Genomic DNA, 1153433 nt, shown 5'->3' on the forward strand with positions numbered 1-1153433 from the left:
GCAACAGTTTAGCCATTAGCAGAGATGGCATCTCGTTGGATGACTGCTACTCAAGCTACACTGCATCTGAGGGATAGGACAGTGGCGCAGACTCTGGAAGTGATTTTTCAGTTGGAGGAGTCCAATTCTATAACTCCTCTTCCAGTGATTATGAGGGAAGTGATAAGGACAGTCTTTCTGTCCCTTTGCAAGCATAGTCTGAGCAAAGGGACAATAGCGGGTTAGCCCAACCCAGAGAGCAGGTGCATGCGGAGGCATGCAAAGAGAGAGAGTACTCTCTTGGGAGCTTCTCAATTTAGTTCAGCCCCAAATTCCACCTCCCAAATCGTATTGTGGAGACATCGAAATTATCTACCACAAAACAAACTGATTTTGTAAGGCAGGCACCTGTGTTTTTTGTCCTGGGCTCGGCGGCCATATAGGGAACCATACTCAACCCAGACATTTCTGGAAACTAGACATCCAGGGGAGTCCATAGAGGTGTGACTTGTATGGATTCCCCAAAGGTTTCTTACCCAGAATACCCTGCAAAGCTCAAATGTTTAATAAAAACTCTATTTTTTCTTGCATTTCTGTCACACAAATATAGGAATATGATGGGATCCACAAAATTCCTACCACTCAGTGTTTCCCCACCTGCCCTGGTAAAAACACTACCCACTTGACTAGTGCCTGTGTCAGGACTGGATCACCCCAGGGTCAACAGTTGCCCTCATGTAAGGACCAACATTAACTGTTGTGTGATCTATTCCTGTAGTGGGCAGTAGGCCTACCCACACAAGTGAGGTAACATTTTTATTGGGAGGCTTGGGGGAATGCTGAGTGGAAGGAAATTTCTTGCTCCTCTCAGGTTCCAGAATTTTCTTTCACTGAAATGTGAGGAAAAAGTGTTTTTTGTATGCCAAATATTGTGGTTTGCAGAGTTCTGGGTAACAGAACCTGGTGAGAGCCCCACAAGTCACCCCATCTTGCATTCCCCTCGGTGTCTAGTTTAAAGAAAATGCATAGGTTTGGTAGGTTTCCTTAGATTTCGGCTGAGCTAGAGGCCAAAATCTACAGCTAGACACTGGAAAAAACACGCAGTTTTCAATGTAAAATGTAATGTGTCCATGTTGCATTTCCTGTTGTGGCCATTAGGCCTACCCACGCAAGTCAGGTACCATTTTCTTTGGGAAACACGGAGAACACAGAATAGCAGAACAAGTGTTATTGCCCCTCTCTTTATCTACATTTTTTCCTTCCAAATGTAAGACAGTGAGTAAAAAAGACTTCTATTTGAGAAATGCCCTGTAATTCACATGCTAGTATTTGCACCCCGGAATTCAGAGATGTGCAAATAACCACTGCTTTGCCACACCTTATCTTGTGTCCATTTTGTAAATACAATGATTTTCTTGATACCTATTTTTCACCCTTTATATTTCAGCAAATGAAATGCTGTATACCCAATATAGAATGAAAACCCATTGCAAGGTGCAGCTCATTTATTGGCTCTGGTTACCTAGGGATCTTGATGAACCTACAAGCCCTATATCCCCGCAACCAGAAGAGTCCAGCAGACATAACGGTATATTGCTTTAAAAAAATCTGACATCACAGGACAAAGTTACAGAGTAAAACATGGAGAAAAATTGCTGTTTTTTTCAGCTCAATTTCAATATTTTTTTATTTGAGCTGTTATTTTCTGTAGGAAAACCTTGTAGGATCTACACAAATTATCCCTTTATGAATTCAGAAATGTGTCTACTTTTTAAGAAATGTTTAATTCTCCGGGATCCAGCATCGGTTTCACATCCATTCCTGTCACTAACTGGAAGGAAGCTGAAAGCACAAAAAGTAGTAAAAATGGGGTACGTCCCAGTAAAATGTCACAATTGTGTTGAAAAATATGGTTTTACGATTCAAGTCTGCCTGTTCCTGAAAGCAGGGAAGATGGTGATTTTAGCACTGCAAACCCTTTGTTGATGCCATTTTCAGGGAAAAAAACACAGTGCATTCTTTGGCAGCCCTTTTTTCCCATTTTTTGCAAAAAATACAACTTTCACTGTATATTGGCTAATTTCTTGGTCTCCTCCAGGGAATCCCACAAACTCTTGGTACCTTTACAATCTCTAGGATGTTGGAAAAATAGGACACAAATTAGGCGTGCATAGTTTATGTAGACAAAAAGTTATTAAGGCCTAAGTGTGAACTACCCCAAATAGCCAAAATATGGCTCAGCACTGGGGGAGGTGGGGTGGAGGGGAGACCCAGCAGCTAATGGGTTAAGATACTCCAAAAAAATAAGTGCACAATTCACAAAGGTAAACGCAGACATTTGGTCTTAACTTAGACCAAACATAAGTTTATGACTTGGTAAATCACAAAGGGCATTTAGGAATACTAGCTTTAGGTCTGCGGTCAGGGTGGATCTCTGCCCAGGTGGCAGACCTAAAGATAGTACTTGTAAATGCCTTTGTGAATTCCTAAAGTTTAGACAAAACATCATAGTTTACCTTGGTGAATCGGGCCTAATATCTTCATTGAAAAACTCTAGTTATCTATGAATGTAAAGTTGAAGCTACACAAGCATGGTATGGTAACTCAGGTTTTAGGACTGCTTTGGAACTGGCCCATTACATATGATCTTCTTATGAATCATGACTTTAAGAAAATGCCTGTTTTAGCATGTTCACACCAGTTTATGTGGACTGATGCTGCTATTTGTTTTACTCTATGAGTTAGGACTCTGCTAACCATGCCTGAAGGCATGTGCTGTGGCCACTAAAACCAGCAAAAAAATGACTAGACTCATAAATGGCTTATTTAACTTATCTACATCTCCCTCGATAATGGCAAAAAGTGTGCCCAGGGCATGTAAGCTAAAAGTAGCTCTTGAACTGCATCACATATTGCACCCCCACTAAAATGACAATGGACAGCACAACTGCAGGCCTAACACCAGTAATCTGGCTGTGCGGGATCAGACTACAACATTTGACCTGTCAAAATAATTCCATTTTATAGGCCTAAAACCTCATTTTAAATATTAATGTCACCCCTAAAAATGCCTTAAATGCCCATCAGGCCAGAGAGCATAATATTTTAAAGTAAGATATGTTAAATTTAAAGATAGACATCTACTTACAGTGACAATGCCCCAAAAGCTATTTTCGCTTTAGCAGTGTTTGCTATTACACAGAAAAGCACTGAAATATATTATTACATTTAATAAAGTTATCTCTTCCCTGGGGCCAAGTAAAAAGTACATTCATTACCTGTATAAAATATTTATTACAAATCTGATTCATTGTAAAGTCAGAGTTGTAACAAATATTTTATAAAATATACTTTTAGAAAGTGACCATTTACCTGCCAAAAATCTTTAGAAACCCATTTGCATGAGCTTCCACCTGTCACCTAGTAGCTGAATAACTTCTGTGAGATGTGTGAAATTGCTCTCAGAGCTGAGACAAAGGTCTTGAGTTTGGGGAGAGATTGATTTTCCCTTGACAGGATGGTCTAGAGGTTTTGTCTACTCACTTGCATATCTTCAAACAATTACTATGCTGTTTGTGACAGATGTAGCTCACACCTGGACCTGAAAATGGATAGGGTAGCCCCTGGGAATTTTTTTCCAACTGGTGGGATCAGGAGTCACCCCCACTCACAGATTTGTGCCAGAATTAAACGGGCACCAATGGGTACCTTCTTCAGAACATTACTGGGATTGTGGTAGACAAAAGAAGGATTGTACTGCTGTTGAGACCAGTGAAGAGAACCCCAAGGCTTGACCTTGATCACCAATGTACTCAAGACAAAGAAATGGAATCCAAGGGCCAGGTAGCTGATCTCCTGTTAATCTACAGGAACACAAATGTTGTAAGAAGCCCACTTTTCTTCAAGAGCCCTGCTGACTAGTTTGGACCTACCGTAGATCCTGCTTGTGGCTTCTGTTGGAGTGAGCTCCAAATTGCTGTTCCTGGGGCCCTTGGCTGGTGTCAGAGTGCACTCCTACTACCTATCCTTAAAAGTGGGACTTAGAAACGTTCTATAAAATTTTTGCTTGGAGAACAGTCGAAGGACAGGGAGCACCTGTCAGTCAAATGGTGCTGGTAGGTCTAAGTTTGCTGTAGTCTGTCAATATCATGGTAGCCTCCATTTCATTCTGCAGCTTCCTTGATGCCACCTGTCAATCACAACCTGTTCGTCCAATGGAGACACAATGCTGACTCAAGTTGCCTGTTCCCAACTTCACCTAGACTTTGCGTTCCTCCCACTTACAAGTACATGATCGGCACTGGAACATTCCGGGGGAAAGGGGATGGATGAGAGAAAGAGACAGAAACATGGATGCTGCCTCGCAGGATCAGGATAGGTAGAGGTGTTTATGAAGAGCAGATATCTCATATGATGAATTAAACTTTTCTGCTAGGCAGGGGAGGTGAGAATCAGTTTGTTACGGTTCAAGACGTTGGTTCCTTAAACCCAACAGGGTCAATGAATCTAGTGGGTCAAGGTGCAAGGCATTGACTTTCTGGTAGGGCGATTGCATCATGGGGCCAAAGGTGATGCCGTGGAGTTGGGTCTCATGGGCATAGGTGACACAGCACTCAAGACTCATGCTTTGGCAAGAATTATGAGGCACTGCAGCGGCATCGGGCCAGCAGCGTCAATCACAGTCGATGCACTCAGTGGTACAACTCCGATGCAGGCAGCGGCACAGAGTTCGATAGCGGCACCATTTCCAAAGTTGCTCTGAAGTCGATGTACACATTCTTTTCTCGGTTGCATCAGAACTCAGAGAGAGCAGGTGCTGGTAGATGAAGTTTTTGATGTCCCTATGACTTTTTATCAAGAGGCAAGCTCAGTCCAAGCAGTTGGAGAACCTTTGGAAGCAGGATGTAGAAAGAAAAGTCCAGTCCTTTCAATCCCAGGACAGAAGCAGCAACCAGCACAATAAAGCAACAGGCAGAGTGGCCGTCCCTCATACAGCATCCACCTCTTATTCTTGGAAGAATGCCCTCAGTCCAGAAGTGTTCTAACTTTGTGGGGTCAGAAGTCCAGTCTTTATACCCATTTCTGTCTTTGAAGTAGGCAAACTTCAAACAGAAGGCTTTGTAGACCCTGCCTTTCCCTGCCCTGGCCACAAACACGCTCAAAGGGGTTGAAGAAACCTTTGTGTGAGGACAGACACAGCCCTATTCAGGTGCAAGTGTCAGCTCCTCCCATCACTCTAACTCAGGAAGACACATCAGGATATGCAGGGCACACCTTAGCTCCCTTCATGTTACTGTCTAGAGTGAATTCACAAATAGCCCAACTGTCATCCTGACCCAGACATGTAATTCACAGACAAGTAGAGGCACAGGATGGTTAAGCATGAAAATGCCCACTTTCTAAAATTGGCATTTTCAAACTTAACATTTAATAAACAACTTCACCAAAGGTTGTATTTTTTAATTTTGAGTTCAGAGACCTCAAACACCTTATCTCTATCTACTACCAATGGGAAATTACACTTAAAAGATACTTCAAGGCAGTCCAAATGTTACTGTATAGGAGAGATAGGACTTGCAATAGAGAAAAACAAATTTTGCAGTATTTCACTATCAGGATGTGTAAAACACGCCAGTACATGTCCAACCTTTTAATTACACTGCACCCTGTGCACTGCGCTGCCTTGGGCCTACATTAGGGGTGACCTACATGTAGTAAAAGGGAAGGTATGGGCCTGGCAAGTGGGTGCACTTGCAAGGTTGAAATGGCAGTTTAAAACTGCAATGGCAGGGCTGATACACGTCTGCAGTGTTACTCATATGAGTGGCCCAATCAGTGCTCAGGCCCACAAGTAGCATTTGATTTACAGGCCCTGGCACACCTGGTGTACTATACTAGAGACAAAACAAACATTGGCAGTGGGTTCGAAATTGAGAGAAGGAAATGCACCTATTCCTATCACCAGCTTGTGTATAGTCCTTGTAATCAGAAACTATTAATGATAGAATGTGTGCACTGATCACAGTACCTGCCGCCAAGGTACTATCTTGAAGGAGTTTCAATACTAGAAATTTTGAACGTGCACCACAAAAAACAAAGTAATTAAGTCCACTTAGTCCATATTGTGACAAGAGTAACTTCTCTTTATTAAAGTGTCCTTGAGTGTAAAAACAAAACAGCCAACACGTTTCGTCCTTGTTACAGGACTTCTTCAGGGCTGAAAACATGATAAAAACACAGATATAATCTAAATATTTATACAGGCATTCATTAATAGTACAGGCAAAACATATGAAGAAAAATACATGAAGATGTTTCAAATATAAAATATCAGAAATATCACCAACAACATGAATACATATGAGGGCAAGAGACAACAACAACAAAAGACATAAGACAAGAAAGCAATTGTCATCATAAATTAGAAAACTAATAAAGAACAATACTTTTCAAAACAGGAGGAACCAACCATGACTAACATAAACAGTACATTGAAGCAAAAAAAAAAAAAAACACCAATACTCATAAAAATCGCATGTACAAATAGTAGTACCAATGTTGAAAAAATGACTACTTCCAGAGGAAAGAGAGAGACAAATGACAATACGAAAGATAGTTAAACACCAAAATAATTCACTAAGGCTATTTTTAAGTAAAGAATTTACACATAAATAGTAATCCTGTATCTTGATTGTCCAACAATGAAAAAGGAAAGATACATATAATCAGAAAAATCACACCTTATGATATCAATGTCACTCATTTTCTCCACACATTATTGGTAATTCTTTACGAACATAAGTGTTGACAAACAGCCAGTATGCAAGGGGTAAACTAAACAGAAAATAGTAAAAAAATAATATCAGAAAAAAATGATCAACAAGCAAAAGCTATCCATAAGTAAAACATAAAAGGAATTAAAGGAAAACATGAGACTAGGACTTAGAGTAAAAAGAAAAATGAAAAGAAAACTGGGAACTGTAAGAAACATTAACGCACACTGAAATAATGATAAGTATGAGTATAATCATCCTTCTAACATACTGTCTCAAAAAAGGCAATTAACGATGGGCATTCCAAAGTATCATACAATGTGAGAGTGGAGGGTGAGACAATTGGGATTTCATTTAACATGAACTAATAAACGTCATGGTCAAGCGTCTGGCTAAGAAATGAATTGGTGAAATGCTACATCCATTGCTGAAATAATAAACTAACTATAGGCATAGCCCACTGATTTGTAACAATTAATCAAACCGCCATCTGTTTTAATTGATACCAATTGCCCCCTTAATGTCTCATCAATGTCCAGAATAGTTTCTAAGAAAAGAAGGTACGTCTTTAACCGGGATCAGCCCCTTCCCTCCTTCCCTCTACCCAACTGGCGATCGATCAGTCGGCCTTCATTTTTGACTTTGCCATGGTTCAGCATGACCTGTTGCCCACTGTTGGAGTTTTGCACTTTTTGATACTATTTTCACCTAAAAAAATTAAATACTCACATCTCTGGTTCCCCATATGGTATTTTTGTCATTTGGGTGTTATATTGGGTGGGAGTTTCTTGAATAATTCCATGCAGAGATTGCGCAGAATGCAAGAGAAGAGTAAATCTGCAATTAGCATACTTTTCTTAGCATAGACAAGCCCCCTCACATCCAAAAGGGACATGAGGATGTATTTTGCACTAAGGAAAGGTCTAAATGCAACAGACTATCAAAAACATATGCACCTTGGGTAGTAATATCCCCCAACTTATTTCCAAGATATAGCACTAGTTCTTATTGGAAAATGCAGCCTTACGTTCAAAGTGGATGCAAGGATGCATTTTGGGCTACGAAACTAGCAATAACTGCAACAGAACGTACACAGGAGCCCAATCAGCTACTTGTGCTCACTAAATGTGCTTTAGCAGGAGGATTTTTATCCCTCAAATTTCTTTTAGTTATACGAGCTGAAGTAATCTTGGTATCATTGGTAATTCTGTGTAAAAAAGAAACACAGTTTATCAAAGTTACTTTGATTACTCCAGGGGAATTGAAATCCCACCAGGACTAGAGTCATTTTTTTATTAAAATATTTTCTATTTTTATAAATTGGTGTGGGATTTTTATTGTGTTGAGTGTATGACGTTTTAACTGTTTTGGTACTTCTAAATGCATTACATATTTTTTCAGGTAGGCCTGTCTGCTCTGTGTTATAGCTACTGCTGAAGCAGATATGCTAATTAGAAAATTATTAATGATGTTTATGTGCTTGAATAATTAAAAGTTTGTAGAGAAATTAATCGTAGAGAAAATAATGTGCACATCTGAAAATGTGCCATTGGGGCACGACAGCCATATGTACGAGATTGGACTAATATAACTGAAACTGTATGAAATGATGAAAAATATACAAGAATAATGTAGTAGTATGTCATATTGAAATATTTAACCTATGTTTTACCTTAACTTATAGTGCTAACTTAGCTGAAATCATGGGCTAGTCTTCCTAGGCCTTGCACACAGAGAGCAGAAATAATAACAGCCTTTGCAAGAAGTTAGATGTGTGACACGACCCTGAACTGCCCGATGTTAAAGTTGCCTAGCTAGAATTTTCTGCAATGTACCGGCGGACAGGAGATGATGAAGACAATTTGATACAATTAAGTGTAGAGCAGGCTAAATGTACTTTCCCAGGACTTGAACAATGAAGGCACTGACTGAAGAGGAACATGCAACAATTTCGATACCTGAAGAGCCAGATGATGAGGACATCATATAGTGGACCAGTCCGCATCTTGTGAAAGGACTAATATTAAAATTGGTAGATTTGGTAAACAAATACTATAGGTTAAAGTCATATCTGCTGACTGACTGACCAATTGGGAAATAAGGGGATGGACTGGGAGACCCTAATAAAAAGTCATGACAAGAGGTTAAAATCTTCAGATGTGAGGCAAGAATTGATGACGTCAAGAGACGCTGTCCGAGGTTCTGTCGTTGGGCTCATACTCTGTGAGCCTGATGCGTGGCTAACTAATTGATGACCTGAAGACGAAGACTGACTTTGTTGCTGATCCATTCTGAGGATAGGTAGCTATGGAAATGTGACTGACTAATTGTGCCTTTTCTTCTAGCTATCAACTGCGCTGATTATAGAATTCCCACTTAGATATTTTCCAAATTAATGTTTTCCTCTAAATTGTTTTGCATGAAGCCCCACATGCTGATGCTAATCTTGGCTAGGTAGGCTGTTAGGGGTGACGTTGACAGTGAGCGATGACTAACGAGCTATCTGCTGAACTCTGCTATTAATGCTGGTATTTTCTTGGCTTATGTAGGAGCATTCGAGTATATGTTTTCTTCAAGTTCTGAATTGCGTTATGCCTTTGACGTTTTATTCATACGTTTATAATTGAGCTGATTGAATAAAGTTTGATCTAACAGATGGTTTAGTATTGTAATCAATAGGGAAATAAAATTGTACAACTCTTTATCAAGTTGTGATTATTCATAAATAACTGTTTTTAGATGTTTGTATCTGAAAGATAATGGTTGTTTATGCTGATTATTGATTCCGGTAGTCACTACATGACTAGGATACTCCATGCGATCCAAAAGGTTCATCGATCTATACCCGTCCCTTTGTAAGTTTACTTACTAAGGACCAGGCGCGCTTACACTACTAAGGATTAAGCTCAGGTTTAAATTACTGACAGAATTGGTAGACCTAACAAGAAAAGCGACAGTAGAAATTCTGGAGGACTACCATCCACTCCAACTAGAAATCCACTTTGTCTCAACGATCATGTCATATGTACATTTCTATCAAATATATCTAGAAAAATAACATATTGGTCATTAAAAAAGCCATCTAGAAGAAATGAGAATACGGTTTATTTTCTTTGTGGAATCCTATTCAATAATTCCAAATAGTCACTATTCTGAGGAACATATCATCCTATTTTTAATGAATATATATGAGACAAAGAAGGATTCGCACGGTGGGCATTCAATGACAGAAGAGCAAATAAGAAAATACAAAAGATTTCATTGTTCAGTTTCAGAAAGGCAAATCTTATTTGCATACTGTATATGTTACAACACAATTTCTAGTATAAGTCAGTATAAGGAATGAATAAGAGCCAAAGTCAAAGTATTTAAAGAAAGATAAGGGTTTTGTCTTAGGAATTGTATTTCATGTGACCACATTCTATATTTTCATACATGCAAGTCCTTAAACAAATCTTCTGACTAAAGGTTTGGCAGGGAATAGACTTCATATTTGTGCTGAGCCATAGTTTAGTCAAAAACGTACCGAAAATAAAAGGCTTACACAGGAGAAACACGTTTATTATTAGTTGTTATGTAGCTACTTCAGTGAAATGAATTGATTTGTCAGTCTTTTTAAGCTGCGTCTCTGAGCAATGCGGCTTTACATTCTTCCCAAACAGAAATGTCCCTTTAAAAGTTTCTAAGCAAGAGGAAAGAACTTGTTAAACTCTTCATTATAATACAAATTTCACTTTGCTGAAGCTTTAATGAGTTTCGACTTTCTTCCACATTGGGGACGTTTTGTGAAGAACTGGGAACAATTCAGACTCTGGATAGCTGCCCTCGTGGAGTAAGTGCTGTAAACTCCCGTTGTCTTATTAAATGAATGTCCCTTTGTAAATATCAAGGGGAACAATTGAAAGTTAATAGGGAGGCAAGTTGATAAATGTCACTCTCCTCGACACTTAGGGGCTTATTTACAAACCCTTTGCGCCACTGGAGCGTCACTTTTAGCGACGTTCCGGTGGCACTATGCCTGGGACATACTTACAAGGTGGCATTAAACCACATTTTGTGGCTTCTACCCCACCCTTAGCATGAAAGGGGCTTCAATGGGTGTTGCTGTAGGAGCTCCACCGCAACACCCATTGCATTTTGTTGCTGCCTCACATTTACGATTAATCGTACACCTGACACATTGCCAAAATCTAATGCCATCCCTGGGGTGGTGTTAACATGGCGCAGCAAGGAGAAATACTTATATTTCTCCTCATTCTTTCTTTTTCCGTGTGTGCTGCATTCTGCAGCACAAATAGAAAAAGCAAAACATCATGAATGATTGTTTATGTGCAGGAAGGTGACCCTTCCTGCACATAAAAATCATTAAATAATGATGATTTGCTACTACAATGTGTGCTGGTTCCTGAAGCTCTCCTCAAGAACTCCATGGTCGGTGCAATTAAACGCCTTCACTCCTAATACCAAGGCTGGTAAAGCTAAATCCTCATTCCTGTATAATCCACTACCAAACACTAGTGGGGTTTGTAATTTTATGAGGGAAAGGTGGGGGTGCACACACGGACATATAAACCCCACACACCAATTTACTCACACATACACCATTTCACAACACTCACTAAGAAATACACATAGATTGATTCATACATGCACCAAACATGAAGAAAACCATAAAACATGTGTCAACATCAGCAGCTCTGACAGGAAAGCCTGGAGGTCCCAATAAGATTGGGACTGCTGCCTTACCTCATTGGCTGACCTCAGGTCAGCCAGTGGGTGAAGGCAGCAGTCCCAAGCCTCAGACGTCCCAGGAGTGTTGTGACTGCTGCCTTCCTAGGTCAGCCAGTGAGGGATGGGGTTAGTGAGACTGCTGACCCCACCCCACTCTGTGACAAGGGTCACTGATTGACACTTGGCTCTGGGCACTTCAGGACTAAAACTGTAGTGCTGAGGTCTGAGGCAATCGGTGACTCTACCCCTTGTAACAAGGGGAAGGGCCTTAAGAAAACTTTGACAGGCAAAATTGGTCACACCCACAGGAGCTGTGACTTCTTCAGCCCAGCAAAGTTCAAATCAGAGAGCCAGGAGCCTGTGCATTTAGCTCTTGTGTAGCCCTTGGCTGCCTGTCCTGAACCAGAAGAGCATCTCCCAGGCTGAATTTTGTCCCAGCTGACAGACACTCTTCTTGCTTGGAAAAAGGTGGGAACATGGACTCTCAGCTCGTATGGATGGGCCACTGCTGCCAAACAATCCTGGGCTTCTTTATCTAGATTCTTGCAGGTTTATGCTTTCTCCCTCTGTGATGGTTTGACCATCTTTCTCTTCCTCTGTCTTTCTGATCTGTGTATTTTACCTTCTGTTCCATAGCTCAATGTCTGATGAAATAAAATAAGTGCAGGACCACAAATATAAGTGCTGGTGACCCCCACCAGGAAACACCGGGTCAAGTTAAGCACTGCATTGAAAAGCACATTACTAGGAACAGACTTGTGAAAATGAAAGTTATTGTTCAGTTTCTGCTCGACATTTTTAGCTGGGGCAGCTCTGCTATTTCAAACTCTATTCTCCAATCTCATGTTTGTCAGTTCATTTCACCATCTAATGCCTGACATTAGCTCCCTCTTCTTGTATCTCTAGACGTTACTTTCTCATTTCAATGATATGAGGAGGTTTCTTGCAGAATTGAAGTAGGTGTCTTTTGCGGTAGTGCAACCCCGAAGGAAAATCATTGTGCTTTGCCATCTATTTCACAGAAACCAGCTGGTCATGAAAAAAGAGTAAGAGTTTTTTAATTTGTTTTGTTATTGATCTGTTTTTTTAATGTACATGTATTACATGTTTGTGACAGAAAGCCACTTCCTAGTGCTAATAACGTGAAAGGAACCAAATTTCTCGGCTCCAACACCTTTTACATTGTATTAGGTTCAGAATACTTACGCAGAAGCAGAACACAATCACATGCTGCCCGCACATTGATACAGCTGTTGGCAGAGAATTAGAGACCTCAATACGTTTCAGCAAAAGGGGGTGGGTGCTAGGGACAGGGCACCTTGGATTAGATGTTGTTGATGAGTTGTCATCAATTCAGTTATGGTGATCTTACTATCTTTCAACTCAGGCTCTTATTAAACAAGCATATATGTGCCTATATCTGTTTGTAAGCTGATTAGAACAGTGTACACTCGTACTATGATCCCAGGGTGGGCTGTTGGAGAATACTCATATTGACACAGTGGCCACATCAGCCATCTGAATGAACAAGATGCCTGTTAAACTTTTCTGTATTGAGATAACATTCATTAAGCTACCTCTTGCCGACAATTATACACTTTTTCAGATTAACATTTGTCATCAGTATTCACTCTTGATTCTCCTAAATGATTTTCTACGTCTTCACCCCAGAAAGCCTTACATCAGACATTCTTTTGTTGAAAGTGATCTTTAATTGTTGGTCTTGAATCCTAAGACCCCTATTCTGGAAACACTTTTGATAAGTTATTCTTTGCACACACAGAACTGTAAATTTCAAGTCTTAAGCTAAAATAGACTCCAAGTGAGTTTGCTTCCTCTTTTGCCTTCTGTTGTCTCATAATCTCTGAAACAATTGTGGATCCAACAGCCCCCATAATACTGTAGCTCACATCACTCTCATGAGGCTCAGCAAAGCTTCATTCTCCAAACAAGGTAGCGCTGTCCAGTATGGGTGAAAGTCCTTGTTAACAAATAGCCGCAATGCGGCAGAGCCTCCTTCAATAACTGGCCTCCACCCACAATAGCTGCAAGATCTTGCACCTTACTGCAAGATCACCAAAGCCCTAATATCCACAATAGAAATTCGCAGCCCAGTGGGGCACAGTGAGGATCCTTCTATCCAACAAAAAAGGGAAAGGAACCACAACAGGCCACACAGGGGACTTAATGTCTCCTAGTGAGTCTACATGAAGACAATGAGGCAGGTTGATGTCTCCCAATGCGTTGATGTGGCAGTAGCTAAAAGGCCATGGTGTGATGCAGAGGAAGGAATGATGATCATGCAGACCGGCGGGGTAGTGGATCCTGACAGTCAACCGACAATTAATGCCCCCACACCCCAGGGTTCTGATGGAACTGATGATGGAATAAATGTTCCAGTTGAAATCATAGGGATGGGCTGAATATCACCCACATCGGTGCCCTGGAATACAAACTTTCCAACCCACCAAGTCCCAAACCAACCTTTCCAAAGGCAAGAGTAAATTATATTGTTAACTGTATATGCCCTTTGTCTCCATGAGCTAAAATTAAAGAAGTTGACATTCAGAACTCTTTGATATGTCAGACATTGATGGATGCACTTTTATAGCCATGTATCAATTCAAATAAACTGCAGTTGTTACTTGACAGCAGAAGTTACAACCATGATTAACACAGGAAATGGACCAGTAAATCTATATTTGAATTTAGCTTGGGCTCTCATGGTCGGATAGCGGGTTCACAACCAAACATATTCTGATTTGAATTCTAAGGTGGTTCACTACTGTTTGTGCGCATATTTCTTCCTATGTGTTTGAGCATGATGTAACCTTTCGTAAAGTGTACCAAATGTGTTGCTATCTTTCATGTGTCTCCAGATAGTCTGAACTTGCAGGAAGTGTGTCTACCCATTGTGGATGCTTAGCACTGTTCTAAGCAAAGTAAACAATTTAATTTCCACCTAATCAAGATCCCCTAACTTTTATTAATTAAATACTTCTCCATGGATTGATTGATTTGTTTCGATTGTCCTTCTGTTTGAGGATGATAACAAGGAGAAAGGGTCACTGTGATTCCCAGAAATTCATAGAAGGCCTTACAAAATTGTGATGTTAATTGTGAGCCCTTGTCTCACGATATAACAGGGGGGACTTCATGATGTCAAACTGCATTAAACAAGTATAGCTTTGTTATCTTTGATGCACATATATTGCCTTGGTACTGATTGAGAGAGCTCTTTTCATTAGATATTAGATAACAATCAACCAGGTGTTATATTCCGGAACACATGGTAAATTGACCACTGAGTCCATAGAGGCATTATTCCAAGGTTTAGTAGATACTGACATATGTACTAATAAATCCTAGGTTAATCAATGATCTGCTTTACTTTGGGAACAGATGACATATTGAGCAACATAGTTGTCCATATCACTCACTAGTGTGGTCCACCAGACTTTGGGGGTCATTACAACTCTGGCGGACTGCGGAGAAGCGGCGGTAAGACCGCCAACAGGCTGGCAGTCAAATTTTTGCAATTATGACCATGGCCCGCCAGGGTGGAGATGACCGCTGGGCTGGAGACCTGGGTCTCCAGCCCGGCGGTCGTCACTATACCACCGGCGGTATTTGGACCCGGCTGACCGCCATGGATTTCATGCGGTTTGGAATCACCATGAAATCCATGGCGGTAAGCACTATCAGTGCCAGGGAATTCCTTCCCTGGCACTGATAAAGGTCTCTCCCACCACCCACCCCCACCACGACTCCCTCGCCTACACCCCCCACCACCCCTGCTACCCCCCAAAGGTGGCAGGACCCCCCTCCCCACCCCTACCCCCAACATCACATCACTCATTAACACCCGACACGCACGCAGGCACCACCAACACACATACACGCACACACACCGACATTCATGCCAACAGCCACACACACAGTCAGACATGCACATCCACATTCAAACATAAACGCACACATCCATACAGACATACCTACAGACATACACGCACTCATTCCCAAACACACAACACCCCTGCAAGCATACACGCACTCACACACCCACTCTACATACACACACGCACACCCCCATGCACGCACACAACACACAACCACCCCCCACCCCATCCCCTAACGGACGATCAACTTACCTGGTCCGTTATCCTCCAGGAGGGGACGGGATCCATGGGGGCTGCTCCGCCGACACCACACCGTCAACAGAACACCGCCACGTCGAATCACAGGATGTGATTCAGTGGGCGGTGTTCTGTTGACGTGGCAGTGGAGGTGTAGCAACCTCCACTTCCCTGCCGACCGCTAGTATGGCTGTTGGCGGCTCTCCGTCCGAAAAAGGACAGAGGGCTGCCAACAGTCATAATACGGCGAGCGGAAAACCGCCACCACTGGCGGTCTTCAGCACGGCGGTCCCTCGACGGTCTTGACAAAAGACCGCTGAGGTCAAAATGACCCCCTTTGTGTTGAATGGCATCAGAATAAGGCTAATGTATTGCAGTGTTTTCATTCGTAAACAGATAGAATATTTTTTCATTTATGATTCCATGCTGCAGGCAGGCTATGTCCTTTTTAGAAACCCTTGAAATAACTTAAGTGGTTACACTGAGGCCCAGATTTACAAATACTTTACATTGGGTCTATCTTACGTTTCTGATGCAAACCAGACACAAAGAGTTCAGATGGGATTTACTATCCAAAGTAATTCATGATTTGCATTGATCAATAAGCTAAAGAATGCAAAGTTGCACAATGCACTTCCCTGCTTGGTCAGGTTGGCACCCCATGCATAGTTCATAGGCATTCCCAAGCAACTACCCATAGGTTTTGATGCAAATACCTATCTACAAGTAATTGGGGACAGGAATTTGCACTGAAATCCAATGCCTCCTCAGGACAAAAAAGTCAAATGATTTCATTTCTCATAATTTTTCACAGACTGCATTTGTGCTTCATTGTACACCACACATACAAGGTGTAGCAGGCCCTACAGCATAGATTTTAAACTGGAAAGAATACCTTCCAGAATGAAACCTATGCTTCAAACAACTCAAACACCATTGCACTACAGCACAAGTCTGTCTGCTTTGGCACATAGGTGCCTAAAGTCACCAGTGCTGGAAGAGAGCAGAATAGAGCCACATCTCAGCATGTACTGTCTGATATGCTCTCTCCCTTTCACACAACACAGCTCAACAACTTTTCCTGGAGCCCTGTCTTGAGTGACTTCTTGCTATATCTGGACCTGAGTTTCTATAATTTTTAAAGAGCAGTCAGTCACTTAATGTACTGGTGCCGCAAAATCCTGCAGAACTATATTGAATATGGGGGTTCTTTAGTCAGTTCTTAATTTCCTAATCTTCAGAGAAACACATTTTCACAATTACATGCATCAGTAATATAGGTAATAGTAAAAGGATATTCTGCAAAAATACCAACCATCATAATTGACTAGACGTGAGGATCTTTATAGATTTTAAAGACTGGTTTGAACAGTCCCTAAAAGATACTGTCTACATTTGGGAAAGGACGCTCTACTAGCCAATAACTCCCTATCGACCATGATATAACTTCTCTCATATGGGATCAACTTTCTAGAATGGAAGGCCACTGGATAGACTCCTGATGTTCTGAGAAATTTTAACAATAGAACTCCTTCAAACGATTCAGCAGAACCCTCCACTTTCACAGCAAAAGGTAACTCCAATTATGGGTGCCTTTATATACGTACTTAAAATATGAAACTTAGAATGCCTATTCTGCATCTGAGGCTCAGAGAAAAGTGGAGCCCTTGCAACAAGCTTGTGATTGGGACTTCTATGGTAGGAAAGTCCTTAATGAAACCTGTGAGAAACTAGGGCTGATTGCAGAGGCCCCATAACTTTTTGCCCCCATTTTCCACTTTATGCTGGTGTTTTCCTGACTCTGATGGTGCCCTGGGTACTGCTAACCAGTCCCAGGGCCTGTGCTCTGTGTAAAATGGATATGCAAATTAGGCTAATTATAATTGGCTAAGTTAACCTACCTATAAGTCCCTAGTATATGGTAGGGCATGTAGGTTTAGGGACCACAGCATAGGTGGTGCACACCTAGGTGCATTGCTGAGGTGCCCAGTGTCATTTTAAAAGCAAGCCTGCCTTGCTGGCTGCTTTTAAATTAAAGTTATATGCAAATTCGACTTTGGAATTAAAGGTACTTCCAAAGTCTTAAACTACCTTATTTTTACATATAAGTCACCCCTAAGGTGTGCCCTATGTGCCACTAGGGTTGGGTGCCATGTAACTATAAGCAGGGACTTTATAAAAATAGATTTATAAGCCCTGGTGAGGTAAAAACAGCCAAATTCGTTTTTCCCTCATTGAAGTAAATGGCCTTCATAGGCTAGAATGGGCAGACTTTATTTTAAATTTTAAAGTCTCCTTAAATGTTGCATACCAAGAATTTGGTATCAAATTAATTGTTGTAATAAATCCTACAACTTCGAGTTGTTGGATTTAATATAACTAGTTCAGGTAAAAAGTTTAGACTTTACCTAAAAAGTTGCCAATTTCAGCTCTGCATTGTTTTTGCTGCTGTGCTCTGATTGGCCAGCCTGCAGCAGCTTCTGCCAGGCTGCCTTGATTAGGTGTGAAGTGGCCAGGCTTCACACAAAGGAATGTGCTTGGGGGAGAGAATCTCCCCTCAGCAGATGGTGAGGCAGGAAGGGGGAGGGCTGCCAAACTGGTCTTCAAAGGCAGAGAAGGACATTTGCAGCACCCAGCAACACCCCCACATCCTGCGACCCCAGACAGCTAGGTGCCCCCTTGATTAGATTAGGAGAGGGCAGGAGAGGGGTGTGTTTATGATTTTTAGCCACACCAGTGGGTGGGCTCAGCCAGATGTAACCTCCAAAAATCAGATTCATCCATGTTGGATTTTTAGAGACTGTTGCCTTCTGGGATGGATTTTTGCCACACTTCCCAGGAAGTGGTCATCACAGGGGGACGACCCTGTCCCTGATTGGAGAACCAGGGCCCCCCTGCTTTTCACCCAGGAGCAAGGATAAAACTGGCAGACCTGCCCCCACACCTCAGATCCCCTCCAGAATTCAACAAGAAAGGAACTAAAGAAGAAGAAGGACTGCCCTGCTGGACCCCTGGCCTGCACCTGGAACCTGCACTCAGAAGGACTGCACCAGCTGCACACTTGGGCTTCACCACAAGAAGGACTTTGCCTGGCTTCAACTGGTTCAAGGAGGGACTCCCTGTTTGCTACAGGTGAAAAATTGCTAAACCAGAGTCCCCTGCACCAACTCCTGAAGAAAGCGACCAGCTGACCACTGTCCAGTGGCCAAAAAGGAGTTTGCGCCAGGTGCATTCTGGGAGTTGAAGTCCGCACCCCCAAGGACCATCACAGAACTTCTGGACCCTTGGGGTGAGCTGTGGACCCCAAAAGAACCTTGAAAGAACATCTGGGTGAAGCCCCAGAAGTTTGGAAAAGATTGGAGAATTTTTGAAAAAAAGCTCCATAAAGTGACCGACCCGACGCGGAAATTCTAGCCGGCTTGCCTCAACCGCGACCCGGCCTGACTTCGTGGTTCGTCCCGGTAAAGAAAAACATCCAAAAAAGAGACTAAGTCCGAACGTAAAAAGTTGACCGGGACCTCTCAGCCATCGTATCCGAGAAGGGCTCCATGGACGTCGGATCAAGATCCAGGTTTACCCCGGTCAAAGGATTTTCATCTCGAAAAAACGACTAAGTCCGAAGGTAAAAATCACCACCGAGGAAACCGACTTCGCGTATCCGGACAAGGGCTCCAGGAGGTCGGATTCAACTGGCAGGTTCGTCCCGGTGAAGAAAAACTTCAAAATAAAGACTAAGTCAGAAGGTAATTTTTTAACCGAGGCCTCCCGCGACTTGTAGCCGAGCAGGGCTCCATCGCGGTCGGCCTGAAAGTTTGACTTTGCCCCGGTCCTGGTGCAACCAGATGACCCGATTGGCGCTTTTTGTTTATAAGCGCTAGAAAATAATAATACTTTAAAAATTCATATCTCCGGTTCCCCTGAACCGATTTTAATCGTTTTTGTGTCATTTTAAAGATAAAAATATAAGCTATTTTTATAAATTGGTTGTGGATTTTTAAACTGTTTCCTGTGTTTTATTTAATTACTGTTTTGTGATATTTGAATGCTTTACACTTTGTCTCCTAAGTTAAGCCTTGACGCTCGATGCCAAGCTACCAAGGGCAGAGCTGGGATTAATTTACTGAGACCTAACTGTACCTATGTGGAGGTTTGTGGCTTGTTGCTAGGTGTAGGTACCTACCTGCCTTACCAATAACCCATTTTCCAACAAAACCACAATGTCAATTTGAGAAGTTTAAAATGGCTTTCACATTCTTTACTCATCTTGGAGTAGGCAACTAGTGTACAAATCATTTTTGGGTTCATCTAGATTCCTGAAGTTGTTAGCACAAAGCAGAAAAAAATCCACTAATGTGGTGTGAAGTTCTCATTTGCTTACTTTTGGATAAAGAAAATATTCTCACAATTTTGTCAACACAAATCTCAAATAATTTTCTAAGTTTGAATCAACAAATACATCATTTAAGTGCAGATAATTCCAAAGAGATCAAGACGTTCTCAGAAAAACAAACAGGATCTTGAAAGCGTTCTTCATCTTATCTCCTTCCCTTATCCCAATCAACTTATACACCCCTCACTGATCTAATTTGGAGTAGATGGTGCATTTCTTATCTGATCAATCAGGGCTGAGATAGGCAGAAGTTTGTAATGGTATGTTATGATTATTTTGTTGAAAGCCTATAATCTATTCATGGCCGGAACTCATAATAGACCTTCAAAAAAATTAATAAGGAAAATACCACCAGAATATACTAGGGTCAGATTAAACAGATGACAGTCAAATTTTATTTAATATATGTTTTACATTGATTGTTCTCCGTGACTGTCAAGGCATAGACACACCTGTTAGGGATTTAGGCATCTAGTATCAAAAAATATTGCAATTAAATGGCTAATATATTGCGAGTGGCAAACACTTCTGAGAACATTTAAATCTGATCGGGTAACTTAATTGTGGATTCTACTGCTGCAAATATGTGACTCAAACCTTCAGATAACTGTAGTGAAAGGAGAATTGTAAGAAATTGTATCTTACATGGAATAGGTGACTACCCACCTCAAGGAACAAAAACAACACCTGTCAGGATGCACCCTGAAAGTCACTAAAGAATCTGAGCTCATTCACCTGGTAGCTATGACAGAGCAAGCAAGCATAGCTTAGGGCATTGTGTAAAGTATTTAGGTAGCAACAAAAGAGCAATAACGTCAAAATGCAAATCAATTAAAATCCCAAATTGAATTAGAAAACTAAAGTACAATTTAGTAAACAAAATGAAATCAACATGGCAAAAATCTAACAGGTTGTACCTGAGATGTGACTTTTAAAAATTTAAGTAGAAATAGCACCAAAAAGACCAAAGCACCAATGTTATTCACTGGTCTCAGTGGAGAGGGAACTAGGTGCAATTAGGGGACTGACTGCCATGGACCATAGGCCTGTATACACCAACCAAGTTCACCCTGGTCAAATATTTCACTTTCAGGCTTAGGGCCTGATTTAGCTCTTAATGGAACCAGTCCCACTGTTGTTTTTCCTTCAGATAACCCACTCACAGTCTAGGCAGTCCACATACTTTATTTAGATGCTAGCGGGCCCATAGACAAAAGTCCATCAGCGAACCTCCATCAAAGCCATACTTTTACACCCAAGTCAACAGCACCATGGGCAAAAGCTGCTGGCAGCTGGACCACAGCCAGTTTTGCCACTGATGTAACTGTGGTGGCTATACTTCCTATACTTCCACAACTGAGTTGGCTGAATCTAAGGCGCTTAAGGTCAAAATGTACCTTTTTTCTACTTTTTCTTTCCCTTGCCACCATGAACCTGATCATACAAGTGCTACTTTTGCTGCTGCCAAAATGAAAATCAACCTCTTCCTCATCGCCAAAATTGAAGGTAAGTAACTGTTTTTCCTGTTACCATCAGAATTGTCTGTTTACATTATCCCTGAACACATGCATTTTTAAAAAGACATACTTGCAAGCAATAGTACAATAAGGTCCAATGTATATGTGTGTAATGTGGTAGTTTAAGAAATTTAAAGTAACACACATGTATATATTATTTACATTCACCAAATTGGGCCAAGCTGCCTTCATGCTAATGGACACCTACACAAAAATTCACTTTATGACAAAAATCAAAATGTATCCATAGAGTTGTGCTTAATAATTTTCCCTAAACTACCATATCAGGTGCATTGCACATTATTTGAAATACATAATCTAATAAAATAAGTAAGTGCCTAAGCAATGCAACAAGTGGGTTTACAAGAAATGTACATTCAATGTCACCTCTACACTTAAAAAATTGCATATATGTATCAATGTCACATTTGCCATTGTCTAGTGCATTTTCTGTAGGTCATAAAATTAATCTAACTCAAGTGTTTTCGTATGTGTAATCCAAATGTGTTTATTATTAACACTTTTTTCTCATATTTTCATAAATAACTTTGTCATCAATCAATTACTTTTAATAAAAAAGTAATGTCAGGACAAACTTTGTGAAAGGAAATTATATTTTATAAACAAATTAAGTCATTCTCATAATCAATGGATTGAACATAAAATTATAAATGTTCATAAAATAGTGATATATACACAAGTTGGGTTTCTATCCTCTTAATGACACTGCTAAGGGACAAACTCCTCAGTAAGGGGCAGCTAATGTGCAGAGCAGGCACCTTGATGATCCTTCTTGGGAGTGGTGAATATGGGTTTTTTAGGGGGGTCAGGTAAAGGTAAGCAGTAAAAGCAGGTGGAGCAGAATTGGTATGTTAGACCTGACAGCCTCAGGGTGGTCATCCCTCAACTTTTTTGCCTGCAGGAGATTGACTTTACGGTGGAGCATCGTCCGGGGCTCACCACGCCAATGCTGATAGTCTCTCTAGACTCTTCCACCTTAGCGATGAGAGCTCCCAAGGGGTTGGGTAGCTCTCTCCACTTTCAGCTGGGAGGGAAACATTTTAGACCTGGAAGCCTTAGGGTGGTCATTCCAAACTTTTTGCCTGCCTCCCTCCACTTTTCTGACACTGTTTTGCTGATTTTAGGACCCTGCAGACTTTACCACTGCTAACTAGTGCTAAAGTGCATATGTTCTCTCCCTTAAACATGGTAACTTTGGTTAATTCTCAATTTGCCTATTTAATTTACTTGTAAGTCCTATATAAAGTGCACTACAGGTGCCCAGGACATGTAAATTGAATGCTACTAGTGGGCCTGCAGCACTGGTTGTGCCGCCCACATAAGTAACCCCATAGCCATGTCTCAGGCCTGCCTTTGCAAGGCATGTTTGTGCAGTTTCACTGCCACTTTGACTTGGCTTTTAAAAGTACTTGCCAAGCCTTAAACACACCTTTTTATACATATAAGTCACCCCTAAGTTAGGCCCTAAGTAACCCACATGGCAGTGTGCTATGTAGGTAAAAGGCAGGACATGAACATGTGTGTTTTATATGTCCTGGTAGTGTAAAACTCCTACATTTGTTTTCCACTACTGTGAGCCTGGTCCTTTACCAGGATAGCATTAGGACTACCTTCATATTCTATTTGAGTGGTATATTCTGAACAGAAAGGGGTAACCAGGTCATATTTAGTATGCCCAGAATGGTAACAGAAAATCCTGCTTATTGGTGAGGTTGGATTTTATATTACTATTTTGGAAATGCCACTTTTAGAAAATGAGCATTTCTCTGCACTTAAAATCCATCTGTGCCTTACAGCCTGTCTCCAATCAATGTCTTGTCTGGGTTGGTCGACAGCTTCCTTGTGCATTTCACCCAGACAACCACAAACACATGACACTCAGCCACACCTGCACAAATCTGCATATTGAATGGGTCTCCTTGGGCTGAAAGGGTGGAGGGCCTGACACTTACATTTAAAAGGCTAGTGGCCTGCCCTCACACAATGGACTGCCATACTCCCCACTGGGGTCCTGGCAGGCAGACCTGTACTGAAAGGGGAACTGGTTCACTTCAAAACCACTCTTTGAAATCTCCCCCATTTCAAAGATATTTTTGGGTATATAAACTCTATCTCTGACTCCTCCAACTCAGACACGTCTGGTTCACAACCTACAACCTGTCAAGAGGAACTGCTTGCGTGCCCAAAGGACTCATCAGGACTGCTTTGCTGAGAGGGACTGCTGCCCTGCTGTTGCCCTGCTGACCTCTGACTTTCTTGAGAAGTGCTCTCCAAGGGCTTGGATTGAGCTTGCCTCCTCTTTTCTGAAGTTTCAGGGACAAAAAGACTTGATCTCTTCAAAAAAATCCTTGTGTGCTGAAAATCGATGCACAGCTTGCCAGAAATGACACACACCCTGCCTCGCAACAGAGAAATTGCCCCACAGCTGTGCCAGAATGACACAGCCTGACTTACAGAGTGGAAATTCGACGCAGTGCCTGCAATTGTTGCAATTTTCCTGAAGCACAGCCGAACCGCACTGACGCAGCCGATTCCCTGCTTGGAAAATCAACACAGCGCCTGTATTGCGACAGTAAATTCAATCCAGCGCCCTCCCAGATTTAGACAATACCTGTGACTTCATCCAGCGTGCCCAGGATTTCAACACATCGTGACTGGGCATCAAAAAGATCCCCGCATCGCAGTGAGGAACCAAGACAGCATGCCAAAAATCGACACAAGCCCCTTGCAGCATGGAAAGAAATGACGCAATGCCCGTGCCACATCAGAGAATCCAATGAACGCCTTATTTCTTCAGGCATCTCCTCCTCTTTGGACTCCGTGCATGTCATTTTTTAAGCAAACCAAGTACTTTGTGTAATCAAGAGACAATGATTGATTTCTAAGATTCTAGACTCTTTAAACTTGCAAAAGTGATATTTCAATTTGTGCTTAGAGAATCTTTATCACTTTGTCCTTATTTTATTTAGATAAATATCATCTATTTTCCTAAACCTGCGTAGTATCTTTTTACTGTGGTTTTACTATGTCACTCTATGATTTGTTGCACAAATACTTTACACATTGCTTTCTAAGTTAAGCCTGACTGTTCAGTGCCAAGCTACCAGAGGGTGGGCACAGGATAATTTGGATTGTGTGTGACTTAATCCAAAAAGGGAGCACCCTGTCTTACATTTCAGCTCGAATAGCCCCAAAGCATCATGATAAATGCAGTCATTAGAATGAATTAGAATAATATTTCAAAAAGTCTTTCTCCATAAATGGGTGCAGCAAGTGCTGTAACGTTGTAGAAAGATTTTCACCATAGGTTGGTGCGGCGAGTGCCGTATCTCCGGACACGTGTTTCTGGCTTTCGGCTGTCATCAGTGGAGAGCAAAGTGTAGCAGACGGGGTTGCTTGAAATGCTGCCTAAACGTATTCTCAGGTTTTGGTACCACTCAGTAGGTGCACAGGTGCTTCACCAGAGGTTGTCAGCTCAAAGGCTCACGGGAGCTGTTAAATACACATACAAAAAGGGAGCACCCTGCCTTACATTTCAGCTCGAAAAGCCACAAAGCATCATGATAAATGCAGTCATTAGAATGAATTCAAATAATATTTCAAAAAGTATTTCACCATAAATGGGTGCAGCAAGTGCTGTAATGTTGTAGAAAGTTTTTCACCATAAGTTGGTGAGGCGAATGCCATATCTCCGGATACGTGTTTCTGGCTTTCGGCCGTCATCAGCGGAGAGCAAAGTGTGGGAGACGGGGTTGCTTGAAATGCTGCCTAAACGTATTCTCAGGTTTTTGTACCACTCAGTAGGCGCACTGGTGCTTTACCAGAGCTCGTCAGCTCAAAGGCTCACGGAGCCGTTAAATACACAGTCCAAAAAGGGTGCACCCTGTCTTACATTTCGGCTCGAATAGCCCCAAAGCATCATGATAAATGCAGTCATTAGAATGAATTTGAATAATATTTCAAAAAGTCTTTCACCATAAATGGGTGCAGCACGTGCTGTAATGTTGTAGAAAGTTTTTCACCATAGGTTGGTGCGGCGAGTGCCGTATCTCCGGACACGTGTTTCTGGCTTTCGACCGTCATCAGCAGAGAGCAAAGTGTGGCAGACGGAGTTGCTTGAAATGCAGCCTAAACGTATTCTCAGGTTTTTGTACCACTCAGTAGGCGCACAGGTGTTTCACCAGAGCCCTTCAGCTCAAAGGCGCACGAGAGCAGTTAAATACACAATCCAAAAAGGGAGCACCCTGTTTAACATTTCAGCTCGAAGAGCCCCAAAACATCATTATAAATGCAGTCATTAAAATTAATTTGAATAATATTTCAAAAAGTCTTTCACCATAAATGGGTGCAGCAAGTGATGTAACGTTGTAGAAAGTTTTTCACCATAAGTTGGTGCGGCGAATGCCGTATCTCCGGACACGTGTTTCTGGCTTTCCCTGACTAGGATTGTGGTCCCTACTTGGACAAGGGTGTATACCTCTGCCAGCTAGAGACCCCATTTCTAACAGTGTAGAAGGGGTGGAAGATGGGGTTGGGAGGTAGAGGGAGCTTGTGTGGGTGTTCTGTGTGTGTCTATCTGTTTTTCAGGTGCATGTCGGTCTGGTACATATGGAGCATGGGTGTGTGTTTTCTTGAAGGTGTGTGGTGTTTGGGTGAGAGTGTGCATTTGTGGTTTGGGTATTGGTGTGTGTGTGCTTTTCTGTGAGTGTGTTTGTTTGGATAAGTGTGCTGTTGAGGTGGTTGATGTGGTTGTGGTGTGTGTGTCTTATGTGTTCTAGATGCATGTGTTTCTGCTGTATGTTTGGATGTGTGTGGTTTTGTAGGTATTTTGTGTTTGGATGATTGTGAGTATGTGTGTTAGAAATTGGGTCTCTAGTTAGCAGAGGTTTGTACACTGACCAGGAAGGGACCCCAATTCTACGTCAGATACACACCCTAAGTTAAAGTGGGCACACACCCTTGTAGCTTGGTACAGAGCAGTCAGGCTTAACTTAAGAGGTAGTATGTAAAATATTTTAGCAATTCTTATTTACAATAACACAGTATAAGACACCACAAAAAGACTCCACACCAGTTTTGAAAAATAGAGAATATTAATCTCAGTAAAACTGATTTTCCAGGCATCGTGGCACCAAGAGGTCAGTAACAGCAGCAAAAGTAAAGGTGGTGTTGGTGGCTGCAGTGTTAGGAGGCAAGTGAGCTTTTTTTCATAAAGCTGCATAAAAGTACATGATGTACGCGATTGTCAATGGAGGTGGACACAGCCTTTGGCTTTCGAAAATTGCTGTCACATATGTTAGCCTATAGATGTGTCTGTCGTAGAGAGCTATACCACCATCGTTGGATTGCAAACGTCCTGGCAGCAGGCCCAAGAGACTGACATTTACGAATGTGAACCTGTGTACTTTTAAATGTTCAGTGCGTCACCACCACTCAAAATAGTGGCTACTTTGTTTACATATGGAAAATGCATACTTTTTTTTTTTTTTAAGTGAAATAGTATAATGTAATGCATTACTGTGTTTCAATGCAATAGTGACACAGTTTATTTTATACTTCAGCTGACAGATTGTTTGGAAAAAAATAATGATAAAGAAATAATACATTTTAAATGTATTATTTGAACACTATTTTTAAAAAATATGGGATATGTAAAACATTGCTTTTCTAAGTTACAACATCATTTAAAAAAATTATGCGTACTTATGTGCCACAAAAACATAAGGGATTTTACAAAGATATGAGATGTGTGTTGATTAATAAAGTGTTATTGGCCATTTAAAGTGATATTTCTCTTTTTTTTTAATGCAGACATATGAGCCCGGGTAATGTAGAAGATAGTAGCCTCACATGTTAGATCATTTCAGGACCCTTGCCACCATGGGCAAAGGGGATACTGTCAAAAAATTCAGACTGAATAGGCAAACCATTCTTAATTTATGGCAACAGCTGGAGCCAGATCTTCTGCCTCATGATAGGACTCCCACATCAATAACACTAATAGTGAAAATCATGGCAATACTCCATTTTGTGGCCACAGGTTCCTTCCAATACACAGCAGAATGAGCTTATCCTAAGCGACCATGGTTGTAAGCACTGCTGAGGAATCCAACAATGCCAATTGGTAGTCCATTTCAGTGAGGCCCATGGAAGTAGACACAGGCCAGTGGAGTGGGCTTTTAGGCTCCTAAAGGCCAGATTTCGCTGGCTGGATATAACTGGTAGAGCCCTCCTCTACTCAGCTGATAAGGTGTGCAAAATGACCGTGGCCTGCTGCATGTTGAACAACATAGCCCTGCGATGGAACATCTCATACATTGCAGAGGATGGAGATCTTGATAAGCCAGTGGATGAGGATGTTGAAATGCCAAATGAAGATGATAGTGGTGAAGAGGAAGGAACTGACAAACGTCAAGATGTCATTGGCAGCTTCTTCACATGAGTGTAACTATATTTTTTACCAAAAGTTACATTTAATGTCCAAGAACTTGCAATATAAAGGGCATATCAGTCAGTGCTGGACATTTTTTAGGAATGAGTAGTTTAGGAAATTCTAGGGCGAAACGTTCGTTGATGAAATTGACATATTGACAACTATATTCATTTACATTGTTATCTTTGGTTGTTCTAAGTAAATTTGTCCTAAATTTTTGTAACTTGTAATGTCTCTATTGTGTCTTATAAATTCATTAATTTGTTTATTGTTATTCTGTTTTAAATCTATTTTTGGATATTCACCATGTCATCTTCATTTGGACACTTCAAAGTTGTGAAATTTGCTTGTTGCAAAGTACAAAAGGAACATGGGTTGATCCTATGAAAAACACACACACATTGGATATGCATATCTTGCACAAAGACAACTTGCACAGTGATTGAATAGAAGTGTATGTGATTGTATTAGAATTTTTTCTGTTGAATGCTGCCACAAAGGCAATATGTCTTGCTTAACTTGCTCTGACCACATGTGTAATTGGACCCATAGCAAACTAATCTCCCTTCACATTTGCAAAGTCCTTATTTTGTGTTAAGTGTATGAGGCTGTTCATGTTTCATATCATTCTAGAAAGAAATGTTTAAAGAACATCACTTAAAGCCGGTTGTGACATGCCACCAGATACTAGTACATTGGAAGGATCCTGTAGTCACAAACTTGTGCACTGCCCTGATTCTGACTATTGGTGTCATTGGTGTGGTATTCCTATTGTGAAGCAAGAGGTCTGGCCCTATGGGATGACATGAATCAATGATAGTTTGTATATTGAATGTATATTATATCACGTTCTCCCACAGTGCCAAAGTCTGGAACTATAAAAACAAAAATGACACAGACTATTTTGCTTATGCATATGTTATAATTTCTTTTTACTTGGAAAACAATTCTTACTTACTAATGTATGAAATTAATATACTAAGATAAGTGGTGTTTGTTATATTTTACTTTTTTGAACATTGGAGAAAAATAACCTAAATATTTTTTTTTTATAAATTGTTTGGATTGTGTACATTTAAAAGACGTTACTTTACAAACCCAAATAAACTGGTACAGGATGAACACCAAATAATAAAGTTGAAAACAGGTAATCATGGTAAATGAAACTGTTATTGTAGAGGCAAAATTGTTTGAAGTCCAATGAACAAAATACAACTGGGTTCTAACAGGTAATTGTGTCCAGAATCTGGACCACAGAGTGAACGGTAGTCACACAATAGAGGAAATCAGGTTATTCGTCTCTTGCTGGTGGTGGTGGAGGTCTTCCCATCCTCTCCCGGTTTTCTGGATGAATATTCCCTCCTGGGAGTGGGGGAGGGAGTGTTCCACAGTTTCATTGTCTACGGTGGATGCAGGTGTTTCTGCTTGTGGCAGAGATTCCCTTTTTCTGGCTGAGGCAATTATAGTGGGCCCAGATGGTGAAGGGCCACAAAAAGGGATAGATGTTTCTGAGAATTCCCAGCACATATGGTGGCAAATGTCAAACAGCACCCCAGTCAGGGAGTTCAAATTTGAGTTTAGAGTCTGCATCTCTACATTGTGCTCCATCTGCAACTGCGGAATGTCCCAGAGCTCTGTAAGGACCTGGCCCATCATATAATGGTACTGGGATCCCAAGACTTGATAAAGAGTGATCTGGGTGACAGTGAACTCAGTGGCCTTACTTTTTTGGCCCACAGATTTCCTCAGAGACCCTACCCCTACTACTCTGTGCCCTTGAGCCAGTGTGCCCTATCCCACTGGGTCCTGGCTGAACTGGTCGTGGTGTTGGCTCCACAGCAGCCAGGACTGGGGGGCACAAGATTGGGGTGATGTTTCTTTGAATGCAGGAAGTGGAGGTGTCCATTAGCTTAGGTGCTGTAACAGCTGAGGTGGGAGGAATAGGTGTGGGCTGAGTGAGACTCACTATAGCTGTCTGCCCTCACAACCCAGATGGACCAGTCTGCTCAACATCCATCCAGATTTGCAAGAGTGGAGTCCTCACTGAAGGTTTGATCCTGGTCTGGAGTGGAGGTTTCCTCAGTGACAGATGGTTGTTCATGTACTTGGAGTGTAGAATCTCACATGCATTTAAAGAAAACACATTGCAAAAGTCTGGGTTGTGCATCAAATGTGTTTTGACCTAAAATTAAGCAAACTGCAACTAATAAATCAGTATTTATAGAGTGTTTAAACCTGAATTTTTTTTTTGCTAATCCCCCAAACATCATAAACATCATAAATTACACACATGTGAAGTTTAAAAAAAGCATTTGAAGAGATGTCTTGAAAACTTACTTAGGAAGTGTACATAAATGATGCCACATATTAAACCCATCTTGGTATGGAGGAGAAATGATAAGGTAACTTATTTGTTTAATCTTTATTTGGATTAATTAAAAACCCACAAAAGCATACAATCAAAAAGCAATATACATCAATGCACAAAAAATAGTGCCAGCTTCCAAGCAGTGCCGAAAGAAAAAATAAAGTGCAAGGTTAGCAGTGTACAGCAATGATAAAACATTCCCTTTTTTCCTTTTAAAAAGAATATACAAAATCATTCCAGTATTAAAATTAATTTTAGTCCACACACATTTTTTGACACACTAAGAGAAAATAGATACATTTTTAAAAAAAACAGTCATCAAAATCCATCAGGAGAAATATAAACATGAATAAATATAATAAAAAAATAAAAAGTGGCTCATGCACAGCACTTTAACAGCACAGGTGTCCTTTCCTCATTCTAAGTGCACCTGACAAAAAGCTAGTGAACTCTCGAAAGAGGGACTGAAAAATATTTATATAAAGCAGGGCAGGTTTTACCTGGCAAAAACCTTTCCCTTTAAGCAATGGTAAGATGTAACACTGTCTCAGAGAACTATAGTGGTTGCAAAAAATGATAAAATGTGTTGTGTCCTGAATAGAAAAATGATCACAGGACCATGGCCCCTGATTTTCCACATAATGGTGACCTAGTGGTTCTGCTAAAAGCCAATTTAATAGGTGTCACCTAAAACATATTAGTGGGAAACAGTGATGGGATGAAGTCACTGTTCGCAGGTAGGGCTCCATGCCTAAGTTGATTTTTAAGGCTGTGTGAGCCCTAACCATGGGTTTTTGTAATTCCTTGCTTTCTCTCTCAATTTTGGCTTTTGCCACTAATCACTTTGAAATCCAGGGAATATATTTTTCCTTATTTTGCTCAGGTGTCCCAAATAGTGCTACACAACCCAGTTTTGTCTAGTGAGTCTGTAAGCCACTGAGGCCCTGTGCTAATGATAGAGAGGCTAATCCACTTACAAGACAATTGAGGAGAGGACTGCATGCCGCAGAGTGAGGGGCTGAGGAGGTGGGAGCTTCAAATCTGCGCCAGTTAGGTGCTACATTACTGCTGCTTGGTACCCGCTGCACAGGATGTGTGTGAGTTATACCGGAGAGCGGGGCAGGGCAAACACCAGGCCAGAGCGGGCCTGTCTGCACCCATCCATGGCTGTACGAGGCTGGGCCCACCCTGTGACACAAGTAACTGGCCCTAACCTTGCCTGGTGAGGAACTGGTGAGGATTTTGTCTATTCTCTCTGCTTTTAACTTGAATCAGGGGCAAGCGCAAAATGATTGGAGTTTATGTGGTGCCATGTAAACCCGCCAGTACTGATATCATGTTAGAGCGAATCATTATGGTGGTGACCAATGAAATTGACCTGGCTGAACAGAGGTTATCACTGGGCCAAGCAGCTAGCTTGGGAAAGGGGGCAGACTGCTCTGGTTTATCTTGGGCTGGTGTGGGTAGTCAGATAGAAGAGGATCCCACCGGAGGAAATTGAATTCTATTAGCCCCCCAAAGCTTAATGCCTATAAACAGTACTGTCTCTGCCAAAGTGAGCAGGAGTCCCTCTTTGACATCCTTGAGGATGGAGAGTGCTGTGTCTACTGTCAAACAAGCCCCAAAGTGGTAGAAATGAGGGACTCGGGGATCAAGAACACAGCCAGACACAACTGTACACAGAAACAAGATAGTTCCCCTCATCTTTGGGATAATCTTTAAGCAGCTTGAGTTGATAATAGAGGCCCAACTAGGTCCCATTAGATCTTGCTTGCATTGGAATGAGTCAAACTTAGAGGCCCTCATTACAACCCTGGTGGTCGGTGTTAAAGCGGCCGTAATACCGCAAACAGGCCCGCAAAAAAAAAATGTAATCACTACCATGGCGGAAACCGCCAACATAGACAACCACTTTAACACTCCGACCACCATGGCGGTAGAAACAAACACCTCAGCGGTAACCGCCAACAGACAGACGGAAGACAATGTACCGCCCACTGTATTTCAAAATGCCTATCTGCCACCTTTTCCGTGGCGGAACCAACGCGATCAAAAGCACAGTGGAAACAGTACACAGAAGGGAAAACACTCACCTCTCTAAACCCAACGAGGAACCAGGACGCCATGGAGCCCGAACTACAGGTGTTACCAATGTTGGTGTATCTTCTCATCTACCAGGAGTACGAACGGCGGCGGTGACGACCACTGTGAGTACTGCACCTACAACACAGGGGAGAGGGGGAAAGAGAGTGACACACACAGGCAACACGCAATACCCCAACCCTCACCCACAACAACATACACACAAATACATGCAGCAACATTACATATACACCCCTCCCACCCCCTGGAAGAACGCAAGGACAAAAGTAAATGATTGTAACCAGTGTAATCATGAAAAATCTGATAGTCAAAAATCAAAATTCGGTATATACAAATATGTACACCAACCACACATAGTGTACCAATCATTGTCCGTGGACCACTGGTCCCAAAATGCATGGGTGAAGCACACACTAGATACCTGACTGGAAATGGAGAGAACCCTGCTGGGGCTTCAGATCGAAAATATACAGGCACCTCAGGGGGAGGGAGGGCACCTCAGCCAGATGAACGCACGACGCCACTGCTGCATGAGGGGGCTCCATGCCCATTGCTGTATCCTGGGGAGTGCAATGCCACAGTCTCTCAAGTCTCTCAAGTGGGTGGGTTTCCCACTGCTTTATCCTGGGGGGTGAAAAGCCACAGTCTCTCAATTCTCTCCAGGGGTGGTTTGCCCACTGCTTTATCCTGGGGAGTGCAAAGCCACAGTCTCTCAAGTCTCTCCAGTGGGTGGGTTGCCCACTGCTTTATCCTGGGGAGTGCAAAGCCACAGTCTCTCAAGTGGATGTCTGTGAGAAACTGGGGCTGATTGCAGAGGCCCCATAACTTTTTGCCCCCATTTTCCACTTTATGCTGGTGTTTTCCTGACTCTGATGGTGCCCTGGGTACTGCTAACCAGTCCCAGGGCCTGTGCTCTGTGTAAAATGGATATGCAAATTAGGCTAATTATAATTGGCTAAGTAAACCTACCTATAAGTCCCTAGTATATGGTAGGGCATGTAGGTTTAGGGACCACAGCATAGGTGGTGCACACCTAGGTGCATTGCTGAGGTGCCCAGTGTCATTTTAAAAGCAAGCCTGCCTTGCTGGCTGCTTTTAAATTAAAGTTATATGCAAATTCGACTTTGGAATTAAAGGTACTTCCAAAGTCTTAAACTACCTTATTTTTACATATAAGTCACCCCTAAGGTGTGCCCTATGTGCCCCTAGGGCTGGGTGCCATGTAACTATAAGCAGGGACTTTATAAAAATAGATTTATAAGCCCTGGTGAGGTAAAAACAGCCAAATTCGTTTTTCCCTCATTGAAGTAAATGGCCTTCATAGGCTAGAATGGGCAGACTTTATTTAACATTTTAAAGTCTCCTTAAGTGTTACATACCAAGAATTTGGTATCAAATTGATTGTTATAATAAATCCCACAACTTCCAGTTGTTGGATTTAATATAACTAGTGCAGGTAAAAAGTTTAGACTTTACCTAAAAAGTTGCCAATTTCAGCTCTGCATTGTTTTTGCTGCTGTGCTCTGATTGGCCAGCCTGCAGCAGCTTCTGCCAGGCTACTTTAATGAGGTGTGAAGTGGCCTGACTTCACACAAAGGAATGTGCTTGGGGGAGAGAATCTCCCCTCAGCAGATGGGGAGGCAGGAAGGGGGAGGGCTGCCAAACTGGTCTTCAAAGGCAGAGAAGGACATTTGCAGCACCCAGCAACACCCCCACAACCTGCAACCCCAGACAGCTAGGTGCCCCCTTGATTAGATTAGGAGAGGGCAGGAGAGGGGTGTGTTTATGATTTTTAGCCACACCAGTGGGTGGGCTCAGCCAGATCTCTCCTCCAAAAATCAGATTCATCCATTTTGGATTTTTAGAGACTGTTGCCTTCTGGGATGGATTTTTGCCACACTTCCCAGGAAGTGGTCATCACAGGGGGACGACCCTGTCCCTGATTGGAGAACCAGGGCCCCCCTGCTTTTCACCCAGGAGCAAGGATAAAACTGGCAGACCTGCACCCACGCCTCAGATCCCCTCCAGAATTCAACAAGAAAGGAACTAAAGAAGAAGAAGGACTGCCCTGCTGGACCACTGGCCTGCACCTGGATCCTGCACTCAGAAAGACTGCACCAGCTGCACACTTGGGCTTCACCACAAGAAGGACTTTGCCTGGCTTCAACTGGTTCAAGGAGGGACTCCCTGTTTGCTACAGGTGAAAAATTGCTAACCAGAGTCCCCTGCACCAACTCCTGAAAGAAGCGACCAGCTGACCACTGCCCAGTGGCCAAAAAGGAGTTTGCGCCAGGTGCACTCTGGGAGTTGAAGTCCGCACTTCCCAAGGACCATCACAGAACTTCTGGACCCTTGGGGTGAGCTGTGGACCCCAAAAGAACCTTAAAAGAACATCTGGGTGAAGCCCCAGAAGTTTGGAAAAGATTGGAGAAATTTTGGAAAAAAGCTCCATAAAGTGACCGACCCGACGCGGAAATTCTAGCCGGCTTGCCTCAACCGCGACCCGGCCTGACTTCGTGGTTCGTCCCGGTAAAGAAAAACATCCGAAAAAAAGACTAAGTCCGAACGTAAAAAGTTGACCGGGACCTTCCAGCCATCGTATCCGAGAAGGGCTCCACGGACGTCGGATCAAGATCCAGGTTTACCCCGGTCGAAGGATTTTCATCTCGAAAAAACGACTAAGTCCGAAGGTAAAAATCACCACCGAGGAAACCGACTTCGCGTATCCGGACAAGGGCTCCAGGAGGTCGGATTCAACTGGCAGGTTCGTCCCGGGGAAGAAAAACATCAAAAAAGAGACTAAGTGAGAAGGTAACTTTTTAACCGAGGCCTCCCGCGACTTGTAGCCGAGCAGGGCTCCATCGCGGTCGGCCTGAAAGTTTGACTTTGCCCCGGTCCTGGTGCAACCAGATGACCCGATTGGCGCTTTTTGTTTCTATGCGCTAGAAAATAATAATACTTTAAAAATTCATGTCTCCGGTTCCCCTGAACCGATTTTAATCGTTTTTGTGTCATTTTAAAGATAAAAATATAAGCTATTTTTATAAATTGGTTTTGGATTTTTAAACTGTTTCCTGTGTTTTATTTAATTACTGTTGTGTGATATTTGAATGCTTTACACTTTGTCTCCTAAGTTAAGCCTTGACGCTCGATGCCAAGCTACCAAGGGTAGAGCTGGGATTAATTTACTGAGACCTAACTGTACTTTTGTGGAGGTTTGTGGCTTGTTGCTAGGTGTAGGTACCTACCTGCCCTACCAATAACCCATTTTCCAACATAATTGGAAGCAGCGACGGGATCCTGTACTTGTGTTCAATATCACGTTACAGTTTTAGATAAAACAAATTAAAAATCCTTTAAATTGTCCTAGTGCAAAAATTGTTTTTAATTTTTAATTTTAAATTTTTTTTTTTAAATTAATTTGGATTAATTTCAATTATTGAATTTTTGTAATTTTTCTAAATTCTTGTTTCCAATTTTTGCAAAAAGTTTTTGTTGACACAAAACTAGGGAACCATGGAGCTTGATCTGGCTAGCCTACCCACACTGACAGTAGTCCAGCTTAGGGGGTTGTGTATTGAGAGGGGGTTGCCTGCAACCCCTGATCTCAGGAAGCAAATCCTGATTAAATCCCTGACAGCATGGGCTGAGGCCCAAGAGGTAGAGACAGAGGAAGCTCCAGAGGAGGAAGAAAAAGAGGAAGATGCTAACTCTAACCACTCAGGGGAGGGAAGGCATCAGACCCCAAGTGAGGGAGAGGAGGAACGGTCCTCAATGGATACAGTCACTAGGGGCAGACCCAAAGCTAGTGGTAGGAAGAGGGTCCTTTCAGGAGGAGAGAACCCATCCATCAGGGAAAGAGAGCTGGAAGCCCAGCTAGCCTACATAGCTTTAGAAGCAGAGAAGCTGGCCCTAGAAAAGAAAAAGTGGGCATACAAAGAAAAAAGAGATGGAAGCAGCGATAAAGAAGCTGAGGTGTCCATGGGTGGGGGAGTTTGCCCCAGATTACCCAAGGGGGTGGTCCCTGCTTATGTAGAGGGGGATGACATAGATAAGTGGCTGGAGGCCTTTGAGAGGGCACTCCAAATGAGAAGGGTTAGGCCTCAATACTGGGGTTCCCTTTTGTGGGAGTTGGTCCCCAACTCAGGGAGGGATAGGCTTCTGACCTTAAGGGGGGAGGAGGCAGATTCATACCCTAGTATGAAAAGGTGCTTAGCCAAGAAGTTTGGTCTGACCCCAGAGCAATATAGAATGAAGTTCAGGGACACCCAGAAGGTCAGTACCCAGTCTTGGGTTGACTTTGTAGACACCTCACTAAAGGCACTGGAGGGCTGGATTATTGGCAACAAAGTTAATACTTATGAGGGGTTATACAATCTGATCATGAGAGAGCACATCTTGACCAATTGTATCCAAGAAAGGTTACGCCAGCATCTAGTGGACTCTAAGCTGACCAACCTTAGAGAGCTAGGGGAGGCAGCTGATGAGTGGTTGAGAACCAGGGTGGTTGTCAAGTCCCAGGGGGGAGACTCCAAGAAGGGGGGGACAGGTCCCCAAAAACCTAAGGAGGGAGGTGGTAAGCCCACCACAGAGACTCCCTCTGTACCCCAGAACCCTAAGAAGGAGGAGAGTAAATCCCACTCCCAATCTGACATGCAGAGACAGGGAGACCCAGGGTTAAAAAAGCTCTTGGACAGTAGGGCTTGCTTTGACTGTCAGCAGACAGGTCACTTCAGAGGAGATGCAGCCTGTCCAAAGAAAGTGGTTAGCACTGGGCTGTCCAGTGTAGCCATAGAGGAGGATTCCTCAGATGATGAAGTCCTCCTAGCATTGTGCTGGGAGACAGGACCAGATGGTAAGCTGGTGATCCCTGAGGGTGGGAGTAGGCACTTCCACCACATTCAAGTGAATGGGATCCCTACCACTGGCCTGAGAGACACCTGTGCCAGTCACACTGTAGTGAGTGACCGGTTAGTGACCCCAGACATGTATGTCCCAGGAAAGACAAAGAAAGTCAGGATAGTCACAGGGGAGGTCACCTCCAAACCTGTAGCCATAGTGCCCCTTGAGAGGGAGGGTATCCTTGACTGGATTAGGGTGGTAGTCAGTGCTGACCTCCCCCTAGATTGTATCCTGGGCAATGACCTCCCAGAGGTGAGTCTGGTCACAGATGGGGTGGTCGCCCAGGGCGCCCCCCCAACCCAAAGTCCTGGGGAGTCAGTCCCTACAGTTAGGAGACAGGGGTCCCCAAGAAAAGGAAAGAAGAAAAGGAAGGGTAGGCCACTCTTAAAGAGAGTTCCAGGGAGCCAAGGGCCCTCTGCCCCAGTAAGGGGGGAGCCCAATGTTGGCACTGGTGAGGCCTCACCTGACCCCAAGGAAGTCCTGAGTAGTCAGGCAGCTGTCCAGATGCAGGGTGTTGCCCCTGCACTGACAGAAGGGAGAGTGGAAGGAGGGTGTCTGCCACAGGAGGTGGTAGTCCCCCACTCAAGACAGCAAGAGGGGTGCCAGGACCCCAAAGATGCCCCTAAAGCAGCTCAGCCACCTGTCAGTGGAGAGCTTAGGGTGTGGTTCTGGGTACTGACAGCTGTCAGTAGCCTCTGCTGGGTGCTAGCCTTCCTGGCAGCACTGTACTTGGCCTGGGAGGCAGACCCCAGGGCCAATAGCAAAGTAGGCCCCCTGACCCTATTGGTCATGGTGGGGTTGCTCAAGTGTTGGGTGACCTCTTTGGGTAAGCTAGGTGTTGCCCTAGCAAAGTTTGGAGTAGGGGAGGTGGGCACCTCACTACCCAAGTTGGCAGAGAGAGAGGAGGAAGACCCCCCTAGAGGGAAGTTTCAGTTTGAGTTGGGTCCTTTTACTGTTGGGATGGCTTCACTACCCAGAGGGAGTGACCCTGACAAGAGGATGTAAGGCAGAGTAGGCCCTGCAAAGGGACAGCCAGTTTTCTTCACTGTCTTCCTCGCCTAACAAGCCAGGAAGACTCTCCCAGGGTTGGGCTGAGTCTCCTGGGCGTGTGGGCTGGGGGGGGGGTTGTGTGAGAAACTGGGGCTGATTGCAGAGGCCCCATAACTTTTTGCCCCCATTTTCCACTTTATGCTGGTGTTTTCCTGACTCTGATGGTGCCCTGGGTACTGCTAACCAGTCCCAGGGCCTGTGCTCTGTGTAAAATGGATATGCAAATTAGGCTAATTATAATTGGCTAAGTAAACCTACCTATAAGTCCCTAGTATATGGTAGGGCATGTAGGTTTAGGGACCACAGCATAGGTGGTGCACACCTAGGTGCATTGCTGAGGTGCCCAGTGTCATTTTAAAAGCAAGCCTGCCTTGCTGGCTGCTTTTAAATTAAAGTTATATGCAAATTCGACTTTGGAATTAAAGGTACTTCCAAAGTCTTAAACTACCTTATTTTTACATATAAGTCACCCCTAAGGTGTGCCCTATGTGCCCCTAGGGCTGGGTGCCATGTAACTATAAGCAGGGACTTTATAAAAATAGATTTATAAGCCCTGGTGAGGTAAAAACAGCCAAATTCGTTTTTCCCTCATTGAAGTAAATGGCCTTCATAGGCTAGAATGGGCAGACTTTATTTAAAATTTTAAAGTCTCCTTAAGTGTTACATACCAAGAATTTGGTATCAAATTGATTGTTATAATAAATCCCACAACTTCCAGTTGTTGGATTTAATATAACTAGTGCAGGTAAAAAGTTTAGACTTTACCTAAAAAGTTGCCAATTTCAGCTCTGCATTGTTTTTGCTGCTGTGCTCTGATTGGCCAGCCTGCAGCAGCTTCTGCCAGGCTACTTTAATGAGGTGTGAAGTGGCCTGACTTCACACAAAGGAATGTGCTTGGGGGAGAGAATCTCCCCTCAGCAGATGGGGAGGCAGGAAGGGGGAGGGCTGCCAAACTGGTCTTCAAAGGCAGAGAAGGACATTTGCAGCACCCAGCAACACCCCCACATCCTGCAACCCCAGACAGCTAGGTGCCCCCTTGATTAGATTAGGAGAGGGCAGGAGAGGGGTGTGTTTATGATTTTTAGCCACACCAGTGGGTGGGCTCAGCCAGATCTCTCCTCCAAAAATCAGATTCATCCATTTTGGATTTTTAGAGACTGTTGCCTTCTGGGATGGATTTTTGCCACACTTCCCAGGAAGTGGTCATCACAGGGGGACGACCCTGTCCCTGATTGGAGAACCAGGGCCCCCCTGCTTTTCACCCAGGAGCAAGGATAAAACTGGCAGACCTGCACCCACGCCTCAGATCCCCTCCAGAATTCAACAAGAAAGGAACTAAAGAAGAAGAAGGACTGCCCTGCTGGACCCCTGGCCTGCACCTGGACCCTGCACTCAGAAAGACTGCACCAGCTGCACACTTGGGCTTCACCACAAGAAGGACTTTGCCTGGCTTCAACTGGTTCAAGGAGGGACTCCCTGTTTGCTACAGGTGAAAAATTGCTAACCAGAGTCCCCTGCACCAACTCCTGAAAGAAGCGACCAGCTGACCACTGCCCAGTGGCCAAAAAGGAGTTTGCGCCAGGTGCACTCTGGGAGTTGAAGTCCGCACTTCCCAAGGACCATCTCAGAACTTCTGGACCCTTGGGGTGAGCTGTGGACCCCAAAAGAACCTTAAAAGAACATCTGGGTGAAGCCCCAGAAGTTTGGAAAAGATTGGAGAAATTTTGGAAAAAAGCTCCATAAAGTGACCGACCCGACGCAGAAATTCTAGCCGGCTTGCCTCAACCGCGACCCGGCCTGACTTCGTGGTTCGTCCCGGTAAAGAAAAACATCCGAAAAAAAGACTAAGTCCGAACGTAAAAAGTTGACCGGGACCTTCCAGCCATCGTATCCGAGAAGGGCTCCACGGACGTCGGATCAAGATCCAGGTTTACCCCGGTCGAAGGATTTTCATCTCGAAAAAACGACTAAGTCCGAAGGTAAAAATCACCACCGAGGAAACCGACTTCGCGTATCCGGACAAGGGCTCCAGGAGGTCGGATTCAACTGGCAGGTTCGTCCCGGGGAAGAAAAACATCAAAAAAGAGACTAAGTGAGAAGGTAACTTTTTAACCGAGGCCTCCCGCGACTTGTAGCCGAGCAGGGCTCCATCGCGGTCGGCCTGAAAGTTTGACTTTGCCCCGGTCCTGGTGCAACCAGATGACCCGATTGGCGCTTTTTGTTTCTATGCGCTAGAAAATAATAATACTTTAAAAATTCATGTCTCCGGTTCCCCTGAACCGATTTTAATCATTTTTGTGTCATTTTAAAGATAACAATATAAGCTATTTTTATAAATTGGTTTTGGATTTTTAAACTGTTTCCTGTGTTTTATTTAATTACTGTTGTGTGATATTTGAATGCTTTACACTTTGTCTCCTAAGTTAAGCCTTGACGCTCGATGCCAAGCTACCAAGGGTAGAGCTGGGATTAATTTACTGAGACCTAACTGTACTTTTGTGGAGGTTTGTGGCTTGTTGCTAGGTGTAGGTACCTACCTGCCCTACCAATAACCCATTTTCCAACAATGTCATTCTCCACTGGTTCTGGAGGGGGCTTGTTTCCCAGAGTGTTTCATACTACCAAGGATTAAGGTAGTGGATGTATCTCTCTACTGGTTCTGGAGGGAGCCTGGTGCCCAGAGAGCTTCTTCCTGCCAAGTACTGAGGTAGTGGATGTCATTCTCCACTGGTTCTGGAGGGGGCCTGGTGCCCAGAGTGCTTCATCCTGCCAAGCACTGAGATAGTGAATGTATCTCTCCACTGGTTCGAGAGGGGGCCTGGTGCCCAGATTGTTTCATGCTGCCAAGGACTGAGGTAGTGGATGTCAATCTCCACTGGTTCTGGAGGGGGCCTGGTGCCCAGAGTGCTTCATCCTGCCAAGGATTAAGGTAGTGGATGTATCTCTCCACTGGTTCTGGAGGGGTGCCTGGTGCCCAGAGTGCTTCATCTTGCCAAGGACTGATGTAGTGGATGTCATTCTGGACTGGTTCTGGAGGGGGCCTGGTGCCCAGAGTGCTTTATCCTGCCAAGGACTGAGGTAGTGGATGTATCTCTCCACTGGTTCTGGAGGGGGCCTGGTGCCCAGAGTGGTTCATCCTGCCAAGGACTGAGGTAGTGGATGTATCTCTCCCCTGGTTCTGGAGGGGGCCTGGTGCCCAGAGTGCTTCATCCTGCCAAGGACTGAGGTAGTGGGTGTCAATCTCCATTGGTTCTGAAGGGCACCTGGTGCCCAGAGTGCTTAATCCTGCCAAGGACTGAGGTAGTGGATGTCATTCTCCACTGGTTCTGGAGGGGGCCTGAGCCCAGAGTGCTTCATCCTGCCAAGGACTGAGGTAGAGGATGTATCTCTCCACTGGTTCTGGAGGGGGCATTGTGCCCAGAGTGTTCCACGTGCAGTGTGGCCGGTACAATTCCCTCACCTGGGTGTGTGTGCCACGAGATTGGCGAGGTACAGGTAGCATGATATGCCATGGAGGCAGCAATATACCCCACACTGCTATGGCTTCCACCTACAGGTACAAATAGTGATGGAGTGATGCCTCAGGGAAGCTGCCCAGGGTCCAGGAACTCTCCTTCAGCCTCGGACGACTGACCAATGGGGATGGTAGCAATGTCAGCGGTGGTGCCACTGTCCGAGTACGTCGCGTGCCGGTGGCGGTGCTTGCAGTGGTGTCTGTGTCGGCGGTGCTTTTCGGCGCTGTCTGTGGCAGCGGTGCTTGCGGCGGTGTCTGTGGAGGCAGTGCTTGCGGCGGTGTCTGTGGCGGAGGTGCTGGCGGTGGTGCATGGGTCAGCACCTGCTGAGGGACACAGCAGGGCATCTCCTGCAACCTCGAATGGCTGACCAGTGGGGAAGAGGCTGGGGACTGTCGCTGAGGCTGTAGACATGCCGGTGGTGGTGCAGGTGGCGGTTGTGGTAGCGGGGCAGCTAGCGGTGTTCGCCCCGCCATGCAGATTGGTGTGGTCATGGACAGAAGGTGTGACACTGGACCCTCAGTCGGTACCACCATCCCCTCTCCTGACCTGCTCTTCTGCTGTTGGCCCTTCCCCACCTTTGATGGTGCCGCAGTTGTCTTGCCCCTATACCCTTTTTGTTTTTGCTGAGCCCTTGGTGGCTGGTAGTTTCGGCTTCTCCCTCCGGGATGTGGGCACCTTTTTCACCTTGGCAGGTGGCGGAATGACCTTGCCCTCGCTACGTGGCACACTGGCAGCCCTGATGGGTGGCGCACTCGATGACGCTGCAGTTGTTGGCACCACTGTGCCTGGGGATTTGGTGGCTGAGGTGCTGGGCTGGGACCTGGAAAGCCTGGCCCTAGCTAGGGGAAGGACGGGGGGGGAGGTGTAGGGAAGAGGTCAATGTTAGCCAGGAAGAGTTTTTTAGACACACTGGGACGGGAAGATGGAGGGGGTTTGGGAGTGGAGGAAGAGGTAGTAGTTGTAGGAGGTGTACGTCTGCTGAATTTGGGTGAAGGTGCATGGGCCGGAGGCGGATGTGAGGTGGATGGCTGTTGGGTGGGTGTGTGCCTGCGTTTGGGTACTTTGGGAGGAGGGCTCACAGACACACCGGGAGAGGACACAGGGGATGTGTGAATGGTAGTGGGGGTGGTGATTGCACATGAGCGGTGTGTGGTGATGGGCGTGCTGGTGATGGAGGTAGTGAGTGAGTACGTAGTGCGTGCAGGTGTGAGTGGAGATGTGACAGGGTGGGGAGGAGGAGGACGGGGAGTAGGGGGACACAGTGGAGGCTGTGTCTGCATGGAGATGGTGCTTGTGTGAGTGCCTGTGGAATGTGTGGTGCTTATGTTTGCCTGAGCCACTCTTGTGTGTTGATGTGTGTGCATGCTGGTCTGATGGTGTGCTTGGGATAGGCTGAGGTACAGGGGATTGGGTCTGGGTGGAGGAAGTTGGAGGGGGAGGCTGGACAAAGGGACAATGGCTGCCATCAGTGCTTAGGCCAGAGCCAGAAATGTTCTCTGTTGGGCCGCCTGCCCAGAATGAATGCCTTGTTTGTTGCAAATGCCTCTCAACACCCTGGATGGCATTCAAAATGGTAGATTGCCAAACAGTGAGGGATCTCAGGAGGTCAATAGTCTACTCACTGAGGGCAGCAGGGTTGACTGAGGCAGGACCTGAGGTGCCTGGGGCAAAGGAGATGCCCACCCTCCTGGTGAGCGGGCACGGGACACACGCTGAGGGGCTGCTGGGAGGGCGGTGCTGGTAGGGGGGGTGGCAGCTGTACCTGTTGATGCGGTGGGCACAGAGGTGCCCGCCACCGCAAGGGAGCTCTCATCAGAGGAGGAGTTGCTGTCACTGGTATATGCTCCTGTCCCCTCAGTGGAGCTCCCCTCGCCCTCTGTCCCACTGATGGTTCAGACTCTGTTGCTTCACCCTCCAGGGCCAAGTGTGTTGCAGCTCCCTCCTGCTCCGGTGCCACTGCTCCTCCGCCTGATGATGCTATTGCACACAAGGACAGGGTGACAAAACAAAAAGTTGGGGGAAGACAGAGGAAAAACATGGTAGGTGCATGCAACACCACTACCGTTGGCGGACAAAACACACATGGAGCAGCCCTCTGCACTACGCCATGTACTAACAGTTCCTAGAAATTTCACCTGACCATGGGGTACGAGGCCTAAGCCCAATTGCTGCACACCTGGAAGTCACAGGAGCTTGACCAGCTGTAGATGGCTCTTACCACTAGTGGGGTTGGGGTGCCACAAATCCTGCCTCACAAGGGACCTTGCCTACCAAGTTCGCCCTGGCTTAGGGGAACCCACTGCCCACCTCCCCCACCCAGACACCTCATTATGCATGCAGAGTCAGCTGAATCAGAGTGTACTCACCCCCTTGTGGCTGCTGTGATGCCCTCAAACGCCCATCGTTGGTAGGCCATCCCCAGCTGGGCCTCCGACGTCTTCTTGCTCCAGCGGCGCAGGTACTCCCATCTTTTACGGCAGTGGGTGCTCTGTCTGTGGTAGACCCTGAGGGCCCGGACGTCCTTGGCGATGGCACGCCAAATACCCTTCTTCTGGTGGGCACTGACCTAGAGGAATGGTACGGGGGAAACAAAATTACTCACCGTCCGGACCATCATACTCATTGCCCACCAGTTCCCACCGATGCCCTGACACACATACACTCAGCATCGGCACATGCAGGCCTCAGCCCCCCATGTATCTTCCATCCACACCACTCAAAGCAGGCATTGCCCATGCAGCATGCTCACAGTGTACTCACCTGTTTGTCCGGAGGACCGTACAGTTGCGTGTACTGGGGGAGGACGCCATCCACTAGTTTCTCCAACTCCTCCGAATTGAAGGCAGGGGCCCTTTCCCCAGACACTGTAGCCATCGTCTCTTCCAGACAAAGGTCACAGCAGCACTTGTAGTGTAGGTCCTCTCCTGTTGAAGGTCAGGTATCAAGTGAGTGAACAGACAGAAAATGGCAGTCATGTCCGTGGCGGTGTGTACCGTCACCCCCGGAGCACATCCTCATTGGCTCCTGGGACCCATAGGGACCAATGTTAACCAATGCAGAATTGCGCCACGGTCTTCGACCGCCTACCGGGACGGTGTACAACGCCAGCGCAGTTACTTCATATCCCCTTGTCCCACCTTACAGGTCAGGCAGCCGCCATTTCAAGGGGCCACATGGGATGTTTATTAAGTGCGTCACAACTATCTAGGCCGGGAATACAGACAGATACTGGCACATTGTGAATTAATAACGTTTCTGCAAATAACACATTGTGATACCTCAGTGTTGGATGACTCTCTGCTCGCTGTTCTCCTCCATAGGGCATGTCTACTGGGGCAGTTGATGAGATGGCAGCATCCTCCGGTGTACAGATGGGGGTGGACCTGTCGACAATGGAAGAGAGACACATCATAATCACATACAGACTTTATCATGCAACAATCCTGGAACTGTGTGCCCAGTTGGAGCCAGACTTGATGTCAGCTATCTGCCATCCCACAGGGATACCCCCTCTAGTGCAGGTCCTGTCTGTACTCCATTTCCTGGCCAGTGGGTCTTTTCAAACAACAGTGGCCATGGCATCAGGGATGTCCCAGCCAATGTTCTCTAACGTGTTGTCCAGAGTGTTGACTGCCCTGCTAAAACACATGCGCAGCTACATCGTTTTCCCTCAGGTGGAGGATTTGCCCACAGTGAAAGGTGACTTCTATGCCCTGTGACTTATCCCCAACATCATTGGTGCCATTGATGGTGCACATGTGGCATTTGTCCCCCCCACAGGAATGAACAGGTGTACAGAAACCGGAAGAGCTACCATTTGATGAATGTGCAGATGGTGTGTTTGGCAGACCAGTACATCTCCCATGTTAATGCCAAGTATCCTGGCTCTGTGCATGATAGCAGCATCCATTATGTGATGGGGCAACTCCTGAGGCACGTGTGTGGCTAGTAGGTGAGGCCAAGGTCCCAATACAGTTGACATATGTGTCTGGGTATGGGGTTGACCCTAAGGGTTAGTGTGTGTCTAACAATTGTCCCTCGACATTTGCAGGTGACTCTGGTTACCCCAACCTGTCATGGTTACTGACCCCAGTGAGGAATCCCAGGACGAGGGCAGAGAAACGTTACAATGAGGCTCATGGGCGAACTAGGAGGATAATAGAACGCACCGTCGGCCTCCTGAAGGCCAGATTCCGGTGCCTCCATCTGACAGGTGGTTCCCTGTACTACTCACTGAAGAATGTGTGCCAGATAATCGTGGCCTTCTGTATGCTGCACAACCTGGCTTTGCGACATCAGGTACCTTTTCTGCAGGAGGATGGGACAGATGGTGGTATTTGGCAGCTGTGGAGCCTGTGGACAGTGAAGAAGAGGAGGCAGAAGAAGAGGATATCGACAACCGAAACAACATCATCATGCAATACTTCCAGTGAGACACAGGTAAGAAGATTTCACTGCTTCCCACATCTCATACTATTGTTGGAGCTGGCATAAGTCTGTCATTTTCACTCAGTTTATGTACACTAACTTGTCACTTTGCATTTCCATTTCACAGATCTGGGTCCCACTTTGTTCCCTCTGCTATGTTTACTCCAGGCCTACAGCTGTGTTACATTGGTATGCGAACAAGTACATTTGCATTACTATATTCCATAGATATTGCAATTACACATTTGTGAAAGCACAGACCTACTCCAGATTGTTTTGTGATTGAAGTGTGTCTATTCTTGTGCAAATAAGTGGAGGGGGTTGTAAAATGGGCTGGGGTGATGGTGAAGGTATGTCCATGGCAGAGTCCAATCTATTTGTTTCACAAGTGCATTGTCCGAAGGGGTATAGGAAGTGGAGCATGGGCAGTTTGAAGATGTACAGGGTGACATAGTGGGACAGAAGGGTGACATTCAGGGGGGTCTTATTTCCTGGCGAGGGCCTTGGCAATGTTCTCTGTCTCGTTCCTGGATCTCAGGGACCGTTTGCGGGGTGGTTCTCCATCTGCAGGGTGTGTGGTGCTGGTGTCCTGTTGTTCCTGTGGCAGTGCCTCCTAGCGCCGGTGCAAGTAGAGGACTGTTCATTGTCCAGGCTAGTGTCAGGGGCCCATTGGTGTGCCACTGTGTCCCTCCTGGTGTTGAGAAGGTCTGCCAGCGCCCCTGCAATGGTAACCAGGGTGGTGTTAATGGACTTCAAGTCCTCCCTGTTCCTCCTGCAGCCGCTGGGTCTCCTGAAACTTGGCCAGTACCATGCCCATGGTCTCCTGGGAATGGTGGTAAGCTCCCATGATGTTGTAGAGTGCCTCATGGAGAGTGGTTTCCCTGGGCCTGTCCTCCCCCTGTCGCACAGCAGTCCTCCCAGCTTCCCTGTTATCCTGTGCCTCTGTCCCCTGAACCGTGCGCCCACTGCCCCAGGTCCCTGATTGTCCTGTGTTAGTGGGGTTGCCTGGGTTCCCTGTAGTGGTGAACACACTGCTGATTGACGTGTCCTGGGGACAGAGGGATGGGCCTGCTGGGTGGGTGCTGTGGTGGTGTTTCCTGAGGGGGAGGCTCTGTGGTGGTTTGTGACTGTGTCAGGGGAACCTACTGTTCCGAGGTCCCTGATGGGCCAGGCTGGTCATCTTAATCCAGTCGTGCAGAGCTGCTGTCATCACTGTGGGTCTCTTCTGTCGGGGGACTGGATATGTCTAGCACCTCCTGTCCTGTGATGTTGGGTATGAGTCCTGTTGGGGTATAAATGCATAGTTATTGTATCTGTGTGTGCCATCTTGTGCAATGGGTGAGTGACTCTGTACTCCTGTGCTTGCAATATTGGCTAGGTCCTTGTGTGATTGGCAATTTTGGGGCATGAGTGAATCTCTGTACTGGACATGCTTTGGTGATGGGTGTCCATGCATTGGTGTTACATGCAGGACTTGGTTTTGGTATGTGTGGGTTGTGTTAGTGGTGGTATCTGTGGGTTGTTGGGGTGATGGGTGTGAGGGTAAGGGTGGCGGTGTGTGATGGCATGGAGTTGAGGTGTGGGGGATAAAGTAGTAAAGATATGTCTTACCAGAGTCCAGTCCTCCTGCTTCTCCTGCAAGGCCCTCAGGATGCATAATTGCCAAGACTTACTCCTCCCATGTTGTTACTTGCGGTGGAGGATGTGGGGGTCCACCGCCAGTCTTCTGTACAGAAATCTGGTGTCTGGATACCACGGAACTCACCTTCCCCCGTAGGTCGTTCCACCTCTTCCTGATGTCATCCCGTGTTCTTGGATGCTGTCCCACTGCGTTAACCCTGTCGACAATTCTGCGCCATAGCTCCATCTTCCTTGCAATGGATGTCTGCTGCACCTGTGATCCGAATAGCTGTGGCTCTACCCGGATGATTTTCTCCACCATGACTCTGAGCTCCTCCTCAGAGAACCTGGGGTGTCTTTGAGGTGCCATGATGTGGTGTGGGTGATGTGTGAGGTGGTGTCTGTTGTGATGTGTGAGGGGATGTGTTGGTGTGTATTGTTTGAGGTGTGTGGATGTTGTGAAAGTGATGGTGTTGTGTGTCTGTGGATGCTGGTGTTGTTTTAGGTAGTCTCTCTCTCTGGCCTTCTTTCAAAATTTTGGTAGTAAGGGTTTGTGGTTGATGTGGGTGTGTGCTTTCTATTGGATTGGGTGTATGGTTGTGGTGGGTGTATGTGTATCAGGTGTGTGTATTTCGAATTGTCCAATGTGGTTGTGTTTTGTAAATGTGTGTGTATTTTGAGCGCGGCGATGTGTACTGCCAATGGAATACTGCGGTTGAAAGACCGCCGCTCTGATTTGTGCGTCGTGATACTGTGGGCGTATTCCTGTTGGCGTGACGGTGTCAGTTTTGGTATCGCCAGTTTATCACTGACCTTTGGTGTGGCGGACTTGTGTGGGTGTCTGTATTGTGTCGGATTCCGTGCTGTGGGTCGTAATACCTGTGGCGGAATTCCGTGGCCGCAGCGGTATGTTGGAGGTTTTCTGCACAGCAGAAAGTGGGATTTACCGCCAGGGTTGTAATGAGGGCCAGAGTCTCTACACCAGTCACACTGTCTGCCACCTAGATGGGAGGTATCAAACCCTGACATTTTAAATAAACCCTTTCCTGCTGCTGGGCAGAGGCACCTGAAAGGGTGACTGAGAGCCCCCCAATATTTGGTAAATTCCACATCACATATGACACAACCTACTCACGAAGAAGGGAGCAACACTAGAACCAAACGTGGGAAAGCAGGAGCTGGCCGGGGTTAGGGCCACAGTTTGAGCACCCCTCTTCAGCAGCAGCCATCTGTGGTGTCTACCAGCCACTGAGAGTAGCAGTCATGGGATTAGGGCACACAAATAATATCAGTGGAGAACACCTGTGGCCTAGCTCTCCGGCTTCATCTTCCCCCGGACTCTACCCCTTTTGCAGCTATTTTGGTGAATGGTCCTACCTCGACCTCAGGGGTGGGGGAATGTATTTGTGAACTCATTCAGAAAGCTAAGCATTGGTGCTTTTCTAAGGGGGTGTACCTGGTCATGATTGTGAAAATATTATCATGGCCAGACAAGTGGGTTCACTAGGCTTGGGTAACAATTATTTGAAGGTGATTGCATAGTGCTGAATTTTAGACAGCTAAATATAGTCGGGCAACTGATCCTTCACAATACTGTGGAGAGGGGTGTGGAGAGGGCATTGAAGTTCCTCCCATGCATGTGTTTTACTGTAATAGGGAGAGATTAGACTTTTTTTAAAAGGGGTTATTAGCAACACTGGAACTGAGGAGCAGATTTTAGCTTTTGGGGGATTCAGAATGTAATGACTGACTCAGAGCGGTTTCAAGATGCCCCCCACCACCCCCGAGCCAGATTAATCCCTTTGTTGAGGTTCAAAATAACCAAGTAGTAAAAGAGAAAATGATGTTTGGCTAGAAAAATTTGAGACGTTTACCATTCCAAGGCCTACCAGACTAAAGTTCAGACTATTATGTAGCTTAGTAGGATTAATGGCACTGGTCATCATATGAACTTTGCTAAGTAAAGTTGGTCCCATTACTATTTATATTCTGCATGCAACATACCATGATATAAAGGGGCAGATTTATCGAATGTGGCGCTGCACTGAGTGCAGCACCACTTTCCCTGCACCCATTAGCACCCCCTACCACCACCATGTGTGCGCCCTATTTAAAATAAGGGGGATCATGGCACAGGGTAGGGGGCAATTGCTTCATTTCTCATGACGCTAATGATGTCCTCTGCAGGAGGAGCGTAAAAATATTGGTGCTACTCCTGCAGAGTACATAGGGTCCCATTCTAAAGAATGGAAGTCCCCTTTTAATGCCTGCTCTTGAGACCTTACTTGTCTGCTCTTGTCACCTTAACTATTGTCATAGCTATCAACTGATTCCAGGTCATCAGTATTACTTCCAGCCACTCTTAATTTTTCCGTGAATAGCACCAAGCAAGATGGGGTTAATAGGCTCACATATGAAACCTGAAAAGGAAAATTACGAGACCCAGTGTGCTTAGTGATACTTGTTGACCCACTAGAACTGACTGAAGATTTCTAACATTATTTGGGGCCAGTTAGCAACTGCTCAATGTAGATCAGTGGAGGACAGAAGAGGAAGCAATCATCTGAATAACTCCAGAAAGTGTAAATGTTTCAGGTTAACTTAATAAATAGATATTTAACAAATATATTTACAAATTGGTTTTTCAAATATAATAGACATGTTGGATAAATTACAAAAGCCGAAATATACATGGCAAGTTCTAAACACAATTTCAGAACCTAAGCCAACACAGGCCCTGATTACAAGTTGGCAGGTAAAACGGGTGTGGTAAAATCACAACAAATTGTACAATTACTGACCTGAAAAATATTCAGCAGACCTGGAGAAGTCACTCAACAACTGGTATTTTTCCAGTCAGGCAAGGGAAGTAACAAGTCCAGTCAACAATAAAACTCCCCAGCATTGAATGCAGTGACGGTGGAGCAGAAGCTGAAGGAGAAAATTAGCTAGATATTTGTTATGCTCATGTGTTCACATGTATTTTTCAGAATAAAGACGGTTAGGATTACTCCTTTTCTCTCATGGCATTAAAAGTATGTCACAATTTTAGTGTATTTTAGGCAACTTCTTCACATAATGCTACAACTAATACATGAGAATTGATACATTTAAGAAAGGAAATTCAAAATATGATCAACTAATATAATAGCAATAGTAACCATCTTCATTGCAGGAGATACAGCACTGGAGAAGGGGGATCTGCTTTCTACCAGATACCCCCCCCAACATCCATCAACACTGCCAGCAGAACACCCTAATGGTGCTTTTTCAAAACAAGGTTCTGGTACTAGTGGATTAAAGACAATAACCATGCCAACTCTTCCAGCTTCTGTGAGCACTGCAACTGCTGTGTAAACTCCTCTCACAGTACTGCCAACATGAGAATCTACATCACAAACTATTAAATGACTTACCTAGTCAACCTATCTTTCAGTCTATACATCCACCACATTCAGGATCATTATTGCAATGAGTGACAGCAGTGTCCAACCACAAACCAAAATGCCTGTATCTGAGATGTCATCCAGGTTCACAATAACTATTACTGTGACCATGGCAACTCCAGAATTATCTCCACCAATTCCTTGAAGTGTTACAGAAATGGCAGAATTGGAAAGTGAGGAGGAAAACGAGAATGTGGCAATAGTAGAACATGGGTTTAACACAGAGTTGAGTCTCTTATGAGAAACTGCTGAACATTCAGTGGTAGACTTGGCATCATTGGCATGGTCTCCCCTAACTTTTTGCCTCTACTTCCCAGGTTGTTTCTGTGTGCTTGACTCTGTTTTTGTTGGTTTGTTTGCTCTGGACACTTTTACCACTGCTGACCAGTGCTAAGGTGTAAGTGTTCCCTTTATAAATTGTATGTGTACATTGGCTCTCCATGATTGGCATATTTTATTTATCAGTAAGTCCTTAGTAAAGTGCACTAAGAGGTGCCCAGGGCCTGTAAGTCAAAAGCTACTAGTGGGCCTGCAGCACTGGTTGTGCCACCCACATTAGTAGCCCTCTAAACATGGCTTAGACCTGCCACTGCAGTGTCTGTGAGTGCAGTTTTAAACTGCCACTTTGACTTGGCACCCACTTACCATGACAAAACCTTCCCTTTTTATACTAGTAAGTGTGATAAAGTAGCCTCTTTCTAGCATGGTTACCCCCACATTTGGCCTGTTTGTGAGTGTGTGTCAGTGTGCTTTAACTGCGTCAATGGGATCCTGCTAGCCAGGACCCCAGTGCTTATAGATAAAAACCTATATGTCAGTGTGTTTTGCCCGTCTCACTGGGATCCTGCTAGCCAGGACCCCAGTGCTCATAGTTTGTGGCCTAATGTGTATGCCTTTTGTATTACCTAACTGTGTCAGTGAGGCTCTGCTAATCAGAACCTCAGTGCTTATGCTCTCTCTGCTTTTAAATGTGTCACTGTAGGCCACTGACTTCACTTACCAATTTTCCTTATACGTTCCTAGTATATGGTACCTAGGTACCCAGAACATTGGGGTTCCAGGACATCCATATGGGCTGCAGCATTTCTTTTGCCACCCATAAGGAGCTCAAACAAACCCTCACACAGGGCTGCCATTGCAGCCTGCATGAAATAGTACACCGACTATTTCACAGCCATTTTCACTGCACTTAAGTAACTTATAAGTCACCTATATGTCTAACCTTCACTTGCTAAAGGTTAGGTGCAAATTTACTAAGTGTGAGGGCACCCTTGTACTAGCAAAGGTGCCCCCACATAGTTCAGGGCAATTTCCCCGGACTTTGTGAGTGTGGGGATGCCATTACATGTGTGCACTACATATAGGTCAATACCTATATGTAGCTTCACAATGGTAACTCCAAATATGGCCATGTAACATGTCTAAGATCATGGAATTGTCCCTCCATTCCAAATGTGGTATTGGGGATCCAATTTCATGCATCCTGGGGGCACCACCATGGACTCCCAGTACTGCCAAACCAGCTCTCTGAGGCTTGCACTGCAGCTACAGCTGCTGCCACCTCACAGACAGGTTTATGCCCTCCTGGGGTCTGGGCAGCCCAGTCCCAGGAAGACAGAACAAAGCATTTCCTCTGAGAGCAGTGTGTTAAACCCTCTGCCTTTGGAAATAGGTGTTACAGGCTGGGGAGGGTTAGACTCCCCCAAACTCTGGAAATGCTTTAAAGGGCACAGATGGTGTCCTCCTTGCATAAACCAGTCCAAACCGGTTCAGGGACCCCCTCTCCCCTGTTCTGGTGGGAAACAGGACAAAGGAAAGGGGAGTGACCATCACCACCCCAGGGGTGGTGCCCAGAGCTCCTCCAGTGTGCCCCAGACTTCAGCCATCTTGTGGTGCAAAGTGTGGGGGAACTCTGGAGGGCTCTGAGTGGGCAGTACCTGCAGGTGATGTCAGAGACCCTTCCTGATAGGTCCATACCTGACAAGGTAGCCAATCCCCCTCTCAGGGCTATATAATGTCTCTCCTATGGGTTATCTTCAGATTCTGCTTGCAAGTTTCCTTCAGGAATCCTCTGCAAAAACTTCAGACTCTTCTGACCTCAGATCAACCGCAGCCTGCTCCAAGAAACGCTGTAACTGCAACAAATTGTCTACAAGATACACTTTTCTTCAGCAACCTCCGCTGCAAGTCAGCAACTGCAACAGTTTCCATGGTGTGCACGCTCTGGGGACTCCCTGTCTTCATCCTGCACCAGAAGGACCAAAGAAATCTCCAGTGGAGTGACGGAGTTACTCCCCTGCTCCAAGCAGGCACCTTCCAAGACGACGACCTGCACCCTGGGACTCCTCTCACAGCAACGAGCATGCTCCTAAGGACACAGAGGGTAGACATCATTGACATAGGCTGTCCTGAGGTCCAGCTGAAGCAATTTGGAGGAGGTGAGACCTTACCTTCCCTGATAACGACAGTACCCCTGTGTATGGTGTCTTCTTCACCTCCTGAGGCCTCTGTGCACTCTTTGCAAAATTCCTTCATGCACAGCCTGGCCCAGGTCCCCAGCACTCCACCCTGTGATGCACAACTCACTGAGTCGTTCTCCGGGCGGTGCGAGACCTTCTTTGTTGTGCTGCATCAATCTCATTTGGCACCTCCTTTGAACCTGGATCCTGCGGCTTCTGGGGGTGCTGGCTGGCATCCTAAGGGCTCTCTAAAGTGCAGAGAGGCTCTTCTTCCTCCTCACAAAGAATTGAGGCCCCTAGATCCCTTCTGGATCCATCCAGTGTCATTTTGGTGAAAAATGAACTTTTGACATAGCCAAGGCTTGTTGGCGCTTTCTAGCACGAAATCTCATCTGCAACAATTTTGACGCCATGGGACATCTTTTGCATCAAGCAGGAACCTGCTGGCATCTTCCTAGGGTGCATTCCTATAGTCTTTGACTAACCAGGGACTCTTCTTCTGGGTTGGCAGGGGCTTCTGTCCTTCCTGGAACTGCTTTCGACTTCTGGACTTGGTCCCCTTCCTTTTCAGGTCTTCAGGTCCAATAATCCAGCAGTTGTTCTTTGCAGACTTGGTTGGCTGCTGCAAAATCCCAAAAACGAGGTGTAGTGTGTCCTTGGTAAACTTGCAGTACTTTACTCCTGCTTTTCTGGGCTCTGGGGTGGGGTAATTTGCTTACCTTTACTGTATTCTTACTCTCCCAGCGATTCTGCACACACTACACTTGTCTAGGGAGGAATTCGTGATTCACATTCTACTTTCTTAGTATATGGTTTGTGTTGCCCCTAGACCTATTTTCTCCCATTGCATTCTATAGGATTTCCTACTGTTTGCATTGTTCTATGACTTTTTACTTGTCTAATTTGGGCATCTAGTGTATATGTTGTGCATAATACTTACCTCCAGAAGGAGTATTGTCTCTAAGATATTTTTGGTACTGTGTCACCCAAATAAATACCTTTATTTTTGGTAACACTGAGTATTGTCCATACCTGTGTATAAGTACTGTGTAACTATAAGTGGTATTGCATGAGCTTTGCATGTCTCCTAGTTCATCCTAAGCTGCTCTGCTATAGCTACCTCTATCAGCCTAAGCTGCTAGGACACTACTACATTTACTAACAAGGGATAACTGGACCTGGTGTAAGGTGTAAGTACCCAAGGTACCTACTACAAACCAGGCCAGCCTCCTACAGTAAGGCACCCCTGAGGTAGGCCCTAGGTAGCTCCATGGGCAAGGGTCGGTGTATGTTAAAGGTGAGACATGTACGTGTGTGTTTTACATGTCCTGACAGTGAAATACTGCCAAATTCGATTTTCATTGTTGCAAGGCCTATCCCTCTCATAGGTTAACTTGGGGGCTGCTTTTAAATATGATTAAAGTGCAGATTCCCTTTGGGAGCAGATAGATCTGTAGAGGTCGGGGTCTCTGAACTCCCAATTTAAATATACATCTTTTAGTGAAGTTGGTTTTAGATTGTGTGTTTGAAAATGCCACTTTTAGAAAGTAGGCATTTTCTTGCTTAAACCATTTTGTGGCTCTGTTTGTTTGTGGATTCCCTGTCTGGGCCAGTTTGACAGCTGGGCTGTTAGCACCTCTCCTCTAGACAGAGACACAAAGGGAGCTGGGGTTTAGCCCGCATATCCTGATGGGCCATCTGTGCTGAGGGGAGGAGTGGTCACTTACATCTGAAAGGGCTGAGCCTGCCCTCACAAAATGCAGTCTCCAACCCCCTGCAGTGTGTCTAGGGCCTGGCCTGGGCAGGATCTTGAAAACAACAGAGACTTTCCTTTGAAATAGGCCTACTTCAAAGGCAGAAAGGGGTGTAAGAAGAGTACCCAAAACCCCTGAAAATCAGATTACTTCTGGAACCAAGAGGAACCTCTGGCAAGGAGAAGAGCCGGAGAAGCTGGAGGAGAAGTACTGCCCCTTTGCCAGTGACTATGCTTTGCTGGATTGGCCTGCAGTAGCTCTTTCTGCCTGAGACAGGACAAAGACTTACTTTTGTGTGACTTCCCACTGGTGAAGAATCTCCAAGGGCTTGTATTGACCTTGCCTCCTGTTGTTGAAGTCTAAGGGACAACAAAGACTTCTCTCTGCCTGCCAAGTGGTGCCCCAACCTGTCTCTGAGCCCTTGAAAACTTCAGCTGGTGGAAAAGGTCAGAAATCCACTCAAAGACCGCCGTGTGGGGAAACCTTTGATGCATCACCCGCTTTGTCGCTGAAAAACACCACGCCGCCAGCCTTGCGGATAAAATCACAGCTAGGAGATCGACGCAACATGGCTGGAGAAATGCCGTGCAACACCGGCAGTGGCTGAGGTTAACGATGGAAGCCCCTACGCAGTGCGGTTTCTTGACACCATGTAACCGGATTCCGATGCAATATTGCTGGGCGCTGAAAATCAGGACAAACCCTGCCTGGACCTGAGGTGCCCGTCCAGATCGACACATCACTCCCTTGCGGGAGAGAAGAAACGGCGCATGACGACCCCACCGGAGGAGGAATGACTCACGGTCTCACTTGCGACAGAGAAATCGACACATCGCAGACCTTTTCAATGCACATTCACCTGTGCGGCTTTATTTTTATGCTACCCAGGTACTTTTGTATGGTAACAACATTCTCACTGTTTTCTAAAGGATTTAAGATTCTTTAGCTATTTAAATTCATAACTTGACTTGTGTGTGTTGGATGTTTGTTGTTTAGGTCTTGTTTTGTTTAGATGAATTATATCTGTTCTCCTAAACCTGGGTTGTGTCATTTTGTAGTGCTTGCACTGAGTTACTTTGTGTGTTGGTACAAATACTTTACACCTTGCTTCTAAAGTTATGCTTGCCTGCTTGTGCCAAGCTACCAAGAGGGTGAGCGGGGGTTAACTGAGGGTGATTCTCCTTTACCCTGCCTAGAGTGAGGGCCCTTGCTTGGACAGGGGGTAACCTGACTGCCAACCAAAGACCCCATTTCTAACATCGGTGATCAGCGGTGGGGTTGAGACTTGCATTTGTACTTTAACTACAGTGATTATTCGTACACTACTGTTTTTTAGTGCAGACCATTGCTTGGCCACATACTACTTGTCTTTGTGATTTTTTTCTTTTATCTCTTTATTTTTTATTTTTCCCTACTTCCATTTTGTGGTAATCTTTGATTGACTTTTGAACTCCACTTGGGAACTTGCTTTTCTGCCTTTGGAACTTTGCACTTTGAATTCTTCATCATGTCTCAACCTGGAGATGCATCAGCTGGAGCTGCCTTTGCTTTAGGGAAACTGGAGAGCTATACAGTTGCCCAGTTGAGGCAGTTCTGCAAAAACTGTGCTTGTCCCATTAAGGACTCCACCAGAAAGTAGAAGCTGCAAAAGGCACTAATGGCCTGGGTAACAGCCAAGGAGGCTGAGGGGCACACAGAGAAGGAGGAGGAGGAGGAAGAGCAATCCATCAACATTGGAGTAGGGGTGGGCCTGTTATATCCAGGGATAGGGTTTCAGGGCAGGTAGCAGTGTGTCATCCAAGGATCTGACTCCTGAAGAGTTGGGGGACAGACAGGCAGATAGGGCTCACAAGTTGGAGTTGGAGAAAAATGAGGATGGCCATAGAAGAGAAAAACGTATTTTTGGCTTATAATCTCAGTTTGAGGGAGCTGGATCAGAGAAGCCAGTCTAGTAGGGATGGTGGCACTAATAGCACAGTGCAGCCTGAGAGGAGGGTGCACATTCCTATGGACCTTGTGAAGGATTCGAAGAGGGAGGATGACATACTGTCGTGGTTTAAGGAGTATGAGTCTGCTCTCCATATGAATCTGGTCCCTGTTGCTCATTGGAGGCGGGTCTGTGGAAGCACTTCGAGGTAGAGGGAAGGGATACTCTGACATCCTTAGTGGATCCACAGGGGCTCACTCACCCTATCATGAACGAACCCAATCACTAGATATAGTCTAACCACTGATCAGTATAGCTTAGGTCTTATAAGAAGAAGGAATCCCAAACTTGTTGGAATATGTTGATTCTTTTTGTATGTCACTGGATGGTTGGGTTAAGGGCCATAAGGTAACAATGTTTGAGGGGCTTTACCACTTCATTGCTTGGGAGCACTTGTACAGTTTATGTTTTCCAGAGCTGCACCAGCACCTAATTGACTGCAAGCTGACTGACCCCAGGAAGCTTGCGCAGAAAGCAGACCATTGGGAGAGCACCAGGGTCCAAAAGAGGTATGAGGAAGACCATGGCAATGGTAGGCAGAGCCCCCATCAGAAGTTGGGGGGTAAGCGTAAACAGTGGGAGTTCTCAAAAGGGCTCCAACCTAGTTTCCAGGGTAAAGAATCCCAGCCCCCAGTAGAAAAGAAACCATGGGTCTCTACAGGGAAACCTGCAGAGAAGGGGTCCCGCAAGTGCTTTGCATGTGATCAGGAGGGTCCCATCAGGGGGGACCCCAAATGTCCCAGGTGGACACCGGCACCCACTGGTGCTCAGTCACAGGGTTTGGCTAGTGTAGCAGTTGGGGAGGAGTTGGTTCCAGGTGGGTGTGAGCCAGCTGAGATGACCCTTATCTCACTAGGGAACATTTAGATGGTCCATAAGACAATCATGCCTGATAACACTAAGAAGTACAGGCGGTAGGTGACCGTCAATGGACAGAGGGTGGAGGCTCTAAGAGACACAGGAGCCAATAGGACTGGTTCAGCATTATCCAATGTGTGTCTAGAGTACACTCTAGAAGCAGGTCAGCTCATATAGCACAAATTTCAGACCCTTTGCTCCCTCTCCCAAAAAGCATCATAAAGATATCAATATGTGCGTATTTACTATTTACAGTTTTTGGTTTGTGTGTTTGTTGTAATCTTTTTTTCATTACTGGTTATACATATTATTTTGGACATTATTATTCATAATTATTTTTAAAACAACAACAATTCTTCTAAAAACATTTAACATTTAACCTTTGTTTAACCTTTAACCTTTGTTTGAATGACAAAGTAAATATTTTGTTAAGAAAATGTTCATTTGACCCCTTGAAAAATTATTTTGTCATGTAACCTGCTAATTGGAATTCTCCATTACATGTCCTTGATTGGTCATTATTATTTCATTTATAACCACCAACACCACTTCAGTTGAAACTTGATATCTCCTCAGAGCAGGAGCCAAAGGTCTGTGTTATTGCCCTCAAAATGTTAAAATTCTAAGAGTAAATAAACAAGTAAATACGGATCAAATCAGTTATTCCCCATGTCAGTGCTATACTTGAGTGCAGAGATAGTAATTTAAACTTGCACCCCATAATCTCTGCTCCAAAGTTCCATCAATTTACAATGAGGCCTGTGTAATTTGTAATGATATTTGCTTATACTTTACTTTAACCAATATATACTAAATGTAATAAGTAGTCCTTTGTTTAAAAAGTTACAATATAATATTTTATTGGTTTCAAATAGTTTTAATGAGTATCTCAAACTTTGAGACTTTTATCTCTTGTTCTTGGCAAATAGTGAATTAGGTGTGAATAATGCATCAATGTCAATAGCTGTTTCATTTTCTGCATTAGATTTTACAGCATGATAAATCTGTCTGTGATTTTTACTTATGTGATTGCTTTGAATGCAGTCTTACTTTACCGTAAAATCAAATGCGGAAAAATTTCATGCAGAATAACTTGTAATCAGAAGGGATGCAATTAACTCAGAAAACAATGCAAAAATCCTGCTCTGTGTGACTCATGGCCAAGGCCTATTTTTTTCCTTGGCTTAGTCACTACTTAGGCCCAGACTTAAAGTTGAAAGGTTATTGGAGGAAGTTACATTTAAAATGCAAATATACCACTACCACATGGTAAATCCACCCCAGTACTGTCCAATAATGAGTTAAAAACTGTGGTATGGGGCTTTAGCTTGTGGGACAAATTTCTTAGGTCATAAAAGCATATGGAACTCCCAATTTCCATTGGGTTTAATGCATATCTTTACCAACTGCTCTGATCAGGTATCTCTGAATGTGGTGATGTGGGGGTGAGCATAGGGGCTTGGAGAGTAGGGCACGGAAGAAGAGACAGTGCTCCTCTCTTCATAAAAATATTGAAGGTTGTTTGGCTGCCGGCGCAGCCAAAGCCTAGTGCAATTTATCCGACCAGAATTAACTGCTGGGAAAATAATTTGTGGTTCTCTTATACCCAGAAGATCCATGTATAGAAAAACCTAAAAACTCAGATCAGACATAGAAATTCCATGCGGTAATTCTGCTCCACGGATTCAAAATCAGGGTTTTAGAATCAAGCACATCTGCTAGTTCCACCTTTGTAATGTATCAAGACCATTAGCTAAGGATTACCTGCAGATGACACTGTACCACAATATGGTCAGTTTTTGGATAACACTGAGGTCCAGATTTAGAAACATGTCACAGAACGCAGCACAACACCCAAAGTTTCCGTGCTGTGTTGAATGACATGGACAGAGCAGTAAACCTACTTATCTGCAGAGACATGGCACAATCCTTCAGTCTCCCTAGTGCTAGTGCACAATTTTGCTGCTGAGTGTCATGCACGCATCCTTGTACCTTAGTGCATGATGTCTAGCAAAGGTTTTGTACTGGAAGGGTACTCTCCAGTACAAAATAATATGCTGAGACAAACTTGAAAACATTTAACACTTTGGATGTGTGCTCCACAGTGCAACACGCATGCAAAGTCATCAAAGTTAGGAAAAATTAAAAGCTTTTCTCCTTTTAAGGTCTGCTTCAAAGTGACATTAATTTTTGGTGCAAAAGCCTGTCTGCTATTGTTTTTCGCTAAAAAAAACCATGGGTGGTTTGTTCCATTCATGTAGATTCCAGCCCTTTCCCATCCACTGATGACATAACGCCTAATAATAAAGCAGAGTTGACTTGGCTTTGGTTTCAAATGGCTTAAACAAGTACTGAAAGGAATACAATGAGATTGTTTCACTTCTGCTACAGACAGCTTACCCACAATAATGGCAAAGCCCAGAGTGCCATCACCCCACATCTGGATGAGTCATTGACTGCAGGATTCTACCTGGGATGCACATTTCAGTTGCAACCATGAACTCTGTTCTTTCCAACTATATGCAATACTTTATATGTTATAGTTTAGAGTTCTCATTGGCTCTCATAAGTTGCATAGGCATTTCATTTCATGAAAGTCACCTCAATCGAGGCCCAACTGCACACCTCCTTTACCCTTGGGGACTTGAGTAACCACCTCTTTGATTCACCCCCTCAACCCACTCCTACATTGCCTTGGTCGTTTTTGTTATACAATGAAAGATCATTATGTAGTTGTTGCAGGGAAACATCCATATACTACCCCTGGAACACCCCCTTGGCACAGAGTAACGCAAACAGCACAAGCCCAGCTATGCCTTACTTTGAGCTAATTTTCCAAACAAAACAAGCTTTGCACTGGAAAGTAAATTAAAAAAAAGAATTGTGCCAGTTGCATTACTTTTGTAACGCAATCACAATGAAAAATGTTTTTCAATTTGTCCCTGTATATCATAATTAGGTTTGCTAGAGTTCTTACATTTTGGTTAAAATGTAATGGTGATTAAACTAAGCACTCTGGATCTCTGAGGACTCACGTTTTTGGGGGATATGTGGGTTTGCTGTCCCATCTCTTAATATTTGTCTTGCAAGACATAGGCAATCCATCAGGAGAAGGTTGTTACTAGTGGAATCCAGTGCATTGAAGTGGCTGCATTCCATAAATCACAGAAATGAATAAATATATATAGAACATTGCTTAATTGTTTAAATGCCTCCAATTGTAAATAGATGTAAGTGTTCATTTCAAAGAAATTCGTAAGTATGTATTGTGCATATTTAAACAATTAGGGGCATATTTAAGAAAATGTTTCTTGTGCCCTATAGCACCCCCTAACACAACCATGTGTGCACTATATTTAAAATACGGCGCACCATGACGGTAGTTAGGGGGCTAGCGTTAAAGTTTTTTATGCTGTTCCGGCACTTTTGAGGATTAGCATTAAAAATATTGACGCTAATCCTGCGAAGCAACCAGAGGCACATTGTAGCCAATGGAAGCCTCCTTGTAATGCCTGCTCTGAGCAGGCATTAAAAATGCCGAAAAAATGGCACAAGGAAATCTCTTAGATTTCCTTGCACCATCATTTTGGCCCCGTTATGAGGGAATGCCCCCTTTGCATACATTATGCCTGGCTCAGGCTTAATGTAGTGCAAAGGGTTACAAGGTGGCGCAATCCATGCATTGTAAATATGGAGCACATTTTTGGCCCTCTAACAGCACATTAGCATAAATAAATGACGCTTATGTGGCATTGGAATGGCGCTCCTGGCTCTTAAATATGCCCCTAAGTGTGGATATTGTACTGCCTCAATTAGTTCCTAGAACCCTTTCCTCTTAAATCCTGTTATCTGTAAGACGATTCCCAGTGGACTCAAAATACCATGCTGAGTTACGATTGACTGCATATATTTTCAGAGTTTCCTAATACCATAAAAATGTTCTCTATAATTTGTGCCTGCCTCTTGAAGCTAGGTTTGAGTTATATAAAATGACCTAAATATAGAAATCTGAAAAATATATATATTTGTTACTCCTTGCATCAGATTGTTTTGATTGGGTTTATTTTCATTAGACCCAGACAGTCCTTTGGTAGGGATCTTAACTGACGAACCACAAAGGATTCAGAGCACAATATCCCTTCAATTTAGGGAAATAAGAAAATTAGTAAACACCGATTCTGCTGGAAAACTAAGTGATCAAACAAGAAACACTCAAATTCATGTAATTCTGGGCATTAGCTAGACATGTCCTTTTCCATTTTCTATTCCTATATTATGGGGTTAATTAAAAGTCCTACATTTCAGATCAGAAACGCACCGAAATCTTTGATTTCCAGCCTGTGCAACTATTAAACACAACTAATTTATGCAGTCCATTTAGGACGTCAAATGATCCGTGTAAAGGGCGCAAGGAAAGGACAAGCAATCTCTTTTCCTCAAAGCACTGAGTTCCAAGCCGTGGTTTCCCCTTCATAAGGTTAGAAGTATGCCCCATAGGGCCATGTGTTGACCCCTGTGAATGGCTTAACCTTTAATTGTGCGGATTATCTTCGATCTATCCAGCCAATTATCGAAGATCAATGACCAGCACTTTTACTCTGAAAACGGACCCTCCCTTTGGGAATGATTGATTAGTTCATTATATGTCCTATAATAATTAACTATCCTCAACTTAAACATAGCTAAATCTGCATACTGTTTTTTCTCATGGAGATGAGGAAAGCCTGTTAGTCGCAGGACTGGGCATACAGCTGGGTAATGTAGGACCACGAGAGAGGGCATCACCAGCAAAAAAGTGCCTTACTGCTCTTAACAGTATCAAATATATCCCTTTATAAAAGGGACGAGGTGAGATGTGTTACTATTTGACGTGATAACATTTCTGTGTCAGGAGGGAGTATTCAGATTCTCGGCTATGTTCATATGTTTAAATAAAAGTTACACATTAGTGCATCCCAAGATATTTTTGGGAAATTTTAGAGCATAACTGCAGATCAAGAAACAGTCTGCCAATCACGTTCAGTCTTCTTTCGTATACATTATTAGGGAAGACCCTGAAGGTCCCAAAACGTCTGGCCAGTCTCAGAGTAAACGTTTTTTGCATTGATCTTCAATAATTGGCAAGATAGAATCGAAGGTCAGCAAGACCTTAAAGGTGGTGTATGGTACTAGCTATGCGACTGTCATACACTCACACACACACATCTCACCACTACATCACAATGCATCCTCAACCCAGATTTCTTTCCTCTTGCTCATTAACTTTATGCTTTTCTTTGACATTGTAAAGTACTTGACTGCCTTTTCACTAGGTGCGCACTATAGAAATACTATATGCATGGGGCATGGCCATGCAGGTAACCAAGATGGCGGCCTAATGCGGCATATCCCATCCTAAGATTCAGCAGATGTACTTGAATGCCCTTCAAATACACCTGAAACCAGAGGCATTAGAAGTGAGCGCAGCGGCGAGCACGCTCAAGCTGCGCTATAAGACAGGAGCTGCAGGACTGCACAAGTGGACTAGTCAGAAGGCTTCCTCTCAGAGGCCTGGCAGTTACAGAGGCTACAGCTGAGCCTGAGACTGCCCTTATCTCTTGTCCACAGAGGCAGTCACGGTGTGCGCCCTCACTCCAGCCAAAGGTTCCTTCTGAGCAGTGGCATCCTCGCCAGCAGAGTCAAAAGTTGCCTGCTTCTCTCCCACCTTGTTCCTGGACCATGTGGTAATGGGGAGTGCAGGGCAGACCTGACGACTACTCCAGCTATTTGTTGCCTTGCCTCCCCCCCTACGCATCGGCGGAGGAAGCTGTCATCAATAGCGCATCACAGCAATGGGGCAGTCCTGGCACCTGGGCTCCATTGGGATGTTGCTGAGCTAACTCCACTGAATTTTGACAGGGGCCTGATACTCCTTTGACATGATCTTTCAAAATACCACAGTTTTAAGTGCATGTAATTGAACCATCTCCTATAAAATAAACCCATAATTTTCACAACGATAACATATACATGTAAAGGCAGGAATTCAAACAATATGTCAGTAGTCATAAGCAAAGATGATCAGGTGCACCGACCTCCTGCAAAGGTATCAAACAACTTGACACAGCCGCAAATCCCACATCCCCCACTGTCCCTCATCACACAATTATGTACATAGGGTTCACCAAAAGCAATAAGAAAACAGTTCCAGTGAAATTATCCAAACTTCTTGTATCTTCTGGAACGTATGCTGTAGCTTAAGTCAAAGAGCAAAATGAAATTGTGCAGCGGTTTTGAAGTGAAAGTAGTGAATCTGTCATGCACTGATATTAAACAGCTCTTTAAATCATTCAAAATAAATATTATGGCGATATCTGAATACATTTTCTGAGAAGTTCACGAATTTTGAAAGAACATGCCTCTTCTGTTGACAATATACGTCTTCGTGCTGTGGGCACAACATCGCTTTCATTCACTGTCTGTGAGAACATCGTCCTTAGCACAATTCAGCGCCATTGACTCATTTATCTAGCCATTATCTTAAAGAACATATTCCATAGTTCATATTAGTATGGTATGTGAACAAAGGCAAAGCAACATAAAGTGTAACAATAAGCATTGGTGCATCTAAGTAATTTGCCAAAAATGATCAGATCAGGATCGCATGGCAATAATGAAGTATTTTGTGATTGGAAGCTGACCCTAATTGCTTTAACAACATTTGTAAAACTATAAACAATTTTCAAACATAAAGGGGCATACTTACAACCCACCTAGTGCCACCTTGAGCCACCCTAGCGTCATTTGTCCTACGCTAAGGTAGCATTAAGGAGGCCTTTCTCCCACACATTTAAAAAGTGGGACAATTCTTGCATTGAACCACTTTGTAAACCCTTGCCCCACATTATGCCTGAGCCAGGCATAATGTATGCAAAGGGGGTATTCCAATGCTGGGAGGCCCGACAAAATGGCGCAGTGAAATTTACAACATTTCACTGCACCATCTTTTCTGTCATTTTAATGCCTGGCCAGAGCAGATGTTAGAATGATTCACCTATTTTAATCAATGGGCCTTCTGTGCTTTGCTGCACTAGTGTCCAAATTTTTGATGCTAGAGCAGCAAAGCACCACAATAGCGTTAAAAATGTTGACGCTATTGTCCCAACAACTGCCATGGTGTGCCGTATTGTAAATATGGCGCAACCATGGTGTGGGAGGCTGGCCTGGTTTGTAGTGGGTACCTTGGGTACTTATACCAGGTCTAGTTATCCCTAATTAGTGAAATGTAGTAGTGTTCTAGCAGCTTAGGCTGATAGAGGTAGCTGTAGCAGAGCAGCTTAGGCTTAACTAGGAGACATGCAAAGCTCCTGCAATACCACTATAGTTACACAGTACGTATACACAATAAAAGACAATACTCAGTGTTACCAAAAATAAAGGTGCTTTATTTTAGTGACACAAGGCCAAAAATATCTTAGAGGTAATAATCCTTCTGAAGGTAAGTATTATACACAATATATATACACTAGACACCAAATTAAGGTAAGTAAATAGTCATAGGATAGTGCAAACAATAGAAAATACTATAGAATGCGATAGGAAGTAATAGGTCTAGGGCAACACAAACTATATACTAAGAAAGTGGATTGTGAATCACAAATTCCCCCCCCCTAGACAAGTGTAGTGTGTAGAGAATCGCTAGGAGAGTAAGAAAACCACAAAGGTGAGTAAAATACCTCACCCCAGAGCCCAGGAAAGTAGGATTAAAGTACTGCAAGTTTCCTTATGACACACCACAAGTCGTGATTAGAGGTATTGCATGAACCAAGCAAGACTGCAAGCAAAGGATAGTGGATTCCTGGATCTGAAGACCTGTGAAGAGAGGAGACCAAGGGGGTCATTCTAACTTCAGCGGGCGGCGGAGGCCGCCCGCCAAAGTTCCCCCGGCAGAATACTGCTGCGCGGTCAAATGACCGCCGCAGTAATTCTGGCTTTCCTGCTGGGTGGGCGGGCGACCGCCAAAAGGCCGCCCGCCCGCCCAGCGGGAAAGCACCAGCAACGAGGATGCCGGCTTCGAATGGAGCCGGCGGAGTTGCTGGTGTGCGACGGGTGCAGTTGCACCTGTCACGATTTTCAGTGTCTGCCACGCAGACACTGAAAATCAATGTGGGGCCCTGTTAGGGGGCCCCTGCAGTGCCCATGCCAGTGGCATGGGCACTGCAGGGGCCCCCAGGGACCCCACCACACCCGTTCCCGCCAGCCAATTTCTGGCGGTGAAAACCGCCAGAACCAGGCTGGCGGGAAGGGGGTCGGAATCCCCATGGCGGCGCTGCTTGCAACCGCCGGCTTCCCTTTTCTGACAGCGGCTTTACCGCCGCGGTCAGAATGCCCCCGGAAGCACCGCCAGCCTGTTGGCGGTGCTTCCGCGGTCGTTGGCCCTGGCGGTCCATGACCGCCAGGGTCAGAATGACCCCCCAAGTCTACAAGTTGCAGAAGACTCCAGGAAGGACAGGGGCCCCTGCCAACCTAGAAGATGGTGCAAAACAGGATTCTCCAATGGGAAGAAGTCTGCAGAAGAGCACCAAAGAAGATGGCTGCGGGTCCCTGCATGATGCAAAGGATGTCCCACGTGGAGATTTTGGATGCAGGTGAGTTGCAGTGCTGGATTCGTCAAACAAGCCTTGGTTCAAGCAATGTCACGGATTGCATTAAAATGTCGCTGCCTGGACCCTGGAGGGACCTGGGAGACTCAACTCAGACTGAGGAGGTAGAGGGGGCTCCCAACACTGGAGGAAACCCACAGATGACCAGGCAGCACCCATGGAGGTCTCAGAACACCAGGACAAAGAAGGTTTAAATTGCAGTTGCTGCAGCACTACAAAGGAAGTTTCCACACCGTCGGAGAACAACTCAGCGAGTTGAGCATTGCAGGATAGAGTGCTGAGGACCTGGGCCAAGCTGCGCAAGAAGGATTCTTGCAAATAGTGCACAGAGGCTTCAGGAGGTGAAGATGACGTGGTGCAAAGGGGTACTGTCGCAAATGGGGAAGGCAAGCTCTTACCTCGTCCAAATTTGGACAGCAGAACCTTAGGACAGTATGTGTCTAAGGGGTTAACCACATGTGTTCCAAGGAGCATGCTCGTCGCCAGCAGAGAAGTCCAAGAGAACCAGTTGTCGTCTTAGAAGGTGCCTGCTGGAGCAGGGAAGTGACTCTGTCATGCCACAGGAGATTTCTTCGGTCCTTCTGGTGCAGGGTGAAGGCAGGGAGTCCCAGAGCGTGCACACCATGGAAACATTTGCAGTTGCTGGCTGGAGCAGAAGTTGCAGAGTCGAAGTAGCCCTTCTGGATACTTTGTTGCAGTAACAGCGGTTCCTGGAGCAGTCTGTGGTCGATCTGAGGTCAGAGGATGAAGCAGTGGTATCAGAGGATTCCTGATGGAAACTTGCAAGCAGAATCTGAAGAGAAACCCACAGGAGAGACCCTAAACAGCCCTGAGAGTGGGTTTGGCTACCTAACCAGGTATGCATCTATCAGGAGGGATCTCTGACGTCACCTTCTGGCACTGGCCACTCAGAGGCCTCCAGAGTGTGCTCACACCTTGGAAAACAAGGTGGCTGAAGTCTGGGATACACTGGAGGAGCTCGGCGCACCACCACAGGGGTGGTGATGGGCAGGGGAGTGGTCACTCCCCTTTCCTTTGTCCAGTTTTGCACCAGAGCATGGACTGGCGGTCCCTGAACCAGTGTAGACTGGCTTATGCAAGGAGGGCACCACCTATGCGCTTCAAAGCATTTCCAGAGGTTCTGGGAGGCTACCCTTCCCAAGCCTGTAACACCTATTTCCAAAGGGAGAGGATGTAACACCCTCCTCCCAAAGGAAATGCTTTGTTCTGCCTAACTGGGCCTGAGCTGCTCAGACCCCAAGAAGGCAGAAACCTGTATGTGAGGTGGCAGCAGCTGTAGCTGCAGTGCAAACCTCAGAGAGCTCGTTTGGCAGTACTCGGGGTCCAGGGTGAAGCCCCCAGGATGCATGGAATTGGCCCCCAAATACCAGATTTGGAATGGGGGGAGTCAATTCCATGATCTTAAACACCTTACACGGCCATATTCGGAGTTACCACTGTGAAACTACATATAGGTATTGACCTATATGTAGTGCACACATGTAATGGCATGGAATTTGCTAGTTCAAGGGTGCCCTCACACTTAGTAACTTTGCACCTAGCCTTCAGTAAATGAAGGTTAAACATATAGGTGACTTACAGGTTACTTAAGTGCAGTGAAAATGGCTGTGGAATAGTGTGTGCACTATTTCACGCAGGCTGCAATGGCAGTCCTGTGAAAGGGTTTGTCTGAGCTCCTTATGGGTGGCAAAAGAAATGCTGCAGCCCATAAGGATCTCCTGAAGCCCCAGTGCCCTGGGTACCTAGGTACCCTGTACTAGGGACTTATAAGGGGGGTCCAGTGTGCCAACTGGAATTGGTAAATGGAGTCACTAGCCTATAGTGAAAAATTTGGAAGTAGAGAGAGCATAAGCACTGAGGTTCTGGTTAGCAGAGCCTCAGTGACACAGTTAAGCACTACTGACAACACACACATTAGGCCACAAACTTTGAGCACTGGGGTCGTGGCTAGCAGGATCCAATTGAGACAGGCAAAACACACTGACATATAGGGTTTTCACTATAAGCACTGGGATCCTGTCTAGCAGGATCCCAGTGACACAGTAAAAGCACACTAACACACACTCACAAACAGGCCGAAAGTGAGGGTAACATGATAGAAAGAGGCTACTTTCTCACACATGGTGTCATTAGGTGGGGCAGGCGCGACTTAAGATAAGTGGCACATCAGGACCGACGCACCACTTTCTTGTAACTATGCCCAAAAATGTCCTCATTTAGTAATTTCATGTAAAAAAACTTAGTTTGATAAATAGGAGAAGATTAATTTGCATGAAAAATACTTGGATAAATACAGGATTATGCTGCTTTCCATTTTAAATATCTATCCTTTCTTCTGCGAGCATGTGTTTCTAGTGAGCAATGTGTGTTTAAAGCAAAGTGTGTTTAAGACTGCAGTACCACCTCCTGTCTACAGGGGCAGAGCTGAGTAAAAATATACACACACTTTATGAAACACAGGTCCCCACAGGGCAATTTTTTAAAAAGTTGCAAAAATTGACACAGATGTTCGTGAAGTCATTTTTTTATCTTTTGTAAGACATTGCCTTGTGGGGACCTGGTTTTAGGTCCCCACAGTGCCATCAGATCCCCACAGCGTGTGTATGTTATAATACCTAAGTCCCCACAAGGATAGTAACACAAACCCACACACACACACAAAACTTCATCCACTTGCTAACTTCGCTGTGAGTATGTGAGTGACATGCATTCAGGTCTTACGGACATCGGCACACAAAGTAGTTCCTTTCACTGATTGGTACCAAGAACAAAAAAAAACAATGTTTTATAATACATATGTATTGAAGAGGGTCGATCAGCTTACCCAGTAATAAAGTTTGATAAAAACATGACAAAACAAATCAAGCATTTACAAAGCTAAAAAGCCGCCATCCAACATAGGCCTACTGGCTTTGACAAGATTTTCTCTTTTAGATTTGGGATTTGTGCATGCATTCTTTGTGTTGCTGGGGTAACTTGAGGTTTCAAGCAACAGTCATGGTGAAATAGACTTAGGAACTCACAAGGAAATTTCTCTCAAATGGTAGACATGCATTAACAAACAAAGGCCCATATTTACAAGAAATGACTCACAACTGTGTTAGCTCAGTTTTCCACCAAGAAATGTAATGCCCTTGTTAGACTTTTCATCGTTGGCGTGGTCTCCCTTAATTTTTCGCCTCTGTTTCCCAGGTTGTTGATGTGTGCTGCACTCTGATTTTGCTGTTTTTGTCACTCTGGGCACTTTACTACCGCTAAACAGTGCTAAAGTGCAAGTTCTCCTATACAAAATGTGTATGTAATTGGTTTACATAAGTAGCTCTCTAATCATGTCTCACACCTGCCACTGCAGTGTCTGTGTTTGCAGTTTTAACTGTAATTTTGACTTGGCAAGTGTACCCACTTACCAGGCCTAAACCTTCCCTTTTCTTACATGTCAGACACCCCTAAGGAAGGCCGTAGGTAGCCCCAAGGCCAGATGCAGTGTATGGTTAATGTAGGACATATAGAAATGTGTTTTATATGTCCTGACAGTGAAATATTGCTAAATTAGTTTTTCACTGTTGCAAGGCCTGTCCCTCTCATAGGTTAACATGGGGGCTACCTTTAAATATGATTAAAGTGTGGATTCCCTTTGGGAGTGGATAGACATGGAGTTTGGGGTATCTGAGCTCACAATCTAAAAATACATCTTTTAGTAAAGTTGATTTTAAGATTGTGTGTTTGAAAATGCCACTTTTAGAAAGTGAGCATTTTCTTGCTTATAGCATTTCTGTGACTCTGCCTGTTTGGATTCCCTGTCTGGGTCAGTTTGACAGTTGGGCTGGTTGCACCTCTCACTAGACAGTGACACAAAGGGAGCTGGGGTGTAGTCTGCATTTCCTGATGAGCCATTTGTGCTAGGAGGGAGGGGAGCAGTGGTCACTAACACCTGAAAGGGCAGGATTTCGCAATCAAGAGAGACTTTGCTTTGAAGTAGGCCTACTTCAAAGGAGAAAATGGGTATAAGAAGGGCACCCAAAACCACAGACTTTAGAAAACTTCTGGAAACCAAGAGGAACCTCTGCCTCGAGAAGAGCTGAAGAGCTGAGGAAGAAGAGCTGCCCTGCTTGTGACTGTGCTTTGTGGAGCTACCCTGCAGTTGCTGCTTCTGCCTGTGCTAGAGGACAAAGACTGGACTTTGTGTTACCTTCCTTCTTGTGAAGATTTCCAAGGGCTTGATTGAGAGCTTGCCTCCTGTTATTTGAAGTCTCAGAAACAGCAAAAACTTATCTCTGCCAGCACTTGGGGCCTCTGGAGAGACTCCTACCCTGTCAAGTGGTACCCATCCAGTTCCTGGGACCCTGAAAGGAGAAGCTGGCAGCCCAAGAGTAAGAAAAACACGCACAGAACGCCATGTGGGAAAAAGATCAATGTGACTCCGATCTGCGGCTGAAAAATCAACGCGCCACCGGTGTCGTGGCTGAAAATCAACGCTCACCTGCCACGCGACCAGAAGTTCGATGCCCGGCACTGGAGAAACGACGCACATTATCGCTGACGAAGGCTGGTGAGATCACAACCCGCGCTGCGTGGTTTTCAGATCACCGTGCGGCTGGATTTATGATGCAAACAATGCTGGGTGTGTAAAAATGATGCAAGGCCCGCCCGGACCCAAAAGTGCTGACCGGATCGATGCATCGCTCTCCTGCGGAGAGAAGAAATGATGCCTGCCGACCCGTAGAAAGGAGACGCGACGCAAGGTCTCGCTCATGAGTGAAATCGACGCATCGCAAGCCCTTTTTGATGCACACTCGCACGTACGGGGTTATTTTTGATGCACCCAAGGTAAATTTTTACACTAACAGCGTTAGTGTGTGTTTAAAATTACATGAAGACTCTTTTTGCATTTTTAGTGGTAACTTGACTTGTGCATTGTGGATTTTTGTCATTTTGGTCTTGTTTTGTTTAGATAAATATTTTCTATTTTTCTAAACCTGTTTTGTGTCATTTTATAGTGATTTCATTAAGTTACTGTGTGTGCTGGTACAAATACTTTACACCTAGCTCTCCGAAGTTAAGCTTACTGCTCGTGCCACGCTACCAAGGGGGTAAGCAGGGGTTAGCTTAGGAGGATTCTCTTTTACCCTGACTAGAGTGAGGGTCCTTGCTTGGACAGGGGGTAACCTGACTGCCAACCAAGGACCCTATTTTTATCACTGACTAATGTCATTTCTTATTGCCAGGCTTGCGCCGTATTTACAAAACAGTGCAGCATGACAGTAAGAAATTGTTAGTGTCACAAAAAAGTGACGGAAAAGTGGTGCTAGCATGATTTGTGGCACGTTATTTTACGCTAATCATGCTAGTCACTTTTTCCCTGAAAGGGCTAAAGAAGCCTGCCATCCAAGGGCAGGAATGTGCCTTCTGTCACCACTGGGATAGGGCGCTAATGTGATGTAAACACAACATACAGGCCATTTCTGTCATTATAGTCTTTTCTGGTGCACATTATGCTGCCATGTGCACACCTGCACCATGCTACAAAGGTGCCTGTGATTTGGGCATGATTGCTGTTGTGTATCAAGGGAGTTCTTCCTGCACAACATTAGGCACAAGTAGTCTATCTGTCTAACTATGTGTGATGCACAATACAGCATATAGAGTAACATGACATCACTAAGACAAACAAAAATTACACTCACCCTCATGTCTCAATTAAGCACACCGTAAGGTGGTGCATAAAACTGCAGCATTCCCAGACATGAATATCTGGGAAGACATCAGAAGTTGGGAGGGTTACATGTGTGTTCTGTGGGAACAAGCCCAGCAACACACATGGAATAACACCCACATATAGTGTGAGGTATGAAAAGATCTTAGAACACCAGGCCACCAAGAGCAACACAAGGTGTCCTTCTTCGCCCAGAAATATGGACTGGCACTCTGCCCCAATGGAGTGCAACATAAAAAGTATGCCTTGGTAGGGAAGTGTGCAGTCAGTCTTCGGTAAATGTGGTCCATTGTTAACCATGCATGATGAAGTCATGCAGTGCAGTACAGCAGCCCAGCCTGCTGTGCTGTACCATCTTGAATGTAATGGCATGTGTAGTTGTCACTAGCATGCAATGCATCCCTGTGCTAACCTTGGTCATGGGGCACAAACACTGAGCATGGTGTAGAGGTGCCTGTGTTGCAGGTATGAATGCACATGTGTAGGAAAGGACACATCCAACAACATCAATAATCAGGAATGCTATCTGCCGCTGCCAATGTCTGTTGCCAATTTTAACACACATTGAAAGATGGAATCAAAGGGCCAACAACAATGTCAATTTTATGTTACACAATCACAATGCCACCCCTGAGGCAGTGATGCTACCTGATGCTTTCATACATTGAGATGTTTGGGAATGTGTCAACTCCATATGTCAATCCATGTGTATTGTAACAGTAATGCAAAGGGGACAGTTGTCAACATACATTCACCTTCTCATCTCTCATCATGTGTGCTGTATCCTGAACCACCCATAATAAAATGCAACCACCTCTCATGTATGGGATTGTACAGGAAGGTCCCTTCATGCACTCAGCCCTGCAACACAGGAACACTTGCACCCTTGCTGCAAGGAGACCTGTGTTGCAGGGATGAGTTTTGTTGTGCAGGAAGAAATACCTTCCTGTACAATCAAGTACATGAGAGGTGGTTGCTGAGGCTCTCATGTACGCATAGAGGCTGAGGACTCCCAGGACCCAGACATCATCTTCCAAAATACAGCAGTAGGAGTCTGGCGGGAGCTGACACAACATGTGTGGTTGGAGATGGAGACCATGGTGGGCAGCCTAGCAGGAATCCTTAGGTTCCTCAGTCCTAAGTAGGACAACTCTGCTGCCATCAGAGGAACCAACTCTCTGCTACATGGACTCCAGCAGTCCCTAGCTGACATAGCTGGTGTCCTGAGGCTGAGGTTCTAACAATTGCCCTCTCACAGAGCCACCAACAAGATTGACAACAGGCTGGAGGCTATCGGAACTATCCTGGAGTCCATGTAGTGGATGCTGGGCTCCCTCAATGACAACATAGCTGCCTATCACCATGACATTGCTGCTGTGTTACGAAACCAGCAGTACCTCCTTGCTGCAGTGATGCCTTTCATCTTTCCACAGATGACAGCTGCTGGAACCTTTGAATCCACATCTCCAGCCCCTGATGTGTCTGTGCCTCCCTCAACTCCACCACCACCTATGGCACAGAAGGCACCACATACATCAGAGGATTAAGATGTGGAAGGAGCATAATTCACATGAAAACCCATTCAGTAGCTACAGACTGTGGCATGTGGACAGTTTCTCTTTTGCTCTGTGCTGAAGATCATGCCAGTGATACAACATCTATCAACATTCCCTCTTCACTCTCCCACTATTTACCAATCACACATGTGACCTGTTATCCTGGCCAGTTCCTACCTTTTGGTACTGTGACTACCCCATCACTGATGCACTCCTCTCCTACTCTGCCTGGACTTCCAATGTTTTGGGATTTCTAACGAGGTTAGTCTCCTGTGTAATATGCAGCACAACCAATAACATCATTTCAAATACTAATATATTTCCTCTAAACATCAATTTTCCTTAATCTGTGTTGGAGGCAGCAACTGTGTGAACTTTATGCATTGTGCGAAGCATAAACACTGATGGGCCTATGTACCATAACAAATTGGACATCATGGTGCTGCACGGAATGTAGCTGTGCTGAGCTGTGTCATAACAAAAACGCATGAAAGTACTGTATGTAATAGGATAATGACCAACCATGTTTTTTGTTATGCAGCTGTCTAGTGCCAGTGCAGGCACACTTGCATAGAGCAAGGGTGTCTGCATTGCAGGGACTGGATGTTTATGAGCATGAAGTCTACCTCCCTACACATATACAACAGTGAAAGCTCATTGCTCCTACTATGTAAGTGGTGGCATAATACAGCACACAAATAAGTAAAACCAACCTAAAGATTTGTCTGTCTCCCTGTTGTCCTATGCAAAGCACTCCCCTGGGCTGACGTCATAGTTTCAGCAGTGACTCAGGTATATATTCCATCCTGACTCTGAGACAGAACTTATTGCAATAGATATTTCACGGGTAAGCCCACAGGAACACCCATTGCATGTCCCTCTGCCACAGAAATCTGTGTTGGGTGGGAGCCATATATACAATGTGGTCTCAAGGCACCCAAAGTGCTTTCATGTCATCCTTAAAAGGTGTGAAAGAGCCCAGTGACACTGGAGTAACACACATGTAAATTAACTAAAACTTGCAAAACCATATGCCTGACATGACCTGCGCATACATGCTACCATCTACATGCAAAATCAGAATGGAGACCATATTTTAGGAATAGTAAAATGGTTTATTGAACTATGAAACTAAGCCTACAAATCCTACGCTAACTAAACTAACTAAACTAACCTAAACTACAATATCTTAGCCTAATACTAAAACTTAACTTAACTTATCACTACGTATTGTAAATATATAGGGGGTCATTCTGACCTCGGCGGTAAAAGTCGCTTACCGCCGACCAGAAGGCCGCCATAACACCGCCGCGGCCGCGGTAAACCGCCACGGTCATTCTGACCCTCAACTGGCAAACCGCCAAAAACCCGACATCCACAAAAGTCCGCCACACCAAAGGTCAGCGGGAAACTGGCGATGACCAAAGCTCCACCGTCACGCCAACAGAAATACGCCCATACCATTCTGACCCACAAATCCCTGCAGCGGTCTTTCAACCGCGGTATTCCATTGGCGGTACACACCGCCGCGGTCAAAATACACACACCTTTACAAAACACAACCACATTGGATAATTCAAAATACACACACCTGAGACACATACACACACCACTCCCACACACCCAATTAAATATAAAACACACACCCACATCACCCACAAACCCTTACGACCACAATTGCGAGTGAAGGACAGAGAGAGAGAGAGAGCACAGCATAGAGTAGACCATCACACAGAGGCAAATCACAACATCACCCACACAATTTCCACGCACAAAACACCATACACCACCACACTCACCACACTCTACAACACATACACCCCCCCTCACCTCATCCACACCACCCCATGGCACCCCAAAGACACCCCAGGTTCTCTGACGCAGAACTCAGGGTCATGGTGGAGGAAATAGTTTGTGTAGAGCCCCAGCTCTTCGGGCACAGGTGCAGCACACCACCATTGCCAGGAAGATGGAGCTATGGCAAAGAATAGTGGACAGGGTCAACGCAGTGGGACAGCATCCACGCAATCGGGACGACATCAGGAAGCGGTGGAACGACCTACGGGGGAAGGTGCGTTCCATGGTATCAAGGCACAACATTGCAGTGCAGAAGACTGGCGGCGGACCCCCACCTACTCCCCCAGAATTCACAGCACGGGAGGAGGAAGTCTTGCACATCCTGCATCCTGAGGGCCTCCCAGGAGTAGGCGGAGGAATGGACTCTGGTAAGTCAAATCTTCACTACTCCATTCCCCCCACCCCACCTGCATGCCAAATCATACCCCCACCCTCACCCCCACCCCCATCACACCAACTCCTTGCAAATGGCTCACCATCACATCCCACCCATCCCAAAACCTAGCCCTGCGTGCGTCCCCAAAGCATGGACACCCATCCCCAAAGCATGCCCACTGCACACACCCATCACCCCCACAAGCCACCGTCACAAAAGCCCCCACAAGGGAATGCCAGCACTGGGGGACACGGCCACCCACCCATTACACGAAATGCCACACACAGAAGCAATAACCATACTCTTATACCCCTGCAGGACCCGAACACCACCACACCGCCACGGAGGGTCCAGAGATGTCCAGCCCACCCCCAGAAGAGGCCCCCAGTGATGACAGCAGCTCTGTCTCCCTGGACCCTGATGACCAGCCCGGCCCATCGGGGACCTCGGGACAGTCGGTTCCCCACAGACAGCCACAGGCTACACCAGACCTAACCCCCTCTGGGAACACCAGCACAGCTCCCACCCAGCGGGCCCATGCCTCTGTCCCCAGGACACGTCAATCAGCGGTGTGTCCACCACTACAGGGCACCCAAGTTGACCCACCACCCCAACAACAACAGGGACCTGGGGGCAGTGGTAGTGGGCACACCATCCAGGGGACAGAGGCCCAGGAACACAGGGGAGCTGGGAGGGCTGCTGTGCGACAGGGGGGGGGACAGGCCCAGGGAACCGACTCTCCAAGAGGCCCTCTCCTCCATCATGGGAGCATACCACCGCTCCCAGGAGACGATGGCTACGGTGCTGGCCAGGTTCCAGGAGATCCAGGTACTGCAGGAGGAACAGTACATGGGGTTCAGAGAGGAACTGAGGAGCATTAGTTCCGCAATGGGGACCATCGTAGTGGCCCTCAACCAGATAGTCACCACATTGCGGGACCATGTGGCACCACAAAGGGCCCCTGTCACTAGCCTGGACCAGGAACAGCCTACCACCTCCGCCGGCGCTAGTGGACAGGAGGCCCCCACACAACGACAGGCCACCAGAACCCCACCTCCTGCAGAAGAAGAACCACCCCGCAGGCGGAACCTGAGATCTCACAAGAAGACAGAGTAGGATGCCAAGACCCCCGCCAGCAAACAATACCCCCTGATGTCATCCCACTGTCCCACATTGTCACCCTGTCCAACCTTGAACTGCCCCTGCTCCATCCTTCCACAGGCATATGAACAATGCACCTGTGCGACTGAGAACTGGACTCTGCCATGGACATTACTCCACCATCACCCATCCCCGTTTTACAATCATGTTCCTTAAATTTAGCACTTTAATTAAATCACTTCTTGCACTAAAAAAATCTGGACTCTGCTTTTTGCATTTTGAACAAATGTATTAGACATAACGGTGCCAAAATGTTCAGTTACATTGTGATGACAACATACCACTGTCACACAGCTGTAGTCCATGGGCAAACAAAGCAGAGGTCACGCAGTGTGGCCCACAGCTCTGAAAACGGAAGGGAAAGTCACAACTCAGTTAACAGGAACTGGGGGGAACTCAGACAGTAGAGAGGCAGGAGACTTTAAGTAAATGTAAAATGGCGTGGTTGATTCATACCTGTGTGCTACTGAAAATACTGTTGTATCACTGTGTCCCTGTTGTCTGTGTCGTCCCCGTCGTCCTCCTCCTCTTCACTCTCCACAGGCTCCACAGCTGCTACAACACCACCATCTGGACCATCCTCCTGCAGGAAAGGCACCTGGTGTCGCAAAGCCAGGTTGTGAAGCATACAGCAGGCCACGATGATATGGCACACCTTCTTTGGTGGGTACATTAGGGATCCCCGTGTCATATGCAGGCACCTAAACCTGGCCTTCAGGAGGCCGAAGGTTCTTTCTATAATCCTCCTAGTTCGCCCATGGGCCTCATTGTAGTGTTCCTCTGCCCTTGTCCTGGGATTCCTCACTGGGGTAAGTAGCCACGACAGGTTGGGGTAACCAGAGTCACCCATTAGCCACACACGGTGTCTCTGTAGCTGTTCCATCACATAAGGGATGCTGCTATTTCGCATGATGTACGCGTCATGCACTGACCCAGGGAACTTGGCATTTACATGGGAGATGTACTGGTCAGCCAAACAGACCACCTGGACATTCATAGAATGATAACTTTTTCTGTTCCTGTACACCTGCTCACTTCCACTGGGGGGAACCAAGGCCACATGGGACCCATCAATGGCACCAATGATGTTGGGGATATGTCCAAGGGCATAGAAATCACCCTTCACTGTAACCAAATCGGCCACCTCAGGGAAAACAATGTAGCTCCGCATGTATTTCATCAGGGCAGACAACACTCAGGACAAAACCTTAGAAAACATAGGCTGAGACATCCCTGATGATATGGCCACTGTTGTTTGGAATGATCCACTTGCCAAAAAATGGAGTACTGACAGAACCTGCACCAGAGGGGGAATCCCTGTGGGTTGGCGAATGGGGGACATCAGGTCTGGCTCCAGCTGGGCACACAGTTCCTGTATAGTGGCTCGGTCAAGTCTGTATGTAAGTATGACATGTCTTTCTTCCATTGTCGACAGGTCCACCAGCGGTCTGTACACGGGAGGATTCCTCCATCTCCTCGCAAGTCCCAGCGGACGGTGCCTAGGAAGGACAACATGGAGCACAGAGTCAAGCAACCCACAGGTACGTAACCACAGCTTGCACAGTACACGATTCGCTATGCATTGAATGGCTTGTATGAGTGGCAATGCAAGGCCTAGGCCTGTGTGACGCAGTAGAAATTCAGCCATGTGGGCCCTTGAAATGGCGGCTGCCTGACCTGTGAAGTGTGACAATGGGATGTGAGGTCAATGCACTGGTGTGGCACACCGTGGCAGTAGGCGGTCGAAGACCGCGGCTCAAAGCAGCATTGGTTAACATTGAACCCTATGGGTCTCAGGAGCCAATGACGATGTGCGCCGGCGGTCGTGGTACGCACCGCTGCGGCACACACCGCCGCGGGTGTGACCGCCATTTTCTACTTGCTTAATCACTCGAGACCTGATCATCCACAGGAGAGGACCTATACTGCAAGTGCTGCTGTGAACTCGGTCTGGAAGAGACAATGGCTGCTGCGACTGGGGAAAGGGCCCCTGCCTTCACATCTGAGGAATTGGATACATTTGTTGATGGGGTCCTCCCCCAGTATGCGCTACTCTACGGTCCTCCAGACCAACAGGTAAGTACACTGGGAGCACGTAGTATGGGCTATGCCTGTGTTGAGTGGGGTGGATGTAAGATGGTGGGGAGGGGAGCGAATGAGGAGTGCAACGCACAACAGATGAGAGCATGTGCCACATGGCAAGGTTGGGGAGGGGGGGCCGCGCACATCGACCATGCAGAAAAGTGATGATATTTATTTTTCAACCCTGTACATGTCACATAGGTCAGCGCCCATCAGAAGATCGACATTTGGCGTGCCATCGCCAACGACGTCCGGGCCCTGGGGGTCCAACACAGACGGGGCACCCACTGCCGCAAGAGGTGGGAGGACATCCGCCGCGGGAGCAGAAAGACCGCTGAGGCTCTGCTGGGGATGGCCTCCCAACGTAGGAGGGGTGCCAGTCATCAATTGACCCCCCAGATGTCCCGGATCCTGGCGGTGGCCTACCCCGATTTGGATGGGCGCGTGAGGACATCACAGCAGACGCAAGGGGGTGAGTATCAGCACATTCCGCTATATTAGCGCACAGTGGAGGCGTCTGGGTGGGGGAGGAGGGCTGTGGCTATCTCTAGGCCAGGGCGGTTTCTGTAGGCTAGGCCCCTCCGTTAGACATGGCCCTGTGCCCCCGCCCCCCACCTCTGTAGGGTGCTAAGTACAGCTATCCATGGCCCGGCCTCACCTATGTGTGCATTTGTCGTCCATAGACTTGTAGGCCAAGTCACTATAATTGAGTAGTGTACCCCGAGTGCGCGGCGTAGTGCAGGGGGCTTCTGTGTCTGTCCTCTCCGCCAACGGTGCCGCCAATGCATGCACTCAACATGTCTTTCTTTCTCCTCCCCCCCCCTTTTTTTTGGTTTTCCTGTTCATGTGTGCATTAGCATCATCAGGTGGAGGAGAAGTGGCATCGGCGCATGAGGGAGCTGCATCTCACATGGCCCTGGAGGGCCCTGCAACTGACTCGGAGTTAACCAGTGAGACAGAGGGAGAGGGGGGCCCCACAACGGGGACCCGTGGAGACGTCAGCGACACCGAAACGTCCTCGGAAGGGAGCTCCCTTGTGGTGGCGGCAACATCCGTGCCCACCGCAACAACAGGTACAGCCGCCACCCAGCGCACCAGCTCCGCCCTCCCAGCAGCCCCTCAGCTTCTGCCCTGTGCCCGCTCGGGCAGGAAGCCGGCCATCTCCTTCGCCCCTGGCACCTCAGGTCCTGCCCCAGTTACCCCTGCTGCCCTCAGTGCGGAGATCATTGACCTCCTCCAGACGCTCATTGTTGGGCAGTCTACCCTTTTGAATGCCATCCAGGGGGTAGAAAGGGAGGTGCATCGGAGCAATGCATACCAGGAGGGCATTCATTCGGGTCAGGCTGCCCATCAGCGATCGTTCAACGCTCTGGCCTCAGCACTGACGGCAGCAATTGTCCCTGTCTCTAGCCTCCCCCCTCCAACTTCCTCAACCCAGTCCCACTCCCCTGTTCCTCTGCCTATCCCAGACACACCTACAGACCAGCCTGCACACACCTCAACACCCAAGGGCAGCTCATCCAGACATAACTACCACAGATCACACAAGCATTCACCCAAGCAACATCCACATGCAGACATGCCAACAGCCACTGCCTCCTCTGTGTCCCCCTCCTCCTCGTCTCCCTCCTCCCTCCCTGTGACGTCTCCACTCACACCTGCATGTACACCACCATCAGCCACTACGTCCATCACCACCACACCCACCAGAACAGTCCGCACACGTGCAGTCACCACCCCCACTGCCATTTACACGTCCCCTGTGTCCTCTCCCAGTGTGTCTGTCACTCCCTCTTCCAAGCCACACAAATGCCGGCAGCCACCCACCCAACAGCCATCCACCTCACCACAGCATCCAGCACAAGCACCTGGACCCAAAGACAGCACACTTGACTCTCCTACAACCACATCCTCTTCCTCCACTCCCATACCCACTGCACCTACCCTTCCCATTGCTCCTAAAAAGTTGTTCCTCTCCAAAATTAACCTCTTTGCATCACCTGACCCACCCCCTCCATCTCGTAAGAGTCCAACCAGCACCTCAGCCACCACAAGCCCTGCACCTACTAGGACCATCGTTCAGGGCTATTGGAGTCCACCAGCTCCTAGGGCAGGAACATCGGCCTGCAGCAAGGGGACAGCCAGCCCACCCCCTGGGAAAAGAACCAAAAAAGGGAAGGGCCGGCGCGACAGGCCTGAGACGGCTGCCCCCAAGGACACCACCCTTGCACCGTCACCTGGCCCATCCACAAAGGGAGGCAAGGGCCCCAGAGATTCGGCCAAGGGGGGCAAGGGCAGCAGGGCGGACAAGTCCAGCAGCAGGCGAGCTGCCCAGGAGGGCCCCACCAGCCCCATTTGGGGTGTGACGGAGGACACCCATGGGCCCAGGAGTCCAGCACAGGAGGGCCCCGCCAAGAGAAGCACCGCTGAACAGGGCCCCGCCGTGAGAAGCACCGCTGAACAGGGCCCCGCCATGAGATGCACCGCTGAACAGGGCCCCGCCAAGAGAAGCACCGCTGAACAGGGCCCCGCCAAGAGAAGCACCGCTGAACAGGGCCCCGCCGTCTCTGCACCGCTCTGCTGGGCCCTTCCTGTCAAGCACTGCTCCGCTGGGCCCCGCCGTCTCTGCACCGCTCCGCTGGGCCCTTCCTGTCAAGCACCGCTCCGCTGGGCCCCGCCGTCTCTGCACCGCTCCGCTGGGCCCTTCTTGTCAAGCAGCGCTCCGCTGGGCCCTTCCTGTCAAGCACCGCTCCGCTGGGCCCCGCCATCTCTGCACCGCTCCGCTGGGCCCTTCCTGTCAAGCAGCGCTCCGCCGTGCCCTTCCTGTCAAGCCCCGCTCTGCTGGGCCCCACCGTCTCTGCACCGCTCCGCTGGGCCCTTCCTGTCAAGCACCGCTCCGCTGGGCCCCGCCTTCTCTGCACCGCTCCGCTGGGCCCTTCCTGTCAAGCAGCGCTCCGCTGGGCCCTTCCTGTCAAGCAGCGCTCCGCTGGGCCCTTCCTGTCAAGCACCGCTCCGCTGGGCCCTTCCTGTCAATCACCGCTCCGCTGGGCCCTTCATCTCAAGCACCGCTCCGCTGGGCCCCGCCGTCTCTGCACCACTCTGCTGGGCCCTTCCTGTCAAGCACCGCTCCGCTGGGCCCTTCCTGTCAAGCACCCCTCCGCTGGGCCCCTCCTGTCAAGCACCGCTCCGCTGGGCCCTTCATCTCAAGCACCGCTGGCCCATTGGCAGGGCCAGATCTGTGTCGGGCAGGGCTTCACGAAGCACTCTGGGCACCATGCCTCCTCCATAACCAGTGGAGTCTGTAATCCACCTGATGGACTGTGGCTTTGCACTCCCCAGGATGGTACAGTGGGCAATCCACCCACTGTAGAGACTTGAGAGACTGTGGCTTTGCACTCCCCAGGATGGTACAGTGGGCATGGAGGCCCCTCGTGGATCTGGCTTCGTGGATTCATGTGGCTGAGGTGCCCCCCCTTCCCTTCCCTCTGAGATACCTGTGGTTTTATTATCTGATGCCCCAGCAGTGTTCTCTCCAATGGAATCGGGTCTCGTGTGTGGGCTTTGCCCATGTGTTTATGCACATTGGCCCACGAACAATGGCATGTAGCCAATATGTGCCGGACTTTTGGACTATGTATACATTGTTCATGTTGTGATTTATTTATTTGATAAATTTCATATTTCACTTAAGTTCAAATATGCTTTAATATACTTCTATTTTAATGATCATTTTATTTTGTCTTTGAATTATTCCGGGGGGTTTGGGGGGTGTAACTCTGACTTGTTGCTCTGCATTGGTGTGTGGGGATTTTGGGGGGGGGGGGGGAGTCGCGTATGTGTGTGCCCGTAATCTTTTCTCCTCCCCCCTCCCCTGTGTCGTAGGTGCAGTACTCACCGTTGTCTCCTGCGGCGGCGTTCGTGCTCCTGGTAGAGGAGCAGGTAGACAATCGCTGGTAGGATGTTTAATTTGGGTTCCATGCTGTCCAGATTCCTTGTGGAGTGTATAGAGGTGAGCGTTTTCCCGTTCGTGGTCTGTTTCCGCCGTGTTTTTTTCGGCGGGGCTCCCGCACCGGAAAAGGTGGCGGATTGGTGGGTCGTGATAGGGTGGGCGGTACATTGTCTGCCGCCTGTCTGTTGGCGGTGACCGCCGCGCTGTTTGTTTGCCCCGCCGTGGCGGTCTGATTGTTAAAGTGGCAGGCTGAGTTGGCGGTTCCCGCCAGGGTCAGAATTCCATTTTTTTTACCGCCTGCCTGTTGGCGGGATGGCTGCCGCTTTAACACCGACCGCCAAGGTTGGAATGAGCCCCATAATGCCACATGATTAACCCCAAACCCCCTTAATATACATCTAATGACAAGGACAACAGTTACTAAAGCTAATCATTGACTACCTAAACCTATGGCCTAAACCGTAATATATTTTTTGTGGATCTTTTGTATTTGTTGTATTTTTTGTATTTTTACATATACACAAACATCATCCCATCCTCAACCATAAAAAAAATGAAAGATATCCTACATCCCCCCAGCCCAAAGATAAACTATCACTAAGTACTACAAACTAACCTACACTATGCTAGCTTAACAAACCCTAACTAACTAAATACCTCAACTATATACATGTACATTATAAAATGGGAGGGACGTGCTGAGTTAGTCTCCATGTATTACCTCAGCGCTTCATCAAATGTGCTTTAGTTCTCAAAGCATTGTCAAAATCTGTCCAGTCTGGTGTTCCAACCATGTGAAATGGTACTTCTGGTCGGCCAACTCAGTATAAAACTCCTACTCGTAGGGGGGCTCCAGGTAGGTATGTGCCACAGCAGGACCAGTTGATGAAGCCGAGGTTAAGGGTCCTGCCCCAGGAGAAGTAGCACTGCCTGTGGCCACAGGCTTTGCTGCAGCACGGGTGGTGGTGGTGGATATCTCCTTTGTTGCGCCCCCTTGAGGGAAGGTCTTATAAGCCCCCGAAGCATGCTCCCAGTTGCATCTCCTTTGCATCCTTCGCTACCCTTTCGCAACTTGCTTGATGCGGCGGTACCTCTTTGCCCTCTTTGCAAATTCACGCCTCTGGGATGCATTCATGTTTGCAGCTGCAACATGAAGTGGACTTGTCTGCCAACTGTATATTTTGGCAAATGGACTACACACATGCAATGGTTACATCATCTGCAGTTGTAACACATTGGCCAGCACTAATCAATAACATCCTGAAGGGCAGAGGGAACATACATCTGCACACCAACCGCAAAATACACATTGCCCCTGTCCATGGGATCATGAGTAGCTATTATTGCACAATTACTTTGAACATCCTGGACAATCATTCAAGATCCATGTCACAGTTCACTAGGATTTTCATACACATCAGCCATGTGAACCTGCTACAATATACTCATCATGGTGGTTTGTTCATCAATGAACCTCATGTTTGCCCAAGTGACCTCAGATCCGTTTACATTTAAGTAACTCATCTGAGGAAGTACTGCAGGTACAATGTGGACTCACAACAGGACATCATATGTTAAAAAGAGATGTCAGGACATATTTCTAAATAGTAAACTGATTGTAACAGACATCATATTTGAAATTGTAGGGTGGTGCAGTCATTCATGTCACACAGATGATAATGCCACTACTGTCATACTGGCACAGGTCAGTACCAGGTGAGGTGTCCCATGACTCTGAGTGACTTGTTCACTCACACTATGCTGGCCATTGGTTGTAAATGTATCCCAAACTTCGCTCAGCATGTTTCATAACAGCACTAGGCACCACCACCTCATATGGGGATGTATGCATGTCCCACAACATATCTACACCGGGATCTTGGTACAGCGCAGCCTAATGCTGTACATTGTGTGTTCATCAGATCCTGAACAATATAAGGATCACCACAATTAGGTAATGCTGTGGTTCATGGCATGTCAAATGTTAATGTAGTAGGGATGTCCCTCTGGCCAAACAAACATGACAATACATCTGAGGAGGACATTGGTTAGAAATGTTGCAACAACTCAGTTAAAACTATAATGGTGTTTGGAATTTGACCATGTTAAGAAGCATATGTACAAGCCCCTTGAGCTGCAGGTGCATCACTTAATACCCATAGAAAAAGTGGCGCTAGTGACTTGTAAACAAGCTCTCCAGTGTGGAATGTTGGCCACTGACCTGCTTCTGTTAGTTGACTATTCATATTATAATGCATCACACTATATATGTGTGGCATACAGATAAGGGACATGTATAGTCAACAACATCTAACAACCCTGCACACATCTGTGAGACCCATAACTTCTGCCACATCACCGTACTGTCATCACTGATATGGGACTCATGTACCATGTCAAACATTTCCATGGCCTTTGCCACGCATGTTGCCACCAGTGCAATCATTTCATGGGATGTGTAGGAGGCTGGACTGGCTTGTAGTGAGTACCAAGGGGTACTTGCACCTTGCACCAGGCCCAGTTATCCCTTATTAGTGTATAGGGTGTCTAGCAGCTTAGGCTGATAGATAATGGTAGCTTAGCAGAGCAGCTTAGGCTGAACTAGAAGACGTGTGAAGCTACTACAGTACCACTTAGTGTCATATGCACAATATCATAAGAAAACACAATACACAGTTATACTAAAAATAAAGGTACTTTATTTTTATGACAATATGCCAAAGTATCTTAGAGTGTACCCTCAGTGAGAGGATAGGAAATATGCACAAGATATATATACACAATAGCAAAAATATGCAGTATAGTCTTAGAAAACAGTGCAAACAATGTATAGTTACAATAGGATGCAATGGGGAAACATAGGGATAGGGGCAACACAAACCATATACTCCAAAAGTAGAATGCGAACCACGAATGGACCCCAAACCTATGTGACCTTGTAGAGGGTCGCTGGGACTATTAGAAAATAGTGAGAGTTAGAAAAATAACCCTCCCCAAGACCCTGAAAAGTGAGTGCAAAGTGCACTAAAGTTCCCCTAAGGACAAAGTAGTCGTGTTAGAGGAATAATGCAGGAAAGACACAAACCAGCAATGCAACAACTGTGGATTTCCAATCTAGGGTACCTGTGGAACAAGGGGACCAAGTCCAAAAGTCACAAGCAAGTCGGAGATGGGCAGATGCCCAGGAAATGCCAGCGGTTGGTGCAAAGAAGCTCTTACTAGGCTGAAGAACTGTGAATACTGCAGGAACGACAAGGGCTAGAGACTTCCCCTTTGGAGGATGGATCCCCCACGCCTTGGAGAGTCGTGCAGAAGTGTTTTCCCGCCGGATGGACGCCAACAAGCCGTGCTACACGCAAATCGTGCGTTTGGCGTTTTTGGACGCTGCTGGGGCCCAGGAGGGACCAGGAGGTCGCAAATTGGACCTACAGAGAGAGGAGACGTCGAGCAAGACAAAGAGCTCTCACTGAAGAAGGTAGCACCCGGAGAAGTGCCAGAAACAGGCACTACGAGGATGCGTGAAACGGTGCTCGCCGAAGTTGCACAAAGGAGTCCCACGTCGCCGGAGACCAACTTAGAAAGTCGTGCAATGCAGGTTAGAGTGCCGTGGACCCAGGCTTGGCTGTGCACGAAGGATTTCCGCCGGAAGTGCACAGGGGCCGGAGTAGCTTGCAAAGTCACGGTTCTCAGCAATGCAGCCCAGCGAGGTGAGGCAAGGACTTACCTCCACCAAACTTGGGCTGAAGAGTCACTGGACTGTGGGGGTCACTTGGACGGTGTCGCTGGATTCGAGGGACCTCGCTCGTCGTGCTGAGAGGAGACCCAAGGGACCGGAAATGCAGCTTTTTGGTGCCTGTGGTTGCAGGGGGAAGATTCCGTCGACCCACGGGAGATTTCTTCGGAGCTTCTGGTGCAGAGAGGAGGCAGACTACCCCCACAGCATGCACAAGCAGGAAAACAGTCGAGAAGGCGGCAGGATCAGCGTTACAGAGTTGCAGTAGTCGTCTTTGCTACTATGTTGCAGGTTTGCAGGCTTCCAGCGCGGTCAGCGGTCGATTCCTTATCAGAAGGTGAAGAGGGAGATGTAGAGGAACTCGGCTGAGCTCATGCATTCGTTATCTAAAGTTTCCCCAGAGACAGAGACCCTAAATAGCCAGAAAAGAGGGTTTGGCTACCTAGGAGAGAGGATAGGCTACTAACACCTGAAGGAGCCTATCAGCAGGAGTCTCTGACGTCACCTGGTGGCACTGGCCACTCAGAGCAGTCCAGTGTGCCAGCAGCACCTCTGTTTCCAAGATGGCAGAGGTCTGGAGCACACTGGAGGAGCTCTGGACACCTCCCAGGGGAGGTGCAGGTCAGGGGAGTGGTCACTCCCCTTTCCTTTGTCCAGTTTCGCGCCAGAGCAGGGGCTAAGGGGTCCCTGAACCGGTGTAGACTGGCTTATGCAGAATTGGGCACATCTGTGCCCAAGAAAGCATTTCCAGAGGCTGGGGGAGGCTACTCCTCCCCTGCCTTCACACCATTTTCCAAAGGGAGAGGGTGTCACACCCTCTCTCAGAGGAAGTTCTTTGTTCTGCCATCCTGGGCCAGGCCTGGCTGGACCCCAGGAGGGCAGATGCCTGTCTGAGGGGTTGGCAGCAGCAGCAGCTGCAGTGAAACCCCAGGAAGGGCAGTTTGGCAGTACCAGGGTCTGTGCTACAGACCACTGGGATCATGGGATTGTGCCAACTATGGTAGGATGGCATAGAGGGGGCAATTCCATGATCATAGACATGTTACATGGCCATATTCGGAGTTACCATTGTGAAGCTACATATAGGTAGTGACCTATATGTAGTGCACGCGTGTAATGGTGTCCCCGCACTCACAAAGTTCAGGGAATTGGCTCTGAACAATGTGGGGGCACCTTGGCTAGTGCCAGGGTGCCCTCACACTAAGTAACTTTGCACCTAACCTTTACCAGGTAAAGGTTAGACATATAGGTGACTTATAAGTTACTTAAGTGCAGTGTAAAATGGCTGTGAAATAACGTGGACGTTATTTCACTCAGGCTGCAGTGGCAGGCCTGTGTAAGAATTGTCAGAGCTCCCTATGGGTGGCAAAAGAAATGCTGCAGCCCATAGGGATCTCCTGGAACCCCAATACCCTGGGTACCTCAGTACCATATACTATGGAATTATAAGGGTGTTCCAGTAAGCCAATGTAAATTGGTAAAAATGGTCACTAGCCTGTTAGTGACAATTTGAAAGTAATGAGAGAGCATAACCACTGAGGTTCTGGTTAGCAGAGCCTCAGTGAGACAGTTAGGCACCACACAGGGAACATATACATGCACACCTATGAGCACTGGGGCCCTGTGTGACAGGGTCCCAGTGACACATACATATAGGCCACAAACCTATGAGCACTGGGGTCCTGACCAGCAGGATCCCAGTGACACATAACAAACATACTGAAACCATAGTGTTTTCACTATGAGCACTGAGGTCTGGCTATCAGGATCCCAGTGAGACAGCGAAAACAGTGACAAACACCCTGACATACACTCACAAACAGGCCAAAAGTGGGGGTAACAAGGCTAGAAAGAGGCTACCTTCTCACAGGATGCACCGCCTAAGCACATCTGCAAACATAGAGTTCATATCCTGGCTAAGCCTACTATGTTTGTGGTAGCATACATGCTCCTGGTACATGGCATTGCATACACAATACAACTGCCCACACAACACTTGCACAACACATTACACATACAGATTGTTACTCACTGGTTGCCGTGGGGACATTGAAGCTTTCCACCTCACTGATTGTATATGGTTGGGGTCCACCTGCAAGACGGAACATGAGACATGGCAATGTGAATGTTGCACTATGAAGACTACGAACAAGTATTGCACATCAGACATCATTTGCCAATGACACTAGTATACCTATGTTGATAAATGCTCAATAATGGAATCTTACACGGCTCAGTGACATACAATGATAGGCCAGGCTAGCACGTACATAACCTAACATAAAAGTCACAGCTCCATTGTTAAGTAAGTGAAGATGACTTCATACTGCAAACTTTTTAAAACATTGGTCACCTGCACATACATGACTCACAGGACACACTCAGCCGTGACTGTGTTGAGTCCTGTGTGGTTTGTGACATCAATTGTACCTGACTATGCAACATACAACAGTAGCTAGGCACTTAGGGGACATGGACATATGTTCTTGGTAACCATGTACTTTTCCACCTAGACACAGTTGTGTCGGCATTGGTGTACATCAGGATTAAGTAGCAAATCCCAGTGGATGAGGACAAGACCAAGGACCAAGCATTTTGTATCCTCAATGGTGCAGTGTTGCCATTGTCATGGTTGCTCTCTTCTGCACCAACACTGTACTTACAACTCTTCTTTATGCCTTAACATGCTAAAGGAGGCCCTATGGCCAACAGACATGCACCAGCAATTGTACAGCAACAGTCAATCACAAAGTTTGTGTACTCAGTACACAGTTCCTCTGACCTCAACTCCAATGTGGCCCAGAAGGTCTGATCCTTCTGACAATGTCTGCTGAGCTATGCTTCAGTTGACGTCAGTATGCTCCACTTCAAAACATCTTGTTTATCTGAGAGAGGACCTTCCCCCACCGCAGGTTCCTTGCCTTGTTCCTGTGGCCCTTTTCCTGTAGGCTTTAATCACTCACCCACCCATGTGCACAATATTGGGCAGGTAATGGCGCACCAGTCAGATGAAAGCCCCTAACTCCTCAGAACTGAGCTGTTGTGCCCTTTCCCTTCCAGATATTCTGTCAGACACACCCTATGTACCCTGAACACCCAAAAAATAACCAAATAACCCCCAAGAAACCTAACAAACTATGCTACCCCAGAGACAGACACCCAACAGTACTATGACAACACAATAGAAAAGACTAATCAACAGGACAATGCAGAGGTCAGGGACAAAAAAATAAGACAGAACATCAAACACCACTCTCTCATACTGATCTCCAAAATACCTCCACGCACCAAGACTGACAAAAAGGCTGTGACTGTAAAAGAAAGTGAAAGTAATTTTTCGGATGCATCATTTGTTTTAAGCTATGCACATGTGCGTGATTTTTTATGTCCCATGGCAAGGCAACAAAATACAGTGCCAATGCATCACATGCTTTGCTTCATTTTTGGTAGATGCAATTCCATCCAAAAAAACACATGGTGGCAATGTATCAATTTTTTGGACGCCAGGCATGTAAAATATGCTAAAATGTATAGTGTCCTAGGCAAAATGTATATTTACATTTGAACTGTCATGTGTAGTGTTGTGTTACTTGTGGATATGTCAGGTCAACATCCTGCTCAATTTCCATTTGTTTAAGGTATGAGGAACATACTCCTGAACACCATACAACAGCATACAAAATAATGAAAATTGAATGTGTTGGTGTAAAGTTTGCTATGCCAGTGTAACATGCATGTCACATTGAAATATATACTGTATGTCACACAGGTCTGTTGAGATGGAAAGGGCCTTTCTTTGATCACCTGCTGGAGTTGTTGGGTGTTGGGGAAGAGGATGTGGTGGAGAGTAAGGAAGATGATGGCATCCAGTACAGTAGTCAGGAATTGCGAGAATTAGGAGTAGGATATTCCACTCACTTGTTCTGCAATTATTTGGAAGGACCCAGAGGCCAGCATGTGCAGCACAGCAAGGAGCTTTGTGTGGAGTAGAATGTTGTTTTGCCTTCCTGCTCTTGCCATAATAACGTGTGCAATTCCTTGGAGCAGCCAGATGTTTGACTCCAGTTTCAAGTGGTGATATCTTGTGATATCTTCTTCTCAGACCCCCCCAAATTGTTGTTCTTTGGCTTAAATGTGCTCCCTCCTCCTGCTCTGCCTTTCTGGTTGCTGTGGTGGTGCTGGTGATAGATGCGGTGGTGCTGGTGGTGGCTGGCGTTGTTGCTCGCATCGTTTGTGGGTTCCAAGTTGAAGCAGCAGCAGATCCATGGTGTCCTGTGGGTTGGTAGGATGTTTTGAAAGTGTTCTCCTTATATACCTGTGCCTGTGCATCATTTTAATGGCTGGTCTGACAAGGCGATAACATTTTGACGTGAATGATGGCTAGCGTCATTTTTTCATAGCATGCTTCTATTTTTAGAAGACTTGTAAATCTGACGTTAGCGGGCTAGCGTCATATTTTATGAGGGCACACATACCTTGCATATCATTTTCAGTAAATGACCCAAGTTGAGACTCACTCTCAAAAAATTATGCAAGCCTTGTAAAAGTGGCGCTAGACATGTCTAGCGCCACTTTGTAAAGATGGCGCTGGCTTTGCACCACCGTTGCGCCAAAAATAATCATGCAATGGCAGCGCCAACTCTTTATAAGTCTGGCCCAGAATGTTCTGTTTTCACATCTTCTGAAGAAATGTTGAACTTTGTCTGTGCTCTGGGCCCTTTTCTGTATTTGCCATCACCATATCCTTGGAGGGAACTCAGCAATTCAACATAAAGAAACATAGGGAGTTCAACACAGACATGTGATCAATAGTCTACACTTCAGGTGTTGGCTGATACCATTATTGCCAATCAGAGAATGTTTACTGAAGAAGAGACTTTTTTTCTTTGATTACTATAGTCTGTCTTCCATCCACACTACCTATTCCCCTAATATGCTTTGCCCTGTGTTAGAAATGGGGTCTCTATTTGGCAAAGGTATACACCCTTGTCCAAGTAAGGACCACAGTCCTAGTAAGGGTAAGTCACACACAATCCAAATGTTCCTGTGCCCACCCTCTGGTAACTTGGCACTGAGTAGTCAGGCTTAACTTAGAAGGCAAGGTATAACGTATTTGTGTAATAAATCATATAGTAACACAGTGAAAACACCACAAAAATACACCACACAGGTTTAGAAAAATAGATAATATTTATCTGAATAAAATAAGGTCACACCAACAAAGATCCAATGTTTGAAAGAATCTTAATCCTCGAAAATAAACAGTTTTTCTTTGTTACACACAGTACCTGGTTTGCGTAAAAAATAACGACACAGAGGACGAGCTGCGTGGAAAAATAAGGTGTGTGTCGGATTTTTCGCCGCGGCTCACACGTTGTTTCTTTCCACACTGCAAGGGATTTGGGTCATTTTTATGTGCACAGTCTCAGTTCCTCACTGAGATGAGGGGAATTCTGACACCCAGGGACGATGCGGGTAAAAATCCGTAATGCTCTGAAAGAAGATACAGGTGTTGCGTCGATCTGGTAGGCTTAACTCTAAAAAAACTGAGATCATCATCTTCGGCCCCAACAAAACCACATGGGACGACACCTGGAGGCCAACCGCCCTAGGCCCCGCACCCACCCCCGCAAAACACGCACGCAACCTCGGCATCATCTTGGACCCCTCCCTCTCCATGACACATCAATGCCCTAACCTCCTCCTGCTTCCACACACTCCGCACTCTAAAAAAATCCTTCAAATGGATTCCCCCAGAGACCAGGAAGACAGTCACCCTTGCACTCATCAGCAGCAGACTAGACTACGGTAACGTCCTCTACGCCGGCACCACACTCAAACTCAAACGCAAACTCCAGAGAATCCAGAACACATCTGCGCGCCTTGTCCTTGGCCTCCCTGCCACGAATGAATCCCCATAGACAAGAGAATCACATTCAAGATCCTCATCCACACACACAAATCCCTCCACAACACTGGCCCAACCTACCTCAACGAAAGAGTGAACTTCCACACTCCCACACTCAACCTCCGATCAGCCGACCTCACCCTAGCCACAGTCCCCTGCATCCAACGCACCACCACAGGAGGCAGGTCCTTCTCCTACCTCGCCCCCAAAACCTGGAACTCCCTCCCCACCAACCTTCACAAAACCAAAGACCTCCTGCTCTTCAGAAAGAACCTCAAGACATGGTTGTTCGAAGAGTGACCCTCCTTGCCCCCCCTCACCCACCCCAAGCCTTGAGACCCTCACGGGTGAGTAGCGCGCTCTATAATTTTTTTGATTGATTGAATACATCAAATTTTACATCACAAGGCAGGTACTGCATCGAATTTCCACTCGGGAAGTCGGGCTGTGTCATTTCGGTTGTCTGTGTGGCGATTTCTTAGACGCAATGCAGGCTTTGTGTCGATTCCAGCAGGCGGTGCATCGATTTTCACGGCACAAAGAGTTTCCTGAAGAGATGAAGTCTTTTTGCCTCTGAGACTTTAGAAAACAGGAGGCAAGCTCAATCTAAGACCTTGGGGATCACTTTTGGGGAAGGCAGAGTCCTTCTCAGCAAAGTCAGAGGCCCACAGGGCAGCAGGGCAACAGCAGGGCAGCAGTCCTTCTCAGCAAAGCAGTCCAGATGAGTCCTTTGGGCAGCCAGGCATTTCCTCTTGACAGGATGCAGGTGTAGGTCCAGAAGTGTCTGAGTTTGTGGGGTCAGAGACCCAGTTTATGTACCCAAAAATGCCTTTGAAGTATGGGAGACTTCAGAGAGTGGTGTTGAAGTGCACACGTTCCCCTTTCAGTACAATCCTGTCTGTCAGGGTCCCAGTAGGGGGTTCGGCAGTCCATTTTGTGAGGGTAGGCCACTAGCCTTTGAAATGTAAGTGCCAGGCCCACCACCCTTCCAGCCCAAGGAAGACCTCTTCAATATGCAGATGAGTGCAAGTGTCACTGAGTGTTTTGTCTTTGTGATTGTAGGGATAAAATGCACAAGGGAGCTGTCAACCAGCCAAGCCCAGATGTTGATTGGAGACAGGCTGTAAGGCACAGATGGTTTTTAAGTGCAGAGAAATGCTCACTTTCTAAAAGTGGCATTTCTGAAATAGTAAAATCCAACCTCACCAACAAGCAGGATTTTCAATTACCATTCTGGCCATACTAAATATGACCTGGTTATCCCTTTCAGATCAGTATCTACCACTGAAAAAGTATAGTCCTAATGTTAGCCTATGAAAGGAACAGGCCTCACAGTAATGGAAAACACATTTAGGAGTTTTTCTCTACCAGGCCTTTTACCTACATAGCACCCTGCCCTATGGGTTACCCAGGGCCTTCCTTAGGGGTGATATATATGTAGAAAAAGGGGTGTTTAAGGCTTAGCAAGTACTTTTAAATGCCAAGTCGAAATGGCAATGAAACTGCACACACAGGCCTTTGCAATGGCAGCCGGAAACACGGTTAAGGGCTACTTTTTGCAGGTGGTACAATCAGTGCTTCAGTCCCACTAGTAGCTTTTAATTTACAGGCCATGAGCACATGTAGTGAACTTTAGTAGGGACTTATAAGTAAATCAAATATGCCAATTGGGAGTGAACCAATGTTACCATGCTTAAGGGAGAGAGAGATGCACTTTAGCACTGGTTAGGAGTGGTAAAGTGTGCAGAGTCCTAGAACCAGCAAAAACAGTATCCCAAAAGTAGAGGGAGGCAGACAAAAAGTTGGGAGATGACCACCCTAAGGCTGTCAGATCTAACACCCCGTAACCCAAATTTCGGAGTGTAAGGCATGCCTGCAACATTAGTAACATAAAAGCAAACCAATATCTGCGTTCTGACTTTAGGACACAAAGATTGCCTAACATATTAGTAACAAACGCATGGCCAGTTGTACACACACATGCAGTTGAGGTACATTGCATTCTTTAATGGGCTCATGTTTGTGTCAGGACCATGCCTCACCCACAGACTGGTTTACAAACAGTCTGCCAGTCACCTGCAACTTTCTTTCCTTATTGAATCTTGACCTAGTACAGATCTCCTGCAGTGGAAGAAAGAGTGCAGGCAGGAGACAACTCACCTTCATTTCAGGGCCATGGCATGTATGTTTCTAGTGTGCCCTGATTTGGAGGTAGAAAGAAAATCAAATACATTTTCATGGGCCTTTGTGTGGATATGATATGGCTCCATGGTTGAACAAGCAGACCCCTTTCCAGGCAGTTAATCCAATATGATTTTGAATTCAAATTAGAATTTAAATTTCTGTTGCGCAAGAGTATCCGGGGTGTCTTGGCACTACGAATCTAAGAGGCATGCCATGATTAAAAGCACAATGCTTAAAGGGAAAAGGAAAACAGCCAGGATTTCAGTGCTTTACCAAAGCTGAGGAGATCTGATCTTGAGCAGAAAAGGCATTTTTTTTTACAACTGACAGGTGGTCTGAACTAAGCCTTGACCACCCCAGGAGGCTTTTTGTTATCCTGGGGACAGAAACAAGAAAGGCTGTGGGAGAACTCAGATTTCTGGTGGAATTCTATGACTTGATTTACAGGAGGGGTATGTTTTATGTTAAACAAAGCCTAAGTGCTTTTAGGGCCACTCTCTTTTTCACTGGAAGCCAGTGAAGTTCAATCTGAACTTTCAACACCAACACAAATTAGGGGAGATTTTTTGAGAGGCAAGAGGCTGCGTTCTGCAACATCTGGAGTGTAGTGAGTGTCGATTGTTGAATGCCCATATAAAGAGCATTACAATAGTACGTTCCTGATAAGACAAGAGCAATGACTACCAATTTTTGCAGCTGAAACGGGATGAACAGCAACACCTTCCTGAGAGATTTGACCAATAAGAAGCAAGATGATGTCAGTTTACTAACTTGCTCATTGAAAAATAGATAGGTATCCAAAATTACCCATAGGTTTTTTAATTTGGGAACAGGGTTTGGAGGTGGACCCATGGTCTGTGGCCACCATGAGTGACCCCAGAAGAAGGTGTCTTTCCCAAAATCAAGGACCTCTGTTGTTTTCAGAATTTAATTTCAAACAATTGCATTTATTGAATCTGTTTGCAACATCCTCAACATTACTTGGGATAGAAACCACAATTTGTCTGTCATCAGCAGAGGCCACAGAGGCAAAGCCACGGGAGTAGATCAGCTCAGCCAATAGTGATACATATATGTTAAAGAGCATGGGGCTAAGTGATGACTCTTGGGGAACCCCACAGAGGAAAGACAAATATTTTGAATTGAACTCCCTGAAGGCATCCGTCTGCTCTCTGTCTCTTAAAAAGGAGAAGATGAGATCATATGCTGATGCAGTGATGCCGATATCAGAGAATCTTTTTAACGAGAAGGCTTGACTAACCTTATCAAAAGAGGCAGAGAGGTCCAAAAGAACCAATTCAAATGTATTGCTATTAACTCTGGTCTCTCTAATCTCTTGTGATACAGCAGTCAGAACTGTCTCAGTGCTACAGCCTGATCTAAAACAATGTTGTGCCTTGTCCAACAGGTTATTCTCATCTAAATAGCTGGATAAACTCGCATCGAGATGATTTTCAAGTAGTTTTTCCAGGGAAAGGAAGTCGTGAAATTGGACAAATATTTTTCTTCCCATTGGGGTCCAATGACGTTTTTTTAACAAGTGGAGAATTGAAACCTTTTTCCAAGCAGCCAAAAAACACCTGTAGTTATGATTACATTCTGTAGGGTTGTCAGAAGTGGTGCAAGGTTATCAACATCTAATTGCATTATCTTAGCTGGGCATGGATCAGAAGGAGCTCCAGATTTTACTTGACCAATCAGCTTGACCATTTGGTCAGTGCTCAGTAATGTGAAATTCCGAAACTCAAATTTTCCGGGATCCTGGGGCAGGGGCACTGGGATTGGAAAGGTTGCTTAGCCGGTGGAGTCAAATTCCCTAAATATCATTTGCACTTTATTTTTTTTAAACTAGGCTAGTTTATAACAAAACCCATGACTTAAAGGAAGATTAGAAAGGGGGATGGGTTTGAAAGAGATTGAACTACCTTAAAAAATTCCTTTGAGTTCAGGGAAGATTCAATTTTATTTGTGTAGAATTTGGTCTTTTCTGCTAAGATTAGTTTTTTTTATATTCGCCAATGGCTTGTCTGTAATTATCTCTACCCTCTACACATTAATGACGTCTCTAGACCCTGTCAAAATGATGGCATTTTGGTTTTTATGAGTACAAGAGTAGAAGAAAACCATGGTGCAGATGACTGCTTCCTATAGGATTTGACTACTTTTTCAGGCACATTTTAGGGCTTCCCTGCTCGCCCAGACTCGTAAATGGTGGCAGCTCCATTAGATTCACTACCAAGATCGGGTTTTGTGAGAGTGAGGCTTTCTGCTAGAACGTTTTTATCTATCTTGTTCAGTAGGTGATTTGTTCTACTCTGTGCTGATTTTTTAGTAGCGTTTAACAATGTCTGGATATTTAAATGAAACTGAACTGCCATATGGTCTGACCAGCCCAGAGGCAGAGTGCCCTCACAACTAAGATTAGTATAATTTGAAAAGAGGCCAATGAGGATGTGACCGATTTTATTTGTGGCCGATTTTACTCTTTGAATCAGTTCAAGACAGCTTAATGTCTGCATCAACAAAGCAGCGTCTTTATCATTCTGATTATCAAAGTGAAAGTTACATTCTCCTAGTATTGTGTAATTGGGAGGTTGAACACTGATATCAATAAGATTACATAAGTCCTCTAAAAAAGTGTCCTTAGTTTCAGGAAGTCTGTAAATCAAAAGACCATAGAAGGTAGAGGCGACTGTACTTTTACATCAGAAAGGTGAGGGATTCAAAATTTAAGATGGTTAGTGGGTCACAGGTTAGATTTATTGAGACGTGGTTTACTATTTCCAGACCACCGCCTTGCCTACCTTGCCTATCATGTACTAATAGTGTGGCCTTCCAACAGTGCTGCAAACAAAGAAAAATAATTTAACTAGTTTTCGTTGAGAATAGAAGTTGTGGTTTGTAGAATCTTAAAAGCTCAAAGAATTCTAGCTGATGTTTGGCAAGTGACCAAACATTTATTACAAAAAAAAACTCAGGGTAATCACCTTCTGAAAGCTGGTGTGCCCCAATTAGCCCCTCGAAGTGTTGGGATCTTCAAATAGAGGGGTAAACTTGCAAGATTTTCAATGACAGTAGTCTAGGTTTGCTTCAACATGTAAAAAGTGACACTTCAGTTACCTACATGAAGGTTCTGGCGCATGGCTCTGATGGGCTTGCCTTTGGTCCACCTTTGGTGCGCCAATGGTGCACACACTGTGCACGTCCACTGCACAGTCACACTAGCATGTACTGTTATATATTCTCTAGTCCAAAAGACTAGACCGTCACCCTGAGAAGACAGGAAAATGGCATCCACTCGTTCTTACAGATGAGAAACAACTTTCTTGAGGAAAATGCTTAGTGAGAAAATTATATAAATTGCCCCAAAGTTAATTAAACAACAACAGCAAGGTTCCCCGATTAATACGCCCCCACAATCTCTTGTGCAATATGCCAGGACTCAAACGCAGTCATGCTAGCTTGTACACTTATATATCCTCTAGTCCAAAAGACTACACCGTCATCCCAGGAAGACAGAAAAATGGCGTCCACTTGCTCTTACAGATGAGTAAGGACGCTCTTGAGGAAATTGTTTAGTGCGAAAATTGTATCAATTGCCCCAAATTTAAAGTCAGTTAAACAACGTCAACAAGGTTCCCAGATTAAAATGCTCCCTCAAGAGCATGCCATGATATGGCAGGACAATTTGTATTGTATGTGAGCTAGTGCTCGGATTACTTACCGGTAATCTTCATTGCTCTGATTTTTCCTTCCTCGTCCTATTACTAACATTATGGAGTGGATGAGCCCATTCACTCCTCACGTCACCTTTAGAAAGCTACTTCTTCCGTTTCTGTGAAAGGAAAGAAGGACAAGGAGCATATAGCCCCTCCCATCCTTAAAAACTTCCTGAGTATCATCAAGCACCACATCACTGGCTGATCAAAGAGCAGTGAGGGAGGGAGGGATGTACAGAATGGGAGGAGGAAGGAAGAATCAAAGTTATGAAGATTACCAGTAAGTAATCCAAGCAGTACCTCCTCATCATCCTTCCTTATCCCATTCCTAACATTATGGAGGAATGCCCAAGCAAGACCACTTTCAGCAGCCAAAGTAGAGCAACATCAAGGGTAGTGAACCAACAGAGGCAAAAAACCATGTGCCAAACACATATTACAACCCTCCCAGGGACAGGAACAGACGCAACCCAAAGGGCTCCAGCCAGGAGGAGGAACGAGCAGCCACCAGGAATATCAAAATAAAGGGCAACTCAGGACCACAAGCCACACTCAAACTTAAATGGGAAGCGAAATGGGAGGGACAGGACTACATCTCATCATCGCAAGAGTCCCAAAGGGCAATACCAGGCAAGGCTGACCATGATGCAGCCACACTCGTGCGGAACCGGCCGCAACACTACCTGGAACTACATTGCCCAGGGCATGGGAGGCTTAAAAAAATCACAGTCCAATCCGATGAAACAAAATAGAGGGAGAGAGCGACTTACCCTTCCGGACAGGACCAAAGCCTAATGATGTTACGTACTGTGCTGGACTTCTCACCTCTGGATACCGGGTTGGCGAATACACCAAGGCGGTCATTCTGACCCTGGCGGTCATACGCGGATGACGGAAGCACCGCCAATAGGCTGCCGGTGCTTCATTGCCCATTCTGACCGCGGCGGTAAAGCCGTGGTCAGAAAACCGGGGCCGGCGGTTTACCGCCATTTCTGCCCCGGCTGGGCGAATCCGCCATGGCAGCTCTGCAAGCAGCGCTGCCATGGGGATTCTGACCCCCTTACCGCCAGCCTGTTTCTGGCGGTTGTCACCGCCAGGAAGAGGCTGGCGGTAACAGGTGTCTAGGGGGCCCCTGGGGGACCCTGCACCGCCCATGCCACTGGCATGGGTAGTGCAGGGGCCCCCGAACAGGGCCCCGGCCGGCTTTTCACTGTCTGCCTAGCAGACAGTGAAAAGCGCGATGGGTGCAACTGCACCCGTCGCACGGCCGCAACACCGCCGGCTCCATTCGGAGCCGGCTTCTGTGTTGCAGGCCTCCTTCCCGCTGGGCCGGCTGGCGCTAACATGGTTGGCGCCCTCCGGCCCAGCGGGAAGGTTGTAATGCCGGCAGCTGTCTTTTGGCCACGTATCGGCCAAATGGCAGTTCCCGCCTTGCGGGCGGCTACCGTCGCCCGCCAGAGTCAGAATGACCGCCCAAGTCTTTTACAGGTTCTGGATACTCCCAGATAAGGGCGACCCCTTCTAGTAGCCACGGTGCCGCTTGACAGGCTACACCAAAGCAGACCGTACCCTCCAGAAGGAGTCCCAGAGGAAAAAAAATAATAATTCCTGGGGAAAAAACCTCAAACAGGAACTCCTGAAGAAAAAACAGGACTAAACAACAGGAAACAAAAATAGGCAAAAATCTCCCAAGGCAAAAAGCAGGAACAAAGAACAGGCAAAAATCTCCCAAGGCAAAAAGCAGGAACAAAGAACAGAAGCGAACAGCACAACCAGAAGGAAGTGTTTGCAACGCAAGGTGGAACAAGACTTACAGACTTATATACTGAGAAAAGGGAAGTGACATCACAGGAAAAGGAAAGAACACCATCTTGAATTGGGAAGAGCCCATAGACCAGTATAGGAAAAAGGAAGTAGTATCAAAGAAAAACAGAGCATGCTGGGACAAAAACACGAAGAAGACAAGATGGACACAACATGGACAGAGACAGGTAAAAAGACCCGACAAACCCACCAACAACAAAAAAGAAGAAAAAAGGGCTACAGGTAAGTGTAGCGCGACCAGGAGCGAAATATATGCTTCCCAGAATGTGTAGTCAAAAAACACGGGGAACGGCGCTCCGAGTATCAGTAGCGCGTTCCATCCGCGAGGACAGAAAGAGAGTTACACATGAGGCCAACCAGGGAGAAAAATCTCCTGCCCATGGAGAAAGGAAGAAGTCACTTCCAGGAGGAACTGAGGAACCAAGGAAAGGACAACCTGATCACCAAAAACACGAAGAGGATGGCAAACCAGAGCATAAAACTGTCCCCAACGACTGGCAGTGGAGATGGTCATCAAAAAAACAGACACCAAGGCCAGGAATCTAAACGACACAGACACTAGGGGCCCATACAGAAGGCAGAACCCTAAAACAATTGAGCTGTCAGAGACTCAGCAGAGGATATTTCATCCCAGGGAGCCCGAAAAAGTCCCAACACAGAACCACGGAAGCTTCAGAGCAGTAATGGAAAAGCCTGTAGTGAAAACCTCTGGGAGAAAACAAAAACAGCAGACAAAGGCAGAACCAGGAGACAAGGACCTTACCCGGCAGCAAGCAGCAAGGGAGCTCCAAAGTTGCATAAATGCCTTGTCATTGGAGACCCATCTAGAAGACAGGCGGGACAGGACACCCGCAGAAAAAGGAACAAAAGACAAGACCCGTCCTCACAACCACCAAAGTGAGAGATGCAACCGGGCCAGGGATCGCAGAGGAAGCACAGGGACAGACAGAGAGGACAGTTCCAGAGGAAGACACCACCCCGGCCCCACAACCAAGAGACAGAGAAGCGGGAACACGAGTCCTCCAAGGCCAGAAAGGAAGGGACACCACTGCCTCCACCATCATCTGCAGCGGATGAGTCAGGAACTGCTGGATCAGAAATGAGTAAGAAGACCAGGAGGTCAAGGACCAGACAGGGCATCAAATTCCAGAGAGCCCAGCGAGAGGAACAAAGGGAAGAAGAGTGGAAGCTAAGCAACCAGGGAAGTAGAGAGAGATTCACCATTGGAAAACCCCAGAGATGGAAAAGCGGTGTGAACACCGAAAGAGCCAGAACAAACCCCAGGGAGGAGTGAAACACCCGACTGAGAAGAACCATCAGAATACCGAGCAGTTCCCAAAGTGAACAGCCCGAAACCTGAGGCGAACGGAAACCACCCAAGACACAAAAGGCAAACAAGGAGGTTGAGGGAAGACATCAAGTCTACCTCCACACAGACCTGGAGCAGTATGGGCCCCCTAAGCCCATCCCCAGCCCAGGCAGCTGGCATTGGCAGGGGGGAACCAGTGGAACCAGACACTGAAGAGGGAAGTCATGGTCCAGGGAAGGCAGATGCAAACACCAGCGGAGAGAACCCAGGCCAAAGGAAGCAGCACAGGAACAAAGGCTGTGTATCAGCCACAGACAGGGGTCCAGCGAAGGACATGATGCCCAAATGGACCAAGGGAAGGCATGCCCAAGGCAAGATGCCCAAGGCTGTCGCCTGAAACAAAAACAAATAGGCGACAAAGTTGCACCACAAAAACCAGCAACAAGGACAAACAACAAACAGGTCAGGGAAAAAACAGGGTTGACCCACAGAAAAAAGCCCACCTTAGCAGTAGACCCTGAAGACTATCAGCAGATGCTGAAGAGACAGAAACAGCTGGGCACATCCGGAGGCAGGATGGGACACCGCCCCAGGAGCTGTATAGAATTAGGCACCAACATACTTCAGAATCAGAGAAGGAGCCCGGTGAGACTTAGAGGGAGGACACAGGAACCAGAGGCCTGCAACAGAGACACTGTGGAGGTAATGTTCTCCAGAGAATGCACCTTAGAGGGACATGAAGCAGAATAATAAAGAGAAACGGAAGGAAAGTGGAGACAGGCCTACCAGAGAGCCAAGGAGGGCAGGAATTCCCTGGAGAGACCAGCGAAGGCACCAGAAGCAAAGAGGCAAGAATCGCATGTTGATGACCAAGCCAAAATCCCCCATGAATGGCCTGACCAAGAAGACACTTGAAGAAGAACCCCACACCGGAGGAGGAACAGGGAGAAGGGCCTGATGCAGGTCAAGGGAGGCGACAACATCCACCTGCATCAACCACCGCACACAGGAACTCCAGGACAGGCAGGCCGAAGGAAGGGAAAATCCGGAACCCCAGAGAAGACCATAAAAAACACTTGGGACACCACCAGAAGAACCCATAGACAGGGATTGAAACCTCCTAAACATGAAAAAACAGGCCCAAGCGCCCACCTACTGGACCAAGGGGGTGGGAGGTTGGACCAGGCAAGAAGGAAGTTAAGGTCCCCCAGAACACCAGATCGATGGGGGGCACACCCTGACTGACTCCTGTATGCGGAAACTGGAGCAAGAGGCCAGGGAAGGAGGCTCACATGCCCTAAACAAGACTAAGGGGGTGATTCTGACCCCGGCGGTTCCTTACCGCCGGGGCCAGGGTCGGCGGGAGGACCACCAACAGGCTGGCGGTGCCCCGCAGGGCATTCTGACCGCAGCGGTTTTGCTGCGGTCAGAAGGTGAAAACCGGCGGTCTCCCGCCGGTTTTCCGCTGCCCTGGGAATCCCCCATGGCGGCGCAGCTTGCTGCGCCGCCTTGGGGGATTCTGACTGCCCATACCGCCATCCTGTTCCTGGCGGTTCTCCCAATGGCATGGGCACTGCAGGGGCCCCCTTATGAGGGCCCCACTTTGTATTTCAGTGTCTGCATTGCAGACACTGAAATACGCTACGGGTGCCACTGCACCCGTCGCACCTTCCCACTCCGCCGGCTCAATTCTGAGCCGGCGTCCTAGTGGGAAGGGTTTTTGCACTGGGCTTGCGGGCGGCCTTTTGGTCGCCCGCCAGCCCAGTGCAAAAGCCAAAATACCCTCAGCGGTCTTGCGACCGCGGAGCGGTATTTTGGAGGGGGGAAGTCTGGCGGGCAGCCTCCTCCCCCCGCCAGACTTAGAATGACCCCCTAAATACCACCTACTACCATCCTAGGACTAAGGCCTCCGAAAGAAGGTGCAAACAGGTGCCAAAAACATGAAAGAACACCAGAGGATCACCCCCAGTGCATCTCTAAGAGTCCCCCAAAGGGTAAGCTAGAGGAAAAACTTCCAATCACGAAGGCGAAGGTGACACCTTGGCAAAACAGAACTGGCAGTGACAAGAGCCAAAGCCCAAATGAAAGACTGAGGCCAGCAGGAGAAACAATGAAAGCAGCCTCTACCTCCCAATAAGAGGAACATAGAGTCTCACGAGAGCCTGCGACATCCAAGGCCACCTAAGAATATACGTCCCCGCAGGCCAAGACTGGCAGCCCAGAGGTGAAAAAATGCAAGGAGCCCGAGTACAGCGACAGCAAGGACCTAAGAGCAGAAGCGGCATGGAGAACCCCAGAAACCAGGGCCTGTGCCTGACACATAGGGGGTCATTCCTACATTGGCGGGCGGCGGCCGAATGACCGCACCGCGGTCAAAAGACCGCGGCGGCCATTCTGGCTTTCCCGCTGGGCCGGCGGGCGACCGCCAGAAGGCCGCCTGCCGGCCCAGCGGGAAACCCCCTTCTACGAGGATGCCGGCTCCTGAATGAAGCCGGCGGAGTCGAAGGGGTGCGACGGGTGCAGTGGCACCCGTCGCGATTTTCAGTGTCTGCTTTGCAGACACTGAAAATCTTAGTGGGGCCCTGTTAGGGGGCCCCTGCAGTGCCCATGCCAGTGGCATGGGCACTGCAGGGGCCCCCAGGGGCCCCATGACTCCCGTTACCGCCATCCTGTTCCTGGCGGTGAAAACCGCCAGGAACAGGATGGCGGTAAGGGGGTCAGAAACCCCATGGCGGTTGCTCTTTTCTGACCGCGGCTTTACCGCCACGGTCAGAATGGCCAAGGAAGCACCGCCAGCCTGTTGGCGGTGCTTCCGTCATTTTAGCCCTGGCGGTCGCCGACCGCCAGGGTTAGAATGACCCCCATAGTAGCGAAACACACGCACAAGGCATAGGGGCAAAAAGGGTAAAAAAGGCCCCAGAAGAGTAACAATGGCACCATAGCAGCCAAAAACAACCACGTATGCCAAAATGAAGACAACATCAGCACATCGACCAACGGGCCCCAGCAGAGGCAGGGTGTCCTGCCGGATGGAGATTCAGATGTAATTCTAGTCATTATCCCATGGTTCTGGCCAAACGAAGACATCCAGTTAGTTCGTCGACCACCAACTGACTGGCCACGGGACATCTTCAGTGGAACTGCCGCAAGCAGTTGCAGGAGGGCTTAAACAGCAGCAACCATGAAAGCACCAGAAACAGCATATACTGCAGCACACCCAAATGTCACCAAAGCAAGCACCCAGCCGCAACCTAGACCACCCCCATCACTGCATACAGCAGCCCGGGAGCAGGGGGGACAGAGGAAGGCCGCAAGTCAAGCCATCTCAAAGGAGGTAGACAGAGGCAGCACCAATGAAGCCACATAGACAAGCGTGGGCACTCCACCGAGCCCAGCACAGGGAGAGGCAGCCACCGAGCCAAGCAGAATCCTCCAGCTGATGGCAACCCATCAGGCCCAGTGAGGAGGACACCCCCCCACACAGACCAGAAAAAGAAATGCAGCAGCCGCACCACAGTTAAAACATCTAAAAACCCATGCTTAAAGCGAGATGCGCAGAAGGGCGCCCAAGCAGCCACACCACATCAAGACAGGAAACATGTTTTTTTCTGAAAGCAATATGCTCAGAAGGGTGTACATGCAGCCCCACAGCCCATCGGTGATGAGTGGGCACAAAAAAAGAACAGGATGTTATTAGGGATGGGAGGAGTTATATGCTCCTTGTCCTTCTTCCCTTTCAGGGAAAGGGAAGAAGTAGCTTTAAAAATGTAACATGAGGAGTGAATGGGCACATCCATTCCATAACGTTAGGAATGGGACGAGGAAGGATGATGAGGAGGTAATGAATACAGAACCATAGGACACAGGCATGCTATAATCACTGAGCCACATTTTGTTGTGCTTTTATACATAGAAGACAGGTGACACCCTGAAAATATATTAGATATGTAATAAGGAGTAAAACCATTAGTATCAATGCTGGTTCACAGCACCACCATGCCTTTGCCATTACTTTCTTATTGATTTTTAAGATGATAATTCTGATTGCATATTTCCACAATGAATGAAAAGAACAAACATTTTAGAAAATAAAATGTCACTAAACAAATTTATAGATGTGCCTAGATTTCCTACCCCATGATCGATCGATCTATCTAACAGCTGAGAATGGAAAACCATGATATATATTATAAATGAAGAAATTGTATCAGGAGAATGTTGAGGTATCTTAAAGATTTGGAGGGAAGCCTGGGATAGGGTCAAACCGTTTTAACCTGTGAACTGTCATGACGTGAGCTAATAACCAACTAACGGTTTTTATAAGAACTCAAAGGAGGTGTTTTTTGCTCCGAAAACACAGAGAGCATTTACTGTTTATTGATATGTGCTTGGAGGCTTTGATTACTCTCTCTGATAACTGGCCGTTAAATGCGGAACTTGATAGAATGTGAAATACATTCCAAGGCACGCGCCTTGTCTACATCTCTGCAAATGCAAGAGAGCACATGTGTGAGCTTTCAGATATTGGCATTTCACTGTCATGTTAGCGGCGGCGAGGAAAGCTGCTGTGAAGAACATAGAAGTTATCGATCCCGAAGCCCTTCCGAATACCCGTTAATTAGATTTAGAAGGAAAACACTGCCAGTTTATGGTAACTGCTTCTAAAATGCACATTGAGCAAGACTGTTCCACATCCTGTTAAAAAAATGTGGCCGGACAAACACATTGAAATTAAAGGTACATTTTTTTATTTATAATTGTGGGTGAGATGATCAGAATAACATGAATGCATGACCTGCTGCAGTCGCACCTTTTGCAATACGAGACAGTTAGCTGTACTCTTAGAATAAAACAAGGACTGGAAAAACCAACTCCTCTGACTTTCCTCAAGTTTGCTAAAGGTTTGCAAAGAGAATGTTGCAATTGCGTGTACAGAGACAGGATAATGATGTCTGATTTGGCCCCAACAGTCATTCATTGTTTATACAGTATTTAGACAGTCAACCACCTGATACATCTGGAAATAGAGCCAAAAAACTTTTGCCCTCACTATGACTTTCCTAGTTTCCTTTGCAACAATTATCACAAACAATAATATATGGCACTAAGTTTGTAATATTTTATCTAGCACAACACTGAGGGCCTTATTTACAAGAGGCTTGCGCCACCGGAGCTTCATATTTTATGACGCTTAGGTGGCCCAGGCCTTTCAATCATATCTATGAGGCGATGCAAATTCACTGTGTATGGGTTTCCATGGCCTCATAGACATAGAGTACGACAATGCAGCGCAAAGCACTGCATTGCCTTACTGTACATCAAGGAGGCATTCCATGGGCATTGCTGTGGATTTTGCCATGGGTTTTGACACATTTCCAGATTTACAAGAATCTGTAAACCTGGGGGTGCATCAAAACTGTGCGGTTCCCCGGGAGAGGCAAAACAAGAAGAAGTAACTTTGGACCTCATTTACAAGAGGCCTGAGCTGCTGGAGCGTCACTTTTTATGAAGGTGTGGTGGTGCAGGCCTCTCAATCATATCTATGAGGCGAGGCAAAGCGATACTGCATGGCTTTGCATGGCCTCACAGATATGGAGTAAAACAAAGCAGCACAAAGCACTGCGTTGCCTTGCTCTACATAAAGGAGGCATTCTATGGGTCTTGGGGTGGGTTTTTCCACCCAACACCCATGAGTTTTGAAACATTTTACACAACAGATTTACAAGGACCTGTAAACCTGGGAATGCTTCAAAACAGTGTGCCTCGCCAGGGGAGGCGTAACAAAGAGCTCTAACTGTATTTCTCCTTGTTTTTGCCTCTTTCTATGTGTGCTGCATTCTGCAGCACACATAAAAAAGGGAAAACACCTCCATTGATTGTTTTTCTGCAGGAAGATACAATTGTGCCAACAACTCAGAAACCCTGGCACCATGGTGCAGGGGTAGCTGCATTAGCGCTAGGCACCAAATTGTGCGCAGGCAAAGGGACAGGAATGAGCTGTATTTCATTAATACGTTGCATTCTTGCTCTTTATTTTTGATGCAGGGCAGCACAGCAAAGGGCTTGCTGCGCTGTCCTGCAGCAAAAACTAGTAAATGAGGCCCTTAATATCTATTACAAGTTTTGCCTGCAAAACGGAACATAACTTGTGGATTTTTGGTGCTGACCATGCCAAAATCTGCATGTCCTCTATTTCTCATGCATTTTTTCACCAGTATATTTCGTTTGGTTTGACCTGGCAAAATTTATCTGGAATGTGGCTTTTATTGCACTGGTTAAATACCAGGTGCAAACAAATACACAACTAATGCACTCTGTAAATACTAGGTATTGTTAATGCCACACCTACTGGATAAGTATACATAACTCATAAATCTGATTGACGCACTAACAGGAGTTACAGTATGTATCAGACATTTAAGATCCACTGGTAATTAGGACTAAGCATTTTAGGGCAAAGGTAAAAACATGTGGGTGTGGGATTGCTCTGCAGGAAATTAGAGACCTGCTGGACACACATTTACTTGTTCTGGCTTCATTTTATAGGCATTGACGAACACAAATGAATGGATTAATTGAAGGACCTGATCCAACATATTTCAGGGAAGACCTGGTGATATACAGAATTGAGGACTGTGAGAAGGAAAATATTTCTGAAACAAGCTTTGGTAAAACAAGTAAGTCTGGCTTTAATGTTGCAAACACAGACAAACACAAATGCGGCTTGCACATATTGTGTGCAAAAATGTGGTTTACCTTATTAAACGCAACCCAATTGACTTTGTTAATGCTGGGAAAAAGAGTCAAACAAGCATTGCTTTCTGAATTGAACACACATGGGGTGAACAACTGAATGTGGCGAACATTGCGATGACTGAGCGTGCTTTTCAGATGTAAAATTGTACTTTTAAGGCATTCCAATAGAAGTCATTCGTAGAGGGTGTATTGAGACTCCAAACATTAAAAGCATGACACCAGAAAGAAAATAGCATCTAGGTGGAGCCAATGTCACTCTGAATTTAATTTACAGAATTAGCTTTAATGGCACTGGAAGAAATTGGCTTACTGGTTGAGGAGGGTGAAACCCTACTCAAGCAGCAACCACAATCTCTGTCGTGGTGAAACATAGGCAAACCCACAATTAACCTGTGCTTTGAAGTATTGTAAGGGATATGGGCTTTAGGCACTGTTAGAAATAGGATCTCTGGTTGGCAGTCAGTTTGCACTCTGGCCAAGCATGGACCCTCAGTCTAGTCAGAGCAATGGAGATACACTCTTAAGATAACCCCTGCTCACCCCCTTGGTAGCTTGGCAAAAGCAGTCAGGATTATCTCAAAGGCAATGTGTAAAGTTTTTATACCAAAACACACACAGTAATACAGTGAAAACACTACAAAACAGACACCACACCAATTTAGAAAAATAGCCAACATTTATTTAAATCAAACAAGACAAAAACAACAAAAATATAACATACACAAGTAAAGATATAAATAAGTAAAACAAGTCTTACTCCATAGAAAATGATGGAAACATGGTTGCTAAACAAAGTACCTGATTTGCATTAAAAACAAAGCCGGACGAGAGAGTGTCCATGAAAAAAGTCAGCGATGCGTTGATTCCTTACTCACAAGTGAGGCCATGCCTCGTTTCTTCTCTGGTCGGGTAGGCGATGCATTGTTTTTCTCTCTCACAAGAGAGCGGTGAGTCAATTTCTAGAAGGGGCACCTCAGATCACATAGGTCCACGATGATTTTGATGCCCAGCGATGATGCGTGTGAAATCCGGCCACACGGTGATGGGAAAACCACACTACAAAAGGTTGTGTCATTTTTACCACCGCATTGCAGGTGCTGCATTGACATTTTCCCCACATGGCTTCCTGTACATGGATTTCAGTCCTTTTTCTACCAGCTTCACCTTTCAAAGGCCCAGAGGCTGGATGGGGCACCACTTGGCAGGACAGGAGTCTCAGCCCAGAGTCCAGATGCTGGCAAAGGAAGTCTTTGATGGCCCTGAGACTTCAAAACAGGAGGCTCAGCCCAAGCCCTTGGAGATACTTCACCAGCAGGAATTATACCTAAAAGTCCAGTCCTTGTCCTTTTTCAGGCAGAAGCAACAACTGCAGGCCAATCTATTAAAACACAGTCACAGGCAAAGGGGCAGTACTCTTCATCCAGCTCTTCTCCTTGGCAGAGGTTCCTCTACGTTCCAGAAGTAATTTGGAAATCTGGGGTTTTGGTTCTACTACTTATGCTCCTTTCTGCTTTGAAGTAGGCAAACTTCAAAGGAACGTCTCTGTTGTTCATAAGATCCTGCCTTACCCAGGCCTGGCTCCAGACTCACACCAGGGGCTGGTGACTGCATTGTGTGAGGACAGGCACAGCCCATGCAGGTGTAAGTGACCACTCCTCCCTCCACTCTAGCCTAGGTAGCACATCAGGATATGCATGCTACACCCCAGCTCCCTTTGAGCCACTGTCTAGTGGAGGTTCACAAACAGCCCAACTGTCAGTCTGACCCAGACAGGGAATACACAAGCAGAAATGGTTTAAGCAAGAAAATACCCACTTTTTAAAAGTATCATTTTTAAACTGACAATTTAAAAAACAACTTTACCAAAATATGTATTTTTAAATAGTGAGTTCAGAGACCCCAAACTCCACACCTCTATTTGCTCCCAAGGGACAACTACACTTAAAATATATTTAAAGGCAGCCCCTATGTTAACCTACGAGAGAGATAGGCCTTGCAACAGTGAAAACTGAATTTGGCAGTATTTTACTGTTAGGACATGTAACACACATCACATCAGTAAATGTCCCACCTTTAACATACACTGCACCCTGACATTGGGGCTGCCTAGAGCCTACCTTAGGGGTGCCTTACATGTATAAAAAGGGAAGTTTGGGCATGACAAGTGGGTACACTTGCCATGTCGAATTGACAGTTTAAAACTGCACACACAGACACTGCAGTGGCAGGTCTGAGATATGTTTACAGTGGGTGGCACAATCAGTACTGCAGGCCCACTAGTGCATTTGATTTACATGCCCTGAGCACCTCTCGTGCACTTTTCTAGGGACTTCCTAGTACACCAAATATGCAACTCAATGATAAACCAATCAACAATACAATTTAGACAGAGAGCATATGCACTTTAGCACTGGTAGGGTGCCCAGAGTCCTAAAGCCAAAAAAAACAGGTCAGAAAAAATAGGAGGAAGGAGGCAAAAGGTTTGGGGATGACCCTGCAAAAAGGGCCAGGTCCAACAGGCACTATAGCCCTATTCAATAGTGACACTAAGGTATCCAATGCCCTCGCCCCCAGGCTAATTTGGATCACCTCATCACAAAGCACTACACTCACCAGCCCAAATGTCTGAGGTGAGAGGAGAGAGTGTTATTTTGGGACACTTGGTGTCTCTCTTGGAGTGCCCTTATTTGTAACATTCAGTACACTGGAGCAATAACCTCCCTGTCTGTTTGTCATAAACCCCTTTGTTTTAGGTTTAGGACTGGTTATTATTATTCCCTTGGAAATTATTTCAGGGCCTTTCGAAAACTCCTTATTTCTTTTTTCCTCCTCTTTCTTCTGGTGGGATCCCTGACCACACTTTTGTGAGCCTTGCCCCCAGGTAGTGCCAACCCAGTCCTGGACCCTGGGAAGTGGGGCTAAAGGTGCCCTGCAAGGGCAGCTGTGATCCTGTGAGCAGAACCAACGCCGCGCAATGCATTTCCTCTCAACACTTGGACCGCCATTATGTGATGCATCCCAGATGCAGGACTTCTCATTGCAGGCCCCTCATTGACAGTGTCCCTGATGACACCGCAGGACCTCACATGACACACCTGTAGTTTCCTTAGAATCGCCACTGCACAACTCATCCTCAATGCAGGACTTTTCATTGCAAGCCCCTCATCAATGGCATTCTTGATGATGGTGCAGGACTTCACAACTTAGTCCAGTAGATTCTTCAGAACCTCCGCTGTGTGACTGACAGGCACCGTACACAACTGTCCTATCAAGCAGACTAAAAAAAAGGTGCATTATTACCGTAGTGCTTTCAACCATTGCTAAATTTCAGGTTTATAGGCATATGCCAGATTCATCATACAAAATATTTTAAGCATGGTGGTTTGAGTCAGAGGCCAACAAATCACATTGATGTGTATCTGACAAACTCTTAAGAAATTAAAATAAAAATTAGTTATCAAAAAGTTACATCTACATCCATTCCCCCACTATATGCCACTCCACTCTACGCAACCCCACTATAAGTTATTCAAATGTACACCACTCTGCTCCTTGTCACTCTACTCTACCCGACTCCACTGTACGCCTCTCCACTCTGCACTATTCCACTTCACACCACTCCACTCTATGTCTCTCCACTTGACGCTATTCCACTCTATGCTACTCCACTCTGCACCACTCCACTGTATTCCAATCCACTATATGCTATTCCACTCTATGCCACTCCACTCCACTCTACGCTATTCCACTGTATGTCACTACATTCTATCTCACTCCACTGTTTGCTGCTCCACTGTACGTCACTATGTGCTTCACCACTTCACTGGACGCTATTTCACTCTACATCACTTGACTGTAGGCCACTCCACTATATGACATTATATTGTACCCCATTTTACTTTATCCCAACACAATATACACTAGTTGTATGCAAGTACATTTTATGCCACTCAACTCAACACCAGTCAACTCTACATCATTCTACTCTACCCTTCTCTACTGTATGCCACTCTATTGTATGCTATTCCACTGTACATTACTCAACTGTATGCCACTCCACTCTACGCCACTCTACTGTATGCCACGCCACTCTATGCTACTCCACTGTATGCTATTTCAGTGTAGACTACTCGACTACATGACTCTTCATTCTCTATTCCACTCCCTTGTATGTCACTCCACTGTATGCCTCTCCACTGTATGCTATTTCAGTGTACACTACTCGACTACATGACACTTAATTCTCTACTCCATTCCCCTGTGTGTCACTCCACTGTATGACACTCCACTGTATGCTATTTCACTGTACAATACTCCAGTCTGTGCCACTCCAGTCAATGCAACTCCCCTGTATGCCACTCCACTCTATGCCACTATACTCTATGCTATTCCACTGTACATAACTTCACTCTGCCCTACTCTTCTCTGTGCTATCCTACTCTATGCAACTCTACTGTATGCAATTCCATGCCACTCTCCTCTACACCGCTCCACTGTACATAACTCCACTCTATCCCACACCACTCTATGCTATTCCAGTCTACGCAATTGCACTCTATACCACTCCACATACGCCACTCCACTGTACGCTATTCCCATGTAGACCTCTCCACAATACACTATGCCACGTATGCAACTCCACTCTATATCACTCCACTCCATGCTACGCTAGTGTACTTCACTCAACTCTATCCAACTCCACTCCATGCCACACCACTGTACTCATCTCAACAACATTGTTCCCTACTCTACATCAGTCTATGCCCCTCCACTGTACCACACTATGGGGGTCATTCTGAGCTTGGCGGGCGGCAGGAGCCGCCCGCCAAGCGGGAACCGCCAGAATACCGCTGCGCGGTCAAAAGACCGCCACGGTTATTCTGAGTTTCCCGCTGGGCTGGCGGGCGACCGCCAGAAGGCCGCCCGCCAGCCCAGCGGGAAACCCCCTTCCATGAGGATGCCGGCTCTGAATGGAGCCGGCGGAGTGGAAGGGGTGCGACGGGTGCAGTTGCACCCGTCGCGATTTTCAGTGTCTGCTTGGCAGACACTGAAAATCTTGGTGGGGCCCTGTTAGGGGGCCCCTGCAGTGCCCATGCCAGTGGCAGGGGCCCAGCGACACCCGTTACCGCCAGCCAGGTTCTGGCGGTCAAAACCGCCAGAGCCAGGCTGGCGGTAAGGGGGTCGGAATCCACATGGCGGCACTGCCTGCAGCGCCGCCATGGAGGATTCCCCAGGGCAGCGGGAGACCGGCGGGACACCGCCGGTTTTCCGTTTCTGACCGCGGCTGTACCGCCGCGGTCAGAATGCCCATGGATGCACCGCCAGCCTGTTGGCGGTGCATCCGCGGTCGTTGGCCCTGGCGATAGTCTACCGCCAGGGTCAGAATGACCCCCTATATGCCACTCTACAGGACTCCACTGTAAAATAATGTACTCTTATAAATGCCAGTCTACAGGACTCTACTGTGCTTTATTCCACTGTGTGAGACTCTACTCTACAAAAAACACTCTTTGCATCTTCCTCTATGCCACTCCACCCATTGTACTATACTGTATGCGACTGTACTCTCTACTGTACTTCTCTACACTCTAAAACGCTGGACTCTGCTATTTGAAACACATTTTTATTAAAAAAACATTTAAATTCACTGAAAAACAAAGGTGAAATCTTTGTTATAACTAGGAAAACTTTATTTATTCTTTCTATACAAATCAAACTAAAACTACACAAATGAAAGAAATGCTGATGTTATATTTATACTTTAAATGTATAATTTACACACCACCTTCAAATTACTATACCTTTATTTATTCTTTCTATACAAACAGAACTTAAAATGCACAAAATTTAGAAAAACTAAAGGGTACTTATACCTTTAATTTATAATGCTTGCACAACCTTTAATTATTACAACTTGAGCACCTCCAGACACACTGTATTCAATTCGGTAGCCACAATACATTAACTAGAACTCATGCCTTCTCCATGAACTGCTTATACCCTTTCATTATATTCCATTTATACCATACAAAATTATAGCATTTACAAAAGCACTTATGATATTGCAAATCATATTATTCGTAAGAACAGAGTGCATGTTAGAGAGCGAGTTATAGCTTATGTATTGTCGCTATATACAGACACATCATGTACGATACCATTTATGACATCAGTGATGTCATCTGTGATGCCAATTATATCATTTGAGATGTTATCAGTGATGTTAGAACATATAATGAGTAATTTAATGTGTGGGGTCATAAGCAATGCATGGTGGGGTGCACGTTATAGTTAGCTCTGCTAAGTATAACTGGTGAATTTCTCAGTTTTTTTGTCCAAAACATTATATTGCCAACTGACATTCAACAAACTATAATGCCACTTTAACCTCTTCTTTCTTGTGTGAATTTCTAAAGTTTATTTTTAAACAAAATCAGATCTTTTTATCACACCTAACTATAATGTCACTTTAAACTTTGATTTTTTCCAGTGAACTTCTAGTATTTTTTTACCATAAAGTAATATCATATTACCATATATAATGCCAACTCCCTGCTGCCTTGGCTATGCAAAGGGGGGAGTTGGCCACAGGGTATGGCCTGCGGCTAGGCCTTGCAGCCAACCCCTCACAGGAAAGCAACCCAATGCTATGCATGGCCTTTGGCCGTGTACTGCATGTTATTGACCACAGGGCCTGACCAGCAGTCTGACCCTGCAAATGACCCTCTGGGTGTAGCCAACCCCTGTCATGAATGGCCTTCAGCTATGCAGCATGGGGTTTGTCTCAGGGCCTGGCCCATGGCTAGGCACTACAGCACCCCCCCAAAGTAGCCAGCTCCCTGCCAGGGGAAGGGATTGCATGGTCCTCTGTTCTCAAGCCACTATTGGACGAGACCCCATCCTCTGGGGCCAAAAACATTAATATGAGGGGAGGGGGACACACTGCCCCCACTCCAATCCCAAATGGACCCACACACTCTATCCCCTAGGCCCATACAATAATTTTAGAGGAGGAAGATCATGGCCCACTCCCTGAGCCTTATAGGCCCTAGAAACCCCATGCTGCGTGCAGAACATATTTATATTAAGGGAGAGGGACACAGGGCCTTCCTCCCTGATCCCAAATAGGCCTTAGGACCCTATCCCCCGAGCCATAACTTAACTAGAGGGATGGGAGCATGAGGCCCTTTCCCCAAGCTCCAAGAGGCCCTGCAAACCTCACCCCAGAGACGAAAACAATTGTTTTAGGGGAGGGGGTGTCCACACCATGCACACTGGCTTTATCAATGATGTCACTTCAGATGATTAATCATGCCGTGGAACATGTTATGAGTGTTGTAACATATGAAGTCATAAACAGTGAATGATGAGGGCACAAGTTATAGTTACTTGAAATAACTATCACTGGTGAATTTCAGTGTTTATTTAGTTTAAAACGGTATGCTATCAATTAACTTTTCACCTAACTATAACCTCACTCTAACCTTTGTTTTTATTCACTCGATCTCTAACGGGTTTATTTAATGGAAAGTAAGATACAAGTACAAATATTAACTATAACATCACCTTAACCTTTGTTATTTTGGCAAATTTAAGTTTTTTAACATAAATTAAGATCTTTCTACCAACCCAACACTGCACACTTCGGCCTTGCACGGCATGGAGTTGGCAGCAAGGCCTGGCCTACAGCCAGGCCCTGTGCTGAACCCTCTGTGAAAACCCTAAACCCCACAGCATACACCCTCAGGCATGCCCAGGATGCAGTTGGTCTCACAGGTCTTGGTCACACTGAGGCAGACTTACTGATTTTGCAAAGAGTCACAACACCAAAGTAAGAAAAATGGGCCAATTGGCTTCATAGAGGGCTGAGCATATCACTATAAATAAAGTAGATCTGTCACCTTTGTTTGAAAATCACCAATATTTTAATTTTGTAATCAAATGTATATTACAGTTATTTACACAATGCTTAATAACAGTGATTATTGTAAAAGTGTTTAATTAACTTAATTAAATATATCTGTAAGTTTTTTTTCACATAGTTTAATTATTACATTTTGTGGGATGGAAAAAGAAAGTCTTTCTTTTAACATTTTTCATCTCACAAAAATACATAAAAAAAATCAGAAAAATACATAAAACAATTAAAAAAACAAAAAAACAAATAAAACCAACCACAAAAGGGCCTTGTATTCCAATCAAAGACCACAGAGGTACGGCTAAGAGTGACTTTGAAAAATATGATAAGTTCTCCTGAGGTCATGGATTTAATAAACCAGGAAACTGATTTAAGAATCCAATCATTCAATGCAGAGCCACTTTTCTTGCATCCCTTAGCACACCCCCCACCTCCACCATGTGTGAGCCGTATTTAATATGTGGTGCACCATGGTGCAGGGTAGGGGCAATAACATTGACATTTTTCCACTATTGATGTACTGTGTAGGATTAGCACCAAAATGTTAGCGGTAATCCTGCACAGTACATAGTGGCTCATTGTAAACAATGGCATGCCCCATTTGAATGCCTGTCCTGTGCAGGTGTAAAAAGTAGCCACTAAAAATGGCACAGTGGAATCTCTTAGATTCCACTGCACCACTGCTGCGGTCCCCCTGATGGGGGAATGTCCCCCTTTCCAACATCATGCCTGGCGCAGGTACACTGTGGGGCAAGGGGTTGCAAAGCAGCGCAATGCATGCATTGCGCCACTTTACAAATATGGTGCAGGGAATTTCGGCTCATTTGACCACATTAGCGTAAAAAAAAATATGCTAATGTGTCAAAAGGAAGAACTAGGCCCTCTTAAGTCTGTGCCTTACTGTTTTTTTTAAATGTTGGTGGGCGGAGGCTGCAGTCCATACAGCCCACACACCATTAAAATAAATGCTTGGTAGTGCCTCTGCCCCTTGGAGGGACATCACCAAGCTGAACAAAAGTGTAAACAACCATCAAAAGGCATTATAGGGCACTCTTTCAAGAAGAATTTATTATTTACTTCTTTTATACTTTATAATATTTTTGTGTAGGTATTGTGCCCATATGGGACACTCACATGTTTATTTTAGTTGGGGGCTGCAGGAGAGCTCCAGGGCCTTTGTGGCCCCAGCCAGAACACATTGTGGGTGCACTGGTGCACTGGTGCACACCCAGGATACCCACAGCTACATAACTGTTGGGAAGCTACAGTGGGGTAGCCTAGTAAGCCCCAGCAGCTAGGAAGAGTGACTTTTGCTTTGCAGGCAGCTTTTGGCAAATATGGCACCTTTTCACAAATTTTCACAAAAACTTTTAAGAAGAAAGTTCATCCACCTCACTCTCTTCCTGGAAAGTTTAAGGATGATCTGCCAAGCAGGGGGCTAAGAAAATTGGAGGGCAAAACATGTTTTTCCGATGCAATGTTTCATAGGAATTTGGGAAAGTGACACAGAAAAAACAACTGAAGAAAGTTACAACAAATCTGGTAGAAAACAATATCTTTACTCAGAAAGAGCACTTTCTTTGATTTGATGTATGTCTTTTCAGCAGTTTTCAGAAAATTCAAGGTCAGAATATTGTGTTATCTGGACGGTTGGTGCTGCAGTGCTTCAACAGTACCGCAAATTAAAAAAATAATCTACTCTGAATTGCGAGAGAGCTTTTTTCAGTCAACACCTTCGATACTGCAGGACGATACTGGTCTACTCTAACAAACAATCTGATTGGCTGGCCACAACATCAATGGAAATGTTGTGGCTGCCTTTACAGGACTTAGCAACATGGTCTCCATATATATGTATCCCATTTTCACGCTATTATAAAAACGCTCACTCAGATGGAAAGGAAAAAAGGTTTTCACTTAAAAAAATAACGCCTGCTCGTTATTTTATTAGGTAAAACCCTTTTTTCCTTTCCAACCAAGTGAGCATTTTTCTAATAGCATGAAAGTGGGATATTATGTACCAGTTAGCTTTGCCGGTTAACGCTCCACCCACTCAAGGGTAAAAGGCCCGTTGCGAACAACATGGTGGTGCGGATATATATATATTTATATATATATAGATATATATATAGATAGATATAGATATATATATATATATATATATATATATACATATATGTTAATATATATATATATATAGACATAGGAAAATGTGTTTACATATTTGCTGGTACACATGTGTTATTTTCTTCAACATGCTACTAACAGCTTCCTACAGTATATATGTAAGTTCAACAATGGAAATTTTATTAATCAAATTCTACATTTAGTTTAACATAATATTTGAAATACATTTAAAAACAAATAGCATATATTAAAAAATAATAATTTTTTTCAAAATGAAAGGGTACACTCAGACAAAACATTTCCCTTCATTTCAATCAAGCAGTTCAGTTTTTCGGAAAAAAAGCATAGCTACTCACCTAGCTTTCAGGCATTTCAGAGCTTAGAACGGATATCATTATCATAGTGCCATAACCTTCACCATGAACTGGAACCTTTTTTACTTATGAATCATCTCTTTATTGTGGGTATGTGAAATATTTACTATGCATGTGTAGTAAAGAAATAGTCTGCACATTCTGGCTTGTGCGAAAGAGAAGGAGTCTCCAGGTCTTTCATGAACTGTGCAATGAATACTTAAAGTGCCCCATTAGCTTTACCTGGTATCCCTTTCACTGGCCAATAGATGTAGTCAGCGTATGTTCTTCATCTCCTGTTTTCTATTCAATTATGTCCTACTCAGACTAACTATGGTGCAAGAAATGGTAGCTATGGATGTGGTAAAAACATGCCAAACACCCCCCTTCACCATTTCTTGGTGACGTTCTTGGGGTGCTTTCATCGAAAAAAAACCTAGAGATTATTGCCATGGAAGCAAGCTACATCACTCCAATCAGTCACAGGAAACCATTGGTAGGTGCCAGTGAGCAGGGGAGTGGAATAGTAGAAGAGTCCCATCCTTAATGCTGAGTGCCACTCTGCCCAATATCATATTCAAGGGGAAAGGAACAGTATTGGGAGGACTGGATGTTTTAGGAGGATGTGCTATAGTTGAAGAATGGGACTGGGTGAGTGGCGTTTAAATTGTAGCAAAATCTGTTGTTAGCATTACCATAATTCTATTATCCCTTCTTCTCCATCTAGTGCAGCAGTCCACAAAGTTGGAGTATCCCATTTTACATTCAATACTTTAAAGTATTGTGAAGCATAGTTTCTATTAATTAAATGTTGATCATTTGCAACACACCAAAGATATGGGGACACCATTACTCAAGAAATCTGCATGTCTTCCTTCCTTCTTCATTTCAGGAAAGACATGGGGACTCCACTCTTGAAACACTACCTCACATGCAGGTAGCCATAGAGATGCAATGAGATAATTAAGGAATCCCCGCCTCCTGTACACTCCCCCTCAGTGTACCCATTTACAGTTTTACTATGTCAATTCCTATTTAATAGAACTAATTTGGTTGGCAAAGTGGTGTCTGTAAACACCTGCAACGATTCAGTTCTTATTCAAAAATCCATAGTCTAGCAAGTCTTTATTGGATGCGGGGCAAAGTAGGAGAAAAGCCGCACCCATCCTCTCTTTGTTTGGGAAACAATTCCCAGAACATAATATGTGGTTGCAGGCACACTCAAATGAACTAAGTTGATGTCTCCTCATTGCATCAAAACAGAACATCTTTCATTGCTTCGATCTCAAGTGAAACATGTATGAACCAGCCAGCAAGTGTTTTGTCAAATGGGTGTGACACAATAACTTAATTAGGGTTGGAAGAAATACAATAAGTCCATCTAAATTATGCATTATGAAAACGTAGGTACAAGAGGTTCTCAACACAAAAGCATAGGAAGTGAATATGTCAAATCAGGTATCAGCTGCAGTGCCCTAAAGACCATAAAATCATTTTAGTGAAATACCTACAATGTAGTCAATATGAACTCATTCATTATTGTTCTATGTAGGCCAGAATCCCATCTACTACAAAATAAAATTTACAGCCAAACATGCAAAACCACATCCAGTGGAAAACCTATTTAACTGTGTGCCATAAAGCCAGAGGCAAGATAGTTCAATCATATTTGTAAAAGGCACCAGGCCAAAAGTCAATTGCCCCAGCTGGTATGTGCCTTAGTGAAGTCTCACATTCTCTTCATATACCTCCTCTGTATATATCCTGTATACAAAATATTATCGGTATGGGAACTTCATATATAAACCTGGAGAGGAAATATAAGGGAAATGTAATGTAAGTTTACAAAAACAAATAGGAGAGTCTACGTGTGATTCTCTCGCACTCTCTCATTCTCTCAATCCGCTCATATCTAATGGTCCTCACCACCGTTGGGCAATGGTAAGTGTATATCAGTCATGCCCAGTGCGACTCATATCAACATAAGTTTACTCGAGGTGTTGTAGTGTAAACATTATTAATACAATTGTGCCGCTAAAGCGTAATGTGAAATAATATGTATTAAAAAGGGCTAGGTGAAAAACTTGTGTTTTGGGAAATATGATCACTCTGGTGTCAACCACAACGAAGGTGACATGAAATTAAATAATGACTAATGAAAATATATCTTATTTAAATATAATTAAATATACAGAGAAGATGTTTATTAACATGTACTAAAAGGTTTATGGTTTAAATTTATTATGAAACTTTTTTTTATTCTTCATGCTTAGCACTTGTTTAAAGACCTCACCCTTTAATAATTTTCCAGAGACATGAAGTTTAAAATGGTTGTTAACTCTGAAAAATAATGTTTCTGTAAACATCCTGTGTGACTTGCACAGTGGACATTTCTGTATTGCTCCTGTTGCATATTTCGTTGATATACAAACTGTAATTTTATCAAAGGGCCTCAGTACTCAATGTGTTTTTCATGTAACATATTTGTTCTGCTGGAGTTTCATTTTTTGGCAGGAAGGTCACGTAGGGGCATATTTATACTCCGTTTGCGCCAAATTTGCGTCGTTTTTTTCGACGCAAATTCGGCGCAAAACTAACGCCATATTTATACTTTGGCGTTAGACGCGTCTAGCGCCAAAGTATGAGGAATGAGCGTCATTTTTTTGCGTGAACGCCTTCCTTGCGTTAATGAGATGCAAGGTAGGCGTTCCCGTCTAAAAAAATGACTGCGACGCAAATGCATCGTATTTATACTCCCGGGCAAAAATCACGCCCGGGAGTGGGCGGGGAAAAAAACCCCGCATTTGCGCCTCTTTTTAACGCCTGGGTCAGGGCAGGCGTTAAGGGACCTGTGGGCTCAAAATGAGCCCACAGCTGCCCTCCCATGCCCCCAGGGACCCCCCCTGCCACCCTTGCCCACCCCAGGAGGACACCCAAGGATGGAGGGACCCATCCCAGCGACATTCAGGTAAGTTCAGGTAAGTATAATTTTTTTTTTTTTTTATATTTTTTTTTGGCATAGGGGGGCCTGATTTGTGCCCCCCTACATGCCACAATGCCCAATGACCATGCCCAGGGGACATAAGTCCCCTGGGCATGGCCATTGGGCAAGGGGGCATGACTCCTGTCTTTACTAAGACAGGAGTCATGTAAATGGCGTCTGGGCGTCGTTAAAAATGGCGCAAATCGGGTGGAGGCGATTTTTTTGCCTCAACCTGACTTGCCCCATTTTAAGACGCCCTAACACCATTTTCCCCAACGCCGGCGCTGCCTGGTGTACGTGGTTTTTTTCCACGCACACCAGGCAGCGCCGGTCTGCTAGCGCCGGCTAACGCCATTCAATAAATACGGCGCCCGCATGGCGCTTCAGAATGGCGTTAGCCGGCGCTAAACTTTTTGACGCTAAACTGCGTTAGCGCAGTTTAGCGTCAAAAAGTATAAATACGGGCCGTAATGTTTTCACATGGTTTTAAGTGTAATTTTTGTATGGAAGCTGATATCAGAAGAGGAAGAAAAAGTAGTGACAGCGTAATCCAATTGTGGCTTCAGAAAATGTGAAGAGATTCATGTGATGCGCAGAAGATGATTATTGGCTGCAAACTAAACCACTTCATAGTCTGTCCAATAGAAGCTTAGTAAGTGACTTCTGGGATTTTAATATAGCAATGTTTTAGGTGATGTAAGTCAGTTTCCATTTAGCTTCAGTTCTGTTCAGATTCTGTTTAGCTTTGTGCCTATAATTCTAACAGTTCAGTTATACTAGGCCCAGCTTTACTGAACTGTTTCCCTCTAATGTCCTGATGCTGATAAATGAAGACCTGATGTTTCTGCATTCTGCTGATGAAGTTTCTACTGTTTACTGATCCATTTAGGAGAGGTACAACCAATTTGCATTTGTGTTTTCTTTGCAGGATTACTCTTTAGAAAATCGAACCTCTTATTTTGGTTAGCGCAATAGATGTTTTCCTAATTAATTTTTCCATTATTTTTATTTTTGCATGAAGTATGCTTTTCTAATGAAAGTGCTAGTTTGGGATGCCTGACCTAATGTCAAATTTAACTGTTTATTGATGTAGTTTGTTTGAACTGTACAAACCAAATGTATGCTTTTTCTTTATTTCATTTGATTCTGTTGCTGTTCTGCATTCTTTTTTGGAGTGTCTAATGTTAAATTTCTTACTTAGATTGAGATTCTTCAGGTGTTTTAGACAGCCTGTGATGTTTCTATATTTCTGTCATTTGGTCTTGCATATGGATTATGTGATCTTAGCATTATTAAGCTAAAGGGCAATAAATGTTTAAACATTACTAAACTGGTGTGGTGATTCATGGCCACATAGGTCATGGTGCTTTTCAATCACTGACCCGAATAGATTATGTTGATTATTTTATATCATAGTGTTTGGTTAGATGATTATAGAGTCGTGTCTGAGTTAAAACGTTTGAGTCAATCTCTTTGAGGGTAAGATGTGACTTACCCAATACATGTCACCTTATCATAAAAATATAAACGCAAATAAGGTCTGACACGCCCACAAAGGTTTAACATATGAGTGCTATGGCTTCTAGCAGAGCACATATCTGATATAACCCCCAGGGCTGCATGATTATGTTTAATGACAGGTGAGCTATAAAGTGCCACAAACCTGTATACCTAATGGTTTTGGTAATATAGTGTGAGCAATAACCTGGTGTCTGTAGAACAAATCATTGTACTAAGTGGCCCCATTGGCAGGGAAACATAATTTCTAAGGCCAATGCGTGTTGTTACCAGTGATGCATTGGTGTCTGAAAAGCAGAGCTCCCAAGAGATGAGAAATAAACTGTTGACTTGGAAGGATATTCAAACTGAAGCTGTAGATCCTAGTACTCACCAAGTGCGAGGGGTTCCTTTGTTTAGAGGTTACAGTGGCACACATAAGTATCCAGGGGCATATTTACAAGCACCTTATGCCACCTAAGCATCACTTTTTGTGACGCTCCAGTGACACAATGTCATGCACCATATTTACACGGTGGCATTAAGCCACTGTTAAAATATAGGCCAACCAATGCAGTTTCCTGCAGCAAAGGGGCGTGCAATGGATTTTGCTGTAGGTGTACCCACACAACACCCATTGCTTTTTGACAAAATCCCAGGCTTACAAGGAAACATAAATCTACCACAGAGCGAAAAACTAACGCCACCCCAAGGTGGTATCAGAGAGGAGCAAAATACTTTTATTTCTCATCGTTTTTTGCTCTTTCTATGTGTCCTGCGTTCTACAGCACACACATAAGGACAAATTGCCATTAATGTTTGTTTTTGTGCAGGAAGGTGACCCTTCCAGCACGAAAACAATCACCTCCGCAATGCAGACACACTTACACCTTGACACAAGGGTGCCTGCTTTGGCGCTAGGCAGCTAATTTAGAGCCGAAGCAGCAGAGAACACAGGGATGCAGCGTACTCTTATAGATACAGTACATATGTGTTCTGGAAATTACTCAGCTCGGCGCAGCAAGATTGCTTGCAGCACCGCGCCATTTCCTTATAAGTAGGACCCAGCTGTGTAGGTGTGTAGATTGCTGTGTGTCTCATGTTGATAAGCGACAAACCTGGATGCTTTGATGGGTGTTTCTTAAGCCAAAAAATGTTGCAGTAAAAAGCAGACAATGTGTGCTGTACTGCGAGGAATAAATGGTTAAGAAGAAAACATATTATGAGGTGACCAACAGGCAAAACAATGATATAATACATAGAGTTAGCTAGCGATATGTATGCCCAGGTAAAAGTAGTAAAAAAGATAGTAAGAGTACTGTGTGTCAGATTTTTGGAAATATAAAGTTTGTGTCAGAGTATTTTATGTCTCAATAGCTGGTAATATAAAAATTATATCAAAGTGCATTTCTAAAGATGAAACAAAGTTTTCATTACTGCTATGTATGTACTTCTGAAACTAATAGTCCGAAAAGAACTAGCTAGAGTGGCAGCCAACTTGCAGTGTCGTAATATTAATGTATAGGGATCATTCAAGGACAGAAAAATATCGGCAAGTGATTACTCTTGAAGGCTTGACCAGAGTGCAGTATATGAGCATGCACATCAGGAGCCAAACACCCATAAGGTAAATGTGGATTTAAACCCATTAAACATGTCATGTTGGTTTGAGCCTGTCGCTAGCAAGTGACTGATCTGATTCTCTATCTTTTCCTGAAGAGTATTTTTTTTTTCAGAGCCCAAAACTTATAATGGCAAATAGTAAATACCAAACATTCATCATACCATTAATGGCTAAGTCAGCAATCATTACTGTTAAAATCTGGGGGCGGGGGGGGCTTCCTCAAAGCCTCAAGGGTCAGATTTCAACAACCTGGTGCAAGGACGTAGTTTCAATGCACCAATATTAATTAGAAATCCAGGTGAACTGTGACCTATACACAAACTACTGAGCAGTTCTGTGTAGGAAGTGTTATCTGGTCGTGATTAATCCCACTAGAGTTGAAGAACACAGTGGAACTTCATACCGTTTATGTAAATGAATAACTCATTTAAATTAGCACTAAGTAACAAAGGACACATTTTGAAATGTTTTATTTCTAAAGCAAAAATCGAAGTCTAGAGCATAGATCATGTACAGTAATCTCACAGAAGGTGAAGATAAATGTAGTAATGCATGACATAGCAAGCAAAAACAATACGAACAATCTTAAGAAAGTTATCAAGTTTTACGCTCCAGTGGTACAGTGTGCTGGCCCATATTTACAAGGCCATGTAAAGTCACCTTGCGTGGCTTTTCATGGCCTTGTATATATGGACACCTTTCACGCATAACACTGTGTGAAAGGGTATTCCATGGGTGTTGCTTGGGGTGTACCCTTGCAACACCCATGGAACTGGAAGGAATCTGAATCATTCCCAGATTTACTAGTCTGTGAATGCATCACATTTCAATGCCACCTCAAGGGTGACACAAGCATGACACAACGGGCTAAATAACTTTAGTTCTCCCCGTTTTTTCCTCTTTCTATGTGTGCTGCATTCTGCAACACACATACAAAGAGGAAAAAACCTCTTGTGGTTGTTTTTGTGCAGGAAGGTGTTCCTTCCTGCACAAAAGCAATCATCCCTGCAACGCAGGCATCCTTGCACCATGGTGCAAGGGTGTCTGCGTTGGTGCTAGGAAGCAATTTGTGTGCCGGCGCTGGGGAAGAGGAGAGAAATTAGCCATATCTTGTAACTACAGTGCATTTCTGCCCCTTTCCAGTGGTGCAGGGCAGTGCAGTGCAGTAAGGCACTTGCTGCACTGCCCTGCACCACAGCCTCGTAAATGAGGCCCTTACAGCTATGCTAAATTTTCAAAAAAGTAATAAGTAGCAAGCCTATAAATCAGATTTCTTAAGCTGGATCACACAGTACAGCTTCTCTCTATATAAACTAGCTATTCTCTATCACTGCTGTTGCTCAAAATTGATAAGCACTGCAACGCTGAGGGCCACTTCTCTGCTCTGCTTCCTGAACTACAGCAGACCAAGGCTTGTTATGATTGAAAACCAGCATGACCTCTGGTGTGATATTCCATGCCCAAAGCCCCTCCAGTTAATGGGCAGATACCGGGGTTTTCATAGTATCTGATAACAATTTTTATCAAATTTTTCTAAAATAAAACAATACTTGCAGAGACTAAAGCATCATCAAGACTAAACAAATATCATGATAAATGTATTGTCTAGATTTACATATAGATAACATGCTAACTAAAACAACAAAAACATGTCAGCTTCCATAGTGTCTATGATATTATGGCAGAATATATAACAAAAATTATTTAAAAATTGTTGGCCAAACGATAGAAGGCAAACATGATGCTAACGTGTCTGTGCATGTCTAAAACCTAATACTTTCTGCTAAAAGAGATAAAAGAACATGCAAACACGCACATGTTGAATATAGAAGTGGTGTGACAGTACTTATTAATGTTTTCACAACAGCATAAGCACGTTGTATGAATGTGTTCACAGTGGTCACAACATCCCTTGATTGTTAATTGAGATAAATTATTTTTTGCAACTTTTGGAGATCTCATAAAGCACATAATAAATGTATGGAACTCACATATGACTTATCTATAACATTTTGCATAAAAGAAAAATACAAATTAGTGTGTATGTGTTAAAAGGTCAAAAGGAAAACCAGGGAAAGCATCTTGCCCATAACTAATGTGGCTAGGAGCAAAAAAGAAGATAAAAGTAGAAAAACAAAAAGGGATACAAATTTTCCTTAGGCAGACTCTTCAGCATTTTGTTTCAAGCAAGCAGGAATAGTTTTTGTTTTTCTTTTTACACTGGAGAAATGTTTTGAACTTGATTAATTTATTTTCCAATCAGTGATGGTGTCATGTAGCCACCATGATATCCAGGGGTCTTTTCCATAGAAGATGAAGCATGTGCAACAACACATGTCTGTTCACTATGATGACCTATGACCTTCAGTTTGGCAGTAGCTGATGAAGTAGATGGGCTTATAAACTAGAACAATCCCTATCAAGATAAAGAATCCAGAGAAGATGACATCCCTTGGTCATTGATTTTTGTTAGCATCAGTGGCTCAAACATTGAAGTCATTGTTGGCTCGAACATTGGAAAAGCAGACAGTATCCATAAGTTTGAGCATATTTCACAATTGGCAATGGAAGTGCTCGGAAATAGGCTTGGTGTATTTTCATTGGTCAGAGAAGTTGTTTCACATTAATAGACTCCATTGATACCAGTTCTAATGGGACTTTCTAAACAGCATCTTGCGCAGATGTTTCTGCATCAAGGGACTGGTCTCACCTGCAAAGATCCCAATTTGCAGAAAGACAGATTTGAATGCTTGCTTAAGACAGTAATCTATTCATACACAAAATAGAACACAGGGGTTTCTCAGGGATGCTTTTCTGTAAGATATTCCTATTTGAACTACCTATTGGAGGTTGCATTGTTTTTATTTCATAACCAGAAAGAAGATGACAATGTCACAACTGATAATTAGCAGAATTGTTTGGAAATCTGCCAAACAGACTGGAGAACAGTGAATGAAACAATTAGGGAATTAGTCCAAAAGCAGTCTTAAATCAGTCAACAAGCCAGATGCAATGTTTTGGGAAGAATTGCACTATGCCACTTGTGTTAGATCAATTGAAGAGTGTGTGCACAAAATCTGCAAAGTGAGTAGGATACTGGGTTTCTATGAGTTTTTGTACATCTGACGATGAACAAGCCATCAAAGAATTCTGCCACTGATGTAAAAATTGCCACACGTTTGTTAAACTTATCAAGGCACAGATTAGTCATATCTATTAAGGGCCAAGGAACATTTCTGAACATTCTTTGGGGAGGAGGATAGAAGGTTATCCCACAACATTTTATGATTGCTGACTTGGTTAGCAAAAAAGAATGGCCTTTGAAGTTTCTCCACATGTTTCATTTGTGATTATTACATAAGATCCAATATTCAGGTGTGTAGTAGGCTGAAATCGATGACACAGGTGCAACTATCATTCAAATGTTAACTGCCACAAACGATGGAGGAAAGGCTTCTTTTGATACTAGCCCAAGGACTTCTTATTCACTCGCTCATGAATCATGAATTTTCTGGAATGTTCCTTTTCTTTTTAGAGAGCTGTTGAGGAATGTTCTAGAATTTTCCTTTTCTTTACGGTTCTGGAATTTCAGGAATGTTCTATTTTTTTCTAAATATGCATGCATAAATATTGCCTTGTTGTTATAAAACACAGAATTTCAATTTGATAATTCTTCACCACATATTCAATTTATGTTTTATTCAGTGTGCATAAAGGTATATGAACCTTAATGTATTGGCTACCAAAATTGCAATGTCTGGGTGTAAGTCTAACTAAATGGAGGTGCCACAAAACCAAAGGGCACCATTGGGAACCTTGCTGCCATACTCGCACTATTAGGACACCATTTAAGACTGGCTTTGGCATGAAAGTTGAGCCCTATTTCAACCACTTTGAGTTGTATTATTCAAAGAGTCTGTGTTCTCTGCAGTATGAGCTCCCTGTTACCATTCCTTGGGTAAATGGGAATGTTTTGGGTACCATAAAAATTGAACCCTAGATTAGCACATTGTGTAGGGCATATAACACTATCAACACTGTTGTTCTGTCTGATATCTATTAAGTGGTTAGAAATTCTCAACTTTTAGTGTTCGTGTAGTACAGCCATAGTTTATTTTGTTTATTTTGTCACATTTACAAACCAAAGCATAGACACCTACTATGCTGTACACATCATATTCATGTTCATGTTGTCCGATATTTAGTGCTCATGATATACTGGAAAGATTTAAAAACAATTCAGGGCAAAGTGGTACATACCAGAGCTCCCACATCGGAAGAAACTCTTTATCAGGTGCTTGAACCAACTTTCAAAGGTTTGTATACAGGATAACTCTGACTGGTTATATTTCCCATAGTTCTCCCTCTACAGAAAGCAAAATTGGGCTGCCTAGTCATCCATTTAGCTGTGATGTCATTGTTAATAAATGACAGTGTGCCTGATTTAGATATTGGTTTAGATATTCCTATGGGATTTACTTTTGGTGTGGACAGGATTTAGATTTTGGTGGACAGGATACCCATCACGTTGTGATGGAGTACTCCAACCACTAATATCTAAATCACTTCTAGTGTCTATTAGGTCTTCTAATTTTGCCAATATTCATGCTGTAGTTTGGTATGACTCTGCTCACCTCTGATGTCCCTCTATTGTTTGGTATTTTTTGTTGGGGATCAGTGTAGTTTGCTTAATCAATGATGGTGCCTTATTGATGGCAGACCTAATTAGTTGTCTGTTATTACCTCTCACTGTAAATCTGGTCTGCATATCCATTAAATGTTTCTGAACATCCGTACATCTACTGCCTTTCCTCCTGGATCTAACACTTTCCATAAGAGATAGCTCCAATCTGAGATTTGAGATATGAGGTACAGGATAACAAGAGATTTCTTTATGGAACATCCTACATTCTATCTTGTCCTTTTTCTCATAGAACTCATGATTGGCAAAAGTAATCTTGTGTGTACTGTGGTTCAGAGTAAAATTCATGCCATAATTGTTACTGTTAATGGAATTAATTAATACCTCTAATTCTATCCTTGTCCCTTCCAGATCATTAGGATGTCATTTATGTACCTCACCTTGTAGTGTATCCTGTCAATCCATATTAGTCTCTCTGTGCCCCAGACATGCTCATCCCTAAACTAGTCCAGAAAAAGGTTTGGCATACAATGGGCAAATCTGAATCCCCTCACATCACCACATAACTGGTAGAACTAGTCATCACTGAATAAGTAAAGGTCCCATCTCTCTAAGGAAACGGATCTCCCTGCATACTCCTTCTAGGAACTTACGTTCCTCCTCTCTTAGGTATGCACACATTTCTCGATCTAAGAGAGCCTGGGGCAACAATTATTTTTCCAGTAAGGCCTCCCACCTTTGGAATACCCTTCCTTTGGAGCTCCGTAATGAATCCTCCGAGCACCTCTTTAGGAAAAAGCTCAAAACTTTTTTATTCTGTAATTAGCATTGATCCCCCCTCCTATTTGTGCGTTGCTGCTTTTAGCGCTGGGATGCCTTCGGGTCGATATGCGCTTTACAAATCTTATAAACTAAACTAAACTAAACTAAATATGTGTTGTTGTTCAAAATGATCCTGATCATCTGCATGCAAGAGTATGATAGTATGTTTGACAAAATTAGCTGATTTTTTTCTTGAGAAAAAGTTCAAGTGCATGCACCCATGTGTAATTTTTGTGCATAGTGATACAACATTAAGGCCTTCATTACAACCCGGGTGATAAGTCCCACTTTCCGCCGTGCAGAAGACCGCCAACATACCGCTGCGGCCGCGGAATTCCGCTACAGGTATTATGACCCACAGAACGGGATCCCCCACAATACAAACACCCACACAAGTCCGCCACTCCAAAGGTCAGTGATAAAATGGCGATACCAAAATCGACACCGTCAAGCCAACAAAAATATGCCCACACTATCAAGACCCACGAATCAACGCAGCAGTCTTTCAACCGCGGTATTCCATTGGTTGTACACACTGCCGTGCTCAAAATACACATACATTTACAAAGCACAACCACATTGGACAATTTGAAATACACACACCTGGTACACATACACACACCACTCCCACATGCCAAATCCAATATAAAGCACACACCCACATCACCCACAAACCCTTACAACCAAAATTTTGAAAGAAGGCCAGAGAGAGAGACTATTTAAGACAACACCAGCATCCACAGACACACAACACCATCACTTGCGCAACATCCACGCACCTCAAACAACACACACCAACACATCCCCTCACACATCACTACGGACACCACCTCACACATCACCCACACCACATCATGGCACCTCAAAGACACCCCAGGTTCTCTGAGGAGAAGCTCAGGGTCATGGTGGAGGAAATCGTCCGAGTAGAGCCAAAGCTATTTGGATCACAGGTGCAGCAGACATCCATTGCAAAGAAGATGGAGCTATGGCGCAGAATTGTTGACAGGGTTAACACAGTGGGACAGCATCCAAGAACACGGGATGACATGGGTGGAACTACCTACGGGGGAAGGTGCGTTCCGTGGTATCCAGACACCAGATTGCTGTACAGAGGACTGGTGGTGGACCCTCACCTCCTCCCCACAACTAACATCATGGTAGGAGCAAGTCTTGGCAATTATGCATCCTGAGGGCCTCGCAGGAGTAGCAGGAGGATTGGACTCTGGTAAGTCAAATCTTTACTACCTAATCCCCGACATCCTACCTGCATGCCATCACATACCGCCACCCTTACCCTCACACCCATCATCTCAACAACCCACAGATACCCCACTAACACAACCCACACATCCCAAAATCAATCTCTGCATGTAACACCAAAGCATGTCCAGTACAGAGACTCATGCAAAAAGAACAAGTGAGGGACGGAATGACGAACAATGTCAAACATTCACCCCCAGTACAGAGATCTGGGCCTAAATCCATTGTTTTTTTTTTGCTGCCCATGCCATTCCAGTTTGGATCCAGCCATATGCAATTCAGTCTTGACCCTGTTCCCCATGGGAACATTCCAGCCCGAACTGCCAAGCCAGGTCTTCCCTGGACTGGAAACAAGCATCCTGAGACCGGTTTCGGTCTTTCACCCCTCATCAGCCAAGCTAGCTTGAATTCAGTGGCATGGGAAGCACGGGACCCGCGTCCAGGCATATCCTTCCCACTTAAGGCAACAAATTAAAAAAGAACAAGTGATGGGTGGAATGCTGAACAATGTCAAACATTCACCCCCAGTACAGAGATCTGGGCCTAAATACATCGTTTTTTTTGCTGCCCATGCCATTCCAGTTTGGACCCAGCCACATGCAAATCAGTCTTGACCCTGGCTTGGCAGTTCGGGCTGGACTGTTCCAATGAGGAACCGGGTCAAGACTGATTTGCATATGCCTGGGTCCAAGCTGGGGTGGCATGGTGAGCAAAAGAACGATGGATTAAACTCAGATCAGTGACTGGGGGTGAGTGTTTGCATTGTTCAGCACTCCATCCATTATTCTTTTTTGTTGCTAAAGTTGCCCTAAGTGGGAAGGGTATGCACAGACGTGGGTCCCTTGCTCACTGTGCCACTGGATTAAAGCTAGCCTGGCTGATGAAGGGTGAAACCCTGAAACTGGTCCCAGGATGCTTGTTTCCAGTCCAGTGAGGACCTGGCTTGGCAGTTGGGGCTGGACTGATTTGTATATGGCTGGGTCCAAGCTGGGGTGGCATGGTGAGCAAAAGAACGATGGATTAAACCCAGATCAGTGACTGGGGGTAAGTGTTTGCATTGTTCAGAACTCTGTCCATCATCCTTTTGTGTTGCTAATGTTGCTCTAAGTGGGAAGGGTATGCCCAGACGTGGGTCCCTTGCTCACTGTGCCACTGAATTCAAGCTAGCCTGGCTGATGAAGGGTGAAACCCTGAAACCGGTCCCAGGATGCTTGTTTCCGGTCCAGTGAGGACCTGGCTTGGCAGTTTGGGCTGGACTGTTCCCATGAGAAACAGAGTCAAGACTGATTTGCATGTGGCTGGGTCCAAGCTGGGGTGGCATGGTGAGCAAAAGAACAATGGATTAAACCCAGATCAGTGACTGAGGATGAGTGTTTGCATTGTTCAGCACTCCGTCCATCATCCTTTTGTGTTGCTAAAGTACATAGACTCACTCATGCCCAAAAATCACCAATCACACAAGGACCAAGCCAATAATGCAAGCACAGGAGTAGAGCGCCAGTCACCCATTGCACAAGATGGCATACACAGATACAATAACTCTGCATTTATACCCCAACAGGACCCATACCCAACATCACCGGACAGGAGGTGCCAGACATATCCAGTCCCCCCACAGAAGAGACCCACAGTGATGACAGCAGCTCTGAACGCCTGGATCAAGATGACCAGCCTGGCCCGACAGGGACCTCGGGACAGTCGGTTCCCCTGACACAGTCACAAACCACCACTGAACCTCCCCCCTCAGGAAACACCACCACAGCACCCACCCAGCGGGCCCATCCCTCTGTCTCCAGGACACCTCAATCAGCAATGTGCTCACCACTACAGGGAACCCAGGCAACCCCACTAACACAGGACGATCAGGGACCTGGGGCAGTGGCAGTGGGCACACGGTTCAGGGGACAGAGGCACAGGATAACAGGGAAGCTGTGAGGACTGCTGTGCGACAGGGGGCGGACAGGCCCAGGGAACCCACTCTCCACGAGGCACTCTCCAACATCATGGGAGCTTACCACCATTCCCAGGAGACCATGGGCATGGTACTGGCCAAGTTTCAGAAGACCCAGTGGCTGCAGGAGAAACACTACCTGGGGATCAGGGAGGACTTGAAGTCCATCAACACCACCCTGGTCACCATTGCAGGGGTGCTGGCAGACCTTCTCAACACCATGAGAGACACAGTGGCACACCAATGGGCCCCTGACACTAGCCTGGACGATGAACAGCCCCACATTTCTGCCGGCGCTAGTGGACAGTAGGCACCGCCACAGGAACAACAGGACACCAGCACCCCACCCCCTGCAGATGGAGAACCACCCCGCAAACGGTCCATGAGATCCAGGAACAAGACAGAGAACATTGCCAAGATCCCCACCAGGAAATAAGAACCCCCACTATGTCACCCTGTCCATCCTTAAACTGCCATTGCTCCACTTCCTATGCCCCTTTGGACAATGCACCTGTGAAACAAATAAACTGGAGTCTCTGCCATGAACATACCTCCACCATCACCCCAGCCCATTTTACAACCCCCCCACTTATTTGCACAGGAATAAACACACTCCAGTCACAAAATAATCTGGAGTCTGTCTGTGCTTTCACAAATGTGTGATTGCAATATCTATGGAATACAGCAATGTCAATGTACTTGTTTACATACCAATGTAACACAGCTGTCGGCCAGCAGTAAACATAGCAGAGGGCACAAAGTGGGACCCTGATCTGTGAAATGGAAAGCCAAAGTGTCAAGTCAGTGTCCATACACTGAGTGAAAAACTTACCGAGTTATGCTAGCTCCAACAATAGTATGAGATGTAGGAAGCAGTTACATCTTCTTACCTGTGTCTCACTGGAAATATTGCATGATGATGTTGTTTTTCGGTTGTCGATATCCTCTTCTTCTGCCTCCTCTTCTTCACTGTCCACAGGCTCCACAGCTGCTACAAGAACACCATCTGGCCCATCCTCCTGCAGAAAAGGCACCCGGCGTTGCAAAGCCAGGTTGTGCAGCATACAGCAGGCCACGATGATCTGGCACACCTTCTTCGGTGAGTAGAATAGGGAACCACCTGTCATATTGAGGCACCGAAATCTGGCATTCAGGAGGCCGAAGGTGCATTCGATGATCCTCCTAGTTCGCCCATGTGCCTCATTGTAGCGTTCCTCTGCCCTTGTCCTGGGATTCCTCACTGGGGTCAGTAGCCATGACAGGTTGGGGTAACCGGAGTCACCTGCAAATGTCGAGGGACAACTGTTAGACACACACTAACCCTTAGGGACAGCCCCATACCCTGACACCTATGTCAACTGTATTGGGACCTTGGCCTCACCTATTAGCCACACACAGTGCCTCAGGAGTTGCCCCATCACGTAAGGGATGCTGCTATTTCTTAAAATGTAAGCGTCATGCACAGAGCCAGGATACTTGGCATGGGAGATGTACTGGTCTGCCAAACACACCATCTGCACATTCATCGAATGGTAGCTCTTCCGGTTTCTGTACACCTGTTCATTCCCACGGGGGGTAGAAATGCCACATGTGTACCATCAATGGCACCAATGATGTTGGGGATTTGTCCCAGGGCATAGAAGTCACCTTTCACTGTGGGAAAATCCTCCACTTGAGGGAAAACGATGTAGCTGCGCATGTGTTTCAGCAGGGCAGACAACACTCTGGACAACACGTAAGAGAACATTGGCTGGGACATCCCTGATGCAATGGCCACTGTTGTTTGAAAGGACCCACTGGCCAGGAAATGGAGTACAGAAAGGACCTGCACTAGAGGGGGTATCCCTGTGGGATGGCAGATAGCTGACATCGAGTCTTGCTCCAACTGGGCACACAGTTCCAGGATTGTTGCACGATCAAGTCTGTATGTTATTATGATGTGTCTCTCTTCCATTGTTGACAGGTCCACCAGGGGTCTGTACACCGGAGGATGCCGCCATCTCATCACCTGCCCCAGAGGACATGCCCTATGGAGGAGAACAGCGATCAGAGTCATCCAACACTGAGGTATCACAATGTGTTATTTGCAGAAACTTTATTAATCCGCAATGTGCCGATATCTGTCTGTATTCCCGGCCTAGATAGGTGTAATGCAGTTTTTATCCATCCCATGTGGCCCCCTGAAATGGCGGCTGCCTGACCTGTACGGTGGGACAAGGGGATATGAGGTAACTGCGCTGGCGTTGTACACCGTGGTGGTGGGCAGTCGAAGACCGTGGCGCAATTATGCATTGGTTAACATTGGGCCCTATGGGTCCCAGGAGCCAATGACGATGTACGCCGGCGGTGACGGTACGCACCGCCGCTAACGTGACCGCCATTTTCTGTCTGTTCACTCACTTGATACCGGACCTTCAACAGGAGAGGACCTACACTGCAAGTGCTTCTGTGACCTGTGTCCGGAAGCGACAATGGCTACAGTGTCTGGGGAAAGGGCCCCTGCCTTCACTTCGGAGGAGTTGGAGAAACTGCTGGATGGGGTCCTCCCCCAGTACACGCAACTGTACGGTCCTCCAGACAAACAGGTGAATACACTGTGAGTATGCTACATGGGCAATGCCTTCTTTGAGTGGTGTGGATGGAAGATACATGTGGGGGCTGAGACCTGCATGTGCGGATGGTGAGTGTATGTGCGTTAGGGCATGGGTGGGAACTGGTGGGTAATGACTATGCCGGTCCGGAGGGGTGAGTAATTTCCTTTCCCCCTGTACCAATTCCTCTAGGTTAGCGCCCACCAGAAGAAGGGTATTTGGCGTGCCATCGCCAAAGACGTCCGGACCCTTGGGGTCTACCACAGACGGAGCACCCACTGCCGTAAAAGATGGGATGACCTGCGTCACTGGAGCAAGAAGACAGCGGAGGCCCAGCAGGGTATGGCCTCCCAATGTGGAAGGTGTGCCCGATCCTGGCGGTGGCATATCTGAAATTGGATGGGGGCTTGAGGTCATCACAGCAGCCACAAGGGGGTGAGTACACTCTCATTCAGCTGACTCTGTGCGCATAACGAGGTGTCTGGGTGGGGGAGGTGTGCAGTGGGTTCCCCTAGGCCAGGACGAAGTTGGTAGGAAAGGTCCCTTGTGCGGCAGGCTATGTGGCACCCCAACCCCACTAGTGGTTATAGCCATCTACACCTAGTCAGGCTCCTGTGACTTCCAGGTGTGCAGCAATTGGGCTTAGGCCTCGTACCCCATTGTCAGGTGAAATTTCTAGGAACTATTAGTGAATAGTGTAGTGCAGAGGGCTGCTCCATGTGTGTTGTGTCCGCCAACTGTAGTGGTGTTGCATGCACTGAACATGTTTTTCTTCTGTCTCCCCCCCCTTTTTGTGGTCTCCCTGTTCTTGTGTGCAATAGCATCATCAGGCGGAGGAGCATTGGCACTGGAGCAGGAAGGGGGCTGCAACCCATTTGGCCCTGGAGGGTGAAGCAACAGAGTCTGAAGCCACCAGTGGGACGGAGGGCGATGGGAGCTCCATGGCGGGGACAGGAGCAATCACCAGTGACAGCGACTCCTCCTCTGATGGGAGCTCTCTTGCGTTGGTGGGCACCTCTGTGCCCACCGCATCAACAGGTACAGCCACCACCACCCCTACTAGCACTGCTCTCCCAGGAGCCCCTCAGCGTGTGTCCCGTGCCCGCTCACCCAGGAGGGTGAGCATCTCCTTCGCCCCAGGCACCTCAGGCCCTGCCCCAGTCAGCCCTGCTGCCCCCAGTGAGGAGGCTATTGACCTCCTGAGATCCCTCACTGTTGGGCAATCTACCATTCTGAATGCCGTCCAGGGTGTTGAGAGGCATTTGCAACAAACAAATGCATACCTGGAGGGCATTCATTCTGGGCAGGTGGCCCAACAGAGAGCATTTCAGGCTGTGGCCTCAGCACTGATGGCTGCCATTGTCCCTGTGTCCAGCCTCCCCCGCCAACTTCCTCCACCCAGACCCAATCCCCTGTACCTCAGCATTTCTCAAGCACACCATCATACCAGCATGCACACACATCAACACACAAGAGTGGCTCAGGCAAACATAAGCACTACACATCCCACAGGCCCTCACACAAGCACCAGACGCATGCAGAGACAGCAACATCCACTGCCTCCACTGTGTCCCCCTCCTCCAAGTCCTCCTCTTCCCTCCCTGTCTCTTCTTCACTCACACCTGCATGCACTACATCCTCAGCCACTACCTCCAGCACGCCCATCACCACAAACCGCTCACGTGCACTCACCACCCCCACTACCATTCACACATCCTGTGTGTCCTCTCCCAGTGTGTCTGTGAGCCCTCCTCCCAAACTACACAAATGCAGGCACACACCCACCCAACAGCCATCCACCTCACAACAGCCTCCCGCCCATGCACCTTCACCCAAATTCAGCAGACGTACACCTCCTACAACCACTACCTCTTTCTCCACTCCCAAACCCCCTCCATCTTCCCATCCCAGTGTGTCTAAAAAGCTATTCCTGGCTAACATTGACCTCTTCCCATAACCTACCCCCGTCCTTCCCCTAGGGTCAGGCTTTCTAGGTCCCAGCCCAGCACCTCAGCCACAGAATCCCCAGGCACAGTGGTGCCAGCAACTGCGGGGTCATCGAGTGCGCCACCCATCAGGGCTGCCAGTGTGCCACGTAGTGAGGGCAAGGACATTCTGCCACCTGCCAAGGTGAAAAAGGTGCCCACATCCCGGAGGGAGAAGCCAAAACTACCAGCCACCAAGGGCTCAGCAAAAATAAAAGGGGATAGTGGCAAGACAACTGCGACACCATCAGAGGTGGGGAAGGGCCAAAAGCAGAAGAGCAGGTCAGGAGAGGGCATGGTGGCACCAACTGAGAGACCAGTGTCACAACTTCTGTCCACGACCACACCAGCCTGTACGGCGGCAAACACCGCTAGCTACCCACCACCTGCACCGTCACCGGCACGTCTACAGCCTCAGCGACAGTCCCCAGCCTCTTCCCCAGTGAGCAGCTGTCCGACGCTGCGGGAGATGTCCTGCTGTGTCCCTCAGCAGGTGCTGACCCATGCACAGCTGCCAGCACCGCCGCCGCAGACACTGGCGCGACAGACACGACCGCAAGCACCGCCACCGGCCCCGCGACGTACTCGGACAGTGGCACCACTGCTGACATGTCTACCATCTGCAGTGGTCAGTCGTCCGAGGCTGGAGGAGAGTTCCTGGACCCTGGGCAGCTTCCATGAGGCATGACTTCCATCACTGTTTGCACCTACAGGTGGAAGGCGAAGCCGCAGCAGTGTGGGTTATGTCGCTGCCTCCATGGTATATCATGCTACCTGTACCTCGACAGTCTTGTGGCACACACACCCAGGTGAGGGAATTGTACTGGCCACATTGCACGTGGAACACTCTGGGCACAAAGCCCCCTCCAGAACCAGTGGAGAATTACATCCGCTACCTCAGTCCTTGGCAGGATGAAGCACTCTGGGCACAAAGCCCCTTCCAGAACCAGTGGAGAGATACAGCCATTACCTCAGTCCTTGGCAGGATGAAGCACTCTGGGCCCAAAGCCTCCCCCCCCCCCAGAACCAGTGGAGAAGAACATCCACTACCTCAGTCCTTGGCAAGATGAAGCACTCTGGGCATAAAGCCCCCTCCAGATCCAGTGGAGAAAGGCATCCCCTTGAGAGACTGTGGCTTTGCACTCCCCAGGATGGTGCAGTGGGCAAACCACCCACTTGAGAGACTTGAGAGACTGTGGGTTTGTACTCCCCAGGATACAGCAGTGGCCAAACTACCCACTTGAGAGACTTGAGAGACTGTGGCTTTGCACTCCCTAGGATAGAGCAGTGGGCAAACCACCCACTGGAAAGACTTGAGAGACTGTGGCTTTGCACTCCCCAGGATAGAGAAGTGGGCAAACCACCCACTGGAAAGACTTGAGAGACTGTGGCTTTGCACTCCCCAGGATAGAGCAGTGGGCAAACCACCCACTGGAAAGACTTGAGAGACTGTGGCTTTGCACTCCCCAGGATACAGCAATGGGCATGGAGCCCCCTCGTGCAGCAGTGGTGTTGTGCGTTCATCTGGCTGAGGTGTCCACCCTCCCCCTCACCCTGAGGTGCCTGTATATTTTCGAACTGATGCCCCAGCAGTGTTTTCTCCGTTTCGAGTCAGGTATCTAGTGTGGGCTTCACCCATGCATTTTGGGCCCAGTAGTCCACGGACAATGATTGGTACACTATCTGGACTTGTGTAGTTGGTGTATATATTTGTATATACTGATTTTTTATATTTGACTATCAGTTTTTTCATGATTACACTGGTTGCAATCATTTCCTTTTGTCCTTGCGTTCTTCCAGGGGGTAAGAGGGTGTATACGTAATGTTGCTGCATTTATTTGTGTGTATGTTGCTGTGGGTGAGGGTGGGGGTGTTGCATATTGCTTGTGTGTGTCACTCTCTCCCCCCCTCCCCTGTGTTGTAGGTGCAGTACTCACCGTGGTCATTGCCGCCGCCATTTGTACTCCTGGTAGATGAGAAGATACACCAGCATGGGCAGGACATGTAGTTCGAGCTCCATGGTGTCCTGGTTCCTCGTTGGGTGTCAAGAGGTGAGTGTTTTCCCTTCCGTGTACTGTTTCCACCTTGCTTTTGATCGCGTTGGTTCCGCCCCGGAAAAGTTGGCGGATAGGGGTCTTGAAATATAGTGGGTGGTACTTTGTCTTCCGCCTGTCTGTTGGCGGTGACCACCGCAGTGTTAGTTTCTACCGCTGTGGCGGTCGGAGTGTTAAATTGGCTGTCTATGTTGGCGGTTTCCGCCATGATCGTGGTTCCATTTTTTTTCCGCCGGCCTGTTAGCGGTATTACCGCCCCTTTAACACCGACCGCCAGGGTTGTAATGAGGGCCTAATTATTGTCAAAATCATTCCCTCCTCCCTGGCCAACTCATACATCATGATGAGCACGTTATGTGCAACAAATATACAATGGGACGTTAGTAATAAATGATTGTAAAAAAAGAACCACACATTGGAATAGTTTTTCAGTTGATGAGTAGATATTTGAAAGTATAGGTCTACCTGATGGAAAATATATTTTTGTGAATTTATACAGTGTGTAGAGGCATTGGAATCTTAACTTGTCAAGCTTCAAATACAAAATGTCATCCTCATTCAACAATCGCATGTTGTGACATTATTGCTATTTGTTACTAATTTTTGACACAGGAACATATATTAATTTACTAACCTGCAGTAAAAAAGTGATTCATTAAACTGAGTTAGGATTTCAATATCCTAGTCAGTTTTGTTCATGACTTCTATATTCTGATCTCCTTATCATAATATTTGGGTCTTATTTCCGTTGCTGTAAAGCTTTCTGCTCCATCCTAGTTAAATATTCCCTCTCGTCTAGCGTAGGGTTCTTATTACAGTGTGAGGACCAGTTGTCTAAGTCTAGGGACACCACCTGGCAATATTATTCTAAGGTTGTTGGTAATCATTAGGTCTGGGGTAACTCTGAATTTTAGTCATAATCCACTATCTGTACTATGATCCAGTCTGATCTGTAACTGTTTTTGGTGTCCTCATTTGTAACAGGTAGAAATAGCCCAAGTGAGGGATTCCTAAGAATTGCTACTATCTTTTATTCTGCATATCTGCTCCTTGTCATGACCTTATCCAACATTTGTAGGAATTTTGTGTTTGTCCTAGAATTCCTCACTTTATGGTTCTTGGGAGATAATCATTGGGCATTGGGTCACTCCCCTGTAGATGTTACACAGGTCCATTCCAGCCACCAATTCTCCAATGGCCCCACATCTCCACCCTTTGAATGGGTAAGCAGTTACACTCATGTATACTGACTCGTTGAGCCGAAATTGCCCATTCAATAAACCTCGGGGTGTAGGGCATGCTCATTTCATGCATATCTCACTTCTTGCCAGCAGAATTAAGATGAATAGGAGTGATCTATGTTTCTTATATAGTTACAGATTTAGGAGTCCCTAATGTCTCCTTGCGCCACTTTACCGTCATCATTTTTATGCTAATGTGGCCCAACGAGGCCAAAACTATTGCACCAAATTTACAAAGTGGCAGAATGCATGTATGGCGCCACTTTATACCCTTTGCGCTACATTATACCTTCACCAGGCATAAAGTATGCAATGGTGTGATCCCCTGTTAGGGAGGCCGAAAAGATGGTGCAAAAAAATCTAAGAAATTTGTTTGTGTCATTTTTTTTGCCACTTTTAATGCCTGCTCGTAGCAGGTGTTAAAAGGAGGCACACCATTGTTTACAGTGGGCCTTAATGGGCTTTGCAGATTAGCTTCAAAATGTTTGACGCTAATCCTGCAAAGCTTTGAACTAGCATAAAAAATTCTGCCTCTAGTTCCCTTACTACCATCATGGTGCATTGTTTCTTAGATATGGTGCACACATGGTGGTGATAGGGAGTGCTAAGGGGTGCAGGAAAAGTGGTGCTGCACTTTAGAAGACCCTTAACCTTCTAAATCAAAAATCACAAATGCAAGGCTCACCTTGATTTCTCTACCCAATATCCCAGATAGAGCCTTACTCACTCTCATTAGAAAAACTGGGTGGTGGGACACTACAGGAACATGTGCACATCATCAGCCATCTCAGTGCCACACTTAAGGTTGGTCTTTATCCCTCAGTCTCCTAGATTTGACAGCTTTTTTGGTTTCCAATAGGCTCTGCGTAATGTGAATAGATGTTTTTTCTTGAGAGAAGCAGATTTTACTATGTCCCAAAGAGTAGACATAGATACTTCTCATATGTATGTTACCTCCAGCATCGTAGTCACTTCTCCAAACCTCCTCTGGTAAGGTAAAGGCTCCATCTACATCTTACACTACCATGCAGTACCATTTTGCCAGCTCTCTTTTTTAGGGGGCGCCTTGTAGATTTTCTTTATATTCCATCCTTACACAACCAACATACTCAGCTGGCCAACTGATAATGGTTAAATCTGGGTAACATATTACCAGTTATCTGAGAAATGTTTCCCTAGGATGCAAGACTGCCATCTTTAATAATCTTAATAAATCAGCTTCTTTAAAAAGGTCTTGCTAAGCTGTCCTTCAGGCTTTCTGGGGTTCCGGGTGAATTTCAAATCAGGGCAAACTCACTTTTGTAAGGAATCCCTAACACCCATCTGATATGGGCCCAAAGCCTGCAGGCTGCCTTCAGGGTATTCAATCTAACCATTTTAAAGCACTTAGGGTGTCCAAACTTGTACAAGAAATAATTACTCCCAAATGGCAGAATTTGGACCTGCTGGATCCCTCCGTTTAAGGATGTTTTTATATTTTTCAACTGAATGGCCCAGCAGTTCAACTGAAAATCTAGGGCTGCTATGCTTCCTTTCAGATTTGTTTTTGCCAAGTTTTTTCCAGACAATCCTCGCATCTCTGCTACACCAGAAAAAGCTGCCTATTTCACCCCACACACCATTCTTCTCTGAAGGTTATTAAAAATAAAGGTAAACGTTGGGAGTATCATCATCTTTATAATAATTTTTCTTCCACTAATCGTGAGGCGGATACAACCCCATAAACTCAACATTTCCTAGTTACCATCATAACTTTATCAAAGTTCACTTGGGTCATCTTATCTAAGTCCTGTACTACTTGAACCCCAAGGTATCTAATTTCCTTCATTACCATGGGGTTATCACACTGCATATTCCATGCAAAATCTCAGTTTTTGTTGGTTCACCAAATAGCAGGATACCATACCAAATTCCTCCAAAGTTTGCAGAATTGTCCAAATGTGATCCTGCTAGGTCTTGGGTATATCCAAATGCGATCCTGCTGGGTCTTAGGCAGATCAAATTGTCTGCATATAATGCAACTTTTTCACCTATCCATTATCCTTAAAAGGGACAAAAACAGTATTTCCTCTAATTCCACTTGCTAGAGTTCCATGTTCCAAATGAAAACAAGGGGGGGCAATGGGCTTTCTTACTGCGTCCATCTCCTTCTTGAGATTTCTTTGGTCATTTTCCCATTCATAACAGTTCTCGCTGATGGCTCTTTATAGACTTACCAAAATGCTCTTGAGAATTCTTCCCCCAGGTCATAATGTTTAATCACACAATGTAAGAATGGCCAATCACTCTGTCGAACGCCTTAGCATCATCAAATGGTAATAATGTTGATGGAGCTTTCTTTCAGTTGTCTTATCTATTGCTCCCTCCAAATCGTGTGTGAGCTCATGTAGCTGCCATCCCATAATTAAGCCCTTTTGATTTTGATGGACTAGACCCCCAATCACCTTCTCCAATCTTCTTGCTAGAATGTGTGTGTAGAAAATAGGCCTATAAAACACACAAAGTTTATGGTACTTGTTAGGTTTTAATATAATGCTAATTGTGGCATAATTCCAGGATCGTGGCTTAGCTAGTATTGAGGTTAATTTACCTGCCAATGCAATAGACAGCTTATTAGGTAAACCATCCAGGCCTGACACTTTCCCTTTTTTCAGTTCTTTCACCTTCTCCTGACTTATCTTCTGATTTAAAAACTGCTTTGCTTCTGGTCCAAGTCTTGGAGATCAATCCTTCCTGAGCCACTTTCTATTTGATCATTCAAAACCTCTAGATCGTCTGATATATTTAAAGAAAGAAACTTCTGAAAGGCTCCTCTATATTTGTGTCATCTACACAACATTTATCAGTACCTTTAAGTTTGATTTCCCGAATGGTGTTTCTCATTAGTTAGCTTTGTACAACCTTCCCATACTCATAGTAAGTGTGCTTACTAGTCTACCATTTTACCTGCAGAATGCCTACCAAGGAAACAGCTAGTTCACCTCTTGCCTCTATGATCTTACTTTTAGTGCAGTCAGCTCCTGTACTTCACAAAGGGCATCTCCCCTGTTCTGTATTTCTGCAATTTTCATCTCAAGATAACTCAGTCTGCTCTTTGCTCCTTTGTGCTTGCATTCTGCCAAGCTTATTATGGTTCTTCTAATAAATGTATTATAAGTATCACAATTCATATGCAAGGGTCCCTCATTCATCTCAAAGACATGTACTGTGTCTTGTCTCAAATGGTTGACTACCACCTGGTCCAACAGTTATGTTCTATCAAAAGAGCATTTGGGGGGCACTAATTCCTTTTCCAAAATTAAATTTAAACTCACTGATATGAAAGGTGTTCAGGAAGGTGACTTAACCCTGTGACTTCATTAGTCAGTCAAGTGTCAACAAGAAAGAAGTCAATTCTGGAAGTGCAGAAATATTTCTTGTTATGAAAGGTAAAACTTTTATCACTGTTAGCCCTTAGTCTCAGATGTCATTTAAACCCAAATCTTTCATCAACTGCTGCACGTGTGCCAGCATCTTGGGGAATTTGGCATGCATCACGTGGTAGATTTGTTGAGAACTGGGTCTAGTAGGACATTAGAATCTCCTCCTGTCACTATAGGTACTGTTACATTCTGTAACTAGCAGAACAAAGTCTGGAGGGGCCCTGGATTGTTGGTGTTCAGAATATAATAACCAACCTGTGTGTAACATACTCTAGTTTACCTGAACCTTTGCTATTAACCACCTCCCCTCCCATGATCTACTACATATATTCTCCCAGAGTTGCCTGGGAGGAGCACTTAATCAGAATGGCCACTGCCTTTGCACAACACATTTGATCAGTGCATACAAACTCCCTAATCCATTTCCTTACATTCCTTCTTCAGTAGCTGTGTCTCTTATAGTATCACTATCCCACTTTATGACTGCCTTAAGTATTATAAGATCTTTCTCCTTCTACTTTTCACCCTAAGACTATTCACATTCCATGAGAACATGCTCAGGTGATACTTCCTATTAGCCTCTGTCATTATTCTTCTGATTCCCTTGCCTCCCTGATATGTGAGCCCCTTATTCTACCAATCATTTACCACCTCTGTTCTTGGGCCTTACGTTACCTTTTACAAATGAAGACCCTTTTTTCAAGCTTTTCTCCCAAATGCTCCTCATCAAATGCCATCTTCCCCTTACATATCTAGCCATTTCAAACCACTCAACAACTCCCACAACTTTTCTTTTGGGTATTCTCACTATACCTATTTAAGCCTCTCCTCTCCTCTCCTCTAGTGTCTAAATTACTCCTGGTGCAGTTTAATTTGTTTGACTGGATTCTCCACTTCCTGGCTCTCTCAAGCTATGCCCTTTCTTATTACACATGTTTTTAAGAGTTGCAGGATACCTCAGTTAGGTAGTGGTTCCCTGCTTCATAAGTTCGTGAATATACTTTCCCAACTCCTATTGCCTATCCTGTGTGGCCCATGAACTATCCAATTTAATGCAAAGTGACTAATCATCTTTCTTACTAGCTTTAGAGCTTCTAACATAATCTGCTCTTTTAGAGTATAAGACTTGAAATTGGTCAGGATCTTCCTTGCATTTTTCCTATTTGGGCTTTTCCTAAAATGGGACTTGGTGGATTCTTTGTATGTCTGCAGCCAGTTCACTAGAACCCACAGATGAGATGAAATCTATAAAGAAGTTAATCATAAAGCTTTTTGGGTTATCTCCTTCAACGTCTTCGGGGATATTAGACATTTTCACATTATTATACCTTGCGTTATTCTCTTTTTCCCCTGTTATCAGTCCTTGCATCTTATCACAATTAGCACTGTTCTCTCCTTTAAGCTCCTCAATTGTGCTTCCATAATGTTCATCCTCTCCATTAGAGCATTCATCTTGCCCTTTAGGGACTCAGAGCTGCCTTGTATAGTTGCTTGTTTTCTCTCTGAGACTGCAAATTAGGATTTTATCTCCTCCGCTAAGGTTGTTAAGAGTTTCTCAACTCCTGTCTGTCCCATGGGATCTTGTATATTCTCTGCACCTAGAGATTGTGACTTTGCCTCTTTCACCTAATCCAAAACTAGTACTTTATTTGCTAGTGCTTGGAACCTAATCTCCGTATGAATGCCTGCTGCACTTCCCTCTATGCCCTCTCTTCCAGTCTCCATAATGGAATTACACTCTTGTGAAACATCCTGAGAGATTTGTAGGCAATGTTGAGTGGTGGGAGCTGGCCTGCCTGTCTTTTACTTAGACTGAACTTTAAAAAATGATCTCAGGGAGGTAGTAATATTTGCACTATGTAAGGCCTTTGCCAAACACCCCACTGTTCTCCTTGTCTTATTTCTGCTCCTGGGGGCCAAGACAGGTTCTCCAAATTGTGAATTAGAAATATTTGTCATCTTGTCTTCAGAATTGGCAGGCCCTATAACCATGAGAAGGTGGAGGGAGGACTCAGGATCAAACCCCCATCTGTGCCCCTGGTGCTTTGTACCAATTCCCACTTCTGCTGAAGTCTCTAATTTATTTTCAATTGCATAGTGTATATCTGCCTTTTACCCTTCCTGAACAATCCTGTGAGGCCTCTACTGTCCCAAAATGCACTGAGTTTTGCCACTAGTTTTCTTCAAAGTAGATGCCAGTGAGAATGATTCCCAGGCTTTTTCTTTACCGCTTAACACAGCTCCCCACATTTGTGACTCATGGGGTGTCTACTGTAATTGGCAATCTCCATCTGGCCTCCCATTGTCAAGTCAGTTAGCAGCCATCAGCTTGTGCTGATACTGCCTGGCAATTCCCAGAAGTAAATCTGTGCTGAGCCCCACCAGTCCTTGCAGAGCCTCAGTTGCGCCTCTCTCCATAGTGGGACACCACTGCCACAATCTTTTCCGAAAGGACTCTGTTGGTCCTCTGTCCTGCCTTCATGGTTCATTCACGTCTCCCTGGAATCTCTCTGAAGTTGTGTTGGAATTATCTGTAACTGTCTCCCAGTAGGAATGATTGCATTTGTGCTTGCGCTTAAGATTTTAGCATGATGTGGCATCAGAGGAGTAGAGCTCCTGGCCAGCTCCCTTAACTAGCAACCATGTACCCTCAGTTCACCCACCTGATCTGTAACTGTTGTAAAGGATTAGTCAAGGTACTAAGGTATTATTAGAAATGGGGTCCTTGGTTGGCAGTCAGGTTACCCCCTGTCCAAGCAAGGACCCTCACTCTAGTCAGGGTAAGTCACATACAGTCCAAATTATCCTGTGCCCACCCTCTGGTAGCTTGGCACTGAGCAGTCAGGCTTAACTTAGAAGGCAATGTGTAAAGTAATTGTGCAATAAATCATACAATAACATAATACAGCACCACAAAAATAAACCACACAGTGTTCAGAAAAACATATATACTATTTATCTGGATAGATGCAGGTCAAAACTATTAAAGATGCAATAAGTAAATTTTGAGATATCACTGAAAAGTGTTATAAAGTGTCTTAAGTCTTTTAAAAGCAAGGGGGGAGGAGCCAAGATGGCGACCGGGATGGACGGCTAGTGCGAGCGCTCCATCCCGGCCCCGCTACAACCATCCAGAAGGACGCCACGTGGTGACGGGGAGGTGGGAACGACCTCCGACTAATCGGTGACGCAAGAGGAGCCCGGTACCGACGAGGCGGGGGCCTTTGATTCGTGCCTTTCCTCCGGCCCGCCATCTTGAGTTCGGAGAGGCTGGAGGCGCTGCCCGGGGCTCCGGGGTGCTGGTGCTTGGTCCGTGGACCTGTGGCCCCGGCGGGGCATCCCGAACCTGTTAGGCGCCGAAAAACGTGGCGGAGGGAGGCCGTGAGGTGCTCCCCGCCATATGCATCCGTTTGGGTGGGGGCCACCACCCCGAGCCCACCTCTCGGAGCGAGGTTTGGAGCGCGGGGCGCCCATCAATCTGAAACAAAGCAGCAGAATGCGGGCGCGGCGCGCGGGACCGGCCCGTGAGCCAAGAGGTCGCCGCAGGGCACCCTAAGCCCGTGAAGCGCCCCACGTGGAGATCCCCCGGGACTGGGGCCCCGCCGCGAGACTTCCTGAAGGGACACGGCCGGTGCTGGTGTCTGGGAGCTGCGGGCACGGTAACGACAGGTGGGGGCAACCACCTCCTGGCCCCCACAGCACTAGAGAGGCGCTGCTACAGAAAATGCAGACCGGACTGACAGGAACAGAGACAGCTGCCTAGGGATTCGCTCCCCTACAAGGTGCAAGATAGCACCGCGCAACGGAGTGCAGCGGTGGGAGGAGGCCCGGAATATCTGCAGGGGCCCACTAACTACGGTAGGGTCGGACCCGCACTCCCCCTTTCCCCCCCACCCCCTCGCAGCCGCGCTCGACCGGCGGAGCGCCCCCCGTGGCGCTGGACTCGTCATGGACAGGGGCTTGAACTGAGGGCCCAAGTGTACGGACCGGGAATCAGAGGGAACAAAGGCCGGCACAACTGGTCCCCAGCCAACCTGCTCCAGATACTCTTTTCCAGTAAAGGGGACCGCTGGGCTCAGACGCCCCCTCAACACCCCGAAGGCAAGCAGAGGCAAGACCAAGGATACCAGGGTTGCGCACCGGGACCAGCTGAACCTGCCTCCGGACGCGGAACTGAGCTAAAGGGGATCACAAACTGAGCCAAAGTAGTGGGACAAAAGAACAAAAAAAAAAAAAAGGAAATAATTAAAAAATAAAATAAAAAAAAAGGGGGGGTTCTCGCCACATCACTACACCCGGTAGTGCTTTATCGCAACCCACAAGACTCCCCACTGAACGAACACAATGGCGGGCAGGCTGAAACCAGCCAAGAACCAAGACCGAACCACGCAAGGCCCGCCACTCACCGACCAACCGACAAGCCCGTCACTACAATCACTGGAGAGTACACTCGCATCACAATCTGCGCAACTAGAGAGGGTACTACAAGCAATAATGGATACTAAAACTTCCCTGGAGAGCAGAATCGATGCAGTATCGCAGGACTTGAACCTACTCCGTGTAGATCACAGCAAGCTAGCGGAAAGAGTTAAAACAGTGGAGGAAGCGGTGACAGAGTTATCTCCCACGGTTAAGGACAACCAAAAACAGATCCAACGCATGGACGCGGAACTGAAGGCACTATGGAAACGGGCGGAAGAGGCTGAGTGCAGATCGCGCCGGAATAATATCTGATTCTTGGGGTTTCCCGAAAATATGCAACAACAAAGCACAGAATTATTTCAAGAACAATGGCTAATCAAAGAGGTGCTAGGAGGGGCCCCATCCAAGCTATTTACTGTGGAAAAGGCGCACAGAATTCCGGGTAGGCCTCCGCTCCCTGGTCAACCACCCAGACCATTGATCGCCAGATTCCTAAACTTCCGGGATCGTGATGCAATCCTACAACAGTTCCGCAACAAATGCCCATTTAACTTTGAGGAATCAATCATTAACGCATACCCAGACTTCACTCAAGAGGTCCAAAGAAAACACAACTCATATGTTAGGGTTAAGCAACGCCTGCGAGAACTCAACATTAAATACGCATTACTCTTTCCCGCCAAGCTGAGAGTGATCTCAGATGATCGCACCCACATATTCAACTCCCCAGAAGATGTCTGGACATGGCTACACACCAAAGGCCTCGCGCGCATGGCCGATGAAGCGGAGAGAGAAGAAGAGTGGTCGACCTCGACGTCAAGGAAACGCTCAAAAAGACGCACCAGGGTCCAACCGTCCGCCCAACAGGTAGCGGAAGAGAGAGCAGAAGTTCTGAAAGAAACCCCTCTGCTAACACAAAACACTTTCGAAGTAATCAGGGAGCTACCTGAGATTAATTCGGACTCGGATACGATCAGCTCTGTCTCTACTATAACGGACGAAGTAAAAGGCCCGAGGGTCACCCCCAGAACAGCGGACGATCTCTGACCACGTCCAGCGGTGCTGCTCAAGGCTCTGTTACTAGGGGGAGGGTGGGCTGAACGTCCCAGAGACCCCCTGGTGCGCCGTGAGCACATGGAGAATGAGCACTCTTCAAAATGTGTATCTTTTGCATAATCTTGTTTTCGAATGGCGGGGAGACCGCTATGTTAACACCACCATGGAAATCCAAAAGGATACAGGTTTCTTTTTATATTCACGAGTTAAGTAGTTTTATATTAGTAGACACGAGTGAGTGGGGTTTAGTTGGGGGGTGGGCAATAGTAAATTAATAAAAACACACTATAGAGCCGCCGCAAACATGCAATCAGTGCTGGAACAAGTAGATATATTTAACAGCGTTATCAGAGGGGCAGCAAAGTGGAAGACCAGTGAGCAAGATTGAGGCAGACAAACGTAACCACCCCACACTTTCCCATGGCACCACAAACTAATCGCAACAGTAATCAATACGACATAATGACATGGAATGTGAGGGGAATGGGCACAACAAATAAAAGATCTCGTATTCACGCACGCCTCAAGCGACTGGGAACACACATTGCTATCCTCCAAGAGACACACTTACTGGAACCAGATCTGCAGGAAATACGCGCGAAGTTGGGCGGACAACTGATAGGCACAACATACTCTGCGTTCGCACGGGGGTACTGATATGGATTGCAGGAGGAGTCCCATTCAACCAAACAGCACACAGAATAGACAGAGGTGGTAGATTTGTGGTGATGGAAGGCCAGCTAGATAGCAGACAACTCTCTATAGTCGGTATATACGCCCCAAATGGAGGCACAGCTGGATTCTTGGGTACCCTCACACCGGCATTGCTAGCAAACCCATCAGCCCCGGCTGTTTGGGGTGGGGATTTTAATAGTATACCAGACATCACCTTGGATAGATCCAGCGCCCCAACGAGCGCAGTAGCGAGGAAGAACATCATAACCCCACTGCAACACTGGGTGGACGATTTGAGGCTTTATGATATATGGCGCACAAAACATCCCCTTCAGAGGGAATACTCATTTTACTCACCCCCACATAGAATACACACTAGAATAGATACAATCTGGGGCACCCAGGACATAGCCGCAAACAGAATACCTAGCGAAGACAATTTCGGATCACTCGCCGCTGAGGGTGTCACTGGGCTGGGGCGGGAGCCGACGGGTGGTCCCAACTTGGCGATTACAAGTAGACGCGCTGCAGGACCAGGCACTTGTAGACGCATTAAATACCACAATACATCAGTTCTGGGAAATAAATGACCAAACTGCAAGCTCACGCGCTATGGAATGGGACGCCCATAAAGCGGTGGTTAGAGGGCAGTGCATCACCACAAGTTGGGGAGTAAGGCGCACATTACATACCGAAATTGTCAAATTGAAAAAGGAACTAAGAACAGCGGAAATAGCAGCCGCACGGGGGGAATCCCCTTACTCAACACTGCAAGCAGCCCGCATAAAATATAACGAAGTAGATAGTAGACTCCGTTGCCACGACTACAACTACTACTTAACGCGCTTGCAAACAGAGGGCGACAGGTCGGGTAGAATGTTGGCCTGGTTACTGCGAGAGGACAAACAGCACTCTCCCATAGGTGCCATCCGGGTTGATGCCCACACTACGGTTACCACACAGGTAGAGATAAATGAAAAGTTTAGAGACTATTACAAGAACTTATATACGAAGTGCACCTCGTGCACGGCTACACAATTTGAGTCTTTCCTGGGGGGGCATCCCCTTGCCGCAAACATCTCAAGCAGACAGGGACACACTAGAAGCCCCTCTCAAAACGGGGGAAATAGATTTAGATTTAACACAGATGCCCAGGAATAAATCGCCGGAAATAGATGGCCTCCCAATAGAGTACTACTCTACATTCTCGTCCCGCCTGAAACCCCAACTACTGAAGGTGTTTGAGGAAGCCTGGACCACCGAACAGTTACCCCGACCCAGACAGAGGCCATGATAGTAGTACTCCCCAAACCGGGTCGCGACCCCACGGACGTAAAATCCTACAGACCACTCTCACTCCTAAACTTAGACTGTAAGATATTGGGTAAAATATTGGCCAATAAACTCGCTCCCATCATGCATACTCTAATCCACGAAGACCAAAACGGCTTTATCCCGAAGAGGAACACCTTTTGAAATATCCGCAGGCTTCTGAGTGTAATGGGGGATACCCCCTCCGACGCATATGAAGAAATGGTGCTGTCACTAGATATAGAAAAGGCGTTTGATACCCTGGAATGGGATTACCTCTTGACTACAATGAGACAGATGGGAATAGGTCCTAACTATCTGCGCTGGATCCGCACACTATACTCAAAACCACAAGCCAGAGTGAAGACGGGTGCAGTGATCTCTGACAGTTTCCCTATAACAAGGGGTACGAGACAGGGATGCCCCCTCTCCCCACTATTGTTTGCGATTGCAATGGAACCACTGGCAACCAAAGTGCGCTCCATGGCGGACGAATGGGGATTAATTAGGAATGAAACACACCACGTAATCTCGCTATATGCAGATGACACTCTTATATACACTCGGAAAGGCGCGGAGTCGATACCCTCCATAATGACACTCCTAGCGGAGTACGGTAGGATATCTGGCCTAGCAGTAAACTGGGACAAATCGTGTGTGTTCCCATTGACCAGATGGCCACCAGGAAGACAGGAGGTGGCACCACACGGGCGCCTGAAATGGTGTTTCAAAATATTTAAATACTTGGGGGTCCACATTTACCACAGAACAGACGACTTCAGAGACGGTAATCTGGGGAGAGCATTAACTTCCATGAAGGGCTCCCTACGCTTCTGGAATAAATTACCGCTTTCCCCACCGGGCAGGGTAGCGATAGCAAACATGCTGATCTTGCCCAGACTACTATATTACTTCACAGAACTGCCAATTGTCCTCCCACGTAGCTTTTTTAACAATCTGAACACAATGCTGATACAGCTCATATGGGGGGGAGGCAGAGCACGGGTGGCATTACCCACACTGCAACGACCGGTGGACTCAGATGGACTAGGGGGACCCTAACTTTGAGCTCTATTACGCAGCGGCACAATTGCAATGGCTGCAACTATGGCTCCACAGACCGCTTTCAGCCGAGGCAGTATGGATGCAGACTCAGTTAAAAGGAGACCACCTGTTAATATGGCTGTCAAACAAACACCTCAAAAGTGAACCCATCAATGCATTACTAGCTGTGGCACATGCATGCTGGGGGAGGTATGTCCAGAAGGGACATGGAACACTTCCTTACACCCCGCACATTCCGCTGGAGTGTCTCCTTGAGCAAAAGAGGATTGCGCCGCATACAGCTTTAGTGTGGTCGGAGGTGGGAATACGACTGGTGGGTGACTGTTTTGAAAATGGTAAACTAATGCCATTTGAGGCCATCCAGGCCCTCACAGACGTGAGCCCGGGTCAATTCCTATCGTACCACACTATGGTGGTCATTCTGACCTCGGCGGTAAAAGGCGCCTACCGCCGGTCAGAAATCCTCCATAATTCCGCCGCGGTCGCGGTAACCCGCCACGGTCATTCTGACCCGCAGCAGCCAAACCTCCGAAAATCCGACAGCCACAACAGACCGCCAGACCAGCGGTCGGCGGAAAAGTGGAGGTGACCAAACCTCCACCATCACGCCAACAGAAATACGCCCATGCCATTACGACCCACGAATCCACGCGGCGGTCTTTCAAACGCGGTTTTCCATTGGCGGTACACACGCCGCGGTCAGAATACACACAAACGAACAAAACTCAGCCACTTTGGCCGATTTGAATTCCACACACCTGATACACATACACACACCACTCCCACACACACAATACAATATAAAACACACACCCACATCACCCACAAACCCCTACGACCAAAAATTCAGAAAGAAGCACTGAGAGACACAGCAGCGATCACAGAATACCATCACACAGAGGCACACCACACCATCACCCACACAATATCCACACACAAAACAACACACACCACCACACTCAACACACTTAACTACACATACTCCACCCCACACATCATACACACCACTCCATGGCACCCCAAAGACACCCCCGCTTCTCAGACGAAGAACTCAGGGTCATGGTGGAGGAAATCGTTCGGGTAGAGCCCCAGGTATTCGGCACACAGGTCCAATACACCAGCATTGCCCGGAGGACGGAGCTATGGCAGAGGATTGTCGACAGGGTCAACGCTGTGGGACAGCACCCCAGAAATCGGGAAGACATCAGGAAGCGATGGAACGACCTACGGGGGAAGGTGCGTTCCATGGTATCCAGGCACAACATCGCCGTGCAGAAGACTGGCAGAGGACCCCCACCTCAACCCCCACAATTTACAACATGGGAGGAGGAAGTCTTGAACATCCTGCATCCTGACGGCCTCGCAGGAGTCGGCGGAGGAATGGATACTGGTAAGTTGAAGCTTCACTACTGCTTCCCCCCCACCTGCATGCCAAATCATACCCCAACCCTCACCCCCATCCTCGAACCCCACCCTCACCCCCACCCCCATCCTCACCCCCACCCTCACCCCCACCACCATCCTCACCCCCACCACCATCCTCACCCCCACCCCCAGCACACCTATTCCCTGCCAATGTCTCACCATCACAACCCACACATCCCAAAACCTAGGCCTGCATGCGTCCACTAAGCATGGACACCCATCACCAAAGCATGCCCAATGCATATACACATCCCCCCCACAAGCCACCCTCACCAAAGCCCCCACACACGAATGCCAGCACTTGGGGACACGGGAACCCACAGATACACCCATATGCCACACATTGAAACTATAACCATACCTCTATACCCCTGCAGGACCCGACCGTCAACACACCGCCACGGAGGGCCCAGAATTCTCCACACCCCCCACCCAAGAGGCCGTCAGCGATGACAGCAGCTCTGTCGACCTGGACACTGATGACCAGCCCGGACCATCGGGGACCTCTGGACAGTCGGTTCCCCTCACACAGGCACAGGCCACTACAGACCCAAACCCCTCTGGGAACACCAGCACAGCTCCCACCCAGCGGGCCCATGCCTCTGTCTCCAGGGCGCGTCAATCTGCGGTGTGTCTACCACTACAGGGCACCCAGGATAACCCACCACCCCAACAACAACAGGGACCTGGGGGCAGTGGTAGTGGGCACACCGGCCAGGGGGCAGAGGCCCAGGGAAACAGGGCAACTCGGAGGGCAGCTGTGCGACAGGGGGGGGACGGGCCCAGGGAACCCACTCTCCACGAGGCCCTCACCACCATCATGGGAGCATACAACCGCTCCCAGGAGACGATGGCGACGGTACTGGCCCGGTTCCAGGAGATCCAGGTACTGCAGGAGGAACACTATCGGGGGTACAGGGAGGACATCAGAGCCCTCACCTCCACCCTGGTTACCATGGTAGGGCTGCTGCAGGACCTCATCAACACCAGGACGGACACTCAACAACAACAAAGGGCCCCTGCCACTAGCCTGGACCAAGAACAGCCAACCACCTCCGCCGGCGCTAGTGGACAGGAGGCCCCCGCACAACAGCAGCTCACCAGACCCCCACCTCCTGCAGGAGAAGAACCACCCCGCAAGAGGGCCCTGAGATCTTGCAAGAAGACAGAGTAGGATGTCAAGACCCCCGCCAGCAAAGGATACCACCTGATGTCATCCCACTGTCCCACATTGTCACCCTGTCCATCCTTGAACTGCCCATGCTCCATCTCTCCACAGGCCTCTGGACAATGCACCTGTGTGACTGTTACTCTGGACTCTGCCATGGACATTCCTTCACCATAGCCCCCACCCACTTGAAACCACCCATCCCATTTTGAGCACTGAAATAAACACCCATTTTGCACAAAACTATCTTGAGTCTGGCTGTGATTTCAAAATATTGTAATTGACATGACAGTGCAAATATGTCCTTGTACATAGTGAAGTCAACAAACAGCTGCCACAAAGCTGTAGTCCATGGGGAAACGAAGCACAGGACTCGTAGTGGGGACCCCAGATCTGAAATAGGGAGGGAAAAGCCACAACTCAGTCATCATACACTGGGGCAAATAGACAGGCAGCAGAGATGCAGGAGAGTAGTTCACATTTACTAAATTATGTTTGAATTGTTACCTGTGTCCTATTGGAAGTACTGTTCAATGATTCTGTCCCTGTTGTCTGTTTCAGCCCCGTCGTCTTCCTCCTCGTCACTCTCCACAGGTTCCACAGCTGCCACTACACCACCGTCTCGACCATCCTCCTGCAGGAAAGGCACCTGGCGGCGCAAAGCCAGGTTGTGAAGCATGCAGCAGGCCACGATGATGTGACACACCTTCTTAGGTGAGTACATTAGGGATCCACCTGTCATATGCAGGCACCTAAACCTGGCCTTTAGGAGGCCAAAGGTGCGTTCGATCACCCTCCTAGTACGCCCATGGGCCTCATTGTACTGTTCCTCTGCCCTGGTCCGGGGATTCCTTACTGGGGTCAGTAGCCACGACAGGTTGGGGTACCCAGAGTCCCCCAATAGCCATACACGGTGTCTCTCTAGCTGTTCCATCACGTAAGGGATGCTGCTATTCCTCAGGATGTAGGCGTCATGCACTGACCCAGGGAACTTGGCATTTACATGCGAGATGTACTGGTCAGCCAAACACACCACCTGGATGTTCATGGAATGGTAACTTTTTCTGTTCCTGTACACCTGCTCCCTGTCTCTTGGGGGAACCAAAGCCACATGGGTCCCATCAATGGCACCAATGACGTTGGGAATATGTCCAAGGGCGTAGAAATCACCCTTCACTGTAGCCAATTCGCCCACCTCAGGGAAAATGATGTAGCTCCTCACGTATTTCATCAGGGCAGACAACACTCTGGATAACACCTTCGAAAATATGGGCTGAGACATCCCAGAAGCAATTCCCACTATTGTCTGAAATGACCCACTTGCCAAGAAATGGAGTACTGACAGGACCTGCACCAGAGGGGGAATCCCTGTGGGTTGGCGGATGGGGGACATCAGGTCGGGCTCCAGCTGGGCACACAGTTCATGTATAGTGGCACGGTCAAGCCGGTAGGTCAGGATAATGTGGCGTTCTTCCATTGTCGACAGGTCCACCAGCGGTCGGTACACGCGAGGATTCATCCGTCTCCTCGCCAAACCCAGCGGACGGTGCCTAGGAAGGACAACATGGAGCACACAGTCAAGCAACCCACAGGTACGTACTCACAGCTTGCACAGTAAACGATTCTCTATGCAGTGAATGGCGTGTCTGAGTGGCTATGCAAGGCCTAGGCCTGTGTGACGCAGTTGAAATTGAGCCATGTGGACCCTCGAAATGGCGGCTGCCTGACCTGTGAAGTGTGACAATGTGATGTGAGGTCAATGCGCTGGCGTGGCACACCGCGGCGGTCGGCGGTCGAAGACCACGGCGCGAAGCCGCATTGGTTAACATTGAAGCCTACGGGTTTCAGGAGCCAATGGCGAAGGGCGCCGGCGGTGGCGGTACGCACCGCCGCGGGCGTGACCGCCATTTTCTATCTACTTATCCACTTGCGACTTGAACTTTCACAGGAGAGGACCTATACTGCAAGTGTTGCTGTGACCTCGGTCTGGAAGGGACAATGGCTGCTGCGACTGGGGAAAGGGCCCCTGCCTTCACTGGAGAGGAGTTGGAGAAACTTGTGGATGGGGTCCTCCCCCAGTATGCGCTACTCTACGGTCCTCCAGACCAACAAGTGAGTTTAATTCAATATGGATTTGGGGCTACTGGCTGGCTTGGGGGCATGGCGGGGGGCCTGGCGGGGATGGGGGGCATGTTGGGCCTGGCGGGGGGCATGGCGGGGGGCCTGGCGGGGATGGGGGGCATGTTGGGCCTGGCGGGGGCCTGGCGGGGGGCCTGGCGGGGATGGGGGGCATGTTGGGCCTGGCGGGGGCCTGGCGGGGGGCCTGGCGGGGATGGGGGGCATGTTGGGCCTGGCGGGGGGCCTGGCGGGGATGGGGGGCATGTTGGGCCTGGCGGGCAGCATGGCGGGGGGCCTGGCGGGGATGGGGGGCATGTTGGGCCTGGCGGGGATGGTGGGCGTTGGGCCACTGGCAACGAAAATGCAGACAAACTTGAACGTGGTATTTCTCCCTCCCTGTACGTGTCACATAGGTCCGCGCCCATGAGAAGATCGGGATTTGGCGTGCCATCGCCAAGGAAGTCCGGACCCTGGGGGTCCACCATCGACGGGGCACCCACTGCCGCAAGAGGTGGGAAGACATCCGCCGCGGGACCAAGAAGACCGCCGAGTCTCTGCTGGGGATGGCCTCCCAACGTAGGCGGGGTGCCTGCCGTCAACTGACCCCCCTGATGTTCCGGATCCTGGCGGTGGCCTACCCTGATTTGGATGGGCGCGTGAGGGCAGCACAGCAGACACAAGGGGGTGAGTACAAGCATTATCTACTCTGTTGTCGCGCAGTGGAGGTGTCTGGGTGGGGGAGGAGGGCTGTGGGTCCCCCTAGGCCAGGGCGATATCTGTAGGCTGGGCACCCCCGTAAGCCCCTGTGTCCCCAGCCACCACCCTCAGTAGTGTGTCAGTACAGCCATCCCTGGGCCGTGTCATCCATGGGTGAAGTTGTCAACTCTAGGCGTGTAGGGCATGTTCCACGGAATGCGTAGCGGACCCCAAGTGCGCAACTTAGTGCAGGGGGCATCTGTGTCTGTCATGTCCGCTAACTGTACCGGTGATCCATGTACTCAAAATCTCTTTATTTCTCTCTCCCCCCCCCTTTTTGTTTGTCTTTATGTGCTTGTGTGCATCAGCATCATCAGGCGGAGGAGAAGTGGCATCGGGGCAGGAGGGAGCTGCATCTCACATGGCCCAGGAGGGCCATGCCACAGAGTCTGACTGGACCAGTGAGACGGAGGGCGAGGGGAGCTCCACAACGGGGACGACTGGACCCTGCAGCGACACGGACACGTCCTCGGAAGGGAGCTCCCTTGCGGGGGTGGCACCATCCGTGCCCCCCGCCATTACAGGTACAGCCGCCACCCAGCGCACCATCTCCGCCCTCCCAGCAGCCCCTCAGCGCTCGCCCCGTGCCCGCTCTGCCAGGAAGCCGGGCATCTCCTTCGCCCCAGGCACCTCAGGCCCTGCCCCTGTTACCCCCGCTGCCCTCAGTGAGGAGGTCATTGACCTCCTCCGAACGCTCATTGTTGGGCAGACTACCCTTTTGAATGCCATCCAGGGGGTGGAGAGGGAGGTTCATCGCAGCAATGCGTACCTGGAGGGCATTCATTCGGGTCAGGCTGCCCATCAGCGATCGTTCCAGGCTCTGGCCTCAGCACTGACGGCAGCCATTGTCCCTGTCTCCTGCCTCCCTCTACTAACTCCCTCCTTCCAGTCTCCTGTTCCTCTGCCTGTCCCACCCACACCATCAGACCAGCCTGCACACACCTCAACACCCAAGAGCAGCTCATCCAAACACAAGCACCACAGATCACGCAGACATTCACACAAGCAACATTCCGATGCAGACATGCCAACAGTCACTTCCACCTCTGTGACCCCCACCTCCTCGTCTCCCTCCTCCCTCCCTGTGACGTCTACACTCACACCTTCATTCACCTCACCATCAGCCAGTGTTTCCATCACCAGCACACCCTCCAGTACAGTCCGCACACATGCAGTCACCACCCCCACTGCCATTTACACGTCCCCTGTGTTCTCTCCCACTGTGTCTGTCACCCCCTCTTCCACACCACACAAACGCAGCCACCCACCCACCCAACAGCCATCCACCTCACGACAGCCTCCCGCTCCTGCACCTGCACCCAAAGACAGCAAACTTGTCTCGCCTACAACCACATCCTCTCCCTCCACTCCCATACCCACTGTACCTACCACTATCCATTGTCCCAAGAAAATCTATCTCTCTACTGCTACCTTCTTTCCTGACCCTGAGCCCCCCCCCTCCTTCTCGTCGGGGTAAAAAGAGCACCTCAGCCACCACCAGCCCTGCAGCCCCCTTGACAAGGGTGCAGGGGTATTGGAGCCCACCAGCCCGCAGGTCTGGATCTTCGCCCAGCAGCAAGGGGACAGCCAGCCCACCCCCTGGGAAGAGGAGCAGAAGGCGGAAGGGCCGCCGCCGGAGCCCGGATTCGATATCCCCCCAGGACACTAGCCAGCCACCGTCAACAGCCACAGCTCCAAAGGGAGGAAAGGGCCACAGACTCCCGACTAAGGAGGGCAAGGGCAGCAAGGCGGAGAAGTCAGGCAGCAGGCCTGCTGCCCATGGAGGACCCGTCACAGCTGCCCAGGAGGAGCCCGCAACCCCCATAGCCGCTGCCCCGGGAGGAACCGGCACAGCTGCCCCGGGAGAGCCCACCACCCCCATAGCCGCTGCCCAGGGAGGACCCAGCCCAGCTGGCCAGGAGGGCCCCACCACCCACAGCCCAGGTGGGCATTGAAGGAGCACCATCCCCGCTGCCCAGGAGGGCACCACCAGGCAATGAACAGTTGGCCATAGAATGTCCGCCGTTTCCAGCACCGCTCCGCTGGGGACCGCCGTCTCAAGAACCGCTGAACTGGGCCCCGCCGTCTCCAGCACCGCTCCGCTGGGGACCGCCGTCTCAAGAACCGCTGAACTGGGCCCTTCAAGGCAAGAACCGCTGAACTGGGCCCCGCCGTCTCCAGCACCGCTCCGCTGGGGACCGCCGTCTCAAGAACCGCTGAACTGGGCCCTTCAAGGCAAGAACCGCTGAACTGGGCCCCGCCGTCTCCAGCACCGCTCCGCTGGGGACCGCTGTCTCAAGAACCGCTGAACTGGGCACTTCAAGGCAAGAACCGCTGAACTGGGCCCCGCCGTCTCCAGCACCGCTCCGCTGGGGACCGCCGACTCAAGAACCGCTGAACTGGGCACTTCAAGGCAAGAACCGCTGAACTGGGCCCCGCCGTCTCCAGCACCGCTCCGCTGGGGACCGCCGTCTCAAGAACCGCTGAACTGGGCCCTTCAAGGCAAGAACCGCTGAACTGGGCCCCGCCGTCTCCAGCACCGCTCCGCTGGGGACCGCCGTCTCAAGAACCGCTGAACTGGGCCCGCCGTCTCCAGCACCGCTCCGCTGGGGACCGCCGTCTCAAGAACCGCTGAACTGGGCCCTTCAAGGCAAGAACCGCTGAACTGGGCCCTTCAAGGCAAGGACCGCTGAACTGGTCCCTTCCAGGCAGGAACCGCTGGCCCTTTGGCAGACGTGGCAGGGCAGGATCTGTCTCGGGCAGGGCTGCAGGATGTCCTCTGGCCAACATGCCTCCTCCAGTGGCAGTGGAGTCTGTTATGGACTGTATGGACTGTGGCTTTGCTCTCCCCAGGATGGCCCAGTGGGCAGGCCACCCACTGTATGGACTGTATGGACTGTGGCTTTGCTCTCCCCAGGATGGCCCAGTGGGCAGGCCACCCACTGTACGGACTGTATGGACTGTGGCTTTGCTCTCCCCAGGATGGCCCAGTGGGCAGGCCACCCACTGTATGGACTGTGGCTTTGCTCTCCCCAGGATGGCCCAGTGGTCATGGAGTCCCCTCGTGGATCTGGCGTCGTGTACTCAAGTGGCTGAGGTGCCCCCCCTTCCCTTCCCCCTGAGGTGCCTGTCCTTTTTTCTTTCTGATGCCCCTGCAGTGTTCTCTCCGTGGAGTTCTTGTCGTGGGACTGGGCCTTGCCCCTTTGCTCAGGACCCCTGTGGTCCACGGACAGTGGTTGGACTACATTTAGTAGCTGTATATATTTTGTACATAGTTTATGTATTTATTGGGATTACTGCTGTCCATATTTCAATATATCTGCCCTTTTAAGATCTCTTCTTTTGGTCTTTGCATTATTTCGGAGGGGGGGGTTTGTGGGTTGTGACAGTGATCTGTGGGAATGCATTGATGTGTGTGTTGTAGTGGGTGTGGGTGGGTGGGTGTGTGCCGGTCATCTTTTCCCTCCCCTGTATCGTAGGTGCAGTACTCACCGATGTCTTCCGCGCCGCCGGGCGTGCTCCTGGTACAGGAGCAGGTATAGGAGTGCGGGGATGACCTGCAACTCGGGTTCCATACTGCCGGAATCTCGCCTGGAGTATGTGGAGGTGAGCGTTTTCCCGTTCGTAGTCTGTTTCCGCCGTGTTTTTATCGGCGGTGCTCCTGCCCCGGAAAAGGTGGCGGATTGGTGGGTCGTGATAGGGTGGGCGGTACATTGTCTGCCGCCTGGCTGTTGGCGGGGACCGCCGCGCTGTTTGTTTGTTCCGCCGTGGCGGGCGGAGTGTTAATGCGGCGGGCTGTGTTGGCGGTTCCCGCCAGGGTCAGAATTGCATATTTTGGACCGCCGGCCTGTTGGCGGGTTGGCCGCCGCTTTATCACCGACCGCCAGGGTCAGAATGAGGGCCTATATGCCATGCAATTAAGAAAGCATGGGGAACGGGGGCCCAAGATCCAGAGACGTCCCTCACAATACACTACATGTTACAGGACGACGCCCAAACTAAATCAATCTCTAACCTATACAAAATACTCGCCAAGCCTTCAGAACCTCACTTAGAGAGAGCTAGGGAGAGGTGGAACAATGTCCTCTCCATCCCGATCCTCCAAGAAGACTGGTCGAAAGCATTGTTGCACGCTCGGGGGGTATCAAGGAACCCCAGATTCCGCTACACCCAGTTCAACTTTATACACCAGACCTATCTGTCACCGGCCAGGCTGAAACGCATGTTCCCCGACACAGCGCCGACATGCCCTAGATGCATGGAAGCAGCTGCCCACTTTTATCATATGGTCTGGGAATGCCCACTGGTGCAAATAGAATGGTACAAGTTGGTGAAGGTGCTATCAGACTGGACGGGACTAGAACTGGAAGCGGACCCTAGATCTTGTTTATTGGGAGTGAAGAAAAGAACAAAAAAGCACAGACACTTACACAAATTTATAGACTTAGCCTTCGTGATGTATAAAAGGCTGATAGCAATGCACTGGAAAGCACCAAACGCCCCGGACCAGAAATCCTGGCACTCCCTTGCACTGCGGTGGGCCCGCACAGAACACCAGGTCCTTATAAAACTGACACGAGAAGGTCAGACACACACTGGGTCCAACACCTGGGGAACAATGGTATCTAAACTCGAAGCAAAAAATGACGACAAACCTCCATGAAGGGGACTATACAACACTTAAATTGCATACACTAGAAGCCTAACCAGTCACAACAGCACAGAACACGACCAAGATAAAAAAAAACGAATGTAGGGGTGCAAATCCTCACTCCCCCCAAATGGGACCACTCCGAGTGAGCACACAATCACAGGAGCATGAGTAAAGACACCTGGAAATCAGGCACACCCACTACCTACCTTCAATAAAGGCAAGAAAGCACACCTATGTTCCCCATAGGGGTGCGTTCATAAATAGTAGGCGTTTTACAGCAATTAAAAAGGGAGCCTCTCTGATTTCTAGCATAAGCACAATACTAGGAGCCACGCAGTAGGAATATTAACATTGTATGTAATAATGGCTAGTTAAGTGTGTTAACGGGGGGTTTAATTGTTTAAACAAAATATTAAACAGATAATTGTGATCCTGTAAGTACTTCTGACAAACGCATGTACTATATATCTGCTATACAAAATCAATAAAAAATAAAAAATAAAAATTAAAAAAAAGTATTTTAAAAGCAAAAAAGTATCTTTCAAGCACAAAGTACCTGGCTCACATGAAAAATATCAGCAAAGAACTGCAAAGGAGGAAAAGCCTGGAAACAAAGGGGTGTGCGTTGATTTCTCGGGCCGCACACGGCATTGCGTCATTTAGTTTTCATGCAGGAATGGCTGTGCGTCAATTTCCGGTGCTCAGTCATAGATCATCTTCAGGTTGTGGGGTTTTCAGATGCTCCGGGGACGATGCGTGGATTTCCTGCGCTGGCAGGACAAAGTCACAGGAGCTGCGTCGATCCGGTGGTCGTTGTGTCAAATTTTCTATCACACGACAGGGGCTGCATCGATTCATCTCTGGAAGTCGGGCTGCATCATTCTGGCTCGACTGTGCGTCGATCCAGTGGGCCGTGCATTGAATTTCCGGTTGCTACGCTGGCGCTGCATCGATCTTCTTGTTGCAAAGTCAGGCTGCGTTGTTCCCGTTCGGCATGCAGTGAAATTTTCACCGCAGTACAGGCTGTGCGTCATTTCTGGCAGGCTGTGCATCAGATTTTGCCGCACAAGGAGTCCTTTTTTAAGAGATGAAGTATTTTTGGTCCTGAGACTTCAGGGAACAGGACGCAAGCTCTATCCAAGCCCTTGGAGAGCACTTCTTCACCACAGCCAGAGAGCAGCAAGGCAGCATGGCAACAGCAAGGAAGCAGTACTTCACAGAAAGCAGACAGGTGAGTCCTTTGGGCAGCCAGGCAGCTCTTCTTGGCAGGATGCAGGCTCTGGTTCAAGTTTCTTCTCCAGGAAGTGTCTGAGTTGGTAGGGGCAGAGGCCCTGTTTAAATACACAAATGTGCCTTTGCAGTGGGGGAGACTTCAAAGGGTGGCTTAGAAGTGCAGAAGGTCCCCTTTCAGTTCAATCATGTCTGCCAGGGTCCCAGTAGGGGGTGTGGCAGTCTTTTGTGTAAGGGCAGGTCCTCCACCCTCCCAGCCCAGGAAGACCCATTCAAAATGGAGATGTATGCAAGTGAGGCTGAGTATCCTGTGTTTGTGGTGTGTCTGAGTGAATGCACACATAGCTGTCAACTAAACCCAGCCAGACGTGGATTTTAAGGCACAGAAAGATTTAAGTGCAGAGAAATACTCTCTTTCTAAAAGTGGCATTTCTAAAATAGTAATAATAAATGCAATTTCACCAGTCAGCAGGATTTTATATCACCATTTTGGCCATACTAAATATGACACCCCCAGTGTTAGCCTATGAAGGGAGCAGGCCTCACAGCAGTGTAAAAACTAATTTAGGAGTTTTACACTACCAGGACATGTAAACTACATAGGTACATGTCCTGCCTTTTGCCTACAAAGCATCCTGCCCTATGGGTTACCTAGGGCATACCTTAGGGGTGTCTTATATGTGGAAAAAAGGGAGTTTTAGGCTTGGCAAGCACGTTTATATGCCAAGTCGAACTGGCAGTGAAACTGCCCACACAGGCCTTGCAATGGCAGGCCTGAGACAAGGTTAAGTGGCTACTGGAGTGGGTGGCACAATCAGTGCTGCAGGCCCACTAGTAGCATTTAATCTGCAGGCCCTGGGCACATATACTGCACTTTACTATGGACTTATAAGTAAGTTAAATAGTTCAATTGGGTATGATCCAATGTTACCATGTTTAAAGGGAGAGAGCATATGCACTTTAGCATTGGTTAGGAGTGGAAGAGTGCTCAGAGTCTTAAAACCAGCAAAAACAGTATCTAAAAAGTGGAGGGAGGCAGGCAAAAAGTTAGGAGTGACCATCATAAGGCTATCAGGTCTAACAGGTAAATATTGTGTTCTGTAATTGAGAGCAAAGTCATAATGATGTAAATGTTTCGCATGGTTACCTTAGCGTTCTTGGAGAAATGGTTTGAGCGGAAACCTAAGATTCAAGGTAAGGTAATTTTCAGGTTTCAGCTTAAGCACAACCTTAAATAAGAAAATCTTTATTTGGTCCAAGGAAAAAAGCTGATACCTTTTTCAAAACAGAAATCTTATAATTGTAAGTACTTGTTGGATTAATTACAGTCATATCACAAGTAATAGACTTCAAGGTCAGGGCTCTGATATCTTTGTCAGGGTAGTTGCCCTCAGTTAGTGGTATTGTTGGTTGGTCTTTGTCCATGGCCTGATTTGCATCCTTTGTTGTTTCTTTAACCACTTTCCTTCACCCATTGTTAACCTTTCATCCTTCTATGGACTGCCATGGTACCCCACCCAAATAGGCCAAGTCATGCAAGTTCCCAAATTATGTTAAAAATTGAGTGTATCTCTTCTTTGGCAATTAATCAACATCCTCCCCTGCCATATCAGTTCAGACCCTGAAACATTTTGCACATTTTAGTTGTAAATAGAAATTCTCACACTGTATTTGACTTGCCTTTTGCATTATTTTACATACATGTTTTTGAACCATAATTGAATATACAGTTACCTTTGACAAGCATATTTCTAAATCTTTTTTCTTCCTCTAACTGAAGTGTGTGTGTGTGTAACCTGACCCAGGGTAAACCTATAAAGTTGAGAGCAATATACAAATAACTGGGAGCACTGTTTGAGTGATTCCTTTGAGGGACTGCTATTAAGTATTACACAAGGAAATCCTTTGAAAGGAGCGTTTTTTCAATCCTGAGTATCAGTTGTTGTCAGGAATATAGTTATTTGCTTAGGATGGGTACCCTTGCACTCTATAAAACACTCTGAGAGTATTCCTGCTCAACCCTGGTAGATACGACACAAGAAGCTGCTAATCCCCAAGGAAACAACAACAGAGTGCAGCTCTAGTGGTAATTCACACTTCTTATGGAATACACTTGTTAGGGTCCTACAGACAATAGTTGTCCACCTCCATGTGTCCGCTGTCCACAGTACTTATTTCTTGAGAGGGGTGAAGACCATGCTCAAGCAACAACAATAATCCTTATTAGAGGGAAGCACACACTACACTAAATTATACCTGTCCTTAACTCTCTGGTAGCTTGCCACAAAAGCAGTCAGACTCAACTTAGAGGCAAAATGTGAAGTATTTATGCAGCACACAAACAGTAGCAGAATAAAAGCACAACACAGGAAAAATCTCAACCCAATTTAAAGAAATTGTGTACTTTTTTATAAATAAAATGATAGCAGAACATCAAACGTGCAATCAGTAGAACTTAAGATATAGAATGTTAAAGGTTTAAGCAAAAATAGAGCTAAGAAGAAGAAATTCCAGCTGTGGATAACTGGTCACACTGGACTGGGACACATTCAGAAGTTTAGGCCGACCACAAGACAATGCACGGCTGGGCACAGGGCCACTGAGAATTGTAAATTATGCCCTTAGTGCGAGGCCTGCGTGGCATTGCTTTGCAAGGCTGAGCAGCAAGGCTTGGGGGGCTTTGCATTGCTTGGTGCTGGTTCCAATGAAGCTGGGCAGTGATGCTTTGCAGGGATTTGCTTTGCTTCATTCCAGATTTGATGGAATTTTCAGTAAGGCAAGGAGGAGTTCTCTCTGATACCAGCCATGGGCCCGAGACCTGGATGGTACGTCTTGGGGACTGGAGACTCACTTCATCAAAGACATGAGGGGCTCAGGCTGGTCCAGTTGCAGGTCCAGTGTGGCAGGGCAGTTGGGTAGTTGTAATGAGGCCTTTGGAGCTTGTTGTATCTTGTAGCTCAGATCAGAAGGTCAGCCAACTGATGCTTGGAGACACTCAGGTTATCCAGAGATGGAGGGAGCAGTTCCAGTCTTCCTTCTCATACGGCAAGGTAGGCCTAAAGTAGCATGGCAGCCCTCTGGAGAACAAGACATGCCTCAAGCAGCAGGGAACTCCTCAGGTGGCAGCAGAAAAGTCCTCTGGGGAACAAGGCAGGCCTCATGAGGCAGGACAGTTCTCTGGGAAGCAAGGCAGTATTTCTTCTATAATATCTGTGGGTCCAGAAGCGTACTGAAGATGGGTCAGAAAACTCAATAATAATATTTGGCTTCAGCCTTTGGAGTGGGAGAAGCTTCCAGGTTATCCTAGGACAACTTCTAGATCCTGGACCTAAAAAAAATGTCCTTCCTTTCCCTGCCCAGGGCCCAAGTGGTCTAGGGTGACAATAGGCCAGTGTCAGGTTCCTTTACAAGTGTGTTCGATGCAGCCCTTTGAAGTGTAATTGAGGCAGGGAACAGCTCCACCCCATACCTCGTAGCTGGATGCCCACACACTGCCAATACCTATTTTCCCCTTGCCTCACTATCTGGGGGGAATACACAAAGACCAACAGCCAACTATGCAGAGTCATAAGACCCAGAACAAAGGCTGCAGGCACCAAATGGTTAGGGCAAGAACATGCTAACTTTCCAAAAGTGGCATATTCAGAGCTGGGACTTAAAATAGGAGGATTTTAAATTACAATTCTTTTGAGACCAAACGTGAAATTTCTACCTGTTCCCAGTTAAATGTTAGCGCTTATTAAAAGTAATAACTCACTCTATGGGAGTGGTAGGCCACACAGTAGCGAAAATGAATTTGGGAGTTTTTCACTAACAAGACATGTAAAACCTAAAAATGCAAGTCCTACCTTTTTAATGCAATGCACACTACCCTGTGTGTTGGTTAAGGCCTAACTAGGGGGGGGGTGCTCATAAGTATTAAAAAGGGAGGTTTAGGCCTGGCAAAAGGTTTATTTTGCCAGGTTTATTTGGCAGTTATAAGCTGCACATAGGTTGCAATGACAGGTCTGAGACATGTTTTAAATGGGTACTTATGTGGGTGTCACAAAAAGTGCTGCAGGTCAGGTAGTAATATTTAGTTTACAGGCCATGGTTACATATTTCACCACTTTACTAGGAAGTTATATGTAATTGAAATATGCCAATTGGGTGTAAGCCAATTCAACACGTTTAAATGAGCGGACATAAACACTTTAGCATCTGTTTGTACTGCTAAAGTGCACAGAGTCCTAAGGTCAACAAAATGAATTTCAGCAAACAGGAGAAGAAAAGGCAAAACGTTTGGCAGAAGACTACACCAAAGGCACATAGAATATCAGAAACAAGAGTGAAGTAACAGCTAAAGATATCCAGCAATTAGGAATACTCGTTTATACAAACCACATTAAAGCCAAGTGGATGTTGCCCATGTTATTGTCCATTTCAAAGTTATAAGAAGGGTCTTATGCATTATTCCATGATAAAAATAGCTCTGTATTGAGTCAACATGTTAATATCTTCACAAAGCTGCCAACAAATGTTGTTCCCTTACAGGCTAAACTTCATCAGGGTTGTGAAACAAAACACAATACATAAACAAATAATTTCACAGCTGGAAAATATACATATATAATATACATGTGAAAAAACTAAGGCTGCAATCATCCTTACATTAAATCAATTTGGCCATGGGGTCACATAATCTGTCTCAGAATATATTTGCCTCACCTTTATGCAAAATATCCACTGACCACAGACATACATGTGCTTATCCTAGAAATGCATTAACACCAAGGGCCTGACTTAGAGTTTAGCGGAACGGCTACTCTGTCACAAATGTGACGGATATCCCATCAGCCATACTGCAAGTTCCATAGGCTATAATGATATTGTAATAGGGTTGACAGGATACCCTTCATATTTGTGATGGTCTAACCCCCTGTGCCGAACTCTAAATCAGGCCCTTGGATTGGGACTCTTCATTAACAGTTATATCACATGATGGCTTTGATGTTTGAGAGTCTTGACAAAGTCCGATTAAAGAGATAGCCATAGTCAACCACTTTATATAACCTCGATTCTCTTGCAACAATATTGATGTAAACAGTCATGGATCATGTCTCTACCTATGTCAAAACACAACAATTATATATAATAGCAAAAGAGCTTACCAAGTAGTATTTTTTTTTACTTCATCACAGATTAATTTTGCACACAATTCAACATCTTATAGTGTGTTGGAGGAACCAGAAAGCAATAAACATAGGTATGGGTGTCACTTGTTCAACTCATGTTCTGCACAGAATTGTTAATGTAAGTGAAAGCTCCTCAATTGTGCCCTGTACCTAAGCATTCCTTATTCTAACCCTTCAACAGCATCCAACAGACCAGCTGGTACAACTGGGTAACAGCAAGGCCAGTCAGGACATTCAAACTGGGGAGAACAAAAAATATGTACTAAGAAATAATTTACAGCACAAAGGTGGTCATTACGACCCTGGCGGTCTGAGACCGCCAGGGCTAAAGTGGCGTCTGTACCGCCAATAGGCTGGCGGTACGGAGACCCATATTTCGACCGCGGCGGTAGCGCCACGGTCACACCGCCGGGGCCGGCGGTTTCCCGCCGTTTTAGCCCCGGCGGTGATAATCCGCCAGGGCATCGCTGCAAGCAGCACTGCCCTGGGGATTATGACTTCCCTACCGCCAGCCTGTTTCTGGCGGTTTGCACCGCCAGGAAGAGGCTGGCATTAAGGGCAGTCCTGGGGCCCCCTAACAGGGCCCCGTGCAGCTTTTCACTGTCTGCATAGCAGACAGTGAAAAGCGCGACAGGTGCTACTGCACCCGTCGCACGGCCGCAACACCGCCGGCTCCTATGTTGCGGCCGCTTCCCCGCTGGGCCGGCGGGCATAAACTAGGTTTGCGCCCACCGTCCCAGCATGGATGTTGTAATGGGGACCGCGGGAGTGCGGCCGCATTGGCGGCCACACGGCGGTTACAGCTTGGCAGGCGGCGTTAGCCGCCCGCCAATGTTGTAATGACCCCCAAAGTGTCTGATGACCCATACATATCCAAGTGGGATTAAATCTGTAACTCACTGAAAGTCAGATGTAAAATCATAAATGTTGTCTGGAGAACAGCATAGAAATACACATACATTACCAAACACATCTGCTTGGTTTTAAAGAAAAGAAAATCACTCTTATAGAGTATATATATATATATATATATAGGATTTTTGTTGACCAGAAGTACAGTAATACTAAACTAAAAACAAGACCCTTTAAGCATAGAAGAAAGGGAGAAAGAACACACCTAGGAAGGGAAATCGAAAGTAATGTGAATACATTATAATAGACGTTGTGCATGGCATACTGATAATCAGCCATCTATATTACCAAACTCTAAAAGAACAATGATCCCTGAATTAAATAAGATGAACATTCATAGAGTTGCAATGAAAGCTATAAAAACAGGTGAATACAGTGTTATAAATAGTATTTTAATTCAGTAAATAGATAAATAATGTGGGAAACTAAAAGCATTAAAAGCAACTGTCCTCAGACAATTTCTATATTAACAAAGGCATTAAAATATACACCAATTTAGATCGGGCAGACAAACATTTGGAATGATAATTTGATAGAAAGTTTTCCTATATTGTAGTGCATAGATAACAAATGGAATGCGTGTGATGAAGTATTAATCAGTCATCAGTATTACAAAAATATAATATGTTTCTTGTAATGTATAAACCATCTAGAATTGGGCACTGAAGTATTAAAAATGTGAATTAATCTCAGCCACTGGTAGTCACTCAGGCTGCATCCCAGTCCATTGTTATTTTACACACCATGCCACCTCAGTTTGGACCAAGTCATATGCAAATCTTGACCCCGCTCCAATGGAAACAATTCAGCCTGAACTGCTAGGGTAGGTCCTCCCTGAACAGGAACACAAGCAACCCAGAACTGTTTTCAAACTTATGAGGGCTCACTACTCAGGCATAGCGTTGTACCAGTGGTGCAGCATAAACAGAAGCGATGTCAGGGTGTACCCATCCCACTTAGGGAGACACACACAAGTATTTTTTTTAAAGTGATGGATGGAAAGCTTCAACCACATCCTAGTCCATCATTTTTTTGCACACCATGCCACCTCACTTTTGACTAAGTCATATGGAAATCATTCTTGAGGACCTGGCCTGGCAGTATAGGCTGGACTGTTCCTATTGGAGCAGGATCAAGACCGATCTGAGTTTTTCTGGTCAAAAAGGCTTTCAGAAGCTATTATTTGGTCATCAACTTTAAGGGTCTCAACCAATTTATTACCAATGTGAAATTCAAAATCGAGACGCTGCATAGAATCACCCCTCTGATCCTGTTAGACCGTTTCTTTATTATGTTGGATCTAATAGACGACTAACTCTATACTCCCAATAAGAATACGACTAACTCTATATTCTCAATGAGAAGGTTTGGAAGTTTCTGAGATTTGTTATAGGTGAACCACATTGGCAATTTATGGTACTTCCATTTGAAATAAACTCAGTCCCCAGGGGTTTCACAAATATGATGGCTCCAGTTGTGATATTCCTCCATGTCCAGGGAATTTTGGTGTGCCCGTACATCAAATACGGGTTGCTTCATGTCCCCTCCATCATGGAAACATTCACCATTCAGGAAATGACAAAGTCTCTGAACCTCAAAAGGAAATTGATTATTTGATCAGTAGGATATTTAGAAGAGGTGACTCTTACCCTAATGTTCTTTCTTCTTTCTCAGAGGAGTGATTCCTGCACTCTTTAGATGTTGAACGAGCTTTGAATTTATCTCAAGAGGCCACAAGTGTTCAGAAAGACACATCTACTGCCTGTGACATTTGGACAAGCAAGAAGAGGGAAAAGAGCAATGAAGTCCCCTCTTAGGAGGTGCTTAAAGACCAGTATTCTTCAGACTGATCAAAGTTACTCTGAAGTTGGCCATTCACTCAGAACATGCCCATCTCTTGGGTTCAGTTTTTGGGAGCCTAGATTAATGAAATCTGCAGGGTGGCTACCTGGTCTTCAAGCTCTTCCTTCAACTGACATCCAGACTGAGCAGTGTTATTAACTGCAATACAAATGTTGGTGTAGTGTTTCATTTATCAGCTCTGGGTTAACCAGGACTTCATTATCTCGGTTCTGTTATTACTTATGACTACATTAAATTGTTTTGGGGTGTGCATACTTCAGTGATGGTGTTTCTTTATTGCTAAAGGCATGTTATTTGGTATACCTCACAACATTATGACTAGGATGACGGACATAGAGGTAATACCTTGAATACTGACCGATCATCTTCATTACTCTTAGTCTCACTCACCTTTGTCATAGTCTTTACAAACCCACAAACCCTATGTCAGAGCCTTTGATGGTTGCTTGGTTATAACAGAGGGATTCTTGGTAAGATGCCAACTACATAGCATCCAGGAGGATGGGTAGTGCTTACTTTGAATTCTCTTGTGTTTCTTTCTGTCCAGGGAGGTGGGGTTCACCTCATGATGTAATGAGTGTGACAAGGACAAGTAGGACTAAGAGTAATGACAATTACTGGCAAGTAATCAGGGCATTTTCAAACTGATTCCAAGCTGATGTTGCATTTTTAGCACAAGATCGTTATAGCCCCTGTTTTAATGTGAAGTATGAAATCAAGCTATCAGTGTCTCGAACAAACGTAGATTCTCCAAAATTAAAGTGTTGGCGGAAGTAGCATCAAATGCCCTTTGACCCTTTGATTGCTTAGGACGGAAGTGACATGATAACGTCTTCATGAGAAGTACTATCAAACGGCAGTTGATCCTGATTGTGTCCAAGGAAGTCAAAATCCTATTATAAATGTGAAAATAATGAATAACTTCATAATCGGGTAAAAGCATGCAAGGTGTACGTGGCAGCATGAACTTCATACCTCCAATGCCTTGTACTCCCCAAACTACAACCCTGGGTGAGGTAGCAGCGCACAATTGCAGGTATACTCACTATTGGGAATGCAAGAGGTACAAAAGTAGGCTCATTTTAAAATTGTAAATCGTGGGATCTACTATCATGTGAGCTGGGCCAAGCAGTAGTGACCAAGGCAGCCCTTAAATGACGTCCATGTTCATCCACTTAAGCTCTGGGTACAATGGCTTTATCACAACAATTACAATACTATCAATAAGGCAGGTTTTTTAGAGATTATGTGAACAAATATACTACGAGAATTAATATACAATCCTAAACATGGACTAAAAAAACAATATTTAAATGAATGGTTGAACATTTTTCCCATGATAGCGTTGTTTGGTGTATGGAAGGGCGAATATGCAGAATAATTTTCTCTCAGCTCAGCAACCTGTAACTCTGGAAGCAAAAACATACTCAAAAGGATAATAAAAGTCATGAACGTCAACGTGATATAAAGTGGATTTGTCCAGTCCCTCGGTAATTCTTTTCCTCTACAGACCGCTATTAACTTAAATATGACATATTTGCTAATGAAATCGCTTCGACTGTGTTATCAGCCTGGTTCGAAAACGTGCCCGGGTTTATGTATCATCAGAGGGGTTCTAGGGGCTTGCAGCCTGAATGCCACCTGCCTCTGTCAGTGAGTGTCTTATCTCACTCTTTATAATAATGATCACTTACAGTTTGAATGGTAGTCACAGCCTGCAACTTTCGGTTAATATATGCAGAGCTCCGCACAGCTAGAATACTCTTTCAACCTCATCTGTTTCATCAGAAAAAAAAGAGCTGAAAGAACTCTCTGGAGCGTTTGCTGCCTTCCATTAACGGTAAAATGAAGAGATATTGGCAAACTGCTGAAGTGAACTTAAATTACAATATGGATTTGGACACTAACTGAGAAACAAAGAGGCTTTTTGGTATTGTAGTTGTGTCTGTGCAAAAGGCAAGAGAATAAAACGTGGGAAACCTAAGACCAAAATGTCAAAAAAATATCCATAGAGGAAAAATATGAGTTTAAAATTGACTACTCCATGCATACAGCAGTTTGACGTGTGTGCTAGCGGCTAATTTACCAATCGTGGAACCAGATCCTAGATTTAGGAAGAGCTGTGAAAGGTTCGCATGGCACCCTGTAAATTTGAGCTACACCCAAAGAATGGAATATTTACAACGTGCAGAGTTGTAGGTTCGCCAGTAAGACTGACGTGAGAGGGGGTTTGAACTTCAGGTTTTCCAACATCCATGCTGACATATAATGTTAAAATACATTATAAGACGGGGGTCTTATGAGAGAGCCTTAAGGAGCTGTGAAAAAGGAGAGAAAGGCAAATTGGTGGAGTTACTAAGTGAGGGAAAAACACTATGGCCCTCATTACAATCCTGGCGGTCAAAGACCGCCAGAGCTGTTTTGGAGGTTGCACCGCCAACAGCCTGGCGGTGCAAACTCGCATATTACGACCACGGCGGAAGCGCCGCAGTGGCACTGCAGGGACCGGCGGTTTACCGACACGTTGGTCCCGGCGGATTTAATCCTCCAGGGCAAGTCCCCTTTCCGCCAGCCTTTTCATGGCGATAGGAACCGCCATCGAAAGGCTGGCGGAAAGGGGAGTTGCGGGGCCCCCAGGCACAGCCCCATAAAGATTTTCACTGTCTGCACAGCAGACAGTGAAAAGCGAGACAGGTGCTTCTGCACCCATCGCATGGCCGCAACACTGCCGGCTCCATTTGGAGCTGGCTCCCATGTTGCGGCTGACATCCCCGCCGGCCCAGCGGGGATGTCATAATGGCCACCGCGGGACGGCCGCACTGCGGTTACAACTTGGCGGGCGGCAGTTGCCGCCCGCCAAAGTTGTAATGAGGGCCTATATTTAGTAAGCTAGACAACATTTGTTAAGAGTTTCAAAAACAGATAGAGGGAGAACGTGCGTGTGTGTTTTTGTCTGTGTATATCCGACAGACACATCACCATACCCGACTGAAAGCACCTGTTTAATAGAAAATACATTTTTTGGAGGGGTGTAACATCCAAAACACCCACCTGGACCTACAACCCTGACAACGTGTTTTGCTCTGCGTTCCATGACATGTTCACCTGTGCATCCCTGAAACCGGTCCCAGAATGCTTGTTTCTGGTCCGGAAAGGACCTGGCCTAGCAGTTCGAGCTGGACTGTTTCCATGGGGAGCAGGTTCAAGAGTGATATGCATATGGCTGGGTCTAAACTATAATGGCGTGGTTTGGGAAAAAACTGTGAATTCAGGCCCAGATCTCTAACTGGGGTTAGATGCGTGACATTGTTCAGCATTCTGTCCATCAGCTGTTCTTTTTTGCATTTGTTTCCCTAATTGGGACGGATATGCCTAGACATGGGTCCCGCGCGTGCCATGCCACCGGAGTCAAACTAGCCTGGCTCAAGAGGGACAATATTGTGAAACTGGTCCCAAGAGGTTTGTTTTCCGTATGGGGAGGGCCTTTCCTGGCAGTTCAAGACTGATTTATATATGGCTGGATCCAAAATGGAATGGCTTGGTGAGCAAAAAACAATGGATTCATGCCTTAATCTCTGACCTGCAGTGAATGTTTATCTCACACACAAAGAGAGCAAGAGAAAATATTCTCGTTGTATTCTCCAACACAAGACAAATAAACACAACATGGCAACTAGACTCATAAAGAAGGGAGCAAAGGATAGAAACCTTTATTAAAATCTACCTCAGGTATCCAAAGAGAATTAGAATAGACACATCACCGACTAATAGTGGCGTGCTTCATCATCGGCGCCAACCACACCCTGGTAAGATGATATCACCAAGGCAGATGTAACCAAAACTGGTAGTTCTTAAGTAAAGTATTGTACTGGATAGAAGTAGGGATCTAGAAAAGAAAAAGACTATTAAAATATCTCACAGTATGCCCAGAGAAGATTCTTTTTATTCTAGAATACTAGGGTTATGATTAAAAACACAAAATGGGTTTTATGAGGGAATTAGTGTCCCAAAAATCATTTCAATACAACAACATGTTTCGTCCCCTGCCAAGAGCCTCTGGGGCTTTCGTCAGGGCTGTCCAACTACCCTGCCTATCTACTCATGTGCTCTATGTATAGTTGTGAGGCCTAGTGCTCTCACCCATTCTTGTTATGACTTCTCATTTGGAAATCCTTGAGGAAATACAACACAGAACAAGAAGAAGGTAGAACTATCAATAGTGGTTATGTATTGTTAAAACACAAATCATGGCAGTAGTCACAAGAGGGCACTTCAAGCTCAATACATAATGAGAATTCATTACCGATGAAAAGAAATATAAGGAATTAATTTAATTTAGGGACTGTTTTTCCCCATCTAACAGACACATGGGGAATATTTATAAGCCCCTAGCACCACCTTGCACCACATTAGTTTCATTTTTTTATGCTAATGTGGCCCAAGAAAGCCAAAATCATCACGCCATATTTACAAAGCCACTTTGTAACCCATTGCGCTACATTATGCTTGCACCAGGCATAATGTATGCAAAGGGGGTGTCCGCCGTTAAGGAGGCCGAAAAAATGGTGCAAGGAAATCTAACAGATATCCTTGTGTCATTTTTTACGGCACTTTTAACGCCTGCTCAGAGGCCTTCCATTACTTATAACGAGCCCCAATGTACAATATTTTGGTGCTACTTCTGCAGAGTACATCAATAGCATCAATACAAATTACGCTATTGCCCTTACCCTGTGCCGTGGTGCATTGTATCTTAGATACGGTGCACACATGGTGTCAGTGGGCAGGTTTCTAAGGGGTGCAAATAAAGGGCCCCCTAGCCTCTTAAAATTCATGACCCTAGATGTTCATGGGGAACTGTACAGTGGCCCCAATTTCCAAACTATAGTGCTTTAAAAATGAACCAAGTGTTTAGAAAATCACATACCACTGTAATCTTACTGTAAAGCCTATGTATATGTGTCACGCCAAACCTGCTGTAAAGCCGTTAAGCATGCATGTACATGCATAATATGCTTGTGAGCTACCTTCCCAAAGTATACCAAATCATGACTCATTTATGAGACAGATATCCAACTGCCCCTTCCACACCCTACCCTATTTTTGGGGGGTTTGGTAGTCATGCGTCTCTGACCAGGGCTGCTGTCCTGTAGTCAAACACTTAAAGTGATACATTGTAAAGATGTATAAATGAACTTTAGTTGTTGAAGTGTTTATTCAACCATTAGAAAAATTCTAAGGAAACCACACTTAATTGCTATTAATGAAGAAGCTACGCTACCAAACGTTTGTTTCTACATCTTTATGATATACTGTTTTAAGTGTTTGACTGCAGGATACCCCCAGTCAGACACGCATGGATCTGCAACACTCAAAAATAGGGTAAAGTCTGGAAAGTGACTGTTGGATATCTCTCTTGTGAATGAGTCATGATTATGTATGCATTTGAAAGGTGTATGACAAGTGTATTATGAATGGACATGCACACTTGACAGCTTCACAGCTGATTTGACTTGGCCCACACACATATGATGGTTTTACAGGAAGTTCACATTGGTATACTATGTGATTTTCTAAACACCTGATTCATTTTTAGAGCACCATAGGTGGGAATTTGGGACCACTGTAAAGTTCTCTTGAACATATAGGGGCATGTGTTTTAAGAGATTAGGGGCCTGTTTTAGAGTTTGGTGGATACGTTACTCCCTTGCAAACGTTTTGGAAACTCCATCTGCCGTATTATAATCTCTACAGGCTGTAATGGGATTGTACTATGGCGGGCGGGATATCCATCACATTTGTGACAGAGTAACCCTCTACACCCAACTCTAAATCAGGCCCATGGTGTCTGTTAGATGGGCAAAATCCGCCCCTAATGTAAATTAATTTCTATATTTCTTTTCATTGATAATGAATTCTCATGTATTTATTGAGCTTGACAGACCCTCTAGTTACTGCTGGCGTGACTTGTATGTTAACAGCACATAATCACTATTGATGGTTCTTCCTTCTTCTTGATCTGTTTTGTATATCCTCTGGAACTTCCAAACGAGAAGTCATACCTAGAGTGGGTAACTGCACTAGGACTCATAACTATGCATGGAGCACATGAGTAGATAGGCAGGAATAATCTGACAGGCGTGATGAAGGCCCTAAGCCCGGATGGGATCTTGGCAAGGACCAAAACATGTTCGCACATTGAAAGGTTTTTTGAGACACTAATTTCCTTTAAAAACACTTTGGTGGTCATTTTGACTTTGACTGTAAAAAACGCTTACTGCAGCGGTGACGGCCGCCAAAATACCGCCACCATGGCTACCATCCGTCTACCATATTATGAGCACTGCTGGACTTCTGCCACAAGAAGGGCAGAAATCCGAGAGTGTTCATGGTGGAGGACGGTGGTAAGGTGGCACTGCTACCACCACCACCGCCACGCCAGTAGAACGCCGCCAGGGAATTATGACATGTAATATGGCCTGGCGGTGTTCTGCTGGTGGGGCACTGCTGGTGGTAGCAGTGCTCCTTCCCTGCCCGAAGCCCTCCTTGCACAAGGTAAGTCGGGCTTCCTACAGGGGAGGGGGTTGGGAGGGTGAGGGGTGTTGTGTGTGTGTGTGCATGAATGTGTGAGTGAGTGTGTGAATGCGTCTGTGTGTGTTGTGTTATTTGCATAGTTGTATGCTTGTGAGTGAATGTGTGTAAGAATGGTGAAGTGAGTCTGCACGTCAGTGTAATTGTGTCCTAAAAACGACCCGACCCCGCTCTAAACCCTAAAACTTACCCTGTCCTAAAACCTACCCCGTCCTGTCCTAAAACTACCCGACCCTGTGCCCTAAACCTTAAAACCTACACTGTTCTGTCCTAAAAACTGCCCTGCCCCCGCCCCACCCTCAACCCTAAAACCTACCCTGCCCTGTCCCAAAACCTACCCCACTCTGTCCTAAAAACTACCCGACCCAGCTCTAAACCCTAAAACCTACCCTGTCTTAAAACCTATCCCACCCTGTCCTAAAAACTACCCCATCACCCTGTCCCACCCTGAATCCCAAAACCTACCCCACCCTATCCTAAAAACTACCCTGATCCCCCACCGCACCCTAAACCCTAAAACCTACCCTGCCCTGTCCTAAAACCTACCCGCTCTGTCCTAAAAACTACCCGACCTGCTCTAAACCCTAAATCCTACCCTGTCCTAAAACCTACCCTGCCCTGTCCTAAACACTACCCACCCCCTGCCCTTAGCCCTATAACCTACCCTGTCCTGTCCTAAAAACCACCCTGACCCCCCACCCCACCCTAAACCCTACACTACCCTGTCCTAAAACCTACCCCACTCTGTCCTAAAAACTACCCCGACCCCCCGCCTTCACCCTAAACCCTAAAACCTACCCTGTCCTAAAACCTACCCCACCCTGTCCTAAAAACTACCCCATCCCCGCCCCACACTGAATCTTAAAACCTACCCCACCCGGTCCTAAAAACTACCCCACCTTCCCCCTAAAACCTAAAAACTACCCTTCCCCTGTTCTAAAACCTACCCCACCCTGTCCTAAAAACTACCCCATCCCACCACCCCGCCCTAAACCCTAAAACCTACCCTGCCCTGAAACCTACTCCAATCCCCCACCCTGTCCTAAAACTACCACAACTGTCCCTCCCCAACCCAGGCCCCACTTACCTCTCTCCTCTGGTCGCTGCTCCTTCCTGCTTGCTTCCTTCCTTCTGCCCGACTGCTCTCTCTACCCTTACCACTCATATGCGTGGTGAACGCATGCGTAGTAAACGCAGATGCGTGGTGAGGGCAGCGTGGTCAATGCATATCGTTGCATTGACTGCGTTGTTAATGCTGTTTCCCTCAGGTGGCAGACACTCCATGCAAATAAACTGGGCTTCTTCTGTGCATGCATGTAAGATGAGTAATGCACAGTTCATGAGAATTCCATCATTTACATCCAGTCTCACATCCAGCACAAAAATAAGAACCCATTTTTAAATGTTTGCTGTTGCAAGAGCATGATTTCTTTTCATATTGTCAAAGGGGCATTGTGACATGTCTTTAATTATCCAGCAGACCCAAATTCTTCTCAATGTGACCTACCACTTTCAAACTGTCCCTGTGTGGTTGTCTTGGCAGATGTTCCGGTTCTGGCAGCAGACACCAAAGAGTCTACGACTGACTTAATGAACAAGGCTGTGCATTGGCTGCATGGGAACATCAGGGGATGGGGTAACTTTTTCCCGGAAATAATCATGGCTAGAAGGGTGGGTTGGGTCGGGAAGATGTGTAAGGAATATAAGGGGGATTGGGTTCTTATCTGTTTTAGTCATTTTGAAATTACTGGGGAATTGATCCGGGCATCTAGAGAAGGGTTTTTCAAGAACGGAAGGATTATGTTTTTTTCCCTGTTTTTTTTTTCTACAGGGATCTGGCTAGGAGCTCTGTAAGTGAGGAAAGGCCTCTACCATAAATATTGGTACAGCCTCCCCTTCCAACTTTGCCTGTGTATAACTGTTTTAACCCTCTTGGGGATTTATCGGATAATGATTGACTGACTCTTGGAAAAGTTTTGGAGGCCCAGGCTCTGGTACTGACCAGGCGCAATGAGCGACCGTTAGTCCAGGACTCCACTGGGGTATGCCCGCAGAGCAGGGTGGCCTATTTGAGCTTAATCTGTTTGATTCTTCCCAGTTTCATCACATGGATGGCCTTGAACTAAGTGTGTCTTATATACCGACAGTCAAGGTTCTTTTTTGAAACTTTGTAGGGCTGACCAGTAAATTGGATCTGGAGGACTGGATTAACCCATTCTGTGCCTTGGACGAGGTGACCTCGTCCAAGGCTACAGTTCCCCTGTGCATTGGACGAGGTCACCTCGTCCAAGGCACACGGGAACTTGGGGGAGCGCTAGCGCGCCTCCCCTGTGCACCCCCCCAAGGCGGGGATGGAAGGGGAAGACCTTCCCCTTCCACCCCGACCCCGCCACCCGACACGAGCGCGCGCTGATTTGTCACAGGGGCCTTTCAATCACGTGGGGGAGGTCCGGAGGGGCTTCAAAGGGAAGGAAATGTATTTCCTTCCCTTTGAAGTCTCTCCCAGGGTTTCAAAAGCTGGATTGCTTGAAATCCGGCTTTTGAAACCCCACTAGACACCAGGGATTTTGTTTGTTTGTTTTTTTAGAGGTGGGGAGCGACCCATTAGGCAAGGGTCGCTCCCCTGGGGGGGAAATTGTATTTAGACCATTTCTGCCCCCCTTGGGGGCAGATTGGCCGCTTTTAGGTCAATCTGCCCCCAAGGGGGCAGAAACCACTAGGCACCGGGGATTTGTTTTTTGGCGCCAATGTCACGCAGGGGGAGCGACCCCGTAGGCAAGGGTCGCTCCCGGGGGGGGCAAGTTTATTTTAGGCCATTTCTGCCCACCCGGGGGCAGATCGGCCTATTATTAGGCCGATCTGCCCCCGGGGTGGGGGCAGAAACCTCTAGGCGCCAGGGCAAATTCTTTTTTTTGTGTTTTTTTTTTTGTTTGTTTGATTTTTTAGAGATGGGGAGCGACCCTTCAGGCAAGGGTCGCTGCCATGGGGGGCAAATTGTATTTAGACCATTTCTGCCCCCCTTGGGGGCAGATTGGCCGATTTTAGGTCAATCTGCCCGAAAGGGGGCAGAAACCACTAGGCACCGAGGATTTGTTTTTTGGCGCCAATGTCACGCAGGGGGAGCGACCCCGTAGGCAAGGGTCGTTCCTGGGCAGGGGGAGTTTTGGGGGGGGTGGGGGATCAAATTTATTTTAGGGCATTTCTGCCCCCCCTGGGGCCGGCTGAGCTATAGGCCAAAATCCACAGGTAGGCACTTTGCAAAAAACACCTCTGTTTTCTGTGAAAAAATATGTTATGTCCACGTTGTGTTTTGGGCCATTTCTTTTCGTGGGCGCTAGGCCTACCACAGAAGTGAGGTACCATTTTTATCGAGAGACTTAGGGGAACGCTGGGTGGAAGGAAATTTGTGGCTCCTCTCGGATTCCAGAACTTTCTGTCACCAAAATGTGAGGAAAATGTGTTTTTTTAGCCAAATTTTGAGGTTTGCAAAGGATTCTGGGTAACAAAACCTGGTCAGAGCCCCACAAGTCACCCCGTCTTGGATTACCCTGGGTTTCTAGTTTTGAAAAATGCACTGGTTTGCTAGGTTTCCCCAGGTTCCGGCTGAGCTACAGGCCAAAATCCACAGGTAGGCACTGTTTTCTATGAAAAAATGTGATGTGTCCACATTTTGTTTTGGGCCGTTTCCTTTCGTGGGCGCTAGGCCTACCCACACAAGTGAGGTATCATTTTTATCGGGAACCTTGGGGAAACGCTGGGTGGAAGAAAATTTGTGCCTCCTCTCAGATTCCAGAACTTTCTGCCACAGAAATGTGAGGAACGTGTTTTTTTAGCCAAATTTTGAGGTTTGCAAAGGATTCTGGGTAACAGAACCTGGTCAGAGCCCCACAAGTCACCCCATCTTGGATTCCCCTAGGTCTCTAGTTTTCAAAAATGCACAGGTTTGGTAGGTTTCCCTAGGTGCCGGCTGAGCTAGAGGCCAAAATCCACAGGTAGGCACTTTGCAAAAAAAACCTCTGTTTTCTGTCAAAAAATGGGATGTGTCCACGTTGTGCTTTGGGGCATTTCCTGCAGCGGGCGCTAGGCCTACCCACACAAGTGAGGTATCATTTTTATCAGGTGACTTGGGGGAACGCTGGGTGGAAGGAAATTTGTGCCTCCTCTCAGATTCCAGAACTTTCTTCCACAGAAATGTGAGGAACATGTGTTTTTTTAGCCAAATTTTGAGGTTTGCAAAGGATTCTGGGTAACAGAACCTGGTCAGAGCCCCACAAGTCACCCCATCTTGGATTTCCCTAGGTCTCTAGTTTTCAGAAATGCACAGGTTTGGTAGGTTTCCCTAGGTGCCGGCTGAGCTAGAGGCCAAAATCTACAGGTAGGCACTTTGCAAAAAACAGCTCTGTTTTCTGTCAAAAAATGGGATGTGTCCACGTTGTGCTTTGGGGCATTTCCTGTCGCGGGCGCTAGGCCTACCCACACAAGTGAGGTATCATTTTTATCAGGAGACTTGGGGGAATGAGGGTGGAAGGAAATTTGTGCCTCCTTCCAGATTCCAGAACCCTTCTGCCACAGAAATGTGAGGAACATGTGTTTTTTAGCCAAATTTTGAGGTTTGCAAAGGATTCTGGGTAACAGAACCTGGTCAGAGACCCACAAGTCACCCCATCTTGGATTCCCCTAGGTCTCTAGTTTACAAAAATGCACAGGTTTGGTAGATTTCCCTAGGTGCCGGCTGAGCTAGAGGCCAAAATCCACAGGTAGGCACTTAGCAAAAAACACCTCTGTTTTCTTTAAAAAAATGTGATGTGTGCACGTTGCGTTTTGGGGCATTTCCTGTCACGGGCGCTAGGCCTACCCACACAGGTGAGGCATCATTTTTATCGGGAAACTTGGGGAAACGCTGGGTGGAAGAAATTTTTTGGCTCCTCTCAGATTCCAGAACTTTCTGCCACGGAAATGTGAGGAACGTGTTTTTTTAGCCAAATTTTGAGGTTTGCAAAGGATTCTGGATAACAGAACCTGGTCAGAGCCCCACAAGTCACCCCATCTTGGATTCCCCTAGGTCTCTAGGTTTAAAAAATGCACAGGTTTGGTAGGTTTCCCTAGGTGCCGGCTGAGCTAGAGGCCAAAATCTACAGGTAGGCACTTTGCAAAAAACACCTCTGTTTTCTGTCAAAAAATGTGATGTGTGCACGTTGTGCTTTGGGGCATTTCCTGTCGCGGGCGCTAGGCCTACCCACACAAGTGAGGTATCATTTTTATCTGGAGACTTGGGGGAACGCTGGGTGGAAGGAAATTTGTGCCTCCTCTCAGATTCCAGAACTTTCTGCCACAGAAATGTGAGGAACATGTGTTTTTTTAGCCAAATTTTGAGGTTTGCAAAGGATTCTGGGTAACAGAACCTGGTCAGAGCCCAACAAGTCACCCCATCTTGGATTTCCCTAGGTCTCTAGTTTTCAGAAATGCACAGGTTTGGTAGGTTTCCCTAGGTGCCGGCTGAGCTAGAGGCCAAAATCTACAGGTAGGCACTTTGCAAAAAACTGCTCTGTTTTCTGTCAAAAAATTGCATGTGTCCACGTTGTGCTTTGGGGCATTTCCTATCGCGGGCGCTAGGCCTACCCACACAAGTGAGGTATCATTTTTATCAGGAGACTTGGGGGAATGCTGGGTGGATGGAAATTTGTGCCTCCTCTCAGATTCCAGAACTTTCTGCCACAGAAATGTGAGGAACATGTGTTTTTTTAGCCAAATTTTGAGGTTTGCAAAGGATTCTGGGTAACAGAACCTGGTCAGAGCCCCACAAGTCACCCCATCTTGGTTTCCCTTAGGTCTCTAGGTTTCAGAAATGCACAGGTTTGGTAGGTTTCCCTAGGTGCCGGCTGAGCTAGAGGCCAAAATCTACAGGTAGGCAGTTTGCAAAAAATACCTCTGTTTTCTTTCAAAAAATTGATTGTGTCCACGTTGCGCTTTTGGGCATTTCCTGTCGCGGGCGCTAGGCCTACCCACACAAGTGAGGTATCATTTTTATCATGAGACTTGGGGGAACGCTGGGTGAAAGGAAATTTGTAGCTCCTCTCAGATTCCAGAACTTTCTGCCACAGAAATGTGAGGAACATGTGTTTTTTTAGCCAATTTTTGAGGTTTGCAAAGGATTCTGGGTAACATAACCTGGTCAGAGCCCCACAAGTCACCCCATCTTGGATTCCCCTAGGTCTGTAGTTTTAAAAAATGCACAGGTTTGGTAGGTTTCCCTAGGTGCCGGCTGAGCTAGAGGCCCAAATCCACAGGTAGGCACTTTGCAAAAAACACCTCTGTTTTCTTTAAAAAAATTTGATATGTGCACGTTGCGTTTTGGGGCATTTCCTGTTGCGGGCGCTAGGCCTACCCACACAAGTGAGGTATCATTTTTATCGGGAGACTTGGGGGAACGCTGGGTGGAAGGAAATTTGTGGCTCCTCTCAGATTCCAGAACTTTCTGCCACAGAAATTTGAGGAACATGTGTTTTTTTAGCCAAATTTTGAGGTTTGCAAAGGATTCTGGGTAACAGAACCTGGTCAGAGCCCCACAAGTCACCCCATCTTGGATTCCCCTAGGTCCCTAGTTTTCAGAAATGCACAGGTTTGGTAGGTTTCCCTATGTGCCCGCTGAGCTAGAGGCCAAATCTACAGGTAGGCACTTTGCAAAAAACAGCTATGTTTTCTGTCAAAAAATGGGATGTGTCCACGTTGTGCTTTGGGGCATTTCCTGTCGCGGGCGCTAGGCCTACCCACACAAGTGAGGTATCATTTTTATCGGGAGACTTGGGGGAACGCTGGGTGGAAGGAAATTTGTGCCTCCTCTCAGATTCCAGAACTTTCTTCCACAGAAATGTGAGGAACATGTGTTTTTTTAGCCAAATTTTGAGGTTTGCAAAGGATTCTGGGTAACAGAACCTGGTCAGAGCCCCACAAGTCACCCCATCTTGGATTTCCCTAGGTCTCTAGTTTTCAGAAATGCACAGGTTTGGTAGGTTTCCCTAGGTGCCGGCTGAGCTAGAGGCCAAAATCTACAGGTAGGCACTTTGCAAAAAACAGCTCTGTTTTCTGTCAAAAAATTGGATGTGTCCACGTTGTGCTTTGGGGCATTTCCTGTCGCGGGCGCTAGGCCTACCCACAGAAGTGAGGTATCATTTTTATCAGGAGACTTGGGGGAATGCTGGGTGGAAGGAAATTTGTGCCTCCTCTCAGATTCCAGAACTTTCTGCCACAGAAATGTGAGGAACATGTGTTTTTTAGCCAAATTTTGAGGTTTGCAAAGGATTCTGGGTAACAGAACCTGGTCAGAGACCCACAAGTCACCCCATCTTGGATTCCCCTAGGTCTCTAGTTTACAAAAATGCACAGGTTTGGTAGATTTCCCTAGGTGCCGGCTGAGCTAGAGGCCAAAATCCACAGGTAGGCACTTTGCAAAAAACACCTCTGTTTTCTTTAAAAAAATGTGATGTGTGCACGTTGCGTTTTGGGGCATTTCCTGTCGCGGGCGCTAGGCCTACCCACACAGGTGAGGCATCATTTTTATCGGGAAACTTGGGGAAACGCTGGGTGGAAGAAATTTTTTGGCTCCTCTCAGATTCCAGAACTTTCTGCCACAGAAATGTGAGGAACGTGTTTTTTTAGCCAAATTTTGAGGTTTGCAAAGGATTCTGGGTAACAGAACCTGGTCAGAGCCCCACAAGTCACCCCATCTTGGATTCCCCTAGGTCTCTAGGTTTAAAAAATGCACAGGTTTGGAAGGTTTCCCTAGGTGCCGGCTGAGCTAGAGGCCAAAATCTACAGGAAGGCACTTTGCAAAAAACACCTCTGTTTTCTGTAAAAAAATGTGATGTGTGCACGTTGTGCTTTGGGGCATTTCCTGTCACGGGCGCTAGGCCTACCCACACAAGTGAGGTATAATTTTTATCTGAAGACTTGGGGGAACGCTGGGTGGAAGGAAATGTGTGCCTCCTCTCAGATTCCAGAACTTTCTGCCACAGAAATGTGAGGAACATGTGTTTTTTTAGCCAAATTTTGAGGTTTGCAATGGATTCTGGGTAACAGAACCTGGTCAGAGCCCAACAAGTCACCCCATCTTGGATTTCCCTAGGTCTCTAGTTTTCAGAAATGCACAGGTTTGGTAGGTTTCCCTAGGTGCCGGCTGAGCTAGAGGCCAAAATCTACAGGTAGGCACTTTGCAAAAAACTGCTCTGTTTTCTGTCAAAAAATTGCATGTGTCCACGTTGTGCTTTGGGGCATTTCCTATCGCGGGCGCTAGGCCTACCCACACAAGTGAGGTATCATTTTTATCAGGAGACTTGGGGGAATGCTGGGTGGAGGGAAATTTGTGCCTCCTCTCAGATTCCAGAACTTTCTGCCACAGAAATGTGAGGAACATGTGTTTTTTTAGCCAAATTTTGAGGTTTGCAAAGGATTCTGGGTAACAGAACCTGGTCAGAGCCCCACAAGTCACCCCATCTTGGTTTCCCTTAGGTCTCTAGGTTTCAGAAATGCACAGGTTTGGTAGGTTTCCCTAGGTGCCGGCTGAGCTAGAGGCCAAAATCTACAGGTAGGCAGTTTGCAAAAAATACCTCTGTTTTCTTTCAAAAAATTGATTGTGTCCACGTTGCGCTTTGGGGCATTTCCTGTCGCGGGCGCTAGGCCTACCCACACAAGTGAGGTATCATTTTTATCATGAGACTTGGGGGAACGCTGGGTGAAAGGAAATTTGTAGCTCCTCTCAGATTCCAGAACTTTCTGCCACAGAAATGTGAGGAACATGTGTTTTTTTAGCCAATTTTTGAGGTTTGCAAAGGATTATGGGTAACATAACCTGGTCAGAGCCCCACAAGTCACCCCATCTTGGATTCCCCTAGGTCTGTAGTTTTCAAAAATGCACAGGTTTGGTAGGTTTCCCTAGGTGCCGGCTGAGCTAGAGGCCCAAATCCACAGGTAGGCACTTTGCAAAAAACACCTCTGTTTTCTTTAAAAAAATTTGATATGTGCACGTTGCGTTATGGGGCATTTCCTGTTGCGGGCGCTAGGCCTACCCACACAAGTGAGGTATCATTTTTATCGGGAGACTTGGGGGAACGCTGGGTGGAAGGAAATTTGTGGCTCCTCTCAGATTCCAGAACTTTCTGCCACAGAAATTTGAAGAACATGTGTTTTTTTAGCCAAATTTTGAGGTTTGCAAAGGATTCTGGGTAACAGAACCTGGTCAGAGCCCCACAAGTCACCCCATCTTGGATTCCCCTAGGTCCCTAGTTTTCAGAAATGCACAGGTTTGGTAGGTTTCCCTATGTGCCCGCTGAGCTAGAGGCCAAATCTACAGGTAGGCACTTTGCAAAAAACAGCTATGTTTTCTGTCAAAAAATGGGATGTGTCCACGTTGTGCTTTGGGGCATTTCCTGTCGCGGGCGCTAGGCCTACCCACACAAGTGAGGTATCATTTTTATCGGGAGACTTGGGGGAACGCTGGGTGGAAGGAAATTTGTGCCTCCCCTCAGATTCCAGAACTTTCTTCCACAGAAATGTGAGGAACATGTGTTTTTTTAGCCAAATTTTGAGGTTTGCAAAGGATTCTGGGTAACAGAACCTGGTCAGAGCCCCACAAGTCACCCCATCTTGGTTTCCCTTAGGTCTCTAGGTTTCAGAAATGCACAGGTTTGGTAGGTTTCCCTAGGTGCCGGCTGAGCTAGAGGCCAAAATCTACAGGTAGGCAGTTTGCAAAAAATACCTCTGTTTTCTTTCAAAAAATTGATTGTGTCCACGTTGCGCTTTTGGGCATTTCCTGTCGCGGGCGCTAGGCCTACCCACACAAGTGAGGTATCATTTTTATCATGAGACTTGGGGGAACGCTGGGTGAAAGGAAATTTGTAGCTCCTCTCAGATTCCAGAACTTTCTGCCACAGAAATGTGAGGAACATGTGTTTTTTTAGCCAATTTTTGAGGTTTGCAAAGGATTCTGGGTAACATAACCTGGTCAGAGCCCCACAAGTCACCCCATCTTGGATTCCCCTAGGTCTGTAGTTTTAAAAAATGCACAGGTTTGGTAGGTTTCCCTAGGTGCCGGCTGAGCTAGAGGCCCAAATCCACAGGTAGGCACTTTGCAAAAAACACCTCTGTTTTCTTTAAAAAAATTTGATATGTGCACGTTGCGTTTTGGGGCATTTCCTGTTGCGGGCGCTAGGCCTACCCACACAAGTGAGGTATCATTTTTATCGGGAGACTTGGGGGAACGCTGGGTGGAAGGAAATTTGTGGCTCCTCTCAGATTCCAGAACTTTCTGCCACAGAAATTTGAGGAACATGTGTTTTTTTAGCCAAATTTTGAGGTTTGCAAAGGATTCTGGGTAACAGAACCTGGTCAGAGCCCCACAAGTCACCCCATCTTGGATTCCCCTAGGTCCCTAGTTTTCAGAAATGCACAGGTTTGGTAGGTTTCCCTATGTGCCCGCTGAGCTAGAGGCCAAATCTACAGGTAGGCACTTTGCAAAAAACAGCTATGTTTTCTGTCAAAAAATGGGATGTGTCCACGTTGTGCTTTGGGGCATTTCCTGTCGCGGGCGCTAGGCCTACCCACACAAGTGAGGTATCATTTTTATCGGGAGACTTGGGGGAACGCTGGGTGGAAGGAAATTTGTGCCTCCTCTCAGATTCCAGAACTTTCTTCCACAGAAATGTGAGGAACATGTGTTTTTTTAGCCAAATTTTGAGGTTTGCAAAGGATTCTGGGTAACAGAACCTGGTCAGAGCCCCACAAGTCACCCCATCTTGGATTTCCCTAGGTCTCTAGTTTTCAGAAATGCACAGGTTTGGTAGGTTTCCCTAGGTGCCGGCTGAGCTAGAGGCCAAAATCTACAGGTAGGCACTTTGCAAAAAACAGCTCTGTTTTCTGTCAAAAAATTGGATGTGTCCACGTTGTGCTTTGGGGCATTTCCTGTCGCGGGCGCTAGGCCTACCCACAGAAGTGAGGTATCATTTTTATCAGGAGACTTGGGGGAATGCTGGGTGGAAGGAAATTTGTGCCTCCTCTCAGATTCCAGAACTTTCTGCCACAGAAATGTGAGGAACATGTGTTTTTTAGCCAAATTTTGAGGTTTGCAAAGGATTCTGGGTAACAGAACCTGGTCAGAGACCCACAAGTCACCCCATCTTGGATTCCCCTAGGTCTCTAGTTTACAAAAATGCACAGGTTTGGTAGATTTCCCTAGGTGCCGGCTGAGCTAGAGGCCAAAATCCACAGGTAGGCACTTTGCAAAAAACACCTCTGTTTTCTTTAAAAAAATGTGATGTGTGCACGTTGCGTTTTGGGGCATTTCCTGTCGCGGGCGCTAGGCCTACCCACACAGGTGAGGCATCATTTTTATCGGGAAACTTGGGGAAACGCTGGGTGGAAGAAATTTTTTGGCTCCTCTCAGATTCCAGAACTTTCTGCCACAGAAATGTGAGGAACGTGTTTTTTTAGCCAAATTTTGAGGTTTGCAAAGGATTCTGGGTAACAGAACCTGGTCAGAGCCCCACAAGTCACCCCATCTTGGATTCCCCTAGGTCTCTAGGTTTAAAAAATGCACAGGTTTGGAAGGTTTCCCTAGGTGCCGGCTGAGCTAGAGGCCAAAATCTACAGGAAGGCACTTTGCAAAAAACACCTCTGTTTTCTGTAAAAAAATGTGATGTGTGCACGTTGTGCTTTGGGGCATTTCCTGTCACGGGCGCTAGGCCTACCCACACAAGTGAGGTATAATTTTTATCTGAAGACTTGGGGGAACGCTGGGTGGAAGGAAATGTGTGCCTCCTCTCAGATTCCAGAACTTTCTGCCACAGAAATGTGAGGAACATGTGTTTTTTTAGCCAAATTTTGAGGTTTGCAATGGATTCTGGGTAACAGAACCTGGTCAGAGCCCAACAAGTCACCCCATCTTGGATTTCCCTAGGTCTCTAGTTTTCAGAAATGCACAGGTTTGGTAGGTTTCCCTAGGTGCCGGCTGAGCTAGAGGCCAAAATCTACAGGTAGGCACTTTGCAAAAAACTGCTCTGTTTTCTGTCAAAAAATTGCATGTGTCCACGTTGTGCTTTGGGGCATTTCCTATCGCGGGCGCTAGGCCTACCCACACAAGTGAGGTATCATTTTTATCAGGAGACTTGGGGGAATGCTGGGTGGAGGGAAATTTGTGCCTCCTCTCAGATTCCAGAACTTTCTGCCACAGAAATGTGAGGAACATGTGTTTTTTTAGCCAAATTTTGAGGTTTGCAAAGGATTCTGGGTAACAGAACCTGGTCAGAGCCCCACAAGTCACCCCATCTTGGTTTCCCTTAGGTCTCTAGGTTTCAGAAATGCACAGGTTTGGTAGGTTTCCCTAGGTGCCGGCTGAGCTAGAGGCCAAAATCTACAGGTAGGCAGTTTGCAAAAAATACCTCTGTTTTCTTTCAAAAAATTGATTGTGTCCACGTTGCGCTTTGGGGCATTTCCTGTCGCGGGCGCTAGGCCTACCCACACAAGTGAGGTATCATTTTTATCATGAGACTTGGGGGAACGCTGGGTGAAAGGAAATTTGTAGCTCCTCTCAGATTCCAGAACTTTCTGCCACAGAAATGTGAGGAACATGTGTTTTTTTAGCCAATTTTTGAGGTTTGCAAAGGATTATGGGTAACATAACCTGGTCAGAGCCCCACAAGTCACCCCATCTTGGATTCCCCTAGGTCTGTAGTTTTCAAAAATGCACAGGTTTGGTAGGTTTCCCTAGGTGCCGGCTGAGCTAGAGGCCCAAATCCACAGGTAGGCACTTTGCAAAAAACACCTCTGTTTTCTTTAAAAAAATTTGATATGTGCACGTTGCGTTATGGGGCATTTCCTGTTGCGGGCGCTAGGCCTACCCACACAAGTGAGGTATCATTTTTATCGGGAGACTTGGGGGAACGCTGGGTGGAAGGAAATTTGTGGCTCCTCTCAGATTCCAGAACTTTCTGCCACAGAAATTTGAAGAACATGTGTTTTTTTAGCCAAATTTTGAGGTTTGCAAAGGATTCTGGGTAACAGAACCTGGTCAGAGCCCCACAAGTCACCCCATCTTGGATTCCCCTAGGTCCCTAGTTTTCAGAAATGCACAGGTTTGGTAGGTTTCCCTATGTGCCCGCTGAGCTAGAGGCCAAATCTACAGGTAGGCACTTTGCAAAAAACAGCTATGTTTTCTGTCAAAAAATGGGATGTGTCCACGTTGTGCTTTGGGGCATTTCCTGTCGCGGGCGCTAGGCCTACCCACACAAGTGAGGTATCATTTTTATCGGGAGACTTGGGGGAACGCTGGGTGGAAGGAAATTTGTGCCTCCCCTCAGATTCCAGAACTTTCTTCCACAGAAATGTGAGGAACATGTGTTTTTTTAGCCAAATTTTGAGGTTTGCAAAGGATTCTGGGTAACAGAACCAGGTCAGAGCCCCACAAGTCACCCCATCTTGGTTTCCCTTAGGTCTCTAGGTTTCAGAAATGCACAGGTTTGGTAGGTTTCCCTAGGTGCCGGCTGAGCTAGAGGCCAAAATCTACAGGTAGGCAGTTTGCAAAAAATACCTCTGTTTTCTTTCAAAAAATTGATTGTGTCCACGTTGCGCTTTGGGGCATTTCCTGTCGCGGGCGCTAGGCCTACCCACACAAGTGAGGTATCATTTTTATCATGAGACTTGGGGGAACGCTGGGTGAAAGGAAATTTGTAGCTCCTCTCAGATTCCAGAACTTTCTGCCACAGAAATGTGAGGAACATGTGTTTTTTTAGCCATTTTTTGAGGTTTGCAAAGGATTATGGGTAACATAACCTGGTCAGAGCCCCACAAGTCACCCCATCTTGGATTCCCCTAGGTCTGTAGTTTTCAAAAATGCACAGGTTTGGTAGGTTTCCCTAGGTGCCGGCTGAGCTAGAGGCCCAAATCCACAGGTAGGCACTTTGCAAAAAACACCTCTGTTTTCTTTAAAAAAATTTGATATGTGCACGTTGCGTTATGGGGCATTTCCTGTTGCGGGCGCTAGGCCTACCCACACAAGTGAGGTATCATTTTTATCGGGAGACTTGGGGGAACGCTGGGTGAAAGGAAATTTGTGTCTCCTCTCAGATTCCAGAACTTTCTGCCACAGAAATTTGAGGAACATGTGTTTTTTTAGCCAAATTTTGAGGTTTGCAAAGGATTCTGGGTAACAGAACCTGGTCAGAGCCCCACAAGTCACCCCATCTTGGATTCCCCTAGGTCCCTACTTTTCAGAAATGCACAGGTTTGGTAGGTTTCCCTATGTGCCCGCTGAGCTAGAGGCCAAATCTACAGGTAGGCACTTTGCAAAAAACAGCTATGTTTTCTGTCAAAAAATGGGATGTGTCCACGTTGTGCTTTGGGGCATTTCCTGTCGCGGGCGCTAGGCCTACCCACACAAGTGAGGTATCATTTTTATCGGGAGACTTGGGGGAACGCTGGGTGGAAGGAAATTTGTGCCTCCTCTCAGATTCCAGAACTTTCTTCCACAGAAATGTGAGGAACATGTGTTTTTTTAGCCAAATTTTGAGGTTTGCAAAGGATTCTGGGTAACAGAACCTGGTCAGAGCCCCACAAGTCACCCCATCTTGGATTTCCCTAGGTCTCTAGTTTTCAGAAATGCACAGGTTTGGTAGGTTTCCCTGGGTGCCGGCTGAGCTAGAGGCCAAAATCTACAGGTAGGCACTTTGCAAAAAACAGCTCTGTTTTCTGTCAAAAAATTGGATGTGTCCACGTTGTGCTTTGGGGCATTTCCTGTCACGGGCGCTAGGCCTACCCACACAAGTGAGGTATCATTTTTATCAGGAGACTTGGGGGAATGCTGGGTGGAAGGAAATTTGTGCCTCCTCTCAGATTCCAGAACTTTCTGCCACAGAAATGTGAGTAACATGTGTTTTTTAGCCAAATTTTGAGGTTTGCAAAGGATTCTGGGTAACAGAACCTGGTCAGAGACCCACAAGTCACCCCATCTTGGATTCCCCTAGGTCTCTAGTTTACAAAAATGCACAGGTTTGGTAGATTTCCCTAGGTGCCGGCTGAGCTAGAGGCCAAAATCCATAGGTAGGCACTTTGCAAAAAACACCTCTGTTTTCTTTAAAAAAATGTGATGTGTGCACGTTGCGTTTTGGGGCATTTCCTGTCGCGGGCGCTAGGCCTACCCACACAGGTGAGGCATCATTTTTATCGGGAAACTTGGGGAAACGCTGGGTGGAAGAAATTTTTTGGCTCCTCTCAGATTCCAGAACTTTCTGCCACAGAAATGTGAGGAACGTGTTTTTTTAGCCAAATTTTGAGGTTTGCAAAGGATTCTGGGTAACAGAACCTGGTCAGAGCCCCACAAGTCACCCCATCTTGGATTCCCCTAGGTCTCTAGGTTTAAAAAATGCACAGGTTTGGTAGGTTTCCCTAGGTGCCGGCTGAGCTAGAGGCCAAAATCTACAGGTAGGCACTTTGCAAAAAACACCTCTGTTTTCTGTCAAAAAATGTGATGTGTGCACGTTGTGCTTTGGGGCATTTCCTGTCACGGGCGCTAGGCCTACCCACACAAGTGAGGTATCATTTTTATCTGGAGACTTGGGGGAACGCTGGGTGGAAGGAAATTTGTGCCTCCTCTCAGATTCCAGAACTTTCTGCCACAGAAATGTGAGGAACATGTGTTTTTTTAGCCAAATTTTGAGGTTTGCAAAGGATTCTGGGTAACAGAACCTGGTCAGAGCCCAACAAGTCACCCCATCTTGGATTTCCCTAGGTCTCTAGTTTTCAGAAATGCACAGGTTTGGTAGGTTTCCCTAGGTGCCGGCTGAGCTAGAGGCCAAAATCTACAGGTAGGCACTTTGCAAAAAACTGCTCTGTTTTCTGTCAAAAAATTGCATGTGTCCACGTTGTGCTTTGGGGCATTTCCTATCGCGGGCGCTAGGCCTACCCACACAAGTGAGGTATCATTTTTATCAGGAGACTTGGGGGAATGCTGGGTGGATGGAAATTTGTGCCTCCTCTCAGATTCCAGAACTTTCTGCCACAGAAATGTGAGGAACATGTGTTTTTTTAGCCAAATTTTGAGGTTTGCAAAGGATTCTGGGTAACAGAACCTGGTCAGAGCCCCACAAGTCACCCCATCTTGGTTTCCCTTAGGTCTCTAGGTTTCAGAAATGCACAGGTTTGGTAGGTTTCCCTAGGTGCCGGCTGAGCTAGAGGCCAAAATCTACAGGTAGGCAGTTTGCAAAAAATACCTCTGTTTTCTTTCAAAAAATTGATTGTGTCCACGTTGCGCTTTGGGGCATTTCCTGTCGCGGGCGCTAGGCCTACCCACACAAGTGAGGTATCATTTTTATCATGAGACTTGGGGGAACGCTGGGTGAAAGGAAATTTGTAGCTCCTCTCAGATTCCAGAACTTTCTGCCACAGAAATGTGAGGAACATGTGTTTTTTTAGCCAATTTTTGAGGTTTGCAAAGGATTCTGGGTAACATAACCTGGTCAGAGCCCCACAAGTCACCCCATCTTGGATTCCCCTAGGTCTGTAGTTTTAAAAAATGCACAGGTTTGGTAGGTTTCCCTAGGTGCCGGCTGAGCTAGAGGCCAAAATCTACAGGTAGGCACTTTCCAAAAAACACCTCTGTTTTCTTTAAAAAAATGTGATGTGTCCACGTTGTGTTTTGGGGCATTTCCTGTCGCGGGCGCTAGGCCTACCCACACAAGTGAGGTATAATTTTTATCGGGAGACTTGGGGGTACGCTGGGTGGAAGGAAATTTGAGGCTCTTCTCTGATTCCAGAACTTTCTATCACCAAAATGTGAGGAAATGTGTTTTTTTTGCCAAATTTTGAGGTTTGCAAAGGATTCTGGGTAACAGAACCTGGTCAGAGCCCCACAAGTCACCCCATCTTGGATTCCCCTAGGTCTCTAGTTTTAAAAAATGCACAGGTTTGGTAGGTTTCCCTAGGTGCCGGCTGAGCTAGAGGCCAAAATCTACAGGTAGGCACTTTGCAAAAAACTGCTCTGTTTTCTGTCAAAAAATTGCATGTGTCCACGTTGTGCTTTGGGGCATTTCCTGTCGCGGGCGCTAGGCCTACCCACACAAGTGAGGTATCATTTTTATCAGGAGACTTGGGGGAATGCTGGGTGGAAGGAAATTTGTGCCTCCTCTCAGATTCCAGAACTTTCTGCCACAGAAATGTGAGGAACATGTGTTTTTTTAGCCAAATTTTGAGGTTTGCAAAGGATTCTGGGTAACAGAACCTGGTCAGAGCCCCACAAGTCACCCCATCTTGGATTCCCCTAGGTCTCTAGTTTTAAAAAATGCACAGGTTTGGTAGGTTTCCCTAGGTGCCGGCTGAGCTAGAGGCCAAAATCTACAGGTAGGCACTTTGCAAAAAACTGCTCTGTTTTCTGTCAAAAAATTGCATGTGTCCACGTTGTGCTTTGGGGCATTTCCTGTCGCGGGCGCTAGGCCTACCCACACAAGTGAGGTATCATTTTTATCAGGAGACTTGGGGGAATGCTGGGTGGAAGGAAATTTGTGCCTCCTCTCAGATTCCAGAACTTTCTGCCACAGAAATGTGAGGAACATGTGTTTTTTTAGCCAAATTTTGAGGTTTGCAAAGGATTCTGGGTAACAGAACCTGGTCAGAGCCCCACAAGTCACCCCATCTTGGTTTCCCTTAGGTCTCTAGGTTTCAGAAATGCACAGGTTTGGTAGGTTTCCCTAGGTGCCGGCTGAGCTAGAGGCCAAAATCTACAGGTAGGCAGTTTGCAAAAAACACCTCTGTTTTCTTTAAAAAAATTGATTGTGTCTACGTTGCGCTTTGGGGCATTTCCTGTCGCGGGCGCTAGGCCTACCCACACAAGTGAGGTATCATTTTTATCATGAGACTTGGGGGAACGCTGGGTGGAAGGAAATTTGTAGCTCCTCTCAGATTCCAGAACTTTCTGCCACAGAAATGTGAGGAACATGTGTTTTTTAGCCAATTTTTGAGGTTTGCAAAGGATTCTGGGTAACAGAACCTGGTCAGAGCCCCACAAGTCACCCCATCTTGGATTCCCCTAGGTCTGTAGTTTTCAAAAATGCACAGGTTTGGTAGGTTTCCCTAGGTGCCGGCTGAGCTAGAGGCCAAAATCCACAGGTAGGCACTTTGAAAAAAACACCTCTCTTTTCTTTAAAAAAATTTGATATGTGCACGTTGCGTTTTGGGGCATTTCCTGTTGCGGGCGCTAGGCCTACCCACACAAGTGAGGTATCATTTTTATCGGGAGACTTGGGGGAACGCTGGGTGGAAGGAAATTTGTGGCTCCTCTCAGATTCCAGAACTTTCTGCCACAGAAATTTGAGGAACATGTGTTTTTTTAGCCAAAGTTTGAGGTTTGCAAAGGATTCTGGGTAACAGAACCTGGTCAGAGCCCCACAAGTCACCCCATCTTGGATTCCCCTAGGTCCCTAGTTTTCAGAAATGCACAGGTTTGGTAGGTTTCCCTATGTGCCGGCTGAGCTAGAGGCCAAATCTACAGGTAGGTACTTTGCAAAAAACAGCTATGTTTTCTGTAAAAAATGGGATGTGTCCACGTTGTGCTTTGGGGCATTTCCTGTCGCGGGCGCTAGGCCTACCCACACAAGTGAGGTATCATTTTTATCGGGAGACTTGGGGGAACGCTGGGTGGAAGGAAATTTGTGCCTCCTCTCAGATTCCAGAACTTTCTTCCACAGAAATGTGAGGAACATTTGTTTTTTTAGCCAAATTTTGAGGTTTGCAAAGGATTCTGGGTAACAGAACCTGGTCAGAGCCCCACAAGTCACCCCATCTTGGATTTCCCTAGGTCTCTAGTTTTCAAAAATGCACAGGTTTGGTAGGTTTCCCTAGGTGCCGGCTGAGCTAGAGGCTAAAATCTACAGGTAGGCACTTTCCAAAAAACACCTCTGTTTTCTTTAAAAAAATGTGATGTGTCCACGTTGTGTTTTGGGGCATTTCCTGTCGCGGGCGCGAGGCCTACCCACACAAGTGAAGTATCATTTTTATCGGGAGACTTGGGGGTACGCTGGGTGGAAGGAAATTTGAGGCTCCTCTCTGATTCCAGAACTTTCTGTCACCAAAATGTGAGGAAATGTGTTTTTTTAGCCAAATTTTGAGGTTTGCAAAGGATTCTGGGTAACAGAACCTGGTCAGAGCCCCACAAGTCACCCCATCTTGGATTCCCCTAGGTCTCTAGTTTTAAAAAATGCACAGGTTTGGTAGATTTCCCTAGGCGCCGGCTGAGCTAGAGGCCAAAATCCACAGGTAGGCACTTTGCAAAAAACACCTCTGTTTTCTTTCAAAAAATGTGATGTGTGCACGTTGCGTTTTGGGGCAATTTCCTGTCGCGGGCGCTAGGCCTACCCACACAAGTGAGGTATCATTTTTATCGGGAGACTTGGGGGAACGCTGGGTGGAAGGAAATTTTTGGCTCCTCTCAGACTCCAGAACTTTCTGCCACAGAAATGTGAGGAGCATGTGTTTTTTTAGCCAATTTTTGAGGTTTGCAAAGGATTCTGGGTAACAGAACCTGGTCAGAGCCCCACAAGTCACCCCATCTTGGATTCCCCTACGTCTCTAGGTTTCAGAAATGCACAGGTTTGGTAGGTTTCCCTAGGTGCCGGCTGAGCTAGAGGCCAAAATCTACAGGTAGGCAGTTTGCAAAAAACACCTCTGTTTTCTTTCAAAAAAATTGGTTGTCTCCACGTTGCGTTTTGGGGCATTTCCTGTCGCGGGCGCTAGGCCTACCCCCACAAGTGAGGTATCATTTTTATCAGGAGACTTGGGGGAACGCTGGGTGGAAGGAAATTTGTGGCTCCTCTCAGATTCCAGAACTTTCTGCCACAGAAATTTGAGGAACATGTGTTTTTTTAGCCAAATTTTGAGGTTTGCAAAGGATTCTGGGTAACAGAACCTGGTCAGAGCCCCACAAGTCACCCCATCTTGGTTTCCCCTAGGTCCCTAGTTTTCAGAAATGCACAGGTTTGGTAGGTTTCCCTATGTGCCCGCTGAGCTAGAGGCCAAATCTACAGGTAGGCACTTTGCAAAAAACAGCTATGTTTTCTGTCAAAAAATGGGATGTGTCCACGTTGTGCTTTGGGGCATTTCCTGTCGCGGGCGCTAGGCCTACCCACACAAGTGAGGTATCATTTTTATCATGAGACTTGGGGGAACGCTGGGTGAAAGGAAATTTGTAGCTCCTCTCAGATTCCAGAACTTTCTGCCACAGAAATGTGAGGAACATATGTTTTTTTAGCCAATTTTTGAGGTTTGCAAAGGATTCTGGGTAACAGAACCTGGTCAGAGCCCCACAAGTCACCCCATCTTGGATTCCCCTAGGTCTGTAGTTTTCAAAAATGCACAGGTTTGGTATGTTTCCCTAGGTGCCGGCTGAGCTAGAGGCCAAAATCCACAGGTAGGCACTTTGCAAAAAACACCTCTGTTTTCTTAAAAAAAAAATTGATATGTGCACGTTGCGTTTTGGGGCATTTCCTGTTGCGGGCGCTAGGCCTACCCACACAAGTGAGGTATCATTTTTATCGGGAGACTTGGGGGAACGCTGGGTGGAAGGAAATTTGTGGCTCCTCTCAGATTCCAGAACTTTCTGCCACAGAAATGTGAGGAACATGTGTTTTTTTAGCCAAATTTTGAGGTTTGCAAAGGATTCTGGGTAACAGAACCTGGTCAGAGCCCCACAAGTCACCCCATCTTGGTTTCCCTTAGGTCTCTAGGTTTCAGAAATGCACAGGTTTGGTAGGTTTCCCTAGGTGCCGGCTGAGCTAGAGGCCAAAATCTACAGGTAGGCACTTTGCAAAAAACTGCTCTGTTTTCTGTCAAAAAATTGCATGTGTCCACGTTGTGCTTTGGGGCATTTCCTGTCGCGGGCGCTAAGCCTACCCACACAAGTGAGGTATCATTTTTATCAGGAGACTTGGGGGAATGCTGGGTGGAAGGAAATTTGGGCCTCCTCTCAGATTCCAGAACTTTCTGCCACAGAAATGTGAGGAACATGTGTTTTTTTAGCCAAATTTTGAGGTTTGCAAAGGATTCTGGGTAACAGAACCTGGTCAGAGCCCCACAAGTCACCCCATCTTGGTTTCCCTTAGGTCTCTAGGTTTCAGAAATGCACAGGTTTGGTAGGTTTCCCTAGGTGCCGGCTGAGCTAGAGGCCAAAATCTACAGGTAGGCAGTTTGCAAAAAACACCTCTGTTTTCTTTCAAAAAATTTATTGTGTCTACGTTGTGCTTTGGGGCATTTCCTGTCGCGGGCGCTAGGCCTACCCACACAAGTGAGTTATCATTTTTATCATGAGACTTGGGGGAACGCTGGGTGAAAGGAAATTTGTAGCTCCTCTCAGATTCCAGAACTTTCTGCCACAGAAATGTGAGGAACATATGTTTTTTTAGCCAATTTTTGAGGTTTGCAAAGGATTCTGGGTAACAGAACCTGGTCAGAGCCCCACAAGTCACCCCATCTTAGATTCCCCTAGGTCTGTAGTTTTCAAAAATGCACAGGTTTGGTATGTTTCCCTAGGTGCCGGCTGAGCTAGAGGCCAAAATCCACAGGTAGGCACTTTGCAAAAAACACCTCTGTTTTCTTTAAAAAAAATTGATATGTGCACGTTGCGTTTTGGGGCATTTCCTGTTGCGGGCGCTAGGCCTACCCACACAAGTGAGGTATCATTTTTATCGGGAGACTTGGGGGAACGCTGGGTGGAAGGAAATTTGTGGCTCCTCTCAGATTCCAGAACTTTCTGCCACAGAAATGTGAGGAACATGTGTTTTTTTAGCCAAATTTTGAGGTTTGCAAAGGATTCTGGGTAACAGAACCTGGTCAGAGCCCCACAAGTCACCCCATCTTGGTTTCCCTTAGGTCTCTAGGTTTCAGAAATGCACAGGTTTGGTAGGTTTCCCTAGGTGCCGGCTGAGCTAGAGGCCAAAATCTACAGGTAGGCACTTTGCAAAAAACTGCTCTGTTTTCTGTCAAAAAATTGCATGTGTCCACGTTGTGCTTTGGGGCATTTCCTGTCGCGGGCGCTAGGCCTACCCACACAAGTGAGGTATCATTTTTATCAGGAGACTTGGGGGAATGCTGGGTGGAAGGAAATTTGTGCCTCCTCTCAGATTCCAGAACTTTCTGCCACAGAAATGTGAGGAACATGTGTTTTTTTAGCCAAATTTTGAGGTTTGCAAAGGATTCTGGGTAACAGAACCTGGTCAGAGCCCCACAAGTCACCCCATCTTGGTTTCCCTTAGGTCTCTAGGTTTCAGAAATGCACGGGTTTGGTAGGTTTCCCTAGGTGCCGGCTGAGCTAGAGGCCAAAATCTACAGGTAGGCAGTTTGCAAAAAACACCTCTGTTTTCTTTCAAAAAATTGATTGTGTCTACGTTGCGCTTTGGGGCATTTCCTGTCGCGGGCGCTAGGCCTACCCACACAAGTGAGGTATCATTTTTATCATGAGACTTGGGGAAACGCTGGGTGGAAGGAAATTTGTAGCTCCTCTCAGATTCCAGAACTTTCTGCCACAGAAATGTGAGGAACATGTATTTTTTAGCCAATTTTTGAGGTTTGCAAAGGATTCTGGGTAACAGAACCTGGTCAGAGCCCCACAAGTCACCCCATCTTGGATTCCCCTAGGTCTGTAGTTTTAAAAAATGCACAGGTTTGGTAGGTTTCCCTAGGTGCCGGCTGAGCTAGAGGCCAAAATCCACAGGTAGGCACTTTGAAAAAAACACCTCTGTTTTCTTTAAAAAAATTTGATATGTGCACGTTGCGTTTTGGGGCATTTCCTGTTGCGGGCGCTAGGCCTACCCACACAAGTGAGGTATCATTTTTGTCGGGAGACTTGGGGGAACGCTGGGTGGAAGGAAATTTGTGGCTCCTCTCAGATTCCAGAACTTTCTGCCACAGAAATTTGAGGAACATGTGTTTTTTTAGCCACATTTTGAGGTTTGCAAAGGATTCTGGGTAACAGAACCTGGTCAGAGCCCCACAAGTCCCCCCATCTTGGATTCCCCTAGGTCCCTAGTTTTCAGAAATGCACAGGTTTGGTAGGTTTCCCTATGTGCCGGCTGAGCTAGAGGCCAAATCTACAGGTAGGCACTTTGCAAAAAACAGCTATGTTTTCTGTCAAAAAATGGGATGTGTCCACGTTGTGCTTTGGGGCATTTCCTGTCGCGGGCGCTAGGCCTACCCACACAAGTGAGGTATCATTTTTATCGGGAGACTTGGGGGAACGCTGGGTGGAAGGAAATTTGTGCCTCCTCTCAGATTCCAGAACTTTCTTCCACAGAAATGTGAGGAATATGTGTTTTTTTAGCCAAATTTTGAGGTTTGCAAAGGATTCTGGGTAACAGAACCTGGTCAGAGCCCCACAAGTCACCCCATCTTGGATTTCCCTAGGTCTCTAGTTTTCAAAAATGCACAGGTTTGGTAGGTTTCCCTAGGTGCCGGCTGAGCTAGAGGCTAAAATCTACAGGTAGGCACTTTCCAAAAAACACCTCTGTTTTCTTTAAAAAAATGTGATGTGTCCACGTTGTGTTTTGGGGCATTTCCTGTCGCGGGCGCGAGGCCTACCCACACAAGTGAGGTATAATTTTTATTGGGAGACTTGGGGGTACGCTGGGTGGAAGGAAATTTGAGGCTCCTCTCTGATTCCAGAACTTTCAGTCACCAAAATGTGAGGAAATGTGTTTTTTTAGCCAAATTTGGAGGTTTGCAAAGGATTCTGGGTAACAGAACCTGGTCAGAGCCCCACAAGTCACCCCATCTTGGATTCCCCTAGGTCTCTAGTTTTAAAAAATGCACAGGTTTGGTAGATTTCCCTAGGCGCCGGCTGAGCTAGAGGCCAAAATCCACAGGTAGGCACTTTGCAAAAAACACCTCTGTTTTCTTTAAAAAAATGTGATGTGTGCACGTTGCGTTTTGGGGCAATTTCCTGTCGCGGGCGCTAGGCCTACCCACACAAGTGAGGTATCATTTTTATCGGGAGACTTGGGGGAACGCTGGGTGGAAGGAAATTTTTGGCTCCTCTCAGATTCCAGAACTTTCTGCCACAGAAATGTGAGGAACATGTGTTTTTTTAGCCAATTTTTGAGGTTTGCAAAGGATTCTGGGTAACAGAACCTGGTCAGAGCCCCACAAGTCACCCCATCTTGGATTCCCCTACGTCTCTAGGTTTCAGAAATGCACAGGTTTGGTAGGTTTCCCTAGGTGCCGGCTGAGCTAGAGGCCAAAATCTACAGGTAGGCAGTTTGCAAAAAACACCTCTGTTTTCTTTCAAAAAAATTGGTTGTCTCCACGTTGCGCTTTGGGGCATTTCCTGTCGCGGGCGCTAGGCCTACCCCCACAAGTGAGGTATCATTTTTATCAGGAGACTTGGGGGAACGCTGGGTGGAAGGAAATTTGTGGCTCCTCTCAGATTCCAGAACTTTCTGCCACAGAAATGTGAGGAACATGTGTTTTTTTAGCCAATTTTTTAGGTTTGCAAAGGATTCTGGGTAACAGAACCTGGTCAGAGCCCCACAAGTCACCCCATCTTGGATTCCCCTAGGTCTCTAGGTTTCGGAAATGCACAGGTTTGGTAGGTTTCCCTAGGTGCCGGCTGAGCTAGAGGCCAAAATCTACAGGTAGGCAGTTTGCAAAAAATACCTCTGTTTTCTTTCAAAAAATTGATTGTGTCCACGTTGCGCTTTGGGGCATTTCCTGTCGCGGGCGCTAGGCCTACCCACACAAGTGAGGTATCATTTTTATCATGAGACTTGGGGGAACGCTGGGTGAAAGGAAATTTGTAGCTCCTCTCAGATTCCAGAACTTTCTGCCACAGAAATGTGAGGAACATGTGTTTTTTTAGCCAATTTTTGAGGTTTGCAAAGGATTCTGGGTAACATAACCTGGTCAGAGCCCCACAAGTCACCCCATCTTGGATTCCCCTAGGTCTGTAGTTTTAAAAAATGCACAGGTTTGGTAGGTTTCCCTAGGTGCCGGCTGAGCTAGAGGCCAAAATCTACAGGTAGGCACTTTCCAAAAAACACCTCTGTTTTCTTTAAAAAAATGTGATGTGTCCACGTTGTGTTTTGGGGCATTTCCTGTCGCGGGCGCTAGGCCTACCCACACAAGTGAGGTATAATTTTTATCGGGAGACTTGGGGGTACGCTGGGTGGAAGGAAATTTGAGGCTCTTCTCTGATTCCAGAACTTTCTATCACCAAAATGTGAGGAAATGTGTTTTTTTTGCCAAATTTTGAGGTTTGCAAAGGATTCTGGGTAACAGAACCTGGTCAGAGCCCCACAAGTCACCCCATCTTGGATTCCCCTAGGTCTCTAGTTTTAAAAAATGCACAGGTTTGGTAGGTTTCCCTAGGTGCCGGCTGAGCTAGAGGCCAAAATCTACAGGTAGGCACTTTGCAAAAAACTGCTCTGTTTTCTGTCAAAAAATTGCATGTGTCCACGTTGTGCTTTGGGGCATTTCCTGTCGCGGGCGCTAGGCCTACCCACACAAGTGAGGTATCATTTTTATCAGGAGACTTGGGGGAATGCTGGGTGGAAGGAAATTTGTGCCTCCTCTCAGATTCCAGAACTTTCTGCCACAGAAATGTGAGGAACATGTGTTTTTTTAGCCAAATTTTGAGGTTTGCAAAGGATTCTGGGTAACAGAACCTGGTCAGAGCCCCACAAGTCACCCCATCTTGGATTCCCCTAGGTCTCTAGTTTTAAAAAATGCACAGGTTTGGTAGGTTTCCCTAGGTGCCGGCTGAGCTAGAGGCCAAAATCTACAGGTAGGCACTTTGCAAAAAACTGCTCTGTTTTCTGTCAAAAAATTGCATGTGTCCACGTTGTGCTTTGGGGCATTTCCTGTCGCGGGCGCTAGGCCTACCCACACAAGTGAGGTATCATTTTTATCAGGAGACTTGGGGGAATGCTGGGTGGAAGGAAATTTGTGCCTCCTCTCAGATTCCAGAACTTTCTGCCACAGAAATGTGAGGAACATGTGTTTTTTTAGCCAAATTTTGAGGTTTGCAAAGGATTCTGGGTAACAGAACCTGGTCAGAGCCCCACAAGTCACCCCATCTTGGTTTCCCTTAGGTCTCTAGGTTTCAGAAATGCACAGGTTTGGTAGGTTTCCCTAGGTGCCGGCTGAGCTAGAGGCCAAAATCTACAGGTAGGCAGTTTGCAAAAAACACCTCTGTTTTCTTTAAAAAAATTGATTGTGTCTACGTTGCGCTTTGGGGCATTTCCTGTCGCGGGCGCTAGGCCTACCCACACAAGTGAGGTATCATTTTTATCATGAGACTTGGGGGAACGCTGGGTGGAAGGAAATTTGTAGCTCCTCTCAGATTCCAGAACTTTCTGCCACAGAAATGTGAGGAACATGTGTTTTTTAGCCAATTTTTGAGGTTTGCAAAGGATTCTGGGTAACAGAACCTGGTCAGAGCCCCACAAGTCACCCCATCTTGGATTCCCCTAGGTCTGTAGTTTTCAAAAATGCACAGGTTTGGTAGGTTTCCCTAGGTGCCGGCTGAGCTAGAGGCCAAAATCCACAGGTAGGCACTTTGAAAAAAACACCTCTCTTTTCTTTAAAAAAATTTGATATGTGCACGTTGCGTTTTGGGGCATTTCCTGTTGCGGGCGCTAGGCCTACCCACACAAGTGAGGTATCATTTTTATCGGGAGACTTGGGGGAACGCTGGGTGGAAGGAAATTTGTGGCTCCTCTCAGATTCCAGAACTTTCTGCCACAGAAATTTGAGGAACATGTGTTTTTTTAGCCAAAGTTTGAGGTTTGCAAAGGATTCTGGGTAACAGAACCTGGTCAGAGCCCCACAAGTCACCCCATCTTGGATTCCCCTAGGTCCCTAGTTTTCAGAAATGCACAGGTTTGGTAGGTTTCCCTATGTGCCGGCTGAGCTAGAGGCCAAATCTACAGGTAGGTACTTTGCAAAAAACAGCTATGTTTTCTGTCAAAAAATGGGATGTGTCCACGTTGTGCTTTGGGGCATTTCCTGTCGCGGGCGCTAGGCCTACCCACACAAGTGAGGTATCATTTTTATCGGGAGACTTGGGGGAACGCTGGGTGGAAGGAAATTTGTGCCTCCTCTCAGATTCCAGAACTTTCTTCCACAGAAATGTGAGGAACATTTGTTTTTTTAGCCAAATTTTGAGGTTTGCAAAGGATTCTGGGTAACAGAACCTGGTCAGAGCCCCACAAGTCACCCCATCTTGGATTTCCCTAGGTCTCTAGTTTTCAAAAATGCACAGGTTTGGTAGGTTTCCCTAGGTGCCGGCTGAGCTAGAGGCTAAAATCTACAGGTAGGCACTTTCCAAAAAACACCTCTGTTTTCTTTAAAAAAATGTGATGTGTCCACGTTGTGTTTTGGGGCATTTCCTGTCGCGGGCGCGAGGCCTACCCACACAAGTGAAGTATCATTTTTATCGGGAGACTTGGGGGTACGCTGGGTGGAAGGAAATTTGAGGCTCCTCTCTGATTCCAGAACTTTCTGTCACCAAAATGTGAGGAAATGTGTTTTTTTAGCCAAATTTTGAGGTTTGCAAAGGATTCTGGGTAACAGAACCTGGTCAGAGCCCCACAAGTCACCCCATCTTGGATTCCCCTAGGTCTCTAGTTTTAAAAAATGCACAGGTTTGGTAGATTTCCCTAGGCGCCGGCTGAGCTAGAGGCCAAAATCCACAGGTAGGCACTTTGCAAAAAACACCTCTGTTTTCTTTCAAAAAATGTGATGTGTGCACGTTGCGTTTTGGGGCAATTTCCTGTCGCGGGCGCTAGGCCTACCCACACAAGTGAGGTATCATTTTTATCGGGAGACTTGGGGGAACGCTGGGTGGAAGGAAATTTTTGGCTCCTCTCAGACTCCAGAACTTTCTGCCACAGAAATGTGAGGAGCATGTGTTTTTTTAGCCAATTTTTGAGGTTTGCAAAGGATTCTGGGTAACAGAACCTGGTCAGAGCCCCACAAGTCACCCCATCTTGGATTCCCCTACGTCTCTAGGTTTCAGAAATGCACAGGTTTGGTAGGTTTCCCTAGGTGCCGGCTGAGCTAGAGGCCAAAATCTACAGGTAGGCAGTTTGCAAAAAACACCTCTGTTTTCTTTCAAAAAAATTGGTTGTCTCCACGTTGCGTTTTGGGGCATTTCCTGTCGCGGGCGCTAGGCCTACCCCCACAAGTGAGGTATCATTTTTATCAGGAGACTTGGGGGAACGCTGGGTGGAAGGAAATTTGTGGCTCCTCTCAGATTCCAGAACTTTCTGCCACAGAAATTTGAGGAACATGTGTTTTTTTAGCCAAATTTTGAGGTTTGCAAAGGATTCTGGGTAACAGAACCTGGTCAGAGCCCCACAAGTCACCCCATCTTGGTTTCCCCTAGGTCCCTAGTTTTCAGAAATGCACAGGTTTGGTAGGTTTCCCTATGTGCCCGCTGAGCTAGAGGCCAAATCTACAGGTAGGCACTTTGCAAAAAACAGCTATGTTTTCTGTCAAAAAATGGGATGTGTCCACGTTGTGCTTTGGGGCATTTCCTGTCGCGGGCGCTAGGCCTACCCACACAAGTGAGGTATCATTTTTATCATGAGACTTGGGGGAACGCTGGGTGAAAGGAAATTTGTAGCTCCTCTCAGATTCCAGAACTTTCTGCCACAGAAATGTGAGGAACATATGTTTTTTTAGCCAATTTTTGAGGTTTGCAAAGGATTCTGGGTAACAGAACCTGGTCAGAGCCCCACAAGTCACCCCATCTTGGATTCCCCTAGGTCTGTAGTTTTCAAAAATGCACAGGTTTGGTATGTTTCCCTAGGTGCCGGCTGAGCTAGAGGCCAAAATCCACAGGTAGGCACTTTGCAAAAAACACCTCTGTTTTCTTAAAAAAAAAATTGATATGTGCACGTTGCGTTTTGGGGCATTTCCTGTTGCGGGCGCTAGGCCTACCCACACAAGTGAGGTATCATTTTTATCGGGAGACTTGGGGGAACGCTGGGTGGAAGGAAATTTGTGGCTCCTCTCAGATTCCAGAACTTTCTGCCACAGAAATGTGAGGAACATGTGTTTTTTTAGCCAAATTTTGAGGTTTGCAAAGGATTCTGGGTAACAGAACCTGGTCAGAGCCCCACAAGTCACCCCATCTTGGTTTCCCTTAGGTCTCTAGGTTTCAGAAATGCACAGGTTTGGTAGGTTTCCCTAGGTGCCGGCTGAGCTAGAGGCCAAAATCTACAGGTAGGCACTTTGCAAAAAACTGCTCTGTTTTCTGTCAAAAAATTGCATGTGTCCACGTTGTGCTTTGGGGCATTTCCTGTCGCGGGCGCTAAGCCTACCCACACAAGTGAGGTATCATTTTTATCAGGAGACTTGGGGGAATGCTGGGTGGAAGGAAATTTGGGCCTCCTCTCAGATTCCAGAACTTTCTGCCACAGAAATGTGAGGAACATGTGTTTTTTTAGCCAAATTTTGAGGTTTGCAAAGGATTCTGGGTAACAGAACCTGGTCAGAGCCCCACAAGTCACCCCATCTTGGTTTCCCTTAGGTCTCTAGGTTTCAGAAATGCACAGGTTTGGTAGGTTTCCCTAGGTGCCGGCTGAGCTAGAGGCCAAAATCTACAGGTAGGCAGTTTGCAAAAAACACCTCTGTTTTCTTTCAAAAAATTTATTGTGTCTACGTTGTGCTTTGGGGCATTTCCTGTCGCGGGCGCTAGGCCTACCCACACAAGTGAGTTATCATTTTTATCATGAGACTTGGGGGAACGCTGGGTGAAAGGAAATTTGTAGCTCCTCTCAGATTCCAGAACTTTCTGCCACAGAAATGTGAGGAACATATGTTTTTTTAGCCAATTTTTGAGGTTTGCAAAGGATTCTGGGTAACAGAACCTGGTCAGAGCCCCACAAGTCACCCCATCTTAGATTCCCCTAGGTCTGTAGTTTTCAAAAATGCACAGGTTTGGTATGTTTCCCTAGGTGCCGGCTGAGCTAGAGGCCAAAATCCACAGGTAGGCACTTTGCAAAAAACACCTCTGTTTTCTTTAAAAAAAATTGATATGTGCACGTTGCGTTTTGGGGCATTTCCTGTTGCGGGCGCTAGGCCTACCCACACAAGTGAGGTATCATTTTTATCGGGAGACTTGGGGGAACGCTGGGTGGAAGGAAATTTGTGGCTCCTCTCAGATTCCAGAACTTTCTGCCACAGAAATGTGAGGAACATGTGTTTTTTTAGCCAAATTTTGAGGTTTGCAAAGGATTCTGGGTAACAGAACCTGGTCAGAGCCCCACAAGTCACCCCATCTTGGTTTCCCTTAGGTCTCTAGGTTTCAGAAATGCACAGGTTTGGTAGGTTTCCCTAGGTGCCGGCTGAGCTAGAGGCCAAAATCTACAGGTAGGCACTTTGCAAAAAACTGCTCTGTTTTCTGTCAAAAAATTGCATGTGTCCACGTTGTGCTTTGGGGCATTTCCTGTCGCGGGCGCTAGGCCTACCCACACAAGTGAGGTATCATTTTTATCAGGAGACTTGGGGGAATGCTGGGTGGAAGGAAATTTGTGCCTCCTCTCAGATTCCAGAACTTTCTGCCACAGAAATGTGAGGAACATGTGTTTTTTTAGCCAAATTTTGAGGTTTGCAAAGGATTCTGGGTAACAGAACCTGGTCAGAGCCCCACAAGTCACCCCATCTTGGTTTCCCTTAGGTCTCTAGGTTTCAGAAATGCACGGGTTTGGTAGGTTTCCCTAGGTGCCGGCTGAGCTAGAGGCCAAAATCTACAGGTAGGCAGTTTGCAAAAAACACCTCTGTTTTCTTTCAAAAAATTGATTGTGTCTACGTTGCGCTTTGGGGCATTTCCTGTCGCGGGCGCTAGGCCTACCCACACAAGTGAGGTATCATTTTTATCATGAGACTTGGGGAAACGCTGGGTGGAAGGAAATTTGTAGCTCCTCTCAGATTCCAGAACTTTCTGCCACAGAAATGTGAGGAACATGTATTTTTTAGCCAATTTTTGAGGTTTGCAAAGGATTCTGGGTAACAGAACCTGGTCAGAGCCCCACAAGTCACCCCATCTTGGATTCCCCTAGGTCTGTAGTTTTAAAAAATGCACAGGTTTGGTAGGTTTCCCTAGGTGCCGGCTGAGCTAGAGGCCAAAATCCACAGGTAGGCACTTTGAAAAAAACACCTCTGTTTTCTTTAAAAAAATTTGATATGTGCACGTTGCGTTTTGGGGCATTTCCTGTTGCGGGCGCTAGGCCTACCCACACAAGTGAGGTATCATTTTTGTCGGGAGACTTGGGGGAACGCTGGGTGGAAGGAAATTTGTGGCTCCTCTCAGATTCCAGAACTTTCTGCCACAGAAATTTGAGGAACATGTGTTTTTTTAGCCACATTTTGAGGTTTGCAAAGGATTCTGGGTAACAGAACCTGGTCAGAGCCCCACAAGTCCCCCCATCTTGGATTCCCCTAGGTCCCTAGTTTTCAGAAATGCACAGGTTTGGTAGGTTTCCCTATGTGCCGGCTGAGCTAGAGGCCAAATCTACAGGTAGGCACTTTGCAAAAAACAGCTATGTTTTCTGTCAAAAAATGGGATGTGTCCACGTTGTGCTTTGGGGCATTTCCTGTCGCGGGCGCTAGGCCTACCCACACAAGTGAGGTATCATTTTTATCGGGAGACTTGGGGGAACGCTGGGTGGAAGGAAATTTGTGCCTCCTCTCAGATTCCAGAACTTTCTTCCACAGAAATGTGAGGAATATGTGTTTTTTTAGCCAAATTTTGAGGTTTGCAAAGGATTCTGGGTAACAGAACCTGGTCAGAGCCCCACAAGTCACCCCATCTTGGATTTCCCTAGGTCTCTAGTTTTCAAAAATGCACAGGTTTGGTAGGTTTCCCTAGGTGCCGGCTGAGCTAGAGGCTAAAATCTACAGGTAGGCACTTTCCAAAAAACACCTCTGTTTTCTTTAAAAAAATGTGATGTGTCCACGTTGTGTTTTGGGGCATTTCCTGTCGCGGGCGCGAGGCCTACCCACACAAGTGAGGTATAATTTTTATTGGGAGACTTGGGGGTACGCTGGGTGGAAGGAAATTTGAGGCTCCTCTCTGATTCCAGAACTTTCTGTCACCAAAATGTGAGGAAATGTGTTTTTTTAGCCAAATTTGGAGGTTTGCAAAGGATTCTGGGTAACAGAACCTGGTCAGAGCCCCACAAGTCACCCCATCTTGGATTCCCCTAGGTCTCTAGTTTTAAAAAATGCACAGGTTTGGTAGATTTCCCTAGGCGCCGGCTGAGCTAGAGGCCAAAATCCACAGGTAGGCACTTTGCAAAAAACACCTCTGTTTTCTTTAAAAAAATGTGATGTGTGCACGTTGCGTTTTGGGGCAATTTCCTGTCGCGGGCGCTAGGCCTACCCACACAAGTGAGGTATCATTTTTATCGGGAGACTTGGGGGAACGCTGGGTGGAAGGAAATTTTTGGCTCCTCTCAGATTCCAGAACTTTCTGCCACAGAAATGTGAGGAACATGTGTTTTTTTAGCCAATTTTTGAGGTTTGCAAAGGATTCTGGGTAACAGAACCTGGTCAGAGCCCCACAAGTCACCCCATCTTGGATTCCCCTACGTCTCTAGGTTTCAGAAATGCACAGGTTTGGTAGGTTTCCCTAGGTGCCGGCTGAGCTAGAGGCCAAAATCTACAGGTAGGCAGTTTGCAAAAAACACCTCTGTTTTCTTTCAAAAAAATTGGTTGTCTCCACGTTGCGCTTTGGGGCATTTCCTGTCGCGGGCGCTAGGCCTACCCCCACAAGTGAGGTATCATTTTTATCAGGAGACTTGGGGGAACGCTGGGTGGAAGGAAATTTGTGGCTCCTCTCAGATTCCAGAACTTTCTGCCACAGAAATGTGAGGAACATGTGTTTTTTTAGCCAATTTTTTAGGTTTGCAAAGGATTCTGGGTAACAGAACCTGGTCAGAGCCCCACAAGTCACCCCATCTTGGATTCCCCTAGGTCTCTAGGTTTCGGAAATGCACAGGTTTGGTAGGTTTCCCTAGGTGCCGGCTGAGCTAGAGGCCAAAATCTACAGGTAGGCAGTTTGCAAAAAACACCTCTGTTTTCTTTCAAAAAATTGGTTGTGTCCACGTTGCGCTTTGGGGCATTTCCTGTCGCGGGCGCTAGGCCTACCCACACAAGTGAGGTATCATTTTTATCAGGAGACTTGGGGGAACGCTGGGTGGAAAGAAATTTGTAGCTCCTCTCAGATTCCAGAACTTTCTGCCACAGAAATGTGAGGAACATGTGTTTTTTTAGCCACATTTTGAGGTTTGCAAAGGATTCTGGGTAACAGAACCTGGTCAGAGCCCCACAAGTCACCCCATCTTGGATTCCCCTAGGTCTCTTGTTTTAAAAAATGCACAGGTTTGGTAGGTTTCCCTAGGTGCCGGCTGAGCTAGAGGCCAAAATCTACATGTAGGCACTTCGCAAAAAATACCTCTGTTTTCTTTCAAAAAATTGAATGTGTCTACGTTGCGCTTTGGGGCATTTCTTGTTGCGGGCGCTAGTCCTACCCCCACAAGTGAGGTATCATTTTTATCAGGAGACTTGGGGGAACGCTGGGTGGAAGGAAATTTGTGGCTCCTCTCAGATTCCAGAACTTTCTGCCACAGAAATGTGAGGAACATGTGTTTTTTTAACCAATTTTTGAGGTTTGCAAAGGATTCTGGGTAACAGAACCTGGTCAGAGCCCCACAAGTCACCCCATCTTGGATTCCCCTAGGTCTCTAGGTTTCAGAAATGCACAGGTTTGGTAGGTTTCCCTAGATGCCGGCTGAGCTAGAGGCCAAAATCTACAGGTAGGCAGTTTGCAAAAAACACCTCTGTTTTCTTTCAAAAAATTGGTTGTGTCCACGTTGTGCTTTGGGGCATTTCCTGTCGCGGGCGCTAGGCCTACCCACACAAGTGAGGTATCATTTTTATCAGGAGACTTGGGGGAACGCTGGGTGGAAGGAAATTTGTGGCTCCTCTCAGATTCCAGAACTTTCTGCCACAGAAATGTGAGGAACATGTGTTTTTTTAGCCAAATTTTAAGGTTTGCAAAGGATTCTGGGTAACAGAACCTGGTCAGAGCCCCACAAGTCACCCCATCTTGGATTCCCCTATGTCTCTTGTTTTAAAAAATGCACAGGTTTGGTAGGTTTCCATAGGTGCCGGCTGAGCTAGAGGCCAAAATCTACATGTATGCACTTCGCAAAAAATACCTCTGTTTTCTTTTAAAAAATTGGATGTGTCTACGTTGCGCTTTGGGGAATTTCCTGTTGCAGGCACTAGGCCTACCCCCACAAGTGAGGTATCATTTTTTCTCGGGAGACTTGGGGGTACTCTGGGTGGAAGGAAATTTGTGGCTCCTCTCAGATTCCAGAACTTTCTGCCACAGAAATGTGAGGAACATGTGTTTTTTTAGCCAAATTTTGAGGTTTGCAAAGGATTCTGGGTAACAGAACCTGGTCAGAGCCCCACAAGTCACCCCATCTTGGATTCCCGTAGGTCTCTAGGTTTCAGAAATGCACAGGTTTGGTAGGTTTCCCTAGGTGCCGGCTGAGCTAGAGGCCAAAATCTACAGGTAGGCAGTTTGCAAAAAACACCTCTGTTTTCTTTCAAAAAATTGGTTGTGTCCACGTTGCGCTTTGGGGCATTTCCTGTCGCGGGCGCTAGGCCTACCCACACAAGTGAGGTATCAATTTTATCATGAGACTTGGGGGAACGCTGGGTGGAAGGAAATTTGTAGCTCCTCTCAGATTCCAGAACTTTCTGCCACAGAAAAATGAGGAACATGTGTTTTTTTAGCCAAATTTTGAGGTTTGCAAAGGATTCTGGGTAACAGAACCTGGTCAGAGCCCCACAGGTCACCCCATCTTGGATTCCCCTAGGTCTGTAGTTTTCAAAAATGCACTGGTTTGGTAGGTTTCCCTAGGTGCCGGCTGAGCTAGAGGCCAAAATCCACAGGTAGGCACTTTGCAAAAAACACCTCTGTTTTCTTTAAAAAAAATTGATATGTGCACGTTGCGTTTTGGGGCATTTCCTGTTGCGGGCGCTAGGCCTACCCACACAAGTGAGGTATCATTTTTATCGGGAGACTTGGGGGAACGCTGGGTGGAAGGAAATTTGTGGCTCCTCTCAGATTCCAGAACTTTCTGCCACAGAAATGTGAGGAACATGTGTTTTTTAGCCAAATTTTGAGGTTTGCAAAGGATTCTGGGTAACAGAACCTGGTCAGAGCCCCACAAGTCACCCCATCTTGGTTTCCCTTAGGTCTCTAGGTTTCAGAAATGCACAGGTTTGGTAGGTTTCCCTAGGTGCCGGCTGAGCTAGAGGCCAAAATCTACAGGTAGGCACTTTGCAAAAAACTGCTCTGTTTTCTGTCAAAAAATTGCATGTGTCCACGTTGTGCTTTGGGGCATTTCCTGTCGCGGGCGCAAGGCCTACCCACACAAGTGAGGTATCATTTTTATCAGGAGACTTGGGGGAATGCTGGGTGGAAGGAAATTTGTGCCTCCTCTCAGATTCCAGAACTTTCTGCCACAGAAATGTGAGGAACATGTGTTTTTTTAGCCAAATTTTGAGGTTTGCAAAGGATTCTGGGTAACAGAACCTGGTCAGAGCCCCACAAGTCACCCCATCTTGGTTTCCCTTAGGTCTCTAGGTTTCAGAAATGCACAGGTTTGGTAGGTTTCCCTAGGTGCCGGCTGAGCTAGAGGCCAAAATCTACAGGTAGGCAGTTTGCAAAAAACACCTCTGTTTTCTTTAAAAAAATTGATTGTGTCTACGTTGCGCTTTGGGGCATTTCCTGTCGCGGGCGCTAGGCCTACCCACACAAGTGAGGTATCATTTTTATCATGAGACTTGGGGGAACGCTGGGTGGAAGGAAATTTGTAGCTCCTCTCAGATTCCAGAACTTTCTGCCACAGAAATGTGAGGAACATGTGTTTTTTAGCCAATTTTTGAGGTTTGCAAAGGATTCTGGGTAACAGAACCTGGTCAGAGCCCCACAAGTCACCCCATCTTGGATTCCCCTAGGTCTGTAGTTTTCAAAAATGCACAGGTTTGGAAGGTTTCCCTAGGTGCCGGCTGAGCTAGAGGCCAAAATCCACAGGTAGGCACTTTGAAAAAAACACCTCTCTTTTCTTTAAAAAAATTTGATATGTGCACGTTGCGTTTTGGGGCATTTCCGGTTGCGGGCGCTAGGCCTACCCACACAAGTGAGGTATCATTTTTATCGGGAGACTTGGGGGAACGCTGGGTGGAAGGAAATTTGTGGCTCCTCTCAGATTCCAGAACTTTCTGCCACAGAAATTTGAGGAACATGTGTTTTTTTAGCCAAAGTTTGAGGTTTGCAAAGGATTCTGGGTAACAGAACCTGGTCAGAGCCCCACAAGTCACCCCATCTTGGATTCCCCTAGGTCCCTAGTTTTCAGAAATGCACAGGTTTGGTAGGTTTCCCTATGTGCCGGCTGAGCTAGAGGCCAAATCTACAGGTAGGTACTTTGCAAAAAACAGCTATGTTTTCTGTCAAAAAATGGGATGTGTCCACGTTGTGCTTTGGGGCATTTCCTGTCGCGGGCGCTAGGCCTACCCACACAAGTGAGGTATCATTTTTATCGGGAGACTTGGGGGAACGCTGGGTGGAAGGAAATTTGTGCCTCCTCTCAGATTCCAGAACTTTCTTCCACAGAAATGTGAGGAACATTTGTTTTTTTAGCCAAATTTTGAGGTTTGCAAAGGATTCTGGGTAACAGAACCTGGTCAGAGCCCCACAAGTCACCCCATCTTGGATTTCCCTAGGTCTCTAGTTTTCAAAAATGCACAGGTTTGGTAGGTTTCCCTAGGTGCCGGCTGAGCTAGAGGCTAAAATCTACAGGTAGGCACTTTCCAAAAAACACCTCTGTTTTCTTTAAAAAAATGTGATGTGTCCACGTTGTGTTTTGGGGCATTTCCTGTCGCGGGCGCGAGGCCTACCCACACAAGTGAGGTATCATTTTTATCGGGAGACTTGGGGGTACGCTGGGTGGAAGGAAATTTGAGGCTCCTCTCTGATTCCAGAACTTTCTGTCACCAAAATGTGAGGAAATGTGTTTTTTTAGCCAAATTTTGAGGTTTGCAAAGGATTCTGGGTAACAGAACCTGGTCAGAGCCCCACAAGTCACCCCATCTTGGATTCCCCTAGGTCTCTAGTTTTAAAAAATGCACAGGTTTGGTAGATTTCCCTAGGCGCCGGCTGAGCTAGAGGCCAAAATCCACAGGTAGGCACTTTGCAAAAAACACCTCTGTTTTCTTTCAAAAAATGTGATGTGTGCACGTTGCGTTTTGGGGCAATTTCCTGTCGCGGGCGCTAGGCCTACCCACACAAGTGAGGTATCATTTTTATCGGGAGACTTGGGGGAACGCTGGGTGGAAGGAAATTTTTGGCTCCTCTCAGACTCCAGAACTTTCTGCCACAGAAATGTGAGGAGCATGTGTTTTTTTAGCCAATTTTTGAGGTTTGCAAAGGATTCTGGGTAACAGAACCTGGTCAGAGCCCCACAAGTCACCCCATCTTGGATTCCCCTACGTCTCTAGGTTTCAGAAATGCACAGGTTTGGTAGGTTTCCCTAGGTGCCGGCTGAGCTAGAGGCCAAAATCTACAGGTAGGCAGTTTGCAAAAAACACCTCTGTTTTCTTTCAAAAAAATTGGTTGTCTCCACGTTGCGTTTTGGGGCATTTCCTGTCGCGGGCGCTAGGCCTACCCCCACAAGTGAGGTATCATTTTTATCAGGAGACTTGGGGGAACGCTGGGTGGAAGGAAATTTGTGGCTCCTCTCAGATTCCAGAACTTTCTGCCACAGAAATTTGAGGAACATGTGTTTTTTTAGCCAAGTTTTGAGGTTTGCAAAGGATTCTGGGTAACAGAACCTGGTCAGAGCCCCACAAGTCACCCCATCTTGGTTTCCCCTAGGTCCCTAGTTTTCAGAAATGCACAGGTTTGGTAGGTTTCCCTATGTGCCCGCTGAGCTAGAGGCCAAATCTACAGGTAGGCACTTTGCAAAAAACAGCTATGTTTTCTGTCAAAAAATGGGATGTGTCCACGTTGTGCTTTGGGGCATTTCCTGTCGCGGGCGCTAGGCCTACCCACACAAGTGAGGTATCATTTTTATCATGAGACTTGGGGGAACGCTGGGTGAAAGGAAATTTGTAGCTCCTCTCAGATTCCAGAACTTTCTGCCACAGAAATGTGAGGAACATATGTTTTTTTAGCCAATTTTTGAGGTTTGCAAAGGATTCTGGGTAACAGAACCTGGTCAGAGCCCCACAAGTCACCCCATCTTGGATTCCCCTAGGTCTGTAGTTTTCAAAAATGCACAGGTTTGGTATGTTTCCCTAGGTGCCGGCTGAGCTAGAGGCCAAAATCCACAGGTAGGCACTTTGCAAAAAACACCTCTGTTTTCTTTAAAAAAAAATTGATATGTGCACGTTGCGTTTTGGGGCATTTCCTGTTGCGGGCGCTAGGCCTACCCACACAAGTGAGGTATCATTTTTATCGGGAGACTTGGGGGAACGCTGGGTGGAAGGAAATTTGTGGCTCCTTTCAGATTCCAGAACTTTCTGCCACAGAAATGTGAGGAACATGTGTTTTTTTAGCCAAATTTTGAGGTTTGCAAAGGATTCTGGGTAACAGAACCTGGTCAGAGCCCCACAAGTCACCCCATCTTGGTTTCCCTTAGGTCTCTAGGTTTCAGAAATGCACAGGTTTGGTAGGTTTCCCTAGGTGCCGGCTGAGCTAGAGGCCAAAATCTACAGGTAGGCACTTTGCAAAAAACTGCTCTGTTTTCTGTCAAAAAATTGCATGTGTCCACGTTGTGCTTTGGGGCATTTCCTGTCGCGGGCGCTAGGCCTACCCACACAAGTGAGGTATCATTTTTATCAGGAGACTTGGGGGAATGCTGGGTGGAAGGAAATTTGGGCCTCCTCTCAGATTCCAGAACTTTCTGCCACAGAAATGTGAGGAACATGTGTTTTTTTAGCCAAATTTTGAGGTTTGCAAAGGATTCTGGGTAACAGAACCTGGTCAGAGCCCCACAAGTCACCCCATCTTGGTTTCCCTTAGGTCTCTAGGTTTCAGAAATGCACAGGTTTGGTAGGTTTCCCTAGGTGCCGGCTGAGCTAGAGGCCAAAATCTACAGGTAGGCAGTTTGCAAAAAACACCTCTGTTTTCTTTCAAAAAATTGATTGTGTCTACGTTGTGCTTTGGGGCATTTCCTGTCGCGGGCGCTAGGCCTACCCACACAAGTGAGGTATCATTTTTATCATGAGACTTGGGGGAACGCTGGGTGAAAGGAAATTTGTAGCTCCTCTCAGATTCCAGAACTTTCTGCCACAGAAATGTGAGGAACATATGTTTTTTTAGCCAATTTTTGAGGTTTGCAAAGGATTCTGGGTAACAGAACCTGGTCAGAGCCCCACAAGTCACCCCATCTTAGATTCCCCTAGGTCTGTAGTTTTCAAAAATGCACAGGTTTGGTATGTTTCCCTAGGTGCCGGCTGAGCTAGAGGCCAAAATCCACAGGTAGGCACTTTGCAAAAAACACCTCTGTTTTCTTTAAAAAAAATTGATATGTGCACGTTGCGTTTTGGGGCATTTCCTGTTGCGGGCGCTAGGCCTACCCACACAAGTGAGGTATCATTTTTATCGGGAGACTTGGGGGAACGCTGGGTGGAAGGAAATTTGTGGCTCCTCTCAGATTCCAGAACTTTCTGCCACAGAAATGTGAGGAACATGTGTTTTTTTAGCCAAATTTTGAGGTTTGCAAAGGATTCTGGGTAACAGAACCTGGTCAGAGCCCCACAAGTCACCCCATCTTGGTTTCCCTTAGGTCTCTAGGTTTCAGAAATGCACAGGTTTGGTAGGTTTCCCTAGGTGCCGGCTGAGCTAGAGGCCAAAATCTACAGGTAGGCACTTTGCAAAAAACTGCTCTGTTTTCTGTCAAAAAATTGCATGTGTCCACGTTGTGCTTTGGGGCATTTCCTGTCGCGGGCGCTAGGCCTACCCACACAAGTGAGGTATCATTTTTATCAGGAGACTTGGGGGAATGCTGGGTGGAAGGAAATTTGTGCCTCCTCTCAGATTCCAGAACTTTCTGCCACAGAAATGTGAGGAACATGTGTTTTTTTAGCCAAATTTTGAGGTTTGCAAAGGATTCTGGGTAACAGAACCTGGTCAGAGCCCCACAAGTCACCCCATCTTGGTTTCCCTTAGGTCTCTAGGTTTCAGAAATGCACGGGTTTGGTAGGTTTCCCTAGGTGCCGGCTGAGCTAGAGGCCAAAATCTACAGGTAGGCAGTTTGCAAAAAACACCTCTGTTTTCTTTCAAAAAATTGATTGTGTCTACGTTGCGCTTTGGGGCATTTCCTGTCGCGGGCGCTAGGCCTACCCACACAAGTGAGGTATCATTTTTATCATGAGACTTGGGGAAACGCTGGGTGGAAGGAAATTTGTAGCTCCTCTCAGATTCCAGAACTTTCTGCCACAGAAATGTGAGGAACATGTATTTTTTAGCCAATTTTTGAGGTTTGCAAAGGATTCTGGGTAACAGAACCTGGTCAGAGCCCCACAAGTCACCCCATCTTGGATTCCCCTAGGTCTGTAGTTTTAAAAAATGCACAGGTTTGGTAGGTTTCCCTAGGTGCCGGCTGAGCTAGAGGCCAAAATCCACAGGTAGGCACTTTGAAAAAAACACCTCTGTTTTCTTTAAAAAAAATTGATATGTGCACGTTGCGTTTTGGGGCATTTCCTGTTGCGGGCGCTAGGCCTACCCACACAAGTGAGGTATCATTTTTGTCGGGAGACTTGGGGGAACGCTGGGTGGAAGGAAATTTGTGGCTCCTCTCAGATTCCAGAACTTTCTGCCACAGAAATTTGAGGAACATGTGTTTTTTTAGCCACATTTTGAGGTTTGCAAAGGATTCTGGGTAACAGAACCTGGTCAGAGCCCCACAAGTCCCCCCATCTTGGATTCCCCTAGGTCCCTAGTTTTCAGAAATGCACAGGTTTGGTAGGTTTCCCTATGTGCCGGCTGAGCTAGAGGCCAAATCTACAGGTAGGCACTTTGCAAAAAACAGCTATGTTTTCTGTCAAAAAATGGGATGTGTCCACGTTGTGCTTTGGGGCATTTCCTGTCGCGGGCGCTAGGCCTACCCACACAAGTGAGGTATCATTTTTATCGGGAGACTTGGGGGAACGCTGGGTGGAAGGAAATTTGTGCCTCCTCTCAGATTCCAGAACTTTCTTCCACAGAAATGTGAGGAATATGTGTTTTTTTAGCCAAATTTTGAGGTTTGCAAAGGATTCTGGGTAACAGAACCTGGTCAGAGCCCCACAAGTCACCCCATCTTGGATTTCCCTAGGTCTCTAGTTTTCAAAAATGCACAGGTTTGGTAGGTTTCCCTAGGTGCCGGCTGAGCTAGAGGCTAAAATCTACAGGTAGGCACTTTCCAAAAAACACCTCTGTTTTCTTTAAAAAAATGTGATGTGTCCACGTTGTGTTTTGGGGCATTTCCTGTCGCGGGCGCGAGGCCTACCCACACAAGTGAGGTATAATTTTTATTGGGAGACTTGGGGGTACGCTGGGTGGAAGGAAATTTGAGGCTCCTCTCTGATTCCAGAACTTTCTGTCACCAAAATGTGAGGAAATGTGTTTTTTTAGCCAAATTTGGAGGTTTGCAAAGGATTCTGGGTAACAGAACCTGGTCAGAGCCCCACAAGTCACCCCATCTTGGATTCCCCTAGGTCTCTAGTTTTAAAAAATGCACAGGTTTGGTAGATTTCCCTAGGCGCCGGCTGAGCTAGAGGCCAAAATCCACAGGTAGGCACTTTGCAAAAAACACCTCTGTTTTCTTTAAAAAAATGTGATGTGTGCACGTTGCGTTTTGGGGCAATTTCCTGTCGCGGGCGCTAGGCCTACCCACACAAGTGAGGTATCATTTTTATCGGGAGACTTGGGGGAACGCTGGGTGGAAGGAAATTTTTGGCTCCTCTCAGATTCCAGAACTTTCTGCCACAGAAATGTGAGGAACATGTGTTTTTTTAGCCAATTTTTGAGGTTTGCAAAGGATTCTGGGTAACAGAACCTGGTCAGAGCCCTACAAGTCACCCAATCTTGGATTCCCCTACGTCTCTAGGTTTCAGAAATGCACAGGTTTGGTAGGTTTCCCTAGGTGCCGGCTGAGCTAGAGGCCAAAATCTACAGGTAGGCAGTTTGCAAAAAACACCTCTGTTTTCTTTAAAAAAAAAATTGGTTGTCTCCACGTTGCGCTTTGGGGCATTTCCTGTCGCGGGCGCTAGGCCTACCCCCACAAGTGAGGTATCATTTTTATCAGGAGACTTGGGGGAACGCTGGGTGGAAGGAAATTTGTGGCTCCTCTCAGATTCCAGAACTTTCTGCCACAGAAATGTGAGGAACATGTGTTTTTTTAGCCAATTTTTTAGGTTTGCAAAGGATTCTGGGTAACAGAACCTGGTCAGAGCCCCACAAGTCACCCCATCTTGGATTCCCCTAGGTCTCTAGGTTTCGGAAATGCACAGGTTTGGTAGGTTTCCCTAGGTGCCGGCTGAGCTAGAGGCCAAAATCTACAGGTAGGCAGTTTGCAAAAAACACCTCTGTTTTCTTTCAAAAAATTGGTTGTGTCCACGTTGCGCTTTGGGGCATTTCCTGTCGCGGGCGCTAGGCCTACCCACACAAGTGAGGTATCATTTTTATCAGGAGACTTGGGGGAACGCTGGGTGGAAAGAAATTTGTAGCTCCTCTCAGATTCCAGAACTTTCTGCCACAGAAATGTGAGGAACATGTGTTTTTTTAGCCACATTTTGAGGTTTGCAAAGGATTCTGGGTAACAGAACCTGGTCAGAGCCCCACAAGTCACCCCATCTTGGATTCCCCTAGGTCTCTTGTTTTAAAAAATGCACAGGTTTGGTAGGTTTCCCTAGGTGCCGGCTGAGCTAGAGGCCAAAATCTACATGTAGGCACTTCGCAAAAAATACCTCTGTTTTCTTTCAAAAAATTGAATGTGTCTACGTTGCGCTTTGGGGCATTTCTTGTTGCGGGCGCTAGTCCTACCCCCACAAGTGAGGTATCATTTTTATCAGGAGACTTGGGGGAACGCTGGGTGGAAGGAAATTTGTGGCTCCTCTCAGATTCCAGAACTTTCTGCCACAGAAATGTGAGGAACATGTGTTTTTTTAACCAATTTTTGAGGTTTGCAAAGGATTCTGGGTAACAGAACCTGGTCAGAGCCCCACAAGTCACCCCATCTTGGATTCCCCTAGGTCTCTAGGTTTCAGAAATGCACAGGTTTGGTAGGTTTCCCTAGATGCCGGCTGAGCTAGAGGCCAAAATCTACAGGTAGGCAGTTTGCAAAAAACACCTCTGTTTTCTTTCAAAAAATTGGTTGTGTCCACGTTGTGCTTTGGGGCATTTCCTGTCGCGGGCGCTAGGCCTACCCACACAAGTGAGGTATCATTTTTATCAGGAGACTTGGGGGAACGCTGGGTGGAAGGAAATTTGTGGCTCCTCTCAGATTCCAGAACTTTCTGCCACAGAAATGTGAGGAACATGTGTTTTTTTAGCCAAATTTTAAGGTTTGCAAAGGATTCTGGGTAACAGAACCTGGTCAGAGCCCCACAAGTCACCCCATCTTGGATTCCCCTATGTCTCTTGTTTTAAAAAATGCACAGGTTTGGTAGGTTTCCATAGGTGCCGGCTGAGCTAGAGGCCAAAATCTACATGTATGCACTTCGCAAAAAATACCTCTGTTTTCTTTTAAAAAATTGGATGTGTCTACGTTGCGCTTTGGGGCATTTCCTGTTGCAGGCACTAGGCCTACCCCCACAAGTGAGGTATCATTTTTTCTCGGGAGACTTGGGGGTACTCTGGGTGGAAGGAAATTTGTGGCTCCTCTCAGATTCCAGAACTTTCTGCCACAGAAATGTGAGGAACATGTGTTTTTTTAGCCAAATTTTGAGGTTTGCAAAGGATTCTGGGTAACAGAACCTGGTCAGAGCCCCACAAGTCACCCCATCTTGGATTCCCGTAGGTCTCTAGGTTTCAGAAATGCACAGGTTTGGTAGGTTTCCCTAGGTGCCGGCTGAGCTAGAGGCCAAAATCTACAGGTAGGCAGTTTGCAAAAAACACCTCTGTTTTCTTTCAAAAAATTGGTTGTGTCCACGTTGCGCTTTGGGGCATTTCCTGTCGCGGGCGCTAGGCCTACCCACACAAGTGAGGTATCAATTTTATCATGAGACTTGGGGGAACGCTGGGTGGAAGGAAATTTGTAGCTCCTCTCAGATTCCAGAACTTTCTGCCACAGAAAAATGAGGAACATGTGTTTTTTTAGCCAAATTTTGAGGTTTGCAAAGGATTCTGGGTAACAGAACCTGGTCAGAGCCCCACAAGTCACCCCATCTTGGATTCCCCTAGGTCTCTTGTTTTAAAAAATGCACAGGTTTGGTAGGTTTCCCTAGGTGCCGGCTGAGCTAAAGGCCAAAATCTACATGTAGGCACTTCGCAAAAAATACCTCTGTTTTCTTTCAAAAAATTGAATGTGTCTACGTTGCGCTTTGGCGCATTTCCTGTTGCGGGCGCTAGTCCTACCCCCACAAGTGAGGTATCATTTTTTCTCGGGAGACTTGGGGGTACTCTGGGTGGAAGGAAATTTGTGGCTCCTCTCAGATTCCAGAACTTTCTGCCACAGAAATGTGAGGAACATGTGTTTTTTTAGCCAAATTTTGAGGTTTGCAAAGGATTCTGGGTAACAGAACCTGGTCAGAGCCCCACAAGTCACCCCATCTTGGATTCCCGTAGGTCTCTAGGTTTCAGAAATGCACAGGTTTGGTAGGTTTCCCTAGGTGCCGGCTGAGCTAGAGGCCAAAATCTACAGGTAGGCAGTTTGCAAAAAACACCTCTGTTTTCTTTCAAAAAATTGGTTGTGTCCACGTTGCGCTTTGGGGCATTTCCTGTCGCGGGCGCTAGGCCTACCCACACAAGTGAGGTATCAATTTTATCATGAGACTTGGGGGAACGCTGGGTGGAAGGAAATTTGTAGCTCCTCTCAGATTCCAGAACTTTCTGCCACAGAAAAATTAGGAACATGTGTTTTTTTAGCCAAATTTTGAGGTTTGCAAAGGATTCTGGGTAACAGAACCTGGTCAGAGCCCCACAAGTCACCCCATCTTGGATTCCCCTAGGTCTCTTGTTTTAAAAAATGCACAGGTTTGGTAGGTTTCCCTAGGTGCCGGCTGAGCTAGCGGCCAAAATCTACATGTAGGCACTTCGCAAAAAATACCTCTGTTTTCTTTCAAAAAATTGAATGTGTCTACGTTGCGCTTTGGCGCATTTCCTGTTGCGGGCGCTAGTCCTACCCCCACAAGTGAGGTATCATTTTTATCAGGAGACTTGGGGGAACGCTGGGTGGAAGGAAATGTGTGGCTCCTCTCAGATTCCAGAACTTTCTGCCACAGAAATGTGAGGAACATGTGTTTTTTTAACCAATTTTTGAGGTTTGCAAAGGATTCTGGGTAACAGAACCTGGTCAGAGCCCCACAAGTCACCCCATCTTGGATTCCCCTAGGTCTCTAGGTTTCAGAAATGCACAGGTTTGGTAGGTTTCCCTAGGTGCCGACTGAGCTAGAGGCCAAAATCTACAGGTAGGCAGTTTGCAAAAAACACCTCTGTTTTCTTTCAAAAAATTGGTTGTGTCCACGTTGTGCTTTGGGGCATTTCCTGTCGCGGGCGCTAGGCCTACCCACACAAGTGAGGTATCATTTTTATCAGGAGACTTGGGGGAACGCTGGGTGGAAGGAAATTTGTGGCTCCTCTCAGATTCCAGAACTTTCTGCCACAGAAATTTGAGGAACATGTGTTTTTTTAGCCAAATTTTGAGGTTTGCAAAGGATTCTGGGTAACAGAACCTGGTCAGAGCCCCACAAGTCACCCCATCTTGGATTCCCCTACGTCTCTAGGTTTCAGAAATGCACAGGTTTGGTAGGTTTCCCTAGGTGCCGGCTGAGCTAGAGGCCAAAATCTACAGGTAGGCAGTTTGCAAAAAACACCTCTGTTTTCTTTCAAAAAATTGGTTGTGTCCACGTTGCGCTTTGGGGCATTTCCTGTCGCGGGCGCTAGGCCTACCCACACAAGTGAGGTATCAATTTTATCATGAGACTTGGGGGAACGCTGGGTGGAAGGAAATTTGTAGCTCCTCTCAGATTCCAGAACTTTCTGCCACAGAAAAATGAGGAACATGTGTTTTTTTAGCCAAATTTTGAGGTTTGCAAAGGATTCTGGGTAACAGAACCTGGTCAGAGCCCCACAAGTCACCCCATCTTGGATTCCCCTAGGTCTCTTGTTTTAAAAAATGCACAGGTTTGGTAGGTTTCCCTAGGTGCCGGCTGAGCTAGAGGCCAAAATCTACATGTAGGCACTTCGCAAAAAATACCTCTGTTTTCTTTCAAAAAATTGAATGTGTCTACGTTGCGCTTTGGCGCATTTCCTGTTGCGGGCGCTAGTCCTACCCCCACAAGTGAGGTATCATTTTTTCTCGGGAGACTTGGGGGTACTCTGGGTGGAAGGAAATTTGTGGCTCCTCTCAGATTCCAGAACTTTCTGCCACAGAAATGTGAGGAACATGTGTTTTTTTAGCCAAATTTTGAGGTTTGCAAAGGATTCTGGGTAACAGAACCTGGTCAGAGCCCCACAAGTCACCCCATCTTGGATTCCCGTAGGTCTCTAGGTTTCAGAAATGCACAGGTTTGGTAGGTTTCCCTAGGTGCCGGCTGAGCTAGAGGCCAAAATCTACAGGTAGGCAGTTTGCAAAAAACACCTCTGTTTTCTTTCAAAAAATTGGTTGTGTCCACGTTGCGCTTTGGGGCATTTCCTGTCGCGGGCGCTAGGCCTACCCACACAAGTGAGGTATCAATTTTATCATGAGACTTGGGGGAACGCTGGGTGGAAGGAAATTTGTGGCTCCTCTCAGATTCCAGAACTTTCTGCCACAGAAATGTGAGGAACATGTGTTTTTTTAACCAATTTTTGAGGTTTGCAAAGGATTCTGGGTAACAGAACCTGGTCAGAGCCCCACAAGTCACCCCATCTTGGATTCCCCTAGGTCTCTAGGTTTCAGAAATGCACAGGTTTGGTAGGTTTCCCTAGATGCCGGCTGAGCTAGAGGCCAAAATCTACAGGTAGGCAGTTTGCAAAAAACACCTCTGTTTTCTTTCAAAAAATTGGTTGTGTCCACGTTGTGCTTTGGGGCATTTCCTGTCGCGGGCGCTAGGCCTACCCACACAAGTGAGGTATCATTTTTATCAGGAGACTTGGGGGAACGCTGGGTGGAAGGAAATTTGTGGCTCCTCTCAGATTCCAGAACTTTCTGCCACAGAAATGTGAGGAACATGTGTTTTTTTAGCCAAATTTTAAGGTTTGCAAAGGATTCTGGGTAACAGAACCTGGTCAGAGCCCCACAAGTCACCCCATCTTGGATTCCCCTATGTCTCTTGTTTTAAAAAATGCACAGGTTTGGTAGGTTTCCATAGGTGCCGGCTGAGCTAGAGGCCAAAATCTACATGTATGCACTTCGCAAAAAATACCTCTGTTTTCTTTTAAAAAATTGGATGTGTCTACGTTGCGCTTTGGGGCATTTCCTGTTGCAGGCACTAGGCCTACCCCCACAAGTGAGGTATCATTTTTTCTCGGGAGACTTGGGGGTACTCTGGGTGGAAGGAAATTTGTGGCTCCTCTCAGATTCCAGAACTTTCTGCCACAGAAATGTGAGGAACATGTGTTTTTTTAGCCAAATTTTGAGGTTTGCAAAGGATTCTGGGTAACAGAACCTGGTCAGAGCCCCACAAGTCACCCCATCTTGGATTCCCGTAGGTCTCTAGGTTTCAGAAATGCACAGGTTTGGTAGGTTTCCCTAGGTGCCGGCTGAGCTAGAGGCCAAAATCTACAGGTAGGCAGTTTGCAAAAAACACCTCTGTTTTCTTTCAAAAAATTGGTTGTGTCCACGTTGCGCTTTGGGGCATTTCCTGTCGCGGGCGCTAGGCCTACCCACACAAGTGAGGTATCAATTTTATCATGAGACTTGGGGGAACGCTGGGTGGAAGGAAATTTGTAGCTCCTCTCAGATTCCAGAACTTTCTGCCACAGAAAAATGAGGAACATGTGTTTTTTTAGCCAAATTTTGAGGTTTGCAAAGGATTCTGGGTAACAGAACCTGGTCAGAGCCCCACAAGTCACCCCATCTTGGATTCCCCTAGGTCTCTTGTTTTAAAAAATGCACAGGTTTGGTAGGTTTCCCTAGGTGCCGGCTGAGCTAAAGGCCAAAATCTACATGTAGGCACTTCGCAAAAAATACCTCTGTTTTCTTTCAAAAAATTGAATGTGTCTACGTTGCGCTTTGGCGCATTTCCTGTTGCGGGCGCTAGTCCTACCCCCACAAGTGAGGTATCATTTTTTCTCGGGAGACTTGGGGGTACTCTGGGTGGAAGGAAATTTGTGGCTCCTCTCAGATTCCAGAACTTTCTGCCACAGAAATGTGAGGAACATGTGTTTTTTTAGCCAAATTTTGAGGTTTGCAAAGGATTCTGGGTAACAGAACCTGGTCAGAGCCCCACAAGTCACCCCATCTTGGATTCCCGTAGGTCTCTAGGTTTCAGAAATGCACAGGTTTGGTAGGTTTCCCTAGGTGCCGGCTGAGCTAGAGGCCAAAATCTACAGGTAGGCAGTTTGCAAAAAACACCTCTGTTTTCTTTCAAAAAATTGGTTGTGTCCACGTTGCGCTTTGGGGCATTTCCTGTCGCGGGCGCTAGGCCTACCCACACAAGTGAGGTATCAATTTTATCATGAGACTTGGGGGAACGCTGGGTGGAAGGAAATTTGTAGCTCCTCTCAGATTCCAGAACTTTCTGCCACAGAAAAATTAGGAACATGTGTTTTTTTAGCCAAATTTTGAGGTTTGCAAAGGATTCTGGGTAACAGAACCTGGTCAGAGCCCCACAAGTCACCCCATCTTGGATTCCCCTAGGTCTCTTGTTTTAAAAAATGCACAGGTTTGGTAGGTTTCCCTAGGTGCCGGCTGAGCTAGCGGCCAAAATCTACATGTAGGCACTTCGCAAAAAATACCTCTGTTTTCTTTCAAAAAATTGAATGTGTCTACGTTGCGCTTTGGCGCATTTCCTGTTGCGGGCGCTAGTCCTACCCCCACAAGTGAGGTATCATTTTTATCAGGAGACTTGGGGGAACGCTGGGTGGAAGGAAATGTGTGGCTCCTCTCAGATTCCAGAACTTTCTGCCACAGAAATGTGAGGAACATGTGTTTTTTTAACCAATTTTTGAGGTTTGCAAAGGATTCTGGGTAACAGAACCTGGTCAGAGCCCCACAAGTCACCCCATCTTGGATTCCCCTAGGTCTCTAGGTTTCAGAAATGCACAGGTTTGGTAGGTTTCCCTAGGTGCCGACTGAGCTAGAGGCCAAAATCTACAGGTAGGCAGTTTGCAAAAAACACCTCTGTTTTCTTTCAAAAAATTGGTTGTGTCCACGTTGTGCTTTGGGGCATTTCCTGTCGCGGGCGCTAGGCCTACCCACACAAGTGAGGTATCATTTTTATCAGGAGACTTGGGGGAACGCTGGGTGGAAGGAAATTTGTGGCTCCTCTCAGATTCCAGAACTTTCTGCCACAGAAATTTGAGGAACATGTGTTTTTTTAGCCAAATTTTGAGGTTTGCAAAGGATTCTGGGTAACAGAACCTGGTCAGAGCCCCACAAGTCACCCCATCTTGGATTCCCCTACGTCTCTAGGTTTCAGAAATGCACAGGTTTGGTAGGTTTCCCTAGGTGCCGGCTGAGCTAGAGGCCAAAATCTACAGGTAGGCAGTTTGCAAAAAACACCTCTGTTTTCTTTCAAAAAATTGGTTGTGTCCACGTTGCGCTTTGGGGCATTTCCTGTCGCGGGCGCTAGGCCTACCCACACAAGTGAGGTATCAATTTTATCATGAGACTTGGGGGAACGCTGGGTGGAAGGAAATTTGTAGCTCCTCTCAGATTCCAGAACTTTCTGCCACAGAAAAATGAGGAACATGTGTTTTTTTAGCCAAATTTTGAGGTTTGCAAAGGATTCTGGGTAACAGAACCTGGTCAGAGCCCCACAAGTCACCCCATCTTGGATTCCCCTAGGTCTCTTGTTTTAAAAAATGCACAGGTTTGGTAGGTTTCCCTAGGTGCCGGCTGAGCTAGAGGCCAAAATCTACATGTAGGCACTTCGCAAAAAATACCTCTGTTTTCTTTCAAAAAATTGAATGTGTCTACGTTGCGCTTTGGCGCATTTCCTGTTGCGGGCGCTAGTCCTACCCCCACAAGTGAGGTATCATTTTTTCTCGGGAGACTTGGGGGTACTCTGGGTGGAAGGAAATTTGTGGCTCCTCTCAGATTCCAGAACTTTCTGCCACAGAAATGTGAGGAACATGTGTTTTTTTAGCCAAATTTTGAGGTTTGCAAAGGATTCTGGGTAACAGAACCTGGTCAGAGCCCCACAAGTCACCCCATCTTGGATTCCCGTAGGTCTCTAGGTTTCAGAAATGCACAGGTTTGGTAGGTTTCCCTAGGTGCCGGCTGAGCTAGAGGCCAAAATCTACAGGTAGGCAGTTTGCAAAAAACACCTCTGTTTTCTTTCAAAAAATTGGTTGTGTCCACGTTGCGCTTTGGGGCATTTCCTGTCGCGGGCGCTAGGCCTACCCACACAAGTGAGGTATCAATTTTATCATGAGACTTGGGGGAACGCTGGGTGGAAGGAAATTTGTAGCTCCTCTCAGATTCCAGAACTTTCTGCCACAGAAAAATGAGGAACATGTGTTTTTTTAGCCAAATTTTGAGGTTTGCAAAGGATTCTGGGTAACAGAACCTGGTCAGAGCCCCACAAGTCACCCCATCTTGGATTCCCCTAGGTCTCTTGTTTTAAAAAATGCACAGGTTTGGTAGGTTTCCCTAGGTGCCGGCTGAGCTAGAGGCCAAAATCTACATGTAGGCACTTCGCAAAAAATACCTCTGTTTTCTTTCAAAAAATTTAATGTGTCTACGTTGCGCTTTGGCGCATTTCCTGTTGCGGGCGCTAGTCCTACCCCCACAAGTGAGGTATCATTTTTATCAGGAGACTTGGGGGAACGCTGGGTGGAAGGAAATGTGTGGCTCCTCTCAGATTCCAGAACTTTCTGCCACAGAAATGTGAGGAACATGTGTTTTTTTAACCAATTTTTGAGGTTTGCAAAGGATTCTGGGTAACAGAACCTGGTCAGAGCCCCACAAGTCACCCCATCTTGGATTCCCCTAGGTCTCTAGGTTTCAGAAATACACAGGTTTGGTAGGTTTCCCTAGGTGCCGACTGAGCTAGAGGCCAAAATCTACAGGTAGGCAGTTTGCAAAAAACACCTCTGTTTTCTTTCAAAAAATTGGTTGTGTCCACGTTGTGCTTTGGGGCATTTCCTGTCGCGGGCGCTAGGCCTACCCACACAAGTGAGGTATCATTTTTATCAGGAGACTTGGGGGAACGCTGGGTGGAAGGAAATTTGTGGCTCCTCTCAGATTCCAGAACTTTCTGCCACAGAAATTTGAGGAACATGTGTTTTTTTAGCCAAATTTTGAGGTTTGCAAAGGATTCTGGGTAACAGAACCTGGTCAGAGCCCCACAAGTCACCCCATCTTGGATTCCCCTACGTCTCTAGGTTTCAGAAATGCACAGGTTTGGTAGGTTTCCCTAGGTGCCGGCTGAGCTAGAGGCCAAAATCTACAGGTAGGCAGTTTGCAAAAAACACCTCTGTTTTCTTTCAAAAATTTGGTTGTGTCCACGTTGCGCTTTGGGGCATTTCCTGTCGCGGGCGCTAGGCCTACCCACACAAGTGAGGTATCATTTTTATCAGGAGACTTGGGGGAACGCTGGGTGGAAGGAAATTTGTGGCTCCTCTCAGATTCCAGAACTTTTTGCCACAGAAATGTGAGGAACATGTGTTTTTTTAGCCAAATTTTAAAGTTTGAAAAGGATTCTGGGTAACAGAACCTGGTTAGAGCCCCACAAGTCACCCCATCTTGGATTCCCCTACGTCTCTTGTTTTCAAAAATGCACAGGTTTGGTAGGTTTCCCTAGGTGCCGGCTGAGCTAGAGGCCAAAATCTACATGTATGCACTTCGCAAAAAATACCTCTGTTTTCTTTAAAAAAATTGGATGTGTCTACGTTGCGCTTTGGGGCATTTCCTGTTGCGGGCACTAGGCCTACCCCCACAAGTGAGGTATCATTTTTTCTCTGGAGACTTGGGGGTACTCTGGGTGGAAGGAAATTTGTGGCTCCTCTCAGATTCCAGAACTTTCTGCCACAGAAATGTGAGGAACATGTGTTTTTTTAGCCAAATTTTGAGGTTTGCAAAGGATTCTGGGTAACAGAACCTGGTCAGAGCCCCACAAGTCACCCCATCTTGGATTCCCGTAGGTCTCTAGGTTTCAGAAATGCACAGGTTTGGTAGGTTTCCCTAGGTGCCGGCTGAGCTAGAGGCCAAAATCTACAGGTAGGCAGTTTGCAAAAAACACCTCTGCTTTCTTTCAAAAAATTGGTTGTGTCCACGTTGCGCTTTGGGGCATTTCCTGTCGCGGACGCTAGGCCTACCCACACAAGTGAGGTATAATTTTTATCATGAGACTTGGGGGAACGCTGGGTGGAAGGAAATTTGTAGCTCCTCTCAGATTCCAGAACTTTCTGCCACAGAAATGTGAGGAACATGTGTTTTTTTAGCCAAATTTTGAGGTTTGCAAAGGATTCTGGGTAACAGAACCTGGTCAGAGCCCCACAAGTCACCCCATCTTGGATTTACCCTAGGTCTCTAGGTTTCGGAAATGCACAGGTTTGGTAGGTTTCCCTAGGTGCCGGCTGAGCTAGATGCCAAAATCTACAGGTAGGCACTTTGCAAAAAACACCTCTGTTTTCTTTTAAAAAATTGGTTGTGTCCACGTTGCGTTTTGGGGCATTTCCTGTTGCGGGCGCTAGGCCTACCCACACAAGTGAGGTATCATTTTTATCAGGAGACTTGGGGGAACGCTGGGTGGAAGGAAATTTGTAGCTCCTCTCAGATTCCAGAACTTTCTGCCACAGAAATGTGAGGAACATGTGTTTTTTTAGCCAAATTTTGAGGTTTGCAAAGGATTCTGGGTAACAGAACCTGGTCAGAGCCCCACAAGTCACCCCATCTTGGATTTACCCTAGGTCTCTAGGTTTCGGAAATGCACAGGTTTGGTAGGTTTCCCTAGGTGCCGGCTGAGCTAGAGGCCAAAATCTACATGTAGGCACTTCGCAAAAAATACCTCTGTTTTCTTTCAAAAAATTGGATTTGTCTACGTTGCGCTTTGGTGCATTTCCTGTTGCGGGCACTAGGCCTACCCCCACAAGTGAGGTATCATTTTTATCGGGAGACTTGGGGGTACGCTGGGTGGAAGGTAATTTGTGGCTCCTCTCAGATTCCAGAACTTTCTGCCACAGAAATGTGAGGAACATGTGTTTTTTTAGCCAAATTTTGAGGTTTGCAAAGGATTCTGGGTAACAGAACCTGGCCAGAGCCCCACAAGTCACCCCATCTTGGATTCCCCTAGGTCTCTAGTTTTCAAAAATGCACAGGTTTGGTAGGTTTCCCTAGGTGCCGGCTGAGCTAGAGGCCAAAATCTACAGGTAGGCACTTTGCAAAAAACACCTCTGTTTTCTTTAAAAAAAATGGGATGTGTCCACATTGCGCTTTGGGGCGTTTCCTGTTTCGGGCGCTAGGCCTACCCACACAAGTGAGGTATCATTTTTATCGGGAGACTTGGGGGAACATAGATTAGCAAAACAAGTGTTATTGCTCCTTGTCTTTCTCTACATTTTTTCATCCAAATAGAGGAGAGTGTTTAAAAAAGACATCTATTTGAGAAATGCCCTGTAATTCACATGCTAGTATTGTAGTGTGGTTAGTTTTACGTATCCTTTGCGCATTAGCTTCAGGCTTTAGGCCTTTGTGCACTTTGCCCTGGATGTATTTTACTCATTTGCTTGCAGCTTAGAGCCTCTGTGCACTTTGCTCTAAATGCTTTTTATTAGGCTTCGTACTGTTATTTTTCAAATAGACAGTTCTACGGTCTTGTTTTTTATTCATATCACACTGTTTAGCCTACTTCAGCACTGGAGTTCTCCATAACACATTCCTGTTCACTCTGTGCTTCAGTCACGGATACAGTCTGGTACATTGCCGATAGACGTGGTAGGAGTTTAGTCTTTGGCATTCCTGCTTAGGGACATTTTGTGATCACGCTGACATGTTAGTTATAAAATCACTTCCTTGTCCCAATACACGCAAGAGGGAGATTCCGACCAGGGAACCACAACTAGACGCTGACTGCCTTGTTGCAGATGCTGAACCAAGATCACAGGCCTTTGCTCAGGTATGAGGGCTGATGTCTCCCCAGGGATTCAGAAAGGCAAGTTAGAAGCTTAACATGCTGTGCTCGAAATAGACCAAGCAGAGGGAGAGTAGAAACTATTAGACACCATGATAGCTTTGTTCTTATGTTTTACTCTCCTGGTGACTATTTCAATCCTACTGTGTTGGATGGTTCTGGTTATTGCGGCTCATGCCTTATTATCTAAAATACAGTTGTTTTATTAAAACATTATATAAAACTTATACTGCCTTTGTCATTTGTATATGAGATCATACTGTAAATGAGAGAGTTGGTTTGGATCTGAGTGACCACGACTTCCCTGAGAAGTTCCAAAGATGTCATGCGCTCGGCTGCCCAATCATCTCTTCCCCTTGGGAGAAATGAGGCACTGCTAGTTAGCCGGAGCAAAAACCGGATTTAGGGTGACAGAGTTCCTTACATGTGGGTCCGACTCAGTCCCCCACACCGTGATCGATCCTGCTGCCTAGAAATCCAGTAGTCTCATTTAGGATAATGAGAGCCCACGCGACAGTATGGTCACCCCGGAATTCAGAGATGTGCAAATAACCACTGCTCCTCAACACCTTATCTTGTGCTCTTTTTGGAAATACAAAGGTTTTCCTGATAGCTATTTTTTACTCTTTATATTTCAGCAAATGAATTGCTGTATACCCGGTATAGAATGAAAACGCACTGCAGGGTGCAGCTCATTTATTGGCTCTGGGTACCTAGGGTTCTTGATGAACCTACAAGCCCTATATATCCCCGCAACCAGAGGAGTCCAGCAGACGTAACGGTATATTGCTTTCGATAATCTGACATTGCAGGGAAAAGTTACAACGTAGAGAAAAATTGATGTTTTTTTTCACCTCAATTTCAATATTTTTCTTTTTCAGTTGTTATTTTCTGTAGGAAACCCTTGTAGGATCTACACAAATGACCCCTTGCTGAATTCAGAATTCTGTTTACTTTTCAGAAATGTTTAGGTTTCTGGGATCCAGCATTGGTTTCATGCCTATTTCTGTCACTGACTGGAAGGAGGCTGAAAGCACAAAAAATTGCAAAAATGGGGTATGTCCCAGTAAAATGCCAAAATTGTGTTGAAAAATTGGGTTTTCTGATTAAAGTCTGCCTGTTCCTGAAAGCTGGGAAGCTGCTAAGTTTAGCACCGCAAACCCTTTGTTGATGCCATTTTCAGGGGAAAAACCACAAGCCTTCTTCTGCAGCCACTTTTTCCCATTTTTTTTTAAAAAAACGAAATTTTCACTGTATTTTGGCTAATTTCTTGGCCTCCTTCAGGGGAACCCACAAAGTCTGGATACCTCTAGAATTACTAGGATGTCGGAAAAAAAGGACGCAAATTTGGCTTGGTTAGCTTATGTGGACAAAAAGTTATGAGGGCCTAAGCGCAAACTGCCCCAAATAGGCAAAAAAAGGTCTGGCACAGGAGGGGGAAAAGGCCTGGCAGCGAAGGGGTTAATAGTGTTTATGGTTATGACTTGATTTTCTTTCAGGAAACGTGGGCAACTGATATTCTGTGTCCAGACGGGTTTATTCTTTTCAGATTCCTGCAATCTGCTCATCATCTGGCCATGCAAGGATTGGTTTATCAGCCTAGGTTAAGACTACTCTGGATTGTAGAGTGAGTGTGATTCCCTCTAACTGTCCTTTGCTTCAAGCTCTTTTTAATAGGTGGCCGACAATTTTTATACTGTCTTATTAACTTTCATAATGGTCTATTTGAATCAGATTGCTCTGTTAATTTTAACTTGGTTCATAATTTTATTGAAGGCTTGGAGTTCAAGCTAGCTTTTTTGTAAAAAGGGTTTCAATCAATCCTAGGTGGTGACTTCAATGCCAAATTGGGACTGACAAAGACGGAAGGGGATCTTCAAATAGGAGTTAACCCGGGGTTTGAGTCTGGCCCTCTGTACAGAGATAAGAGGGAAGATGCCTGATGGCTGTTAACTAACTCGCTGGGCCTCGTGAATGTTACTGAGGTCTTTGACCCAATTATCCAGCCACTGCTACGTTTGAGAGGGGTTGCCATTCCTCTGTAATCCAGGGTAAAGGGTGCAGCTGTACTCTCTAGTATTCACAGTGATCATAATCAAATTTGTGTATCATTTTATTTAATTAAGGAGGGCCCTATGGGTAAAGAACTAACCGTTTTATCAGTCAAGTCTCAGTGATTGCGTTTGGTTTGGAGGAATGTCAACTTGAAGTCTTTGTTTTCCAGCATGTGTTCTCTGCATTATCCCTTGGTTCTTACCTGCTTTGCCTTACCATTGCTTAAAGTAAGCATGCGGATTCTTTTGTCCAGTTAAACATTGAAATTAATAAGCTGCTTCTGAAGCCTTGTAAATCTGGCCAGATGGTTCGATCTGGCATGTAGACAGGCCTCAATCTCTAAATGAGGGTCTTAGAGAATCTCCACGGGATGCTAGCAAAATTAGAAGTTGTAGATCAATATATAAATTAGCACTAAGGAACAGAACTAAAGAACTGCAAAATCAATCCTGGTACAATTTGATCAAGGCGTGTAGGTTGAAGGACACTAGGCCTTTCTGGCTTGAGGTGAACAGAAGTAGCCCTTTGGTGGTCAAGCGTAACTCAATAGTTATGTTTTTTAGTAAGGAGGCCTGGGTTGACAACTTTGAGGCAGTCTACTTCTCCTGGGTGTTATCGTCCTATTTCTTTATTGGACTCCACAGTCTAAATAGCCGGGTGGGTAGATCTGTAGCGTGTGCACACTTATCTTAAATTGACTGACACAATGACGGAGGTGCAGTATGGGTTCAAAGAGGGGCTCGGCACGATCACACAATGTTTAAGCCTATACCTTTTAGTGAGCAAAAACATGAACATTTGTCTGACACTCAGCAAGTTCAGCTCACTGTTAGCTTTTTCAAATGTAAAGTTTCTGCCTAAACATCAAGAAGGGGTCAAATAAGTGTTCTTTTACTAATAACTTTGGAGATTGTTAATGAATCAGCACGACATTTGACATGTTTTTAGCCAAGGCCAGACTGGCCGTACTGGGCATCGGGCATTTCCCCGGGAGGCTGGAATGTTGGGGGGGGTACTTTTGTACTGGCAAGCCGGATTTGCAGCTGTGCAGCAGTTTTAAAAGCAATGCAATGATAAACATACCAAGATAACTCTGGTGAATAATGTACCTGATGGAGACAGGCCAGAATTTTGTCTTGAGGCGGGTTTTGACTCATCTAAGGTAGCGCAGAAGGTTAATATGCCTGTTGCAAAGAATGAGTACTATGCAGATCACAAAATAGAATTTTATGTGCAGCGCTCAGTGGGATACTGCTTTTGTCACAGAAATCTATTTGTTACTGTGCAGTTCATACGTCACAGCCATACTCTAGCACAGTAAGCTGTGAACTGCTATCAAGAGGTGCATCCAAACAGAATGGCACAAGTTAGAAGGTTATGCTTTTTCCCCCAGTTTTTGATTATCTTACATTTGCGAAAAAGGGTTGGTTTTGGTGGAAATAAATTGTTATTATTAAACTCAACCCTAATCACTGTGTTACGCTCTGAATCCTGAGTTCATGCTTTCGATGAAGAAGCACTCTTAAAAAATGCCTATCAGTATGAATGACGTGAATTCTACACTTTGTAGTCCCCCTTGCCTTATCTAAAATTTTCAATACACTTATTTACATATCTATGATTCAATGTCTCTGTGCGTGTTTTTGACGTAAGGTGCTCCAAAACCTTACGATGTTAAGAGAAGAGCTATAAAAAAAATGGAATATATGTGAGAACTGTGGAGAGTTGAGAGGCACTGTTGGAGGGTGACGGCAAAGGATTCATTAGAGAGCCCCAATAAAAACTGTGGTACCCTGGTACACAGTAAGGTCATAATTTATTATGTTTTAAAACAAATACAAAATAATATGAAATGTGACATAGAATGCACTGTTGTTCTGGCAATGTTTCCCAAATTTTCATGGGAGGGGTGACTCCCTACACCTCATTGTAGTGGACCGACTCGCTTGTTATGCACCCTATAGGGACTGGTCTGACAAAATTTGCCAGGGCTGCTTAGGTTCCATAGTTCGGTTCTGTTTTAGCAGGTTAAGGCAAGGCAGGAATGTTTGATTTTTAGGCAGATCTGACAAAGGGGGCAAAGGTTGAGGTGGTAAAAAAAATATTTGGTTTGCTAACATCTTTGGTGCCATAGAATGAACGTCTGCAAAATTTGATAGACCTTTAACTTAGTATTCTGTGTTGCATGCACTTCTGTCAAGAGAGGGCACAGTTTTGAGGCAGCAAGGGCCTTCATTTACTTACAATTTTGGTACTTGTTAATGAATTTACATGGTATGTGCAAGCCTGTAAGTAACTTAAGTTGAGTGCAGGGATCTCAGATTTAAACCAGATCTGATGAGTGCAAAGCTGAAGGGGTAGGGAATGGTAAAAGGTCTGTTCTCAGTGGTAGTTGGCCAGTCACTTTTGGGCATCTGTGGGGCCAAAGGCTTTGTGCAGTGACAGCTGGCAGGACCCTGTCGGATGCCTGTGGTGCTGAAGTTTGTGTGCAGTGGGATTTCCTGCAGGGTCTGGCCTTCGGCAGGACCTTGTATCCACCCTGCTGCATTTTGCCAACCCAAGCTGCACACAACCTTCAGATGTAGCAGTACATAGCAGAGATTGGCCCTAGGGCCTGACATTTGCTAATAGTATCGGTGTGTGTTAATGAATATTTGTTCGGCAATCAAGAGGTTAAGCCCATTGCAAATGCTCAGGTTTGAGGCAAATTCATTTAGGATGTTTTTTTCTGTAGAGGAGAACAAAGATTCTTACCCCTTTAATTGGTCTCCCCCTGATTAATTGGCATGAAACTTAAAATACCACGAATAACCTAAAAATGTTAGATGTATACCAAGTATGGGGCAGATCGTTCTGAATCGTGCCGACGCTATTAGCAGATAAATGTGTTTGATTCCATTTAACTTTGTACCCCTTGTTGAATTAACATGTAACTTGGCATTTTTCAGCACAGGATTTAATGCCATAACCACCTATCAAGTTTGGAGCATGTTCATTAACGTTAGCACATTAAATAGTTTTCACTTCGCCTTTTAACTTTGTAACCTCCCCTTGATGGATCTCCACAAAATTTGTCAGATCTACAGAGGACTAAACATGCCTCATGTAGATTTTTCAAAAGATACTATGGGTAAAATTAAATTAACCCCCTCATTAAAAATGCACCCAATTGACAGATCTGTACAAATTGTAAAATCCCTAGACTAGCCTAAACATTCTAAGCATCTGCTTCTGTCTCAATGGAAAGTTGCTTCTGAGCCCCTGACCAAAGAAGTGACTGCAGGGGTCAGTCAGTTGACCCTCTGAAAGGATCACCAGGGTCATCAAAGCTTAAAAAGTCCCACCCGGCAAATTGGTAGCCTCATACCTGGAATGGTCACCAACAGCTTCTGAGCACCCTGAGAGCCATACCCTTGATTGCTAAAAGTTTTGCCCGAGTCCACTGGACCCGGCAGTGTTGTCTGAGTCTGGATTGGTCACCCCCAAGGGACACAAACTTCCACCAAAGGATTCCTATTGACACGCTGTGTGGAGACCAGTAGCACAGCAGCAGCGTCTTTCTACTGGCTCAAAGAGGATTTCAAGGGACTCCAACCTCTGTGTCTAAAGGTATGGTGAGGTGTTACTGATCCTAAGAAAGTAGCTGTGTCCCCAGCCATTCCAGTGGAAAGATGATTGGGCAATAACCTTGAAACTTCTGCCTGGGCAGTGGTGGAGCGAAGGACTCACGCAGCAATGCTGGGTCTCCCTGATGAGTGGGTATGTGTCTCTACTACAGCAGAAAAGGCCTTATGGGAAAGTCAAGAGACCTTGGAGTCTGGAACTGTAATTCCAAGAGGAAGGGTAGGAAGTCTGACAAGGCCAATTCTCAAGGTTCACAGGCTCAGGAGGAGTCTAAACGTCAAGGGGAAGGTCTACTGTCTGAACAGGAAGCTGCTTCTATGAGAGATTTGCCTGACCTGAAAGAGCTCTAAGGAGCAGGTGTACCTATCAAAAAGGACTTGACCCAGAGGCAAAATACTTGTCCCACTTTTGAGGACCTGAGACAGATGCCTGTCAAACAAGAGGTACATGATGTCACCAGAACCCAGAGGGTGCACTGGGAGGAGTGAAGCCTGTACAGTGAAGCAAAGGACTCTAAACCAGGGGCAACTAGGAGGGTGGTAGTCCCCCAACAGTATGGAGAGTTTCCCTTTAACCTGGCCAATGACATTCCCTTAGGATCTGGGGCAGACCAACACCAGGTCATCCACTTTTACTGGCTCATTAGTTCTGTAGCTCCTGTGTCAACTATCAAACCAATGGCAAGACAGGTGACAGGCCAAAGGCTCCTCTTATACCATTACCTATGGTGGAAACTCCCTTTGAGAGGATGGAAATAGGTATTGTTGCCCCCCTAGAGCCCACCTACTGCATCTGGCTATAGGTTCATCATGGTGCTAGTGGACCTTGCCACCAGATACCCTTAAGAATTTTCCCTTAGAGCAGTTACTGCTCCTGCAGTAGCTGGAGGCCTACTTGGCATCTTCACCAGAGTTGGGGTCTCTAGGGAGGTCAATTCAGATAGGAGTAAAAAAATAATATCTATCAAAAAGACATGAAGGACAAGTGTGGAGTGACTTATAAATTCACTACCCCTTGCCATCCCCAAGGAAATGGTCTTGTGGATAGATTCAATAAAACCATGAAAGGCATGATTATGGGTTTTCCTGAGAAAAACAGAAGGAGATGGGATGTTTGCCTACCATGCTTACTCTTTGCATACAATGAAGTCCCTCAGAAAGGATAGGTTTCAGTCCATTTGAACTACTCTTTGGGCACCCTCGAGGAGGTTCTTTGAAATAGGTCAGAGAAGGTTGGGAGAGACCTCTCAACAAGCCCAAATAAGATACTTTTGTATTGTGTACTGGGCCTTTGACCAGAATGGCTGAGTACACAAAGAAAGCAAACAGAAACTTGCAGGCAAGTAATGAGCTTGTCAAGCACTGGTATGGGTCTTAGAGCCTGTGGCCCGCATGGCCCTCCAAGATTAATGGACTCAGGTGTAACCTATCTTGGAAAAGAAGGGTGAAGTCATATATCTGGTGGACCCAAGAAACCCTCACTGTATGATACATATGAAAAGGCTCTAGCTCCATCATGACAGAGCAGGCTACAGATGGTGGAGAAGAGGAGGAAAGCGAAACTCTCCTGCTATAACTTGCTTAGTCAGTTTGTCAGCCTCTTCTCATTGACTCCAGGGGTGACAACATGGTGTACCCATGATGTGACACCGGGGACAGCTTACCTGTCAATAGCATAATCTACAGATTGTTACACCAGGTCAAAGCTAGCATTAAAGCTGGGGTTGCAAGTATGATTTGGGGGGGTAGTCGTCCATGGGCTATCCCAGTATTTCTGGTGCCTAAGCCACACTTAAAGGAAGGAAAGCCAGAAATTAGAATTTGTGTGGACTACAGAGGCTTGGATGCAGTCACCAAGACAGATGCTCACCCCATACCAAAAGCTGATGACTTTATAGACCAGTTGGGGCTGCAAAATATCTAAGCACCTTTGAGCTGACTTCAGGTTACAGGCAGATATCCCTCATTCCAGGGACCAAGGAGAGGTCATCTTTTTCAAACCCTGCAGGTAACTTTCAATTCAAAGTGATGCTCTTTGGGCTGACAAATGCACCCGCCACCTTCCAGAAGTTGATTAATAGAGTGCTGTCAGGTTTGCAAGACTTAGTTGTAGCTTATCTCGATTATATTGCTGTGTTTAGTGTCACCTGGAAGGATCACCTGGTCCACCTCAGGGAAGTGCTTCAAGCCCTACAAGAGGCAGGGCTGACTATCAAGGAAAGCAAGTGCCAAATGGGGCAAGGTTTATCTGTGTACTTGGGCCATCAAATAGGTGGAGCGCATGTACAACCGCTCGATCCCATGATCCTGACAATTCTGGACTGGGGAGCTATTAAACTTCGGACCCAAGTCAGAAACTTTCTTGGCCTGGCTGCATATTAGAGTAGATTTGACAAAGGTTGTGGTACCATAGTGGCACCTTTGACAGTGCTAACATCCAACAAACAGCCCAGAAAAGTAAAAAAGTAATCTTGGCTTGCCAATGTCAAAAGGCATTTGACAACCTAACGAAAGCTTTGTGCCCAGCACCTGTCCTAAAGGCACCTGATTTTAGAAAGGAGTGAGACCAAGTACAAAATGGCTCCCAGACGGCCATCACAGCCTAAAAGAGCAGTTTTAAACTGCTAGTTTAACTTTATTTATGTTATTTAAACCATTGGAAAGCCTGCACGTCCTATGTATATATATATATATATATACACGTTTCCCCTGAAGAAGGTCAGTGGAGCCCTGAGACAGAGAGCTGTGTATTGTTAAGTTGGACATATATTTTTTTTTAGAACTACTAAAATGGGTACTTCAAGGTATCAAATTGATTGCGGCATTAAGTCTGAATTGGTCCCCAAGTCAAATTTAATGTCACTTTTATGGAAAATAAACTTTTAGAAAGTAGCTGCTCTGTAGCCTCGTTTATCTAGTGACTTCTCCCAGTCTCTGGCCATCAGGCAGCTTTTTGCCATCCTGGGGACTTGTGTGAATGACTCCAAGGTGTAGGAACAATGTTAGCCTACTACAGAGGGAGGTGTTACCTCCCCCTAGCAGAAAGCCACTCAAAGTGTTGGTTCGAAAGGTGAGTTTCAAAGGCATAACTGCCTTTGGTGGACAAAGGATGATGAGGGGTTGCCAATTTGCTCAGATAGACAGGCTGGCGGGAGGAACAAAGTGGCAACCAGAGCCCAAACTGGACTTCCCATGGGCCTGTAGCCCATAGTTAGTCACACCTCTTCAGTAGGGTAACTAAGCTCCTAACAGCTAGATGTCACACATTGCTGGAAGTCATCGCAGGATGGGATGGATCCTGGTAGCCCATTAGCTAGTGGGCCAATCGTTCCCCAGGACATTTTCTGGGCATAAATATGGCACCCCTGGCACCCTGAACCTCAGATCATGACGGAACTGGAGTAAGGACCAAAGAAGGACTGCCCAGCTGAACACTTCACATAGCAAGAAAGACTGCACTATCTACTGGACTGCACGTGCCACAACTTGTCCTAGCCAAGAGAGGACTGTGCTCCTGGCTCCAGGAAACTATGCTTCTGAAGTCCAGACAAAAGAAGTGACTACAGAGTCCAGATGCTGAGAAAAGCTAAAATTGGTGCGCTGAGCCTAGTGACAGAGAGAGAGATCAGGAGAGCGTAATATTTACAGAGATGTGGCACTCGCCTTCCCTCTCCCTATCCCAGTTGCTGATTTTAGCTGCCATGCACCACACACATGCATTTGCTCCTTACAGCTATAGTGCAAGGGGGTCTACCTAAGACTATCATAGGTTTTGTACTGGAGGAGAACCCTTCCAGTACAGCATCCTATGCTTAGACTCCTTTTAAAACTTATCCCACTTTGTATGTATGGTGTACAGTGCAGCACGTATGCAAAGTTGGAAAAAGAAGGAGAAATGAACACATTTCTCCATTTAACGCCTGCTTTCAAAAGCCATTAATTTATGGTGCAAAACCCTGTCTACTAAAGTTAGCAGAAAGGTTTTTGTGCCAAAAAGCATGGGAGGATGCATCAGAATGCCAATGTACTACCCATGTAATGCTCCCTTGATGCAAAGTAATGCAAAGTATTATTTTGTGCTGGTTTGCATTAATTTTGCATACTAACCAAAGCAAATACCAATTTGCGTTGGTTTGTTAATCCCCAAAATAGTTTTTGCTTCAGGTTTACAGTACAAAAAGCAATGCAAACCAGGTGCAAAGCCTTTGTGCATCTTGGCCCAAGTGTCAGTCGGCTGACCCCCTGGGAAGCAGCACCAGGGTCATAAAATTGAAGAAGCCCCATCTGGCAAGTTGGTAGCCACATTCCTGGAATCATCACCGGCCACCACTGGCCACACAGAGAGACCAATACTCAATGACCAAAAGTTGCACCCATGTCTGATAGGCCCAGGAGTGTCATCTGTGTCTGGATTGGTCACCCAAGAGGGACACAAGCCTCCACCAAAGGATACCGATGGACCCTCTGTGTATCGAGACCGGTAGCACAACAGCAGTTGGCCTTCTACTGGCTCAAGAGGACTTCGGGGCACCAACCTCTGTGGCTAAAGGCACCCCACCTCATCTGTGGACTGATGAATAACTGCAAGGACACTTAAATTGACCACACAACATCCAGAGTATCCTCAGCATCCTTCAACCCCAACGTCAAGACAACGCCATTAATGTATTTTTGATGTAAAATATTGAAGTGGCTTCCCTGATCTTATTCCTGCTGGATTTGGGTTCCCCATTTAGGCCAGAGTAGTCCAACACAACTCTTTCAAAATTTCAAAAGTTTCTACACTTTACGGTTACCAATGCTTATTTGTGTTGTGAACTACAAAGCTGAGATTCACATTTTATGTTAAAATCTATGAGCCAGAAGGACAAAGCCATTTAGCATTTCTTAATGGACTGAATCACTATTTCGGGCTGTTAAGAAATACTGAAATGTGCTTTTCCTATGTACAAAGCCCTTTAAGTGGTCACAAATTGTGATTTTCTACCCAGTAGAAATCACAATTTGGGAACTCCTAAATAGAAAATCGAAATGAGGGGTTACCTATTTGCAATTCCTAAGCACATGTACAAAGCATTTCCTAAATGTGAATTGGGCATTTTGGAAATCCAATCACCAAGTCAATGATAACCATGTGCAATTTTGAAAAAAGACCTAAAGATGCTTTTTTTTAAAGTGCGATAGAGGCCACACATGCCCCTAGGGTATATGTGTGATCTAAATGTGCACTACAATTTTTGGGGTGCATCAAGGGATGGCCTTATGCACATAGCCATCCTCTGTTTAGCATTTCCAAAATTGAAATCAGTATTTTGGAAATGCTAAATCGGACCATTGGAACAAATGGAATGAGATTTCGGATTTGCAATTTCCTGATGGAAATCAGATATTTCATACATATCATTTTGCATTTCCTAAATAGCGATTTCTAAGAAGTCGCTATTTATGAAAAGCAAAATTATTGTTGTTTACATCTGGCCCATAACCTCCAGAATCCTCCAGTGGATTTGGCCCACCTTCTCATCTTGGTGCCTAAAAATTAATAATAAAAAGGTAACTATGACTCGTGCACTAAGGTAACTATAACTCATACACTCACCATAAACAGTTTTTTCATCAATAATTTTACTTCAAATTTTACAATGGTATTATAAACGATGTCAAAGAAGATGTCATGAGTGATGTGATATCTGTAATATCTTGGGTAATCAGCAGTGCAAGGCAAGGGCATGAGTTATAGTTACCCAAGGGCACGAGTTACAGGTACTTGAAATAACTATAACAGCTGATTTTCTATGATTTTGTGCAAGGAGTCCCCGGGAGGTGGTGGACCCCGGCACTGCAGGGGGGGGGGGGGCATGCCCACCCGACATTCACTTCTATCTTCGACCTGGGGCAGCAGCAGTACTCAGGGCTGGGGGGGCGGGCGGCCCCCACATTCAAAATTTAAATGCCCCTGGGACCTGGCTTACCCGGGGACTTTAGTGAAACAGGCGATGGAGCCCACACTTGATTTCTTTTTTTTTTTAAATGTCAGCGGATCTGCCATGATTCCCACTGAAAAACATTTTTAAAAATGCTTTTTTGCTCTGGGATGGCAGCTCCCACCAAGTAAAAACAAACATAACTCTGCTTTCTGCTAGCGAGAGCAAAAGCAGAGTTTTCATCTGTTTCCCTGCATGCAAATATGTGTGCAGGAAACAGATGAAAACATTAATCTCGCAAGCAGGGAGCTGCTATATATATCATAAATAATGTAATTGGACGTCATGAGTGATGTTATATGTGAGGTCAGAAGCAGTGTATGTTGGGGTGCAAGTTATAGTTAGCTCTGCTAACTATAATTGGTGTATTTCTGTGATTTGTTTTAGTTCAAAACATTACATTACTTTGCCAGTGAAATTTTCACCTAGCTATAACATCTCTTTAACCTTTGTTTTTTTCAGTGAATGTCTACGGTTCTTTTAAAAATAAAATCAGACTTTATTGTCACACCTAATTATGATGTCACTTTGACCTTTTGCTTTTTCAGTGAATATCTAAGGCTTTTCATAATGTAAATTAAGATATAATTACAATTCTGAACTATCCCTTCACTTTAACCATTGGGTTTTTTGTGAATGTTTACATAAATAAAATTGTAATACCACAGGTAGAGCCAACTCTCCATTGTGCATGGCAATTGGCCATTCATGTCAGGCAATTGGCCACAGGGCCCTTCATGTGATAATACTTCCTGACCCCAAATGGGCCCCAGGGACCCCATCTCCTGGGGCAAAAGAATAATAATAGGGGAGGGGGCATTAGACTCCTGGGGACCCGATCCCCTGGGGCCAAATCTATTTATATTTGGGGTGTGTATGACCCCCCACTATATGAGCCCCAATGGGCCCCATCCCTAGGGCCAAAAGTTAACTATAGGAGAGGGGGCATGTGACCATATACCCTCAACCTTAAGAGGCCCCAGGCACCCCATCCCAGAGCCAAATACAATACAAAAGGGGAAGAGGAAGCGGCATGTGCATCCCTCCCCAATCCCAATGGAGACCTCATCCTGGGTCAAAACAAATAAAAATAGGGGAGGGGGTGCATGCCTCCCATACCCAAGACTAAAGAGGCACCAAGAACCCCCTTACCCAGGGCCTACCACTAATAATGCAGCCCCCCCTTCCTGACTGGTATTATGCCCCGGAGACCCTGTCTAACAGTGGAAAATGTCTTCAAAAAGGGGGATACATGTTCACCCTCCCTAAGCATTTTTAGGCCCTGGACACCCCATCCCTGGAGCCAAATGAATTAAAAGGGGGAGAGGGGATGTGGATCCCTTCCCTGAGACCTAAGAGGCCCTAAGGACCCCATCTCTCAGGGTGAGGTCCCTGGGGATCCCATCCCAGCCTGATTGTCCACACTGGGCACCTACAAATCACTAGATGGGTCCACAGGGGGACTCCTATGGTCCCCATGGCCTCAGGTTGCTCCCTGCATGGTGTGAGAGTCAACATTCCTCTGGCCTAGAGAGAGCAGCTATTTATGCTCCCTTCCTTCAGGTTCAAGCAATGCCTGTTTCCTTGCATGCAGGATCTGGCTTTTTTTTTTAAATGACCTGCCCTGGTACCCTTCAGGGGCATGTCACAGCTGCATCCTCATTGAGGGATGTGAGAGAGGGAGAAGGCCCAGGGCTCTGCAGTCCTGCCGTCTCCTGGGTTTCACCCATCATGGGTGCAGTGGAAGGCGTCATTGCGCCTACCTGCAGTAGCAGATTTTTCTTGTATTTGCCTTCCCAAGAGCATGGGCAGTGAAAATGTTTTGATATCACAACGGTGGGAGTGGCTTTGTGCTTCCACACAGTGAGAGAACATTGCACTTTCCCTGCCCGTGCTCTTGGGCAGGGATAAAAAGGTGCCCTGGATCACCGTACCTGAATTTGGCCCCAGAGCATGGGGTCTCCATGGCCAATGAACAGCTTAGGAAAGAGCTGAGCAGACCCCCTGCCCATCTAGTTATTTTTTAAACTAGGAGATGGGGTCCCTGGGGTGTCTTAGAAGCTTGTGAAAGGGAGATGCATGGCATCCCTTCCCTTTATTGAAACAATGACCCCCGGGGATAGGGTCGCTGGGCAATTTTTAGGTTTGGGGTGGCCATGTTCCCCCTCCCTTAACTGGTTACACAGCCCCACTGGATGGGTTACCCTGGGCATTTTTAGGCTTGGGGAGGGGGTTCACGTGCTCCCTCCTTCTTATTTGCCAATTCACTAGAGGTCAGAATGTAATGTTCCCATGCCTATCCAATCAGTGCTTTCATATAAATAGATGGTATCCCCTCCTGAGGGTTAGCACATGTGGACTCCTTCCTCATTGAATGAACAGACATTGGCGGTCATTCTGACCGCGGCGGGCGGCGGTCGCCGCCCGCCATGCGGTTACCGCCGAATGACCGCCCCGCGGTCAAAAGACCGCGGCAGCCATTCCAACTTTCCCGCTGGGCCGGCGGGCGAACGCCAAATGGCCACCCGCCGGCCCAGCGGGAAAGCCCCTGCAACATAGAAGCCGGCTCCGAATGGAGCCGGCGGTGTTGCAGGGGTGTTACGGGTGCAGTAGCACCCGTCGCGATTTTCACTGTCTGCAAAGCAGATAGTGAAAATCTTCATGGTTTCCTGTTAGGGGGCCCCTGCACTGCCCATGCCAGTGGCATGGGCAGTGCAGGGGCCCCCAGGGGCCCCACGACACCCGTTCCCGCCATCCTGGTTCTGGCGGTGTAAACCGCCAGAAACAGGCTGGCGGGAAGGGGGTCGGAATCCCCATGGTGGCGCTGCAAGCAGCGCCGCCATGGAGGATTCACTGGGCCAGGGGAAAACCGGCGGAAAACCGCTGCTTCCCCTTTTCTGACCGCGGCTTTACCGCCGCGGTGGGAATGGCCCTGGAAGCACCGTCAGCCTGTTGGCGGTGCTTCCGCGGTCCCCGGCCCTGGCGGTCATGGACCTCCAGGGTCGGAATGACCCCCATAGTATCTGCTCTCTGCTGATGACGGGCTAAACCTAGAAACACGTGTCCAGAGATACACAGCACTTGCTGCACCTACTTAGGTGAAAGACTTTTGATTACTTTTTCAACACAAAACAAAGTGACTGCATTTACCATGATGCATTGGGGCTAACTTTTTGCTGGAGTGTGAGGCAGTGTGCTCCCTTTTTTCTTTTTGTCCAATGACTGCTCCCTTGAGCTAACGAGCTGACGAGCTCTGGTGAGGCACCTGTGCGCCAGTGAGTGGTACATAAACCTGAGAAGACTTTTGGCGGCATTTCAAGCAACCCCACAGACTTTGGCTGCTCTCTGCTGATGACGGGCTAAACCTAGAAACACGTGTCCAGAGATACACAGCACTTGCTGCACCTACTTAGGTGAAAGACTTTTGATAACTTTTTCAACACAAAACAAAGTGACTGCATTTACCATGATGCATTGGGGCTAACTTTTTGCTGGAGTGTGAGGCAGTGTGCTCCCTTTTTTCTTTTTGACCCCCATAGTATACATTGAGCATTTTGGGAACTGCCCACTGCTAAGATTCAATGAAGGATAATTCAAATCATCTGTCAAGCCTCTTCCTCTGCTCCCTTCCTACTCACTGGGCTCCTTTTGCCTTAGACGACATGCACCCAGCGCACACCTCTCTGACATCTCATTGGCTGAGATTCTCTGCGCAGAAGTGCTTGAGAAGCTCTTGGAGCTGGTTGGGGAGCAGCTGTTAAGGGGCCCTTCACCGACAAAGCAGCAATTACCGTCAAAGTCAAAAGAATGCATTGGTAATTATGAACGGCTTCTCAGCACACATGGTGCTTCTAAAAAGGCTCTGACTGACAACTTTTTCTAAGGTTCTCTGGATGCATCAGTCAGCACTTGCACTAATTGTTGTTTACTGCTTAAGCCTTTGAACATTTTTTAGTGTAGCGGTTGCATCATGTCTAGTGCTTTGGCTTTCTATTCCATAAACCTTCCTTTATTACCACATTTATAGTATGTGAGCCTCCCCCCTCTCCGGTCGGGCAGCCTTACCTTGCCCCCTACTTGTACTCAACTGCCAGGGTGTGGGTGCATGCGCAGTGCTGGGTTCCCAACGCCGTTAGCCTGGTTCTTCTAGGAGTGTGGGGTAGCCAGCTCCACTGCCAGCCTCAATTGTATCACAGGCAGCAGTGTGAGGAGCACCGGGGAGCAGCTGTATCCCCCCCTGCCATGGAGCAATGTGAAGATCTTGAACTCAGTGACAAGACTGAACGAAGGTCTACTGTGGGGGGTGAGTGGTGGCCGTGACAGGGTAGCATGGCAATAACACAGAGAAGAGGGGTGCACCAGTTGACTTTTGTTAGACATGGGGATCCAGTTGCCAGTGGTTTGCACCCTGTCCTAGTAGGGACCCTCACCCTAGTCATGTAAGGGAGTGACACACCTAAGATGACCCATACTCATCCCCTTGGTAGCTTTGCATGAGCAGTCAGGCTTATCTCAGTGGCAATGCATTAAGTATTTGTACCACCACACAATACCACCGTGAAAACACTACAAATGGACACCACACCAGTTTAGAAAAATACCTAATATTCATCTAAACAAGACCAAAACAACAAAAAAATCCAACATACGCAGCAAAGATATTACTTTTTTAAGATTAAATCCCAGTACAGAGCTCAGCAACACAGTATTTCCAAATGGTGTTATCACAGCATCTTGAAGGAGTCGGTCCCAGTAGTCCGATGTCATTCGAGAGGGGGAGTGCGGCACCAGTCACTTAGTCACACGGACCCCAGGTACAGTACCTTAGAAACGAGACAGAGTCAAAGATGTGGCATGGAGTTGGGGACATAAAGCATTGGTGGAGCTGGTGCAGTGTCAGTTCCTTACTGCTGTGCAGTAGGTGAGGTGTCAGTTCCTCACTGCTACGCAGGGGAGGTGAGGCATTGGTTCCTTACGGAGGCAGCAGAAGTGAGGCAGAATCGGTGGCGAGGTGACAGTTCCTTATAAGCTCAGTCCAAGCCCTTGGAGAACCTTCACAAGCAGGATACACCACAAAGTCCAGTCTTTATCCTCTTCAAAACAGAAGTGCCAACTGTAGTTCAACCCAGCAAAGCACACACAGCAAAGGGGCAGTACTCCTCCTCACAACTCTCCAGCCCTATTCCTTGGCAGAGATTTCTCTTGATCCAAAAGTGTTCTAAAAGTCTGGGGTTTGGGGTCTAATACTTTTACTCATTTCTGAGTTTGAGGTAGGCAAACTTCTTGTCATTAATGATGTAATTTCAAATGTGGCAGTGATATTATCAGTGAGTAATAGAGCATTTTGCGACTGATGTATTATGTGGGGTAATTAGCTATGTATGTCAAGAGTGCAAGGTATAGTTAAAATTACTAGAGATAACTGTAGAGTTTCAGTCAATTTCTTGAGTTTAAATGTGACATTGTCATCTAACTATAACGTCACTTTAGCCTTTGTTTTTTTTTGTTTTTTTCAGTATAAAGGAATTATACCAAATTTGGCAGGAAGCTGAATCTTGATCACAAAAGTGTGCTTTTTATGATTTGGTATAAATCCACTCAGTAGTTTCTGAGAAATCATGGTTTAAAACAATGTATATTTCATTCTGTGGAGGATCCATAGAGCCAACGGATTGAAAGATAGGCTGCCACCACAACAAAGATGTAGCAACAGTCATTTTTGGACCTGAATACTCAGTCCTCTGTCCTGGTAAAAATGTAAAATATATGTAAGGGAGCAGCGTAAGTATACCCTCATCTCCTGGGCTTGGTTGCATGGGTCTCAGAAGGTCATTCCCAGGGGCCAATTTGATTTTAGCCATGCCATGGATCTGCAGAAGATCTGTAGATGCTCCTCAGATCTGCATTGCCTTTGCAAAACACATTTTCAAAGATACCCCCAGATTGGGTTAGGGCCTGGGGGAGGTCACAAGTGTTTATTTTTCTGGGACGCCCTTCCGAGCCTTTAGGTGGTCCCCAGGACCCTATATCCTAGGATTGATTCAATCATTATGGGGAAGAGGCATGCAACCCCACCAGAGGCTGTGCCAAGCCCAAGGCACAAGTATTCATTTGTGTAAGGGCAAGCAGTCTGCCTCCTTGAGCCTCAGAGAGGCCCTAGGAACCCCAGCCCCTGGAACCAGTTTATTTACGGGGTGGGCATTGGGTCCCCCTCCTCAAGTCATAGACCGGGCCCGCAGATCCCATTCCCCATGGCCCAATCAAAACAATGTCCCAGAGATCCTATCTGCTGGGAAGCTGCAGATCCCAACCTAGGAGAGTGCGGGCAGGGAATATAAATTGAATTCTCTGCCCGTACTGTTCCACACTGGGACTTGTTAGAGCCTGTTTATTGATGTCTTCCTTGAGCATGCACTGCTGATTAGTGTTTCTCCTTTGAGAAAAGGCTTTGATCATGTCATTTTGGACTGGATTAAACATTTTGAGAATAGGCTGATTACTACTCTCTAGCCATTACTCATCTAGCATTGATATGCTTTTACTACATAAAATCTATTTTGATATTTAATTCTATCATGTTTGCCTGAATGAGTAAAGAGAAATAACCAGGACAATGTGGAGTTATTGAATTTGAACTCAATTGTGTTTCAAGTCAGCCTACGGAGAATTTTCATTGCCACTGATTTGTGCCAGGAGAGAATGAACTTGAACAGGAGACAACCACATACCACAAAATGATTCCGAAAAGATGTTCATGTCCTTTGCTTAAGGTGTACTCTGAGCATGCTTTGTATGCTCCTTTGTATGAGCAATAGCTGTTTTTTATTGATCGCAGTTGTTTACATTGCATTTTTTAGCACATGCTGAGGCTTAGTATATTTCCTCTTAATGTTTAGTAATGAGATGTTGCCATAATATATATTTAACTGATGTATTTACATCTGTCTAAAGCATGACAGAGTAAAGGTAACACCAACAGAATTTCAACCTGAGACAAAATGCAGTGATTATAAGAGCATGTTGCATTAATTCACAGATGGGGTGCTTTCATGTCCACTCATTCATGCCAGTATTAAACTTGCATATCAGAGACAAATACTTACCACAGAAGGATACCATAGGAAAGTGCATGTTAACAACGTAGATTTGAACTATTTACAAGCACTCAACCGTTACTCATGTCTGATGCTTAGATGTGCTGCCGGACCCCTTTAGCACCCAGGTGGAGCACCCTTATTTTAGCTTTCGGCCCATTGTCTGTGCCTTATATATTCAAATGCATTTTTTTTATTTCATATTTTTTGACTGCAGTCAGCTTTTAACTTATTGTTTTTCTTTTTTTTTTAATCGCCTGCTTCTTTCCAAGAAGACAGAGTTGTTCGCACTGCACATTTTATCTGCTGCCTGCACAACATGCACTCTATGCCCTGCTCAAGTCATATACAGTAGGTGATAGGCTAACTTATTTTGTCACTCCAGGAGTTCAAGAGTCAGTCCCCGTTTTCTAGACACATCAGTGCATCTTGCCTGTTCCTAGAACACCGTATGGGTTATTATATAAACAACAATATTAGGCCTAAGGGGGCAGAGTGCACTCCAGCCATGGCTGTCCTGGGACGCACAAGATACCACAGGCAGCTTTGCTGATCCTGACACTGACTCTTTAGCTTGCCAAGAGGATTTTCATCCAGACAATATGCAGACCTTTGTTATCCTACTCAGATATGTGGTTGGGGATTACTTCCTTAGATCGGGACAGGCAGATGGGTTACCACCTCTATGCTCTCAGATCTAGACATAGACCTAAGATGCAGGCAGGAATATCTAGGCTTTCTGGAACAATACAAAATGGTTGGGTTGTTTCTTTACTTTGCACTGGTTGTAATGATGATTACTATACTATGTTTCATCTGGCTTACTATCACAGGTCATAGGTTTTATACTAGGATGCAATCTCTTCAATAAATGCTTTGAGACCCAGTTTTCATTTCACGTCCTACCTTGGCATGTGTGAGTCACTGAGTAGCTGTGTGCAAGGGGTATGATCTGTTTCCACAATTCCCTGAGAAGTCAGAGTGTGAGGTTTAGGTTGCTATAAATCATCTCTTCCTTTCCAGGGTTTGGGTGTGGCACCGCTGGCTTGCCGGGAAGTAGGCCGACAGCTTCCAAAGTGGTGTAGAGTTGACTCAGTCTCCCATACTTGGTGGTGCTGCTGCCCTAAACACATATGGCATATTTATACCCTGTTTGCGCAAAATTTCCTTCATTTTTTACACAGATTCAGCACAAACATAACTCCATTTTAAATTTTGATGTTAGACATGTCTAACGTCAAAATATGGGAGTTTGCACCATTGTTTGGATGCGTGCACCTGCCTTGCGTCAATGAGAGGCAAGGTAGGCATTCCCATCTAAAAAATTGTGCTATTCCCATAGTCCCATATTTATTCTCCCATTCTAAAATGACACAAGGGTCGGAGGAGGGGCTAAATAATGGTGCAAAGCTTGCTCTGCACCATTTTAACACCTGGGTCAGACCAGGCGTTAGGGGGCCTGTGAACCCATTTCCACGCTTAAACATCCTGAAATGGGTCCACAGGTGCCCTCCCCAAGCCCCAGGAACACCCCCCTCCACAGCAGAGGGACACCAGAAGACTGGGGACCCCATCCTAGGTAAGTAGGGTAAGTATGGTTTAAAAATAAATTTGTAAGTGCCATTGGGGACCCTAACTTGGGGCCCCCTGCATGGCACAATGGCGTAGTTGTGCAGGAAAAAGTATAAATCTGGACCATAGTTGGAACCTCATGACACATGCACTTGTATTAGACCTGACAACCATAGCGTGGTCATCCATCGCCATTTTGCCGGCCTCACTCTATTTTTCTGACCCTGTTTTTGTTGGGTGTTTTAAATGTCCCAGTAGTAAAAAACTCACCAATTTTTTTTCAATACTGTGAGGCCTACTCCTCTCATAGACTAGCATTAGAACTGCTCTCATATACTTTTGAGTGATAGATTCTGATCTGGTCTTATAGTCTGTCTCCAATCCAAGTCTGGTTTGTACTGGTTGACAGCTCCCCTTGTGCATTCCACCCAGACAGCCATAAACACAGGCCACTCAGTCACATTTGCATTCATCTGAACAATGAATGGGTCTCCCTGGGCAGGAAGGGTGGAGAGGCTCTCTCTTACACTTCATAGGCCAGTGGCCTCCCTCACACAAAGGACTGATACCCCCCACAGAGATCCTGGGAGACAGGACTGGACTAAAAGGGGTACTTGTGCACTTCAAAACCACTCTTTGAAGTTTCCCCCACTTCCAAGGCATTTTTGGGTATATAAACTGGGCTCTGACCCCACCAAATCAGAAACTTCTGGACCTACACCTAGATTCTGTCAGAGAGACTGCCTGGATGCCAAAAGGACTTATCTGGACTGCTTTGCTAAAGGACTTCTTTCCTGCTTGTTGCCCTGCTGCCTGGTGCACGTAACTCTGCTGGAAGGATTCTGCCTTCCTCCAAAGCTGCTCTCCAAGGGTTTGGATTAAGCTTGCCTCCTGTTTCTGAAGTCTCAAGGCCAACAAAGTCTTCACCCCTTCAAGAAATCCCACTGCATCGGGAAATCGATGCAACACCAGCAGAAATCGATCCAGCATCTGCATCGCTGCTAGAAAATCACTGCACCGCTGAGTGGAATGATGCAGTGTCAAACTCACAACCGGAAATCGATGCAGCACCAGCCTCATGTCCGGATCGACGCAGTGCCTGCTCCTCCTACCAGCGTGTCAAAGATTTTCAATTCATTGTCCCTGGGCATCAAAATATCCTTGCATCATAGTGAGGAACCAAGGCTGTGCTCCTGGAAACTGATGCATCCCCTTGCAGAGTGGAAAGAAATGACACACACTGGGGGTCTGGGAATCCTTACCCTGGGAACTAGTCTGGTGCCCTTTAGAGAACTCACCCTGTTTACCCTTAAACCCCCTCTTTCTTCTGATAGGGACCCCCCTTGGCATGGTCTCCCCCATACCTCTTCTGGACCCTGGTGCTCTCCCAGCAGTCCGCTTCCTGCGCAAGCTTCCTGGGATCAGTCAGCTTTCTGACAATCAGGTGCTGGTGTAGCTTTGAAAAACATAAACTATAGAAGTGCTCCCTAGCAATTAAATCATAAAGCCCCTCATATGTTGTCACTTTACTGTCATTCACCCAACCATCCAGTGACCTGTAAAAAGAAACAAAACATTCCAACCATGTTTGGGATTCCTTCTTCTTGTAGGGCCTAAACTTTTCCTTAAACTGCTCAGGGGTAAGACCATATCTTGTGAGTTGAACATCCTTCATGATAGAGTATATGAGCCCCTGGGGATCCCCTAAAAATTTAAAAATATCCATCCCCTCTTACTCAAAGTTATTTCACAGACCTGCCCCCAATGAGCTTCAGGGACCAGATTCATATGGAGAGCAGACTCATACCCCTTGAACCACAAGAATATGTCATCCTCTCTTTTGTAATCCTTCACAAAGTCTTTAGGAATATGCACCCTACTCTCAGGCTGCACTGTGATATTGCTGCCACTGTCCCTACTAGACTGGCTCCTCTGATCCAGCTCCCTTAAGCTGAGCTCATGAGCCAACAGTATCTTATTTTCCTCTATGGCCATCCTCCTTTCTTCCATCTCCCTTTGCATCCTAAATGTCTCCAACTCAAACTGGTGAGCCCTCTCTGCCTGTCTGTCCTGTAACTCTTCAGGGGTCAGACCCTTGGATGACACTCTGCTACCTGCCCTGGAGACTCTCTCCCTGGACATAACAGGCCACCCACTATACCATTGTGTATGGATTTGACCTCCTCATCCTTAACCTCCTCCTCCTCCCCCTCTGTGTGCCCCTCAGATTCCTTAGCTGTCATCCAGGCCTTCGGTGGCTTCTGCAGCTCCTCCTTCCTGATGGAGCCCTTAATGGGACAGGCAAGATTCTTGCAGAACTACTTCAAAACAACTGTATAGCTCTCCAGTTTCCCTAAGTCAAAAGCAGCTCCAGCTGATGCATCTCCAGATTGAGGCGTGATGAAGAATCAACAAGAGTGCAATGTTCCAAGCCAGAAAAAGAGTTCCCAATGAAGTTCAAAAATCAACAAAAGAGCAGCAAAAATATGGAGATAGGGGAAAAAATTTCCAAAAGAGAAAAAGCAAAAACAAGCTGTATGTGGTCACGTAATGGTCTGCATGAAAACAGTAGTGTACCCTTAATCACTGTATGTCAAGTACAAATGCAAGTCCAATCCCACCGCTGCCACCAATGTTAGAAATGGGGTTGGCAGTCAGGTTACCCATTGTCCAGGCAAGGACCCTCACTATAGTCAGGGTAATTGAGAACCACCCTCAGTTAACCCCCTCTCACCCCCTTGGTAGCTTGGCACGAGAAGGAAGGCTTAACTTCAGAAGCAATGTGTAAAGTATTTGTACCAAACACACAGTCATACATTGAAAACACTATAAAATGGACACCACACCAGTTTAGAAAAATATAAATATTTATTTAAATCAATCAAGACCTAAACAACAAAAATCCATCATACATAAGTCAAGATATTAACTTTCAAAAGAATAAGGCCCTGATTTGTACTTTTTTTGTGTTGCATTTGCATAATTTTGTGACGCAAAAGTGGCGCAAACTTACAAAATATAATTATATTTTGTACGTTTGTGCTGCTTTTGTGTCAAAAAATTATGCAAATGTGACGCAAAAAGGTATAAATATGGGCCTAAGAGTCTTAATCCTTTGAAAACAGTGAGAATGCTGTTGTTACACAAAGTACCTGGTTGGCATCAAAAATAAAGCTGCACAGGTGAGTGTGCATCGGAAAAGAGGAGCAATGCATCGATTCCTTACTCGCAAGTGAGGCCGTGCATCATTTTCTTCTCTGGTCGTCGTTTTCCTCCCCCACAAGAGAGCAATGCGTTGATTTCTGAACAGGGCACCTCAGATCCGCGCAGGAGTCAGATTGACTATGACGCCCAGTGGCGATACATGGAAAATCCAGTCACACAGGATCAGAAAATTGCGCTGCATGGGGTTTACGTCATTATCAGCCTTAGCAAGCGGGTGTTGTGCCTCTATTTCCCAGCTGTGATGCAGGTGGAGTGATGATTTCAGTCACGAAGCCAGCGGCGCATCGTTTAGCAGCTGAATTATGGGAGATGTGTCAAAAAAGTTCCCACGCGGCGTTCTGTGCATGGATTTTCAGTTCTTGTCTGCTATCTTCGCCTCTCAAGGGTCCAGGGACTGGATAGGGCACCACTTAGCAGGGCAGGAGTCTCAGCAGAGAGTCCAGGTGCTGGCAGGGGAAGTCTTTGATGCCCTGAGACTCAAACAACATGAGGCAAGCTCAGTACAAGCCCTTGGAGATTCTTCTCAAGCAGGAATGCACTACAAAGTTCAGACTTTGGGGGTTATTACAACTTTGGAGGAGGTGTTAATCCGTCCCAAAAGTGACGGTAAAGTGACGGATATACCACCAGCCGTATTCCGAGTCCATTATATCCTATGGAACTCGTAATACGGCTGGTGGTATATCCGTCACTTTACCGTCACTTTTGGGACGGATTAACACCTTCTCCAAAGTTGTAATAACCCCCTTTGTCCCCTTTCACAGACAGAAGCAGCAACTGCAGGAAAGCCCAACAAAGTACAGTCACAGGCAGGGGCATCACTTCTCCTCAGCTCTGCAGCTCTTCTCCTTTCCTCTTGATTCCAGAAGCAATCTATTTTTCAGGGGTTTTGGGGCGTTCTACTTTTACCCATTTCTGCCTTGAAGTAGTCAAACTTCAAAGGAAAGTCTCTCTTGTTTGTAAGATCCTGCCTTGCCCAGGCAAGGCCCCGGACACACACCAGGGGGTTGAAGACTGCATTGCGTGAGGGCAGACACAGACCTTTCAGGTGTGAGTGACCATGCCTCCCCTCCCATCCAGCACAGATGCCTCATCAGGAATATGCAGGCTACACCCCAGCTTCCTTTGTGTCATTGTCTAGAGGAGCGGTGCAAAAAGACCAACTGTCAAACTGACCCAGACAGGGAATCCATAACAGGCATAAACAGGCAGTGTCACAGAATGGTTTAAATCAGAAAATGCCTACTTTCTAACAGGGGCATTTTCAAACACACAATCTAAAAACAAACTTTACAAAAGATGTATTTTTAAATTGTGAGTTCAGAGACCCTAAACTCCACATTTCTATCTGTTCCCAAAGGGAATCTAAACTATAATAATATTTAAAGGCAGCCACCATGTTAATCTATGAGAGGGATAGGCCTTGCACAGTGAAAACTGAATTTGGCAGTATTTCACTGTCAGGACATATAAAACACATTAGTATATGTCCTACCTTAAACAGACATTGCACCCTGCCCATGGGGATAATTAGGGCCTACCTTAGGGGTGCCTCTGTTGTAAGAAAAGGGAAGGTTTAGGCCTGGCAAATAAGTTCACTTGCCAAGTTGAATTGGTAGTTTAAAACTGCACACAAAGACACTACAGTGACAGGTCTGAGCCATGTTAACAGGGCTACTAATGTGAGTAGCACAGCCAGTGCTGCAGGCCCACTGGTAGCATTTGATTTACAGGCCCTAGGCACCTCTAGTGCACTGTACTAGGGACTTACTAGTAAATCAAATATGACAATTATGGAAAGCCAATTACACATATATTTTACATAGAAGCACTTGCACTTTAGCAATGGATAGCAGTGGTAAAGTTCCCAGAGAATCACAAACACCAAAAACAGAGTCCAGCACACATCAACAACCTGGGGAACAGAGGCAAAATGTTAGGGGAGACCACGCCAAGGATGCCAAGTCTAACACACATCATCTGTGCCCCGCCTCTAAATCTGACACAGTGCCTTATTTTTCAATGCATCACCTCCTCTGCGGTCCTGGTGCGCCGTTATTTTGGATGCATCCCAGCTATTGTGTGATACAGCAATACAACCATTGATTCCTAAGGATTGAGACTCTTTTAAACCTTTAAAAAGTGATCTTTCAAATTGTGCTAATTGGATTTGTGTTGTTTGACTTTATTTTATTCAGATAAATATTATATTTTTTTCTAAACCTGTGTGGTGTATTTTTATGGTGTTTTCACTGGGTTACTATATGAATTATTTCTACTAATACTTTACACATTGCCTTCTAAGTCAAGGCTGACTGCTCAGTACCAAGCTACCAGAGGGTGGGCACAGGATCATTTCGATTGTGTTGTGACTTACCCTCACTAGGATTGTGGTCACTCACACTAATACTCATTCTTATTCATTCTCACTCTCTCACTCATTTGCATTCATACTCACTCATACTTACTGACACTAAGGCCCATGCTTTGCAATGCATTGCACAGTGTTTGTGTCACTTTTATGTTAGGGTGGAATTCACTATCCAATGCAAATCCTGATTGTGTTGGATAGTATCGAAAAAATAAAATGGTGTGATACACTGCTTTGCATTATATAGCGTAAAGTGTGTGTTCTATGGATGGGGCACCAGCATTCTCATACAACTACCCTTGGGTTTTGATGTAATTCCCTTTCTACACACACTTGTAAAGAGGGATTAGTGGCAAAATCTTACAACTGTTTGAGGCAGGCATAATGAGGTGAAGTGTTTTAACTTCTCCTTGTTTTCCAACTTTGCACATGTGCTGTATTGCATAGCACATGTGCAAAATGGGAAAAGACTTATAGCTTCCTTTTTGTACTGGAAGAGACTCCTTCCAGTAAAAAAAACCTATCCTTCAAAGAACATACAACCCCTTGCACTTTGGCACAAGTGTGTGCATGTTGATGAGAGGCTGCCAAAAGTGCACCATCGCACAGTGAGAGAAAAAATGCTCCACATCTTAAAAGATATGGTGCATTCTTTCCATTTGATGCAAGGCAGAGCAGCATATTTGGTGCACCTAGTCTCACATCAAAGAATAGTAAATATGGGCCTCAGCCTCACACAGTTTCACTTACTACTTTTCACTGAGGCTCACGTTTACTCAAACACACACATGCTTACACATACATATACTCTCACATATACATGCTCTCTCTCACATAAACACTCTTACCCGCAAGAACTCATACAACATATATTTTAGACATTTGTACTACCACAGATGGCACTGTTGTACTGTTGCAGCTAAGTGTGCTCCTTTTCTATTACTATATATTACTATAGCGAATAATGTTTGTTTTGCGTTGTAAGCTTCGATCGTGCCGCATGCTGCCATTTTGACGTAGTCAGAGTTACCGGAGTAGAATAATTTAAACATAAGCTAATGATTCGCGTATCGCTTCTGAGACTGTCATAATAAGCTGTTTGTATGCATATTATCTAATGGAGAATTTACTTCCTCTCCGATCGCAGCCATAGAAATGCATTGTCATGAGCCTGTGCTAATTAGTGTCTCAAATAAACATTGAATTGGGTTCACAATGTACAGCCCGCAATGAGCATACACTTATTAATGTTGTACTGGAAAGGCTGGTTTTCATCCACACTGAGCACATACCAGAGACCATGTGAGGTTAGTGTTCTACCATAAACATTTCTTTTAGTAATTACTAATGATGCTTTTATGAAAATGATATTGCCTTTGAACAGAAAAAGCTTGCTTTGTTGTTTCTTCATAGGTCTGTTTTAGATCTATCACAGCAAGATTAACTTCATGGAAAACTCACGTTGGCAAAGCCTATAGCTCAGGCTTTAAATTAGTGAAAGGGCTTTGCAATTCATAGGCAAGTTTCTATGTGTCTTTCTGTAGGGTTACATGAAAGAGAGTGTCTTTTAATGCAGGGTTAAATATAGGTGCTTGCGGGTGCATGACTGTCCAAATAACTTGTTACATGGTGAATGATATGGGTAAGTGTGCGGCACTTGCAGTAGTGGGTAATAGTGCCCTGCCACCAACATGGTTGCACCCCCATGCACCTACGCATTGTCTTACCACTTCAGCTGTTCACTCACCCAGTGAGCCAAGCACACGCTCATCCATTTATTCAGCCATCTGTTCATATATTTACTCACACATTCATCTATGGAACGTGTGTGGTGGTACTTTCATGTATGTTTTTCATGTCACGTGCAAAGAAGGCCTGGTAGCATGTAGTGGGTGTTAACATTGCCTTCGCAATTTAGATGCTGTTCAATGGAACTGCAAAGGAAAGACCTAGCAACAGGCTTACTTGTCATTTCACATTGCTAGTGTGGAAAACGTGTGCTTGGATTTCCATGACTTCTAACTGCTGCTGAAAACGAGGCTCAGGAGGAAAATATCTATTCTAAAGGGCACACATTGTTTGTGAATGGGGCGACTGAAGAGAGATTTGCAAGGTAGATGATCTTTGCATTCCATCCTTTAGGAAGAAGCAGGGAAAGCAGCTGTCTTGTTCCATTATATATTTACTGTACAATAAGTACTGTTCAAGTAGTCTGTTCAGTGATACAAAGACAAGCACGAACCAGCTCTCCTTGTTCCTTTGAGCCCCATGATTAGAAAAGGTTGATAGGCCCAAAGGGTTAAGGTTAGAGACAGGGACCAGTTGCTGGAGAAGGCACAGATTCAGTCTTCTAGCAACATGGATTTACCAACTCTAGCTTACATGTCAGTATGCCAAGTCATGTAATGTCTCCTCGCTTACCTTACAGTGCTGCAGACTCAAAGGCATACCTCCTTGCTTACAACTCAAAGAGTAAAATCAAAACCAGTTCCAGTCAAACTTAAACTAATACAATAGGGATGTGCGATGGAATATGGATATGGGTTGTTGACATTTCTCCAATGTGCTTTGGTGCTGCTGATCGTTTTAAAAACGTGCAATCATTCTAATGCATATACTTTGTAGATGAATAGTATATAGTAAGTACTCATGTCCTAACATGATCCTTAATGTGTGTGCATACTGATTTTAGGGCCGGCTATAGGTGATGAATTCTCTGATAGGATTGTCTGACTCCTAACATTCCCTACCATTTGAGTCTAACTCAGTGGAGGAGTACTGAGAGACGCCTGACAGTTTCCCTTTCCCCGAAAGGCTATATGGGGCACAGAGGTTCTACTACATTAGACACCAATAATTTGAGGAGTAATACAATAATCTATTCTCTAACCAATTCACATATGCACTCACTCATCCATCCCTCCGTGCATCTACTAACTAACCGACCAATTAAGCTAACCTTTCACTCATCTTCGCATTCCAACTCAGCAATCCAACAATCTGTACAACCACGAAAACCAAAATGGCAGTAAATTATGACAGAATGGCATTAAAAAAAAGCAACAAAAAAAAACTTAATGACTTTGTCAATGTCGGTTTCAAAATATCTCCACTCTGTCACTGAAAACGAAAATAGCCTCTCCCAATTAAGTACTCTGTGAGGTACATGACTTACTATTCAGCTTCACCCAAATATCGGTATATAAACTTCTGAAATTATAAATGTAACATTTGGCAAACACATTTCTATTCAAGTGCAATTAATAAAGAACATTTAGGGGGTCATTCTGACCCTGGCGGCCAACGACCGCGGAAGCACCGGCAACAGGCTGGCGGTGCTTCCATGGGCATTCTGACCGCGGCGGTACAGCCGCGGTCAGAAACGGGAAACCGGCGGTGTCCCGCCGGATTCCCGCTGCCCCAGGGAATCCTCCACGGCGGCACTGCTTGCAGCGCCGCCATGGGGATTCCGACCCCCTTCCCGCCAGCCTGGTTCTGGCGGTTTTCACCGCCAGAACCTGGCTGGCGAGAACGGGTGTCGTGGGGCCCCCTAACAGGGCCCCACATAGATTTTCAGTGTCTGCGTGGCAGACACTGAAAATCGTGACGGGTGCAACTGCACCCGTCGCACCCCTTCCACTCCGCCGGTTCCATTCGGAGCCGGCATCCTTGTGGAAGGGGGTTTCCCGCTGGGCGGGCGGGCGGCCTTCTGGCGGTCGCCCGCCAGCCCAGCGGGAAACTCAGAATGACCGCCGCGGTCATTTGACCGCGGTGCGGTCATTCGGCGGCTCCCGCTGGGCGTGCGGTTACCGCCGCCGGCGGGAGTCAGAATGACCCCCTTAGTCGTAAAATTAAAGCTCGACAAAATGGCTTTGGAGCATTTTCTGTGTTGTCACTTTTATGTATATTTGTCCTTGCCATGTGAGGTGATGTTATATTATTTACAAAGGTTTAGGATAGTAGTCAAAGAAAGGTATATATAGTCACACAACTTAACCGTTGACATAGGATTAAACCACTAGGCATCTTTTCATCCTTTTTCATGTTAACCAACGTTCGCAGGTGAATATAATAAAATGGTGTTCTATACATTTCCAATGAAGTGTTGTCAAACATGCCTACAGCTGCAGGTGATTGACACTTTTTCTTAGAAGAGTAGTACTAATTACGTTCACTGCAAAGGATAAAGTTAATGGTGATAGTTTTTTTAGTCTATTAGTATAGATACAAAATCCTAGTCAGACCAAAGCATGAATGTCCTCATAATCAGTAAAGAGAGCACCTACAAAGTAATTAAAATATTGCACTCACATTTAGAACATGTTTCATTATCTAAATACTCGTGCATTTGTATTAGTCATTTCAACCAGCGAAGGATTCAACAGAACTGGCTGCCTGTGACAAAACTGCAAGCAATCATTGAAGTGTTAACGCTCCGACCACTGTTATTAAGTGTAAAAAATCACTGGCTTCACTCCTCTTTTGGAATGTTCATTAAGGGAGACATGTTGACTGAGTGCACATTGACCATAGACGTTTTCTAAGCAAAAGACTCCTGTTGCGTGTGTTTGAACATTTAAGCAAGGGTGATTTTTTAACATCTATAATAATTTCAGAGTAATCGTTTGTGGTTTGCGGTACAGTGTTTAGTATACGTTATGCATCATGTGTGTGAGGTTTCTGGATCATCATTTAGCCAAATGGATACGATCCGAGGGTGAAAATGCTATCTTCAGTTTCTACTGGCAATAGTTTTACTAAAATGCCATTATCTAACGAAATCTATTAGATTTCTAGTTCAGCATTGAGATGAGATTGACATACAAAGTAAGGATGAGGTTCTAGCTTTCAAACAAATGTTTTTATACAGGTTAAAAATGAATCAATTGCTCCATTAACGTTGCCCCCTAATGTAATTACTGGAAATCCAAGTGTTTTTTTATGACTACCTGTCAGGAACAGAGGGGCTTGATATGATTACTGTGGGGTTAGAGCTTCTTTGGAAGTTACTCTGAAGAAGCCACCATTCTAAAGCGAATGACTAGTAAAACAAATGTAAAAAACGAAAAAACTTGCAGTAAATTCACTTTAGAAATTTGGATAAAAATGCCTCTAGAAAATTCTGCTTAACTTGGCTTTCGTCTTGGCAAGCACATGACCTACTTAGACCCACATGTCTACGATTGATTTTACCAATAGTATGTTGTTCTAAAAAGAGAGATCTTCAGTGCATGATCTTTATTTCCTCTCTTTGCACAACTGTTTATAGAGAAGAAAGCCACGTTTTTATTTATTTTCTTTTTGTTTTGCAAAATAAAATATCAAGGGGGAACTCACACTTCACTGGCAGGATGATAACCTTGTCCATACTATTTATTAATCTTGTTGCAGTTTCAGAAACCTCTACTTTGTCATGCTATGTCATTTTTGTCACTTGATCATTACATCCTTAAGATGACTGGAGATGAAAATGAAGATGAGGTAGAATTTTTTGAAAAGGCCACCTGTACAGTTATCTGAGACTATACAACTCACATGTTCATAAAACTGAAACGTTTAAGAGAAGATTTCAAAATATAACTTTGATAAATTTACCTTGGTCGGCACATTAATAGGGTTCAACTGAGAAATTGTTTAATCATAAAACGATGATTACAACAAAAATGAAAAAGGTATAGGAAATTGTCTTGAAGCCAGTTCTCAATGTATCCCCAGTATGGAAGCTAGAGAATGAGTAGGGCTAGTTATGTCCTGCTTGCACATCCTCGTGTCCTCATACCAGTATAGAAGAAACAAGAAGGTGCTGGATAACCAAGTTCTAAGTGCAACTCTGTTTGCTTTGCATAAACAGTGTCAAGTATCTCCTCTCTATAGTTTCAAAAATCGCATTTTTTATGCACTTCCCAAAAGTGTATGTGAGAGGAGCGTCTCATAAATGCAACAATTCATATATAGGGTTTCCTACTCAGAAGGCTTCTTTTTGTTGTACTTCTGGGGTTATTAAATTGGTCTTGATTTAACTTCTCCATACAGCAATTATAAGAAATCTAAATCAGTTTTTATCTTAAAGGAGTTTGTTATTATCCTTTCAGTAAGTGTGTATTGAGTATTGGTGACAAGATGCAACTTGGGTTTCCTCAAGTCTGTAGGCTTACAGAAAGTCACATTTAAACAGACTTTTTTAAATTCAGCCCTATGTAAGTGTTACACAGCAAACAGGTGCCCTAGCTCACTGTCTAGAGGTGGTTAGTTCAGATCTTGTGTTGAAAATATCATTTTTGTTTTGCTAAAAAGTTGGGCACCACACAACAAATCTAAATAACACATTTTTTAATAGGTACATTCAATTTGGGTTGTTCATTGCAAGTTGTGTTCAGATATGTCAAGTGGGTGAAAAATAGGGGGCACCGCACATGAGACATGTCACCCCTAACTTTTTTCCTGCCTCCCTCCACTTTTTGGACACTTTTTCTGCTGGTTTCAGGACTCTGCACACTTTACCACTGCTACCCAGTGCTAAAGTGTATATGCTTGCTCCCTTCAAAACATGGTAACATTGGTTAACACCTAATTGGATTATTTAATCTACTTAAAAGTCCCCAGTAAAGTGCACTACATGTGCCAGGGCCTGTAGATTAAATACTAACAGTGGGCCTGCAGCACTGATTGTGCCACCCACATAAGTAGTCCCTTAACCATGCCTCAGGCCTGCCATTGCAAGGCCTGTGTGTGCAGTTTCACTGCCACTTTGACTTGGCATTTAACAGTGCTTGCCAAGCTTTAAACTCCCCTTTTGCTGCATATGTCACCCCTAAAGTATACCCTAGGTAACCCATAGGGCAGGGTGCTGTGTAGACAAAAGGCAGGGCATGAACCTGAGTAGTTTACATGTCCTGGTAGTATACAAATCCTAAATTCATTTTTACACTGCTGTGAGGCCTGCTCCCTTCATAGGCTAACATTGGGGCTGCCCTCATACATTGTTTGAGTTGTAGCTGCTGATCTGAAAGGAGTAGGAAGGTCATACTTAGTATGGTCAGAATGGTGATACAAAATCCTGCTGACTGGTGAAGATGGATTTAATATCACTATTTTAGAAATGCCACTTTTAGAAAGTGAGCTTTTCCCTGAACCTAAATCCTTCTGTGCCTTAAAATCCATGTCTGGCTGGGCTTAGTTGACAGCTCCCTTGTGCATTCACTCAGACACAAACCAAACACAGGATGCTCAGCCTCACTTGCATACATCTGCATTTTGAATGGGTCTTCCTGGGCTGGGAGAGTGGAGGGCCTGACACTTGCATGTCAAAGGACAGTAGCCTGCCCTCACACAAAAGACTGCCACACCCCTTACTGGGACCCTGGCAGACAGGATTTAACTGAAAGGGGACCTTGTGCACTTCTAAGCCACTCTTTGAAGTCTCCCCCACTTCAAAGGCACATTTGGGTATTTAAACAGTGCCTCTGCCCCTACCAACTCAGACACTTACTGGAGAAGAGAACCTGAACCAGAACCTGTATCCTGCCAAGAAGACCTGCCTGGCTGCTCAAAGGACTCATTTGTCTGCTTTCTGTGAAGGGTGTCGTAGTTTGGACTCTTGCTCTGAGCAAGACTGCTGGTTTAAGGATGACAGTACTTTTGTGTGTAGGTGACTGCGTCTTTCCTACAACAAGTCGCAACTGTTGTCCCAACCTTACCGGCTCACTAGCAGCACCTCACCAGAAACACTATAGTAAAAGGTGATTTATGGCAGCCGTTTACGCATGGACTCGAAAATAAGATATCTCAGGGAATGTCGTGGTTAAACGGAGATTACCCTTTTCTCACAGATATATTATGTCTCATACAAACAAAGGCAATAACACAGATGCAGTGAAGTTGTAATAGTTTTTATTTAACATAACTGCAATTTGCGATAAGTTGCATGGACTGCAATGATTAGGATAATGAATATAGCAAGTAACAGTATTGTGAAGAAGAGAGTCATTGTTATGAAGACCCCCACCATTTTGCAATACATGAAAGAGATATATAAGATGGAATATGCCCTAATACCCTAATGTCAATAGGCCTAACCTTCTACCTAAAGGAGAGCTGGGTATGCTAAACCTAATCTGCCAAAGCCGTGTCCATGAGAGGAGCCCCCAACCCTCGTTACCTTGGAATGAGGTCTCTATCTCAGACTCCGCAGGGACACGAAGACTGGGTCAGCGTCAAGATGACTGCAGCATCGGTATCAGCGATGGTGGCGATGCCCTCTGGTCGGAATCCCTCTGATTATCTGTCTAAAGTGTGATGTATTTATACAGATCTACAAGGTCCCCTGACGTAGGTGTATTCCAAAACAATAGATAACAGGCATGCTTGGGACGGCAATTAATATCAACAATCCCTCGAAAGTATAGAGAGGAAAAATCCCCAAGTGTGAACACCTACTGTTTGTTTGTCTTTGGTGCTAGATCTTGACGCCTTGACGCGGTGACACTGATATTGTAACTCATAACAAGTGGCCTAACTATAAACAAGGCAGCCATCTTAGAAGAAATAAATAATTAAATGGGCAAAGACAGAGCAAGCTAAGTAGGTTAAAATTCACTAGGTGACGGGGCACGAGTCTACAAGCCAGAGGCTAAGCTAACTCCTGTTATCCCATTAAAATGAACTAGGATTCACTACACCCTCCCCATTGCCGTAACAGGTATGATGAAGGTGCAGGAACCCAAATGCTAAAAGTTGCGTCTGAACTAAAAGCGAAAGGCAAAAACAAGTTAAAAAAGCATTTGCATGTGTTAAAAATATGTTAAAACCAATCCGTTTAAAATACATACAGAGATGTTAATGTCAACTATGACAAGGATAGCGTGCAACAGCAAATGTTAATTTAAATACATAATTTGGAATCGGGAATGGCAAGTCAATTCATCAAATTATTTGTTATACGCATGATCTTGAACAATGTCATCGAAGTCACCAGTTAAAGATCTCAAAAAGGAGTCAACATCGTCCGAAGTTAAGTCCAGTGCTGGGCGGACAAACGGATCCACAGAGCAGAAGTGAGCCGTATTTCCTGGTGTATCGTTACTCGTTGCAGTGTCCTCATCCATGGTAGGTCTCACAACGGAAGGCTCGTAGGTGGCCTCTCGGAGCAACCTCAGTCTCAAGGGGCATGACCGTGTATGAACCCTCATCGGGGACATCAGCAGTTCGTGGTCCACAGGAGATGTCGGTGCCACAGCAAGACAGACCATAGGCAGATGTTCAAAGAGATACCATATGCAGCGGAAGACTGGTTGTACACACTAGAGTAGTGGCCGAAATGACAACGACCAGTCAAGCTCCAGTTCCACCAGCAAAGGTGCACCGAAGATCCGAACCATGCGCTCACGGCACAGTGGAGTTGGCGGGAGCGGCTCCATTGCTCTGTGTTGCTGGAAAGAAACAACCACTGCGAATCAGAAGAAATAGCAGTAGTAGTCCGCCAATTAAAGCCAAAATAATTGGAAAGCCACCAAACACACTCGAAAAGAGAGAATGGATAGCTGAAGGGATGACTCCGAAGACAGTCTGGAAGATGGACACGAAACCAGACCCGAGAGCCTTAAAGAAATTAACAATCCCAGTGGTGCTCGAAGCATTGAATATCCTGGATACCAGCTCTCCAAAGTGTTTGGGGAAATTGGTATTTAAAAGGGATTGTATCTCGGCTGATGATCTCGCAATCTGGAGAGCATACGTCTCTTTTGCGGATGTCAAGGCACCCTGTTTCTGAAACAATAGTGCCTTCAGCCTACTCAGCTTGTCATAGTTCACATTAATAGTATCTATGAGAGGCCACATGTCAGATACTTTTATCTCTCGTGTGGGGGAAACAAAACATGTCCACAACACGTAACGACCTTTGTGACCGAGATTGCGTAGGCAATTCCAGGTCGCATGCCGCAACAGCTTTGATCACTCAGTACCACATAACTTCCATTGGAAAGTACATGAAACACTGGACGAATCAAGGGGACGGGAGTACCCTTAAAAAAACAGGCCAAATTCGCGACCCCCACATTGCAAAGACCGTGAAGAGACGCCTGTTTGCATATCATAGAATGACGAACAGCAGTCTCACATTCGCTTCCGCTAAGAAAGACCTCCCTTTCACCATTCAGACATCTATAGTCAAAGGGCAACTCCCACTCTTCCTTAATAATGCTATCTCCTAGTTGCTCATATCGTCCCACTGCAAGATGTTTCAGCCAGCTCGAGAAACGAAAGGTCGAAATCGGTAAATTAATAATGCCGTGTAAGAGCCAGATAGTTGAAGGACTCTCTGCTACCGTGAAGGGCAACTTATCTAATTTCTCTACTTGAAGCAGGGTGAAACTAGCCTCCCTTTTAGCCATTGTCTCTTGTTCCCCGGAAAAATTAAAAGCAGTGAAGAATTCACTCCCATTAATATATCTCCATGGAATGTGGCCACTTTTCAGTGTCTGTAATGTCCAACCCAGCTGTATGATGAAACGTAGCTGTGTTTGCCCATGATATAACCGGGACAAGTCTGTCTGAGTGATATCAATAGCAGACAACACTATATTTGATAGTGAATAAGTCCTGTTGGACAGCGTGTTCATGCCTTTGTCGACAAGAGTTAATGTTTTTTCCAAATTTTCCTTATCCAGTTGCCTTAAACGTGCAGCAGCCTCAATCTGTGAAAGTTTCCAAATTTCATTGTACATAGTAAACAAAAAACGTTTCGAGCGCTGTTTTCTAGGACCTAGCAGAAAATCCTGCAAGTCTATACTGTTAGAAAGAGTGTTCAGGTGTTTCTTAACTGCTGTTAACGTGTTAGTTTGCACCCATTGCTGGCACAGCTTACCCACACTGTATGTTGTAACTGTACCTGTATGTTGACCCGATATAAAGCGAGTGTCTGGCCTGTTAATTGAAAAAACCCCTGAAGAGTTCAAGAAACGCCTTTGACACTCATTAGTGTCGGTGGGCCATAGCAACTACCCGCCGGAACTGGAAAGTGAAGTATTATAGGTACCAGCCTTAACCATTTCATCTAGCCTGTCCTCTGTGACATTAAGAAAGTGTTGCCAATCTTTAAATTTTGCCGGAGTTGGGATACTGGGCATGTTCAGATCTTTAATTTTTGCTAACCCCAGACAGGATGTCTGCTCAATAGTGTCATTTAAGAAAATCATTTGCACAGGAATCAGACATGCTCGAAACAAAGCCTCCCTACCCTGTATCTGCCAATCTTGTGTTCCCCATACACTTTTCAAGTCAATAGTGCTCTTCCAATATTCGTAACCCTCAATCAAGAGCCGGGAAACAAAGGGATCTGAGTAAATCAGTTTTGTATCTGTTAGCAAAATTTTCCTAAATTGTGCCGGAGGTATTTTAAAATAATACGACTCTCCTTTTGTTGTATCATGTCCAGAAAAGTATGTAAATTTATCGCTATAATACTTTGGACTCCCCCCCTGCGGTGTTGAACAGTGTTCCCACTGTGTATAGTTCAATAGAGGCCTATATCTAGTGGAACGGTGTAGGTAGTGATGTCCCCAATTGTTGAAGTAGAACATTTCCCCATAATTCATTGTATAATCATATACATCATCACTTTCAAAAGTGGAATAGTCCTTCATTTCAGTCAGCATGGAATCAACTGTTTGGACATCCCAATCATCAGAGACAACATTAGGTGTAATAACATCAGACATTGAAATTTTGAACACGTATGGTATTTGAATAATCTCTGTAGGCCCGTATATATCGAATGGAACTTTGTCCCACACAATCCCATCAGTAATTGGTATTGCTGTAATATTTACAGGGGACAAATCCCTTTGGACCCTATGTGAAGAATGATGTGGTGTTAAAATTTCATCAACAGGCTCCACTGAGGAGCGATCAGGAATATAGTGACCATTTATGAGCAAAAAGAAAACAGTCACAAAACCAATCCAAAAAAATAATGCAATAAATGTCAAACAGAACCATAGATAGTTCCATGGGTAGATCAAATAGGTCTTTTTAAGCCATCGATACAGTTTACTACTTTTTGAAATATTGTCAATCACTGTAGAGGATGAATCCGAAGAAAAAACATCAATATCAATGAAATAGCCAGAGGTAGTCTCTGCAAACACAGGAGCCGCTGTAGTCTGATCCACCGCTCGTGGAGGTTCTTGATAGACAACATCATTAGTTGTGGAAGTGTTTGTGTAAAATACAGCCAAATCTTGAAGCGGGGTGGTACTGAAGTCGTGACTGGAACCAACAAAAGTTCATTTTCCGCCCTCCCAATGGTCGAGGAAGTGTCTGGAACAACAGTTGACATGGTTGCGTAATCATTAGTAGTGATGTTCATCCTACTAGGTAGATGGATGTCCTGTTGGGTAGTGAGAGGGGATCGGGAACCACCCAAGGGACCTCCTGGTCTACTGTGAAGGATCGGCCACATGGTGTAATTTGATGTCATCAATGGAGATGAATCTGTTCGACTTAGAACCAGACAGTGGTGGTAAGATGACAGTCCTGGTGCCTTTTATTCCCAAGACTGGTACAGGTGCTCTGTACGATGGACCAAACTCCTTTTTCACAGCGATCTTCTCACAAACCAGATCCCCAACGTTAGGAATCCAGCCAGTCGAAGTTTTCGCCAATTCCCTTATTCCTAAGGTGGCAGCACTTGCAGATGATTTATCATCACGAAATTGTTGAAGCTCCTGTAAAACAGTGAGACGTTCTTTTATGTCAAATGGTGTTTCTGCTGCCACCATACCAGGGGCATCAAGATCTGGGACATACATAGGTATCCCAAAGAGAACCTCATATGGAGAGCGTCCCCCCAAGGACCGTCTTGGCAGATTATTCAGTGCTCTCTGGACCCCATATAGGTGGTGTAACCAACTGCGGCCTGAACCTAATACTCGAGCTGTTAAGGACTGCTTTAGATCACGATTCCGCCTCTCCATGACCGAATTTCCCTCGGGATGGTATGGTGAGGAGTAATGGAGTTCAACACCCATCGACCCCATGGTGTCCCTGAATGCCTTAGAGGCAAATGCAGGGCCCTGGTCCGAATGGAATGCTGCAACCGCATATGTACCGATAAAGATCAGCAAATCTTTTATAACAGTCCGGGCGTCAGCCGACCGCTGTGGTCATACCCACAGGAATCTAGAACAGGAATCCACAGCCACTAAAATGTATTTGTATGCACCATCAGGCTGTAAGGGACCACAATGGTCTAGGTACACACACTGAAGTGGCTTGTCTGACACTAAGAGGGATGTCTGCGGAGGGCGTTTGATATTAGAGCCCTTAATCTGCTGGCAAATGTCACAGCAAAGGACATACTGCTTAGTTTGTCTGCATAGACCAGGCCACCAGTATCGCTGCTGTCGAATTGTTATCGTGGCCTGTATACCAGCATGTGCAGAAGTGACACCCTCATGTGCGGCTGTAATCAGCTCTAATCTCTGGTCTTCATTGGGGATCACTCAATCTCCAACCCCAGGAATTGTTGTATAAGCAACATTCTGTGCACTGATATGGTAAGTATAGTTTGTAGGGTGTCCGTTCGGAAGGGTCTTGCCTGCAGCCGAAGCTTTAACGGCAATCAGTATTTCATTATCCAACCTCGTCCGAGAACGAGTCACTGCAGCCACAGAAGCCATAGCTACCGATGCTTTGGCCGCTTCATCAGCCAATGTATTACCGCAACGTGTATTCCTACACGTTGGTGTCCTAATGTATGAACTACATGGACACATGGTAGCTTATCCTTAAGATCAGCCACCCTTCCCCACAATATTTTGGCCCGTATTTATACTTTTTGATGCTAAACTGCGCTAACGCAGTTTAGCGTCAAAATTTTTTGCGCCGGATAACGCCATTCTGAAGCGCCATGCGGGCGCCATATTTATTGAATGGCGTTAGCCGGCGCAAGCAGACCGGCGCTGCCTGGTGTGCGTGGAAAAACACCACGTACTCCAAGCAGCGCCGGCGTTGGGAAAAATGGCGCTAGGGCGTCTTAAAAATGGTGCAAGTCAGTTTGACGCAAAAAATCGCCTCCACCCGAATTGCGCTATTTTTAACGACGCCCAGACGCCATTTTCATGACTCCTGTCTTAGTAAAGACAGGAGTCATGCCCCCTTGCCCAATGGCCATGCCCAGGGGACTTATGTCCCCTGGGCATGGTCATTGGGCATTGAGGCATGTAGGGGGGCACAAATCAGGACCCCCTATGCCAAAAAAAAATATAAAAAAAAATAAAAATTATACTTACCTGAACTTACCTGAATGTCCCTGGGGTGGGTCCCTCCAGCCTTGGGTGTCCTCCTGGGGTGGGCAAGGGTGGCAGGGGGGGTCCCTGGGGGCATGGGAGGGCAGCTGTGGGCTCATTTTGAGCCCACAGGTCCCTTAACGCCTGCCCTGACCCAGGCGCTAAAATCCGGCGCAAATGCGGGGTTTTTTGCCCCGCCCACTCCCGGGCGTCATTTTTGCCCGGGAGTATAAATACAACGCATTTGCGGCGCAGTCATTTTTTTAGACGGGAACGCCTACCTTGCATCTCATTAACGCAAGGAAGGCGTTCACGCAAAAAAATGACGCTCTTTCCTCATACTTTGGCGCTAGACGCATCTAACGCCAAAGTATAAATATGGCGTTAGTTTTGTGCCGAATTTGCGTCGAAAAAAACGACGCAAATTCGGCGCAAACAGAGTATAAATATGCCCCTTTGTGTTTAATGGTGTTCCCTTTAGAATCCCTAAACCCGTTCAGTTTCCAATGATTGAGATATTCATTGTATGACTGGACGCAGTAATATTAATCACAGACTATCAAAGTCTGGCTTCCTGCCTCGGTATGTTCGAGCGCTAGAATAAGAGCTTTAAGCTCAGCCAACTGGGCTGTGCAGTCCCCTAAGGTCTGCGTGTAGGTATTGTGAGGGTGGAAAACTCCATCTTCCATCACTCCGCACACGGCTGCGCAAGCTGCCGAGTATTGATGTTTAGTACCTACAGCCAGTTGTGCCGATCCGTCAGTATAAATGATAGTATTATAACTGTCTAGTGGCAAAATATTTAGAGGAGCGGGGTACTCCTGTTCATACTGGAGAAATTCTTGTGTTTGAAGTCTTGTATCGAATATATAATCGACATCAGTTGCGGTCAGAGTCGTTGCCCATTGAATCCAGCGTGGATGTAGCACTTTAGCGTTCGGAACGCTCGCTTTAGTGACAGCCTCTAAGGCCGGCACCGGGGAGACAACAATAATGCGTTTGCCCTGGGCAAGTGGCCTCTCTTTTATGACGGCCATCTGAACTGCTGTCAGAATTTTTTCTGTAGGTGCAAAACGTTGTTCAGCATTTGAATATAAATGTGATTTATATGCTATCGGCACCGTGTCACCCTCATTAAAGGTAAAAACAACAAGTGATGGACGGAATGCTGAACATTGTCAAACACTCACCCCCAGTCATAGATCTGGGTTTAATCCATCGTTCTTTTGCTCACCATGCCACCCCAGTTTGGACCCAGCCATATGCAAATCAGTCTTGATCCTGTTCCTCATGGGAACAGTCCAGACCGAACTGCCAAGCCAGGTCCTCACTGGACCAGAAACAAGCATCCTGGGACTGGTTTCGGGGTTTCACCCCCCATCAGCCAGGCTAGCTTGAATCCAGTGGCATGGGAAGCACGGGACCCATGTCTGGGCATACCCTTCCCACTTAGGGCGACAAAGCAAAAACAACAAGTGATGGACGGAATGCTGAACATTATCAAACACTCACCCCCAGTCATAGATCTGGGTTTAATCCATCGTTCTTTTGCTCACCATGCCACCCCAGTTTGGACCCAGCCATATGCAAATCAGTCTTGACCCTGTTCCCCATGGGAACAGTCCAGACCGAACTGCCAAGCCAGGTCCTCACTGGACCGGAAACAAGCATCCTGGGACCGGTTTCGGGGTTTCTCCCCTCATCAGCCAGGCTAGCTTGAATCCAGTGACATGGGAAGCACAGGACCCACGTCTGGGCATACCCTTCCCACTTAGGGCGACAAAGCAAAAACAACAAGTGATGGACGGAATGCTGAACATTGTCAAACACTCACCCCCAGTCATAGATCTAGGTTTAATCCATCGTTCTTTTGCTCACCATGCCACCCCAGTTTGGACCCAGCCATATGCAAATCAGTCTTGACCTTGTTCCTCATGGGAACAGTCCAGACCGAACTGCCAAGCCAGGTCCTCACTGGACCGGAAACAAGCATCCTGGGACCGGTTTCGGGGTTTCACCTCTCATCAGCCAGGCTAGCTTGAATCCAGTGGCATGGGAAGCACGGGACCCACGTCTGGGCATACCCTTCCCACTTAGGGCGACAAAGCAAAAACAACAAGTGATGGACGGAATGCTGAACATTGTCAAACACTCACCCCCAGTCATAGATCTGGGTTTAATCCATTGTTCTTTTGCTCACCATGCCACCCCAGTTTGGACCCAGCCATATGCAAATCAGTCTTGACACTGTTCCTCATGGGAACAGTCCAGACCGAACTGCCAAGCCAGGTCCTCACTGGACCAGAAACAAGCATCCTGGGACCGGTTTCGGGGTTTCACCCCTCATCAGCCAGGCTAGCTTGAATCCAGTGGCATGGGAAGCACAGGACCCACGTCTGGGCATAACCTTCCCACTTAGGGCGACAAAGCAAAAACAACAAGTGATGGACGGAATGCTGAACATTGTCAAACACTCACCCCCAGTCATAGATCTGGGTTTAATCCATCGTTCTTTTGCTCACCATGACACCCCAGTTTGGACCCAGCCATATGCAAATCAGTCTTGACCCTGTTCCTCATGGGAACAGTCCAGACCGAACTGCCAAGCCAGGTCCTCACTGGACCGGAAACAAGCATCCTGGGACCGGTTTTGGGGTTTCACCCCTCATCAGCCAGGCTAGCTTGAATCCAGTGGCATGGGAAGCACAGGACCCACGTCTGGGCATACCCTTCCCACTGAGGGCGACAAAGCAAAAACAACAAGTGATGGACGGAATACTGAACATTGTCAAACAGTCACCCCCAGTCATAGATCTGGGTTTAATCCATCGTTCTTTTGCTCACCATGCCACCCCAGTTTTGACCCAGCCAAATGCAAATCAGTCTTGACCCTGTTCCTCATGGGAACAGTCCAGACCGAACTGCCAAGCCAGGTCCTCACTGGACCGGAAACAAGCATCCTGGGACCGGTTTCGGGGTTTCACCCCTCATCAGCCAGGCTAGCTTGAATCCAGTGGCATGGGAAGCACGGGACCACGTCTGGGCATACCCTTCCCACTTAGGGCGACAAAGCAAAAACAACAAGTGATGGACGGAATGCTGAACATTGTCAAACACTCACCCCCAGTCATAGATCTGGGTTTAATCCATCGTTCTTTTGCTCACCATGCCACCCCAGTTTGGACCATTAAAGGTGACATAAGTAAATCCAAGGGCACCAGTAATTATTCTGATGACCAAGTTTGTTTTATTGTCACGTGTGTGTAAGTGTTTAGCTTCTAGCATGTCCCTTTGTATGTCCCTAAGGATGTGTGTGTGTTCAATCGTCCATCGTCTGCTAGAAAAATTGGGCTGAACTAAGTCATAAAGTGGCTTGATGCGTTCTGCATAATCTGGAATGTATGTTCTGCCAAAATTGAAGAAACCCAGTAATGACTGTAATTTCTTAAGTGTATTTGGAGGCTGTAGCTGAGCACACTTTTCTAGAAAGTGTGGGGCCAGGCTCTTCCCCTCGTTTGATAGCTCGTATCCCAGGAACAATACACTAAGAAAGGCTATCTTGCTTTTCTTAAAATTACATTTCTAACCGAGGTCCGCAAATCCCAAAATGATCCGATCGACCCTCGCAAGATGAATGTCGAGGGCGTCGTCAGTGAGATAGATATCATCCACCTAGGACAATGCATCGGAATCAATCTCATTCCAAATTTATGTTACACGGGCTGAAAACAGGCCTGGGCTATTTTTGTAGCCTTGAGGTAAACGACAAAAGCGTTTTTCTGGGAGCCAAATGAAAATACACTTAGTTACCTACTTTCATGTGCTAAATTCTGGCAGAAAAATCCATTAGATATATCCAATGTATTTTTATATTTTTTACGCACTATATTGTTTATTAGTGCCGTGATGTGTGAGTTTTGTATAGCATATGTGCGTGTATGACTATTTAAGTGTCTGTAATCAACTACTCTTCTATATGAATGATCAGGCTTTGCAATGGGGAATAATGGATTATTTATCGCAGACGTACAGGGCTCAAGCACTCCCTGGTACTCAAGTTGTGATAGTATCTCCTTCACCGGAGCTTTCGCTTCATGTTTAACAGGGTATTGTGGCTGCGGTTGGGGTGTAGACCTAACGGGAATAATATGACAAGGAGACTCCTTGTCCCAACCTACATGATTATGGTATAGTACAGGTGCCTGCGCTAAAGCCCATTCAGCAGCATAGGCTTCTTTAGCTGCTTCAGGAACAAGATCGGAGAAAGAAGGCAAAATGACATCTTCCCCATGCAGGAGCTTGCAGACGTGTTCAGGTGACCAGTCTCTCTCGGCCAATAGGATATCACTAGTAAGTTCATCCCAAAATATCACACTGATAGTGCGTTTCACGTCTCCCTCTATCTGAATTGTTAAATCATAAACTCTATTGGGGGGAAGAACGCGGCCATCCGCTGTCTCGACCGCGATGGAATCGCTAGTTGCTGTCGCAACCAGATGATCTTTCAGACTCCGGCGACATATCGTGACCTCTGCCGCGCTGTCCAACAGAGTCACTGCCCACCTCTTGTTCCTCAACAGTGTTCTCAATACTACTGGCATTCTTAACTGTCAGTGCTGCCACCTTCTTCTTTTTAAACTGTGGCTTTTGCTGAGGAGTCTTTTCTTCTTATTTAATGGTAGACTGTGGTGAGTCTTTCTTCTCTTTCACGTATTCCAGACGTCGATCTTGACGGCCCCCTCTCTCGCTACGTCTATCCGGTGCGTCCTGAAAGGAACGAGAGGGACGTGAATCAGTATATCTGTCTGGAGGCCTAATGTGCTCCCTATTTATGAGATTATGCCTCCTTTCAGAGTTCTCCGGATGTGGAGAATCAGCTCTCTTATTTCTTCTCTCTTTGAAATCTTTTTGTTTGTCCCAGCGCTTTTTAGAGCCCTCTGCTGCCTGCTTCGTACCGTCCTTATGGGCGGTACATTGTAATTCAAATTTTTTAGGTTTGGCTCCCAAACTGTCCTGTCCTATACTAGTATAGGTATCGGAAATTATTTTCGGTAGCTGTCTCTCTTGTTCCAGATTTGGAGTTTCCCGGAGACGCTGGCGTATTGCCAGTGCTACCGCTTCCCCCTTAATATTACTCAGTATTATTGAGGAGACGGCGTCAAAGTTACGCATTAATTTCATCCCCAGATCCAGGGCTGGCGCAGCCCCATGTTCATTTTGTATTTGTTTTAACACTTCCGGTAAATTGGCAAGTGTCGGGGTACCATGTGTGGTAGTATATATGGCAGCGAAGACTGTACCCCATGTGGCACAGTCATCCACCGAGGGAACCATCCCAAACGGCAAGCACATAGGGGGTCATTCTGACCTTGGCGGTCCATGACCGCCATGACGGAGGGCGGCGGAAGCACCGCCAACAGGCTGGCGGTGCTTCCTGGGCGATTCTGACCGCGGCGGTAAAGCCGCGGTCAGAAAAGGGGAGCCGGGGGTTTCCCGCCGGTTTCCCGCTGGCCCAGGGAATCCGGCATGGCGGCGCTGCTTGCAGCACCGCCATGGGGATTCCGACCGCCAGCCTGTTTCTGGCGGTGTCCACCGCCAGAACCAGGATGGCGGGAACAGGTGCTGTGGGGCCCGTGGGGGCCCCTGCACTGCCCATGCCACTGGCAGTGCCACTGGCATGGGCAGTGCAGGGGCCCCCTAATAGGGCCCCACAAAGATTTTCACTGTCTGCTGTGCAGACAGTGAAAATCGCGACGGGTGCCACTGCACCCGTCGCACCCCTTCAACTCCGCCGGCTCCATTCCGAGCTGGCTTCATTGTTGAAGGGGCTGTCCCGCTGGGCCGGCCGGCGGTCTTCTGGCGGTCGCCCGCCGGCCCAGCGGGAAAGCCGGAATGGCCGCCGCGGTCTTTCGGCGGGAACCGCTTGGCGGGCGGCGACCGGCGACCGCCGCGGTCAGAATGACTGCCATAGTGAGCAATCTATGTTTTTCCTGTGGTCTCGTATGGGGAAACACAGCTTCCAGCTGATTAGTTTTCTGGGCAATCCAGAACGGTATTTTTTCCCGTTCGGTGGGCACTTTACCCATAATAGTATGCACTGTTTGTGGATTAATCCCAGTAGCCAATTGATAACCACCAGCTACTGGCGGTGCTGGACGCGCTGGTGTTGTGTTCAATGTACGCATTACGAACTGAACCAATCGTCTATATAATGCCACTAATTCATTATATAAAACTCGTAAATCTGCTATCGGCATATTCTGTATGCCTGGGTGAGGTGTATATGTGGCAAACATAGGCCATGTAGGTCCCTCATTACTTAAGGGACCTAACCTCACTCTTCGTAGTACATGTGGTAGGGCGCCTTCAAACCAGTTCTGATGCTCTTGATATGTGAGCCATATTTCATGATACTGGTATGCTTCGTACCGTACAGGCACGTTCGCAACTTCATATGTGTGAAATGTGTGCGTTCTTTGGTCAACCTCAGGAAAGGTGACCCAACAGTAAAACGTTTCTGTTTGGTATGCTTCAGTTGCTTCTATTATCAGAGTAACATCCCCGCCCTCGTCTGTAAGGCCATGCGCTAATAAATGTTGTGTTAGTGCATGTCTAGCATTTGCAGGAATGTCTATGGTATTAGCCATAGTTGTTTAGAGAAACGGAACACCAGATGGGGAAAGTATTTTCCTTTTTATGAGTTCGAGCTCGAACAACCTACAGCTTAATTAGGTGTTACCTTTTCAGCTGAGGAGGATTCTCCCAAAGACCACGGACGTCTCCGTATAATGGTACTTTGTGTACCTGTTGTCTGTGAGACAGTGATAGTCAGGGTATCCGTAAATTAGTGCCTAAACACCACCATTGGTGGCGCCATGTCATAGTTTGGACTCTTGCTCTGAGCAAGACTGCTGGTTTAAGGATGACAGTACTTTTGTTTGTAGGTGACTGTGTCTTTCCTACAACAAGTCGCAACTGTTGTCCCAACCTTACCGGCTCACTAGCAGCACCTCACTAGAAACACTGTAGTAAAAGGTGATTTATGGCAGCCGTATACGCATGGACTCGAAAATAAGATATCTCAGGGAATGTCGTGGTTAAACGGAGATTACCCTTTTCTCACAGATATATTATGTCTCATACAAACAAAGGCAATAACACAGATGCAGTGAAGTTATAATAGTTTTTATTTAACATAACTGCAATTTGCGATAAGTTACATGGACTGCAATGATTAGGATAATGAATATAGCAAGTAACAGTATTGTGAAGAAGAGAGCCATTGTTATGAAGACCCCCACCATTTTGCAATACATGAAAGAGATATATAAGATGGAATATGCCCTAATACCCTAATGTGAATAGGCCTAACCTTCTACCTAAAGGAGAGTTGGGTTTGCTAAACCTAATCTGCCAAAGCCGTGTCCATGAGAGGAGCCCCCAACCCTTGTTACCTTGGAATGAGGTCTCTATCTCAGACTCCGCGGGGACACGAAGACTGGGTCAGCGTCATGATGACTGCAGCATCGGTATCAGCGATGGTGGCGATGCCCTCTGGTCGGAATCCCTCTGAATATCTGTCTAAAGTGTGATGTATTTATACAGATCTACAAGGTCCCCTGACGTAGGTGTATTCCAAAACAATAGATAACAGGCATGCTTGGGACGGCAATTAATATCAACAATCCCTCGAAAGTATAGAGAGGGAAAATCCCTAAGTGTGAACACCTAAGGCCATATTTATACTTTTTGACGCAAAACTGCGGCAACGCAGTTTTGCGTCAAAAAAATTTGCGCCGTCTAACGCCATTTTGAAGCACCGTGCGGGCGTCAAATTTATACTTTGACGTACGGCGGCGCAACCAACAGGTGGGAGTCATTATTTCGTGACGCACACAGCGTCGATCTGTCGTAAAGGAAACCAACATAAAGGCGACGCACATCACTGTGGGTCGATTTACGACAGCGCAATTCGTAAAGCGCTGGTTTTTTTCACGCTATTGCGTTACATTTTTGCGCGAAAACTGCCCTGTCAGCAGAGGAGACCCAAAATGGATCCCAGATGCCACAACAGACCCCAGGAGGATGAGAGCAGACCAGGAACCAGCCAGGAGTACCCATACAGGAACCAGGACATTTAAAAAAAAAAAAAGTGTTGCTTCAGTGAAGAGGAGCAGGAAATCCTGGTGAAAGAGGTGACGGAACACCAGCACCAACTTTTCATCTCCTCTAAATTGCCACTCAGTAGGAGAGAGGCCATATGGAAACAAATAGTGGACAAGATCAACAGTGTGGCTGAAGAACGCCGCACAGTCACTGAGTGTAAGAAACGCGGGCATGACTGCAAACGTAGGACAAAAGAGAAAATGGCCAGGAACAGGAAGGCAGCAATGCAGACTGGAGGGGGGAGTCCAGCACAACAGGAGGCCCTGGACCACATGGAGGAGATGGTCGCAGCCATCATCCCGGAGGAGATCGTCACAGGGATTCAAGGACTGGACAGCGCAGACTACCACGACACAACGCACATGCAGGGTAAGTCGCATGGGGAATTCAAATGCAATAATGGGGACTGTAAGCAAGGGGGGGATACCTACTACACAATGCATGTAAGTCAGCACATATATGAAGTGGCATGGGTAAAGGGGCACGGCAGGGGGGCATGCCCAGCACAGACCGAAGCTGGGGCACGACAAAATACAGCAACAACAACAGTCCCATGGGGACATCCTGTAATGACAATAATAGAGCCAAGGGAAAGCAGCGACAGGTGGGAAGGCCACTAACACAAATCCACATCCAGGCACTTGTATTGCAAAATCTATCCTACATCAACTAGGTCCCTATCAGTAATGCAGTAGCCAAAACAACAACTGCAATGTAACTGCCACAACAGTTGACAATAACACCTCTCATCTCTGTGCAGCTATAGTACCAAATGGCAGGAACCTCCCCATGGAACATACATACCTAAATTAGGGGGTGAGGATGACATCCGCAACTATTCATAGAAATAAGACAAAGGCACCAGTACACTCAAATGCCGAATGTCCATACCTGACACAAACATAAGCCTAAGTAAACAGCAATAGGAGCCACACAGCACTAACGACACACACAGGCTGCATACGTCACGGTCCCTCACGTGCCTGGCTAACAAGGCTACATCACTAATGTCATACTGCTCAGACAACAACATCGAGGAGGGGACACAGACAACTGGTCACTGAAACACACCTGCAAAGTCTGACAAACAAATAGGACATTCATACGATAAACAGGCCAATCCAGTAAGACACACATGACCCAACATCATCTTCAAACATCAACAATGTTTACATCCATACCACATCCTAACATTGACATGCATAGGTAATGCCACGTAACATGTACAGTTCATGCAATGTGAATAAAAAGTGTATGGGGCAGGGCCTGAGAGGCAAGTGTGCTGGCAGGGCAGTCACAACACCCACAGTCAGTCAAAGTGTATTGTGGCAAGTGTAACGTATACTTTGCGCATTAGCCTCAGGCTGGAGGCCTTTGTGCATCTTACCCTGAATGTACTTATACTCATTTGCTCACATCTAAGAGCCTCAGAGCACTTTGCACTAAATGATTCTCATTGCCCTTCCTATCAGTTAATTTAGCAAATAGCCAGTCCTAAGGTGTTGTCAATTAGTCAAATCACACTGTTTTGCCTACTTCTGCACTGGAGTTTGCCTGAACATATTCACTCTGTGCCCCAGTCAAGGATACAGTCTGGTATGTTGCTGATAGATGTGGTAGGGGTTAAGGTTTGGCATTCCTGCGTAGGGAAACTTTGTCATCACGATGACATATGACTTATAAAATCACTTCCTTGTCCCAAGATATGCAAGAGGGAGTTTCCAAACAGAGAAACACAACTAGATGCTGCCTGCCTTGCTGCTAATGCACAACCAGATCACAGCCCATTCCTCTGATATGAGGGATGATGTCTCCCCTGTGATTCAGACAGGCAAGCTCCAAACTTAACATGCTGTGCTATACATAGAACAAGCAGAGGGAGAGTAGAAACTGTTAGGCACCATGATAGCTGTGTACTAATGTATTACTCTCCTGCGGACTATTTCAATTCTAACAGTGTGTATTGTTTGGGTTATTGTGGCTCACACCTAAATTTCTACAACTCAGTTGTACAATGAAACCTCATATTAAACAAATACTGTCTATGTCATTTGTGTATGGTAACATACCGGAAAAGACATAATTGTGTAGGATCTGAGTGACCACGACTTGCCTGAGAAGTTCCAAAGATGTCATGCGCTCGGATGTCTAAACATTCCTTTGATGTGGGAGACCAGAGGCACTGCTAGTTAGTCTGAGCAAAATGAAATATCAGGGTGACAGAGTTATTTACAAGTGGGTCAGACTTAGTCCCCCACACCATTAGCTATCCTGCTGCCTAGAAAGCCAGTAATCACATGTAGGATAATGAGAGCCCACCCAACAAAATGTCCCTCCATAACAATAGTTAAACACCGAGGGAGGAGTAGGACAAAAACACGCATATTCCTAAATAATTACAAAGCAACACCTAGAGGCGATCTGGCAGACATGTCTGATAGCTCCATATCATACATGTGACACACAGGTGGGCCATAGGCCTACAACAATGCCCTATGACGGACAGCAGATACCAAGACAAACACAGAGCACAAAGTTAAGGCATCCCAAGGCTTGTATTTTAGTGCAAAATTGTCACAACACAGACACACTAATTGTACCCTGTTTCATTGCAGAGGAACACGGATCTCCTGCCGATATGCCTGTCCATGAGTTCCCTGATGACATGGATGACGAGCCCATAAACCTCCCACAAGAGACCATTGAAATGGTCCTTGAAAGCCTCCAAACCCCACCTTCAGTCACAAGGAGGAGCACAGAAGAAGCAGCCACCACAGGAGAACCACCCGCCACCCCAATTGTAAGACCTGCCAGCTCCAACACAGCTGAGGATTCTGACGACACTGGCACCAGCTTTGAAAGAACAGTTGTTGGGGTCCAGCGGGAGCTGGCCAAGGAGGTGCGGGTGGGGATGCAAACTATGGCAGCCAGCCTTGAGGGGGTGCGTTCGTGCATGTTGTCAACTGCTGATCAGGCTGCTGCAATGCAAGCCCGAACATCGCTCTTGGAGGAACTTTTAAAAACACAGAAGGAAATCTGCACAGCTGTCATCCAGTTGACACAACAACTCCAACTGCAAGCCAGTCAACGTGTGCACGAATGCAACATAGAACCCCTCAGGGCCGACCTGGCTGCCTACCATCGTGATGTGGCTGCCATTCTGAAAAACCAGCAGGCCCTCCTTGCTGCAGTACTGTTCTTCATAACTCGACAGGGAGCAGCCCCCGGGATGTCTGCCTCCATGTCTTCTAACACTGAGGTGTGTGTTGCCCCTTCACAACCAACAACAACAAGGACACACCAGGCAACACACACATCAGAAGAAGAAGACATGGAACAGATAACATTCACACGCAAGAGTACCCGGAAGCCCTAGTCCCTGCACCATGGCCTACTGTGACCAATGTCCTACGTTTTGACAAATGCCAGTCTCACTCCAACTACACTCAATGACTGTTTGGCAATCCACTGTATGACTTGTCCCCATTGCCAGTGAATGTCTCTCTCCTACTATTTGTCAATTCCTGTCCCTCTGCACTGTCTGTGACATCACCCCAGCATGTCAGGAGCATCATCCACACCCCGTCTGTAGGATCACCATGTAAGAATGCACCAGAACGGACTCAGCTAACATTGTGAATGGACATTTTGCACTACAGCACCTATAAATAAATATCACTTGCACACCTATTGTGTCTCTGTGTTATTTCACACTTCAACTGTGCAGTACATAACTCCAAAGTGGCTGTGTGGCAATCATGTAGATTCTCTATACTACTGTCCTGATTTCATGTATACTGAAACATCTGTGCAGTAGCCAGGAATGCATCATAGCCTTACTATACTGAGGAAAATAACTGATGAAGGGACTAAGCACACACAATCATGCTGTGTTGGACAGAATGATGCACCATCTATAGCTATTCTAGACAACTAATGGTGGCTGAGAAATGTAGGCACCATGCAATACTTAAATAAGAAATTATGCTGTAAAATGTAAGGAATCATTAACAAATTACACTGCATCAATCACCCTTACGGAGTATACTTCCATGAAGGAAAGTCATGCTGAATCAGTACACACATGATGTAGGTCAGCAATGACAGCAACAAGACAAGAGTGTGAACAACTCCTCATCTACAAAGATCTCCCTGAACTTCACACTGCTGTCCGACCTATCTATTACCCACAATAACAAGTCTGGAAGCACTCTTTGTGAAGTAGGATACATGCCAACCCAAAACCTTGATGATCAAGGCACACTACTAATGGTGGGTCTCCCACATGGTGGATACTTACCAAGTTAGCACACGGGTAGCTGGCATGTTAAACCTCAATATCCAGGGGATAGCGAGCATAGGACACAAATGTCATACTAAAACATTCTGCTACACTGATGTCAAGGCCATGATAATGTAGCACCTAACGCATCATGTAAAGGGTTAACAAAACTTTTATTTCAATGAAGTAATAAAAGAGGCAACTAAGGGAAAGGTAAACCTACACTAATCTAACCTGACTACTACTAACCCACAACTGTCCCTAACTAACCTAAGCTAAACTTACTCTACACATGTAACGAAACGATCTAAACATCAACCCCCCACCCACCATTATGAGACAAGACACATGCAGGACAACACTTACTAACCTACACACATACTATACTATCCTAAACAAACATATATTTTTTTGGTAATATTTTTTTAATATTTCTTTTTTTTTTTTTTTTTTTAAACAGGAATCCCAACATTGCCCCCCACCCACCCACCCACACAAAAATATAAGATAGAAAGAATAAGGACCCCCCACCCTCTTCCCTAACACTAACTAAGCTAATTACCTATACTTATCCTATAACTAACCCCCAAAACCCAACTAACAGTATAAAATAGGAAAGAGGTGAGAGGGGAGGGGTTAAAGTTCAGGAGGGCAAAAGTACTACAGATTTGCCCTCCGTAGTGTGCGCCTGATGGAGCGGACCTTCTTTTTCACATAACTCATGTCCTCCCTCAGGTTGTCCACCTTTTTAACCAACTTGTCCAATTTTCGGGACAATGCCAGGAAGGCAGCTGGGTCGACAGGAGGGTCTGTGCTGGTTTGCGTGCCGGCGGAGGTGGATGTTGTGGCAGGAGTTGTGTGGCCACGGGACAGTCCTGCTACCACCACACGGCTGGGTCCAGGTCTGGAGGAAGATGCTTGGTCCGTTGCTGGGTCCACTTGGGCACACCTGGTGGATGTGGTGTCAGTGGTTGTTGGTGGCACTGTAGGGGGAGCCTGTGGTGTGGCCCACCACGCCCCGGAGGCCCGATCTGAATGATACTTGCGGGCCATCCTCCGATACCCACACTGCACCTGCAGGATGTGCCTGTATCTCATCGCACGGCGCTCAAAATGGTTGCGATCTGCGGCACTCAGGTTTGCAGCTGTGAAGAGAGAAGGCAAATATTTAGCTTTGGATTTGCATTGGGTGGAATACCACAATGGGTCATTTGTCCATTACTAGATATGTATTGGTTGCAGCAATTGTCACAACATAGTTCACGGAAAGGCTCAGAGGAAGTACATGTGAAACATGCATACATAAGGGCATATCACACCTAGCATATCCATGTCTCTACATGATGGATGACATCACCCTAAACTACTCATCCAAATCATACCTAAGGCATTTGACATCATGGCTGCACCTCTTCTGCATACTGACTTCACTACATATGTCATTCTATGTGATAACAATCACACTCCTCACTCAATGGCATTTGGAATTAGTTGTGTGCTAAGATTGAACCCATGGGCCAGAATCAAATGTCAACACTAGGGGCCAGATGTAGGAATTTGGAAAATGCAACTAGCAATTTGCAATGCAGAACGGTGTCTCTGACACCGTCTGCGAGTCGCTATGGGGTCGCTAAGACCCACCTCATGAACATCAATGATGTGGGTTCCAAGTTGCGCCACCTTAGCGACTATGGGCACTCACGGGGATGGAGGCCTGCTGGGAACAGCAGACCTCCATGGACGTGACTGCTTTTAAATAAAGCAGGTTATTTATCCCCAAGTGTAGGCCGTTTACCTGAAAGGAAAATGAGCTGCAATTAGTAAAAAATTACAACAACTTCAATCTTGGAATATTTCACGGTAATTAGTGGTCCCTTAGACCACTGGCTGATTTGTACAGGATTATTTCGGTCCAATCACAAAGGTGAAGGGTTACAATGGGGACCCCTTCCAGTTAGCAAGTGGGTTACCATCCACGTCAAGTGGATGATAACTGCGACTCACTTTGAAACCACGTACTCGGTTGCAAATGGGATTGACTACCACTGTGAGTTGCAAGTAGGTCTGGAAAACCCCTTTATATTTTGCATTTTGAAAAGCATTTAGCTAATATGTTCATGACCACCAAATACATTTCGGAATAGGAAACAGATGTTTGCAACTCACAAACAGAAATTTATGCCATTTGCAACATGTACACAGTTTGCTACATCTGGCCCTAGGTACTAACTCAAGTCACAAAAGGTGTCAAATACGTGTAACATACTGGTTGCTACAGTCCTAGGTACCCTGTTTCACAGTAACATCCCAGTCTTTGTGGGTGGTGTGGGAAGAACAACCAACAATCCTATGTTCAATGCACACCCAGGAGTGTATAGAAAGTTCAACAAGTATGTGCCTTCACACACAACACCTATGAAGGGCTAGCAACACGTTGTAGTCAGCCAAACATTGTCACATCCCAGGTCCACACATGTCAAAATGATATGACTTAGGCCAACATGACATACTATCAGTGAGGCATGTTTTACAACACACACAGAGGAGGTAGAACACCCATTCTCATGATTCGACAGAACACCTAGGCCATTGCACTCAAGTCACACACACTTCTAGTTCACCTTGTGGAAGTACATGCCCCCGGAAGATCCGACCTACAGTGTACACAGTCCATCCTCAACTAGGAAGAAGCACTTGTCATCAGAGCCATGTGCCTAAGCTATCTGGGAGACTGTCAGTCTGATATGCAGACTCAGTTCATGGCAAGTCCCTGACCAAGTCTAACATTGACCATTGTATTGCAAATGAGTCATCCCATTCCCCATTGCCGCACAACTGGAATGACCTACAGCCCCTCAATCTGAGAGATGGCTAGGTATTGCTTTACAGAAACATAAGTCCTATTTGATATCACACTAAAACAACAATGCCAATGAACGGCGAGCACATCAAATCATGAATTCTCTTGAACACACAGTAATCCATCATGCTTCATTACCAAACAATGAAAATAGCACTCAGGCGACACTCACTGTAGGTATCGGGGTCGTCAAAATGTGCCACCTCTCCCACGGTGTACGGGGCTGGTCCACCTGTAAAGCATGAAAGGAAGAATATACTCAGACTGGGTGAACTGACAAATAATTTCTGTTACAATGACACTGTGTGAATATGACATGGTAATGATAGACTTTCCCACATGCTCATACTGCATGGATGACTTTGTATTCAACATTATCATTGGATGAGTCTCCTGCTACAGTGACACACCCTACTACACACATGCAGTGGCCAGGACAGTCATGTGTCCTCCAAATTAACCCTCCATTAGTATGCCCCAACAATAATTTTATCCATACATCTCAGCATGTGCATCCCAGAGAGACATTCCAAAACTGGTTCCATGAGGACTGCATGACCACTCACAATCAAACAGGGTAGGTGGACATGTTCAACACACAGCAACCACACACACATGTGACATATGTGTGGACAACATAACTAACTTCATGTGACGTGAAGGCAACACACATGTATAGCATCATCATGTGTTTCTAATTTTCTGTCTAGCTATGGCGTCTACATATGTAGGTATGTGGTTTCTACATGACTTACTCACTGGCCATTATGACCACTAGAGTACAAATAGAGCCGTTCACGTGTTGCTTGTCTGACACAAATGCAACACTACATTACATACAGCTACAGGCATCTAGTATGCGTTACAAAAATGAGCCATCGGACTGGTAGCATTGGTCTTCATACACATTCTGCAACAAATACACATTAGGGCACATATGGATACCTTTGTAGCGCATCATTTGCATCATTTTGTGACGCAGAGAGGGGCTAATTAGCAAAATACAGATAAATGTTGCAATTTGCTGCTGTTATTGCGTGAAAATGTGTTGCAAAAATGGGGATATATGTGTATAAACATGGGCCTAGGTTTCCCTAGCATTACACACAGTCAGCTACTTATTTAGCAGATTGGCTAACAATCATCACATGTTCCCACACAGATTTCTATTATTCCCATGCAATCGATTTGTACTCACCAACATGGCCACCAATCCTGAGTCCCAGGTGGTCCAGCAGGTCCTGTTCCCTGGTGATCAGATCTGCCCAGCGGTGCTTCAATTGATGGACATTTCGCATGCTCCCGTAGACCCGGACCAAGTGATGGCGCACCTTCTCCCACCGGATTTTCCTAGCCTCCGTGTGATACCCCTGTATCACACGGCCCCCAGCCTCCAGCATCAGTGGGAGGAAATGGCTAACTAGCCATATAAACCCCCCCAATTCATCTTCACCCATCCTGGACAGGCGAGGCCTACCTGACATATTGACAGCTAGAAAAATGGACAAATGAAATAAGAAAGTAAAAGTGGGAAATGGGGAAAGGTAGAGGTGTGAAAGAAAATGAAAAAGGAGAAATATAGCCCAACTAACCCCCCAAACTATGCTACCCACAACAGACTCCCACAGACAATACAAACAATCACAGGAATAGACAAAACAAGACTAAACAGACTGAGACAATGTTATACAACAAGAATAGATTGACAAAAAGACAAAATACAAGGGACACAGGACACTAAAGCAGTAAAACACAGGACAACACCTTTCACACAACCACACAGTCTAGAAAAATCTGAGACTGCAAAGTGAAAGTGAAAGTTAACTCCCAGTACAGATTTTGTAAACAGGATATCCTATTACATCACTTCCTGCATAAAATGGCCGCCGTTTTTATTTTCCCGTTATGCGTCATATTTTCACGCATACACAATTGTGCGTCATTTTTTTTTACGCATTACATTGCACATGATGCTGAGTCAAAAAATATGATATGAATATTAATAATTTTTAATGTACATGAGATGACCAACATATTGTCCATGTTGCGTCAATTTTACCACGCATACATCATGGGCGTCATTTTTTTCCACGTACAGTAGTGCACATGATGCTGAGTCAAAAAATATGATATGAATATTAATAATTTTTAATGTACATGAGATGACCAACATATTGTCCATGTTGCGTCAATTTTACCACGCATACATCATGGGCGTCATTTTTTTCCACGTACAGTAGTGCACATGATGCTGAGTCAAAAAATATGATATGAATATTAATAATTTTTAATGTACATGAGATGACCAACATATTGTCCATGTAGCGTCAATTTTACCACGCATACATCATGGGCGTCATTTTTTTCCACGTACAGTAGTGCACATGATGCTGAGTCAAAAAAAATTATGATGTAAATTATACTTTGATGGCTAAATATGTGACACTTTTGGATACATTTATATTTGACTCTGCATTCTGTGCACTCATGTACGTGAACAAATTATGATGCCCATGCTGTATGCGTAGGATTTGGAGCAAATATTTCCTTATGTCTTCATGTTTTTAACTTTGGAAAGGTGATTTGTCATGGTCAAACGGTGCTATGTGATACACATTTGTGTTTGGATATGACACATGTCCGTTGTTGTATGTATAGAAGGCATTCACACTGTAATGTTTTGGATACGTTAACTAATGTATTGACCATATTTGTCAACATATTTGGGGTAATTGCTGATGGCTATTTTGAAATGATGGATGGGATACCATGATGTATTCCTTCTCGAAAATGTGTCCACAATTATGATGGTGATGCTTTTATCTGTAGTCCTAACAGGGAGTGCAATAGTCACTTACAGTTTTTATGGGGCTAACCATGTCCCATTATGATTTAGTGTTTCAGATTTGTGTTGGACTTTTGACATGTAGCCCACACATGTGCCTTATGCATGTGTTTAGTTCACAAGTACAAGATTCTTGTATGTTTTGGGGGCGGTAGAGGTGGACTTACGCTCCCAGCACCCTAGGATTTGACCATCCAGAATAGCTACTGTATCCATGGAGTATATTTATTATATCATGGCAAACCTGCAGCAGCAGGCTAATGTAAGGCCATATGGTATGAATGACTGTTGACCATTCATTCATCTCATTAGCCCATTTGACGTTTGCAGTAATGATGAATTGGAGCAAACTTGCAAACCATGTTCCAATGACTATGTTTGCAAGACTCTCAGCGTTCCCGATGTGATAATGAGAATAATTTTGTTGTTGTCTGTGTCCCTTTCTGCATAAACTGGTTTAGTGGCATGTTACATTCTTCCTGCTAGGTTCAAACTGGGACACAACTGTGATGGTCTACTTTCAAATATTAGGTTGATTGTATGACATATGTGTACATGTGTGTTGGAATGTGGATCCACTATCACCTGTCTGGGTGTATGTTGTCACTGTGACTTCAAGGTCTCCTCCTGAGTTAGTGGCAGCTGATGTTGTTCCAATTGTGTATTGCTCATATCACACACTTGAGAGAAGCCATTGATGACATGGTCACGTACACATGGATGGTCCCACCCTGTCTCTGAACACGTGTGATGTGACTTTCAAATGATCTCAAATTTTGGGCTGGATGAGAGACTGTTTCAGGTGTTTGGATCCGGCATGTGTAATTGCCACATTTGTACTCCTGTTGGGCTCTGTGTATGGTAATGTATCATGTCACATCCTACCCTCTGTGCATACAGTTGTGATGTTTATTTTTGGTGTGATGACTGTTATATCATTCTTGCTCAATGAGACGACATTCTTCTTCAGCGATTTCAAAATAAAGGTGGTCAGAAATGCATAGGCCAAAGCATGATGTGGTGTTGGTTATCTGTGTTTATTTACAAGTGTGGAATACAAGTTATTATAATATATTAAGAAAAAAAATTCTTGACAAGCTGTTGGCGCCTACGCACTCCTGCTGCCGTGTTAGGTTGTTCCCCCTCCTGTTGCAGGCCAGCATCCTCCTCTTCGTCATCCTCAGGCATGTCTGGGTCTGTTTCAAGGAGGGGAATGTTCCTTTTTACACAAATATTGTGTAATATGGCACAAGTGAGTATGATCTTACAGACCATCTCTGGGGAATAGAGTAGGCTACCGCCAGTTATGTCAAGGCAGCGGAACATTGACTTTAGGATCCCAAAGGTCCGCTCCACAATGCTGCGTGTCCTCTTGTGGGCGTCATTGTATGCCCGCTCAGCAGCAGTATTTAGGTTCCCATATGGTGTCATTATCCAAGGCTGGATGCCATACCCCTGATCAGCTGAAAGAGAAACACAGAATGGTATCAATTAGATGTAGGAGGCACTGTTGTACGTATCTTGGATGGCAGTAGTTGTGTTGTGTTGTCTGTGACTATTTTGTGTACTAATGTGACAACCTATGGTTGTTGGTGAAAACTTTTGCATTGATTTTTTTTCCTTGGCTGAGCAAGTGTTTGTTGGCTAACTGTTTGTCAGCAGGATGTATTGGTTTCTCCAGTACAGTGTGCCCTCCCTTGCATTGTGACTTGTGATACAGGTGTCCATGTGTCCTCACTGGGGGTGTGATGATAGTTCCATGTAGAGTTGAAACATGAAAGTGTATTAGTAATGTTCATATGAACATACCCAGGCCATCCCATACCTTTAAACTTATGCATTGTATTAGTGTACAGGTTATTGTGAGACTTCCAATTTGCAAGGTGACATTTAGGCAACCACAGTCATTAATGTCTTCACACTAAGCTGTAGAGTAAATTCCAATGTGTGAGAGGTTCAATGGTGACTTGTGAAACATGGCTAGTGATGTGAGTACCTCAGTGTGTTCCTGGCTAGGTGTTGCTATTGTGGTGTATGTGTTGTTTATCCTAGAGGGTTTCTGAGCAGTGTGTATATGAGTTAGATTTTTGTCCTTACCAACAAGTAGTCCATTGCCATACCGTCCATCCTGGAAGTGTTGGTTGATGGTGCAGTGACGGAAGATGAATGCGTCATGTACACTCCCAGGATATTTAGCCACAATGTTGCTGATCAGTCCTTGGTGATCGACTATGGCCTGCACGTTGATTGAATGTGTGTGCTTCCTGTTGCGGTAGAGGTGTTCACTCGCAGCAGGTGGCACAAGGCGTACGTGTGTGCAGTCGATTGCACCAAGGACGTGCGGGAAGCCACTGATGGCGTAGAACCCCTGTTTAGTTTCCTGCTGCATCTGCAGTGTGTTAGGGAAGCAGATGTGGCGGGGTGTCAGGCGAATGATGGCATCCAGTACTTTAGGCAGGAATGCGGAGAAATATGGTTGTGATATTCCACCAACCAGGGCACCAGTTGTCTGAAACGAGCCACTTGCCAGCATGTGAAGTACGGCAAGCAGCTTTGTTTCTGTTGGGAGAGTGCGGGGAGTAACTAAAGTGGGGGCCAACTGCTGTTCAATATTTGTCAGCTGCTGTCTCGTTCCCTGAGGCCATGCAGGGTTGTTCTTGGGCGGAATATCCTCTCCTGCCTTCTGCGCTGTCTTTGGGGTCCCTGCTGTTGTTGTTGTAGCTGCTGTTGTTGCTGCAGGGCTCTGCGTCTAAGTGCACGCTGAAGAAAAAGCACCTCCATGTCTCCCTGTTGCTGCTCTGCTGCTCTGCTGCTCTGTTGTTTGTTCTGTGTGTTCTGATTAAGTACAGGTGTGTTTGCCCCATTTTAACGCCTGCCCTTACCCAGGCGGTAAAATTTCACGATATTCGTGCTTTGCGCCATTTCTTTGCGCCGCCTGCCGCGCGGGAGTAATTTTTGCCCGGAAACATAAATACGACGCACCGCTGTGTGCGTCAGTTTTTGGACGGGAACGCCTACCCTGCATGTCATTAACGCAGGGCGGGGTGCCGCTTCCAGAAACTGACGCACATAGCGCCATTTTCCTTGTGCGCCGGATCGGGCGTCAGGGTTTAAATATGGGGCAACGTTTGCGCAGAATGTGCGTCAAACTTTTTGACGCACATTCGGCGCAAACGGAGTATAAATATGCCCCCTACTGTTTGTTTGTCTTTGGTGCTTGATCTTGACGCCTTGGCGCGGTGACACTGATAATGTAACTCATAACAAGTGGCCTAACTATAAACAAGGCAGCCACCTTTGAAGAAATAAATAATTAAATGGGCTAAGACAGAGCAAGCTAAGTAGGTTAAAAGTCACTAGGTGACGGGGGCACGAGTCTACAAGCCAGAGGCTAAGCTAACTCCTGTTATCCCATTAAAACGAACTAGGATTCACTACAAGGGCTGCTGCCTTGCTGTTGCCCTGCTACCTTGCTGTGGTGAAGAAGTACTCTCCAAGGGTTTGGATAGAGCTTGCCTCCTGTTCCCTGAGGCCTCAGCACCAAAAACACTTCATCTCTACAAGAAGGACTCCTTGTGCTGCAAAATTTGATGCAAAGCCTGCCAAAAACGATGCACAGCCTGCACCGCAGTGAAAATTTCACCGCATGTCGAACCGGAACGATGCAGCGTGACTTCGCAATGAGAAGATCTATGCAGTGCCAGCGTAGCGACCTGAAATTCGACGCATGGCCTCACCGGATCGACGCACAGCCGAGCCAAAATGACTCAGCCCGACTTCCAGAGTGGAATCTATGCAGCGCCTGCCGTGCAGTAGAAAATTCAACGCAACGCTTACCGGATCGACGCAGCTCCTTTGACTTTGTCCTAGCGGCGCCGGAAATCCATGCATCATCCCTGGGGAATCTGAAAACCCCCCAACCCGAAGAGGATCCACGACCGAGCACAGGAAATCAACGCACAGCCATCTCTGAGTGAAAACTAAACGACGCATCGCCGTGTGCGGCCCAAGAAGTCGACGCACACCCCTTTGTTTCCACACATCTCCTCCTCAGCGGTTCTTTGCGGAGATTTTTCACGCGAACCAGGTACTTTGTGCTTGAAAGAGACTTTGTTTTGCTTTTAAAAGACTTAAGACACTTTGGCCATATTTATACTTTTTGACCCAAACCAGCACTGGTGCTGGTTTGCGTCAAAACATTTACCGCCGGCTAATGCCATTCCTACGCGCCATGTGGGCGCCCTATTTAAGGATTGACGTTACCCGGCGCTGCGGGCTGGTCAGAGTAAAAAAAAAAAAACTCAAAGCAGGCAGCGCCTGCGTAGGGGAAAATGGGGGTTGTGCGTCAAAAAATGGTGCAAGTCAGGTTAGAGTAAAAAATCATGGCTCAAGCCAGACTTGCACTATTTTTTGATGCACAACCCCCATTGAAATGACTCCTGTCTTAGCAAAGACAGGAGTCATGCTCCCTTGCCCAATGACTTCTGTCCCCTGGGCATGGTCATTGGGCACAGTGGCATGTAGAGGGGTCCAAATTAGGCCCCCCCATGCCACTTTAAAAAATAAACAAATAATACTTACCTCAACTTACCTGTACTTACCTGAGATGGGTCCCCCCATCCATGGGTGTCCTCCTGGGGCAAGGGTGGCAGGGGGTGTCCCTGGGGTCAGGGAAGGGCACCTCTGGACTGCTTCCATGGTCTGAGACCATGGAAGTGAGGCCACAGGTCCCTTAAAGCCTGCCCTCTCCCAGGCGTTAAAAAAGGCGCACATCAGGCTGTGCGCCATTTTTTAAGGCCCGCCCCCTCCTGTACGTCAAAATGACGCAGGAGTATAAATAAGGCACACCGGCCTTAAAGTCATTTTTTGGATGGGAACACCTACCTTGCATGTCATCAACGCAAGGCGGTGTCCCGCATCCAAAAAATGACGCACACTGAAGTTTTTGACATCCACGGCGTCGGGCGTCATAGTTTAAACATGGGGCAAGATTTGCCACGAATGTGCGACAAATTTTTTTATGCACTTTCGATGCAAACAGAGTATAAATATGCCCCTTTATATCACTTTTCAAGTGATATCTCAACATATACTTATTGCATTTTAATCATTTTGACCTGCATCTTAGCAGATAAATATTATACATTTTTCTAAACACTGTGTGGTGTATTTTTGTGGTGCTATGTTGTGTTATTGTATGATTTATTGCACAAATACTTTACACATTGCCTTCTAAGTTAAGCATGACTGCTCAGTGCCAATCTACCAGAGGGTGGGCACAGGATAATTTGGATTGTGTGTGACTTACCCTGACTAGAGTGAGAGTTCTTGTTCGGACAGGGGGTAACCTGACTGCCAACAAAAGCCCCATTTCCAAACAGACATTTCCTATTTTATCTCTAACAGAATTATTTGCTTCATGATACGGACAAAAATGCTAAACGATAAAATTACACCAAACTTGGCATGAAAATAGATTAAGCTTTAGCCTGACATGGTGTAAATCTGTTACGGAGTTCCAGGAAATAAGTGCTCGGAAAGTGTTAGAAAGTGTATCCGACTGGGCATGTGGCAGTTTAATTTTAGCAATGTTAATTCACAACGTGTTGTGAACACTATTCGGAAAGTTAGAAAAATACTTGAATCATATTGGGCAAGGGACTTTTGTCTCATATTGACCATTTCAGGTTCACAGATCCACACATAAAAACCACAAAACTGAAGTGATCTCATTGACTGGCTGCAATGTCACAAAATGATGCAGCTGGACCCAGGGACATGGTCCCCACACCCGGAAACAAATTTTGAAAGGGAACATATATGTATGGTTGAGTACACCATGACCTCCAGGTCTACATGAGATGATCCTTAAAGTTTCGTCCTTTGAGTAACACTTAAATAAAAATGTAGTTTTTACCAAAGGGTTCTTAGATCCAGGTGCTGGAATATGATCCTTAGAGTGGTCAGTGAGATCTGTAGATCCTGGCTGGGGACTTCAAAACTGGTACATGCTTGAATGGCATGGGAACACAAACTCATGACAAGTTTCAGGGACTCGTGGAGTGCTATGGAGGGAGGGGTTGTGGTCTATAAACCTAGTTCTGAAAAGTCTTACATCAGGCCACAGATCCACAAAGCTATGTGTTTTTCACATTCATTTTTCCATAGAAAATTTTAGACATAGCTACATTCCAAATGACTAAATGGATGTACACCAAATTTGGCAGAAAGCTAGATATTTGTCTAGAAAGTTTGTTTTTGTGATTTAACGTAAATCCCTTCTGTACGTTTTGAGATCTGATTGACTGTCACCACATCAACAACAATGTGATGGCAGCTGTCCCTTGTCCTGAAACTGAAAAAATGAGAAAACAAGGTATAGGTAGGCATGGTAGAAATGCCCAGACCTTCTAGGCCAGGTCGAGGGATCACGTAGGAACCCCCCAGCGGCAGACATGATTTACTTTTTAAAATGTTCCTGCAAATTTGTGGTGGAAACCAAATCCACTGTAAAAAAAATTAAAAGCATGTCTTAAAAAACACCTCCCTGGGGTTTGGCGGGGCCAAGGGTAGTGCAATAAATTTTAGAGGGAAGGGGGCATGCTGCACCCCACCCTGAGCCTCCCTGAGGACCCACAGACCCCATTTCCAGGGTCAGAAGTAAATTAGAGGGGAGGGGGCAGGGGGCTCAAGCCCTGAGTCTCAAAGGGCCTTGCTACCCCATACCCAGGTGTCACAATTACATAAAGGGGGCATGCGCCTCACCCCGAGCCTTAAAAGGTCCTGTGGACCCCATCCTCTGGGGCCAGCTCTGTTATTGTGCCTCCGGGAGCCCACCCATGCACACTGTTTCCCTGCCAGTGAGAGAGAATGGGGAAAGGAATGTGTGCTTCCAACATAAGGGATCTGCAAAAAAACTTTTTTGCCTTGCCTGAGCTCTTGAGTACAGGAAAATTGAGACTGCTCCAGCTCGAATGGGCAGAGAAAAAGACTGCTCCTGCCAGCTGGGAACAAAGCCAGCTCTCACCGCACCCAGGGTGGGTGCATGCAGGGGAGGCGGTGGGGCTGACTGGTACCTGGGCTCCCCTTGCTGCCTCCAGTATTGTGTTTTGTGGGTGCCCCCGGTGGACACCATGGTACCCACATTAGGCTCAAGGGGATGGGGTCCCATGGGCCTGTATTGGCTAAGGGAGGTGTAGAGCACCCATGCTGATTAAAAATCATTACACTCCAGGGATGGAATCCCCAGGGCCTGAAAAGGTCTTGGAAGGGTAGCATACTCCCTCCTCCCTTTTAGCTTAATTTAGGCCCCTGGGGGATAGGGCCCCTGGGGCTAGTACTGGCCCTAGTAGGGAGCCACATGCCCCATCTACTTTACATGATGCTCTGTTTTAAGAAATGGGGTCCTCAGGGCCAGTATTGGCTTGGGTAGGGAGCCACATAAGTCTCTCCCCAACACTCATTTTTTGTTTTTTAAAGGAGAATTATTGCCTATCCCAGCTGGCACTCAGGATGGGTGCTGGTAGTGGAGCTGGTGGGCTACAGGGGCCCTGGAGCTCCCACCCTCGTCTGCAAAAAAATAAAAGATCTGAAAGTCTGGGGAGGGCACCATGACCCTCATCGTATAATTGTTTTTTAAATGAATTAGAGACAGGAGCTGCTTGTAAATTATTTACTGTTCCTTGTATGGAGTGCGCCATAATGCCCTGTGAGGATTATTTAAACATATTTTTTTCAGTTTGTTGGTGTCCCTAGAAGGGGCCGGTGCACCACCAAGAACTTTGTTTAATTAAAATATGAAAGTAAGTCTCCGGGTCAAGAAATCCATGACCCCAATAGAGTGAACCATATTTTTTAAAGTATTCTTGGCTAGAGGTCTATGCCCTTCAGCAGGAGTGCAGAGTCACCTTGTGGTCAGATCTATGGATGCTCTTTGTAGCCTGACAACTGTGAGAAAGAGACTCAAAAACATGTTGATTCTTTTTATTAAAACTTTACTAACATTCTTTTGAGAGAAACAATTTTATTAAACATTGCACTGTGTGAATTAATGAAATATACATTTGATTATAATTATTGACATTTTTTGACAAAGAAAATAGGTGTACTTTCTATATGTTGATATGATGACCCTTCATAAAGTGAATAGGCCCACTTTTTATATTTCGGTGTTGTGGCCTGCTAACAATATCAGGATATCTGTGTCATAATGCCCCCTTGCGCCCTTAGTACAGTGGGTCTGGTGCATAGGACCCATGTGGTATTGCCCCGTAGCAGTTTGTGGCCTATTGTGACACGAGGACAGATATTTCCCAGGGCCTATGGTCCAAATGGAATTAGCACTATGCCAGAACCCTCTCAGAGCACATGAACCCATTGAATACCCTATACTATTGTTTAATTAGGCTTTCAGTACTTTGTAAAGGAACTTTCCGTTTCTTTGTAAAGGAACAATACGTTTTCTGGTTTATTGGCTCCAACTGCCATGGCTTATTGATTCCAAATGCTAATGTTTATTGGTTCCACCAGCCATAGTTTATTAGCTCCAACCATCATTTTGCACCTGCCTTCCTTAAAGGTCAAAACCATTATGCTGGCAGGTGTTCTCTCCAAGGGCCCGATATGAGTCTTCCTGTCTACCATGTGCCTCTCAGAAACCAGTCACACCACAGGCATGGTATTTAAACTGAGCCTGAAACTTGAGTCAGTGTTTGGCCACATTCCTGTCCTCAGCTAGCATCATCAATTCACACACCTGCTAAGTTGACAGGAATCCTGCGGCACTCTAGGCTTACTCAGCCCAAGTCTACCTGCTGTTTCTGTGGTCCTGGTGCCATTGATGGCTCCCTGATATCTGTTTCCTGCACGAGGATTCCATCTTTCTCTTTGGCTCCCTGCACAACAGCTACAAGACTTCCTCCAGATTCCAGTTTAAGAATGAGAAACAAGGCTAAGTAGTTGATCACAGGTTAGTGCACCTAATCAAAAAGGTTAAGCAAAAGATTAAAGACAAGACTGAGGTCCATATTTAAGAAAAAGTGAAGCATCAGTGCTGATGCCCCATTTTTTCTGCACCCCCCTCCTGGCACATAATGGCACCATGGTAGCACAGTATTTATAATACGGCACACCATGGCAGTCATTAGCACAATAGTGTCATCATTTTTTATGCTATTGTGACGCTTTGCTACATTTGCATCAACAAATCTGAAGCTAGTGTAGCAACGTGCAAGGAGGCCCATAGGTTTCTATGGGAGCGTCATTTTAATGCATACTCTGAGCAGGCATTAAAAACCACACCAAAAATTATGCTGTGAAATCTGATAAAATTCACTGCACCTTTTTTGCAGGCCTCTTAGTGCCGGAATGCCCCCCTTACATTATGCCTGGTGCAAGCATAATGAGGCGCAAGGGTTTACAAAGTGGCACAAGGCATTCATTGCTCCACTTTGTAAATATGGTAGGGGGCAAAGCCACTTTAGTGCTGCCTTAGAATAAAAAAAATGACACTATGGCGGCACTGAGGTGGCACTAGGGGCTCTTGAATATGTCCCTGAGTTCTTTCAAAGAAAAAAAAATGTCCCTGTGTTTGGACGGTTTTAGTGCTTTGCACACATTTACAGAGCAGGCGCTTCAAACTATAATTACATCCAAACCAAAAACCTGCCAATATTTCTTGACAATTTTGCTGTACCAAGAGAAGACTTATTAGAGTGCCTGATAGATATATATCAAACTTGGACAGAAAACTGTATGTATGTCTTGATTTGTACCTGCTCTCATGCAGTATTGTGATGTTAATAGTTAATTCATCATTGTATACTGAGAACTGTTGGTAGACTATTCTTGTTGTTTCCAGTGCACTCTATCATCACTAACACAAAGCTCAGAGAGTGCACATCCTGGTACGCAGTGTCACTAGGTAGCAGAGCGACCCGGTGCAGCAAGTATATCTTTTCCTATTTTGTCGCAACCCCATTTCCTTTCAGGGGCGGTGTGTGAATTAAGGGTTTGATTACTTTTTTCATTCCCTGCTCCAGAGAGGATATGAGGTTGAGCATAATCTCTGGGGTTGGGTTCAGGTGAGTGTGTGACAGTGTATCTTCCTTATAAAAAGGACACCCTTTATCTAGTAACATCAACTAATTAGCTGCTGGGTGCCATGCCATGTACCCAACACTCACATCACTGAGTGGTTGCGTGCAAGGCCTGATGCCCCCCTGCACTCAATCCAACGGTTCATGTGCAGCAGTGGGTATGTGCATAGGACCAGACACTGTGGTCAACCTGATGCTATGCATGGGCAAAAAGTTGCCCACGAGGGGTTGGACACAGGGGCCTGCCATAGGCCATGCCCTGTATTCAACACATGTTACGCACATCCAATGGCCATGTGTAGCATGGGGTTGGCATTATGTATAGTAATAAAATAATACTTTATGGAAAATATCCTGCAAGTTAACTGAAAAAAGAGGATACCATGATATTATAGCTAGCTATAATAATAATATGTTATTGTGCATTCTAAAAAAACAAACTTGGAATTCTGTGAAATATTTATTTACCAAAAAAACTAAATGTTGGAGGGACATTATAGTTAGGTGTAACTATTATTTAAAACTAACTGTTTTACATAAATAAAACCACTGAAATTCACAAGTTATAGTTATCTCAAGTAACTAAAAGTCGTGTCTTAAAGTAACTATAACTCGTACCATTGCCGTGTACTGCCAATTACCCCATAAATTAGATCACTCAAGGCATATTTTATGACATTATTGATGGCATCACAGCAACATTTGAAATCACATCATGGATGCCAAAACTGTGCTTGGTAGGGGCTTGAGTTATAGTTATGTTTAGGATAGGAGTTATAGTTATTTGAGATAAACATAACTAGTAAATTTCAGAGGTTTTGTTTATTTAAATGGTGTGTTTTAACTTATACTTTCATCTAATTATAATGTCCCTTTAACCTGGGTAATTATTATTATGTCTGCATTGATGTTTCTTGATGAATCTTCACGAAAGGTTCCACAAAAAAGTCTCAATCATTTCAGCACCTTCCTGAAAAGCTTTATTGTGATCTGCCAAATGAGAACCAAGAAAAAGTGGGGGTCCCAAAGTTTGTTTCCCTATACAATTTTCATAGGGAAAATTAAATAAAGGTACAGCTAAAATGACTGGATAGAAATTCACCAGGTTTTGAAAAACCTAGATCTTTACAATGAAAGCATTCATTTTTTGATTTGGGGTAAATATGTTCAGGAATTTTTGAGAAACTAAGGTTCAAAATGTATACATATCTAGTAGCGTGGGACTCCCGCAGGACCAGAAGATGTTTGGTGGCCCTTTTAGGACTCAATCTCTGTGTCCTAGCAACAAAGAAAATAATAACTTATAGCGGGGCCTGGCATTCTACGTTTTGTTGTGGTAGGGTCCCAGAAAGACCACCCCTGGGGCCATATAAAAAAAATGCAGTACCAAGGTAGTACAGGAGTACCACAGGAAGAAAAAAATAGGACAGAATTAATGCTGTTTTTCAATTAAATTTCTCAGTGCTGAGCCATGGCCGGGGCGGGGGAGGTTGCATATTATTTTAATTAAATGTAAGACAGTGCATGTGTGGAGCCCCCAGCCGATGTGCATCTGCCCCCATGGACCCCTATCTCCATGAAGCCTGCCATGTATAAGAAGGGGTCTTAGGACCTCAATCTCGGACCCTGAAGCAAAAAGGAGGAGGGGCCCAGTTGCATACACCCCACATTGCTGTGTGTGCCTCCTGCTACCTGAGACGGGAGTACACAAACTGGTAGTGCAGAAGCGGGTTCCCAACACTTTCCTTAAAATGAATTGAAGGAAGCCTACGGGTGCTCTGAGTTGAATCAGGGCAGCCGTAATAAAAAATGTAAAACAAAAACAATTTGTGGCCTAACTGCAGCTTCAGAATTGAAAGTGGCGAGGCCTCTCATTCAATATTCACTTCACTTAGCTGGAATGCCCCATAACGCCATGTATGGGCTTTGTTTTATAAAAATACTTCTGGTTGTGCCCCAAGGAGGGGTGGTGCACCACCAACAATTAATTTATATGTGGTTGGGGGTTGCAGGGAACACAGAACCCCCCCCAGAAATGTTTAAAAAACACAGTAGGTCTCCTGGGTCATTGAATGCATGACCCAAGGAGAACTTTACATAATTTTCAAAGCACTCTGAGTAGTACTGGCAAGGAAAGACACATACACAAGTATATTGATTCAACATACTTCATTTAAAATATTTTACTAGTGATAAACTATGCTATGTTTGCTATCTGTGATTTAATAACCAAAGCTTTTGTTTTTTAATTCCATTAAACATTAGTTTAATGGTATATTCTGATAAGTGACTAATTTATTAATGTGGTGACCCTTTGACGGCTGCTTTGTACATGTATAGATGTCCTGACTACCTGACAAAGCCAATAGGCCTGCCTTTTATTTACTGACTCTTTGAAACTAATTAACGGGTCTTTAGCGAGTCAGGCTACAGTCTAGATCTGAATGAGGGCTCAACAACTGTGGCCTGGTGAAGTGGAGGAGCTCGGTGGGAGCCTTGGCTTTGGTTGGAAATTTTGTGCAGTCATCATTGATGGTGGATAAACTCTGAGCAGAAGTAGACCGGAAACTGAACCCTAAAAGGTCTCATTAGAAGTTGTATGCTATTTGATGTTGAACTTGGTGAAGGCTTTCTACATGTTGACTTAAAACCCTTTCTAGAAGTATCAGTGGTTATGGCTTCAAGGTCTGTTTACTGTCAAACTCAGTGAAGTCTCTATGGCCCGTATTTATACTTTTTTTGTGCCGCATTTGCGTAGTTTTTTGACGCAAAAACGGCGCAAACTTGCAAAGTGCCATTGTATTTTGTAGGTTTGCGCCGTTTAGCGTAAAAAAGCGGCGCAAATGCGGCGCTAAAAAAAGTATAAATACAGGCCTATATGTTCCTACTTAGAAAACCTTTCTGAAAGTTGAAATCCTTTTGCGGGGGAAACCATGTGTCCAGTTTTGCACATTTCAGGGTTTGAAGAGTACCTTCTAACACCAGCCATGAGTACAGGACCTTTGTGAGCACAATTTGGTGGTTAGGACACACTCTCCCAGAAGTCACCAGCAGGGTCCTGGGCAAATCAAGTTAGAGCTGGCTAGCTGGGATCTTGAAAAGTAAGCCTCTTGCAGCTTTTGTGGCCCTGTAGCTTAAAGGAAGGTCAGCCATGTGACCTTTGGAGTCATTTTCTTTAACCTGGACACAATAGGACCCTATCTAGTCCTTGGGTATTCTTGCCACTGGTTCAAAAGCAGGTGCAGTCCTTCTTCTGTTGTCCACAGACCCAGAGGTGTTCTGAAAGGGGAATTGAGTGTGCCATATTTATGCCCAGTGCAGCCTGCAGCTGGGAGAAACTCCTGGCCACTTTCTAATCAGTAGGGTACAAATTCTCTAGAGTACCCCTACCGACTGTTGCAGAACTTCCTGTTTGTTCACTTTTAACTATCCCACAGTGCCCCTCTCTACCTACAACCAACATGATAGAACCTTTAACCATTGTGAAAAGCTTCCTGTGCCTACCCATAATTGTGGCTGTAATAATGGGCAAACCCTCCTTTGTGGTAACTCAAACCAGCTCTGGGTGCAGCCCATCTCCCACTGGGATTTGGGCCTGGCTAGTTAGCAGAGCAATGAAAGGGGCAAACCTTGGTGAGATATATCTGCTTCTGAAAGGTCAGGACCTTTAGAAGTGTAATTATGTTCCTGAGCACAGCCCAAATGACCTATGCTATCAGGAAAAAATCATCTTCCCATACCCAAGCCCTTTGCCAACTGCCTGGGAACAATACACATCGGACCACAGGAGAGTCATTAACCGAGGGTGACAATGAACGCTGGCAGAAATGCACATTTGGCTTTGTCAAACAATGGCAACTTTATAAAAGCAGCATTTATAAAAAAGTGATTTAAAATTCGACTTCACCATTAGATTGGATTTTAAGTAACTATTAGATTGAGCACTTGAAACATGATTCTAGCTATTCCCAAATTGAAGCTATGCACAAAGTGTTATAATGCAACTCAAGGCTTTTCTTGTCAGAGAAAAAATGATTTAGGAGATTTTTTACTGCCAGAGCATGTAAAACTCAAGTACACATATCCTACTTTTTAAATACCATGCACGCTGCCCTGTAAACATTTAGGGGCATATTTATACTCTGTTTGCACTGAATGTTCATCAAAAATTTTGACGCACATTCGGCGCAAACTGTGCACCATATTTAAACTTTGACGCCCGAGGACGTCAACATTCCTCTGTGTGCGTCATTTTTTGGATGCAGAAACCGCCTTGCGTTAATGACATGCAAGGTAGGCATCCCCTCCCAAAAAATGACTTCATGGCCTGTGCGCCTTATTTATACTCCTGCATCATTTTGATGCACAGGAGGGGGCGGGCCTTAAAAAATGGCGCACGGCCTAATGTGCGTCGTTTTTTAACGCCTGGGTGAAGGCAGCCCTTAAGGAACCTGTGGGCTCACTTCCATGGTCTCTGACCATGGAAGGAGTCCAGATGTGCCCTTCCCTGCCCCCAGGGACACCCCCTGCCACCCTCTCCCACCCCTGGAGGTCACCCATCCCAGGTAAGTACAGGTATGTTGAGGTAAGTATTATTATTTTTGTTTTTTTAAGTGCCAGAGGGGGACCTAATTTGGGCCCCCTAAATGTCACTGTGCCCAATGACCATGCCCAGGGATGATTTTTGCCTCAAACCTGACTTGCATCATTTTTTGATGCACAACCCCTATTTTACCCTACGCCGGTGCTGCCTGGTTAAAGTCATTTTTTTTTTCCTGACCAGTCCGCAGCACCGGCTAACTTCGTTCCTTAAATAAGACGCCTGTATGGCACGTAGGAATGGCGTTAGCTGGCGGTAAACTTTTTGACGCAAACGTCAAAAAGTATAAATATGGGACTTAGGGCCTCCCTTAGCAGTGACTTAAACGTATTACAAAGGAAAGTTTGGGCCTGGTAGAATGTTCATATTGCCAGTTTAAATTTGCAGGTTTACAACTGCACACTCAGGCTGCAGGGATAGGCCTGAAGAAATGATTTGATTTGTCACTTTAGGGGTGGTACAATAAATGCTGCAGTCCACTAGTGGCATTTAACTTAAAAGCCTTGGTTACTCCAGGCACCATATGGTAGTGACTTATAGGTAAGTTAAATGTATTGGTTAGGGTTTTTAATCAATTGAAAAAGGTTTTAGGGAAACCACATGTGCACATCGTTAGCCAGATACCAGTTTACACACTCTAAAAACCAATAGCATATGTCTAATAAAAATTGGGTGATCATGCAAAATGGGTCTGTTTCTTACGGTTAGGTATGGTATAAAATTGTATTTTACATTTAAATAATATAGAAATTCCCTGAAAAAAACAAAGTCTAAAAAGATGATATAGTTAGGTGAAAATGTCAACATTTTAAACTAAAAGAAACACTAAACTTCACCAGTTATAGTTAATAACTGACATCACTATAACATCTCAAATGACTCCTTCCCTCTTGCGCTCTATCTGCTGCTGTGTTGCCACCACTTCCCCTACCTCCTGCCCTCCATGATACACTGTGCTGCCATTTCCCCTTCCACTTACTCAGTATGGTCTGTTATATTGTCATTATCTCTCCTACCAGCCTGGTGTGGTCAGATTGTTTCCTCAAAACCTCCTAAGGCCCTCTGTTGTCTGAGTCGGTGTCCCTAGGCATTCCCTCCATGATCTGTTGGTATGTTCTTGCCTCCTCCACCCTTCCATCTGTTCTCTGTTTTACCATCAATGCCCCCCTTGCCTGCCCTGCATGATCAGCTTGCTGCCCTTACCTCCCTCAAGCCCCAGCAACATTGCTCCTGCTGTTCAATGTCTGTTGTGCTACCATTGCTCCTTCCACCTACCCTGTGTGGTCTCTTGATTCCCCTGCTCCCTCCTCATGCTCTTCCATTGTCTTCGTGTGTCTATGCTCCCTCCCTATAACTATAATTTACACACCTGCCATGCACAATTTTGCCATCAGCAATGTCATCCCAGATGCCACCACTGATGTTATCAATGATGTCATATAACATGCAGTGGGTGATGTATTATGTCAGGTAATAAGCAGTGTATAACATAGAAGGGAGTTATAGCTTCTTCTGTTAAATATAACTGGTGAATTTTAGTGAATGAATGAATAAGTTGATTGTTTAGTTAATTAAAACCATAACAATATTACATTCAAATAAAATAAGTATAAAGAATACTAAAAACAAGGTAGCGCTCTGACTTCTAAATTAAACCATTAAAATAGTTAAGCCGTTGTTATACCACCCCAAGGAGTGTAAAAAAGAATATGTGCAGGTCAAGCTCAACTTAGCAAAGCATATTTTAGTGAAGATGATTGCACACAATGACAAAGGAAGCCACTACCCCTGCTAAAGTGTTAGGCTTAACCGGGAATGTTCTTGCCCCGCCTTGGCTTAATTTTGTCGTAGACCTTAAAGTAGCCCGTTTGTCCATTTTTGAGAGAAGATTTCATGATAGGGCTCTGCTGTATGGAGACGAAATCGGTCTTCAAGCAATCTGACATATTTGCTATACCTCGATAAAAATCATATATCTGTGCGGAAAAGCAGAGCAAAGAGACCTCCAAGCAAGAACGGATTCCAATCTGAAGGTACATAGGACTCAGGAGGGATCTCCTGGGAGCATGGAGCTCAGGACAACAACACAGGAGAAGTAACCAGGGTTCATTTTTGTAGTTGCAGAGTCTGCAGGCCCTCTCTTCGTATGGTCAGATCCAAGAGTTAAAGTCCACCAATTGAAGACCCAAGAGTCACATGAATAGTATAATATTGAAAACTCATCTATTTAAGGCTTCAAGAAAATATGGTTGTGGCTTCAGCTCAAGATATGAGTTGTTCAGGGCGGATAAGAGATATGAAGACTTTAAAGTGCGGAAGTCCAATCAATATGTGATTATAATCAGCTAACTGTTGATGGCTTTTTCCCAGACTAAGTACAGAATATCCTCAGAGTTCAGTGCAAGGCATTCTATTTGGAGAGATGGTAATGTCTTTTGAACTTGTCGGTGTGAGGGATTCCCTGGTGTCTCAAAGGTCTCTTTTAGATGAACTCTTAGAGTATTTGGGGGAGCTTTAAGAACCCCAATGTAAATGTTCAGGGTGTCAACCTTGCATGTGGGCGATTGTCTTGAGATGGCAAGTTCAAAGTGTAGTCTGGACCTCCTTATGTATTTGGGCAGTTCAAATACCCTTTGGTAGGTCTTACATTAGATGTTTTCTAGAGTGAAAGCCCATGCCTCAGGGAAAACCAATTGCCCATAGTGTACTGCCAGAAGGAGTGCTGCCTTCATGACTTTCAATATGGGAGCAGCTGATGCACTGTGCAAGGTCTTGTTAAGCCGATCCTGGCTATATTTGATAGCTCCTGCTTTTTTTTCAGGACGGCTAAATGGGCCTTATGGCTGGAGGTCTTGTGGAACCATACCCCCAGATAACTGTATTTCATGGTGGTTTTGATGGTCGCTTCCCCTATACACCAGGTTTGTAGAAGCTTCTTTTTGTAGTGGCCAAAGATAAGGACTTTGGTTTTATCCTGATTGATGGTGAGTGGTCCAAAATAAGAATACCATCAGCATATTGTAAAATGTGGAGTTTCGAATAGCCAAGTTATGAAGGAATCAGGCAGCTGCTCTCCAAACATTTGCCCAGGTCGGCGATGTATAGGTTGAAGAGTAGAGGGACGAGGACCCACCCTGCTTCAGGTCATCCTTGGTTGAGATTTTGGAGGTTACTGTGTTGGGGCCAGTTCTCAAGCAAACCCAGGTATTGGAGTCGAGTGAAATAATGGTGCTAAGTAGTTGCCGAGGTACTCCCCATGTACTTAATTTCTTCCATAGCAAATTATGACCCATCTCATTGAATGTAGTGCTGTAATCAATAGAGGAACTGAAGAGAGGAGGCTGACTTTCTTCGGCTGCTTGATGAATCATGATAGAAAGGGCTGTAATGTTATCAGTTGTTGCTGCAGCAGCACGAAACCCAGTTTGGTACAAAGGCGGGATGTGATTTGCCCCAGTCGAATCCTCTAGATGTTTAAGTAAGATGCGAGCGTAGGCCTTGGTCTCTAGGTCGAAGAGGGCTATGAGACGATAATTGGATGTCATTGTCAGTTCTCCTTTTTTGAAAATCGGGCGTAAAACGGAACCTCTCCAGGATTCTGGAGTCGGTGCAGTACTATAGGCTTGGTTGAAAAGGGGTGTTAACACCTTTGTCCAGTCCTACAGAGCGCATTTACATATGCTGGCTTTGAGGCCACTGGGGCCTAGCACTTCATTGGTTTTCATGGCTTTTATCAGTTTGCTGACATGCGCCTGCATGACCACGGCTTGTCTGTCTGCAGGGATTTGTTCCTCTGAATCCCAAACTAAGGCATCTCTTAGGCCTTTTATCGAGCTGTTATATAATGTTTTGACGTGTGGTACTCAGGCTGTTTCTGAGACTGAATTAACCCTGTTATAAGTGGTGGAACTAAGACTGTTGATGTAGTTCCAGAAGGGAAAAAAAGGCCTCTATTTTACAATATTTGATTACTTTTTAGCCATTGATTTTGTTCTAAGATGTTCCTTTCCTTCCAAATTGTTTGTTTGCATTTTTTGCTCAAGTTGGCTATGGACTTCACACATTTCAGGGTGTTATTTTGTAGGAAGCTGGCACTCTATATAGTGCATAAAAACAATGTGCACCTTGTAGAGAGTCTGACCAATACCACATTGATTCACAGATGTAAAAACTAGACCACCCAATGCTCTAATTTTTGTGGTAGCGTGGTAGAGCAGTTAGGCCAGTCTTGGAGAAGTGCTAAACATTTGTTGTGCCCACAGTATCAATAAATGTGGTTACACACTCAAAAGAATAACTCAAGACTAATTTACAAAAATAATTCTTTTTTTAATAAAAATGTTACTTTTTAAGTTATGATTTTTCATGTTTTTTTGTGCTTAATTACGCACCATAGGAATCAATGGGAGAAAACTTTAAAAATACATTTAAAATCAGGCAATATTTTCAGAAATGTCACCTTCTGATTGTAGGTCAAGGTCATCATGATGTCCTGTGGGCCTGCAGCAGAAATTTGAGTGGTTACCAGTTCAAGTGGGAACATTGGTTGAAGGTCTTGTAGCTGGTGCAGTACAAGTGAAGAGGACTACTTGGAAATGCACTGCACAGGCGGGCTTAACGATGAGTCTGGTGGGTCCCCTTGGAGTGTAGAGGTCACAAGGGGTTGGGAACCACTAGTGCACATCTGGTTTTATGATGCATGGGCCAGGGAGTCTGGGAGCAGAGTAGATAGATCAGTCAAGAGTTGTGTGCAAAGGAGCCTTTGGAACCAGGGGGCAGGTCACTTGGAGGGTAGATTGCAGATCAGCAGGGCCACTCTGAGGGGTGGTTCTTGGGTGTCCCAAAGTCTCTCAACTGGTGCTTGCTTCTGATCCTTAGACAGTCTGGATTGGACCTTTCTTATGGGTGTCCTATGTTGAGGGTCCACTACCCCAGCTATTGCAAGGGTTCAGCCACTGAAGGCTGCAGTGCCGCCAAACTTGGCAAACTTGCAGGGTTTGTCCTCCAGGTCCAAAGGGTTAAATTTGGTCTAGCTACAGTCTTTGGTTCATTTGTCAGTGGCTGGTCAGTGAACTGGACTTCACCGATTCTTGCTTGCAGGTTGTAGGGAGTGAAGCATTCACTCTGGAGGGAGGTTCTTGGCAATTTTTTGAAGGCTGGAGGTCCTCTGGGGTTTCTTAGAGTCTGTCCTATGTCTAGTTGATCCCTCAATGTCGATTGTCGAGTCCTGGGTGCAGCAGTCAAGGTTTGGTGTCTTTTTCTTATTGCTGCAGGACTTCTGTTTCCAAGCCTTGGGTATTCTTTGTCACTGGTCTTCTTGTGCCCGTTGAATCTGGCCTGCAGGTCTAGGGATGCTCACTAAACACTGCATTTAGGGGCATTTAGGGGAGTACTGAGTAGAGGCCAATGGGCCATCAACCGTAGGGTGGCTACACCCATTATGTGACCCCTTCCTGAGGGGAATGGTCACATGCCTAACCTTAATTGGCTATTTTCCTATCTTGCAAGATGAAGGAAAATGGAATGGAGAGGTCACCTCGCCTGCTAAACCTGAGGGGTGGTGTAGGCATAGGGTGGTCACTCCTCCTAGTCTTTGTGCATTTTCCCACTGTTGCTCCTACCAAAAGTGGGGGTTTGCAATGAGGGCAGCCATCTGCTGTTAGCAGCAGGGCTGAGGATTGAGTTTCAAAGGTGGCCAGCCCTCTGGCGCTCGCAGACACGGCAATGCACATTCCTGGGGGAGGAGGTGTAACAACTCTGCCCAGGAGGGGCTTTGTTTTCTGGTTGCAGAGAGCAAAGGTCCTCACCACAGGGATCCAGAATCTTGTCTGGTGGTGGCAGGCTGGTTAGGACTGGCCAGCAACCATACCAGGGCTAGTTACCTTTGCAAGAGTCACCTCTAAAGTGGCCTCTGAGTACATTTTGCAATAAATCGAATACTGGTACCAGTTTGGATTTGTTCTTCTGAGATGTTTGATACCAAACAACCCTGAGTTCAGAGTGGCCATCATGTAGCTGTGAAACTTAAACTTGTACTGACCAGTGCCCAGTACATTGATTTAAAATGGTTGCTCTGTACATTTACTATGTCCCAGGTTTGGCAAGGTGCTCATGCACCTATGCTCACACATGCATTATAGTGCACCCTGCCTTAGGCTGCAAGGCCTGCCAGAGGGGTGGCCTTACCTATATTGCATGCAGTGTTTAGTGGACAGGTCACACAGGCTTTGTGCTATGCCATGTTTACATTTTAGGACGGCACCAAAACATTCAGCCTTCAATGGCAGGTGGGTGACACAATCTGTTCTGCTGCCTTCATGGGGCCTACCTTTAGCACCTCAGACCCTGGGTACCTAAGTAACATTTGCTGCGGACTTATAGTGGCAGCTAATGGTGTTACCAACTGTGCCAATACATCAAAAATGTTTTGAGAAAGGGGCCAAGGGCACTTACAACTTTGAAACCATATCATATACCAGGCAGAAAGTGCGAGGTCAACCATGTCAAAAGAGACACTTTCTCAAAGATTTAACTTATGAGCATGTTGTGCCCTTCTGAGTGCTCTTTGGGCCGAAATAATGGCTCTGTTATGTGGCTGTCAGGGCTGCCCCTTCACAGACATCTTAGGGAGATACTGGAGGGAGCAGAATCCCAATAGGTGGATTCTTAGCTTAATAATTAGTCCATCCGATGTGTGGTGGAGGGCTCCCTGAAGGTTGGAGTGCTGAGGCAGCCTCTTCTAGCAACTCCCCCACCTTCATAGTATCCGATGGTCACCATTTAATTCTCCTGACTAACTTAACTGCTTCAGCCTGTGTACCTCTACCCACTTCTTGGAGATAGCAACCATGACTGCATTTAAATCAAGCATTAAAGTCAAGGGATTGTGGTAACTTTCTGGGTGATTGAACATCTCCAGGTTAACATGGTGGCTAGCTAGGTGGCTAACAGGAAGATGTAATCAATGGTTGAAATCCCTTTGTAGGTAGCAGGGAACTGTGTGTGGGGTTATTGTGCTTGAAGGATGTGTTCTGCAGAGACTAGATTATAGTTGGACAGCAGGTTGTTCATTGTGTCCTTGTCTTTGGTTTTACATGAAGAAATGTCGTAACTCCTGAGTCCCTTGATGTTCAAATCTCCAACTAGCAGAACATTATGTGAGACAAACTCCAGTAAGAGATCCTCTAAGCTGTCATGTAGGGCTTTAATGGCAGGCAGTTTGGCTGTTTTGATAAATATTGAGAGGCCCCCGGACGGTCGCCAAAAAGAGTGGTCTGTTTTGCTGGTTTAAAAATTTCATAGTTGCCATATAACTCTGATGAGTGAGAGCCCATGTCTCCTGTAGGCAGAGGATGTCACTTCTCCCCAAGTATGTCAGTGCAGATTTGCTTGTCACAGTTGACCTGAGGTCTGCCACATTCCAGGTAGTAATTATAAGGTCAGACCTTGATGGTATAATCTTTCCTTGTGAGCAGCCAAAGGGGTTCAAGCTAAGAGTAGGACCCTCCTGTTTCAATTTTGCGAGGGTCCAGGTGGTCCCCCCCAGTGAGGGTGTTATTAGTGCTGAGCATATATTTTACCCTTCTGTGGTTGTCAATGTGTAAAACTTTGATGCTGTTTTCAGTTTTTTGATGAGCCCAGGAGCCAGTTGTGAGTATACCTTAACATGCTCTTGTGGGGGCTGAGGATGTCTTGCTATAACAGCATGTGAGGATATTTCAGTGGCTGTGGCTTCGGGAGCTCAATGCCCCAGGCCCAAAAGGTACTTGCTTCACCCAGAATGATGTTTCCTACGCTCGCACTTGACCATGTAGCTTTAAAAGCTCATTTGTCAGGAACACATGTGAACTTTACCTTTTAATCACCTCTTTCCAATGCCCTCTGTTGTCTGAGTCTGTGTCCCTAGCCTTTCCCTCCTTGACGTGTTGGCATGTTATTTTCTTCTCCACCCTTCCATCTGTGGTATGTTTTGCCATCTCTGCCCCTCTTGCCTGCCCTGCATGGTCAGCTTGCTGCCATTCCCTCCCTCGCCTACCCTCTGGAGTCCATGTGCAAGTCCCTGCAATTTTGCTGTTTAAGGTCTGTTGTGCTATCATTGCTCATTCCACCTGTCCTGCATGGTCAGTTGCTACCCCTGCTCCCTCTCCTGCTCTTCCATTGGCTATGCGTGTCCCTGCTCCCTCCATATAAATATAACTATCATTTACACACCCACCATTTGCAATGTTGTCATCAACAATGTCATTTCAGATATCACCAATGATGTTATCAATGATGTCATAGAACATCCTGTGAGTGATGTAATATGTTAGGTGATAAGCAGTGCAAGACAGGGGTGTGAGTTATAGCTCATTTTGCCAACTAAAACTGGTGAATTTAAGTGGTTTATTTTTGTTTAAAATGTGATGTGCAACTTGTACTGTGGTGCTGTGAAAAAAAGATCTTGGCACTATTCAATTGCATAGTCATGTCAGCAATGTGTGAACCTGGATGTTGTTCTTGTTCAAATGCCTTGTTTGCCTGACACATGTCAAAGTAGATGCATACAGCTCCTTCACTGTCTTTTTTGGGTACTACTTCTATAGGAGAAACTCGTAGTGGTGGACCAGTAGAATGTTAAAAAATGTAATGTTTAAGTAACAATTCAAGTTCTTTTCCAACAGCTACTTATAATTAAAAAGCAATTTTTCTCTGTCTCTGAGCAACAGGATGGACATCTTCAGTAATATGCAGTTTTACTTTCATAGTCTTCAGCTTCCTTAAACCATGAAACAACAAAGGAAATTGACTTACTATTTCATGGTGTGCATTCATGTTGTACTACGCCACACACTGAGCTTTAAATCACAAGTCTTTATTCCTATGCGTGTACCTGTGAACTAGCGATTACGTCAAACTGCTATTGAGTCCATTTGAAGCCAAAAGAGTTGTTATAAAATGTGCAAGACACTACACAGAACTGTACCATATCTACTCAGAATGGGGTTCTTTCTGCCCTGTTCTGGTGAACTTGTGGCTGCTATGCAGCAACATGGGTGCCATTGTGCCACAGTACAACGTGCCTGCATTGTGGTCAGCATAGTTTTTGTGAAGGAAGGGCTTCATTTCTGCACAAAAATTATGCTTAAGGCATTTTCCTCTTTTTATGTGTGTTGCAAAATGCATCACATATGTATAGAGGAAAATATGAAGAGAATTGAAAACATTTCTACTCCTTACGTCTGCCTCTAGGAATTGCAGGATTTTGATACAAATCCCTGTTGTTTGGAAATTGGATGTCTAGTTGAGGAGAGTTGTGAGAAATGGGGACGTTGACTAGGGTGTGAGACCCTGTCAAGCAGCAACATCAATCCTTCACGCCCTAAACCATAAATTAACTTGCGCTCAACCCCCTGGCAACTTGATATAGAGCAATCAGGCTTAACTTGGAGGCAATGCGTAAACCATTTGTGCAAAAATTCAAACAATAAAACAGTAAAAACATATCACAAAGGATCCTACACCAATTTCGAAAAATATGGTATTTTTTTATAAATGCTGAGTTTTGTGAGGATCCCTGTGGAAGATGCATGACACAGCAAAAACAATGCATCGGTTCTGAAGTAAGGCAATGCTGCGAGGAGGGGTCCTGCATTGTCGTTGAGGATACCATCAATGAGGGATTGTGATGCGAAGTTTGGTGTGGGGGATGCATCATGCTGTTCAGGGGATGCGTCGGTTCTGAGGAGCTGAGAGGCTGAGAGGCTACAATGTAAAGTCCAGCATTCAAGGCTGCTGTCAAGAAGGGATGCGAAGGCCTGTGCTGAGTATTTGTCATGCAGTGACGGTTCCAAAGAGGCTGTTGTCTGTGGAGGTAATGGATGTCTTTGTGAAGGGTCCAATCCATACAGCAGCGGCGATAAAGCACTTGCGCAGCAGAGGACATGCATTTGTTCCACTGGATCCTCAAAGACCTTAGCCCCACCTCCAAGGACCCAGGACTGGGGTGGAAATGCATGGCAAGGTAGTCTCACAGATGGCAGAGTCCAGGTACAGAGACAAGGTTGTTAGAAGCCTATTGTGTCCCTGAGGCTTCAGATCAGGATCACTAGCTCTTGGAGTCACTCTGGGGTTCAAGAGATCCAAGTTCAGCCCCTCACATCCAGGCAAGACGGCAGCTGGCAGCAGGTCAGCAAAACAGGGCAGCAGTCATTCATAGCAGCAGTTGCAGCAGAGTGGCAGTCCTTTCAGCAGCACAACAGTCCTTCTTCTTGGCAGGGTATCCACAGGTTCAGAAGTGTACTAAAGAGTTGGGCCCAGATGTATACTTTTTGCCACAAAACTGCGCAAATGCAGTTTTGCGACAAAAAGTAGAGCACCAGCTTGCGCCATTCCACAGCGCCAGCTGGGCACCATATTAAAGGTATGGCGCAAGGCAGCACTAAACTTGGGCTAGCGTCTTAAAAAAAGATGCTAGCCGGGTAGAGGTGGCGGTACGGAAGGAGGGGGTTTTGCATCAAAATGTGACACTAGACTGGTTAGAGGCAAAAACAATGCCTCTAACCAGACTAGCGCCATTTCCTGGTGCGCAACAGTAAAAACATGACTCCTGTCTTAGGAAAGACAGGAGTCATGCCCACCACCACAATGGTCAGCACAGGGGACAAGTGTCCCCTGGGCATGGCCATTGCACCTTGTGCCATACTGGGGGTCCCAAGTTAGGGCCCCCAAGGGTACTTTAAAAAACAATTAAAAAATACTTACCTATACTTACCCTACTCACCTGGGATGGGGTCCCCCATCCTCTGGTGTCCCTCTGGTGTGGGTAGGGGTGTTCCTGGGGCTTGGGGAAGGCACCTGTGGACCCATTCCATGGTGTTTAACCATGGAAATTGGTCCACAGGCTCCCTAATACATGGTCTGACCCAGGCATTACATAATGGTGCAAAGCAAGCTTTGCCTCATTATTTAGCCCCTCCTCCCACCTGTGCATCATTTTAGCACAGAGGGATAAATATGGAGCTATGGGGATAGCACAATTTTTTTAAATGGGAACTCTCACCTTGCATCTCATTGACACAAGGTAGGTGCACGCATCTAAAAAATTGTGAAAACTCATATATTTTGACACCAGACATGCCTAACGTCAAAATATAAATATGGAGTTAGGTTTGCGCCAAATTTGGGTAAATAAATGATGCAAATTTGGGGAAATTGAAGTATAAATATGGGCCTGTGTGTCTGGGGTCCAATTTTTTAAGTTCACACGCTTCCTGTCTTCCCTACCATGGCTCAAGACTAACTACAGTGGGCATGCAGCCCTTTGTGTGGAGGCAGGACACAGTCTATTCAAGTGTAAGTAGGGCTGAGTCTAGCTCCTCTCTCCAATCTTAACAGTGATGTGCTATCCAAGCACATCTAAGCCCTCTTCTGTGCTTTGTTGTCTAGGATGAGTACACAAGCCCAACTGTCAAATACACCCAGTCATGTGCCCCAGAGGCAGGCTGCAGGCACTAACTGACTAATTCAGGAAGATGCCAGTTTTCTGAAAGTGGCATTTTCAAAATATTAATTTTAAATTAAACTTAATCAGAAGTTAGGATTTTTCATAACAATTCCAAAGACAACAAATATGAACTTGTTACCTGTTCCAATTTGGAAATTGCAGCTCATTAAATGTAATAAGGTAATTCCAATGTTATCCCATGGGAGAGGTTGGCCTTGCAGTAGTGAACATAAATTTAAGAGTTTTTCAATACCTACCAGGACAGGTACAAATTAAAAGTAAATGCCCTACTTTTTAGATTATTTTTACCCTGCCCTCTGGGCTGTGCAGGGCCTATCCCCGGGGTGAATTAAATGTATTAAAAAGGAGGATTTGGCCTGGCAACAAGTGTATTTTGCAAGGCCAAAATGGCAGTTTAAAACTGCACACACAGACTGCAATGGCAGACCTGATACATGTTTAAAGTGTTACTTAAGTGGGTGACACAATCAGTACTGCAGGCCCAAGAGTAGCATTTAAATTACAGGCCCTGGTAGTACCACTTTACTGTGGACTTAAAAGCAGATTAATTTATACCATTTGGGTATAAGCCAATCTTGCCTGGTTAGAAGTGGTAAGGTGCACACAGTCATATGGCCAACAAAAGTAAATTCAGAAAAAGTAGGAGAAGGAAAGCAAATAGTCTGGGAATAACCCTGTTGAAAGGGCCAAGTCCAATAGAAGTGGTACCCTACTCAAGCAGGAAAAACAAGTTCTGTCAGGGTGAAGCTATAAGCTTAACCCTCTTAAAGCTTGGCAAAAAAGCAAGCTTAACTTAGAGGAAATGTGTAAAGTATTAATGCGGCACTTCAAACAGAAAAAAAGTGGAAACTTTACACAAGAACAATTCCACACCAATTTAGAAAAATAGAGTCAAATTAAATAAATAGTTTGAGATCAAAAGGACAATAAGCCAGTCAGTACAATTGGAGCTATGCAATTTCAAAGATTTAAATGAAAAGTAGTTCCTAGAAGCACAAAGCTCCAACTGTGGTTATCTGGTGATGCTGGACGGGGACAGAGACACAAGTTCAGAATGACCACAATGGAGCACCGGCCGAGTACAAACGACCAAGTTAAGCCTGCTGAAGAAAGTACCTTCAATCCTGGGTTGGGAGCACTGTGAGATCCCATGTCGTGGATGAGTCACACAGTGGCGGATCCTAGGAAGCTGTGGGGCTGTGATACAGAGTTGTGCATCATTGCTGAGGATGCTGTTGATTTGGCTTGTGATGTGAAGTCCTGTGTCGAAGATGATTCCCGCACTCGCGGTGCCGGAGGAGCTGTGGAACTCTGATGCAAAGTCCTGCATCATGACCGAGGATGCTGTTGATGAGGGGCATGTAATGGAAAACCCTGCATCTAGGATGCCTTGTGCAGCGGCGGTTTAGAGGAGACTGTGGCCTGAGATGTGAAGTCTGGCACCGGGGGTATACTGTGCTGTGGGTGGAAGTCCTCCAGTGAGTCCTAATATGGCAGTCAGCAGACCACCAGCACTGGCGGTCTGTTGGCTGCAACGCCTTTGGCGGTCTTACAAAAAGACCGCCGAAGTCATAATGAGGCCCATAATCTTTTTTATCCTACATTGGACACAGGCGCCGTCTAGATTGGGGCTCAGCTCACAGAGTCCTAACTGCAACCCCCCCCATTTGACAATGCTCCCTCAAAAACAGCATTATAAAAAGGAAGTCCATTTTGTTGTTTAGGGTATAATGTTAACTATCTACTCAGAGGAGTACTTTTGGACAATGTGGATCATTGAGTTCTGATGACTGTATGAATGTGTGAGCAGTGATATATATAACTACTATAACTACTATAATGGTACTCTGTGATTTAATGCTTTTGTATTTTTAGTACTACCTAGTGATCTCAAATAAAATTAAAGGTATTAGGATACAAATCAGATTGGTACATTTCTAAAGACCAGGTGCACAAAAGATTGTAATGGTCACAAATGCTCCAATTCAGTGTTTGGGATTGCAAATGGATACTTAGGCTCTCATTATGACATTGGCGGTAAATACCGAATACCGGCACGGTGACTGCCATCAGCATACCACAGCGGAGGTGAACATCCGTCTGCCACATTATGACACATACACACAAAACTGACAGAAAATAGCCCAAACCACAAATCCGCCAGACCCAGTGAATGTGATAACCTGATGGAACTACCACCCATACCGTTACGCCACCAAAGCAACACCCATGAATCACCACAGCGAATATTTAATGAGGGTAAACCATTGGCGGTGAACACCGCTGCTGCAGATATGGCCACCCAAATACAAAACAAGACAACATTGGCCAGAACAAAAAACCCACACCTGACACAAATACACACACCCCACACACCAACCAACAGGACTATAAAACACATACCCACACTACCCACAATCCTTTGTAAACATGAAATGACCGCAACAGCTCGCCACGCAAATCACAGAGACAACTTCACACACACACCACAACTACCGATTCATTTGTCATGCACCACACACCCCACATCCCACCACATTACTCAACATCCTCTGCACAACACACACAACACCCATGTCCTCACAAAGGCACCCCTGTTTCACCGATGAAGAGTTGTGGGTCATGATGGAGGAAATAGTCAGGGTAGAGCCACAGCTGTTTGGAGCACAGGTACAACAGATATCCAATGCAAGGAAGATGGAGCTATCGCGGAGGATCGTGGACAGGGTGAACGCTGTGGGACAACATCCATGCAAAAGGGACGACATCAGGAAGAGGTGGAATGACCTATGGGGGAATGTGTGTTCCATAGCAGCAAGGCACCAGCTCGCTATCCAGAGGACTGGTGGTGGTCCCCCACCTCCTCCCCCACAGCTGACAGCATGGGAGGAGCAAGTCTTGGCAATACTGCATCCTGAGGGACTCACTGGAGTTGCAGGAGCAATGGGAACTGTTGAGTCGACATTTACTACCTATCACCCCCTCATACCTGCATGCCATCTTGACCATGGAGAACTAACAATCCCACAATCCATCACCATACACAAACAAAGGTGACAGGGAGACAACAATAATAAAGGGGAAGCTAGGGATGCAGAATATGTCACAGACAAGTAGCATAATACACCAATTACATCCCCACAGGTGCCCCAGCCAATCACAGCGGCGTGGAGGTGCCATGGCTACCCAGTCCACCACCAGAAGATGCCCCCAGTGATGACAGCAACTTTGGAGTACTGGATCTGGATGAACTCCCTGGCCCATCAGGGACCACTGGTCAGTCGACTACCCCAGCCCACACCCAGTGAACCACAGAGCCTCCCCCTTCAGTATCCAACACCACAGCAGCCACCCAAAATCCCCAGACCTCTGTCCCCAGGACACGTCAATCAGCAGTGTGCCCACCTGTAGAGGGACCTCAGTCCACACTTCACAGACAAGACAATGAGGGTCCAGGGGTCAGTGGCAGTGGGCACACCTTTCTGGGGGCACAGGCACAGGGGGCCATAGACGTGCAGAGGACAGCTGTCCGCCAGGAGGAGGACAGGCCCACGGAACCAACTGCACAGGGGGCACTCACTAATGTCCTGGGGGCATATCAACAATCCCAGGATAAGATGGGTCAGGTGATAAATATCATGCAGGAGAACCATCAGCTTCAGGGGGAATACCACCAGGAGATCAATCAAGAATTGCAGACAATGAACACCACCATGGTTTCCATTGCAGGGGTTCTGGGTGACATGGCCAACATCGTGAGGGACTATACAACCCAACAGCAGGCCCATTCCACTAGCCAGGGTACTGACCAGCCCTCAATATCTGCTGCAGGTAGTGGACAGGAGGCCCGGCCACAGGATCCACAGGCCACCAGCACCCCTCCCCCTGCAGAAGGTGAACCACCCGCAAATGTTCCCTGTGACCCAGACAGACACCTGAGACACTTGCCAAGACAAAGACTACCGACAGGAAAGGATGCTCTCCTGAATGTCCCCCTTGTGTTCCACTGTGTCACCGACATCCACTTTGAACTGCCAATGCTCCGATTCCTATGGGACCTTGGACACTGGACCTGTGCTACACATAGACTGGCCCACTACACTGGACTATTCCCAACGATCACCCCACTCCACTGCTGTTCCCATTGTATATCAATTTTCAATAATCACCCTTGGACACAACTTGACTAATAGTGCTTTATCTACAGGTAATGTACAATGTATAAAACTGTTTTGAACTGCATGATCCTGTGTAAATGTCCAATAACATGTTGACGCATCCTACAAATATGTCTCAGCAGTCTGTACACATCACAGCAATAGACTGCAATAAGGGAAGGCATAGTTGACAGTCAGGTGGGATGCGAAGGTAATGACTTGCATTATGCTACAATCACACAGCACAACACTAAAACATACAAATGTTTAGTTAAACAGTCTTACCTGAGTGTCTTTGGAAGTACTGCAGGATCATATGTGACCTGTTGTCCACATCCTCCTCCTCTTCCTCCTCCTCAGTGTCCACTGCTGCCACTGCTGCATTGTCACCCCCCTCCTTCTACAGATAGGGCCCATGCCATCTGAGGGCCAAATTGTGCAACATGCAGCACACAACAACAATTCTGCAGACTTTCTCAGGGGAGTAGCACAGGGATCCACCTGTCAGATGGTGGCACCTGAACCTAGCCTTCAGGAGACCGAAGGTCCTTTGAACAATCCTCATGGTACGCCCATGAGCATCATTGTACCTATCTTCAGCCCCTGTTCTTGGATTCCTAGCAGGGGTCAGGAGCCAGGACAGGTTTAGGTAGCCAAAATCAATTGCAGGAAGTAAGGAACACACATTAGCCCTGCACAATGGCATGGGCTATGACTCCTGAAGGCATACACTGACATACATTTGGTGGGGACTCAGGCTCACCTATTAACCATACTCTGTGCCTCCGTAGTTGAGCCATCAGCTGTGGGATGCTGCTATTCCTCAGCACAAAGGCATCATACACTGACCTAGGATACTTGGCAGTGATGTGGGAGATGTACTGGTCAGCAAGGCACACCATCTGGACATTGAGTGAGTGGAAACTCTTCTGATTCCTGTCCATTTGCTCATTGGCCCGGGGGGGATGGACTAAGGCAGTATGGGTCCAGTCAATGGCCCCAATTACATGTGGTACATGTCCCAATGCATAGATTCCAGCCTTCTCAGTGGGTAAATTATCTACTTGGGAGAGTGCGATGTAGCTGCACATGAGTTTGAACAAGGCTGCCAAAATCCTTGCAAGAACAATAGAGATCATTGGCTGTGACATTCCAGCAGCCAAGCCCACTGTCACCTGGAAAGAGCCAGTTGGCAGAAAATGGTGCATTGAGAGTACCTGCACAAGAGGGGGTATTACTGTGGTTCTACGGATATCAGGTATCAGATCAGGCTCCAGTTGTGCGCACAGCTCTGTGATTGTGGCCCTGTCCAGACGATAGGTGACTATGATGTGCCTGTCCCCCAGTATAGCCAAGTCCACAAGGGATCTGTACACGGGTGATTGCCTCCTCCTCCTATTCCTCTGCAGTGGTTAGACTTTGCATCCTTGGCATGGTCTCCCCCAACATTTTACCTCTGTTTCCCAGGTTGTTGATGTGTGCTGGACTCTGTTTTTGCTGTTTTTGGTACCCTGGCCACTTTACCACTGCTATCTCTGAGTTCACAATTTAAAAACACATCTTTTAGTAAAGTTGGTTTTGAGATTGTGTGTTTGAAAATGCCACTTTTAGAAAGTAGGCATTTTCTTGCTTAAACCATTCTGTGACTCTGCCTGTTTGTGAATTCCCTGTCTGGGTCAGTTTGACATTTGGGCTGTTTGCACCTCTCTCTAGACAGTGACACAAAGGGAGGTGGGGTGTACCCTGCATATCCTGATGAGCCATCTGTGCTAGGAGGGATGGGAGGAGTGGTCAGTTACACCTGAAAGGACTGTGCCTGCCCTCACACAATTCAGTCTTCAACCCCCTGGTGTGAGTGTGGGGCCTGGCCTGGGCAAGGCAGGATTTCACAAACAAGAGAGACTTTCCTTTTAAATAGGTCTACTTCAAAGGCAGAACTGGGTATAAGAAGGGCATCCAAACCCCTGAAAAATAGATCACTTCTGGACATCAAGAGGAACCTCTGCCTGGAGAAGAGCTCTGTGGAGCTATCCTGCAGTTGCTGCTTCTGCTTGTGCAAGGGGACAAAGACTGGACTATGTTGTGCATTCCTGCTTGTGAAGAAATCTCCAAGGGCTTGTCCTGAGCTTGTCTCCTGTTGTTGAAGTCTCATGGCCATCAAAGACTTCTCCTGCCAGAACCTGGACTCCCTGATGAGACTCCTGCCCTGCCAAGGGGTGCCCTATCCCATTCATGGGTCCTTGGAAGGTGAAGCTGGCAGACCAAGACTGAAAATTCATGCACAGACCGCTGTGCTGGAAAAATTTTGACGCACCTTCCAGGACAAGGGCGATAAAAGACGTGCCACTGGCTTCGTGGCAGAAATCGGCGCTCCACCTGCATCGCACCTGGAAGATCGACGCGCACATCTGGAGAAACGATGTGCAATACCAGTGGAAGGAGGCTGATAACGTCACTACCCACACATGTGGTTTTCCTGATACCGTGCGACCGGATTTTCGAAGCAACATCGCTGGGCGCAGAAAAACAATGCATCGCTCTCCTGCAGAGAGAAGAAATGACGCACGCTGATGCGACGTGAGGAAAAATGACGCATGGTCTCGCTTGTGGGTGAGAAATCAACGCATCGCTAGCCTTTTCTGCCACACACTCCCCCCGTGCTTGTTATTTTTACGCTACCCAGGTACTTTTCAACAACGTTTTTACTGTTTACTCAAGAATTTAAGACTCTTTCTTGCTTTTTAATTCATAACTTGACTTGTTCATGGTAGATTTTTGTCATTTAGGTGCTACTTTGTTTAGATAAATATTACCAATTTTTCTAAACCTGTGTTGTGTCATTTTGTAGGTTTTCACTGAGTTACTGTGTGTGTTGGTTCAAAGACTTTACACCTAGACTCTGAAGTTAAGCCTGCCTGCTTGTGCAAAGCTACCAAGAGGGTGAGCAGGGTTTAACTGAGGGTGATTCTCCTTTACTCTGACTAGAGTGAGGGTCCTTGCTTGGACAGGGGGTAACCTGACTGCCAACCAAAGACCCAATTTCTAACACTAAGGGACCGAAAAGTAAGAAGGGAGTGACTACAGGAACAATGAACACACTACAGCAGTGTACACAGAGCATGCTTGTATGTTAGACAATGGAATTGTATAGGTGAGAACATTTGACTACAATGACACACTTATCAATCTGTACATGTGTAACAGCATTAGAAAATGGCACCCGCCTGTCCTGTATGCATGTACAAGTGGAAGTGACCTAACTCCCCTGGTGTTCACGTCATGGCGGAAGGCAGTCTGCACCACCGTGCAATTCCTCATTGGCTAACATAGCCCTCTATGGAATATGGGAACCAATGATGAACAACGTCGGCGGTGACGGTGTTCACTGCCGTAGACGTGACCTCCATTTTCTTTCTACCACTTCAGTTGATTGCTGACTTTCCCCAGGACGACATCTCCACTGTGTGTGCTGCTGTGACCTGTGTCAGGAACCTGACATGGCTCGTACAACGGGGAAGGGGCCCCAACCTTCACGTCGTAGGAGTTGGAGTGGCTCGTGGATCGGGTCCTACCCCTGTATGCGCAGTTGTATGGGCCTCCTGACCAACAGGTGAGTACACCATGGATACGCTGCATGCGACATGGCTGGATATAGATGTGTGTGTGTGTGCTGGCAGTGTGCCATGTGGGGAATTATGGGTGGTGTCAGTGCTAAGGCAGGAGTACGGGTCATGTCATGTGACCCTAATGAGGGGATAATGCATTTTTGTAGGCCATATGTGTGACAGGCTGGATTGTCTGGTTAGTGTTGTCCCTCTATTTTTGTTACCTCTGCAGGTCAGCACCTATCAGGAGAAGGGGTTGTGGCATGCCTTCACCAAGGACATGTGGACCCAGGGGGTCTATAGCAGGTGGAGCACCCACTGCAGGAAACGGTGGGAGGACCAATACGCTGATCCCGGAAGACCACGGATGTCCAGCTGTGGACAGCCTCCCAACGAGGGAGGGGTGCCTGTCAGAACCTGAATACCCGCATACTGCTGTTGGCCTACCCAGAGCTGGATTAGCGCTTGAGGGCATCACAGCAGACACAAGGGGGTAAGTACAGTGTGTTTGACAACCGTCTCTGTTGCCGGGCATGGGATTTGAGTGAAGGGTACTAGTCAGTGGATGTCCCAATATGGCAGTTTAGACATTGCTGCATGGTCCAGCTTAGGTTAATAGGGTGAAATGGATGTTTTTGATAGCTAGGTAGGTGGCTTCCCATGGCAGACAGGGCTTAGCTTGTCCCAGTTAGTGTGTTGCTGGCAGTATTAGGTTCCTACCTGCTGTGGTACTTAGCCAATGGTATTCCACTGTGGTCCATACTGCCCATTCTCGGTCTCAGTGTGTGACAGTGATGTTTATGCCATTTGTGCTCTTGGTGTTTTGATTGACACTGTGCTCCCTTTCTTTCTACCCCCCTCCTTTTGTCATCCTGTCCATGTGTGCATTAGCATCATCTGGAGAAGGAGCAAGGGCACTGGATAGTGAGGGAGCTGCAGCCCACGGGACCCAGGAGGCAGAATCCACTGACGCCGAGGGGACCAATGGGACAGAGGGGGAGCACCACGGCAGGAACAGGAGGTGATACCACGGACTCTGATTCCTCCTCTAATGGGAACTCCCTTGTGATGACCCCTCTGGGACCACTCTAGCTACAAGGTTCTATTGCCACCCCTGTACCAGCACCGCCCTCCCAGAAGAATCCCACCAAGTTGCCTGTGCCCATCTCACCCAGGAGGGTGGGCATCTCCTCCGTCCCAGGCACTTCAGGCCCTGACAGTCAGTCCTGCTGCCCTTAGTGAAGAAGCTATTGACCATCTTTGATCCATTTCTGTAGGGCAGTCAGCCATGGTGAATGCCATCCAGGGGCTGGCATCATGGAGGGCATTCACAGTAACTTGGTGGCCCTACAGATATTGTTTCTGGCTCTGGCCTCTTCACTGACGGCAGCCAGTGTCCCTCCAACTACCACTTCCCAGTCTCCTCACCCCCAACTCATCTCATGCACACATTCTGAAAAGCATGCACCCAAAACAACACACAAAACTCGCACAGACAAATACAGGAAGCACATTTCAGTCCACACGCACTCACAGAGACAACACAGAGATGCACACACAACATCATCCACTGCCTCCACTGTCTCCCCCTCCTCCTGCTGCACAGTCACATCCTCACTCACACCTGAATGCACTGCATCAACAGACCCTGAACTTGCCACCTACACTGCCTTGCCCACAGTCACCACAACAACAGACCTTCAGATATGCACCCCACCCTCCACATGTGCAGTCACCACCACCATCACCACCTCATGCAGCACACCCACCTCACATGCAGACACCACCACAACATCCATCCACACGTCATGTTTGTCCTCCCCACATTGTCTGACGGCCCTCCACAGACACATAAACGTTCACACTCAGACCCCCAACAGCCATCCACCTCTCACACTGTCCTTGCACCTGCACCCAAGTCCAGCACACCTCCTCCTCCAACAGCCACCCCTCTACCTCCACTTCCATCCCTCTTCCCACATCCCACCCCATTGGCCCTAAGAAGCTTTACCTTGCCCACCTTTACCTCTTCTCTCCCTCTCACCCCTGTCCCGCTGTTAAGAGGAAGGTCCCACTCCCCCAGCCCAGTACCTCGAGCACCCAGTCTGACACTGCTCCATTCTCAAAGTCTCCAGCTGCCACTAAGGGGCACATGAGTGCAACTCCGGCCCCCGCATCAAGGACACTCCTCCCCCTCCAAAACAGAGATTTAAAGTGACACCCCCCACACAAACTACCAAGACCATGGAGCCACCTACAAAACCTAGGGCCAAGAGGCCCCACCCAGATACAAAGCCAAGGAGGCCCCACCCAGATCCAAGGCCAAGGAGGCCCCAGCCAAATCCAAAGACAAGGAGGCCCCATCCAGATCCTTGCCAAGGAGGCCCCCCTAAGACCCAAGAACAAGGAGGCCCCACTAAGAGCCAAGTACAAGGAGGCCACAAAAAGACCCAAGGACAAGTATGCCCCACCAAGACCCAAGGACAAGGAGGCCCCAGCCAAATCCAAAGCCAAGGAGGCCCCACCCAGATCCAAAGAGGCCCCACCAAGATTCAAAGCCACGGAAGCCCCACCAAGACCAAAGGACAAGGAGGCCACAGCCAAAACTGAGCCAAAGGAAGCCCCAGAGAAGACTAAGCCCAAGGAGGACCCAGCCAAAACTGAGCCCATGGAGGCCCCAGACAAGACTGAGCCCAAGGAGGCCCCAGCCAAAACTGAGCCCAAGGATCACCATCCTGAACGAGAGGCCTAGGAGCCCGCTCAGTAACCAGTGGGCAAGGAGCCCCCTCCAGAACCAGTGGGCAAGGAGTCCCCTCCAGAACCAGTGGGCAGAGAGCCCCCTCCTGAACCAGTGGGCAGGGAGACCCCTCAAGAACCAGTGGGCAAGGAGCCCCCTCCAGAACCAATGGGCAGGAGCCCCCTCCATAATCAGTGGGCAAGCTGCCCCCCTCACAATGATATGCCCTCCCACCCCGTCCCTCCTGAGGTGCCTGCCCAATACCAACATGATGCTCCTGAACGGTGGAGTTCCAATTTTGTCAGGAGTCAAGTCAGGGCTTAGACTTTGCCCTGTGGTCATTTGTGACTTTAGACTGGCCTTTGGTCCTGCATGTCTGTAAATATGCAGTTGTGTATGTTTTGTATTTTGAATATTCATCCAACAAGAATACAGTGGTTGGAACAGAGGTATGTGTCCTAGCTTTCTCTGCTTGTGGGTTCTGTTACTGTCAATTTACTCTGCAGATGGTTCTGGGTGTGTGGTGTGTGTTGGGTGGCTGTACTCACTATCATCTTCTTTGTCCGTGTTGGTGTTCCAGGACGGCCATGGCGTCGTACTGCTTCGGGAAGACTTGCAGTTCCAGTTCCATGGCGGCCACCATCGCCTGTGTGTCCTTGGAGGTGAGTGTCTCCTTTTATATGATGTGTTTCTGCCAGGATTTTGGTGTTGTTGCTACAGCCCCGGAAATCCTGTCAGTGTGCTATATCATAATATGGTGGGCGGATCCTTGTCTTCCGCCTGCCTGTATGTGGCTACCGCCGTGCTCAGTGGTCATACCGTGCTGGCGGTTGGTGTGGTACATTGGCTGTCTATGGGAGGGTTCTCAGCCATGTTCCTTATTTGGCGGTCATTTCTGCCGGCCTGGCAACGGTATTACCGCCAATGATGGCATGATGGTAACCTGACTGCCAAGGTCATAATGGCTACCTATATGCCTACTCGAGTTGATGTTGAACAGTCTGGTTTTGTTAAAAATAGGACTATAATGGACAATTTGCAAGTCTTTTTAAACTTTCTTAGTGAGTCTTAACAAGTCAGAAAAACATAACCGTTCTCTGCAGCGGTGGCTCTAGATGATGAAAAGACATTTGATCGAGTAGATTGTAATTATTTAAAGTATGCTCTTTATTGGCATGTGTACGGAACCTGATTTTTTCAATTCATTTTCTTAATATATTAATTCCCGTATTCTTCTGTTTTGCTTATTAGCATTCATTCTTCTTACTTCCGTCTCCACAGGGGAACATGGCAGGGGTTGTATGACAGAACCACGCATGGCTTAACAACGCAGTCGGAACAATGACTGCGTCTTAATCATGAATGCCTTTACATCTAATTTCATTGTAAAAGCATGCTTATTAAAGGTATTTGGTAACGCCATGCGTGGTTGTGTCATACAAACCCCCCAATCCCCTCGCCCCCGCCCTAAACTGTAAAACCACTCTGTCCTAAAAACTAACCCACCCTGTCCTAAAATTTACCCTAAAACCTACCCTGCCCTGACCTAAAAAAACTACCCCAACACCCGCCCCACTCTAAACCCTAAAAGCTACCATGTCCTGTCCTAAAACCTACCTTGCCCTGTCCTAAAAACTACCCCAACCCCCACCCCTGTCCTAAAAACTACTGCACTCTGTCCTCAAAACTACCCCAACCCCCACCCTACCCTGAAACCTACAACCTACCCTGCCCTACCCCAATCCCACTGCTCAGCCATAAACCCTGAAAGCTAGCCTGCCCTGTCCTAAAACGTACCTCACCCTGTCCTAAACACTACCCCAAACCCCTGAACCCCACCCTAAAATTTACACTGTCCTAAAAACTACCCCACCCTGCACTAAAAACTAGCCGATCCCCATCCCTGCCCTAAACCTTAAATCCTACTCAGCCGTTTCATAAAAACTGTCTCACCATAAACCCTAAAAGTTACCCTGCCCTGTCTTAAAACCTACCTCACCCTGTCCTAAAAACGGCCTTGACCCCATCCTGAACCCTAAAACCTACCCCACCCTGTTCTAAAAACTACCTGACCCCCTGCCCCCACCCTGAACCTATACTACCCTGTCCTAAAAACTACCTTGACTTCCCCACCCCCGTCCTGAACCCTAAAACCTATCCCATCTTGTCCTAAAAACTACCCCTGCCCTGAACTCTAAAACCTACCCCACTCTATCCTTAAAAATCCCCCCACCCGCCCCAATCCCACTTACCTCGCCACCACGTTTCTCTTCCGGCTGTTCCCCCTTTTGTGCATGAACCATGCAAATGCATAATGCCTTAACCACACATTTGTGTGATTCAGGCACATGCATGGTTCAGGGCAAGCGTGGAAACGCTTGTCTGATTACGGCCTGCATGGCTCTGGCTGTATTATAAAAGCAGTTTCCCTATGGCAAGGACGTCCCCTGTTGCTCATGCTGTTTATTCTTGCACTTGAACCTTTCTTGTTTAGTTTGAAACACTCTGACATCTCTGGTTTCTGGTTAAATAAGGTTCATATTAAATATATGGCATATGCAAATGACATCCTCCTCTACATCTACAAACTTGAAACATCTCTCTCTAACATTTTTGGAGAACTAACAGCATATTGGACAGTATCAGGGTACAAACTAAAAATAGAAAAATCTTAAGTAATGCCCCTTAATTAGTTTTGTTACAAAGCTCCATTTATAGAAATGGGTCTATCCTGGAACTCTGAAAAGATTAAAGCCCTCATTACGAGTCTGGCGGTCTACTGACCTCCAGACTCGTGGTGGCGGTCCCACCGCCGACGGGCTGGCAGTGAAGACCGCCAGACTATGAGTGTGGCATTTTGGCCTGTGCCAAACCATCACTTTCCCGTTCATACCGCCAGAGCGGTCTGACTGCTGGGCCGGAGATAAGCATCTCTGACCTGGCGGTCCACCAAAGACCACTGGTGGTATTATGAGTCCTCTTCCGCCAATGATTTTGTGGCAGTAGCATCGCCACAAAATCCCTGCCAGAAGGGCTACCGATGACAGGAATTTGCATTCCTGTCACTGGTAGATGACTCCCCCACCTCACCCCATCTACCTAAGATCCCACCACCCCTCTTCCCTTAGAACAATCCCACCCCCACCACCTGCTCCTAGTAGTAACCCCCCGTATACATGTACTTACTCCCAAACCCCCAATACTCGTACTGACCCCTACCTCCCTGCATACACGTATGCACCCATAGACACGCATACCCTGACACCCACTCACTCTCACAACACACTTACACTCATGCGCACACTCACAACACCCTTACACTCACACGGAGACACACATGCAACACCCCCCAAATCCATACACACAAACACGCACAACACCCCACTCACCTACACACTCACTACGTTCATCCCCATTGACACACTTGCACACTTCATCCCCACCCTCTCCTTTCCTCAACATACATACACACACAACCCCCACCCCTGTCTACATGCATGCACACACGCACCCTGATCCAACATTAACATTCACCAACACATTCATCGCCATCACCACATATACACACAGACACACACATGCAAGAACAAACACTCCAATTCATGACACACATACACACACACACATATCCATTCACACACCACCCTCCTCCCCTTGTGGAACACACTTACCTCGTCCGACGAGGTGCTCCTCCTTTAGGGGACCGGACCCGGCACTCCCACTGCCGGCAGCGCCCTGCCATCAGGACACCACCAGGCCATATTACAGGTCATAATACAGCCAGTGGATTCCTTTTGGTGGGCGGGGTCGACAGTGGAACTGCCTCTGTTCTGCCGACCGCCAGCACAACTGCTGGCGACTTTCCACCTAAAGAATGTCAGAAAGCTGCCAGCAGTGGTAATATGGCAGTCTGCAGACCGCCAGCCCTTTCAGTCCAATGGCTGCTTTGGCTTTCGTGGTCTTGGAAAAAGACCGCAAAAGTCATAAAGAGGGCCTAAATGTCTCTGTATCCTATACTGTAAAACTCTCAGAGCTACTTTGCAATCTTAGATGGATGTTCTTCTCACTAAAATTACTAAACTAACGCAAGGTTGGTCCCCTTTATTTCTGTCGCCGTGGGGCCACCTGGATACTAATAAAATGATGATCCTTCCAATTATTAATCTCTTCCCCATGATGCTACCTATTAAAATCCTGGCAAAATACTTCATAGCTATTGATAGACACATCTATTTTTTAATGGAACAGGAAAGCTTCTTGTATTTCTCTACATCAATTAAACTCAGTCCTGACTTCCCGAAGTGTTGAAGGCTCTGCAAGAGGCAGGCCTCACTATTAAGGCTAGTAAGTACCAAATAGGGCAGGGTTCGTGGTGTACTTGGGACACCAGGTAGGGAGAGGCCAGGTGGCACCCTGCAACCAAAGATTGATACCATTCAGGCTTGGGAGCCTCCCAAGACTCAGACAGAAGTGAGAGCCTTTCTAGGTCTCACAGAATACTACAGGAGGTTTGTCAAGGGATAGGGCATTATTGTTGCTACCTTTACAGAGTTAACCTCCAAGAAGCAACCCAGAAAGGTGATCTGGACTGCGGCTTGCCAGATCGCTTTCGATGCCCTGAAGGCAGCCATGTGCATGGGTCCTATGCTGAAGGCACCGGACTTCTCCAAGGAGTTCTTCCTGCAGACTGATGCTTCAAAGCATGGTGTGAAAGCAGTACTTCCACAGCTAAATGAAGAGGGCCTAGACCAGCCAGTAGTCTTCATTAGTAGGACGTTCCCCGCAAACATAGGTGGAGTGCAATTCAGTGTGAAACTTTTGCTGTGGTCTGGGCACTGAAGAAGCTAAGACCCTACTTGTTTGGGACTTACTTCTGGGTTCAGACAGACCACAGGCCCCTCAGATGGTTAATGCGGATGAGGGGGAAGAAGCCAAAACTTTAGAGGTAGTCTATCTCACTACAGGGAATTGACTTTACAATGGAACACCGCCCCGGAACAGAATATGCCAATGCTGATGGTCTGTCGAGATTCTTCCGCCTTAGTGATGAGAAATCCCATGAGGGTGGGTAGTTCTCCCCACTTTCAGCTGGGGGGACGTGTTAGACCTAGCATCCTTGATGTGATCTACCCTGTCTTTTTTGCCTCTGCTTCCCATGTTTTGACTGTGTGCTGGACTTTGTTTTTGCTGGTTTTTGGTACTCTAGGCACTTTACCACTGCTGACCAGTGCTAAAGTGCAAGTGTTCCCTTTGTAAATTGTAGGTGCAATTGGCTTTTCTGTGATTGGCAAATTTGATTTACTGGTAAGTCCCTAGTAAAGTGCACTAGAGGTTTCCAAGGCCTGTAAATCAAAAGCTACTAGTGGACCTACAGCACTGGTTGTGCCACCCACATGAGTAGCCCTGTAAACATTACTCAGACCTTTCATTGCAGTGTCTGTGTGTGCAGTTTTAAACTGCCAATTCGACCTGGCTAGTGTACCCACTTGCTAGACCCAACCTTTCCCTTTTAATACATGTAAAGCAGCCCTAAGGTAGGCTCTAGGTAGCCCCATGGGCAGGGTGCAGTGTGTGTTAAAGGTTGGACATATGTTGATGTGTTTTACATGTCCTGACAGTGAAATACTGCCAAATTTGGTTTTTACTGTTGCAAGGCCTAACTCTCTCATAGGTTAACATGGGGGCTGCCTGTAAATATATTTTAAGTGCAGTTTCCCTTTGAGAGCAGATGCAGATATGGTGTTTTGGGGGCTCGGAACTCACAATTTAAAAATACATCTTTTAGTAAGGTTGTTTTTTAGAATGTCAGTTTGAAAATGTAACTTTTAGAAAGTGGGCATTTTCTTGCTCAAACCATTCTGTTGCTCTGCCTGCTTGCATATTCCCTATCTGGGTCAGACTGACAGTTGGGCAGTTTTTGAATATCCACTAGACAGTGACACAAAGGGAGCTGAGGTGTAGCCTGCATATCCTGATGGTCCATCTGGGCTAGAGTGGAGGGAGGAGCTGGCACTTATGCATGAAAGGGCTGTGCCTGACCTCACACAATGCAGTCTCCAACCCCCTGGTGTGTGTCTGGGACCAGACCTGGGCAAGGCAGGATCTTGTGAACAACAGAGACTTTTCTTTGAAGTATGCCTACTTCAAAGGCAGAAAGTAGTATAAGTAGTGGACCCAAAAACCCAGACTTTTAGAATACTTCTGGACTCAAGAGGATCCTCTGCCAAGGAGAACAGCTGAAGAGCTGGAGGAGGAGTACTGCCCCTTTGCCTGTGACTGTGCTTTGGTGGGTTGGCCTGCAGTTGTTGCTTCTGCCTGAAAAGAGCAAAAACTAGCCTTTGTGGTATATTCCGACTTGTGAAGTGTCTCCAAGAGCTTGGACTGAGCTTGTCTCCTGTTTTGAAGTCTCAGGGACATTAAAGACTTCCTCTGCCAGCACCTACACTCTCTGCTGAGATTCCTACGCTGCCAATTAGTGCCCACTCTAGTTCCTGGGACCTTGAAAGGTGAAGCTGCTGGAACCAAGGCAGAAATCCACACACAGGAGCTGCGCAGGGAAAGGTTTGATGCACCACCTGCCACGTGGCTGTAAAAACAATGCACCTCCTGCATCGCGGCTGGTAAATTGCCAAATCACCTGCATCATGGCTGGAGAAACAGTGTTATACCCACTTGCGGCTGCTGAAATTGACGCAAGCCCCATGCAGCGCGGTTCTTCATCACCTTGTGGTCAGATTTTGCACGCATCATCGCCGGGCAACAAAATCGAGGTGAACCTGCACTGAACCAAGGTGCTCATTAGGAAATCAATGCATGGCTCTCTTGTGGGAGAGAAAATGACGCATCGCCTACTTGACTGGAGAAGACACAACGCACAGCCTCACTTGCAAGTAAGGAATCGAATCATCACTGTTAGAAATGGGGTTTTTGGTTGGCAGTCAGGTTACCCTCTGTCCAAGCAAAAGCCCTCACTCTAGTCAGGGTAAGTCACACACTATCCAAGATTATCCTGTGCCCACCCTCTGGTAGCTTGGCACGAGCAGTCAGGCTTAACTTAGAAGGCAATGTGTAAAGTATTTGTGCAATAAATCATACAATACCACCATATAGCACCACAAAAATACACCACACAGTATTTAGAAAAATATATAATATTTATCAGGATAATTGTAGGTCAAAAAGAATAAAGTTGCAATGGAAAATTGTAGAAATATCACAGGACAGTGATATAAAGTGTCTTAAGTCTTTAGAATGTAAACAAAGTCTCTTTTAAGCACAAGTACCTGGTTGGGAGTGGAAAAATCTCCTCAGAGGGCCACAAGAGAAGAGGTGCGTGGAAAAAGGGTGTGTGCGTCGATTTCTCCCCGGCACACACGGACTTGCGTCGTTATTTTCCACGCGGGGAAGTCGGCGTCGTATTCCGGCGCTCGGACAGTCTCTTTCTGTGGATCGCGGGGATTACCAGATGTCCCGGGTCTGTGCGTGGATTTTCCTGCTTGTTCTCCGGCTGCGCGTCGGTCTGCGGGGCTGCGCGTCGAAATTACGATCTCACGCAGGCGTCGCGTCGATTTCTCCTCTAGACTTCGATCTGCGGGGTTGTGCGTTGAAATTACGATGTCACGGCAGGCGTCGCGTCGATTTCTCCTCTAGAGGTCGGGCGGCGTTGTCCTTGCGAGGCCGTGCGTCGGATCTTCGATCGTCCCAAGAGCGTCGCGTCGATCAGCGTCGGAGTGCAGCGTTTTTCTCGCCGCGAGACAAGCTGTGCATCGAAATTTTCGGCGCACGGAGCGTCCAAGTAAAAGAGGGAAGTCATTTTGGTCCTGAGACTTCAAGGAACAGGAGGCAAGCTCTATCCAAGCCCTTGGAGAGCACTTTCACAGCCAGACAAGAGTTCAGCAAGGCAGCAGGGCAACAGCAAGGCAGCAGTCCTTTGTAGAAAGCAGACAGGTGAGTCCTTTGAGCAGCCAGGCAGTTCTTCTTGGCAGGATGTAGTTTCTGGTTCAGGTTTCTTCTCCAGCAAGTGTCTGATGAGGTAGGGCAGAGGCCCTGTTTTATACCCAAATGTGCCTTTGAAGTGGGGGAGACTTCAAAGAGTGGCTAAGAAGTGCACCAGGTCCCCTTTCAGTTCAATCCTGTCTGCCAGGGTCCCATAGGGGGTGTGGCAGTCCTTTGTGTGAGAGCAGGCCCTCCACCCTCCCAGCCCAGGAAGACCCATTCAAAATGCAGATGTATGCAAGTGAGGCTGAGTACCCTGTGTTTGGGGTGTGTCTGAGTGAGTGCACAAGGAGCTGTCAACCAAGCCCAGCCAGACGTGGATTGTAAGGCACAGAAGGATTTAAGTGCAAGGAAATGCTAACTTTCTAAAAGTGGCATTTCTAGAATAATAATATTAAATCCGACTTCACCAGTCAGTAGGACTTTGTATTACCATTCTGGCCATACTAAATATGACCTTCCTGCTCCTTTCAGATCAGCAGCTGCCACTTCAACAGTGTATGAGGGCAGCCCTAATGTTAGCCTATGAAGGGAGCAGGCCTCACAGTAGTGTGAAAACGAATTTAGGAGTTTTACACTACCAGGACATATAACTACACAGGTACATGTCTTGCCTTTTACCTACACAGCACCCTGCCCTAGGGGTTACCTAGGGCACACATTAAGGGTGACTTATATGTAGAAAAAGGGGAGTTCTAGGCTTGGCAAGTACTTTTAAATGCCAAGTCGAGGTGGCAGTGAAACTGCACATACAGGCCTTGCAATGGCAGGCCTGAGACAAGAAAAAGGGGCTACTTAAGTGGGTGGCACAACCCGTGCGGCAGGCCCACTAGTAGCATTTAATTTACCAGCCCTATGCACATAAAGTGCACCTTACTAGGGACTTATAAGTAAATTAATAGTCCAATCAGGTATGATTCAAGGTTACCATGTTTTAAGGGAGAGAGCATATGCACTTTAGCACTGGTTAGCAGTGGTAAAGTGCGCAGAGTCTATAAACCAGCAAAAACAGTGTCCAAAAAGTGGAGGGAGGCAGGCAAAAAGTTAGGGGTGACTACCCCAAGGCTGTCAGGTCTAACAATCACTGACTGTTCCGATGCACGCTCTCCTGTGTGACTTTAATTTTGACACAAACCAGGTACTTTGTGTAACATCAACACATTCCATTGTTTTCTGTGGATTAAGAATCTTTTTAATTTAAAAATTCATAACTTTACTTATGTAAGTTGGATTTTTATTGGTTTGGTCTTGTTTGATTTAGATAAATATTGGCTATTTTTCTAAACTGGTTTGGTGCTCATTTTGTAGTGTTTTTACTGTATTATTGTGTGTGCTGGCACACATACTTTACACAGTCTTTGAAAATAGCCTGACTGCATGTGCCAAGTTACCAAGGTGGGTGAGCAGGGGTTATCCTAAATGTGTATCTCCATTGCCCTGACTACAGTGCAGGTCCCTGCTTGGACAGAGTGCAATTTGACTGCCAGAGACCCCATTTCTAACACTAAGGGGCATATTTATACTCCGTTTGTGCCGAATTTGCGTCGTTTTTTTCGACGCAAATTCGACGCAAAACTAACTCCATATTTATACTTTGGTGTTAGACGCGTCTAGCGCCAAAGTTCATGGAGTTAGTGTCATTTTTTTGCGTGAATACCTTCCTTGCGTTAATGATATGCAAGGTAGGCGTTCCCGTCTTAAAAAATGACTGCGATGCATATGCGTCGTATTTATACTCCCGGGCACAAATGACGCCCAGGAGTGGGCGGGACTAAAAAACCCGCATTTGCGCCGGATTTTAGCGCCTGGGTCAGGGCAGTTGTTAAGGGACCTGTGGGCTCAGAATGAGCCCAGAGGTGCCCTCCCAAGCCCCCAGGGACACCCCCTGCCACCCTTGCCCACCCCAGGAGAACACACAAGGATGGAGGGACCCACCCCAGGGACATTAAGGTAAGTCCAGGTAAGTATTTTTTTTTTTTTTTTTTGTGGCATAGGGGGGCCTGATTTGTGCCCCCCTTCATGCCACTATGCCCAATGACCCTTCCCAGGGGACAGAAGTCCCCTGGGCATGGCCATTAGGCAAGGGGGCATGACTCCTGTCTTTGCTAAGACAGGAGTCATTTCAATGGGGGATGGGCGTCGTAAAAAAATGGCGCAAATCGGGTTGTGGCGAATTTTTTGCCTCAGCCTGACTTGCACCATTTCTGGACGCCCATACGCCATTTTCCCCCTACGCCGGCGCTGCCTGGTGTACGTCGTTTTTTTTTAACGCACACCAGATGGCGACGGGGGCTAACGCCGGCTAACGTCATTGAATAAATACGGTGCCCGCATGGTGCTTCAGAATGGCGTTAGCCGGCGCTAATTTTTTTGACGCAAAACTGCGTTGGCGCAGTTTTGCGTCAAAAAGTATAAATATGGGCCTAAATATTTGAAACATTTGGGGGAAGATTTATGGAAAGTGGCACTGTACTGAGTGCAGCGCCACTTTCCCTGCGCTCCTTAGCACCCCCTACCACCACCACGTGTGCACTGTATTTAAAATATGGCACACCATGGCACAGGGTAGGGGGCAGTAGCGGCATTTTTCATGACGCTATTGATGTACTCTGCAGGAGTAGCACCAAAATATTGGCACAACTCCTGCAGAGTACATAGAGCTCCATTTATTGTCTGCTCTTGAGCAGACAATAAAAGTGCCGTAAAAAATGGCATAAGGAAATCTCGTAGATTTCCTTATGACATTTTTCCGGCTGCCCTAACAGGGGAAAGCCCCCTTTGCATACGTTATGCCTGACTCAGCACAAAGGATTACAAAGGATGCATTACGCCACTCTATAAATAAGGTGCAGGGATTTCGGCCTCGTTGGGCCACATTAACATAAAAAACAATGATGTTAATATCTAATCTAGCGCTAAAGCACTATAAACATGCCTTTTTGTTTGAAAATCTAAACAATACATTTTATGCCATGTTATGCAACAAAATATTTGAAAAGAGAAAAACAACCAGGAAACTTGTCAAAGTCTAAAAATGAATCTTTGCAAGAGCCAAGACAATGATTGAGAACACCTTATACCACTATAACTGAGACAGTAGGAGGCCTATGTACAAGCCCAGTGGCACAGGGCAGTGCAGCAAGTCACCTTGCACTGGTGATGCACAAGGCTTGCAAGTAAGACCCTAGGTTCCCTTGCTGCGGTAATTGCTCAGAGCAAAAGTTGCACCTGTATTACAAACACTTATGAAATGTTTGCTCCTCAAGAAAGCCTCAGTGGAAAGCTAACTAGTGACCCAGCCTCTGCAGCATACTGACTCTGCCCCTTTAATTTCAGAGCCTTCAACACCTAAGGCAGTAAATTCACACTTACTGGAACACTTTCTCCTTGCCATATACCTCAATGTGCCCTGAAAGTCTTTTTGTTATAATAAACATTTGTAAAGCACTGCTGTGTTTGTGACAGTGTTGCTCCTTTTTGTATGTTTCATATTTGACTAGTGTTTTCTTACTATATCCAAACTGTTTTTGAAATATGTTTTTTCTGTAAATCACATCACTGTCCTTGCAACATAGTGCTTGTTGTATAGTGGATGCCACAATATAAATTGAAGGCTTAGATCTGATCTTATCGATGCTGCCCAAATAATGGGCACATGTATCTTGAAGAACCTTTGTCAGATCTTTTTCCACCCTCATTTTTGAATAATTAAATGCCTTCATTCTGAAAACTCTTGTATCTTACATTGTGTTTGTACTCACTTTCTATCTTTGTGGACCGGCATTTCCTTAATATACCATTTTTACTTAGAATCCCTCAGCAGAAGGAGTCATGGGCATATGCCTGCTAAGGTCTTTAACTGTGCTAACACTATACACATTTTGTTTTAAAAGCTTCACATCACCACTTTCACATTTTTTTAGGTTTCCATTCATCTACTCTGTCACTCATGGTATGCGTTTTGTTTCTGCAGATATGATTTTTAATGACAGTTGCTATAATTTTACTTCTTTTTACTTGCACGTGCTTCAAACTCATCATGTTCCATTGATTTGTTAACATATATTTTCTGCCAGAGACCAATCGTATGCGTATCATCCTGGACAGTACCAAGACTGATTTGCATATGGTTGGTCCCAATCCGCAGTGGCACAGGGAATGAAATATGATGGACTGGAACATGGCCAGAGTAAGTACAAATGGCTGAAATTTTGTTTGTGTTATATTTATCACTTTATCCATAACATTTATGTTTTTATGTAAGTTTTGACTCTCCAATTTCTAAAGGAAGCTGAGTTTTTGATTTGCTACAAAAATGTTATGCCTTGTTTTCTACAATGTATTTGCCAGTTGTGGCCTGATATTAAGAGAGGTTTACATCGAGATTAACTAAAATAATTGTATTTTAAAGAAAGATCACCAAATAAAAATTAATTTAAGAAAACATGTAAAATGTCTAAACTGATTTAAAATATATTTCTGTCAATTAGAGTTCTGTAAATATTTTTCGATTGCAAAGATTTGCTGATTGTTACAAATGGGGTGTTTGGTTGGTAATCAGGTTATCCCCTGTCCAAACAAGGACCCTCACTCTAGTCAGGCTAAGTGATACACAATCCAAATTATCCTGTACCCAACCTCTGGTAGCTTGGCACTGAGCAGACAGGTTTAATTTAGAAGGCAATGTGTAAAGTATTTGTGCAATAAATCATTCAATTACACAGTATAAGCACCACAAAAATACACCACAAAGGTTTAGAAAAATATTGAATATTTATCTGAGCAGATTAAGGTAAAAAACGACCAAGATTAGTTAAGTACCAGTTGAAAACTCACTTTTGTAAGGTAAGATGAGGTTTAAGTTCTTAAAAAGCAACAAGTGTCTCTTGCCAGCACAAAGTACCTGGTTTGTGTCTAAATTATCCACACAAGACCTCAGAGAGGGAGATGCATGGAAAACTGAGAAGTGTAGTTGGTTCCTCCGGGCTCACACAGACGATGAGTTGGTGCTTTTCCATGCAACAAGGGCTTTGCGTCAATTTCTGGGCGCAGGCTTGTATCCTCTTTGGGTTGCAGGGTATTCGGATGCCCCAGGAACAATGCAGAGAAATCCTGGGCATGCAGGATGAAGTCACAGGAGCTGCGTCGATCCAGTGGGTGATGCGGGGAAATTTCTATCGCACTGCAGGTGCCATGTCGATTCCTCTCGCAGGAAGTCAGGCTGCGTCATTCCGGTTCGGCGATGCGGTGATCCGGTCGGGCGTGCTTCGAAGTTACGGTGGCACGCTGGCACTGCATCGATCTCCACTCTGCGAGCTGGGCTGCGTCTTTCCGGTTCAGTGATGAAGTGATTTTCTCACTGCAGGGCAGGCTGTGCGCTGATTCCGGCAGGCTGTGGATTGATTTTCACTGCACAAGGAGTGCTTTGCAGAGATGAAGTCTTTTTGGTCCTGAGACTTCAGGAAACAGGAGGCAAGCTCAATCCAAGCCCTTGGTGAGCACTTCTCAGCAGAGCCAGAGGGCAGCAAGGCAGCAGTCCTTTATAGAAAAGCAGTCAGGTGAGTCCTTTGAGCAGCCAGGCAGCTTCTCTTGGCAGGTTGCAGGTTCTGGTGAAGAGTTTCTTTCCCAGGAGGTATCTTGTCAAGAAGTGTCTGAGTTGGTAGGGGCAGAGGCCCTGTTTCAATACCCATATGTGCCTTTGAAGTGGGGGAGGCTTCAAAGAGGGGCTTAGAAGTGCACAAGGTCCCCTTCAGTTCCATCCTGTCTGCCAGGGTCCCAGTAGGGGGTTTGGCAGGTCCATTGTGTGAGGGCAGGCCACCTGTCCTTTGACATGTAAGTGTCAGGCACTTCACCCTTCCAGCCAAGGAAGACCCATTAAGTATGCAGATATGTGCAGGTGTGGCTGAGCATCCTGTGTTTGTGGTTGTCTGGGCGAAATGCACAAGGGAGCTGCCAACCAGCTTAGCCAGACGTGGATTGGAGACAGGCTGTAAGGCACAGAAGGATTTAAGTGTAGAGAAATGCTCACTTTCTAAAAGTGGCATTTCTAGAATAGCAATATTAAATCCAACTTCACCAATAAGCAGGATTTCCTAATACCATTCTGGTCATACTAAACATGACGTGGTTACCCCTTTCAGATCGGAATCTACCACTCAAATAATATATGATGGTAGCTCTAATGCTGTCCTATGAAAGGAGCAGGCCTCACAGTAGTGGAAAACGAATTTAGGAGTTTTACACTACCAGGACATATAAACTACACAGGTACATGTCCTGCCTTATATCTACATAGCACCCTGCCCTGTGGGTTACCTAGGGCCTCCCTTAGGGGTGACTTATATGTAGGAAAAGGGAAGTTTAAGGCTTGGCAGGTACTTTTACATGCGAAGTCGAATTGGCAGTCAAACTGCACACACAGACCTTGCAGTGGCAGGCCTGAGACATGGTTGAGGGCTACTTATGTGGGTGGCACAATCAGTGCTGCAGGCCCACTAGTAGTGTTTAATTTACAGGCCCTGAGCAAATGTTGTGCACTTTACTAGGGACTTATAAGTAAATTAAATAAGCCAATTGGGTATGATCCATTGTCACTGTGTTTTAGGCAGAGAACATATGCACTTTAGCACTGATTAGCAGTGGTAAAGTGTGCAGAGTCCTAAAGCCAGCAAAAATGAGGTCAGAAAAAGAGAAGGAGGAAGGCAAAATGTTTGGGGTGACCCTGCCGAAAGGCCATTTCAAACTCTGATTAAAACAGAGATCCTAACATATTTTTTTTACACCTGTGAAAAAATATGTGTCTGTTATATTGCTGGTCTTTTCTCATAATTTCACATCATTGCACACTGTATGAGTGCTTTATCACTTCTATTGAAAGATTTAAATATTTTGTATCAGGATTTCTAAGGTTGCTTTAGGCTACAATGCTATGTCACCTGTACTGGCAAAACAACTTGAAGCAGGCTTGAACGTAGTATTCTATGCATCTCTATTATTGAGTGTCCAACTTGAAGGAAGTAGTATTGTGTAATGAAATATGTTATGTTATGACAAGTAAGAAAGATGAAGACTTAGCAAGGAAGAAGCAGCTGTGGCTACAGCAAATATCAAGGTGGGGTGGGGGGGTAACGACGCGGGTCGATACATTGCAATTAAAGAAAAGACTTACCTTTTGCTGCCACCGCCCTCTCCTGCCGCCTCACTCGTCCTCCTATCCTGTACTGGTGTACCAACATTTGCTCCCCAGCAATCCTGTTGCTGCTTTCATGCTAACACTAGCATGAAGCAGTGCAAGGATTGGTCTGAGTGGCTCAGACTGCTGCTCAGACACAACCCTGGGGTCTGTGCAGTTTCTTCAGTCCAGCTGTGTACACTGCCGGGCTGGAGAAACCTAAGTGTGCATATGTGTTTGGACGGCCATCTTAGGCCATCCAAACATGCATGTGCACTCAGTGCGCTTTTTCCTCATCCCCCGTCCTGAGGCCTAGCCCAGCCCCTCCCTTCACATGCTTGCTGAGCCAGCACAGAAAAAGAAAATGATATTCAAGTATTGTTTTATTTTTCTGCTGCTTGCTCTTAGCCAGTGGGACGACGCTGTCAGCCATTGTGGAGGAGCTAACCCAGTATAAAGAGGTGGTTGGTTCATTGTGCGAGGAGGGAGATGCTGCTGTAGTGCAAGGTCAATGCACTCTGGAATAGGTTGTGTGAAATTATATTCCATTTTATTTGAGGTATTTATATTACATAGACCTATCTCTTGCATATTCTTGTGTATTTTACATATTTGGGGGAAATGTATACTCCATGACAACAAGATATGTAGAGAAGTGTTTGAGCAACAGAGCTCAAGAATACAGTTAGATTCAAAATGTTGTTTTTATAGCTCAGTGAAAATACACAGAGGTCTAATCACAAAGGGAAATTTCTGTCGGGAGTTCACCACACATGGAGATTTACACCTATATGAAAGCAAAGCTCTCTTCAAGGCTGATATTCACCATTTCTGTGCCTAGATCTTTGCCTATGTTTACATTTAGGAGCTAGTCTCTGAAGTGAATGTACAACTGTAAAGTTACTATAAGCTCAGTTTTTAGTATTCCCTGCCCTGGAGTAGAGATCTCTGCCCCTTGGGTGGAGAACTCTGATTGGCTGAAAAGAAGTAAACACCATACACCTAACCCAAAACTCCCACAACTCATACTTTAAGCATCCATAAACTGCAACTAACACCCATACCTAACATCTCTTCAGTTAGGAGTACCTCAATAACAGGATGCAACAAACTAGCTCTAGAATCAAAGATGCACCCTAGCTCACTTAGGCCCATATTTATACTTTTTGACGCTAAACTGCGCTAACGCAGTTTAGCGTCAAAAAATTTTGCGCCGTCTAACGCCATTCTGAAGCGCCATGCGGGCGCCGTATTTATGGAATGGCGTTAGACGGCGCAATCAGACCGGCGCTGCCTGGTTTGCGTGGGAAAAAACCACGTAGACCAGACAGCGCCGGCGTAGGTGGAAAATGGCGTATGGGCGTCTTAAAATGGGGCAAGTCAGGTTACGTCGTAACCCGACTTGCGCCATTTTTTTTCGACGCCCATCCCCCATCAACATGACTCCTATCATTGTAAAGATAGGAGTCATGCCCCCTTGCCCAATGGCCATGCCCAGGGGACTTCTGTCCCCTGGGCATGGTCATTGGGCATAGTGGCATGTAGGGGGGCACAAATCAGGCCCCCCTATGCCACAAAAAATTTAAAAAAAAATACTTACCTGAACTTACCTTAATGTCCATGGGATGGGTCCCTCCGTCCTTGGGTGTCCTCCTCGGGTGGGCAAGGGTGGCAGGGGGGGTCCCTGGGGGCAGGGGAGGGCACTCTGGGCTCATTTTGAGCCCACTTGTCCCTTAACGCCATGCCTGACCCAGGCGTTAAAAAGCGGCGCAAATGCGCCGTTTTTAGCCACGCCCACTCCCGGGCGTCTCTTTTGCCCGGGAGTATAAATACCACGTAAAGGCCTGGGAGTCATTTTTTAAGACGGGAACGCCTCCCTTGCATATCATTAACGCAAGGAAGGGGTTCACGCTAAAAAATGACGCACATTCCGGGAACTTTGGCGCTAGACGCCTCTAACGCCATAGTATAAATATGGCGTTAGTTGGCGTTAGTTTAGCGTCGAATTTGCGTCGAAAAAAATGACGCAAATTCGGCGCAAACGGAGTATAAATACGGGCATTAATGGGAAGAGAAACATCACTAAGGAGGGGACGGAGCTTGGAGTTACTTTTGTTTTTGATCTTTAAAGGGAACTAGATACTCCGCCTACACACAACCTTGTAGGAACACATATTTTGCAATAGGTTTGCAGGTGTGAGAAAGTCCTGCCTGTTAAATCCCTTCCCGCCCTGCTGCCTATGTGTGTTTAATGTATGTGAAGCCTGGGTTAAATTATTTGTTTTATTTATGTGGAAGCATGTACATTTTAAACAATAATAGTTTTAAATTGATTGTTTAAAATGTTTCGTTTTCCCATTTGCATTACCAGGTGTGTTAAATGTGTTTACAACTTGGTTATAGGAAATGTAAAATACATTATTTATTAAAATAATTAATAAAAAATGTAACCAATTACAATAAAATAAATTAAAACTTTATGTGTTATAAAATCAACATTTAAAAAAAGAATACATCTATTAAAAGATGTTTTGCAATTTACATTTAATAAAATATATTAGCTAACACTTACATTTTAAAGAAATTGTTATTTATATTTCCCTTCGTGGTTTTAGTCTTAATGTTCACTGCTGCCCTTGAGCTTTAAGAGAGTGTGATGAAGTGTGTAGTGTTTGACATACTTTAAGTACTGGCTGGAGTAGGCTCGAAACCTTCTTTGTTAGTAGAGCTAAAGACGTAGATTTGCATTGCCATTGTGTAACTCAATTTTGTAGGGGGGTGTATTTTTTATGTCCTTCACTCAAAAACACCCTTACATTTCCCTAAGCCCTTCCCATTTTGTGGTAAATATTTCATATTCTCCAAATAGTCCCATGTCCCCTCTCACATTTACTACTAAAATACAAACCTCTGTGTGCTGAAATACCTGCACAGAGGAGCTAGGAAAGACAGAGGTGGAGATATCCAGCCTACGTTGTGTGCAAACCATTTGTGGTTATGGAAGTAGTTCTACTGGAGATCTACCCCCCAATCTACTTCCAGTACTCATAATTCCTTTGTGAATAGGTTCTGTACTGTTGTGGTATAACTGCAGAAAGATTACTCTCTGGGAGATTACTCTCTGCGTTAACTAGCTGTGAACAATGCATAGTGCAAACATGCACAAATGTAGCAAAGAGACGGTCATCAGGTATGTGGGCTAAGAGAATGATGGAATGGAGAGAGACAGTCATGCCTCATTTGCAGGGAGGGTGGAGGAAAAACATACATGTGTGTACCTTATTCCAGGGCTTGGTCACATAGATAATATTTCTTTGAAATTAATTGTACCTGATTTATTTGCATGCTTACATCGGGAATTAAATGAAGTGTATGCAATATTACATCAGTGATAACCTTTCTTATCCACTTTTGCTTTCATTTCAGAACTGATGAGTGATTACTCTTTGCCATCCTTATTCGTTCATAAAGTCAATGAGATTTGCAGTGGTTCTGGGAAGAAATGGATCAGTTACAAAAGAATTTGTCTTTATTTTTATAATTTAGCTGTAGCAACACAAAAGCTTATGCTGTAAAATAACAAAATGTTGTAACATATTCATCTCCTTTCTGTGTTAGCTAAAGAAGGCTAAAATGTGCCACGACTTAAAATAAAAACAAACTTCAAAGGAATGTCATTGTGGCCAAGGGTTCCAGTGGTCAAATGCATTCACCACCATTTATTGCATGAGATTGTTATTCAGATATCCATATTTGAAAATGCAGCCAGACTAAAACCCTTCTCAAGTGGCTGGGTTATAGCTGCTAAATTTATGCTAGTCAAAATCAAATCATTTTACACAAATCTTGATCAAACCGATTTACGTTGATTATTGAGGATTTTGACCTACTTTTTTCCATGAAGTTACAACTTTAATATAATACTTTGGGCCTCATTTACGAGGCCCGTGGTGCAGGGCGGCACAGCAGGTGCCTTGCTGCGTCACCCTGCGACACCAGGATAGGACAGAAATGTGCTGTATCTACAAGATTTCTGTTCTATCCCCCTGCACTGGCACACAAATTGCTGCCTAGTGCCAACACAGGCACCCTTTCACCATGAAGGCCTGCTTTGCAGGGATTACATTTTTTGTGCAGGAAGGGACACTTCCCTGCCAAAAAACAATCACAAGAGGCAGAATGCAGCACACATAGAAAGAGGAAAAAAATAAAAATATTTGTCCCTGTTGCGTCAGTCTTACACCACGCGTGAGGTGGTGTAGGAATCTGACGCTTTCTCAGACTTGAAAATCTGGAAATGCATTAGATTCCTTCGGGTTCAATGGGTGTTGAGTGGTAACACCCCAAACACCCATGGAACACCCCTTTCACTCAGTGTTATGCATGAGAGGGGTCCATATTCAGAAGGCCCTGAAAAGCCATGCAAGGCTACTTTGTGTGACCTTGTAAATATGGATTGGTACGCTGCATTACTGGAGTGTGAAAAAAAACGAAACTCCGGTGGCGCAGTATGCCGCTAGCGCCTCATAAATGAGGCCCGTTATTTTAAAAATCCTTTATGGGCCGCATTTTACATGTTTCTGTCTGCCTACTGTTTGTTCAGTTATTACCCACGTTATATAGGGATGTCTAATATTATTCCACGAGGACCAGACCTGTACCAGCATTTCAGATTATTCAGGAAGGATAAAGTTACATAAAATCAACCTAAATGATAATAATTCATCTTTTTAGTTCTCATCCTAAAATTCTGGCATGGTACTTGCTCTTATGATCCGATTCTGGATCCCCCCCTGCTCTATCCGTTCATCTTAAGTGAACCTCGATTCTGATTTTGTTTGTGTTGAGCGTAATGTAGCCAAATAAAACTGAAACAAAGACAAATACCTATAACACACAGGCCGGGAATGGACCACATGATCTGTTTGTGGAATATGTCTATGAACGTTTGCCGCTGCAGTATGTCATTCGAAAGTCTCTTCCAAAGCACTGGTACTCAGGCCTTTACTGAATATTCCCTCCCACACTTTGCCCAACTGTCCAAATTTCTTCCTCAATTCCCAAAGTTCTAAAAAGTTAAAATATGTTTTTGATTTGCCTATCCTAGGACCGGCGATATTCTGTTTATCTAGGTGCTCTCTTTGTGGAAGGAGGGACAAAAAAGAAGCAAGTAAGGAAACAAATATTAAAATAATTGATGCTCTATTTTTTACCAATACGTACAGACAAAATGAAAATTATTTTAAAAAACTGCCTTCGAACAATGAATGATTGAATGCATTTATCTGATATAAACACCATTGTTCTTTGCTTTTTCTACATAGTTCTCTCTGGTCATGCTTTAGACCCAGAATGTCCCAAATGGAGGAAAGCAAACTACACCAGTCACTTCAGAGATAACTGAAGCCAGACGACACCACTTAACTGAGTCTTTGTCAAGTGGTGTCAGCAGAGCGGCCACGTTAATTGTTAAATAGGATTTTCTACAAATATACAACATATAAAAACTGTTAAATATATAACTTTAGGCTTTTCAAAATACATTTAATGATCTCTTTCAAACAAGTGTTACTTTTTCCTCAACTCACTTCTGGTGCTAAATGGTGCATCGGATGAGACATCGGCCACAGATGACCAAACATGCTCTTTGCAAATACGGTATTATCCGACTTCAACTATCAAAAAATGGAACTGTAGAAGAGGCATGTTTTACTGGTTAAACTGAAAATGATATTTTTCATTTTAGTACGAGAAAGTCAGTCTAAGTACAGAGGAATAATGATGTCATTTAGACAGTCTGTGTATTTTTTACATTTTTTTTTCCCAGAACATAGGCTGGTATTTTCACTCCATACTCCATTGCAGTCTGTGTCAAAAAGGGGTATTCCAAAGCAGTTTTCCGCATGGTTCCATTCTTTACTGATCCAGAGGAAGTACCCCAGACAGCAAAGTTCCAGTTCAGTAACAGCTGACGTCATATCCTCGTAGGACAACCTTTCCGTGCCCCCCAGTAGCTTAGTTAATAATAGCATTGTGTCCATTGTTAACATAAATTTTGCTCTTTGGTCTATCGTATATACTGAACGTATAAGAAAATAAAAGCAGTTAAGATAGTCCAGGGCACAAGAAGAGATTCTCTTTTGCACCATACTGTGTCCTCCAAGGTGACAAGAGTCTTCAATCTAAGGCTGATTGGGATGGATACTCTCCAGTGTGGTAGAATCGTCCAATCGAGATGAGCAGGGAACATCGAGTCCAATAGCGGTGCATAAGGAATATGGAACGTTACCTGTGAACTGTATTGCTAATGCCCAAGCATGTCTCTTGCAATTATGATCCTTAGTACAAATCTCCTTGCTATGGTACAACAGACTTTTGCTCATAATGTTGAGGACGAGTGAGGTTGCTTGATGATAAAAACAAGGAGAGAGACTTGTTGAGTTGATGGCATACAACAGAGGATGATCAACAGCAGTGAAACTTGACTAAGGTGAGATGCTCTCACAGAGCTCAGTCGCGCCCACGGGAATTCTCTTGTTGCGAACCTTCGTCAGGAGACCTGTGGATCAAAATAAAATGAATAAATTAAGTATTTACTTCATTATCTATACTGCAGATTCTACACTATTAATTTTTCAACATTTCTATCTGTATTTTCAACATTGCAGACTGTACTTAACATTGCCATCTATATTAATTTTCGATCAACTTTTGACCATTAATATTTTGTATTGGATGAAAAAATGAAATTGCAGGTCGCATTGATCAGTCGTTTTCAACCATACTGAAGGTTCTTACAGCGCGGATTCTGCCACATTTGAAATCATCTCTCTGTCCTCAGTTTCGCAGTGGAATTAAGAAAACATTCTAATGTTCCTCTGGATGCCATCCCTTATTCTTCTGACATAAAAACTCCCAATCGGAGGTGCAATCTCCCTCGGAAAAAGCAACATAGGGCCAGATGTATCAAGAATGCCTTTTGCGAGTCAGAAATAGCGATTTTTAAGAAATTGCTATTTCTGATTCGCAAAATGCAATGAATCACATTTGCGATTCAGTAATAGCGATTTCTTTAAAATCGCAAATGTTATTACCGAATCGCAAATTGCAATACCGGCCGCATTCGCACCATATTTGCGAATTTTTTGCATTTCCAAAATTGTGATTTCTTAACTGGAAATTGCAATTTTGGAAATGCAAAAGTCCAGGGTGCTGGGGGCCTAAGGCCCCCTCTGCTGCACCCCAAAAAGTTTTTGGGGACATGTAAGGTGCACACATGCCAAAAGGGCATGTGTGCTTTACATGTACATTTTAAAAATGCATTTTAAAAGCATTTTTAAATTTTGCACATGGTTACCACCAAGTTCAACTTGGTGGTAAATAGCGATTCTTTAATGCCCAATTCGCATTAAGGAATTGCTTCTTACATGTGCTTAAGAAATCGCAAATAAGGAATCCTTATTTGAGATTTCTTATTTAGAGAGTGGCAATTTGCGACTCTCTAAACAGGGTCACAATTTTAAGGATTCGCTATTTTCGTGATTCCTTAAAATTGCTTTCAGAACGCCTTTGATACATTCTGAAATGGCTTTTTGCTTTCGCAAAAGGGCATTCGCACCATTTTGCGAATGCAAAAAGCCTTGATACATCTGGCCCAAAATGTGGTAACAGTTTTACCCCGAGATGATTTTGCCATCCAGACCTTACAATGTTGGCCTTTATATCCACACTTTAACTATTAATATCCACTGACAGTGAAATGCCTGTTAGGTTCTAGCACTAGTAGTAGTCATTTATAATACAACTATACTCTAACCAGAAAATGTTATCACTGTAATACAAACACAATAGAGTCTATTCACAAACCGCATTTTGTAGTATGTTTAGTAGTACTACAATACACTAGTAATATACTACAAAATACTATTCATAAACGTATGTTTAGGGATAACCTCTCAAGCTCTCCAATAATTTTCTGTGTGCTTTGTAATATTTGTCTGTGTGCAGATCTCTGCCTAGAATGTGGAGCCACTGCACAAGTAACTATACATTTTAATAGTGAGTGAGAGCGGGACAGGGGGTAGTGGCTGGAAAATCAGGAATACTTATGACTAAAGGGGAGGGGAACAGGGAGAAACAAGGAGGGGTTTGTGGAAGGCCAGTTAGAGGTTAAGGGAGGGACGTGCACCCACCCACAATAGCGTAAGCCTATTGCTAGTTGCAAGCTGTACTTCTAAAGTTACTGCAGCTAAAAAGGGGCCAAAAACCCAAACAAATTGCTCCATCACAGAGTTCAAGCAAATCCAACACCACATATAGTCAGTCACTGACAATGGTGCGCCATTCTACAGAAACAAAATCCCGAAATCAAACAAATTATGCCAGTGTAAATTAAATGTCTCCCGTGGCATGATACTAGTGTCCCTTCTTGTAAAGATATTGTTAAGATTTGTTTTGCATTTATTGTTTGTATTATTAGTTACTACTTCTCTTAATTATTGCAAAATTAGGTACTGTTTACATAAAAGACCCTACATTAAAAACACATGTGGATGCATGTCAGATTTTAGTGTCACATATGCCTATTTTTAATATAACAATTCCACTCACCTGGAACCAGCATTGTCAAGAAAACATGTATCTCTGCAGCCATTTAAGAAAATAAGAACCTTTTTAAATACCCCTAATTTGGGTACAGATGTTGGTCTGATAGAGATGAATGACAGCATGGAGCGGCACCTAAAATGATACCTACTTTTGGTGTTTTTCTATCTTTAGAGATAGTGATGGATGGGGAAATCATTATTTTATTGTGTACTTATGTGTAAAAAACTGTACAAATGGAAAACTGGAAATCTTATGTATGATCTATTCTCTCCCTGATGGAAGTCATATTAGACAATTATACAATTAGACAATTTATAACCGGTAAACTGAAATTGTCGCTAACATTAACAACACAGGTGAATACCCACACATGAATACTTAATATGCGCTTCTTATAGTGGGATTCGTAAATGGACCGACATAATTAATATGGACAGAGTCAAGACTGATTTGCATATGGCTGGGTCTAAACTGGTAAGGCATGCTGTGCAAAATATCAATGGCCTGGGATACCGCTCGAGCTTCCCATGCATCCGTCCATGGATTTCGGTGCATTCCCAAACTTACAAAGAGTTGTACACCTGGGACTGCATCAAAATGGTACACCTCGCAGACCCAGTGGTAACTAGAAGAAATAGCTTTATTTATCCTTCTTAAGCCTTTAAGGATTGTTTTGTGCAGGAAGGTGTGCCTTCCTGCACAAAAGCAATCCTTTCTGTGATGAAGGCACCCTTTCACCACAGTGCAAGCGTGCCTGCGTTGGCGCTATGCAGCACACAGGCGCCAGCTCAAGGAGGCAGCTGAAATTCGCCATATCTTTGTAAATATGACACATTTCTGATGTCTCCCTTTAAGGCAAAGCGGCGCTGTAAGTTATCATGCTGTGCTGTGTTACGAAAATGTTAGTAAATCCGGCCCCCAGTTCACAACATATTCCTCCAGCAGCTCTGGGTCCAGCAAAACCACCCACGCAAATATCACCCAGTTATCGTGCTGTCTTTTTGGTTCGGTGGAACTAAAATAGCAACATATCACTGCTTAGCAACCAAGGTGATCCAACTTGCATTTTTTTGCCATATGGAGGCTCGATACAATGCCACGAGACCTTTATAATGAAAAGAAAATACAGTTCAAATGAGACGCTCGAGCAATATTTCTCATCATCAGCGTATTATAAGCATGTCGTTCTTAAACTCTAATTTGAGCAATACTGCCATCTGGTGTTGCTACACGGTTCGCAAGTGTATTAAAGCGAATTTTGATCGGCAAGCTAACAGGAATATCACTTGTCAGTACCTTACAGAAATGCTACAACACAGGTAAAAACAGAAAATCATACATGGAGAATTGAGTTACGGCATGGGAGACAAAAAGTGCTCCAAAAACAGAAAGTAAATGTACAACAACATACACATCTGGAATTTAAATACACATAAATAAGTCCATATTTGAAAATACTTGGAAATGCATGTGTTAGTGATTTGCTAGGGTAAATGTTCTAAAAACAAAAGTAAAAGGGAGCTACAAAAATTCGTTATATTGGAAAAATATTACAAATGAATAAGGAAAGAAGTCATCCCGGGGCTCCCAAGACGGTAAGCTGCAGGCTCTGTGAAAGGTTCTGTAATTGGCTGGAACACTGGAGCCCCCGCTCTCTAAGAGCGTGCATACCAATGGCACCCGTTCCCTCCTCTCCCAGAGGACAAGCACACCTAGTGCAGTGGTGCTGGACGTGTTTTCAGATTGGGGGTGCTGCCATTAACGTTTTATCAATAAATTCATAGGTATTGTGAAAACTCCTAGCACCACACAAAGAACAAGTAGAGCAAAGGAGCCATGCTCATTCAGCAGAAGAGTGGTAAGGGTGTGGTATGCAGCTGGTGGTACATTTTGGAACACCGGTGGGATAGCGCACAGTCATTTACACATGTAAGAAGATCCTGCCATCCACACTGTCTACCAGTACAAAGCTCTAGTGAACCTGACTCTTCGTACAACAATGACCGCCAGCAGCAACTGACAATGTGAAAGCTGCACTTCGCACTACAGTGTCAAAAGCTCATGGTGACCACCAATGCGAATCTTGAGCAGGGACTCTCCATGACACCCAACAGGATCTTTACACTGCTGGCCTCTTCTTCACGATACAGTGATGACCATCCTTGATGCTCTCCCTGCTCCTCACAGCCCCATTCACCTCAAACAAAACTCTTTTTGCTGGACTTTAGAAGGTAACACTTTCAATGGGACTAATTTGGTCCCTATATCTAGCCTGTGCTCCATCGTGATCAGCCTGAACGTATGACTTTCATTTGGTTTGGCATGACCAGATAACTGTGAATGGCACTTTGTGCTTTTAGGTGCTATACTTACCTTAAATCTTTAAAATTGCAAATCTCTGGTTCTAGTGATTACATTTTTGGTATTTTGATGTCAAATAATTTGTTAAATTAATTCTATTCCTCTAAAATGGTGTGAGACTTTTCTTGTGCTGTGTTTTCACTTTATTGCTGTTTGATGTGCTAAATAAATACTGTGCATGGTGACTCTTAGTGATTGTTTTGTGCCAAGCTAGCAGAGGATTAGGCACAGGTTAATTTAAATTGTTTTGTGTTTCACCATGAAAAGAATTATGGCAGCTGCGTGGGAAGGGTTTCCCCTCCTTTAACCAGTAACCAAATTTCTTACACACAAGAAATGTGAAAGAAGAGCTGGTACAGTAATCAATTCCTTGCTGTCACATTGAGTACTTACCCTGATCCAGGGTGTTACTGATGGTAATGAGATCAGATGTTGAAAAGGATACCAGCACTGATCCTCAGGATACTTAGTAGCAGAAGATTTCAAAACAGCCACAAGCAAATGGAAGAACAATCCATAAATAAATAAAACGAAATGAAAGGCTCTGAGGGGATAGAGATGAGGACTAACCCAAGTGGAAATTGGCAAGAAGGAAAGCAACAAAAGCAGTGGGAAAGAAGGTTGCATATATGAAGGCGTGAAGGCAATGAGTCAGTGCAACCATGAAATGTTGCCAGCAAGGAGAAATGTGCACCATGTGGTTAAATGTGAACTATAATGCTGTTTACCTGATATAACCCCTTTCCCATGAAGCTACAATCAGTGAAATGGTTAGAGGCCTAGTGTTTCTTAAATTCCATTAAACAATTTTCCACAATCTCCAAGCCCTTCCCTGTCTGAATCTCTTGATCCTTTGACTGAAACAAGGGTAATGTGATGATTTTGGGATTGAGTACTATAAATCTGATCAGTTCTAGTTATTCATGAGTGTCCTTATGACTCCTTCTTAGCTTGATCCTGACCCCTAATCCAGACAGCATCCACTGTGCAATTGTGCCCAACCCTGGCAAATTGTTCACCCTGTCATAATGGCATGGCATATTTTAAGTGTGTGTGGCATATTGATAGCTCTAACAGTCTGGTGGTAATTCTTGCCATTTTGTTGACAACTATTGCACAATGGTGGTCATTTCTTCCATAGAGATGGCATTCATGGTGCAACTTGTGCTGTAATGCTGGTAAATATGATACATTGTTCACATGCACGGCATGATATAGTCCACCCTAGCACAGTGCTGGTCCTGGCATGATAATGGTAGTTTTACTAGCGTATTGTCAACTGCAATGGCATGGTGGTGCCAAAGTATGAATGTAAATAAGTTTGAGTAAATTAAGGTTCAAGAAAGTTCAGATTACAGAGACACTAACACATATGTAATCTGTGTGCTACATATAGAAGATTTGTCTTCTCACTAAAACATACACCTGTTTTGTGTTTGCCAATGCCTGGATTTTGAAGAGACAATCTGACAAAGCAACAATAGTGCATTTGTAAATACTTGTTTCTAAAGTGAGACAATATTGGCCTAATTAGGACGCTATAATGAACTTTGAACATCATAAGCCCATCCATTTTTTACATACTCAGCTTCCATTTCTTTTTAGTGCGTTCCTAAATGAAGTGAATAGGAACATTATATTTCTGAGTGGTGGGGAGGGAGGGCATAGACACCCTTGGGGACTGCTGATCATTGGAGTCTGGCTTGGTTTCAAGAACCAAAGCATTAGCTGAGCCTTCAAAAGATATAAATCAGGCAATAAAGAACTACGAAAAATACTACAATTACAATAAAATAAAAAATGCATTTTCAACATTTCTCAGCTTTTCAATTTGGTACATCTGATTATACCACTGACTTGAATGACATTTATTGAAAAATACTTTTTAAACATGAAACTTTGAAGAACCCCCATGCTATAATGGCGTTGCCATGATTTACCCATTATGTGCAAGTTTTTTTATGTTCTCTAAAGTGCTATTATTTTATCTTAACCATAGAGAACAGAGATTTTTCAGAGTACAGATACTGTACTGAATTATTTCAATGTGCTCGCAAAACAGATGGTTAAGGATATTGATTCATAATGAAGTAAAGCAATAGGCAACCGATCACACAGTTTCATCAAGTGGGAATGCCATGATTTTGGTGATTTAAATTCAGTATTACAAAAATGAAGAGTTGAGAGACTGTAGCATTATATCCTTCCCTCTTCTGTTAACACCAAGGGACAGTGTTTTGTGTTCAGTTACTCGGTTATTGCTATTCTGTTAGTGTAAGTACATGGAGTTCAGTGAATACTCTCATCACACCTTAAATGAAACTCTCACTATACACACATATTGTCATGTGATGTAAATTGTGATGTTCTGTTCTGATTGTTTCCCCAGGCATTGATGATGAAATACGGTGACAGAACATGTCTATTTGAAACCATGCTACACTTCGCAAGTGTCTCCTTGAAGAGCTGCAACTCCAAGAGCAAACCCCATGGGGGCTCCGAGACTCCTTCAGATGTTCTAATTATTCAATTGTGGTCATTGCAGTGTTGATCCTCTCCTAATACCGGATTTTACATGTGTCCATAGAGTCAGCAATAATATAAAATAGCACTCCCCCCCCCCCCCCTCTCTCTTTCTGTTCTGGCTTCGCGTGCTTGACAAACAGACCAGTTTTAAAAGAGGCTCACCACTTCAATGGCCACAATCAAATAATCAACCAAACAAAAAGGTGGTTTCTGAGCCCCCCTAGAGCTTTCCCCTCGGGGTGGCAATGTTTAAAAGAGATTTAGGCAATGTGCAGCACGGCTTCAGCGAGACATGTCCTGTCTGCCACTGCTTATTCGTCAGTGTTCGCTTCCAAATCTGGGGGGATATTGCCCCCACGCCCCCACTTCAGAATCTGGTGGTTATAAACCCCCTCCCCCACGGTTGCTATGCCTATGTCTTGATTAGTGCCCAGCAGACAGGCCAATAAGTGGACACCACTGAATCCTTGGAAAGGAATCGGCCCCCGCGCTTCCCTGGCGGCGGCTGGTGCTCTGTGAGGGGGCAGCTGCTTCTTCTCACCATCTACGACACTGCAGGACTGGGCTCCCAAGTGCACAGAGGTTTTTAGGATGCAATAAACATGAGGCTGGTGCAAGACATTGGACCATTTACTGCTGTCTGAGTGTGTTTACTGGAGTTAAGTGCTACTGTCTCGTACAAAACTGCATTCACCACCTGTCCTGGCATCCGCTAAAAGCCATCTCCATAACTGCAACCCTCTTTCTCAATGCTTAACGCGTTAAAGGAATGAGTGCCGATGTCCAGGGCTCTGCACAGAAGGCTGAAGTCGGTGCACTGAATACCGAGGCTGCACAGCGCGACTCCTAAATCCACCCCATGCCTTTTTAATCTCCTGCCGGACAGTCCCTGCACGTTTATCTCACCCTTGTAGTTTCCTGCTTTCGCCCTTCCTGTTGAATTGTCCTCTGTTTTGTTTTGTTTTGCGTGTTTTCCTTCACGTGTTCTTCTAAATGTCTGATGCAGAAAAATAAGTGCAGGACCCCAGTGCTTCCCTATCCGGCCCCCACGGGCAAGCACCCGCAACCACCGCCTCAAATTAAGCACTGCCCGTTCTGCTTTTATTGTATGAGGCAGAGAACACGCGGCATACATACTCATATGCCCCACTTCAAAGTGACCTTTCATTACCACAACCTCTAACGAGCTCTGGCACTTAGATGGCGGGCTCCGCAATAGCGTTTGGTGTTTATCCGCAGCGCCTGTGCGTGCTTCTGAGCAGCGTCAGGAGCACATACACCATCCGCCTTAAAATGCGCGCATTCGGCGCTAAGTAATCACCGGATTTCATCGTTCCTTAGAGCTACCTCGTGCTTCTCACAAGCTGCGCAACTATTCGGCTACTTTGCTTATCAGGAAAATGTCTTTAGCGCAATCACGAATCTCTGGGAAGAACAAGTGTAAATTCCGACCCCCCACCCCGCCCCCGTTTCAAGATCAATTACGAGATAAGGTTTCACTTCTCCGCACAAATCACTACGCACCACGCTGATTCGAGGTATATTTGCATAAAGATGCGCACGCGCTTTAATAAAGCGGCCAGTTAGCACTAGTACGTTAAGCTATTACGGGTGTACTTAAGTGTAAGCTGTGAAGTGCACATGAAGGGCGTTCAGGATACACGAGGGGTGACCAGAAAATGGCCCTGTTTGTAGGAGTTCAAACTAACCCTTGACAGTAGTACGACGTCCAGAAAAAGTGATACCAAAAATATATAGTAAACAACGAAGCAATACTAAACAAATTATTAGCAACATTATCTGACAATTACTTTAATGCTAATTTAGGAGAGGTTAGAACTTGTTTTTAAACAGAGCTTCGTGCCACAGTTTTGGTGTCCCAACCAGTGGAAGTAACAAATATTCCTTCTCACTCGGTGCAACTCAACATATGTCGCTTGGAAGGATGAAAGACTGATTAAGTCAATGGCGAGAGTCGATCCTATGACCTACAGGTTAAGTAGTGAGTGCTAATCCCAGTGAGCCGTCTACAGAGCTCTGATCTGTCAACGTTTGCTTTAACTATTTTTCCATGACATTTGTTTGTACATTGGATCATTTTGCATACATTGCACTTTGATTAAAGTTGGATTCTGTCAGAGTCTAACTGAGAGGCTTTCTTTGTGGAAAACTGCAGGATACAGGGTCAAGTAACCTGTGACTTGAGGATTCACTTCAGTGCTCACAGGCTTGGTGAATCCTTAACATCGTCCAGTCAAGCAGCTTTAGGTCTTCACTTAATGATGTCCTCAAGAAATTAATGCACAGGGAATGCTTGAGTAGACAATCTGCTATTTTGTCATAAGCGTGGACAATCCCCACATGGTTTGTGATTGCACGTTGTCGATGCATGTGCTGACGCTCATCTGTGTGAGTGACAGAATGATTGGCGTTGCTCCCATAACATGGTGCAGTAGAGGTACTAGTGACCTTTGCAGAGGAGCTGCAAGCCACAAGTGAGCAGGTCATGGGGCAATAAAAGGTTGCACACCTTTCCATGGGTCTGCAGGCTCTCTGCAATGTAGTCGAGATCAGGGCACCACCATATATTCTCTGGGTAGAGAGGACACTGATAGATTTACACAGATTCAGTTGATGTACTTCTGTACATGAGGGTAATAAGGAGCAGCCTTCCGTGACCCAGTTAAAAGCGAACAAACTAATGCAAGCTTTGAGAAACAATGTAAAGTCTAACAAGGTGATGTCCGTAGTGCACTGCTTCGCCAACTGCACTGTTTCGTAATATATTAAATATGAAACCTGCATGAACTGTTTAATAGAAAAATGCACCAGAAAAGAGGCAGCGCCAAATCAGAAATGAATTTTGATTAATTTTACCTGCCTTCAAATGCTATCCAATACAGGTGGGGGTGTAGCTTGGTCAGTAAGATTGGGGGGTGGGAGCTTCAGATTATCCGACAATCAGACTGGAATTTAATGTAAAAATACATTATATGACAAACACGGTTCATAGGAGGGGCATAAGGGGCAGTGGAAAGAGACTGGAATGTGGATTGCTGGAGCTACTAAGAGAGGGAAAACACAATGTTTTGAAAAATTACCTATATTTTTGATAACTTTAAAAACTGAGAGGGAGTATGAGTGTGTGCGTTTTTGTCCACATTTTTGTCCACATTTATTTAACTGATGAGCATGCATACTTTGAATGCCTGTCACATTTTAGCAAATTGAGCAGCCAAATATAGCAAAACGCTACTACACCCACAGATACATATTACTACTACACTATATATATATATATATATATATATATATATATATATATAAACATATGCCTGTATTTAAGGAAATCTTATCCTGTTTTTTAATTCCCCCCTCTCTTTATCTGTCCAGCTGTTGGCCTGTGGTTCATGAAAGAGAGCACGGAGAATCACTGAAAAGAAGCACAATTTTCAATATTTTTCCACTTTAAAAAATAAATACAGACAGGAAACACATTGTTTTCTGTCTGTATGTATTTATAAAAACGGAAAACTGAGAGGCTTAGCAATATTACTTGAGAAAATTATCTCATCAGCTACATTGGCGTAACTACTACATTCCCAGGTAAGTAGAGATAGAGATAATAATAGTAATTCTATAATTTCCATGGTGATGTAACCCATGCAATATTATTTTAGGTCAATATAATCTACCATGACATATTGTCACGCAACAATAATACACTATTTTGTTCCACTATATGAAATATGACTTGAGCTTGCAATCACTACATGGAGGAGGTGTTGGCAAGTATAATACCACTCATGTTTCCTTTATTATGTTAGTTGTCTAAGGGCCTTATTTAGAGTTTTGTAGATGGGATACTCTGTCAAATGTGGCAGATGTTCTGTTTGCATGTTACATCATACATCATGCTGGGGTCATCCCCATCCCAATAGTTTGCTCACCAATATTACATTATTAGTTTTAAGTGGAATCCACTCAGTAGGATCCAACTTCTTAGGAAACAAGCACTTTTGACTGCATGCAGAACATTAAAAAATCCCAGCATGCATACTACACACATGCACCTTCCAAAGCAGTTTGCAGTAGCAGATATAAAATTCAATAATTTTTTAAATAAAAAAAATAAAAATCTACAGCCTGTAGTTAACAGCAAACCTATTATTTCAATACTGCGCTTACTGTTACAAATTCCCTCAAGAAAATAATACTATCACTTTAAAACAATCTCAACTGACTAGTAAGATGGACTTTGAATTTTTGATTATACATGTAACTTAAGAAAGCGCAAACAATTCCAAATTAAAAGTTTAACAATTTCATATAGGGCCATGTGCAGGCAAACAAATGTTAGATCTAGTGAAAATTCCTTCATTGCTAACCAGGTCAGGACTGTGAAATTGATTGGGCAGCTGAAGGCACGCTCTGCCTACCACAACCCACAGAGACTTTCAGCAGATCGGAGCATGTTCTCGCGTCATGTGGCCAGAATCAGGAGTTCTGCGGAATTGCTTGTGACACATGCTTTGCAGTTTAAATGTTTCTTTAAAAAACTCTGTCAAGAAGACTTGTAAGTGCACTTTGAGCAGGCAAAACATCTAAACAGCCGAGAGACACAGCAGTATTCTGCGGATTTATATTATCTGTGGTGTATCTTACATAACAATCCCACACATCAAAGGGAAAACAAGAATCTGTGGTTAGAGCTGACAGATCTGGAAAAAAATACATCAAGGTGCTGCATATTCAACTCCTAAACTGAAGTCTGAAGGAAAATGTGCTTCATCACTCGAAGTACCACAACTCCTCTCAATACAACACACATTTGGATCACCAGTGCCCCAAATGAAAACGCTTCGTATAGCTTTTCTTCAAAGACACTTTTAAAATAGGTGCGTTAGGATCACATTTAATTTACCTGTGTGAGATATTCCCTCTGGTAGAGTGCCCCCTTTCTTTCTGCATCTCTTGAATGTTTACCTCTGCTGTGGTCTGAGGCTTACTGACCATGTCAAAAACGTTACCAGAACTGTTTCCAGCAGCATTTGTTTACTATTTAAATCATTGTATTCGTTTGTGTGGGGAATTCCAATGGAGGTCAACAAAACAGATCTACACAAAAAAATACAAAGTAATGTACAATATAACTTAGGAAAGAGCCTGAAACGTGTTTAATATAATAAAAACGTGATAATAATCTGTTATTAGTGGGGAACCAACACGAAATTAAAAGCCTGTTTTGCTATAATTATTATTTTCAATTAAGATCGTTTTGAGAATAGTCCTACATGGAAGCATTAGATGTAGACAGAAAAATAGAATATGTTATTAATCCAGGAGCCCCCTAATTACAAAATGGGAAGAGTTGGTCAAAGTAGGTAAACACCTGACTAACTATTTGAATTTAAGAGTAAAAGCTAAGTATTATATTTAAAAAGTATTTCATTAAATGTTGGTCATTCCACAATACGATATATTGCTGAGTTTATTCAGTACTTCCTTCTCACAAGTTCTGGAGTCGGTATATACCTGAACACTGTTCTTTAAAGATACTAGAGCTACTTTCCAGGACAGATTTCTTGATAAAATATTTCATTTGAGATACTTTAGTCTATGAAGATAGATTACAGAATGAGAGATCAAGGTTCCAAAATGCACATTTATTTGAAAGTATGAGTCAGATCCGCTACAGCACCTGTTCCTTCCAATACACATGTTGTTGTGCCTAAACATGGATAGGAAAAAACATTTGTACCCACTCTCAGCATGTCACCAACCGATTAAACGTACTCTCACAACTAATCCAATTACACATGGCCAACTGCTAACTAATTTATTGATTGCTTTCTCAGATGAAAACACAAATGCAGTCTGCCACAACCAGACAATCTAGTTGAGTGTCCACATTTGAAGACATTCAGGGTTCCATATGCCCTTACTGCAATGGACCATGGTCAGCCAGTGCCTATCTAATAAGCAAAATATTGTAACCAAATCTTGGACACAGTGGTATGTGTCCCAAGTCTTCTGTCTATTTCCACTTCCTAAAGCAGGAAAGGGACTTGTGGGAGAGATCTTGGCAGCCCGGAGTGTCTTCTTAGCACTGGAATCATGTGATCACTTCTTAGACGTAGTGTCACCAGCCACGGCAGAAACAGTGAGCTTGGGCCTCCCAACTGAAAGACAGCATTAGCTGTGTATACACGTGCCTTGTCAGTCATATTTGGCATTACAAATTGCAATGCACACATTGTGCTCTCAAAAATCAAAGAGAAAATGGGGGAGGACAAGGGGAGTTTCTCCCTTTTTTGCAATTACCATTAATTATTCATAGGGTTTACGCTAAACTGAGCAGACTGGTGACATCAGAAGGAGCAGATAATTGACCCATTAGTCACTGCACGAGCTTCCCAAGGTCCGAATCACCGTGTGTCACTTGCTATGGCACTCTGACTCCTGCCACTTTTAGGGAGTGGGTTAAGCATCCAGGCACATTGCAATGTTGACTGCTGGGATGGAGGTCTGTTGTCTCTTGCAGGCATCCACTCCAGCTTGAGTATTAAGTGATAAAAAGCCATAAACCAATTCCCACACTATTAATATTATTGATGCAGGATGTTTGTAGCCTAGGGCCACCCTCTCTTTGCTGTCAATGGCATTTAATCATCCCTCAAACCACATAAAGATAGGGTCTTTAGAGCACAATATAAAAATTGCAGAAAGTGCTACTCTGATGGAGATGTCTGGTTGTTCCACCACATGGAACAGTAGCAAAATCGGTGGTGGTCTGGTTTAAATGGCAATCCTATTCATTTAGTGCATACTCGCATACATGACCAAAAGTTAAGTACGTTTTAAGTGAGCTTTATTCAACCACGGACCCACATTTTTGTACCTTTTCACTGACCATTTACCCCTCATATACAAATGAAGTTTGAGTCGTCCTTGCTCAAAGTTATAGAAACCATTTGCTCAGCCTTTCTAAGGTTATTTATGTATCACATTCTTTTTAGTGTGCTCTCATATGTAGCCTGGAACTGTAAGAGGAGCACTGTCCTATAACTGTCGGTCAAAGGATAGTGCTTTCGAGCCAGATTACAGATTTGACATAGGCAACCAAGAAGGGCAAAATATTGGACAAAAATCCAGAATCATTAATTAACACTTTGTAAGAAAAAGTATAAATGAAGGACTATTTTTTTCCTGTACTGTCCCAACCACCAATTTACTCCCCACAGTTCTTCACATTCGTTTCAGGTTTGATGGCCCAGTGGAGTACAGACCACATTAGTGAACAGCTGCATTTGGTATACATGGTCACCCTTAGAAACTGAGAATTAATAAACTGTGTTTTTTACCTTGGTTCCATGGATCCAAATGTGTTAGCTTCATGCTGTCACTGAGAGGATAGAATCTCCTCACCACAGACCCCCATTTTCAATCACAGCATTAAGTGGGCATATTCAAAACCCTGTGCATAATGTGGAATGTTCCAAACAGTGGAGAAAATATTGCTTCTCCCATATTTTTCATGTGACTTCCCATTTGAACAAGTTGCTATTTAAGGAAGAGGAAATAAATATTGAGAACTTCACAAATGTTGAAAGTTAAGCTTCCAGCTAGATGAGCACATGGGCATACCCACAGTCAAACACACTGAATAGGATTTAGACCTGGGTGAAATTTGAATTTCTTCTGTGTAATTGGTGTCATTTTGGCAACTTCTTGTAATTTAATTTAGGCAAAACTACTGACACTACCCTTTCATACTACAATGCTTAATTTCGGAGAGAAATTGTAAGGATTTATGTATTTTGTTTCTCCAAGATGATCATTCAGGGAATTTTTGAAGCACACAACTACAGATCTGAATGCGAGTGGAAGTGTTTTGGACATGAGCGGCTAGAAATCAAGTCAAAATTACATTTTCGCATTTAAGTTTTTCAGTGCAAGATGCAATTTGCTTAATAATATGTATTTTTGAGTAATTTTGTCATAATTTCACTTAATTACATGAGTTTCACATACCTTGGTTAGAACCACTAGAATATATTCAATTGATTTGGTGAAGAGAACAATTAATGCTTCAAATATCTGTTTCACTTTTTGAACTTGTGTTATCCTATTTGCATTGTTTGTTCTCTGTAGCACTTTGATCCCAGATTGGCAAGGAGAATAAATGTGTCTTCAGCGGCAACACAGCATGAAATATACGTATGAGTTAATAAATAAGTAAACCAGGCAGATATACAGCGATACAGGCTCACGTGGAGAAGACAGAAAGAGAAGACTATCAGGCAAAGATAAGCAGAGAGACAAAGAAAAACAGACAACTAATGAGTCAGGCAATATGAAGGACTGAATGATGGAACTAGAGGGGACCGTGAACAAGGACAAACTGGCATATTGAAAGACTGAACGACAGAGTCCAAGAAATTTAATGAGTTCAAGATGCACAGTCGGGGTCAGAGAAGCACACCCGGATAAATTGAAATAGGGGGGCAGAAAAACAGTGACGGTTAACAGGCTGAAGTTAGAAGAAACGGAGAAATGAGACGATACATACAGGCTGATGACATGAGAGGAAGACAGCATACACGTATTCATTGATAACATGTTAGAATGGCAAATTGACAGCTAACGAGACAACTTACCAGATAGTAGTACACGTGGTTAGACCGACATATGGAGCTAGAATTTTAAAGAAACGTGCAAACAGGCTGACACAGAGACAAGGATTTAGGCAAAGATGGTAGATCAGGTCAGGAAACAGCTAAAGACAGAGATGGGGACATACCCCGAAGCACAAAGAGAGACAGATATATCATCATGAAAATGTAAATGTTTGGTGATATAGAAAGCAGAACAAACAAAGAGACGTAGAAACACATCAAATTAAACAAGAAAACTGATACCCATGTACAACGAGTAACACAGAACTGATTGTCAGGCATAAATAAATGCATTTCGACAGACCGATAGGTAAAGTGAGAGATATATTGATAGAACGACAGACAGAGCAACTTTGTGTGTGCAGCCAGACAGGGATACCGGCCCTAAAACAGCAACACCATGTACAAGGAAAATGACAGAAAAATATGCTAACAGACTGAACACATTGAAATAGACATATCGGCAAAATGACAGAGAATATAATAGAGACAAATAAAAACAAACAAACTGACATACAGAGGCTGGCAGAAATCCATATGGATTGCTGGACAAACAGGCAAAAATAAGGAAAGACAGCCAAATGCGTAGACGGAAGATAGCCAAAGGTATGCAAACAGAGACACATAGGCAGGCAGAGAGAGAAGGATATTTATAGGCAGACAAGTGGACAGAGTGACAGTCAAACACACACACTATTTGAATAGGAAAGTGTGAAGATATATTTTATGAAATAATTGTATGTAGGCAGCATGCTTGGTCAGTGATTTGGAATGTGATGTAACATACTGTGAGGTCATAGGGAATGTTGGAGGGGAAACTGGAAAAAGGGAGCTGGAAGGTGAGAGGCTGTGCTGGAGATGTCATGTACGGTGGATTTATGTGAGATAAAGATATAAAGAAGAACCGTGTGGCTTCATCTTTACAGAAAGTCCCCTAGATGGTGAGGGACATACGCAAGTAACCTGACTATAATGCAATTTAACAGATTTATAGAGCACTACTACTGCTCAGAAAGAGCTTCTAGGCGCCAAACCTCAGCAAACAGAAACAGGGAACCCAAAAGGAAGGCCACCAATGCTGGGACAGTCAATCAAGTTAGATCAATGATTGTTTCAACAACCAGGTTTTAAGATCCTTTAAGAGTCGGGAGCGGTCCTTCGTCAGCTGAAGTGAGATGGGTAGAATTTTCCGCAGCGTAGAACCTTACGCTGCTGTCGAGCTAGATCTTATTTTACTCTATTGGAATTTCGGAGAAAGAATAATTAGGGAGTAGGCAAATCTGAGTTCCCTGGATGGAACATAAGGCTAGAACAAATTCCAGAGCCTAGTGGGACCATAGAGCTGCAGAGCTCTGTAAATGTGCATCAAGGGTTTAAATTAAATCCTTTCAGCAACAGAGAGCCAGTGCTTATCTTCCAAAAAGGAGGAACTATGCAAAGGAGCCTGGCAGCTGAGTTTTCTACCAGCTATAGTTTCCTGATACGTTTACCTGGAAGACAGAGATACATCAAGTTGAAACAATCCAACCTGAAAGTAATTAGAACATGTACTACCTTTTTTAGCCTTGAAGGGTAACAGAGGAAGACATTTTTTCAGCATGTTGAATAGTCTGAAACATGTTGATGTAACCTGTCTTTTAAAAGAAAGATGAGTTCATAATTGGAGAACACGGACCATGTGTTAAAAGCACGACATGGGCTTGTCTCACTGATTATTTTTTTTAACTAGAGGGCCACCCACAGCTCTACCCTCATAGTGGTAAAGGGCTACTGCTCTTACCAAGAGTTGAGTAGCACAAGTGCAATGGTAGCAGCATACTGTGTTTTTGTAGTCAGGATCAGTAGTGTTAAAAGGACGTTGTAGCAGTCCATTCATGTTAAGTTCCACTCCTGTGTGCTTAACTCATCCTTGGCATACACCATGTTAGCACGCAGTGCTGTGCATTGTGCCTGTGTTTGTATAAGCATATTGTGATGTATGGGTGCCTGTGAACGATTCAAAACATGGAGGCCTGGGTCTGTGAATTTTATATTGGACACTCAGAGCTTTGGAAGGCATATAGATGTGGAGTAGCCCTCCAGACCAATTTGTGGACTGTTACATTCCAGAGTAGGGGATGGGGAACACAATGGAAGAAGGGAGAGCTAAACTCTCTAATGCACTTCAAATGGACTTTTTGATTTTTGAATGGTCTCTGGTCAGTTTAACCTAGGTACATCTCAGGAAGAGGATGAGGCTGATAAGGAAAACATTGCAGACACAGGGAATCAAAGAGCAGGACTATGGCCTTTGTAACCATTCCTGCCCCCTGAGGATTTTCAGCTAGCAGTACAATCTCTAGTCATCTCCAGCGATTATATTACGGGAGTGCTACTCTTGCTGGCCTACCCAAAGTAAACCTGGTTATGTTAAAGCTACATTGAACTCAACGGCCAGACTCAAAACAGGATCCAGAAGACTCAACCACATTACTCCTTACTAAACCATCTAAAATAGCTTCTGTTTGAAGCTAGAATTCAATTATAGACTGCATGCATGACGCACAATGCCCTTCACCTTAACACTCCTGCCTACATGGCCAAAAAACCTGAGCAATCAGGGGTAGCCATTCCCTAAGAAGCACTAACTGCCTACTGTTGAAACCACAGAATTTGAACAAAACAAAGCTTACAATCATTCCTTCTCTGGCCGTGTCCCAAGAATTTGGAACATGTTACTACCTGAAACCAGAACTAATCCCTTGACTACCTTCTGATGCATAGATAGCTTCTCTATGAGGCCTGAACCTTCTCAGCTTTTCTATCTATTGGAACTGTCAAGCTGAATGATATACTGCTCATTCCTTGCATGTCACTTGCCTTTCCTTTTCCCTTCATGTATGTTATGATTGCTATATGTACAGTGTTCTGATATCCCAACAAATCATGCTCGTGCTATATAAAACTCCTTAGATAAATAAATAAATGAAACATTTGTTAGGCATATATCACAAAGGCATATATTCAGGTGTGATCCTCAAGTCACCCCAATGGCCTATATTGTGGGGCTATCTTGCTGTGACAGACTGCTTCTTGGATAAAGGGCAGATCAGAAGAATGGGCATTTCAAAGGTAGTCCCACCACATGAATTTGAAAAAGAAAGAGAGTAAATAACAATTCTGTTTGGAAACAGATAATAAGAAGGGGGGGCTGAATCTCCTAAATTGTCAACCTTCAAGTACTCATCTGCGGCTGTACATCAATGTTGAGAAGCTCAGCAAGACTTCTGCCTTTTGTAATCAGGTCTGGGGAATAAGAACTGCTAGTCTCTCTGCTGGTTGAGAGGACATCACCCAGGAGACTCAAGATCTCTTGCCTTGGAGCATAGATCGCCAGCATCTTCCTCTCTACTGAGGCCAGGAGATGGAGACACATTGAGGAGGTGGAAAGAGGGAGTTGCCATGAAGAGAAAGGGTAGTCACCCTGGTTAATCACTGTGAAAACTGAGGGCCATCGCTCAGGTGCAGTGTGTGGCTATGAAGAGTCAGGTGTTCTGAACTGTGCACCCAGAGCACAGACTTGTGTAACTGCCTAAGACCTGCCTTCAGGATCAGAGGAACGTATTTAATCACTGGTGTCACTGGTACCCTCTACAGTATACCACAATTCCAGACTGTTGAACACACCCATTATCTTCCATATCACAACATCAACAGGAGCAGAAAAGACTGACTTGCATGCTGTAGAGCCCTGGGGGAACCTTTCCTTACTAGCAGGACACTTTGAGTTCAGAAAAGCCATTGTGGGATTTCTAAGACTCATACTCACTAGCAAGGTCTAACCTGAGTATTGCCACAAGACAATGGGAAATCACCACTATCAGAAGACAGGAGAGTGGGATTTAAGACCTTACCCTGACAGCACTAAAGTGTCTGCCCTACGAAGACTGTGTGTATTGTTTGTGTGTGCTGTATTACACTTTGTGTTTGCATATAAATACTACTTTTGTAATAAAAGTGAGTATTTGGTTGGACATTCATTTATTGTGTTCAATGTATTTTGAGTTTTTAGCTTATCTTGCACCTATACCCCACCCTATGTCCCCACAAGAGAAGGCTTGACTGCTTGATCTGCACACACACACACTCTCTAACACTCACAGGTTCAGGCCACACACGCTCGCACTCTCTAAGGAAAATAGATGTATTGCAAAACAATTTGACAGTAGATAGAAATTAGTGAGCAAGTAAACAGCTATATCGTGTGCACCCATAAAAATACACAGGGGGCAGAGCAGCACAAAAAGATAGGTAGGCAGGAAGACCTGTTATGTAGATATATATATAAACCAGGCACCGTCTGTGTAAATGTACATATGAAGAAATCCTTCTGTTTACTTGTTGTGATCAGTTTACAAACATTTTGTCAGCTAAAAGTATCAATCAATCAAAATGGCATTTTGTTCCATAACATTTCACTCGAAGAATTATAACAGTCCAGTAAAGCCTACGGGATTTCACAACGTTGGCAACAAATGACATTAGTTAAAGTCAGATGGGATGACATCCATCATATTTTATGATAAAACAGTTCCATTAATATTAGTTATTCATCTGTACCAGCAACATGGTAAGGTTTGATATGTACCACTAAAGATTAATAAAAATATTATATTGTGGTTTCACGATTTTAATTTCTTTTACAGAGCCCAATCCTTGTAATTATTTACAAATATGCCCAAAAGACTAGTACTTAAAATACTGTCTGCAGCAGGATCAGATGAATTTCAACTAGAAAGAGCGTTAAAATTGCTGACATACTGTTTATTCCATAATGTGTATTCCCTGGTTTATAACATTCATCTGCAATTCCCATGATGGAGCAGTTAGTTGCTGATTGTGCCTCATTGATTTCCACAAGCATAAGATAAGTGAAGGAAGATTGAAAATATCTAAACACTCCACAAACTCAAAATGACATTGAAGAAATTTAAAAATAAAAAAATCACATCTGTCTGCAAGGGTTTAATCTTTAAACACGGTTACCAAATGTTCCACTTTATTTAGTCCAGGAGTTAGATGGCAGAATGAAGCACCAGTGGGACATTGCAACAAGTGCTGTCAAAATACGCCAGCATCAGGCACACAAGCCCATCCACGTCAATATAAAGCCCAACCTTGTATATGCAGGGTAGGGTGACCAGATTTTGACAACCAAAAATTAGGACATCCAAGAAATAAAGGTAGAACTAAAGTATTTATTCATATTTCTATGTCTGACCTGATATATTAAAAAAAAAATATATAGTCATAGTTGAGGCGTAGTTTCCATAGGAAATTCATTTTTTTGCATTGCTAATAACTTGGTGCCGCTTGACGAATCTTCATGACAATTTTCAAAACTAGTGTGCCAGTCACTTCAGAAATGTTCAGTGTGATCCATCAAGTGGGGCAGAGAAAAAGGAGTGGCCCCAAAATGCACTTTCCCCATGCAATTTTTGATAGGAATTTCTAAACATGACTACAGTCCTAACTACTGAATAGAATTACACCAGATTTGACAGAAAGCTAGATCTTGGTCCAGAAAGACCGTTTTTTTAATTGGTTGTGAATCTGTTCCAGAGTTTTGGAGTTATTAAAATGATTTATGTATATCTAGAGAAGAGGATCCAACATGGATATGCCATGGACCCTCTGCCAATCTGGGCGGATTCAGGTGGATCAAGATCTAGTTTCCTGACAAATTTGGTGTAATTCCATTTAGCAGTTTGGGCTGTAGCTGTGCATAAAGATGGCAAGATCCTCATAAACCAAATAAATATAGAATTGGGATGATTCGTTTTGGGATCCCTTTTTTCTTGGCCCCTGATTTACCAATAGCCATAACAATTTCTAGACAGCAGCTGAAGTAACTTGTACACTACTTTTGAAAATGTTGTGTATGTATACATACACAAGGCAACACAAAAACTGGGACAGGTCAGACAGGGTTTATGTAATTAACATTATCTATGGCAGGTTCCCCACCCTGAGTGAGTGACCTGATCTTCTCCGCACTCTGCTGGGAGCAGCATATGACCTCCACCGGTGCTGCCTGACAGAACAATAACACATTTCAATTTTTGTTTCAGTCTTCTGTGGCGCCAATTCTCCTATTCTCCTTACAGTTACAATTACCTGACCTTTGTCCCAGAAACAGGGACATGTATTTGAAATAAAGAAATGGGCTAGGCACACCGGGACAGTCCACCAAAAATCGGGACTGTCTGGGGAAAACCAGGATGTCTGGTCACCCTAATGCAGGGCAATATTGTGTGCCTATCTGCCTTTGTGTTTGAGTGCAGACTCATGGTCAGAAAGCAGAAGCAAGAAACATGCGTTCATTGTGCCTAACCACCCCATTTTTGAAACATGCCCCATCTTTGAAATCCTCTGCAGTTCTCCATCACCCCCTGTCACAGTGCAGAGGATGGATTTGAGCTGCATCCTCTGAAGACACCATGATTTCTCTCTTCTCCTCCCACCATTTCAAAGGCACTGGTGTGAAGTGTACCTGCCCTTTCTGTAGCACCAACTTGCAAACAAGTTGCCCAACTTTCACTTGTACCACAATATTCACAACACAACTCTGTCCTTATATATTATTCCTTAAGCTCCTTCTTATGACCTATGCCTTTACAAATGTATGCATACATTTATGTATTTTATACCTAAGGGAATGATAATACCATCAAGAAAATAACACAATGTTTGCTCACTGAGATGTACAGCACATTTCTACCCCTTAGACCTGAACCTTCACATACAGACACATGACAGCTCATTCCTAATACACTAACTCCTTCAATATAACTCCCGGTCTCTAGCCCATGTTACTGACCCATGTGCTCTTCTCATTTTAATTTTTAATCAAGATCCAATTGTTATACTGATTTAAGCCCAATAATCCTGACCAGAGCACCTCTTTGGTTTCCCCAAACTTCTCCAAAATCTATACATCCAGGTCTCACCAACCAATCCCTTCCCTGCACACAAATGCATCTCTGCACACTTTCAGGTAGTACATTACCAGTGCTTCATGGTCAAATGAGTTTTTTATAAAAGACACTGACAACTAAGGAACGATTATTTATTTTTATGAAAATGTAAAGATACTAGTCTGCTCTGTTTACAAATATAATAAGATACTATGCTATGTTATATGAGGGATCAGTTAGGATTTAGGGAATCAGACTTCCACTTTTAAAGGTGTCTGCATTTTTGTGCGGGGACTTTAGTCCCATAATAGAGGCACATTGGTAGCTTCTTCTGTTACATATGTAAGCCCTGGAGGATGATGGCTAAAGTGGAGGTTCTTGTCCAAGACCCAGGTCCAAATGTAAAGGACAAAGTAGGGGTTCATGTCCAAGGCCCAAAAGTTCAAGGCCCGATGGTAATTCTAATAAAAATACTATGACCCCCTTGGCGGTACATGGCTGAAGGGATGCCAATGGAAATAGCATATAATGTGCCACTTCAAATTCTGTTGTCCACCCAGTGCCATTTCTTCTGCATCTTATACGCAAAAAGAGTGTTCTCCGTTGGCCAAAATTAGTTCATCTCTGAAACACGACCTCCCATTACCCTCCATATGGGGCAGAAGTGTGGGGGCATGTGAGAGCCATCTGCCTTTACCTAGGTCCAGTAAAAACGTCCCCGAAATAGGTACTTAGATTAAGTATAGAACACATAGGCCATTGCCATGGCTTCGAAGGACTGTGGCTATCTGATATGTTTTAGCACAAAGAAGTAAAGAGGACATAAATTCACGCAAAGCTAAACGTGTCACAGACATACCCTGACACTTCAACATGTTTTCATAAAGAGTTTGAGCTTATCTCAAAACAACGAATTTCTTGCATACATCAACCCATGAGACATATTACTCTGAGTTCATGCAGCATTTGCTGCTAGGATGAGATCAGCATTCTCATTATAACATTTGTCCTATTACTAAACATTTACAATTTCTACTTTCTGAACCAGAAGATAACAAAATGATAGGGTACAGACATGGTATTAAGCTACGAAATGTATTTGAAAACAAGACCTTTTAAATGTGCCCTTATCAATTAAGCATGTCTTGTTCAAAACTACCATAATCTAATACCACCTTTGCAATTCTGCTTTTACTTTGGAATTCCATGGCAACTGCACAAAGGAACGAGCAACAATAAAATGTTCTTTTTAATAGAATGCCCCAGAAATGTCACTTAAGCTCGAGAATACCCTTTAGTTTTGCCAAAATGTGCAAACACGTGCATAGCAAGTCAGAAAGAGATTGTGAAGACCGTCTCGTCACTAGTTACTGGAAGGTTTAAATTATGGCCAAGTAAACTGGGCTCTGTCTCAGCTGCATAACCAAATAAGCTGCAGCCCTTGAGGAGGGTCGAGACAAAAGCGAATATTAGACATTAGAAACAAGAAATGTTATCAATAAATGTATTACGAGTGTTTCATTAGATCCTTGCTACTGAATTCAAATTGTAATTCAACTTGTATCCGTATGCACAATCATTTTTGTTGTCATAGGGCAAACATTTTTAGTGAATTATCTCACACCACTGCCATCTGCAGTGACCTGGAGGTTTTGTGTTTGATTCCAGGCGAAGGAGACGCAGCTTTTCATGCTTCCGAAGTTGGTTAACAGAGTACTATCAAACTGAATCAGTAAGATTTGTTATCTATGGCACTTTGTACCTTTACAGGTGCTGCATTAGGTAATTCAATAAAACAAACAACTATTACCTGAGGTTAATTAAAGATACATTTGCCGTTTGTCGAGTGGTCACTTCTCCACTATATCTACTTAAAGTGGGAAGTTCTTTGTCCCAGTATGCAATTGTCTTCATATTTAGTTAACCTGTTCTTTGAAGATATTACAGAGAAGTACATACTTGAGACTTATAAATGATCATAGACCTGACAGCCTTAGGATGGTCATCCCCAACTGTTTGCCTGCCTTCCTTCCACTTTTCTGACACTGTTTTTGCTTGTTTTAGGACGCTGCGCACTTTACCACTGCTAACCAGTGCTAAAGTGCATATGCTTTCTCCCTTAAACATGTTAACATTGGTTCATTCCCAATTGGCATATTTGATTTACTTGTAATTCCCTAGTAAAGTGCACTACACGTGGCCAGGGCCTGCAAATTAAATGCTACTAGTGGGCCTGCAGCACTGATGTGCGACCCACATGATTAGCCTCTCAAACATGTCTCAGGCCTTCCATTCATTGCAAGGCCTGTATGTGCATTTTCACTTCCACTTTGACTTAGCTTTTAAGAGTACTTTCCAAGCCTTAAACTCCCCTTTTTCTACATATAAGTCACCCGTAAGGTAGGCCCTAGCTAACTGACAGGGCAGGGTGCTATGTAGGTAAAGGCAGGACATATACAGGTGTGTTTTATATGTCCTGGTACTGGAAAACTCCTAAAATTGTTTTCCGCTACTGTGAGGTCTACTCTTTCCATAGGCTAGCATTCGGTCTGCCCTCATATACTGTTTGAGTGGTAGATTCTGATTAGAAAGGGGTAAACATGTCATGTTTAGTATAGCCAGAATGATAATAGAAAATCCTGCTTATTGGTGAGGTTGGGTTTTATATTACTATTTTATAAATGCCACTCTTAGAAAGTGAGCTTTTCTCTGCACTTACAATCCATCTGTGCCTTACAGCCTGTCTTCAATCCACGTTTGGGCTGGTTGACAGCTCCCTTGAGCATTCCACCCAGACAACCACAAACACAGGACACTCAGACCCACCTACATCATCAGCATACTGAATGGGTCTTCCTGGGCTGGAAGGGTGGAGGGCCTGACACTTACATTTCAAAGGCTAGTGGCCTGCCCTCACACAATGGATTGCCAAACCCCCTACTGGGACCCTGGCAGAGACACCTGTACTGAAAGGGGACCTTGTGCACTTCAAAACCACTCTTTGATGTCTCCCCCACCTCAAATGCATTTTTGGGTACATAAACTGGGTCCCTGACCCCACCAAATCAGACACTTCTGGACCTGAACCTACAACCTGTCAAGAGGAACTGCCTGGCTGCCCAAAGGACTCACCTGGACTGCTTTGCTGTGAAGGACTGCTGCCTTGCTGTTGCCCTGCTGGTTTGCTGGCCTCCAACTTTGCTGAGAAGTGCTCTCCAAGGGCTTGGATTGAGCTTGCCTCCTGTTTTCTGAAAAATCAGGGACAAAAAGACTTCATCTCTTCAAGGAGGAAACTCCTTATGTGCCGAAAATCGATGCCGAACCCGCCAAAAACAATGCACAGTCTGCCTTGAAATGAGCAAATCGCCTCACAGCCAAACTGGAACAACACAGCCCGACTTCCTGAGTGAAAATCAATGCAGCACCTGCGGTGTGATGGGAAATTCAATGCAGAGCCCTACCGGATCAACGCACAGCCGAGCTGGAATGACGCAGCCTGGCTTCCTGAGTGAAGAACTGACACAGCGCCTGCCGTGTGATAGACAATTGGACGCATCACCTACTGGATTGGCGCAATGCCTCTGACTTCATCCCACATGCCCAGGATTTTCCACGCATCGTCCTCGGGCATCAAAAGATCCTCACAACTCAGTGAGGAACCAAGACTGCATGCCGGAAATCGAAGCAAAGCCACTTGCAGGGTGGAAAGAAATGACACATCATTTGTGCCACGTCAGAAAATCCAACGCACACCTTATTTTTCCACTCATCTCCTCCTGTTAATTTCTAAGATTTAAGACTCCTTTTAATCTTGCAACATGGATATCTCAACTTGTGCTTATTGAATCTTTATCGCTTTGGCCTCACTTAAACCAGATAAATAATATATATTCTTCTGAACCTGTGTGGTGTATTTTTGTGGTGTTTTCACTGTGTTATTGTATGGTTTATTACACAAATTTGTTACACATTGCCTTCTCAGTTACGCCTGACTGCTCAGTGCCAAGCATCCAGAGGATGGGCAACGGATAATTTGGATTGTGTATGACTTACCCTGACTAGGATTGTGGTCCCTACTTGGACAAGGGTGTATACCTCTGCCAACTAGAGACCCCATTTCTAACAAGTAAGCATTCTGAATCTCTGTACAAACTGAGCATAATAGGACAAAATATAGAGCCCTGCAAATTAACTTCATCTTGTTCAATCAAAACATTCATCACCTACTATGAGAACATGAGAGTACCTCTTTTAATCAAGAAAATAAAATTGTTGCCTTATTAGGAGATGGGGAGAGCCATGACTGTGCCCCAGCACATGAGAGCAATTCCCTGAACCTGGATCAGAGTCCTGTGGAGCAACATCACCTCTTTCCTTAGACGGCCTTGAAAGTAGGCACTGAATGGTTCAGTGAGCAACTGAGCTCTCGAATGACTGTTTTATCTCAGTGAGAGGTGGTGCCCCTTTTGATTACGAAGATATAGTCAACAACCCTCCTGGGCTTTAAGGGGAGAGCCCAGTAAAAGCCACAAGATTGTGTGCCATTTCCAACTACATCCACCTTCAGCGGAGCTTTACTTCATCATCAAAGACGGGATGCAGGGATGCCTGGGTAAAAATATATGCCTGGCTTTGTGCTAGGAAAGAACTGGTCTTCCTGTAGCAGGGAGCTAGGCAAGCAGAAGAGTACAGAGTGTGATACCACACACTGGTATGAAATGCATGGGCTAGTCGAACTTTATGTGTCTTGAGGGTGTAAAATTCAGATAATTTCTAAAATCTGCACCCCATTGGGAGGAAGCTTTGTCCCCTGACATGTTACATAATGAGAACATATATATCAAGGCAGATGCACATCCCCTTATTTACATGGATATTGTCTGAAATCCTTTGAGTAACTGGTCTTTGTGAATGTGGTGGCACAGAATTTCTGGTGCACACAGAGGGATTACAACTGGGTAAGTAAACCCTGCATTTTAAAAGAAAATTGTACATCAGAAGCAATCCTTATTTATTGCAGCCAAAGCGCAGCAGTGTCATCATCTGTGTGGTGCTCAGTTTGTGTAATTAAGCCACAGTCCTCTTACAGACCATGTACCCAGTGTTTTCTCACTTCAACTTAAAGGTGCTCACTGTCATCACCACCAGGAGTGCATACACAGATTGTTCAAATCATTCACTTGGAGAGGTCTAGACTGAGAATTTGGAATTGAAATAAACACTTTTGTGGGCCTGTATTTAGGAAACACTAGCTCAGGTGGATCAGGTGATGTAGACATATTTGAACAGAATATACATAATTATACACAATCAAGTTCATTGTCTCAATTCTCTCTTATATAATTAGTTGTTCTCTGTGCTCTGGTAGGATCCACTGCTTCCAAGTATTTGACGAGAAACTAGGATGGGTTTTACCTGTTCCACATGGATGCCGGTAAAACAACATATTTAGTGCCGTCTCTTACAAGAGAAGGGATTTTATTTCAATGTATAATGCAATGAACATTTTCCTATATCGAAATATATATTTGATTTTTGAATAGCCGAAATGCGCCTCTCAGACTTAAAATAAGATGACCTATAATGCAAACCAGAATGAAGAAACTTAAGCTGGTACTGTAAATGTCAAAAATACATATGATTACTGAATAATGTCTGAGAAATCTGTTCTGTAAGAATGAGGCACATTTTTTTTTCAGGTTGACTGTTCAGATATACTCTCAAGTAAGAGTCTGGACATGAATAGATCGATACTAGCTGCCATTTTTCATACTTTTCTATTTATAAAAAAATGTCTTTCTGAATTTACAATGGAACTTTGACTTTAAGACTTTCTTGCAGAAAGAATCTGGAGAAAATGAGATTCTCACCTCCTAGAAAGGAGACTGATTCCTTCTTGGTTTACTCCAGCTAAAATATCAGTTCGGAAGAGAAACAACCAAGGGTCCGTGTCTGCTCCTTACAGGTGATTGTTAGTATTTTTTTTAAAGAAAGAAACATCTCTTTCAAACGTTCACTAAATATGAAAGAATGGCCTGTACATCAGAAAATACCCACAAGTAACAGCAATATGGACGACTAAAGTTTAATACATATTTTAATACCACAGCTTGGCTAATAATTTTCTACGGGAAGGGGGATACAACCACAATATCTTTAAAACAAAGATTGCATACAATTGCTGTGATCCACAGATCAAAGCACATTTGTATGGTTCTGGAAATGATTATGCTGATGTATGCACATGCGCTTGACAACTGGGACACTTCTTTAAAAAGTGGGAAAACAAGACAGAAATAAAACAAAAGCGAGTCAATATTTAGGTCGAGCATTGAAGCACGCAAGTGCTGCTTTTCCGACGTATTGTATGTATCTGGGCTTTTAACAGCGCCCACCTCATGCCAATCACTACCACTAGTTTATGGGCTTTCCCTTCAAAAATCCTTTGATGACATTGGTAAATGGTTTAGGTTTGTCCCTCCTTGGGGAAATTTTGTTACCGCCTTGGCCACAGCCCCTGTTGCATGGCTAATTGCACTTTTGCCGATAAGTTTGACTGCAAGTGAACTTCTTTTTCCTTTTGTGTGTCTCTTCACGCTGATGCTCATGGCGGGAGTGGCGCTGTGAATCAGCTCACTTATGTGAAACTGTTTTACCTTTAATTTTCAGTTTATATGGCAAGAAAAGTTTGCTTAGGAGTTTACAATGCTAATAGCTCTAACTCGAGCGAATGCAAGACCCATTGCATTGGAAATGCTTGTTCTGACTGTGAGCGTATGTATTTGAAAGATGCATGGAACACCACTGCAAATAGAAACAAAGTTAATTTTTGACATTGGAAATGGCACCCAATATTTTACAAACTTTTGATAATACATAATGGCTTACTTTCTAAATTTGATTGGTCAATTTTAGACTATTCCCAATTAAGAAACCAGATATAATAATCTTGTGAAAGGCCCTTTAACATATAAAACCATATTACACTGCATTAAAACACTGAACTTTAATAAATAGAACAAACAGCACATCTGTTATCTGGGGCTTGTTTGGAGAGGGTTTCAGTTATTTTGCAGGTTTGGCCAGTCATTAATAATAAGTGTGTAGAAAATAGATCCAGGAAGGCCGTATCCATGACAGATTTTTAGCATAACCACTTACTATGAATATGATTTACATTATATTAATTTATATTTAAAAATTATGCGTTTATACTGGATATCTGGCATTGATCCAGCTCTCATGAACTTATGTTAGACAGACCCGGCTGAAGCCGGTTGAGGTGTTTTAACGGGAATCTGTTTTTACCTTAGTTGCATATTGTCTACATTACCTATCTTTTGAAATTATCCTAGGGTTTTAACAATATGTTTTAACAGCACATTTCAGGCCTGTTTGTATCAAGACACCCTCAACATATCAAAGGTAAATCTTTAATTGTTGCCTCTTCTCCCATGTTTGTGTCTCATAATCTATTAGCAAGGAAACTTTATTTTATAAAATGTAATAAGTAATGACACAATTTTTGTACTAAAGTCATTTTGTGCTGGCTCGTGCTCAGTATGGCATTGTTTTTAACGTACAAAGTTCTCTGACACAATTAAGCACTTATTATTTAGGATTGCTCAAAAGTCTTTGGAAAATCTTTATTAATACCTGAGATTGGACAGCAACTTTCCACAAAAGAAGGACCTGGAAGTATTTCTAGATTCTAACATTCTGGGTCTGCAGCAAAGAGCATACCTCCATAGTGCTTCTGTTTTCAGTGCTTGCCACACATCTTGTTTTACCTTTGGATATATAACGGCGACATGGGCTCATTGCAGGAAAAATTCTAAATAGACTACGGTTTTCACCACAGCCACATACCTTGATGCTAATTAACTGGAGCAAGCAGAGCTATTTCAAAACTAACAGTAATAAAATAATATTAATGCTTAAATTCCAGCGATCAACAGCAGTGAAAAGGTATTGAACGTGTATCGATAGGATGACACACAGACACAAATGAAACCACACTTTTTTTATTATAGTTTGATCTAGTTATCATCCACCGAGCCACCCAGGCTACAATAAACACAAATGCTTTACCAAAAGCTACCAAGTACACTAGTAAACTAATTCCTTCTGAAGAAAAGATTGTGCGCACTTCAAAATATCTAGAACATTTGTAACAAGTCTACAGCTAAGTATAAATGACATCTTACATTTGCTGTTTCAAGAACAAAAATACCTTCAAGATTAAACAAGTATTGGCAATGTAAAGTAGTCTGACCTTGGTAGACCTGTGATGTTTTATACCTCTCACTTTGCAAACATATTCAACAGTCATTAGTAGTTTCAAAGTAACAAAAAATAAAAATGCTGGCATCTAAAGATGACAGGCAAAGCTATGCATAAAGATCCACTGAAGATAATTAATTGCAAGAATACAATTTTAAAAACAGGGAGTTAAAGCAGAGATTTGCCCACCAGCCCCAGCACTGAAGTGCACTATGTATTAGGAAGATGTTCATATGTGTACAATAAAATGCTGTCACTCGCAGTTAAGAGAGTCAATGGCTGATGTGAGTGGACCCATTGCCCATGCTGTCTGCTACAGTATTTGGAAGCCAAACGTGAATGACACCTGTCCGGACCAATGGATGAGAAGAGCTGGATGAAAGTCCCTGCCTTTGAATTTATGCATGTATTTTTCTTACAAATTTTATGCAAAACATAAAGCCAGCAGGGCCGATAAGCTTTCTATTATGCCTGACCCAAAAAGAATTCATAAGAAAAGGAGCACAAGTCTATTCAAATAAAGAACGTTCTTTGAATCTTTGTTTTGCAGATCATACCATACATTTGTGAAGTTTCTCAAGAGGAAGACATCTCGGTCTGCTACAAGAAAACCAGTTCCTTTTTTATCTTTATTGCAGTCACATTACATTTGAAAAAAAAAACATTAAACTTGCTTGTTTTGTGTGCACGTTTCTATGCATAGACAATATTTGTTAATGATCCTACACCACATACATGAGTTCAAGTAACTTGAAACATCTTGAGGTGAGACCCTACATTGCCTACTAAACCTAATAAATTGGCTACAATGCAATGGCCATAAAGTAAGCTAAATGCCTTTCTGAAAAAAAAAAAATGCCGGCTCTGGTCATCCTACAAAGAACCAATCACTAACGAGACTTGGAGTTAAATAACATCAAAAAAAAGCTAATAACGTGCAATGATATCCTCCCCACGACTAGTTAACAAAATAAAGCAGGATGTGTTCTCATCAGAAACACTGTAAAGACTACCATACTTTTTTGCCTGTACATCCTCCTTCCTGTTAAAAGGGGCATATTTGCATCCTTCTGCTGCACTATGCCACTCAGTGTAGCCCTCTGCTGCTGAGCCATAATGCCTTATACCACTGATAATGGCTTCCATCGAACACATGATAAAACCAATTCAAAGGCAGTGGATACATGTAATTGACAATCGTTCCCATAAGCAGTCATTCATAAAGAAATGAATTGTAGTAAACAAACTGCAGAGAAATCATTTACTGCATATTACAAAAATATTTGCTTTTTAGACATACAGAAAAAGAATAAAAACAAGTAAGTAAATAACACTTGTTGGTGTTTCTGCTTATGTTATATGTCATTTGTTATATGTTAGGCTGATGTTTGATTAGGACACAAATGTTTTAATAAAAACAATATTAGAATAGCAGGAATTGGGAGGATTCTGCAGCTCCATATTACCTCAACAGTCGGCAGTCCACGAAGAAAAGCTTATTAATAATTTACAGGTAGGGTTTATGTTAATACGAACACAAAACATATGGCCCTTTTCAGATGATGGAAAATAAAAAAAGGATTTGTGGGTTGGGCGAGAGAGAAAGTTGTAGTGTGAGAAGACGGGAATGAAATGCTGGTGATAGGGTTATTGTGTGTTTTGTACCTATAATATATAGGTCCTGAATGAAAGACGGGCAGCTGCAAGGTCACAATAAAGTCCTGCTGAGCTACTGAATCCTGCAAGTAAGAAAACGTAAAGAAAGGGACTGTTTTATTCTTTAAGGGACACAAAAGGATTCTTTAAAGTGCACAAAGGGAGGATACTGCTGAGGCTGGGAGTTTCAAGTACCTACCAGTTGTGTTTCAAAAAGCCTCAAAGGACAAGCAATTGTCAATGCCGAATAACTAAAAAAAAAACACTATCATTTATAGTTTTAGAAACATCCACTCATTTGCACTGGTCACCAACAAAGAAAATGGAAAAATGACACACATGAAGTGCCCATTTATAAAAACATTTGTGGTACTAGGTAAACATGTTTTTCTTTTTTGATTATTTTTAAATGCTAAAATGGTTTGTCTGGTTTCTGTATACAACTCCTGCTACATTAGGCCTATTGACCTAGCTAGCTCAGAGTTAGGGTCTCAGGCTAACTCTAGGAGAAAGCAAAATTTGTTCAATCATCTCAATTTAAAGAATTTCTCAGAAAGGACTATAAAACAGAGAAATCATTTATTTTTACAGGTGTGAAAGTAAAAATAAAAATGGACACTACCGATTACATAATTGATTTTTTTGCTGATTGTCTGGCTCTCATATGTGCATACTTTAGACGGCATACTAAATTATCTCTACAAATGGCAAAATGGGATTCCTGAAAAAGAATCACCAGTTGGTGTTGGTCTCTCTTTCCCTTCCCTAATTCTTTTCTCTGGGAGCGTCACAGCCCTATACTGCATTCACACTACTGTGGTGTAGGAAAGGCTAATAAGTATATGGGTAGATTGCATCCAAGGTTTGCTGAGCTTAGCTCAGTGCCCAACAGGTGGTGCGCTGAGTAGCAGTGTACCAATCAAAGAAAACGTCAATGTGTATAGCCTAATGCAGCGGCGGCAGCCGCAACCGAAAAGGGGAGGATTAGGGGGGTGACGGGACTGGGGGAAAACAACTCTAAAAATGTAAAACAAAAAAAACCTTATCTTTCTCGTTGCCACAGCTCACTCCCTCCTGCCATCTCGCACTCTTCTTCTGGTGTCCCACTATTCACTGGGACACCAACACAGGCTCACCAGCATTCCTGGTGCTGCTTTCATGCTAATCCTAGCATGACAGCAGCATCAGGATTGGTTTGAGCGGCTTGGATTGCTGCTCAAACACAACCCCGGGGTCTGTGTAGTTTCTCCAGCCTGGCTGATCAACATAGCCGGGCTGGAGCAACCTAAGTGCGCATGTGCCTTTGGCTGGCCTATGATGGTGCACTCCCTCCTCATCCCTCCTCCCACCTCCCATGACCCAGCCCTGCCCCTCCCTGCACTTCTGGTTGAGCCAGCAGATGAAAAATAAAACAAACTTAAACTATCATCTTATTTTTCATCTCCTGGCTCTTGGCCAGAGGGCTGACCCTTCTCCGCTATTGCGGAGATGCCACCCATGGTCTGATGAACATATTGTTGAACATTGGTCTCACGTCGACCCATAGATTGAGGCTTTGCTGCTAAATGGGAATTATTTCACATTGAGCCAATTGTAGAAAAAGCCATTTATGAAGGCCAGTGATTCTGGTCTATGAGAAAAGGAAATAAATAATTGAACTCTTTGACTTCCCTCATACACCTGTCGAGGCTAGTGCTACATAGAGGCCCATGCAGGTAGCTGTGACTCTAAAGACCTTTGCACCGGAGCTCGCCCTAATCTGTTACCATTATTCCAGTCCAGGGAAAAATAAATTGCAGTAGGTGGGAAGCTTGAATGCTTTATACAGGTATTGTGCTAAAGGCAGAGAGCTTTGTAAATGTCACCAGAACTTCAATTATCTCATTCTTGTGGAAAAATCCATGGCTCTGATGTTATTGCCGTGAACAAAGGGTATTTAAACGAGAGCTGGTTTTCTGCTGAGAAAAGGCAAATAATGCTCTCTGCTTTATAGCTATGTACGACATATAATTTTACACTTCCGTGTTTCTGCATACTTCATTCGGGTGGCTGGAAATGAATTTCGCAAAACTGCACATATTTTATCCTAGGATGCACTATTGGTAGCAATGCAAAAAACTCTTGCAGAAAGGGGTGAATTCGGAAGGGTATTTATGGGAGTAAAACGGAAAGGGGTGCATTAGCATCTTAGAAAATATGAACATAAAATTCCTGTAACAAGTCACTTTAAGCAGAAAACAACTAATAATAACCTTCGTGCACGTTGCATATTTCCCACCCAATTACGAGAGCCCTCCAGGGTCACTTCTGCAGGCAAGAATCCACTGAAGCAAAAATAGAAAAACACTGAAGCCCACTGAGGAATAGGCAGCTCGGAATGTCAGTTTTGTAATTCTCGGTGTTGGGGATGTAAATTAGGGATGAAAGGAAGAGTAGGTGAGAATGCATTATAGAAATTAGGAGGAAGAAAATGAAGAACAAAACACCAGAAAATACTTTTAAAATAGATAGTCCCACCTTTGGACAGAGACCTACGAGGTAATAAACACCAACTATTTGCAAATGCAAGTGTTTGGGAAAAAAAATGTGAAATATGGCAATTTACCGGAAGAGGCAATTATAGGTGTTTAGCAGCTTTATTTCGACATCGGTATTTTTCGTTTTTCGTTTCTTGTTTGTGGGGTTCTGGCCATGTAGGTTTTTACTATCTTCATGTCTCACAGAAGTAGGCAAATTTCCATGCTTACTCTCAAAATAAAGAGGGGGCACAGGATCATTTACTACTTTTTTTTAAAATGTGTGCAAAGTGATTTTTCAGACACCATATCTGTATGCATGTATGAGCTATGTATACAGCCTGAACCTATTTAAAAGGCAGCGAGGCACTAATGAGCCATGGAGAAGGTTACGGCGCAAGGTGATTGTGTTGAAAGCTGCTTTCCGAGGACGTACGTGAGTTTTTACTTCATTGTCATAAGTGTTCTTTAACGAGGGGTGTCTTCAGCTCTTTTCTAAATTGGAGCAGAGATGGGGCTAATCCTGATGGCTACTGCTGGGTCATTCCAGATACTGGCAATACAAATGGAGAAGGCCTGCTGTTTTATTTTGATTGTTTGCTTTTATGTATCACCAGTCTGATGGTGGCCTGGCTGCAGATGTACCAGCAGCTACATGCAATGTTAGGTTTGATAGCTAAATAGGGAGCATTGCCAATCTTGATGGTGTTGTAGTGTCCAGTCTTGGAAGCAGGGAGAGTAAAATTTTGGGCTTGTTAGTATGCATGAAAGCAGTGGGTCATGCTCAGAAGAAACTGTAGGAAAGTGAATTACTGGTAGCTTTAGCTCACGGAACATCATTTTTGATGTGTGTGCATCATTAAGGTGATCCATAACCTGTGTAAAACAGCATGAGCTGGAACAGTTGAATCGCTTTTATCTCCTTATTCATTATTAGCAATGGAGGCAAAATAGTTCTGTTTCCTAGTCTTTGCAAGGCAGAGCAACTGGAATGAAGTTTAGGATGAAAAGAAGCAAAGGTTGGTGAAATCACGTTTTTCTTAATGTATACATCCAGTCTTTCTTTACCCACTGAATTTTCATATTCAGACATGCTTACTTCTAGATTGCATGTGCAGGTTCATTAATTTTCGTCCGATGAAAATTAAGATGAAAAGAAACATTTACAAAGAATGAAAGCCTGCCAAATTACAGTTGTTTCCTACAAGGATATAGGACCATCATTCCATTTCATATTGTAAAACAAATGTCACCTTGATAGGTCCCTTTCTATTCACGAGACACCGTTGTTGCTTTAGTTTAGATTACACAAGTAACTCAATGTAATTAATTTACAGAAGTATATGGTCCATTGAAAATTCTCTCAATATGATATAACTTCTCTAGCCCGTCTAAGTTTAGGCATCCCAGCTGCAGCAATCAATACTCCATAGGTTGCATCTGGAGTTGTAATTCTGCTTAGAAAATGCAGAAGTTATGGGTCGGAGACTGAGAGCAATTTCAAAATGTCATTACCTGACTAGTCAAATGTTTTAAATCAATGCAAATCCCTTACAAGACAGCCAACTGCACATCTTTTGGTTACAAACAATGGATTGGATATCTATGTTAATCCCTTGGTAAAGCAACAAAAGCAAGCACTTATACCTTTCACCAAAGAATTGTTTTCTGTCTGTCCTTCCTCATCCTCAAATTGAACTGATCTAAATACATTTTTGCTGCTCCCTTCATATGTAATTTCACATAGATCATACATGCCAATTTTCTGCTTGGGGGGGGCTCATGTAAGACTAACTAACGGCTCAACCTTCTAACATGTTGCTGCTGCATGCAAACCTTGCTGGTTCATTTTCAATCAATGCAATTTAACGATCCAGTCACCTTTTAAGATTGTTTACTTTTGATAGATCATTGTATGTGTCTGGTACCCATTATTACTAACATTCAGCAGCCTTTACCTTTTCTTGCAGGTTGTTTACAAATATGTTCACAGGCAATTGCATTAGTGAAATGTTCTATGATGCCAATCCCTAAAATTTAATTGGGTGCCAAAACACAAGCAGGTTCAATACTTCTGCCGCTATGTTTCTGGTGAACGTCTGCCACTGTTCTACAACCTCTTTTTCAATAAATGGTGTTCAGCATAGGCTTCAATAGGGCTGGAAACATGTTAAACTTTCAGGATAAGGACATAAGATAAATACACATGAGATGATGTGAGTTTAAACAAATGTTCCTAGTCAGGTTTATCCTAAAATACTGACATTGATCTGGTCCTCCTGAAGTTACATTGAATTCACATTTCCTAGAATAGAGCTGGCTATTGCTTTTAACCACCTGCATGCTTCTGCCAATCAGTAGAACGTGTTTAGGATGAAACATCATTAAGTGCTTCTGCCAATCAGTAGAATGTGTTTAGGATGAAACATCATTAAGTTATTTAGGAAATTATATAGAAATGATCGGTTATCTCCTAAAACTGTACAATCCTAACTCCCTAATACTCCATAAATTTATAAATCATCTCCTTTCATTAAACCTTTCAATTATTATTGTCTTTGTGTATACTTTTCACCATTCAAGGCATTCTCTGATTTCAATATTAATCATTCTGTGGTAAACGTAGCAGTCTTATCAATTGCAGCAAAAATGTGGATCAGTCATGGAGAAATGCCAAACAAGCAAACAAACAAAGAAGATGACAGAATACATATACCAGGGGAGGTTCTCTACTGAGAAAGACATGGATGCAGTTAGGAAACTGGCAAGAGGATCCCTGAGATCCACTCTATCACAAACGTTAGCTGGGTGTCACAATCCTGGTTAACTGGAAGGCTTGAATGTTTACTGTCAATCAGAGCCTTTACCCTCTCCCATAGAATGACAAACATAAAATGACAACCCACCAAGGTGATATGAGGCTGCTGTAGTACCTTCATTCTAACTGCTTTCAATAACAACACCTTTTCTCAAAGGAAGCCTCAACAAGTGAGTCAAATGAGAATCAGTCATGTCCTACATCTGGCAGAAAAAGTGTCTGACTTTGCCTTTGACTTGTGTCATCTTCAGCCAGAAGCATTTTTTCAGCTCAAGTGTTCTTCATTAAGGTCTTTGGCTGAACCAATCAAATGCAACGGAACATGCTTTTGACATTTCCTACGAATAAATGCCACTTAAGTAAACTTTCTTTCCAAGACCTTTTATTATGAAAGTAACTTTTCTCACAAGGCTCAACACACTGGATGCCCGGCAGAACACCCATGGCCACTTATGATTTAGTCTGCTCATTGATTCTGGCTCATCCCAAAAGGAGCACCAGGAAACTTGGAAGAATTTCTGAGGATAAGAATCCTCCCAAAGATTTTAATGGATTGCCCATCCCAAAACAATGCATTGCAAGTCCTTACAGGCTAACATGACAAACCTCAAACATTTATTTTCATGTTGCTTTCTTCTGTTTTTACTCTTGAACTTTATTACTATTTATTTAATAATTTTTTTGCTAATTTACATCAATCTATGTCATATTAACTTAAATGTATTCCAGTTGATTTTTGCTTTCCTCGACGTAGGAGTTTTGTAAGGTGCATTAAACATCACATCACTAATTAGTCGGTGCTCCACCAGCAACTTTCTTTTTTCACAGATAGGATAACTTCGCTCAGTAAAGATTTACAAATATCGAGTAACCTTGTTTGTCACAGTTAGAAATTGAGTAGCACTTTAAGAGGATGCTGAATGCCATCCTGATACATGACTATAGCATTCAAATACAATTGTACACTGCACAGATGCAGTGATTGGACAATATCTTACCCATACAGGCAGAAACTAGTTACCTCACCTTCACTGACTGCTTACTGAAAAGAAGGGAGCAGTACCTGCAGTGTCCATGAAATAACCGCGCAAGATGGCTTGGGCTTGGTGCTCCTCCCAAAAAAAGGCAATTTGTCAAGCCTTTTATTGTAAATCACTGTCACCATTAGTTGGCAGCATAAGGAAGCGCCAGTCCTATCTCAACGAACTTTGTATCCAGCATGCATAACATTCAAGAGAGATTATTTCAACAAACAAAGAAGTTGTATAGTGCAATATCACAATAAAAATTGAAGTAGCTATTATTCGTAGTAACAGAACCTTAATAAAACCCTGGAGCTTCAGCATTTCAGTTTGTCTTAATTACATAGCCTCAAAATGATGAAGGCAGAACATTGACATGTTGGATTCACGTTTCAAATGCATTAAGTGGCATATATATTTCCATACGTTTGCAAGATGAATAACATATCATGCTATGAATCCAACTTCTTGACAAGACATCTTGTTTTATAAAATGTTCACCCCAACTAGAATTAATAAAATCTAACCATGCAGCAGAGTGTCAGATTTTCTTGATTATTCTCTCAGATTATGTTTTTGACATTTCAGTAGTTGACATTTGACAAAGTGCTGGCATCTCTCCAAATGACATATCAGAGTAGTGAAAACCTTGGTGATGCGCTACATTGTTTCCACAGCACCCATTCAGATATAATTAGTCTTTCCCAAAATACATAAAGGTTATGTTATCGCAGTGCTTGTACCGGTGAAACTAATCTGAATAATGATTCATACCCACGCAGGGTAGTCCTTGCTTGTAGCTCCCAGTGGTTACAAGGAGTTCTTGATGATGTATTATGTTGGTTTTGCTTGCACATTGCTGGGTATATTCAGCGTTCATTATTCTAGGAGCAGTCTCTTGTTGATCATTAACAAAAAAACCATGATGGTTGTGCCTCTTTGTTCATATTGAGCAGAAACATTGTTTTTCCGAATGTTTGCAATCAATATAATATCAGAAGGCATGCAGTGTAGCAATAACATTTTAAGTGCCACTTTAGAGTGGGATTTAAGCGTTTATGCAGTATCACGACAGAGGCACTATTCTAGTCCTTCTGCGTGACACAAATATTCGCTGTACACAGACCACGTTCTAAATCCATACACTCCCAAAGGAGCACAGTCAATTTTTACCCATCTACAGAAAAGTGGTTTAGATTTTAGCCAGGAGTATGTGGTGTTAGATAAAATAAATTACAATACAATGCAAAGTATACATTTTATAAAGATTCACAACGTTTGTTCCTTATTCTGACATCAACGTCAACGCATCTCTATTGGAAACCCGAGTAAGGTCTTAAAAGTTAATGCATCCTCCATTCCACTTAAATGAAAATGCTGAGTTCCCTTGTTTAGATTGATTTGTGTTCCTTCACATTTGAGGAATGTCTTATCCCATGCACTTGTGCCATATTAAAGATGCACGTACATGCACAGTGAGGTTTTCAGAGGAGTGGCACATAACTAGTACTCCTCACCTGTGTGTGTGGGGCATGCCCAGTTGGAAGGAAAAAAGAACTTGCTTTAATTGAAACACTAGTGGTATGGGAACCTGCTATGTGACGTTTCACAGCTGCACTCTCTTGAGTGCATGTGCTGACTGGAAGAGCATACACTTCCACAAGAGATAGCACATTTTCATTGTATTAGAGCACTGTAGGGAAATTAGGTTGCTGGTTGAGGAGGGTAAAACCCTACTCGGGCAGCAACCACAATTCTCGTCAGGGTGAAACACACACACAAACCCCAAATTTACCTGTGCTTAAATCTCTGGTAGCTTGACACAAAAGCATTCAGGCTTAGCTTCAAGCCAATATGGAAAGTATTTATGCAGTACTTAACAGTAATAAAGTGCACAACAGAAGAATACTAGCACACCACTTTAGAAATATAGAGTATATTTTATTAAATTATTTGAGACCAAAACAACTAAAAATTCAATCATTTGAATTTGGATTTATGCAATGTTAAAGAATTAAGTAAAAATAGTGCCTACAATCACAAAGCACTAACTGGGGTTATCTGGTCATGCTGGACTGGGAAAAAGTCACAAGTTCAGACCCACTGCGATGGAACCCGGCTGGATACAGGGATCAAGTTAGGCCTGCAGAACAAACTACCTTAAATCTTGGTTGTGAAAATTTGCAAGATCCTGAGTTGAGGGTGTGATGTTTAATGGTGGTTTCAAAGAGCAGTGGGTGGTGATACGTTGTGTGGCTTCGAACATGCGTCATGCATGGTTCTGATGAGGCCATTAATGGGGCTCGAAATACGAGGTCCAGCGTCATAATCGAGGATGCCATTGACAAAAGATTGCAATGGAAAGTCCTGCTTCTGGGTTGTTTTGTACAACAACAATTCCAATACAGAGCTGCGAGGAGAAGCACTGTGTCGCATTGGTTCTTCCCAAGAACCCACAGCTGGGCTAACAGTGAAAGTTCAGGCTAAATTCCAAGGGTCCAGAACTGGTGAGCCACCCGTGGGGGGGGGGGGGAGACTCACAGTAGACATAGTCCAGCTGCTGGGTTCAAGGTGGTTGGAGCTTTTTCTGTCCCTGATGCCCTGATTAGGAGGCCAGCCAAGTAGCCCATGAAGTCACTCTGGTAGTCTTGGGTTCCAGATTCAGATCCAGTCCTTTTTACTCAGGCAGCAGGGCAATGGAGTAGCACGGCAGCAGAGTAGCAGCCTTTCTTGCATCAGAGCAACACAGCACTCCTTCCAAGTCTTCCACAGGTCCAGACGTGTACTGAAGAGTTTGGTCTGAGGGTAGTATATGTATATCTGGTGCAGGGTTTGAAGTAGGAGAACGTTCTGGAGGTTTCCATTCTCAGGTGTGATTGGAATTTCCTGCATCCCCGTCCTAAACTTAGATTATTTGGATGCACAAAACCCTAGTGTGAAACACTTTGTGAATGTGCTAAGGCAGCTGCTTTGTGATATGGAAGTGTGGTAAGTGACAGCTCATCTCCGTATCAAGTCGGATATTGCCCATCCTAACAACACCCATCCCTCTTTGTCTCACTTTACAGGAGCAATACCCAAAAAAACAACTGCCAGCTACACTTAGTCATGTGATAAAGGATACAGTCTCAGACACCAATGGTTGGGGCAATAAATGGCAAGTTTATAAAAGTGACATTTTCAGAATTGTGACTTAAAATCTGGCTTTCCATTTAAAGAAGGTTTTACATTTTTTTAATTGCAATTCTTTAGACACCAAGCTTGATATTCTTTACTGCTCCTAATTGAAAGCTATCACTTATTAAATGTAATAAGGTAGGCCAATGTTATACTATAGGAGAGGTAGCTAATGCAAAAGTGAAGAATTAATTTAAGAGTTTTTTTACTACCAGGACATTTAACAGTTAAAAGTACATGAACCAACTTTTCAATATACTTCACCCTGCCCTGTGCACTGGGAGTCCCTAAGGGGTATCTTATATGTATAAAAAGGAAGGTTTAGGTATGGCAAAAAGTTTATTTTGTCAGGTTGAAATGGTAGTTTTCAAGGCTGTACACACAGGCTGAAATGGCAGGCCTGAAACTTGCTTAGAAGGCTAATTAAACGGGTGGCACAATTAGTGCTGGAGGCCCACTAGTAGTATTTATTTTACAGGCCCTGTGTACATGTAGTACCACTTTACTAAGGACCTACATGTAAATTATATATGCCAATTGGTTGCAAGCCACTTTCACTATGTTTAAAGTACTTTTGCACTGATTAGCACTGGTAAAGTGCACAGAGTCCTAAAAGCCAACAGAAATGGGTTCATAAAGCATGAGGCTGCTCCAGCTACGTTCAATGAGAGTGTGCACCACTGCAAACGGTGACCATGCACCTGCTTATGTAACCCGTCACGCAGAATTTTTTGTGAATCCTTTAAAAGTAGTAACTCTATCCCAAATCTACCAGTAACAGCACACGAGTAGATGTCATACTTACAAACAGATTTTTTAATTCTGCACATAATGAGATTTGTCAGAATGCTTTCAATGATATGATGTACCCTCTAGACATTTAGGATACAATTAAAAATATTATGTTGACAGGCGAAAACCTCGGTGTACTGTCTGTCATTATCTTTGTTGAAAATCACACCCACACTCACTAAAGGCCCTAGAAGTCACTTAGATATAGAATACCTGTTTACTGGTCCGTATTCTAACTCAATCAATACAACTGCCATCCCATCAGGTCCTTTCAAACAAACTTCTCCTTCAGAAATGCACCCTGAAATATATGTCTCTTTAACAAAACTTCGGCCAGTTCATGAGCATACCACAGAACATGGTTTATGCCCCAAATAGAGGTTATGTAGCCCCCAACTTGTATTATTACTCGATACGGCATTGTAAAGCATGTGATAGAGTGATTCACAGTTTAATATATTATATATTTTCATTATTTTTCATTATTTTACCAAGTATTAAACAATAATATATCATGGCATAACACGACACAGCTTGTTAAAGAACCAGTCATGCTATAACATAGCAAGTGGATAAATAACAGCACACACTACGTGACGTAAAGTAGCATAGCAAAACATGAAATAAAATCTACTTTCTCATGGCAGAGAGTTTTTATACACTTTGTACTGCATACAGAGCACCTACACATTGTACTGGTGCAAACTTTCTTGTACGTGCACAGTTCCACTGTGCCCGTTCTGTGGGCCAGCATCCAGAGCCATTCTGTTTTGTCGCCAAAAACGTGGGGAGTCGACGTGGGGCTCCATGGGTTATAAGGACCAAAGAAGTCGGCGAATGCATACATAAATGTACAGCCAAACCTCTGATCACATCCACTATCAGAATTCATCAAGCTGGCACAACCAAGTGGAGATGCTGATGTCATCTTGCAGCCTGCAAGCCATTTAAACCACTACCAGCATGTCCGTCCCGGCTTCCTAATTAAAAGGAATATGGGAGCGAAATGCTTTGCTTTCACAAAATCAATAATATATTGAAGTAACGCAGACCTCTATTACGATTCTAGAGCGTTTCAAGGAATTTTTTTGTACTACAGGACAAAATAATGTGGTCTCTGCCTCGGTATGCCTCGCGAAAGATGATTAGTTTTTATCCTGTGCCAATCTTCAAAGACGTCGTGCCAGGTCTGCTAGCGAAGCATAACAAATACATTCTATCTATGCCACTGGATTTTTAAATCAAACTGTGTTTCGTAGCCTATTGTGAGTAACAAAATAGTGATTTTAGCATATGGGAACCGAACAATTGTAATGTAGGGACTCTCAGCTATTATTTTATGAGGAAAGGACATTTTCTCCAAGTTCTGTGGTCAATTTCACTTACGTTTTCTTTGACTTCACTAGGCTGTGTACTATTCTAAGGAGTGATTTTGTGGAGAATTAGTCCATTTACCTCCGCGTTTCAGGCCTAGGAGCCACACAGCAGAAGTGCCCAGAAGGCGCTGCAGTCATTTGTGCCTGCTTGTTTAGTTCCCAGGTCACCCCCATCCTAAGTGGAGACTGCAGACGCTTGCTTTGACCCTATAGTAATGTACGTTTATCGAGCATAGTGTTTGCACCTGCACAATATTAACCACACAGTCCCTCATATGCATAGGTCTGTGATACTATGAAAATAAGGGGAAGCTTTTAGCTTTGAGCTCATTTCATCTGTATGACCAGTTACACCGTCTCTCTGGGAGGCGCTGCCATCTTGTACGTGGGGCCTAATGAGTGTGCACCCACAATCGTGCATTTTGGTTTGGGTCTGAGGGTCCACCAAACTGGCACAGCTACAATGACATCCCACTTGACAAGGGACTTTGCTGCTTTCAAAAGTTAGGCCAGACCACAGTGAGATTACTAGGCGGTTTGAAGTCTACTGCTCCAGCTTTTCCAAATGAGCCCTCCTCTTTGCAGGTGTAAACTCTTTCAGTTTTGGCCTCCAGAACACAGTGTTGGTCTGCATTGATTGCATCTGCAAAGTTAGCACCACTCTGAAGACTGGAGACGTTCTTTCATTGAGGTAAAATGGCGCCTGATGTAGATTTTTATGAACGACTTAAATGATTTCTTTGCTGATATGCAAGCAACAAAACTGATGCTGGGTTTAATGTATTGAACATCTGCCGGGGAAATTTTGAACCAATGATGGGCAATTTTACACAAGCATAAACGCTTACTGAATAGCACAAAATAGGAATTCCACTGACTGGTCTGTGTAAGAACATGTTCACTATGTGAATTGTATTTTGCACTACGGAGTCAATGTAAAGATTGGTGCAACACTTTTAGTCACCAGTACAATATTGTCCAGTTGCTGGTGAAGACACTGCTGTGAAAAGGTTTTGCTCTGTTGCTTGCACCAACATTTTTTTTTGCAGAGTCGTCCTTAAGGTGTTTTTGTTCTTTTAAATGGAAATACCTCGGCTATGTTAGAGCAGAGAGGGGCCTCTACATGGACACATCATCCAGTGTCATCTATTCATTTTGCAATGTACATGAGTATTATCAATGGATAGCAACTGGGGCGTGGACATGCGATCCAACACGGCGGACATGTAATTTTCTAGCTCTGCACCTGCCCGCTATAATTACCCTCAATCCGGTGGCAGTAGGCAAAGTTCGTACCCCTGCGGTCAAGTGATGTTGTAGGGCAACCCAGACAACCCGCTAGCGCCATTGCCTGTGAGCAGGAAGGGCCTGGCGCCGCGGGGTGAGAGGCCAGAGGTTCGGCCCTTTAAGGCCACTCTCTGTGAGACATGGTCCCCTCTGGCTGAGGGTCCAGTGCATGGCGTGTGTCCTGCTGCTGCAGGAGAGGGGGCCCGAAGTAGAGAGTGGCGTGTGCCAATATTGAAGTGGCAGAGGCCCAGAGGAGCGCCCCCATCCCATCATTACCTATGGGCAGGGAAAGCAAGGCACCACCGGAGGTGAGGCAGGGGGTCTGGACCTGCGAGATGGCCGGTGCATAGGAGACAGAGGCATGGAATGCTGATGGAAGGCCTCCTGCGAGCATTTTCCGTCCCCCTGTCGAGATGCGCCACACAACATGAGACTTACGGATGTGGCTGGAGGGACCCGGGGCCGAGTGTACCTTGCACTGGTGTCGGCACGGAGGGGGCCAAGAGAGGTGAGGAGTCCGTTGGTAGGCCATGAGACCTGCAGGTGCTCCGCTAGTGGGGGTGAAACCAGGCTCGCTGGCCTGTCAGGGCGCTATGGATGGAAGAAGTAGTGGCACAGGGTGAAGACTGACCTGCTAAAGAGCCCAGGAGGCTACAGAGGACTGCTACGGGGGACATGTGGCTGAGCAACACGATTCCCCCCAGTGTACAGACGACAGCGGGCCTGGCCCAGAAAAGCTGATGTTGATGCATGGAGAACTGGGATGAAGTACACCAGCTCCTTTTTCCTTAATGTGAAGAGTGGACCTTGACGGAACTAGTTGGACCCAAGATCAAATGTGGCATCTACTCTGTTCCCTGGGATAGTATGGGAGTGGAAATTTTGAGATGTATTGGATGCCGTGATGACTGGAAGTGACTCGAGTGACTTTTATATGGTCCTTGCAGTGGCCTTGCTGCAAAGGGCTGGCGAAGAGGCACAAAACACATAATAGACAGATTCCGTAGGTGTTTGCCATGGGGAAAATGAAGTCCAAATCGCAGGGCCCTATGGGTCAGGCTTCCCTGGCCTTGCATGACCAGACGCCAAAGGCGGCTACCCCGGTTGTGCCAGAAGGGATGAGTGACACCTTAAATAAAATTCTGGGAGTTACTGAAGACTCCAAACGCACACTGCAGCAAGACATTGACAAGGTCTCAACCGAATTGGGTTTGCTGCGTGCGGATCATCAGAAACGGTCAGACAAAGTGCATGAAATGGAATCTACAGTCATGAACCTCCAACCTTCCCACTAAGCACTGAAACTTCAAGTATCCCAGTTAGCAGAAAGAGTGGACCGCCTGGAACGACGGGCTGAAGATGCGGAGGGATGCAGTCGTCACAACAACGTCTGCATTGTCGGACTGCCGGAAGGAGTGGATGGGAGAAACACGGTGGAATTCCTGGAACCATGTCTGCATGCTATTATGGACGGAAATAGCCTCATGCTCTTCTTTGCCCTGAAGAGGGCACACCGTGTCCCAGCGCGGAGACCACGTCCCGTAGTGGCCGAACATCTTCATTACTGTGACCGAGACCTGCTGTTGCAGAGGGCTCGCGCGGCTGGACCTTTCAAAGTGAAAGGAGGACAGGCAAGTCTGTTCCAAGACTTTACAGTGGCTGTAAAAGCCAAGAAGGACACCTTTACGGTGGTGAAGAGGGTGCTTAGAGAGGAAGGGATGACATATGCACTACTCTTTCCATCCCGGCTGAAACCTATGGTGATGGAAGTGCGCACTTCTTCCAAGAACCCAAGGAAGCATGGGCATGGCTGGAAAGCTACAGATCGGGCATGGCTGGTTCCCAAAAATAAGTGGATACAATGACCCAGGGCTGCAGGAGAAGTAGGAGATCTCGTACCCTGACTTGCCAACCCTATCTCACCAAACCTTTGCCCACCCAGTTATAGGAAGGGAAGAAGATAGCGCTCCATGCTGCTGCCCCATTAACAGAGCCTGAACTTTCGGATGGGGTGGGGACTGGAAGAGATCAGGATCGTGACCCGAACACCCAACTGTCAGACTCGGACTCATGAACAAGCACACCAGACGATCTCCCCCAAGTGTTGCCTCATTCGTAGGACAACATCATTTAAATGGACTCCACTGAGGTGCCTGAAGCTGCTGCTGATTCCACAGACTGATCATGGTTATAGGAGACTGGGCCGGACTAAAAAGAGAAGATGTCCCAACAATTGCCTCCCCCCCCTTATTCCTGCCTCTTCGTCTTAGTAGAGGCAGTATCATATGACACTCATTATGGCTATTGTGTTGTGATTGGGGGGCCAGCCATTGCTGGACTGTCCTTGGAAGGGAGCTGGGGTTTTGTTTAATTGTTTTGTCCTCAGTGATCTCCGGTGAGACTGTGCCTATTGATATGCAGAACGTGGCAGAGGTAGTGGGGCTGCTGGGGGTTATGGCTCCCGAAGATGACTGAATAATGGTATATGATGCCTGTACAGTTGACTGCACTTAATGTGTCTGCCTGGAATGTCTGAGGGCTGGGATCTATGGCCAAACAGCATACAATTCTGTCCTATTTAAAAAGCCACAAGACACACGCACCACACCGATAGAAGCTGAGTGTCTCTGCTGGCATTGGAGAGGGCAACTGTTCGGGACCACCTACTCTGCATATGCCTGGGGTACACTGATCCGGATTAGTGCAAAGGTGCCTTTGGAAGTAACAAGGGTGGTAGTGGACGATGAGGGGCGATTTGTCTTAGTGGAGGGGCACCTACATGGTAGACCCATTGCGTTGGGTTGGTATACGCCGCTAACCACAACCCGGTGGCCTATCTGCACACCCTGTCCGCACACATGGCTGACTTCCTGGGGGGGACATACCTCACTGGAGGGGACTTTAATGGGGTCCTAGACACAGACCTCGACCCCTCTTCCCCGACGGTGCAGGGTGCTCTGTTGGTTTGGATTGCTGCGGGGCTGATCGCCTGGCTGTCTATCTGGGCCTTAGAAGATGTGAGATGAGCACAACATCCTTTATATCAGGACTACTCCTATTGTTCTCACAAATGGGATGGAAGGCCCTCAAGGTATGGTACAGGGCCACTGTATGGGCCAGACGACAGGCATTATGCAACTGTTGGAGGGAGACGTCTTGCGTCTCGAAGATAGATTGCATGCTTTGGATAATAAGCAGGGCATGGACCTGAGGCCCTCTGCCAATTCTTGGATGTTCGGGAGGAATACGCAGAGGCCCTTGAGAAACTTAGGTGTCATGACCATGCAGGGTATATGCACAGGGTAAACAAAGAGGAAGGTAGGGCTGGGTGGTTACTGGCCTGGTTGGTTCACCCCCACACAGCGGGGACCCCGACTACTGGGATCACACTACCTGACGGTTCCTTGTTACATGAACCACTGAGTGTAAATGCAGTGTTTTGTGATTAATACCTGGCGCTGTATGCCACCCCAAAGGCTCCATTACCGGACACATTAGATTACCTGTAGGCCGGACTACAACTGAGGACCCTCACTGAAGAGACAGTCTGGGTACAGAGGTAACGGAGGGTGGAGTGAAGCTGGCAATCAAAGACTTAGCACCTGGTAAGACTCCTGGGATGGATGGCCTCCCCACAGAGTTTTACAAATTGACAGTAGATATTTTAGCCCCAAGGCTGGTAGCAATGTATGAGGAAGCCTATGGGTGGGGCCTTCCCCCTGTGACACTGAGGGAAGCTCTGGTGGTCCCCTCTCTAAGACTACTGATAGATATGTGGGGTGAAAGACTTCTATCCCCTTTCCATGCTTAGTACTGATTTTAAAATTCTGAGTAAGGTCCTGACTACCAGGCTCCTGCTGTATATGCAGAACCTGACCAATGATGACCAATGCGGGTTCATACCTACCATAAACACCTCACAAAATCTCCATTGACTGTACAAAGTATTATACGGATCCCCCACCTGATGGATTCAAACGCAGTAGTAGTATCGGTAGACCTTGAAAAAGCTTTTGACATGGTGAGATGGGACTACCTAGAAGTTGCGACACAATGGTTGGGATTAGGAGAAGCCTGGCTTGAATGGTTCCAGCTGTTATATGGTTCCCCATCTGCATGAGTCAGAACTAGGCATCAACTCTCGGATGCGTACGACATCCATAAGAGTACCAGCCAGGGGTGTCCGCTCTCCCCATTGCTCTTTGCCTTGGCTTTGGAGACACTGGTGGATGGTTCAGGAAGGCGGGGCATGGAAAAGGGATATGTTGGAGAGGAGCAGACCATATCATATTGTTGCAGGCTGATGATTTGCTGATCTACTTAAGAGATGGGGACAGAGACTTGTCCTGGGCACTTGAAACACTGGAGGGTTTCGGGACCTACTCAGGGTTAGGCCTTAACAGAGGGATGAAGTGTGTGTTTCCGGTGGTTGCTGGCAGTGCCCCACCCCCCACCTGCCCAGCAGATGTTAAATGGGCCAATAGTACATTCAAATATCTTGGGATACAAATCTACCACAACATAGTCGATCTTCGGGAAGGCAATCTGGGCAAAATTATACGATCCCTTAGAACTGGGTTAGGTTTCTGGCGCTCCCTTAACTTGCCCTTCATGGTGCGTATCTCACTGTCCAAAATGACTATGTTCCCGTGGCTTCTATATTTCTTTGTTAATTTGCCAGTAACTGTTCCTGTACATTGGTTTAGATCATTAGACACCCTCCTCAGAGACCTAGGGCCGTATTTATACTCCGTTTGCGCCGAATTTGCGTCGTTTTTTTCGACGCAAATTCGACGATAAACTAACGCCAACTAACGCCATATTTATACTATGGCGTTAGAGGCGAATAGCGCCAAAGTTCCCGGAATGTGCGTCATTTTTTAGCGTGAACCCCTTCCTTGCGTTAATGATATGCAAGGGAGGCGTTCCCGTCTAAAAAATGACTCCCAGGCCTTTACGTGGTATTTATACTCCCGGGCAAAAGAGACGCCCGGGAGTGGGCGTGGCTAAAAACGGCGCATTTGCGCCGCTTTTTAACGCCTGGGTCAGGCATGGCGTTAAGGGACAAGTGGGCTCAAAATGAGCCCAGAGTGCCCTCCCCTGCCCCCAGGGACCCCCCTGCCACCCTTGCCCACCCCAGGAGGACACCCAAGGCTGGAGGGACCCACCCCAGGGACATTCAGGTAAGTTCAGGTAAGTATTTTTTTATTTTTTTTTTATAATTTTTTGGGCATAGGGGGGCCTGATTTGTGCCCCCCTACATGCCACTATGCCCAATGACCATGCCCAGGGGACAGAAGTCCCCTGGGCATGGCCATTGGGCAAGGGGGCATGACTCCTATCTTTACAATGATAGGAGTCATGTTGATGGGGGATGGGCGTCGAAAATAAATGGCGCAAGTCGGGTTACGATGATTTTTTCGACGTAACCTGACTTGCCCCATTTTAAGACGCCCATGCGCCATTTTCCCCCTACGCCGGCGCTGTCTGGTGTACGTGGTTTTTCTCGCGCACACCAGGCAGCGCCGGTCTGCTTGCGCCGGCTAACGCCATTCAATAAATACGGCGCCCGCATGGCGCTTCAGAATGGCGTTAGCCGGCGCAAAACTTTTTGACGCTAAACTGCGTTAGCGCAGTTTAGCGTCAAAAAGTATAAATATGGGCCCTAATATGGAATGGCCGGCACCATAGGGTTGCACTGGCCACCCTCTGCCTACGCCCAGAAGCGGGAGGGCTGGGGGTCCCAGACATTCAGCTCTATTATGTGGCGGCACAGCTGCAATGGCTGATGCAGTGGTTGAATACTCATGGGTTGTCTGAACTGTATTGGAATGGGGCCAGACAGGACACAGACAAACTGATGGCTTGATTATTTCAGCTGAGACTCCTACCTCAGAGTGATGGGATTCTCATGGCTTCAGCCTATAGGGCCTTGCGTAGAGCACTTAGGCATACTGGGACCCACACATGGTGAACCCCCACACTGATTTACACAGAGACAGATCCTTCCTTTGATGGAGGCGGGGTTGACTACCGTGGGCGACTGTTATGCCCAGGGTGAGAGGTCCTCTTTTGCAGAGCTACTGGACTGGACGGACCGCCCACGGGAGTATGGAAGAGTTCCCCACACATGCGGTGCTCCAGACAATACTCCGGATGGGTGCAGGATCCCACTTAGTGACCTGGCTGTACAAGGCACCAAATGGAATGACGAGTAGGCCACTACATTCCCTGATGGCTCAATGGGAGGCAGATGCAGGCAGGGAACTAACAAAGTCTGAGAGGGGACGAGTAGTCTCATATTCATCACATGTCTCACAGAACATTTGCCTTAAACTAATTCAGTTCAATTTCATACACGTCTTACCATACATGGACTTCAGTCCATCTATGGTGGGGAACCCCAGCCCTGCCCTACATGCCAGTCCCAGGACGCAGATTTCAGACACATGGTTTGGAGGTGGCTTATCATCGGAGTTTACTGGGCCAAAGTAATTACACAACTTAACCTCACTTTAGATAGGTCCCTGCCTGTGACCGTAGAGGTCTGCTTATTGGGCCTACTGGTCAGGACACGTCCTGAAAAAGTAGGGAACAGATTTATATGCCTGGCTGTAGTGTTGGCACGGCGTAGGATAGCGATAACCTGGAAAATGCCTGAGGGACCCAGCCTTGCTACATAGGTACATGAGGTCACGCGCTGGGCCAGGGTGGAGGAGAGGACTTTGAGGAGAGAGGTATCACAGGGGCTCTGACACCAACCTATAGCACATCTCTGTGTGGAAATTATGGAAGACTGGGAGGCTATTGACCTCCCTGATGACGTCCATATAGAAACCAGCACAGAGGAAGACCTGGGGTAAGATCCTAACATTAAAACCAGAGTGTTCTTCCTGAGGACACTAGTGCTTGCAAGATAAAACGTAGGGCTGCCAGCCCAGCGGTGACAGACGAGCAGTTACTGCTCAAATATCGTCACTGAATCATTAGAGATTGCACACCACAAGGACATGATAAAGAGTTTGAAGAGTTATACCTTAGTAACATAAAGACAATTTTTCTGTATGATTGATATGGCATGGATGTGCTCTGGACAGTAAGTGGCCCCCACCCGAGGGCATGATATCAGGTACTTGGGAAACTTGGTAGAGGTTTCATATACTGCGGTAGAACATGATGGCCAGAGTCCAGACATATAAGCCATATCTGTAAGCAAAGAACTGAGCTCTGTGTATAAGAACAGTTATGAACACAAAAAAGTTATGCAAGCTCAGGATGACATAGCTGTAACAAAGTACTATATTATCATGACTTCTGTCAAAACTTCAAATGCCAATAAAAATATATATATTTTAAATGGATAGCAACAGAAATATACCCGCTCTTCAGAAACACCTGCAATAGCGTTCTTTAATAATATGCTAAAGATAGCAGCACATTTCAAGTAAGTTGCAACCATCTTGTTCAACACATGAAATGTTTGCACCATCTTCCAATATAATCACAAGCAAAACTCATTGACTGCAACACAAGACGTTTGTGCAATGTTCTTCTGTTATAGCAGTGTATAACACTGACCCCCCATTTTGCCTACTATCATTTTTTAAAGATATGGTCCCCATTGACAATAACAATACTTTGAAATTTCCCACAGGCATTTGCCATTTGCTTGATTTCACTTTTTAATTTCGAACAGCTATTTGGACCTTTCATCTGTTCTGTGTTTTCTTTTGACTTTGTTCAAGTTAGTAATATTAGAATTGATATTCACTAGGAGCTGACCCATTTCTCCTCCTTCATTATTCTCCACTGTACCGTGACCCTTCTGCTCAGCAGTGCTATCCATCACCTTGTCAGTCCTCTCTGTTTCCACTCATCATTCTGCCTCCCTTCCTGGACCCTGCCATACTTGACATGTCATACTGATTACCGGAGGGAAATCTATGTATTCTGCCTGCCACTTCCTGTACCACATGGATTGCATGTTTGTACATCTTCTCCAGCGGTCTGTGGTAAAGCAAACTTGAAATCCCTTGGCTCAAACAGCTTTCTAACCTGTATTTCAAATAACATTAGGCAGACTGACCAAACTCTAAAATATGGTCTGTTTGCATACTGAGCAGCATATTTGTACTGTCACGCTTCATATGTGAAATTAGGTGCCCTTTACCATGCATTATGTCCCCTTTGCAAGTTACTGAGCATATTTGTGAAAATCTAGGGAAACAACGAAGAAAGCAGAGTTTGTTTATATGGTTGCACAACTTTGAGGTGACTTGCAAAATATTTTTAATGTACTGCAGAACATATTTTGTTCTGTAAAATACATAATCATACTGTTATCCTTCCCATAACACTTAAGGCCAGATTTAATTAGAAATGAAGCAACTTATCAATCACATTTTCTGCACTGCGTTGCATGAAAGGGAGAAAGCAGAACAGAACCATCTCTAAAAAGACATGCTTAAAAAGCACAAAAATGTTGCAGTTTGGCTCAAAGTAGCAGAGAATGGTGACACAAAATAATGCAGCACTTTCCACACAGGTTCGGGGCCCATTCTGAAATAGCAGCAGCTTACAGAGTCGCAACCATGGTTCAGATCTGTTTCTACTTCCAGGGTCGTGATATACATTTTTAAAATGGACCAGACAACCTAAGACTTCCTCTGGGAGCAAATAGATGGATAATTGGGTTCTAAGAATCTTTGAGAGGCATCGAATGGTTCCATGAATGCACAGCACACCAGTTATTATTAGCGTCCTTTCACATACACTTGCCTGCCCAAACCCGCCTCACACTCACCGCGAGGAAAACCAATACAACTAAGTGTAATTTGTATTTACTTTTGAAAAAAATAAACCTGAAATTCCTCATTATTTTCAAATATCTGTATTTATTTATATTCGCGAAATGCCAAAAATACGTTTGACATGTTCATCCCTTGTTCTGTGAAAAAACTGGTTTGATGTAATCTACTCTGAGTGGCTTATGTTAGCAGCCATTGGGTTCGCAGTACACGCCTAAAGCAAAGACGAGTGCACCCATCAACGTTAGGCGTCAAACGGAGGGAATTAAGCTGAAGGTGAAATGCATTTTTAATTGTAAACTTTAGATGAAACGGCACCTATTCATATTGAAAGTGCAAAGTGCTTGGTAACCATCTGTCAGTAGGAAAAAAAAGTCATCCCTCATACAGCGGTAAACAGCTAGTTTTCCTCCTCTAATTAGAGAACAGAGCAGCTCAGGGGCATCTGCAGAGTGACAGCTGACTGACAGGCAGCTGTGCTGGACTGAGCTCGTTCTCACACTTGCAATAAAAACGAAGATGGCTGCCTCCCATGAGCCACAAGCAAAAGAGTAAATAAGCAAATTAATATATTCACAGAAAAAAGTTGCATTTTTACAGGGTAATATGTTAAGAATACCAAGCAAATTATTGAGCATAACTAGTTTTGCAGCGCATTAACATTTTTATACTATTTTATATGCTCGTTTTTTGGATTTGTAGATAAAGAGGGGACAACTCCATGAGGGTGTTATGCAAAAATATAATAGATGTTCTCACAAAATTACAAACATCGATTTCCTCTATAAAGTTTCGGCTTACGCCTTCATCAGGTACTACATCTGTCTGAATCCGTTATATCATGGATGGTACATTTCTAACTCACTGTATCCTTTGGGATCCAGATTCATTACAATGCTTTGGGTGGTTTGTACTGGTTCTGTTTGACACTCTCTCTCTGATGTATTCATAATAATGCATTATTTTATTTTGAAATTATGCATCACATTACAAAAATACTTTAACAATAGATGTCTATTGAAAATGTAGGCATCTCATCAGTGCAATACATAAAAAGAGACACATGATTTTCCCTAAAATCCGCAGGCAATCAGTGCCCGTAGATGTACTACCAGGTTTGAACATGTAATTTTACAACAATTGAGCAGGCAGGACTCTTTGTGGCCCTATGCCATTCTTGATGTTCTTGTTGTGGAATGGGCAGATTCCATCCCTGCCTCCTGATCAATGGCATTTCCTTTAGAAGCTTTAGTAGCAACAGTGACTAGACATTACAGGACTCACATAGATTATGACCGTCTAACAAGCCATCCACCTCCCCCGCTAAGGTCTAATTAAGGACCACCTGCCAGTGTTATTGATTACAACCATAATAAAGCTACAGCTTCAGAATATGCTTTTTTACGTCGATAATTGAAGTGATCTTCTTGAAAGAAATTGTGAGTCCTGATAGAAGTCAAAGTAAGAGATATATCAAAAGGTGGAACTATATGTTACTTGTATGTTTTAGGAAAAGGTGTACATGGAACAACACATACAACTGTATAGCCAGTCACTATGGTACAGGAAAGCTGCATTTGTGTTTTATTGTCACTACTTCCTTCTTCTTTCCCCCACGCCCACCCTACATATGCTGCCCAATTTATTATTTTTTAAGTAAATAGGGCAAAGATCAAAGTTATGAGCTTAGGTCCAGCCATTAAACAAAGTTGTTATCCCCTTCTCCCTCAGACTAACTTTGAGGAAATTCTTGTATAAGTTAGCAGCCTTGAGTCATCTTTGATGATAGCTTAGTTTGTCATTTTTTTTTAAGGCCAGACCTGCTTCTATGAGAGCCCTGATTATTTCTAGAACTATAAATGATCATCTGAATTTTGTAAAGCCTGTAAGACTGGGCTTGGGCAGAATTTCAATTGAGCTGTAGTAACCAGAGTAATGTTAGTAATTGTTCATTACTCTTTGTTGCAGAATTGCCGATAATTAATCAATTATCCCTGCTCTCTTAATTTGGGTGGAAAAATCCTACTACAAGAGCACATTTAGTGAGTGCCAGTGGCCACTCGCACTCTCTAATCATGTCCTGCTGCATTTAGCTCTACTTCTTAGTGCAACAATGCATCCTCATATCCATTTGGAATATGAGGGTGTTTTCTGTAAGTAATGCTAAATGCTGGGATTAAGTTGGAGAGCAATCCTACCTACAGTGAACATTTAGTGGCTGGCCATTTGTGCTCCCTTATCATGTTCTGCAGCATTTAGCTCTATTTCGTAGCATAAAAATGCATCCTCAGATCCATTTTGGACGCAAATGGGCATTTCTGCCCTAAGAAATAGCACTATATGTGAAACTACTCTTTTTATGTAATTCTGTAAAATCTCACTGAATTTTAAAGTAATTTTGCATAATTGCACTAAATGAAATTACACAAATTACTTTCACCCATGATTAAGACTCGTCTGTTAATTCTCCTTTTCTGGAGTATCATATAGTATGTTCTTTTATCAATCCCTGTGCCATGATATCTTGCTTCAAGGTCACCATGCACTTTATCAGTTTGTTTCATTTATCAGTCGACGAAATGTTAATAACTCTTGTATTCCATGATGACAATCTCCTTCCATGAAGTGCAATTACTTTATTGTAAGGGCTACAAACAGATTGAAAGTGCACTGTATTCAAATTCGAATGTAGAACAGTAATTTGTTTGTAAAAGAAAGAGTGCCCGTGCTCAAAGTTCTGCGTGCAAACTGATGCAATTAAACAATAGTGTGCGGATACCAAGGAAGGTAGCTTTTAATGTACTGCCAGCCACTCCCTGCCTCTTTTTCTTGCTCTTGTAGGTACCTATTTTCTGTTTTTGATGGTTTTGCCATCTTTTACTTGTTCCATCTAAACAATGTGTGTGCTTTTCTCTCTCTTGCACTCAGTAAATATTGCTTACAGAAATATAAGTGCTGGTGCCCAAAAATAGGTGCCAGTGCCCACTGGCTCAAATTAAGCATTAACATAGAACCAGTAGTGTGTCCGGTTCCATAATTCAAGGCATTTTAAAATATAAGGACAAGAGGAACCTTCTCTCAACCCTCCTTCTCTCGTGGCTCTACCACCTTAGACATCAGGAACATTGGGCCTTTGTCACACAAAGAGCTGAAAGTTTGAAACTGTAAACTAAGCAGTCAAAGAAAGTTCTTCTGTGAAGCCTTATTCTTCAACAATCACAAGACAAAAGCACTACAACTCTGTTAGTACACTTTTCTGGTCTCTACTGAAAGACCTGGAGTGGAGCTGGAATCTGAAGCTGAGATGCTCGATAAAATATAGCAAGAAGCTAGAGTCCCCTTTACTTACCGCAGATTATTTAAGAAGACTAGAACTACGATCAGCAATGTTCAACCTTTCTGATGCAGTGCTCGTGCACTGAGAATCTAATAGTTCCAATATTCATAATATTGAGCAATCAAAAGATTTCAAGAACCCTTCTAAGGCAGCACCTAGTCAGACGTACGGCTGAGATCAAATATGTTCTCCAATGGCTCATGAAAAACGTTATCTACAAGAGATCTGTATTTCCACTGAAACACTTCACTTCTTGGGCTGTGTCACATCAATTGAGCACTGGAAGAACTAACTTAAGACAGGTTTCACCACGCCTTTGGGAAAACTTGTGCCTTAAATAATATTTAGATAGATGAAGCAGTGGGATTTTTACCAATGTAAGCTGTGTTGCGTAAGTAGCAATCATTAAATCTTTAAAAGAAAGGGATGCTTTTGTTGTAAATGTTGGCATCTCTACACCAACCATAGAGCACAAGAGACCATAACAACATACCACAAAGCAAAATAGCAAAACAATAAAAACATAACAGGCCACAAGACAAGAAAGTAGCCAGAATAGAGCACAACTCAACACATTTAGTACTACACAACAATTACACAATGTAAAAATGCAACATACAATTACCGTGGTGGCATAATTATGCAATGGAGTGGAATGATGTGATTTCAAGAATATTGTGTAATATTGCATAGTACAATCTATGCATCATAGAAGGAAACGTAACTGAGTAGATTTCAGCGTTTGTACAAGGGCTTTGTGTATCACTGTCTAGTATGCATGAAGTGTCCTATTGAGCTAATAATCTTGACACATTCATGTATTATAAAATTATAATTATATAACATATATTATATTGTATAATATAAAGATACCTACACGTTAATGTTATATAGAAGAGCTTTATTTCAAAATCAAAACAATGGACCCACCTCCCATCTATCTCTAGCACGAAAAAGTGTTTCAGAGTGCCATTGGCTTGGGAACACGCAAGCAGAAAACATTCAGTGCAAACGAAGAAGGTTCCTGTGATTTGTTGGTTAATGTTTTGAGAAAGAAAATGTCCTCAGTGCTTTCTCGAAATAATCAAAACAAACTCAGCTTTCAAATGAAGCCTTAATGGTTGAGGTGCAGAAATAATGTTGTTGCAATGGTTCTGCTAGTGTTTCAGTGTGAAATGCAATTATGTACCTACTGATTACATTTTTCACAGTGTAAGGTATTTTTATGTAGTGGATAATCTGTTTTGATCAGACTGGTTCTGCCTCGCCTATGTAATTTCACAAACCACTCCAAAATAAAGTTCAGGGAAAATCGTTACAGCCAACTCTATGGGGGAATACAAGATGGCTAACTAAATTAGGATGAAATAGAATGTGTTCTCTTCTCTTGTGTGCATGCATATTAAAACCTTTTCTGTCTTCCTCGGTGAGTTGTAGACGGCTAACAATGCTCTGCAATAAAAATGTTGCAAGAATATTCAATACTTCAGCTAAATAGCATTGGCAAGGGTAGTGATGCATCGTCATCAACTGGTGAGTAATAAAAAGGTTGAGCTACACAATGAATTTGAAGATCTGTCAGATTTTAATCATCTCTTCCAGACTTTCAAGCAACTGGTCAAATTGCAGTCCAGAAAAATTTAGTCAATATTCCACCCACAGAAAATCCCTAAGAGACCTAACATTGCTTGTGCCTGGCTTCCGCAAGGGAACTAAACATCTTGTGTTGCCCATTTCACATGCACTGTACCAGTGTCTGGTTGTAGCACGTGAATCCGTCCTATGTTGTGGCATAATGTCAAGTACAGTCTGCTATCATGAGTCTCTTGTTCAGTTGTGATTCTATGTCTTACACTGATTAATTGAAAGAATTGTGTTGATTGCCCATGCTTGCTGGACGCAGACCCAATCCCTCATTACAAATGGGGTGCACTGCAACAGTCTACACGACAGCACACCTGTAACAAGGTGCACCAGGTGCAAACCGGGTCAGTGCTCCCCATCACAATGAATGCCCTGTGCCCAGTGTTCAAAACTGCAGCTGCATTAGAATCAGCATTTTAGTGAAAGACTGTTTTAAGACGCCTGTCTTTCAATGCGCAAGCAGCAACCTACTTTTTAAAGGAGGGTAGACATTTCTCAGCAGTCAGATGTGGCACGTGGCTGCACCAACCTTGGAGGGGATAGTTTGGGTGGTTATGGACTCGATACTTCCTTCCAAGGGACTCCCCCTTAGGAGGCACATTAACTGTGCACCACTTCTATGTGGTGCTCCATCAGCATGACTCCTGGTAGTCTTTCTACATTCTGCGCCCACAGCAGTTATATGGAATGAGCAGAAAGACAAAGGATTTCATCATTTGCATGGGATAACATACCATGTAAATGTGAGATTGTCCCATTGAATCTGCACCAGCATATATTTTGGTCATTGAGATCTGTATCACAGAAAGGAACTCACAAGTGTCTGCAACCACTTCTCCAATACTAAATTATCACAGGGACAGAAAAAGGGGATGCATAAATTTGCTGTCTAATAAATGGTTCCTAGGTTTTTTTTACGCTGATGTCCACCACATCTTTGAACATTTGTTGAAATGAGACCATGGGACCCCTTATTTAATCTAAGAGAGGAAATGTAACATTTTGGCATGATCAGAATTAAGCTGTCACGGTTGCCATTTTATCTAGAATGTTAAAGGCAAAGTTTTTAATAAGCTGAACACATTGCAATTTAGTGATTAGAGCAAGATGTTAATCACAGATGGGCACTGACCTCCGAGTGGAATTTTATCTATGTTAGCATATATGTATTACACAAACATGTATGAGGTGATATTCATGTGGTGCCAAGAGAGCTAGTGAAACATGAAGCACTGCACATCAAGAGGGATCTGGAAAACCCTTCAAGATTGTCCAAACCTACTGGCAAGAGACCAGAAGGTAGAATTTCTTCTGTGTCGGTAACAGTTTGGTGACGAGGATTGGAAGCCTCCTTATCAACAAATAACAATGTGCTCCTTGAAGAGATGCATCTAATGCTCTTTTCTGAGGTGTAGAAGTGATGGAGGAAAGCGTGTTAGACAGACTCCAAGTGTCTGCTGGTGAACGTTTGCATCCAGTAAACACACAGGAAGTATAAACAAAGAGACTGGTGCATTCCGTGTAATATTGAATATTCAACTCTTTATCAACCTTCTCTGATTATAACAATGTTAGAAATGTCTGTAGAATTTGGACCTCACAGCACCCACCTCAGATGCACCTAAATTGGAAAACCTGTACTCCTGCCATTGACTTTGTAGATGCTCTGTCATTTTGACATGTTTCCAGCTATACATATGGCTTGACAACTACGAATGCTCTTCTAGGTTTAGACAATTCCCGACATCTAGTACTTGGCTCTGATGCTGTCTCTACTAGATGTCTGTCCTGCTCCATGTTTTCACTCACCCATACTGGTAACAGTGAACTCTCCCTTTATTCTGGCATTTCCTGGAACCACTACAGTGAACATCCTTACCTACAGAACTATTTATATCAGGCTTCTCCAACTGGTAGCTAATGAGTTACTGGTAGCTCTTCAGTTTCCTGCATGTAGCTCTCCTGTGTGGGGCCCAGGTCACTAAATTAGAAGCTTTTCTTTGATCAAATTAATACATGTATCCAAAATCAAAAAGTGTGCATGTGAGATGAAAATGTGTTTGTTTTCAGATGTTGGGAGAAAAATGCTTGAATTTCCAAAATATATTTAAAGCTGCTATTTGAGTGATAAATCATGCGGCGGAAACAACTACTAAAATTATTTTCTTGGTATCTGGGCATCGTTCCTATGGCTGTTATTAAGTACCCATGATGCACTAAGGTTAATTCTGTGGGTAATCTTACACATAGGGGGTTATTACAACTTTGGAGGAGGTGTTAATCCGTCCCAAATGTGACGGCTATACCACCAGCCGTATTACGAGTTCCATAGGATATAATGGACTCGCAATACGACTGGTGGTAAATCCGTCACTTTACCGTCACTTTTGGGACAGATTAACACTTCCTCCAAAGTTGTAATATCCCCCATAGTGTCCACTATGTAAACCTTTGATATGGTAACAATTAAAATACTAATATTATTGGTAGCTCGTGCTGATTTTCACTGAACATAAGCTCTCATTACAGAAAAGGTTGGAGATCCCTAATTTGTATTGTATGCCAAATAAGGTGGTGGATGGTATATCCAACAAACACATCAATAAAGACCTGGAGAAAATGGTGCTTCTCATGCATCTAATCCCAAAATGAAATATGAGTTTAGTTAAGCCTTCAAATTCCATGAGTACAATCCTTCAAATTGTCATAACTAATATACCTCTTATCTAGTGCATTCTTTAAGATGCCTTTGATCGCACACAGAAATGTTTTTTCTTTGCAGCAGATTCACTCTGCCTCAATTAGCAGGCAGTTGTAACATATTTCCAAGTGCACCACAGGAAACTAAAGTGACCATGGTGCATCGCAAGTCACACATCTTGAAAACATTAGCTGGGAAAAAAAAAAAAACACAAAATATAGATGTGTACCCTAGGAAAATATCTCTAATTGGGAAGGTATGTTAAAATGGCTTTTCTCATAGTTGATCTCCAAAGAATTGACCTGTCGCATTGGTTAATCATTCTTTTATCAGTTTCTGTGTGCATCATCCTTTTGCTGTGCCAGTTTAGGTGTTACACATGGAACAGAAGCAATGGTTAGGACCGCAACAAGAAGCGCGTCCTTCAGATCCTGTAATGTCGGTTACATTCTATATCAGCCCAGCGGTGACTGAATTTATTACCAGCAGGATGTCAATCTGTGGCACAGAGGAAATTAGTCGGATGCCTCCATTACATTTCCCAGTGGATCAATGGCCACCTTACAAGAGCATTTGTCATAATTGGCAATCATTGGCACCCCAATTGTCAGCCTCGAGAGAGGTCAAGCATTGAATGAGTTTGGGAATTAAAGCACTCTCTTGTGCCTACAGGAAATTCCAGTGGATTAATGCGTACTGGCTGGGAAGTGTAGGTAATCTCCGTCTCTTATAACCCAAACTGAAAATACTCTATGGACAAATATAGGACTTCAATTACCGCCGCTGTCAGTCTGTCACCTCTCATGAACACTAAGTCCACGAGAACAGATTTCAGATTTACCACTTGCTGCATGATACAAATTCTATGTCAGGACTGCAGCAGAGTAGCATATATTTTTCCAGTCTGCTATGTATTCATGTTATACATATTGAACCTTTGAAGATGTTGCAGTAACATGACAGCTGCATGTAGTTTCTACTAATCATAGACTTTGCTGTGTACCTAGTACTGAAAATAATCAGGCGCAGGATATGTCTTTCAGTGGCAATTAAAGTGACACAAAGGAATCTGTAAAAAATAAAAAAAAGTCCTGTTTTTCATCGGTTCCGCACTCATTGAATCGTCCCTATTTTAGACGTGACAAAGAAAATTCTTCAATAACATTGACATTTGAAGTCATTTGCGCACAGAGAAATGAGAAAAACAAGCAGACGCGTGCTAATTGCTTCTGTTTGCAGGTGATTACTTTCCTATGGAGACATTCGTTTTTGAAGCGCTCAAAGTATAAAACATAGGTAAAGGATGCTGTTATTTTAATAGTAAGCACTTAATATCACTGTGTGTATCACTACCGAAAAAACAACAATGGGTGTACTGATCTCCCAGGTAGGTGTCCCTACCTCTTGCATGGGGACCTGAAACGTCTCAAATCATTACCACATTTTCATCTTAATATGGGAAACTCCAACACCATTTACCATCCTTCGAAGCAAGACACCGAAAGAGAGCCCCCGGGCACCCACGTTTAAGGCCACGTCATTCCTCAGCGTGGTCTCTGATTGGTGGACTAACAGACCTTCTTGCCTATTCAGCCACTCTGCACCCCCCACCCCCCCCCAGCCTTAATTTTGCAGCTACGTTCCATTATCTGCATTTTGTTGTCGACTTGCACTGCCATGTCCCGGTGCGGAGTTTGCATTTAGGTGAGCTTGTTCCGACCAGAGAGCATTTGGGTCCCAGAGTAATTGAAATATACCATATTTATGACATGCCATTCTGGGAACACGAGGGGTGGCCAAATATATGGGAGCAGAAGAGCAAAGACAAAGAATTCGTAGCAAACTATAAGCAATTCCAGAGGACACTAAAGGTGTGTTTTTATTCATATGAAAAAGGTGGGGAAAACTACAAAAGACACGAGGACAGGAAGAGTTGTGGTCTATTGGAAACTGTGAGTGACAGCTGGCCCGAAAGAGGACGGTGTTTTTTATATTAAGAACTCATTCATCAATGTTTCTTTTCTTCAGCCGGTATTTTGGACAGATCTTGGCTTACTGTACTATCTAGGTACAAAACCCCTATTGATCTTCTGGTAGGTCCAACATTATCTCACAGAACAATGTATTATAGTAAAAAGTGTCCTTACTAATGCTAAATGTCTTTGAGACAATGGTATAAGTGCAATGTATTATGATGCAATTATTTACGTCGTCTTGTTCACCAATAAAGGCATGTTTAAGCCTCGGAAGTTTTTAAAATCTCACTTTTCGGGAGCTAAACCTTTTGTTAGACTTGCTGTACTCGTGTTTATAAAGGCCTCCCAAGAATCTATGTGGACCATAGAAAAAAAGTGTTATTAATTTGATAAGGCACTGTATGATGTCATCATGTACTGATGGCAATGAAACTTTGTGTCTCAGAGGATGGTGCTTTCTGACCAAAAATGTTGAGAAGGCACCCATTGTACTTAGGCCTAGGTATGTTCATGAGACTTTATGCTACTGAATGTGTAGGTGTTAAATAATCATTAGCTACCCCCTCATCAGTTTGATTGCATCATAGTCTGTGACCTTAACAGTTGCTTAACCATCCATGAGACCGTCAGTGGCTTCATTAGTGGCCAAACTGGTGGTCTCTAGTTCCTTAGAGGGGTCACATGCTTTTGGTAGTCAGAGCCTACCATGATCACCTTCTAGAGGATTTTTGGAATTCAGTTCCCAAAATAAAGCCATTCAGCACTGCTGAATACTTTTGTAATATTTTTTAATACACTCTAGAAAAAATAAAAACCCTAAACCTAAAAAATCTAGAAAAAGTCATAAAACATGAATGCATCAAATAAATCTATTTGGAGTGCAACTCCGTCCAGGCTCTTTGGACCTCTAGAGATTGTTCATGTGCCTTCTATTTTTATGTTTCTATCTCATTCATCATCGGTTGCAGCAGTGGAGGACACTACTGAGATTAAAATAGCATCTTTTATCTTCACCCAGATGTAGGGGGTAGCTGTATCTGGATCGATTGCATCAAACCTAGCCGGCAGTTGATGTTACATGGGGGATGAGCAGATAGTCCCATCTTTTTTATGGGGAGTGTATCGAGTGCTCCTTAAAATCAGATCACTTAAACCTAGAACACAGTGACACTTTCTAGGATCCAAGCCGCAAGTTGCATTGGGAGTATGCATGCACTGGAGCATAGCCCGTGTGCCTGCTGCTTTCCCTTACTCTGCTTTTACTCTAAATGGACAATGGATTTCAATAGTCTACAAAAAGCTAGTTAACCTAGAAGCTTTAATAGTACTTTATCACGAAAACATTGTTTTCCTTACATTGACTCAACTTTTACAGTTCCACCCCTCCCCTGCAGACATTATGGTGTAAGCTTTAGTTTACAATGTGAAACACATTATTTGAGACATGTCTACTGAGCTTTACTGTCTGTAAACGTGCCATGAGTCTGGGAGAAAAATAAGTTATGCAATAGGAATGTTCTTACTATCCAAAAAGCTACATTATATTATGCACGAGGCTATCTAATTTACATGTCTGCAACGAACACAATGCATGCTCAGATCGCACCTGCGTCTCAGCAGCTGAAAGATATTAAGCAGTAAATGTTATCCACAAATACTTATCTGTGCACAGGCACCCACATGAATTTGGCTAGACGTGCAGGTTATAGTCTGTTCACATTTCAAAGGATATGCGTAGAAAAGGGTGGCATGCATGGGAAGGACACGTAAACAGAAAATATTTGTGACTGTGTACATATTTTAACTCTAAACAACATACACAGCGTGTTTACAGGTGTAAATCGTCCCTGCTTGAAAACGACTTTCCATTTGCCCCATCATGCCATGCTTAATTTTAATTATCCCGTCAGACTGTGAATAAATATTCATATTTTTAAACACTTTTATTAACTCGCAATAAGCAAGAAATACAGACATAAACGGAATGCAAGATTCCAACTGCATTGAGAATTATGACATCCAGTACCTATGCATAAATTACGTACACATATTGACGCAATGTATACACTCACTAATGTGTTTCTGAAGTGAGCCTTGCTTGCCTGGATGCAATGTTGATGACCATGCAGGACTTTAAGGCATGGGGCAAGTTAACAGAGCACATTGCTGTGAGCCGAGGACATCATTAAGCAAGATATATGTATTCCCTTTCCTTTCCTGAAGATATTCTGCCAACTGCAACAATGGGCCTTACAGTTCTTTTTCCACTAGGGCACCAAAACCTGTTTACGACTTCAAACAAAAAGCACTTCCAAGCCAGGCCTTTATATTGTGATGTTCAAAGACAGTGCAACTTTGTTTTAAAACCTTCATTTATTTTTAACAAGAGGGGTCTGGCATTTCACAGTGACATAGCCCTATCAATTAAAGAAAGCAAAGTCAGGAAGTGCCCCTCCATTATCTGCTGACTGCATTCCCTTTGTTCAATGCCCTTCCTAAAGGTGAAGTAAAATTTAATTGCTGAGTCCCTGGTAGTTTGGTCCATAGCGAACGCTTGTTGAAAAGTGTTTCACAACGATGGAATGATTTAAAAAGTTGAACAAAGTCTAATTTGCTAAAAAAAAAATACCAAACTGGACCCTCGCCCCCCTTCCTCTCGCTTCTGTTTGGACCCAATTAGTGTTTTTGGAAGTTTAAATGGAAAGAAAAGATGAGTAATGTTGTGCGCATGGTATAAATAGAAATATAGGAATTTCCAGAAAAAGAGAAAAAAACTGATTTTATGAGGTAAAAGCAGTAAACCATTATTTGCTGTTGCCTATCCGCAGCAAAAAAGGCGAACTTTTCACTATTCACAAGACTGACAAGTCTTTATTGCAATTCTTCACCATTTCTATTTACTCTAAAGTTACATTTGGGCAGCTTTTAGAACTGCCTTCCATGATAGCTTTTTTGGAAGTAGTTTTTATTTGAATCCTTGGTCGAGTACACATGATGACAAACCTGCTAAATGTGATTTTAGTCCAGCTGAACATACAGAATGGAATTTTCAAATTTTAAAGAAGGCTGTGAAGGAGGGACTGCAAGGATTGCAATGCTTAGCCCAGAGCCACCAGGACTGGGGTAGCCCAGAGTAAAGAAAATATGTTCTATTTAGTTACTGTAAAGTCCTGGGTAAAGGCACAATAGTTCAAATATTCTGCTCTTAGGGAGGCTAGTCAACCTATGAACTAAAAATGTATTTTATTAAATGACGAACAAATGTTGTATGTATACTAACTGAGGCATGAACTCATAAAATTAAGACAAATTTAGAAACAATTCATTCTCAATATAGATAATGTGTTAGTTTCTGAAAAAATGTATATACATAGTCATTTTGTAGGGACACTAAGGGCCAGATTTAAAGAAAAGTGGTGCAGCGCGGTGCTGCACCAAAATTGGCAACGCCGCACTGTATCCCTTTAGAAACGCAGGGATGCGCAGTATTTAACGAAATAGGGCGCACCCCGGCGTTTCCCCCAGCACTGGCACAAAATTTAGCTGCCAGTGACATCGCAGGCATCCTTGTACCATTCTGCATGGATGTCTTTTTTGAGGGGTGTGATTGTTTATGTGCTGGAAGGTGTCCCTGCCGCACATAAACAATCACTAATGGTGCTTTGGCACTTCTGGGATTTTGGCGCTGCCTCAGGTTTACGAGATTTCATAAATCTGAGGCAGCGTCAAAATGCAATGGGTGTTGCTTTGGCACGCCCACAGCAACACCCACTGCACGCCCCTTCCACACACAGTGCTGTGTGGGAAGGGGCCATATTTATAAGGTGGCGTTAAGCTACAAAAACTGGCTTAACGCCACCCTGTAAATAAGGTGCTGAGCTTAGCGCAACAGGAGCGTAAAAAAAAGTGATGCTCCTATAAATTCGGCCCTAAATACAACAAAGGAGATCTTAATGTATAAATTAACAAGTAGCTTACTTCTTCATATGTTTGCCAGTAGAAATTGTACCCAATCATAGATTGCCAAGACCCAATACAAGGACAGGGAACACGGGTGCTGGTGACAGACAAGCATGTATTTTTCAGTCCAGTTACTCTCTAGTGTGTAGGAGCAGAGGACTAGCATACATGAGTCTTCTTAAATAGTTCATCTTTTAATAGGAAGTGATCCTTAGGTAGAGGCAGAGCGGGCCAACATATTTAAGGCGCTTGTTCTGCATCCATAACTTACATATGAAGGAAAGTTAGCAATTTAAAAGAGGTCCGTGAGGGCTGTTGAGGCAAGCACGTAAGGGAAGTGAAGTTCAAAAACTAGCATATATCATTTTGGGGGTAGGTATATTTCACAAATGCAATAATTGCTTAGGATCTCCACTGTTTGAAGAAAAATTTGACTACCTTTACCTCCATATACATGAGTACCCTGTACTTGCAGACAAATGTTTATACAACACATTCCGGCAGGAAAATCAAAATACAGCAACTTTCCTAGGCATCCAGGCAAGCATATTGATATAAATATTATCCGGTTCTGTAACAGAACAGATACCTATTTTAACGTACCATTTGTTACTTCCTACTTTTATCATTGCATTTCCAAATTTTATAAGCGACTTCTAAAATCAGGCTTGGATAATATTTGTTTAATATCTGTTATCAGACATAAGCCATTTCAACAAATATCTCACTATTTTGGCTAGTAATTTATACAATTTTGTAGCGTGGTCTATTTCTGTATAACTCAATATTGACTACACTATGATAACAGTAATTGTTGTTTAATCTTGAAAGCAAAAGCCTGACATGATTCCCTTATACTGGAGTTGAACAATAGTTGATTTGAGATAGTGGACAAAATCATGAATGTCTAAGTTTCATTGTAAAATAAAGCACCTTCAAAACGAATACAATTGTAAGCAGCTATCCTCATCCATACTGTTGTCAAAATTGATGTACGTAAATACGTAGAGAAGTTAAAAATTCAAACCATCAGCTATTATTGATTGGTTCAATAGGGTTTCCTCCTTAGACCATATTTCCAGCCATAACAGAAGAGGTTACAACTTCACAAGGTGACTTATATACCCTAAACTATTTTCCAAATGCCATATGTAATTAGCAGTAGACTTGGGCACAGCTATCAATCTTTTTATAGAACCTTTTCCTACCTTCTCCAGCCCCGACAGGTCACAGAACCCCAAACACGGGCCCCATAAGTGGCAGCACTTAGAATTCTAAAGCATCATCAGCTCTTTAATCGACTTACGGCTAAATCTGGCTGCAAAGCCTAAAACCACTTCTATGCTCCTAGCCAAGGCATCTGCCCTGCCAGCTTTCAGAGTCAGAGAACCCCAAGTCAATCTTTCATCAAATGTTATTGCTACGTAAGGATTTTATGGGACCTTTCTAATTTTCATACTATTAATAAAAATGATCTTATTTTCCTCGTCTCGGGATTCAAACACCATTATGTGTTTTTTTTTTGGATATGCACAAAATCTTAAATTATTCATAATGGCACATAACCCACTTAATAATTGCTGCAAGCCGATTGCAATCCTGGTCAATAAGACAATAACATTACATAGATTAGAGCAGGTACACTACGTTTTCCGACCAAAGGACAGTCAACTCTGTATTTCAGTAAATGTTTTCCAAGCTGATGACATAGAGAGAAAAGAAGAAAAGGTCCAGCACCCAACCCTGGGGCACACCACAATGAGGTCTGAAGCTTTCTGTTGCATCCTCGGGTAGGTCATACCTCACTCTGGCAGTAAACTCTGCACAAAGCTTCCTCAAGAAGTTTATAATACTAGGCTCGACCCCTAATTCTGCCATGACTGCCCAGAGTTTTGACCAGATAACTAAATCAACGGCTGAGCCTAGATCCATAACAGCTATATACATCTTATCTTCTGTTTCTACTGTGTATTTGTTGATTAGAAGTTGAGAGCCCGTTGTTATCATTTGACCAAGTTTGTAAGTGTTTTAGTGTAATCCTGCCCATTATTTTGGCAGTAGAAATTATTAAAGACATAGGGCGATAACACTTTGGATCTCCCTTGGATCCTTTCTGAAAATCGGGACTATTGTGGCACGTGACCAAGCCTTGGGTGGGCCCGAAAATAAGGAGGCCTTAAGAATAATTGTCAGGATAGGGGTTCAGAGGGGTAGGTTTGTCCTAAAATGATCCACCGATATCTCATCTGAGCTTGGAGCCTTCCCAGTAGGGTATCTGTTAATGGCCTCTATGACATCAGTCATCTCGATCTCCAGGCAACAGAGTAGGTGAGTGGGAATTATTGGGACTGCAGATGTTTTAGTCAGAGACTTGCTCGAGGTTTGACCCTCCTGAGGCAGTGGATCCAACTACAATTGAGATAAATGCCTAACCTAGACCTCCAGGGGATCACTGTTTCAAGCCCAGTTTTGTGAGCTTTCCCCAGGTAATTATGGTTTACTGTTTGCAAGAAAAGTTTGTTATCTTTGAGTTCATTGTCCTTTAATAAATTACGGTAGGCTTCTCCTCTTGGTATTCTTTTCCAGGCCAATAAGCCAGTCTTACACCTTTTTCTGAAGATGCAGACCCACTGTAGGTCTGTTGGCACTGCTTTAAGTGCGTATGGGCCTTGGTGCATGTTGTGTAAAAAAACTTTGTACATTTATTCTTATGAGGGTGTACTATAACTGTGAGCATTTCCTTTGCGGTATTGCAGAATGTACCCAAGATGCTGATTATCTCAAGCCCCCCCACTCCTTTGTCACCACCAAGCATGCCATAAAATCATGGTATGTTGCAGCTATAATATGTGAAAGAAAAGTGTCTTTGTCAACTTTCGCCCAGCTCATAATGACCCCCCTGTTAATTAAGAATTATTCCACTGGTGTTGACTGGACTAACACCTGCCTCTCTGCAAAAAATGCATTACTTTTTGAGACTGCAATAGGCCTGTGGTCACTCAGAGGGGAATCGACAACCACATATACTCCTGCCCATGTCCTAAAATGATGTGGTAATAAAATAAAATTGATTAGGCTAAAGTGGCTATGCCCTACAAATGTAGGAGTAACAACTAAACTGCTTTTAGGGATTCAAAAGCTAACATCAGAGTGCACCTGATTAGTACCAAGTTAAGTTAATCCCTGAAATGTTTGGTAGGCTCCCCTTCGGTACTCAACAGGCCACATGATATTGCTGGAGAAACTTGGCGATGCTTTGTATGAACATCTGCCATCCACACAATTTTATAGCTATTGTTTAATCTGATCAGACTTTGCTCTATACCATCCTGATGGGCTTTCACTATGGCAGATTTGCTGGCATCAAAAGCATTGTTATAAAAATGAACTTGTAGCATATGTTCTCTTTTGCATTTTATGACTATTATCTGATAAAGGGTGAAAGGGCAGGTTTGCCCAAAAAATACCAAACCCAAGAGGGTAAGGGCCACCAGTGTAACTAAAACTTTTTTAGCCTTACCCATAGGGTCTGCTATTGCTGAAGTAAAATAGGCCTAAACCCATCAATGAAAACAGATTCTAAAACCAAGATTCTTCAAAACAAATGACTTTGTAGGGTTTGATAAAGTTTAGCCAGTCCAATTTCACCAATTTAGTATGCAGTACCACTAAGTCCCAAGTAAAGTGGTACTACATGTGCCAAGGGCCTGTAAATTAATTGCTGCTAGTGGACCTGCAGCATGTATTGTGCCATCCAATTAGAGTAGCCCTTTAAACATGTCCCAGACCTGCCATTGCATCCTGTGTGTGCCGTTTTAAACTGCCATTTCAACCAGGCAAAATGAACCTATTGCCAGATTCAAACTTTCCTTCTTAGTATATATATATATATATATATATATATATATATATATATATTACTCTTAGAGTAGGCCTTGTGCAGTCCAAAGGGCAGGATGCAGTGCATTTAAAAAGTGGGACATGTACGTTTAAATTTGAAATGCCCTGGTGGTACACAACTCTTTAATTCACTTTTCACTACAACAAGGACTACATCTCCCCTAGGATAACATTGGAGTTACCTAATTATATTTAATCATTTGGAACTTCCAAATGGGAACAGGTTCCAGTTCATGTTTGGCGTCTTTGGAATTATAATGAAAAATCCTCTCGTATGGTAAAGGTAGATTTACATTTTTCTTTAAATTACAATTATTTCGAAAATGGAATTTTTTTAAGGTTGTAGTATAGTAGTTCACATCACGTGAACTGAAACCAAAACGCACAACTGACCGCCCCTTGGGCTATAATGATAATTAGTCTTTTTAACAATGCGCAAAGTCTTTTAAACACAATGAAAATGAATCAAATTCATTAAGTCTATTCAAAACAGGTTGGTTGAAACCTTTTCTTCCTATTGGAAATGTTGCTCCTCACTTCTCTGAAAAATGTTGACCATGTGATGGTTCAAGCACACTGCTGATGAACTTCTTTAACGTATAGCCCAATGCATTTCAGGTGCTTACACATTTTGGCAGGGGCAACTATGAATGTAAAAAGACAAAACTAAGAGGAACATCATGACAAACAGATAAGACCAAGAGTCTAGCAATAGGAAAAACATAATTATTTGAAAAGAAAAAGAAGAATCATGCAGTGCTGCTGCCTTCTGCATCATTAGAAATTGATGAGTCCCAATGAAGAAACAACATCTCCGTGAATGTATATCATCAATAAAATGACCACCAGTGATTAAACCAATGTAAATTATAATGATGAAAGTGCTCTCACCCTCAATTGCATCTGAACATGCGTTTGGAGCTATACCAAAGTTGTCAAACACACCATATGCATCTGGTGCCTTGGAAACCGGTGAAATTACGTTGTGCTCTTACACTACAACAACCTGCATGCAATGCGTAAACCAATAATGTGGTCAAAATACTCACAAACGAAACATCAGTTAATTATTCATGTGCTATACAGGATATGAAATCCAGGCCCAAATAAGCATAACGCACGCACTAGGAAAAAAAAACACCAACTCTGCAACAGATCAATCGCTGTTACTTTTTCTATTGCCTATTCATAAAGAAACCACATTTGTAGTTAATACAAGTGAGAAGGAGTTACCTGTAAACCAACTAAATAACCATTCGACCGAGCTTGTACACACAGGAAACCCCTGTGATGGTGATAATTACAACAGCTTCCAGATCAAACAGGAAACCATCTTGCAAATAAATATCATTATGACCATCCGCTTTCAGAAGGTTGGCATTTTCCTGCCTTTGCCATTAAGTGCCTGCATCCTGTATCTTGGTCTCATGACTGGGTGTAGCTTACAGTTGGGCTTTGTGTATTCCTCCTAGACAGACACACAAAATAGCTTAGGTGTGCCTCAATGGGCCATCACTAGCAGGATGACAAGGTGGAGCATGGCAAAGCCCTACTGTGCCCTGTGCCCTGTGCCCTGCCTACATACAAGGACTGCATACCACTTGTAGTTAGTCTGTAGCCAAGGTAGGGCAGGCAAGAAAGCTGTGCATTTCAAGGAGAATCCTCTAAAAACGTCTCCCACTTCAAAGGAGGCACCTGGAATAAGTATTGGCTCTCACACACCAACGCTTCACTACACTTGTGGACAGGTGGAGACTCTGCCAGGAAGAAAAACTGTTGTGCTGATTAAAAGACTGCCATTCTCTGGACTGTGGCCCTACTAGACTACTGCCTGCTGGACTGCTCCCATCCTAGTTTGCTAACCTGCTGTCGTTTTTTTGCATTCCTGCATGAGTCAGAGGGATTGGGCTTGCACCTGAACCCAGGACTCCCAGAGTGACTCCAAAGGCTAGTCTGCCTGCCTCCTCTAGAGAGCCACAGGAATATAACAGGCTCCCAACCATCTGAAGCAGTCCCCAGTTCCAGCTGGATCCAGCCCCTTAACCCCAAGTGGTGCCTCTCAGGTCCTGGATCCTTGGTGTCATCTCAGTGGAGCTGAATTGATGTTTTAGGGCTCTTCGCAATCGCAAATGGGCCTGTTCTTGTCAAAACCTTTTTGCTCTCACTGCCCACCAATGCAACATTCTGTTAACCTCACTATTTACTCTACAGCATCAACTGCTTGCATGGAGTTCCACCACATAGCTCTGGCCCAACTTTTTTGCACTGTGCTGTTCATTCCAATGATTTTGTCAGTGCTCCCCACATCTTTTACCCTTTCATTTGTGACCTTGCAGACTATTCATCCATGAAAGGATGCTGGCTGATGACCCTTTAAAGAGTTTACCATCAAGTCCACTGAAATACAAATCCTCATTCTGAGAACCCTGTGATTGCCTTCTTTACTGCAGAACTTTTTCTTTAACTCCCATCTTCCAGGGAGGCACATTCCTCTGTGTTCTTCCTAATGACCACCTGTTGCATATTGACCAAAGTCACTGACTGGATTCCACTCTGCACTATTCCAAGAGCCTATCATCACCATCACCCTTTAAATTGAGGTATAGACACTGATTCAATAGAACTATGGTACTGTAGAGTTGGTTTTCTATAGTCCTACTGCAACAAGCTATACCTTCTGAAAATTTCCTGTGAGTCACCTGTTTATTTTTTAACATTTTTGTTTGTGCCTGCAGTCTAGAGCACTCCTCCAAAATGTATGATTCAAAATATTGTTTTATGAAAATATCTTGCACATGATGTCATCATAGCAGTATTTTCTATATTCCTAATATTTTGTGCACTTATATTGTTTGTTAAATATTAAGGTATGTATCAGTTTAGGGATAGGTATATGGTTAGAGGCCAAGGCTCCTTTTAGAGCTAGGGTTAAGTTTATGGCTATGGTATCTGACTCTGAATAACCCTCACCAGCTTCAGCAATGGACATTACCCCACTGGAGGATTCTCAATTCCACAGAGCAGACCAAGTGCCAGGTTTAAGTTAACTTTTTAACGTAAACCTGACTCAAAATCTTATGCTAGAATTTATTATCCAAAGTTAATCAGGATTGGCAGTGTATAGTTTACAAACCTAATTGGAAGTTGTGCTGTGTACTCTGGGTCAAGGGCCATTGCATGGTTGGTTCATGGGTGTTTTAATATAACTATAGGTTTTGAAGCAAAACCCTTACTACAAACATTCTTAAAGAGGGATTTGTGCCAACAAGGGGATAAGTTTTAATTTCTCCACGTTTTTCCTACTTTGCACGTGTGCTACATTGTACAGCACACATACAAAACCGGAAAAGTGATAAAGGATAACTTTTGTACTGGAAAATTCCCCAGGCAGAAGAAAGAGCATTCTTGTCACAAAGCACAAACCCTTGCACTGTTGTGCAAGGCTGTGTGTTCTGGCACATGGCAGCCTAAAGTGCATAAGTGCAGCAGAACAAATAACATCCTTTGATAAGGCAAACTTGAGGTCAACTGCTTGATCCTTTCAGAGCAGTATCAGTCTATGGGTAGCTACAGATGTGAGTTGTCCTTGAGTCCGTTCAGCAGGGACTTCTTTTTCACATGTTGGTTTCCTAGGTTCAAGAGTGTTCTGTAGAAGTGGGGGGTGAGAGACCAGTATTTTGCAAGTGGCCTACTCTATCCTGTCTTTTTTCTTACCCTGTGCCTCCTCCTGTTCGCAGCACTTCCTCCTTACATTGCTCAAAAAATACCAGAAGCCCTATATCCAAAGTAGCTAACCCCATCTTCCATCAGAAAGGGCTGTTGCTCTCCCTAAACTACTCCTCTTTTAGAGGAGGTTTCACCCTCCTGTCACATCAAACGCTGTTATCCCTAGCTGAGACTCGAACCAGAAAAAACAAGGATGCCCTTGGTATAATAGTAGCATAGCCAGATGGCTAATCTGTCCCTGTTATGTAATTAGTTACTGAAAATACCCCTGACTTCTTGGACTCAGAGTTCCAGGATGTTGTCATCCAGTTTGCAGGTTCATTAACCCCAGCTAGGAATGTGTTTTGGTCCTCCGAAGGTGAGATGTGTGCCAAAACAGGTTCCAAGACACAAAGCACATACTTATAAGGTTACTTCCCATTAAAGTTATCAAAAAACTGCATTTACCATGAAAATTGTTTTTTTTTTAAACAAAGTGGAACATAAAGTATTTTTCCAGTCGAAGATATTAATTAGGGATGTTTTATTTAAGAAGTTGAGACCTGTTCATAAAGAATATGGCTGAACCTGCACAGTTGTTGGACATTCCATCATTATGAAAGCCTACTATTTCAAATATGTAGTTTGCTACTTGTTTGTATATTAAGCATTCACCCCAGTGGACTTATGAGGCACATTTTAGTGATGGCTTATTAACATATAAAACTAAGGTTTCCAGCATGGCAAAGGCATTTTTCTTCCCATGTGTCACAACAATTATAAAATTGCAGCCCAAAGAACTCAAGGGGGTGAACCTGGCAGCCACGTATTTTGGCAGATACGTGGCAGTAGAAATACACACTGAAGCCCACTTATGACCTTTTACTTCAATTCCATTGGCACATTTTCTACAAAATCTTTCAAAGTCTTACAGGAAAAGTAAATAAACAAAGTGGGTAAATCCAATGCACAGTAAATGCTTTAGAGTGAAAATACTGTCACTATACCAATGGTTAGAAATGGCATAGTACACTGAGTTCTAAAACCAGCAAAACATCATGAAAATCAAGGGGGATCCAGGACCAGAAGCATTACTTTTCTTACAGTATCTAAATCCTTTGTTTGTAAACTTATCATCATCATTCAGATGTAAATCTTAAGTGTGAATCACCACTGGGACAATTTGGTGATTTGTGAATAGTAGATCTTTTAAACAAATATGGGTTGACACAGTGGATTTTAAACTTTTACACCATGCATAACTTTATGAAGTTTGAATAGAATGGATTATAATGATGTCACATAATACTAATTTTGCTATACCGAGATCCTAAGATTTACTACCTTTTCCACACTGTAACCATTAATTATGGTTATGCTGCTCTTTCTGCTATAATCTGAGCTAAATTGTAAATTTTCTCACTACTGTTTTTCTTCAGGAGTGATGGTGTTCCCTACACAACTATATGTCCTGAGGGATTCGTGGTGCGAGACTTTTCCTTAGTACACAACAGAGCCTGCTCTATTGCTGACACATCTGTTAGAATCAAATGTATTTTTTTAGAAATTTATGTAAAATGCTTACATTTTATATTCTTTTCTTATACGCCTGAGCGTATATATTAGTCCTAATGGATTTTGATTTATTAAAGCGGAAAAAGAAGCATATCTGACATCACAATCTCTTTGACACCCAAAGGCATTAAAGGTTTTACTTATTTTTCCATCAGTAGCAGCTAAACACTTCCTACATGCTGCTAACAATCGAGCTGGGTAGGCTAGAGTGAAAAGGGCAGAACTACAAAATATTTTCTAGCAAGAGGCATTCCGTTATGTTTTTTGGAGCAGATTGTGGAGTGTAATATCCAAACATTGCGTAGGGATGTACAGTGGAGAGTGAGTTTGTGAGGCTTTAATATGTGGCACGATTCTTCCAGCACAGTTAAGTACAACAACATCTTTCTTTGTCACTTTGCAGTCATTTGCAGAAAAATTGTTGAAGGAGACCAGCAATGAAAGTTTAAAAGACATGAGTATTAAATAGTGCTCCAGGAAAAACAAATATTTACTCCTGTTAAATGAAGCAACACGCTATTTTTACAGTCCCATTACATTAAACATGTCTACATGGAGCCATGGTGCTGATTTTAGGCTTAATTTAGAGTCTGGCAGGAAGCTCGCCATTCTCTAGTCTGGCAAAGGACATTGGGGCAGATGTACAACAGTTTTTAGCAATCAAAAATGGAGATTCGGTCCGCTGGGGACCACTAAAACTGCCTCTGGCCTGCACAAACCCTATTTTGCGAGTCAGTAACCTATTACCGACTCGCAAAATAGGGTTTGCGAGCTGATATTAGGAAGGGGCGGGCCAAAGGCATCCCTTCCTAATAGCAAGTAGCATAGGAATGTATGATTGTTTTACGACCGGAATGCGGTTGCAAAACAATCATAGTTTACCGCCTACTTCAAGTAGGTGGTAGCCACTCAAAAATGGAAAGGGGTCTAAGGGGATGCCTTTCCCTTTGTGAATGGTAGCAAGCATATTTTTTAAGAGCAGGCAGTGGTTACCCTTAAAAAATGAAACAGTGAAGTTAAATTTTTCTTTTTGAAATGCAGCCCATTTAACTTTAAGGAAAACTTGTTGCATTAAAAAAAAAAAAAAAAAAAGTTGCTTTATTTAAAAGCAAACACCGACATGGTGGTCTGCTATCCCCACCAGGCCACTATCCCTGTGTTATAGCCCATTCCCAATGGGTCGCAAATTGCAAACTGCCTCATGAATATTGACGAGGCAGGTCAGTTGCGACCCCATTGGTAATCGCTACATGTGCCTGTGACACATTAGTACATTTCGTTTTGCGACTCACAAATTGTGAGCCACTAAAATTTGCAATTTCTGAGATGTAAAAGGAAATGGTTGTACATCTGGCCCAGTATACCCAACACCTTTATGAACTGCTTCCTGCCAAATTAAGAGATCACTGCCGACCCAGTGGTAATCTTTCGCCTTCAGAGGAATCATAGGACTTCTGACTTTGTGACTTCTTTGCCTCCATTGTATGTATTAAGAGCAATAAAGAGAATGCAGGTGTAAAAAGGCTGTGGTTTCAAATTTGGATCCTGAAATACAGAGTTGACTTTGAAGACAGATGAAAATCTCCGATTAATTAGGGGAAAAGCTAGGGATACGTTTAGTAACAGCTTAGCCTTGTACAAACATCAATTTTTGAATCAGTTACCAGTACCTGAAAGTACTTTTTCATCAAACGAGATGAAAGTCAATTACATTTCTGTTATTTGACGCTGGATAGAAGTCAACCCTGGAACCATAAATGAGTCACTTATTCAGCCGAAAAGCAGGAAAATAAAAAACAAGGGATACAAATCAGTAATAGAAAGAATATAAAAAACAAAGGATAATCAACAAATATTCACGTCCTGAATCCATGGACATCCTTACACTACAACGCCAATTTTAGGCTATTCATAATAAAAACTGTAAAAACAATTTACATAGGCGAAATACGCGTTGGCAACCTTTCCCAAAGGAAATCTATTTTGTGAGGTTTTTATCTGTCTACAGACCACGTGCACCGAGTACCAGCGACTGTGTTGTACTTCGCTCTGCACTGGATTTAAAGTAATAGATTAAAAGCATTGGATATTGATGAGTAAATTAAAAGGGCTGCTTGCCAATAGATAGGCCAGTAAGTAATAAATAAAGAGCCTCTCTGACTGTGTGTCTTCTTGGCCGTGCAGCACAATCATTACGAATTAAATGCGGCAATTCAAACGCTTCCTCCCCAAGGAGGCACTGCCTTGCACACGCCAAGTATGCAAAACTCTGGGACCCAGGCCACATACACAAACCCCTGGCAGTGCACACGGATTGTTTCAAAGGTAGTCTTCTGCAGATGCATATGATGAGCAAGTTAAGCGTCACCATCTGATGAACAACACACTCTGAAGAATGCTCTGGTAATTTAATATAAAAATGTAACCTTGACATGGGAAGGAGAGAAGGTTTCCAGTCTGTTTGCATGGAAACGCTTCTTCACTGGATAGCAATTACTTACGTATTTTCTTAATGCCATGGCTTCACTGGGGCACACCAACTGTCTATGCTTTGTTCTTTTTAAAAAATGAGATACATGTGTTTATTTTTTATTTAACAATGACGCGTTTAATGAGTTTATAGTTTGTAATCAATTCATTTTTAAAAGATGTGCAACGGTGTCTCGGTGTTATTTACATTTTTCTGACAGATCTTGTGCGTAGGTGTCAGCCTTATGGTGGTCTTCCCACAAAATTTTCCTATCTTACCTTACTTTTGCTGCTCTGTTTTTGTTGGCCTTAGGGCTGTGGGCATTTTACCATTGCTAACCAGTACTAGAGTGCATGTGCTCACTCGGCTAAAACATGGTAATATTAGAGTATTCACAATTGTCATATTTAATTTACTCATAAGACCCTAGTAAAATGCTCTATATGTGCTCAGGGACTGTAAATTAAATACTATTACTGGGCCTGCAGCAATGATTGTGCAATTCACTTAAGAAGCTCTTTAAACATGTTTTAGGCATGTCAGTGCAGAGCCTGTATGTGTAGTTTCACTGCCTTGTCAACTTGGCATTCAAAACCTTTTGCCAAGCCTTAAACTACCCTTTTATTACACATAAGACACCCTCAAGATAGTCCCTAGGAAGCCCATAGCGCAAGATACCGTGTGAGTAACAGGCAATACATATACTGTTTAGTTTTGCATGTCCTGGAAGTGAAAAACTCCCAAATTCATTTTTCACTACGTTGAGGCCTACACTTCTCTTAAGATAACATTGGGGATTGCCTAATACATTCATTGAGTGTAATTCCTGATTGAGAAGGTTTAGAACTGCCAGGCTTGGAACCTGTGGACTTGTAATAATAAATCCTCTTTAATGTTAAAGTTGGATTAATAATTACAACTTTAAAAATTCCACTTTTAGAAAGTTGGTATTTTTCTGCTCTGAAGCCCCGTGTGTCTGCTGACTGCCTCCAATAAGTGTTTGGTTTTGGTGACAGCTGGGCTTTATGCATTGCCTCTAGACAGTCACATACAATGGGAGCTGAGGTGTGCCATTTACATCCTGATGGCTCATCACCAGGATGATGGGCCTTCCTGAGATAGGTGGGAGGGAGGAGCTAACATTTATACATGAATAGGGCTGTGTCTGTTACCACACAAAGAACTGCATACCCCTGTAGTGTGTCTGGAGGCAGGGCAGCAGGAGAAGAGGGACCTTTGTGCACTTCAAAGCCCCTCTCTGAAGCCCCCACCACTTCAACAGTACCACCGGGTATAAGAATTGGAGTTCTGACCCTACCAAATCAGTACACTTCAGGACCTGGACCTGGATACTATGCCAGGCAAAAGGAGTGTTGTGCAGATTAAAGGACTGCCACTTTGCAGAAACTGTGCTGGTCTTTGCTGGACTCTTGCTTGGTGTGCCTGCCCTGCTGCCCTCCTTTCCTGGGAGTGAGAAGGACTGGACTTGTATCTCTTCATCCCCAGAACTAAGTGACTCCAAGGCCTTGCTGGCTTCCTTCCTGTTCTGTAGTCTCAGGGACATCAAAGACTTCCTTCAATCCTGCTTCAGCTCCTGGACTCTGCCAACTGTGAGTCGTGCCATGCCAAGAAGTGCCAATCCAATCGTAGGCCTTGGAAGTGTGATTTGCAGCTTTTCTACAAAAATCACTGCATTGATGTCCTTGCGCCAATTGGAACTGCCTCATCTTCCTTGTACACTGACACATTGCCACTGCTGTTGAGGAAAAGACTTTGCATCACCGGCTGCATGGCTCGATGACAACACACCACCTTTATTGCAAAGGATTTGACTCCCACCTCGAGGATATCACATCAATGACTGTGCAGCTCGACGACGACGCATCCCCTGACTGTGCAAACCTACGCATCACCTTCGCATCATCTCCTCTGCTCCCCACATCGGATCTTCAACGTCGACACAACCCTCCATCTAAGGTACTGTTTTAGAGGGACAAGGTTGGTACCTGTAGGAAGCCTGCACTGCATTGACTCGAATTGTGGTCCCTAATTGGACAGGGAGCATACCTCTGCCAACTAGAGACCACATTTCTAACAGTAGGGCAAAGGGATCACTGGTACCTCTAATTTTGGGCAATGTTGGACCTTTCTGGAGTTATTTTTTTCAGATGCTACCATGTTGAATATTGTTGATCGTATTCATTCTTCTGAAATTGCCGGATTTGTAATGTTCAGAAGGCTTAGGCAAAAATATTTTCAATAAGTTATGCTATGTTACATTACATGTTATATGATGCTACATAAAGTTATTTCATTTCGTTTCCATTACTAGTGTGCTATCTATTATGACAGTAAAGTCTGACAAATATTAAGTTTTAGGAAGACAGCACCAATATACTCCTGTGGGGGCAAAGGTTATGCTCTATAAATAACAGTTCATTTCATTAGGTTATGCTATGCTGGTAGGTCATGTTAGTCCCTAGTTTGTAAACCTATTGTCATGTATAGGTGGTGCCCCATGAAATAATGTCAATGCTTATGGGTGGACTTTGGGAGTGGTACAAAAGTGGCAACATGTAGACAGTATCAACTTTTGCTGCCTCTGCTTGCTTCTGGTGTATGCAGTGGCAGAGCAGAGGAGCACCACAAAGTAGTGGACAACGATATAAAGCTGTTTCTATAGCCACCTTTGAAAGAGAAACATGCATTGGCATAAGATGAAGAAGCAATGAGCAGACTGGGCTGAGCCACATGAGTGCCAGTTGGAAACCTGCTGGCTCAGTAGTTCTTGCCCTGGTCTGAAATACAACCACCATTCATGTACTTAGTGGAATACTATGTACCTTAAACCTCACTTGCATGTAGACAGAAATGGACAGGGCTTCAGGGAATGAAGAGGGATTCGGGGGTTTGCCAGGCTCTGCCTTTTGCAGTAGTCCAACTTTCACATGGAGTGAAAAACAAAATATGTGTTTGCTTCCCTCCCTTTTGCTGCTTCATGGTTTCCCTCTAATACTATGGAAGAGTTTGAACTAGGTCGCTTGTTTGCTATCCGAAGGCTTCCTGTGCCTGCTTAGAAAGACTCCCTGTCATGGAGGGCTCTTTGGGTGGTGAAGGGGTGCAAGCTTTTGGGGTAAGTGATAGCTGAAGGAGGGTTTAGATGTACATTGAATTGAGGGGAAGTGATTGCCTGGTGATGGGTATCCCTCTTTGTCATCTCTGCTCTTGTCCCCAAAACCACTGTTGCCAAGTCTGTCTTCATGTTCATTAATGCTCCTCTTTCCCAATATCAATTATAACAGAGTAAAGAGCCAAGGTGGGTTATGATAACGTGGAGAAAACCTACAGGAAATGATAGGTCTGAAACTTGAACATTCGCCATCAAGACGCAATTAAGGAAATATATGTCTCTTCTATTAACCACATAATCCAGTTACCTTCCGTTCCATGACAAAGTGCAGGTAGACCAAACGAATAACAAGTGGTATGGGATGGCGCCACGGGCTTCCAACAACATGGAGGATTAACAAGCAGAATTTACAAGCTGCCTCCATTATAGCTTCCCTCATCGCAGATTCTGTGGAGATGTCAAACCACCAGCACATCAATGCCTCAAGTGGTGCATGGAACAAATGACCCTTATGACTTCTTGGCTTTATACCACTATATTGTTTCAAATACTCTTTGCCCCTCTCTGGGACCTTGGCTGTTAATCCATTACTTCTCCCTTTCTCTGTTTCAAGTATCTGAATATTTTCCTTCCCTCCTGAGAGCAGACTTAGGTCATAAAACCCATCCCACGTTCACAACCATGGGCCTTCGACATCAGTTCAAGGTGCACGAGTAGAAGACATGGCACATGGAACACATTCGTTTTCTGATTTTGCTGGCTTTTCGTGACTCTTTCATCTTCTCAGCCTTCGAGGTGTTCAGACATTGTTTTGCCAGTCCCTCACCCCGTGCCCTTGAGATCTGCATTGCTACCTTCTTTTGTCCGCGAATGCAGGTAACAAAAACGTAGCAAAATTCTCGCTCTGGGACTCCCCTAGCTTTGTGAAGCTGTCTACGTCCCTGGCCGGCTTGGACACTTTCTCCCGCTAATCTGTTTCTGAAGCATTTGCCCCGAAGCAGTGACAAATTAACTAATTACTTACATATTAAAAGAAGTATTTGTGGAAAGCATGTTCACCACCGAGTACTTATCTTGGCATTATTGACAATAAACGAATTATTTTTTTATTCTTAGCTAACTCTGTGGTGTTCATTTTGTCAAGATTAAAAGAATGAAAAGCTGAGTGTACCAGGTAGGGTTCAACCCAGCAACCACAGGTCCAAACACGAATCAGTGGGGTGATTGCACAAGTCCACGGAGCCACAAGGCTATGAAACTAATGCTTCGAGGGGATAGTCCTTGTGCAACGAATTCTTCACTTCCCACGTATTCTGAGTTCCATTGAGCAACGAACAATAAGGCCCATATTTATACATTTTTAGCGCCGCATTTGCGTAGTTTTTGACGCAAAATCGGCGCAAACTTACAAGATACAATTGTATTTTGTACGTTTGCGCCGATTTTTCGTCAAAAACGATGCAAATGCTGCGATAAAAAAGTGTAAATATGGGCCTTAGTGTTTGAGCTGTACATCACTTCTGTAGCCCTTTTTGGATTTTAATTTTCAGCGATTTTTAACTATCTGCATCCCTGTGACAGGATCTTTAAAATCCCTTATTAGTTTTGAAGTATTTGCAGTATTATGATTACTTCTCCGTAGCTAACGTACCGAGTGTTATTTTTTACAGACAAGGACAAGTAATGGCGAATGATGCAGAACTTTGAAACTAATGTTCCGTTGGTTTCTATTATAGGCGTTTGTATAGCGCACAGACGTCCACTTTAAATGTCTTTGTATCGCTTTCGGCGCTACGGGAATAACTTTAAAATGATTCAGTGGTTTCTGTAGCAGTCTGGAGTCTAATATGACTTGCAGCGATTGTGCTGTCAATAACACAGCACAAAAACAAAACAAAATCCATCATGTTCAATATCTATTCAACTAAAGCACCCTTGAAATACAGGTAGGCATCAACGCGCCAGCTTCTCTGCCTGCACACATAGTAAGGTTTCTCACGCATTAAACCGCCCTTTAGACAGAAATAAAACAAGCCCGCCAGAAATGACAGGCAAATTCAATCCTCTCGTAGAACGCCCAGGGATGAAGCACTCGAAGGTAACCCCAAAAGTCTCTGGAATCAACATCTTTATTGGTAAACCACAACCCTGAGCTAGAAAAGTCTATCAGGGATAATAGAGGATTTGTGGTCGACAGTAAAACCATGACGTTTCCGAAGATATATTATTCCCTCAACCTGTATTCAGGCAAAACTTTAGAGCAGAAAAGATGGGAATGAATATCACTGCGGAATTTGAAAAAATGAGGAAACACTGCAACATCATCTATCAGATACCACTGCAGAACCGGGCTATTTATTTTGATCACTTCACCAATTAACACAGTATAGTTAATCATAATTAAAAGTAATTGCAATCCAGGTGCAATTACATCTTTTCATCCCACTTAATTGAGTGGTGGTGAATCAAGATAGGCTGTGGGGAGGGACCACAGATGTAAAACGAGTGAACACATATTTCAAGGATAAGGCGGTTAGTATTTGTACCACAAACCCAATTACTGCAAATATTTAGAATCTCTCATCTCAGGGAAAACATAGAAAATACGATGACCACCTTACCGAAAGTCAAACACTGCACTGCATAGGATCCAGAAGAAAACATGTAAGACTCATTAATGAACTTAAGTTATGGTCACAGCCACCAGCAGCCACACATTAGTGACATCAAGTATTGCTATTCGAAAGCAAATCACTAGTTCAGCTTCCCAGATGAGCTATCTCCCACAAAGTGTCCATGTACATTTTCAGGGAAAAATTTTATGGTGATATTTGATTCATTAAAAAGATACAATGTGCACCAGCCTGACAAAATACTAGTATGAAGCAAATTCTACGGCTCCCTCGGGCATCCACTTTGAACAAACTTCCATTTACTTCTTTCTGAGATGTCTTGGCCTGGCTGGTAGTGCATTCTATTTCCTGGCAGCATATGAGCTGCAATAAAGTTGCATAAACATATTAAGCAACTTATTTTTTTGTACAGCACGTAAAAAAAGAAGATTACAAATGTGTGAATAAGTTGATTATGTGCTCCGGGAATAGTTGAGGTAAGGTGTTCAGTCAGGTTCAAAATTAGAACTAAGGTTAGCTAATTTTTAATGGTTGGGTTAGGAAAAAACAAGGGATAGTGATGAGAATGCTGTAATAGAAGCTGATAGGGTCAGTGTTGTGGTAAGGGCTAGTTTAAGGATTTGATTATTGTTTAGAATTAGGTAAAGCACAGGGATAGGTTTATAGTAAGGGATGGTGCAGGAGATGGTCTAAGAAAGAGGGTAAACATTAGAGTTTCTGTAAAACTTAAGGTTAAGTAATGGTTTTATGATTAAGAGTTTAGGCGAGGGTTATGGATTGCAGTAAATTATAGTTTAAGTGATGCACAAAGGCAAGAGTTAAGGTAAGAGTTAGGTTAGAGTTAAGGGATTTAGGGCCAGATGTGGCAATGTCAGAATTTGCGATTCTGAAATTGCGAGTCGGTGCGACTCGCAATTTCCGAATCGCAAATCTTGATGCAGAACGATGTCTCAGACACCGTCTGCGACTCGCTATGGGGTCGCAAAGACTCACCTCATAAATATTAATGATGTGGGTCGCATTTTGCGACCCCATAGCGAGTCCCTGCACTTCACAGAGATGGTGGCCTGCTGAAGTCAGCAGACCTCCATGTATGTGACTGCTTTTTCAATAAAGCAGTTTTTTATTTTTTATTTTGCAGCCCGTTTTCCTCAAAGGAAAACGAGTTGCAAAATAAAAAAAATAACGAAACCATTTGGTTTAGTTTTTCAGAGTAGGCAGTGGTCCATTGGACCACTGCCTGCTTTGAAAAAACCTTGTGGGCAATATTCACAAAGGGGAAGGGGTCCCATGGGGATCCCTTCCCTTTTGCGAATGAGTTACCACCAGTGTGACCCTGGTGGTAACTGCGAATTGCGATGCGAGTCGCAAATAGGAAGGGAGCACCCCTTCCTATTTGCGAGTCGCATTCACAATTTGCGAGTCGGTACCGACTCGCAAATTGTGAATGTGCATCGCAGAAGGCTGTTTGCGTGGCGCAAACTGCTATTTTCGCAGTTTGCACCATGCAAACAGCTTACTACATCTGGCCCTTAGAGCCTTACTTATAGTTTGGCAGCTCTGATACTCTGTCACAAACATGGCAGATGTCAGGTCCGTCACATTGCAAGTGCCTTTTAGCATAGGGCACTTCTAATACGTCAGACAGTGCCCCTCTTACCCACCCTTTGTGGCACTTAGAAATTCCTCAGATATCCTCCACTGACCGCCTGTACTCAGACAGGAGGTCTGGGTTGGTCTTCCATGATATATTCACACCAAGGGAGTGGAAAATGGCCCCCGTCTTTCCATCATAGTGAGAGACACAGTAAACCCATGGCCACCTCTCTGGTGAGTGCACCCACATCCTTTTGATTTAACGTTTACTCTGAACACATGCATGTGCAGTGTTGGTAAAATAATCATTACGATTCTCCTTTTGTAAATGTACATAATATGCCCTTTTTAAAAATATTCCTTTTGCAACACTAGCAATGGTTTCTTGTGTGCAATAACAATATGTATGTCAGTTTTCCAAACGGTTGTGCAACACATCCCTGCTTCATTAAGGTCTCCCCACAATACAGATATTTTTATGGCTAATTTGACCTCGCAGCAGCAGCAAACAGAGTTTAGAAATACATGAAAGAATATGAATAGATCTTATTATTCCAACACACCCTTGAGTGAAGTCCGAGTTTCATTAATGTATTGTCATGCCTGACCTGGAAACCCTAACCTTGGGAGACGGATAGGATTGCCTATTTCACCCTTGAATATTTTTTTTACTCGTGTATCTTACAGGACATACATACCTCGTCGAAGCACATTGATATCTGGTGGTAAAAGAGGGATTCAGCAAAATAAGTGAAAAGAAAAATAGGAGGACCAGTTAACTTCATCATAGAAGTTCTACTATCTAATATATGCTTTATTCCACTTAATGCATGAAACAAATATAAATACCTGGGAAATATCATTTTTTAACCAGCCCCTCAGAAACATCGAACATCCTGTAAAATATGGATTGCACCATTATTACGACAGTACCAAACCGCTCTGCACAGTTCACCACTACCAATTGCCTATTTGCTGACCTGTTAATTAACAGTAAATAAAACCTGAAAAGTCTCATTCTAATCAATGCCAATTATTAGCTGCAGTTTGCAGAGATCTGCGTCAATAAACCCTATCTTTTACTTTTTTTGTAACAACCTAAAGAACAGTTCTTGTGAAATCCCACCTTTTTAACTATATAATTATTTGTATCGTATTGCTTCTACAGACAACCAAATATATAGTCCAGTATTTCACTGACTAGATTTAGTAAATATACACGTTGTGAAAAACTATATTTGTTAAAGAATTGCTTGAACATAAACTTGGAATGTAAAGAAATACCTAATAGGTAATGAGCAGCATGGTTCTGAATTATCATCTGGAAACATTTAAATGTACTTTAAGATAGCTGCAAAAACTCTAAGCAGCGTTTTATATATATGCATGTGTGTCTTTACTTACACACATATGTGTTTTGTGTTGCATTTCGTTGTGACTTCATAAAGCACTATATTGCTTGGAAGTAAATAAGACTACAGTTCATTACAGGTCACTTTGTCCAGCCTACAACAAGGACACCAACTATAGTGGATCTTGACAATCAATAAAATAATTTTTTAATGTCCTAACAGTACTTTGCTAGACAATAGATTTGACTTTTTAAATGTCTTTAATGTCTTTACAGTACGTTCCCTGACAATAAGCTATATCTCTAAATTATCAGTATCTCTTTATTATGCAATATTTGCTGCCTGACTTTAGAGGCATCCATTGTCTATAGGCATAAAGGAGCCAAAACATAATTTCTTGTCTAATATCAGCCAAATTGTCAAGTAAAATAATTCAAAATGTAGAGGGAATGAGGCATGGGAATTTGAACTGGATAGACTCCATGATACGAGATTTATTTGGTGCAAGAGAAATATTGACTTCATTTCACACCCTAACCAAAGAAGGGCAGCCCCTTAATGAATCAACTGTCGTAGATTTGGCAATTTGTCATGCAACCCAAGATAAAATGTGTTCCCTTAGTTTAAACATGTTGCTAGATCGGCATTCATCAATGTCGCCCAATTCTCTCTAGGGAGCGGAGAATACTCCTAGCCAAGGGAAGCTGAAAAAAGCCGGAGTTGACTGTTTCAGAATTCTGGGGTTTGACTGTGAGGAATGAGTCAATGGTAATCACCACCCTAATGATCAAGCTCTTCAAGAAGGGCATTCGACTGAGTGAATAAGGGCAGCAATTCCTTCTCAACCAAGCAATCAAGAAGTGGAGATGAGCATCGCTCTTATTATTCCTGTTGTATCCCAGTGAAACATTATACATAGTGTGGTAAGAGTTGACATCCAGCAGCATGCAAAAGAGGAAGGCTGACATATTTTTCCTGTAACATGACTATCTACAGATTTGGTATATATCTCAAATATAACATCTAGTTTTACCAACATTTGATTATTCTTGGTATGTTCAGCAGCATTATTGATTTTCTCTTACTAAATAGCTTCATGACAGACTGATTCAGAATAAGAGTAAAAATAGCTCCAGGCTTCCAACAGGCCTCACCAAGATTGCAATGCACGAATCAGCCGTCAATGCTTCGCGCATAATGTGAGCACATAAACCAGCAGAAAAAAATCCTCCAGCACATTTACAAGCTTATTTTTCTCCACGGCTTCCTTTCACGCGCAGCGACAAGAACTTGTTTTATGACTGGACTACACAAATATTGTTTCAACAACTCCTGGTTGCATATAAAAATGACTTATGATAATGTAAATGCTTATTTGAATATTTTCTGACGGGACATGAGCATTTGATTGTTTAAGAAAAAAAAAAAATCATACAGCTGTAGTCGCGGGGATGTAAATATCACTGCCTGCTCATGCAAGTGCCACCGCGGAGGTGTATGTACATCAAATCTCTAGCTGTGAAATGTAGGTTTAGATTTATTTCTTTATTTGGTGGTGGGGGGGGCATCAACTTACTCTCCAATAGAACATTAATCTGTCTCGATCATTCCCTGTGTGTACTTTGCCAAGCGCCTCACCACGGCCATATTGATTTTATTGGGAAAAGCATAAATCTAAAAATGGTGTCTAATTGGGCATTCCCAAATTAAAATTCACTTGTCCACACCAAGGTGCTATAAATTATTTTGCGGCCTCTCATATATTTGAACACAATGTCATTTGGCTCAGAAAATCTTGCAGAGAAATCCATTTGCTGGAATCAAAATGGAGAGTTACAGTGCAGCTGACAGTTTCAGTAAACAAGCTTAAAATGTGTGTGTGGTTCAAATCATCCAGTGCTGACAAAACAAAGTAAACACATAAATTACATGTAATGATTTATTTTAAACCCTGCAATGCCGTAAAACACCTTTGCATTATTTCAAAATTCATAATTCTATAAAGATATTGAACTTTATGAATCAATGTGTTTGACCTTCTTACACCATCAACAATAGTCGAACCAAAAATAATAATTGTATTCAATTCCACTGACATGAGTCAATTGTGTAATTTATAGAAGTGGTATTCTTAGTGCTAATTATAAGATGAGAAACGCAGATTGGAAGATGTCAGTGGATTGCTCAAAACATCGATTGCGTGGCCATTTCCAGTTTTTCACTGAGTGAAAGTAAGCTTTCCTTGAAAACAATACGTTTTGTATGTAATATTCAATAGTAATCTTCATTACTACTACCCCTACTCTTCATGCATGGAATGCTAACCAGTAATCTTTATAACTACTGCCCCCAATCTTGCATGAAATACTCACTAGTAATCTTCATTACTACTATGTCTTCAGTTTTTTGTTCCACTCAAACACCCTACCCTGCACACCCTCACTTGACTGTTGAGCTTCCAGGACTGGCTCAGGTAGATCTTGAGAATATTGAGAGTGCAAGTCTTTTGATGGCACCCAGTAGTTGAGTGGGGATCGCACACTCAGCAGAGGTTGCCAGAATTGTTGACTCGGGTGGGTCTACTTCATATTGTCATTGGCTCAACTGAGTAAGATGGAGGTGGAACTAATGCATGTTTGTCTGTCAATTGTAGAAAAGCGACAGACAGAAAATAGCAATGGCTGCTCATCATACACCTAGACTAAATGACTGTTCGGTATGTGCATTCTTTGATAATGTAAAAAAAAATACAAACTAAATATTACCTAAGAATATATCACTACAATATTAATCAATAACGATCCAGTGGGCGGTTAACTGATGCAAAATATAACTACAAATATTGTATAATAAGTAATCATGAAACAGAACATGTAGACTAATAATACCATTGTATCGACACAGTTGAACACTCCAACTTGTCTTGTATCTGTCCTAAATAAAGAAGAAGAAAAAAATCGCCATTGTAATCAATATTTCCTATGGCAAAACATGTTTTTTTGCTACTGAGAAAGTGGCTAGAACATAGTGCAGTCTTGGGCACTCGATATAAATACAACGTAGAAGGTGGCAAGAGACAAAATAAAAATGATAATAAATACAGAATTAAGGGGCAAATTTACAAGCCCCTAGCACCTCCTTTCGCCATATTAGCTTCATTTGTTTTTACGCTAATGTGGCGTTAGGAAGGCATTTTTCCCATGCCGGATTTGCAAAGTGGCACAATCCATGCATTGCACCACTTTGCACCCTCCAGCATCACATTATGCATGTGCCAAGAATAATGTATTCAAGGGGGGCGTTCTGGCTTTACGAGGCCCACAAAAATGGCGTAGCGAAATCTGCAAGATTTCACTGCACCATTTTTGGCTTCATTTTTAATGCCTGCTTAGAGCAGGCATTACAATGATGCACCCATATTAATCTATGGGCCTCCCTGCACTTTACACCACTAATGTAAACATTTTTTATGCTAGTGGAGCCATGGTCTTGTTAGGTGGGGTGCGGGTGACACAAGAAGGCTGGTGCATCAGTGCTGATGAGAAGGTTCTTGTAAATCTGCTCCTAAATTGTGAGATTATGTCATAGAGAGTTAGTGAACTGTGACACGGTGTTATATGAAGAAATCCAGGTGATAGATTGTTCATGGAATGCATCTCTGATTTTTTGGGGAGTAATGTCATACAAAAAATCTTGCATAGTGAATGTAAAAGATTACAGCACATTGGCTTCAGAATCAAGTAAAATACTAGTAGTTCGAAACCACCCATCAAGCCTTTAATACTAGGTGAATTGCAGTTACCCTAAATGTTTATTTATATCATTTAGTATTTATTTATCACAGATAAAGTACCTTTGCACAGAACTCTTTAAAATAACACCAAAATACAATAGAAAATATAAGGGCAGGGAAAGACTGCAGCAACTGAAGGAAAAAGGTAGTTAATTTATCATATATATATATATATATACTTTCTCATGTATATTTTGAAATGTTTTGTGAGGATTACTGGTGCTTACTTAGTTCAAGGAAAGATGGACAGGAGTTTCCTAAAAGTAAGAACGGTGGGATTTCGTGATATTAAGAGGCAAAAAGTCCCAAAGGACTGTGTGATGCCTAGTAACAACTCCATATTCTGAGATATTCTAAACGAGAGAAAGAGATCAGTGAGCTGGTCTCAGATGAGTGGTGGTTGGCGCCTGGTATTAGATGCATCTTTAAGCATCTTCAAATTCCTTCCAATGAAGTTTGAATAACGCAAGGGTGGATTGACTCTACCATGCTTGCTAAGGTTTCAACCTTTTATGTGTACTCCCCATTAGAAAAAAGAAATAACTTGGAGGGGAGCAGCGCTATCATACCATGAGGCCCAAAGATCAGCAGCTGCTTGGCTCCACTGGCTGCAGACATGGTGCACAGTGCTGTGACCTATATTAGGATGGGAGATTCACCTTTGGCGTTGCTGGTAAGAAGAAGTTGTTGAGTCTCATGGACTCACTGTATGGTAAAACAAAACATACAGCTTTGGGGAAAACCCAACTGGCACTGCCCTCCTCACATGAGCCTCATATGATCATCGTCTCTACTTAGGACTAGGCTTAACATGGCAGCGTTTGATTTGTATGTTCTGTCTGGACCATTTCTGTATATGATTCTAGATGCCCTTACTGCCTTAGGCTAGCAATGCTCATTTACTGTCTGGGAAAAAATACTCATTATTGTCTGGGGTAATAGATGTTCATTACTGTCTGGACCTTCAGTATGCATGTTTCCAGCAGTCATTGCAGTCTGGGCCATTATTGTTTGAAGCTAATGATTATCATTACTGTTTGATAGATTACTGTACATGCTTTTAGGGGATGTTAATACTTATTACTGCCTAGGTCATTAATAATCATATATATATGCTGCCTGGAACCAGTGGCAGCCACCACAAATATCAGAGAGCATTTAGGGGGTTTGGAGTCTGGGATGTGGGAACAATAAAATAAAAAAATAAATCATAAAAAAAGTTCCTGTCCCCCTTTGGTGCCTCATTCCTCTTCCTTCCCGATGGTGTTAGTGTCCCAGCAGTCACTGTGACACCAGCAAAGGCTCCCCACGCAATCCTGGCGGTGCTCTTGTGCTATACTTACCATAAGAGCTGTGTCAGGATTGGTCTCACTGGCTTAGTCTGCTGCTCAGACAGTGCACTGGAGTCTGTGCAACACAGCCGGGTTGGAGAAACCTAAGTGCGCATGTCAGTTTGGCCGGCTGTCTTAAGCTGGCCAAAATGACATGCACACCTAAGCACACTCACTCCACTCCTACCCCCCCTCAACGCCAAGTCCCACCTCTCTCTGCACATGCTGGCTCAGCCATCAGCTGAAAAATAAAACAATAATAAAATGTTTTATTTTTCGGCTGCTGGCTCTGAGCCAGTTGGGCCACCACAGTGTATCATTGTTGTCTGCAATGTATGCACTATTGGGGCATATTCATTCTTATTACTGCCTGAGACACTAATGCACATTAACGACTGAGGCAAGTAGTGCTCATTACTGTCGGGGGCAAGTCTTAAACCATATAGGCTGCAACCTGACACAAAACAACTCCAGGGATTTCAAGTTCTCATTTTCTTATGACATATGTATGACTTGCTACTTTTGACAAACAGTGCTTCTGCGAACTATGGCAAGCTCTGGAGTAATGTAATATTTAAATAGATCCGATTCTGTCCACCTTTAAATACTTTGACATTTTAGAGAATATGTTTCCGAAATTTGTGTTGTAAAATGAGTCAATGTGGCCTCATTTTCTTCATAATTATCCTCCTGGAATGAGTCCTAAATCCCTCCTGGAGTGTCTAGAGCTCTTTAACTACACAAGGCGTCAGAATCAATTTAATACGCATATAATGCAGCCCCGGGGTTCTTCATGAAATATAACGTATAAGTACTTGCTTATTCGAGTGATATGTGATAAAAGAATAGAACATACACGAAGCTGCTTCTACGATCTTTGGATTTTTAGTATACCAATAATAGCTGCAGATGTGCTAAACGAATATACCTGTCCAAAATACACAGACTTAATTCTCAAAATCAAATAAAATGTTCAACAAGTAATCGGGGTGAACTATCAGCAACACTGTGGGAAACATCATGGTATGCCTGAAGAAAATTAATAAATGTTAACGATTGCTACATGGATGTATGTAAACTGTTCTACGTATTATCACACAAATGATTACCAGTTTCGCATGATTTATTTACGAATAAAAGGTAATTGCTTTCATTTTATTGGGCTAAACTCTTCCTGGGCAATGCTTTGTCTGACATAAATGAGCAAGGCTGAAATTGAAAAACGTTTTGGCAACAGGATATGCCCATATGTACACATTTATTTCAGTTAGTGAAACGCTTATCCCTTTTAAATGATTGCATGCAATTCCCTTTTTACAAATATTAAATCAAATGCAGTATAATTAGTGCAGCTTGCCTTTGGAAAGGCAATGACATATTCCGCTTTACTTTATTGGCCAATACAATACACCAATTAAATACTTTTTCTCTGAGGTTAATACTTTTCTATCACATTTACAGTTCGGAAAAGGAAAAATATAATTCACTGTGTCCAGAAGGAAGCGATTTATAAGGTACTGAATTATAGTATAAAAACATAGGAACTATTCATATAACGTATATACAGTTTCATTCAAGTAACAATACCAGGGTCAGGACTATGAACAAAAAGACAAGAAGGCTTTTTCGAGAGGCAGAGAGTTACGCCAGTAAACTACAGCATGGGTATGTCCATCTATTCATATGCATAGTTTTCTACTGTTTAGGGGTTGTACATATGAAAGGTTGAGGTATTCGCCTACAATTGAGTCTAACTTTTAATTTCCATACCATAACTGTGCGCACCTACGCTACGGATAGATTAGGGAAAAATTTAAATTTAGTTTACATTTCTTCATACAAATGATAAAAAACACAAATCTGTGAACCATGTCCAATGCACAAAGAGTGCCAATTTCAATTAGCCATGCTCCAAAAAATACTCACGCTCCTTTAAACTGACTGTAGTTGACTGCCGACAACAAGCGTTCTGGTCTTGCCTATGTGGACTGTTTTAAACTTATAAGCATATGTTTCTCTTCAATACTCAGCACGCTACAACGGTGACAGGAACACATAGCCAGAAATGAAGGGCCATATTTATGACCTGGTTTGCATCACTCTTGCACCACGCAATGTGGAGCAAGATTGATGCAAACCTTAAGTGATATTTATGAAGCCACGCGAGGCCGCCTTGCGTGGCTTCAAAAATCTTGAGCATTGTAATGCAGTGCAAATCACTGTGTTACATTACTCTGCACCTGCGAAGCGTTTCCATGGGCGTTGTGTGGGTGTTCCTTAGATTTTAAACCTGTAAACCTGGGAATGCTTAGAAAGATACTCCTTTTTTAGGGTTGAGCGTGCGCAAGCGCTGTGGCCCCTGCTGTAATCTCTCTGTGGGCTTGTAACCACACCCCCAACAGTTTGGTTGGTTTGTGGGCTTGCCTTTTAAAATTCGCTTGATTTCATTAGTGAAAGGTATGCATTCATTATGCCTTTTCCCTTGGTTAGCCCTCCTCAAGCACACCAGTAAACCACTGGAAACATAAGAGGCGCCTTGTTTTCCAAATGGCTTCTGCACTATTTCTTTTTATTTCCTACGCAGCATGATCTTGCTGGGCAGTAGTCGAGTGCTGTGCATAACATCGACCCTGTTGCATGGATAATTCTACGTTTTCTGGCTACATGGATAATTCTACTTTTGTGGGTTGCATTAATAATTGCACTTTTGCTGATGCGTTTGATTGCGAGCGAACTTCTGATTCCTTTTCTGTGTCTCCTTCACTCTCATGGTGACCGTGAGCTTGCATATGTGAAACTGTTTTACTTCTCATTATCAGTTTCTGTGGCAAGAAAAGTCTGGTTAGGAGTTTACAATGCTAATAGCTTTAACTCGAGCAAATGAGAGACCCATTGCATTGTAAATGCTTGTGTTTTCTTCCTCTTTCTTTGTTGTGCTGCATTCAGCAGCACACATAAAACGAAGAAAAAGCCTTTCAGGATTATTTTTCTGCAGGAAAGTGTTCCTTTCTTGTACAAAAACAGTCCTGCATGCCATACATGCACCCTTGAACCGTGTTGGAAAGGCGCCTGTGTTGGTGCTAGGCTGCCAAAAGGGCACCAGAGCAGGGGGAAAGGACAGCAATATGCCGTATTGGATAAATACTGCACATTTCTGCCCTATCCCTGTTAATTAGGGCAGGGCAGCAAGATGACTTGCTGCACTGCCCTGCACTGCCCTGCGATACAAAGCCCATACGTATGGGCCCTAGAATGACTCTGAGTCTGCAGAAACAGGACCATGTGAAGGCGACCTTGTAAGATCTGTACTGGCTTAATACAAAGTTAAGAATTGCATGCAAACACTTACATTGAAACACCATTACCATTTAAGGCCCTAGTTAGTTACACAATCTGTCATTTCAAAACATGCCAGCTGAAAACATAGGTTTGCCATGTCATAATCCATGTATTAAGAAACCTTATAAGTGACAAAGTATGGAAGGGAGTCATTGAGAAATCGTGGTACCATTGCACTCAACTTATACTTGAAAGAAGAACTATACCACATTATATTCAAGAAAGTCCTGAATTTTGAACTGCTGTAGCTACATTTGCTTTTAGGATACACCATCTTGGAAAAATCAGGAATAATGTCTGGGGAGAGGGGTCAGACCTCACATTGCGTTGCATTCTAACTGCCAAGAAACCTATTGCATCACATGTCTTGTTGTAAAGTGGGTAGCTCTGACGTGGCTAAAACTTGTATTGCTGAACAAAACTGTACTTCTTTTAAATGGGGGAAAGAAATCCTTCAGAAAAATAGCATAGCCACTGGGGCAGATACATGCCTTCCATCTGTGTGGCAGGAAGAACTTTTAATTAGGCGTCAACAAACTCTCTTCTAATGGAATCCAGTTGTTTTCGGACAGCAAAATTCTGCGAGAACATATTAGGCATCCAGAACAAAAAAAATTACAAAAATCCATTCAGGAGATCAGGAGTAATTATTGTTAAAAATAAAATATTCACTTGAAGGATGAGTGCCATAGGCTGGGAACTGTTGCACCACAGGTCTACGCTTCTTTGCAATAGCTTATCCAGAGAAATGTCATGGCCATACAATCCAACTGTTTAAGGTCACTCTGGACTAGCTGTAATCAAAGCTAGTAATGCAAGTAATCTTTTCATTTTTATTTGATAAGGACATGATTGAAAAAAGTTTATGCCACATGATATACCACATAAGCCACTTCACAACACTTTGGATGTACCAAATATGTGTACCAGTGAGCAAGCATGCCCATGCGCATGATGATATGGTCACAGTCCCCTAAGATAGGTATACGGTCTGCTGATCCAATCTGTGGTTGTTTAATAGAGTGATATTTATGATTATGATAGTAGTGCCATGGTTTGAAAGAAAAGAAAACACTTTCTCTTTGCACGTTAAAATCCTCTTAAAGTAGCCCGGCTAGTCTTAGTCCTTTGAATGGCAAAGAGTGAAGAACAGCCACTATCTGTAATGATATAACAATTTCCTCCCAGTCACTCTGAAGGGCATGCATATTAGGTTCAATCCATTACTTAAACACAATCTGCTTCTTCATGTCTGAAAGGTAACAGAGGGGAGTTCCAGAAAGTATGACCTTGAACATATAATGACCTCTCACATAATCTCTTGTATCTGATTGGGCACAAAGGGAACAGGCTCAGAGCTTCAGAATGAAGGCATCAGACCTTTGTGTGTGTCTCTAAAAATGATGAGGTATTTTGGTAATTGGTTATAAAGGTCCTTATGGCATTTATGCACAAGATGTTGAACTGTGACCATTCTCTGATGAGTAGCCAATGACAAGTCTTCAATTAAGGGGTAATGTGGTCATGTGATAGGATAACAAACAATGGTGCCATAGATATTGTCTCTTACCCCTTCAAGACAATATGAAAGGCCTCAAATAATTATCCAGTTAGAAAAGACTATGTAACTCATGTGTTTAACACAGGTTCTGGAGGGCTGGACCCAAATCAGAAATTAATTCTATGCACTCAAAAATGTTATATGATGAATCTAGATGGAAATCTGGCATGGATCCAATCCCTTTGGTCATATACTGGACATCACAGCTAAATACATTATTGCCTTGTAGTCTGGAAGTGCTTAGGACGTACAATGTATACACAGACAACACCAGACACACACACACACACACACACACACACTTGGCACATGGAAGAGATGCAAAAAGAGAGCAACATTTCTTGTTCATATTGAAGATATGTTCCTGGGTCATGCATTACTTAAGAGTACCATGACTTTAATTGATCTAATACAGTGGGCTGGAAATTGTTTAAGTTATATAACCATGTATGTGCAGGGGAGAATGGCCAATACATAACCACCTTATTTGCACCTGAAAAACATGTTTAAACTGTGTGACACCAGTGTTCTGAGGTCCTGCTTCGAGGATTTGACGGATGAAAAAAAAATCATATATAGTACCAACAGCATGACATTTTTGTTAATTCTAGAGATGGCATGGCTCCGGTAGGGTAGCAATGGTGTCATGGTCCAAACAAGTGAATGGGGCCTCCCAGACAATCGCAGAATAGTACAGTACAGCCATCATTGGAGAGCTCTTGGCCTTTAAAGCCCCCGGAGACACTGCACCTGTTGCACCATTGATAGTCATGCTCCTGCATGCCCCTATCTCATAGTCATTTGCCCTTACTTAAGAGGTTGATTGCTAAGAGTATGTAAACAAAAATGCATAGATATATTTTTTGAGACAATGTACCTAATCGTTTTGTAAACTGGTTTTCAAAATGCCTTTAATATATTATTAGCGTGTTCCTAAACACAAGTAACAGAAAAATGTTGTCATCTTTGTCAAAAGCATGCAAAAACGGGAAAAGAATGAACGGGGATAATTTGCTGCATATTTCATAAAACACCTGCTAAATGTAAAAGGGTGATGGAATAATGTAAAGAAGTCAATGAGAGGTGTGGAGAGCCACTGGAGCATATCCGAGCTATCACATGCAATTATAGTGACTGATGGTACATTTCTGTAATAAGCTGCACTTCTTTCTGGGTCACAGGAGGGCCTTCCAGGATTCAGAGCGCGAATACTTTTTGTGTCAGAAAGTCAATCAAAGTATACTTGAACAGCGGCCCCTTAGCGCACCTGCTTTAAAAACGTCAATTTTTAGAATTAAAAGCAAAACACGTGTTTTTAATTGAAATCCAAATTTAATTTCTTATTTGATCAGTTCACCTTTCTGTTATCGAACAGTAGCTAAATCTATAGACGCTAATGATTGATACCTTTATTAAGCTATGTGACTAAGGTTTCTGTCTCGAGACAAGCAAAGAACGAGACATGTTAACCATCAACATCGCAGAAGGCCAAATGTTCTTAAAGTAATAGACACCTTTTTAATGGAGTTTCAAAACACAGTAACACATAACACCTAATGTTAGGAAAGAAATACTTCAAAAAATGCATATCTTTTAAAATCGGCATCACTTACAGCAAACATGAATGAAGCAGATGAGAGAATCAAACTGTAGGACAGGATCGCAAACCATTTTTACAAGACCTTGAGGGCATATTTGCAAGCCCTGTTGTGCAGGGTAGCACAGCAAGTGATCTTGCTGCGTTGCCCTGTGCCACATGGAAAGGGCAGAAATGCACCGTATTCACAAGATATCGTGAATTTCTGTCCTTTCCCCCTGTGCTGGTGCACAAATGTCTTCCTAGCACCAACGCAGGCACCTTGCACCATGGCACAAGGGCATCTGCATTGTTCACAGGATTGTTTTTTGCAGGAACTTCATCTCCCTGCATAAAAACAATCCAGAGGCATTTTCCTCTTTCAATGTGTGATACAGAATGAGGCACCATTAGAAAGAGGAAACAAACAATGACAATTAAAGATATTTCTCCTTGTTGCGCCTGCCCTGGGGAGGCGCCCAGTTTTGACGCATTCCGAGGTTTACAGATTCTTGCAATTTGTGAATGTGTCAAAACTCATGGATGTTGCTTGGGAACACTAACCACAACACCTGTGATATGCCTCTCTGATGCAGTGTAAGGCAACGCAGTGACTTGTGTTGCGTTGTCTTACACCATATCTACAAGGCCTTGAAAAGCCACGCAAAGAGGCTTTGCATGGTCTTGTAGATATGGGCCTGCACTATACACTGCCAGCGCATCACAAGAAGCGATGCACCTCCAGTGCACAGGGCTTGTAAATATTCCCTTGGGGTTACATAAGGCTATGCTTGGTGCAAATACCTATTATCCCTGTATTATAAAAGCATGTTTATAGAGGAGGAAATGAGTGTGATGATTATTTGCCCATGACAGCTCTGTTGAATGTTGTCATATTGGTGATGTGTGGGGTTCCTTTTGAAATCTTGTGATTTAGTGGCAATTTGTTTCATTGTGTTATCGTTGTGTTGCACTGTGGTGCATTCTGGTTGGTTTGCACAATGTTATTGTGTTGTGTTCTGTGGTGATTTTGCAGTTGCGTTAGAAATGTCATGTGGAATTCCCTCCCCCAAAGTCTTAGGTCTACGAGTCATTAACTGAATTTTCGGAAAGGGCTAAAAACTTGGCTGTTCTTATATGTTTTGCTATGCATCCTTCGTTTTTGGAGGGTTGTCCTCTAGTGCTGCGAGGCCTTTGGGTAGCCAAGTACCGTAACATAACATAACATATATTTTTAATATAAAAAGCAACACATTTCTGACAAACAACTATTTGCTACTGTCTACGATGGTAACATACTACTGCGCCAGCTCTTCAAAAACGTAAGGCATTAGTAAACCCAAAACTATGGCCAGGGACAAAAGAGTTCACCTTAAGTGATACAGTCAGTCATCAAAAATTTAAGAGACTGTAGGGCAATCATACTCCAAATACGTCCAGATATGTGTATATTCTGCCTTCTTATCGCCTGTTGTCGAAAACATCGTTTTCGAGTACTTAGCAATAATTCATGATATTCCACCATTGCTGATAATTAGGATTAACAGAGCCAGTTACAACTCAGATCTGGGCCTTTGCATTAGTCATAATATTGAACAGTAATGTGACCCACTCAGTCCTTGAGCAATCTTCCGCGCCTCATCTGTTTACACGCAGAACTTAAGTGACCCAATTATTCATTTACATACGGCATATGCAGAAGAAAATCATGAAGCGCTTTAGACTGATTTTGCTTCTTTTAAGTGTTGAATAATAGGATCGGCTACTACGAAGTTATACTGCATTCAACGTATCCTCAGAATGATCGGTAGTTGAGATGACGTTGACGGGATTCAAGCCCGACACCTTCTGATAACTCATGTGCATATCGTCATGGAAACTTAACTCACGCAGCCATCTTTCCTGCACCTAATATATCTATATGCCACAAGACGGGAAAACCGGCAAAATACGAAGCGACTCAGTGTTACTTACGTCTGTTTTTGGGATGAGCTCCAAACAGCGTGATTTAACTTTGCACACAATAGCATTCTTCATCTCCCGCTCTCCCTGGTATCGTTAAGTTCTGTAAATCTTTTCATTTAAATTTTGCTATAATTAAATCTCCAGGTGAAAGTAAAGAGAACTGCAAAGTTCCAGTAGATCTCAGATTTTCGAAGCTGCCGGTAACAGCTTGTACCATTTCCATTTCCAACCCCATCGAAGTAAACTTTCCCTTGTCGCATGGGCCTGGTTGTGACCCTTAAAGTGTGGAAATTCATTGGATATATTGAATGATTGCTCCAGTGATTGGTGAAGTTATGAATTTATCGGCCCTGTCGACATGGGGAATGAGAGCCACAACTGGTCTGTTACGTTGTATTGAAGCAATGCTAGCAGGAAGTGGAACAATTATATGCACATAATTTGATCCAGCTAGACCAAAAACATGGTGTTTAGAATATTATATATAACTCTTAATCCACAACTAAAAAAAGGTAATGCCTTTTTCTGAGGTCTCAAAATGTAACGTTCGAGACGGCAAACAAGTCAGACTATTGACTTTGCCTGTGCTTTTTAAGACAAGGTGTGAGGGGGCACATCAAAAAGCAGGGAAGGGAGCACGAAAGCACATACACTCCCATGAAGTTCTGAATACTAAAAAAGAGTCCCCTGTATTATGTAGCGGAATAATACCAGAACATTCTAAAACCAGAGTGCTCCTGGGCAGAATGCAGAAGACTAAATTGAGGACAGGTAATTCAGAGCTATTTAATCATGAGCAAAGTGCTGACCAAATCCCGCTTCAAGTGCATTTTATGTATTGGAAACAAGAGGAACGTCTACTGACAACTAAAGCTTTCTGTAGCTGATACTTAAACTGACTGTATGAAGGCCTTTCTCGGTCCCAGATATTTCGCACCATCCAGTAGTAGCACCGTTTGACAATGTTGGTCCTGCTGAATAATTCTATGTGAGAAGTTGATACAGTTTTTGTGGACTAGCTATTTTGTAAAAAAATGCTTTTCTTTTCCTCCTCAAATGATATTCTGGTTACCTAATTTAGGGCCTGATTTAGATATTGGCAGATGGGTTACTCCGTCACAGTGGTGACAGATATGCGGTCCACCAAAATCTAAAATCCATTAATTCCTATGGGATTTAGATTTCGGCAGACAGGATATTCGTCACCATTGTGACAGACCGAAATCTAAATAAGGCCCTTAGTTTGCATTGTCAATTTCCTAGAACGAGAGTTGCTTCTGTAACTTTGCCATGCTGGGAGAAGGAACAATGTTGCTGCACTTGTGAAGTTTTAATTTCCTATTGAAGTGTACATGGCTACATGGCAAGGTCGATTTTTTTTGTAGATCCTGCTCAGGTGGAGACTCTGCTTACATATAGTATGTAGTGGCTCTGAGAAGTAGAACACATCCAATAGATAATCATAAACCACAAAAGAAGAAGTCAGAATATCACGTGTGAACATTTTACTCCTAATAGGAGGGTTATAATTATATAATTCATGGGATTCTGTAATCCCTGTATAAACTGCACTCTCTAATTTCTTTATAATCAATTATGAACTCCATAATTGTAAGTATTACAGTTGAGCTCTGATGTCACAATGCCTGCTGCCATGTCACAATGCCTGATGCCAGAAACAGTAGCCAAGGTGAAAGGCTAGTATCACTAACCTGTTGTTTATACACATCCAGAGGATGCCAATGCTCCCTAATTAGTGTGGTTTAATATCAGCCTAACATACCTTTTCCTTCTGGGTTCATCATGTAATTGTTTTCATATTTACATATTGCCACATAGGCCTTTACAGATGGCACATACGAGTTATACTGTCTATTATGCCATGTGCAAATTATGTGTTACTGAGCTTTGGTGGAAGTTGGATTCTCATCTGCGTTGGTGATATCTGTGAATATGCTACTGGTCCTTATGCAAACTGTGCACTTGGCTGCCTTTCTGAGCAAAATTTGACCACTTGAATGAGGTCTCCATAATGTTTTATGAATACATTTTTTGATTAGTTTTACAAGTGGGTGCCATCCATTTAGAACTCCAAGATTTTTGGATTTTTTATCATCAAGATGTTTGCACCTGTATGGTGGGTGAATCTCACTACCTGAGCCTCAATCACTGTAATTTAATTGCATGGTAATTGGACAGCATATGTTTGCCTCCAGTGTCCACCTTTTAAAATTAGGTTGCTGCTAAACAGCTAGCTTAAAGCTGGTTATACGTCGGCACATGTGTGGGCTGCACATGAGAGACTATAGGGGGTGATTCTAACCCTGACGGGCGGCGGAGGCCGCCCGCCAGAGTTCCCCCCTCCAGAACACCGCTCCGCGGTCATAAGACCGCTGCAGTGATTCTGGCTTTTGCACTGGGCTGGCGGGCGGCCGCCAAAAGGCCGCCCGCCAGCCAAGTGCAAAAGAGCCTTCCCACGAGGACGCCGGCTCAGAATTGAGCCGGCGGAGTGGGAAGGTGCGACGGGTGGTCGCGTATTTCAGTGTCTGCAAAGCAGACACTGAAATACAAAGTGGGGCCCTCTTACGGGGGCCCCTGCAGTGCCCATGCCATTGGCATGGGCACTGCAGGGGCCCCCAGGGGCCCCACGACAACCCATACCGCCATCCTGTTCCTGGAGGGAGAACCGCCAGGAACAGGATGGCGGTATGGGCTGTCAGAATCCCCATGGCGGCGCAGCGAGCTGCGCCGCCATGGAGGATTCTAAAGGGCAGCGGAAAACCGGCGGGAGACCGCCGGTTTTCCGCATCTGACCGCGGCCAAACCGCCACAGTCAGAATGCCCTGCGGGGCACCGCCAGCCTGTTGGCGGTGCTCCCGCCAACCCTGGCCCCGGCGGTCCATGACCGCCGGGGTCAGAATGACCCCCATAGTCTTGCACAGTCAGGTGGCTGCACACAGGTAACCTGTCTGTGGCTGTTTTAAACTGCAAATGCAACCTATCAATGTAAGTCCTTTTGACGGGGCTCAACTTTACTTTTAAATATCATAAAGCCACCTAAATGTAGACCTTACTGACCATAAAGGCAGGGTGCATATATTTAAAAGTTTGACACGTAGAAATTAATGTTGAACATATCCTTACAGTGAAATAGCCTTAAAAATGATTTTCACTGAAGACAGGTTGGCTGCTGTCATGTGGAACTATTGGGTTACATGATAACATTTTTTAAATGCTTAGTTCAGATTAGTAGCAGCTAGTAGAATACTTCTTTCACTCATTGCAATTTTAATTTAAAATCCTCTATATGTAAAGGTTTGATTTTAAATTATTATTTTAGAAATGCAACTTTTAGAAAGTTTAAATGTCACTGTCTAGCGTTTCTGGGGCCTTTCTGTGAGTGGCCAGTTGCCTGGGCTGGTGATGGCACTCTCACTGGGAAGTATGTATTGGAACAAGATAGTGAACAAAAGGTCCTAGGTGTAGATGGAAATGGGCCTTCCTGACAGGATAACTGGAGAGGAGCTATGCTCTGCCCTGATTATACTTAAAAGGAACATGTCTCCAGCACACACAAAGGAACCTGGCATCCAGACTATCCCTACCTTTGTTTCACTAGGCAGGCTACAGCCAAACCTAAGGGAAATGGAGGAAGTGACCAGAACCAGTTTTAGGGTTAGACAAAGGGGTATACGCCACCAACAAACTGCCACTGGGCATGAAAGGGCATCCCTAGTACCTAAAGAAGAGAAAGACCTTGTTCCTGGACGTGATGACAACAACACCATGTACAGCTGACAAGCCATCTGATACCCTGATGGACTAAAAACTCTGTCTGCAGCTGATCCCTGAACTAGATGTTCTCTCCAGGGCCAGTGATGATAGCCCCCTTTTACTTTCTGAGGGTCACAGAAGGGAAGAACTGGACTTCGGTGCCCCAGCAGGACGAGATAAGCAAAAGGGGCCAGGTAAAGAAGAAAGCTGGAGCAAGGAGCCAGCAAAACCAACTCCCAAGAAGATATGTCCTTTTGAGACCAGGAGGCATGCTAAAACTGCTCCTAGTGGCTAGAGCTCACCAACAGGAGTAAGATGAGCTCAACATTATTGAAAGGGGCCCAACAGGGCCAGAGATATCTACCTTTAAACATTTTGACCTTTGATCATTTTTGCCATCATGGAGCACTGGAGTTCTGCCACAAGTGATTAAGATACTGATAGGGTGGACCAGGGCCCTGGGGTTGGTGTGGAATGCATTAATAATTAATGCTTACAAATGGGGGGGGGCAATATGCCCAGGCCTGTGCCCCTATGGATGGGCCCGAGACCCATCCATGGCCTCCAAAGCCAAATACCAGATCTTGGGACCCCCTCCACAGGACCCAGAGCAGGGAATGTATTTTGGTCTTCCCAAAACTGATCCCACCTGACAGGAGCCCAGGAACCTGAATACTGGCTACCATGCACCTCACAAGACTGGAGCATGTGCAGGGTTGGCAGGGGCATGGGGCACTCTGGCTCCCCCTCTGAGCCTCCAATGACCCAGCCACTAAATGTGCCAATAAATGTGTGTCCAGGGTGGATGGAAAACCCAGTATAATAAAAGCAAAACTGAAAGAAAAGGAAGAAACGTTTCTCTTTTGAATACTACAGGAGAGCTGTTAATAAGATAGTCACTGTTCCAGCTGATGGAGCGCCCTATAATGTCCTGCAAGGGCTAATTTACACAATTTACTGCTGTTTGTAGTGCCCCAATCAGGGCAGAGGAACTACAAGTAGAATATGGAGGGATGCAAAGAGTGCACCAGCCTCCCCCGCAAAGATTTTGCTGAGTCTTCTTAAGTTGCTAGTGTCAGAAATGCTTAACACCCAGGCTACCACTAGCCTGCTTATGATTAACTTAAGCATTTCCTAGGCTGGAGCTTTTCATCTACAGCATGGGATTTTGGGGAACAGTGATTGGCCTTATAGCTGTATTTTAGTAGGCATAAATGTGAACTAGAAAGACTCTGCAACATGTCATATTGGTTTTTACATTTTTATTTAAAATATATTGCTGATAATGACTTTTGGTAAACATTGCTATGTTTTTACCAACAATAATAATTGTGTTTAAACATCATAATATGATAGTGACTTTTAACATGTGGTTATTAGTCTAACAACGCAGGAGACCCTTTGATAAAGCCAAGAGCTTTACATTATATATTAATATGTTAGCCTATTGACAAAGCCAACGGGTTTGACATATATTGATGTGATGAGCCACTGACAACGTTTAACGGTCTGTTTTAATTAACATGACCCCCGTATTGTGATGTTCTATGTGGTTCAGATGGGGGATATTGTGATTTTTATTGTCACAACCGGCTAGGGGTCAAATGTGATTTTAGAATGTCACTAAAGGTAATTCCATCTGCCAGATGAATACATTTTGTAAATTAAAGCATCATTTTGAGTAGTGTGTGCAATAAATGTACTTTGCCTATAACAAAGAAAAAGCACTGACTGGAAAATCACTTTTTGAGAATTGTTGTTATTGTGTGCCAGTGAATTAGGATTACTAGACCACACCATCTTCCCTGAGTAAGACTTAGACTGCTCCGCGTCACTACCCTGGAAAATCTAGTGCTACAATGGGGTACTTGGTTCTCATCAAGGACACAATGGAACTATTACTTGTACAGGTCTCACATTCTGAACAACTAATCATCCAATTTCTTACAGTCATCTCTCTCTCTTATTGAAATTGACTTTGTGTTTTTTGTGCATACTGTTTAATTTGCATTACTAATTCTGAGGGCTTTTCACAGACATTTTGATGCATCCATCCAGGTTCTAGTCTCTTGCTGCACTCTGGAAAAGTATATGAAAGCTTGTTATTTCTCAACATGTCTTTCACTATGTATAATCTTTGAGGTACCCTCTTTTCACTATGTATGAGGTATTGTTCATGTCTACTGTTTTCCTTTATGTCAATCATCTGTCATTTTTGTCATGCGATAAGACTAATTTCATTTTTCCTGTGGTTCCATTTGATTCATGGTGTATCTTTCTGCCATTGGGTATTTACTTCTGTTTTTTGTGGATTTGCTACATGTGAAGTATGTCTGTTCAAGTGTCAGAGCTCTGTCGACTGCATTGAGTGTCTCTGATTGCTAAAAAAAAGTAGCAACTGACCTCATACTTAACACAACATTTTGTGGCTGGCACGGGATAAGTTATTTTGTCGTTGAGGTCAGTTACTTTATAGAAGCAGGCCTATGCCAATGTTGAACATAGCAGATGCATTACACATGGTTTAAAGGGATATGTAAGCTCTCCAATTTACAATTTGTTGTTGTGAACAAGCTTTGCTCTAGCAAAATAGCATTGGTTTTCAATGGTATCTAACATGACATCTTCCATACCGTTAAACACGTTATTAATGTATATTGGCAAACCCTGTAATTGAAACTGCTGAAGTCTATTAAACATAGTGCTTTATGAATAGCTTTATATGGTACTGCTGGTACCAGTAACAGGCTGTACCATTGCACAGTTGGACGATACTTAAAATGTCAACCTCAGAAGGATGGAAGGCTAGGTTCAACATACTGGAATTCAGTAACATTAAGATCCCTGCAGACGTCATAGCTGAACATTTAACTTAGGTAGCCATTATGAAGGCAAAAATAAACAAGCATTTGCAATGAACTAGGTATAGCATTTGCAAATTTAGAGCTATTGACATAATGGCAATGTCTTTTACCTATGTGATTTGGATTGGAGTTTAGTGGATGTATGTGGTGTGGGGTGGAATTATGTGGGTTGTATTGGAATTGTTAGTTGTGGAATTGTGTGTTGTGGAGTGTATTTGTGTAGTGAAATATAAATTGAAGGCAGAAAAAACATTTTGAAACCTTTTCAAAGGTGTTTGAGCTAGTCGGGCTAATGCTAAATGATTAATAAAGCAAACAGAGGCAGAAGCAGCATGAATAGAGGATTTCTTCTGGTCATTGACTATAGAAGTTAGGCACTGAAGAGGCAGGGCACACACACAGAAAAAATGATATATCTGTGATAAATAAAAATAAGTTGAGAGGGGGTGTCTAGTACTGTTATGTGTGCATTTTTGGTGGCTGTGCAGCATCCGTCGTTTCCAGTGCCTTGCAGCAATGTGTCCTCTAAACTTTGTAAAACAGCAACCATTTTTATGAGAGGAAGACTTTCAGAAGTTTGTATCCCCGATGACTTTCAGAAGTTTGTCTCTCCAATGTCTTTAGCATTTTCATGGTTAGGTAAAACTTGGCAACTTATCCATTTTTCAGTCAGGGGCCGATGCAAGCAAGAATACTGGGATCCCAACTCTGGGCTCCAGAAAACTTGATATGACTTGTAAAGCACTGTCACAACCCACCAAGAATAGTGGCCTTAACCCACCTCCCTGTGTCCATGTCTTGGAAGACAGGTGAGCCACTGCAGGATGCTGCACCCTGCCACACAGAGTGGCCGGGAAAGGAAGACTGTTGGTTCACATTATAAGGTTGGCCACATTTGGAGTCAGCTGGGCCACACAGGAGTGGGATCTCCACCCTGCCCCAAAAATAGGAAGGTTGCGGTGTCCAGGTGTGTTCGACCTTGAATACTTTGTGTGGCTATCCCCATAAAAGTTTGCCTTCGGAAATCCTGTTTTTGCTGATTTTGTTTTTGCTGGTTTAAGACTGTGCGCTTTGCTACTCCTATCCAGTGCTGAAGTGCTTGGGCTCTCTCCTTTAAACATGATAACATTGGCTCATGCCCAATTGCCATATTGAATTTACTTGTAAGTCCCTAGTAAAGTGGTGCTACCTTTGCCTTGGGTCTGTCAATTAAATTGTACTAGTGGGCCTGCAACACAGATTAATCCACCCACTTAACCAGCACTTTAAACATGCATGTCTCAGGCCTGCCTTTGAAGGCTGTGTGTGCAGTTTTTAACTGCTTTTTTGACCTGGCAAATAAACCTTTTGGCAGGTCCAAACCTTCTTTTTTAACATATAAGTCACCCGTAGGGTAGGCCCGGTCCTTGTAGTGAAAAACTAAAATTCGTTTTTCACTACTGCAAGGCCTACCTCTCCTATAAGATAACATCAAAGTTACCTTAGTACATTTTATGTGTGTAATTTCTAAATGGGAAAAGCACCTTCTCTACTGCCAGTGCAAACCTAAGCAGAAACAATATATTGCTTCTGCTGTGTGGATTAACCCCATCAGAAAGCCCTGCGTTGCTTCTCAGCACATTGGAATCACTGCTGTGTAATGCTTTCTCAATGCAGGCTCTTGCATCCCTCACCGATGACAGCCTTGACAACGGACTCAAAGGAGGATGCAGCTCCTCTGAGTTGACGCATCACCTCAAGTGTGAGATGCATCCTTGATGCTGAACTTCATCCGGATCCTCAATGATGATGCAGGACCTTGCACCGCAGTTTCACTGCATCTCAGAACCAATGCATCATTTTGGCTGTGTGACGCTTCTTCGACTGCAATCCTTGCAATGCTCCGTAACCCAGAATTTAAGGTACTTTTTTATGCGCACCTAACTGGGTCCCTGAGCCAGACCACACTCTATTGCGGTCCACCTGAACTTGTGACTTCCCAGTCCATTTCGACCACATATCCGCAGTTGGTGCTTTGTGTTTTTTTGCACTATTTTCATCAAAATCTTAGATATCATACCTCCAGTTCTACTGATTAGATTTTTGATTTTTTTGGTCTTGTTTTATTCATTAAGGAAAACTCTATTTTCTAACTCAGTATGGGGGTCCCTTTTCATGTGGTATTTTCACTTTACTGTTGTTTAAAGTGTTGCACAAATACTTTACACATTGCCTGACTGTCCTGTGCCAAGATACCAGAGAGTTGAGCATAGTTTAATTTAGGGTTAGTTTGTGCTTCACCCTGACAAGGACTGTGGCTGCTGCTTGACCAGTGCTCACACCCCAGTCAACCAACAATGCAATTTCCTACATGCTAGGACTGGCCAACCCCCTTGGAAAAAGAGAAAAGCACAAAAGAAAACATAATCGACTCTAACTGGCGTAGTAACAGAGCTGCTGCTAAAATATTCAGGGCCATATTTATACTTTTTGACGCAAAACTGCGCTAACGCAGTTTTGCGTCCAAAAAATTAGCGCCGGCTAACGCCATTCTGAAGCGCCATGCGGGCGCCGTATTTAATCAATGACGTTAGCCGGCGTTAGCCGCCGGCGCTTCCTGGTGTGCGTGAAAAAAAACGACGTACACCAGGCAGCGCCGGCGTAGGGGGATATGGAGCTTGGGCGTCAAAAAATGGGGCAAGTCAGGCTGAGGCAAATTTTTCGCCTCAACCCGATTTGCGCCATTTGTTTAGACTCCCAACCCCCATAGAAATGACTCCTGTCTTAGCAAAGACAGGAGTCATGGCCCCTTGCCCAATGGCCATGCCCAGGGGACTTCTGTCCCCTGGGCATGGTCATTGGGCATAGTGGCATGTAGGGGGGCACAAATCAGGCCCCCCTATGCCACAAAAAAAATTTAAAAAATTACTTACCTGAACTTACCTTAATGTCCCTGGGATGGGTCCCTCCAGCCTTGGGTGTCCTCCTGGGGTGGGCAAGGGTGACAGGGGGTGTCCCTGGGGGCATGGGGGGGCACCTCTGGGCTCCTTCAGAGCCCACAGGTCCCTTAACGCCTGCCTTTTCCAGGCGCTAAAAAACAGCGCAAAAGTGGCCGTACGTCATTTTTTTGGACCCGCCCACTCCCGGGCGTGAATTTTGCCCGGGAGTGTAAATACGGCGCACATGCCTCGGAGTCAATTTTTTAGACGGGAACGCCTACCTTGCATGTCATTAACGCAAAGTAGGTGTCCAAGCTAAAAAATGACGCAAACTCCATGGACTTTGCCGCTAGACGCGTCTAACGCCAAAGTATAAATATGGAGTTAGTTTTGCGCCGGAATTGCGTCAAAAAAACTACGCAATTCCGGCGCAAACGTATAAGTATAAAAATGCCCCTGACTGCTTCTTCGGAGGAGCACCCCATAATGCCTCAGGAGAGGGTAATATGCATTTTTATCTTGCCTTGTAGTTGGCCCCAGGAGGACAGAGGCACCACTAACTAATTCAGAATGTGTTGCGGAGGGCTATAGCAGTTACAGCAGCCCAACCCAGAAGAAATGTTGAAAAATGACCCTACATTTGCAGAGTCAAGGAAACCATGACCCCTCTAGGATTTTCAAAAAATTTTAAAGCATTCCTAAAGCTGGAGCTTTTACTAAAGAGCAAGGAGAATGTTTGGTTCTATGGCTGTATTTTACATGGCATGAAGGTGTTTAAAGAAGACACGTGAAGTGCAGCATTCTTCAGTCTAGTTCAACGGCTGCATTTCATGTGGCTTAAAGGTGGCACTCTTTAGGGAATATTTTAATGGATACGTTCTGTGTGCTCTCTAAGTAAATAAAAGGCACACAGACATGATATGTTCATTTAAAAAAAAAAGTATGTAAATAATAATGTTGACAGTGATTACTGATCAAGATTGATGTGGTTTATTGACAATAATGCTTAGGTTTACATATGGTGTTTTTAATATGTAGTTTGCTGTTTTTGTAACATGGCAAACCTTTGATAAAGCCAAAAGACCTGTTTTATCTGAAGTGATACCCCCAAATTGTAATATATTGACTGATATAGTTAAAGGTCACTGTGAGTTTGATAGTCATGGCCCTTTCAGGTCAAATATGGTTTCATAACATAATCCAAGGGATTTTTTATCTGTCTCATGTACATATTTGTAAATTAATGCATAGTTATTTAGTAGTGTGTGTTTCAAAAGAAAAATCGCTGATTAGACAATTATCTATTAGGTGTTATTCTTGCATGCCAGTGAATGGTGCTTACTAGCCCACACCAATTCCCCTCAGTAGGCCTTTGACTGCTCTGCTTCGCTACGGTGAGAGAATAAAGTGTAATGGAGGGCTTGGTTCCCAGTAAGATGAAATTGTGGTCCTATTACTAATGCATGCCTCATCCTGCACAACTAATAACCAATATCCTACACTTGGCAATGCCAATTTGGGCTTTCCTTCTTCCAAAGATTTGTTTTTCATACAGCAATTATATCGTTTAGTTTACATTTTACTCAGATATACTAAACTATTTCAACACTAAGTGCTGCATAATAAAGTCATAAATAAAGTCTAAAGGCAATGTATTATACAGTAAATTTTGCCCTCTGCTTGGAGCATTAGTGGCACTCAACAACCTCGCTCGGGATGTTAGCCAATGATAATTACCTATCCCACAGTTGTAGACTAGAGCAAAAGACAAGGCCCGCTAATACAGGTAGTGGCAATTAACAGCCAGTACTGATGACAGCAGGTGGCAAACACTTCAAATAGTATACATCTCACTGAGGTCATCCAACATTGACAAATGTTTGCTTCATGTTGCTGCTTCACATTTCCACTGAACTTAAATTATATATATACAGTAATACTACTTGATGGAGAACTCCAGATTTTCTGATAAGGGGAGAAAATCTCTTCACTGCATACAGAATTCAATTTCATTTTAGCCTCTGTAGCTCTGTGATGTATACCTGCTATTAACACACTCTGCAGATGGCAATTGCCTAACTGACATTTGTAGTTCTGTGATTTCTACTGTTTACTATGTAGAAAAGAAAGCTGCAGTTAGTAAGCTTGAATGCAAAGCAACAATTTCAATATGTGAATGGATAATTTATAAATAATCATAAGGTCTTATGGTAGATTTCATGTTAGAAAAATGATGTCCAGTTTTTATGTTTGTAGGAAAACCAAGGTTATTATTGACCCATACATTGCCACTCATTGAGGCCAATGGTTTAAACATGTTTCATGACACAATCACTATAAAAAGATTGAGTATTTGAAATGCTGTGTATGTGTTATGATATTCTACAACTTTTGCAGTTCTGCATAGTTTTAAGTTTTTGAGACAGTACACCTTATTAAGCAAAGAGTAAAAAAAAGAGGAAAACCAGTAATCAGCAGCTGTTGTTGCTATTTTGTGTCACTTCTCAAGGATGCATACTAATCATGGCAAGTGTTTTTTGGATGTTTTTCTAGGCTTTCTAGCCACAATCAGCATGATGTATTTTTTAATTCAATGAGTACTGCTTATTAATGTAGTCACCTAGACTAGTTTTCAAGGCTAAAAAAAGAGTATTAAATTTTAATTATTGGTGCACAGACCTGGCCTGTACATCATAGTGTCATAACAATGGGTATGAAAGAATATGGAAGAAAATATCAGTCTTACAAAGACCCCTGTTTTTTCCCTTTGGTAGTGTGCTACATGGTGTAGAGGCCAAAGATGAGAATGGCTAGGTAATGGGAACACCTCAAGAATCGAGGGAAAACATGAGGAAAATATACTTACACTCTAGGAGACAGAGGAAAAGAGAGTATCATCAATTGTAAGACACAGTTACACGTTTTCTTTTTTACTTAAATATTCAGTTTCAATGTTCAAGTAAAAAAGAAAAGAAAAATTTTGCATCCTTTTTCATGCGTGCATTCAGGGTATGAAACGTCATTCCTTAGTAACCAGAACTAATCACTCCATTTTAGTGTTAAAAAATAAGCTGGCCTGCCTGCTATTTCAACAATAGTGCTTTGATTCACATTCTGCCTGTTGATTATGGGAATCATCTGTCCTACTGATGGATGTAACTTTCTACGTTATTTTGCTGTAATGTCTGCTGGTGCTGCCTTTGTTAATTGTCTTCACTATTCAGCCAGTGAAAAATTGTTTCTTAGTTGAAGAGGATGTGAAGTGTCTGTAAGTTTTCCTCAGCTCTGGAGGAAATAAGTTATTTTGGAGATCTTGAGTGTAATATGTTGTAAACTATACAAACTAATTTAATTTTGCCCCTAGCTTCAATAGCAGCACCTTGAGAGTGATCAGAATTTGAGAAATATGGTCAAACGTTTTGATACTAACATTGAAACCTAATGAATGGCAGCTTTTAGATGAATCAGATGATGTACAGGAGCACCTAGTATTAGAGCATTCCAATAATCAATTCTACTGTGCATTAGAGAAGAAATATTAAATGAAGTGATTTATCTAATGGATACTGACATTTGACACTGAGCTTTTTTTGTCTAGGGGTTTTATGTATACATTGAGGTTCAAATGTGTCTCCAGTATAAATAGTGGAGTTTTTCATAATTAATATTAGTGGGATTACACTAAAACACGTTAAGCATGTAGAGACAGGTTTGCATTGGGATAGAGGATGGGGGAGAAAATAAGAACCAATTTCAGCTGGAATCTGTTCTGTTGATGGGTAGACAGCCATGACTGCGAATATAAGGAAACCAGCATGTCTTTTTTCAGATTATCCAAGGCTACTTGAATGCTCGAAAAAGAGTGTCAATAAAATCAATATTAGTAGATTCCACCTTGGCAAAAATAGGCTGAAAGAGGTGCCTTTAAGGCAAAAATAATATAATCAGGCACAAACAATTAGTTCATTTTGACAAAATCTAACTGCACTATCAATTTATGCTAGTCACACATCTCCATACATTGGAGGACAATAGTGAAAATAAGTGACTAAGCTTGCATAGGTTAACTATGCCAAGTTATTATATGTACTGATTGACAGGAAATACAACCCTGTTTTGAAGTTGTATTAATTTCTGGCTACAAAAAAATGGTCACAATTTGCTTCCAGCAGTTTTGCGACCATCATAGAATTTTTACAAACTGATCTCTATATTCATACATCATTTCTAAAAATTTCAGTCTGGAGTGGGTCACAATCTGACTCACCTGAGGAATATTAACCCTGCAGTTTGCAAATTGTGATTCACTCCAACTGGTGACCTAATGGGGGCAGCAAACCATCCTGTCTGTGATAGCCTAGCTTTTAAATAAAATAAACTTTGGCCCAGATTTAAGAGGGCCTGGCGCCTCCTTGCACCACAATAGCATAATTTTTTTATGCTAATGTGGCCCAACAAGGCCAAAATCGCTGTGCATTGCGCCACTTTGTAACCCCTTGCGCCCCATTATGCCTGTGCCCGGCATAATGTATGCAATCACTGTGTTTCCCCGTTAGAGGGCCAAAAACACGGTGCAAGTGAAATCTAAAATATTTCTTAGCGCCTTTTTTTTTGCCATTTTTAATGCGTGCTCATAGCAGGCGTTAAAAGGGGGCACCCCATTGGTTACAATGGGCCCCTATGCACTGTTCAGGGTTAGCACCAAAATGTTGGCACTAACCCTGAACAGTACATCAATAGTGTAAAAAATGAAGACACTATTGCCCCCTACCCTGCGCCATGGTGTGCCGTATTTTAAATATGGTGCTCACGTGGTGGCGGTAGGGGGGTGCTAATGGGTGCAAGAAAAGTAGCACTGCACTGGGTTCAGCTCTACTTATCTTAAATCTGCCCCTTTGTTTTATGAAGAAGCCAATTTTCAATCAACAAAAGAGTGCTGCAAAAAACAAAAAAAAGGTTACTGTTTTAAAATGTGTTTGAGAGTTGGAAGCAGTCCCCTGGGTGACTGCCTAACCTCCAACAAACTTTTTTTCAGTATTTAGAATGGGCGCCTATGACATGCTCTTGTTAAACACCGAGTGCGATATTGCAGTCCTATTTAGTAAAACTTTACCAACTCCAAAATGGAAATTTTACATCAGAAAATGTTTTTTTGCAGTTACAAATTCCAAATCTGAGTTTTTGTGACTGCAAAAATGCTTTCCACAACTAGCTCAATGTCTTTCAGAGTGAAAGACAAATGAAGAAGGGGCACAATTTACATATTTGACTGCATCAGTGAGGTATTAATTTAGAAAATGGGTTTTAAGATCATTGAAAATTACAATGAGGTAAAGAGGTAGGCAAAGTTTTAAGTGCACTTACCTTCTCGATATTATCGTGCTTGTTATTTCTGACACAATCAACTGTCCACACATTTGTGTTTCTGATATTCTGTCAGTGATCCCCTCATTTTGAGCTGGGGAAACAAATGTTTCTAACAGCAGAACCCCTATCAGCTCCACTTTTGTAAACATCATCGCAGCAGATCTGCCTCCATTTGGATAAGAAGGATGGCTTGGAAAAGTCTTGTCCAAAGTAGGGGCATGTCTGCTGTGTTTATCCCTGCCCAGGATCCATTTTGATACACCAATCAACTATCAGGGTGCCAGGTGTGTTGCGACAAACACCCCAGCATGTCTGGGACATATATGTTTCTTATTTGAAAAAACATATATTTTTAAGAGTTTGTCAATGAAAAGAGATAAACTGGAGACCAATAGATCATAACGCCATAGCATGGCCAGACATTCAGCACTGAGCCACTGTGATGGAAGTACTCCCTCTAAGGCATCAGATATATATTCCTTGCAAATTTCCTGCCAAACATACAAGTAACTATATTTGCTAAGGCAGCCACAGTTGAGACAGCGGAAGCAGTGACTTTGCTGCTGGGGGCCAGATTGGCTAACAAACAAGTGCGAATGCCTTAACATGTTTCCACAATAATCACCTGAACTCCCAAATAGCTAATTTCTGACAAACTACTTTAAAACTATTCAGCCCCAATATATGCTTTTCGAGCACTATGGGCCACATCAAGTTAACTACGCCAGTGTAAGGTAATTTTGCAATAAGTCCAGGACAATTACCACAGATGCTGGGCAATTGTGATTTGCGCCAGCAAGCAATGTGAAAACTACATGCAGCACTGGATGCTCGCTGCAAATGTAGATTCGTGAATATATTAAAGCTGACCAATATAACAGAGAAATGGCCACGCACTAACCATTTTTACATCAGGTGCTTTTTTGGTCAAAAGAACGTGCAATATTAACAATGAAAAGAAATAAAATTGAATATGCAGAATAGGTTCATTGTCGCACTTTGTATTTTTTTGACGGTGTCCCAGCACTGACATATTGCTGTTTAAATCATTCCTTCACAATATATGTTCAGATTAACCTCAGAGCTGTGTGCCAGTTTCCCAGTAGTTAATATGTTGAAACATCCGTGAGTTTACCGCTAAATTAACTGAAGTGGCAAATTAAGCATCTCAGAGCGAGCACAGTGGATAAAAAACATAATTACTCTGACATGGATCTGAGAGCTTCGCAGGTAACTAAAATGAGAATGGTTTAATCGGAGGATGTGACTTGCTTAATGGAGTTCACTTATACACAGAAGAATTTGGAATTCCATGCTACTAATCCAAACGCCACGTTGAATGAGTTAGAAACAATATCTTTCTTTTCCAGAGAAATTACATGGCTGCTTGAGGTGATTGGAATGTGAATAAAATGGCATCCCGGATTCCTAACTGTACAAGCAAGTTTCTTTATGCAGAACTGAGGAAAGAGAAATGCTCCTCTGACCAACTATCTTGATATTGCTCCGGAAGTGGTGCAGGGTTACAAGAACAAACTCAGTACTTGTTGATACATTTGTCATATAATAACGCGTTTGGTATATAGCACTTCAAACACCAATTAGGCTGCCTCAAAGTGTTCTAAAAATACGTTTTATTATTACCCAATTAAAAGGCATTATGTTTCCTAAAATAAAAAGTATCGAAGTTTGAGCTGCTCTTCCCCGGACTCGAACTGGTAACCAGCTGGTCACGGCAGCAGGAAAAAGTTTACCCAATGACCTAACTTACTGTCATTGTTAAATATTTCCCTCAAAGAACTCTACGTTTCTTGATGTTTGAATTTTCAACGTCATATGAAAAACGAAAAGGAAACACGAAATAGTAGTATTTTCTCATCATAATAGAACATTGAATACACTGGCAGACCATCAAAATACTTTGTGTATCTATGATGCAAGTGTTTCAGTACTTATATGTGAAATTTGAAAAACATTTACATATATTGTTACCAGTTAAAAATGTATATTATCAGGAAAGTAAGTTGCATGGTTTGTCAGTGTCATTATTGCGTTATTTTCCGGCATCTAGTCTTTTATATGCCACCTTGTATTTCTGTTTGCAGTGCATGCCTCTGTAAAGACCATCTCACACTAAGGGCCTCATTTACAAGCCCCATGCACCGTCACTGCCTCATTTCTATTGACTCAGCGACGGCGCTAGCATTGCACTACACTGCTCCATATTTACAAACTGACACATTTGGCCCAGTGCGTCAGTTCCTGTGTCTCATTATACCTGCTACATGTATAATGTATTCAGGGTATGCGTTCCCATGGAAAAATCCATGTAGAACTGACACAGTGAAATTTACAACTTTTCACTGTGTCACTCTATTCCTTCACTGCATCAAAATTTTACTGCAAGCTGAGCCCAAGCATAATATTGATGCATGGCTTTTTCCGATGGGACTCTCCTCGCATTCCTGGAGTTGCACCAGTTTAACGATGCAGCTCCAACAGTGTGCCACTTTAGCGCCAACAGATGCGTCAGAATTTCTGACGCATCTGTGAAAGAGTGAACCATGGATCTCTGTATTAGAAATAAAGCACATTAATTTCATCGTTAGGGGATGTGCGGCAGGCGCAAGAAATATGACGCAACAATGAAAATTCGTCAGTTTCTTGTAAATGAGGCCCTGAGTGTTAAGATGGTCTACAAATGCAACCAATGGAGCTTCACTTCACTCTATGCTTGTTTATATATTGCAGTCCGGTCTCTTTGGCATCCATCTATTGTCTGCTTTACTTCTTTCAGAAAGCTTGTCCTAGTTTCTGTGCAAGTGCGGAGAGTAACTTTAAAGAGATGCATGAGTTATTAATATGCCCTGTGACATTACACCAGAAGTGTCTCTAGATCTGAAACACTGAAGACAAAGGGGAAGGAAGGTGCACGTCTAATGGGTGCAGTGTGATAGATCCATATGCTCTGTGTGTGTGGTGTTATAATAGTGCTATTTATTCTTTTCAATGTGGTATAATCGCTGCAGGGTTCCAAGTGAATGCCCTGTGATGCATTGTGAATGTTGCAAGGTGTAGTTTGAGTGATTCCAGTTTTTGTGCTGTGTCAGAATGCATTATGGGTAAAAAGATAGCCTTAGAGTACCCTGCAACTTGTTTGGGGGATGGGTGCATGCTGTAGGATGCACTGTGAGTGTAGTGGATTTCAGCTTGACGTAAAGGCAGTAGTGATATTACTCTGACCGGTCCTACGCTCCACTCATTGATTACAACCCCTCCCTCTGAAATGAATGTTTTTGACTTGAAGTGTGTTGCAAATGTCCTCACTGCTGTCATTCGTCAGGTAACATGGTACATAACTACTGGGGTTAAGATTGGGTTTAAATTACAGGTGAATGTGGGAATGTGGTTAGGGTTTGGTCTAGACAGAGAGTAGTTTTAGGTGAACAAATAGGTGAACTAAGAAAAGTGTAGCAAACACTGGCTGAGAGGTAACATAAAGACATTAAAACTCATTACTAGCTAAATGTATGTGTGCAGGAATCATCTGGAATCATCATTGTCTTCAATAGTTGTTTTAAATATAGGAAAAATATAAAAGGCTCAACAGTGTGCACATAATCATACACCACAGGCCCTGTTTTTATTTTGTGATTTAGGGCCAGATGTAGGAAACTCCCAAATTGCGACTTGCAATTTGCGAGTCCCTGCGACTCGCAAATTGCAAGTCCCAATTTGGGATGCAGAAAGGTGTCTCAGACACCTCCTGCGAGTCGCTATGGGGTCGCAAAGACCCACCTCATTAATATTAATGAGGTGGGTCGCAATTTGCGACCCCATAGCGACTCAGGGCACTCACGGGGATGGAGGCCTGCTGGGAACAGCAGACCTCTATGTCCGTGACTGCTTTTAAATAAAGCAGTTTTTTTTTTTCAAAGTGCAACCCGTTTTCCTTAAAGGAAAACGAGCTGCACTTTGAAAAATAAACCGAAACCTTTTGTTTCGGTATTTTTCAGGGAAGGTAGTGGTCCATTGGACCACTGCCTGCTCTGAAAAATTATTATTAGGTCCAGTCACAAAGGGGAAGGAGTCCCATGGGGACCCCTTCCCGTTTGCGAGTGGGTTACCATCCACTTCAAGTGGATGATAACTGCAAGTCCATTTGCGACCGCTTTCACGGTCGCAAATGGAATTGCATACCACTGCGACTCGCAAATAGGAAGGGAACACCCCTTCCTATTTGCGACTCGGAAATGCATTTTGCGAGTCGGTTCCGACTCGCAAAATGCATTTCTACATACCAGATGGGGTTTAGCGACTCGCAAACGGCGGTTTTCGCCATTTGCGAGTCGCTAAACCTTTCCTACATCTGGCCCTTAGTCCTTAGTATACTGTAAACTTCACCATTCTACATTTACTGTACATAATACATGGCATCTGAACTATCTATTCTAGGAAAGATTCAGCCTATGTAGTATGGTCATGAACATATTATTAGTATTGCCATTTCCTATAAAGTAATCCACTGAAGGAGACTTTTTTTTTTAGTGATTTTGAAACTTGTCAAATTTGTTGCATTAATGAATTTTAGTATCTTTGCCAATTTATCCCTGCCTTATTATGTCAATAAGCAGTCCTGATATATTGATTCATATTTTTTATTCATTTCAATACATGTGTTTAATGTTACATAATAAAGTGTATCAAACCAATACATTTCACTCTATATTAGCAAAGTATTTCAAATATACAATCCAATAACAGAAATGTGCCATTAACTGATCATCCTCTAAATTGCAATAAACCTTTCATTTGTTCAAATTACTAGTCTTGCTCTTCAATCCCATTTAATTAGATACCGGTAGCCAAAGTTGTACTAATGTAGAACGTTTCCCAGTGTCATTAAGATAATAATAATAATATGATTAAATGAAAACAAAGGACAGACTTTAAAAGGCACAATGAAATTCCGATTACATTCTGTTGCATATGACTATGCCTTTGCTGGTAAAGCAGGATGGACCACGCTTAGGCATTATAAACAGGCTTGTACTTACAGCTACTCAGACAAAGTCAATGAAGTAAATCTGTGACTTGAAGATCAGTCGATGACGTACTTTGTGTGCCTCTAGGACTTCTCGTTCTTAACACTTTATGAAAACTATTACTTTCATTTCTGATTAAGTGATGATGATTTAAAGTGTTTGTACATAATTTAGGAAAAATAAAATTGAACAGCAATGTTTAACTTTCTCTGAAGTACTATGTATTCTGGCTAAATACATCTAAGTCAATTTCCAGCTAGAGCGATTGTTTAAGGGGACGTTATTTATCTATTATCAATTTGCACTGGCCATTTGCAGTTGACAAGATAGAAAGCATGAATATTGCAACAGCACAGTTTCTAGGCTAGAGCAGCATAATAGCCTACTGAGAAAGTATTGATCTTTATCCTTTCTGCCTAACTGCACCATGTTAATTTCACTTTGAAATGCAGGTAATTCCATCTTGCTCCCATTTGCTTAGCACTCCATGTAACCGTGTTTTTCTATGAATCTTCAGGCTTATCTCTTCTACTTGCAGATTTATTATGGTTTCTGCCCTTCATAGCCCTTCATGGGTAGCGTGGAAGCAACAGAACTGCATGTACATATGACAACATTGTGAATTTCTTGCCATGAGCATCTATTCTAATAATCTGATTTACATGATTTCAGTTCTTTTCATACGTCCTCTTTGTTAGACTTTTAGTCCTTGGCATGGTCTCCCTAAACTGTTTGCCTCTGTTTCCCAGGTTGTTGATGTCTGCTGGACTCTGATTTTGCTGTTTTTGTTACTCTGGGCACTTTACCACTGCTAACCAGTGCTAAAGGGCAAGTGCTCCTTTACAAAATGTGTATGTAATTGATTTTTCCATGATTGGCATATTAGATTTATTAGTAAGTCCCTAGTACAGTGCACTAAAGGTGCCCAGGGCATGTAAATCAAATGCTACTAGTGGGCCTGCAGCACTGGTTGTGCCACCCACATAAGTAGCTCTGTAATCATGTCTCAGACCTGCTTGTCGTTCCAGTGTCTGTGTGTGTGTAGTTTAAACTGTAAATTCGACTTGGCAAGTGTACTCACTTGCCAGGCCTAAACCTTCCCTTTCTTTTCTTACATGTAAGATACCCCTAAGGTAGGCCCTAGGTATCCCCAAGGGCAGGGTGCAGTGTATGGTTAAGCTAGGACATATAGTAATGTGTTTTAATAGTCCTGACAATGAAATATTGCTAAATTCATTTTTTCACTGTTGCGAGGCCTGTCCCTCTCATAGGTTAACATGGGGGCTACCTTTAAATATGATTAAAGTGTAGATTCCCTTTGGGAGCAGATGGACTTGTGGAGTTTGGGGTCTTCGAGCTCACAATTTAAAAATGCATCTTATAGTAAAGTTGATTTTAAGATTGTGTGTTTGAAAATGCCACTTTTAGAAAGTTAGCAGTTTCTTGCTTATACCATTTCTGTGACTCTGCCTGTTTGTGGATTCCCCATCTGGGTCAGTTTGACTGTTGGGCTGGTTGCACCTCACACTAGACCGTGACACAAAGGGAGCTGGGGTGTAGTCTGCATTTCCTGATGAGCCATCTGTTCTAGGAGGGAGGGGAAGAGTGGTCACTCACACCTGAAAGTGCAATGCCTGCCCTCACACAATGCAGTCTCCAACCTTCTGGTGAGTGTCTGGGGCTTGGCCTGGGCAAGGCAGGATTTCACATTTAAGAGAGACTTTGCTTTGAAGTAGGCCTACTTCAAAGTAGAAATTGGGTATAGGAAGGGCACCCAAAACCACAGACTTTAGAACACTTCTGGAAACCAAGTGAAACCTATGCCTGGAGAAGAGCTGAAGAGCTGAGGAAGAAGAGCTACCCTGCCTGTGATTGTGCTTGGTGGAGCTATCCTGCAGTTGCTGCTTCAGCCAGAGTAAGAGGGCAAAGACTGGACTTTGTGTGCCTTCCATCTTGTGAAGATCTCCAAGGGCTTGATTTAGAGCTTGCCTCCTGTTGTTTGAAGTCTCAGGGACAGCAAAGACTTCTCTCTGCCCTGTGGTGCCCATCCAGTTCTTGGGACCCTGAAAGGAGAAGCTGGCAGCCTCAGAGGAAGAAATCCGAGCACAGAACGCCGTGCGGGGAAAAGATTGACCTGACTCTGACCTGTGGCTGGGAAATTGACGCGCCGCCGGCTTCGCGGCTGAAAATCTACGCTCGCCTGTAATGTGACCGAAGAATCAACGCACGGAGCTGGAGAAACGATGCGCAGCATCGCTGATGGAGGCTGTTGAGATCGCAACCAGCGCTGCGTAGTTTTTGGATCATGGTGCTGCTGGATTTCCAACGCAAACACCGCTGGGCGTGTAAAAACAACGCAAGGCCTGCCCGGACTCGAGAGTGCTGACCGGATTGACTCATCGCTTTCCTGCGGAGAGAAGAAACGACGGGCCCAGACCCAATGAAATGAGAAACCACGCAAGATCTCGATTGTGAGTGAAACCAACGTATCGCAAGCCCTTTTTGACGCACACTCACCTGTGCAGGGTTATTTTTGACGCACCCAAGGTACATTTTCACACTAAAAGTATTAGTTTGTGTTTAAAACTACATGAAGACTCTTTTTGCATTTTTAGTGATAACCTGACTTGTGTATTGTGGATTTTTATCGTTTTGATCTTGTTTTGTTTAGATAAATATTTTCTATCTTTCTAAACCTGTGTTGTGTCATTTGTAGTGTTTTTATTAGGTTACTGTGTGTGTTGGTAGAAACATTTTACAGCTAGCACACTGAAGTTAAGCCTACTGCTCGTGCCAAGCTACCAAGAGGGTAAGCAGGGGTTAGCTGAGGGTGATTCTCTTTCTACCCTGAGTAGAGTGAGGGTCCTTGCATGGATAGGGGGTAACCTGACTGGCAACCAAAGGCCCAATTTCTAACACTCTTCATTAGGTGCATTTATTTCTACAATTTCCAAATTAAAGATTCAACAATTATTTCATAGTATTATTTTCAAACTGGCCTCATATCAACAGTGTTTTTCAACTATTCCTCATTATCTGTTAGAAATGCTTACATATTTTGATGACCCACGTTTATATTTCCAGAAAGACTGATCAGTCCTTCATATTAATATTCATATTTTGCTGCATAGGCCTTGGCCTCATTATGTACTGGCGAACATCAGCATTGTCAGCCAAAGTGTAATATCATTTTGATTTGAGATCCCTAATGAAAAGGCAACATATGGCTATTTCTCCCCTTGTAAAACAAGAGAGAATGAGAATAATAAAGATAGAAATGTTTCAGATTTTCTTCTTTAACAGTAAGCCACACACCATTGTTATTACTTTATGTTATGAAGAATACTGGCTATTGTAACCTGGGTGAAGTAAACCAACTTCCAGATTTAGTGTTGGGATTAATAGTCAGTAAGGGAATTCCTTGTAGAATGTAATGGTATAGTCTTGAAGCAAAATATACGAACTAAAACAGAAAAAGGTGTTAAATACAGTTATAAAATAATATTGGTTTTGAATTGGTAGCCCTTCCATTTTTATAGGAAATACATGCATTTGAATTTTCATATGAAATTTACTAATTAAGGATGCATTCCACTTTTCTGTCTTCACTTAAGCTCTTGATTCACTGGTAGCGATGATTTTCATTTTCAAAATATGATATTTGTGTTTTTCCAACATAGAAAGCTAAATGAGTCTATACTATAAGTTATTACTCCACTCGGGTGTGATACTTGGCAAAAACACTTTGCTTTTGTGTAATGCAATGACCTAGGAATAAACATCAAAAAACATAACTTGCTATTTTTATTATTAATTTAACCCCTTAGCTGCTGGGCCTTTCCCCCCCCCAGTGCTGAGCCCTTTTTTGGCTATTTGGGGTAGTTCGCGCTTAGGGCTTCATAACTTTTTGTCCACATAAGCTAACCACGCCAAATTTGCGTCCTTTTTTTCCAACATCTTAGGGATTCTAATGGTACCCAGAGTTGGTGGTTTCCCCTGGAGGAGACCAAGAAAATAGCCAAAATACAGTGAAAATTTAGTTTTATCCAAAAAAATGGGAAAAAAGGGCTGCCGAAGAAGGCTTGTGGTTTTTTCCCTGAAAATGCCATCAACAAAGGGTTTCTGGTGCTGAAATCACTATCTTCCCACCTTTCAGGAACGGGCAGACTTGAATCAGAAAACCAAATTTTTCAACACAAATTTGGCATTTTACTGGGACATACCCCATTTCTACTATATTTGGTGCTTTCAGCCTCCTTCCAGTTAGTGACAGGAATGGGTGTGAAACCAATGCTGGATCCCGGAATGCTAAACATTTCTGAAAACTAGACAAAATTCTGAATTCAGCAAGGGGTCATTTGTGTAGATCCTACAAGGTTTTCCTACAGAAAATAACAGCTGAAATAAACAAATATTGAAATTGAGCTGAAAACAACAGCCATTTTTCTTTATGTTTTACTCTGTAACTTTTTCCTGCGATGTCAGATTTCTGAAAGCAATATACCGTTTTGTCTGCAGGACCCTTCTGGTTGCGGGGATATAAAGGGCTTGTAGGTTCATCAAGAACCCTAGGTACCCAGAGCCAATAAATGAGCTGCACCCTGCAGTTGGTTTTCATTCTATACTGGGTATACAGCAATTCATTTGCTGAAATATGAAGAGTGAAAAAGAGGTATCAAGAAAACCTTTGCATTTCCAAAATGGGATCAAGATAAGGTTTTGAGGAGCAGTTGTTATTTGCACATCGCTGAATTCCGAGGTGCCCATACTAGCATGTGAATTGCAGGGCATTTCTCAAATAGACGTCTTTTTTACACACTCTCTTATATTTGGAAGGAAAAAATGTAGAGAAAGATAAGGGGCAATAACACTTGTTTTGCTATTCTGTGTTCCCCCAAGTCTCCAGATAAAAATGATACCTCACTTGTGTGGGTAGGCCTAGTGCCCGCGACAGGAAATGCCCCAAAACACAACATGGACACATCCTATTTTTTTTATAGAAAACACAGCTGTTTTTTCCAAAGTGCCTACCTGTAGATTTTGGCCTCTAGCTCAGCCGGCACATAGGGAAACCTACCAAACCTGTGTATTTCTGAAAACTAGAGACCTAGGGGAATCCAAGGAGGGGTGACTTGCGGGGCTTGGACCAGGTTCTGTTACCCAGAATCCTTTGCAAACCTCAAAAAGTGGCTAAAAAAACAAGTTTTCCTCACATTTCGGTGACAGAAAGTTCTGGAATCTGAGAGGAGCCACAAATTTCCTTCCACCTGAGGTTCCCCCAAGTCTCCCGATAAAAATGATACCTCACTTGTGTGGGTAGGCCTAGCGCCCGCGACAGGAAACGCCCCAAAGCGCAACGTGGACACATCCAAATTTTTGGGAAGAAAACAGAGGTGTTTTTTGAGAAGTGCCTACCTGTAGATTTTGGCCTCTAGCTCAGCCGGCACCTAGGGAAACCTACCAAACCTGTGCATTTCTGAAAACTAGAGACCTAGGGCAATCCAAGGAGGGGTGACTCGCGGGGCTCGGACCAGGTTCTGTTACCCAGAATCCTTTGCAAACCTCAAAAAGTGGCCAAAAAAACAAGTTTTCCTCACATTTCGGTGACAGAAAGTTCTGGAATCTGAGAGGAGCCACAAATTTCCTTCCACCCGGCATTCCCCCAAGTCTCCCGATAAAAATGATACCTCACTTGTGTGGGTAGGCCTAGCGCCCGCGACAGGAAACGCCCCAAAGCGCAACGTGGACACATCAAAATTTTTGGAAGAAAACAGAGGTGTTTTTTGAGAAGTGCCTACCTGTAGATTTTGGCCTCTAGCTCAGCCGGCACCTAGGGAAACCTACCAAACCTGTGCATTTCTGAAAACTAGAGACCTAGGGCAATCCAAGGAGGGGTGACTCGCGGGGCTCGGACCAGGTTCTGTTACCCAGAATCCTTTGCAAACCTCAAAAAGTGGCTAAAAAAACAAGTTTTCCTCACATTTTGGTGACAGAAAGTTCTGGAATCTGAGAGGAGCCACAAATTTCCTTCCACCCGGCGTTCCCCCAAGTCTCCCGATAAAAATGATACCTCACTTGTGTGGGTAGGCCTAGCGCCCGAGACAGGAAACGCCCCAAAGCGCAACGTGGACACATCAAAATGTTTGGAAGAAAACAGAGGTGTTTTTTGAGAAGTGCCTACCTGTAGATTTTGGCCTCTAGCTCAGCCGGCACCTAGGGAAACCTACCAAACCTGTGCATTTCTGAAAACTAGAGACCTAGGGCAATCCAAGGAGGGGTGACTCGCGGGGCTCGGACCAGGTTCTGTTACCCAGAATCCTTTGCAAACCTCAAAAAGTGGCTAAAAAAACAAGTTTTCCTCACATTTCGGTGACAGAAAGTTCTGGAATCTGAGAGGAGCCACAAATTTTCTTCCACCCGGCGTTCCCCCAAGTCTCCCGATAAAAATGATACCTCACTTGTGTGGGTAGGCCTAGCGCCGGCGACAGGAAACGCCCCAAAGCGCAACGTGGACACAACCAAATTTTTGGAAGAAAACAGAGGTGTTTTTTGAGAAGTGCCTACCTGTAGATTTTGGCCTCTAGCTCAGCCGGCACATAGGGAAACATACCAAACCTGTGCATTTCTGAAAACTAGAGACCTAGGGGAATCCAAGGAGGGGTGACTTGCGGGGCTCGGACCAGGTTCTGTTACCCAGAATCCTTTGCAAACCTCAAAAAGTGGCCAAAAAAACAAGTTTTCCTTACATTTCGGTGACAGAAAGTTCTGGAATCTGAGAGGAGCCACAAATTTCCTTCCACCCGGCGTTCCCCTAAGTCTCCCGATAAAAATGATACCTCACTTGTGTGGGTAGGCCTAGCACCCGCGACAGGAAATGCCCCAAAACAGAACGTGGACACATCACATTTTTTCATAGAAAACAGTGCCTACCTGTGGATTTTGGCCTCTAGCTCAGCCGGCACCTGGGGAAACCTAGCAAACCAGCACATTTTTGAAAACTAGAAACCCAGGGGAATCCAAGATGAGGTGACTTGTGGGGCTCGGACCAGGTTCTGTTACCCAGAATCCTTTGCAAACCTCAAAATGTGGCTAAAATACCACATTTTCCACACATTTCGGTGACAGAAAGTTCTGGAATCTGAGGGGAGCCACAAATTTCCTTCCACCCAGCGTTCCCCCAAGTCTCCCGATAAATATGATACCTCACTTGTGTGGTTAGGCCTGGTGCCTGCGACAGGAATAGATCACACAACGGTCAATGTTGGTCCTTATGTGAGGCAGCTGTTGACCCTGGGGTGATCCATTCCTGACACAGGCACTAGGTGTAGGCACTCAAGTGGGGTAGTGTTTTTATCAGGACAGGTGAGGAGTCACTGGGTGGTAGGAATGTTGTGGATCCCAGCATATTCCTGTAGTTTGTGTGACAGAAATGCGAGAAAAATAGAGTTTTTTTTCAACATTTCAGCTTTGCAGGGTATTCTGGGTAAGAAAACTTTGGGGAATCCACACAAGTCACACCTCTGTGGACTCCCCCGAATGTCTAGTTTCCAGAAATGTTTGGGTTTAGTGTGTTTCTCTATATGGCCGCCGAATCCAGGACCAAAAACACAGGTACCTGCCTTACAAAACCAGTTTGTTTTGCCATAGACAATTTTGATGTCTCCACAATATGATTTGGGTGGTGGAATTTGGGGCTGAACTAAATTGGTGAGCTCCCAAGAGAGCACTCTCTCTCTGCTTGCCGCCGCATTCACCTGCTCTCTGGGTTGGCCTAACCCACTATTACCCCGTTGCACGAACAGCTTGCGAAGGGACAGCAGGACTGTCCTCATCACCTCCCTCATAATGTACTGGAAGAGGAGTTTTCGAATGGGACTCCTCTGACTGAAAAATCACTCCCAGAGTCTGCGCCATTGTCCTATCCCTCAGATGCTGTCTCAGTATCTGATGTCTCAGTCTCTGATCCTATGTCAGAGCGGTCCTCTATAACCCGAGTGCAGGCAGCAGTCATCCATCAAGATGCCATCTCTGCTATTGGTTAAACTGTTGCTCTAAAACACTAGCCTACGTAGACAGTCACAAAATCGATGGTGTGTGTGAGATACGTGCAACAGTAGAGGCCACCTTACCTGCGCTTCTTCCCTCAATCAGCACGTACTTTCAAGACACTCAAAAAACACCTTGTCACATACCATTCGTCACAGTCTTTAGCACCTCCTGCGCCCAGTCCAACAATCATTATTGGTGCTCCCACTCCCTCCTCCTCGGATTCCCTCATTACCACCCAGCAAAAGTGCCCTTCATCTCTCCATAGACTTTACTAATGTACTCAGCTATTTACATAAAATACAGATGTGCTCTTTGCAGTAGGCATATAAACCTTCTGCGCTTCTTTATGGCACTAAAACTGCCACTAGACAAGTCGGACCCTTTTCCCCCCAGGGAAACCACACACATATTGACAAAAGTGATGTATATATGACAGCCAACCACCTGAAACTCAACTCAAGCAAAACCGAAATAATCCTCTTTGGCCCTCACCAAAAAAACCTGGGACCCCCCATGGTGGCCCACCACGCTAGGCCCTGCACCCACCCCCGCCAACTACGCACGCAACCTCAGCATCATCCTAGACTCCTCCCTCTCTATGACCCAACAAATCAACGCTCTTACCTCCTCATGCTTCAACAAACTCTGTATACTGAAAAACATTCAAATGGATCCCCACAGAGACCAGAAAAACTGTCACTCACGCACTCATCAGCAGCAGGCTTGATTACAGAAACGCCCTCTACGCCGGCACCACTCTAAAACTCAAGTGCAAACTACACGCATCCAGAACTCAGCAGCACGACTCATCCTCGACCTCCACCGACACGAACACATCTCTCCACACCTCAAATCCCTCCACTGGCTCCCCATTGACAAAAGGATCACCTTCAAGATCCTCATCCTCACACACAAATCACTCCACAACACAGGCCCTGCCTACCTCAACGAGAGTCACCTTCCACACCCCCACACGAAACGTCCGTTCAGCTGACCTCTCTCTCGCCTCTGACCCCCGCATCAAACACACCACCACCGGGGGCAGATCCTTCTCCTACATTGCACCCAAAACATGGAACGCACTCACAACCCACATTCGCAAGACCCAAAACCTACTTCTTTTCAGGAAGGGCCTCAAAACCTGGCTTTTTGAACAGTGAACCTCCTAGCCCCTTTCCCTCCCCCCCGTCTCCTCCCCAGCGCCTTGAGACCCTCACAGGTGAGTAGCGCGCTTTATAAATCTCTTTGATACAGATCTACCTATATATATATATATATATATATAAATATATATCTACATAGATATATCTATAGATATATCCATGTACCTAGATATATCTATCTACATAGATATATATATATATAGATATATACATATATTTTTTTTTTAGTTGTTGTATGGTTTCCCTGGGGGCCAAAATGGCCCCCAGGGAAACCCTACAACATCTAAAAAAAAAATTGCCCCCACAGGGGGTCACCCTGCCCACGGGCGACCCCCTGTCATTTCATTATTTTTTTTAATTTTTTTTTTTTAAATCCCCTGGGATTATGCCGGGGGGGGGGCGGCCCGTTTTCTGGGGGGGGCCGCCCCCCAAAAGTGAAATCCCTGGTGTCTAGTGGGGTTTCCTGGCCCCCGATCGCAGCTGTGCTGCGATCGGGTGCCAGGAAACCGTTTCAGAAGGCCTCATAAGAAAGGGGAGACTCTCCCCTTTCTTACGAGGCCTTTTCAAAATGTTTCCTGACCCCCCCGATCGCAGCTGTGCTGCGATCGGGGGAGCCAGGAAACCTGAAAGTGTTTCCTGGCCCCCGATCGCAGCACAGCTGTGACCGGGGGCCAGGAAACACTTTCAGGAAGGCTTCGTAAGAAAGGGGAGACTCTCCCCTTTCTTACGAGGCCTTCCCGAACGTGTAAAAGGCCGTTTTCCCCATGAAAGCAGGAAGTGGCCGCAAGGCTGCTTCCTGCTTTCATGGGGAAAACACCTTGACGTCACAAAGGGGCGGGTGGGGGGCGGGGGGAGACACGGTAGCTTCCGTGTCTCCCGGGGGGGGGAAAAAAATAAAAAATAAATCCTCGGGTGCGACGCACCCGAGGATTTATTAATGCCCTTCCTGGTGTCGGCCACTGGTCGTGACCCGCACCAGGGAGGGTGTGTGGGCGTCGGCCAGTGGCCGACGCCCGCACTTAAGAGGTTAAGATTGTTTTAATGACAAAATTACAAGGGTTTATTTAGTATTTTATTAGATTTTAACATCATATGTACTTTAAAATGAATTTCATTAATTTCATTTAAAAGTAACACAATCACTCAGAAATAAATGTAGGCAATTTTATATCTAAATAGGTCCACACTGACCACACTCTATAGGAAATGCCTTTTTTTGTATGGTCACCCCCATTTTTTTTACCAATGTTTCTGGTTGTATGACTCTACACACTGGGGCACTGCTAACCAGCCCCCTGCGAATGTCCTATGACCCTTAAAACATGTTGTAAATGGCTACATTCCTGATTGGCATACTTAACCTACTCATAGGTTTCTATATAAGGTACCAAAGTGTACCCAGAGCCTGTAAGTTAAATGCCACTAGAGTGCTGCAACACATATTGCCCCACAACTGAAATGACAATGCAAAGCATGTCTCCAGGGCTGCTCCAACAGCCTGAATAGGCAGTTTTATAACTGCCAATTCAACTTGTGTCAGGCCTAAACATTCCTTTTAATCTGTATAAGTCACCCTTGAATTAGACGCATGCCGACTGGGCAGGGTGCATAATATTCAAAAAGCAACGCATGTTTACTTATGTTTTACATGCTGTGCCTGTGAAAAATCACTGTACTTAGGCTTCTTATTCTATAGAAAAGCACTGGTTACATTGTAACATCCTATAATGCATAACATCATTTTGGGAATAGCTGGAAAAGGATTCAAGAATTAATTTTAATAATTTATAATCCAATTTACTGATCAACTTGCATTTTATGTTGCTATTTTGAAAATTTTAGAAAGGTGTCATTTTCCTGCCTGAGCCAAATTTGTATTTTTGCTACTATTCAGTGTCACCTGACTCTTAATGACTCTCCTGTGGTAAGAGGTGTATTGACTCCAAACAGTGGACAAAGGGCTTGCATGTAAAAATATGTTTTTCCCCAGTAGGACTGCCATCTGAACTATGCCCATGTACTTAATTAACTTCAAAGGGTGCATGCGCTCCCTCAGGCAGATGTAGCTCACACCTTGGCCTAACTCTTTTGCCTTTATAGCAAGCTTGTCGTCATGACCAGTGGGAGGGAAACCACCACAGAACTGGTTTTAAAGTGATGGCAAAGCAGGGCTTGCCCATTATCATAGCCACACCTTTAATGAGCACAGGGAGCTCTGCACAAGGGAAGAAAGAATCTACCATGTTGGTGTTCGGTGTATAGGGGGACTGTGGGGTAGTTTACAGTAAAACACACAGTAAGTGTGTAGGGTCACTTTTGCAAACTCTTACCACATTGGTTAGGGAGTGGCCAGGAGTATCTCCTACCCACAAGCTGGCACTGGGCATAAATGTGGCACAACCCAGTACCCCTTTTAGAACACCTCTGAACATGTGGAAGACAGGGGAAAGATTGCACCTTCTGTTGTGAACTGTGAGGGGACCCTCAAGGGCTTGACCTGCTCCCACTTGTACCCAGGACTGAGTAGGTGACTCCAATGATCAGTTGGCTGACCTCCTATAAAGCTGGAGGGACAACAAAGATACAAAGCCCACTTTCCTGAAGGGCCCAGTGGCCATTTTCGACTGGACCTGCTCTGGACCCTGCTGGTGGCTCCTACTGGAGTGACTCAATGACCCCTAAATGGTGTTGCTGATGGCAGAGGACTTTTGAGAAGTGTCAGAGTGTACTCCCCCTACCTACCTCTAAATGCTGGGACGTAAAAACATTTTCCAAGATGTTTCCATGGAGAAACAACAGAAGGCTGGGACCTATTTGCAAGCCAACCTGCCAAAGAGGCATTGTTAGTGGGCCTAACTTGCCTCACCTCCCGCTATCTTCTTCTTAGGTGAGAAGCAACTCACCAAATCTGATTCAGAGGGCCTGACATCGAACAGTATCTGATGCCATTGACTCCTCTCTGGCTACAGTTTGCAATCTTTCACCTCTAAAGGAATCAAACTTTTAGAAAATAGACTAATTCCAAAGGTAGCAATCTTCCCACTGAGGACTCCTCGATTTAGAGAAAATCTAATTCTGAAGGTAACTCTTTGACCAAGACCTGCCTGAGGCTTGTATACAAAAAATAGAAAGCTCAATGTAAAGGAGGTATTCTTTTGCAAAGGTATGTATTGGCCGTGGCATGGTCTTATAAAAGATACGTAGATTTGAAATATTTGAGGCTAAGGTCCCTGGTTTCTTAATTAGCAGGTGGCTACACAAATGCTCTTGTCCTGATGAGAACCACATCTTCATTTCTGAGGCTTGAAACATCAATAAAATCTCAATGGTGTCTTTGTTCACCTTGTGTTTAAATTGAATCATAGAGAATATACATTGCTACCACACTTAATTTTTTTCTTATTTATATATGTACATAACTTCACACACTGAGCACTTTGTTCAACCACAGCCTCTGAACTGGGTTATATTATTGATAGTATTATGATTTTGAAATAATAAAATTGATTCTGTATACTAAGAATGACTCTTGTTTGTGCATTTAATGATAAACTATTCCCCATAACAGTGAACAAGAACATAAAAGTACTAGGTTGCTACTGATATAGGATCCCAGTGAACCATTGTTTGTGTTTTACTAGAAAATACCCAATTACTTGTCTAGCACAATCATTGCACATAAATCTGCTGTACGGGGCTAGGTTTGAGTGACCATATATTTTGATACGTTCTATGGCAAAGATGCACCAATAAGTTAGGCAGAGGAATCTACAGAGTAAGTTAACTTTACTTGCATCACCTTTTCATAGCAGTGGCATATCTCAAAACCTTTAGAGATGTACGAATACCTGCATATCCTATGCCCATTATCAAATCAAAAACAAATATACAAATAAACACGAAACTGTAAGTTGTGTTTCATATTGGTACATTTTGATATGGTTATTATTGTTTAAAAAAATAAACATTGTCTATGATGACGAACTGGAACGTCACCCAACTAAAGGTAAAATAACTTCAACATCCAAACAAGAGATTTGTGAGAAGAATAAATATGCTTTCTAGAGTCTAAATTCTAACTTACCTAAATATTTGTTCTTACTCCAAACTTTACTGTTCTGGCATGTTTCTTCCAAAAGAAAATGTGTGGCATTCAGGAGTCTAAATACTAAATTACCTGAATATTTGTTCTTACGTCAAACTTTATTGCTCTGGCGTGTTTCTTCCAAAAGAAAATCCATGACATTCAGGCAATCTTTCCTAACAACTCTTCTCAGGAGCTTAAATTGACATTTCAGGATGAGAATCATCCTATTAGACCTACTCTCTCAGTCTTTCAGCCTATGGTTGGAGAACTACTTGGAAATTATCTGTCAAATATAAAATCATAATTCCCTCTGGACCCTGCCCCACCGTCTATACTAGCCCAAGGTGTGGATTTTATAGTGGCTGTCTTAACTAATAATCTTAATGACTCTCTCACAACTGGTAAGTTACTGCAAAATTGGAAACATGCTGTTATCAAACCTTTATTGAAAAAACCTATGCTGGATGCATCTTTACCTAGCACTTACAGACCTATTGCTCTTCTTCCTATTGCATCCAAAATAATTGAAAAACATGTCAATAAACAAGTAACAGGCTTGTCAGAGGCAATTTTGCAACACATTGGCAAGAGATGGCTGGCCTTTAAAAAGACAAATGATACATCACCACATTTTTTAAGATTTCCTTGTTGATTAATCAAACCAGAATAAATTGAGATCCGGATAGTTTTTTATTTGTGGCGACTGGTGCTCCTAGGGATATAGAAGGGTATTTATAGGTTTTTGGGACCCAAAGTGGTTTAAAAAAAACTTTAAGAAAATCTTTCTGTCAAATGAACAGGAGCAGAATATGGGTGCTAAATTGTAATGAATCAAGCAGCAAAAATGGTGAAAAACAAATCTGCTGTGTTTTTTGTATGTGACACCATTACCATTTTTGTAGCCCATACGTTTTCTTAGCCTGGATCTGCCTTTTATGCTTTTAAAAGCAATTTGACACCAGTCTGATGATGGTGTCCTTTGCAGCAGCAAACGACATGCCTTGCGTGCATGTGAGCTGTCCATGCCAAACATGGTTCAGATAATGCCGACAACAGGTGAAAATTATGATGACATATTTCCGTATTCTCCATATTATTATGAGATCTCAAAATATATATTTTAACTGCTGTACTATAACATTTGAAGAAACAATTGTGTCATAGATAAATAAAACACAGAGTACAAACCCCCCTTTTCCTGTTCTGCTCTCATTCTCAATGTTCCATGTCACTAAACACCCTATAAATCCAAACAGTACCAAAATGCCAAAGTACTGGCAAATATTATGGAGCATAAAACCTGCATACATTAGCACCACAAAATATATCACTCAAGATGGCACAGTCCCCCAGCTAACCAGAAGTGAAGGAGAAAATACGATACAAGTCCACTTGGGAGTCCTTCAGAAACAACAAAAAAACACATTGCTGCGATAAGCACCCACGACTTTCACCTGTTTTCAGAAGATTTCTTTTAATTGCAGGTATAAATTGTACATTATAGCTACATATAAACATTTTTGTACTAACTCAAAGTCTCCTTCAAAGGCATACCAGTGACCTACTTCTCCCCTCATCAACAATTCTTCTAAATCACTTCCACTCAGATCTGACTGTTTGGGCAGGCTCAATGATTTACGGAGCAAGCTGAATGCAGTGCACACAGTCTAGACAAAAAGAACAGTTCTTCTGCTTCATTGTCTCTCTCCTGCTTAGCATATGCAGCATTATTAGTTCATCGGTAAAACTCACTTCCAGAGAGTTTTCAGACACAAAACCATACATGGCATTGTATAATGTAAGGTGCATAGGTACTTCAATTCGTTAACTATCTTCAATTATGATCTTGTTCTGATGAATAACAAAATATGTGAGGACCTTGTTGAAATATCACACCAGAGGGAAGATCAACGAACTGTTTTCAGGACCGCACATTTCAGTGTAATTGTTTTATTATTTTTCATTTTAGTCTTCTCTTTTGTTCATAACCATTTAATGTCCCTGCATATGAAAAGGAACGGTTTTAGGAACAACTTCATATCATTTCATTGAATATTTGCTCATATGAGCTCTAAATCTGAACACATATATTAAAACATCTTATACCGCTCTCGTGCAATTTTAAAAGCCTCAAGTACCCTCTGATTCCCAACAACCAATATTTCTTCAGTGGATGAGTTGTCAGTTTTTACATTGGCTGTGCGCAGCAGGAACGGAACGAATGAAGACACCAGCAGTCTTAAGTGAAAGTGAATTTCAGTGGCAGAATCTCCCATTCACTCTCCACAACATTTTCTCACCTCATTTATGAAACAATGTCAGAGCAAAACCTGCTTAACCACACGCTTGACTTATGTTTATGCTCGTTGTCCCACCATATCTTCGCTGGTCCACTGCTCCGATCATTTGCCTGATAGAAACCCTGGGTATTGTGTGTTTCATAAATGAAATACATGAAGAAAATACCAAGGGCTATTTTCAGTTTTCCTGCAATTATAACGTCATAAGTGAGCTTAGTTTGGTGAATAAAACCACCCTCCACTCCTGAAATATAATCATTGACATCATGTAATTTCTTTGTGGTGTAATCAAAATACAGGAATAACTGTAGGGTCAGAACGCAGCTTTTTACATCCCTCTGATGGCCATTTGGTATTATAAGCATAGCTGTGTACCTGGAGTGCAGTTTTTCCCACTACACCAGCAATACCAGACTGAGTTAAGCTGAAGGAGAGACTACTAGGATCCTTGCCCTTTAAAGGTTCTCGAGACCAATCATAGGTAATTACAGGCATTTTTCTTTGTGCCAAAACCCCAGCTTGAAATTATGAAAAGAGCACTAGTGTTGAATTCTATCATGTCTGAAATTTGTCTCCTCTTCTTAAAAAGCAGGTGATTTGGGAGCATCGTCTCAAACAACGTGGAAACATCATCCAGAGGTCCAAAGGGTCATTTCTGTTTCCTGTCTTGTTGACAGTACCACAGATAGCGTAACACTAACGCTCTAGAGCATTTCTCGCTGCTACATAACATAGAGTGGTTAAAGAGCTGGAGCTTGATATCCTCCTTTTATAAACCACCAGGGAAGAGGTCAGGTTCAGCTGTTTTATGGACCAGTGGAGTTGCTAGAGCCATAGAGACCTCTGCAAGCATAAATGAAAGCAGAGATCCTCTGTTAAGTCTGCGTCTTAAGGGATACACAGGACTAATTTCCTTCTCGCTGTGGAGATAAGATCAGCTGTTTTTTCCCCACCTTCTCATTCGAACGACAATCACACACAAGAACAACATATTAATAGAAGAAACAGACCCAAGAATAAGGTTCGATCGATTGAATCCCCAGTGGGGGGAAATCCTGTGAAAATAAGAGGGCTTGAAATCCTTGTAACAAAAATCAGGACACTGAAGAGCCAAGGTATTATCTAGGATTAAGAGCCAGCCAAAATCATGAGATTCTCCATGAGAAACTGTAGCACAACGCATAGTTGTACTGCATTACTTGAATAATTAGGTCTAAAAAATAGCCAGGAATGAAAGAAAAGTAATACAAAGTCAAATAAATAGAATACACCCCGTGTACTGGAAAATTTTAAATGAATAATTCCAATCGAAATCTTCCATTTTTAAAAAGCAAAGGTAATTAATCTTTACAGAAATCTAAATTAAATCAGGAGGGTATGCCTGCTATCATGAATATGCTTTAGCTGTAGAGCAGCATGACATTCTGCTCTAAACCACGTGCCCATAAAGGGAGCTGAAAGTGTCACAATCCTTGACGATGCACGTATACCCAAGGTCTCAGATTGTGGGCTTTTTGAGATAAAAATGAATGGCAACACCGGCCTTGCGCCAGTGGCGTAACACAATTTGAGGGGACCCCCTGCAAAGTACATGCAGGGGGCACCCTCCCCAATCAGGCAGGAGCTCTCGGGCCTGGGGCCTGCCACCCAAACACAGTGTTCTGTGCCTGGCCTCACCCCCCAGGAGACTCCGCTCCGGGGGCGCCAAGCGCTCGAAACTTGCCCACGTATGCAAGGGGCATGAAGGGGCTGCAAGGCTAGAAAAACCCAACATGAGCCCCTAAATCACACGTAAAATAGTAGCATGGCCAACCACTATTGTCGCAAGTATGCACATGGCACTGCTTGAACGAGTGAGAGCAGTAGGGAAGAGGAAGACATCTGGCACTGTACCGACCCCTTTCGTGTCATAGATAGCAGCTACTGGATTTAAATCTAAAGGTCCTTGCATTTATAGGACATTCCTGAATATTTTATCCATGCACAAGCTACTATCACAGACATTAATGTCTTACTTTATTTACAAAAAATGTGTTATTTTGTGCTAAAACTTAGAAGCTTGACTATTTAAGTTTGGTATGTAGGCACACTCTTCATACGACCTCCTTTTCCCTCTCTTCCCAGATACAGATACTCTTTATCCATGCCACCTATGAAGTGGCATAATTAATGTCCCAAAGACCACCAGACACCTCTAGCAAATGGCTTTTCTTTGGGGATTTTAATGGTTAATCAGTGAAACAAGTATATAGAACTCACCATTGAGGTACGGGAGTTCAGGTTCTCTATTAATGCATATCAGCATGAATATGTTGCATTATTGTATCATCCCCATGATCTAATCATCTAAGGGACACATTTCTGTTTGAAATTACCCACCCTGGGTATAAAAATACTCATTATTCCTTCTATTGATCACCGCCACATAATTCTGCTCACTGAATTAAAATATTTCCGTGATCTGTAGAGTTATTTTCTAGGCCAGGGCATTTTTACACAATCGTGATCTGACATCATCCCACGTTATTCCCTAATACTGGGATTTGCATATTTTGCTGCGTTCTTATTTTACTTCATTATACACACTATAATTTTTCTACCACAGGAGACTTTGTGAGCAGAAAATGTGTAGAAAGAACTAACATCCTCCATGAGACTTTGAGAAGCATATGGAAAATATATTTGGCAAATATTTCGTAAAACTTTGTATGGGAGGGCATACATCACATACAATTTTCATGGAGATATCATTCATGCACTATTCACATACTGTGAGTAGTGTTCGCAAAGATTACATTTGTTACACATGAAAAAAACTGAGCAATTCCTCCCACACCTAAGGCCAGATTTATAATTATTTTGTGCAAAGCAGTGCAGCAATAAAACTTACTCTGCTGCACTGGGGTGCTCCATATGAAAGGGAGAGGGCAGGAATGCACTTCATTTCCTAATTTATGGCACAATCCTGCCCTCTGCCTGTGCTGGCGCACAATTTTCTGCCTAGCCCCAATGCAGGAACCCTTGCACAATGAGGCAAGGGGGGCTGCATTGCAGGCAGGGTAGTTTTTTGTGCAGAACGGTACACCTTCCTGCACCAGAACAATCCTTAGAGGCGTCTTCCTATTTCTAAGTGTGCTGCTAAAAGCAACACACTCAGTAAGAGGAAATAACGAGGAGAAAAAAGATATTTCTTCTCGTTGTGCCTCCCCTGGAAATTTGTAACATTTTGACGCATTCCCAGGTTTACCAGTCTTGGTAAATCTGGGAATGCTCCAAAATCCATGGGCCGATTCATGGTGACACCCACCCTCCATGCACAAACTCATTTCCGGGGGGGGGGGGGAGTAATGCAAGGCAGGGCAATGCAAGGTGGCCTTGCACTGCTTGATAAATCTGACTTAAGTGGTGCATTGCCCTTACAATACTGTGGGTGACACAAGAGCAATGCAATGTAATGATACATCTGGCACCTAGTAATTTACTGCATGATTTTGTTAGTGAGGCTTTTAGAACAATTGCCCATCGCCTCCATTGATATTTCTAGCTGTGGGTTTTTTGAAATATATTTAAAAATCAATGACACATTGATCACTAGTTCTCTAGATGGATAGTTGCTGATTATCTTGCAGACTTCAACTTGACTGGATACTGCCAGTTGCAGACCCATACACAGTGTCATTTCGATAAGTTGTATTTAATGATGTTGCCTAATGCTGACAAACACCATAATTGTAATTTTCTCTTGCAAGGATATATATAGCATTAGTGTCCAGTTTTTGCCTTCCAATGGTGGGACACATACATGCTGTGTATCTTGTTGAGTTTATGCAACAGCCGAGTACACACTATGGGACCATAATTGCCTTGAGGAGTTATTCTCCCCTCTACTGATAATTAGATTGCTAGTGGCTGAGGCATCAAGAACAATTTACCAGCATTAAAGCAAAGCAAGGCTGAGAAAGATGGTACAAAGAACTGGGGAACAATAAGGAACCACTTAGCATATCAAAGCTAATGGCCTTTGTCTAATGCATATCCATATACACTCTTCCTTTTTGAGTGCTCCTTTTCATTTTGACGTTCAATCTGTCATTCAACAACCCCTACGGGTCAAACAATCTTTTTGCCTTTTCTATGACTTGACACATATTGCAGGTCACAGGTAGGAAAGGCTACATATCATTGTGAGTACATAAGTGAAACATTGTTTCAATAAACATGTCAAGTCCTGTTAGGGCCCAGGTAATGTGGAAGTTTGTATGAAAAGGAAAAAGATAAATCTGTCTGCAAATTGCCCTGCAGAAGTAAATTTTCTCATTCATAACTACTGAGACATTAACTAACTAAATATCTGTAATCTGTCCTGCAGGGCCTAGGTTCGCATTTAGAATTGGCAATTGAAAGGATGATGTCACTACTTTCCTAACAAATAGAAAGAGACCTAGATTATTTGCATCATAAAGTTACAGCGAACGGTTTGGTGTCAGTGATATTGCAATTTGTTGCATTACTGGGAATGGGGAGTAAGAGGTTTTGTATCAGTGGTGAGTGGATTTATTTGAGGTATAAGCTAGATGACGTAAAGAATGTGTGACAGAGAGATGTTAATTTGTCATTGGTAAAGCTCGTCAATTTTATTTAAGCTTGTTATTCAAAGTTTTTTGCATCTTCAGCCTGTTACTGACACACAAGCGGTGCATCATTCTGCCACCTAGTGGTTAGCCTTGGAAAAGCGTCTTGTTCTCAAGATTAAACTTTTTTGAGAAATGACGATAGGCTGCATCAATAAGAGCCAAAGCCCACAGCTCTCTCAACACACTTCTTTCTTTTTTGGCTTGCCTGTAGTCCTCACAGAGGGTCTGTTTGCATTGAATTAGAAAAAATAAAGAAACATAAAAAAAAAAAGTTATCACTGACAACAATATAAAAAAAATCTAACAAACGCCATTTGGTGCTGTTTATAATCACTGAAATGTTTTGCTGAAAATGTGTAATTTTACTGCCAACAAGTTATAGTAGTTTCGATACAAATCTGTTTACTTCATTCCGTCCCCAATGTGCTATTTTTGCAGCATAAATAGATGCTGTGAGAAAATGTGAACGCATTTCTGATGCCTCATCTTTGTATACGCTTAGAAACAATTACATTAATTCCCCGCGCCTGCATTTAGCTATCGACGTGTTTTAATCACCATATTTTGGTAAACATATTTACATTCTTTTCACATGATAAGTTTCAAAGCTGAGAGATTTGTTTTGTAAACCTATTAAAGAATTAAGCCAAACAAACGAACTAAGTGCATTCATTCTCTTGTTGTGGATATGCTTTTATGACATAGATTAGAATAATCTGTTTCTGTGCTTAGAAACATCAGCGAATCTTCTTCCTGTGTGTAAACTGACAAAACATCCATCTGGGAGGTTAATTTAGTATCTTTTGAATTTCATGCAATCACTAGTTAAGGAACTATATACAAGATCTAGACAAGACCTAGAACATTTTGAGCTTAGCCCTTTCTGCAGTGTCAAGCCCTCCAGCGTTCTGAACCTGTTTTGTTGTCTTCTTTCTCTCTGTTCATTTTACCATTGCTAGCAAGTGCTCGTGCTCTTCCCCTGAAACATGATAACATTAGCTTACACCCAATTGGCATTTCTAATTTACTCATATTGGAAATTGCACAGGAAAAAAGATTTTTGATATACCCCTTTTTTTCAGACCTAGCGTGTGAAATCAACCCAAACTTCAAGATAGCAGCTGAAGTGAGCAGCAAGCTTGTTTTGAAAAAAGCATGGAGATTTGTAAAACGGCACCAAAGTTATTGGCAAAAACAAAAAAAAGCTTCTAGTATGAAAACTAGGTCCTTACTATAACTACCTACTGCCAATCGCTGGTTGGTGTGTGTATATATACAATCACACAAACTCCGGACTTTCAGGGCTCAAGTTGCAGCGAGTCCATGTTAGGTCCAGGAAACCCAGATACTTCACCAATTTGCATCCATAAATCAAAGATGCCATGGAAACCACCCACATGCAATACTTGATTATTTACCCAAAATGTCCATACTAACACGTTTGGGTCATAGCCTTGATCACGGTATATGTATATATATATATGTATATATATATATATATATATATATATAGTTACATATATATATATATATATAAATTATATATATATAAATAAATTATATATATATAAATTATACATATATGTGTGTGTGTGTGTGTATATATATATATATATATATATGTATTCAAAAAATGGTGCAATGCAATCACACACCAAGGGCTGCACAATATCCAAACAAGCTCGTAAAATGTAGAGTCGAAAACCACTTGTATATAATCTCATCGGCTCCAATTTATTGAAAAAAAGTGTGCAAATGCAGGTTAAATTCACACCGCATGAAAAAGTATAATTAATAAGAGGCACAATAAAAGAGTCTCTAATGTGCCCACCAAAAACAAACACACGCTGTCCCAAGCAAATGTATATATATATATACGATAAAATGTTTAAATGTCGAAATATGTGATCATGTATAAATGGTGCACGAACATCGATACATTGAGCAAGCAGACTTTCAGTGAAGTTTTCTACCTCTACGCTGTTGTCCTGTTCTATGTGAATTGAAGAATTTGGACATAAAGTCAATGTGATTGGATTATAAATACCCGTGATCAAGGCTATGGTTTTCAGCCAGAACCAGGTAGGTTTTCGATTAGACTCTCCACTTTTTTGCAATTCCTGATTTCCTAAGTGTGTAACACACATATGCTTGCGGCATTATAGTGATATATATATATATATAGCATTTATATATCTATCTCTCTCTCTCTCTCTCTCTATATATATATATATATATATATATATATGTATATATATATATTACCTGCTGGCAGGTGCCATTAGGTAGTTATAGTTTTGATTGAAAAAGTGTTTTTTGTCTTGTCTATATCTATGCACTGTTTGACAAATCTTCACAAAAACGTTTGAAGTTTTGGGGTGCTCCATCAAACGGGGGTCAAGAAAAAAGGGGGACCAAACAAAGTGCATTTCCCATTTTAATTCAGATAGAGATTTTAGACACGGCTACATCCCGAACTGCTAGACAGAATTACACTAAATTTGGCAGAAAGGTAGCTCTTGGTCCAGAAAGAGTGTTTTTGGTTATCTGGAAATCTGTTCAGTAGGTTTTGAAATATGAGAGGAAAAACTAATTTGAATATCTGGAGGTGCACATCTTCATGAATAATCACGATCTTGTGCAGATACATGATTGGCTGTCAACACTTCAACCAGGAAGTGTTGGCAGTCATTCTGAGACTTTGCTTCAGCCGAGTATCAAAAAAGAAATGTAAATAAAAAAAAGGGGGGCAGGGTACGTTTACCCAAACTCCCCAGCCTTGGTGCAGGCATCCCCCTGGGACCCTCCCAAGGCTTAAAAGTATTATTCATTTTAAATCACAGGGAAAATCGCAAGAGAGACACAAATTTCCCCATGATTTAAAATAAAAATGTGTGGGGCATGGTCTAACACACAATGGAGTGAGATGTGCTTTCTCGTCTCTCTGAGCACCCCTTTACTCTTCCACCGCCATCCTGAGTACAGGAGCTCTACCCTACAGACAAAAAGAGGCAGACATTCTGGGGCTGGTTCCAGCTAAATACCAGAGTTGGGCTCTGCCATTTTGAATGCCCACCCCACTGCTGAATCTTCAATGCCTTGGGATTGGCGGTGAGCATTGGGCTGACCTACCTGCCTAGCCTGGCTGCACGTCCCTGGTGGATGCAGAGCACTACAGTCCCTTCCCCAAAGAAACTGCACATGACAGCCTGCACAGATAGAACAAATTTGGATCAATGTGGAGGGGATGAGTGGTCTGCCTCCTCCACTCAGGTGGACATAGCCTGGGGGGGCTCTTAGCCACCACCGGAAAACTCCAGTACACAAGGGAGCTCATCAAGCCGCTCACACCCAGTGTATGGGATCAGACACTGCCCACTAGTTGGGCCTGGAGTAGGAGCACGCGGTCTGGGTGGGCGGCCATGGAAAGCACAAGAGACCCCGCTACTGCAGCCCAAGCCCATACATTGGAGGTGAGCCCCCAAGACCCCTGACCCTGATGAATAGAGGCTTGCACCTTGGACCCACGAGAGCAGTGACCTGGAGGAGGAAAGGGAGGTAGGCCACACTGTGATTGAGCATTGTGGGAGGAGGCTAGGGCCCATATGGCCCATCCCGTGGGAAAGTCTGACACATACCTTGGCAGGATCCTACTGTTGAGGCGGACTCTGCTGAGAACTTGCTACCACCGATAGGCTAGATCGATGAGGCCTACAATGGAGGATACTGGCATGGCCTGTGCCTCATGGGGCCTAGGGAGTCTGCTTCAGCCACCCCAGTGGTGATCCACCTTGAATCATAGCCCCTGCATGGCCTGGACACCCTCCTGGAGTCACTGGTATGGCTCCCACCTACCCCATAATAATCACCACCCTGTGGGACAAACAGCTAGGGTGAACGTGCCGGCATGAGCTCTGGGCCTCCCAGACCTAGTGGATTTTGATGCAGTGTCATATTGAGGTTCATATAGAGTGTTTATTGGCCACTACCACCTTTGACTGAAACTAGCCTCCTCTTATGACCACCAGGATATAGTACAACAAGTAGTTCTCCTTGCTTTTAGGAGGGGACCCCACTGCATGAAACAACAAGTGGCCGTTACCTAGTACTACCTCTCATGGTCCAGCATGGCAGTGATACTTATTACACTCTTCTCTGATGCAACGGCCGCTGAGAGACGACCCTCCTAAGGTTTTGCCTGTTGCACACACAGCGAAGGCCCCAATTACCTGCTGAGAAGTTCCTTTGCCGCTCTTCCTCCTTGGGTACTGCCTTTTGTGTAGGCAAGACCTTTCATCCTTCATGACCATGCCATGCAACAAATCAACCAGAGATGTCCCCTTGTCATCACTCTGGAATAAGCCTGAACTGACAGAAAAGGACAAACCACAACCCTCCCAGGAAGAATCTAAAACTTACCCCTCCTCAGTTCCAATTACACAGGACTTCATGACACAATTCTTGCAGGAAATCCACACATAAATTGGTTCCCTCAAAACTGACCTCAAGGCATGCATCAAGGATATCAGGAGGGCGAGATAGGGGAAAGGGTTGATGACTTGGAATGCACTGTAGATGCACGCTCAGAGGACCAAGAGATAGTATGGCAATGCGTTACTACCCTGGAAGAACAGCTAGTTGAACTTCAAGCCAAACAGGATGATCCGCAGTGAGCAGAGGGCACTGACATCATGGCGTTTAATGTAGCTGTCCTCCACTCGATCAGGGGGAGATTCAGATGCGCCTTTGCCGACTCTAGACTGTGGTCACCAAGTAGCCAGTGTACGGGCCACTCTAACGCAACCCCTGACATATTGACAAGTGTTCACTACTTTATGGAGAAAGGAGCCATCCTCTGAATACCACAGCAGAAATCTGAACTGGTCTTCTAAGGTCACACGCTGCAACTATATCGGGACCTTTCTCCCATAATGCTCCAACACACTAGACTCTTTAAAGTGATAACGGACAAACCACAGAGCATGGACTTCAATTATCATTGGGGACACCCATTTGCCCTCCTGTTCAAATGGCAGGTGAAGAAGTGCATGCTGTGCTCTTTTAAGGAGAAAGAAAGACTACTGGGCCTCACTCCATCTGATGCTGAAGGGCAACCTACCTCAGATGACACAATGCTCAAATCTCGCTCCAAAACGGTTTGATCCACAATTCTTATCCAATGCCCTGATAGCAGCCCAAATGAAACAGTGACCAAGGAGATGAAAAGAGAAATCTATCCCTATGATGGGGGAGATGCCTCCGGCTTGACAAACGATTGCTTAGTTGACTTTACCAGCAACCATGGCCATCACATACAGTCCTCACTGGCGGTCACCGTGGGGGTCCCAGGGAGACCAACCCTCACTCCCCTGACTCTCACCTCACTGCAAAACTGATGGCCTCTACCTGGAGATCCGGTATACGAGAGGGTGACACCTCTGACGGGATGCAGATACTGTTTTGCTAGTCTGCATTGGAACCAATCGCACAAATTGAACCCGGTTGGTCCTTAACTAGCATACATGTTTTTTCTTCTTTTTTTTCAGGTCCAGAAGCTTACTTGTATCTTTTGATGGGCTGGGCACTTCAACTCCCCTAATTTACCTATATCAGCTCATTGATCATGGGGTCTCCTCTCAGTAGGTTCACCTGGCATGAATCACACTGCAGCTAGACTCCCAAACCTCATGATGTTTTCCCTAGTGGCATGAAACTCATATCCCTGAACATCCGTGAACAAACCTTCCAGAGTAAACGCAAACAGGTTTAGGGCAACATTTTACATCATGACCCTGAAGAGGTCTTTTTGCAGGAGACACATTTAAGAGGAGTTGGTAAACATGTATGGCACACCTGAGATACCTCATCCGCCAATGGCTTACACTGATGTCAAAACGGTAGGAGTGGGGATACCTTGTAAATCAGCCCTGGGACCCTATATCACTAATGTAAGGAGGGACATTACTTCATGCTACACCTACTCAATGGGAAGGCTTATCAGGCTGAATCTATAAGCACCAAATACGGTCAATGTGTCTTTAGGGAGAAACTTCAGGGGGTTGAGGGAGATATAATAGTCAGAGGAGATTTCAACTTTGTCTAGGATCCAGCCATGGATTGCCATTTTGTTGTGTACTAGGGAGTGATGTCCTCACAGCTGAAGAAGTTCATCACAGCTTTGTTTTGGTAGAAGCATGGAGGTACATGCACCCTGATTCAAAGGAACTATTCTTTCTACTCTCTTGTTCACTCCAAGTACTCACGCATGGATTATATCTTTAACACCCATAGCCTTCTCCATGCTTTAGATTCTGCAGAGATATCGGACATTTCTATATCAGACCATGAGCATGTTGAGCTCCATTGGTACGGACTGACGCTCTCTACAGCGGAGTCACCAGGATGGCGCTCACCACCACAACTCCTCTGAGACCCTGTTGACATAGAAGAAATATGCAAAGGTATCACTGACTACTTCACTCGTATTACTGCAGTAGACTAGATCAAGAACAGGCTAGATCCCACCTAGTGAAACTCCGTACGCCTGATGGTGGATGGGCAATAATGGAGCAAGATAAGAGACATGAATTTCAGGACTATTATCAAGCTTTAAATGAGCAGGAAGCGATCTCCCAAACCCTCCTTAACTCCTACCTAGCTAGGTGTGAATGGCCCCCACTCCATCCCGGACATGCGGAAGAGCTAGATGCCCTGATTACACCAGAGGAAATATGCCTGGCACTCAAGGCCCTCCCACTAGGCAAGTCACTGTGTCCGGATGGTCTACCGGTCAGCTTTTATAGAGCCTTTCCTATATAGGAGAACACATGCTACGATTATACAGTTCCTTCACATTTGCCGCAGTCTCACCCCTACCGTGACAGTGCCAGAGATTTAATTAGTTCCCAGGCCGGGTAATGATCTGACCCCCCTCTGCTCATTACACCGCCCCATTGCCCTCCTAAATACAGATGCAAAAATCTTTACTAAGATCGTCTCCTCTAGATTGGAATGCTTCCTTCTGAGCCTTATCGACCCAGATTAGGTCAGATTTATTAGAAACCGTCAAGGCACAGAAAATGTGTGCAAAGTGGCTCATCTAGCGGAGTAGGCCCACTGTCACCAAATCCCAGCCTGCCTCTTATCGCTGGATGCAGAGAAGGAATTCAATTGAGTTAATTGGACCTTTCTCCATTCAGTGCTGTGGAAAATTGGGCTAGGACCTCCCATCATCAATAGGATCATGGCCTCCTCTGAGGGAATCAATATGGGTCAATAGCCGTACTAGAGACCCTAAAACCCTAGGCAGAGGGACAAGACAGGGCTGCTCAGTGTCAGCTTTTTTGTCTGCGTTGTTGGTAGAGCCCCTGGCTAATATGATACGTCAGGCTCAGGAGACCATGGAACTCTCTTTTGGGGGTCCAATGCATAAGGTCAATATCTTTGCCAATGACTTGCTGCTCACTTTGACACATCCTGAAACTTCACTCCCAGCTGTGATAATGTGCAGTCATGCTTTCAAGGTTGTCTCTGGCTTTAAGGTTAATATGTCAAAATCTAGCATCCTGAACCTGACTATCTCCACTGCTGACGTGTCTAAACTACAACAATTAACACCCGTCACTTGGTTTTCTACTACACTCAAATACCTGGATCTTAACCTGACACCTAGATACACAAACCGATCGGTAGCAGACTGGTTGCCACTACTTTGAGCAAAAGTGGGAGGTTTTAGTGGAAAAACCTATTCATCTCATGGGTGGGCAGAATCAATGTATTCAAAATGAATATCCTCCCCCGGGTCCTGTACTGCTTCCAAACCCTTTCCACTGCAATACCTCATGACAATATCCTACGGCTCCAACGCGGACCGCAAACATTTATCTGGGGATGGAAGAAACCCAGTGTATCCACAATCCTTCTGACACAACCTAGGGACAGGGGAGGGTTGGTGTGCATAATCTGTTAGAGTATTATTGGGCATCATGCTTGCACTTTATCTCAGCCCGCATGGCATTGGAAAGCAAATGCCACTGGTTCCACCAGGACAGGGCAGTAGCCTATAGGCTCTTATGGGACTTGGCTTGGCTTCCTAAACACGCAGCATGTACACAGCAACCCCGACCAAGACAGTACTAGAGATATGGGACAAACTAGCGATTTAGCGCAATTTGACGACCTTTCCTTTTCCAAACATCCTGATCTCTCCTAAGTTAGACTTCACTCCTACCCTGTCCCCTCATGCCTCCCAGGTATGGACCGATAAGGGCTGCAGAACTCTGTGGTACCTTTTTCAGGGACCTGTGCTAAAGACTTTTGAGCAATGTCAGAAGAAATATCATTGTCTGGACACAACTAGACTGGAGTACCTGCAGCTGTGCCACTGGGCACTTCACTCCACAGTCTACCATGCAGCCATACTTTCCTATACCCCATTTGAAATGCTAGTTCAATCATATGATGGGACGAAAGGCTCCTATCCAACACATATCGAACCCTTTAGCGCTCTCTGCGTATTGTCACACATCGTTACCAAACCCTGTAGAATGTGGAAACTGTTCAAAACATTACACCCAGACAATGGGATCCCCTCTGGCGTGATATTCTTAAAATATATTGTAGCCTCTCCCTGTGAGAAACCAGCTATAAACTCATGTACCAAGGGTATTATACTTCCTCTTGCTTGTCAACCATCAATCTCACCACTATGCTGGAGGTGCAAACTGCATGTGGGAAATCTTGTACATACATGGTGGACCTGCCCCCTTACAAACATTCTGGAAAAAGATCCTTAGCCACACTAAGGATGTATTGGGCTAAGCTTTTCATCCCACCTCACTTTCAGTCTTCTTGGGGCTATGGCCCCAAGGCTTGCCAGGTATGACCAATGTAGACTGGATGCTCATTGGTTATGTGCTACGTATGGCGTGGCAGCTGATTGTGTTAGCATGGAAACAACAATTGCCTCCTTCCCTGGCGCAATGGATCATTCGCCTTTGGCATGTTATGGCATTAGAACAACCTAGCCACAAACTATCTGGCACAGATGCTAAATTTCATAGAATATGGCCCCTTCTACCCACTCATCTCTCACAAATAGAATTAACTTGCTTTACCCCACCAACTTGAAGACGCTGGAATTGTTCCTCTAACTCCAATGCCCCTACACCCCAACAAATGTCCCTTCTTTAATTCTCCTTAGTAATACCCCAACTTAGAGATGGACAACCACTATGTCATGATGCTGTATTTGTACTGCTTATTTATTGCATAGGCTTGAATAATGTTTATTGTTCTGTCTTGTTATATTGTGTTGATTGTTTCTCCCTTTCTCAGTTTCCCTACTCCTACCCCTCCCTGCTTCCACAAAGTAACAAAGCGTTTACCTATGAATTGCTCATAAGGGCCAAAGGAATGATTCTTGCTCTATTGCTGTTGCCTATTGCAGAACCATATCCTCTTGAATGTCGCCAATAATGATGTGTTGCTATAATTAATATACCACTCTAACTGCCTGGGTTTATTACCCCCTGTGATGCCTTTGTACATCTGTAAACCTCAATAAACAAGAGTTTGAAAAAAAAAGTGCAGTCTCCAATGTTTTTTCTTTTTTGTTGGCCCCAAGTGGGCCATGGCACAGGGCATTTTGGGGGGATAAAAAAAGGGGTGCATGGGGCCAGCCTCCTAAGGCTTTCAGGTGCCCTGGCGTCCACCCCCTCCCTGGGGCAATATTTTTACAGAAATGAGCTAGCTGAGACAACCACCTCCCCATGGCTGAAACGCAATAATATGTGGGGGGCTGCATGCCCCCACATGCCCCATCGGCCACCACCTCCCCCAGGCAAATACTTTTATAATAATAGGGGAGGTCCTGTAGACCCACCCCTCAGTCCTGAGAACCGCCACTTCTCCAAGGTTAAAATAACTTGAAAGGAGGTGTTCCATTGTGGACCACCGGCCAGGGGACCACCACCCCCCCCCCTAGGGTAAAATTCAAATGAAAGAGGGGAGCCATGCATGGACCTGAGGACACGCAGGGTCGGCTTCTGCTACCTCCTGAGGTGACCACCCTCACAAGGAATCTCTTTGCTTTTGCTTAGAGGGAACCAGGAAGTGTTGACAGGCATCTTGGAAATCGGCTTCAGACGAGACCCAGTAAAAACATTTAAAAAAAAGAAAAGGTAGCAGGGTAGGGACACTCTGACCCCTTAGCTCTGGTGTTGTTTTCCCAGAGGGACTCCGCCAGAGCTAAAAATAACATTTTTTAAAAGAAATCAACTGAAAATTGTGGTGGATCTGTAAATCTGGCGATTCTTTTTTTTTTTTTTTAAACAGCAACAGAATACTAAAGAATGAACTTAATTCTAATACGGAGGTAGCACACTCATCCATAGCATTTCGTCTCCCTCATCTAAAAATGTAAATCTTGGACTGTCAAAGAACACCTTGTTAGCCGCCCTCATGATAAAAATAAATGCTTGCCATATTTTTCTTCACTTTCTACACTTCCCGTCTAATTCCATGGTTTCTTATGTCCCATTTCAAAGCTCCCTGCCGCCCACACAATCAACTGTGAATGACCTTAAAACTCAGATGGGGTTTAAAAGCGTGGTTTGAAATGGCACTCTTGGCTCAATAGTGTTCATTGTTTAAGCAAAGTTTTTGGTTATTTCCTTTGTAGCCACGTTTTCTTTTTAGTTTAAATTGCTGCGGGGGGGTGCACAAAGTCCCTTGTTAAAGCACTGCAGTTACTGCAGATAAGTGAGTTGACGGCAGACTGTTTTGCCAGCAGCATCTCTTCCTGTTCACTGTCGCTCAGATTACACAAATTTGAGTCGCCCCGATGAAAAAATCTTGCAAATTCAAGAAGGCCGAGATCTGTTGGCCTCCACAGTACAAAGCATCTCCAATGTAGACCAAATCCAAGACTATGCTTTAGAGTAAGACGTGTCCTTTTCAAAACAAAGCCTGTGTGAGACCTACAGATAGTCCATATATTTTCAACTGATACAAATCGCCCTCGGGGCCTACGAGTTTACATGGCACCACAGAACGCTTGTAGAATTAGTTTAACCATCCACAGCAATGTGCACCATAAACTGTGGATCATAAGCAAAGACCTGCTTGCCCACTTCTGCTAGTGAGGGAGAGAGAGACAAAGTTTAGTGCTACAGCGATTTTTTAGATTAAGGGGTCTCTGTAAACTTCCTTGAGGGTCGAAAGTCGAGAAACAGCTTGGAGAATATATTCCAAAACGCCTAAACTGGCAATGTTGGAATCTGGGGATCTGGGGTCTAATCCCAGCTCCAATATTTAGCAATGTCTGATTATGCGAAAATCATTGAATTTCCCTGTGTCTCAGATTTGCAGATACCCTCGAAATGTTACTGTAAATATATTGAGTGTAATTAAAAGGTGGAAATCCATTACTTACACTCCACCCCTGCTTGACAACTATGTTTGAACTTTACAGCTAGCAATACATATCTGTATGCACAAAATACATCTCTCCTCATCCAAGTATAGTGACATGGCTACAATTCTCTCATGTAGCTGTTCACTGGCCGACATAATATTTATCCAGCCAACAGTCCTTGCCTGCCCGCGAAGGTGTGGTGTTAGCTGCCGGCAGCAAAGGTGCTGAGCCCAGTGAGAGTTACGGGCAGCCCGGGCACACGCCCATGAGATCTGCCTGCCTTTGGTGAGGGAGAAACCTACCAGACCAGGGAACGGGAACGTCAACTCATGCACCACAATAATTAGAGGTTTTATTTCAGTCATAACACTCTTCTCATCTAAAGCTCAGAATAAAGCCTTATATCGTTAGTATAGCCGTGCATACTTACGCATTTGTCAAGCAAAAACCGACGGCTCTCAGAAACGCTCAACAAGTGCGGGCCTATTTCTTCCTGTGTTGGACATATCAGTGTGAACTTTGACACAGGTGAGTATGATGAAGCTGGAAAAGCCGCTAGCGAGGGACCACACCACTATTAGATTTGTAAAAGTGTTGGTGTGGACATGGACGCAATTTAGGGGTCGCCATGGATCACAGCTGCGACCCCTGGCTTGCCCTATGCGACCCCTGGCACTGACTTTGCGACCTCTGGTCACAAAGGAGGCAAAATCCGTGCAAGGAACACTCGTGGACGTCAGACGGGGTTCCACTCTCTGTTTTCTGTCAATATTTTATTATTCTAATAGTGAATAAAAGTGTATTGTTCGCTACTAGTGTAATAAAAATGGAGAACATTTAGCTAGAATATGCCCTTTCAAGGCAGCTGAGGTAAGTAAAACATGCTTTTAACTATGTTTCGTGTGTGCTTGCAGGTGAGAGTGTTTTTCTACGAGAGAGAGTGCATTTAAGTGTGAAATTGTATGTATGTATAAGTATATGTGTGCGTGAACGAGGGTGTCAAAGGGTCACTTGTGCTACCCCTGGCATTTCGGTGAATTGACTTCCATGGATGTGGATCATTCCATATATAAAATGTGCCGGTACTAGACGTTTCCACAAAAGAATCGTTGAGAAACAAACGTGTTACTGGAATGTTTTAAGGAAAGTTTTTTTAATAACAGCAACACGGATCACAACTTGGGTTGAATAAGTGCCAACTTTTTCTCAGAAATGTTCAACAATCACAGTCAAGTTTCGACTTGTGTGAGGCTCAGCGGTTTGTCAATTTAAAGGGCGGGAGAGAAACCATTTCATAGTGTAAGGGACCTCCTTTTAGTAATGTGCAAACACCATGATGCTTGTCTCATTATCTCTAAATGCACCCTTTTCTCAATGGTTTCACCCAGGCTTTAAACTCCATTATGAGGGTGTGTGCACACAAATACACGCTAGAAAAACACATATTTTGGCTTTGGTGACTGAGATCAAAGATCGGAATAAAAAACATTCTTAAAATGTGGTAAGACAGACATCGCCTCAAGACATTTGAACACTCACAGTCACAATTTGCTTCTATATTGCAGACATGGCACCCGTTCTGTTTCCCTGATGTAGGATTGTACCTGTAGTAAGTTCTGTGAGCGAAGTACCACTCCCAAAGAACCAGGTTCACAAAACTCTTTGTGTAAGTGTTCTTACTCCTGGAAATTGAAGAATAAGACCCCTGCTTAATTTGCAAATTATTATGTTCTGTGGTCCAAAATTTTCCTCAGAAACACATGACAGGCACTATTGAAGATTAGGGTCCAGAATACTAAGGCTGTGTAGTTTTGATTCCGTCTAATGCCTCTTTAATCCACAAACAGATGCTTCCTGCTCCTTTATCTCCCTCTTGCAGGTTCTTTTTCATCTCTGCTTTCTTGCTTTGTCATTGTCTTTCCTTCATTCTCTTCCTCCAGCTTTCCTTCTTTGGTACCCCTGCTTTCTTGCTTTGTCATTGACTTTCTGTCATTCTCTTCCTCCTTCTTTCCTCCTTTTGTGTTTGTTACTCCTTCTTGCTCTGAATCAAAGTCTGCTGAGAAAAAAGAGGAGCTGGACCCCAAAAATGAATGACAGCGGGCCCCAGCTGCAACCACCAGCTCCAATTAAGCACTGAATAAGTCAAACCTAGTTTAGTAGTCAGCAACACAAAAAAATTGTTGCAGAAAAGCCGGATTGCTGGGAGTTAGCCAGACATCATGTATCTAAAAAACACACACAGAGACTGGCGCTCAACCAGCCCTTATCCCGTTGCCTACTAAACGGTCTCTTGCATTCAAAGGCGAGAACCGTATACTTTGACTCAATGCTGGGACCCACAGACTCCGGTTACAGAGTCCATGGTTCTCCCTTTAAATTGCTATGAGTATGCAAAGTTGAAAATCACCCGGAAGCCCCGCCCATCTTAGTAGTATGCAAAGTTCTTCCCGCATTTTGCCAGAATGATGGACAGCTTGCCAAAGCCGCCCCGTGTGTTTGCTGTTGATGCTGAGGAATATGAGGACATCTCTACAAAACAAAGAAGCACTTACTCATATAGATAAAAAGAAGGACCCTGGTTTGGTGGACATTTATGTCTTTGCAGTTTCATTGGCCTCTCTTTAGAAGGATTCATGTTATCATAGAATTCTAGAGAAAGACGTCCCAGGACAATCACGTTGCCAAAACACACACAAGGTCAGTGGTGACCTTTCCTTATGCTCCATTGCAGAGATGTAGAGTGGAATACATACTGGACATTTACCCAAGGAGGCAAAAAGAACTCCACTTGGTAGAAAGTTTGTGCAAAGCTGTGGACTCTTGTTTGATAAAAAGGCAGGTGAGGTTCCTCTGGAGTCACTCACACAGCTACTGACACACTCACACACCCTCTCACAGACACTCACTCAGACACATATACACCCACTCAAAGACCCACTCATTCACACAGCCACTCACAGACCCTTTCAGACATCCATGCACCCAATCACAGACTCACTCAGACTCATGCACCCACTTACAGACCACTCAGACCCTTACACACTCATTCACAAACCCACTCAGACACTCATGCACACACTCACTGACCCGCTCAGACCCCTACATACCCATTCACAGACCCACTCTGACACTCATGCACACAATCATAGACACACTCAGACAATCACATACGCACTCGGAGACCCACTCAGACACTCATGGATCCACTTACAGACCTACTCAAAGATTCATACATCAACTCACACATCCACTCAGAGACACATGCACCCACTCACAGACCCATTCAGAGATCCATGCACCACCGACAAACCTACTTAGGTACTTATGCACAAACTAAAAGACCCACTCACAGACCTATGCATGAAGGACTGGGTGGTAATAGGAGGTTAGCTGGCCAGGACCTGCCACCAACCCCTGCCACTCACAGCCAAAGGTTATGTGTGGCACATGTTGGGTGGTTTTAGGGACTTGGCCGCAGGACCTTGGTGCAGGCCTGCGACCAACCCCTGCCGCAGGGTTGGGTAGTTATAGCGGGTTGGATTAACATATAGTAATTAAAATAACTTTACATAAAAAAAAACATAGAAATTCACTAAAAAAAACAAATGTTACAGTGGCGTTATAGTTATGGTTAGCTCAAGTAACTATAACTCATGCCCTAAGGTAACTATAAAACCCTCGCCATGCACTGCTAATTACCCCACATATCACATCACCTATGACATCTTTGATAACCTCTTTGATAAAATCAGTGTAACATGTGCAGTAACATTTGCAGTAAAATTATTGAGAAAAAAACTGTGCATGGAGGGTGCGAGTTATAGTTACCTAAGGGCATGAGATATAGTTACTTGAGTTTACCATAACTATAACTGCTGCATTTCTATGGTTTTGTGCGAGTAAATTCAAACCCTAACTATAACGTCCCTGTAACCTTTGTTTTTAACTGAATATATATATATATATACATATATATATATGGAACCACATAGATCAGGATGGAGCGAAAACATGTTACTGAGTCAGTACTAAGAAATACACTATTGTCTTTTTTAACGTGTACACATATTTTTATTATAAAATAGATTTAGAACCAACATCTCCAGCGTTTTCCTTATTTTTAGGTCAATATTAATTTTTTCGTGTAGCATTACTTATGTTTTAGTAGTAAAAACATTTATCAAATATTTGCTTTATTTTTGATAAACCACATTTGTAGGTGCCTCACTAAGTTGCGATTCGGCTTCTCAGCACTTTAAAGCAATCTAACTGTTTGGTATGTTATAATTGTATTGTTGCAGAGCAAAGTACTCAAGGAATTGATCATTTTTCATGCCGTCCCCTTGTGGTTTTGCGTGCTGGCAGGTCAGCGTGCTGCTTACAGAGATGGATTGATCTCTCACCGCGTGGAAATGGCAGATGCTTGTTAAGCCCCCAGTGGGGCTTGCTTCACTCTGCGAGGCTTTCCCGTTTAAGTAGATCTTCCCACAATATTTTGAAATATACTATCGTGTGTTCTTGATCTTTAACCAGCTATCAAAAATGAGAATGGCGAGCAATAAGCCCAGCGATCACTGGGTTAACTTGTAGTGCTCTTGATCAAAGCCCAGACCTGCGTTCCACGCTTTAGTCAAGATCCCAGGCTTGAATTGCAGAGCTCACCCAAGAGTGGTTTTATTTATTTTTCACACTTCAGGCGAGCTCCAATTCAAAGCATAATGTCTAAAATGGCATCAATAAATACCTCGGTTACACATGAAACATTAAGTCGGCGGGGTCAACAGTGTAGTTTCCCCAGAGAGGGGGATTGATGATGCTGGTATGTGTGTCTTTACGCACTTTTCTTGCTACATTAATAACTCTAAAACAATGACTTTTGTACTCAAAAAATGTAATCATTAATTCTGAATTTCTGCAAACACAAAATGCAAATGAGAAAAGAGCGTGCGACCCACTTATACACATTTGTGAACACATTTGTGAGCCTTCGGTGTGGCAAGACATTACAATGGCCTTTTGACGTCAACCAGTGATTGCATTACATTCTATAATTGTTACATTTAGTTTCGGGCTTCAGCTGGCAACACTGTGTTTTGTTTCAAATGTTGAAAATCCTTGCGTCATTCCTCTATGCACAATAGTTCTCCTTTTCCTTAGAATGTATTATTTCATCTGCATAGGGTTGCTGCCAGAGCCTTAGCACCAAGATTGATAAACTGTCCACTTTGGAGATTTGAATGACTTTTACAGCATTATTAAATTTTCATGTTGAAGTATTTTGGTATTTTTTCTGGGTCCATTCGGAAACCAATGAAAAGGTAGGTAAGACACTCGGGGCTGATTTAGACCTTGGTGGAGAGGTTATTCCATCACAATGGTGACAGGTATCCCGTCCGCAAAATCGAAATCCCATAGGCTATAATGGGATTAAGATTTTGGTGGACAGGATATCCGTCACAGTTGTGATGGGGTAACTCCTCCGCCAAGCTCTAAATCAGGCCCTTTGTTCCTTTCCTCATGTCAGCCTTGGATATTTCCAGACTCACCCAACAACTGAGAACTGTGTGCTGTTGGTTCACATAAAGTTAATGACTAGATCCCTATAGCTTCCCAATAATTTGTGCTATGGGTCCAGGGCAAGAGCGAGGAGTTTGCTTTACAGAAAATAAATCAGACTCAGTAGCCCTGTTTGCATTCACTACCCCACAGCCAGAGATTGCAAATGCATTGCAGGGTATCAAAGGGCAAGCCTAAAGTAGCAACTTCTTCCACTGACAAGATTGCAGAGTCTAGGAGAGTGTGGACTGTGCAGATTGGCACATTGCTAGCTGCACACAGTATTTGACAAGCTGTAATTGCACTTCTGATTATAGATACATTTGTTTCATATCACAGAAGGGTGGTCACAGCTGTAATTTATTTTAAATTGTAATGAAAGACGTTGTCAGTTCAAGAGAGTTCTCTAAATGTACTCCAATCAAGGGCAACCCTGACTGTGTATGATGGAAATACTTGCTAAAACCTGCCAAAATATTAGTTCACTGACAAATACATGAACATAACCATGTGGTCATAATTTAAGATAAATGTAAACCCATGCTTTTTTTGGCCTGTGTGTTTTGCACACTATTTATGTGATCTCCCCCATCCTTCTTTATAATGCCCATTTTACTGAACAACTCTGGTTATATTGCTCAAATGTGTAAGTAGAAGTTTATGTAAAAATAAACAAATGTTTTGAAACAATCATGCCGGGGTCATTACACATGATTATTCTACACTAGCTGTACCGTGGGCTTTTTGATCAGCAGAAATTTAGGGCCAAATGAGGGAAATGAAGTAAGACCACCTCACTCCAGGCCATAAGAGACACTGTATTTAGTTCTCAACTTTTCACCTGCTAATAATTGATTTCAGGTGTGTTGGCCTTATTAATAGAATGGAAGAAAAACAATACTACCGTAGATAGAATTCATTAGGCTATCACACAAAAGTCCAGAACTGGAAACATCTTTAGTTACCCGGATGGTGGTGATTATTCCACAGAAATTAACACCTCTTTAGGACCATTGTTTGTGGCATTGTTGCAACTGCAAATTTATTTTAGGAAGTGCTCGAGTTAATTAAAATATTGCTAGAAAATACTGCAGAATTGCCTGGAAACAGTGCAGTTTATTGATCTGACGGGAGGTTTTTCCACTGCATTGAACTTTTCTTCAGGTTTTGCTACTTGGTGCTTTCTGAGAGGAGATACTGCTTCAAAGTTTAAACATTCCAAAGCACAAAATCAAATTTCATCCAGTATGGCAGCATCACTCTTGTCTCCCTGGTGCTACAGGCTATCGACATATTGTGCGCTCCTTCTGAAGACTTCTAAAAACGTTCCCCCCTTCATAAAGCTACTAAATGAATGGACATCCACAGATTTGTGAATTGACTGTATCCTTAGTTTGTATGTGTGCTGTAGACAATAGCACACATGCAAAGTTGCAGATGTTTATAGAAAATAAAATGTTTCACCAACGTTACTCCTGCATCATGGAAGCTAAACTTTGTATGCAAATTACTGAATTATTGTCTGCCAATTTTGGGCTTTGCATCAAAAGCCATGGTGGTTGCAGAAGAACACCCATGCTCCACCCAAAGTATGCAATTTTGACACAAGGTAGTATAAAGTACCATGTAGAGGTGCTTTGCTTTACGTTTGGGCTACTTTAGAACACCAGTCCTGTTTTTCTCTGGGAATGAACTCATAATACACCACGTTGCACTGTGATGTAAACCTGGTGCAAAGTGATTTTATATATGCCTCTTCATGGTCTCTTTTTATAGTGTCAGTGCTTCCCTGAGCTTCCCTGGTCTTAATGTAATCATAGGTATATCCCAGTGTGAGTGTGCCATGCCATGCAAATTATATTTGTGAGCATTAACTTGTAATACTATACTACAAATATGTTTGTATAATTTCACTTTGCAGATAGTCAATAAATGCTATGCACAGTCTAAACTCCACACATGTAATAGGAAGACAACAAACATACAAGAAAAACAAAACAAAGGGACAAGGCGACTTGGAAATAAGGTTGTTCAAGTCTGCCTTTATATAGCACACTAGTATGGTGTGATGCTGTTACCTCTGCAAATGTATATCTGTTGTAGGTAGTTGATGGTTGATACTGCTACTGAGTGCCTTAGTAGCCAGTTCAATGCGTATTCGGCATTTATACAGATTGGATAAATCACAAGAAAGGCAAAACAGACCTTATGTGTTGTAAGCAACAAAACAGAGGTGGTAATTGGTATGCCAGATATTTACATTATTCTCTGGGTGCTGAGAATCAAAGGTGTCGAAGTCACTACCTTGGAACAAAAGAGTCCAAGCAAACTAAACTTTCTACTGGCAGAATCATCATTGAAATCATCATTGAAATTCAAACTTGCAGTCACGCATTAGATATCTCACAGCATGCTCCTACAATGTTCTCATTTCTTCATTTAATGATTCCCCTCCCATAGTGGAATTACAAAATGGATTGTGTGCTGATGTACTTTCGAACAGCAATTCTGGTTTAATCCAAACAGACAAGTAGAATAAATAGTCATACTTAGCATTTCGATTCCTGGTATAGGCTAAAAAAGATGTCTATAAGCAATTTCATGAAAAATTCGAACTCAGTTTTTCAATCACAAGTATATAGATTTTCTGTAATGATATACTTTTTTCTGCATTAGATATTTCATTTCTAATTATTTTGAAGAGCAATTATTAGCTGTCAGTAACAGAAAATTGACTCTTTTCACAATTTTTATGCAAAGGAAATCACATTTTAAAATAAATTTGAAAGACAACTAATGACCGATTTCTTTATCATAAATATGTAAAACTTTTTTTCAGTTATGGATGTCATTATTCATACGTTCTATACAAAAAATGAATAGGATAAAAAATATAATGAATATCAGATTACCTCAAAATAGTATGTGTAGCAAGTATAGATTTACTATTCTTAAATTCACATCTATGTACCTTGAAGATATATGCATCATCAAGCTGCATACATGTGGAGTTATACATAGTAAAACTTTGCTTACCCTTAGAAACTTACCTTCATGATATTTTTGTCCTCAATATTCTTGACACCATATTTTGTCCACATTATATTTTTTATCCAATATTTTGGATAGTCTGCACACTGAATGAGGTGGGTAGTTGAGAGAAAAGGAATTCTGATGGATTTCCCAAATAATGCCCTAACTCTGCTATAAATTTGGTCCTTATACAAATAATCATGTTAGAACATTCTCCTCCACACAAATATGATACAAATATGAAAACACCAGGGATATCTAAAATTGGTTCACAAAGGCCTTAGCCTTAACAGCATTTCTTAGTATATACGCGAGATACATTTGAATGCATTGAATCTAAATAGTGATGGTTTGTCTAGACTTTGGCTACCTCAAAATCTAGATGAATCTTGCAGCTCCATGATGGATACCCCTGGACTATTTGGTGAACCACTGATTGTTAATATTAAAGGTTGGCTCATTGACCCATTAAATAGTAAAAACCATTGCAGTTTACCAATATGCAACACATTAAAATAATTGCATATAAATTAATGTCATACATATTGATTGCATTCGTTGTAGCTACCTAGAAAACCTGTCCTTCTCCTATTACTCAAGGATCAACAAACTCAGCATGAGCTAGCGGTCCAAGTTCTCACAGTAAAGGCAGCAAATTAGATTATAATTAGAATAACATATGACCTAATCAGCCTTCAAAGTAATAGATGTTTCCTATATGAAGTGTTTATTACCTGTTTATGCCTTGTACTAATCAAATAGAGCAATTGTAAGTCTATCCAGTGTGAGCTTTGAACAACAATTTAATAAGTAGACTCATGGAGGCTTGAAAGGGACAGTTACTGGAAAAGCCTGCATTGTTTGTCATTATGACAGAGTAGTTCCTATTTATGTACCAGAAGTCTAGAAACTCCTCACGTCACTCTACATAGTCATCTTTTCTGTTACCATGCAAAGCGATTGCCCCCTGAAACAAATTCTTACTGGAAAACTGATTAAAAGACTCAAGGCCCCTGGAAGTCAAGAGCCATACCCAAAACGTAAACCATTTTGTATAAGTGTGTGCTCCCACCAAAATATGATCCTATTGGCATCTTCAGTTCTTAAACTTTCGTAAAGCAGGGTGACACGAGCTTTACTGAAATAGGAGTCCCTGTAAATGTTTTATTTTTCACTGGCTCAAACTATTTAACATTCTGGCAATGTCTGAATGATTGATCACTGAACTAGTCTGCCAATTTTCAAACCTTCGGGTGTGCAGGTTCATACAATTAGACATAACTTAACTTAAGTAAGTAAAGAAGCAAGTTAAACATGTACAATTTACACTTTAGGATGTTACGTGTAGGTTCTTCAACAAGAATGCGGGTGAACAAGGTAGATTTTGAGCCTCTGCTCGACCTCCAATATAACTTATAGCATTCTAAGTTTAGCTGCTCGGTTTCACTGCAAAGGCACACTGATGATGATAGTTGACTATCACCCATGCTTGAAACGTTAAAGGGTGTCTGAGCAGAAACAAATTATAAGCTTATTGCAGAGTGTGGAAAGTGATGTGTTTTACTTTGAAGACCAGCTCAGGGGATGCCATTTTGCAAAACCATTACAATATTACTCTGGTTGACAGTGGAGAATGGTGAAGCTCGCAGCGAGTGGCAGAAATGCCATCTTTCTCCTGAGGGCCAGTCAACAAACAAATCACTGCATCTTTTTGCTCTGTCATTTTTTGAAAGATATGATTTGTTGGTCCACTGAAACCAAGCTACGCCCAAATGAAGAAGTCCTATTACTACAAAACTGATCTTGGGTTTCATGTATTTCAGTTCAGAGAAGACCTGGTTTGGCAGTTCTGGCTGGACCGTTTCTACTGCAGCAGGAGCAAGGCTGATTTGTATATGCACTTGACTAACTGAGGTGCCAATGTGGGCAGAAAACATGTAATTAAATCAGCGCTTGAGTAATTACAAGTGGCTAAGATTAAATCACGCATTCCATCCATTACGTTTATGTATTCTAGAAGTTAAGAAGCATCCAAATAAAATTATAAAATTCAAGCAGTAAAATTTGCAAATCACTGCAGTGAAAAGAAAGAAAATATAATAAAAAAAATAACATCAAATTTGTAAAATTCGTTGTGGGGGATTAGGAGTTACAATTTTATTCAGTAAACATCAGTCATCATTCATACCAACCTATCTATGGGGAGAAACCTTTTCAAGCTGGCTATGATGGAGTGCAGCTAAGATAATATTAGTGCTCACACTGTCAAACATTTAAATTTTTATTTTGTCGCTCAAATGGAGGTCAAGTTTTCAAGTTGGGCAATGTAGGATGCTGCTGATGGTGAGGATAATAAAAGCCCAGATTGGGTCTCAGTGAAGCCCTCTGTTTCAGTGACAGAATTCCCAAGTGGAACCAAATGGACTTATCTAGCTGCCAACGGTGCTTCACTGCCAGTAGAAATCTGCTCAATTTTTCCACTGAAACACTGTACCATAGAATTTCGTCTTTTGTTCTAGAGCTCAAAAGCCTCAAGAAAGACAAAGCAAGATGTGATGGCTGTGGATTCCATGTAAGAAGATACACATCAGTTTATGAGTCCTAGTGAAATCTTGGATTTTGGTATTAAAATCTCAACACGGAGCAAAGTTGAAAAACAAAGGTGGGCGGTACTCACATTATTGACGTTATCAGTTCACATTTACTTGTTCCCTTTTTTAATTCACATTTTGTCCCTTTCGTAGCTCAAAACATCCAAAGTGGCTTCTCTCTGAATGGTTCTTCCAAGGCTTTATTTCATACAGGAACAAGCTCAGAATGGGACACCACATTTAATCGAGCCTTTTGAGGATATGCCTTTACATATATCCATTGATATCATCTGAATATGACACACCCACACAACATAACATATCCTTTGGGACGCAGAGATTGGAACACACATGACTACTGGTATTATTTATTTCTTCACAATCTATAGGTGAGTCTAAGTTATCTAGTGTCAGGTATCATTGCCATTTCCCACAATTTCTAGGAGTCCATGTTATTTATAGATCAGACTGCAATCAAAAGCTCTCTCTGGCACTGGATAGGAGCACCGCTAATCAGCATGCTTTGACCGACTCCTCAAAAACACACTAGACCTGTCCTCCTCCAGAGAGCAAAACGAGTTGGAAAAAAACAAAAAAGAGAATAATGGAGGTTTACTCTGTCTAAAACTGTATATTTTCTTTGTAGAAACCTTGGGGCAGATTTATGGAAAATGGTGCTGCACCAAGTGCAGCATCACTTTCCCTGTGCCCCTTAGCGCTCCCCTACCACCACAATGTGTGCGCCGTATTTAAAATACACCACGACGCAGGGTTGAGGGCAATAGCATCATTTTACATGACGCTATTGATGTTCTTTGCAGTAGTGCCAAATATTGGTGCTACTCCTGCAGAGTACATAGGGGCCCATTTAAAATGATGGAAGCCCCCTTTTAATGCCTGCTCTCAGCAGGCGTTAAAATTGCTGTATAAAATGGCACAAGGAAATCTTGTAGATTTTCTTGAGCCATTTTTGTTGGCCCCTCTAACAGGAGAATACCCCTTTTGCATTCATTATGCCTGGCGCAGGAATAATGTATCGGAAAGTGTTACAGAGTGGCGCAATGCATGCATTGTGCCACTCTGTAAATACGGCGCTAGGATTTTGGCTTTGTTGGGCCACAGTAACGTCAAGAATGATGATGTTAATGTGGGGCAAGGTGGCGCTAGGGCATTATAAATATGACCCCTCATATCAAAGTTGAACAAGGTTTGAAGATTATGTTTACACTAATTTAATATTGTCATTTCCACAATCTCCGTACTAATTCATGTAGACTGGGCTGCTTTTCACAGTCTTTCCGATGTTGAGTAATCTTCTAAATCTATCTTTTTTGAAGGGTAGATTGTCTTCCTCCTAACAGCTAAGGCACTCAGATGTTGGTGTGTCTCGAAATGCCTGTATAGTAGAGGACACTGACTGGCTGCATGAGCCTTAGAAGGACAGGGCTCTATGTGAGCGAATGGCACAGCAGCGATATGCCGGCACGTGCGTGCTGCATAGGCAAGTGCCAAATGGCTTCTCTGTCAACTACAGCAACAATTGTAATGCTATATTGCTTTTTCCTTCACGCTAAATCACTTAATTCATAGACAGGTATTATGTAGCATTTTTTCGATTTCCTTCCTAAACGTGCTGTTTTTTAGCAGTGAATTATAACAGTTCACACAAATGCCAAAGAGATCCAGGCTTCGACCTTTTTTGGCCGTTTGGTAGTACCACAGAGGACACAACATCTTTGTTAATTTTTCAGAGCGTTATTTGATTAATCTTTTCAGTCAGTGTCGTTTCGGCGTTGACACCCGGGTTTTGTGTTTAACCAACTTGTGTGTATGTCAGTCTTGCATTCGTTATATTGCAAGAGCCACAACAACATCTCTGAATATATCATTTGTCACTTGAGCAGCAGATAAAGATGCTATGATCATATTTGTTTGCAGAGTTCACGTTTAGCAACATTTATTGGCACTAAAGACAAATTATATACAAAGCCAACAACTACTACTCAAGGGTCAAAAGAGAAATCAGCAAAGCAGGATATTTATGAGAAGTTTGTGCTGCTAAAACATCACTTTTTTTTTGCCGCTCCGGCGGCGCAAGCCTCTCAACCATATCTACGAGGCAACGCAAAGACAGTTTGCGTGCCTTTGCATAGCCTTATTGATATATAGAGTAAGACCAAGTAGCACAAGTTGTTGCGTTGCTTTACTCTGTGCCAGGGAGGCGTTCCATGGGCGTTGCGATGGGTTTTCTCATGCAACACCCATGGGTTGTGATGCTGCCCCTGATTGACTTAATCACATAAACCTGGGCAGCCCTAAAACCTTATGTCTCCACATAGCAGGTGTAACAAGGAGAATTTCTCCTTGTTTTTCCTCTTTTCAGGGAAAGAGGAAAATGTCTCTGTGGATTGTTTTTGTGCAGGAAGGCTTACCTTCCTGCACAAAAACAATCCTGCATGCGGGACAAAGCCAATTGTGCGCCAGCACTGGGGAAAGGACAGGAGTGCACCATACTTCATAAATACGGTGCATTCCTGCGCTTTCACATTGGCGTAGAGCAGAGCAGCAAGAAGACGCGTCACTCCCCCACACCATTGCCATAAACATGGGCCTACGTTTTTAAGAGTTTCCTAAATTTTAAATGTTGAATTTTAATAGTGCTGCAAATTCAAAAAAGAAAACATATTTTAGGGAAAGGTTATGAATTAATTTAATTTCTAAAAGGAACAAATTATACAGACGTGTTCACAGCAAATATGTGCAATTTGTTTAACAATTATCTAATATGTAGGTAATAAAATCTTCTGTAAACAGTGTTTTATGACTTATTGTGGGCGTCAAACAGGAGGCAGAAGACTTAATAATCGCCCCTGATTATTAGGAAAATAATCTATAAAACTTTGGCACATGTATTTTTTAAGCCTGATTAACCAGTGGTAAAACCATAGCTGAAATAAAACTTAATGAAACTAGATTTTACAAGAGTATGTATTTACAATTAGTATATGTATTTGCCGGACTGTGACATTAGCATAAGCAATGCAGGTAAAGACATAAGACGTGCTCTACTGATGTTTAGTAGATGTACTCACCGTAGTCGTCTTTATGCGCCCGCCGGGCTGCGTACAGGTCCAGCCTGATTTATTGATTAACAGGTCACAGCCTTCCTCTTCTAAACATGGAAGCATTTCACACCACTGTTTTGTTTTTATGATTCTTGCTGTAGGAGTGAAAAAAGAAGCACATACACGTTGGCAAATGTTTTCGCTGTATTTCTTAGAAGTGTAATTTTGCTGTGACATTTTTTTGGCTGCAGAAAACAAGTGAAAGACAGCTAATAACATACTAAAACTGTACTCAAGTCAGTACAAAGTAGAAATACCGCTGAGAAAGTGCAAGCAGAACAGTGGCTCCTGGGGAAACATGTATTTATCATGAAAAACCAAAGGAATGATGCACCAGCGTGAAATGGAATCCAGTGGCTCTGCAGAACTTATTTCCAATATGTCATGTCAAAGCCGCTTTGAAAGCTACATTTATTAATAAACATATCAAACACAAACATAATATGAACATTTCCAAGAGTATATTTTTTTAGGACAAAGGTGCACGTGCACTCGAGTTTGTATTATCCAATGCATGTCCACCAGTATCTTCTTCCTGGATGAGGGATATATATATATATATATATATATATTTACCATTCCATTATGCATACAGCATCTGGTAACATAGGGCAGATACAAGAGAATCTTTGGGCTCCAAGGAGTTTGGTGCACAAAGATAAGAGGCAAGTATAGACTACTCTCTCTCCCTTTTACAACTGAATGGATCACCCCATTGATCATTGGTGATACGAGGTGGGGCTGAAGCGGGGTCTTAGGACCCAACTTTCTGCAGCCCAGACCTGTGTCTACATACCCAAAGTCCAATCACTGTCTGAATGCACCACCTTGAGGTGGGCCCAAAGGAATAATTGAAACACATCATTCACCATCCTTCTTCAGCCAGTAGAAGACTCTTATCATTTGCATGAAGAGTGTCCGCATGCAACTAAGGGAGCTCCCTTGATGGAATGTATAACTAAAGTATATATATATCAGTACATTTAATATTACAGTAGGGACTGTACAATATATTCTGTATCACAGTGTGAGGCATGGGAATACAACAATACAAATAGAGGCCTGCACTTCTTTATTCTATGAGCAAATTTATTAAATCAACCACCGTGGGCATGTGATTAAAATTAACTTATAAGTTTGGGTCTTTTTTAGCGTTTGGTAGATAGAAGAGGGTCTGGCATTAAGTGCTCCCTACTTTGGAACTTGGGAACTCGTTTCCAGTTTTGGCATCCACTCAACATGAAGGAGCTTATTTAAGGGAAATGGACCTAGGGCAGCGCTGCAAGTCTTCCTGCTTGCACTGCCCTACACCAATGGGAAAGGACAGGAATGCACCATATTTATGCATTTATGTCCTTTCTCCCTGCACTGGTGCACTATTGGCTGCTTAGCGCCAACACAGGCACCCTTGCATCATGGTGCAAAGGAGTCTGTATTATATGCAGGATTGTTTTTGTGTAGGAAGGGGCACCACCCGGCACAAAAACAATCCAGAGAAGCGTTTTCCTCGCTATATATGTAGGCTGCAGAAGGCAGCACACATGGAAAGAGGAAAAAACAAGTAGACATGAAAATATTTCTCCTTGTTATGCCTGCCCTGGGGAGGCGTAAGGTTTTGATGCTGCCCCAGGTTTACATGATTAAGTAAATCTGGGGCAGTGTCAAAACCCATGGGTGTTACATGAGAAAACCCACCGGAATGCCCTTAGAAGAGCTCCCTGGCGCAGAGTGAGGCAATGCAGTTACTCATCTTTTTTTGTCTTGCTCCATATCTATGAGGCCATTCAAAGCCACGTAAAGTGGCTTTGTGTGTCTTATTAGATATGGTTGAGAGGTTTGCACCACCGGAGCATCAAAAAAAGTGAGGCCTCAGCGGCGCAATCCTCTTAGAAACATGCCCTCCTGTGATTGTGGGATTTTGGGCAAATCACTTACTATCCCTATGCCTAACCACCTATATGACAGAGTAGTCCATTGCCAAACTCTAAATAAGACTCTGATGGCCTGATATAGATTTCATCAGACAGGTTACTCCATCACAACGGTAACAGATATCCCATCCACTAAAATATAAATCCTATTATTTACTATGGGATTTACATTTCAGCAGATGGGATATTTGTCACCATTTTGACAGAGCAACCCCTCCACCGAAATCTAAATCAGGCCCTTTGTGTCATTAGGCAATGTATTATTTTTGTACTGTGCCCACTGTCCAACACAGATAATCATCAACTTCATATTTTATATATTTGTTTTAGTAATGCTTCGCTGTTTGAAATATTCTGTGCTACAATTTCATCAATAAAGTTTAAGAATGTATACAGTGGACGAATTGTAGTTTTTGGTGCAGTGATGCGAATGATCTTCAAAGGCGTTCAGTAAAATCAATTTAGGACAAGAAGGACGTTTTCTTAAACGTTGTTTATTTAGAAAACAAGCATATCTAAAAATAGTGAACTACTTTAGCAGAATCTGCATACTTAGTATCAATTTCTACGTGTCAAATGAGTTGATTTAGGCAGTCAAAATGCACATCTCGATTGTAGTAGTATGCTATTTATAGCGTACAGTGATTAATAATTCCAGAAGAATATAAACTTTCTGCGTTCAGGCATTGACGTTTGTATTTCCAAAGTAAATAAGTATAATCTAAGAGCTTGAATTTTCGTTTTTAAAGCAGCATTTGCAATCTAGCTTTTTACATAAACAAAGCCGTTGCGGCAAACAGCTTCTTGCCAGATCCTTTCCGCGCACAGTGAATACATTCATTATTCATTCAGACAGTCACCAACTGCTGCATCCATGCTTAATCTGCCGGCTGGATAGCAGCCTCTTTTTGTGACAGCAGAAAGTGAGATAAACCTTGTACAACAGCAACAAATACACACAGCCGGGCCCGCCCGCATGCGCGAGGATACGCGTGATTAGAGCACGCAGACATTGCTTGGAAATCCGCTTTGCAATGCCAGAAGATGGGACCAACAACTTGAGGCCTGCTTTTTAATCTGTGATGTTTATTTTTTGCTCGGAATTCTGTGCGTTATTATGAAGCGTGGACGACTTGCAAAAGAGATAATATCGTTAAAGACTACAGGGCGGGAGAACGAGAGAGTACTGAGAAATCAGTGTGCATTAATACAACGCAGCAATTATGACCTCCTTTGTGAGATGTACAGGACACTTTAGCCCAGCACCTGAATCTGCTTTCACTATGTGAAAATCTAGAATGTATGCCTAGAAGCCAGATCTTGTATACATAGTATTCTAAGATTATAGTCCACTATACACCATATCTGTAAATATCAGGAAAGTGTTCACTTCTTCACCATTGCCTTCTTATTTTATTATTTATTTCAGATATTTTTATGTGGCGCTAAACTAGCTTCAGAGAGCTGTGAAGCAACTACAGAACATATTGGAATGGGAACATCTCAAAGAGGAGATACATTACATGAACAGTGACATGTGGCCGAGCTTGTAGAGGCCAGACTACAGATCGGAATATATTGGTGTAGTTGGTTGCCAATAAGTAAAAGGGTTAATATTAGAAGATAATTGTACATTTTTACATCATAATTATTTACCACACATATGCGTGGATCACAGGGCATTAGAGTGAATTGTTCGTTATCAGACAGTGGTCCTGATTTATGAATTTTTCATGGAACCACGCATCCAACTTTGCTGTGCTGCATTGAAAAAGGGGGAAAACATCAACACTGTGTTGTACCATGTTGCAAATGAGTTTACCCTTTTAATTTGCCAGTTTTCCTTCTGATTTTGGACCTTTACTGTGGATGAGTCTACCTACCTTAGTCTCACTTACAGTAATTGCATTTTAGATGGACTGCAAGTGTTTACCACCAGTGTTCCTTTTAAGATGAGGGCCCTCCAACACAGCTTGGGTATGTGACACGTGACTGGTTACATGTGAACAAGTGTGCACACACGTGTGCGCATGTATACAGGCTACAAGAGAGACTAACATTGTACACATCCTGGAAAGCAACAATATGCCTGTGGCAGTTTTAAGCTTTTAAAATAACCCCTTTTGAAAGGTCAAAACCTTCCTCTTAAATATGTGTAATTCACCTTTAGTAGGCCTTATCGCCACATAGTAATTTTAAATCAAACTTAATGGTCAAGTCAGATTTGAATTTACTATTTTTTAAATTACACTTTTAGAAAAAGATTTTCCTGCCTACAACTGATAAAACATTCTATCTATGTTTATTGTCACATGACTGCTGATGGCTCCGCTGTAGTGAGATGGACAAATTACCCTGGGTAGGTGGAGGGACAGGATGGCCTGGGGGCTGTACCTAGTAAAGAGATTAACTTCAAAGGGACGTTCCCTGTCAATAGCAGATGTAACTGTCATCTGAGCCTTCTCTCTTTATTGTCTCTATTTTCCTTCTAGCAAGCTTGACTGTAAACCTATTGAGAGGAGAGGATTATCATATCCATGACCACACACCCCTGACTGGACACAGGAACTCTGCACAGGGAAAGAAGGGGTTTGGCATATTGGGTTGTCCCAGAATGTTAGCCAGAAGGGTTGGGACAGGGTGGGAGTGATGTGGTATCCTAGCATTGGCCAGGCGTGCCTGGCACCGAAAGCCTTCCACATACACTTATAAACCCCGGCACAAGCAAGAGACAGAGAGCAAGACCCTGGACCTGGACCTTGACAACACCAGATAGTGGACAGCTGAAAGGAGAAGGCGCCTGATGCCCCAATGTAATAAGGGCTTTGCCTACAGTTGACCCCCCAGGGCTAGATGAATCTCACCAGGGCCAGAGGAGCTGGTCCCCTTATGCACCCAGAGGACCAACATAGGGAAGACCTAGACTCCACTGCTCCCCAGATGCCCTTAGAGACAGCCTGAAAGTCAAGAGACTTGTGGATGGAAAAGGGTGGCACAAGAAGCCTGTGAAACCAGCTCCTCACTAAATGCATCCCTTTAGAGGCCAGGGGAAATGCTCCAGGCGGCTAGAGATTCCTACCAGGAGCAAACTGTGTCAAGGATCAGGGAAATCATCAAACGGGGCCTGAGTTATGCACTTTTGGAGAGTTGACCATTTTAACATGCCTAAAAAAATGAACAGAGTGTGTGGGGCTTTGTTGTACTTTCCCAAAATAACCTTGAGGTGGACCAGTGCTGGGGAACTGGCGCAACTTTAATGAATGTTTTTGTGGCGAGAAAGTGTGCATGTGCTCCCACCCCAGAGGCTCATTCAGTCCTGAGATCCCATCCTCCAGAACCTGGCACAAAAAAAAAATGCAGAGCAGAGAACCATGTCTTTGGAATATGAGATAGATAAAGACCATCAAAAGAGCAAAAGTGACTTATCTTGTTCGGGGTCCCCATCCCTCAGGCAGAGATTTCTCTTTTATGGGTGGACTCGTTAGCCATAAACTGCCACTCCTGGCCAAGACCAGTTATTTTCCCAGCAGAAACAATCAAGTAAATGCCAGCTCCAGTGTGCTAGATTTATGGTGCATGTGGAGCTCAGAGCTGGCAGGGCAACAGGGGGTTGGCCCTCAGGATGCACAAAAACAATCCTGAGAGGCTTTTTTATGGATGTTGCAGAAAAAGAGGAGAAATAAACATATTTCTTCTCATTACACCTCTCCTGGGGAGGCATATCTTTTTGGTGCATTTCCATTTTTGCAAGTTCTTGTAAATCTAGAAATGTGGAACACCAATGCAGCACCCATGGAGAAGATTCCCTGGTAAAAAGTAATGTAACACACCTATTTGTGCTGAATTACATTATTCAAGATTTATGAAACCAGGCAGGGCCACACAAGGAGGCCTTGCATGGCTTCATAAATCCCTCTTAAGGTTTGCAAACGCACACCTGGTCACAAATATGGCACTTAATAACCCAATTTACTACATGCCATACTGTATACAAAGATGGCCCTGCAGCTGCTACAATCCCCAGTGTGGGAACTCTACCAATGCTGATTTACTCAGCATCTCACCATGGTATGGATGTGAGCAAGCACTATCTAGCACAGGATTTGTACTGGAGGCACACCCCTCCAGTGAAAATTATTTGGCAGTTGAAAATTGGGTCTCTAGTTGGCAGAGGTATGCACCCTGTCCAAGTAGGGACCACAATCCTAGTCAGGGCAAGTCAGATACACAACCTAAATTAACCTATACCCACTTGTGGTACCTTGACACAGAACCCTCAGACTTAACATAAGAGGCAACGTGTAAAGTATTTGTGCAACACTTAAATTACAGTAACACAATGAAAGACACCACAAAAACACTCTACACAGTTTGGAAACACTGAGAATATTTATCTGATTAAAACATGACCAAAACAACAAACATCAAATCAGCAGATCCTGATGCAATTTTAAAGATTTTAGGTGAAAATAGTGTAAAGAAGTGCAAAGCACCAACCGTGGTTATCTAGTCATGTTGGATTAGGACAAAGTTAGAAGTTCAGGCAGACCGGTATGAAGTGCAGGCTGGCTACAGGGACCCACTTGGGCCTGCTGCACACAGTACCTTAAATCCTAGTGTGTGGTCTGCATGCAATTGCTTTTCAAAGCTTTGCGTCATCCGGCGTTGGTTCAAGAAACTGATCTATGAGGCTTTGCATGGCTTAACATCACTGTGTGTCTATTCTGATGAGCTGGCAGCTGCACGGCAAGGCTTTGTGTCATCCAGCGTTGATTCTGGTGAAGCTGGTAGCTGTGCTGCAAGGTTTTGCTGGGATTCATGTTGCTTTGTAGCAGTTCTGAAGAAAACCACAGAAGGCAGAGCACTTTAGGCCCACATCCAAGGGTACAGTATAGGGGTGGCACTACTTGGCAGGATAGACTTACAGATGGCAGAGTCCAGGTGACATAGTAGGTGGGTTACATGCAGTCTCTGATGTCCCTGAGACTGCAGAAGAATAGAGGCCAAGCCAACAAGCCCTTGAGACTCTTGGGTTCAAGGATGTAGAGAGCAAACCCAATTCCTCTCACTATGCAGAAGCAGCAGGCCAACACAGCAAACCGAGTAGGAAGATGTCAGTCCCTCCTACAGCAAGCAGTAGGCCCACACAACAATGCAGTTGCAGAGTGGCAGTCCCTTCTTGCAAAGTGTCCTTGGTTCCAGTATAGATTTGGTTTGGTGGGATTTGGGGTCCAGTATTTATACATTAGTGCCCTGGTTCTGAAAGGTGGGAGAAACATCCAGGCCTTCCTTTGAAGTCCACAGGGTCCCTGTCGTGCAATCCCTGGCTCCAGACACAATACAGTACAGGAGGTTATGCAGCTCTTTGTGTGAAAAGAGGCCCTGCCCCATTCAGGAGTAAGTGAAGCAGTGCTCAGCTCTGCCCACCACCAAGCCAGTTAACGGGCCATCAACCTGGTGATCAGCCATCACAATGCAAATATCAACAGCAAGTTCCCTTTGTGTGAGACTGTCTAGGAAGAATGCACAACTCCAGCTGTTAACAGCTGCAGACATGTATTCAGAGAAAGGCAGAGGCATAGAATGGTCAAAGTTCGAAAATGGCAGCTTTGTAAAAGTGGCATTTTCAGACTTACAATTTAAAATCCAACCTCACCATAAGTTGTAATTTTAAATTGTGAGTCCAGGGACTCCAAGCGCCATATTTCAATGTTTTCCATTTTCCAAATTGGAAATCACACTTAAAATATGTTTTAAGGTAATCCCAATGTTATCCTAAAGGAGAGATAGGTCTTACAATAGTGGAAAACAAATGTAAGAGTTTTTCACTATCTGGACATGTTAAACTTAAAAGTACATGTCCAACCTTTTAAACACACTGCACCCTGCCCTTGGAGATAACTAGGGTCTACCTGAGGCATAACTTACATGTAATAAAAAGGAAGGTTTTGGCCTGGCAAGTGGGTAGACTTGCCAGGTCGAAATGCCAGTTCAAAATTACACACGTAGGCTCTGCAGTGGCAGGCCTGACAAATGTTTGAAAGGGTACTGTAGTGGGTGGCAGAATCAGTGTTGCAGACCCACTAGTAGCATTTTATTTACAGGCTCTGGGCACTTATAGTACACTTTACTAGGGACTTACAAGTAAATTTAATATGCCAGCTGTTGAAAAGCCAATGTTACCATGTTTTAGAGTACAGAGCACCTGCACTGTAGCACTGGTCAGTGGTGGCGAAGTGCCCAGAATCCAAAAAATCAGCAAAAAGGAGTCCGAAAAATAAAGAGGAAGAAGGCAAAAAGTCTGGGGATGGCTCTGCAAAAAGGACCAATTACTACAAGCAGACTAAGAGGAATTCCATACATTGAATGATTGGATGAAAATGTCTCCTTCACTCTGTAAGAATAATGGAGGATCACCGTTAATAATAATGATATGGTAATATAGCCAATTTCCTGTGGATATGGCAGTCATTAAATGCACTTTCCTGTATTTATACATCCAAGTGGCAGGCAGAATGTACAAGCAGATAGTTCTGAACTGAAAAAGTAGAAAAAGAATGGTAGCATTTCAGTACTTGAACAGAAGGCATACAAATATGCACTCTAACACAATTATCGGCAATTGATCTCCTAACATTTCACTTTTCAACTTGTCATTATGGTGGTGCTGTCAAGTACAAATATTGGTCTCTTGTGTGGTGGCATAGAAGCAGTAGAAAATGAATGTTATCCTGCACGGCAGGATGCTACAGAAGAGGACACAAATGGTGCTATAAGTACATGCAGAAGCACAGGCAAAATAATCTTCCCACATTTTGAGACAAATTAGAGGGACAGGCGGTTAGATTGCCACCCTGCACATGGAAAACTAGAGGCATGGGCGAGCAGAATGCCTCCCTTATATTTGAAGAAACCAACAGAAGTGAAACATCTAATTAATGGCATGTGTTGGAACTTGGCTGTTTGGAACCACACAACAGGTAACAGATGCCAATGGAAGAGCAGAAGTAGAGGTTTCGTAAGGCAATTTTAAAACCCCACCTAGTACTGTCACAAAAGTATTGCAAAACACCCAAAAAGCATGTATTTTATGTGGGTAAAGGTAGATTTTTATTTTGGGTACAACTTTTTGCTCAAGCCTCAGTTTGACTGTTGTTGGAACACAAGAGCCTCTCCTCTGCTCCAATATACATGTGACGTCATCTATCTGGGAGTGCATATCTGTTGCCAGGCTGCAATTGGCTACCTTAATCCAATGAACACCATCTTGAATGTTAAAACAAACAAATTATTTAGGGTGTCTGCAGCCAAACTGGGGCCTGTTTGCACCATCACTGATGAAGAGCAGCAGCCTTAGACGTTGCTCTGTGACACAGAGGTTGCCCAACATCTGAAAGGGCCCACCATCAGCAGTCGGCTGCTGTCACACCATGTTCAGTTAGCAATTAGTAGTTCGGACCTTCTCAGCTACTGCATAGAGCAGCAGCTACTCAAGCTATCTGATGCACTTTGGGGCATTCATAGCACCTTGCACTTTTGATCCCCTGTTCAAAAAGGAACTTACAAATACTTGAAGCAACTGGGCTGTTGGGTTTTTTCCACATTTTTCATGGGGGCAAACTAAATATAGTGTTTCACGCGCTCCATCATGCATCTAGGGTCTAACCTGAGGTGGACGATGAGCAGCCCTGGTCGATTAGGCACCAGGTAATCATGGTATGTATACCCTGTCCTAGTGACCATATTGATTCCTACAGAGCCTAGAGGTTAATTTTAAGATGCTATACACGGTTTCCATGCTATCTATCATTTGTCTCGATCTACACTGAAGGTTTTTTAACTGTATTTTGTCTTAGTCTTAATTGACCCCAGGTCCCGTCATTAATGACTATTTTAGTTTTACATCTGTTGTTCGTGGCTCACTTTTATGATATCAATTAGTAGATCATGTTAAATCAACCTTTTTGAATAGAACTAATAATGCTGAAATGATTTCAATGAGAACTACTCTGTAAAGGTTTTAACAGTGTACAACAAACTAAACTTAGTAAACTTACTTACGTGTGACGGAGTTGCTCTGTTGTGGGGGCTCAGTTAGTAAAAGCTGGCACCACATTGGGCATTACTCTTAAAGTCTATATCACCCAAGGTGTGTCACTTACTTGAATAATATATCAAATGTTGGTCGTTTGATTTAGTCAGTAATTAACCAATTAACAGCAAAGAACACATATTGCTGCAGTAGCATTTCAAATGTGATGCCTTATACTAAGTTAATAAGGTGTATGGTCCAGATGATACTGAGTTACAGAAACCAAGGTGCTATTGGGAATTGAGGGGGAGTGATGTAATCAGAACCTAACATTTTATGTCTTTTTTTTTTTCGAGTTTAAATTAGTCAAATTTACTTTACATTACAAATACTTACAATATGACCCAAAAAGTGAACTTATTTCTGGTTACGTTTAGGAAGAGAAAGTAGAGTTTGTTCTAAAGATAAGAAGGTAAGGAACAGAACTGGAGGACCATATTTCCTCCAAAATCAATATTAGAGTTTCCAAAGGAACGATGATAGTTTACCGTTAAAGGAGATGCTTCATTGGATAGGAATGGAATGACAGTGGATGGAGGAAGCACGCGGAATGCCTGATCCAAATGATGTACCCATGTGGAGCTAGTGTCCCATTAACAATCTACTGGTTTCTGTTATCCATTGCAGGTTTCTATTAGCCATCTCGAAGTCCCCTGCAACGCCTCAGGGAAATCAAGGAGTGTTTACATTCACTCTTGTGATCTATGTTGGCGGTGTGAGAAGTAGGTCAATGAGGCGTGGATCCATGTTGCTTTTCAGGATTTACCTAAAAGACACATTTATAAGGAACTGAAATTAATTGTATTTAAAAAGCACTGGTTATCCAGAAAATATATTGTGAAACTGACCATGCTGAACCTGTGCTGTTGATCACATAGGAGTGGGAAGGAGAAAGAGGAGGAGGGAGAGAAGGAGACAGAGAGAGTGAGGAAGAAAGAGAGAGAGAGCAAAGTCAAGGTATTTGCCAGGCAGCTTTTATGACAATGAAAGAAAGATAACATAAACAAACTAGTACTCAGAGAGTGAAAAAAAAGTAAAGTAATGGAGATTGATTAGAATTACATGTGCTATGTATGCTGGTTATTACTAGGGGTGGGTGGAGCTTGAAGAAATTCACTATGCAGATTTCCTGAGAGATACATAAAAACTCTGCGAGATTCCGCGGAGTTCTGTGAACGGGCGGACTGAGGCATGCTGCGCTGCTCGCTCTGATTTTTAGTGCTGGGAGCTCATTCCGCTCAGCAAAATCAGCGCAAAAGATACCACATGCGCCAGTGGGCACTGCTTCAGGAGTTGATTTTTGCTGCCGGTCAATTACGATTTCTAAGCGAGCTGCAGATTTCTCACTGTAAACTGTCATGACCACTCGCGACTGCTCACGTTGGAGATATCTTCCTCAGTGCCCTCCTAGTGATCGAAATTTGCACTAGGGAACACCAAATCTCACTCACCAACTTACCATTGGTGACCCTGGTACGAGAAAAAAAACGGCCACACAGTGGTTGGCAGAATTTGACCAGAACACCACATTAAAAGTGGAAAGCAAAGTGGCCAAAATTCTACCAACTCCGCCAGCAGAGCATAAATTTTCTCCCACCATTAGTTATTGCCTTGCTACCTGAAGAGTTGGGCAAATGGAACACTGGAGACCAGGCAGCTCATGGTAATTCTTGATACATCTTGAGCACCTGATAATTAAAATGGTTCAAAAGTGGAGAAACATTGAGTGACAAACGCCCCAGCTCCCAGCCATTCCAAATGTTCGTAGAAAATATAGATTTTTTTTTTCAGACAGTATGTTTTGCAATAGACATTTGTTTCAAAAGGTGTTTAAGATGTGCAGTATCAGTATTTTGTTCGTTAAAAGAGGACTATTATTAGAGTACATTGTGGATGAGCAGAATAAATCAATAAAACATAGATAGCAAACAGTGTTAGAAATTAAGGTCATCATTAGGTGGTTGCAGGTAATTGTGCAAAATTTAATCACAACTGATAAATTCTGATTCCGCTAAATCGAAATGTATAGCTGCTTCACAATTATTTTTCTCCAATTATGGGGCATGACATGCATATTTCCGTGCCTACATTACCAAAATACACATATGCCAGATACCAGTATTATTTTCACCAAATCAACACTTTTGTTCTGCTGAAACTTACCAGGAGGATTCAATTTACAGTGCAATACTTATAATTACTATGTGTGTGATATCATAATTTAACGGCCAACTCGTAATGGGAGTCATAGTAGGGAAACAATTTATGGATGTATTCCCTAAGGTTTTGAGCTAGATTATCAGCCTCATTCAAATCTTTCTGAAAGCGCATAAAATGCTCTATAAAATATTCGAAAGGGAAATGGCTACAATGTGGAGAATCTGGCAGTGCGTAAAACGAAATGGCACAAATGTCACAAGAGCGATAGAAAAGACGATTGTGGAAGAAAGTAAGAAGTCTGGGAGAGGGTCCTGCGAACGACCACAACATGTATCATAATGAATGTAATTCAATAGGTCCGGATGAAGATCACATACACATGAATAAATACATATTTCTCATGAATTTAAATACATTTCCTCTCCTTGCAAAATGTTATGTACACAGAGGAAAGCAGTTTTTATTTTCTAGCCCTGCAATGGAGATATTAAGCGCAGTGGCAGAAATGTATGGCCGATTCACTTGGAGAGATCTGATTAAATAAGGGACTGTAGACGTTTGCTGGATACATCCCTGGTCTAGAGAGGGCTTATGCATTCATATTCTGTTTTAAGTGTGAAATGGCGGCGATGCTGTAGTCAGTGACACAGAAAACGTGGTTCAAAGTCTCCCTCATGCTGAGACTATGCGTAATGGGCTTTCTTCAGCTCAAAAACATACACCCTGGGGGGCTCCATTGACTTCACTGATCAAACTTTCAACGGAAAGACCTTGCAAACAATATCTCAGGAGTGAAATGAAACAGAAAACAGCTATATAATGAACGCAATGTTTTATTTATTTTCAGTGTGATTGGGTTTTTAAACGCATTTGTCATGTCAGGAACTTCCATTTTGGTGTCATTTCAACTATAATACGCTCTAAGGAATTGTTGAGTGAAAATAAAAAAAAGTAAAAAAACACTAAAACCCAAACCAGGAAGCACGGGTAAATCATGCTTCACTCACAACGGCAGGGTTGTAGCGAAAATGAAGGCAGCAGGTTGGACTGGGTGCAGCGGACTGTGTGGCCCATCGAACCACATTATGGCTGCCTTCGGCTTCCCAGCCAGGGTGCTGGGTTGCCCAGTTTCTTAACTCGCACTAGGTCCAATGTCATCAATTTTATGCTGATTCTAAACGGAGGCCTGGGCAAGATGGGACTTCGCTGTGTTTGGGATTACACATTTTGGTTTTATGTAGAATATAAGGATGTGCATTTCATCTGAGTATTGATCTGTATAGGAATACAAATAGTGGTTGTGCATAGAAAAACATTAATAAAGCAACCACATTATTTACTCAATCATTTATCTATTTTACATCATTACAGAGCACATGCAAATATATTAAGAACTTCGTAAAATTAAATCAGAGAAAAATGCAGCTACTGTTCATTAACATCTTCAACATCAAAACAAAAAAGAATGTGATCCCTCACACATTCTTCAACATTTGTTTTACCGAACCCTTATCATTTATACATAAATATCTGGGATTCACTCTTGATTCCTTCCACATTAGGATTAGGTGTGCACATTAACAACATAGCCAAACCAGCCAATTACCATAGTCTTGCACTCACAAAGATTAAATAATTCCTTTCTCCCACTCTCCTCAAAACTTAAGCACTCACCCTCATCATTTCACTTCTTGGAATTGGTAATCCTCTATAAGCACCTACACCTCATTTATTCCTTGCACTACTGAAAGTTCTTCACCCACAGTGAGACTTTCAACATCTATAAAAAGTATGACCATATCTTGTCAATCTAAAGATCTAGAATTAAATTCAGTATTGAGTGTTTTGCTTACAAGGGAGTTTATTTAAGGAATCTGCATTACTTGCCAAAGTTCTCATCATATCTGGAAGCCAAAGGCCAAATTCAGACGCTCACTTTATTTAAAGGTCCTGAACTTCAGATCCTCCATGGAACACATTCAAATATCCACTGGGGTGTCTATTTCACTCTAGAACTACTCTCTCTACCATCTGATTTAAGAACATAACCTTCAGTCCCTGCCTTCAGGAAATATTTAAGAGACTCACCTCATTAGGAACTCACTTGTCTTTAAAGAGAACACCTTTGTACTTTTAATTGTAATGTTATGGTTTATCAAATGGTTTTTATGTAAGGCCAATTTATGTTGTATGTAGTGATCTCTGACACTCTTCTGGTGCACTAGGGCTTTAGTAAGCTGTTAATTAAATTGTATTATTGAGTAAAACGTTTTTACAAAACATCAAGCATACAAAATGCAATTAAATATTTGTTGTCTGTCCTTGGGTCAAAGCTTCCTCCTGTGATCCCTACAAGAAATGTACATGCATGCTTTGGAATGGTCATTTAAAACAGTACATGTTGAGGTGTGTATTCAAAGGTATTGAGTTGTAAAAACCAGCATGTTCAACACAACGCCTTCATTCATATCTACTATCTAAAAATGGCACTATTGGTATTTCAGTCACTGAAGTTACAATCTACACCTATGTTGTGTACTGACTAGCAACTGTTTTCTTATAGCTTGAACATCCACCAAAATGACAGTTTTCTGCGAAGAAGTAGGGAATGCACACGATTCTGTGCATTATCTAAACTCAGCTCTTCTAAGCAGTTTTATGCCTGGATTTTTTTTAAAACAAAAAAATAATGAATTGTTTTTTCCTAAACGTAGATCACGGAACAAGACACAGCATTTTTCCAGGAAGAAGAAAAGAAACCAAAGGTTTCCAAGGTGAACTAGGCTGGGGAGGACTAAAGCAAAACGTAAATAGCAGCAGAGGATTTAAAGCTAAAAAGAACCTGGGAAATGGTGCACAAATGGAGGTAGGAAAGTAAGTGGACCGGATGGTATCACCAAAAGATAAGAGTAGAAAAAGGACTAAAACGTCATACATAAAAAGGAAAAAAAAAAGTACGAAAGTAAATGATGTAAATAATAATGTATCATTGAATTGTGGTGATTATATTAACTATTGCTGTCAAAGAACTACGTCAATATATACACAGGAAACAATTTGTTTACAACTAGATATTATTCTCATTTATCTGGCACTATTAAAGTACACACAATGATTTCCTCCATATGCAAAGGATGTCTGGTTTACACTGTATGGTGGAAATATTTCTGGAACTTCCTGTGACTGTGCAAATGATTACTAGAAACTAGTGTGTCAGTTTTAGAGCAGTGGTCTCAAGCTATTTTCAACTTTTTGTCTGGAAAAAAAACATTTGTTTTCTGGGCTGGGATTAGAGCAGATTGCTTTTGTCTCATCTCCAATTTTTGGGGTTTGGCAGCTCTCCCTGTAATGATTACTGGTTACAGACACTCCAATTTGGAGACAGGTCATGGAAGCTTTTAGAAGGTAGTTAGTGGCCATTTATAATAAGAAAAGAGAGGTATCTCAGCTGTATAAAACACAGTATTTTGACATAGAAAGGGAATACCTGAAGCTCGGTGCTCTGGACTAGTTCAGAAAAGATGAAGATGACAATTAAATAATTTTATGCCTATGTTTCTAGGTACAACTAAAGTGCAAACACAACAAAAGCAGAGCATCGACAACAGTTGGGGAGCTCAAAGTCAGTGAAGAATGTTCCTTATTGAGAAGTATTTTAAGATTTTATGTAAAATATTTTAGGTGTGGAGATTTGAGTCTAAAATCTTGAAAACAGCCCATGGTTAATTGTATTTTTTAGTTTTTTGTGCTCCTTCTGTGAGGGGAGTGACGGGAATAACATCTATTGTGACCAAACTATATTTTGAAGAATCATTTTCATAGACATACCCGCCTGAGGGGCACCCTTAGAATAAGGTTCAAACATTGCCTGCATTATTTTTAAACAATAAAGATTCTGAATTTTACTGGAATTAGGATCAAATTGAGGAAGCATTTTTGCAGTTTTCAAACAACAACAAACAGTTATTCAATAACTTGTTTCTGAATACAAGTTGGGTTTGTGACCTAATTACGATTTTCTATGTGGCAGGGGCTTGCTCAGTGCATCACTTCCAAATATCAAATCAGAATGGCATGTATTAATGTTTTCAACTGGAATTGCTCACAAAACGATAATATTTTACAGACTACAGAAGTGTAGTAATAATGCTTTTGAAAACAGGAAGGGTTCTCCAGGGTACCCTTTCCCCTTTAACACTGCCAAAAAGTAAAATTTTTAAGAGTAGTCAGGGGTTGCATGAAGAACTGTCTTCATTACTTCCTAAGTGACATGGTGCAAAATAGCAGCCCCTTTGTAATAATGGACATTTGTTCTGGAGTAACTATGCTAGTCAGACCAAATTTTTGAAAGTCACATTCTGATTTATAATGGTAAGTTTGTATGTGTTGATCTCTGCATGTGTTCATCTAGTCATATAACCTGGTGTAAATCTCCTCTTAAATGGAACTCCCCTTTTCCCTGTGGAGATCGCTGCCTGGATGTAGAATAATGAGCCTACAGCCCCTCAAATGAGGGGGTGGAGACTCCTACAACCGAATTTGTTAACAAATATTTATCTCTAGTATTCACTGACTGTACTAAAATGTAATTTAATAGTATATTTTAAATTAATGTTATTTTTATTTTCATGTACATTTTTTTAACTATTTAAAGTAAATTATATTTAACTAAATGTTAATTTTCTCTCCCCCACCATTTTCAGTATATTGTATCACAGTCTTGGGCCCAAACCAAGTGTTATGTTATTTAGCATTTATTTTCTTCTAACCAAGTTGTCATGTTCAATTTTTTATATAAATTGTATTTTTATATATAAAAATGAACATTTACCATATTTTGTAAATGATATGGTTAAGAACATTTTAAATAAAGCTTAACTTAACATTTTCTTTAATTTATCATATGTGTTTTTCTCTGTGTTAGTGTTGCCCTGCCTCCATTATTTTCAATGGGAGTCTGTTGCAGGACCAGTGTTTGGGCATGCGTGATGCTTGGCTTGCTCTTGCATGAGGCTGAAATACATTTAAGCCTCTTTTATCAGTAGTACTGCTGAAGTAGATTTGAATGTTTCTTTGGAAAATTGCAAATCTCTTACTCCTACGTGGGTGTGTGTTTTGTATTAGCATGCCACTCTAAAACGCCTCTTTCAACTTACCTTATATCCACCAATTTAGGAGTAAGCATTTCCCATTTTCCCACCAGTTCCCTTTATTGCTAAATACCTGTGTGGCAAAGATCTCCCCCAATGTGGGACAGTTATCCATGTAGTAAAGATTGTTGAAGCAGAGGCACAGCTCTTCTCTGGAGGCTTGTGAATTTTATTTTGAATTAAGTAAAGTAGTATTGCTTAAAGTACTCCAGATCTTCAATTTCACAGCCTTGACAGTAATTACTGCACAAAGAATCCATAAAAAGAAAACGTTTTATTTTAATAGTTAATGAAAATTAAAATTATTTTTATTCATCATTAATTTCTATTTTGCCTACTTAGCATAGCTCATTCTAAGATTGAAGGTGCAACGGGGCACTTTATAGTGGCATTTTTCATGTATGCAGCTCATAATTTTGAATGAGGCACATGGAGATGCAGTGACCTGTTTGAGCCAACACATCCCTAAAAAAACATCAGGATCTCTGAGTCTTGTTTTGTTCATAAGTTATGGAGTTTATCAATGGAAATCAAGATGAAAAAACAATATGCTTTTCACATTTAAGGAAGAAGATTATCGGAATTTTTATAAACATAGTTTTTGGGAAAGAATATTTAGTACTGCAATTGGTGAATATTGATTTATTTCCTCTTAAGTCTACAACTGAAATCAGAAGAGAAGTAATTCCCACTGTCATCTTAATACACATAGCTTTATATCATCCTTATTTTCTTAAAGTGTATTATCTCAGGAAAATACAAATTTAAGAAAGCATCATACAATATAAAATGATTAGGAAGATGAGAAGTAGCTTGACGACTTTGAGGATGCATTTTTGGCTAACATATTCAGAGTGTGTGCTTGAGAGGTGTTTCCTTAGTAACGTTCTCAGCTACTTGGAGCTCCTTCTTTCTACAGTCATTTATAGGCCCAATATGTAGGCCTGTCGACTTCTAATGTTCTGAACATAAGACATGCACATTTTTATGTTTATCTTTCTGAGTCCATGAGGAAAAGCACAATCAACATACTTCAGAAACTTAATCATACATTCTTTAAAACAGCCATTAATCGATAGTGGAGGCATTAGTGGTCCTGCAATTAGAAGCATGCACTCACATGTTTAGAAAGGTTTGACATGTATGATATGACTTGAAAAAGAATATTCAACCTCAGAAAGAAACCAACTTCAAGTTAGTATAGGATGATTTAAACCATAAAATGCTCCTTGAGTTAGGTTGAAAGCAAATATATTTGAAACACTTAGTCATGCAGTATTAAAAGCTGCAAAACGTATATCACCATTTATATTTTAGTTTGAATTAGATAACCACTTCAAATATGGCACTCACAGGATCTTTGAAAGGATGCAATTATGCTAACGTAAGGTCAGTGGAAAATGAATGATAATGAATGATTTTTCTAAAAAAACATATTATATGTTTCAAGAACTAGGCTTCAATGCATGATACTAGCAAAAGTATAAAGTTATAAGGAGAGTCATAGTAACAATTGATAATACTGATGAATTCAAACTGCTTTTCAAATTTTAAATAATCTAATTATTTTAAATGAATCCACTGGTGGCATATTCTACCTGATGACATGACATGCGTTTGCATTAGATAATGGGAGACACAGCAGGTGTTTAGCGTTTCATACTTTAAAATATCATACATGTTTTAATTTTGGTACTGCAATTGATGAATATTGTTTTATTTCCTCTTATCTTCTTAAGTCACAACTTAATAAATTCATTCGCAGCACTCAACCATAGTGATAAAATAATTTATGGCAATTAAGCATAACAGGTGAAAAAATTCATCTTTTGCTTCCATTTTATCCACATAACATGAACAGCAGCAAAGAACCGTTATATACAGCAAGTTCTAAACAGTAGTTACAGTAAAAGAGCTGAACACAGCAGAAAGCAATAAAAAACACTAATGTAAAATAGACATCTGCAATAAATCATTAAAAAATAACAGGGAAAAGTCAAAAATAACTGAAGGATACAGACGTTTCTTTAACTTGAAAATGGGTTCAATCTCTCTATTTATAATGAAATAGATGAGTATGAAATTGTTAGCATGCTACTGTCTATGCACTATTTGAAGTACAACAAGACAATAAAGGCATGCCATTTACCAGACTTGCCTGAACCCCTGACTTTTTCCTTTGGCTCAATATGTCTCATTTGGAATGTGATTTGCATTTTGTATATACATGCCTTTTTTTTTAATGATTATCGATGATGGCTTCTTACAGAAATGGCACAGCTGGTAAAATGCCTGGAGGTATTTTCTGACATTAACATTTTGAGAGATGTCTTTAATCTTACCTCTCTTGGCTCTACACATTCCCATTGAGATTTCAAATCTAGTCCATAGAAACAAGTCCATAAATAATATTTAAGCTAGAACATATAATGTATAGAAAGGCTCAATATCCAGTTTGTTACAATCAAACATTTACTAAATTCAGTATGTTTAGGAATATCCAATGGCTGAACAATGAGAGGAGACAAGTTGAACTATGAGCAACTTTTAAAATAGAAATATAGGGTGAGGGATTATTGGCCATTAAAAGATGTAGGAGAAGTTAGCTTATGGGCCTCATGAAAAAAAGATAGACATTCATGTATTTTAATTTTTCACCTTTAATGCAATATGTGAAACTTCCATTGTCAGTACTAAGCAGAAGCCATTTACCTATAGATTTGTAAGAGAATCCTCCATAACATAAGACAGGTATAGAGGCAATTTAGTAAGGATGCATATGTACATGAAAGGATGGACTGTAACTCTAGGGATTTGTAAACATTTACAATAGGTTGTGTTACATTTGATATTTCTAGAGCACGACATTCACCTCGTATCTTGGCACTGTGAAAGGAAACCAAGTACTTAAAAGGAACACATGTCAGCAAGCAAATAGAAGCCAATTGACTGAAAAGGAGTGAGATTAGGGGTTAAACTAGGTCTTTAGTTTTTTTTTTAGTAATCCTGATCAACCGACTCCACCACGTCGGGATCCAGGGGGACACTCTTTAATGGATTGCCTCATACCTCACCGGTGGAACCTAGAGGATCCCTATCCCACCATTCACCTCAGAGCCCAAGAAGATTATCTGTGGAGTCCCCCAAGAACCGTTCCTCAACCCTACTGTCTTCCAGACTATATAATCCCCCTTGGCAGACAACTTCAGATCACATGGACTCAACACAATCTTCTACGCCAATGACACCCAGCTCATGCTTCATCCTCTCACTGTCCAAAGACCCCACCACCACCAGAGCCAACTTCCACAGATGCATGATGAACATCGCTGACTGGATGAAGGACAACTGACTCAAACTCAACACAGACAAGCTGGAAATCCTCATCTTTGGGAACAATACCTCGCCATGGAATGATTCATGGTGGCTCATGTAACTCGACCCACCCCACATACCACGGCAGCCATGTCGGCATTGTCCTGGACAGCAAGCTATCTATGAAGAAACAAGTCAACACAGTCTAATCCATCTGCATCCACACCCTTGACATGCTCAGCAAGATCTTCAGGTGTCTCCCAGCCAACACAATAAGGATCATCACGCGGGCCATAATCATCAGCAGACTGGACTGGAGTGAAATAAACAGGATGTGCTGTAAACATAAGAAGGTATGCCTGAGGGAACATTTTATCCATTGGTCAGGGAATACCCAGAAGTCACACCCACCCACTGCTAATGATTTGAACAAGGTAACACCTCACTCCCAGCCCCTCAGAACACTTGATGGACCTTTGGCAGAATATTACAGTACTGGACCTGCTGTTTGTAATGTGTGGAGACCACCTTAGGGCTTGGCCCATCTCCCACTTGTACTTTGACTGAGAAGAGGGCTCCAAGGGCCAGTTGACTGATGTCCTATGTGACTACAGCGACACAAAAAGATACAAAAAGCCTCTTCCTGGAGTGACTCGTGGATTAGTGACAAATGTACCCTGAATGGACTGTGTTTGTAACCTCTGTGAGAGTGGGTCGTGGGCGCTAAGTGCATTTCCTGAGTTCTTAGGAGTCTTAAGAGTGACCAAAAGGAGCTGCTTCAAAAATTTGGAAAATTTGGGACTTTGAAAATGTTCAATCTTTAGAGGACCAAATCTAACCACCCAAGGCTCGATGTTGGCAGGCAAGAAAATCGGATTGTTCCCACTCAGAGCTTTTGACACTTAAAAGAAGACTTTGGTGCTTAATGGACTCTTGCAGCTAAGTTATTTAGCTTTGATGCACCCTGCCTGCTTACAGCTTCCAGGTTGTCCTACTGGTGGTTTTTGAGCTCCAAAAATACATTAAAGGGATAAATTATTGTCTGATGGACAGGGTACACCATCAAATACCTACTAAAGCCCCTACAAGGTTAGGAGGGGAATCGGCTTTCAATTGACTGATGGAGTCTCTATTGCTCTGTCAACAGGAAGCTTAGTTGGCAATGTGGAGTTGAGAGGTGCATAATATAAATGTGCTTTTGTGGTAAGATTGTCCTCCAACTTACTACCGCCCTTACTATTTTCACAGAGCAAAATCCACCTGTACGTCCAAAATGGATGCAAGGATGCAGTGTGTTACCATACATACTCCAATTACTATGGTGTAACTGAAATGTTGCCCTGCACTAGTTTTCACAAATCCGAGCAAACAAGAGCCAGACCCATGCATTCTTCATGCAACACTTTACAGCATCACAATTTGCTGCACTGTATAAGGGGGAAACACAACACAGTGGAATGTCTAGAAAGAGTGGCCTGCTACAATTGCCATCCCCTGCTCCAGTGCTCAAACAAGGCTGCAGTGGTGAGTGTGCACTGTCTATTGGAGGATTTATACTGGAAGCACACGTTTCCAGTATGAATTCTGAGGCTTAGGCAAACTCAAGCGCTGTACACTGCAGCCAATGCAATATGCCTTTTTGTAAGTTATGAAAGTTATGAACAAATTCCAGCTTTTATGCAGCAGCTTCAAGTAGGTGGTAGTTTTTAATGCAACACCTGTCATGACTATATTAGTAGATTAGGCTTTGCTTTACAACCCCTAGATATTTGCACTGATCCACTCCAATAATGCTCCCTTAATGCAAAGTGGTGGTAAACAGCAAAAAGCGTTTTTTGCTCTGAGAAACTAGCACACTTCCAGCAAAAAAAACAACGTATGCACTACAAAGTAAGTAGCATTCATCATTTGTGCGTCTTTATATCACTTTGCACCAGTGCAAAGGCTTAGTAAATCTGTGAACGTATGTGCCTAGCCATAAAAATAATTGTATAAATCTCCCACAAAAATGTGATTTTCAGGTTTCCTTCTCTCATAAAATTAATTTTGCAGGATTCTCACCTGTCATTTTTATAAACCTCCTCCAAGTCAGTGCAGCTGGTAAAGTGTTTAAAATGAAGTTGGCTAATGTCAACTTTGCAAATGTGGCACACCTAGTCATAATCACGTTTGTGATGTGCCAGATAACATCCTTCCCTTCATAGCTGTATCCCATATTCACTCACTAATGTATCCACTGCTGTGATTTACGTAAGCCATCATTATTTAATATCACTTTTAAAGAAAGTGTAACAAATACACCACAAAACCTTCAATATTTTAACCAACTTTCAGTACTTTGGAAAAAATTCATAAGTATATGCACTTGCTTTCCTTGCCCTCAACATGCATATGAAAATTACACAGTCTGTAAAAAAAAAAAAAACATTCAGAAATCTAACCAAACTGGTTAATGCTAAACGAAACAAGCAGAGTGTGTCAAGTTAAGAATTACATTAAATCATACAATTTTTTGTTCTAATAAGCGATATAGTACTGCCAACGGCGTAACAAATCCAAACTATTTTAAAACATGGATACAACTTCATACGGCATTGTTATTGTCATTATTAACTACAAAGCGTAGTATTCAGAATTGTAATGAAATTGGTCAAGATTGTTTGATGCACTTTCTTGCCCCAAAAAATTAAATTTAGTAAAATAAATAACTGAAAAAAACAAAGCAAAAAAAAAAAAAAAGTTATGTCTGGCAGGCGTAATGTTAACTGTAGACAATAGAAACAGAAGCCGTGTTAATAAAACAAAAGCTGTAAAATTAATTTCTGTAACATTTTCTTTTACTACTTTCTGACTGATGAACTGATGCTTTATTTGATATTTCAGTTTTTCAATATGTGGAGCCTTACGAAGTGAAAGTGACCTACATAAGGTCCTGTATACTGCATCAAATAATCCATTATTTAACAAATCAGTCAAGCAGCTCCCCAGAATGAAAGCAACCAATACCTCTAATCCCGCTTCGATTAACTTCATCCTTCACCGCAAGCAGACCCTAATTTATATCCATTTGCAGTAATCTCTGTAAGAAAATGCAACTTCACTTACACATGCGGCTTGACAGCAAAATGAATTTCTGCTGCATGTGTATGACCTGTTGACGGCTTGTAATAAAACTCCTCGCCATTTTCTGTATGCCTAGGTGGCATCTGTGTTTAGAAGGATGATGAAGGTTAATGATGTATGGTCGGAATTCCCCGCATAAACATATGCGAACATCATTTCTTGTCCCGGGAGGGCTTCAAGGACATGGAAAATAGCAGTGCTTTGATTGCCCATAAAGTCATTTGCGGTTATTTCTGCTCAAATGTGTTATTGTTTCAAAACTCTACCACACCAGGGCGTATTCTTCGCCACTGTGATGAATGTGTTGTCTCAGAAATGTGTCCAGAAGATCAGTATTCAGAGCTCAAAATTAAGTGGGTGAAAAATGAGGTATGTTAAGGTATTATTTCTCCAAGCCTTTTTCCATCACTCCGGGGCATCAGTTGGTAATAACTGAAAAATATGTCGAGGCTATTGAAATACACCCGCAGTAAATCTACAATGAAATGTGCTGAAATGAAGCTTAATATGTGGGTGCTGATTGACCCAGCAGAGTGTGCCGGTTCACAGCAGCTTCTTTTCTTTATCAGGCAGGGCCAAGGCACGATTTGCTTTGTAGGGAAGAAAAGAGCCCCTTCCAGTAATCAGAACCGCAGGCAAGAGAGCACAATATAGCAGCGATGAAGGAAGACACAATTTTCAGGAGTGGGTGAGGTATAGCAGCTAGCAGAGAGGAAAGGGAACAGGTAGAGAGATACTGGAGCCAGGGTCCAGTGTCAATGGTGAAGCTCCCCCGCTACTGCCTGATAGCTTACCTGGCATTGTGACTCAGCCACAATCCTCGAACCCCCTCTTTCGAATCCGCTGCCCGGGTAGATGTTTTCCTTTCCTGCATTTTGGGTTAGTGCATTTGTAATCTGTATTGTTCACATTGCCATTATCTTGTTTTATTGCTTCTGCTGTTTTCACATTATTGTTCCGTTGCCGCCCTATCCTGCCATTTTTCCCGCTCCCCGCCCTCCCACCTCCCTGCCAGCCCCTCTCACCTCCCAGGACGACTTATGGAGGCTGCTGCATGGTCGCACACAGCAGGCGCTTGGCTGATGCTCCAAAGTTGTGCAAAAGCAAGCCCATCTGCATTCGTCCATGCCTGGACCAGGCCAAGCAGCAGTATCCCTGGCTCTTCTACCCTATGAAGCTACACCGCCTCAGACCACCGAGCCCTGGACCCCGGATGCAGCAACAACCACTCCTACTGCACATCTCCAGGCACCATCAGAGGACCATTCTCCTGCCAACACTGCTGCTTCACCTTCAGCACCAAAGCAACGAACAACATGAAAGACACCACAAACACGACCACATGCACCATGTGGACCGAGACCTCCACAGCAAAACTCCAGTGCATTCTACTCAATGCACAATCATTTGACAAGCACAATATTGATATCTGGGACACAATCTCATTCCTCACCCCAGGCGTTTTCTTCCTTTTAGAGATCTGGCTGAACCCCACCTCCACACCAGAAATCACCATCCCCATCCATAAAGGCTTCATGATACACACCGGGACTGAACCAACAAAAACGGAGGGGGAATCGCCATCATCTACAAAGACACCATCCATTGCACGACATCCCCAGATGACCTGCCTCAATAATGGATCACCTCAACTTCCAACTCCACAAAGATGGAAAAACACCACAAGAGGCACCCTTGCCAACAGACCACCAGGGCCATGCCCCAGCATCTGCAATGTCATCCCAGACCTCATCCCCCTACTGCAATTGACTCTGAGCACTACATCCTCCTAGGGGACCTCAAGTTCCTCATCAAAAACGCCAGTAATGCCCACACCATTGATCTCTTGGAGAGCAAGAGCAACATCAGCCTCAAGCAGTTTATCACCAATCCTACCCACATTGCAGGACACATGCTCGACCCCATGATCACCTCCAGCAACAGAGTAAATTACAAATACGCCACACAACTCACCTGGTCCAACCACTGCAGTGTCCAATTCACAATCTCAGGGTCCACCAACTCTGTCACCATGCACCCCAGATTCAAGCACAGAGACTGGAAAAAGATGTCAGAAGACCAGTGAAACAATACTTTCTGCTCCCACCTCCCAGACTCCACACCCAACCCAGAACAAGCAGCTAAAAACTTCTACCAGTGGATCATAGAATGCACCAACACAATCACTCTTGCCAAGACAGCCAAGTTCAAATGATCAACCAAAAGAGCCAGCTGGGTCACAGAGGAGCTGCAATCTACCAAGAGCAACTGACGGCAACTAGAAAGGAAGTGCCTCCTAAAAGAAACCAAGAAGAATGTCCTAGCAGAATTAATTGAAGCCAGCACAAATGACTGAAAGGAACTCTTCACCATTGTGAAGGAGTTCTCCAACCATGCTGCCACAAAGAATGACATTACACCCTCCCAGGAACTGTGCGACTACCTGGTTGACTTCTTCCACCAAAGCATTTTGGCCAACTTAAAAAACTTTGAATGGTAACCCTGCACTGCAACAGTATCAACCAGCTCACACCCAAGTACACAAGCCCCAGACATCTTCTCACCCACTCGGACCCCCTCACCATCCAAGACACTATTTCCATCAGGAACTCAGTGCACTCAGGAGCACCCACAGACCCCTGCATCCACCACATCTTCAACCTTGGAAGCAAGAGAATCAGCGACGAGCTGAGAAAAGTCCTGAACACCTCTATCATTTTGGCCTCCTTCCCTGAGGACTGCAAACATGCTGACGTGAGGCCCCTTCTGAAAAAAAAAACATCCACCACTCCAGCCGAACCAAAGAACTTCCAGTTCATCTCTCTGTGCCCCTACCTAGCAAAGGTCTTTGGAAAAGCACTCAACCAACAACTCTCCCCACACCTAGCACACCACTACCTCCTGGACCCCTCTCAATCCAGATTTTGAGCTGACCACAGCACCTGAGACAGCCTAGATCATGGCCACTGATGACATTAGGGCCCTCCTGGACCACAGAGAGACTGCAGCCCTCATTCTCCTGGACCTGTCAGCTGCATTTGACACTGTATCCCATCAAATCCTAATCAACCGATTCCACCACATCGGGATCCAGGGAGACACTCTCTAATGGATCACCTCATACCTCACCAGATGAATACAGAGGATCCATCTCACACCATTCACTTTGGAGCCCAAGAAGGTCATCTGTGGAGTCCCCCAAGGACTGTCCCTCAACCCCACCCTCTTCAACACCTTCATGACCACCCGGCAGACACTGTCAGACCACATGGTCTCAACATCTTCTTCTACGCCAATGACACCCAGCTCATCCTCTCACTGTCCAAAGACCCCCTCTACCGCCAGAGCCAACTTCCACAGATGCATGATGAACATCACTGACTGGATGAAGGATGAATGTGTCAAACTAAGCATGGACAAGCTGGAAATCCTCATCTTTGGTAAGAACACCTCGCCATAGAATGATTCATAGTGGCCCACGGAATTCGACCCAACCCACAGACTATGCCTGCAACTTCAGCATCATCCTGGAGAGCAAGCTATCTACGAAGAAACAAGTCAACACAGTCTCATTCACCTGCTTCCACACTCTTCTCATGCTCGGATTGGCAAGATCTTCATGTGTCTCCCAGTCAACACCATAAGGACCATCATGCAGGAGATCATCACCAGCAGATTGGACTAAGGAAACACACTCTATATAGGACTTACTACATGCTTCTTGAGGAGACTCCAGACACTACAAAACTCAGTAGCAAGACACATCCTCGACTTTTGCTGAGGGACCCAATTCACACTCTGCCTTAAAAACAATCACTGGCTCCCGATCCAGAAGAAATGCCAGTTCAAGCGTACAAGGCCCTGCACAACTAAGGAGCAGCGTACATCAACAAACGCCTGACATTCCACCAACCAGCCAGACACCTTTGATCTTCTTCCATCTCCCTTGAAGACAGCCCATGGATCCACCAAACCAACAGCGGAGGACTCCTTCTGACACCTAGTGGGAAAGGCATGGAACAACCTTCCCCTGCACCGCAGGAGAACATCATCAAACCAGTAATTCTGGAAGGAACTCAAGACCTAGATGTTCGAATGAACTAACCACCATGCTGCAGCCATCATCTCCAGCACCTTAATACCCTTGAGGGTCATTTGCCATGCTTTATAAATGTTTTGTTGATTGATTGATCAACTCAGGGAAGAGAAGGCTGCCTTTGTGAATGAAAAAGACAGTAGACTAAACCCAGGTGTGCAAAGGAATCTTCCCTACGACAAGCAAAAAAATGATGAACGTAGAGGCAGTACTGATATGAGTGTACACTAGACAGCACGTGCACAGAGGCATAAATATAGCATCACTGAAAAACATATTAGGATTAGGCCAGGAACATCCCGTTCTAACACTGGTCAAGCCTGAGAGCAACTTAACTGTCTAACCTTAACATGACACTGTGATTGAGGAGCCAGAGGAACCATAGATTTAAAGGGATGTTTACTGTTCGGAATAACCCTTCAAACAATCTATGATAAACAACAAACTCTGTCAACCTACTCTGGAGGGTCTAAGAAATGGACGTTGTGAGAACTAAACAAATAATTTACACTCTTTTCAAAAGACATAATTGTGAATGCATACGGTCTCATTGTAGATTTCCGTACCCAAATATGTATTGTATTTGTAAAGGTCTGGTCTTTTTTCACATGGATGGCTCAATGAAATAAGGCTAAGTTGTGAAATTTTAAACACTACATTGTTAGCATGCTCTTTTGATACATGTCGGTCAGTTTCAATTACCTGTTGATGTGACTTTATAATAAAAATAAAATACAATTTAGCTGTCTCACTGGAGCTGTACCACCTGTGTTCCTGGGGTGGTTCCCAGGTTACCCTGGGTCCTCACAAAAACACAGCCATTGAGGGCCTCTGGGCAAATGGACCTTGCTCAACATGTAAAGATGTCAAAGCTAACAGGCAGAGTATACCATCAATCCAATGGATAGGTTAGTTCCATCTTCCTACTCTGATGGCTTTGGTCCATTTGAGACTCTGGGACAGAAAAAAGCAGATTCCATACAGAGCAAAATTGAATAACATGTGTCAACTCCCAGATATGTTCTCAATCCATGCACTGCAAGCTTGTGGAACACTGATCCCCCTAATACTGAAAGTAACATTGCATGCTATGGAGATGAGATGGGCTGGCAATTCCTCACATATGGAACACACAACCACCCTTCATTAAAGATAAGATTTTTGCTATGCACAATGCTCAGTTTTTAAGTTGCTCTCATCACCCAAATGGGTTGATAGATAGGGGTCTGTTAATCGTAGCAGGATTCGCGTCCTATTCTCATGGGGTGATGAGCATGTCAGAAGATCTCCTCAGTGGGAGATCCTTTCAATACAAAGTATCTTTCTCCATCTTTCACATAGGCTTAGACCCATCACATTGGCATGTGCAAACTGTCATTGACACGCAGTCACACACACATTTTTTACAATTAAATATTACTTAAGGACAACATTTTTTTTTTGTTTTCCACTGATTGACACATTTATTCTGAAATTACACCCAAAGAGTTTAACCGCAAGTGCATGACAGAAAACTCTCTACGATAGACCACAATGATGCATCAAGTGTCCCATAGAAAATAACATGCCGTTCTAATTGATATAATATAACATGAAACTCTAACGCCAAGAGGAAAACATGAGTCACGTATGTCAAATCATACCACCAAATCAGATTGACAGCTGAGAATTCTGTGATTAGGAGACAGATACTGCTCAATGTGTGTCTGTGAGTGAAACTTACAAAGTCAACACTCTGCACTTATTTGAAGTTTCATTTACCTGTTGATGTGAGTTAATAATAAAAATAAAATAAAATGTTGCTGTCTCACTGGAGCTGTGCCAGCTGTGTTCCTGATGTGGTTCCCGGGTTTTCGATTACTAGGAGAAGGACACAGGAGCCCAGACGGATCTGTTATATATATATATATATATATATATATATATATATATATATACTCTGAAACAATTAATTCGAACAGGCGCACCATCTAAAACACGCTGAGACGTAATAATTTGTTTCAGTCACAATACCTTTGAAGTGAAGAATTTATTCAGGCCAACGCGTTTCAGAAACAAAGTCTCCGTGTTCATGGGTGAATAACCATGAACTATTTTTGATTTTATAAATACTACATGTGTCTCACAACTAATAAAATTGCAAAAGGATGCCAGGTCCAGAACCATTGGATTTGGATAAAACAGTGTCGGCCATCATTTAATGGCTAATCTAATCACATGAACATAAACAATGTAAATTTCCACATTCCCACAGATGTTAGTACATGAGGAAAAATAGGAAATTACAATTTATTCATGTGTTCGAAATTGAACCCTTTAACACCTAAATTTAAAAAATGAGCTATGACTGTTTCGACTTGTACATACTCCGTCAAATCAATCGAAGTATCGCGTTTTCAACAAAACCGAGTCAGCCATCTTCAAGGAACTGATATGAATTCCCATGCAAATTCTCATCTTTACTGAATTAATTTCTAGTTCAATTACTTATCTCTCTGTTTTTTTATTTATATTGTATATCTTCACTCAATTCACCACATTTAAATCATGACACCTGCAATCCTAGTGGGCAGAAATATATTTGAACTGTATCCTGTTAAGAATATCAGCCCAAGTGGGCAATGTATTTTCACTATATCCCAAAACAATCAAAGGCATTTCATTTTTTCTTCATACTTCAAATTCATCCCAAATGGCCAAACAATACTTTCACATTATCCCCATGCCATTACAACTAATTATCCTAACCAATTAAGTTTCTAAATCAATAAGGATTAAATAAAAGGATATAATAGCTCTTTTGTTTTCCCACAGATGTTTTCTCATTCGGACATCTAACTCATCCTTAGGTTCATCAGTATCTCATCTCTGGTGTGACCACCTACCAAGTGAATCCAACATACACAAACATCAGTTAAAACCAATCTAAAATTGCACTTTAAAACTGTTTAAGGCAGATCATTCTTACATAGAAGAGGACACTTATTTAAACTCACAATATCTTTCATGTCTTAATTCCCGTTGGACTTGCTGTGCCTGAATAAATTCTTCACTTCAAAGGTATTGTGACTCAAACTCATTTTTATGTCTCAGCATGTTTTAGATGCTGTGCCTGGTTGAATTAATGGTTTTGGAGTGATATGAGGGGGTCGCGACCCCGTCTCTGTCCGCTGCATTGCTGGCAAAGGATATGGTGACATTTACAGAGTTATTTATGTAAAGTGGATTTATTTGGTAGGTGATCACTCCAGAGATGAGATACTGATGAACCTGAGGATGATTTATATATACGTGTGTATATATATATATATATGGAAAATGTCACTTACCCAGTGTACATCTGTTCGTGGCATGTTCTGCTGCAGATTCACATGCTGTGCACTGTTCCTGCCATCTAGTGTTGGGCTCGGAGTGTTATAAGTTGTTTTTCTTTGAAGAAGTCTTTTCAAGTCACGGGACTGAGTGACTCCTCCCTTTCGGCTCCATTGCGCATGGGCGTCGACTCCATCTTAGATTGTTTTCCCCCATAGGGTGAGGTAGGAGTGGTAGAATGAGAATACTAAAGATGTCCATGCAACAGAATAGATATGTATGTACATAGTTTGTGCTAAAGAAATGTTTATTTACATATATACAATTTATAATTGCAACTTAAACGGCTACAGGCTCCCGGGGAGGTGGGAGGGCACATGTGAATCTGCAGCGGAACATGCCACGAACAGATGTACACTGGGTAAGTGACATTTTCCGTTCAATGGCATGTGTAGCTGCAGATACACATGCTGTGCATAGACTACAAAGCAGTAATCCTCCCCAAAGCGGTGGTCAGCCTGTAGGAGTTAAAGTCGTTTGAAATAATGTTCTTAGTACAGCCTGTCCTACTGTGGCTTGTTGTGTTGCTAACACATCCACACAGTAGTGTTTGGTAAACATATGAGGTGTAGAGCAAGTGGCTGCCTTACAAATCTCTGTCATTGGTATGTTACCTAGAAAGGCCATTGTTGCTCCTTTCTTTCTAGTAGAGTGTGCCTTTGGTGTAATGGGTAACTCTCTTTTAGCTTCGAGGTAACAGGTTTGTATGCGTTTGACTATCCATCTGGCTATGCCCTGTTTGGATATAGGGTTACCAGCATGGGGTTTTTGGAAAGCAACAAACAATTCCTTAGTTTTACCAAATGGTTTTGCTCTGTCTATGTAATACATTAGTGCTCTTTTTATGTCTAATGTATGCAGTGCTCTTTCTGCTACTGAGTCTGGCTGTGGGAAGAAGACTGGGAGCTCTACAGTTTGGTTTAGATGAAACGGTGAAATTACTTTTGGCAGAAATTTTGGATTTGTGCGGAGAACCACTTTATGTTCGTGTACTTGTATAAATGGTTCTTTGATAGTGAACACCTGTATTTCGCTAACTCTTCGTAGTGAAGTGATGGCTATTAGGAATGCTACCTTCCAAGTTAAGAATTGGATTTGGCAAGAATGCATGGGTTCAAAAGGTGGGCCCATGAGTCATGTAAGTACAATATTAAGATTCCACGAGGGTACTGGTGTGGTTCTTAGAGGTATGATCCTTTTTAGTCCTTCCATAAAGGCTTTAATAACTGGGATTCTAAAAAGTGACTTTGTATGTTTAATCTGCAGTTAAGCAGAGATTGCAGTGAGATGAATTTTGATGGAAGAAAAAACGAGATTTGCTTTTTGTGGGTGTAGTAAATAACTCACAATGTTTTGTATGGAGGCATCTAACGGTGTGATTTGGTTTGCTTGGCAGTAGAAAACAAACCTTTTCCATTTATTAGCATAACAATGCCTTGTTGTCAGTTTTCTTGCCTGTTTAATGACTTCCATACACTCATTTGAAAGGTTTAGATAGCCAAATTCTAAGACTTCAGGAGCCAGATTGCTAGGTTGAGCGATGCTGGATTGGGTTGTCTGATTCGTTGTTTGTGTTGTGTTAACAGATCTGGTCTGTTTGGGAGTTTGATGTGAGGTACTACTGAGAAGTCCAACAGTGTGGTGTACCACGGTTGGCGAGCCCACGTTGGTGCTATGTGTATTAGTTTGAGTTAGTTTTGACTCAATGTGTTGACAAAGAAAGGAATGAGTGGGAGAGGAGGAAAAGCGTAAGCAAATATCCCTGACCAATTGATCCATAGAGCATTGCCCTTGGACTGAGGGTGTGGGTACCTGGATGCAAAGTTTTGGCATTTTGCGTTTTGTTTTGTTGCGAACAAATCTATGTCCGGTGTTCCCCAGCGGTACAAGTATTCTTGTAGAATCTGGGGATGTATTTCCCACTCATGAGTTGGCTGGTGATCTCGACTGAGATTGTCGGCTAACTGATTGTGAATGCCTGGTATATATTGCTCTATCAGGCGAATGTTGTTGTGAATTGCCCAATGCCAATTTTTTTGTGCTAGGAGGCATAGTTGTGACGAGTGTGTCCCCCCTGTTTGTTTAGATAGTACATTGTTGTCATATTGTCTGTCTTGACAAGAATGTGTTTGTGGACTAGAAGGGGTTGAAAGGCTTTTAGTGCTAGGGAGACCGCTAGCAGTTCTAAGTGATTTATGTGTAGCAGTTTTTGTTGATTGTCCCATTGTCCTTGTATATTGTGATTGTTGAGGTGTGCTCCCCACCCAATCATTGAAGCATCTGTTGTGAGAATGGCGTGAGGCACAAGGTCTTGAAATGGCCGCCCTTTGTTTAAATTTACAGGGTTCCACCATTGAAGCGAAAAGTGTGTTTGGCGGTCTATCAACACTAGATCCTGAAGTTGACCCTGTGCCTGCGTCCATTGTTTTGCTAGTCACTGCTGTAAAGGCTGCATGTGTAGCCGTGCGTTTGGGACAATAGCGATGCATGATGCCATCATGCCTAGGAGCTTCATGACAAATCTGACTGTATATTGGTGATTTGGTTGTATGTTTGACACCATAGTTTGAAATGATTGAACTCTCTGTGGGCTTGGAGTGGCAATTGCCTTTTGTGTGTTGAGTGTTGCTCCCAAGTACTGTTGTAGTTGGGATGGTTGCAAGTGAGATTTTTTGGTAATTTATAGAGAACCCTAGTTTGTGTAAGGTATCTATTACGTACTGCGTGTGATTTTGACACCGGTGTCGAGTGTTGGCTTTTATTAGCCAATCGTCGAGATATGGGAATACGTGCATGTGATGTCTCCTTATATCAGCTGCTACCACAGCGAGGCATTTTGTAAATACTCTGGGTGCTGTTGTTATCCCGAAGGGCAGTACCTTGAATTGATAATGTTTGCCATGTATGACAAATCTGAGGTATTTTCTGTGAGATGGATGGATGGATATGGAAATCCGCATCTTTTAGATCCAGTGTTGTCATGTATTCTCCATGTTTCAGTAAATGAACTACATCTTGTAGTGTGACCATGTGGAAATGTTCTGATTTGATGAAGAGGTTTAATGTCCTGAGATCTAAAATTGGTCTTAGTGTTTTGCCTTTTTTGGGAATAAGGAAATATAGAGAATAAATCCCTGTTCCTTTTTGGTGGTGAGGTACTAGTTCTATGGCCTGTTTTGTTAATAGTGCTTGTACCTCTATTTGTAATAGTTCTAGATGTTGTGCCGACAGTTTGTGCGCTTTTGGGGGAACATCTGGAGGGAAATGTGTGAACTCTATGCAGTAACCATGTTGGATAATTGATAGAACCCATGTGTCCGTGGTTATGTCTGAAGAATGTTTGTGGTAAAGTGTTAATCTTCCCCTACTGGTGATGTGTGTTGGGGAAGTGTGACATTGGAGTCACTGTTTGTTGCTGGGGGCCTGCTTGGTAGGCTGAAATTTTCCCCTTGATCTTGGGAATTGTCCCTTGAATGATCCGCGAAACCCCCCTCTCTGGTATTGGGACTGGTAGGTGGGTTTTGCTTGAGAGGTAGATGCCCCTGAAGGTTGCTGTCTAAAACCTCTCCTAAATTGTGTTTTTCTAAATGTCCCTCTATGCTGGGAAGAGAAGAGCGCGCCCATGGCTTTGGCCGTGTCAGTGTCTTTCTTCATCTTTTCGATGGCTGTGTCCACTTCCGGCCCAAACAGTTGTTGAAGATTAAACGGCATGTTTAATTCTGCCTGCTGTATTTCAGGTTTGAATCCTGAGCTTCGCAACAAAGCATGTCTCCTGATTGTGACTGCCGTGTTTACAGTTCTTGCGGCAGTGTCAGCGGAGTCCAGTGCCGAACGAATCTGATTGTTGGAGATGGCTTGCCCTTCCTCTACTACTTGTTGAGCCCATTTCTGATACTCTTTAGGTAGATGCTGAATGATGTCACTCATTTCATCCCAGTGAGCTCGGTCGTAACGGGCGAGGAGGGCCTGCGAATTTGTGATACGCCATTGGTTGGCAGCTTGCAACGCCACGCTCTTTCCTGCTGCGTCAAACTTGCGATTTTCTTTATCAGGAGGTGGTGCATCTCCCGATGATTGCGAGTTTGCACGTTTCCTTGCGGCACCAATCACTACAGAGTCCGGTGGGAGCTGCTGCTTAATGAACACTGGGTCCGACGGGGGTGGTTTGTACTTTTTTCCACCCTCGGTGTGATGGCTCTTCCCTTAACCGGCTCTTGAAACACTTGCTGTGCATGCTTAAGCATGCCTGGTAGCATAGGCAGGCTTTGGTATGACGCATGCGTGGAAGCCAGGGTATTGAAGAGGAAGTCATCCTCCAATGTTTCCGAATGCATACTGACATTTTGGAATGTCGCAGCCCTGGCCAAGACTCGGGTATAGGAGATGCTATCCTCTGGTGGAGATGGTTTTGAGGGGTAGCACTCAGGGCTATTGTCCGAGACAGGGTGATCGCAGAGGTCCCATGGATCTACATCATCCTGTGTTTGCACAGTATGTGTGGGTGACTGTGCAGTGGGCATGCCAATTGGTGACCCTGTCCTTTGTGGCGAATGTGGTGGCGATATTTCTGGAGAAAAATGGCAAGTTGGTGATTTCTCTCTAGCCACTTTAGCTCTTGGCTGATCAGTCTCAGTCTCTGTTTGTGGCTGAAAAGCCAACTTTCTCTTAAATTTGAGAGGAGGGGCAGTTTGAATCTTTCCATTATCCTTATGGATCTGTATTCTTGCTTGAGTTTGGTCAAACTCTTCAATGTCCAGCTCCTCTTCAAATCTGTGCCTCTCCTTCAGTTGTTTGGAGAGCCCATGTTCTTCTGTATAAGAGGTATTTTTTGGCTCCAAAGCCGGTTTTCTTGGCACCGAAATGCCCATGGTGATGGTTGGCCTCGGCTCCGAAAGGCTCTTTCGAGGCTTAGTGGCTTTGACAAGGCGATGTTGGCTTTTTTCGACGCCGGTTTCTCGAGTCGGAAGACTTTGGCACGATTTTGGCCTTCTTCGGTGCCGAAGGTGTTGCTTGGTCACCGCTTTTTTTATGGGTCGAGCCATGGCCTTCAGGCACTGGCGTCCCCGAGGCCTTTTTTTTTCCGGCTGACTTTGGGGTTGGGTCGGGGCAGGTGTACTCACTTTTTGGCCCGCGGTCGGTCTCCGTCGGAGTCGTCCGATCCCTGGATGGAGATAGCCATCTCCTCCTCTTCAACGTTGCATGCGTCTCGCCCTCCGATCTCTTAAGGTCTTTTTCGACCGAAAGGCCTTACAGGCCTCGCAAGTATCCTCTCTGTGCTCCAGTGACAGACACAGATTACAAACCCGATGCTGGTCTGTGTATGGATACTTAGCGTGGCACGTCGGACAGAAACGGAAGGGGGTCCGGTCCATGAGGCTTCGACGACTGGTGTGGTGGGGCCGACCAGGCCTCGGCTGGGCGCAGAAGCCCGAAGGGCCACCGAAGCAGTAATCTCGTTGGTGCCGATGTATCGATAGAAGATCTTTCTCGAACGCAACAATACCAATGTTTTTTTGATGATTTTAATACTTTCCCGATTCAAATCATGGAGCGAAGAGGAACGCGTCCGAACCCGATGGCGGAAAGAAAACAATCTAAGATGGAGTCGATGCCCATGCGCAATGGAGCCGAAAGGGAGGAGTCACTCGGTCCCGTGACTTGAAAAGACTTCTTCGAAGAAAAACAACTTGTAACACTCCGAGCCCAACACTAGATGGCAGGAACAGTACACAGCATGTGTATCTGCAGCTACACATGCCATCGAACATATATATATATATATATATATATATATATATATATATATATATATATATATATATCAAAAACCCTCATCAAGTTCATTTAGGTATGGAGCAGCTTATTTAATAACACCAATATTACATATCAAGTTATCTATGGACATGGAGAACATTTATTACAATCTTCAGGTTGTGCTGTTCTAGAAGTTTGCTTTAATTAGTAATACATGCCTATTTTACATATCTCTGAGCCAAGTGAAATGTTCCTCAAGTCAACCAAACATGTCTCTCTCAGCTTTTGTTGCTGCGCATATTTAGATCACGTCAAGGCTGTCATAATGGTGTTGCTTACCAGGTACATCTGGCACCAAGAGTATGATTTCTACTTTAAACTAAATGCATTGTAGGAAATTGCTTAGTATTGCAAGGTAACCTATATGTTTGTGAATTGATGTATAAGCAAATTTGACTGACCACTGAGGTTGGTAAGCACATCTCATTGCATCTGTGCTGCACCTTACAACATGGCAACAGTGGAAAATCTAATTGCCATACCTCATGCTTTAGTGAGGCCACCTTGTTATAGCACTAAATGCACACCACTGCAAAAGTAGTATAATGATCAGTTCTCAAAGGTGGGCTTCAGTTTCCTATACCAAAGTAAACATGTTTCCACGTGTGGACATGCCTAATTGTAAAATGTACTAAGTCACCATTACAGGGGGCCTTGGTGCCCACAAGCTCTGTGTGCAAAATGTTGAAATGGAGACATGCCCAATACTGGGATTGGCCCATCTGAGCAATGACACAATTAAAAGGTGCTACTTCACTGCATAGGGTGCAATAGCCCTTCTTATTGTAAGAGTCCATATTGTATTTGAGTTAGTCTTGGAAAATATTTTATGTTCCATTGTCATACTAATACACTGTCATGGACGTCATTTAGGGGTCACCGGGGGTTGCAGCTGCAACCCCTGGCTTGCCTTTTGTGACCCCTGACACTGCCCTTGCGACCCCTGGCTTCAAAAGTGCCAAATTCAGTGCCAGGAGCACAGTGGCAGCTGGACCTTATGGACGTCAATTAGAACTCTGCTCTCTTTGTTTTCTGACAACTTTTTATTACATTAATAGTAAATAATAAAATATTATTCACTATCAGTATAATAAAAATGTGAATATGCCTGCCCACGGCAGCTGAGGTAAGTACAAATGCTTTTAAATGTATGTTGTGTGTGTGCTTGCAGGTGAGAAAGTGTTTATGTGAGAGTCTGTTTATGTAAGTATGTGTCTGTGAGTAAAAGTAAAGGTCAAAGGGCGCGTGATGTCACTTCCGCTACTCCTAGCATTTTGGTGAATTGACACCCATGTACACTGTCAAGCCAGGTATACCCTGAACAGGATTTCAAGCAATCCAGGACCTATTTCACCATAGTCATGGGCTCATCGGCTGGGTACAGTACAATAACCAGGGTGAATACTGTCCTGAGTTGCTTGTCTTCCGGTTCGGGGAGGACCTGGTTTGGAATTTCAAGTCTAACTGTTCCCATGAGGTGCAGAGTCAAGACTGATATGCATATGTCTGGGACCAAACTGAGGTAGCATGGTGAGCAAAAGAACGATTGGTAGGAGTGTTACTCAGAGCTATTGCCGGTGGTTAGACTTATTTCAAGCAGGCTGTCATCACTTTTGTGTGTTTCAACTTTTATCTACCCATGTGCAACAATTGCAACCCAAATGCAATTATATGCTACAGAAATCAAAAAGGCTCATGCACAACCATGATTTGTCCAGAATCATCCGTAAATTCCTAAATGAAACCTGAAATCCTGGTGTCGAAATGTTCATGCTTACCCATCAAATGGCCAGGTAAAATTACCACAAGCAGATATATGTGACTCAAATGCTCATGCTTAATTACATCTGGGCTGTGTGCCTTATAAGTTCAGGTACGGGCGAAAATGCTTCTGTACGGGCATATATGTACATTACATTCACATTGTAATCTGGTAATGTGTGATATTAGAATCTGTAACTTCAAAGTTACGTGGACAATTTACAACTGAGCAGTTTTATTGAGATTAGAAGGGCAGGGAAGAGCTTAACTTTTTAATGCACCTTATTTAACACTCTGACGTTTCTTGCGCTGTGTGACCCCCAATTCCATATACCAGCAAAGCACTGGGGTATTTGTGGTCACGAAGGTCTTATTAGACGCTTTGCCCATTAACACACCTTTTGTTTCCTGAAAAAAAGTCAATAGTTTCAAGTTTGAAACACTGCCTCAGGTGCTGCTATTGTTTAAACTAACTGTGCTGAAAATAAAAAAAATACCTTTTTTCACAGTTTCACACCCTTTCAGACCACCCGGTGCCAGAGTAGTGCTGAGGTTTTTTTGCACATACGTCAACACATACAATTTCTCTTTCTTGTGAATCAGGTGCCCTAATAAGTTGGCTGTGGAACGAAGCTAGCTGGACTTTCCTCTCAAACAGCAACAGAAAACGTTAACAGCTAGGAGATCCTAAATAGCTGCGGTTGCCTCGGTATCTGTAGGAGACTGGCACTCGGAGGACAAAATATCTATCCAACTTCCCACATGATATAGTCCATCTACTTGCCAAATAGAATTTACCATGCGTATTTGGCATGCTGATCTACTTCACAAGGACATAAGAAATCACTAACCCGCACATACGGACTTGACTGTAAGAGTTGATTTCAAAGTAACAAGTAACCTATGTGAAACGGTGCCCATTCTTCTTATTTGTCCCCAGAATATATTACAAACGTAGTCACAAGCATGCTACGAGCAGAACATGGAGTCAGGTGCATTTATTATGTATGCTCTGATTTTATATCTTCAAAGGTCGGGTTAGAAGGCAGGACCCTTTAAAATAGTGAATCACCTACATGTGACATTTCTGCTGCATTTGAGCATAAATATTTATTTGCAAGAGTACATGAGCCAGAAAATGAAAATGTTTTCAGAGAGCATTCAAGGCAGCAAAAGCCCTGCGCTGATGGGTGTACTTGTAGAAAGCTAGGCAACTAAGCAAGGAAACCAGAACGTGCTAATCAGAAAAGCAATTGGTCTCAAGAAAAATGGCACATCAGCCCTCTTAACTGAGAAACACCAGGAAGTGACAACAGGAGCGACGTATACCCTCAGAAGGTCAAATGACCATCAACACGTCAGCAGTAAATAATGTACACATTGACAGGTGCTATAAATGGGAAACAAGCTGGGCATAAAGCAGCAGAGTCATTTTCTCATTACTGACTTAGAACATATTTTGTGCTTTTCCTTTCTTTCCCAAATACCCATAAACTGTTGCTTATGTTTCCACAAAGAGTGCAGCAGGCAATCATGCAAATTTGATTGCAGTTTGTTGGAGGAGGTTTGGGAAAACTGCAGGCAGTCCATTCGGGGGCAATGCTCCCCTTCTTTAATTATAATTGTGTGATCAAAGGAAGCTGACTTGGAAGAAATCTGACAAGGCAGCACAAAGGAAATTTCCCACTTCCCATATTTTTAGGTAATGTTTTTTGTGTAAATGCCTGCAATGGGATTTCTTCAGTGCTAACACAGCTGGAGGACAATTAGTGCTGCACCTATCAATAAGGATTTATGTTGAGAGAAGAGGAACTTTATATGAGATCTTGTCTTAGTAAAGGAGGTAACATAAAACTTGGAGTATGTTTAGAGATAAAATGATCGTGTTTCTTCTAGGCCAGATTAACCTTCTGCATGGTACAACCAAAAATTTGGAATTTATGTGCATATTCTCATATTTCACCCTCCCATCAAAAATCATGCATCATCACGTTTGTCCATTACTTCCAGTCAGTTCTTTATTTGTGTTAAGAACTAGCAATACAGCTGAGGGGTTGATTTACAAATATTTTTGCTGATTTGAGTGATGCAAACCAGCAGATAGTTATTTTGAATTTACTTTCCAGCGCACAATGTGTTTCGTGCCAGAAAATTGTCTGAAAGTAACTCAAACCAGTGTTTTGTGTTACTGTCTGTTACTTTGTGTCAAGGGGGCTTGCATGGGTGGTACATGAGTGTCCCTATGCAGCTATTCATGGTCTTTGACTCAAAACCCTATCTACTAACAATAGCAGACAGGGTTTTGCACTAAAAACTTAGTAGATATGGGGGGTCATTACAACCCTGGCGGACGGTGTTAAAGCGGCGGTAAGACCGCCAACAGGCTGGCGATCTTTTTTTAAGTATTATGACCATGGCGGTTACCGCCATGGTCATCCGCCGCTTCACCGTTCCGCCCGCCAGGGTGGAGACAACCGCTGGGCTGGAGACCTGGGTCTCCAGCCCGGCGGCCGTCACAATACCGCTGCCGGTATTTCGACCTGGCTTACTGCAGTGGATTTCCAGTGGTAGGAACCGCCATGAAATCCATGGTGGTAAGCCCTATCAGTGCCATGGAATTCCTTCCCTGGCACTGATAGGGGTCTCCCCCACCGGCCACCCCCACCCCGACTCCCTCCTTTACACCCCCCACCACCCCTGCCACCCCCCAAAGGTGGCAGGGTCCCCCTCCCCACCCCAATCCCCAACATCACATAACTCACACACACACGACACTGCACGCAGGCACCACCAACACACATACACGCACAGACACCAACATACATGTCTACATCCACACACTCAGTCAGACACGCACACCCATATACAGACATACACGCACACATCCATACAGACATACATACAGACATACACGCACTCATTCCCAACACACGCAACACACCCGCAAGCATACACGCACTCACACCCCCCCTCTACATACACACACGCACACCCCCATGCACCCACACAACACCCCTCCACCCCCCTCCCCTAACGGACGATCGACTTACCTTGTCCGTCGATCCTCCGGGAGGGGACGGGAGCCATGGGGCCTGCTCCGCCGACAACACACCGCCAACAGAACACCGCCGCACTGAATCACAGGACGTGATTCGCTGGGCGGTGTTCTGTTGGCGTGGCGGTGGAGGTGGAGCAACCTCCACTTCCCCGCCGCCCGCCAGTATGGCTGTTGGCGGCTCTCCATCGTAAATAGGACGGAGAGCAGCCAACAGTCATAATACGCCGAGCGGCAAACCGCCACTACTGGCGGTCTTCCGCACGGCGGTCCCTCGGCGGTCTTGTTAAAAGACCGCCGAGGTTGTAATGACCCCCATGGTGTTTTCCTGTTCTCTCATGCAACACAGGACAGCAACTTTGGGGACTGAGCTGCATTCCGTGGCATGTTTGTAAATCTGGACCTAAACCTTTTGCATCTTGAAGCCTGACTTTTATTGTACATTTTTTAATTTGGGGATGCGTTTTGAAATTTGTATTTAGGTACTCTCATTTTGAAGCCCAATGCAACTTTAAAATCGAATATCTAAACGTCAGTGGGACAGAGAAATATGAGCAGGCCACACAATGAACATGGTTACCATTGCCTGAAAACTGTTTTTTTTTGCTAGTTGGAAGTGCAGAACTCCAGAACTTTATCACAATGAGGTGCAATGCAGTCCATGAAGCAGGCAGTCATACTTATCCAATAGCTAAAAAAATAGCCCTTCACCATTACCTGTGTTAAATATACTGACAGTGCATTGTAGAGGATGCAGCATGTTCTGGGTTGCTACATACCACGTATGCCCGGAACTGATTCTACTTCATGCCTCTTTCCTTGAACACCATCCACTTTCAGTGTATTTAACTCATGTTTATAGCTTCTTTTCATTTAATGCTCTCCCCTTGGTAATGGCTTTCTCTTCATTCTATTTTCTATCATCCCTATTTCTCTCTCCCTTGTCTAGGTCATAGGCTATCGGATGGAAAAAATTGTCACAATTCCCTAAAATGAGTGACCATGCCAACCATGTGAAACCACTGGCACCTATTAACCCTTCATTGTTTGTAAAGGTTCCAAGTTTAAATGACCAATTCTTGACCGTGAGGGGGTATAAACTCTTCTTGAAAATGAAACGCATCTTATCCTCAATGGTTCATAAATGATTGTACATTGAGGAATAAAGTAGACTACATTGCAATTGCAATATAGTTACATGCAAACAAACCAGCTGAACATATGCAGGTTATTGGAAAGTAGCTCGGAATGTCAAAGAAGAGGAGACAAAAAAAGCTGTACGTTTCAAAGGTGCACGTGAATGTGTAAGATGTTCCTCGGGTTGGCTGAGTGGGATAGAGGCAAATAATATGTATTATTAGGAGACCTGAAAAACCTGGTAAGGGGGGACCTTCAAAGACTAACCGAAAATCTCCTAAATAATTTTTCTCACTGTTAGAAATGGGGTTACTGGTTGTCTAGGGTATGCACCTCAGCCAGGCAGAACCTACCCACTCTAGTCAGGGCTTGGGAGTTACACGTCCAAGATAACCGCTGCTCACCCCCTTGGTAGCTTGGTACGAGCAGTCAGGCTTAACCTGGAGGCAATGTGTAAAGCGTTCACACAACACACAACACACGTGACGCAAAATGTACACCACAAAGTAAACACAACACTGAGCTATGTAAAAATAATCTGTATTGCACAAAACATAATTAGACCAACATTACACGTAAGTAATACCCTGCTACCTTAGCAGTTGTTAGAGGGTTACACAAGTTACTAATATTCTGCAAGAATATGCAGTTGTCACATTAGAACACGTAAGTACTCAGGATTCTGCAACATAAGCAGTAGTCAGAAATTATAGTAAGAGGTATATGCACTTGTCATGAACAATTCCTAAATACCCATAAAAGGAACATTAGAGAATATACCACAAGTCATATAAATACATATCAGCCAGACATGCCTAGAAAAGGAACATTAGCACATATCTGTATCACCAGTAAACAGGTATGTAATAGCAAGCATCTGTATATCTATATTAGGCTCCTAGAGCCTAGAGTCTCTAGAGAGTACCTGTTGGCTGGTGGAGGAAGGCACTTCCAGTGCCTGGAAATGAACACGGGGCCCCCGGTGCTCCTGTGCGCCAAACGGGGGGGGGGCTCCCTCGTAGTGGGGGCCTGCCTCGGCCTCCTCACACCCTCTCCGTGGGGTGGGGGCCGGGGGAGGCCCAACAACAATTGCTGAATTAAGGCGGGAAGGGACCTTCACCGAGGTATCCCTTCCCGATCTGGGCGGCAGAAAAAGAGATGCCTGAAAACTAGGAGCGTCCCGCTCCTGGTGCAGCGACCGGGGAGGGGGGTGCTTCCGGCGCCCTCCCTGCATCCTGCTTCCACATTGGGAAGGACCTTGAACCCCTCCGGGGGTCCGGGACAATACTCGCCGCACCCGATGTGGTGCGCGAGTAACCGGAGCTACTCCCGGGCCGCCGGGAGGCTCCGTATGAAGATGGAGGCAGCTGGTGCCCCGGGGGCGTTCCCGAGAGCAGACCGTGCCCCGGGGGCGCCGTCAGGAGCGCATCTGCTCCAGTTTATTTGTTGCAGTGCCCTGGGGGCACTGAGAGGAGCGCGATCTCCGCGCTCCGAGTGATTCCTCAAACCCGGCTGCGGCGGTGATCCGGGCTCCAAAGAAAGCGCTTTCCACAGCGCTAGGACCAAATCTGCAGCCTGGGCTGCGGCGGTGAACTTGGGCTCCAAATAAAGTGCTTTACACAGCGCTAGGACCAAATCTGCAGACTGGGCTGCGGCGGTGAACTTGGGCTCCAAATAAAGCGCTGTGGGCAAAGTGGTAGAAGGGTTGGCAGGGGTGAGGGGCCACAACACCCTGCCCCTGGGAGCAACCAAAACAATAAGAAGCACAGGGCTGGTGGGTCCAGCTACAGGCCAGCACAAGGGGTGCAGATGGTGGCAGTTCCTCCTAGTGACCGGGCAGGTCACAGGTCAGCACAACAGCAGCAGTCCAATGTGGTTTCCTGGTGAGTCCATTCATCAGCGTTCTGCGTCCAGTTTCCAGTTCCAAGAAGGTTCAAATTGTGGGGAAAATTCCCCTGTACTTATAGTCAGTTTTTACAGTGTTTCACAATGGTAGGGAGAGGAGGTTCCAGCCAGTTACAACTGGTTCTGGGAGTGCCCCCTCTCTCCTTTCAGCACAGGCTCCAAACATCAGTGGGGGGTTAAGGACCCTATTTTGTGAGGCCAGGGCACAGTCTTTACTAATGCAGGTGTGCCCCGCCTCTCCCTTCTCTCAGCCCAGGAAGGCTTTACAATATGTAGATGCACCTCTGTGTCACCTCCACCATCCCTGTGTTCAGGCTGTCTGAGAAGTATGCACAAAGCCCCAACTGTCAGTCTGCCCAGACGTTGATTGGAGACAAGCTGCAAAACACCAAAGTTATAAGCACAGATAAATGCACACTTTCTAGAAGTGGCATTTCTATGATAGTAATAAAAAATACACCTACACCAGTAAGTAGCATTTCTTACCACTGTCACAACCATACCAAACATGCCTACGCTACCCCTCATAAATCAGGCAATACCTCTTACACATAAGGCAGGGCATTTCCAATGCAATCCTATAAGAGGGCAGCACTCACAGTAGTGAGACACCAAGTTAGGCTGTTTGTCACTACCAGGACAGGCCACGCAACATGGCACATGTCCTGTCTTCTACATACATGGCACCCTGCCCAGAGGGCTAGCTAGGGCGTACCTTAGGGGTGACTTACATGTAGTAAAAGGGGAGTTCTGGGTCTGGAAAGTAAATTTAGATGCCAGGTCCCTGTGGCAGGAAACTGTGCACATAGGCTCTGCGCTAACAGGCCTTAGATAGGTTTGACAGGCTACTTCAGTGGGTGGCGCAAGCAGCGCTGCAGGCCCACTAGTAGCATTTAATTTACAGGCCCTGGGTATAGGGATACCACTTTACAAGGGACTTATAGGTAAATTAAATATGCCAATCAGGTATAATCCAATCATACCAAATTTGTAAGAGAGAGCACATGCACTTTAGCACTGGTTAGCAGTGAAAAAGTGCTCAAAGTCAAAACGTCAGCCAACAAAGGTCAGAAAAATAAGGAGGCAAAAGCAAAAACTCTGGGGAATGACCCTGTAAAAGGGCCAGGTCCAACACTCACCCTTTGATAAAATAGGTTGAGATAAAAACTTAGGGCCTGTTTTATATTTTGGTTGACAGGATACTCCATCTAAAATATGATGGATATCCCAGCTGTTGTATTATAATTGCATTATATCCAATGGCACTTGTAATACAGCAGATGGGTTATATGTCACATTTGTGTTGGAGTACCCACTTAAATATAAATCAGGCCATTAATCTAGGTAACAGGTGCTGACATGATACAACAAATCCAACAGCAATGCAAAGATTTATCAGACACAAACCTCAAGCCACTTGGGGTAAAATGGAGGAAATCCAGAGAACAGATAAAGTATGTAAAATGTGTTTATTATCAAAAACAAAATGTTCAATAAATAGGCCTTTTTATACCTTCTCCTTTTGCTAATAAAATTTAAATAGAAATTATGAAGAGAGCATTATCAAAAATAGCCCTTTCAAAAGTGGTGAAAAGAGGACCTCACCCCACCAAAATTAGTCAAAAGAGGGTATCCGATGCTCACAAAGGGCTATGGGACTGGGCAAAGCCAATTATAGGCTCTTAAATATGTATGCTGGCACCTCAATCTTGAGATGTTGAGATTATGTAAAATGAGCTTTGTTCCCAGCTTTTGGGGCCCTGCTCTATGGCTATGCAGACATGAAATTGTCTTGGTGAGTAAATAAATTATAGCATATGATCTTTAGGCTTTATTAAATCTGTCAACAAATCCTAAAGCCCTTGGCACATCACAGGTCAACAAGTTCTAGCTCAACATTTTAAGAGCTAGGCACCTGGTGAAGACAACAAGGTCTTCAAGAATAAGTATGTTCAGCTGACATATTTAAGTTATCTTGGATGCTCACAAAAACACAGCTATTGAGGACCTCTGGGCAAATGGGCCTTACTCAACATGCAAGGATGTCAAAGCTAACAGGCAGGGTATCCCATTTTTCCAGGGGATAGGTTAGTACCATCTTCCTACTGTGATGGCTTCGGTCCAATTGAGGCTATGGGACTGAGAAAAGCAGATTCCATACAGAACAAAATTGAATAACATGTGTAAGGAGTGACCTCAGGATGTTCTAAATCCATGCACTGCATTCTTGTGGAACACTGATCCCCTAATACTAAAAGGAGCATTGCATGATATGGAGATGAGGTGGGCTGGCAATTCTTTACATATGGAACGCACAACCACCCATCATTAAAGATAAGCGTTTTGCTATGCACAATGCTCAGTTTTTCAGTAGCTTTCATCACCCAAATGGGTTGATAGATAGGGGTCTATTAATCGTAGCAGGCCTCGCGTTCTTTGCTCATGGGGGTGATGTTCAAGTCAGAGGATCTCGTCAATGGGACTATCCTTTCAATAAAATGTTTCTTTCTCCACCCTTCTCATAAGCCTGAATCCATCACATTGGCATATGTAAACTGTCATTGAAACGCATTCACATACACACTTTTTACAATAAATATTGCTTAAGGACAATATTTTGTTTTTGTTTTCTCATGGTTAAGCTATCTATTAAAAAATTACACCCATAGAGTTTAACTGCAAGTGCATGACAGAAAGCGCTCTATGATAGACCACGATGATGTAGCAAGTATCCCATATAAAATAACATATGCCATTCTAATTGATATAATAAAACATCAAACTTTAAAGCCAAGAGGAAAACATGAGTCACGTATGTCAAATCATACCACCAAATCAGATTGGCAGCTGTTAACAGCACATCTATTTTGAAAAAGCAGCAGAGAATTCTGTGATGAGGAGCCAGAGACTGCTCAATGTGTGTCTGTGAGTGAAACTTGCACAATCTACACTCTGCACTTATTAGGAGTTGGAAATTGCGAAATTTGAGTGTAGTTTTAAGCTTGATAAAACGAGGCAACAAAAAGGGTATTACTTGAACTATTTACAGATCATTGGACCACAGCTGCTACACTGTGCTTAATATTTGGCACATGCAGTAGCTTGGCAAGAGCATGATGCACTGTGCCAAGCTGGACGGATTGTGAGCCTAAATATGGAGGATTTGTATAATCAGCATATCATTTTAGTAGAAATCCTCTTCCAGAGAGAGTAAAATAGAACATTCTCTAACAGTTCTACAAGCACATTTTTCTAACTTTACAGAGGTTTTTTAATGAAAGTGGTGGCGATTATATTTATAGGTCTTTCGGTTTTGACTGTGCCGCTGTGGGTGGTGTGTCGCTCCAATTAGCTATTGTATTCGAAAGGGCCAATAATGTGCCTTTCCTAATTAGCTCCAGCACTTTTTACACTTAATATTACACAAAGGTATGACTTAACTACATAACTCATAAGAAAATGATTGTATTTCAGTATGCAAGGTTATTTGTATGCTGAACCGCAACACTTTTTTATGGATTTAACACCGAAAAATCTAAAAGCAAACTGCACAAAAAAAACATAGCGCCATCAGTCACTACACCTTCGGTCCTATGATAGGCAGCTTCCAAATTCTTTCAGACTTCAAATTAGCCCATTTAGCCCAATATATATGAATATATACCTTGTAATCAAAATGCAAGCTTTGATGTTGTTGGCGGTAAATTCTGTACCTTTACTTGGAGCAAGTAAACTCATGTGCAAGTATGATTCCTGTGAAATTGATAATATCAAAACAAATACATTTATTTTGCTATGTACATCGTTTTGGGCAAGTTTAACCACTGTGCAGTCAAAAAGCGTCCTTGCGATCATCTATGCATCTGCATAAGGCTCGAATCTGATAAATCATGCATACAGTATTCACGCTGACTTTCGCATAAAAATAAGATTTATGGAAAGTCGTGATGATACCTGATTCCGTATCCAAGGCAATGGAAAACAGATGTAAGGTGCTCTTTTCAAAGACATAAATAAACAATATTTCATTTGAACGTTCCAGAATGAGAAAGTGGTTATGAAATAGCTCAGAGAAAGTGTTGGACAGGGCAGGTTCTGCGGGAAGGCATCAGTAGCCGGAGAACGCTCTAGTAAGAAGCAATCGCTACTCATAACAGCAATATATAAAACCAAACACCAAGAGGGTGAGAGGAAATGGCAGTGAAATGCCATTTTGCCTGGAGTTTAAACACATCTTACCACTGGTCCTGCTAGTGAGTGTATCATATAGGATTTTAAAGAATTCCCCACTATTTTATTAACCCCCAAACGGTGCACTATATAGATTTGTAGCTGACAATGACAAATACAGCAACATATAGATTAGAATGGGGTAAAACCATGTTGAAAAGTAAAATGATGTGGCTCCGTGGATGACTGGATTCAAACCGCTTAGTTCTGTAAGTAGGTATCTCATGGTCTTGGAAATTCAATAGTTAGTCACACCTAATCAGAAGTAAGAAACAACTATAACAGAATACGCTCTGTCAAGTGGGCTCATAAACATTAGAGGAAGATCTTTCATTCAGAAAAAAGTACTTCGATACCTAATTCGGTCCGAGATACAACAATTGAACACAGTTATTGTGAACACTGCTTTCTGTTTACAAACAAATGTGTTGGAAAAACAATCACAGTGTTACATGCAACATAAGCCTCTCTACATAGGTTTGACTACAGACAGGTCTAGATGTTTGCCGGAGCTCGTCATCAACACACACAAATACAAATCAGAGGGTACTTAAGGGAACCCCTGTAGACAAAGGCCTGTTTAGGCCAGCCCCCTTCAACACAGCTTATTTGATGCGCCTTTCCTTTTTTTTCATCACTTCACAGTTGTATTTTGCAATGATCAATTTACATTAACAAATGATAAATAGTCTGTTTTTGTTACAATTCTCGGTCAGGATGAGGAGCTGCTGCCTCCAGCCACAATAGTCGAATATATTCTGTGGAGGGACTGCATCATAGAGAGGGGCTCCTCTGGAAGGACTACTTTACAGAGAGGGGCTTTGTGTAGAAGCGGTGGTAGATGGGCACCCCTGCTCCGCATTCCAACTAGCGTTAAAGAAGGTTGAAGACTAGATGGAGAAATCGTCGCAGGCTATGATAATGTTGCACCTTTGACATCACTCAGGTCCAGCCTTAAATGTTCAACGAACAATAGGGCAAGTGACAGGAATGTTTTACTATTAAAACGCGACTTGATTTGTTCGATATCCAAAATATCTTATTAGTCACAGAAAAATGCCCTTTGTTTCTAAGCACATTTCTTTTCACTGTTGTCACACCTCCTTGACAATGCCTTGCTCATTGTAATCCGGAAGTATTTGTATTGTTGTGCATTTAGAAGAAGGTTGCAGTCAAGCTGCATGTGAGCTGGAAGTATTGCAGATGGGATTGAAACAGCTCCTGCTGCAAACGTGAGGAGATGACACTGGTGTGCAGAAAGAGTCTAGTGGTACCACCTGCATGCCTCAGCAGCACAGACCATAGTTATCCTAATCACAAACATTCTGCCCAAGACAGAAAATCCCCAACAGATGTCTGGAGACATATTGGGGGTCATTCTGACCCTGGCGGTAGACTACCGCCAGGCCAACGACCGCGGATGCACCGCCAACAGGCTGGCGGTGCATCCATGGGCATTCTGACCGCGGCGGTACCGCCGCGGTCAGAAACGGAAAACCGGCGGTGTCCCACCGGTTTCCCGCTGCCCTGGGGAATCCTCCATGGCGGCGCTGCAGGCAGCGCCGCCATGGGGATTCTGACCCCCTTACCGCCAGCCTGGCTCTGGCGGTTTTGACCGCCAGAACCTGGCTGGCGGTAACGGGTGTCGCGGGGCCCCTGGGGGCCCCTGCAGTGCCCATGTCACTGGCATGGGCACTGCAGGGGCCCACTAACAGGGCCCCACCAAGATTTTCAGTGTCTGCCAAGCAGACACTGAAAATCGCGACGGGTGCAACTGCACCCGTCGCACCCCTTCCACTCCGCCGGCTCCATTCGGAGCCAGCATCCTCATGGAAGGGGGTTTCCCGCTGGGCTGGCGGGCGGCCTTCTGGCGGTCGCCCACCAGCCCAGCGGGAAACTCAGAATTACCGCGGCGGTCTTTTGACCGCGCAGCGGTATTCTGACGGCGGTACTTTGGCGGGCGGCCTCCGCCGCCCGCCAAAGTCAGAATGAGGCCCATTGGCTTTGTCAAATCTTTTTCTTGAACCTGTCATGAAGCTGAAACACAATCAGTGCTGCTTCATTGAGTAGCTGGCATGAAGATGGGAAAAATGGCGATTAGAAAGCGTCAAGGTGCCATGTCATAATGATGTACACAGAGTACTAAGGTGAAGTAGACATCCTTTCAGAGATTGGGCTGAGCCTGCCCGTTTGTGTGCCCCTTTGTGTGCAGCGTACTCCTGCCCAAGGTGGCCACACCCCGTCCTGTCCTATGTGGATGGCCACTCTGTATACAAAGGGGGACACACTGAAGCCCTGTGGAGACTAATTCTGATTTCAGTCCTCCTAGCATTTTACCTGCTCTCACATCTCACAAAACTCTGACAATGTCGTAAATGTTGCTATTATTGTAGGAGACCTCATAACAACAGACCTAGGTGTATGTGTGTGTGTGTGTGTGTGTGCTTGCACACATGCACACACATGCATGTGTATGTGAGAATCTACCAATTTTGCTGTTCATCTTATCCCAGTTCTGTGTCTTAGTAGGCTGACATTGCTATTGCTCAAGCTTCAGCTGTTCTGTGTAGCAAGAGGAATCATTTCACTGTATTCTTTTTCACTTGGCCTGCTATATCCCTGTTCTGTGCGTGAGGCATTCTTGCTGCACCAATTGTGCCTCTTAAGAGTGTAAGTTATTCCTCACTGCTGCTCTCCGTATTATACACATTAAAGCCCTCATTATGAACAGGGCGGTAAAAACCGCCTTGTTCATGCTGGCGGTCAAAACACTGACCGCCAGCGTCCCCGGATCCCCCCCAGCCATATTATGAACATTCCTGTGGGCTGGCGGGTGGAAACATTGTTTCCGCCCGCCGGCCCAGAGGAAGGCCCGGCCGGGACATTGACGGTGGCTCCACATGGAGCTGCTGCAAATGCCTCTGTGCGGCAGGTGCAGCTGCACCCGTCGTGCAGATCACTGCCCACCTGCGTGATGGGGCACTGCAGGGGCCCCCAGGGGTGCCCCAGTGCACCCATTCTGGGACTGCAGGATCATTATTCGAGGGGCAGCACCGCTGCCCTGTCGGATAATGACTACGACTGCCGCCAGTGGTTCATTATGTGGCGGTGTGGCCCGCCATACCGGCTGGCGGATTAACCGCCACCTCCGGCATGGCGGGCCACACCTCCATGTTCATAATGACTGCCTAAATGTTTAAAAAAGCTGGAAGAGCTGTTGTCTGTGTCAAACGTGTTATTTGAAAGGAAAAACTGTGACATTGTGTGTGTCAGTACATCTTGCACAGCTGGTCTTTGTACACTACATATTTAGTGTGTTAAAAGAACTTGGACAACTGCTGCTAGATGCAAGTGTTCTGTCATTTGTGCGTGTGAGGGAAGCTTCTTCTGCTAATGCAACAACATGATGTGTGTGAATCAAACAATATCATGGTCAGCAATCTGAAAATGGGGTAGGTAAACACATGAACAAAGACTTAACCTCATGGTCATTGGCAGATGACAAAAGGCATGAAGTAAGTGAATTGTAGAGACTGGAGCAAGGATTTAGAGGTAAAATGACACAAAGTGTTCGGCAAGTACACACAAGGAAATGTTTAAGACTTATATCTGCACTTAAACTTTTGATTTGAAACAGGAAACCTACACAAAGTGAAATCACACACAGAAAGAGAGTACAGAAAGTCTCTGACTGTGTGACTATTCTTGCTTGGTATAGACAATAGTTCTTATAAGGCCAACTATTAGAAATTGGGTTGTTGGTTGGCAGAGGTATGCACCCTGACCACGCTGGAACCACAATCCCAGTCCGGGTAATCTAGTCACATACACACCATAAATTAACCTATGCTCAGCCTCTGGTAGCTTCGCACAAAACAGTCAGGCTTAACTTAAGAGTCAACGTGTTAAGTATTTGTGCAACACTTCAAACAGTAAAACAGAAAAAACACCTGGTTAGAAAAATAGAGCTTAATTGTATGAACAGACCCATATCAAAGTGACAAAAATCCAATTGGTAGATTTCAAGATATGAATTTTCAAAGTATAAAATGTAATACAGTGATTAACAGCATAAAATGGGGCTTTCTAGTCATGCTAGACCAGTTGAAATTCATAAGTTCAGGCCAATCGGAATGGAGCGCAGGTCGAATATAGTCACAGACAAGTCCCACTGAAGTTTTACCTTCTCAAAATTGAGCCAATAGTCTTGTTCTTGGGGGAAGAATTTTGCAAGGGAGCAAGAGGAGCATCGCTTGCGGTGGTTCGCTGGCATGAATGGTCGGCCTAGTGTTACGGACGGCTGGATTGGAGCCTCACAGTTGCGAGTGGTGATGCGTGCTGTGTGAAGAGTCAAACTTACGGAGGCTTGCGCTGATTCTTCAGGCAGCGGCGTTGTTGGACTTTTGCTTATGCAGGGTCATCCCCAGTCTTTTTGCCTCCTGCCTCCTATTTTTTTCTGACCTGCTGCTGTTGGCTTTTCAACTCTGAGCACTTTACCACTGCTAACCAGTGCTAAAGTGCATATGCTCTCCGTGTAAATTGAATGTAATTGGATTATCCATGATTGGCATATTTGATTTACTAGTAAGTCCCTAGTAAGGTGCACTAGAGGTGCCAGGGCCTGTAAATCAAATGCTACTAGTGGGCCTGCAGCACTGGTTGTGCCACCCACATAAGTAGCTCTGTAATCATGTCTCAGACCTGCCACTGCAGTGTCTGTGTGTGTATTTTTACACTGTAAATTCGACTTGGCAAGTGTACCCACTTGCCAGGCCTAAACCTTCCCTTTTCTTACATAAGGCACCCCTAAGGTAGGCCCTAGGTAGCCCCAAGGGCAGGGTGCAGTGTATGGATAAGGTAGGACATATAGCAATGTGGTTTATATGTCCTGACAGTGAAATACTGCCAACTTCGTTTTTCATTGTTGCAAGGCCTGTCTTTCTCATAGGATAACATGGGGGCTACCTTTAAATATGATTAAAGTGTAGATTCCCCTAGAGAGTAGATGGACATGTGGAGTTTGGGGTCCCTGAACTCACAATTTAAAAATACATCTTTTAGTAAAGTTGATTTTAAGATTGTGCGTTTGAAAATGCCACTTTTAGAAAGTGAGCATTTTCTTGCTTAAACCATTCTGTGACTCTGCCTTGTTTGTGGATTCCCTGTCTGGGTCAGTTTGACAGTTGGGTTGTTTTTCACCTCACACTAGACAGTGACACAAAGGGGGCTGGGGTGTAACCTGCATTTCCTGATTAGCCATCTCTGCTAGGAGGGAGGGGTGGAGTGGTCACTCTCATCTGAAAGGACTGTGCCTGCCTCTGACAATGCCGGCTCCAACCCCCTGCTGTGTGTCTGAGGTCTTGCCTGGGCAAGGCAGGATTTCACAAGTAGGTGTGAGTCCCCTTTGAAGAAAGGTGACTTCAAAGACTAAAATGGGTATAAGAAGGGCACCCAAATCTACAGACTTTAGAAACACTTCTGGAACCAAGAGGAACCTCTGCCTGGAGAAGAGCTGATAGCTGAGGAAGAAGTGCTGCCCTGCCTGTGACTGTGCTTTGTGGAGCTTTCCTGCAGTGCTGCTTCTGCCAGAGTAAGAGGGCAAAGACTGGACTTTGTGTGCCTTCCATCTTGTGAAGAAATCTCCAAGGGCTTGACTTAGAGCTTGCTTCCTGTTGTTTGAAGTCTCAGGGACAGCAAAGACTTCTCTCTGCCAGCACCTGGAGTCTCTGGAGAGACTCCTGCCCCGACAAGTGGTGCCCTATACAGTCCCTGGCCCCTTGAAAGGAAAGCTGGTGGAATCCAAGGAAATCGACTTCGGACGACTTCGGACCGACGCCGCTGCTGAATCCGGTAACGCCGCCTGCACCTGATGCCGTGACCTTCGCTGGAACGCGACGCTCTTCGCAGGCCCGACGCCGCAGCAGCCCCGCTGAAGTCCGCGACTCTGTGGAAGTCGCCGCACCACGTCGTGACCGACGCCGCTCGAAGTGCACGGATTCAATGTTTCGCACAGACGCGCGATTCCCGACTTCGCGCATCGGCTTGTTTTCACTCTTCACCAAAGGTACTTTACTTGGGGGTCTACACGACTCCGTGTCCGGCGCCGCTGGTGTCGGCTTATTGGGAACGACCCCGTCACGACGCCGTGTTAAATATTCCCTATTTTTCTAAACCGGTGTTTTGTCATTTTGTAGTGTTTTCATTGAGTTACTGTGTGTGTTGGTACAAATACTTTACACCTAGCACTCTGAAGTTAAGCCTACTGCTCTGCCAAGCTACCAAGGGGGTACGCAGGGGTTAGCTGAGGGTGATTCTCTTTTACCCTGACTAGAGTGAGGGTCCTTGCTTGAACAGGGGGTAACCTGACTGTCAACCAAAGACCCCATTTCTAACAGGCGTGTTTCCGGTACAACCAAACTCATTCATGAAGAACCCAAAAGCTTGATTTCAGGAGCAAAACACATTTCTAAGGGCCCAGGGCTAGAGAACTACATCTTGGAGGTCAGAAGCTGGTTGAAGAAAGGTCCTGTAGCTATAGCAGGCAGCTTGGAGTCTTTTGTGTCCCTGAGACTTCAAAAGACCAGGAGGCAAGCCAGACAGCCCTGGGAGTCACTTAGATTCTGGGATGTAGAGATGAAGGTCCAGTCCTTCTCACTCCAAGGCAAGAGGGCAGTACTCAGCAGGTCAGCTCAGCAAAGCAGGACTGCAGCAGAGTAGCAGCTTAGCAGCTTAGCAGACTGGCAGACCTTGTAGCAGCAAAGCAGTCCTTCTTCCTGACACGGTATTCGCAAGTCTAGAAGTGTACTGAGTTTATGGTGTCAGAGGTCCAGCTCTTATATCCAGTTGTGCCTTTGAGGTGGGGGAGACTTCAAAGAAAGGTCTTTGAAATGCACAGAGGTCCTCCCTTGGCTTCAGACTCACTACAGGAGGGTATGCAGCCCTTTGTCTGTCAGCCTCCCTCTTCCAACCTGCCCAGGATGGCCCATCAGGCTTTGGATGACCCATCAGTCACATCTAAACTATCTTTGCATATGGCTGTCTAGAGGGAATGCACAAGCCCCGCTGTCAACCCCAACATGTATTGGAGTCAGGCAGCAGGCACCAAATTACTAAAGTAAGAAAATACCAGCTTTCTAAATGTGGCATCTTCAGACCTGTAATTTAAAATCTGAATTCCCCATAAGCTGTGATTTTAAATTGTGGGTTCAGAGACACTATACTCGACAAACCTATCTTTTCAAGATTGGTAAGTACACTTATAAGATGTAATAAGGTTATCCCAATGTTATCCTATGGGAGAGATAGGCCTTGCAGTAGACAAAAACATACTTGGGAGTTTTTCACTACCAGGGCATGTAAAACTGAAAAGTACATATCTTGCATTTTAAATACACAGCACCTTGCCCTGTGGCTCACACACACACACACACACACACACACACACACACACACACACACACACACACACACACATATATATATATATCCTTATTTAGAGAATAAATGGCTTGCATGTGTAGTTTATAGGGATACCATGTGCAATCTGTAAGAGATATGAATTAGTGTGAGTAATTAATTATTATACCGTGCCCCAAATGAAATCTGGGAGCAGTTGGAATTGTACACATTTACACCTTATTATTCAATGCTGTTTAGAGAGCAGTTTCTAATCAGGAAAGCACCTTTTGAATGTGCGCTTTGGACAGAAATTCGAATCACTCCCGGGGGCCATGTGATGTTCCAATAATATATGCACATGCACTTTACTATGTGCGTTATGTAAGAGATGGGTCAGTCCTGTTATCACAAGAGAGTAACTCTGTATGTGATGATATCTTGATTGCATAAGATTTTCTTTAGGGGCACCTATGATATTGTTTATTCTGTAGTGGTATAAGTTTTCTCTTGGAAAAATATATGTCTTTTTTTAATGTAATTTACAAGTGGAATGAGTGGAGGAAAATCATGGGCTAATGAAATATGGCTCTCCAGAAATTTGCCATCACAAGCGGGTTTGGATCCCTCAGAAAATACAGTGTCAATTGTTTTTTAGTGCATTAATGTAGACAGTGGAATGCTTGGGATATAAATGTTTTTAATTTGCATGGGAAATGGGTGTCGGGCTCCTTTAAAAAGGGCTTGTCTGCACACATGCACTCTATGACCTGAGGAAGGCTATGTCCAAAACACGTCGATCAGTGTTTTTTTTACCTGTCAATGTGAGTTAATAATAAAAATAAGTTAAATTTTACTGTCTCACTGGAGCTGTGCTTCCTGTGCTCTTGGTGTGGTTCTTGGGTTTTCGATTTGTAGGAGAAGGGCACAGAAAGATCTGTTAAAGATATGTATATATATATTTATATATCTATATATATATTATATTTATATTTATATATATATATATATATATATATATATATATATATATATGGTTTAGGCCTGGCAGGAGGTTTATCTTGCCTAATCAAAATGGCAGTGTAAAAATACACACAGGCCCGGCAATAGAAGGCTTGTGACATGGTTAGAGGGCTACTTAAGTGGGTGGCACGACCAGTGCTGCAGGCCCAAAAGTACCATTTAATTTGCATGCTCTAGGAACATGTAGCACAAGCACTTTAGCAATGGTTAGCAGTGGTAAAGTGCATAGAGTCATAAAGCCAGCAAAAACAAGGTCAGAAAATGAAGGATGGCAGAAAAAAAGTTAGGCAGAAGACCACCCTAAGGCTGTCATGTCCACCCACTGTCCACAGGTTCTGACTACCACAGATTACATACAGATACAAATTTAAACATACATACATACATACCCACACATTCCTTACCCCCTCATTTTATTTACATTGCAGATCATATCATTTTGCATGATCTTCCATTGGCACTACCAGAATGAGCCAACTAATTCCACTATGACGAACAACGTGGAAGGTCCCAAATTGTGACTGTTCCAAACTTACATCCTCTATTTAAACCCGAACGAGGCCATCAAATTGGCAATGCTGCACTATACAAAAATATCTAACATAACATGAGCATGTTGTTAATGGACATTTTGGCCATTGCACTGTTATGTAGCATATTAATACACACATACATCATATAGTTCTAACCGTGAGCCTCACATCATTTTTTGTTTCCCATATTTTTAAATAGCTACAGAGTATACCACCTATACACTGCCAGCAGCATTATTTCAGGCTTCAACTGTTTTGGTTAAAATCAAGTGGCCTCCATTTCGATGTGGCTCAAGGGAATTGTATGTACTTCTGCCAATAGCCTATTTTTAACAACGATATTAGAGTTCGAGTTCAATGAAATCGCCCACTTAATATAAATCGGAGAATTATTTGTCACGTATTAATACCGGTCAGAAAGCAAATCATATTAGCATTTTCAATTTCATGTCTCCTGTTCGGCTGATGAGCCATTTACCCATCTCTAGTTGCTGTAATTAGAACTAGCTCTTTCCAACAATACAGAACACAGTGTTTGAAGATCATAGAATGATAGGCTTACTTCAAATATGACATGCAGGTTGTTTACACAAATACAATTGTCCTTTGTATGTCTCAGGCTGCATTAAGCCCAGCCAGTGCCTTAACTGACAGGTGCAGCTGCCAGTTGTGGATTCGTTTTCCCCCTTCTGCCAGCATGATTTCCAGAAAACTGTGCAAGTCCAGGAGGCAAGCCAGAGAAAATAGGAAACTGGCAGATGCAGTGTTGAAAAATCATTAGCGATCTGGCAGCTACATTTGGGTAACATTTAAATATGAGCTGCGTTAAAAGTAGGGCATGTTGATGCAATCATTATTTCAGATTACCTCTTTCGAAAATGCATACTCAACCCTTTAAAGAGTCAAATGAAAACTCTGTGTCAAGGGCATTACCAACAACATTTGACAACCACAGTATTTAAATGGGTGTTCATTGTGAGTAACTTGCTAATAATGTTTAATAAACGACAGGACAGCCTAACATATTTAAAAGAGCCACGCACAAAATATTATTAATCTAAGGACTAGCAAATGTTCTCTTTAAAATGACATTATCATCTTAACAAGTTATAAAGGTCTTGATGAAAAAAACATTCATTGAGTTGCATCACACTGGCAATAGATATGTACCATTGACAATAATTTCACATTCATTATTTGATAATTCGGATTAAAGCAATTCCACATTCCCTTTTTTACACAGACTGAAGTCACATAATGAATGGTCCAAAATGCCATATTTTGCCAGGTTAAGTTCAGGGGCCGCAAAGAATTACGTGCCCTATCTCCAACGTCTGCAGTTGCCAGGCCTGTTGAATTGCTTGACAATAACTCATCTTAAATTCAGAATGTGAAACATTTTGCTGTGAGTTGGCATGCCTTACTGTTAGAAATGGGGTTTTTGGTTGGCAGTCAGGTTACCCCCTGTCCAAGCAAAAGCCTCACTCTAGTCAGGGTAAGTCACACACAATCCAAGATTATCCTGTGCCCACCCTCTGGTAGCTTGGCACGAGCAGTCAGGCTTAACTTAGAAGGCAATGTGTAAAGCATTTGTGCAATAAATCATACAATACCATAATATACCACCACAAAAATACACCACACAGTGTTTAGAAAAATATATAATATTTATCTGGGTATTTGCAGGTCAAAACGATTAAAGATGCAATATGAATTTGTAAAGATATCACTGAAAAGTGATATAAAGTGTCTTAATTCTTTAAAAAGCAAACAAAGTCTCTTTCAAGCACAAAGTACCTGGTTTCTGGTGAAAAATCTCTGCAGAGGGCCGCAGAAGAGGAGATGCGTGGAAAAATGGTGTGTGCGTCGGTTACGCCCCTTCACACATGGACTTGTGTCGATATTTTTCACGCGGGGAGACGTGCGTCGTTCTACGGGAGAAAAAATGGTGTGTGCGTCGGTTGCGCCCCTTCACACACGGACTTGCGTCGTTATTTTTCACTCGGGGGAAGACGTGCGTCGTTTTCCGGCACGCGGACCGTCTCCTTCTATGGATCGCAGGGATTACCAGATGTCCCGGGTCTGTTCGGGGATTCTCCTGCTTGTTTTCCGGCTGCGCGACGTTCCGCGGGGCTGTGCGTCGAAATTTCACTCTCACGGCAGGCGTCGCGTCAATTTCTCCTTGGAAGTCGGGCGGCGTTGTCCTTGCGAGGCCGTGCGTCAAAGTTTCGGTCGTCCCGAAGGCGTTGCGTCGATCAGCATCGGTGTGCAGTGTTTTTCTCACCGCAGAACAAGCTGTGCGTCGAAATTTTCGGCGCACGAAGCGTCCAAGTGAAAGAGAGAAATCTTTTTGGTCCTGAGACTTCAGGGAACAGGAGGCAAGCTCTATCCAAGCCCTTGGAGAGCACTTTTACAGCCAGACAAGAGTTCAGCAAGGCAGCAGGCCAACAGCAAGGCAGCAGTCCTTTGTAGAAAAGCAGACAGGTGAGTCCTTTGAGCAGCCAGGCAGTTCTTCTTGGCAGGATGTAGTTTCTGGTTCAGGTTTCTTCTCCAGCAAGTGTCTGATGAGGTAGGGCAGAGGCCCTGTTTTATACTAAGTTGTGCCTTTGAAGTGGGGGTGACTTCAAAGAGTGTCTAAGAAATGCACCAAGCCCCCTTTCAGTTCAATCCTGTCTGCCAGAGTCCCAGTAGGGGGTGTGGCAGTCCTTTGTGTGAGGGCAGGCCCTCCACCCTCTCAGCCCAGGAAGACCCATTCAAAATGCAGATGTATGAAAGTGAGGCTGAGTACCCTGTGTTTGGGGTGTGTCTGAATGCACAAGGAGCTGTCAACTAAACCTAGCCAGACGTGGATTGAAGGGCACAACAAGATTTTAGTGCAAAGAAATTCTCACTTTCTAAAAGTGGCATTTCTAGAATAGTAATATTAAATCCGACTTCACCAGTCAGCAGGACTTTATATTACCATTCTGGCCATACTAAATATGACCTTCCTGCTCCTTTCAGATCAGCAGCTGCCACTTCAACAGTGTATGAGGGAAGCCCCAATGTTAGCCTATGAAGGGAGCAGGCCTCACAGTAGTGTAAAAACGAATTTAGGAGTCTTACACTACCAGGACATATAACTACACAGGTACATGTCCTGCCTTTTACCTACACAGCACCCTGCTCTAGGGGTTACCTAGGGCACACATTAGGGATGACTTATATGTAGAAAAAGGGGAGTTCTAGGCTTGGCAAGTACTTTTAAATGCCAAGTCGAAGTGGCAGTGAAACTGCACACACTGGCCTTGCAATGGTAGGCCTGAGACAAGGTTAAGGGGCTACTGAAGTGGGTGGCACAACCATTGCTGCAGGCCCACTAGTAGCATTTAATCTACATGCCCTAGGCACATGTAGTGCACTCTACTAGGGACTTACAAGTAAATTAAATAGCCAATCATGGATAAACCAATCAATAGTACAATTTACACAGAGAGCATATGAACTTTAGCACTGGTTAGCAGGGGTAAAAGTGCCCAGAGGTCAAAAGCCAACAACAACAGGTCAGAAAAAATAGGAGGAAGGAGGCAAAAAGTTTGGGGATGACCCTGTCAAAAAGCCAGGTACAACATGACCCCCTAACAGCCTAAAGCCAGGGGAGAACAATCACTATCCTGATGTACTTCCCTGTTTGAGGCGACAGAACAAGGACCCAGGCCCACAACAGCAGGGGCATGCTCCAGTTCTTCGCCTTCCTGACTCCAATTGGATCCCTCTGTCCATACTCTCAGGGCCCACTAAGCCAAGCCATGGGGAACCTTTCTCCTTACCTGTGGATCCCATCTGTGCAGCGCCTAACCTTACTTTGCTCACAGATGTATCCCAGGAGCAGGATAGTACCACCAGGACCAACACAGTGGTGTTGCCCACTCTACCCTGGGGTGAGACACTTGTCCCCTCCCCAGGGATAACTCTGTCCACCCGGACAGCAAGCCACAGTGGTTACTGACAGCTGCCAGGGATGAGAGCCAGGCCCCAGGCCTCTCAAAGCTCTCCCACCACTGTGGTTGTGGAGAGTGGGGGGCGGTAGCCCCAGGTGCTGGGCACCCTTTAACCACTCTCCCTTCCACCAGGTCAGGGATGACAGCCTGAACCTGGTACTCCCCTCTGGGGCTCTGTACCCTCCCTCCTGGAGCGGTAACCCCAGAGTCCAACATGGTCAGGGTACTTATAGAAGTCGCCCTGTACCATTCCTCCACCAGTGCAGGGCTGTTAACCTGCAACTGGCCCTCCAACCTGGGGTCTGTACCTTCAGGTTGGACTAGGGCCCGGGGTGAGGCTTCCCTCCCCCTGCCCTCCCTTCTCGGGTCCAGCACCCTCCAACTAGGAGTGGCCTCCTCAGAAGACAACATGGTAGGGGCACTGTTATCAGTAGCCCCTCCCTCCAGGTCCGGGGGGACACCCTGAATCTGGTCTTCCAGCCCAGGGTCTGTACCCTCAGACTGCCTGGCAAACCAGGACTTTCTGGGGGGCACATCTACCCCCCACCAGGTCAGAGTTTAACCTCTGAACTTGGCCATCCAACTCAGAGTCACCACCCTGAGGTTGAACAATTGCCTGGCACGCCAGGACTTCCTGGAGGGCACACTGACCCTCCACCAGGTCAGAGTTTAACCTCTGAACCTGACCATCCACCCCAGGGTCACCACCCTGAGGTTGAACAATTGCCTGGCATGCCAGGACTTTCAGGGGGGCACACCTACCCCCCACAGGGTTAGAGTTTAACCTCTGAACCTGGTTCTCCAACCCAGGGTCACTACCCTGAGGTTGGGCAATTGCCTGGCACACCAGGACTTTCTGGGAGGCACACCTACCTCCCACCAGGTCAGAGTTTAACCTCTGAACCTGGTTCTCCAACCCAGGGTCACCACCCTGAGGTTGGGCAGTTGCCTGGCACACCAGGGTTTTCTGGGGGGCACACCTACCCCCCACCAGGTCAGAGTTTAACCTCTGAACCTGGCCATCCAACCCAGAGTCACCTCCCTGAGGTTGAACCATTGCCTGGCATGCCTGGACTTCCAGGGGGGCACTCTCACCCCCCACAAGGAACACACCGTCCCCAAGGGCCACACAAGAGTCTGGTTGGCGCAGGTCTCCCGACCTCTGCCCATCTGGCAGAGTCTGGGTTTCCCCCAAACCAGAAACGGTTTCACCTGGGTCATTCCTGGGGGGGCTCTGCTCTCAGAGCTGACCCCTGACTCTCAAGGTCCTCCACTGGGGTCTGCAACCCCCTCTCAACCCTATGTCTGGACTTCTGCACCCCCTCACTAGGAGTGGTACTGCCAGACACCAGAACTGTTGGGATGCTGGCTACAGTCACCCCCCCAAGTTCTTCTGACACTGCGGGGCTTCCCTCAAAAGGTGGCCCTACGGTACAGGCTAGGCTTTCCTCCTGGTGTTCCCTCATGAAACCCTCTAGGACCTGGGACCTACCTGGGACACTACAATCCTCTCCCACCTCACTTGGTTGGGAACCACCTAGACCACTCCCTTCAGGAGCACCCCCAAATGCCTCTTCAGACTCTCTGGTACTCACCCAGGAGTCTGCCTCCATTCTAAGTTCCCTGGGGTCAGAGAACTCACACTCCACCTGGTGTTGGCATAGCTCTGGAAAATAAGGACCAGACATATGCTCTCCAGCAATTACATCACTCTGCCCTTCACATGTATTAACCACAGTACCCTTCACCCAACCACCCAGTAACTCAGCCTTGGAAAAGCACTCTACATCACCCTCCTGAGACTGGTGAGACAGTATCTGCCTGTCCCTGACACTCAACCCATACTCTTCTGGGATGTCTCTACACTCTATATCCAGGACGTCCACCAGGGGGGAACCCTTTTCTCTGTCACTCTCTGCTAGAGTCAGTCCCTCCCCCCAGTAGGAATATGACTCCCTGTGCCAGTTCCCCAATCCTTCTCAGGGACCCTGTGCATAACGGGAACTACCTCATACCCTTGAACCACCTGGGGTGTGTCAACTCCCTTCTTCAATTTGGGAACCACATCTCTGGGCTTGTACCCTTCTTCAGCAGTACTGGATGCAAGATAAGGGGCTACCGAAGTGGGTGGCACAACCAGTGCTGCAGGCCCAGTAGTAGCATTTAATCTACATGCCCTAGGCACATGTAGTGCACTCTACTAGGGACTTACAAGTAAATTAAACAGCCAATCATGGATAAACCAATCAATAGTACAATTTACACAGAGAGCATATGCACTTTAGCACTGGTTAGCAGTGGTAAAAGTGCCCAGAGGTCAAAAGCCAACAACAACAGGTCAGAAAAAATAGGAGGAAGGATGCAAAAAGTTTGGGGATGACCTTGTCAAAAAGCCAGGTACAACACTTACTCTCATGGTACACATGACATACTTTTAATTTATAGAGTGAGTCAATTCTCGCTTCTGAAATTCAAGAGTAAATCATGTATGCTATACAACGGTATGTCACAGCAAAATCTTTCAGCCCGACCCACTGCTTACTTCATTCTCCGGATAGCAGGCAAATCAGTTAATAGACTTCATCATAACAGCACAAGCAAAATGATGATGTTGTCTTTAAGTGTTTCTGGACTGACTGCAAGGTTGGAGAGTAAAAAGTGTCATGAAATAGTCTCTAACTATTCGTGCTGCCGCTGTTATCAGGCCAGAAATACAGATATGGGTTTTAAGCACAAATTCACCAGATAATACAATTTAATTATTAATACACAGGATGGTTAGATATCAGGAGGTCTGACATCCTGGGTAATAACAAACGTGCATTTAGTTATTGCAGTAATTAGTAGTCTTTTTCCAAATTTACTGACCTTAGTGACTAATAATTCAATCAATAACGACAAAACTGATCACTGATTTGAAGTTAAAAATTAACTAACTGTCAAATATAAAACCTCAAGTAAGCCCCAAATGCTTCTGGTTATTAGGAAAGTCAATGTCTCCTCAATCCCTTTGGGGTATGAAGAAGCGAAAGGAGAACTGAGGACAGTGCTGGGATGTTTCAGCACCTTCCATTACTATTGACATACCAAACCTATTTCAGTTAACCTGCAATAATTTCACACCATGATAAATTTTGGATCAATTGAGAGCAATGGAAGAAGTTTTATTGATTGCCTCAAAAGGTCAATATATGTAATTCATATAGAAGTAGGTTAATTGATACATAATCCTATCTGTGAAGACTGATACTTTCTGACAAACCAACTATAACCTTAACAGTGAACATTTGGAGTTTTTTTTCTAAACATACCACAAGGTGCTAAAACAAGCCCAAAGCATATCTTCATTTGGACTAAATAATCTGTCTAGTGACCACTGTTAGAGTGCAGTGTGTGCTTCCCCGGGCCTCCCATACAATATTCATTATATATACTGATATATAAGAGAAATTAAATGTTAATCAAAACAAGCACAGTTACCTAAATTGGATGATATGTCTCTATGAAATAAAAGTCACAGCGATCATAGTGTTCGCTCCCTTGTTTTGAAAAATGTCCACCTTATTTTTCTGCACCAAGTAACACTCCTTGATGTACCGATCTTCTATAATAACATCAGAGGGTGAGTCCACTGGCCCTCTGTTATGATGAGACCTGATGTACTCGCAAATATTTACTCCACAGTTACTGATGCCCTAGAACCGTACGTAAACACCACAGGGAAAGATATTCAATAACAAAACTCAATCATACCCTCTTGGAATCTCTCAGAATATTTTTATGTAAGAGTGTGACAAAACAGCATTCTAAAGCTAAAGAAACACTGTGATAATAGCTGTAGGCAATCTAAAACAAAATTGCTAACAGTTATTAAAACCGGAAACATGAAAATGATAGCAGCTAACAGGAAAGAGAATAAGCCTATTTAAAATGTAAGCAGAAAATGCTGGTGAGGACGCAAAATCACAGGAGATGGTCAAGGCCATGCAGAATAAGGACAACAAGTCATTTTGGCATATCCTTACACATGGTACCTTAAAGCACCTAGGGATGAGAATTTGAACAATTTCTGATCTGGGATCAACATTTCACTGATCTCTATGAAGCCCAAGCTGATACAGTTGAGGATGGCACTTACATAAATACCCACATCCACCAGACCTTAATCCATAAGTCAATTTCTCGGTGAATGACACAATAGAAGTTACTGAGACCTTGAAATTTAGAAAAACCCCAGGTGTTGATAGGAATCCTTGAGATCACTGCCAAACTAAGCCCCATATTTGAGGACCCTATGTGAATGTGTTTTCCAATTCAATTTCATCCAATGCTGAAATCCCAGAATCTTGGCTAGGAGGCAGAGAATATCCAGATATTTTAAGAAAGGGAATGAGGATAACCTGGGAACGACAGGCTGATTAGTCTGATTGACAATGTCCAAAAAATATTTAGCAGATAAGTATTGTCCAAAGTTCATGTTTGGCTGAATGAATCACAGTTCCTAACATATCTCCAGGCAGGGAACGATAGTTCTGATAACCCTGGTGAAGGACTCCAGACCCACATGGCTCAATGAGAAGTATGAAAACATGTTGGCTTACGATTAGGGTCCGTTGGAACATTGTGCCAAGAAGAGACCCAAAAATTCAGTTTTTATTCATACCTTTAGTACCCTCTAATAAAGGATATCCTTGGAGTACACCAACATATAAAAAATATCTGGATCCCTGCTTTTACCCAGCTGATATTTTATGTTAGTACTCCCAAGAATTTTGGTTGAGTCTGCCGTGGTCTTACCAGGGTGTGAATGGACTGCCTATGATGAAGCATGCCACGATTAGTGGGTGAGGCATCTATTGCAATTCTTGAATCAATCCATAGGCTGACTGTAGGGTAGTTTATTGATATATGACGGATACAAAATTTGGATCCTCTCTCTTCTCTGACTATAGTTTTGGTGGCTTAGCTACTTTGATGTGTATGAGGGTTCAGATCTCATACAAGCATTTCTGACCATGTTTTTCAATTTGTTTTATTGCTTTGGAAAACAGTTACCCTTAAATATGATGATTTGTATTAAGCCTGGGCAGAATTTGTGGAGTTTCACACTGTGGAATTCCATGGAGTTACATAAAAACTCTAAAAGATCCTGCAGAGTTCCATGAGTGGGCGGAATTCTGGCATGCCACATTGCTTGTACTGAGTTATAGCACCCAAAGCTTGTTCTGCAATGTAAAATCAGAGCAAACAGCACTACGTGATGCACCAGAGGGTGCTGCTTCTTTCTGCCAATCAAGTAGATTTTCTACTCGAGTAGCAGCTTTCTCAACGTGAACAATCATGACCTTCCAAAACTGCCCACATTGAGAAATCTCTCCAGGAGGTGTTCAAGCATCCAAAAATCATGCTGGGGAAGAAAATTCTTGCTTGCACTTGCCAACTTAACGTTGGTGAGCCACATGGAAGCAACAAATCTCCATCACGCAGCAGTTGGCAAAGTTTTCCCAGAACTCCGCACTCCAAGCTGAGCGTTCAAAAATCTGCAAACTGCACCGGCCGAGAATAATGTTTTGCCACTCCTAATTAGTATGTGTTTTTTTGTGGGTTTAAGGGCAGCATGTGACCTACCCCGACAGGTGAATATATGGGATGCACTAAGAAATTTGACAATTTAAGTAAGCCTACTCGAGCTAATTATATGTTTATATAGCAACAACTGGCTCACGTAAGTTGGGGCAGTAAGAGTGAGCTGACAGCCTGAATTAACATTAAGAAAAGGGTCAGCCAGGGCTGTGGTCTTGCTCCTACCTTATTTCCCTACTTTATAAATGGGATGATCCACATGCTCATTGACAGTAACAACAAATCCCCTATGCTGGTTGATCAGAAAATACCTGGACTGCTCTTCCCTGGTGACACCCTACTGATTTCGGAAACACCCAGAGGCCTTCAAACACTTCTGAACAGATTTGCCACCTAGTAAGCAGCATGGAATGGAAATAAACTTTAGCAAAACTAAGTTTTTGGCAATCCATTCACACAGGACCTGTAGAAGGAAGGTTAAATTGTGGGATACTGTGATTGAGAGAGTGAAAGATTTGGACTATTATGGGGGTGTGGTCGACACATTGTAAAGGGTAACTCAGATTACTAAAGGACAACTGTAATTGCAGCACAGAGCAGTTTTGGTCTTAAAACTTCAACAATCATCCACATATTGCCCAACATCAGTTTTGCTAGAGATATATCATGTTAAAGGGCTGGGGCAGTGCTATATAGTACAAAGATATGGAGTAAGAGTATTGTAGCAAAATTGGTAGCAGTAGAAAACAGGCTTATGAGATCTCTCCTTAACCTACACAAAGAGTTCTAATACCTCCTGTACACTTGGATTTAGGATTAATGAACACAGCACATGTTGCAAACTTTAACCCCTAATTTACTAGGTGATGCTGTAGTCTAACAATGCATTACATCCCTACAATAATGCATTTGCAGAATTAAAAGACATCACTATAATCCAGCACTACTTGTAATAAGGGCCCAAGTGTTTTTGAATCTTACAAGCATTCGCTTTTCCAAACAGTACAAAACAGTGTCAAATAATGCCTCTTTAATACAGACATACTTATCAAAAAGCTAATTAGCTCATTCCTCCTGAAAGAAGGTAAATGTAATACATCAGTCAAACAGAGAGAAAGATTTTCTGAAATTTCTCCCAAAATGATTCCAATAGGTTTCAGCTGAGATCAGATTTACCTTATTCTTCTTGAGACACAAAAAGTTGTTTACTCAGCTACTCAGACACCTCAAAGTGGCACAGACAATCATTAATCCATGACTTTTTCATTTGGGGTAGTCACTGCTGGTTATCCTTCAGAAATGTACCATACAGAAACATACAAAGCAGACATTCATTGCTTAGGGTTTCTATTCCAGGCAATCATTTGAAAAGTAGCAGTACAGACAATGATTAATTCAAGCAGAAGTACATATCGAATCAATATTGTAAAGATAACTCAAAGGTCCTCAATAGGGGAAATAGGTTTATTGTACATCAACCCACTATTATGTACAGTAACTGAAAACAGATTGTGAACTACATATAATGACATAGAACATATTATTTCAGCATGTTATCACACAGGTATCTGTGAATATGCTCTATAGTCAATAAAATGGCTTTCTCATACTATTCCTCCTAAGTAGCATATTATTTACCTGAGGACAGGGTCTGAATTACACAACATGGTAACCATCTGTTATTGTATCAGGCACAGGGCATATATATTGTGCTCATGTATGCACATTGTGATCAGTGCATCAGAGTTCAATGTATTTTAGCACATAAAGAGTAGCCAAGATTTAATCTCTGAAGCTGAGTTCTTAAACTCCTTTTCCAGTGGTCAAGAGCAGAGTGACTGATTGCCCCCAGAAAGAGCTAGGACACAAGCTTCTCCTCTATGCTTGCCAGTAGCTGTACCCTTTTAATTTTGCTTGTGTGGGAAATTATGAAATCTAGATGATTGTCAAAGCCCTTTGACTCGCTAACAAAATATACTAATACAGATCTCCCTATGACTTAATAACTGAGCTTGAACAACTATATAGTGTGCACCACCCCAAGTGGCTTCTTCACCATAGTGATTGTGGGGGTTTCTTTTCTTATAATGTATTAAAGTATAGAGTCTTCCTTCTGATTTAGAGCTCACATATGATTCTTGGAACATGTATATTTCATTTGTGTTCATAGAAAGTATTTCAGAAATTGTCTTTTACATTCAGATACTAAATATGCACAAAATAGTTTTGTTTTTTTAAATGGTGTACTAAACGTGTACATTTGTCTGTTTCCAGGGCTCATCTATTGCAGCAGAACAGTTTAAAAAACTCTCAAGGCCATGTCTAACATTTAACAGTCTAACAATTTAACCATTGGCACTGAAAGGCTTAAAGAGGTGATTCTGCAATGTGGAATGCAATCAAGACAGTCAGAGTTTCCAGCAACAGAACAGATTGACTCCTCACCTATCACCCTCATTAAACCGGCAGCAAACGTCTTCAAACAGTTCCAATGTGTTACTTTAAAGAAGTTAGCACAAACTTGTATTTTATAGTTATTTGTTATCATTGTCACTTTGCAGAAAATACTCATTTTTGAATCTCACTTATGCTTAAGGCACGATCCAACAGTTTCTGTGTACAAATGTTGCACATACACAGAAAAAGCCATAGCTTCCATGTGACTAAACAGACACCAGCAAACAACACACACTAACAAATAACAATTCCTCTAATTCTGCACAAAAGGAGTTCAGATGACAACGGAGAACACTATGACAATGGTTCAAAGTGCTACATGAGTGCTTACCAAATAACATAACGTCAACATAACAGAAAATAACATAACATTAAATAACAAATTACATAACTTAACATAGCATAACATAAAATGACATAATTCTGATCCACATTGGGAAATTGCAATGTTCAGCTTTTCAGTCAATTAGCACAGAAGGAGATCAAACTCTGGGTAATTTCCAAAGTAGATCATTCCCCATTGATTATCTCATGTGAGAGTACACAGAGCAGAGTGGTCAATGAAAAAAACATTGCCTCACAACTATGAAAATAAACTTCTTATAATAAAGCAAACCAATCATTAGTTCTAAAAACAAATGTATTATAAGGAAACCCTTCCGAAATTGCTTGCTCCCAAAATATATTGAATTAAGACCATGTAAATGGCATGAAGATCTCAACAATATAGGATATATGGTAGAGGGTATAGGTTAGGGATAAGTGGCTAAAGCTTTAGGGCTATGGTTATAGGCCAAGTTGAACAGTCTATATAATTAAGACTGAGGACCAAATGATTTGGCATGGGGTTAAGAGTTTGGGAAGAGGGTATAGAACAAAAAGGAATGGACGTTAAATTCTAAGGGATAGGAATTATGAGTAGGGATTTAAGAGTTGAGCATTACATGTTTGGGGTAAAAGGTTAAAGTTAAAAGGCTGGCTTTAAGGGTGTAGGGGTATGAGGCTGGGGCAAAGGGTTAAAGGTTTAAGTTTAAGGACTTACGCATAGTGATCATGGTTAAGAGAACAGGGTATGGAGATTATGGGTGTGTATATAAGTATAATGGGTATTGTTTTAAGGGCTAGTTGTTTAGAGTTCAAGGTATAGGGCATATTACATAGAGGTTAAGAGCTTGTGTTGGCATTCAGGGTTAATGGTGTTTGGTATAGGGCTGATGATAGAGGGTTAAAGGACTTGGGAAAGGGTTTGTAGTACAGTGTTTAGGGTATGTATTATAGAGCTAAAGAGTATATGACTGAGGATATGGGGGAAAGTTATAAGTCTACTCTAAAGGTTTAGGATCGACAGGTAAGGATATACAGTAGAGAGGGATTTGAGTTATAGAGACAAGGGTGTGGAATAAAAGGTTAACCTCTCTGATTACATGTGTTTAGTGAAATATGATTAATTTGACATGTGTTGAAAATTGTTATTTATATTCAGTCTATCTGCTCAGAATAAGAAAATCAAAGTTTCAATTCTTGCAGTAACATTTCACATTATTAATTTCAATGAAGCACACTGCAATTTACAAGTAATGTAAAAAGAAGTGTTAATATTGAACATATTCCATTTCTGAGGAAATAAATTTAACTAGCAAGGTACAACCAAAACTCTAATGTAAAGACAGCAAACACCAACACAGTGATAACTTATAGGGCATATACAAGTATTTGCAATTGTTTTCCTGAATGACTTTACCAGTTGGGAATCTCTACAAGCATAGGCATACACCAAATGCCCACTCTTACAAACAGCCTGTCATACTAAAATAGTCCATCCTTGAGTCCTCTTTCATAACATGGAATCTGTGATGCATGCACTGTTCTATGAACTTACTACTATTACTAGCGATGCTGCAGTTAGAATCCCCACATGTGAGCATTATACAAACCAATGAATGTAAAGTATCACAGCAGTTTTCACTGCACAATATGCGGTCACGCAAAATAAAACATTGTTTCCTTGGTTTCTCCTCTCTACAGTGTGTGTTCTTTAAATTAATTTCCAAATGTTGTTTTCATCTAAACTAAGATACAGTGGGCCATTTTTCATACAAAATTACATTGAAAGATAAAAGAATGCTATTAATGTCAACCCAATGAAAATATATAATGTAGCATTAAACTTCAAAAACTCCAAAGTTGTTTGCATAATCTTCAAATAAACCTTTCAAGACACAACACAAACATTGTATACATTAGTTTAAAACGATTACTACATTATCATTTATGTATAGTCATCAGAGTTTATCAAGAGACAAGTTTAATCAGTTGATAAATGTGCTGCAGTGTTCAATTACGGAAACCAGATGCACACATATCAAAGAGCTTACAATAAAACGATGAATTTGCACCATGCACGATCAAAGATTAAATGGCAAAGTAGTATGCTGCAAGCTTCTGATTCCTGTAGATGTGGTTTCGAAAGTGTAACAGAAATGTAACCTAACAAATGGCCATTATTTGTTTATAAAACTGCATAATGAAGTCTAGTAAGTGGGATAGACATAACTAAATAGATTCGATGAACAATCCACTACACAGTTTTACTTATATTTTTCTTTTTTGGAAACTCCCAGTAAATATGTCACATATGTCTCGAAAGAAGTTAAAGGAGCACTACATCATTTTTGTGTGTACCTCCAGACTGTCTAATAAAAAGAAATAGATTATAATTTCCCAGGGAAGGTTTCAACAATTAATTACTTTTATTCTCTGAACACTGTTACAGTAAACATGCGTTCATTTCTGAAAGATTGTGTTTGTGTTTATGTTATTAGATTGATTCACGTTCTGCCTGCAAGCGATCTCACACGAGATTCATAATGAAAAAATGTACAGCTTTCATGATTGTTGCACTGTAACACTAATATACAAACCACTGGAGATATATGCAATCAAATTAATATTTGAAAAACAGTCCACGATATTTCTGCATCTTGTATTCTCCCGTGACAGTTACCCAAGGTTTCAAATAACTATTGAAAAAATAAACTCACATCACGCATGACGTTTTGAAAAAGTAAATACACAAATGTCATAATACATTCTTTTTTTTTGAGATGCAAAACTGTGTACTCCCAAAAAAAATAAGAAAGTATGAATTTCCATAAAATAACTTATGTCATATGTGTCCTTTACGAGAAGAATATATCTCTGAGGTACAGAACATTTGCCTCTTCCAAAAATGTGTGTTTTTTTTTTTCTTTTAAGAAAAAAAGCTATTGATTCTACATTTACCTTTCAGGTGGCTTCATAAACTGGTTATTAGTTCATTATGAAAGGAATCAGCAATCATCATTCTTTCATATGGACTTCATTCACCAACATACTGTAGATAGCATTGGCATTGCAAACCCATTGACCCAGGAATGACATCACAGGGTTGAATCCCTCTCTCCCTTTTAGTCCCTCAATAGCCTCCTATTTCAAAGTCATGGGAATGGGGAAGGGGTGGGAACAACAGAAAGTAAGTAGTGTTGTTTAGATTCCTCCTGTTTTCGTGTCCCTGATACCATAGCTGGCAAATATCATGCTTGGGGTAACAAAGGGCAAACAAGTGGTAGCAGCTGCTAACCTTGGTGATCCCTAAAACAACTCCTCTACTAGTAGTCAAATGTGCACCTGTGTGCACAAGTGCATCTTTGGCTAAAACGCAGGATGCAAACTCATCAAGCACCATTCACACTGCGTTGTGAAGAAACACTGATAAATACATTTGGAAAGTGTTGCAGAAAAATGCTCACCATCACCATAGAGGCAATGTATGGCAATCTAGGGCCCATAGTATGAGCATACTCCGAGAGGAAATGTCCTTTTAACAAAACAGCAGCACTTTATATACCTGTACTAGTGTATAGCCAATGAACTTCTTTGGTCATGATCAAAGCTGTGTATGTTCGCGGCATAAGAGGTTTTCATCATTGACATAAGGGTACTCTCCAGGCAAATGAAATAAATTGTGCAGAAATGTACAGCAGGAAACAAGTTATGTCTCTATTGCTCTTCAGAAGTCTACTGCCACGCCACAAAGAGAGCTTTGTAAGAGTTCAGGGAGGGTAATTGGTCCCCGAACTGCACCCTTCATAGCCCCTACAAAAGTGGATGTTAAATGAAGTAGGCAGCTCCATATAAACAATGCCCTCCAAAATATAAAACAGACAATGGATATGTTCACTGTCCCTGGTTTGTCCTAATATGTTCTTGTAGCAGTGTCAAAGCAGCCTTTGAGTGCATTTTTATGGTTGGAGTGATAGCTGGCAATTTGCTTAATATCTAGTATGGTTAACTAAATTAGACAGTGAAAGCTCAGAATTAACGCTCTTTCAAGCTACAGTATTTGAAACACTTTGTTTTATCATACTAAACATGTATGAACAGTCATATCAGTATCGTATGCTTAATTATTCAGTATTTTGTTTGAAGCACACGGTTTAGAATATTTAAACAGAACACATAAGAAACTATTAGATAAATATGTCTTTAGATCGATCACACACACTTAATCAGGAAGCAAATTTCCTTAGCGAGGAGACGACAGCGAAAGCAGACAATTTATTTAAATAAAGATATATAATTACATTGGAATTAACCCCTCATGATATTTGCTTTATAACTCACTGCATTGCTTGACAGACCAGTGCTTCAAATCTTTTCCCATATCTGATCTGGCTCAAGGAAAGGGAAACGTCAAAGATGTTATCCCGGATACTTTTTTCAAGCATCATTTTTTAAATGGCAGGACTTGGCAGTCGCTATAGTAAGGATATTTAATTTGCGAATCAGTGGACCAGGTGAACTAATTTCATAATAGGATGCCTTTGAATGAGACACACAATCAATTTCATACAGTCAGGAACAATAATCATTGATCTACAATGCGCCTCCCAGCTCCTGGTGAACACAAAGGTTCTTGTATGTGTTCACAGTTACCATTTGCAGAGACAATCTATTCTCCAATGACTCGAAATTAAAAGGCAAAATCCATTTCAGCAAGCTCACCTGCATAGTCTTCTTGTGTTTATAGCATACAGAGAAGAATGGGAACACTTCCAGTTCACTTAGCGCACAATACTATCCAATGGGATGTGACTGTCCAGCAAGCTGGATTTCAACAAAAGGTGCTGCTGGGTCTCTGTATTTTCGCAGTAATAGAGTCACTATTTGTCTGAAAAATACTCATGTTTTCTTTCTTCTAACCAAAAAGTAGTCGCCTGTTAGATACTCAATAGTGTGGGAAGGGCATGATGATCTAATTTGTTTAATGCCAATTTTGAAATCTGTAAATGTTTGGAGAATCCCTTCTTTCTAAATTGGATAATCTATATCTATTGTTATAACTATGTTCTAACTATGTTTCATGCAACCTGTTTTCTCTCTAGTGTGATTCCTAAATGGATGTGGCCTGGTGGCCGCCTCTATGAAATCGAAAAGTATACTTGATTAAGGACATTTCTCACAGCACAAAACAGAAACCCGGTGAGGAGCGCCGTTGCTGTTTTTATAGATTTTCAATCTCATATTATTATATTTTGGTAATGTGCATAATGTAAACCCATTTATAATGTAGCTTTGCTTATACACTCATTAAAACCTTCCAAAAATGAACTGAATCATGAAAAATGCAAGTGAACTGTTGGCAAGAAAATAGAGGTTTGTAATCTTAGAAAACCTCAACAAGCATCATGAGAGAGATGTAAAACTGCACATTTGGGCTGCATTATGTAGATTAAACTACATGAACATGTCCATTTTCACTGAAGGTTGAACAAATCCAAATAGTGCACGGTTTTGAAAAAATTGTGAACATTTTACTTTTTCTCATGGCACGCAATGAAAATATCAGTTGAAATTTCACTAGAGGGAGCAATGTAAACCGGAACTATGATTAAACAATTGAACCTACTTTATGCAATACAGTCAAGAATAAGAGACATAGGGGCTCATTCTGACTTTGGCGGGCGGCGGACGCTGCCCGCCAAAGTTACCCCGTCGAAAGACCGCTCCGCGGTCAAAAGACCACGGGGGTCATTTCGACTTTCCCGCTGGGCCGGCGGGCGACCGCCAAAAGATCGCCCGCCGGCCCAGCGGGAAAGGCCCTGCAACAATGAAGCCGGCTCCGAATGGAGCCGGCGGAGTTGCAGGGGTGCGACGGGTGCAGTTGCACCCGTCGTGATTTTCACTGTCTGCAATGCAGACGGTGAAAATCCTTGTGGGGCCCTGTTAGGGGGCCCCTGCACTGCCCATGCTAGTGGCATGGGCAGTGCAGGGGCCCCCAGGGGCCCCACGACACCCGTTCCCGCCATCCTGTTTCTGGTGGTGAAAACCGCCAGAAACAGGCTGGCGGGAAGGGGGTCGGAATCCCCATGGCGGCGCTGCAAGCAGCGCCGCCATGGAGGATTCCCCCAGCCGGGGGGAAATCTGGCGGGAAACCGCCGGACCCGGCTGGGCGTCGGAATACTGAATGAAGCACCGCCAGCCTGTTGGCGGTGCTTCAGCCGGCCTCCACCCTGGCGGTCATAGACCGCCAGGTTCGGAATGAGGCCCATAATAACCTGTTTATGACATTAAGGCCCTCAATAGTAGTTTGGCAGGCAGCAGAGGTTGCCCGCCATACTCCAGCAGGCCCGGAGACCGCCACTGCTGCCGCCTTCCGGTTGGACCGATTATGTGTTTCCCTCTGGGCCAGCGGAAAACGCACAACAACAATGACGCAGGCTCATAAAAGAGTGTCGGCTGCCTGCATCGCTGCCCTGGTGGATGGGGACTGCCAGCACCGTCTGGCAGCCAAAATGTGACGGTGCTGGCGGTCCCACCGTGGTGCTTTCGCCACAGTCATAATGTAGCAGTAGGACCACAGTTTTGGTGGCGGTCCGACCGTGAATCTGGCGACCTAGTGACCGCCAAGGTCATAATGAGGCCCTGAGTGTCATACCACATTTCAGCTGTTTCTTTTAGGCAGATGTGCAAAATACTGGGCATTTGCACTGTATTTTTTCTGAAAAGTGAAAAAAAATAGAAACCGCTTGTAAGTAAAAATTTTGATTTGGTCATAATCCAACCTAATCCAGGCAGGTTACCAAATTGTGACTTACTCCAATAGGTGACCAGCAAAATGATTGCTTTTAAATAAAATTACCTTTTTTAATGGAACGTTTTCCTTAAAAGAATCCAAAATGTATTAAAATACATATATAGATGTATATATATATATATGTATGTATATATATATATATATATATGTATATCTACTCCACAAGAAATTGGAGTAAATAAAGGCCAGTAATCTGCATGGAGTGCCAGTGTTTGAATTTCTTGTGGAGTAGATATTAAATGGGTTCTGTGCCCATTTACTGAGCAACAACCTCGACAGGCAAGCGCTGGAAGAATCACAGGACTGTTTCTTTGATATATATATTTAAAAGTTGCTAATTGTTCCCTGGACTATTAACTACTCCTGAATAAGCTTTTTTTTACATTCACAAAGTGTAAAAACCCACTTCCATCTCAAAACATTGATACTTCCCATACAGATCTGGTATTTGGAAGGGCAGCCTAAAACACACCCTTCCAAATAGTGAACTGATACAGGGGTCGCAGTCATATTTTAGTAGTCAGTAAATATTTACCCACTTCTAAAATGCAACTATATCTAAGAAACAATTTTTCAGTCAGTTAGACTGGGTGACAAGATGCCAGATACCTTTACCACAAGATCCTTCTGAACATATTTTCAGTGCAGTAAAAACCTCTAAGATGTCCACTTAAGGTGCGGCCTTCTTGGAAATTTGTCCCAGCCTTCCGGAAGTGGAAAAAAATGACAAAGTACCAAATGTTTTCAAACTCTGAGAACGTTCCTTCCGATTAGTCCTGCAACCCCTAACTCCTCTGGGCACACTGCTATGCCCTGTCTTTATGCAGGCAGGTCTACTACAGAGTCTAGTCTTCTATAGTCACCTGAGCCCTCTTGGAATCAACAGTCCTTCTAGATTTCTTGTCCCTGAAACAAACAAACAGGAGGTCAACCTGTTGATTCTTGGAGATGTAGAACTTATCCATGGATGAAGCAGGGGCCATAGGTCCTTGAGGAGTCAGTAATCTTTTTCTTCCAGCAGTTCAATCGTTTTTGGGTAGAGTATTCCCAGGCCCAGGAATGTTCTGAGGAGCTAGTGGGTGAGGTGGCAGATGTGTCCTGTGCACTAGTCAGTGATTTGAGAAATTCTGCCACACAATGCTAACTTTTCCAGTCCCTTCAGCACTTCCTCCTTGCCTTAATGCAAAATTACCAAGGAGCCAATTTTCAATATGGCAAGGCCCTTCTGACATAAAGCAGGTCTGTCTTCTCTTCAGCTCCTTAACTTAATTCTTATATAGAACAACTCTCCAACCCCCTGACAATGACAAACTAGTTCTATGGCCCACTGTTTCTGGAGACTGGCTATTTTGGATGGCCCTTGGAATGAACAGTAGAATCATTCGGTGATATCTTCAAGTCAAAATAGGTAGTGCTAACACTGCTCCTTGTCCTCCCAACTGTTCCAGTCTACTCCCAGATACCTAATCACTGCTAATGGGTGAGTAGTGAACCCCATTCTGTCCCCCCTAATCTGAGAGGCAGACCTTTGCCTTCTGAACCAGTGTTGTAAGTTCTCCATGCCAATTATGTTTATTCTGCCTCTGGAGGTGGGATTCATGGCAGAAAATGCTTTAGACACTTCTGGCCAGGTGGCCTAAAATACATTTTTGTAAAGCTACCTTTCCACTATTAAAAATCTCATTTTACCACTACATCAGATTTGATAAATTACTTAAGAAATAATTTAAAGGACTATATTAGCATTTTCCCAGGAGGATACAGGAAATTAAATGTTGCACTCATAATAAGATTTGTCATTTGGAAAATGAGACAGACACAATGAAATAGCTGTTAGTCCTTCAGCCACTGTGAGGGCACAGTTTCTAAATATTGAGTGGGCTACTTTTTTTTTATTAAGCAACCTACGTTGTGGGCATACAAGGTACACCTTAGGGGTGGCATGTCAATACGGAAAAATATGTTTTCTCTACATGTTGATGGCAATTCTCCTTTCCATGTTTTACTGCAGTGCTTTTAAAGAGCCCACCCAGAGCACAAGGTGCTCAAGGCAGACATATGCTATTGTCATATGTAGGTGTTTTAAATACTCACTGCCGTCCACATATGACATTTAACTTCTCATCCCATTTGTGCATTTTAGGCATAATCTACAGTGGACTTATAGAAAAGTTACATGCACCTAACAAGGAGTTTCAACTTCACATCATAGGTTTGAGGGGTGTAGCACAGGTTCGTTAATACTATTTGGCAGTAGTAAAGTGCACAGAGTTTTAAGCCAGCAAACTCAATCAAGAGGTGGTGGAATAGCTATCATTCATAAAACTACTATTAAATGCACCACCTTACCCTTAGATATTCCTGATTGTGAGAGCCTAATGTTCTCACTATGTTTGTCCCCCACTTTCACCTTTTCAGAAATTCTGCTCTATCGACCACCTGGACCTGTGCTACGTTTCCTGGATTCTCTTCCGGAGGTTGCAACCATTCATATCTGCAATCTCTCCAACTTAACTATTTTAGGAGATTTGAATATTCATCTCGACAACTCCGACTGCCCTTCGGCTAAATTATTGGCAACCTCTCTCGCAGCACTCCAACTAATTCAGCATGTATCTGGCCCTACCCACCAGAAGGGTCACACGTTGGATCTTATATTCAGCAATATTGCCAACTTGCTGACGGCCCCTCCCCTGCCATTACTCTGGACCGATCACTCCCTTCTCACTTTCACTTTCCCGTATAATGCCATCCAAGAGCACCTCCCCAGCACCACCACATCTGGACGCATTTGGTCAAAACTGGACCCGGAAGAATGGCGTAAGGCCCTCTTGACTTATGGCAAAACCGGTCACTCATCTGCCCCAGAAACTGCAGACTCTTTTGATAAATGGATCTCATCCTCCTTGGATGTTGTTCTACCCATCAGAACCAGAGTGGTTCCCTCACCCCACAAATCTAAACCCTGGTTCTCCCCTAACCTGCTTGAACTCAAAAAGAACTGTAAAAAACTTGAGAGACTGTGGCGTAAAAACTACAGTCTCTCTAACAGAGAGATCTACAAGCAATCAGTCAGCTGCCCAGTCCACCTTTTATGGTGGAAAAATAGAATGTTCTTCATGTCCTCAGAATTTTTTTTCTTCACATTTTTAGAGATCTTACCTCCCCTCCCATTTCTACCCCTATGACGGAAGCCTCCGTCTCCCACAGTGATCGACTGGCATCCTTTTTTCAGGACAAAGTCATCAGTATATACTCTGGGTTTCCCGTCTATATGAATGATCCCTCTATTTGTAATGACACTGACTCCCTTCCTGTAGGAGTCTCTCTAACCTCCCTCCCCCCTCTCACCGAGGAGGTGACCAATAATTTCCTGTCCAAAATTAAATCCGGCTCCCCTCTGGACCCCGCCCCTCCCTCTGCTCTCTTGCAGGTAGCAGGCACCATTGCTCCTCCTCTCACTAAAATTCTTAACAGCTCCTTATCCTCGGGCTCCCTTCCCCAGTCATTTAAACATGCTGTGGTTAAGCCCCTTCTGAAGAAACCCAAACTTGACCCCACTTTATTGGAACATTTCAGACCTATTGCCCTCCTCCCTATCTCCACAAAAATCCTTGAGAAACATGTCAACACTGAACTAACCAACTAGCTCGAAAGCAATTAACTTCTTCATCCCACCTAAATGGGCTTTAGAGCCTTGCACAGTACTGAGTCAGCTCTCCTCTCAGTAACTGAGACGGCCCGCCAGCTCTTAGACCTAGGGTCTCACGTAGCCATCATCCTGCTTGACCTAAGTGCAGCTTTCGACACTGTCGACCATGATCTTCTCTGTCGGAGACTATCGGATGTAGGAGTCGGAGGTTCTGCCCTCTCTTGGTTTTCCTCCTTCCTTAGAGACAGATCTTTCCAAGTCTTGGACCGGACCTTCTTTTCTGGCCTTTTCCCCTTGGCATGTGGAGTCCCCCAGGGCTCGTCCCTTAGCCCCACTCTTTTTAACGTTTACTTGTCACCTTTAGCTAGAGTAGTTGCCCCTCATAATCTGTCCTTGGTCACCTATGCAGATGACACCCAGTTAGTGGTATCCCTCTCCAGCTCTGGAGACTCGCCGGTGACCAATCTCTCCCGCTGTATGAGTGACATCGCCAAATGGATGACCAAGTCCAAACTCAAATTTAACGATGGAAAATCAGAAGTCCTGGTTTTGGGCAACGGTCTCCCCCCTCTTCCCCTTCCCTCGCTCTCAGATGCCTTCAGTACTCTTCCTCCCCCCAAATCTCAGGTTAAAACTCTAGGTGTGATGCTTGACCCCAGGCTTACTATGGACTCTCAAGCCAGTAAAGTTTCTTCTACCTGCTTTGGTCTTATGCGCATGTTCAGAAAGATTCTCTCTCTTCTTCCTCCTACAGCCAGAAGAATTCTCATCCAAGCCTTAATTCTTTCCCGTCTGGATTACGGAAACTCTCTGTTCCTTAGCTCCCCTTTTTATGTTATAAAGAAGCTGCAAAGAGTGCAAAATGCAGCTGCCAGGCTTCTTACTCACTCCTCAAAATATTCATCCGCCCAATTGGCTATCTCCACCCTCCACTTGGTCCCCATCAAAGAACTGATCCATTTTAAATCTCTCTGCATTGTCCATAGGGCCCTACATGGTAAAGGTGCCATCTCTCTAAGGAAACGGATCTCCCTGCATACTCCTTCTAGGAACTTACGTTCCTCCTCTCTTAGGTATGCACACATTTCTCGATCTAAGAGAGCCTGGGGCAACAATTCTTTTTCCAGTAAGGCCTCCCACCTTTGGAATACCCTTCCTTTGGAGCTCCGTAATGAATCCTCCGAGCACCTCTTTAGGAAAAAGCTCAAAACTTTTTTATTCTGTAATTAGCATTGATCCCCCCTCCTATTTGTGCGTTGCTGCTTTTAGCGCTGGGATGCCTTCGGGTCGCCATGCGCTTTACAAATCTTATAAACTATTATAAACTAAAAACGATAGGGGACCACAAAAAATAGTCTGTTGTTCCTTACAGGGCACACTAATTTTGGTTTTAGTAATTATATGTCAATATTTCATAACTATTCCCATTTTATTCGACTTTTAGATATTTTAGAACCATCTGACAATGGCATATTGCAGTATGTAAAAGATTACTGCAGGAGTTCTTCTTTACATACTCCAAAGTTCCTTTGTGAATTACCTCAAGGAACTGCCACTAACCATTCATAATTTACTGAAATCATCAGGATGCTTAGCATAAGATATACTACCCACAAAGATTAGATATCTTCATGGTTTGTAATAAATGATTATTGCAAAAAAGAGTGCATATTCTTGTTATGATACAGGTATTTAAAGTATTTGAAATGAAAGGTATATTTTACAATTCATTATACTTGCTGTCAATTGCAGTAAAAATATGTATATAGTTTGAATGAGAAACAGCATAATTGATGACACAAGGAGTTGTTATTGGCGAAAGATAATCATTAACAATATTGAATCTATGGATTTAATTCACAGCTATGAAACAGTTCCTTGCTTAGACACTGGTATATATTCCCAACAATTTTGTGAGATAATAATTTGTCTTTATCATTATTTTCGAAGTAAATAATATTTTCCCGTGCAATGTCAATGTAATGAAATACTACACAATTAATATAAAACAACAATGGTACTTATTTTATTGGCCATGTAAAGATCAATGCTAGAGTTAGCAGAGCCAAGTTTAAAACCTATAGCCAGCATTTCTTACATATTATGGTGTAAAGGTTGCATAACCCACCATTTTATACATAATGATATATACTATTTGCATGAACTTTATTTGAAAACATTATGCATAACTTTGTTTAAAGTATTTAAATTCTTGAATATATCTTGAGACACGAGAGCTACACATTAGTATATTAGTGCAACTCCTTCTAAATATTGGTTTCTCCAACCCAATCACTACTAATGTGATGGTCCGTACATTAACAGATGTTGCCAATAATCTCTGAGGACCCCCGAGTACATTAAAATAACTTGGCAATGCATCTCACAAGTCTACTGTGCAATTAAATTGCAGTTTGCAAGATATAACTTCATTACTATGGATTAGCCAAAACATCAATGCCGAAATGAATGCAAACTTGCAAAATGTGTGAGTCGCTCGATAAAATAAAAACAGCACTCTAGTGGCACCACATAAGCAGTGCTTCAAAAAGACATCTCTTTAGCACCGTCAGCCAATCACTCAGTTGTATCGTCCAGTCAGGCAGTGTGGAGAAAGCACTATATTAGAATTAAAACATCACCATTTTGAATACATGCCCAAACCACATTTTAAGACCATCCCTCGTATTTTTGCCTATCAACGCAATATGTTTTAACCTTTGCTAACTTTAGTCAAAAACTGGTAAATCTGATCATTTAAACAGGAAAGTATCAGACAAAAAGCACTGTTCACACTCACTCCACAATATGGTCATTTATTTTGGATAGCTACAAGATGTCTCCCTCATTTTTGATTTTTGAAACTTTAATTTTCAAATATATATTTATATTTATATATATATATATATTTATATATATATATATATATATATATGTATATATATATATATATATATATATATATGTATATATATATATATATATATATATATATATATATATATATGTGTGTGTGTGTGTGTGTGGGGGGGCAGTGGTAGTGTTGGTGTTATTGATGCTGTTACTGTAAATGGGTTTTGACCAGTGGTGTATCAAGGGTGCAAGGGCCAGCTCTAGGGTGGTGTGATGGGTGCTAATTTTGAGTGGGGGTGCCGTGTTTGGAAGTGTATTAATATTTTAAAAGCACCAGCTGCTGGTGTTCCTTGCCTCCAGCTATTTTCAGGCAACAATAAAAATGTCTGGATAACTCTGTGATTAATGTTCTTTCAGGAGACAGATTGGAGTTGTGCCTAGTGGAAGTTTTGACTCATCCCAAAGTAGCGCATAGAGTTAATATCCCTGCTGCAAAGTACGTGTTGCATGCAGATCATAGAAGTGCACATAATGTTAATAGGTCAGTGAGTTGCTGCTTTTGTCAGAAAGATCCTTTTGTTACTTGCAGTTTATAAGTTAAAATCCTAGATTGTGCTTCTCCAGAAAATGCGCTCCTAAACTACACTGCATGCCAGTATGGATGATGTGACTCCTGGATTGTGTAGTCTTTTGTTTTATGTAACATTTCCTATACACTGATTCACACATGTAGGAATGATTGTCTCTGTGCTCTGACACCCTACTCTACACTGGTATGAGTGCTGCTATAAAGCCAATTAAATGCGTCTGGGAGAGATTGGTTATGTAGGCTTGAGGAGCTCTGTTAAAGGGTGGTAGTGAGGGAATCCATTGCGGAGGTGGTCATTAGAGGGGGCCTACAATCATTGTTGCATTGGGCGCGACCACCGCTAAAGCCGGCCCTGAAGGGTGCATAGCAAGCAATGAAAATAGATCCTGTTCCACCTTAATGGCATATAGAAAATCAGCCATATTAGAAGAGTAAGAGACTCATGGGCCTGATCACCACTGCACCTTCTGTACTCTTAGCTACACCCCACTGTACAACTTAAGATGTGTTGGTCTGTGGGGCTTGAATTCAATTGGAAATTCCTCTCGAGGTTTTCAGCAAGAGACAAATTAACCTAAGGTAGGCAGCTCTGGTTAGCTAAACCCGCATAGTTGCACATCCTATTTTAGTAAAATAAAACATAAAACTTAAAAAATCTAAATCAAAGTGATGTTGCTGTTTTTAAAGCAGTAAAATTTTCCTCAAAAACTGAAACTTAGAAATAGTTTTCAAACGGATAGTGCCATATTAAAAATGTGGCTCTCAGATAGTGAGTCCCATGAGGGACTCTTCGGACTTATGCCTACATCTGTACTAAGAGACAAGCCTGCGGGGGTAGGTGTATTTGTAAATATGTTCTCTCAATTGCACAGGGAAATTCCCCTTCATATTGTGCATATGTAAAGTGAACAACCGTACCAGAAGTGTAACATAAGGGCCGATCAAACATCAGCCACTCTTTCAGTGATTCGGAAGAGCCCCAGGAGCATGGAAAGTTGGCAAAAATGCCCACTGACCTCCTTGGGAACCTGTGTAAACACTAGGTAGGACTTCCATGATTGTCTGAAGTACAGATACTTGTCAGTACAATCATTTTTACAAGGCTCTTTGTGCCACTGGAACATCACTTTTAGTCACGGTCTGGTGGTGCACACTGCAGGGTCATATTTATCCTGCATGGCTTTTCATGGCCTTGTAAATATGGACTGAGCCAACAAATCGCAACTCGCTCCGTTGACTCACCCTGCGACAGGGAAACATTCCATGGGTGTTGTGGTGAGTGTTCCCACACATCACACATGGATTTTGATGCATTCCCAGATCCCCAACAATGTGTAAATCTGGGAATGCGTGAAAATCCTATGCCTCCCCAGGGTAAGTGTAAGGGAGGCGCAACAAAGAGAAATAACATTATTTCTCCTTGTTGTTTCCTCCTTCTATGTCTGCTGCACTCTGCAGCACACATAATAAGAGGAAATCAACTTCTTTATTTGTTTTTGTGCAGGAAGGTGTCTCTTCCTGAACAAAAACAATCACATGTACAATGCAGACACCTTTGCACCATAGTACAAGGGTCCTTTGCACCATAGTACAAGGGTTCCCAAGTAGGCGCATGGAGGCCAATTGTGCCCCAGCGCTGTGGAAAAGGACAGGAATGAGCTGTATCTTACAGATACGGCACTTTCCTGCCCTTATTTTTTACGCAGGGCAGCACAGCAAGAAGGCTTGCGGCGCTTCCCTGCGCCAAAAGCTTGTAAATATGCCCCTCAGTATCTATCTCTGTTTTTCTATATTTATATCATATTTCTCCACAACTCACATACATTCTAAGTTCAAAGCTTTCCCTACTGTATCACTTTTATACTTATATCTCAAAGTTAAAACTATTTCCGTACTGAATACATATTATATTCTCATAAAAAGTCAATAACAATCAGAAACCAAACCGGTTTTATGTGCATTGTGTGTGCTTCAATGTCACAACAATACCCACTTTGACAGCCTCATCATCAATTTCTGATACGCCATACGATTAGGAATAAATATCTCGGTTCCCAGCAATATTACGCTGGCTGTGACTGGCACATTTTATTCGTCATAGATTGTCATTCTCTCTAATTCTCTTTGTTCTAGCGCAGCATAAACAACCTGCACAATTAGCCTTTTGTGATGACAGCAGACTGTGTGATGGCAATAAGCACGGTGCAATAACAGTCAACAAAGAAGAGGACGTGCTCAAACATCCTGACATTCAGTCACAACAACCGCAGCAGCCAAACACCAGGCGGCGTGAGTCAGAGAGGAAGGACTGGATTAAACCGTGCCTAACTAACTACTGAATGGAGGGCGGCAGATCAATACTTTAGTCTTTGGATTCAGCATAAATCATAAATAGGATTTTTTTCACTTTATTCGCTACATCCCAGGCACCTCAGAATACTGAATGTATCCCTGTAAAATAGAGAAAAAAAGGTCAACCTTCTTCGCTGTGGCTCGTGGGAATAATAACGCGAGATTTAACATTCATGGCATTTTTCTGTTTGAGATCCTTCGCATAGCGGATAGATCACTCTACAGGAAATAAAAAATGCATACAAATCGAGTCCTCCATCCTCGCCGCCTGGCTGCAGTCTTTGTGGTGGCAGCAGGGAAGTCAACTAAATCACACAAAGGTACGAGCTGTTGATTTATTGACCTTCGGTGTATTATTGTAGTTAATGTCAGGGCAATAAATAAAGAAGTAAAGGCATATGTGCAGCTTAATGTGAGACACGCCAGGCTTCTTTTCCGCAGAAACCCGGGTGAACGATGGGCATAAGTGTTTTCTTTTCTAAGGAAACGGTTTCATCTTTGTTACAACCCCAAATGCACGCCCGTCGAAACCAGTACCTTGGACGGACTGCGGCTGCTGCATCGTGGCGCATTGATTTTGAAGAAACATAGCTAGGCCTCACCTTCAGCAGCAGAGGTGAAGGCAACTCTGCTCTACCAATAACACGAATAAACTGTCGAGAAGCGACTGTCAAGTGCGAGTGAATCATTTGCTTCCCTGGATAAACATAAAGATGTTGCAGATTTAAAACGAGATTGATCTGTGAGAAAGGACTCAATTCTTGTGGAAGACCATCAAGATTTAGTGCGCCGTGGCCCATTCTGAACAGTGGCTAAAAATTAATTGCAGCTGTGTGTGATGGAATGCAGACAACACTGTGTAGTATAAGATGTTTACAATGGAGGCACATTAGTACACTGATATTTCAAATTATTTTCTGGGGGCTTATTTCATCCCTCCAATTGCCGTTTGCAGCCCAAAACGGGATTGCAGTGCAAACGTCACATACACATTGTGCTTTGGTAAATGTTTTGCAGGGGAAACTGTCGAATTCAGAGTTTTGTAGTTAAGAAGCAGGGGAAAACGTGGTGTTACCTCATCATTTGGGAAAAGAACGAACACTGTGCTACTGGTAATTTCCCATGTGGTACTGCTGCATCTTTACCAGGGCGTTAGGAATGAGCCCGCCTCACTCAGATCTGTGGCAAGCTAAGTATATATAAATATATGTATTGGTATTTATAGAATACATAATTGGCGAGAGAGATCGCCACAGAACATGTTGAGGAGATAATACAAGATCAGAAAGGAAGATCTAAAACTGCTATTGATGATAAGTGGTATGTTCTTTCAAGAGACACGTTTTTTAGGGAAGCCTGGATGAAATTCTGCCTTTTTAAAACACTCCATAACTGGTACTGGAAATATGCTAAATTGAAAGGTGCGGGCCTCCTGCCCCATGCAAATTATTGGTGCTGCCCTCATGTCCATTGTGATCTCTTGCATATCCTAAGTTACTGTCCCTCCATCACACCCTATTGGGAAGCAGTGGGACAAAAACTGAGACCCTGCCCCTACAGTATTCACTATCCTACGTGCTGATCTTCCTCCACAATACAGCAAACTCTTCTGACCTGACACGCCCACAGACCCTCCTCCTTCACACAGCACTTGCCACAGCTAGACTCGGCATACTTAAGACACTGGCATTCCCCAACACCCTCCTCCCACGACGAATAGCTCAGAGCCAAGTACCAGACAGTATCATATGAACACATCATTTATAACTTGCAAGACGAAGCTGAGATATTTCTTCAAACCTGGGCAACCTTTCTCCAGGCAGGAGCATGCCAACCCTGAACCACCATTCCCCATAACACTGCCTATTCCTGAACCCCTTCTCCCTTCTCTCGCCTTGGTCACACACACACACACACACACACACATTACACACACATACACCCTCCTTATCATCTCCCATTCCAACTTTAACACAAGCATTATACCTTCCAACCTGCACCTCACCCCAACACTTCTTACATATGCCACTTCCTAGTCATTGTATTCCTCCAACCTGCACGCTCCTCTCCACTCCATATCTTGCCTTCCCTCAACCTATTATACTCCTCCTAATCTCTCCACATAGGGATACTCAACCTTACTGTGGCTTCATTTTATATATTATTATATAATATCATTGTAATCTCACTATTTCTTTGCACAATCACTTCATTGCCCCATTGTCTTACTACCATACTGATGCCACTTCCAGCCACCCTATCACTGTTACACCCCATAATGGAGTCCCCCACAGCCCCTCCCACCCCACCCCACACTTTCCCCAACCAAGAAGGCAAAATGAACATTTGAAGTGGCCTAGTGTTTTCCAACCACCCACGGCTCACCAACCCCCATGCATTAGCAGGACATAATACTTTCCAACCATTATCATGATCAGAATGACCCAGGATCTCTCTTCCGTCCCCAAATGATCTTTTCCTATTACTCAAGGGATGACTGGGATCTTACTCGGATCATGGACCCCTATTCCCCCATTAAAACATGAACTCTGCGACATTCACAATATATATCTGAGCCATAGGCGTGCAATATTATGTTTTCCCATATAACTACGAATGTTCCCCCCTTCCTGTGTTGTAACCCGTGTTTTGATATTATATCTAATAAAGAACTGCAAGCCAAAGAAATTAGATACATTTCCTTTTTTTCCACAACTGTTGGGGTGAAGGTAATCACTCTGTGTGTAGAGGGATGTTGCACCACAATCCCAATGCACTTCTTTAGAAGCCTCATTTTCAGTCTGCTAATATGCTTGGCTGGCAAAGCGGTTCAGTTTTGGGTGAGATAAGAAGCTGAATTATCTGGTAATGCTCTGCATCAGTTCTGTATGTAACACAACATGTAACAAAATAATGTTTAGATAAGTCACCAATGTCAGATGTGAAGAGGCATGAAGGACACTCCAGCTGGGTCAGGATAAAGTCAAGAAAACTGTCAAGTAGCACAATGTCACTATTCACTTTCAGTTAGTGGTTCAGAAGCTGGTTTGGGGCATATATGGTTATGTTATGTTATTTCTATGTATTGAGTACACATGCACCACATAGTGTGTCTTGCTGCTATTATAGGGAGTTTAAAAGAGTTGTTGAGTAGCCATTTAGCTATAGTTTTATACACGTTATTTAGCAAGACTAGGCCTGTCGCTGTGCATTTTAACATAGAGATGTTTTATTCCAGGTTTGTTATATTATTTTTAAAATAGCTACATTTGTGGTCTTGTTTTATTTTTTCTATCTAGCTGTTCTTAGCCTAGGTCAGCACTGTGTTCTTAAACAAGACATTTATTTCACTCTGTGCCCTTCTCAAGGCTGCAGTAAGATAGGTTGCTGGCTAAAGTGGTACGCTTTGTCTCCACTGTTCACAGAAACATACTGTTAGAAATGGGGTTTTTGGTTGGCAGTCAGGTTGCCCTCTGTCCAAGCAAGAACCCTCACTCTAATCAGGGTAAGTCACACACAATCCAAAATCAGCCTGTGCTCACCCTCCGGTAGCTTGGCACGAGCAGTCAGGCTTAACTTAGAAGGCAATGTGTAAAGCATTTGTGCAATAAATCATACAACACCATAGCATAACACCACAAAAATACACCACACAGTGTTTAGAAAAATATATAATATTTATCTGGGTATCTTCAGGTCAAAACGATCAAAGTTGCAATATGAATTTGTAAAGATATCACTCAAAAGTGATATAAAGCGTCTTAAGTCTTTAGAAAGTAAACAGAGTCTCTTTCAAACACAAAGTACCTGGTTTCTGGTGGAAAATCTCATCAGAGGGCCACAAAGGAAGAGGTGCATGGAAAAAGGGTGTGTGCGTCGATTTCTCCCCAGCACACACGGACTTGCGTCGTTATTTTCCACGTGGGGAAGTCGGCGTTGTTTTCCGGCGCGCGGACAGTCTCTTTCTGTGGATCGCGGGGATTACCAGATGTCCCGGGTCTGTGCGTGGATTTTCCTGCTTGTTCTCCAGCTGCACGTCGGTCTGCGGGGCTGTGTGTCGAAATTACGATCTCACGGCAGGCGTCGCGTCGATTTCTCCTCTAGACTTCGATCTGCGGGGCTGCGCGTTGAAATTACGATCTCACGGCAGGCGTCGCGTCGATTTCTCCTCTAGAGGTCGGGCGGCGTTGTCCTTGCGAGGCCGTGCGTCGGATCTTCGATCATCCCAAGAGTGTCGCGTCGATCAGCGTCGGAGTGCGGCGTTTTTCTCGCCGCAAAACAAGCTGTGCGTCAAAATTTTCGGCACACGGAGCGTCCAAGTAAAAGAGAGAAGTCTTTTTGGTCCTGAGACTTCAAGGAACAGGAGGCAAGCTCTATCCAAGCCCTTGGAGAGCACTTTCACAGCCAGACAAGAGTTCAGCAAGGCAGCAGGGCAACAGCAAGGCAGCAGTCCTTTGTAGAAAGCAGACAGGTGAGTCCTTTGAGCAGCCAGGCAGTTCTTCTTGGCAGGATGTAGTTTCTGGTTCAGGTTTCTTCTCCAGCAAGTGTCTGATGAGGTAGGGCAGAGGCCCTGTTTTATACTAAGTTGTGCCTTTGAAGTGGGGGTGACTTCAAAGAGTCTCTAAGAAATGCACCAAGCCCCCTTTCAGTTCAATCCTGTCTGCCAGAGTCCCAGTAGGGGGTGTGGCAGTCCTTTGTGTGAGGGCAGGCCCTCCACCCTCCCAGCCCAGGAAGACCCATTCAAAATGCAGATGTATGCAAGTGAGGCTGAGTACCCTGTGTTTGGGGTGTTTCTGAGTGAATGCACAAGGAGCTGTCAACTAAACCTAGCCAGACGTGGATTGAAGGGCACAAGATTTTAGTGCAAAGAAATGCTCACTTTCTAAAAGTGGTATTTCTAGAATAGTAATATTAAATCCGACTTCACCAGTCAGCAGGATTTTGTATTACCATTCTGGCCATACTAAATATGACCTTCCTGCTCCTTTCAGATCAGCAGCTGCCACTTCAACAGTGTATGAGGGCAGCCCCAATGTTAGCCTATGAAAGGAGCAGGCCTCACAGTAGTGTAAAAACGAATTTAGGAGTTTCACACTACCAGGACATATAACTACACAGGTACATGTCCTGCCTTTTACCTACACAGCACCCTGCTCTAGGGGTTACCTAGGGCACACATTAGGGATGACTTATATGTAGTAAAAGGGGAGTTCTAGGCTTGGCAAGTACTTTTAAATGCCAAGTCGATGTGGCAGTGAAACTGCACACACAGGCCTTGCAATGGCAGGCCTGAGACAGGGTTAAGGGGCTACTGAGGTGGGTGGCACAACCAGTGCTGCAGGCCCACTAGTAGCATTTAATCTACCTGCCCAAGGCACATGTAGTGCACTCTACCAGGGACTTACAAGTAAATTAAATAGTCAATCATGGATAAACCAATCAGTAGTACAATTTACCCAGAGAGCATATGCACTTTAGCACCGGTTAGCAGTGGTAAAGTGCCCAGAGGTCAAAAGCCAACAACAACAGGTCAGAAAAAATAGGAGGAAGGAGGCAAAAAGTTTGGCGATGTCCCTGTCAAAAAGCCAGGTCCAACATGACCCCCTACCAGCCTAAAGCCAGGGGAGAACAATCACTATCCTGATGTACTTCCCTGTTTGAGGCGACAGAACAAGGACCCAGGCCCACAACAGCAGGGGCATGCTCCAGTTCTTCGCCTTCCTGACTCCAATTGGATCACTCTGTCCATACTCTCAGGGTCCACTAAGCCAACCCATGGGGAACCTTTCTCCTTACCTGCGGATCCCATCTGTGCAGCACCTAACCTTACTTTGCTCACAGATGTATCCCAGGAGCCGGATAGTACCACCATGACCAACACAGTGGTGTTGCCCACTCTACCTCCGGGGTGTGACACTTGTCCCCTCCCCAGGGATAACTCTGTCCACCCGGACAGCAAGCCACAGTGATTACTGACAGCTGTCAGGGATGAGAGCCAGGCCCCAGGCCTCTCAAAGCTCTCCAACCACTGTGGCTGTGGAGAGTGGGGGGCGGTAGCCCCAGGTGCTGGGCACCCTTTAACCACTCTCCCTTCCACCAGGTCAGGGATGACAGCCTGAACCTGGTCCTCCCCTCTGGGGCTCTCTACCCTCCCTCCTGGAGCGGTACCCCCAGAGTCCAACATGGTCAGGGTTCCTATCAGAAGTCGCCCTGTACCATTCCTCCACCAGTGCAGGGCTGTTAACCTGCAACTGGCCCTCCAACCTGGGGTCTGTACCTTCAGGTTGGACTAGGGCCCGGGGTGAGGCTTCCCCCCCCCTGCCCTCCCTTCTGGGGTACAGCACCCTCCAACTAGGAGTGGCCTCCTCAGAAGACAACATGGTAGGGGCACTGTTATCAGTAGCCCCTCCCTCCAGGTCCGGGGGGACACCCTGAACCTGGTCTTCCAGCCCAGGGTCTGTACCCTCAGACTGGATCCCGGCCTGGCAAACCAGGACTTTCTGGGAGGCACACCTACCCCCCACCAGGTCAGAGTTTAACCTCTGCACCTGACCATTCAACTCAGAGTCACCACCCTGAAGTTGAACAATTGCCTGGCGCACCAGGACTTTCTGGGAGGCACACCTACCTCCCACCAGGTCAGAGTTTAACCTCTGAGCCTGATTCCCCAACCCAGGGTCACCACCCTGAGGTTGGGCAATTGCCTGGCACGCCAGGACTTTCTGGGGGGCACACCTACCCCCCGCCAGGTCAGAGTTTAACCTCTGAACCTGGTCATCCAACCCAAAGTCAACACCCTGAGGTTGGACAATTGCCTGGCACAGCAGGACTTCTTGGGAGGCACACCTACCTCCCACCAGGTCAGAGTTTAACCTCTGAACCTGGGTATCCAACCCAGAGTCACCACCCTGAGGTTGAACAATTGCCTGGCACGCCAGGACTTTCTGGGGGGCACACCTACCCCCCACCAGGTCAGAGTTTAACCTCTGAACCCGGTTATCCAACCCAGGGTCAGCACTCTGAGGTTGGACCACTGCCTGGTACACCAGGACTTCCTGGGGGGCACACCTACCCCCCAACAGGTCAGAGTTTACCCCCTGAACCTGGTTAGCCAACCCAGAGTCACCACCCTGAGGTTGAACCATTGCCTGGCAGGCCAGGACTTCCAGGGAGGCACACCTACCTCCCACCAGGTCAGAGTTTAACCTCTGAGCCTGGATCCCCAACCCAGGGTCACCACCCTGAGGTTGGGCAATTGCCGGGCACGCCAGGACTTTCTGGGGGGCACACCTACCCCCCACCAGGTCAGAGTTTAACCTCTGAACCTGGTCATCCAACCCAGAGTCAACACCCTGAGGTTGGACAATTGCCTGGCACAGCAGGACTTCTTGGGAGGCACATCTACCTCCCACCAGGTCAGAGTTTAACCTCTGAACCTGGGTATCCAACCCAGAGTCACCACCCTGAGGTTGAATCTTTGCCTGGCATGCCAGGACTTCCTGGGGGGCACTCTCACCCCCCACAAGGGACACACCGTCCCCAAGGGCCACACAAGAGTCAGGTTGGCGCAGGTCTCCCGACCTCTGCCCATCCGGCAGAGTCTGGGTTTCCCCCAAACCAGAAACGGTTTCACCTGGGTGATTCCTGGGGGGCTCTGCTCTCAGAGCTGTCCCCTGACTCTCAAGGTCCTCCACTGGGGTCTGCAACCCCCTCTCAACCCTATGTCTGGACTTCTGCACCCCCTCACTAGGAGGGGTACTGCCAGACACCAGAACTGTTGGGATGCTGGCTACAGTCACCCCCCAAGTTCTTCTGACACTGTGGGGCTTCCCTCAAAAGGTGGCCCTACGGTACAGGCTAGGCTTCCCTCCTGGTGTTCCCTCATGGAACCCTCTAGGACCTGGGACCTACCTGGGACACTACAATCCTTTCCCACCCCACTCAGCTAAGAACCACCTAGACCACTCCCTTCAGGAGCACCCCCAAATGCCTCTTCAGACTCTCTGGTACTCACCCAGAAGTCTGCCTCCATTGTAAGTTCCCTGGGGTCAGAGAACTCACACTCCACCTGGTGTTGGCGTTGCTCTGGAAAATAAGGACCAGACATATGCTCTCCAGCAATTACATCACTCTGCCCTTCACATGTATTAACCACCGTACCCTTCACCCAACCATCCAGTAACTCAACCTTGGAAAAGCACTCTATTTCACCCTCCTGAGACTGGTGAGACAGTATCTGTCTGTCCCTGACACTCAACCCATATTCTTCTGGGATGTCTCTACACTCTATATCCAGGACGTCCACCAGGGGGGAACCCTTTTCTCTGTCACTCTCTGCTAGAGTCAGTAAAGTGTCCCTCCCCCCAGTAGGAATATGACTCCCTGTGCCAGTTCCCCAATCCTTCTCAGGGACCCTGTGCATAACGGGAACTACCTCATACCCTTGAACTGCCTGGGGTGTGTCAACTCCCTTCTTCAAGTTGGGCACCAAATCTCTGGGCTTGTGCCCTTCTTCAGCAGTACTAGATGCAAGATTTTTGCTGCCACCATCTGAACTGGACTCAGCCCTTCCGGCCTCCAGTTTCAGCTCTTTACAGCTCAGCTCTTGAGCTGCAATCTTTTCTTCTTCCAGGGCTAAGAGACTTGCTGCCTCAGCCCTTTCAAGCTGCTCATCTAGCTCTTCCATACACCGCTGTAGAGCTAGGAGCCCTTCATCTCCCACTAGTTCTCTTTCCTCATCTGAGTAGTCTTCCTCCTCGTGTGAGTAGTCCTCCTCCTCATCTGAGGGGTACTTAGTCATTTGGTTTCTTGCTGCCTCTCTCTCTGCCCATCTTTCTTCCCCCCACACTATGTAGGCATGTAGCATCTCCGCCTTAGTAGATCTCCTTGCTACAGGAAGGCCCCATTTTCTGCAAAGCTTCCTTAGGTCAGCCTTAGTGAGGTGGTCAGTAGGCACAAAGAATGAGTAGGTAAGCAATCTCATTGCTGACAAAGTCTTACTGGCAAGAACCAAAATCCAAAGTCCAAAATATCAATAGTATATCCAGGAGGACATCAGAGAACCAAAAGCGAAAAAGATGAAAAATCAAGTTGACCTTCAACTGTGGGTAGGTAGTGAAATACTTAGCTACTGTATGTCACTGCACAAACACAAGTCATATCCTCACCGCTGATCACCAATGTTAGAAATGGGGTTTTTGGTTGGCAGTCAGGTTGCCCTCTGTCCAAACAAGAACCCTCACTCTAGTCAGGGTAAGTCACACACAATCCAAAATCAGCCAGTGCTCACCCTCCGGTAGCTTGGCACGAGCAGTCAGGCTTAACTTAGAAGGCAATGTGTAAAGCATTTGTGCAATAAATCATACAACACCATAGCATAACACCACAAAAATACACCACACAGTGTTTAGAAAAATATATAATATTTATCTGGGTATCCTCAGGTCAAAACGATCAAAGTTGCAATATTAATTTGTAAAGATATCACTGAAAAGTGATATAAAGCGTCTTAAGTCTTTAAAAAGTAAACAGAGTCTCTTTCAAACACAAAGTACCTGGTTTCTGGTGGAAAATCTCCTCAGAGGGCCACAAAGGAAGAGGTGCGTGGAAAAAGGGTGTGTGCGTCGATTTCTCCCCAGCACACACGGACTTGCGTCGTTATTTTCCACGCGGGGAAGTCGGCGTCGTTTTCCGGCGCGCGGACAGTCTCTTTCTGTGGATCGCGGGGATTACCAGATGTCCCGGGTCTGTGCGTGGATTTTCCTGCTTGTTCTACGGCTGCGCGTCGGTCTGCGGGGCTGTGCGTCGAAATTATGATCTCATGGCAGGCGTTGCGTCGATTTCTCCTCTAGACTTCGATCTGCGGGGCTGCGCGTTGAAATTACGATCTCACGGCAGGCGTCGCGTCGATTTCTCCTCTAGAGGTCGGGCGGCGTTGTCCTTGCGAGGCCATGCGTCGGATCTTCGATCGTCCCAAGAGCGTCGCGTCGATCAGCGTCGGAGTGCAACATTTTTCTCGCCGCGAAACAAGCTGTGCGTCGAAATTTTCGGCGCACAGAGCATCCAAGTAAAAGAGAGAAGTCTTTTTGGTCCTGAGACTTCAAGGAACAGGAGGCAAGCTCTATCCAAGCCCTTGGAGAGCACTTTCACAGCCAGACAAGAGTTCAGCAAGGCAGCAGGGCAACAGCAAGGCAGCAGTCCTTTGTAGAAAGCAGACAGGTGAGTCCTTTGAGCAGCCAGGCAGTTCTTCTTGGCAGGATGTAGTTTCTGGTTCAGGTTTCTTCTCCAGCAAGTGTCTGATGAGGTAGGGCAGAGGCCCTGTTTTATACTAAGTTGTGCCTTTGAAGTGGGGGTGACTTCAAAGAGTCTCTAAGAAATGCACCAAGCCCCCTTTCAGTTCAATCCTGTCTGCCAGAGTCCCAGTATGGGGTGTGGCAGTCCTTTGTGTGAGGGCAGGCCCTCCACCCTCCCAGCCCAGGAAGACCCATTCAAAATGTAGATGTATGCAAGTGAGGCTGAGTACCCTGTGTTTGGGGTGTGTCTGAGTGAATGCACAAGGAGCTGTCAACTAAACCTAGCCAGACGTGGATTGAAGGGCACAACAAGATTTTAGTGCAAAGAAATGCTCACTTTCTAAAAGTGGCATTTCTAGAATAGTAATATTAAATCCGACTTCACCAGTCAGCAGGATTTTGTATTACCATTCTGGCCATACTAAATATGACCTTCCTGCTCCTTTCAGATCAGCAGCTGCCACTTCAACAGTGTATGAGGGCAGCCCCAATGTTAGCCTATGAAAGGAGCAGCCCTCACAGTAGTGTAAAAACGAATTTAGGAGTTTCACACTACCAGGACATATAACTACACAGGTACATGTCCTGCCTTTTACCTACACAGCACCCTGCTCTAGGGGTTACCTAGGGCACACATTAGGGATGACTTATATGTAGTAAAAGGGGAGTTCTAGGCTTGGCAAGTACTTTTAAATGCCAAGTCGAAGTGGCAGTGAAACTGCACACACAGGCCTTGCAATGGCAGGCCTGAGACAGGGTTAAGGGGCTACTGAGGTGGGTGGCACAACCAGTGCTGCAGGCCCACTAGTAGCATTTAATCTACCTGCCCTAGGCACATGTGGTGCACTCTACCAGGGACTTACAAGTAAATTAAATAGTCAATCATGGATAAACCAATCAGTAGTACAATTTACCCAGAGAGCATATGCACTTTAGCACCGGTTAGCAGTGGTAAAGTGCCCAGAGGTCAAAAGCCAACAACAACAGGTCAGAAAAAATAGGAGGAAGGAGGCAAAAAGTTTGGGGATGTCCCTGTCAAAAAGCCAGGTCCAACACATACACACTCTTACGTGGGGATCCTTTCTTGGAACATTAGCTGTTTTATTATAAAAACACCACCGTGACCCATGTATGTTTGAGGGAGATTCCAGCCAGATGACCACGACTGTATGCTGATTGCTGAGTGCTTCGCTGCAGCTGCTTATGTAGACTACAGGCCTCTTCAATCAATCAATCAATCAATCAATCAATCAAATTATTCGTAAAGCGCGCTACATACCCGTGAGGGTTTCAAGGTGCGGGGGGGGGTGCTGCTACTGCTCGAAAAGCCAGGTCTTGAGGAGTCTTCTGAAGGAAAGTCGGTCCTGGGTCTGTCTTAGGTCAGGCGGGAGGGTGTTCCAGGTCTTGGCGGCGAGGTACGAGAATGATCTGCCGCCGGAAGATTTGCGCCGGATGCGGGGGATGGAGGCGAGGGCAAGGTTGGCGGAGCGGAGCTGCCGGGTGGGGGTGTAGAAGCTGAGTCTGCTGTTCAGGTATGTTGGTCCGGTGTTGTGGAGTGCCTTGTGTGCGTGGGTGAGGAGCTTGAAGGTGATCCTCTTGTTGACGGGGAGCCAGTGAAGGTCTCTTAGGTGGGGGGTGATGGGGCTGTGGTCAGGGATGTTGAGGATGAGTTGGGCAGAGGTGTTTTGGATGCGTTGGAGGCATTGTAGGTGTTTGGAAGGGATACCGGCATAGAGGACGTTGCCGTAGTCGAGTCTGCTGCTGACGAGGGCCTGGGTTACTGTTTTTCTTGTTTCTGTTGGGATCCATTTGTAGACTCTGTGAAGCATGCGGAGGGTGTTGTAGCAGGAGGAGGAGAAGACGGCGTTGACCTGCTTTGACATGAAGAGGGATGAGTCGAGGGTGAAGTCGAGGGTGAAGCCGAGGTTTCGTGCGCTGTCGGTAGGTGTCAGTGGGGGACCCAGCGAGGCCGGCCACCATGAGTTGTCCCAGGCGGAGGGGGTGGGCCCAAGGATGAGGACCTCAGTTTTGTCCGATTTCAGTTTTAGCCAGCTGTCTCTCATCCTTTCGGCGATGGCTTTCAGTCCCTCGTGGAGGTTGGTTTTGGCGGTGTGTGGGTCCTTGGTGAGGGAAAAGATGAGTAGGGTGTCGTCGGTGTAGGAGATGATGTTGAGGTTGTGCTGACGGGCCACTTGTGCGAGGGGGGCCATGTAGATGTTGAACAGCGTCGGGCTGAGGAATGAGCCACAGGGGTACGCCGCAGATGATAATGAAGACCTTGGATTGGAACGGGGGAGGCGGACTCTTTGGATTCTGCCAGCGAGGAAGGATGCAGTCCATTCGAGGGCCTGGTCTTGGATTCCTGCTTCGCAGAGGCGGGTTTTCAGGGTGTGGTTACAGACAGTGTCAAAGGCGGCCGATAGGTCTAGGAGGATGAGGGCTGATGTTTCTCCATTGTCGAGGTGGCTTCTGATGTTGTGTGTGGCGGCTAGGAGGGCGGTTTCGGTGCTGTAGTTACGTCTGAAGCCGGACTGGGAGGGGTCGAGGATGTTGTTGTCTTCGAGGTACCGAGTAAGCTGAGTGTTGACGATTTTCTCAATGACCTTTGCCGGGAAAGGGAGAAGGGAGATGGGCCGGAAGTTCTTTAGGTCCTTGGGGTCTTTGGTTTCTTGAGAACAGCGTTGATTTCGGTGTGTTTCCAGCTTTCCAGGAATCTTGCAGTTTCGAAGTAGATGTTGGTGACTTTCCGTAGGTGCGGTGCGATGGCTGTGTCTGCTTTGTTGAAAATGTTTTGTGGGCAGGGGTCTGATGGTGATCCGGAGTGGATGGAGTTCATGGTCTTGCGGTTTCGTCGTCGCTGATGCTGGTCCAGGAGGTCAGTCGGCTGGAGTGGGTGGAGTTCGTGGAGGGCGGAATAGGATTGTCCGAGGTATGAAGGGAGTTGAAGCTGTCGTGGATGTCAGTGATTTTTCGGTGGAAGGCGGTTGCTAGGGCGTCGCATAGTTCTTGGGAGGGGGTTATGTAGTTGACGGTGGCGCTAGGGATGGAGAGTTCTTTTACGATGTTGAAAAGTTCTTTGCAGTCATGGGCGTTGTTTTCCAGGCGGGTTTTGAAGGAGGATCTTTTTGCTAGCCTGATGAGTTGGTGGTGTTTGCGTGTAGCATCCTTGAGTGCCGTGTAGTTGTTTGGAGTGCGTTCGAGTAGCCATATTTGCTTGAATTTCCGGCAGTGGCGTTTGGAGGCTTGGAGGTCGTTGGTGAATCAGGTGGCTTTTTTGTTGACGTGGCTGTTGGAGGGTTTTCTGAGTGGCGCAGTCGTTGATCCATAGCTTGAGGTTGTGTGCGGCGATGTCAGGGTCGGTGGGGTTGGCGGGCAGTTTCTGGGCTAGGGCACTGGTTAGTTGATCTTCGGTGACTTTGCCCCATCGTCGGCGGGGTGGTTGTTCGGTGAGGTGGTGTTCTGTTTGTTTCTTGAAGGTGAATTGGATGCAGTGGTGGTCGGTCCAGTAGAGTTCAGTGGTATGGTTGAAGGTGATGTGGTTGCTTGTGGAGAAGATGGGGTCAAGAGTGTGACCGGCTGTGTGGGTGGGTGTGTTGACGAGCTGTGTGAAGCCGAGGTTGGCGAGGTTTTCGGTCAGGGTGGTGAAGTTGGTGTCATTGTTGTTTTTGAGGTGAAAGGTCAGGTCCCCGAGGAGGATGTAGTCCGTGGAGGCGAGTGCGTGGGTGCTGGCCAGGTCGGCGATGGCGTTGCTCAGGTATGAGGGATGATGTCTTCCCAGGGGGAACCTGAAGGAGAGAATTGGAGCTTAACATGCTGTGGTCTAACATAGCCTAGGTAGAAACTATTCTTAAAAACCGTAGTGACAATATGGTTGTGTTATTTTTGGGTTTTACTCTCCTTATCATAATTTTAATCCTATTGTGCTTCATCATCGTAGTTATTGCAATACATACCTTATCATCTAAGCTGCAGTTACTTCAATAAAACGTTATTGAACTCTACTCTGCCTCTGATCGTCCTTGCATATGTGAGACTAATGTAACTAAGAGAAACAGATGAGATCTGAGTGACCACAATTCCCCTGAGGAGTCATTTGTGTCTTGCACCCGGTTGCCCAATAATCCCTGTTCTTGGGTGGAGATGAGGCACTGCTAGTTAGCCAGAACAAACCCCGGATTAGGCCAAAAGCTGTAAGGTGGTGTGGGATTAGACCCAGTCCCCCGCAGTACAGGTGGGTGTGAGGCCCAAATCCAGTAGTCTCATTAGGATAGTGAGAACCTATGTGACAAGTTGACAGGATCAATGATAAAATCAATCAATCGATTTTGTGTTTGGGCTGTGTAGTGGTTTGATTCCTTTTAGGCTACTATTGAAGATCCATGCTTGTTTATTTATATGTCTTCAAAGTCACTGGTGATAAAGATGAAACCTGATTTTCTTGTGTTTAGTTTCAAGTATATCTTCAACTGAAGAGACTTTTGGGTGCAGTTGTTAGTGAATCTTGATTCAATGGTTATCCATAATAATTCAAAGTGGTTCTATAAAAGGTTTGAAGATCGCTGAGGAGAGAATTGCTACCATTAGTTTTAAACTTCTTGAAGAGCCCAATTGTACACACACACACAACACAGAATGATTATAGTGAAACTTGTGCATTTTGAGTGGGTTTTGTTAAAAGCTATATGATCAATACATTTAAGATCATTGCCAATCTTACTAAGATAAGGAATTAGTAGTTATCCTTGTTTACACTTGGATTGCAGATGTCTCAGCACTGCAATATGGCTTGAAGTCTACTAGATAATCTTGTTGGCTGTGATTGGTGTTAGTTTGCTTATGAACTTAGATGATGGAATATCTTTCTCTAATTTTACTGATGAATTTGAAAGTTAGATCCATTTTGAGGTTGACGTAATATCAATGGTCAAAGTATTGATCAGTCCCAGCATTTGTGATTCAAAGTAATGGGAGTGGAGTAATAAGAATGTCCTTTAGATCAGACTTCAGAGGTATAGGTGGATCATTCTTTAATAGTTGGCTAGCTCATCAGATTCTAACATCAAAGGGACAGATTTACAAGGCCCTAGTGCGTCCTTGCGCCACATTAGTGTCATTGTTTTTTAGGCTAATGTGGCTCAACAATGCAAAAATCGCTGCACAATATTTACAAAGTGGCGCAATACATGCATGGCACCAATTTGCGACCTCTTGTGCCAAATTATGCCTTTTGCCAGGTATAATGTGTGCAAGGGGGGCGTTCTGGTGTGAGGTGGCCCTCAAAAATGGAACAATGAAATCTACAAGTTTTCATTGTGCATTTTTTACATCATTTTTGATGCTAGTGCAGCAAAGCACTGCAATAGCATAAAAAATGTTGACTCTATTGGCCTAATGTGTGCCATGGTGCATCGTATTGTAAATACGGTGCACCCATGGTGTCGTTAGGCAGCTGTGGGGTGGGGTGGTGCAAGAAATCTGGCGCATGAGTACTGATGCGCCAGATTCTTGTAAATATGGGCCAAAGTCCTTTGCTTTGTTTTTTTTAACTAGTGGGCAGATTTGTCTAGTTTAAAGGGAGTGGGGGAAGGTCCCTTTTGTGATGGAGATGTCCATTATATTTAGAAGAGGCTGCTTTGCTGGTGATGGATTACAGTGATGTTGTGAATGTTGTGAAAGTTCTTCAATAAAACATAATTTGGGGGGTCTTATTCCTATAAGCAATTATTGACTTTTTTATGACACAAAGATTTTACACGTCTGATCCTTTACACCAAATTATGAGGAGAGTGATGGAATTTCTTGGTGCATGTGCCTTTTTCTAGTGACTTGCAAATGCCTTAAGGACAGAAGTGCCAATGTGGCCTAGAAGAAAAACAAGAAGGAACACCCTTGTTTAATTATGACTGATCTCTCAATATTACATTTTTTATAACTATTTATTTGTTAAAAGAGGAGAAGCAAAGAGATGTTTCAGCAGCCCTAGCTGGAACATTTACATAGTGCTGTATCAAGTGTATATCACTTGCTTTAAGGTGAAAAGACAGTTTGAAAGCCTTTGAAAACTTGTTTGGACATATCATAGATGAATAATAACCCATAAGTTATACCTGTAATTAAAAATCAAAGAAAAATTAAGTGGCTGCTGGATAAAGGGCTTAGAGAGTAACTAGTATACATACTTGGCCATCACTAACCTCACATGATTTATATTATATGAACAGGGATAAAGCATTAATTTTAAATCCACTTAATTGTGTCCTAATGTTACTCCTAATTAAAGCTTTACAAAGAGAAAATGTATACAAGAGAAATAATGGGTAAATTTAGTAAAGGTCACTATTTGAAAGTTTCCTTCAGAAGTAATGAAACAGAGAAGAGAGCACAAATAGAGATTCTACTTTCAGTTCCATCATGCTTCATTGAGGGCATCTCCTATACATTTCAATTTATCTAACTGAATTTTTCAAACAGAGGCATTTTGTAACTTCACCCAAAGTTTTTTCCTCCTTTTGTAATAGTTTTGTATTCACCAAGTTCTAAGAGCAACACTGTTTCGTTACTGGACTTCATAATTTAGAACTCTATTAAGCTGCCAAAGTGTATTGTCTTTTTTTCAGAGAGTGTTAAGGTCCAATTCCAAGGTGCATGGGTGAGACACAGCTTGTATACATGGATATAGCCCAGGTGAGTTCTTAGTGAAGAAGGGGTACATACAGATCCAGAATTTTGATTTTGGGCTAAAGGATGGGGCTAGTAAGAATGAACGAACAATGGCCTATGAACTATGACTGGTTCTCTTTATTGTAAAAAAATAAGCAAACATATTTAAACAAACACTTACATAGGTCTTACCTCAAAGTACTAACACCAGTAAACACAGGCATTTACAAATGCTGTTTAGTCAATTGAATCCCCACCTAATGCCTTTGCTTGGAAAAAAGGATTGATTTCAGAATGGAATGTATATTGAAGATTTGCTTTCCTGATGTAAAATACTTCCCCGTACAACCAAATTGAACCACTACCTAGAAGGTTAAATGTTACATGAAAGAATCAGATTAACGTGAGTAAGAAATACTCCTCTGGGTAAAGTCAAAAACCACTCTATGTGTATGTTAAAGAACTGGTAACAAGAGGCCTTGTAGGCACATGCACTATCAAGCCAAACCTCACAAGAAATGGCAAAGACAGTAGATATGTGTAGGAAATTAAGTTCCTGGTTGAGAGGGGTGAAAGCCTATTCAAGCTGTAACCACAGTACTTGTCAGGCTGAAACACTAGCAACCCGCAAATTAAACTGTGCTTAACCCTGTGGTTGACTGGAACAAAGCACTCAAGCTTAACTTAGAAGCAAAGTAATTTATTTTGGCAGCACCTCACAGCAATAAAGTGAAAACACACCACCAGAAAAAAACAACACCAATTTAGAAAAATAGAGTAAAATGTAGTAAATTATTAACCAACAAAATTACAAAACTCCAATTAGTAAAACTGGAGCTAGTCAATTAGCACAAAACTCCAACTGTGGTTATCAAGTCGGGCAAAACCAGGACAAAGTCACACATTTCGGCTGATTATGATAGAGTGCAGGCCGAATACAGGGACCAAGTTAAGTCTGCTGAAGAAAGTACCTTATATATTGTTTGCAGAGCATTGCAAGATGCTACTTTGAGGATGCATCATGCAGCAGCTGTTCACATGAGCTGTGGACTGCGTTGTGAGGTCCTAAGTTGAGGATGACTCATGCAGCAGTGGTTTTGAGGAGTTGTGGAGCTGCCAAGTGATTTTCTGCACCAAGGATATGTCACGTAAAGGTGGTTTTCAAGAGCTGCCACTCCTGCATTGGAAATGCATCGCACATAATCAGTTCCTTCCTAAAGAGCACAGCTGGGCTGCCAGAGTGCCTTTGGGCAAATTTCAATTGTCTAGGACTGGAGAGGCACCACTTGCGGGTTTAGGACTCCCGCCAGGAAGAGCCAAGGTGCAGGTTCAGGGTTGTAGAAGTTTTTTCTGTCACAGAATCTTTGATCAGAAGGACAGAAAACTTGCCCATGGAGTCCCTCTCATGGTCCTGGGTTCAAGATGCATGTCCAGTCTTTCTCACACAGCTGGGCAGCACAGCTGTACTTCTTCTGAGACTCCCACAGACCCAGATGTGTACTGAAAAGTTGGATTTGAGGTTTCAATATTTATAACTGTTCCCAGCTTTGAAGTGTGAGAAGCTTCTGGAGTTTCACTCTACAGAGGTCACCAGGCCAGGTAGTCTAGTGGCACAGAAGACTAGTGTGACACCCTTTGTGAGTGTGCTGGGGCCCAGTCTTTGTGATGTGCAAGTGGGGTAGGTGACATCTTTGCCCTCTCATCAAGTTAGAGATGGCCCACCCCGCCAACACCTATTCCCCCATTGTCTCATTGTCTGGGAGCAGCAACAAAGACCAATTGCCAACTACACTTAGTAATATGACCCAGGATACAGGCTACAGGCACCAAATGCTTGGGACTAAAAATGGCAACTTTCTAAAAGTGACATTTTCAGAATAGTGACTTAAAATATGTCTTTACTGTTAAAGAGGGTTTTAAACTGCAGTTCTTCAGAAAAAAACACATCATTCCTACATGCTCACAATTGGAAGTTATCTCTTATTAAATGTAATAATGTAACCCAATGATATCCTGTGGGAGAGACAGACCTTGCAGTAGTTAAAAATAAATTTGAGAGGTTTACAATTTCAGGGCATGAAAAGTTGAATACGTGCCCATCTTTTTAAATACACTGCACACTGCCATATGGGCTGTTTAGGGCCTAAACTAGAGGTGACTTAGATGTATTAAAAAGGAAGGTTTAGGCCTCACATAAAGTTTATTTTACTAGGTCAAAATTCCAATTTACAACTACACCCACTGGCTACAACAGCAGGCCTTAGACATTGTTAATAGGCTGCTTAAGTGGGTGGCATAATAAGTGCTGCAGGCCGACTAGAAGAATTTAACTTACAGGCCTTGGGTACATGTAATATCACTTCACTAGACTCACAAGTAAATTAAATGTGCCAATTGGGTGTAAGCCAATATCACCATGTTTAAGGGAGAGAACACTAGCAATGTAGCACTGGTTAGCGGTGGTAAGTTGTACAGAGTCCTAAAAGCCAACAAAAAGTGGTTCAGAAAACAGGGGGGTGAAGGCAAATACATTTTGGGGATGACCCTGCAGAACGGGCCAAGTCCAACAATCGGTTACAGTGCACAAATACTGTATATTTCATTAAAATTTGCTATGTTGGATATGCCAGTGCTAAGGAAAAAAGTAGGGTAAAAAACAAAAAGGAATTACAATCTGTATATAATGCATATAGGGGATAAAAAATTGATTACCGCAAGCAGCATAATGATTAAGTGTTCTTTTAAGATGTAATGTAGTCCCTCATGAATTGCAATGGAAATACGTCCTGGAAGACATGTCTTACACAACAAATAGCCAATAACATGATTCGAGAGAGTAATACTCCTTTGGGTGGGGCCAATGCCACTCTATGTATATTTTAATAATGGTAATAGGATAGGGTGAGATATTTATCTTACCTGATTTATTCTTACACTGGTAGTGGAAAATATGTGGTGCAATAAATAGCACTAAATTATGATTGCAGTCCCAAAAATGTGCATAACATTCACATTTTGATAATTATCGCACCAAAATCCTAATGTTGATTTTTTTTTACTGTGCATGTTTGCCCCGGTCTTGACTTGGTCTTCTCCTGAGGGTCATCCCCAAACCTTTTGCTTTGCTCTCCTGAACCCCTGCTGGCTTTTGGGACTCTGCACACTTTACCACTGCTAACAGTACCATAGTGCTTGTGGTCTCTTCTTAAAACGTAGAAGAACTGGCATAAACCTAATTGGCCTATTTAATTTATTGGTAAGCCACTAGTAAATTGGTACTACCTGTATCCAGGCCCTGTAAATTAAAAGCTACTAATGGGCCTGCAGCACTGATTGTAACACCTGCTTAAATAGACTTTTACACATATCAGGCCTGCCACTGCAGCCTGTGTGTGCAGTTTTTAACTTCAATTTTGACCTTGCAAAATAAACCCTTTGCCAGACCCAACCTTTCCTTTTTAATACATTCAAGTCAACCACAGGATAGGTCCTGAACTGCTCAGAGGGCAGGGTGAGGTGTATTCAAAACTTAGAACACATAGTTTATGTTTTATATGTCCTGGTAGTGAAAGACTCCTAAATTAGTTTTTCACTACTGCATGGCCTACCTCTCCCACAGGACAACATTGGAGTATCCTAATTTTATTTATTAGCTTGTAACCTAAAATTGGGGCAGGTAGACAAATCAAGTTTGGTGTCTAAAAAATTGTAATTAAAAGCCCACTTTAATGTTAAAGTCAGATATTTAATAACAATTATAAAAATGTCACTTTTAAAAAGTTGGAAGTTTCTTGTTCTAACCGTTTGCTGCCTGCAGCCTGATCCTGGGTCACATGACTAGGTGTAGCAGGCAGTTAATCATTGTGGCTTGCTCCAAGGAAGTGAGGCAAAGGGAAGACATGTGTTGGCAGGATAGGTCACACTTAGTTCACGAGGGAGACGAGCTGTCACCTACCACACTTGCACATCACAACGGCTCTGCCTGAGCACTCTCACACATGGTTTCTCACTAGTATTGAGACCAAAGAAAAGCTGGGGCCAAGGCAGGGATTAAAGGGATGCCTGGCACCTCAGGGGTGGATGGGTGGAAACCTCTAGCAGCTTCCTCCACCACAAAAAGGGGACCAGGTATAAATGTTTGACCTATAGACCCAACTCTTCAGTACACTTCTGGACCTGTGGACTCTGCCAGGAAGAAGGACATCTGTGCTCCTGAAAGGTCTGCTGTACTGGTGTTCTGAAGGACTGCTGCCCTGCTGTGCTGACCTGCTGCCCACTGCCCTCGTGCCTGGGTGAAAAGGACTAGCCTTACAACTGTTAAACCCAGGACCCCAAAGTGACTGCAAAGGCTAGTTGGCTGGCCTCCTTACTAGAGCTTAAGGGACAGAAGGCCCCAAAAGCCTGGAACACAGCACCATAAACCTGTCATCTGTGTGTTTTACCCTGTCAAGTGGTGCGACCCCAGTTCTGGACCCTTGGAAGTGGGCTTGAAGGAGCTCTGCTGGCCCATTTATGGATCAAGCAAAGTGACCCATCTCCTTTGCTGCTCTCCACAACCCGGAGCAGAACCAACACATTGCCGCTGTTGTGTGGACTTTTTCTGCACAAGGACTTCACATTGCAGCTTTCAGCCTCATTGGAACTGCTGCTGCATGATGCATCACTGAACACAAGCCGCAAAACAAGCTAATAGCGGCCTCGACGATGATGCAGGACTCCACATCGCAAACCCTGCAACTTCTTCAAAACCAGCATAGTGAATTCACAAAGCAAGTCCCTCGTCACTGACTTCCTCAAAGACGAAACACGACCTGGCATTGCAGCCTCGCAACCTCTTGGAATCGGTGCTCCATGACACATTTCCAACCTGGACTTTACATTGCCTCGGCTGCATGACATATCCTCGATGAGGGACTGGTCAACTCTTCGGAACCAAGATTTAAGATACTCTAGTTCAGCTGTTCTAACTAGGTCCCTTGTAGTCAGCCTGAACTTATGACCTTGTCTTGGTCTAGTGTAAACAGATATCCATAGCTGGTACTTTGTGGTTTTGGTGCTATATTCGGTGAAATATTTAAACCTGCATATCTCCTGTTCTACTGAATGGATGTTTGTAATCTTGGTCTTGTTTAATTCATTAGCATGTACTTTATATTCCTAACTTGGTGTGGAATGTTTCTTACATTTTGTTCTCACTTTATAACTGTTTGAAGTGCTGCATAAATACTTTAAATATTGCCTGAGAGTTTAGTCTGACTGCTCTGTGCCAAGCTATCAGAGAGTTGAGCACGGGTTAATTTGGGGCTTGCTGGTGCCTTCACCCTGACAAGGATTGTGCCTCCTACTTGAGAAGGGTTTCACTCCTCCCATCCATTAATCTAATTTCTTACACTTGGTAGGTTCAAAATGTATACCAGGATTGCGAGGCTTATTGCACAACTTTTAATTGCAACATACTCAGTAACATGGTTTACTGCCCATATCACAATTACCTATCAGATATCATCTTTGTTTGGAACCCGTACTCTATGATCCATTCTCTGCTGATCCAGAGTTTCTATAGTAGGGACCAGTGGCGGCCCGTCCTTTAGGGCGGAGGGGCCACGCCTCCCCACCTTTTGCCCCTCATGAAGAGTGTCTGTCAGGCTGAACAAAGGCCAGCCTGACAGACACTCTTCATTTTCAGCTCAGACAGCCAGGAGTGAGCCATGCGTGATTTGCTTAGACTCCTGGCTGCCTGAGCTGAAATTTGCTGTGCTGAGAAGGTCACAGCTCCTATGGGCGTGATCTACTCGGCTCAGCAAAGGTGCCTCGAGGCCCTCCCCTGGGTGACGATTAAAGCGTCAGCCATTGACTTCGACCTGGGCACTTCAGGATTAAGCCCTGAAGCCCCCAGGGCGAGTGTCAATCAGTGACACTTCGTCTCACTGACCCCATCCCACTCTGAGATGAGGCTGGGACTGCTGCCTTCCCTCATTGGTGACCTAAGGTCAGCCAATGAGGGAAGGCAGCAGTCCCAACCCTCCTGGGACCTGGAGGCTGAAGTTAAGTGTGAGTGTATGTGTGTGATGTTTTAAATTGAATGTTTGGTGCGCGCGTGCATGTTTGAGTGTTGTTAATGGATGTGCATGCATGTGTGTGTGAAAGAATGAGTGTGTGCGATCTTTTAAAATGAATGTTTGGTGCATGCGTGCATGTTTGAATGCTATGAGTGTAAATGGATGTGCGTGCGTGTGTGAAACAATGAGTGTGTGTGATGTTTTAAAATGAATGTTTGGTGTGTGTGTGTGTGTGTGTGTGTGTGTGTGCTGTCCACTCCCCTCCCTCCTAAAGCTGCCAGCCGCCACTGGTAGGGACCCTCGGGTAATTGTACAATTCTGTGAACTCGGATTTACCAGAAATGCATGCACAAATGTTTTGTTAAGAACTCTTCAGAAGGCAAAAACAATTTGAAAACAATGACCTGTTTAACCAAACTGATCTACTTAAGCCGCAACGGACGTTCCCAGCTGAGCACTTAATAATAAAAAAAAAACAATGCACCTCCACACTTGCAAGAATTCCTTGAAGTAAGACTGAAAAGAGTTTCTCGGTTTCACGTTATCATGCATAAGCCCTAGAGGCTAGTAAAAGGAAGCCTTCATTGACAGAACACTCTTTTTGAGGTTATTGTCGAAGTTAACTTCCATGAAATTAAATTACTCTTCTGGACAGGGAAGGATCGTCATCCGGTAGACGAATCCTATAAAATGTGGACAATGGGGGCAACTGCACTGGACTAAGCATTTCGCTTTATCCTGAAGAGAAAGCAAGAATCATGGGTGATTAACTTTAAGATCCTAAATGGATGGGACAGATCAGAGTGTTGTAACCTTGAGCTCAGCTTTCCATCTTTCCTTTTCTTTCACTAAACAGTAGGCACTGGAACTTTTTTTTTAGGACTTCTACTTGGTGCACCCATCCAATAAATAACAATGCAATGGGTCTTGAGTCTGCTCGCATTAGAGCTATTTTCATTATAAACTCCTAACCGGACTTTTCTTGCCACATAAACTAATAATGAAAAGTAAAACAGTTGAACGTATGTGAGCCAATGGTCGCCATGAGTGTGAAGGAGACACAGAAAAGGAAACAGAAGTTCGCTCGCAGTTAAACATATCGGCAAAAGTGCAATTATCCATGTTACCGGCAAAAGTTCAATTATCTATCTAACCATCAAAAGTGCAATTATTCATGTAATAGGGTTGATGTCATGCAAAGCGCTTGACTTCTGGCCAGCGAGAACGCAGGCAATAAGAAGCTAAAGTAGTCCTGAAACAGCTGAACACATAGAGCCTCGTATGTTTTCAGTAGTTTACTGGTGCACTCGAGGAGGTCTGAACACTGGAAAAGGCCTGCCATATGCATGCTGTTCTCAAATGGAATCAATCGATTTTTAAAAGGCAAGCACACAAACTAATGAACATGATGGGGTGACATGGACATGGTTAGAAGCCCACACAGAGATTACAACATGGTCCAGAGCGCGTGCACGCACTGGCCCCTAAAGAAACAGTGTTGCCCTTTCCTGTTGCAGATTGTGCTCAACCTTGATGTCCTAAAATGGTAGACAATATTGCACAGTGCAAATTTATTGTGGTGCAATTTTCCAATGACGTTTACACTTATTTGTTGGTGTAGAAATATCACTTGCACAACTAATCATTGCAAAGGTGTGCTGTTGCACTGGTTGGTTGGTGTAACTGTCTTTACTATTGATGTTTGGTGAATAACTGTCCCAGACCAATTTTGGACATATATACTATCTCCAATCTAACAAGCATCATATTTTATAGAATAGTGAATTTTCCCTTAACTCATCTGCAAAAAATTCTCAGTGTGCTACTATTTGTTATGAACAGTAAGGATTCTTCATCAGTCACCCGCTATCCTGGGCCACAATTCACAAAGTTCTGTAAAATCCAAACAAGCAACTTGAATTAAATTTATGTTGATCGTGTGTTTATCAATCGGTCCCAACTGCGTTGTTTGCAAATTGGGTGCCATTTTAGATACAGAGGTGAGGAAGGCTTCAGTAGACGTGAGTGTCTGGTTTCTGTACTCCTTATATATGTAATATTAGAGCCAAATGATGTCCCTTAGAGCAAATATGCACGTGGAACATCTCCTGAACATAAGACAGGTTGTTCACGGTTCTACATTTTACCTTAATAAAACAAGTGAGGAATACCCTTTGTTCTTGACGCATGTGCCATTACATTACACTTGCTTGGGCTGTGCACCTACGGCATGCACAAACGTTTTTAAATCACCCCAGCTGTCATATAAAATATGCTTTCCGAGATAGGGGTCCCTGCTGATAGGATAGCTGGAAAGTCCCATGGACACACATCAATCCCTAGAAGGATGCAGTCAGAGGCTACACTCCAGCTAGGTGCAGCTAGCCAACTGAAAAGAAAATCGTCAGTGACCAATATGTTACTGAACCTTTTCCAGCACTAAATTGTTTTGTCCTTTGGAGGGGAGTCTGACTGCCCCAACTTGGGGGTGACTTCTTCTGCACACTCTGGGATTTTAAGTTGTCCTGATTTTACTTAAGGGTGTTCCCTACACAAACTACCAAATGTGTGTTGAAGGCAATATATATGTAAGGGTTTCAACGGTGAAAGAATAGGCTGGCACACGCTTCTAGCTAAATATTTTTGCTAAACAGTATGAAACAATGTGCACTAAAACAATAAATGATTACAAATACAAAACACTTATATTTTTTCTGGTCGTTCTATTTAAAAAATCCTCGTTGTTATCCCTAATAACTAAAGAAAGAGAAGACATTTACATTATGCAGTTTGGAGCACTCAAAACACATCCTCTCAAATTACAGTCTTGCACGCACACAAACACACACACGCATGGACACCTACCCATATAAACACCAAAGTTGGGCAACAGCTCACCAGGCACAACCATTTTGAACACTATTCAAGCAGAATCCAGGAAAAGACAAGACATCTATTGCCCTTCTTTTTGGAGTATCACTCAACATCAATAATCCACAACACTAAAGCGGATTTTAAACACCTCCTCAGGCCAGGTGAAAAGGTGTATAAGGATTTCACAAAATACGTTAACGGTTGTAAGCCTTCTATATTCTGAAAATCCCGTACCCATGCTCCACTCGAAATGAGATTTCGAGTTTATCCTTCGAATTTTGTTTACCGAACTTGAACTTCTGATTTTCTTACGAATCAGCTGTTTTTAATAATGTTGGCCATGTTACTTTATGCTATCTTTTTCATTAAGCACATTTTTGAGTCAACCTGCTGATTTCAAAATGTGCTTGCTTCATTGCTTTACCAGAAAAATGTCAGTCACAGTAGTTATTTTGATTGAACACCTCTTAGGTTCCCTTGCTGTCTAGCCCATGCCATCTGCAGAATGGCATAGATAATGATGATTTCACATCCCCTTGGAAAAAAATCTAGCAAGGACTTTTTCAAATTTAAGCTTTCTGTCAGAATCAATGGGGAAACACCCTGCCATTTGATCATGTTAAAGCTGTGAACATGTGCTATTTGATCACAGAATCATTCAATAGTTGAACAGACTTGCCAACATTCGGTGGTATCATACCAATAGTGGTATGGCCCTCACAAAACAGACAGAGAAGAAAGAGTACTATTAATCTATAGCTAAACTGCCAGCCTTGCCAAATGTCACAGACAGTGTTTCTTGCCACAAGAAGTATACAGAAATTTATATACTGACAGCTTTAAATAAAATAGGCTTTCATGGAAATCAAATCCGATAGAATTTGTATATTGATCCTTCTGCAAGATTCTTATAGAGTTTACAAAATTCTTTCTCGCACCTGGATGTTTTGTTAATTGAGAACTCATAAAGACACTGTCAAACTCATTTATTAATCATTCATATTAACTAATCTAAAAATACATTATAACTATTTTGCTTGGAAAGTTAAAGCAGTACCTGACCCTCCATGACAGTGTCATTTTATTTACTTTTTCAACTAGTAGAGCTTAACATTGTCGCTTTTTTCACTATGCAAGGCCTTAATTTGAGATGAAGAACATCTCTTATTTTTATTTCCAAATCCTCAGGCTAATTCTTGAGTGTGGAGCAGAGATGTTCTTAAAGACAATGAGATATCATTAAATAAATACCACAAAGGTAAAAAATCGTATTGGAGTCAAATTTCGTTTGCCAGTGCCAGTATCTCATATGCTTTTGTTAAGCAAATGTACACTTCCCATAAAAATGCCTCGTGAGGTACTCACAAGACAATGGTCTGAAAAGAAAAGTCCTTTGACAAGACTTTTTCTTATGTGAAAAGGCTTCCAAAGTGCAACGATTACATAAAAGTATAATATGATGCATTTTAAGATCTATCACGAATTTCACATGAAGCGAAACTCAGGAATTTACCATATTTTGCTGGCATGGTTAAACTTGCGCCCAGACCTTAAAACACAAACACACATAATTTCAAAAAGAAGAATCATGCGCGGAATATCAGAACACATGATGCACGCCTAAAAGAATGACCTGATCCCCCAGAAGATAGCACTGCCCACATCTCCATATTTAAAAAAGGGCAACAAATGGTATGTCGCCATGCAAAAGAACCGCAATAACAGTTGGTTCCCCGACCAGTGCATGCCACAGCAATACAAAAGTCCCTGAAACATGAGCATTTGACCAGTTTGCCTTGCTGGTATTGCTCGAGAACAACTGTTGACAGCAGCTTGTGGGGGCAACAGAGTACAATAGTTCTCTGATGTCAGCTAGAAGGATTCTACGTCTCGTATTACAATGGGTAGCATATTGACACCTTGAAGAGGAGCCTCAGTTACAAGCAGGAGACTGGAGAATTGCCATTAGTAGCAATATTAGCGATGTTACATAATGAGATATGGACTATTAATGGGGAAGAAAACAGCGTTGTGGAAATGGTTGGACCAAGGGCCCATGGCACATGCCATAACGTGTGGCTTCTTGGAGAGGCATTGCAGAATGAGCAGCACAGAGAACTGAAACAGAAGGTTTTTGTTCAAATGTCTTGCATGGGGTATTAATGGTAATACAGAAGGGACTTTACAGTCCAGTCCCTAATACTATGGATGCCAGAACAGATCCTCTACGGAGGTTTTCTGAAACAGGAGCTGCGTCCTTCACAGTGTAACAGTATTCATACAAATGAGTGAATCAGCTTTTCCTTAAGCATTAGGTTAACAGCTCTTCTATCACTTAAGATATAGTGCACTCTACAAGCAAGAATGTGGTCTGTTTCAGGAACTTCGAGAGAAGCTAGGAACACCACATGGATGCTGCAGGCCCTGAATAAGTGTGCAGTCACAGACTGCACAGCCCTCCCTTCTGCAGGGCCTGGTGTCTTGATAATTAATGGTCCTCGACCGAGGACCCTAAAAAGCTTCTTTGAGAACTGTTAACCTATCATGAAGAATTCCTATGGAGATCATTTGGGGTGGGGGTGTGATTACAACTTGTAGGCAACCCAAAATAAGTTATTCACTGTCAGGTAACACATTTTACCGCTTGCAAAATGGATGTGTAGCTGAAGCTTACTGTTGCATTAAGAATTATAAAAGGAGCCCATAACACCAATATTATCATATTTTTATATATGGTACATTGTTAATAACATGCATATGTGTGCTGTGTTCGCTGTCCCATCCACTACAGGGAGATTATGGAATGACAAGCTAAAGGAATTTGTCAGGTTTCAAGTGGTCCCATTTCACAGTTTAAAGAAGATGCACAAGTCTGCTTGTTGACTTATTTTCGGTTCTTGGTTTCATCCCATTTGTGGGCCAAGCAAGCAGTCCTTCAGGACATACGGTTTTAAGGCCGCCAATAAGGGGAGAATGCGAACAAAAAACTTGTTCTCAGCTTCAGGTGGCAAACATGTAACTGTGTCTTGGAAACGTCCTTTACCGTTGTTTTTAGAATTTTGCAGATGGATTCGACTAATAAAGGTTGCCAGTAACTGAGCACCAAGACATGGGGGCATTGAATGAGTCACTTTAAGTATGAAGTAGACCAATTAAGATAAGAATCCTAGTGCAACTTTAGCACTCAGGAGGTTTATTGGGCAAAAATGAAGAAGCAAACATTGAAACTTCACTAAACATGAAAGAAAGGATAATACTTTAACGCTACGTATGGATGAAATATGTATTTTTAATGAAAAATATATTAAATGATTATTCCTATTGTTTATAAATATTAAAAAGAACAGATATACAAAACATGTAAAAAGAAGGTAAAAACAGCTCATTGTACACTGAAAAATGTTGTAATTATATATGATGGGAATTTGTTGTGGCAAAAAATTTAAAGCACTAGGGTGAAAGCTGCATATAAAACAAAAATAACTTTAGTAACTCACCGTGTGTTATTAGTACGACAGTTTCAACAATTGTAAACCTCTGTGAAAATCAGTTTTGCTGTTGTTTCTCTTTGCTAAGTACACAGTTAAGCATCTTATGGCCATGGTACTCTGTGCAAAGAAAGATGATAGCTGGTATTTGTAGGGCACAATGATGTGTAACTTCCACCCCATCCAGCCGACCGCGACTCTTTGCAAGCATGCATTACTCATGTGTTATAGTTGCTTGGTTTTTGTTGAAGTTCCTGCACTTCATTGAAAAGTATTTTGCACAATCTACCAAGAGACATTACTTTCTACTTTCTGGAACACTGCTAATTTGGTTTGAAAATAGGATCTTTAAAAGGATTGCTCACAGGTTTTACATACTGATACAGCTGCATCACCGCAGCTTGAGGTGTAAGGCTCACTTTTAAGTCTTCTGCAGATGAATCGATGCACATTTGGACAGATCAGAGCTACTTTTATCCTGATTAATCCATTAAAGTTAATGCCTGCCTAATTCTTGCTACAGACTACCCTTGAAAATCTCAAAGTGGGTTAATCGGAGAAACAAGGTGACGCTGCGTCACAGGGAATAAAATCTTCATCCAGACAGCATGATTAGTATTATGGGATTATTTTAGGTCTTAAAAATTATCAGTTTTCACATTCATCTTTGCTGTACTATGGCCCACATTCCCTTCCGTTATCTTTACATTTTTTTTCTGAGACCCCTCCATTCTGGTCATGGATATGGACTTGTATATTTCGGCTTGAACAATATACACTTTGCTAAAGTCTTATTACAGCTCCCAAACTGATGTTTTCTTTATTTTATTTTTTGGGGGGGAGTGGGGTAAATTGGTTTCACATCATGAGGTAATATTGACTTGGAAACTGATGGTGGGGTTGTGGTCCTCCAACACTATGCACGGGATCCTGAAGTTCCGATCTTTCCTAAAAGATGACCCCTGTGTGTCAGCATCCTCTCTTATTCCTCATATGTGCACCCTTCTTATACAGTAACTTCTGAACATTTAATTCTTCATTTAGGATTTTTTTTATACTGCCTGTTATTGTTATTGTTTTATAGTGGTATACTATTATTTGTTGCTCAAAAGGCTTAAGTAGACGAAAGTGCTGAATAATTTATCTGTGGGTATATCTGCTTTGCATTATTAGTCACTGGGAGTAGATTATATCTTTCGCCCAAGTCAAGAGAGGAACGGGGTTGAATTAAAACAGTGGATAATTATAAGGCAGCTCTGAGAATTTCAGAGAACATCAGTATTCAAGTCTAGGCCCTCGGATAAATACATGCCAATAAAACGCAGCTCGCATAAAAGCGGAGAAGACTAGAAATCGGGATTTTTTTCATAATGTGCAATAAACATATCAGAACAAATACAACTCGAAATCTATCAGGCTAGCTAGCTTGGCTGCTTCACAGAATGAGCACGTTTTAATCTCTAACTCCACTTGCTCTGAAGCGTTCAAAAACAGCACAAATCTTCCTGCTCAACTGTACACCATCTCTTATTGAGAAAAAGACAAAGTGACAGATGAATAATTAAGCAATTAGAATGCAGTAATTAACTATAAAATGTGTAATTATTAATCAAAGTGCCTTCTATGCATTTGTTACGTGGAAGCCCCGCTGCAGTAAATGAGCAGGCAACTGTAGAGACCTGAATGTAGCTGGACCATGGCCATAAGTGGCCATCATTTATAGGCTGCCTTTGGCCCACACTGTAACAGAGTCACTTCTCAGCTGTAGGGACCCAGTGAGCCAGCAAAAAGTCCCGCTTTTTTTTACTCGTTTGCAAATAGAACCTAACACGTGGTAAATCAAGGGTGCCCAACCTAAGTGCAAGAAAACTGGATCCATGCCAGATTTTGAAAATAGCCACTAAATGAGTTCCTATTTGATTCACGGCATGCTCCCCCGCTTTATACAGTTATGATACCTTTTAATTCATCAATTTGACAAGATATATTTTAAGGGTAAATTGTTTGTTATGCTATTACCTTTTGCATATTGCACATTTTCAAGGGAAACTGACAGAACGCAAAATACAAATTGACATTCGTTTGTTTTATTATATGTGAATCTATCTGACATGTATAAGTTTGAAAAGTCTTGATCCAGAACTTAAGATCAATATATAAAAAACACAAGCACACCTGAACTGTTAATAGAAATTGTCCATGTTTTAAATGTATGTGAATGTCTAGTCTAAGCTTCATATCACCAGTCATACCCTTTTCAGTAACTATTTGTCTCCACTGCTCTTTCAGCCTTTTTCATCCTTTTATTGATGTTTATTTCATGTATTATGATTTTTTGGGATTAAAAGTTGCTTTGAATCGTAAAGTCCTGCATTCCATTGACTGTATTGTTGGTTAATGTTTATTATGTTTTTACACTGCGTACAGATTGCTCTTATTGAAAAAGAGGCACTTGTGTTCAAGAACCCACCTAAGGTGAGTGTCAGGTATCCTTATGTTAATTACTGGTTTGCCCTTGTGTTTCTCACAAGTGTGGGTTATTTGTGACGTCACTGATGTTACTAAGACTGTAGTCATTTTCCATCACAGTCAACCAGTGGAATGACCTACAGAGACTCTACGCCTATCCTGAATATATTTCAGATTCTATGACTAACTTGCTAGTTTCACTTAGCATCACTTCAATAGCTATTTTTAGTACCACCTAAGAAAAAACAATCAATATGAATCATGCAGGTATAGCTTACTTCATTCTTCAGTCTTCAAAAATGTAACTCTGCTAAGGCAAGCACTATGCATAAATGTGTGCACTGGCTAATTATTACAACATCAACATGTCTGATTAATATATTTCTTTTAGAAATGGGGTCTTTGGTTAACAGTAAAGTTACCCCCTTTTCAATCAAGGATTCTCACTCTAGTCAAAGTAAAAGAGAATCACCCTCAGCTAACCCCTGCTTACCCCCTTGGTAGCTTGGCAGAGCAGTAGGCTTAACTTCAGAGCACTAGGTGTAAGGTATTTGTATCAACACACACAGTAACTTAATGAAAACACTACAAAATGACACAACACAGGTTTAAAAAAATAGGAAATATTTATCGAAACAAAACAAGACTAAAACGACAAAAATCCACAATACACCAGTCAAGTTTTGAATTTTTAAAGATTAACTTCAAAAATAGCGCTTAGAAACACAAAATGCTTTGATGAGGTGTTAACACGGTGTTGTGACGGAATCGTTCCCAACAATCCGACACCATCGGCGCCGGCCACAGAGTCACGTGGACCCCCAGGTACAGTACCTTTGGTGAAGAGTGAAAACAAGCTGATGTTCGAAGTCGGGGATCGCTGCGTCTGTGTGAAACATTGAATCCGTACACTTTGAGCAGCGTCGGGGTCACGACGTGGTGCGGTGACTTCCACGGAGTCGCGGAGTTCGGCGGGGCTGCAGCGATGTCGGGCCTGCAAAGGTCATCGCGTTCCAGCGAAGATTACAGAGTCGGTTGCCTGCGGCGTCACCGGATTCAGCAGCGGCTGCGGTCCGGACTCGTCCGAAGTCGATTTTCTTGAATTTTCACCAGCTTTTCCTTTCAAGGGCCCAGCGACTAGATAGGGCACCACTTGTCAGGGCAGGATTCTCTCCAGAGATTCCAGGTGCTGGCAGAGAAAAGTCTTTGCTGACCCTGAGACTTCAAACAACAGGAGGCAAGCTCTAAATCCCTTGGAGATTTCTTCACAAGATGGAGGGCACACAAAGTCCAGTCTTTGACCTCTTACTCTAGCAGAAGCAGCAACTGCAGGATAGCTCCACAAAGCACAGTCACAGGCAGGGCAGCTCTTATTCCTCAGCTCTTCAGCTCTTCTCCAGGCAGAGGTTCCTCTTGTTTCCAGAAGTGTTGTAAAGTCTGTGGTTTTGGGTGCCCTTCTTATACCCAATTTCTCCTTTGAAGTAGGCCTTTTTCAAAGCAAAGTCTCTCTTGAATGTGAAATCCTGCCTTGCCCAGGCCAGGCCCCAGACACTTACCAGGGGGTTAGAGACTGCATTGTGTAAGATTACACTGCATTGTGTTAAACCTTTCAGGTTTAAGTGACCACTCCTCCCCTCCCTCCTAGCACAAATGGCTCATCAGTATATACAGGCTACACCCCATCTCCCTTTGTGTCACTGTCTAGTGTGAGGTGCAACCAGCCCAAGTGTCAAACCGATCCAGACAAGGAATCCACAAACAGTCAGAGTCACAGAAATGGTATAAGCAAGAAAATGCCCACTTTCTAAAAGTGGCATTTTCAAACACACAATCTTAAAATCAACTTTACTAAAAGATGTATTTTTGAATTGTGAGCTCAGAGACCCCAAACTCCACATGTCCATCTGCTCCCAAAGGGAATCTACACTTTAATCAGATTTAAAGGTAGCCCCCATGTTAACCTATGAGAGGGACAGGCCTTGCAACATTGAAAAACAAATTTAGCAATACTTCACTGTCATGACATATAAAAACACATTACTATATGTCCTACCTTAACCATACACTGCACCCTGTCCTTGGGACTACCTAGGGCCTACCTTAGGGGTGTCTGACATGTAAGAAAGGGGAAGGTTTAGGCCTGGCAAGTGGGTACACTTGCCAAGTCAAATTTACAGTTAAAACTGCACACTCAGACACTGCAGTGGCAGGTCTGAGACATGTTTACAGAGCTACTTATGTGGGTGCACAACCAGTGCTGAAGGCCCACTAGTAGCATTTGATTTACAGGCCCTGGCACCTCTAGTGCACTTTACTAGGGACTTACTAGTAAATCAAATATGCCAATCATGATTAAAACCAATTGCATAAACATTTTGTAAAGGAGCACTTGCGCTTTAGCACTGGTTAGCAGTGGTAAAGTGCCCAGAGTAACAAAAACAGTAAAATCAGAGTACAGCACACATCAACAACCTGGGGAACAGAGGCAAAAAGTTAAGGGAGACCACGCCAAAGATGAAAAGTCTAACAATTTCATGTTAGACGTGGGCTCAAACAATAATAACTTAAAGTGCCAGGAAACATTCTTCCCAGTTCTGCAGTCACATTACACATTTGTTAGTCATGAAAAAATCAGGAGAGCAGTAATGTGATGGAGTAACCCATCCACCAAACTGTAAATAAGGCCCTTTGTCTATACTGTCTTCAGAAGAACCATCTAACTCAACCATTTACCTAGATTGTTATGAATTACCTATGCATTCATTTTATAGGGATATGAGACAACGAACCTGCCCTACACTTGCCCTAAACCGCAACCCTGCAATTGAATAAACATATGAGGATGGAATTATTTATTGGCAAATTGATTCAATGTGCAGTTAGCACACATAAGGCACTAAGAAGAATTGCTGTCTACCTGGCCAGACACGTTAAATGATTCTCAAGTTCTTTGAGTTCCTCACCCTCCTCTGCTATCTCCCACCGTCCAATATTGTCACCTTCAAACTGATGTACATAGCTTCCGACCCCGACATGGACTTTACTAAAATATCGAAATTTACTAAACTATCGGCTCTCATCACTACTTCTTCTGTTCAACATGCCAGGAAGGGTGAAAACACTAAAAATGCACTAACAAACCGAATCACTAAGTGAAAGATAACCAGCACAGATCAATGACACAAAGAGCATAATTTTTTACATTACACTCTGGGTAGTAGATTCCTAGATAGCATTGAAATAGAGAGAAACACTGGAAATCATCCGCCACGCAAGCGATGTAAAGCACCAGAATGGATCCCTACAAGTCAGTAAATACAGAGCAGAACAGTTCAAAATGGTACAGAGAGTTGAACAATACAAACAATATTTCCTCTCTATACTGGATCGATAAAGACACGCACAGAATGCGTTCTTCCCTCTGGTCCCTGTAAAACAACAACTACAAAAAACATTTCAGAGAAGGTTGTAAATGAAATTATGAGTAGAGGCTTTACAAGGTAATAAAGCAGATATACTGAGTTTTCCCATTTTGTACTTTGATTTGATGACAGTATTTACGGGCAGCACGAAGGAAAACGCTTATTAAACAGATGTGCATACAGATTATTTCGACAGTCATCTAGCCACGTTCACTTATTTACCACACACCTAGCTGTAATGCTTCACACTAAATTTAGTATTTGAAGGGTGAATGGGCCGTAGCAGGCTGTGCTATTGGTCACATCCAAATTCCTAGCTCATCACACTAACCTCTGGGCTCTTCATCTTACCAATAACATCAAATACGTGTTACAAATGTAAAAGAAAAAAATAGACTAATGAGAAAATCTGCCATAGGCAAAAGACCATGGAACAGGTATCCTAAACAGTGCTACTGAAGCACATTTCTGCGCCACTGCGCAGCAATTTTCCAGTGCAATTTGCAACAATGACCACTGCAAAAATGATATTTGCTCTGACAGATAAGTAGCAAATATCCGCTTGGTACTAGACAGCCAGTGCAAAAGTATGAAGTAAATTTGCCCAATAGCCACAGCAATGACTTGGCCCCCGATACCCTTAAGATACATTTTAACAAATGTATATTACTGGTTGTGTCAATCGTGTTTGATGTATTTTGGAAATGGCCCTCCCTGCAGAGTCACCCCACACATTTTGCCTTCCTCCTCCTACTTTTTGCTTTGTTGGCCTTAGAGGTCTGGCCATTTTTCCGCTGCTAACTAGTGCTAAAGTGCATATGCTCTCTCCATAAAACATGGTTTGATTGGCATATACCTGATACGCATATTAAATTTACATATATGTCCGTAGTAGAGCAGAATACCATTTACCCAGAGCCTGTAAATTAAGTGCTACCAGCAGGCCTAAGGCACTTATTGTGCCACCTACTTAAATAGCACTCTAAAACTTTTCCCATGCTTGTCATTGCAGCCTGAATGCAGTGCCCCACTTCCATGTCGACTGGCATTTAAAACCCTTTACTAAGCCTTAAACTCCCCTTTTATTACATAAATGTCACCCCTCAGGCAGGCCCTAGGGCAGCGTGCTGTATAATACGTTTTCTTCCTGGCAGGTTCTAACATAGATGTAAGACCATCACAAAATTAATCATTGTTACATTGGAGTACATTAATCTGTATGATTGTTTTGCACAGCTGGTAACGAATGAGTAATTTGATAGCTGACGCCTTAATGCTGATTTGAGTAAACTTTGGCTTTCTGTGACATAGCAGAAGATAGGTTATTGAGCACATTTTCAAATCTGTGATTGATTTTCTATTTGAGTTTGATGATTTAGGCGGATGAATGTGAATTATTGTTTTATTTACATATTCTTTTTTATTTTTTTCCTGTTACTATAAAAGGTCACATGATTTGTCTAAAATTAAATTCATATACATGTCATCTTCACGTTTGTGCTTTCATATGTCGGTATATAGTGCCCCGGCAGAGTCAGATGGGCTAGTACAGGATTTTAATGTGAACTTTAATTCTGAAAAGGGTACTATGCATTTATTTTACGTTTAAAGCTTTTAAACCGTTTTGTTTTTGTTGGCGCCCAGGGAACAATTTTACATTAATTTAATTTGGTGAAAATAGGATAAAATATTTATTAAGCTAAAATAACTGGTGACATTTTGACCTCCTTTTTTGGGTATCATGCAATTTTCAGTTTCTCAGGCATGACAGAAGTTAGGAATAATGCATCATTCCAAGTGGTACAGGCTCATCAATTTGCAATTCAGACACTTTTTTTTAATAATGAATGGATGAATAATATATGGAAGCAATTAACTGAACGTACAGTTGTAGGTAATGTAGAGTTTGAATTAAATCTGTCAGGAAACATATTTTATCTCCTTAAAATGCCTCAAGCACGGGGACATTCCTGGAAGAACAGCAGGCTGGCAAGTGGCTTCATCTGCTGTTTTAGAATTGCCTGGTCAGCCCCACTGCTAGGGATTGTGTTGTAACACAATGTAAAAGTGTCTCAGAAGAAAACATCAAACCCCGTGCTCTGTATCATCACATACAAAAAGCAATATTGATTTTTGTGATTTTTTCCTGCATTTTGGATGAAAATGTAAAGTACAATGCTCCTGTACTGTGTTTTGTGCGTGTTTCATGTCAGCGAGAAAAGTCTGTATTTCTACAGTCATGAAACTTCAAAAAAATATGTTTTGCTTGCTAGGTCTAGACAGGCAGGAAGGAGCTGTGAGGATTAGGGATGTAGATATGGCCCTGTGCTGTATCGTAATAACGCACAGACACTTTGGCCCTCATTCTGACCTTGGCTGGCGGCGGAGGCCGCCCGCCAAAGTCCCGCCGTCAGGTTACCGTTCCGCGGTCGAAAGACCGCGGCGGTAATTCTGACTTTCCCGCTGGGCTGGCGGGCGGTCGCCTTCAGGCCGCCCGCCAGCCCAGCGGGAAAGAGGCTTCCACGATGAAGCCGGCTCGGAATCGAGCCGGCGGAGTGGAAGCTGTGCGACGGGTGCAGTTGCACCCGTCGCGTATTTCACTGTCTGCGCAGCAGACCGCCGGGATCTGGATGGCGGTAGGGGGGGTCGGAATCCCCTCGGCGGCGCAGCAAGCTGCGCCGCCTTGGAGGATTCAATGGGGCGGCGGTACACTGGCGGGAGCCCGCCAGTGTTGCCGGTCCGACCGCGGCTTTACCGCCGCGGTCGGAATCCCCATTGGAGCACCGCCGGCCTGTCGGCGGTGCTCCCGCGGTCCTCCGCCCTGGCGGTCTTTGACCGCCAGGGTCAGAATGACCGCCTTTGTGTGGTATACTAGGGAAGACTGCGTCAGCGAAGCCCCTTCTTTATTTATAGCCTCTGTTCCGCGCTCCGCCCGGAAGCGTGGAACAGGATACAAATTATAGGAGAGGCCGGATGGCTCTCTACAAGGGAGAGGAGTTTATGTAAAATTCTAAGGTATTGAATCGCGTATATTGGTGTTGGTTTCTTCAGCATTTGGTATATCGTGTCAAAGCTGCTGAGCAGCTTCATATAAAGGGACGAAGCTGCAGGGATCAGATGAAAATATAGCTTGACTGTTGGCTGTACCACTGCTGCATCAGGTTTACCGTCATTCTTTAGAAGGCCGTGAGAATAAAAGCTGAATAAGTCAGTCCAGGGCCCTGGTACTTACTAGGTGCGTATGTATGCTTCGGTGATGGATTAATTGCAACACCTATGAAGAGATTTCAAATACTGCTGCATTGACGATTCACCTTGGTTGGAAAGATACTTGTTATAGTCTGTGGGTGCCTTTGGGAGAGCACTGGGGATGCATATGTGAACCCTGACCCCTTCACCAAAGTAAATGCAAGGTTGGTATTTTATCACAACTACGAATACAAAAGATCGAGTAATGGATCTTAACAATCCACTGGAGAGAATCTTCTCACTTCTTCCACATACTTTCAATCTACCACTTCTTCATTAATTCTTGATTTCATCACCATTAGCTAGCTCTTATCTTTTTATATATTGTGAGTGTATATACTGAAACTAACAAAGTTCGACCCTAGCTGGTGATCAGTGAAGCATTGTGCAGGTAGATGGCATGGATCGATTCAGCATTACTTACCGGGGAGGGGCTTTAGCTGCTGTAGAGAGCCACCCGGGCTCTTACATACTTTGTTGCCTCTTGGGCCAAGAAGCTGGGCTTCATCCTACAGGTTATATAATAAAGAAGCAGGTGACCCTCTTGGTCTTCTGGCACACAAAAGTAACAAGTGTGTGTGTGTTATTTGCCAGTACGGGCATGCAGCCTCTCAACACCCTGAGGCCTGCCACCCACCACCACATTGGCGACAAGAGCGGATCGCTACCCGTGCCTCCCAGGACCTGCGTGGTGCACCCTTTCATACAGGGGGTCACACCAGCGCACGGCAACCCGTGCATGTTCTGGCGGGCTCAGAGGCCACGGCATGCACGCCAGGTTTGGTGCCTTGCGGACCGCTGCAACATAATGGAAGGCCTTGGCCCTGCCTTGGGGGGCGATCAAGGGAGGTGTGCAGCCCAGGGTTACATCGCACCCAGGAGTGACTTTGTGCTTCGCACACACCACAGACAAGGTCCGTGGGCTGCCCAGCACCCTCCCTACAATGACCCTCAAAGCTGCAGTCTGAGGTGCCGGTTCCTGTTAGAGGAAGCAACTAACCCCCCCTCAGCCCTGAGCAGCAACACTGAGACTGGGTGTGATATGGTGTGTAACTTATAAACACTTCGAGCAGAGAAAAAAAAAAGAAGGGAGAAATTGGAAAAGTGAGGCGAACTCTTGAGTCACAGGGCAGACACCCTCATTTAAAAAAAATTTATGAGCGCACCGCCCCAACTTGAACTCCAACGTGCTGCACCCAACCTGGGAGTACATGCTTCAGTCACAACACTGCCTCCTTTCAGCCAGTTGGCGGGCCCAGCCACAGAAGTACCACCTTGGCGCCACTGGCTCGGCAGACTGAGACACTATTTCCAGGCCACCCAGAAAACAGAGGGAGCGCTCCAAAGATCCGTCATGCTCCACTTGGGGGGCAATGAGCTCTGCAAGCTGTTAGAGATGTTGCCCAACACAGGTGGCGACAACGATTAGTACGCAGCTGTGGATGCTCTCAATTGATACTTCAACCTCCAGCTCAACCCCAATTACAAGATATTCAAAGCAGACTGACAGAGTCTTTAGACATGTTTGATGTGTGACTGTGCAAACTCTCGAGCATTTGTACATCCCTTCACCAGCACAAGGAGATTAGGGCCTAGATAATTCAGGGGTTTTGCTCCAACCTACTGCGCAAGCTCATAATACGACAACCCGGCATCTCGCTGTATGAAATCCTAATGCTGGCTCGTTCCCACGAGCTCTCCAACAGCTGCGCAGTGGACATGGCAACCGCCCTGGGCTGTCCAACCAAGTGCTGAGTTCAACAAAACTGACCTCTGTTAAAGAGGAACAAATTGACCACCTCCTAGGGTGCCCGAACAACCTGCGACTCCCTCGCTCCCTGAGGCTGGGCGACATGGGCTGCAGAAACTGGGGCTTCGATCACAGAACACCGGGAGTGTGCCGGGCAAAGGAGAAGGCCGGATCCAAGTGCGGGAAGCTGAACCATTTCGCCAAAGTCTGCCGAGGAAGGCGGCCTAGATCCGGAGCTGCGGCAGCAAGAAGAGCCACAGTATGACAAGTGGCACCTGCTGAAGACACCGGAGCGCCAGCCTCCGAGACAATCCCATTATGAGGACTAAGAGGACGAGGACATATTCATCATCTTGTTTGCAGGGAGGCCAGAGCTTAAACGGAGGCCACCTCCCAAGTGCACTGTGAACATCGATGGTGCACAGAGCATTCAAAGCCATAAAGGGGGCCCTGCTGGACAAGGTAACCATGGCCTATTTTCACACACAAAGGAGGACGGAAGTAGTGGTGGATGCTAGCCCCATCAGGCTTGGTGTGGTCTTGCTTCGAGAGCAATGCCACCAAGAGTGGGCTCTGGTGCCCTATGCGGGAAGAGCACAATCAGCAACGGAAGCCTGGTACGCCCAAATTGAGAGGGAGGCACTCGCCATCAGGTGGGCCTATCAACATTTTCATCTGTATTTATGTGAGCATGAATTTCACGTGGCCCCCTACCACAAGCAGTTGGTACTCCTCTTCACCGCCACCACCAAAGTTACCCCACCGAGGATTGGGAGATGGGCGGTGCTCCTCCAGCCCTAAAGATTTCAGGTCATCTACCAGCTAGGTAACCCAGTAGACTACCTCTCGCACCACCTCCCGTTGGCACCCCTGCACGAACTGGGAGAGGATGAAGAGGAGAAAATGGAAAGCTTTGTGAGTATGGTGGTCCAGCTAGCATGCCCCCCTGGCAGTAGAGGAGATCGCTGACTCCTCCAGGGAGGACACGGTCATTGGCAAGGCCAAAAAAGCACTGCCGAATCATCAATCAAAGCACATCTTAGATGGTGCAATGTCCAGAGGAGTGCAAAGCAATGTAGCTGTTCTGGTGGGTGAGGTACGAGCTGTCGGTGAGCTGTGAGGGGCTCCTGCTTCGAGGCTAGCGGTTGGTGATACAGCAGTCACTCCAAGGTCAGGTAGTGGAGTTGGCCCATCAAGGACATCAAGGGGCAGCAAAAAATCAAGGCCCTCACCGACAAGAAGGTGAGGAAGTGCCACCTCTGTAACCGCCTGAGATCCGCCACCTGCTCCTGTGATGACCAAGCCACCGAGCACACGACCCTGGTCCCGAAAAAGTTTGGATTTTGAAAGCTTCCCTGATGGCTGGCTGACGGCTGTCATCATTCCCAGTGGTAGAGCCTGTGACCTCCATCTCGTTTGAACATGTTCGACCGGTGTTGGAGAAGGCGTTTGCAATGCTCGGCCTACCAGACAAGGTGCGAATGGGCAACGGGCCCTCCGTTCATGGACAAGAGTTTCAGGACTATCTGCAGTCTCTCGCCATAAGGTACCACAGAATTATCCCACAGTGGCCTCAGGCGAACAGCGACATTGAGAGGTTTATGAGAACCCTTAACCGAACCCTGTGGACAGGGGTAACCCAAGGCGAGGACGCTGAATGCTCTCTGCACAAATTCTTTAGAGCCTACCGGCAGACGCCCCCAGCACAACCGATTGTGCCCCCACGGCCCTGTTGTTCTGGCAGCCACCCCGTGACTGCATCCCGGTTGAGGAGGAGTGGCAACCTGCAAGACTAGATGTGGACTAGAGGCTCCAAACAAACTGAAAGGCCAGCGAGAGTTGGCCAGCGAGAGAACCTGATCTGTGGGTGGGGCACTCGGTCATCCTGAAGGATCGTCATCCCGGGTGGAAATTCAAGACTCCTTTTGAACCCGACATCTGGGCAGTGGAGAAAGTTGAAGGAACCATGATCACGGCTAGCCGGAAAGGACGGCATGTCACCTGCAATGTTTGCCACTGGATGGGGGTATCCACACCTGGCCCGAGATGAGGGCGAGGATGACGCAGGAGGCGACGACACACAGACTGGGTGTCGTGAGGAGGCTTGAATGGGTGACAGTCATAGCACCTCACCTGAACGGGTGAGACCCTCTCATTCTGAACTGGTAAATGACTCTGCGAAGGGCCTGCCTGAATGCTGTGAGAAGTACAACTTGCAGCCCAAACCAATGCCTATTCAGCAGCTACAGGGCTTCATGCGATGATCCTGCATATTACCATATACACTTGCTATGTTATACCTCTCTCTCGCTCTCTCTATCTCTCTCTCTCTCTCTATCTCTATCTCGATCTCTCTCTGGCCTCGTTACACTGTTTAGTGGGGTGTTGCTTACGACTTAAATAGGGAAGGGATGTAGAGAGCCATCCGGGCTCTTCTATACTTTGTTGCCGCTCGGGCCGAGAGGCTGGGTTTCGTCCCACAGGTTATGTAATAAAGAAGCAGGCAGCCCTCATGGTCTTCCAGCAAACAACAGTAACAAGTGTCTGTGTGTTATTTGCCAGTATGCACGCACGGCCTCTTCACACCTTGAGGCCTACCACACACCACCACACCTGTGAGCACCCATAAGATACTGCCTGCAAAGAAGCATTTTCAACTCCTTTGTGAATTAGAGAAGGGAGCCAGTGAGCTTGATATTTAGTGGGCTAATGCTCCACATGCTTGGTGTATAAATTGATAAAGCTTCTTTCCCTGGCTTTTTGATGGTCTTCTTGATTTCCAGTCTTGCAATGTTATTGCCAATGACGTTACACTGACATCCGGTGATGTTGAGTTTATTGCCACAGGTAGGGAGAGGTATTTGTTGTTACTAGCCTTGGAGATGGTGAAGCAAGTTAAGTGTAGAGGCAGTAAGTTGAGTTTGTTCCAGGTTTGAGGTAGTTTGGTCAAGTTTCTTTACACCTTTGATGACTCCGCTAGCGGCATGCAACACATACTTCATTGGAGCCAGATGAGGATTAAACATGCCAGTCGATAGGACTTTGCAGTCATCCACAGAGGAGAGGCCTAGAGCTCAGCAAACCCAATTAAGTTGTATATATGTAACACTTACAAATCACCTGAACAATACAGATTTTGTGAACATTATTCAAAGATGCAGTCAGAGGCACTTTTGAAGTGCTGTTTTTATCACAAGATCCCCATTTCTTTCCATTTGCTTGCAAAATACGAATATGTTCTTCCTTTTTCTGTAAATCATCTGATGAATGTTGTTAGAACCCTTCTAGCCGTAGTACACAGTTTCAGTGAAATATCTTCTGTTGAAAGCCAGTGTTTTGCAAGAGACAGTTTATTGGTGTGCATAATGTGGGAAGCAATTAAATCGTGAGAAACTTGGCGACCTCAAAATCAGGCTTTTCACAAGCTTACACTTGCATATTAGAGTTCACATAGTTGTTAAAAGGAACTGGGCTTGCACAGTGGTTCTAAAGTCATCTTGGATGAGGTATTGTTTGATTTTTCTTTTTCTTTTTTTTTAAATTTCCTTTGGCGTTGCATTGAGAGTTTGGAGAGATAGCAGTATGGCTTATAATGACTACATGAATTATGGATGTGATTACAGTACTTGATGAAGTTCAAGGATGGAGAACGAAATGCGTTTGCTGGTTTCCATTTGGTATATTGAAACTAATAAAAGCTGCATTGGAGCAAAATATTTAGACGTTCTTACATTTGTTGTTAATTTCGTTGGTGCCCCTCCATCTATAATATGTGAACATTGGACCCACTTTGTCGCACCTTTGTAGCAGCAGACACTGTGGTTGGGAGCACAACATAAAGAGACACAGTGGACAAGGTGGAGGTGCGGTTGCTTTTGCCTCGCTGTTCCAGTTAGATTACATAGTGTAATTTCTATGTATGTATATATATATATATATATATATATATATATATATATATATATATACAAATATATATGTCATCGTCCTGCTCTCTTCCTTATGCAACATAGCACAACAACTTTGGCAGCTGCGCTTTGTGACTTTTTAGTAGAATGACACCAAAACGTTATGCCAAGCAATTTAAAAACCACTAAGAGAGGATGGACACTATCATACACCAAGTGCTTTCTGTCTTGCCAAGACTGATATGTATACGGGTGGGCTCAAACTGAGGACAAAAGATTGATGGGTTGGAATACTACCCAGAGCAGTTGCCAGTGATTTGACAAGCATTCCTCCTGTCACCTTTTGTGTGTTTGATGGAACACCCTATGTTGTCAAGAGAATGCCCAGACATGGGTCCATTGCTCACTGTGCCACTGGAACCAAGCTACACCATAGTGAAGAGTCATAATCAGGGTGAAACCTGTTTCATGTTGTTTTTGTTCTGGTTCCTGAAAACCTGGCCTGGTAGCACAACTTGGATTTTCTTCTGTTGGAATAGGATGGAAACCATGCACATGGCTAGGTCCCAAATGAGGGGCATGTTGAGCAAAAGAACAATGGGTTGGAATGCTAACCCAAGAGACTGACAGTGGTTAGACATATTGCAAGCTTCCCATCACCTTTTGTGTATCCTGTTTACTACATTAACTAAATTCCTCTGGATGAGAATGTGTATGTTTACCAACATTGTTGTTAGAATTTGATATTTATCCGCTCTATGCATTTTCTTTTAGAGCCATCCAAATATCAATAGTTGTTTAGTTGTCAAAGTTGTTACATAGTTAATCAGATTTATTCATATGAAAACCTAAAATTCATTCTTAAAATATGTTTAGGACAGATTGCATGTATATTTCTTAAGTCATTTTTCCCTTGCCACTTTCATAACATAACTAACTGAGCATTTGCCTCACCATTATTAATTATAGATGTATAGAGATCCTCCCTCTTGGTTGTTATCATTTTAGATTGAAAATGCATCAGGCAATTTATTTATGCTTACATCTCGCTTTGACATAATTAGTTTTTTATTAGTAAATAATTTATCTTAGCCACACGATAACAGTGCACGTGCTACTTCAGTGATGTTTCCAAGATTTTGCATGCACTAACGTTTCATGTTTTCAGGAGATCTAGCTACGAGTTAAAAAAAGACTAAGTATGTGCTATAAATTCTAGAGGCCATTAAGTGTTGGTGCATCATATGAACTCCTTAGATGCACATTCAGCATCAGCCGATACTACCGCACGTTGGATCTCACCTTTTACTTCTCCTCTTAAACACTCTCTATGAAGAATGGCTTCAGAAAAATAAGTTCCATACGCCTCTACATAAGCTCTTGAGTTTGATAGTGATGAATGCATGGGTTTTTTCCATACAATCTGAGGTCAGCATTCAGAGAGCTCTCTATTCACAGTTGTTTTAAATTAAGCATGATTGATATTTTCTTGATATATACTCTATTCAATTTCAGCATGAGTGTACTTCAGCTGTTTTCATAACGAGAAGTGTTATAGCAATTCCTTTATACAGTATACTCGATTTCTCACTTTGAATGCATGTTACTAAAAAGCTAATTATATTTGAAATCAGATGAAACATCTTTAGAGAAATGCGTTTCACCCCAATTAATTCCCCTAGATTTGTTTTCTTTTTTTTGGACTACTGTCTAATTGTGGCTAGTATCTGTGCATGATCTGGGTAGTTAAGTGGGTGTTGATACTATGAGTATGTACATATGTAGAGCTTAACTGAAGTATGTAGAGTGCTTTAGTATTTAAACATTTTGGGAAAAATCTCTACCAAAACACAGTTTTTCATTAGTTAGGCCTTGAGGCTCTGTTGACACACCAATATCATGGAAAATTAGTATCCTAAATGTAGACCTAACTTTAATTTGCCCAGTAACTGCACTTCTTGTGGGACTTCAAGATTTATATATTTCCTCTGATTTAGCACCTACTGAGGTTCTGGCCTTTGAAAAATCCTTGTGGGCCACCTTAAGTACTCCATTAGCCAGCTGGGTTAGGGGTGGAATCAAAGACTTCTCACACAATAGGGTAATTTGCCAGTATTTAGGCCTGCTCCTAGGAGAGTAAAGTGTATGAATGGAATACTCGGGTGCTGACTATTTTTCACACCGTACCTGTTTTGTGAAGGTTCACCGTACAGACACAAAAGTCAGTCCCTAGCAGCGCTGCGCTTTGAAGTTTTAGAGGATCAGAACTAGGAAGCTGTAGCAGTTGACAGGGCTAGTCGTTTAGAGACGTTCTTTCAACTGACTACCCAAAGGTGCTATCTTGGTGTCTCCCTAGGACTGGGTAGATGTGCCTAACTTCTAGATAATTTCACGCCACTTAAAAACCCTGCACAAGGGAGAGAACTGTCAGGACCAGAGGGAAGTAAAGACAGAGGAATTCCCCACTGGAGGACAGAAGACACCCGACTCCTACTGCAAAGACAGACTCAAAGACAATTGGCACTAAGGTACTAGGATTTACTTCTCCAGGGACAGTAGGATGGCCCTCCTTCATAATATGAGGACAGCAGAAGGGTGGGCCTGCTCAGAGGGATCCAGGAGAGTTCCCCGGATCTTCTGTTGAGAGGTCTTGCACAAGTGTGACCTCCAAAAGAAGGAAGGGTCTAACGTACACTGAAACAGGTGCCTTGCAAGTGGCCAAAAAAGCCTATGGTCCCTGGAGGGTACAGGCCAGTATGGCATGGTACCTTGGGTTTTTGGGGTGCTACTGAGGAAGTCCCTGAAATCAAAAGCAGTGCCCAACACCAAGACAGTAGGCAGATCCTGTATAAGGTAGGAAATCAGAAAAAAGCAGTCTGTCTATATATTATAAGATACAGAGGCCAGCAGGACTGAAAAAAACACTTCTGATGGCTGCACCATGCCACGAGTAGCAAAACACAAAGTTCCCCATGAAGTAAGTCATTATAGGTAGTCATAAATGGCAATGTAATATGGTATCATCTATATTGATTTTAAATATGTTTATAATTACACATTTCTGGTTGTATTAATGTGGTGACCCCGCTGATAAAGTCAGTATGCCTGCATTTTGATAACTACAGCACATTGTGTTTCTTACAAATATATGTAGAGGAGGGTTGTTTTCATAGGGTTCGGGGCTCCCCAAAGGTGTGAACTGCTAGAATGTCACCATAGACGTTTTCATCTGCCACCATGTATATATTTGTAAACTAATGCTCAGTAATAGGTATCCTATGTGTTATATAGTACTTTTCTTTTTCATAGGTAAAAGCACTGATTGAAAAGAGATGTATTGTGTGTTGTCCAATACTTTCCTGTGTACTGTGGTACAATCACACAAAACCACTCCGAGTAGGCTTTGGACTGCTCAGCCTTGCTACCCTTTGAGAATCAAGTTCTACAACAGGGTACTGAGTTCCCAGTACATGGAGGTTGCAGAGATATGTGGGAAGGGATGAAAAACTTCTGAAATAATAACTCACTGCCTTACACAGCAGCACTTAAATTCTCCTTAAGGTTATCAAACAGCTACATACTTAATGCTAAGACCATATATGAAAGGTCTTAAGGCCAAATGTATTATCATCAGGTCCAAAACTGCTCACTGACCTTTTTCCTTCAGTCTTTATTTAAGCTAGGAAACCTATGTAAAATAGGTCATATTACAAAGTCTTAGGCCACATGGGAACACATATTGGCTTGCCTAATTAATATTAATTAGGCCTGCCACTATTTGGCTTGGTTTCACCTCTTGTGAGTCCTTGACTTTCACACACTCAACAATGGAAATAAATAGCATATTAGACTCTCAGCATCTGTGTAGGAAAATACCTCTTTTTGTATGTTGACCCCTTTTTTATGGACTGATACTGCTAGTTTTTTAACGCTCTTTGAAACTTGATGAATTTGGCTTCTGATTTACATATTTACCTGACCAGTAACTCCCTTGTTTACGGTACAGTGTATCAAGGGCCTGCATGTTAAATGCCTCTAGTGGACTGCAGCCCATATTGTGCAACCAATACATTACCAATGCCAAGTATGTCCTCCAGGTAGGTTTTTCTTGGCAGGGTGGGTATGCAGTTGCAAAACTTCCACTTCGACCTGGCAAAATTCATCTTTTGCCAGACCTAAACCTTTCTTCTTAATACTTACAAGCCACCCCTGAGGTAAGCACGAAATTTACATAGAGCAGAACTTGTGGTATTTTAAAAATATTTTTTTATATTTTACACGTCCTGGAAGCAAAAATCCCCAAAGTTGTCTTTCACTGTAGCAAGGCTGGCTCTCCTAAATGAAATCATTGGGTAACATTATAATGCCTAACTTTAGTTTGGGACTATTCAGAAAAATGATTCAATTACCAAGTTTAATAGTAATTTAAAATCCAACCTGGTAGTGAAGTTGGATTTTACATTACTATTCTAAAAATGACACTTCAGAAAGTTGTCATATTCCAGCTAGAGATAAATGTGCCTTTTGCCAGTGTTCATTGTCACACATGAGCTGAATGACTCCTTAATTAGGTGTGATGTGACTCCCAGAGTTCAAACGAAGGGAGATGAGCTGACCTTCCATTGAAAAGATGGACATTTGGGTTGTGCTCGACAACTTAATTATCTGCAAAGGATGCCTACCAAGTCAAAGACAGATGTAGCTTAAACCTGGACATTTCCCCTCTACTGTCCTGTAAGCCAGAAGGGCACCCAGCTAGAGAGGGCTGCCACCAGAATCAGACTTCAATTACTGCAAGGAAAGGTCTGCCCATTATCATAGTCCCACCTCTCAGTAGGCACAGAGAGCTCTGTTAAGAGGAAGAAAGGTTCTGCCATGTTGCTATTTGGTAGATGGGAGCACGGTGGGATGGTTTACAGTAAAATACACAGGATGTGCTGCAAACATGGGTAGGATCACCCTTGGGAACTATTACCCCATTATTTAGAGAGTGTTCACGATTTTCTCCCACCCATAGGTTAGCTCTGGTCATAAATGTGGCACCCCCAGTCCTTATATATATATATATATATATATATATATATATATACACAAAGGTTGCAGGGACATTAGAATTAGGCTCACATTTTAAATGTACCAAACCATTGAAATTCACCACTTAGAGTTATCTAACAGGCTCTGCGGTCAACCCCTATAACCACCCACCCATTCCCTGTGCTGCATACAGCCTTCGGCTGCACACAGTGAGGGTAAACTGCAGAACTTGGCCTGCGACCAGGCCCTGGAGCAGCCCTTATAGCCACCCAGCTATGCTCAGAGGGGGTTGGTCACAGGATCTGCAACCAGTCCTAGCTGTCAACACCCCTAACACCCAACCCTATGCTGCGCTAGGCTTTGGCCATGCACAGCAGTAGTTGTCCACCATTCTGCATGCCCCCCTCCCCCATTAAATTTCGTCCCTGGAGACCACATCCCCTGGGGCCTGGCCTTCTAAAATGTATTTTTTAGGGGGGGGGGGCATCTGGCCCCTCTCCACAGGCCGATCTCTCTCTAGAACCCAATCCCCATGGGGGACGGTCTAAATATTTGTTAGTTTTTTGGGAAGGGAGGCTGCGTGGGTCCCCTCCCCAGGCCGATATAAAATTCTATATTGAGGAGGCGGTCCGAGTGACCTCCCTCCCCAAGCTGATCTCGGCCCTGGGGACCTCATCTCCTGGCCTGAATATATATATTTTTTTAACGGGGGCTGTGTGGCCCCTTTTCCTAGGCTAACCTCAGCCCCCAGGGCCCCATCCCGAGGGCTCTGCATAAATATTCAATATTTTTTGGGGGGAAGGGCACGCATAGGGCAAGCCTTTTATTTTTTGGGGAGATGCCCAAGGCCCAGCCTTAGCACATTTTATTTTTGGGGGGGGTGCACGGGCAACTTCTCTAGGTCAGTTTCAGCCTCGGGGACCTCATCCCCCTAGGGCCCAGCCATCTCTCCTAGGTGCCTTCCAGGGCACCCAGTGTGCAGTGGGCCCATGGGAGCAGCCTCAAGAGATTTGTCCCCCACTCAACTCCCCTCCTCCTGCAGAAGCTGGCATTGCTGTCACAGACAGGGAACTGCTAAACATGCAGCTGCCTCTCTCTAAGAGCAGTCTTTTCCCCTGGTACCCTGCCGGCATGTCTGTGGGCAGGGAAATAGAGGAAATCACTGCCTCCAGCAAGCGAAAGCTGTTTGACAGCTCTCACTTGCTGGAACCAGAGTGTTTGCTGTGTATTGGTGGGAGCTGTCAAAGCTCCTGCTAAGTCACAGCAAACAGCTATGTCCCGGGAGTAGGCACCCCGTGACATAGCAAGCCCTGCGGTTTGGGGGTCCCCAAGGCCTTTATTGAATCCTTGAGGGGGGGCCACACGGCCTCATCCAAAATTAGCATTTGCCCCAGGGAGGTGGTGATCCCCGGGAATGGGGGTCCCACTATGGACCCCCTGCATGATTTCAATTCAGCTCTGGAGAAGTGGCGGTCCCTGGGGCTGCTGGGGGGCTATAAGGCCTTCCCTTATTTTCAATTAATTGCCCCGGGGAGGTCGTGGTCCCTGGGGCATGGGGGGGCCACACAGCCCCCCTGCATATAATTCAAACAGCCCCGGGTAGGTGATGGTCCCCAGGGCATTGGGGGTACGCAGGACCCCTTACTATAGCGAAGTAATTTTACTCACATGCTATCGAATGAAAGCCTGGGGAGGTGGCAGTCCCCAGGGCTGAATGTGAATCACAGGCCCCCCTTTATAAGGAAGGCATTTTGCCCAAGGGAACTGACGGTCGCCGGGTTGCAGGGCCGAGTGGCCCACTCATACAATTGAATTAAAGCCCCGGGGAGGTGGTAGTCCCTGGGGAATACATAAGCCCAGTAGTGGAGTCCTGTGGGCCCTTTCCTTTATTTTTGTACATCCTCCGGTACCTGGCCAACCCGGGGGCGTTTTTTATTTTTTTATTTGCCACGAATATGCGACGTTGTTGTGAATTTGCAACAAAATGCTTTTCAGAAAACTGGCAGTGACCCTCTTGGACCCTAGCACCACAGCTAAGGGGTCAGGTATCTCGGCCCCTTTTCTTTTTTCACTCCTTTTCTGAGACTTGGCAGAAGCATTGGCAGCCAATCAGAGCTCTACAGATCTGTGCATGAGCTCTTATTATTTGCGATGTCGTGGCCCTAGACATACAAAATTGGTTTTCCTTTAATTTCTCCTAAACTACTAAACAGATTTACATCAAATAGCATAATCTGTGGACCAAAAGCTACCTTTCTGCCAAATTTGGTGTAATTCTTTCCAGCAGTTCGGGCTATAGTTGTGTTCAAAACTCATACAACAATTAACATAAGAAACACGTGTTTTTTGATCCCCTTCTTTCTCAGCCCCTGATTGACGAATCACCCTGAAACATTCTGTCTGCAAAAAGAATCACTGGCACACTTTTTTTTTTACCTACGGGGAGGCCACCAGTGTTTTTTTTTTATATATATATATACTCATGCCCTACGGTAACTCTAACTCATGCCATTGCTTGCCATGCACTGCTAATTACCACACAAATTACAGCACTCATGACATCTTTGAAAACATCATTGATAATATCAATGCAATATTTGCAGTAACATTTTTGATGAAACAACTGTGCATGGTGGGAGCGTGAGTTATAGTTACCTTAAGGAACAAGGTATAATTTCTTGAGCTAACTCAGTGAGTCTGTGAGTTGGTGTGTGAGAGTCTTAGAGGGTCTGTGAGTGGTATAGGAGGGTCTGAGTGGGTCTGTGAGTGTGTACTTGAGTGTTTGAGTGGGTCTGTGAGTGGGTGTGTAAGGGTCTAAGTTGGTGTATTAGTGGCAGAAAGAGACTGAAAGAGAAAAAGAGAGAAAAAGTCAGACAGAGAGAGTTTTATAAGTGTTGATGATTGATATACTTAGAATGAGATATTTATGGACAGATTTAGAGAAAAATGTATTTGTCAATTATAAAGAGTGAGATCGCCTTTCAGTATGAAACTTAAACTTTTGAAGTTTAAAAGAAATTAAAGAAGAAAAATGACCATGGGCACACTTGGAATAGAGCTCTCAACTTTTAGGTGACTCCTTACTGTGATGCTTCCAGACATAACTATGACTGTCAACCCAAGCATGTGAATTTGAAAGAAATATGAATTGTCCATCACTAAGAAGGTTTAACAGTCAAAACACCTGCAAATATACAAACCCACTGCCAAGTGATACTAGGATTTGAACCTTCAGTCTGTTCGTTGACAGAACAAGACCTTGACCATTAGGCCAGAAGTGACTGTGTAATGCTCTACATCCAAATGTAACTATAAGTTATAGTTACATTTGGATGCAGAGAAAAACATTTGTACTAAACATTTTCCTGGTTTAACTTTGTGAAGGCATTGCATGGGGAGACTATTGGAATGACAATCTCTCTCTCTCTTTCCTTCTTCCATCCCACTATGGGATGGAAGAGAGCGAGAGAGAGTGACAGAACCACAGGGGGAGCCTTAAGGCCCCTCTGGTCCTAGCCGGTTTCCCACATCCTTCAAATTCAGCACCCTGCTTGCGGGACCAATATTTTCATCTGTCTTCCCCACACGCATATATGCATGCAGGGAAGACAGATGAAAAGTCTGCTTTCTACAAGTGAGAGCTGTAAAACAGCTCTCACTTGCAGAAAGCAAACAGCTATGTCTCGGGGGTGGGTACCCCGGGACATTGCAGGAGCCAGCCCTGGGAAGTGGCAGTCTCTAGGGCCTTTATTGGTTCCATGAGGGAGACCTCGCGGCCGCTCTCCAATGTAATGTATCCCTGGGAAGGTGGTGATGCCCGGGACTCCTCAACAGAACCCCTTCACTATTTTGTTACAGCCCCAAGGATGTGGTGGTCCCCATGGATTCAATGCACGGCCCCCCACACTCATTTAGTTTGAAGCCCCAGGGTGGTGGCAGTCCTAAGGGCTGGCGGGTGGACAGACAGCCTTTCTGCACAGATTTAAAGTTAAGCCCTGGGAAGATGGCAGTCCACAGGACTGTGCTGGGCCACACAGCCACCCTCACTCAATAAGTTTAAAGCCCCAGGGAGGTCCTGGTCCCCGGGCCCCTGCACTCAATATGATAAAAGACCCTGGGAGTTGGTGGTCCCCGGGGGGTATGTGCGGGCTAGCGCCCCCCCCCACATTAACTTAGCAATGCTTCCAGGACTTGGCTCCCCCAAGGGCTTCAGAATAAAGACGTGCTTCATTTTTATTTTTTATTTTCACCGGATCCAACACAAATCTCAGCAAAAATAAAAATAAGAATTTTTTAGCTCGGGGGGGGGGGTTCGTCTTTCTGGGAACCCTGCACCAGAGCTAAGGGTTCAGAGGTGACTCTACCCTGGCCCCTTGTCTTTATTTTTTAAACCAAGATGGCTGCCAAAATTTACTACTTGATGTGTTGACAGCCAATCAGAGCTGTGCACTTCTCTGAATGAACTCGTAATTATACACAAATACATTGCAAAGGATCCACATCCAAAGATATACAATTATATTTTCCTTTTAATATCTCAAAAACTACTGAATGGATTTGCACCAAATAAGTGAAAGCATAATCTGCGTACTAACAGCTAGCTTTCTGCCAAATTTGTTGTGATTCTGTCTAGTTTTTTGGGCTGTAGTCATGTCTAGAGGTCCTATAGGAATCAACATGAGAAAAGCAACCCCCCCCCCCACCCCTTTTCTCAGCCCCTGCATGATGGATCACCCCAAAAATGTCAGTGCGTAACAAGAATTACTAGCACACTTTTTTGGGAAAACTTTGTGAAGATTCATCAAACGGTATGAAAGATATAAGCAAGTCAAAAACACTTTCTCTATGGGAACATAGTCCTAACTATAACTACCTAGTGGCAACTGCCACTATATACACACATATATATATATATATTCACTAAAAAAACAAAGGTTACAGGGACAATATAGTTAGGAAATAGAATGAAAAAACAAAGAAATTCACTTTAAAAAATCAATGGTTACAGGAGCAGTATACCTAGGCTCACATTGTAAACATACAAAACCTAGAAATTCACGTTATAGTTATTTCAAGTAACTATAACTCATGCTCTAAGGTAACTATAACTTGCATGCCACTGCCATGTACCTCTTGCTCAAAACTTTTACCTCAAAACTTTTACCTCAAATATTATATTGATATTATCAATGATGTTTTCGAAGAAGTCATGAGTGCTGTAATATATGAGGTACTTAGCAGTGAATGGCGAGGATGTGAATTATAGTTCTCTTAGGGCACATGTTATAGTTACTTGAAATAATTCTGACTATAACAGGTGAATTTCTACGGTTTTATATGTTTAAAATGTGTGCCTAACTATAAAGTCCATGTAACCTATATTTTGTCTGTTAATTTTTACGTTTTTTTTTCAGTGTAAAGTAAATTTAATTACTATACGATAATCCAACACTGCACCATGCAAGGGCAAAGCAGAGGTTACCCGCAGGGCCTGGCCAGGCCCTTCAGCCAACCACTTATAACCTGCCAACCCCTCCATCAAGGTTTACAAATAACTTTTCACTCATGGTGAAAATGCAGAGAAAAAACAGTTGCTTTGCCTTCACCATGCAGAAGAAATGTGGATGGTTAGTCCTTTACGTAATTGGAGCTTCAACATGGGCACCTGCTTTTTCTATATCTGTAAATGCTTCCCATGGAGGTTTACTTTCTGTGAAATGAGCATAGTGACAGAATGAATCCTGACCTGCGTATTTATCCGTGCAAAGGCCAGCATTTTGTGAAGAATGCCTACCCAACTGGAGTACTTTCTAATTGCTACTTAGTAAGTGCTACCTCATTGGGTAAATTTATAGTGCATCTCCTACACTACAGCTGCTAAAAGAATGCAGAGAAAATACCTCCAGTGACCGTATGTGTTTGCAACTTTGCCAATGTGATTGTTCCTCGAGCGTCTCCATCAGATGACTTTACAAAGTAGAACTGCAAGGAAAACACAATTTATTATTTTTTTATTTATAAAAGAAGGGGCCGCAGGAGAAGCCTCAAGTTTGCCTGCGGTCCCAGGTGGCTTCCCACCTCCTGCAAGAGCCAGCATTGCTCCCGCATACAGGGAGCTGCTGCACATGCCGCTCCCTATTTGTGGGAGCAATATTTTTGTTTCTGGCTCTGCCCACATGACAGCGGGCACCGAACAAGATGAAACTATTGCAAGAAATCACAACTAATTTCCTGTGCACTTAGTCAAAGGTATTGTTCCTCTAGTAGTCTAGTCATTGGAGACTTCCACTAATACATTTACATTCTTTATATGTGAACATTTTTAAATCAGCTCCTGGATTTAAAGGAAAAGAGGCAGCTTTTAAAACTATTCTTATGAAAGAAAGGACACCAGGGGAGCGTGCAGTGGTCTTTCTGCTCCAACGCATAATGGAAGCTTCCTCAAGGGGAGAACATCCACTTTGTGAATTCGTTACTGACAATAATTGGGTTGTGTAAAAGTTTCAGAGGTTTGCAACTGTGGTCACAGCCTATTGATATATAACATTGCTACTTTCATGACCTTCATATTTATCATTCAGAATGGATTGGAAAGTGAATTTTAGACTGAGAAAATCCTTCCCAACACCAGAAATGGCTTCTGTGCATTGAACCAGTGATATTGCATTTGCAAAGCCTGTGACACTGGGAGTCACAGGCCTTGCAACTGAAAAGCCATGTAGCACATCAATCCCTTTGTGCCTATACATTATTGAAAAGCACATAAACATAATTGCAATGCAGCATGTAATACTACAGCATTTTGAGGTTCAGGAACTTCAGCGAAGCACACTCAAAATGTTAAGACATTTTTGATCTGTTAAAGTTTCAAATGTAAATCTTAATTTTGCATGTAATTTCTATTTATTTTATTCGGTGACAGAACTATAGACAACATGTTGGTGGAATAGGAGAAGGGAGTAAATATATTACCATAGAATGAAGAAATGGAGCATGTCAACGGGCATTTCGTAAAAAGAACCAGTGCTGGAAAATGTTAAAAAGGTAATATGGGACATAAAAGATGGAATCTGCTTGATATATTTGTTGTGTTATTTTAAGTAAAAAATGCATAGCCCTTAAGAAGTGAACAAAGATTTTAGGAGTGAGTGTCATTTTGCTACAAAACACAAAGTTAAATTTACGTGCTGAATTAATACACGATATACGAAGGGCAGTAATAACTTTCATTCTAGATTGTAACTTAGCTTTCAATAAAATACCAAGATAGATTACAAAACCAACCACACACAAGAGATTTAAATTGTTTATGCAATATCTAAAAATAGGCCTTTAAGGGTATAGATGGAGTCGGTGGAAAGTCTTATAAAGAAGATGGAATTTTAAAATAGGTCAGAAGTAGATAAGTGAATCTGAAAGCTGGGCAGAGGTAGTTTACTACATAAATGCAGGCCTGTATCTCAATTAATCCTGGTCCCCTGATATACCTCTGTAAAACGATTGTTGTAAAGAGATTTTCATTTTTGATTTGTGTTTTTGGATCATTATGGAACAGAAGAGAAAAGACTAATAATCCTGCTTCATATTCTGTAAAAGAAACTTGACCCAGAGATGCTTGGTGTTCTTATCAAGGCACATATTCTTATGGGCGATCACACTGTGAGCAAAATTGGAATAAAGCTTGGAGCTTTAACTGCTGAACATGTGAAGTTTCTGAAAGAATTTGCTGAGACCGAAGAAGAATGTGATTTAGAAAAATACCTGTCACACATTTAATGGTCTTCCTTACAGTGAGTTCAGGAGATCGGTCCCACTAAGTGACTTTCCACCGATGTCATATTCTGTGCATGGACACAATTAAAAGAATGTGCTACTTGGTCAGAAGATGTGTAAATATTGTGGATCATGCATATGTAGAGAAAGATCCGTGTGAATTTGGTTAGAAAGGTATTGATGGGGAGCTAAAACCTATAACGTTTCTAAAGCCTCTCCCAACAGAAATTACACATACATGTACTTGCAAAACTTGTGCTACAAAAAGATGTCCCTGTCGATATGCTCTTCTCAAATGTTCAACATTCTGCAAATGTACTACGAGCGATTGCCGAAACAAGGAAATAAAGTGAACTATGCATTGTGTTTTTTTCATATTCAGATCATAAACATTGTTTGGTGTATACATAAAAGGATTAAACATCATTATTAATTGTTTAATTTCTGTATATGTTGCTTCTTCTTTTACAGCCGTCATTTTGTAAAATGGCAGAAAGTTTGATCTGAGGAGTTATTTTCTGTCTCTATAGGACTACTTGACCGCCACAACCTATGTTTTGACACCCAAATGAAGTATATAGGTATCCTGGTTAGTGAAATATTACATGATCACTGCAACACATCCACCTTTTTTTTTAAATGTCATCCAGAACAATTCAACCTAGATCAGCAATGTCTGCCCAAGCTACGTTACTTCTCTAATGATCCAAAAACATAGATCAAAAATGAAAATCTCTGGACAACATTTGGTTTACAGATGTATATCTAGGTGCCACGACTAAATATATAAGGATGCATTTAGGGGTGAAGAAGATGATTTGAGACAGTGAGTATTGCGGTAAGGATACGGGGAAAAAGATGGGAGGGATCCAGCAACTGACAGAGGATGGAATTGAAGAAAGACAGTGAAAGACTGAACAACAGGTCACGTGAGAAAGAAATACAAAGGTTAGCTGATAAAATCACCTGCTTTTTCAGTTCTCCGAGCAGATAGATGTTTGAGACCAAGCTCCATATACGAATATTATATGTTAGTATTGCTGTTTGTGGTTTTACTTTTGCTGTTTAACTTTTGTACAGTTTTAAACTGTAGTCACAGTTTTAAGCTGGACATGATACTGACTGGCCTGTTTGTATTTCCATCAATTCTCCCTAGGAAGAACAGAAATCAGAATGAAGGGTGCTTAACACTTCTTATCTGCATGCTACAAAGACATTATTCATTTCTCCTGAATGCTAACAGCTAATGATCATTAATAAAGAAAAATAGTTTACAGTAAAACCCGTTTACATTGCATTTACTAGTGACAAATGGTATTCTCAAATGTATTCCTTGATATTGTGCTTAACACTTTAATTAAAATGTTCTTGTTCTGTTTATTAATCCGTGTTTTATGTATATATTGTTTATTGGTAGTACAGGGATTACAACCGTTTTGCTGTTTGATAAAGTCAAGAAATACGTTGTTAAATAATAATTTACTGTCTGTAATGAGACTAATAATAGTTTACATGTTTGCATAAAAGTTACATATTGATATTATAAACTGATATAACTGAATACATTTTTGCTTCACTTGGCAATCACTTCTATTGCGCTGTGGCTGTTATCAATGTGGTCATGACCAACTTTACACTACTAGGGATGTCTGAAATGAAGGGCAGACTTTTTAAACCCACGGGTCAGATCAGGCAAAATGGACAAGTGGCAGTAATTTTACTCTGACGCAGGGCACCAACCCAACCTTAAATTAAAATGTGCACCTAGTAACTGGTAGAAAACGATAATCTTGCAAAAGTCCAGTAGTGCAAATATGTATTTTTCGTGCTGGTCTTCAGTGCAAACATCACCGTAAAATAGCCCAGCACTGGTACAAAATTGCCCAGCGCCACTTCAAGACTGCCCAGAGATCTAAATTCAGTTGATGCTCTTCTACACTTTAGAAATAAACAACGGATTTATAAAAGAAAAACAACACATTTCAAGTGATGTCTGTTGGGAAAAAGATCTGACAGCACCTGCGCTAAATGACAATACTATAAAAATCTTGCGAGCGAGAATTTGCTTCTTGGTCACCAGTTTGAACCAAAAGCGAGAAACTGATTTTGAAGACAAATCAAGAAGCACCAGCATAATGCATTGCTAACAAAAGTGATATGTGATCCATTGTATTACTTACTTACTAGCATCCTGAAAACAAAGTTTATGCAAAAGTTACAAAATGTAATGGTGTTTGCATTTAATTATTATCATAACTCGCCATTATTGTAGTACTTCAACCCTTTCAAACAACATTTGTTTTTATTTTTAAGCATTGTAAATAACAGGTGCTACTAGTACCGAAAGTACTAGTACTCACAGTAACGACCTTGGAAGTAAGGAACACACAGTGCTTCAGTGTCAATGCACTGGTATTTTGGTACAGCAATATCATGTGAGGTAATCCTAATTTAAGCACAAACTCATGTCTGCACCAACGTTTGGATTACTAGAGCACTCCATGAATCTGACTGCAGACACATGTGAATAGTGAGTGACAAAAGTCAAGCAAGAAATTAGGCGCCTTAGCATATATCATAACAATATTCAATTGTATTAAATTGAAAACAACTGCACAAATGTTATATATGAACTATAACACACTGTATACTTGCTCAACTCCCTATGATTTGTGTGACTATTTTTGCTATAATTTGAAATACTAGCTGACTGTACCTAAACAGGTTCTTCACCAAAGCTTGCTAACTATGTATTTTCCGTTATTCTACAGCTTTTTTCCATACTATACAATATTAGAGTTTAAACGTGACAAATTTAAATGAATAACTGATGCAAAACAAGCCTCAACTAGGGAGAAAGTAGGCTTGGGTTGTTTATGTTCTGGTTCAGAGATGTCCTGGCATGGAAGTTAAAGCTAGACTTTTCTTACTAGATCAGGATGAAGACTAGTTTGAATATGGTTGGTCTCTATTTGAGGTGGCACAGTGAGCAAATAAACAATGGACTGGAATGCAGTCTTGAGAATGCTCACTCTGCCACTGGAACTAAGCTACACCCGATTGAAGAGCCCCAGCTAGGGTGAAACCGGTCTTGGGTGGATATATATTCCAGTACAGCGAGGACCTGGCTTGGCAACTCAGGTGGACTGTTTCGAATGGAGCAGGATCAAAGTTCAACTGCATATGGCTGGGTTTAATCTGAGGTGGCAAGTTGAGCAAAAAATGAGAAACTGGGATGTGTCCCTGAGCAATACCTAATGCCTGAGATTAATTCAAGAACCCCACCCATGACTTTTCTTTATACGTTTAATAGAAAGCAAAGGACTGTTTATAAAATCAATTCTACCTACAAACATCTGACTTGAAAGAAAGAGAAAATGGAAGAATGACAAATGGACGAGGAAGCAACAACCTTTTCTCTGTACATTTGAAAAAACGTGGGACATAACCTCCTGTGATTTACTCTCTCAGACACTATTACTTTCTATATTTATTTTCAATCAATAGCATCTTTTTATTCAATAGTATTACTGGAATTTCAAAAGACAGTCAAGTGTAGCATGCCCCAATCGGACTTCTATTTTCCCTTATTGGTGAATATTTGGCAATGTCATTAGGAGGTGCGTACCAGACAGTGCAAGTTGTCTGGTTGTAAAAACCTATTGTAAACCTACAGTAGGCATACAGCCTATTATCATTCTTGTTTGCTTCTTATTCATTAGCTTGCCTTAATCTTCTTGTCTTAGTCCCTCCCTTTCCTGGAGCATACCATCCTTTATATTGGCTGACTTGCATTCTTCCACTGCTCACCTTTAGATAACAATTTTTTCATTTTGGTTTAACAGTTCATGAGATTGGATATGTGTTCTAACTTATTTCCTCATGTGCTTCTCCTCCACAAAATACCCATGTGCAGCATGTTGCTTTCTCACACATGTGCTTCTTTCTGTCTCTCATGTGCTTCTCCCACAGGAATTTGCCCTCCCTCGGTTTCATGTGCTCTCACCCTCATGAGCTTCTTTCTCCTCTCATGTTTCTGTCCTCTTGTGTGCTGCTGTCTCTCTTGTGTGCTTCTCCACCCATATAACTCCATCATCCCAGTGCCCTGTGTTGATCTCTCCTTAGTACAATTTTCCCTGACACCTTTTGACTCTAACGTGCTGAGAGATTTCTCCTAGTGCATTGAGGACACAGATTGTTTTTCCTGCCTAACATCGTCATTAAGTGTAACGTGGTCTCAGGCTGGAAAAAACCATGTGGACAGACACAGAAGCTCCAAAGAGGGTGGCACTTCCCATGTGAGATAGCAGGCAGTTGTCCTGCTTTTATGATTTTCTCAGTGGTGAAATCATCCCCCACATTTAAACCAGGAGACATCCGAACATGTCCCTATCAGGCCCTGTATTTTTGTCCTTAACTTTACAGGCAAAAACACTGATTGATCTCTGAACGCTGAATGTAAAAAATGTTAAGTTAATCGATGTCAGTAATTGAGTTCATTTGTATCTTTCATGTTTCACTTAGTATGCATTTCAGAAGAGTGTAAGCTATTTTAAAGATGTTGTGTTTCTGATGTATTTTTTCGTACAGCATATTACTCTTCTACAGGGTATACTTTGAACTGAATCACCACCGGATGTTTTTACCAGGACACGACTGAGAGAGCTGGAGTTGAGAGTGAAGACAGTGCAGGTTTCTCACAGTGCATGTTAGTGAGTGAAAATGTTTTGAGAATACATGGCAATCCAATCCTTGGCCTCTTTTCAGAATGCGCAGAGCAATGGTCATGTATTCCAGTTGCTATTGTGATTCTGTACAGACGTGTGTGCTGGAGGTACACAGCTGTAAAAATATTGAGAAGGCAGAAGCAAAAGAAAATGCAGTGTTTACAGTTGAGTGGGTGAGTTGTATATTTGGGGGTAGTGACGTGAAGGAGATGTGAATAAGTACATTCAAAAGAAAAGAGGGTGTTGCACTCCTGAAGAGGACAGAGATGAGATGTAAGATATGGAGATGTGGAGAGAAAAATGACATATATTTCTAACATGGAGTGAACATAACAGGAGTGCTGAGACACTGAAGAACAGTACCCTTTACAGTATCACAATTTCAACACTTAAGTATTTTCAATATTTATTGAATATTATTTATTTACAAAACATTATTGATGTTATCCATGTAATGAGCTACCAACCACTGACATGGCCACAGACCTGGCTGGTTTTAAGAATAAGTTACTTGTCCGATGCAATAACTAAAAACGCCAGTATGGCGGCACACTATGGGAATCCCAGAAATTTAGTTTATACTGTTTAGAGATTTATTTTTCCCCTTTAACATTTATGCAGTGATAAACTATAGCCACAGTTTTAAGCTGGAGATGATGCTGACTGGCCTGTTTGTATTGCCATCAATTCTCCATAGGAAGAACAGGAATCAGCATGAAGGGTATTTAACTCTTCTTATCTCCAAGCTGCAAGGAGATTTCTCCTGAATGCAAATAGCTAAATGGCCATTACTAGGAAAACAGTTCACTGCAAAAATGTTTGTAATGCATTTTATAGTGGTAAATTGTGTTCTTTAATGTATTCTTTGATATTTTGCCTAACACAGTAATTAAAAAGTTACTGCTCCCTTTATTATTTCCTCGCTTTAATTATTTATGTATTTTGGTAACGTAGTGATTACAGCAACCACTTTGCTGTTTAGTATTGACATGAAAACGTTGCAAAATATTTGTCAGCTTGTTATAGTAATAATAATAAGACGTCTACCTATTTTGCAAATATTAACGAGATTTTTATTCTTACGTCAACTATTATATTTTGATATTACAAACTAAACTACCTGGATACCTTGTTGCTTTACTAGTTGTTCATTTCACTCTTCTTCTGATGTAACTGTACCAAATGTGTTCGTGATCACCTTTACACTGGAATGTACGAAATTATGGACGGACAAGAGAAAATCAAGGGCTCGATAAGGTAAAGTGAATCAGTGCCATCAGTTTTACCCTGATGCAGGGCCTCAAAATAACAAATTATAATGTGCAGCGACCAACTGATGCAAAGTTATGTTTTGCATTGGTTTTCCGTGCAAACGTCATCGCACCATTGCCCGACACTGGAATAAAATTGCCCAGAACCAGTTCAAGACTGCCCATAGCGTTTGATCTGGTTGATGGCTTGCTGCACCTTATAACTAAATAACTGACTTATAAAGTAACAGGCAACACGTTTCCGGTGATGTAGGTAATAAAATGTTGGACAGAAGCAGAGCTAAAAGACAATAAATTAGAAATCTTGCAGGCGAGAATTTGCTTCTTAGTCACAGGTTTTTAGTAAAAGAGAGCAACACATTTTGGTGAGAAAATGAGAAACAGAAGTCATTAGGTGAACCCGTTACATGTAACCCACTGTATTGCTGGTTTCCTATTCTAGAAACCTGAAAACATCGTTCATACTAAAATTTTAAAATGTAAAGATGTTTGGATTTTATGATTACCATAATCAGAAATCGTCTATAACTAGTATTTCGACCCTTTGAAACCACAAGTTTTTCATTTCTAAGCTCTGCAAATATAGGTGTAAGAAATCACCTTGCAATTAGGAAACAAATAGTGCTTTAGTGTGAGTGTCCTGGAATATTTTGCACAGCATTACCATGTGAGGAAATACCAATACCACCTGGTATGATATTTCACTGGGTCAGTATTACTGGCCGATTACGATTAGATGCGTCCGGAATAAGGCATAATATGCATACATAGTCGAAGATTGTTCCAGTTAAGATTTGCACACAGAAAAAAACTTTGATGGGTGGCTAATCTTCATTACTTGTAAGCCCGAGCACGGCACAAATTTCTGCTTACATTCCCATTAGCATTACCGAGGCACTTCATGATTCTGGTTGCAGACATGTGATAAAGCCACGGAGCCATCTTGCTAGAAAGTAGACATTTTATCAGCATGCATCATAACAATAATAAAAGGAATTAAACTGTAAAAAAACAAAAAAAATGCAACACAAGTATTACACCTGAAATATATCGCAATGCACACTCGGTCACATCCCTGTGGGTTTTTGTGGTGATTGCTTCTTGTACTGCGAAATATAAGATAACTGCACTTAAACATTTTATTCTCTAATGCTTGCTAGAGGTGTGTGTTTCTAGTAATCTACAACAATTACATATATTGCAATAAATGGCTGATGGAAAACAAAGTACTATTTATAAAATCAGTTGCATTTACATACTTCTCACTGGAAAGGAAGAGAGAATGGGAAAATAAAGTTTATTTTCTCTCTATCTCCACTTGGCACAAAGAAGCAACAACCTTACCATTCTACGTTTTCAGAAATATGGCACCTTCGACATTTTTTGTCGGACACTATTTTGTTTTTAAAACCCAGAACAATAAATCCCTGGAATTATTTTCAGAAAATAAAATCATTCTATCCAATACACCTTACTGAAACGTCAAAGGACAGTCACTGTACCTTGTCTCAACTTGATATTTTTTTTCTTTCCTATATTGATGAATACGTGCCACTCTAGTTAGGTCTTGTGGTTGTGAAAGGTCTATTGCGAATTTGCAGTGGGCATTCAACATGCCCATTACTTCCCACTGTTTGACTTTATAGTCACTCTCATTTGTTTGTTTCATATTCATTGACTTCCCTTTCTCTTCTTCTATGTGTCCCTCCCATAGAACACATCATCCTTTTCATTGGCTCACTTGCATCCTTCCACTACTCAGTTTTATGGAACCACTTTCCTCTTTTTTGTTAGGAACTCTATGAGAGCACATGCGTTTTCCATATCTATCCCTTGTGTCCTCCCTTTCCAAACATCCCATCTATCTATTGCTTTGTCCTTCATGTGATGCTCTCTCTTGTGAGCCTTGCACTCCCCATGCTCCAAGTTGCTCTCTTTCTTATGCACTTTTCACTGACCCCATGTTGCACTCACCCTTGTATGTTGTTCTCTCTCTTGTGTGCTTCCCCAGCCACGAACGTTCCTTGCCCCCCAGGTGTTAGAAATGGGGTCTTTGGTTGGCAGTCAGGTTACCCCCAGTCCAAGCAAGGACCCTAACTCAAGTCAGGGTAAGTCACACACAATCCAAATGATCCTGTGCCTACCCTCATGTAGCTTGGCATTGAGCAGTCAGGCTTAATTTAGAAGCCAATGTGTAAAGTATTTGTGAAATAAATCATACAATAACTCCATATAGCACCACAAAAATACACCACACAGTGTTTAGAAAAATATATAATATTTATCTGGATAAATGCAGGTCAAAACAATTAAAATGCAATAAGTATATGTTGAGCTATCGCTGAAAAGTTATATAAAGTGTCTTAAGTCTTTTAAAAGCAACCAAAGTCTCTTTCAAGCACAAAGTACCTGGTTCATGTGAAAAATCTCCGCAAAGAACCGCAGAGGAGGAGAAGCATGGAAACAAAAGGGTGTGCGTCGATTTCTCGGGCCGCACACAGCGATGCGTCGATTTGTTTTCACGCAGGGACGGCTGTGCGCCAATTTCCTGCGCTCTGTCATGGATCCTCTTCGGGTTGCAGGGTTTTCAGATGCCCCGGGGACCATACCTGGATTTCCTGCATTGGCAGGACAAAGTCACAGGAGCTGCGTCGATCCGGTGGGCGTTGCCTTGAATTTTCTACCACATGGCTGGCGCTGCTCTCTGGAAGTCAGGCTGCGTCGTTCTGGTCCGGCTAAGCATCGATCCAGTGGGCCGTGCGTCAAATTTCCGGTCGCTACGCTGGTGCTGCGTCGATCTTCTCGTTGCAAAGTCGGGGTGCGTTGTTCCAGTTCAGCATGCAGTGAGATTTTCACCGCAGTGTAGGCAGTGTGTCGTTTCTGGCAGGCTGTGCGTCAAATGGCACCTCACAAGGAGACCTTCTTGTAGAGTTGAAGTCTTTTTGGTCCTGAGACTTCAGAGAACAGGAGGCAGCTCTATCCAAGCCCTTGGAGAGCACTTTTTCACCACAGCCAGAGAGCAGCAAGGCAGCAGGGCAACGGCAAGGCAGCAGTCCTTCACAGAAAGCAGACAGGTGAGTCCTTTGGGCAGCCAGGCAGTTCTTCTTGGCAGGATGCAGGTTCTGGTTCAAGTTTCTTCCCCAGGAAGTGTCTGAGTTTGTAGGGGCAAAGACCCTGTTTATATACCCAAATGTGCCTTTGAAGTGGGGGAGACTTCAAAGAGTGGCTTAGAAGTGCACCAGGTACCCTTTCAGTTCAATCCTGTCTGCCAGTGTCCTAGTAGGGGGTGTGGCAGTCCTTTGTGTGAAGGCAGGCCCCCCCACCCTCCCAGCCCAGGAAGACCCATTCAAAATGCAGATGTATGCAAGTGAGGCTGAGTAGCCTGTGTTTGGGGTGTGTCTGAGTGAATGCACAAGGAGCTGTCAACTAAACCCAGCCAGACGTGGATTGTAAGGCACAGAAAGATTTAAGTACAGAGAAATGCTCACTTTCTAAAATAGTAATATTAAATCCAACTTCACCAGTCAGCAGGATTTTATATCACCATTCTGGCCATACTAAATATGACCTTCCTACTCCTTTCAGATCAGCAGGTACCACTCAAACAATGTATGAGGGCAGCCCCAATGTTATCCTATGAGGGAAGCAGGCCTCACAGCAGTGTAAAAACAAATTTATGAGTTTTACACTACCAGGACATGTAAACTACATAGGTACCTGTCCTGCCTTTTGCCTACATAGCCCCTGCCCTATGGGTTACCTAGGGCATACCTTAGGGGTGTCTTATATGTAGAAAAAAGGGAGTTTCAGGCTTGGCAAGTACTTTAAAATGCCAAGTCGAATTGGCAGTGAAACTGCACACAGACCTTGCAATGGCAGGCCTGAGACAAGGTGAAGGGGCTACTTAAGTGGGTGGCACAATCAGTGCTGTAGGCCCACTAGTAGCATTTAATCTACAGGCCCCGGGCACATATACTGCACTCTACTAGGGACTTATAAGTAAATTAAATAGTCCAATTGGGTATTATCCAATGTTACCAGGTTTTAAGGGAGAGAGCATATGCACTTTAGCACTGGTGTGCAGAGTCTTAAAACCAGCAAAAACAGTATCTAAAATGTGGAGGGAGGAAGGCAAAAAGTTAGGGGTGACCACCCTAAGGCTGTCAGGTCTAACGCCTGGGCTCTGGGTTTTTCCTGCCCTAGTGTGCTTCTTCCTGCCACCAGTGTTGCTCTCTTCCTCGCGTGTTGCATTTACTCTACTTCCTCATCTACTCCACCCACCCAAACAGCCTTTTGTGTATTTATTTAGTGATTTTGCACAAAAGACATGCCATACTTTTTAGTTACCCATCCAAGTAGCAACCGCCATCTTGGACTGGTAAATAAAATAAAACTGAAAATAGTACCTGTATCATTCTGTAGATTTGTGCACACATACACCTACAGAATTACATGACCGGCAACAGTGGTACCACCATCACACTTTTTTTTCTTCTTCGTTTTCTGCTGAGAATTGGTAAACTGCATTTGAAAAGCCACTAGGTCCATAAAATGTGATTCATTGTTTTTGCCAGTGTTTGTTTTTCAGATGCCATTTCATTGTCACTGCAATCATAAACGGTTTTGCTGCCATTAGTTTGGTCTCATTACATTGCTACCTCGCCTTTGGAAGCATACAGTTCCTTTAAGTGTGGACAATAGAGGTTCGATATGATACAGCTTATAATCAAATGGCTATGCTCATTACAGAATTCTATAATAGTGCACCAGGGTCATTCCTGACTGCAAAGGTGTAACAACAATTCTTCATGATGGAAACAGTGTTGCAAGATAGAAGGGACATGGGGAAACAAAAAGGGTGATGCAGAGCATATGTGTAGGTTTGAGAGGTAGGCTGGTACTGTGTGTGTGTTTGTCAAGATAATACGTATGTAAAAAAGAGGTCTACTATAATAGTGTTAGTGGTGACAAAAGGAGCATGCTAAGCAGACGTATATATTGATAAGGAGTCCAGGATGTTTCTTTGAATTGTCTTGCCACATAACTTAGGGAAATTGTTGAGTTAAATATCCTACCCAAAATCCAGGTCTCATAAAGGCTCCTACAATGAGCATGGTCATCAGATGGTTACATGTTGAGTGAACACATGTATACAATGCTTTATGAAAGGTCATGCAGTAACAAAGGATCCTATGTGGGAAATTAGCATGTTCGAATATGTTTAAAATATGTTTTTTTCACAGGTGTTTAAAACTGCATTTCCCCTGTAATTTTGGATTGGTACATAGTACAAGGATACGGATCACTGACGTGGGTGGAATATGCAGTTCCTGCAATTCATATTTGAGGCATGACGGAGAATTATTTTATACATTTTGTACATTTAGCATCTTTTTCTGAGTATCTCACAAACGAAATTCAAATTTCACTGAGTTTATTCTGTGGAGTTAATTGCCGTGACCATCAGCTGGCAGACCAAAGAACCCATTGAATAACAGATCCTGTCCTGTGAGATTAAGATTCTGCTACTGGAGGCTGGGTTGTAAATTTAAGAGGTAGTATCTGTGTGATCTCTCCTTTAAAATGGGATGAGGAAGCTCGCAATGTGAGGAACACGGAGAGAGCATGCCACTCTCTCCTCCCGCCCACAGGATGCACCTCCAAAATGTTTGGAGAGAAAGGGAAGTGCTCCGTGGGTGGAGACCAACACGAGCTCTGATGTTTGAAGAATTTGTCATTTTGTATCACTCGCTCTTTTTGCCACACTTCCTCTTTCTGTTACTGTAAACTTACATGGGGTGTGATTTGTATAATTATGTGAAAACTATGTGGAAATGTGCATACTTAAATGAAATATAAAACCGGCATTTGGTAGTATATTTTAGCAGAGCATGCATTTTCACATGCATCTTGAGCACAAGGGCCCTTTTGGTGCTTTAAAAAAGCACAAGAAACACAAGCTGTGCAAACAGGAGGCACTCTTTTTGGGGTCGTTCACACTGTTCTTGTGCAAGTGTTTTTCCACAAACAGCCTGTAATTGTGTGAAATTATTGGTATTATGTTCTCGCCAATACATCGGGTTCTGAAAATTAAGTAAATAACCATTAATAACTTTGCTAGCATTTTTCCAGAATAAATATTTTAACCACACATAGGCCTTTCATACAGAAACTGTGAAAGTCTTTTTCAGCTTTTTCAGCCAGTCACTGTGAGGCTAGATTCCACTTTTTAAATATACAGAATGCCATTGTAATACATGGCAAATGAACGTTTCCTTGCAATGCATTGCTGTAATACATTTTAAACTGTTGCCCAGCTAGAGCACTATAGTGCTCCTGGCAACCGTATAATTTTTTCATATGTCAGTGGAGTAAATACACACTGCAGCACACAAATGGCATTTAATTTTTCATTTCTTTTGTTAGACCTGGCATCCTTGGTGTGGTTTACCCCTGACTTTTTGCCTTCACCCCTCTTGTTTTTTACTTCATTTTTGCTAGTTTTAGGGCTTTGCACACTTTACCACTACTAACCAATTTTAAAGTGCTTATGCTCTCTCGTTAAAACATGATAAGGTTGGCTTATACTCAGTTGGCATATTTGATTTACCTTTAAGTTTGTAGTAAAGTGGCATTACCTGTGCCTAGGGCCTGTAAATTAAATGCTACTAGTCAGCCTGAAATACTAATTGTGCCACCCACTTAAGTGGCATTTCAAACCTGTCTCAGGCCTGCCATTGCAGCGTGTGCGTGCAGTTTTTAACTCCCATTCTGATCTGGCAAAATAAACCTTTTGCCAGGCCCAAACCTTCCTTATTTATACATTTAAGCCACCCTTAAAGTAGGCACTGGACAGCCTAAAGGGCAGGGTGCGGTGTATTTCAAAAGTTGAACATGCACTTTTAAGGTTTACATGTCCTGGTTGTGCAAAACTCTTGAATTTGTTTTTCACTACTGCAAGACCTACCTTTCCCTTAGTATAACATTGGGGTTACCTTATTTTATTTTATAAGTGTGACTTTGAAATGGGAACAGGTTTACAGTTCATGTTTGGTGTGTATGAAATTGTCATGAAAAATCCTAACTTATGGTGAAGTCAGATTTGAAATTACAATTTTGAAAATGTCACTTTTAGAAAGTTGGCATTATCCTAACAGCCATTCGATGCCTGCAGCCTGACTCTGGATCACATGAATGGGCGTAGATGACAGTTGGGCTTAGGTATTCCTCCTAGCCAGCCACCCACAATAGTAAGCTTAGATGTGTCTGGATGGCCCATCACTGACAGGGTGGGAGGGAGGAGCAGGGCAAAGCCCCACTTACACTTGAATAGGCTATGCCCTGTCTACAGACAAAGAGCTTCGTATCTTCTGTAGTTAATCTGGAGCTATGGCAGGGAGGGCAGAGCACCTGTGCAATTCAAAGGACTGTCTTCAGAAGCTTTTCTACACTTCTGAACATGTAACTACTCTGCCAGGAGGAAGGACTACTGTGCTGCTGAATGGACTGCTACTCTAATAGGCTGCTGTTCTGAAGGACTGCTGTCCTGCTCCCCTCTTATGTGGGTGGGAAGGAGTGGACTTGCATCTCTTGAACCCAGAACCCCAGAGTGCCTCCAAGGTGTAGTTGTCAGGCCTCTTGATTGGAACGCTCAGGGACATAACAGGTTTCCAACAACTTTGCACCTGCACCTGGACTGTGGCCTCTGTGAGTCTACTCTGCCAAGTGGTGCAACCCCAGTCCTAGGCCATTGGAAGTGGGCTTAAGGTGGTTTGCCAGCCTCTGTGATCCAGCAGTGCTGAAGCATATCCTTTGCTGCATGGTGCAAATCCAAGCAGAACCTATGCATTGTCACTACTGCATGGGTTGAACCTACAGCAAAGACCATCATCAGATCACAGTGCATTTTCGGTGCAGGTCCTTGCATCTCTCATGAGGGTAGCCTCAATGATGACACTGGAATGGGCATTCTATCCTCAAGACATTCTGAACTAATGCATCACCTCAACTGCATGACACATCAATCAATCAATCAATCAATCATTAAATTTATAAAGCGCGCTATGTACCCGTTAGGGTTGTGAGGTGCTGAGGGGGAGGGGGGGCTGCTATCGGTCGAAGAGCCATGTCTTGAGGAGTCTCCTGAAGGTGAGGAGGTCCTGGGTCTGGCGCAGGGAGGTCGGGAGGGAGTTCCAGGTCTTGGCGGCGAGGTAAGAGAAGGATCTGCCGCCGGCGGTCTTGCATTGAATTCGGGGAACGATGGCGAGGGAGAGATTGGCAGAGCGGTGTTGGCGGGAGGGGGCGTAGAAGTTGAGTCGGTTGTTCAGGTAGGCGGGTCCGGCATTGTGTAGTGCTTTGTGCGCGTGGGTGAGAAGTTTAAAGGTGATCCTCTTGTCCACGGGGAGCCAGAGGAGGTCCTTCAGGTGGTGGGAGATGTGGCATCGGTGGGGTATGTCAAAGATCAGACGGGCGGATGCGTTCTGGATGCGTTGGAGTCATTGGATGTCTTTTGCTGGGATGCCTGTGTAGAGTGCGTTGCCGTAGTCTAGTCTGCTACTGACGAGGGCCTGGGTCACCGTTTTTCTGGTTTCCGTCGGGATCCACTTGTAGATTCTACGGAGAATGCGGAGGGTGTTGAAGCAGGAGGAGGTGACTGCGTTGACCTGTTTGGACATGGTGAGAGCGGAGTCGAGGATGAAGCCGAGGTTGCGTGCGTGTTTGGCTGGAGTAGGTGGGGGTCCCAGCGCGGAGGGCCACCAGGAGTCATCCCAGGCCGAGGGGGAGCGTCCGAGGATGAGGACTTCCGTCTTATCGGAGTTTAATTTCAGGCGGCTGTTTCTCATCCATTCGGCAATGGATTTCAGTTCCTTGTGGAGGTTGGCTTTGGCGGTGTGTGGATCTTTAGTAAGGGAGAGGATGAGCTGGGTGTCGTCGGCCTAGGAGAGGATGCTGAGGTTGTGCTGACGGGCCAGTTGTGCGAGGGGTGCCATGTAGACGTTGAACAGCGTTGGGCTTAGCGAGGAGCCGTGGGGGATGCCGCAGATGAGGTTGGTGGCTTCGGAGCGGAAGGGTGAGAGACGGACTCTCTGGGTTCTGCCGGAGAGAAAAGAGGAGATCCAGTTGAGGGCTTTGTCTTGTATTACGGCTTTGTGGAGACGAGTTAGTAGGGTGTGGTGGCAGACCGTATCGAAGGCGGCGGATAGGTCTAGGAGGATGCGGGCTGAAGTTTCGCCGTTGTCCATTTGCTGTCTGATGTCGTCTGTGGCGGCGAGGAGCGCAGTCTCGGTGCTGTGATTGCGTCTGAATCCGGATTGGGAGGGGTCTAGGATGGAGTTGTCTTCGAGGTAGTGGGTGAGCTGGGCGTTGACGATCTTCTCGATGACCTTTGCTGGGAAGGGGAGGAGGGAGATCGGGCGGAAGTTTTTGAGGTCGTTGAGGTCAGCCTTGGGTTTCTTGAGGAGGGCTTGGATATCGGCATGCTTTCAGCTGTCCGGAAAGGTTGCGGTGTCGAAGGATAGGTTGATGATCTTACGAAGTTTGGTGGGCGATGGTGGAGTCGGCTTTGTTGTAGACGTGGTGTGGGCAGGGGTCTGAGGGGGATCCTGAGTGGATGGAGTTCATGGTCTTTTGGGTTTCGGCGTCATCTACGTGGGTCCAGGTGGTGAGGCGGTCGGCGTAGGAGGAGTTGTCGGGGGTGGGGTCTGGCGGAGGTGTGGTGTTGAGGCTGTCGTGGATGGCGGCGATTTTCTGGTAGAAAAAGGTGGAGAGTCCGTCGCAGAGTTTCTGGGATGGTGGGGCGTCGTTGACGTTGGCGCTGGGGTTGGAGAGCTCTTTCACGATGCAGAAGAGCTCCTTGCTGTCGTGTGCGTTGTTGTTTAGGTGTTCTGTGAAGTGGGAGCGTTTGGCGAGTCGGATAAGTTGGTGGTGCGAGAAGCCATTTTTTCTTGAGTTTCTGGCAGGTGCTTTTGGAGGTGATCAGTTCGTCTGTGAACCAGGCTGCTTTTTTCTTTTCTTGCTTGACGGTGGGCCTCTTGAGTGGTGCGAGGGTGTTGGCGCAGTTGAGGATCCACTGTTGGAGGTTGATGGCGGCGGAGTCCGGGTCGGTGGGATCGGTCGGCGGGTTCTTGGTGAGGGTGCTGGTTAGTTGGTCTTCGGTGACTTTGCCCCAGCGGCGGTGCGGCGGTAATGGGGTGCGGTGGTGTTCGGTGTATTTCTTGAATGTGAAGTGGTCGGTCCAGTGGAGTTCGGTGGTGTGGCTGAAGGAGATGTGGTTGCTTGCAGTGAAGAGTGGGTCTAGGGTGTGACCGGCGATGTGGGTGGGTGACTAGACTTTGCATCACAATCCCTCTACAATTGGATCCTCTATGATGATTCAAGACCTTGCACTGCAGCCTTGCCGCACCTTGAAACCGATGAACTGCATTGGCTGAACAACGCATCCTTGATATAGATGCTTGCAATGCCCACAAACTAGAATACAAATTGCTTTTCATCAGGCCTAACCATGTCCCTGTAACCGGCCCACACTCTATTACAGTTGGCCTGAATTTGTGACTTTGTCCTGGTCCGGCACAACCAGTTATCCACAGTTGGCACTTTGTGCTTTTTTGGTCTTGTTGTGACTGATTGATTTAAGACCTGGATTTTTGAATTAGCATATCAATAATTGCCTTAGCATGGTGGTCAGTGAATCTTTTTGCCCTTGGTCACTCTCTGAGTGGCTGTGAGCTCTACAAATCCTGAGACTGAGTTACTAAAAAAAGTTCTATCTTTCTAACTTGGTGAGGGATCCTTTTTATGTAGGGCATTCACTCTATTACTGTTTGAAGTGTTGCACAAATACTTTACACATTACCTCTAATTTAAGCATGACTGCTCAGTGCAAAGCTACCAAACGACTGAGTATAGGTTAATTTAGGGTTGACTTGTGCCTCACCCTGACAAGGATTATGGTTGCTGTTTGACCAGGGTCACATCCCTGTCAGCCAACAACCCAGTTTCTCACACCATTGTTGAATTTTCTGCACCATCTACAATGGCCATAAAGGAAAGCTAAAGGAATCTGTTAGGTGAAACCAATTTTACCAATACCATTTTAGTGCCAGGACACACATACTGTGGCACTTAATAGCAGTGTCACAGTACTCAGAGTCCTGATATCTGTTAAAACAGCATCCAGAAAAGGGTGACAAAAAAGAGTGGCCAGGCAGAAAGGGCCCGTGTTTAAAAAATAAAGGAGTAAACACAAACATAATGTTCTACAACTTCACAAGCGGCAGCTAGATTAAAGGGAGAATAACATAGAAGAGAGAGTAATAAAAATGGAGATGAATAAATCATTAGCATACTAAGCTAGTCTGGTTACCGTAGAAGGCTAACGGTGAAAAGTTAGATTGTAACAATATTCCCAAGTACCATAGTCCTTGTGGACAATGAAAGGAATATAGATTAATGTATACAGCTGATCATACTGTCTGATAAAAAAGACTATAAATAGAGTGGAAGGGCAATGGAAAATAGCCACATTACTACTGTATAATTGTGAATAGGACAAGAAAATTGCAAGTTGACAAATTTAAACCGCAACTAAAAGAAGAAATCAAATATGGATGATTAAAAATATGACTTATAAGATCTAAAAAGTAAAGTATTGATGTGGAAAGGAATAAGAAACACGTTGAATGCTAAGAAGGCGAAATTAAGCAACCAGGTTATGTTTGTGACAGCGTATGTTATGCTTGCTCCGGCAGCCCATGACTTGGCACTAAGATAATTCAATAAAGAGGGTTATCTGCTCAAAAACAACATGTGTAACGAGCTTGCTAACATTCTGGGCCTATGTGTGTGTGTTTTTGCACGGAATACAGAATTCTACTTGGGGTTCAAGAATTATTCCTTGCACTCGGGATCACCAAAGAGACAAGACCTGGCAGAAAGTCATTGCTAAGACTCTTACACCAATATGTTTCAAGCTTTAGAGTTGTTCTTATTACACAAATCAGACATTTTCTCGAGTTCATTTTCATGAAAAATGGCCTAGGTATTAGATTAAGCAAAGCAACTGGCCTTAAGGCATTACCGGCAGGTGGAAGCAAATATCATCATATCTTAGTTGTGAGTGGTAAATGATGTCATTTTTCCTGAAGGGGTGTGCTGTGGACAAAATAAGCATTTTCGCACAGATCGAGGAATTACTTTTAAATTATAGCATTTTTTGTTGGTAATCAGCCCTTAATAGAGTGCAATGTCTTGCAAATGGTCTGCTATTGCGGCCTCCCATATACTTATATGTGATTACGCATGGCACAAAAGTACATTTGAATTATGATTCACCCATAAGCGTTTTAGCAGCTGCCACTACAATAAATTACTTTCTTTGTAGTAATAATCAGAGTTCCTCACCACAGGCTTGTGGCGCTCATGTGCAAAAAAAGCTAAGGGCTGAGGAATAAAATGGTTGCTATAATACCTACATGCACATGCCTTTACAGGAGATATTTTAATTAAAGTGTGAGCAGTTTTTTTTTCTAGTATTACTAAATAGACTATTCGATAAATGTCGTCTGCACAAATGTTGACGCAAAGCGGAAGGGTCAGCTAGATTTAGCTTCACTCCGTGTCACAGCAGGGCAAACAAGGAAAATATGCTGCAAGATAACTCCAAACAATATGATCCACGTTTTTTTTTTTCATTATTATTTGCATGTTTAATGTAATTTATGATTTACAATTTTGGCATTTACATGTTTTATTTTTTTTATTTTTTTAAAGGAAAGAAACGTGATGCATAAGTAAGCTTTAGTTAAAAAAACGGATCCAGCACTATTTGTGATGCAAGTCTTCAAATCAAATTTTGTGCCCTATTTTTGTTGTTGTTGTTGTTCTCTTTGAAAGTGCGCATGCAGCGAAACAGGCAAATAGTTCATTGGCAACGTTTTCATGCCAGTGCAAGTTGTATGTTATCAGCCCCGGCAGAGTATTCCTTTTCCATCCTAGCCTATGTGCACAAGATATGAGAAATATTGGAAATAAAGAGGCTCTATTACTCTGCATAGGGTCAATATAGTGCAATACAATATGGCCCACTCTTCAAAGAAAAGCAACAGAGCCCCCAGAGTACTCCATTAATCCATTCCTAAAACTCTTCAGTTTCATTGCCTTACCGACCCTGTCCTTACTGCTGGTCAACCACCGCAATTATATATGTTGCTGATGATCTGATGTGCCCTGTCATTAGTTTAACAGAACCCATACTCAAGTCCAAAAGCATTCTGGCCATTGCAGTTGATTATGTGGTAACAAAAAATACTCTCGCATTTTGATCCAGATGTAAGTTGATCATGGACCTGCATAATAGTATTGGATGTGTGAGCATTGAAAACATTTTTAATAAACTTACATGCATGAGTGCGGCTCTTGTGTTACGTTAAGAAACAATTGTAAGAGACTCAAAATGCACTAACATAAATGTGTGATATGTATATCTTACTAACGTATAAATAATGTTATAGGCCTATTGTTTTCTAAACTTGTGTGAAAGCAAAAATTAATTGATGGAATGTGTGCATAAAACTACGCTGTTGGAATTCTGGAATGAATCTAATCCAGTGGTAACTGCTTAGAACAAGCAGTTCAAAGGAGGCACGGGCTTCTCTAAAAACAGGTAATCTGGACCAAACTGCAGGGCCAAGTTCCTTCTATACGGGAACACAAGCAAAGCCAGACATGTTTCCAGGGCTGGCCTTTAGCAAGTGAGAGCTGGGTCCAGGCCCATGGCGCAAATAATCTGAGGGGCACATTGAGCTGTGTTCATGAAGGTCCCTGCCCGTTCATTCCTGTCTGATTTTATCCCCAATTTAGCTCCCTTCCTTGCCCCCCGTTCAGCCTCTGACCCTGTGCTGACACACATCAACAAAACCATCATCCTCATGAGGCAGCTAAGGTGATTGAGGTGAACTGGCGGTGTCTGTTTTCAGGGGCCAATCTCTGCTCATCCAGGTACTGATCGTGAACACAAAAAGGGACCGCATGCTTCCTCATTTTATTCACTACCATCAGCAAGGACACCAAATTTCTGCCCTCTCACGCCCAGGGTGCTATTTTAGCAAAGGCCGGCTCTGCATGTTTCCACCTTGTTGGAATTCATCACAGACGGGAAGCTTACTTCCCATGGCACAGTGAGCTACAGACATATTTAGCCATACACCCTCTACTTATGGTGATTATCAGACAAAACGAAAAGAGGATAGTTGGAATGCATAAATTTAACTCAACAACTGGTAATAAAGCTGTTTTGCATTCCAAGGTATATTTTTTGCTCACTCGGACTCTACAGGCAAGCACCAACCATATATGAATTAATCTTAGTTCTGCCAAAAAATGGACAGTCCAGCTCGACCTTATAGGCGACATCCCCACTAGACCATGCCACTTGGGGACAGCTTAATTCATATGTCAGAGGAGGGGTTAGGAAAACCCTATTTGATTTGGATGAATTCTAACTTTCTCTTAACTCAGTGGGTATTTAAAACCACGTTTTGAGGAAGTTTACACAATTTTGAGCACATGTACATGGCACAACCTGAAAGATCCCAGTTTAGGCACACCAGTCACCTCCGTTTTTAATGGGAGACGTAGGAAACATAGATACGTTAGGGAAAACATTGAACTAAAAAGATAAGCAATTCCAAACATGAAAAATATATACGTTTTGTAAAAAAAAAAGAAAAAAAAAAAACTATAATATACATAAGTAGATCTAAGAAAATTTGTTCCAGTCCGTTTTTTCATGAACATCGGTTGTTTATGACTGTTTTATTTGGCGAGGCGTCAGACGAACTTCGGAAAATTATTTTTAATGACGAGGGAGGCAAGTGTAATGTGCACTCCTTAGGAAGAAGAATGGGCATGGCACTGCTGAAACATATTTTCCTAATTGTGTTTTGGTTTATATGTTGCCACATTTGAGGTAAATTGCCAGATTTATGCTACCTGTGTTGAGTATGCCACAATCTTTTATAATCGTTTGCTTTGTAGTATATTAATTAATGTTTGGTCTTTCTCATTTACTTTTATGTTTTTATAGGGTTACTTACTTCTAATGAAACCTCCCAGTACAGCACAACGGTTTGGCAACACTCGGCCCTGCTAATTTGTAAAAACAACCCTTTGTATGCCTCGCTCTTAAGTCTGCCGCACCTGTCCGATGCAGGTACTCAAGTGGGTGTACGTTTGTGCGCGCGGGCTTGTGAGTAAGCGTCCAGTGTGCGCGGTCCTGTGAGCGAGGGTCCATAGTCTGCGCATGCCTGTGAGTGTGCGTCTAATGTGCGCGTCCCTGTGTGTGAGGTTCCACAGTCTGCGCGTGCCTGTGCGTAAGGGTCCACAGTGTGTAAGTGCCTGTGAGTGAGCGTCCATAGTGTGCGCGGGTCTGTGAGCGAGCGTCTGCATTCCTACTTGTTTTCGCGAGCACTTGAGTGTGCGCCTATGTATGTTTTAGGGGGATGCAGGTGTTTGTCTGTGAACGTGCACGGCGGACAACGAGGCATCTGCCTTCACCAGTTGTGCGCTACGAACCGTTCTGTTCACAATTAAAGGAGAACAGACATCGTAATGAGGGGAGTAAGAAAAGCTCCAACAGTGCAAATACAATATGCATGCATATTCCTGTGCGCTGCTCTTATACTTGGGCACAGATTAAATTCAGATTTACAATTTTGAAACTGTACATTGCATATAAACTATTCCAATTAACAATTCCAATTAAAATCAAATGCCGTTGCTAGCAATGAATTAAGGAAGAAATTGCAATCAGTTCTGCCTACCGAAAAAACTAATTGGAAAGAACGGGTTTGCATAACAACATTGTGCTCTCCCCTGTTTGTTTAACTGTTTCTCGATTATGTATTGATACTGCAATCTGCTTTTATTGGTGAATTCATATTCTAATTCTGCTGAAGTGTTTAATAACAAATATATGTTGCTTCCATGCTTATCGTGATGCTGTTGTTTTACCTATGGGCGTACCAGGCTGCACATCTCTCAGAAACAAAACGAACACTATAGAATGACCCTTCTTCTGAATGTTTGTGCCCATGATCTACAACAGATGTCTTAAGAACTACGAGTTTTCGCCAAAGGGAATACATTCCCAGAGGAAGAAAATAAATGTTCAGTTATAGATGCATATGCACAATTCTGTCTCATTTATGCAGACCATTCACCTATTAGGCAATCCGACCAAGTACAGAGGGGGGAAATTATTACTGAAAACCTATGGCTAATACCGTTTTGTGGAATTACTCCGGAGTTCTCAGTTTACAATGTCACTGCACAAAGAAGTCCAAACCACTCACTTAATGGCTGTAGTTCAGATATAGTCAAACATTCTTAAAATGTATTAGTAACCCCATAGGAGAACATTTTCAACAATCTCATTTTTAAACAACAGTGGAGTGGCAAGGGTGCCCTGGGCCTTAAATCAGTAAAGGAAAACCAGCCCCCTTGTCCTCCAGTTAGGTAGTGTAAAAACAGTTCTAACTGGGGAGTACTGTGTGCCTCAGACCCTAGTTGGTAACTATGACCTTGTGAATCTGTCTCCCAACCACATCAAAGTTAAATTCCAGCTATGGGAGGGAAACTATTATAGTAGATATACAGGAGCTTATTTACATGCCCCTTGTGCTGCCATAGCGCCACCTTAGCGCCATTTTTTAATGCTATGACGACGTTAAGGAAGCCCCCACGTGTGCCTAATTTACAAAGTGGCATCATGCTTGCGCTGCACCACTTGTGCCACATTATACCTGCATCAGGTATAATGTATACAATGGGTCGTTCCCATGCAGGGAGGCACAAAAAATGGTGCAGTGAAATTTACAACATTTCAATGTAGTTTTCAATGCCTGCTCAGGGCAGGCATTAAATTGACACTGCCATTGTACCCTATGGGCCTCCCGTACCTTTGCTGGACTAGTGTCAAAATGTTTGACGCTAGTACAGCAAAGCACCACAATAGCATAAAATATGTTGACACTATTGTCCTAAAGTGGGGCATGGTGCACTGTATAGTAAATACAGTGCTACCATAGTGACGTTAGGGTGAGCAGGGTGATGCAAGAAAAGTGCCGCATCAGAGCTGATGAGCCACCTTTTCGAAAATATGCCCCATAGTTTGTGAACATGGCCCTGAATGTCATTGTTGATATTATACATTTAAATGTCTGAGAAATGCAACTGATCCACTAAAACTGCACTGGTTATTGCCAGTGATGCTAGGCCTGGCATCCTTTGCATGGTTTCCCCTATCTTTTTGCCTCTGCCTCCTGTATTTTTTTCTGTGTGCTGGGTTTCGTTTTTGCTGGTTTTGGTACTCTGGGCACGTTAACACTGCTGATCAATGCTAAAGTGCAAGTGCTCCCTGTGTAAATTGTGATTATGATTGGTTATCCATGATTAGCATATATGATTTACTAGTAAGTCCCCAGTATAGTGCACCACATGTGCCCAGGGCCTGTAAATCAAATGCTACTAGTGGGCCTGCAGTGCTGATTGTGCCACCCATATGAGTAGCACATAAACATGTCTCAGACCTGCCTTTCAGTGTTTGTGTGTAGAGTTTTAAACTGCCATATCGACCTGGCAAGTGCACCCACCTGCCTGGCCTAAACCTTCTCTTGTAGTACGTTAAGACACCCCTCAGGTAGGACCAAGGTAGCCCAATTGGCAGGGTGCAGTGTATATAAAAGGTCGGACATGTACTGGGTTGTTTTACATGTCCTGATAGTGACAGGACATGTAAAACACCTGTTTTTCACTATTGCAAAGCATATCCTTCCTATAGATTAACGTGGAGATTGTCTTGAAATATCTCTCAAGTGTAATTTTCCATTGGGCACAGATAGATATCTGGAGTTTGGGGTCTCTGAACTCACAATTAAAAAATACATCATTTAGTGAAGGTGGTTTTTAACGTGTGTGTTTGAAAATACCACTTTTACAAAGTGGGCATTTTCTTTCTTAGCCATTCTGTAACTCTGCCTGGCTATGGAATACATGTCTGGGTCAGAATGACAGTTGATCTGGTTGTCAATTCACTCTAGACAGTCACACAAAGGGAGCTGAGGTGTGCTCTGCATATCCTAATGGGTCATCCTGGGCTAGAGTGGTGAAAGGAACTGCCACTTGCAACTGAATAAGGCTGTGCCTGTTCTTACACAATGCAATCTCCAACTCCCTAGAGTGTGCCTGGGACCAGGGCAGAAAAGGCATGGTCTACTGCACTAAAAAGAGTTTCCTTTGGAGTTTGCCTACTTCAAAGGCAGAAATGAACATAAGTATTCAACCCAAAACCCCAGTCTTTTAGAATACTCCTGGATCAAGAGGAGACTCTGCCAAGGAGAAGAGCTGAAAAGCTGTGAGGATGAGTACTGCTCCTTTGCTGTGTGTGTGTGCTTTGCTGGATTGTATCCTGCTTGCGAAGTTTCCCCAAGGGCTTGGACTGAGCTTTCCTCCTGTTATGAAGTCTCAGGGACAGCAAAGACTTCACCTGTCAGCCCCTGCATTCTCTTGCTGAGGACCCTGACTTGCCAAGAAGTGGCCACTCCAGTTTCTTGGGAGCGAAGCCTGGCAGAAAAACAAGAAGAACCAGATAGACTGACTCTGGATTACTCCAAAACTGGCACGGCTGCCTGACTCCACGCCCCTGCCTGCACCCGAAGCTGTGGTCCCTGCTGAAGTGCGATGACTGCAACCAACACTGTAGCCCCGATGCCACAGCAGCGCCTCTGAAGTCCAGCAACATCATGAGTCCGAGCGCCATCTCACTGATTTACGTGACACCTGACTCTGCTGCGGCACATGTGGCCCTGTGGTGTGATTGTGTCACTATGAAGTCACCCCATCACATCTTGACACGCTGGACTCATTGACCCCACTGGACTCATTGACCCTGCCGGATAGTAAGGAACCAACGCCTTGCTGCCAATGCTGCCCCACCTCCACTGCCTCCATAAGGAACCAATGCCTCACCTCCCCTTTGTAGCAGTAAGGAACCAACGCCTCATCTCCTGCGCAGCAGTATGGAACCAACACCGCACCATCTCCAGCGACAACTCACCTTCCTGACTCCATGCCACATCTTTGACTCTGCCACATTTCTAAGGCACTCTACCTGGGGTCCATGCGACTTCATGTCTGGTGCTGCACTCCCTCATGATTGGCGTCGGGATGTTGGGAACGACCCTGTCACAATGCCATGATAGCAACAGTTGGAGTTAATATATTTCTAACCACTTTATTGAAGTTTAACCTTTAAAAATTCATATATTTGCTTGTGTATGTTTGATTTTTGTCATTTTGGTCTTGTTTTACTTATATTAAAAATTGGCTATTTTTCTAAACTGGTGTGGTGACCATTTGTGGTGTTTTCATTATGTTATTGTGTGTGTTGGTACAAATACTTAACACATTGCCTCTGAGATAAGCCTGACTGCTCATGCCAATAAACCATGGAGGTGAACAGGGGTTATCTTAGGAGTGTGACTCTGTTACCCTAACTAGAGTGACCCTAACTAGAGAGAGTCCTACTTGGACAGGGTGTAAACCGACTGCCAACTAGAGTCCCTATTTCTAAGATGCCCTGCCAATTTCCAGCCAAGAAAATGAGAGACATGCATTATGATTATCTTTCATATGGAAAGTCAAGCCTATGTCCAGTGGAATTAAGCCAGTAATAAATGTATACAGGCAGGTGCCTTCTGTGACCATGGTTACTGTTGCCCCTCATGCCCATACCTGCTTTGATTTCAATGGCGTTAAAGTCAATATTTATTTTGTATGGTTTATTAACTGTCCTAGATAACAGCGCTGGTTTTATTTACAGACTGCTGGGCTTATTAACGTGCTAACCCTATCACAATTTTAGTGGTCTTAACTTGAGAAGAAAAGTGTATTGAGTCCTAATAGTTTAGAACTCTACATTTAGTGCAGGACACACGCCTACTATTACCATATGTAATACAATTGTTTAAGAAGATTCAATCGCTCATTATTAAGGGTAAACAATGGAACCAGTAGCAGCAGAAGTGATATGGCACATGCCCCATTGCCATTGATGTAATCGACTCAGTGTAATTAACAACATCGGGATGGCTAAATTCCTGATTCAGGACCCTGCATATATGCACACATACGATATCATGTAAAAAGGATAACAATTGGTATTGAGAGCATTAGCTAATGGAAACACTGAACGTTGAAACAAAGCAAAACAAAAGCCAAGTACATAGGCAAAGATCCCTGTAGCTGATTCCAGTAGGAAGTGTAATGAACTTGCATGCATAAATGCTTCTCATCATCATGTCCTATGAAACGGCATTTCTCACGGTTTCCACCGACTCCTGATTTACATCAAACATGATTACACATTTTAACTACTCAGCAGAGGATTCGTCGTACTTAACGCCTCGCAGCATACCTAAAATGAAACAGCGTGTGATTAGTTGCAAACGGATTTCAACATTTAAGAAAAAATAAGCAATTCACAGACAGAAAACACTATATGGTTTCCCACAAACTCCCAAAGGAGATTTTTTTTGAGAGTTGAAAAATATTTCAATTTATGATTGTGACTGATCAATAATTGTTGCAAGTGTACACAGACAGACATACACACAAAAAAGTTGTCACGAAGGTGGAATATAAGCAGACCAAAGAATAGAAAATTAAAGCGAAGGATGGATAGATATTCAGAAAAAACAAGCTTAGAAAAGGCAAGTATGTTAGATAGATAGATAGATAGATAGATAGATAGATAGATAGATAGATAGATAGATAGATAGATAGACAGACAGACAGACAGACAGACAGATAGATAGATAGATAGATAGATAGATAGATAGATAGATAGATAGATAGATAGATAGATAGATAAATAAATAAAGACTTACCCCTTTTATTCCAAGATTAAGAGACTGGATTCAAGGAAAACAACCGACCTATTAGAAGTGTAGTCTTGCTGATTAACTAACGGTCAGATCCATAAAAATGCACATGCACAGAATCACTTATAGGCCTGTGCTTAGGTGGAGATCTAGGCTGGCAGAGGAAACGCTTCAAAGCTTACAGCTCAGTCACATATTTCTAAGAACAAATGTTCCTGGGGTCTTACCATAGCTTTGTGGAAATTGGTAAATCTATATCATTTTTCATCTAAATGAATAGGTAGAAACTCATGTAGGTACAGTAATTCTTACACACTGCATAATTTGCAGTGAAAGTTTGCAAAACGTTTCGCATTATGCCTTACTTGTACGAGTTCTAAACCAGGTGCCACCCACTTCATGCAGAGATGGCTGTGGCCACAGAGACATTATTTCAATATTGAGCATGATTGCAGATGAGGGTGGGATCAATATTGAGAGTCAGTAAAAAAAACTTCCAGACTTAATAGCCCTTCATTTTTTAGTCAATGTACTTCCCTCCTGTCACAGGAACCTGTTCCTGCAACTGCTGAATACTTGGGTATTCTGCACCTTTAGGGAAAGGGATATCAGAGGTTTATAAGGCCTTGATTTACGAGGCACTCTAATTCTCCTTTGAAAATAATCAAAAACAAGAGGGCCATCTCAGAATCGGCCACAGCATAGGTTTGCACCAGTACAAGGTGTGCATAGTGCATAAAGGGGCCATCAGCCCATTAAAGAATCCAATTGTGCTGTTTGTGATGTCCGTGCTTCATTTGTAAAATAATGATTGTCAGTGCCAAAACCTCCGCTCAGAAGCCCGTGCCCAGCGCTATTACATGTCAGTGCGCAGAGCAACAAGGCTGCACAGTCTTGAATGCACCTCAAGCCTCCTTAAACAACAACCAGACCCTTCTTACCCCTTCATCTCACTGGTGCAGGTTCCTGCGTTTTTCCTTTTGTGTCGGTTTTAAGTCTTTCTCTTTCTTCCCCTTTATTTGCTTTTCCTTTCCTTGTTTCTAAGAAAATGTCAGATGAGGAAAAATAAGTGCTTGTCCCTAAAAATGAGTGTTGGTGGACCCAACTTACAAACACTAGCTCAAATTAAGCTCTCGTGATGCCCACAGCCGGTCCCTAGCAGACACAGAAGCATAGACTCACACATCAGACTTGCTAGCTATGGTCCCCTCTACAGGAGCGGCATTGCCCTGCAGCATCGTTGAGTTATCACAAATATTGCAGGAAGCAGCGGAGAATCCTAGTCTGTGCTGTGGACGCCTGTGTGCACATAGACCCGTTCTGCACAGCCGCCTTCACATGGCCCCTGTGAGGTGCAAACATTTCGTCACTTCGTTCACACTGAAGTTTCTTTCAGAAGCTAGAACATTTTGCTGGAGTGATAGTTACTGTCAGTATTTTAGTATACTGTAAATGAAAAAGGGTTGAAAATGTATCACCGAACACATTTTAAAGTATGAAATGATATGTATCTTTAGGCAGCCACAGTACAATCAGCACAAAAGCAGGAACTTTCACCACGGTTCTAATCCCATTATTCTGCAGGTGTCCTGGGTAAATCAGTCTGTTTGTTGCCTCGGAGTAGGTTCCATTGCCAAAAGTCTGCTAGGGGAGCTGAACAATAAATCAACCATTATAATGCTGAATGTCGTTTGAAAAGGGCAATTCAATATATATTTTTGCCTCAGCGAGAAATGTATCTTTGGTGAAGAGAAAAACAACATTTGTAGCCCTATTCCTTATTACTTAGCTTAACGAGCTGGAAAGGCAGAAAGTGGGGTAAACATATATAGATGTGAGAGAGCGTAGTTTACATAATCTATATTAGCATGAAATGTTTATGAATTAAGGTGTGATGATGCCGCATAGAAACTATAATAATAGCAATTTTGCTTAGACGTGCGCTTGAATTGTGACCACGAAGAGTGGCCACCAATGTATACGCAAACTAATAATGATGATCAAAATGTTTATGTTACGTTCAAATGAGCTTATACTAACATTTGCGTTATTAAATCTGTATTGAAAACCTCATAGGCCTTAAGTTAGCATGAGCTGCAGTTTAGCTACTTGGCTCTCATATTAAATGCATTTTCTATTCTTCAGTGTGCTGACTCACAAAGGGCCATGACCCTGTTTATTCTTTTCTCTTCGACTTGGAAGATGAATGTAACCATGTTAAGATCCGTTCTCACCCTCTCCCCTCGTCCACAGACTAAATGTTATAAATGAATTGAAACAGTGTAGATTAATGTAATGTACAAGGTCATTCAAACCAGTGAAGACAATGGAACTGCTGACCAAAAGATGTGCAAAGAAGTACAGGAGGATGAAACCACACCGGATGTGCCATTTCTGAAGACGTCAATTACGAAAACCAATCAAAAACTTGTAAAACAATATGGGGTGAAGATTAAGATTACCTAATGCTTCATTTGATAGGTTAAAGATAGTGGGGTATAACAAACGACCAATAGAATTTTGGGGGAATGTGCTACGAAAAAGGGATAAAAACCCATGTCACGGGAAGTCATTAGGAAGTAGGTAGGTAGGGAATGCTATTGATTTTCTCCAGAAACTCTGTCACTCTGTTTGGTGACTTTTGGTTTACTTAAAACCATCCTCGCCCTTAGATTGCCCATTTACACATTACCTCCTTATGAGGGAAGTGCCCTTTTGCCCCAGAGCTGAGTTATGATTGATGGCGATTTGACTGATGTCCTGAAGACAAAGACTGAACATGTGCGCTGACCTAATCCTTGGAGGGTAATTATGACAATGCATTTGTGATTTGTCTGTTTGCTTTTCCTTTCTAGGTACCAACTGCTTGCTTTTGACAGAGACCAGAGCAAGATGTTTTCCAAATTGGTGTTCTAAATTGTTTTGCATGAAGCCCAACATGCAAATGCTAATCAGTGGTCAGGACAGGGGTTCATCAAACTGACACAATTAGACAAACGACCGAGACTATGCTTTGTTGAAACTGACGCAATATTAGCATTCTGCTAAACTTGATTTATGTTCACGCCGTGTTATGTTCTGATGTTTGTGATTCTCGCTTTAATGAAATCTTATCAAAGTGGCCATATCGTGACTATGCTATTATGTTTCTTGGTGTTGAGATTAACGCAATTGCTATTAGACTGTAATTAATAGGGAATAAAACTTATAAAATTCCACTAAACAAGGTGTGGTTATTCATGGCTGAAAGGTCATGGTAATGTCTTTGAATTGATTAATGACTTTGACTGAAGTGAAATGTATTGTCGTGATAAATATTGATGACATTATTGATGTTCTGATTGACATATTGATTAGCTATCTCGTCCTAAGGTGTCTCTCAACTGGGTCAAAAGATTAATTGGCCTAAAACGAGTCCTGATGTGAATAATATATCATAAAGGGACGCGTTATCAGTTCTGGTAGCAGAGCAACGGTTTGGCCCTTTGGGGCCCTAGGACGGAGAATAATTGTTTAAATTGTTTTTCTGAGATAATGCAAATTGGAGGTATGATGTGTTTCTAAATTCACCATGACTTTCCCGGGATCTTGGAGCCTGCCTAAGTAAGTTGGGAATGTTCTCGGCGTCATAGCGTGTGTGGTATAGGGTTTTGCGCTTGCTCAGCTTATGCCTTTTTGCAGGTGATTGTGAAATCTGTATGCATTTAGGCCAGGTAAATGTTGTTTTAGTAGGAGTGGGCGTACTCCACAGTATGAGAGTAGGGAAGTAGGCGTACTTCATACGAGTGTGGCGGTTTGTGCTCAAAATTATCCACGTGGTTGGTTGTTCATGTACGGACCCGTCGTGGTCTAAGACTCCGGAGTATATTGACAAGTGTAGGAGACACTTGGGTTTATGTTGTAATCTGTGTGGTATAATAGGTCAATCGGGCGTGGTTGACAAGTCGAGTCTGAGTCGAAATGTATGTGTGAAACCTTTGATGGAGATTTGGCAAGTTCTAAAGTGCACTAGGACGAACCATTGACAAGTCGAGATTAGGATTTGCGGGTCGAATTCTGCTTGCGTATGCGGGACCTGAGAAGGAGAGAGTAGCGGCCGAGGCTTCAAGTGAAATCTCTGTAAAGTTCTGAAGCAAATGTGTTACCCTTCCTGTAGTAAACCAGCAGATTTGTGTTGTTGTTAAGGTGCTCGCAGTAAAATTTTGCATTCGTTTGGTGTGAATCCTGTGGGGGGTGGACGAGCCGCAAGACTTTGTCAGCTGCAGTGTGGGAGTGTGACGTCAGTGGTGCCGCGCTGAGATAGGTCAGTTGTCGAGAGGGGTCACGCACGGATTGGCTGCCGTCCGTGAGGGGCAATAGGTTGAGAAAGGTGGGTGAAGAGTGTCCTGGGAATTAAAGTCACTTTCTGATTAAATACAAATAAGAGAAAACGGAAAAATGAATTTTGTCAAGGCTTTTAAGAGTGCTCTGAAAGGAGATGCATACATTATGGCGAGTGAAGGGGAGCCTACACTGCCTGAGGGTACTCCAGCTTACATAGTTATGGAGGAAAAAGGTGTCGCGCCTTGTTTATGGATGAAACAATGGCGCAAATTAACAGAGAAAGAGGGATGTTTGGCATTCCCAGAACATGGGACGTTCAATACGAGGGTGCTAGAGAATTTGAGGTGGATGTTAAGTGTACAGAAACCACCTCCGAGGCCAGCTCAGTATGAGGCTTTAGCGATTTGGGATCTAATGGCTCTTAAACAGAGACAAGAGAAATTCCAAAGAAGAATAAAAAGGGCAGAAAAGACTTATTCAGAAGCTAGGTGGGATAATGAGAGCAAAATGTGGAGACGGGGAATAGTTGATGGATTGAAATTGTTCCCAGCAATAACACAGGGAGAAGAGACTCAGGGAAAGAAAGCCAACTGTAAAACAGACAAATACTCTAGTAAGCCTAAAGAAACTAAGAGACCTTGGGAAGAGGAAGACGATTCAGACGATGAAGAATTCATGGATCGGATATTACATGATCGCCCGCCACCTTATGCGGTAAGCAACAATATCCCGAGCACTAGTACGGGTCCTGAGAACCAGACGCAGGAGAAGGGAGTTACTGATACAGTACAGACTAGTGATACGGCTTTGATACAGAATGGTGTCAGTGTACCCACTGTGCCAGACATGTAGATACAGTTGCAACCTCCACCGCAGATACAGAGAATCTATCCAGGCATCCCAGTGCAAGAGACTACAACAAACCTGATAGTGCCGCCAGACCCGATATATACAAAAACGAGGTTAGTGCAGATTGAGCCAACTCCACAATTGCTGCCCCAGCCGCAACCACAACTGATACCGGGATATAACCCAGTAGCAGGTCCTCCATTAATACCTGCACCGGCTTCAGAGGATCAGACCTTTGGAGTCGCAGCTCCACGAGGTTTGGGACCAGGTCAGACACCAGCTGCAATTTCGTTACCAATTACTGTTGGTCCACCGGTGCCATTGTATGCACAAGGTAAATGTGGTGTACGTGATCAGGGAGCAATATCCCAGGATTTAATGGGAGGAGAATTCACAGGAACCCCTCGATCAATATCACCAAGATCACAAGCAGCTGAACACCTTAGGTCTTTGTTAAGTCTCAGCCCAATTGGAGCCCCTGTCGAAGCGATAAGACAAGTAGGGTCAAGAGTGTTATTCCCTCAGATAATGAGTGTGGAAAAATCACAGAGTCCAATAATGCAGGCAGGAAATATTGTGTTACAAGGTTTTTCTGTGCAGCAACTAAACAAGTGGCTGGGAAATAATAAACCTTCACCACTTGCTGCAATAGCGGCAGAAAGAGATGAGTACCTGAACTTTGTGAGACTGGGCGTGGAAGCTGCTGAATTAGTGGACGGAACAATGGGGGTAAACAGATTAGAGTCATATACAGAAGCAGAATTGAGATACCTGTGCCCTAAGATTACTAAAGAGGTAGGCAAGGTACATCAGAGATTAGCGAACCTGGCAGACAAGTACAATATTGATATTGAGAACACTAAACATTTGAAAAGAAGTTACAGGTTAGACTTTGATTCAAAAGACTTTGAGCATATGAGGTCTGCCGGAATGAAGGCACATTTGAAAGAAATACTGCAAAGTGCGCAAATCTGGGGTGCGTTAGAAAAATGGGAAGGCAGATGGGCAAAGAAGAGAGATAAGGAGAAAAGTGACAGTCCAGGGTCAAGTCAGGCTAAAGCTTCACCCGATATGGAATCAGTAAAAATATTACCCATGAGAGAAACAGCTGGTGGAGATTCAATTCATGTGCCGTGGTCCAGAGGAGACATCCTATCTTTTACAAATGATTATCCCAGATTGAGGGAGAAACCGATTGAGTGGTATCAACAAACAGATAGGTTTGTGAAGCTTGCAAAGTGTCTCTGGGAAGTCTTGAATACCTTGTTTGAGATCATTGTTCCGCCTGATTTGTGGCTCGAGTGCAAGAGAGGGGTAGACTGGCCGACAAAGGAGCCGGCCAGTGATAAGGTGACCGGAGCTCCCTCTGAGGAGGTGATGAAGTACTATCATAAAGTGATTGAATTTTTGAAGCAGAAAGTGTCGCCGAAAGTGACTGACTGGCAGAAAATTGACCGGACCTCACAGGAGGTTAAAGAGTCAACACATGCTTACTATGAGAGATTGTTAAAGGCATTCAAACATTATAGTGGTATTGAGACCATTGAGCCGAAAGACATGAACCATCTCGTGCTCAGATTTGTTGAAGGGCTGAGACCAGAGGTTAGCCAGATGATTAAGAATCATCTTATTTGTTGGCAAGCGAAGCCAATTGATGAGGTGTTGCAGTATGCAAAATACTGTAGTGACAAAATTAAGCTGAAGCAGAAAAAGCTAAAGGAGAAAGTGATGGTGATGCAGATAATGGCAGCGCAGGCTGGTATGCAGGGAAATGGAGTTCAACAGATGATAAAGCAGCAACCGCAAGTGAATGGTGTGTTTCAGGCACAATCGAGAGGTCGAGGTCGAGGTTTTGTGAATCGCGGTCCAGACTTGAATACTGTTGTGGTTCAAAATGATGCACAAGGGATGAAAAGGATGTCACCATGTCACACGTGCGGGGGCATTGGAAGCGGGAATGCCCGAATGTGGTGCAGGATGGTGTCGTTCAACAAAGCACTAATGTCGGTACATTGCAAAATATGAAAGGTCCAAAACTGAGAAATCAAAACCAGAATTTCCAAAATAACATGATTCAGATGCAAGGGTTACAGCCCATGCAGCAAATGCAAATGCTGCGCGTTCAACCGGCTCAAATGCAGCAAGTATAACAGCAGGTTCCCATGGTACCTAGACAGCAAATGCAATTACCAATGGCTCCAATGGGACAGCAACAGGTGATGCTTCCTCAGCAGGTCACAGGTCAGGTGATGAGTCAAAATAATACAGTACAGCAATTCCCATTGCGTGGCGAAGATGGAATGAATGAGGAGTGGTCGGATGACAGCTCAGATAGCGAAGAGTGCAGGCTTGCAGCATCCCTAGAGGTAGATCAGAGGGGACCCTATGTAGAGGGAAAGGTAATGGGTCACAAAGTTTCATTCTTGGTTGATACCGAAGCTACACGCTCTACAGTCAGAAGTGCAGAGGTTCCGAAATTACCACTTTCGGGGCGTACCATAAGTGTGGTCGGAGTAGCAAACCAGTACCTGACAAATCCGATTACAGATCCAGTGCAAGTTGAGATCGGCAACTTCCAGGGACTGCATAAGTTTGTAGTCTGCGATTCGAGTCCGGTATCCCTACTGGGAAGAGACTTACTGTGCAAGACAAAATGTTCGATTACCTGTTCCAATGATGGAATCGAAGTGCAGACAAACAGTGATGATGAAGGGGATGATGGTAAGTTCTCAGAGTTAGAGACAGGAACTGCAAATGAAGATTACCCTTTGATTACATTATTCCCGATGCTTACATTGATCGACTTACCTGCTGAATTGCAAGGGACAGTGACAGAAAAAGTGTGGGATTTGACAGGAAAAGAAGTGGGCTTGATAAAAGGAGTAGAACCAATTAAAGTGCAAGTGAAACCAAACGCAGTGTTCCCCCAGGTGCCACAATATCACATGGCACAAGATGTTCTTATTCAAGTGTCACAAATAATTGCAGACTTTGTGAAACAGGATGTCCTGAAGGAAGTGTTGAGCAGTCCATGTAATTCACCGATAATGGGCCTGAAAAAGCCCTGTGGGAAGGTTCGAATTGTGCAGGATTTGAGGAAAATAAATGAGATTGTGGTAAAATGTTGCCCCATAGTGCCTAATCCAGCAGTGATCATGTTTCAGGATCCGTGTGATGCTGAGTGGTTCACCGTTGTAGACCTGTCACAAGCTTTCTTTTCGATACCTCTTCACGAGGACAGACAGTTTTTATTCAGTTTCAAATTCCTGGACAAGGTGTACAGTTGGTGCAGAATTCCTCAAGGGTTTTCTGAATCACTGTCCATCTTCAATCAGATATTAAAAAAGGACTTAGAATCCTTAGTACTGCCTTTTAACTCGACTCTAGTGCAGTACATTGACGATTGCATCCAGGACAAGGGATGACTGTAGGTATGACACAATTGCTTTATTGAATCATTTGGGAAAGAATGGACATAAATTGTCACCCAAGAAGCTGCAGTACTGCCAGAAAGAAGTGAAGTACTTAGGACACTTAATTGAAAGAGGGTCCAGGAGAATATCGAAAGAAAGAATAACAGCCATTTTGCAAATTAACCCCCCAACAACAAAGAGAGATGTCAGGATGTTTTTGGGAATGGTGGGCGGGCTACTGCCGCCAGTGGATACCCAACTTCTCGATTATCTCAAAACCATTGATAAAGCTGACAGGCAAAGAGATCAAGGATGAGCTGTATACCATAGCTTTATCCAAGGAAGAGCTTGAGTCATTCATGGAATTAAGAGAGTGCATGTGCAGGGCACCAGCTTTGGGTATGCCTGATTACACGAAGCCTTTTCTACTGTTTTGTCATGAACGTGATGCTTGTTCTTTGTCTGTCTTGACACAGGTCCATGGAGGCGCAAATCGCCCGGTAGCATATTTTTCAGCTACCTTGGACCCCGTCGCAGCAGCCTTACCGGGTTGTTTGCGCGCAGTTGCAGCAGTTGGTCAAATCCTCACGCAGTGTGAAGGCATAGTAATGGGATACCCCATAACAGTAATGGTTCCGCATTCAGTTGAAATTTTGTTGACTCGAACCAAAACTCAGCACATGACAAATGCTCATCTTACCAAATATGAGACAATTATACTGGGGTCACCTAATGTTTCACTGAAACGATGTACTGTGTTGAACCCTGCAACTCTACTTCCTGCTGAGAATACTGAAGTTAATAATGAAGAGGAAGTTGAGCATGATTGCCTTGAGGTAACAGAACTATGTACCAAGCCACGACCTGATATTCAAGATACACAGTTAAAAGAAAATGACTGTATTATGTTTGTTGATGGATCCTGTTTGAGAGACTCAGTCGGAATGCTGAGAGCCGGTTACGCTGTATGTACCATAGCTGGTATCATTGAAGCTTCCTGGCTCGAGAGAGTGTATTCCGCACAAGTGGCAGAGCTAAATGCCCTTCCTAAGGCATGCCACGCAGCTGAAAATCTGAGAGTCACTATCTATACTGACAGCAGGTACGGATTTGGAATTGTACATGATTTTGGCCAGTTGTGGTCGCAGAGAGGTTTCATGACCTCTTCTGGTTCTCCTGTGAAAAATGGTGAACAAATTAAGGATTTGTTACATGCGATTCAGTTGCCTCTTGAAATTGCCGTGGTGAAATGCAATGCTCACGTTAAGTCACAGGACTTTGTGTCCATGGGAACAGGCTATGCAGGTCAAGTCGCAAGGTTTTTGCGCATTGAACTGTATATCATTCAAGGATCAGTGGGAATTGTTACCGCAAACTGAAAATGACACATGCTTGAACCTTGCATTAAGGGTGGTTGATACCCTAGATGAGCTAAAGACACTACAGGGTCGTGCTAGCAAAGAGGAAAAATTCTCCTGGCAAAGAATGCAATGTGTACAGAGGGCTGACGACTTGTGGGTCTCAGAGGACGGGAAATTAGTTTTGCCAAACAGTCTTCTGTCACAATTCCCTAGGCTCTACCATGGACAGGCTCGGCTCGGGAGAGATGCAATGATCAGGTCATTCAAAATCGATTGGTTTAACCCAAAGTTCAGATATGCCGCAGAGGTTACCTGTCACAGGTGCATCATCTGTCAACAGATGAATGCCGGAAAAGGGAGTGTGGTAACTCTAAGCCACATTGGGAGAGTTGGCAGTCCATTTAGCAAGATGCAAATGGATTTCATTGAGATGCCTGTTTATGGAGGATTAAAATACGTGTTTGTGATTGTGTGTGTTTTCAGCCATTGGATTGAAGCTTACCCCACACATAGAAATGACAGTCTCACAGTTGCAAATCTGCTGATTAGGGAACTAATACCCAGGTTCGGGTTTCCGGTTTCTATAGAATCAGATAGAGGCAGACACTTTGACAATGAGGTGATTAAACTCTTGTGTGTCGCATTAGATATTGAACAGAAGCTGCCCTGTAGCTACCGCCCTGAAGCATCAGGATTAGTAGAGAAAATGAATGGTACCTTGAAATCAAGAATGGCAAAGATGTGCGCAGCTACCAATTTGAAATGGCCAGATGGATTACCCTTAGTGCTGATGTCAATGACGAACACCCCTGATAAGAAGACAGGACTATCACCCCATGAGATCCTCATTGGCAGAGCTATGAGGTTACCCACAGTACCTGCAAATGCGCTAGTGAATATCACAGATGATATGGTGTTGGACTACTGCAAAGGCTTGGCTGATGTGATTCGCTCTTTCTCTCACCAGGTAGAAGCTAACACATTGCCACCGATCGGAGATCCAGGTCACACCCTACAAGCCGGTGACTGGGTGGTTGTCAAGAAGCACGTGAGAAAGTGGTGTTGGGGGCCGCGCTGGAAGGGGCCATATCAAGTAATCCTGATAACAACCACTGCTGTGAAATTTGCAGGCGTTCCAAATTGGATACATGCCAGTCACACAAAAAAGGTAACGTGTCCAACTGACGAGGAACTTGAAGTTTCCGGCACAACAGTTCCAGAGAGGGAAGTCTCAGGGCCAGAAAACAACCAAGAGGGAACAGAGACTGCAGGAGAGCCCACTGAGAACAGCCTAGTCCCTCAAACAGTGAACTAGTTCGAGAGAGGTGACAGTGTGCCTATCTCAGTAGAGGCAGCAGGAGAACTAAATCAAGGAGAGGTTCTCCCAGAAATAGACGGATCCGGGTTAGAACTTGAACCCGTTACAGATCCAGAAGAAGAAGGGGAAATAATAGAAAGAGACCAAAGTACTCCGGCATCCCCTGAGCCAGTTGCAGGTCCATCAAGAGAAAACACCATATTACAAGAGGAGGGTGCTGTTCAGTGTCCTGAAAAGACAAACCGGAAGAAGACGCATAAGGGAGATAACTGGCCAGAGAAACAGGCTTGAAAAGCAAGAAGCGTACCAGGTGAAACAATAACAGAAGAGACTGATACATCCCGAGTAGAAGATCTGAGTGAAGGAGAATTGCAAGGTGAACGCAGACTAAAAAGAAAGAGAACTGCAAATAGAAGGTACACAGGTCCTGAATAGGCATATGCAACAACGTCTGAATGGCAACATGAATTCTTAGTGTTCTGTTTTGATCGAGAAGTACCAGGCCAATACTACGGTACCTGAAGTAACTCAAAGAAAAAGACTTTGTTAAAATTTAAAACTGAAAAACTAAAGAAAAGAGACTTATAAATTACCGGACGAGACACTGATAACCTGATTTGACTTTGAGAAACCTGATTATGACAAGCTGCTAACCTGATTTGACAAAAAGGGTTCTGGAGTGAGTGAAACACTGTAAATATACGCAGAGAGAAAGAGACTTTTGCATCAAAGAAAAGAGAAAGGAGAAAAGAAAAGAGTTTTATATCGTCCTCAAGTTGATTGCTATTCTGCTATCTGATTCTTTACAGACATGGCTTATAATAGAGGTAGTAACAAGAAGGGTAAGGTGTGTGGTTGGTCGAGTCTTATATTAGGTATTGTGTGTGCAATAATAATTGTGGGAGTGATTGTGGGAATGCCGTGGTTGGATAAGAAAGCAACTAACACTGCTTCAAAACCTGAGACTACAACATTAACACCGTGGGAAAAGTTTGAACAGGATGCAAAGCACTTGCATGAGGGAACTAATTCAAAGGGGGAACTTTCTACTAATGTCTTCTATCGCTTGCTGAATGAGTATGTTGAGACCATGGATGCGAATAACTGTTATGTGTGTACAAAGATTCCTTCGGCAGAATAAGAAGGGGTCACTTACCATAGCCTTCCACTAACATACGGGATAAGCTGTGGCTTGCTATTAACAAGATTCTATAATCAAGAGCATGTGCAATACTTTTATTCAAATCTGGATGTTGTGTTTTCTTTCGTGCCTGTGATTGAGTTTCTGAACAAGCTAGCTAAGGAGCATAGTATAAAATTAGTGAGAGGTTTCTTTGAACCGACGCTTACATTTGGGACAGCTTATGCACACCGCAACAATCTGACCTGCCTATTGACACCTGTAGAGAAAAGCTTCTTAGATCACACCGATGACAGATGCAAAGCATTGAAGGAAAGATTAGAAAAGGGGCTAGAAAAACGCACATATGCAAATGATTATGCTTACACCACAATCAAGGCAAATTAGCTATAGATGCACTACATGTAGGGAGGCTTTGTATATATGGGCCAAAATCTGAGCATGACACTTTATTTGTGGGAACGAGTGAATGTAGACAAATTCAGAGTAAATGAACATTCATGTTAAATGGACAGGATCCAGCGATCCCTCGGATCTATTATATTTGTGGACTTAATGCTTATTACCGTCTCCCTAAGGGATGGTATGGAAAATGTTGTTTGGGAATAGTTTTTCCAAAGATTTACCAGATTGATGACTTAAAGCAAATACCTAAAACGTCTGTATTACAACATGCTAGACAAAAACGAGAGACGGCGGCTGCTGTCGTTGGAGACATATTTGGAGCCATAATTCCTTCAGTAGGGGTTATCTTAAACTCCATAAAGATTCAAAAGTTGTATACTATTGTGAATAACATGCTGACAAATTTTACAGGGGCTATACTCCTGATGGATACTGAACTTGATGCAGAAAGAGCTATGACTCTTCAAAACAGGCTTGCTTTAGACATTCTTTTAGCAAAGAGCGGCGAAGTCTGCAAGATGCTCAATGAGCGTCATTGTTTCTCATTTATACCAGACAATAGTAAAAAGATTAGAGGTATGCTTACTAACCTAACTAAAGATAGTACAGATCTGAAGGACTTGAAGGAACCTGGAGTGTGGGAAAAATTTGGAAAAGGAATTGCCAGAGTAGGGAGCTGGTTTAGCAATATTTGGAATGGGGTACTTGCAAACATTTTAGGGGGTCTATTAATAGTTCTGGCGTGTCTATTAGGATTATGGGGAGCATGCAAATTAATGATAAAATTAAAAGAAATTGGACAAAAAGAACCAGGAAGAATGAAGAAAGTGAAAGGGAGAAAATGTTCAACAAAACTTGGGAAAGTTCACATAAGGGACAAGCTGTTGAAATGCATATTATGCGTAAAGTGAAAAATGTAAGTGAAAGGTTAAAGGAAAGGTTTGTGATGACGAACGTCATCAGAGGAGGGACTGAGAGAGCGTAGTTTATATAATCTATATTAGCATGAAATGTTTATGAATTAAGGTGTGATGATGCAGCATAGAAACTATAATAATAGCAATTTTGCTTAGATGTGCGCTTGAATTGTGACCACGAAGAGTGGCCACCAATCTATACACAAACTAATAATGATGATCAAAATGTTTATGTTACGTTCAAATGAGCTTATACTAACATTTGCGTTATTAAATCTGTATTGAAAACCTCAGAGGCCTTAAGTTAGCATGAGCTGCAGCTTAGCTACTTGGCTCTCATATTAAATGCATTTTCTATTCTTCAGTGTGCTGACTCACAAAGGGCCATGACCTTGTTTATTCTTTTCTCTTCGACTTGGAAGATGAATGTAACCATGTTAAGATCCGTTCTCACCCTCTCCCCTCGTCCACAGACTAAGGGGGTCATTACAACCCTGGCGGTTGGCGGAGAAGCGGCGGTAAGACCGCAAACAGCCCGGCGGTCAAAAAAATGTAATTTGGACCGCGGCAGTTACCGCCGCGGTCGACCGCCACTTCACCATTACGACCGCCATGGCGGTAATGACCACTGGGCTGGAGGTTGCGGTCTCCGGCCCGGCGGTCGTCACTAGACCGCCAACGGTATCACGACCCTGCATACCGCCATGGTTTCTGGCGGTTGGGAACCGCTATGAGAACCATGGCGGTAGGCACTATCGGTGCAAGGGAATTCCTTCCCTGGCACTGATAGGGGTCTCCCCCACCCCCCACTACCCCCCACGAGTCCTCCCCCGCCACCCCCCAAAGGGGGTACACACCCCCTCCCCACCCCCACCCCAACATGCACATACACGCACCCCTACACGCACACACCCCCAACATGCACATACACGCACCCCTACACACACACATACACCACGAGAACACATACCCGCACACATACATTGAGACATGCACACTGACCGACCCGCACACATATCCCATACACACAGCACCCCCCTGCACGCATACACGCACTCACACACCCCCTCTACACACTCACACGCACACCCCCTCCCCTAACGGACGATCAACTTACCTTGTGCGTTGGTCCTCCGGGAGGGGACGGAATCCATGGGGACATCACCGCCACCAGAACACCGCCACCAGAACACCGCCACACCGAATCATGGGATGTGATTCTGTGGGCGGTGTTGTGTTGGCGTGGCGGTGGAGGTTGAGCAGCCTCCACTTTACCGCCGACCGCCAGTATGGCTGCTGGCAGCTTTCCGTACGGAAAACGTCGGAAGGCTGCCAGCGGTCATAATACGCGGTGCAGAAGACGACCACGGCTGGCGGTCTTCACCGCGGCGGTAACTTGGCGGTCTTGCGAACATACCGCCAATGTTGTAATGACCCCCTAAATGTTATAAATGAATTGAAACAGTGTAGATTAATGTAATGTACAAGGTCATTCAAACCGGTGAAGACAATGGAACTGCTGACCAAAAGATGTGCAAAGAATTACAGGAGGATGAAATCACACCGGATGTGCCATTTCTGAAGACGTCAATTACGAAGACCAATCAAAAACTTGTAAAACAATATGGGGTGAAGATTAGGATTACCTAATGCTGAATTTGATAGGTTTAAGATAGTGGGGTATAACAAACGACCAATAGAATTTTGGGGGAATGTGCTACGAAAAAGGGATAAAAACCCATGTCACGGGAAGTCATTAGGAAGTAGGTAGGGAATGCTATTGATTTTCTCCAGAAACTCTGTCACTCTGTTTGGTGACTTTTGGTTTACTTAAAACCATCCTCGCCCTTAGATTGCCCATTTACACTTTACCTCCTGATGAGGGAAGTGCCCTTTTGCCCGAGAGCTGAGTTCTGACTGATGGCGATTTGACTGATGTCCTGAAGACGAAGACTGAACCTGTGTGCTGACCTAATCCTTGGAGGGTAATTATGACAATGCATTTGTGATTTGTCTGTTTGCTTTTCCTTTCTAGGTACCAACTGCTTGCTTTTGACAGAGACCATAGCCAGATGTTTTCCAAATTGGTGTTCTAAATTGTTTTGCATGAAGCCCGACATGCGAATGCTAATCAGTGGTTAGTACAGGGGTTCATCAAACTGACGCAATTAGACAAACGACCGAGATTATGCTTTGTTGAAACTGACGCAATATTGACACTCTGCTCAACTTGATTTATGTTCACGCTGTGTTATGTTCTGATGTTTGTGATTCTCGCTTTAATGAAATCTTATCAAAGTGGCCATATCGTGACTATGCTATTATGTTTTTTGGTGTTGAGATTAACGCAATTGCTATTAGACTGTAATTAATAGGGAATAAAACTTATAAAATTCCATTAAACAAGGTGTGGTTATTCATGGCTGAAACGTCATGGTAATGTCTTTGAATTGATTAATGACTTTGACTGAAGTGAAATGTATTGTCGTGATAAATATTGATGACATTATTGACGCACTGATTGAAATATTGATTAGCTATCTCGTCCTAAGGTGTCTCTCAACTGGGTCAAAAGATTCATTGGCCTAAAACGAGTCCTGATGTGAATAAAATATCATAAAGGGACGCGTTATCAGATGTATAATACACCCTCAATACGAGGAAATAAGAGTAGTAATCTGTACTTTATAAAACAATTAAGGTTCAGGATGAACACTATATCCCTATGCTGAAACCCCAGAATCAACAAAAGTTGCTTCAGAACAGAAAATACAGGTATTTAACAAACGCTATATTAAAATATTGGGATATTCTCTAAAGTTGACGCAGACCTAATGCAAAGGAACATAGCTGTACAAATGCGGTCTTGAGAGAGTGTTTGCCAATAAAGGATCTAGATATTTTTTAAACTAAGACAAACTTCTATAGGTTACCATTTGCCTAGGCAGGCCTGGGATGTTGGCATTTCAAAGGGCCACAGAACCTGAAACTATACTGTATAGTAGCTGTATATGTGGAACACCATGATAATCTTAACCAGATGATTGACTTCTTTGCCAACAAACGGATGAGTATTCATCAGAATAGTTCTTTCTAAATCGGCGCTGTGTGGAAGCCCTGTGAGACAGAAGAAGCCAGGTATATACTGGTTCATTTTAGGCCTAAGATAATAAGAGCTGAAGACTGTTAGAGGTAGTGAGAGGAAACTCACTATGACAAAGTTCTTCATTGTGTGACTAAGAGGCTGGATCAATGTCAGATTTAAAGGATAACCACATATACATTTTCATACAATGATACATTGAATCTAAGTATATCTCATCTAACTAGTGATTAATCTAAAAGTCTGGCATGAATTCAACCATTCTGGAGCTACATGCAGAACACTCCCTTAATGAATGGAAAGGACCTGATAGAAGCAGTATTTGAAGATTATGCAGACAATAAGTGCTGTTTAATTGTAATTTGAAGATAGAGAGCTATAACTTCTAAATTTAAAATAAATATTCAAGCTCTGTGGGCTGTGTTTACTCTCCATTTTAGTTCAGATTAATGAGTCAATAACTTTACAATTAAATGTCCTTCAGATTCAAAGGGAGTTACAACTTGGTGAGCTTGAAGCATTGCTGTTGTTAGGCATTATCAAATGTGATCAGCCATGGCTGGCAAAAACCAACTACAGTGCACAGCATACTACTCAACATTTAAACGAAAGGGCAATGCAAGGTGTGTTCTGCCTTTTAAGGGAGAGGAGCACTGCCAATTTGTAATCCCATTATCCCAGAGTGTGAGGTTTCTTCAAACTGAAAGGCAGCTGAGATTTGTTCAACAAGTGAATAAGGAAGAAAGAACACACCTCAAACAAACTGGGCGTGGTAAACAAACACTGAGTGATGGAGAAAGAAAAGTAGAAATAAAGTAAAAGGCAGAGCGAAAGGTTACCAGAAAAATGTACAGAGTACATATCAGACATGAAAGCGAGAGTGCAAGATGAAAAACATAAAGCTGTTGAGATTGAGCAAAGGATTTTTCATGTTTTCGCATTTCAAATAAAGCTTCATTCATGCATTTATAACTAATTTTGACATTAATCCAAGTAACCACTCTACGTGACTTGTAGAATTAAAAATTATTATTTTTAAATATGTTGGCTTGTATATATTTTTGAAATATTGTTACAAAAAATATACAAATACGGAAGTAGATACTTAAGGCTCAATTCATAAAATGTTTTCTGTGAAGGAGGTGTAATTTTCTCTTATATTTTCATCAGGAAGACGCCCTTACTCATGGAAGTTAGTCTGTGAACTGGCTGCTATCAACAGTTTAGTAGTCCACTTATAGGCTACTGGCAACTTTTGATGAGACATAGCCTGCTTTGTTAAGCATTATCTTCACATGCTGGTATAGTCCATTTATTCAAGAACACCTGCCAAGTTAGATTTAAGACCAGGAAAGCCATTGAGATCTCAACAGAAAATACTTAAAGGAGGTTACATCAGAAAGTTGTATTAGATATCTTGGCCATATATAGCACCCACTAGAAAATGACCACTGCAAATGCTTGCAAAATCTGTATGGAAAAACCATTCCTGACTCTCTCCCTTATATGGTCTTTGAGGAGATGCCTCAATTTAGAGTGTAACCCATTTTGGAGGGTGTCCCAAAACTGTAAACAAACTTCAATACCTTCCCAAAATTGTGAATTCCTCCTGCTTTTTCTGCTCATGATTTCCTGTTTCTGTCTGTGCTTATCTTAAGAAGCATCAGAAGATCATTTGGCTAACACAGAATGGCACAAGTCACCTCTTGGTTATGTTTTTGTTTTTAGTAAATCAAAGGTACTTTGCCATATCTGGCAAAATAAGCACTAATTGAAGACAAGACAGATATGATCTGCCAGTTTTTAGTTGCAGTAACTGATAACAGTAGTGATATAAATAATGAAGGATGGCTTGTCTAATGAAATACTAATACTAATGACCAAAAGCTGTAGTACTAAGCAGTCTCTTGGATGTGGGCAAACAACATTTGAGAGTTTGCCTCATGTTCAGGCTCCAAATGGTTTCTCAGCTCTTTTATTGTAAGGCTTGGGAATAAAATATGCACAGCTATTGCTTGCTTTCTGCAGAAAAATGAGACGACCTGTTAAACAACAGTACAATCAGTGCACAGTATGTATTTGTCTTAGTCATAAATCACGTATAAATATGACACCCCTGTTTCAATATTGTTTTTTTAAAGAGAAAAACATTCGAATCAGACTCTCCAAACAATGAAAATGTATTGGTTTCCATGAAAGGGTGAGAATAAGTGTCTAAACTGGCAACACAGGTGTTTTGAGCTGTGCTTTATTTTTCACACACTTTTTACATTTGTAGTCAAATCACTTGTTTTCCAACTGTACCACCACCTGTGAGCCAATCAAGAAGAAAACAGGCAATCATATTATTGAATACAGTCTGGCACTATAACACCTGCAATACCAGTACTCAGTAATACCACAACCACTTAAACACATTGGCTCTTTGTAAATAAAGATGGTTTATAACACCCTGTGTAGGTCAAAGATATCTGACATCCGCAGAACCTATCCTTATAATTCATCCTACGTTCTGAGAAACTTAACTGTGCTTAACAGTATTTAGTGCTGTAACATATGTCTTTAATACAAAACTATTAAGCATCAACAAATTATTTTTAAAATTATTTTTAGGCGTAGGCTCAGAATCTAGAAACCAGCTCTGTCAAAAATTTGGAAATCCTAAAAGAGCACTTTGTAACAGTATATAGCACAGTTTTCATTGTTATTCTCCTTTTCTTTTAAATGTTTGCTCAGTTTTGGGAGAGTTTCTTGGTATTCTATGAGTAAGAAAATCATGAATTGTATAATTTACCTGCTGAAGGATTAACGGACCAGATCTTTTAAGCTCTAAGGGTGGTAAGAATGTTTGTGAAGATTTGAGAATTGTTGTTTTGCTGAAGGTTGATATTGGATTGAAATTCACATCAATATCCAATGCAAAGTTTTAATTTGTCATGGTTAACCATTGCAAAGGAACCAATTTGTAACAGTTGTAATAATATGGGTAGTGTAAATAATGATTTATGACTGGTACACTTTTTACCTGCAACATTGCAAAATTGCCCAGCATCAATGAACAATATGAATTAACTTGAGAAATGCTTTTAATTTGATCTCATGGTATTTCAGAGATAACAATGATTAAAAACTAGTTTTGCAGCATACACACCAAGGTTGTGTTCAACCCACTATTATTGCGGTAACAATTGGTATATCACTTTAGCTCCAAAAGAAAGGGTACCCTTGAAGGGAAAACTAGAACTTGAAGCTGTCTCTCAATCCTTTTAGTAAATGATGTTATGTTTAATGGGGATTATTAGTCAAACAAGTCAGGTAAACTCTTGTCTGCAGATGATGACGATTGGAGCCTCTGCCTTGTACTCTATATTAGTATGAACACACAATGATTGTTCTTTTACTATCATAACATTATATATCTTGCAGTCTGTGTCTACATATCTTATGTATTAGTATATTCATTATTGTTACAAAAGACAATATACAGATGAAGGTATATGCTGGATATGCCCGAATCGTATTTCCTCTCCCATCCCTAGCCTGTTAACATATGCCATAAACCGAAGTACCTCACTGTTGTCAGCCATCTTAACCCATATGGTTGAATTGATTTACTTAGTCAAAATGATGCCACTCCATCCATAGTCTGCCTGCATCAGCAATAATCAGGTCGGCAGTTAGAAATTCAGCCCTTCAGCATCTCCCCATAGCCACCGGGCTATGTATCTAACCTCCGTACCGTTATGTATTATATCCTTATCACCAATGACGTTTTGAAAAGAGAGGGGTAGCACTTGTTCTTGGCAGTTGCTATTCTACAAAAATGTACAAACAGTGCTCCTTAATGATAATTTTTCATTCTTACTTCCAAGATGGCTCTCTTCAAGGACACGTGCACCAGAAAGGTGAAATGTTTTCCTTCTCTGCTTGGTTAGTTTGAGCAGTGTCAGAAAACATGGAGTTTTGAAAATGAAAACACTCTGATCCATCACACATTTGCTAGTATTTACATCTAAACACCTAACCTGCTTTTCTGGCCCCCAGGTTTATTACATACATCCTCTATAATTAAATGCAGTCATGTTTGCATGCAATTAGGCCTGTCTTACACGTAACACGAAAGTCCTGTCAAAAACGACATTGGTTTAAAATAGAATTGAATACCAGCTGATCTTTTTTAAAGCTCGAAGCAGAGGGCATATGAACAAAAATAACTCAAACGTTTGCTTCCACTGTATTGCTCTTATCTCTGAGTCAGATGGCAATCAAAGAACTTTTCAAGGCAAGATCTTATCTCAAAGTCTATGACAAGTGAATAATAAAATGTTAATGCTGCTTTGCTTGGTGCTAGGTGGCCCGGCTGGAAAATGGTTTTATCAGTGATCATCATTTTCTAGCATGTTCAATATAAATTCTGCATTTCAATTTTAGTCATCATGATCAATGCCTCTGATGAGTAGTAAAACTGTCAAAAATCAATTGTGTTTATTGACCTCTTTTCTTTATACTAAACAATGCCATTGATTTAATGATACAGATGATGTTCCACAGAGGTCAACAAGTCTGAGCTCGCAGACTTTCCCGTCAACAATGTGCGGCTTCTGGATGTGGAAGATACACTGTCTGATTTCAGGAGAACAATCAACCCCCGCCCTTTGTGTCATTGGAATACATGTTTTATCACTCTCAAGTACCGCCCAATGTTTTGTATTTGACAGCATATCATTTCTTAAACAGGTTCTTATTATGCACCGAATGGTGCACAACTGAGCGCTTTGAAATTTGCAGGTTAGCACTTTTATTATTCAATGTATTGTGACAACACTGATCACAATTGTATAGGTACAGTTGCCATGTAGGGCTACTCCTTAGTAGCTTGACTTGTTAGTGCAATATGTCTGTGAAAGGTCCCTTGGTTTGGTGACGTCTTGAGCTGCTTGCCTGAAGGACCAGGATTTTCATGGAAGTAAGGCCATATATCTAACCAGGCAATCTTAGCAGTATGAAGCCAAATTTAGAAGAAATCATGGAGGTACAACAACGCTTAATATAATCCCAGTGTTCACACCTGTCCAGAATTTTGTGATCCTTTGTGAATTTTGTGATCACGGGCCAGATGTAAGTACCTGGAGAATAACAAATCCCAAAGAGCAATGCTTTCCCAAATCACTATTTTAAATCGGTATTCTAAATGTATGAAATGTTTATTTCTTAATTTGCATTTACTAGTAGGTTGCAAATTGACCTACCTCATGAATATTAATGAGATGGGTAGCAATTTGCGATCCATTAGGTGTCACATCCATTACAGGGATGGTGGCTTGCTGACGTCAGCACACCACCAAGTCTGTGATTGCTTTCAAATAAAGTAATCTTTGTTTTATAAAAAAATGCAGCCCATTTGCCTTAAAGGAAAATGGAATGCATTTAAAAAGAAAAAATGAAAGTTTTAGGTTTAAAATTTTAAGAGTAGGCAGTGGGCTGGGGGACCACTTCCTGCTCTTAAAAAAATATTTTTTTAACAATCTCAAAGGGAAGGGGCTTCAAGGGGTTAGCACCACTATTGAAATGATGTTACAGTATTACTGCTTTGCGACCGGAATTTGGTTGCAAAACAACAATACATAACAAACCAGTTCTGCATTTGGAAGGTGCCTATAACACGCCCTTTCCAAATATCAATTCGCAAATAAAAATTGTGATTCAGTAACAAGTTACTGAATCACATTTTGAAAATCTGAAAAAACATGTTTCTAGTCGTAAACGGCTCAATTCTGCGATTTGGGCCGTTTGCGACCAGAAAAATGATTTATACATCTGGCCCCATATTCTTTCTGTATTACCTCTTTAACAGTTATGTCAAATTGTGAGCATGTAGGATAACGTAATGAAATCTAATTTAAGCATTACAAAGCACCTCTAGTGAGTAATTAGTTATATTTTTTAGAATGTCTAATCTAAATATGAAAATGTATTTACATTTTAATGCACTTACCTTTGGTAATTTTTAATATTTAATATTTTTTCTGGTTTCTCAAAATCAGAATGCTTGCATTGCAATTAAAATGATAGAATATGCAGTTTGACAGCATTCATTAACCCTTTTCAGAATCTGTAACAGTTTCATCCATTTTAAATGATAATAGTCTACTTTTCCCTTTATTTCCTCTCTTTTCTTTTTATTCCAAATTCTCCATATTATGATGTTCATCGTATTGTTATCAATTTCCTATAGATAATGGTACGACTGTTTAATGTCATGGATTGTTCTTTTTTTATTTTTAGATAATAACATCTTTTAAATTAAACAAAATTATATATTTATATATATAATGGACTGAATTATGAGCATAGAAAATTAGTGCTTACTTGTTATCATTTATTGAATGGTACAATGTCAGGTGAATGAATTACACGACTAAAGAAATTTAATGCAGATGACTGATTTGGTTCCCACAAGTATTGACTCACACAGTAAAAACTATTGTTGGCTAATCATAAGGAAAAGGAGCAATATGAGTACATTCACATTTGAGATTATGGATTTTTTTTAACTCATCTACAAATTTAGCTTACCTTTAAGAATCCTTCTCCAAACATGGAATGCATGCTTGCATTTTCAAGCAAAACATTGTAACCTCAGTGTTACAAATGGGGTTTCTAATTGGCTAGGGTATATACCTAAGCCAAACAGAACCCAACACTCTAGTCAGGGCAAGTAAGTTACAGACCAAAGATAACCCTTACTCACCCCATGGAAGCTTGGTGCAGAGCAGTCAGACTTATCCCAGAGGTAATGTGTAAAGCGTTTGTGCAACACACTCACATAGCCACACCATGAATACACAACAAAAGAGACTCCACATAGGATTATACAAAAATATATAGTATACTATCCATAACCAAAGACTAAAAGAACATGAATCAGAAATACCATGCACATTATGTTCTCTCCAAATGCAGGTTACCAATAAGTAATTTCCAAGATATGCAATTAAGGTATCACGTTAGCTGTAGGGCTAAACATTCCATAGCAATCACTTGAAGTGCACTTGTTATTCTGGTAGTCCTTATGATCTTATAAGTGCAAATGTGGGATAGAGGGCTATAGTGATCACACACCTCCAAGGGGACACATAGGGCACAGAGCACCTGTACTCCTACCCCACCTTATATGGTGTTTGCACTAAGCTACAGTAGTTTTCGCTACTGTATACAGTTCAGTCTTGTACGGCAGCCTTATGCTACACTCACACTCACGATCCCACACAGAGAATCTGCTATCCCATTGTTGAGACAGACTAATGCCCCCATGTTCTGCACCAGGTGAAGAGAGAGTGGGGGCACAAGCCTCAGGCACACGAAAGAGACCTTGCTTGGTCTCTTGCTACTGTGCACCCACTCCTACCTACTGCAAGTGCCTGGATGGCTAGAGCCTTACAGTACCTTGGCCTCGGGGCTGAGGATGGTGTTTTGTGAGACCGCACAAGGCTATCCTCAGTCCACTGGGATAGGCTCAGAGGTCCAATCAGCCCTTTATGACCAGAGTTGCAGGCAAACAAGCGGGCTGTGCTAAGTTGTCCTTGTGCATTGGAGGCAAACTCACAGTCTGCGATCAACACACAACTCCTCTCCAGTGGCAAAGGTGTCACAGGTGAAGTTCATGATGCCCAGGCAATACATCTGCAGTCATACAAATTAATTGTGCATAGCCCACAGTGCCAGTTCCAGTGAAAGACTCCTGTGCTGGTGAGTAGTCAGTGAATCACTAGTGTGTGACATACGTGGTGCTGATTTAATGGAAGCCACTGCTGCCTGACACACGGGCTCCCAAGTGGTGTGGATAGACCAGGGGAGAGCTCTTGGGGCACATGCAGAGAGCAGCCAGCAACCCAGCACGTAAGGCAAATTGCAGAATGGCATTCCCTGCAGTAGCCCAGCAGCCCATCAGGCCTTCACACCAGAGCAGGTGGTTTAAATGGTGGCTCATCTTGGCACAGTCGTCCTCTGGTGATGTGCAGTTTCTAGAGCCAGCAGTATCTGGTTACAAGTCCACACAGCACTGTCTAAAAATATGGTGCCAGAGCACCTGTACTTATACTAAAAAATGTCTTTGATGGAGGGGTGACTTCAACAGGACCATTTCAAGTGTAACTCAACCCCTTTCAACCCCACCCTGGCTCCAGACATCAGTAAGGGATCAATATGCCCTTTATGTCAGGACAAGACACAGCCTTGACATGTAAGGTGTGAACAACCACTCCCAGCCCAGGATGTCTATCAGTATGCAGATGAATCTGCATGCCTCTGCTTTCACACACAGCCCCTTCTATGTTGTGGATTTCTGGAAAGTATGTACAAAGTGTAGCTGTCACTTTGCCCTAGATGTGGATTGAAGTCAGGCTGCAAAGTACATAAAGTTATAAGCACAGAAAAAACGCACCACTTACTAAAAGTTGCATTCCTAAAATAGTAATGTAAAATCTATCTACACCAGTAAGCAGGATTTCTCACTACCATTCCAAATATACCAAACATGCCCACATTGCTCCTTTCAGGTCAGAAATTACAACTTAAATGTATGTTAGGGGATTCCCAGTGCTAACCTATGAGAGGAGCAGCCCTCACAGTAGTGAAAAATGAAATAGGCTCTCCGTCACTACGAGGTCATGCAAAAGGTAGAGGTACATACCCTACCTTTTACCTACACAGCACCCTGCACATAAGGCTACCTAGGGCCTACCTTCGGGGTGACAGCTGTAGTAAAAGGAGAGGTTAGACCTCAGCAAGTAGTATTGCACTTGCACTGCACTGCAAGTAACCTGCACATACAGGCACTCCAGTGGCAGGCCTGAGGCAGGTTTGAAAGACTACTTCCATGGGTGATGCAATCACCGCTGCTGGTCCACTAGTTACATTTAATTTACAAGCCCTGGGTCTACCGTATGCCACTTTACAAGGGATATACAGGTAAAGTAAATATGCCAAACAGATGCAAGTCAGACATAGAGAGCACATGCACTTTAGCATTGATTAGCAGTGGTAAAGTGCCAGGAGTTCTAAAGCCAACAAAAATAGGGTAAAAAAAAAATAGGAGAAGGAAGGCAAAAAGTTTGCAGATAACCCTGCAGAAAGGGCTATTTCCAGTTTGCAGACTTTGTTGAAAGATTCAAAATTAGGGGTATTCCACAGATCCTTCAAACGAGATGAAGTTTTAGATTTGCTCAAGACTTAATTCAATAGAAGAGTCCTCTGAAATATTCTAAATATTATGCAGTGATACAAAAATAACAGTATCTCAGTCTCTCCTAGCCCACATTATCCCTGAAAAGTCTCTTGCTCCTGTTGTGTTCTTTGACAATCACTTAGCTCGTTTCAATATATACATGTCAATATACATTATTTTGTGCATCATTTTTAACTTAATCCATGAAAAAACTTAATTCTCTAAATAAATTACCTTCACAACAGCAGTATTTCTTAAGGTATTTCTTACTGTATGTAGTCTTCACAATACTATGTCAGAATTGACTATGACACCTGTATGGCTATGTTGTGCTTGCTCATCATAAATTAATCAAGATTTTGTTTCGAACACATTTGAGAGATGCAGTTGATTCAATATCATCCACAAATGCAGCACCTACCAGTGAAGACTCCTCCGTTTGGGTGGAGGTGCGTCACCCCCCCGCCAGCAGCAACAGCTGCCAAACTTCTACACGACAAAGATAATAAACTGTGTTTATTATCTTTGTAGTGTGGAAGGGGTGGGGCTATTGGCCGTGACAAGCACAGAGGGGGACTCCCTCAATACACCCTCAGTCAGGCCGGCCAAACATACATGCGCCCTAAGCTCTGTCCAACTCAACAACGCAGTGCCGGGTTGGAGTGAACAGGCAGGCTCTCCCAGTCTGCCTAGGAGCACCCAATCCGAACGATGCTGTCATGCTGCCCGCAGCATAACAGCAGCATTCGGATTGGCCACAGGGCAAGCTGGGAGCATGTGCCTGCGGCAAAGGAAAGGAAAGAGGAGCTAGGTGGTGGTGGTGGTGGCGGCGGGGCATTAAAGTAATTTTTTTTTTAATTATTCATTTTTCTTCCACCTCCACATGCCACCCCACCCCCGCCACATGCCTCGGGCCGCTACTGGCACCTACATGTAAGCCATCACTGCTTACACATGTGCTCATGTGCTTCATATTATTTCCAGAAAGCAAAAAGCATAGTATGAGTGTCATTGAAACACATCTACCATCATTTTCACCTTCAAATTAGGCAGAATAAACAGAAGTGTCCAGTCCTGCAAAAATGACAGACTTATTGCTGCACTCCTTTTGAGAACAGGAAAACAGGAAAATCCTGATGTCTCGCTGCAAGTGAAGCTAACTGGAATGTCCCCGAACAAATGAGCCAGATTTGTTCCCCAGAATTTCCTGTGATAAATATACGTGTAAATGTAATTAGTACATTTATATAGGCAGTGGTTATCCTGAAACTGTGTTCTAGATCCGACCATCATGGACCAAAATTGGACACCCATCTTACACACCTTTTACTCTATGACCTGGGCAGACAAACTATGATCGTGTACACAAGCTTTTAATTCTTCTCTAAGTTGTCTCGATTTTTTCGGAAGTCTTGTCAGACATGTTTTAGTGAGATCACACATCACCTATCTGAGGAAACAAAGGAACACTTGTATCTCGAAGCACATTGAGTGCAGACTAGGAAAATAATAAGGGGCAGCTGTCCATCGCAGTTTATACCAATCAACTCATGATGTAAATTGATGTTAACTCTCGCATAGATCACCCTTCCAGTGAACTGGAGACCCAGGACAATATTTCTTCACACAGTTCCCATGATCACGGGAATTTGTTGTGCAGTAAAACTGATATACATTTTGGGATTATAATGTCTATTTCATTATTTATTGGATGTTGTACGTTTTTCACAAAAAGAGCCTTTCAACAATGTTTGGTAGCATTAGGAAACTTTAGAGTGGAAAAGCTCTCTGGTATGCTGCGTGACTAACTACTTAATTTCTGTAAGCATTGCTTTTTATCAATTGCGCCAAAACTCTGCATTTCCTCCATTAAAATGAATGCACATAGCAGACATTATGCTAAATTATGTTCTACTCTCAAGTCTGCTTGTTGCAGATGTATTTTTTTATTTTTTTTTTATTTTTCAGCCGACATCTTATCTCATCCATTGTTCACTTATCCAGGAAGCAAACCGCCAGAGCAATACTTCTATTCCTTCTGTGTATAAGAGACAAAAGTGTGCCCGACCCTACCGAGCTGTTTATCTAAGAACTCTACAATTTTATTTTTACCCCCAGCAAAAATAAAATTGCTGTCCCCCGAACACTGTTTCCCTTAGAAAATGCTTCAACGACTATTACATATGTCTTGCCTTCATTTTCTAGGCAGGGATCTAACATCAGGATTTTAAAGGTTGGGGTTTCTATTTAGGTTTTACCTAACAATGTGCTTTAGTACATTTGAGATGATTTAGAATACATGTATATATGATGTGTGATTGTGGTTATTTGGAGAACATGAACCTAGTGTTGTCAACAGAGTACTGGACAAGGGCCATGATTATGATACAACCTCGCTTAAAAATGTAAGGGTAAGAAGGCTACTACAGTCAATACAAGGTAAGAGACTACTTAGAGAGCGGAGATATAGGGGGTTATTCTAACTTTGGAGGAGTGTTAATCCGTCCCAAAAGTGACGGTAAAGTGGCGGATATACCACCAGCCGTATTACGAGTTCCATAGGATATAATGGACTCGTAATACGGCTGGTGGTAAATCCGTCACTTTTCCGTCACCTTTGGGACGGATTAACACCTCCTCCAAAGTTAGAATAACCCCCATAGTGTTTATTTAAGAGGCAAATTTTCAGCTGTTCTCTGAATTGAAGAAGAATTGGGCAATTCTCATGGATGCAAAGATGTTGTTCAAGAGTGTGTCTGTATAGACAAAGGCCTATTTAATGTATTCTTATTTCCTTTATTTTTTGTCTACAGTCTTTTTGATCCATGTTTTTAGGTGAATCAAGCCCAGCTGGTAATGAAACTGGCTTTGAAGCTAAAGTGGAACGTGTTGAGTTCCACCAGTGTATGGGTTTTCAATTTTTCAATCAATTCCCTCTTCGACATTGCAGCCATTGTCTCCTTCAATTAGCTGTTGAAGGTGCAGCTGCTCTAATTTTTTGATGTAAATGACACGGGTGAATATAGTCTGGAAGCAGTCACCATATCAACATCTAGACAGTTAACTCAATAAACTTGAGTGCACTGCTGATTTTCATTGCTTTTGGAGAGGTTCCCCAGAAGTTACCCAAGACGTTCTGGTCGGAGGGGAATCCAAAATATGTTCCATCTCAAGGCAACTGTAACTATTATGCTCTCCTTATAAGACTGGATAGTTAATGGCATCAGGTAAAGTGTACTGGCTTTCTATTTGTAGTCTTGGAGGTAAAAAAGTTACAGATACTCCCTTTGCATAGCCCTTCAGTCCTTCATTTGCAGGATCCTTTTTCAATTCCATGGGGTGCATGAAGATGTGTGTGAGTGTGTGCATTTATGCATGAGTGTGAGATGTTAGACATACGTTTGGCTGACCAGATGCAGAATGATGGTGGTTCCCCTTCAGGTTGCTGTTACTCTTCCTTATGGACATAACAACTTGTTGCTAGTTGTGAACTTAGAACAACCCACAATAATGTAGATATATTTGAGTGAGCTGACAGACTATGTATTGAGTACCTTCTATACCTTCAAGGCCAACACCTGTCCAATAAAAGTACCAGAAATCTCTAATAACCCCGCTGTTGTGCTAGGTTCATTTAAGAACAAAGATTCCACGGTAGAAAAAATCTGAGTACTCTTAGGTCAATTTCAAATCTATTGATCATTTGGTGCCCTCTTTTTTCTCCTCTTAAGGGACGCAAAAGGAAAAGTGTTGGAAAAACCAGAAGAAAGAAGAGCAGCAGCAAAGAGATTAGAAAACCCAGGAGAAGGGATGCCAATAAGATGCACATCTCCCGTATCATAGGACAAGATTGAAACACTTGCCTTTCTGTTGGCTCAGCCTTGCCAGTAGTGCTACCAAAGAAGAGTAAGTACTTACCCTTTTTAAGTTTTAAGTCACCAACAGATGTTTCATCTGACTCAAGAAGATGCTGCATTTCTCCAGTCCACATAGACATTTGCCAGTTACAGGATTCTGCTTATGCTAAAGACCAAAACGAGGCATAGGATCTTGAAAGGGAGCTCTATCACAGTACCCCCAGGTCAAGAAGCTCTCAAAGGAAGGAGGAGTGGACTTCATCCATCATGAAGAGTGACTATGTTGAGGGAGCTCGAGCCTAGTCATCATTACTATGAAGGCCCCACCGAAGTTGATCAAAGAACATCTGTGCATCATGTGGGCTGAAGACCTTCAGAAAGTATTCCAGTACTGCAGGTGTGGTAAAGATGCATTGCCTCAGACACCAGGGACTTTGTAGGATCTTGAATCAGACACATTCAGGCATAAGAGTGATCAAAAGGTTTTTTTTTTCTCCATTATTCTTGGGCTACTGTTATGTTGGTGAGGTCAGTCACCTTTGCATCATTCTTTTTGCCATTGTCTTTCCAGAGATATTTCTGGTGTGAAGTAGACGTTAGACACAAACGCTCAAGTCCAGTTCACCAGTTCTAGTTGGTGAATTGGAGGGCCCAGTAGGTACCTTCAGTCCACAAGACACCCCTCCACCAGAAAAATCTTGAAACCTTTTAGCCACTTCTAAGAACTAGGTCATTGAATCTTTGACACATCCAGCAAATCCAGCACTAGTGTTTTACCTGCATTACCTTTTGTCACAAGACCAGACACACCAATAAATAGCTCCCCTAAACCTTGTTAAGTGCGCTTGACATTGATTAATGGATCTCCACAAGTCCAGTTAACTGGACAGCGATATTCTTTTATAATTTGACCACTAGTGAAATAAGAATTTGAAATATCAATTCTTGATTTAGCTAGTCTCTGTCTTCACATTGGTGTTTCTTTCTTAATACCTCTTTTTGGGACTATTTGATCAGAGTTTCAGAAACCCATTATTTTACCTCTCCTTGCTTCAAGGACAACCTAGAAAATAGGATAATGGATAAGCAAATTATATTCTGCTTATTATGTTGTATTGTGGAACACAGTACATTCCACCCATACTTGAAACTAAGGAGTGCCTGAAGACAGCCATGGACACTCAAATACTAATTAACTAACTTTGGATAGAGTGCCTGTGATAGTTTTAATGTAGTGATCTGCAGGAGATGTGATATAATTGGTGTTTGGTTCTTAATATTTCACTAACTAAAATTGTTCAGATGAAAAATATAGCACTAATTGGATATTTTGATTAAAGGGGGTAATTACTGATTTCATGCAGCATCCAAGTATCAAAACATTTAATACTTCCTTGAGTAGGATTGTTCTGCTCATCCGTACTGTTCTTGAAGAACAAGGGCCTCATTTACAAGTCCCTAGCAGCACAATGCACCACAGGAGCATCATTGTTTTATGCTCCGCTGGTGCAGTGTGCAGGCACATATTTACAAGGCCATGCAAAGTCACCTTGTGTGGGTTTTCATGGCCTTGTAAATATGTCCCCCTTTGACACATAACTCTGTGTGAAAAGGGAACTCCATGGGTGTTGCTGTGGGTGTTCCCATGCATCACTCATGGAATTTGATGCATTCCCAGATTTACATGGCTAGGAATGCGGCAGATTCCTATGCCGACCCTAGGGGTGGCAAAAAAGTGGCACAATGGTGAAAAATAACATTATTTCCCCCCATTCTGCAGCCCAGGTAGGAAGAGGAAAACACAATTGACGATTATTTATGTGCAGAAAGGTGTCCCTTCCTGCACATAAACAATCAGCCTTGCAACGCACGCACCCTTGCACCATGGTGCAAGAGTGCCTGCATAAGTGCTAAGCAGCAGTTTGTGCACCAGCGCAGAGGAAAGTACAGGAATGCTCTGTATCTCTGTAAATACAACTTATCCCTGCACTTTTAAAATCACGTGGCACAGCAAGCTGGCTTGCAGTGCCACACTGTTTCAGTTTTTTGTAAATGAGCCCCCAAGGTTATCAAGGTAGTAATTTAGGGCCTGATGGATGACCTTTTGTTTTGTGACCTGCAATTTGTGACCCATTTGGGAATCGCAAATTGAGAGTGGCAAAACAAAATGTACAACAATGTTAAGTACACTGTTTGCAATTCTCAATTTTCTACCCATTTTTCTACACTTCACAAAAAGGAAGGGGTCCCCTCAGGACCCCTCACCATTTGCAAATGGATTAACACCAATTTGAAATTGGTGTGAACTATGATTGTTTTGGGACCGTATTCATGGTCGCAAAATAATCATACATACCATTCAGGTTCGGTATTTGGAAGGCATGTTTAGGACAGAATCTCAAAACCCCAACAAGTTACTGAATCGCAATTTGGCCTTTGTACATCCCAAAACACATTTTTCTAGTCGCAAACGGTCTGATTCGCAGAATTGGCCCATTTGCAGCTTGAAAAATGCTTTGTATGTGCAGCCCTTAGTAATTCTGTTGGAGTGCTATAGTACCTAAAGTCCTAGTCGCAGGGTTATATGGCAGCATCCACCACAGGTACTGCTCAGTAAACAGTGACTGCCTAAGAAAGCAAAGGAAAACACCTAATTGATTGTGGCTCTTTTGTGGACTAGATGAGTGTTTCCAGCCACTCACGCATGGCACAAAGTCTAGAAGGAGATATTCTGTCTCAAAATATGCCAACTTTCATACAGTGAACAAAAAAATGAAAACACATATAAAAGACCAGAAATCAACAAATATGACAAAATAAGGAAATGTAAACCAAAACTAAAATTCAAACAAATATTAAAGCCCCTTTACTATCCCATTTATGTTCTTTATTTGATTAAAAAAATGTGGAAAACCTATGTATTGCTCATTCCCTGTTATCCATGTCACTTTAATTCCAAAAAAAAGAAAAAACAATCCCAAATCTCTGGACCGATTTTTACTTGAATCTGCAGTGTGAGATTATTTGTCTTGTTTTTTTTCTGGGCTATATTGCGTTGTTTTTCTTATTTCCCGCTCTTCCTGGCTGCCAAGCAACTAGCAACTTCATTTTTTTTAACTTTATTTACAATGGTGCTATTCTCCACATTCCTTCTTCCTCTTCCCTACACACTGACCCTGCATTTTAGCTGTTAAAAGACAGCACATCCCCTTACTGAAAACCTTGCATTACTTTATCATGTATTTTTTACATCTTTACATGGGTGCCATTCAAAGTTATTATACATATTTTAAAAGTTTTTATTTAAAAGGATCTTCAAACAACCAAACTTTGAACTCATCACAGCTCCTTTATTCTCTCTCAAATCTTCAAAATTAGCAACAGAATTTCTCAAGACATCTGACCCATGCAACCTAATGAAATTAGTTCATTAAAACATAGCGTGCAGAGCTCAACTTTGATGTGCAAATTTTGAATACAGGAAATCTATTAAATGCTCAAAAACCATTGCTATGCGACTGAAAGAAAATCTACAGCCTTGTGGGTAATAGGCATGCATTAGCTACATGGCGTTCTAGATGAAAGGAAAGTGTCCCCTTTCTGTAAAATGTAACAGAATTGCAGAAAAGGTATTATCATAGCACAGAATATAACTACAGAACTAGACCTGCTTATAAAATGTGAGCTCGCCCAATACAAACGGCAGAACCTGTTCTATGTATATAAACTTTATATGACAATCAACCTTAACACAGTATTATCATGAGAAGGAGAGTATCATATTAGTGGAATGTTATACATGTAGTAAAAGTAGAATTTTCAACAATAGCAACGGAAGAGATACATTTCATGGAAACTAGGGTATTGGATACGAGTTAAAAGGAGATAAAGCCTTCATGCACTGTTTTCTGAACCAACATGTCGAGAAAAATCTTATGGGTTCAGCCAATCAGAATTCTTTGAATCCTAGCAACAGTTTTTGCTGTTTAAGTGCATTCTAGAGTCATGAAGAAGACACAAATAATGGGGGTGATTATGTGCATGTCTCGGGTGACATTATGAGACAAATGCTAATAGGCTTAATTTCCAGTCGCCTCTACGTGTTAACAACTGCCAGTCGTCTCTTTCTTCTTTATATACCCTCACCTTTGGCTCATGTGTGAAATTGTGAGCAGTCAATTAATAGTGGTTAACCCCCTTTGCAATAGACATTAATTATTGTTAATGGCCTGAGCAGATGGCAACATTGCCTCATTAGTAGGGGTGGGTGAAATGTTTTGTTCCACCTGTGAAATTAGCGGAATTACGGGCACTCTGCATTACTTTTTAATGCAGAGTTCCAGCCAAATTCTACCAATTGCCACGTGGCAGAATATTTCTCCCACAAGGCTCTAGCAAATGCATGCTAGTAAATGTGAGCAAAATTTGGCATCCCCTAGCGTGATTTTCTAATGTGGGTGGTTGCAATCGGTCAGAAGGCTGGAGTTCAAGTAGATTGGCTGCTGCTCCAGTCGATTTTTTACTCGAGCGGCAGAAAAATTTACTCGAATGGCCACGGGCTCCTGGGCAACACATGATGCTATTCATGCTGAGTTTTCAGCCCTGCTCCTAATACCGGCACCAAAATGCAGCATGAGCAGCGCAAGCTGCATATTTTCCACCTGTAGGCAAAACTCCTTGGAATCTTGTTTACATTTTATGTAACTCCACGTAATTTCACAGAGTTAAAAAAATCCACAAGTTGTGCCCACTCCTACTCATTAAGTTTGGTTAGCACAATATTTTGTATTTTAGCCTCGTATGTTAATTGAATCATTGCTATGCTATATACAAAAATAAAATGCCAGCTATTTACTTATTAGAATGCATTTACATCGCTCATAAATGAGCTACTGACACACATAAATCTACTTGTGATGAGATATTCTCCAAATAAGTATCTATGCATTTGAAACAGACATAAACACAACACATCTGTGGATCCAAGTTGCGTTTTTATGATCAACATAATAAAACAGAAGGGGTAGTCAATTTATCCATTAAAACATTCTCTATAGAAAACAAAATGTGAGCCTTACTATCATGTCCCTGTATCCTTTGTTTTTTAATTAAAAAATAATAAATAAAATAGGACATGCAATTGTAAACTAACAAACAATAGTTAAGCAGTGCCTTCTTCATTGCCATTTAGTACAAGGTCAGTAATCAGGAGCACTACACCATGCCGCACTGCAAATTTAAAAAACAACTCCCAATTTTCTTCATCAATCCAGGGTGGATAAGACTCTAAAATAAGGAATGGAGGGGCATGAAGTATTTCTCCCCTGCTAGAGTCACGCTACCATTTGATGCTGATAAACAAATCTAACCATCTGTGTTCCCATTCTTCAACTGATGAGGAATCTGCACAGGTGTGGGGGAAATAAATCACAGCTTCCTCAATGATCTCCTAAAACATGCTCGTAAATCTCTCAGTTGTTCTTGTGAAAGATACAGAACATCTGGGAGGGTCCCTAATGAGCCCTACCAAACTATGCAATCCTTTTGCATTTTGTTAATCCAGAAACTCCTGTTCTACAGTAATTGAATTACTCAGGGCCATATGTTCAAAACACTGATTAAATAATACTGGTTGCAAATTGCAACAGGATTTTTTGTGGTCAGTGTGGAATTTTGCAAACCAACCTATGTACGAACAGGCTGGTTTACACAATTCTAGATCATAGAGGGTGGCAATTCAACCTACCTCATCAGTATTCATGAGTTAGGCTGCAAATTTCAACACCACAAGTTTTTTGCCTCCTGGGTCAACAGACCACCTTGTCAGTGATCGCTTTTTATGTAACTTTTTTAAATGCAGCCTGTTTCCCTTAAATTGAATTGGACTGCATTTAAATAAAATTTTGATTCTTTGGTAAAGTTTGTTTAAGAGTAGACAGTAGTCCCGGTAACCACTGCATACCGCCAATAAGATTCTTTTAGATTTATAATTGGAGAAAGGACCAGCTGCTTTTTGCGAATAACTAACCATCCAATGTTGGGAGTTGTTCAATTTTTTAAAATGATTTGACACAGGATTTTGGTCTCAAAACATTGATACATACCAAAACCAATTGCTGCTTGGAAGGGATGCCCTAAACAGGCCTCTTACAAATAGAGATTTGTTACGCCCTTCTAAATGCATTTCGTGATTGTGTAACCTCTTGCCACATTGCAAAATGGGTTTAGTACATTTCAAATGCTTTTTTGTCACTGTAATCTCTGAATCAGAGCGATTACAACCACAAAAATGTTCAACGTAACTTTGTACAAAATTATATCGGATTTCAGGCACAGTATGTTTGTTGATTTATCAATTTATCAGTTTTGGACACCAACATCTCCTTTGGGAAACAACAAGAAGCAGTATATTTAACAAAATATAGAATGGCCCAACTTACACATTAACAAATGTATTTTTATAATCATTCAAATGAAACTTGTAGAAGTGCTTATGTAATTAATCATTTCTATTGTCAATCAATCAATCAAGGCATTTGTAAAGTGCACTACTCGCCCGTGAGTGTCTCAAGGAGCTGAGGAGTGGGCTGCTACTGCTTGCACAGCCAAGTCTTGAGGTGTCTCCTGAAGGTAAGTAGTTCCTGTGTCTGTCGCAGGTGGGTGGGAAGAGTGTTCCACATCTTGGCGGCGAGGTGGAAGAATAATCTGCCACCGGCGGTCATTCTGTGGAAGCATGGGACAGTGGCGAAGTCAAGGTCAGCGGAGTGAAGTTGTTGGGTCGGGATGTAGAAGTAGAGCCGTCTGTTGAGGTATTCTGGCCCGGTGTTGTGCAGTGCCTTGTGAGCGTGGGTGAGGAGTTTGAATGTGATTCTCTTGATGATGGGGAGCCCGTGCAGGTCTCTCAGGTGGGCTGTGATGTGGCTGTGGTGGGGGATGTCCAGGATGGGGTCGTGCGGAGGCATTCTGTATGCATTGCAGTCTTTTCTGGAGCTTGGCCATGGTTTCTGCATAGAGGGCGTTGCCGTAGTTCAGTACGAGGGCTTGGGTGACCATCCTTCTGGTTCCAGTTGGGAACCATTTGTAGCTCTTCCGAAGCATGCGGAGGGTGTTGAAGCAGGAGGAGGAGATGGTGTTGACTTGCTGGGTCATTGAAACGATGAGTCCAGGATGAATCCCAGGTTGTGTGCGTGGTCGGTGGTTGTCGGTGTGGTTCCCAGTGTTGCAGGCCACCAGGAATCGTCCCAGGCAGAGGGGGTGGAGCCGAGGATGAGGACCTCAGTTTTGTCAGAATTCAGTTTCAGGCAGCTGTTCTTTGTCCATTCGGCGATGGCTTTAATTCTTTCATGGATTTGGTTTTGGCGGTGGCGGTGTCCTTGGTGAGGGAGAGGAACAGCTGGGTGTCATCGGCGTATGAGACGATGTTGAGGTTGTGAGATCAGACGATGTTTGCCAGTGGAGCCAAGTAGATGTTAAAGAGGGTCAGGCTGTGGGACGATCCCTGGAGGTGGCCTCAGATGATGTGGTGGCTTCAGAGCAGAATGGATGGAGGAAGACTCTCTGGGTTCTGACAGTAAGGAAGGAGGTGATCCAGTCCAGGACTCTGTCATGGATCCCTGCGTCATTGAGGTGTGTGAGTAGGATGTGTTGGCAGACGGTGTCAAAGGAAGCAGAGAGGTCCAGGAGGCTGAAGGCCTTGGTTTCACCATTGTCAAGTATGGTCCTGATATCGTCGGTGGCAGTGATGAAGGCGGTTTTGGTGCTGTGGTTGATGCAGAATCCAGATTGGGACGGGTCCTGAGTGTTGCTGTCCTCGAGGAAGCAGGTCAGTTGTTTGTTGACAATTTTCTCTATGACTTTTGCAGGGAAAGGGAGTAGGGAGATGGGCCAGATGTTCTTGAGGTCGTTTGGGTCCGCCTTGGGTTTCTTGAGGAGGGTGTTGATCTCGGCATGTTTCCACCTGTCCGGGAATGTGGGAGTCTCAAAGGAAAAGTTGATGATGTTCCACAGTTGGAGTGTGATGACGGAGCTCGCCTTGTTGAAGATGTGGTGAGGGCTGGGGTCAGATGATGGGCCGGAGTGGATGGTGTTTGTTAGACTTTTCATCCTTGGCGTGTTCTTCCTTAACTTTTTGCCTCTGTTTCCCAGGTTGTTGATGTATGCTGGACTCTGATTTTGCTGTTTTTGTTACTCTGGGCACTTTATCACTGCTAACCAGTGCTAAAGTGCAAGTGCTCCTTTACAAAATGTGCATGTAATTGGCTTGTCTATGATTGCCATATTTGATTTATTAGTAAGTCCCTAGTACAGTGCAGTAGAGGTGCTCAGGGCCTTGAAATCAAATGCCACTAGTGGGCCTGCAGCACTGGTTGTGCCACCCACATAAGTAGCTCTGTAATCATGTCTCAAACCTGCCACTGCAGTGTCTGTGTGTGCAGTTTTTAACAGTAAATTCGGTTTGGCAAGTGTACCCACTTGCCAGGCCTAAACCTTCCCTTTCCTTACATGTAAAGCACCCCTAAGGTGGGTCCTAGGTAGCCCCAAGGGTAAAGTGCAGTGTATGGTTAAGGTAGGACATACAGTAATGTGTTTTATATGTCCTGACAGTGAAATATTATTAAATTTGTTTTTCACTGTTGCAAGGACTGTCTCTCTCATAGGTTAACATGGGGGCTACCTTTAAATATGATTAAAGTGTAGACTCCCTTTGGGAGCGGATGGACATGTGGAGTTTGGGGTCTCTGAGCTCACAATTTAAAAATACGTCTTTTAGTAAAGTTGATTTTAAGATTGTGCGTTTGAAAATGCCACTTTTAGAAAGTGAGCATTTTCTTGCTTATACCATTTCTGTGACTCTGCCTGTTTGTGGATTCCCTGCCTGGGTCAGCTTGACAGTTGGGCTAGTTGCACCTCACACTAGACAGTGACACAAAGGGAACTGGGGTGTATTCTGCATTTCCTGATGAGCCAACTGTGCTAGGAGGAGGGGAGAAGTGGTCACTCACACCTGAAAGGGCTGTGCCTGCCCTCACACAATGTAGTCTCCAACCCCCTGGTGAGTGCCTGGGGCCTGGCCTGGGCAAGGCAGGATTTCACATTCAAGAGAGTCTTTGCTTTGAAGTAAGCCTACTTCAAAGGAGAAATTGGGTATAAGAATGGCACCCAAAACCACAGACTTTAGAACATTTCTGGAAACCAAGAGGAACCTCTACCTGGAGAAGAGCTGAAGAGCTGAGGAAGAAGAGCTGCGCTGCCTGTGACTGTGCTTTGTGGAACTATCCTGCAGTTGCTGCTTCTGCCAGAGTAAGGTGGCAAAGACTGCCCTTTGTGTGCCTTCCATCTTGTGAAGATCTCCAAGGGCTTGATTTAGAGCTTGCCTCCTGTTGTTTGAAGTCTCATGGACAGCAAAGACTTCTCTCTGCCAGCACCTGGAGTCTCTGGAGAGACTCCTACCCTGCCAAGTGGTGCCCATCCAGTTCCTGGGACCCTGAAAGGAGAAGCTGGCAGCCTAAGAGGAAGAAATCTACGCACGGAATCCCGTGCAGGGAAAAGAACGATGTGCAGCATCGCTGACGGAGGCTGGGAGATCACAACCTGCAGTGCATGGTTTTTGGATCATCGTGCGGCTGGATTTCCGACGCATGTACCGCTGTGTGTGTAAAAACATCAAAAGGCCTGCCCGGGCCCGAGAGTGCTGACCGGATCGATGCATCACTGTCCTGCAGAGAGAAGAAACGACAAGCCCCGACCTGACGAAAGGAGAAACAACGCAAGGTCTAGCTTGTGAGTGAAATAGACGCATCACAAGCCGTTTTTGACGCACACTCACCCGTGCGGGGTTATTTTTGATGAACCCAAGGTAAATTTTCCCGCTAACAGTTTTAGTGTGTGTTTATAACTACATGAAGACTCTTTTTGCTTTTTAATTGATAACTTGACTTGTGTATTGTGGATTTTTGTCATTTTGGTCTTGTTTTGTTTAGATAAATATTTTCTATTTTTCTAAACCTGTGTTGTGTCATTTTGTACTGTTTTCATTACGTTACTGTGTGTGTTGGTACAAATACTTTACATCTAGCACTCTGAAGTTAAGCCTACCGCTCATGCCAAGCTACCAAGGGGGTAAGCAGGGGTTATCTTAGGGTAATTCTCTTTTACCCTGACTAGGATTATTCTCTTTTACCCTGACTTGCTTGGACAGGGGGTAACCTGACTGCCAACCAAAGACCCCATTTCTAACAGTGTTCATGACTTTAATGGTGTTGTCGTCATTGATGTGGGTCCAGGAGTACAGGAGGCTGATGTGGCTGGGGGGCGGTGAGTCTGTGGTGTCGGTGGTTGACGGGGGTCTGGGTATTGAAGCTGTCATTGAGGTCATCAAGCTTGCAGTAGAAGAAGGTGGCTAGGGAGTCACAGAGGTCTTGTGATGGCGGGATGTCGTTGATGTTAAAGCCAGGGTTGGAGAGTTCCTTCATGATGTTGAAGAGCTCCTTGTTGCTGTGTGTTTTGTTGTTGATGCGATCTTTGAAGGCGGTTCTTTTGGCGGTTCAGATGAGTTGGTGGTGTCTGCGGATGGCGTTCTTGAAAGCTGTGTGGTTGTCTGGTGTCTGTTTTTGGTGCCACTTTTTCTCGAGTCTTCGGCATGTTTGCTTGGATTCTTGGAGGTCGGTGGTGAACCAGAAGGCCTTTCTGTCGGTTTGTCTGTTAGAAGGTTTCTTGATAGGGCGACAGTGTTGGCACAGTCATCAATCCATTGGATGACGTTGCGGGCTGCTGTGTCGGTGGTGTTGATAGGTGTGTTCTGGGAGAGGGTGGTGATCAGCTGGTCTTCGGTGACCTTGTTCCATTTGCAATGGGGAATCCACTGCGGGTGATGGTGTGTTGTAGGTTTCTCGAAGGAGAAGTAGATGCAGCGGTGGTCAGTCAGGTGGAGTTCGGTGGTGTGGCTGAAGGAGACGTGTTTGCTGGTGCAGAAAATGGGATTGAATGTGTGTCTTGCGGAGTGGGTGGACATGACGAGCTGCTTGAGGCTGTCGTTGTCGAGGTTGTCGAGCAGGGTGGTGGAGTTGCTGTCGTTGGTGTTCTAGAGGTGGAAGTTCAGGTCCCCGAGGAGTATGTAGTCTGTGAATGCCAGGGTGTGCGTACTGATGACATCGGAGAAGGAGTTGCTGAAATGCTGTCAGGGCCCGGGGGTCTGTGAACGAGGGTCCCTCTGAGGTTGGTGTTTGGATAGGTTTGGATCTGGAAGTGCGCGTGTTCGGCATCGCTGAGGATGTCTTCGGTGCTAGTCGTGATTCTGAGGGTATTCCTGTGGACGATGCCTCCTCCTGGTTTGTTGGTGCAGTCCCTACAGGTGATCTTGTAGCCGTGCAGGATGCCTATGGCGATGTCAGACGCTGAGGAGGGGTTCATCAAGGTCTCGGTCAGGAAGGCGACGTCTGGGGAGGCTGAGTCGAGTAGGTTCCAGAGTTCGATGGTGTGTTTGTGGATGGAGCGGGTGTTGAGTAGGATGCATCTGACATGGTTGCGTCCTGCCTTGGCAGGTGGGTCGCTGGCGTGGAGGCTGGTGAAGGAGCAGTTCCTGCAGGAGAAGGGTCTGCGGGTGAGCTGCGGGTGGCTTGATGGCGGATAGATGAGCGGCTGGCGTTGAGCGCATGGAGTGTGGTGGAGTCGTAGCGGAGTCAAGTGTTGTGGCGGTGGGGGGGGCGAAAACCAGGAGTTCCAGTGCTGGGCGCACTTCAGGCACAGATTGGCGCAGACGGCCACCATTAAGTAGGGAGGGGGGAGGAGAGGACAGCGGGGTGAAAAAAAGGGGGCGGGCTTCGGGGCAGCAGCAGTGGTAATGCAGCGTGAGCGAGAGGAGGGGGCGGGACCACAGGGGCAGCAGTGGCAGGGGAGAGATATACGGGGGAGAGCGAGAGTGAGAGAGAAAGAGAGAGATAGAGAGAGAGAGAGAGAGAGAGAGAGAGACCAGAGTGAGAGGAGAAATAAACAACGACAGAGTGTAAAAAAAGAGTACAAAAGGGACAGACACAGAAGAGAAATCACACAGAGCAATGCAGGAAAAAGAAGGAGAGAGGCAGAGGGCAGCCTAGTAGGAAAGCAGAGCTCTCCCACTAGACACCAGAGATGAGCCGCAGGCAGAAGCCTGCGGGTGGAGGAGGGCCTCGAGCTCCTGACAGAGGTCAGGAGTTCAGAGGAACGAGGGCTATACTTACCGGTGGAGCTACGAGAGGCAGAGCAGTTCACTGACCAGGTCAGTCGTATTGCTTATTGTGGAACAAAAAATGAGGTTGGCAATGATTAACCAGTTTCTTACAACTGAGCATGGTAAAAATCAGCAGGATTTATCAGTTTCTAAGATTTCATAGTCACAGACACTTTTGTGAAAACGGTAAAATGGCTATAAACTAAAGTTTAATGTATTGTGAAAATGGACAATTGCTCAATGGGACATTGAATTTGGTTTGTGACTCTTTTTCACCTGCAACAAGCTTAGATCCCTGGAGGTTATCTCCAAATGTTAACCTCGGGGGTTGTCTAAGTGTCTTCAAGCTAATCTGCAATAGTAACATTGTGATTAGTGCCACAATATGATACAGGTTCTGCCACTGTACAGACGGTTTCTGATCAGACATTAGAGCAAATGGTGACAACAGAAGGGCATGCTGCTTTTCCACAGTATGGCTAAAAAATTGTGTTAACATTTGGAATAAATGTGGCCATGTACTTCATGCTAGATTATCATTTTTGAAGGGAGCCAAGACTTATTTGAATATGATAAATTCCTGTGTATAATGATACATTTGGGCTAAATAAAGATGGAGAAGAGTGAAAAATGCTATTTGGCAGAGGTTATGAATGGTTGAAGCGTGTTGATACATCTGTCTTGTGCTGCTTAACCTCTTTACAGCTTGTACAGTGTATGCATTCATGATTCACTCAAATCAGAACGTTGATAAGGCCAATGCCATTTGTTATCGGGTACACATACAATAAAGGATCTGAGATCATGAGTCGGGTGGGCGGAACTGACAGAGTTTCATTCTGCAAAACTGCAGAATTGCGTTAAAATTCTTCAGAATTCCATGAAATTTTGCCAATTGGCAGAGTGGGCACCACAATGTGCAGTGCATACTCCTCAGTGCCCTTACATAAATCAGGGCACAAGGTATGTAAGGGCAAAAGGGGTATCCACTCCAGTGTGCAGTACATAACAGTTGGTGCCCTTACATGCTTATATAAGGGCACCGAGGGGTTTGTGCGCTGCAATGGGACTTAAAAAGGGCAGGAAGAGGGAGCAGTCCCTCTATGTTTAAAAAATCACTGCAGTGGTTTACAAAGCTAGGGTGGCTACTCATTTTCAGCCCTGTTGAAGCATTATTACATTGCTGATTTCATTCTTTCTGCGGAACGCTTGAAATGATTAGTGATTCTGCGTTACATAAGTAACGCAGAATTACTAAATGACTCCAATTCTTCTGGCAGAATTAACATTTTCGCCCACACCTACTCATGAGCAATTACCTAAAATGTTTTGCATTGTGTCTAAAACGGGAATTAGGACATGATAGAACACGGTAACCATGGAGCAGCAAAGACCTGGGAGAAATGCTTGTCTTTCCTTCTCATTGCAAACTGAGGCACACGCTCCAAAGATGTGATTGCCAAAAGTGATCACTGCTCGCCATTGCTGATATAATTTGTGGAATTACATAACCTCTGCACTGACTTTGGATCAGGAAAATAGCAATTTGGCAGTCGCAAGGAAAGGCTGGGTGTTGTCTCCATAGCGTTATTAGTGGTTATGAGTGACATGCTGTGCTAATTTAACAGGAACAAGCAACCCAGTGATAATTGTACCAACGGATATGCTTGTGTTACACGTACGGCAAATCCACGCTGTCTTGGAAGTGTTAAGTGCCTTTTATTTGGGCTTTAGAAACCACAGGAGTGACATTTCTAAAAATCAATACCGTTTCGCAGCTTCACTCCAATATGACTGATGATTCCGAAGTCTTAGGAGATTCTCCCCTGATCACTTAGAGGAATCCGGCTCCGTTAACAAATATATTAAACCTTAAAGAGGCGCTGTTAATCATTGCTGATTAGATTTGACAATTTCAGGCATCTTCTTGAGCCCACCTGCTCTCTCAGCCACTTTACAAGTGGGTACTCCATCACAAATGGACTTAACGCATTAATTAGGGCAGCGAGATGGGGTTAGAAACCAAGCTAATATTTTACAGGTGGCATAAATAAATCTGCCAATGTCAGCGGAAGGAGACTGCGCCATTAAACACATATGTGCTGAGAGTTTTAAAACGAAGGACTTCTACACAGGGAGTGGAATTAGTCCTACAACAAAGACATAAATACCAACAAATATTATCTCTAGTCACTTACAAGGAAAAAGTGTAATGGCTGCTCTGGGAAATTAAGTTGAAATTTACATATCACAATAAATCGGCCTAAACTGTATACCTTAATGTAATAGCAAGAGCTGCAAGAGCACTTATTGTTCACAGAATCACTCAATATTTTTTTTCTCACGTTCAAAGAAATTATAAATTTGCCAACAATGTTTCAGACGTTTTTAATCATAAATGTTCGTTTATATGTGATCCAGATTATAAGAAAGCTAGGCATCTCACATGCACCTGGGAATTTAGCTGAAGATCTTTCATAGGCTGCAATACAGTAACGCTATGACAGATTGCATTTCTACATCAAGCCTACTGTAACGTATTACCTGACACCACCATTTTGAAGTCTTAAGCTCTGATAATATAGTAATAAATTGCTACGATGCCCTAAGCAGCAACCGATAGTAAATGGTCTGCCCTCGTAAGAAAAATTATCGGAAAATCAGATGCTTGCTTCATAATTCTTTGTCTATGTGTATGGCACTAAGATATCATGGGGGTCTATATCAGCTGTAGAAATCCTGTAATGTTTTGTACAGTACTAATCATAATTTGGATTATAGATATACCCTAATCGATTTCCGTGTGTAAGTCAAATAGAAATATGAACATGGTTCACGGAAGTCCTGTTTCATATTTTCAAATCTCGAAAACTTTCTTTGTGGCTTTCGGAATGTTACTGTATGTGAACAAGCAACAGCCCGTCCTAATGGGATGAAAAGCCTCAATCCCTCACCTTTTAGCCACCATAAAGAGCATCTGTCAGGCTGAGCAAAGGTCAGCCTGACAGACACTCTTTATTTTCAGGTCAAGTAGCCAAGAGCCTGACATGTGCTAAATGCACAGGCTCCTGGTTGCCTGAGCTGAAATTTTCTGGGCTGAAGACATCACAGCTCCTGTGGGCGTGACCTCTTCAGCCTGGCAAAGCAACTCAAGGCGACCCCCCCTTGATGAGGGGGAGAGTCACTGATTGCCTAGGATCTGGATGCTTCAGTTCTAAGCCCTGAATTGCCCAGGGTCAAGTGTCAATCAGTGACACCTCGTCACAGTGGACTGGGGTCAGAAGTCTCACTAACCCCATCACACTCATGATGAGTGAGGGAAGGCAACAGTCCCAGCCCTCCTGGGATCTCCAAGGCAGAGTGCTGTGCTTGCAGGTAAGTATGATTTTACTTTTAATGTTTGGTGCGTGCGTTCAGGATTATTTGGAAATTAATGTTGTGAAGGAATGTGTTTGTACATGTGTGAATGCATGGGTGTGAGTGTTTATGTGCCGGTTTGAGCCCTGAACACCCCACTCACTGCTAAAAGTTCAGGCCCCCACTGACGTAGACTTTGCATAGAGTGAACTAGTTATACACTAACATAGCTGGGTCTGTAGGTTTGAGAGGTCAGTTAAAGGAGAGGAAACAAAAGGTTAAAAACATGACGGCGTTGAAGGATACTCTCTCAGTGACCCAACATCCTCTTTGACACAGTCTTGATCTTATGCTCAAGAGGATAGCTGATGTCCAAATCTTTGTCACTTTGTTTGTTTTTTCCTTTTTTGTGTGTCAATCAAAGTGGCCTTTTCACTACGTTCCAATATACTGATACTATTTTATTTCATTACGACTACCTTGTATTGTGTCTCATTGGCTTTGCTGCTACTTGAGCATAAAAGAAGGGGGTAGAATTTGGTGGAGTCATAAAAGAAGGTCATTGACAGTCATCGTGATTCCTCTGCATTCTCCCAGACCCTGTGTGTAGGCAAGCATGGAAAGGTGCTTTTCAACCCTCATTAGAATCTTTTGCACTTTACTTGTAGGAAGCGATGACATTCTAAAGGGGACAAGATGGTTCTAGGGGAATCTTCCAGCAGCACATTTCTACCTCGCAGGGAGAATAATGAGCAAATGAGGCAGCCTGACACACGGATTGGTCAGGTTGGAGAAGCTTGCTAAGGAGAGGGTTCTGTGGACATGCAGCAGATTAAAATACCACAGTTTATCTTTAACACCGACCACAGAAATAGTACAAAAGTAAAATGTCATTACATTCGCTCTACTGGGCTGCTTTGGGACTCACACTCCTGAAACAAAAGCAGGTGCTAGTTTCCATGTGTGCTTCTCTTCATGACTTTATCACACCATAATCCGATTTGCTAAAACTGTCTGACACCCCAGGCCATGCCTTGAGGAAGTCATTATTTGTGTTGTAAATGGCAGATAGTTCAGCAACTGTAACTAGCTCATGTAAAGGGCAAACATTCATTATGATATTGCTTTCGTATGGGGAAAATACTGCATGTTTAAAAAATATAAAAATAGTTTTTCATAACCCAAAAATAATATTATCCTTGTGTTTTTCTCTGAAGTTCATAGACTAACATCATCTGAAGCAAAACGTTAAAATGATAACCATTGCAAATATCTGGTAAAGATTACTACAAGAATCCCTAAATCCAGTACAGAACATGAAAATAAATACATAAATAATAAACAAATAAGTGCAAGAGCACAAAGTTCTTTTCTTGCAAGCCCGCAGTCAGCATTGCCTAATCTTTTGTTTGCCGAATAGCCAGGCTGTTGCATTCCATCTCATGTCTATTTCTTCTCTCACTCTACACTTCCGGTTTCTATTCTCACTCGCCCAAGTTTCATTTTACTCCTACTTCCTCCATAAATTCAATATTTTCCTCTGTTTAACTTCATCCTTCTTTTTGAAGTCTGCGAAAACGAGTACCGGTGCTCACATCCAGAAACCACGGACACAAATTAAACACCGCCTAAATCGTCCTTCTGCGAACAAGAGTGTGGCACTACTGCATATGTACTAACAACATTTTCCTAGTAAATCTCTTAATCTGCAAAATATTGTGGACTATATGAAGAGGATATACCCAACTTCTTGCAATAATAAAAATCCAACTAAAAAAGTCAACCTTCTATTTTGCCATTTATGAAACACTATCGTTTTCCAGTTTGTACTAGTAGAAAAATAGTTAAGTGCTTAATGATTGGCAACCTTTTAGGAATTCTGCAAGCCATCAGTGGAGTGGTGTGCCTGACAGCCATCATTTTCATCAAGATTGAAGATGGACAATTTCGAAGCATTAGTGGCACAAAAATAGTATTAAAATGGAAACGTGGGTGTAATATTAAAGTCCACAACCAGTTGTTTCCACAAGGGTATGGACATATGTGTATGCATTTCCGATTTCTAGAACGCCATTTCGTAGTCATGTCATTCCAATAAAAATGTTCTTTGTAGGGCAATGCTGATTTATATACTGGGGTAGACTGGAATTGGAGAACCACTTACTAAATTACATTAATTATCAGAAAAATACTAATTACCATAATTCGGTTTCCGATCTGCTTCACGACCAGCTAATAAGTGAAGTGAGAGAAGACATTTTCATTTTGCACTAGTTTTTTGTCCTTTCTTTTATACTATTTGCAATATGTACTTATTTAACACAAAGGCGTACTTGGTAAATAAGAGGATTTTTTTCTCTATTCCTTTAATTTTGTTTGAACATAAACAATGACTTCTTGGGTATTTGAGTGATGTGCCTATCGGCTTTACTCATTCAAACATATTAATTACACGGCTATATTTTCTGGAGTAGATTTATTCACTTGTTTATGCACATGGACAATGCAAGAACCCTATCTAAGTGAATATTCAAATCGTGTGCTTTCCTTGCACCCTTTTTTGTGGTGCACTGCTTACTGAGGTCAGTATAGCTGGCAACATTTTTTTTCTGAGAATAGATAAAGAGTTCCACTCGTGTTGATCACTATGTAAAAATGCACGTGAACAGTAAAGCTTAACAGTCTGTCTATGGGTTTCTTGGCTATTTTTAAAATAAACTCATATTTTTGGTTATTGACATGCATGTTCAAATCCTTTTGCATTCTTATGGTACATTAAAAATCACAAACAGAAGTAGTATTTGGCCATCACATTTTGCTTTGTCTGCTTGTGTGATGAATATTGTCAGCATATGCTAAGTGAGGGCACATAGAAGATGTTTGCTACAAAATCTCTTGTTAGGTTATTAACAGTCCATCATGCTTGTAGAAGTTTTATGTAAAAAACATTTAAAGGTACTAAAGGTAGATACACTTATTTTGTAAAACTAATAAACCTCAAATGTGTTTGGAGAGAAATGTATTCCATAGAATGTTCTAAGCCCAAAAAACACTTTAGAATGTCTGCATGTAACTTGAATAGACGTATCTGTTTATTTTCAATGGAACGGCTACTTAGGTGTTGCCAGAGATGATTTAGTAGACATTATCACAACTGTGGAGAATATGTTGTCTTGACAGTAGCGTGGACAGGCCTTTTAGATCCAGGACCAGCATGGGTAACAAATTTCAACTTTCAATTCAGAGACAGTAGCCTTACATGCCAAACACTACGAGAGATAGGTGAGGTCACCTTGTAGTAAAAACAGCTTTAAGCGAGTTAAGGGACAGCCAATCATTGGGATGTATGCTTACAAACTCACCAATAACAATAGAGATCTTTATACAGCTTAGCTAAAGCCCCCCCCCCCCAATATTATAGATGTTCTTGATAATGATAACATTCCTGATCTTCTGGGCATGAAGATGAAAAAAAACATGCTCCGCTTTGTGTAAGCATCCTTGCTGGGCTGCACTTGACCTGTAGGGATTGAGAAGTGAACTCTCCAAACCTCATAAATTACTGCAGCCAAAATACCTAGAAGGTTTTGTGGCCCAGTAGCTATGAAAGCCCAATGAGAACAAATAACTATTAGCCAGAAGTAGTCATGCTGTAAAAATATATCTGTACAAAATTAAATTCTGCATAAATATCTACTGTGCGTTTTGAAAAAAAGTTGCTCAGGAATTCCTTGATCCACTAGATGACCAAAATATATGCCTACATTTATGTCTCCCTATGTTCCACCACTGCCGCAACGTCACCAGAATTTTTTTTTAACCACTATCCCCACCTTAAATTTCCTTTCTAAACCTAGTAAAGATCCAAATAAAGGATCTGGTCACATGTAAAGGGGCATGCTGCATAATTCTGGAAAAAAGGAGCATGAAAGCATCCTGTTTTGAAAATCACAACTGATCTTTGAAATTTGTTGGATTTTTTAAAGTGATATTTGATCTCTTTGTGATTATTGCCCATTTTTATCTTAGAGTGCAAATCTAAAATAGACAGATTATGAGAATTTATAGGTTCAGGAGAACAATTGATGTAATGCACAATGAAAATGTGAAAAGTGAAAAGTGAGAACTGATTGCATGAAGTTGTGGAAAAATACAATTTATTAATTGTAAGACATATTGCTATATGGTTCCTGGACCAAAGCACTATGCCTTTATCTAAAGTTAAATTCAGTAATGATGTTGACAATCACAAGATATTCCAACGCTCATTTAGAAGCCAAATAACAAAAGGCAACAAATACACAACACACCCACCCTGATACTACCTTCTATCTCTCTCTCAACTGCATAGTTAGCATAGTCCAATAAAATTGTGAACTGCAAAGCACACTACGATATTCAGAATCACAGATTGCTGGAGCGGACAACTGTGGAGGGCCGATTCCACCATACATCCACAATGCTCAACTCATTAGAGTCCTCATACAACTCCGCACCGTTACAACCACTACCAAAGCAAGTGATGTTTTCACATGCCCTCCTCCAGAACCCACATGTCGGAAGCACATCTCCTGCTTATCATGCCTTTCTGAATTGAGAGCAAGGCTCTGCCACGAAACATTATTGCGTTTTTCACTCTCCGCAAAGGACAAATCATGAGTACGTTCTTAGCTCATTTTGTGATTTCTACATCATTCTATGGAGTAAATTGTACCCAACATCCGGACAGCTTAAAATGAAGGTGATAATAAAGCACCGAAAGTACACTCCCCAGGACAAAAAAGTTACATGAGACCCATTAGTTTTTACCTCATAATGAACACTGCTCTCAGAAAAGTGAAAATGTATTTAGCAATCTTGCGAGCTCAGCATCATTACAATGTTTTTTTTTTTACTAAGATCAGCAATTCACCAGTTCCGACTGCTCCATAAGAGCAATCATGCATTCATCATCTGAAATAGAACTTCCTGACATGTAGTTAAGCTTGTTGCGGAGGAATAAAAGGGCCAAAATGTATGTAATTTCAGATACTGAAATATCCTGGTACACAAAGAATCAGATTTTTGATCCAGTGGACCACAGAATGAGGACAAGAAAGGGCTTTGAAGGATGGTTAGCTGATTTGTCTTGGCTTTACATACAACTGATATTGCTAGTGGAGCGTTTTATCCTACATGCTCAGTAAATGGATGAAGTCAGCATGGCTCAGTACAATAATAAATGCTTTGCACGAAATGTATAAAGATAGTTCCTAATGTCCTGCTCAGATCGTGGGCTGGAGTTAAACACATCTAAGACTAAATATATGTCTATAAAACCAGGAAGGTCTGCATTTATGCACTCAGTGAAAAGATCGAGCATGTTACAGATTTTGAGTACCTTAGAGTGATATTAATAAGTAAACTGCCTTGGAAGTAAAAGATCAGCAACAAAAATTGGTACATAAAGTATTTCGCCATGGTGAAATTATTTAAGAGTACCAAAATAAGAATGGTCTCACACTCATTTGAAATATATAATGTTACGATAAAGGTGAATGGTCCTTTACAGTTCAGAGTTGTTGAGGTTTTTTAAAGATCCCAGACTAACGGTGGTTTAAAATAAGCTCTTACAGTCGCTTATAAATCTTCTGCAGAGTACTCTCCATATACCATTATTAATGGACTAAGGCATGTATCTTATTACATATAATGTCAAGTTGAGACCTTTATTATATTGGCGCAGGCTGTGGCAAACTAAGATGCGAGGCTCATTCACACTAGCCTTTGAAGATCTACTCGAGTCAATTCAGTATTAAAGAATAGCATGCCTAGAATATGACAAGGATTTGCTCTTTAATTTGGGCTCACCTATCCTTTGGGGATCACTCATCTATGCTTGGTGGGTGTCCAAGTCTGTCCTTATGCAGCTTTTGTATTCTATTGGGCAAGAACTATTATTCGGATGATTGTTGCCCAGATCAAAAGGGCTATGCACCTATTTTAATTTTGCCACACCTATGTGGCCCCAAATAGGAAAGGGATTTTACCTGTGTATGAGCTACTGTGGATTAGACAGTGTGTAGAAGCCCTGATAATTCTAAGAACCAATAGTGGAAGTAATTGTTTTTAGTTTAGCAATTTTCTTAACTTCTGTGTGGATGATAAAGAGGAAAGTTTGCTTTGCTGTACAACACAACATGGAAGGGGAGTGTTAGAAATGGGGACTTTGGTTGGCAGTCAGGTTACCCCCTGTCCAAGCAGGGACCCTCACTCAGGATAAAGGAGAATTACCCTCAGCTAACACCTGCTCACCCCACTTGGTGGGTTGGCATGAGCAGGCAGGCTTAACTTCTGAGTCTAGGTGTAAAGTATTTGTACCAACACACACAGTAACTTAGTGAAAGCACTACAAAATGACAAAACACAGCTTAGAAAAAAAGAAAATATTTATCTAAACAAAACAAGACCAAAATGAAAAAGAATCCAAAAAACATAAGTCAAGTTATTAATTTGAAATGCAGAACAGTAAAAACACAGTTAGCGTTGAAAAGTACCTGGGTAGCGTCAAAATAACATGCCCGGGCGAGTGGGCATCAAAAAGGTTAGCGATGCGTCGATTTCTCACCCACAAGCGAGACCGTGCTTCGTTTCTCCTTCTCCGGTCGGGTCGGCGTGCATCGTTTTTCCTCCCTGCAGGACAACGATGTGTTGCTCCGGGCAAGAACTCAGGTCCGGGCAGGCATTGTGTCATTTTTCCGCGCACAGCAAGGTTTGCGTTGAAAATCCTGCTGCACGGTATAAGCAAAGCCTCTGGTAGCGGTGTGGTGCGTCGTTTCTCTAGCCCCGTGCATCGATCTTTCAGCCGCACTGCAGGCGGAGCATCGATTTCAGCTGCGTCTCAGAGGATGCATTGAAAATTTCCCTGCACGGCGGTCTGTGCGTTAATTTTGAGTCTTGATCTGACAGCTTCATCTGTCAAGGCCCCAGGAACTGGATAGGGTACCACTTGGTAGGGCAGGAGTCTCAGCAGAGAGTCCAGGTGCTGGAAGGGGAAGTCTTTGATGGCCCTGAAACTTCAACAACAGGACGTAAGCTCAGGACAACCCCTTGGAAATTTCTTCACAAGCAGGAATGCACAACAAAGTCCAGTCTTTGTCCCCTTTCACCAGGCAAAAGGAGCAACTGCAGGATAGCTCCACAAAGCACAGGCAGGCAGCACTTCTCCTCAGCTCTTCAGCTCTTCTCCAGGCAGAGGTTCCTCTTGATGTCCAGAAGTGATCTAAAGTCTGTGGTTTTGGGTGCTCTTCTTATACCCATTTTGGCCTTTGAAGTAGGCTTACTTCAAAGGAAAGTCTCTCTTGTTTGTGAAATCCTGCCTTGCCCAGGCCAGGCACCGGACACACACCAGGGGGTTGGAGACTGCATTGTGTGAGGGAAGGTACAGCCCTTTCAGGTGTGACTGACCACTCCTCCCCTCCCTCCTAGCACAGATGGCTCATCGGGATATGCAGGCTACACCTCAGCTCCCTTTGTGTCACTGTCTAGAGACAGGTGCAAACAGCCCAACTGTGAAACTAACCCAGACAGGGAATCCACAAACAGGCAGAGCCACAGAATGGTTTAAGCAAGAAAATGCTCACTTTCTAAAAGTGGCATTTTCAAACACACAATCTCAAAACCAACTTTACTAAAAGATGTATTTTTAAATTGTGAGCTGAGAGACCCCAAACTCCATGTCTATCTGCTCCCAAAGGGAATCTACGCTTTAATCATTTTCAAAGGCAGCCCCCGTGTTAACCTTGCAACTGTGAAACCGAATTTGGTAGTATTTCACTGTCAGGACATTTAAAACACATTAGTATATGTCCTACCTTAAACATACACTGCACCCTTCCCCTGGAGCTACCTAGGGCCTACCTTTGGGATGTATTACATGTAAGAAAAGGAAAGGTTTAGGCCTGGCAAGTGGGTACACTTGTCAAGTTGAATTGACAGTTTAAAACTGCACTCACAGACACTGCAGTGGCAGGTCTGAGACATGTTTACAGGGCTACTAATGTGAGTGGCACAACCAGTGCTGCAGGCCCACTAGTAACATTTGATTTACAGGCCATGGGCACCTCTAGTGCACTGTACTAGGGACATAGCAGCAAATAAAATTTTCCAATCATGGATATCCAATCAACAATACAATTTACACAGAGAGCATATGCACTTTAGCACTGGTTAGCAGTGGTAAAGTGCTCAGAGTTCTAAAGCCAACAAAAACAGGTCAAAAACAATAGTAGGCAGGAGGCAAAAAGACTGGGGATGACCCTGCATAAGGGAAACAGTTCAACAAGGAGCCTTTGAATTGATTTGAATGCTATGTTATGGTTTGGGTTAAGGGCAAGAGAAACACAGTTTCTATTTTAAATTAATTTATGAAGGTGATTAACTTTTAAATTATTGACTCTAAATTCCTGTTGGAGAAATTAGTCCATAAAGTTTAACTAACATTGTTTTTTATTAGTTTTAATCAGAATATATATGCATTGATGTGATTAGGTTTAGGTTACAGAATGTTTTAAGACGATGTGCTTTATGGGAACACCATCCGAAATAAACATAAAATATAAAGAAATCAAGTCAAGCAAATGGAGGCTTTGTGGATGCAGAGTTAGCACCCTTCCTCATTTTCAAATCTGTACACATTTTGCAATTGTTGCAACCTAATACTAGAACTAGAGGGAAGCTGTGGTCATTCATGATGAAATTGCTCTTTGTATCATGGCACTGCATGAATATCACTTCTTATAAAACAGACTTTAAAACGGTAGTGTACTTTGTTGTGAATTGTGCTACTAGTAATGTTTTATACTAATATTGTGTAGGTTTCATTTTCTGGTTCTTCTATAAGCAATTTCAATAATCATGCTTATTTTCCCCAACTTTGAGGTAGGTGATAGCAAATTAAAGATGGCCTCCTTTAGGTGTATATATATATATATATATATATATATATATATATATATATATATATATATATATATTTACTTATACAAATATATGTGTCATTTGTGCCTTCTTTCTCTGAACACAGCTCTTGAATTCAGATTTAGTGAACAAGCCTCCATGTGAGTCCTTCTAATAAGGACATAAACATAAAATGTTTGATGTAAAGTGAAGTGTGCATCAGTAGAAGACTGAGGGGTGTGTGCTCCGCTACTGCAGCAGCTACCTTACCTATTACTCATATTGCTTTATTCCCGTCTGTTTCATCCCTTTTTAGAAACTTAGTAATTTGCCTGGTTAACGCAATGGAGCCCAGCATGAAGGTGCTCTGTCACAGCTGAATTAAATCCTCCAGTGATCACTGTTGGTAGCCACGAGAAGCGACAGACCCTGGCTCCCTGGAAATCTCCTACATGCAGCCAAGCAGCAGGGGCATGATTGATGAGGCACACGATGCCACACATGCTGCTGGTTTTATCTCATGTTGACTGCTCCCTTCTAGCCTTTTGTTCCATTTGTATGAACAGTAACAAACAGTTTCTTGCAGATATAGCTAGGCAACATAAGGAAAGCAAGCAAGCTGTGCTAGACCTCCCTGCGCACATTACATCATTAAAAGGTATGTATACACACTATGTGCCTTCACATTAACACCAAAGCAAACGTTATTTTCTTCAACCCAGAACAAATGTTATAATAGTAATTGCTGCTTACTTAAATTTGAAGCAATTTGAAGCAAGCAAACTGTTCTATTTGACAGTCTTTACACAAGTCTAACTAGGACTGCTTAGTTACTACCTGTGCAGCCACACTAGCAACCAAAAATCTTTATCAGGAGGTTCCAACCAATTACATAGCTAAACGCAGCATTGTTGTCAGTGAAATATGACACAATGTCTTCAATTCCATGATCTTGTAGCTATTAAATTCCAATGCAATTTCGGCTTGGTCTCCGTTGGTGCACTTTATTCTTTGCTCTGAATCTCTCTCTTCAAAAAGGATTGCTTCACTTTGGTGTCATTATTATTATCCAGCACTTTCATAGTTTGGGATTGCCAGCAGGCTAATTATTGTTCAAGTACATTGTAAAAATACTAAGGAGATGGACTGCGAGAAGGATACAGTCTGGCACATGTAACTGGCTAACCATATGTGTTATGATGCATCTTATTGGGCACTTCAGTTGCCACCGCAATGGTTTCAAGAATATCTGTCTTCGTAGAACATCAGATTCCTTGTCACAATCTTTGTATCTGCCCAAACCTCTGAGCCCTCCCTTAAACGGAGAGGAGATTATGAAGCATTCACGAGAAGAGCAGAAGCAGTTCTGTGGCTCTGTCAAAGGCTCTCTCTACCCCAATGCGCACAGCTTTTGTAGACAATTAGAATCAATAGGACATTGGTGAATTCCACTTTGTAAATGGTTGCCACCTACTCCTGAAAGTTGTCAGCAGTGGAAGAAGTCGCAAATTGACAAACAGCCTTAAATAGAATTCTTTTGCAATAGCACACCTGGTGGAAATGTATTGATATCCTATCCATTTGCTCTTTCTGCAGTAGATTCAATAAGTGATGAATATGTTCAGATATGGCCCACCTTGCCATAGGAGTCAAGCTGCACCTCTACGAGGTGGCCAAAGTGGACCAAGCTTGTGGTTACATGTGTTTACGTCTGAAGGAGACCTGGCCTGCCAGATCGAGCAGGATGTTTCTATTGGAGCATGGTCAAGACTTATTTCTGTATGGCTTGTTTCCCTCCATCTAGCGTGGAACAGTGTGTGAACTCATTTTGATTCAAGTTTGAATGGTTTTGAAATACAAATATTCAACTAGTAGCGCAAATTGTTTATGTTGTGTGTTATTAAAAAACGTTCTCATTGTCACTACCTTTATGATGTGTTTCTAGATATACTGCACTGTGCCTTGGGTACTGTTTTTTAGGTCCTCCTTCCCTTTACGCAGTCTTATAATTTGAATAAGAAGTTTCAGTTTTTCCTTCTTTCAAATGAAATGTAATTATTTTTTGTAACATTAACCTTCTCTTTCATAGTTAAAGTGGTGATCTCCCACTTAAGGGGGACCAGTGAACATTTTTCAGAAGTTTTCAATGAGGTAAAAAAAAACTAAAAGAAATTGCACTGTGTTTTTACATAGTAAATGTTTTCACAAATAAAAGACAAAATTTGGTGGGTGAAATGCAAATTGGTATGTCATTGAAAAATATATGACCAGAGTGGGGAAAGAAAATGTCAATGACAATCTATCATTGTTTTTAAAAAAAACGAAAAAGGAGAACAATATGTTTGCAATGAAGTTTATAGGGGCATAAATATCCAAGACCCCTCCCGAGAATAACTCCTAAAATATCAAAATTATAATAAAATGTAAAAGACAAGAAATATCGTGTTTCCTACAATAATTTCTTTTTTAAATAAATTCACACACTGAACCATTTAATTTGTAGCCGTTATTTGAACACAACAGTTTTTTTATAAATTCTTTTGCTCTAACATGCAATGCGCTTAGCGGCAATGAGAAATCTAACTCTGCAGAGATGAACGTTTTTGTTTAAGCAATTTATATTCATCCTTTCACGATCTTAGTAAAATAAAAATAAAAGTTTAGCCTTCTTAAACTGACAGGAGTCATTGATTGAGAGGTGTTTTGAATGACAGCTTTAGAAAGTGTGAAAGTATCTTTCTAAATGAAATCGATTTGCCCAATATCTGGCTATACAATTACATTTACACATGTTAGAAACTTCTACCTTTGCATTTTATTTTATTCTATAGTGTCATTTTTGCTTTGATCTCCGTTTTCGCAATTTTCTGCAACCCACATTTGCCTTTGAAACTTAAGAGGCATTCTTAAGAATACATTTTAAGCTGAGTTCTACAGGGTACTACTAAGGTGATGAACGTTATGTGGAAGATTTATAAGCATTTGAGAACAACTGTCTAACAAAGTATAATCTCTCAATATTTCACCATAAACCTATTTCTTTTGGAAGCGTTCATATTCATCAAATGTATCAGGAACACAGGAATTAAAGATAACTGAAGCCTTTTGTGGAAGTCATAGACTTTGTTTGGATTGATTGTAGCTGATTGCGCATTACATGATAAGGGAGCAAGGTGATTTAAGCCTTGATATTAATTTAGGCAGGCAAGGAAGCCAGTTGGCTGGTGCAATAGAGGCATTCACCTCTGTCCAACCAGCGGCAGACCAATTATCAATGTAAATATTCCTTCCTGCTTGACTGGGATCATTTGGGTGATAGAAGAACTTTCATTAATTCAGCAATGGCATCTTACTTCGGTGATATGTTGGGTATGTGGTATTTTTTTTTATATTGAAAACAAACCCACAAAGCAGGGGCTGCTATTAAAGAAATTAGTAACTCCGATGTGCAAGTTATCTCTCCATGTTCGGTCATAGACTATTTTTCGCACCTTACATGGCAGTCACAGAAAGGGCACGCATGCATCAAAATGCTCTCCCTAAATAGGTTCAGCGTTCTGATGCATTGAATGACAGCTCGATAGATAAACATTCCAGTCATTGCCAGCTGTGGTTCCATCTTAGGAAAACCTAGCCGGCTCCCACATCTAAATGAGAGGGTAAACTGCAGGTTTACAGAGGCCAAATGATCTATGTCTCTCTCTCTCTCTGCCAATCACAAAATTATCCCATTATTCTTATTATGCAGCTTGTGGTATTTCTATTGTGTTGGGGTTTTGGAATAATCTGGGAGACGGATTACAGCAATTCTTTATTATGTTTTGAACAGACTCCGATTTTAATGACGATATCTTGGACACAAGAGTGTCCTATATACAAAGAATTGAATTGATATCCACAGCTCTGTTTTTTTAGAAAATTGCAGAAAGGTTTTCCTTAAAGACCAGCCATGGTGAGATCTATAACCATTGCACTGCTGGGTAAATAATTGCCTCTTACCAGAAGTAACTGGTAGCTGCTCCCTTTTATCTGGTTCCCTTGGGTTGTTAGATGAGCACATCCCATGCAACATGATTGACAAGGACACTTTACTGTCTGTGGTATTCGAACTCCAGCCTGGAAAAAGTTGAATGATCTATTAGGAAGTGCTTTAATGTGATGACAAAACGCTCTGTCAGCAATTAAGCTTAGGAAGGGGTCATGTGTCTCTTTAGTAATTCGAAGGTGTATAATTAACTGCTTTAGAGCCGTGGATGAGCTGGCCTGAGGGAAATAAAATGGAAGAATGTGTAACAACGGTGCAATTGTAGATTGCAAGTTTACTTCTCTGTGCATTGTATATTTAAGTTGTTTGTTTCATTTAAGGATATGTTCAGCAGGACGTATTGGTATTATAAAATTAAAAGGATCAATTGTGTGAGATGGTTAACATTTCATGTATTTTAATTATTTGCAAACTGTTTCCTGAAAACTCATGGGAGTATAGCTGAACTATTTGAATTTTGAGGAGATCCCGGAGTCCATTTCAACTACAATAATTGGTAAGGTCACAGTCATCAAAATTCATACAAAATAGAAAGTTTGTTGGGAAGCAGGGTTCCGACTTTACACTTACTAATTCAGACATAGGCATATGCTAAGCACCCCACAGTGGCTCAAGAGATGACTAATTTAAAAATAAAAGAATGCATTGAGAATGAGTAAGCCATTCAACTGTGACACTTAAACTTTCTTGCCAGCAAGTTAGAAGAACCTATTGAATATTTCCTTCTCCAGTGTCCTCATGGTAATCTCTGTTGGAAATGCTGCTTTTCAGTACTGAGTGGCACTGGTTTGTTGGGCAGCTGATGAGAGGGCAACAACAGAGAACAAAATGGGTACTGGGTCCAGTAACTGAGATTGCAGAACACAATGACATGAACTCAGTTAGGCACAATCTGGAAGTGATTTGCATCCATTGTTCAGAAATATACAACCAAGCCAAGTCAGATCCAGAATGGGCTAAGATTGAGGAAAGTGTCCCTAGAAGGTCTATGATATTGAAAAGAACATTGTGGATAACTGTTTTGGGGCCACTAATCTCATTGCAGTTACAGAATATAGACTGCATTTAGCAACTTGGGCCTGAATAGATAAATGTCCGGTTTATGATAGGCATTGGTATAGATTGTTCACAGAAAAGTCCTGACATAGCTTTAAGACCCACACTGAATATTTTAGGCTATGGGCCTGATTACGACCTTTGCGTTGGGATACTCTCTCACAAACTTGACGGATAACCCGTCCGCTGTATTACAAGTTCAATTATATCCTATATAACTTGTAAAATGGCAGGTGGGATATCCGTCACGCTTGTGATGGAGTATCCAATCCGCCAAGGTCGTAATCCGGCCCTATGTCTTTTAGAATCTTAATGAATCGCATAGACATTTTTGCCATAGGCTCAGCAATGTGCCAGTTCATCAATGTCTAAGTTGCCTAGTGAAACACTGCTGGAAGGAGATATGAATCTTCTTCGTGAAGGTGAATGTTTGGTTGTGTAGAGGAGGGATGAGAAACCAACGTGTGCTTTCAATGATCCTTGCTGAGTCTTCTAAGCCTTTGTTCCAGACATCCATAATGCCTTTTTCACATGGCCGGGAGCATGTATTGAGCAAGGATTTACAATGAGCAAAACATGGGATTAGAATGGGCACAAAAGTAGTAAACAGGATCATGGAGGTGGCAGTGCCATTGAGTTCCACTAAAGTGGTTCGTAATGACATCATTAATTTGATACTGACTAAAACAGAAAAATTGCAGTTGTTGGACCTATAGAATAGAAGTCATTATATGCCTTGGGCCTGACTACAAGTTGAGGTGTGATTTAGTGGCCCTGATAAATAATGATAACATGGGGTACGCTATTTATCGGGTGCAATAAACAGCACCTATTGTGAGTTTCTAGGGAATAACATGCTGTTTTTGGTGTTTAACGCCCCAAAATCTTCGTGATACAGTAATTACTGTCTGGTTTTCCCCTGTTAAATTTTAGCAGGCTTGAACTTTGACGATTTAAGGAAGATTGAAGTATTTAATGCATCAGATAATTATCTGATGTGTTAAATACCTTCAGACTTGTAATTCGGACCTATGCATAAACAGTGGTTTATGCATGGGTAGGAATATGACAAGTATCTCATATTCAGGCCCATGTTGTCTATTTTAAACTAGACTGGATTCTTCTGCTTTTAAAATCATTGGACAGTTCATTACATTGAATAAATAAGGGCCAAAGGTCTAAAATCATAAACAGAGGGAACACATTGCATATATTATGTAAATAACTTAGATACCATATTTCCTATTCTATGCCACCATAAGGAAAGAAACACGTCTAATCACTAATCCATACATAGACAGTTATTGTCAGGTCTAAATGATGAACGTAGTCAAACTGAAGACACATTGACTGTGTTATTTCAGAACATTTTCCAAGAAAAACAACATGTTTCAAAACCAGGCCATGGATGTACTGTACCATATTTCTTACTCTTTAGCAAACTCCTGAGCAATCTTGCAGGGGAGAGGTTGTGATATGCTGCTGTGAATTTGGAGTTGTTCCTACCCCCTGATGTGCCTGACCTGACAGAGAACTGCAAAGATAAAGAGTTGATAAGCAGCAGGGGCTGCTTCAAACATAGATGGTAGAACTGGAGACCAGTTGTTCTCTAGTAACAGCAAGAAGAAAACACACTGGACTTGAGGTTGGATAGAAGAAATATAAGCTGCCCTCCTTCGAAGGGGAGAATTCCGTCCATGTACACCTCAAATGAGTATAGATTAGGTCTTCATAGGGTGGAATTAAATAAAAAGAATGGGGTAGATATAATCAAAACAAACACTCATTTAAAGGGAAATAAAATTCATTCAGATATAATTCATCCAAATGTCTGCTGCCAGCTGACCAACTTTGAAGACCAGTATTAAGTTATGCCATAAGCTTTAATGTGAATGAGATTAAAAGGCATCTAACTAATTCTGCCTCTTAAACACATATTCCTTGTTAGTAGAATGAGTCTCTGTAATGTTGCTTTCTGTCTCTGATACTCAAATATTTTGTGCTGTGGGCCACAACAAAAGTTGACCAAACAATCTTAGAATTAGTTATATAAGCTTTCATACAGATGCAGTTTCCATTCTCATTATCAGTTCATGCCATCCTCCACTAAGCAGGGAAAGATTTCGAGTTTTCCACTGTGCAATTTTCGGGATCGCTGTAAGTAGCTTTCTACAACTGAGGACCTTTATCAGCACATTGGTAATGGAATGACCAGAACATATATGCCACTCTTGAATCTCTTTTGTATGCTTTCTCTCTTATCAGTGGTTCTTTTCTACATTTACTATCTCAAATTACAGTTCCCATTCTCTCTGATTGGCATGCAGTTTATTCTAACTTCTTCTGATTCTTTCAAACATAGAAAATATAGGAGTATACTTACAAGAAACTGGCGCATCAGTGCTGATGCGCCAATTTTCTTGTGTCACCCATGCCCCACCTAACGACACCAAGGATGTGCCGTACTTACAATAATTGTTGACACTATTGTGGCGCTTTGCTGCACCAGAGTCAAAAATGTTGGTTTCATGTAGGTTTCTATGGGTGCATCATTTTAACACCTGCTCCGAGCAGGCATTAAAATTGTCACCAAAAATGGCAGTGAACTCTTGTAGATTTCACTGCAGCATTTTTGCGGGCCTCCTAGAACGCCCCCTTGCATATATTATTCTTAGCACTGGCATAATGTGGCACAAAAGGGTGCAATGTGGCACAATGCAAGCATTGTGCCACTTTGTAAATGCAGCGTGGCAAAAAAGCCTTCCTAAGGCCACAATAGCATTAAAAAAATGATGCTAATGTGATGCAGGAAGGCGCCAGGGACTTGGAAATATGCCCCTTAGCCTTTGATCCCTCCCACAAGACTCCATTTGAGTCCACCAAGTACTGTAACATGCCTTCTGCCTACCAGATCCGCAGTCCGTCTGCCACAAAGAGGCATCTTGCATGTGTAAGCACTGTAAAGCTACTAATAGTAACGTTTGTTATGCAGTCAGAGTTTACTGCAACCGGGATCTTACAGTAAAGATTCTGAAAATGTAATACAATCATTAATCTATAAAAATAGTAAGCATATTTCTATGTTAAATAGTATTGTGAATTGATTTTATATATTTATTGTATTTTTTTATTTTAAAAGTAGAACACATTTTTCAAAAGATATCAAGGCACTGTTAGCTTAATTTTGAATTGAACATTTCATTTATTTAAATAAAGTGAATTCAATTTAAATTATTTTTAAATATTTAATTTGCTGTTATTCCGCATTACAAATGACAAAATGTTATATATAAAGCTAAAGTAAATTAATTTAATTACTTTAAAAACACATATATTTCAAATTAAGAAAAAATTATCAAAAATGTTTATTATATTATTTAATTTCTGTTTATAATATAACTTTTATCATTAAATTCAATGTATGTATATTTTTAAAAAGTAAAATAAATTAATGTAATCTATTTTAAGTCCCTGTCTCCATTAGTTTCTATGGAAAGGTATTACGGTACCAGTAGCTGGTCATGGGTGGTGCTAACATACTGCAGGTCTGAGCTGGACTGTTTTGGGCCCTTTTTTGCTGTAGTAAGTTTAGAAGTGCAGTTTGTTAAATGCCATCGGCTTACTCTTGCAGGTGGGTGTCTATCTCTCCCTAACCCCTCTTTAGCCCTCCATGAACCCCTGTTTGCTGCTGCCTAAAACTCTCCTATTAAGTAGTGTATATTCTCTTTCTTTCCAGACACTCCCCCTGGTCGGTTAAACATTTTCTAATAACTAGAAGACTTAATTGTGTGAGGGTCTTCCCATAGAAAATATAGGAGAGGTGGAGATTTACATTGGCAGGTTTGTTTATTATATTTTGGAATAGGTTCTTCTTCAAGTACTATAAAAAGCAGTTTGCGAATTGGGTCATTTGTAGGTAGATTTCTCATTGATCATGATTGTACAGTGACATGTTATAGTATTTCTTTGTTATTGTTAGAAATTGATAGGGATAAAACATTGATTCTGTTTTTTAGAAAATTTCAAGTAGATTTAGTGTCATGCAGAGATTCATAATTTTGTAATCTTTGAATTAATTTTAGTAAAAATACATTACAGGAACCTGGAGACAACATGCATCAACTGTCAGCTAAGAAAGTTAAGTTTAAACAATACGGACAAACAATAGTGAAGGAGGAGGCATAAGTGACAATAAACACCGGGGACAATTGGTGGTAGTGTATGGAACTGTTTGTTGGAAATTATATGCATACATTGTTGGGCTTTGAAACCTAAATTTATGGAAATGCATATTACAGATTTGTTTTGTAAAACTACCTTGTTTAACAATTTGAGCAAGAAAAGGGAAGAAATAAATTGTAAGAATGAATCAGAGATCACTGAAAGAGCAGAGTAAATGAAACATCATAGACACCATCCACTCTCAACAAATTAAATTCAGTACTCCTCCACTGTTACATAATATTCCATCTACCTACAAAATAGTGCAGAGGACAAGAATATACACCAGGAAAAGTACCACCAGGCAACAACCACCATCTTCTTTATTAACGACTGTAGTAATGCAGGACACAAAGCAGACTCAGGGCCTGATTATGACCTTGGTGGATGGGATAATCCATCACAAACGTGACAGATATCCCATCCTCCATATTACAAGTTCCATTATATCCCACTGAACTTGTAAAACTGCAGATGGGATATCTGTCATGCTTATGATGGAGTATCCCATCTGCCAAGGTTGTAATCAGGGCCTCAATCTAGTACCTGTAAAATAATTATCCCTTGGACTAGTCTGAAAGTAGTTATAGTCAGAATATCTATCAGACTTACTCCCAACAGAGCCACATTCTCTGAATGGACAGGGGAAGAAACAGGCCCATTGGCTACTTATGTCAGTGTGGGCATAATGGCTATGGCAGTTCATTATGTTTAGTCACAAAAGAAGTCAGAGGAATTGAAGACTGAGAATTATGCAACGATAGAGCACTACAATGTTGTAAGAATTTCTTCCACTAGCATCTCTGTAAGTGGTGAAGGTGAGGTTGATACTCAAACTAGACATCAAACGTTGATAATGGGATACCAATGAGGTTGACCAATGATCCAGAGGCATTTGATTAAGGCAGATAAACTGCACTGGAGGCATCATCAAGAGTGAGCTGTAAACTCCAGAATGTATAATAACTCCTATTAACACCCACAATGCAATTAAGAGATTTTAGGCTAACATCACACTACTGGAATTTTCCCCAGGTAAATTTCTGTGGATCAAACCTGATGACATTTTCAGAGAAGAAAAATGGCTGGGTATTTCCAGTACATGCAGATTTTTGAGCAGTAAGCACCAAAACTGCATGTTATTTCGCAAAAGCATGGACATGGAATTTACTTCAGTCAATAAATTCCAACCCACACAGGCAGAGTTTATTGGAAGTGACAAATATTACACCAAACAGCAGACCATATCATTTTTCTAAGGGCCATGGTATAAAAGTGTTTGTATCATAGATGGATTTGTGGTTGATATTTTGGTAACTAGCCAGATGGCCTATTCCTCTGTGGAAAGTGGGGTTTTCTTAAATGATGATTCCTGTGTACTCCAATTGACAATTTATGAGCAAGAGTAATTTATTCCAGAAAGACATGGTAATAGATTTGGGAATAACAGTTTACTCTAAAAATAAAAAATATGGGGGATGGAACCTAGTGATGTGCTCTATGGTTGCTTTAATACACTATACCTTTGCATAGATTGATTACCAGCTCATATCTCTGTTGCAGCACATTGATATCACAGCAGGTGAGGTGCCAAGCTCACCAAGACATCTGGGGAGCTGGCTATGGTGAGGAAGATGATGATGAAACGGCACCACTGCTTTATCCATTGGCAGCAAGAAGATGGTGAGCAGGGAAAAGGAGTTGCACACTGGGACATGGATCAACTGGTGTAAGTAGAATGTCACTTCACTAAAGCATTGGTCCTGTCTTGTAGCTGGGCAGTGCAGTGCACTGAGTGAACATATGTTAATCTAGGACCAACGTGTTTTATGGTAGGCTGTAGCAGGTTGGAGTTCAGTGAGCACGTAAAGCACGGAAGAGGCATTTAGTACTGCACCATTCTCCCTGGTGCCAAGAGAAAGGCCTATGCCACTGAATGACAAGGAAACTTGTTGCAGCTGAGAGATAGTTGACAAGGCACAGAAAAGGGTATACATTGTGATTTTCAATCAAGAAGTGAAGGAGACTCTAAATGATGCTTCTACAATTGATCTGGTTGCTGGTCAGAAAAAGATGTTGGTTGTCATGAGCACCACTATAAAATTTAAAAATCTGTCTCTGCAACAGAAGTGCAGCTTGAGAAAAGGAAGCCTTCTCGTGTGAACACAGTTGTGAAAATAATGGAAAGGAAGGTGCCTCAAATAGACAATTAGAAAATGCATGCGCTGGAACTAAGAGACTACGGATTCATAGTGACAAATGCTGTGATTCTGATGGACAATAAGATTGAAAGGCTTGAAAATAAGTTGGGAGAAGCTAATATCCACAACCTGGGTTTCCTTTCAGTATACCCTAATACCATCATGACCAAAACTGTGCACTCTGGTTTGTGGGACCACCTGGTCCCCTTCCAGGCCAGATTAGATGAGGAGGTGCAAAAGGTGTAGTGACTAATTTCTGCAGCATTGCATTCAGGTACTCTCTCTGACAGTGACATGTTTATAGGAGTTCTTCAAGATCTCAGGAAGCATATAACCTGAGTAGAAGCCTCATCAAAGTGCTCTGTACAGTCTGGCAGAGGAGTGCAACTCTTCCCAGATTTTGGAAACCAAACACAGATGCAGGCCCTTTCCTTCAAACTACTGGACGTGGGCATAGAAGTAATGAAATAAAATTGTCTTATGACCCTTTCTAGCAACAAAGACTGCCAGTCTCTTCTAGTACAGGCATACAGAGGGCTACATGAGACATATGGTGATAATATGTAACACTGATGGCTATAATAAAGTAGTTTTTTCATAAGCAATATGTTTCAGTTTGTAATGCCTATCGTGTCTCTTACTTACTTTATATTTTAATATTTATTGTTAAGTTTAAATTTTAATACTTGATGCATAATTACATATATGGTACTAGCAAGAATCACTGTGACAAATTGGAAATGGCCAGAGATATAAACGAAGCACATTAAAGCATACAACCTCAGTTCTGGAGATATATTCTGGTGAAAGGGATTTTAAAATAAAAGCAAAAAGCTGTTTAATAAATGTAGGCTGTAATTCAGTGCCGATTTAAGAGCTTGTTTATTCAAAAATCCCACATTATTCTTAGAAAAGGAATGCCCTATTTCATGGAAGAGCATCTACTTTCAATTAGTAATCCATCTTTATCCTTTCATCTCACCACAGGTCCTCAAAGCTAATGAGCAGGAAATAAGAGGGAATTATTGAGTGAACCTAATGCTGTGTCCTTCCAGCTGTCAAGTGTTTCATGCACATAAAAGTGTTCAATGCCTACAAAAACATTTGCCATCATGTATTAAAGTAGCATCAAAAGCGGATGGTGAGCAAAAAGTGAGGAATTTATTTTAATTGGAAGAAATATAGTGCTAATGGACATTGACATACAGAAAAACATAATGGGCCAGTCAGATAAACAGGCTTGTGCTAGTAGTAGTTGCATTTTTGGTGTTGAATGCTGTCAACAGTGTTTGCATTTGTTGTGCAGAGATTGGTGCATAGAAATACCATTGGCAAAATTGATAAAATCATTATGTGGTGAAATATGGTACTAGCATCAAGCACTGCACAATTTACCACGGACAAATTCAAATGTGTATGTATGTAGTATTTGTATGGCGCAAAACTAGTGAAAGTTAGCAGACCACTGTACAGAGTTTAAGGCATGCATACAGTCAACAAATTATTTTAGAGGTAGTTGGTTAGTGGATTTTTATTGCATCATGATGTATCTTAATATGCAGAGGTGTATCTTCAGCTTGTTCATTAATTTAAGCCGATGAATAACATGCTATTGTTCCACATCCTAGGGGCTTCTTGCCTTATTTTTCATTTTTACATTTTCAGAGAGTGTGTGTGTGTGTATGTGTGTGTGTGTGTGTGTGTTGAGAGCTACCAAAGATGATGACCTTGTCAGATAGACAGGCTTGAGTACAGGTTGTGATGGGAATTGTAAATGATGCACCATTTTGGAAGTGGATGCAGGCCAGTAAGGGGAGCCAGTGAAGAACCATCAGGATGAGGTGATATGATCATATTTCATCAAGCCCTGGATCAGATGTGATGTATTATGTAGGATGCCCTAGGTTAGCCCAGTGGGGAGTTTGAGAGGCCATGGAGCAGAGCCTTTCTACTATCTAGATGTGCAAATACATGTGTGTGAACAACAGTTCGGAAGTCACTTTATAGGAACACGTATAACACATTTTTAGTAGATGAAATAGGTTTTTGTTTACTTAAAAATTGGAAATGGGTAGGTTTTTTGTCCAGGGTAAGTATATGTAATAAGTGTTCTACTATTAATTTTGTGATATAGTTTGAGCTATGACCAATGGTTGATCTGTGATTTGGCTGGGACACATTGTGGCAACAGATGTGTCAATAGTGTTTGAGCACCACAATTGTTATTACTACTATGCTTGTAGGTATGTGGGACCACTGCTGCCATTTCTTGTGTGTGAACCCTCAGGGCAGATAGATGGTTGCCACCTAAGATACTACTGTCTGGATGTTGGATCCATCCTACTAATGAAACTGGAGCTCCAATGCTACAGGTTCATCACAGGACACCAACAGACTGCAAGCTCCAAACTGCTGAAATTAAGAGATTGAAATAAGCATGATGAATTGGGTTCACAGCCTCAAGTGTCTTAATATCCACACAAACAGCTGATAAACTTTCTGTTGAAAAAAATAACTGTTCTTGAAGTGTAATTTCTGGCATGACGTGTCTCGGGTTGAAAGAGAGGGAGCTGGTCTATTGTACTGTGCTGTACTGTCAAATGGTGTGCATTCTGGTTGAAGGCATGTTTAAAACCACCCGAATAATAAATAACTGATTCCACCCGTAGTTAATCCTTTCTTAGTTGACTCTCAGTGTCCGACTTGTACGAGGCTCCAAAGTTACAAATACTCCAGGCATTTGTAAACTCTAGGGATGGGGAAAATCAAGCCAATTTCTCATGCTTTCGAGGGTGTTTTCCTGGCAGTAATCTTTGTTGGTAACTTTCTGCAACTACTACTTTAATTATTTTTGTCACTTTAGCAATAGTCACTTTTGTGCTTTTGCCCAGATCTTTTTCTTCACACATCCCAGATTTGCTTTGAGGATTACCCTATCTTACTCAGCCCTTTTGGTGCTTAATATCTGCTAAATCCTTGTAGTGGGTCATTTGACTTCAACAGCAGAATAATAAAGTCAAATGAATATCTAGAAACAATGATAAACAAACAAGTTGACTCAACAAACAACAACATAAATATTGAAAGGGCTTGAAACAAAGAAGTTAGTATAAATATTGTAGTTACCCTGATCCAATGACCAATTAATAAGTCTCTTTAGGGCAACAAAACAAATGGCGATGGTCAAAGGAATTCTCTAAAATAAAAGAAGCAGGGTGAACAAATGAATTTCTAAAAAGGAATCTTGCAGCTTAATTTCCTTTTGAGTACAATTTCCTCTAAAATCTGCTCCCCTTAGAGTTTGAGGAAAATCTGTACTGTACAAAAGTGGGATTTAAGATTTTCCCCAAAAGCTCAAATCAAAGTATGCTACATTTCCCTTTGCCTCAATGAAAATGTAATACATTTAGTTACATTTCTCAGAGAATGGTCTTTAAATTGCCTGTCACACATAAGATTCAAATCACACCATATAGAACGAGAAAGTCATACATATGCTTCCCTGATACTATGTTTGGAAAGTATCTGAGTTACACAAGGAATCCCAATCTTACTCCTGAAAACATACACAGTCAAGGCTTTTCACTGCTGCTCACAGCCATTAAATAATCTCATATGCAGCATATCCACTACATGTAGAATTCTGTATGCATAAAATAAGTGTCTTTGGCTCATTTATACTTATAGCTCCACTGTAAAGACATTAATTTCATATGTCTTCACTTCCAATTCCCGTTTTGTAAACAAATGTTGGCCTTCCCTTGACAAGAGAAAATATATATATATATATGTGATTCCAGGATAGCAAGCTACCTACAAGAGCCATGTGAATACCGACAGGCATACATTTTTGGAGGCTTTCACCAACATTTGCTGGTATAATCAGCAAGGAACATCCTTAAACTAACATCCTTAAAACCATCACTAACCCCATACTTGAGTCTGCAGACATTCCTTAGTGCTTGTATATTTTTTGATTGATCAAATTTCACTTGTGAGGCTAAAATGTATTCTCTAACAATGTATGTGTATTACTGTGGATATTACGCTTATGAATATTCATCTACACATAGCAATGTTCGTCTGTCTGTACACATATGAAAAATAGCATTCCTAAATGTAATTGTTGACCATGTGATCACCAGATGACAATGCATTAATTGATATATGATTAGTCCTTATTTAAAAAAAATCATAACTATTATTAGGTTTGCCTTCTTTTCTTACCTTACGCAACTTCAAAATGTTTTATAGCACTAAATGCATTTCAGAAATTAGATATGTTATCTAAAAATACTGCAATATAGACATTATTCTGTTTTGAAATAAGAATTAATGACCTTTCCAACTTACCATCTACGCAGGCTGGACTTGCTCTTGTTGTGCCAGCAATTTGTCCTTTTTTGCATGCACAGCGAGCTGTTTGTCGGGCTATAGTCCGTCGCGGCTGACTGCTATCCCTCTTGATTGTAACAATTTCACATGTACCTGCAGCCAGCTGACCTGGAAAAATAACCAGCAACAGGCACAAGTGTCACTAAATGCACTACAGGCAATCAATTACAGCCAAATAGAGTCATGGCCCACTGTCAGAGCAGACACTCCACCGTAAATGGGAAACAGGCTGATGGATATAATAAAACTGAGATGACATACAATTTTTCTTCATGGTGGACATGTCAAAACCTTGCAAACTGTTTCTGTCACAAGATTGTTATTGTTCTATAAAGGCCAAGGAGGGGAGGTCAGCAAGACTATTTGGGGGTCTAAGTTGGTTAGTGCTGAGGAATGACTTTTGTATGGCAGAGAACAATGTTGGTTCTGAACTTTCCATGTCACGCTTGTAGAAAAAAAGCATGTGAACGAATGAAATGGTTTAACAAAAGCAAAAACTGAAACTTCTGTAAATCTGGGTGCAATGTAAACAGCACCTATAGTTTTTTTTAAAGTGATAGTGGGAAGACGTTTGAAGTTTGTACACTCCTAGACTTATTACCAAAGAAAAGCTTAACTTGAAACACCACTGTTAACCAGCTCACAGACTCACTGTAGAATGATGTACAGTGATTCTAGCTCAGGGCATAAATTTAACCCACTGTTCGCCCTGATCTTGTTAAAGGTTATCATTATGGTCTGGCTTGGCAGCACAGCTGTCATCAGACAATTTTGCGAGAATCACAGAGAGGGAGTTGGCTCTGTCCACATGTTGGGAGTCAGGAGGACAGGAGGACATATTTTAATTGAGTCGAAGTTGTGTGCCTCCACAAAAAAAGTGCTTGCGCTCCACACAGCTGTGATCACTGTGTTTATGTTTCCAGCTGCCTGAGATCGAACTTTGAAGTGCGTTCAGATGACATACAAAGATATTAAAGTTTTTAGATAACTAGATAATTTATGGGTTTTTTCTCTGGCAGTAGACAGATCGGAGGAGGGCCCCCATTAACCTACATGGATATTTAGGTTTGACTTGACAGTGCAACTGTCACCTAAACTTTTATCCTATATCAATAGTTCTCTGCTTCCACACAAATAAATATCTGTTTCCTGCTATTTGCTTGTAATGCTTACAATTAACACACAACATTCCTTTAAAACCAGACCTGTTAGCATTTCTTCTGACTGTTTTTAAACTCTAGACAGGAAAAATCAAAATGATGAAAACAGCGTGGTGATCCATAGAAGAATATATATGGTTTTCTACTATTGTTGGTGGACAAGAAGGGCATCAATATTCACCTAGGACCTGATTTAGAGTTTGAGGAACAGGGATCTCAGTCACAGACGTGACCTAGTACCCCGTCCACCAAACTCTTGGTCTGTCCACCTCATTTATAATAAGACAGAGCACAAGTATTCCATTGACAGAGCCACTTTTGGCTCCGTCAAAGGAATACTTTCTCCAATGGCCCGATGGAATAGTGAGCCTTCAGTGGAAAGGAATTTAAACAGTGTACCCTATTAGGGTGTACCTTCTAAGGGTATTTATTCCTGTCCTTCACTGCCAGGAAATAAATGTGGAAGAAAGGGGCAGGAAAAAATAATAATGACCCCTACAATTTCAGAGAAAACTCCCATAGTGTGTGGGCCATTAGTGTTTTTGTATTTTCTAAAACAAACTCCCACTTTGGGAGTTTCTGTTCGAAAAACAAAAATGTTTTGAAAAGTATGAAGGCTGGCTGTCATGGCTGAGGGTGCAATCCATCAAACAGAAACCACCATGGGGAAGGCACAGCAGACACTTCTAAATTTGGTAGGCTCAAGTTCCTCACAATGGAGAAGGTATTGTCCTCTGCCACACCAACTGAGTGAGCTCTAACCGGCCACCTCTAAATCAGGCTCTTAGGGTTGTATGGCTCATCCTCACAATCAAATGCCTACATTCCCTATTGGCACATGCAAAACACCTCTGAAGAATTACTCATAGTTTGCAAATATGCAGTATCCACTAGCTTCTCACTTATGGCATTAATATTAATAGGAAGAACAGGGAAGGACATTATGGTCATAAGACTATTGCCAGACATAAGAGCAATGAAGCATTCTCCTATTATTGCATCGCTTTCATCTTTGCAACACACATTGATGTAAGAGCATAATGCTTTGCATAATTGTTCCAAAAAATGATGCCCATGGCTAACAAGTTGTAAGTTAATACTGTAATCTACTTATCTTTTCACAAAAGCATTTTGATATTTGTAAAGTAGTACTTTAGTAGCCTTGGCCTTTTTGGATTGGCACAAAAACATCTAAAATGGGAACATAATAGGGATTTTCAAGAAATACTCTTCTACAATTAAAACAAAGGAAAAGGACTGGACCCTTTTTTCTCTTTTACTAATAGGAATGCTGATGTTTTGGGGGCCATTCATGTAAGAGTAAATTAAAGAATACCCCTGTAGCACTACTTCCAATAGTCATAAATGTTTTTGTTGTGAATGTGTCCCCTGACTGCCAATATTAAGTCAATTTTGAGGCAACAACCACACTCAGTTTTATCCATAACCTCAGGAGGCAGCACGTTGGTGAGACAAAGAGCATTTCTTGCATTTAGCATCGGAGGTAAAAGGAGCATGTGGTAGAAAAGGGAGGTTGCATTATAGAAATGACTTAATTTTCATTAGACTAGACAGGAGGCAGCGAAAGGAATAGGTGCTGCATCAGTATGTAATGTTTCCGATTCACATGCACACTTCACTTACTTCAAGAACCCGGCACTTATACTTAGAACACAGGTGTCTTGTTACATTCTGACAGCTAAGGTATCCGTGTGCCACTGAAGTGCCAATTTGATTCAGAGTTCCTATTTCTACAGCCTTTGACCCCGACAGTTAAGAAAGGTACATCACTCCTCGTGGTTTTCCACCTTCCTCTTTTCGGAGCAAGCAAGATAGATAGTCTAAAATTACAACTGATCATAAAATAAACGTTTCAATGATAGGACAATCCATGGTTTGTTTGTTTTATTCGTCTTTCACTCAGTCAACAACGGTAATAAATAGCATATTACATTCTCATTCATAGTTTGCATGCCACTGAAAATAATTGTGGCTCCATGTTATTTGACAATTGTACCAATCAATCAACGCCCACAAATATAGTACAAAATTGTCATGACCACTTGACAAATGTGATTGTGCGGTGCAGAACTTCCCACCTAAACATACATTTCTCACACGTTCCATAATCCCTCAATTGCTGAATAAAATACAGATTTTTACCACGAAAAAATTCTAATTTAGAAGTGCTGCTCGCAGGGTACATCGCCATGCAAGAATGTTTTCAAAAGCACACTGGCCACCTTTAGGCCCTGAGTGTTCTAATTAGCCATTCAAATAGCTGACAATTTACTCAGATACTGTAAATATCTCAGTTTGATGGATGGGGAAGGACTTTGTCCTGCAAAGGCAAACATAAATCTTAAATTCTTAAATGTAATTTGAAAAGGGTGGGCAGAATAGTGACTTCCTTTTCATGCTTTGTTTTTGTTTTTCAACATTAACACAAATTCGTGTTCACATTGCATACATTGTTTTTAAATATGCAGTTATTACATCAGAACACTGGACTTCTTAAAAATTACAAATATCTTCTATTTCAAGGTACCGTATATTGAATGCCACACATATGTGATAAATACGAAATGTACTACACTGTTTGGTAAAGTACTTTAATGGGAAGAAGTGAACCGTCCTGCGGTTTTGATTGTCTTGGCTTGATGCATATCTTAGCCGATCTTGCCACAGCAGCATAATTCCAGTGTCCATGAGTACAATTCACATGATCTGGCTTTAGGTCCTTGGCTTTTCGCTGCAGAAACACTAAATGGGCTCAGTGAACCAGCAGAAGGCTGAAGTATCTAAAGCTACCGGGTTTCAAAGGGTGCCTTAGCAAAGACGGACTCGCTAAATTCCAAAGGCCAAATAAAAAGAAAAGAAAAGATCATGCCCGGTATTTCTTTGCATTAGTTATTTGAAGGCTTCCCAATTTTGATCTCACTCCTACTGGTGATCCCTGGGCCCCACTAAGCTGAAACTCATTGCTAGACTCAATCAATAATACAATAAGACACAGCAATACACAAAAGGAAAGAAAGGGGAAGAGAGAAAGTCACATTAGATGCCGATCTTTACTTTATAAACCTATACATAATTCTCTTATAACACCCAGTGTCTTATTCCCAAAAGAGCATATTAAAGCAGTTCACCCCATTAGGAAATTCTATCATTACAGCTATTAGGGAGATCTAACCCTGAAAACCACTGCAGAACATGAATAAAAATTCCCTGATGTAAAATGCAACTAACTACAAATGGGAGCAGGCTAGGAGACTTCATAAACCTTTTTAAGATACAGTAATCCAGTGGTGCATCATATATTTGGAGGATAAAGACAATCAGTACCATAAATGTGGAATCTTGTGGACCAGGGTGCTGTAATTTGGAAATACATGCACTTCAAGCACTTTAAGTAAAAACAACAGGCAAAAGCATTCTGTGGAAACTCACGCTTTAGACTGCCCATTCTTAAGTGCATCTTGACTAACAGTTTCGAATTCAGAGTATATGGGATGATATGGAATTTCAGTAATGACAGCTGAGTTTCTCTGCAATAAATTCAGAGTCTAGATCAAATCAATTCTATCTGTGCCTGGTAATTCTACAATGGTCCTGAGCAATTTTGCTCCATGTAATAATTTACATTTCATAACGATTGATCTGTTCAAATGTTAGTTCAAGACTATCTATAATTGCCTGGTAATAGTGCAAATGTACCCACAACGAACTAAAAAGCCAATTCACTATATATGTTTAAGAAATACTCTCCCAATATCTATGCTATGATACAACTGACCTAGCACAATATACGCTTCTGGTTGTGAAATTTACAAAATAATGCTCCTGACCACATTAAGTACTGTGAGCAGACTCGGCATATTTCAGACATTACCGTACATTGCACGATGTAGGAAGACATTAGTTAAGCAGTATTTCAATAGTTGCCAAACATATCCTACTTCACTGAGGTACTATTAGTTTCACATATGAATCCTGATACATTTTGTGCTGTGTTAGATCAGCAGGCAAACTCTGGGGTCAACGAGTCCCATATGATCACAAGTCAATTTTTGAAGTTCAATGTGCATAGCATCCTCACCTTTGCACCCTCCACCAGATCACTACATGCCATCACTGACACCATGTTTGAATGTGAGGATTTCATTTAATGAGCTAATGCATACTGAAATGTGTAGTCATGGCCAACTTTGATGAACCTAAGGGGATAATGTTTGAGTTTACAATTGTCTGTAAAAGGAAAACCCCAAATTGATCATGAAGTCCCTTTTTGAGTCGTCTAATAATCTTAGACCATTATGGCTCTTCCCATGTCAAAGAACAATGATCACATTCCATCACATGTCTGCTGAGTATTACAAAAGTCCACGCCTCAATCAGAACTGCTGATATAATTCTGCCTACCACTAAATGATTAGTGTGCATCTATACATCTGTAGTGGTCAGCATATACTTAAAACAGCAAAGCCTCTCGCAGATTTTAGCATGCTATGGCAATATATCAGTACTCACCCAGTCCCTCATATGCTTATATGTTGTTGTATATGGAGATTTAGTTTTATGAATTGCTACTTTAGTTGTAAATTCCGAAATATATTTATCTATTGAGAATATTATTAATTTTCTGGTGTTGACTCAGTCTCTTTCCACTACAGTGGGGGCATGAGCCTTTAAAAATCCAACTCTATTGGACTAAATTTGCATGCTTAAAGTACCTGATTACTGACTATGTAATTGCAAGGAGTTTTTGATGCTCCATTTCCTGACTAAGCAAAAACCTGCCTACTTGCATATTTATTGCATATTATACTGAGATTACAAGAGGCCAGATGTTCTGACTCTTGAAAAGCACTCCCATCCAAAAATGGGTACAAGAGAAAGAAGGTTCCAAGATTTCCTGATATATCAGGAAAATAAAGCTCAAGAAGGGTACTTTCAGATAAGAACTAGCTGAGCAGTGGAACTGGATCTTTACAGCATCGTGCCTGGAAAAGAGAGGTTAAGCTTGTCTTCCACTATCGAATGCACACTGGAAGCTGATCTTAGTGGGTTGTGAGCTTTAGCTTTAGAAGTGAGGAGAAGATTGATATTGAACAAGCCACAACTTTTCAGCCTCTGGGGGTACTGGACAAGGTACTGAGTATTTCCAACCAAAACACAAAGGCGGCAGGCAAGATTTTCTGGTCTGTAAAACTCTTTGTTTTCTTCTGCAGAGGTTGAGGCTGCAGTGTGACCAAGGAATAAATATATCCAAACTAGTGGGCACTCTATGGCCATGGCTCTGAGCATTGACCCACTCCAAGATCTCAAGTTTCAAAAAACATACAAAAACATTCTTACAGAGAGCATGGCAGCAGGCAATGATGGCAAAGTAACCCTTTGCTTAGCCAAGGAATTTTGAGCACCAGCTAAATGATTAAGGGCTCAATTTATAATTTGGAGGTTGGGCCATCCTCCTCCAATACAATGAAGAAAATTACTTTGTCACTCTGGCAGAGGTCGTCCTAACGACAACATTTGCAAATCTCTGTTGAGTAGGTGGGCATTTCATGAATTGACAGTAACCACCACCAACGCGGTTCCTTGCACTCTGTTGTAAATTTGCTGTATGGCTCCATCAAACATGACTGAGATATATAGCGAAGTTAAATCACAAGAGGATGTTGTTTTTGTTTAAAAAAAAATAAAAAGCCCCCCTCACCATTGGCATTACCTTCCATGGCAAAAGGAGCAGTTGCAGTTTTTAGTGCCCATTACCTCACTGACCCTTAACTACAGGGTTTTCTTGGCAGTGACAGGCAGTAAAAACTGACCTGTATGCCTGCCCATCTAAATTAGGAGTTATTTTGAAACAAATGGGGCAATCCATTACCCTGGGGCCTGGGTAAGTGAATAATGTAACAGAAAAATGTTTTGGTCCCTCTGGGGGAAGGATATGAATTAACCTCCACGACAGTGGTTGGACCATATAGAACTTTCTGTACCGATGAGATTTGTGAGGAATATATCACATTTATCAGAAAATTACATTCAACAATTTAAAGTAAAGTAATCGAGGTGCTCCTGTATAACGGCGCAGTGTGTGTGAATTATGTGTTAGTATAAGTGTTGCAGTGCTATCTACATGAAAACTAAAACGAAACTGTGGTTAAAAGCATGAGATCTCAAATAAGCACCTATAACCATGAGTACTTTGAGCCTGCTGAATTTTTCAAAAGTCAATCCACAATTTCTAATACAATGTCGACGTTTCAACCCCAATCAAAGAAATTAATTCAGGTAGGTCATCAGGACCGAATATTGAAATAGGAAGCACCTTGAATACAATACAGAAAGCATGTATCAGTTCTTTGCCCTCCATCTGGTCAGCATCTATTAATTCAACAGTACAACATACTTTATGGTTATATTATCAAATCCATATTTAAATTAGGTCACTACTTATTTATGTGATAGTTAGTCAACATCTGAAGAGATAGAAACAACATTTGCCTAATTAATTTAGAAAAAAAACAATTTGAAGATGTACTCAACCTTAATTGATTGTAGTCAGACACATCCTAGTCGGGTTAACAATAAAACTATACTAATTCGCCTTCCATCTCATGCAGCCCTGGTGTGTTGTTAATAGTACCTCTTTTTTACTTTGCCATCTAGAGAAAATTATATATATATAATTGTTGGAAAATGGGTTATTGGTAAGGTCAGGTAGGTACCTACACCTAGCAACAAGCCACCAACCTCCACTTAGGTACAGTTAGGTCTCAGTCAATTAATCCCAGCTCATCCCTTGGTAGCTTGGCAACGAGCGTCAAGGCTTAACTTAGGAGACAGTGTGTAAAGCATTCAAATATCACAAAACAGTAATTAAATAAAACACAGGAAACAGTTTAAAAATCCAAAACCAATTTATAAAAATAGTTTATATTTTTATCTTTAAAATGACACAAAAACGAATAAAATCGGATAAAGGGAACCGGAGATATGAATTTTTAAAGAATTATTATTTTTCTAGCGCTTAGAAACAAAAAGCGCCAATCGGGTCATCTGGTTGCACCTCGACCGGGGCAAAGTCAAAGTTTCAGACCGACCGCGATGGAGCCCTGCTCGGCTACAAGTCGCGGGAGGCCTCGGTTAAAAAGTTACCTTCTGACTTAGGGCCTCATTATGACCCTGGCGGGCGGCGGAGGCCGCCCGCCAGGATCCCGCCCTCCAAATTACCGCGCCGCGGTCAAAAGACCGCGGCGGGTATTACGAGTTTTCCCCTGGGCTGGCGGGCGGTTCCAGTTAAACCGCCCGCCAGCCCAGGGGAAAACGACCTTCCCACGAGGATGCCGGCTCGTAATCGAGCCGGCGGAGTGGGAAGGTGCGACGGGTGCTACTGCACCCGTCGCGTATTTCACTGTCTGCAAGGCAGACAGTGAAATACATTTTGGGGCCCTCTTACGGGGGCCCCTGCCGTGCCCATGCCATTGGCATGGGCACGGCAGGGGCCCCCAGGGGCCCCGCGACCCCCCCTACCGCCATCCTGTTCATGGCGGCTTTCCCGCCATGAACTGGATGGCGGTAGGGGGGGTCAGAATCCTCATGGCTGCGGAGCGCGCTCCGCAGCCATGGAGGATTCCAATGAGCAGCGGAAAGTCAGCGGGAGACCGCTGACTTTCCGCTTCTGACCGCGGCTGAACCGCCGCGGTCAGAATGCTCATTGGAGCACCGCCAGCCTGTCGGCGGTGCTCCCGTGGTCGGTGGCCCTGGCGGACACCGGCCGCCAGGGTCAGAATGACCCTCTTAGTCTTTATTTTGAAGATTTTCTTCAGCGGGACGAACCTGCCAGTCGAATCCGACCTCCTGGAGCCCTTGTCCGGATACGCGATGCTGGATTCCTCGGTGGAGATTTTTACCTTCGGACTTAGTCGTTTTTTCGAGGTGAAAATCCTTCGACCGGGGTAAACCTGGATCTTGATCCGACGTCCGTGGAGCCCTTCTCGGATACGATGGCTGGGAGGTCCCGGTCAACTTTTTATTCGGACTTAGTCTCTTTTTCTGAGATTTTTCTTTACCGGGACGAACCACCAAGTCAGGCCGGGTCGCGGTTGAGGCAAGCCGGCTAGAATTTCCGCGGCGGGTCGGTCCCTCTCTGGAGCTTTTTTACAAAAATTCTCAAATCTTCTCCAAACTTCTGGGGCTTCACCCAGATGTCCTTTTAAGGTTCTTTTGGGGTCCACAGCTCACCCCAAGGGTCCAGAAGTTCTGAGATGGTCCTTGGGGGGTGCGGACTTCAACTCCCAGAATGCACCTGGCGCAAACTCCTTTTTGGCCACTGGACAGTGGTCAGCTGGTCACTTTTTTCAGGAGTTGGTGCAGGGGACTCTGGATAGCAATTTTTCACCTGTAGCAAACAGGGAGTCCCTCCTTGAACCAGTGGAAGCCAGGCAAAGTCCTTCTTGTGGTGAAGCCCAAGTGTGCAGCTGGTGCAGTCCTTCTGAGTGCAGGCTCCAGGTGCAGGCCAGGGGTCCAGCAGGGCAGTCCTTCTCCTCCTTTAGTTCTTTTCTTGTTGAAATCTGGTGGGGATCTGAGGTGTGGGTGCAGGTCTGCCAGTTTTATCCTTGCTCCTGGGTGAAAAGCAGGGGGGTCCTGGTTCTCCAATCAGGTATAGAGTTGTCCCCCTGTGATGACCACTTCCTGGGAAGTGTGGCAAAAATCCATCCCAGAAGGCAACATTCTCTAAAAATCCAACATGGCTGAATCTGATTTTTGGAGGTTACATCTGGCTGAGCCCACCCACTGGTGTGGCTAAAAATCATAAACACACCCCTCTCCTGCCCTCTCCTAATCTAATCAAGGGGGCACCTAGTTGTCTGGGGTTGCAGGATGTGGGGGTGTTGCTGGTTGCTCCAAATGTCCTTCTCTGCCTTTGAAGACCAGTTTGGCAGCCCTCCCCCTTCCTGCCTCACCATCTGCTGAGGGGAGATTCTCTCCCACAGGCACATTCCTTTGTGTGAAGCCAGGCCACTTCACACCTCATCAAGGCAGCTTGGCTAAGCTGCTGCAGGCTGGCCAATCAGAGCACAGCAGCAAAAACAATGCAGGGCTGAAATTGGCAACTTTTTAGGTAAAGTCTAAAACTCTTTACCTGAACAAGTTATATTAAATCCAACAACTGGAAGTTGTGGGATTTATTACAACAATTAATTTGATACCAAATTCTTGGTATGCATCATTTAAGGAGACTTTAAAATGTAAAACAAAGTCTCCCCATTCTATCCTATGAAGGCCATTTACTACAATGAGGGAAAAACGAATTTGGCTGTTTTTACCTCACCAGGGCTTATAAAACTATTTTTATAAAGTCCCTGCTTATAGTTACATGGCACCCAGCCCTAGGGGCACATAGGGCACACCTTAGGGGTGACTTATATGTAAAAATAAGGTAGTTTAAGACTTTGGAACTACTTTTAATTCCAAAGTCGAATTTGCATATAACTTTAATTTAAAAGCAGGCAGCAAGGCAAGCCTGCCTTTAAAATGACACTGGGCACCTCAGCAGTGCACCTATGGGTGCACCACCTATGCTGTGGTCCCTAAACCTACATGCCCTACCATATACTAGGGACTTATAGGTAGGTTAACTTAGCCAATTATAATTAGCCTAATTTGCATATTGATTTTACACAGTGCACAGGCCCTGGGACTGGTTAGCAGTACCCAGGGCACCATCAGAGTCAGGAAAACACCAGCAAAAAGTGGAAAATGGGGGCAAAAAGTTAGGGGGCCTCTGCAATCAGCCCTGTTTTCTCACAATAATGAATGGTCTTATTGTTTCCAAGGTCGAGGCTACTGTATGGGGTTTGAAAATAAACCTGAAAATTACTCACAAACCTTATTGGTACAGAAGGTTTTTTATGGTACAAACACTGTTGTGGAGGTTAATTCATCTAAATCAGGTGGGCAGACATACAGGTCAACCTCCAAGACTCATGTGTAAACAAGGCAGAGATGAGTAGTCTCTGCTGTGGTTACACCAAAGGACCTCATGCAATTAAATTGGGTGGGCGGACCATTATTTTGGCAGAAAGAGTACCCAGAGCAATGGTGACAGAGTACCTTTTATGCCCCTAAGTACCAATGTACAAGAAGCATGTAGGAAACATGTGAAAAGGTGATCTCATCAGTAAAACAAGTTTAGTGTTGCCAGTTGACCCACTGTTAGAAATGGGGTCTCTGGTTGGCACTCAGTTTGCACTCTGTCCAAACAGGGACCCTCACATCAGTCAATAGGCACCGGAAAAGCAATCAATGCGTTGATTCCTTACTCGCAAGTGAGGCCATGCGCTGATTCTTTCTCCGCCAGGCAAGCGATGTATTGATTCTTTCCTCGCAGAGAAGAGATGCTTTGATTTCCAGACAAGCAGCCTCAGGTCTGCACGGTGATGTCGCAGGTTTTGATGCCCAGGGGCGATCCGTGGAAAATCCGAATGCACAGCAGCAATGGATCTGCACTGAGCTGGCGATTGCATTGATTTTACTGGCAATGCGTAGATTTTTCTGCTGCTCGGCTCGGGTGCAGTGATTTTCTCCTTGGGTTCAAAAGCTTCTCTTTTCAAGGACCCAGGGACTGGATGTGGCACCACTTGGCTGGGTAGAGGTCCCACCAAGAATTCCAGGGTGCTGCCAGATAAAGTCTTGACCCTGAGACTTCAGAACAGGGGGAAAGCTCAGTCTAAGCCCTTGGAGAATCTTCACAAGCAGGATACACAGAAAAGTCCAATCTTTGTCCTCTTTAAGGCAAAAGCAGCAACTGCAAGCCAACAGAGCAAAGCACACACAGCAAAGGGGCAGTACTGCTCCTCCAGCTCTGCAGCTCTTCTCCTAGGCAAAAGGTTCCTCTTGTTGAAGAAGTATTCTAAAAGTCTGGGATTTTGAGTCCACTACTTGTACTCATTTCTGCCTTTGAAGTAGGCAAACTTCAATGGAAAGTCTTTGTTGTTCACAAGATCCTGCCTTGCCCAGACCTGGCCCCAGACACACATCAGGGGGTTGGAAACTGCATTGTGTGAGGACAGGCACAGCACTTTCAGGTGCAAAGGTCAGCTCCTCTCTCCCCACTCTAGCCCAGGAGACTCATCAGGATATGCAGGACACTCCTCAGCTCCCTTTGTGTTAATGTCTAGAGGGAATTAACAAATAACCCAACTGTCAGTCTGACCCAGATGTGGATTCCACCGGCAGGAAGAGGCACAGAATGGTTAAGCAAGAAAATGCCTAAGACAAACTAAAAGCCAACTCTACCAAAAGATGTATTTTTAAATTGTGAATTCAGAGACCACAACCTCCTCCTCTTTCTGCTCCCAATGGGAAACTGCACTTAAAAGACATTTAAAGGCGGTTCCTGTGTTAACCTATGGGAGAGATAGGACTTGCAATAGTGAAAAACAAATTTGGCAGGATTTCACTAACAGGACATGTAAAACACACTAGTGCATGTCCATCCTTTTAAATACAGTGCACCCTGCCCATGGGGCTATCTAGGGCCTACCTTAGGGGTGACTTACATGTAGTAAAAGGGAAGGTTTGGGCCTGAAAAGTGGGTACACTTCCCGGGTCGAATTGGCAGTGAAAGACTGCTCACAAAGACAATGCAGTGGCAGGTCTGAGACATGCTTATAGGGCTACTCGTGTGGGTAGCACAGTCAGTGCTGCAGGCCCACTAGAAGCAATTGATTTACAGGCCCTGGGCACCTCCTGGGCACTTTATCAGGGACTTACTAGTAAACAAAATATGTCAATCAGTGTTAACCAATCATAATCACAATTTATACAGTGGGCACTTTAGCACTGGTCAGCAGTGGTAAAGTGCACTGTTCAGCAGTGGTAAAGTGCCCAGAATACCAAATACCAGCAAAACAAGGTCCAGCACACAGTCAAAAATACAGGAAGCAGAGGTGAAAAGACAGGGAAAACCACGCCAAGGATGCCCCATCTAACACCTACACTAAGATTTTGACACCGAAATGGAAGGTGTCAGTGTCACCCTAGTTTCACCATATCTGGTCTTGTAAAGCTCTCACTTGCTGCCACGCCCTGCATGGCTATGCTGTACGATCTGGAACTTACAAATGAGATACATTCAGAAGGTAAAATTATTTACTGGGGTAAATGGCAAGACTTCATCAGAACAGTGGTACAATGTGATTAGTCTGAAAGGTGCTTAGATATCTGTCACCTGTTCCCCTTAGACTGTCACAGGTTTTACATTTTTAATGTTGTTTTTTTAGCCAGATGTTTGAAATTAAAAAAACACAACTACTAATCCCCCTAGCTCACTTTTATCATTTTGGTGTTCTCTACGCTGTGATTGCTAAACTGATTTGTTAATTTTACTGATCAGTGTTTGACCTTAATGTTGTTTGGTTTGCTTTAACAAATTAATAACAGTTCTCTGGGAAGAGACCAATTGTTTTGAGCCACAACTGCCCGGCATTAGACTAGGATGTCTTAATGAAGTATGCCCTTTGTGGGAACGCATCCCTTGCACTCCCTTAGACAATAGTCTTGATTCTCCCATTGCATTTAACAGATCTGCACAAAACTTGACAGTCTCAATTCTGTGCTGATTTTTCAAAGAGTACTCAGGCTATTATCCAATCAAAACACACCACTTCATCTCTCAAGACATTTATACTGAGTGGATTTATAACAACTGATAAAAAGGACTATACTTATTGCTATTAGCAACAATTCTTATAAAAACGCCCTTTTTAACACCCTCTTTTAATCTACCCCACCAAGGAAGCAGCTAAGGAGTGGCAGAAAGACAACCAGTGTACAGACATGCACACCTTAAAGAGGTGGAACCTTTCAAATCTGGAGTACAGAAATGCTTTCCACCCAGTGGATGAAAATATTGAATGGAGTGTATTTAGAGAAAGAAATATCTAGAACATTTAGAAATTAGGCAACAACGGATTGAACACAAATTAAGCCATGAAGACATTTATTGTGATCTAATAGCCTACAGATGAACAGAATAACTGGCTGGCCGTGAAAATAACTGTGATCCAGTAGTCTATAACTGAATGCAAGAGCTGGAAAAGAGAGCAATTAGTGTGATGATAATCGAAAGAAATAGAAGTGATGGAAGTGATAGAATTTTGAAACCAATTAGATTCCGGAAAGTGAAACAATGTAAAATAATTTGGAACTGATGTCAACAATCAATATAAAGTTACTTTTTAAATGTTTTTTTTTAATCTTAAAATGGTTTTGTACTTTTGTATTATGAGAATAATATATATATGTACTTTTCATAAACAATGTTAAAACTGGGAAATTTTACTCCCCAAAGTAAACTGTTTTCTTTTTTTGATTCAATGTTTCTGTGTGTTTTTTCTTCTATGTCTAAACGTTTCACCTTGAACAATTGCTTTGATTAGTTGACTTTGTCTACATCAAGACTTAGGTGTTGGTAATGGAACGATAATCTCAAGTTTTATCCATCAGGAACATTTTTTATGTAAATTGCCAATTGGCTCAACACACTTTTTAAACGTACTGCATTGCCTAGAGCAACAATATGTAGACTATATATATCTTAATGATGCATGGCATAAACTGCAGGATATTTGACTAAAGAGATATGTTAATAATGCAAGACATCAAATGATGCCTGCTAGAAATAAAAATCTGGTCTACGAGTGTCATAAAAGGAGACACATTCATGCATTAGTGAGTCACAGTAGAATCAATTTTGCCCCATCTGCCTTTCTACATGATAGGGTGAATACCTACTTATATAGTTGTCTACCCACCTATGTTTCTGTCAACTTAAACATCTTATTTGCAAATATACGCACAGCCATACATTTTAAGGCCAAACACATTAGTGACACAGTCATTACTTAATCATCAAAGGCCAATAAACTGTTAAAGCATTCATGCATTTACAATATGAGGTGCAAATAAAGTCAAGCCATTCTGAGATGGAGGAGTGACTAAATTTCTGCCATTGTATGCTAAGTTAAAGCATTGGAACCAATACTAAAATGGTTTGGTATTGTAGGTGCAAGGTACATCTGTAAAAAGTAGAATTTGTGACAGATTTTTTTAATCCAAAGATATTACAGAACACGTCCATAATTAAACTTAAACATGTGGACAATCTTCCATTTTGTTGAACACCTACAACCTTTTGGAAGGATTAACAAACATTTTTAGTAATCGTTCCCTTCTTACTAGCACAAATATGTTTAGTCCTAATAACATTAAAATATTATATTAAATGTGAAAGTTGTAAGGGAATGTAATTTTGCCCATGGGTAGGTTTTACATTTCGAGGAAAAAGGGAAGCATGGAATGAGTATTATAGAATGACACCCACTTTTTTGCCTATCTGTTTGCCTGCATTAAAAATGTATGCACTTGACCTCTGCTAAATAGGCATAAAATACCTCTACCTTTGAACATGTTGAAATTGGCTTAAGCGTGATTGGCACAATTATATTTTTTATCAGAACTAGTACATGGTGTAGAAATACACCCCTGGAATGGAAAGTTAAATTATAAAGGTGGACCACAGCACTTATTGTGGCATACACTAGAGTGGCAGTGAAAACGTGATTTCAGGGCTACCTTATGTAGTCTAACAACAGCTGCTTCGAACCTCATGTGCAGAGCTGTTCAAATCACCCTTTTTAACACATAGGGAACCCTGATTTAAAAAATGCAATATCTCACACTTAAGCACAACTTACTGCCCACAAGGTAGGGTGCATAAGATGTAAGATTGGGACAATGGTGACATTAGAAATTACATGTTCTCCGAGTGACTAAGACTGAAAAGGCATTGTCGCTGGTCAGGCTTTTAGTAGGACACAGGACAAGGCAAAGGCAAAGTATGGATTAAACACTTCAATCTGTAATTTTTGGCCTGTAACAATGACATATGCCATTCAAAGACTTGTTTTAATATTTAAAAAAAATCCAATCTAATGGAACTCAGATGTTTATTAACTATATAGGAATAGTGATTTTCAAAATGTTACCTTTACCCTGCATGAATCTGCTGGAAGATAATCTGCAATAGCTCTCCAGCCACTGCCCAGCATTTAATTGGCTTGCTTCCAGCGCAGGGACAATGGCCTGAGAGTGGTTAGGTTTTCTCTTTCCCAGAGAGGAATCTCAGTTGGGGTGGGCCCGGGAACAAAATTAACCTTGAAAGAGGTCTTCCCTGTCACAGGAAAATGTTACTTGACACCTGGAAAGGTTCCTGCCTTTGTCTCCATAGTTAGGATGGCACCATATCCAATGGGAGGAAAGATAACCCCACAACCAGTTTTGAGGAGAGGACTTCTCACTACCCTGGCACACAAGCTTTGCTTAAAGGGAGAAAGGCTTAGGGCAAACAGGACAAACAGGAACTGCTGAAAAAGTAGTTAGGGTTCCCCAGGAACATTTAGCCCATTGGTTAGGGAGCACCATGGAGCCACAATCACCCACTTGCTGGTGCCAGACATAACATGGTAACCCAAGGCAGCAATCCCAGAACACATACAGGACCTGTGGAAGATCCAAAGATTAATGGACCTGTTGACTTTGACCTGAGAGGAGCCCTGAAGTATTGGATCTGCCCCCTCTTGTGTCAGGAGACAAAAGTGGACTTAAAGTGTAAGCTGGCTGACATTTAGGCCTATCATGTCTCACTGATAACCTTGTGAATGTCAAGTAATAAGTTTGAAAACTTTCAATGACCTTCATTAAAACGTGTTGATTGGCACTTAAATTTGTGATTGTCTATAAAGCCTTTTCAGAACTTCCATTAAAAGATATATTGATTCATTGTCAACAGGTGTTATTGTCACTAATTAATTTCATTATGACTTTTTCATTCTCACCATACTGCAGCACAGCCTTAGAACCCACTAACAGGGGCTAAAGAGCCCAGCTCTTGGACTGTTTATCACAATCAAAAGTTTCTCCCAAGATCAGGGAGTGTGTCCTCTCCTGGAGATACAGGGTGCCACCTTCAATTTGTATGCTTGAAGGGTGTGGGAGGTCACTGCTGCATTTGAGTGGTCTCCCAACAGCAGAGAAATTTACATTGAAGTGCCCCTCCCCTTTTTGGCACTGTGCACTGTGCATCTATTACACAAAGTAAGGGGCCCAAGTGGCATTGCCTTTGGACTCTATTTTTATAAATAGTAGTTTTATGCCTTATCATACCTGGCCTAGTTCACAGAAGGACCTGAGCCATTTAGGAAGCCCACATCTGCACAGCCTGTCCTATTCCTGCCTTCACAAAAGTGCTCTGTGACTGTGGGGGAGGTGGCATTTCCTCATTCCACATCTGAGTGGAGGTGGTGCTGGTGGTGTACCGCCCATTTCACCCAGACACAGGGAGCGGAGGAGGCACACCACTATGCTCCCAAGGCCTAGCCTCTTCTGGGAGCTGTAGCTGCCAGAGAGCAATGGCACTCCTTGTGTCTTTTGTTCTCACGGAGATGGGGCTCCCTGGGGACAATGTACCTAAGCATGAAATGTTTGTTTCTTGGCTGTGTCTGTCCCCAGAGAAATAGGAGTATATGGGGATATAAAATATGACAAAGGGGCCTGCACACCCACTCTCTGAAGCATGTTTCTTTTTTTCCCAGGGCCTTCATCCTCTATGGGGAGTGCATAAGCAATTGGGCTAGGGACCCCCACATGTATCGCTGGCAAACTTGATTTCCCATTCTTCTATTTTCTCTGGCACCACTGGCCCAACGTGCATGACTTTTGTGCATTGCAAGACCTCTCTGGGAAGTTTCTTTATTTTTTGCTGAAGATGAAGGTTTTGGAAGGTTTTGAAATGCATTCATATAAACTGCCCCAACAAGTAATAAATGATAACTATATAGGACATGCAGGTAAGGAACGTCATGAAGGCTTTATGTAGTCACCAGGCGGTAGGGTGTGCTCGGTGGGCAGCCACTTCAATGTACATGCAACACACAATTATATAATTCATATTGGATGAGCTAAAGTGGAGAAAAATGAAAGAACGGATAATGTGATAAAACCTCCAAAATAACAAAAAGGATGAAACATATGTTTTTTTTTTGCTGTAACTGTGGCAAGGAAAGCGTATTTAATGCATCTTCAGCACAGGCAGACCCACTCAAGAGGACTGGTATTAAAAAAGAGCAAAACGTGTCAGTTGCTTAAAGTGCCAACATCAGGGTGTGTGTTATTTTATATTTTTCCTTCAAGAAGAAAATGTAACATAACTGTCACTGGCAAACTGCCACTTCACCATGGATGACAGAATCAGTGGCCCCTGCCCATTCACTGATAAAAGAAGCATGGAATATTCTCGGCACAGTAGCCAAACAAACCTGCTCTTCATTTTTTTTCATCATCTAGAAAACTTTGAGCAGACTGTTCTCCACCCACGTGAAATACTTTTCACCAGACACCTTTGAACATCCACATGGTGCAGCTGCCTATGATATAGAATGGCTCCAATAGGCTCTTATCTGGATTATGACATTTGGTAAAAGAAATTCCCAAACTACTGGACCTCCATTTGCAGGTACAAAGTAAAAGGAAGAATCAAATGTCAAACCCTGGTCATTATTTATGAATTTATATTCAATCTAGGTTCCATTTACCTGCATGGGATGTTTCATGATTACCCATCAATACGTATCTATTCAGACCAAAGAAGTATAACTGTCCTAAGATAAGGGGACATGCTTTAAGGTAAAATGAGTCTCATATGTAGGGCCTCTAAGCTGCAGGCCCTCTCACCCTGCACCCTTGCTTCTGTTTGCTAAGAGGAATAAGGCGCCCTGGTGGCAAAAGGCGATCTTTTGTGAAATCCACCTCTGAAACTGGATAAAAGTGCTGTGATCCTTGGGAGCTGCTCCTGTGTTAGTTTGATGTGCATCTCTCTTATACCTTGGCATTTCCATTGAAAATGTTCTGCTGCAAGGTTCTTGAAGAGGCTTTCCACCTCAGAAGAGCCTCTATCAGCCACCTGCCCACAACGAGATGGCGATGCCTGAGAGGGAGCAAAGCCATAGCTTTGCTCATGATCTCACCCCACTACCCACAGTGAGCTGCACAGCATGAGAAGGACAAGGTGACCAAAGTATAGGCAGGTGGAAATCAGACTGAAACAAGCTCTACGTGAGATAACGTGACATGTTGTAGATATGCTGGCACTAATGTCCTTTCCTTTTCCTGTATTTTCCTGTTAACACAGATGGAGCATGGGAGGAGTTGATGTAGCTGTTAGATACTTCATTCCATCCTGTCAACACAGAGCAGGAGGTAACACACATGTGCAAGTGTTGGGCCACTCTTACATGAGGTGTGCAAATGTTTTCGATTCTGCAGGTGACTATGCAGCACAGGGAAATAATGCAGGATATCTGCTGACCTTCAGTGGGCAAGGGGGACTGCTTGGCCCACTGGAAAACTGCACTAGACAAAATGCTGCCCTTGAGGCTTCCACTACCAGGGATTGCAATTGTGCATTTAGGTGGCAATAATATGACAGAGCTGAAACAGATGGACTTATTTGAACTGATTATTTCTGAAATGGGTTGGCTGGTGAAAAAGTTCCCGGAGACTGTGATCACATGGTCCAACATGATCCCCAGGTTGAGTTGGAGAGTCGGTAAGTCTGTCAGGCCTCTCAATGAGTCTGTAAAATGGCTGAACAAGAATGTTTGTATATTGTTAAGGATGGCTTGGTTATCCTCTATACCTCAAGGGTGCATTAAAGGTGAGCGGTTTTTCTCACAGGATGAGATCCAATTGTCTAAAGAAGGTAATGCAATGTTTCTTGAGATTGTATTGACCTGGTTGATCCAACACCCATAGTGTGGTGGTGGCTAGATAGTAGGGGAAACTATGATGGCCTCTGGCGGGTGAGGTCATGATTGGTGGGGACACTTTGGTTCCTTTTATGGTATACTTTTATTCTAACACCAGCAGCAGCATCACTGGACACTCAAACAAGTGATGACAACAAGTGGGAATGAGGTTGCAGTGGCCCAGAGGATGGGGCTGTCACTGACACGTCTTCCTTTCCTGTCAATCACCCTCGCAGGTGCAGTTGGAGTGAGCTAGCACAGGGCCTTTAGAGGACAAGAAACTTGGGTGTTGGGGTGCTGGAGGTAGGTATTCCAAGGGCAGTCGAGCCCTCTGCACAAGAGCTCCCAGTATGGGAGAGTTCACGGTTCGGTAGGGGGAAGGTGGGGCCCTCCCATGAGGAGGGCACCATCCTCCGGAGGGGGGATTTAAAAGGAAGCATCTCAGAACCAGTCATGATCACACTCAAGAATGGTTGTGTTGTTCGTTGCACAGAAGCAAACTAGTTATGGCTAGGTAACTCCCATGTACTATAGTCTCTGTTAAGGTTATGTTTTTGCTTGTAAACAGTGTGTAAATAATGCGGTTACTGTGCAAAATGTTCTGGTGCTTAAATGTTTTGTGTGTAAAATAAATGTGGCCTGGGTTCTTAAGACTCCTGGCCCAAAGAGTTGGCTTCCAGAATGGATCATTGATGGACTGGTACTGGGCACAGGGTGGGGGTTGTTAACCATGGGACATCAGTGACTTGCTGGCCACACTGCTCCTTGCAAAGAAAGGCACTATTATTTAGGCCACTAGAGACATGTTCTGTCAAATTCACCTGCCTCTTTTAGTACCTGTGTAATTACTCTGTGATGCCAGTAGCATTTCGGTTTTGAACGAAACAGAAAGCGAAAAAATACTTTAATATTCCCGGACAACTAGTTGTCTATGAAATTTTAAACATCTGTTTCCCTAGGCTAGGCGCCAAAGCAAACAGCAGACTTTTGTCACTTCAATGTCAGGAGCCAAGGTGGGGAGTCCCTTGTCCATTTTGCCATGAAGGAGGGTCGCCCATGACGTCATTGGGTGGCACCTGGAACGGCAGCATTTAAGGCATCGCCAGGCAAAGGATCAACCTCTTTTCTCTTCACTGCGAACCAGTATCCAATATACCACATCACACAAACACCCATCCACCCCTGGAGGAAGGTGGAATTGGTGGGATTGGTGGGATTTCTTGCAGCACATAAAGGGGGCTATCCCAAAATTTTGACTGATTTACTGAACTTACATCTTGGGGGGTATTGATTTGTGTGGGCACTGTGCAGGCAGGAGGGGGGAGGCTGACCTTCTGGTGATCCTGGTCCTTCCTGCCCTATTCAGGGATGCCTGATATACTTTGGCATGAAACTTCAGGTAGTGCCCATCCCTCTGTGTGATGGAGGGGATGTTGCCACTAAGGTATCCACCGGATGCCCTTGGTTGAGGGCGTAGGTGATGGTTGAGGAAAAGGGGCCTTCTGGCTCTTTTGCATTCTGATGTGTTGTGCTGTAATGGAAAGTGGAGACAACTGTTGTATTGCTTGCACACTCTTCTTGTTTGGCTGATTGTATGCCCTGTATACTCAAAGCAATAATGTCTGCTTAACTATGGTTATCATTTCTCACTGATACTATGTGACTATGTGAATAAAAGGCTACGTCTTGGTTGAACCACCTTAATTGCAATTTTCTATCTCCTATGGAGTTGTTTCAGTGGGGGCAGCGACTGGCATGTTGTGAACGCACTATTAAGTGGAGCACAGAGAATTTTGGATAAATCCCAGTAGCACAGACAAGCAGTACTAACTGTTCTGCATTCACTTTAAATAAGGAAATTTTAATATATACATAAAAAAAGAGCATATGCTCTTATTTTCAACTGTGCAACCACAATGAGAGAAAATCATTGGCGATGTCGCAGCATTCCTACCCCGCCCTGCTAGTAGTATACACATGCATTGAAGCAATTGCAGATAACTAAGGCACTGGTGTAACAAAGGCCACAGCAGCCCCCGTGGTGCGGGGGGCCCGAGCTTCGGGGGGGGCCCTCAGGATAGTACACTACACAAACGGGGTCTGGGCTTCTGGCCTGACAGCTCCTGGCTGCGTGGGGAGGGGGGGTCCTCCATGTATCTTGCAGGGGGGTCCCTTTAGGTTTTGTTAGGCCACCGAGCTAAGTAACGGTATGAAATGAAGCATGTGTAGTTTCCGATTAGTTGATTTCCTTAGGAGATGTCAAAGTCAGAAGTCAAAATTATACAGAGTGAGGAAGAGTTACAATCAAAAGACATGACAGATGAAATGTACATAATTATTTAAAAAAACATATTTTGATTGTGCAGATTTACATCCCTCATCCTTCAATGTGAATAAAGCTTGCCCGCAAAAAGACTTAAAGAAAGTCTCGTGAAACCGAGAACGTTCTGAGAAACTTGTGTCCCAGTTCAAGCTCCTGCATTATTACACTGATTTATGGGGAAAAGAGATAGATATCGAAACCGAAATCAACTCAAACGCATATAGACCCGTTAACTGATGCTCAACGTCTCCTGCATGCATAGACCTCTGCAAACTCAACACTCATAACATTAGGAAGTAATCCACCGCAGTATCATTGTTTACAATCTCAAGCCGCTAAAGTGTAAGGGACATTTTCAAAAGTAATTTTTACCTGCCCGTTACGCGAACAAAATGGGACAAAAATACACTTTGTAGATGCGCAATTTCACAAAATGAATTAGTATGTTTGAAAATTGTGACGTGCACAAACTGATTTACCCACAACCGTCTATTCTTCGCACAAAATTTGCGAATAAAAGTGGAGCCATTGGCGTGGCTTGCAATGGAATGTGTCCAGCCTTCGCTAAAGAAGTTGTTTAACTTCTGGACGTCTGATCCACTCGTGTGCAGAATGACGAAATGCTGACGTCAGAATGACGAATAGAGGAAAATCGGCATTAAACTTTGTTAATTGAGTTAAATAAATGTTACATTTCAATTTTCAAGTGAAACCACATTTGCCTATGGAGCTTGCTAAGACCCGTAATGATATGAATAACAGTAAACGCGGAGTTTACCAAGGTCACTTCCATTTTCCGAAACGTGTTATATGTTCATCTGACGCATGTTATCTAAAATGCCTGGTCGAAAAAAGAGGTCTGGATTTCTGGCTGTGTCTGTAAAATATAACAGTAAACAGCAGATGGCATAGGTTGCCCACAATATAGACACTGTATCAAAATGATTCATGATATACTGTCCACGATTACATTTTGTAAACGCTGCAGTGGACAATTTGTACAGTGCTCAACCAAGTAAACAATGTGCACAAAATGACGCAGTACTTTATGGACAGGGGAGATTTACATAATCTTTTGCTGAATTTGTATTGTGCTAGATATCACAGTAGAGGTCCAAAAATGTTTTGCATGGAAAAACGCCTGACCTAGTTAAACATTAATTAGTGGTCATTTACCTCAGAGTGAAGGTGGGTTTCCAGTGTCCCCGGTAACAAAAAAAATCAGTTTATCCGGCAAAATAATATTGTGCTGTTTGGGCACTGCTTTTTCTTCTTATACCTAGAACATATTTGAGGACATGGGTTAAATGTGTCGACACCCTTTTGTGCGTTTGTGACGATGCTAAAAAGGAGCTCAGAAAGGAGCTTTCACGATGCCCTTGCTATTGGCCTGGCTTCCAAGAAAGGACTGAATATCTGGGATTCATTGTCTTTCAAAAATATTCAACAAAAAGAGTTTAACCAATTGTCTGGATCAACATATGTGCGGCCAGGCAAAATGATAAAATGCCCAACGTATCATTGTCCTATTAAATGCCCACATGGATTTTGCTGTGCCAAAGTCCAAACTCGAATTCTGTTCAGGTCAGACTTGAAACACTTGCAGGATGGAGCGCCCTGAATAGGTCTAGAGGCATTTGTTTTAAAGAGCACATCTAGTATCATCTCCTATTTAAATCAGAGATTTCTAACCTGTGTTTGTCTCCAACGAGAATTTCAACAGGCCTGAATGTCATGTTTAAGGTAATGTTTTGCAAACATTACATCAGTCTTTGTTTATTTGTTAGCTCTATTGTACTCTTTAGGCTTACAGAGAGCAGGTGTGGTATAAGTGTTCACTGCTAAATGACTATGCCAAGCAGTAAAAGTATCAACAAAATAAACCTCAGAGCCTCAGTGGAAATTCCAATTCTGTGCCATGTGCGCGAAGAGCTTGTCTCACACTTTATACAATTACGCATCATGACACACAATTGAACCACGCGTAGTAGTTAGGGTCAGACAGGAAGGAGTAATATTCGAGATTATTGGTTCACAGTGTCATTCGATAATTGACTCATACCTGATTATGGGCCGAGCTGCAGAGGACGTGGTTACAGCTTGGTCAGTGAGAGGAATCTGAAGAAGTTCAGTTCTTTCAACATTTCAATGAACGTACAAATATAACCTTGTAACATGAGGGAACCAACAAGGGTTTAGAGCAACAATCTAGCTGACAATGTTTACCATACATGGTAATAATGCTCCTGCGTCAGGTTTGTGGTCACTCAGCGGAGCCCCTCAAAAGAATTCTGAGATCCCTCTATTTGCTGTGGCTTCCTTTGTTATAGAATGATGCATTGAGCAGGAGCTGCACAAACCAACATACAATTCCAACTCAAACTGCTATTCTGTGAGCATAGGACCTGCTGGTGGAAAGGGGGAATACTGAGGTCTCTCAAGTTCCTTTGGTCTTATCCTCCAAACCTGTTGGCTGGAGTTAATTATTGCCAGCCGCTAAGTACAGAAAGCAATGGGGAAAATGTGCGAACACTCACAAGGTTTCAACATTGTGAGTGTGAGCTTCATTTGAATTATATTTTGATTCTCATCTCCTATAGTCCTCTGGGAAGGATCATAGATGTTCTACTAGATGCCACTTGTGAATGAGGAAAAGCTACAAAATGCTCTTGTACGTGGTGGGTGTATAGAACAAATTGGCCTCAAGGCATCAGTAACCTGTACAGTGTCTCAATGGCAATGATAGTCAACCAGAAATTGCAAGGGTAGCTGGAGTCTCAGAGTAAAGTGGACTGTTATTGTGCTGTCATAGAGTGTTATTTAAAGCAGTGTCGCTAGCTCTTACCTAAAGCAGAGCAGAGTTGATGCAGTCCTGGTGGCTTTCATTTTCAGTCCAGTAATCTTTTTGCACTGTAATTCTTTGAAGAATTTCTCTGGCACATTTGAATGGAGCGATGAAAATTGCATGAAAACCACATGTATGAATATTAATTTCCATGTGGCTGGAACTTGCTAATTACGCCAATGAAACTGTATTTTGGTAACAAATGTGTTAAGGATGTATGTGTCTTTTAGCAAACCCTTAGAGATTCAAATATGTAGTTTCCTTTAAATATTCCAGACTGACTTAGATGAATGACTGGAAATAATGCCATAGCTATGTTTACACGAACAACGTTATATACCTCTACCACTCGATTAGTACTGTGTTCTACAGTGTAAATAATCAATATAGCCACAAAGTGTATTACTTTGTTCAGCCTATTGCCCTCGAGGAGTTCTTGGTGCTGACAGAGGAGACTGGTAAATGAAACAGAGACCAGATTTGGGGCCTGTTTTACAGTTTGGCGGATGGGGTTACTCAGTAACAACCGTATTTGTTCACATTATATCCTATAGGAATCGTAATGTGGTGGCCAGGATATCTGTCAACTTTGTGACAGAGTAACCTGTCCACCAAACTCTATATCAGGCTGTTGGTGATTTATTTTGAAAACAATAGGTTTCCATTTGTTTCTGGAAGTAAAAAAAATGATCAGAAAGTTATGAAAAGAAGAGTGACAAAAAGTTCCAAAGAGATGGTACCAGAGCTCTCCCATCCTCTGACAGAAAATTGTCAGACCACAAGTAATCATTGTTCTGAGGATCGTAAAAAACACGATTACTTTTTTACAACAACATGGAGGATAATCTGTGAACAGAGCAGTAAATAAAGCAGAGCATTTTGATAGAGATCCTAGCTTCAATAATTCTCCATAATGAAGTATGAAAAAGGAGAATCATAGCAACACCACAAAATAAAATGATGGACAGAATCAGAGTGTTGAAACTTTTCAAACACTCACCCGCGGTCACAGATCTGTGTTCAATCCATCATTATTTTGCTTACAATGTGACCCCAGTTTGCACCCAGCCATACGCAAATCAGTCTTAACCCTGCTCCCCTTAGGAACAGTCCAGTCTGAACTGCTTGGCCAGATCCTTACCAAAACCGGAAACAAGCATCCTGGGACCGGTTTCGGGGTATCACCCTTCATCAGCCAGACTAACTATAATCCGGTGGTGCAGCAAGCAAGGGTCCCACATCTTGGCATACCCTGCTCAATTAGGGCGAACATAGCAACACCACAATATAAAATAATGGACAGAGTGTTGAAACTTTACAAACACTCACCCCCCAGTCACAGATCTGGGTTTAATCCATCATTATTTTGCTCATGACGTTACCTGAGTTTCGACCCAGTCATATGCAAATCAGTCTTGACCCTGCTCCCCATGAGAACAGCCCAGCCCGAACTGCCAGACCAGGTCCTTCCTGGATGGAAAACAACCCTTGTTTTCCATCCATGACCTTGTTTGTAATATCATTGCAGTAGGCCTGTTAGCTTAGAAAATGTGTTATGCACTCTATCCTCTAGGGACCAAGGCCCATATTTATACTTTTTTAGCACCACATTTGTGTCATTTTTTTATGCAAAGGCGGGGAAAATTTGCAAAATACAAATGCGGTGCTAAACAAGTATAAATATGGGCCTAAATATATTGTTACACTGTATTACTTTTTGCCATTTTCTTTTCATGTGGTTATGTTCTCTGGGGGCTAACTACATGGTTACATGACCATGTTTCTTACAAATGCTATTTTCATTGTAGTGTTCTCTACGGGCAGTTCTAAGCATTATAGTCAACATATCAACATAGTGCAATATTTGGGGTATGGAAACTCGCCCTGTAATGCTTTGTAGGGCATTACTTTTACAAAACATTTTTGTTCATAACTTAGCCTGTGATGGTCATAGGACAATGGGACCACCACCAAAACGTTTTCGACAAAGTGCTCTTTCTGTCTACATCGTCTCTGTGTCCCTACACTAGATTAGTGGGGACCCCAAAATAGTAACTCCTTACACCTTTCAGTGCCTGTTTAGGCTCTCTCATGGCTAAACGTTTGTTTTATAGTTGTGAGTAGTTTGTGTTTTAAGGGCCCTGTTTGTAATATCATTGCAGTAGGCCTGTTATCTTAGAAAATGCATAATACACTATGCCCTCTAGAGACTAAATATATGGTTACACTGCATTACTTTCTGACATTTTCTTTTCATGTGGTTATGCCCTCAATGGGCTAACTACATGGTTACATGACCATGTTCCTTACAAATGGTGTCCTCTACGGGCTGTTCCAAGCATTATAGTCAACATGTCAACATAGTAAATATTTGCAGCATGGAAACTCGCCCTATAATGCATTGCAGGTGATTACTTTTACAAAACATTTGTGTTCATAACTTAGCCTCTGGTGTTCCTAGGACAATGGGTCCACCCTCAAAACATTCACCTCAATATGCTCTTTCTTTCTGCATGTTCTCTGGGTCCCCACGCTAGGTTAGTGGGATCCCCCGAATAATAAACCCTCCCACCATTCAATTTCTATTTTAAGTGCTTTCATGGATGTAACTTTTGTTTTACAGCTGGGGCTAGTTCGTGTTTTAAAGGCCTTGTTTGTAATTTAATTGCAGTAGGCCTGCTAGCCCAAAAAATGTGTCTTACGCTATGTCCTCTAGAAGCTAAATATATGGTTACAGTGTATTACCTTCTGACATTATATGGTTGCATGACTATGTTCGTTTCAAATGTTATTTTCATTGTGGTGTCCTCTAGGGACCATTCTGAGCATTACACTTGAATGCCAAAAGTTTATTTCTGATAAATGGTTTTATTGGGTTTACATGATAATTATATATTTTTTATTAATCTCTCAATATTGCAATTATGACCATGATTCAGACCAACTTAACATCCTTATTACACTATGACTGTTTCAACACTGTTGATATGTTTGGGTTACCCTTTTAGTTTATTTCTCTCATTACGCCTGCATGGCTCTCTTGTGTCTTTTTTGGGGAATTGTGTTATCCAGCCAGCATCTCTGATCTCTGATGGTGAGGTGGTGAAAGTGGTATTCTATTGGAATTAGCATGGCAGATTTAAATTAGGAAGATAAATGGCAACATTTTTGGCTGCAGATAGAGGAAGGAGGTAAATAAAAGTGCTTTAGTTATGTTCAGGGCCACTGGAATTAAGTGGCAGGAGACAAAATTATGAGGAAGAGTTGACCAATTTATGTGGCAAGAAAAGTCCAGTTATGAATTTACAACACCAATAGCTCTAACTCAAGCAAATGCAGATCTACTGCATTGCAAATGTTTGTTTAAAATATATGGGTATACTAGGGGAATGCATCCGTTTCTACCCAGCAGGGGTCAGCAGACAAGAATTTGTCAGGCTCGCCACAGGCATAATCTCTGTGTTATCAGAGGTAAATCCCCCAAAAATGTGAGCCCGTCCATTTCTCTTCTCTTGCATGTTAAAAGGAGGTACCCCAGTTTTCCTGATAATTAAGAAGGAGTTGGATGTAATTTGTTGAAAATTCAAAAGAGAATGCCATGCGCACAGATACGTTTTGATAAAGGCTCTGTGTAGACAATGAATAAATATGCTGTATGGAAAAACACGGGATAGACTTTGGAAGTTGACAGGAATGTGAAAAGTGATTTTTTGAGCCTTGTATGTCAGAATATATGGAAATCATCTGTAGCCTGCGCCACTAATGCCAATCTCTTGGGGCCCGCTAAGGAGGATGGAGAAGTCGACATTGTCAAATGTCTCAGTCATCAAGCAAAATCGGGTAACTGATACCACTGCATTTGCAGATTATTAAGTGCTAGCACCTCCATTCAGTCTGTGCTTCAATGGGATTTGTCACCCTGGTGGGGCATTATCCAGGATGGCATTGTTTTCCAGGAATGGAATTTCCGATTTCCATCCACTGTTTCTCCAGCATTTTCACGGTAATTGCCAGAAGGAAGTATGCCTGTAATTCAGATGTTTCATGTGATCCATGCTTCACTTTTCTTTAGTAGCGGCCCATTAGCAGCTTAGTAAAACATAGGTGGTATCATAATTCTGGCTAGTCAGAGATTAAAAATGCTGTAGTAGTCATATATTTTGTTCTGACTTGAATTACATATCTAGTCCTTTGTACTTTATTTATGGGTCGCATTTGCTAATATGATAATACACATCCCTGTGCATGTCTCTCTTTTTTTCAATTAAGTTTTTCTATGACACCAAAACAACACCAGCAGGACACAACACACACTGTTTCATCAGCACTGTATGCATGTTAAACTTTAAGCAAGACAACAAAGATGAATGACACCTGTGAGCATATCACAAGTCGCTGTTTACCCTAAGCAGTCTAGAGTACCCTCACCAACTTCCCTGTATCTTTGTGTGCTTGTGGGGGCAGCCCCTGGCACTGTATATTTGGTTTTTCCATCTTGGCACACTAGTCTATTGCCAGCTGCCATTTTGACACCTTGCACTGGAGCTTGTTTCTCCAGCAGTGCAATGTCTTTTTTGCCAGAGGTGTGGCCATACCCACTAGTCTAGGTGTGCCCTATTTGGCACCTATTTCCTCCTGGATCCCCAGAATAGCAGTCCTAAGGGGCAACGTGTGCGTGTGTGGTGAGGGGGAGCGGTCTCAAGAACCCCATACAGCCCATGCTCGATGGACTGCCAGTATTTCACTATATGGGTCATGCCCAGACTATGTGATAAAGATCCGCTTCTGGTGTGGCACAGTAGAAGCAACTGAGGGATGGCATGCTAGCTACATGTCAAAACAGGCAAGGTGTGTGGTATGTAGGATGTAGGTAGTCTCATCAAGATGAGATGGCAATTGTGCGAGTGGTCATTCGGTTGTCTCTCCAGTCTGTGTCTTCCTATGTGCTCACTCACTCCTCCTATTGTGCTTAAGGGATGTGCATTCATCTGAAGCATTGAGGATTAGTGAGTTGTTAGTCTGGGATGTTCCACCCCTCTCCCATGAATCCATCAGGAGTTTGGCTTCTAAAGGGCTGAACACAACGATATCATGGACGAGTGTGGAATGGGCAGCGAGTTCATTTCCAGGTTGGAGGTATTTGTGGCAGGTATGTGATTCAATTTCTGTCCCATTTGGTGAACCCTTCCATTTGGTCAGCCTGGCGGAGCAGGAACCCCTCAGAGAGGCACAGGCTGAGTGGGCCTCCTATACCAGCACATCAGTCGGGTTGCCTACCTCCATGTCTTTTTGCACAGCTCTCTTAGTCTACCACTCTATTTCTTTCACTCTCTCTCTTTCTCTCTCTTACTTTCTCTTTCGATGTTTATTGTTCTCTCTTTTTACTTTTACTTTATACATTGTCCCTTTCACTTAATATGAACTTCAAACTTAAAGAGGACGTCTTGCACACGCCCTCTAGTTGTCAGTAGAAGTAGTACATAATTCTATTTAGCATCACTTCACTCTGTTCTCAGGTGAGGAGGAAGGCAGGTGAGTGTTCTGAAACCAGGGATTGTAAGGATGAACATGCTAATGATGCTGATACCAGGATCCTTTCTGGCTTCTGGTTTTCATATAATATATGGGGAACAGACTCACACTCGACATCTATTTTCTGGTAACTTTCGTAGGAAATGGGAAACTGTGCATTTACAGTTTTAAGCTCAGGCTCCTAAAAAGGGAACACTCTCTCTTCTTGTTAAATGTGGCGACAATGTACGAGAAAGGTGGTTTGGATAGCCTGTGTGCAAATTCATGTATGGGCAAAACATGATCCGAAATATGCTTTACCACCTCCGTCCTGAAATGTTAACATCCACAGACATCTTAGTGTGTTCAGCAAATTAGTTAGTATGGCTGACTGTGAAATGTGCAGATGTATCCATAAAAGTATAATCCTTACAATTAAAAAAATAAAACAGGTGAATACTAAACGGGCAAGTTAAATTAATACACCTATTTAACAGTGAACTTGAAAAAAAAACCTTTCTGAGACTTTAACTTAGTACCTACTCAAACAGTGTGCCCAACTAAAGCCTAACATACTCCAGAAATCTGTGTCAACATCTGCTTGAATCTGTGTCAAGCAATGGCTTGGTCTGTACTAGTACCCTAGAGCAAGTCCTAGGACTGCATCACCCATCAGAGGGGAAGGCCTTTCTCCCATTGCGGTTTCATATTAATAGTATGCAGAGATGAACAGGGCAAAAAGCGTGCTATTTGAGCTTTTGAGCTAGGAAAATGTGTGCCTCCTTCTTTCCTCGACAAAAGGTTTGAACCCAGGTTGAATTTTTTGGGGAATACTGTGAAATAAGTTTGAATAACAACATTTAGACGACGAGTTTCTCTACTGCAAATGCAGGAGCCATGTCATGTACTTGTGCGTTTGTGCAGAGCATAGCTGCGTGCCTGTGTTTATACAACTGCGCTTTCTAAAACGCATATGCTTAACTGAGAATTTCTCCGAGATAATGTGTGTGCTACAGAAAGCACAACCCAGAAATAGTGAGAAGTGGTTGCCTCTTTATTTAGTCATATGAATTTTCCTGTAAAACAAAGAAGGCAATTTCATATTCTTTAGTATAGTCATTCGTAAAAGCACAGAAACAGGGTAACCTGAATGTGTTCACATTACTAACACTCGAAAGACACAAACTCGGTTGCCATCGATGAAAGATTACAGTGGCAACGCCCTGATATCAAGATGCCCATGCTGTGACCAAAAATCAGTCTTCAGTTAACACTGCACCTGTTGCATGGTTATTCAGAAACTGCTCTTATGAACTGTCCACTCAGGCTTCTCCCACTGCAGCATGGCAGATGAATTTTTCTACGCACCACCAATTTGATGCCTAGCAACCAAAGTTTCAGGATCAAAGAGGATGAAAGCAGAAGCAACATAATTTTTACAAGATTCTAGCAATGTATGTGACAGTGCAAAACTACATCACACTCTTTAAGAGCAGAAATTATTCAGCTTTGATCAGACCCTGACTGCAGTTTACCTTTTATAATAATGCCTCTGTGCGAAGTACATCATTTTTCTCATCAATCCGTTTTCACGGATTTTGGAAAAGCTCTGAAATATTTCGCCCTCTGTACAAACAATTTATATTTGAAAATTGTGTGCCTTCTACAGTAGTTTGCTTTTATAGGAAAGGGCTCCACACTTCCTAAGAAATTAATAACTGCAAAACGTGGTGGTATTAGCTGCAACCGGGGACAATTTTAAATCATAACAAATAGGACAGGGACTATAGAGTACTGTTATCGAAAAATAAACCTCGCCTGGTCGGTCAAAGACAACTATTCAATAAATCAACATTAAAAAATTGTTTACCAAATATCAGAATGGAAGTAATTTGTATAGTTAATTAACTTTGTGGCTAATCTAGAACAGATTATGAAGAGAGGGCCCCTCTCCACCACACCACTCACCAGGGAACACGGTAGATGGTGACCTTTCAATTAACCAACCTTCTGTAGGCCGGGGTAGGCACACACACCTAATCAGCACGTTTTCACTCGTGGCTAATAGTGCACTTTACAAATGTACATGACCTATCATAATCGTGTACCAGAGGAAGAGTTGCCAACAAGGAAGCATTAAAGGGAGGGCCCTCTGTTGGGAAAAACAACATGAATTGATTTGGTATGTTTGAAATGTGAGACTTGCATGTCAAGCTGCAGCTAATCAATGGCACAAATATTTGCTGCGGCCTTTTGGAACACCAAATTCTCTTTACAAAACTTTGCAATTTAGCACTTTGCGGGTCTGCTATCTCATGCAAGCACACTCTCCCCATACACAGTTAGATATTTCTCTAAAATGTGACCCTTAAAAGGGAACCATATTCCATGTTAAGAAAATGAACAGGGATGATGCACATTTTATATCCATCTGAAATTGTCATAGTGCTGTCAATAATTAAACAGTATGGAGGGCTACTTTACTGAGTTGTTCAGTAAATTATTTTGCACCATTTGTTGCAAATGTGCACCACTCCAGGTCCACTAACAACTGTATGAAAAACAAACCTATACATTCTTGAATATTTGCCTGTTAGTTATTGCAAATGATGTAGAAGTCAAGTGATTAAATGGAGAATTTTAAGTATGGGCGATCCCAGCAAATGGTTGGAGTGTATAAACGGTAAAATAAATTAACAATAAATGGTATAAAGTTACAACGTTTTGGTGGGCCTTATTCTACAGTCGTCATCCCCCGGTGTCTGAAACTACAAATATGTGTGCTGTAAACAAATACTGAAAAAATATTTCCACATGATTTATGCAATTAAATTCGCTGCCTTGAATTTATTGTACTGCCTTCTTACAAGTACAAATACTTAATTTCGAAGGCAAATCGGAAGTCCCTTTCTATCATCTTTTTTAAAATACTATTTTTTGCTCTGTTCTTATGAAAGATGTGCCCCACCACAGTCTTCAATCACTCAGTCTTTACTACGAGTATAGGAGCACTAGAGCTGTTGGGAGATAATGGATAATTATTCATTTCTAGCATGCCTCATCTCCTTGAGATATCTCCCTGAGTTTCGAGCACGCATGAACAGTAAACATCTTTGCTTAGCCGCCAGAGTTTGTTTCATACTTGCTGTGAGACAGCGGGTGTTACTCGGTGTCTAGTACAACTGATTTCAATGAAGATAAAAATGTTGTAAAATTTTTGGATAAACAGGTGACATTCTGCAAAGAAATAACAAACAAAAAAACACTATAGCTTTTTAGCCCGCTGCCGAAGGCTGCATCAGATGTTAAGGGCCCTGAACCAAAGGACCTGTAACAAGGATTAGGGCCTTTAGCAACTGGTATTGCCTGAGGCAGCAGGGCTATAAGGCTATTCCACCCACTGAAGGTCGAATGCTCCAAATGTTTGGGCAGAAGGTTTATACCAACCACTGTAAGCCCCGAGATAATACTTTGTCTTCAGTGGAGATCTCAACATTCCATGTATTAGTGATAGCAGCACAATAGTCAACATCATAGACTGGCTTCATGAAACAGCAACTCATGCAGTTATTTACTGTACTGCGCTGCTATCACTAATACATAGTGTTTCTTTTTTTTCACTGTCACTAGTGTGGCCTCAAAGGACTGCTCATTTCTTGCCAGTTTCAATTGAAGCCATGGGTGGTAAAGTGGCTGCTATATGGCCTAAGTGTGTGCTGGGCATGAGGACCAGACTATTTCTGCAGTCTTGTTAATACACATTTCTGCTATTCCTAGCGGTGTTCTTTATTACAGAAAATGTTAAGGATGATGTATGGCTTGTGTTTGCCATTGACAGAAATGAATGAAAATACATTTTATGTAGGTGCTTTCCATTTACTGTTTTTTAAAATTTAGCACATCACTGCCCTTAAGAAAAGAAAAATGTAAAGAGAAAGAACCAAATACTACTATGTACATCACCTGCTATATGTATGACAGTGTACTGCCTCTAATACCTATTGACAATATGTATGACCTTCCCTAAAATATAGGAAAAAACTATTATATGGTTAATGTAACTGTTATTAAAGTGACTGCTCCTTATTAGAAATGCGAAACGTACGTTTCAACATTTTTCCTACAAGCATTAGGCTCACAGCTATGTTTTTCAATATTATTTTAGGGTTAAATTCACTACACAAGTTGCCTGTAAGATAATATGATAAAGCCATCTTGAACAACAGTATTGCACACTGCAGCTTTAAAATCTGCAGTTACTGCTATAGCTTCAACCTCTGTGACCCAGGAAGTAATAAATGTACAAGGAGAGGAATGAGCTTGAAGGGAGGGCAGATGAATAGACCTCTGTGTTAGGGAGCAGACACAGTGCAGGGGAAGGGTTAATGGTTAAACAGTCAGCCTGTAGCATTTACTGCAGTCTAAATGGATTGTTATTACCAAAGAATTCACTTTACTTTGTAGTATTCATCAATTGAGGATTGGGATAGAGGTTAATATTATTCTTTGAAGGTATAGGTCTGTCAAATGTAGAAGCGCCATGTGGAAAATAAGCCATTTGCGTTGCATTTTTATAAAGAAGTCTTGTGAAATGTCTACCAAGAAAAATAATTACAGATATCATCCAAAACAATCTAACATGAAATGTTTGAAAATAGAATGCTTAATAAAAATATAAACCTTGGTAGCAAGTTTACTAGGATCCAAGTAAAAAGAAAAACATGCACATATGCGGCCCAGACAGGTTTGTAATAAAAAAATAACTTTCCATGTTAAGAATTCAAAATAATTGTTACAAACCAAATTGCTTTGTGATAGATCAAAGGAAAATAGCGCTATACATCTATGTCGAAGAGAAACTACATGAGGGTTTGCTAAAGACGTAAACACTGATAGAGAACAAGCACTTTTTTATTTGGACTGTATGTCATCGTCTCGATCCCCATTGGTGTAACTGACTTTTACAACGACCATGACCATTTCAGTGACTGGCTATTAATCCGATTTGCTATTTTAAACCCTGTCTTAATTATGTGGGTGCTGCAGTCAATGAAAGTAAGGGCTAGATGGGGTAACAGTCTTGGATGATCCAATAGATGATCCAGGAAGAACTACATCAAAAGGAAGTGGCAGGATGCTATGTGAGAGATCCCTGTGTGAGGTGGCATCATATTAAAATGGAAAAATGTAATGGGTAAATGATCAGCCTATTGTTATATACCAGTCCAGTTATGTCGTTATTACCACATTGCAGCCGAATTTAGCACGTGTATATCTGCTTTTTCCTGGAAGAAACATTTGGGGGGTTATTACAACTTTGGAGGAGGTGTTAATCCGTCCCAAAAGTGACGGTAAAGTGACGGATATACCACCAGCCGTATTACGAGTCCATTATATCCTATGGAACTCGTAATACGGCTGGTGGTATATCTGTTACTTTACCGTCATTTTTGGGACGGATTAACACCTCCTCCAAAGTTGGAATAACCCCCTTGGTTTCCAATTAATTAGAAGCCCAAAAAGATAGAGCCGCTTTTCTGACTGTCCTGAGATAACATAATGCTCACCTGGGTGGATAGCAATGTTCCTTCTCTGTGTGGTGATGTTTGGTAAGAGGGATTACAAAAATTAAACCCAGACTTCATATGCTTTTGGAAAAATGAGTGTAGTCAATTTTTCCATCCACCAGGCCATTTGTGCTCAGAACCGTAATCATCGGCAAAGAGAAACTATGTGATTGCATTACGGGGGAACAAGTCTCTTTGACTCGCTCCTTGTTGGTTGTAGTGGTTTCTCAAAATACTGCTGCATTTTGATGTCCAATCCCTGCAGTACACACTGCCCACATAAGCAAAATCTTGACTGTGGATGGCCTCACTGTTTCAGCATATTCATGCGGAATAAGTATTCATGCTTTTATGGGGAAGAAGTGAGATCTGGGGATGGGAGGGGGTGAATCTAAAATTTCCCAACTAAAGTTGTAGTAGTATGCAGGCTGAATAGATCAGATGGCCGAGGTTTGGGGTGGACTGTTCCCATGAGGAGCAGTGTTAGTACTGATTTGCATTAGGGGGGGCATCTGGGGCTAATTAAGAGTGTGGCAGATAGGTACTACTTGGCAACAGTGGCAGAGTACCTTGTCCATCAAACTCAAGTTTTGTCTATCCGATTTTGAGTCAGGTAGACCTCAAGTTTCTCACTAATGGAGAACAATTTACAGAGTAAGGGCCGTTGGAGAGAAGCCAGGCATCTGCCCAATTCAGAAAGGATAGTTAGATTTTTTTTCTAACTGCCGATCACCACCAGGTATATCATGGCTGTGGGGGATAGTAAAAAAAAAAAGAAAGAAAAGAAAAAAATAACACCCACATTATTGAAGAAAACTCCCATGGCGTGGGAGTCATCAGTGTTTAGTTTTCTAAAAACAAACTCCTTCTTTAGGAGTTCCTTTTTTAAAACTAAAAAAAAAAAAAAAAACGTTTGTCAAACTTTTCTTACATTGACAGGAATTGCCATGACTGTGCCTCCTGCCAATGTATAGAGTTAACTGCAGGGCTATTAAATATATCAAAATTTGGCAGGCAGAGCAAAGACAGGGTGGCTGACAAAGTCATCAGCCACCCTGTATGCTTTTCCTCAGTCTGTCAAACCCTAAATCAGGCCACTGTCTAGAGTGGCACATTCCGTGTAAAAAGATGGGTTGGATTGCTGCGCTGAGCAATGCATAGTGGTTAGACAACTATCAAGCATCTGTCACATCACGTTTTGGGTGTTTGCTAATAATATGCCCGGAAACCTCAGAACGGCACAGCTTTTGAAGCCTACTTCTGCCAACATCTGTGAATATAAAAAAGGTAATACATTTGCACCCATCCAACTTCAAGGAGTACTCATATGGGTGCAGATGTTCTGCATTTTTGCAAAACTGGTCACTACATATATTTAAGTTCCTGATCAAAAAGGTTGAAACCTCTTAGTCAATTGAAGACGAAGAGAAACCTCAACACAGACATAGCAGATTCGACTCACAGGGCCCCAGACAACTACCAAGCCAAGAATGCATTTATTTGAGGGGTGTCACACCCCAAGTGGCCTCCAAAGCCACGCCCTTGGATGTTCCCCAAATTAGGCTCCACTTGATCGATCATCAACCAGTGATGATAGGTGGAGGCACCTGCCATCAGAGTATTCCCGCCAGTAGGATTCATTATTTGCCACTGAGATTTGCTTAATAGGCAAATACTGCAAAATAACCAATCTCTAACTATTCAGTTCCACAAGTGTACGACGCATATACACAAATAAACCCCGCACATTGGTTCTTCACACTACAGGTCGATGTCTGGGTGGTGGTGATGTTATAAAATGCAAACCCTTGATATTAAACACAAGAGCAAAGCGTAATAATGAATACTGCTAAGCTATTCTTCATTGAAAGATCCGTACATAAACAAATACACCAGAAGTATAATGTAAAATTCAGATGAGTGCTAAGCACATTCTATTTATCCCCGAAGGAATGCCTGTTAGAATAACAATTCTACACTGTGCTGACATCTAAAGGCAAGCAGGTCAAAGTCGAACACAGCCTCAAAGCACTTCAAAAAGAAGCGTTCTTTTAAAAGTGGCACGCACAGAACAGGCCGTGTGGGCGGAGGAGAGGGAACGCTTTCATCGCAGCTCAAGGCTCTCCCGGACATGCAGTTTGCTAGCCCAAATGCTCTGCTCTGGTTTGCATGGACGGGCACAACGCTGCAGATGTTCCAACAAATGCTGCCGAACTGGGTTCTGCTTAAATCAATCTCAGAAATAACCCACATTTAAGACAGTCATTGATAGGTATGGGAAAATGCCAGCAATCCATCTACCTGTTCATGCGATCTTTAAATGGCATTTCATCTTTGGTTTCAGGTAGGTGATGTCTGCCACTACGGGGCATATTTACAAGCGGCTTGCGCTGCCGGTGCGTCACTTTTATGACTCACCTGCGGCGCAGGCTACAGAACCATATCTACAAGGCAAAGCAAAGACACTTTGCCTGGCTTTTCATGACCTTGTAGATATGGAGTAAGGCATGGCAGCGCAAGTCGTTGCACTGCCTTAATCTGCCATAAAAGGGGCGTTCCATGGGTGTTGCAGTGGGTGTTCCCACGCAGCACCATGGATTTTGACGCATCCCCAGATTTACAAGGATTTGTAAAACCCATGAAGTGTGTCAAAAGACTACGCCTCCGAAAATAAATAACTATTACTCCTTGTTTTTTGCTCTTTCTATGGGTGCTGCAATCTGCAGCACACATAGAAGGAGGAAAACGCCTTAATTGATTGTTTTTGTGCAGGAGGGTGTCCCTTCCTGCACATAAATAATCATTCCTACAGTACAGACACCCTTACACCATGGTGCAAGGGTGCCTGCTTCGGCTCATGGCAGCCAATTGTGCACAAGCGCAGTTGAAAAGGACAGGAATATGCAGTATCATCTTAGACACAGCACATTCCTGCCTTTTCTTTTGACACAGGGCAGCGCAGCAAAGTAACTTTTTGCTTTGCCCTGTGTCAAAAAGTAGTAAATAAGCCCCTATGTTTCCACTCAGTCACCCTTCTTGGAGCACCAAAGGAAGACCATGATGTACGATTCACTGTCACCCATTTCATTTCATCCCCACGAGGCTGCATGAAGGTACAACAGGAAGTATCGTCAACAACATGTTGTGGCATGGTAAGAGATGCACGGGTGGCTACATGACATTACAGTCTTCCTTTCAGGATCATTCCCCAAACAAACTGACTTCATGTTATATCATATACATTGCATCATTATGTTTATTAGCAACATACTGGAAGTTGTTTCCATAAATACCGATCCTTTGAAAACAATCCTCTCCGTTACCGATGTGACATGATGCGTATGTGTCAATGGAGAAGTTCACTGCACCTCCTTACATAGATACCGGTATCATACGCATGCACACAATGATAGGTAAAGCAGAAAATAACTGAAACTGCAATAAAGGTAAGTGACGCAGAAAAACATGAAATGTTCACACATCACTCTATCTTGACAGTTGAGGGCTTTGGATTTGAGCATAGAAGGGTTGCCGTATAATGCCCACACCACTCGTGGGACAATTATGAAGTGACCTGGTCTCCAAAAAATGAGTGCGGGTTAGAGACTATGGAAACCACTGGCACAAATAAAACTCTAAACAGTGTGTTTTTAAGTCCCACCTTAATGGCATATATAACAATTAAAGACCAAGCACACCCAAACAAAACCATTTAAAACCCTCCAAAAGGGTGCCTCAGTTGAAAAATGCACAGTAAGGCCATCTAAATATACACGTTTTTTTTCCTGGAAGTAAAACATATTCCAGTTGGACCCTAGTGGGTATTGCTATCCAGCAGGAAGAGTGGATGTAACAGCAAGGTATGAGTCAGTGCTCAGTCAGCACCTGGCACGTAACCATGCACACTCTAATATGAAGAGTCATCACCCACTTCCGGCTTTAGGACGATGCGTCTGGTACCGCTGCATCGGGGGCGACTTGGGGGGGCTTTGTATTTTGAAATATCTTTCGTTGTTAAAAGCAGCTGTTGCGTGGCTCCTTGTGCGCCCAACAATGTCTAGGCAGCAATAATAGCATCAAGATAACTTTGGTGATTAATGTACCTGCTGGAGAGATCTGCGTTTTGTCAAGGCGCAGTTTTGCCTCATCATAAACTCATTCCAGTCAAATGTGAAAAATAACATAATCATAGTTAGATATTAGATTTGATGCGTTTATGATTTGTCGGTTGATACCCGGTTCTTATGATTCACGTAGCATATTGAGTGTGTTGTTTGTCATTGTAACTTTATGCTGTTACCTGGAACTAGCTGAAGATTGCGATAAAAAAACGTAACATAAAAACACAAAAACTTTCAGTTTCAGCAATCTGCATCAATGCACTATGGAGATTTGTGTATTTAAATCCTTCTGAACACTTGTCATCTATCAGCTACCAAAATTATTTACTCAATCAAAAAAAAAAGGAAGCAAATGTACTACACACACAGCTCAAGGACTGCCTTACGTCTAAGCGTGCATGTATGTTCCTATCCAGATTAGTTATACATTACGTATATATAGTATATTTAATGCTGTTGATTTGTAAGTCTATGCATGACTCCATGCTGCAGCTCCAGGGAACATCAATGTTGTGCAAGAAGCATGAAGGAAGTCTAAGAGAGAGCAACTGAATAACACAAAAAACAAAACACAATAGCATATATACTGCCAAATCAATGACATCATAGGAACATAATTAAAAGACAGATGCCAAAACGTGACTTAATAAAAAACAATAAAGAAAGAATTGACCAAATGAGAAAATATATAAAGAAATAAACAAATAAATAATGTATAAAGGTTCAGCCAACAAATGTGCTTTAATATTTTAGGATTGCAGCAGAGGTAGGCTTTCTGAGTCTCTCAGTGTTTCCATTGTAACACAAGAATCCGCGGTATCAAAATTGTTCTTCTAATTCACAATATTAAATAATACACAGTTGGCACCTCTCCAAAACCTATAACCTAGAATGACTGGTTAGCTTCATTGTGTATCCATCTTCCTTCAAGCCTTCTCCTTTATTTCCATATCTCTATTGGGATCACACGGGAATCCTGTTTAATAGGCATCAACTCCATTCAGTTAACTATTAATTCATTGTAACACTTTCACTCACATCACTGCTCAATAGAATACCTGTGGCGGACACACTAAATCTCATCTCTTAAAACACTTCTGTGATAAATCCCACCCCTTCCCTTTCAGCCAATTCTCTATTCCTGCTCAACCATAGGGTTTACCTATTGGGACTTTGCTTTTGGCAAACCTAATGTGGTCAAACAACTGCAGTCTATGACTATATAAAAGGATTAAAGGGCCCTGCATCCATAATATGCATCACAAATCTGCACCAGTAGAGAAAATATACTTTTATCACTATTTGGGTTATATGATGTCAGAATCAATAAAAGATCAATCAAGTATCAAGGTCCACAGTGGCATATAATCCCATTAAGACTGTAATTTGAAATATCTCATGGATTGCAGATAATGCATTCCCACCAAAACATGGGAGAACGGAATTTTAGGAGTCTGACTTTTTGGAGTTAGACTAGCTTCACATTTGCATTACAAACATGTGGCTGCAGTGGAATCCGTTCCAGTATTTCTGCCCATTGAGGGAAATTATAAATTCATATCTCAGAACACTAGAACCTTGTTCCTGTCAAAATTGTTTAGTCTATACTAATCTATGGAATACTAGCATTAGTCAGACTTAGACTAGGTTACAGTAACTACAACAGGTCATGTAGTGACACAGATTAAGCCCCAAGGTTCAACAGTCAGTTGGTGTGTTAGAAATGGGGTCTTTGGTTGGCAGTCAGCTTACCCCCTGTCCAAGCAAGGACCCTCACTCTAGTCAGGGTAAAGGAGAATCACCCTCAGTTAACCCCGCTCACCCTCTTGGTAGCTTGGCACAAGCAGGCAGCTTTACTTCAGAGTCTAGGTTTAAAGTATTTGTACCAACACACACGGTAACTCAGTGAAGACACTACAAAATGACACAACACAGGTTTAGAAAAATAAGAAATATTTATCTAAGCAAAACAAGACCAAAGGGACAAAAATCCAACATACACAAGTCAAGTTATTAATTTTAAATGCTAAAGAGTCTTAAATCCTTTAGCAACCAGTAAAAAGACTGTTAGCATTGAAAAGTCCCTGGGTAGCATCAAAATAACACACACGGGCGGGTGTGCATCAAAAAAGGTTAGTAATGTGTCGATTTCCCACCCGCAAGCGAGACCGTACGTCGTTTCTTCTTCTCCGGTCGGGTTGGCATGCGTCGTTTTTCCTCCCCGCAGGAGAGCGATGAATCGATCCGGGCAAGCATTCGGGTCCGGGCAGGCATTGTGTCATTTTTCCGCCCCCTGCAAGGTTTACATCTAAAATCCTGCCGCACGGTATCAGCAAAACCGTGCAATGTGGGTTATGACGTTATCAGCCTCCATCAGCGGGTGTTGCATGTCGTTTCTCCAGCTGCATGCATCGATCTTCCAGCTGCGATGCCAGTGGAGCGTCGATTTCTGCCACGAAGCCGGTGGTGCATCGTTTTTCGGAAGGGCCATCGAAAGTTTCCCCGCACGGCGGTCTGTGCATGGATTTTCAGTCTTGGTCTGCCAGCTTCTCCTTCCACGGCCCCAGAAACTGGATGGGGCACCACTTGGCAGGAGTCTCAACAGAGAGTGCGGGTGCTGGCAGGAGAAGTCTTTGATGGCCATGAGACTTCAGCAACAGGAGCCAAGATCAGGACAATCCCTTGAAGATTTCTTCACAAGCAGGAATGCACAACAAAGTCCAGTCTTTGTCCCGCTGCCAGGCAGAAGCAGCAACTGGAGGATAGCCTCACAAAGCACAGTCACAGGCAGGGCAGCACTTCTCCTCAGCTCTTCAGCTCTTCTCCAGGCAGAGGTTCCTCTTGATGTCCAAAAGTGATCTAAAGTCTGTGGTTTTGGGTGCCCTTCTTATACCCATTTTGGCCTTTGAAGTAGGCTTACTTCAAAGGAATGTCTCTCTTGTTTGAGGCCCAGGCCAGGGACCAGACACACACCATGAGGTTGAAGACTGCATTGTGTAAGGGCAGGCACAGCCCTTTCAGGTGTGAGTGACCACTCCTCCTCTCCCTCCTAGCACAGATGCCCCATCAAAATATGCAGGCTACTCCCCAGCTGCCTTTGTGTTACTGTCTAGAGAGAGGTGCCAACAGCCCAACTGTCAAACTGACCCAGACAGGGAATCCACAAACAGGCAGAGTCACAGAATAGTTTAAGCAAGAAAATGCCACTCTCTAAAAGTGGCATTTTCAAACCCACAATCTCAAAATCAACTTTACTAAAAGATGTATTTTTAAATTGTGAGTTCAGAGACTCCAAACACCACATGTCTATTCGCTCCCAAGGGGAATCTACGCTTTAATCACATTTAAAGGTAGCCCCCATGTTAACCTATGAGAGAGATAGGCCTTGCAACAGTGAAAAACAAATTTGGAAGTATTTCACTTTCAGGATATAAAAAACACATTAGTATATGTCCTACCTTAAGCATACACTGCACCCTGGCCATGGCCCTACCTGGGGCCTACCTTAGGGGCGTCTTACATGTAAGAAAAGGGAAGGTTTAGGCCTGGAAAGTGGGTACACTTGCCAAGTCGAATTGGCAGTTTAAAACTACACACACAGGCACTGCAGAGGCAGGTCTGAGCCATGCTTAAAGGGCTACTAATGTGGGTGGCACAACCATTGCTGCAGGCCCACTAGTAGCATTTGATTTACAGGCCCTGGGCACATCTAGTGCACTTTACTAGGGACTTACTAGTAAATCAAATATGCCAATCATGGATAAACCAATCAACCATACAATTTGCACAGAGAGCATGCGCACCTTAGCACTGGTTACCAGTGGTAAAGTACCCAGAGTCCTAAAGCCAACAAAAACAGATCAAAAAAAATAGGAGGAAGGAGACAAAAAGATTGGAGATGACCCTTCAAAAGGGAAAAAGTCCAAAATGGTGTTATTCATCACCCATTTTATGTATACCCATCCTTCATTGGATCTCCATTACCATAATTTGGAGGAATTTGGAATGCTGCTGATTTTTTATTGGTTTGAATGTCTGAAAAAAGTTTGCACCGGTGAAAATATGAGAAATTGGTAAAGATAATTATGTTTGTTTGCAAAGATTACCCATAATATCTTTGCCAAGGAAATAAAGATAAACTAAGGGTCTACATCTTCAGAACTAGCCGACATCTTGCAAACTCCTCTTGGCAAGCCCTGAGTGCAGAGCAAAAGATAATACTTGTAAATGCCCTTTGTGAATTCCCAGAGTCATAAACTTAGACATTTGGTCTCAGTTTAGGCCAAACATTTAATTTTGCCTTTGTGAATCGGACCCATAGTTTTTGTACAATATTGATCAAAGTTCTATTTCAAGATAGTTAAGATAGTTGTTTATATCATACTGTAACAGGGCATTCCTACTAAGCTGGAGCATCTGCTTTTTCCTGGGTATTACCTCTCCGTAACAGTGCCTCCATTACTTGTACCTGGGGCAGGAGCAGTCCTTACCATAGTCCTGAGACTCCTGGGTAGATCACATTGTTCTCAGAATAGCTTGTGTTTTAAGGGATTTCTTTGTAATACCATTGCTATAGGCCAGCTACACCTGAAAATGGGTTATGCACTATGCCCTCTAGGGACTAAGGCCCGTATTTATACTTTTTTAGCGCCGCATTTGCGTCGTTTTTTGATGCAAAAACGGCGCAAACTTGCAAAATGCCATTGTATTTTGTAGGTTTGCGCCGTTTTGCGTCAAAAAGCGGCGCAAATGCGGCGCTAAAAAAAGTATAAATACGGGCCTAAATGTATGGTTGCACAGCATTATTTATTGCCTTTTTCTTTTTGTGTGGTTATGTCCTCTGTGGGCTAACTATGTAGTTACATGACCCTGTTTCTTATCAATGCTATTTTCATTGTGGTGTCCTCTAAGGGCAGTTCTAAGCATGACAGTCATATCAAAATACTTAAATATTTGTGGTACATACACTTGCTCCATAATGCTCTGCAGGGCATTACTTTTGCAAAACATTTTTGCTCATAACTCAGCCTGTGGCGGTCCTATGGCAATGGGACCACCTTCAAAATGCTCTTTCTGCCTACATCATCTCTGGGTCCCCACACTAGGACAGTAGGGCCCCAAAATAATAACCCTTCCCACTATTCAGTGCCTTTTAAGCTTTCCCATGGCTAGAGCATTTTTTACAGCTGGGAGAAGTTTTGTTTTAAAGGCCTTGTCGGTAATATCATTGCAGTAGGCCTGATAGCCATAAAAATGCCCTCTAGAGGGTAATTATACGGTTAATTTGTGCGACTTTCACCTGTTTATTTTTCATAGGGTTATGCTCTCTAGGGGCTAACAATATGGTTATGACCATGTTTTTTTTACAAATTATATTTTTTGTTGTGCTCTCCTCTAGGGGCTGTTTTTAGCTTTACAGTCTAATTTCAAAAGGATATTTCAGATAAAGGTTTACATGATAATTGTATGTGCTTTAACAATCTCTTGTTATTACAATTATGACCATGATTCAGGCCAACCTAACATCCTTATTACACTATTACTGTTTGAACACTCTTGATATGTTTTAGTGATCCTTTTAGTTTATTTCCCCTCCGCGGCTCTATTGTGTCGTTTTTAGAAATTGTGTTAGCCAGCCAACAACTCTGATGGAGTGGTGGTGAAAGTGGTATTGTAGTGGAATTAGCCTGGCAGATTTAAATTAGGATGCTAAACGGCAACATTTACATTTTTGGCTGCAGATAGAGGAAGAAGGTAAATGGAAGTGCTTTAGTTATATGCAGGGCCACTGGAAATATATGACAGGAAAAGACAAAATTATGAGGCAGGGTTAACCAATTTATGTGGCAAGAAAAGTCCAGTCATGAATTTACAATGCCAATAGCTCTAACTCAAGCAAATGTGAGACCTATTGCATTGCAAATGGTTGTTAGCTGTTGGTTTCACTCCTTTTGTTCCTACATCACATATGGAGACAGACCTAAAAAACTGTCTTAGGATATACAAACGTTTTTGAGCACAGTTTTGAAATGTGCTAAATTTCAATCACAAAATAATAGCTGTAGTCATTTCTGTAATTCTCTATTACTCTTTGAAGTGGAATTACCAATAATAATGTGATTACACCTGCCACTAGAAATTGGGGTCTCTAGTTGCCAAAGGTATGCCGCTTGTCCAAGTAGGGACCACAATCCATGTCAGGGTAAGTCAGATACACAGCCTAAATTAACCTTTGCTCATCCTCTGGTTACATGGCACAGAGCAATCAGGCTTAAATTAGGAGGCAATGTGTAAAGTATTTGTGCAACACTTAATTACAGTACCACATTGAAAACACCACAAAAAGACTCCACAAGATGTGTCATTTTGAAGAATAAATGTAAAAACAGTGCTTAGAAGTCACCGGCAGTCCAAAGGTTAATGGAGGTCATAAGAGACTGGTACAAATCCAAAGTTCAGGCCGACCGCAACAGAGGGTAGGCTGGAAACAGAACCCACGCATCGCCCACTAAACAGTGCCTTGGATGGAGCAAGCGTTGACATTGAGGAGCAAATATGAAGATGAGTCAAATATTTCCCAAGCAGTCAGGTCACTGCATCATCATCCAGCTTCACATTCAGGTCCTGCGTTGCTATTAAACTCCATTGAGGTGAATGTGATGCACCCTCATTGAACCACGCTGCACATCATCGTTGAGCCTTGCAGACTGTGGATCTGCTGTCTTCAGGCCGCCGATATGTCAGTGTCAAAGGAGAGATGTGCTGATTTTTCACACGCAATTGGGCCGATGTGCCGCTTTTATAGAAAACAGCTGCAGAACCCACTTCTGAGGCCCAGGACTGGAGGGGGGAACCTCGGGCAAGGGTAGGACTCACAGGTGACAAAGTCTAGCAACACCAGGAGAGTTGCAGTTATGCTTTGATGTCCCTGAGACTGCAGGAGAACATGGGGCAATCAAACAAGCCCTTGGAGAATCTTGGGTTCAAGGATGCAGAGAACTGGTCCAGGCCTTCTCAGTCCGGGCAAGAAGCAGCAGGCAGCAGGCCAACACAGCAGAGCCAGTAATAAAGTGGGAGTCTCTCCTAAAACACAACACACAGCAAGATGAAGGGCAACACAGCAATGAAGTTAGCAGAGCGGCAGTCTCTCCTGGCAGCACAGCTTTCTTTTTCCTGGCAGGATGCCCTTGGTTCCAGTAAAGTTCTAAGTTGGTGGGGTTTGGAGGTCCAATACTTACAACACTTGAACCTTTGAAGTGAGGAGACTTCAAAGAGAGGCCTTTTAAGTGCTTTTAAGTGCACAAGTTCCCTGTCCTTCTTTCCATAGGCCCAGACACTCTACAAGGGGTTATGCAGCCCAATGTGTTGGGGGAGGCACAGCTCTATTCAGATGTGTCAGCTCCTCCCTCTCATCTAGCCCGGGAAGAGCCATCAGCAAGGATGCAAATATCAAACCCAAGGTCCCTTTGAGAGTGAATGTCTAGAGGGAATTCACAAAGCCCAGCTGTCATTCAACCCAGATGTGTATTTAGAGAGAGCCAGAAGTACAGAATGGTTAAAATAAGAAAACGCCAACTTTCTAAAAGTTGCATTTCCAGACTTCCAACTTAAAATCCAACTTCACCATGAGTTGTGATTTTAAATTGTGAGTCCAGAGACACCAAACTTCATATGTCTATCTTTCCCATTTGGAAGTTACACTTAAAAGGATGTTTTAATGTAACACCAGTGTTATCCTTTGGGAGAGATAGGCCTTGCACTAGTGAAGAATATATTTAGGAGTTTTTCAGTACCTGGACATGTTAAACCTAAACTTTTTTAAAACACCACATTCTAACCTTTGGGATAACCAGGTCCTTTCTTTATGGGTGACTTAGCCATAGTAAAAACAAAGGCTTGGGCCTGACAAGTGGGGCCACACACCAGGTCGAAATGTCAGTTTAAAATTGCCCCACAGGCTCTGCAGTGGCAGGCCTGAGACATGTTTGGAAGGTTAATGAAGAAGGAGGCGCAATCAGTGCTGCAGGCCCACTAGTAGCATTCAATTTACAGGCCCTGGGCACATATACTGCACTTTACTAGGAACTTACAACTAAATTGAGTATGCCAATTGTGGATAAGCCAATGTTACCATATTTAGAGTACTGACCATCTGCACTTTAGCACTCGCCAGCAGTAGTGAAGTGCCCAGAATCCTAAAAGTCAGCAAAAATGAGTGATTAAAACAGGTCATCAGAGGGCAGTAAGCTGGAGGAAACCACAGAAAGGATGCCATGGCTAACAGTATCCCCATTACAGAAGAAAAAACAGAAGGGACCCGGATATGCTTGACATTTTTGGGGGATATAGCTCTGCTCTCTGCAATGGAGTCATGCTTGCCACCAGAGAAATTAAAGACTCTACAGGAGCTGTGAGAGCAGGCACTACAAAATAAAGTGCAAGTTGTGCTTCATACAGTAAATTTTGTGGCACCTAAACTTTTCTTATAGGGTAGTATCCCTGGTGAGGGCCAATAGTATACAGACAGATTTTACCATGAAGGAAGCCTCATCACTTAATAGGGGTGTTGGACATTCCTGGGAAATATTTACAAATGTCGCACATGCACAGGGGTTGCCACTATAGGGTTCTGAAAGGGACTGCAGGAATGTGAGATTGGGAAGCTTGAGGGGATGTGGAAAAGTACTACAATTTAGGGATATGTGAGACAATGATGGGGTTGACATGTCACTGGAGGAGTATATTGTTTGATCAATGGGCCAGGATGAGAGGGGAACATGGAAAAATTAAGACTTGATCTGTGGACACTCCATTGTTATTTGAGCTGGAGTGCAGACAGAGAAGCATAGTAAAGATGCTCTTTTGGCAATGGATGGGAAAGATGTAGTGGTGCAAAACTATGATATGGGGATGAGCTGACATGAAATGATGCCACCACTGTGGGAAATGTGAGAGAGATAGCCTTGCCTGACTGTATGCGTTTTGCACTTGGGGCAAATGATTTGGTTAAGTCTACAGGCTTGAAAGTGATACAGATGGTGGAGAAAGATTTGGGCATGCTGAGGGAGTCTCTACGAGATACAGTGGTGATGTGGAAAAAGTTGTTCAGTAGATTGAGTGGCAGGGTGTAGCTAAACAAACGTGTGGCTTCAAAAGGGCTAGGAGATAAGTCAACAGGGACGAGGGGAGATTTGTAAGGTGCTGAAGATAGGAATTGTTTGGCCGATCACTGGCTGCAAATGTTCACAGTTGTTTCGCTTGACGGAGTGCATTTATCCCCGTTCAGGAATACTATATTCAGAGATGGAGTCAGAAGTGCTGGAGAGATAATGAAAGGGAGAAGAAGCATGTGCCTATAGACGGAAGGGGACAAAAGTAACGTCTTGGAATAGGGTTTCTTTTCGTGATGGTTTGAAGGGTGTTAATGACGAGATTAGGGGCAAGAGGAAATAGAACAATGGAAAGTAAAGAGAGACAAAGGGAAGGAAAATAAACCAGGCTTGGTCTAGGAACGGGAAGGGCAATGAGGTGGAAAAGAAACAACGGGGCAGGAGAAAGGCCAAAGGGGCCCGAGCAAGGCACACAATTGAAGCCGAGGTGAAGTTAAATAATAATATGTTAAAAGGATTGGGCACTGTTCAGGAGTCGGTGGTGGGCTCGTTCATAATTATTAGAATATAGTGATGGTTTATTTGTTTGTTCAGGCAGTTGAAGGATGTTATTTTGTTGTGTTCATCTTGCTACTGAGTAAAGCGACCTTATAAAAAAAAAGGTATATGTGGTGATAGTTCTCCTACAAGCAGGTTGTGCTATTCGCTTTCCTCGTCTTGTCACAGTCACCGCTTTGAACAAGCCCTGCTAAAACCTCCGAATCTTCACTTAACAAGCGCAGGATCGAAAATATAGGCAACCGTATCACATGTACAAAGCATGTTTGTAAGCATAACTTCAACAAGGAGAGCCTCTCGTGTCAGTTAGCAGACCCAAATTGGACAAGAGTGAGCCTTCTGTTGCTAAGCAAGGCCCTGCCATTTATCTGCAGCCTTGGCTGAATACAAGCAATAATCACTACTGCCTGAAAATATATTGGATTGAAAGTACATGGGCCCATTCATGGCTCTTCATCAGCATGCAGGAGGCGCACCCAGTGACTGCAATGATTGAATGCGGGCTCAGACTACCGGCTTTAATCTCCATCTCATTCATTCAGCGTTTGCTTTTGGCACAGCTGTATGATAAACACTCCGACATTCTTTCTTGTGCACTGGGCTTTGGAATCCAAGGACTGCTGTTTACATGCGTCTTACATATTTAACAAAATGCATTAAACTGTAATTTAACACAGCAAGGGGAGCGATTTTAAAATGCCCGACTCTAACACCAGGACTAGGGGGAACCCGTGCCCTTGAAGGGATTTTACACGAGAAGATGCTTCACAAAGAATAGCATAAAGTAAATGTCAGAGAATATTTGCATCTGTGCAAATGCTGAAATGTGGCGTCTGACTATAAGCTGCATATCTGAAGGGCTCACAAGTTCTACCCTCAGAAATGAAGGCTAAATTGGTAGTTAGCAATATATATGACTGCATGGTGTCACAATCCAAGCAGCTTCCATTATGTTCCTGAGACAATCCATCAGCAAAACACGTGTAATGTGTTTGCCTCCCGCAGAATGAGTCAGATGGCCAACCTTTATTTAAAGCGTGGGAGGAGCTGTAATTTAGAGCACGGAGGGAATGCATGAGGTCCGCGCCTTCCACTCACGCACATCTTTTCCCCATTCCGCAATGTTACAAAAATAATTAGCAAAATGGTTGCCATGGTTATAACAGTGTATGAAACTAGCTCGGTCCTTTTGAAACATTCCGTCTTCACATTGCATACCAGGAACGTAATCAAGCGCGATGACTGGAAAATTCCTTCCAGGGCCTGTGTTTTCGCGGTTTTGTATCTCTTTTGTGGCCTACACACAGGCAACAGATGTCAAGATGGCAAAAGAGGAAACTAAACTACTTGTCATTAATCATTGTATTTTACCCGACAGTCCCTTTTTACTTCACTGAATTGTGGAGTCCAGCGCGTTGCGAAAGCTGTTTATTCTGCATCAAAGACAAATGGGGTCGATAGAGGAAATTAGCAAAAAAAAAGTACTTCTTAGCCATTCGGCAAACTGAGCGTTCGAACAGTTATTCATACACACCAATCAATCTCCTACTATCTCGGTCCATACCATTTCAGCAAAAGTTCTCTTTCAGAAACAAGAAAGCGCTCATGACTTTCAGTGACAAAAACATCTTGAAGTTAGGATAAGTTATGTCTCAGGAGCAATACACGAGCTCACTAACAATACGGTGGGCTCTATTCATTGTATTGCTCCTCTGCCTTCTTTTAAACCTTATATCAGGTGTTTCTGTTATCCAGTTTGTGGTGCTCATTGTATTAAAATTAAGAAAATTAAGAAGTATTAAAGGCTAAAACAACCAAAAAGGAGTTCAAACTTATAACCTTTAGGTCATACCAGATACCAGTAATGAGTTTTTAATAGCCGAGCCATCTTATCAGCTTAATAAGGTACATACAAATTATATTGACATCCCCTGTCTAGCAAAATTGTAGTGGTGATTTGTTTAGCTGGAAAGGAATACTCCAGAGAGTTAGCACCTTCTTAAAAAATAAAACGTATTTGCTATTCACATTCAGTCATTGAAGCCACATTCAGGGAATATTACATGAGATTCTTGTCAAGTTTTCAGTTCACCAAAATGTACACAAAAGTGACGTGTACAAAAAAGTGGGTTCTGTGCACACTGTTTCACTGAAAGGAATCTATACCTCGACTGATGAGTCCTAATCGAGTTTCCTTGGTTTCTTGTGGTCTGGTTCAGGGAGGAATTATCCTGGCAGTTCAGGCTCGACTGTTCCCATTGGAGCAGTTTCAAGACTAATTTGAGGTGGCCTGATGTGCAAAATAACAATGGTTTTGGATGTGGCCCGAGAATTCACCTGTGGCTGAGATGAATTGAAGCATTCCATTCTTCACTCACTTTTTTAAACAGGTTTAAGTTTTCAATGCCAGCATCTGTACAACCATTGATCTGAAGAGAGCAGCACACGCATCTAGATTATCACCTGTGTGTTTTGTAGATCCCACCGCTTTGCAGTGGCTTTTAATTATACTACTTCTGTCTGATTTTCAGTCATTTAGAAAGCTTGCTCATGTACAGATTAATTGACTTGGGCACGTCTCATATTCAATACACAACGAGTTACAATGTCTTAAGTTTGCATACACATCAGAGAAAGTGTAGGAACTTATAAATAGATATTCTATGATTAGAGAGCTTTAATATTTTCCTAAATAGGATGTTGATTAATTATATTTGTAAGACGTCTCTTTCCAGTGGTGCTTACATTGTAACCTGGATGACCACAGCAGGCCATAATGCTGCCATCTTATCCAAAAGCCAGAAAGCACTATCTCCAGCATTTGCGGACCCAGCATAAATGGCGCCCCTTTCTGATTCTCATTCGGTAAACCAAAGGAGTAAAGTTCTGATTTTGAACCAAATACCAATGCAACTTTTAAATTACAAGTACAGTAGATAAACTAAAAGCAATTAACCTAGCAATATTTTTTAAAGACCATATGACACTGCCCATGCTGTTATATTTGTGACACTAGACAATTGCCTGGAAAAGGAGAAGTTCTGTAGGGTGGATGGGACATAAGGAGATGTTCAGGGAATATAGGAGCTAGAATGGATCCTGTCCGGGTTTTACTAACTCACGCTCTAACGCAGTACTCCTGGAGTCCATGCTATTCATAACAGAGTTCTTTGCTCCATGTAAGCCAAATGAAAGGAAACACAAGCATTGCCAAGCCAGTAGTTTTGGCCATGGCAAGCATATTTTATTTTTATTTTAAACTGAAAGTAACAAAGTGAAGAAAAAAAACTGCCTATAAGTAATTGTGGCAGGAATATGCTTGCGATACCAATTTTACATTAAAAATAACCATAGGGTATAATTGTAAAAGAACATTTTGGATGCATTGAGGGAAGTATGATTCTTAATGAGCAAATAAAAGGTGCTATTGGCTTTGAAATACTGTTTATTGAAGTTTAATCACACAAGAATGACAACAAAATGAAAGAAAAACATAAACAATGAAAAAAAATAATTGAAAAAATGAAGCATTCACCGACCAGTCCTCGCCCTAAACTATACTTCTTTATAGGTGAATATACACAAGCAGTCAGGCAAAATGCTGTAATTCACAGTTCAGGTGAGCCAGTGGCTGATGTGGGAAGAGTTTGTATTTCTCCACAATGGAAAGAACAAAATATAAATTACATCCAAATGGATCAATGGATGTAAAGGCTGATCCAAGCCCTATTTACAAGCCCTATTTACATGCATATATCTGTCCCTTTTTTGTAAGAATGTGTTTGATTACACGAGGCCCTCAAAACTGCTAAAGATGGCACTTGCCGAGATCTAATTTAACAAAAGAGTGTCACACTGTTGGAAGAAGAGAGTGGCACCACAGAGGCTTCTGTGGTCTCTCTAATGAGACAGTGTTGGGCTGTAGTGACAGCATAAGAGTGGCTTCTGAAGATTATCCTCAAACTTATGCATGGCTTAATCAGTGGCTCATCCAGGTTGAAAGTGAAGTTCATGCTTTCCTTTGGGTTACAGTACATTCATCTCCTTTAATGAAAGTTATCTTCCAACCCTATACACAAGTGTATTTCCTTGTCAAACTAATTTTAATGGTAATTTTACATGCTTGACGCAGTAGGCGCACTTGGCACAAGCCCAGTGGCCCTGTATTGGAACAAGAATTGTATATCTGTAATTGAGGAGACAAAAGTGAAGATTTAGTGTTCCCAGACTGGCACAAGTTCAGTAGTTAATTTGAGCTGGCGGATGGCAGTAAGTGCCACTGGTACTCATTTTTGGGGATCAACACATTTTCTGTCCGTTCAGTTATAAGCTACACAAAAGTGAAGCATCAGACCTCAATTTGTAGAAGCAAGCTCTTCCTGCCTCGAAAGTTGCCGCAGGAGAATACAGGGGACAACGTCTTGTGGCTTCACTTTGCTCTGCTCAGACACCATCTCTTAGGAACATCAGATAAGATGTCTCCAAATTTAAGTGGATTTCTTTAACAAGTGCACCACATTAATTGACCAGACAACATAAGTTGGACCAGTGGCCAGTGAGAGGCATACAAATGATTGGGGACCTATTCACAGAAGGCCGCATGATGACATATGCTGAACTTACGTCAACATATGAAGTGGAGCGGGGATGGTTCCTGACATATTGTGCACTACAACAACTCACACGCCACATTTGGCGATGCAGGGATAAGGAACCTCTGACATCTCTTCTCCTGCACAAACTACTGTCCGGCCCAGTATGCTATAGCAGCATATCCAAGATATTCAAAGCCTTACTTAGCAGCCCGGAGGTAGCCCAACCCGCAGCGAAGGCCAGGTGGGACGGGGTTCTACCTGCTCCATTAACTCAACATGAATGGGGCACTGCACTTAGTTTGACGCGAAAAGTATTTTGTAATCCCAGATTCCGCTTTACACAATTCAAATATTTACATCAGACCTACCTGTCCCCGCATAGGCTACAACGCATGTTCCTTCAGTCCAATCAGGAGTGCCCAAAATGTGGTGACTCAGACGCCACCTTTTATCATATGATGTGGGAATGTCCGCCGATATTCCGGGCCTGGCAAGACATAACTGCACTGTCTGCCGAGCTGCTTGGGCATCCGCTCTCCCCCATGCCTGCATCATGTTTATTGGGTATGCGCCCGAAATTAAAAGGGAAGAAACAAGTACAAAGGTGCATTGAGTTGGCATTTATACTATTCAAGCGCCTAACAGCGATGCAATGGAAAGCACCAGTGCTGCACTCACTCCGGGATAGAGGGATGCAAATTAAAGAGCTAGATACTTGGGACACACTAGTTACTTCACTTGAAAATAAAGATGACTTTCGTCCAACATGACTCCATAGGCTGTGCCAACCCACACACATCCTATCTGAAATAGACAAGAGAATAACTTGACATGTCATCTTGGGCCCTAGACACAGAAGCAGCACTTGGCTGAACGAGGAGCCTTGAGACACATTTCCTGATCCCAACTCAAATGTCACTTATAAATATATCACATGCCACATATAGTACCCATAGACATATAATGGACACTACACAATGGCCACAGCGGCCCAGTTCTGGATTGATTTCAACCATAATCCAACACTGAGAACAGAGCACAGGTGGATCCCATAATGACCGACAGATCTGAACGGCCTAACTTAGAGTCATCTTCAACTACCCTCAGATAACCAACAAATTAGCATTCTGTGGCACACCAAGATACACTATTGCCAGTGGGGACATTCCCCCCCTCTCTAAATTCATTTCCCCCCTGTGTCCCCCCTCTCTCACACCCTCTCCCCCCTCCACAAAGCTCATTCCATAGGCTAAAAATCCATTACTGTTAAGCTGTTTTGCATCATGCTACTTTACTCTGGAATGCCTTCCAGATCCTCCCACACACTCGACTTCTGCTTTTTTCTCTCTCTTTCTCGTTCCTCTTCTACTTTCCTTCCTTTCTTTTTTATACTCTCAAATTATATATTGCAATAGGGATAAGGCAGCGCCAAGGCGCTTGATTGTATATGATGTTGTGTTCTCTATTTTAATAAAGAGATAAAAAAAAAAAAATCATGTGCACCACAGTCCTTACACTTTAGTGCATTAGTCTGTCTAACATAGTAAGGTGAAACGCTACAGCTGCACATGTTAAAGGAATACAGTTTTTCATTTTATAAATACGTCTGTCTAAAGTAGATATGACTACATTCAGAACATTAAGTGGGGCAGTCCTGGTGGACAAAAATTGTCTTTGAGACTGGTCCTTATCAGGTCCTACTTTCATAATGTCCTTACATTCCCACGTACCTCACAGATCACTTTCTCAACAGTGACTGTAAAAACCCTTACAGTAATCCATGTCCGCAAAGTAGTCCCTGTTTACATTTACATTTTATTTCATCTTGAATTACATAAGAGTATCTGTTGTTTCAGATTTAGTGTTTCTGTAGTTGTTTTCATGCAACATATGAGTATATCATATACTGTGATCTGAGTACCTTTAGATGTCTGGGTGAGATCAGTTTGGGTTTTTCTTTCAAAACTTTATTAATTGTCATTTATGTAAAATCTCTGGCAATTTGCATGATACATGATAAGCATAGCAACACACTGTCAGTATCAATAATTTCACAGTTTACAGGCTGATTCATCTGCACTGTAATTGTCAGTCATGAAAGAAACATAACATTTCTCTGTTAGCCATGCACCCCATACAAGGTATTTTTGGAATGTCAAGTATAATAAGGTCTGCTGACTAGGTCAAAATAACTGAAAGTAGTTCTGTAGCACATAGTGGATAAGTGTCAGCAATTTCAACGTCAGTGTGTCAACAAACATCATGTAACAAAAAGTTAATATCGAGCATATATTAGGGGACATCTTGTACACAGTCTCTAATCAGTCTCTAATCATATTGTACTAATCAGGTATCTGGGGGTGACATACGAAAACCTCAGTGAAACTAGTGTAATCAATGGCTATGTGTCCTCTGAAACTGCCGCCTCCACCGGGACGGATGCCAAATCATCAAAAAGAGACCAATCTCTCAGACCCCTCTTCTCTTCATTTCTCTGTGCAATTTCCCAGCACTTGACCTCCCTCTTCTACCTGAAGTGGAGGGGCTTCCAAGGTGACTTCCAATGTACTGCAGGAGCTCCCCGGGTGAGGACCAGAGCCAAGGTCTTGAATCTAGCCTAATTTTTGTTCGACCTTAAGACAGGAGACAGACTCAGCAGGCATATCTCCAGATGCAGAAGCTCTGTGTGGTTTAATGTATGTGCCAGATTGGCCATCACCTCCCCCACCAGAATGGAAGGATCCCAGGGCAAGACAAAGTCATGGTTATAAAATCATCAATTAACTCCCTGCATTTGGGAATACCAAAACCATGGTATTCTTGCTTCTGAGTCTTGCAGGAACATAAGAACATTGCATGCATAAAATGAGACTATGTGGCATATTTATACTCTGTTTGTGTCGAATTTGTGTCATTTTTTTTAGGCAATTTCGGTGCAAACTTACCTCCATATTTATACTTTGGCACTAGACCCATCAAATTAATGGAGTCATTTTTTTACAGTGGAAACCTACCTTGCGTTAATGACATGCAAGGTAGGCGTTCCCAGGCAAAAAAGGACTCAAAGGCATTTGTGCCTTATTTATACTCCCGTGCAAAAATGATGCACGGGGGGCCTTAAAAAATTACTCTAAACCGGTTTAGTGCCATTTTTTAAGGCCTGTGTCAGGGCAGGCGTTAAGGGACCTGTGGGCTCATTTCAATGGTCTCCGACCATGGAAACAGTCCACAGGTGCCCTTCCCTGCCCCCAGGGAAACCCTCTGCCACCCTCACCCACCTCTGGAGGACATCCATGGATGGGGGGCCCATCTACAGTAAGTAGAGGTAAGTATTTTTTTTTACGTAGAAGTGGCATAGGGGGACCTAACTTGGGACTCCCTACATGCCACTGTGCCCAATGACCATGATCAGGGGACAGAAGTTCCCTGAGCATGTGGGCAGGGGGACATGACTCCTGTCTTTGTTAAGACAGGAGTCATTTCCATGGGGACTGTGCATCCAAAAATGGTGCTAGTCAGGTTAGAGCCAATATTTTTGACTCTAACCTGACTTGCACCATTCTTTGGCGAACAAACCCCAGTCTTCCCTTCGCCTCCGCTGCCCAGTTACCGTCATTTATTTTGACGCCAACCAGGCTGCAGCGCCGGCTACCGTCATTCCATAAATAAGGCACTCTGCTGGCGCTTTGGAATGGCGGTAGCCGGCGTTAAACTTTTTGACGCAAATCTGCGCTAGCGCAGATTTTCGTCAAAAAGTATAAATATGGGCCTATATGTTCTCTGTTGTGCAATCCTATGCCCTTACCGAGATCCTGTGCAAAAACAACAGATGATGGATGGAATGCAGAGCAAATCAAGCATTGACCCCCAGTCACAGATCTGGGTTTAATCCATCAGTTTTTTTGCTTGTTATGCCATTCCAGTTTCGAACCAGCCATATGGAAATCATTCTTGACTATGTTCCCCATGCAAACAGGCCAGTTCTTACCTGGACCAGAAACAAGCATCCTGGGACCGGTTTAAGGGTATCACCCTTCATCAGCCAGGCTAGCTTGAATCTGGTGGCATAGCAAGCACGGGACCCATGTCTGAGCATACCCTTCCCACTTGGGTGACAAACGCAAAAACAACAGATGATGGACGGAATGCAGAGCAAATCAAGCATTCACAGATCTGGGTTTAATCCATCAGTTTTTTTGCTTGCCATGCCATTCCAGTTTGGACCCAGCCATAGGCAAATCAGTCTTGACCCTGTTCCCACAGGAACAGTCCAGCCCGAACTGCTAGGCCAGGTCTTCCCTGGACCAGAAACAAGCATCCTGGGACCGGTTTCAGGGTATCACCCTTTATCAGCCAGGCAACTTTGAATCTGGTGGCATAGCAAGCATGGGACCCACATCTGGGCATACCATTCCCACTTGGGGTGACAAATGAAAAAACAACAGAACCTGTCATCAAAGAACACCAGCAAAGGGTTTGATAGCCATTGCAAAGAGGAAAAACAGGCTGTCCCTGTCTGGTGTCCGTCTGTATCTCAAAGGGATCTGAGATATTTGGCATTGTTATTATTAAAATTATAAACAGTTACTGACACAGGGTTTCCTGGTGGTTGTGAGACAGATAGGGTACAATCAAAGCCCACTACCTCAAAACATCCAGGACCTCAGCTCTTTCTGAAAGGACAGAGAGGTACACCTTCTCAAGGTTAGCCGAAGGTCTTACCATAACTTAGGGCTGAGGTAGGCAAAAGACTAGCCTTCCACGTGAGTCCATTTGACTCTCAGAATGGTACATAAGGAGAGGTCACTGGAGCATAAAGTGCAAGCCAGAAGATAAGATCTTACTATTCCATGTAGGAAGCAGAGGCCAGTTCCAGATCTAGCTCTGTGCACAAAGCAAAGGGCTTAGAATTGGATACTTTTCTCCACCTTAAGCCAATGCAGCTACCTCAGAACAGAGGAGGCCGATGCACTTTTTGGGGGTCTATGGAGCATCCTATCTGCTGAGTTTTGGACCACTTGCAACCTTCTTATTCAGGCTTTGTTTACTCCCAAATAGAGGATGTTACCATAGTCCAATCTAGATAGAATAAGTACCTGCATTCAGTTCAGCCTTGAAATGAGTAAAATATGACACATGACCATCCACTATTACTATATTACTGCAGCACATTCCTATGGAACTCAGTGGAGGTAGGACATAACACTAACACATAGGGAAACATAAAGTTCACTACATTAAATAACATTATCTATAGAACTTTTTTTTTAAAGACCTTTCCGTTTTATCTGTTAAATGATCATTTCAAAAAAAGTAAATTACAAAGTAAATTACAAATTGAATAATGCGTAATTTGCATATCCAAATCTATGACACATTCAATGCAAATGATGCCGTAAGAGGTGGAGGAGGGAAAATTGATATAAAAATGACAAAAAAGTATTAACTTACAGTTTAAAAATAGGTTACATTTTAGTGCAGGCGTGCTGTGCTGTTCCTTGTTACAGTGGTAGTCTAAAGTGAATAGGAGATGGGCACATGTGACAAGTTTTATTAAAATTATCAAATATTTTTTTAAAATTTTAATCTAACTTTCTCAAAATTCTCTGTTATTTACTACAGTAAGATCACTGCCCCGGTAGTAATCTCCTCAAACATGCATTAGAAGGGATGGAGATCTTTGTAGCAATCTCCCCACAGAAATTGAAAAATACAATTTATGAGATCTATACTTGGGGTAGGTATTGATCTTCACATATGGTCACCTCCACACGCATACTCACCTTTGTGAATAGTGAATAGGGCCCTAAGTTACTATTTTCTCAGTCAATCCTATTTAATGTGAAACTCTCACAGTTCTTATGATTGAATCATCACACTATCTTAGCACTCCACTTCCTTAGAATTGTTTTCAGGAAACTTTTGGCTTTATGTGGTGCACCAGTGGTATGTTAATAAGAGGAAACACCTTGTTTCATGCTATATGTTTTCAACATAATGAAACATGAGGCATCTCATTGGACTACTCCTGATGAAATGCTTGTACAATGTCAAGAAGACATTCAACTCCCTCTGCAAGAATAAAATGGAATTCTAGCTCTCAATTCAATATTCAGTTTATTTTATTTAATACTGTGCCACTGCTAAATAAATCATTCATAAAATACAATTACATGCAAAATATTACACGTGAAATAATACAAAGAAATGCATACATAACATATAACAGCCATTATTCGCACAGCAAAACAAAATACAATAATTTCTTAGGTATATATTTTCCTAGCATTAATATTATTTGTTACACTACAGTTTATCAATAATCTCCCTGTACAGTACATCATATTCAAAACTCCTCAAATCAATCACAAACCTCTATGGACATTATTCCATCTCAGGTAAGTTTGTTAGCAACGCATATAAATGGCACTTTAAACATTTCAAAAGAAATAAAAAGTTACAACTATTACAAAGCTAACAAAGCTTATATGCACCAATTGTCCTTCTAGATTATTGATTCCAAAAACATAATGTTTACGAAAAAAAATAATATACATATATATTCAATAAAAGATGGTCACTTTTTTCATCATCTCTGGTATTTCTATTTCTATTTCTCAGGTTTTGGAGAAATAGAATAAAACTGAATGGTCAGAAGCAGGCACTCTTAATCTGTAAATATATGACTACTACCTTAAATGGCAACATAGCTAAGTGGATCCTGGTCCACTTCTGCAAATGTCTATGTGAACCCTGCAGAACATAGCATTTGAAACAGACACAGTTGATTTAGTTTTTAATCCTTAAAAGGCCAAACATGTATAGTGATGATTGTTTTTTTAATAATCACATACTATGTAGTTTTCAAGAGACAAATCAAATGCAGTTGTTTCTTCTACAGAAATGGGTACGATGTTATAAAATACATTTTACAATTAGTATCATAATCATTTATCAAGATCTCCATTCCTAGCTACTGCCACCGCAACTCCTCTGAAGGCACTGAAGTTTGCTGAGTGTCTTGTTCCAAGTGGAAAATCAGCAAACTTTCTCTCTACAAAAACAAACTTCCAATATGGCTTGTTTCTGTTAAGCAAAAAGATTAATGACCTTGACTGTGTCTGGGTTTATTTTCTCTCTGGAACTGCTGTACTTTTACTGGTGATCCTGAAGAGAAAAAGACTACATCAAACTGTCCACTGTGAATAGGAAGAACAGTCTGGTGTACTTGCGTTGATGGCCCCAAAACCTTTGGGCAGTCATTGTAAGGTTTCTACCAGCAGTGCCAGTGTGGGCACCTAGGGTAGAAATATGATGGTCCCCTAACTCTAAATACAGCTGAAGGGTGGTAATTTTGTTGGGCATGGTACGCCATCAGGTTTGTGGTGGAGTGCCCCCCACAAACACTAAGCACCTGATTATGAGTTTGGAGTTCCTAAGACCGCCAAACTCACAGTGGCAGTCCATCTGCCACAATCCTGGCGTTCTGACCACCAGATTACGATCCTGGCGGTCGGTCCATCAGGAGACCACCGCCACCACCAGTATCAGGGATCTCGATGGGTTGGCGGTGGTGATCACGACTTTCCTTTCTGCCAGCCTTTTCATGGTGGAGTACCTGCCATGAAAAGGCTGGTGGAAAGGCAGAGCTACCTGATGCTGCTGCACTGTTTCCACCAGTCAGCCCGGCTGAAACATTGTAATACACAATTTACACTGGTTAGCCTGGCGGAAACATCTCAATACGACGGTGGTGAGGCTGCCGGCTTGACGGCTGCCTCCACAACACAGTATTGGAGTTTGGGCAGTTCAACCAACGAACTTGTGATCAGCACCTAAATTGTGCCCTTTCATGGAACAATTGCCTGCAAATTATATCTGAATTTCACCAACATTATTTGGAACTTCCTTGACATGCATACGTATTGCTGTCTGCATGAACACTGAGAAATTCACCATAAAGGTGAATTTGCCCATAATGCTGAATAAGGGGGTCATTCCGACCCTGGCGGTCATGGACCGCCAGGGCCGGGGACCGCGGATGCACCGCCAACAGGCTGGCGGTGCATCCAGGCCAATTCTGACCTCGGCGGTAAAGCCGCGGTCAGAAAAGGGAAACCGGCGGTTTCCCGCCGGTTTTCCCCTTGCCTGAGGAATCCTCCATGGCGGCGCTGTAGGCAGTGCCGCCATGGGGATTCCGACCCCCTTACCGCCAGCCTGGTTCTGGCGGTTTTGACTGCCAGAACCTGGCTGGCGGTAACAGGTGTCGTGGGGGCCCCTGGGGGCCCCTGCAGTGCCCATGCCAATGGCATGGGCACTGCAGGGGCCCCCTAACAGGGCCCCATCAAGATTTCCAGTGTCTGCATAGCAGACACTGAAAATCGCGACGGGTGCAACTGCACCCGTCGCACCCTTTCCACTCCGCCGGCTCCATTCGGAGCCGGCATCCTCGTGGAAGGGGGTTTCCCGCTGGGCGGGCGGGCGGCCTTCTGGCGGTCACCCGCCCGCCCAGCGGGAAACTCAGAATTACTGCGGCGGTCTTTTGACCGCGCAGCGGTATTCTGACGGCGGGACTTTGGCGGGCGGCGGAGTTCTACTAATTCTGATTTTGTAAATCAATATCTAAAATGTACTCATGGAAATTGCTGTGCTTGTAGAAAATATGTATGCAAAAAACATTTTGAGTCGGATCATTAGGATTTATGGCTCCTTTCACAATAAGACTTATCCGCCCAATGTTTGGTATTCTAGTCATTTTCTGAGGAAGTTAATTCGAAACGAGGCACCTTAGAGAGCATACATGGAAACAGTTTAATAAATATGAACAGCTTGCAGTGCAATGGAAAAAACAATGTGAAGTAGGCTGATTTCAGCATAATTTTCCCTGTTTCCCACTAAAAGACACCTTCATGGAAGACAAAACATTCAGGCTCCCAAAGCCTCAATGACACAACTTTGGAACTGACAAATGTGCTTTTTTTGCATGAAGCTCTATATAGGCAAACCTGCTTAATTACTAGGCAAACATGGAACAATTTCCATTGTCCGTGTGTATCCATCTGAAGTTTTACAAATAGCTATATCAGAGCAGCTGCTTCCAACGCACACAGCAACACATGTGGCCTGTGAAGAATACAATGAGACCAGCACTTGATTCTGGAATGTTACACAAAAAAGTCGCACCTTTAGAGATGATCTTTGTAGGCAGCTGCCAGGATGGGATTATCATTTTTAGGAGGGAAACCTCAACCAGCATAATAAATACACTCTTGTGAGGTAAAATCACAGTTGTGATTCTATTTCCGCTCAACGTCTGGTAGCTGTGGCACAAGCAGCAGGCGGTACCCAGGGAATGCGTGTCAAGTTCAAGCAGCACCAACACTTTTAAAGTACAAAAGCAACACCATCAGATTTCCCAAGCCACTTAGAAAGATAGGAAAGGTTTGATAAGCAAAAAGAAGGTAAGATCATAAAATTTGTTGAACGATTACCGGAGATACACATTTTTTAAGTATAAAACACCAAGAAAAATTAAAGTGGCAATCAAAAGCCACTGTTTGTGGGTGGCCAGCTTGGCGCAATTTCAGGCCCACCTGTGGTGGAACTGGAGTCCAATACACCAAGTGGGATATCCTAGTCCAAATTTTTATCCTCAGACTTACGTTCTGAAATGGAAGGTAAAATCTTTCAACAGGGCAAGGCCCAAAGCTGTAGCCAGTGAGAGTCATTCGAAGTCAGATAGATCATTGTCAAGCTCCTGCTGTAGCTCCTGGATAATAGTCCCATCTTTAGTCTTCGGACTTTGGGCCAGATGTAGCAAACTTTTTGCATGACACAAACAGCGAATTTCGCTGTTTGCGACATGCAAAAAGCACATTGCGACTCCCATTCCCATTTTGCGAGTCGGTAACCTGGTTACCAACTCGCAAAATGGGAATGCGAGTCGCAAACAGGAAGGGGTGTTCCCCTTCCTATTTGCGACTCGCATCGCAATGCAGAATTGCTTTGTGACCGTGAACGCGGTCCCAAAGCAATTCGCAGGTACCACCAGTGTCACACTGGTGGTAACCCATTCGCAAAAGGGAAAGGGCACCCCTTCCCCTTTCTGAATGGCCCTGAAAACATAGTTTCAGAGCAAACAGTGGTCCAATGGACCACTGCCTGCTCTGAAAAAAATGAAACTGACACATTTCATTTTTTCATGTGTAATGCAACTCGTTTTCCTTTAAGGAAAATGGGCTGCATTACAAAAAAAAAAAAACAATGCTTTATTGAAAAGCAGTCACAGACATGGTGGTCTGCTGTCTCCAGCAGGCCACCATCCCTGTGAGTGCTGCGACTCGCAAGGGGGTCGCAAATTGCGACCCACCTCATTAATATTAATGAGGTGGGCCTTTGCGACCCCCTTGCGACTCGGAGATGTTGTCAGGGACACCATCCTGCATCCGGCTTTGCGAGTCACAAATTGCTAGTCGCTCAGACTCGCAATTTGCGAGTCGCAAAGCCGGAATTTGCTACATCTGGCCCTTAGTCACATTTTTGAAAATCAAAATCCTCCAGTGGGAGCAAAGCTTGACATTGTAACTGGGCGGGGCTTCACAATACCAGATACCTTCACTGGCCAAATTAGCCAGTTTTCAGTACAGCAAAAAGCTCTACGTGGGACAAACCTGAAGTCTTTTTATTGCCTACAAAAATATGTTCCTGGGCAAGCCTTAGAACCTTGCCTGGTACTCCAGAGGTGGAAAAATAACTGTGCACCACTTTTCTCTAACCTATGCAATTAAATATTTTTATATCTCACTATGAGAGTACAATTGACCCTAATATTTGCGTGCCCTCTTTTTATATGTTAGCACCTTGTTCTATGGGCTTGCAGGTACTCTTTATGAGTGCTTATAAATATATGAACTATCCAGGCAAAATGTGCATTTTGGGGAATGTTAAATAGGGAATTTATAGAGGGTAAACCGGGAGTTTTAACAACTGGCACTTGTTTTAGGGAGAAGCACAGGTGCTTTTCTACTATATAGTAGTAGTAATGAGCACAGGGACCTAAAGCAGCTAAATCGGATATGTCAACAAGTGCCATGACCATAGAAAAAAGTCATTTGTAACAGCATGCATCTCAAATTGTGCAGACATTTATCTGTTTCTATTACGAGAGCTCTAGGCCAAATAATCAGTAACTCAACATGCTCCTTAAGACAGTAAGACGTAAGCAGAATTTCTTTGACTCGGTGAATATGAAACATTGCAAGGTTGATAGAAGTGCAGAGTGGGAATTTTACTCTTATGCTCTCTCAATTTTAAAAAAAGAGTCATACCGTTCAGATGCTTTGATTTGGTTGATTAATAATCAAGCAGCACATCGTATAGATGCACATTTCCCAGCTGTTGTTATTTCATAGGAAAATGATCATCCTACTACAGGTGCCATCAACTATGACACCCACCTGTGAAAACATGTGAAAGCTTTCTTTGCAGAAGGATATGTTGTAAAACATATCATCACTGATATCGGTGCTTCTGAAATGTTTATAATTAGAGAAAATGAAAGGTTTGCATTTGTTTGCTCTGCACATCTGGTGACAAAGACAACTGGGGTAACTGAGCTTGCACAAAATGTTCCAGTTACCTACCCTCATTCAAAAACAAAGCAGTTTTTTCCCAATTTTTACATAATTGACACTCAGGTAAATCAACTGTAATTGAGTGCACATGTTTTATGAAGTTCTACAAAGTTCCATTACTGGCCGCAAGAGAACAGAACAGGGTGTTTGTCCCTTTTACAACTAAAGTAAAAAAATGTGTTTGTAATAGCACATTACATGCGCTGAGGCTATATTGCCAGCTTTAAAAGGTACAACGACATATCCTTTGTTTGGTAACCTCTGCTCTGAAGTATTCAAATATAAACACAATTGCAAAGTGCAGGTAATCATATGTGACAAAATCAGTAGAATTTTTTTTAATGTGATTACTACATCAGTTACCCATGTTTTGAATTAATAATGTGGTATATCTGAAGCTCAGCTGTGTTGTTTCACTAAACCACCTCATCATATGTTTTTCATGTCTAATACCACGAGGGTCGGCTCTAAGGGAAAGCAAGTGTGAAGAACACGAGATCAGGCAGGAGGAGTGTGCAGGGTAACTGTTGGTACATCAAAAGGTGTGCACATTGGATTCAGGTAGCGAGGTAAAATACTCCTAGGCCTCCCTGTGCCTCTCCCCCTGTGAATAGCTCCTCCAACCTGTTGAACTGGGAGCTTGCTCATCCCAGTCAAACCAAAGGTGGCATGTAGGCTAGCACCGACAAGACTCTGGAGGTAGAGAGTTTCTTTGCTCTTCTTCGAAGTAACTGGGCTTTTTTTCAGCAGAGGCTAAGATGCGATTTCTCTGGTGAATGGACTGTGTCACTTAGGAGTTTCTCCAGTCACAGACTAGTTTTAATCTTTCATTTTCACTCCACAACCCACTCCCGACAGAAATCAGTTTGTAACTAAAGACAAAAGTAGAACTTTGCACGTTTATCGAATATCTGACAGAGTTTCTTAGAGAGCTTTGTCACCAGCTTTGTCTTCAGTCTCTGGTACTGGAAAGCAGCTCAAAGGGGCAGAGGAGCTAGCCTCTTGCAAACTCCCAAAGATATAAACATGCCACGTCAGTGATGCCTGCTCACCCAAGCGAACCTTCCCTTTACCAGGCTAAGAGCATAAAAGGATGCAGCTTGGAGGAAGCTACTCACGCCTGGAAGGTGATGTGCCAATTAAAAGCAGTCATCTGTCCAATGGCGCCTTTAAAGCTTCTCCACTGTGCACCTGGAGTGCCAATAGTTTGTGAACAATAGTTGCTGGTGCTACTGCAGTTAACTTCCAGCTACCAGATGCAAAAGAACAATTTGTTGTGAACCTGAGCTGGACTTATGGGAAACTGTTAAGGCTCTTTAACTTGTGGATTGGCACCCGAGGAACCTGGAGAGTCAATGAAACAAGGTTACATAACTTTTCCTAAAAGTCAGATCTTAAAAAAAAGAATTTCTAGAGGACTGGGAAAGATGTTATTCCTGTCAGATAAAAATGCAACTTTGGTATCTTCATGTTATAATTTATTTCCCCAGGTGATTTTTTAAATTCAGGGCTGATATGTTTGACCCTGTGTAGACCTTTACAGCTATAATTTATAGGCCTGGCCAAATTAAGACGTTTGTCCTCTAAAATGCTTTAAGTTTGAAGAATCTTTTGGACGAATAACCAACTTTTATCCAACCATCAGCCATTAGAAGTAAGCCTTGAATGAGAATTTGGTCCAGATCAAACGCACCCCACGATCTAACATTGGATCTTAGGTTTCCAGTGTTTTTAATTGAATGGTGTTTGGCTCGGTGTATCTCATGAGTCCTTCATTTTTGGCGATTTTACTTCGTATGTTTCCTATTTTTGTTTAATTTTGCCTGCAGGTTTTAGCTTCTTTGTCCTTAACTGAGCTCATTTTTGATGCTGGTTTATATGTAATGCATACATTCTTCTGGGAGACACCTTTCTCCTTTGCCAAAACTACATACTGGGAAATAATGATTATTCATGGAAACTACCTTACCTCTTAGCTGCCTGAATGTTTTGGTTTTGTTGGAGCTCAGGTACAACTTTTATCAAGTTTGTGGCCTCTCTTTTCCAAAGCAAACAATCAGAATTCTTTCATTACTTGGTAACTACAAATCAATGTTATTGTTTACACCATTAGTTAAATTGCTTTTCTTATACAGTTTATACTTAGCCATAATTAATACTCGGGAGGCTAGCTAATTTATGGTAAGATCTTTTTGCCCAAATAGGATTACAAAGCTGGGGCAAATTAAACTAGCTGCGGGTGATTTTCTTCTAGATTTCCCACCTTGAAGATCATAATGCAAATTGGGTAAGCAAATAGTACCAGCGGCCAATTTGTGCACATTGCCACAGGGAAAACCATACACAATTTAAGCATAATTTCCTATCTTTTCAAAAGTGCAAATTTTAAGGGGTTGCTTCAAAATGTCATCCTTTCCAGGATGGAAAATTGAGTACAATCCAGATGCATGTTCACAACACCTATCAACTACACATTGAGGTGGTGATTATACAGTAGTTCAGATGTGGAGGACAGCAGGTGACCGAAACAAATGTTGCCAACTAATATCGCCAGACATAAATCTGGGTATTGCGAGTTATGCATACCTGATTGCGGGATTATAGAGGAATAATAGCCAACCAAGTATTATGAGATCAAAAATCAGATGTGGATGCCTATTGTTGGTTGAATAATAAACTATTTTCTTTTATGATTTGTCGTGTGCTTAGAGCAGGTGGTGAGTGTTGGACTGCTGCAGAGCTGTAGTATAGTTCAAGAGGGCATCCAGAACGAATGGATGCTGCTGATAGGCAGGGCTCAGTACTCCATGGTCCTCCTGCAGTTGCAGGCATTGTGTAGGACTAGCCTGTGGAATTGCCTGAAGCTCTTGCCCCAGACGCTCATGATTTTACAGGGTGTGTTTCTGGACTTAATACGTTTAGACCTGTCTTCCAGAGCCCAGCAACCCCCAGTGTAGGGACACCAAGCCAGCTGTGAAGGGCAGCATGGTCCCAGAGATATCTTCTCCCTGGACTTGTAATGATTTGGCTTGATTTGATTTGAGTTGTAATGAGGCCCTCAGGGCATTGCAATGTCTTTCCCCGCTAACCCAGACCTAAAAACTTCCTACGAGTCCAAAATCAGCAACAACCCCCTTTTTTCCATTACCTACAATCAGATCTGATGCATGTTTAGTGTGCATCCTGACAAAAAAAAATCCCCATTTTTTTATGAGTCTTTAGCATAAATGTACTTTTATGGTCTGGTTTGACAGCACAGCTGCCTCCACACAATTGCGTAAAGGGCTTTGGCCCTGCCTAATGTTGAGACCCAAGAGCAAACGTTCTGCTTTGGCAAAATTTTGGTGCTCCCACAAGAAAGTGCTTGCCCTTCACACAGCTATGGTCATTTTGCTCCATTATCCAGCTGCATGAGTTTTAATGTTCAGGGACACACATAACACTGCAATGCTATTAAAGTGTCTTAGATAACTAGATGAATTATGGTGTTTTATCTGGCGGTTGATGGTGTTAGAGTATTATATACTAAGATGTTTTGACCAAGAATTGTTTAAAGTACTGCATTGTCGTGGACAGCTTCAGAAACTGGGCGTTTAAGCACAACAGAAAACCTGATATTACCACTAATGCTACAATTACTAATACAAATAATAAGAGCAAAAATAGAATAGAAAACATATAGGCCCTCATTCTGACCTTGGCGGTCTTTTCGCAAGACCGCCGAGTTACCGCCGCGGTAAAGACCGCCGACCGCGGCGGTATGCCGCTGCGCGTATTCCGACCGCTGGGAGCGTTCCGCCGGAATACCGCCAGCAGCCACACTGGCGGTCGGCGGGAAAGTGGAGACTGGTCAACCTCCACCGCCACGCCAGCAGAACACCGCCCCCAGAATTACGACCCACATTTCTGTGTGGCGGTCTTCTGTTGGCGGTCTTCTGTTGGCGGTCACGTCCCTATGGCTCCCGTCGCCTCCCGGAGGACCAACGCACAAGGTAAGTTGATCGTCCGTGAGGGGAGGGGGTGGGGGGGTGTTGTGTGATGTGTGCGTGCATGGGGGTGTGCGTGTGAGTGTGTAGAGGGGGTGTGTGAGTGCGTGCATGCGGGCGGGGAGTGCTGCTGTGCCTATGGGCGATGTGTGTAGTTCGGCGGGTGCGCATGTCGGCATGTATGTGTGCGGGTATGTGTCCCCGTTGTGTATGTGTGTGTGTAGGGGGTGTGTATATGTGCATGTTGGGGGTGTGTGCATGTCGGGGTGCGTGTATGTGCATGTCGGGGTGGGGGTGGGGAGGGGGTTCGTACCACCTCTGGGGGGTGGCAGGGGGGTGGAGGGTGTGGGGGGAGGACTCGGGGGGGCAGTGGGGGGTGGGGGAGACCCCTATCAGTGCCAGGGAAGGAATTCCCTGGCCCGATAGTGCCTACCGCCATGGTTCGCATGGCGGTTCCCGAACGCCAGAAACCGCGGCGGTAAGCAGGGTCATGATACCGTTGCCGGTCTTGGGTCGACCGCCGGACCGGAGTGCGCAGACTCCAGCCCGTTGGTCATGACCGCCGTGGCTGTCGGAGTGGGGAAGTGGCGGTCGGTCGCGGCGGTGACCGCCGCGGTCAGAATGCCATTTTTAATACCGCCGGTCTGTTCGCGGTCCGACCGCCGCCTCTCCGCCGACCGCCAAGGTCAGAATGAGGGCCATAATGTAGTAATGTATACACTATACTATTTATTGTTACATTTAAAAAAAAAGTTTTTATCATTAGGATTAGATGAAGTAGTATAATCAGTAGTAGTATTTTTAATTGATGGCTAACAGAGTGAGAGGAGATGGCCAGTTTCATTTAAATGAGCTCATAGTGTAGGTACTATTTACAACTCATTAATGTATATCTCTCTCTTTTTAGGTCTTGCTAGGGAACGTTTTAACAGTCCATTGACTGTTAAACCTATTGTATCAATTTAGACTAAGAGTAGGGTTTAGGGCTCCTTCTTGCTTACGAGTCAATGGCTTGCTGCATGTTTGTAAGCTCCACATGCATCTGGGAGAAAAAAAATGGCAGCGACCAATGAGTCAATGATGTGGTTTCATAGGCAAGACCTACTGTTTTTTTCAATGTTTGTTCTTTTTTTAAATAATTGTACTGAACAATACTTTTTAAATATACATGCTTAACAATAACTTTTAAATACAATATACTTACATCATTTTTTAAATACACAGTTTACAAAGAATCAACACTCAAATGATCAAAACTTGTGCTCTTGGCAATCAGCAGCGTAGCAAGGATAGCATTGTCCCTGAGGCAGGCAAGGAAAATGGTCCCTTTGAATGCTAATAGAATAGCTGAATACAGCAATTATAAGGGTTCGATGGGCATCGGTGCCACTGCACCTGCCTCACTAATGGTAGGTATGCCGCTGATGCCAATGCAAATTCACATCAACAATAATATGTATGACTAACGTAGTATATAGCATATAGTATATAGCGGTTAGTCCTCTGAAGACTAAAACACAACCACAAAATGACTCCCTCCCCCAAATGGGAAGTGATAAGAAATTAACTCGTGTTAAAAGGATACCGAGTTGTTGTTCCCCGGGTCCAGAAAAATGTTGTTAAAACTTTAAAGTAATGGCGCAGCACTTTTCATTACACTGTTGAAGCACCGAGTCTGCAGCAATATTAAATTAATGTATCTTAAGGGATGGATTGCGGCGTTACTGTGTTTTTTTCGTGCAGTGCACACCATTTGTCTGCAAAGGCCTGGAAGGCAGCACCACTTTTAAAGAGGGCTAAGATTAAATGAACCCAGTCCCTCATGAGCATTTATCAACACCAGAGAGCCACATTAATTTAACCTAATTTGGCACAATTTGCCGTTTGGGCTGAGGGCTAGAGGAGGAGGTGTGACTATGAGAATCAGGTGGCGGTCGCAGTGCAGTGGAAGAAGTGTGCCATGCCCAGCTGCCTTTATCTTGGTTCAGCCATTCCTCTCAGTCTAACGCTTTATTCATAAGAAATACATTATTCAGCTCAGGCGAGAAGCCGTACACACGCGCACTGCTATTCAGTTACTATGGGAACAATCTGCAAAAATATATTTTTTATTTATGAATACTTTTAGAATGGTAATTCCTTTGTTAAATGGATATGTTCTCGCCTATTTTTCGTGTGATTAAAGGATGTCCACTGAAAAGATTTTAACTTCAGTGAAAAAAAAAACAGGCTTCCTTTCAAGGGAGCTCACAGATTTTCACATTTCCAAGCTGAAGAGCGAAGGTCATTATCATTATAATTATCTTCATATTATTCAATACTAAAATTATATTGGAAGAACTAGAGAAAAACGAGCTTAGGTATGCCGGTACCTTGCTTAACTCTCAAAATGCTCGATGTTCGGTTAACAAATGGGTTTTATTATGAATTGTTCCCTTTAGGGGGACTGGACAGTATGGATGATTCACATATTCATGAAAAGTATACGAAAAGAAAAAGATAGGCAGTCAATTAAGCTATAATGAAAGGTTTTTGCATAGCTCTGCAAACCGAACTTCTAATGTTTCTTCGTTCTCGTTAAGAGTACCCCAGTTTTTGGTGCCATATTTGTCTCAGTTTCAGATTATTGCAGAAGTTACAGCAAAAGGCGGATTTTATTGAGCCACTTGTATTTTGGGCCTAAATGTTCCAAATAACGTGTTACTATTACGCTATTTAATAGTTATGAATTTAGCAATTTTTTAAGGATGGAATTGTGAATTGGCCTGGAGAGATTCAAACTGCCGAGTCCTGACCTGCAGACCACAACAGAAGACATAAGTCGGCGTTGATGTACTGGGGTACCTTGAAACCATGTGCCTGCAAAGGAGCAAGCTATCCTCCATATTCACCAGTTTATCACTATCACAACAGTCAAAGGGGGCACTTTATCTGCACTGCTTTAGTTTATGTCAAAGGATACCTAGTGGACGTGAGCTATTTCTAACGAAAATACCTTGTAAAATGAGATAAAGCAGCGCAGCGCACACTAGTGACTCAGATCCTTATAGTACAGTGGAGACCCAGATTTCTTTGCGTGTGGCTAAGAAAAGACGATCCTACAGCAGGTGTGCAAACTAAAGAAAGACAGTCTTTCTTTCAGCACAACCAAACACAAAGACCTCAAGTTTATGGCACGTATACGCTAAGTCAATGTTCCGAGTGACATAGTAAATTACATAGTACTCTATCAACGAAGGAGCCTTCATTTGCACAACGTACTAAGCAGTGTGAAAATTATAATGCTGTATGCATCACCCACCATACTTTGTATGGATCGAAATTAATGCTACATTTTGGTATTTGTTTACTGCGACTCAGACCATGTGTCACTTTGGGTAACTCTACATCAAACCAACAAATAAATAAAATAAACATATTTTGGACATATCACTTGATTTACCTATTAGGAGACAGCCATTATTGTTCACAAAAAAATGCATCACCGTGCAGACATAGCGCCCATCTTCCACAAACCAGAGCAGTATTGCGGAAACACCTGGGGAGGATGATAACTTGAAAAATGTTGAGGTCTTTCCGAATATCATTAAAAAATACTGAATCTGATGCCTGATTTTGAACACAGCAGTTTAGCAAGAAAACCCCTCTTTCGGTGGCACTATTCACAGCTGGCTTAGACCTTAGATATCCGAGACGTCATATAACTGTTTTCTCGAAGATCAAACGTCAGTGCCACCGTATATAGGGCCTGATTACAACTTTGGAGGACGGTGTTAATCCGTCTCAAATGTGACGGATATACCACCTACCGTATTACGAGTCCATTATATCCTATGGAACTCGTAATACGGTAGTTGGTATTTCCATCACATTTGGGACAGATTAACACCGTCCTCCAAAGTTGTAATCAGGCCCATAATCTATGTTGCAAACATTGATCCAGAAGGTCTATCCTGCGAGATTACACAAACCTCTAGCTGTCCCAATGACTTTTTATATCTGCCACAGGCCCTGTATTTTCAAGCCTTAAAATCTCATAGTGCAAGGCCCCATACTAGCCACTGGCACTGAACTCTCACAGCAGAAATCTTTGAAGAAGACATCTTTGCTGTTTAAGGCAGAAGAGGTCTACATAATGCTGAGCTCTCCAGCCTCAAGTCAAATCAGGACACTTGCTCCCCAGCAAATTCTAAAAAAAATATTATTTTGTTGAATCCACTAGTGCACATGGTGCAATTTGCAATGGTAATTATATTTTCTTTTCATTTATGCATATTACAATGTCGACACTCTGTATCCCACAGTTTGATGCAAGAGTGTTATACCAGAAAAATCTACAAATGTTTGTGGTGATTATTTTAAAACATAGTTGAGCTATTAAATGGCATGTGAATACTCTGACATTTTCCCAGTTGATAAGCGGATCTGAAGGATCAATCAGACCCATATGCGTCAAAAAGGTTTTAGGCTGTTCCTGAATCAGATGATCCAGATAGTGACTTACCACCTCCATGTCAATGTTAAAGATGTTTTGTTATTTTATGCTTATCTCTGTACCCTTATAATGTTATTGTTATTTATCTGCAGCCTTACAATGGTGTTCTTATCTGCTGCCTTGCATTGGTATTTATCTGCACCCATGTAAAGGTGTTGATTCTGCCTAGCTCCAGTCTTTATCCATAACCTGTAAGTGTTACCACAAAGATCATACTGAATTGTGGATTTGTGGATTCTCGTGATAAAAAAAATGATTATCATGCAATGCACCTCTTTGGTATCCATTGTAATCAAATAGGACTACCACAACTACCTTTCTTGAAAATTAGCTAACTAAATAATTTCAATGTATACAGCACCCATCCCCTTTTCAACAGACTACCAGTCCATGGGGAAATTGGTGGGCTCCATGCTTGGATCCTTGCAGGCAGGTCGCTTCCTCCTCACCAATGCTCCGGTAAGTGCTGCCATTGTTTGGGCTTGTCTGGGCTTGTCTGGGCTTGTTTGGGCTTCTTGGCTTCTCCTCTCCCGGAAGGCCCCACCCCCCTCCCTCCTCCTCGTAGCTCTTCCCGCTCCTGACTCCTGCTGCCCCCGCACTCCCATTGGAGGTTTCCCTCCCTCCTCCCAGCTGCCACTCCCTCCCACCTCCCCTTTTATGCCGGCCGCAGCACGAGGTTAGAAGTGACCTCTGACCCTGCATCCTTGCAGGCAGGTCGCTTCCTCCTCACCACTGCTCTGGTAAGTGCTGCCATTGTTTTGGGTTTGTTTGGGCTTGTCTGGGCTTGTCTGGGCTTGTTTGGGCTTGTTTGCTGCCCCAGCCCCCCCCACACTTCCATTGGAGGTTTCCCTCCCTCCTCCCAGCTGGCACTCCCTCCCACCTCCCCTCTTATGCCGGCCACAGCGCGGACGTACCGCTGGTGCGGGCAAGCCCGTCTGCGCCCATCCGCACCAAGACCGTGCCCAGCACCAGACCCCCTGGCCAACACGCCTCCCGCGCCACCGAACACCTTTACACTGCCAACGAACTCCACGCCCTTAATCCAAGACGCTCCTCCATCTGCTTCCAGTCCACACCGACGCGCACCAAAGGACCCTTCTCCTGCAAAGCCTGCAATTTCACCTGCAACCTAACCTCCAAACTCCAAATCAAAACAGACAAACGCCTAAGATACATCCTACTTAACACCCGCTCCATCCACAAACATGCAATTGAACTCTGGGACCTCCTGACCACATACTCGCCCGATGTCGCATTCCTCACCGAAACCTGGATGAATTCGGCCTCTGAACCAGACGTAGCCATAGCCATACCAGAAAACTACAAGATCACCGGAAGAGTCCGAATCAACAGACCAGGAGGAGGAATCGCCATAGTCCACAAAAACACCATAAGAGTCTCCACCAAATCCCACGACACCATCAAATCTGCTGAGCACCTCCACTTCAAAATCCACATCAACGCCAACAACACACTCAGAGGAACACTGGTCTACAGACCCCCTGGACCTAGACCGCAGTTCTGCGACGACATCGCCGACGCCATCAGCTCCCAAGCCCTCGCCTCAACAGACTACACCTAAACCTCGGTGACCTAAACTTCCACCTAGAAAATAACAACGATATCAACACCACCAACCTAATCGACAACCTCGCCAACTTCGGCCTCAAGCAACTCGTCACTACACCCACCCACTCTGCAGGCCACACACTCGACCCCATCTTCTCAGCCAGCAACCACGTCTCTTTCAGCCACACCACCGAACTCAGCTGGACAGACCACCCCTGCATCTACTTCTCCTACCAGAAACCAGTCACTCACCACCACCGCACACAACCCCCCAACGCAACTGGAGCAAAATATCAACAGGTCAACTGATCTCAACTCTCGCCCGGGCCCCACCCCCTGGGAGCCCAGACCCCAGTACAGCCACCACCAACCTGCATCGCTGGATAGAAGATTGTGCCAACACCCTCGCACCGCTCAGAAAACCCCCAAACACCTCCCACAGAATCAAGGCCAGCTGGTTCACCCCAGAACTACAGGAATCCAAACGCAGAATGGAAAAAACCTGGCACCTTGACCCTACCAACTCCAACCACATCGCTTTCAAGGATGCCCTACGCAAACATCACCAACTGATCCGCACCACCAAAAGGACCCACTTCAAAAACCGCATCGACGCCAGCGCTCACAACAGTAAAGAGTTCTTCGGCATCGTCAATGAGCTCTCAACCCCCAGGACCTGCTCCAACGAACCCCCGCCATCACAGGAGTGCTGCAACTCACTGGAAACCCACTTCCGTCGAAAGGTAGAAGAAATCTACAATAGCTTCAAACCCCAGACCCACCAGCTGACTACAAACACTCAAGAACCCAATGCTCCAAGCAACACCCACCTCCTCCACACCTGGAACCCTGTCAACATAGAGGACACCGCCACCACCATGGCCTCCATCCACTCCGGATCACCATTGGACCCCTGCCCACACCATATCTTCAATAAGGCAAACATCATCATCTCCCTCCACCTCTGCAAAACCATCAACAGCTCCTTCGAGTCAGCCACCTTCCCAGAAAGATGGAAGCACACAGAAATCAAAGCCCTGCTGAAGAACCCAAAGGCAGACCCAGACGACCCCAAGAACTACCGGCCGATCTCCCTCCTCCCCTTCCCAGCCAAGGTCATCAAAAAAATCGTAAACAGCCAACTATCCAGGTTCCTGGAAGACAGCAAGGTACTCGACACCTCCCGATCCGGATTCCGCAGAAACCACAGCACCGAGACTGCACTCATTACTGCCACAGACGACATTAGGACCATGCTCGACGAAGGAGAAATAGCAGCACTCATCCTCCTGGACCTCTCCGCAGCTTTCGACACGGTATGTCATCACACTCTCCGCACACGCCTCCACAACGCTGGAATCCGCAACAAGGCACTCGACTGGATCTCATCATTTCTCTCAGGCAGAACCCAGAGAGTCTGCCTCCCACCGTTCCTGTCAGAAGCCTCCAGAATCATCTGTGGCATTCCCCAAGGATCTTCGCTCAGCCCCACGCTCTTCAACATTTACATGGCCCCCCTCGCCAACATCGCACAAACCCACCACATCAACATAGTTTCCTACGCAGACGACACTCAGCTCATCCTCTCCCTCACGAAAGACCCTACAACTGCAAAGAACAACCTCCACAACGGACTTCATGCCATCACCAGCTGGATGGAATCAAGCCACCTCAAGTTAAACACAGACAAGACAGAAATCCTCATCTTTGGCACCAACCCCTCAACTTGGAATGACTCCTGGTGGCCCAACTCCCTAGGAACCGCGCCCTCATCCACCACCCATGCACGCAACCTAGGCTTCATCTTAGACTCCACACTCAGCATGGCTCAGCAGGTCAATGCCATCTCCTCTTCCTGCTACAACACTCTCCGCATGCTCCGCAAAATCTTCAAGTGGATTCCCGTCAAAACCAGGAAAACTGTCACCCACGTCCTGGTCAGCAGCTGATTGGACTACGGAAACGCCCTATATGCAGGAATAACAACCAAACTCCTAACAAAGCTGCAAAGAATCCAGAACGCATCCGCCCACCTCATTCTGGAGATCCCCCGCCGCAACCACATTTCCCCCCACCTCAGAGACCTTCACTGGCTACCAGTATCAAAGAGGATCACCTTCAAACTCCTCATCCACGCACACAAGGCTCTCCACGACACAGGCCCAGCCTACCTCAACGACAGACTCACCTTCCACACCCCCACCTGCAATCTTCGCTCCGCCAGCCTCGCCCTCGCCTCCATCCCCCGCATCCACTGCACCACCGCCGGAGGAAGATCCTTCTCTCACCTAGCCGCCAAAACCTGGAACTCCCTACCGCTCCACCTTCGCCAGACCCAAGACCTCTTGACATTCAGGAAACGCCTCTAGACATGGCTCTACGACCAGTATCTCCCCACCCAGCGCCTTGAGACCCTAACGGGTGATTAGTGCGCTCTATAAATCCTTGATTGATTGATTGATCAATAGTAGGGGTACATTGTTAGACCCTTGTTACAATGCTTCAAGCACACATTTGATATGTCCCTCCTTGTCCTTAAGGTTGCAAAACAAGGAGTATGCCACCTTGCTTCTTATGAGGAGTAAAGATCATTATGAAACACAGACATACACAAAGACATACAGATACACATGATGTCAAACAAAAGCACATGGCCATAATCACACTTGTACACAAAAGCTAATAGACTCTCTCTCATCATCATCTTTATTTGGCTCTGTATTCTTATTATATACTTTTAAGCTGTACAATTTCTGATTGAGAAGGAGTAGTTATGTCATATTTCATATCATTGGAACGCTAATGATAGATCCTCTTCTCTGGTAAATCTGGATATAAAATTACTATTTTAGAAATGCCTCTTTTAGAAAGTGAACCTTTCTTTGCTCTCACAGCTGTGTGTGCCTGCAGCCTGTCTCCAAAAGCATGTCTGGGGTGGGCAGCACCTAACCTTTGTGCATGTTGTCTGGACAGCCACAAACATAGGAAGGTTATGTGTGTCTAAGCACTCATCTACATTCTGATGGTTCTTCCTGGGAAGGAAGGATGGGCAGGGCTGACCCTTATATCTGAATAGGCAGTGCCTGCCCCCACACAAAGGGTTAATTACCCCCTACTGATCTGTCTGGAGGCAGGACTGGGAAGAAAGGACCCCTGTGCACTTCTTATACCCTGATTTGAAGGCTCTTCCACCTCAAAGGCACAACAGATATAAGTAGTGGGTCTCTGACCCAACCAAATCAGTACACTTCTGGACTTGTGAAAACTCTGCCAGGAAGACTGACTGCTGTGTTGCTTAAAGGACTGCTACTCTGCTGGATCCCTGGCTTGCTGGACTTTTGCCTTGCTGAGCTGCCCTCCTGCCTGCTGCTCCCCTGACTGGGTGAGAGGGGCTGGACCTGCATCACTTGAACACAGCGTGACTCCAAGGACTGGCTTGCTCAGGGATTCAAAAGACTTACAACAATGCCATTACAGCCCATGGACTCTGCTAATTGTGAGCACTGCCCTGCCTAATGGTACCAACCTGGGCCTTTTGAAGTGAGTTTTTCTGGCAGATCCAGCAAAGAACCCCGCATCGATCTTGTTGCACCGCACAGAACTGACACATCGCCTTTGCCATTGATGCTTCATTACTGCATCGCAGTGAGGATCGTGGACACCCCATTGCCTTTGACGACAACGGGCTGCTACTGTAAGAATCAGAGCACCACATTGCCAACTGTGTGACACAAAGTCCCCTCTGTGGTGCCCAGAATCAACACATCATCTTCATCCTCCGTATTAACACCAATGCATTGCTTCACTGCTTTCTTCAGCACATACCCAGAACTGACGCATCAACATTGTTGCACTGATAGGAACTGACGCATCTCAATGACCCTAGTACTCTTGCTCAGCGGGCCCTTCATTGGCCTGCACTCCATCACAATTGGCCTAACCTTTTGACTTTGGTCCAGTCTAGCTCAACAAGATAGCCCCAGTTGGTGCTTTCTGCTTCTAAGCACTAGTTTTATTTATTTTTAAAAAATTCATATCTCAAATTCTGCTTATTTGGATATTTGCCATTTTCATCTTGTTTTGTTCATAAATATATAGGTAATTTTTTTAACCTAGTGTGGATTATTTTTGTGTGGTGTTTTCACTGCTTTACTGTTTGAAGTGTTGCACAAGTGTTTACAAATTGCCTCTTAAGCTAAGGCTGACTGCTCTGTGCCAAGCTACGGGGGGGACAGCACCAAATAATTTGGGGGGTGTTGTGACATACGCTGACAAGGACTGTGGTCCCAAGTTGGATAGGATGCATATCTCTGCCATACCTCTGCCAACTATTGAACCAATTTCTAACAAAAGGTCTGACAATGTCTCATGATAATATCTTAATCTACTCATGTTGTTTTTCCTCCTGATGCTTGCAAATGTGTGAAGGAAAGATGATTATGTAGGGGAAGGGGCAAGAGAAGGGCACTGCCGTAAAAAAGGGTAGGAGTTTCCTACTTAATTTGTTTCATTCTTTATTTTCTGAAATTATAAAACATTGGATAGTCTCAAAACATAATAGCTGAGAATCATAGCTCAATAGTCATGGACAATGGCCTTGACCAAGACACTCTGGAGAAAAAGGACACAGTGCAAAGTTGCTGAAGGTCACATCCTACACTCCAATCCTGCTGGCCTTAGTCAAATGCATGCCCTCATTGTCCATTTTGATGCTAACGGTGATTCTTTTTTTCGATTATTTTTGTCTGCTTACTCAAAAATGGCTATGCTGGAGACATCTTGGAATTTTTGCTGTCCACTGCATGTCTGTTTTCCTAAAGAAAAAGGTATGCAGGAGACATCATGGCATAATTAAGTTTCATTGCAAATGTCTTTATGTCAAAAAAGAGGTACACAGGAGACATATTGGAATGATTGCAGTCCACTTCAAGTTGGCAGCCCTGCCCTACCATATTAAAATGATAAGAGCTCAGGCAAAATGTCACTTCCCAGATGTACTTTGAGGAAGAGGATGCTTCCTAGAACTAGATGTGGAAAGCTGGCCACTTCCAAAACGTAACCTCAGTCTTCTTCTGGTCTGCATGTGGTTTTGATCATTTCAAGATGTCAGCCATGGTTATTCAATGATGGCCACTACATGAAAGTCTTCTGGACCATGTGTTAAAATCCTAGACAACAACTGTTAGACCTGACAGCCTTAGGATGGTCACACTTAACTTTTTGCCTGCCTCCCTCCACTTTTTAGATACTGTTTTTGCTGGTTTTAAGACTCTGCACACTTTACCACTGCTAACCAGTGCTAAGGTGCATATGCTCTCTCCCTTTAAACATGGTAACATTGGATCATACCCAATTGGATTATTTAATTTACTTATAAGGCCCTAGTAAAGTGCACTATATGTGCCCAGGGCCTGTAGATCAAATGCTACTAGTGGGCCTGCAGCACTGATTGTGCCGCCCACTTAAGTAGCTCCTTAACATTGTGTCAGGCCTGCAATTGCAAGGCCTGTGTGTGCAGTTTCACTGCCAATTAGACTTGGCATTTAAAAGTACTTGCCAAGCCTAAAACTCCCCTTGTTCTACATATGAGACACCTCTAAGCTATGCCCTAGGTAACCCATAGGGCAGGGTGCTGTGTAGGCAAAAGGCAGGACATGTACCTATATAGTTTACATGTCCTGGTAGTGTAAATCTCCTAAATTCGTTTTCACACTACTGTGAGGCCTGCTCCCTTCATAGGCTAACATTAGGGCTGCCCTCATATATTATTTGAATGGTAGCTGCTGATCTGAAAGGAGTAGGAAGGTCATATTGAGTATGGCCAGAATGGTGATATAAAATCCTGCTGACTAGTGAAGCTGGATTTTATATTACTATTTTAGAAGTGCCAATTTTAGAAAGTGAGCATTCATCTGCACTTAAATCCTTCTGTGCCTTACAATCCACATCTGGCTGGGTTTAGTTGACAGCTCCCTTGTGCATTCACTCAGACACACCCCAAACACAGGATACTCAGCCTCACTTGCATACATCTGCATTTTGAATGGCTCTTCATGGGCTGGGAGGGTGGAGGGCCTTACACTTGCATGTCAAAGGACAGTAGCCTGCCCTCACATAAAGGACTGCCACACCCCTTACTGGGACCCGGGCACAAAGGATTGAACTGAAAGGGGACCTTGTGCACTCCTAAGCACCTCTTAGAAGTCTCTCCCTCTTCAAAGCACATTTGGGTATTTAAACAGGGCCTCTGCCCTTACCAACTCAGACACTTCCTGGAGAAGAGAACCTGAATCAGAACTTGATCCTGCTGAGAAGACCTGCCTGGCTGCCCAAAGGACTCACCTGTCTGATTTCTGTGCAGGACTGCTGCCTTGCTGTTGCCCTGCTGCCTTGCTGCTCTCTGGCTATGTGAGAAGTGCTCTCCAAGGGCTTGGATAGAGCTTTCATCCTGTTCCCTGACGTCTCAGGACCAAAAAGACTTCATCTCTACAAGAAGGACTCTTTGTGTGGTGAAAATCGACGCACAGCCTGCCAGAAACAACGCACAGCCTGCACTGCAGTGAAAAATTCCCTGCACGCCGAACTGGAATGACACAGCCCGACTTTGCATAGAGAAGATCAACGCAGTGCCAGCATAGCGACCGGAAATTCAATGCACGGCCCGCTGGATCGATGCACAGCTGAGCCGGAACAACGCAGTCCGACTTCCAGAGAGGAATCGATGTAGCGCCTGCTGTGCGGTAGCAATTTCCACGCAACACCCACCAGATCGACGCAGCACCTGTGACTTCATCCTGCCAGCACAGGAAATCCACGCAACGTCCCTAGGGCATCCGAAAACCCCACACCCCAAAGAGGATCCATAACCGAGTGCCAGAAATTGACGCACAGACGTCCCTGTGTGAAAACTAAATGACGCATTGCCGTGTGCGGCCCAAGAAATCGACGCACAGCCCCTTTGTTTCCACGTATCTCCTCCTCTGCGGCTCTTTGCGGAGATTTTGTACGCGAACCAGGTGCTTAAAAGAGGCATTTATTGCTTTAAGACTAAAGACACTTGACATCACTTTTACAGTGATATCTCAATATGTACTTATTGCATTTTAATCATTTTGACCTGCACCTTATCAGATAAACATTATATATTTTTCTAAACAATGTGTGGTGTATTTTTGTGGTGCTATACTGTGTTATTGCATGATTTATTGCACAAATACTTTACACAGTGACTTGTAAGTTAAGCCCGACTGCTCAGTGCCAAGCTACCAGAGGGTGGGCACAGTATAATTTGGATTATGTGTAAATTACCCTGACTGGAGTGAGGGTCCTTGCTTGGACATGGGGTAACCTGACTGTCAACCAAAGACCCCATTTCTAACAACATCAATTATTTTTGTGTCCAAATTCTGATCACGTTCTCTGTCAGACTCATTTCTGGAATCTTCATGTATTTTTCATACTCCCTTGTAGGCCTCAGTTATATATTTTCCATTGTATAGCTTTCAGCTTTCATACTGCTCTAGAACCATTGCATTGGAAAAAATATAGCTGCCATAAAAATGTTATAATCGTTGTAGTCTATCAGAAGTTGTTAAAAGCCTGCACACCCCAGAAAGATTGACATGTGAAAATGTGCTCTACCTCTTATAAAGTACTGTGCCAATTTTTCATTTTATGGATGCTGGAAATGTGTATTTTTAAATTGAATAATATTTAAAATTGAACAACTAAATATGAACAATTTTATTAGCGGGCATTTACATGACTTTTTTTAAACCTGCACAACCAATTTTTCTTATGATCCTCGGACCAAGCTTTAATACTTGGTGGATGAAAATAAATGTTCTCATTGAGATCATTCCAAGGAAGGGAAGGCTATAGCAGACAATCTCTATTATACGTGTTTGAATCAGGAATGCTATCTTAGCTCTTATTCCCCTGACCTTCGCTTGTGCCAAGGGTGCTATCCAATAATCGCTTACATTAATGATGGGAGAAAGTTTTAATTACAACAAAGCCATAAAAAAATAAACAAATCTTCAACACGTCCCATGGATCCTCAGTATAAAGAGCATGAAATTAAACAGAGTTACACAATTGCAACGTTACCTAATTCATGCACATAGAAAAACAAATAACATTTTATGAGCTCAGTGGTTTAATAGTCACTGAGTTTATAGTGCTATTTGAAGTTTTATGGAAAAACATTTGTTTCTACAAATACCTTAAACACCATCATAACCTCAGATGAAGGACTCATAACTCAACCTTTATATTAATGTTATCTGTGTGGATGTTTTCCCCATTCACCTGGCACAAATCACCTACATGATAGAACTACTAAAAATGTTACAAGGAAGAATACAATGATTGTTAAATGTTTTCACATATTTTTGCACTTAGTTTAATGTCAGTTTGGTAAAGGAATCTCAAAATGGCTGTTGCACTTCAGGTGCATCAAGATACTCTCAAATCACTAATAATGCCTGCAGTACTTGAACAGTACAAATAGAATTCCCAAATGCACATGTATGAAGAGTTTTCCAGAACTGTATGACTTTATGTTAAAATATAAGTCTAGGCGTACTTCATACTGCCACAAATACGTTCCTTCAAACATGACATCAACGGGATGCTCCGCCATACTCTCTGGAAGACTGAACTAAAAAATGGTGCACTGAAAAATGAAACGCCGATGCATTGTGTTGAGTATTTGAAACCAAGTCTGAAAACTTCCATTATGGGAAGCTATGGTTCTGATTTCTTATAAATGTCTGGCCTATATAGGCAGGCAATACATTCTATCATCTGATTTATAAACAACACATGCATAAGGAGATTAAAATACAAACCCCTCTCTACCTATCAAGGTGCTAAAGATGCCACGTGACCTGTGTAGCCGCAGTGATGTGTTTCCTGTTGGAGCTCCTCTGGAGTGTTGCCACTCCATACACAGCTTATTGCAAGAAGCCACTTTGGGCCATCCTCCCCTCAGACCCACCTGACCCAACCCACTGAAATGACTACTGTGGATTATGGTTTGATTCCATGAGGGGGTTCCACAATTAGCATGGTATTAGAAAGAAACGTGCCCCTATTTTTACATGCTCACGTACAAATGAGCCTCAACTGACTCAATGCTTCACTGCTGTTTACTGATGGTGGTGTATCTGGCAAAGCATAACTAGTAGAACAAAAAGTCATGAAACAAGTAGCACAAAAAGTAACGTAATTTCCACCACTGTTAAGCACGAGGATTACATTCAAATCTATTATTTTGTGTGCCATTGCAGACAAGCAGCAAACATGCTGATTCATCCTTGGCCCTGCTCCTGGTGCAATACAAGGGCATATATAAATATGTGATATCCGGATGCCTCCAGACGTATAGGCCCAGTGAGCAGAAAGTGATGGAAGGTATGTGGCCAAAAGTAATTGCCAGCGGCTGAGCTTAAATTAAGCATTCCGGCCATCACTTGTTTTGTTACAATGCCCGATAGATGGTACGGAACCTCCAGCAGAAATGGGTTGCTGCTGCCAGCTGAACTCTATTGCAAAACACATAATAAGAGTCATACTGGAAAGCAAGCTCTGTAATCTAAGCTCCTGCTGGTGAGATCTGTGGTCAACCTGAAGCTATACGTGTCCATTCCGCCTATCATTACCATTCACTATTGGTAGATCTAGTGCCATTGAGGTGAGATATTATGAGCAAAGTTGTCTCAGGCAATTACAATGTGCAAGCCTGTGTCTGTAAGTGTAATAGAAACACATTATTATTATAAATATTAATACACCTTTACTTTACAAGAAATTATACCATTCTCTGGGAGGATATCAATCAATATATTTATTTGGCTTACAAACATTCATACAGCTGGTGTACACTTGATGTGGAAGACCTGCTTGGACTGCTGAACTACATTTTCGCAGGTTACACAAGACTTTCCTCACCTTATTGCTGTACATTTGAATTCATTTTCTTTTGCGGTACCATGACATGTGTATCCTTAGACAGAACCTCATCTAAAAAGACACATGGAGGTCCTCTATGTTGATTGGGGACATGAAATAGAAGTTGTATGGGAAAAAGTGGTTCCTATTCATGGATTTAGAAGCTAGCTAGGGAAGTGCATCATGGGTGCAGGTAGTTAAAGTCACTGATGTGGAGCCACTGGATGGCATATATCTGGCAGCAAATTATACCTTGTGCCATTGATCAGTTCCTTCATGTAATCATATATTTTTAAAACACTTTGGAGCTCATTACAACCCCGGCGATAAAAAACGCCTACCGCCGCAGCGAAGGCTGCCAAAAGACCATCGCCGCGGCTACCAGCCATCACCGGATTTTGAAAACAGCCTGATTTTTGCCAGAATGATGGGGGAAAACCAGCTGTGGCCATGCCGGCGGATGGCAGTAAGGTGGCACTGCTGCCATCAACAGCGCCATGCCAGTAGACCGCCGCAGACCCCGTCCTGTGTCCTGCTGGAGGACCCCTGACATCAGGTAAGTCGGGTGCTCTGACAGGGGAGGGGGTGGGGGAGTGTTGTGTGTGTGTTGGGGGGTGTGTGTGTATGTCTGTGCGTACATGTATGCGGGTGTGTGATGTGTGTAGTCTGTGGGTGCATGTATGGATGTGTGAGTGCATGTATGTTGTGTTATGTGAATATGTGTGTGCTTGTATGGATGTCAGTGTGTGTGGATGTGTGTGTGAAGGGATGTATGCATGCGTGGATGACTGTGGGTATGAGTGTGTGTATGCGTGGGTTCGTGTGTGAATGAAGGTGTGTGTATGTAGTGGGGGTCTGGGGAGAAAGTGCGGTGGGGGAATATGGGGAGGGGGGCAGGGAAGACCCCTATCAGCGACAGGCGGTACAATTGCCACGAAAACCATGGCGGTAGACGGGGTCATAATCCCTCAAGTGGGCAAGTGACGGCCACCGGGCTGGAGACTGAAGTCTCCATCCCAGTGGTCGTTACCGCCGTGGCGGTCGGTGTGTTACATAGGTGGTCTGGCTTTAGCCAAACCGCCAATGTTGTAATATGGAGAAAAGTTCCGCCACACTGTTGGCAGTACTTTCCTCCATATTAACGCCATCCGCCGGGGTCATAATGACCTCCTTTGTGTTGTTTTATAAACAGTTCACAGTCCTGAGATAAGAGGAAAACAGTGTAAGATGATATACAACATTTAATATGAATTTTGATTCAAAGAAAATAGCACAAACAAATTCTTTGGCACTGTTTCAAGCTTAATCTCTCATTTGAAATATTGTCTCAACAGTTATTAGAAGACTTTTGTATTAGGGGTAATTTGATCCCTCCCGCAGGTCATAGCCAAATACATGGCATTTGACTTGCACTCCCAGTGATGTCTGGCAACGCTTATGCCATTTCAAGATGGGTAGTGGATAAAGTGAGAGGTGACTTATGAAAGAGTCCTGGTGGGATAGTAATTACAGATACCTTCGGCCTCTTTGTTGCAATTCAGTCTTATAAGTTTTGGCTTCACATAGTCATGTGCATCCAAGATCAAAATTATTCAGGCAGCCTAGTTCTGAAATGTGTGCAGCCTGTCTATCAGCTTTTTGGAAGTCTTGTGAAAATGACAATAAGGTCACCTGGACATGCTGCAGCAGGCATTTTGACACCTCTTCCTCTTGAGTTTGCAAGAGGATAATGATTTCACGGAGTTTGGAGAGTTACGGAGTTTTGAGAAGTATGATGGCACTCTTGAATAAGTAACAGATGAGATCAGTTTAAAAAACATCCAGGTTTGTCAAATTGTGTGGTGTAGAGTACGCAGCACCCAGATTATTGGGCCAGAACAACAGACTTGTGGTTAAATCAATCACCTTTACACTAGAACCTCATAGTTGAACCTATTGATGCAAGCTTTGTCCTATTGCTGACGGCTGTGCTTGGGACATGTGGTTTTAGTTTGACTCTCAAGGTCAATCTCCTGATGGATATGGCTTTAAATATCATTGGTATATGTCTGAGGAGCTACCTCGTGTACATCTATGGTAGTTCTAACAAATACAGAGTACACAAAACTCTGCAGATATTTAACACTGAATAGATTTGAATATTATGTGTTGACTGCAAATGTGGATGAAGGAGCATATCCACTTTAAGGTCTTGCACAACCATGCCCAATACTTGAGCACGAGTACTGATGACATCATATGCCACAGAGATATAAAGCATGATTAAGACAACGTGTTCGCCTGAAGAGATGAGGGCATTTCTGTGATTTATGCCAGGTTACAGTTAATGTGAGAATCCAAAACCCTGACTGGAGGACATGAAAGATTCAGTTTTGTTCTAAGTACTCCTACAACTATTTAGTGACCATACTCTACAAAATGCAGCCTGAGTATTGGACATCGGAAATTCCTTGATAATTGGCAAAAATGATAACGTGCCTCATGCTATTTCACTAGTGTGGAGATTATTAAATATGTTCATCGATGTAATCCACTGGACGGGATGGATTGATCAAATAGGTTGTGTTGGAAGAAGGTTCACCTGTGTACCAGTTATGTTACTGGGTGACCGCGAGTGAAAATGTTGTCCTTTATGGAGACCATAAAAGGCTGAAAATCCCATGAAATCTTTAACAATTTGGAAATATGTGGGAGCAGTGGAAGAGTGTGGCAGAGACCAAACAGATATGTGCCTCACTAAATAATAAGTGACCATGCGATCCCGATAATGTCATTCTTCAAAAGAAGAAAATGACAAGAACTTTTGACAAATTATCAGAAATCAAAAATTACCGTTTGGGGTATCAGAGGGCACACAGTTTGGCAGAAAATATTACAAACTAAATGCCTATTGTTCACATTAAGGAATAAACCAAATGAAAGGCAAATGGTATTTCTGAATAAAAACCAACACTTGAAAAAATAAAAATATTCTAAACCAGAAGTTCCCAACCTGTGGACCTGGGACCCCTGGGGGTCCGTGAAGCCTCCTCTGGGGTTCCGCGACTGCTTAGGAAATCAAATAATACTAACAGAATAATAAAGTGTACATAAATAAAGTGGCTAAATGTACAATTTAACATTTTAAAACTTACTGTAAATTTCAAGGAATTAGAAATGGGAGGCTAAAAATTTAATTAGTATCCTCAGATTGATTTGTGGGAGCAGTGCAGGCACATCAAACAGAATATAGTATGGACATTGTGTGGCTTCAATTGAATTTAGAAAAGCTGCAACCTTTATTTAAAAATGCATTTCTTTGTTTTGTATTTATGCTTGTTTGCTTGTTTGATTACAGAGTATCATTTATGTGTGTGTTTGATTTATGCTTGTTTCTATGGTTTTTGAGTATTGTTTTGCATTTCAAATCATCAACAGTGTTTAGGCTGGGGGTCTCTGGCTTCCAGTAACAACTCAGTCGGGGGGCCCCAGATTCCAATAATAATTCAGTGCGGATCCCTGGGTTCCAGTAATGATAAAGTGGGGCTCCACAGAAGTCAAAGAGTTGGGAACCACTGTCCTAAACTGTTCTGAGCACATTAACCTAGAACACATCAAAAATAATTTTCCCAGCAGAAGCGATGAGATGAATGCAAGCACTTAGTACTATTTTCATAGCAATGCTGTCACACGGTGAAAGAAGTAAAGTCGCAACCACGCACAATGAATATTAAAAGATTCCTCCCCTACTACTCAAAGCCATTCTGATATCACATCTGTCCCTACATCTATGATCACCTTCCTGGTATGGATAATACAAGGGAATCCAAAACAGAACGCACAACAGAACCCACCAGAATCCCATACCTTACCCTGGCTGTGTACTGAAACAATTCCCCAGGTGATTAGCACAACAACAGTTTGCCATGAAATAAAGGAGAGCAATACACAAGCACAAATATACTTCTTGCAGGGGCTAAGTAATTGCAGATAGGGCGCAGTCCCAAGAACTTAAGGTTAGCATAAGAAAATACTGTATGCTTTTTCTGTTCTAGCTAAATGGTTGTCCTTGACAAGGGAAGTGAAACGCAATGCCGTTGAAAACTGCAGCAAGACCAACGAATGGAACACATATCCCTATGCCTGCCATAAGCCACCAGCATTCATTGCCAGTGGACATACCATTTTCAGCTGCCACAGCCACGTATCAACTCCTGCACCCATCCACTGTACCAGAGATGATTAGTTCTGATGCCAAGTTGTGTCGCAATGTGCCAGTAAAGGTGAGAGAAGGTCAGAGAAAGTAGAGGCATTAGTTTTTTCCAAAATGGGCTCATGAAATTACAATTTATATTTTCACTTGAACTCATAAACTATTCATATTTTAAATATAGTGTCACACTAACAACATTACATTAATGCACATTAAAGTCTCCTGTGTCTTGGAACACCACTTGCATAGGAATTTATAAATTAGGCCTGATTTGGAAAAAAAAAAAACATATTTCAAACGATGGAAATGTACTATGTTGAAAAAAGAAAAGTGATACACACATTACAAATCTGTGTATATTATAGTTCTGAAATTAAATACGGTTTAATAATTGTTAGTGTTAAAAGGATCCTGAATAGATAGTTTTATATTCAATTTTAAAGAAAGAATCTCTCAGGAGCAGAACCTCCAAACACCGCTTAACTCGAGAACATGACTCAGCATAGAAATTAAGAATTGCAATATGCAGCTGGGTAAAACATCAGCCACTGTGAATACAATTCATTATACAAATCATTAGAGTTTTAGTTGAACTTTTTAAACAAATGTATGCTGGAATAATCCTGAATAGTTTGTCATTCATCATTGCCAAGGAAAGCTATTAGTGTGCAGGAAAAGTACTGCAGAATTTTACAGATGCAAACAGCAAGCTTATCTATTACCACCAGAAACATGAACACATCACAGCATGGTACTAGCTTTTATGCCATTTAGAAAGAATGTTGTTCCCCGACTGCATCCTGAAAGCTAGTACGTGTTATGGAGGGATTTTTAGGTACTTATATATTTAAACATCTGATTCTATATATCTCTCCATCTGCACACATCAATCAACGCTGAGTGCCTGACCTTCAAACTGTACGTTAGGAAATGGAACATTTCAAATAATAATGTTTTATCAAATGATTCAAATTTATGTCGTGGTCTTGCAAGGAAGATTTCTAAAAGAAGGATTACACAAAAAAAGAGTGAAATGTTGATAGCTCCATCGTTCAACATAGTGTGAATCTATGATTTCCATAATATAATTACATAAAGATGAAAGTGGAGTTCAGATAGTGCAGGAGTGTAAATTTGGAGTGTGTGCATTTATGCTGATGAGTGTGGGGAGGTGCATGGGTGTGTGTGTGTGTATGTGCCAGCAACAGGAATAAGTATTCCTGTCGCTGGGTGCGTGACCACAAGGCTTTTCATGGCGGGGCGACGGCCGCGAAAAGCCTGGCGGTATTCTGCCTCCCAATGCAGCCGTCCCCGAGGAGCTCACTGCCAGGCGCGTTGGTGCGACCACACCAGCAGGCCAGGTGGTGCTGTGGCAGTTTAGCTTCAGCCAAACCCCACAACTCGTAATGTGGCGGTCTTTACTGCTGAGTCCGTGCCGGTAAGGCCGCCGTGAGGCTGGCAGTCTGCTGACCGGCAGCCTAAAAAATTAGGGCGCCAGTCTTGTTAGAAGTCAGTAGAGTTGTTAAAACATTTAGTTTGTCATAGAAACACTCTATCACAACTTTCAACATGATTTTAGGAAAGTCTTGGCCCATGTTAAGTCAGACTAAGTGTGGATCAAGGCATGGAAATTCCAAACAACAAGAAACAGCAAACACTCAACCAATTGTCCTCATGTGTGACCCCAGAATCAGCGGTGGGTAGCAAATTAGGCTGTGGTAGACAAATCCACATTATATTTTTCTGTTGCCACTATCAAGCTATATTGAAGCTAATGGTCTCAACTAATCAGCTTTTCTGAAGACCTGACTTCCATTGGTTGTGGAGGGAGACGTCATTGACCTGTATCCCTCCTAGCCACATCTAGGGAAAACAGGCATAACAATGAGAAGAGTGTTAATACTCTCTTAATTGTTACAGACAACTCCCTTCATAGAAACATACCTCCTCTGCTCACTAGATCTACCTGTCAGGTCTGGCTAATGAGAAAAGAAGTTGGGAGTTAGATTTGAAATCTTTCACTGGGGAACAACGATTAATTGACCGGAATCCCAGGACTGTAGTCATATTTGTGAGATCCACTGGTGGGAAAACCAAGACAATTGAGGTCCGAGAAGAAGCTCTCGAGAGCGTTAATAGCTTTTCAAACCTGGATCTTGAGTTCTCCAACAAACTGTATTGGAATTAATATCTAAAATATGCCAAATTCCATAATTTCATGGCTGATAGCCTGGTGACAATATTTAGTTTTTATTAGATAGGAACTGGCCCTAAGCACAAATGACATTGGTGGAAGGGCAATAGAAATGTTGCTGCAGTTAATAAGTCAGTATGGCTAGGACTGAGAGAGAGAAACACATACTCATCCTCATCCCCTCCTTAGAATACTATTTTTTGCCTGCTGGGTAAGCCTTCTCACTAATGATTGTATAGAATGAATGAACCTGAAAAAGGTCTAGTTAAGCTTTCCAATGTGGCTGTAATTCCTCATTGACCTCATTGGGTCACCGTGTGGTGTTATGTGGAACTGCCTCACTTTGAAACTGCAGCATGAGATCCCACGTTAGTGTTCTCTCCATGACATTGTACATAGGGTCTTAAAAATGGGAGAGAGAGACGTACATGTTCCAAGCGGTAAAGACATTTCATTGTTGTCTCAGATGTAGCTCCCTTTCCCTTATAGTGAAACTCATAATTTCACAAGCTCCACATTAGGACTTTCTGGGGACAGGTCTTTCAGTAATGAGGGACTGCATGCAAATGCTGCATGAGTAAGTGCGTTAAAACACTATTATCTTTACAGTTACATAAGTGCAATCTACAGCTCCAAAGCATCAGGATATATTAATATGATTATGTAGTATACCATCCTTCTATTGAAAAAGGAGGTGGGATGAGAGATAAAGAGGGTGTGTGTGTAAGTCTGTGTGTCTGTGTGTGGCAGTAAGAGCGAAACATGACAACATACACCGGGAAAGAAAGTGTAGGAGGAAGATCTAGGGAGAGAGAGAGAAAGAGAGGTTGTGGGATATCGTACAGTCTCCTGCATGTGACGTGAAAGCAGCTGCCACCTCCAGGACTGCTTTATAGACTCATAGGTGATGCTGAGATTTCCCAGTTGCCTTTGGTAGGGTGCCTGAGTGTCGATATCACATTTCACATGACTTTACTTCAAGTGTCATGGCATATGCTATTCGTCACTGCTGCCCAAGAGTACATGTCACAAATAATCTCTCAGGACCCAATACATCTGTTTTCCAGACTCTGAATTCCCCAAAAGGCTGATGCTCAGGTAACGCCAACAGATGTTTATAAAATAGACAGGACAGAACGAAACTTGTCCTTTCTTTACAGCTGCTTTTATTAATAGGGCCTGTCATCGTCTTATAATTTAAAAGCCACATAATATAATTTTTGTAGAGTCATAGTTTCCTTCTGTAATTAAATGGATTTTTAAATAAGTATGCACGAAAAATGCGAGTCAGACCTTTAAAAAGAAATTCTACAACTAATGGTGATATTTTTTCTATAGATCAATATTTAGTTGTTTAATTTACTATAAATATAGCCACATGTAAGTAATTTCAATACATCATAATATGATTTATTATTTTAAGCAAAGCTTGGAAAATGCAGTGTCAGTGGTTTTGCAGTCTTCGACTGCAGTGTTACTCTGCTGACCAATCTTGTTCTGATGAAAGCGTTTTTATTGATTAAGGGCCCAAGTCATCAACATTTGCTTTGGAGTGGATGGACATCTTGCATTTACCCCAATCATATTTCATTATATCCACTACGGTTTACAATGAAGCTATTGTAAAAACAATAATAACCTGATTTTATTTAGCTCTTCATACTGAGCGTCCTGAAATTTTAATCACCATAAACAAAGAATATTACTATTTCTTAATTTAATGATACTAACCTTACTGACCTTTGTATTCTGGTACAATGAGCTCGTGGAACTGAATGTGGGTTTACCACAGATGTCAGAGGTGAGCAATTAACCTACTCATGCAAAATGGACAGGGCATCTACAAGATTTAAATGTGCAAATCAAATTCTTTAAATATTTGATCACTTGAGCTTTGAAGATACGCCTACCATTTCTACGTGTAGCTGAACCACACCAATATGACGCTTAGAAATACTCCGATCGATGTAAACCACTGGCAATTTGAATTTCTGTGTGTGTGTTGCATTGTTTCAGCTGGTCTTTGCAATTGCAAAAAGGAACAAATCTATGTAATTCTGTGTTCATAGCATCTCCAGTATGACACTTAGTGGATATCATGCAATAAAGCTAATAAAAGCAATATAAACTTAATTTGTCTTAAAATTCATAGTTCCAAGGGAGACCTTTGTGACTCTGACCCTGCAAATTCTTTGTCACAATTTGCAGCGGAATTATCAGAAACCGAGATGAACAACTGTTTTTAATCTTACTGATGGCTACCATTTAGGAATCGTAATAGTGTGGTAACATTAAACAAATAAAAAGGAAGTTTGCCCTTCTTAAAAAAAGGTGAATATTTGAATTTATAGAAAGAATTCTGTAAGGTGATAACATTAACAGGGTAGTCACATAACATGAAAATGTCAATGAGCACCTATATTTCATGTCCTTTGTCAGATATAGTTATACATTGTGTGCTTATGCATATTTCTGTGCATTAGAAACTTAACACTGTTCAAGTATACCGACCAATAATGTAAGATCAACAAACTCCAACATTTATACAATCAAACTTCAAAACAATAAGAATAATTTGACATTTTTTACCATTAAGCTAGATTGGGATTTAATGTTTTAAAACCTTACAGTCATAAATGACGTCCTTCTCGAACACATGATTGCAATTGCAGCAACGACTACAAACCAAATTCATTATAACTAGGTTTCCTTGAGAAGGCAATTGACAATACAGTATGGTGTTAAATCACTGGTGCAATATCTAAGTTTAGAGGAGCAGACACATCATTTATTCAGTGCTTGCACTCTCTAGATTTCTTTGTATGAAATGATCATTCATATTTTCCTTACTTGCTCTCGATTTTTAATAATTTAACATCAGCCTGAATGTTCACGCCTGGCCTCTGATTATTACTATATTTCAAGTGCTCCTTAGGTTTCATCAGGATTTTATTTTTAGTTGTATGATTGATGCTATGCATTAGGCGAAGCCTTCATTTCGTCATTATTAATTTGCTGGCCATGCAGTTCATATAAGCGCCTCATCAGCATAGTCATTGAGATAAAAACAAATGAAATCTGCTGTTGATCTTTTTCAACATTCACTAATGAGGAAGCATCCCTCATGCTTGGCTTTCCTCTCCTTGGTACATAAACTGAATCCCAGATCAAATGCAATATATTTTCACCTGCATGCATGTGGTCGGTGGGAGCTGATGGATTGTGTTTGGGAGAATGAGAAAGCGGACTGAAAATGATCTACAAAGGAACACTGTGCAAAACAAGCATTGTTAAGTGCATTTGGTTTTGCCTATGTACTGTGCAGGTGAAACCTAAAAAAAAGTGCACAAGGAACAGCGTCACAAGAGCAAGGGTGGTGAAGCCAAGATCTAAAATATGATCTCCCCGTAGTTGCGCGCATTTCAAGATTGTCTTTAACATGCACGGTTGAAATGCGTGCAGCCACAGGGAGATTAGATAAACAAGCACAGCGCTGTGCTTGTTTACCTAATCTCCCCGTGGCTGCACACATTTCAAGCATGCATGTTAAAGGCAATCTTGAAATGCGTGCAGCCACTGGCAGATTCAGTAAACAAGCACAGCGCAAGCGCTGTGCAGGGTACAGCACATTATAAATGGAGTGCGCAAACGCTGTGCAGACAACAGCTTCAAAAAAGTCCCACGAAGTGGAAGGAAACATTATTTGGGCCTCAGGCTCTGATAAGAGTGAACATACAAGTAAAAAGCATTGGTAAAGGCAGGAAATATGCTACAGAAAAATTGAAACAGAGGAAAAGTAAATGGCAAGCACAGGAACCAATAAAAAGCAACGGAAAAGCAAGAGTGGGATGTAAACCCTTTTTAAGCTATATTTAACGCAATAGATTTCCCAAGCACAGCACAAGTGCTGTGCAGACGAAACCGAAAAAGTACAGTCGACAACAACATTAAAATGATTGTAACCACTGACTGAACAAATATAACAAGTATTCAACCATGGTTTGTTTATGGCCACAGCAGTGGGGGGGGGGGTGGGCGGGCTAAAGGTAAGATTTTTGCAATGAACTGGAAAAATGTAATGTTTATGTACTTTGTGAAATGCTAAATAGTTTACTCATTTCCATGCCAGGTTACTCATCTACACCCCTTCTTTTTTGCTTTTTGTAGGAATATTTCACCATGAATAGTGTAATTCAATTTATATGATTTAAGTGAAACGAGTGAAAATTTATTTGAATAAAAGGTTCTGAAAACCTCTGCAAATTTCCATAAAGATCTTGATTTTTCTAACAAAATTGTATGCATATTTCTCTTGCATGAAAAATAAATCTTAAAGCGCTGTTAAGTGTGTTCAAATTAAGACCCTGCCAAAAAGTAACTGAATGACGACTCCCGGTGAAGTATGTAGAAATTCCTCAGCAGAGGAAAGAAATAACCGTCATCTTTGACAAGTAATGGGTTCCTCTTTCTTTGTTAATAGGAATCTGGCTTAACAGCGTAAATGCTCCTGCAGGTTCATCCATAATGAGCTCTCTACAGCGTGCGATGGTCAAAAATGTGAAATGAAGTTAATGATGAGGAAATTAAGGAAAAACTGCCTTCTGTTTTTGAAAGGATTTTTGTAGCATTGGTATTTATTATTATTTGCTATTTATTTGTATTCATATATTATTTGTATTTGCCTGTGCTTATTGCCTCTTTTCTCTTTTACCTTTTGTTAGTATTTAACTCTGTTAGTTCCATTCCGTTCCATTAACAGAACTCCTATGTTAAGGTTCTGTATTCTGTTGTGGGGCAGTTGGAGGCTGACTTTCATCTTGTTCAGTCGCTTCTTTGCCTGCCATGGATCCCTCATTAAACCTTGCACTGGAATTATTTATCACGCTTCGCCTGTGAAGAATTTGTCCTTCATTACTTTACAATTTTGTTTGTGCAAATAACGGTTGGCATAGTGTAAGGGGAAGAGAAGATATAACCAGTTCCAATTCCTATTCAGACACCGGACCTTTGCTCTTTGTTTATAAGCTATATTTTCAAACTAAATACAGCTCAAGGGGACTGCCCTCAAACACAAGCAAACACAAGCATTAATAACAATCTCAAATGTACTGCACAGTCTGACCTCTGACCCTGCACTGAGACACCTTTCCCAGCAAGCCTCAGGCTGAAGTGCTCCATTTTCACTTTCAGATCTCTCTCAAAGAACATCTCTACTTGCATAACTAGAAGCACCGATTTAAGTGGTCCATTTCATTTCAGAGTTAGTAACACTTCACTGAAAGATCCTTCCCTGCAAGCCTTAAGCTGATCGCCCATGCCCTCAGTTTCAAGTCTGTTCTCAAAGTACTCATCTCTACACCTCACAAGATGTCTTGATGGCACACCCTGAGCGCTATAAATCCTCCAAAACTAAATAATCCTAATTTTGGGCCAGATGTATGAAGTTCTTTTAGGGTTTTTGCCATATACTATCCCTATCTTGCGAGTCATTAACCTATTACTGATTCGCAAAATAGGGATTGAAAGTTGGTTTTAGGAAGGGGTGTGCCCAGGGCATCCCTTCCTAATAGCAAGTCACAGGGGGATGTAAGAATGTTTTGTGACCGGGTATTCGGTCGCAAATCATTCACAGCTACCACCAACTTCAAGTTGGTGGTACGCCATTCACAAAAGGGAACAGGTCCCCAAGGGACCTCATCCCCTTTGCCAATGGGAGTGCAAAAATTATTTAAGAGCAGGCAGTGGTCCGTGGATATTAATATTGATGAGGCAGGTCCATTTGCTACCCACTGTGAATTGCTAACAGTGTCAAACACACTGTCATACATCATAGCTTGCAATTTCCTAATAGAGAATCGCAAACATTCGCTATTAGGAAATTGCAAACATTAAACTACATACATGCGGCCCTTTATCTTTTATCAAGATAAGTCCATGCCTTATAATTAATTGTTACTGATTTGTATTATTGTTTTGAATACCATCCTATTTAACCATTCTACAACCAAAATATAGTACTGTGTTTTTACTATCAAAACCAACTGTTGTGGAATTATCGTATTCCTCTATAAATGCAAGAACAAATAAATGTCTCCAACATATGGGAACTAATGAACCAACAAGTATCCAGGAGGGCAAAGAGATGCCTATTGGGTCACCGTTCTCTCTGGTCCGCCGCACTTCATAGGGAGAAAGGGACATTTTCTTACTCATTACAAGTCAAATGTATTGTTAGAATTAGGGCGATTTCCAACATCTATTTTAATCAACACCCTAAAGCCCAAATTTCTGCCACACTAGCTGCCTTTGATCTGTTCACACTAAAACTTAAAATTCTCGGTTACATAATATCCACCATGTTGATCACATTCTCCTGCCTGAGCTTCGAGGCCATAACCATTCCCCCCACTCAAAGCTACATGAAAGAGACCCTTCTATGCATCATCGTGTGAAAGTTGTATCCGAATCTCAGAATTTGATTAACTATGCAAGTATTAGGGGAGAGGGCAAAAGTGCCTAATGCAATGTCAGATACATGTATTTGAGAGAAACTGACACAGCTGAACCATGTTCACCATCCTATGGGCCTGATTTAGAACTCAGTGGATGGGTTTCTCCATCACAACAGCGACAGATACCCCGTCGCTGAAATCTAAATCCTATAAATTAAGATGTGATAGGATTAGGATTTCAGTGGATGGGATATGCATCACTGTTGTGACGGAGTAACACCTCCACCAAGTTCTAAATCAGGCCCTTTATGTTTACCTTATTGCTGTCGCAACGCTAAACAAAAGTTGCAGCTAATTACACATAAAGGAGTTACATATTATATAATCACTCTCCACTTGTGATTCCACTGTGTTCCATGACAGAAACACAGAAAACAATGTTTCACTACGTTGACAACTTGTACTGAATAACAGAAAGAATGACCTGCAGTGTTTGCACAACTGACTCTTGCCTAGGGTGCACTACCATATTATTTACACCTTTTCATGACCTGACCAAATATTTCTGCTATACGATGGACACAGATAACTGTGTAAGAAATTTCAGGACACTATTTATCCAAAATATGGTAAATCATTTATCCTAGGTTTGGTATAGGCCAATCAACATATGTGTTTGAGGTGTATCCTTTTATTCAGCATCAAAAAGTGCAGACAACCCAAATAGGTCCTATAAGGCTAAGTAAGTTACTTGGGAAAAATAGGAAATCCTGTATTGTAACACTTACCATGGTCCACAAACAAAGTGAATGTTTTGAACAATAAACCTCAATATTATTTCAGTATGATCATTACTACCACACAAATTAGGTAAAGCTGTGCACACTGCAGCAACTAAATATCACACAAATTATTTAAAACATAAAATATGGTAAAGAATCTCATTCAAAGGTCTATGCTGCCTTGGTTCAACAAAGTTACTTTCTGCCTGAAAATCATTGAACTTGCAAAGTCAGTTTTCTAGCACAAAAAAACAAAACACACTAGAATTTTCGTTTTATTAAAACAGTGTTCTAGCCTGTATAATTAATACGTTTGAATAATTTTTATTTGATCAAATAAATAGATCATAAAAGAGTTATATACAATACAAAATGTAAAAACTTGTAAAATATTCAAAACATTATCCATAAAAACGGCCAAGACCCCCTCCTTAAAAAAAAAACAGAAAATGGTCATCCTATCTTATTATTAAAACAGTAACTTCTTATGCCAGGCCACCGCTCCTTTCTGGAAGTGGCCCACTGAGCAACATACATCATAGTCATTTAACTGGTGAAGGAATAACAAGGCAACCCCACAGTTAGTGATGTTTTGTTTTTGTAACAACGGTTTCAAATACAGTTTTCTAAAGGGCTTACAATACTTACAAAAAAACATAAAGTGCAATAGTGTTTGTGGTGAATGCTCATCACAGAGGCTGGTGCAAATATCACTAGAGGAGAACTGTCTTTGGGGAAAGGACAGCATCCAATGAAGAGATCCCAATCTAAAGCGGGTTAAAAGCATCCGCTCACACGCATTATGGACAAACAATAAATAAGGGGCTAGGCCCACAGACATTTGAACCATAAAATGATCATGAACAGTTGCCTTGCCCACTTCCTTTGTCTCTCGGGCCTCCCGTCTGAGCTCAAGAAAGTGATCACAAATTAACGTTTTATCTTTTATAGTATTAATTCTGAAACAAATGCGGGCACCCCACATCAGTCAGTGAGCCCTTAGTATATTTCAGCCACAGGATTGAGAAGGCAGGATTACTAGCGAGACAGTCCTTAATAATCAGCTGATTAAGGACGCCTTCCTTATTAAGCCAGATCACGCACCATAGCTCCAGCTGAGCAATGCTATTTCTATCCTGTAAGTATTCAAGACCCAATTCCTGATAAGCAGAACAGTGTGATGTGGAAGGTGGGGTGCCCAGCAGCCGGCGGCAAAACCTATTTTCCTCTACCTGAATGCTCCCTACATCTTTATAGCCCCACAGCCCTTTACCGTAGGTCACGGCCAGCAAACATTTTCTCTTATAGACCTCCAGTATTGGGTCTACTGGCTTTTTCCCTATATATTAGCAACTAAGGAGTAGGTGATGCCTACTGCGCGCAAAAAGGGTGAAACTCTATTTTTCAGGCAGGGATGCCAGCTACATGCTTCATCAAATTCTAGACCTAACTATGGAAATGAATTTACTTTTGTCAGTGTACGTCCTCCTATGTGCATAGGGCATGTCTTTGTGTTTTTGGGTCCACAGAGCACTTCAAGGGTCTTTGAGCAGTTTGTTTCGAGGTCCAAATTTTCCATGAACTCAATGAAACTATCAATTAGCTGTTAAAACCCATTTGCTGTCCTCCTCAGTAAGACTGCATCATCTGCATATACTAAGGCTGGAATTGCACTATTACAAATGTGGGGAACATCAGCTCTTGTGGAGACCAGGATTTTCTCTAGGTCATTAATATACAGAAGAAATAAGATGGGGGCGAGTACACACCCCTGACGTACACTCTGACTAACATCAAAGGGATAGGTGGTCTCGCCATATGGCCCATACCTTACGTTTCTCTTCTGCCCCTGGTGGAGGAGTCTCAGGAGATCTACTAGACCTCTATGGAGACCCATGGATGATAAAATTGCCCAGAGTACCTTTCCTAAATCCAAATTGGACCTGGGATAGATTTTTTTTTTCCTGCACCCAAGAAATCAAGCAATCCAACACCACTCACCCCATCAATTTTGAGGAGGAATCAGGCAGCAAAATTGGTCGATAACATCTAGGATCCAAAATATTGCCCTTTTTGAAAATTGGGACCACTACAGAAGTACGCCAAGATGTAGGAGGCCCAACACTACATACCACATTAAAAATCTTAGTTAAAAGAGGTGCCCAAAATTCTGGATATTTCATAAAGAGGTCCATTGAGAAACCCATCCGGACCAGGTGCCTTATTGGGGAGGCTATCTTGAATGGCCTTTAAAACTTCAGACTCCAAAAAGGTGGAACCCAAATTCAGAGGTAGAGTAACCTGCACAGAGTTGTCCCTTACCTCATCAGCCCCATACATACCGGAAAAATGGTCGCGCCAGGCTTCAGGGGGGATATGCGATGTAACAACTTCTGGGGATTTACCATTTGAAAGGCTAACCCAGACTACCCACCAAACAGCCTGGGAGTCCTTCTTTTGGTAAGCTATCACTATATTTTCCCATTGTTCTACCTTGACTTTGGCCTTCTGCTGTTTCAGGACCGGGGCATATGCCATTCTATAGGCGATGACAGTAGCCTGGTCTCTGGGAGTTTGACTAAGCGCCTGACGCAGGGAGGCATTAGCTATCCTGCATGATCTGTCAAACCACGAGCAGCCAATCATGGGATCATTTTTACTTGGTCTGCTCATGAGGTCGCTAATATAAGACAAAAGCTCAACAAAACCTGTCAAAAAATTGGCAGGGTCACCAGTGCCCACTTGGCATAATATTGGTAGGAGTGAACAGGCGCTGATCCATGATAAGTGCCAGATTTGCAGAGCGCCAAACCACCCTCCTCCATTGTTCTTTAGCCCTAATTTTTGTCTGGGACCAGATTCTCTCGGCCCTACCTGGGAAGATGTTTTGAGGTGTAAAGCCAGAGGGTTGTGCTCACTAAGGACTGATGGAATCGCTTTTATCCCATTAATCAGGGGTAAAAGGTGCAGAGAAACAAATACAGAATCAATTGTGGAGCTACAGCCCCGTCAAGCAAAGGTCGGTACCACCAAAGTATCTGAGCTAAACATAGGTCTAACCAAATTGTGTGCCAAAAGAAAGGCGTGCAAGTGCCGACCCTTTGAGTTCAAACCCATTTGTTCCACTTCGCAAATAACGGGCTCAAAAGGGGAGTCCACTAAAAACGATATGTCTCCCAATTTTGCATTAAAATCACCTGCCATAAGTATAGAAAAGGGCCCAACTTTCGCCTGAGCTACCTCAACCAAAGAGCTAGGGACTAAAGAGAGATCTTGAAAGGTAAAATTGTTGGTAGATCTGAAATCATTATTATAATAGTTCACCATAAAGATGCTTAATTCACCGGCCCAGCCACAGTTATCTTACCATTATTATTGTTCCCTGAGATTTACTTGGCACATGAAGATCTATGCAGCAGGTGCCTTAACTCCATTAAATATTTTGAAATGCAGACTTTGCAATCAATTGAGCAGAACTGCGTTACTGCCACAAATTGTCTTGTTGCCAATTTCCTTGTTGATAAATAATAAAAAAATATATAAGCTGAGGCCTTGATTTTGTGTCACTGTTGCATCTCATTTTTGGCACAACCCCGGAGCAAAATCTCATTTGTTAAGTATTGTAATGTGCTCAAATTTACTCAGGATAGACCTGCTAAACATGTGCATGAGGTCTCAAGATTTTATGTCACTTCTTGTGATGTCAGTTCCTGCCAGGCAATGGGTTGTATTGCCACTTCCTATGATGCCATGTACAATGTCATGTGCCGCAATGTCATACACTGTGATGTCACGGATCATGATGACACTTGCACCACTGCCTAACTTTGTTAGTACCCACAATTCCATTTTAATACTTGTGGCCTAGTCAACCTTTTGTTATCATATATTCCTACTCCTTCGGGCCACCTAAACATCGTGCATACAGATCATATTGCACTTCACTGTCTCCACTGTATCAAAAAAGCCTGTTTCTCCTTCCATCTATCCCAATTCCAACTCATTTATTTACATTTGTTTCCCGCCCCCTCCTCCTCCCTTATCACGCAAGGACTGCCACGAAATAAAGCCTCGCGGTTCATGTAAACCGTGGAGAAACTACTGGGAATAAATGTGAGAAGTATTATTACATTGAACTAAACGCGTGTGTATGTGATGGGGGGTAGTTCAGGGTAAACTCACATTTCTGTAGCAATCTCATGAAGCAGAAATCTCCTTTCCCTGTCGAATTTAAAGTTAGGTGTGACATTTAAGCAATTCATATCAAGCAGTGAACAATGACAATTTCACTGGCTGCATGTTAGAGGAGATCCATAATTCAGAATGTGTGCAGGATGAATGAGTTATGGAAAAACTACACTCATAAGTGACAAGAGTGAAGGAAGGCCATACCTCAGTCATGATGAGTAATATGTTAAGTTTGTTGTTTAAAGCTCCATATTACTAATGGCATTATTTTCCGTGTGTGGCAAATGATTGTAATCGGCCAAACGTTTACTGACAGTGTAGGCCCTCTAGCAGACCCAGAAGTCCGAGTTCGTGCATCTAGGTTTCAATGAACAGAGGTTTACCAAAAATTACTAAGGCTACGGTGTTCGCCATTTCATAAGTTCTCTTGTAACTTGCAGTATCCCATTAAGGTCTCCATTACAAGTGTCCACGTGTCAGATGTGATATTTTCGCTCCCAATAAAATCTGACGTAGTAGTTTTCGAAATTTATAAGATGATAATTATTATCTATTTCGAGTTTGGCCTGAGAAATGAGGTATCATTTTCAGAGGCATGGGGAGAGGGGTGGAGGGGCAAAACGTGCATGTCAATGTAGTTACCAGGCATTTTCAGCCGTTAAACTACGGAAACTTTGATCTGCTGAGATTTAAAGGGGATGCAAACTTTATCGCACTTGGTAATTAACAGGTGAGATAAATATCGCAGAACTTACAACTGTGACCCGACCCGAGACAGCAGTTTGCCCGGGGTACCTTTATTATTTTTTAATGCATTCATGTTTGATTGTTAACCTCATAAATAGGTTTGTCAGTTATTGCAATGTGTATATCTCATAGGAGTAGACACCCCGCCCAACCAATGACCCCTTGTGCAGCGCATTAAACTCCATTGCACCCCATGTACATGTGTGTTGCTAAAGTTGATATAGTTGTCGATAAGTTTGTCGAGCTCTAGAAAACAGCAAAAAATACTGCAGGCTTTCAGAGTGACCAATAACAGGGCCTTGGTGGAACCGAAAATAGACCCGGGTACCAAAATAACAGTGGCTCCAACTAGTGAGTTAAAACACTAAACACAGCGGCCCATGTTTGCAAATTGGTGCAGTTGTGAAATTGTAGGGACACGCTTTGTAAGTGATTTGCAAGGCACAATCTGATCTGAACAGGCAGTGTTTGTTTTAGTAGCAGGGAAATCGACAGTAAAACCCGGCCCAGCAGACTATAAATCAGAACCACAAACAGCCAAAAATCAGTCGCACGGACCTGTCAGACCAGCCTGCCGGCACTGCCTGAGTGCCCCTTAGGCCAGTCAACCGTTAACAATTTTAATGCTGACCACTGTGAATTGTTTATGCAGTTTAGACGTCATGGAATCATAGCCTGATGGCATTTCTCGAGGACCGAAGTTACACAGCCCATTTATGTTTTTTTCTCTTCTGTGTATCTCCTATTATTTGGGTGCTGATTTTAGTAAATTCACATTACCATTAAGGAAAGAACTAGTCAGTGCCCCACGCAGACCAGGAGCAGACATAAAAGGCCAGGCAGTTAACACTTTTTCCGTCATAGATACATTCATGATGGCTCAGCTGTGAGCGCCTGCCTCTGACAGCCTATGCGTTCCTACTATACACATGGTCTTGTTGTGACGGCTGAGCTGTTCATTTGTGCTCTACTGCTATTATCGGATTAAATTGAAATGTAGCTTGTGTCCGTATAAGCCGTCCTGCCACGGCTGCAGTGGCTTGTGCTCGGAGACGAGAAATAAGATGCATTATACGGTCAGTGACAACAGAACATTTAAAAAGGGCAAGCTGATAAACACTGCCAACAAACCATCCAATCTGCTCTTTGCCGGGGATTGGCAGACACCCCCTGAAACGCCACTGTGCATGTAAGTCAGGTCGGTAAAAAGGACATGGAAAATAAATCATCATTGGGTCACACTATTAGAACAGAGATGTTAGAAGTGAGAAATAGCTCAGAATCCAGTGCGCTGGCAGTATGCCAGAGGAGCACATAACTCTGAACTAACTGAAAAAGGTTTATTCATGGGAGCTCTGCATCCCAGATGCTGATCTCCCATATTGGATTAGGAGTCTCTGAAAACACCTGAAAGGGAGACAGTGAAAATACAATCTGCAAATATTTTCACTTTTCAGACATCACTTGACAGCTTTGATTGTATTAGGGGATTAGGCCTTGGGCCAAGAAGTAAAAGTGGAAAGATGGAAAAGGTGCAGCCGTATGTTTATTTTAGTTTTCCGATTGCTGTTCCTTTTTAATGCATTCATGCTTGATTTCTAATATTTATGTGGTCTGCTAAGCGGAACTCACCAGAGAAAAGATTACATGCTCATATGTAAAATTCACGTAATTATGATTGAGACTTTAATTGGTGTAAACTGAAAAGCTAGAATAATTTCCACCCTGCTTGTAAGTATGGCAAAGTAAATGCAAAAAAAACTTACAAATTAGTTTCTTAGATGAAAAAAAAAAAAACAAATAATGTATTTTTGAACTTTTAATAATAAAGAAACAAGGCAAGCATTGGCTAAGATAATCTGTCTTGCTTTGTCAACATATGTGTTGGCTTTGCCAATGCTTGTTGGGCTGAAGCATTGACAAATCCAATAGTATTGTGTAGTTACTTTGGAATGCCATGGTGTGGCAGAGACAAACCACCTTTGTGGCTGGAAGAAAACAGACATCCAAACAAGGAAATCATTGTGACCTAAAACACTGTTCTGGGTGTAACAAATAGAAATAAAGAGAGGCAGGCCATCCAATGTCAAAGATGGAAGTAAAAAAAAAAAAAACGAGCCATCCAATCATGTGTAAGAGGTAGGCTAAATACAGAATTCAAAATTTATGTTAGACTACAGACTACAATGCTTTCAATAATAGTCAGCTAAATCTATCTGTAATAACATTGTAAAAAGAGAAATAATCCTGTAGGTCTATGAAGAAAATGAATATTTCAAATTAATGTGTTCCACATGTTTGTAATTCTCAAATTAGTATATATATATATATATAAAATCAATAATGATTAAGATCTTATGTATTGAAAATTATAACCACATTGGATGTCATTTTTACATTGAATTATAGAATAGTAGTTATTTTGCTGATTGGTTTATATATATTAACTATTTATAATATTTTACAGCATTTCGTACTATTTACAATAATTGCAATATTTGAGATATTTATATTTATATTTACATATAGAAACCCACATTGGAGAGTATATCCTATAAATATTTGATCAATTAGAATGATGATTGTTGATCAGAAAGATTGACGATATTGGTCAAAATAATGTAATAACACATATTTTTATTATATCAAATCAAGGATATGTATTTGGTATCTATGAAATATGTGAGGTATATATCATGCTTCTATGTCCAAACCATTGAAAGTAGTTCATGTCAAGATTGCTGAGTTAAAACTGGGCATAGATATGTTGATTCTTTTTAGGTTCTTACATGTTTTAAGATGGCCGCTGTAGTAGATCACATTAGAATACTATGAAAACAAATGATGGATTTTAACTTGTATATATATGGTGCCGGTTCGTTGGCCAGATTTGTCCAGTAGAAGGCGTTCTGCCGAAACGCGTTGACATTTCATCGCAGGACTCTGTGTAACCATTACAAGGAATAAATTTGATGCAATTGAATTCGGCATTGTTGAATATGACTTTGTTCAAATGGTCGGGATTTAACTAATGGGATTGGTGCAGCCTTCAGATGGTTATCGTTCCATCTGTTGAGGATTATATATATATATATATTTTATTTTTTGGGGGGGGTTAAATACAAAGAGTTGTATTTAAAATAAAATAAACGCTAGAAATTTAGAAACCAAATTCCATTATTATATTTCAGGTACACAACTGCTCCATGTCCAGCTACAACAGCTCATGAAGTTCAGCACTCTTGCTGAGTATTGCAAGGCACAATAGCTCTTTCACGCTTCTTAGGTCAATACAATTAAAAACAATGAATTAGATAAGAGTAACCCAGTACAAGGCAAAAAATGAAAAAGGTATGAGCTAAGCATGTAAAAAGGTTATTGTTAATATAGTCATTGTTGTTAAAATTAGCATTACAAACTATGTTTTCGGAACCTTACACCTCGCTAAGTACTAAGAAGTTTACTCCAAAGGCTATCTAAAAATTGTAACAACTTACAGTTGTTTATGTCAGGGGAACAGAAAATCCAACAAACCCTACCAATAGCCCCTAGTTTTCTAAAGCTAGAATCTGTAACCAATTATGAGAGTCCCCTGGCTCAAGACATCAATCAGTTTTGGGATGTATGACTACTAGAAAATGCAGAGGTGATTCTTCAAATGGTTGGGTAGGACAAAATCACCTGATATTTGAGGATCACAGATGACTTCCCAAACCCACAGCAACTAATGGCTAGGTATATTTAAAGCAAATTTGCATTTGGCTTCGTATCACCCATCAAAAGTATTGAAACATGGCACATTGAATACTTATATACTGTCCACATACAATGTTCTGAAGTTGTCACAAAGATATAACTCATGTTTGCTTAATGCTGCTTCTTGTTCATCGAGTTACTCATAAACCATCTGTTGGTGATAAGATATTTGGCTGGTGTAGTGCCTCTAAACAGAATTGTGTCTAAAAAGTTAAAATGTAGTTAGCCACTCACCAAATCTCAAATGATTTCCTTTTAATGAACTGTGAATATACTTAGCAAAATATTATGATATGGATTGGTGTTTTTAATTCAATGAAAACGGCATGCAATCTTTAAAAAGGCTTGGCTTTGTCATTTTAAGACTTTTTAATTTCTGAAAAATGTGCTTTTAAGAAGTTATGATTCTGGTGTACCATGGGAATTGGAGCTGAAATTATGTTTGTCTTGGGGGCAAACCAGTTCTGCCAACTAAAAAACTCTCTATTGTCTGCAATCTTCATTAGTCTGCACTGGTTTATAAGAATTTGTTTGACAATATGAGAGAAGCAAAATGTCAGATTTTTTTAAGGTTGTTTCTAAATTGAGTCTTTACCACAAGCAATTGTTTTATTTTGTCCCTAGTACATGAATTAAATTAGACTGAGAAGGACATCATCCTTCATATAATTCATGGGAAAATTTATCCGTTACACCCTCTATCCTCCTAAATGTTGAGCAGTTTCAAGTTTCCAACAAGATTATGAGTTTGTGGTGGGTTATACGATGTACTATTGGACTGGAAAGAGTGCAGTAATAGCATCATTGCACCTGCTATAATTCCATTTCAAAGTCAAAGGAAACGGGTAGCTTGGGCCAAGCTATTGTATACACCAATGTTGTATTGGCATTTAGAGTCAGTTGAGCAAAACAACTGGCATGCTCCTGCGTGCATTGAGGTATGTGCATGACTGGACCTTAGAAGTTAAATGTTAAGAAGGCTTGAAGCCTACCATCTACATTACGTTCTGTACTGGACAGGTGATGATACGTTCAAATCTCTAACAATGGAAAGGGAGGTGTATGACAGAATAACTAAGTTGAAAACCTAATCTGACATGAGTAATGTGTCCTAAGTATTGTTTATCAAAAATATTGTGCCGTTGATAGTAGGGGCTAGATGTATCATTCTTTACAATAGCAAATACCTAATTGCTATTTTTGCAAATCGCAATTAAGTAATCGCTGTTGGAATGTATGAAACTCCAGGAGTTTCATACTGCGAATCGCAAGGGCTCGCAAATCGACCTCCATCATTAATGTTCATGAGGTAGGTCGCAATTTGCGAGTCATTGCGAATGGCTTCAATCACAGGTATGGTGGCTCAGCAGACCACCAAGTCTGTGATTGCTTTTCAATAAAGGAAAAAGGGATGCATTTAAAAATGAAAACTGAAAAGTTTTCTTTTCATTTTTTAAGAGTAGGCAGTGGTCCGTGGAACTGTTCTTTAAAATTGTTTTTGCATGCTTTCACAAAGGGGAAGGGTTCTCGTGGGAATCTCTTCCCCTTTGCGAATGGGATTCCACCAATTTGAAACTGGTGGTAACTGCGATTGTTTTTTTAACCGCATTCACGGTGACAAAACAATCATACATACCCCTTGAGACGCCCCCTTCCTTATACCGAATAACAAGTTACCGAATCGCAAACTGGACTTGATACATACCAAAATGCATTTTTGCAATGGCAAACGACATCGCATAAATGATTGATACATCTAGCCCTAGATTTTCTATTACTAACTCCAATGAGGTGATACTTTTGTAAACGATATGTAGGGCACTAAATGTATGTCAGAAAAAAATTCTATGATATTCTGGCACCCACATACATGATAATGTACATTATGACGTTTCTCTCATACTCAGAGATAATATATATATTTTTTTTTCTGGCCTTCATAGGAGAATCAGCTTTGGCAAATAAATAATGTCAGCTGTTCACTATACATTGGTGGCATGATGGATCAGGTCTTAACTTTTTATATTTTTTGAAGACTGACATTGAAAACAGGGGTCTGTTTTCCAAAAATGCAAAACTGTGGTCCCTGATCTGCTGGGAGTTGTTTCCCGCCATGTAGAGCATGGTGGTCTTGGACAGGAAACAGGAACAGGACATGACGTTGCAGTGTCAAACCTAAATAGGGGAACCTACAGATACCATGCCCACTGGCAAATACTCCATAGTTAGGGTTTTCTCTGCTGTCTGGGAAGCCACAATCCCCTGAGCTCTAAATAAGGTGATGGATGCATGAGTTAGTCAAATACGGTGCCTGGGAAATGTGAAGGATTCCAATTACATATAGCTCTACTTAACTTTATTAGTCTTTCAAGCATATGTTATTAGCCTACAAATGTGATACGAGGATGTGGAAGTTTACCTTAGGTGAAAGGCCTAGTTGAGCTATAGCTGCAACTATAGCACCTAATGCATATTGTGATGATGCATACATTGTATCTATACTGAAAAGATACCAACATATGGTGGCACTTCTGGTGGCAATATCAACGCTACATTGGCAGAGATGTTTGAAAGCATGGGCAAAGTGGGCAAATGCTGAGGGCCCAGCTTCCAAAGCCCCCCGCCCCCGAGAAAAGTGAATTTCCTGTCTTTGAACCCTGTCTATTTTATCTCTCTATTTAAACCTCCCTGTCTAACTCTGAATCTGTCTATCTCTTTGTGCAATCTTAATGATTTATGGGGTCTCCGGTAAGATATATTTCACCTGTTTTTGTGTGACCCTGTTAAAATTTAACATATAATGCAATATCGTTTGCCATCACTTGGGCTTGAGTTAGCAGTAACTGGGTAATAACATTTAAAATGTCTTCATTATAGAGTTCCCTAAAATATGTGTTACTCCAGGCCCCACAAAGTCTAAAGATAGCACTGGACGTTGGCTGTGAGAGGGCACACTGAAGATTAACTTGCTTATTTATTTAACTATTTAATATAGCGTTCCTGCACCACAAGTGGGATTGGGGCACTTTAACTTAACCCAATAACTATAAGTTTCATGTTAATAACACAAAGGAAATAGAACAAGAGCACCATTAACATTAATTAAAAGGAACATTTTAAACATTGCTATAGAGAGTCACATACAGAATTTAAAAATTCAGAGATTTGTTTTTCAATATTCCTTCTGAAGGAAACGAGAGTTTGTTAGATCAAATATTTCCAGGAACAGGAATTGCAAGAAAGTGGTCCTCACTGCAGCAAAGGATTGGTGTGGATCCACACTGCCCATGTTGGGCATTCTGTCATTTTCTTGGTGTGCTGCAAGTTAAGGGGCTGCTTTTATGGCTGGCCGATGGGCTGCCAGGGCCCAGTCTTAAACACACTTAGCCACTGTATTAGAAATATTGTTCAGTAACATGTATTGTTTAGGCTATTTTTTGTATATGTTTCCTTGGGGTGCGCTTACCAATTAAACTGACTTGAGATGGCTTCCTTGCTGCAATCCCTTGAGGGTTGATATGGATAATCAAGGATGGAATATGGATTGGCCACAAAATCATGACCAAAATATCAAGGACTTAAATATTGATAGGTAAGTATGTACAGATTTACTATGCCTAACTCCAGATATATGTCCTTGACTATATATATTTTAACAATACATTGTAGTAAAGTTAAGGCTAGTAAATCTGAACTGAGCTATATGCACTTACCCCCTCTATATTTTGGTTTTCAATTATTTGGTCACAATCTCATGGCCACTCGATATTCCATCCTCTCGATATTTGTGACTATAGTCCTCCCTCTCCAGGCCCAATCTGGATCTTTTTTGAACAATTTTGCCAGCGATCATTTACACTGTTATCCCGGCCACGGATTTGTTTTGTGTTTCCGAGTATGTGCGTCTTGTTGCTGCAAGGCAAATTTATTAAAACATGTGCCAAGCACACGCTCAGAAAAATGATATAAACGGCGTGCAGAAGAGACAATAAAACACTCTCTAAACAATACCTAACTTTGACATGTTTATTTCAAAACTGTTTATATGCCTTTATTATTTTCTCTTCAATTTCCTGGCTAGGGTGAGTGCCCCAACAGTATTTCATGTCAGAGTACTGAAAGGCACATGCAATAGCTGCACAAATCCGGTATGCGGGACACAATCAAAATACCTGATTCCTAAGGTAATGGAATAAAGGCTGCTGGCTGCAATACTTTACAGCCATAACCATAAATATGTTACTCCAATTAACTAGACAAGAAGAGTAAGCAAAATATGATAAGAAAGGCACAGTGAAATATGACATTCAATTAATTATATTGAAACTAAAAATATATTTGTCCCCAGAGGATTTGAGGCAGGCAGCAGCACTTGATAAATAATTTTAAGTCAACAGCAGTATCGTGATTTTCCGATGTAGAGTGCCAGAAAATCACGTTGAAGAACACATTCTTGTTCATGCATTCTATGGGATGAATTAATGAGCATATTTCCCAAGCTAAGCACTTTCCTGTAATCATACATTATTCCACACAACCAACAGCATGTCCCAGTAAATCAAAACTGAAATAAGTCATGGAATCATATGCAACATTAGTGATGCGTTGTGTAAGCCATGATAAAAACACATGGAAGGGAAGCATGACAGATACAAGACATCGACCAGGGAAAACTACCGATAAATTAACTGAGACATAGGTATAGGCTAAAAAAAATGTCGATACAAGTAAAGAACAGAAAAAATGTTTGCTCAGAAGTCACTCTCCTAAGAAGTACTATTGAGTACTAATCAGCAAGACTGGATCAAGACGTTCGCCACACATGACAAAATAGCGCTTTCATGTTGGAGCATTTTCCATGCACTGAGAAAAGGATATTTCCTGCCTTTAATTGTAGAATGTGGCTCCACTATGTGGTGCAAAATGCCACTTCCTTCCACCGCCCTACAGAAATGTGACATTAGACTTCAGGATGAAATTTGTTTAAAAAACAACTGTGCAGATTCACTGCGAACTAGTAAATGTCTAACCGCAAAGTTTAGCAATTCCTGCCTGTTGTCTAAGTTCACAGAACTCAAAGGAGTGTGTGTTTACAAAGTCATTTTTAGAACTAATACACATAAATGCAGGTTACTTGAATGCATTACTGGCATATTCTAACCCTAAGTTTGAGGTGTCTCTAAGGTGCAATGAAGCTGCAGTTTAAAAAAATGTATTTTTTTTTCTTTTCACTTGAAATGATTACATCTTGATCCCGTGGCACTCTGAGGGGGAGAGGGGAGGGAACAGGTGGCAAAAAATAAATAAAAATAGTACCACTGATTTTGCAGTCCTGCAGGACCTAGATAAATCCACCGTGAGACAGTGTGATACTCTTGCATAAGCCACTCTGCTGTATCATGGCAGTGATGCTTGGTCAAACTAGCACAGAAAAAACATGAAAATATTTTAAAAAAATTACTAGTTGTGTGTTGCCCATGGGGTTTAGCACCTACTAGGGGTTGGGTGCTGAGACCGAGGCCAACCTCATGATGCCCACTGCCAGAGGCCATCTGCAGCAGGGATCGTGGTATTGAGCACAGGGCATCACCAGAGGCTAGGCCCTGTTTCTGACCTCATGTTAATCATAGCCTTCAACAGTGCGTGGTGGAGGGGTGGTATACCCGCAGGGGTTGGTCACAGACCCTGGGCAGAAGCCAGGACCTGACACAAACCCCAAGCCATGCATGGTGAAAAGGTTGGGAACTCACAGGATGTTGAATGCAGGGCCTGGCTGGAGGCCAGACCCTGCAGAAAACCCCATGCTGCACACAATCTTCTGTTGGCTCAACTCAGGAAATAGGTCCAGTGACAATCCCAAGCTTCACATGGCTGTGCATGGTGGACTTTTAATTGCCCATAGAGGGTTAGGCGAATTACCTGGGCAGAGCAAGGCTCGATGGCCAACATCCTGCTATACACAGTGGAAAGTTATGCATAGCGAGGGATTGGCATCCCACAGGGTGTTTTAGTATGTAATGTAACAAGCAGTGGATATCAGGGTGCAGGTTATAGTTAGCTCACTGTGGAACATACAGTACACCTAAAGGAGCAAGCCTGTTTACCCTCTAGAGCCAAGGCTATTTTACAACAGTATATTGAGAAAAGGAAAGCTCTAGCAGGATTGATTCATCAAATGTAGTCACACAATAACTCATTAATTGTTATTGGTGAAAAAAGAACACTTAAACTGATTGTTTAAACAATTTTTGCTATGCACAAAGATGTGTTGATACGCTATATGTGAACGAGGACATCGCTACTATGCAGAACAAAACAAGTACCATAGGAAACAAGATGAATCATTTGTTATTGGCTCAATTTTAATAGAAAAGCATACATATTTAATATATGTGCAAAAACATGCTTGCTTTAAAAAAAAGCCCATCTGCATATACATCGGACACAACCCTCGCTGAATGTACAATGTATTAGGGTAGATGGTCTAGTGGATGTTGGGACTATGAGTGCTGTGTCCAGGTAGAATGCATAGAGTAAGTGAAACAAGGTGGAGGACTCACTCTTAGAGGGGATGGTTCAAAATGGAAATGGAAGGAAATGGGTAGACCCCCCAGGGCGAGCTCCTGCTAAGTCCCAGGGTGCCCACACCTGGGATATAGCTGTCTGCTGTCACTTGGAGGGAGTATTGACAGCTCCCACCAAGTCAAATAAAAAAATCCAGTTTCAGCAAGTGGGAGCTGTAAAAAAGCTCTCGCTTGAGGGAAGTAGAGGGTTCCTCTGTTTTTCTGACTACAGATATGAGGGCAGGGAAACAGAGGAAACTATTGCTTTCGCAGACCTGCAACTGTCTTGGCCATGAGGCTAATTTCACAGAAATTAAACCTCACAAATCTTACAAATATAAATGTAGCAGGTGCCCCAGTTGAAGCTCCACTTCTGTAAAGAACAAATTATCCTAACTGCTGGACTTGGCAAAGGCAAAGCAAGTGTGTTTACTACATGATTCCAGGTTGAAAAACAATCTGAAAACCTTTGTGGAGATTAATGCATCTTCATCTACTGGAGCACAATCAGATACTTTCAACCCACTCTCACACCCAAGTAGAACCTCTCACACCAACTCTCTCACCCAGACACTCTCACAACCACCCTCACACCCAGAGACACCCTCTCAGACCTATTCTTACACCCAGAGAGACAGGCCCTGTGGCCAACTCCTACTGTGCATGGCCAATGGTTGTGCACAGCACAGGTTTCTGTGGTTGTAGGGGGTTGGCACTGAGGGCCTGGCCTGTAGCCAACTACCGCTGCAGACAGTGCGTAGTTGAGGTTGGATTAAAGAGTAACAAAAATTACTTTAGGTTAAATAAAAAAAATAGACATTCACTGAAAAACAAAGGTTACAAGGACATTATAGTTAGGAAATACAATTTAAAAACCTTAGAAATTCACTTGAAAAAAATAAGGTTACAGAGATGTTATATTAAGGTGCCCTAAGGTAACTATAACTTGCGCCCTCTCCATGCACTGCTAATTTCTCAGATTTTGTAGCACTCATGATGACTTTTATAACATTAAAAAATATATTAATGAAACATTAGAAGCTAAATTATTGAAGAAAAAACTGTGCATGGCAGGGGTGTGAGTTATAGTTACCCTAGGCCGTGAATAATAGTTACGTGAAATAACTCTAACTATAACTGCTGAATTTCTCTGGTTTTGTGCAAGTAAATTAAGAACCTAACTATAAGGTCCCTGTAACCTTTGTTTTTTTTTTTTTAAGTGAATTTACAAGGTTTTTTAAATAACTATAATTTCCCTGTAACCTTTGTTTTTTTTTAGTGAATATATATATATATATATAGACAATAGACAATAATAATATTCAGATAATCATGAAGAAAGGACCAATGGGTGAAATTGCATGTATGCTGTGATCAATTTTGACAAAAACTCTTTACAATATTGAAGGTTCACTTCAGTAGTCACATGTGTGAAAATTGTATGTGAGGTATGCTCTGTCATACAAAGCTAAGAGTGATACCAGCTCAATTTTTGTTATGTCACTGAGTGTAACTGTGGCACATAACCAGTTTCACAGCCCCTGAAATAAAATGTGTGCAGTCTCCTGTGACTGCCAATTGCAGTAAAAAGGAGAGCTATATCACAAAAAATCACAAAACCCAATAGTTTGCGTGTCTCTGCATGGTTTAATAAATCCAGAATAAAAAGGGTAGTGCAAGTCACTGCCTTGCATTACTCTGCACTGGGAAGGCATTCCATGGGTGGATAATGGGCATTCCCTTCTATCCAACAATGGATTCTGACGTAATCCGAGATTGCTAACCAGATCCTAAGGGTGGCAAAACTGGGATTACATTAAAATGGTACACCATCCCAACAGAGGTATAACAAAGTGAAATATCTTAGTTTCTCCTCATTAATTCCTATTTCTAGGTGTGCTGCATAATGCATCATGCATAGAAAGAGAAAAATGTCACTAAGGATTGTTGTTGTGCAGGAAGGTACCCTGTAACACTGGCACCCTTGCTCCATGGATTGGTGCTAGCACAGTAAGTACGCACAGTTAAATTTCATAAAGTGTGATAAAGTAGTCTACGTAGGTACCATTTAAAACCACAAGCCAAAATGCTGCTGATAGAAACAGTGATCAGAATAACGATGAACTACCTTTAATGTGAGAAAAAAATAATTTCCAATCTGCTGCTAAATGATCTTCAAGGTGTCAGGTAGCACCGTCTCCATGGTTACTTAATCTTAGCAAATGTTACTCATTGGCAGCTAATGCACTAATTAGCAATCTATTTTTAAATGGTGTGTGTTTAAATGGTGTATGCTTCTTCACAACATCCTCGTTGCTGAGGGTCAGGTGGCAAAGAGCAGCAAAGGTCTTGCATCTATGGTTTGCAATGGACAACATCTTTTAGATAAAAATATAGGTTGGAAATGTATAATGCATTATTTAACACTGCCACAGCTATGAATCTCTGCCTGCACTGCCATGAATCTGAAAAATGGCTCTTGTGCTGCACAATAATAATCTTATCATGTAACATAAAGCAACATCCATTGATGATTGTCAGAGCTTAGACTTTCATCAAAGGCAATACAAACCGTTGAAACTCAATGATTGCAGTGTCGGCCATGTAGCATATTTTTCTTGTTTCTAGACTTCAATAGGAACACATCATTTGTTTGTACCTGCAAGAATCTGGGCCCTCTTGAAACATGCAAACTCAGGAATGGTATGGCTCATGAATCTTTTTGTGGGTGTCTATTGCCCTTCTGTTCTGCATGCTGCATAGTGACAAAGGGGTAGTGGATTGGGTGTCACTACAGGTTCTTATGAGGTTCTTCACAAGGTGGGTGACTTAGTAAAGCCCTCACTGGAGTATAAATGCTGTTGGCCAGTGGTTTTGACATTAAGATATAGATTGTGATCTTTCCTGCCTCTGTATGACTCAGTTTCATGACAACTCAAGTGTTACTTTGGAAAAGTGTGCTTACGTAGTAAGTCTTTCCGTTCTTCCCCTGAGGGATTTCTTCAGAGTAGTAGGACTCTCCTTGCCCTTTAACATATAACTGCCCAGGACAGGGAGCATGTATGCATTGTCCAAACAAAAGTATCAAACACCACTTGCAGTTAAGAACAAAGGTTGAATGATGTTGAGTTCAACAGCCAAACATTTCACCCTCTAACAAACAGTAACACTTCCAACAGGTCTTCCATTCTCACGGTGCCTTTCTTAACGTATTGTCACAAAAAGCCCAAATAACTAGTCTAATTTATGTATGTATCTATTTATGTAAGAGTTTTCATTGTGCTATGACATCAATCGGTGTTAGTGAGCTTCACACAGAACATATGATCAGATTTAACTTACTTTAGTATGGGTGAGATCCTAGGGAGAGAGCTGGAAAATGGAGTCCCTGAGAACATCTCAGAATGTGCTAGGGTAGAGCTTAACGTCAGGACGAATGAGCCTCGATCCGGAGTCATCTTTGATATGGTGAGCAGGATTGTCAGATAAAGTGGGGAGAAGATCTTTAAGTTATCTGCTTTATAAACCAGGTACAAAATCTTGAATTTATTTCAGACTTCTAAGGGCAGCAAGTGCAAGTCACTTCTTATAAGTGACATGCAGCTCTATGTTTTTTGTAGATATTTGATGACTCACTGTGGTTTGGAGACTCAGCATAAAATAATCCTTATAGAAAGACCCGCATAGCATAACATGCTATTACCATTATGACTATGTGAGACTACCTCTTGTGAACCATGGCCTCTCCTCCACTCTAGGCAATGGCAATGAATACATTATTGGAGCCAAGCCAATTGCATTTGCAATTAATGTGTTTAGTTTCAAATAACATAAATTTGCATGAAAATATCCCATCCTGTCCTGCATACAAAAAATGAACAATAAAATATTGCTATTATTGTAACTTTAAATGATGCAATTTGTGCATCAGAATCACGGATCTGAAATCCATGACTCATATGAGAAGTGAGAACTCAAATTAATTCAGATTGCTAGAATTCTGTAACTTATAACAGATGCTACAATGTACAAAGCCAATGTGACGAGCAGATTTTAAACAGCTTGCAAAAGTGTCCTGGACGTTTTTTTGACGGCGCAGCATGTCCAAGCACACATGTATTTGCACCTTTGGTGATGTAGTCAACATTGGTTTGTGTTCCCATCATTCCATGATGTTGTGTACGGCTGGAGACTCGAGTTTCCCAACACATTCGTAAACCTAAAGACCTTTCACAGCAAGAGTTCCACCGTGAGAAAGACAAGCAGGAAGCAGTCGTTGGACAATTTCTCTGGCCCTGAACAACGTGTCATGTTGTGTATATTTCCAATCACAGAGTGATGCACTGTGCAATTTCCCCGTTCGCCGCTTACACCGTTCTTAGCCGACCCGTTGACATTTGTGAGACAACTTGAGTAACGAATCAAGAGTATTGAGAATGGGATTTTTATTTCAATTCAGGTGGCGAGCACAGAATTTCCTGCACTAATTTTATTTAACTCCTTTTATATTTGTGTCTGCTTTTATGTTATCGTTTACGATTTTGTTTCACAAGGAGTTCAAGATCGTTAATCTGTTTATTCCTTACGCAATAACAATGGAAGAAAGGAGATCACTAAAATTAACATACTGTCTAAACTGTTTCCTTTGTCAAGTCAATAATTCTGATACTTTATTCTCCATTATAGGGACCACAATAGATTTCAGCTCATTAACATCAGGCAACTGAAAGGAAAACGCAAGGGCTGTAATATGTACACAGATGTTTGTTTACTTTAGATTAGATGATAGCCTTCATTGTAAAAGGTAAGCCGAAACGTGCTGGTGGTAAAAGCTATAGATCGCATTTTAATCATTATGCAGAATGGTATTTGTTGAAATGCCAAAAGCAAACATGAAACAAATGTATGGGACATACTGTGCTAACATGATTGCTATGAAATTTAATGCTGACAAAAAAAACTACCACCAGATTTTTTCACTGAAATATTTAAGTATTATTTTACCACAAATCTGTTTATGTAATACGGCCAATGTAGCTTATCTTTCTATTTTGTAACAAAAACTGTCCTTAGTTACAGCATGTTCACGATGCATACGAGCTGGCACTCAGCCTATAAATGCTAAAATAAACAAATACGAAAACAAATTATTACATATCTGCTTTTGAGAATATCAATTGCACCTATCAATACATGCAACAGCACTTGTGATATGCTTTTGCCCATGGGGCGATATATTTATAAGACAAAAGACAAGGGGTATTGCTCTAATGATCAGAAAACATACATGCAGTAAAAAAAAAAAACACCATTACACACCAATGATCAGTTTCAATATGCACCTGAGATCAACGAGCATCGTTTTTACAGTAGTTCAGTAGATGATAAAAACAGCTAGCAACTGAATCAAGAAATCACTTGTAGGAAATGTGGTCTTTGGTTGGCAGTCAGGTTAACCCCTGTCCAAGCAAGGACCCTCACTCTAGTCAGGGTAAAAGAGAATCACCCTCAGCTAACCCCTGCTTACCCCATTGAGAGCTTGTCAGGAGCAGTAGGCTTAACTTCAGAACGCTAGGTGTAAAGTATTTGTACCAACACGCACAGTAACTTAATGAAAACACTACAAAATTACACAGCACAGGTTTACAAAAATAGAAAATAATTATCTAAACAAATCAAGACCAAAACAACAAAAATCCACAATACACAAGTCAAGTTATCAATTACAAACCAAAAAGAGTCTTAATGTAATTTTAAACACACACTAACACTGTTAGCGCGAAAATGTACTTTGGGCGTGTCAAAAATAACCCTGCACGGGTGAGTGTGCGTCGAAAAGGTCTTGTTATGCATCTATTTCACTCACTCACAAGACCTTGCATAATTTCTCCTTTAGTCAGGTCGGCGTGCGTCGATTCTTCTCTCCGCAGGAGAGCAACGCGTCAATCCGGTCAGCACTCTCGGGTCCGGGCAGGCCTTGCGTTGTTTTTACATGCCCAGCGGTGTTTGCATCAGAAATACAGCCGCATGATGATCTGAAAACCACGCAGCGCTGGTTGCGATCTCACCAGCCTCTGTCAGTGATGCTGTGCATCATTTCTCCAGCCCCAGGTGCCGATCTTCCGGTTGCGTTGCATGCGAGCAGCAATTTTCAGCTGCAAAGCCAGCGACGCGTCGATTTTTCACCTGCAGATTGGAGTTGCATAGATCTTTTCCCCACACGGTGGTCGGTGCATGGATTTCTTACTCTTGGGCTGCCAGCTTCTCCTTTCAGGGTCCCAGGAACTGGATGTGCACCGCTTGGCAGAGTAGGAGTCTCTCCAGAGACTCCAGGTGCTGCCAAAGATAAGTCTTTGCTTTCCCTGAGACTTCAATTAACAGGAGGCAAGTTCTAAATCAAGCTCTTGGAGAGTTCTTCACAAGAAGGAAGACAACACAAAGTCCAGTTTTTGTCCTCTAGCACAGTCAGAAGCAGCAACTGCAGGATAGCTCCACAAAGCAGAGTCACAGGCAGGGCAGTTCTTCTTCCTCAGCTCTTCAGCACTTCTCCAGGCAGAGGTTCCTCTTGGTTTCCAGAAGTGTTCTAAAGTCTGGTTTTGGGTGCCCTTCTTATACTCATTTTGCCCACTGAAGTAGGCCTACTTCAAAGGAAAGTCTCTCTTGATTGTGAAATCCTGCCTTGCACATGCCAGGACCCGGACAAACACCAGGGGGTTGGAGACTGCATTGTGTGAGGGCAGGCACAGCCCTTTCAGGTGTGAGTGACCATTCCTCCCCTCTCTCCTAGCACAGATGGCTCATCAGTAAATGCAGACTACACCCCAGCTCCCTTTGTGTCACTGTCTAGTGAGAGGTGCAAAAGTCACAGAAATAGTTTAAAGGAAGAAAATGCTCACTTTCTAAAAGCGGCATTTTCAAACACACAATCTTAAAATCAACTTTACTAAAAGATGTATTTTTAAATTGTGAGCCCAGAGACCCCAAACTCCACATGTCTATCCGTTCCCAAAGGGAATGTACACTTTAATCATATTTAAAGGTAGCCCCCATGTTAACCTATGAGAGGGACAGGCATTGCAACAGTGAAAAATGAATTTAGCAGTATTTCACTGTCAGGACATATAGAATACATTACTAAATATCCTACCTTAACCATACACTGCACCCTGCCCTTGGGGCTACCTAGGGCCTACCTTAGGGGTGTCTTACATGTAAGAAAAGGGAAGATTTAGGCCTGACAAGTGGGTTAAATTGCCAAGTTGAATTTACAGTTTAAAACTGCACATGCAGACACTGCAGTGGCAGGTCTGAAACATGATTACAGGGCTACTCATGTGGGTGGAACAACCAGTGCTGCAGGCCCACTAGTATCATTTGATTTATAGTCCCTGGGCACCTATAGTGCACTTTACTAGGGACTTACCAGTAAATCAAATATGCCAATCATGGATAAACCAATCAACCATACAATGTACACAGAGAGCATATCCACTTTAGCACTGGTTAGCAGTGGTAAAGTGCTCAGAGTTCAAAAGCCAACAGCAACAGGTCAGAAAAAGTAAGAGGCAGGAGGCAAAACGATTGGGGATGACCCTGCATAAGCAAAAATGTCCAACATCACTTGAAACTGAACAACCACAATTTCCCTTATGGCTTGGAAGGAACTATTTCCAATAACTTCCTTTAAGGCTAAAACAAACTTCATATTTCAACCAAGTGAGTGCGGAAAGAATCTGGGTGAAATTTTCAATTTTCCTGTCAAAAGGATCTTACCCACCCTTTGACATGCGTGGGGTGGTAAAAATATATTCCCCTATTGGTATATGCTGGTAGCCCATAGTCAGCCTGAGCCGTGGACAAAACACATTGAATGCTACAGCCAGACCCTCATTAATAATAAAATAAGGTAGAGGAATGTGAAGTGGAATCCTAATATCATTCTGCAAAACAAAGAGATTTTCTTACCATGAAAAGAAAAGGAGAAATATGTCCGTGTTCATACATCATGTTACAATAAATAGATTTGAGTGAAATAATGCCAGCCCGTAGTCCAAATAAATTGATTCCTCGTTTAAGGGGGAATTGTGGAAGAAGAATGATTGCAGAAACAGAAGCTAGCAAATTTAGAATAATTACAATAACTGCAGAAAAACAATATGTTATGATTGTTAGATAACATCAAGTGATTTATAACAGAACTTTGACTCACGTGTTAATGACATTTGGATAGTGTTGCCAGGTTTATGTGGGTGTTTTGTGGTGCTTTTGGTGAATATGTTAATAATATCAATTATTATTTAAACATTTTTTTGTGTGGTGAACTTCCATTAACAATATAGAATTGATAAAGGTAGTTAGTTATTTTACTTATTTTTAAGTTTCAAACAATACGAAACTTATAATATTCATATTTAGGCCAGAAAGCTAACATGCCTGACACCCAGAACCAAGCACGACCTTTTAGTCAAATGCATAAACTCTGGTACAATAGATCAGCCTTCAATCTTCTGAAAGAAATAAAACTGGCATCATTAAACTAGTGGAAACGTTTGCTAACAGTTGCTAAGTTAAAGTGGTATAGGCATGTACGACTATAAAATAAATCTTTACCAAAATAAGGTATATTACCATCATTTAAAATTTTAGTACAAGTAGTAGAATTATTGCAACTGTTATTTTTCTTAGTAGTAGCAGTAATAATAACAGTAGTGATGCCACTGATAAGAACAATAGCAATACTAGTAATATTCATATGCTAGTAATTAGACTACTACTGTCACTACTTTTGTGCTATAACTACCATTACTATTACCACAAGTCCTACCACTTATACTATTAATGCAGGTGATCTCCACACTGCAGCCATGGTTGCATTATGTGGAATCATGGAGTGAAAATAAGTATTTTTTCAAATTTGTTTGATTCCTTTTACTTTCTTATCTGTCATATTCAAAAGAGCCTGAGGGGCCATCCCTAACAAATATGTTTTTTATTACAAATCCACACGAGGCCTACAGTCAGTCCTTTCCCTAAACTGGCTACAGAAATACAACACTGTGGACAACTAGACACGCACATAACAAACTTATGGATGTTATTTCACGATAGGATTAAATTCCTGTGATATTAATATTACAATTTTGGCAAACTCATCAATTACAGAGGCCAGAAGAAGGAGGAAAACAAAGAAAGTCCTAATTTTGCCAAAGAGCAGGAGAGGTAAACTTCTTAATCTAAACACATGCAGTCCCTGTTGATATTTCATTAGGGCAGGCTACGTTGAAACATTGTGACCATATTTCCAGACATGCTGAATGATGAACTATATCTATGATTTAATCAATTTGTAGCAAATGCAATCCAGAAATCATAGCTCTTTTAGGATTCCAACTGTGCGATGAAAACTTCCAGCTCTGAAAAGGAAATATTTTAACAGCTTGCCTACTGTTAATGATGTGCAATACCGTATTAAAGCAATATCATTATGATTCTATGCGAGATTCATGTGTCAAACAATTCACAGCAATCAATTGCCTTAAATATGTTATATCTTTTTGAATCTTTAGGAAACGTGTGCCTTTGGCTGCCAAAACTAAAATGAATGTGGTTGTGCCAATGACTGTAATGTTAGCCACCTATTTTTTTTCCAATATCGAATATTAAAAGAATCAGTACTCACGGTACCAAATTCCGTGTCCCTCATCCCCTTTTTTAGTCCATGGCTGAGCTTCCATAAAAGAACTGCAAGGTTTGACCTGAAATTGTATCTGCACATCTTGGTGTGTGTTATTACTCTTAGATCACATTTAACTAGTAATTGAGGGCCTATAGCTGTTAATGATTATGTAGAGAAGTTAACTTTCAACACAGTCTTGTGTCAGTCATAATATTATAACTTTAGCAAGAGAATATCATACACCAAAGTAGCCTGTAGTGGGGGTTCTGACAAGCTCAATGGACTGATTTTGGCCTCTTTAGAATTTGGCAGATGTACACTTCATCAACAGGTGGCAGATATCTTGTCCACCACAATGGCAAGTATCATAAGCAATAATGCTCTTGCAATACAGCCGAAGGGACATGCACCATACTTGTGACCGAGTATCCTGCCCATCAGATTCAAAATAAGGCCCTTTTTGTCCTAACTGATGACATCAGGGAGGAAATGGATAAGGGAGATAGTGTGTTCTTTGACAGTAAGATTTTTACTTCAGCCGGCATGAATCCCTTTCCAGGATGAGGTGGGGAAAAGATTTAGCAAACAAGCAGGGAAAGGGCCTTTTTCGAAGTAGGCACATAGTTTCCCTGTAGAGAAAAAAAGTGTGTATTTGCACAGGAGATACAATTTTTTCTGTGCTGAGTTCTCTATGTAGGCCCGGGTGAAATATTCATTTTGCCAGCATAATGTCACATAATTTCTATCATTTTACCTTATGCCTCATGCAAAATTCCCCATCTTATGCCATTATGTCTGTAATTAACTACAGTTCAGGTAAAAATCCTATAACAGACCACAGAAACAAATCAAAAAACCAAAATATGAACAACTGCTTCTCACAAAACTTGTTCTTTTAGCTTTTCTCATAGTGCAAAATGCATATTCAAACCATATTTTTCTGAATTTCATTATGAATCGGGCCCAGACTGTTGCTTTAAATGTTGAATTTAATAGGCAGACTATTAATTAAGACAGAGAGTTCAGTCAGTTCCTTTTTATAGAAATGACCTTTTGGAGTGACAGTGGGGCTTATGTGCGCTCTTCCAGCCCTAGAAACAACTGGACTGGTGAAGAGGTTGTTGTTTTTAGATTTTTTGTGAAGATTTGCTTGCAACTACTAAGCAAGAGCAGGGGGGCTCAAATTCAGCAGGCAATGGCATCTGTGACAACTTTCTTTTAATATCTTTTACGTGGATGCATTACTTTTTTAAATTGATGTATATATATATATATATATATATATATATATATGTGTGTGTGTATATATATATATATATATATATATATATATATATGTATATATACATATATATATATATATATATATATATGGAAAATGTCACTTACACAGTGTACATCTGTTCGTGGCATTAGTCGCTGCAGATTCACATGCTGTGCACATCCCGCCATCTGGTGTTGGGCTCGGAGTGTTACAAGTTGTTTTTCTTCGAAGAAGTCTTTTCGAGTCACGAGATCGAGGGACTCCTCCCATTTTTACTCCATTGTGCATGGGCGTCGACTCCATCTTAGATTGTTTTCCCCGCAGTGGGTGAGGTAGGAGTTGTGTATACTAGTAATAGTGCCCATGCAATGGAGTGAATAGGTATGTACCTAATGTAGTTTAAAGTTATGTATTTACAAATTTACACATTTACAAATTTACAAATGTTCAAGATCAACTTCTGAACGGCTACAGGCTCCCGGGGAGGCGGGTGGGCGCATTTGAATCTGCAGCGATTAATGCCACGAACAGATGTACACTGGGTAAGTGACATTTTCCGTTCGATGGCATGTGTAGCTGCAGATACACATGCTGTGCATTGACTAGTAAGCAGTTATCTCCCCAAAAGCGGTGGTTCAGCCTGTAGGAGTTGAAGTTGTTTGAAACAATGTTCGTAGTACTGCTTGACCTACTGTGGCTTGTTGTGCCGTTAACACATCTACACAGTAGTGTTTGGTAAATGTATGAGGCGTAGACCGTGTAGCTGCCTTACATATTTCGGTCATTGGAATATTTCCTAGAAAGGCCATGGTAGCACCATTCTTTCTGGTTGAGTGTGCCTATGGTGTAATAGGCAGTTCTCTTTTTGCTTTAAGATAACAGGTTTGAATGCACTTAACTATCCATCTAGCAATGCCTTGTTTAGAAATTGGATTTCCTGTATGAGGTTTTTGAAAGGCAATAAATAATTGTTTTTTTTTTCGAATAAGTTTTGTTCTGTCAATGTAGTACATTAACGCTCTTTTGATGTCTAATGTATGTAGTGCTCTTTCAGCTACAGAATCTGGCTGTGGAAAGAACACTGGTAATTCTACTGTTTGATTTAAGTGGAACAGTGATATGACTTTTGGTAAAAATTTAGGATTTGTTCGTAGAACTACTTTATGCTTGTGTATCTGAATAAATGGTTCTTGTATGGTAAATGCTTGAATCTCACTTACTCTTCTTAGAGATGTGATGGCAATCAAAAATGCAACTTTCTATGTTAAGTATTGCATTTCACAAGAGTGCATGGGCTCAAAAGGTGGACCCATGAGTCGTGTTAAGACAATGTTGAGGTTCCATGAAGGAACTGGTGGTGTTCTTGGTGGTATAATTCTCTTTAGACCTTCCATAAATGCTTTTATGACTGGTATTCTAAATAGAGAAGTTGAGTGCGTAATTTGCAGGTAAGCTGAAATTGCTGTAAGATGTATTTTAATGGAAGAAAAAGCTAGCTTTGATTTTTGTAAATGTAGTAAGTATCCTACGATGTGTTTGGCAGATGCGTGTAAGGGTTGAATTTGATTATTATGGCAGTAATAAACAAATCTTTTCCACTTATTTGCATAGCAATGTCTAGTGGTAGGTTTTCTAGCTTGTTTTATGACTTCCATACATTCCTGTGTAAGGTCTAAATGTCCGAACTCTAGGACTTCAGGAGCCAGATTGCTAGATTCAGCGATGCTGGATTTGGGTGTCTGATCTGTTGTTTGTGTTGCGTTAACAGATATGGTATGTTTGGTAGTTTGACATGAGGCACTACTGAGAGGTCTAGTAGTGTTGTGTACCAAGGTTGCCTTGCCCATGTTGGTGCTATTAGTATGAGTTTGAGTTTGTTTTGACTCAGCTTGTTTACTAGGTATGGAAGGAGTGGGAGAGGGGGAAAAGCGTAAGCAAATATCCCTGATCAACTCATCCATAACGCATTGCCCTGAGACTGATCTTGTGGGTACCTGGATGCGAAGTTTTGGCATTTCGCGTTTTCCTTTGTTGCAAATAGATCTATTTGTGGTGTTCCCCAACTCTGGAAGTAAATGTTTAGTAGTTGGGGGTGAATCTCCCATTCGTGGATCTGTTGGTGATCCCGAGAGAGTTTGTCTGCTAACTGATTCTGAATTCCTGGAATAAATTGTGCTATTAGGCGAATGTGGTTGTGAATCGCCCAATGCCATATTTTCTGTGTCAGGAGACACAACTGCGTTGAGTGTGTCCCTCCCTGTTTGTTTAGGTAATACATCGTTGTCATGTTGTCTGTTTTGACAAGAATGTGTTTGTGGCTTATTATGGGTTAAAAAGCTTTGAGCGCTAGAAATACTGCCAATAGTTCTAAGTGATTTATGTGAAACTGTGTTTGCTGAGTGTCCCATTGTCCTTGGATGCTCTGTTGATTGAGGTGTGCTCCCCACCCTATCATGGAGGCATCTGTGGTTATTACATATTGTGGCACTGGGTCTTGGAAAGGCCGCCCTTGGTTGGAATTTATACTGTTCCACCATTGAAGCGAGATGTATGTTTGGCGGTCTACCAACACCAGATCTAGAAGTTGACCCTGTGCCTGTGACCATTGTGATGCTAGGCACTGTTGTAAGGGCCGCATGTGTAACCTTGCGTTTGGGACAATGGCTATGCATGAGGACATCATGCCTAGGAGTTTCATCACTGTTTTGACTTGTATTTTTTGTTTTGGATACATGGTCTGTATTAAATGGTGAAATGCCTGAACCCTTTGTGGGCTTGGCGTGGCAATCCCTTTTGCTGTGTTGATTGTCGCCCCTAAGTATTGCTGTGTTTGACACAGCAGAAGGTGTGACTTGGTGTAGTTGATTGAGAAACCTAGTTTGTGGAGGGTTTCTATGACATACTTTCTGTGTTGTGAACACCGTTCTAGCGTGTTTGTTTTGATTAACCAATCGTCTATGTACGGGAACACATGTATTTGCTGCCTTCTGATATGTGCAGCTACGACTGCTAGGCATTTTGTAAAAACTCTTGGCGCAGTTGTTATTCCGAACGGCAACACCTTGAATTGGTAGTGTACCCCTTGGAATACAAACCTTAAGTACTTTCTGTGTGAAGGATGTATCGGTATATGGAAATATGCATCCTTTAGGTCTAGTGTTGTCATGTAGTCTTGTTGTTTGAGCAGTGGGATTACGTCTTGTAACATCACCATGTGAAAGTGATCTGATTTGATGTAGGTATTTAATGTTCTGAGATCTAATATAGGTCTCAGACTCTTGTCTTTTTTGGGTATGAGAAAGTACAGAGAGTAAACTCCTGTTCCTTTCTGTTGGTTTGGTACTAATTCTATTGCTTCTTTCTGTAGCAATGCCTGAACTTCTAGTCCTAGAAGATCTATATGTTGTTTTGACATATTGTGTGTTTTCGGTGGGACGTTTGGAGGGAATTTGAGAAATTCTATGCAATAACCATGCTGGATAATTGCCAGTACCCAAGTATCTGTTGTTATTTCCTCCCAATGGTTGTAAAACTTGCTTAGTCTCCCCCCCACAGGTGTTATGTGTTGGGGATGTGTGACTTGTAAGTCACTGCTTATTTTGAGGAGTTTTGGGACTTTGGAACTTTCCTCTATTTTTTTGGAACTGTCCCCCTCTATATTGTCCCCGAAAACTTCCACGCAGATATTGGCTCTGATAAGTGGGCCTTGTTTATGAGGTCGTGGGTTCTGTGCTTTGCCCTCGAAACCCCCCTCAAAACTGTGTTTTTTTAAATGTGCCTCTGCTTTGTAGGGAGTAGAGTGCGCCCATGGCTTTGGCCGTGTCAGTGTCCTTTTTAAGTTTTTCGATAGCAGTGTCCACCTCCGGCCCAAACAACTGCTGTCTGTTAAATGGCATATTGAGCACAGCTTGCTGTATTTCTGGTTTAAATCCTGATGTACGCAGCCATGCATGTCACCTTATTGTCACTGTTGTGTTGACAGTTCTAGCAGCTGTGTCTGCAGCATCCATAGCTGACCGTATCTGATTGTTGGAGATACTCTGTCCTTCTTCAACTACTTGCTGTGCTCTTTTGTGGAACTCCTTGGGCAAATGTTCTATAAAATGTTGCATTTCGTCCCAATGAGCCCTATCGTATCTGGCCAACAAAGCCTGTGAATTTGCAATATGCCACTGGTTTGCTGCCTGTGCCGCCACCCTTTTGCCTGCTGCGTCGAATTTGCGACTTTCCTTATCTGGAGGTGGTGCATCTCCTGAAGTATGTGAGTTTGCTCTCTTGCGAGCTGCCCCTACTATAACTGAGTCCGGTGTTAGCTGTTGTGTGATGTACACGGGGTCTGTTGGTGGTGGTTTATATTTTTTCTCCACTCTTGGAGTAATGGCCCTTCCTTTTACAGGCTCCTAAAACACTTGTTTGGAGTGTTTGAGCATCCCAGGTAGCATGGGAAGACTCTGGTACTGGCTGTGTGTGGACGACAGTGTATTAAATAGAAAGTCGTCTTCAATGGGCTCTGCATGTAGGCTGACATTATGAAATGCCGCTGCCCTCGACACCACTTGTGCGTAGGCTGTACTATCTTCTGGTGGCGACGGTCTAGCTGGATAACAGTCAGGACTATTATCTGACACTGGTGCATCATAAAGGTCCCATGCGTCAGGGTCATCTTGACTCATCCCTGTGTGGGTCGGGGATTGCATCATAGGTGGAGTGGCTATCGGTGATGATTGCGGAGAGCATTGTGGAGATGGTGGCGGGGTTACTTGTTTAGCCACCTTTGCCTGTGGCTGCTTGTCTTTCTCCTGGAAGGCAAGTTTGTGTTTCATCCTAATAGGAGGGAGAGTGCTGATCTTTCCCGTTTCTTTTTGGATGTGGAGCCGTCTTTGTGTGTAGTCTGCCTCCATTGTCTCTAATTCCTGTCCAAATCTATGTATTTTCATTTGTGAGGACAGTCCTTGTTCCTCTGTGTAGGAACTTGATTTCGGTTCCGAAGCTGGATGTTTCTGTATTGAAACCTTTTCGGCTACTTTTTTAGGTTCAGACAAAACCTTTTTTGTTTTCGGTGTCGACTCATTTCGGTGCCGCCGTCTCGGTGCCGAACCTGTTCGGAGCCACTATCTTGAGCCCAAGATTGCTGTGTGGCAGTATCTCGACCGGAGTCGGATGACTTCGCCACCACCGTGCCCTTTTTCGGTGCCGATGATCGTTCACCTATTTTTCGGGTTAAGCCATGGCCTGTTGGCGGTTGCGTCCCCTGGGCTTTTGATGTCTTCTCGTGAGTTTTATGTTTCGACGTCTTACTCACGGTTTTCGGCGTTTCTTCGGGATCGAGCTCGTCCGAGTCCGATTCATGGATGGAGAAGCTTTCTTCTTCCTCCTGGAAACGCTCTTGTCCTGTCGGCGCCGACGCCATCTGCAGTCTTCTTGCTCTTCGGTCTCTTAATGTCTTCCTCGACCGAAACGCTCAACAGGCTTCACAGGTATCCTCCTTGTGCTCTGGAGACAGACACAAGTTACAGACCAGATGCTGATCTGTATATGGATACTTGTTATGGCATTTTGGGCAGAAGCGGAATGGGGTCCGTTCCATCAGCCTTGAAGAGACACGTGGCTGGGCCGACCAGGCCCTGACGGGGGGATCGAAAAAACCCCGAAGGGCCACCGGAGCTCTTCAAAAGTCGGTGTCGATCTGTTATAACTAACCCGATACCGAACGCAAACAATACCAACGATTTTTCTGAGATTCTAACTAACTTTCCGACCCGAAACACGGAGCGAAAAGGAACACGTCCGAACCCGATGGCGAAAAAAAAACAATCTAAGATGGATTCGACGCCCATGCGCAATGGAGTCGAAATGGGAGGAGTCCCTTGATCTCGTGACTCGAAAAGACTTCTTCGAAGAAAAACAACTTGTAACACTCTGAGCCCAACACCAGATGGCGGGATGTGCACAGCATGTGTACCTGCAGCTACACATGCCATCGAACACATATATATATATGTCTCTAACCTTCTGGCGGTCACCAGTAGGGTTTTTTGACAAACCTTCACAGAATTTTCCCAGAGAAAGTGTTCTAATAATTCTTGTTGTGCATGGGAAGTTTTGGAGTGATAAGTGAAACATAGGGGGAGAGTAAAAAAAGAAGTGTATTTCCCATTTTGATTCTCATAAGAATTTTAGACACAAGTACAGCCTGAACCGCTGGACGGAATTACACCAAATTTGGAAGAAAGTAGCTCTTGGTCCATAAAGAATGCTTTTTGTTATTTGGTGTGAACCAGTTCAGAGCTTTTTGAGATAATAAAAGAAAAATAAGTATGCATATCTGGAGGCATGAGGACCACCACCTCCCTGGGTCTAAATATGAAATTAATGCGGGGGGCAGGTGCCCCCCTCTGCAGCCCTGGGACTGCCACCTTCCCTGGGGGCAATTCATTCAAATTATGAGGGGCTGTGTCCCCTCCACTGCAGCCCAGGGGACCAAAACCTACCTGGAGCTGAAATAAAATAAGATGGGGGGGCAAACATGTACCCCTGGCCCTGGGTACTTGGAGTCCTCGGGTTAAATAGAAACAATGGAGGGGGACCGCTTGCCATCCCTCATGGAGCCATACATGGCCCTGCGGACCGCCAATCCCCACAGCCTGCTCCTCCTATGTTCTGTAGTGCCCACCCCCAGGACATAGCTGTTTGCTCTGATGTGGAGGGAGCTTTGCAGCTCCTGCCAAGTCAAAGCAAACAAGCTTCCAGGGGACGAAAGCTGTCAAAGTGCTCTTGCCCTCTGGAAGTGGAAGCTTCATCTCTTTTCCAGCTCGTAGTGATGCCGGCAGGAAAAGAGATGGAAGGATTGCTCTCACACACAAAAAGTTGTATATTTAGCAGCTCCGTGTGTGCAATAGCAATGCCAGCTCCTGCTGGAGGTGGGGAGCCGACTGAGACCTCGGGGACCCTTGGGCTCCCGTGGTCCCATTGCATATTGTGTGCTGTAGGGGGCACTCAGGAGACATGGCTAAGGGATGGGGTTGTTGGGGCCAAAATCAGCCCAGGGATGGGGGTCATGTGGCCCCCTCCTCCATTTGTTTATGGCTGGGACCCAGGGGATTGGGTCCCTGGGGCTGAAATCGGCCCAAGAAGGTGGGGCTGTGCGGCCCCTCCGCCATTTGCTTATGGCCAAGACCTGGGGAACTGGTTCCGCAGGGCTGAAATCAGCCCGGGTAGGAGGGCCATGTGACCCCTATTCAGTGAAAGCCAGGCCCCAGGGGATGGAGGCCCTGGGGCTGAGATAAGCCCAGGAAAGGGGACGGCATGCCCCCCTCCTCTATTACAATCAGAACTCCTTTGTAGCAGTAAATTTGTTGTTGATCTATTGGAGTGCAATCACTATGTGACTGTAACAAGTGGGTTCTTTCTTGTCCTCTTCTGGTGAGAGCAGAGTCCAGTGTTCTCACTTTAAATTGCTATAATTATGCACATATGCAAATCACCTGGAAGCTCCACCTGCTTGGACCGGCACCATCCACCTTTGTAGTATGCAAAGGTCTTCCTGCCGTTAATCAGGATGATGGACAAATTATCAAATGGTCTCCTAGTGCATTTCACTGCCAATTTTGGTGGAACATTCGTGATGCTGATGGATATGAGGACTTCTCCACAAAACAAAAAGCACTTACGTCATTTACATAAAAGGAAGGACTCTAGTTTGGTCAAGATTTGTAGTACATTGGCCTCTATATAGGAGGATCCATGTTATCACATATTTCTAGATAATGACACCATGAACACTCATATTGCCAAAAAGCACACAAAGTCACTGGTGACTTTTCCTTGTGAGCCACTATGCATCTGTAGAGTAGAATACGTACAGAATATTTACCCAAGGAGGCAGAAAGAACTCTATTTGTGTAAATATTTTGTGCATAACTGTGGACTTGCGTTAGATAAAAAGGGTAGGTGAAAGTCCTTTGTGGCCAAATCACTCACACAGCTTTTTATTTTGATGTAAAGTACAATATAAATAGATGTATAGCAGAGCTACTGGCCCACCCACACAGACACACACACACAGACAACCACCCACCCACTCACAGATGCACTCATCCACCCACTCAGACACCCACTTACAGACCCACTCAGACATTCAATCACCCACTCACAGACACTCAGACACACACAGACCCAGTTAGACACTCATGCAACAACTCACAGATCCTCTCGGACATTCACACACCCACTCACACGCCCTCTCAGACATTTATACACCCAGTCACAGACTCACTCAGGCTCACGCACCCACTCACAGACCCACTCAGTGATTCATGCTCTCACTCACAGACCAAATCTGAAACTCATGCACACACTCACAGATACTCTCAGAGTCTTATGTACCCACTCACAGACCTACTCAGTCACTTAGGGAACCACTCAAGATCTACTTAGACACTCATGCACCTACTCACAGACCCACTCACACACCCACTCACATGCTCACTCTGAGGCTCATGCACTCACTCACAGACCCACTTGGAAACACATGCATCCACCCACAGACCCAGACAGACACCCACTCACAGAGACACTCACACTCTCACACCCAGAGTCACCCTCTTACAACTAGTCTCACACCTAGACAGACACTCTCACACCCAAATAGACCATCTTACACCCACTCTCACACCCAGACACTCTCACACCCACTCTCACAGCCAGAGACAACCTCTCACACCTATTCTCACACCCAGAGAGACCAGCCCTACAGCTAACCCCTGCCACATAGGTTTGGGTGGTTATGCGGGCTGGAACCAGGCCGTGCTCGGCAGTAGTTGGATTAACATATAGAAAATAAAATTGCTCTACATTTAAAAAAAACATAGCAATTCACTTAAAACATCAAAGGTGACAGGGACGTTATAGTTAGGTTATGAATTTACTAGCACAAAACCATAGAAATTCAGCAGTCATAGTTAGAGTTATTTCAAGTAACTATAACTCATGCCCTAAGGTAACTATAACTAGCGCCCTCAGCATGCACTCTTAATTACCTTAGATATTAAAGCACTCATGGCAACTTTCAGAACATCATTGATAATATCAAAGTAATATTTGCAGTAAAAACATTGAGGAAACAAATGTACTTTGCAGGGGTGCAAGTTATAGGTACCTCAGGGCACGAGTTATAGTTACTTGAAATAAATCTAACTATAACCGCTGAATTTCTATGATTTTGTGCGTTTAAAATGTGAGCCTAACTATAACGTCCTTGTAACCTTTGTTTTTAAGTGAATTTCTATGCTTTTTAAATTCTATTTCTTAACTATAACGTCCCTTTAACCTTTGTTCTTTTCAGTATATATATATATATATATATATATATATATATATATATATATATATATATATATATATTTGTATAAGTATATATGATCTTGTTTACTTTTGTGCTTCCTCCCTTAAAGTACATATTATTTAATACTTGCACTGACGTTTCCCTGTGCATTTTTAATTCTTAAGTAAATGTTTGAAAGTATACAAAAATAGGATTTGGTATATCATATTATATTTTCAGAAGCTAGGTCTCTAGTTGCCAGTGGTGTGTACCCTAAGTAGGGACCTCAATCTTAGTCAGCGTAAGTCAGTTACACTCCCTAAATTAACCTGAGCTTATCCCCTGGTAGTTTGCCACTGTGCAGTTACTCTTAACTTAAGAGGCAATGTGTAAAGTATTTGTGTAACACTTGAAATACAGTAAAACAGTGAAAGACACTACAAAGCATCTTAACACCAGATAATATGTATCTGACTAAACCAAGACAAAAATGACAACAGTTCAATTAGGAAAAGTTGAAATATGAATTTTTAAAGATTAAATGAGAAAACAGTGCTTAGAAGTCTATAGCAGTAAAAGGGTTACTTCAGGTCATGAGGGACTGGTGCACATTCAAAATCCAGGCTGACCACAATAGAGGGTGGGCTGGCTACAGAACCAATGCAGATTCCACTGAAACAGTAACTTTGGAGGAGCAATGCATCTTTGGTGGGAGAACAATGCGTCAATATTTGTCACGCGCTCGGGGTGATGCAACGTCATCAGGTACTGTAGAAGTGGATGCAATGCAACCTCAGAGGGTGGCAAAGGGAGTCATCATTGGGTCGTGCAGTGTTGAAGCCGCTGTCATTGGGTAGCTGATGCTTCGCCTATGGTGATGCGAATCATCAGTTTTTCTCCCACACTTGGGGTGATGCATCACTCTTTGTAGATGTGCTGCATCACTTTCTTGAGGCGGTGCTCTGATTGTTCTGCCACACATGGGGCGAAGCATCTCTTTTTGCAGTTTGCAGCTTCAGAACCCACTTGCAGTTGCTGAATGGCAGTCCCTCCTGGCAGCACAGCATTCCTTCTTTCTGGCAGAGTGTTTCTGGCAGAGTGTCCTTGGTTCGAGTGGAGATCTAATTTTCAGGGTTAGGGGGTCAGCACTTAAATCCCAAAAGGCCTTTGATGTTGGTGAGGCTTCAAAGGAGTTTCCTGACATACACAAAGGTCCCATTAATCCTAACCCTGTCTGACAGGCTACCTGTGGAGGTGGGCGGGGGTTAACAGCCCTTTGTGGTGTAAGTGTCCATCGCTTCCCTTCCCTCTGCCCTAGAAGATCCATTAGTATACAGATGAATGCAGATGCACCTGAGTGTCTTGTGCTTGTGGCTGTCTAGAAGGAATTCACAAAGTGTAGCTGTCACACAGCCCAACCCAGAAGTGTATTCAGCGACAAGCTAAGGTACAGAATGGTTTAACATAAGAAAATGCCAACTTTCTAAATGTCGCCTTTACAGACTTACAATTTAAAATCTGACTTTACCATCAGTTGTGATTCTAAATTGTCAGTCCAGAGACACCACCCACCATATAGCTATCTCTTCTCAATTGGAGATTAAACTTAAAATATGTTTTAAGGTAATCCCAATGCATTGCCCATGTAATGGTGAAAAACAAATCTAAGGGATTTTCACTATCTGGACATGTTAAACTAAAAAGTGCATGTCCAACCTATTAAAAACGGTGCACCCTGCTCTTGGGGTTAAGTAGGGCCTACCTCAGGGGTGACTTACTTGTAATAAAAAGAAAGGTTTGGGCCTGGGGAGTGGGTACACTTGCCAAGTTGAAATGGCAGTTTAAACTACACACACAGGCTCTCCAGTGACAGGGCTGGGATATGTTTGGAAGGCTACTGTAGTGGGTGGCACAAACAGTCCTGCAGGCCCATTAGTATAATTTAATTTACAGAATCTAGGCATATGTAGTGCACTTTATTAGGGACTTACAGATAAAATAAATATGCCAATTGTGGAGATGCCAATGTTACCATGTTTTGGAGTACAGAGCACCTGCACTGGTCAGCAGTAGTAACGTGCACAGATTCCTAAAAGCCAGCCAAAATAAGTCAGAAAAACAGGAGGTCCGAGGGCAAAATGTTAAGGGAAGCCAAGCCAAGGATGCCAGGTATAATAATTATCAACAACAATAATAGTGTAATAATTAGAGTAGAAGTCATATTTTGTGTAGTTCAAAATAAATATCCAGTGGACTTACATGCCAACCTGTGTTGCTCCAGGTTAAAACAGAAAGGAACACCTTACAAAGCAAATGAGCTGCTACTTCTCCACATACATCCTGAACAAATTCAGAAGACACCTTTAAAGTATTCAGTGGAAAGTAAAATGGTAGATTCTTCATTATAGCAAACATGGATGCCACTCAATCCAACAGCTTAGTGTAATAGACATTTCAATCATTCAAATAATACAGCATGTATAAGAAACTAGAGGATAAGATTATTTCCACCATCAGTAAAAGCTTGAATTGCGATGTGCTGACAGCTGGAGGATGAACACTCAATAAGAAGCTGAGATGTTGATTCTTGAATACCTGAAGAATCATGCCTTTCAGAATCGCTGCATACAAATGAAAGATAGTACTATTTATCAATATGTTGCCGAGAAATAATAGCACTAAACTACCTTTGCAGATTAAGAAATCCAGCATTTACAATAAATGCTTCATGACATTGATTTACCATCATTGTTTTTCAGAACTCTAAATATTGTCATACACAATACTTCTAAATTAATAAAAATATCAAATTAGGCTACGAGCGACTAAAAATATTAGGTTCTGTGAACGTCTAAGATTATGAATGACTTCCAAGTAAAATATATGCTAAACCATAGCCAATCACACATAGCAGCAAAACAGGCTACAGAGCGTCACAAAAATGACACAAAGGAAATAAGTTGATAATGCCAGAGAGCACCCATTCAGGCCCATCTTAAAGAATGATACTAGACATACAGTATTTCAGGTTAGCATGAGGATGAGGTAGGAGAACCAGGGAGTCCTAGAGACTCACTTGCAGCTAATGTGTCTCCCAACGTGTCTCTCAGTCAGGAAATATATTTGTTGGCTTAGCACAAGGATAAATGGAATAAAAGCAAACAGTCAGACTTTATTGTTCTCTGTAAATAGTCCAGCATTTAGAAGCAACCATGGATATGGCATATGTTCAGAAATTCCACAAAATAAGTGCAGTGGACCATATATATACATATATATATTATATATATATATATATAGAGAGAGAGAGAGAGAGAGAGATAGATAGATAGATAGATAGATAGATAGATAGATAGATAGATAGATAGATAGATAGATAGATAGATAGAGAGATATCGAAGATGCTTTAAAACCATTGGGAATTATAAGTGAATAAACCATTCTTGAGAATATTGGATACAGCATTTGAATCTTACAGGCTTCCACTCTTAAATGTATAATTAATTTAATTTTGTAAAAGTAATTTGTGTGGATATGTAAATTTTCAATTATATTATGTGGTATTACAATATTTGAATTGATTACAAATAAAGGAATTGTTTCCTTTTGTAAGGCACTACTGTTCCCAAAATGCATTGTATTGGCGATAATTATGTGAGAATTTAAAAGTGAACAGAGTGAAAGGACTTGTAAACTCGGAAGAAGACCGGTTGGTCGACAAACGTCAGTTTTGTTTTTGCTGCACTTATTAAAAGTAAAGGATTAAGACTCAACGGAGTGTGTTGCCATTATCTTTGTGGTTTTGCTATATCTATCTATATGTATTTATAAATATATATATATATATATATATATATATATATATATATATATATATATATATGTGTGTAAAAAAATCACGTCCCAGAATTCAAAGGAGATGCCCGGACAATGTTTGTAATTGCATACGTTATTTTAATAAATAGCAAAAGCCTCCTTACAACGCGTTTCAGCTGTAGCTTTGATCACATATAGGACGGCTGGTTCGATTTACAAATTAAATATCCTTTCAAACCCTTCGGGATTCCGGCAGTATCATATTGGCAATATGTGTATATATATATATATATATATATATATATATATATATATATATATATATATTTTTTTTACTTTTATTAATTTTGACAGGATTGCATCACCTTCAAAGTGACTTCTAACTAATCACTGGATTTTCTATAGTTGTGAATCATAAATCTATATGCATTTATTCAACTTGCAAGTGCAAATCAGAAGATTTAAGATGGGAATTTCATGTTTTGTCAGGAGAAGTTAATTTACAATTGTAACTCTACTTGCTCACATGAAATATTACCTCAGTGTTGTGTCATATTATATGTGGGAATAATCTGCCTTCATGGTTGGGGAGTTGACATTTAAGGGTGGGAATACATGTGAGAACTCAGTAACATGTTAGATTGTAGAGGCTCACAATTTGTACCTGGACTGTATCCACTCGGAAACCAACCATAAATTGCATCAAAACGTACAGTCATTGCAAGTCTCCATATCGGGCAGCCATTCAGTGCAAGTGGGTACTTTAGACCTCTTCCAAATCAAAGGTACTCTTATCTTGGCTAACACGAGAGACATTTCTGACAAATGGTGCACACCCTGTGAATGCCCTTCTCATAGCCCAATAATAAGCAAGGGATCGGTTCCATAGAGTTCAGTGTCATGTCTTCCAAGAACCTCCTCCCAATATTTATAAAGAGGAGGACATTCCTACTCAAGGTGGAGACATCTATAGGAGCAAGATGGATCTATCCTGGGCTGTCACAATGGAATACTACATGTCCAGTGGAGATATTTATAAAGCAATAACTTTTGCCTGTAATTTATAGAAGTTTTACAAGTTTGTGTACAACAAACTTGTCCTTAAGGGTCTTGGTCAGAGATTCACCTGACTCTGCCTCCCATGTCGCTCTGGCCAAGTCAGACTGACCACTTCCACATTGTGATACACGGGTGTAACAACTAGGGACTCATCCATTAGCATCAGCAGAGGTTATAAATTGGATCAATAGAAGAGATCACCGTTTACAGTTAACTAAAGTAACTACATCTCATGCTACCATTATGCATCATGTTGTCACCAATGAAGTCATTTCAAATGCCATCAGTGATGGGTGTGATAGTGCCAATGACAATATCATGAGTGTGTAATATCTTAGTCCATAAGCAGTGCGTGATGAGGTCACAAGTTATAGTTACTTCAGTTAACTAACACTGGTGAAATTCAGTGTATTTTTTTAGTTTAAAACATTACATTTTAGCTGACATTTTAACTTAACTATAAAGTCACTTTAACTTAGTTTCAGTGAACTCCTGTGGTTTTGTAAAGTACAATATAAATAGATGTATGGCAGAGCTACTGGCTTTGTCAAAGTGTATAACACCAAAATGTAAAAAGCTGGCCTACTGGCTTTAGCAATGGGGCAGCATGTCAATGTATACAAAGCAGACATATTTTCTTTGTCAAAAAGTCACCACAATAATACATCAATACCCATATTCCAAAGGAAAGCTTATAGATACACACATGGCAATGCATAAAATTGTCACAAAAATATTTGAAATAAAACATCTTTATTCCAGACATCTCTAAATGTGTGCATACGTCTTTCCTATGTACTCCTCTGGTCACAAAATGCAGCAATATAACAAAATACAACAGAAGGTCCCTGATCTCCAGTTGAAGAATATACAGATCCAGCTCATAGTGCTTTGAAAATATTGGTAAGATCTCCTGGGGTCATGCATTTAATAACCCCATAGACTTACAAAAAAAAAAAAGAAAAAAAAAAACTTTCATGAGGTGCTGCTGTTCTCCTCGCAGCCCACAACAACACTTTTCAAAAAATGTATATGGTGCCCCTACCTCTCCTTGGGGCATTATGACAACCATAATTTAAAAAAAGAAAATCCATGTAGGGCTTTATGGGGCATTCCCAGGAGGGACAAGAGAATAATGTACTAGTAGGCTTCCTGCTTCAATAATGAACTGGCACGCATGGTTTTCTTTTTTTTAAATATTTTCTTGGGTGACCTGGTCACACCCACAGACATTTTTTTTTTTTTTTTTTAAAGCACAGTACAGGAAGCACACTCCCTTACTTCCCCCATCGATTCTTTAAAATTATTTAATGTGGGTGCCCCAGTCCCATCTGTGCACCTAAACCAGATGTAAACACTGGAGACCATGGTGGTAGGCCACTCATTATGGGTGCCGATGGCAGCTGTCACTATTGTTTTTATCCTGCCCAGTGGGGACAGCTTCTTTCTCTGCTCTCATCAGGTAGGTGGAAAGCTGTCTTACCTGCCTGGGAGAGTGTGGGCAGGGAAATAGATTCATTTGGCCTTTCCACAATCCTGGGACATTGGCTGTCTTCAGCCCAAGGGCATGGGATCCAGGTGCCATCCTATGGCTCAATGAGGGGGCTAGGACACCCCCTCCCCAAATTTCAGATTTGGTCCAGTGGTATGTGGGGCACAGCACCTTTAAATGGCTCTGGGCAAGGCACATGCCCCCCCAATAAAAATGAAATTGGCCCCAGGTGGCAGAGTCTCTGGGGTCTTGAGATGGCTCAGGGAGAGCCCCCCCACCTTCTTCAATAAAACTTAAGGTTGTGCCATCCCCTCCCCCCCCAGGCCCTGGTCCACCAGGGTGTGCTATTATTTCAAATGGGCTGGGGCACTGCACATTTTGATTTTGTTTTTACTGCAGATCGTACTAGTAAAAGAATAGGTTGTTGGCCTGGGGGAAGGGGTCCATCTCAGATCCACCACACCAGGACTTGTGGGGGCAAGGTATCTCTACTCTGCTCACTTATTTTTTATGAGCTGTTTTTCCAAAACTGGATACTCAGTCCGTGAGTCCTAAAATGACTGCCACCACATCTTTGTTGATGTGTTGGCAGTTTAGATCTCATCCTGCATTATATATGTATCTCTATATCCCAAGCTCTGTGTGTGTGTGTGTGTGTGTTTGCATGTGTGTGTCTATGCACTTACATAGCGTAAATCTAGCTTATACGTATGAATGATGGTATCTCTCAAAAGTATTGGAGTTTAAAAATGTATTGCGGTTACAACTGAAAACAAATCATTAGCACCTAATTCTGTTTGTTACATTTGCAACAGTTAATTAACAGCATGTTGGAAACAGTCTCTGCAGGTCTTACTGCTAGAAATGTGCCTCCATTCAATAATGGCAATCCATCCCAATGGCAAGCAAGTGCTAAGAAATCTCATATTTACAGGGAGGGTGGAGTGAAATATAACACTGCCTTATTGTATTCCTCTGGCCCAATGCATTCAAATAATTTTGCATGATATTGTACCATTCTTTATAGACAATTACAAATTCATGATGCCTTGGTTCGGTGTTCTGTTATTATACATGTTGAAGCACCATTATAACTGCACACAAGTCAGTTTAATCAATTATGCTGGCAAAAATCCATTGCCTGTAGTTTCATTTTAATTACAATCTCCAGTCACAATTTCCAACTCCTCATTCAGACCTATGTCACTTGTGGTGATTTCTCCCTCTCAGGCAGAGGACCGAAAATTAGGTTGAAGTTTCTCAGGGTAAAACAAAGGTTTGTCATTCAAAATAGAAGCATTAAAACAAGATATACAAGTAAAGTAGTATATACATGCCTTTCAATATCGTCTCCATGGCACACAACCCATGCAGTCCAGCACGCATACACCCTCACACAAACATAAAAGCATAAGAAAAAAATTATTATCCCATGCAAAACAACTCGTCTCTCCTGCCCACAAACAAGCATCTACACGCATAGACATGCGTACATACATACATACACACATATACATATAAAAGCTTAGTTTAGGTTTTTGTTGTCTGAGACAACATAAATGTGGATATTTCATTGTTAAACAACTTGGATACACACCACACATGAAAATTGTTTTTTTAATTCATCCTGTACATTTCTGAATACAGAATTATGGGGCCAATTCACAAAGGCAAGTATACATGTGAATATTTACTCATTTGTACCTTTAATACTACACCTAGATGTTACTCTACACTTTTGCTATCCACCAGTTTTAAATGTAGGTTTACACCTAGATGAGGGGTTTGGAGACTATCACAACAAGATTTATAAGTGTAAAATTTCAACTAGTAATAGTAATTGTGCACATGTGGGTGGATATCACCACTGCTGTGGCAGGGATCTCTTTATGGGTGAAAATAGGGCCACTTAGTAAACATTATTATGTTTTATTTAGAAAACAAATGAAATAAAATCTTGCAGCAAATTAACTCAACAAATGATGTGTATTCAATAATGTATTAATTTAAAGCTAATGTAATTTATCAAGATTTTTTAAATACAATTTTTAAATAAAGTTCTGTCTAAAGATTCAAAACAATGAAAAATATTAAAACTACATATATATATATATCTATATATATCTCTCTCTATATATATAGATATGTATATATATATCTATATATATATATATATATAATTTTCACTTTAGTTCTGATGGGGTGTTATTTTATGTCATACCCTCCATTGTTATGTTTATGCAAGTCTGTTGTGCTTAACATACTCCAACGCTGCACTGGAGTACATTTTCCACTATTTTGACACTTACTTTTTTGGGGTGTGTGTTTGTATCTTAAACCCCTTGCTTTTAGCAGTAAGTATTACCCAATTTTCCAGGCCATCCCCCTAGTCCGTCCCATATTTCAAACCAAACTGTATACCTATGCATGATGAGCCTTCTGCCACTGTGACTAAGATCTTCACACAGAAAAGATGAAGAGTCTGACCACGAGGACAGTGAGACGTACTTCTTTACATACTATATAGTGTAGTTTGTGAATAGGAATTCATTAATCAATCGTGGCTGTAATTTCCCTAGTCTCCCTTTCAGTATTGTTCACATCCTCTCCAGTGACAGCGTTGATAAGGTATTAAAGCAATTAATTAGGAAAATGTTAAATCACACATTTAAGACACTAGTGAACCGAAGGAAGCATTTTCTTTAATGAGACGGCATTAACACCAGTGCCACCACTGAACTTACAACAGGATTTTGGACAGTAAGTATATGGCTGATTTCATTAATATTCATTTAAGAAACCAGTCCCATGTGTTACTTCAACTTGCAACTTTTTAAATAAATACAGGATAAAATACATTTTGTTTATAAAAAAAGTTTCTAAATTATGCTTAGTGGCACAGTTTTTGGTCATTTCTATGTGCTGTGAATATCCTAAAGATGCTCCTATTGCTAAGTTGAATCGTACACCAATTATGAAAATTGAATGGATGAAAGATTGGAATGGACTTAAACCTCTAGATTTGCAGGTCCATCAAACACATTTGTGTGTCAAGAATTGGTCACAGGCATAACATTTTATATATAGTTTTGCTACTGTACAATGTCACCTTGCTGCTGGTAATAGGCAGCAAGTGCTACACAACTCAATAGTACTCATTTGATCAACTTTGGGACAGTAAAAGGCTGAATGGATCCACTAAGATTCGAGATAGCTTTCTGCAAACAAAGCTTTCCTTGCTAGCCTATTTTAGTGAGAGTATTATTATTACATAACCATTCAATATATGTTTCCATATTTAAAACAGTGCACTGGACCGTGTGGATTCATTGGAAAGCACAGGAATGAAGAGGGTCGATCCTGGATTGTGGAGAGGACAATAGGTAGATAAAGTGTAAATATTTGTTAAAGAAGCACAATAGGCATATCTCGGTGTTCACTTTCGTGCTAGGATGGTTATGATCTGTTGATCAGCATGAATGCTAATAAAAAAGGAACCTGGATTACATTGTTGGATTTCAGGTTTTATATTAGGAAAATTTAGATATGTCTCTTACCCTGATATTATGCCATATGTGGCTCTTCCTAGCAGTCTACCCCTCACAGGTACATCAAAGTATATAACTTAACTTCCACATTACAGATTCACCCAGTTAAACAGAAGGTTCATACTTTCCAGAATCCTACATTGTGGAAACCTCACATATGTTAAAAAGGATGCAGGTTTCACCACTTCAACTTTGAATAGCCCAGGTAAGGCGGTGTAGACTGGGAGTAGACAAAACCAAACCTCTTAGTTCTGGATCACACTCACATCTCGCAATGTTGAGAATATGAAGACAGTTAGCTGCCAATAGAATAGCTAGCCTGAAGTGTTGGGAATGGAACATTACATTTGTGTTTAAGTACTTAAAGCCAAAGGAATCTCCATATGGGATTTTAAATCCACAGAGCAGAGATACTAGATGTTGAATTGCAGACTTATGGGACAAGGCCTATTGTAAGAACATGGAAAAAGGACGCTGGAAAGCTAACAAAAACAAACCTAAAACTAAAGAAAAAAAATACATATGGGTAACACAATCTCCTGAAACCTTAGCATACCATCTGACAAACTGACCTGCAAGCATTTGCTACATCCGCATTGCAAAGAAGATTGATTAATGAGACTGGCAATGAAATGAACTCAACAGGGTGGTGGCCTGCACATGACCACACAGAGGTCCCCTGCTTGCCACCCCATGAGCAAGGATAAATATGGCAGAGCTTCACCACACTCCAGATCCCTACTGGAACAAGAAAAGAAGAAGAAGGACTGCCATGCTGGACCCCTGCCTGCACATGGACGCTGCACTCAGAAGGACTGCACCAGCTGCACACTTTGGAGTTCAACAAGGAAATAACTTTGTCTGGTTTCTACTACTCCAAGAAAGAAACTCCCTGTAAGCTACAGGTAAAAAAGAGCAGACCAGAGTCCCCTGCATCAAGTCCTGCAAAAATAGTCCAGCTGACCAGTGGCCATATTTTGGATTTGAACCAGGTGCATTCTGGGTGTTGAAATCCTAACCCTCAAGAAGCAACTAAGAGCTTCTGGAACTTTGTGTGAGTTGTGGACACCTAAAAGACCTTAAAAGTACTTCTGGAAGAAGATCCAGAGGTCTAGAGAAGTTTGGATCCACTTTGTTAAAAATGCTTCATAAGTTGACCGACCCAACATCATGAGTCAAGCCGTCCACCGTCGATTGCAACACGGCCTGACTTGCAGCTGGCCTCCGACGCCCGGCCAAACTGACATGCGCACTTAGAAGTGCACCACTACTCCTCCTCCACTTGTTGACCTGGAGGAGGCTGGCTGGCCCTGCCCTCCGAAAGGGGAAAAATAAAGGATTAATTTATTTATACTTTTATTATCCCTTTATTTTTCTGCTTTCAACAACAGGGCGATGCTCCTCCACCATAGCGGAGGAGCTGCCCCTGCACCCAATGCCCGTCTGTGGGACTTTTGGAGCCTGCTAATGCAAACTAAGTTCAATAAATTCCTGACAGTTCAAACCATTTGCTAAGCCTCTTTATTTCAATAAGGTAACACAGCTGGAAAGAACATCTACAAGAAATTCTTCTGAAGCTATTGTATGAAGTTTGAAAGCATCTAAAAGACTCTTCTCAAGCTCACTTCATCGTTTGCTCACATTTTAGTTAAAACATAAACTACGAAAACAGAAAGAACCTTTCAGACCTGCAACTTCTACACATCATGGTTTTGAAATTCTATTATAGTTTTCCCGTTGAAATGTCGATTGATGCAATCAGATGATCTGGCAGTAGCTTTTACTGGCCCAGAGTTTCCCTTTATTTCAACTAAAAGTCGCAGCAAATATAAATTTCCAATGTGATGTTCCACGTTTCCATATTTCCATACAATCTGATAGTGGAAATGAGCCGTAGCCACTTAACTGTTTTAAATTACAAAACAAACAATACTCTTTTCTTTAGTACGGCAAAAGCTTTGTCACTGATACCTTTTCATTTGCAAACACAACGTTTCCTTATTGATTTTATTAGTCTATATTTTCGAATAAGCTGTAATTGTTTAGGAGTCCTTTGCTCAGTCATTATGCACCGCCTTATGAATACTTATTTGTTCTTGAGAGATGCACTGGCCTCCATCCGATGGGACTTGTAAGACAATCAAATTCCATTCAGATTATGCAAATACATTTTAAATTAAAAAAAACTACTTTCTTAGATGGATTTGTGTATCCTAATCGAACTTTTTTTGAGGGGCCGGAGGAGAGCTTCGAACTGTGAATACCTCATTATTCAATGGTCTGCATGTGCACAGACATGAGTTAATTCACATTCCATGGAAAAGCATGTGCGGGTGAAGTAAAAGCTCTGCCACAATGCTAGGACAATGTCACACAGGCTTTTTTTATAAAAGGACCACAGCTAACTTTCCTTTTAACCCAGCGGTCTGCGTTCGACTCGAATTCCCATTTAATTTCCACCAGCTGTAGCACACAGCATGTAGCAATGGGTCATTCCACTTCAGCCATTAGCCCTCTTACATAGTAAGTGATGGCTTTTTGCCAGATCACATGTGAACATCTGCCTCATAAAGTGCTTTAGTCCAGGACTGGCGGGTTCACCAATGTTTTTTTCTTTAACTTGTAAGTCTTTTTTAGTCACCCTTTTGTGTTTAAAGTACATTTTTCATATTGCAATAAATCAAAGTCAATAGTATGTTATTTGCACCATTAAGAATAACTTTTTCTTCTTATGTGCATAAAAACTATAAATGGTGCAATGAAGAATCTGTACCAGTAAAATTATATTCTTTGATGAATTTGTTTTTGAATCAAATGTTTTTGCAAGCATAAGGCTTCAAGATTTAGGCCCTCATTTCGACTTCGGCGGTCTTGCAAGAAGACCGCCGAAGCCGCGGGTGCCACAATAGCGCCAGTGCTGGCGGTATTGTTGGCTCCCTATTTTGACATTTCCATCCGCTGGCCCAGCAGAAAAGTCACATCAACATTGCTGCTGGCTCATAATAGAGCCGGTGGCAATGTTGATGCAGCGGGAGCAGCAGCACCCCTTGCGCATTTCACTGCAAAATGCGCGATGGAGCTGTGCCTGGGGGCCCCTGAGTCGCCCTTACCACCAGCTTTTCCATGGCGGACAGGCTGGTGGTTGGGGATTATGACTGCCTGGAGGAAGCCTGGCGGTCAAGTGGAGGGGCTTGCGGTGTTACCGCAAGTGTACCGCCGGCCGCCAGGGTTGTAGCGACCCCCTTAGTCTTTAGGATTTGGACAATAAAAGTAAAAAGAAACTATCTACTGCAGAAGACAACCATGGCTCTGCCTGTTAGCTAGTCTAGAAGTGGGAGTGCTCTATATTTCTATTCCTTGACGGGAAATAATGTATTAACAATGTATCCATTGTGCAAGTTAGCCGAGGCTAGACCTATTGGCATTGCTAATGCTTGTTTAATAGTTGGGGGGTTGGTTCTAAACATCTGTTCATTGACAGAACGTTTCTTCAATGCAAAACTTGCTGTACAAATTGAGGATTGGAATGTATAGCTTTGCAGAAAAATAAGGTTTGTGGAAGTGCTGCATAATAGGAAAATGTCAGGTTTAACAAGAGATGCAGTTTGAGGAAAGATCTGTACGTTGTTCTCAGTCTCTCTGTACATATATCATCATGTGAGAAATACATCATAGTAATAATTTAGCATTTCACCACTTAACTGGAAAGCAAATAGTTTCAGAAAGCAACATTCCAAATGCTCCTCAATTGAAATGTCAAAAGAGGGAGATGATGTTGATCTGAGGGGTACAGAACTCTCTCTTAGCTTCTTTTCATTGGTAAAAGTTTTAAGTAATTACATGTGTTGGTTGGTGAGTGCAAAGCAATGGCCTTTATGCATTCATTTTTAAGTTGTTGGTTTGAAACTAAGAGTAATGTGGCATTCCTGATTCATTACACATTTTGGCACACTTTTTCAGCACTGCTTAGTGCATGCCATGTCATTACCTAAAGTCTTTAATCTATTATCTGTTAGTGGATTAACGAAAAATACTTGATGTTTAAATTAACGATATCACTTAGAAAAACATCTACAAAAAATCTATTTATATATAACTCATAATTGCAAATTTAAAGGATAAAAATGAAGGTTGGTCTTGATTTTGAGGTCTGAGCTTTGATATCACAACTGTCAAAACAGACCTGTTGCAACAATATACATAGAGAGGGCTTTGAATCCACCCCTTTCAGCCATCAGGTTTCTTCAACCAGCTTCTTGCAGTCATTGGGTGGAATTTTTGTCAATCACATCTTGGCTCAGAGCATGCATTGACTGCATGAAGGACTACTCTGCAAATAGAGTCTTCTTTGTCCACTTCTTCTGGCTCCTACTCTTGTGTCACAATGAAATGTGCTAATGCAGCAAGTGTTACCACATATAACACTGAGATCTACTGGATTTGCCAATGCTTATTTAACTTTATTCACTTCCATGTAGAAATCAAAGAATCAAACAAGCAATTTAAAGAGTAAAGTGATCTGTTTAAGAAAAGAACAGCTAGTTTCTATATAACAGGCAAAATGTCCTCAAGATTTAGGGAATCACTAATGGAATGTCAAATTTATTGTACAACTGTGGCATTACTTTCAACCCTGTTAAGATATAAGCTGTTTATGCAGTTTCACAAAGTAAAACATAGTGCCCTCCAGTCGTGCAATTCAATATTGAACCTAAGGGTCTGATTTAGATCTCAGCAGATGGGTTACTCCATCACAATGGTGACAGATAAAATCCTGTCCGACTGAATTTTATTCCCATAGGAAATAATGCGATTTATATTTGGGTTTACAGAATATCCATCACTGTTGTGACGGAGTAACCCATATGCCGAAATCTAAATCAGGTCCTTAGTCAACTAAATAAGCATCCTTGAAGTATGTTTTGATGAACACAAGAAACTATGGCCTTCATTACAAGGCCATAGTTGGACATCTGGCACCGCCACTGCCACCACCACTTTTCAGCCGCCCGACACCCTGGCGGTGCTGGTGGTCCCAAACTGCCAGGGCAGTGCTGCCCTGGGGATTATGACCCCCCTTTCCACCGGTGTTGCCGGAAATTACATGGTGGTTGCCCGACCATGTAAAGGCTGATGGAGACCAGGAGTGGGCAGTGCAGGGGGCCCCATGGCCAGCCCCATTGTGCTTTTCACTGTCTGCTTTGCAGACAGTGAAGAGAGTGACGGTGGTGGTGCAGCCTACACACCGCAACATTGCCACAGGCTCAATTACGAGCCGGCATCAATGTTGTGGGCTGTTTCCCCCCAGGCCAGCAGGAAACTCTTAATAAGGGATGTGGGAAGAGGACCGCACTGACAGTAACCCAACCGCAGGAGTTTGGCGGTCGGACTTTTCCACCTGCCAAACTCATAATGAGGGGCAATATGTCTATGTCACAGTGTTATAATGTAGAAATCTAAAGGCACCAGGAGAAAATAGGAAACAGGATTATAATCCTAATTCTAACCATAAAACAAAATATTTGTATTCCAATAGACCAATGCTTTTACACAAATCAGAGATTGAAATGCATTTACTGACAGCAGGATAAATGGATACCCAGTGACTTTCAACCAGTAGGAACCAGCACTACATTGTGCCAGGGTGCCATTTTACATATTTTACAGAGGAGTTTATCACTGATTGGACAGATGGTTCAACAACATAAATAATCCAATTAGCAGTAATGAAAAAGATGATCGAAAAGGCTTTGAAAGAGTGCTCTGAAGCTTTTTCTGCATTCTGAATAATTGATGGGTTGGTGCTATATTTCATGAAGATATTAAGATTTGATACCAGGGATCAAAGAATTACAACATTAGAGGCCGCAAATGAAGATTACTGAGATGTTATTTAGCTATACACTGTATTTGATTCAAATACAAAGACAAAAGAAGAAGATGGATCTTTGGGCAGTCCTGAACAATACATAAATTGGTGATACATTTCTTGAAGAAATGAATGTGTGGCATGTGGGAGCGATTACGTTAAACTTTTAGAAATATCAAACAAAGATTAGGAAGATTATATTTATAAACTTAATCCCTTGGGTTCATTCTGCTAAAACATAAGAAGAAGATATGCCTGTATGCCTACTAATGCTAAAATATTAATGCTAGCTTTGAAGTGCAGTGGTTTCATTAAAATAAGTTAGGAATTTGTACAGATCTTTAGTCATTTATCAAGTTATACAACAGATAAATCTAAGTATAAAGTTAGAAACTGGAACAGAGAGTTCAAATCTAAAAATAAAACAAAATCTGTATAGTAAAATTGGGGTTTGATGACAACAACTCCCAATGAGGTAGGGTCACAAAATGCCAATAAGGCAATAACACGACAAAGACGTTTTTGGATGCATGTTAGCATAATTTACTGGTGAAATTGAAAGAAATACACAGATACCCAAAAATGTCTTTCTAATACAGAGAAAAGCTATAGAACATATATAATGGGTCAGCAACCTCCTGCCATCACCACCACGATCCTAGATCCCGCTGGGCTTACAGCACTGCAGGTTGCAATCAGCCAGGGCGACGCTGAACTCAACAACGCCCTACTGATAACAACCTTGTTCTCTGTCAGCCTTTCCATGGCAGTTTCTCTGTCACGAAAAGGCTGGAACAGAACAAGTGCAGGGGTCCCCCTGCCCAGCACATTCAAAATGATGCTCATGCAGACAGTGAACATTTTGAGGGTGCTGGTGCCCCCTGCCTGCAGCAGCATTGCCGCCAGTTTTATTACAAGCCAGCGACAACGCTGTCGCCACTTTCCCACTGTGCTGAGGTTTCCACCATTTAGTCCAGTGGGAAAGTCGTAATGGCGCAGGCAGGGAAGTCACAAGAATGGCAGCAACCACACTGTTGGGAGTTTTGCAGACAGGTGTTAACATCCATCAAACTCATAATCGGCCCCAAAGAGGAAAATGGGTAACACAATTACTAAGGGAGGGTATTATATTGAAGGTGCAATGGAGAATACCAACTTTTATGAAGTTATACTCATTTGAGAGTACTGAAGGCCAATATAAATATTCAATACTATTTTTTGAGAGAGCGTTTTTAAGGGGCATTGTAGTGCGATCTAGGCACATGCTCCACTACTGTCAAAGCTAGGACTGGTGGTAAGTGTTCTGAAGCCATTAAGGAAATATCGCTTAAGGCACAAATTAACAGCAAAGCACTAGGGACAGGGTAATGTGATTAGGTCTATTTCAATAAGGAGAAATATAATTACTGTCTTTTTACTGCTGCTTTAGTGAAAAACACCATGCCTTCGTCATGGAAGAATACTGAGATAATAGTAACTTAAAAGACAGGGAGTGTATCAATTTCAGGAATCACTGCCCAATTTCTTTTCATGATTCTACCCGTGAGCCATCAGTAAGCTGGTTCTTAATAGAATAGATTTTTAGAGGAACAGGGAGAGTTTGGTAGGGGTGAAGTAAGGAGATTGGATTAAAGACTGCATTGGTGTGCTACTTTGCAAAAAACTAAATATGTAGCCACCTTTTAATACAATAAGCAAATTCTTAAGACCTCAAGCTCATCTTTTATTTGATAAATTGAAATTAATGTGACCCCACACAGAAGTTGAAAATAACATGGATAAGACCACGACCAACATTATGATAGAACTATGTTGGTTTACAAAGGCCGAGTGAGATTTGGAATAAAATAAGATATAATAGTACATTCTGAAATTGAAAAGTGAATGAGATTGGGATGAGGGTATGTCTTGGTCTCAAACAACATCTGTCGGATATGGATGTAGATGTATTTGAGGTGAGTGCGGCTAGGCATATGCTGCTGTTTGCATATAAAGCTGTAATTAAGCAAGATTTGAGAATTTCCTCATTGTTTTATTTGAGGTTACTTTGCATATTCTGATAACATGAATCCTTGTAATTATTTTGCTGGCATCCCCCAATCCACACATCTGTTACTGGAAATTATAGAAAAAAAGTGATACATATGTCCTATGTGGACTTTATTAACAAAGGGGAAATAATTATAATTCAGAGAGTAACTTGCACTGATGTTTTTGGGCTGTGTTTTATAGAGAACTTGAAATGGCAAACAGAGGTGGCTAACATGACTATTGCTTTGCTTCAGGTCTCATTGGCTGCTGTGACCACAAGAGTTATAACATCAAAGTAGCAATCAAGGTTCATCGAGATGTTCACCCAGAGAAAGCTACCCCTGCTGCTACAAATCAGGCAGGTGTACAGGTATTCTTCCAAGTATTGTTTTAGCAGAATTTGTTCCTTAAGAACACTAGTGGGTGTAAGCAGAAGTACTCCTTTTGATACCATACAAATGTAAGCTTGGGCCCACTAAAATTAAACTGAAAACGATGTCAGTCTGCGAAATATTGTGCAAAAATATAGTAAAAAGGGTCAATAAACTTAAGAAAACTATTCTAGAAAGTATTATGCTATGCACAATCTTAGACTGTTTCATAATTATTATTACGTCTGCAGCTTTATCATTATGAATTGATGATGTTTGATAGACTTTATCTTGCTAACTAAAGATTCATTTTAAAAATAATGGTTCTGGGAAAAACAGTGACTATTGTGTAGCCAATAAAATATACAGAGGTTGCGAAGAAGACATTTTCCTTAAAACACCTGTCTAAGATAAAGTAGGATGTGGATGGGAATTCTGTCATAGAAGGAAGGTGTTGGCCAGTGGTGTGGGGCTTTGGGGGGATCGGTTTATGTGCTCACATTGCCAGTCTTCAATTTACTCGTTATCTCATTTGTTATTTGAGTATCATTTGTTGGGAAGGATAGGCAGTCACGTTTGAACCCTTGGTGAGGTGGCAATGACCCCATCCTTTACCACTGGTGATACCTAGGTGCAACTGGCAGACATAGAACATAGATAGATAGATACCACATACAATCAGAAGTAAAATAATTTCAAATAGTAGCCATAATCTGATTGAGGACTGACACCAACAAAAAGGCATACTGTATGTATTTATAAGTAATAACAGAAAGTTTGTACAGTGTTGGTATGCTACTAGATTGCAAAATATGCTGGTTTGGATGCGCTCCATCTAAATTAATGTGTTGTTTTGCATAGTTGTTGCAGACATACTCTTAATGCAGCTCATTTTTAATAGTAACTGAAATATAATATATGTAAAATAAATGCATTATGACTATTGAGTTATCTGAAAGTTTTACAAGAAACGTATGATGATGATGAGATATTGCACACCAATTACACTGAGTTGCAGGGGGCCAAAACTATCTATTGACATCTAAGTGCTCAAATATAATCTGGACATAAGTAATTAGGTTAATGCACAAAGGGTGTGGAAAGGCTGTAGCAGGAATTTTATAACTGGTATGCATAGTCAAAGGGAGCATGAATTTACACTAAACAAATCAAGCATGTCACACAATCAAAACATCAGCAACAATCACCAATAATGTTTTCAGAATTCCTCTTTGTTTTAAAGTTTCTGGTTTAGTTTTAGTTTTCAGTAAATAGTTTCCATTGTATGCAGCTGGAGAGTGCCTTTAAAAAAACGAGCTTTAATTTAAACATTTGTGAAAGGGACAGTCAATCTAGGTAGAGTGCGACATGTGGCAAAGGTTTAATAAACACACAGAAAATGTACAAAAAAATATGGTTAACAGGGTAGGAATAGGATGTCAGAAAACTAGCACAGAAACAAAAGCATTAAACTTATGCCATTGATCACGACCACCCATTCATTAAAGGGTAAACATTGTGACTATTTAATAACCAATAAAACCTGCTCTGTCAGGTTGGTGATATCTGAAATAGAACAAACAAAAGTATCTATGTCTAGATAGATGAATATTTACCTGTATACTTGAACTGACCATTAATGGGGACATCATCCAATACCCTCTATAGAAACCAGTTGATCCCACTTGAATAAACAAAATCATTCAACAAGGCTCTGTGTTTGGCAGGGGAACTACCACTACTTTTATGCATGGCATTGCCTGGTTCCCAGTTCAACACTTAAGGTCAGTTGGGAAAGACTTGAAACTGAATACAAAATGGGAAAAATGATAAAAGAAATGGATAATAACACTCGAATCAGCAAACACAAAAATTAAACAAAGATTGTTTTGGACCTCATAATTCATAAAACAGTGTAAATTGTAAAAAAAAATGTAAATTAGCACTTGTATAGCGCACTACTCACCCGTTAGGGTCTCAAGGCGCTGTACTCATACCGCGATGGAACCCCTCCTGGCTTTTCCCTGTGAGCACGCCCACTCCTGAGCACCCCCAGGGTGAAGCCAGGCATCCAAGCGCTGTTGTGGAGATTAAGCAAGCTATTGCCCAGAGTTGCAGAGTGGGACCCATGAATTAGATTAGGCACTGAGATAAGAATTATCTGGTCAAGGGGAATTGAGCCCAAGACCTGCCGAAGCGGGACTTGAACCCTGGTCTTGAGCCAGATCTCTGCTTCAGGGTCTGCCGCTCTAACCATTGAGCCACACTTCTCCCCTATTGAGCCACACTTCTCCCCTTGGGGATGTTAAAAGTTGATGAAAACTCTATAAGGGAACAGAATGCAGTATTTGAGTTTTATGTAAGTCATAATAACATATATAAGACGTAAGGCTTTAAGAAAAGAAAACTGATACCCACTCATTGCACTTCCTCAAAGTATAGACAAAGTATATAGACTGTCATAAATACATTCCAAATACCTGGGTTTGTGAAATGGAGGTCACTTCTATTGATTCACGATTTACAAGGGTTGTTTGCAACACTATGAGGGTCATTAAGAGTTTGGTGGGCGGAAAAGGCCACCCGCCAAACTCTCTTGGTCAGGTTGCTGCAAGTGCAGCAGCCTTCCCGCGGGCCCCATTACAAGTTCCCCATTGGATCAGCAGGTGAAAATGGTGATTCCACCTGCTGGCCCAGCAGGCAACAGCCACAACATTGACATGTACTCATAATTGAGCTGATGGCAATGTTGGGGTGCATAGGGTGGAAAAGCACCCGTTGTGCTTTTCATTGTCTGCAATGCAGACAATGAAAAGTTTGATGGGGCTGTCCATAGGGGCTCCTGCAATGCCTATACCAAGTGCATGGGCAGTGCATGGCCCCCCATGGGACTCCCTGCACCCCGTCTCAGCCGGCGCAACCACCATGTAAAAGCTGGCAGAGAGGGGGGTCGTAATCCCCAGGGTGGCACCGCAGGCAGCACTGCCCTGGTGGATTAGGACCGCCAGGTCCACCAGTCTCTCCAGTGGAGGGAAACTGGTGGTGCTGGCAGTCTGATCATGGCCCAACTGCCATGGTCATAATGAGGCAATCTGACCACTGCCAAAGTGGTCAGACCACCGCTTTAGTGGCAGTCAGACTGCCACCAAGGCCCTGGCAGTCTGGAGACCACCGGGGTCATAATGAGGGGCTTAGTGTATTGAAATTAGTAATACTTGAACTCCTGACATGTTTTTTGTGTAGTATTACCCATGAGAGTCTGTGATAGTGAAATATCATGGTTTCAGTCTCCCACAAACCATCACATTTTACATTACTTGTGTCAGAAATTGAGTTTCTGGTTGGCTAGAGTTGCACCTAAGCCAGGCAGAACCCACCACTTTAGTCAAGGCAAGTAAGTTACACACCAAAGATAACCTGTGCTCACCCCCTTGTAGCTCGCCACAAAGCAGTCAGGCTTATCCCCAGAGGCAATGTGTAAAGCATCTGCACAACATACTTACACCAGTAATACAACAAATACACCACTAAAGAGACTCCACACAGGATTACATACAAAAATCTTTCTAAATTATATATATAATAAGATGAACATCACACAAATCATAAGTACTGTGCATAATATGCAATTACTGAGATGTTACTTGCTATCCTGACAATGTAAGCATCAAAAATAATATTCATTATTGTATTAGGGCATACAATGCAGCAGTAACACCCATGGATCATCACAGTTTTCAGTTCAGGCATGGATCAGGAAATATTCCCCACCAGAACATAGGGCATGGCTCACCTGCTCTCATAGTAGGTGCATTATGGTAATCAGGGATCTCATGACAAGGACTGCATTCACCAGCAACACATAGGGCACAGTCACACCTGGGTACCTAATACTATTTAAACAGTAATTCTGAATCTTCCTAAATCAACAACTTGCACCATTCATAGTCACCCTGCACCTGCATATACTGTTGGAGAGGCCTTGACAATTGTAACTTACTGCAGATTTATATGAAGGGTGCAAACATCTTTAAATCATTCCCAAGGACTCGAAAAACGACAAGTGCCGTATCAAATTGTAAGAGCAAGCATGATGTTTGCCAGTACCACCATGCATGTGTATATGAATCCTCACAATTACCTTAGGTCATTTGTCACAATGCTCCGAAGATTAATCTGTAAATCACGTATTAATTACTGTATAACGCAGTTAGTTTTCTAGCTAGTCCCACATTATCTATTTCATTCCCTAATGCAAATATGCACATTTTTAGTAAAACCACTTACATTTTAATTATGGCAATGCCATCCAGTCTGATTTGTACATTGCAGTTCCATTACAAAAAATGGTTAGAGATTGTGAAAGATGTACAAATTATATTTTTAGCATTGCAGAAAAATAAGGAGTATGCTGAAGAGACACTTTAAATCAATTCTAAATCATAAAAATATGAAGAGTTGGATATTAAATAAAGGCTCACATTGTACATTCAAAACAACCAAAAGGAGAAAAGATGAACAGTAGGTGGTTCCTAATCCAGAGGACATGTGAAGGATTTAATGTTAGTGCCACCAAAGTGGCATTACCAGAATATACAGACATATGTGAAGTGATAGTAAGAAATTGGGTTATTGGTTGAAGGTGGTGGAATTCCCACTCAGGTAACAACAACAATCCTTGTCAGGGTGAACCACAAACATTCACTAAATTAACCTGTGCTTAACCTTCTGGTAGCTTGGCACAAAGCAGTCAGGCTTAACTTAGAGACAACATGTAAGGTATTCATACAGCACACCAACAGTAATGAAAGGAAAACACAACACAAAAATATCCAAAATCAGTTTAGAAAAAATAGAGTACATTTTAATCAATCAAATGAAATTGGAATGATAAATAGCCAATCAGTAGACCTAGAGATTTTCAGAGTTTTAGATACGTCAAGTGCATAAAAGTACAAAGCTCCATTCGCAGTCATGTGGTCACGCTAGACCAGTAGAAGATACAAGTTTAGGCCCATCATGATGGAGAGCAACGGGACATTTTGACCAGGTTGGTCCTTCTGAAAATGTTACCTTCTCAAAGTTTGTCACTATCATTCATGGTGGAGGAGGCCGTGAGGAGCAGGGAGAGCTTTGCAGATGGTCGTCACTATAACGCAGGCCTGTCATCACAGATGGTCAGGACGAAAATCCAGTTGGGCATCATAGATGGTTGTTACTGGAGCTATAAATTGACAGTCACTGTGGGCTATTACTGCTGTAGTGCAAAGTGCAGATTTCGCATTAAGGGTCGTTGTTGGTGGTTGATGTAGAGCAAAGAGTCTGGTTCACTGATGCTTTGCATTGCCGATTGTTGCAGGAGGCAGAGTCTCAGCACGAATGTGCTCACTCCAGTCGCAAAGAACCCAGAACTTCAGGAATCCTCGTTCTCTTGTATTTAACTAATATAAATTACTTTTATCACTTTTTCTTCCTGTCCTTTATGATTTTCACTTCCAGTCCATGACTTTACAATTATATATTAGGTTGTATGAATGGTAAATGTTGAATACATTAAATAAAATAGATTGAGGTTGAAAAAAATACTCAGAAGATCAATAGTTTTGCAGCTTGGAGATGTAAAACCAATTTAGATTGATGTTTTAGTGATTTATAATTTGCATTAACGGTATTACTCCATGACTAAAAATGAATATTAAAATCTTCAACCAATATAGGCTGAGAATGCTGTCACTCATATTTTGAACACTTTTATATTGAAACACAAAGATGTGTAGAGGGCATTTTATTTAAATGGCATGCCCATATTATTGAACATCATACTAGTTTAATATGAATGTAATGACTGCCCGGGATTACAACAGTAACAAAACAATTGGTAATAATTGCAAACTTTTAATTCTTCTCTGTATTTTGTCAACATTGCGCATTTTACCTGTTGGCATTATTCTAATGTAGGCTTATGAACAAAAATATGAACAAAGATTTGAGCATAGATCTCTGGTCTAGGTGTGCTAGTCCACTGAGGCACCAGACCTGAGACTTGACATAAGATATTCACAGTCCTGGTAGACTATAAAGAGTACTGTTATATAGGTTATATTGGCCAAACAGCCAATCATCTTCAGAATGGGGCCATGGGTGGGGCCAGTGGGGTTAGCACGATTATCCACCTCATAGGTTTCTCGGGCAGTGATTCATGCCCACACAGCATCTGTGTTAGGTGTATTTTGAATTGGGGTGGCGCTTTTGATGCTCACTTTTTCCCATCAGGTGACAGTTTTTAGTCACAATAAGGTAGGGCGGGAATAGTGAAGCATGGGCCTTTAAAAAGTAAACTACATACACTAGGGCTACTAGCACTATGTCAGAAGACAGTGCAGCAGTGCCTGAAACTTTAAAAATGCTAATGCAGGCGGGTAGGGAAGGTTTAATTTGCCCCGAGGTCCATTCTCAAGCCTGCATGGGCCTCACGTGTCTGAGTAGGAAAGTGGCAGGGGGTGTTGTGACTACAGTTTTGGCCTGCTCCCTACTGGGTAAAAAAGCCATAAAGGCTAAATTAGTGATGCCTAGAAGGAGGGCCGCAAGCACATTGTGTAATGATGAAGTGCTGACCACAACAAGAATTTACCTGTGGAGGAGAGGGCGAAGGGAGTGCCATCTCGAGGGCGCGCTCATTGCAAGGCACCGGCAGCAGCTGAAGCAGCATCTGACAGAAACACCGCATGTGAGGGTGTGGTTGCCAATGCACCCTTCAGGATGAAGTCACAGCCTGGGAGATGGCTGCCTTAACGGGGAGGAGTGGCAGAGAGCTCCTATGAGGCTGTTTCCTTGTTAAAGGCCAGAATTCTTCAGCAGAAAAGGTACAAATATGTACTAAAGCTGAAGAGAAGACAGTAATTTATTAAGGGACCGGAAATTCATAATGTGAAGTCTGGGAAGACTTTGAAAAAGAAATTGGTGACTGAATTTTCCAGCACAGCAGTGCAAGCTGAGGCTGATTAATTATATATGTTGAGGAAAGATATTTATGGAGATGTTCCATATGGCTTTAGGAGCAGAAAAAGAAGATATATTTTTTTTCAGTCAAGTATACATGACAGGAATGTGGGATAATGGGTTTAGGTGCAAGTGGAAAAAGACAGGTTGGTTGAACATACAATGAGAAGAGGGACAGCGCAGGGAAACACAGTTCCTTCAGATTTTGCCGTCTTGAAGGGTTACAAGGAGAAAATGCTGGTTTTACAGGGTAAGGAAAGATTTCAGACACCGGTCAGGCATTAAGCAGCCTGTCAGCACAGGAACAAAGAAAGTAAGGGGTCTGTTGAACCTACCCTGTCAATGAGAGACATCATTCAGAACAAACAGGACATTGTTACAGTAACAGTGATTGAAATGTGTTTGAGGGTGGCATTGCTGATGGTGAAAGACAGAGTGATAGTAAAAGCATGGAGGCTGACTAGGAGGATGAGAGTGAATTGGATTATGAGGAGGATGAGGAAGAATTAGAGCAGAGTAAAATCCCACATAGGCAAGATGTTGAAAGTCAAAAAGCAAGTCATCCAAGGGGGGTGCTCGATAATATGTCAGCACATATTTCTGTCTTGCAGGTTCCCAATCCTATCCTATCCTATCACAAGAACAAGTCAGGGAGCAAAGGAAAGTTGAAATGGGAAAAGGAGGTCAGTCCACAGATGGAGTGAAGTTTAAGATTATAACCAGGTGATCTAGGATGGTGGAACTGTTGGGATATAAGAGAGAAACATAAAGTTATGAAGATGGTGGACAAAAGCGTGGGTACTGGAATGGAGAACAAGGGAGTGGAACAGATGATGTTTTAGGGGATCCACAGAAAGAGAAAAGCAAGGTTGTTTCACAAGACAACAATAACTCTGGTAATAATAAGCAAAATGCAAAGGTGAAAAATGATGAGGTACAAACAAAAGTTGAGAAGGGTCACTGAATTCAGAAAGTGTCAAGTGCTTGCCCTATATGGGTTTGGCCATGCCTTTAGGTGTACACCTGTCATCAAAGATGAGAGAAAAATTATGGAAAAGTGAATTAGTAAAAACTTATAAACTCTTACACAGGAAGCTACGGGCTAAGGAATGTTCTAAAGGAGAGTCTTGGTAGCTAGCAAAGAGTCCAAGGATGCTCTTGGTCAGATCTTTGTGGATAACGTCTTACCCATGGGTTGTGCAATTTCTTGCAGGTTGTTCTAATGTTTTAGTACATTATTGCAATGGTGTTTCATAGTCAAAACTAAGTTTGGGCCTGATTTAGGTCTTGGCAGAGGGAAATATTCTATCACAAATGTGACAGACATCTTGTTTGCTGTATTGTGATCCCATTATCTCCTATGGGGTTGTAATACGGCGGACTGCATATTCTTCATGTTAATGATGGAGTATTCCCTCCACTAAGACCTAAATCAAGTCCTAAGTTTGACCAAGTGACTCACTACCTCGACGATGTCTCGTTTGTGGGAGGTGGAAAATCTGATCAATGTAGCTGAACCCTCGATTAATTTCATGATTTATCAAATGAGCTTAGGGTACTGTTAGCACCAGAAAAAGACTGAAGGTTCCTACACAGCACTTGTATTTTGGGACTTGAACTACATACAGTTAGAATGGAAGTTAGAATGCCTTATAACAAAATTCAAGAGTTACTTCTGTTATTGGATGAGGCAATAGCAGTGCCCAAATTACAGTTGAGACACATTCAAAAGCTGCTAGGTCATCTCAACTTTTCTTGCAAAGTGGTACAATAAGGTAGATCTTTCTGCTGTGTCTGAAACCAAACTACCCCATCACAGGATTAGAATATCAATCTCAGGAAGAGCAGATTTGTAGGAATGGGAAATGTTTCTCAAAGGTTTTAATGGCATAGGATTGATGAGGATTATCACTGGCAATTTGAAATATTTTCTGATGCACCAGGTGTGGACTTATTTGGCCTTTTTGGGAAGTGAAATGATTTTCAGAACAATAGCCAGCACATTAGATCCAAGAGGGCAGGCTTTTTAGAATTTTTCCCACTTTTGGTTGCATTCGCATTGTGGAGTAAGGAGTTGGCGCAGAAGACAGTGACTTTCCATGTAGACAATACCGCCATAGTGTTGTTAGTGAATGGCCAAAAGGCAAAAGACAGAACATAATTGAAGCTTTCCCAGTGCTTCATGCTAGGCTTTCTAATGTTTCATATTGAGTTCAGAGCAAAGTGCATACCAGGAAAATCTAACTTAACACTTATGCCCTATCTCCTTCAACGTGGCAGAGAAAACCAAAAGAAATATGGGAGAATGAGAGATAGAGAATTTTCCGCTTGCTTAAAAACTCACTGGCTCAGAGTATGACAACAGTATCCAGACAGGCATGGGAGGAATTTCAAAACAGTGAGGCAGTGCACTAGGTCAAACGTATTGGGAATTTGCGCAGAGGCGACGAGATCTAATGAATTTCATTATGATCAAAATTGAAGGAGGGCTATCTCCCACCACTATTGCAGGGAAGCCAGCATGGATCAGTTTTCATGGAAGATTCTTCTTGGGTTTTTAACCATATGCAAGTGAAAAGGGACATTGTGTTTTTCAAGGGTGGGTGAAAGAAAGAAAGATATGCCCCTAAAAAGAAAGAACATATAACCTTTAAGAAGTTAATCGAACTGTTGAGAATTCTACATGAGTTGTGTTGGTCAGAATGTGAGTCACAGCTCTTGCAACTTTGTATGTTGTGGCTATTTTCTGGTGTCTTTCTCATTTCATAGTTATTAGGCTGAGGCATGTGAGAAGGGATGGGGGTGATGGTGGAAAATGTTCAGGAATGAGTTGACCGTTTATGTCTCTTACAAAATCAAAAATGGACCAATTTGCGCAAAGGGGCAACATTTACTTTTACAAGATCTCAAATAGTATTTGCCCTGCTGCTGTTAGGGTAAGCTTAAAAACAATTGGTGGTGCCACTTCAGAATACATTTTTACCCATTTGGATGGAAAAAAGGATAATGTTTCATCAAGTTCTGGCAATAATGAGGAAAAATGTGGCTCCCATAGGGGAGAATCAGCAAGATTTCAGAATCTGTTCATTTAGGACTGGTGCAGTGTCAGAAGCATACAGACTTGGTATCTCACTTAAAGATGTTATGAAGTTGGGTAGATGGTCATCAGCACACTGCAAATGTTACATTATGGATAGAAAGATGCAATATTAAATCATAGACGGTAATTCCTCTTGTTTTGCATTACAGGTTGTGTATCAATGTTAGGTATGGCTCTTTTCTGCATGTGGATTATTGGACATTCTTTTGTAAAATGGGCAGCCAAACAAGCGGCAATTCGCTTCTCAAGGAAAAATTTTGCTTTTGATCTACAGGATTTATGATTGATTGATGGGGAAGGTGGAATAAAATGGGGGCAATTGTTACCAAGGCTTTTCTCTTTGACAGTGGGGAGGCCAGATGTTTTGCTGATTTACCTTCGGGATAATAATTTGTTGCAACTATTAGGCTTGGGGATTTTAAATGAAATGAATAAAGATCTGGCATTGATGTGTAAAAGGTGGTCTGGCACACATATATTTTGGACAGCTTTGGTGGCAAGGAGGATTTGGAGGGAAATTGAAAAATGCATTGCAGTTGAAAGAGTCAGAACAAAAGTCAATCAGGAGATGAGGTGTTTTAGCGAGCAAAATGCCCGTGGAGCACAATGATATAAAAAGTGAAGATTTTATGTTCCACGGGCAAGATGGGTTTCATCTCTGAAATGAACTGTATCTCTTAGCACTGAAAGAAGCTTTGGTGGCTAAATTGTTCATCTCGCATTGGTGCTAATTTTTTCATCTGTTAGGCTGTTCGAGCAACAGCTAACCAAGTTCCAGAAACAGCTGAAGGCTGTTAAGGCAAAGTTTTTTCTAGCACAGCACCAATGAAATTATGACTTATATTTTCAAGAGCTATGAAAAAAGTAAACAACAAACTGTTATTTTTCCATACATATTGTGCAACAAGTTTTTTCCAAATGGTGGGGGAACAGGAAAAATGCCTTGTCAAGGTTCCTTTCCCGGGTCGCAGGGAAGCAGATGAATTGCTGAATGGGCCAGATGAGGTGGGGCAGGGCAGATCATGGCAGAGGGAACACAGGAGCGAGATGGTTGTGAGTGTACGGTGAAAGAAATGAGAGGGGATGGTGAAAAAAACGTTTGGAAGATTTTTTTGGGTTGTTGAGGGGTGCTTATGGGTGGGGAGGTGATAGTTTTCACCTTATATTACTAAGGCAGAGGATTTTAACACATGTTGGCTGTATTAAAGATTAGACTGATATACTTATCTTAATAAAGAGGCCTTTTGCTCTATACTGTAACATGGTCTTTAAGCATCAACATTGCCCGATTCACTAGGGCAGAATGTGCGAGTTGTGTTAGATATTATCTTTGTGTTGTAAAATGTGAGGGACAACGTTGTCAGTCTACAAAACAAGCATTGAAATGTGCTGACTTTCAAAAGACATACCAGGTGATTCCACTATTATGTTTTTTGCTTTATTACCACATAGCTCAGAACACCATAAATTATCAATAAGAAGCAATTAGTTGTAGATTTTCTTACATACGACTGTGATATAAAAATCTGATGTACATTTTACAAACTGCATTTTATAACAGTTACATGTTGAGCTTTTTAGTGTTGTTTCAATAGCCCTGAATCTACAAAACAAATGTCTAAGCAGATTTGTATCCATTACTCGGATTGAATTCCATTAAAACCAGATTCACAAGAGGCCTCATCAAGACATGTACAGGTTGAACATCTAGAATTGGTAGGTAAGTCACCCAACATATTTGTGCAAGCACAACTACGGATGAGCTTTCATAGACATTCAGTTGCACTATTTTTGCAAAACAACGTGGTGCACAGTATAAATCCTAAAAAGCTCAAATTGCCATAGCAAAAGAGGACTCACAAAATGGACTACATGCCTTTGGGTTACCACACTGTGCAACATGGACTGTGTATGCTTTTAGGCTAGCTCTCTGTGTAAGGTTAACTGTGTATGCCTTTGGGCTTGTGCACTGCGCAAGGTGAACTCTGTGTTTGCCTTTGGGTTTGCATGCTGTGAAAGGTTCACTGTGTATGCCTGCACAAATTCTTACTGAAGATACAACAATATATATAGGAAGAGTGTGTTTTCTCTAGCTTCTAAATTTACAGTTCTCTCCCTTCTTCAGTTGTTGACATAATCTTTTGCCATAATATACAATTAACAGTGGCTGTGGTCAAAGGTTCGCACTTCCTTAATATATTAGCTTAGTCATATGTAGTTTTCAAAATTATCACAAGGGTGCCAAGCGATATCACACCCAACCACTTCAGGTGCATAAATCCTGGTTGAAAAACAACCAAATTTCATAACAAGATCTACCACGGCACACCACAAAAAGCCCATAAGGTAAGTAATTTGTATAGTTGTAAAGAAAAGTAAGGCACAGCAGTGTAGTTCATCAAGAAGGTTTTAACTCATTGGCTTTCGTATATCGCCGATATAAACCACAGGTACTCCGTATGAGAAATGCATCCTTCAAATGAGAATACAGCCGACACGTGTTTCGTAAAAAGACTTTTTCAAGGCTGTAATACAAATAGATATAAAGAAGAAATATATATAATTGAATCATCCCGGTATATAGCATGGGTACAGGATGTGAATAAGTGTACTACCACCCTAAAGAACTGTAACATTATAAAAAAGAAAATTATGAGTAGATACAGAAAATCCCTCCCTGACCTTTAGAAGAGCATACTCAATAAGGGGGTGTCTAGTAAGAAGTGATGTAAAGGACAGTAAGAATATTTGGCTAAAACCAAAAATGGCTTCACTAGGTGTAATAAGTGTAAGGCCTGTAAACAAGTCATGACAACAGAACACTTCTCTGTTTCACTGGAGAGACAAGTGAAGGGCAAGGTTAGGTTTAACTGTAAAAGTGATTTTGTGGTATATATTTTGCAATGTTCTTGCCAAAAGTCATACATTGGGAGTACAATACCTCCAAACCATAAAAGGATTATTCAACATTGTTGGGTGATTAGAAATGTAGATATGAGCTATCTGGAAGTGAGACATTTACTGAAATTTCATAATGTAATGTCAAAAGGTGTTCTGCCATTAATTCCTCAGGTGAGGGGAAAAAACTAAGGGCCTGATTACAACTTTGAAGGAGGTGTTAATCCGTCCCAAATGTGACGGATACACCACCAGCCGTATTACGAGTTCCATAAGATATAATGGACTCGTAATACGGCTGGTGGTATATCCGTCACATTTGGGACGAATTAACACCTTCCTCCAAAGTTGTAATCAGGCCATAAATATGGTAATGGGTAGCACATCAAACTCAATTATTAATCAAGGATTCAAACAGATTCAAATACACAATTCTCAAACTTAATGATATACAATTGTATTTTCTTTATATTTGAAAGAATAATGAGACTGATTCAGCAACGTAGTTGCTCCAAGGTGACGGCATAGTGAAAAATGCAAGGGTGATGTACAAAAACAAATTCAAGAAATATGTACAATACAAACAATACTATGAGGCAACCACTGGTTCATGTTACTAAACACAAATAAAAACGTAAAGTGTTTTTCATGTCCAACAATTATTGAACATATGATGCCTCCGTCCTATGTCGAGGTTTCGAACCCAATGGGAATGACATAATAATGGTAGACACCTATGAAACAAACAATGTTCACGAATCAGACTAAACAAAGTAATAAAACCTATGTGAACGATTCCAATAATCATTTTAGGAAAAAAGCTCACCATGACCCGTATTATTGAAGGTCCAATCTATAATCCATTTCTATTTTTCAGCCTTGATTGATCTTCAGGGAACAGGGAACCCATACCATTAGGATAAATGCAAATCAATTACTGTCACATGCTTATCAAGAACAGAGAAGGAAGCCCAATGTGAGTTTTAGGCAAGCAAAAAGTAATGAGAAAATGAACATCAATCAAAAGTCCAGACAGAGACTAGAGCAGGCATAAAAATGTGTGATGACTTGAGTGTCCAAGTGTGTGTGTTCCATGTAGAAATAACAAGTGGTGTGTATGCCACAGATAGAAGTAAGGATATGAGTCACATATGGAAAATACAAGAGGTTAAAAAAAAAATTTAAAGCACTAACCTTGCCTTCATCCCTGCCGCCTTGCGCTCCTTTTCTTCTGGTGTCCCAGCATCCACTGCTGGGACACCAGCACAAGCTCCCCAGCAATCCTGGTGCTGCTTTCATGCAAATCATTGCATGAAAGCAGCACCATGATTGGTCTGAATGGCAGTGACTGCTGCTCTGACACAGATCTGGGGTCTGTGCAGTTTCTCTAGCCCGGCTGGTGAAGAAACCTAAGTGCGCATGTTGTTTGGCCAGTCTCTGACAGCCAGCCAAGCACACATGCGCACTTCGGTGCACTCTCCATTCTTCCCCATCCTGTTGCCCAGTCCCGCCCCTACCTGCACTGCTGGCTGTGCCAGAAGCAGAAAAATAAAACAATAAAAAATGATTGTTTATTTTTCTGCTTCTGGCACAGCCAGTGGGGCGACACTTCTTCACCATAGGTAAGGAGCCGCCCCAGATGGTGTTTCACCCCCTCGCGCTGTTACTTCCAACAAACTCATTCCCTCTGCAGACTCAACTATGGAAGAAGGGTGCAATATAAGATGAGTCATCATCTCAAACTCCAGAGATTCACAATTTATATCTCTTTCAGACCTATTGTAAGTGGACCAAGGGTATGTTGCTGCTTCTATTGAGCTGTAATGTGATCCCTACTATCAGCTCACCAAATTAGGGATTAATTTTGCATTGTTAAACCTAAGATTTATCATGTTGGCAAAATATTACCTCCTGTGCAACGGAGAGAATTTATTTTTAATTTTGTGCTTGAGGGGAACCTGGGTAGCAGTTTGACCTAAAGTAGTCAAATTACAATAAGGGTGGCCACTATTGATTAATCCATTGTGATGAGGAAGGTTATGACAACTGAGATGTCGAGAGAAATGTATTGTTGAATGATAGATTATCAAACCCAATGAACAGTTGCCAAAGTTGTACAGAATATTACCATGTGTTCTTATAAATATTCTTGAATATGTTTTCCTAGTTGAAGGAAATAATATAATTCCATGTATTTCTCTCAAGGGTAGGCTTACAGGAACTGAGGGCCTGATTTAAATATTGGCAGATGGTTTACTCCATCACAATGAGATGGATATCATGTTCGACAAAATCTAAATCCCATAGGATACAATGGGATTTAGATTTTGGCAGAGGGGATATCCGTCACCATTGTTTTGGAGTAACCCATCCACCAATATCTAAATCAGGCCCTAACTTATCACCACTATAACAATAAGGAATGGTGACGAGTATACAAAGTGGTATATGATCATTTACATGGAGTTAAATATTTGAAGTGGCATGTAGGGGATTGGGTCATTGAGTCGGGAAACCTGGAAAACAAAGTGGCACTAGCAGTGCCTATTGTAGACCATTGAGGAAATCCATGGTTAAGAAAAGTGTGGTAGAACAGGAGAATGATCAAACCTGGAGTAAGGAAAATATTGATAAGTGTACCACTGTGCCTTCATATACATCTATCATCACTAATTTCACTAGGATTTCACTTCCCAGGCAGAATCTGTGTTCTAATTGTTCCAGCACCACTTCGACATTTGAGGAGCGTGAAAAACCTTTTTAGCAAATAGTGTATATAATGGGGTAATACTTCCCTAAGGGAAAGGGTGAGTTGTAATCTTGAGACGTAATATTTTATTGTTCAAAAATTACATTTATTGTGCCTTAATTCCTTTTTCTTCTTTACATTTCCTTTTTGGTATCTCACTCAGCCCCATACTCTGGTTCTATCCTTAAAATGTCTATGGTTCTTACAAGAGAGGTAATAGATGACTGCTGGTGATGTAGTAAGGATAATGTGTTCTTCACATTCCCATGATTCCTGTCATTACTTTTGACACCACATCTCTACCACTGAAGAACGGTGTCATGCTGTGAGCCTGCACATTATTATACTACACCTAGTAAAACTAAGAAGCATCTCAAGCTTTGATGTGTTTGGTGCACTGCTTCACACTTGTGATGCATGTTTTTAATAAGTATGTTCCGCTATTATCACCTGATTCAAGGAGGCAGTTTTGGAGGCAGAGCCCCGTCCAACTATCTTCGAAGATTGGGCTTTGTGTCAAAACCTCTTGGTTGCAAACTGATGTAAATCAGTACGAAAGTGGTTTCATGATAAAAAAAAAACAGCAAAAGGTGCGTTGTTCTAGATAGTAAATACCTCTGCTTAGAAGATTTAGGTTTGTGTGTTCATTCCTTCTCTAGCTTTATGCTGTGTCAGACGTTTGTGATCACTGAATAGTTTCAAAATGTTTCCTGGTATATTTAACATCCTAAGACAACAATGGCACCTACTTTACTTTACATTCATCTCTTGTCTTAGACCTAACACTTCATGGTTTTTGACCATTCCCCACCTCATAAACCTTCCTCTTCACAATCTTCTCAATGTCATTTTCTATAGAGGGTTCTAAATGTTTGGTCTTAATACTCTTATTAATTTCCCACACAATGTTCAAAAAGTTAAACCTAGGCATTACCTGGATACCAAGGAGCCAGTGCCAATATAATAGTTTGAGATGAGATTGAAACCAGCATTTGCCTATAGTTTGTGTTTTATGAGTAATACATGACCAAACACGTACAATAAGTGACCAATATTTCCTTTTCTTCTTCTCACTCCTATCGTCCTTCTGCAAGCAACTTGTGCACATGTTTCTATTTCGTTGCCTTCTAAAATTACACACTCCTGCTATTTTAAGCTTTAAAATATAAGGAAAATCTTTCCAGTCCTTCTCAGCTTTTAAACTTCTATTGTGGGTGTCAGTTGTCACTTGCTCAACTACTGTTTCCTCATATTTGGAGTGGCTTGTTATGCTTTGTTCACATTCTGTTCAGATCCTCACTCTGTATTATGTGTGATCTTCCCTATTCTGCCCTCATATCGATCTCGCTCACCCAAATCGGACAGCATCCTACGTTTTGTAATTTCTAGCTCACATTTGTATTCATATTATTTAAATTAATGATCTTATGCCTTGCTACGGCCATCTTGCTCTTTGTTTCTGTGTGTCTATTGTCTGCCCCAAATCTGCCAAGTGGTTCTCTTTTTTATTCCTTAACTTTACTAAACCCTGGGTAATGGAATGTCCTTACACTGTTTGCTCATGAAACTATTTGATTTACAAATTTTAATAACTGTTTATTTTCATTCTTTGTCAACACTGTTGGAGAGTGCATGTAATGAGTTAATCAGTCACATTGAGGAGCACGCTTTGTGCATATTAATGCATTATTTCATGGTAGCTTTATTTGCAACATAAGAGTAACATTTTACGAACTGTGGGCTTCGCAAAAAATATCAAAATATACTTTTGGACACCTAGCATATATTCATATTCAATCTGCTCCAAATCTTTTGTCTTTCACCATGAGTAATGAATAATCAAATCAGAATCTGGAAAATGCCCATCTTTCATCCTTGTAGCATATTTTGCAGTGCGGAGTCCAGTGGAGCACTCCCTGATGTAATTGCTATGCAACTCAACTGCATCAAACCTAAATACAAAAGAATCAAACAAAACCACAGCTCAGTTCACTGTCAAGAAGTTGAAGAGAAATGCTCGTAGCTGCTGTTGGAACACCATGGGGCATATTTATACTCCGTTTGCGCCGAATTTGCGTCGTTTTTTTCGACGCAAATTAGACGCAAAACTAACTCCATATTTATACTTTGGCGTTAGACGCGTCTAGCGCCAAAGTTCATGGAGTTAGCGTCATTTTTTGGCGTGAACACCTTCCTTGCGTTAATGAGATGCAAGGTAGGCGTTCCCGTCTTAAAAAATGACTCCCAGGCATGTGTGTGGTATTTATACTCCCGGGCAAAAAGGACGCCCGGGAGTGGGCGGGGCAAAAAACCCCGGATTTGCGCCTCTTTTTAACGCCTGGGTCAGGGCAGGCGTTAAGGGACCTGTGGGCTCAGAATGAGCCCAGAGGTGCCCTCCCCTGCCCCCAGGGACACCCCCTGCCACCCTTGCTCACCCCAGGAGGACACCGAAGGATGGAGGGACCCATCCCAGGGAAGAAAAGGTAAGTTGCGATAAGTATTTTTAAAAAAAAAAATTTGTGGCATAGGGGGGCCTGATTTGTGCCCCCCTACATGCCACTATGCCCAATGACCATGCCCAGGGGACAGAAGTCCCCTGGGCATGGCCATTGGGCAAGGGGGCATGACTCCTGTCTTTGCTAAGACAGGAGTCATGTTAATGGCGTCTGGGCACCAAAAACAAAATGGCGCAAATCGGGTTAAGACGATTTTTTTGCCTCAGCCTGACTTGCCCCATTTTTGGACGCCCAAACGCCATTTTTCCCTACGCCGGAGCTGCCTGGTGTACGTGGTTTTTTTTCACGCACACCAGGCAGCGCCGGTCGGCTAACGCCGGCTAACGCCATTCAATAAATACGGCGCCCGCATGGTGCTTCAGAATGGCGTTAGCCGGCGCTAATTTTTTGGGCGCAAAACTGCGTTAGCGCAGTTTTGCGTCAAAATGTATAAATATGGCCCCATATTTTTAAGCCAAAAATGAAAAAGAATCCTCTTGTCTTTAATACTTTGAATTAATTTAGAACACAATTTGTGATAAGAGAAAACGTTCAGAGCATTTTGCATAATGCACCTCTTCGTTAAGAACCCTATATTGAACAGAATAATCAAACACGTCAAAGGAATTTGTTCCTAATGTACTTTTCCAGTCTGTCTTCAACAGTTTCAAAACTTGCACAGCATCAATATTTTATAAATACCTGTCTATAACATTGTGGCCTTTGTCTGCTCTGAAAAATACAATGTGCTTCATGGCATATTTAATTAAAGATATTTATTTTAAAAGGGGGTACCGTAATAGAGGAAACAGAGGTAAAGACCTGGAGCATTTGACGTGAAAAGAATGCTGTGGACTGAAAAATATTGCACAACATGAAACAGGACGGGATCTGCTCTTTGCAGTTACTGACTCTACAGTAGAGAATAAAGTGCGAAAATGATCGTGCAACCAAGAATTTCATTAGATCGCTACAACGCAGCTGCCACGGATACTTATATGTATGATGGCGATTTCTGAGACACCCAGAAAAACAGTTTTTGTGCATTGATTTCTCCTAAAAGGAAACATGTATTTAATTTAACTTTCAGGGCAAAAAGAAACCACAATGCAACGAAAAAAGTAGAAATGTACAATGAATCCTTTGAAGTGCCGATAAAAACATTTGAATGAATCTAGTGCGGGAAAAATGTAATAATTTCAAAAAAACACAAAATCAGCTTGAGTCCCCTCCCTGCATTTTGGAGACTGGAGCAAGAGTGCGTAATAAAGCAAATGGGCAATGATCAACATTTAATAGCAAAGAAAACGGAAACAATAACATTAAGTGGGTGCATGTTTTTTGTCTGTAGTGTTAATCTCAATCCCTAGTTCAAGGAGACCAATAGGCACTTTCCCACGTTTGTATCGGAAACCTGCTTCATACTTGCACGGAACTTAAAAACCAAGCGAACAACCAGAGCCAGCATTCTAAGCCTTCTGACTGGCTGGGATAATGATGCCATTCCAGGCAAGGAGATAATGCAGCTGTGTTCTGTACACACGAAAATATGCTGTAATGAATCTCAATTAGAAATACTAGTAACAGAAAAAAGTCACATTTAATCTTGTGAAATTATAACATTGTTCTATTAACTATATTCCCAACTGGAAATTGTATGCACAATTTATAGAGAATATGCCATATTTTATTCATGATATCAGGGATTATGTTTACATTTAAGATCAATTCAGTTTTCAGTTCCTCTATAAGACATATGTACTAAAGTCAATACATATGACTGTTTGCATGTTTACATGAACTTGGAAAGGTGAACCAGCACAGGAGGGGGCACTGCATTAAATATATCACAGAAACCTCTCAGCCAAACCAAATCTTATGCAGTGAAACTCATACTTTGTTATCCCACAGTAATCTTGCATCTTTTTTAAGCAGAATTTTCTTCCTTCCCTATTCTTTTATATCTGGCACCTATCTTCTTTTCTAATTGAACACATTACATCCTAAGAATATATAACGTATTCATTGGCATTATAAATGTGTCTTTACTACAATCGTTATTATGCCTTCATTCACAGTCACGTCTGTGTATTATTTTATTTCTAATAAATATAAATGAGTGAATACCGTGTAATGTTTTTACCATTTTGCAAGAAACCTTATCAGTTTCTCATTACAGTAAGGGATGTTCAAATGATCCTTGTCTTGCTGTATTTTTCAGATCATGTGTATGTAAGGGTCAGGAAAACTACTCACATTTTTAAAGACAGATCTAAGTAGCAGTGAAATTACAGTTAATTTACTGCAACAAATGTATTCATTTAATTGTGTTAACTAAACAGGATGTGGACGTCTTTGTACACAAATCATGTGTAAGTCAAACACATTTTAGCAAACCATTGTTGCAGTCTTCACCAAGAGCCAAATATATAAATCAAAGTTAATAAATATACCACTTTGTAAGTCTTGTATATTGATGTGATTAATGTATGACATATTTTTGGTCTACAAAATCAGTTTTCAAGTGTCTTAGGTGGTAAAACTCTTTCAATCCAGTTTGGGATATTTGGCAATAATATATTTTTCTAGAACTTGAATTTTGTGTGACGACATTGGTATAATCCCAACAAAAAAACTATTGCAATGAAACAATCCATCATTCTTGAAGGGAATACATGCAGATCATCTTTGTGAATGTTTCGCCAGAATTATATCTTCAATAGGACCTTTGTCCAAGGACAAATAGCTAGAGAGACTATTTGCTGTGCAATGTTAACATATCTTAAAAATAAGCTGATAAAGGTTGTGGCCCACTAAGAATGTAGAATAATATTTATGAGCTATATAGCCAGCACTTTAGTGTTAATTCAACTATTTCATTTATTTTTAAATTTGCCAAAACTAAATAATGTCTATGAAACTGTTTCTACAGACAGTAAATGCAAGTTCCATTGTGATAACCATACAAATAATTTTCAAATACGGCTTCCAAAGAAGTGAGGGGTAGAAGACTGAAAGAATGGGGTAGGGGCAGAGAGAAAGCTTTACTGTAGTTCTAAAAAAAAGATATTGTATTGATATTGAACAGTTAGTTTTTGGTTCTTAGAGAATTGAAATGATCTTTGACCTTAAGATTTCTAATAGCACACTGCAAAGAAAAAATGACATAATGTTGAGAAATGTGTACTCAAAAAGGAGACAATGAGAAGCATACCACTGTCACCCCTTCAATCACAATGCAGGATTTAAAATATAAATTTAGGGTTTCAATGCACATAATATTATAAAATATAATATTATAAATATTGTTAGAAATGGGGTTGTTGGTTGGCAGTCAGGTTACCTTCGTCCAAGCAAGGACCCTCACTCTAGTCAGGGTAAGTCACACACAATCCAAATTATCCTGTGCCCACCCTTTGGTAGCTTGGCACTGAGCAGTCATGCTTAACTTAGACGGCAATGTGTAAAGTATTTGTGTAATAAATCATACAATACCACAACATAGCACCACAAAAATACACCACACAGTGTTTAGAAAAATATATAATATTTAACTGGATAAATGCAGGTCAAAACGATTAAAATGCAATAAGTAGATGTTGAGATATCACTGTAAAAGTGATTTAAAGTGTCTTAAGTCTTTGCAAAACAAGAAAATGTCTCTTAAAAACAATAAAGGTCTCTTGCAAGCACAAGGTACCTGGTTTGCGTTTAAAATCTCCGCAAGGGACCGCAGAGGAGGCAATGCATAGAAAACGGGGAGGTATGCGTCGGTTTCGCCCCTTCGCACACGGACTTGCGTCGTTATTTTCCACGCCGGGGAAGGCTTTGCATCAATTTCTGGCTCGCGGACTTGGTTCCTCTTCGCGTTGCGGGGTTTTCTGGCTCCCCGTGGTCTGTGTGTGGAATCCTGGGCTTGTGGAGCGAAGCCACAAGCGCTGGGTCGATCCAGTGGGCGTTACGTGGAATTTTCTCCCGCAAGGCAGGTGCTGCATCGATTCCTCTCTGGAAGTCGAGATGTGTCATCCTGGGTAGGCCGTGTGTCAATCCGATGGGCCGTGCATCAAAGTTCCAGTCGCAAAGCAGGTGCTGCGTCGATCTCCTCGCGAAGTCACACTGCGTTGTCCCGGTTTGGCGTGCAGTGAATTTCTCACCACAGGGGAGGCTGTACGTCATTTTTAGCAGGATGTGCATCCAATTTTCACCGCACAAGGAGTCCAGTTGCAGGAGTGAAGTCTTTTTGGTCCTGAGACTTCAGGGAACAGGAGGCAAGCTCTATCTAAGCCCTTGGAGAGCACTTCTCAGCACAGCCGGGGAGCAGCAAGGCAGCAGGGCAACAGCAAAGCAGCAGTCCTTGTCAGAAAAGCAATCCCCATGAGTCCTTTGGACAGCCAGGCAGTTCCTCTTGGCAGGTCTGGTTCAGGGATTCTTCACCAGCAGGTTTCTTGTCCAGAAGTGTCTATGAGGTAGAGTGTCTACCCCAAGAAGTGTCTGAAGTCTGTGGTTTTGGGTCCTCTTCTTACACCCATTTTGGCCTTTGAAGTAGGCTTACTTCAAAGGAAAGTCTCACTTGATTGTGAAATCCTGCCTTGCCCAGGCAAGGCCAGAGACACACCAGGGGGTTGGAGTCTGCATTGTGTGAGGTCAGGCACAGCCCTTTCAGGTGTGAGTGACCACTCCCCCCCTCCCTCCTAGCACAGATGGCTCATCAGAATATGCAGCCTACACCCCAGCCCCCTTTGTCTCACTGTCTGGAGAGAGGCGCAAACAGCCCAACTGTCAAACTAACCCAGACAGGGGATCCACAAACAGGCAGAGTCACAAAAATGGTTCAAGCAAGAAAGTGCCCAATTTCTAAAAGTGGTATTTTCAAACACACAATCTCAAACCCAACTTTACTGAAAGATGTATTTTTAAATTGTGAGTTCAGAGGTCCCAAACTCCACATGTCTATCTGCTCCCAAAGGAAAGCTACGCTTTAATCATGTTTAAAGGCAGCCCCCAGGTTAACCTATGAGATAGATAGGCCTTGCAACAGTGAAAAACAAATTTGGCAGTATTTCACTGTCAGGACATATAAAACACATTAGTATTTGTCCTACCTTAACCATACTCGCACCCTGCCTTGGGGCTACCTAGGGCCTACCTTAGGGGTGTCTTACATGTAGGAAAAGAGAAGGGTTAGGCCTGGCAAGTGGGTACACTTGCCAAGTCGAATTTGCAGTTTAAAACTGCACACACGGACACTGCAGTGGCAGGCCTGAGACATGATTACAGGGCTACTCATGTGGGTGACACAACCAGTGCTGCAGGCCCACTAGTAGCATTTGATCTACAGGCCCTGGACACCTCTAGTACACTTGACTAGGGACTTACTAGTAAATCAAATATACCAATCATGGATAAACCAATTAAGAGTACAATTTACACAGAGAGCATATGCACTTTAGCACTGGTTAGCAGTGGCAAAGTACTCAGAGTTCTACAGCCAACCAAAACAGGTCAGGAAAGATAGGAGGAAGGAGGCAAAAGGTTTGGGGATGACCCTGCAAAAAGGGCCAGGTCCAACAAATATAATATTATGTTACATTGGCATACAATGTTTGTAGCCTGTGATGAAGTCGCACCAGGGAGAGAGATGAGACTAAGTGAGGGATGGGTGAGTGTGGATAGAGTGTTGTCAAAGGTATAGCCTAGTTATAAATGATGTGCATCTATAGAGGAAACTCATTACGAGGCTGATGGTCATCAGAGCACCAGCCTCGCCGTAGTGGTCTTACCACCTCGCACCCTGCAGTAAAGACCACAACACCACAAGTTGTTTGGTTTGGCAGAAGCCAAACCTCCATAATGCCGCCTGTCTTGCTGCTGCGGTCGCACCAACGCAGCTGGCAGTGAGCACCTCCAACCTGGTGGCAGGCCTCAGCCTGCCGGCTGGATTACAGAGCTGCAGACCGCCAGGCTTTCCGTGGCGGTCACCCCGCGACGAAAACCATGGCAGTAAAGCACCTAACAACAGGAATCCCCATTCCTGTCACTGGCACACATGTGCACACATGTCCCCACATCTCCATGCACCCCCCCACCCATCCACACACTTACATACCCCCGCCACCCCACCACACATGTTCAAACTCCCCCAACCATACACATCCATCCATACACCCGCACTCACACTGACATACACACACCCCAGTCACACATTCACAACCCCTCTCTGCTAACATTCACACCTTCCTCTCCCCACCCCAACCTCCTGCACCACATTCATACACACACCTGCTCTCCACGGTCACTCAGACAAGCACATGCACACGCAAACATGCATCCACAAACACCCCACCACCACCTCCATCCACAATCATTCACACCCTCACTGCCCCTCTGCATACGCACACTTACACACGTGCACCCCCCACTCACTCACTCACAGACTTGCATACTAGCACCCACATTCGCACATACTTGCACACACCACACACATGCACCCAACACCCCTCCCACCCTTTCGGACGATCACTTACCTCCTCCATCAAGGAGGTCGTCCGGGAGGGGTTGTGTCCTGGTGGTTGTGCACCACCACACCAGCAAGAAGCCGTATTATGGCTCGTAATACAGTGGGTGAAGTCTTGCTGCTGTGGCGGTGCTGGCGATGCAACCGCCTCTTCAGGAGTCCAACTTCCCCTCATAAATAGGCGGAAGTATTCCAATGACTCCAAATATGGCAGTCTGCTGGCTGCAGCAGTTTCAGCAGTCTTGGAAAAAGACCACCAAAGTCATAATGAGGGCCTGAGTCTAGCAAATGGTTACATTTGGCTGTTGGAAGGTCATTCAAAGCATGTTAATAGTCATCCAAATGTTTTGTGTTCCTGTCTTTTGCCATTTGTGAAATGCTGTGTATTCTTTGTTCTTATACTGGGGATTTTAGGGTGATCAATTGCTGCTGGTGGATGTCTATTTGCACAAAGGTACATAGAGTGTAGAATGAGCTGAATGTTGTTCTCGATGTGTCTCTGAAATTGCCAGAGGACCTGGAATGAAAGTTGGCCTTTGGTCATAATAAGCTTAGTTTATGCTGAAGAGATTGCTCTTCTTTGGTGTTTTTATTTCGGTGGTTTTCTTGCAGACAATTAAAGTGATGGTGGCCAACATGCAATTAATAGCATGGTCAGGCAATGAAACACACATGATGAGAGAGGAGTGGAAAAGGGCTTTATCGTTATATTTATTCTTGTGGTTAACCATGTGTCTGAGCAGGGTGAGAGGACTTGGGCAGATAATGTTGAATAGACGTTATTGCGTAGGTACAGACTGAAATGCCGAGGACTGATAAGAAGGATGTTTGATTAAATAAATTCGATAATGGTGTCTTCACAGAAGGAACCATTGTATCCTAGTGGTTTGCAGATGGTGATGAAATTTGGATTTAATTCAGCAATAATTTGAGAGGGAATGGGCATTTAAAGTAGTCAGTACTATAATTGTTTTGTTATAAATTAGATTAGTATTCCACAGGCAGTCAAGGTCTGGGAAGGGCTCTTGAAGATAGTCTTTGTTCTCTCATTTTTTTTATGTTTAGTCGGGAACCTTAAATGAGGTTGGTGGTAGTGGGTATATTTTATATGCAGAAAGGCATGATCTTAGAAGTTATTGGTAAAAGAGTAAGATCAGGGGCTCTTAAATCCAAATATTTCTACCCTAATGTCCAATTTCATGGGTTAGAAAGCATTAGTATACTCTCACAATTCGAATTAGATTGGTAAAGACTTTTGCCACAAAACAAATTTAGCGAAAATTACATTTAGAAATTAAATACACCTTAACATTATTGACCTCATAATAGTTCCCATCTTTTACAGTTTTTTTTTAAAAATCAGATGTACTCAAAGAGAGATGGTTGCTTTATTAAGGAGCTTTATTTATTCTTATCTTGTGGTCTTGGAAGAGAAACTTGAGCTGCAGTCAATATGTGTTTTTCCCGTGTGACACACAGGTATGGGGCTTTCTAAAGACAAAACCTCTTTTTACGAGGCACAGGTTGAATTTATGGCAAGGTGGTCCAAAAACGGTTAAATAGGTTCTGCTAAGGTCTGTATCAAAGTCATAGTAAAAACACTAAGAAAGTAACCCAATGCAACACTTATGAATAACCAGGATTCAGAAGTGGAGTTGTGTCATATTGTCCACCATAGTAGACTGACCTAAGGGGAAAACAAAACACCACTCCCCCTTCTACGCTCTGATTACTGGTTATTAATAAGCACGGTGCCAGCAATGCTTTCTGGGAATGTCCTCCCTTTGGCCAAATTGTACCTCATAGTTAAAGTGTGAGATACAATTTGGTCCAAGGGAAAAAAATCCTGGTGTGGCTTCAACATTGCCTCTTAAAGTGCTTTTGCTGTGATGCTCTGTTTTTTCATACCAAATTACTATGCCACGCTTGTAGGGAATTCTTATAATGGAAGTAAACATTAACAAGATGGCTCTTGTGCCTCATTGTTTCAGAACTCTAGAGCAGGATAGTGGGAAGGAAGTTATAGAGTGTACTTGTCTTGCACTGTGTCAAGAATGTTGCTGGGATAGATATCTATTTGGCTTGAAGGGCTTTGTGGCAAACACTTTTTGCTTGTATAATGTCTTTTCTTTGTAAATTGGCAGGATCAGATTCAATAGGATCTAATGGACAAAAGTGATTACCCTTAGTCTTGACATATAGCTGATTTGGCTATGTATTTCTATTTAGGTGTAACTGATACGTGTTCTGCTGAAAAGCCTATTTGACTATGTATTTGTACTTATGTGTGAGTGAGCTGCGTTCTAGTTACTACTGTGTTTAGTAACCAAAACCTTAAGACTTATATCCTCAAGAACTCACTGGAAGTCTGTATTTCTAACTATTCATATCTTAGGAATGGGTGAGTTTGGATTTGGCTAGATGGTGTCTACTACTTGAAGTAGGCTTTTCACACTCTCACCATAATTCTATTTTCGCCCATTACATATACACCAACATTTTGGGTCCAAATTTGGTTTCAGGCTGAACTAGGCTTAAATGAGGGCATAGAAAGGTTACTGATGTCTGGGCCTCAGCATCTGGGTCTTACATGTGGCCTGTTGTTGGGCAATTCCCTTATATCATTCATGACCAGGATTTAGGACCGAAATGAAAACGTCATCAACTGGTCAATTACATTTTGGGGCTTGTGCGAAAGGGCTAGGCAAAGGCATTTATTGGTTTCAGGTTAGTGGGTTTAAGTAGACCATACTGTCAGAATGTTTTGAAATCTTCAAATAAATTTCAAAGGCTAACTATTGTGTATGTTCTACTGGTCGAGTATTTGTTGGCTTATCAAGAAGGCATGTCTTTTAAGAATAATACTGTGCTGTAAGTGAAATGTGTAACAATTACTCAATTTAATGGAACTCATTATTTTCAAACTTAGAAAAGTGAAATACTGAGTTGCCCCTGCCATAGTTACCACTCATGACCTTAACCTACGGTGCACTGACGTTTTATAGCAAACCAGTTAAATGACATTTTTATGTGGCATTCACTTGCCTCCTCTTCATTGAACATATGTACCATGCGCTGTATAGAATTTCAAATCACTGTTGAAATCTTTGTGTTATTAGTAACAAGTTTAAAAGAAGGAAGTGATTTATTAAGTTGCAAACATTTGTGCAATGATGCACTATAAATGTGTAATGTACCTGATATGTTCTTAAAAGTTCATGGTAAGGTTTTCCACCTCCTCTCCACCATAATTCTTTCTTGGTCTAATTTTCTTTCTTATACAAGGTATACTTCACTCACTGATATGGAGAAAGGTGTGGCATAGCTAACGTGAAAATTGCATACCACTATTCACCAGTACATGTGTGGCATTAAAAACTTGACGCAGGCCAACATAGAGGTGAGCTGGATACAGGGATATTTAAATTGGAAACATACTAATTCAGGATAAATGGTGGTGCAGACGTTTAACAAACTCCTCTGCTAAACTCCTAGTGTTTAACAGCGTAGTATTGTGTATATGAGAGTGGAGTACCTTCAGTTTTACCCCAAACCCACTGACACTCTATGAGAGTGTGCAGGTGTGTACATGTGTGTGAGTGTGTGGCAATGTCAAAAAGAGGAAGGTAGAACTGATGCGAGACACTTACTGCCTAAAGTAGTGTATGCAGTGGTTAATTTGTAAATTAAAATGGCCCGGTGCTCTAAGCCCTTCTCTTAAACTTGCGGCTGCTGCAATTAAATGTGGGAAAACAGAATACTGAGGCAGCGTAATCCTAAAACCATTTTGGGCCTCTCCAATCCATTTAAACCCACTCCTTGCCCCTGCAGCTAACTCCTACAGCTTTCTGCTTCCTCCCATTGTGACGCTTTTTTGTTTTTCTCTTCCTCCGTCTTTCCCATTTGTGTCTTTTGCTCGCAGCAAATGCTTGGGGCAGAAGAATAAGCACCGGCTCCCCACATGAAGTGCTGGTGCTCAGCACCGGAAACAACAAGCACAAATTAAGCACAGGGTGTATGATACATTCCAGAATTTCAGGATAGCCACATAACATAAATGTGAATACAATATATCAAAATGTAAAACATGCATACCGATAAAGATTTTCCTGAAAATCTGGAACTGGTTCAGTCAACTGATACTAGAATCAACCCCTTTGTTTAACTCATGCACAGTACCCAATTTTAATGTTTGTGATTCTTTTTAAATATTTCCATTCCTGTCGTACACAGACACTGTTGTTTATCCACTAAAAACTAGGTACACTGCTTACATGTTAAACTTTTCTTGCAGTCATGTGTTTAAACTCAGAATTAAAGCCTTTATAATGTGTTTGAAATATGTCCAATACTCGTGCATATCTGGAATATATGCATAAAACCGTTCAATGTGGAGATGTGCCATCAATTGCCACTTGTAATAGGAAAACGTTACAGATACTCTGCTGTAATTAGTTCTTAGTGTTGAGTTATAATGTCACTATGTCTGCTACCAGAGCCATAGACAGTGTGAAAGGCAGGTCAAGGCATACAATTAGAGCTTCCTTTACACAATGAAACGAGGAAATAGATTTCCAGGACTGCTGAAATGTCTCCTTGACCTGAACAGTCATTAGCAGAAAGGAGACAATCGTAGCAGTATAATTATTGTTGCTACTAAACAAACAAACATAGGAATAACACTGCATGTTACCACACATGCTGAGCTGTAGCCTTTACATGAAAGTGCCTTACACGAAACTGCTTACAATATTTTGCAAATTACATAATGTCTTGCTGCATATTTGATTGTGCACTACATATTCCACATGTCTGCCAAATGTCTGTAGAAATATCTCTGTCATGTGAAAGATTAAGCAAACAGTTATTTAATCTTTTTTGGGAGGGTAGTGGCGTGACCATGCATTATAAAGAATAAAACAAAACCCACTGCCAAGTGTTACATCAATATTCCAAGTCACTTGAGAGTTCCATGGCTTCCCAAAGGAACGTGTCCTTTAGTTGTATACCTCTATAGGGTAACAAAACTACTAAACTACTTGCAATATATTTATGCTGCAAGGAAAAGGTTAATTTATTCCATATGTAATCCGGATCTATAATAAATACAAGAAAAGCTTGATAATTATTGGGATTTTATTGCAGCTTCGGGTATAGGGACTATTTCCAAACATATTTTCCAAATTTCTGAAGTAAAAGTAGACCTCATGTGGTAGTTTGAACTAGTTAAAGTAACATGCAAATGTTTACAACACATCTTACTCGTGAGGGGACAATACAGGATCAGGTGGAAGGTAAAACCTCCATTGTCAGGAGCACAGAACAAGAACAGTCGGTTACAGCTGCAAAGCCTGAATTCATCTGAAAGGCAAGAAATTACTCGTCTCTGCAACCCATCACATACTTTTTTGTTCAATGCCCCATTACAGAAAGGGACTACTCATTTGCAAGTCATAACTGAACCCATCACAAAGGGCCTGCACCCCCAAACCTCTATTTTGGTGCCTGCAAGGTGACACAGACAACGTCAAAAGAGTTCCCATCTTTTTGCGCGTCATCTGTGATGCTCAGCTCAGATCACTATTCACTGTTGCACAGAGAGCCACAGGACCCAGGCCTTGGCTACCATGGAGAATGGCTCATTGAGAAAAGATAAAGGTGGCAAGTGGAATGCTTGAATTCCTCTCGGCTACCACTAATTAGCCTCGGTCACATTCCATTCAACGATTGTCGCTAACTGTGTCTTTACAAGCAGGGGCTAACCAAATGCAAATCGGTTCTGTGGGAAAATCTAAAATATAAGTGCAATTTATTCGTGGATCTTCAATAAAATGAACTGTCACGTCCATAGGTCCGATTGTTTGTTGAAAAGACACAACCTCAAAAATGTCTTCAACGTTAGTTATCTTTGAAAGAGTTTTTAAAAATCTGTTGAGGCTAGTATTAATACTGTATGCTTGGTGCGTTCCAGGTTTGCTTTAACTCTCTCGATCGGGACGTGATGGCAGCCTGCCGGTGATAGTATCAGCCAGTCTGAAATGCGCTGTGCTGAAACGGACTAATGGGAAGCCAGACATGCAAATGTGTTCTTTGAGATGCACACCTACTCCTGTTACAGAACCAGGAGATTTGGAGCTTACATATCGGGGGATTAGTTTATATTCTCCCTGCATGTGGAAATGTCACTTCTGCCCTGAATGCTAAAAGCAGGCGCTCCAAAAATGTAAGACAGGCCGGCGCGGTGCGCGTGCAACCGTGTCAGATGTTGCTAATTGGACAGCTCCTCATCAGCTGGAGAGGAAAATATAACGCATTTGTTTTCACAAAAAAGACGCTCAAATTCTGCGGACTCATCACAGTGATGCTTTTAATGGTGTCAAGTGTATCAATGGCGGACAGGGTTGTTGCGTCTGAGCTTATTATTCGGCTGCCGACAATAGTTCACACATACCATGATACTACACTCAATGTGCGTTTGTTTTTATGTGTGTACCTAATCAAAGCGATAAAATACATCGCTATCTACGTGCATTTTTTTCACTAATTTTTGCAGTGCCCTTTACGTTCTGGCGTCTGCAGCCTCTGTTCTCGTATGAGAGCAAAATAATGTATATATATTTGGGGGATATGCCTCACTATACACCCAGCTGAACTGCGATTTTAAGGCTAGGATTTTATGTTTGCATTTCCAAGAGCGCTCGACTTGGGTAAGACGGTTCGGGGGATGTTAAACTGCCCTGCAGCAGAACCAGACAGGCATGGGACTGCAATTATATTTCACAATAGCCTTTCCTTGGTTCACAGCTCCATTCATCTTTAGAAACACTGGGAGACAGATTAGACATAGGGGAGCGGATTAGCCACAGGGCGACCTGTATTTCCACACAGAAGACTAAGTGTGAAAAACTGGCACCCGGTGTCACCCATTCTTCACTTTGTGGAAAAAAATCATATTCATTAAAATGGCTCTTTAAATACCCCATTCCCACTCGTCTTAGAACAAGCGCAGTTTGTTTCCTCGCCTCAGGAAGGGATACAGCTATGTGCTATAGCTATCTGAGGCTATTTACTGATGTGACCTTCAACATAGTAGAGACGTGTGCACGGTGTGTGTGCATAAGCATCTGAGCCAGCACGCTTGTGTGTGCATGCACGGGTGTTTCTGAGTGTGACAAATAGTACTGGTGTAAGAGTTTGTGACAGTGTAGGAGCTATGGTGTGTGAACTTGTAAGTGAATGTGTTAGTACGTCTGTGGCACTCTGTGTCTGTAACAGTGCATAAGTGGGTGCTCCAAAGACTATGACAGAGAGTGTGAAAGAGTATGCGAGTGTTTCGGTGTGAGAATCTATGGGTTTGATTGTGACTGTTCAGGTGTGCATGAGTGTCTGTGTACATGCATCAGAGAAACTGTGTAAGAGTGTGTTTCTGTGTATGTGTGTGCATAAAATGATTTAAGTTAAAGCTGACGCACCTGAGGAGGGTGCATGAGAATGGGAGCCTGATTACAGGTTCGGCAGACAGTTTAGGCTGCCCGCCGAACCTCCGAAGGGGAGGTTGCCACCATAGTCGCGACCTCCCCGCTGGGCCCAATAAGAGTTTCCCACTTGGTCAGCGGGGAGAAACCTGAGTTGCCGCCTGCTGGCCTAGTGGAAAACATCCTACATCATTGTCTCCAGCTCGTAATCGAGCCGGCGGCAATACTGTAGGATGCAGGGTGCACCAGCACCCTCGCAATGTTCAGTGTCTGCAAAGCAGACAATGAACATTGTGAGGGTGCTGGCCAGGGGGCCCCTTGCACCGCTCATGCCAAATGCATGGGCAGTGCAGGGCCCCCCTGGCCCCTGCACCAGTTCTCCACCAGCCTTTTCATAGAGGTGTTACTGCTATGAAATCGCTGGCGGAAAGCGAGGTTGTAATCCCCAGGGCAGCGCTGCCCTGAAGGATTAGGACCGTCACAACCACCGGACAGCTAGGATCTCTGCTGGCACTCCGACCGCCGTGGTCATATTGTGGTGCTCGGACCACCACACTGGCAGGGGTCCAACTGCCACCGCGAGTCTGTCGGTCAAGTGACCGTCATACTCATAATGACCACCTGTGTGTATGCATATAAGCAAAAAATGATTTGTGATCATAAGAGATCTTGGTCCAGATACACTAAAGATTTTATGATTACTAGGTTTGCTCCTTCAAGATGCATATTTCTGTAGACTAAACACATTTTACGAGTCAAAAAAATGATTTAAACTTGTAAAATGGAATTTGCAACCTATACTGAGTCACAGGTGCTATGTAACAATTCTTGCCATAAAACACTGAAAAGTTACTGACACCTCAAAAGAGGTAGCAACTGACTGGCATAGGGGTGGATGTCCCCTTTGGAATCTTTCCCTTTGGGATCAGTGCTTGCAGCCGCAGGGGAGTTGGTAGGGGTCCAAGGCCTCACAGCGCCCTCAACAATGGCAAGAAATAACATCAGCATGTATGACTTCAGTCATGGTATAATTCCATGTGTACTTGTTTTTAACAAACTATGGACCTAACATATAAAAAAAAGTTGGTGCCACCTTTGCATCATTTTTTGATGCAAAATTGGCACAAACGTACAAAATATAATTATATCTTGCAAGTTTGTGCCACTTTTGCGTCAAAAAATGACGCACAGGCAGCGTTAACTTTTCATAAATCAGGCCCTATATTTAATCAAAATGAGGATGCAAGGAGTTACATTTTCATGGTATGATAAAATATTGGAGAGACTTATAACTATTAGGAAAATTGTTTCCTGTCTAAAGTAATTATCACATGAAATTTGCGAGGCATGAAAATGTGTTTTTCTCATGTCAGTTTTGCTGTGCTGTGGTAAACTTGAATTTAGCCACTCACTCTATTAATAAATGTGTGAATGTATGTTTATCAGTACAGTTGCTCTAAATAACATGAATTAATCAGGCACATTTATTTTCACTACCATGGCATACACAACGTCGAAGTGAAGCAATGAAAATCAATGTAGCCAAACAACATTTATAACAAAAATAAGCAAAACCCACTCTCACACATTTACTAAGGAGATGAGGCCAAGTGGGAAGAGATGTTGGCTTTGGAAGGTGGGGAATCGGGTTTCAGTACCAGCCTCTGCAATGGGCTCTTCATATTGTGATTATAGGCAAAACACCTAATTTCCCTGTGCCTAAAATTAAGATATGAGTATAACTCTCACTTGACGTACAAAATCAAAAAAGATTGTGCTCCAACACCCTTAAGTAATGTACAGTGTTCTGTTGCACCACTAGCTAGATTTGTGTTATATAAATATCAGTGCCTACAGTGTACAAAGTATTACTGCAGTTATAACAAGTAACCAAACTTAATTTGAGAAAAACACTTTCCTCCCTCACAGATAGCATATTACAGTTACTTTGCACATGCACACTTCTCTCCTAATGGTAACAGCGTCTTCTGTGTACTTTTACCTTTCTGCACAAACTAGTCTTCTTGCATCCTGATAAAACAAATACATATAAAAAAGTACCATGCCATAAACCATATTTGCCTAGTATTACAATATTTTAGTGCATTGAGGACATTTAAACCCACAGTCATGCTACTTCCCCACACTTTTATACACACATACACCAAGAGACACACAAAAAGCAGAAGGCAATGAACTCTGCTTTTATGTCAAACTGAAACTCAATACTAATTTTTGGTGACGGAGCTGACAACTTAGTTGAGAATTATTCTTTCAATATCCAATCACCTGCTTCTCTCATATAAACCCCCGCCGTGACTCTTGAGTGGTTCAGCTCACGCAAGATATCCAGTTGAGAAATTAATATAAAATTGCAGGCCACGTTATTATGACACTAAATACAATTGGCTCCATCTCTTTGTCCTATCTGTGCCTTGTCTTAGTCACTGAATGCTTCCGTCGATGAGCTATGATAGCAATCACACACCCTTCTGTAACCTAACACTATCGATCACTTCTCAAGAGCTGCACATGTTGCCGTCCTCGGGAGAGTCAGGGAGTGTCCCTTCTTTTTCATTTTGACAGGAGTACTGCCACCCACGCAAAATGATGAACCTCCTCCACTCCTTGGGCTAGGTGGAGGTAGGTTGAATCGACAAAAAAATGGGTTAGAAAGACAGAATTTAATATGCATGCTTTTTGAAAATGTTAAAGTATTATGTGGCATTTAATCGACCATCTTATTTTGAGAAACTGTGCTAAATGGATACGTTACATCTTGCAAGGTTTTTTTTTTGTTTCAAATGTAAGTTTGTTGTGCAAAATTAACCATCTCACTTGGTACTCATTATGCTAAATACCCATAGTTTATAACATCATGTGTTACATTAAAAGATCCGTGAGTGACGCTATATCACACATACGTCTTACAGATCTGGTGTTAAGAAATGTGCATTTAATCAAAGCCCTTACTTTCATAAACTGCAATAAAAGGACAGGATATACAATTGCATTACTAATGTCACAATGTAAAAGCTCGGCTTAGGAAAAATACAAAAATGCCTACTTTGTCTAATATAACTTGTTAGGCATATGTTTTCTTCAATTAATGGTGGGATTGTGTAATAAAAAAGCTCTACAGGGCTATATAATATTCACCTATTCATAGATGCATGTACTCTTCTTTATGTAAATTAAACTAAACGTGTCTGTAGACAGGAGATATGTTTCCCGTATCTTTTTTTTTTATTTCTACCAGAAAATGTTGGTTTGTGAGTGTCATGTCTTTACATGTCTATGAGGCATGTCGTCCCAGATTTACTAAATTATCGCACAGTGCAGCATCCAAAAATGCTGCACTGTGCGGAGCTGCATGAGAAGAAGGGAGCAGGAGAGCACCCTAATTACAAAAATATGGCACTCTCCTCCCCTCTCCCTACTGCTGGCGCAGAAATTTGCTTCTGTGCGCCAACAGAACACCCTTGTGCCATAGTGCAAGGGAGTCTGAGTGAGTCTAGCATAGGTTTTGTGCTGGAAGGATAGTCTTCCAGTACAAAATACTATGCTTAGACTAACTTTAAAACGTTTCTCACTTTGTATGTTGTACAGTACAGCACACATAAAAAGTCGGAAAAGAAGGAAGAAATAAAAGCATTTCTCTGTTATAGCGCCTAGTTGGAATGAGCACTGTTTTTTTAAGCAAATCCTGTCTACTTTTTTAAGTAAATAGGGTTTTGCATAGGCACGCCCAAGCACAACCCATGGAACACCTCGTTGGAATTAGGCAATGCAAATCAGTGCTATGTGCTGCTTTGCGTTACTTTTAAGTGATTTTCCAATGCAAAACAAGTGTTGTGCTGGCAAGTTAAAAAAGATTTTGCCCCAATGTGAATCACTTTTGTGATGCAAACCCAGCAGACAATCTTAGCACCTATACACCTCAGTGTGCATATTGTGCTGTGGATGTTGTGCTGCATTTGAGCACTTTCAAGAGTTATGTGTGCTCTTGTTCTGTACAGCGTTTCTAAGAGGCATGTGCTGTGAGTGTCGTCTTTATGTGTGCATGAGGGAAGCATTGTGTTGTGTGTGTAATGTACTAACATTTGAATTGCTCATTTTGGGATAGTCTTTGAGATATGTGCGTACATGACCTGAGATTTAACATAACTGTAGAGCTTTGTCATTTCTCATGATTGGATACTGGCTCTGACATCAGTGTTAGGCTTTGAGGGCCTCTTGAAGTTGTTAATGGACAACTGGACCTCTAATGCGAGTGGATGGACAGATACGAGGGCATGAAGTAAGAGGACAAGAAATGGTGTTGTTAATGACTAGTTACCTCAGTAAATAGCAATGCTTTATCTCAGCATGTTCTAATTACAATATATACAGCAGCAGCTGGACCCACTGAGTCTAGGATATCTGTGGAAAGAGAAGAGTCATAAGCCAGAGGAGACACAAGGCTACAGAGATCAGAAGTCCATGTCTCTCATTTTCCATCTTTTTTCTTCCGGCTCGAGCATTGCTCTCTTGTAAAAATGGCCGGACTGGCCAGCTTTGCAAGCCGGTAGTCCTCCGGAAGGCTGGAGCCCCAGGAGGCACTTGGAGGATGAATTAGACCTTCAGGACTTGTGGCGCATGATACACAATCCCAGGCAACTTGAAAGAGTGATTCATTTTGTTGCAATTTTATGGAGATGGTTCTAGCACGCATTTTGCACCTCTGCGCATGGAAGATTAATTTATCATTTTTGCCAGGGCTGTTTTAAGTTTCCAGTCCGGCCCTGGCTGTAAACATCTCTCCAAAAAGTGTAAAGTCTCGGTCTCTCTGCCAGCTGCTGCTCGGTCCATCCTTTTCCCTGCCCAGTTGGCAGTCACTATCTCTGCCCCATCTTTTCCCAGCTCCTGCTTTGCAGTAGTACTGATTCACTTGGGGACACAAAGAGAAGAGGGAACATGGCATGGCCCCATCAACCTCACAGTGTTTCTTATCTTCTCTCTGCTGCCTGTCTTCCATATCCTGCCTTTGCTATATAGTTTGTTTTTTTCCACAAAGGGACGCAGTCTGGGAGTGGTGAAAAACTGCCTCTCCCTAACCTCCAATGGATCCCTGCCTTCCTTTCCTATAAGGAAACACACATCTGGAGTGGCAAGGCACTGTTTCCCTCCAGCGGGCCCTGCCTTCCCTTCCACTGACAAAACACAAGCCCAGTAGAGATATGCTCATGTCTCTCACCAGACTCCAGTGAGCCTTCGCCTTGTCTTCAAATGAGCCTGATAGTGGTGAGCACCTGTTTACCTCCAACCTCATACGGACCCCGTATGCATCTCTACCTGTCTATCAAGTTAATATATCAAAGCCCAGAAGTGGTGAGCACATGCCTTTCTTCAAAGTCCTGTGTGGCCCTGCCTTCCCTTTCACTGAGGGAACAGAAGCCCAGGATAGGTGTGCCCTCGTCACCCACCAACCTTCAATGGGTCCTACCTTCCTTTCTAATGAAAAGCACAAAACTGGAAATGGTTAGGACTGTTTATCTCCAGCTCCGGTAGTCCCCTGTCTTCCGTTTCCATGAGAGACCACAAGCTGGTTATGTTTGTGTTTCTCCAACCTTTCATAAGCCCTGAGCTCTCATTCATTGAGGTACACAAGTCTGGGAGTGATGCATCACTGTCTCTCTCCAAACCTCCAGTGGGCCCTTGACTTCCCATCCTGAGTGGAAACACAGGCATGGCGGTGGCTATACCCTGTTTCACTTCAACTGCCTGTGGGCCCCTGCTTTCCCTGGCAGTACTGATCCCCCTCTCTTTCTCAAACCTTCTGCCCTCCTGCGAGGAATATAGGCCTGTGAGCCCCTGACCTTCTCCAACTCCCTATGCTTGTCTGCTGAGGGGCAGAACCCTGGTATACATGAGACCCGATTTCTCGCTCTCTCCAACCTCTTGTGGGCTTCTGCCTTTCTGTTCTGGTCTGCTGTAATTCAGGAGAAAAATACCCCACCTGACCACAGAGAGTTAATGCGAGACTCAATACACAATGGCCCAAGGAAGCACCAATCATTATGTACAGTTAGACGTGCCCATTTTGTAGTTGCGTGCCAACTGCCCTGTCAGAGCACCTTACCAGTCACCATCAGCAATGGGACTCCAAGTGTTTTGTACAGTACGAACCAATAAACTCACTACGCGTATGTTTCTGAGTAATCTCCCAGAGTTAATTCGTGAAACCGCGTGTTTCCTTTGCTGAGTGTTATTTGGTAGTATGTCATAATTTTCCAACCTACGTGGTCGAAAACACCCCCTCGGCCAGTCGCCGTCACACTTACGCACGACTTACAGATGGCAGAACGCTGCACAGTAAGCGCCAAACAGATCACATTAGCTCTACAGGTGCAATCCGAAAATCTTTATTTGAGAAGTTTTTGCCACGAAATCAAGAATCTTAATCCGAATGGACAGATGAATGTCACCTGCTCGCCGCCCAATCACCAGGCTGCACTTCAAATGGAAACTGCATTTCTCCTCTAATAACAATCAGTGCATCAATAGTTGGGGTGCATCGGGCTCCCTGACACGCTTGGGTTCTCGTCGGGAGCGCTGAATGATATATATGGGAAAAGATTAAAGAGTGGGGTCTCCGCAATGTAGAAAGTTATTCAGCAGGAAACATTCCCGACACAAGCAAACAGGAGAAAACTAGGGCGGATACAGTCAGGCTCATGCACGCTGTTCGTGCCACATTAGGACTTCACGACACATTATTGTCCGTGTAGTAGAGTGCGGGATTTGTGATACATGCCAACAATTGGGGCTTGTCCAGCCATAATCAGTAAAGAAAGAAAGAAAAACCCACAGAACTATATAAAATAAGAAGGCATGTTTTTTACATTTGTCATGGTTAGATTGTGTGCATGGTTTTGCTTGTTGTGTTATTTTGCCCTTTTTGTTTGTACTTGTCTAATATTTTACATTGTTTAATCTCAAACGTAAGTTCTTTTTTATGTCTACCACTCTTTTTATACTTGTTCTCGTGTATACTTTGTGTGGTTTTATATTTGCACGCTTTTAAATATGCTGAAAGGTTTTACGTGTTGTGGGTCCCATCCTCCTTGGTTTAATATTTGTATGGATTCACGTTTTGCATGTTTTCACTTTTCTAAGGTTTTATATTTAGCACACTCTCTGGTTTTGCACTGGCTTATTAGGTCTATGATTTTCTATTATGCATATTTCATAATCTGAATGGTTTAAACTTGGTTTCGTTTTATATTTTGCATGGCTGCACATCTTCAGCATGGATACGTTTTCTAAAATCGTTTATGATTTTTCAGAAATGCTTCTGAAGTTCCACATCAACCCGTCCTAAAGCAATACGCAAAAAACACATCCTAAGGACATTTCTGCTAACCCTCAACTCCCTCCACTATCCTCCTTTGCAACTGCGCTCCAACTGCCGCGTACTGGAAATCTATGGACTTCAAACGACTCTATCGACGGCAGGAATCAGAAAACGTTCAGCAGCAAACGAGAGGTCAGAGCGCGCGCAGTGCCTCTGCAGTCGCCCGCCTGAGACGTCGGAGGCCAGCCCTCAAAATACCCCACTTGTGGGGGTGCATGCACATGCAGCACAGAGCGCGGTCAGCTGTCAAAGGCAGGTGACGGAAGGGGCCTGTCTAACGCGTGGGGGATATGCGTGTGCAAGGTGTATTCGCGATTTCCTAAATCTCACCCAACTGATGCCCTTGAGCTCCAAATGTACACTTAAATTGTATTGCGTTAGGTCAACTGTGAGCTATTTATGAGTTTGTTTTAACACGGCCTGCTCCTACACCGGAGTTCAAGTGAGCAAAGCAACACACTACGTCGCGTGCGTGCGGGGGGCGGTTCAAAGTAGAAATGCACAAAAAAGGTAAATAAAGGGATGTTTTACACGGAAGGAGCCTACCCTGGAGCCCACTGGCGGTGTGTGGAAAGTCACGGGAACCACCATAGTACACACCACGTCATGGGTATGTGAGTGCACATGTGTTGGGAAAATGCACAGCACAAGGTAAATGAGATGATGCTTTAAGTCAGCCAGCACCTTCCCCAGAGCCCACTTGTGTTGTGCACGACGTCAAGGGCACAGTACAAGGCACTTTCCAAAGAATGTGCAGATGGGGAGGGGTGTATAGTGAGGTAAGGTATTTTTCAACCTGCAAAGAGGGGGTGACATATTACTGCAGGTACTGAACGGAGAACTGGGCCTGTACTCTACAGAACCCTTAAATAAAGGCAAAAGCATAGATGCAGGGACGGCAGCGGTATGAAAGTAGTGCTGATGTGAGGCTCAACACAGCAGCTGAGTAGCGGAAGCAGGGCCAATGTAAAATATAAAATAATCGATGAAACGGGCATTTTCGCAAAGGCCTGCGTGTTCTGATGCCTGGTGAAACGGTCACCGCGCTATGAGAGGAAGGTTGCCTGGGGTAAGGGAGTCAGATGGTACTTGAGGGGGGGGGGGGAATAACACTGCTCGCAGTTATACTCCCACCGCCCTCAGCTACAGGACAACAGCAAGAACACGGTACCGACGCAGCACACACTTCGGACCGTCCACCGCCCGTTGAAGGCAGCAGTGAAGAAGGCGTCACCTAGTTCCTAGAGTTGTTCTAGAAGTGCTTGTAACTCAATATCAATGCACTGCAGTTAGGCCATTCACAGACATGTACAGCCCACAACCGTAAGGCGTGAGACTCAAGCAGCAAAGCAGCAAGTGGTACACTGCACCCTCGACCCCCCCACGCATTATGAAGAGAGGGCATCACAGTGAAGGCCGTACTGGAGATGGTGGGACCTTGAGGAACATTCAATGTATTGTGGGAGGCAGATCTCCCAAGATAAAGATCAGACCCACCCGACAGAGTGTGATGGAGCCTAGGTAGGCACAGATAGGCTGTTAACACCGACCACTCCAGCGACACCGCCGAAACCCCTGCAGTACAGCAGGCAGACACCGTGCTCCTAAATGTGACCGAGTGCTAGAAAACAAGGACGGGAAAAGAGAATATTTGGAACTGAAACACTCGACGTCTCTTTTAGAATTGTTGTGGTGTGTTAAACTAAACACAGGAAGCACACTGCACTAACGTGTGTCGTCACCAGGAGAGCCGCAGACACATGACATGGCGGCGGCTTTAATTCTTCACTGGGTCGTGAAAGCTAAAAACTGTTACGGTTGCGTCAAGGCGGCTGCACGGATTTAAGAGGCAGTGTTGATGCGGGCGTCAAAGCCGTAGCTGTGCTACACGGATGCTGCTTTCCCGCGCACTATTTAGTGCTGTGTAGCATGTGAAGACAGTGTCCTGTCTCTTACACTCCTGACGTAAAACCGTGCCCTACCGTAGGCAGACGCACCGTGTCAAACTCAGGCTCCTTTTCGTAATCACATTCCTTCACAGCGCATCCCGGAACCGTTAAGAAATAAATAAACCTTACGCAGTTAGCATGCGGTAATCCACAACAATACGCTTGCAGCTGGGGAAGATGGGGGGGGGTTAGTTGTTGTAGGGCTCTCTTCGCATGTGTTGGTAAAACACATTAATCCATGTATGCCAATTAGAACATGTCCCCTTATCGCTCAGTACATTTCCCTCCTGTGCCATTGACGACAGCGGATACGCAGGTACGTATCGTCCCTTTCATGTCATTGGCGGGAGACACATGAAGTGCAGTACAAAAGGGGGGAAGAGGGGTGTAAACCGTGGCTGATTAGAAGCGGCCAGTATTCCACGATGGGCACCGGTGAAAGGCCTCCGGGCCAGGCTAGGGGGTGCGGAAACTGCAGATTGCCCTTTGCGCGGACCGTCAGTGCCACCTATTGAGGAGTCGGGGGATGTGTGAGCAGGCCGGGGGTTGGGGCCCTTCTTCCTGTTACTACGTGGTGTGTGTGTATCCATGCAGAGTGGTGATTGGCGAGATAGGGAGGGAGCGAGGCTCGGAGACTGGTAGAGTTAAGGAGACAGGGCATACCAATCTCTGAACCTCTCCCAAACCAGGGTGGGGATGTAGAGACCCTGTTCTCACCGCAGCATTCTCTTTTCCCCTGCCAATCACTTCCATAGGAGGGCAGACGCGGGTTTGCACCACAGCAGCGCCCGATAGGGACCCGAACACCTGGCCATGAATGTACGGAAGGTTCTCCGAATACCTAGCCAGAGAGGCAGCATCACGAGTTTCCAACAACCACCCCTCATGTAGTCCTAACACTTCACCAGACAAGCAGCTCTCACCGCAAAGATCCTTGATGCAGCCCCAAACACTTACTCGTCCTTACTTTTGGTTAACTGCCCTGAGAGCTACCTGCATGGGAAGATCCCCAAGAAAAATGTTGTCAGACTCATCCAGGTAGGATGGGGCCTAACAGCCAGAGCTTCTGCTTTGGCACTGAGAAACCAGATTTCAGTCTCAGGTCCGCTTCACATCCTGTGATTCTGGGCAAATCATTTAATCTTCCCTCCCTTACAAAAATGAATGTGTCCTTGTGTAATGTTGCTGGTACTCATTTACAGCGCTACAAAGCCTTCTGGTCGGACTAGAGCGATATAAAATTGCACAAACAACTACATAATCATAACCAGTTCATGCATCCTTTTATAGCTCAGTACAGTGAATCAAATTAAAGCATGGGTTTTTGACCGTCTTGGCACAGTGAGTCTGTTCACAGATACCAATGTGTGGCAAGCCCTGGCCCCTTCACCCGGGAGTCCAAGTGCGTCGTGCACAGGGAGGGCTCTCAGGCGTTTGCAAGGGGTCTGGCCGCATCGGATGAGATGGGTGGGCTGCGGGGTTCGTAGAGCTTTAACCGGAGCGCATTAATACAATACCTTCTTTAAGGAGCTGCGAGTGGATGACGAAGAGGAGAAAGCAGCAGACGGCTGCCCCTGCTAGTGCCCAAAGAGCCTTCAAGAGCTGCATCTCGGTCTGAAACTCAGCCAGTCCCCAGGAAGTAAGGGCTCGGAGCTCCGGCGACAGCCTCTGCGCCCCGGCCAGGGCGGCGCTCAGACCTGCGCCCTCGGGGGTGGGTCCCGGGCAGCAGGCTCTGCCGAAGACTCCATAGGCAGCTTACGGATGTCTCCTCAGTGCTGCCCCCGAGGGCTGGCCCTCAGCATCCCTCCCGCCCGAGGGGTGGTCAGCAGCCCCTATCTTCGGTGGCGCCGCCGTCCTCTTCGGCGTAACTTCTCCAAGTGACCGCGCTGCACTCTGCGGATCCCCTCAGCCTTGTCCTCCAGACCCCGCTGTGGTGCTCCTCTCAGAGGCTAGAGTGCACCCGCCGTGTCGTAGAGTGTGCCACCTCGCAGGCGGTGCCCTCCGTGCCCTGCTGAGCAGGCAGTCCCCCGGCAGTGGTGCCACACACAGCAGCCAGCCACAGTCCCTCTACCCGACGCCTGCTCTGGGCGATGTTCTGCTGCCAGGGGCTCACGGAGCGGATCCTGCTGCAGCACAATCTGCAGCCCCCCCTGGCGCTGCCATTCCGATGCACAGGTCCCAGAACAGCATCGTACCCGCCCGGGCACCGGTCTGCGAGCACTCCCTGGCGCACTCCTCCTGGCTTCTTACGGGGAAGCCGCGCTCTCGCCACCCACTGCCGCACTCCAGAGTCTGTCTGCAGATGAACCCGAGCTTCGGCTGGCGGAGGCTGATTCCCTCTGTCTCTGCCTGCGAAGCCGGGCGCCTCTCCCCGCGTCTGCGTGCGCGCCCGTGGGGATGCGGGAGGGGTGGCACTGGCAATGGGCTGGAAGGGGCTCAGATCCGGATCCGTTCCTGGGAGTCGGTGGCGGCGCGCGCAACCCCGGCCCCGCTGCCTCCCATTTAAACCTGACCAGGGCCAGGCACAACTTTCCCTGGCTGCTTCTTGCGTGACGTCACGGCCAGCCCGGTCTCAACAGCCCCCAGTGCTTGACCCCCGCCCTCCTCTGTCCGGCAGCAGGCGGGGGCTCGAGCTCTGTCTAGCGGGCTGGATCTGTTCTTGGGCACTCTCCTCCGGGCTGTGCGCCTCACACACGCTCGACCAGGGAAGCCTTATCTGCTACCCATCCTCCGGAGGCTGATGCAGGGAGGCCGTCCCGCGCCGCCTCCCGTGCGTGTGCAGTGGGGGAAATTTGCTCAAGACTACCCACTTTCAGGGACACGTTTGCTGTGGAAGCGAACGGCCAGAGAGGCGCGAGGGCTGCCAAGCATCAGTCCTGCGGCAGCCTCCAGAGCCCGCATGGCGCTGTCCTCGGTGCAGTTGCCTGGTGCTGAGAACAGCCGCCTCGGTGCGCTGCTACAGGCCCTGGAGAGGACGAGGGAATGAGCGGCACCTTAAAGTGCTGGAGTGGTCCCTGCCTCCGGGAGGGTGTCTCTCCGGGCCACGAGAGCTCCCTTAAGGCAGCGACAAGGAGGAATGGGGCGGTATTGGGCAAAGCTTAACGACAGCACTGAAAAGAAAACGGGACGGAAGCTCCGTCTGCCACCACGTCGAAGTGCGGAGGACGGGCAGGTCGACAAGCCTGCAGCCAGGGTTGTTGGGCCCCTCACGCTATGTTATGTATTAAAGGGAAGACATGTTAACCCGGTGCATGCGTTTGCAAATGGCAGCGAACATCGCACTCTTTCCACACTGATTTACATTTTGGGGCACATGCAATCGTAATACAACGAGATTAATGTGTCAGAAGTAGAATTCTGCACGTTAGGTCTCATCGTCCAGAAAGCTCGAGTTTATTTACTCAAACCAGTCAACTAGCTGTTAAGTAGGAAGGGGTATTTTCCCCAGATACGTTTACTTTAATGCGCGCGTCTCTAGGCGCTGGTTAGATTTAGAAAGGGCCAGATGCGTTGGGAATTCGTGCACCCTAAGGGCTTACCGCACTATGGCCGTCTGCCAGCAAAGCGCTTTATTTAAAGAAAGTATAATCCAGTGTGCAGTTTTCTGCATATTAAATAAGTGCATAGGCAGCATTGTGTTAAACTGTCATTAAAGGTTAAGGCGTGAGTGGCAGCAGTGGGTTGATGGAGCAAACCACAACAGCATTTAAAGGCTCTTGTTCGTTTTCATGGACAACACAACAGACTATGCTTACAAAGTACATTTTGTTGAGAGCATTTTTAGTCCAATGGGTGGTGTGACAGACAACATTTGGTGTTTGGTACCCAGATGATAAATTTATCGACCTGGTATGGGTGAAAGGCTAAGTAGACCCACTAAGATTCGAACCTGTGCCCCTGGGTTTAAATACAGATGCCTACAATGGATGCACTAGTCGACTGAATCATCAGGTCAAGTTAATTGAAGGTAACTGCAACAAGGAGAGCAAGTTTACCCATAAGTTTATTCTACATATCTCATCCTACTTTTGAAAACAAATTAGCCCTGGGCAGAACTCGAGGAGTTCCACTCCATGGAATTCTTCAGAGTTACATAAAAACTCAGCAAAATTCCATAGAGGTCTGTGAGTGGCCGGAATTCAGGCATGTTGTGTTGCTAATGCTGATTTTTAATGTTGGGAGCCTGTTTCACACTGAAAAATCAGCACGAACACCACCACACGATGCGCCAGAGGAAGCTGCTTCTTTCTGCTACTCAAGTAGATTTTCTACTCAGGCTGCAGCTTTCTCAACGCAAATTGTCGCAACCTGCTATGACCATCTGCTTTGAGAAATCACGCCGAGAGGCATGCTAGCACCCCAAAATCACACTCAGGGATGCAAATTCTCGCTCATGCTCACTAATTTAACATTGGCGAGCTGCACAGGAGAAAAAACTCTGCCATGCAGTAGTTGGCAGAGTTTTGCCAGAACTCCATGCTTCAAGCAGAGCGCACAGTGGGCACACCTCCCTGAACTCCCCGGCAGAGTAGGATTTTTTGTTCACCCCTAGAACAAAATGATATAACATCATTAGGTTTCAGGACATGACAGCTGCATCCTTCTATATTATTTTAGGCAGAAACATAACTGGTTAATAGCTCTAATGCATTTTAGTGTGGGGCAAAAAGGTATTGCAAGCACCCTGGAACAGCAGTGCCCAAACTTAGCTTAGTGAACAGTTAATGTTTTTTTTTTTTTCTTTTCAATTAACACACCACTTACCCTTCTAAACATAATGTTAATCAGAGAAAACACGTCACACACACTTTATCCATGCATAGACACAACTTGGGGCCTGATGTAGAACTCAGCCAACAGGTTACTATGTCACAATGGTGACAGATATCCCATCTGCCGGAATCTAAATCTCATAGGATATAATGGGATTTAGATTTTGGCAGACAGGATATCCATCACTGTTGTGATGGAGCAACCTGTCTGCCGAGTTCTGAATCAGACCCTTAATCTTATGAGAACCTATTTGAGGAACTGGCAGATGCAGGGTCACTTTAGCCAGTCCCTTTTATATGGTCAATGAGGAGAAGTAGGTAAGTGCCATAGATTTGGATACATATTACCTGATGGCTCAGGTACAGTGGATCATCCAATGACTGACAGCTGCAGCAGTCCAGAAGGAGTGCATATTAAAACTGCCCGTAAAGGCAACACTGTGGCTACATTTCTTGTGGGAACACAGCATTTACTTATGGTCCCCACACTTTCAAACTCTGCAGCAAACACACTGCTGGAAATACATATTTGCAGAAAACTAAAGAGAGAGTCGTATATGCCCCAGAGATTCATCTCTGGTTTCTCCGACTGTTCAATAGAGCTGAAGTAGGAGCAAGCATAAAGGCATTGAACAACATTGTGATCATGCATATGGTACTCTTATACTATTCAGGCTCACTTATGACTTTTTCAGAATTGAGAATGGCATACAGCCTACCGTCTGGCCAAGTCTTAACACAGCACATTGCAAGGCAGTATTTTCAACATGGGCTCCATCCTCGGATAAACCAGAGACTGACAGCAATTTACAAATATTGTTCACTTTATACAGTTGCTGTCAAATGATCACTAACACAATCACTAATCTTTACAATTTCTTTCATTTCAATAAACATAAGAGTTCAATGCATTTGAAGGATACATTAGAGTAGGGTTTGAGTACAAAACTTACATATGCAGAATAGGCTAATGCCCTTAAATATGTCCATAAAATATCCAGTAATGCCCGCTTAAAATTCATCCATTTTATTTTAACTACTTATCATATTTATCTCAACCCACTCAAACTTAACAATATGTTTCAAGATGACGCCAATTATTGTCCCAGATACCACAGCCCACATGCTGTGTTTTACCATATGACATGCTCATGCCCGATCTTATCTCCCTGTGGGTTGAGTTGATGGCACAATTAAATACATGGACTCGTAAACAAAATCTATTTGATGCCAAAATCTGGTTTCTGGACTTAATACTGAGGCCCAAATCACTTGCCATTTCATTGATCTATTTATGATAATAGCCAAAAAAGCCATTGCAAAGTGGTTCAAATCCTCTCTAGCCCAGTTATGTAAGGAACTCGATAAATGGGCACAGGCGGAGGACACTGTGGGCAGAATACTACTTCACTAGTCTGAAAGTCTTGTGAAGGTAACAGACTGGGACGTCCTGTTGTTGATAGTAAACACATAGGAGGTCATTTTGAACTTAGCGGTGTGTCCCGCCATGCCGGCGGTGGCGGGTAAACCCGCCAGCCGGCATGGCGGGCCACAATGCCACATTATGAACACCATGAGGGCCACCATTGGCGGCCCTCACTTTCCGCCAGGCTGCCTCCATCAGGCAGCCTGGCGGCAGTCGGAATCATTATCCGACAGGGCAGCGGTGCTCCCCTCGGATAATGACTCCTCAGCCTTCAGCCTTTCCGCCAGGGAAAGGCTGGCAGAAGGGGTGCACCAGGGCACCCCTGGGGGCCCCTGCACTTCCCGTGCACTTGGCATGGGCAGTGCAGGGGTCCCTGTGCAGTGCCCCATTGCGCAGATCTGCACGACATGGAACAGGACAGAGGCATTGGAATGTCCCGGCCAGGCATTCCTGTGGGCTGGCGGGCGGAAACAATGTTTATGCTTGCCGGCCCACAGGAATGTTCATTATACGGCCGGCGGGGAACCGGGGATGCTGGTGGTCAGTGGTTTGACCGCCAGCATGAACACAGTGGTTTCGACTGCCGTGTTCATAATGAGGGCCATCATCTGACAACAAGCAACTACGAAATGTTTCCATTGCTTTCATGATGCATCAGCATTATATTAGACACTTTCTTTGACTTTGGCACTCAATTGGTCATCAATATGGTCCTAATTACTTGGACAGACTATTAAATATTCTCTGCCTGAGCCTTCTTTACAGGGCTTAAGTGAGAAGAAAAGAGCGGTGGTCTCTAAAAGAAGTGTCGCCCATTTAGTTAAGGACATGGCTTAAACATGTAAACTAAATTCCTCTTATTCCTATAGTGTGCCGCCCACAGTATTTGGTTACACCGTGAGGTTTCTTCTTCTTGCATACAGATGTATAACACAACTTAAAACCACCCAGCACTATTGAGTTTGTCAATAAGTGTTGGATGTTTAGGATATATGAGTAAAAACGATCATTTTGTTGTAAACAATTAATATTAAGAATGTTTGAATTATGAAATTGTGAGGCTGCAAATTAAACATTACTGAACCATGTGGAACGGGTAGTGTCTAAATTACTCCAGTTATGTTCATTCCATGTTAACCAAGTACACCCTTTTTCTCTCCATTTCTCATCCATCTTCATATCCCACACCTTAACTGTTTTCTCCTAAGCACCCTGTTTTCACTTGCTCCTGAATGCACCTCCTATCATCGCCTTCTCCTCACCACCCTCAAATAAACAACCACCTGTAAACACTCCATCTTCTTTTATTTTTGTCTAGTCAATCATTTGACAACTGTGTACCTGCTTGTTAGAAATGGGGTTTTTGGTTGGCAGTCAGGTTACCCCCTGTCCAAGCAAAAGCCCTCACTCTAGTCAGGGTAAGTCACACACAATCCAAGATTATCCTGTGTCCACCCTCTGGTAGCTTGGCACGAGCAGTCAGGCTTAACTTAGAAGGCAATGTGTAAAGTATTTGTGCAATAAATCATACAATACCACCATATAGCACCACAAAAATACACCACACAGTGTTTAGAAAAATATATAATATTTATCAGGATAATTGTAGGTCAAAACAAATAAAGTTGCAATGTGAATTTGTAGAGATATCACTGAAAAGTGATATAAAGTATCTTAAGTCTTTAAAAAGCAAACAAAGGGCCTGATTCTAACTTTGGAGGACGGTGTTAAACCGTCCCAAAAGTGGCGGATATACCACTTACCGTATTACGAGTTCCATAGGATATAATGGACTCGTAATACGGTAGGTGGTATATCCGCCACTTTTGGGACGGTTTAACACCGTCCTCCAAAGTTAGAATCAGGCCCAAAGTCTCTTTCAAGCACAAAGTTCCTGGTTTGGAGTGGAAAATCTCCTCAGAGGGCCACAGAAGAAGAGATGCGTGGAAAAAGGGTGTGTGCGTCAATTTCTCCCCAGCACACATGGACTTGCGTCGTTATTTTTCACGCGGGGAAGTCGTGCGTCGTTTTCCGGCACGCGGACAGTCTCTTTCTGTGGATCGCGGGGATTACCAGATGTCCCTGGTCTGTGCGTGGATTTTCCTGCTTGTTTTCCGGCTGCGCGTCGTTCTGCGGGGCTGCGTGTCGAAATTTCGATCTCACGGCAGGCGTCGAGTCGATTTCTCCTCTGGAGGTCGGGCGGCGTTGTCCTTGCGAAGCCGTGCGTCGAAGTTCCGGTCGTCCCGAAGGCGTCGCGTCGATCAGCGTCGGTGTGCAGCGTTTTTCTCACCGCGGAACAAGCTGTGCGTCAAAAATTTCGGCGCACGGAGCGTCCAGGTGAAAAAGAGAAGTCTTTTTGGTCCTGAGACTTCAGGGAACAGGAGGCAAGCTCTATCCAAGCCCTTGGAGAGCACTTTCACAGCCAGACAAGGGTTCAGCAAGGCAGCAGGCCAACAGCAAGGCAGCAGTCCTTTGTAGAAAGCAGACAGGTGAGTCCTTTGAGCAGCCAGGCAGTTCTTCTTGGCAGGATGTAGTTTCTGGTTCAGGTTTCTTCTCCAGCAAGTGTCTGATGAGGTAGGGCAGAGGCCCTGTTTTATACCCAAATGTGCCTTTGAAGTGGGGGAGACTTCAGAGAGTGGCTAAGAAGTGCACCAGGTCCCTTTTCAGTTCAATCCTGTCTGCCAGGGTCCCAGTAGGGGGTGTGGCAGTCCTTTGTGTGAGAGCAGGCCCTCCACCCTCCCAGCCCAGGAAGACCCATTCAAAATGCAGATGTATGCAAGTGAGGCTGAGTACCCTGTGTTTGGGGTGTGTCTGAGTGAATGCAAAAGGAGCTGTCAACTAAGCCCAGCCAGACGTGGATTGTAAGGCACAGAAAGATTTAAGTGCAAAGAAATGCTCACTTTCTAAAAGTGGCATTTCTAGAATAGTAATATTAAATCCAACTTCACCAGTCAGCAGGATTTTATGTTACCATTCTGGCCATACTAAATATGACCTTCCTACTCCTTTCAGATCAGCAGCTACCACTTCAATACTGTAGGAGGGCAGCCCCAATGTTAGCCTATGAAGGGAGCAGGCCTCACAGTAGTGCAAAAACGAATTTAGGAGTTTTACACTACTAGACATGTAAACTACACAGGTACATGTCCTGCCTTTCACCCACACAGCACCCTGCTCTAGGGGTTACCTAGGGCAACATTAGAGGTGACTTATATGTGGAGAAAGGGGAGGTTTAGGCTTGGCAAGTACTTTTAAATGCCAAGTCGAGGTGACAGTGAAACTGCACACACAGGCCTTGCAGTGGCAGGCCTGAGACAAGGAAAAGGGGCTACTTAAGTGGTTGGCACAACCAGTGCTGCAGGCCCACTAGTAGCATTTAATCTACAGGCCGTAGGCACAGAGAGTGCACATTACTAGGGACTTATAAGTAAATTAAATAGTCCAATCAGGTATGATTCAAGGTTACCATGTTTTAAGGGAGAGAGCATATGCACTTTAGCACTGGTTAGCAGTGGTAAAGTGCGCAGAGTCTAAAAGCCAGCAAAAACAGTGTCCAAAAAGTGGAGGGAGGCAGGCAAAAAGTTAGGGGTGACCACCCTAAGGCTGTCAGGTCTAACACTGCTCAATACACATTTGCACAGACTACCAATTGCAATTGGAATACATGACAATTGCATTGTGTACTCTAAAGTGAGAAAAATGAATGGATAACCATGTATTCTGAACAACTTTCTGACCCACTGACAGCACTGTGCGAACTTTGCAGTGTCTTCAGCCTGAACTCCAGAGCTCTCAAGCATGGCCTGTTAGAAACACCCAGAGAGGACTCAGTTCAAAGTATGCACTATACAAGAGTAATATGCTACATGAAAAAAATACAGCAACACAAAATCCTGGAAGTAGCTACCACTCTCAGGAATGATTAAGTAAAACATGAAATATAAACCAAAACTAAGGGCCAGATGTACAAAGCCGTTTTGCATTTCTTAACAGTCCGAATTGGTATTTTGGGCTGTTAAAAAATCCAAAATAGCCTTTTCTGATGTACAAAGGCATTGAGAAAATTGCAAATTGTGATTTCTACCATGTAGAAATGTCAGGTTGTGATCCCCAAAATAGGAAATCGCAAATATGGATTACCTATTTATGATTGCTATTCTTATGTACAAAGCATTTCCTAAATGCGATTTGGGCATTTAGGAAATGCAATTGCCATCAACTTGAGGTCCATGGTAACCATATGCATTTTATTTTTTTAAAAAGCACCCCAAAATGCTTTTCTAAATAGCAAATAAACACACACATGCCTATTGGGCATATGCGTGCTCTACATGTGCACCACTATTTTTGGGGTGCACCAAGGGGGGCCTTTTGCCCATTGCAATCCTTGTTTTGCACTTCCCAAATAGCTATTTCCTAATCAATCTACAGGGATATGCAGCATAGAATTGCACTGAGATTGGTCTTTTGATGTCCCAGTTGTGAATAGACATGAAGTCTCGGAGTTTAGTCTTCTTTGGGGGTGGGGCACCATAAATTTACTGTTTGTGTCCCAATGATATCTGCATTTCTTCTTTTTCCACTTATATTTCTGATATAGTTGTTTTTTCTAATTCTTTTCTCTTTTTCTCCTTTCTCTTTTATTCTTTCTTTCTTACCCTTTTTTTCTTAGTAGCAGTGTGTGTTGCTGGCTGGCGGGTGGCAGTGGGTATGGGGGAGAGTCTCTCAAGTTGTCATGGTCACCAACATCCACGGGGTGGGGATGGTTTCTTTCATTGGATAAGGTGGTGTAGGGGGGTCGTATTGGGTGGGCACGTTAGGTAGGTCTTAAACAAGAGACTTTGCAAAGGTTGGGGTGGTTGAGGACAGGGGTAAAAAAAGTCAGCATGGTCAATGGTTGCTTTATGATGTGACCCTGTTTTTTACATATTGAATTGGTTCATTGGCATGGCTTACTTGCAGATGGTGGGAATGGGTTTTTACAATGGTTAGGGTCAAATGTATGTACTGAAATGTTTCTGGACTTATTCTGTCTAGTAAACATGAACTAGTCCAGAAAGAGATTAAAATATATAAACTGAATCTACTATCTCTCACAGAGTCTCATCTTGCTCACTTTGTCAAGGCATCTAGGTTACAAAATTATTAAATGCACATCTTAAACTGTTTCTATTTGAGGGCTAGCCATTTTGTCTGCCAAGAACCTTGAGCTTAGGATATTGAAAACTTCTTCAGACACAAGGGGTAGATGAGTTATTGCCCAGCTGTTAATACTTGGTCGTAAATTTGTGGTGTGCACAGTCTACAGGCAAATGTGAATGAGCCAGAGAGACTGGATATGCTCTGTTTTGAATCATTGGATTGATCTGGGGAGTTACTTATAATGGGTGAATTTAACTGTGTTGTGGACTATACAGTAGTACTGATTCCACAAACCATGCTGTTTCCCCGTATGGTGAAAACAAGGGCATCAATTCATGAACTAGCTTGCCTTCATGGATTGAGTGATGTATGGAGGGAATTATATCCAACTAAGCCTGTTATACTTACTATTCACCTCCACACAAACATTACTCCAGGATAGAGATGGTCTTTGCCAATGCAGGTCCATCCAATATACAGAAATGGAAGTCTGCCCTAAAATCACTTCTGTTCATAACCCCATATTAGTCTCATTTAACCTTGATGCAGAGAGGGTGAAGCGGCAGCAGTTCTCCTTTTGTTGCTATCTATTACTGAACCCTGATTACTATAAGCATATGTCCAGCTCACTGTTGGAATGTCTGCAAGCGAATGCAGCATTGGCTTCACCGCCAGTTGTCTGGGATACAATGAAAGCATCTATAATAGGCATGACTTTACAGTTTATACCAAGTAAAAGTAAAGACAGCCAATATAGTCAGCTTTGTCAGTCAATCAAACAATTGGGGATAAGGTGATAATTACTAGAGGATATGATGAACAGGCTTTACACATCAACCTCACTGATAAATGGTCTCTTCTAGGGTGGGCTTTAAAAGAGAAGGTGGCCAGCATTATAAAAAATTGGGCCCTTCAATACGGGTATGGGGAAAGAGTGGGACGTGAGCAGACTCAAAAATTAATGGCAGAAAATCTAGAGGTACAATTCAGTCTATTAAATACAACAATGGTTTGGGACATACTCATCCTCACACTATAGTGGATTAATTCTCTATTTTTGATCAGGAACTATACATCAGCCTCAAGGGTTCATTTTGTCTGGGTTTAGGGAACGTGTTCAGGGATTTCGATTGCCATCTCTTGGGGAGTCTCACGTAGCTATTCTTCAGCAAGATAATTCCATACATAAAATTGAGGAAGCTCTTCAAGCTCTACCATAGGGCAATGCAGCAGGTGAGGATGCTAAACCACTCGAATTTTATAAAACATTCAAGGATATTATTGACCCGCATTCTTAAGGGTAATCCAACATATCGACATGGGTGGAGAAAGTACCCGGTACTTGGAATATGACCAATATTATAGTTTTTCTGAAGAAAAGTAAGCCATCTGATGAACAGGGTTCCTACCATCCCATATCTCTTATCAACACAGATGCAAAGGTGTTTGTTAAGATCTTTGCCATCCGGCTCACTCCACTTTTAGCAGATCTAGTCTTGCAACGACAGCACAGATTTATACCTGGCAGGCACTCCGCCTGTCATAATAACACTGCTGTAGCCACTTTTGATGTTGCTGAAAGACTTGGTAAAAGAATAGATATGATACTCTTAGATGCCGAGAAGGTGATTGATCACATTGTATAGGACTGCCTTTGAGCAACAATGCAAGCTTTTGGTGACGAGGAGCAGGTCTGCATATGTAAATGGGTACAGTTGCTATATAGGAACCCCAATGATAAGTTAGCCTATGCCAGGATAGCTTCAACATATTTTCAGATCCATTGTGGCACCCGGCATGGGTGTCCACTCTCTCCTCTCATTTGTTCTGTATATGGAGCCATATTTGAGATCCCTGCAGCAGAATGATGGAATACAGCTTAGGATTTTAGGTGATCGTGAACTTAAAATCACTGCATATTGCAGACGATGTTGCTATTTTGACATCAAATCCATAGGTCACTTTGGATCACATTATAGATGAGGCTAATAGTTTTGGAATCTTTTGAGGCTACAAGCTAAACATAGCCAAAACCCAAGTGCTCCTTAATTTCAAGCCAGAAGGCCCGATAGCATGGGCCAGTTAAATGGCAACATATCTTGGTGTTCAGCTAAGTACCCAGGTGGAGAAATGTGTTAATTTGAATTATGAGCATCTATTGCGTTCAGTTATTAATATATTACGGGTTTGGGACAGGCTTCTGGTTAGTATCATAGGCTGCTGCAATATCAACTATGACTTGATCATTATTTCCTAGAGGCCTGGCAGAATAGTTTTTTACTTTCCATAAAAAAAATGGAAAGCTGGAATTTCTTCGGAAAAATAAAGCAACAATATCCCCAAACCAATTTAACAGCGTGGTGACTGCACTGTTTTTTCCTTGCCCAGGGCATAGCAGTAAAGGGCAAGTAAATTCAGCATCCGAATTCCTGCCCTTTAAGGGGCATGGCATCGTACAACATGACAATGGCAGATCTCTAGCAGCTGTCCCTACAAGAATATATTTCTGATGACAGAACTGGATGAGGCACCACTGTCACAAAACCAAGTGATTCTCCACCTCGAAATGAGGCAGGTGGTCTAAGAGTGGAGATTTTGGGGAACACACCGATTTTGGGTGGGTTTTCTCATTTCCAAAGCACTCCAAACAATAGCCCAAAACTGTAATCAGTTTTGGCACCAATATTTTTCATTCTTTGACTTAAAAAACATGCAATATTAAGTGTCTGAAAATCTACCAGCGATTTAGTGATCTATTCTTGCATTTTGTCTTGGGAGAACAACGTAGCAAGTGGCGCAATAATGTATTATCCCCACCTCAGCGTTGCAAGAGCAATGAGCAAAAACACCTTTTAAAAGCTTTACAGTCACACTACACAAAGAACAATAGGCTCTTTTATATGTATGTCAGAGGTTTTGGTGCTCAACATAAGAGTAAGGTGGACAAACCTTGGCACATTAGGTTCTCATTTTTCAAGACCAAAAGTAAAAGAAGAACAGTTATTAAACAAATATGAAACCTAAAACACATGTATGTTTTTTGTACTGCTCTGCATCTTTTATTTTTACAGTTTTGCATCGAGAAAGAAGCGGAAGGGTTCTTGCAGAGTGAAAGACCAGCTTCTGTTGAAAAACCTGATGTTACAGCTCTCACAAGAGAGATGGCACCTTGCAGAAAGGGTGTGTTGAATGTTTTGCTCAGGAGTGAGGCGAGAGTTGCCTATCACCATAACGGCCTTACGTGCAGGACAGTAACAGTTGTTCATTACCATTCCCTAGTTATGGGCCTTTGTCTTTGGCTTGGACCACTGAATGCAAGGGAGGGTAACAAAAAGCCATTACAGGGAACACATGAGGGTAGTAATGCTTAATTATATACTAGTGATTTTGGGGAAATCTGTCTGCTGGTATTACTGTTTTTATCACCCGCTCTTAAACCATTGGAACATCTCATAAATCTTAAAAGTCCATGGACTGTTGACCCAGTAGAAGTTAAAGCCAGCAAATAACTTCAGTTGTTCTAGTTGAAGAGATTCAAAGGGTTAGCGAACTGCACTGTCGTAGCAATTCGTATCTTACACAAATGTGGGATCTCACAAGATTCAACGATTTTATCCATGCTTTTCAATATTTATACGTCAATACTCGAATACATCATCGTTACTATTGGTGCAAACCACTAGGTGTACACAGCCTTGACTGAAATTAGGGAACTTAAGAAACGATATGAACGTGCCACTCCAAAATCCAAACAGACATGAACAATGTTAAGTTGTAACTGGATTCTGAAAAAAATAGGGCATACTGTTCGACATGTATGGTATCTCATCTCCACTAACTCATCTACTATCCTTTTGGTATGTAGTGATGACAAAGGAAACAGTTAAAAACCTGTTTGATTAAATAACAACATTGGTTTAAAGTTCATCATTACATCAATGGGGCCACAGATAGAAGAGATTTTAAGAGATTCAGACAATAAGAATATATAATGTACTCTAATCAGAGATAGGACTATTAATTGGATTACTTTTACACTCCAAGATAGGTTATCACAATGGTCAGGTCTTCCAGCTCTCGTGATTAGTAAACAATAAGGACCCTCCAATTCCATTTATTTGTTTGTGGATTAAAAAGGGGAAAAAATGGTCTTTTGGAAGACAAGATCTACTTATGCCATATTCAAAGAAAATAAAAATCTTTTTTTTTAATTCCAACTACAGTCTCTTTATCATAGAAACTGGTGATTATCAAATGCCCCCAAACGAAACGTGGTCTCAGTTGGGGAAGACTGCTCAACTTCCAAGTGGCTACTATCCCAAGCCATCACACTCTTGGGATGCATCTCATCATCTTTCGATACAGAGGTAAACCAACTGCTCTCCTTGTAAACTTTGTACACGGAAACGACTTGGCCCTACTTAGATTGTTGGGTGAAGGGCAATATAACCAGCAATCTGTTAAAGAAACTCTATCAGGCCATTAATAGGAAAGTCCTTTATGAGATGAGAGGTATTAGGGGGTTCGGTGCATTTTTAAGGAAAGTAATGTTATGGGGGTCATTCTGACCCACGCGGGCTGCGGGAGCCGCCCGCCTGGAGGGAGCAGCCATATGGCCGCTCCGCGGTCGAAAGACCGCGGAGGCCATTCTGGCTTTCCCGCTGGGCTGCGGGCGACCGCCAGAAGGCCGCCCGCCAGCCCAGCGGGAAACCCCTCCCCACCAGGAAGCCGGCTCCGAATGGAGCCGGCGGAGTGGGTATGTGCGACGGGTGCAGTGGCACCCGTCACGTATTTCAGTGTCTGCAAAGCAGACACTGAAATACAAAGTGGGGCCCTCTTACGGGGGCCCCTGCAGTGCCCATGTCATTGGCATGGGCACTGCAGGGGCCCCCAGGGGCCCCACAACACCCCATACCGCCATCCTGTTCCTGGCGGGCGACCCGCCAGGAACAGGATGGCGGTATGGGGTGTCAGAATCCCCATGGCGGCGCAGCAAGCTGCGCCGCCATGGAGGATTCTGCAGGACAGCGGAAAACCGGCGGGAGACCGCCGGTTTTCCTGTTCTGACCGCGGCTGAACCGCCGCAGTCAGAATGTCCTGAGGAGCACCGCCAGCCTGTTGGCGGTGCTCCCGCATCCCCGGCCCCGGCGGTCCTTGACCGCCGGGGTCAGAATGACCCCCTATGTGTTTTAAGGCTGAAACATATGTTTTTATTTTATTCTTAGCACTTTTTAAACTTAATTCCTATTTCCTTTTTCATTCAATTGTTGGTTGTTTTGCTTTTATGGTTGAAAGTAACCGAATAAAGCTATGTGTTGAAAGTGAGATGAGAGCAAACCTTATTTGAGTCTCCTATGTACTTTTTTAGGCTTTTAATTTTTTGCACTACCTCCGTTTGATGGATAAATGCTCTAGAACACTTATCACTTACTATTTAGAAAGAATTATAATCTTCTTCAGTGTTCCACAATGTTATGAAATCCAAGTTCTTAAACAATAACATAATCATGGACTTGGTTGAATTTTGTGATAACAAACATGTCACCATGTCTAGGACACTCCTTAACCAATGGGGTGAAAGTTTCCGTGGGAAAACCTTCCTTCATTTATAGCACATCCTGTTTGCCTTGCTGCAAACTATTCCACATTGCACTATGCAAAGGGAAATTCAAGATGACCTTGAACTCCTGCTGAAGGAGGAAACATGTATGCCAGTCAGGCTATGTTTAGAGAAATTAGCAGCCCCCTCCTTCTAGGGTACACTAAACTAGTTCTAGAACCAGCTTAGACTCCCAAGGGAAAAGAGCCATGGAACCAAAGAGTTTCCCTCACCTAGCTATCACCTTACACTAAACAATAAATTGGCAGACCTCAACTCTGTCCCTTTCAAGATAATGACGTTTCTGGAACCTTGCCAGATGCCCTTCCTAAGCTGATAGGGAGCATATGCCCTACCACGATCCAATCATGTCACCTGGTTCAAGCCATTGTCTTGCTCTGGGAGCAATATTAATACCTTATTGGGATCATCCTCTGGCAGGAGAATACCAGAGAAAGGAAAAATAATAGGTTAACCTATTTTCTAGTTTTCACCTTAGAACTTAGTCTTCCACCGTGAAAATAGCTTTTGGGGACTTGTTGCTGTAAGGACGTTTCAGCATTGTATTTCTACATGTCTCATTTTTAAATGTTGGGCACCCCACCTTGTGAGTTACAATGCCTACTAAGGAGTGTCATTAATTTTTAAAAGGAAGTTTTTTCCTCTCTTTAAATTGGTATTTGAGTGGACCAGATTGCAGGTTTAAACTGCAGCAATCATGCTACATAAGTATGCCTAAAGTCATGTTTTCTTTGTCACACTGATTCAATCCACACAAGATATTTAATTTCCATGCCATGGATGTGCTGCACTATACTTTGCCCTTTCAGGGAAGATAAACAGGCCAAATGAGGAAGGGAGACCAAAGTACAGCACAGGGTTTAAAGGAGAAGCACAGGCACTTTACTGAAGTCTAGCGGTAGTAATGTGCATAGTGGTCTAAAGCAAGCAATTCACAAAAATTGAAGACCCCATAAGAAAAAAGGGGTCATTTCACTTACTGAGTTTCAAGGCATTCTTGGTAGTTGGGTCAGGTCCAATAAAGTCAGAAAGCTCTACTCTTTTTGTAAACTTCAACATGCAATGTGAGGCAGTTACAGCATAAGAGCTATCCGTATACCCAAGGAGTATCAAGAAACATCCCATTCTGTTGACTTTCTAGTGGGAGAGAAGGAACAGTTAAAATAGGTCACAAAAAGTGAGAAATGTAAAGTGACACCTGGTCACTTGGAAATAAACTGTTTCTACCTGTTTCATATAAGGAAAAAACACAATAGACAAGCCAAAACTGACACATAGAGAGCTAGATAGTCTGCCCTCTAACCCCCTCAGCTCTGAACATCTACATGTTAACCACTTTAAAAAAACAAAAACATTCAGAACCAAACAAAAGCAAACATGCTACAGCATGGTGGAGTTACACATAAATAATCAATTTAACGCACAAAGACCCATGCACACATATGTACTTCCCTTCATTTTACAATGAAATTTGCGGATTTAAAAGTAGACAATAGCTGGAAGCACACAATTATCACACGCATGCCTCGTGTATGGTGGCTTGCAGTTATAATTATATATTCAGAACTCTGAGCAGTGGAATGCTTACCAAAAGCATTGCTAGTGCAGCCGAAGTGTCTTAAATATGAAATACAGTGCACAGAAAGGCATAGTGTGTGTGGGGCTTGGATGAGATGGAATCCAGATACAGGATGACCGGGAACTAAGATACAACAACCATCAGTAAGGTTCAGCACATTCTAGAGAAGAAGTTCTTAAGCTGGGGTCTCGGCCCCCAGGGGGGCTCGCAGCACATACTCAGGGAGCCCGCAATGGTCTATTAAATTAAATATTAGTAGCAGTTTAATAAAGTTTATAAAAAGCTAAGTATGAAATTGAAAATAGCAGAACGCTCTGTAAATGTGCAGGAATTTGATGCTATAAATGTAGTGGGTATCCTTAACTTGAGACGCAAGGTGGTTGGCAATGATGGTGCACTCGCTGTTTGATTGTGACAGTAGTATAATAAGAACTAGCATCCCAAGTTTCAGTTGCTCAAGGAGAGAGAAAGAACCACCTTTACTTCCTTAAATGGAAAGGTCCACTTCATTAATCATCAACTCCCAGCACACTTGGATAAATCCATGTTACGTTCACCAGTAAGCAACCCTAGCTTTATTTTCTTCTTAAACAAATCATCCATGTCCACCCAATGCTAACACGTGATTCGTCAACGCTACATGGGTTGTAGCTGACTTCTCCAGGTCCAATCGTCTTGTATTATTTACCTTCCACGTGTCCGTGCGTCAGTAACGACTATCTCCTCATATCACACTGTCACTGATACAGTAGAGGTTTGTAGTCACTCTAGTAATTGTGGTTCCTGGCAGAGCGCTCCCATCGGTCCTTGGCGTCCGTATCCTGTCGACCAGCGTGGAAGGTATATAAAGCAAGACCATCAGCCTTAACTTGATTTGAGGGAGAAGAACTCGTACAGCCAACAGAATCTACTACGGGCGATTGGGACTGCAAATGAAGCGCTGGCACGTGCGATTCAAAGGAGAGCATGCATTAGGAGAAAAAAGACAAACTGACATGTAAGGTCTAGAATATTGTATTGCACATTTTATACAAATAAAACCACATTTTGAAAAGCATCAAACTTTCCATTTAAATTTCGATGTTTGTATATTTTTTCTTCATGAGAAATAAAATGTTTACTCATTTGCGGTTTTGTTCCATATATAAAAGTTTCGGTATTTTTCTACATTGTTTTGAGGCTCATGTCGCAGAAATTGCTCTGGATGGATCCCGGGCTATAAGTAAGGATTGAGTAGGAATCCACAGAAGATCTGCAGCTCTGCGTTCTTGAGCACTCACGTTAGACATAAAATTTCAAGTTCACATAGATGATGTTATTTCAGTATATTTTTGCCAAATGATGAAACAGAGATTGGAACCTGTTATCTAATTACAAAACAATCTGTATTTATGCAGTGTTTTTTTTCCAGTTCCCAGTAGCAGCCAGCAGCTTTAGGAGGGAGGGGGGCATACAGGAAGCACACACACTCATTCTTACACACACGCACGCATGGACGCACATCCATTAACAACACTCATAACATTCAAACATACACGCATGCACCAAACATTCATTTTAAAAGATCACACACACACTTACCTTCAGCCTCGGAGGTCCCAGGAGGGTTGGGACTGCTGCCTTCCCTCATTGAGCAGCAGTCCCAGCCTTGTCACTGAGTGAGACTGATGACCCCACCCCACACTGTGACGAAGTGTCACTGATTGACACTCACCCTGGGCGCTTCAGGGCTTAAACCTGAAGTGCCCAGTTCGAATTCAATGGGTGACGCTTTCCTCATCACCCGGGGCAGGACCTCGAGGCACCTTTGCTGAGCCGAGCAGGTCACACCCATAGGAGCTGTGACCTCCTCAGCCCAGCAAAGTTCAGCTCAGGCAGCCAGGATTCTTCGCAAACTGCACACGTCTGCTCCTGGCTGCCTGACCTGAACACAAAGAGTGTCTGTCAGGCTGACCTTTGTTCAGCCTGACAGACACTCTTCATGAGGGGCAAAAGGTGGGGGGGTGGCCCCACCGCCCTAAAGGACGGGCTGCACCTGCCAGTTCTCCTTCACAAGAATGAATGGATATGCTGCACTGTGAGATTTAAATTGTACCTGTTACAATAGGCAGTAACTGACTGCCTCAAATGTCATACAAACTGACTATCCCCAGTTTCTTGAATGCACTAAGCAATCGCCCACGTCTAAATTAAAGTCTCTGAAAGAGAGCCAAACCGGTGAAGCTCTGAGGGATTGTTTTTTTTGTCTTGTACATTTTCCCCATGGCCTGCTCTGCTAAGGACAATCGGATTTCCGGTTTGACTCGCCATTGGAAACGTGGCTGCAGTGGGAATGTGGAGCATACGTGGCAGTTGTAGAAACGTAGATTTAAATACTAAAAGCACTCGAGTGTACCAATACACTTTAAATAAAAGAGAAATCTTTAATTAAAAAAGGCAGTAAAACTCTTTCGAATGGGATCGGAAGACGAGTAGATGTAAAGCTATGAAGGCTGTCTGGAAGAAAATGACGAGGGGGACTGAAATGTCCAAAAGGGAAAAGAGTAAAGGAACGACTAGACAACAGCATCACTTTGAACTGTCGCTGAATACGCATCCTCTAGGTGAGTCAAACGCAAGCCAGGAGCTGAATTCTAAAACCTCCCATACATGAAGGTCAGGGGACACTGATGGATGGTGGAACGTTCTAGTCAGTCACAAAAGTCACTAAGCAACTTCAAGCTGGTACAATGTATAGAGGTGACCAGAATGTTGGTTAGAGCAGGTGAGGTGAGAGCCTGTGTCCACTGACGGTGAGCGACGTTAGATATAATTGTGTGCAGCTGATCTGAAGATGCATTGGTTGTACGTTCATCTGTATGCAAATGTAGTCCAAACTGATGATTGAAACTCTGTAAAAAGTTGTATCTTATTGAGCAAGATGATTATGTTCAAACTGGTGGTTTGTTCGGAAAGCTTGCAATGGCAGACGTGTGTTAACCTGTATTCGAATGTACTGGTGGTTTGTTCGGAAAGCGTGCAATGGCTGACGTGTGTAAACCTGTATCCGAAAGTCTAGATGAGTTATATTGCAGAGCTGCAGTCTCCTGGTGAGACAGCATTGAATTTTGCTGCAGTAGCTTGTTGAAGGAAATTTTCAAAAGCATTGCACAGTTGTTACAGGTCTTCATGTCAGTAGCACAGGTATTGATCACTTGTCATTCGTTTCACAGATGCAGGGGCATCCCCAAAGCATTTTATGTTAGGCTCTTTCGAGCACACTCTGATTAGCAGAAAAGGTCTCCAGGACCCCAGGGACGGTTTATTCCATAGGACCCACTGCTACGTCCTGGCATTAGATACAATGGCAGATTATTTTAGCTGGCAGCAGGCTGTTTTCCCAGTGATTGGTTACACTCATGAGAGCCAGATCTTTTTGTATTGTGCAGTGTTACTTCTATCCTCTTTGATATTCTAAACTGGTCTGAGCGACAAATATACAGCAATAACCATTTAAATAACATTACAGTGCCCTCCTAGAAATCAACCTTAACCTTTACTAAAGTAAATTACATTCCCTTGGGTGATTGACATAGATGCCAGAAAGTAGGGATTCACCACAGCTAAATAAATCAAGAAAAGTCAAGGAATGGACAACTTAAAAGAAGGCAGAAGGCTTTGAGATGCTTAACAAATTGGACAATTTTTCACAGATTGTCTGAATAGGTGCATTTTTCTCTTTGTGACAAACAGATTAGGATTGAACTGAAGATGTACAGTAAATGCAGTTTTGCCTCCTCTCACAAAGAGATGTTATGACAAAATTAAGGTCGACACCCTGAAGGATTTAAGAAGAAAAGCCTGTAAAACATTATGAACTAGGGCAAACACCAGATTGGACCAAAGTCTTGCATGCATGGTGAAAAACTGAAACCGCTCATAAAAATCATAGAGGAGTAGGTTCAGCTTCTGCCTCCACAGGGTTCCTTTAAAATCTTAGGGGGTGCCTACTGCAAATCCAAAATTGCTGCCTCAAGATCGAGTATTAACCTTCCAGAATGAACTGAAGAATGCGTATGTCCACCTCATCAATATTCAGGAGGCAGGTCACAATTTGCGACCCACTGTTAATGGTTACAATCACAGAGATGGTGGCCTGTTAGGGTTAGCAGACCACCATGTCTGTGATTTCATTTTAATTAAGGCATTTTTTGTAGTGCATCCGGTTTTCCATGAAGGAAAACAGGCTGCATTACAAATCAAAAAACTGAAAAGTTTTCTTTTGATTTTTTTAAGAGTAGGCAGTGGTTTGTGGGACAACTGCCTGCTCTTGAAACATGTTTGCATCGCCATTCGCAAAGGGGAAGGGGTCAACTTGAAGTTGGTGGTAACTGCGAATGTTTTGTAATCTCATTACCGGTCGAAAAACATTCTGACATCCCCCTGCAACTCGCTATTAGTAAGGGACCCCCCTTGGCATGCCCCATCCGAATAGAGAGTGGAACCCTGTTTTGCGAGTCGGTAATAGGTTACTGACTCACAAAATGGGGATAGTATATTCCAAATGGCATTTTACCAGTCTCAAAGGCTTTGTACATCTGGCCTGAAGTGCCCGTAGCTCATAAAGCAGTTGCATTATCAATAATAAAACACTGTTGACACGCCCCATGTCATGATGGGGATTTTAGAGCAATCCTGATTTTTTTCAACCAAAGGGAAACATCAGTATAGTTTGACTTCAAGAGTCCTTGTTCAATCTACCAGTATACACTTGTTCAACATGTCTATTTTTTTTTAAATTGAAAATGTTTACAACTCATCGCTACTCTTTTGTCACTATTGTACACCAAGTTGGGCTACCAGGTCGGGCTAAGGGCAGTGGGCAGTGTCAGCTGCTGCAAATATCAAGGGGAGGGGGGGGGACAATGGGGACGGTTGTCCGGGGTGGGATAATATAATTAAAAAAGACATTCGATTCCCCCGGCGTCTCACTCCCCTGCTGCCTCACTCGTTGCTCCTTTCACTTCCTGCTGCTCAGACAAAACCATGGGGCATGTGCAGTTTCTCCAACCTGGCTGTGTACACTGCTGGGCTGGAGAAACCTAAGTGCGCATGTGTGTTTGGCCAGCCCAAGACGGCAGGCCAAACACACATGCGCACATAGTGCACTCCATTACTCCTCCTCCATTCCACCTCCCACTGGCCCAGCTCTGGCCCTGCTTTCAAATACTGGCTGAGCCAGCAACAGAAAAATAAAACAGTACTGAAGTATTGTTTTATTTTTCTGTTGCTGGCTCTTACCCAGGGGAGCGACACTCCTCCCTCCATTGGAGAGGAACAGCCCTTGGCTAAAGGAATACTACATTTTATATATAACCAATATCACTACTTTTAAAGGGATCACGAGTAAATGAGCTATTTCTATTTATGTCTATGCAACAGTGTAAAAACAGAGAGATGTACCAAATGAATTACTATATTGCTCACAACATTTGCACTGTGGTAAAAGGTTTTGATTACAGTATATTTTCCATGTTTATAAAATGTGTACACTATGAATGATACGTCCAAGATGGCAGATTCTTGGAAATAAACAAGCATTTTCATATAACCTGTGGTGCTGGCACCCTTTACCCTTTACGCAAAGTGGTGGGAGAATTTAGTGAAAAAAATAATATATATATATATATATATATGTATATATATATATATATATATTATTATACCAGTTTAACACTAAGGTTAAAAATGCCGCACTCACAGGATTGTGATGAATCCACTTTTATTTTCAATAACGAAACATCCCACCACCTAACACCTACGCGTTTCGACCTTCACGGTCTTGGTCACGGTTTCTTTGGATACCTCGAGCTGTCACCTATTTTTCTTGCCTTGCTTATAGTGTCTCTGGTTCAACTGTATCTACCTGTGCCCATGTCTGCTCTCTCGCTGCGTGCCTGGTTCTGGATGTATACTCTGCTGGATCCTATACATGCCCCAAGTGAGGCATCCCCTGCCTTGAGCCTAGCAGCTGTGCACAACGTCTGTGAGGCCAGGAAAGGTCCCCTTGCACTACAAAGTTGAGGAGATTGCCTTCCCTCCATACAACTCCCAGTGCCCAATAATGGCTGTCAGTCCCAGAGTGGAAAGGGGCCCACAGCCATGAAACAATGCTACGAGGCCCAGAAAAGTGGCATCCTTCATCACGACTTCTTAACGTTGGAGCATGTTTGACTGTAAATAAAATGGGAAAATCAGTGAAATCTAGTATTCTTCTATTTTTAAATATAAATGTTAAGGAGCAAAACGAAGAAGAAATCACTTTTAAAGTAACTCGCTTTTGAGGGTTGTTTTAAATCAGTGCTCCATAGCTGTTGAAGCAAACACTGAGATATATAGCGGAACTTGGTCCTTAAAAACTATAAAAACGTAAACACATTTCTGCTTTTGTTTTAAGAAATATGTCACCTCTATCCAACACAGCCGAGTCATGGGAGGGGGCCCCCTTCCTCAATTAGGCCTCAGAGCCATGACCCAACATTGAGGTGCCCAGCAGAGGTAGCCTCTTGCCGAGGCCTTGTAGCGCTACACTTTGGCTCAATGCTCAAAGGTCAAAGAATAGCGGAGAGTTACATTATTAGAAAACAAATACTCGTTATTTGTTTACTTTTTACTTCTCTGGAAGGACCCAATTCTGCTAGATGGAATGGAATGCTTGTAATATCATTGTTGTTTCTTTGTATAATGGCGATTTTGTATATGTTTGTTTTTATGGTAATTTGAAAATATCTCAAGACAACTCACAAACATCTTATGTGTTTTCTTCTTTTGTTACTGTTTATATTGCAAAGTGGAAAACGTACATATTTCACTGCCTTTTTTAAGTGATTTGCAAGCATTGACACAACAATACAGGTCAGCCTGGTAAATTAACGGTCAGGTGGTAATCCTAACATATGATCACTAGGCCTAGCAGCCATGACCCAGTGCTATGATGCCCTTGGTGAGTGGGATTCTTCAGGCCTTGCAGCACTACATCATTGGTGGGGAACCCAAAGAAGGGTCCCTCCTTCTGGGCCACACAGAGCTGATTCATGGCTGCTATTGCCATAGGAAGGGCCCCGGTTACAAACTGCATATGTGTTACTTCCATAATTGTACTGGGCTTATGGATGGTATCTGTATGTCATATGAGTTCCATTTAAAGAGACACTACTGTGAAAGTTGCTACTAATTTATTTTGGTATGTGTTCTAGCTCCAGAGAGGCACACTTTTTTGAGCAATGTCAAGGTCTAGAAAACATCAACACATGGAAATGTTAGTTTCCAATAACCTTTCGAATAGTCAGTTTAGGAAGCTTTGCCTTGCTAAAAACCAGTCTACTACTTATGTCTGGGAGTAATGTTTTGTACTGAAATTGCATGCCACTGCTATTTTGTTATGATGGACTGTCTGTGAGGCAACTGTACCCAACATATACATTTCCCTTCAGTAGTGAGCCCTATCTTGTGCCACCACTGCCCAGAACACAGTTACCTGATTTGGATGCTCAGTGAACAACTAAACAACCACAGGAGTCCACTGAGTAAAACTTTAATGTTTGCAGAATACAACTTTGAATGTTTAAACTAATGAAAGGATTGAAAATGATCCTGTGTGTTCATGTGAGTAGAGCTCCTGAGACACCTTCCATCAGGCTTGAGTAGCATATGCAGCCTTATATTGCATCTGAGACTTGTGGTTCGCCCTAAGATTAAAATGCAGAACTAAAAGTACCAGAATGCAAAGAGTCAAAGAGGTTTGATTGGGCCAGCCTTCCTCTTGGGGGTGGACTCTCCTCTCAGCCACACCCATTAATTGCACCAAAACTCCTCAACTCTGCATCAACACGCCTCATAAAAATGGAGTCTTTCACCTGGCTATGAACCCCTCTGTTTTTAAGCTACTTTGCACGGCGTCAAAATTTCCTCCACCCAAGGTCCTCTAGCCATGCTCTGTGCACTAATAGCAGTTCAACGCTGTCCATCTTCATTCAAATAACCGCTAATTTGTGGTGAAAAATCATGAACTGCTACAACCCTCTATGAGATCTGTGAATTGTGTGACAAACTGTTTTAGTGCAGAAATATCTAAAGACTAAAATATACATTTGTCTAAACTGTGATGAGTGATACTTGGCAGGGATGCCCCTCCATAGGCCTTGCAGTGCAAGATCTTGGCGGGGGTGAGGATTGAGCTCCCTACTAGTAATAGTAGTAAAATGTGTGTAAACCATAAAGTTTGCAAATAAGAAGGGCCTTGTTTCTTCTGTCTTACACAGGGACCAAACAAATCCTATGGCTGGCCGGCACTGCAGATGGGCCTCTGGAAACTTCTGTTCATACAGTTACATGCCTCAAGTGAGGAGAGGTGGTGAAAGTTTAGGCTGCTTTCCATAGCTCCTTTTTTAGATGGTCACCCCCACTTTTTGCTTCTTGATGCTGTCATTATTGATCTGAAAGTGCACTGCACATGCTAATCAGACCTCAGTGCTCTCTCTCCCTTAAATTGTACTGTGATTTTGCAAACCCAATTGGCAAGGACTTTACTACCCCTGTAAGGCCCTAGTAAATGGTACTAGTGGCGCCCAGGGCAGGGGTGGTAAAGGGTTCACGAGGGCTGCAGCGCTGATAGCTTGAACCAACTAAAAGCAAACCCTGCAGCGCTGCCATGTCAGCCTGCACGAGTAGCCTGTCTATTTGAGTTTGAATTTGTCCACACTAAGTGCAGGCAGAGTCTCTTCACTGCCCATAGTACAGGCCAGTCACCCCTAAGTCAGACTTCCTATCACCCAGGAGGCAGGGTGAACTGTGTTATAATTTAGGAAATATATGCACAAGCATGTATGAGCCTGTGATAGCATTTAAAAGTTAATGCTACCACAAGTGACAGGTGGTCCATAGGATAACATGGGCTGGCAACTAGGCAAACATTGTGCTTTTTAACCCTGAGCATGATTCTGGTGCCCAGGATCAGCTAGCATGTACCCTGGTGGTGTCCTTAGAGGATGCCCACCAAGTTGCCAGCTTTCTCTTCCCTTGGAAGGCTCCCCCGAGCCATTTGCTGCCGAGAACAGAGGCTGCTCTCCTGCTGGTTGTGCTAACACTTCGCTCAGGGTGGAGACAAAGGACCTGGGTCACACCTTCACCCTCCCAGCATGGCTAGTGTTTATAGTGATCAAGGCGGTGAGCCTCAAAGGCTTTCACCACCCTTGAAATGTAATCTCTTGTCCCCCACATGAGGACAAAGCCCTTCCCACCCTGTTCAGGCTGACAGGCAGGAAAATTAGTTATCCAGGAAGCGTACACCTTCAAGATGATAGTCACACCTTTAGGGTATACTAGGAGGTCTGTACAGCCGAAGAAAGGTTCTGCCATGTTGGCAAACCTTGAAATTAGAGAGTTCTCTGTAAAAAAGTGATGTACTCCCACAGGAAGTTGTCACCTCAGGGGTGGACAAGCCGCAGGGACCAGTAGCCCACTGGCCACTCTCCTTCGCACCCTTAATGCCCCCTAAACTAGGATTTAAGTGGCTCTCTGGCACCAGAATCTCAGTTCTGACATTTAATTCCACAAGAGGTACAGAGAGGATGCCGTCACTGATAACAGTACTTTGAACTCTACCTCAACGTAGAGAGAGGACACTTAAGTGCCCTAAAGAGACCATATACTGGAGCTGTGTGATCTAAATGTGCCCAGGGCAAAAGCTTGTTGGTCCCAGCAAGAAGGACCCTAGTGGAAGCCAGAAACTGAAGCAGACTCCCCTGACTGGTGGAGCGAGTCACCTGCAACCTGCAGAAGAATCATTGTGCTGCTTCACAAGAAGTGCAGACTGTCGGGCCCCTCTTGAGTGAACCCAAAGAAAGTTGGTGACCTGTACCCTGGGAGCTGTAGTGAGGCTCACACCATGTCTCGAGCTACTACACCACTTCTGTCGACCTCCAGCCAATGAAGTACCCGCGGACTACATTTGCCGCTGCCAAGGCTTGTCAGTCGCCATCCCGGTGACAGACAACTTCCCAGACATCACCAACTCTAGGGCAACTCCCAGCATTAGTAACCAACATTGGCAATGACTCCACTGCTGAGATCCTGCACCCTGAGGAAGGGGACTTTGACCAAGTGGCAAAGCATCTTTGGCACAACCCTCCTGTGATTGACAGCGGCACAGCTACCTCTCCACCCAGAATCCAGGCCCTGAGACCCCAAAGGCCTCTACTGTCCGAGGGTAGAGTGTGAAAACACCTCCAAGTGTGTTTTTGTCAAGTGCTGCAATTTTGATAGTGACCGCGGATCCCGTCAGCACCAAGGACAGCCAGAGCACCTCTGCAGCCAGACTTCCTGGGCAAGGTGAAGAGATACTGTCTATTGAGACTTAGTTTAGTGACCCACAAGAATTTAACTCCAGGTGGGTTCCACGGAACCAGCCCCACAAGTGACCTATTCCACACTATGTTTTCCCCAATTGACTTCAGTGGTACATGTCTGACAGCTAAAAGTGCATCTATTTTCAAATACTTTAAAAATCCACAACTCCGGTTTAAGATATACAGTTCATGTTGGCGTCTAAATTAAGGTACAAATCTGCTTTATTTTTCTAAATCGGTGTTGGGTTTCTTTTGAGTTGTGTCAATTACTTATCGTCAACATGGGCTTTGTGAAATGCTTAACACATGTTCCTCTGAGGAGCCTGACTCCTCTGCCACTCTACCAGGACTGAGCTAAGGTTTACTGGTGTGAATCAGAAGCTCACTTCTGGGTGACATGTTAGTATTACATGGTAAGACCCCCTTGTCATACCACATAATATTGCCAACTTCCTACACTCTCAAATAGCATAACTTCACGAGTTACATCTGCAGGAAAAGAGTGTGTCTTTTCAGCCATAACCATAGTTTGTACTCGCAAGTGCTGTGATTTTCCACTTCCACATTTATAGTGCGATCTGATGAGGATTCACTTGACAGCACTGGAGTTTCCCTCCTGCACGTGCACGCACACTGTCATGGAAGGCCCTAATAACAAACGGCTAGAGCCTCATTTGTTGCTGCATGTCATGGCACTTTGTCTCACATTCTGTGCTTGCCAGTGGGCTGCTGGGGCCTACGTGTCCCTGTGCTCTAGTAATGAGTTCCCTTCACAGGGAAAGGCTTGGAGAAGTCACAGGCTAACGTTGACAAGGGCTGCGTAGGAAGTGGACTCTGATGTGCTAGTGTTTGCAGTATTTCCTGTCACTGCTTTTGCTTAAGGTAGATTAGGAACCTGACTGAACCGAGCTTGCTGAACTACACAATGGTGTATCAAGTGTGTCATGGGCTATAATAACAGCAATGGACAATCACCCCATCGTTTTATGTTTAAACAGAGTTACAAATGGGGTGCACGATGACCCTAGGACGCATTGGTCCCGGTGCCGCTGCACCTGCTGCATTATTGATAACAGTGTTTTAGAATCTAAACGCTAGAACGAAGCAAAGACAAGGATTCCACAAATGAACGACCTCTCAAGGAACTGTAGGTACCCTTCGAGGGGAAGGCGGATGGCTTCCAGTCCAATTCCTCCAGGTTCTTCTTTGCAAGCCCCCGGGCCCCGCCTCTCTCCTCTTCCCCGCAGTACAGTCGAAACACCTCCGCGTGCAGCAACCGACAGAACTGAAACATCACCGCAGGGGAAAAGTGATTCCATTGCAAAGCACAGCTGTCTTCGTCAACAAGCACCAAATAAGCCTTAAACTGCTCGTTTGCACAGTTACCAACACACACACACCAGCAGCAAAAAGCATGTACCGACCTGGATTTTATTAACATGTTCATAGTGTGCAAAGCCACTCTTTTTTTTTTAGCTACTAGGGCACACAGAAGCCCTCGAGACGAGGGGCCTCTTTGTGGATATATGTATTCACTACTGCCTATTGGTTCCATGTGATGCCACGTGTGTCAGCCTCGGACCCATCTTCCATTTCACCCAAAAAGTTGCAGTTTGGGACTTTGTAGTTTTGTCTGTACACTACATCAACCCAAATGCGCATTTGGCGGAAAAGTCACAGCTGGTTGAAGGTGTCATGCATGACAACGCCACTTTGCAAACATGCAACTTGGATGTGCTGTGAACAGAGACTGCAATAGCATGATAAAGGCACATACACTGAATATCTTATCACGTGTGTGTGTATGTATAGCATGGATGTGCACACTTCCAACCTTCTCAAAACACACTGCAACATCACAAACAAGCCCCCAACGCGAGCATTTTATGGGTGTGTGCATAAGCCGTCTGAGTAAACAATTACGCACCAACTAAAACAGGCCTCCGACCTGGAGTGTCTCATCACGAGCACATTATGCGAGTTCTGATGTAATTATGTATTCCTCATTAGAACGCAATGGGAGGCTGGAATTAAACTGCTAATGGCATAAACAGGGCTGACACGAGCCAGGTGCAATCCCTGTTAGCAGGAACTGTTCACGAGGTGGCACACGGTGCAAAAGCCAAGGCCCTCCGTCCTGGAGCAGCTGCTGAGGGAGTTAGGTTTCTGTCTTAATTCCCTCAGAACTTTAGCGGGCAGACAAAGACGTCGGCTTAGTGTAATGTTTGCATATATTCGCACTTCCTCGGTGGAGCGGATGTATTGAGAAACACGGCTGGGTGTTGCGGTGCTCTCGCTGTCCACTCTTGTAAGGCCTTCACACACCCCTATTGATCATAGCTATCAACTAGAGCCATGCAACGCATGCCCCCAACAGCAAGACCTGGCTCTGTTGTTTTAAACTCAGCAGTATGTTATATTCTGGGCTATCACAGCCTATGCTTTCCATTGTTAAAACCGTAACTACAAGTCCCAGAATGCAACCTGGTTCTGGCTGAATAGCATGGACTTGTTGAAAGTTTCACACAAGGCTTTGTAGATGTCGACTCGCATTAAATGCCCTTCCTTCCTCTACCTTCCACCACATCGCTCAGACTTACAACCACCTACCATTGTCCCCAGAGAAACATTAAATACTCGATTTAGAGAGATTTGACATGTTAGAAAATGGAGCTTTCCTGCATACACCACAATGCGCTATGATGAATTAATCTGTCCATGTGATTGTCCAAGAGCCAATCCACAGTCGTTCGTTTAATCACATCTACCAAGTCACGAAAAAACTTTCAGACAATCGTCCGTAAACCTAGAAGGAGGAGCATGCTCTGTATCGTGTATCTGTGAAATCGCCCATGGAGTGTGTGGCACTTTATAGCAACTCTGTTCAGTCGATTGCACTAAGACTGTGAGACATCTGGTTTCACTCTCCCAACTGGAAGTATAGGTTTACAGGTCCCAGCATGCTCAGTGTAATTGGCTAAAGATCAGCACTGTCTGAAAGTGACCTTTAGGCAGTGCAGGTCGACGCACCCTTCAGAGGGGTACCTCAATTATCTCAAATCCTATGAATATCTGTAAAGTATAGGAGTCACGTGCCCTGGGGGCCAAATTGACTGTCATTGCCTTTCCAAGAGGCATAAGAAGGAAATGCCTTATTATCAGTAGTTACCTGCAAAATGTAAAGCTGCCCACTGGCAGCATGACAAGCGTAACACTTTCAGCCAGTTCTGGTTCAACAGTACCGTCCCATAACTTGCACATTTGCTTTCCTAATATAATCATGGGTCTTCAAGTTACAGAATGACCTAGTGGAGTAGGCTAGAAGGAGAAAAGTTCTATCCTGGACATATGAGTCATCTGTTCAACTTTAATGATGCACTAAAAATATGGACAAATGTTGATGTGTTCCAGATCAATGCATGAGTTGCTCATACAGGCCTTGTTGAATTTTTACATCCTGGAGCTTGTCCTGGCTTTTTAATGGGACTACAAATCCTAACCTCAGAGGAGTAGCTTCGGGGGGAGGGGGTGGTTGAGGTGTTACATCCCCCCTAATAAATGCATTTTCTAACAAACAGTTGCGTACAGGTGTTTTCAATCACATATGGTAAAATGTCTGTCAGATTTAACCAGGAATTTTTATAAACAGAAAGAGAAAAAAGATCACACACTCTCCTTCTCTGTTTTGAAATCCCTCAAAATATTGGTTATGTGTTTTCTATTTTAGTACTCCTACCAAACTGCATTCCTTTCCCTTTCCACTGTCCCTTAGGCCCCTTGTGTACTGTGCATGTCCTCCAATGGATTTAAACATCATATGCCCGCCTGATTGTCGGAAAATCTGAATCCCCCCTCCCCACAAACACACCAATCTTACTGATCAAGCTATCTACGCCCCTGCCCTATACTAGAATGGAAAAAAATGGACAGGCTGAGTTACTCGTCCCTGAAATTGGGAATTCTGTGAGTTGTATGTGCCGGAGTTCTTGTTGTCAGATTACTAGAAGCCTCTGCTGTCTCACTCTGTTAAATACTTACAGCCAACAAGTAGCCCCATATCATAGATGACCCTTTGAGACAGTCCCAGAATTTTAATCAATACCACTTTTCATGCTTTGATTTCATTTTTGCAGTTTTACATAGCCGAACACGATCGGAAGGCACTGGAGCGCTTTACATGAGCACCAGTTGCATTACTCAAGGACATAAGCACAGAATGAGCCCACGCCGAGACTTGAGCCTGGGTTCCCAGCTCCGCGATCTGCAGCTCGGGCAGTAACGCCACATCCTCTCCCCTAAATGAGCCCATGTCTACATTGATAAAAAGAGAAGCTATAAATCCAAGCATCCATCGTGTTGTTGACTAAAACGCTAGACTGGCTGAATGGGCTAGCCATGATACGGGGACTTGACGGCTTTAGAAACAACGCTAAAGTTGATTATCAGTGAAAGGATATGTTAGAGAAAATAACTGACGCCGGAGATGTCGCCATGTCCGGTTAGACTAGCTCACGCTGTTTATTTTTGTAAATGTTCATTCTGGGATTGATAACATAAACTACAACATTACAAGCACCGAATGGAAATAATAAAACCAGCATTGTACGCACCGTTCACGCATGACATAGAATAACTCGAGTTTTTACTGCTTTCTAAGTTCATTCAGGTGGTTACAGGAACTTTGCCCTAATTACCAGCGCATCAGCCGGTCCTTCTTCAGAAGCACCGGTCTGTCAAGTGACATCTTCAGCGCACCTGAAAGGACATGGCTTTGAGGGTAGCGCTGAAGACACACCCACGCCCCATTATTTTGCCCTGAAGCAGCCCTCGCAAGCCGCATGTCTCTCTGCCCCTGCTCCGGTCTCCACCAGCTACGTTGGGGACGCCTATTTTTATTACAGCACGGAGTGTAAAGCACTCCCTCGCTTTTTGGTGAACTATTGAGCTGCTCTATGTAAAAAAAAAAACACTCGCATCGATGAGAAAAGCAACTAGAAGCCTCGGGCGAAGCTTTGTTTTCCAGAGTTCTCGCTTATTCACCCGGGTAGCTTCCCTCTCAGACAGACACACCCTCCACCGGTTAGCGGTTGCCAAACATATCTGCAACCCACCCGCGAATTTCCATCAGTGCTACGGTACTGCAGCGTTAAAGCTAGAGCATTAGCGACACCCTCGGTCGAATCGGGGAAGGGCAGTCTGACGTAGCATTGCTGAGCAACGGTGAGAGAATTAAACAAGCATTTGCAATGCAATAGGTCTAGCGACTTTCAAACAAGTTAATTGTCATCTTTTGACAACAACACCCACGAGCAAAAACAAAAGAAAACATGAGTAGAAATTGAGAAAAGACTACTTGACAAAATAAAATAAAAGCTTTAAAAATTAAAAGATTGCAAGTTTGTGCCTAAGGGGCTCGTTTCTGCCCATCACAAGCCTTCTGTTTGCAATGGGGAGCAGAAGTCAGGCACTAATTAAGTTGCATCAGTTAGTGTTTGATCACTGCTCCACGCAGAGAAAGGAAGTGATGCCAGGGGTGCCTTGACGAATTAGGAGGCTGTAAAGAGTGCCATGAAAACCAACCAATGGTGAGCGACAGACGGGCTCCAAGCCCTGTACTGAACACAGCAGAGTACAGACTTGCACATTCACTCACAGGCTCGACCCTAAAAAAACATTTAAGAACTGTGCCTTGAAAACACAGTGAGGGTGGATGACTTGAGAAAATGAAAGAAACTGACGAAATGGCGTCAGTTAAGTTCCATGCCCTTTCCTTGTCTTTTAGTTTAATTAAGTGACACAAAAACGAGCATGTCGTGTACACACACAAGTGACATTCAACATGTACTCGTAGACCCTAGTAGGAGAGTCCTTCCATTTTACCTTTATTTTCATTAAATTGCATAGCTTTCACTTTTAGGGCAGAGGGTGTTTTGTTTGTAATATTATATTTTCGATATTCTAATAATCTGGTGAATTGCTTCTCTTTTGGCCTGCTTTTCCTGTTCCCAGAATGCAGACGTCTCCTCCGTAAGGATGCATGCGAGGCAGTGAATTGAAATATCAGCTTGTATTGGCAAAGCAGTGATTAATTGGCCATCGAAGAGTCCTGCCTGCGGGCTAAGGTTCGCGATGAGATTAGCAGGGTGTGAGAAGCGGTTCTGTTGATGCAAGCACCAGACGGCATGAGACCTACATAGATGTCGACAGGACGAGGAATGTATTAGTTGTGCATTATATTTTACTAACACTGCCAAAAGAAAAAGAAACAAAAACGGTGACAGTAATGGAGTTCTGGATTAAATTATGGATCACAAGTAGATAACATTTTAAAGCAGATTGGGGTATCTGGAAAGTCTCAGTGTATAACGTTGCTATGATAGCTTAAGTGGTCAATTCGCCTGATGATTTCTGTGGGTAAGCTGCTGAGCGCAGGTGTGAATAAACATGAAACATATTGCTGGGTTAACCTGTCTGCTGCCAAGCACTCTGTGCTACTTGTAGTTTATAGGTTTGTCTCCCAATAAGATAGTTTAGTGGGATAATGCATTTACCACAGAGATCATTGTGTAACCTGAATGTCAGGAGTGAAAAGCATTAAACCTGCCTATTGGGTCACACAAGCACTCTGCAAGCGGTGGTCGAAGTGGGGGGATCGGAGGGCCACGACATGCCCATACTTTTATGATTTATGAAACTCCATTCCCCTACTTTTTGTAAAAAGACCACCATCCAGGGACTGCTAATTCTAACAGTTTAAATGCCCCAGCTGAAGTGTCATTCATTGAGTTTCTGGTGGGGTGTATCCAAAGTTGGGCACACAGCTAAAAAAGCCTTCCTGCTTGCCTTAGAAATCAGTGCAATTGTTACTATTGCTAAACAGTAATAAAGTGCCTGTGCTCCCTCTCCATTGCATGGGCTGTGCAACTGAACTTCCTAGTTGACCTATTTAACTTCCTTATAAGTCCATTGTAAATGGTGCCTAAAGAGCACCTATGACATAGAACGTTAAATGTCATATGTGGGCTGCAATGCCAATTTACACCACTTACATGTGTGACAAAAATGTGATTCTTCCAGAAGCATCACTGTGTTCTGACCAGGCTACATTTTAAATGCACTGTAGGGATAAATGGCAGGAAAAACTGCCTTTGCTCTGTAAGAAATGCCTATTTTTATATATTCATACGTGACCACTAAAGTGTGCCTTGTAATTCCACCGGTTAGGGTGCTAATGTATAAACATATCACACTACACACTATGGGTAACCTGCCCTGATGATGAAAAAAAGCCTAAATCTATTTCATTGTGTAGGCTCAGTTACACCTTTCAGTAATATGTGTAGGGGGATTAAAATATTTATTTTCATCTCCGCTTAGAAAATGGCAAGAAAAATGGTTTACATTTATTTCTGGCTTAATTTTTAAAAGCTGACATAATAATGAAATACGATTTTAGACAACTTAAGCAGAAAAAGTCACTTTGTAAAAAGTTGCCCTGACTGTGAAGACCATTTCCTGCCTTTGAGCCTAGGAAAGGTAAGTGGGTGTTAGCTGCTGACCACTTAAAAAGGATTAGTTATTTGGGAGTTGACAGGAACAGTAAGTGGAACAATGGGCAAATTTATCATTATATCTTTTGACTCAAAGATGCCATTGATGGCTCCAAGACAGCCAAGTTCTACTCACAGTGGGAGGCAAAACCAGTGTTCCTTCTGGCTGGCGGGAGGAGAGCACATCTAAATAGGCATGTAGCTTAGGAGCTGAAGAAAGGTCTACCTGATGGCAGCTGAGTGTCTTAATCTTGAAACAGGGGTGCATGAATATTTTTAAAGGAAGGTTAAGAAAAAGAAGTACTGCAAAATCAGAAAGTAAAATGAAAGAAATTAGTATGAATTTGGTGATAGCATTTCTCTATTAAGTTCACAGTGTGTAGGATACATTTGGCACTTCCACCACCACCTCTCAGAACGTTCCTGGATCCAAGAACACCCCATTTAAAGAAGAGACAAGAAGTGAAGGATTCCTGCCCAGTGGGGTGGGACCCATGGAGGGGAACAACATTGGGTTTGTTCCATTTAGAGCTTGCTTCACACTGAAAGCTGGTTCAGCTGGACTTTGCAGGCAAAGGTATCCAGTCTCACGTAGCCTTGGCCAGCTACAGCTTCCATTCTTGATCCTCTTAAGGATTTTGACTTTAAAAAAAAGTGATTCTGTCCAAATGTAAAGGGCTCAGCAGCAAATCTGGCTTTGAAGTCTATGTTTATCACTCTCAGAGCTTTTGGTGCAAAAACCAACATCTTCTGAAAGAGTTCAACAAAGATGTATCGGACTTTGTGGAACAGTTATCAACCCTGCACCTGGACCTTGCTCCATGGGATGATTTTGACTTCAATTAAAACACTATGGGGGTCATTACGACATTGGCGGGCTGCTACCGCCGCCCGCCAATGCGGCCGCACTCCCGCGGCCCCCATTATGACATTCCCGCTGGGCTTGGTTTGCACCCGCCGGCCCAGCGGGGATGAGGCCGCAACATAGGAGCCGGCTCCTAATGGAGCCGGCGGTGTTGTGGCCGTGCGACGGGTGCAGTTGCACCCGTCGTGCTTTTCACTGTCTGCTATGCAGGCAGTGAAAAGCTGTCCGGGGCCCTGTTATGGGGCCCCTGCACTGCCCATGCCAATGGCAGGGGCCCCAGGACACCCCTTACCGCCAGCCTCTTCCTGGCGGTGCAAACCGCCAGAAACAGGCTGGCGGTAGGGGTGTCATAATCCCCGGAGCAGCGCTACCCTGGCGGATTATCACCGCCGGGGCTAAAACTGCGGGAAACCACCGGCCCGGGCGGTGCGACCGCGTCGCTACTGCCGCGGTTGTAATAAGGGCCTCCGTACCGCCAGCCTGTTGGCGGTACGGACGCTAAATTACCCCTGGCGGTCTCCGACTGCCAGGGTCGTAATGACCCCCTAACTCTGAAGGGAAAAGTTTTTTCTGGAATTACCAACATTGTGTATCCAACTTATTTTCCATCACAGTTGGCCTGAAACTGTGTCTAGGTCTCAATCAACAACAAACTGTTGCATTTGATTGATGTTTTCCTGTTTCTGGATATTTTTTGGCCTAAAATGCAAACATTCATATCTCCAGTTCCTCTTAAAATTATTTTATGATCTTGGTGTCATTTTGCTTATTATATTTCTGCTCCATTTCTTCTAAATTAGTTTTAGAATGTTATTGTGTTGTGTTCCCTAATTTAAAATTGTTGGTATTGCTTGAATTTAGCATGCACGTCTCTAGGGATTGCCTGCTGCTTGTGCCATAGCTACCAGGGTTTGAGCATAGATTCTCTCAGAACAGTCTTTTTACCTAATCAGAGTCGATTTATGAGTTGGTAAAAATACCCCCCTCCCAACTTAATAACCATCTTTTTTACATTTGCATTGGATGCTTCTTCAATAGACATGCTGCTTTCTTACTCCAGTGCACCCCTCATTTAATAACATCAACATATACGTTTACTTCACTTGTACCATGGAAGTCCTTTGTGAGTGTTTGAGAATGTAAAATGTTATCATATCTTGGTTTATCTATTGTTCAACATATGAAGTGATACAGAGGCTGTATATTTGTTCCATTTGATGATCTGCTGAGGTTAGAGACAAGGAGTGGCTTTGTCCAGCTGGGTTCCTTTCAATGTCTTTCAGCTTCTCCCAGCCAGGAAATCATACACATTTGCTTCTGATTGTCCTTTCAGAGACACACTTCGAGCCATGTACACTGACTGGGAAAATATATCCTTTAATCTCACAGCCCACACCAAGCTACAGGTTACTACTCAGCATAGAAGGGCACACATTGCATGTCACTGGGTGATACTTGCTGATTTTTGTCCATGAATATGCACACTGCACCAATATGCATTTGCATATTCCTTTTTCTGGAAGCAGGTAAAATATTTAGCACTGGCCACAGCGGCATAGTCAGTGAACCAACAATCTCCCATTGGAAGGAGACCAGGCTACCTATCATGGGCCTGTAGAGTGTAACGTACATCATACATTGTCCCTCCTGAAGGGTTTCCTCATTGGTGTTTTAAACATTCACCACTTCCTGGGTCACAAACTGTCAGTGCAAATCCAAGGACATCTTTGTTGTGGCATATGTGTGTTTAATAGGAGCAAGCACACAAGCAAGGAGATCTCCTAAATTGATTGAGACAATGGTTGATACAAAAGAGGGAGTAAGTGCAGGTGACTGTGTGTCCACTGCAGCAGCACATGATGATTACAAATTACAGAAAGAGACATGGTACCAGAATATTGTAATTAAAATGTCATCTAACAGAAATATTGTGTCCTAAATATTGTTTACAAACTTATCACCCGGTTCAAGGTCATAATTTAAAATGTGCACTAAAGCAGTGCTATTTGTTAGGAGTGTGCAGCATTTGTGTAATTTGGTTTCTCATAATTATGTAAAATGATGACAAATAACCACAAATTGTGCTTAACTAGTTGAACTTCAAGTCAGTCGTGTGCTATATTTGAGCGCAAAATGCTTCCTCACATCAAGCTGATGTGAGGACACTTTTAAACAAAAACATTGTGAACAATACCATCGTGCATACATTTTTACTGCAAATTGCGCATTATAATGGGATATTTTCAGGAGATTTGCGTAACAAAGAGTGTTGTGATATTACGTAAATGACCCCAGTGTAATTTATATTTCTCCCATGCCTAAAGTTGGAAACAATATTTAGATCACACTCTTTCTGTCAGACAATATTTCTTCTACTTTTTATGCAAATACGCCTTGATGTAATGAGTTACCATGTGCAATAATCTAAGGGGCTCATTTGTGTTTTTATCTCCTAAGATAGTTGTTGGCAGTGCCATTCAACATGAAACTTTCCATAATGTGTTCTCAGTACTCTACGATGTGGTAACACGATGTTATTCTTTTGATTGTATGGTGACAAACACTAGTTAAAATGTAGAGATTTGCAAAAACAAATTACTTTAAATGTGAAATAAAAATTAAATTGCCCCAATAAATTGATATGATAATTGCATTCTTCCGAATCATGTTTCATTGTCAATATTTTCAACAGCGTAAAACGTATTATTCATGAGCAGTGATTGGTCTGCAGGCATTATAGCACCCCCACCTGCATCTGCTAAGAGGGAGAGTGGGCAAGTGTGTTTGCAGCAGAGGTGTTTTAGTCAACAGGTGTATACTTTACGATATGTCTTCGACCGTGAGGGAGGTGTCAATGGGATGAACATGGGCTTTGATTCTCTGCCACAGTCAGATAAAAAAAAGTCTCTGAAGGAACCACCTAGCCTAGTGATGCGGTAGTCAGGAAAACAACAGAACTATTGGGATTAGGCAGCAAAAGTTGAGTAAGGGTCAAAATGTGAGAGAGCACAAGCCAAGAGCAGAGTGGTGGGAAGGCCTGCAGCGGTGTGCCACTGAGACTCCTTGCACCATTGCCTGGATGCTTTCTCACTCTAGAAGGGAAAAACAGCTCCTCTGGTTCCTTCGATCTCGGCAGGTGTTAACCTGTGTACTTTCTCCAGTACTGGGAGGTTGTTGATTGCTGCATCTATGTCTAAATGGTTGCTCATTAAAATTGACATAGCACTTTCAAACCACGAAGGCAATAATCAAGCATGATTCAATCTTCAATGAAGAGCATGCAACCACAGCTACATTCTGACTCCAAACATCATGAAAAGATTACATAGATTACACTTGTCAACATTTCTTTCCCTAGATCCCTTTCAACTCCACACAGATACTTCTGGCAGCAGATATTCAATATGTACCATATTGCCATATTCTCTGTCCATTGGTTCAGTGCATATCATTTTCATTCCATATCCTCTTGTGGCTAGTCAATCCACATAAACTAGCAGAGTGAACTGCACTGGTGCATTATCATTCGTAGTTACATGAAGGCAATCTATATTTGCGGCCTTGTGTACATTTGTTAACACAGTATTTCTGACTCGGTCATAAGATGGGATGCTTTGCCCGCTGCTACCCACTCACATGCACAACCTGGGATGATTTGGATGAGGAGCACAGACAGAGTCTACAAGGCTGCCAATTAGTGCTGACTGTTTCACCGGATGTGTTGGACACCTGTCCCATAGGAATTGCTTCAAAGTTCAGCTCCAGTCACAGGGGCAACCAAATAAGATGGCAGCCATTAATACATATGGGTGACTGCAAACTAGTGAATAATGTATCTGCAACCCCGTGTGATGCTGCGAAACAACGGAATTTCTGTTATTTTGTTTGAATAAGTGGAACACTAAGATATGATAATAACTTGCTTTCTCCGTGTGTTTTTTTTCTATTTCCACGTGTAAAAAGCTTCACGAAGAATGCACCACTGTCAATATTTATATTATTTTTTATTTCAAAGGTGAAACCAGGGGCTGGCTACAGCTTCTCACACACAACCGTTAAATTCTCCTTTAGTGGAAACAATGTGAGAATGAGAATTTAGAGGACCCCGGAATTGATCGTTGCATATGATTGAGATCATGCCTGCGTTGTGTCCCTGTCTAGTAAAAAAACACAACCCATAACTATGCCTATATTAGGGCTGATCTTTTTCCGTAGACGAATTCGCCACCTGCTAGCACACCAAGGTTCGACATAGATACATATGCACTGGCATGTTATCCGTATGTAACGGATTCTTGTAGAAAAATACACCATTAGAGCAAACCTTGAGTTATTTTGTAGGGCAGGAATTCTATGCCACCTTTAGTTATTCGCTCAGCTTAATAATTCCAAGCAGTTACTTTTGTTCTCTTTCTTCTGTTCTTGTCCTTAAAACTAAGCACTCTGACTGCATACACAGGTGAAGCAGAAAGAAGGACAGATACTAATTACAAGGTTGGGCGATGTAGTGAAGTAGGGGCAGGTACTGTAATTCCAGCGCAGGAGCGTGTAGTGAATGACTGATTTAGAATATGGCTTGAGGGTAGGAGTGTGAAAAGAAAGAAGAAATCATCGTGTCAATTAGATGGCTGGAGGATCCAGTAAAAGAAGGCTATACAGTGTGCTTAGAAGCACATTGTTTTAAGCAAGAGATGACAGACACCTTCGCTAAATGGAAATATCAGAGCTCAACAAAAACGTAAATGCAAAATAAATAAATAAAATAATGTAATACGTACATAAACTAAATGCAAAAATAAATATAAAAAAAAACATATATTCACGCTGAGTATTCCTTTCAATCATCTTGTCAGCCATTAAAAAAAGGCTATTTAACGAATAAAAGTAAATCTTTAGACCTTCCCAAAAGCTGATTCAAGTATTTACCAAGATGTTTGTGTACTTTAGGGCCATATGTATGAACTTCTGTTTTGCGACTCACAATGTGCGATCCGTTTGGGAATCGTAAATTACGAGTCGCGAAATTAAATGTACAACACTGTAAATTACACTGTTTGGGGCCCCCATGGCACTTTAAAAAATAAAATACTTACCTGTACTTACCTTACTTACCTGGGATGGGGTCCCCAATCCTCCGCTGTCCCTCTGATGTCGGTGGGGGTGTCCCTAGGGCCTGGGAAGGGCACCTGTGGGCTTATTCCATGGTGTTCCACCATGGAAATAGGCCCAAAGGTCCCCTAACGTCTGTCCTGATCCAGGCATTAACAAATGGAGCAAAGCAAGCTTTGCACCATTTTTTGACCCCTCCTCCCTCCCGTGCACCATTTTTGCACGTGAGTATAAATATGTCGTTAAGGCCATAGAGTCATTTTTCCATGGAAACGCCTACCTTGCATCTCATTAGGGCAAGTTAGGTTTCCACGTCCAAAAAATGACTTTAACTCCATAAATTTGGCGCTAGACAGGTCTAGCACCAAAGTATAAATTTTGAGTTCGTTTTGCACAGAATAAGAGTAAAAAAAATGGCGCTAATTCGGTGCAGAGTATAAATATGCCCCTTAGTGTTATATTTTAGCCCCAGATGTGTCAATTTCTTTCATGCAAGAGTGAATTTTGCACAAAAGAAAGTCCTAAAAAGCAAAAGAATGCTACTCGCATTCTGCTGTTCCTGTGTGCTTGTGGTAACTTTTTGCTCCTAACGATGCATTCATGGCAAATTTTTACAATGAATAGTGCGCAATTACATGAAGTGGCATAATCGTGTAAGTGTGGGAATTTTACATAAGACAAGTGCATGGCAAATTTCCCCATATTACGTGCATTATGCCGGCATCATTTAAATTGTATCCCAAATATATTCAATACATAACAAGGCACCAATAAAATACACTAAATGGTAATCACAACATTAAAGTAAAACACACAGCAGAGACCAAAAAAAGCTAAAAAAAACGACCGTAGAGATTTAGAACAGACCAGTTATAGTCATGAGATTATAACTGGAATGATTGAGATTAGACTATTTGAAAATCTTTAAAAATATTATTCATAAGCTTTTCGACAAATGACTCAAGACAATTACCCAGCAGTAAATATTTCAACTGTATCACAGAATAATATTGCAATAACTAATATACTGTCACTGCTCAATCACTGCAGTCTAGCTAGAGCATAGAAAAATATGACTCATGACAGACATCTAAGGGATGGCCCTTTTATCATATTCCGTAGCAGCAAAAATATCCACAATTCAAAGTGGGTCTGTGTGAAAGTGAAAAATGCCATGCTGTTGGACGCTATAATTACTGATTGATAATCTTAAAAGTATAACCATAGATTGTTTTTGTTTAATCGCTTTAACCACATTGTAATATCCATACAGGATATTATAAATATATAATCTAAGAGAAATATTGTGCCCTAATTATAATTTACAATATAATTATAATTTACAATATTGTCACCCCAGTATTGTAATATCAGCAAGTGGAAAGGCACAAAGAGGAAAACAGAATGTAAAGGGAGGACATGCTCCTCTGATGAAAGGGCCACCTAGAACTGCATGTCATCCTAGAGAAATTTCCATTCAGTCGGAATATTTCCAAAAAGTAAACACCGCAATGAATACCTTTATTATGCAGAACATTTCAAAGGTGTTGTGTAAGCACATACATCTTCATATAGCCAGCAATTAAGAAGATGAACAACCAAAATAAAAGGATCTAATGAACAGGTGATGAAATATAGCTCAGACAAAGTATCACATTTATCAGAGCATCATGGGACACATTCTTTTTCTTGGAATGTAATCATTTTGCCAATGTGGTTACATTTAGCTTTGCTGTCCTTGAAGTAACAAGTGAGGATAATAACATTAGGGGCATATTTGCAAGGAACTGGTGCAGGGGCTGTGATGCACCAGTTTTCTTGCACTGCCCTGTGCCCCCTAACAACACCATGCCAGCGCTGTATTTCTAATACAGTGCACCAGGGAGCTCATTAGCACCACTGCATCAAACGTTTTGGTGCAGTTCTGGAGCTTTGCTGGACTAGCTCCAAACATTTTGGTGCTAGTGCAGCAAATCTCAGGGAGGCCCATAGGATATAGCACTAGTGTTAGTTTAATACCAGACACTAGAATGGTGCAGTGAAATCTTGTAGCATTCACTGCGACATTTCTTCGGGCCTCCCTGCAGGGGAATTCCTCCCTTGCATACATTATACACGGCACAGGTATAATGTGGTTCAAAGGTGTACAAAGTGATGCAATGGTACAATTGGGCCACTTTGAATATATGACGCAGGGTGAGGGCCTGTTTAACGTTTCCATAGCATAAAAAAAATGGCACTGTGGTGGCACTAAGGGATGCAAGGGCTTGTAAATATGCCCCTTAGAGTCTTAATGAAATGAGATTGAGTGCCAAGCCCTTTTGATTGTGAGACATCTTTCAAAACCATTTTGTTCAATTAAATGAATAAACTGCATCAGCTGACAATGTATTGTTTTTTCATAAATTTGCCTAGTATGGATTTGCAATCATGGGTTAACTTCTCACTTTGTCAATTTTACATTCTGTGGCCATGAGTAAACCGCAATCACCTTCGGCCTCAGTTGCTCAACAATATTGGGAAAAAACATTAGCTATGCAAAAACAGTTATATAGGAAAGTAGACAACACATTGGTGCTGTGGGAATGCTTTACCTCCTGCGTTTGAAATAGTTTTGAAATAAGGAGACTGATTCACTAAAGGAAACCATTCACAAATGTCTTCCCATTGGTTTCCTACCAGATTTCAAATAGATTTTCAACCCTTGCCATAGTCAGAAATAATTTGTTGATAGCTTCAGCAAATGTAGCTATGCAAAAATGTACTTGCACAGAATTTTTGCTAAGGTTAAACTGAATTATGAATTATTAATTTGTACGTTAATGTCAATTCGCTCATGTGTTTTTTTAAAATATTTACCTGTTTATACATCTCTTGCCCTACACCACAATGTTTTAAAATCAGCTTCTCTAAACTCTTTCCAAGCCTGGATAAGTACTCTACTCACAGAATGTACCCACAATTGTATAAGCTTTGGATTTTCATGGTCACCGCCTTGAAATTTTGAACTGAAAACCCTACTTCTGTCTTTTTTGGTGAAGGATATCCACCAGAAAGGTGGATCATTCCCAGTCATCTGTGTCATGTTTAACAGTAGCAAGTACAGAGGAAGTACAATCGAAAATTGTTTTTTGTGAGCCCAGATCTCCTTACGTTTGTAGATAAATCTGAAAATTGCACCCTTTATAATTAGTAGTTGATGTGCAACTTTAGATGAGCTATTGCAGGTTTTCCGTAAAGGAAAGTGGTATAAAAGTATGTCCTGGGTAGAGCCCTGTGCTCTTACCACATTCTCTAATTTATTTCTGGATGACCTTATGGAGAGGATTGACCTGATTAAGCTAGTCCTCCAAAAATATTGACTTTTAAAATCAATGTCATTTTGAATGCAGAAGACATCACGTTCTTGGCACAGACACAATGCAGGCTGCAAGATTACTGAGAACATTATTGTATTGAATAACAATTACCAGTAAATTCGACTCATCAAAATAATGGTCTTCCCAACAAAAAGAGGATGTGCAGAAGACATGAGAATATGGATGTAGATTGAATACAATGTTGTTGTTCACTCAGTATGTGTAAAATTTCCTCTTTCCTAATTTTGATCATTATTATAATGTGTTGATTTGAGGGGGATGAATGTTTGATAAATGAGAAAGCAATCTTGGCATTTGAGTGTTTTGCGAAATTCAATGGCAATATCATTTTCCACCATGCTTTTGCCTTACAACATTTACTTTGAAATTAGTGTCTTCACTTGTGTGAAGAACCTTAAAACTATAATGAGCTAATAGTGAATAATAAAAACAAAGGTGTCACTCTTCTCAAGTACTGCGGTGTAGAAAAGATTGAAGATGCGAATGGCAAATGGAAAACTCTGTCAGTAATGAAACAAAGCAATATAATTTTTTACCTTATGCCGTTCATTAAACAGGATAGGGGGACGTTGAAGTAACTTAATTTAAAAAATCTTCCTATCGAGTAAACAGGATAGAGGGAGGCATTTTGTGACCATTTATATTTGTGATAGCAGCTGTGCAGGAAATTTAGGTTTGTGTACTTCAGGTGCTCTACTGCAGAGCAATACTATAGCAGTTGTTAAGCTGGAACAAATGTTGTTTTACATAAAGTATAGGGACATGGTGCAGACACTCTACACTTCCTTTAGAAATTAACATCTGTGGATGGCAGTGGAAGTAAAAGCTTGCTGTGCACTTGGCAGCCATAGGTCTCATTTTCTTGCATAGCTTTTTACAAGTGTGACTTATCAAAATGCATCGGGGAAAATTGGAAAGGCTTGAACATTACTTCAGAACTCATACATCTGATTATTATGCAAGTGTCTGTTTGTGAAGGAATTCACATTATCCTGCAAACTAGAACCCACGCTCTAAAACAAAGTAATAGGTTGCCAGACTCTTGACAAGAGACGAGGGATTCAACTAGGAGATCATGGATGGCGGTGCAAATTCTTATGGCATATCCAAGGAAAATTCTCGGGAAGGCAATGTGTTTCTCCCTGCTCTCTGCGAAGACTCCTACAGTCTGCTTATCCGTGCAATTGCTGACGGTGAATATGTAATGGAAAATGTGGCGGTGAGGCCACCAGGATTCCATTGTATGAATGAAGTGTCTCTATTACATCAGGCAACAATTTAATGAGTACAACTTCGCAATTCTGGAAATTTGGTATAAATGATGGGTTTTTGGCATTTCTGTGTGAAGGCTGATTTTGAAATCTAGATAAATGACTATGGAAACAATCAAGAGCTCATTTGATAACTGATTAAAATACTGGGACGAAAATGAACAAAAAGTATACCCGAAACTCACTGCACTCTGGCAAAATAAATTAGAAGGGAAAAGGAAAGACAGAATGAAAAAAAAACAGCTCTCTACTATGCCCTATTTTATTTCTCAGCAGCACTAACAAGGGTGCACTCTACCTTTTTACCTACGATAAATGCCCCAAAGTGGCGGAATCCTAAACTGCATTCCAAAAAAGTGTAGTATGTGTGTTACATCAGTTAAAAAAAGTTCACAATGGGAAATCGTTGCCAATAGAAATGGCCAAGAACTTAGTAGGTGTACATAAACAGTTCACTATGATGATACAGCAAAATTAAGTGAGCTATGAGATGCATGTCGAAAAACTGAGAAGGTAAAATGGAGTTCAATTATAACAAGAAAAATAATGCACAAATACAATCAGAAGTACTGATTTTTTTTTTAGAGCCAACATAAGAGCTAATGAAAAACGTAAATATCGTAATGTATTTTTGTTATTGTAAATCACACAGCAGTCCCTTACCATCATTAGGCATTTTTGTTGGCTTCTAAACTGTTTATATTTACCCAGGAGAGTCATAACTAGTACCTAGTCAGAGACGAGCCTCATTTCAGCATCAGCCCACTTATGGCTAAGCCTTCTTTCCCTAACAGCTGTTTGTGAAGATCACAGAGCTCTAATGAAAACTAAAGTATTCGAGCTCACCGATTGTGGCTGCACAAGAAAACCTGCTACTTGAGAAGGCAGCTTTAAAAGCATTCATTGATTATGTACACGAAAATGGTTCTCATCTCTTCCCCAAAAACATTCCTTTCTGTTTGTTTGTACTATATATTTTAAATATTAGCATGTGAAAGTCCTGTGTTTTCACTGAATCGTAAAATAGTTGGCTCATTGCTCTGTCTGATTTGCAATGCTGTTGAATTTAAAATATGAGTTAATTATTTACCTTTGGGTTTACAAAGAAACATTTTTGAAAGGCAATATTATAAATATACATTTACCATTTGTTTTACAATTCCCTTGTATTCAACTGTCAATACAAATTATGTTTAAGCCATTGAATAATAATGCATGGACATGCAACAACTAAACAATGGAAGCAAAAGACATATTAAGAAAAAATAAATGCCCAAAAAGCAACTCACATGAAGGTTCTCTCTACACCGAGAATGTAAATGTATTGCTTTTAAACATCATGAAATATATATATTATATATAGGTCATCAAACTCCTTGAATCCCTACAATTGACAGCAACAAAATATTTACATTGTGATTAAAATCTGTTTTCAGATATTCTCCATTCTCCATTTGTGACCCACAAAATTATTCACCTATTACAGTGCCTTGAGACCCTCACGGGTGAGTAGCCGCGCTTTACAAATATTGATTGAGTGATTGATTGAATGCATTTCAAGAGGAAGCAAGTGGTGGTGTATTAGCTACAAAATAGGAAACAAATGGTGGTGTGTGAACAACAAAATAGTAAAACAGGTATGATTCTTTTAATCTTCTACCTAAATAGCACCACTGAAACACACCACCAATCAAACAACGTTTGTGAATTTCACCCCAAATCAATTTTTAAAGATCTAATTTATTATTATAATAATATTATCTAAGGGGACACTCCTAGGTAGTTATTGGATGAGGTGAAGGTTCATTGGTTCTGCCTTGAGCTGTCTGACTCCTCCTCAGCTAGTAACTACCCCATGTATAATATTGCATTAACTGCTGGACAGTGCTGAATACCTGATAATGACAACTACAGAGAACTCAGTTGAACAATAGAGCACACGTAGAAAAAACATAATAATTCTGTGAAGTTACAGTCTTCTCAGATATGTGAAAGGACAACTCTTCTCAGATGACTTGGCCGGTATCTGATGTAGAATCTTAACATACCAAGAGACCAATTACCTCTCTGTAACACTGAATCACTCCTTCCAGAACTACCACCAAACATAAATAAAAAAAACAGCATTATGTCACTCAATCTCATTAAAAATGTTCTATTAAACCCCGAAATGGATTATTATTATTTATGGGTTTTGTAAGCATAAATATAACTACAAAGGAATCTCTTTGTGCTGATCAGCACTAGTGATGGTATAATGATGGTATGAGAGAGAATCTACACTCACTATTCAGCAAAGAGACAGGTCTTCTAAGGCCCTTTTGAACTTAAGTTGGTAGAGTGAGATGCAGGTCACCTCCTTTATGTTCCATAATATCTCCCTCTGACATTCAAGGAAGATGAGATCAAAATAGTTTGTCATTGAACAAAAATTCAGTCTTAACATTTCTAATTGCTTCCACATCAACATCACTCCTCCTACCCTATTAAAATTCCCTGTATTTTAGGACCTGGTGCACCCTTTTTGTGTTTTCATGTATCATCGATATTTGCTGTCTTATTATGCTTTTTGTGCCCATTATCATTTATTCTTGTACTATTTTCCACCCTTCTCTCTTTTATTTCAAGCCTAGAAATATATTACAATTGACACTTTTTCTTTAACAATGGTGATAATCATAGTTTTCAACACTAGGACTTTTAACCAAAGATGATCCATTGTAATTATGCAAATATTATAGGCTTTGCTTATTCTTGTAAGCTTCATCTTATTGTTTTTCTCTTGTTCACATATTCTGAAATTAAAATCTAAATATCTTATTAGTGATTTTTAAATATGTAGTGTCATATTATTATATAATTATATTCCTGTAAAAAAGTATTACATATGTAATGCCTCAAGTCATAGCTCCATAATATACAGTGGAAAAATAAATATAGGAATAGTTTCAGATTGGTGTAGTAAGCCTGAAGGTGAGTTTTCATGTTTTCTGGTGTTTGGACCCCTATGATCCCAAAGATAAAAATATATGCTTTTGTCTCTGAAAACTCATTAGTGAGGCTGGTTGAAATACCCGACCTTTGGTTTCTGGTTGAAATATATTGGGGTGCCTGTTGCAAAAGACAGGTAGGTCCTTTTCCCAGCCAGTAGGATTAGTGTGTGGTGCAGACAATTTTACACATGATTTATGGCTTGTTTCTAGTAACCATATCTACATACATTAAGACACACTGTAGTGTAGGTTTTTATGGAAATATTACTCTCTTACCACTACTGCTCTGTGGGTAAACTCGACTAGCTGCTTTCTGTAGTTGTATCATTTTGGCATGTTTTGCTTGGAGAAGAAAAAAACTGACAGAAGGATCTTGGAAAATATGTTTCCACATTTACTTCCCTTGACAAAGCTCAACAATCTCTAAAAAATACATTTTCTCAACTGGTTTTTGCCAGGGCTGGCAGAGGAAGGAAACGTTTTGCCGGCCAAGGTTACAATAACCATGGTTCCAGAGGCACTTTCAACAACTCCTACCAAGACTACAAGCCTCAATTCTATCCGCAACGAGGCAGGTTCAACCATGGCAGAAATTCCAGAGCATCACGCTATTCTAACCAACCAGGTGAGTGCACTTTCTGGCCTTCCTATTCCTATAGGAGGCCGTCTTCATCATTTTCTCCCCAAAATGGTTATCAATAACAACAGACCCTTGGGTTTTAAATACAGTCCAAGGTTATGTTATCGAACTTTATTCAGAACCTTTTCAATCCTCCCATCCTCTTCTCCCAAAATTTACAAAAAGACATGTTCGACCTTGATTCCTCAGAAGTTCAGTCCCTTCTCAAAAACAAGCCATTGCGCAATGTCTTCCAGATCCCTCAGGCTTTACCAGTTCTATTTTCTTGGTTCAAAAGAAAAACAAAAAGATGCAGCCAGTAATCAATCTCAGGTTGTTCAACCAGTTCGTAGTATATCGGCACTTCAAGATGGAAACTATCTTACAGCTTAGAGATTCCCTTCTCCAAAACAACTGGATGGCTTGCTTAGATCTACAGGATGCTTATCTATCCATCCCTATTCAAACAGGTTACACCAAATTTCTTCAATTTCAATAGCTAGGTCAGTTCTTTCACTTCACCTCCCTTCCATTCGGTCTTTCTTCAGCTCCTTGGTGTTTCACCAAACTAATGAAACCAGTTGTGGCATTCCTCAGGGCCCAAGGAGTAAGACTCATCATTTATCTAGACAATATTATTTTAATGAATCAGAACGTAACATCTCTTCAATCTCAGATTTTCCTTACTTGTTCTCTCCTCAGCGACCTTGGTTTCATCATCAACAAAGAGAAATCCCATCTTTCCCCAACCCAACACATAGAGTTCCTCCATTTCATAATAAATTCAGTACCCGCCTTTCTCTAGCAAAGGTAAAATCTATAAAATCAGGAATTCACCTTCCTCTAGCAAAGGTAAAATCTATAAAATCAGAAATTCTTCAGGCTTCGCTGTCCCTCAGAACTCTAGCCCGCATCGTGGGTCTTCTTGCTTCCTCTATCCAAGCCATCTTCCCCGGTCCGTTACATTATCGTTCTCTACAAAGACTAAAAATCCATCATTTAAGAAAAGGTCTCGCATATTCAGACTCCATATCATTGGATCAAGATTCTTGAGCAGAACTTCAATGGTGGCTCCTCCATTTAGACGCCTGGAACGGCAGAACTATATTTCAATTAGCCCCAGATCTTGTGTTAGAATCAGACGCAAGTCTCTCAGGCTGGGGAGCACGATGCAGTTCAATTTTGACTGGAGGTACATGGTCTTTAGAGGAGTCCAAATTGCATATAAACTAATTAGAGATGCTTGCAGGCTCCTTAGCGATCAGAAGCCTTGCAAAGGACAAAGTACACTGCGCTATTCTCCTCAGGATGGACAATATCTCGGCTGTGCATTACATAAATCATCTAGGTGGTACAAAATCCAAACCCTTAGCGGAGATGACAAAAACCTTCTGGGCATATTGCCTTTCCCACCATCTTTTGGTTTGTGTAGAATATCTGCCGGGCGACCTCAATTCAGTGGCAGACTGGCACTCTTGTCAGTTTCAAGATTCAAGCGATTGGAGGCTTCATCCCCCCACCTTTCAGTCCATTCTGGCCAAGTGGGGTCCTCTGTCAATAGATCATTTCGCCTCCCGTCTCAATTCTCAACTTCCTCAATTTTACAGTTGGCACCCAGATCCTTTAGTGCTTGCTTCGTACGCCTTTTCACAAGATTGGTCTCATTCGCTGAACTACGCTTTTCCCCCTTTCATTATGATCAGCAGACTTCTTGCACAGGTTCGATGCCAGAAAGCAACCCTAGTTCTCATAGTTCCTTTCTGGCAGTCTCAAGTTTGGTTTCCAACGCTCCTAGAATTGTCCATAGATTTTCCTTTCCTCTTGCAGTCTTTTCCCCATCTGCTCCCAGATCCCTTTCACCATCCTCACAATCTAATTCTGGCCAATCTCCTTACGCTTTCGGCGTGGAAAAATATCGGGAATTTCCAATCTATCACTAGCATTTCGGTAGAAGCTTCCAAATACATTTCCCAGTCATGGGATCCAGGAACTAAAAAAGCTTACAAGTCAGCGTGGTCTTTATGGCATAGCTGGTGTCTGGGAAAACATTCCGATCGCTTTTCAGTGGATGTGATCTTATAATCAACTTTCTGGCTTTGGAGGCCAGCAAAGGCAAATCTTTCAGATCTATCAATCTATACAGATCGGAGATTTCTTCAAACCACACTTTATCAATGGAAAGCCAGTAAGGGAACATCCCCTTGTCTGTCGTCTCTTAAAGGGAGTAACATTTTCAAATCCTCCTCTTCCTAAATACAGCAAGTTATGGGATGTTAATGTTGTTCTTCATCTGTTCTCATCGTGGCCTGATAATTCCCACCTTTCTCTAAAGATGCTTTCTGCAAAATTAACCATGTTGCTTTGTTTAGTTTCTATTAAACGATTGTCTGATGTGAAAGCCTTAGACATTTCTTTTTGTCAGTTCACCCCGACTGTTGTGTTATTCACAGTGCACAGACGAACCAAAACAAATCTCTCCTCAGTGTTCTACCCATATTTTCCTGATCATCCCAAACTCTGTGTGGGACAATGACTCAAAGCTTATGAACAGACAACTGCAGATCTAAGAACTTCCTCTGGTTCCCAACTTCTCATCTCATTCAGGAAACCCTAGTAGCCCATTTCTTCCCATACTTTGGCCCACTGGGTTAAGTGGATTATGATCCTAGCAGGGATCGATACCTCGACCTTTGGAGCCCATTCAGCTAGAGGAGCCATGGCTTCTAAAGCTTTTTGGGCTGGTTCCAGTCTTGAGGACATTCTTAGATCAGCAGATTGGTCCAATGACAATGTATTGAACGTTTTTTATTGGAAACCTATTGTTAATCCTTCTACCATTGTAATAAATACTCTTTAAAAAAGCATAATAGGAGCCTCCGGTCTTGACATAAAATGTAGATTTTTCTAGTAAATTATAAAGGAAAGTCTTAATTTTATTAAAGACACGGAGGTGAGAATTATCCCTCCACAATGTTCTAACTCTGTTCTTTTCCCACCAAATTATCAAACCAGACTCCGTTGCAACCGACATCCTGAGAAGGACGCCTTCCTCCTCGGCTCTTCACAGAGATCCTCTTCCTCTAGCAACATTAAGAATTCTCTACTACCTCCGCGCCTTTCCAAGTTCCCTTTTCCAGGGTTCATGAACTTTTGTTAAGACTTGTTGTCTTTTGTTTTAGCTCTGTTAATTGTGTTATCTATTTTACCTTTATTTCGAATTTATTAACTTCTCGAGCAAGAAAAGAGGGCTGTTCGCAAGTGACATCATAATACCTGTGTGGTTTTGTGATTGGTTGATGTTATCGTACTACTATTTCGTTCCCATTGGCTCTTCTCTTTCGCCTTTTGGGAATTGTAGTTTTCTTCCTGACTGCTGCTGTTATATTAAAGCAAGGAAAGTTAAGCATAATACTCGCCTGTGTCTTTAATAAAATTAAGATTTTCCTTCATAATTTACTAGGAAAAACTACATTACGGGATGTTTTTCACCAGGGGGTACTTAATAACATCAAATTGAAAAAAAAGAATAAGAGTGACGCTCAAGTTCTCTATGATCGCACTCAGATCCCTGATTTCGAAAAAAAAACAGTAATTTACTTTTTAATCCATATGTATATTTATGTTAGGTATGGCCCACAAAATATCTGCTCATGCTTTCAACTGCTGTTCAGGGGCAGTTAAGTAATGCATTGTGTTATCAACTGTTGCTACTTCACAGTAGTGAGTAATGAGCTTCAGAAACTGAAATTAACAATATAGGCTCTCAATGACAGCCATACATAAGTGCATTATATTTGATGGCACTTGTAATACAGAAGACCAGATATGAGTCACATTTTGATGGACTGTCACGTCCACCACACTCTAAATACTGCCCTAAATTTCTTACAAATACTGATACTGTAATACATTGCTCGGACATGAGTTGAAACATAAATATTCTGCAGTGTAGTCCACTTTGGCTTGACCCCGCGATGAGAGGTGCATGTCTAGTCATCTCTTCTTTATGTCACCTATATTGCTCAATGGTTAAAATGTCAAGTATGATACTAGAGATTAATGCAAATTGTAATTTTAAATTCCTGTTGGCCGACTCAAACGTTTCTCTTTCAGAGGTCGAATAATTGAGTATTTATATGTTGGGTAAATGTAACAGCTGCTATATCCTGCCCTTCACTGGTAAGAAATGCTGCATAGATAATGTTTTATTATTCTCGTGCTGTTTTATTATTAAATCTGGTAGAATAGTTAATGCGCACATATGAACACGGTAGAAAGACACAAAACAGTGCTTTAATGGGAGAGAAAGACAAAACACTGTTCTTGATGAACTGTCAACTAAACATGCAGCACAGAATTAAAGCGAATTAAAAGCCACAGTCAAATGGCCCACGCTGCCTTCATGTCTTTAATTTTCTTTCCTGGCAATGCATGGGTGAGCAAGTGTAATTGCATAAACGCAAAGGCAGGAGTCAACAAACGCTAAACAACTTTCGCGGACCGTAAAATGTAATCTAGTTACACAAAGAAGGCAAAAAGAGGGAAACCAATTGAGGGAAATTATGTTTACAATATTGTTTTGAAAAGAATATCAACTGAAGTGGAATAATGAACACCTTAATGTAAACAGGTACATAACACCCAGACACGTACACTCAAATGATAAGCAGGTATTTTAATGAAAACGGATCGACACTTATTTTGTAGTTTTTTTTCCAAGAAATATGAAAAGTAAGCACAATATTGGCATGGATTATTTTCTCCACTCCTCCTTAGACTTTCAGACGTAAGACCATTACGCTCATTACATTGCTCCTAACATTCACTAGTGTCGCACAACACATATTGTACAGAGGGTGCTTTTAAACATACTACTAGAAAACTTAGAAACATCTTGACTCACTGCAAACTGCTACAATTTGAAATACAAACAGTTTGCAAATTTTCAATTCACTTCAATCTAATTTATCTTTCTCATATCCTTAATCTCTACTATGGAGGAGCACACCAGTTACACGCCACACACCTCTTGCTAACTCACACTTGAACAGAACAACAAGCACGGTGCATGAAAGCTTGAGCTCCTCCTGCCATAGTGCCTAGAGTTGCCATGTTCGCACCAGGCCCTGATGGGCATCTTCAACCACATCTGTTTTTTTAGAGACAATCACTTTGGATAATGGAACTTGTCTCTTTGATTTCCCCATTTTAAGTATAAAGTTAAATGTCTCACCATGCACAGAAATGTAGGTTAAAATGGGTAATTAAAGCTACCCATATGACCCATAGGAATCCCTCGGGTGCCTCTTTCCTTAAACAGGAATACCACTTATAGCACTCTCTCTCTATCTCTCTCTCTCTCTCATAGGACATATACTAGCCTGCTCAGTGCCTGGCTGTTTTTCTTTACCAACAGGCTACGTACATTTATAACAAATATTGACTGCTTTTAACTACTACTTATTCTGTTAGTGTGGAGATATTTTTTTTTACAATTTACATAGTAATTATTGGCCTGCGTTATTTTAAAGGCAATGCATAATGTGAAATTAAAGTTCAGGCTTTCCCATGCTCTTGCATTTGTTATTGCCTGATCCTTTCCAGCAGAAGAAACCAAGGGCCTATACACTGCAACTAGTATATGCTCCACCTCTAGATATTTCACTATTGGACCCCTAGATACCTCTATTGTGTTTTACAACAAGTATTCAAGCTATTTCAGGAGTTAGTCCTGCATATAGTTCTGTCAGTTATACTTTAATTCTAATCTGTTGTATGAAAATACATTGCATGCCTTTCCCGCACAGATGCCTTTACCATGCATGGTAAGTTTTTTTTTTTTTAAAGTAGTTTTAAGGTAAGTAAAACCCATCTCTCTCTCTCTCGCTATATATATATATATATATATATATATATATATATATATATATATATATATATATATGTATATATTTATGTTTTATTTTACCCAAATGGTCAGAGTCATTTTCTTAAAGGCTCACTCAGCTGCCGGTGCCGGTAACAAAGGAGACCACCCTCGAAAGATATTTTGTGTCCAAAAAGTAATTTACGGCACTCCAAAGTTCCTTTAGGCAGATTTATTGATAAGAATAGCAACTACCAATGAGTTTCAACTCCACTTGAGTCTTGCTCACGGTAAATGAGTTATTTTCATACCACCCTTAAATAGTATGATGTCATTGTTACCGCGCCATTGCATTCTGGTTATGGTAGTTTAACATTATACTAAAGCATATATGCAAGTGAAATTCAAAAAATAAAATGAAAAATATCACTCAAATTAGAATCCTAAAGTTGAAAGAATGTCCAATAAAAAAACAAATTACATTACAATAATTACTTCTATATAAATGAGACTCATAACCAATGTTATTTTCTGTATTTTAAATATGTTGACTCCATTTTTGCAATCGCTAAATTTTCATCATGAGAATGATATGCATAAACCTACTTGCATATTTTTTATATATATGTATTTATTTTTATATTCTTATCAGTTTTCATTTTTTGAGCATAGGATTATCACCGATCTTGTCTTACTCTATTATCAAACCATATATAGCTTATGATGTTATCTCATATAAATAGAAAAAAATAAATCATTTCAGATCTTTTATTGCTGCTTATCACATATTACAACAATTATTAATCATTAGATGTCGGCTAAGTGCCTTAACAGAATAAATTTCAACATCACCTCAACAAGGAAACTGTTTATTTAAACATAATAACTATTAATCCTTCATATCAGATTTAATCATATATGTCCTTATAATAAATTAAGTGTTATATTATCCATATCCTCCCCATTCAAACAATAATTTGATTCCATAATTATTATTTTCCAATTGATAGAAAACATAGCAATTGCTCATAAATGATCCAATAATTTTTGATAATCATTCAGTTCAATATTGTACTAATCCCCTCAACTATTCATTGTTGGTATAGTTGGTTCATTATAAACGTACAAAAAGTTCTTCATCCACATTTAACCCAGATGGGATTTTTGTACAGAGTCGAATGATATACTTGCTTTCAAGTTGTCTCAACAGTAATGTTCTTTTTCCTCCACGTTCATTATTATTTACTTGTGCTAAACCAAAAAATGATATACTTTTCCAATTCATTTATTATGATGTCTAGCCACTGGATAACTTTGATCTTGATGTTGAATTGCTCTAGTATGTTCCAGTATTCTCTTCTTCAGTGGGCAGATTGTGCTACCCACATATTGAAGTCCACAATCACATTGGATCAGATATACCACAAATTGGCTATTGCAAGTCAATCTCTGTATAATCTGTACTTCTCTTCCTTTGTAATCCACAAAAGATTTCATGTTTTTTGCAATTTGACATGCTTTGCACTTGTTACATTTATATAACACAGTTACACTTTTGTTTAACCAGTTTGTTTTAGGATGTTCTACATAGTGACTTCTGACCAACATTTCTGTTAAAATTGTGAAAAACATGAAATCTTTTGTGGATTAAAAAGGAAGAGAAGCACAGATTGTACAATGATTAACCTGAATGCAGTAGGGCGGTAACAATAAAATCACACTATTTAAGTGTGGTATGAAAAAACCTCATTTACCATGAGTAAGACTGAAGTGGAGTTGAAACACGTTGGTGGTTGCTATTCTTATCAATAAATCTGCCTAAAGGAACTTTGGAGTGCGGTAAATTACTTTATATATCGTCTCTCTCTATCTCTCTCTCCCTCTTTATCTCTCCTTACATACACACACACATATATATATTTACACATATAGATTTAAAGTAAATTCAGCAGCTATAGTCAGCAGCACTTACTATAACTTGCTCCCCTACCATGCACTGCTTATGACCTCACATATGCCACCACTCATGTTCTATGACATCATTTATAACATCACAGAAGACATCTCAAATAGCACAATAGATGATATCACTGATGACATTGTCCAATGATTGTGATTGTTTTAAAGTTTACACAGTGGCAGGTAAGTGCCATATTACTTCTCATCCTTATTGTGCACAGCTTGGGTCCAGTTGTAAGTGTCCACATAAAATATGTGCTCCTAATGTACCATAGATGTTTAGAGGTATTGAACACATTATAAATCTTTGTATTCTAGTGTAACCCTGTGTGCAGGTGTTAGACTATTTATCCTTGGCATGGTCTCCCCTAACTTATTGTCTCTGTTTCCCTGGTTGTTGGTGTATGCTGGACTCTGGTTGTGCTGTTTTTGTTACTCTGGGCACTTTACCACTGCTATCCAGTGCTAAAGTGCAACTGTTCCTGTATAAAATGTTTATGTAATTGGCTTTCCATGATTGGCATATTTCATTTACTGGTAAGCCCCTAGTACAGTGCACCAAAGGTGCCTAGAGCCTTTAAATCAAATGCTGCTAGTGGGCCTGCAGCACTGGTTGTGCCACCCACATTAGCAGCCCTGTAAACATGGCTCAGACCTGCCACTGCAGTGTCTGTGTGTGCAGTTTTAAACTGCCAATTCAACATGGCAATTGTACACACTTGCCAGGCCTAAACCTTCCTTTTTCTTACATGTAAGACACTCCTAAGATAGGCCCTAGGTAGCCCCATGGACAGGGTGCAGTGTATGTTTAACGTAGGAAATATGCTAATGTGTTTTATATGTCCGGACAGTGAAATACTGCCAAATTTGTTTTTCACTGTTGCAAGGCCTATCTCTCTCACAGGTTAACATGGGGGCTACCTTTAAATGTGATTAAAGCGTAGATTCCCTTTGGGAGCATTTAGACATGTGGAATTCGGGGTCTCTGAGCTCACAATTTAAAAATACATCTTTTAGTAAAGTTGGTTTTGAGATTGTGTGTTTGAAAATGCCACTTTTAGAAAGTGGGCATTTTCTTGCTTAAACCATTCTGTGAGTCTGCCTGTTTGTGGATTCCCTGTCTGGGTCAGTTTGACAGTTGGGGTCTTTGCACCTCTCTCTAGACAGTGACACAAAGGGAGCTGGGGTGTAGCCTGCATATCCTGATGAGACATCTGTGCTAGGAGGGAGGGGAGGAGTGGTCACTTACACTTGAAAGGGCTGTGCCTGCCCGCCCTCACACAATGCAGTCTCCAACCCCCTGGTGAGTGTCTGGGGCCTTGCCTGGGCAAGGCAGGATTTAACAAACAAGAGAGAGTTTCCTTTGGAGTAGGCCTACTTCAAAGACCAAAATGGGTATAAGAAGGGCACCCAAAACCACAGACTTTAGATCACTTCTGGACATCAAAAGGAACCTCTGCCTGGAGAAGGGATGAAGAGCAGAGGAGAAGTGCTGCTATGTCTGAGACTGTGCTTTGTGGAGCTATCCTGCAGTTGCAAGAAGACAAAGACTGGACTTTGTGTGCCTTTCTGCTTGTGAAGAAATCTCCAAGGGCTTATCCTGAGCTTGCCGCCTGTTGTCGAAGTCTCAGGGCCATCAAAGACTTCTCCTGTCAGCACCTGGACTCTCTGCTGAGACTCCTGCCATGTCAAGTGGTGCTCTATCCAGTTCCTGGGGCCTTGGAAGGTGAAGTTGGCATAACAAGGACTGAAATCCATACACAGTACACTGTGCAAGGACATTTTCGACGTACCATCTGCAATGCGGCTAATAAAGGATGTGCCACTGTCTTCGCGGCTGAAATCAATGCTCCACCTGCATCACGGCTGGGAGATCCACGCATCACGGCCGGAGAAATTATGCAACACCCACCTGAGGCTGCTGATATTAAGGCAAACCCCACGCAGTGTTGGTTTTCTAACATCGTGCTACCGGATTTCTCACGCATCATCGCTGGGCGTCAAAGTCATCATGAACCTGCATGGATTTGAGGTGCTTGGTCTAGAAATTAACGCATTGCTCTCCTGCCAGGGAGAAAAAAACGCATTGCCTACCTGACTATAGAAGAAATGACGCACTGCCTCACTTGCAAGAAGGGAAAAAGACCACCTTAAAAGTTTTGGATTCTCACCCTTCATCTGCATTAACCATCTGAGGGGCCAGTCTGAACTCCAAAGTAAGTCCCAAACAAGTAGGGTCTCAACTTCTTGAGTGCCCAGACCACAGCAAAAGCTTCATGCTTAATTGCACTGCACCTACGTTCCCGGGGAAGTAACCTTCTACTAATGAAGGCTACAGGTTGGTCTAGTTTCTCTTCATTTAGCTGTGACAACACTGCTCCCACACCATGCTCTGAAGCATCAGCCTGCACAACAAATTCTTTGGAGAAATTAGGTGCCTTCAGCACAGGTGCCATGGTCATGGCCACCTTCAGGGCTTCAAAAGCTGTCGGGCAAGCCTCAGTCCAGATCACCTTTCTGGGCTGCTTCTTGGAGGTTAACCATCAATAGTGCCATACCCCTTGACAAACCTCCTATAATATCGGGGAGACCTAAAAAGGATCTCACCTCAGTCTGGGTCTTGGGAGGCTCCCAAGCCAGAATGATGTCAATGTTTGGCTGTAGGGGTGACACTGGGCCACTTTCCACCTGGTGTCCTAAGTACACCACAGAACCATGCCCTATTTGACACTTACTAGCCTTAATAGTGAGTTCTGCCTTTTGCAGGGCCTCCAACACTTTGCAGAGGTGCTGTAAGTGTTCCTCCCAAGTGGAGCTGAACAACGCAATGTCATCCAGGTAGGCTGCACTGAAATCATCCAGTCTAACCAACACCTGGTTAACCAACCTCTGAAAGGTGGCAGGGACATTTTTCATCCCAAAGGTCATCACCCTAAACTGGTAGTGCCCATCTGAGGTAAAAAATGCAGACCTCTCCATAGCCCCCTCAGTCAGAGCAATCTGCTAATACACAGAGGTCAGATCAAATGTACTATTTGGCAGCCTCTACCGATCAATGAGGTCATCAGCTAGGGGGATTGAGGTGTGCATCAGTCTTCATGACTACATTGATTCCCCAGTAATCCATACAGACCATGTGTTCTGGAGTGGCACCAGAAGCAGCAGCTTTTGTGACCAAGCCCACAGGACTGACCCAAGGGCTACTATAGATCTCAATAAACCCAAGAGCTAACATTTGGATACCTCATCCTTTATGTTGGGCCTAACCTTGTCAGTCACCCTGTAAACTTTATGTTTCACAGGTGGACTGTCCCCAGGGTCCACATCATGTGTACAAAAATGAGTGACCCCTGGGATCATGAAAAACAAGGCGAACTGTCCCAATGCCTAGCGACAGTCTCTCTGTTGCTCTGGGGTAAGTGAGGGGGAGAAGTTCACACCCTCCATGGACCCATCTTTCTCATTAGCAGACAGGAGGCCAGGAAGAGGCTCACTCTCTTCCTCCACCCTATCATCTGTTGCTAGAAGCATTGTCACCTCTGTCCTCTCAAGTGAGGCTTGAGGCAGTTCACATGTAGGACCCTCAAAAGGTTCCTCGGAGTCCGCAAGGTCACAAGATAGGTGACATCATTCTTGTGCTCCACCACCTCAAAAGGCCCAGTTCACTTATCCTGGAGAGCACAAGGCTCCACTGGGGCCATCACCCAAACGTTTTGTCCAGGATGAAACTCAACCAGAGAGACATTCTAATCATAAAACCATTTCATATCTTCCTTGCTTACTTCTAGGTTCTCTTGAGCGAGCTTCCTGAAGCGGGAAGTCTGAAACCTTGCAATAAGATAACTAGCATTTAGAGTAGGGTGTAAAGAGACGCTTCCTCTCAGTTCACAAGGTTTCCTGGCTCAGTAGTATGCATAGTAGGGTGGACAAGGTACTCACCTCCCATGTACCACCTCACTATTCTATACTAACTACAACATATACTAGCCTCTCCGTTAACACTACTCTCCAGAGAAATAGCCATATTCATTAGTGTGTGGGAATGGATTTCCATGTCCATTCCCAGCTCTCCCCCGAATCTATCTATCTATCTATCTATCTATCTATCTATCTATCTATCTATCTATCTATCTATCTATCTATCTATCTATCTATCTATGATATGGCCTGGCGGTGTTTTGCTGGTGGACACTGCTGCTGGCAAAAGCGCTGAGTCCCGTCTCCTGCCAGAGGACCCCCTGCAAGCAGGTAAGTTGGGTTCTCTGACAGGAGAGGGGGTGGGGGGTGTTGTGTGCGTGTGTGGGGGTGTGTGTCACTGTGTGTGAATGCGTACATGCATGTGTAATGCATGTGTGCATGAGTGGGTGTGTGTGTACCTGCATGTTGTGTCGTGTGATTGCGTGTGTGCCTCGATGTATGTTTATGTGTGTTGCTGTGAGTGTGAATAAATGTATGCATGCGTGGGTGAATGTGTGTATGCGTGTGTGTATGTATGTGCGTATATGTGTGTATATGTGGTGTGGCCTGTGGCAGGGGGAGGGTGGGGGAAGACTCTGGGGACGGGGAGGAGAGTGGGGGAGACCCCTCTCAGTGCCACAGAAGGAATTCCCTGGCACTGATAGTGGCACCCGCCATGGTTTCCGAGGCGGAACAGAAACCACGGAAACAATAGCGGTGGGCAGGGTCAAAATACCATGGGCGGCCTAGTGACGGCCTCCGGGCTTCAGACTGTAGTCTTCAGCCGGCGGTCATTAGCGCTGTGGCGTTAGGTGTGTCAAACCACCAGTGTCATAATAGCAGAGGTATGTTCTGCCAGCCTGTTCGCGGTAATACCTCCATAATTACACTGACCGCCGGGGTCGTAACGACCCTCTTTCTCTTCTGCATTAACAGCTATCTCCAGGACAACTTGGATATAGCGAACCAGTGGCATATGTCCTCATATCTCCCCTTAGAAAAACAGTGATGTGTACTTCTGTCTGGGAAGGAAGCCATCTCTCTGCTAACATATCTTACCAGAGAAAGAGGTGTCTGTTGGTTTGAGAGAAATGTATCTTTCTATTCATAATCTCCTTATGGTGATAGATATGCATAGTAGGCTGTGGGGGTGGGGGGCTGCGCTGTTTCTTGACACAAATCTCATGCAAGATAACTCTGCAAAGTATAGTGTGTGGAGAGATTGGCCTCTCTCCTGTGATGTGTCCCTTGGAGAATACCCGTGCAAGTTAGGGTGTGAAAAGTGGCTTACCTTTTTGGTCACACCTCCCCCTAGTACGACAGAAGTACAAGTAAAGTATGGAGCTGAAATTGCCTTTATGCTCAAAAGTATGTCTTACACAGCATCTGCAGAGACTATGATATGAGAACACTCCAGCCTCTAAGGTGAGCCATCTCCCCAGAACAACATGTGCAAAGCAGGCTGTGGGTAGAACTGTTCTCTCTTCACGTACCATTCTTCGTACTGGTGAATGTCCATAGTAGAGAATAAAAACGAGTTTCATCCTGTTCAGAACTGTGTCTTGGATAACGCATGTCTATATTTCATTGTGGATATATACCTATCTGTGTTTCAAACACCTCACATATGTAATAGGGTGTGCATAGCAGCTGATAGTAAATAGTGTGTATGAGAGTTTAAACATGCACTTACCTCTATGCGAAGATTCCTCTCTTGCATTACAGTTACATATACTACAGCATGCAACACCTCGCTGTTGCATGACAACTAACCATACCTGCATTGCAAAATAATTGGCTCCTCTATTACCAACTCTTTATAGGGTCTCTGTAGGGTAACAGATGTGCATAGTACCAAGCACATATGTATACATTTAATACCATATTTACAGTCCTTCAACATGGTACTGCCAGTTTTACTGAATTTTGTAATACTATAATAAACATTACATTTTAGTAAGTGTTATAAAACTAATTCAAAGTAAATTTGAACATATTTATTACAACAAAACAATTTAACAACAAAATAAAACTACTTGAACACACAATGCAAACAACTACAACATGAAAAAACACAAACACCTTCAAAATACATAACATTTTTTCTGATGATCATTAGCAACTCCTACAACCCTCTCCCCACATCTTTTCACTTTATTTGTCTAATGGATTTTGATGTAGGTTGCACTTCTTTTTCAGTCTATTAGCTACCTTAGCTTGTCAAAGAGTCTTTAGATTTCTGCTATGTTATGGCAGGGTAGGTGGCAAGAAAGTCTCAGCAAAGCAGTGTCTATAAATATACAGTTCACAAAGTGTAGCTGGTCCAGAGTTAGCTGGTGCCACTGAAGTACTTGGGGGCATATTTATACTCTGTTTGCGCCGGAATTGCGTCGTTTTTTTTTACGCAATTTCGACGCAAAACTAACTCCATATTTATACTTTGACGTTAGACGCGTCTAGCGCCAAAGTCCATGGAGTTAGCGTCCTTTTTTAGCGTGGACACCTACTTTGCGTTAATGAGATGCAAGGTAGGCGTTCACGTCTAAAAAATCGACTCCGAGGCATGTGCGTCGGATTTATACCCGGGAGTGGGCGGGTCTAAAAAAATGACATACGGCCGCTTTTGCGCCGTTTTTTAGCGCCTGCAAAAGGCAGGGGTTAAGGGACCTGTGGGCTCTGAAGGAGCCCAGAGGAGCCCTCCCATGCCCCCAGGGACCCCCCCTGTCACCCTTGCCCACCCCAGGAGGACACCCAAGGCTGGAGGGACCCATCCCAGGGACATTAAGGTAAGTTCAGGTAAGTATTTTTTTTATTTTTTTTTGTGGCATAGGGGGGCCTGATTTGTGCCCCCCTACATGCCACTATGCCCAATGACCATGCCCAGGGGACCAACGTCCCCTGGGCATGGCCATTGGGCAAGGGGGCATGACTCCTGTCTTTGCTAAGACAGGAGTCATTTCTATGGGGGTTGGGAGTGAAAAGAAAATGGCGCAAATCGGGTTGAGGCGCAAAAATTGCCTCAACCTGACTTGCCCCATTTCTTGACGCCCAAGCCCCATTTCCCCCTACGCCGGCGCTGCCTGGTGTACGTCGTTTTTTTTAACGCACACCAGACGGCGCCGGCGGCTAACGCCGGCTAACGTCATTCAATAAATACGGCGCCCGCATGGCGCTTCAGAATGGCGTTAGCCGGCGCTAATTATTTTGACGCAAAACTGCGTTAGCGCAGTTTTGCGTGAAAAAGTATAAATATAGGCCTAACTGTTTAGGTGACTCCACATCCCTTCAGCCTGAATACACTATGCCTAAAAGGGTGGTTATTGCTGAAGAGCACGATAATCCTAACTCTCTTAGCTCTTCTTTTTTACTTATGTAAACAGATTATTATTTCCTCAAAGACAACTTTCCATTTTCCTCCTAACAAAGCCAAAACAACCAAATAGATAAAAGTTACATACTGGTCAATAACCGGTAACAGTGATACATCCGTATATTTTGTAAACATTTCCACATTTTTCACCCACAACCACATATTTATATCTAATACACTAGTAACTTTATATTCCTTTTTCCTGAAAAAATCCACACCTTCACCCACTGCACTTCTTTCACAAATAAATTATAACATGCCATCAAACCTTATTTCATAAAAGTTTATAAAGTAACACATTCCTTTTGAGATGCCTTTGTTAACACACACCACAGCAGCGTTTCACTCTAGAAATAGCAATTTCACCACTCAAGATTTGCATAGGGCTAACGTATATGTACTATTACAGTATACGTTGTATTAGTACATTCTTTGTTGTATAATTTGAGAAACACTGGTGAAACACTGCTTCTTTCACTTAGAAGTACACACAGTTTGTACATTTAATGTTTTTTTGTTTGTTTTGCAATTCTTTTATTGAGAAGTAAGCATGGAAAAAATAACATAAATTAAGGCAATGACACTGCAAGAAGAACAGCATGGACTTTACATGCACAATAATGTCGACCCAATGTAGTAATAGTCATGGTCGTCAGATCCAAAAGTATGTGAATCTGTGCAATACAAGTACTCTCTAAGGGGGGGGGGGTTATGTCTACAGCTGTTAAGAATATTTGTACATGGATCCATGAATTTAGTCCTGGTTCAATGCCTCCCTCCAAGGTGGGGGACACGTCACTACATAACAGTATTTTTGAACAAAGCTGGAATAGAAGGTAGAGTATGGCACCTCAGCATGCTTCTTTAAGGTTCACATCTGCTTGGGTGTGAGAGATCAGTGCCTAGCAAGAGGACGAGCACCCTACCCCAGGGACCTCTAGCACGCAAGAAACAAGGGACGCAGCGGGCTGCGACGACTGCGCGAGGGGAGAGGGCATTAGGTGGGCAATAGAAACCATGGGGAGTCCTCTGCCCCTGATAATGGAACGTTAAACTGCCTTGTGACATAAGATGTAGAATGTATAATGGAGGGTCCTAAGACCGTTGTGGGGGAAAGGTGAAAGAGGAGAGATGAGAGAAAGAAGAGAATGGAAGTGAATCAGGAAGGAGGTAAAAGTATGTAAGAGAGGAAAGAAAAGGAAGGAATGGAAATTATGAGAGCGGGGAGGGGGCAGGGAGGTCAAGGCGTGGAGTTCAGGAAACAAGGAGCTAGAGAGAGGAAAGAGAGCTTTGTTCCGGAAAAGGGGATAGTGCGAGGCAGGTGGCAATCTGGCTAACAGTGGGAGGAGGGATGTGAAGATTGGGGAAGGAAAGGTAGGGAAGGGAGTGAGTGGGAGACATGATAAGAGAGAGAAATAGTAGCATGGGTGGGGTGACCATGGGAGGGGTAGAGGGATAGGTGGGAGATGAGGGAGGAAGAGGGGACAGGGTGGGAGAAGGTGGGAGGGAGGCATGTTCAATGTATGTGGCGCTCAGTGGTCTGCAAGCCTTAGGAAGGTGGCCCAGGTTTGCTGAAATATCTCTGCCTGGTCTTGTAGGGCATAAATCATATGCTCATGGGTTGCAGTTTGGAACATTGAGGAGAGCCACTTATCGTGGGAGGGGGGAGTTGCCACTCTCCAGTGTCATAGGATACAGACTTTAGCCATGGCCAGTGCTGTTTAGTGTAGATGGAGTTGTGTGTGAGACATGTCCCTGGTATCACTAGAGTCATGCAGATGAAGCAAAGATGCTGGGAGGGTGGGTGTTAAAGGCAATACCTCCCTTTATGTGTCCCCAAATGCCTTCAAGTGGAGATGACTTATTGGACAATCAAATAGTATGTGCAGGAGGTCACAGCACACGAGGGGCCAATGCCAACATTGCACGCGGTGCAGGAGTCAAGCAGATCTGAGCTTCAAGGGTGTCCAGTACCAATTGTGCAGGGATTTAAAGAGACTAAATTTAATTCTTGCTTCACAAATCCCTTTTTCCCTAATCTCCAGAAGGGTAATCCAAACTCCTATATCAAAGTCTACCTGCACTCGCATTTGCCATTTTGCCTTAAGAGATAAAAGAAGTGGTGAAGAGAAAAGGTTTTGAGTCAGTAGTTTATGCATGCCCGATATTACTCTGCGGAAAGCCCCAAGTTCCCAGATAATCAAGCACCGGTGAATGATGCAAAGTTAGTGGGTGAGAACAATGAGAAAGCTTTTGGTATTGGCAGGAATACTGGGCAGGGAGGTTATATTTGGCCCATAAGGCCGGGAACGTCTTTAGGAGCTCATTCTCAAGAAGGTGGTCGACAGTGAAGATACCTCTCGTTCGCCAGCCAGCCCAGTCAATCATTTCTCCACCTATCTGTAAGCCAATATAGCCCAAAGTGGCGCATGATTATGAATCTGAGGGTCGATTCCTGAAAGGCGGTGGGCTAGACTCCATGAGTGTAGCATGTCCTGCACCACTGGGTGGGCAGATTGTGACGTGGAGGCCTTGGCATGATAGAGCACCTCTAGGCCTTCCGATTAATTCAAGAGAGCTCGTTCTGTCTGCACCCAGAGGGGTGGATCCGGCTTGCCCGGTAGCAGGAAGGCCAGTTGTGACAGTTCTACTGCCAATGCATAATATTCCATAGAGGGCAGACCCAGACCTCTGCATTCTCATCATGCGAGGAGAATGATCCCGGACTGTCTCGACATCATCAAGCCCCTTACAAATTTCTGTATGCAAGCATCCACCTTCAGCAGCATTGGTAACGGTATTTGCAATGGTAACATCCCAAGAACATATGTGTAGCAAGGTAATGTCACCATTCGGACAGCTTGTAGCCTCCCCCAGGGGAAATGTCCCAGCTGGGACCATTTAGTGAAGTTCTGTTGGGTGCAGAGGACCAGGGGTTCCAAATTGTCATGTATCATGTGGTCCAAGCCCCTATTGAGTAGTATTCCTAGGTTTTGAAGGCAAGAGTTTTTCCAGGATATAGGGTAGTCTGCAATGACAGTGCTCATGGTCACTTGGGTCAGAGGAAGGGCCTCACTCTTGCTCCAGTTAATTTTGTATCTCGAGAGTGCCTCAAATTCTGTTAGGATCACCCGTAGAGCTGGAAGGTAGTGGGTAAGATCTGTAAGTGTAAGTAATATGTCATGCACGTATAGATAGATCACAAAGAGCCCACCCATGATAGCAACGCCTACTATGGCGAGATTTCTGTGTATAAGTGTTGCCAAAGATTCAACCACAAAGAGGAATAGTAGTGGCAAAAGTGGGCATCCTTGCCGCATCCCTCAGTTGACGGGGAACGCATCAAATAGAAAACTACTGCAGTCGACCTGCGCCATAGGCGAGTCATACAACCAGCAGACGTTTCTAAGAAAACTATCATTGAGGCCAAAACATTTCATAGTTTTGAAGAGGTACCACCATTGTATCCTATCAAAGGCTTTCTTGGCATCAAGGGAGATAGCCAAAGCCTCTTCCCTAGAGTCTCTAGCAGCCCAGAGTGCATGCACTAATGTTCGGAGGTGGTTCCTCAAGGATCTTCCAGGCAAAAACCCTACCTGGGAATTATGAATAAGAGATGGTATAACCTTCTTAAGATGGGCTGCCAAGACACTAGCATATATTTTAACATCTCCATTGAGGAGAGAGATGGGGCGGTAACTGCCACATAACAAAGGGTCTTTCCCGGGTTTTGGTAGAACCGCTATGGATGTTCTATTTGAAAGAGGATGCAGAGAGCCTGTCCTTTCCGCGCCCTTGAAGACTTCATACAAGGAGTCCACTATTTCAGAACTCGTCCATTTATAGAACTCTGCCGGGCACCCATCCTCCCAGGGGCCTTTGTTATAAGGTAGGTTAGAGATGGCTTGTTTAATTTCTTCTTTGCTGATTTCTCCTTCCAGGAGCCTTCTGCACTCCTCCATGAGGCTGGTTAGTGGGCTTCTGTTAAGAATGTGGTTAATCTATCATGATTCTCTGTGGTTTGTGGGGTAGAAGATTCTGAAGACACGGGCTACCTCCTGGGGGGGTGTAAGGATCGTGCCGTCAGTGGCTCGTATAGCAGGGATGGCTAACGCTGTCTCTTGTTGTCACAGTTAGGCTGCCAGTAGGGGCCCCACCTTTTCCCCTTGTTCATAATACCTGCCCTTCAGCCATTGTAATGCGCATTCTGCGTTAATCTTTGCTTTCTCAAGGTGGCAGTGTGTGGGCAGAGAAGGGGCCTTAGTGTATGCTCAGGTGTAGGATATTATTTCTTGCTCTAGGTCCCTTCTTCGAGAGCGGTTCTGAAAGTATCTCTCACAAGCTGGATCGTTGCTTTCACCGCTGCCCAGAAAACCTGATGGGAGGAGCCTTTGTTGTCAGTAACATAGGTAGTGACATGACCATGTAGCAGTTCCTTGCCCTGAGGCGTCTGGTAGCAAGATGTGTTCAGCCACCAGGGTTTGTGACCCAGAGAAATAAGGCCCAACGCTAGGGCTAGAAGCACAGGGGCATGGTCAGAAATCCTCACCTCCAGGATCTGGGAGTCCCTGGCCATAGGAACCAGTTTGAAAGAAATGAAGAAATAGTCCAACCTGGATGGCGCACCGTGGGCCGGTGACATGAAAGTATATTCTCGATCAAGCGGGTGAGACAGATGCAAGTGATCCACCAGACCATGATTTGAGACATCTTCACACAGGGCCCTGTCTGCATTATTGCTGATATCTAGGGCCAGATGTAGAAAAGAAACATTTTGCGACTTGCAAATAGCGAGTCATAGCGACTCGCTATTTGCAACTCGCAAAATGTTATGCAGTACGGTGTCTCAGACACAGACTGCGACTCGCTATGGGGTCGCAATGACCCACCTCATGAATATTCATGAGGTGGGTCGCAAATTGCGGCCCCATAGCGAGTCAAGGCACTCGCAAACATGGAGGCCTGCTGTAGTCAGCAGACCTCCGTGTTCGTGACTGCTTTAAATAAAGCAGTTTTTTTTTTTTTAAGTGTAGCCCGTTTTCCTTAAAGGAAAACGAGCTGCACTTAAAAAAAAAAAGAAACCTTTAGTTTCGGTATTTTTTCAGGGCAGGGAGTGGTCCCTTGGACCACTCCCTGCCCTGAAAAAATATTTTTGGGTCCATTCACAAAGTGGAAGGGGTCCCATGGGGACCCCTTCCAATTTGCGAGTGGGTTACCATCCACTTCAAGTGGATGGTAACTGCGACTCACGCGATCGCAAATGGAATTGCATCCCACTGCGAGTCGCAAATAGGAAGGGAACACCCCTTCCTATTTGCGAGTCGGAAATGCATTTTGCGAGTCGGTCCCGACTCGCAAAATGCATTTCTGCATAGGAAACTCACATTTGCGACTCGCAAACGGCAATTTTTGCCGTTTGCGAGTCGCAAATCATTTCCTACATCTGGCCCCTAGTCTGCCCATGTGGTCGAGGACCGCATTGCAAGCTAAATTCAAAACCCCACCCAGAAGGCATTGAGTGGCCCCAATCTCCATGAGGTAGATGATTAAAACGCAGAAAAAACAAATGTTTGGAGCCCATAGGGTCATATACGGAACCTACACAAAGAGTGTGCGAACCGATTCAGAGTTTAGCAAGGATGTAGCGCCCTTCCGGGTCGGACCATGATTTGAGTACTTTGCACTGGAAAGAGGATTGCAACTTCACATTTACACCCGGTGCCTATTGGAGGATGTGCTTCCGCTATCAAACACCCGGCCCACCGAGTTGCATCGTAGTTTCGTGGATTCTGAAGGCGACAAATGCGTTTCCTGTAGTAAGGCAATATCAGTACGTTTAGATTATAAGTAGGAGAGGACCTTCTTTTGTTTAATATAGTGCTTGAAACCCTGAACATTCGATGACACTGCTGTCAATGGGAGGGTAGTTCCCATGCCTTGGCTTGTCGTGTGGGTGTAGCAGCAACAGGGTATACTCTTCTAGTTCTGGGAAGTGCTGAGTGTGTGTATATGTTGGCTTGATGGGGAAGAGATATATGAAGGGGAAAGTGGGGGAAGAAGAAAGGTAGGTGAGAAAGGGGGGGACCGCGGTCGCATGTCAGAAGAGTAAACCAGGCGAAGATGGAAGTAGAAGCAGGAAAGGGGGTAAAGGCGGGGGGATAGATATGAGCAAGAGCAGAGACAAAGGAGAGGAGAAAGGGAAGGGAAAAGCTATAAGTAAAAGGGAGATGCAAGTCTCAGAAAGAATTGGGAGAATGAACAAGGTGTGCTGCAAGGACTAGGGATGTATCTCACAGGAGCTTTTTTCTGTTAATCCGGGGGTCTAATCCTACGAAGACCTGCAATCAGTCTCCCCAAAGGGGAGGGAGAGATAAAATTGTGAGTTGGTAGGTGAAAACCATGATGTACCATGGCTAGTTTGATGGTGGGAGGGAGTGTGGGGGAGGGAAGAGGAGGAGAAGGAGGGTGAGAGGAGAGGAGTGAAGATGCCAGTGAGAAAGAATGGGCCCATACTACACACAGAGATATCCCTTGGCCAGGGGGGGAATGTTGTAGACAATAGAAGAACCAGGTGGGAAGGGGGCATGTATAAGTACCTAAGATTACAATAAAGCTCCTCTTAAGTGAGGAGGGTGAACCTACTAAGTTATGACAACGTGGAAGGATAAGGAGAACAACAACTGGGCCTCGACTTGAGTTAGCGGAGTGTTAGAAGGCGTGTGGTTGGGAGAAAGAATAAGTAGTCACCCCACAGTTTTCATCCCAGTCTCCAACAGGGCTGCGGCTGACCTGTTTACAAACATGCATGCATAAACCGTCAGGGTTGGCAGAGTAGAGGTCACCACTCCAGATGACCTAGGTGTATGTTTAGGGAAACAGCGATAATGTCAACAATAACAATAGCAATAAAAAAGACAAAGATAACAGTGATACGTAATAACAATGGAGCAATAACGGCATATGAAAACATGCGAGGTACTTAGCACTCAGCCATTTGTCACCTCCAAGTGCTGCTGGCAAAGGGCGAGAGGACCTTCAAGCATTCCCAAGGGGTATGTCAATAAAGCCATCAGCAGGTAGCTAAAGCTTCAGAGGATAACTTGATTGGTACCTGTCTCTAAGAAGCCCCTGGGTGTTGTCTGCCACGGCTTGGATGGCCACGTCTCTTCCATCCTGAACCTGTGGGGGCGGTCCAAAATCTGCCTCTTTTCTGTGTTGTACTGTGAATGCAGGAGTCAAAAAAATCAACAGCCGAAAGCGGAGTGTAGTCACATGGTGAGGGAGTGTTCGCCATGAGATTCACAGTCTCTTGATCCATAGGTTGAGTGCAAAAATTGTTCAAAAAACAACATAGGTCCACAGGGTCAACAAAGTCCTTGGAATTGCCATCCACCGCGAACCACATTCTAGCAGGTTCAAAGAGCCCAAATCTGATATTTAATTGATGCAGCTGAGGCCTGCGAGCGAGGAACTTCTTCCATTCGTCTCCTGGGAGAAGTCCGCCGTGATCCAGATCTCATCCCCTTCATGGCGGTCTGGGCTGTGCACCCTCGTGGCCGTCAGTAGCTGTTGGGCCTGTTCGTGTCACAGGAAACAGGCAATTGCAAGACGGGGACACTCATCGGTTTGATGGGTGAAGGGGGCCAATCTGGTGAGCTCGTTGGAATCTAAGAGGGGGTGAAAAAGTAAGGCCGGTAATATTGAGGATAAAGTCATGGAGAAAGGCCCTCATGTCGGCCCCCTTCAGTTTTTCCAGCAGGCCAAAGAAACAGACAATGTCTCTACGACTTCGATCTTCCAGGTCTGTGAGTTTATGTCAGCGGTATTGCAGTTCAGGTTCATTATCTGGGAGGATCACCATTTGATTTTCAATGGCATGGAGGTGGTGGTTCAAGTCCGTGACCGTGTCCTGGAAGCTTGCAATGTCCACTCGGATTGATTTGGAGTCAGCTGAGAGGACCCTTCCAGGTAGTAGATAGTCTCCATCAAGCTGGGGTAGACTCACTATGGCACTGGATTGACCCTACCGTGGGGTGCCACCAGAGCACATAGATTCCCCCTGCCGTCACCAGTGTAGAGAGGGCACTAGGAGCAGAAGGCCCCCCTACATCGGGCGTATCTCGTTGCCTTTCCCGTCTGGTTTGTGGCGTGGAAGGTTAGAGTGTCAGTGGTTCCTTTGTAAGGTTATGGGCCAGTCTCATGTAGCAGTAAGGTGCATCAAGGTTAATATTGTGTCTTTCATGGCAAATGGTGAAATGTAGAAATATAAAGTTAAGGGCCCCCAGTGCCTGACACGCTTCAGCACCCGCAGCTCCTGTGATATGCTGGATGGAAGCCTTCTCCTCCAAAGCTCCAATGACAAACTGAGCTATCCCTGGATCTGCACCCAATATATCACAGCATTTCTCTAACTATGTAATAAGAATGGTAGCTATTGGTTTAGCTCTAGCCCTTTTTTTGACTCCTCCCATGCAATTTTGCGAGACTCACTCAGGATGGTAAAACACCTCTTGGTAGGCCCATTTATTTTCTTTACAACAGTTATTTATCAGATACCTCTTCTCTATTGGCTGCACATGCACAATAGTGTCAACTAAAAGCTCACCCTTGGGAAAGATTTTCTCTACACCACGTTTTTTGAGCCTCCCACAGTGTGGAAGCATTCAAACGCCTCTCTTCAGTTGTGTATTTCTCCATCTCTCTCAAGATTCTTGCGAGCTCGAGCATTTTCTGTATTACTCCGGGACAACAAGTCTGAATCCTTCTGTGTGGACAGTATTAAAAAATGTTAGCCTATGCACTAACACTTTTCTCTATAAGCAATTTTCTCTACCACCTGCTACCTTAATGCCCACAATCTTGAGAGCCACTTGCAAGGTTGTGAATTTTGTTTAATCACTTTATGTACATGCTTATTCATTACAGTACATACAACCTTTAGTTCCTTCCCTTAGGACTTTAGGAAAAAGTGACCACCTTTCCACAGTATGGCAGCAATAAATAGTAAAGAGAGACAAGATACACTCTGCATAGTAGGGTATAGTAGGGACCAGCCATTCCACTGAGACGTCTTCCGCAAGGAAACTAAGATGTGCAACGCAGTGTTGTGACGGACTGGCCTCAACACTAAGAACTATCTCTTGGATAAAGGGTGTGTGTACTAGGGTGTAAGGAAAAAAATGGCCTCAACATGAGATCTCTCTGTGCACAGGTGTGCACAGTAGGGTGTGAGAAGGTACTGGCCTCTCCGCTGAGACCCCTTTCTTGGATGATGGGTATGTGTAGTAGGGTATGAGAGGATCTGGCCTCCTATCCTTACACCTCTCTCATGGATGATGGGTGTGCATAGTTGCGTGTTGGGAAGGACAAGCCTCTCTCTAAGAAATCTCTGTTGAATGACAGACTTACAGCTAAGGCGAGGGAAAGAAATGAGCTCTATCGTGAGATGTTTCTCATGGATGAGAGGTATACAGAAAAGGTTATAGAGAGACTGCAGGGTCAGCTCAGACATCTCCCAGAGTAACACATGTGCAAAATAGGTTGTGTGTAAAGACTGTTCCCTCTGCTGATACGTCTCTTCATAATATCTAATGTCATTAGTACAGTATAAAATGGCGAATGCTCTCTGTTAACAACTGGATCTTGGACAATCAGTGTGCATATTTGAATGAATTTGAATATTTCATCCTGCACTAGTATGCTATTGCTGTTGCTGTTTTTCTAGGTAAGAATCTGCTGATGTCCTGCATGATTTTGTAAATAGATCTTAGTCTACAATTGCAGTCCCTTCGATCATGTTTTTTTTTAAATGCCCTTTTCTTTGTTTTATCAACATCCACAAGTAATGTCAGACTTTTGGCCTGATTTAGATTTTAGTGGATGTGTTAATTTGTCACAACAGTGACAGATATCCTGTCTGCTGTAATATAAACACCATAGAAAATAATGGGATTTATATTTCAGCAGACAGGATATCCATCACGGTTATGATGGAGTAACCCATCCGACAAAATCTAAATCAGGCCCTTTGTTATACAATACCCACTGGCAATCACCCGTGGGTAGTTATATAGAAAAGCCTTCTTTGTGTTGTGAATAACTTTGGAGTAGTTTGAATCGCCACAAAACATTTTTTTAAAGTGCTACTTTTTTACTAGTGCATGGAATGCTTATGGGTGATCCGTTTAGCGGGGGCCGAGAAAAACAGGGGTCTCAAAACACGTTTTCCCCATTTATTTCCTCATTAGCCATTTAAAACGTATTTGTGTAAAATTTGGTAGAAAGTTAGATCTTGATCCAGTGGTTTTGTGATTTGCTGTAAATCCTTTCAGTCTCTTTTGAGAAATGAGTTTTCAAAAAACATTGTATTTGTCATTCTACACAGGATCTGTGATCTCTTGCTAAGATCTGATTTGCTGCCACCACATCAATAAAGATGTGGTGGCAGCCATTGTAGGACATGAGGACTCAGCCCCCTGTCCTGTAGAACATGAAAAAAATATAAGGGGGCAGGTTAGGGTTACCCTGCTCTCTAGGCCTGGTGGCTCTCTCAGATCCTTCTTGGGCCAAAACTGTCATTTTTCTAAAAATGGTGTTGTATATCTGCACCTTGTGTGCTTTTAAACATTAAGCCTTCCAGGGCAGTCAGGGTCTGAGGTATTGACATATTTAATTTTATTGCGAAGGGTTTGTTTGGTCCCTCATCCGAGCCTTCTCGAGGGCCCAGGGACCATATTCCTCAGGGCAGATTTTAATTTTAGAGGAGGGGGCCAAGCAGCCTCTTCCCTGAGCCTTCTTGAGACCCCAGTTACCCCTAACCCGAAGGTCCGGGCTGTGATTTTTATTTTGGGTCCTGAGACCAATGCCGGAGACCAATACAGATGCATTGTTCCAGTGATCCCATCCCCCAGGACACTGTTGTTCTCTGCCCAGGATTGTGCAGGCAGTAAATAGAAAATGTATCCTTTGCCCACACGCATGTGCAGGGAACACAATTTTTGATCCTGCTCAGGCTGGAGTACAGACAAATATTGCTGTCACCTGGGTGGGAGCAAAGTTAAAGAGCTGGGCACCCCAGCCGCACCATATCCTGTCTCGTAGAAAAAGTAAAAAATTATACATGTGGGCAGGGTAGGAATATCCTATCCCGTAGGGCTGGTGAGGTCCCCTCCCACTTTGGGCCAAAAATATATTTTTTAAACCTATGGTTTCACATTATCATTTTAAGGAAAACACACTGTCTCCAGCACAGGTAAAAATTAAGCAGCCGGGGTGGGACCGAGAAGTGACACGTTTAATTTTAATGGGCAGGGAACATGCTGCTGTCGATCCCTGAGCTTTCTTAAGAAGCCAAGGATCCCATCTTCCTGGGCTGATAAGTAAATTATTGGGGAGGAGGGATTGCAGCACCCCTCCCAGAAACGACTTGAAGTCCAGGTGACACCATCCCTCCTGGTGCCTAATTTTAATTTTAGAGAGGGGCTTGCACCTCCCCCTCTCCAAGCAACAGATTTTCACTGGAGATCTCATCCACCAGGGGCGGATATATCTGCAGTGTCCCAGGAACCCCATCCTCCAAGGCACTGTTGTTCGCTGCCCTGGAAAGTGTGGTCAGGGAATAGAATGTTTATTCCCTGCCCTCACTCTTCCTGGCTGGGAACACAACTTTACTCCTGCTCAGGCTGGACAGTGAAAAATGTTGCTCTTGCCCGGGAGGGAGCCAAGTTAAAGAGCCAGGACTGCCTATTCCCTCCTAAAGTACATCACTGATTACATGTTCTATGACATTATTGATAACATCACTACAACTTTTGAAATTACATAATTGATGACAACTTTGTGCATGGCAGGGGTGTGATTTATAGCTACTTCAGAGCCCAAGTTATAGTTAATGAAATAACTAAAACTGGTGAAATTCTGTGTTTTTTCTTTTGTTTAAAATGGTATGTTTAACTGACATTTCCACTAACCAAAATGTCCCTGTTACATTTGTTTCTTCACTACATATATATTGCATACAGGTGGTCCCCAGTAGGTAGTTATAGTTAGGGCCTAGGGCCAGATGTAGGAAAGATTTTGAACGTGGCAAACAGCGAATTTCGCTGTTTGCGACGTGCAAAACCCACATTGCGATGCCCAATTCCCATTTTGCGAGTCGGTAACCTGGTTACTGACTCGCGAAACGGGACTGCGAGTCGCAATTAGGAAGGGGTGCTCCCCTTCCTAATTGCGAGTCGCAGCGCGATGCTGCATTGCTTTGTGACCGCGAACGCGGTGGCAAAGTAATAGCAGTTACCACCAGAGTCACACTGGTGGTAACCCATTCGCAAAAGGGAAGAGGTCACCATGGGACTCCTTCCCCTTTGTGAAAGGCATGGAAAACATTTTTTCAGAGCAGACATTGGTCCTATAGACCACTGCCTGCTCTGAAAAAATGAAACAAAAACGTTTCATTTTTTCATTATGTAATGCATCTCGTTTTCCTTTAAGGAAAACGGGCTGCATTACAAAAAAAAAAAACTGCTTTATTTAAAAGCAGTCACAGACATAGTGGTCTGCTGTCTCCAGCAGGCCACCATCCCTGTGAGTGCTGCGAGTCGCAAGTGGGTCGCAAATAATGACCCACCTCATTAATATTAATGAGGTGGGCCTTTGCGACCCCCTTGCGAGTCGCAGATGGTGTCGGGGACACCATCCTGCATCCTGAATTGCAACTCTCAAATTGCGAGTCTCTCTGACTCGCAATTTGCGAGTAGCTATTCAGGATTTTCCTACATCTGGCCCCTAGTGTTTTAACTAAGCAACTGTACCATGACAACTGAATGTTTCTCCGATGGATTCTACTTGTGTATTCCAGAGGCAGACAGAGGCCGTTGCTGAGAAGTGAGGACATGTTGGGGTTGTTTTACTTAACATAAATAAATCATCTATCATCTACTCATTGTGTTCTGGTGATTTAAAACCTAGTATCCACCAGAAAAGCATTTGGCGCTGTTTGCCGAATCTTTGTATAATTTTAAAAACTAGTTTGCTTCTCACTTTAGCTGCTGTGTTGAAAGTTTTGTGGTGATTTGTCGAGCAGGGGCCGAGAAAAAAGGGGGGTCCCAAATCAAATATTTCCCATGGAAATTCCCATAGGGATTTTGAACACAACTACAGCCCGAACTGCTGAACAGAATTACACCAAATTTGGAAGAAAGCTAGATCTTGCTCCAAAACAGTGCTTTTTGTAACTTGGTTTAAATCTGTTCAATAGTTTGGGAGTTATTAAAGATTACATATTTATGTATATCTAAGTTTGCGGATCTGACAGATCTGATTGGCTGCCACCACTACAACCATGAAGTGGTGGCAACCATCTTGTGAATCAAACTCAGCCGTAAGCCTGTTGGTGGGGTCCCACATTGACCCTGCCGAGGGCCTAAAACATTTTTTTAAATATTTGCCCCTGAAACTGCGATGGGTCAGCAGGAAAATGTTTATAAAAAACACAAACATGGTTATCCCGTCTGCATATTTGGCTCCCCAGTTAGGCCAGATCCCGTGGGGAATACATTTGATTAATTTAGGGGAGGAAGGCACACATGGTCTCCTTCCCTGAAACCAATTTTGGCCCTGGGAACCGTCACCCCCAGGGCACAGCTTGTATTTAGAAGGGAAGTGCGGCCACGCTACCTGGGCCATTTTTGGCCTCAGTGACCTCAACCCCTGCAGCCCAGCCATGCAGACAGAAGGGAGTGGGGCGCACAGCCTCCTTCTTTAACCATTAATGGCCCTTGGGACCCCATCCCTCGGGGGGTTCCAGCTATTTCCCTGGATGCCCACCCTCAAGACATAGCTGTTTCCTTGCTCACACTGGTGCAGGTAGCGAAACCTGTGTTTGATCGCGCTTGGCGGGAGCAATTTTAAAGCTCCCACCAAGCAAGAGAAAACACTAAGTCCACTCCCAGCGGGAGCATCAAAAATGCTCCTGACCGCTGCAAGTGGACTTTTCATCTGTTTCCCTGACTGCACTGAAACCGGTAGGGAAATAGATGAAAAAATGCTATAGTTTGCAGGGAGCAGCATTCTTAGCGGCTCCCTTTGGGTGACAAAAATGTTGGCTCCCGCTGGAGGAGGGGGAGCCAGTTGGGGACATGGGGGGCATTGGGGCTTCCCCTATAGGCCCCAAAAATCTGCAGTCGGTGCCCTGTGTGTGCTTCAGGGCACTCACCATTTACCGGCCTGGCTCCAGGGGATAGGGTCCCCAGGGCCAATATTGGCCAAGGGAGGTGGACTGTGTTTTTCTCCCATTTCATAATGTGGCCAGACTGGGGAGATGGGTTCCCCAGGACCAAAACCGGCCTGGGGAGGAGGTTGTGTGACCCGCTCCTCCTTCAAAAATATAACTGGGCTCCAGGAGATGGGGTCCCTGAGGCCAGGCTTTGGCCTGGGGAGTGGGGCTGCAAGCCCTCTTCCCTATTTACAAAATAATTGGGCCGCAGGAGGTGGGGTCCCCAGGACCAAAATTGACCCAGGGAGGTGGGGCTGCATGCTCCCTCCCCCATAAATTTGGTGAGAGGCCCCCAGCAATGGCTTTTCCAGGGCCAAATATGGGCCAGGGAGGGAGGCTACATACTCCCTCCCGTAAAAAAACATGGTGCACCCCAAGGGATGGAGTCTTCAGGGAAGGGGGCTACATGAACCCTTCCTGAGTTGGCTGCCTATGGGGTAGTTTTCCTCAGGGCCTGGTTTCAGACCAAGCTCTGCGGCAAACCCCACATTGCACACAGTCAAAGGCCATGTGCGGCATGGGGTTGGCTGCATGTGGGGGCTGGTCGCAGGTCAGGCCTGAGGCCACCCCTCTGCTTTGCAGGGCCTGGCTGAAGGCCATACCCGGCAGCAGTTTGATGAAATCATGGTAATTAAATAATAAGTTAATAAAACAGTAGAAATTAATTTAAAAAAAGTTTACAAGAATGTTATAGTTTTGAAATAGAATAAAAAAACCTTACAAATCCCCTCAATACTACACTGGGCCAAAGGATGGAGTGAAGAAGCAAGATGGGGGCTGCTTGATCGTGGGCAAGCTCTTCCCTTTTCCAGTGTGACATTTGAGATAAAGAGAAAATTATGCACTTAGCACCGAGATGGGAAGCAGATTCTGCTCTAAGCTTCTTTAAAAGCTAAATAGACAGTGAAAAGTGGTACTTCAAGCCACGCTGCAGCTTGTTGCTCAGCATACTTTCTGCTGTTGCTTTTGAAGGCCCCCCTTAAGAGCCCGCTATAGGCTGCAGAAGCCTGACATAAGGCGCTAAGGCGAACAGCTCATGGAATGGCACCAAAGTGCTCCGTTTCCGTGTGTCAGCTTTGAAGCTGGCTCAGCAGAGTCTCTCAGCGGGAACCAAGGGAAAGGCACATCCACTACTAGATCAGCAGAGGAGATGATGGAAAGAAATGCATCTGGAAGTGGGGACCGCTGACCACCAGTGAAAGTAGGGGAAGCTGCTAGATAGAAATATCTAAAGAGCCTGGTATATTAAAATGATATCCTGCAGGCAAAGAAAGACAAAGCCACTCTTCCGGTGTCTGTAATGGTTACAACACTGGTTATACATTTGGGGGAGCCCGGACCGAGGACTAGCAAAAACAATATGGTGGAGTCTCAGCCCAGAGAATAGAGCAATGCTGAGGTCACAAGCACATATGAAGCTGGGCTTTCCGGTGTTTTTGCTTCTAGCATACCAGCAGCAGCCAATGAATGACTCCAGCGTGGAAAAGACCATTTGACAGATGCTGGATTTCAGGTCAGTGCCAGTAATACAGGGGACTTGCACATGCTGAGTTTGTGGAATGGAGGCACTGATACAGATCAGGTATTATTTGGGCTTAGTAAGAATGTGCTGGCTTTAGAGCCTGGAAAGGATACAGTACAGTATTGTGTGGGAATCAGTTGAGTACAGACAGTGTTATCATTGGCTCTAGTTTATTTGGAAGACCAGCTACCAGTAGCTTATTGCATTAGAGCACCTCTGCATTAAGACAAGAGGGTAAATTGTCCCAAGATATTGGAAGCAACAAAGAACGTAGTAATGTCAGCATCAAATATGTGGACATGCCCGACTTGGACGTTGAAGAAACCGGAAACTTTTTTTTCCTGTGTGATGGTTAAAGCTACTCTATTGATGCGAGTGCTTTATCTGGGGCAGATTCTGAAAAGTAGTTTGAGAGCCTCATCAGTGGAGGTTGAGTGACTCAGCTATGGTTGGTGCATCAAGCTGATGCAAGCAAGGAAAGAGCCTGAAAAGTGGACTAAGAAGAATGGAAACCAGGCTATTGATGGCTTGAAATGGGATTACTCCTCAATTTCGCACTTTGATGCAACTTCATGAGGAGACCTGCTTGGACAGTAGGAAAGTGAGAGTGGCGAAGTTACAGAGGGTGGTCAGGAGGATCTCAAAAGCCTGTACTGAAATATACAAGAGGACTGCAGCTTTTGAGACACAGGTGACAGTGCTGGGGACAGATTTGGAGTGCTGAATGAACAATCCTCTATGCAAGAGTCACAGGTTGTAAATATCCAATTGAAAATGAAGAATTTTCAGTACCGGAAATGGAGAAATAACAGATTTTTGGCCTTGAGGAAGGCATTGAGGGCTATGATGTGAGGTGCTTTGTTGTGAAAATGTTGAAGTGCACCTTCCTAGAATTGTAAAATTGGAGCTGGGACTTAGAGATTCATAGGACCCATAAGTTTCCATTTGCCTCTAAGAAAATGGCCCAGGCGAATGGTAGGGTCTCCCACAATCCTGCAGCTAATATTGTCTATTTTGGAAACTTCTTGTTAAGAAAAGCTGTATTTGAGAAGACATGCCCTAAGTCTAAACAGAACTTTGATTGTTTCACTTTATTTACTAGGTCTGACTTTTGTTATGGTATGGTGGATAGACTGGAAACTCAGGCAGCTCTTAAAGCCCTGTCAGGAATAAGCGGTTGAGTTGTGCCTAATGAACCCTGCTCGATTAAAGATAATTCACCAGAATGTGACCTGGGGTTTTGCTTCCGAAATTAGAGACAAAGAATATCTAGATTAACTAGTTTAAGTGGCCATGAATTATGAATGTCAGGCTTATCTTTAACTGGGGATCTTCCCCACTGACGTAGGGGACTTAGGTATTTTGGGATTTGCTTTAATGCAAATACAACTGTGTTCATTGCCAGGATCTCAGGGTGCTTAGCTCAGTTGCAGTTCTTTATTTTTCTTAATGTTGAAATATTAATGATATTACTTCTTTCTAATTTTGGGGAAATTTCTCTCTTCCTTATGGAACACATGTTTTTTGCCTCTATAACTCCTTTTCCTTGAAGATTATGACAGATGAATATTATGGTGTGGTGTAGCTGGAAAGGGAGGAGGGCACGCAGTTCATCTTTCAGACCAGTGCAGGTATGGTTGTTATGAATGGTAAGAGGGTGGGTCATGTGGGCAGGCAAGGGGTTTGTAGAAAGTGCCCCTTTATGTATGGTCACCTCCCCACTATTTGCCCCCAATGCTGATGTGTATGTCTATGTTAGTGCACTGGAAGCCAGCTAACCAGGCCTCAGTGCCTTTACTGTCTCCCTAAATTGTTGCATCAGCATGATTACCTGATTGGCAAGACTTTACCCCCTTGTAAGCCCCTAGTAAATGGTACCCAGTGTACCCAATGCATTTGTGGTAAAGGGGTCTCCAGGGCTGCAGCAGGAGTTTGTGCTACCCTAGGAGGCCCACACAAGTTACTGATAGCAGACCTGCCATTTCAGACTGCCAGAGCAGTTCAAACTGCTCGAATTTGTCTATGTCTTCATTATGAGTGGCACAGCGCCATGCACCACCTTACATGTATGTCAGACACCCCTAAAGTAGGCCTCTGCAACCCAGGAGGCAGGGTGCATTAAATTTAAGGTGGAGACATATAAGCATGAGCTTATATACCTCTATGGCATTCTTTTCATTATGGCACATGTTAGATATGGGGTCTTTGGTTGGCAGTCAGGTTACCCCCTGTCCAAGCAAGGACCCTCACTCTAGTCAGGGTAAAGGAGAATCACACTCAGTTAACCCCCGCTCAACCCCTTGGTAGCTTGGCATGAACAGGCAGGCTTAACTTCAGAAGCAGTGTGTAAAGTATTTGTACCAACACACACAATAATACAGTGAAAACACTAAAAAATGGACACCATAGCAGTTTAGAAAAATAGGTAATATTTATCTAAATCATAAAAACCAGCACAACAAAAAATCCAACATACACAAGTTCACGATATGAATTTTAAAAAGAATAAGAGTCTTAGGACCTCATTACGACCCTGGGGTCTAAAGACCCCCAGAGCCGCAGTGGCGGTCTCACAGCCGACGGGCCAGCGGGAAGACTGCCACATTACGAGTGTGGCAATTTGGCCTCTACCGAACCACCACATCTCTGCTGGTATCGCCAGGGAGGTAGGGTAGCCGGGCCAGAGGACAGCACCTCCAGGCCGGCAGTCCTCTGAAGACTGCTGGCAGTATGACAAGTCGCCCTCCCGCCAGGATTTATGTGGCAGTAGCACTGCACAAAAAGCCTAGCAGAAAGGCTGCTGGTAACAGGAAATTACTTTCCCACAGCTGGCACATGACTCCCCCAACTCCCCTTCAATTCCATTACCCTCTAACCTCCCTTCCATGAAAACAACCCCCTCCCTGCATACACACACACACCCACTCACACGCAGCTGCATACATTCACCAACACTTACAGACACACATCCACCAACACTTACAAAAACGCATTCACCCACAAGCATGCATACACTCCTTCACTTGCAGCAACAGACATGCATTCACACAAACATACCAACACGCACTCACTTCAACAATCACACAAGCATTCAAACACACAAAAACACATTCACACATGGATACACACTTACATTCACACACACAGACATACACCCACTCACACACGAACACACAAAGACCCCGTCACCCCTCCTCCTCCCCTGTCAGATGATCAACTTACTTTGTCCGGCGAGGAGGTCATCCGCCAGGGAACAGGACCTGAGCTTCCACGGCCGGCAGTGCCCCACCATCAGGACACCGCCACGCCATATTACTGCACGGGGGACGGAGTCCTTTTGGTGTGAAGGTGTTGCCGGTGGAAGCGCCTCTGCACTGCCAACCTCCAGCACGACTGATGATGGATTTCCACAAAAATTGTGGTAGAAATCCTTCAGTAGTCGTAATATGGCAGGTCTTCTGGCACCCGCGGCTTCAACAGCCTTAGGAAAAGACATAATGAGTGCCTTAATCCTTAGAAAACAATTAGAATGCTGTTGTTACACAAAGTACCTGGTAAGCATAAAAAATAAAGCCGCACGGTCGAGCATACATTGAAAAAGGCCAGCGATGCGTTGATTTCTCACTCGCAAGTGAGGCCGTGCATCCTTCCTTCTCCGCTCGGGTTGGCATGAGTCATTTTCTCTCTCCTGCAAGAGAGCAATGCATCAAATCCCAGACGGGCACCTTGGATCCGAGCAGGCTTTGCATTGATTTTTCACGCCCAGCGATGTTGCGCTTAAAATTCGGTAGCACGGAGTCAGGAAACTGCACTGCGCAGGCTTTGCATCATTATCAGCAGCCACAAGTGGGTGTTGCACATCATTTTTCCAGCCGCGGTGCATCAATCTTCCAGCCACGAGCAGATGGAGCATCGATTTTAGCCGTGAGTCTGGCGGCGTGTCATTTATCAGCTGCGTTGCAGATGGTGCATTGCAAATTCCCCCCCACAGCAGTCTTTGCATGGATTTCAGTCCTTTTCCACCAACTTCACCTTTCAAGAGCCCAGAGACAGATTAGGGCACCATTTTACAGGGCAGAAGTCTCAGCAGAGAGTCCAGATGCTGGCAGAGAGAATTCTTTGATGTCTCTGAGACTTCAACAGGAGGAGGCAAGCTCAGTTCAAGCCCTTGGAGATTCTCCACCAGTCGGAAGTCACACAAAAGTCAGTCTTTGTCCTCTTTCAAGTAGAAGCAGCCACTTTAGGCCAAGCTGCTCCCTTTGTGTCACTGTCTAGTGGAGATTCACAAACAGTCCAACTGTCAAACTGATGCAGACAGGCAATCCACAAACAGGCAAAGTAGCAGAATGGTTTAAGCAAGAAAATGCCTACTTTCTAAAAGTGGCATTTTGAACTAAGAATCTAAAAACCTACTTCTCTAAAAGATGTATTTTTAAATTGTGAGTTCAGAGACCCTAAACTCCAATTTCTATCTGCTCTCAAAGGGAATCAGCACTGAAAAGTTATTTAAAGGAGGCCACCCATGTTAACCTATGAGAGAGATAGGCCTTGCAACAGTGAAGACTGAATTTAGCAGTATTTCACTGTTAGGAAATGTAAAACACAACAGTACATGTCCCGCCTTTAACACACACTGCACCCTGCCCTTGGGGCTGCCTTGGGTCTATTTTAGGGGTGCCTTACATGTAGAAAAAGGGAAGGTTTAGATCTGGCAAGTGGGTACACTTGCCAGGTCGAATTGGCAGCTTAAAGATGTACACACAGACACTGCAGTGGAAGATCTGAGCAATGTTTACAGGGCTACTCATGTGGGTGGCACAACCAGTGCTGCATGCCTACTAGTAGCATTTGATTTACAGGCCCTAGGCACCTCTAGTGCACTTTACTAGGGACTTACTAATAAATCAAATATGCCAATAATGGAAAGCCCATAACACATATTATTTACACAAGGAACACTTACACTTAAGCATGGTCAGCAGCGGTCAAGTGTCTAGAACAAAAAAACAAAAAAAACAGAGTCCAGCACACAGAAACAACCTGGGAAGCAGAAGCACAAAGACAGGGGAGTCCACACCAAGGATGCCAGGTCTAATAGTGCATTATAAGTGCAAATCGGCCCATAGGATAACATGGGGTTTAAGCCTAGGAGACCTGGGCTACTAGCTCCATTAAGTTACTGCCTAGATGTGTGACGTTTGATTGAAAACCATGTGCTTTCTCTCCTCCAACATGAATCTCGTGTCAAGGGATGGCTGGCATGCACCCAGGACACCCTTCTTTGTATTCTGGCCGAACAGACCATGCTTTTGTGCACACTTGCTGCCATCCAGACAGGTTTCTTACCTCCTGCCAGGTAGCCTGGGCACTCCCAGGAATCAGAAACAAAGGCTGAGGCAGGAAGGAGGTCACATCTTCCACCCCCAGCCAGGCTAGTGAATACAGTCATCTGACCTGTCCCACAGCAGACGAAAAAGCACCCCTGACCAGAGGCACATTTGCTCATGGTCAGGTGGGAAATTAGCTATGGGAAATTAGCTATGCAGGTCTGTACACACCCCCAGCAGACTGACCACACCTCTAATGTGAGCAGACTGGTCTGTGCACTAATTTGATTTCTGCCTTCTTAAGAGTAGCAAAAACGAGGGTTCTGGGTAGCTAAAGGTGACCTGTCCCACTGGATGTGGTTACCTCAGAGGCAGATTAGCTGAGGGAGCCAGCTACCCATTGGTCAGTAGTCCCCACACCTCTAACTCCCCTAGATCCAGGATTTAGGGGACACCTCTGACACCAGGATCTCAGTTCTGACTGACAAACTAGAAAGAAGGACAAGGAGCTCTGCATCACCGACAACCAGACTCTGCCCACTACATCAAGGCAAAAGAGTGATACTCTATCCCTGAGGTAACAGACTTGGAACTGTGTGATAGACTCTCATCCTTGGCTGAAACGCATCACTCCCAACTAGAAGGACCATTGTGGAAGCCAGAATCACCCTCAGACTCTCGTGGACTTGTGGCACAAGTCTCCTGCAATCTGCAGGTAAAAATACTCGCAGGAGCAAAAGTTTTGCCGGCCATCAGGCTTGCCATAGGATCATTGAAAGTCAAGTGGTCCAGTGCCTTCTGGGAATTGTAGTCACGCCTTCCTCCAGGTTTTAAGCCACTACACCACTTCTTCAAACCCAGGTTGTTCCCAAAGGATCTCGTCTCCTTTATCGCTGCAAAGGCTTGTTGGTTGCTGGTCTGGTAACTAACCCCCATGCTCGATGCTGCAGGAGCAGGGCACAGCATGCATCATGTATCCGGCATCTGCAACCCAGCACTGACATCCTCTTGTCAGCACCGCCATGTAAGGGGTAAAACCAGCACCAACGCAAGTCCCTTTCAAAACCACAGATAGCCAGGACAACTCTTTACCCCAACCCCACGGACCAGGTAGAAATTAATAGGCCTCTGCGGCCTAGGCTCAGGACTCGCACAACCTTAAACTTGGAAGGGTTCCTGCAGCTTGACCTCCTAGTGGTCATTTGTTACCAGAGACTTCCTGCCATTGACTTTAGCACAAGTCCTGTTCAGCAACTTGGACAGGCGGGACAACTCTGCACCGGGACACCATGGGCTAGGTAAAACTGCACAGACTGTTGTGTTCTGGTCCTAAGCACTGCACAACCTTAGCCCTTTATGGGTTCCAATCAACTTGCTTTCAAAGTGTATTTTTGAAGCCAGTGATATTTCTCCCATGCAATGTTTAAATGCCAGTTCTGCTGTAATTTATTATTGCTTCTAAAATCTATAACTCCGGTTATACTTGTTCAAATATGTTCATTCTGTTGTCTAAACTAAGATAAAAATAAGCCTTAATTTTATAAATTGGTGTTGGATTTCTTTCGAGGCGTGTCAATTACTTATCGTCCATGTTTTTGCTGTGAAATGCTTAACACATGTTCCTCTAAGTAAAGCCAGACTGCTCTTTGCCACACTATCAGGGCTGACCTAAGGATTTACTATTATGTATCCAAGGACCATCTCTGGGGTATTGTGAGAGCATTATATGGTGAGGAATAACCCACACCACATACTACTCCGCTTTCCTACTGGGTGGTTGGGGCTTTTTATGGTGAGGGTGTTCACAATGGGATAGAGGATGGTTGGGTGAATGGAGGGGCACACAAGAGGAGGAAAGCTAAAGATGGGGCACAGCTATTGAGAGTATAGGATTGGCTTCCTTACTGCTGGAAGACGTTTTCAGACACAGTTAGATAGAAAGACCTGCAAATGTCATGAGTCGGGAAGCTGCATATTGCCACAATTAACGTTTCTGGCCTTAATTATCATCTTAAAAGGAGGAAGAAAGCAAAAAGCCTCAAGTTATCTGGGCTGATATGAGCTGTATGCAGGAAAACCATACTGAAGGGTCAAGAAAAGGTTTATTGGAAACTCTTTGCTACACTCTATTGGTGCATACCACACAAAGAGTCAGAACAAGGTGGGATAGCAGTTCTGGCTCGTAGGAAAGTTAGTGAGCTGAACCATAAACTCACTGATAAATATGGGCACTAGGTCTTGAGAGAATGTTTAGTGTGGGGCCTAGCTGTCACTGTTCTGTTAATGGGCCCAATATGGATGATCCAGCAGCAATTACGTTTATTAATGTGGAACCTGCAGCCTGAGCTACTCCGGTGATACTATGTGATGATCTGAATATATATATTTCTAGTGGTCCAGAAGCAGCACCCACCGTTACTTATGAGGGCAGAAAGACTATGGTTTGTCAGACATTGCAAGTGCTTAAAGTGAATCATGGGTTGGTCGATGTGTGGAAGAGGTTGAGAGCCCCAGGTCCAGGATACATTTTTATCTCAGTCCCTCAGAATCACTTTAGGCTTGATTATTTTTTACTATCAGCAGGACTTCTCAATTGGTTAAACATAGAAAAGTTTCTGCAGATTCTTTCGGATCATCTTTCCTCAATGATTGAATTTTACTTTAGCAAATAAGTCCCAGATGTAGACATGGTACTTTGATAGGGGGTTGTTGTCAAATACAGAGTATATTGATCATATGAAGAAATGGATCCATGCTTTTGTGGGGGTCAATAGGGGTACTGCTCCTGGTAATGTTGTATGGGATGCCCTGAAGGCCAGAATAAGGGAAGATGCCCATAGCTTTAGCCTGCACTGACCGAAAATTCAGGCTCAGCACATGAACGCTAGATGTGAAGAGCTGAGTAATTTGGAGGCACAGGTCATGTGAGTAGCAATGGCAGGTGTGGCACTGCAGGAGATAACAAAAAGGATCTTGGCAGCAAGATCTTTGATTAATGACATATATGCATAAAATGCAGCTGAACAATGCCTGGCCCGTACTACCAAGTGCTATGAATATAACAAGAGAGCATGAAACCTGATGGAACTCCGGATGTGGCAAAAGGCTATAGAAGTAAACATCCAGGAAATAAAGTATAAACTAGGACATTTGGTTACTACTCCTGAAGTGATATTGGAAGTATTTAAGAAATGTTATAGCGAACTGTATCAGGCAGAGGCCTCACCTACAGAGATGGAGATGGGCAGCATCATTGGACATATTAGAGGAGGACTGTTAAATGTAGATGAGAAGGCCTTCCCAGATACCCTATATGTGATATGTGATAGAGGAAATAGAAGAAACACCAACCACACTCGCATCTAGGAAAGTGTCAGGCCCGGGTAAAGTCCCACTTGCATTCTGACAAGTATTTTAGTCTGTAGTGGGGCAGTTTTAACTAATTTATTTAGGGAAGTGCAAGATGGCTTACAAGCTCCACTTTCAAGGGATTCCACTAATATTATAGTATTTAACAGGAAGGATACACCTCCAACAGAGCTCGGGTTTTATAAACCCATTTGATTGATAAATGGGGATGTAAACTGTATGCCAACATTTTAGCATCTTGGTTAAGCAAAGTTATTGGTAAGCTGGTAAACCCATGGCAACATAGGTATATTTCTGGTAGAAGGGCCATACTAGAGGGGATTTGCATTCTTTGATAGGGCAGTAGTAGCAGGTGATCGCATGTCCTTGATATTACTTGATGCCAAAAATACCTTTTGATTATGTGGCATGTGATTACCAGTGGGCTGTACTTAGATGGAAGCAGTTTGGCCTGGGTTTTATAAAGGCAGTGCAGGCACTATATAGAAATAATGAGTTAGAATGCAAATAGCGGGGACAGAGTCAGAGGCCTTTCATATAATGAGAGGGACAAGGCAGGAATGCCCCTGTTAGCCCCTTCTATTTGCTTTGTATATGAATCCATTGCTTAGGAGGCTAGAGGATAATTTGCTTATCCTCCCGGTTGTTTCTCACAGCCTTAGTACAAAGGCATTAGCTTATGTAGATGATATATCATTAGTAACACCTGATCCATAAACAGCTTAAGGGAAGTGGAGAGGGAGGCATCAAGGTTTAGAAAAGTGTCTGAGTATCTCTTAAATAAGAAAAAAATCCACATAGTCGACAGTGAGTGGATACAGCTGATGAATAATGGAGAGGCCGAGCATGCAGTATATTTAGGAATAAATATTTTGAGTAAGGTGGAGAAGATAGTGGAATTAAAAAGGCTCCGGTGTTGCAGAATACCAAGAGTGATTTCAAGTGGATGTGTAACATACATTTAAAAATAGTGGGGCACTTCAATGTAATTAAAATGCTATTTCTGCCCAAAGTTCTTTACTTTTCAAGGGATATTCCTCTGGAATTTGATAACTGCTGATCTAAATGGATGAAGGATATTGCCAGTAGTTTTATATTCTCATACTCCAGAGCTAGAAGGGCCCTAAAATTAATGATACTACCAAGTGCAAGGGGTCGGTGGGCCTTGCCTAATTTTAGGTACTATTTTTGACCAGCATATGAAGAATTATTTGTGGGCAAACAGTCTGGGGATCAAATTGAAGAGGAATTTTAACCCATTTATGACATTTTAATGGGACAGGGGCCAATGCATTGTTCTTAAGAATAGTGGAACCTAAATATTTTTGAAAAGTCAGAAGTCAGGTTCAACATAGTGCACTCTCCATTCAAGATTTGCACTCAGGTCAAAATCAAGATAGGGACTGGGAGTCATAATTATTACTCTCCCCTGTGGAGAGCACCGATCCTTCAAGCCATTTTTCAAGATGAGTACTGTGCTAAATGGGGGAACAGTGTGGAATAAGGAAGCACTCGGAGATTCTTAATATGAACCAATTGAAATTCTATGAGGAGCTGCACTGCAGAGGTATTATGTGCTTGAAAGGAAGGATTTTAAAACGTTTTTCTAGATTAGGGACTTTATGTTAAAATGCCCCTAGAGAACTGCATGGGGAGAGAAGGTTCTGATAATGGAGCTACTCAGCAATTCATAAGAATGCAGGATTAGTGAGATTTATCAGTGACTAACTGAGCTCCTGTCTGATGATTTGGGATAACAATCAGTGAGCTGGAGTCTGAGGCCGGGTGTCATGGATGACCAATTTTATGAATCACTGAAGATACAGCACCTGGTGCTTCTGTCGGCCGGTTTGCATGCTCAGCACTATAAGACATTATTTAGTAAGTATGATAATCCTGTAAAAATATCTAGCTGGGGGATTAGTGTTGACCTAAAGTGCCCTTGATGCAGTTGTCAAGAGGCAGATCTTGTTCATATGTTCAGTAACTGCATCAAGCTGGATGCATTACCCCCTTCTCTGCCAGGCCTTTCCCCCTCCTGTGCCAAGCCTTTTTTTGGCTATTTGAGGCAGTTCACCCTTAGGCCCTCATAACTTTTTCTCCACATAAGCTATACATGCCTAATTAGAGTCCTTTTTTTTCAACATCCAAGGGATTCTAGAAGTACCCAGGCTTTGTGGGTTCCCCTGAAGGAGACCAAGAAATTAGCCAAAATACAGTGAAAATTTTGTTTTTGTTTTCAAAAAAATTGGGAAAAGGGCTGCTGAAGAAGGCTTGTGGTTTTTTCTCTGAAAATGGTATCAACAAAGGGTTTGCGGTACTAAAATCACCATCCTCCCAGCTTTCAGGAATAGGTAGACTTGAATCAGAAAACCCAATTTTTCAACACAAGTTTGGCATTTTACTAGGACATACCCCATTTTTACTATTTTTTGTGCTTTCAGCCTTCTTCCAGTTAGTGACAGAAATGGGTGTGAAACCAATGCTGGATCTCAGAAAGCTAAACATTTCTGAAAAGTAGACACAATTCAGAATTTAGCAAGGGGTAATTTGTGTAGATCCTACAAGTGTTTCCTACAGAAAATAACAGCTGAAATAAAAGAATATTGAAATTGAGGTAAACAAACAACCACATTTTACTCTGTAACTTTTTCCTGCGATGTCAGATTTTTGAAAACCATATGCTGTCACGTCTGCTTGACTCTTCTGGTTGCAGGGATATATAGGGCTTGTAGGTTCATCAAGAACCCTAGACCCCCAGAGCCAATAAATGAGCTGCACCTTGAAATGGGTTTTCCTTCTATACCGGGCATACAGCAATTTATTTGCTGAAATATAAAAAGTGAAAAATAGGTATTTCCAAAATGGACACAAGATAAGGTATTGAGAAGCAGTGGGTAGTTTCACATCTCTGAATTCTGGGGTGCCCATACTAGCATATGAATTACAGGGCATTTCTCAAATAGATGTCTTTTTTACACACTGTCTTACATTTGGAAGGAAAAAAATTAGAGAAAGACAAGGGGCAATAACACTTGTTTTACTCTTCTGTGTTCCCCCAGTCTACCAATAAAAATGGTACCTCGCTTGCGTGGGTAGGCCTAATGCACGCAACAGGAAACACAACATGGACACATCACATTTTTACATTGAAATCTGAATTTTTTGCAAAGTGCCAAGCTGTAGATTTTGGCCTCTAGCTCAGCCGGCACCTGTGGAAACCTACCAAACCTGCACAATTGTGAAAACAAGACACCTAGGGGAATCCAAGATGGGGTGACTTGTGGGGCTCTCACCAGGTTCTGTTACCCAGAATCCTTTGCAAACCTCAAAATGTGCCAAAAAAACACTTTTTCCTCTCATTTCGGTGACAGAAAGTTCTGGAATTTGAGAGGAGTCACAAATTTCCTTTCACTCAGCATTTCCCCAAGTCTCCCGATAAAAATGGTACCTCACTTGTGTGGGTAGGCCTAGCGCCCACGACAGGATATGCCCCAAAACACAACGTGGACACATCATATTTTCCAAAAGAAAACAGAGCTGTTTTTGCAAAGTGCCTAACTGTGGATTTTGGCCTCTAGCTCAGCCGGCACCTAGGGAAACCTACCAAACCTGCGCATTTTTTAAAACTAGACACCAAGGGAAATCCAAGATGGGGTGACTTGTGAGGCTCCCACCAGGTTCTGTTACTCCGAATCCTTTGCAAACCTCAACATTTGGCTGAAAAAACAATTTTACCTCAAATATTGGTGACAGAAAGTTCTGGAATGTGAGAGGAACAACACATTTCCTTCCACCCAGCATTCCCCCAAGTCTCCCGATAAAAATGATTCCTCACTTACTGTTTTTGCGGGGGGCACCTGTGTTTTTGGTCCTGGGCTCAGCAGCCATATAGGGACACCTACCAATCCCAGATATTTCTGAAAACTAGACACCCAGGGGAGTCAAGGGAGGTGTGACTTGAGTGGATCCCCGAGTGTTTTCTTACCCAGAATCCTCAGCAAACTTCAAATTTAGCTCAAAATCACATTTTTCCCACATTTCTGTTTGGGAACACCACACCGGACAAATTTCCTACCACCCAATGTTCCCCTCAGTCTCCCGGTAAAAATGATACCTCACTTGTGTAGGTGGGCCAAGTGCTTGTGACAGGGACCCAAAACATGTTAAAATTGAGGGGGAACCAAAGCGGGTCCAAAAGGGCAGTTTGAAAAAAAACATTTTTAGGTTGACAAGTGCAGCAGAATTTTTATTGGTATAGATGAAACAATGCAGAGTGGTGGGAATTTTGTGGATTCCTGCAGATTCCAGAAGGTTCCATCATAAAAATGTGGGGACAATGTGTGATTTCCTGCAAAGTTGGAGGTTTGCAGGGCATTTTGGGTAAGAAAATGGTGTGGGGTGCATGTGAAGCACACCACCCTGGAATCACCCAGATGTTTAGGGGCATATTTATACTCCGTTTGCGCCAAATTTGTGTCGTTTTTTTCGACGCAAATTCGGCGCAAAACTAACGCCATATTTATACTTTGGCGTTAGACGCGTCTAGCGCCAAAGTATGAGGAAAGAGCGTCATTTTTTTGCGTGAACGTCTTCCTTGCGTTAATGAGATGCAAGGTAGGCGTTCCCGTCCCAAAAAATGACTGCGACCCAAATGCGTCGTATTTATACTCCCGGGCAAAAATCAAGCCCGGGAGTGGGCGGGGCAAAAAACCCCACATTTGCGCCTCTTTTTAACGCTTGGGTCAGGGCAGGCGTTAAGGGACCTGTGGGCTCAAAATGAGCCCACAGCTGCCCTCCCATGCCCCCAGGGACCCCCCCTGCCACCCTTGCCCACCCCAGGAGGACACCCAAGGATGGAGGGACCCATCCCAGGGACATTCAGGTAAGTTCAGGTAAGTATAATTTTTTTTTATTTTTTATTTTTATTTGGCATAGGGGGGCCTGATTTGTGCCCCCCTACATGCCTCAATGCCCAATGACCATGCCCAGGGGACATAAGTCCCCTGGGCATGGCCATTGGGCAAGGGGGCATGACTCCTGTCTTTACTAAGACAGGAGTCATGTAAATGGCGTCTGGGCGTCGTTAAAAATGGCGCAAATCGGGTGGAGGCGATTTTTTTGCGTCAACCTGACTTGCACCATTTTAAGACGCCCTAACGCCATTTTCCCCAACGCCGGCGCTGCCTGGTGTACGTGGTTTTTTTCCACGCACACCAGGCAGCGCCGGTCTGCTACCGCCGGCTAACGCCATTCAATAAATACGGCGCCCGCATGGCGCTTCAGAATGGCGTTAGCCGGCGCTAAACTTTTTGACGCTAAACTGCGTTAGCGCAGTTTAGCGTCAAAAAGTATAAATACGGGCCTTAGTTTTCAGATGTGTCTAGGTTTTGTGGATTTTTCTACATTGCAGCATCCCAAAGTCCATAAAGTTCAGCCCTCACCATTCCAAGTGGGACGATTCTGAGAGTTAACCAAGCTCCCATGGCCCAAATGTAAAACCAGAGTCCAAAATAATCAAATGTCCTTTTGCTTGCATTGGATAAGATGTTTTAGTGGGTTGGGGAGAGCTGAAAGACTGTTACCCTCTGCAGCTGGGGTAGGGGCATAACCAGGCCCATACTGGTTGGTAGCCACAACCCCACTATTTTTTTTTTAATTCCCTGACATCTAGTAGACTATCTCCCCGCCACTCCCGGGTGTGGATCTGGGGTAATTGCCCAATCTGCCCACTGGTGGGCAGGACAACCTTGGTCCCATTTATTTGGGGTGGGGGTATGGCCATACTCCGACCCTCTTATTTTGAAAAAAAAAAAAAAAACCTGTTTTCTGGTGGGCTTTCTGCCCCCCTTGGGGCAGATGGGCCTTCCAAAAATAGGCCTTGGGGGTAGATATGGCCAACAGCAATGTGCCCCCATGGGGAGCGACCCTTGCCCAAGGGGCTGCCCCCCAAACAAAACACACACCAATCCCTTGTGCCTAAGTGGTTTCTGTCCCCCTGGGGGCAGATTGGCCTCATAAAAATAGGCTGATCTGATCCCAAGGGGGGCAGAAATGGCCTAAGGGAGCGACTCTTGCCTAAGGGGTTGCTCCCCACCTCTAAAAAACGGGGAAAAAATGTGATCCCTGGCACCTAGAGGTTTCTGCCCCACCTTGGGCAGATCAGCCTAATAACAATAGACTGAACGGCACCCAGGGGGAGCACAAAAGGCCTTGAAAAATATTGCCCCCATGGGGAGCGACCGTTGCCCAAGGGGTCACTCCCCTTATGCTAATTTCCTTATTTCAAAAAATCCCTGGTGTCTAGTGGGCATTTCAGCAGCCAGATCGCTTCCCAATCTGGCTGCTGAAATGCTCTGAGAGACTTCAAAGGGAAGGAAATTCCTTTCTGCCTTTTGAAGCATCTCATGGCCCATCACATGATCGGAAGAGAAATGCTTTGCATTTCTATTCCTATTGTGCTGGAAGCTGAGCTTCCAGCCCAATGGGAGGTGGCCTCTGATGAGGTCAGCGTGCAATTGCACGCTGACGTCATCAGACGTCACGGGGGGTTCGGGGTGGAAGGGGAAGGGCTTCCCCTTCCATCCCTGCCTTCGGGGGGAGGGAGGGAAGCCCACTTAGGGATTCGGGGTGGAAGGGGAAGGGCTTCCCCTTCCATCCCTGCCTTGGGGGGAAGGGAGGGAAGCCCACTAAGGGAGTGCTTGCGCTCCCTCCGAGCTCATGTTTCAGGATGTAATGGTTATATCCTCAGCACAGGAGCACTGTGCTAGTGGACGTAACCATTGCATCCCCGGCACAGAACGGGTTAAAGCAGGGGATTACCAGGTTTATAGGGTCCATTTTTCATACACAGATATGTCTTTCACTGTAGCTTATACTGTTGACATTAGATAATCAAGAAAGTAGGCAATGAGTTTCAATACTTCATATTTGTTGCTATGGCAGTAGTTCAGATGAGTATTGCCACAACCTAGTTTCCATAGTTCACCTGGAGAATAGCCTGGATGCACATAGGGGTAGGACTGTGAAACGGGAGGGTATTAGTATTTGTCCCCGGTTTTGGAATGGCTGGAAAATAGTGCTTCCTAACCTGATGAAAGGCTAGCCAATGTATTTCTGTTTTGTAAATCAATTTTGGGCTGTGCATTTGTCATCTGTTTATTCATTTGTTTGTTGTTTTCAATTTTGCTGTTCCTGCAATTGATTATGGATAGTTCTTGGGTCATTTGTTTTTACTTTTTTTTACTTTTTTTTTTTTTTGTTTTCTTTCTTCTTCGTTAGGTGAAAGTTCACAGAGAAGAAAGAAAGCTATGAATCCTAAGTAGTTATTTGAGTCTTATTTTGGAAATTATCATGAAAATTGAAGGTAATGAGGAATTAATTAATTTTTGTATTAATTATGCTTGAAACGTGGCAATTGTATCTCTTGTGCAAAACTGAGGAAATAAAATTGAATAAAAAATGTAAAAAATCAAGAACAAAGTCAGTAAAAAACAAAAGTTATTGGAACGTTATAGTTAGATTCAGATTTTACAAACACAAAACCATCAAAATTCAGCAGCTATAGTTATACTTATCTCAAGAAACTATAACTCACACTTTTGCCATGCACTTCTAATCACCTCATGTATTACATCACTCATGACATCATCTCTTACATCATTGATAATAGCACTGCAACATTTGCAAAACTGTGAACAGCGGGGTGTGAGTTATAGTTACCTTTGTGCACAAGTTATAGTTTCTTGAGATAAGTATAATAATAACTGGTGACTTTTGGTGGCTTTGTGTTTGTAAAATCCCTGTAAGCTTTGTTTTTTTTCAATAAAAAATATATATGTTTATATATTGTGTGGTAAAGGCGTTGTGTGATAATGGCATCATGGTTAAGCCTGTCTTGCTTTCTAACCCATCACATCCAGTGCTGTTTCAAAAGTAGAGCACACACTGTTCTGCCAATGGCCTCATATAATGGATAATGCTTTCACTAGTCCAAACTAGGAACTCACTCAAATCTGTCATTGCAGTTCAATCCTGAAGAGCAGATCCTCCCAGTAATTTTACACAGTGAGTGTAACATCTCTACAAAGATTTTATGACAGAATATAGTAGTCCAAAATATTGTCGGACAAAAATAATGTTCCATAAATTTTGTCTGAAACAATATTACCCCATTGGCTGTAGATTTTGTAATTCTAAGTCACACATGCCATCATTTCAAAACAGAAAAGTGGGAGATAGTGATAAACATGGGGGGAATTTATTTTCCCCATGGACTAACATTGAAACTTGGGTATTTTTAAGTGGAAGACAGCTAAAATAAAGCCATTTTTGTTTTTTTATCATGAGTCTCCTACCTGAATCAGGTCCATTTACAAGTAAATTGACTACAATGGCAAGATATGCTACCGGAACCATACCTTAAAAAGTGTAGCCCTATAATGACTGATTTGTATGTCTCTACACTAGACTACTTGAATACTGAAAAACATTGTGTTGCCAATGGTTCTGAACTTTGTCCCACAATCAATCAACTATTCATAAGTGACAACCAGTCACAGATTTATATAAATAAACCCTAAACTGATTTGTTGGCTCCATGGCTGATCCAGTTCTTATAGCCACATAATGCTTCAATAATAGCATTGCACCTCTGCTAATTTGCGAAAGATGTAAAGGTCAATGAGTATCCTACAAGAAGATTCCCAAATATATTTGTAATGACTTGATAACATGGATTATCTATACTGACCTCCCCACTGATACTGAGGTCCTTCTATGTTTCTTCAAAACACCCTTCAATGAAAAGCAGACATCCACATCCCATTAAAACCTCTCTTCAAGAGGTACCATTCTGTGCCAAAGCCAGATGATCTCCAACTGTTAACGATCCATCAGGCACCAGGAGAATGGCTTTTAGAAAATGTAGATTCCTTAACTATCTCTGTGCCACACTCAGGACATTCATCTGAGGGCAAATATATTTACTACAGGAAGATCATTGTGAAAAATAGGGTTATTTGTTGAGGGAGCCCTGCTCAAGCAACAGCCACAATCCTTGTCAGGATGAACCACAAAATACCTTGTGCTTTCTCCTCTGGTAGTTTTGCTTAAAAGTAGTCTGGCTTAACTTAGAGGCAATGTGTTAAGTAATTATGCAGCACACAAACAGCAATAAAGTCAAAATACAACACAAGACAAATTCCACTCCATTTTAGAAAAAAAGAGTAAAAGTTAATAAATGATACAGCACCAAAACACCAAAAATCCATTCAGTTTTACTAGACATATGCAATTCGCGGTCATCTGATCATGCATGACTGGGTGAAAGTCAAAAGTTCAGTCCGACCACAATGGAGCTGGGGTCATAAAAAGTTGTTGCAATGTGAAAATCCTGTTGTGTGTCACAGATGGTCATTGCTGGAGCTTTGCACTGACGGGCATCTTGGGCTGTCGATGCTGTATTTCGAAATGTAAATCTTGTGTTCTTAGCAATCACTGTAGCACAAACAGTCAGGTTCAGCAGAACTTTGCTTTGGCATCCAGGGTGGACAACAAGAAATTGGGGCGAACAGGCCCATATGCAGTTGCAAAACAGCCCAAATCGTGTGTCCCTGCAGCCCTGAACAAGAGACCAGCTAACCAGCTCTTGTAGTCACTCAAATAGCCTGGGATAAAGGGACCAGGTCCATTCTACCTTCTTATACAACAGGGCACACCTCAGGTACAGGTTATTCCTTCCTCAGGAGCATCCACAGGTCAAGGAGTGTGCTGCAAAGTGGGTCTGAGAGTCCTAACTTTATATCTTGTGCCCACTTTAAAGTGGAAGAAACTTATGGAGTTTCCCCTCCACAGGGGTGTCTGGAATGTTCTGCTTCCCTGTCCTGGCTCCACTGGGTCTGGGGTCACTCTCACTAGTATGAAGTTCTTTGTGTGTGGCTGAGCCAGCTCCTTTAAAGTGAAAGTGTAATACTTTTGGCAAGACGCGAGATTTGTAGACACTGGCTTTCTCCTACCCCTCCCACTTGGTGGAAATGGGTGGAGGCTGTAATGAAAGTTTGTCAATTAGATTTGTGTAGAACTGGAGTCAAAGGTGTTAAGGAATTATGGCAATCATGGGTGAGCTGGTTTTCTCCAAACACGAGCATTAATTTTAGTGCTTGAGTATAATGTCCAATGATTATTTCTTCTCAAGGAACGGCTGATACACAGTTACTTTTGCCGTTCCACAAAGGGTCTTCCGGGCAAGGCTGGTCCTTATCTGGTTCAAACAGGATCTAGATATGTATTGGGTCCAGCTATTATGGAACTGCTAAAAGAAATATGAGGACAAAAAAAAAAAAGTGAAAGTGTGGTAGGTGACAGCCCAACCCTCCCAATAAGTCAGGATGGCCAATCTTGCCAAAACTCAGCCCCTATATTTGGTGGGAGTCTGGGAAGGATACACAAAGTCCAACTGACAACTACATATAAGCATGTGACCCAGGAAACAAGCTGCAGGCACCAAATGGTTAAAACAAGAAAATGTCACCCTTTCTAAATGTTTGCTAAAAGTGGCGTTTTCATAATTGTGACTTAAAATCTAACTTTACCAAAAAGAGGGTATTAAATTACAATTATTTTAACATGACATTTCTACCTGCTCCAAAATGAAAGTCATCAATTATTAAATGTAACAAGTTAATTCAATGTCATTTTTTGGGAGACGTAGGCCGCATAGCAGTAGAAAAACGAGTTAAGAGTTTTTCACTAGCAGGGCAGATAACATTTAAAAGTACATATCCAACTTTTTAAATACACTACACCCTGCCCTTGGGGCTGGCCAGGGCCTACCTTAGGGGTGGCATATGCATTAAAAAGGAATGTTTGGGCTTGGTACAAGTGTTGATTTGCCAGGCTCTGCAACGGCAGGCCAGAGATATGTTTATAGCGATACTTAAGTGGAAGACACAATCAGTGCTGCAGGCTTGCTATCCTCATTTAATTTACTAATCCTAGGCATGTGTAGTGAACTGTACTAGGGACATTTAAGTAAATTAAATATACTAATCTGCCCATTGGGTTTTAAGCAGAGAGCACAATAACTTTAGCAATAATTAGCAGTGGTAAAGTATGCAGTCATTACACCAGCAAAAATGAAGTTAGCAAAAACAGGAGATCTAGAAACAGAATTTTTTGCGGTGACCCTGCAGAGAGGACTGAGTCCAACATCCATATGTGAGATTTTTACTACAGCAGTACACTCTGCAGGACCATTGACATTATATCACCCCCACAATAACAGACACTTACCAAAGCGATGAAAATTCTTCAGCTGTAAACAACCTCTTCAAGCACAATTTATAAAGGTATTGATAGCGCATTGAAAACACAGTGATCCTTCCATGTGGCATCTTTTTGTAGTCTGAATTGCTATACCTCTATTCAGAAGACATGACGAGTAGAGGGGCACTCCAGTCCTCCAGACTGCTCTGATGTTCCTCACTCCTCCTAGTGTAACCCAGGATCCCATCAATAATTATCACTTGATCATGCATCTAACATGACATCATTACCCATGGTCCAGTAAAAATCAAACTGAACGTCACCCTACCAAACAACCAGCCCAGGTTCACTGCAGAATAAATCCAAGCAAGATGGAAATTGTTTACAACTTTAACACCAACCTGGTAGTCTTGACACCTAGGCTCATGAGCAGTATCACACTGGAACCAATTGAAGAACATCATAACTCCCTGGTATCTGATATCCATGCTTAGCGTCATGATGTCATTCCTCCCAGATTATAGATTCAAAGGAGCCGTCCAGGCACTGGCCGTGTCTCACAGTGGCAACCCATACTATCAGGCATTCAAGATAAGTATTTGCAGTACATGCAGCATTGACTTTGACTTTAGACCAGGAAGTACAGAAAAGAGATGACCAGATTCCAGGCCTTCTTGTTCCATGTACCAAGAATATGAATTAATCTCCCTGTGGAAATTTGCCAAGCACTATCTCTTGTCAGCTTCGAAATGAACTCAAGACCATTATGTTCAATAAACACTTTGAAAGCTGTTCAACCTTCCAACCTCCCAAATCCCACTGTGCACTGCAACACCATTGTCTTGGCTCCCCTGCAAATCCCACCACTCTTCTTCCTCCCCCGATGACTAACTCTGTCTCCCCTTAGTCCTTGTCTTGCAAGACGTGCACCCCTTAAAGGGAAACGCTCCATTTTTGTAGCTGGGTTTTCGCTATATCAAAACTGCATACAAACATGCGTACTTCAGGTTGATAATGCAGATTACTTGGACCACATCCACTAGAGGATGAAGGAAAGATTTTGATGTCTGAACTGAAACATTACAATGATTCTGAAGGGTAGGCAGAAGGGGCAGAAATTGTCTACCTTTACACCATGCTCATTCATAAAATCAATATTATTTTTTTCAAGTCCGGTTTATACAACTCAATCAAGCAAGAAGATCTATTGGGATTCCTATCCCTGTGCTCTAGGGTACTCTTCTTGATACATACATGAGAAAGCAGCCAAAAACATCATGGACCATTTATATATATGTGTATTACTGGCAGAAAACATGGACTACATCAATTCTGAAACATTTGTGTTGTCTTCATAACAAGAAGTGAAGCAACCTGCTTTGACCCCAATGCAAATTACATTAGGGTTACTTTACTATAACACAAATTGAGTGTTTTTACATACTAGAACAGACTGCTAGGGAATTTGGTGACTCTACCGTTCTAGAGGGAGTGCATTCCTAATCCAACACAAGAACCACTAGTCTGCTCATGCAAGTAACCATAGCAGTGCTTAATTTGTGCTTGTTATTTCCGGGGCGGAGCACCGGCTCCTATTTTTGAGGGCCGGCGCTTATTTTTCTGCCTCAAGCATTTACTGCGAGCAAAAGGCACATATGGGAAAAACGGAGAAAGAGAAAAACGAAAAAGCGTCATGAAGGGAGAAATCAAAAAGCTGCAGAGTGAGCTGAAGGGCACGGAGAGGCTGTACATGGATTAAAGAGGCCCGAGATGGCTTCAGGATTTCGCTGCCTCAGTATTCCGTGTTCACACATTTAATTATAGCAGCCGCGTGTTTAAGAAGAGGGCTTTGAGCACCAGCACGTTTTTATTTACACTGAACCATAGTATGTCAGCATCTTTAGGTAACTGACTAAAACGGTGTAATCCGTGCCGGGTTACAAAACAACACAGGAATTCAGGATTCTAAGAAAACTATTACACAATTTGGGTAAAATCTTTATGACATGTCGACTCGAGCAAAATTTATTAGCTCCATTTCCTATTATGCACGTTTCAAAAATAGTTTAAGATGGTTTACCTCTATTTATTACTGTAGTGCAATCATTTGTAAATTGGCCCTTGAGCAACAGTAATTTGGTAAATATAATGATAATAATAATAATAGTTTGTTTTATTCATAGATGAATTAAAAGAATTAGAAATTATGAAAACATTAATCTGGAGCAGCATAATCGAGAAAACCCAACCTGACCAATTAAAAACACTCTGCAGGTGAGTAGTGGCTGCTCGAAATGTCAATGCTGTTTCCGCGCCTTTAAAAATCGAGTAATTTGGAGTATGTTTTAAACACTTGCAACCCATGATATGGGCTGTGTAATAAACCTTCAGGTACATACTGTGTCAATGAATCAGAAACGCTGTGCATTTTTCCCGTCACAGTTCCTTGAGAAATAAGGAAGGATTACATCCCGGCCACCACAGAGCATCTCAAGGAAATTGCATGCCAAAATATGATGTGTCTATGAATTACTTGTTAAAAATGATGCAGCTTCCCAAGGACCAGAGGAAAATGCTTTGAGACTGGAATGTCTTAAGCAGTATCAATTTACAGGCCAGTGTGATACAAACCTCGCCTTTGCCAACTTTTGTGGTTTTAATGATCCACCTATGAATGAATAATACCTTGCAACAGCAGCATTCCTTCCCTGATGTGGGACAACCTTAAAGAGCACGTAATGCCAATAATGTAGTTACCTTCCAAACTAATTTTCTATTAAAAGAGCATAATCCCCCCACCCGCTAAAACAGACATTCCAGTAGAACTTAATCCTTGACATTGCAGTGCAGATTGCTCATGGAAACATTCCCTATCCAACTGTGATAGTTAATTATTTCTCACAGATGGTGTAAAAGCTACCGAATAGACTTGCACCAAACTTGGCAGGAAGAAAACACCTGTTGCGAGGAAGTGGCCTTATTTAGACTGTTGGACATCTGCCCAGTGAATTGATGTTTGCAATATTCCAAAAACGAAAAGTGAAATCAACAGTGTATCTATGTTGACCGTTGAGTGAGTAACAGTTTGCCAGCGAAGAAATTTCGACCTCAGCAGACCATCGGATTGGATGAGAGAAGATTACTTTTTTGAATCAGCAGCAAACTGTGTTTGTGGACTCAAGTTTGAATTGGTGGTACTTGTTACATTTTTACTTTATTAAGGCCTACTTGGCTGAGTTGGCACACTTCACTCTGAAAAATAACTAGGCACACCTCATAGGGGTGGAAAATGGGCCATATTTGAAAGCTTTGCTTCAGGAATCAGAGATCTTAGTCCCACAGTCAGTTATTCAGTTTGTTCCCACATTTAGAGTGATCACAAAAAATGATTTGGGCTCTCATATCTAAATATGGGTCCACTAAAAGTAAAGAACCTGGGCAGCACTTCACAAAAATGCCAGGGGTGGCGGACATGACTGTTGGAAAATGGGTTATTGGTAAGGGCAGGTAGGTACCTACACCTAGCAACAAGCCACCAACCTCCACTTAGGTACAGTTAGGTCTCAGTAAATTAATCCCAGCTCAATCCTTGGTAGCTTGGCAACGAGCGTCAAGGCTTAACTTAGGAGACAAAGTGTAAAGAATTCAAATATCACAAATCAGTAATTAAATAAAACACAGGAAACAGTTTAAAAATCCAAAACCAATTTATAAAAATAGTTTATATTTTTATCTTTAAAATGACACAAAAACGAATAAAATCGGATAAAGGGAACCGGAGATATGAATTTTTAAAGAATGATTACTTTTCTAGCGCTTAGAAACAAAAAGCGCCAATCGGGTCATCTGGTTGCACTTCGACCGGGGCAAAGTCAAACTTTCAGGCCGACCGTGATGGAGCCCTGCTCGGCTACAGGTCGCGGGAGGCCTCGGTTAAAAAGTTACCTTCTGACTTAGTCTTTATTTTGAAGATTTTCTTCAGCGGGACGAACCTGCCAGTCGAATCCGACCTCCTGGAGCCCTTGTCCAGATACGCGATGCTGGATTCCTCGGTGGAGATTTTTACCTTCGGACTTAGTCATTTTTTCGAGGTGAAAATCCTTCGACCGGGGTAAACCTGGATCTTGATCCGACGTCCGTGGAGTCCTTCTCGGATACGATGGCTGGGAGGTCCCGGTCAACTTTTTACCTTCGGACTTAGGGGGTCATTCTGACCCTGGCGGTAATTACCGCCATGGCGGAGGTCGGCGGTAGCACCGCCAACAGGCTGGCGGTGCACCGCTGGGCATTCTGACCGTGGTACACCGCCGACTTCCCGCTGCCCTTGAGAATCCTCCATGGCGGCGGAGCGCGCTCCGCCGCCATGGGGATTCTGACACCCCCTACCGCCATCCGGTTCCTGGCGGTTCTCCCGCCAGGAACAGGATGGCGGTAGGGGGTGCCGCGGGGCCCCTGGGGGCCCCTGCAGTGCCCATGCCAATGGCATGGGCACTGCAGGGGCCCCCGTAAGAGGGCCCCACGAAGAATTTCAGTGTCTGCTTTGCAGACACTGAAATTCGCGACGGGTGCAACTGCACCCGTCGCACCTTCCCACTCCGCCGGCTCCATTCTGAGCCGGCGTCCTCGTGGGAAGGGTGTTTCCCACTGGGCTGGCGGGCGGACTTTCGGCGGTCGCCCGCCGGCCCAGTGGGAAAGCCAGAATGTCCGCCGCGGTCTTTTGACCGCGGAGCGGTCTTTCGGCGGAAACCGCTTGGCGGGCGGCGACCGCCGTCCGCCGCGGTCAGAATCACCCCCTTAGTCTCTTTTTCGGAGATTTTTCTTTACCGGGACGAACCACCAAGTCAGGCCGGGTCGCGGTTGAGGCAAGCCGGCTAGAATTTCCGCGGCGGGTCGGTCCCTCTATGGAGCTTTTTTTCAAAAATTCTCAAATCTTCTCCAAACTTCTGGGGCTTCACCCAGATGTTCTTTTAAGGTTCTTTTGGGGTCCACAGCTCACCCAAAGGGTCCAGAAGTTCTGTGATGGTCCTTGGGGGGTGCGGACTTCAACTCCCAGAATGCACCTGGCGCAAACTCCTTTTTGGCCACTGGACAGTGGTCAGCTGGTCGCTTTCTTCAGGAGTTGGTGCAGGGGACTCTGGTTAGCAATTTTTCACCTGTAGCAAACAGGGAGTCCCTCCTTGAACCAGTTGAAGCCAGGCAAAGTCCTTCTTGTGGTGAAGCCCAAGTGTGCAGCTGGTGCAGTCCTTCTGAGTGCAGGTTCCAGGTGCAGGCCAGGGGTCCAGCAGGGCAGTCCTTCTTCTCCTTTAGTTCTTTTCTTGTTGAAATCTGGTAGGGATCTGAGATGTGGGTGCAGGTCTGCCAGTTTTATCCTTGCTCCTGGGTGAAAAGCAGGGGGGTCCTGGTTCTCCAATCAGGTACAGGGTCGTCCCCCTGTGATGACCACTTCCTGGGAAGTGTGGCAAAAATCCATCCCAGTGGGCAACATTCTCTAAAAATCCAACATGGCTGAATCTGATTTTTGGAGGTTACATCTGGCTGAGCCCACCCACTGGTGTGGCTAAAAAGCATAAACACACCCCTCTCCTGCCCTCTCCTAATCTAATCAAGGGGGCACCTAGTTGTCTGGGGTTGCAGGATGTGGGGGTGTTGCTGGTTGCTCCAAATGTCCTTCTCTGCCTTTGAAGACCAGTTTGGCAGCCCTCCCCCTTCCTGCCTCACCATCTGCTGAGGGGAGATTCTCTCCCACAAGCACATTCCTTTGTGTGAAGCCAGGCCACTTCACACCTCATCAAGGCAGCTCTGCTAAGCTGCTGCAGGCTGGCCAATCAGAGCACAGCAGCAAAAACAATGCAGGGCTGAAATTGGCAACTTTTTAGGTAAAGTCTACAACTTTTTACCTGAACAAGTTATATTAAATCCCACAACTGGAAGTTGTGGGATTTATTACAACAATTAATTTGATACCAAATTCTTGGTATGCAACATTTAAGGAGACTTTAAAATTTAAAATAAAGTCTCCCCATTCTAGCCTATGAAGGCCATTTACTTAAATGAGGGAAAAACGAATTTGGCTGTTTTTACCTCACCAGGGTTTATAAATCTATTTTTATAAAGTCCCTGCTTATAGTTACATGGCACCCAGCCCTAGGGGCACATAGGGCACACCTTAGGGGTGACTTATATGTAAAAATAAGGTAGTTTAAGACTTTGGAACTACTTTTAATTCCAAAGTCGAATTTGCATATAACTTTAATTTAAAAGCAGCCAGCAAGGCAGGCCTGCCTTTAAAATGACACTGGGCACCTCAGCAGTGCACCTATGGGTGCACCACCTATGCTGTGGTCCCTAAACCTACATGCCCTACCATATACTAGGGACTTATAGGTAGGTTAACTTAGCCAATTATAATTAGCCTAATTTGCATATCCATTTTACACAGAGCACAGGCCCTGGGACTGGTTAGCAGTAGCCAGGGCACCATCAGAGTCAGGAAAACACCAGCAAAAAGTGGAAAATGGGGGCAAAAAGTTAGGGGGCCTCTGCAATCAGCCCTGTTTTCTCACACAAGCCCCCCCCCCCAGCCCACACGCCCAGGAGACTCAGCCCAACCCTGGGAGAGTCTTCCTGGCTTGTTAGGCGAGGAAGACAGTGAAGAAAACTGGCTGTCCCTTTGCAGGGCCTACTCTGCCTTACATCCTCCTGTCATGGTCACTCCCTCTGGGTAGTGAAGCCATCCCAACAGTGAAAGGACCCATCTCAAACTGAAACTTCCCTCTAGGGGGGTCTTCCTCCTCTCTCTCTCTGCCAACTTGGGTAGTGAGGTGCCCACCTCCCCTACTCCTACCTTTGCTAGGGCAACACCTAGCTTACCCAAAGAGGTCACCCAACACTTGAGCAACCCACCATGACCAACAGGGTCAGGGGGCCTACTTTGCTATTGGCCCTGGGGTCTGCCTCCCAGGCCAAGTACAGTGCTGCCAGGAAGGCTAGCACCCAGCAGAGGCTACTGACAGCTGTCAGTACCCAGAACCACACCCTACGCTCTCCACTGACAGGTGGCTGAGCTGCTTTAGGGGCAACTTTGGGGTCCTGGGACCCCTCTTGCTGTCTAGAGTGGGGGGCTACCACCTCCTGTGGCAGACACCCTCCTTCCACTCTCCCTTCTGTCAGTGCAGGGGCAACACCCTGCATCTGGACAGCTGCCTGACTACTCAGGACTTCCTTGGGGTCAGGGGAGGCCTCACCAGTGCCAACTCTGGGCTCCCCCCCTACTGGGGCAGAAGGCCTTTGGCTCCCTGGAACTCTCTTTAAGAGTGGCCTACCCTTCCTTTTCCTCTTTCCTTTTCTTGGGGACCCCTGTCTCCTAACTGTAGGGACTGACTCCCCAGGACTTTGGTTTGGGGGGGCGCCCTGGGCGACTGCCCCATCTGGGACCAGACCCACCTCTGGGAGGTCATTGCCCAGGATACAATCTAGGGGAAGGTCAGCACTGACTACCACCCTAATCCAGTCAAGGATACCCTCCCTCTCTAGGGGCACTATGGCTACAGGTTTGGAGGTGACCTCCCCTGTGGCTATCCTGACTTTCCTTGTCTCTCCTGGGACATACATGTCTGGGGTCACTAACCGGTCACTCACTATAGTGTGACTGGCACTGGTGTCTCTCAGGCCAGTGGTAGGGATCCCATTCACTTGAATGTGGTGGAAGTGCCTACTCCCACCCTCAGGTATCACCAGCTTACCATCTGGTCCTGTCTCCCAGCTCAATGCTAGGAGGACTTCATCATCTGAGGAGTCCTCCTCTATGGCTACACTGGACAGCCCAGTGCTAACCACCTTCTTTGGACAAGCTGCATCTCCTCTGAAGTGACCTGTCTGCTGACAGTCAAAGCAAGCCCTACTGTCCAAGAGCTTTTTTAACCCTGGGTCTCCCTGTCTCTGCTTGTCAGAGTGGGAGTGGGATTTACTCTCCTCCTTCTTAGGGTTCTGGGGTCCAGAGGGAGCCTCTGTGGTGGGCTTACAACCTCCCTCCTTAGGTTTTTGGGGACCTGCCCCCCCCTTCTTGGAGTCTCCCCCCTGGGACTTGACAACCACCCTGGTTCTCAACCACTCATCAGCTGCCTCCCCTAGCTCTCTAGGGTTGGTCTGCTTAGAGTCCACTAGATGCTGGCGTAACCTTTCTTGGGTACAATTGGTCAAGATGTGCTCTCTCATGATCAGATTGTATAACCCCTCATAAGTATTTACTTTGTTACCAATAATCTAGCCCTCTAGTGCCTTAAGTGAGGTGTCTACAAAGTCCACCCAGGACTGGGTGCTTGTCTTTTGGGTGTCCGTAAACTTGAGCCTATACTGCTCTGGGGTCAGACCAAACTTTTTAGTCAAGCAACTCTTCATACTGGGGTATGAGTCTGCATCCTCCCCCCTCATGGTTAGGAGCCTATCCCTCCCAGAGTTGGGAACTAACTCCCAAAGAAGTGAACCCCAGTACTGAGGATTGACTCTCCTCATCTGGTGGGCCCTCTCAAAGGCCCCCAGCCACTTATCTATGTCATCCCCCTCTACATAGGCAGGAACCACCCCCTTCGGTAATCTGGGGCAAACTCCCCCACCCATGGACACCTCAACTTCTCTGTCGCTGCCACCATCTCTTTTCTCTTTCTTTGCCCACTTTTTCTTTTCTAGGGCCAGCTTGTCTGCTTCTAAAGCTATGTATGCTAGCTGGGCCTCCGGCTCTCTTTCTCTGATGGATGGGTTCTCTCCTCCTGAAAGGACCCCCTTCCTACCACTAGCTTTGGGTCTGCCCCTAGTGACTGTATCTACTGAGGACCGTTCTTCCTCATCCTCACTTGGGCTCAGATGCCTTCCCTCCCCTGAGAGGTTAGAGTTAGCATCCTCCCCTTTTTCTCCCTCCTCTGGAGCTTCCTCTGAGTCTACCTCTTGGGCCTCAGCCCATGCTGTCAGGGATTTGATCAGGATTTGCTTCCTGAGATCAGTGGTTGCAGGCAACCCTCTTTCAATACACAACCCCCTAAGCTGGACTACTGTCAGTGTGGGTAGGCTAACCAGATCAAGCTCCATGGTTCCCTAGTTTTGTGTCAACAAAAACTTTTTGCAAAAATTGGAAACAAGAATTTAGAAAAATTACAAGAATTCAATAATTGAAATTAATCCAAATTAATAAAAAAAAATTAACATTAACATTTTTAAAAAAAAATAATTTTTGCACTAAGACAATTTAAAGGATTTTTAATTTGTTTTACTCAAAACTGTAACGTGATACTGAACACAAGTACAGGATCCCGTCGCTGCTTCCAAAAATGTTGGAAAATGGGTTATTGGTAAGGGCAGGTAGGTACCTACACCTAGCAACAAGCCACCAACCTCCACTTAGGTACAGTTAGGTCTCAGTAAATTAATCCCAGCTCAACCCTTGGTAGCTTGGCAACGAGCGTCAAGGCTTAACTTAGGAGACAAAGTGTAAAGCATTCAAATATCACAAAACAGTAATTAAATAAAACACAGGAAACAGTTTAAAAATCCAAAACCAATTTATAAAAATAGTTTATATTTTTATCTTTAAAATGACCCAAAAACGAATAAAATCGGATAAAGGGAACCGGAGATATGAATTTTTAAAGAATTATTACTTTTCTAGCGCTTAGAATCAAAATTGCCAATCGGGTCATCTGGTTGCACCTCGACCGGGGCAAAGTCAAACTTTCAGGCCGACCGCGATGGAGCCCTGCTCGGCTACAGGTCGCGGGAGGCCTCGGTTAAAAAGTTACCTTCTGACTTAGTCTTTATTTTGAAGATTTTCTTCAGCGGGACGAACCTGCCAGTCGAATCCGACCTCCTGGAGCCCTTGTCCGGATACGCGATGCTGGATTCCTCGGTGGAGATTTTTACCTTCGGACTTAGTCGTTTTTTTGAGGTGAAAATCCTTCGACTGGGGTAAACCTGGATCTTGATCCGACGTCCGTGGAGCCCTTCTCGGATACGATGGCTGGGAGGTCCCGGTCAACTTTTTACCTTCGGACTTAGTCTCTTTTTCTGAGATTTTTCTTTACCGGGACGAACCACCAAGTCAGGCCGGGTTGCGGTTGAGGCAAGCCGGCTAGAATTTCCGCGGCGGGTCGGTCCCTCTATGGAGCTTTTTTTCAAAAATTCTCAAATCTTCTCCAAACTTCTGGGGCTTCACCCAGATGTTCTTTTAAGGTTCTTTTGGGGTCCACAGCTCACCCCAAGGGTCCAGAAGTTCTGTGATGGTCCTTGGGGGGTGCGGACTTCAACTCCCAGAATGCACCTGGCGCAAACTCCTTTTTGGCCACTGGACAGTGGTCAGCTGGTCGCTTTCTTCAGGAGTTGGTGCAGGGGACTCTGGTTAGCAATTTTTCACCTGTAGCAAACAGGGAGTCCCTCCTTGAACCAGTTGAAGCCAGGCAAAGTCCTTCTTGTGGTGAAGCCCAAGTGTGCAGCTGGTGCAGTCCTTCTGAGTGCAGGTTCCAGGTGCAGGCCAGGGGTCCAGTAGGGCAGTCCTTCTTCTCCTTTAGTTCTTTTCTTGTTGAAATCTGGTAGGGATCTGAGGTGTGGGTGCAGGTCTGCCAGTTTTATCCTTGCTCCTGGGTGAAAAGCAGGGGGGTCCTGGTTCTCCAATCAGGTACAGGGTCGTCCCCCTGTGATGACCACTTCCTGGGAAGTGTGGCAAAAATCCATCCCAGTGGGCAACATTCCCTAAAAATCCAACATGGCTGAATCTGATTTTTGGAGGTTACATCTGGCTGAGCCCACCCACTGGTGTGGCTAAAAATCATAAACACACCCCTCTCCTGCCCTCTCCTAATCTAATCAAGGGGGCACCTAGTTGTCTGGGGTTGCAGGATGTGGGGGTGTTGCTGGTTGCTCCAAATGTCCTTCTCTGCCTTTGAAGACCAGTTTGGCAGCCCTCCCCCTTCCTGCCTCACCATCTGCTGAGGGGAGATTCTCTCCCACAAGCACATTCCTTTGTGTGAAGCCAGGCCACTTCACACCTCATCAAGGCAGCTCTGCTAAGCTGCTGCAGGCTGGCCAATCAGAGCACAGCAGCAAAAACAATGCAGGGCTGAAATTGGCACCTTTTTAGGTAAAGTCTACAACTTTTTACCTGAACAAGTTATATTAAATCCAACAACTGGAAGTTGTGGGATTTATTACAACAATTAATTTGATACCAAATTCTTGGTATGCAACATTTAAGGAGACTTTAAAATTTAAAATAAAGTATCCCCATTCTAGCCTATGAAGGTCATTTACTTCAATGAGGGAAAAACGAATTTGGCTGTTTTTACCTCACCAGGGTTTATAAATCTATTTTTATAAAGTCCCTGCTTATAGTTACATGGCACCCAGCCCTAGGGGCACATAGGGCACACCTTAGGGGTGACTTATATGTAAAAATAAGGTAGTTTAAGACTTTGGAACTACTTTTAATTCCAAAGTCGAATTTGCATATAACTTTAATTTAAAAGCAGCCAGCAAGGCAGGCCTGCCTTTAAAATGACACTGGGCACCTCAGCAGTGCACCTATGGGTGCACCACCTATGCTGTGGTCCCTAAACCTACATGCCCTACCATATACTAGGACTTATAGGTAGGTTAACTTAGCCAATTATAATTAGCCTAATTTGCATATCCATTTTACACAGAGCACAGGCCCTGGGACTGGTTAGCAGTACCCAGGGCACCATCAGAGTCAGGAAAACACCAGCAAAAAGTGGAAAATGGGGGCAAAAGGTTAGGGGGCCTCTGCAATCAGCCCTGTTTTCTCACAATGACATCATGCGACATTTCTCTTTTACTTTGACTCACACACCCACTACACAAACACATTCACAGACTCTCTCTCATATATAAAAAGAGCCTTAAAAAAGGAAAACTAGCTTGAGCTGCCAGTTCTTCCTGGTGCCATTCTTTACGAAGGGCATTTAACTTTGATCTGCACCAGTATTATATTACCAAAGAGTATTCCCCGTCTGTAGTCCCATAATACACTGCTCCTAGATGTACTGCATGTGGGGACGGCCTGTGATATGGCCTATGGGTATGATGCACTGTTTTCAAAGCATGGACATAACCAGCGCTCTTTGCCCGATACACAGATCCCATTACCATAGGTGCCTTGTGTGTACTGACACGGTATGGTTAGTAATGCTCTGTGTTTACTAGTACTGAGCAAAAGGCAGAGTAGAAGGCAATTGAAATTGAGTCGTCCACTACACGTTTTCTTGTCCTGTAAAATTGCCTGCCTTATCATCATCTGGATCCGCGTAGTTTTCATTGCGGATAATGTACTGGTGTGGTCAGTGCTCACCACATGGTATTTTTGCAGACATATCTTGTGAAATGTGGCTTTTCTGCCACTCACACTTACGTATAGCGCGCAATAAGTGAGGTCCTGTCTGAATTATCAGTAGCTAGAGACATAGTCAAACTAGGGAGATACATAGGTGGTTTTCCTTACTCTTGAAGAAACGTACTTGTTTGGAAAAACAGAACTGATAATCCCTGGTACATGGCTGCTCTTCAAAAACAGATGAATTATTTTGATTGGTAATATGTTTGAATCACAGCGTCAAAATGCAGTTGCTCAAATAGCATTCAAATGTCATAGGTTGCAACTGCCAGGATCATACAAGCCTAGATTGTGGTCGAGCAGCCGTATTTTCATGTGCCTTGTAAACATTTGTGAACATGTATTAACAATATTTGGCCACACCTTTCCCCGAGAATGCCAACAATTAATTTTAATTCAATTCAGGGAAAGGCTTGAGCCCTCTATGTAGACTGAAACAAGTCAAAGCACCACCTTATGACAAATTAAATTCAAAAGTATCTCGATTTACAAAGCACACCCTGCATGCTCTGCAGTGAACTATCTATTTCAATCCTTTAGGAATCCAACTAGGTGAGCCCCGAATACAGAATCAATAATATTGACTGGCCAGAATATCCAGGACATAATATCGCAAATAGAATATCAACAGGTAAGTCTATTTTTTATGTAATTCCACATACATGTACTTACGCTGCACATGTATCTTCAGGGTGTATAGATGTGGCGTTAGGAATACTAAATCTATTCTTTCCTTTAAGCACTTACCTTTCGATATATTGGCCCATATTTATACTTTTTGACGCAAAACTGCGCCAACGCAGTTTTGCGTCAAAAATATTAGCGCCGGCTAACTCCATTCTGAAGCGCCATGCGGGCGCCGTATTTATTGAATGATGTTATCCGGCGTTAGCCGCCGGCGCCGTCAGGTGTGCGTTAAAAAAAACGACGTACACCAGGCAGCGTCGGCGTAGGGGGATTTGGGGCTTGGGCGTCAAGAAATGGGGCAAGTCAGGTTGAGGCAATTTTTTCGCCTCAACCCGATTTGCGCCATTTTTTACGACTCCCAACCCCCATAGAAATGACTCCTGTCTTAGCAAAGACAGGAGTCATGCCCCCTTGTCCAATGGCCATGCCCAGGGGACTTCTGTCCCCTGGGCATGGTCATTGGGCATAGTGGCATGTAGGGGGGCACAAATCAGGCCCCCTATGCCACAAAAAAAAAAAAAATACTCACCTGAACTTACCTTAATGTCCCTGGGATGGGTCCCTCCAGCCTTGGGTGTCCTCCTGGGGTGGGCAAGGGTGACAGGGGGTGTCCCTGGGGGCATGGGAGGGCAGCTCTGGGCTCCTTCAGAGCCCACAGGTCCCTTAACGCCTGCCTTTTGCAGGCGCTAAAAAACGGCGCAAAAGCGGCCGTACGTCATTTTTTTTGACCCGCCCACTCCCGGGCGTGATTTTTGCCCGGGAGTTTAAATCCGACGCACATGCCTCGGAGTCGATTTTTTAGACGGGAACGCCTACCTTGCATATAATTAACGCAAAGTAGGTGTCCACGCTAAAAAATTACGCTAACTCCATGGACTTTGGCGCTAGACGCGTCTAACGCCAAAGTATAAATATGGAGTTAGTTTTGCGTCGAAATTGCGTAAAAAAAAACAACGCAATTCCGGCGCAAACGGAGTATAAATATGCCCCATTATCCTTGAATATTCTGTCCTAGTATGCCCCGATATAACAATCATCCAACTATATTCCACAAAAAGGTAATTAGCCATGTTCAACTTCTGGCACACAATGTTTAAAAAAGTAATTCTTCCATGGTATGTAATCTGGAACAAAAGTATTGTTGCAAAGAAAAGAGAAACTGGGGCGTGATTTCTTACTTATCATTACATTGTGCTTTTTTACTCATAGCTATGAGAGGTGCCCTATATAGCAGGATTGCCTATTCTCTAAAAAAACTGTTACATTCTACTTTGATTTGTAAACCCCACACGAGGGCATGCTTTTTGTCAGAGTTTGCCCTCTCTGCTCAAAGATTTGTCGATTTTTGATTTCCCAGTGATCAGTCTGGTAAATTGCTCATTCGACCTATCACTCCAACCTATGGCTTGGATTGAAATAGACTTAGAGAATGTTTCGCTGTCCTTCAGTATTTATACAGTGGGGAGTTAGGAAAAAAATATTCCCTCGACCAAATACGTAGAAATAAACTGAAACAGTTTTTTATGATAACCTTAACTATTTTATATCAGTAGAGGGAAGAGCAGTTACACCAAAACTACTGATATTAAGACATTTTATACTCCTATTATTGGCAGCAAAGCAGCAGATTCAAAGCTCGAAATATTGGCTGGGTACATCTATAAGACGATTTATTTTGCTATCAAATTCCGCGTGTCGCTCGTATAAATTGTACTATTTCAAAAGAAGTACTTGTGGATATAAGATTTGCTAATGTTACTTTGTGATTTGTAAACGTATTAAAAAGGGGTTTGCTGAGACGTTGTAGAGTTACAATTATTGATTTATTTTATATCGAGCACTACTTTAACATCAAATTAACATAGGAACTAGCTCATAGTATTTTAAGAATATTGGTTAATACACAAACAGATTAATTAGCAAATGTTGTAAAATCTTTACATAAGTGAACATTGTTTAGGATTAGTGCCTGGCTAAGGAAAAAATCTTCATTGTTACTGATATGGCAGTCATTACGTTTTGCCCATTCTGAGTGATATATTGTGTCCTTTCTACTCACAGGTAAATACAAATTGAGGAAACTGTGGCACTTGCCTGTGATATCATTAACATTTGAACAGCTCATTGGCTAGTAATGTCAACTGTCCTTTTGCAAACTATGGGCCAGATTTATTTAAAAGTGGTTACAAAACACTAGTCACAAATTATGACCAGTATTTTTGTGACCAGCGTGGAGAATTTTGTGAACCAACTAATGTACTACAATGTGAGATTACAAAATTCCAAACTGTAGTGGTTTGAGCTCTCTCTCTCTCTCTCTCTCTCTCTCTATATATATATATATATATATATATATATGTATATATATATATATATATATATGTATATATATATATATATATATGTATATATATATATATATATATATAGATACATACACACACATATATGTGTGTGTATATGTTCACACACATAAATACACATATATGATTGTCTATATGTACACACACATACACATATACAGTTTTCTTTTGCATCCCGTTTTTCTTAAAATAAACATGGTTGCTTCTAAATAGAGCTTTGAACTTTTTAAACGTTTGATTGACAGCAGACAGTGTTCCTCCCACTCTGGAGCTGGCAAAATTAAAATGATTTGCAACTGGATTTTGGTAATAAAAACACTAATATATACCACAACAAATCACTAATTGGGAGGGATGCCTTAGAAAGTGTTTCATAAATTGGACCCTCTATTTGTTGCAATTCTTATTCTACTAAAAGTAATACTACATAGTATGTAATTCTATAACATTGAGCTGAAAAGATAGTTTCCTGTTGATCTTTGTCCTGACTCATAAAAGCAGGAGAGGGAGAGGGGGTGAGGAAGCTCAGATTAAAAAAAAAATGAATGTCTCCTTGTGAATTGTAATGTGCTCAGGTGAAGTGCTCCATTACTTTAACAAAGTCAAATACCTCTTCGGGAACTATTTGGGTTTGTTGATTTTTTTTTTTGCTGTAGACCAGAGGGACATGAAGTAGGACAGGACAGTAAACATCACAAGGAGGGGTGGAAGGGGTATTAGTTAGTGGCTGCACAGAAAGGTGAGCATGAAGGTATGTTGCTTTGTGTGAATGGTGCCCGGTATGGTGCTTTCTTTCTGTGTGTATGTATGGATACCTGTATACATACCTGCCTGAAAGCATGTGTGCTTAATGACTACAGTTATTTGTGTGTGTTTTTGTAGGTATGCTCACTGTACAATAACCAAACCTGATGAAGTTGCTTGTGCTCGTTTGCATAGGGCATTGCAACAAAGCTGGTCGCTGAGTCTCTCAGTGCACTCACCTACCCTCTGCCAGCTGCTCCTTTTGGCCCCAAATCTCACCATTGTCCTGGATGGGGGAGGGGTTTAGGTCTTTGATTTAGAAAAGGGCAGCAGGCCCGAAGCCCCAGTCACTGGCACCAGCAGCACCCACCTCAAGTACTTTTGCAGTGTTTATTTGCAAACATTCTTTCTATTTCAGTCCTTTTTGTTACTCTTGCTCCACCCTGAAGTGCGCAAGCAGTGCAATGAAATACTGCTCAGAATATTTTCCAGCCAGGCTCAAGGTGACACCAAGCACTGCTGCTCTCCTGCTATCAGCAGGGGTGTCAAAAAAGTTAATCATGTGTGGCAGTGCTTTCATCTTTCTCTACAAACATGTGGTGTGAAAACCTTCAAAAGAGTTTCTTTTGGAAGGTGTGGGAGATGAAAAAACCCTGGGCAATCATGGAAGGCAGGAGGTGGAGGTTGAATTGGTGAGAAATGAACAGTGAGAGGATGGGGTGCTGATAAAGAGGCTGTAAACATAAGAGGACAAGGAACTCCCTCGCACCAGGCAAAAACAGACAATGGGGGATCGGGGGGGGGGAAGGTAACAAATGAACAGTCAGAGCAAGGGGGCAGAAGTGCTGAGAAAGAGACTATGGACAGAAGAGGACAAGCAAGATATAGGGCAGGAGATTAAACAACAAAATGGGCACAGGGCAGGCAAAAAATAAACAAGGGAAGAGGATAGGAAAACAATGGATAGTGTGGGGAAAGGGTGGAAAAGAGGGAAAGTAAAAAAGAAAGTACCTATAGAAGTCTATGGTTGTGAAAGGACACTGGTCACCGGAAGCAGTACTTGATTCAGGTTCCACATGAAGACTCAAAGCCCAGGAGGAAGATGGAGGCAAGGAGGAGGCAATGATCATTAGGAAGTAAGAAAACAAAAATGACTTGAGAGCCACATGGGAGCAAGCAAATGGTGAGTAAAGTGACATTGGAGCCAGCCGATAAAGGTAAGTAAAGGGTGGGCTCCAAGTCTCTTTTAAGATTTTTTTTAAATATAAGAGATTTTAAAAGCACAGCACAAGCCTAAAAATGGTTCCATTCTGAGCTGTTGTTCTTTGTAAATTAGCATTGTACTTAAATTGATTCTGAAATGTATTAATTAAAACAAAAGTCTTATTATGATGGATGCAACTTTGGAGAAATGTTCATGAAGTCAGGCAAAACAGAAAAATTCTCTTTTTACAAACACATGCGTATTTACCCGACAATGCTTGATTTCTTTTTGGGTAAAGTTTAACGTACTCAACACATTTACAAATGTGATTTCCTTCCGCAGGATGTTATGGCAGGAGATCACCACAGGTCAATTTTGCTGCGATTTGATACTTCATTTAGTCATAGATGCCAAGGGAGCCAAGTAGGGGACAATGATGGGTGTCTGAAAGAGGTTGAAGAAAGGGATGGTGTTGCAAACTGGGAGTGGCAGGAGAACAGCAGATGTCCGTCCACTGCCCTGATTTGTTTCCTTCTCAAAAACGTTTAAAACATTGCACTTTGCAAATGTTGAGAAATCAATGAAAAAACACAGGGTTGTTAATCAACCAAACTTACACTTTTGCACATATTTAGATATTTAGATGGTGTTCTTCAAAGTGGAAGTTAAGTGCATAAGACAGCACATATTTACATCTTCACACATTCAGATATAAACATGTATTCTTTATGAAGATTAACACATATGACATCTGTGTGACAACACAAATGACAATTCAATTATCAACTGTAATAAGCAACGGCCATGATGATGGGACTTATTATTACATTCAAAATGCTCTATTGTTGAACAAAGTACTGAATTTGAATAATTTGCATCCTTTCTCAAAACACCATTCTTATATTTTGTGTAAGAACATAATGAACATAATCAGTGCATAAAAGTTAGTGCCAAGTCTTGGAACACTCTAAAGCTTAAAATAAAATAAGAAAAATATATGTACATCAAATGACTGAGAAAACAGTATAATGACTACTGCAATTTATAAAACAAAGCATGCCTTTTTTTGTTCAATTTTGATTGACTTTAAGTGAAATCTAAAGTATAATAAAGAACTTTCATTGACATTTGAAGATTTATGCCCATTGAATACCTACAGTTTGGTTGAAAGCCTAGCTCTGTGAAAAATAACTGGTGTAACCTTAACTGTGTCACTTTAAATTAGAATGGAATTACTTTGACACAAAAACATTGTGCCCTGTTGGGAGCCTAGAAACAATTGGCAATGACCTGCCTCATTCACTAGTAATTGAACTGTTTGAGAGATGAAAATGCTTTAGAATATCCATATGCCTAGTAAATGTAAAATACCATTCACAGATGGAGCAGGAATGAAAACTGGAGAAGTGTAGCTTTGCACGTGCAGATAGTGACGCAGAGAGAATGCTCTGTTAAGTGACTAATGGAAATCAGGAAACCATGGTACTCTGCTTAGATAACATGAAAGAAGTCTTTCAAAACACTATTTTACTCGTTCAGTATGATAAATCCATTTTTTATGTAGAATAATATAATTTGGCATCCAGGTTTTTGGCATTTTGTTGATTTTGACGATTCTCCCATTCGTCTCATTTTCTTCTGGTGTACACAGTCCTGCCACTTAAAAGATATTCATTGATCTTATAGCAGTATAGTTAGCTGTTGAAAGCTATAGTGGTTGTTAAAAGTTCTGTGGCAAGGTACTAGAATGAGGTTATTAGAACCTTCCACCGACTGCTATTAGAATGTTCCAAATTAAATGGGGAAAACAAAAACAAAATATTGGAATGTTTGAGCAGAAGGCCTATAGCAGCCATTTTGGCCCAGATGTAGCAGATATTTTACTGCTACTTTTTGTCACAGAATCATCTATACACGACAACTTTGTATTTTATTTTTGAAGTCCTAACACATTAATCGTAAAGTGGTTCAATGAAAGCCTACATTAAAGTACATACACTGTATAATAGAGATTTTGAGTGATGTGGCATACCCTTAAAACTTCATGTATAGCCAATTAATTCAATTCCATGTGATTCCTTATGATGTTAATTATTTGTTTGCACTAAAACAATAATTAACTTTTAAAAGGACTTGTTTTAAATTTAATATGTAAATGTTGAAAACGCATTATATGTAATAGACTGTATTAAGAGAGTTATTTAATTTTAAATCTACTGTAACATGAACACTGACAAAGCTTATTAATGAAGAATTTATCATTTTGAATGTTATACATGCTCTTATTGATATAAATGAATGTGCCATTCTAATTAATTGTAGTTAGTTACTTGAGGCGTGCAAGGCCCTGTTTCATAAAATATGTAAAGAAAGGTTTAGTCATACTTGTTCATATGACTTTCCTTTCAGTCTAGGTTCCCATAAAATGCTAGCTTTGAAATAGATGTCCTCTGGTTTTACCCAAAGTGAGCCTGAGAAAGAAATCCTTCAAGCTGGTACATTGAGGAACTGTGGGAATGGAGTGTATATAATTATTTCAACCTCTACAGATGAGCTAAAATGGATGTCCTTCCCATGCTGGTAATGGGAATTTTTCCTGATGTTTCAAGTAAATATCATGCAATGGACTTTCGATTGGATAGTGAAGTCTTCTGATTGATGTCATGCAACTGATGTATGAATCATCAATCATTGTGGACTTTAATTTACCGCTCCCTAGTTGGATTAGTGGCTAATCCCACTTGAGCATTCTTCTTGTCTTTCCTTTTAGGAGGAGATCCCCTTGAACTAAGAGAGGTACAGACCTCTCTACACTTACCCCTTCTTTAAATGCATTGCTGAGACTTAATAATGATTTCCCTCTAATCCAAAAGAAGACTCTTGACCGAGCTTCTGAAATGCTGGCACCTTCCCTTTTTACTTACTTTTTGCCAACTTTGGTTAGTCACCTTTTGCCCCAGATGTTTATTCAAATTCTTTTGGTCCAATTTTCCTTTTTACTTTATGTCCTCATGTGTTTTAGCCCAGCACATGTAATCTGAGACTTGCTAATAAGTAGGGATTCTCCTTGCATAAATTAGAGAAACTTAAATGATTTTTAAATTGTCTTCGTACTTAACTGAACATCAATTGTTTTCAACATATTAAATAATCTTGTTGATGTTCTGTAGTGTTGAAATCCGGTATTTAGTCCTTTTGATGTTATTTTGTCTAAACGGTATTCAATGCCTTGGTCAACCCATGGTGATTCTGTATCTTTCTGTTAATTTTGGGCCAGATGTATCAAAGTGCTGTTTTGCATTTCCTAAATAGCAAATTTTAAGAAATTGGAATTTAAGAAATGCAGAATGGTAGTTAAAAAAAATAGCGAATCCCTAATATTGATTCCCACAGAGTCGCAATCACTATTAGGGAATCGCTATTAAGAAATGTAATTTAATTTGTTCCCATAGGCCTTCAGGCACATAGGTGCAAATGTTTATGAATATCCTAATTCGAAATTCCTTATTAGGGAATCACAAATTAAGAAATGCAAAACCAAGGGTGTTGAGGGCCTAAGGTCCCCTTTGAGGCACCCAAAAATGTAATTATGCACATGTAAAGTGTACACTTGCCTTAGGGGCATGTGTGAGCAACATGGCATATTTAAAAAAATTGTACATAGTTACCACCAACTTGAAGTTGGTAGAGATTGCATTTCCTAAATGCCGGGTTCGCATTTAGGAAATGCTTGATACACGTGTATAGGGAATCGCAAATAGGAATTCCCTATTTGTGATTTCCTATTTAGGAAGTCGCAAATTGCAATTCCCTAATCGGAGTCACAATTTTAGAGAGTTGCTAAAAATTACGATTCCCTAAAATGGGACTGGGATGCCTTTCATACATCATGGAAGGCTATATTGCATTCACAAACTGTGGAATTTTGCGATTTGCACTGTTTGCAAATGCAAAATAGTTTGATACATTTGGCCCTTTGAGTCTGAGTTTGCAATAAAACCCTTTAACTTTCTTCCCAACTGGAGTTTTCCTTGTGTAGCCAAATGGGTCATACTTTAATTTTAAATTGTTATTTAAGTTTTGATGCCTAACATTTCTACCCCTTATGCTACGGGAAAATATTCATTGACATCGTTTAGAGCGTCCCTGAAAAGCTCCAGCAGCCCGAGCCATTTCAAAGTCTCTAATGGAACTCTGAGCATTTCATTCTTTTAATGTCTTTGCCTTGCTGAAGATGTTTTCTGGAAAATCTTAGGTTCCACAAATATTTCATCTCTCTTTCTTGTAGTCTTTGTCTTCCAATATTTAACGTTCATAGAGTGTATTAGATTGGCAGCACAAGACACCCTCACTTCTGCCTGAGGTGTCTTAACAAAGCATATATCTCAACTTTTCCTGGTGTTTTGTGTTTTAAAACTGTACTGGTTCCTTTTGCATACCTTCACTTAAATGTGGGCCGTCTGGCTCAGCTTGAGGTCTTGTTGAAACCTTTAGCCCTTGATGAGCTGAGTTTTCATGTGGCTTCTGCCTACCACAGGGAGGCCATTTTTAAATAACAAAATATTAGGTGCAGAAATAAACATGTAGAAATAATGTGTAGGCCTTAAAACAAGCAAGAAATACATTTATTCTTAATTTCTATGCTTTCTTAGCAGCTGAAAATGCATATGGCAACGATATCAGTACACTTTATGTGAAGAATGCATTATTAAGCACATATTTCACTTGGTTGTCATTAGTGACCTAGGTCAGAAATGAATTATAAACAAATGTAAAATTTGCTGGAAACATTTGACAATGTTCCATATAGTAAAGCATATTCTTTATAACATTAACAGGTTCATTAGTTCACTGAATGAATATAATCTTTAGTTTGAAATAACAAAATCCATTTCTTTATAAGTAGATTGGATAGAAAGGGTGTATGGAAAAGGAAATTTGATGTGAAAATATGCATTATACTAACCATAATTTTTTCCTCTTCCATCTTCTATGACTGTAATAATGATCATCCAGTAGACAGTTTAGTTGCAATGTTAGAAAATGATGAACAAAATATTTCACAGATGCTTTGTTAGGCTAGATTAGTCGAGGGAAGCTGTCCTTTCCCATAATGACATTGAAAAATGGTTGCTGAAGTGGTGGGAGAGACGAAGAAAGAATTTACAAGATACAATTTTGAATTGTAAGCGTTAGTGTTGTAGGGCCTGTTTAATATTGTATTCATTGTATTCACTGTTTATTTGTATTTTGCCTTTTTTCTGTTTGCGCCCGTTTTTTTCTCCTGTATTTGTGCTGCTCTCTGTGCCCCCTCCCCCCCCCCAGCGCCTCGGCTCCCCGAGCCATCTCCCCTTTTCTGCTGCTGCGTCCCTGTGGCCCGCCCCCCTCGTGTCCCCATTCGCCCCGCCTCCCACCTCCCAGCTGCTCCTCCCCTTCTTAATGGCGGTCGCTGTGCGACTGCACAGCGGACGTGCCGCCAGAGGCAAGCCCGCCTGCACCCGTCCACACCTGAACCGCGCCCAGCGCCAGGACCCCTGGCCCCCACGATCCCCACATCGCCAGACTCCGCTACCACGCCAGCGTCCTCCTCGCACTCAACACCGGCCGGAACACCACCTGTTTCCAGGCCACCCCGAAGCGCACCCACAGACCCTTCTCCTGCTGCACCTACAGCTTCACCTGCGACAGAGCCACTAAACTTCTAAGGACCGGAACCAATCACAGCCACTGCATACTCCTCAACACCCGCTCTGCACGCAAGCACGCCATCGAACTCTGGGACGACACCCTCAAGACCTCCGAGCACCTGCACTTCCGAATCCACACCGACCCCAAAACCACCCTCAGAGGAACGCTCGTCTATAGACACCCCAGGCCCCAGGCACCGTTCAGCGACTCCATCGCGACCTCGCCAGCACCCTCGCACTCACCTACACGGACTAGATCCTACTCGGGGACCTAAACTGCCATCTTGAGAACAACAACGACGGCAACTCCACCACTCTGATCGACAACCTTGCCAACCTCGGCCTCAGACAACTCATCACCGCGCCCACCCACGCTTCCGGCCACACGCTTGACCCCATCTTCTCCACAAGCACCCACATCGCCTTCAACCAAACCACCGAACTCCACTGGACCGACCACCACTGCATCCACTTCACCTTCAAGAAACAAACCAAGCACCACCGCACCTAACAACCACCCGTCGCTACTGGAGCAAAGTCACTGAAGATCAGCTGACCAGCACCCTTGCCCAGTACCCGGCAACCGACCCTACCTACCCAGACAACACCGTTCACAACCTCAGACAGTGGATCAATGACTGCGCCAACCTCCTCGCACCACTCAAGAAGCCCACCAACAACCAAGCCAGCAAGAAAGCAACCTGGTTCACCGACAAGCTCCAAAACTCCAAGCGCAACTGCCAGAAACTAAAGAAGATATGGCTCCACAAACGCACACCTGAAAAACCACGCAACTCACAAGGACGCCACCTGCAGCCATCACTAACTCATCAGACAAGCCAAGAGATCTTCCTTCAAAGACCACCTGGATAACAACACACACGACAGCAAAGAGCTCTTCAGCATCGTGAAGGAACTCTCCAACCCCAGCGCCAACATCAACATCAACGACATCCCACCCTCTCAAGAACTGAGTGACTCACTGGCCACTTTCTTCCACCGGAAGATCACCGACATCCACGACAGCTTCAACACCACATCCACCCCGACCACGGCAGACCCCACCTCTGGGAACACCACCCATACCAACCGCCTGACCTCATGGACCAAAGTCAATGACGACGAAACACGCAAGATCATGAACTCCATCCACACAGGATCACCGTCAGACCCATGCCCGCACCACGTATACAACAAAGCCGATGCAACCATCGCACCCCATCTACGGAAGGTCATCAACATCTCCTTCGAAACAGCGACTTTCCCGGAAAGCTGGAAGCACGCTGGAATCAACGTCCTCCTCAAGAAGTCCAAGGCCGACCCCAAAGACCTCAAGAACTTCTGGCCCATCTCCCTACTCTCGTTTCCAGTGAAGGTCATCAAAAAAATCTTCAACAAGCAACTGACCCGCCACCTCGAAGCCAATGACATCCTGGACCCTTCCCAGTCCAGATTCAGACGAAACCACAGCACCGAGACAGCCCTCCTCGCCACCACAGACGACATCAGACACCAACTCGACAACGGCAAAACATCTGCCCTCATCCTTCTGGACCTGTCAGCCGCCTTCGACACGGTCTGCCACTGCACTCTGAAAACACACCTCCATGAAGCCGGTATCCAAGAAAGGGCCCTCAACTGGACCACATCCTTCCTCGCCGGCAGAACCCAGAGAGTCCGCCTCCCCTCCTACCGATCCAAAGCCACCAACATCATCTGCGGCATACCCCAGGGCTCTTCCCTCAGCCCGACGCTGTTCAATATCTACATGGCCCCCCTCGCACAAGTGGCCCGCCAACACAACCTCAACATCATCTCCTACGCCGACGACACCCAACTTATCCTCTCCCTAACCAAGGACCCGCACACCGCCAAAACCAACCTCCACGAGGGAATGTTGGCCGTCGGCGACTGGATGAGAAGCAGCCGTCTGAAATTGAACTCGGACAAGACGGAGGTCGTCATCCTCAGGCCCACCCCCTCCGCCTGGGACGATTCATGGTGGCCAACCTCGCTGGGAACCCCACCGACACTGACCAACCACACACGCAACCTTGGATTCGTCCTCGACTCCTCTCTTTCCATGTCTAAGCAGGTCAATGCTATCTCCTCCTCCTGCTACAACACCCTCTGCATGCTCCGCAGGATCTACAAGTGGATCCCGACCGAAACAAGAAGAACAGTGACACAGGCCCTCGTTAGCAGCAGGCTAGACTACGGCAACGCACTCTACGCAGGCATCCCGGCCAAGCACCTGCAACGCCTACAACGCATCCAAAATGCCTCCGCCCGACTAAACCACAACGTGCCCCTCCACAGCCACATCACCCCCCCACCTGAGAGACCTTCACTGGCTCCCCGTCGACAAGAGGATCACCTTCAAGCTCCTCACCCACGCACACAAAGCACTCCACAACGCCGGACCAGCCTACCTGAACAACAGACTCAGCTTCTACACCCCCACCTGACAGCTCCACTCTACAAACCTTGCCCTCGGCGTCGTTCCCCGCATCCAACGTAAGACCTCCGGTGGCAGATCCTTCTCCTACCTCGCCACCAAGACCTGGAACACCCTCTCGACCAGCCTACATCAAACCAAAGACCTGCTCACCTTCAGAAGACGCCTCAAGACCTGGCTCTTTGAGCAATAGCAGCACCCCCCCCCCCAGCGGCTTGAGACCCTCGCGGGGAAGTAGAGAGCTTTATAAATACAATGATTGATTGATTGATTGATAGAATTACTATAAAATGCGTGTTCCTAGAGCAGGAGATATGATACTATGACACTTGATACTTAGTCACTCGGACAGAGAATCTCAGAGATATTTCTCTAACTCATTTTGAGCTTATTTAAATATGACACTTGGATTAATTTTGAGACTCTTTTGTCTGAAACCTATTTTGCTTTAGAGTTGCTACTGAGTTTCTTAGCGCTTTCACATCTCTGATTAATGAACTCTTGTTGGGGTTTTCTAATTCAATTGATTAATCCCTTTACAAAACCATCCTTTGGATTAGATTAGGGAACTTAATTGTAATGCGCACACTTTATGCATTGTTCTGTTTATCATTGATTGTATTGATCTTTCATTATAGAACACTCTTCCTGTTAATAAAGAGGGGACACTAAAAATTGATAATAAAAATATTAAACCTTCTTCCTACTCTCATCATTGACTCATAAAAATAAATCTAATTGGGAAACTGAAGAGATTTGATGCTTTGATTTGCAGCTTTTTACTACTCACATGAGATTGTAAATTATTTATTTTGAGACTCCGCTGTAACAAAGTTGGTATCAGGAGGAACGTTTGGGTAATGAGATAAAGGAGCTGCAAAAATTAAAAGTGTCCAAGGTAGATACATGTCCAACTGCCAAAGCCCGAGTTCGATTATTGACAGAGTGGGGTTAGTGAAGTTGTTGCCAGGAGTGGTTGCAGAATGGTGAATTCCAGGTTTGAGAGTGAGTATCAATAGGGTTATGCATCAAAATTGTAATAATTATTGTGATTTATAAATTGTAAATACATTAGAAAATTGCTTGTTTGTTGCTGCTTTGATTTGCATTGCTGATACTTATGTGCTTTTGTCGAAAAAGATAAAGAGGTTATAAGACAAAGAAGTATTTCAAGATCCCGATGTAGATATAAATAAGAGTTGGTTTATGTTATACTTGTCTGCTAATTATTTGAAGTGCTGGTCATGAGACATTGTTGACTGCACAATTGCAGAACAGACAGTAACAAAATTTGTTGTGGTTGTGCTAATATTGATCAATGTGGGTGAATCCTGATATGCAAAGGTAACACTATATTGATGAGGGGATTTCCAGCTGGTCGAGAGTTCATCATTGTGGGTGTAAAACTCTTTTTGATTGAAAAGTTGAGAGGTGTAAAAACCTTAAAATTCTGGTTGTTTAATGTTTTATTGTCTTCACTAGAATAAGCAGACAACGACTGTTACTTTATGGTGCATAGAAATGTGGAATTGAAGCGTTATTTGTGTACAAAAAAATTGTAAAGGAGGGTGAAGTGCTACAATGAGTGAGTTATTGAATAATATTGTGCTGCGCTGGTGTTGGTTGGTCGGTGTAAATGCAACACTGAGACTGGTTGAGCTGCTTAGAAAGTCATGAAATCATTGGTTCAGTGGATTACTGAACAGTACTGAGATTGGAAGAAGTTTTTTTTTTCTAAAACTGAAGTATACAAAACAGAATCAAAACATCAAAACTTTGCATTCTATTTGTTTGTCATTTATTGAATTTAATTCAAAATCATTAAATTTTTCAAAGTTATTACAAATTTTGTAAGAGGTAATGTGACTATTGCAGTTTGGGAGGGTGAAGAGGCACCTTCTAATGGTAGGCCTGCCTATAAAATGATGATTGAGGAAGGGTTACAATCATGTGTATGGTTTCGTCAGTGGTGTAAGATCCCAGAAAAAGAAGGTTCATTGAGCTTTCCTAGCGGGGGGTCATTTAATATGAGGATTGTAGACAGATTACCAGAAATGTTTTATGTAATATAGCCACCTCTCAGACCAAGACAATTTGAAGCTTTAAGCATGGCAAGAGACAGAGGTAGACATAAGTACCAAATGAGAACAAACAGAGCCAAGCAAAATCATGCAGACGAAGAGATTGAGAAAAAACATAGAAGAGGAAACTAGACTCTATCCTGCCATTACAAAAGAGAAAAATGAGCAGCCAGAAAAATCCCTTGAAACCTAAAAGGAAAAAGATTAAAGAAGAGTCAGAAATAAAGGCTCAACCAAAAACACATTCTGAAACATATATGGGAGATGACATTTTGGAAGAATCATTAGCTGGTCATCCACCAGCGTATGTGGGACGTGAAGCAAGGACTGATACAACAAGAAATAATAATGCAACAGTAGCTACTACTCTTGTTGAACAGGATACATATCAGATTACTGGACCAATGCAAGCAATATAACTTGTGGTTACTCCATTACTGTTGACACAAATGACGATAGCACAGCCAGTTATAACCCAGCCAATTGTGGCACAGCCTGTTACAACACAGCCTGCTGTTCAACAAGTGATTCAGAATAACATAAAAGCTCAAGTTAGAACTGCTAAAACTGTGATACCAAAAGAGGTTACTTCTCCTATAATAACAACACCAGTACAAATTACCAGAATATCACATCTCAGTCAGTACTTAACTAGATTGCTTGTGCTCCAAATACAGTGTCTCAATGATCTGTTCGAGGTGCTCCAGTGAACGAGTACACTCCAACTTCAGAAAATTCTCAGATCGTAGCATAGATACCACCGCAAACTATTCAAACAATAGGAGATGGAAGGTGAAATTCATTTATTAGAAGATGGGATTTTCCCTCGTGATTTGAAGAAGCTGCCAGGAAGTGTGAAGAAGTTGAGGATGCAGAAATACCTACTACTAGTTTAGGTTTAAGTATTAGCCCGAGTTCAGAAACAGAAAGCCTGTTAAATGTCCTGAGGCTAAAAATACAATTAGAAGAAATAATTAGAGGGTGCCTGGATCTTGATCATGTAAATCATTAGCAAGAAAAATAATTGACCTAGCTTTGTAAAGAAATTATGATAAGAGCAGCAACAGTACATGACAAATTAACAGAATTGGCTAATAAATATGATGTTGATATTTCAAAGAGCATTCCATTGCACAAACGTTTCAGGGTACTTTTAAAAGATGAATCAATTGAAAAAATGTGTTCTTCAGGAATGTAAATGCTTGTTATCGAATTAGTGAAATGTGTCTGCAGATGGAGTAAATTTGACAAATTGGACAATAAATGACCAATGAAACATAACAAACAGAAAGAATCAACAGCAATTAGGACAAAATGAAAAACACCTCCAGATCCAACAGATGATGAGGGCGCTACAGCTTATCATTTGAGAGAAGTACCATGTGCATGTGTCGTGGAATAGAGGAGACCTTGCATCATTTGCGAACAATTTTCCAAAATTGAGAGAGAACGCTAATCAGTGGTACTGGCAAGTTGAAAGCTTTGTTAAGATTTTAAAGATGTTGTAGACAGATTTCAATACATTCTTTGACATTGTTGTTCTAAATTATTTATGGACTGAATGTTTGCTGTTTAGTAGCCAGATGCAGAGCCAACTAGAGATCCTCACACAAATGCACCCTCACCTCTTAGAGTAATTAATATATGGAGATGATTACTTTCTTAAAAGGCAGAATTTCTCCAAAGTATCTAGATTAAGTGAGGTTGAATCAACTTCAGCAGGAAGTAAAAGAGTCAGTGCATGAGTATTATGAGAGGTTGTTGAAAGAATTTTAGCAGCGTAAGGGTCAAATACATCTTGAACCTACAGATATGGGATTCTTCATTTCACAGTTCGTGCTTGGTTTGAGACCAGAAATTTGCCAGCAAATACAGCAGATTGTGATTTGTTGGCAGGTTAAATATTTAGATGAAATCCTGAAATATGCAAAGTATTGCAGTGATGAACAGGAATTGAAACAGAGGAAAAGCTCATGTCAGCTCAGACAAAGTTGGCACAGAGAGGCTTTCATAATCAGTTGTTTCCAGGGAACAGTGGTGTAGTATAGGGTGTTGGTGCACAGGGCAGTTTGCAAGGGATTGGATTTCAAGCGGTAATACAAAGTTTTCAAGGAGGTATGGTTCTTTCACAGGGCAGAGATCGAGAAGCTTTGATTGACCCAAGTACAGGTATGTATGTGGCAACTTTAAAGAAAATGACACCTTGTCATATTAGTAACAGGATGGGCCATTGGATGCATGAATGTAGGCTCAATCCACATAGAGTAAACAATAGTCAAATAAAGGGAGGAAATCAAATGCAAATACAAAATGTGCCTGCACAGCAAGCACAAATACCAATGAAAAATCAAGTTTAATTAATGCGAGTCCCACAGGCCGCTATGATTTAGCAGAATGGGGCTAACGGAAGTATAAATCTTAATCAATTGCCCGAATCAAAATGCAGAGTGCACAAGTGTGATTCAACAGTTTCCTATGTTTAATGATGAGAGCTTGGATTCAGGCACGTTACAATGATGGTGCCAGAGAGGGGAGGCAGATTGCATATTTGGCATAGTCTTGGGGGTGGATCAGAGTGGACCATTTATAGAAGGCAAAATAAATGGCCACCAAGTGGCATTCCTGATTGACATTGGAGCTCCACCCTTCCACTGTTAAAACAGCAGAAGTCCCATACTTACCCCCTTAGGAAGAAAGATCCCAAGTTATGTACATTACAAACAGACAAATTTCAAATCCAATTTTGAAAGAAGTTCCTGTAAAAATAGGCTCATTTGAAGTAAATCACCAATTTGTTGTTTGCGACTCAAGTCCTGTAAATCTATTGGGGAGAGCCCTATTGTACACTTTTTTGCACACCAAATTGAGTTGAGTTTCAGGCCCATGATGAGGATGTTAAAATTTAAAGTGGCTCAACAAGAAACAGCAGGGATCTATGCAATGTTGACTATAGGAGACTTACCAACAGATTTAAAAGAGACAGTGAATCTAGAAGTAGGGGATCTCACAGGGAAATGTATCGGACCAATTAAAGTTATAGAACCAGTCTGAATAAATGTCAAGCCGAATGCTATTTTTCCAAGTACACTACCCTATTTAATATAACTTGTTCAGGTAAAGAGTTTTAATCTTTACCTGAAAAGTTGGCAACTTCAGCCCTGCAGTGTTTTTGCTGCTGTGCTCTGATTGGCCAGCCTCTGGCAGCCTGGCCAGGCTGCCTTGATGGGGTGTGAAGTGGCCTGGCTTCACCCAAAGAGATGTGCCTGTGGGAGGAGATCTCCCCTCAGCAGACGGTGAGGCATGAAGGGGGAGGGCTGCCAAATTGGTCTTCAAAGGCAGAGAAGGACATTTGGAGAAACCCAGCAACACCCCCACATCCTGTAAACCCAGTCAACTAGGTACCCCCTGGATTAGATTAGGAGGGGGCAGGAGAGGGGTGTGTTTAGGACCAGTGGGTGGGTTCAGCCAGATGTAACCTCCAAAAATCACTTTCAGCCATGATGGATTTTTGAAGAATGTTGCTCCCTGGGATTGATTTTTGCCACACTTTCCAGGAAGTGGTCATCACAGGGGGAAGGACCCTGCACCTGATTGGAGAACCAGGACCCACCTGTTTTTCACCCAGGAGCAGGGATAAAACTGGCAGACCTGCACCCAAACCTCAGATCCCCATCAAGGAACAATCACAGGAGAAGAAGGACTGCCCTGCTGGACCCCTGGCCTGCACCAGGACCCTGCACTCTGAAGGACTGCACCAGCTGCACACTTGGGCTTCACCACAAGAAGGACTTTGCCTGGCTTCAACTGGTTCAAGGAGGGACTCCCTGTTTGCTACAGGTGAAAAATTGCTAACCAGAGTCCCCTGCACCAACTCCTGAAGAAACCAACCAGTTGACCACTATCCAGTGGCCACAAAGGAGTTTGCGCCAGGTGCATTCTGGGAGTTATAATACACACCCCCAAGGATCATCTCAGAGCTTCTGGAACGTTGGGGTGAGCTGTGGACCCCAAAAGAACCTTAAAGGAACATCTGGAAGTAGATCCAGATGTTTGGAGAAGTTTGGAGAACTTTTGAAAAGAAAGCTCCATAGAGGGACCGACCGGCCGCAGCAACTCTACCCGGCTTGCCTCAACTGCGACCCGGCCTGATTTGCAGATTCGCCCCGGGGAAGAAAATCTCCAAAAAAGAGAATAAGTCCGAACGTAGGAAGTTGACCGGGACCGCCCAGCCAGCGTATCCGAGGAGTGCTCCAAGTACGTCGGGTCAAGATCCAGGTTTGCCCTGGTCGAAGGATTTTCACCTCGAAAAAACAACTAAGTCCGAAGGTAAAAGTCTCCACCAAGGGCTCCCGCGGCGCGTATCTGGAGAAGAGTTCCAGGAGGTCGAATTGGACTGGCAGGTTGGTCCCGCTGAAAAAAATCTTCAGAAAAACAACTAAGTCTGAAGGTAAACTTTTGACCGAGGCCTCCCGCGGGCTGCAGCCGAGCCGGGCTCCATCGTGGTCGGCCTTAGACTTTGACTTTGCCTGGTCGAGGTGCGACCAGATGACCAGATTGGTGCTTTTTGTTTCTAGGTGCTAGAAAATAATAATTCTTTAAAAAATCATATCTCCAGTTCCCCTTATCCGATTTTATTCGTTATTGTGTCATTTTAAAGATAAAAATATAATCTATTTTTATAAATTGGTTTTGGATTTTTAAACTGTTTCCTGTGTTTTAGTGAATTACTGTTTTTTGAATTTTGAATGCTTTACACTCTGTCTCCTAAATTAAGCCTTGTCGCTCGTTGCCAAGCTACCAAGGGTTGAGCTGGGCTTAATTTACTGAGACCTAACTGGACCTAAGTGGAGGTTAGTGGCCTATTGCTAAGTGTAGGTACTTACATGCCCTTACCAATAACCCATTTTCCAACAGGAAATAATAGAAGCTTCATGGCTTCAAGGAATTTCCTCAGCACAAGTTGCAGAATTGATTTTTCTTACAAGAGCTTGCAGTTTGACTGCCCAAATGAGAGTGACTATACTTACAGACAGTCAGTATGGCTTTGAGATGGTCCATGACTTCAGTCAGTTATGGTCAAAGAGAGGGCATATGACATCATCTGGTTCACAGATAAGAAATGGTAACCATGTGAACAAACTATTGGACGCTTTACAACTTCCAACTGAAGTTGCTGTTGTTAAGTGTACAGCGCACAAAAGTAACAATGGCTGCTTGTAATGGGGTGAGATATGTCCTTTAGATGGGTGGAAGCCTACTCAACCAAGAGAAATTAGAGTTCCACTGTAGCAAAATTGCACTATGCAAATTTGCAACTGAGGGAATTAATCCTGAGGTACAGTATGCCTATTTCTTTGGAGTCAGATCAAGGAATTCACTTTAACAGTGAGATCATCAAGATGCTGTGTACAGCATTGCAAATACATAAGTTACATTACAGTTAATAACCTGAAGCATCTAGAATCGTTGGACAGATCAACTCAACCATTAAATCCAGATTGGCAAAAGTTTATGCTTCAACTTTACTGTAATGGCCTGATATTTTACTGCTAGTATTGATGAGTATACAATGTACACCTGATGGAAAGACTGGTTTATCCTCACATGAGGTTCTTCTGGGGACAGCAATGAGGTTAACTGGTGTTCCCACAAATGCACTTGTGAACATAACAGATGACATGTGTTCAGAACCAGACTTTGCTAAGACTGCGCCCTGAACACTGGCAAGAGTAACCGGTGCCCTTGCTGATGATAGTGAATGAAATGAGGGAACAAGGGTTCCATTTTGTGTTCACTGGTCAGTATCTGGATGAGCAGGGACTGGCCCTGACTTCTGAACACAAACATTCCTGGACCTCCCCCAGCTCACCTAAATCACAGATAGCTTAACTGTGTAATGCAGACAATGGTTTTGTTGATGTGTGTCAGCAGGGTCAGAGGGTGAAGGGAAGGAAAGGAAGGGGCTAAAGAGGTTTGTAAAAAAAAACACCGATGGGATGATAATGAAGGACTAAAACCACTTTAACACGGCAAACAAAACACAAACAAACAGGCCAAGGCTGGAGCAGGATGAGAAGGGCACTGCTGCTGGCATAACCTTAATGCACACAGCTCCATGTCCCCCTCAGAATATTAGTGTCCTGGGCTTGGGCCCACCTTGCCGATGCTAAATGTTGGCCCTGCATATGTTAGCCCTGGCCTCGTTAGAGTGGTCTTACCCCAGACTCCTTGCCTTTCACCTCCTGTTTATGCTGTATCGTTTTGTGGGCTCTAGGACTCTGAGGACTTTATCACTGCTCTGCAGTGTTAAAGTGCTTATGCTTCTCCCCTAAAACATGGTAACATTGGTTTATACACAATTGCCATATTTAATTTACTTATACGCCCCTTGTAAAGTGGCATACTATATTCCCAGGACCTGTTAATTAACTGCTACTTATGGATCTGCAGCACTGATTGTGCCTTGTGCCACTCACGTAAGTAGCCCTATGAACTTGTCTCAAGCCTGCTGTTGCATAGCCTATGTGGGCAGTTTCCCTGGCACTTCAACTTGGCATTTAAAACCTCTTGCCAAGCCTCTTTTTGAAATATAAGTCACCCCTAAGGTAGGCCTTACTTAACCCTAAGGGCAGGATGCTCTGTAAGTAAAATGCAGGGCATCTATCTTTATGTTTTACATGTCCTGGTAGTGAAAAACAGCCTATTTTGTTTTTGACTGCTGTGAGGTCTACTCCTCTCAGAGGCTAGCATTGGGAGTACCTTAATATCCCTATAAGTTGCAATTCCTGATCCAAGAGGAGTAGCTTTGCCATGCGTCATATCATTGGACTGGTAATGATAAATCCTCTTTACTAAAGAGGTAAAGTTGGATTTCATGGTACTATTTTAGAAAGGCTACTTTTAGAAACGGGTCATTTTTCAGTTCTTACTGTTCTGTGTGTCTTGCAGCCCATCTCCAATACATGCCTGGACTGGGGTGGGTGGCAGCCACCTTTGTGCGGCCCCTGCAGATTGCCACAACGCAGGACACTCAAATGCATCTGCATTCATCTGCATACTGATGGGTCTTCCTGGGCAGGGAGGATGGGAGGGGTCCCCTCCTACACGTCAAAGGGTAGTGGCCTGACCCCTCACAAAGGACTGATTATACCCACAGGTAGCCTGGCAGACAGGACTGGATTGGACGGGATCCTTGGACACTTCATAGCCTTCCTTTGAAGTCATCCCTGACATAAAAGGTGCTTTTGAGTGTGAGTACTGGGTATCTGACCCCCTAAAAGTAGTACACCTGAAAAGAACTCTGCTGGAGTAAAGGCTACTGTATTGAAAGACTGCCACTCTGCTGTATTCAGGTGTTCTGAGGAACTACTTCCCTGCTCTTCTGAGCTGCCCAGCTTCCTGCTGACCTTTGCCCTGCTACAGAACTAACAACTAAACCCAGAGTGACTCCAAGGGTTTGCTGGCTTGCTCCCTGTACTCCCTGAGGTCTCAGGGACATCAAAGATCTTGTTATCTGCTGTTATCTGCATTACTACTCCAAGCTGCCACTCTCTGCTTTTGGGAAGTGTTCCGGATTGTCAGTGGGTGTTGCTAAAGGGTGAGTGCTTCAATCAACTCAGTACTCCTTGTTTGTATTTGGCTAAGACTCAGCTTTGCCTCTCTCCCCGCACTTCTACTGAAGCCTGTGCGCCAGAGAATCTGCATCTCTTTGAGAGCCTAAGTGCCGGCTGGGACACCACATTCCTGTTCTACACATGACTGTTGCACTAAGGAGAATTCCTCAGTGTGGCCCCTTTAACAATGTGTCTCGTAGAATGACACAGGAGCCACTCGACCCCTGTGTCGACTGCATCTATTTTCCAATTTATTGAGTAGGGTATGGGCCTATGGGGTGAAAGTGCCCGACTCACATTCCCTCTTACTTGCAACTCTGTTTACCTAACTAACTCAATCTAAAGACTATCTTCACACCCAAAACAACAGCAACATGCCTTTACTAAGTGGAGACAATAATAACTGTAATCAAATTGCTAATGGTTTTCTGAAGCACTGCTTTTGCATCGTTTAATTTAGAATTGATGTCATATTACCTACTCATTGGTTTTCTGTTGTTTTGGTCCCATTTTATTCAGACAAAGATCTTCCATTTTTTATGGTGTTTTCATTGTGTTACTGTGTGAGTGTGGTTTAAAAATACTTTACACATTTCCTCTTGAGTTAAGTCTGTCTGCTCAGTGCCAAGCTACCAGAGGGTGAGCACATGTTACCCTGACTAGAGTGGTGGTTCCTGCTTGTACTGAGCACATACCCTGAGAACCAGGAATGCCATTTCTAACACCATGATACTCGATTATGGCAAAGGGATAGCTGATGTGGTGTGATCTGTCTCTCAACTGGGTGAAGTTGTCACTGTAAATCCAAATTAAGAGCAGTGCCATGACCTCAGTCCAAGCGCTTGGATCCTTTTCAAGAAGCATGTGAGACAGTCCTGTCTGGAGCGGAAATCCCTTTATCAAGTTATCCTGATCATGAATACAGCTGTTGAGTGTGCTGGATTACCAAACTTGGTAAATGCTTCTCATACTCATAGAACTAGAGATCCTTATGAAAGGATAACACTGGTGAATGTACCACCACAAGTAGTACAAACTTGAGTAGAGAAAAGAAGAATTTGTGATCAAAGCCAGCAGAAAAAAGGGGTGAAGATCTGGCGACAGGTGAAGAAATCTAATTGTCAGATTTATCATGGAAAGGCACTTAAGCTCTTGACATAGAAAGTGGAGAAACAGAAACTCAAATTGAAGTGACAGTCAAAATACCTGACAAAAAAACAAGAAGATCCAGGAGCGGGAACAAGTTCTGGGTCAAGGACAACAAAAGACACCCACAATATTAAATGGCCAAAATCGAAAGAAGTTCAAATCAAGTGCGGCAATTGAATACATACAAGTGACAACCGATGAAGAAACATAATCAAGTGGTCTAACTGATACTGAAGGAGATCAACAAGCACTCAGAAGATCCAAAAGAATTAGAGTACCCTGTTTAAGATAATTAACACCTGAATGGGCATATTATATGAGCTGAGTACTAATTGTCCTACTCTAAGACTTGCTTGACTGGAATAAGGAGTTGTATGAACCTCCTTGAAATTACTTAAAAGAAATTCAGTTGTCAATAAATGATTTAAATGAACTGTCTTAATGTGAGGCTTTAATAAAGTTGTTTAATAAAGATAATAAGAGTAAATAGGTCCATTTTAAAAGTTCACAGATTAGCCCTAAGGAAGACTTTACTAAGGCTGCTGTAAACAAAGCTGCAAGAAATTAACAAAGAGAAGATATTCATGAAATCTGCAAATTGAGATAAATATGTGAGCTTTGCTGTTACACACATATTGCTTTATAAGATTTGACTTTAGATAAACTTGTGTACCTTAATCACAAATAAATGCAAGATTATTATAGGCATTGTATTTAACTTATAGTTTTGTTAGCAGTTTCCATATTATTACTAATACATTTTACACCAGAGACAGAGAAATCTATAGATACATTCACTAACACAACATCTAGACCAGATATTAATGAAGGCTTCTTTTGCAGATTACATGAAGGAATGATTATTCAGCAAATATTTATTCTATATTAGTTCAAGAATATGCAAAAGATATTGACACAAAAAACTGTTACATAGGCACACACATTCCTTCTTCGGGTGATGTAGAAGTATCTTATCATCATATTCCTCTTTCTTATGCCATATCATGCAGTATATTGCTTTGACATAGTTCTTTCAGTGGTTACACTAATGAAAAGCATGAATCTATATCCAAAAGCTAGGGAGATGGAGACAGCTTGGTATTAATTTAGACCATTTCTTCCTGTAAACGCTGTTAAAACTCATGGAAATAACCTATATTGCTTAATTAACCCACTAGAAAGAGCTTCCATATTAAAGTTAGAAGAAAAAAGCAAAGTTTGCATGAAGTGCATATAAAAAGGACGATGTCTTAAAGAATGTGTGGAAAAGAGAAAGTGATGAGTTTAGAAAGAAAATGCTGGTTCCGAAATTAAAACTAGACAACAAACACAAAATGAAATTATTAGTGTTTAAAAGAGCAATTCATGTGAATAAGACACCAGTAGGGAACAGCAGTTGAGAACATGTTGTTGAGCTATTAGGAGGAACATGGCAAATTTTGCAGGGGGATGATCCAACTACACATGGAGTTTAAGTTATTTTGTGGAGAAAATGCTTATTTTAGACTGCCAGTTGATTGGGAGGGAATTTACTATTTAAGTTTGCTTTTTTCAAAGATATGTCATATACAGAGTCTAGACGCACTAATAATGACACCTGCACACAGAGTGAGGGAATGCAATTAGTGTGAAACATATTTGGAACTATTATACCAGCAATATGACTAGGGTTAAATGATGAAAAGATCAGAACACTTTCAACAGTTGCAGTCAAACTTGCAACCAGCACATCTGGAAATTTATCAGATGAAAACAAAGAATTAGTAGTGATTAGATTAATGGTACTTTATAACTGCTATGCTTTAAGCATTTTACTTGTAGAGAAAGGCAGAGTGTGCAAGATGCTGCAGCATGAAAATTGTTACACTTCTATGCCAGACGAGAGTAAGAAAAGTATAGACTATGCAATAATTCTGATGTAAGCTTGATCTAGAACCTTTAGACACTACCATCAGAGTATAAAGCTTTACTAAGGGAATTTTTTCAGCAGGCAACAGGATAAAAGCAGCAGTAGGAGGAGTCCTCAAAGCTATGTTAGTTCCTGTATTAATAGTATTGTTTGTTTCCTATCTACATTAGCAATTTACAAGATAATAAAGATGCTGTTAATAAAGAAGAAACATAGATAGATGAAAAGAAGAATGAGGAAAGACTGAGCATTAAGTGAGCTTACTAATAAAAATGATAGTTGATTAAAAGAAAAAGAAAATCTGAAACTAGAAGAAATTCAACAAAAAATGAGAGTGAACTCTGAATACATCTGTGTTGGAAGTGGCCCTTTTTGCAGGATGTTAGACTTTCCATCCTTGGCGTGGTCTCCCTTAACTTGTTGCCTCTGTTCCCCAGGTTATTGAAGTGTGCTGGACTCTGATTTTGCTGTTTTTATTACTCTGGGCACTTTACCACTGCTAATCAGTGCTAAAGTGCATGTGCTCCTGTTTAAAATGTGTATGTAATTGGTTCTCCATGATTGGCATATTTGTTTTACTGTTAAGTCCCTGGTAAAGTGCACCAGAGGTGCCCAGGGCCTGTAAATCAAATGTTACTAATGGGACTGCAGCACTGGTTGTGCCACCCACACAAGTAACCCTGTAATCATGTCTCAGACCTGCCACTTCAGTGTCTCTGTGTGTGTTTTTACACTGTACATTTGACTTGGCAAGTGTACCCACTTGCCAGGCCTAAACCTTCCCTTTTCTTACATGTAAGGCACCCCTAAGGTAGGCCCTAGGTAGCCCTAAGGGCAGGGTGCAGAGTATGGATAAGGTAGGACATATAGTAATGTGGTTTATATGTCCTGACAGTGAAATATTGAAAATTTCGTTTTTCACTGTTGCAAGGTTTAATATGATTAAAGTGTAGATTCCCCTATAGAGTAAATGGACATGTGGAGTTTGGAGTCCCTGAACTCACAATTTAAAAATACATCTTTTAGTAAAGTTGGTTTTGAGATTTTGTGTTTGAAAATAACACTTTTAGAAAGTGAGCATTTTCTTGCTTAAACCATTCTGTGATTCTGCCTTGTTTGTGGATTCCCTGTCTAGGTCAGTTTGACAGTTAGGTTGTTTTTCACCTCACACTAGACAGTGACACAAAGGGAGCTGGGGTGTAGCCTGCATTTCCTAATTAGCCATCTCTGCTAGGAGGGAGGGGTGGAGTGGTCACTCTCATCTGAAAGGACTGTGCCTGCCTCTGACAATGCAGACTCCAACCCCCTGATGTGTGTCTGAGGCCTTGCCTGGGCATGGCAGTATTTCACAAGTAGGTGTGAGTCCCCTTTGAAGAAAGGTGACTTCAAAGACTAAAATGGGTATAAGAAGGGCACCCAAATCTACAGACTTCAGAAACACTTCTGGAACCAAGAGGAACCTCTGCCTGGAGAAGAGCTGAATTGCTGAGGAAGAAGAGCTGCACTGCCTGTGACTGTGCTTTGTGGAGCTATCCTGCAGTTGCTGCTTCTGCCAGAGTAAGAGGGCAAAGACTGGACTTTGTGTGCCTTCCATCTTGAGAAGAAATCTCCAAGGGCTTGATCTAGAGCTTGCATCCTGTTGTTTGAAGTCTCAGGGACAGCGAAGACTTCTCTCTGCCAGCACCTGGAGTCTCTGGAGAGACTCCTACTCTGCCCTGTGGTGCCCATCCAGTTCATTGGACCCTGAAAGGAGAAGCTGGCAGCCTAAAGACAAGAAAATCCACGCACAGAGCGCCATGCAGGGAAAAGATTGATGCAAATCCGATCTGTGGCTGAAAAAACGACGCGCCACCGGCTCTGCAGCTGAGAAACAACGCTCGCAGGAAACGTGACCGAAAAATCGACGCACAGAGCAGGAGAAACGACGCGCAGCATCGCTGACGGAGATCACAACCTGCACTGCAGGATTTTCGGATCATCGTGCGGCTGGATTTTTGACTCAAGTACCGCCGTGCGGAGTTATTTTTGACGAACACCCGCCCATGCGGGGTTATTTTTGACGTACACCAGGTACATTTTCACTCTAGCAGTGCTAGTGTGTTTTTAAAACTACTTAAAGACTCTTTTTGATTTTTAATTGATAACTTGACTTGTGTAGGGTGGATTTTTGTCATTTTGGTCTTGTTTTGTTTAGATAAATATTTCCTATTTTTCTAAACTGGTGTTGTGTTATTTTGTAGTGTTTTCATTAAGTTACTGTGTGTGTTGGTACAAATACTTTACACCTAGCACTCTGAAGTTAAGCCTATTGCTCTGCCAAGCTACCAAGGGGGTAAGCAGGGGTTAGCTGAGGGTGATTCTCTTTTACCCTGACTAGAGTGAGGGTCCTTGCTTGAACATGGGGTAACCTGACTGTCAACCAAAGACCCCATTTCTAACATTGGTGATCAGCGGTTGGGATTTGGACTTGTATTTGTACTTGACATACAATAATTAAGTGTACACTACTGTTTGAGTTCAGACCACTACGTGACCACATACAACTAGTCTTGTGATTTTTTTTTTTTTTTCTATTTGGACTGTTTTTGCTCTGCATTCAGTTTCTTTTTTCGCTGATCCTGTGATTGTCTTTTCTGGAACTTCATTTGAGAACTTGCTTTTATGTTTTTGGAACTTTACATTTTTTTTAACCTCTCATCATGTCTCAGTCTGGAGATCCCCTAGCTGGAGCTGCGTTTGATTTGGAGAAATTGGAGAGCTACACAGTGGCTCAGTTGAAGCAGTTTTGTAGTAATGTTGGCTGTCCCATTCATACAGGAAGGATGAGCTGCAAAAGGCGCTGAGGGCCTGGGTGACAGCCAAAGCAGCTGAGGGGCACACAGATGAGGAGCCAGAGGGGGAGGAGGAGTTGCAAGTCACTCACACTGATGTAGTGGGTGGGCCTGTTATGTCTCAGGAGAGAGTCTCCAGAGCAGGTCGCAGTGTGTCCTCCAAGGATCTGACACCTGAAGAGTTACAGGACAGACAGGCAGAGAGGGAGTACCAATTGGAGCTGAAAAAGCTCAGTCTAGAGATGGAACAGAGAAGGCTGGCCATTGAGGAAAGGAAGTTAGCAATGACTCATGATCTCAGTTTAAAAGAGATAGATCAGAGGAGTCAGTCCAGTAGGGATGGTGGCAGCAAACCTACAGTGCAGCCTGAGAAAAGGGGACACATCCCAAAATACCTTGTGAGGGATTATAAGAGGGAGGATGATATCTACTTGTGGTTCAAGGGTTATGAGTCAGCTCTCCACATGAAACTGGTCCCTGAAGCTCATTGGGGGGCAGCCCTGTGGAAGCATTTTGAGGCAGAGGGGAGGGACACACTGACAGCCTTAGGGGATGCTCAGGGTCTCACCTACCATGTCATGAAGGAGGCCTTACTCACCAGGTATGGTCTCACCCCTGAGCAGTACAAGGAGAAGTTTAGATCCTACAAGAGAAAGGAATCCCAAACATGGTTGGAATGTGTTGATTCTTTTTGCAGGTCACTGGATGGTTGGGTGAAGGGCAGTAAAGTAAACACGTATGAGGGGCTTTACAATTTAATTGCTTGGGAGCACTTGTACACTTTTTGTTTTCCAGAGCTATGCCAGCACCTCATTGACAGCAAGCTGACTGACCCCAGGAAGCTTGTGCAGGAAGCGGACGGCTGGGAGAGCACCAGGGTCCAAAAGAGGTATGGGGGAGACCACGCCAAGGATGGGCAGGGTCCCTCTCAGAAGAAAGGGGGGATAAGGGCAAACAGAGGGAGTTCTCTAAAGGGCCCCAAACTGATTCCCAGGGTAAGGATTCCCAAACCCCCAGTGAAAAGAAGCCATGGTTGTCCAAAGGAAAGCCAGTGGCAGGTGGTCCCCCACGTAAGTGTTATGCATGTGACCAGGTGGGTCATGTGAGGGGGGACCCCAAATGCCCCAAAAGTACACCAGCACCCACTGGTGCACCGTCCCAGGGTTTGGCCAGTGTAGCGCTTGGAGAGGAGTTGGTTTCAGGTGGGTGGGAACCAGCAGAAATGACCCTTGTCTCACTAGGGGACAGTGAGATGGTCCAGAGAAACCTAGTGCCTGATAACACTAAGAACTACAGGCAATGGGTGACCATCAATGGACAGAGGGCGGAGGCTCTGAGAGACACAGGAGCCAGTGTGACTACTGTGAGGAGTCACCTGGTGTCTGAAGAGCAGATTGATCCCCGGGTACTTCACCAAGTAGTTGCGGTAGACAACTCTGAGCGCCTCTGCAGAGTGGCGCAGGTTCCCTTTGAATGGGGGCGGTCTCAGGTTCCTGGAGAGTAGCTGTGAGTCCAACCATGCCTGTTGATTGTTTTCTAGGCAACGACATGAAGGATTCCCCTTGGAAGAAGGTGGAACACAGGTCTCACTTGGAGATGTTGGGTCTGCCTGGGTGGGTATGCATATCATCCCGGTCTATGGCAGCCAATGAGGGTAGTCAAGAGCCCCAGGAGCCTGAAACAGTGGCCAAGGGGACCGCCAAGAAGAGGAAGGGCAGGGGGCGTGGGAAACCGGCCCCAGAGGTTCCCACGGTCCGGGAGGAGGCGGAGCCTGAGGGTGACGCCCCAGAACCTACAGGGGAGCAGGTGGCTGAACTGGGGGAGGTCCCTGAGCTGTCACAGTGACAGCAAGAAGGGGGACCCACCAGGGAAGCATTCTGCACAGCGCAGCAGGAGTGCCCTACTCTTGAGGGGCTGCAGCAGCAGGCTGCAGCCCAGGCGGCTGGCGAGGCACCAGGTACTCACCTGATATATTGGGAGGATGGCCTCCTGTATAGTGAGCCTAAGGTTCCTGAGCCTGGGTCAGCTCGTATGCTGGTGGTACCCCAGTGCTTCAGGGCCTTCCTACTGGGTTTGGCTCATGATGTGCCTTTGGCAGGACATCTAGGGCAGGACAAGACTTATAAGAGGCTTGTCTCCCACTTTTACTGGCCCTTGATGCACAAGCAGTCAGCTGCTTATTGTAGGTCTTGTTAGACTTGTCAGGAAAGTGGCAAGAGTGGGAGGAAATGCAAAGCTCCCCACCAACCTTTACCTATAGTCAGTACCCCCTTTGAACGGGTAGGAATTGACATTGTGGGGCCTCTGGACCCCAAGACAGCCATGGGCAACAGGTTCATCCTGGTCTTGGTGGACCACACCACACAGTACCCAGAAGCCATTCCTCTAAGGACGGTCACTGCCCCCGTGGTGGGACGTGCCTTGATGGGAGTTTTTACCCGCATGGGGTTCCCCAAGGAAGTGGTATCTGATAGAGGTACAAACTTCATCTCCACTTATATGAAGTCTCTGTGGAAGGTGTGTGGGGTAACCTACAAGTTCACCACACCTTACCACCCCCAAAGTAATGGTCTGGTTGAGAGATTCAACCGCACCTTGAAAGGCATGATTCAGGGCCTGTCAGAGCCCTTGAGGCGTAAGTGGGATGTCCTCTTGCCATGCCTTCTGTTCGCTTACAGGGAGGTGCCTCAAAAGGGACTTGGCTTTGGCCCCTTTGAGCTCATCTATGGCCACCCTGTGAGGGGACCGCTCAGTCTGGTGAAGGAGGCTTTGGAGAAAGCTCCTAGTAAACCACCCCAGGATGTATTTAGCTACATGCTGGCACTAAGAAACCAGACTGCCAGCTTCAGGAGTCTCGCTCAGGAGAACCTGGAAGCAAGCCAGGAGGATATGAAATGGTGGTACGACCAGAATGCCACTCTGGTTGAGTTTTAGCACAGACAAAAAGTGTGGGTCATGGCACCAGTGGAGCCTAGGGCTCTCCAAGATAAGTGGACTGGGCCTTTTGAGGTGGTGGAAAGAAAGAGCCAGGTCACCTATCTGGTAGACTTGCAATCCCCCAGGAACCCTTTGAGGGTCCTACATGTCAACCGCCTCAAATCACACTTTGAGCGAACTGAGCTATCCATGCTCCTACTGACAGATGACGGGGTGGAGGAAGAGAGTGAGCCTCTTCCTGACCTCCTGTCTGCAGGAGAGAAAGAAGGGTCTGTGGAGGGAGTGATCCTCTCCCCCTCCCTGACTGACGAACAGCAGAGGGACTGTCGCCATGTGTTGGGACAGTTCGCCTCGCTGTTTTCCCTGATTTCAGGAGTCACACACCTGTGCACACATGATGTGGACACTGGGGACAGTACACCTGTTAAACATATGGTTTACAAGGTGACTGACAGGGTCAGGGCTTGCATTAAGGATGAAGTCTCCAAAATGTTAACCCTAGGGGTTATTAAGCACTCCAGCAGTCCTTGGGCCAGCCCAGTGGCATTGGTCCAAAAGGCTGCTGCTCCTGGTGCCACTCCGGAACTTAGGTTCTGTGTGGACTACCGGGGTCTCAATGCGGTCAGCAAGACTGACGCACACCCCATCCCCCAAGCTGATGAGCTCATTGATCGGTTAGGAGCTGCCAAGTACCTCAGTACGTTTGATTTAACATCTGGGTACTGGCAGATTGCCTTAACTGAGGGGGCAAAGGAGAGGTCAGCATTCTCTACCCCAGATGGGCACTTCCACTTCAACGTGACGCCCTTTGGAATGAAGAATGCCCCTGCCGCCTTTCAGAGGTTGGTAAACCAGGTGTTGGCAGGACTGGATGAGTTCAGTGCCGCCTTCCTGGATGACACTGCTGTGTTTAGTTCCACATGGGAGGAACACCTGCAACACTTCTGGAGAGTGTTAGAGGCCCTGCAGAAGGCAGGCCTCACTATTAAGGCGAGCAAGTGCCAAATATGGCAGGGTTCTGTGGTGTACTTAGGACACCAGGTGGGGAGTGGCCAGGTGGCACCCCTACAGCCTAAGATTGACACGATTCTGGCTTGGGAGCCTCCCAAGACCCAGACTGAAGTGAGAGCCTTTTTAAGTCTCACAGAATATTACAGGAGGTTTGTTAAGGGATATGGTACCATTGTTACCCCCTTAACTGAGTTGACTTCTAAGAAGCAACCCAAGAAAGTTATCTGGACAGAGGCTTGCCAGAACGCTTTTGATGCCCTGAAGGCTGCCATGTGCACAGCACCTGTGCTGAAGGCACCTGACTACTCCAAGGAGTTTGTTGTGCAAACACACGCCTCAGAGCATGGTATCGGAACAGTACTCTCACAGCTTAATGAAGAGGGCCTAGATCAACCCGTAGCCTTCATTAGCAGGATGTTACTATCCAGGGAACGTAGGTGGAGTGCCATAGAACGCGAAGCGTTTGCTGTGGTCTGGGCACTGAAGAAGCTAAGACCCTACTTGTTTGGGACTCACTTCCGAGTTCAGACCGACCACAGGCCACTCAGATGGTTAATGCAGATGAGGGGTGAGAATCCAAAACTGTTGAGGTGGTCCATTTCCCTACAGGGGATGGACTTTACGGTGGAACACCGTCCTGGTACAGAGCACGCCAATGCTGATGGTCTGTCCAGGTTCCTCCGCCTTAGTGATGAGAACTCCCATGAGGTTGGGTAGTTGCTCCCCACTTTTACCTGGGGGGGACACATGTTAGACTTTTCATCCTTGGCGTGGTCTCCCTTAACTTTTTGCCTCTGTTCCCCAGGTTATTGATGTGTGCTGGACTCTGATTTTGCTGTTGTTATTACTCTGGGCACTTTAGCACTGCTAACCAGTGCTAAAGTGCAAGTGCTCCTGTTTAAAATGTGTATGTAATTGGTTCTCCATGATTGGCATATTTGTTTTACTGTTAAGTCCCTAGTAAAGTGCACCAGAGGTGCCCAGGGCCTGTAAATCAAATGTTACTAGTGGGCCTGCAGCACTGGTTGTGCCACCCACACAAGTAACCCTGTAATCATGACTCAGACCTGCCACTGCAGTGTCTGTGTGTGTATTTTTGCACTGTCAATTCGACTTGGCAAGTGTACCCACTTGCCAGGCCAAAACCTTCCCTTTTCTTACATGTAAGGCACCCCTAAGGTAGGCCCGAGTTAGCTCCAAGGGCAGGGTGCCGTGTATGGATAAGGTAGGACATATAGGGGGTTATTACAACTTTGGAGTTGGTGTTAATCCGTCCCAAAAGTGACGGTAAAGTGACAGATATACCACCAGCCGTATTACGAGTCCATTATATCCTATGGAACTCGTAATACGGCTGTTGGTACATCCGTCACATTTGGTACGGATTAACACCTCCTCCAAAGTTGTAATAACCCCCATAGTAATGTGGTTTATATGTCCTGACAGTGAAATACTGCCAATTTCATTTTTCACTGTTGCAAGGCCTGTCTCTCTCATAGGATAATATGGGGGCTACCTTTAAATATGATTAAAGTGTAGATTCCCCTAGAGAGTAGAAGGACATGTGGAGTTTGGGGTCCCTGAACTCACAATTTAAAAATACATCTTTTAGTAAAGTGAGCATTTTGTTGCTTAAACCATTCTGTGCCTCTGCCTTGTTTGTGGATTCCCTGTCTGGGTCAGTTTGACAGTTGGGTTGTTTTTCACCTCACACTAGACAGTGACACAAAGGGAGCTGGGGTGTAGCCTGCATTTCCTAATTAGCCATCTCTGCTAGGAGGGAGGGGTGGAGTGGTCACTCTCATCTGAAAGGACTGTGCCTGCCTCTGACAATGCAGACTCCAACCCCCTGGTGAGTGTCTGAGGCCTTGCCTGGGCAAGGCAGTATTTCACAAGTAGGTGTGAGTCCCCTTTGAAGAAAGGTGACTTCAAAGACTAAAATGGGTATAAGAAGGGCACCCAAATCTACAGACTTCAGAAACACTTCTCGAACCAAGAAGAACCTCTGCCTGGAGAAGAGCCGAATAGCTGAGGCTGTGCTTTGTGGAGCTATCCTGCAGTTGCTGCTTCTGCCAGAGTAAGAGGGCAAAGACTGGACTTTGTGTGCCTTCCATCTTGAGAAGAAATCTCCAAGGGCTTGATCTAGAGCTTGCCTCCTGTTGTTTGAAGTCTCAGGGACAGCAAAGACTTCTCTCTGCCAGCATCTGGAATCTCTGGAGAGACTCCTACTCTGCCCTGTGGTGCCCATCCAGTTCCTGGGACCCTGAAAGGAGAAGCTGGCAGCCTAAAGACAAGAAAATCCACGCACAGAGCACTGTGCGGGGAAAAGATTGACGCAAATCCGATCTGCAGCTGAAAAAACTACGCGCCGCCGGCTCCGCAGCTGAGAAACGACGCTCGCAGGAAACGCAAACGAAAAATCGACGCACGGAGCAGGAGAAACGACGCACAGCATCGCTGACGGAGGCTGGGAGATCACAACCTGCGCTGCGGGATTTCCGGATCATCGTGCGGCTGGATTTTTGACTCAAGTACTGCTGTGCGGAGTTATTTTTGACGCACACCAGGTACATTTTCACTCTAGCAGCGCTAGTGTGTTTTTAAAACTACTTAAAGACTCTTTTTGATTTTTAATTGATAACTTGACTTGTGTATGGTGGATTTTTTTCGTTTTGGTCTTGTTTTGTTTAGATAAATATTTCCTAATTTTCTAAACTGGTGTTGTGTCATTTTGTAGTGTTTTCATTAAGTTACTGTGTGTGTTGGTACAAATACTTTACACCTAGCAGTCTAAAGTTAAGCCTACTGCTCTGCCAAGCTACCAAGGGGGTAAGCAGGGGTTAGCTGAGGGTGATTCTTTTTTACCCTGACTAGAGTGAGGGTCCTTGCTTGAACAGGGGTAACCTGACTGTCAACCAAAGACCCCATTTCTAACACAGGGTTATCTTCCAATGTTTTGCCTCTGACTCCCTGTTTTTGACTGTGTGCTGCTGTTTGGTTTTTATTGGCTTAGAACTCTGGACACTTTACCACTGCTGACCAAGGATGGGGTGAAGGATATTGTTGTGGGAGATGACATAGAGCAGTGGTTCAGGGGCTATGAGATGGCACTGAGGATGCACAGGGTCCCTGAGAGAGACTGGGGCCAGGCCTGTGGAAGTGTTTCTCAGTGGAGGGGAGGGACACCTTGTTGACTTTAGAAGAAGAGGGTAGGATGAGGTACTGTGCCATGAAGGACGCCCTGAACAGGAGGTATGGTCTCACCCCAGAGAACTACAGGATAAAGTTTAGGGAAAATGCTAAACTTGGGTCCCAAACTTGTGTGGAGTACTTTGATTCTTTCTGAAGGGCACTGGGTATTTGGGTGAAGGACAGTGAGGTGACAGATTATCAGGGGCTGTACAATTTGATTGTATAAGAGCAATTGTCACTGTTTTCCAGAGCTGCACCAGCACTTGGTAGACAGCAAGCTTACTGACTCCAGGAAGCTTGCCGAGGAGATGGACTTCTGGCTCAGCACCAGGTTCCAAAAGAAGTTATATGTGGTTGACTAAGCCAAGTGTGGGCAGGGTCCCCATTAACAGAAGGAGAGGGAGGTTAAGGCAGACACAGACAAGTCAGAGGAAAAGGGGGAGAAAAATGTTCCTATGTCCCTTCTGACAGGAAGGAGGGAGGTTCTGGTGAACGATGGCCCAGGGCTCCCCATTTTCAACCCGTTGCTTTAAGCGTTCCCAACTAGAGCATAAGAAAGGGGTCTGTTCTACAAAAAGATCCACTGGTGGCCCCTCTACAGGGATTGCCAATGTCTCCATAGGGGAGATAGTCCCCAAGGGCAGGTCATAAACCATAATGTAATCTCCCTTAATTGGGATGTGGACTCAGAGGTTGAGTTGGTGATCTCTGAGAATGGGAGTCATCACTATCACGAGGTGACTGTGAATGGGGTCCCAGTCATTGCTCTGAGGGACAGTGGGGCTAGCCTTACCATGATGGTGGAAAGGCTTGTCCCCTCAGAGCAGTACACCGGCCAGGTATGTATGGTGACACTCGCTCATGGGCATGACTTCTTTCGCCCTATGGCCCTAGCGGGGTGGGGAGGGGACCCAGAGGAGGGTCATAGGTAGTCCCCAGATGTCCATAGACTTCCTTCTGGGGAATGAGCTACACCTGGTGTCAGGAGAACTGGGAGGGGCAGCTGCCAAAGCTGCTCTAACAGTTCATTTGTCTGGGGGTACCTCTCCACATAGGAAGATACAGGACCCCAGCAAGAGGAACAGAAGGAGGGAGAGTCCACCCCTGTCCGCTGCTCAGCCTGATGGTACAGACTCTAAGTTGAGTGTCCAGTCTCAGGTTACCACCCCTGAATTGGTGGGAGGGGAAGTAGAAAAATGGTGCAAGGCATCTGTGGCTACTGCCCCCCGGCTAGAGACCCCGGGATGGCCTGGAGCCTGGCTCTTGGCACTGACAGCTGTCAGTGGCCTCTGTTGGTTGTTGTCTTTGTGGTCAAAGTTTTCCCTGGTTTGGGGAGCCAAGTCAGACCAAATAGTGGAATGGGCCACATTACAATTTTGACCATGGTGGCACTCTCTGCCTACTGGGATGCATCTGTAAGAAAGGTAAGCTCAAATGCTGCACAGATGTAGTCCACATATGAAGAGAAGGGTTCCCCCTGGGTTAGTTCAGTAGGCCCTGAGAGTTTATATATAGGGATCCAACTGGGTTCAGAGAGGCGTAGAACTGGCAAAAACCCCTGCAGTAGTGGGCTATTGTGCAGGTTCTATCACCCTAAGCTGGAAAGTCCAGCAAGGTATTGATTGGGATGGCCTAGCTTTAGGCTAGGAGGGGGTTGTTTTGAAAATGACCCATTTTGGAGGGTAACTCCCAAATGTTTTGCCTCTGACCTCCTGTCTTTGACTGTGTGCTGCTATTCGTTTGTGTTGGCTTTAGGACACTGGGCACTTTACCTCTGCAGACCTGTGCTTCCTGTCTAAATTGTATTGGTGATTGGTTTATCCATGATTGACATATTTGATTTACCAGTAAGTCCCTAGTATAGTGCACCAGGTGTGCCCCAGCCTTTAACTCAAATGCTACTAGTGAGCCTGCAGCACTGATTGTGCCATACACGAGTAGCCCTGCAAACATGTCTCAGGTCTACCATTTTAGTGTCTGTGTGTGCAGTTTAAACTGCCATTTTGACCTGGCAAATTTACTCACTTTCCAGGCCCACACCTTCCCTTTTACTACATGAAGTCACCCGTATGTTAGGCACAAGGCAGCCCGATCGGTAGGGTGTAGTGTATGTAAAAGGTAGGACATGTACTGGTGTGTTTTAAATGTCCTTCCTAAATTTTCATTATTACCCGGACTATCTCTGCCGTAGGGTAACATGGGGATTGCCTTGAATATCTTTTAAGTGTAATTTCCTATTGGGAGCAGATCGAGTTATGGAGTTTGGGGTCTCTGAACTCACAATTTAAAATACATTGGCCCATATTTATACTTTTTGACGCAAACTAGCGCTGCCGCTGGTTTGCATCAAAAAAGTTACCGCCAGCTAACGCCATTCCTACACGCCATGCGGGCACCTTATTTAAGAAATGACGTTAGCCGGCGCTGTTGACTAGTCAGAGTAAAAAAAAATTACTCAAACCAGGCAGCGCCGACATAGGGGAAAATGGGGGTTGTGCGTCAAAAAATGGTGCAACTCAGGTTTGAGACAAAAATCATGCCTCAAACCGGACTTGTGCCATTTTTTGAAGCACAACCCCCATTGAAATGACTCCTATCTTAGCAAAGACAGTAGTCATGCCCCCTTGCCCAATGGCCATGCCCAGGGGACTTCTGTCCCCTGGGCATGGTCATTGGGCCCAGTGGCATGTAGGGGAGCCCAAATTAGGTCCCCCATGCCACTTTAAAACAATTAAAAAAAATACTTACCTCAACTTACCTGTACTTGCCTGGGATGGGTCCCCCCATCCATGGGTGTCCTCCAGGAGTGTGCGAGGGTGGCAGGGGGTGTCCCTGGGGGCAGGGAAGGGCACCTCTGGACTCAGGTCCCTTAACGCCTGCCCTCACCCAGGCGTTAAAAAAAGCGCACATCAGGCTGTGTGCCGTTTTTTAAGGCCCTTCCCCTCCTGTGTGTCAAAATGACGCAGGAATATAAATAAGGCGCACAGGCCTTAAAGTCATTTTTGGGGAGGGAACGCCTACCTTGCATGTCATTAACGCAAGGCAGTTTCCCTCATCCAAAAAATGACGCACATGGAGGAATTTTGACGTCCGCGGGCTCAGGCGTCATGGTATAAATATGGTTTGCGCCAAATGTGCGTCAAAATTTTTGACTCAAGGACATCAAAGACTTCAGCTCCCAGCACTGGGCTTTCTTGCTGAGAGTCTGAACTTGCCAAGTGGTGCCAAATCCATTTCCTGGGCCCTTGGGAGTGAGTTCTGGTGTAAATAAGAAGAAACAAGCACATTGACTCCAGAGCGACTTCGGAGCGCTCCAACTTCATGCCAACTGCATGTTGCCTGCACCAGAGCTGTGGTCCCTGGTGAGCACAACAACCGTGACCAATGCCACAGGCCCAATGCCACTGTAGCACCTCCGAGGTCCCACCACAGCGTGAGTCCTGAGTGCTGTGTCACCAATGTCCGTGACACCTGAATCCGACTCCGCTGCAGCACATCTGGCCCCTTGGTGTGAACACAACACCATGAAGTCGACACCTTGTATATTGACCTGCTGGATTCATCAACCCTGCCCTGTCATAAGGAACAGATGCCTCACCTCTGACACCACATCCCCTCCCCTGCAACCGTAAGGAACCAACGCCTCACCTCCCCCGCCTATCAGTAAGGAACCCAAGCCTCATCTCCCTGGAAGCAGTAAGGAACTGACTCCACACCGTCACCAGGAATGTCTCACCTCCCGATTCCGGTCAACATCTTTGGGTCCTCATTTTCCAAGGTAATGTACCTGGAGTTCATGCGACTCCATGATCGGTCCGCAATCCCTTGCAAGTGGTGTACCACTGTAGGGAACAACTCCGTCAAGACGTCATTATAGCCCCATTTGGAGCTACTGTGGTTCTAAGCACTATACTATGATTTAATCTTTGAAAATTCACAGCTTTGATTGATTTTTGTCATTTTGGTCTGGTTTTATTCAGATAAATATTTTCTAAACTGGTGTGTAGTACTTTTGTGGTGTTTTCACTTTGTTACTCTGTGTGTGTATACAAATACTATACACATTGCCACTGAGATAAGCCTTACTGCTCGTGCCAAGCTACCAAGGAGGTGAACAGGGGTTATCATAGATGTGTGGCTTCCAAACCTTGGCTAAAGTAAAGGTGCCTACTTGGATAGGGTGAAAACCACCGCCAAATAAAGACCCCATTTCTAACAATCTGTGAATGAAATTTTGTGATGGTTCCAAGCCATCAAATGTGGGAATTGGCAGGGTATTTTTAATTAACAAAATGTCAGGTGCAGAATTAAACATGGAAAAATAACTTGTAGTGGGGAAAATGTGAAAGAAATGCATTTATTCTTAATTTGTAGGCTTTCTTAGCAGTCGAGTATGCACAAGGCAACAATATCTGTAGACTTTAATTGAAGTACTTGGTTGTCATTAGTGAAGTAGGTCTGATATGTTTTATGAATAACTGTTAAATTTGCTTAAAACATTTGACAATGGTCCATGGAGTAAGTTCATTGAATGAATAAAATGTTTAGTATGAAATCACAAAATCTGTTTCTTTATAAGTAAATTGGACAGAAAAAGTGTATGGAAAAGGAAATGTGATGTGCAAATATACATTATAGAAATCATGAACTTCTCCTCTTCTGTCTTCTATGACTGCTAAAATCAACACCCATAAGTTAGTTTTGTTGCAATTTTAGAACATGATGAATAAAATGTTTCATAGCTGCCTTGTTAGAATAGATTAGTCAACAGAAGCTGCCATGTTCCCATGAAGACATTGAAAAATGATTGGCTGAATCAGTGGCGGAGATGAAGAAAGAAGTTACAAGTTACAATATTGAATTATTATTAAATGTGTGTTCCTAGAATAGGAGATATGACACTATGACACTTGACACTTAGAAACTCGGACAGGGACACTCTCTGAGATACTTCTCAGACTCACTTTGAACTGCTTTAAACTTGACACTTAGATTCAATTTGAGACTTTTTTGCCTGAAACCTATTTTGCTTTAGAGGCTCTATTGACTTTCTAAACACGTTCACATCTCCAATTTGCAAACTCTTTGTGAGTTTTTTTCAAATTAATTGGTTAATATCTTAACAAAATCATTCTTCAGATTAAACTAGGGTACTTAATTGTATGGAAGTGCTTCATGCATTGTTCTGTTTAGCATTGATCCTAATGATCTTAGGTGATAAAATGATTTTCCTATTAATAGAGATGAGATACTAAAAATTGCTAATAAAAATATTAAACCTTCTTCCAATTTTCATCATTGACTCATAAAAAGAAAAGTCATTGAGTAACTGAAAAGATTTGATGTTTTGATTTGCAGCTTCTCCCTCATCACACACCTCTATGGTGTATTGCCCAGGGTCCCATATAAAGGAACGGAGATGAAACATTCTTTTTTTGAGACTGCTTTAACAACACCACCCTCACTCTTGCCAGGATGTGACTTTATGGCCAGACTGGCAAGTTTGGAACTCAAGGTTCAAGTCTCAGCATCAGCTCAACATCAAACATCCCATAATTCTGGACAAATCACTTAGGGGGTCATTCTGAACCATGCGAATGGCGTTAATATGGAGGAAAGTACTGCCAACAAGCTGGCAGTACTTTTCTCCATATTAAGTCAATGGCGGTTTGGCTAAAACCAAACCACCAATGTACCACACCAACTACCACGATGGAAACGACCACCGGGCTGGAGACTTCAGTCTACAGCCCAGCAGGTGTCACTTGCCCACCTTTGGGATTATGACCCTGCCTACCGCCATGGTTTTCTTGTCAACCTTACCGCCACAAAAACCATGGCAGTAGGCACTATCAGTGACAGGGAATCCCTTCCCTGTCACTGATAGGGGTCTTCAGTGCCCCACTCTCCACATTTCCTCCCACCCCCCTCCTACCCAGACGCCCCCACTACATACACGCACCTTCATGCACACACAAACACACACATACACACACTCATACCCACATTCATCCATGCATGCATACATCCATTCACACACACATCCACACACACTGACATACATACAAGCACACACTCATTCACACAACACAACATACACACACTCACACATCCATACATAAACACGCATCACACACCCGCATACATGCACGCATAGACATACACACACACCCCTACACACACACACACACACACAAAATCCCCCACCCCCTTCTCTGTCGGAGCACCCAACTTACCTGATGTCAGGGGGTCCTCCGGCAGGAGACGGGGCGGGGCGCTGCTGCCAGAAGCAGCGTCTGGCAGCAGAACACCACCAGCAGAACACCACTAGGCCGTATGATGGGTCATGATATGGTCTACGGTGGTCTACTGGTGTGGCGCTGCTGCTGGCAGCAGTGCCACCTTACCGCCATCCTCCGGCATGGCCACAGCCGGATTTCCGCCATCCTTCTGTCGGAAATCTGACTATGGACCTAATCGGTTGACGGTTGACGGCTGGAAGCCGCGGTGACAGTCTTTTGGCGGCCATCGCCACAGCGGTAGGCGGTTTTTACTGCCAATATCATATTGAGGGCCTTAATCTCCACATGCAGATAAACAATGAATATGACCTTGTGTGATGTAACTGGTGCCAATGTAAAATGCTCCTATAGCTTTGGGTCAAATTTGCACTCTATTAAAAAATGCACAAAGAGGTAATAACAAAGCCTTCACAGAAGGAAAGGCAAATAGATACCCATTTACTCAATGATTTGAACAAAGTGCAACCACAAAACCTGCATAAATCATGGCTTTCTGCTTAAATTAAGTAATCTTAGCCAAATATTTTATTTCACCCAAAAAAAGTTTTCTTTATTATCGCTAATGGAAGCACTTTCAAATACATGAGTTCAGAATACGAGTTGTACGAAAACCTATAGACTGTAATGTTGCTCCATATTGATCTGGGCCACTTACAGAGTTTACATGACTACTGCTTTGACTCTTAGCTCACTGAAGGTTCATGATGATAAACTATCACTTTTGATAAGTACTCTCAGTGCGGTGCTATAATGTGACTTATTATTAGCAAAGCTTTCAGATGTTAAAAAATACACTTCTTTTTTAATTTTGAAGGGAATTTATTATATTCTATTTGATGTTTGTTTTATGATTTATATAGCAAACATTTTCAGAGTTTGACTCGTTCATGGGCTCTTAGAGCAGAGCCAGACCCTTGGATCAGATCTGTCTCAGCTCACCCTGTTAATTTGTCTGCTTGCCCACATGTACTTTCAGTACTTTGCTCCATCTACTGTTACCAAAAAATTATTCCATACATCTTTGGTTTGCTTTTCATAATAACATTTTCAAACATTATGTTAGAAGGACTTCACTGCCTTTTTGTGGTACTTATAGCCTATTTTATGCCTGAGCCATTATATGATTTTGAATTTATTCAGGATGTTTTTTTTAATCTAATGCCCATTTACTTTTCAGAAATGTGGTTGCTTTGTGATATTTTTACTAGAGAAAATGTTGTTTTACCCTTGAAATTTCTATAATTGGTAAGCTAAAACAAGTTACACTTTTCAATGTATGCTTATCTTAGCACCTAAGCTAAAACTGGAACTGAAGAAATATTTGAAATGGGAACACGCCATACTGGGGCTGCCAAGAATTCTCAGTACCACTATAAATCCAGCAGACAATGGGAAAGGTGGGGACAATGTATAAAAATGAATGCCTGGGGCATGCATTTGCCAAATTGAAATGCTGCATTACAGAAATAGGTACTTGCTATGCCATTCATCCATGTTACATTATGTTATGTTATGTTATGTTATTTTATGTTATGTTGTTTTGTCAATGTTTTTATAGTGTTTTTATTACCAGTGAGGGTATTCTGGTGCTTTATAGCTGGTGTGTACAGTTAGCCCTAGAGGGTTTATTTGAAAAGCCAGAACATCAGATTTTTGCAGATGTCATGACTAGAGGAGGAGGCTCTAATGTGTTGTAGGAGGTTGTTCCAGGGTTTAGGAGCCAGGTATGAGAAGGCACCACTCCTGCACTTTTGTGCACACATAGGTTGTGTGCTAGTGAGAGTCCTTCAGAGCAGAAATAAATCGGAGATTGGTGGAAATGAATGCAGCTTTTCAGGTAGCCAGTGCCTGTGTTGTGGAGTGGTTGTGGGTATGGTTGAGGAGTTTAAAGTGTGCAGCTTGAGTATTGGGGTCAGTCGAAGTTTCTAACATGTAATGTGATGTAGGCTCAACGTAGGATGTTGAGGACTAGTCTGGCTGCTGTGTTATGGGTGGTCTGCAGTCGTTTTGTGAGCTGGTTGTTTATCCCTGCATATTAAGTCTTCTCATAATCTAGTCTACTGGTGATGAGGGCTTGGGTGATCATTTTTGTTTAATCATTTTCCTTTTGTTGTCAGGTAGCAGCTGGAAGATTTTCTTCAGCATCCTTAGGGTGTTGAAGCAGGACAACATTACTGAGTTGACTTGGGTGGCCATGTACAGTTTGCTGAGGTTTCTTGTTTGTGAACTAGGTAAAGGAGAACATCTGAAGTCTGTGGGCTACCAGGTGGAGTACCATGGCGAGGCATCTTTCTCAAAAACCACCACTTCACTTTTGTCCAAATTGAGTTTGATTGGCTACTTTGGGCATGCATGTGGTGAACTTTGTTCCTAGTGTTGGCTGTTTATTCAAGAGGAACATTATCAGTTGCCTGTTCTCAGCATATGTGAGGATGTTTATATTGTGAGCCCATATGACATCGACAAGTGGTGGCATGTAGATGTTGTTGAGTTTAGTGAGGACCTTTGCAGGTCTCTGCAGCTGAGTTCCTGTGCTTCATAGGAGTAGGGGCACATGCTTATGGTTTGGGTTCTTCCTGTGGGAAAGGAGCCAATCCACTTGAGTATGTGTCACTGGATGCCTGTTTTATGAAGTCGTCAGATCAGAATGGAAGAGGAGATGGTATTGAAGGCTGATGATAGATCTAGGAGGATGAGAGTTGAGGTTTTTGCCCTGTGGAGGATCATTCAAATGACATCTGATGCTGTCACGAAGATGGTTTCAGTGCTGTGTTTGGGTCTAAATCCTTATTGTGAGGCACTGAGAAGCTGGTGAGGTGTGAGGTGTTCATAGAGGTTCCTGCTGACAGTACTTATTCCTTTCCTGTTTCAACTGGTTTAAGGATGACCCCAGATTGGACAAGAATACAGGCATTTAAAACAGGGGGCAAGGGAGTGAGCTATCCGCCACCACTGCAACAAATGTTCTCATCCATTCCAGCTACAGTTCACCTCAAGAGGTTTATAAACAAGCAGAAAAGTCAAATGTTATCTCCCAAGTAAAAGGAATGCTTAATTTATTTATTGTTCTTCTCTTCAGAATAGCCAATTTCACAAAGAAATCTGCCCCAATGGCTATAATCACTGATTTTTCTGCAATTCGAGCTTTAAAAAGCTGCCATTTCCTTCCCAACTTAAAATCTGCGCTGCTCAGACACTACACCAAAGAGATTTGTCATTTACATTTGTACAGGGAAACGTTGCTGCCAAAGGCATGTGTGTTAGCAGTGTAATTCCAGAAACCGGCAATTTGCAGTTTAATTCTAAGCGCCTGGAAACAGGCACATAATAAATGTGTTCTTAAATTTCTCTCGCTGAAAACACTGGTTATGATAATACTCTGCATTAACTTTAAAAAACAAGTTCATTCAATTCAGTTGTATTTATGGTCGAGCCTGCGTCTCATGCGCTTGCACATGCGTTTCGCTAGCGAGACGCTTTAGGAATTAAAAAGGGCCCGGAGCCTCATCCACGTCATGTCAGTGTCTTTAATTGGTTCGTGGGCTTGCCTGGTACAATCTGCTTGATTTCATTAGTGGAAGGCACGCATACGTCATGCCTTTTCCGGTGGTTAGCTGTCCTCAAGCGCATCGACCAAGTACGGAAAACATACAAGGCTCGCTGTTTTCCGTCCGGTTCATGGACTACTTTTTCTCTATTTTAACAGCGCGATCTCGCTTGGCAGAAGTCGAGCGCTTTGCATAATATCTATAATATCTATACAGTTAATTGCACTTTTTCCGGTTACGTACATGGTTTATGTGGCAAGAAAAGTCCGGTTAGAAGTTTACAACGCTATTAGCTCTAATACGAGCAAATTCGAGACCCATTGCATTGCAAATGCTTGTTTTTATAGCAGTTTCATATAGTGCCAAGTGTCCTATTATGAACACCACAGAGCGCTTCGTTTTGCCAATGCAAACAAATAATGTTAAAATCCGCATTTTTTATTTGACTAAAATCGTATTATACGTAGTGTAGCTACGCCCAGCGAGTAGTTTCATTATCCGTTTTTGCAAAAAATTTAAATTGCTCATCAGCAGTAGGGCTTTTGATCACTGTAGTTCGGTTGCCTCCATCAGCTTGAATTGATCTCGTTCGGACACAAAAAGCTCAAGTCATACTGAAGGTAATAATTGGATTACAGAAGCACCATTGGAAAAACATGCTGGTACTTGCACACTGGAGGAAATTCCTAGAATGACAGGCAACTGTGAGAAATTGCTGGCACTAGCATCCTAGTAGCACTACTTGGTATAAAGAGCACCGATAGTAAAATACTGGCACACTGGAAGTAATATGTGGTATAGGAGCACACAAGAAAACAAACGCTGTTTCAGGCATTCTGGAGGAAATTATTGCCGTAGGGGAGGACAAAGTGGCATACAGGTGGGGAGCTGCCATGACAAAATGCTGGCCCATACTATAGGCAATTGTTTTTACATAGGGTTAATTCATGGCATATTCGGGACAATAATGGCACAATTATGATACTGGCATATTGTATGCATATATTTTGCATAAGTGAAAATGTGAGCGGGGGCACCAATGACAAAATGCTAGACCTGGAACAATGGAAGTAAACTTTGAAATTTAAGGGTACCCATAGAACAATTTGAAAATAAAGGAGTTCTATATGGGGAGTGTCAGATTTCATTAGCTTAGTATACCATGAAGTTACTATAATATGTAATGACTGTCCTTTAATTTTTTAGCAAATATATGTGAGCATTTAGTTTTAAGATGCATAATTGGATCCCATTTTCTTCACTTTGCTTGCTCACTATAACTCAGGGCAAGTATTGCACACCGCCCCCTTTCAAAGAGCAATAGCCCCACTGCAAAAGGAGGGAGGTCAGAAACGGGCAAGAGAAATGACACAAACAGGTAGAAAAAGAGTGAGAAAAAAGGCACAAAGAGCAAACCAATTTCTAAAAGAGCAAGAGAAGTGTCTTAAAATGCCAGAGAAAACAATAGAGAAAAAAGACACAAAAAGCATGAGCTGTGGCACAACAATCAATGAAAGAGAGAAAGGCAAAAAGAGAGAGAGGGAGAGGTGGCACAGGGTGAGAGAGAGGGAGAGATGTGAGGCGTGTGCCTCTAGAGGCTGAAGTGGGGTCTGCAAGGGACTTAGGACTGGTCGCAGGTAAGTCCTCCCCCAGGGGAACAGGGCTTGGGCCTATGCACTTGCAGCAATAGTTGTAAAATTACTATTGCAGAAAAAGAAGTACATATCAAATGCATAACCCCTCGAGCATACCACAGTTCCTGTACAGAGGAAGGCCATAAAGTAAACTGTGCTGTAGTATATGCAGGAACAAGTGGACCAGCAGCTGGATATTTTCGAAAAGCAAGTACCGCCCCACAGCATGAGGCACTTGTGCATGTTAAAGTTTTGAATACTGGGGACTGGAGGAATGCATATGAAGAGGGAACATTTTCACAAATATATTTGGATAACATCTCAGAGGAAATACATCTTCAAGTCCTCATGCTAGATGCAGAAACAATAGCGCAGTCATGATTCCCAAAGCACAAGTTGTAAATGCTATAAGGCCGGGTATCGCCGAAGGCCTCCTCCCACCTACAACCACTCACCCTCCCCAAGGATAGCCCAACCCATCCTAGCTTGCTTTATAATTAGCCACACTTCTTTTGGGTTTAGTGATCGTGAAGCTATGGCTGTATTTTTATTGTCAACAACACACTAATTAATCACAATCATTAAAAATTATACGCTGTAACCCCATCATGTTTACATAATATTTACGGTGTTTTCAATGGATGCCTAGCCTTCACAGTGTACACTAATACATCCGAATTCCGAACATTGACTAAAACAGTTCCTTTCCGTGTACCCCAATGTTGGTGGTTGTAAATGAGATCTTGACTGTTTGGCTAGTAACCCCAGTCCTTGCCCCTCCTAATGCTATGAGTCCCAGGGGTAGGATCTCCTTAAGGGAATTCGTATCCCTTCCCAAATACCATCTTATGGGTACACACTGCAGAGGGGTCTCGTCTGCTCACCAGGATACCTACCTCAGGCGCCCCCATCGCCCTCAGGCTCCATCCTCCCAAGGGACAGTGTTCGCTTAAGGCCTTTGCGCATGCGTGAGAGGTTGGCCCTAAGGGCCAGATGCCAGCAACTGCTTGCAACCCCCCTCCGCTCCCCTAGATGTCATCCTCACTTTCCAACTACCTTGCCATCCTGTTCCTGTAAGAAAAAGGTACCTATTTGTACTTCCAGTCATAATCTCACCCCGCCACAGACCCACATAGTTGACCGACTATGTGGTCTCCCACCCGGCAGAGTCCCACCTACCAAATATGATGACACAACCATTCGAGCAAATTCTCCATAAACATTTCATGGCCAACTCGAGAAAGTTGTACTCCATCCTGCAGGAAGAAACCGTCTCAATGAATGCAGCCATGTGAGACAACAGCTAAGTTTGCAGTCCGAAACAACTAGGCCAATTTGTCATTGATTCTTCTTGCCGAGTCATTGAGGGCCTTAACTGAGAGACCGCTCCTCCACAGCCTACAAGGAACCATGTTCGACCAAGCAAGGATCGCCTGTGCACATTTTTTGGCCAACCAACCAAACTCAAATACAACTAGCTCAAACAGCTGTGGGCGCCCCAGTGAGACCAAATTATTAACCGCAAGATGCAAAATGAGAATGCCTGGTGACGAGCACCATGAAGGAAGCATAGAGTCCAGTACTCTCCTTAATTGAGTGATGCACAGCCCACCTTGGCCAAGGAAAGGCAGACGGAAACCAGCCTTCAATGCTCGTAAATACAGTTCACCTGCCCGTTGGATGTGAGAGTGGCCATAACCCACACATCAGTGACCCCGGCAGCTCCTGCATGCTCTGGAACCTTCGGGATCATCAAACATTTGTCACAGGCAAATGTCTAAAGAGAGTATGGAAAAACTAAGTTGAAAGGGCATGGACTCACAGCATATGCAATCTCACGTAACTTTTGTAACAGTCAGAAGACCACCTGCCAATTCTCCTAACTGCCGCTCCAGAAAACCCCATTGCCACTGCCGCCATGGCTGTCCCTATCCGAAAGGAGTGAGCACCAAACTGAGAGGCATCAAAACCTGCTGTTGACAGGGAACGTTTGAGCACCTGTGAGAATTGGTACCTGGTGAGTGGTGTGCCGTCAACATGTGTAAAAATGCGCCCGTTGACCCTGGATGGCGCTGCACTAAGAAGACCTCCAGGTTATGTACCGGATAACACATGCTACATGGGGCTCTTTGCAGTAAAATGTGATCCCCATCCTGGTCCGTCTTTTAGCGAGGGATGATGATCACTACGAACCCGGATCCTTCTGGCCAATGAATATCCGCCAACTGCAGCCCTCCTTAGATGTCTCCTTTATTCCTAGACACTAGCTCACCCAATCTGAAGGCCCCATAAAGGGCTAGGGTAATGGCTGAACTAAGTAAGGCAACCTCTCGAGAAGAGATACAAATGAGATCTAATGCGGCTAGTATGGCTCCGAACTTTGCCCCATCTTTGGGACACCTAAAGTCTGGTTCAGCACCGTGGAGACGCTGCCAAATTGGACAGGGTGTCAAAAGATTATTCAGAACACCAGGCACATGCTTAGCTCTGAAAGTCACATTCAACCTCAAACACAGTAACACTATTTCCTTCAGTAGCTTCAGGATAATCTTACACCTGGCTGCTTGCTGGTTAATGCAATCCACCACTGACATGTTATCTGACCAGAAGATCACAGACTGGTGGCAAAATCACGCTGGCCAGATTGACAATGCCACCAGAATTGGAAATAGCTCCAGGAAACCGATATTAGCCACTAGGCCCTCCTGGACCCATTGCAAGGGCCATTGCTGAGCACACCAGGTCGTACCAAATATAGCCCCAAAACCTTCATTGCCTGCCGCATCTGTAAAAAAAAGGCCCATTTCCTCATTGGATCCAGGCGGACTTGGAAACACCACCATCCCATTAAAGTCACGTAAGAAGGTCTCCCAAATCATCATATCCTGCTTGACTTCTTTAGAAAATCTGGTGTGGTGGTGATTGACCCTCAGGCCTGACATGGCCTGAGCAATAGACTGAGAGAATGAGCTCCCCATGGGGATGATTTGCAGCACGAAGTTGAGCTGCCCCACCAAACATTGCAGCTGATGGAGTGTGACCTTCCGCATCCTCAAACATGCCTGCAACATTTGAGAGAAAGAAACAACTTTTTCCCAAGGTAGCCTAGACACTCCTGCCACTGAATCCAACTCAATCCCTAAGAATTAAATTGTGGTACAGGGCCTCACTGTCTTGCCCTCTGCTAGTAGGACTCCAAACCCAAGCATGAGATTTTGCAAGACCTCTAACCCACCAGCACACTGATTAGACCCAGAGGGACCAAGAATGAGCAAACCATCCAAGTAGTGCAATACCCATTGGTGTTGTGTCTTGCACCTAATGACCCACTCCAAGATAGTACTAAAATTCTCGAAATAAGAACATGACACAGAGCAACCCACAGGCATACACCCGTCAAAATAGTACCTCCCTTACCACTGGAAACCCAAGAGATGGAGATCATCGGTATGGACCAGTAACAGACGAAATGCTGATGTAATGTCTGACTTTGTCATCAGAGCTCCAGGCCCCAGCTCCCGTAGTATCTAAGTTGCCTGATTGAGAGAAGCATACCTGACAGAACAAAGTGCCCCACCAATGGCCTTGTTCACTGATTGGTCCTTTGGCACAGACAAGTTGTGTATTGATCTGCACTTGCTGGGTTCTTTCTTGGGGACCACTCCTAACAGAGAACAGACAAAACTCTGCATGGAAACCTCAGCAGAAAGGTCCAGCTACCCGCTTTAGAATCTTAGGTGGTCATTCTGACCCTGGCGGTCTTTGACCGCCAGGGCGGAGGACCGCGGGAGCACCGCCGACAGGCCGGCGGTGCTCCAATGGGGATTCCGACCGCGGCGGTAAAGCCGCGGTCGGACCGGCACCACTGGCGGGGTCCCGCCAGTGTACCGCGGCCCCATTGAATCCTCCGTGGCGGCACAGCTTGCTGCACCGCCGCGGGGATTCCGACCCCCCCTACCGCCATCCAGATCCCGGCGGTCGGACCGCCGAGATCCGGATGGCGGTAGGGGGGGTCGCGGGGCCCCTGGGGGCCCCTGCAGTGCCCATGCCACTGGCATGGGCATTGCAGGGGCCCCCGTAAGAGGGCCCCTACATGTATTTCACTGTCTGCTGCGCAGACAGTGAAATACGCAACGGGTGCAACTGCACCCGTCGCACAGCTTCCACTCCGCCGGCTCGATTCCGAGCCGGCTTCATCGTGGAAGCCTCTTTCCCGCTGGGCTGGCTGGCGGTCTGAAGGCGACCGCCCGCCAGCCCAGCGGGAAAGTCAGAATTACCGCCGCGGTCTTTCGACCGCGGAACGGTAACCTGACGGCGGGACTTTGGCGGGCGGCCTCCGCCGCCCGCCAAGGTCAGAATGAGGGCCTTAGTCCTAGCTACCTCGAGGATGGACCTCGGAGACAGCTGATTCTTGCAATGGGGAGAGCCTACATAGCCTTGAGCTGGGATCCTGAAACTATCCTTAAAAACCCTGATACAGAACCTGCACAGCTGCCTGATTGGAGTAGGAGTTAAGCAAAGGGGCCATTGCCAATAGATTAATGGGAGATGAAGCCTTAATGAAAAAATGAAACACTCTGGGCCTGATTCTAACTTTGGAGGACGGTGTTAAACCGTCCCAAAAGTGGCGGATATACCACCTACCGTATTACGAGTTCCATAGGATATAATGGACTCGTAATACGGTAGGTGGTATATCCGCCACTTTTGGGACGGTTTAACACCGTCCTCCAAAGTTAGAATCAGGCCCTCTGTCTAGTGCCTGCCGAATCATCATTCTTGTTTATTGCCACCCTGTCCCATGACTTCTTGAAACACTTGAATTCGGGATGGGAGGCCTGGCCAAAGAAAGAACAGCAGTGCTTGAAACAGCAGATTCCAGTGGACCGTGAGCAGGGTGTGTGTCTGGGCCCCTGAGTACGATTGGTGTATCGCAACCAAGTAATTATGTGATTCTGATCCCATCCTAATATTGGTTTATTGGCCTTGATTCTCCTGAATACCCTATCATAATCATTCCATGCCATGCCATAATACACATTGGCCCTAATTCTGAGTCTGACGGGCGGCGGAGGCCGCCCGCCAGACTTCCCCCCTCCGAAATACCGCTCCGCGGTCGAAAGACCGCGGAGGGTATTCCGAGTTTTCCCCTGGGCTGGCGGGCGGTCTTCGCAAGACCGCCCGCCAGCCCAGGGGAAAACTCCCTTCCCACGATGACGCCGGCTCGTAATAGAGCCGGCGGAGTGGGAAGGTGCGACGGGTGCAGTTGCACCTGTCGCGTATTTCAGTGTCTGCTTTGCAGACACTGAAATACTTTTAGGGGCCCTCTTACGGGGGCCCCTGCCGTGCCCATGCCATAGGCATGGGCACGGCAGGGGCCCCCAGGGGCCCCGCGACTCCCCCTCCCGCCATCCGGTTCCCGGCGGGAGAACCGCCAGGAACTGGATGGCGGGAGGGGGAGTCGGAATCCTCCATGGCTGCGGAGCGCGCTCCGCAGCCATGGAGGATTCCTACGAGCGGCGGAAAGTCAGCGGGAGACCGCTGGCTTTCCGCGTCTGACCGCGGCTAAACCGCCACGGTCAGAATGCTCGTAGGAGCACCGCCAGCCTGTTGGCGGTGCTCCCGTGGTCGGTGGCCCTGGCGGCCACCGACCGCCAGGGTCGGAATGACCCGCATTGTGTGCCCCCACGATCCTGTTCTGATAATAGGCTAACTGGGCACCTACATCACTGAAGCATTCAGCTAAAATGGCCTGATAGATGGAGAAAGCTTTCCTCCAGTTGGACAGCGACTCCTTCATTTTCCTCTTCTGAGGCCAATGGCCACACTCCCTTGAGTGCTCTCACTCTTTACACCGCTTCACCCCCTACTTGTTGGATTTGTCAACTAGTAAGTCAAATATATCAACGTAAGCCCCCTTCAAAATCTTCTCCCTCACTTCTACTGGCACGTGCAGCCTCAATTGTTCATGCTCAGAGCGAATATCACCCAAGTCTGTAAGGGGGAAGTACCTGGAACTGCAGTTCCCTGGGTCAGAGAAGAAATCACCGTAGGGGTCACCACCACTGGTGCATTACCAGACTGTTAGGTGGATGCCCCAGACGCAGAAGCAACCTGCTGTGCAGAGGACGTTGTAGCAGGAGTCCCCTGACCCTCCCGCTAGAGGAGTTAAGAACAGGAAGCTGGCTCTCTTCACCCCCTCCCTGTTGTCTGACCGTGGTTCTTTCCCCCTGGGGCCCATGGCTGCCTTTCATGGCACCTGGATCTGACACCAAACGCCGAGCCCACTCCATGACATCGCTTTCACTAATACCTGCCAACGGGCCCCCCACCAGAGAGGTGGGCAGCATACCCACCTCAAAAAGCCATGGCAACACTGAAGCCAACTGTCCTAAAAGGTCCTGCTGACTGGCCTCCCCACGGTGAGAAACACCCGCATACACAGAAGACATATCACAACATGGTCCCACCCCCACAACATTCTTGGTCGTGGTCTCAGCTGCCACATTACTCATACAAACACTTGCGGGCTGAACCGTACTCACGACCAATGATGCATAAACCATGGACTGTAGTGAAGGCTGAGGTGAGCCCAGCCCCTCTGAATTCACCTGAAGACCTGGTACCTCCACTGGAGAAAATGGCTGGGACCTTAAGGATGCTATGGCATGGTAAATTGTATCCATCCTAGGCATCAGACGCTCTAAGAGTGCCTCCGTGCGCGAGCGTTGGGCGCCCCTCTGTGTATTCGCTGCCATGCCGCAGAAACAATGAGAAACTACGCACTGGCACCCGAGCAAACCTAGCCAACCAAGAATCCTCATTGTAGTGAATACAATTACATCAATAACTGTAGTCTCAGCGGTAGGCCTAATACCTGGAAAAGAGTAGCATGCCCACCCAAAAACCACAATCTATGTCACTGCTGGCAGCTTGCACACTGCAGCACCACCAATGACCGCTAGCCCTCCGCGCACCTACCACTTCACAGATGGTATTTTCCAAAACCTACTGCCCTAAACTCTAATAGAACATAATGCCTTAAAAAACACAAAGACCTAAAACACAAAGAACTGAATTTTCTAAGCCAATCACCCTACAGTATTAGTGAAAATGGCCTCTGTGTGACCCTCACACAAATGGCCCAAAGGCCCTCACCCAGCAGCCCTTGGATCCCCACAGGAGCTGCCACTGAGATAAACTTGTGTCAGGTGAGCTCAACTGAAACCCATACACCTCCCCATGAGGCGTGCTGGCCCACTTACGTCCCTGCCAGTGAAGGCGTCCTCCTCACGGCAGCCACTGCCTGCAAAACAAAAGAAATAGAAAAGAGGGGGTGAGAGACAGAACAAGGATCTTCAGGGGTTCGGTGGTGCCGCAAACACAGTCTGTGAGCGCGAGCAAGAGACGTGCTCGCCGACTTATCCGCCTTATAAAGGCGGAGCCCACAAAGTCATTGCTGTGCGTGGCCCAAAAGCCAATCAGCCAATCGGAGTGTTGGGCAGGCCGGGAGTGCCTGTTGCTCCCCATTCCCCACCACGTCCGGGCCAGCAACAACGCCATAAGCGGGACCCCCTGTTTGGGTGGCCCCGTGCACTTTGTTCTCCACTTCTCTTCCACATGATTACATTAGAAGGTGGTTGCAATGGATGGTGGTGTCCTCCAAATCCCTTTTGTGCCACATTTTGTAACAGGGTTTGGCTGCAGTGATACAACACCTCCGGAATGATATTATCTTTCAGTTTTGGGCTACCTATGCTAAGAAAGACATAGCTGCTGTGGAGCTCTCTAGCGAATGCGTTATATCATTCAGGCATGTAAGCAGATGTTCCACAGTGGGAAATGGCCCTGCCCTATTGAAGTGCAGGTAGCATCATTCTGGCAAGCTCATGGTTCACTATGTTTGCAGATTAGCTTGGAGGTCTGAAACCAGACAGTTGGCAATGATGTGCTTAATGTCTAATCATCTTTGTCATACAGTTGCATATACCAACCCACTTATCATCTGAAAAATGTCTATCTGGCCATATCACTTTTATTATACACGGCCTCAAAGCTTCTGATAAACTCATGACCCAAACAAATCACGTTCCTGAATGATGACTGACTTCACTAACCATTCAAATAACCTGCCATTTTCAAAAATGCTGTACTAGGAAAAGTTCAATGTCAAAGGCAAAGAATAAATCCAATTTTTCTTGCAAATATAAATTGATCTTACATGCAATAGTGTGTGTTATTTCTAATAGCAGGCAAAACTCAATGTTGAGCAGAGCACTTCATGTAGGTAAATGTCACAGGACTGTGTTGTGTTTAAAGAAATTGAGTCTGTGTAGTAGCAAGCTGCCTTGCGCCACAAAGCAGGTAACGAAAATGCCCCCATCCTCTGGTTTGTCAGCCAATCAGCCATAATTGGGGTGAAATTGATCCCTTACACCACTAGGCCCATAGGCGACTGCACCTGCTGCATTAGTGTTAGCTACACCCCGGAATGCAGTAAGATACTGTACGTTCCAGGGGTGGGCAACATATTTCTGTGTACCTAGATGTGCTGTATTGTTCATCTGGGAAGCTGCATGGTCACAGTCCAGTGCAAAATATGACTACTTAGTCTAGGCACGCATAGAGGTAAGAAAGCTTATGCACTAATGTGTATGGAAGTGAAGGAAAAAACACACATAGTTATGCATTGAGGAAATGTTATACAAGTAAGAAAAAGCACCTAAATGTGCAGCCATTTACCCTGTCATTAGCACTGAAATTAACCAGGCATTCCCATCGCCACAACGGTGTGTGCACTGTAACATATCAACAAGCACAACCATAGCACATATTTGCCATGTAGTGCACATGCAATTATGGCCAAAGTTTACCATTCGTACATTCTAATGGTGCACATCAGCCTGGAAAGACAGACTAGTATTACTTTTCAAGCAACCAAACAATCATAAGTGTCCTGTTAACATGTGTAAAGGTCCTGTAATACATACACAACTTTTTCACAAAGCCTAATTAATTAAATCCCCACACATTTAGAGGTTTCTTAAAAAAATATCCCCCTACCTAGCAGTCTCCTTTTATTTCAATGTAAAGCGCTACAATTAATGTGACATTCCGTCATTGCTTTATTTTGACATTTTTAACTCTACTCACTCCAGTTCACCTATCTTTGCTCTACTGCTTAAGAAAGACATCAGTTGTTCACAAATATTCACAAAAAATTCCTATCACCATTGCACCCTTCCTCCTTAAGCTTAACCTTTCTGCCTCAGTTCTTGTTTTAGCTTTGTCCAAATAATTTATTTATTGTGACAGGAACAGTTTTTCATTCTATGCCTCCCTTTAAACCACACTGTTCTGAATTAGTTCTGTGGGTAACATTTATTATTGCAATGTGGGCAAAGCATAGCACAAATAATGTCCTTTTTTCTAAAACTTTCCACTTGCTAAATAGCTCTCACATTAGACAAGGTATGAGGGGAAAATGTATCTAGACTACCAAATGTCTGCCATATACACATAGGCTATGCTTGCTGGGCTTTCCTCGTGACTTACAAAATCTTCATGGACTATTTTGGGTGAGAGGAAATCCATGAAGGGTAAGAATTATATGCATTACTTAAGGGCAATAAAAAAGATACACATTTCTCCCCTCCCCAAAGTATGTCGCTGCATTCAGGTCTTAAAAGCCCTTTCCCATTCATTCCCTATATTTCTGTCATGTGGATCCATACTTGTTGCTCATGCAGTACACGGAGGAGGGCACTGAACTCCTGCACATCGAGTGCTTCATATGAATACTTTTAATACTTTTCCGGCTTCACAAATGCAGACTCTCAAGTATATGTGTCCTCAGTTCTGAGTCCTGTGTACTTTTTGGAAATGTTTGTATAGTAAATTCCAAAAGGAAGGCAGCCCCAATAAACACAACAAGTTCTGAAACTGCACTAACACTCCTCTTTTGGGTCCCACACCTGTACTATGGCCATCCTGTCTGTATTTTCGCTTTTACGTCTCTTATGCTATTTTCTGGAGATGTGTACACTGAAACAATTGTTAAATGCATTCTTCAATCTTCAGTTTTTAAAGGGTTAGTGGTTAGGCAAGTTTGTTTTTAGTCAAGATGCGTCCACAACCTTTTTCTGCAGTTATTGAAGTTATGTGAGGATTGCTTGTTTGTGTAGGCAATGTGAAAGTTGGAATACATAATTGGAAGAGTACTTGGAGAAGAAACCATCATTTTATTTCTCTCTGCCTACTTTCTTTTGATTCAATGTTCCCTGAAAAGTAACAGCACACACACTTTAGACCAACGCTCATTTATTTTCTGTGAATGTACCTCTGTTTTATCTGAGTGTGGCAAATAGTATTTGCATTAACCACCTTGTTTTAGTACTTACAGACTTTGACTAAACACACACGCCTCTCTCCACCATAGTTCTAGCATTATCGATCTACACTCAGATTTGGTGTTAACCCTTCAGGGATCATCAGTACATACTTCATGGGCAAAGTTCACCACTAGCTGAAAACATCATGATAGTTCAATCTGAATATTTTTCTAGGTAAAGGGAAGAGATTTCTCTTTTAAATGTAAATAACAGTTAACAACTTCCAATATGACACAAATCATTTAATTAACAGTTAAGTCAGAACCCATTGAATTCTATGAAATAAATGTAGATCCTTGTCTCAATTCCTGGTGAGACATGGAGTGGCCTATAATGGCATTTGAACCTTTATTTATCTCCTCAATTGCAGACTATGGGGGTCATTCCCTGCCCATTCTGACCGCGGTGGTAAAGCCGCGGTCAGAAAACCGGGTCCGGTTGTTTCCCGGCTGGGCGAATCCGCCATGGGGATTCTGACCCCCTTCCCGCCAGCCTGTTTCTGGCGGTTTTTACCGCCAGGAACAGGCTGGCGGGAACGGGTGTCCTGGGGCCCCTGGGGGCCCCTGCACTGCCCATGCTACTGGCATGGGCAGTGCAGGGGCCCCATAACAGGGACCCAGCCTGCTTTTCACTGTCTGCTTAGCAGACAGTGAAAAGCGCAACGGGTGCAACTGCACCCGTCGCACACCTGCAACACCGCCGGCTCCATTCGGAGCCGGCTTCAGTGTTGCAGGCCGCCTTCACACTGGGCCGGCGGGCGCTAACAATGTTAGCGCCCTCCGGCCCAGCGGGAAGGTCGGAATGGCCCCAGCGGTCTTTGGACCGCGGAGCGGCCATATGGCGGTTCCCGCCAGGCGGGCGGCGACCGCTGGGGTCAGAATGACCCCCTATGTCAGTTGAGAACCTTGAACCCAATGGCATGCTACAAAAAGTGTTTTGGAAGTATTTTTTTGAAGTGATGATTCTCTCAGCACATTCCAGGTAAAAAATGTGCCCTCTTATTCATTCATTAATTTATTTACTATGATACGCAACTCCACGGAGGTCCACACAACAAAAACAACAATAAAGTGATGAATCAGTGCTTAAAAACATCAAGGAATATAAAATATAAAATGTGTAGTCTAATACAACTATCAATACTACACAACATAAAATGTCCATTATACCTTACCTAATAAAAAAAAAAGAGGAAAAGGATATCCATTATACAATTCTTGAAAGAAGAAAATACAATAAACACCTAAGGAAATAAGAAAAATAAATATAACATATAGAAACATAACCAATAACTTCTATTTCAGACCTATGAAAAATGCAGCATGTGCAATACAGCATGCAAAATGTAAAATATGCACTTAACAAAATATAATAAAATAAAATACATTCCTAGCCTTCTCAAATAGCAGCATACATACAAACAATTAAATTACACCTAAAGTACATATCTGAAGATATGACAATGAAATGTACCTTCCAACACAATTCATTAAGAGCTTTAAGAAGGAATAACGAGCATGAATAAATGAGTCTCAATTAAAATCAGCTATTATAGAGACACTTTTTGCTAACATGTATACACCCATAATTTTCTGGATCTAGCTCTTGGAAACTAATGGCCACGAATGTGCCAGCTAAACTGTTTCACTCAGATCAGTAGGAAAGACTGTGAGTTTCTTACAAACCCCAAACATTTGAAAGAGATCATCACATAAACTAAATGACTCAGAGTAGAGGAGGTATGAAAAGTAAACATAGCAACTTTACCCGAGGGGATGGCACATTTACATTCATCAAATTGGATTTTCTAAGAATTTAGAGTAATAAAAACCCACAGTTATCGGATCTGATTTTATCAGGGAGGATAATCTCCGGAATAGCCCATATGTCTTCTTTACCAACATTGGTGAAGATTGCTGAAGTGGAATTGCACACCCAAACATTTAGATCTCCCATGATTATAATCCGTGGACAATCTTCCATGACACAAATATTGTGGATGAAGAAAAATAGGGAATTCACCAACCAATGAAATGGTTTCCCAGGAGGAATATACAGGTTCGACCACCATTATCACCCAAAAAATTCAGCATCAAGCATTAACACAAGTTTGACGGGTGTCTATACACAACATGGTTTCAATTGACTGTTTTGTTACGCAAACCCCGCCCACACACCTCCCACTAGCATGACCTCTTACTAAGTGCCTTGCATTACAGGTAAATATGAAATAACCACTGCAATCAAACTCTGTAAGTGACCACCTTTCTTGAAGACATAGATAAGAGGGTTGAAGGATTTAACAAAATCTAATTTTCGCTCATCATGTCCCAACTCAGACATAATCCAGGACAGAAATAGGCAACGCAGGCTACCTATGTGGCTAATTATTCCTGGGTGAGGTGCAAACCTTATTTAGAGCAACCGCCACCCAATCCAGTGAACAAGATCATCTTACAGATATGAAACCCGGTGATGTGTTACCGGACCATCCACCACATTGATTAATTGACTCCTCTGCCCTTATGAGACGCACTTGCATCAATCTCCATTGCCCTGAATACTTTTGGACCATTCGATTGTTGAGTAGGGGGTTCCCAATACTCATCAACAGGAACAATATCAATCCCGCACTTCAGAAAATATTCACATTTCAGTACAACCAAATTTACAACAACTATGGAGCCGAAAGTGACTATAGAGTAGGGGGACGGACCGGATGAGTAAATAATCACATTAGTGAGATCACCACTATTCACCAATGTTAACGCCTCAATCTCCCTGAAAGAGTTTAAAATAGAACTTCAATTCACCGGGGAAGACTCATTGTTAATAGCAAAAAAAATCCAACACATATGATATAACGCTTGGCTCCTCCTGCATCCGGGCCTATCAAGGGGCTCCAATAGGGTTTCCTCACCCTCGGGCAAAAAGATTTTTCCCCATAATTAAGTGTAGTAGTAGGATGTAAGTTAGATGCAACTAAGGAACCATAGTCAGCATTACTCATCCTGGGCGGAATACACATCTGTTCTCCTTTGTCTATCCCTACTACATGGGAAGTTTGCACTTGCGGCCACCCAACCTAATTACCATCATCCCTTTCTCTTGCCTCCAGTAAGGAAGAGAGGGCCTTACTTCCAATTTCCCCTCCCATTCCAGGAGGCACAAGCATAGCAGTCAGTATGGGAAGCAAGGCCCCCTGAATGGCCGTCGAAGGAGGAGTGGAAATAGCCAATGCTGATCCAGGTCTTACCTCCATCCCAGCAGGATTTATATGTGGGGAATTCTGCACAGCAGTCACCTTAAGAACACTATCTTCAGAAGGGCGATTCACCAGGCACCCCACCCCTGAAGTATTTGTGTCAATATCTTTAGGGAAATGCAGTTTTTTGGTTTTATGTTTGAGAAATCTTCTGTTTTTTAAATGTTTCCTTTTCTTAAATCATACCATTCTTACTCCTTATAGGAGTCTTCACATTATCCTCCATTAGAGCTCTGCTGGACATGCCACTGGCCTCAGGCACAGTGAGTGGCAGTGCAGTTGATAAATTAGAAGAAGCTTGCACCCCTTCCAACCCCGCACCCAACTGCGATGTCAATGAATTTTCTTTCAACAAATTTTTAGAGCCCCTTTTGGACCACTTCTTAAAAAGTGAAAAGATCTAAATCTCCAGTTTAGCAAGGGGTGAGCACTGATTCAAGTCCCAAAACAGCATAATCAAACATAGCTCTTCATTTTCAAGATTACTATTGTTTTTTGGGGGTGGCATTCAACGTAGGGGTACATCAGCTTGAAAAGAAATATCATTCAACCCTCCTAGGGGCAAAACTAATTTAGGCTTTTGTTACACAATATTGCCCTTAGCTGAAGTGACTACTGGCTTTAACTTGGCAAAACCAAACGTATTCACATTTGGCATCTTAACCAAGATTGTGGATATAATTTCCAATACACAGTGATAATTTAACAACATTTTTCCAACGGTGACAAGATAGAGCATACGATCTTTTTAATGCAAAACAGTATGTCCGAAGGGGTGCCCTGTCTCCTACTGCTAATCTTTGATTGCATACTCGGGAGGAAAACATCATGATCTAACTCAGAAAGAGAACTATCACAAGGAGAGGAACTGTGGTCTAAAAAAGGTAAACATGGTCACAAGGAACCAGTAGGGGAAACTATGTTTAACATACCCCCTTCATCCAACTTTTTTTTTTGACAGGGACTACCAACCAGGGAGCCCCACCACCCTCCCTATGGAAGTCAATGTCAACCGTCTTACAGCAGGGGACTTGAAGAACCATGATCTTTTATAGTACTATTAGAAGGGTTGATGGACAATGCCTGCGGCATCTGAAGCAGCTCTGCAGGGAACTCTGACGAACCAGCAGAAAGTGAAAGATCTTGGCTCTCCTGAGCACCAGTCAACGCAGACCCACTAACAATGCTTGTCTGTATTGGACAGGCATTTATCAGCAAAGGTAACATCTCACAGAGAGGAGGGACAGGAGGATGATGACCGGAGACTTCTGCCATAGCCACTGCCTCAGAAGCACAGAAGTAATTTTCTTTAAAATACAGTAATAACAGGATGGTACTTGAGACGATGTTGCTGGGAGCTTCTTACACCACAGTTAGATTTATTTATTTTTTATTTGTGGCCGGGGGATGAAGAAACTACTTGGTCAGAACACAATTTCTTCAAAGACATTATAATCCCACAAGCCCCCTCATTTAATGCCCATGCTTGCAAACTTTCTGGCCAAATAGCTGCTTTTTAGTGGTCTGACAATGTTTTTTCAGAGTGAAACATACATACAGCAGTGAAGACAATAATAGAAGAGAGGCACCAGATAAAAGCCCACAACTATACTTTCAGACTTTCATAAACAAATGAACAAGTTGCCAGAGGGTGGAAATGTGTGCAGGAAGCAGGCACCCTCTAAGTGGTAAAAGCCGCACTGACCTAATGCCAGCTGCCTCCCCATCACTGGAAGGACTTGGGGCCTAAGCCTCTATCTTCATACACCCAAAAATGCCCCTGAAAGCCCCTGGGTGCCACTGAGCCACAAAAACACAGTCACTGTCACTTGCTGTTGTCACTGACACTGGTTCAAACTGTTTCAAACTGCTGACTGACTCAATCCTACCCCTCTTGCCTCTCTCCAACACAGTAGCCCTTGAGATCCCTCCCAAACTTTAATTAGACAAGATGACAGGATGGTAGGATGGTACACAGGCTCCGGTCATCGGATTGCTTTTTCTGTCCTCAACAGCACAAATGCACAGCATAGATGTGGTCAATGTAGTTAATGGGGGTCAGCAGATGAGAACCACCTGTCTCACAGACAGTTGATTCTTAATTCCAAGTTGCCTGTCCCAAAAGAAAGTCTGGCAAGGGAAAGGACAAGAAGACAAGCAAGAGACTGTGGCTTGATAAAGGTAATGGCTTGGGCCCTGGGAGCGGTGATAATAATGGTAACAATAGCGACCAAATGTCACCATAAGGGCTCTTAATATGGCACCCATGAGAGCAAGTAGATCACTTTTAAATGTCTTGATGTACCGACTACCTTCTAAACTTTTCCATACCTTACCAGTAGCATCCTGTGGCTGCCTATCAAAACCAGCAAATGAGGCCATAGTATGAGGAAGCAGATGAATGCCTAAATTTGTGGGACTTCTAGAGCTAAAGCAGCCTCCTGCAAGCGGCAATGACAGCAAAAAAGGTGGCACCAATGCAGCTGACACAGCTGAGGGAAACACCAGTTGAATTCTCAACAAAGCAGCCCGAAGCAGCCTGAAGCAGCCAGAGCAAACCAAAATGTATAAAAGAACAATTTAGAACTTTGGAACTGATGCAAAAAGCCAATCAAAAACTGGAAAGCTAAATATCGGATCATTGACAAAAATCATGATCCTGTAAAAAAATTAAAATGTTTTCAAATATAAATGAACTTAGAGAGGACTCCTCTCTGGCAGATGGCAGCTTAACCAGTTCGGCCACAAAGAAGGTAAGGGAGCACTGATGTTCCTAGGCCTCAGCCAGTGGTACAGCAGCATCCTGTGAAATGCCAGGGGCAATAGCATCTTCCACCACTTGATCCACCAATGGAGGCTCATAGGAAGCTTCTCGTAGTAATCACAATCTCAGTGTGCACGTATGGTGATAAGCCCTCATCGAGAACAACAGACCTGCATCCAAAGAAGGTGTGCACTGCATAGCAGGACATGCTTCCAGTGTATGTTTGAATTGGCACCACCGGCAATGAAACATAGGCTGCACACAGTTCAAGAATGCTCTAAATTACAAAGACCAGTCAGACTCCAGTTCTTCCAAAAATGGTGCTCTGAAATACTGCAGCATGCGATTACGACAAAGTTGGGCTGGTGGAAGCGCCATCAGTCCTTATTATAGTGGAGCAGCCATTGCGAAGAAAAAATATCACCACAATATACCACCAATGAAAGGCAAGTCATAGGAAATCAACCAAAAACACTCAGAAATATGGATTGGCTGATGGTATAATGCCAAATATAGTTTGAAAGTTGCTGATAAACCCAGAAACAACAGCCTTAAAGAAGGGGACAATCGCTGCAGAGTTAGAAACATTAAATATACGACCAATCAATTCATCAAAATGTTTAGGAAAATTTGTGTTTAATAGGGACTGTATCCATGCAAATGACTGTGCCACTTGAAGATCCTAGGTCTCGTGGGTGGAAGTCAGCACCACCTGTTTCTGAAACAAAAGATATTTCAGTCTGCTCAGTTTGTCAAAATTTGCATTTGAAGTTGCGATGTGAAGCCACATTTCTGCAACTTTTATCTCTCAACGGGGGCGACAAAGCACGTTACCGCAACAAGTCACAATTTGGAAGCCCAAAATTACATAGACAATTCCGGCTAATATTCCACAGTAGTTCTCCTCATTCAGGAGGAAGTAGCTTCCATTTGATAGCATCTGGTAAGCCAGGGAAATCAAAGGGGCAGAAACCCCCTTCAGCTAACAGGCAGTTGAAACATTGCTTGCTCTGTGCAAAGGCAGCTGTTTAAAAATGGCTTACAGTAGCCTTGCATTCACTGCAGCTAAGAAAGACCTCATTCATTCCATTGAAACATTTGTACTTGAAATGCAGCTCTTACACCTCATGGATGTAACTGTCTCCTAATTTCTCCAATCTCTCTATAGAAACGTGCTTTAAACAAGAGGTAAATTGAAATGTTGAAATGGACAAATTGATAACCCTGTGTTATAATCAAATCACAGATGGCATTTTCTCCACAGTAAAAGGCAACTTTTCTAACTTCTCGATGTTTAACATTATATAAGTAGCTTCTTTCTTAGCCATCATTTGCTGTTGCAGAGTTCAATAAAATACTGCAAACAGGTCACATGAGCTAACATACTGCCAGGGTACATGACCACTTTTCAGAACCTGTAACATCCCAACTAACTGCATGATGGACCTAAGTTGACTTTGTCCATGTTGTAAAAAAGACATACTGGTTTGCATGATGTCTATTGCAAAATAAATAATGTTATCTGAGTAGTAAATGTGGTTGGGCAAAGTGTTCATGCCATTATCTGGAACAGCTAGAGCTTTTCAGAAACTTTCTACTTGCCTTAACCAGGCAGCAGCTTCCATTTGTGATGATTTCCAAATTTCATTATAAATTACATACAGGAAGTGCTTTGTGTGTCACTTATGTGGTCCTAACAAATAATCTTGTAACTCAGGGTTTTCAGATAGGAAAAAAAGTTGTTCTTTGACAGCTCCTAGGGTAAATATTTCCAACCACTGTTGACATAATTTCCCCACTCTGTAAGTGGTAACAATACCAGAGTGTTCATGTGACATGTAACGAGGGTCAGGTCTACTCGTTCTAAAACCCCCTGTGGAATATACAAAACATGAGTGACAACCATTTGTTTCCATTAATCACCCATTCGGACCTGAAAGTGTTGAGTAAATTTTTTTATTCTGGACCTATTCATTGAGTTGTTCTTCAGTGATGTCTATAATCTTTTGCCATTTGTCAAATTTCGCTGGGGACGGGATTCTGGGTGCAATCATTTCCTTAACTTTTGCTAAGCCTAAACAACTTGTTTGTTGCACTATTTCATTTAAAAATATAATTTGTAATGGAATGAGGAATTGCTCTAAACAAAGCTTCCCACCCCTGTATTTGCCATTTTCTACTTCCCCATACACTCTTTAAGTTTATTGACTTCAACCAATATTCCTAGCCTTCAATAGCAAATTGGTAAACAAATGAATCTGAATAAATCAATTTAGTGTCATTTCACATGGTACTGTGTAACGTCTCAGGAGACCCTTTCAAATAATATCACTCAGCTTTTTTAACATCATGCACACTGAAATATGCAAGCTTTTTTAAATAGGTTTTAGAGCTCACCATCAGAGGAGTTGGACAGTAGTCCCATTGTGTATACTTAAAAGCAGTTCTTGTGGCGCTACTCCGTATTGATAGTAACAGAACATTACACCATAGTTGGCAGTTGTTTGGTAAACATCTTCACTTTCAAATGCAGTATAATATTCAAGCTCAGCAAGCATAGAATGTCAACTATTTTCACATCCCAATCATCAGAAACAATTCCTGTTTGTTAGACTTTTCATCCTTGGTGTGGTCTCCCTTAACTTTTTGCCTCTGTTCCCCAGGTTGTTGATGTGTGCTGGACTCTGATTTTGCTGTTTTTGTTACTCTAGGCACTTTACTGCTGTAGTGCTAAAGTGCAAGTGCTCCTTTACAAAATATGTATGTAATTGGCTTATCTATGATTGGCATATTTGATTTACTAGTAAGTCCCTAGTAAAGTGCACTAGAGGTGCCAGGGCATGTAAATCAAATGCTACTAGTGAGCCTGCAGCACTGGCTGTGCCACCCACATGAGTAGCTCTGTAATCATGTCTCAGACCTGCCACTGCAGTGTCTGTGTGTGCAGTTTTAACTGTAAATTCGACTTGGCAAGGGTACCCACTTGCCAGGCCTAAACCTTCCCATTTCTTACATGTAAGGCCCTAGGTAGTCCCAAGGGCAGGGTGCAGTGTATGGTTAAGGTAGGACATATAGTAATGGTTTTTATATGTCCTGACAGTGAAATATTGCTAAATTCGTTTTTCACTGTTGCAAGGCCTGTCCCTCTCATAGGTTAACGTGGAGGCTACCTTTAAATCTGATTAAAGTGTAGATTCCCTTTGGGAGCGGATGGACATGTGGAGTTTGGGGTCTCTGAGCTCACAATTTAAAAATACATCTTTTAGTAAAGTTGATTTTAAGATTGTGCGTTTGAAAATGCCACTTTTAGAAAGTGAGCATTTTCTTGCTTATACCATTTCTGTGACTCTGCCTGTTTGTGGATTCTCTGTCTGGGTCAGTTTGACAGTTGAGCTGGTTGCAGCTCACACTAGACAGTGACACAAAAGGAGCTGGGGTGTAGTCTGCATTTCCTGATGAGCCATCTGTGCTAGGAGGGGGGGGAGGAGTGGTCACTTACACCTGAAAGGGCTGTGCCTGTCCTCACACAATGCAGTCTCTGACCCCCTGGTGATTGTCTGGGGCCTGGCCTGGGCAAGGCAGGATTTCGCATTCAAAAGAGACTTTACTTTGAAGTATGCATACTTCAAAGGAGAAATTGGGTATAAGAAGGGCACCCAAAACCACAGACTTTAGAACTTCTGGAAGCAAGAGGAACCTCTGCCTGGAGAAGAGCTGAGGATGAAGAGCTGCCCTGCCTGTGACTGTGCTTTGTGGAGCTATCCTACAGTTGCTCCTTCTGCCAGAGTAAGAGGGCAAAGACTGGACTTTGTGTGCCTTCCATCTTGTGAAGAAATCGCCAAGGGCTTGATTTAGAGCTTGTCTCCTGTTGTTTGAAGTCTCAGGGACAGCACCTGGGGTCTCTGGAGAGACTCCTGCTCTGACAAGTAGTGCCCTATCCAGTAGCTGGGCCCTTGAAAGGAAAGCGGGTGGAAATCCAAGGAAATCGACTTCGGACGACTTCGGACCGACGCCGCTGCTCAATGCGATGATGCCGCCTGCAACCGACTCCGTGATCTTCGCTGGAACGCGACGACGTTCGCAGGCCCAATGCCGCTGCAGCCCAGCTGAAGTCCCCGACTCCGTGGAAATCGCGCCACCACGTCATGACGCTTGAAGTGCACAGATTCAACGTTTCGCACAGACACCGCGATCCCCAACTTCACACATCGACTTGTTTTCACTCTTTACCGAAGGTACTGTACTTGGGGGTCGATGCAACTCCGTGTCCAGCGCAGCTGGTGTCGGCTTATTAGGAACGATTCCGTCATGATGCCGTGTTAACACCTCATCAAAGCATTTTGTGTTTCTGAGCACTATTTTTGAGTTTAATCTTTCAAAATTCATAACTTGACTTGTGTATGTCGGGTTTTTGTTGTTTTGGTCTTGTTTTGTTTAGATAAATATTTCCTATTTTCTAAACTTGTGCTGTGTCATTTTGTGGTGTTTTCATTAAGTTACTGTGTGTGTTGGTACAAATAATTTACACCTAGCACTCTGAAGTTAAGCCTACTTTTCTGCCAAGCTACCTAGGGGGTAAGCAGGGGTTAGCTGAGGGTGATTCTCTTTTACCCTGACTAGAGTGAGGGTCCTTGCTTGAACAGGGGGTCAACCAAAGACCCCATTTCTAGCACTGGTGTTATTACATCATTCATTGAAACTTTAAACACATATGAATTTGAATCACTTCTGTCTTCTCTTATATATTAAAAGGTACTTTATTCCAAACAATCCCATCATGAATGTGAATAGCTGAAATGTTCACTAGAGACAGGTCTCTTCGATCTTCATGAGAAGACAGGTAAAGTTTGAATACCTCCTCCACCAGTTCGACAGTAGAACAGTCAGGAAGCTAGTGACCATGTATCAGTAAAAAGAAAACAATTATGAAACTAATCCAAAGAAGGAAGGCAAGCAAGGTTAGCAATGTCAACAGGTAATTCCAGAGGCTAAACCAATTAACTAGCTTACCTAATCTTGATACAGGTGTAGAAGAAGATGCTGAAGAGTTTGAAAAGGAGTCATTGATGTCCGCAAAATGTCCAGAAGCAGTTTGTGCAACTACTGGAGGCTGTGCTGGTGAAGGAGAGCTGATAGATGTATGTTTTGGTGGTTCTTTGTAAACAATTCCAAAGTTTGTATGGAATTGGGGAAACATGACTCAGAACTCTGGACATTTCTCATTGATGGTGTTAAAACAAGTACTAATGAGAGATCATTTTCCACCCTCCCCAGTCTCAGGGAAGTCTAATCAATGTTGCTTAAATCTTGGAGAGGTACATCCTGACTGGCAGTGAGAGGGGTCCTGAAAATGTTCAGAATTCCTCAATGTCTACTGTGTAGGACTAGCCACATAGTGTAACTTGACATTATGAATAGATACAAAGTTTTTTTTTTCTGGAACCGAACAATGGTGGTAGTGTGACTGTTCTGGTACAGTGTAGTCCAAGGACTGGAACTGGTGCTCTATATGATGGGCCAAATTCTTTCGCTACAGCAGTCTTTCTGAGCTACGGATCCCAAACCTTTGGAATTCAGCCTGCTGCTATTTTTGGGTGTCCCTCATTCTGAAAGCGGCAGCACATGCAGATGAATTTTAATTGTGGAACTGTTGTAATTCCTGCAAGACAGTGACACTTTGATTTATATCAAAAGGGGTGCATGCCACCAGAGTTTCAGGGCCATAAAGATCTGAGCCCTTCCAGGGACCTTCTGGGCAGATTATTAGGTGCTCCCTGGACTCCATGCAGGTGGTTAAGCCAACTACAACCCATTCCTAATACTTCTGCTGTTAAGGACTGCTTTAAGTCATAGTTTTTCTGCCCTACTACTGAATTTCCCTTAGGATGATAGGGTGACGAGAAATGGAGTTGGACCCAATTGTAGCCATGGTGTCTCTAAATACCCTTGAGGCAAAGGCAGAGCCCAGGTCCGAATGGAACGCTGCAACTGCATATATACCAATGAAGTCTTACAGCTCTTTAATAACAGTTCAAGCATCAGCTGATCACTGTGGCCATACCCATAGGAATCTAGAGCAAGAATCAACAGCAACCAAAATATATTCATATACACCATCAGGTGTAAGGGGAACATGTGGTCCAGGTACACACAATGTAAAGGTTTGTTGAAAGTTGGGGGGCTCTGTGGTGGGCGTTTTGGCCGTGGACCCTTTTATTTGTCGGCAGATGTCACAGCAAAGGACATACTGTATGATCTGTTTGGATAGACCCGGCCACCAATTGTGTTTTTGCAATAGTGATATGGTAGCCGCCACACCTGCTTGGGCAGATGCAACCCCCTCATGCACTGCTTTAAATAATTCTTGTCTTTGGTCTTGGTTGGGGATCACATGATCACCCACACCTGGTATGATGACAAAAGCAATATTTTGGGCACTTATATTGTAGGAATATTTAGCAGGCTATGACTTTTGTAAGGTCTTGCAGTCAGAGAAAGCTTTCACAACAGCCAGATTTTCATCATCCAATCTCATCCTGGAATGAGTAACCTCTGCAACAGAAACCATAGCCACCATTGACATGTATATTTGGCAGCATCTCTATTAGATCTGCTACCTTCCCCCACAGGAGCCTGTGTTCAATGGCATTCCCTTTTGAGTCTCTGAATCAATTCTGTTGCCAGTAATGTAGGTATTCATTGAAGGACTGGACACAACAGTACGAATCACATACTATGAGTGTTCTTAAGTCAGGATCCGTATTTTCTAGTGCCATCGGGAGATCCTAAAGCTCAGCCAGTTGTGCAGTGCAGTCCACTAGGGTCTATGTGTATGTGTTCTGATGGTAGAACTGGCCATCTTTCATTACACCACTTACTGCTGCACATAAATTCTGCCAAAATGTAAAAAGACCAATAAAGATTACAGCTTTTTTATTGTGTTTGGTGGTTGTAATTCTGCACACTTTTCAAGGAAATGTGTCGCTGGGCTCTTTGCTTCATCTGACAAATCATATCCAAAATAAAGGACACTGAGAAAGGTAATTTTTGTTTTCTTGAAATTGATTTTGTAGCCAAAGTCTGCAAGACCAGCACTATACAGTCCACCCTTCTTAAGTGTTGGACCAGGTCATCGCCCGTCAAGTAAATATCATCAACATAGGACAATGCCTCAGGGTCAATGTCATGCAATATAGAAGTTACACATGCTGAAAACAGTCCAGGACTGTTCTTATACCCTTGTGGGAGTCGCGAAAATGTCCTTTATTAGCCTAATGTGCTGAAGGCTGTCAAATCCCTGCTTTCAGGCACTATATTTTGGCAGAAAAACTCACTGGCAATATCCAGTGTTATTTTGCACTTTTTGCGCACTAAATTATTTATAAGTTCTGTCCTGTGAGCATTTTGTTTTGCAAATGTGTGTCTGTGGCTGTTCAAATGTCTAAAATCTAAGACTATTTTTTTAAATGGTTTGGCTTTGCTACAGAGCAATAAAAAGTTATTCATAGGAGAATCACAGGATTCTGTCACACCCTGGTACTCAAGTAGTGAGAGTATTTCGCTCACAGGTGCTTTAGCTTCATGATTAATTAGATATTGTGATTGTGGTAGTGGGGTAGATCTTACCGGTATTATGTGGTAGGGGGAATGCTTACCCCAGCCTACATGGATGCAATACAGCATAGGAGCTTTTGCCAAAGCCCAATTTACTACGTAGGCTTTTCCAAATTCCCTAGGAATGAGAGTTGAGAAAGAAGACATAATAATTTCCTCCCAGAATGGAAGATTGTGTGCACATTCTGGTGGCCAATCTTTTTCTGCCAATAGGATATCATAGCATGGTGGCATTTTTTCCCAGAATATTACTTTGTGTGATACATGTCTCACTTGAGTTGCAATTTCAATTTGTAAACTCTGTCAGGTGGTAGACATGAGTGTCTGAAGATTCAACTTCTAAATAGTCGTTAGTTGCTGTTGCATACAGAAGCCCTTAAAGATTCAGGTGAACTATTGTGACATCTGCTGAGCTGTCTCGCAGAGTCACTACCCACTTCCTCTTCTTCATTAAGGCTCTCAACATGTGTGGCATTTCAGGCCAAAATAGCTGCCACCTTTTTCTTTTTAAACTTTGCTTTCTGTTGGGGAGGTTTCTCTTCTTTATTTTATGGAAGTTTCAGCCAAGCGCTGTGAATCTTTTCTTGGTTTCAAGTACTTATTTTGTTGTTCAGAATACCCACTTCTCTCATTGCACTTGTCTGGTGAGTCCTGGAAGGAACAAGATTGGCATATATAAACCTATTGGTATCTATCAGGAGTTTTCAAATATTCTCTAGTTAAAAAATTATAGCGATTTTCAGAGCTCTCCAAACTTGGAGATTCTCATCTTTGCTTAACATTATCTTTAATTTGTTTTTGTTTCTTCCTGCATTTTTTAGAACCCTCTGCCACTTGCTTGGTAGAATCCTTCTTGGATTTACCTTATAGTTGGGGTTTAATTGGTCTGGCCCCAGACTATCCTGACCCACACTATTATAGGTCTCGGCGATAATCTTTTGCAGCTTTCTTTCTTGACCCTGTACCAGAAGGTCCCAGAGCCGCTGGCGTACTGCCAGAGCAACTGCATCTCCTTTAAGGTTGCTAAAAATTATTGAAGTCACAATAGCAAAAATGACTATTAATTGCATCCCCAAATCCAGAGCCAAGGCAGTCCCGTACTCATCCTAAATTTGTTTCAACACTTCCGGTAAATTCCCAAGTGTCAGTGTAACATGTGTGGTAGTATATAGAGCAGCAAATACTATCCCCCATGTTGTGCAGTTGTTTACTGAGGGAACCTTTGCAAATGGCAAGCAGATTGTGAGGATTTGGTGTTTATCTTGGGGTCCTATTTGGGAAAAACACTGCTTCCAAGGGGCTAATTTTCTGTGCTACGCAAAATGGAATTTCCTCACTTTTGGAGGGCACTTTACTCATTATTGAGTGCACTGTTGTAGGGCTGATCACTGCTGTTGCCACATGTGGTTGCAAAGGAGTAAACCTTGTTCACATTGAGAACTGCATTAAAGGTCTATATATTTCTACTAATTTAGTGTATATGCTGATAATTTCTGCTACCACCATTTGTTTCTGTCTGTGGGTGTGGTGTATACGTGGACAACTCAAGCCACGTTGGTCTGTCATTACTTAGGCGGTCATTCTGACCGCGGCGGGCGGCGGTCGCCGCCCGCCGTGCGGTCACCGCCAAATGGCCGCTCCGCGGTCAGGAGACCGCGGATGCCATTCTGGGTTACCCGCTGGGACGGCGGGCAACCGCCGGGAAAGACCCTGCAACAAGGAAGCCGGCTCCGAATGGAGCCGCCGGAGTTGCAGGGGTGCGATGGGTGCAGTGGCACCCGTCGCGATTTTCCCTGTCTGCAAAGCAGACAGTGAAAATCTTTATGGGGCCCTGTTAGGGGGCCCCTGCACTGCCCATGCCAGTGGCATGGGCAGTGCAGGGGCCCCAGGGGCCCCACGACACCCGTTCCCGTCATCCTGGTTCTGGCGGTGAAAACCGCCAGAAACAGGCTGGCGGGAAGGGGGTCGGAATCCCCAGAGGATTCCCTGGGCCAGGGGAAAACCGCCGGGAAACCGCCGGTTCCGCTTTTCTGACCGCGGCTTTACCGCTGCGGTCAGAATAGCCCTGGAAGCACCGCCAGCCTGTTGGCGGTGCTTCCGTGGTCCCCGGCCCTGGCGGTCATGGACCGCCAGGGTCGGAATGACCCCCTTAATGATCCTAGTCTAACATTCTGTTGAACAAGTGGTAGGGCGCCATCAAGCCAATACTGGTGTTGATGATAAGAAACAGATATTTCCAAATATGCATATGCTCTGTATTGTGCAGGTGCATTTGCTGGACTGTAATGATGAAATGTATTTGTGCTCCCATCTGCTGCTGGACAGGTAACCCATGAGTTAAAAATGTCTGTTCTCTAGCTGCGTGTGCCTCAACCACAAAGGTTACACCTCCTTTCTCCTCTGTGAGGCCATGTGGCAATAAGTGCATTGTGAGGGGGAGTCTCATATTAGCTACAATTGTGACCTTATTGCAGTCTGCCATTCTAACAAATGTAATAATGTATTATCTTGTTCAGAGACAGAAACACCAAATGGGGATAATCCTTTTAAAAGGTCCAAGCTTGAACAACCTGCAGCTCAAAGTAGGTACTACCTACTTCGCTGAGGAGGATGTCCCTAACACCACAGACATCTCCATATACGGTAATTAGGGTGTCTATACAAGTAGTGTGACAGAGATACTTGGGAGATCTGTAAATTCAGTGCCTAACTAACGTTGGTGGTGATATGTTGTGAGTTTCTTGCTAAAATAACAAGACTACTGATTTTTTGTGGCAGCACTACCTAGTATGGGTCCGATCCCACACCATGTGACAGCTTTCAGCTTAACCCTTTCGGCTAGTGTTGGACCTGGCCCTTTTTGCAGAGTCATACCTAAATGTTTTCCTCCTATTTTTTCTGACCTCTTGCTGTTGGTTCTAGGACTCTGAAAACTTTATCACTGCTGATCAGTGCTAAAGGGCAGGTGCTCTCCCTCCTAAAGTTGTTATGATTGGCTCACACCTAATTGGCACATTTAATTTATGTGTTAGTCCCTTGTACAGTGGTGTCTCTATACCCAGGTCCTGTAAATTAAATGGTACTTGTGCACCTACACCTTGTACCACCCACAGAATTAGCCTTTCAAACTTGCTTCAGGCCTGCTAGTGCAGGGCGTGCTTGTGGAATTCACTGCCACATGGACCTGGCAAATTTACTTGCCAGGTCTGGGACTCCCCTTTTACTGCATATAAGTCACCCCTAAGGTAGGCCCTAGCTAGCCCTATGGGAACGGTGCTGTGTATGAGAAAGGCAGGACATGTGCCTGGCTGTGTGGCCTGTCCTGGTAGTGACAAACAGCCTATTTGGTTTCTCACTGTTGTGAGTGCTGCCTTGCTCATAGGATTGCATTGGAAATGCTTTGCCTTATGTCTTGGGGTATTGTCTGATCTATGAGGGGGTAGCATAGGCATGTTTGGTATGATTGTAATGGTAGTGAGAAATGCTGCTTACTAGTGTAGCCGATTTGTTATTACCATTATAGAAATGCCACTTTTAGAAAGTGAGCATTTCTCTGTGCTTAAGACTCTGGTGTTTTGCAACTTGACTCCAATCCACATCTGGGGCAAAGTGACAGCTATGTTTTGGGCATACTTTTTAGACAGCCGGTACACAGGGAGGGTGGAGGTATCACAGAGGTGCATCTGCATATTGAATGTTCTTCCTGGACTGAAAGAAGGAGAGGCAGGGCACATCTGCATTTGAAAAGGCTGTGCCTTGGCCTCGCACAATGGGCTCATTTACCCTCAACTGATGTCTGGAGCCTGTGCTGGAGGAGAGAGGGGACACTCCTAGAACCAGCTGGACCTGGCTGGAACCTCTTCTTCCCCTTTTGTGAAAGCTTTTGCAAAACTGAGTATAAGTACAGGTAAAAAGAGGCACCTTGGGACTATTAACTTGGACACAGGATGCTGCTGGAGGGACTCACCAAGAACTGCATTGGACTGCTGCTGTTGTGCTGACCTGTGAACTGCTGAGTCACTATGAGAAACTGCCTCTGGTTGAGAACCTTTGTGCTGGCCTGGTTGCCTGAGTCCTGCTACCTTGTGCTCCTTTTCACCGTCTCCATGGGCTGGGTGGTGTGCCACCTGTTCCCCTGCAATCTTTTCTCAGCCCTGAAGTGGTGCCAGAGGAGCACTTTATTATGGAGAAGGAAAGCGCATCCTGAGCACTTCTGTTGTTGCTAGCCAGTGCTTTCAGAGTGCTTTTTCGGGGAATATTGAAAGTGCACCCTAAGCGCATTATTCCTTGCCCACAGAGCACGTCTGGAGGCGTTCTGCTGTTTTATTGCCTAATTATCACCACCACGACTTGGACAGGTTCAGCATTTCTGATTGTGCTTTATGCTGTGCGCACAGGGGAGCGGAGCGCTGTGTGGCATGCCCCTGGGCACAGGCAGGCACCAACTTAAGGCAAAATCACTACAGCGCCCCGGATACTGTGGACACATTTGCACACCAGATCAGGTGTGGAAAAGTGCTGGCGATGGGAAGCGGCCCCAGGAGGGAGGGAGACCTCATCGGAGGTCCCTCCTGCTATTGGGACGCCCCAGTGCCCAAGACGCCAGTGTAGCATGCACGGGGTGTCCCGTGGATTGAGAGTCTACAAGAGCCTCTTTCCTCATACTGGGCGGTGAGCAAGCCTCAACTGACGCCCCACTCAGCAGAGAGGTTGTGCACGGTTCCCCCAGTCGAGGAGGGGGCACCTCAAGAGCAGGACTTGTAGAGGCAAGAGTAAGTCCCTCTTCTCTGGTTGCTACGAGAGGAGCGTCAACGCTCCAAAAGCACTTGAAGTTTAGTTATCTTTCCTGCCCGCACAAGAGCCAGTCTTGGCTTCTGGGGGCCATTAGGGCGATTTGCAACCCTTTGTAGCATTTGTTTCTGTGTGGGGAGAGGCCTTCGCAGAGGCTAGGAGGAAGTGCGTCGGCCCACCACCCTCACCTGTGATCAGATGGCTTGCTCGGGGGGGAGACCTTCATAAAGGCTCTATCCCCACAAAGCCGATTTTGGGATCCCCCCATGTGCTAAAGGAGAGCAGGAGTCCCCCAATGTGGCCCCAGGGACTTGGCCTATGAGAAGGAAAGGAATGCTTCATGGTTCTGGGCATTCATGAGGATTTAATGACACTTGTGCAGTGTATTGTTTACTGTACATTTCATGATACTGTTTTGACTGTGTTGGTAACGTGTTTTCCATGATATGTGCAACCCTGATGTTATGGCGATTTTTGCGTAATATGATTACTACCGTTTACATTCATGATGCAGTTGGACCTTGTAGGTAGCATGTGTATTTCATGATACGTGCATTCCCAGTGATTTGATTTTCTGATTACTGCTTATGTTGCAGAATAATCAGTAAGATATGTGTTTTATGTGACTACTGCTGGCTTTAGCAGAGTACTAGTAACTGTGTAGTGTTCTGAAAACTGCTTGAGTAACAGGGTATCACTGACATGTTGTGTTTGGTCTAATAATGTTGTGTACAATACAGTTTATTTGTATATACCTTGGTGTTGTGTTTCCTTTGTGGTGTGCATATTGCGTCACATGAGTTGTGTGTGTTGTGTAATCGCTTTACACATTGCGTCTGGGATAGGCCTCACTGTTCGTGCCAAGCTACCAAGGTAGTGAGCAGGGGTTATCTTGGGTGTGTAACTCCCTCGCCCTGACTAGAGTGGGTGAGTTCTGCCTGGATAAGGGTCATACCCTAGCCAACCTCAAACCTCATTTCTAATAGCTAGCTTTCAGCGGTTATACGACGGAACACTGACTTCCGAAACAACTAGTGCCTTAATAACGAGGTCGGAACACCGACCTCGTTGTTACTACTAATGCCTTTACCACGAATGCCTTAACAACAATATTTCGTTGTAAAGGCATTCCTGATAAAAGCAATAGTAATAGGCACCACTGATCCTACATCCCTCACCACAACCCCCCAACCCTACCCCAAAACCTAAAATCCCCCACCCCCTCCCCTTCCCAAAACCAAAAACGCCCAACCCCCCAACCCCGCCCCAAAACCTAAAACCCCCTGACCCCCACCCCCTCCCCAAAACCAAAAATGCCCCACCCCCAACCCCGCCCCAAAACCTAAAACCCCCTGACCGCCACCCCCTCCCCAAAATCAAGAACGCCCCACCCCCCAACTCCGCCCCAAAACCTAAAACCCCCTGACCCCCTACCCCCTCCCCAAAACCAAAAACGCCCCACCCTCCAACCCCGCCCCAAAACCTAAATCCCCCTGACCCCCCACCCCCTCCAAAAAAACAAAAACGCCCCACCCCCACAACCCTACCCCAAAACCTAAAAACCCCTGACCCCCCACCCCTCCCCAAAACCAAAAATGCCCCACCCCAAAACCTAAAACACCCCACCCCCCAACCCCACCCCAAAACCTAAAACCCCCTGACCCCCCACCCCTCCCCAAAACCAAATACGCCCCACCCCCCCAACCCCGCCCCAAAACCTAAAACCCCCTGACCCTCAGCCCCTCCCCAAAACCAAAAACGCCCCACCCCCCCAACCACGCCCCAAAACATAAAACCCCCTGACCCCCACCCCCTCCCCAAAACCTAAAACACCCCACCCCCCCAACCCCACCCCAAAACCTAAAACCCCCTGGCCCCCCACCCCCTCCCCAAAACCTAAAACACCCCTCCCCAAAACCTAAAACCCCCTGACCCCCCACGCCCTCCCCAAAACCGGGAAAAAAAAAAACCCCACCACAAAACCTAAAATCCCCTGACACCCCAACCCCACCCCAAAACCTAAAACCCCCTGACCCCCCACCCCCTCCCCAAAACAGGAAAAAAAAACAACCCCACCACAAAACCTAAAACCCCCTGACCCCCCCCTCCGCCAAAACCTAATACACCCCACCCCCCAACCCCACCCCAAAACCTAAAACCACCTGACCCCCAACCCCGCCCCAAAACCTAAAACCCCCTGACCCCCATCCCCTCCCCAAAACCAAAAACACCCCACCCCCCAACCCCGCCCCAAAACCTAAAACCCCCTGACCCTCAGCCCCTCCCCAAAACCAAAAACTCCCCACCCCCCCAACCACGCCCCAAAACATAAAACCCCCTGACCCACACCCCCTCCCCAAAACCTAAAACGCCCCACCCCCCCAACCCCACCCCAAAACCTAAAACCCCCTGGCCCCCACCCCCTCCCCAAATCCTAAAACACCCCACCCCCCCAACCCCACCCAAAAACCTAAAACCCCCTGACCCCCCACCCCCTCCCCAAAACCGGAAAAAAAACCAACCCCACCACAAAACCTAAAACCCCCTGACCCCCCACCCCCTCCGCCAAAACCTTAAACACCCCACCCCTCAACCCCACCCCAAAACCTAAAACCACCTGACCCCCGCCTCCTCCCCAAAACCTAAAACCCCCCACTTAACTTAGTCGTCCCCTCGTCACCTGCGTTGTCCTCCTTAGCCGACTCCCTTCTTTGTACCTTACCCACGCATGTTCGTTGTTCAGAACATACGTAGTTAAGGCACAAAATAACGGAGTCGTGTTTAAAAAAAGCGTTGTTGCGCTTTCGTTAACCACAACTTCGTCATTAAAACTTTGTCGTAAAGGATGTTTCCCAACTTTCAGCACTTCACAGATACAATACTTAAATGTGATTTGTGGCAGCCCATCGAATGACACTCTTAGACCTGTTGGGGAAGTCGTTGTGAAAACGGATCGTACCTCGTTCACTCAATTACACAAGTCTCAAACATGTAGTGACAAACAGAAGCAAATCTTGGTTCAATAGGATTTATTGAAGCAAATGCATTCTATGTAAAAAGGCATTAAGAGCGATTATAAGGATGATAAAACAGACACTATTACAACGGTGACCAAAAAAGTAAAACATAGAAACAGTCCCACCATATTTGTCACAATGGTATTATCAATATTCCTACACACACACACTACTATTATTTGTATATGAGAGCAAGTAAAATAATGCCTTGTTAAAATAATAAAAGAAATCAAGTGCCAAATGACTCAGTGAAGTGTCACAGACCTCAGACCTAAGCTAAAACAGGCAAACTAAATGTGAATATGTGCCTAATTACTAACCTCATGACAATGCAAGACCTCGCATCACAGACTCAGAGCTCCTCGGAATCAATGCATCGCCTCGGCTTCACAATTCATCCTCAATGCAGAAATTTGCAATGCTTTGCAATGAGGATTTAAGCTATTCTTGTTCAGCAGGCCTACTTGTATCCGTGTAGCCAACACACTCTCTACTATGATAAGCTTGAACTTGTGTCTTTGTCCCAGGCTGGCACGACCAGATATCCACTGTTGTACCTTTGTGCTTTTTGGCGCTTTTTTCAATGAAACATTTAATATTGCATATCTTCCATTCTACTAATTCGATTTTTTGGTGTGATTGTCTTGTTTTCACTTTAAGTCTATTTATCTAATCTGGTGCACTATCCCTTTTGTAGTGTGTTTTCACTTTATTACTGTTTGAGGTGGTGCACAAGTACTTTATATATTCTCTCTAAGTTAAGCCTGACTGCTCCATGCCAAGCTACCAGAAGATGAGCACAAGTTAATTTGAGGTTCACTCTTAACTTTGCCCTGGCAAGGATTATGGCTCCTGCTTGGGTAGGGTTTCACTCCCCTTAACCAGTAACCCAATTTCTTACATAAAAATGTAATGCAATTTGAATTACGCATATGACCATACTGCCACAAATTGGTTTCTCTAGTCAGTGGAGATGCTAGTACTGCCGCTCAGTTCGTAGAGGTTATGATTATGAAATGTATTTTTACAGTGGGTCAATTTACTGATATCATACATTTACACCTATTTCAATGGTATTTTGTTTACACGTCATCAAAATATATAGTCTTATTAAAGATTTTCAGTGATGGTTTGACAATGGACAGATTCAAAAAGCATTCATGAGTAAATGATGTATGTGTGAGAAACTGGGGCTGATTGCAGAGGCCCCATAACTTTTTGCCCCATTTTCCACTTTATGCTGGTGTTTTCCTGACTCTGATGGTGCCCTGGGTACTGCTAACCAGTCCCAGGGCCTGTGCTCTGTGTAAAATGGATATGCAAATTAGGCTAATTATAATTGGCTAAGTTAACCTACCTATAAGTCCCTAGTATATGGTAGGGCATGTAGGTTTAGGGACCACAGCATAGGTGGTGCACACCTAGGTGCATTGCTGAGGTGCCCAGTGTCATTTTAAAAGCAAGCCTGCCTTGCTGGCTGCTTTTAAATTAAAGTTATATGCAAATTCGACTTTGGAATTAAAGGTACTTCCAAAGTCTTAAACTACCTTATTTTTACATATAAGTCACCCCTAAGGTGTGCCCTATGTGCCCCTAGGGCTGGGTGCCATGTAACTATAAGCAGGGACTTTATAAAAATAGATTTATAAGCCCTGGTGAGGTAAAAACAGCCAAATTCGTTTTTCCCTCATTGAAGTAAATGGCCTTCATAGGCTAGAATGGGCAGACTTTATTTTAAATTTTAAAGTCTCCTTAAATGTTACATACCAAGAATTTGGTATCAAATTGATTGTTATAATAAATCCCACAACATCCAGTTGTTGGATTTAATATAACCAGTTCAGGTAAAAAGTTTAGACTTTACCTAAAAAGTTGCCAATTTCAGCTCTGCATTGTTTTTGCTGCTGTGCTCTGATTGGCCAGCCTGCAGCAGCTTCTGCCAGGCTACTTTAATGAGGTGTGAAGTGGCCTGGCTTCACATAAAGGAATGTGCTTGGGGGAGAGAATCTCCCCTCAGCAGATGGTGAGGCAGGAAGGGGGAGGGCTGCCAAACTGGTCTTCAAAGGCAGAGAAGGACATCTGGAGCACCCAGCAACACCCCCACATCCTGCAACCCCAGACAGCTAGGTGCCCCCTTGATTAGATTAGGAGAGGGCAGGAGAGGGGTGTGTTTATGATTTTTAGCCACACCAGTGGGTGGGCTCAGCCAGATCTCTCCTCCAAAAATCAGATTCATCCATTTTGGATTTTTAGAGACTGTTGCCTTCTGGGATGGATTTTTGCCACACTTCCCAGGAAGTGGTCATCACAGGGGGACGACCCTGTCCCTGATTGGAGAACCAGGGCCCCCCTGCTTTTCACCCAGGAGCAAGGATAAAACTGGCAGACCTGCACCCACGCCTCAGATCCCCTCCAGAATTCAACAAGAAAGGAACTAAAGAAGAAGAAGGACTGCCCTGCTGGACCCCTGGCCTGCACCTGGACCCTGCACTCAGAAAGACTGCACCAGCTGCACACTTGGGCTTCACCACAAGAAGGACTTTGCCTGGCTTCCACTGGTTCAAGGAGGGACTCCCTGTTTGCTACAGGTGAAAAATTGCTAACCAGAGTCCCCTGCACCAACTCCTGAAAAGCGACCAGCTGACCACTGCCCAGTGGCCAAAAAGGAGTTTGCGCCAGGTGCATTCTGGGAGTTGAAGTCCGCACCCCCAAGGACCATCACAGAACTTCTGGACCTTTGGGGTGAGCTGTGGACCCCAAAAGAACCTTAAAAGAACATCTGGGTGAAGCCCCAGAAGTTTGGAAAAGATTGGAGAATTTTTGAAAAAAAAGCTCCATAAAGTGACCGACCCGACGCGGAAATTCTAGCCGGCTTGCCTCAACCGCGACCCGGCCTGACTTCGTGGTTCGTCCCGGTAAAGAAAAACATCCAAAAAAGAGACTAAGTTCGAACGTAAAAAGTTGACCGGGACCTTCCAGCCATCGTATCCGAGAAGGGCTCCACGGACGTCGGATCAAGATCCAGGTTTACCCCGGTCGAAGGATTTTCATCTCGAAAAAACGATTAAGTCCGAAGGTAAAAATCACCACCGAGGAAACCGACTTCGCGTATCCGGACAAGGGCTCCAGGAGGTCGGATCCAACTGGCAGGTTCGTCCCGGGGAAGAAAAACATCAAAAAAGAGACTAAGTCAGAAGGTAACTTTTTAACCGAGGCCTCCCGCGACTTGTAGCCGAGCAGGGCTCCATCGCGGTCGGCCTGAAAGTTTGACTTTGCCCCGGTCCTGGTGCAACCAGATGACCCGATTGGCGCTTTTTGTTTCTAAGCGCTAGAAAATAATAATACTTTAAAAATTAATATCTCCGGTTCCCCTGAACCGATTTTAATCGTTTTTGTGTCATTTTAAAGATAAAAATATAGGCTATTTTTATAAATTGGTTTTGGATTTTTAAACTGTTTCCTGTGTTTTATTTAATTACTGTTTTGTGATATTTAAATGCTTTACACTTTGTCTCCTAAGTTAAGCCTTGACGCTCGATGCCAAGCTACCAAGGGTAGAGCTGGGATTAATTTACTGAGACCTAACTGTACCTATGTGGAGGTTAGTGGCTTGTTGCTGGGTGTGGGTACCTACCTGCCCTACCAATAACCCATTTTCCAACAATGTAGAACTGCAAGAGGATTCTTACAATACTCCTACCATCTTTATGATGAAACACCCAACTCCCTTTAATTAAAAGCACAAGGAGGGCCGAGTCCTTTTTATGGGCCAGCACAAAGTGCTCATTCCATTCACTAATCTCTCTTTGGGCTTGAAACCACACCCATGCAAGGTCAGTCACTTACATTGGTTTGTGGGCTTGCCTTTTAAAATCAGCTTGCTTTCATTTGTGAAAGGCATGCATATGTCATGCCTTTTGTGTTTAGCCCACCTACACAGCACCAGTAAAGTACCAAAAAAATACGAGGCAACCTGTTTTCAGCCTGGAGTCCGGACTACTTTATCTGTTTATTTTACATAGCACGATCGCGCAGTTTTTTTTTTTGCTTTACAACGCTAATAGCTCTAACTCGCGCAAATGCGAGACCTGTTGCATTGAAGATGCTTGTTTAAATACTTATTCAAAAGTGCTTCACATCGCATCTGGCCAAAATGGCAGAAACAACCAGAAGGCCCTGTTTCAAGTTTTGGTCACTGCGCTCGCGCTATAACCAGACAGGTCTGAATAGACACAAAAAGTTGCGCTCAATCAGTCTTTGTTTTGCTCTAGCTACACTCTTGTATATTCGATACATCTTTGAGGAACATCAGCTTCTTGGGGTTCTCGATGCAACAATAAAGCGGTTTATTTTAAAAAAAGCTCCTTGAAGGCAAGCGTTAATGAATTCACTGCCTTAGGTTCATGAAATCTCTTACTTTTGGATTTCAGATGTCAATGAATGTGGGAATGGAAACAACACATGTAAGGTCCAACAAACCTGTCTCAACCTCCAAGGCGCTTACAATTGTCTAGACCCAGTGCAGTGCGAGGAAATGTACATACCCATACATGACAAGTAAGCATCTTTTGGATTCATTGTTATCTGAAATTAGAAATTTTTCCTCGTGTGAGCTGCATGCATCCTTCTTGATGGAATAAATAAACATGAATGCAAAATTACCATGAACTCAATTACATGAAGTCATTGCTTTGCACAGATTATATAACAGTAATGTGTTTTATGTATACTACTACATATTACCCATCTGCTGTTTCTAGGCACTGTAATACAGGATATTACTATAAACTAAAGTTACAGTACTCGGTTTACCCCCCTCCGCAGGATGGAAGGACGAGTCTGCGCTGTGTTGTTTT

General features: G+C 43.4%; 1 protein-coding gene across 1 annotated transcript; it reads right to left on the reverse strand.

Annotated features, from left to right (window-relative positions):
• Nucleotides 1–348418: 348418 nt before the first annotated feature.
• Nucleotides 348419–958539, reverse strand: TAFA5 (TAFA chemokine like family member 5). The gene is made up of 4 exons (XM_069229717.1): nucleotides 956894–958539; nucleotides 760136–760285; nucleotides 519207–519334; nucleotides 348419–351470 (listed from the first exon to the last, which is right to left on the reverse strand). Exons 1-4 carry the CDS (start codon nucleotides 956982–956984, stop codon nucleotides 351462–351464), a joined length of 378 nt encoding a protein of 125 aa, XP_069085818.1. The 5' UTR covers nucleotides 956985–958539; the 3' UTR covers nucleotides 348419–351461.
• Nucleotides 958540–1153433: the final 194894 nt, after the last annotated feature.

The sequence above is a fragment of the Pleurodeles waltl genome, chromosome 4_1 (assembly GCF_031143425.1).
Source record: "Pleurodeles waltl isolate 20211129_DDA chromosome 4_1, aPleWal1.hap1.20221129, whole genome shotgun sequence".
NCBI classification, from domain to species: Eukaryota; Metazoa; Chordata; class Amphibia; order Caudata; family Salamandridae; genus Pleurodeles; species Pleurodeles waltl.

Coding starts and splice junctions, on each gene's coding strand:
- TAFA5 (XM_069229717.1), bottom strand. CDS start 956,984: ATGCAGCTCTTGAAGGCTCTTTGGGCACTAGCAGGGGCAGCCGTCTGC. Junction 760,286..956,893: donor CTCGCAGCTCCTTAAAGAAG/GTATTGTATTAA, acceptor TTATTTTTCCAG/GTCAGCTGGCTGCAGGTACA. Junction 519,335..760,135: donor AAGTCCAGCCTGCGTAGATG/GTAAGTTGGAAA, acceptor TCACTCCTACAG/CAAGAATCATAAAAACAAAA.